The sequence below is a fragment of the Myotis daubentonii genome, chromosome 9 (assembly GCF_963259705.1).
Source record: "Myotis daubentonii chromosome 9, mMyoDau2.1, whole genome shotgun sequence".
Lineage (NCBI taxonomy): Eukaryota > Metazoa > Chordata > Mammalia > Chiroptera > Vespertilionidae > Myotis > Myotis daubentonii.
In genome coordinates this window covers 42,672,672-43,502,352 of record NC_081848.1, presented here as the reverse complement: position 1 = coordinate 43,502,352, position 829,681 = coordinate 42,672,672, and the positions used below count along the sequence as shown (strand labels likewise).

Genomic DNA, 829,681 nt, shown 5'->3' with positions numbered 1-829,681 from the left:
CTCAAATCGGCCAGTGTCATATACTTAACATTCAAAGCCTCCCTGCTCTGCTTTGGAGGGTGAGGCGGGGCGGGTATTTGTTTTTAAACCTTGGGTCACACTTCACCTTCCTAATTCTCAGTTTTCATTGTGTAAAGTCGATAATGTTCCCTGATGTTGCTGCTTCACAGGGCTGTTCTGAGAGGGATCAATGAAGCTGATGAGTACTGTTTTAAGTGGTTTGGTTTGGTTGTGGGAATGGAAAATGGTAAGGCAAGAATATATAACAACTAGAGGCCCAGGGCATGAAAATTCATGCACTGGAGGGGGCGTCCCTCTGCCCGGCCTGCCCCCTCTCACAGTCCAGGAGCCCTCAGGGGTGGAGGTGACTGGTGATCAGAGGAAGGTGACGCCCCATCACACCTCTGCTGCTGCTGATGCCGGCAGCACAAGCCTCAGCCGGCCCTGGGGGGCTGAGAGGACTGGGGGACTCTGGAGGCAGGTGTGCCTGCCACCCCAGTAGGGCTGAGGAGACTGGGCGCTGCCATCTTTGAGGGCATGGCAGTCAATTAGCATAGTCCCTCCTTATTGGCTGTGGGTGCCACCATCTTTGCAATGGCGTGAGGGTCAATTAGCATATTCCCTCTATATTAGATAGGATTACAAACACACACCTAATGACAAGACTAGCAAAATATATGATGCAAAAGACAACTGAAGTGAGAAACAGCTCTACAATAATAGTTGGAGATTGTAATACTCCACTCTCGTTAATGGATAGAACAACCAGACAGAAGTAAGGAAATAGATGACTTAACACACAAAAAACAACTATAATAGCCCTATTATAAAGAATACTTTACCCAGCACTACCATACATTCTTTTCAGGTCGTCCACACCTTTGGGAACCCCTGGACCTGCTGGGGTTGGACCCCAACAACATAGGACATTTTCCAGGTTAGGCCACAAATGAAGTATCAATAGATTTTTAAGACGTAATTATACAAAACATGTCTGAACACAATAGGATGAAGTTAGAAATCAACAACAGAAGTAAAACTGGAACATTCACACATTTGTAGAAATTAAACAACATATTCAACCAATGGAACAAAGCCAAATCCACAAGAAGAATTAGAAAAAACAAAGATGAGCAAAACAAAGTGAAAATGGTATTAAGGGAGAAATTTAGAGCTACGAATGCTTACATTAAAAAACAAGAATGGCCGAAACCGGTTTGGCTCAGTGGATAGAGCGTCGGCCTGCGGACTGAGGGGTCCCAGGTTCGATTCCGGTCAAGGGCATGTACCTGGGTTGCGGGCACATCCCCAGTAGGAGATGTGCAGGAGGCAGCTGATCGATGTTTCTCTCTCATCGATGTTTCTAACTCTCTATCTCTCTCCCTTCCTCTCTGTAAAAATTCAATAAAATATATTTAAAAAAAAAAAAACAAGAATGAGCCCTGGCCAGTGGATAGAACTTCAGCCTGTGGACTGAAGGGTTGATCCCCAGTAGGGGGCGTGCAGGAGGCAGCTGATTGGTGATTCTCTCATCATTGATGTTTTTCTCCCTCTCCCTCTCCCTTCCCCTCTGAAATCAATAAAAATATATTAAGAAAAAAAAAAAGAATGAGTTCAAATCAACAAGCTAACTACAACTTCAGGAACCAGAAAAAGAACAGACTAAAACCAAAGCTAACAGGAAGTAGGAAACAATAAAGATTAGGAAAGAGATTAGGAAAACAATTGTAAAAAATAAATGAAACTATAAATTGGTTCTTTGCAAAGATCAACAAAATTGGCAAACCTTTTGCAAGACAAACTAAGAAACCAAAGACTCAAATTTCTAAAATGAGAAAGTGGGGAATTTACTACTGGTTGTGCAGGAATATAAGAACACTGTACATCAACAAATTAGATAACTTAGATGAAATAGACAAATTCCTAGAACACAACTATCAAGACTGCATCATGAAGAAACAAAGTCTGAGTAGACCTATAACTAGTAAGGAAATTGAATCAGTAATTTAAAAATCTGATAAAAGCCCAGGACCTAATGTCTTATGAATTGTACCAAACATTTAAAGAATTATTTACCAATACTCAAATTTTACCAAAACAAAAAATTAAAGAGGTAACACTTCATAGCTCATCTTATGAGGCCGCATAACCCTGATACCAAAGCCAGACAAAAAACACATTAAAAGAAGAAACTACAGGCCAATACATTTTATAAATATTGATGCCAAAAATCCCCAACAAACTACTCAAAAACCGAATTCAGTAGCATATTAAAAGGATTACATACCAAGTGGGATTTAATCCTGGAATGCAAGAATGGCTCACCATGTGGAAATTGATCAATGTCATAAACCACATTAACAATAAAAGTACGTGATGATCTCGCAAAAAAAAGCATTTGGCAAAATTGAACATTCTTTCATGATTTAAAAAAAAAGAAGTCCAATAAACTAGGAATAGAAAGAAACTACTTGAGCATAATAACAGCCAACCAGCAACAAGCATTCTCAGTGGTGAAGTAAAAGTGTTTTCTAAGATCAGGACCAAGGCAAGGATGTCTGCTTTTACCACTTCCATTCAATATAGTAGTGGAAGTTCTAGCCAGGGCAATTAGGCAAGGAAGACAACAAACATCCAAATTGAAAAATAATTAAAATTTATCTCTGTTGCCCTAACTGGGTTGGCTCAGTGGCTAGACGGAGCATCGGCCTGCGGACTGAATGTACCTTGGTTGCGGGCACATCCCCAGTAGTGATTGTGCAGGAGGCAGCTGATTGATGTTTCTCTCTCATTGATGTTTCTAACTCTCTATCCCTCTCCCTTCCTCTCTGTAAAAAATCAATAAAATACATTTAAAAATTTAAAAAAAGTGTAGAGTCTGAGATTTAAAAAAAAAATTACCTGTTTGCAGGTGATATGATCTTTTATGTAGAAAACTAAAGATTCCACAAAAACAAAAAACTGCATTGTTAGAACTAATACAGAGTGAACCCCCAAAAATGTATACACACACTTTGAATAATTATAAAGGCAGTGTTTATTAAAATGTATTTCATTTTCAAAATTGAGCTATCAGCTGTTAAAGTGTGTATACATTTTTTTGGGGGGGGGGACATCCTGTATCATTAGATGAATTCATCAAAGTAGCAAGATATAAAATTACACAAAATTCAGTTGCATTTCTATACACTAACAATGAAAAGGAAGTTAGGAAAACAATTCTATTTACAATAGCTTCAAAAAACAATAAAATTGAACTAAACCAAGTAGTCAAAAGACATGTATACTGAAAATTATAAAACATTAAAGACACAAATGGAAAGACATCCCATGCTCATGAATTGGAATATTTAATACTAAGATGTCCATACTATCCAAAGCAATCTACAGATTTAATGCAATTCCTAACAAAACCCCAGCAGCAGTATTTTTCTCTCTCAAAAATAGAAAAACTCTCCTTTTGGACATGGGGATGGGCATCAGCCGGGTGGAACCGCTGCTAAGCTCATCCTCTGATAGGGGAGAAAAAAAAAAAATAGAAAAACTCATCCTAAAATGCATGTGGAATCTCAAGAGATCCTGAATAGCCAAAACAATTTTGTAAAAGAACAAGTATGGAGACACACTTTCTGATGTCAAAACTTAACTACAAAGCCATAGTAATCAAAAGAGTGCAGCACTGCCCTAGCCAGTTTGGCTCAGTGGATAAAGTGTCGGTGTGTGGACTGAAGGGTCCCAGGTTTAATTCCGGTCAAGGGCACATGCCCGGGTCTTTGGCTTTATTCCCAGTTTGGGATGTGCAGGAGGTAACTGATCAATGATTCTCATCATTGACGTTTCTATCTCTCCCTTCCTCTCTGAAATCAATAAAAAAATATATTTTTAAAAAACGTGCAGTACTGACATACAGACAACCATGTACACTAGGTATAGAATAGAAAACCCAGGAATAAACCCTCACATACATGGTTAAGTAATTTTTGACAAGGGTGCCAAGACCATTCAATGGAGGAAAGGACAGTCTTCTCAACAAATGGTGTTGGGGAAACTGGAACCCACAGGCAAAGAACTGAAGTTGGACTGTTTTATCTAACACCATATACAAAAATTAAGTCAAAATCAATCAAAGACTTAAATGTAAGACTTAAAACTATAAAAGTCTTAGAAGGAAATATAGGGCAAAAGCTTCCCCACATTACATTTGGCAATGATTTCTTGGATATGACGTTAAAGGTGAAGGTAACAAAAGAAAAAATAGCAAATGGGACTGCTAGAAAATTTTAAGTTTGTTCATCAAAAGTCCATTGAACCCTGGCCGGTGTCTCTCAGTGGTTAGAGTGTCAGCCTGCACACCAAAGGGTCATGAGTTCAGTTCCCTGTCAAGGGCACGTATCTGGGTTGCAGGTTCATGCAGGAGGCAACCAATCGATGTGTCTCTCTCACATTGATGTTAGAAATTAATCAACATATTCAACCAATGGAACAAAGACAAATCCACAAGGGAAATTAGAATCCATGGAAAAAATATCCTCTGTGTGGATTAACAAACAAACAAACCAATCAACTGAGTAGGCTCTAGGCTGGGTAGCTCAGTTTGGTTAGATCATCGTACCGATATATCAAGGTTGTGGGTTCAATCTCCAGTCAGGGCACATTCAACAAGCAACCAATGAATGCATAAATAAGTGCAACAAAAAAGTCGAAGTTTCTCTTTCTCGCCCCCTTCCTCTCTCTCTCTCTCTAAAATCAATCAAATAATAATTTAATTAAAAGTCAATTGAGTTAAAGGCAACCCAGAGAATGGGAGAAAATATTTGTAAATTATGTATCTGGTAAGCGATTAATATCTAGAATACATAGAGAAGACTTAGAACTCAACAACAAAAGAAGAACCCAAATAAAAAACAAAGGATCTGAGTAGACATTTCTCCAAAGATATAGAAATGGCCAATAAGCACATGAAAAGATGTTCAACATCGCTAATCATTAGGGAAATGCAAATCAAAACCACAGTGAGCCGGGCTTGCATGGCTAAGTGGTTGAGTGTTGACCTATGAACCAAGAAGTCAGGGTTCAATTTCCAGTCGGCTTGATCCCCAGTGGGGCATGCAAGAGGCAGCCAATCAGTGATTCTCTCTCGTCATTGATGTTTCACTCTCCCCCTCTCCTTTCCTCTCTGAAATCAATAAAATATATATATATATATATATATATATATATATATATATATATATATATATATATATATATATATTTTAAAAGCAGAGCTGAAAGTGACTCTACCAGTAAAGTCTGTGTTTTTCCTGGCTCACGGTGTTTGGGCAGAAGAGAACACTGAAGCTCGGACTGGGATGGCTGTGGAGACTCAGAGGTGAGGAAGTGGGCTGCATTTCCTACTCTGTGTTGCCACCTGGAGCAGCATACAGCTCAGCACCATTCCCAGCAGGAATGGAGAGTTTGCCTGGCACCAACCACCCGGACAGATTTGTTTAGTACCTCTGAATGTCAGAGCTGGGAGTAGAGTTACCATCCATAAGTTCTGGCCCTTAACACCCTTAAGCCCCAGTGTCCTACGGATCCTAAACCTGGCATTTCTCTACCCTCAACCCCTTCAGGCTGGGCCTAAGCAGAGCCTGGGTGCTGCCTTACAGAACTTGAATAATTCAGGTCCCAGTGGCCTGACGTATCAGTTTCAGTTTCTCTATTCCCTTGCACAGGTGTAATTAAGCTAATGAAAAGGGCCCAGAGGAGAGGCCTGCTGTCCTGTGCCTCCGAGGGATCAGGACTGATGGAGTCCCTGACCCTGATGGAGAATGCACCAGGCTCATCCAGAGCCCAGGTATGGGGAACGGAAGCAGGGAGTCAGGGGGGCTAAGATAGAAGGAGGAGAAAAGAAGAGAGTGAAAAGAGGAAGATCTGAGTCAGAGAAGCCAAGAGAGACCAAGAAAGAGTTACAGAGAAATAGACAGAAGGAAACAGAGCCAGGGAAGCTGAGTGTGAGGTAAAGGGAGTGGGAGGGGCAGAGGAAAGGGCAGAGGCAGAGGCCAGAAGAGCAAAGGTCCAGCAGAGAAGGAGAAGTACTAAAATCCAAGGACAAGTACAAAAAAGGAGAGTCAGATAACCAGATGGGCTGCAGCGCTCCCCAGTGGGTAGCTGGACCCACCAAAGATCTTCCTTCTGACTTCCAGGTGTTGTCCACACCATCCTTGCTAGCAGGCCCTGATGCTGCCCTAGGTCGAGCGAGGAGGCTCACACCCAGGGACCTGCCCCGCAGGGCCATGGGGCCCAGGAGCCACTGCCTTGGCCTCTCCAGACTGGGCCTTCTGTTCCTGTTCCTGCTCCCACTCCTTCCAGGTATGAAGCTCAGTAAACCAGGCCTGGCCTCTCTGGGTGTTGCTGCTGTTCTTGTCCTCTCCAAATATCTCTCTTTTCATTTCTCTCTGCAGTTACCTATGCAGGAGAACAAGCGGTCGGGGGAGTGTGGAGGAGGGGGTGCAGAAAAGGGTGAGAGATTTGCCTGACTGGGGTGGGTGAGGTGAGAAGGAAGCTTCCAGAGATAGGACTGGAAAAACTAGGGGCCCTTGAAGGCCAGGCTGAGTTGGGGCTTTATTCAGTAGGCAATGAGGAGCCATTGAATGGTTTTAAGCAGTTACTGGCCTGGTCAGATCTGTGTGTTCAAAGCTTGATCTCACCTGGCTGGTGTGGTTCAGTTGGTTGAGCATCCTCCCATGTCCCTAGGTGTTGCCGGTTCATTTCCAGACAAGGCACATGCCTGGTTTCAGCTTGATCCTCAGGGTGGAGGGAGGGAGCGTGCAGGAGGTAGTCAATCGATGTTTCTCTCATCAATGTTTCCCACTCTCTCTCTCTCCCTTCCCCTATCTCTAAAATCAATTTTTAAAATATATTAAAGCCCAGCCGGTGTGGCTCAGTGGTTGAGCTTCAACCTATGAACCAGGAGGTCACAGTTTGATTCCCAGTCAAGGCACATGCCCGGGTGGCGGGCTCGATCCCCAGTGTGGGGCATGTAGGAGGCAGCCAATCAATGATTCTCTCCCATCGTTGATTTTTCTATTTTTCCCTCCCTCTCCCTTCCTCTCTGAAATCAATAAAAATATATGTATTTTTTAAAAACTTGTATGCTAAAATCCTCAACAAAATATTAGCAAATCGCATCCAACAAAACATTAAAAAGATCATACACTATGAACAAGTGGGATTTATTCTGGGGATGCAGGCTGGTACAATATCTGTAAATCAATAAACGTATACATCAGATAAATTGAAAGACAAAAAATAGCTTGATCTCTCAGAAATGTCGAGGAAGATTAGAGAGGCTGGGCCTGAGACCAGAGGGAGCAGTGAGGTGGTTGCTGCTGCTGTGGTCCATGAGAGGGGGGATGAGGCCTGAGCTGAAGAGGCGATTTAACATTCAAGAGATGTTCAGCAGTGTGACTGACAGGATTTGGGTATTGGTTGGTTTGCAGGGGTAAACGACAGGAGGAGGGAGAGTGGTAATTCCTAGGTTTCCACCTGAGGTCACTGGGGGGTGCTGTTTGCTGAGATGGGAACATCAAACAAGGAGCAGGTTTCAGAGCAGGGGGGAAGGAAATGAACTCCTGTTTTGACCTAGAGAGTTTAAGGTGCCTACAGGACATTCAAGAGTGGGTTGTTGTTTATATGCATCTGGAGCTCAGGGGACCGGAGAAAAAGGAGAGGAGGGTCACCAACGGGATTCTGAGAAGCAATACTTAAGTCAGGAACTAAGGACAATATGGTGTGTCACAAAAGCCTAGGGATGGGGTGTGTTTTTAGGTGGGACTGGCCTACAGTGTCAGAAGCCTTGAAGAAATTAACTGAAGTGCAACAGGAGGAGTGGAGGCAGGTTTGAGAAACTGGAGGGGGCTGGGCAAGGGGGTTCAGATGCCTGGGTGAGAGCTGGCACTCTTGTGGCCTATATAGGCCCTTCTAGCATTTGTGGCAAGGCAGACAAAATCCAGGTCCTTGGGAAGGGAAAGGCAGGGAAGAAACCCATCAGCCTTGCTTCAGAAAAGAGTATCAGTTCACTCCACCTACTTCACCCCATTCATCCCTGGAGGCAGGCCAGGGAAGAACTAGAGTCACAGCCTGGGGACAGAGGGCAGCCATCAGGAGGACCAGTCAGACCACTGTGAGAGTGGAGGTGACAGCCCCAGGCTTGTGGAGGTGCAGGGTGTGAGCAGAGGCTCCTGCACTAGAGTAAACCTTCTTGCTTGTCCCCCAGGATGCTTGGGAGCTGAGGGCAGGCTGGCTCACAAGCTGTTCCGTGACCTTTTTGCCAACTATACAAGTGCCCTGAGACCTGTGGCGGATACAGACCAGACTCTGAACGTGACCCTGGAGGTGACATTGTCCCAGATCATTGACATGGTACATTGTGGTTGTACAACTGTAGAATGTGCTGGTGACAGTGTCAAGGAATTTGGGGGTGGGGGACTGGGATGATTCACCAAACAACTATTTTCTGTAAACACTAATATTAACAATAACAGCTACTAACCTGGATACTGTTAGGTGCCCACAGTGTGCCCAAAACTTTGCACCCTTGAATCCTGCCCAGCAGGGATTATCACCCATATAACTGCTAAGGAAGCTGAGGCCCAGAGAAGAACCTGCCAAGGTCACAACAAGGCCTGGGTGGGAACAGGGCTGTACGGCCAAGTTGGGTTTGTGGGCACTGACTAGAGCTCTGTAGGTGAGTTGCACACACGGGGAAGGATATGCATGCACATGTGTCCACATCTGTGCCCATTCCCTGCCCAACTAGGATGAGCGCAACCAGGTGCTGACCCTATACCTGTGGATCCGACAGGAGTGGACAGATGCCTACTTACGATGGGACCCCGATGACTATGGTGGCCTGGATGCCATCCGCATCCCCAGCAGCCTAGTGTGGCGGCCAGACATCGTACTCTATAACAAGTACTGCCTGCCTGGGCCCCTCCCCTCTCCTAGCCCTCCCTGGAGTTGCCCTTGGTTCCGGGTAGGCACTTATCCCTCATTCCCCCACCTAACTAGTTGCTATGCTGCCCTGGAAGCTGTCCCCCAGGACCCTTCCAATCTGGCAGGAAGGTGTTGGCAGTGGTGGCTACATGACTCAGTGGGCTTCCTCACAGCCCCGCACCGCCCCTCCATGGCATCCCCACTTGAGGCTGTCCCAAGGCAACCGGCTGAATGTTTTCCGGGAACCCACTGTGCGGTCCAGGCCAGTTCTGTATCTCTGGCAGAGAGGGTTCAGGGGCACCAGTGCTCTTCATGGCACACTCCTCCCTTCCAGGCTGGCTCTGAGTTCCAGGGCTCCCCAGAGGCCTGCCTAGGGCCCTCTGGGGCATCCCCTTATGCTGCCTAAGCCAGTTCTGTTTCTTGTTTTTATTTTTTATTGATTTCAGGGAGGAAGGAAGAGGGAAAGAGATAGAAACATCAATGATGAGAGAACCATTGATGCCTCCCTCATGCCCCACAGGGATCCAACCCACAACCCTGACCAGGAATCAACCCTGCCCTCTGGGTTCATAGGTCGATGCTCAACCATTGAGCACCCTGGCCCGGCCAGTTCTGTTTTCCGGACAACACATGGCTCTGCGTATTCCCCAGGGGCCCCTCCACAATCTGAGCAGATGGCACCCAAGAGAGGTCACTGTGCCACCACGTGCCAACTTTTGCAGAGGACTTTCCTGCCGCCCTGGGCTAGATCAGTATCCTTTCTGGGCCCTCAGGTGCTGCCCCTTCCAGGCCTCCAAAAGCACCCAGGGCCTCCCCAGGGCACAATCTATCCTCCCTGCAGGGGCACTGTGGCCTAGGACGCCTGTCCTGGGGTGGCCCGGGCCACTGCCTCAGGGAGCCCCTCTTCCCCTCCCCTCCTCCCCCCAACCCCATCCTCCGCCTCCCACAGGGCAGACGCGCAGCCTCCAGCCTCCGCCAGCACCAACGTGGTGCTGCGGCACGACGGCGCCGTGCGCTGGGACGCGCCGGCCATCACGCGCAGCTCGTGCCGCGTGGACGTGTCCGCCTTCCCGTTCGACTCGCAGCGCTGCGGCCTGACCTTCGGCTCCTGGACGCACGGCGGGCACCAGCTGGACGTGCGGGCGCGCGGCGGCGGCGCCAGCCTGGCCGACTTCGTGGAGAACGTGGAGTGGCGCGTGCTGGGCATGCCGGCGCGGCGGCGCGTGCTCACCTACGGCTGCTGCTCGGAGCCCTACCCCGACGTGACCTTCACGCTGCTGCTGCGCCGCCGCGCCGCCGCCTACGTGTGCAACCTGCTGCTGCCCTGCGTGCTCATCTCGCTGCTCGCGCCGCTCGCCTTCCACCTGCCCGCGGACTCGGGCGAGAAGGTGTCGCTGGGCGTCACGGTGCTGCTGGCGCTCACGGTCTTCCAGCTGATCCTGGCCGAGAGCATGCCGCCGGCCGAGAGCGTGCCGCTCATCGGTGAGTGGGGGAGGGCCCGGCGGGGGTGGGGGTGAGGGAAAGAGCCGTCCCCTCCGAGACAATGGCCCCCCTTCTCCACTCCGGCGGATGCGTGCGGGTCCCCACCAGTGCGGGGACGGGGCTCGGGTCGCCGGAGTGGCCCCGCTTCAGTGTGTGAGGGGGTCGTCCTGGGAGCACGGAGGGGAAAGGAGGAAGCCCCTTCCAGGAGGACACCTTCCCTTACAGCAGTGGTTCTCAACCTTGGCTGTACGTTAGAATCACCTGGGAATCTTTTTAAAATCCTGGTTTCTGGCCCTCGTCCTCCGGAAATTCTGTTTCTTTTGTTATGGGGTGAGGCCACGTTAGTAACAAAGAAACAGAATTTCCGGAGGATGAGGCCCAGAAATCAGGATTTTAAAAAGATTCCCAGGTGATTCTAATGCGCAGCCAAGGTTTCGAACCACTGCCTTACAGGAGGGGGCAGAGGAAAGAGTCTTTTCTCAAGAACCTGATGGAGGGAGGTCACTGCCCCCAGCGTCATAATGACAAGCCAAGTGTCCTGAGTGTTCACTGTGCCAAGCACTGTGCTAAGCAGTGGACCTTCAATAACCCAGGGAAGCATCTCCACAGACCGACAGGCAGGTTCTGTTGAATGCCCCCCTGTACTGAAAGGGTCCGTCACTGGCCCCATGTCATGGCATAACCGTTAGAGAGGTGACTTGTGGGTAAACGCAGCCTCCAGCAGTGAGGGGGGAAATCAGCAGCACTTAGCTTCTGAGAACCCACTTGTGGGAATGCGGATTGGGGAGCCTTGGCCCTTACCTCCTTCCTTTTTCATCCACTGGGCTTGGAGGGCCCGACAGCCTCTTGGTGGGTTCCTGTTCATGCTGAGGGGGCTCAGCTGAGGGGGCCCCCTGAGCTCTTTTTCTGGGCCCCAGCTCGCTCTGTCTTTTGCAGGGAAGTACTACATGGCCACCATGACCATGATCACCTTCTCCACAGCGCTCACTATCCTTATCATGAACTTGCATTACTGTGGTCCCAGTGCCCGTCCAGTGCCGGCCTGGGCTCGGGCCTTCCTACTGGGATACCTGGCACGGGGCCTGTGCGTGCGAGAACGAGGGGAGCCCTGTGGGAAGTCCAGACGGCACGAGTCACCCCCCAGTCCCCAGCCTCCTGAGGGAGGGGCTGGCCCCCCAGCGGGCCCTTGCCATGAGCCCCGGTGTCTGTGCCATCAGGAAGAGCTGCTGCACCACGTAGCCACCATTGCTAACACCTTCCGCAGCCACCGGGCTGCCCAGCACCGCCACGAGGACTGGAAGCGCCTGGCCCGTGTGATGGATCGCTTCTTCCTGGGCATGTTCTTCTCCATGGCCCTGGTCATGAGCCTCCTGGTGCTCGTGCAGGCGCTGTGAATCGGGGCCTGCTGCAGCCACAGCAATGCGGCAGGCGTGGGAAGACCAGGTGGCTGCTGGCCCTCAGATAGGCCACCCAGTCTCTCCCCACTGCACCTTAGCAGTGATGGCGAACCTATGACACGCGTGTCAGAGGTGACGCACGAACTCACTTTTTTGGTTGATTTTTCCTTGTTAAATGGCATTTAAATATATAAAATAAATATCAAAAATATAAATCTTTGTTTTACTATGGTTGCAAATATCAAAAAATTTCTATATGTGACACGGCACCAGAGTTAAGTTAGGGTTTTTCAAAATGCTGACACGCCCAGCTCAAAAGGTTCGCCATCCCTGCCTTAGAGCCTGGGACACCCTCTCTCAGGATCAGCACTGCTGACTTCACAAACCATGAGGGAGCACTTGTTTGTCTGTGTATCCTGATCTCTAAGAAAAATCTAGAGCTTGCCACTCCCTTAATTCCTATAGGGGAAGAACTCTAAGAAGGTTCAAGGTCAAAGTGCAGTCCTAGAGGGACAGAATTGAACTTCATTCATGAATGTTAGAGTTTTCAGTGGCGAGAGTGCAAGTTATATGCGAAACAGAACTGCAACATTGCCTGCCTTCTCTTCCTTCCTCAGTGGCTGCTGTTATAGGAGCTTGGTCTTGCCTGTCCCTGTCTAGGGGCTCAGGGAAGGGGTTTGGGGATTCAGATTTATGATCTAGTTTCCAGAGCAGGAGGCCACACAAAGATTTGGCCCCAAAGCCCCAATTCCTCATATAGGGAGTGTGTGCCTGGTACCTCCTCGATGTCCTATCTTACCCTTGGGGCCCATGGTGACAGGAGATGGGGATCCAGGTTTGTCTCTCTAGAAACAGGAACCTTAGGACTCATGGGTGAGAGCAGGAGTTACATCTTTGCTGACAAGAAAATGACGAATTTGACAGAGACCCGGCAGAGGGCCTAAAGCAAGCCCTCTGCTGTCTTTCCTGCTCTCCTCTCTCTGGGTTTGCTTCTGTCCATCACATTCCCCCACACTGACGTTCAGAGGACTTGAAAGTATCCAAGGGAGGGCCATGCAGGGACCAGCTGGTCACAGGTATTTGTTCCTTTCTGACTTTCACATGCTTCCCAGCATCCACCTCTTTGCCTCAACCCAGTCCCTGACCTCAGGAAGCTCACAGTCTGTCACGGGCAACAGACATGGACATGTGGTGTAGAGAAGCGCCCAGGACCTGCGGAGCACAGAGGCAGCACCCTAACCCAGCAGGGTCAGAGAGGTCAGAGAAAGCTCCCTGGAGAGTGAATAGGAGCTTTCCAGTTGTCCATGTGAGGCATGTGACACCAGCAAGTACCATGGCACGTGCTTTCCTCCCAGCACCTCCACGCCCAAACGAGTTTAATCTTCTACCCCCAAGTGAGTTGTTGCCTGTCCTGGAGCCCCCCTACCTCTCTTCAATGTCTCACTCCTAGAGCACTGGGTAAAGTTCAGGCCCAAAATTCTATCTCTCCACCACCAGGCCTGGCAGTTGCCAGAGAAGGTCCCAGAGTTCCCTGCAGGTGGCATTTCTACGGATCTTGGCTACACTTATAGTAAAGCGCACATGTGGCCGACGTCCTCATGTTGGGCGGAGGTGGCAGGCAGGGCTGTTCAGAGTCTGATGGGTCAGAGGAGGCCTGGTCTCTCTGGGAAGACTCCCCCGACCAGGAACCAGAGGAGCAGAGGAAAGGACCAGACTGTAGACAGAGGGCCCTGACCCATGGCTGCAGGGAAACAGAGGAAGAGAGATATTTAGGGGTGAAGTGAGTTACACAAAGAAACAAGACAAAAAACAAGCAGGGTGAGCTGGAAACACTGGTGCCTACAGTGCGATGGGAGACACAGATGAAGAGCAAGAATTTTGAGAGGTGGGGAGACGATATTTGCAAACGACAGCTTTGACACGGGTTTATTATCCAAAATATATAAAGAACTCAGACAACTCAACAGCAAGCAAACAAACAATCTAATTTAAAAATAGGCAGATGACCTGAGCAGATAGCTCTCTCAAGAAGACATACAAACGGCCAACAGATACATGAAAAGGTGCTCAACTTCACTAGCTATTAGGAAATGAAATCAAAACTACAATGAAATGCCACCTCACACCTGGTAGAACGGCTGTTATCAACACGACAAGTAGTAAGTGTTGGAGAGATTGTGGAGAAAAAGGAGCCCTCATTCACTGTTGGTGGGAATGTAAACTGGTGCAGCCACTGTGGAAAACAGTATGGAGGCTCCTCAAAAAGTTAGGACTAGAGTTACCATATAACTCAGCAACCCCTTTTTTGGGTATCTACCTGAAAATTTTGAAAACATTTATTCACAAAGATATATGCACCCTTATCGTCACTGCAGCATTATTCACAGTGGCCAAGACATGGAAACAAAGCGTCCTTCGATAGATGACTGGATAAAGAGGGTGTGGTATATATACATATATACACACACACACAATGGAATACATAAGAAAAGATGAAATACTGCCATTTGCAACAACATGGATAGAATTATTATGCTAAGCGAAATAAGTCAGTCAGAAAAAAGTTAAGAACCATATGAGGGGCCCTAGCTGGTTTGGCTCAGTGGATAGAGTGTCGGCCTGGGGACTGAAAGATCCTGGGTTTGATTCCGGTCAAGGGCACATTCCCAGGTTGTGGGCTCGATCCCCAGGAGGGGGGCATGCAAGAGGCAGCCAATCAATGATTCTCATCATTGATGTTTCTATCTCTCCCTCTCCCTCTCTGAAGTCTTTAAAAAATTAAAACATATGGGAGGGTGGGAGTGGGGTGGAAGGGGTCAGTGGGAGGAGAAAGGGTGACATCTGTAATACTTTCAACAATAAAGATAAATTTTTTAAAAAGAACCATGAATTCACTCATATGTGAGATATAAAACTGAAAGTAACAAATGAACAAACAAAAACCCATGTGCACAGACAACAGCACAGTGGTTACCAGAGGGAAGGGAGTAGGGGTAGTAAAGGGTAAAAAGGTCAAATGTATGGTGATGAGAGGTGATTTGACTTTGGCTGGTGGGCAGGCAGTGCAATACACAGATCATGTATCATAGAAATGTACACTTGAAACCTAAATAATCTTATTAACCAATGTCACCCCAATGAGTTTAATTTAAAAAAGAATTTAAGGAAGAAGGCAAACAGAGATGAAGAGACGAGGACATACCAGGGTGATTAGGTCTGTCCTCCTGCCTCCTATGGACACACATGAGGCATCACAGGGTGGGATGAAACGGGTAGAGATCTGAGTGGGAACTTAGCTTCTCTGCCCAAACCCTGGTAGGAGAGGTGCTGGTGGGCCGGAGGTGGGGGAGATCTTAAACTTTTCCAGTGCATGAAATTTCATTATCAAAACTCAAAGAAGCGCCTGGATAGCGTTGCTTAAGAGTTCAGCGTTGACTTATGAGCCAGGAGGTCTTAGTTGGATTCTAGGTCAGGGCATATGCCCAGTTTGCGGGCTCAATCCCCAGCGTGGGGCATGCAGGAGGCAGCCAATGAATGATTCTTATCATTGATGTTTCTCTCTCTCTCTCCCTCTCCCTTCTTCTCTGAAATCAGTAAAAATATACTTTAAAAAAACACCTCCAAGAAGCAGGTTGGAGGCTGGTGACCTGGCTTCTGGCCCTGGCTGTGACACTGACTCATTCTGTCACCTTGGGAAAGTCACTTCCGTCTCTGGGTCTTACTTTACTTTATAATGAGGGTAATACTCCCTGTTCCACCTCCTTCCGATAGATTGCTGTGCAGTAAAGGATAAAATGAAATGGTAGCGGGGAGGAGGGGCCAGCCTGGAATGGTGGCTCAGAGTTTGGCTCTAGGGTCAGTCTCTCTGAACCTCACTCCTTACTAGCTGTGTGGTGTAGGGCTGATTGCTTCGCTTCTCGGTGCCCTAGTTCCCTCATTTGTAGAACAGGGGTGATGACAGTACCCACAGCTGGCTCTTGGTGTGGATTCACGGCCTGGTGCGCCTGGAACTCTGAGTGGTGCTGTGTCATGGAGAATGAGGAGGACACAGCGAGGGCTGGGGCTGGGGCTGGGGCTCCTTTTGTCCACTGTTCACAGAGCCCAGAGGGAGGGAGGGAGGAGAGACCCACGAGGAGGGCAGCTGTGGTTTCTTCCCTGGGAATGGCCTGTTCCAATAGGTTCCCTTGGAAAAGCCTGTTCCCACCTAGAGAAGTGGTGGTCCAGGTGGGCCCTGGCACAGCAGGTGTTGAAGGGAAGGGAAGTCATGGCCGAAAGTGACCTGGGAATCATCTAGTCCAATTGGTTTTTTTATACAGATAGGGAAACTGAGGCCCAGAGAGGGAATAATTGGTCACAAAGAGAGTTAGGGCAGGGCCTGGACTAGAGCCCAGGTCTCTAATACCAGCCTCCACCTTGGAAGGTGGTCTGAGGGAGCGCTGAGGGCAGTCACGGGGACAGAGGGCTCCCCAGGTGAGGGAGGGGAAGGCCCGGGGAGGACTGTGTGAGATCGGCCCTGCCCTCCATCGCCTCTGCGAGAAGGACCTCTCTGGGGCCTGATCAGCTGTCTCCTGTGAGGGAGGGAGGCCCAGAGAGGGGGCAGAGGTGTCAGCTCGCCCAGCCACTGCCCCTTACATCCCCTGGCGGAGGTTAGCAATCCCCACAGGGGTCTGCTCTAGAGGGTTTACTTTATGTTTTATTAGAAGAGGGTGGTTTTTCTTATAAAGGAGCCACCCAGGGCAGCCTGCGCATCCCCCAATGGAGCCCCTGTCCCAGGGGCCTGCAGCCCTACCTGCGTTTCCTAGCCGGCAGGACCTAGACTTGCACTGCTTGTCTGTAGAGAAGAAACAGAAAAGAATCAAAGATGTAATAGTCCTAAGGATGGAAAGTGGCCCTGTGGGCCACCCCTGACTTGCTCTAGGAAAGCTGGTACTTTCTCCTCAAATTCTGCTTCCTTCTGGTGACACCTCCCTTGCCCAGGTTTGACTTGATTTGTGGGCAGCGGGGCCAGAAGGGAGCCAGCCCTCAAAAACCAGGCTTGTTCTACGTACTCCTGCTGCTCCCTCGCCTCCCTGCCACACCCACCTCTGCCTCTCCGAGCCCATCCCAGGCAAACACAGGCTAGTTTATGTTCTGTGCGTGTCTTCCTCACCTCTGGCACCTCACGCCCTCATGTCCAAGGTGGGGACTGAAGCCACACAGGACATTTCCCCCTGGTAGATGTGGTCCCCAGCTCCAGCAGACAGTCTTGTCTCTAACAATGAAAACGGCCTTGCCAGCCCCTGGGCATTGCTCAGCCAGGACCAGTAGCCCACAGTTTCCACAGATTAGGAACCTGGGCCCATCCTCATGATTTCTCCTTTGGCTGGTCCCAGGGGGGTGGACAGGAAGAGTATCTGAGACCTGCCACAGCCTGAACTGGACCTTAGGGGCACAGCACCCACGTGAGATCTCCCTGCCCCGCCCCCCCAATCCCCGCCCCAGCACACAGGACAGCACAGGATTTCTGTTCAAATAAACACGCTCCTCTTGGAAACTGAGGTTGGGGCTCTTGTCAATTCTGGCAGCAATGACCTGTGTGTCAGTACTGTAGCTAGAAACTAATCCCCTTCTGGCTTCCAGCCGGGAGAAAGCCTGACCAGGTCTGTTTGGCCCTCAAATGGCCAAAGGCCCCTGCCTCGGTCAGAAAACCCTCTTCAGCCTTCCAGCAGGCACGTGACCAGCTCTGGTTCAGACACCACCAGGGACGAGAAGCCTCCAGCCTCGGAAGTTTCTGTCTCCCCTTAGAGCAGCGGTTCTCAACCTGTGGGTCGCGACCCCTTTGGGGGTCGAACGACCCTTTCACAGGGGTCGCCTAAGACCATCGGAAAACACAAATAAAATTACATATTGTTTCTGTGATTAATCACTATGCTTTAATTATGTTCAATTTGTAACAATGACATTGGGGGTCACCACAACATGAGGAACTGTATTAAGGGGTGGCGGCATTAGGAAGGTTGAGAACCACTGCCTTAGATGGAGGGACGGAGGTGGGAAGGAAGGGCGTACAGGACAGTCTGATCCCCTCTCACGGTTGGTCGGTTTCCCTGCATTCCCTGAAAACAGGGTGGGAAGCTCCCCGTCTGCACAGGTGCTCCCCCACAGGCCCCTCTCACCTTTGATGTACTCGCAGTTGTACACGCTGTGCTTGCCCAGGGCCCGGAGGTAGATGCGGGTGGGGCCCTGGGCAGGTCTGCTGCTGTTGATCACCTGGAAGGTCTCAAAGGGGGGGATCAGCACCTCCTCCTCCTCAGGGAAGAAGGAGTAGCTCTTGATAGGGACACCAAGGCAGGTCCAGATGCCAAAGAAGGTTTCCTCGCCGAAATGCTGGGCTGTGGCGTTCTTCAGGGACGCCGAGGCGAAGCCCCCCAGCCGGATGGTGACCCCAGGCCCTGCTGGCTGGAAGCGCAGGCCTTGCACCCCTCGGAACACCTGGCGGCACTGGGGAGAACGCTGGGCCCTGCTCAGCAGCTGCAGGGCCTCGGTCAGCAGGAAATGGAACGTCTTGAAGGAGAAGTGCTGGAGGTAGTGGACGCGGGTGCGTCCCGCCTCGCGCAGGGCCGCGTTGAACTCCTTGTGCAGGGGGGTGTTGGCCGTGTAGGCCAGGAGAGCCACCCCATGCTCATCGCGGAAGCCGGGGGGTGGTGGGGACATCAGGGTGTGGCTGAGGCCCCACTCTGGCCCCCAGGCTTTGCGCTCCTGCCATTGGCTGCTGGCCAGCACCCAGCTGTCAGCGTACACTTTGTTGGCCTGGAACTCCGTGCGGTTGAGATCTGGGAGAGCAGCTGTCATGGCTGCTGCACAGCCAGCATACTGGTCATCGAAGGAGGTTGGGGCCATGTCCAGGGGCCTTTCTTGAGAGAAGAGTCCTCGTCGTGTGATGGGGTGGCTCTGAGGGAGAGGGAGCAGCAAGGACTGAGAGGATGGGCCCTAGGAGTATGGGAGCCTATCCAGCTTTCCCCTCCACCGAGCTGAGAAAGACACTATAAGGGCCCCAAACACACCTGGAGGGGGAGGGGGAGGGGGAGGTTGGGGCTTGGGGCTGTCCCCTCGGCCGAGCAGTCCCGAGGGAAGCATCAGGCATTCTCTCCTCCCGCTGCCCCTCCTTTCAGAGTTCAGAAGAAGCTGCCGCTGGGCTCCCTGCTGGCATGGGGACAGCAGAGGAAGACCATACCTGAAGTGCTTCCGTGAGGACTATGGACACAAGCAGCAGAGACATCGTAGCAGGAGTCTGCATGTCAGATGTGACCTTGGGTAAGTTACTGTCTCTTTTGGGGTCTCAGTGTCCTCATCTGGAAAATGGGAATGTTAACTATACAGTTTAATAAACATTCATTGACATCTGGCACAGAGTCACAACATAGAAATGGAGGCTCAAAGGAGAGGGAGAGGACCCTTCTTGCTGGAAGCAACATGGGAGACTTCCTGGAAGAGGTGACATGTAACAGGTGCCGGAAGCCGGTCCACCTTTGCTGCTTGACACAGTCGCTGCAGGGAAGAAACATCTGCACAGCATATGTTTCAAGGGACCTGGCGTATATGGCATACTGTTCTTAATATGTTTGCTCCCCTTCTTGGCGCTATGTGTTTCAACCAAGGTCACCTCTCTGAGAAAGGTTGTTTCCCCAGGTAGGGTTTTTTCCCTGAAGTTAGGGAGGGAATACAACCCCTTAACTAAGTGCCAGGTGGGTAGTTAATCACTTTAACTATGAACAATCACGCTTAAGCTACATAATCTTTACTCCCTGGAATGGAGATAAGAAACGCCCTAACCTTTGGAATAGACATTCATAGGATTAAAATCAACTGCTATAAATACAGATGTAACAAGACAATAAAAGACAGAACCTGGCTGGAGATCCTGGCTAGAACCTGGCTAGGCTGCTGATCAACTGAACGCTGTCTCCGTGTCATTCCTTCTTCGCCGACTCCGTCCACACCTTTGGGAACCCCTGGACCTGCTGGGGCTGGACCCCAACAGACGGGGACTTGCAGGATGAATAGGAGAATAAGGCTTCAGTCAGTGGAGACAAGGAGAGAAAAGTTTAGAGTTTGGAGTGGGAAGAAGCAGGAATGAGAAGAGCAAAAGGTTTTGGAGTAGGAACTCTCAGGATGTAAAGAGTAAGAGGCGTTTTGTCTAGTGTGGCAGAACTTGCAGTGTGGGAATGTCAAAAAGATTTGGGCTGCTGGGCCAGTGTGGCTCAGTGTTTGAGCTGTTGAGTGTTGACCTAGGAACCAAGAGGCTACCGGTTCGATTCCTGGTCAGGGCATATGCCAGGGTTGTTGGCTTCATCCCCAGTATGGGGCATGCAGGAGGCAGCCGATCGATGATGTTCCTCTCTTGTTGATGTCTCTCTCTCTCTCTCTCTCTCTCTCTCTCTCTCAAAATCAATAAAAACATATATAAAAAAAGATTTGGGCCAATCATGACGGAGCTTGACTGCCATGGTGAGAAGCCGCAGCTGCACCTGGGGGACCTAAGGCTGGAACAGGGCAGAACAGGGGAATGGTCAGCAGCGGGGGCCACCGCAGAACTCCAGAGACAGCTTGACCGGAATCGAACCTGGGACCCCTCAGTCCGCAGGCCGACGCTCTATCCACTGAGCCAACCTGGTTAGGGCATTATTTTTTAATATTTTTTTATTGATTTTTCACAGAGAGGAAGGGAAAGGGATAGAGAGTTAGAAACATCAATCAGCTGCCTCTTGCACGCCCCTTACTGGAGATGTGCCTGCAACCAAGGTACATGCCCTTGACCGAATCGAACCCGGGACCCTTCAGTCCGCAGGCTGATGCTCTATCCACTGAGCCAAACCAGCTAGGGCAGTGGTCAGCAAACTGCGGCTCGGCAAACCACGGCTCGCGAGCCACATGCGGCTCTTTGGCCCCTTGAGTGTGACTCTTCCACAAAATACTGACTTCTGCGCATGGGCCACGAAGTTTCAGTCGCACTGTACGTGCGCGCCCGCACGTGGTATTTTGTGGAAGAGCCACACTATTTTGTGGAGGGGCCAAAGAGCCTCATGTGCACATTGTATGCAGGAAACGCATTTATACGTTTTACATATTTATACATTCTACCAGTGTAGTAGAGCACGGGACACGTATTAATATGTTTTTGTAGACTAGCGGTAGAATGCGGGTAACGTATAAATACGTAAACTAAAGTTATCGTAATTTTACTGAACGTTGCCATTTGCGCAAAAAATTAGCAAAAATGGTCCGCGCCACCTGTTAGCGCGCGATAAAAACTACCTGCAAACAATGTGTTAATCTCTAAGTTTCACTTAACTGGTGGGCATAAATGGTATCTGCTTTTTAATTAATATCTCTTCTCACTAATGGGATCAATCATAACTTTAATTTTATAGTTTTTACTTACTTTTCTAAAGGGTAGTACGTTTTTACTGTTCAAAATTTCAATAGTCCAAAGGCATACAGTGAAATGTGTTTTTCTCACTAATTCCCTAATTCCAACCTCATCTCCCAGAGGCAACCAATGTGACTGTTTCTTTGTGTATCCTTCCAGAAGTACACTACGCACACACAAGTAAATCCACAGGCATTTCTGCTTCCCTTCTTTTGCACAAATGATAATGCAGTCAGTGGTTCTTTATCTTTGAGAATTTGATGAAAGCTAAGACTGAGAATCTGATGAAAGCTAAGCTAAGAATATTCGTGTGAAATACTCTTCACACAAATATTTCACAAATTGCCCGGCCAGTGTGGGTCAGTGGTTGAGCATCAACCTATGAATCAGGAGGTCACAGTTCAATTCCCAGTCAGGGCACATGCCTGGGTTGTGGGTTCGATCCCCCAGTGTGGGGGCGGCGTGCAGTAGGGAGCCAGATTCTCTCTCATCACTGATGTTTCTATCTCTCTCTCCCTCTTCCTTCCTCTCTGAAAGCAATAAAAATATATTTTTAAAAATCACAAAATGTTTTATAAATTTCAGGTGGTTATGCCTCTGCCCCAGTGTCACTCAGGTTAAGCATCTCTGCTCCATCTTCCCCTCTGGCTCTTGGTGGGGCCTAAGTTTGGACAGTTCATTGACTCTAAGACACTGGGATTCTATGTGTTTATAATGTTATGAGTCTCCAAATATAAGATCCTATATCTTGCCAATGTACAGTTTAAATTGAGGCCTGAGCTTCTCTGGGCAGTAGAGATAGCAGCAATATTTATCAAGTTCAGCATGTCCCAAACTGAATTCATTATCTTCTCTCCCTCAACAAAAAAAAAATTTTGAGCATCTGTAATGTATCAGGCACTGAGGATAAAATTAAGAACAGCAGCCCTGGCTGGGTGGCTCAGTTGGTCAGAGTGTCGTCCGTATACCAAAAAGGTTGTAGATATTCCCAGTCAGGGCACATATCTAGGTTACGTACGGGTTAGATCCCTGATAGGGGGCATGTACAGGAGGCAACCAATTGATGTTCTCTCTCACATCGATGTTTCTCTCTCTCTCTCTCTCTCTCTTTCTCTCTCTCTCTCTTTCTCACACACACACACAAAATAAACATATCCTCAGGCAAGGATAAAAAAAAAATTATGAACAACAAAACCCACACCCCTGCTTTTTTAAGTTCTTTTGAAGTGGAAATGGAGCTGGAGTAATTTCAAGTAGCATGTGATGCATGATACAGAAGGAACCAAAAGAGCCTAACAGAAACAAATTGTACCAGGGGTGAGGTTTCGGTGAAGAGCTGACCAGAGGAGGCACAGAGTATGTAGAACTGAAAACAGCATCACCGTGGGCCATAAAGCATGAGACTCTGCTCCCCAACTCCAAGAGGGAATTCTAATGGGCAGGGTATGTCGCAGAAAAATCTACTTGAACTCTTGGCTGTGGTCCCTTGGAATCCACGCAAGAAGCTTGAGCTTCTATAATAGACTAGAAGTCCAGTGCACAAAATTCATGCACGGAGGTGGGAGGTCCTCTCAGCCCAGCCTGCACTCTCTTCAATCTGGGGCCCCTCAGGGGATGTCTGACTGCCGGTTTAGGACCGATCCCAGGGATCAGGCCTAAACCAGCAGTCAGACATCCCTCTCACATTCCTGGACCACTGGCTCCTAATCGTTCACCTGCCTGCCTGCCTGGTCACCCCTAACTGCCCCCCACTACTGGCCAAGTCGCCCCCAACTGCTTCCTCCCTGCCAGCCTGGTTGCTCCTAACTGCCCCCCCCCCCCGCCGGCCTAGTCAACCCTCACTGCCCCCACTGCCAACCTAATCACCCTCAAATGCCCCCCCTGTTGGCCTGGTCATGCCCACCTGCACCCCTGCCAGCCTGGTTGTCCCTCACGGCCCCCACGTGGGCCTGGTCACCCCACGCAGCCTGCTTGTTCAGTTGTTTGGTCTTCCCTCACTAATGCCCCTGCTGGCCTGGTTGTAGGCAGCCATCTTGTGAGGGTGTGAGGGTTAATTTGCATGTTACCTCTTTATTATATAGGATCCTCTCTTTCGTGTGGAGAATCCAGCCCATGGGTTCAGGTGGGGCTTACCCTCATGGGCTGAACATATGACTCCAAACTGGTGCTCTACCACCCTGGCCATTGTGATTGGTTCATGGATGGACGCATGACAAAAGCAAGGCCAATCAGAGTCTCTCAGGACAGAACCCAACCTCCTCTGGTGTTTGAGGCCCTCTGTGAGGGGCCCTCTGGGACCTCTTTAGCCTCCTGCCCCACCACCTCTGCTTGGCTTCTACAGTACAGAACAAAGTTCCAGGCAAGGCTCCGCTATTTTCCTCTCCGTGGCTCTGCACACACTGCCATTTGCTGGGAATGACCTTCCTTTGCTACTCATTTTTCCAGGCTTAGCTCAAGGGTCACCTCCTCCGGGAAGCCCTCTGGGCTCCTGTATCACCCCATGGTTTTCTGTGTCCATCCTGATCATACAGTGCTGCTCTCAAGTGTCTGAGGGCAGAGACCCTTATGATCCATTCGTGGTCTCCAGAGGTCAGCCCAAGGCTAAGCCCAGGTGAGGCCTCCCGGAATATTTGCTGAGAATCTGAGAGGCTCTCTGGGTGCAACTAGCAAGGTAGACCACTGCAAGCTGGTGGATTAATGACTTTGGGGACCAGTGTTGTGGGCAAATGGAGTGGGGGGCCAGAGTAACCGGGAGGCTTGGGAGTCAAGGAAGTGGAGGCACCAGGCAGCCCTTTTTCATATCCCAGCTGCCCCTCTGTCCTCATCTGCTCCAAACACTTCTTGTCAGCTTCCCCTTAGGCCCTCGCTGAACAATCCTCTCCGGGGATGTGAGTTTATATGTCTCCCCAGGAACCCCCAAATTCCCCAGTGGTTCCAAACCTCTCAACCAAAGGTACTATGGCCTGAATGTTGTGTCCCCCCAAAATTCACATGTTGGGATCCTAATGTCTGTGTGATGGCATTAGAAAGTGGAGCCTTTGGGGGGTGATTAGTTCCTGAGGGCGGAGCCTACTTGAATGGGATTAGTGTTCTAATAAAAGAGACCCCACGGAGCTCCCTTCCACCTGTGAGCACAGTGAAAAGGTATGGGCTGCGATCCAGGGCGGAGCCTTCACCTGGCGGTGCTAGCACCCTGACCTAGGGCTTCCAGCCCTCAGAACTAGGAGAGACAGATACAACCGACTAAGGTAAAAGACTCCCTACAACTTGTCCCAGTGATCCCTAAAACGCCACCATTAAAACCCCGAATTTCCCCTAAAAAATACCCTGCCCAGTGCCGGGAGAGGGTGGCGTGCCCCTTACCTAGGGCTTCTCCAGGGCAGGGGAGCTGGTGTTGGTCTCCTGTGATGGCCGCCGGGGGAGGGGGCGGGCAGGTTCCTCCTTTATACTGTACCTCCCCCACACAGCTGCTCAGAAAGGTGACACTCCCCCATCTATTTCTGGATATCTCCTCCAGGCTCAGGAACACTAGCCTCTGCCCAGTCTGTCCTGGGCCAGTGCTCTCCCCATAAAAAAAGGGAATCCCTGAAGCTAGAGACAAGGTAGGCAGGAGCGTGGAGGCTCCAGGGGGGAACAGCAGCCTCCTGCCTGGATTTGGTCCTGGGCTCAGCACCCCTGGCCTCAGAGAACATCCCCTCAGGTTTGTTGCTTTCAGGTGAGCATGGAGACTCACCTAAGGTGAAGGAGAGATTCCCAGATCAAGAAGGCTGGGTCTGGGTCCCAGCTCCAGCGCCGATTTGCTGTGTAATCTTGGAGGACTTCCTGCCTCACTCTGGACCTGTTCAATGGCTAGATTTGACTCCCTCTCTTGGGGTCTTTCTTGGGTTTCCAAGTCTTGGGAACAATTCCCCAAAGCCAGAGGGTGGAGAGAGGACAAAGCCACGACCCCATTAGGCCTGTTCCCAGGAACGGTCTCCGCAGGCCTTACTGTCCCAGACAGTATCTCCCGTTCCAGCGACAGCGAACGCTCCAGTCCCTCCCGGCAGGCAGGGTATGGAAGCAGATGCTGCTTTTCACAGAATGCTCAACAGCAGAGCGGCTTCTGATTTTCTTCTAATCAAGGGGACCTTGGGTGTGGCCAGTCTCTTTGGAGGGGCAGAAGGACTTGTCTTGAAGCTGCTTGCCTGACAAGCATTCTTGCTTTTTGGGATGCCACTCTTTTTTCTTTTCTTTTCTTTTCTTTTTTTAATTTCAGAGAGGAAAGGAGAGGGAGAGATAGAAACATCAATGATGAGAGAGAATCATTGATTGGCTGCCTCCTGCATGCCCCCCACCAGGGACCAAGCCTGCAACCCGGGTATGTGCCCTGACTGGGAATTGAATCGTGACCTCCTGGTTCATAGGTCGATGCTCAACTGCTGAGCCACGCCAGTTGGGCTGAAATGCCACTCTTTCCACCTCCCGCCTTCACCCAAGCCCAAACACAGTTCACCTTCCTTATTAGTCTATAGAAAGGCTTTTTAGAAAAAGCAGGATTCGAGGTGAAGGAAATTTTTTATTTGGTTGGTGTCTGAGGGGATGGGGCTAAACTAATGAGCCAGACTAGGATGGAAGCCTGGGGTAAATCTAATCTCCATGCCCACCTCAGTCCCAGCAGGAAGTGGGCAGTCTCTTCTGTCCTGACAGGAACCCCAACTCCTCTGGCCATTCTGGGGGCGTACCTCTCTCGCCCCCAGAGGCTCAGGCCCTCGGAAAGTTCTTCCCAGAGCTGCTTACTGATTCCTCGGCTGGCCCGTTCCCCCATTCCCTCTGACTGGGCATCCGAAGCTCAGCGCCGGGTTATTTATAGACTGGCCCACAGGAGGGGAGGGGAAGGCTGTGTTTATAAACACGGGTCTGGGCGGGGGTCGGGCTGGACCTTGAGGATCTGAAACTGCGAGCTCTGCATCTGGTCCAACCCTACCGACAGAGAAGGGGGATGGAGAGAAGGGAGGGGTGGGGGCCCTAAAGAGTGAACCGTATGCAAATTGCATGCAAATCAACGAGTACGCAAATGCTGACCGGCCGGGGTGGGGGAGGGGGGCGGCCCTCGTTGGGTTCCCAGGCCTAAGGGTCTGGCTACCGGGTTAGGCAGCCCCGAGGGAGAGGCAAGTCTCACCAGCTCCCTCCCCCAGCCCCGGAATTGCGTGGAGCCAAAGAGGGTCCTGGAGAAAGAACTCGCAGTTTGGGAAGGGGCGTCAGCCGTTCAGCCCCTTCCTCTCCCCTCCTGCTCCCCGGCCACAGCGTCTGTCGTTGGGCAAGAGAGGTGTTGGGTTACTGCCGGGGGCTATAGTTAGCCGTGGGACTCAGCGGGTCCGCTGGGTTCCCGGGACCGGCCCGCCCGTCCAGACACCGACCAACCGGCACCGCTGGCCTGACCACACCTTCCCGCTCTCTCGGCCGCCGTGACCTCCAGGTGGGTGCCAGGTCCCTGCCCCGCCCCTCGCCAGGTGGAGTCAGGCCACCTGGACCACGGCAAAAAGTTATCTGGGCCGAGGCACGGAGTGTAGGGGCATCCGGGAGCCGGAGGAGCCGAGACTGGGGGCCGTGCCGGGGGGGGGGGGGGGGGGGGGGGCGGAGACAGTGATACCCAAGCCCTGCCCCCTCCCTTGGCCCCGCCCCGGCCTGGGCCCGCGTCCTGGACCCTCTCCACTCCACAGAAGAACCGGTGTGGGTCTCCTCCAGCCGCTGACGCCGGGGCTGCACCGCTGCGGCTGATCCCGCCCGCCTCCGGACCGCGCTCTCCTGTCTCCCCCAGAGATGATGCAGGCTGCTCTGCTGCTCACCCTCAGCTGCCTGGGCCTTCACGCCTTCTGGCAGGTAACTGGGGGAACCATCCCCGGCCACACAGGAAAGAGCTGGGGGGCGAACTCCTCAAAAATCTCTCCCAGGGACTGTTCTCTAAGACCCCGGTCCTCTTAATCCCCTTGCTCTCTGCAGCCTTCCTCCCTGCAGGGAGCCCCCAGTTCCCCTCGCCTCTACCGGAACCCCGTCTTCACCCACTGATCCTCCTGTGATCCTCCTTCCCTCATGCTCATCCCTCCCGAGGAACGGCCTCTAACTTGCTCACCCCCAATTTCCCGTCTCAGGCTCAGCCTAGGCAAAGTGGGTTGGGCCACCCCGGGACCAGGGCTCCTCCCCACCCCTCCCCAGGTCTGGGGGTGACCGCGGGAGAACACTCGGAGTCTCAGAGCTGACCGGGATTTGGTGTGGTGGCTGAGCACTGTATGGGAGAGTCTGAGTGGGGGCGGGGTCAGGTAATTGGGACACAGTGGCACATCTGTGCATCATCTGCACACTGAGTCTTGGAGCCAGAACAGCGCTTGGAAGCCAGCTAGCCCCCCTTCCCTCTGAGTGTGGGGACCTCTTTAATGACAGGATGACCCCTTTTAGGTTGTAGCCTCATAATAACCCTATGGGGTTGGAAGTATGCATTTATAGGTGGAGAACCTGAAGGCCGGAAGAGTTAAGAGACTGGCCAAGATCCCACAGCTAGTAGGTGATGAACCCATCTCTGACTCCAGTGCCTGTGTTATTTAAGCCCTTGGGCTCTTGCCAAATTGTATACACCAGTTATTTGGGCATAAAAAAATGAGATTTTGTGACTCTGAACTGATCTGCCACCAGGTCCCTGTCCAATGCTCTGAATTTATACCCTTTCCTGTGTGGCTCCTCTCTTCCTAACCACATTAGGCCCAGGCTGTTCCCATCCTGCTCCTGGGCCTGGCTCCAGACACCTTCGATGATGCCTATGTGGGCTGCGCAGAGGAGATGGAGGAGAAGGCAGCCCTTCTGCTGAAGGAGGAGATGGCCCGCCATGCGCTGCTGCGGGAATCCTGGGAGGCAGCCCAGGAGGCCTGGGAGCAGAAGCAGCGAGGGCTCACACTGCCCCCTGGCTTCAAATCCCAGCATGGAATCGCCATCATGGTCTACACCAACTCATCTAACAACCTGTACTGGGAGCTGAACCAGGCGGTGCAGACAGGCGGTGTCTCCCGGAAGCACTACATGAGGCACTTCCCCTTCAAGGCCCTGCATTTCTACCTGACCCGGGCCCTGCAGCTGCTACAGGGGAGCAAGGGCTGCAGCAGGGGACCTGGGCAGGTGGTGTTCCGAGGTGTAGGCACCCTTCGCTTTGAACCCAAGAGGTTGGGGGACTCTATCCGCTTGGGCCAGTTTGCCTCCAGCTCCCTGGATGAGGCAGTGGCCCTCAGGTTTGGTAATGCCACCTTCTTCTCCCTAAGGACTTGTTTTGGGGCCCCCATCGAGGCCCTGTCTGTTTTTCCCAAGGAGCGCGAGGTGCTGATCCCTCCCCACGAAGTCTTCTTGGTCACCAGGTTCTCCCAAGATGGAGCCCGGAGCCTAGTGACTCTCTGGAGCCAAAATAAGACCTGCAGCCACTTTAACTGCGCCTATCTGGGTGGTGAGCTGTGCATGAGGGAAGCAGGACTGGCAAAGAGGGTGAAATAAGCCAAGATGTCCCTGTCGATCCCCAGGACCTTCAGGAGATCTAGTTGGTTAAAGGTAGAAGTCAGCTGCAGTTACGGTTCTCCGTGACTTAGGTCCTACCAGCTCTTAGAAGGTCCTGTCAGTGTTTTCCAGATCTGTGCATAGTCTCAAAGGATTCTGTAAATGTGCTCAAAAGGTTCCATGTGCTATAGAGTCTAATAGAGCAAAAGAGCCCGGTCCAGGGGATCAGCAAGGAGAGGGAAGTGGCAGGAATGCTGCTTTGGATCTCAGGAGGCCCTGGGCTTAACGGGTCCACAAGATACATCTGTGCTATTCTCAAGTGGGGAGGCAGGGACAGAATGGAGCAGTGACTGGGGCTAGGCAGGGAGCAGGGAGGGATAGGCTATCTGGGAAGATTTCCTGGGGTAAGGAGGAGGAAAGGAAGCCAGAAGTTTGCATTTAGGGGAAGGGAAAGATGGATTGAGAAGGGGAACGGCCAGTGCCAGAGCCTGGTGGGAAGGGGCGTTTGGAGTGTGAGGGTCTGTCTACATGAAGGCTCACCAAGCTGTCTATTCCAGGGGAGAAGAGGCGGGGCTGTATGTCTGTACCAAGTGAGTTGCCCTCCTTCCCCTCCCTCCGCTGCTTTGACTCCTCCCGGCCCTACTGGCCCCTCACCTTCTTTTCTTCTCTCTCCAGCAGGGGGGGCAGCCAGACCCACTGTCCAACAGGGCCTTCTTTCTGCTCTCCTGGAAGACCCTACACTTGGCCCCCATGGGGTTCCAGCTCTCGGGAGCTGGGCCCTTGAAAGTTCAATGCCTACCACTTAGGAGTCCTGCGAACTGTTGACCTTCATATGAAGAAGGGGGCCTTCGAGCAGCCTCCAGAAGCAAGAACATGGTTTCAGACCCAGCCCTAGAAGCCATCTCCCCAACCACGATGTGGGGGAATCTGAGGCCATGGAAGGGTGGAGACTCCCTGGGACAAGTAAAGGTAGTGCTGTGATGACCTCTTGATTAAACAGTGTTGGAGTGTGGTGACATCGAATTTCATGATCAGTTTATTCCATGAGACTGGACCATCTGCCCTGCTCTGGCCTTGCAGGACTGAGGGACTTAAAAGAATGACTTCTTTATCTCTATTAGACATGGTCCCCTGTGCAGACCCCTGTCACACCCAGAAGCTTTAACAGCCCGAGGTTCCTCTCAACATCCTGAAGGCAGGAAGGGGACAGATGGATTCCTCGGCTCATTCGTCAGATGAGGAAGGCAAAGCCAAGGAGGAAAGCGACTTGCTCAAGGTCAGGAGTTAGTGTTGAAACCAGGCCCCCTGCCTCGCAGTCCAGAACTCTTTGCACTAAAGAGCTGAAGGAACTCAAGGTAGGATCCTAAGCCCAAGATACTTGAGGCCCCAGAACAAACCATTTCTCTCCGCCCTGCTCCCACAAGGGTCTGTTCTGGGGGAGGGAAGGGGTCATAAAACATGAAGAGACAACGATTCTCATACACCCTGGAGGTATCTGACATCCTGAACAGAAACCTTATCGAGGTGAGGAATGCAGTGCAGGCTCCTACACGATGACCCCCACCCTCAGCATGTAGCTGCCCTAGTCAGCCACAGAAGGAGCCCTCCCACTGCAGCAAGACCCCTCCTTGGTTCCCAGATCTTCCTCCTGGGCAGGTCCCCAGCCCCCTCTGACTCTTGCTGCGTATGCACCAGCACATGAGCTGGTGGGGGGGAAGGGGGCAGGGAACCGCGGGGGTGGTGGGCAGGGACCAGACTTTCCAGGTGCTGGAGACCCACCTCCTCCAGCATCTTGAAGTCCAGTTTCTGAAGATACCTGGGTCCCCGCAATCCCTGGCACTGTCAGCTCTGGGGTCTCAGGGATGGGAGGCCCCAGGTTTTGGAAGCTGTTGCACACTCGGGTGACCCTTCCTCTGCCAGAGTCCACTGCACACCAGCTACCTCACTCTGCGGTCAAGAGACAGTCTCGGTCAGCCTGTTAGTCTGTGGCCCAGGTCTGTGGGAGGAAGGGGCCGGGGGAGTATTGATGGGAAGTCCCTCAGAAGATGAACCTGCCTTGTACCACTTCTACCCTCCACAGAACCCCAGGGGACATCATGCTTGGGGCTCCTAGGGGAGAAATGGGATTGATGTTTCTATTCCTCCCTCCCTCTCCCTTTCTCTCTGAAGGGGGTCTAGTAGGTAGGTGGAGTCTGGGGCAGATGAATATGAGTGGGGCCAGGTGGTGGTGAGTTTAAAAGATACAAAGAAGGAAAGTCTGTGGTCCGGCGATGGGGTCAAGAGACCTAAGAATGGGAAAGTGTTTAACAGGTAGAGATTTGTGCATCTGCCCTGTCAGCTCTCTTCCCCATCTATACCGGTCCACGCGTAGCCACCCTCAGGGTCGAGTTCAGATTCCACCTCCTCTTTCTCAACTTCTGGTATGCTGTCCCTCTTCCTTCCCGTGAGCCTCTCAAATGGTAGGCTCCTTCTCACCTTTGGGTCTCACCTTTGGGTCTCTCTTAGCAAAGCACCTTCTGCCTAATAAGACGATTTTATCTTCCTCACCAGACTGAAAGCTTCCTATGTGTCTCTGCTCTACAGTCCCCCTCCCTCCAAGACAGGGCCTGGGGCAAAGGGGGCATGGCTATGAATGTTGATTGAATCCTATATAATAAAAAGATAATATGCAAATTGACCCTAACGGCAGTTACTGTGACGAGCACTGACCACCATGGAAGACACTCAATGCTGGAGCTGCTCCCTGGTGGTCAGTGCACTTCACAGAGGGAGGACTGCTCAGCCAAAAGCCAGCTCATGGCTTGCCAGTGCAGCAGTGGTGGCAGTGGGATCCGGGATCCGTGGCAGCTCTAAGGATGTCCCTGTGGGGAGTGGGCCTAAGCCGTTAGTCAGACATCCCCTAAGAGCTCCTGGGCTGCCAGAGGGATGTTTGACTGCCAGCTTAGGCCTGATCCCCCAGGGAGTGGGCCTAATCTGGCAAGTAGACATCCCGCAAGGGGTCCCAAACTGTAAGAAGGTGCAGGCTGGGGTGAGGGACCTTCCCCCCGAGTGCACGAATTTACGTGCACTGGGCCTCTAGTGAATGAATAAGTGAATGACTAATGAACTAAGTATATGAGTAAAATGACTAAGGGATAGGTGAGCATAAGTGAACACATAAATGAAATGAAAAGAATAAATAAATGGTTCAGAGGGTAATTGAGGGCAAGGGGCCACACTGTGCAGGCTGTGGCTTCTAAGGGCAGGTAGGATGGGGTCACATATGACTGCAGGATGGATAAGGGGTGTGAGTCTGGGTATGGTGCATTTATCCCAGCCAGCAAGGAACAGAAATAGGGAAGGCTCAGAGGTGAGCAACCAACCTCGAACTCCCCCCGGGCAGTCTCTATGTAGCACTGGCCCAGGGCCTTGATGACTCAAGATCCACACTCTCCCTCCCCAGGCCCTGCCCCTGCCCCTGCCCCAGGGTTGGCCTGGGATGGGAAGACAGGAGGGTGAGGAAGATTCTCCAGGCCAGCCTTTCTCTAGTCACTGCTCCCTCCCCCAGGCAATGAAGGATGGAGACCAAGTTGGTGCAGACTTTTTTGTCCCTAAGGCCACACGTCTAGATCCTGGTGCAGTCCTGGAATGTAGAAGGATGGAGGCCAGGAGTTGGGTGGTGGGGTGAGGGTTGGGAGGTGGAGCGGTGAGTGGGCAGAGACAGAAATGTTGAGCAGGGCAGAGTTGAGCTCGCTCTCCTGCCACCATCCCAACCTTGGTTTTCCTGAGTTGAGTTAATCCAAACTCTGCATGGGGATTTGGGGAGGCACCTGCTCGTGTATAAACACGGAAATCATCATGCAAATTTGAATGGTTCTGGGTCCAGTTTTAGGCCTCAGCATAGTACCAGGAGGGCAAGTAGGCCATAGGGCAGAGACTTGAGAGAGAGAGAGAGCAGAGGTAGAGAGAGTAGGCTGGACTCAAAGAACACGGGCTGAAATCCCAGCGCTGAGCAGCTGTGTGCCTCAGGCAACTTCCTCAACTTCTTTAGGCCTGAGTGTTTCCAAACTTGAAATGGAGATGGTAATAATGCCTCCTTTCCAGGAGGAGGAACATAGAGCAGGGGCCCCCTAAATATTTAGAAAATAATTATTTTTACTCCTCTAGTTTTATCCTCTCTCTGAATATTTTATAGTTTGCACATTTACTTTTATGATATAAAAAAGCAGAGCATTTTATTAAATATTTGAAAAGGAGATAAGGAATCGCAGAGATGAGACAGGCAGAAGTGTGAGAGAGAATGATGGGCCCTTTCAGCTACAGGTCATAGAAAGCATTTTCTTTGTGTAAAATAAAGAATAAGAACTTTGGGAGGCCAACCTGAGGATGCAGGATAAGTGGGAGGGGACCGCTGGGCGGGTCATCAGAGAGCAGGCCAGGAGGTGGGGTAGCTGCAAGAAGGGTGGGAGCTCAGTGGAGGAATGGGGAGACCTCCAGCTGGCTGCTATGGGGGGACCCTGCAGGACACAGTGACTCTGCCCAACCAGGACTGGACACAGGCCCAGAGAACTGAATCCGACCTCAGGTGAAGTAGCTGAGTTTCACCCTCGCGTGGAAGCAGCCCTGACATGTGGTCTGCAAATATGCATCAGGCAGCCTGGACAGGCCCAGGAAGTGCCAGGGGGAAAGGGTGATACTTCCAGAATTTGGATCAGCGCTCCAGGAGGGTGACCGAGGTGTCCGTGCCGGGGAGCCTGGAGCCAGGATGTGGTGGGAACTGGGAATCTCATTTAGTTTCTCGCAAGTGTCGTGTTTGCCCCAGCTTTTGTACACGCTGTTTCCTGTGCCTAGAACTCCCTCTCCTCCATGTTGCCCCACCAACCTCCTGTTTATCCTTCAGGATTCTGTCCTGCCCTCTAGGTCTCGAGGAAGCTCCCTGATTCTGGGGCCGGGGCTGGGCCCTCTCCTCTGTGCTCTCACAGCCCCCTGTGCTTCCTTCCATCATAGGCTGGTGGGCGTCCTGTACAATTAGTTTGTTTCCTTCTGCTACTCCAGACTGTCAGCACCTGGAGGGACCACCAGTATGCATACCTTTGTTTCCAGTACAGGTGCTTAGTGAATGTTTGTTAACAAACTAATGACCAACCAGATAAGGGAAGGCCTTCCTCACCTGGGGATCCAGGGACCTCGGAGCTCCAGAGTTGGCCCGTTGCCCTGTAGTGCTGACCTGGAGACCCTTGCTTAGAGAGATCCGCAGGTAACACGTTTTAAGGGGAATAGCTAGACCTGGCAGTAATACTGTCTGAATTAGGGAAGGGGTCCTCTGGCATATGGGGCAGCTCATATGGTTGGAATGTCATCCGGTTATGCCAAGGTTGCAGGTTTAATCCCCGGTCAGGGCACATATAAGAATCAACCAATGAATGCATGAATAAATGGAATAACAAGTCAGTCTCTCTCTCTCTCTCTCTCTCTCTTCCTTTTCTCGCTCCCCTTCCTCTCCCTCTCTCTAAAAGCAATCAATCAATAAAAATAAAAGTAAATCCATTAGGTAGGGACTCCCATGCCAAGCCAGACTGAGTTGGAGGGCAGATCAGGAGAGGTGTGTGAGCCCCTTGGAGGTCTGGCCTCCTCTCTTAGGCCTCTGTCAGCCTTCTAATTCCCGGTTTGTGGGGCACTTTTCCCTCAGCTTCTTAACATGTTTTTTGTGAGTTTTTTTTTTAAAAAACATTAAACCATGTCTTGGCCCAGTTTATGGCAAAAAGATTTGTCTGGAGCTCACAGGATGTTGGTGGCTGGGGAGGAGAGGGGCACGGACTTCTGTTTAAGCTGGATGACAGGGTTGGAAATTTAGGAAATGACCAGAGCCAGGGAGAGGGAAAGACAGGCCTGTGTGAGAGCAGGAATTAGGAACAGGCTTTCCAGGGAACACACCTGCAAAGACAGACAAGCCAGGGTGTGCAGACCAGTGGATGGAAGAGACAGTACAGGTGAAGTCAGCCTGATGTGGAGGTACTCGCAAAGGTGGGGGTTGCGGGATAGTGTGGCTTCTTGGATTTGCAGCAGGAGCAGCAACAGCAAACAAACCAGAAAATTCTCCTGAGAGATTTAGGTGGTGGGGAGAGGTTGTTCAGAGGACAGGGTCTAGGGAAGTGGGGGCAGGAGGTGCGGTGATGGTGCTGGGGTTGGAAGTGAGAGCTCTGAGGTCATCCCTGAGGAGGTAGAAAACGGCCTTGGGGGAGAGCAGGCTGTTGAAGGGCACAGGCAGGGTCAGGTCCTCTTGGAAGCAGGACAGGTAGAGCTCGGAGCGAGCAAACTTCCATTCCACATCGGCATTGTCCTGTGGGCCAGCAGGTAGGGGCTCTGAAAGGACCACTTTGATACCCAGTCCTCCTGCCCACTCAGTCTGCCTCGTTTCCCCTATCACATCTCTTCTGCTCAAGGTACCAATGACTTTTTTCTCTCCATTAAAAAAATAATAATAATGGGATTGAGCCCTGGCCACTTTGCTCAATGGTTGGAGCATCAGCCTGTGGATCAGGGGGTCTTGGGTTCAGTTCCCGGTCAAGGGCATATGCCTCGGTTGCAGGTTTGCCATTTCTTTCTCTTTTTTTTTTGACACTTGCCATTTCTGAGCTCCAGCTTTCATTCTTTCAATCAGTATTAACTGAGCACATACTAGTGCCATAGATGCTAAGGGTACAGCCATGAACAAGACAAGCACGGTCCCTGTCTTCCAGGACCTTATGTTCTAGGGTGGGAATAGGGGGTGAGACGGACACTAATTATAGCAACATTTTAAAAAAGATCTCTTTCATTATTTATTTTGTTAATCCTCACTCTAGGATATTTTCCTATTGACTTTTAGAGAGAATGGAAGGGAGAGGGAGAGACAGAGAAAGATTGATTGGTTGCCTTCTGCACGTGCCTGGACCAAGGAAGGCCAGGGATTGAGCCTGCAACTGAGGTATGTGCCCTTGTCCGGAATTGAACTCAGGACCCTTCAGTCCGGGGGCCAACGCTCTCTCCACTGAGCCAAACTGGCTAGGGCTATAGCAACATTTTTTAAGAAATATATTTTTATTGATTTCAGAGAGGAAGGAAGAGGGAGAGGGAGCTAGAAATATCAATGATGAGAGAGAATCATTATCGGCTGCCTCCTGCATGCCCCCCACTGGGGATTGAGCCCGCAACCCGGGCATGTGCCCTTGACTGGAATCGAACCTGGGACCCTTCGGTCTGCAAGCTGACGTTCTATCCACTGAGCCAAACCAGCTAGGGCTATAGCAACATTTTTAATTGTGGCAAGTGCTATGAAGAAGGCGCAGGAGATGTTATGACTAGTCTGGGAGTTGGGGAGAGATTCTTTGAAAAGCATTCAAGCTGAGCTCTGAAGGATCCCTGGGAATCACCCAGGTGAAAGGGAAGATGTGAAGAATGAGTATACAGCTCTATAGTTCCCGTTGGTCCAGGCAAGTCTCGCTCCATGGTTGGAACTCCTTATAGGAGTTGACTCAGGTGGCTGGAGCACACAGTGCAGGAAGCTGACAACTCCTGTTCTGTCTGCTCCCCTGACTGTGTCCAGCTGCCTCTTCCCTGTTCATTCAAAACCCCGCCCAGGCCCTCCCTCTGCCAGAACCAGCTGCTGCCCCTCAGCCTTGTAACTTGGAGACCAGAACTGATGTTAGTGCCACACCATGAAATCTTCTGGGAAAGGAGTAAAAGGACATAGTTGCTCAAAAAAGGTGGGAATAGAATTTAAAGTCATAGCTGGAGGGGACCTTAGAGACCCTCTGGTCCAACTGCCTCATTGTACAGGTGGGGACAAGGGTTTGCCCAAGGTCCCACAGCCAAGCCCAGAGCCCTTCCTTAGTCATTAACCCATCTGAATCCTATGATAGCTCTGTGAGCAGGACAGGAGTTTTACTATGGTTACGGGGGTTAGTTCTGGGCCCAAGATAAAGAACTTGCTTAAAATCACATGATTACTTGATTATATCTAGAAAGAGAACCCACAAAACATACAGAGTTAAGTTCATGGGACCCTGGAGGTCAGTCTCATGCTCAAATATCACCTTCCCAGTACACCACAGGATCTTATTTATTAGGAAGTAATTCTTTTCACAGGGCCTCAGTTTTCCTTTCCGGAAAACGGGCACAACGATGCACACCACTCACTAGGGGAAGACATCTGGACTATGTCCCAAAGCCCAGAAGTTCCAAAGGGGAAAAGGATGACTCCATCCTTGGGAAAATAAGGTGTCATGGTGACAGAAGCCTTGACAACTGGGAGCGGGGGCAGGCTGGGCTCAGAGGTGCCATTAGGCAGAGTCCTGAGGGAATGAGTGGAGGGGAGGAGAGCGCTTGGTCTCATCAGTCCTTCTTAGTTGTCACTCCCCAGTTTCAGTCACAGAGGACAAGGAGGCCAAAACCACAGGACCTCATGGCTCATGCCTGAGGGACCTCCCCACACATGCTGGCATGTTCTTCTACTTCTCCTGCTGAGAACTGCAGCTGGCAGATAGGGCACTGGATCCAGGACATGGGTGATGAGCTCTCTGAGGAGGACACCCACAGCACAGATGGCGATGAAGGTGGTGATGAGGAGGGAGAGGCTAGGTGAGGTGGGGAGGTCTCTCCACAAGTGGCCGCGTGCTGGGGAAGAATCTCAACGCTGAAGGAGCCTAAGGGGGAGGGAGAGAGGTAAGCAAAATTGGGGCTGCTCCTAGCACACCCCACGCAGCCTGTCAAAACGCAGCTGTTTTTGTAGGAACTGAATATTTTACATAGAGACACTGTCCGATCATGAATCCACTCAACATTCATCAAGTGTCTACTATGTATGTGCCTGACGTGCTAGGAGCCCAGGCATTTAAACCCAGGCCCATCCTTATGGACTGCAGTTAGAGGTAAAGCTAAGCTATGAACACAGGTAGCTACGATACAAAGAAGGTGAGAAGTGCTAAGCCCAAGGGAATGGGAGAATGCTGCAGGAGCTCAGTTGTAAGAGATTATCTGAGAAGACTGGAGAAGCCTTGGCAAATAAGTAACATTTGAACTCAGGCTAAGTAGAATTTGGACACAGAGGAAAAAGGTATGAAGGATATTCTATGCCCTCTTTGATAATTTTTTTTTTGTAAAAATATATTTTATTGATTTTTTTACAGAGAGGAGGGAGAAGGATAGAGAGTTAGAAACATCGATGAGAGAGAAACATCGATCAGCTGCCTCCTGCACACCCCCTACTAGGGATGTGCCCGCAACCAAGGTACATGCCCTTGGCCTGAATTGAACCTGGGACCTTTGAGTCCGCAGGCTGACGCTCTATCCACTGAGCCAACCCGGTTAGGGCTTTTGGCTTTATTTTTAAAGACATCTTCAAGTATTCTATTGGCTCCTAATGAGCAGAAACAATTAGAATGAGAAAAAAAACCCGATCGTGTTTTATATTGTTTTGTTCCATGTTTCTCCTCGAGGACATGGCCCCTGTCCCTTCTGCAGCTTGGCCAACACAATGTGAGCAGGTGTCCAATACAGACTTGTATGTAACTGCACAGCAGACAGAGACTAGGAGTCCAAGTTCAAATGTTTCCTGGCAGCATTTCCAGATCCGCTCCGCCCTCAGGGGATGCCTCTCAGTCCCTCAGCAACCGCCTGTGCCCAAGCAGCTTACCTGCACAAATGGGGCACTCTCCACTCTCCTGGACGCTGCTAGTTTGGGCCTGCAGTCGGTGGGGTTCTCTCCGCCCTGCCTTTGCTCTCCCGCTCCTGTTTGGTTGAGAGTTTGAGTTGGATAAAGGCCTGTGAGGAAAAATAGTTAAAGACCAGCTATTAGCAAAAGGCCATAAGGGCTGAAGGAACCTTACCTTAAATTAGGGTGAAAAAAAGGTAGACTAGTTGGTGTGGAGCCAGAAGCCCTGAGTTGGAGTCCTGGCTTTCCCACTTGATGAATCAGACTTTAGGGAAGTCATTTAATCTTTGAAAATCTGAGAATAGAGCTTCTATTACTGCCTTTAGGTTTATTATTTTTATGCATATCCCATAAAATTCATTCTTTTAAAGTATACCATTTGATGGTCTTAGGATATTCACAAAGATGTGTAACCACCACAACTATAGTAGTTCACATTTTTATCACTCCCAAAAGGAACTCTGAACCCATTAGTAGCCACTCCCCATTTTTATATCCCCACAGACTGTATATGTATGTGTGTGTATATATATATATATATATATCCAGTACATCTTCTCTGGAGAAAAATCTATTCAGATCCTTTGTCTATTTAAAAAAATTTTTAATTAGGTTCTTTTATTGTTGGGTTGTAAGGGTTCTTTATATATTCTAGATACAAGTTCTTTCTCGAATGTATGATTTGGACATATTTTCTCACATATTCTATGGGTTATCTTTTTATTTTTTTGAGTGTCTACTGAAGCAGAAACAGATTTAAATTTTAATGAAGTCCAACAAGTACAATGTACTCAGCTGCAAACTCTGGTTCACTAAGGGGCTACCTCCTTGCCCAGCTCTAAGCCTGACATGTGGGCAAGGACACGTGAAGGGCAGAAAGGTCTGGGAGGTGATGTGGGTCTTTCAGGTTGACCTACTTACCGGCGGGCTTGCACTTTCTGTCTCTTCGTCTTGCCCACGTCACTCTCTGAGTTTTGCTCCTCTGGTCTGGGCTCTGTGTGAGAAATGCTCATTTGGTCTAGCTCTTTAACAAAACGACCTTCCGCCCTGGCCAGCACCGCTCAGTAGTTAGAACATTGGTCTGCACACCAGAGGGTCTTGGGTTCAATTCCTAGTCAAGGGATCTAGAGCAGGTACCTGGATTGCAGGTCTGATGTGTGGAGGCAACCAATCCATGTCTCTGTCACATCAACGTTTCTCTCTCTCTCTCTATCCCCCTCCTCCCCCTCCTTTCTCCTCCATTCTCTCTAGAATCAATGAAAAAAAAAAAAATTCTCACTCCTCCAGTGAGGATAAAAATATAAAGAAAAAAAACGAAACCAAAAGGGCCTTCGCATATGATGTTCCTTCTTTAAAAAATATTCTTTCCATCCTCTTTTCCTGGCTAATTCTCACTCTTTAAGTCTTAGAGGAAATGCGAATTCCTGTGAGGAAGTCTCCCTGGGTTCTCTAATCTGACTCTGGTCATCCTATCCTGCGTTGGCTTTGAAGCACTTCTCACAGTTTTAAGCCTTAGGTTTCCCGTGTGACATGGACACGTGTCTCTCCATTAGGGTAGGAGCACTGCTGTTTTATTTACTGTGATACCCCTGGCACCTCGCACAGAGCCTGGCACAGAGATGTCCAATAAATGTGTCAAGTGAGTAATAACAAAACCCAGCCACAGCCATCTGTCTGGTTAGTCAGCACTTATGAACGACTGTGTACGGCGTTTAATATGTTTCAAAGTGCTTTCACGGCTCCAGTGCCCAGCCTGTAGGGTGCCCAAATAAGTTTTGTTTCCGTCCATCCTCCATCTCTTAAAATAAAACACGTCCTTCTTAATGTGGCAGGCAGCTTCTGGAGTGACTGCCGTTGCGCCCTGCCGCCTCGTATTCATGCCTCCCCTAGAGTGTGGGCAGGACCTGGTAACTCGTTTGTAAGGAACAGAATTTGGCAACAGCGATGGGATGTCACTTCTGTGACTAGGTTACAAGACTGGCCGCTTTCTTGCTAGCACTCTCTTTCTGTTCCCTCTGGAGAAGCAGCGGCCATACTGTGAGATGCTCCTGAGGGAAGCCTCAGCCCAACAGCCCATGAGGAATGTCGGGAGCGAGGGAGCAGATCCTTGCAGGTGAGCCTTGTGACTCCCCCAGAGCCAGAGACTGGTTAAGCCACGCCTGGAATCCTAACCATGAGACACTATGAGATAAGAAATACTGTGTTAAGCCACTAAATTTTGGGGGTAATTTGTTATGCAACAACAGATAACCAATGTACCCTATTTCTGCAAGGAAGTGATATACTGATTATTTCACTAATTTGTTCAGTTCCTTGGAATGATAAACCATTTCCTTAAAAACATTTCCCCCCCAGTGAAGCAATGAGTGAACCCGAGGTTTTCAATGAGAACTCTACTTGTTTTCTCTCTCTTGCTATCTAGAATAGAAGGGGCTCTGGGGTCCACATCCCTGTTCTGACGCTGATTAGCTGTGTGATTCAGAGTACTTTACCTCTCTGAATCTCAGCTTCTTTTGTAAAGTGAGTACAACAGTATCTATTTCGTAAGTTTGTGGTGAACATCAAATGGATAAAGTTACTCTAAAATATTTAGTGCTTTCTTCCTCTGTGACAAAAGCACACTTTTCCCCGACTCTACTTCTCCAATAAGCTCCACAAACCATCACCCTGACTTAATTGTCCTTCTGAGATGATCACAGAACATTAACACTGCAAGAGGCCTAAATACTATTTGGTTTAATTCCTTCACTTTGAGTATGAGGGAACTGAGGCCCAAAAGATAAGGATTCCTGATTCCTAGGCTAGTGCTCCTTCTTTCTTTCTTTTTCTTAAATATGTTTTATTGATTTGAGAGAGAGAGAGAGAGAGAAAGAGAGAGAGAGAGGAAGGGAGAGGGAGAGAGAGGGAAAGAGAGAAGGATAAGAATAGGCTGCCTCCTGCATGTTTCCTACTGGAGAATGAGCCCACAACCCAGGCATATGCCCTGACAGGGAATCAAACCAGTGACCTTTTGGTGCATGGGACACCGCTCAACCAATCTATATATATAAAAGCCCAAGCGACCGTCTGACCTTTCAACCAGTAGCTGTGACACACACTGACCACCAAGCCCAACACACAGGCATGGAAACATGGAACAAACTGATGAATCTCAGAGGGAAGGGGGAGCTGGGAGGGCGGGAAGAGATAAACCAAAGTTCTTAACACCCATACTAAAGGCTCGGTGCACAGATTCGTGCACTGGTGGGGTCCCTCAGCCTGGCCTGTGGGGATCAGGCCGAAACTGGTAGTCCGACATCCCCCGAGGGGTCCCGGATTGTGAGAGGGCACAGGCCAGGTCAACGGGCCTCTAGTTTACTACATTTTGCTTTTCTTCTGGTAATAAGACACTGACAATTGTCTTTTCTCCCACACGAAGTCCCATTGGTGAGCCTTCCCTGAAGAGCAGTGGTGAATTCAAGGAGAAAGGGATGGTGCTAGGGAGGACAAGGAGCCAAAGGCAGGTCCTGAGGCCGTACCTGCACTGTCTGGATGACTGGGACCTGGTCCTGAAGGGCTGTGTTTTGGGCTGGCCACGCTGGCTGGAGATGCCCTGCGGGCAGCTGAAAGCACCATGCGGGCTGAACGCCCCAGAGTCCCCGGCTGCAGCTGCTCCAGGATATTCCTAAGGTCTGAAATTCCCTTAGTGCTCCTGCAGGGAAACAGGGTACTCGGTGTCACTCAGAACAGAGACTCTATTTTGCTCACCCAAGTCAGTGGCATCTAACCAAGAAAGCCAGTTTGATAGACAGATATAGGCCTGGAGTACGTGATTAACAGGGGGAACCCAGGTGGGGGTTGCGTGCTTGTGAGCAGCCTGGTAGTTTTTCTTTCCCAGGAGAAAGCACTGAAAAGTGGCTGGGAGACCTCCGTTATGGCAGCTACATACGTTTGGGGATCTGGGAAGAATGTCCTCCGGATAGAAGGATTAGCCATCCAGGGGCTGGGACTAGACTCCGAAGCATTAGAAGAGTCCTGAAAAGAAAATGGAGAAATATGAAATACATACATTCACCACCAGGGGGCGCTGCTACCTAGCGCCAAGTATACTCCCAAACCTGAGGACTTCAGCTTAGTGAATGAATGTGTCTGCTGTAACTTGTACAGGGCACCTTTGCTTGTGTGTGCACACACTCTTCCAGCTCTGAGATGTGGTGATTTTGTATATTTTTTACCCCAATGCTAAGGGTTTTGTCATGATCCTAAAAGTCCCAGATAAAAGAATACGAGCTGTTGGGAAAAAAAAGGCTATCGAGATCATGTGCAAACTTTTGAAAGCATATATATATATATATATATATATATATATATATATATATATATATATATATACACACACACACACACACACACAAATTTGTGTATATATATGTGTGTATATATATATAAATTTGTATCTATAAAAAATTGATCATGTAGGTACAAAACTCAAATCACTCATCTCTATACACATCTATGCAAGAAAAATTATACACACGTATTTCTTTAGTTTTAAAGTAGTTCTGTTTTGAACTATTTGGGGACATTTTTATCACTTTTCTCTTCTAAATACTGTTTAATAATATTGTTTAATATCCATTATGATTTATTTTGTGAACAATTATTTACTTGAAGCTAAAAAAACCTACCAATTTCTAGCCATCTATAAAAAGATAGAAGTCATTTAATCTTTGAAAATCTGAGAATAGAGCTTCTATTACTGCCTTTAGGTTTATTATTTTTATGCATCCTATCTAATAAAAGCGAAAAATGGTAATTGGCGTACGACGATACCCTTTTCATTGGCTAATCAGGGCTATATGCAAATTAACTGCCAACTATGATTGGCAGTTAACTGCCAACTAAGATTGGCAGTTAACTGCCAACAAGATGGCAGTTAATTTGCATATGTAGGCACAATGCGGGGAGGTGAAAGGGAAAGCAGGAAGAAGCCCCCTGCCACTGACAGTGATCGGAAACCCAGGGGGGAGCTAAGAGCTGGGGGGCAGGGCAAAGGCGGCCCTGGGGCCGCCTTTGCCCTGCCCCCCAGCCATGATTGGAGAATCAGGCGCCTTTGCCGCCCTGGCCAGTGATAGCAGGAAGTAGGGGTGGAGCCAGCGATGGGAGCTGGGCACGGTCGAAGTTGGCAGTCCCGGGAGCTAGGGGTCCCTTGCCTGGGCCTAAAGCGGAGCCCACGATCGCGGGGCCGCTGCAGCTGCGGGTCCCCGCTGCCCGGGCCGGACGCCTAGGCCAGAGGTGTTAGGCCTCGGCAGGGCCGGAGCCTGCAACCGCGGGGAGCTGGGGGTCCCCTGCCCAGGCCTGACACCTCTGCCGGAGGCCTCAGGCCTGGTCAAGGGGCCGATCCGGTGATTGGTGATCGGAGGGTGATGAGGGTCAACTCCTCTGGCCGAGGCATCAGGCCTGGGTGGGGGGCGGAGCCGGGGATTGGGGGGATATGATGGTCCCCTTGCCCAGGCCTGAAGCCTGGGTCAGAGGCGTCAGGCTTGGGCGGGGGGTGGAGCAAGCGATCAGAGGGAGATGGGGGTCCCCTGCCCAGGCATGATTCCTGGGCCAGAGGCCTCAGGCCTGGGCGGGGGCCAGAGCCAGTGATCAGGGGAAGATGGGGGTCCCCTGTCCAAGCCTGACACCTCTGGCGGAGGCGTCAGGCCTGGGCAAGGGCCGATCAGGTGATCAGAGGGTGATGGGGGTCAACGCCTGAGGGCTCCCAGTATGTGAGAGGGGGCAGGCTGGGCTGAGGGACACTCCCCTCCCCACACACACCCAGTGCACGAATTTCGTGCACCGGGCCCCTAGTATCCCATAAAATTCATTCTTTTAAAGTATACCATTTGATGGTCTTAGGATATTCACAAAGATGTGTAACCACCACAACTATAGTAGTTCACATTTTTATCACTCCCAAAAGGAACTCTGAACCCATTAGTAGCCACTCCCCATTTTGATACATGACATGTCTCTTTCTAGCATTAGCCACTATATCTATATCTATCACAGGCATTTTATAAACCTCTCTCCTTCAAACTCCAGGAATGTCTATGTGTAATAATCACACAGTAGATCATCTCTACATAGATTTTATTTATGTGGAATGCTACAATTTCTTAATTCTTTGCCAAAATGCAATTTATCTGTGTTGATTCATCTGTGGCTATTTCCTTTTTTATTTTTCCAAATTTCCTTGAATTTAAAAAATTAAACATTTTTTCCTTTAATATTCAGCCCTGATTCTTTTTTTAAAAAAATATATACTTCTATTGAAAATTTTTTAGAGAGAAAGGAAGGGAGAGGGAGAAATAGAAACATTGATGAGAAACATCATCAGTTGGCTGCCTCCGGCATGCCCCCTACTGGCGATTGAGCCCAGGCGTGTGCCCCGACAGGGAATAGACCTGGAAACCTCTTAGTGCATGGGACGATGACCATCCACTGATCAACACCAGCTGGGCTTCAGCTCTGATTCTTCCATCACAGATTCTTTTAAAGGTAAATGTCTTTCTTGTAAAGCATGACCTTAGCCTCATCATGCAAGTTTGAGAAATAGTATTTTTATTCACATTCATTGTTTAATATTTTCTAATTGGAAATTAATTTGCAACCTCATCTTGGACCTTGCATTACTTTTGAAATACTTTGTTTACTTTACCAGGATTTTTCTTTTTTCCTTACCATGTCTCATAAATTTTAGAGTGAATACTATACAGGGTAACTAGCTGGATGTGTAGGGATGGTTGTTTAGCTTTAACTCTACATGCGATTAATCATTAGGAAATGAGCTCTCCAGCACAGGCTACGTGGAGCCAGGTGGCCTGGGTTCAAATCCACTCCAAGATTTATTTAGCAGTGTGACCTGGGACATCCCACTAAACTTCTGTGGCTTCTGTTTTCCTTACTGGAAAATTGGTGATTATAAAAGACCCTATTCCACAGGATTAAAGCCCTTTTGCTTTTATTGTACCTTACCATTGGAATGATACTTTAAAAAAAAAAAAGCCTATGGCACTTTAGAGGTCACACATGTAAAACTAAATGCCCTCAATTTGTTACCCTGTATCAATCCTCTCTTGTAGAAATGTTTCAGGACCTCCTTTCCCTGTGGTCTCACTGAGGTACCTGCAACATGTTTCATTCCACCACTGACTTTCAGTGCCTTTCTGACATGATGGCCCTGGAGTTGCTGACTCCTTTCCTCCTTGATCCCACCTTGGTTCTAAAGGTGCAGAGTAATTTACCAGACAGGCGCTTTAACCAGCTAAGCCACAGAGCCAGCACAGGTGCAGCGTAAATTTAGATGGCCAAAATGGAAAAGACTCTATGAAGTCTTTATTTATCCTGTAATTAGGGAGATTGTCTATCCTGGTTTGCCTGGGAAGTCATGCCTATTATGTCTGTTGCCTCAGTATAATAATAATTATTATTTAAAAAATATCTTTATTGATTTTAGAGAGGAAGGGAGAGGGAGAGAGAGAGAAAAAAACATCAATAATGCGAGAGAATCATTGGCCGGCTGCCTCCTGCACGCACCACACTGGGGATTGACCTCACAATCCGGGCATGTGCCCAGACCAGGAATTGAACCGTGACCTCCTGGTTCAAAGATCGATGCTCAACCACTGAGCCACGCCAGCTGCGCTCAGTATAATTATTAATAGCACTCTTTTTTTGGTCTCAGTTTGGATGACAACTTTTATGATGACCCTATCTACAACTCCCCTCTGAAAGGTCATTTACATAATGAACACATACTCTCAAAGCCTACTTTGTTCCAGCTGCCAGGAATGCATTATGAAACAAGACAAACAGGTTCCTAATCTCACAGAGCTTCCACTTGATTGAATAGCTCTAGCTCCATTCACGTCAGCTCCCAGCACTGAGACATGGGGACCTGGCGAGCACACTGAACTGCTTCCACTGGCCTTTTGCATTTTTTATCCCTTTCCTCAATGGAAGAGTAAATCTCAGACGGAGCTTTCCTTGTCTCAGCTCTGTGGGTCTCTCCCGTGGCTGTACAAGAGCATCTACTCCTCCTCTGTCTGCTCTAACTCCCTTTTCTCTTCCCAATGTCCAGTCTCTTCTTTTTCTCAGTAACCTCAATAGGGGTGACACTTGTGAGGTTAATCCTGGGAACTGAAGTTCTTTTGGTTATGTCCAATGTTTGAAGTGTCTAAAAATCTACGGTGTGCATAGAAGTACTGTGGTGTAAATGATAGGAGGATCTGATTTCTGGTTTTTACTCTATTTTGATGTGCTGTGTGAATTTGAATATGTAAGTTTCCCTATCTGAGATGTAAAATGAGGTGGATAGGACTTGATGATCTCCAAGTATTTTTCCATCTCTAGAGTTTTATGATTCTAGCTTTGTGTGATTATATCTTCATATTTGTTTGTGAGTCAATTACAGTAGAGGGTACTGGCTTGGAAAGGTAAATGGAGACATCATTGATAAGAAAGGAGGAGTCAACCCTGGCCGGTGTTGCTTAGTGGTTGGAGCGTCTGCCTGGGCAGTGAGGGGTTGTGGGTTTGATTCCTGGCCAAGTGCCTAGGTTGCAGGTTCCATCTCAGCCTTGGTCAGGGCATGTGTTGGAGACAACCAATTGTCTCTCTCACATCGATGTTTCTCTCTCCCTCTTTCTCCCCCTTCCTCCCTCTCTTCTACTCTCTCTGAAAAGCAATGGGAAAAATATCTGAGGGTAAGGATTAACAAAAACAACAACAAAAAAGGAAGAGTCAGAATAGGCTTAGGAAGAAAAAGAAAAATTAGAAAACTTGCTGAGGAAAGGGGAGATAAATTGATTAGATGCTAATAGAGAGCCAGCAACCTATACATCTTCTATTAGGCGGCATCCGTGTTTATTGTACAGGGAGAGAAAGCAGGAGAACACATGAAATTGCAAAGCACATCTGTACCTAAGAATAGGTAGGTGGGTTAGGGAACGACCATGACAGAGGGACTGTAGTGAGTCCTGGTTGTTTCGGGTGCTAGAAGGAAAAGTCTGATGAAAGCTAGAGTCCACGAGAATCCAGAAATAAAGTATAAGATTAAGTTTGAATTCCAAAAGAATTTATTAATGGCTAAATAACAAATGGCCCATCAGCTCTGTGTACACTATATTGAAGGCTCACTCACTTGAATCTTTCACATGTAAAAGGGAAGGTGTGCACTCCTACCTTTAAGAAAGTGTAGCGAGCCCATTTATGTTTGTATTTGAAAGTATGCGTGTAGAGGTGTGTGTATAACTCAATCAAGCACCAGCTTCCTAACAGAAACGGAAAGGATGGGAGAGTGTTAAGTCCTTGCTCCACCACTGCACATACCTGGCTCAGCCCAGAGCTCACAGGGGCTGAGGGATCCATCACAGGGTCCTCTAAGGAGTCCAGAGAGGAGCACACACGCAGGAAGGCCAGGCCAAAGGACTGATGACGTGTGAAGGGTTGGGAGCAAGTCAGGCGAAGTCGATCCCATGATTCACCTGAGGCTGGAGCCAGGAAGTCATCTCCAGGAAAAGAAAATGAGGGGGAGAGGAAACGAATGAATGGGAGGGAGAAAGGTCAATACCGAGGAGCGGAAAGAAAGGACAGGGACCATATAAACTCCAACAAAAGGAATAATGAAGGTCATCGGTAACTGACCCCTCAGGCCTTGGTGCTCAGGGTTTGGCAGTGCCAAGCTGGCCAGTCAGGGTCCCCTCAGACACCATCACTCCTCCCTGTCACAGGTCCACACCATTCCCAGCATGGCTACATCCGCATTCTGCACTTCTCCAGGGACCTTATCAATGTCTCATTTTAACAGGAAGTATCTGTAGTGTTGAGGTCTGGGGTGACCACTTGCTCACTGGATTAGATGATCTACATCTACCTTTCCTGGACCATGAGACCGCAAGCACTCCATGCCCTATGCACGCACTCACAGTGTCACACACTAGTACTACAAACCCTTCTCACCTTCAATTCCCAGCACTATCTATTAAGACCTCATCTCCTCCACCTTATATGCCCCTCCCTTATCATTCTTCCTTCACATTATAAACACCTCCTATTTAAACACAGACAAATCCTAAGTCCCCAGAGGCCAGGAGTTCAGATCTTATGTGGTGCCCAGTGAACGCAGAGATCTGCATAGAACAGAACTCAGGAAACACTTCAGGCTGCATAACTATAACTATCATATAGTCTCCTATCACTTATGTAAACATTCATCCTACATTCACACTTACATTTATACAAACAAAAGCACACTAGTCACAAATGTGTGTTCTACATCAGGCTTCACGGAATCATGTTGAGTGTAAATATAAATCATAGCTCATAAATACCCCAAGGGACCATGTTTTCTCATCATGACAAACATACCGCATGGCTGTTCACTCATTAACTAATCCCTGTCCCCCCAACAGATATAACTAACCCCTGCAGAGGTTCCCTCCCACAATATATGCCTACCAGCTCTTACAGCCCTCTACTGTACTGCAGCCTTTTCGCATAATCTGTCTCTTTCCCCGAGTTTCTCCCATTTCTGCTTTTGCCCTCCTTACCATCTTTAAACATGCGGACCCCTGAGCGGTTTTTCCCCTGCTTTGAATCAGCTAGGGACATTAGCATGGTTGCAGGGAGCAGGGTGACAAAAGGTCTGTCCAGGGACCAGGAAGATCGGCCCACATCAATTTGCAGGAAAGCACAGCCGCAGTTACCTGGGGACAAAAGGTTGAGAGAAGGATACGGGTTACAGGATGAAGGCTCCCCTGACTGTCCACAAGGGAATCAGGTGGGAAGAGGACATTTCTCCATTCCATAGCTAACCGGAAGCCCGGAGAGGCCAAGCGACACAGTGAGCCAGTGACTGAAGTGAAATGAGACCTCAGCCCTCTGAATGACATTGTGAAGGTAGGTGCACCATGTTCCTCTCAGCCAGAAAGAAGCCTTCCCCTGCCTGAAGACACCCACTGTTTCCCTGTCCTCTGGCTCTGGCAGGCAGTGCCAAACTCTTGTCTCTCTCAAATCCTTGCCAGGGAGGCTCTGGCCAGGTAGCTCAGTTGGTTAGTGTCATCCCGATACACCAAAGTTGTAGGTTTGATCCACGGTCAGGGCACATACAAGAATCAACCAATAAATGCATAAATAAGTGAAACAACAAATTGATCTCTCTCTCTCTCCCTCTCCCTCCCTCCCTCCAGCTCCCTTTCTCACTCTCCCTAAAAAAATAAATAAAAATTAAAAAAAGAATAAAAAAAAAATAAATCCTTGCTAGGGAGCCTGCCATCTCTCTGTCCTGACAGAGCTGAGACCAATGGTTTTGTCATCTCTCTCTATTCCAGAGAATGCTAAGGCCAACCTTTTCAACCCATAAACTTCTATGAAGCCTTCCTGAATTAACCAGCACAGTTCATCCCCAGCATACTCTTGACATTGATATTTAGAAGAGTATAAATTCTACTTGTTGTATTTAATTATGTCAATATCCTAAGGTTTCACCCAGACCACTCAGATTAAAGCAGGGGAGGTATGTTGCTTAATTCAAGGAGTGCCATTCACATTCAATTCTGTGTGAATGAAATCCTTAGAGTTCTTGCCAACACCACATACCTGCCCCAAAGGCACGGGCCACATCTCCCCTTCACACCAGTTAAGGCTGATCAGCCAGCCCGAACTGAGACATTTTGGTGGGGCATGTGGAGGGAAATGTTACTCCTATGTTCTCCCGCAGAGGCTCCTAGGCCCAGAGCACGCACTCACCCACGTCGATGTAGCCAATGGGCACTGCCCTTTCCAGCTGCAGTTCTACTTTCAGTTGCCCACTCTTGTCCTGAGGGCAACTGAGCCAAGGTCCCCTCTGTCTGTCTGGGTTCAGCAAGTTCTCCACAGGATACTTGGGATCCTAAGTCAGAGAGAGGAGAGTATCAGGAATCTTCCTGAGCCCAAGGGAACAAAGGGTGCCCATGAATAAGGGGTTCCTAGACTCCCAAACCTTTCCAGGCATCCTGACATGACAGGAAAGGCACGAGACAGGAGTCCATAGGAACGTAGCATCACCTACCACGGGGTTTACAGACACTGTTTACCTCTTTGTCATTTACCAGACCACCTCATGTAATCCTCAGAACAGCTTTAGGTGGTTACTATTATTGCTTTATAGGTAACAGATCAATAAACTGAAGCTTGGGTTCAGGAATTTACCCATGGCCAAAGGCCGAATAACCAATCCAAGTCAGAACTCACAGGTTTCTGAATCCAGAGCTCTTAACCACCACACTATACTATTTTTTCTTTTTTCTAATCTTCACCTGAGGACATGGGGGGGGGGGGGAGGGGAGAGAGAGAAAGAGAGAGAAAGAGAGAGAGAGAGAGAGAGAGAGAGAGAGAGAATATGAATATGAGTGAGAAAGAGAAATATTGATTGGTTGCCTTTTGCACCTGCTCCAACCAGGGACTGAACCTGACAGTGAATCGAACGGCCAACCCTTTGGTGCACAGGATGTAGGCTCAACCAACTGAGCCATTCCGACTGGGCTTTGTTTATTTTTATTTTTTAAGTACTCACCTGAGGATGTGTTCATTTATTTTAGAGAGAGGAAGTGAGAGAGAGAAAAACCCCACATCAATGTGAGAGTGAAAGCCAATGTCAAAAGACTGCATGCTTTATATGAGTTCAACTATTTAACATTCTGGAAAAGGCAAAATTATGGAGAGAGTAAAAAGATCAGTGCTTGATAAGGGTTAGGGGAGGTGGAGGGATAAAATAAGAGCACAGAGAGTTTTTAGGGCAGTAAAACTACTCTGTGTGATACAGTAGGTCCTTGGGTTAAGTTGGAGATCCGTTCCTACGGTGCGATGTAACACGATTTTCACTGTCAGTCGGAACCCACCTACATACGCACCTACATCACTCACATGGAGCACATACACAGCAGTACTGAAGTGAAACAGTAAAAAAAATTTGAAAGAAAGATAACAATTCCTGACCTTTACTTGTGGTAAATAAATAATAAAAAACATAAAGCACATATGTACATACGTCAAAATGACGGAACTTTTTTAAAATAAATACTGTAAATGGGAGATGGCGACGTAACCATGCCTGTACTCTAATGATGTACATTTGGCAAAACCCATAGAATGCACAACATCAATAGTGAACTCTAAGGTAAACGTTGGACTTTGGGTGATAATGATGTAGGTTTATCAGCTGGAACAAACGCACCACTCTGGTGGAGGAATGTTGATAATGCAGGAGGCTATGCATATTTGGGGGCAGGGTGCATATGAGAAATCTCTTTACTTTCCTTTCAATTTTGCTGTGAACCTACAGCAGCTCTAAAAAGTATTTTTGTTGTTGTCAATCCTCCTTACTCCAAGGATATTTTTTCCATTGACTTTTTATTTTTATTATTTTTTTAAAATATATTTTATTGATTTCTTACAGAGAGGAAGGGAGAGGGATAGAGAGAGTCAGAAACATCGATGAGAGAGAAACATTGATCAGCTGCCTCCTGCACACTCCCCACTATGGATGTGCCCGCAGCCAAGGTACATGCCCTTGACCGGAATCGAACCTGGGACCCTTGAGTCCGCAGGCTGACGCTCTAGCCACTGAGCCAAACAGGCTAGGGCAATTGACTTTTTAGAGAGAGTGGAAAGGAGGAAGGGGAAGAGAGAGAGAGGGAGGGAGAAAGAGAAAAACAGCAATGTGAGAGAGACACATTGATTGACTGCCTCCCATATGTGCCCCCACCAGGCTGGGGATTGAACCTGCAACCCAGGTATGTGCCCTTGACTGGAAATTGAACCCACCACTCTTGGGTCCGGGGGCTGACACTCTAACTACTGAACAAAACCGGCTAGGGGGAAAGGCAAAGATTTGTATCAAAGTTTACAACTGATGGTTAGAAATAAAGTGATTCATTCAAAGGCTGAAATAGCAATACTGAGATAGACATTTTCAGTTCTAACCCAAAGTCAGATATTTTTTGGTGGGTAGGCCTTGAGCAAACTACTTACTCTCTTTGGATCTAAATTTCTTCATCATAAGTAAAGTGGAAAGACTAGATTCATGGTCATCAATCTTGTTTTTTTGTTTTAGCAATAAAACCCTTCCTTTTAACTGAAGTCTTATACCAAAGTGTGTGTGTTTTCAACAAATAAAAAGCACACCTCTGGTTAAAGTACAGTTTGGGGGCCTAGAGATATACTTGTCCCTTCTCCCTTCAACTTCTAGAAGTGGCTCCCCACAGAGTACAGTTAGAAGCCACAATATTAGAAGATAGCTAGCCCGGTGGGCATGGCTCAGTGGTTGAGCATTGACCTATGAACCAGGAGGTCACAGTTTGATTCCCAATTGGGGCTCAATCCCCAGTGTAGGGCATGTAGGAGGCAGCTGATCAATGATTCTCTGTCATCATTGATGTTTCTTTCTCTTTCCCTCTCCCTTCCTCTCCGAAATCAATCTATCTATCTATCTATCTATCTATCTATCTATCTATCTATCTATCTATCCCTAACCAGTTTGGCTCAGTGGATAGAGCGTCGGCCTGCGGACTGAAAGGTCCCAGTTCAATTCTGGTCAAGAGCATGTACCTTGGTTGCGGGCACATCCCCAGTAGGCAGTGTGCAGGAGGCAGCTGATTGATGTTTCTTTCCCATCGATGTTTCTAACTCTCTATTTCTCTCCCTTCCTCTCTGTAAAAAATCAATAAAATATATTTTTTTAAAAAAGAAGAAGATAGGTAATGCTCTCTTGAGGAGCCCTAGCCGGCTGGCTTGGCTCAGTGGATAGAGCGTCAGCCTGTGAACTCAAGGGCCCCAGGTTTGATTCTGGTCAAGGGCATATGCCGGGGTTGCGGGCTCCATCCCCAGTAGGGGGCGTGCAAGAGGCAGCCAATCAGTGATTCTCTCTCTAGCATGTTATAAGGCTGACAATGCGAAGAAAACTATTTAGGCAGACCATATAAGGTAAGCAGGATAAAGGTAACTTTCATTCTGTTTCACTTAGGAGTTGATACAGTAGTTCCTAAAGACACTCTCAGGGTCTTTCTGAAATGTGTAGAGATGCCTATGACTGTCATAATGACCAGGAAGTATTATGCCATTAGGGTCGAGGGGCCTTGGAGGCTAAATACTCCACCATGCAGATGATACTGCTGTAAAATGCAGGCTTATCTGACCCAAAATGTCAACAGCACCCCCTGAGAAAGACTAGGATAACAGAAGGGGAAGAGCAGGGAAGATGGGTAAATGGATAGGGAAATGACAGTAGAGGAAAGGGAGGGAAGTCCTTAATCAACACAGTGGATTGGTGCTGGGTCCTGGCATCTAGCTGTAATCAGAATAGTCAGGATTTCCTGAAAGTGGACTTTTAAGAAGGCTAAGATCACCTTTGCTGAGGGCGCTGATATCCCCACAGGTCAGGGATGACCTTGAGTGTCCTGGTCTGCTCTCAATGCCAGAGTGACTAAACTTCCCTTCTGGGAACCCTGGTACAGACTTTGATCCTATAGTTTTGCCAGTTCCCTCCAAACTAAGGGTGGAATCTGAGGTGGTTTCTTTCTTTACCTTGAATTCCTGGGACCACTTTCTTTATGTGTCTGGCATTGCTCTGGGAACAACCTGAGGGCGAGAGCTATGTTCCCCCACTTCCACTCTGGACTCCCACAGAAGGGACAATGTGTCTCCTATTAGATTGTGTGTTTCCTGAAAGTGGAGCCAAGTCCTCTATTCCCACCCCCCCCCCCACTCTGTTCAGTCACCAAGAAAAAAACCATGCCTGCTAATTAATATACCTGAGAGGAAAATGATACCACGTGGCTAATCTTCACAGGAGCCATGGTAGGCCCAGCAGCTGTCCCCAGGACAAGGTAAAAATGCTTTCTCCTGAGATTTCTTCTGTCACCACTTTGGCACTGTCTACATTTTGGTCCCGTCAGCTTCCAGAAGAGAAAGAATACTATTCCTGAAGAAGAGAACAAAGGAAAAATAAACTAGCCATGGCTGTTTCTCTGGCAACAGTAGTTATTTGCAGCAGTCAGACTGTTACGGATTACCATGACTACCATAATGGGGGGCAGGGACCAGATCTGCACCAACTGATGAGATTCCAACAAACGGAAACAATTGGAATGCAACCACAGGGCAACAGAGCAGCAAGTACAAAAGATATATTGATATGTTAACGCTGGATTTTTATGTAGGTGAGCTCCCAAGGGCATGGACTGTGCCTTAAATCATTCATCTTTATATCCCTAGAGTCTGGCACATAGTAAAGATGTGCAACAAATGTTCAACTAAATATATGATGCAATTGTCTTTTAGTTGTTGTTTTCTTCCCATAAAATGCATCTTCCTAATTTAGCTTTGCATTAAGTCACTTAGAAATCTTCAATGGCTTGCTGATGTATGTGGATCCCTTGCTACATGGTAGGTACTTAATAAATAATAGTTCAGGTTGGCCCCTCAAACATCTACAATGTAGATATCTACATTTCCTGCTTCATCTCCTATTCCTTTCATCTAAGGATTTTCTTTATTTTATCTTAAAAGTTCATATGGGTATTTGTACTTTTGTTTTTTGCTAAACTTTTTATGGAAAATATTTAATGTATGCAAAAACATACAGATTAGTATAATGCTCTCTCATGCATCCATCACCTAGGTGCAACAATTCCTTGGCCAGAGGTGTTTTAAAGTTCTCTGTCTATAGTGGATCTCTCTCCAAATATTTATCCCCTGCCCTTTTAACTCATGCTTGTTGCCCAGCTGGCCCCTGAATATAGGTCCACAACCCGCTATACTCCTGGCCACAGTGGTCTTCTTGCCTCCTTCCCACCAAATGTTTTTCTTACCTCCAAGATTTTGCTCATGCTATCACCTCTGCTTGGAATGCTCTTTCCCTTTCCCACTTGTCAAATGGAATGTATCTCTGAAGCTCAAATGTCACCTCCATGCTGCCCAACCAGCTCTAGGTGACAACTCCATCCTCTCAATTCTGCATTACAATTATCTGAATATATGTCTTATGTCCCTTGACCAATTGTAAGCTCTTGGAGGACAGGGTTCACATCTGATCCACTTTTATATCTTCAATGTAAGAGGAAGAAACTTACAGTTCCAGATTAGCAAATATCTGTTAAATTAATGACCATAAAAATTGAGCTCCAAAGGGCCAGTAGTCATGGAACGCTCAGAGTGGGGTAGTAACCAACTCTTAGCGAAGGGCATCTAAAGGTCAAGCATTCCTCACAGGTCACATTCAATATGGTGCCAGGGCTTCAAAAAGAGAAGAATGCAGGGTGAGTCCTGAGTTAGCTTTCTGGGCCTCCAGATTAATTAGAGCTGATTATTCCGATAATAGGGACTCACTGTACATTCAACAAATTTTGAATGTAGATGGTCAAAATATTATCCTGTGACTTCCTGACAGCCCCAAATAGCGGACTGGCATTCTAATCTTGTGAGCCCACAGGTCATCCCAGCTCTATTCATGGGATAGGGCAGCCGGGATGCCCCGGGGGCGTGAGCAGGAGCTGCAGGCTTGTGAGGTGTCGGGTCTGGATGGACAAATAACAGGTTTTTGGAAATGAATTACAATACTAAGCTATAAGCTGGGGTGCAGCACAGTGAATATGATGTATAAGAAGGGGGGAAAGGTAGTTGCTGGAGACGCAGGATGTGGCGTAGGAAAGAGTACCTAGAAGTGTGACGTGGATCCGAAGACTTGAGACCCGAAGAAGCAGTTTGGGGGCGGTGCAGGTATTGCAAGGCTCTTCAACTTCTACAGCCTAAGCCACTCGGCTACTTCCACGGCTCCTCGGAACGCGCTGTTCTGGCGACCCCTCCTTCCTTTCGGCCACTACCCTTCCATCATCAACCCCCAACACCCTTCACCGGGGGCAATGAACCTTAAGAAGCTACCGCAGCCTGAGATCGCGGAGCGCAAACATATTCTCCCGCCAATTCGGCCCTTTGACCTCCGCCTTCTGACCCAGAGAGCTACTCTTCCGCGTCTCGAAGCCCGGGAATTCGTTCTGGGGCCTCAAAAAGCCGCTCTTTCTGAAAAATGACTCCCTCGGAGGCAAGAAGTCATGTGCCGTGAACAATAAGACGTGTTACAATATATTTTCATTCACTGCAAATCTCTGGTCCAGAACCGAATTGAAACTTCCGGGTCAGGTTCAATGCATTCTGGGAAATGTAGTTCTTAGCCTCCACGCCGCACTCTTTGGAGCCTAGAGTGAGGGAGCGTCGCGAAAGTTGACGGTTTATGGACCCTTCTCTTTCGTTCTCCAAAGGGGAGAATTGTTGAAATATTTGCCCTGAAAATCATACAAGCCCAGGTCCTCATTTTCCAAGAACGCTCCCCCGCCGAAGCTTGGAAATGCGAGGGAACCATTCCTCCTTGGCCTTTAAGTGAGTATCAGGTAGATGGTCTCTTACTCCCTGTCAGGTCTTGTCCTGTCTGGACGCCCCGCCCCCTCTGCCAGAGCCTACGCCTCTGATTGGCTAGGAGCCCTTGAGCGGCGGAAGCAGCTGGCTCGCGGGCGGACGGGGGAGGGGGAGACCTGTGAAGATGGCGGCAGTGGTAGAGCTAGAGGTTGGACGAGGTGCTGCCGGGGAACCGGAGCTGGATGAGGTAAGAGTTGAGAGTCCAGGAGAGACTCAGCCTAAAACTGAAAGGAGGAGAGTGGTGGTATCGGGAATAATTCATTTCTTAGGATAGACGGGACCCGGGGAGGGGAGGAGCTCACTGGGAGGCGGCTGCGTGGAGAGGGAAATCAGAGGTACCCTGAATCGGGGACGCTAAGGCGGTCTTGGGGAGAGAAGACCTCATGGGTAGAGATGGAGGGCAGGGAGAGAAGCCAGATGGAAAGGGTGTAATATTCGAGATGATTAGCGGGGGGCCGGCCCTAGGTTAGAACTGAAGGGTGGAGGCGGTAGCTTGAGTTGGAGGGGCGTGGATTTCTGCGGGGGAAGGTTGGCTTCACCTGTGGAAAAGACTGACCAGGTGTCAGGTGGGGGTTGGGGATGCGGTCCGGGGAAGGGTGCTAATCTCCTAATAGTATAGCTTTGAGTTATTTCACGTAAGGGCTATTTAATTTATCCTGACAGTCCAGGAGTTTGTACATAATGTAGGCTCAGGAAAGTTTGGGCCAACTAATGAACGAATGGATGAATGAATAACTGCCTACCAGAATGTATCCATTCACTCATTTAACAAACATTAAGTATCTCCTTTGTGCCTAGTTCTGGGCTAAGTGACAGGGCCACAAGGGGTCCTCCCACGGCGGAGCCCCCAGTCTCGTGGTGGGAGACACCCAAGGAGAGGAGTCACCGCGTCAGATACACTGTGATTGTGGCACTGAGAAGAGGGGGCCGATTCAGTTTGGGCTGAGCCTTCAGGGATAAATGATCGCTATCTCCACCTCCTAGAGCAGTGGTTCTCAACCTTCTGGCCCTTTAAATGCAGTTCCTCATGTTGTGACCCAACCATAAAATTATTTTCGTTGCTACTTCATAACTGTAATGTTGCTACTGTTATGAATCGTAATGTAAATATCTGATATGCAGGATGGTCTTAGGCGACTCCCGTGAAAGGGTCGTTTGACCGCCAAAGGGGTCGCGACCCACAGGTTGAGAACCGCTGCTCTAGAGACTTGTGAGTTCTTTGAGGGCGAGCGCTGTGACCGTGAGGGTCTCTTACGTAGCTAATGGACACTTAACACCTGCTGTCTTCAATTCCCAGCGGCCCTTGAGGGCATCACGAGGAGGAAGGAGAGACTGAGTTTGAAGGGAATGAAGGGACAGTGCTAAGAAGCAGAGAGAGAAGGTGAGAAAGGAAAGGGAGGAGGTTCTGAGGCCCGAGATGCATTCATAGCTAGGAGTGCGTGTCGTCTTGCACCTGACAGCATATGAACAGCACTGAGGAATAGGAGGGAGGGAACTGACGGTCAGGAATGGAACCAGTGGAATGTCTGGGGGATCAGGATCTTCGAGGCCCCGGCCACGTTTTGGGTGGTGGGGCTGGTGGGGAGGATTGAGGATGAGGCCCAGAGAAAGGGAGTAGAAGTGGACTTGAGAAGCAGACTGTTGCTTGGGGGCGGGGTGACTTGAAGGTTTTGGCGTCTCTGATTGGGGATCACTACGGTTGGGGGTGGAGGCTGAACGAACGGACAGGTGGTCAGAACACGAGTTGGTTTTTAAAGCAGGTTTTAGTACCATACTTCCCAATCGCTAGAGACCAAAGGTGCTTGGATACCACTTGGTTGGTGAGGTGGTTGTGGAATGACCTCCAAGGCCTGTTCCAGCCTTAAGTTTCTGTGATTACCGTTGGCTGCAGTTCACAGATATATTTGAAAGTGCTTTGAAAAAGGTAAATACTGTATTACATACGGTTATTACATAGGGTTTGTTAGTCGTGGGCTCTCCTTTGAGGGAGCCTGATTTCAGTTACACATATCAGGGTTTTTGACATGAGACATTTTTTATCTTCGCTTCTTAACTTTCCTTCCCTATTTGTTTTTAGAACTTAAGAGCTTCTAGTGGCGTAATATACTTCCAGAGTGTCATGTCCAGAGGTCAATTTTATGTGTAACCACAGGCATTCATCTCACAAACTTCTGTTACCTGTTACTAAGAAAGAATATAATTTGTTGTCTGGAAATTCTGGAGGGACTGATTCTGTCCTTTTCTCTGTGTTTTTAAGAAAGTAACTCTGAGGAGCAGGAACAGTCAGTCTTCCCTTCAAGCTCCAAACAAAGTCCCTCCAAAACAGGGGTCTCGTCTGGGGGAACCTTAGTTTGTGTGCGAATTTCTAATGTCTCCCCCGTTATTTCTTACAAGCCTTAACTAGTGAAAGAAGGTGAAACCCATCCTTCAATTAGTAATTATGGGGATCTGTTAAGCCTGTGGTTCTCAACCTTGGCTGCACATTAGAATCACCTGGGAATCGTTAAAATCCTGATTTCTGGGCCCCATCCTCTGGAAATTCTGTTTCTTCGTTACTAATGTTGTGGCCTCACCCCATAACAAAGAAACAGAATTTCCGGAGGATGCGGCCCAGAAATCTGGATTTTAAAGATTCCCAGGTGATTCTAATGTGCAGCCAAGGTTGAGAACCACTGTGTTATGCACTGGGAAGTCACAGATGAGTAAGCCAGGATCTTTATCAACTTGCAGTGTAGTGAAGAGACATGCAAATAGCTCCGTACAATACAAGATCATTGCTATAATGGAAGTGTGTAACATACCAGGGAGTGGGCACAAGAGACAAGCACTTGAGTGAGCTACGGGGAATCTTTATGATAGAGATATGTTTACAGAAAAGCAATGATTTGCATGTGGCATCAGGGTTGCCTTCCTTTAGCCCTTTCTGCTTGTTAGGGACTATAAAAGAGTAATGGATAGCCTAGCAAAAATTCCGTTGGTACTCTGTCACTCCTTTGGAAAGATTGCGCACGCTGTGGTTCGTTCTTTAGAATGTGGTACCCATGTTTTTTCAGTATCAGGTGCCCGTAGTATGATAAATAGTCTGGAACAGCAGTCATCAGTTCAGTCACAATCCTTTCCTCTTCTTTTTTTCATTATTACTTTCTCTAATAGTTGAGGTAATCTGGGCTTTGCTAACTGCTTCTCCTGTTTTAGAGGGGTGGATAGAAAAGAGGGCTTAAGAAAAGAGCTACCAATAAAAAAGGTTACTGCTTGTTGAGTCCTTACCATAAACCAGCTCCCGTTTAAAGCCCTTTACTTTCATTATCTCATTTACTACGAACAGTAGCCCTGTGAGTTAGATGGTGTTAACCATACCTTATAAGTGAGAAGACTGAGGCTAGAGAGGGTGAGTAACTTTCCTAGAATTCCAGTTTGTGAGTGGGGAAGTGCAGATGCCAACTCAGGTCTGCCAGTGCTATACTGAACTTAGCCCATGAGACACTGAGCACCTTGATTCCGTTTCTTTCTCCATGATTGTGCTCTGGGGGTAGGTAATTTAAAACTGTATGGTCTCAATTATATGTGAAAATTGATATAGTATATTTGGTAAGTGACTTATTTAAAAGAGCATTTTGAGTCTCACTTTTGTGAGGTAAGTTATATTAGTATTCCCTGTTTATGATCAAGGAAGTTGAGATTCAGAATATTTGAGATACACCAGTGGTCTTGCAGCTACTAAGTGGTATAAGCTTTAAACCCATTTTTATAGATTCCAAAGTGTTTTCCCTCAGTTTAAAAAACTAAACTGCAGACTCATCTTACTAAAGTAAAACTGCTTCTGTTTTTATTTACTTTTTTAAAATATATATTGTATTGATTTTTTACAGAGAGGAAGGGAGAGGAATAGAGAGTTAGAAACATCGATGAGAGAGAAACATCAATCAGCTGCCTCCTGCACACCCCCCACTGGGGATGTGCCTGCAACCAAGGTACATGCCCTTGACTGGAATCGAACCCGGGACCCTTCAGTCCACAGGCTGACGCTCTATCCACTGAGCCAAACCAGTGCTGGCAGCTTCTGTTTTTATGTACAAAAGTCCTATCATCAAAACATGAAGCAGCATTTCATTCCTGAGAGGCTCAAGTGGAGGCTAACGAAAGTAATATTGGTTTTCTATACAGGTCCTTTAATTTACAGATAATCTGATTCTGTTGAACCCCAGGTCATGAGGAGTGATTAGCCCAGTGGTGGTTAGGGAGATGAGAAATGGGTCTAGCCAGCTCAGGCTGGGTATTAAACAGGCTGTGATGAGTGGCAAAGCTCAATTCTTTCTCTCAGCTTGAGCATGTTAATAGGATAAAGCCTGGGTAATGGCTGGGAGGCCCAGAAGCAGACCTACTCTTGGAGTCAGTGAGTTCCTCCTGGAAGGGGTAGCTGGCCAACTCCTGGAAGGAATTGGAGGCATCATCTTGGCACAGAGAGAGCTGGCTTGGAAGCTAAGGTAGAAAAGCACTTCAACATCCAGTCAGGGCCAGCCCATCCACCTGACCAGTGCCTGCGAATTCTGGATGTGTCCACTCCCAGTGCTTGTTCATTTGCCAAAATGATGTGATATGCAGATTAATGAGTGGTTTCCAGCTCAAGTTCAAAGTAGCCCAGCCTATAACTAACTTAAGGTATTATTGCCTCAAGTAATTTATCTCTCCTGGGCCCTGTTTTATTCTTGCTAAAAGAGGAGATTGGGCCCTAGCCGGCTTGGCTCAGTGGATAGAGCGTCAGCCTGTGGACTGAAGAGTCCCAGGTTTGATTCCAGCCAAGGGTACATGCCTGGGTTGCAGCTCAATCCCCAGTGGGGGGTGTGCAGGAGGCAGCCGATCAATGATTCTCTCTCATCATTGATGTTTCTCTCTCTCCTCTCTTCCTCTCTGAAATCAATCTATATATATTTTTTTTAAATACATTTTTTTGACTTTTTACAGAGAGGAAGGGAGAGGGATAGAGAGCCAGAAACATCGGTGAGAGAGAAACATCGATCAGCTGCCTCCTGCACACCCCCTACTGGGGATGTGCCCACAACCAAGGTACATGCCCTTGACCGGAATCGAACCTGGGACCTTTCAGTCCGCAGGCCAACGCTCTATCCACTGAGCCAAACCGGTTCTGGCAATAATTATATTTTTTAAAAAAAGGAGATTGGGCTAGATTGGTGGTTTTTTGACCTTTATTTAGTCATGAAACCCTTTATTCAAATACAATCTTTGAAACCTTATGGTCCTTTGTGGGACTCAGAATGCCAAGGGTGTCTCAAGGAGCTTTCTCTTACTGCCTGCTGATTACGTGACCCTACTTTATGTTCCTTCAGACCCCCTCTACTTCCCCTAGCCTAGCCCTACCAAGCATGATTTTATTTTATTTTTAAAAAAATATATTTTATTGATTTTTTACAGAGAGGAAGGGAGAGGGATAGAGAGTTAGAAACATCGATGAGAGAGAAACATCACTGGGGCCGTGCCTGCAACCAAGACACATGCCCTTGACTGGAACCAAACCTGGGACCTTTCAGTCCACAGGCCGACACTCTATCCACTGAGCCAAACCAGTTAGGGCCCAAGCATGATTTTAATTGTCTGTCTCACCCACTAGACTTTAGCTACATGACAGAAAGCGGAGTCCAAGTCTATCTTGCTCATTGTTATAGTCTCTTCACTCACCATGGTGCCTGGCATACATCAGTCACCTGACAAGTGTTTGATAATTATTATTTTTGAGTAGTAATAGTAATAGGTACCATTTAGCAAATGTTTGTGATACACCAGTTCCTCTGCTTAGTAATACATGCTTTTTGATTGAATGCTTACAGCATTCCTATTTGAAATGAACTGTTGGACTAAATCATGTCTACAGCTCTTTCTGATTACCGCCAGGTCTTTGTTAGTGCTGCCTGTCCGCTGGAATGACTTTTCTTTCCCTCTATGCCCTTCCAAATCCCACTTGTACTTTAAGGTTCTAGCTAGCCCAAGGCTCTCTCAGCTTCTAGAACAATTCTGATCTATACTGATTTCTTCTTTCCCTGCTTTTTATCATTTTTGTGTGTGTTCATTTATTAATTTATCACACTTTTCTCAAGTACCTGCTGTGTGCCAGGCACTGTGCTATGCTTAATAATACCAAGATGGATGAGGAGTTCACAGACTAGCATAGGTAGATAAATAAGTACAAAATTGTGCTGTGACAGTGGGTACATCAAGGAGAAAATGGCAGTCTATGCATCTCTCCTCTTCCCAGCTAGATTGGTAAACCCCAGCAGGCAGGCTGTGGAAATTCCCATCCTTGCTTCTTTAAGTAGTAATCACTGTTTGTTTTTTCTCTTGTGGGTCTCTCCCTCTAGACATTTGATACATGTTCTTTGTTTCCAGGGGTTTTCTTCTCTAGGGATTATCTGTGAAAGCCAAAATCTTATTGAGGGATTGAGGCATGTGTGACTGAAATTTAATCTTGGTTATCTTACCATTTATTTTTGAATTTTTTAAAGGCATGTAAAATGAGTAGTAGCATGGTGTAGTGGGGGGAAAAACTAGAGTAGTAAACAGTAGACCTAGGTTCTAGACTAGGAGTAGCAGGTCTGTGCATAAGTGCGTTATATGCATATTAATACCACAACCTTACAAGACAGGTACTATTATGGTTATCCCTATTCTACAGATGTGGAAACAGGCATAGAATATTTAACTTGTTTAATATCATACAACCACGTGACAGAGCTGGGGTTTAAATCCAAGACGACTCTAGCACCTGTGCTCTTAAACACTCTGGGCAGTATGACTGGCTTTATCCTTTCCATATTGTCCACTAGACATTTTGTGTAATTGTGGGACTGCATTTACAGAGGTGATTTGACTGGGGTCATGCTGTCTGTTTCTCCCTTAAGACTAGATTCTCTTTGAAAGTCCTATCCATACCTATATTCCTTGTTCTTGGCATAGGGTATGATTCAGTAAATGTGTAAAGATACAAACTCATGAAGGATTCCAATCTCCCTGTACCTCAGTTCTTCATCTGTAAAATAATAGGTTTGGATTAGATGACCTTCTAGAGGACAGCTTTGAAAGCCCTGGATTCTAGTGTCTAACTCTGCCTTGTGTTTCCTACAATTCTTCTCAGGTACTCAGTAAATACTAGTGAATGACTGGAAAAATTAAGGTATAATTATTGTTAACAATCTGTGCTAATAATATTGGATGAGAGAAGAAAAATGGTGATAAGAAAGTTCTAGACAAAAAGGCCTACATATGACCTGGAATTCCATGACCTTTGACTTTAAAAAAAATCCTCACCCAAGGTTATGTTTTTATTGATTTTAGAAAGAGGAATGGGGGGGAGAGAGAGAAACATTGATTGGTTGGCTTCCATACGGGCCCCAAACAGGGATCAAACTTGCAACCTTTTGGTGTATGGGACAAAGCTTGAACAAACCGAACCTATCCGGCCAGGACTATAACCTTTGACTTCTTATGTGATTAGAATCTCATACTCTGACACACACCTGTGTACAGACAGTCTTTCCTGTTTGGTTTCCCATTACACTTCCCATCCTCAGCTCACTCTTGCTTTTTAAGTCACTTTTTAAATTAACCTTATGGCTTAATAACTGATCTACTTCCAGAAGGAAATAGGTGCCATCAATAAAGTGGGGTTGGAGAGAGAGAGAGGCAGAAAAGATGAAAACAAATGTTCTAACTCCTTGAGTGCAGGGACTGTCTTTTTCATCTCTGTACATTCCTCAGTTCTTGGCACATAGTAGACACCAATATATTTATTGAATAAATGAGAATGTTTGTAGGTATGGATTCTGCTAAAGATTAAGGAAATGTTGACTAAACCACAAAGGCTAACTGACATACCCACTGTCTGCTCTGGTGTAACACAATAGTGCCTGACAAATATTTGCTTATAAACTGCGTATGAAGTGTTTTCATTTTTAGTTAATGCCATATCGCTTCTTACCAGTGAGTTGTAGGCACAGGATCTTGAGGCCCTGCTTTCTACCGCCATAGCTCCCTATATAGATTTCTATCAGCACTTACCATGTTGCATTGTTTGTCTCCCCCATTAGTCAGTCAGTGAACTCCTTGAGGGGACATAATGGTATCATTCTTCATCTCTGTGTTCTCAGTACCTAACCTCTCACAGTAACTAACATAGAGAGTAGATATTCAAATGTTTATTGAGCTTGAATCTTAAAAATTCTAGTCCATCTCATCCACCCATGTTGAACATTCCCAGCAAGTGATCACTCAAACACCTCTAATGATAGAGAGCTCATCATTCTACAGTAAGTCTATTCCCTCTTTGAATACCTCTGTTGCAAAATTCTTCAAATTGGGCTAGAATTATTATTTCTGTAGCTTCAATGTCTTAGTCCTCTGTTCCTTTTCCCAGATCCTGCTTCTTTACATCTTTGACCCAAGGAGAGGCACAAGTGCTTGCAGAGGAGTGTAGGTTCAGTCCACCTGGGGCTATTTGGCCTGAGAGCTTACAAGTTTATTCCATGAAAGCCAACCCAAGATCATCCATTTGGTGTCATTCTTCATCTCCATTTTCTTTGTGTTTTCCCTTGTTGTTTTGTTAATCTTCACCTGAGGATATATTTTCCATTAATTTTTTTAGAGAGGGTGGGGGAAAGAAGATGGAGGAGAGAGAGAAACATCAACGTGGGAGAGACACATCAATTGGTTGCCTCCTGCATGGGGGGAATTGAACCTGCAACCCAGGTGTGTGCCCTTGACTGGGAATTGAACCCACGACCCTTAGGTTTCCAGGCCAACGCTCTAACCACTTACCAACACTGGCCAAGGCTATGTTTTCCTTTCTTTTTCTTTTTTTAAACATGTGTGGATTCCTTTATTTCTTGAGGGTTGGGAAAGGTATGTCTTAATAGTTTTTGAAAAATATATTTTTATTGATTTCAGAGAGGAAGGGGGAGAGAGAGAGAGAGAGAAACATCAATGATGAGAGGGAATCATTGATTAGGTCAACCACTCAGCCATGAGCCTGGAGAGAGAGAGAGAGAGAGAGAGAGAGAGAGAGAGAGAGAGAGAGAGAGAGAGAGAGAAACATCAATGATGAGAGGGAATCATTGATTAGGTCAACCACTCAGCCATGAGCCTGGCTGTTTTCCCTTCTGGTCTGGACATCCTTTATCTCTTTGCTCCTCAGAGGAAAATCTGTAGGTAAACATAAACTCATTAGTTCCCTCTAAAGTGCAACTTTCCCAAGGGGATGCAGAGTTAATGGCCATGGGGCTTTTAGCCCTGGGCAACTAGAGAGAAACAGTGCAGAAAGGGGAAACAGAGAGCAGAGGCAGAGTGCTTAAGCTCTGCTAAGGTTTGTGTTCTCTCTGCCCTTCCCCCTTCCAGTAGGGTGTTCTCAATAACTGAATGCCTCTGTTGATTAAGAGGCCTCCAGTGATTTTTGACTCCCCACTGCACATATGATTGAGCCTAACCTCTTCTTGCGTCTGTTACTTAGGGCCTTGCAGAAACAATCTTTTCTCCTTTATTCCAATGGTAACAATAATAGCTAACTTTTCTTTTTGGTTAATCCTCACCTGAGGATATTTTTCCCATTGGTGTTTTTTTTTTTTTTTTTAGAGAGAGTGGAAGGTAGGGGGAGAGACAGAGAGAAACATCAAAGTGAAAGATGTGAGAGAGACACATTAATTGGTTGCTTCCTGCACGTGCTCCGGGGCCAGGACTTGATGGAGCCTTGAGCTGAAGTACTGCCCTTGACCAGAATGGATCCTTCAGTCCATAAGGGCCGATACTCCAACCACTGAGCAAAACCGGCTAGATCAGTGGTCGGCAAACTCAGTAGTCAACAGAGCCAAATATCAACAGTACAACAATTGAAATTTCTTTTGAGAGCCAAATTTTTTAAACTTAAACTGTATAGGTAGGTACATTGTTATTAACTTAATTAGGGTACTCCTAAGCTGGCCTTTGCTAAAAACGTCCTCAATCTGATTGAAGTATGTTCTCTGAGGTCGACCCCTTCCAACTCTCCCATCCACACTGGTCTTGTATAGATAGACGAGTGTGGATGGGAGAGTTGGAAGGGGTCGACCTCAGCGAACGTACCTCAAAACAATGTACCTCCCCCGCGCTGCCTATCCCGCGGCCTGTTGCCCGACCGACCAACACCCCCCACTTATTCTAACGCCACTTCTTCAAAATAGACTCGCCCAGGCCGAAAACCTACTTCTGCGCATGGGCCAGGAAGTTTCAATCGCACTGTACGTACGTGCGTGCCCGCACGTGGTATTTTGTGGAAGAGCCACACTCTAGGGGCCAAAGAGCCGCATGTGCCTTGAGAGCCGTGGTTTCCCAACCACTGGGCTAGGACATAGGTAATTTTTTAGTGCTTGCCATGGTCTAGAGCAGTATGCTGAGCATTTTACATGCATTAGCTCTTTTAATTCTATTTTAATACTATTATTATCTTTACTTTCTAGATGAGGAAAAACTGAAGCACAGCTAAGTAATTTATTCAGGGTTACATAGCTTGTAATTGGAGTTGGGATTTGACCCTGGTGATGTGACTCTGTGATCTCTATTGCTGGTGTAGCCTATAATATGGATTCACTATTTTCAAAATTAATTATGTTTATTGAGCATTTAATTATGCCAGACATTTTATTTGGTCTTGGGAATTCATATATGGATAAAGAGACAATCTATGCTTTAAGGTCCTTGCTCTTGTGAAGTTACTTCCTTTTTCTTTTTTTTTAATCCTCACCTGAGGATATTTTTCTATTGATTTTTTTAAAAATATATTTTATTGATTTTTTACAGAGAGGAAGGGAGAGATATAGAGAGTTAGAAACATCGATGGAAGAGAAACATCGATCAGTTGCCTCCTACACATCTCCTACTGGGGATGTGCCCGCAACCCAGGTACATGCCCTTGACCGGAATCGAACCTGGGACCCTTCAGTCCGCAGGCCGACGCTCTATCCACTGAGCCAAACCGGTTTTGGCTCTATTGATTTCTTAGAGAAAGAAGGAAAGACAGAGAGGGATATCGATGTGAGAGAAACACATTTTGATTGGTTGCCTCCTGCATGTTGCCCTGACTAGGGTCTGGACCAGGGAGGATCCTGCAACCGAGATACGTGCCCTTGACCGGTTGAACCCGGGACCCTTTGGTCCGAAGTTTGTCGCTCTATCCACTGAGCCAAACCGGCTAGGACTGAAGTTATTTTCTAATGGAGCATCAGAGTAGATAAAAAATAAGTGACAAACAAGATAACTCCAAATGGTTGTAAGTGCTCTGAGGGTTATGTGATATAGAGGCTGTTACTTTAAGTAGGGTGGTTATGAAATGCCTCCTAGGAGGTGATATTTGAACCAAGACCTGAATAATGAAGACTTAACACTTTAGCTGGTATGAAGATTTGGAAGCAGACGGGTCAGGTAGAGGGAGAAGCAAGTTCCAGTTGGTGCTAGTGAGCTAAGCATGTGTTGGGACCAAAAAGAAGGCCAATGTGACTGAATTATAGCAAGCAGGTGAAAAGTAGTACCATTTGAGGTTAGGAAGTTTGGCAGAGTCAGATCTGTAAGGACTTGTAAATGCTGCTAAACATGTTGAATTTTATTGATTGTACAATGAAAAGATTTTGGAAGGCTTTAAAAATAAAAGTGAGCAGATTTGCATTTTAAAAATGATCTTTCTGGCTGTTTTCAGGAATTGGATTGGGGGGCATTCAAGGAGAGCAATTAGACTATTGCAGCAGTCCAGATGAGAAATGATAGTGTTATAGTTGGGAGTGGGGTAGATGAATTTAGAATGTGTTTTTTTAAAAAAAATATGTTTTATTTAATTTTTACAGAGAGGAAGGGAGATGGATAGAGAGTTAGAAACATCAATGAGAGAGAAACATCGATCAGCTGCCTCCTGCACACTCCCCACTGGGGATGTGCCCGCAACAAGGTACATGCCCTTGTCCAGAATCGAACCTGGGACCCTTGAGTCTGCAGGCCGATGCTCTATCCACCGAGCCAAACTGGCAGGGCTAGAATGTGTTTTAAAGTAGAGTCTACAGGACTTGCTGGTGGATTGGACATGGATGTAAGAGAAAGAAAATAAAGTTCAACTTTCAGGTTTTTTGGATTTGTTTTGCTCTGATTTAATAATTGGCAACAGCATGGTTGATGGTATCTCTTGCTGAAACAGGAATGACCAGGGAAGAAATTTGGAGGGGGAGGGAGGAAATATAAAAAATTTTATTTGGCCACATTAAGTTTGAGATGTTGCTATTTAAACGTCTAAGTGGTGGTGTTAATTAGATAAGTGAAAATGTGAATTTAGAACTCAGGGGAGATGTCTGAACATTGTTCTGGGATTCTGAAGATTTGACATTTTATCCTAGTTCTATCGCACAGGTGTTAGGCACTGTTAGGCAAGTCAATAAGGCACTGCAAGCTGCAATACTGTCAGCTTAAAATATTAATAAAGTTATTTGTTATGCCAATCTCATGTCTATGGGGGAGAATTCTGTTCTCTCATTTATTCATTGATCAAACATACTCTGAGCATTTACCAGGCACTGTTTTAGCTGTGAAGGATAATGAAGACATAGGCCCGGTCCTCAGGCTGCTCATACATAGTCTAGTGAAAGGGTTAGTCATTTACTAGTAAACAGATGTAACAACTACTGTAATACAGAGAAGCACAGAGATATCTGGGAGCACAGAAAATGGTGGGCAAGGGATCAGGAAAGGCTTCCCAGAAGTGGCACTTTAGCTGGTATGAAAGAGGACTAGAAAGGAACCAACTAAAGAAGGAAGGGAAGGGTCCTCTTGGCCGAGGAACAACATGTGCAAGGTGGGAGGTGAGAGGGAGAGAATGGCATTGCCAGGGAACTGTGTGTAGTTTAGTATTACTGGAGCATCAGAGTAGAAGGTGGGGAGTAATCGGAAAGTAGGGAGACTGGAAAGGGAGGCTTGTGTGAGATCACGTGAGTCCTTATATGCTGTGCTAAGGGTCTGGATTTTTATCTGTAATGGATGATTAGCTACGGAAGAGCTTTAGGTGAGTGACATGGATCAGGTTTGCTTTAGAAAGATCACTCTGGGTACAGAACTGGAGAAGAGATTAAAGAGCAGGGAAGACTTGCCTTAACCCTTTGAGTGCCAACCAATATCCTAGGAACTATGCTAAAATTGCCAAGACATTTTTGCTGATTTTACAGCAGTTCAGGAAAAAAATTATGAATCGCAAGTAAATGAAGTTACATATTCAAAAACTTAAGGAAACCTTTACTACATTGACATATTTAGCAATATCATCATCACTAATAAAAGCAGACTTAGAACTGGACGCCATTTCGAAGCTTTGATAGTGCTCCCGGCACTTTTGGCGAAAGACAGGAGGAGCGTGATTGCGCTCCCCGGCATTCTAAGGGGTTAATCCAGGTAAGGGCCTTCCAGATTTATCTGCTTCCAGAGTGCATGTACTTTCTGGTATATTATACATAGTACAGGGGAGCATATGTCAAGTGCCAGAGGAGTTGCGGGGCAGAGGAAGGTAAAACTGGAAAGGCAGTCTGGGATCAGATTGTGGTCAGGTGTGGTCACAAGAGCTCACTTTCAGTGTTCTTGTTGAGAGCATTGTGTAGCCTGCTGAGGAGTTCTGACTTTCTTTTATAGGCAGCATTGGGACACCACAAAATTTTGAACTTGGGTGACACAGTAACTGGCTAAGAAGGGCATGAGGTTGAAGGGCCTCATTTGTAACTTGAGTAATTAAAAGGAAGGAAAAGATGGAAGAGACATTTCCTTCCACACTGACCTAGGCCTTCTGGTGCAACCACCTGTGTTCTTCATTCTCCCCAAAGCGTCCTTTAGTCCTAGTTGTATGCTGTGTTAAGTTTGGAAAGTATTTATTATTGTTATTAATGATCATGTAGGGCAGAGGTTCTCAACCTGTGGGTCGCGACCCTTTCACAGGGGTTGCCTAAGACCATCGGAAAACACATATATAATTACATATTGTTTTTGTGATTAATCACTAAGCTTTAATTATGTTCAATTTGTAACAATGAAAATACATCCTGCATATCAGATATTTACATTACGATTCATAGCAGTAGCAAAATTACAGTTATGAAGTAGCAACGAAAACAGTTTTATGGTTGGGGTTCACCACAACATGAGGAACTGTATTAAAGGGTCACGACATTAGGAAGGTTGAGAACCACTGATGTAGGGTTTCATGTTAGTATTTCTCTTATGAGGAAGACTCACTTTCTAACTTAGTAGCCACAGAGGATGGAGCACTTTTATTAGCTCTACATCTCTGATGTGGTCCAGATGCCAGCCTGTCTCTTTTCTTTGGATCAAGTTCTGAGTTCCTTAAGAAGAAAGGGCACTTCAAGTAGAGCCAAAGTATCATTCACTGCTAGGAATGAGCATAGTTTGTGATTCTGTCATGTCCTTGATATCTCCCACTGGCTAAGGGATTGGAGGGAGGCGCCAGTATTCTAAGTGATGAAGAATTTTGATATCTACTTCTGAGCGTGGGCTACTGAAGGAATGGGTTATACAAAAGTTGCTTCTTTTTTTTTTTTAAATATATATTTTATTGATTTTTTACAGAGAGGAAGGGAGAGAGACAGAGAGTTAGAAACATCGATGAGATAGAAACATCGATCAGCTGCTTCCTGCATATCTCCCACTGGGGATGTGCCCGCAACCCAGGCACATGCCCTTGACCGGAATCGAACCCGGGACCTTTCAGTCCGCAGGCCGACGCTCTATCCACGGAGCCAAACCGGTTTTGGCAAAAGTTGCTTCTTTATTCTCAGAGAGAGTAGCTGTTTTGGGGGTGACTGATAGCAGTGAATATATACAAATTAAGTTCTATTGTTTTCAGATGGTTTTCCCAGTTCCTCTGGTTACTTCAGCAACATTCCCATTGTTTGTTCAGGAGGGAATTATTCAGTCTCTGTGTATTTCCAGAGTATGTGGTTTGTGTCTAGTGCTAGGTGTGAAGTGTGAGAGGGATACTGAATGAGTAAGGCATTATGTAACATCCATTTAACATTTATTGAACACATCCAATGTGCCAGATTATGCTCTAGTTCTTTGAAACACAAAGAGGAATAATATTCCAATGGTTCTTGGACCACTTGACACCCAGTAGGATTGCTAAATGGGAGAAAATATCTGATGGACACGTGTTCAGAATATTAAAGAACTCTTACAACTCAACAAGAAAAAGATAAAGAACCCACTTAAAAATGGACAATTTGAATAGACTTTTCTCCCAAAGAAAATATACAAGTGGCCAATATCACATGAAAAGATTTTCAGCATCATTTAGCCATAGAGATCCCACTTCATACTCACTATGATGCCATAATAAAAAACACATAATAACAAGTGTTGTTGAAAGTGTGGAGAAAATGGAACCCTCATACATTGCTAGTGGAAATGTAAAATAGTATAGTGGCTGTGGAAGACAGTTTGGCAGTTCTTAAGCATAGAGTTACCATATGATCCAGTAATTCTACTCCTTGGTATATATTTGAGAAATTAAAACAAAAGTTTATACACAACTGTTTATAGCAATATCATTCATATTAGTCCAAAGTAGAAGCAACCCAAATGTCTAAAAACTGATGGATAAATAAGATGTATATCCATACAGTGGAATGCTACTTGGCAAGAAAAAGAAAAGAACTGATACATGCTATAACATGGATGATCCTTGAAAAACATTATGCTATGTGAAATAATCCCATCAAAAAAGACCATATATTATAAGACTTCATTTATATGAAAAATCCAGAAAAAGCAAATCTGTAGAGATGTAGATTTGTGCTTGCCTAGGTTGGGTGTGGGAATAGGAAGTTGGCAAATTAGCATGAGGTGTGTTTTTTAGAGTGATGGAAATTATTTAAAATAAGATGATTGAGCAACTCTGTAAATATTGAATTGTCCATCTTAAGTGGATGCTATACCTCAGTAAAGCTTTAAAAACAATCCTTGGCCTCAAGATGATTAGAGCCCAGCAATGGAAACAGATTCAGAAACAAATATAAAAGTAATGTGACCTTGGAGGTATGTGCAAGTTGCAAAATTTTGTGGGAGAACAGAGGAGGAAAGGAATTACTTCACCTTCCGAGATCTACCAGATTTTAAGCTCCTTGAGTGTGAAGCTGTTAGTTATTATTGTATCCCTGCCTAGAGCTTAACATCTGATCAGTTAACAGTTGTCAAATGGATGTGTGAATGAATAAAGTTGGAGAATGTCTCACAAAAGAATTTATATTTGAGCGGCATTTTAAAGAGTGAATAGAAATGAACTAGACAGTGAAGGTGAGGAAAGGATTCTAGCGGGAGAAGACAGTAGCAGCTTTTAGTAGAGCAGTGAGGGGATAAAAGGGAAGACTGGTAGGTGGTTCAGTGTGGCTAGAGTGTAAGCCATTTGGTGGGAAGTGGTGAGGTAAGTAGCTTGTTGGACCAAATTATGAAGTACCTTCCATGTCATGCAAAGGAGTTTGGACTTTAAGCCGAAGGTAATAGAAGGTTATCAAAATTGGTCAAGGATACAGTCAGATGTGTCTGATAAAGATCATTGTGGCTGCTCCTATATTATGAATCTGTTCTGGCAAGATGAGAGTTAGAGAGATCACCTTGAAAGTCACTGCATTTGTCTAGGAGAGAGCAAGGATAAAGTCTGTACTAAGGAGGTGTGGCAATGAAAAATTTAAGAGAGATTTCTGAGGTGAGTAAATGTGATCAGCACCTGAATAGTCCAGATTAGGACTTCATAGAAAGGATAATTCTGTTCTGAAAGGGTTTCTGGAAGAGGTCACGTCTGGATTGGGTCTTATGGATGGGTAGAAAATTGTAGAATGTATAGGAAGCTGGTGTGCATATAGGGAAGAGTGAGGGAAGAGGACCAGGTGGAGAGGAAGCCAGTCTGAGAAATAACAAGCCAGTCTGATGGTAGGAGGGGTGGGGTGGGGGGCAGACAGCAGCCACAGCAGTTATTACAGCTAGTACCTACTTGCACTTCACTGCCCAGAGTGTGCTGTCCATGTTAGGCCTTTCTGTTTGGCTAAGCATAATCCCCAGATGATTTATGAGTTCTGAAAAGTGAGGTAGGTAGTTCTACTTCGATTTGTTGGCCTTGAATTCTTGGCAAGTCTAAGGAGTTGGAGAAAAAATGTGAATGAGAGGAGAACGGGGAGCCACAAATATGGGTAGCCTGTGAACCTTTGGACTTCACTTGTTATTCTAATTATGCAGCAGATCACTGTTTCTGTCCACAAGATAGAGGCAGTCAGCCTGGTTGTTGTGCTGTATTCATATCAGGTTTAGAAGCTAGCTAATCTCTCCTTTCTCTGTGCTTACATAGCATTTTGTTTATATGTTAGTGTTATCCTTATCGTATCATATTATGGTTAATAGCCTGCCCCTCCTCCTCTGACTGTGAATACCTCAAGAGCAAAGGTTGGGCTTAGTCATCTCTAATGTTTTGTGAAAGAATGAGGTCTTCAGCTGCAAAGTTGATCAGTCTTTAACTTTTGGAAGGATCAACTGAGACCTCTGAAATGCTAGGTTGCCCTGGTGGATGGGGTTCCAGAGTTTAGGTCCCTTTGCAGTTAGCAGGTACTTGAAACCAGAGCAAAGGACCATCCCCTGAGTGATGGATGCATATAGTAGTCACTTGGTACGTTTTCATTGATTTAATTTGGTCACAACCTGCTATATCACACCTCACCACACTGAAGGCATTTTGCTTTAACTTCTGTGGTAACTAAATAAACTGGGAGTTTGGAAAGACAGAGTGTTATAGCTAACTTCAAAGCTTTGGAGTTAGACAGATTTGGCGTGAATTACTACTTTGAAAATCACCTAAGCCAACACCCCCTCCCCCAATTTTATATGTGGGGAAACTGAGGCATGGAGAGAAGTGCCCTGTTCTTTGGAATAAATCAAATAAATAGCCATGCCGGATTAGGACCTACAACTATTTCTCTTCACTGAGAAAGGTAGTTGTTGCCCTGAAACCATTTCTTGGGGTAAAACGTGGGAATGGGTTAAACCCCAAGGAATGAAGACATACCACATGGGCTCAGTTTCACTGTTCATCCCACCCAGCGTGTTCTGTTGTTGGAAACCTTTTGGGGAAACTAGAGCAGCGGTCAACTGATGGGTCGCCACAGTGGGACCACCGGTTGGCTGCGACTGCTGAACTAGATTATCTACATGTAGCAACAAAACAGCTTTTTTTTTTTTTAACTCTTTCGTCTTGTCTCTTTAGAACACTGCTACCAGAAATTATTTAATCTATATAAATAAATGCTTATTTACATGTTTATTATGTCGTTTGTATTAGAATGCAAGTTTAAGTTTTATAAGGAAAGAGACTTTGTTTTATGTCTGTCTTGTGATTTAATGAATGAACAAATGAACGAACAAACAAATAGTTATTGGCTATCATTGAGATGCCAGGAACATGCTTCCCATGACTTTGGCATTTGTAGGTCAATGACATATCTATTTTTTGGTTTGGATTTGATCATTTATGAATGTAAATAAACCCTTCTTGAATACAGACTACACATTATTGTCAAATGATTGCCCAATGACTTTATAGTGTTTATATGAGTGGAGTGAGGTTGCCTTTTTGTGTGTGTGTGGATTTAGGCAGTGTGAGATTTAGTGTGAACTTAATCCTCAGGCTGTTTGATCAGGTAGACCCATTAGAAAAGAGAATTTCACAATGGGAGAAAAAGGAGACATATGTAATACTTTCAAAAATAAAGATTTTAAAAAAGGAAAAAAAAAGAAAGAAAAGAGAATCTCAGAGCAAAGTGACTTGGCAACTTGGTGAGACAAGAGGACCCAGGGCTAACATCCATTAGGGATAATAGGCACAGTACTCAGGGATCCACAAAAAATGTCTGAATTTAAAAATATATATATATATATTTTATTGATTTCAGAGAGGAAGGGAGAGGGAGAGACAAGGAAAGAGAGATAGAAACATCAATGATAGAGAATTATTGACCGGCTACCTCCTGCATGCCCCCTATTGGGGATCAAGCCCACATTTTCGGACATGTGCCCTGATCGGGAATCGAACCCTGGTTCATAGGTCGACGTTCAACCACTGAACCACACCAGCTGGGCAAGATGTCGTTCTTTTTTTTTTTCTTTTTTTTTTTTAAATATATTTTATTGATTTTTTACAGAGAGGAAGAGAGAGAGATAGAGAGTCAGAAACATCGATGAGAGAGAGAAACATCGATCAGCTGCCTCCTGCACATCCCCCACTGGGGAAGTGCCCGCAACCCAGGTACATGCCCTTGACCGGTATCGAACCTGGGACCTTTTAGTCCGCAGGCCGACGCTCTATCCACTGAGCCAAACCGGCTTCGGCAGATGTCGTTCTTTTTGATGACTTGAGTAATATTCCATTGTATACATGTACCACAATTTCTTTATTCATTCATCTGTTGATGGACACTTAGGTTGCTTCCATACCTTGGCTATCCTATATAATAAAAGCCTAATATGCAAATTGTCCCCTAGACTGAATTTGGCTGGGAGTTTGACTGCTTGACCAGTTGCTATGATGCGCACTGACCACCAGGGGGCAGATGCTCCAGCCCGTAGGTTAGCTTGCTGCGGGTGCTGGTGAGCTGGACTGGAAAGTGAGATGTAAGGTGAGAGCCCTCAGGAAGCTCCCAGGGTTTGACCGAGCCAGGAGGGACCAGGTGGTGGGGGAGGCTGCTATGCGTGATCTGAGAGCCTAGACTACGCAGCTCTCTGCAGCCTGTGGCGTTCTCAGTGCGCAACTCACAATCTTCAGAGCTGCTTCATTTTATTTAAGTTTCACTAACTACCCCAGGAGAGTGGGTAGCACCATTATGGAGGTTCGGGGGGACGGTCCAGGCGCACCTGCCAGAGGCCAAGGGGTGGCCTTGGGCTCCTGGGGACACAGCAGAGAGGGGGCAGGGCTGAGTCGGAGAAACTGAGTCTAAACCTTGAAAGGAAGTGGGAGGCAGTGAGTGGCAGAGGGTGACAGCTGCTCTGGCGCCTAGAAAAGCTGCTGGGTGGAAGCAGTCGAGGATCCCTGTACCTCTCCCATGGGACAGGCTCCACTCTCTCCCTCCTCCCTGTGACCCGTCACCCCAGATCTCCTCCAAGGCCCCGCCTGGGCTCCCCCGCCCCCCACAGCTGCACAGCCCCGCCCTACCCCACACAGCCTTGCCCCTCCTTTGGGTGCTCCGCCCCCTTAGAAGAAAGGGGGAGGCTGCAGACAGGAGGTTGCAGAAGGAGGGGGCAGAGCAGGGCCTACCAAATTAGATGAAGGGGAGGGAGGGAGAGACCCCACAGGACTGGGGACAGAGATGCACTGGGGAAGGAGGGCCGTGTGGAAGCATCACCCTTAGTTGAAGTAGAAATTCTGACCCCATTTTACAGACCCCAGCAGAGTGTGTGTTGGGGGTGGGGGGGTGAAGACAAAAGAAGGGTGTGAGGGGACTGGATGGATGGAGAGCAGCGATGTTTGATTCATGGCCTATTTTTATTTTTGTTAATATATTTTTATTGATTTCAGAGAAGAAGGCAGAGGGAGAGAGAGATAGAAACATCAATGATGAGAGAGAATCGATCTATCTCCCGCACACCCCCCCTACTGGGGATTGAGCCCACAACTCAGGAATGTGCCCTTGACTGAAATCGACCCTTCAGTCCGCAGGCTGTGGCTCTATCCACTGAGCCAAACCATCTAGGGCGACCCATGGCCTATTTAAAACCTCTGCAGTAGGCTGAGCAGGGACCTTACCATGATGGTGTTACCTGATAATGAGGATGTCTCTCCTCATGTTGGGGTAATCGGAACTGCAGCAAAGTAAAGACACACCCATGGAGCCTGCAAAGGGTTTCCATGCACACGATGCAATTTACTTCCTGTGGCAGCTGAAGAGGGTGAGCAGAGCCTTGGAAGGACATGAGGGCTCCAAAACCAGGGGCTGGAGGGAAAGTGTGCCCCGAGCATTCCTCGCTGTGAGTTACAATCTCTCTATATAGAAGTCTAATATGCTAAGTGTCCGAGCGGTCGACTGACCAGTCGCTATGACATGCACTGACCACTAGGGGGAAGATGCTCTGACCGGTAGGTTAGCTTGCTGCTGGGGTCCTGCTGATCGGGACTGGGTGAGACAGGGCCGCACATGCCCTGGAGCCCTCCCAAGATCCCTCCCAGGCCACCGGCCCCTCGGGACTGGGAGAGATGGCCCTGATCAGCCCCAATCGCCAGCCAGGCAGAGGGACCCACCCCATTCTCAATTGTTTGTATGCTTTGTAACTTCATGGTTATGTTAGTCCTTTTCCTGGAACATATTTCTCTAACTTCCTCATTGAGGTAGTATTTCACATCTCACCTCCAGGAAGTTTTCACTAATCTGTCATGCCATAGGTTGGATGAGAAGTCCCCCCACCCCCCCGCTTTTTTTTTCTTCCATAGCAAGTCTTTGATATCTAATAAAGAAATATTATGTTTTTATCTCATAGGTTGTGAGAATCTTGGGAATTAGGTTCATTCTTTTGTCCTTATTGCCTAGCACAGACATGCAAAACAATGGCAATCATAGACATGAGCCAGAGTTACTGGTTAGTTCTAGAAGGGAGAGATCAGTGGGGAGTAGAGTACTAGGGAAGGCTTCATAAAAATTGACACTTAAAGCTTCCTGTAATTCCTTGGTGGATATTGATGAATGTGTAAGCACCTTATTTTGGGCAGGGACAGCCTAAGACAGTAATGGATTTTTTTGGTGGTGTCTTTCTACAGGTTGATATGTCACACCTCTCCCCAGAGGAGCAATGGAGGTAAGTGTGATAGTGTGGGCCCCTCAGGCTGGGGACTATCGGGTAATCCAACTAATAGAGTTCTATTCTTTTTGCTTCCGTGTCTGTGGGAAACAGTGACTCATGACCAGTAGGCTAGGTCTTTGGGATTTTTTTCCAGTACATGGGTCACTTCTGGGTAGCTCCCTTGGTCCTGGGAAGCAAATGCATAATTGTACCAAACTATCCACCTAGGTTTTAACACTAGTTGTACCATTTCCTAGCTATGTGATTTTGCGCAGGTTACTTAACTTGCCTTAGTTTTTTTTCATTTGTCAGGTGTGGATCAAAATAGTACCTGTACCTCATAGAGTTGTGAGGATTAATATATGTGAAATTCTTAGAATAGTGCCTGGCATGTGATAACCTCCAGTGTTACCTACTTTGAAGATGATTATCGTCATTAACATTATCATCATTATACATGAAATAGGGTAGAGGGATCTGATTGAGAAAATGGGAGATCTCAACTTGCTGGTAACTTGCTGTGTAACCAGAGTGGGCCAGCAAATATCTTATTGTCATGATTTCTAATTAGTAAAGGAGTTTCAGAGTGATTGTCCCACAACTTCACAAGATGGCTACCAGTGAGAAGTCAACCAAATAAAACCTAATAATGAGAAAAAAACCTTTTAGATTAAAACTATTGATTGTAAAATATAGAATGGCAAAGATATTAATGCATACGACACACCCAACAAGATTTTAGATGACTTTAAACTTAATATACACCAGTTGTGTACCTCAGCTACTGAAATAATTCACATGATTTGGAAGATGTTCATAGAAATATGTTATCAGCCTTAAGGTAGGGACAGTGCCATTGTGCTCTGCTGTACTGAGGCCACACTGGATGTTGTAGACACTACAGTATAAGAAGACCTTTGGCTAGATAATGTCTCGAAGAAGGCAGTCAGGGTTAATGGTCTTCACATTATGTTATATGAATAGTATTTACAAGATCTAGAACTAAAATAAATAAAAGAAATAAATACCTAGAACTGAAAAGGCCAATAAAATGGTGATAGGAACAAGGTAGTTTTTGGTTTTGTTTTTAAAAAATAAGATCATGAGCAATCTTTGAAGGGGCAGCATTGGAAAAGAGGAGTGGATATGTCCTTTATTGTTCCAGAGTATAGGTTTAGGTCCTGGAGCTATAGAAAGATAGATTTTGTATCATTATCTAATTATTAAAGAAATATCTTTAATAATTATGGTATATTAAGAAAACCTCCCCCCCCCCCATATATATCTTTTTATTGATTTCAGAGAGGAAGGGATAGGAAGAGGGAGAAACATCAATGATGAGAGAGAATCACTGATGGCTGCTTCCTGCACGCCCCTTACTGGGGTTCGAGCCCGCAACCCGGGCATGTGCCCTTGACCGGAATTGAACCCTGGACCATTCAGTCCACAGGCCGACACTCTATCCATTAAGCCAAATTAGCTCGGGCCCTCCTACCTCTTAAAGCATTGGAGTGTTAGTCCTTCATAAGCACATATGAGTACCTACAATGCGTCAGACACTGCTGGTTCTAGAATAGATAACTTTGAGGCATATGTTCTTTTTTTAAAAAAAAAATATTTTTATTTCACAGAGGAAGGGAGAGGGAGCGATAGAAACATCAATGATGAGAGAGAATCATTGATTGGCTGCCTCCTGCACTCCCCCAACTGGGGATCAAGCCCACAACCAGGGCATGTACCCTTGACTGGAATCAAACCTGGGACCCTTCAGTCCACAGGCTGATGCTCTATCCACTGAGCCAAACCAGTCAGGACAAGGCATATGTTCTTAAGCCAGGGGAAGTATTTCATACAAAGGATATCAAAAATAATTTTTCCATTGAGTGGGAACTTGAAATAGATGTCTTCTTTGGTCTTTTCTAGATTCTTTCATTGTTGTGCACATCCATTCAGTTATATACTGTCTGAGAACAAGAAATGTATTTCTTATCTATAATTCCCCACAGTTCTAAGGCTTTTAAAGTGTTACTTGTCCTTTTAGTTTAGCTTATTCTCACAATAAGCATATGAGGGAGATGGAAAAGATATGGACTCCTTTTGACAGATGAAGAAATTGTGATGTAGAGTTGTTAACTTTCTTGGTCAAGGCCACAACCTTAACCATTTGTATGTCATAAGTATCTATAAGACACAAGTGGCAGACCTTTTTAAGTTAAATTAAAAATATTGTGGCAGTTAACTGGTTAAAGTTTCTTACTCCTAACCTTATTATCTTTTTGTCAGATTCTCTCACCCTGGATAGTGTTTTATGTAGCGTACACCCTTAGGTGCTGTGTCTGGCTGGCTGACTGATATTTGGCTGCCCACTGAGTTTTAGCCCCTAACATTATATAATGAAAAATATTAAACGTACGGAAAACATGAAAGAAATGCACAGTGAACACCCTTACACTCACCACCTAGATTCTACAATTAACTTTTTGCTATATTTGCTTTATTACTTACCCATAATTCATCCCACTGGGTTCTTCTTGTCCTTGGGAACTCCATGAAGATACCATTAATGTTGTCCTTTCCTTCCCTCCCTAATACCCCTATACATGGAAAACTTGTACAAAAGCTACGGACCACAGGCTATATTTGTATTTGGTTTTCTGACTAAGTTTTCCTTATTCTTTTCCCTTGGCTGACTCTGACCCAGAGTAATAGGAGTAACTATTCTTCTCTGTTCTTAGAGAAAGCTTTTTGCCTGTATTGACCAAGGAAATAGTTTGCTGCCAATCCTCAGGACAAGAGAATGCCAGCCTTAGATTAAATAAGAGTTTAAGTCCTTGAGGCTATTTCCCTGTGGATGTTGATGGTGAAGTCACTCTTGAATTAATATAAAGTCAAAGCAGTTTAGATTTTTCAGGCTGTAACTAGTTTTTAGGATCCTTGGTCCTGACAGAGAGGGTAGGACAAATAAAGCAAAACTTTAACCCTAGAATTATCACACATTTGCAGCGTTACTCTTTTATTGGTATCATAAATATCACTAACTAAGATTATGGGGCTTTGTGGCTATAATCTTCTCTTTGGGTTATGTTTTCTTTTCAACGACATAATTAAATAGGTCTGAAATGGGCAGTGACACAGGCTTCTGGGATCTCTTTCTTGCAACAGGAAAGGTGTTAGCTGTATCTGCCATTGGAGGCAGGCAGCAGACCACCCACATTTAATCCAATAGCTGAGCTTGGTTATTGGGGCCCATAGAACCCCTATTCTATATCAGAATGCCTGTCCTCTGGGGCAGCGATCGCCAACCAGTGGTCCGTGGACCACTGGTGATCCATGAGGTTCGAAAGGTTGGTGACCACTGGTTTAAGGCAACCTTTGGAGCAGTGGTTGCTCCTGGACCGCTGCTCTAGGGCATATGCATAGTACCCTACCGTTGCAAAATACAGGAGTGTGTTCTGAACTTTGGACGGGTAGAATATCCCTGGGAAGCACTACCTCTTTACCACCACACCAGCCATAACCTGGCTAAACCCATCTGTTTGACTTTCAGGGTCGAGCATGCACGCATGCATGCCAAACACCGTGGTCACGAAGCCATGCATGCCGAAATGGTCCTCATCCTCATCGCTACCTTGGTGGTGGCCCAGCTGCTCCTGGTGCAGTGGAAGCAGAGGCATCCTCGCTCCTACAATGTAAGCCATTTTGACTCTCTCTTCTTTGTCTGCCAGTAATCAAGAGACCCTTCCTAAGTATTCTAGGATCCAGCCTAAGCCAAGACACATGTAGGCAGAGAATGGACAATAATAATGAACTTTATGTATGAATGGTGAATTGTGTATGGTGGGTGTGTGTTTAAGGTGCAAGTGATTCAGAGGGTGAAAACAGGGATAGAACCTGAGACTATTTTTATGGCCAGGAAAGGTAGGCACTTCCTTTTAAATATTTTGGGACATATTCATGAAGGAGATATTCATTAGGAACTATTGAAATAGAGGGAGAGAAGTGATCACTTGACTGGGAAGGTGGGACCTCCAATAAATCTTACAGGTAGGATTTAGATTAATTTTTTTAAAAAGGCAGTATGGAGGAAATGAGGAATAAAAACATAAAACATACAGAGAAATACTCATAAATGACAGAAATAAATCCTTATCAGCAATTACTTTAAATGTAAATGGATTAAATTCTATTAAAAGATAGAGATTAGCAGATTGTATTAAAAAAACCCCACTATGATTCATTTATATATTGTCTGTAAGAGACACACTTTACTTATTTATTTTATTTTTTATTTTATTTTTTGTTAATCCTCACCTGAGGATATTTTTTTCCATTGCTTTTTAGAGAGAGTAGGGGGGAAAGGAGGGTGTGGGGCGGGGGGAGAGAAACATTGACGAAAGAGAGACACATTGACTGGTTGCCTCCCACAAGTACCCTGACCAAGGCCGAAAATCAAACCTATAACCTAGGTATGTGTCCTTGACTGGGAATCGAATCTGGGACCCCTTGGTGTGTGGACCGATACTCTAACCACTGATCAATACCAGTCAGGGCTATAAGAAATTCACTTTAGATACAAAGACACAGAGATTGAAAGTAAGAGGATGGGAAAAGATATTCCATGTATGCCAACAAATTAAACAACCTAGAAGAAAATGGGTGTATTCCTAGAAACATAATCTTTCAAGACTGAATTATGAAGAAACAGAAAATCTGAATATACTGATTACTAGTGAGGAGATTGAATCAGTAATAAAAAATCTCCCAAAAAACAACAGTCCAGGACCAGACGGTTTCACTGGTGAATTCTATCAAACATTCAAAGAAGATTTTAGTAGCTATTCTTCTCAACCTCTTCCAAAAAATTGAAGAGGAGAGAATGCTTCTAAACTCATTTTACGAGGCCAGCATTACCCTGGTACCAAAACCAGACAAATATACTACAAATATACTACAAAAAATAAAATTACAGGCCAACATATTGATGAACATAGATGCAGAAATCCTCAGCAAAATATTAGCAAATCTAATTCAGTAATACCGTAAAAAGATAATGCATCGTGATCAGGTGGGATTTATTCCAGGGGTGCAGGGATGGTCCAGCATCCACAAATAAATCATTGTGATATACCACATTAACAAAATGAAGGATAAAAATTATATCATCTCGATAGATGAAGAAAAAACTTCTGACAAAATTCAACATCTGTTTAAGATTTAAACTCTCAACAAAGTGGGCATAGAAAAAAAATACCTAGACAAAATAAAAGCCATTTATGTCAAACCCTCAGCAAATATAATATCATTCGTAAAAAGATGAAAACTTTTTTTCTATGATCAGGAACAAGACAGGGATGCCTATTCTCACCACTTTTACTCAACATAGTATTGGAAGTCCTAGTCAACGCAGTTAGGCAAGAAAAAGAAATAAAAGCCCCAGCCGGTTTGGCACAGTGGATAGAGCATTGGCTCATAGACTGAAGGAAGGGTCGCAGGTTCGATTCTGGTCAAGGACCAGTACTTTGGTTGCAGGCTTGATCCACATGCGGGAGGCAATCAATCAGTATCTCTCTCTCACATTGATGTTTCTCTGTCTCTCTCCCTTCCTTCCATTCTCTCTAACAATCAATGGAAAAATATCATTGGGAGAGGATTAACAAAAATAAAATAAAATAAAATAAAATAAAGAAATAAAAGGCATATAAATTGGAAAGAAATCTGTCATTATATGTGTGTATGTGTGTATATATATATATATATATATATATATATATATATATATATATACATACACATATGTGTGTATATATACATAAATTATATATAGGAAACCCAAAAGACTCTGCCAAAGAAGTACTAGAACTAGTAAATGAATTCAGTAATGTTAATAGGATACAAAATCGATATAGAGAAATCTGTGGTGTTTCTATATATTAACAAGTTCTCAGAAAGAGAAATTAATAATCCCATTCATAATTACATCAAAGAGAGTAAAATACCTAGGAATAAATTTAACTAAGGTGGTGAAAGACCTATACATTGAAAAGTATAAGACTGATTAAATAAATTGAGGAAGACACAAGTAAATGGAAAGATACTCTGCTCATGGATTGGAAGAATTAATATTGTTAAAATGTCAATACACAAAGCAACCTACAGATTTAGTGTAACCCCTAACAAAATTCCAGTGACATTTTTCGAAGAACTAGAACAAAGGATTCTAAAATTTGTATGGAATTACAAAAGATCCTGAATAGCCAAAGCAATCTTGAGAAAGAATATTGAGAAAGAACAAAACAAAGAACAAATCACATTTACTGTTTTCAAATTATACTACAAATCTGTAGTAATCAAAACAGTATTGTATGGACATAAAAACAGACACTCAGATCAATGGGACAGAATTGAGATCCCAAAATTAAACCCACACATATATGGACAATTAATTTACAACAAAGGAGCCAGGAACATACAGTGGAGAAAGGACACACACTTTAATAAATGGTGTTCGGAAAGCAACTGCCACATGGAAAGAATGAAACTAGACCACTATCGTATACCATGCAAAAAAATTAATTTAAAATGGATTAAAGACTTGAATATAAGACCTGTAATTATAAAATTCCTAGAAAATAACATAGTGAGCTCCTTGATACTGGTCTTAGCAGTGATTTTGTGGATATGATTTAAAAGGCAAGGGAAATAAAACCAAAAATAAATGGGATTACTTCAAACTATAAATTTCTGCATAGCAAAGGAAACCATCAGCCAAATGGAAAGGCACCCTAGTGAATGGGAGAAGATACTTGAAAATCTTCATCTGATATTGAAAATATATAAAAACCTCATACAACTCAGTAACATAAATCAAACAACCAATTAAAAAATGGGCAGAGAATCTGATTAGACAGTTTTCCAAAGAAGACATACAGATGGCCAACGGCGCATGAAAAGATATTTAACATCACTAATTATGAGGCAAATGCAAATCAAAACCACAATGAGCTATCACTTCATATGTGTTACATTGACCATTATAAAAAAGATAAGAAATAACAAGTGTGGCCCTAACCAGTTTGGCTCAGTGGATAGAGCGTCGGCCTGCGGACTCAAGGGTCCCAGGTTTGATTCCGGTCAAGGGCATGTACCTGGGTTGCGGGCACATCCCCAGTTAGGGGGTGTGCAGGAGGCAGCTGATAGATGTTTCTCTCTGATCGATGTTTCTCTCTGATCGATGTTTCTAACTCTCTATCCCTCTCCCTTCCTCTCTGTAAAAAATCAATAAAATGTATTAAAAAAAAGAAAAGAAAAAAGAAATAACAAGTGTGGGAGAGGATATGGACAGAAGGTAACCTGCCTGGCTGGTGTGGCTCGGTGGTTGAGTATTGATCCAGGAACCAAGAGGTCACTCATTAGATTCCTGGTCAGGGCACATGCCCGGGTTGCGGGGCTCCGTTCCCAGTCATGGGGTGTGCAGGAGGCAGCTGATTGATGATGTTCCTCTCTCATTGATGTTTCTCTCTCTCTATCCCTCTCCCTTCCTCTCTCTCTAAAAAAAATCAATAAAAACATATTAGAGTAGTGGTTCTCAACCTTCCTAATGCCATGACCCTTTAATACAGTTCCTCATGTTGTGGTGACCCCCAATTTCATTGTTACAAATTGAACATAATTAAAGCATAGTGATTAATCACAAAAACAATATGTAATTATATATGTGTTTTCCGATGGTCTTAGGCGACCCCTGTGAAAGGGTTGTTTGATCCCCAAAGGGGTCGCAACTCACAGGTTGAGAACTGCTGTATTAGAGAGAGAGAGAGAGAGAGAGAGAGAGAGAGAGAGAGAGAGAGAGAGAGAAGGGAACTGTATTATACTATTAATAGGAATGTAAACTGGGTGCAGCCACTATAGAAAACAGTAAGCAGATTCCTGAAAAAAAGAATAGAATTACAGTATGACCCAGCAATTCCACTTCTGGGTTTTATCTGAAGAATACAAAAACACTGATTTGAAATGATATATACACCCCTATGTTTATTGTAGCATTATTTACAATAGCTAAGATATAGAAACAATGTGTCAATCTATAGATGAATAAAGAAGAAGTGGTACATATATACAATGGAATACTATATAAAAGCCAACCGACCAGAATGACTGCTGGCTATGACGTGCACTGTGGCGGGCCCCCTCTCCCAACCTCCTGTGGCCCCCTCTGGCTGACTCAGCCCCCAATTGGCCCCCTCACCCCGATCGGGGGCGGGGCTGGCTGGCCAACCTCCCATGGCCCCTCCCCCCAGCCGGCCCCGCCCCAATTGACCCCGGATTTGTGCATGAATTCATGCACTGGGCCTCTAGTTTAGTCATAAAAAGGTGCAATTTTCCCATTTGACACAGTGTGGGTGGACCTTGAGGATATTATGCTAAGTGATATAAGTCTGATGAAGAAAGACAAATACTATATGATTTCATTTATGTGGAATCTAAAAACAAATAAAATACAACAAAAACAAACTCTTAGATACAGAGAACAGATTGGTGGTTTCCAAAGGGGAGGATGGGGGGGGGGTGAAATGGTGAAGGGGGTCAACTCTAGGGTGATGGATGGTAACTAGATTTTTAGTAGTGATCACATTGTAGTGTATACAGATGTTGAAGCATGAAGTTGTACACCTGAAACTTATATAATGTTATATGCTGATATTATATCAATAAAAAAAAAGTATCCTTATCCCAAATAAATATTTTCTATGCGAGTAATAACCAAAAGAGAGCTGTGTTGGTTCTTAAATATCAGACAAAATAGACTTTAAATTAAAAAAAGGTTACCAATAAGGACATTATTTTTTTAATATGTTAGTTTTTTTGTTAGTTTTTTGTTTTTTTAATCCTCGTCTGAGGATATTTTTCCATTGATTTTTTTAGAGAGGGTAGAAGAGAGAGGGAAAGACAGAAATATTGATGTGAGAGAATCACTGATTGGCTGCCTCCTGCATGCCCCCCCTGGGGATTCAGCCAACAACCCGGGCATGTTCCCTGACTGGGAATTGAACCGTGATCTCTTGGTCCATATGTCGACATTCAACCACTGAGCCATGCCAGCCGGGCTGTAAGAGTTTTTAATATAGTCTTGATACCAGACCATTATAAGATATGTGATTTACAAATATTTCTCTCATTCTATGGGTTGCTTTTTTTTTTTAATATTTTTTTTATTGATTTCAGAGAGGAATGGAGAGGGAGAGAGATAGAAACATCAATGATTAGAGAGAATCATTGGCCGACTGCCTCCTGCATGCCCCCCACTGGGGATCGAGCTCACAACCCAGGCATGTGCCCTGACCAGGAATCAAACCGTGACCTCCTGGTTCATAGGTCGATGCTCAACCACTGAGCCACACTGGCCAGGCTCTATGGGTTGCTTTCTTACTTTCTTGATAGTGTCCTTTAATGCGTAACATCTGTCAGTTTGATGAACTCCAGTTTATTTTTTTTTCATTTTATTGAATATATTTGACATATAACATTGTGTAAATTTTTTTTTTAAATATATTTTATTGATTTTTCACAGAGAAGAAGGGAGAGAGATAGAGAGTCAGAAACATCGATGAGAGAGAAACATCGATCAGCTGCCTCCTGCACACCTCCCACTGGGGATGTGCCCGCAACCCAGGTACATGCCCTTGACCGGAATCGAACCTGGGACCCTTCAGTCCGCAGGCCGACGCTCCATCCACTGAGCCAAACCGGTTTCGGCAACATTGTGTAAATTTAGGTGTCAACATTTAATTTGATACAGTTGTATATTGTGATATGATAGCCATTGTAGCAGTATTTAACACCTCCAGCACGTTACATAATTATCCTTTTTAATGATTGGAATAATTAAGTTCTAGTCTCTTAGCAAATTTGATAATTATAGTACAGTATTGTTGTCTATATGCATTATACAGTTGACCCCTGAACTATGCAGTTGAAAATCTGCATATAACTTTTGACTTCTCCAAAACTTCAGTGTCTCTTGGTATTTGTGGGAGATTCATTCCAGGGCCCCCATGGATACCAAAATCTGCAATCTCAAGTCCCTTATATAAAAAACTAGAGGCCCAGTGCATGAAATTTGTGCACTGGGGGAGGGGTTGGTCCCCCAGCTTGGCCTGTGCCCTCTCACAGTGTGGGAGCCCCATGATCATTTGCCCCAAAGAGGTAGGCCCTGCCCACCCATCCGGGGTTCCTCGATAGATTGCCCCAAAGAGGTAGGCTGGAGCCACAGGCCCCACCCCCACGCTGTGTCGGGGGTGTGGGGGGGGCCGCACATGTAACATCAAGCCCCCACCCGTGCGTGCCCACTGTGCACGCAGCCTCCTGGTGATTACTCTTTGCGGCAGAAGGGCGTCACGGCGTGAGGGCGTCACAGCCACATAGACTTTTATTAGTATAGATGGTGCAAAACTTGCATGCAGTCGGCCCTTACTATCTGTGATTTCCAGCCACGAGAGAAAATGTTTTTGATCTGCAGTTGGTTGAATCTGTGGATGCAGAACCTGGGGATATGGCGGGCCAAGGATATAGCCATTGGAAGAAATCAGTATAAGCGGCCACGCAGTTCAGACCCAAGCTGCACTGCGCTACAGCTCTCCAAGGCTTATTTACTCCTCACTGTATGTTTATACCCTTAAACCTATATTTTATTTTGCTGCTTGTGCTTTTAGTGTCGTATTTAAGAGTCCATTGCTAAATCCAAGATTATTAAGATTTACTCTGCCCTAACTGGTTTGGCTCAGTGGACAGAGCGTCAGCCTGCGGACTCAAGGATCCCAGGTTCGATTCCAGTCAAGGGCATGTACCTTGGTGGCGGGCACATCCCCAGTAGGGAGTGTGCAGGAGGCAGCTGATTGATGTTTCTCTCTCATCCATGTTTCTAACTCTCTATCCCTCTCCTTTCCTCTCTGTAAAAAAAAATCAATAAAATATATTTTAAAAAAAAGATTTACACTTATGTTTGTTTTGAATAGTATTATACTTTTATCTCAAATTTAGGTCTCTGAGTTCATTTTTTATATATGATGTGAGTTAAGAGTCTAACTTCATTCTTTTGCCAGTTGTCGTATCACCATTTGTTGAAGAGATTTATTTCCCCGTTGAATGGTCTTGGCATTCTTGTAAAAAAATTATATACCATACCCCTAGCCAGTTTGGCTCAGTGGGTAAAGTGCCTGGGTTCAATTCCAGTGGGGGGAGGGGAGAGTGTGTGTCTTGGTTGCAGGTTCAGTCCTTGACCAATCCATGTCTCTCTCTCACATCAATGTTTCTCTCTCTCTGTCTGTCTCCCTCCCTTCCACTGTCTCGGGAGAGGATTAAAAATTTTTTAATTGACCAAAGAAGCATGCATTTACCCTTGCACACTCAATTATGTTCCATTGAACTGTATGCCAGTGCTTATGCTAATACCACACTTTTGATTGCTATAGCAGCGTAGTAAGTGCTGAAATTGGGAAGTGTAAGTGCTCTAACTTTGTGCCTTTTTAGGATTGTTTTGACTGTTCTGGGTCCTGTGCAATTCCATATTAATTTTAAGGTCATCTTTTCAATTTCTGGGGGGAAAAGGGCAACTGATTTTGATAAGGATTGCACTGACTCTGTAGATTGCTTTGGGAGTATTGCCATCTTAACAATGTTAATTTTGCATTCATGAATATGGTTTGTCTTTTATTTATTTAGATCTTCTTTAATTTCTTTTATTAATTAATGTTTTGTAGTTTCCAATGTATATATTGTGCCTCCTTGGTTAAATTTATTCCTAAGTATTCTTTTTGATGCTATTGTGAATGGAATTCTTTTCTTAATTTTCTTTTGGGATTGTTCATTATTAATATGTAGAAATACAGCTGATTTTATGTGTTGATTTTGTATCTTGCAACTTCGCTGAATTTGTGTATTAATTCTAATAGTGTTTTGTGTGGATTTTAAAAATATTTTCTATATGTAAGATCATGTCCTCTGCTTTACTTCTTTTCCAATTAGGTGCCTTTTTATTTCCTTTTCTTTCCTAATTGCTCTGGCTAAAACTTTCAGTACAATGCTGAATAGTGTGGAATGAACTAAAAAAAAGAGTCTGGAAGCTTTGCTAGAAATAAATGACAAAGGGTCTTAGTGTTTGTAACTAGAAACACATCTAGGCAAAATCCAAGAAGTGTACTGCAGAAAAAAGGAAAATTAAGAGTTCTTGTAGTAAAAGTCACATCCTTAAGAATAATCAGTTTTGCATTCGAGGTCTTAGGGATTGGTCTAGGATGGTTATCAGTCAGGTGTCAGGCTGTCTGGATGATGGATGCCAGGTGGTCTGTTGGATGGTTGCCAGGAGGTCTAGTCACATCCTGAGCTCTTTAAGGGGTAGTCAGAGGTTTATCTGCAGGTAAATGGATGTTCAGGCATTGACACAAGACTGGAAGTTTGAAAAGTTTAAATTTTCAGTTTAGTTAAGACAAAAAGAATTGTTTCCTCATGCCTCAACCTTCATAATGATAGTTTAGCAGCTCGGTTAAAGTGATTTCATTTTGTATTTCCCCTGTCTTCACCCTTTCCTCATTGGTGAAATGGCCATCAGTGTCTTTTTCCTGATCTTGGGAAAGCTTTCAGTTTTTATAAGTGTGTTAGCTGTGGGTATTTCATAAATGCCCTTTATCATGTTGAGGAAGTTACCTTCTCCTAGTTTGTCAAATGTTTGTTGTTGTTTTATCACAAATGGGCGTTGGATTTCTCAAATGCTTTTTCTACATCATTGAGATGATCATGTGCATTCCTGCAGTAAATCCCATTATATTGTGGTGTATAATCCTTTCAATGTGCTGCTGTATTGATTCAATTTGCTACTATTCTGTTGAGGATTTTTGCCTCTATATTCATAAGGAATTTTGGTCTGTAGTTTTCTTGTCATGTATTTGTCTTGCTTTGGTAACAGGGTAATGCTGGCCTCATAGAATGTGTTAGGAAATGTTACCTTCTTTCTTATTTTCTGAAGAACAGAATTTTGGTGTACTATAAAAAGTTTTGAAGTGGGGAATCAGGCGATCTAAGATCTGTTTCTAGCACCTCTGCTAATAATTGGCAATAGACCTTGGACAAATTACTTCCTCCCTTTTAGCCTTTCTTTCGTCATCCTGATTTCATCTTTAAAGTGAGGGTTTAAGTCTGGCCAGTGTAGCTCAGTGGTTGAGCATCAACCTATGAACCAAGAGGTCACAGTTCGATTCCCCATTAAGTCACATGCCTGGGTTGTGGGTTTGATCCCCAGTAGGGGTCATGCAGGAGGCAGCCAATCAATGATTCTCTCTCATAATTGATGTTTCTATCTCTCCCACTCCCTTCCTCTCTGAAATCAATAAAAATATACTTAAAGTGAGGGTTTAAGACTAGATGACAAAGGGCCTTAGAGTTTGTAACTAGAAACACATCTAGGCAAAATCCAAGAAGTGTACTGCAGAAAAAAAGGAAAATTAAGAGTTCTTGTAGTAAAAGTCACATCCTTAAGCTCTAAAGCAGTGGTTCTCAACCTTCCTAATGCCGTGACCCTTTAATATAGTTCCTCATGTTGTGGTGACCCCCAATTTCATTGTTACAAATTGAACATAATTAAAGCATAGTGATTAATCACAAAAACAATATGTAATTATATATGTGTTTTCCGATGGTCTTAGGCGACCCCTGTGAAAGGGTCGTTCGACTCCCAAAGGGGTCGCGACCCACAGGTTGAGAACCACTGCTCTAAAGCAACAGTTGCCGCTAGGTCCGAAAGGTTGGCTACCGCTGCTCTAAAGTATGTTTTCATGATTGTTATTCTATGTAACTCCAAAGGCCCAAATTAAAGCTAACAAATGAGTTTTAAGAATGCAGATTTCAGCTAAGTATTATAAAGAAATTTTCAACAGTGAGAGCTGTTCCACATGGAATGAACTGTGAAGGAAATGATATCATCACAAGCTATTGTTTATTAGGGACTAGACAACCTCTTAGGGACGTGTGGAGAGGATTTTTGTGATTTTTATGGAATGTTTGGCTGGACTTACTCTCAGCTCTAAAATCTGTATCTTATTGAATGACCAACAGAGATGAAAGCCTGTCTTTTTCTAAGAGGACAAAGCTGATCTGAGGTTTTGTTCTGTAGTATTTTGTTTTTGTTCTGATAACAAATGTTATACATATTTGTTATAAAAATTTTAAATAATATATATGTGACCTGGAAATAAAAAGTGCCCAGAGAGAACCACTATTAACAGTTTGTTACATTTACATATTTTTCTATTCGTATTTTTAAAAATAAATATATTTTTATTGATTTCAGAGAAGAAGGGAGAGGGAGAGAGAGATAGAGACAATCACTGATCAGTTGTCTCCTGCACGCCCCACACTGGAAGTGAACTGTGACCTCCTGGTTCATAGGTCAAGGCTCAACCACTGCCATGCCAGTTGGCAGGGCTATTTGTATGTTAATATTTATACATTTTTAGATGTTTATGACATGTGTTAGGTTCTTCAACATTTCCTGCCTAAGAGTATCTCTCAAATATCTATCCATATTAGTATCTATCCCATCTCTTAATCTAGTAATGTAAATATTCTTTTAAATAGATTTTTTAAAAAGATTAACTTCTATTGATAGACATGTTAACAGTTTATCGTTGTTACAACCATGATTTAGTAAACTTCTTGTATTTATAATTTGCATAGCTTGGCAAGCATTTCCACAGGATGAATTTCTAGAAATGGAATTGCTGGGTCAAGAAATATACACATTTTAATTATTAATGGATCTTGTTAAACTGCCCTCTAAAAAAGTTATAGCAGTTAACAATTGCACCAACAGACATGAACAGTGCTTTTTTTTTTTTTAACAATGCTCTTAATCCAGTGTTAAAGAGAGGATAAGGAATCATCAGTATTTTTAGTCTTCATCAGTCTAACAGGGTAAAAAACTATTTCTTTAATTATTAGTGAGGTTGAGCATGTTTTCATACTGATCATTTGGCTTTTTCTGTCAGTTGTCTGTTGTTCATATTGTTTATATGTTTGATTTTTCATTTTTTTATCAGCATTATATATATTATAGTTTAAAAGTCAAATAATTCTGCAAACGTTACAAAACAAAACACGTCTGTCCTCTGCCTTAACTGGGGGTATGTGGTGGTAGATATGGGCAGTGGCAGGCCAAGTAGAGTGTGGGTGGGGAGGCGAGGCTGCAAGGCAGCTGGAGCTGCGAGGGCCTACCCTTGCATGAATTTCGTGCATCGGGCCTCGTGTGTGTGTGTGTGTGTGTGTGTGTGTGTGTGTGTGTGTATTTATATATTTATATATATAGTTTTACTTTTAAATATTATGCATTGACTTCCTATTATGGAAGGTGATAATTATCTTATACTGTTATACCTATATCCTTCACACACACTTTTCTTCCTCTGAACTTTTTTTAATTTTAAATTTATATTTTTAGAGAGAGAGGAAGGGAAAGGGCAAGAGAGAGGAACTTGGTGCATGGATCAACGCTCAACCAACTGAGTCACATTGGCCAAGGCCTCCTTTTCCTCACAATTTTTAGTTGAATAAGTATTCATTATTTACATTATTATGACATGTAAGTATTATTCACAGTTAAGCCATGTGATATGTTTGGTCACATATCCTTTTCTTGTTTAGGATTCCTTTGGAATATTTCTTATTGATTTATAAGAACTCTTTATATGTTAGGAATAAGCCCTTTTACGTACATGCTGCAGGTATCTTTCCCTAGTTTGTCATCTGATTTTATTGATATAATTGGTACAGACATTTTTACAGACTAGATCGAACCCACAATCTTTTGCCCAGGTCCTTTCCTTATATTTCAACCATCCTATGGGCTGAGGATTCTATTATTTGCTGTTCTGTTTGGATGACCCATCTTGTTATTCCTGCTTTTCCATCCTTGTGCATCTAAATTTGTTCTTCCTGCCTGGAAATCTGATTTTAGATACTTGCTGTAGCCACCAGTTTTACAATTCTTGGGGACCTCTCACCCTCCAGGCTGCTCTAGGTTAAAGGTGGATTTTGAGGAGGAGAAATGAGCAGAAACATACTTGGGACATTGCTATGTCTTCACTATTATGGAAACATAATTAATAGCACTAGCTCTCATTTTGAGTGCTTTATAAAGTGCCAAGTATTTTGCCGTGAGGTAGGTAGTATTATTTTTGCCATTGTATGTATGGATCAAGAAACTGAAGCTCAGAGATTAACTGAGGTCCTCTCAATCAATGATTATCAGAGTCAGGATTCATACCCAATCCATCCAGCTCCCCTGCTCTCCCCACTCTCCCCACTCTTCCATGATGCCTATGTATTTGTTCAATTAGCAGATATTCCTTGATCCTTTATAGCACTGTCACGTGGTTCATCCCTTTGTCCAGCATATGCTACCTACTCACCCATTAATCACTCAGTAGCCATCTTGGTTATCGGATATAAAGACCTGATTATGAAAGGTAAAATTATAAAGATAATAAAAATATGTAGGTAAATAGGATAAGAACTTGATAAATTTGATTATATTAAGGGTTTTTGTTCAGTAAAGGATTACCATAGGCAAAGTTAAATGATAACAGAATGGGAGATTAGTAATGATTAAAACTGACAATAGAGCCCAGCCAGAATTGCTCAGTGGTTGAGCATCAACCCACGAACCAAGAGGTTACCGGTTCGATTCCCAGTCAGGGCACATGCCTGGATTGAGGGTTCGATCCCCAGTAGGGGGCATGCAGGAGGCAGCTGAACAGTGTTCCTCTTCATATTGATGTTTCTATCTCTCTATTCTTCCTTCCTCTCTCTCTAAAATAATCAATAAAAACATTTTAAAAATTTAGAAAAAACTGACAATAGATTCATATACAGAGTGACTTCTACAATTACACTACTTAGAACAGCACACAATTAAAATTTTTGGAATTGTTTCTAGAATTTTCCATTTAATATTTTTGGGTCAGTATTGACCATAGGTAACTGAAACTGCAGATGGGTGAAAAAGTAACAGACAGAAAGATATACAACACTCAATAATAAATTTAAAATACATGCACACAAAAAAAACAGTTTGTAAGAACAGATACAAAAAATATATACATCTTGCCATAGCTGGTTTGGTTCAGTGGATAGAGCATCGGCCTGCAGACTTAAGGGTCCCAGGTTTGAGTCCGGTCAAGGGCATGTACCTCAGTTGTAAGCTCTGGCATGAGGCAACCAATCAATTTGTCTCTTTCACATTGATGTTTCCCTCTCTGTCTCTCCCTCTTCCACCGTCTCTAAAAATCAATGGGAAAATATCCTCAGGTGAGGATTAACAGCCACCACCAAAAAAATTAACAAATTTAAAATATATATACACATCTTTGCCGAAACCGGTTTGGCTCGGTGGATAGAGCGTTGGCCTGTGGACTGAAAGGTCCCAGGTTCGATTCCGGTTAAGGGCATGTACCTGGGTTGCGGGCATATCCCCAGTAGGAGATGTGCAGGAGGCAGCTGATCAATGTTTCTCTCTCATCGATGTTTCTAACTCTCTATCTCTCTCCCTTCCTCTCTGTAAAAAATCAATAAAATATATATTTTTTTAAAAAAAATATATATATATACACACATCTTAAACACATTAGAATGTCTATGGGGGAAGAATGGGAATAAAAAGAAAACAAAACAGCTCTCCAGAGAATGTTGTATAAAGGAGAGGCACTGAGATGGTTGAACAGTAGAAACTATTCAAAATTAGCTATTCAGAGCTTTTTTTTTTTTAAATAAAGGTTCTTATGACATGCCAAGAAATGATGGAATTAATTGATAAGGCTCTGTTTCTCTCAAACTGAATGAATTTTTTTGTTCTTCACTAGTGCTGGTTGGCGATTCAGCCTTTCATTGTGTACCCATGACCACAGAGTAGAAAAAACACTAGCTCTGTTCTTTTAGACCAGGTTTCTCAATAAGGAGACTATTAACATTTGGGCCAGATGATTCTTTTTTTGGCGGGAGGGGGAAGGGAGTTGGGATACTATCCTGTTCATTGTAGGATGTTTAGCAGCATCCTTGGCCTCTACCCAATAGATGCTAGTGGCATCCCTCCCAAAATTGTGACAGCCAAAAGTGTCTCCAAACATTGCCAAATATCCTGTGGGGAGGAAATTCACCCCTGATGAGAAGCACTGTCCTCAACTCAAGGACCTAGGACAGCACAGACATTGCCAACCATGAAACTGATTATGAGCAAGTATGTCAACCTACTGGTTTCACTGTGAAAAATAATAAACTTTTCTCTCTAACTTAGGAGATCAAGTGCAATCTTCAGGTTAGAAGAAGAAAAACTTAGTCTAACTGCTTTTGGGAGCAAGAGATCTTACTGTTTTCTGTATTTAAATTTCAGGTACTGTTCTTTTGAATAAAAGCAACAAGAGTAACTTAAATTGCTTAGTGTTTGAATTTGTTGATTTTTTGGTTTTGTTTTTGAAAGAGAGAAACATTGATTTGGGAGAGAAATATTGATTGGTTACATCCTGTACACGCCCCAACCAGGGATTGGACCCACACCCTGGGTATATGCCCTGACCAGGAATCTAACCCACACTCTTTTGGTATATGGGAGGACACTCCAACCAACTGAGCCACACCGGCTAGAGCCAATTTGTTGATTTTTAAAAAAAAAACTTTTCTCATCTATCTCACTGGAACCTCACAACAGCTTTATAAGATGATCAGGATAGGGTTTTATCTCCATTTTTCAGATGAGTAGACCAAAGTGCAGAATTCTGAAGTGATTTGCCAAGGACACATGACTATTGGAGAGCTGGACATAAAACCAAAATCTGATTCTTGGTTAAGTGCTCTTTTCATAGAGCCACTCAACCATTTTTTGAGATTTCTTAAGAGTTTCAGGAAATTATCAGTTTCTGTCATGGTCATTTCTGATTATAACCTCCCAGATTTTTCCTTCTTTGATAACTTCTGCCCAAGTCCTTTCCTTATATTTCAGGCATTCTCACAACAACTTCCATTTACACCATCTTGCCTCCTCAGGCTTCCAGAGTTTCTCCAAACTCAGTGAATATGCTAGGGAGGCAGGACTTGGAAGACAGACGATCTGGATTGGAAACCTAGCCAGGCCAAACTTGCTCTTTGTTCTCTGTACATCAGTTTTCATCATCTACACTAATAAAAGAGAAACATGCAAATTAACCATCACTCCTCCACTCCACTATACCCACCACCCAATCAGAGTGACTATGCAAATTAACCCAACAAAGATGGTGGTTAATTTGCATACGCAGGTGCAGAGCGAAGACTGAAGACAACTGAAGATGGCGGTAGCCACGGAGCTGGAGCAAGCAGGAGGCTTGGGTTGCTCCCGGCAGCAGAGGAAGCCAAGCTTCCCTCCGGCCCTGTACTCCGCTCAAGGAGTGGCTAGGGGCCTGGGTCACTGGGGGCAACCCAGGCTTCCAGTCCGCTCTGGGCTCTGCTGGAGGAGCTGGGGGGGAAAAAAAAAAGGAGCAGCCAGATTGGAGAAGCCAAGCCTCGCTGCTGCGGCTGGACCAAAGGCCTGGGTCCCGGGTGCTGGAGGAAAACTGGTGCAGGCAGCCAGGGAAAGGAAGGCCTATTGCGTGAATCTTCCTGCAATGGGCCACTAGTCTATAATAATAAAAGCATGATATGCTAATTAGATCGGAAGTCCTTCCAGACATCCTTCCTTCCAGACAAAACCGCAGCAGGTGGGGGCTGAGGCAGAGGTGGCAGAGGCCCCCGGCCCTTGCACGAATTTCGTACATCAGGCCTCTAGTCTATTCAGAAAGTCTAATATTACTCACTCCTTAACTCCCTCAGGGATGTTAGGGAAAGAATAAGTTTATGCCTGGAAAAGTATCCTATTTTTAAAGATCTCCAAGGAGAAGCTTTCGTCATCTCTGTCTGTTACCAAATATAGCATCTTTTCAAACTCCTATCCACTAATCTGCTGTTCCCTCCTGGAATGGATGAGGGGCAAAATCTCCCAACTGGATATCTTTAAAGTACTATAGATTTTTCTCATGCTAAGACCTTAAGGGGGTTACTAGGATGTGGTTAGAGAATGCTGATTAAGATAGTATAGGGTTATAATCCACTTTCTATGAGAAAGAAAAAATTTGCTCCTTACAGTATAATAAAAACTTCTGTGAGGCAAACATCAGCCTTCTCCTCCAAAGAGCCTTGCCTACCCCTGTAGTCTCATTTCTCACACTTTCCTCAAATACTCGGACTTTCTCAAGCATACCATGTTCCTTCATCCTGAAACACTCATCGTGATTCTTTCTGCACCTGTACCTACTAGGCTGTCAGGACAGATCAAAGGTTGCTTTCTTCAGGAAGCCTTCCTTGGTTCTACATTGAGTGAAGTACTTACCCTCTACTTTCTTTGTTTCTCCTCCGTAGACCTGAGTTCTTGAGGAGGTTTTGTTCTTTATCTCTGAATCCCACAGTCCTTAGCATGCTGTACACTAAGTGCTCAGTATTTGTTCAATGACTGCTTGACTGATTCTGTCTGAAGAGAGGAAGACTTGGGGAGAGGAGATGTGTAATTTTAGGTATTGTGAAGTAATCAAAAGAAACGGAGTAAATTTACTTTCTGTGTCTCTGGACAAGAATTAGACCCAGAGGCAGAAGGGACACAAAGGCAGGTTTATCAGAGTCAGGAACTCTATAATACATTTATTAGCAGTGGAAGGACCTGCCTCACTCTTGTGGTAAGGTTGACCGTTTACCGAGGGTGTGGTAGGAAGAAATTGTCAAAAAAAGTTTCTACCCTGTAGAGTATTCCAGCACTGTGTGGGTCTTATCAGGGCATGGACTATATCTATCTGCTTACAGGTGATCTTCAGATAACTGAAGGTTACAGCCAGGCCATACTGTAGTTTTCTCCAGGCCTAATATCCTGTTGCCTTCAGCTGTTCCTTACCTGATTTGGTTTCCCGATCCTTTGTAATCCTGGCATGCTTATATGTCAGTGTCCTTTATGCAATGTGGTCTGAAGACCTGATCCCAGGGATGCTTTGACAGCAGAGAATAGTAGAGCTGCTGCCTTCTTCTTTCTGGGTCTGTTCCTAGCTAAAGTAGCATGAGGTTGCTTTAGTGCTTTTGGCAGTGGCCCTGATGGCATATATTTCTTGGTGATTTGTGCTCAACTGAAACCCCTAGATCTGTTTCACATGAGCTGCTATTAAACCATTCCTTTTCCATCCTATACTTGGGTAGTTGGTTAGGTTTCATCGCATGGTTTTGGTTCCTCATCTCAGCTTATTAGCTCATAGGATGTCAGAGCTAGAAGAACTCTAGAAAAAAGCTTTATTCATTTTGGATTTTGCTGCTTCTGTTTTCCATGTTCACTGCCGTAATCTTCCCCACCTCTCAAGCTTTGTGCTATCCACATTTTCTAAGCAGATCCTTGTATTTTTAGCCAAATAACTCATGAAAATATTGACCAGAGCTGTAGAGCATTTCCCTGACACCTTCCTCTAGTTGACCTCTGTCCATTTATCAGCACTTCTTTCAAGCTGATTGTTCTGTCAGCTGTGAGTCTTACTTTGCTATATTACCTGGACATTTGGTTTTAGCTCATGTTCAGTATTTCTTTTCAGCCAAGCATGGTGGGTGATCCCTGTCCCCATAAGGTACAGAAGTGATGAGATCCTGCAAGTCATAAGTGCTAAGCATCAGCAGACTGACAAGGCAGCTGGTGCCAGGGAAGGAAGTCATTTGGAGCTCTTTTCTGATTTTTCATGAATTATAGTTCCTGAGATGAAATCTAAAACAAAGACAGTCCATTTAAATGTGGGTTGCTATTGTTAGCATCTAACTTATAGCATTTCGGAGATAAGTGGGATATTGCTTTTCTTACCTTCCAGATTGGAGAAGTTTGGTTTGTACCTCAGTAAATGTTTGCTGAATGAATCAGTGAGTCAGTTTCAGGATAGTCTTCACTTCAGCTTCGTCTTTCCAGATCATGGAAAGAAGGATGAATGGCTTTTGCTTCCCCCCTTCCCCTTACCAAATCCAAGCTTCTTTCAGAACCAGCTAGAGCTCTGCTTCTTCTAGGCCAGGGGTGGGCAAACTTTTTGACTCGAGGGCCACAATAGGTTCTTAAACTGGACCGGAGGGCCGGAACAAAAGCATGGATGGAGTGTTTGTGTGAACTAATATAAATTCCAAGTAAACATCATTACATAAAAGGGTACGGTCTTTTTTTTCAATAGTTTTATTCGGCCCGCGGGCCGTAGTTTGCCCACGGCTGTTCTAGGCAGTCTTCCCTGACAGCTTCTGCTACCTCTCTCCTCTGAACTCTCATGTCAGTACTTGATGCTTTGCATGGCTGCCCAATTTATGTGTTTATATCTCATCACTCCACACCCTGAAAGAGAAGTTATGGCCAAGGCTTTCCATCATTTTGTGTTTTCCACACGTCAGGCACAAGAACTTAAGGAAACTATTGAACCAAATGTGTCTGCATGAAGTGTTGCCACCAGATGGCACCAGAGTCTCTGCCATTATTTTGAGAATCTTACGTAGTGACTTTCAGCCACTTATTGCCAAGCTAGCCATTAAAGATGCCTTCTTTAATGAAGAGGCTTCAATTTATTAAGCAAAATGCCAATACATACTACAGTAGAAACAAATAAATTAACCAGGCAAAGTTGTCACTCTCCATTTTCACATGGTAGACTTGTGTTCACTCAGCCCCTCTGCCCTGCCTCTTTTTTCAGGCACTGAGCTCTCACCCCAGCAGCTGCTTTCTAGACCCTGAACAGAATCTAGCTTTCAAGCCTTCCCAATGGGGAGTGCCTTAATACCTGAAAGTGGCCTCAGATCCTTGGTTTGTGTTTTTAGGTCATTTATTTTTTTCTTGGAAAGGACAAATTAAACATTATAATGAAACTAGAGGTCTGATGCATGAAGGTTCGTTCAAGAATGGGCCTTCCTTCCCCTGGCTGCCAGCACCCCCTTCCGCCTTCGCTCCAGCCTGGAGCCACCTTTCTGCCTTCATTCAGGGCTGGAGCCACCTTTCTGCCTTCCCATGCTGCCCAGAGGCCCAGAGCTACTGGGGCAGTGCGGAATGCCTGCATCGTTGCCATGGAGACAGTGCAATCGTCCCACCCACTCAGCACCTGTGTATGCAAATTAACCCATCTTTGTTGGGTTAATTTGCATACTCCTGATTGGCTGATGGGCATCGTGAAGTTATGGTCAATTTGCATCTTTCTCTTTCTCTTTTAGTGTAGATTCTATAACCCTACCACTTTTTAAATTGATTTGAGAGAGGGAAAGAGAAACATCAATTTGTTGTTCCACTTATTTATGCATTCATTGATTAACTCTTGTATGTGCTCTGACTAGAGATTGAACCTGCAACTTTGGCATATTGGGACAACACTCTAACCAACTGAGCTACCCAACCAGGGCCTAACCCCACCATTTTTAAAAAATATTTTTAAATTGATTTTTAGAGAGAGAGAGGAAAGAGAGGGATGGAGAGATAGAAACATCGATGAAAGAGGAACATCATTGACCAGCTGCCTCCTGTATGACCCCTACTGGGGATCGAGCCCACAACCTGGGCATGTGCCCTGACTGGGAATTGAACTGGTAACCTCTTGGTTCCTGGGTCTGTGCTCAACGACTGAGCCATATTGGCTGGGCACCCCACTGTTTTTAATATGTTGATTATTTATGTTACCTCATTTCAGTCTTTGTTCCCTTATATATGTGACTTTATGCAGTTTTGATCATGTGAAACCATAATAAGAGTTCTCATTTACTGACTGCTTTTTATGAGTTATGTACTGTGCTTAGTATATATATTACTCTTATTTAAATGTAAGAGCTGATATGTTGAATATTTACATCATATTTATTACATTACTTATATTGAATGCTTACCTTGTTAGGAACTGTTCAAAGAGCTTTTCATGCATTAACTTCCTTGACCTATACAACCTTATGAGAATAGATATGTTAACCCCATTTTACAGTTCAGAAAACTGAGGCTTATCAGGGTTAGTGACTTGCCTAAGATAACACAGTAAACAGCTGTATTAGGATTCATATCTAGAGCTCTTTAAATTCATATCTAAAATCTCTGGTCATTTCAATGTATCATTTGAAATTGTTTATGTGTTCTTTAATGATTTCTACTTGGACTTCAGAAAGGGTCTAAGGATTAATAGAATCTTTAAAATTGGGTTTGATTTATGTTTTTCTCCTGCTGCTAGTCTGTTAGCTCCTTGAGGACAGGGACTAGCGGTCATGTTTATTTCTGCATTCCTCTTCGCAGTAAATGCAAAGTAAATATTTGATGGGTGAATCAATGAAACATTTTTTATTACAGAACAGTTTGTCCACTGGAGCTAAACACTAAATACCGAGAATTGCAGTGGAGAAATATTGGGTGTTTTATTTTATGAATGGCACCACCCAGGAGAACGGAAAGCTAATGCTCAAAAGCCTGAACTCAATGGCATTTAAGTTATAGATTATATAAGGGCAAAATCACAAGACACCAGGGTTTAGGGGTTGTGCTGAGAGCTGACTGGTTAGAGGTGAGGTAAGGGTAATAAATCATCTCTTCAGATTTTGAAGACAGTGGAAAGGTCTTTTCCTGCTTCCCTCTGTTTGGTCTCCTGGGAAAGTAGCCAGGGTCATTCCACCTTATGGCTCAGGAACTGAAACATACTTTAGGTTAAGATGTTATCTTTAGCCTGCCAGAGGTCAGTGTGAGTGTGAGCATTGGTTAGTTCTGGCTACTATCTTCTGCCTCAAGAGTTGCTGATTGTCTAGGGAAAGGCTAGGTCTCCGAGGGGTATATATATAGAGAGGATTATGATTTCTAGAGCTAGGACTTAAAACTAAAAGCTAAGTTTAGTCAAAGTCATAAGGACACTTGGTTTTACTATGCCAGCAAGTCTGCTTAATACAAGGCTTAATACAAGGCTGCTTAATAGAGCCTTCACATGTTAGAACTTGAAATGGTTTGGAAAATCAAGTCAAACTCTTCCTTCAAGGAGGAAGGCCCTCCATAGGATGACCCGATGAGTTGGAGGCATAACAGAACTTAGAATCCACGTCTACTGGGCCATCTTGTTTCAAAGAGCCTATTCCTGTCCCTAAATTAATTCTTCCCTTTCCCCCTTCCCCTTCCGTTTCTTCTCCCTTTCCCTTCCCCCTTTCCTCCCTTTCTTTCTTTCATGATATGAGTTGAATAGCTTTGCACTCTTAAAGTTTCAAGCCTTAAAGTTACAAAACACAACAAGATTTTTCACTCCTTTCACACTGATGTCTAGACTTACTCCTGATTATGTCTTTGTTGAAGCCAGAATAGAATCCAGGAAGAAAGCCTTCATTAAGTGCTAATTATCCTTTTTCTTTTTCTTTTTCTTTTTTTTTTTTTCACCTGAGACAAGTGACATGTAGTGAAAGCTGAGTGATTGGGAGAGAGTTAGGAGGCATTGGGGAGCAAAGTTGTGTTATACATTTGGAACTCTTCAGCTAAGTCTGAGGTAGATATGTGAAGGAGGGAAAGGGAAACAGATACGCTTTGAAACAGAAATGTACCTCCCTCTTGGGTTCTAGTCTTGCTTTCCTCTTTTGAAAAAAATATATTTCAGAGAACAAGGGAGAGATAGAAACATCAATGATGAGAGAGAATCATTGATCGGCTGCCTCCTGCATGTCCCCTACTGGAGATCAAGCCTGTAACCTGGGCATGTCCCCTGACTGGATCGAACTGTGACCTCCTGATTCATAGGTTGACACTCAGCCACTGAGCCACACCGGCAGGCTGCTTTCCTCTTATTTATCTAAGTTTATTGAGGATCTCTCACGTGCCAGACAGTTTTCTAGAACAGGAAGCAGATGAATACGGCCTAATGACTGTTCTCAAGGAGCTTGCATTCAGATAGAGAATGAATTTGAATGCAGTCTTGTACTCTAGCATTGTAATGATGGTAGAAAAGAAAATGCTTTGGAGCATTAGAAACTCAAGATATGTTCTTCCTAGAAAAGAGACTAAAGGCTTCATGTGTCTCGGAAGTGATGCTACTAGGCAGAAAAGATGTTTTAGCCTGAGGGGGACAGCCTGACTAAAAAGCATGGGGAGTGGTAGAAGGTGACCCTTGGAATAGTAGTTTGGGGCCATATTTGGGTGATTTGATTGCCTGTCTAAGGAGTTGGATCTTATCCTATATGTGGGAGACCATTAGAAGGTTTTTAAGCAGGGGAATGACATGCTCAAGACTGTATGTTAGAGATTCCTTTCCAGAGCTCCTGGGAGGATAGGTGGGAAGGGGAGACACTGAAGGCAGGGAAGCTTAACAAGAAAGTCGTCATAGTCCGCCAGCCAAGGGACAGCAAAGCTTCAAATGGAAAGGAGAGAATATATACAATAAACGGCTGAGTGAGGGATGAAAGGGAAGTGTCCAGCATGGCCCCAGGTTTCCAACTTGGGTCCCTAAGAGGTGCCTTCATCCACAACTGGAAATGTAGGAGAGAATCAGGCTGAAGTGGAACACCTGAGATGCACTCTGGACTTGTGGGGAGGGCTGCAGAGGGAGCTGGCTGGAGCTGAAGTGCTTGTGTTTGTGTTTCAGATGGTGACCCTCTTTCAGATGTGGGTTGTTCCCCTCTATTTCACAGTGAAGCTGCACTGGTGGAGGTTCCTAGTGATCTGGATCTTCTTCTCTGCTGTCACAGCCTTTGTCACCTTCCGAGCCACCCGAAAGCCACTAGTGCAGACAACCCCAAGGTGAGAATTTAGGTGGAGACTTGAGATTTCCTGAAGCTAATGGCTTGGGATGCATGGGAGGGGGGTGGGTTTAGATGGAAAACTTTGCAATTTTTATCTGCCATGTTTACTTAGCACTGAGCTCCACCAAAACAAGCTGATTGGGAGACCCGCCTCCCATTCACAGATTTAAAACCAAATATTTACCTATAGCTTACCTTATAGTTTATTTCAAAGTCTGTTTACATTAAAAGCAAACAAGAGAGTAAGCAAATCCTGGTGATGATTGTAGTATCATTTAAAATGTTATTTTCTTCTGTGAACCCTTCTCTGAACTCTAAGTTAGATTTTTCTGTTGTATTTTTTCATAGTGCCCTGCAGTTTTCCTTCATAGAGCTTATCACAATTTATAACTAAATATTATATTGAGAGTCTATCTCCCCACTAAACTATATCTATGAGATAAGAACCACATCCAGCCCTGACCGGTTTGGCTCAGTGGATGGAGCGTCGGCCTGCGGACTGAAGGGTCCCAGGTTCGATTCTGGTCAAGGGCATGTGCCTTGGTTGCGGGCACGTCCCCAGTAGGAGGTGTGTAGGAGGCAGCTGATCTCTCTCATCGATGTTTCTAACTCTATCCCTCTCCCTTCCTCTCTGTGAAAAATCAATAAAATATATTAAAAAAAAAAAAAAAGAACCACTTCCATTCTGTCTGTTACTGTCTATCCAGGCCCTACCACAAGGCGTGGCACATAGTAGCCTACTCTATGAATTTTTGTTGAATGAATGAATCTCAGCAAATTTGCAATCTTCCAACAAATACTTCCTTTGAGGTTACAAAGCACCTCCTGCCTGTATATTTTTTTGTATTTTATCCAAATGCATTTCTTATTTGATCCTCCAACCAGCTTGTGAGGTCATTTAATATCTGTACTTAACAGGAAAAAAGATTCATTCATTCATTCATTCATTCAGCAAGCACATGCTGTGTGTCAGACCCTGTGTTGAGTGCTGGGGATACACAACTGGATAAGACATGGTCCCTGCCCTCCTGGAGTGCTTGGTTTAAGTGAGGAGATGGATGAGAAAGCAGCTGTGTCAGTGTAGTTGGTAAGTGCCGTGAGAGACATGTGTACAGGTCCAAGAGAGTCTAACAGAGGAACTGGCCAGCCTCAAAGCTGCGACCACCTGATCCAGAGTCTTCCAAGTTGCAAGTTGCTCTTTTTCCCATGCCTCATATGTTCCACTGTCCTGCAAGCCTTTCTTTGGCCGTCTGAGTCTGGTTATACAAAGTAAAATTTATCTTCATGGTGAAGTTGGTGATCCAGAGCCCCTCTTTGGCTGTGGTAGTTTACTTTATGTTAAGGGCCATTTCATAGAAGATACAGGCTCAGTAGCCAGATGGATGCATATTGGAAACCCCAGCTCTGCCACTTGTTAATTATATGACTTCTTTGACTTCACCTTTCTGAGCACTGAATTCTTTATCCCTAAAAGTGTGGTAATAATTGCTACCTCAAGTAGGGCGATATAAAGAAAAAGTGTAATAAAACATATTAAATCACCAAGTAACAAATAGTATAAACTTCTATTTAAAATTACTGAAAATAGTCCGTAACATGGGAGGTTTTTTATATTTGATAGTGCTTTATAATTTCAAAGCACTTTCATAAACATCCACATATATTCACACAGCATTTATTGAGCTATGTGCTGGTACTACATATATCAGGAAACAGGCTCTGTATAAACCAGTGAAAATTGCTTGGCCATTAAAAAGAATGAATTTTGCCATTTGTGACAGTAGTGAAATTGTCTCAGAGATGTTGTTTGACTTACCTCAGGTTACCCAGCTAATAAACCTCATTAAATCCAGATTCCAACTAAAATTCTACATCTTTCCGTTGTGTCTCATGATCAGTGCAAACCCTGGATAATGGACCTGTGTGTGGTCTTTGAGGAGGGCATCGTAAGGTGTTTGTTTGGGGCCTTTCCTTTGCCGGAGAAGCTATCACCCTTGAGCTTTCTTCTTGGGCCCCAGCATGGTTCGCAGTAACCTAGTTGGCTCTCTGGAGCTAAATAGGCTTGTGCTAGTTATTCAAGCAAATTACTAAATTGCTCATAAGCTCTCATTACAGATAGAATAGTGACTACTAATATTAGTGTTTAAAAGGCTCTGGTACATTCTGGTACCATCTTTTCTATCTGAACCTAGCTGGAGTCAACCAACCAGATTCCATGCTGTTTTTCATTGGTTCCTAGGAAGCACCGCTCCATCCCACCACCACCACCACCACACACATACATCTAATTCAGAGTTATTCTTTGAGTGCCTCCCTAAGCATCCCTTTTATTCCAGAAAGAAAGATTTTCAGAAGCAGAGTCATTAGACATCATTCATTTCATTATTGGTCTGTGGATAGAAAGAAGCAAAGCAGTATTCAGATTAACCATGCCAAGGTATAAAAGTAGCTAATTCTACCTCTTCTTCATCTTCCCTTGAATTCTCTTTCTTGACAAGAATAACTAGCCTTCTCTTGTTCCTTTCTGAGCATAGTTGTAGTTTCTAGTTTTCACTTCTGATCCAACTAATCTGAATTTGAGATGTGTGTGCTCTTTCTTTATTTGAGGCTGAAACCTTTTAATGCTCTCTTTTATTCTTTTGTCTGAGACCAGGAAGATACAAAGTACTGGCTCCTTGATATGTGGAAGTGTTACTGCAGTTAAGGTGTTACAGCTTTGTATAGTAACTAAAGTTTCTCAGTAAGTCCTAAGCAAAGAGCCTGGTGTCCCCATTGATGTGAGAATAAGAGATCTGGTGGTCCAGAGGTCTCTAGATAGAGTTTCTATGTCAGCTGTATTAATTTTCTCTCCTTTCTCATCCCTACTTCATTTATCTCTTCTTCTGGAGAATTCTCTTGTCCTTTCATTTGGGGCATTTGGGGTTGTTTCTTTGTCTCTTTATTTTGGTTGCCTGTTTGGGTTTGTGACTATCTGTTAGGTAGATCTGCTATGCCTCTCAGTCTTCTGGTGCAGGACAGTGTCAAATGCTCTTTCTGACTAATTATATCCAGCAAAGACTCAAAGCCTCCAGAGACTGCCTCTGCCTACAGACTGATAGGATTCGGCTTCAATTGCCCCCAGGCAATTGTCCTCAGGTGTGGGAGAGTTTTTTTCAAAAGAGTAGGGCAATTGCTTTTGCCCAGAGGCTAATTGTTATTTTTAATATCTTCAGTGGCCTCAGGGCAAGGTATTTTCCAATAGGATGGGTCAACTGCCTTCCCCCAGGCAAGGCCACCTGTATATAGCAAATGTCTGTTTGGGAAAGATGTTGTCCACTACATGAGGGAATGACTCAGCACAGGAAACCAGGGGTGTCTGCCTTCTAGCTCTAACCCCTGAGTCCCCAGTTCTGGCTTCTGCTCACACAGCTCCAGTCCACACTGCCCTCCCTCTGCCAGAGCACAAGGTGGGTGGCTCCACAGGTAATTTTGTGTGGTGGCCCTTTAAGAGAGTGTCTGAATTTTCAGCCATTACTCCCTGGCAGCCAGCAACCCTGCTGCTTTTCCCAGCCAGATGTTATATGGGTACTCTTCTCTGTTCTGGTGCTCTCTGCAGGGGGGCCCAGCTTGGGGATTAGTTCCCAGAGTTCTCAGTGGTACCCCCCCCCCCCCCCCACACACACACACAGCTGAGATATCTCTCCGGAACATCGGTCGCTGTCTGTGGGCACCCACTGTCTGTGGGCACCCGGCCAGCACTTTCAGTCCTCGGGTATCAGGTTTCGCTCTAGTGAGTTTTCCATTTATTATTCAGGAAGTTTTTCTGTATTTTAGTTATAATTTCAGTTTGCTCCTGGGAGTGTGTCCGTGGAGCATCCACTTACTCTGCCGTCATTTTTAATCTCTTTCTCTCTCCTTTCTCCAGGTTGGTTTATAAGTGGTTCCTGCTGATCTATAAAATTAGCTATGCCACTGGCATCGTTGGCTACATGGCTGTCATGTTTACCCTTTTCGGTCTTAATTTATTATTCAAGTGAGTATCCTTTGCCTTTTTTTTTTTTTTTTTGGTGTTGGGGGTGGAGATGCTGATGGGCTTTATCTTTCTTCCTGGGGCAAGTCCTGGTTATTAACAGGGGGGGGCGGGGGGGGGGGGGCATGGTAACCCAGGGAAGGAAACTTGAGACATGGGGGGATACGAGGGTGGGCCCTCTACTATTGTGCTGACAAAGATAAAGGAATGTTGGATAATACAGAGTTAGAGTTTCAAATCATTGGTTATATTTTCTAAGAATTTATATTTTAGTGGAAAAGTATAAAATAATAAGAAGAAGAATTATAGCCAGTTTCCTGTTACTTTATCTCCCTAATGGAACTATGTTCCTTGTCCATATATTTATTGCAGCATCCACTCTGCCTGATGATCTTATGTTCAAGAAGACTAGGAGTTGGCAAACTATGTCCTGTGGGCCAATTGGCCTACTTCCTGTTTTTATAAAATAAGGAAAATATTTTACTGGAACACAGCCACACACATTTGTTTACACGTTGTCTATAGCTGCTCTTGCAGTAAAACAGCAGATTTTAATAATTGTGGCAGAGACTATATGGGCCACAAAACTAAAATATTTACTATCTGACCCTTTACAGAAAAAATTTGCTGACCCTCGACTAGACATTTGAACTCATGGGAGACAGTTGACCACACCTGGCAACAGATCCACCTAGAACAGTGGTCGGCAAACTCATTAGTCAACAGAGCCAAATATCAACAGTACAATGATTGAAATTTCTTTTGCGAGCCAAATTTTTTAAACTTAAACTATATAGGTAGGTACATTGTTATTAATTTAATTAGGGTACTCCTAAGCTGGCCTTTGCTAAAAACCTCCTCAATCTGAGAGGTCGACCTCAGCAAACGTACCCCCACTTCTTCTAATGCCACTTCTTCAAAATAGACTCGCCCCAGGCCGAAAACCGACTTCTGCGCATGGGCCATGAAGTTTCAATCGCGCTGTACGTGCGCGCCCGCACGGGGTATTTTGTGGAAGAGCCACACTCAAGGGGCCAAAGAGCCACATGTGACTCGCGAGCCGCAGTTTACCGACCACTGACCTAGAAGGATACAAGACAGGAAATTGCAGGGCAGTGTCTACAGAAGTTCTCATAGTAGTCCCAGGGCTGAGATGTGAGAAAGTGAGACACCTGTCCCAGAAGTCCCCCCTCGCCAAGGAACACATTCAGTTTCAAGAATCTCCCAGTCCAGATGCAGTGTACTGATCACAGGCCATGTTTAATGTATAAGCATTGTTGCTTTGGAGCACAGCTGACAATCCACTTTATCAGATTTCTAAGGAAACAGTTCTAGAAAGTTAACCTGTGGACATTTAACTCCTGCTCCATTGTTGGGCACTTAGGTTGCTTTTCTGTTTAGTGTTGTCACAGATAACATTGCTCTGGTGCTTCCTAAGGTTACATTGCTAGGAGTAGGAGTCTGGCTATTACTTTCTATTGTCATAAGCTTTCCAAAATGTCTGTTTCAGCATACATGTCTACCCACCCCAAATTGAGGTAGAAGCCAAGAAATTCTGGGCTTTGGGACTGGTGGGTACAGTGAGTAGAGCAGAAGAGGGTGGGAATGTGGTTTCCTGGCTGATGGGATGAGGTTTGTGGATCACGAGGGATGATCCTAAGCCTGTGACAGTTTCCTGAAGCTAAACGGATTTAGGATTCAAATTTAAATTCATGACCACTGGCCTCTTCCCCAAACCTAGTACACTATATATGAGAGGGCAGCCATGGAATTCTTACTTGGGGTAGAACAGGCTGGAGAAATAAACTGGCTCCACAAAGGAACTCATCAGTATAGAGTCTAACACATCTCATCAAAGAAAAGCAAGATTTTTCCAGATACGTTTTTACCTGTGTGGCCTAAAATAATTAAAATCAAGATTCTGCCTTATATTTTAAAGCCATTTGTTCTATAATTAGTTTCTTTTTATTCTCATAAACTCTACAAGGAAGAAAACAGAATTGGGAATCTTGACCATTTTTATGCTACTGATAGGTCAGTTGGTGAAAAACCATGATTTCTAGTTAATAGGTTAAATATTACAAGATTAATGAGCAAATTCATCTTTTTAAGATAAATATCATTTACAGCTTTAAGTGACACATACAGCTCCTGGTACATTTTTTTTTTTTTTTTTAAATTTAAAGAGAGAGGAAGTGGGAGAGGGAGAGAGACCAATTTGAGAGGGGAACATCGATCAGTTGCCTCCTGCACGGGGATCAAACCTGCAACCTGGTATGTGCCCTGACTGGGAATTGAACCTGCAACCTTTTGGTGCACAGGATGACGCTCCAATCAACTGAGCCACACCAAGCAGGGTATAAATATTTTAACAAAGGTACTTTTCTACACTAAATATTTATAGACTCAAGGTAACAAATTATTGGTCCTTGGACTTATTAAAACAAATCTCTTGATATTACAGGCAAGAACTTTGTCTTTCTACCTAAAACCTATATAATTTTATTAACCAGTGTCACCCCAATATATTCAATTAAAAAACTTTGTTCTTCTTGGTAAATAGATGTGGACCAAAGTTTAACTTGATGACATACAGAATATGTATAGGTGCAGCTTAACATTTTATGGTAGCGTGTCTGTAACTGACTAACTTTTTTTCTAAAAACTGTGGTTGCCAAACTTTTCTGTAAAGGGCTAAATATTTTAGGCTTTGTGATATCAAAGTCAAAATCTAGGATATAATATAGGTACTTCTATAATGAGAGAAAACTCCTTCCCTCACCCATGGGCTGTCTCGGATGATGGGAATATTTGTGTCTCCTTGCCATCAGGCAAGACATTCTCAGAAGCGGTAGCCTGAAAAGGGGGTATGAAGTGGAGTCCCCAATATGTAGGTGCCAACCAGAGCAGGCCCGTGGCAGCTGCAGTGCATGGTTGCCAGTTGGAGGAGGCAGGCACTGGGAACAGAGTGGGGAAGTGGGGCAGAAGGGGATACCCTGGCTTCATCTTTGACGCTCACAATGCTAGCCTGTTCAATGGTGCCCACAGACAATATAAATACAGCAGGCTAGATTTGGTCTTAGTTTGCCAACACTTGCTCTAGCCCTTGAACCTCCCACTTTTAGGAACCTCCTTCTGTGTCCCAGAGTAGAATACAAAGCAGTCGTGTCTCAGGGCAGGCCATGCTACTTCTTTACAGGATCAAACCAGAAGATGCCATGGACTTTGGCATTTCTCTCCTCTTCTATGGCCTCTACTATGGTGTTCTTGAGCGGGACTTTGCAGAAATGTGTGCAGACTACATGGCGTCTACCATAGGGGTGAGTTCACCTGGCTCTTAATACTGCCTCCTGCCACCTCCAGAGAGTTCAGGATAGCATCACTTGTTTGACCGAAGAGAGGAGCCAGATAAAATCCTTCAAGATGTGGGTGGTATGTATGGAGATTTCTTCCTTAAAATTTGGAAAGTCAGATCTCAGAAGTACCCTGAAATTTTTAACTTTAGGACCATTATAGGAAAGGACCACTTTACCCTGAAGGAAGTTAGCATTCATCCAACAATTATTTATGTAATGCCTATGTGCCTGAACACTGTGTGTGCTGGGATTGCAAAGGTGTACACACAGAAGCAGATATGGTCCTTACCTAATTGGATTTTATTCTCTAGTGACAGAAAGGTATTAAGGGTAATAAACACAAAAATAAATATAAAATTGTAAATTTAATAAATATTATGGAGGAAAGGTTCATGATGCAATGAATAAATGTAGTAGTAGCACTTGACCTAGTCGTGGGTCTCAAAGCACTTCTCTGAAGAAGTGACTACTGAGCTGACTCACACAATGTATAGGCATTAACTAGATGAAGTGAAGTGAAACGAGGTAGAGAAAATTGTGAGTATGAGAGTCCTGTGGTGGGAGAAAAGGTGGGCATTTTGAAGAACTGAGGCTAATATGGTTGTAGGGCTGAGAATGTAGTGAAATAACTGGAGACATAGTCAGAGGCTAGACTAGAAAAAGCCTTATAGGACGAAGGAAAGATTGTGTTTTTTTATACTAAAAAGACTGGAAGGCTACAATAGAAAATGACATCAGATTTGCATTTTGAAAAGATTGTACTGGCTGCTGGGTAGAGAACAGATTGGAGAGGGGTCTACAGGTTAGAGTGGACCACTTAAGACTATTTAAGAGACAAATGCACTACTCTGGGAAAGATGAAGGTAGCTTGGATTAGCGTAGAGATGGTAGAAAGGGAGAGAAGAGCACTATTTTGAAGTATTTTGTAGTTAAGTTTGATGGGACTTGGATATAGATTAGTTCTGGAGCCTGAAGGAAAAAATATGAAGGAAAAGTAGGTGTCAAAGCTGAGATTTCTAACTCAAGCAACTCCTTGAATGGTGTACACTTTAGTGAGATAGGAAATGCACTAAGAGGGTGAGATGGAGACCATGGAGAAATTCTTCAAGCTTAAAATATGGGTAAAATAGCCAATCTGAGAAACCTACATCAATATCCCTTTTTTTCCTTCATAATGGAAATATGTATTTGTTTTGCTATTTACATTCTCTGAATTATGTAAACAACACAAAAGTGTTCCCCATCTCAGTGTCATCCCATTATACGCCACCGCAAGGAAGAATATTTCAAAATTTAATGGACCTCTCTCCATTTCTGTGCTGAAATACATGTGGCTCTCTCTGATGGAGGGGAACCAATGGGCATTCAGATGTTCTTGACAGCTTGGGGTGAAACCCTGGGAGAACATTAGGGAAATAGGTTCTCTGGGAGCATCCAAATACCAGTCCTAGCTGTTAGGCAGCAGATATCTATGGAGACCAAGTGATAAGAACAGGAAAGGATTTGCACTGACTACATGTGAGGTGCTTCGGGAACTCCGGAAGGATTTGAGGCAGTTTGCAGGTGGGAGACTATTTGCTGTGTAAACTTGTATGTCATGCTTCTTCAATCTCATTTGTGTCACAGGCCAATTTAGGTTAAATAATACTCAACCATCACCTTGGATACTTTTTAAAAAAATATATATTTTATTGATTTTTCACAGAGAGGAAGGGAGAGAGATAGAGAGAAACATCGATGAGAGAGAAACATCGATCAGCTGCCTCCTGCACATCTCCCACTGGGGATGTGCCCGCAACCCAGGCACATGCCCTTGACCGGAATCGAACCTGGGACCCTTCAGTCCGCAGGCCGACGCTCTATCCACTGAGCCAAACCAGTTTCGGCGACCTTGGATACTTGGATACTTTTAATCAAGTATAGTAGTTTCAGATCTAGAACTTTGTTTCTCAGTGTCATGGGCTATTTATTTTTCCTGTAATGGATCAAATTGAAAACAAAGTATATTGGGTCACTTTGTGGACAGCTTATTAGATACTTTTTGAACAACTGTCTTATGTTTTAACTGCATTTTGCGGTCTCGTACACATTTGTGTATGCTTCAGCTCTTCCTTTACCCATTTCACTTCCCAGAAGAGATTTCTGGACCCTAGATTATCTAATTACTAACTGCACTTTGAACAACAGCTTTTCTCTTAGACTGCTTTTATAGCATAGCCAGCTTTTCACAGTCCCTCTTGCCAGTATCCTATCCTTTACCCTCTAGTGATTTCTTTTTCTTCTGATTCTGTTTTTACAAGACCAATTCTCTGATTTTCCCTGCTTGTTGCCAACTTTATTTCAAGGTTATTATCAGCTGCCAATTTAAGCAGGGCCTTAATTCCCTCAGGTGGTCGCTGATAACCAATCTACAAAATCCCTCTTCTGTCCAAATGGGACTGAGCTCAGAACTGATCCACAAGATGGCTTCTCCTCTAGAGGAGATGGGATCATTACATTGGCCTCTTTCCATGTTCTTGGGAAGAATTATTGGGAAGAATTCCAATGATTACAGCTGATAATCCTTAAAAGATAATAAATTCCAGCTTTACCAAAAGACCTGGCAGGAGAATCTCTTGTTAGGGTGGAGGGTGCCTCAAATACCAGCTCTTGGCCCCTCATATTCTCCCTCCCTTTATGGGATCTTACTACCCCATATGCTCATTTAATAGCCTGGCCCTTGTATAAACTCTGTATCTCAGCATAAGAACAGAAGGATCAAGCAGTCACATTGGGGTTTATTAAAAGGTTGAGGATGAGAGCAGGAAAATAAGCCAAGGGTACTTGGCTGAGGTTAATCTGATTTACCAGGTTGCCTGCTTTCCAGGTTTCCAGACCCTGCCTTCACCAACTCTCAGCCTACGTCTGTGTAGCTAGTGGCATTTTGGCACCCACCACATCTAGACAACTATTTTCCAAATGTCTGGACCTAGAGCCTTTGTTCCTGACAAAAATATGCCACCCCTTCCTCTATTCCTCAGGCCAGCCTTCTGAATCCTGGTATCTTATGTGAGGACTTACTTCTTTCCTAGGTAATTGACATTGAGAATGGCTATCCCTTTCAGAGGAGCCACTCTATCCAGCACCTGTCCAACAGAATGTGACCTTGCTGACCCTAACTATGGACAGTTTGCTGTTTCCCCATGTTCCCATCTTGCAGCAGAGTGGGTCATAGGAAGACTAGAATGGCTTGTGGTAGTACTAGGTGAGTCTCCAGGAGTTCATTCGTTATTTCCCATAGCAAATATTGCCGAGACTTAGTGACAGGCCTTCTTCTAGAGCTTGGGATGCCAGCAGATGAGACCAGGCAAGGGTGTGGGAGAAGGGATTTCAGCATAGATTAAAGGGATATATTGCACTGCCTTTACAGTTCTTTCCAACCCTGAGAATTCCAGGACTCTCTTGTTTCTGCCCGTCTTTGGTCAAGTGGGCCTTGTGCTCTGGGTCTCTGAGCCACGGAAACCTCAATTTCAAGAATAACCCTGACCTTAAAAACAAAATCTGATCAATGCTTTTGTGCAGGCAATTTGAAGAAGCCAAGAAATTGCTGCCTTCCATACATTCATTGGACAACTCATTCATTCATTTATTCAAGCAGCAGTTATTTGTCAATCATCTATAATGTATCAAGTATGACCCAAGTACAGTCTTTACTAACACCACTACCACCCATTTCAGTAGCAGCCCTTGTTTTTGTTTTGTTTTTTTAAATTGTGGTAAAATACACATAACATTGCCCTGGCCGGTGGCTCAGTTGGTTGGAGCATCGTCCTATACACCAAAGGGTTGCAGGTTCAATTCCTGATCGATATTTCTCTTTCTCTCCCTCTTCCTCTCTTTAAAAATCAATAAAAACATATTCTCTAGTGAGGACTGAAAAAACACATATAGCAAAATTTACTATCTTAATCATTTTGAAGTGTATAGTTCAGTTACATTAAGTACATTTACATTGTTCTGCAACCATCACTACTATACATCCATAAAACTCTTCACTTGTAAAACTGAAGCTCTATACCCATTAAATAGTAACTCTGCAATTTCCCCTCCCTCAGCCTCAGGCAACCACCATTCTATTTTCTGTCTCTGAATTTGACCACTGCAGGTACCTCATATAAGTGGACTCGTGCAATATTTGACTTTTGTGATTTACTTATTTCACTTAGCATGATGTCTTCAAGGTTCACCCATGTTGTAGCATGTATCAGAATTTTCTTCCTTTTTAAGTCTGAATAATATTCCACTGTATGGATAGGCCATATGTTCAGTCCTGATCATTTTTCAGTCCTTTGTACATTTTGTGGTCGTGGATACCCCAGAAAGTCATAGTTGATGTTGGAGCTGTTCTGCTTACCATGTCAGGAACTCGTTTTAGTCATCGCGTGGTTCCCCTTTGAGGGTGGTTTGACCTAAAGAGATGTGTGGTTTATTCGTCTCGGGGTTCTTAGAAATGAAGCCAGGAGGCTTTGTAAGTATATTAGCAAGCATTCTCAATTCCTTTTCACTGTTCTGTTTAGTGTAGAGTAGCTCTTTGGTTTGTCTTCACGTGGAGAAACTTGTAATATGAACTTAAGTAATTATCTTCTTATGATGAGTCTAGGGAACCTTGGATGTTTGTTTTTCCCCATCTGGTCACTGTGAGATCATAAACTTGTGACAGCCAGTCAGTATGGTTTCCTTGATTGTGAAATAAGCTTTTTTTCTGGGGCTTCTTCCAGGCAGGGCAGTAACACACACTATTCATGCTACAGTGGGTATATCTCACACTTTTTTGTTTTTTGTGGATTTCTTTTAGTCCTCAGCTGAAGATATGTTTATTGACTTTTAGAGAAGAGAGGGAAGGAGAGGGGAGGGGAAGGGAGGGGAGAGGAGAGGAAACATCGATTGGTTGCCTCCTGTTTTTGCTTGGACTGGGGCTGGAACCTGCAACCTGGATATGTCCCTGACCGGGAATGGAACTTGCAACCTTTTGGTGTACAGGACGATGCTCCAACCAACTGAGCCACACTGGCCAAGGCTCTATCTCACACTTTTTTTTTTTTTAACCTCACACTTTTTATCTTCTAAGCAAGTTCTTGTGCCCCAGAGTTACCTCTTGGATCATCAGTAGCCCAGATAGCATCAGGACAGGACTAGCCATTCATCTGGTTTAAAGTAGTGGAAAGAGCTAGGGGGTTAGAGTCAGACCTAGTTTCAAGTTCTAATCCACTTTTAATTCGCTATAATCTCTCTCTTTTTAAAATTTATTCTTTTAATCTTTATTGTTGAAAGTATTACATATGTCTCTATGTTGTTACTGTCTTTAGACAGAGAGTAAGGGAGCGAAGGAGAGAGAAAGAGAAACATTGATCAGTTCCCTCCTGTATGCACCCTGACCAGGTTTCAAACCCACAACCTTTTTGGTGCATAGGATGATGCTCTAATCTATTGAGCTACCCAGCCAGGGCTAGCTGTGCACTCTTGAGCAAGTTACTTTACCTCTCTGGTCTTGTTTTCTTAGCTGTAGTAATACTACCAGTCTTACAGAATTGTAAGGAACAGGTTAATGTAAAGCATTTTGCAGAGTTCACAACATTACCCAGTCCTGGTTTTCTTTTTGTCACTGGTATTTTCTGTTTCCTCTGCTAATTTTTCTTTCTCTTAAATGTTATTGTTCCTCTAAGTTCAAATCTAAGTCATCTTTTCTACTCTTAACCTGGATAGTTCACTTTTCTTTGTCCAGGGATTCCAGATTTCTAATCCAAAACTGTTTTCTGAACACTAGAATGTTATTATTCAATGGTCTATTAGACATCATCAGTCTGTCTATACTTCTCTCAGTTTTTACTGCCATCAAATTAGCCCAAGCCATCACCTTAGTATAGCCTCCATGATCCATTGCTTTTAGAGAATTATAATTGTCTCTTAGCTGGTCTTTCTAAAGCCTTTTTGCCTCATCTCCAATTCATTTTTCACACAGAAGACAGAGTGATCTTTTTTATCTATTTTTATCTATTCTAGATATTTTATATATGGAGTCATATAATATTTGTTCTTTTGTGTCGGCTTATTTCACCTTGCATAATGTTTTCAAGGTTCATGTGTGTTGTAGCATGTGTCAGAACTTCATTATTTTAATGACTGAACAATATTTTATTGGGTGGATATATCACATTTGTTTGTACACCTGTTTATTGATGGACACAGGGATTGTTTCCACCTCTGACTATTGTGAGTAGTGCTGTGATGAGCATTAGCACACAAGCATGTGTTTAGTCCGTTTTCATTTTTGGGAGTGGACTTTCTGTGTCATGTGGTGATTCTTTTTTTTTTTTTTAATATATTTTATTGATTTTTTACAGAGAGGAAGGGAGAGAGATAGAGAGTTAGAAACATCGATGAGAGAGAAACATCGATCAGCTGCCTCCTGCACATCTCCTACTGGGGATATGCCCGCAACCCAGGTACATGCCCTTGACCGGAATCGAACCTGGGACCTTCAGTCCGCAGGCCGATGCTCTATCCACTGAGCCAAACCGGTTTCGGCCATGTGGTGATTCTTGTTTAACTTTTAGAGGAATTATGAAACTCTTCGCTTCTTTAATTACAAATAATGTCTAAATGAATATCTATATGGTGAAGCTTTTTTTTAAATGTTTTTATTCACTTTTAAAGAGAAAGGAAGGGAGAGGGAGAGAGAAACATTGACTGTCAAGCTCACAACCCGGGCATGTGCTCTGACCAGGAATTGAACCACTCAGTGCATGGGATAATGCTCAGCCAACTGAGCCACACTGGCCAGGGTTGCATGAAGCTTTTGACATTTGTTTTTATTTCCTTAAATTCCTTGAAGTGAAATTAATGGCTGAAGTGTGTGACAGTATGAGATATTATGCCAAATGCTGTCCAAAAGGATTGCACCTCCTTTGCTGCAGCCACAAGTGTCTGAGAACACCCTTATCACCACCACGCTCTGGATATTGCTCTTTTGAATCTTAGAGATGTTGTCCATGTCTGCTAGCATCATAGTCTGGCCACAGCATGGCCTACCCGACATAGCTCCTGGTCACCACCCTGAGTCCTTCTCCCTCACATTCCCCTTGTCCCTGATGTTAACCCAGCCTGGTGTTCAGGTCCTGTTAGGTTTGACTTCCTGACCCATCTCTGGTCTGTCCCTTTCTCCTCATTCACCCAACAAGGATGAGGTTGGTTTACTGTATAGAAATGTTTTCTAGCTCTTTGACCTCCCCTGCCACTTTGCCTTCTCTCTAGAAGACCTAAGGCCTCTGTGGTAGCTTCCCACTTTGGTTGATTCTCACATATTTCCTGTCTTTTCCTTGTGCTCTTCTCTCCCAGTTCTACAGCGAGTCAGGCATGCCTACCAAACACCTCTCGGACAGCATGTGTGCCGTGTGTGGGCAGCAGATCTTTGTGGATGTCAGTGAAGAGGGCATCATCGAGAACACGTACAGGCTGTCTTGCAATCATGTGTATCCATCTGGAGCTCCTGGGTCTCATGCACACTGCAGGCAGGGGGGAAGGGGGCATGCTGCCCGGCCTTTGAGTGTAGGAGAGTCACAAGAGGGTAGACATTTGGGTGATGTTCAGTGTTAGAGGAGCTGACACCCAGGAGTAGAAAACGCATCCTTGCTCGGTCTTTCCCACAAATGGGAGCCACTCTTATGTAAATGGTGTTCATAGCCTGGCAGATCAGGAAGGAGCCTGCAGCTGCACTAGGTGCCCCAAGGTTGGAGGGTCACAGGAAGAGCATCCTCTAATTGGAGTCCTCAGTTTCAGAATCAGATCCCCCTGAATAACTCTTCTTTTTTAAAAAAATATGTATATATGTATATATATGTGTATATATATATTTTATTGATTTTTTTTTACAGAGAGGAAGGAAGAGGGATAGAGAGTTAGAAACATCGATGAGAGGGAAACATCAATCAGCTGCCTCCTGCACACCCCCAACTGGGGATGTGCCCACAACCAAGGTACATGCCCTTGACCGGAATCGAACCCGGGACCCTTCAGTCCGCAGGCCGACGCTCTATCCACTGAGCCAAACCAATTAGGGCCTGAATAACTTTTTTTTTTTTTTTATTGATTTTTTTACAGAGAGAAAGGGAGAGAGATAGAGAGTTAGAAACATCGATGAGAGAGAAACATCGATCAGTTGCCTCCTGCACATCTCCCACTGGGGATGTGCCCGCAACCCAGGCACATGCCCTCGACCAGAATCGAACCCGGGACCTTTCAGTCCGCAGGCCAACGCTCTATCCACTGAGCCAAACCGGTTTCGGCAACTTTTTTAAGATTTGTCGTGTCCTTGCTCAGCTCCCATTTTGTGCCATGTATTATATTATCCCCATTTTGCCCCTAACAATCCTGTAAGGTAGAGATTATTATTCTTGTTTCATATATGAGCAAAGAGTCAGAGAGAAGGGACTTGCCTAATATTATATAGCAGATAAGAGGGGAGGCCAGGCTTGGAACCTTTCTCCAGAGCTAGTATATGGGCAGCTTGAAGATCAGCACAGAGCTGGGTGCCACGCAGGCTGTCCACAGTATTTCCCTTGACCAGTGGTGCTTAGTTTCCACGAGTTCTGCATTCGCGGCTGGTGCATTGTGGGAAAGAAACAGACGTGTCCCTACTGCAAAGAGAAGGTAGACCTCAAGAGGATGTTCAGCAACCCGTATCCTTATTTTGCATTCTTTGGGAGTGGGCAGTGGGAAGCAAGCACTGGCCAGTGTGACCCTGCATTTGGGTCCTCATGGAGCTCCCCCCCACCCCCCCGTACATGTCCACCATTCTGTTTAGCCTCAAGTGTAAGGAAGTTGGGGATGGGACATGGCACAGGGCTAATGCCTCAGCTTCTCATCATCGTTCTAGAACCCTTAAGGCTAAGTTGGTAGTTGTAGCAGCTGCCGCTTCCTGCTTGCTTACTGTGTACCTGGCACTGTGTTCAGTGTTCTACTCATATGCATCTCATTGTCTTCTCTAGCAACTTTATGACCTGGTGATATCCTCATTTTACAGATGAAACAGTTAGATGTTGGATACTTGTTTAGGTGACATAATTAATGCATGATGATGCCTTATCTGTGACATGCAGGCTGGAGACCAGCTCTGTGCCTGTGTAGGGCCTGTAGGTGCAGGGGTGGCTGAGGGACTCCCTGTCCCCATCAGCTATCAACACAGGACTTGTGCTCCTCTGAACTATCACTTCCTCCCCTGCCAGCCTTCCCTCCTCATCCTGTACCTTCACCCTCCTCATTCTTCTCACAGCCTGATCGTTGGAAAGTGCCAGCCATACTCTGCCCGCCCCTGCACCTCCCCTGGGATACAGAGATCCAGCTTTCTCCCCTCTCCTCTCAGCTGCCCTTTTCTCTGTCCCAGTACACTAGCTGGGCCGTGTGGGAGCCACTGCATTCCCAGTACACTCCCTGGACAGGAGACAGGCCCTTTTAGGTTCCTTACTTCATTCTTGCAGGGACTAGTTTAGGAACAAGTAATAACTCCATGGTCAAGCTGATGGTTGGAGCTTCCCTTAGTTCTCAGAGACTAGGCCAAGCTGCCCTTTCTGATGCCTTTCGAGAGGTTCCCTCCCCCCAGGGCTTTCCCCAGACCTGGAATCCCAGGCTCCTTTTCCAGGCGTCTTGCCCAGTGTTTAGCTGTAAAGGGGAAGGAGGGGAACTGTCTCCAGAGCCTTTTGGCCTCAGTAGGGTCAGGTGCTTAGTGCCCCTGGATGGGGATTCCTTGGGGCCTCTGCCAGGGGTTATCCTCTGTGACCAGCCTCGTGCTCCCTTCTGCCTCTCTCTAGACTCAACCTCTTCCTTGACCTAGAAAGCCTTCCAGTTGGACATTACAAGAACCTTCAGGGCTGCCTTACTTAACTCCCAGCTTCCCTGCAGCCAGTGTCACTGGCCTCAGGCTGTGTTCTCTCACTGCCAGTCCATCTCAGAGAAGTTGTTCCATGGATGACCCTCTCCGCATGTCGGTCATGGAGAGCTTAGTTCCACCACTCCACCCCCATCTTCTGCACTGCCCCCGCCCCCTGGCTTTAGCCCTTTACTCCAACATGGAAAGGCTGGTGGGGCTTTCTAGAAAGCTGCTCAAAGTGTGGGCAGTCCCGCGGAGGGAGCATGTGAGCAAACCCTCCATGACCATCCCTAGACCAGCCGTAGCAGCTCTAAGCATGGCCTCTTTCCTTTAACACGCCGGCAGCTGGGAGAGGCCCCACGTCATGTACGGGCAACTGCTGGACTGGCTTCGCTATTTGGTAGCCTGGCAGCCTGTCATCATTGGCCTGGTACAAGGCATCAACTACATCCTGGGCCTCGAGTAATCAGGCAGAAGAGCATCCACCCACCATGGACCTCAGGGCACACTCCTCCCTGCCCTTCAAGACCTCCTGGGTGGGAAAGACTCAAAGGGGCACTTGGGCCACTCAGGACCCTCCTGGCTGTGTCCGGGCAGGGGAGGGACATGATGGCGAGCTAGCCAGTGGGCTGTCAGCAGTGGGGGCTTTTTAAAAGAAAACTATTTTGATGAATATATTTAAAACCTTTTTTATTGTGGAGCATAGGAACTGCCCCAACTCCTGCAGGCCTTATCCTCCTGCTTGAGCAGGGCGGGAGCAGAGCCACAACCTTTCTGGTTTAAAGGAGCCTCCTCACCTCTGGCTGAGAGCCTCAGCCCACCCATCTCCTTCCCTCGAAGGGGCTCAAGCCTGGCACGCTCAGCGTGGAGCCACAGAGGAGCACTGTGTGGTGAGGTATCTTCCACCTGCCCCGGTCCAGGAGCCATAGGCTGGTTGAGGCAAGGGGAATCTTGTGACTTTTCCAGTGAGGGAAGCCTTGGGACCTCAGAATGCCTTGAGGATTTGTTTGGGTGACCTGCCCGGAGCAACCCTGCACTCAGCCAGAACGGAGGCCATGGGAGCTGCAATGATGGAGGGCCCCTTGTGCCCGGAAGTGGCAGTATATACCACAGGCCATTCAGCCACATCACTTCCTTCCCGGAAAGCCTGTGTGAATGTGTGCGTGCGTCTGAGTGGATGCGGCAGAGGGATTGTGACAGGCATGAGACTTTGTTCCCTTGAAGCTGGCAGGGGATTCCCAGCCAGAGAATGTCCCTGCGTCAGCTTTGTTCATGGGTCCTCTCATGGAAGTTGGCGGGGTGGGTAGTAGGCGGGGGAGGCCCAGGTGAGTATGGCTTCTGAAAAGGGATTCCAGGGAGGCCCAGCCCTGGTCCTAGGAGTTGTGAGGACGCGGGAGGGTAAACATGGGGCTCCTAGGAAATACGGCCCATCTGGGCCTACCCCTCCAAGGGCAGCAAGAACCAAGAAGGATCTTGTCACTCCACTCTGAATAAAGCTCCACGAGCTGGGCTGGAAAGCTGAGCATCATCTTGCTTTTCTTCTTCCCACCTCCTTCCCTGGGGTCCGCGGGGATGCCTTGCCGTGGCCGCCTTTTGCTGTTCCTGTTTGAGGGTTGGCCCCGCTCAGCATGCCGGGCTCCTGTCCCGTGGTAGAAGGGGCCCAGGCGCATCACTGGGTGGTTGTGTCCTTACCACTTTGAGGTCAGTTCCCGGCCATCACCCCTTCTCAGGGCCATTCTCAGCGTTGGCTGTCTTACCCGGCTGTGGCTTCCCACAGTTCCCCACCTTTCATGCCATTCTCAGAGTGGACTGGGGGCTGGTTGAAGGGTCCAGGGATCATCCAATCCCCACATCAGGCTCATGTGAGAAGCTGAAGCCAACTGTCCAAGACTCTCTTTATATTTCACCAGTCCTGAGCCCTAGGACCTCCCAGTGGCCCAACTCTAGTCTTGGTGACTCTGAAGTAGAATCCCACCTCCATTCTCTCCCTCCCCTCGCCCCCAAGCCCCAAAGGACTGTGTCTTGGAGCCCCAGGCAGCCTTGCCTCCTGACTTAACTGCTGGGGGTGCTGGAAGGAGTTTCCCTGTGTCCTGCAGCCTAGCAGCTCGTGGGGAGAGACCAAGAGTTAAAAAATGCCAAGTAGAGCTCTGGAGAGCAGAATGCATGGCTTTGTCTCCTGCCTCTAAATGAGGAACATGAGTCTGTTTTCCACACCAGTAACACCCCCTTGGGAGTGCAGCAGACATCCTCTAAAGCCAATCCTGTGTCCTGGCCTCCCTGGCTCTGTCCCCAGCTCTCCTATCCTCCTGACCACAGAAGTCACAAACCCCAGTCACTCAGGTTTTGTCCTTCACACTTGATACATGGATCACCAGTCCTCCTCCGGATCGTTCTGCCTCCATGACCCTGACAGTGAGTGCCTCACTCACTGCCCACTAGTCCTGCCTCTGCCACAGTCCCAGCTCTATTGCCCCCTCAGCAGCTAGACTGGGGCACTGCTTGAGCCAGTGTGGGGCCATTCCCCCTCTTCCCAGGGAATGCCCTCCTTTTAGCACCAGGGCTCCAGCTCCTGTTTCAAGTTCTCAGCGTGGCTCTGCGAGGTCCTGCGGACAAGTCTGGGAAGTACTCTCGGCGCAGTTCCCATGGCGGGGCTCACATGGGAAAAGCAGAGTGGAACCGCGCTGTGGTGCTCCGGAATGGTGATTCTGAAAAGTAGGGCTCTTCAGACTTCTTGGGAGCCAGGTATGGGGAATCTAGACTTCCTGGGGAACCTAGACCTGTAGCTCTGGGATGAGAGAAGTGAGAAGAGTTCATCGTGACTCTGGGTGGGTGTTGGTTTAGGGGAGTGGGGAGCCTGAGAAAGGTCTGGATGTGGATAGACTCGGGTGCCATTGAACATGAAATGGCCAAATTGATCTAACACGTTGGAGTCCCCAGTGCCTACAAGAGTTGTTCCCTTGAATAGCAACATAACAGAAGGAGGAAACAGGAGGCCTGCTCATAGAAGCAAAGATCTGGCTCTGAAGAGCAAAGATGGATACTAAAGTCCTGACCCTTCGCTGGGATGGAAGGATTGACCTGTGAGACTTTCATTGGTCCCATCCCCTTTGTGACCCTGGAGGTTACAGATGTGGGTGGATTAAAGACCGTGCGTACCCAGTCTGATGCTGGCTGATGAGTAAGGGTGCTAGGAAATAGCAGGAAGCTTCCAGTACCTCAGCCTGCTTTAGATTCCCTGTTAGAATCAAAGTGAAAGTGAAATAGGGGCCAGTGCTTTCCCAGCATGATTCCCTGGATCCTGCCCTTCCCAGAACAGCTCCGCGGTGAGGAGAGCTTTACCTCCCTTCTGGCTGGGTAAGTCCCTGGCCCCTCTCTGCATGTGTTTCTGTGTCTATACTGAAGGGGTTAGCGTGCACTGGAAACTAGCATGTTACATAGTATGTTAACAGAGCTCGGGCGAGGAAAGACTGTCCCTAGATGACCCTCCAGCTTTGGGTGCTGTAGAGCCACCCTCGGCCACATGCCTGCCTTCCAGGAGCTGCCGGTGGGGACAGATGGACAGGACAGAGTGAATAGTAGTGCCTGGCAGTCCCCTGCGAGCCAGATCGAGGCAGGGCTGTGGGATCTGCAGGAAGCACGGTTGGGATCTTTGGCCAGCTTCTTCTTTTTTTTTCTGCCTCAGGTTTTGGTAAGCTGGTTTGGTGGCCACGTTGGCCAGGTAGTCCCTGCGGAAGCTGTCAAACAGGCCGCTGCTTTTGAGCTGCTCCAGGATGAGCGCGATGAGCTACGGGTCCCTGGGAGGCAGCTCCCGCCCCGCCCGCCATACCTGCTCCCCGCGCCCGCGAGGGGAGGGAGCCCCAGTGCGGCTGCCTCTCAGGGGCAGAGGTCGTGCTGAGGTGGCGGAGGAGCTGGTGCCGGAGCCAGCGGCCAGCGGGGAGAGAGGAGGCGGAGGGGACAGGGGACGGAGAAGGAGGGGGAGGGGATGGAGAAGGAGGCAGAGGGGCAGAGCAGAAGCGGGCGGCAACGGGAGCAAGGCAGGTTCTGAGGCCTAGGCCAGCTTACTCACCACTCCCCTCCCCGCCCTCTCCCCCCCCCCCCCCCGCCCCGCACCGCCTCCCCTCCCCCCTAACCCCCTCCCCCCGGCCTGCCCCCAAAGAGGAAGAGGGAAGAGGCCATCCTGTACATATATAGAGCCACAGAGCCAAGAACACCAGGTCCTGGCACATCATGACCACCAGACAGAGCTGGACACCAGGTGGGACCTGGGGCTGTGCATGGGCGGCTGGGGGAGGAGGAGGGTGGAGGACGGGAGTCAGGGTTAGAACGCGGGGGTGGGAGTGGTCTCCGTGGGTTGCCCCAAGCCTTACTCCCAGGTGACCCCTCTCCACTGCGCTCTTTTCAGCCTCTGCCCAGACGCTGTGGCTCTGGCTCCATTCCAGAGCCTCCTTGTGCTCCTTTCAAAAAGGGCCGGGAGGCAGGAGCTGAGGGTCTTTCTGCCCCTGCAATTCCCCAAGCAGACCCCAGGAATCTCCGGGCCAGAGCTATCCAGGCAGCAGGTCCCTCAGCTAAGATCTGAGCCCGGGTGCTGAGCATTCCCAGGCGGCCCGGCAGCTGCTGATCTCCGTGACTGTCCTTTCCTCAGACTCCAGCCCTTTGTGGTTCCTGTTCCTGTTCCTGTGTGCCCACGTCGTCTCCCATTTGGCAAGAGCCACACCTATACCCCAGGCCGGCACAGCTGCTGCAGTCTCAGCTGGGATCACAAAAGACCCCTCCTCCTCCCGCCCCCCAGCGCTCCCCACAACTAAGCAGTGCCCAGCATTGGAGGTGACCTGGCCAGAAGATGGACTCTCACTAAGTAAGGAACAATTCTGAAGAAAGCCCAGGAGGTCACCGTGGTTAGAAGGGAGGCTGTTAGCACAGAGGGTCCAGGGGTGGGGTTGACTCCTGAATATACCCCCTGCCCAAGGGGGTAGCCCACTACCAACCTGGCCAGCTTGGCTGAGCACTCAGCGTTCTGTCTCCCACCCAGCATTATGAGTATGGGCACGGGGCCCTGCTCCCAAGATGCTCCCTATCGAGTAGAACAGAGAGTATTCAGACAAGGAAAGGTGAGAAGCTGCAGAGCCGGACTGCCGTGGGCTCCCAGGCCCTGCCCCTCCTCTCAGAGCCCACTTGCTTCTGGCCACCTCAGGAGGAGTGGCCCCAGTAGGGCTGCCCCCTTGGCTGGGGCTTCTAGTCACTGAAGCTGGGCACTGGGTCTCCTGAATAAACAAGCTCAGGAGTTATCGCCCGAACCAAGGACCTATCCCCGACTCTCACTCAGCCCTGGCCTCCGTGGTAGACAAGTGCACTTCTGCTTCAGTGGACTTTCGCACCTGGGTGGTGTGCCGAGCAGCAGTCTAGGTTCCTGAATCGTGGCGCTGGGGAGCCGGGGCGGGTGGGCAGGCCACCGAAGAGGGTGGGGGGCTGCTCTACGGAAAGGCTGAGGGCTGACAGCCACTTGTGCTCCTAGATGGAACGCTGACTCTGTCCTGTACCGCCTGTAGCCGCTTCCACCACTTCAGCATTCTCTACTGGCTGGGCAATGGTTCTTTCATCGAGCACCTCCCAGACCGGCTGCAGGAGGGCGGCACCAGGTGAGGGGCAGGGGGATGAGGCCCACAGGAGGGAGGCCGCCTCCTGCAGTCCTCTCATGGCCTTTCTCTGCCGCAGCCGGGAGCACAGGGGTGCCATCACGCAGCTGAAGAAGGCCTTGGTGCTGGAGGAGCTGAGCCCCATCTTGCGCAACACCAACTTCTCCTGTGTTTTCACGGACCCTGAGTACACTGTCCAGCGCCACGTGGTCCTGGCCGACCTCTTGGTGAGGAACCGGAGGGAAGGTTTCCAGGGATGAGCGGAGCTCTGCTCCAGTGTGGGGAGGAAAGGGTGGGCTATGCCCCGAGCAGTCTCCAGCTAAGGACCACCACTCCCCCAAGACCCCAGGCCCAAGGTGGAACTACAAAGAACTTCAGACTCAAGCAGAGGAGGCGTGGCCTAGAGGAAAGTGACCAGATATCCCTCCCCCTTGGCCCTGATCCTTGTCTGCCTTCACTTCCCAGGCTGGGCTGAGGACACTCATGCCCCCGACTCAAGAAGCCTCCAGAGGGTTCCCTCTGCCTCACCATCCTGACAGGTGAACTCAAGCCTGGTTGAAACGCCACCTCTTCATTTAGGTCTAGGCTGTCAGCTCAGGCCACAGTCTGTCAACTTAATGCTATATATTTGTATAGGCATACCTCGTTTTATTGTGCTTCACAGATCATGCATTTTTTACAAATTGCAGGTTTGTGGCAACCTTGTGTCGAGTAAGTCTATTGGCACTATTTTTCTAACAGCATTTGTTCACTTCATGTCATATTTTGGTAATTCTTGAAATATTTTAAACTTCTTCATCATTTTATTTGTTATGATCTGTGATCGGTGGTTTTTGATGTTACAGTTGTGACTGTTTTTGGGGTGCCATGAATCATGCTCATATAAGATGGTAAACTTAATTGACAAATGTGTGTGTTCTGACTGTTCTGACTGCCTATTCCCTGTCTCTCCCCCTCTCCTTGAGCTTCCCTATTCCCCAAGACAGAACAGTATTGAAATTAGGCCAAGTAATAACCCTACAGTGACCTCTAAATGTCCAGTGAAAGGAAGAGTCATCTGTCTCTCACTTTAAATCGAAAGCTAGAAATGATTCAGCTTAGTGAGGAAGGCATGTCGAAAGCCCGGACAGGCAACAACCTAGTCCTCCCTCTTACACCAAATAGCCAAGTGGTGAATGCAAAGGAAAAGTTCTTGAAGGAAATTAAAAGTGCTACTCCAGGGAACACATTGATAAGAAAATGAAAGTCTTACTGCTGATATGGAGAAAGTTTTGGTGGTCTAGATAGGTGAAACCAACCACATTCTTTTAAACCATAGCCTAACCCAAGCAAGGCCCCAACTCTTTGATTCTGTGAAGGCTGAGAGAAGTGAGGAGGCTGCAATAGAAAAATTGGAAGCTAGCAGAGGTTGGTTCATGAAGTTTAAGAAGCCATCTCCATAACATAGAAGTGCAAGGTGAAGCAGCCAGTGCTGATGTGGAAGCTACAGCAAGTTATCCAGGAAATCTAGCTGAGATCATTAATGAAGATTGCTACTCTCTCTTTTTAAAAAAATATATTTTATTGATTTTTTTACAGAGAGGAAGGGAGAGGGATAGAGAGCTAGAAACATCGATGAGAGAGAAACATTGATCAGCCACCTCCTGCACACCCCCCACTGGGGATGTGCCTGCAACCAAGGTACATGCCCTTGGCTGGAATCGAACCCGGGACCCTTCAGTCTGCAGGCCGATGATCTATCCACTGAGCCAAACCGGTTAGGGCAAGATCGCTACTCTTAATAACAGATTTTCAATGTAGATGAAACGGTCTAATGGAAGAAGATGCCATCTAGGAATTTCACAGCTAGAGAGAAGCCAATGCCTGACTTCAGAGTCTCAAGGGGCAGGCTGAGCCTGGCCGTTCATTGTGGCTTAGTTGGTTGAGCATAATCATGTCCAGGTTGGGGGCTTGGTCCTCAGTAGGGGGTGTGCAGAAGGCAGCTGATCCATGTTTCTCTTTCTAAAATCAATACCAAAAAAATTTTTTTAAGGGCAGGCTGACTTTGTTAGGAGCTAATGCAGCTGCTGACTTTAAGTTGAAGTCAGTGCTCATTTACCCTTCTGAAAATCCTAGGGCTCTTAAGAATTATGCTAAATCTATTCTGCCTGTGCTCTAGAAATGGAACAACAAAGCCTATATATGCTAGCACATCTGTTTACAATATGATTTATTGAATATTTTTGGGACCTACTGCTCAGAACAAACTATTCCTTTGAAAATAATGCTGCTCATTGACAAGCACCTGGTCACCCAAGAGCTCTGATGGAAATGAACGAGATTAATGTTCTCATGCTGCTAACATTCATTTTGCAATCTGTGGATCAAGGAGTAATTTCAATTTTCAAGTCTTATTATTTAAGAAATACATTTCATAATGTGATAGTTGCCATAGTAATTCCTCTGATAGATCTGGGCAAAGTAAATTAAAAACCTTCTGGAAAAGATTCACTATTCTTTACTAAGAACATTAGTGATTCATGGGGAAAGGTGAAATATCATCATTAGCAGGAGTTGGAAAAAGTTGATTCCAACCCTCATGGGTGACTTGGGAGGGCTCAAGACTCCAGGGGAGGAAGTAACTTTATATGATGTGGAAATAGCAAGAGAATTAGAAGTGGAGCCTGAAGATGTAACTGAATTGCTACAATCTCATGATAAAACTTTAATGGATGAAGAGTTGCTTCTTGTGGATGAGCAAAGTGGTTTCTTGAGGTGGAATGTATTAGTGGTGAAGATGCCGTGAAGATTTGTTGAAATGACAACAAAAGATTTAGAATATTACTTAGATGATAAAGCAGCAGCAGGTTTGGAGGACTGACTCCAGCCCTGGCTGGCATGGCTCAGTTGGAGTGCCGTCCCATGCACCAAAGGGTGATAGTGGGTTTGATCCCTGGTCAGGCCATGTGCAGGAGGCTACCGATTAATGCATCTCATATTGATGTTTCTCTCTCCCTCCTCTCTCTCTCTCAAAGTCAATTAAAAAAAAAAAAAAGGACTCCAATTTTTTAAATTTTTTTGCTGTTGTTTTATTTTTGGAGAGACATGGATGTGAGAACAGAACATCAATTGGCTGCCTCCTGCACATTCCCTACCAGGGATGAAGCCTGCAACCTGGGCATGTGCCCTGACCATAAACCAGCAACCTTTTGGTGCATGAGACAATGTCCAATTGAACAACACCGGCTAGGGCTTGACTCCAATTTTAAAAGAAGTTCTACTGTAGATAAAAATACTATTAAACAGCATTGCACTCTATAGAGAAATTATTCGTGAAAGTCAATCAGTGCAGCAAACTTCATTTTCTTATTTTTAGAAATTGCCACAGCCATTCCAACCCTTAGCCATTCTGCTCTTAGCAGCCAACATCAAGGCAAGACCCTCTACCAGCAAAGATTACAACTCACTGAAAGCTCAGATGGTGAATAGCATTTTTTAGCTATGATGTGTTTTTTAGTTAATGTACGTTGTTTAGACATGCTACTGCATACTTAATAGACTACAGTGGAAACCAAAATATTTTGTAACTGACTTTATTGCAATATCCACTTTGTTGTAGTGGTCTGGAACCGAACCTGCAATATCTAAGCTAGCCTGTATTGTCCTCCCTCCCCCAAGAGATTGGGCAGAGGCTGCTTCTGATACACAATTGTATCTTTTTTTTTTTAAATACATTTTTATTGACTTCAGAGAGGAAGGGAGAGGGAGATAGAAACATCAATGATGATAGAGAATCATCAATCGGCTCCCTCCTGCAAGTCCCCCACTGGGTTATCGAGCCCGCAACCCAGGCATGTGCCCTTGACAGGAATCACACCCGAGACCCTTCAGTGCACGGGCAGATGCTCTATCCATTGAGCCAGATTGGCTAGGGCCACAGTTGTGTCTTTGTTATACCTAGCAAGGCCCACAATGGGTATTCATAGGTGATTTTCAGTGGAGGCAAGCTGACATCTTCTGATTTAGGCCATTCTCCCATTCACAGAACTTGGCCCATTCTAAGAGGGACTATGGGAAGAGTACTATTCAGAAGTTAAAGACAAAACCAGATTCAGGGGACAGAGGCCCTCAGAAAAAGCCCATGCTGCTCTATGAGCAGAGGCCAGGAGAAGGGACTTGAAAGAAGGTAGGTGGTCTGAAGACTGAGCAGGAACATAGTGTGCTCTAACAAGCCCAGATTCCCCTCTGGGCTTTTCCCACACAGATCAGGCAGCTTAGCAGCCAAGGGAGAAAAATAGACTTTATTTACAAGTAATAACATTTAGAAAAGATCCATCCCTGGCCCTTAAAAACCTTCCCATCAATCCAAATCCCACCCCAGTACAAGTCTAGAGAAGGTGGGGGATGAGCTGTCCCCACCCTTCCCCACCCCAGCAAGCCTGGCGGTCATGGAAAAGAGCATCCTCTGGGTAACTGCCCTTGGATGGATGGGAGCACCTTATCCCCAGGCGCTCCTACTAGGTCAATGCCCAACCATAGACTTTAACAAGGGCCCTTGGTAAGCCTAGCCACCAGCAACAGCAGGGACCAGGGCTGCTCCTCCAATGGTCCCTTCTAAATACAGAGGCTGAGGAGGACTGGCTGGGCCCAAGGACCCAGTCCTCAAAGCCAGCCTCAAATCTCGTTGTCATGGAGAAGTGACTTTGTGAAAACAGGAGGCAAGGTAGGGAGAGGACCCAGACTGTTCGGGTTCCAGGCCAATTCTGACGACACATCTGTTCTCCTAGTGAAGGCTCTGATCAAGGTCCAGGTACCAGGCCGAGGTGTGTCAGGCATCACTGTCTCTAGGGGTTTGGCCACTGTTGGCCTGAAAGCTGAGAGAAGGCACTGAGGGGACAGCATCAGGCAAGGGCAGCATCAGGGACACAGGTGGGGCCACTCACTGGTACTGGTCCTTTAGTGCTTTGCCTGAAAGAGAAACAGTCACGTGGCTGTGACATCAGCCACCAGCTGGCGTGGGAAGACCTCTTCCTGCTCCCATAGCCCCGACCAGGATCCCTTCCATGGTGTGGCCCTGGACAGATCTACCTTCAGGTTACCAGTTGCTAGATGTGTCTAAGCAACTCTGGATTTTCTCAGGAGTGGAGTTGTCTGCCTCCTCTCCTCAATATTAAGCCATTGACCAAGACAAGGAGCACCTGCTTAGCCCCCAGCAGGCCTGCCCTGGAAGCGGTCCCATACTTCCACTGGGGTTCCTAAGAGTTAAGCCTCCCTCTTCCCTGCCAGTGCCTCCACCTTGCCCTTGGCCCGAGATGTGGCGGCAACGATGGCGGCAGCAGTGGCAGCGCTGGCTGTGGTGGTGGCAATGCGAGGAGAGCGACGGGTTCCACTGCTGGTGTTGGGAGAGGCCTTGGGCAGGGCTTTCTTTGAGGCCCCCCTGCGCAGAAGGCTATTCCCAAGCTTCTTGGGCGTGTTGAGGATGCTGAAGGTCATGGACTGGCGGCGATCAGCCTGTGGGGAGGGTCTGTCAAATGAGGCTCACTGCTGCTTTCCCAGGCCAACCTGTTGCTCTAGGGTCTCCCTTCAGCCCCCAACTAACCTGTTTAACAACAGCGGGAGCTGCTTTCTTCTGGGCCTCCGTAGTGCTCTGTTTGCGCCCTTCATGTCGGTCCCGGGGAGTCATGGGTCGTGGGAAACAGCTGGTGGGCTTCTTAGACTATGGGGAAGAGGCTGATTAGGCAGGCATCAGCAAGAGGACTTCACATCCAAAGCCAGGCATCTCAGCTGAGTGGACCTAGAAATCAGCTTGTCCCATCAGCAGCACCTCTTACCCCACCACCAAGGGCCAGAAGCCTCCCCTTTAATCTACTTTTCAAACTTGGTGAACTAACCTGGTAGGCTGCTGGAATAAAACCCAGGAGCCAACGTCTCCTACCTCAGGGGTGCCAGGGCCCTGGTGGGGCTCCGAGGAGACCCGTTTGCGCTGCCGGGTGGTGATGCCAGTGCCCTCAGCTATCTGGGTTGGCTGCATGCTGGCTCGGCGCAGGGTCTCCTGGGGGTCACCAGTTTTCATCTCTTCATCTGTGATGGTCGCCAGGCTCAGGGAAGGCTGCATGGGGTGGAAGTGGTCAATGGACCCAGGCTGTTGGCGATGCAACAGGATGGCCCAGATTCTCTTCACTGGCCTGGCACGTGGGACAGCTGAAGGCTTCATATCGCAAAAGGCCTCCCTCCCTGTTGTCTTCCCTGGCACAGTGGCCACCGAAGAGGAGTCCCAGGCAAACCTCTCTACCTCCTACCCACCCACAGGAACTTCACCCCTGAGCTCCCTCCCTTCCAGCTATTCTGTTAGAGCCATGGTCGCCAAACTGCGGCTCGCAAGCCACATGCGGCTCTCTGGCCCCTTGAGTGTGGCTCTTCCACAAAATACCACACATGGGCGCGCGTACAGTGCGATTGAAACTTTGTGGCCCATGCGCAGAAGTCGGTTTTCGGCCTGGGCGAGTCTATTTTGAAGAAGTACTGTTGATATTTGGCTCTGTTGACTAATGAGTGTGCCGACCACTGGACTAGAGGTATCTAGTCGCCCTCTGGAGGCCAGAGACCAAGGGCACTATTACTTGAGCTGGGTCAGCAAGTGGCACTGGGATGGAATGCCAAGAGAAGAAGGGGTGAGCCAGTGCAGGCAGGTCCCATGCAGGTGACCCCAGAGCTCACCCTGGACTCAAGTGGATAGCAGGTCTTCAGGTGCGGGGGGCAGACTCGATTGCGCTGCTGCAGCTCTGCAATGCGGTTCCAGTCATCCAGCTGCTCGGGCTCATCCTGGCAAGTGCCCATGTAGAAGCTGTTCCTTCCTGGGGAGGGCAGGGATATTGGAGCAAGTGGGGCTGGAAGGCCGGGAAGAGTGAAGGTGGAGGCAGCAGGTTGCCCACTGGCCCTGGCATCTCGCCAGCCTTTGCTGCCACCATCCTGTCCACCTCCCCTGTGGACTTCAAGCCCAGTAGCCCAGAGTCTGGCTCTGCTTAGAGCTGCAGATACAGGAGCTGGGTCACTGCATTCTCTCTGGAGAGGTCAGGCAGAGGCCATGACACCAAGAGAAACTTCTTGAGGGCCAGGAATTGATACCCAGGGGATCGCCAAAGGACAAGAGCCTCTCAGAAGAATCTGAGGGTAAAACACTCGCCAGCTTGGCCCTTTGGCCGACTCTCACCACCTGAGAGTGAGAGTAGCTTCTGAGCTTCACTATCATGCTGGGAATCTGCCCATTGTGGGAGCATTTCTGATTCCCCCTCGATGGACAGGCAAGGCTGCAAGGAAGGCAGCCAGGAAGCCAGCCTTGGGTTTTTAAATGCTTATTTCCATGTGCCAGGACCTGCTTCCAGTCTAATATTTGGGTTGGGTTAGGGAACAGTCCCTACCTGGAGGGGCCCCACTGGACACCCCAGCCTGGGAGCGGCGAGCAGAGCTGCGAGTGGTGGGCCGATATCCAGGCAGGCTGAGCAGAGCTGAGTTGCCATCATCAGGAGAGCCCAGGCGAGCTAGAGACTGGGTGGAGGAGGTGGCTCTCGGGCCGGCCTGGGAGACAGGGGCGGACTGTGTGCTATAGAAGGATGAGTTGGCGCTGTCTGGCTCTTCCACATCTGACTTCTGAAAGAAAGGACGACCGGTTGTAGTGGGCTGAGTGGGCACTTGGCATTCTATAAGAAGCTTCCACCGTTGCCCCTCCTGAAGCCCCTCAGATCCTGCAGCATGTTCCTATACTGCTGTGCAAGAGTTCTTACCTGGACGTCTGCAAGAAATGGGCCTTGCTGCCAGAATCCCACACAAAGTGCTGAGGGTATCGACTCTTTTCTACCCATTTTCCCCACTAAGTCTATTCAGTGCTTTGAGGGAGGGAAGGCAGAGTATATCAGACTATTTAAGAAGTGAAGTGCAAAGAAATAAACTGGCCCAAAGACCAAACAGCTAGGAAGTGGGAGAACCAGGGCTCTCATGTCTCCAGAGCTGGTCAGGCTCATCCCACGGCCTCCGCATCTCTGGCCCACACTTGCCAGGGTCTGACCATCTTTTAGAGCTTTTCCACCATCTTGGTAGCAGAGGGCACCCTGTACACAGAGGTGTCCCTGTTGCCCCAAAGGCACCCCTCTCCTCCCTAAACCTCGGGATGTGGAAACAAGGGCCAGAGTCCCCAGGCTGGCAGGCAGCCCCCTGGCGGCAACATCTCGGCTCCCCCGGGATGTGCTGGGAAGCACAGGTTCGGCTGCAACTTCTCCATATTCTCTCCCTTCAGCCTGTACAGGGTCAGAGCTGGACATGGAGAGGACACCAGCCTTACAGTCAGCAGATAGGCATCTAATTACAGTCCTGCCCTTTTCTTCAAAAGAGGTCTAAGGTCTTAGAATTCCAGCTTTTCCTTCTGTGAGATACGAGCTGGTCAGCCCTGCGGCTATGTGGAGGACCCACTGGAAAGATGCCCTTGAGAAGACATGAGCTTTACTGTCCTGCAGCCCCATCCCAGAGCCTGACCTTGGTCATGGTGATGTTGATGATTTGTGTAGTCCGTCGACGAGCAGAACGGGTCTTCCGGCCTGATTCCGGGAAGATGTCCCCCAGGGAGTCCAGGCTTCCCTCCAGGGGTGGCTGACCCCGAGCTGGGATGGGGGTGAAGTAGAGACTTTCCAGGGATTCTACCTTGGGGGGCAGGCGCTGAGAGATGGGTGAAGCTGGCTCCCCTGGGATGCTGGTGCCATCTGGCTGGGTACGAGGCAGCTTGCTATAGGAAAGAAACCTGATGAGATGCCATTCTTGCGGCTAGGAAGCATTTTGTCCATCTCTTTGCTCCAAAGTGGCAAATTCTTGCATTTATTGTAAGCAGACCAGGTCAAGCACCCCATTTGCTGAATTTTCAGAGGTGCCAAGGAGATCCCCTGACCTGGGCCTTCCCTCAGTCCACTCTCATGGCCCTCTGACTCCTCAATACTGGCAACTCCCAGACCCATATACCCACTGCCCCAGACATCTCTGGACACCCACCTCTACTCTCCAATGAACATGTCCCAAACTAAGCTCATCTGTGTGTCCCTCCTCCTGTATCTTCTATTTCAGCGAATGGGAGCAGCCTTCACTCAAGCTGCCCAGCCATGAACACGGGCACAATCCTACTGCTTTCCTCTCCTAATAAACCAAATCAGCAAGTCTCCTAACTGCACCCCACTCCGCGCTCACATCCTTCCCTGATCTGTCATCTACTCTCACCCAGACTGACAACGGCATCTGAGAGGTACCAGAGCAGTGACAGACAAGGACTCGAGCCAGGCTGCCCAGGTCCAAGCCCGCTCTGTCACTGTGGGACCTTGAGCAAGTGACTGCCCATCTATGCTCCAGTTTCATCTGTTAAATGAATTATTATTTTTCAAGTGTCTCTAACAGTGTCTGACACAAGTCTTGTTAAATAACAACAAATGCTTCCAGTCTCAGCTTCTACATTGGCTATAAGGAAAAGCTAAGATGAAAATCTGATCATGTACTCAATTTCAAACCCTTCCAAGGTCCCTCACAGCGCCGGCCTCCATCAGTGGGGCGTCCAGCCACAGGGCACACATGCCTATGGCTTCTTTGGAGATCAGAGCAGGAGTGACAACCTCCACAAGCCTTTTCTTCTAGGAATAAGCTTCCAAAGGGCAAAGGGACATCTTATTGATCCCACAGCCCAGTGCCCAGGATACGGCCCTATAAACAAGTCTCAATGGACAACAGGCCAAGGGAAGAAGGGTGCCTTCTGACCTGGTGGTAGTGAGTGGGGTTCCCTCGCAGCTCAGATCCAGGCTGTCAATACTCAAGTCCAGCTGAGCCTTAGCCTGGGGCTCCCGGCTCTTTAAGGCGTCAGTGGCCACCTGAAACTTGCCCAGGTCTCGAAGCTGCTGGTCAGCATGGGCAACCTGGGAAGCAGAGGGCCAGGGAGAGTGAAGAGACGCCTAAGGCAAGGGTGGCTTAGGAAGGGAGGGCACAGGGATCCATTATGATGAGTAAGGGAGTCTGTCCAGCCAGATACCTACCTGTGCCTCCAGGCTGCGCACCTGGGCAGTAAGGTGGCGGCAGGTCTGTTCAGTCTCCTTAGTCTTCAACCCAGCCTGCTGTAGCTCCTGACCCAGCCGCTCAGCTTCGGCTCTCAGTTCCTTGTTTTCCTTCTGCAGCTGCTCCAGGCCCCGCAGCTGCTCCTGCAATTCTTGGTTCTGCTGCTTCTTGGCATCATAATGGGTCTTGGCTTTCTCCATCTGTGTGGGCAGACAGGTGGGTAGGGGCTGGGTGGGGTAAGGCAGGAGGGAGGGCACAGTGGGGCAGGACTGGACTCCTCACCTGCAGCTTGTAGTGGTCAGCTGCCTGCTCCTTCTGGCTCAGCTGGGTCTGCAGCTCATTCAGCTGGGCCTGGAGGCGTTGGGCTTCTTGCTGGCTTTCCCCTCCCTGTGCCTGGAAAGCATGTGATGTGGAAGGCTGATCAGAGTGGCGGTCTGGCTACTCGATCCAAATCTGCTGCTGACTTGCCCTAGCTTCTCGGACTCCATGGTGTTTTCAGACTCGTGCATATTCTCTCAGGACGCGGAAAAATCCTTTTACCCCCACCAGCTCCAGCACCACACACCTTTGCAAGGTCCACAGTCCGCAGGATCTTTCCCACTCAGCTTACACCACTTCTGGCGGAGCTCTGACAGCCCTATCTTCATTGAGATCAAGCACAAACTGCCTCATTCTCTCTCCATGAGTACACAGTCTCCCCAAGGAGGAAGGGAACTGATCCTTTCACTTGGGTGCAGAGCACGGGGCTAGGCACTTGAGATGGGAGCTCTCAGGACATGTGAACTCATTTCTCCTCAGAGCGACTCTGAGAAGTAACTATATCTCCATTTCAGAGGTGAAGAAATTGAGCACAGAGATTTAAGCCAATTGGCCAAGATCATAGTGACTCAATAACAGCTTATGATCTGACCCTTGGTGCACCTGACTCCAAAGCCTGTATGGCCTTTTGTGAGGCTTGCACTGCCTCCTCTCCAGGCCAGACTCCTTGGGGACAGGGACTGTGTCTGAGCCTCTGTCCACCTGCAAGGCCAGCAAGTGCTTAGTTTGTAATACACACTGGACAGGATCATCTGGCTCTGCCTCTCTTACATCTAGCACCGGGAAAGCCCCCAAAAGAAGTATAACAAGCATCTGTTTATCATCATCATGACATGGTGTGGAGCATGTGGAAATGAGCTGGGGAAATTAAGCTCTCAGCTCCCACCAATTCCTATAACCCACCAGGGCTTTAGCAAGTCCCAGGGCCATGGGACCCAATTCCTTTGCTCCTAGCTAAAAGCTGTGAAACCTAGACTGCAAAAAAAAGCATATATTAAACCAACGCAGTTAACTGCTGAGCAGGGAAACTGTGGCTAGTGTGACTAAGGTACTAAAATTTTAATTATAATCACTTTAAATAACCACATATGGTTACTGCTACTATAATGCAAAGGTCTTCCCTTCAGAGACCCTAAGAGGCACATGCAGGGGGTTCTTGAACAGGCAGATCTAAGGCTGCCAGGTCCCCATGGTGCTCCTCCTCCTGCCCCCACAACCAACACAGCCCAAGGGCTTAGAGAGCACCTTCCTGCTCCCATCTGTCCCACCTTCAGCTTCTGCTGCTGCACTCTGCTGGCTTGGTCGTGGTCAGCTAGCTTCTTACTCAGTTCTTCCACCTGGGATAGAGGAGGGAAGAGGAGACAAGAAGACTCAGGAGGCCTTCCCCTGGATGTCCGGGCAACTTACAGGGTTTTCCCAGACCAGTCCCCGATATTTTTAGAAAAAGAAACCCGGGTACTTTCTCTGGCCTGCAGCCCAGGCTAACTGGACAGGACCTGAGTGAGGTAACCCAACACTCTGGTGCTGCCAGAGCCACCTGCCCACTCACCTCCACCCCCAACCTGCAGGGACAGAGGCCTGCAGGGAGAGATCTACTCTGGGGAGCCAACACTTCACCACCACCCTACTGCTGCCATTCCCAGCCCCAACCATCCTGGGCTGGGGACAGGAATAGGGGACCTGCCTATAACTTGCAGACATACTCATTCAATACCTTCCCAGAAACTACCAAAGCAAAGCCCACAGATGATCAGTCCTCTTCCCAATACTCACAGGCTGTTAGGGTTGGTGCTAGCAGTGTGGTTAGTGTGGGGTATCGGACGGCTGGGAGACAGCAGGGGCAGCACACATCCACGCCCACCCGATTCCCACAGGAACAGCAAGAGGGGGGAGGGGGAGGGGGAGCATCACAGCCACAAGCTCTCCAGCTCCTCCAGGCGCTCCAGGAGCTCAAGCATGATCAGCAAAAGCGAGAGGCAGGCTCCCTTGCTAACTGTTTGTACTCAGTGTGATTGTCGTCTGGGCAATGGGAAGAAAGGAAAGCCAGGTTCCTCAGCAAGCCTGAGGTGACTGGGTAGAAGGGCTGGCAGAGAAAGGGTGCTCCCACTGAAAACCAGCTCAATAGCTTTGACATCTGGGCAGCACAGAGAAATCCTTGAGAGAGCGAGCAAGGAAGCTAGACTATACCACTCCTCCGGCAGAGGCCCCTCCTGCACCTCTCAACCTTGGCCTTCCTGCTCCCAGACATCTCTTATTTCACGCTTGGGGTTAAGGCCCAAAGGGTCATCACCCATCAGCAGACATCCTGAGCTCACAGCCCTCCCTGCTCTGTGAAGGATGCTTTGCTTATCACCTTTATGGCTTCTGTGGGAAAGAAGGCCATGGTCACTCCGCTAGGACTCCTCATTGAGGACCCAAACTTGGAACAGGGCTTGAAGGCTGAGGAGTCCCAAGAACTGTCTGTGATTGGTTCAGATATGGGAAAGACAAAGCCTACCCTACCCCTCGTCCCTGACAGGCAGATGGCAGGAAGTGCAGAAGGTGGAGAGTCCGACCTGGGACGGGTGGGATGAGGCCTGAGAGAGGGCCCAGCGCTCCTGGGCAGCCTGGGCCTGGATTCCACGGCTTGACCCTGCCCCCTTCACAAACAGTTCACAACGGGAGCTGGCGGAGGCAAGCTGCAGCCAGGGTCATGCACCGAGACTGGTCACCGCTTAAGCAGCCAGCATTTAGCAAGGACCCCAGGCGTTACCTGCTTAGTTTGCTCTCTCTGAAATACCTCTAGCTGTTCCACCTGTGCATGGGGGAGGAGCAATGGAGACAGAGTGAGATGGGGGCCAAAGAGGCACTGTTCCTGCTGTCAGGCTGACCTCACTGAAACCCTTAGAATCCCCCTCCCCCAAGGGACCAGACCTTTAGTAATGTGTAAAGTGCCAGTTGGCTCGTTCTAGTCCCCCAGTGGCTCTGGGGTCCCCACTGCAGGTACACCTCATAATGTGCCTCCAGAATGAACGACGGCCTTCCCTGTTTGACTCTCCAGGGACAGAGCCTTCAGGGAAGGGGAGGCTACTGGTATTTTCTTAGGACAATAGGGGATAACAGACTTGAACTCTGCCAGCTACAACTCCTCTGACACCCAGTGAGTGAGGGAGACAAGACACTCTGGATTAATGTGCAAGATTGAGGCTCTGGGATGCAGATGTCGTCTGTCTCTCAGCCCCAATCTTTGGAGGAGGTGTTGAGCTTGGTGCCTTACCTGGGCAGTGAGTTTCTGTCTCTCTTCCTGGAACCGCTGTCTCTCCTCCAGGACCTTGACCTTGGCACCCTCATACTTGGAAGTCATCACCTCCAGCTCCCGGGCAGTGCTCTGTACTTCCCGCTGCATCTCAGCCAGATGGGCCTCGGCATCAGCACGCACAGCTGCCAGCTCTTGGTCATATTTCTCCCGGGCCTGGTCCAGCTCCACTTCCAGAAACTGCCGGCCGAGATTGGCCTTCTCTCCCAGCCCCCGATTCTCCTCTGCCAGCAGGCCATGAGCCTCCTTCAGCATGCTCAGCTGCTCTGCATAGTTGGCCTTCTCTGCCCGCAGCTGCTGGGCTGCTCGCTCTTGCTCTGCCACCTTCTGTCGTAGGGGCATCAGTTCCCCGAGCTCCCGCTGGGCTCGCATCAGCTCTGCCCGAAGCCCACCAGCTGCCTGCTTGCTTTGCTCCAGCTCCTCACGATGGCGTTTCTCAGCAGCTGCCTGCTCAGCCTGCAGCTGCTGGCACAGGTGCTTGGCGGGCAGCAGCTCACTCACCAGGGCCTGTGTGCTGGTGTGCTCTAGCTGCAGGGCAGAGAGGGCTTGCTCCTTCTGGAAGAATTTCTCCTGCCATGCCTTTAATTCTTGGCCCAGCTCCTCTGCTCGCTCTGCTTGTGAGGCCAGCTCCTGGCGAAGGCTCTCTGAGGCCACCCGTTGTTTCTCCGCCTCCTCCCGGAGAGTCTGGACCTCATCTCGCAGAGCAGAGCTGCGTTCCGCAGCTCTGGCACTGTTGCTGGCTGTCTCTACCTGAAGCAGGCGCAGCCTCTCTTCCAGCTTCTGGCTCTTCTCTGACTCAGCGACAACAAGCCGCTTCAACTCCTTGCTCTCACCCTCCTTCTCCAGGACCTGGCGGTTCAAGATAGACACCTCCTCCTCCAAGCTGCTGATGAGACTGTTTTTTCTCTCAGCCTCCTGCTGGCCCCGGGTCATCTGGGCCTTCCACTCATCCTCAGCCTTGCTGTGGTCTTGGGCCTTCGTGCGAAGGGTGGCCAGCTCCCTTTGTGCTGAGGCTAAGGTGTCCTGAGTGCGCCCCAGCTCCCGGGCCTTCTCCTCTAACTGGCCCCGCAAAGTCTCCAGAGTGGTGGCCCGCTCTGCCTGGGAGGCGCGTGCAGACGCTAGGCTACGCTCCAGGCTGGAGGCCTTCTCCTGATGCTCACGGCACTGCTGCTCCAGCTTGCTCACCTCCGCCTGCAGAGCCTCCGGGTCAGGGCCTCTTCGTTTGGTCTTTCCTAAAGCCTCAGACTGGGCTCCTGACCCACAAGTGTCTTCTCCGCTGGCTGTCCCTAGAGACTGCTGGTGCTCCCCCTCCATCTTGGCCAGCTGTTTCTTTAGTTGCTCCACGGTTTGCTGAAGCTCCCCCAGTTCTGTTCTCTGGGCTGCCTCCTGCCCACGAAGCTTGGCCAGCTCCTGGTCCTTCCCCTCCTTTTCCTTCAGGGCATGGGCCAGTGCCTCCTGCAAGGTAGCAAACTCCACACGCTGCTCATTGAGGGCATTCTGCAACCGCATCTCAAGCTCTGCCTTGGCAGCCTTCTCCAGGACAAGATCGGCTTGGGCTCGGCCCCGTTCCTGGGCTAGCCGGGCCAACTCCCGCTCCTGCTCCCCACGCTCCTCCTCCTGTTGTCCCTGGCTCTCCATTAGCGCAGCCCGCAGCCTCTCCAGCTCACTTCCCATTTGCTCTGCCTCACGCTCCATAGCCTGCAGTGCAGCCTGTGTGCTGCAGAACCGACGCCCCGGCTGCTCTTCCAGCCACTCTGATTCTCTGTCTCCTGCCCCTGGGGGATCCTTGAGTAGCTCAGAGGAAGTTGTTTCCTTATGCTCACCTGCCTTGCGCACTAAGGCCTCCAGGCGGGCCACCTCCTTGCTGGTGGCAGCCATCTTCTCCTGCAGAGTGGAGAGGTCATCTGCAAGTTTCTGGGCCCTGATCTCCTTCTCCTGGACCTGCTGGTGGGCTCTGGCCAGGCTGGCATGGAGCTGGGCAAGCTCACTCTGCTGCCGGCCTATCTGGAGCTCACTGTGAGCCTCTATCCCTGCCACCTTTTCCTTTGCCTCCTGCAGCTCCTGGCGGGCCTTCTCACATTCCTCCTTCAGGGTCATGAGCTGTTCCTGGAACATGGCACCATACTGGGCCTCCTCTTGCTGGCTCTCCTCATACCGCTCACGCCATGTGGCCACCTCCTTGGCAAGCTGCTTACATTCACTCTCAGCCTCACGCTGGGAGGCTACGGCCTCTGCCAGCTCCCGCCGCAGGGCTTCCGCCACAGCCTGATGGGCCTCCCCAAGCTGCTGTAATCGAGCCTCCAGCTCCTTGCGTCCAGCCTTCTCTTCTTCTAGCTCCTTCTGTTCCTGCTTATGTTGTTCCACCAGGCTTTGGGTCTCTGCCTCTAGCTTGGCGATACAACACTGCTGCTCTTCCAGGGCACCTGCAGCCCTGCGCTTCTCCTCTTCAAGGCCGCCCTTGGTGACCATCAAGGACTCCTCAAGGGCCCGCACCTGCTCCTGGAGCTGATTCTTCTCCTGAGCTACCTTTTCTCTTTCAGTTGCTTTTTGCTGCTCAGACCTCAGCTGGGCCTTCAGTTCTGCCACCTGGGCCTGGGTCTCACACTGCTCCTGGCGGGCCGCCTCAATACAGGCCTGGAGCTCCTCCACCTTTTGGCTCAGCTCTGCTTTCTCCCGCTGGGCCTGTGTCACTGAGGTCTGGGCGCTGTCCCGGGCTTCATTAGCAGCCTGAAGTTGCTGCTGCAGCACCTCTAGCTTGGCAGCCTTCTCCTTCTTCAGTGCCTCTACTTGCTGGAGGACTGAGTCCTTCTCCCTTAAGGAGGCCTCCCGCTCCGCAGCAGCAGCGGCCAGCTGCTGGGAGTGGTCTCGCCTGGTGGCCTCCAGCTCCTTGGTGGCCTCCTCCCATTGCTGCTCCTTCTGTTTCAGGCTGGTGCTCAGCTGCTCCACCTGGTGGCGGAGGCCCTGGGAGGCCTGTTCTTGCTGCTGGAGGGTCTGGGCTAGCTGGGCCTGATCCTTTTTGGCCTGCTGCTTCAGGCCAGCCAGTTCTTGATTCTGCTGCTGGAGAGTAGCATTGAGGGTCGTGAGCTCGGAGGTCAGTGTGGCCACCTGGGCAGACAACTGGGCCTCCTGAGTCTGGGAGGCCTTCTCCAGTTCTTCCTTGGCCTGTCTGGTGTTGGATAGAGAGCTCTGCAGCTCAGCAATCAGGCCAGCCAGCTGCAGCTTTTCTTCTTCAAAGTGGCCCCGCTCAGCAAGCAGCTTGGCTTCCTGCTGGCCCCGCTCAGTCTCCAGTGCCTCCACCCTGGTTTGGAGCTGGGTGTTGTCTGCAGCAAGAGTGGCTGCCTCTTGCTTCAGGGTTTCCAGCTGGTGAGATAGAGACAAATTGGGATCAGCATGACTTCTGTCACCAGGGCCCCTGAATGTGCTAAGCATGGCCCACACCAACCCCAGCACACAGCTCTTACAGTTGCTCTTATGCATTCCTACCTGCAAGATGTCACCCAGCACCTCACCCTTCTCCTGGGGTGGGTTCTCCTGTAGCCGGGCCAAATGTTCTTCCAGCTGTGAAAGTTTTCCCTGAAGGATTTCATTCTTTTCTTCAAGGCATTTCTGGGAGTAAAAGAGCCCCATGTGAACAGAAGTGGAAGAGGCATTGGATGTCCCCACAAGCCCTTGTGAACATCAACAAAACATAAGACCCTATCACCTTGTTACCAAGATCTCCTTTTGCCCTCACCTAGGAAAAAACCCTCAGAAATCATGGACCTGGGACCATGAGAGACCTGCCTTTCTAGCCCTAGCTACAGGGCTGAATTAAGTCATGTGACCTGATAATTTCTTCTCCAAGACCACAGAGTTTACTTCAAATTTCCTCACTGTATACCCTTCCTCAAAGAAGTCTCAGCTTCCAGATTATCCAAATACCCACCCAGCTTCAAAACACCCTGCCCCTCTGGGCATCAATAGCAGCAGCAGCCACAGCACCGCCCCTTCTACACCCCCACTCCCCCTCACTGCTCACTAAGCACCCACAACAGGCCAGACACTGGGTGCCTTTCTGAATTTCTAACCCACACAATAGGTCTGAGAGATAGCTGTTACTACCCTCTTTTACAGAGCAAGAATCTGAAGCTCATTTGTTAAATGGCTTGGCCCAGGGCTACATGGTTAATAAACGGCAGAGTTGAGTTCCTAATAACAGCAATAATAATAGCAACTAATTCACTGAGAGCTTACTTTGCACCACACAATGTGTTAAGTGCTTTCTATGTATTATTATCTTACAATGATTGATGAGGCAGCTACTCGTTCTTTTTCCCATTTTCAGGAAAGGATGCTTAGAGAGAAGGAGATCAAGTAACTTGTCCAAGATCCACACCTTGTAAATAGCAGAGACAAGATTCAAAGGTGTATTGGACTTCTAAGCCCACAATTCTTCCATTAAAGCACACTATTCAACCTTGAACAGAAGTCAGCTTAATTCCCAAAGGCCCAAAAGAAGAGAGCGTCAAACAGAATTCAACTTTGAACATGTGCTCAAGATGGTGGCCCTAATACCCCAAAACAGAGGGTTACCTTGTCCTGCAGGGCTGTGCTGAGCTCCTTCTCCAGATGGGCCTGCTTCTCCCCCGACTCCTGAGTGGCCTTGCTGTGCTCCTCTGTCAGGTCATTGAGGGCGCCCTGCAGCTGCTGTAGGTGACTAGCAAATTCGCGCAGCTGAGAGAGACAAAAAGGGAAGCCCCATTACCCAGAGTCAGAACTGGCACCACCACTGCTGCTTGCTCCCAGAACTCCAGGACGGGATCCTCCGATGATCCTGTCCACTATGGTCAGGCCAATCATAATGAATCACATCCCTAACTCAGGACTACAGATAACAATTTAGGGTCACAAATAATTATGGGACAAGGTAAGGGGCAAAGTATGCAGGTCTCTGGAGAGACAAAGGCACCAGACAGGTGCCAAGAAGTTCTTCTCAACCCCCTCTTAGGAAATTGTCCAGAAAAACTCAATTCCAAGGGCCTCCAGGTGGGGGCATAACACACCTTAAAGGAAAGGTCCCCATTCTCCTCAGAGAGCTGGTTAATTTTGCGGTCCATCTGGCTCTTCTCTGTCTTCAGGTCCTGGCACTGCTTCAGAGTTTCATGGAGCCTCATGGTGAGGCTGTAAGGGAGGAGCAATGAGAAAAGAGTGTGTCCCTCAGGGGTACAGGGTGGGGCAGGGAGCTGGGCGGGAGGCAGATAGAACTCTACCTCTCATTCCTGCCACGGAGCTCCTCAAGCTCCTTGGGCTCCAGCGGACTGGCCGCCTGCTTCTCGTTCAGCAGAGCCAGGCGGTCAATGCGCTGCTGCATCATGGCTATCTGTGCATCTGGGGAGACAAGGGAGAGGAGAGGAGAGGAGAGTCAGCGCAGAACTAAGGAAAGGAGGGAGAGCAAGGAGGAAGCATCCAATCCAAGGGAAAGGGAAGATGGAGGCAACGACATAACCAGTTTCCAGGAGGTCAGCCTGACAGGCCCAGGGCCAACAGACGGCCCCTTCCTCAGACAAGCCCATTGCTCCCTGGAAGGAAATCCCAGATGCTGCCCACTCATACACATCTGCCGTTTGCCAGCACCCACCCCTCTCGGTGAGGAGCTTGCGGTTCTCAGCCAGCTCCAGCTCCAGCTCATCTCTATTATTTCTCTCATCCGCAAGCTGCTTCTTCAGCCGTCTCATCTGGAATTGTGGGGTTTGCAGGATGTCACCCATGGGGGAGGCTGGAGAACCTGAGAGGAAGCTAAGGAAAGAGATAGCCCAGATGCCATGGTCATCTTCAGGTATAAGACCTGAAGTGACCAGCAACAGGCAGTGATGGGGAAGCAGGACACTATGGATGTGAGCACTGACCGGGAGACCCATACACCCAGGTTCTGTCTGCAGTGCCAGTTCATGCCTTGTGACATGACCTTAAGGAAACCCTTCTTTCTCCAAGTCAAAAAATAAAGGGGGAGGGAGGTGTTCTCCTTGCCCCTGCAGAGCTGCACTGAGAGAAGGGACTTTAGTGTAATCAACAAAGAAAGGAATTCCATAAACAGGGAACAGTCTTTGAGAGAGGCCTTCTGCCCAAGACAGATCCCAACCAACTTCCCCAGTTAGTGCTGCAGGTGAGGACATCCCCACTTGACAGGTGCTGCAAGCACCTCTGACGATGGAAGGGGCTGCTCAACAGCTTAGTCTCCAGGAGGGAGGGAGTTCAGGACTGAATGCTGGGGCCCTGACCCAGGAAAGAGGCTCAGCACATACTTGTTCCCACTGGAAGAGGCAACCTTCTGCAGCTCTAGAAAGCGAACCTCCTTCCTGGCCTGGTGGCTGGGTGGAGAGAGTTCTTCAGAGATGGAGCTAGAAGGGACAGGAGCTGGCAGAAGGAACAGACAAAGCACAGAGGTTAGTAAGAGGGTGAACAGATTTATATCTTTACACAATTGAAGAACTCCTCTTGGGAGTGAATCAACGAACACATGTAAGCTACAGAAGGCAGCCACTGGGCAGAACCTAAGCAGGATCTCCTCTCAGGTCAGCCACTAGCCTCCTTTCTGAATTCCTCTAATCTAAAATCTTGCACTGCCAACACACTTTCTCACACCTTCTCTTTCCTTGGTTCCCATGATTACTTTTACATGGTTCTCCTATTTCTAAACACCCGCTCTTATTAGTCTCCCTCATTTGCTCCTTCCTCCTCCACCCACCTTCTAAGCCCTCAGTGTTCAGATGGGGCCTCCTTGCTCTGCTCACAGCTTCAATGGCCAGCCATACAGTGACCTGCAAACCCATAACTTGGCCCAGAGCCTCTCCTCTCACATTTCCAACATCACCTGAAGGGGTTATGAGGAACCTGAATATGAGGAACATCAAATTCAGCAGCTGGAAGAGAACTTGCCGAGACCCAAGTCTTATGTCCTATCATCACTGATGGCCTCTTCACCAGAAGATAAAGCTATCACTCTTTCCATTATGCTTCCAGCTAGACATTTGGTAAAACTGGTACCTCTCTGTCCTAGCACTTATTCCTTATCATACCTCCTGGGTTTATGCATATGCCTTCTCATCTAGAAAGAGCTTAATGTGGAGGAAAAACATCTTTTAAGACTGTACTCCTACAGATGCGAAAAGAGACTGGACAAAAATCGTGCACCTATGGATGAGGACAGTGGGTGGGGAGTGAGGGCGGAGGGTGGGGTGGGAGCTGGGAGGAGGGGAGTTATGGGGGGGAAAAAAAGAGGAACAAATGTAATAATCTGAACAATAAAGATTTAACTAAAAAAATGTAAAAAAAAAAAACACAAAAACAAAACTGTACTCCTACATTCTAAACCAGGAGTAATGGTTGTTTAAAAAATAAAAACCAGCCTTGGCTGGTGTGGCTCAGTGGTAAAGTGTCGGTCTGTGCACCAAAGGGTCATGGATTCCATTCTTGGTCAAGGACACATACCTGGGTTGCAGATTCCATCCCAGGCCCCAGTGGGGGCGCATGTGGGAAGCAGCCCATACATGTGTCTCTCTTACATCAATGTTTCTCTCTCCCTCACCTCCCTTCAACTATCTCTAAAAATCAATGGAAAAAATATCCTCAGGTGGGCCAGGGCGCAGTGGCTCAGTGTTGACCTATGAACCAGGACGTCATGGTTTGATTACTGGTCAGGGCACATGCCCAGGTTGTGGGCTCGATCCCCAGTGGGGTGTGTGCAGGAGGCAGCCGATTAATGATTCTCTCTCATCATTGATGTTTCTATCTCTCTCTCCCTCTCCCTTCCTCTCTGAAATCAATAAAAATATATTTTAAAAAACATCCTTAGGTGAGGGTTGAAAAAAATAAATAAAATAAAAAACAAAGGTGTGTGTGTGTGTGTGTGTCGGGGGCAAAGGGGGTGGTTGTGGTGGTGGTGATGTGATCAAGGAGAACGTTAACCGCAGACAAGATCACTTAAGAAGTTTTGCTTGGCTGCTGCCAGGCAGCTAGTAGTTCTGTGTGAACTGGGATGATGGCAACAGGGCCCAGAAATCAACCTACTCCATTACACAATTTTCCTGAGGACCAACTCTGTGTCTTGTTTTGGGCCAGAAACAACCCCCTTCCTCAACAACTCTGGATCCCAGCTCAGAGAGGTGATCCTCAGAAGGGTTCCCTATTTACCTTTTTGCAAGAAGTTCTCTAGGTCCTCATTCAGGTTTAATCCATCTTCATGGTCTAGCACAAATTTGAGGATGACGGCTAACTCAGCCTAGGCCACAGGGAGAAAGAGCAACACTTAAGTATTAGGGAGACCTAAAGGGATGGAGGTCATCACCCTGACAGTGCCAGCCCCAGGTCTATGGGAGCCCATTCTTCCTTTAAGAGCTGGAAGCCCCATGGTCCAGCCAAGAACATTCCACTAGAGACGTGTTCACCCCACTTGCTCCCACCCCCTCTCCTCCCTAAATATCCACTCAGGGTTAGAGTTTCCAACTGACTTCACTCCTGACCACAAGAGATGAGAACAGGCAAGGAACAGAATGTGCTCAGAAAGCTTTACCATAACTATTTTGGCCTCTTTCAGCTGACCCTCACTGTTCTTTATTATCTAGGTGAGAACACCTCAGGGCTCATCCAAAGCTTATCCACCAGCTCAGCTGTAAAATCTTCCCTTCTTTGTCTGAATTCCAAAGCTACAGAGTTAATTTAATTTTCCTGGCCAACTCTGCTGTATCCCTTATTCTTCTAGAATCTCTTTCTACCAGCTCTATGACCTGCTTGGAGCAGAGAAAAGGTTGAAGGGAGGAAGAAACCACCTGTTCCTTCCAGGCCACATGACAACACTAACCCCATCCCCAATATGAGCCATGAGCTGAGTACGAAATGGGATGATTCAACACTTCTACCATAACGTGAAGGCCACAGCTCTCTGGACACTGCCCCACCAGTCACCTACAGTATCCACTCTGGCATTCCAGCTGCTTCTGCTCTGGGAAATAAAGAGCAGCTGCTCCTGCAAGAAGCAAGGCCAACACCAGAACCTATATGGCAGGTAGCTCCTGGAAACCAGGTCAATTCGCTCTATAATGAAGCAGATGCTTCACTTAGGGGCCATGTAGAGGAGGGGAAAGGAGGTAACCACTGAGCAGAATGTCGTGGTGGACAAAGACATTCTAACTAACTAATCCTTTCTACTAGAGGAAAAGAGGAATAAATGGAGTGACAGTACAGACACACAGGAATACCTACATGAAGAGAGAACAATTTTTAGGTAGCACCCAAACACAACATAGTTTCTGGTACAGTTATATATGAAAAAAGCTTGGAAGTATATCCTCTAAAAGTTAGCAGTTATGCTCTAGCCCAGTGGTTCTCAACCTTCTGGCCCTTTAAATACAGTTCCTCATGTTGTGACCCAACCATAAAATTATTTTCGTTGCTACTTCATAACTGTAATGTTGCTACATTAGAGTTATGAATCGTAATGTAAATATCTGATATGCAGATATTTGACCCCTGTGAAAGTGACCCCTGTGAAAGGGTCATTCGACCACCAAAGGGGTCACGCCCCACAGGTTGAGAACTGATGCTCTAGCTGGTTTGGCTCAGTGGATAGAGCATCGGCCTGTGGACTGGAAGGTCCCAGGTTCAATTCTGGTCAAAGGCACATGCCTGGGTTGTGGGCTCGATCCCCAGTAGGGGGTGTGCAGGAGGCAGCCCATCAATGATTCTCTCTCATCACCGATGTTTCTCTCTCTCTCTCCCTTCTTCTCTGAAATCAATAAAAAAATATTTTAAAAAAATAGTTAGCAGTATCTCTGGGAATGGGATTATTGGCACCATTATTTTCTTCTTTGTGCTTTTCAATATTTTTCAGACTTTCTAAATGAATGGCTCTAACTATTATATGTGCTCTTTAAAGAAAACAGGTGGGGTGAGGTGAAATGCAGGCTAGGCCTGCTAGGTAGAGTGGAGGCACAAGGGCTTACCTGAATCTTATAGTCAAACTGTTCCCAGTCCCTGAGACTTTTGGAGCTCATGGTGGACTGGTATAGGAGCAACATGGTTATCTAGGAACAAAACAGGAGGCAGTCACTGAGCGGAGCCTGTCTCTCTTCTCACTGCCCACCCCCCACCCCCAAAACCCCTACCCCCACCCCCCAGGCTATTCTGGAGACGCTTCCAAAGCTCCTAGAATTCAGCAGCCCAGGCCACTGCCCCTAAACTGCACTAGGAAACACTCGAGGACTCAATGCCTACGTGCAAAAAGCCATGTGCCAGGATTCCTGCACAGCTAAATACCTGGACTCATGGAACCCTCTAGGCCAGCACCCGGACAGGAGAAGGAATGAAGTAGACTGAGCTAAAAAGAAAAATAGGACAACAGCTGGGTGAGGCCTGATTCCTGCCAGGTCTCCACTGAGGTCCACAGTATTGGTCTAGTAAACTCTGTCACATGGCATGGTCTCCTAGAATCTTTGGGTTAAATTAGCCCCTGCCTCACCAGGTGGCTATCAAAACCTACCTCAAACCTGGACAAGCCCCAGAAATAAAGCCCCCACCATTTCCTCTGGGTTACAAGAAGGCTCTGCAGGTCCCTCTGATGCCACCCTTCCACCCCCAGCCTGGTGTTCTATAGCTACCTTGGCCAGTTCCAGCTCTGACCCCTCCATCACCTTCTGCACTGACACCAGGCATTCCGGGGAAGATGGATGTTTTCGGTTTTCTGTAATGACAAGGTAGGTAAGAGGTGAACTTCCCAGGGGTCATTCCTGAGATCATCAGAACATCTGAGTCAGAGCAGAGTCACTGTCTCTGGTGGAGCTAGAAGATGGAGGGCTCCTTACTCCTATGTCCTCTCTCCCCAACATACATGCTTCCATCTGAAGTGAGCTCTATCCTGGGTCAGTCCAAGGATTACAGGGATAATTCCTGAAGAAAGCAGGCTGGATTCACAGCAGCTCTGGGGCATAGCACTACACTCACCCATCCACGCACAAGCTCCTGCTCAGCCCTACAGAGGAGCCCAAAGATTCCAGGTCACTCTAGACCAGTGGTTCTCAACCTCCCTAATGCCACAACCTTTTAATACAGTTCCTCATGTTCTGGTGACCCCCAATGTCATTGTTACAAATTGAACATAATTAAAGCATAGTAACTAATCACAAAAACAGTATGTAATTATATGTGTTTTCCGATGGTCTTAGGCGACCTGTGAAAGGGTCGTTCAACCCCCAAAGGGGTCGTGACCCACAGGTTGAGAACCCCTGCTCTAGATTCTCCTTCCAGCCTTGGCTGGTGCTGCTCAGTAGTTAGAGAGTCAGCCTCAACACTGAAAGGTTACAGGTTCAATTCCTAGTGGAGGGCATGTACCTGGATTGCAGGTTTGGTTTGATCCCGCCCTAGTTGGGGTGTGTGGGAGGTGGCCAATCAATGTTTCTCTCTTGCATCGACATTTTTCTCTCTCTCTCCCTACTTCCTTCCCTTCCACTCCCTCTAAAACCAATGGAAAAGGTATCCTTAAGTGAGGGTTAACAAAACAACACAACAAAAAAAGACTTTCCTTCCAACTGAGGTCACAAAGGAAGCCTGCAGCTGAGTCATATGAGGAAGACTGGGGATACTTGGTTCTTATGCTGCCAGAGTGTCTGGGCTCAATTACTAATACCTTGCTTTAAATCCATTCTCACCTTTCCTTTAATTCTCTGGAGGTGGAGAAAGCAGATAATGAGCACTGTGCCAGAAGCTTTGCATGTGATCTTATTTACTCCACCCATAACCTAGAGTAATTATTATTATTTCCATTTTATAGACCTTTCTATATCCAGAAAGGTCACCCAGCAGTGAGTAGAAGGGCCAAAATCTCAACTTAAATCTGCCTCTGCCCTTATACCAGTGGTCGGCAAACTCATCAGTCAACAGAGCCAAATATCAACAGTACTTCTTCAAAATAGACTCACCCAGGCTGAAAACCGACTTCTGCGCATGGGCCACAAAGTTACAATCGCATTGTATGTGCGCGCCCGTGTGGTATTTTGTGGAAAAGCCACACTCAAGGGCCAAAGAGCCGCATGTGGCTCGCAAGCCGCAGTTTGCCGACCACGGCCCTATACCTATTGCCTAAGCCAGTGGTCGGCAAACTCATTAGTCAACAGAGCCAAATATCAACAGTACGATTGAAATTTCTTTTGAGAGCCAAATGTGTTAAACTTAAACTATATAGGTAGGTACATTGTTATTAACTTAATTAGGGTACTCCTAAGGCTTAGGAAGAGCCACACTCAAGGGGCCAAAGAGCCACATGTGGCTCGCGAGCCGCAGTTTGCTGACCACTGGCCTAAGCAATTAATTTAAAGTTACCCAAGAAAAATGTTTTTCTTGCAAAGAGAATAACATACATGCCTCCCTGTCCTCCATCTCCTTGCAGGTGAGGAGTCCTAAAAACTGACCCTCTGGCTGTACCTGGAGCTCGAGAAGAGCTCTGGGACTGAAGGGACACTCTTCTTGCCCCAGCTAGTGTGAGCATCACCAGACCCCAGGAAGCTGACCGGGTTGTATTCATCTCTGTGGTACAGAGTTGACAGCCCTGGGCCTTTGCCCCTACAGATACCTATTAACTGGTTCCTCTGGACTCTCAAGAGCTGAGGAAGCAGCTCCTTCCCAGCTAGATAAGAAAGTACTTACTCTGCAGAAAACTGCACACGAAGTCCAGTCTCTCTGGCACTGGCTGTTGCACGATTTGCTGACCCTCCTCAGTGCTGTGGCTAGAAAAAGAGCAAGCATTAGGAACAGAGCACTTAGCAGTCCTTCCCTCCTTGCTACTACATCACATACTACCTTCCCATTTCATCAGGCTTGGTCTGCACTGGATTTGGGAAGGAACCTGACCAGACACTAGAGGGGAGAAGATACCAAGGCACCATTTACTCAGAAGAACTATGTAGGGGATGGCACGTGGAGACTTGGGCATGAGGTCCCTCTGGAGAGAGCACTCTGACATCCCATTTGTGAATACAGTAATGCACCACTTAACGACGAGGACACGTTCTGAGAAATGCATTAGTAGGCAATTGCATCGCTGTGCAAACATCACAGCGTGCACTTACATAAATGTAGACGGTGCTGCCTACTACACACCTCGGCTATGATTAACCTATTGCTCCTGGGCCACAAGCCCGTACAGTGCAGACTACTAACAGTGTAACAAGGCACGGTGTTTTTTAAAAAACTTAGTAAGTAAAACAAGTATACTCTAAAATAACGATAAATAGTAAATACCTAAAACAGTTTACTATCAAGTATTGTGTACTGGACATAACTGTGTGTGCTACACTTTCATACCACAGGCAGGACGGGTTTGTTTACACCAGCATGACCACAAACACATGAATAATGCACTGCACTATATGGCATTACAATGGCTGTGATGTCACCAACAATTTTCAACCTTTTTCATCTCATGACACATATAAAATAATTAGTAAATTCTGCAGCACACCAAAAAACATATTTTTTGCCAACCTGACAGAAAGACTAGGTATAATTTTGATTCACTCACACCAGTCGGCTATTGTTGTGTGGACTGTTGTCATTTTTATTTGCTAATCTAAGGGAAAAGAAGTCAGAAGTGCCCCTGACTAAATAGTCAGGTATTGCACATTTTCAAAATTCTTGTGGCACACAGCTGAAAATCACTGCACTAAGCAATAGGAATTTTTCAGCTCCATTATAATTTTATGGTGCCACCATCGTAGATGTGGTCTGTCTTTGACCGAAACATCATTTATACAGCATAGCTGTATTTTTTAAAAAAGCACATTTTGAAAATACTATTGAGTAATTATTTCAGTAACCATTTCATAATTTAGTCCTAAGTATTATATTCAATAACTGTCATGGATAAAGCCTTAGAAGGCAATGAATTAAAGTGTCAGGATATTAAGTAGAGATTTTAAAGAATGACAATTCTGATTATTTTGGACTCTCCGATGTGTGGAAGAAGCTAGTGATAGAAATGTCTAAAAGAACAGCACAGAGTAAGTATATATTGGTTTATATATAGATCCACGTATGAATACAATAAATTTGTAAGCATTAAAAAAAAGCACTGTGGGAAGAGGGTCAAAAGTTGATGGAGGCAGCAGAGACAAATGGGAAGCTAAGTTCAACAATTAGGAAAAGCTCAAGTAAAGGGCAAAGATCAGGACACCTAGGAAACCTGGCGAGAATGAGAGTGAGAGAGGATGATGGGAAGGGGAAAAAACAGGTCGAAGAACTGAAAGAATCAGAGGGAACAAGGCCCTGAAGTGACAGAGCAAGGTTCAACACACTAGGCTGAAGGCTGAGGTAGCAAAAGCCTCGCAGAGGCCAGAACAAGGGACAATCACTTTTGATCTGTGGCTGTCGCCGAGCTGATTTAGCTGGAGGGAAGCCTAATACAGAGAGAGCAATGAGGGCTGGAGGCAGCAGAGGGAGCTCTCACACAGCCCAGGCTCCTAGCTCCTGGGGCTCAGTCTAACAGCGGTTTCATTTTCAGAGGTGAAGAATCTTCAATAATTAAAAGGTCTCTTGCTCCTCAGAACTTCAATCTTCAGGTTTCAACCAACTTTCTGGAAGGCAGGGAAGGCCTTAGATACAGTGGTTCTCAGCCTTCCTAATGCCACGACCCTTTAATACAGTTCCTCATGTTATGGTGACCCCCAATTTCATTGCTACAAATTGAACATAATTAAAGCATAGTGATTAATCACAAAACAATATATAACTATATATGTGTTTTCTGATGGTCTTAGGCAACCCCCATGAAAGGGTTGTTCGACCCCCAAAGGGGTCGCGACCCACAGGTTGAGAACTGCTGCCTTAGAACCTTCCAGTGCCAGACATCCGGAAAAGCACAAGAGGTAATCAAGCCAAGACTGTGAAAATAGCTCCTTCTGTCTCCCACGTGATTAGAAAGGCTTCTTCCAAGTGAACCTCCCCACAAGAAGCATTCTGGGTAGCTAGTCCATGATTAGGGACACCTGCAAAGGCTTCAGGAGATGCTAATCTCCTCACAGGCTCCTGCAGGAGCCCTCTTCCCTACCCACCTACAATCTGGAATGCTGTGACTCCTTGCCTCAGTGTAGAGCAGTAATTTACCTAGTATATTCCATTAGGTAAAAAATTAAGCGTGTTCTCGGGTTAAATGTTTGAGAAATACTAGGTTAAACCAAACTAAACATTTTCTACATAAGAGGATATAACATGCATTATTTCCTAATCACATTTCATCACAAAAGCATTTATTTTCCCCACTGGGCCTCTGGGATAAATAAAGCTGCATAAAACATGCTTTGGAAAAGCCAAGACTACATTCAAGACTCTTCTCTGGCAGGAAACCATTCAGAACCACTGCTAGTCACACCTCCATCCTCCTTCTTCTCAAGAATTCCTACAGCACTCACGGACACAACTGCATCATTTATAACTGACCACTCTAACTGTGCAAGTTGAAAGCCAGGAATATATAGCAGGTGCTCAGTTATGTGCTGACTGACAGGTGAGGGATGCTTTATGCTGGGAAGAGTACAAGTCAATGTCGGTAAGACAAATGTCAGGGCTTTCGTTTCCTGATAAAATGCCTCCACTAAACTTTGCTATTCAAGCCCCAAGATGGGACAGCCTTTTTGCTTCTATTCACACAAAGAACAGAAAGAGAAACTTGTCAGAGTGGTTGACTCCAATTATTTTCCAGAGGGAAGGCCAAGTGGCTAAGGAATAAGCCCTGTTCAGTTCTCACAGCTTCTACAGGCCACCAACCTGCCATCCTCCACTTCCTTCCTCTGAGGACTAGGCATCTGATTTAGGTTAGCAACAGTAGCAGCATCAAAAATGTAACAGGCAGAACACATCCACCAAAAATTCCCAAAGGAAGTTGGTCTGCATTATCCTGGATCTGAGATGGAGATTAGGGTTAGCCTGGGATTTCAACAGCCCCTCCCTCTAAAGCAATCTCTCTCTCTCTCTCTCTCTCTCTCTCTCTCTCTCTCTCTCTCTCTCTCTCTCTCTCTCTCTCTCTCTCTCTCCCTCCTTCTTTCCCTCCCCCTCTCCTAAAGCTCAGGCAGCATGTTACAGAACAATTTGGAAGGTGAGCATCTTGAATTTTTGAACTCCCTATGAAAATTTCCCAGCACGTTCTAAGCCTAAACAAAGGCACACATGGATACCCCTGGATAAATCTACTGTTCTTGTCATCAGGCCAATATTTATCTTCTCAAAAGCAAAAGTTCCTTGATCTATTACTCTTAAGTCAGAAAAAAGCAGGCTGTACCCTATTGTATGTCATAACATGAAGCATATTATACCTGGCTGCTTCTCTTTTAGTGAAGTTAAAATTGAACAGTGAAGTAGGTACTACCAGCCTAATGCTTTTATTGGCCATTGATGTTGGTTGCCTAGATCTATCATTTCATTAAGGTTTGCAAAATAATTACTTTCACTAAGATTAGCTGCAAAATGCTGATTTATAGGTGGTACCTAACTCCACCTATAAAGTAGTCTTGCAAAAATATCTTATACTTACAGCCATAAAGATTTAATTTAAAAATAAACAAACCCTGCCCTAGCCGGTTTGGCTCAGTGTATAGAGTGTCAGTCTGTGGACTCAAGGGTCCCAGGTTCGATTCCAGTCAAGAGCCCATGCCTGGGTTGTGGGCTCAGTCCCCAGTGGGGGACATGCAGGGGGAAGCCAATCAATGATTCCCTCTCATCATTGATGTTTCTATCGCTCTCTTCCTCTCCCTTCCTCTCTCTGAAATCAATAAAAATATATATTTTTTAAAAACCCTGAAAAAAGCAAATCAAAAAATCTTAACCCAAACAGATCTAATTACTGTTTATAGGCAACAGTGGGAAGAGAACATGTAAAGCAGCATCATGATGATATAATTAACAAAATCCAAGTTAGAGGAAATTCTATAGGACCAAAAAAAGGGGAGTGTTGGGGAATGGAGTAGAAAACAAGACTTGTGGGAGGAGATGGCCCTGATAAAAGCTCTTCAATACCAAAGCTAAAGATTTAGAACTCAAACTCCTGGCAATGACCAGTAAGTCACTGAGGCTCATCAGCTGTGGAGTATCACAACAAAAGGATGGGAGGAAGGTTCCTGAGATCACATGTGCAGGAATGCCCTGGAATAAGGGCAGGTTAGAGAAGAATGACATCACAAGGGCCTGGTATCCAGAATTAAGCAGAAGGAAGGATGTGAGAAATCTTCTAAATCAGCGGTCGCCAACCGGTGGTCCGTGGTTGGTGACCGCTATTCTAAAGGACAGACTGAGAGGATGGTGACTGATTAGAAATCAGTGCCAAGGAGAGGAAAGAATTCAAATTGATGTTGAAAGGTCGTGCCCTGATAACTGGGAGAAAAAATGGTAGCATCTGTATGAAAATAATAGTGGCTCCTTTCAGAGGTACTAAGGCAGGTGTTGGCAGACCACAGAGATTTTTTAAAAATCCTAAAAGACATCCCATTACCAATAAACATTTCAAAAGATACATTCAAAAGATTTTGAAAAAAACCACTAGCAAACCTATCTGTCCTGAGTTACTCAGCCCTGCTAGTCTTTACTGATGGAGAATATCAACTACATTTTCATTCGCTATTTACTCATCCAACAAACATTAATTAAAATCAATGTACTGTCTTGCCCTAGCTAGTTTGGCTAAGTGGATAGCGTCGGCCCTCGGACTAAAGGATCCCGGGTTCGATTCCAGTCAAGGGCACCTACCTCGGTTGCAGGCTTGATCCCTGGCCCTGGTTGGGGTGCATGCAGGAGGCAACCAATCAATGTGTTTCTCTCACATCAGTGTTTCTCTCTTCCCCTCCCTTCTACTTCCCCTCTCTGTAACAACCAATGGAAAAATATCCTCGGGTGAGGATTAAACAAAAAAAATAAAATAAAATCAATGTACTGTCCTAAGCTAGCTATGAAGGACACAAGATAAATTATACCTAGTCCCTAACTCAGTTCCATCTTCTTTCCCTGTCAATGAGCTGTTGTCTATGAATGGGTGACCAAATTTCTTCACAGATGCTGAATCCCTGACCCTACCTGCCACATAAACACCCTCAACTCTTCTATCCTTGGCCTAGGGGTTCAGTCTACTGTGCTATCTTCTCTATCACTGTACCTCCAAATCCTTATATTGTGGACGTCCTCTACTTTTGTTTGTAGCACAAAGAAGTGAGAGAAGGTCAGTTTTGTCTTCCATAATCCCTGGAAGTTGATGATACAGGAAAAGGGATGAATTATGTGAGTTTAATAACTAGGTTATAGCTTGACCCATCTTTGCTTGGTTCCAGAGGAGGCTCCACTCCATTATTTCTCCATAACTGTGAGCTTCAATGAAAATATGTGCTAAAGACACAGTTATAAAAAGGCCCTAACTAGCCCTAACCGGTTTGGCTCAGTGGATAGAGCATCGGCCTGCGGACTGAAAGGTCCCAGATTCGATTCCCGTCAAGGGCATGTAACTTGGTTGCGGGCAACATCCCTAGTAGGGGGTGTGCGGGAGGCAGCTGATCCATGTTTCTCTCTCTCTCATTGATGTTTCTAAGTCTCTATCCCTCTCCTTCCTCTCTGTAAAAAAACCAATAAAATATATTAAAAAAGAAAAAAAAGGCCCAAACTAGAAACCTGGCTACAGGACAACAAACAGCTTATCAAATGCTAATTAACCTCACAAAGCAAGGTAACAAGGCAGGTGAATGCCAATAGAAAAGCTTTAATGGCTGCATATATGTGCTTTGCTAACAAATTAGAGATGAGATTTTTAAGTGCTTCTTATTTCCCTTAAGTACAAGAGCTTCCCCTTTCTTCTTAGCCCTTCAGGATGCAAAGGAGGCTTGTGAGATAAGGATGAGTCACAGAAAGAGAGTGTAGAAGATTCCTATTGAGATAAGACAGGGAGCCCCAGAGCAGGCTCTTGGGATAGTGTGAGAGCACAGGGACTTGGAGGTTCTTCTGCGCCAGAGGAAGGAAGCCTTAAGGTGGAACAAGAGTGAAACTTCTCCCATAGAGAACCATGGTGACTGGAGGATGAGGTCAACATGTTCTTGCCTCTGGGCCCACAATGGCTTATGCCATCCCAATACTGTCGACGCTTTCTGGTCACAGAAGTCACCAAGGCAAGGGAGCAAATGGCAGTCCCCATTCCAGCACACAGCTTTGCTTGAGAAGCCCGAGAGAGATGTGATGCACACTCACATGCTGCCAATGATCTTGATGAAGACACTGCAGTCCTGCAGCTGCAGCAAGGCCTCCACAGGGTCAGCCACATGCAGACCATTCACCTGTGAGACAAAGGAAGAGCCCAGAGAAACTGTCATAAGTACCAGAGCACCGTGGTTCATGCCTTCCCCAGATGCTGACAATTCTCTGCTCACTGCAAGTGCCTGTAGTTGTGTGACTACAGGAATAAAGGAACAGATGATTCTAGGATTTTTAATTTCAGCATAAGAATGCTGCTGCACCCACTAACCCAGTGACAGCCGCCTGGAGCTGCCATCAAAATCCTTCCTTTGGCTTCAACTAAATAAGAACTTAAATTCTCCTAGGATGTTCTAGCTCTAGGGGTATACTTAAATGCAATTAGGCATAAAATGGTTCTGGAAGGATACACAAACTGGTACCACCATTGCCTCTAGAGAGAAGAATATGATGGCTGGGGGACAGAGGGGAAAAAAGAAAGGCTTCTTATATTATAGCCCTTTGTAACTCTTAAATGGCATAAACCTTTGTAGTTCAAATCTTTACATTTATAGCCCTCCGTGTCTCCTGAATTTTGAAATATTTGAAACTTATATTGAATATACACTCCCACACAGATATAAAATTTTGTTATTAATGTATGCTTAAAATTCCTTCCAGACATAAAACTTTGGCTGAGGGAAGTGGGAGAAATGATGGGGAACAAGATGGTAAGAGAAAAAAGGGGGGTCAGGGCTGGTTTGGCTCAGTGGATAGAGCATTGGCCTGTAGACTGACGGGTCACGGGTTCAATTCTGGTCAAGGGCACATGCCCAGGTTGCTGCTTTGATTCCAAGTGTAGGGCGTGTAGGAGGCAGCCAATCAATGATTCTCTCTCATCACTGATGTTTCTATCTCTCTCCCTCTCCCTTCCTCTCTGAAATCTATCTATAATAATAAAAGTGTAATATACTAATTAGACCGGATAGCCAAACGACCTTCCGAACGTCATTCTGGATGTCCTTCCAGATGAAGATGCAGCGGCAGGGGCCGCAGCAGAGGCAGTTTGGGGTGATCAGGCAGGCAGGCGAGTGGTTAGGGGTGACTGGGTGGGCAGACAGAGTGGTTAGAGGTGATTCAGCAGGCAGGCAAGTGGTTAGGGAGAATCAGGCAGGTAGGTGAGTGGTTAGGGGCAATCAGGCAGAGTGGTTAGTGGCAATCAGGCAGGTGGGCAGGTGAGCAGTTAGGAGCCTGTGGTCCCGGATTTTGAGAGGGATGTTTGACTGCCAGTTTAGGCCAAATCCCATGGCTGTCGGATATCCCCCAAGGGGTCCCGTATTGCGAGAGGGTGCAGGCTGGGCCAAGAGACACCTCCCATGCACAAATTTTGTGCACCGGGCCTCTAGTGTGTGTGTGTGTGTGTGTGTGTGTATGATCTCCTTAAAAAAAGAAAAGGGAAGTAAGGAAAAGAACTTGAAACTACAAAGAACAACTCACTAATTCTAATTCAATCCCCTGTCCCCTTTCTTCGGCTTTAGGCAGGCATCCATCTAAATCACTCTTTACAATTAGAAACTTTGCCAGAAGTCACACGCAAATGAATCAGGTACACAAGTTATTCAACTAGCATGTATGGTCAAATGTGAAAATCCTCATGAATTTCACAGGCACCAAGTTCACCAGGCTGAAGTTTAGCTTTGTATTGTATTACCTTAGGAAGGAAGGGTTTACTAAGTCAATGACCTTGTATAAGACTGAGGAAAGAGGGAGACTTAGCCTGCTTAACGAGGTATTTTAAAGAACTTTAGGATAGTGGTTATATGTAAATAATAGATTTTATTATTTATAAACTAGAGGCCCGGTGCATGAAATTCGTATATGGGGGAGGGGGGCCCTCAGTTTGGGTGCACCCTCTCCAATCCGAAACCCCTCAGAGGATGTCCGACTGCCGGTTTAGGCCCAATCCCTAACTGGCAGTTGGGCATCCCTCTCGCAATCCGGGACTGCTGGCTCCTAACCACTAACCTGCCTGCCTGCCCAATCACCCCTAACTGCCCTCCCCTGCCGGCCTGATAGCCCCTAACCACCTTTGCCTTGGCCCCGCCACCGTGGCTTTGTCCGGAAGGCAGGGCGATCGGAAGATGTATGGTTGACCAGGTCTAATTAGCATATTACCCTTTTATTAGTATAGATGTGCTTTTAAAACATATTTTATTGTGTGTTTTTTTTGTTTGTTTTTTTAAAATATATTTTTATTAATTTTTTACAGAGAGGAAGGGAGAGAGATAGTCAGAAACATCGATGAGAGAGAAACATCGATCAGCCGCCTCCTGCACATCCCCCACCGAGGATGTGCCCGCAACCCAGGTACATGCCCTGGACTGGAATCGAACCTGGGACCTTTCAGTCCGCAGGCTGACGCTCTATCCACTGAGCCAAACCGGTTTCGGCGTGTTTTGTTTTTTTTACAGAGAGGGAGGGAGAAGGATAGAGAGTTAGAAATGTCGATGAGAGAGAAACATCGATCAGCTGCCTCCTGCACACCCCCCACTGGGTATGTGCCCACAACAAAGGTACATGCCCTTGACCGGAATTAAATCTGGGACCCTTGAGTCTGAAGGCTGATGCTTTATCCACTGAGCCAAACTGGTTAGGGCTAGATTTGCTTTTTAAACAACACTGAGCTGGGAGCGCCCAGACAAAGATTTTGGGTCCATCTCCTCCACTAACTTGCCAGGAATCTTTGGAATCAACTTTTTGTCACTTGCCAAGAGACTATAATCCCTACCTTATCTACCTTAAAATATCAGTGTGGTTTCAAATGGGATTATGGATACAAAAACACATAAAAAGCATGGAATGCAAAGCACTATTATTGTTAATTAATTTACAATAATGAAGTAGATCCAGTAAGACTTATACGTCTCAGCAGTTACATTAGCTGCATACAATGGAGAATCAAGAGGATGAAAATAAATAAATAAATAAATAAATAAATAAATAAATAAATAAATGATTCAGCTACAAAAATAATAGTATTTATTTTGGTTAAACACTTTTATGTTAAAAGCAATTTCTAGCACTGGCCGGCGTTGCTCAGTTGGTTGGAAAGTTGACCCATACACATAAAGGTGGTGGGTTCAATTCCCAGTCAAAGCACATACCCAAGTTGTTGGCTCCATCTCCAGAGGCAACAGATGAATGTTTCTCCCTATCTCTTCCTCTTCCTTCCTCTCTCTCGAAAATCAATAAAAACATATCCTCTGATGAGGGTTAAAAAAACAACAAATAAAACCCACTTGTAGATGGATCTAAGTTAATATAGGTTAATTTTAAAAGTGTAGAATATAGCCCAGCTGGCGTGGCTCAGTGGTTGAGCATTGACCTATGAACCAGGTTGTCATGGTTCGATTCCCAGTCAGGGCACATGCCCGGGTTGTGGGCTTGACCCCCAGTAGGGGGTGTTGCAGGAGGCAGCCAATCAATGATTCTCTCTCATCACTGATGTTTCTATCTCTCTTTCTCTCTCCCTTCCTCTCTGAAATATACATATATACATATACATACATACATATACATAATACATACATATATATATATATATATATATATATATTTTAAAGTATAGAATATAAAATATGACCTCTCACTGAAGTCTTAAAGACAATATATTAAAACCATCTTTTGAAAAAAAAGCTTAATCTAGTTAGGAATGACCAGTGTGTGTAAATTTTCTGAGAAAACTCTGAATACTCCAGGCCAAGATCTCTTTGTACCTACTAAAAATGAAGAGACTGCCAACACTTAAGCATCCAAAAACCATCTCCCTTTAATACCTGCAATGTAGGTAAAATATTCAAGGGCTATGAAAGCTTGTTCACTAACAAGTATGAAAGATCACATCAGCTGATTTAAATCACTTAAGGAATGTGGATTCATCTAATACCAATCCTATATAATAAAAGGCTAATATGCAAATTGACCGAATGGCTGAACGAGTGGTTGCTATGATGCGCAGGGAGAGTGCTGCTAAGGCAGAAGCTGGGCTCCCGGCTGGCAAGCGCAGTGGTGGTGGCAGGAGCCTCTCCCGCCTCCACGGCAGCGCTAAGGATATCCGACTGCCAGGATATCTGCTCTGGGCCTAAGCTGTCAGTCGGACATCCTCCGAGGGCTCCCGGACTGCAAGAGGGCGCAGGCCAGGTTGAGGGAAGCCCCCTCCCCAGTGCATGAATTTCGTGCACCGGGCCTCTACTTAAGTAATAATCCAGCAATAGTTTCTTTCATAGATATAAAAATGTATTTTCTCCTGGTGCATTATTTTGCTCTCAAATGAGAAATCATTGGAAGGCTGAGGAAATGGAGAAGCTCTTTCATCTCTAATCAGGGTAAAAAACATGCAAGTAAGGGCCTAGCTCAGGGCAGAACACAAGAACTGTCTATCAGGCTTTTGGGGTTGCTTAGGTTGTTGAATCTTAAAGTTCCCTATTCTCACCTGATCCAGCCTGGCTCAACGGTTGAGCATTGACCTATCAACCAGGAGGACATGGTTCTATTCCTGGTCAGGGCACATGCCCGAGTTATGGGCTCAGTCCATGCAGTAGGGGGCGTGCAGGAGGCAACTAATCAATGATTTGCTCTCATCATTGATGTTTCTATCTCTCTCTCCCTCTCCCTTCTTCTCTTAAATCAATAAAAAAAAATATGTAACAAAATTTTTATTTAAAGTTCCCGATTCCCTATAACAACTTATTAATTGTTGGCACAGATTAATTTCAAGCTACTTGCTAAGTAAAATATATTTATTTTTACATTACAAAATAAATTACTGAAAATTTGGAAACCCAAAAAACTCCACTCATTCAAGTATTTTAATACACGCACTTTCAGTATGTATTTCTTTCTAATCTTTTCTCCCTAAGTCATTTTTTTAAAAACCGCAGTTATAATGATCACATGTGTATATCTGTGTCCTAAACCAGCAGTCGCCAACCAGTAGTCCATAGACCACTGGGGGTCCATGAGGTCCGAGGGGTTGGCGACCGCTATTCTAAACCACTCTTCTCAATAACATATTATTTTATGCTGCTAGTGTCATAAAATCCACTGTAGCTGCCTACCTTTTAAATTGTAAATATACTTTAATGCATGTTCATGGTGATTTTTGAGGAAATTATACAAGTATTTGCTGTTAAATAAAACTAGTTTTGTGTCTGTTCTTCTCTGTAACAGCAGTAGTCACTATAAAAACAAGCCTAGGACCTAAATAAATAAAAAGATAAACTGATCAACTTAAAACAATGTAGCTAAAGGATCCCCAATATTCACATAAGGCACGGAACTACAGACATAGCTCATGGTCCCCCACACCCAGCTTTTTTTTGCGGGGGGGGGGGGGGGGGGGGTGAAGGGAAGAGAAGGAAGAGACATTGTTTCTAATACATACATAAAACATTGAAATGTAATATAAATACAAAATGTATTAAATATAAATATTTTTAAAACCATTTTAAATAATACAACTACACAACTAAAATTTGTATCTATTTCAGAAACTGAAGACTGAGAATGCATGTTTTGTACATTAAATACATATCACTTGACTAGATATTTGATGCTGTCTTATAAAATCCACCCTATTTGGAAATTAAAAATTCATTTCCTTTGCCCTAACCGGTTTGGCTCAGTGGACAGAGTGTCGGCCTGGGGACTGAAGGGTCCCAGGTTCGAGTCCAGTCAAGGGCATGTACCTTGGTTGCGGGCACATCCCCAGTAGGGAGTGTGCAGGAGGCAGCTGATAGATGTTTCTTTCTCATCGATGTTTCTAACTCTCTATCCCTCTCCCTTTCTCTCTGTGAAAAATCAATAAAACGTTTTAAAAAGAAAAGATCAGGGACCTTTAAAAAATAATTCATTTCCTTTAAAATATTCTATATATATTTCTTTAAGTTAGCTCTTTAATTGGCTAGCTGATCCATCGTCAGGGTGACTACTAAAATACCTTGTACCAAACAGCATGCCCAAGCAATATTTTAAGTTTCAGGAATTATTTATTCAGATACTGGACTAAATGGTTGTGTGTATGTATGAAATGTTTTTTACACACATTATATCAATAGCCTCAGAATAACCCCATGTGGTATTATTTCCACTTTTATTTAAAATGTTTTTATTGATTTTTAGAGAGAGAAGAAGGAAGAGGGATAGAGATAGAAACATCAATGATAGAGAAACATCAGCAATCAGCTGCCTTCTCCACACCCCCTACCGGGGATCGAGTCTAAAACCTGGAATCAAACCAGTGGTCTCTTGGTTCCTGAGTCAATACTCAACTACTGAGCCACACTGGCTGGGCTATTTCTTCTTCTTTTTTTTTAATTTCAGAGAGGAAGGGAGAAAGACATAGAAACATCAATGATGATGAGAGAAACAGTGATCAGTCCTGCACATCCCCTACTGGGGATCAAGCCAGCAATCCAGGTATGTGCCCTCACGGAGAATCAAACCATGACCTCCTGGTTCATACATTGACACTTAACCACTGAACCACACCAGCAAGACAGGGCTTTTTCCAATTTTAAAATGAGGTGCTGAGAGACTAAGTAACTTGCTCTAAGTCACACAGGCCAAAACAATGATTCTAAGCCAGACTGTCTGGCTCCAAGGCCCATGCTTATCATCACTACACTCAATGGCCTCTATGGTTACTCTGTAGCTCTAAATTCCCAGTGCTTAGTATTATTTTTTTTTAATTTAGTATTGTCTCAAGCAGAAAGTATATGAAAATACCTAGCAGAAGAATTTTGATGATGTAATCAAGAAGGCAATAGGAGAATAATCGAAGAAGACAAAACATGGTAAAGAGAGCAAGGAGAACCTTGCCCTACAATTCAAGGCTTTTGAAGACCAAAGTTCAGTGCCAACACTTTTAGTCAGAAAAATCCACAGGGAGCAAATGAGGATGGGTTTCCATGCCACCTGTAGCAACTCTTCCCATGGCTGAAGGGGAATATGTACCTTAGGGCAGCCTCTCCAAACCTACACAGGTAGACTCATGGATCACTGTCAGCATCAACATAGAAATAATAAAAGTTAAAAATAAGGGGAAAACTGTATTTCCATAGCTGTGACTCCTAGAAAATTCTCCCAAGCTTCCTGGAAAAGTTTAGCAAAGGAGAGGAAGACCACTCACCCAAGAGAGGAGTGCAGCCACCCGGGTGGCATGGAGCGTCATCTTGATGATACCAGACCGTCACCCCAATGCACCTGGGACCAAAGAGAAGAAGAGCTGTTAATGATATCAGGTATCCATGATGAAGGCGGAAGGACGAAACAGTTCCATTTACTGGTGGCTCTTAACATTTAAATAAATCACTCTTCACTTTTACTTACTCCACATCACCAAGGCATCACGGGAATCTTTAGAGAGCTGAGAGTATACATCAAAATTAATATAAAACTTATTGCATCAGAGTGGACAATAAAGAATCCTGCATTTAATTCAATGTCCACAAGTTTAACACAATCTTTCTGTTCTACAGAAAGTACAACATTCAAAGCTGGCCTTCAGCCCTTAAAACAGAACAATCATGGTTTTCCAGACAGACCTAGGTTTGAAAGATTGATTTCTGGCTCTTTCTGCAGGTACCCAAATTCTACCTAACAATAATAACTAAGTCCTTGGGGAACATCCCCAAATTCTGAATTTTTGTATCTTCCCCCCCTCCCAGAAATGTCAGACATGGTTCAAATGAGAGATTGGTGAAGCCAAAACCAATTCTGACAGAGAGCCCAGAGGACATTTAATAGAAGATTAGGTACTTGTCCTGGTATTCTTAACTCCAACTTCCCTTCCCACTGGGAATTGGCCATCTACTTGCCAACCTGCCCAAGAGACCACAGACCTGGTGACTAAATATTCCCTAACACCTCCTAGCAGCCTCCACGATTCCCACAAATCTCCATGGGAGCAATCAGCCCCTCCTGCTGGAGGTGCTCAGTTTGTCATTACTCTATAAGGAAGAGCAAGAGTGGTTAAGAGCCACATCAACTATAACTCTCCCCACATATTAGCATCTCCCAAGTGTGGGTTCTGTGGAACCAACATTTGCTAACATTTGCTAAGCACCTTCTGTATGCAAAGTGTTGGGATAAGAAAACACCATTCTTGTCCATATGGTGCTTACTGTCTAGTAGGAGAAGAACATACAGAAATCTCTTAGCCCTTTCTATGCAAGTGTACCTTGTTTATCAACCAATCAAAAAGGTTATTTTCTTAATCCTTACATGTTCATCCTGTGCTGGAAGCTAGATGTGAGTATACAACAAAATTACCTGAAATGGGAGACAATGACATGGTCCTTGCCTTTGAGGGGCTTACAACAGGATAAGGAGTAAAATAAAATATACATGAAGCATTAAATAATGTAAGAAAATAATTAAATGCTAAATATAACTTAATGCTAATTATAATTGCTTCCTGACCCTGCAAAACCTAACATGATTCCATCTGTCATATCAATGTTAGTCTTGGAAATGAGTCAATTCACCTGGGCTTTTGGCAATAAGCAAATGCAGTGGTTAAGGGAGCTCTCAGGAGGCAGAGAAGCTAAGGAGCCTATGTGTTCCTCAGTCTTGGATGATTTTCACTCAGGATGGCCTATTCATGAGCAATAACTGCGTAGCTCCCTGCGGCCAGGCAAGGATGAAGGCAGATGGCCTCAATTATTATACTGCAAAAAGGCTTTTCTGGTGATTGGCCAGTCTAAAGTTAGAGGGACCAAGCTTGGCATTTGTGGTAAAGGTGGCAGTGGCCAAATGCTTGACTGGTACTTCTTGGGAAAAAAAAAAAAAAAAGTCTGAGCTACTCAGGAACAAGGGAAATGAGTCCCAGGTCACCTCCCCCTCATCCCCAATGCTGCCTCTAGACTTAATATCATTTTTTTTCCATTTAAATTCTTTATTGTTTAAAGCAGTGGTTGGCAAACTACGGCTCGTGAGCCACATGTGGCTCTTTGGCCCCTTGAGTGTGGCTCTTCCCACAAAATACCGATTTCTGCGCATGGGCCACGAAGTTTCAATCGCACTGTACGTGCACGCCCGCATGTGGTATTTTGTGGAAGAGCCACACTCAAGGGGCCAAAGAACCGCATGTGGCTTGCGAGCCGCAGTTTGCCGACCACTGGTTTAAAGTATTACATGAGTTAGACTTGATATCCTTTTGGAAGGCAGCTATGCTCACCACTATACCACCAACGCTTGATATCCTTTTGATGAGGCCCAAAACTTCAGTCAGAAATTTCATATGCAACCGGAGGTAGATCTTGCCCCCTCTGAGAGATTTCACAGCTGTGCTGCTAAAAATGACCTGAGGTTTAACCAACCTCTTCCCTTCATCTCAGAGTCAAAACATACAACCCCTATGTTGTCCCAGGGGAGTCTATCTAAAAACTAGTTCCACTACTCAGGAAAACTGGTGTCAAGGCCAAATGTCTTCTTTTAGGCTCCCCAGGCATAGAACCAGGAGGAACCGAATACTCAACAACATGAAGAACTCCAGAAGGACCTTGTCAGTTCAAAGCCTGCAAAGGGGCACTTTATAAGAGACAAGACTCTAGGGTGAGAAACTTCAGGGGAGCCCAGCCAGTCACTCTTCTTAGGGTAAATCGGGGTAAAGAATGATCGAAGCTGGTGGCACAGCTAGTCCTCAGCACTGGGACTACAGCTTTAAACAGACCTTGGCTTGGAACCGGAGGGCTCCCAGCCAGAGCACCATCCTCCCACCCTCCCCCTGAAATCTGAGGCAGGCCCCACCCAGAAGACTGAGTGATGGTGATGGAAAAACAGATCCCCACAATTGTAGCCAGGAACCATTGCACAGAAGGATCTCCTGAAATCCACTCTGATGTAATCAGGCATCCCCTGTCACCCCCAAATCAACAAAGAAAACCTCTAATGCAGGTCCTTTGAAGGCACCTTCAGAATTCTCACCTACCTGGTTCTTTGCAAAAAAGAGCCTCAGAATCCAAAACAGAGAGCAAATAAGATTGCTCTCTCCCCTGGGCTCAAGAAGGAACCAAGACACAGAAGCTGTTGCCTTATAAACTAAAGGTTTTGCATCTTCTCTACATTTTCAAAACTAACATAATGTAAACTCCTTCACCATCAAGACCAATTCCCACATTAACAGTAACCCCTCTATGTTTAGATAGTAATATCTAATAAGAGATATTATTATTAATATCTTCTTATAGAAGATATTATCAGGACAAGTAGGCACTCAAGAAATACATAGCCACCTGGCATGCACCCTCTTGGGTCTTAAAGAGTTAAAACTCAGCCACAGTTTTCTATCATGGCTGAAGCTAATGCAAACCACCTGCTCAGATGCAAGGACCAATCAATGATAGGCCAAAGGCCAGAGGGTCTGAGTTGTGGCAGCATTGCTCTCCTTACCCCGCCCCCCAGCCTGGGTGCCAGCTCCTTTGGAGACTGCCTTTTAGCCACTAACTGCCTGGCCTGAACACCAGCCCTGCCTCAAGATAACACCAAAGTGACCTTTGGTCCCAGAAAACTGCAAAACTGCACTGACCTCTCAACTCATGCCTCCACTGAACCCTCATTCTCTTAGGGGCCAGCTCCCAACCCCAGAATTTCAAGGCCCAAAGCCCACACAAACTCCCATCTCAAAGGGTCCTTCTCCAAGTCCCACCCTGGCTCTACCCCAAGGTTCCAAAGGCCCACAGGCTCACAGCTCACAAGGGAAATGACTATCTGTTTGTATGCCCATGCTCAGTGGCAAAGTTTACCACCATTTACACTGACAGCCTGCCTGCCTGCAGCCATAAGAATTCCATGTTCTGTACAGCTTTCTAAAAAAGATCCTCCCACCAACTAAAGAGTGAACACCTGGTCTTGGGACTCCTCCGACTCTGGAAGCCATAAGTCAGGAGGCATAGGCAATCAGGCACCCACACTTCACACCTTGTAGTTTACCCCAGAGAGGCCCAGCAAAAGCCAAACTATGTGATCAGAGGCTAACTCATGATTAGGAATTATCTACTGGTGTGTATCCTGGCTTGGAGGCGGTAAAAGGCCCAAGGACCAGCAGCCTTAAGAGAAGCCAAGGATGGAATAAACACAATCCTTTTCAACCTCTGGGGAGTCCTGAGTCGGCTGTCTCATCCACGTCCAAAGGACTTCTCTGCACGCCTGAGGTTGGGCCAAACCAGCTTGCTGGATGTATGCTCTAGGCTCAGGCCTGCCCCTCTTCACACAGACTACCCTTTCTGAATAGCCTAGAATTTGGCCCAGAGCTCCAAGGCCCTGGCAAGGACCTAGGGAGAGATTGCAAGGGAAACCAAGATTCCCCTGGTTTCTTGAAAAGTGGCTTACTGATACCTGCCCTTCCCCCAAAGCTCTGTAGGGTCCAGATCAGAAGGATGTGGGCAAAAGGACTGCAATCAAACCAGGCCTAGCGTGCGCACACGCACGCGCGCGCGCACACACACACACACACACACACACACACACACACGCCCGCACACGCCCGCACACATCCGCACCCACTCCAGCAGTTCATCAGCACCTGCCCCCACAGCTATATTCATACACCCTGGTCCCTACCAGCTGAAAAATGAACCTTTTTCATTCCCCACCACTGTATACACACCCAGGCCTCACTTGGGATTGGAGAAGCTCTCCTGAGCTGTCTCTACAGCTCAGCATGCAGGCACACACGCTTTCCCCCACTCTGAACAAAAACGCGCTAACATCTACGCAAGGGGGAAAGAAAGCAACCCTTTGCTCTGAAAGGCGCCAACTCCCGGATGTTGGCAAGCTCTGCTCCCAGTGCCTGTTTCTGAGTGTTTACTTGCTCTCCCTCTCCTACCCCCTCCCCTTTAAGGATGGCGCAGTAAAGAGAGGTGAGGGGGAGGGGGGGACTCTACCGCACCACCCCCACGTCCATGTTTGAACAAAAAAACCCGAGAAAGAGTGAGGAGAAAAAGTCTCAGTGCAGGAGGGCCTTACCAGATTCCTAAAGCCAAACGTATTTACAGGTTTTAATCCGCCATTAGCATTTAAATCTTGAAAGGAGAGGAGGAAGGGGGGGCTAGTGGAAAGTAACCCCACACACAAAAGAAAAGTTGTTGGTTTTCTTCTCAGTCAGCCTGGCAGGAGCGATCTTCCTGGCTGACAGCCAGAAGTGCGTCACAGCCAGGAGTCTGCTTTCTTTAAAGGCACAGCAAGCTTCCGCGATCTGGGAGCCCTGATCTGGGAGCCTCGGAAAAGCAGGGGACTCTCAGCAAGGGGGGAAGGGTAGCAGCTAGGGCAAGGAGGAGGGTTGCGCTGGAGAGGAGGGGAGCCCCTCCCTCCTAGTTTGGCCCACAAACAGGAGAATAGGATGCATGGGGAGGCATCAGCTAGCAGACAACAACACTGAGTTGCAACAGTGGCAAGAGCCGAGGCAAACTGTGGCATAAACACACAAAACACACTCACAGTGGCCTGCCTGACAAACCTGATATTGCCCAGACACTCCCCCTTCACTCTCTTAAGACTGCAATGACAGCCTGTCCATCTCTCTGGCCAGCAACGGAAGGGCAGGGAAGAAGACCTGCGAACAGAGGCTTTGGAGAGCGAGCCAGACGCAGGCCCTTTTAAATGGGAGCAGCTTCCTGCTGGCTCCTGGGCGGGCCATGTCTTTAAGCACACACATGCCGTGCTCACACACAAAGCCCCTGCCTCCTTCTGTGGGCACCGCCTGACCTGGGACAATGGCCACCCCCCAAGCCATTCCTGAAGGGACTCTCTCCAGCCCATACCTTCTGTGTGGCAAGGCCAGGATGCCGCACTCCTCCCCCTCCTCCTCGGCCACCCAAACAAGAAGCCCAGGCAAATTGTGGGCCTGGAGCGCAGGCCTGCGCTGTCCTGTCTGGGTGGCTGCGTGCTGTTGTCGACTGGAATGGCCGCCAAAATCCCAGCTGCACTGCCAGAACCTAATCCCCTGTTCCGCTGAGCATTTGTGGGGAGGGGCTGAGGGGCCAAAGCACGGGACCTAGTAAGGCAAGCACTGGCTGGAGCCCCTTAACAGATACAGGCACTGGGACTCATTGGCAGAACCTATAGGCTCTGCCTCTCCTACATGGTCAAAAAAGAAGTCTGACTTTAAAAAAAACAAAAAAACACCACAGCATTTCCACCCATTGAACAATGATCCTCACTAAGACTAAGAGAGAAACCCACCAGTTATCAGGGACTCCCTCCTCTTCCTTTCATTTGCATCATATATTAAGTACATACTATGTGCAAGGTACTGTAGGAAATATATAAAGATGAATTAAGCCTGGCATCTACACTGAGATAGATTATAATCCCACAGAAGATAAGAAATATGATTCAAAAATTATATTTAAAGACAGTATATACTGAATCCCACAAAAAGATTTAAAAAATCTAACCAGTTTAGAGTAAGGAAAGACTAAGAAAACAAAGTGATATTGAAAGGGGGCAGAAATAGGATGTTGGGGAACCAGCTAGTATTGTAAGAAATATTAATCATGCTCTGTTAACCGTGACTGTTTTGTTCTGATTAAAGAAGGCACATTCTGCCCTAGCCGGCTTGGCTCAGTGGATAGAGCGTTGGCCTGCGGACTGAAGGGTTCCAGGTTCGATTCTGGTCAAAGGCACATGCCTGGGTTTCAGGCTCGATCCCCAATAAGGGGTGTGCAGGAGGCAGCCAGTCAATGATTCTCTCTCATCATTGATGTTTCTATCTCTCTCTTCTTCTCCCTTCCTCTCTGAAATGAATAAAGAAATATATTTTAAAAAAGAAAAAAGAAGAAGGCACATTCTAACCAGGCTGGCAGCTACACTCAGGACCTGGGAGCTCACCTGAAGACTCTAGGCTTTGCATATCACTAAACCCTTTGAAGATCCCCAGCCCTTTTTGGGTATCTGTAAACAGCCCTTTTGCCTACTTTCCTTTGTACTTATATCTATATAAGCAGCTGGCTTATGGTGGGCTGCAAAGCAGATTTTTGTGGATGACCTGCTGCTCTCCCATACTGCCAGCAATATTGGAATAAATGATCATAATGACTCAACCCTGAGTCTGCTTAATTGGCTTGAGTAGTGACAGGCAGCACGGACCCATTGTTTGACTGGTTACAATATTTTAATCTGGATCTTAAAACACATAGGTAGGATTCTCCAGATGGGAATGGAGAGAGGAGTGTGGAAGGAAAGCAGAGAGGAGGTGTGTAAGTAGTAAGGGAACAGATCTGAAGGGTGAGTTGGCGAATCTTAAACATTAGGCCAAAAAAATCAAAGATTTGTATGCTTAGTTTGTTGTTTTTAACACAGAGATGTGATATGATGAGAACTGTACGTTAAGAAATTATTCTGGTATATGTAAATAAATGAGACTAGCAGCAGGGAAGGGGTCAGAAGGCTGCCACATCAGACAGGAGACAATGAGGACGTGGAGGGGAGTAAGGTAAGAGAGAATGGAAAGAAGGGGAATAAGGGACATTCTGGAGATAGGCTGAAGAGAAGGGAATGACGGGAAGTTAAGGGAGAAATTGTAATAAAGAGAGAAGTGTGAGAGATGGAGGTAAGAGCATACAATGGGGTGAAAGATAATCTCTTCAATAAATAGTGTTAGGGACCTGACTGGTTTGGCTCAGTGGATAGAGTGTCATCGGCCTGTGAACTGAAGGGTCCCAGGTTCGATTCTGGTCAAGGGCACATACCTGGGTTGTGGGCTCGATTCCCAGTGTGGGGGGTGTGCAGGAGGTAGCCAATCAATGATTCTCTCTCATCACTTGATGTTTCTATCTCTCTCTCCCCCTTTCTCTCTGAAATCAATAAAAATATATTTTAAAATAAAATAAAAATACCTTAAAAAATAATAATAAAATAAAATAAAAATAAATGGTGTTAGGCTCTAGCGGGTTTGACTCAGTGGATAGAGCGTTGGCCTGTGGACTGAAGGGTCCTGGGTTCAATTCCAATCAAGGGCACATGCCCTGGTTGCAGGATAGATCCCCAGTAGGGGGCATGCAGGAGGCAACCAATCAATGATTCTCTTTCATCATTGATGTTTCCATCTCTTTCCCCATCTCCCTTCCCTCTCTGAAATCAATAATAAATAAATAAATAGCGTTGGGGAAATTGGACAGGTACATGCAAAAAAATGAAATTAAACCAGCAACTTACACCATACACAAGAATAAAGTCAAAATGGATTTTAAAAGCTTAAATGTAAGTCACAAAACCATAAAAATCCAAGAAGAAAAAATAGGCAGTAAAATCTTAGACATCTCATGTAGCTGTATTTTCACTAATATATTTGCCTAGGGCAGGGGTGGGCAACCTTTTTGTGAGTGCGTGCCAAAACCAGCAAAATCTCTGACTCAAAATTCTTCTGTGTGCCAACCCTAATTTTTTGAGAACATGTTACGCCTACCTGATATCTCTTAAGGTGTACGTATGTGAAGAACCTTGAAGTTCATTCGAGCGACAAAAACAGTATATAATGATGAAAAATACATGTATTTTTTAATGTATACATGTACACTGATAGTCGAACAGAAAACTTTATGACTCCGTTTGATATTATCAGTGGGACTTTTGCTGCTGCATCACTGATGACAGAGATTTTACATCAGGTTTATATTTCGTGACCTTCAGAGATATGCACAAGCTACTACTTTCATCCGTCAGGCTACTCCTATTACAAGACTTAACAAAATCCATCACTGAGAACAAAGATTCACAAGCGTATGTGGATGAAAACATGGAGAGTAACGCTGTTGCAAAGTTTTTTAAATAGAAAAAATTTTCTGGAATGGCATTCCAAGTCCTCAATAGTTCGTTTTCGACACTATTGAAATTGCTCCTCCCCTCTCTTGTCAATCCATGTCTATGGTCTTTAAGATAACTTGTTATGTAAAATTATTTATTTATCTAAGATGCACCTACACTGAATTTATCTGAAAAATAAAAAAGTCGATATTAAGAAAAAAATTGTAAATGGAAGATTATAAGAGAGGGTTTCGCGTGCCAGCAAAAGTTACTGGCGTGCCATGTTTGGCACACCTGCCAGGGGTTGCCCACCCCTGGCCTAGGGCAAGGAAAACAAAGAAAAAAAATAACAAATGGGACTACATCAGACTAAAAAGCTCCTGCACAGCCCTAGCCAGTTTGGCTCAGTGGATAGAGCATCAGCCTGCAAACCAAAGGATCCCGGGTTCAATTCTGGTCAAGGGCACATGCCCGGGTTGCGGGCTCAATCCCCAGTAGGGGACGTGCAAGAGGCAGCCTATCAATGATTCTTATCATTGATGTTTCAAACTCTCTCTCCCTCTCCCTTTCTCTCTGAAATCAATAAAATATATTAAATAAATAAATAAATAAATAAATAAATAAATAAATAAATAAATAAATAGCTTCTGCAAGCAAAATAAACCATTAAGAAAATAAAAAGGGAACCTACTGCATGGGAAAACATATTCATGGATAATATATTTGAAAAGGGTTTAACTTCCAAAATATAAAAAGAACTCATACAATTCAACACCAGGAAGAAAAACAATCCAATTAAAAAATGGGCAAAGGACGCGTGAATAGACACTTCTCCAAAGAGGATATACAGATGGCCAATAGACATATGAAAAAATGCTCAACATCACTAATCATCAGAGAGATGCAAATGAAAACTAAAATGAAGCATCAACTTAGACCTGCCAGAATGGCTACCATCAATAAATCAACAAACAATAAGTGCTAGTGAGAATGTAAAGAAAAGGGAACCCTAGTACGCTGCTGATGGGAATGCGGACTGATATAGCCACCATGGAAAACAGTATAGAGGTTCCTCAAAAAATTAAAAATGGAACTGCCATTTGACTCCCAGAGATCCCACTTCTGGGAGTATATTTTAAGAACCCTGAAACACCCATCACAAAGAATATATGCACCCCTATGTTCACAGCAACATTATTTACAATAGCTAAGATCTGTAAACAGCCCAAATGCCCATCAGTAGACGAGTGGATAAAAAAGCTGTGGTACATCTACACAATGGAATACTATGCAGCTATCAAAAAGAAGGAGCTCTTACCCTTTGAGACAGCATGGATGGACCTGGAAAGTATTATGCTAAGCAAAATAAGCCAGTTAGAGAAAGACAAATATCACATGATCTGACTTATATGTGAAATCTAATGAACAAAATAAACTAATGAACAAAATAGGTCCAGAGGGCCCTAGCTGATTTGGCTCAGTGGACAGAGTGTCAGCCCATGGACTGAAGGGCACTGGGTTCGATTCTGGTCAAGTTGCAGGCTTGATCCCCGGCCCCAGTGGGGAACTTGCAGGAGGCAACCAATTGATGTGTCTCTTTCACATGGATGTTTCTCTCTCTGTCTCTCTCCCTTCCATTCTTTCCAAAAATAAATAGGAAAAATGTCCTTGGGTGAGAATTAACAACAACAACAACAAAATAGATCCAGAGGTATGGATGCATGGAACAAAATAACAGATCTCAGTAGGAAGGGGACAGAAAGAGATTAACTAAAGAACATATATCCATATATGCATAACCCATGGACACAGACAATAGTATGGGGAAGGCCTGGGGTGGGGTGGCAGTTGGGTGAAGGGAGGCAAAAGGGAGAAAATAGGAGACATCTGCAATACTACTGTCAATGATAAACAAACAAACAAACAGTAAGGAATGGCTGGGAGGACAGAAAGGCCATATATAGAATTGCCCAGCTGGCGTGGCTCAGTGGTTGAGCATTGACCTATGAACCAGGAAGTCACAGTTCAATTCCTGGTCAGGCACATGCATGGGTTGTAGGCTCCATCCCAAATGGGGGGTGTACAGGAGGCAGTCAATCGGTGATTCTCTCTCATCATTGATGTCTCTATGTCTCTCTCCCTCTCCCTCACTGAATTCAATAAAAAATGTATACATATATAGAATTAAATTAAGTGGGGAGACTATATAGATCATGTTACAAGAGAGAAAACAGGTATAATAAATAGCAGCTAATGATTACTAAGTGCATACTATGTGACACTGGCAAGTAACCTCTGAGCCTCAGTATCTGTTTGTAAAATATGGATAAAGATACCTATTTTTTAAGGTTGTAATAAGGAAAAATTCATCTATAGCATCTATCCGTGCTTAACATTGGCTAGCACATCAGGCACAAGGAGGTGCTTAACTAAGGTTAATTTCCTATTTTGGCATTTTGGTCCCTTGTCACCAAATGTCCAAGCAGAATTTGGCTCACCATTTGTGGAGGAAGCTAGTGCAGGAGATTGGATCCTCAGTATGCTTACTTTCCTTCCATTAGTCTGCCTCTCTGGATTTTACTTTAAGGTCCAGCTCAAATTTCAATTCCTCAAATCCTATATAATAAAGTGGTAATATGCAAATTAACCCTCACACTGTCATGCCGTCACAAGATGGCTGTGCCCACAGCAGGGGCGGAGTTCCCATAACACAAGATGGCTGTGCCCACAGTGGAGGCGGGGTTCCCATAACAAACCTTAACAAGCGATCAGCAGGGACCTGAGGCTATGTGGTGTTGGGCCGGGGGACCTGAGGCTGCGCCCCCCTGCCTGGTAAGGCTTGATAGGGGACCTCAGGCTGCGTCCCCCGCCCGGCAGTGCTTGATGGGGGACCTCAGGCCACACACACCCCGACCCCGGTGCTGGGCCAGGAGACCTGAGGGTGCGCTGGGGGACCTGAGAGGCTGCCCCCCCCCCCCGCCCCGCCTGGCACTGGGCCAGGGGACCTGAGGCTGTGCCCCCCACCCGGCAGGGCTTGATGGGGGTGGGGCCAGCCGGGTCTGGATCTCATCCAATGGGGGTTGGGCCGGCCAGGTCTGGGTCTCTCTCGATTTCTAGACACATGCAGGTGGGCAGGAACTTGACTCTGGGTCCCGCGGCACACCCCAGACTCTGACAGGGGGAAGATTTTCATATACATTTTACTCATTTTCTTTCATTTCTGACACTTGTATTATAAAGAAAGAGCAAATAGTAATATTAAAATATTTCCTCTAATTAATTCCCTTTTAATGTACACGAATTTTATGCACTGGGCTACTAGTGTGTGTGTGTGTGTGTGTATATATATATATATATATATATATATATATATATATATATATATTTATTTATTTTATTATTATTATTTTTTTAATCCTCACCCGAGGATTTTTCCATTTAAATTTAGAGCGAATGGATGGGAGGGAGGGAAGTAGAGGACAGAGAGAGCGAGAGAGAACATCTATTTGAGAAAGACCATTAATAAGTTGCCTCCCACTGGGGATCAAGCCTTCAACTGAGGTATGTGCCCTTGACTGGGAATTGAACCCAGGACCCTTTGGTCCACAGGCCATAATCTAACCACTGAGAAAACGGACTAGGGCAGCCGTGGGCAAACTACGGCCTGCAGGCCAGATCTGGCCCGTTTGAAATGAATAAAACTAAAAAAAAAAAAAAAAAGACCGTACCCTTTTATGTAATGATGTTTACTTTGAATTTATATTAGCTCACACAAACACTCCATCCATGCTTTTGTTCTGGCCCTCCGGTCCAGTTTAAGAACCCATTGTGGCCCTCGAGTCAAAAAGTTTGCCCACCCCTGGACTAGGGCCTCAAATATTTAACAGATAACAATGACTATCTTGGGGAAGAGTTATATCTTGGGGGACTTCCTATACTATGTTTCTTTTATATCTGAATTTATTTTTTTTAAATATGTTTTTATTGAGTTCAGGGAGAAGAAGGGAGAGGAAGAGATATAAACATCAATGATGAGAATCATTAATCCACTGCCTCTTGCTGGGGATCAAGCCCAAAACCCAGGCATGTGCCCTGACCAGGAATCGAACCATGACCTCCTGGATAATAGGTCAATGTTCAACCACCGAGGCACACTGGCCAGTCTGAATTTATTTTTAATAACCATGTATTATATTGGTAACCAGAAAAATGTGTCTACATTATGCATTTGGCACTTGTACTCACTCCCTTGACTGTATATGCATGAAGTCTTGTCTTCACATCTAGTGTAAATTCCACAAGGGCATAAGTAGTTCCATCTCTCTCTCTATGCCCCCCCATAGTACCTAGCACACTAGGGCTCCTTGAATCCTCTACTAAACTGCTGGGGAGCACACAAGACTTGGTTGGAAAGTTTGTAAGAAGGACATTCTGATAGAAGGGAAGTGTGTGGAAGGCCACCTGTCCTGTTTATAGGAATTCCAACTTAGGGGAGACGGAGGGGAGTGTCGAAGGTGGTGCCCCTAATTATTCCTTGACCTTTCCAAACAAGACTGTGTATATGCAGACCCCCGGGTGTTTACTGGAATCCTTATTCCTAATTCCTGGATGCCCTTGCCTAGAGGACAGTGTAAACACATGTGTCCTCCCAAGGTTACTCCCCTATTGATTGTATCTTTAAAGATAAAAATTCCAATAAAATCCTAACAAGCTCTAGCCGGTTTGGCTCAGTGGATAGAGTGTTGGCCTGTGGACTGAAGGGTCCCGGGTTCAATTCCAGTCAGGGACACATGCCCGGGTTGCGGGCTCCATCCCCAGTAGGGGGCGTGAAGGAGGCAATCAATCAATGATTCGGGAGAAACCAAGATGGCGGCATAGGTTAACGCAGGAGATCGCTGCCTCGAACAACCACTTCAGAGATATAACTAAAGGACAGAATGGACATCATCCAAAACCACAGGAAGGCTGGCTGAGTGGAAATTCTACAACTAGGAGGAAATAGAATATCATACCCAGACTCAGAGGAGGCGCAGTGCTGAAGTGAAATACTCAGGTGCGGAGTGCGCGCGCGGAGCGGGCTGGCGGTGGAGGGCGCGGTTGTTGTTTTCAATCGGGAGGGAGTTTCAGACTCTGAGCTCCAGATCCAGGCGAGTCTCTGGGGAGCAAGACTCAAACGGGAGAAGCGGGACTGTCTGGCTTCGGTCGGAAGTCAAAGGCAGCTTTCTCTCCGAGGTTTGCAGCCATTGCTGGGACTCTGAGAGGCAGAGCCCCTGGGGAAGGAACTGAGAGCAGCCATAACTGCTCGCTCCAGCCCGCCCTGTAGATCCCCTGGGACCCGCCCCGCCCAAGCCCTGCACAGAACCTTTTGCCGGATAGCCTCAGGCAAAGGCTAGATTAGCACCGCCCTAGAGATCCAGCACAGAAGCTCTCCCACTGCAGACACAGCGGATTCTCATAGCCAGTTAGCCTGGAGGTCAAATCACCCCCGGTATTGCTGACAACAATCAAGGCTTAACTACAACAAGACTGCGCACAAAGACCACTAGGGGGTGCACCAAGAAAGCATAACAAAATGCGGAGACAAAGAAACAGGACAAAATTGTCAATGGAGGATATTGAGTTCAGAACCACACTTTTAAGGTCTCTTAAGAACTGTCTAGAAGCTGCCAATAAATGTAGTGAGATCCTCAAGAAATCTAATGAGACCCTCGATGTTATGATAAAGAACCAACTAGAAATTAAGCATACACGGACTGAAATAACGAATACTATACAGACTCCCAACAGCAGACCAGAGGAGTGCAAGAATCAAGGCAAAGATTTGAAATGCGAAGAAGCAAAAAACACCCAATGGGAAAAGCAAAATGAAAAAAGAATCCAAAAATGCGAGGATAGTGTAAGGAGCCTCTGGGACAGCTTCAAGCGTACCAACCTCAGAATTATAGGGGTGCCAGAAGATGAGAGAGAGCAAGATATTGAAAACCTATTTGAAGAAATAATGACAGAAAACTTCCCCCACCTGGTGAAAGAAATGGACTTACAGGTCCAAGAAGCGCGGAGAACCCCAAACAAAAGGAATCCAAAGAGGACCACACCAAGACACATCATAATTAAAATGCCAAGAGCAAAAGACAAAGAGAGAATCTTAAAAGCAGCAAGAGAAAGAAACCCAGTTACCTACAAGGGAATACCCATACGACTGTCAGCTGATTTCTCAACAGAAACTTTGCAGGCCAGAAGGGAATGGCAAGAAATATTCAAAGTGATGAATACCAAGAACCTACAACCACGATTACTTTATCCAGCAAAGCTATCATTCAGAATTGAAGGTCAGATAAAGAGCTTCACAGATAAGGAAAAGCTAAAGGAGTTCATCACCACCAAACCAGGATTATATGAAATGCTGAAAGGTATCCTTTAAGAAGAGGAAGAGGAAGAAAAAGGTAAAGATACAAATTATGAGCAACAAATATGCATCTATCAACAAGTGAATCTAAGAATCAAGTGAATAAATAATCTGATGAACAGAATGAACTGGTGATTATAATAGAATCAGGAACATAGAAAGGGAATGGACTGACTATTCTTGGGGGGGAAAGGGGTGTGGTAGATTCGGGAAGAGACTGGACAAAAATCGTGCACCTATGGATGAGGACAGTGGGTGGGGAGTGAGGGCGGAGGGTGGGGCGGGAACTGAGAGGAGGGGAGTTATGGGGGGGGGGGAAAAAGAGGAACAAATGTAATAATCTGAACAATAAAGATAAAAAAAAAAAATCAATGATTCGTTCTCATCATTGATGTTTCTATCTCTCTCTCCCTCTCCCTTACTCTCTGAAATCAATAAAAATATATATATTTTTAAAAAGCCTAACAAAGCAGGCAATCAAGGCTGCCTGGCTCCTTCAGCCGGGCTATCCCTTAGTCCTCTCCTTCACAGTGAAACTGTCAGAGTAATCTGTTCATCCATCGTTCAGGGGCTGCTGGCCAGCCCTGACACTAAACTACATTTGGATGGCAGGTTTCCACCAGAGAATGGCTGGTGAATAGTGGAGGTACTATGGAGGGGGTCAGAACAAGGCCCGCTGCTGCAGAGACCTCACATGGCCCTGTTTCCTCTCCCAGACCCTGTAGCTCACTCCCACAGTATCTATCACTTGCAGTCGCTATTGGGGAAAGGAAAGTTATTATTCAAAGAAGCACCACAAAGGCAAAGCAAAGGCAAAAGCTTTTACAGAAAAGCAAAACCAAAGTTTTACAGAAAAACAAAGTGGTAAATATAATGTAATGACTGGCACAATCAACATTTCAGAAACTGTATTACGTGAAAACAAAGAGGCAGACCTGCTAAACTCTTCTTGGCCTCATCTGGCATAGAGTTAGCCCTGCAGCTCCCCAGCACATAAAAGAATTGATACTGTGTCTCAAAAGAATACAAGAGGTCTTTCCCTCTTTCTTCTTTGGCTCTAAACACAAGGCAGCACCTTCTAGCTGTGCAGCCTCAGAGGGGCTGACCTCTCCTCTGGAACTTCTCCACCACAATTGCCACGTCTGGGCCTTCTCTTCAGAACTCAAGGGGCCTGGCCTAAGGTCACACAGCTAGTAAGGGTTTGAGCTACTAAGAATGTGCCTCTTTCTCCCCTACCACAGTGCAGTCAACCACTCCCCTCCTGTGGCAGAAGCAAAGAACTTCCCCACCCCTCCTCTTCCCAGCCCAGCCAGGCCCCTTCCTGATTCCACATCCTGCTCACTGTCTCCCAAGACTGAAAGACTGGGATAGGAGTGGTAAAATCTTTTTTTTAAAAGTGTAGGTGGGAAGGAAGGGGGATGAAAAAGAAGAGAAGGAGAGGGAGAGGGAGAGAAAGAGCAAAGAAGGGTAGGGAGGAAGGAAGGAAAGGAAAATGATGAATGACTAAAAATTCCAAATGGTGTTCAGATAGAGGTTGGAAGGGGTTGGTGATGGGTGTGTGGTGCACAGGGTGTTTCAAAGGGTGTGGAATATTACTTCTCCTGAGCTGGGCCATAGGTGCATGGGTGTTTATTATTCGTGTTTAAAATGTGTTATAGTTTTGTTTGTTTTTAAATATATTTTATTGACTTTTTTTTACAGAGAGAAAGGGAGAGGGATAGAGTTAGAAACATCGATGACAGAGAAACATCGATCAGCTGCCTCCTGCACACCCCCTACTGCGCATGTGCCGCAACCAAGGTACATGCCCTTAACCGGAATCGAACCTGGGACCCTTCAGTCCACAGGCTCTCTCCACTGAGCCAAACCAGTCAGGGCTGTGTTATAGTTTTTGGTATATATCACCATTTTTAAAATTTTAAATGAAAGACTGAGAGCAATTCCCTTGAGATGGCCCAGGAATGAGGTGATTCTAATACAAATTATTTGCCTGGCATTCAAGCCCTCCATGACTTGGCCTCAGTTTTACCTTCTTAGAGTCATTTATGCCCTCAGCAAACCCTCCTGCCAAACTGGTCTTCATACTGTCCTTTCAAGTCCTTCTGAACCTACTACGCAGCTTACTAGCCTGGAGGGAAGCTTTTGCTGCAGGAAGCTGTAGGCTAGGGCCCAATCAGAGAGCTCTCTTTCAGTCACTTGAGGACCTCTCCTGGAAAGATAGCAGGAAAAACCCTCTTTTGAATTCATTGCCTTATGCAATGCCTTGAAGCCTTTCCTCTGCCACTTGATATCCTAGCATAATAAAGTCTATCATTATTGTTGTTGCTGTTATTGTTGTAATTAATAGCCTACATTTAATGAGCACTTAGTATTTACCAGGCACTATGCTGAACACTTCTGTGCTTTATTTTATTTCATCCTCACTATAACCCAATGATACAATAATCCAAACACTATGATTATTGCTATTTAACAGAAAAAAAACCTGAGAATTAAAAAGATTAAATAACTTGCCTAAAGTCACACACTAGTAAGTGTTGGATACAAAATTTGAGCCCAATTGGGTCTGTCCCGAGTCCACCCTCTTACATGGTCATCTCATCTAATCCTCAGGACAATCTAAAAGGTAGGTTTTATTTCTATTTTAAAGATTAAGAAATCTGAGGATCAGGAGTTAAGTGACTTAGTCTCACATAAGTAGTGAGCTATCTATCTGGTCTATATTATTCTCTACTGCTCTTAATAAAACAACCATTGATTGAATGAATAACAAAGCAAGCACATTCTCAGTGGCCCAAAGAACAATTGTACCTTTATCTCCTCATAAAAATCAACTTTTTAATCAAAACAACCAAGCAGTTCTAATTTTAAAAGTAACCAGAGTATTTTTTCCTGAAAATTCAAGAGCTTTACCAACACTGAAGGACCAAAATTCCTCTGAAATAGCAAGAACGGACAAAATCTTCTACTAGAAGGGATGTTGATCAGATCTCAAAGGTGGGAAGCCATGGAGAAAGAAAGCTGGAAGAAAAGCCATTGGCTGGATGGAAGGACTGCTGTTTCATAACCCTAACCTGAAGCCTCAGTCTCCCTCTCCAGAGGGTAGTGACTGAATAATGAGGCAGTGTTTGTAAGCCTGCAGCTTCCTGGGGAGAAAAGCAGAGGGCAAATAAAAACCCAGAGAGGATTCATTATAACACCCAAGAGGCCCTATTCAATTCTCCCTCAAGGTCTTTCTACAAAACACCTGAGAACCAGTTCACCCTGTTCATTGTCACAGGAGTAAATGGCTTTGTCCCTACAAGTAACATATCTACTACAATGTTTGCTCACAGACACAAAACGGATGATGACAAAAGTAAAAGAAACCAAAGGAGGAACAATTTAATGTAAAGATATGTAACTCTTGGAGAGCTTTGCTAGTGGTAGAAAACATACTAGATTTAGCCTGGCCAGGTGTGGCTCAGTGGTTGAGCATCAACCTATGAACCAGGAGGTCACGGGTTCGATTCCCAGTCAGGGCATATGCCCAGGTTGCAGGCTCTATCCCCAGTAGGGGGCATGCAGGAGGCAGCTAATCAATGATTCTATCATTGATATTTCTCTCTCTCTCTCTCTCCCTCTATGAAAGCAATAAAAAATAAAAACAGCCCTAGCGGATTTGGCTCAGTGGATAGAGCATTGGCCTGTGGACCAAAGGGTCCCAGGTTCGATTCCAGTCAAGGGCACCTACCTTGGTTGTAGGCTCCTACCCAGCCTGGGCCTTGGTTGGGCATGTGCAGGAAGCAACCAATCGTTGCGTTTCTCTCACATCGATATTTCTGTCTTTCCCTCTCTCTTCCACTCTCTCTAAAAATCAATGAAAAAATATCATCGAGTGAGGATTAAAAAAAGAATTAATAAATAAAAATATATTAAAAGAAAACATACTAAGTTTAGTGTTGGAAGCTCTTGGAGGTAAGTTCTGGATTCACCCCCGCCCCCTAAATTTGTGGCTCTAGCCAGTGGTCGGCAAACTCATTAGTCAACAGAGCCAAATATCAACAGTATCAACAGCACAACAATTAAAATTTCTTTTGAGAGCCAAATTTTTTAAACTTAAACTGTATAGGTAGGTAAATTGTTATTAACTTAATTAGGATACTCCTAAGCTGGCCTTTGCTAAAAACGTCCTCAATCTGATTGAAGTACATTCGCTGAGGTTGACCCCTTCCAACTCTCCCATCCACACTCGTCTTGTATACTTGCTTCATCTACTCTATCTCCTTTCCAAAAACCGACTTCTGTGTGTGGGCCACGAAGTTTCAATCTCACTGTACATGCACACCCGCACGTGGTATTTTGTGGAAGAGTCACACTCAAGAGGCCAAAGAGCCGCGGTTTGCCAACCACTGCACTAACCCAATTCCTCTCCTAAACCCAAGGGAAAATGTACATGTTAACACTATTTTGAATTTTATAATGCCTTACTTCATTAACTTACTGAAAAAAATTAAAAGCAGCTTTTAAAAATCAATTAAGATTAAAATATGCTTAGAAAACTACATTTCTTGCTCATACAAGTTTATTTTCCTTGTTCTCTAAACTCAATGAAGCAATACAAATTAGTAATCTCTCAGCACTCCTCCATCTCCCTCCAAGTTCTTCCACAGGACAAGAAATATTAACAGATTTTCCTATGTCCCAAAAAACATAAGCACAAAATTGTTTTATATATTTAGAGGGTCTTTATTGTCTTCTATATTTAAAAAACTAAGTTTATACTAACATTGCTCTGCAGCTTGTTTTTATCACTTAATAATTTATCACGAACATCTCTCCAAGTTTCAATAATTAAAATTCCAACTCATCGCCGAACCAGTTTGGCTCAGTGGATAGAGCATCGGCCTGTGGACTCAAGGGTCCCAGGTTCGATTCCATTCAAGGGCATGAACCTTGGTTGCGGGCACATCCCCACTGGGGGGCGTGCAGGAGGCAGCTGGTCGATCTCTCTCATCGATGTTTCTAACTCTATCCCTCTCCCTTCTTCTCTGTAAAAAAGCAATAAAATATATATTTTTTAAAAAATTCCAACTCGTACTTTTATTTCTTGTAATCTTTATTGTTGAACATATTACATAGGTCCTCCTTTTCCCCCATTAACCTCTTCTAGCCTGATCCGGTCCCCTCTCACCATCCCATTGTTTGTATCCACAGGTTATGCATATATGCATACAAGTTCATTGGTTGATCTCTTCCCACCCACCTTCCCCTGCCTTCCCTCTGAGGTTCAACAGTCTGGTCATGCTTCTATGTCTCTGGGTCTATTTTTGTTCATCATTTTATTTGGTTCATTAGATTCCACATGTGAGTGAGATCATGTGATGTTTATCTTTCTCTGAATGGTTTATTTAACTTAGCATAATACTTTCCAGGTCTACCCATGCTGTTGAAATGATAAGAGTTCTTTCTTCTTTATTGCCTCTTAGTATTCCATTGTGTAAATGTACCACAGTTTTTTTTATTCACTCATCTGCTGATGGGCACTTCTTAGACTGTTTCCAAGCCTTAGCTATTGTAAATTGCACTGCTATGAACATAGTGGTGCATATATCCTTTCTGATGCGTGTTTCGGGTTTTCTAGGATATATTCCTAGAAGTAAAATCACTGAGTCAAATGGAAGTTCCATTTTTAATTTTCTGAGGAAACTCCATACTGTTTTCCATAATGGCTGCACCAGTCTGCTTTTCCACCAGCAGTGTACAAGGGTACCCTTTTCTCCATAACCTCACCAATGCTTTTTGTTTGTTGATTTGTTGATAAGCCATTCTGACAGGTGTGAGGTGATATCTCATTGTTGGTTTTGATTTGTATCTCTTGGATGATAAGTGACATTGAGCATTTTTTCATGTGTCTCTGGCTGTATGTCCACTTTGGAGAAGTGTCTATTTAGGTCCTTTGCCCATTTTTTAATTGGATTGTTTGTCTTTCTTTTGTTAAAGTTGTATGAGTTCCCTATATATTTTGGAAATTAACCCCTTATCGAATGCATAATTGGCAAATATATTCTCCCATGTAGTGGACTTTCTTGCTATTCCAACTCATATTTTTAAAAAGCTACATAATACATGAACTGTGTTTGAAATTTCAACTGTAGCTGCTACCAGATACAATTATGTCCAGAAAAGCTGTTGCCAGGTAAATCTTTACATACTGATCCTTGCTATATTCCAATGAATTTTACTTTGCTTCTTAAATAGAATAGTCAATTTAGCTAATTAACAAATACTTAAAAATAATACAGTATTTTATAAAACAGGGTAGGATTTAAAGCAATGAATTACTTACTTGAAGCAACCATTCAAATTATCATAGACCCACAAGATTCACTGAAATTAGACCAGTCCAAGAGAAATCAGGATGGACTAAAAAATACTATTATTCAAACACAAAAACAAACAAAAATCATATTATTAAAGTAATCATGTAATTTATTATCCAAACTGAAATACTTGTGAGAGTGAATGAGTCAAAATCCAGATGAAATCCTGAGTGAACTGACAGAAGTCATGACAGTCACAAGCACACTGGGATGTACAGTCACCTTTCCTACTGTTTTAATGTTATTACTATTAGCCACACTGTTGGCCATCAATAATTTTTTTTCATGACAAATTGTCTTATAGACATATCAATGGTGGTCTGAAGGGTAGTAATGGAAGCATGAGAATTAGAGATTTTCTGGTTTACTGATATAATACTATATGCCTGTTGAGTGCTTTATAGATAATTTTAAAGTAAACTTCCCATGAATTCTTTACATATGAAAAAATAAAATACAAAGCTGTATAAGTATAACCCATGGACACAAACAGTAGGGGGGTGAGGGCATGTGCTGGGGGGTAGAATGCCCGGGGAGAGGTCAATGGGGGAAAAGGAGACATGTGTAATACTTTAAACAATGAAGAATTTAAAAACAAAACAAAACTGTATAAGAATAGTCCATATAAAGAATATGCACCCCTAGCTGGTTTTTCTCTGTGCTTAGAGCATTAGCCCTCAGACTGAAGGGTCACGGGCTCAATTCCATACCTCGGTTACAAGCCCCTCAATACCAGGCCCCAGTCCGGGCACAACCAAGCAAAGTGTCTCTCTCACATCAATTTTCTTTTCTCGGTCTCTCCCCAGCCCTTCCACTAACTTTAAAAATCAAAGGGGAAAAGAAAAAAATCAAAGGAAAAAATATCCATGGGTAAGGATTAACAACAACAAAAAAGAATATACCATAACGTGTTCATATATTTTCCTATTGATGGACATAACTACCATTACAAACGATGCTGTAATGAATATCCTTGTACATGTTTATTTTTAAATAAAAGGGGGAAAAACTATTTCTACACACATACTTTCTTTGTTGTCCCATGTCTTGATTGCTTCTTTTCCTATTATCATCCCTGCCTCACTTGCTCACAGAATTCTTGGGACCCATGTGATAATGAAGAGCAAAGCAATTTGGAGAATGTTAAGACAGGACATGTGATAGCTACTGTTGGCAAATTAGAGTTGGCCTGTCTTAGCTGTCTCTTCCAGCCATCTGCACACACTGCCGGCCCACCCACTCCCATACACGTTGTGCTCCTTGTTCTGGTCTCAGCAGCTGCTCCAACTCATCTGATGTGGGCAAAGCTGGCTTACAGAATTAATCCTATTTTGTCACACTCCTGACCCTGACAAGTGCAGATAGGCCCACCAGATACCCAAACAAGTAGGAAGGAGAAAGAATATATTATTGCTATGAAATAATATAATGCAGGATTATATAGAATAAAATGTAAAACTCCTTATTCACCAAACCTTAACCAACATTCCGCAATGGCACCCCCTCCTCAAAGGTAACCACTGTTATAAATTTGTTGTGTAACTTTTTACACTTTTCCTAATCATGTATACACACATATATATGCACATCTACACTAATAAAAGAGAAAAATGGTAATTGGCGTACGGCGCTACCCTTTTCATTGGCTAGTCAGGGCTATATACAAATTAACTGCCAACAAGATGGGGGTTAATTTGCATATGTAGGCACAATGCAGGGAGGCGAAAGGGAAAGCAGGAAGAAGCCCCCTGCCACTGACAGTGATTGGAAACCCAGGGGGGAGCTAAGAGCTAGGGGGCAGGGCAAAGGCGGTCCTGGGGCCACCTTTGCCCTGCCCCCCAGCCATGATCCGAGAATAAGGTGCCTTTTCCGCCCTGGCCAGTGATAGCAGGAAGTAGGGGTGGAGCCAGCGATGGGAGCTGGGCATGGTCGAAGCTGGCAGTCCCAGGAGCTACGGGTCCCTTGCCTGGGCCTAAAGTGAAGCCCACGATCACGGGGCCGCTGCAGCTGCGGGTCCCCACTGCCCGGGCCGGACGCCTCAGCCAGAAGCGTTAGGCCTGGGCAGGGGCGGAGCCTGCAACCGTGGGGAGCTGGGGGTCCCCTGCCCAGGTCTGACACCTCTGCCGGAGGCCTCAGGACTGGTCAAGGGGCCGATCCGGTGATTGGTGATCAGAGGGTGATGAGGGTCAACTCCTCTGGCCGAGGCATCAGGCCTGGGTGGGGGGCGGAGCCGGGGATTGGGGGGATATGATGGTCCCCTTGCCCAGGCCTGAAGCCTGGGTCAGAGGTGTCAGGCTTGGGCGGGGGGTGGAGCAAGCGATCAGAGGGAGATGGGGGTCCCCTGCCCAGGCATGATTCCTGGGCCAGAGGCCTCAGGCCTGGGCGGGGGTCAGAGCCAGTGATCGGGGGTAGATGGGGGTCCCCTGTCCAAGCCTGACACCTCTGGCGGAGGCGTCAGGCCTGGGCAAGGGGCCGATCAGGCGATCGGAGGGTGATGGGGGTGTACGCCTCTGGCCGAGGCATCAGGCCTGGGCAAGGGGCAGAGCCAGCAATCAGAGGGGTCTGGGGGTCCCCTGCCCAGGTCTGATGCCTGGGCCAGAGGCATCAGGCCTGGGCTGGGGGCAGAACCAGTGATGGGGGGAAATGAGGGTCCCCTGCCCAGGCCTGACGCCTCTGTTAGAGGCGTCAGGCCTGGGCAAGAGGCCGATCCTGCGATTGGAGGGTGATGGGGGTCAACGCCTGAGGGCTCCCAGTATGTGAGAGGGGACAGGCTGGGCTGAGGGACACTCCCCCCCACACACACACACCCACTGCACGAATTTCGTGCACCGGGCCCCTAGTGTGTATATAATTAGAGAGACAAAAGAATGCATGTGTTTGGTTTACATATCTGCAATTATACTGTATAATTTGTTCTGCAACTTGCCTTTTTTACTTAAAAATTTCTTTGACATGTTTCATCTTAGTATATAATGGACTCTTCATACTTGTAAAAGCTCAAGAAAAAAATGCCATAGTAAGACTATGCCAAAACCTTATTTTCCCATTTTGCTATGTCTGAACATTTAGGTTGTTCATAGTGTTCTGTCATGACAAAGAATGTTGTTATCAGTAATACTGATACAGCCATAGCTGGTCTGGCAAAGTAGTTAGAGCATCAGCCCACAGACTAAAGGGTCCCGGGTTGGATTCTGGTCAAGGGCATGTATTTCATTTGTAGGCTTGATCCTGGCTCTAGTTGGGTGTATGTGAAAGTCAACCAATCAATGTGTCTCTTTCATATCGATGTTTCTCTCTGTCTCTCTCTCTCCCTTCCATTATCTCTAAAAAAAATCAATGGAGAGAATATCCTCAGGTGAGGATTATCAAAAAAACAAAACAAAAATTAATACGGGTACACAGCTTCTTTTACATACAAACTAATTTCTCTAGGATATGTACCAATAATTGGAATTGATGAAGTCCGTACACGTTAAATATCGATAGGTACTCCCAAATTACCAAAAGGTGTACCAATTTTAGTTCCACCAACAGAGCATAAAAATTACTGTTTCTACACCCTTCCAACATGTTATTTTTATTTTATCAATATAAAGGATAGAAAAATAATAAATTATTGTTTTAATTTACATTTTCCTGATTTCCAGAAAAGTTAAATATCTATTCATATGTTGTAATTGGTCATTCTTATTTTTTATGAGAAGTATTGCCAGTTTGATTTTAAACATGAGGACTCAGAGATGCAAAGGTGACAGCTTGTAAGCAGCAAAAGTCAAAGCTAAGTTTAATCACTTCCCATGAAAGCTAGGACTGCTGACTAGCTAATGTATTACCCAGGGGTCAACAACTATGGCCTTTGGGCCAGCTTCCCCCTATTTTTGTGAATGAACTCTTATTGGAACACAGCCGCACACATTCATTTACGTATTGTCTATAGCTACTTTTGTTCACCAATGGCAGAGGTCAGTAGTTGTGACTATATGGCCTGCAAAACCTAAAATATTTACTTAGTCTAAGTAAAACACTAACTCAAATTTAACACCTAAGGAAAAGTTTAGAGATTAATTGTTGTCCAATTGACTAGAGTGTGGCTATGTCAAACAGTATGGTGGATTTTTAAATAAATTTATATGCTGTATAGGTCTGATACGTAATATTGAAGAAAAAAAGCCCAAAACTCTCAAATAAAATCAAAAGACATCCCCCTAATTCTGGGTTGGGACACAACACTAGAGACTTTCCTATGAGCTATTCATAATTTCAACCAATGAGAAACTAAGGGTCCTAATGTCCTTCAGTAACTTTGATGAGCAATATAGTTCCCACTCACATACTAAGACAGTATGAAATTAAAGCAAGCCCCACTATGCCTGCTGCTAAATACCCATCCCCACATATACACACAACAAAGGTGTCTTTCCTTCCTTTTTATTTTTTTAAAATATATTTTTATTTCAGAGAGGAGGGAGAGGAAGAGAGAGACAGAAACATCAATAATGAGAGAGAATCATTGATTGGCTGCATCTTGCATGTCCCACACTGGGAATCCAGCCCACAACCTGGGCATGTGCCCTGACTGGAAATCAAATCGTGACCTCCTGGTTCATATAGGTCAATGCTCAACCACTGAGCCATGCCTGCTGGGTTCCCTTTTGCTTGTAGAGAGAAGCTTCACTAGGAAGTAGCTGAACATTTCCAGCATATCTAGCCAACTGTTAAGAGCTAAGGCACTGACATTTGTGGGAAAGGAAAGCCAATTCTCCCCTCTAGATCCTATCTTTCTGAAGATCCTGGCCACAAAAAAATAAGTAATTTCTGACTTAGTTCCTGGGAGAGAAACCAAGATGGTGGCATAGGTTAACGCCGGAGATTGCTGCCTCGAACAACCACTTCAAAAAACAACTAAAAGACGGAACGGACATCATCCAGAACCACAGGAAGGCTGGCTGAGTGGAAATTCTACAACTAGGAGGAAAGAGAATATCATACCCAGACTCAGAGGAGGCGCAGTGCTGAAGTGAAATACTAAGGTGCGGAGTGAATGCGGAGTGGGCTGGAGGCGGAGGGCGCGGTTGTTGTTTTCAATCGGGAGGGAGTTTCAGACTCTGAGCTCCAGATCCAGGCGAGTCTCTGGGGACCCAGACTCAAACGGGAGAAGCGGGACTGTCTGGCTTCGGTCGGAACTCGAAGGCAGCTTTCTCTCCGAGGTTTGCAGCGGTTGCTGGGACTCTGTGAGGCAGAGCCCCTAGGGACGGAACTGAGAGCAGCCATAACTGGTTGCTCTGGCTCTCCCTGTAGATCCCCGGGGACCCGCCCCGCCCAAGCCCTGCACAGAACCTTTTGCCGGATAGCCTCAGGCAAAGGCTAGATTAGCACCGCCCTAGAGATCCAGCACAGAAGCTCTCCCACTGCAGACACAGCGGATTCTCATAGCCAGTTAGCCTGGAGGTCAAATCACCCCCGGTATTGCTGACAACAATCAAGGCTTAACTACAACAAGACTGCGCACAAAGACCACTAGGGGGTGCACCAAGAAAGCATAAAAAATGCGGAGACAAAGAAACAGGACAAAATTGTCAATGGAGGATATTGAGTTCAGAACCACACTTTTAAAGTCTCTTAAGAACTGTCTAGAAGCTGCCAATAAATGTAGTGAGATCCTCAAGAAATCTAATGAGACCCTCGATGTTATGATAAAGAACCAACTAGAAATTAAGCATACACGGACTGAAATAACGAATACTATACAGACTCCCAACAGCAGACCAGAGGAGTGCAAGAATCAAGGCAAAGATTTGAAATGCGAAGAAGCAAAAAACACCCAACCAGAAAAGCAAAATGAAAAAAGAATCCGAAAATACGAAGATAGTGTAAGGAGCCTCTGGGACAGCTTCAAGCGTACCAACATCAGAATTATAGGGGTGCCAGAAGATGAGAGAGAGCAAGATATTGAAATCCTATTTGAAGAAATAATGACAGAAAACTTCCCCCACCTGGTGAAAGAAATAGACTTACAGGTCCAGGAAGCGCAGAGAACCCCAAACAAAAGGAACCCAAAGAGGACCACACCAAGACACATCATAATTAAAATGCCAAGAGCAAAAGACAAAGAGAGAATCTTAAAAACAGCAAGAGAAAGAAACTCAGTTACCTACAAGGGAATACCCATACGACTGTCAGCTGATTTCTCAACAGAAACTTTGCAGGCCAGAAGGGAATGGCAAGAAATATTCAAAGTGATGAATACCAAGAACCTACAACCAAGATTACTTTATCCAGCAAAGCTATCATTCAGAACTGAAGGTCAGATAAAGAGCTTCACAGATAAGGAAAAGCTAAAGGAGTTCATCACCACCAAACCAGTATTATACGAATTGCTGAAAGGTATCCTTTAAGAAGAGGAAGAAGAAGAAAAAGGTAAAGATACAAATTATGAACAACAAACATGCATCTATCAACAAGTGAATCTAAGAATCAAGTGAATAAATAATCTGGTGATCATAATAGAACCAGGGACATAGAAAGGGAATGGACTGACTATTCTTGGGGGAGAAAGGGGTGTGGGAGATGCGGGAAGAGACTGGACAAAAATCGTGCACCTATGGATGAGGACAGTGGGTGGGGAGTGAGGGCGGAGGGTGGGGCGGGAACTGGGAGGAGGGGAGTTATGGGGGGGAAAAAGAGGAACAAATGTAATAATCTGAACAATAAAGATTTAGTTAAAAAAAAAGTAATTTCTAATGAGAATTTTAGGGCCATTAAGTTACTGTAGGACAGAGGGAAAAGTTGCCATCATCCCCATTTTATAAATGGGGAATTGAGAGTAACATCTCTGTTCCCTTTCATTTCCAAAGGTAATTTTAGTAAGTAGGCCTTCATATCAGCACACACACACCACCCCTTTCTCCTTCCGTACGCTCCCAAATTTTGATTTTATGTAATAATGCCAAAGAAGCTATCCTACTCTCCAGGAAAGTTAACTTAGTCTAGTAATCTGAATGATAAATAACCAAAGAAAAAAGTGCATTTTCTCATACAAGTAAACAGACATTCTTTAAGTGGTGCTCTGAAAAGAAATTTGGCAATACATACCAAGAATCTTAAAAAAATGTTCATATTCAAACACTCCGCTAAGTGAAATAAGCCAGACACGAAAGGACAAAATTGTTTGACTTCACTTGTGAGGTACCCAGAATGGGCAAATCCATAGAGATAGAAAGTAGGATTAGAGGGTACCAGGGACTGAGGGAGGGAGGAATGGGAATTATTGTTTATTGGATACAAAGTTTTTGTTTGGGGTGATGAAAATGTCCTGGAAGTAGATAGTGGTGATAATTGCATGACACTATGAATATACTTAATGCCACTGAATTGTACACTTAATTATGAATTTGTGAATCCAATACTTAACAATGCTTAAGATGGCAAATTATGTTATGTATATTTTACCAAAAATTTTACAAGTGGGAACCAGGAGGTTGATTCCCAGTCAGGGCACATGCCTGGTTACGGGCTGGTCCCCACTGCAAGTGTGTGGGAAGCAGCCGATCAATGATTCTCTCTCATCATTGATGTTTCTAGCTCTCTCCATCTCCCTTCCTCTGTGAAATCAACAAAAATATATTTTAAAATATTCTATATAATAAAACTCTAATATGCAAATCGACCAAACAGCAGAACAACCAGTCGCTCTGACACACACTGGGAATTGGGCCTAAGCTGGCAGGTGGACATTCCCTAAGGGATCCCTACTGCAAGAGGGCGCAGACCGGGCTGAGACACCCGCCCCCCTCCAGTGCATAAATATTGTGCACCACGTCTCTAGTATTTAAATAATTTTAATAACATAGGGAAATACTCAAGAAATTAATTTTAAAAGCAGGATATAAAGCTTTAGTATGGTATGAACCCAATTTCTTTTTTAAAGTACATATACCAATGTGTGTATAATAAACACACCTGCATACTTGTGAGTGTGAATGTGTGTACGTAGTTGTAAGGAAATATACCAACTAATTTTTATTTCTGAGTTGTGGGATTATGGGGCATTTTTATTTTCTCCCTTAAAACCTTGTTTTCTAAACTGTACCATGATATACAATCAGAGAAAAAAATTATTTGACCCAGTAATCCACTTGCAGACTTAACATAATAATAAAAATACTGACAAAAATGTATGCACAATTTTCATGCACATTTATGCATAATAACTAATAATTTACTTAAAACTATTAATAAATAATGGTTACCTCTGGAGTAGAGTTAAGATAAATGGTGAATTTACAGAGGACTTATTTGTTACATATAATTTGTATAAAAGTATTACTCTTTAAAATGAAAAACTGAAAGCACTTTAAAAATCCTATATGATAGACTATTATATAGGCATTAGAAATATCTATAAATGCCAAAACCGGTTAGGCTCAGTGGATAGAGCGTCGGCCTGCGGACTGAAAGGTCCCATGTTCGATTCCGGTCAAGGGCATGTACCTGGGTTGCGGGCACATCCCCAGCAGGAGATGTGCAGGAGGCAGCTGATCAATGTTTCTCTCTCATCGATGTTTCTAACTCTCTATCTCTCTCCCTTCCTCTCTGTAAAAAATCAATAAAATTTAAAAAGAAAAAGAAAATGAAAAAGAAATATCTATAAAGAGTTTCAGCAACATTATAAATATATGTGAATTTATATAATAAAAACAATGGTAAATGGGAAAAAAGCAGAATACAAATTTGTAGTTAATGTATGATCTGCATTATGCAAAACAGAAATATTAATAAAATATTCAAAGGAAATACTAAAATGGGAATAAGTGATTTTCTCCAAATGGTAGGGTTATGAATGATTTTCATTTCCTTCTTTATATTTTTCTATATTTTGCCTATTTCCTACAATGAATATTTACTATTTTTCTATCAGATTCAAAATGTTGTTTGGGCCTGGCCAACATGGCTCAGTGGTTGAGAGTCGACCTATGAACCAGGAGGTCACAGTTTGATTCCCGGTCAAGGCACATGCCCAGGTTATGGGCTCCACCCTGGTAAGGGTCATGCAGGAGGCAGCCGATCCATGATTATCTCACATCATTGATGGTTCTATCTCTCACCCTCTCCCTTCCTCTCTGAAAGCAATCCTATATAATAAAACCCTAATATGCAAATCGACCAAACTGCGAAATGACAGGCAGAACGACCAGTCACTATGACGTGCACAGACCACCAGGGGGCAGATGCTCAACGCTGGAGCTGCCCTGGTCTGGGGCAGCTCTTGTGTTGAGCATCTGGCCCCTATCCCCCAAGAGGGAGGCGACCGGCGGCAGTGATAAGGGGCGTGGGGCTGGCCACCAGGGCGCCCCGATCGCCCTGCCCACCAGTTGCCCCACAGATGGCCCTGATCACCGGCCAGGCCTAGGGACCCTACTCTATATATTGGGAACAGTCTCTTAGATTTAAAAATTAAAACCTGTCAAGGTTACTCTAACAATGAAAAAACAGGATGATGCAGCGATGACATGCAAGGATTCTGGCTTGCACATTTTGTGGTCAGCCCTGATTCTGACACTTATAACTGTGTGACAAAGCCAATTACTTCTCTCTGCTTCAGTTTGTCCACCCATAAGATGGGTAAAATGGTACTATTACCTCAGAAGGAACATGTTATGTACTACTTTTTATAATCAGGGCAAAAAAATGTAGCTGCCCATACAACAGCAAGATGCCTTTCACCTGTATGAAAAGTAGGGTCACTGGTGCATGCAATATCCCTGATTGTGAGAGGGATGTCTGACTGACAGTTTAGGCCCAACATCCCCTCAGGGGTCCCAGATTGCGAGAGGATGCAGACCGGGCTGAGGGACATCCTCCCCCCACTCCCCGGCCGTGCACGTGTTTCATGCACCGGGCCTCTAGTAAAAACATAATTTTTTTAAAAATGTTGTTTGGTTTCCACTGTATATTCAGAAGCCCACACCTGTGATGAATTTTATCCTCAAAGGATTCACAGTAGCAAGCAACCCACTAGAAAGAAGTCTGTATGTATTGTATATGCTTAAGAAAACCTTCATCTTCGGGGGACAGGGAAACTTAGTTTAAAGGGACACTTTTGTAGTTGCTCTAGTAAATGTAACTAAGGAATCAAGTGCTCAAACATGAGATGCTTAACAAAACTTATACTCTAAGAACCAGGACCACCACCTTCTCCACCTTGAAATCTAAGACCTTACACTTAAAACGGACCAAGACCTAAATAACATGGATTGGGTCATGTTATTCTTTACATCAAAAACATTCAACAGCTAACTCAATGCAGAATAAATCCAAATCCCTTGGCATGACACTTAAGGTACCTTTTTTCCCCAGTGTCCAAAAATAAAGTTTCATTGGAACACCACTCCACTCATTCAAATGTATTGTCTACAGCAGTTTTGCACTACAGCAGCAGAGTAGAGTTGTTAAGACAGATCATATGGCCTGCAAAGCTTACTACCTGGCTTTTTATAGGAAAAGTTTGCAGATCCCTAAGGCAGCTCATTCAGCTAAGAGACACGTTCCTGTATACCAGTCCCCTGCTTACCAGTCCCCTGCTTACCAGTCCAACAGTACTCAATCCAAGCACATGTATAGCTTACCTCAAATTTCGTGTTCCAGACACTTAGAGTTACTCATAAATAGTTGAAAGAAAAAGTTTAATCTGTAAATGCTAAGGTAAACTTGCTTTATCAGTAAAATGGTACATTATATAAAATGACTTTTGAAGCGGTAAAGTGAATGCTTAAAATTTTCTATTTAGAAAGTGACAGAACTGAATCTAGAAGATATTAAATGTTAAGAGATATAAAATCTTTTTTTAAAATCTTTTTTTTAAAACATTATTTTATTGATTTTTTACAGAGAGGAAGGGAGAGAGATAGAGAGTTAGAAACATCGATGAGAGAGAAACATCGATCAGCTGCCTCCTGCACATCTCCCACTGGGGATGTGCCCGCAACCCAGGTACATGCCCCTGACCAGAATCGAACCTGGGACCCCTCAGTCCGCAAGCCAACGCTCTATCCACTGAGCCAAACCAGTTTCGGCTTAAAATCTTTATTGTTGAGAGTATTACTGATGTCCCTCTTTCCCCCACCCCATTGTCCCCCACAACCCAGTTCCTGCCCAGCCCCAGGCCTTTATCACCCTATTGTCTGTGTCCATAGGTAATGCATATAAGATCTTTGGTTAATCTCTTCCTGTTCCCCCAACCCTCTTCCCTCTGAGATTTGTCTGTCTGTTCCATGTTTCCATGCTTCTAATTCTATTTTATTCATTAAATTTCTTGTTCAGTTTGTTCATTAGATTTCTTGTTCATTTATTTTTAAGGTTCAATTGTTGATAGATATGTATTTGTTGCCATTTTATTGTTCATATTTTTATCTCTTCCCCTTCTTCTCCATCCTCTTCTTAAAGAATACCCTTCAGCATTTCATGTAGTACTGGTTTGGTGGTGGTGAACACCTTTAGCTTTTTCTTGTCTGTGAAGCTCTTTATCTGACCTTCAATTCTGAATGATAGCTTTGCTGGGTAAAGTAATCTAGGTTGTAGGTTCTTGCTATTCATCACTTTGAATATTTCTTGCCATTCCCTTCTGTTGAGAAATCAGCTGACAGTCATATGGGTGCTCTGTTGTAGATAACTGCTTTTCTCTTGCTGCTTTTAAGATTCTCTTTGTCTTTAACCCTCGGCATTTTAATTATGATGTGGGCCTCTTGTTTGAGACTGTGCTTCCTGGTCTTGTAAGTCTATTTCTTTCATCAGGCAGGGGAAGTTTTCTGTCATTATTTCTTCAAATAGGTTTTCAATATCTTGCGCGCTCTCCCTCTCTCTCTCCTCCTTCTGGCACTCCCATAATGAGAACGTTGGTATGCTTGAAGTTGTCCCATAGGCTCCTTACACTATCTTCAAATTTTACAATTCTTTTTTCTTTTTGCTCTTCTGATTGGATGTTTTTTGCTTCCTCATATTCCAATAGTTGATTTGAGTCTCAGAATCCTCTACTCTACTGTTGAATCCCTGTAAATTATTCTTTATTTCAGTTAGTGTATGCTTAATTTCTGACTGGTATTTTTTTGTTTTGTTTTGGGTTTTGTGTGTGTGTGTGTGTGTGTGTGTGTGTGTGTGTGTGTGTGTGTTTTATGTCTTTGACATTCTCACTAATATCCTTGAAAGTCTCACTAAGTTCCTTGGAGGTCTCAAGAAGATCCTTGAGTAACCTTATAACCATTGTTTTGAACTCTGGTATCCAGTAGCTTGCTTGCTTCCATTTCTTTCATTTGTGACATGTTTCTTTGTCTCTGTTTTTCAGCTGCTTCCCTGTGTTTGTTTCCATGTATTAGGTAGAGCTGTTATGTCTACTGTAATTGGTAAAGTGGCTTTGTGTAATAGGTGTCCTGTAGGGCCCAGTGGCTCAGCCTCCCCAATCACCTGAGTTGGGCACTCTCAGTGAGCCCTGGTGTGGACTGTGTGCACAGTCTTGTTGTAGTTGAGCCTTGACTGGCATCACTGGGAGGAATTGGCCTCCAGGCCAATTGGCTGTGAAGACCAGCCCCATCTGGTCCTCACAGAAGATCTGCTATGCAGGAGACACCCTATGGAGCAGGAATTGCTTCGGTGGGGCTTTGGTGCTGAGTCTTTCCCGTGTGGATGTGTAGAGTTGTAATCTGGTATGGTCTGAAGCTGTCCACTGTGTCACTGTTCTGGAGCCTCCTAGGATGTACAAAGTCAGTCACTGCCTAGGGCCACCCAGCAGGAACTACAGAGAGATCTGCAGATGGCTGCTACTTGTATTGGGCTAGGAAGTGCTCAAATGAGGCCTCGCTGTGAAGCAAGGCAGGGTGGTAATAATGCTGGGTCTTGAGCCTTTTACTGATAGGTGTGGGGCATGCTGACTCTAGTTGCTGTTTGCTTAAGAGATTTTGGCAAAGTCTGAAGCCTGAGCCAGGACAGGTCATTCATATGGAAAAGCAACTATAAACAGCTTGGGTGGGGCTGCAAATTAGATGGGGCAGGGTCTCAGAATCACCAGGACTGAGTGAACAGTGTGGGCCACACTGATGGAAACTCAGATATGGCTGCCCACCAGCTCAGCACAGGAACACTGACCCCTGCAAGTACCTCTGTCTGGGAGAAAGCCATCCCCGAGTTCCTGCCCCAAAGCCAGACAGTCCAGTTCCTCCCCGTATCCCTGTATGTCCCTGGATTCCCCCAAAGCCGCCGCCTGGCACTAGAGCTCAGAAGAATTGGGAAGTGTAAGCTCATGTGTGGGCCCTTTAAAAGGAACGCCTGGGACACCAGCAGCCTTGGTGAGACTCAGCCACAGTCCCCACTGGTTTTTATAGCCTGAAGTTATGGGGACTTCTCTTCCCAGCTCTGGAAACCTGTGCTGGGGGTCTGGTGTGGGGCTGGGACCCCTGCTCCTCATGGGAGGCCTTGGAGAAATCCCTTCCAATTAAAGAAAAGCCACACATGGGTGTCAGACCAGCCCGTTCCACCCCTCCGCCCCTCAGTCTCAGTGTGCCTTCTTCTTTACTAATCTAGTTGTAGGACTTCAGGTGTTTCTGAATGACGGTTGTTTTGTATTTTATTTTATTTATTTTTTTAATATATTTTATTGATTTTTTTACAGAGAGGAAGGGAGAGAGATAGAGAGTTAGAAACATCGATGAGAGAGAAACATCGATCAGCTGCCTCCTGCACATCTCCCACTGGGGATATGCCCGCAACCCAGGCACATGCCCTTGACCGGAATCGAACATGGGACCTTTCAGTCCGCAGGCCAACGCTCTATCCTCTGAGCCAAACCGGTTTCGGCTGTTTTGTATTTTAGTTGTAATTTTGATGTGGTTGTAGGAGGTGGCAAGTACCAGCATTTACCTACACCACCATATTCAAGGTTCTTCTTTAAGACTTCTTTTCCAGCTTCATCTCCTGCTCATTACTCTAAAATGTCTTCTATCTCAGGAATACTTTTTCCAAACATGCCAGGTATTTTTCAGGCTCTGTGCCTTTACCCATGCTGGGACCTCTTCCAAATGCCCTTTCTTCTAAACCTACTGAACTTATTCGCCTTTCGAATCTGACTCAAAAAACAAGAAAAAAAAAAAATAGAATCTGACTCAAATGCATTCTCCCTTCAGAAGCATTCCTTATTCCCCCAAATTCAGAACAGTTGTTTTTCCTCTGTACGCTCCCATATTACTTGTTCCTCTACACCAGGGGTGGGCCACAATGGGTTCTTAAACTGGACCGGAGGGCCGGAACAAAAGCATGGATGGAGTGTTTGTGTGAACTAATATAAAGTGAAAGTAAACATCATTACATAAAAGGGTATGGTCTTTTTTTTTTGTTTTATTCATTTCAAACAGGCCGGATCTGGCCTGCGGGCCGTAGTTTGCCCACGGCTGCTCTACACACCGTATTTCATTCCTCTGTGGGTCGATGCTAGCTGTATACATGTTTCACTTGACTAAGCTCCTGGAGAGAAGAAACCATCTTATTCATCTATCAGCTTCATTCCAGCACACTGCTTATACACAGTAGGTGCTAAATAATCCTGCCTGACTGAATGAGAGCTTCCATTCTCAACCTAATCTAGTGAATTCTTTCAGTGAGGCAGCCAATAAAGCCAAATTGTCAAACAGAACAATCCCTCTAATTTAAAGTCACATACCTAAAATGAGTCACCGACAGAAAATGTCATGGACCTGCCACTTCAAGGGGACTGGCAAGATGACTGTGTTAACACAACCCTAATTAAGACTAAAGGGCACTAAGGCAAAGAAGAGAAATAGGGAGATTAAGAAATGTGGATTCTACAGGTCACCAAATCTTCCAGCCTAGCTTGCTGTACAGGCAGCATATTCTCTCTTTGGGGTCACTGTAGGATCTAAGAATTGTAGAGCAACTAATTAGGCCATTTTGTCTATCCAGCAACTGGCTCTGCTCTAGGGTATTTAATTTCTAATTGTGGTTACATCATTTTTTATTTTCTCTAAATGAATCCACTGCATCAATCATTAAGAGAACCCCTTTAAAGAAAGGTTTAAAATTAACAACAGCAGGAAACAAATTCTCTAAATCTTCTAAATTACAATATCCACAGTCCATTTTGATGAAATTCAGCCCCACTTCTTTCAAACAATAGGTCCCATCAGAGAATAACCTCTCAGGACCAGCATGCCCTGTGACTGTTTTTCAGGAGAAAGCTTCTAGTGCCTACTTCTCATTAAAGAGCTAGTTCATGTTTGTTCACTCAGCTGTGACTACAAGTACACAGTAGTCACTATAATTTAGGTGCTAAAAAGGATTTCCACTCCTGCCCTAGTTTTGTTTTGTTTTGTTTGTTTTTTACTGATTTTTAGAGAGGGGACAGGGAGGAGGAGAAGAGGAAGAGAGATAGATGTATGAGAGAAACATCAGTGGGTTACTTCTCGTACACACTCCCCTCCCCCTGTATGCACCGCCACTGGGGAACAAACCTGCAATCTGGGCCTGTGCCCTGACTGGGAATCGAACTGGCAACCTTTCAGTGCACAGGATGACACTCCAACCAACTGACCCACACCAACCAGGGCTGCCCCTAGTTTAATAGACAAGCAGCATAGAACAATAGATACTTCCCCATCAAATCTCATTAGGCCTACCTGTTCCAAACCTTGAACTCTTAGTATCTAACTTTTCAGTATAGAAACAAGGAAAACAAGCCCTTAGAGCAAGTGTGGGGAACCTTTTTTCTGCCAAGGGCCACTTGGATATTTATTAACATCATTCTCAGGCTATACAAAATTATCAACTTAAAAATTAGCCTGCTATATTTGGTCAAACATTTAATTTACGCACCCCTAATGCCTTGGCAGGGCCAGACCAAATGATTTCATGGGCCTTATACAGCCCTCAGGCCAGACATTCCCCACCCATGCTATAGATGGTGAAAACTCTGATCCTCTTCCAAAGTTATTCCTGCTTTGATAAAAACATGTGACAGCCTGCTCTTGGATTTGCTTTGTCTTGATCCTGTATATCAGGGGTCCTCAAACTACAGCCCGTGGGCCACATGCGGCCCACCGAAAACATTTATCTGGCCCGCCGGGTGTTTTTGCTGCCACTGCCTGTTGCTTAGCAGCCGACTCGTCCCGGCCCGTGGTGCGCATGTGTGGAATGTGCGCCGCACTCTCCGACTCCCCTCCTTCTCTCTGTCTCTCCACTCCTCCTCTCAAGTCTCGGGTGTGATCGGACGAGTCACGAGCTTGCCTGTGCAGAGCCTGCGGCTGCCTGAGGACCGAGGTAAGAACAAGTTAGGATTTATTTTTTTTTTGAAGTTAGGAGGTCTATTTTTTTTATTTTGCAGTTAGTAGGGCCTTTTTTTGAAGTTAGGAGAGCCTTTTTTTTTTTGAAGTTTTGTTTTTTTACTTCAAAATAAGATATGTGCAGTGTGCATAGGAATTTGTTCATAGTTTTTTTTTAAACTATAGTCCAGCCCGCCAACGGTCTGAGGGACAGTGAACTGGCCCCGTTTAAAAAGTTTGAGGACCCCTGCTGTATATGATGGGATTCAGCATAGATGGAACCAGAATGTAGACATTAGCAAGCAAAATTCGGATATGAGGAGGAATGCAGCATCCAAACTGCTGAGTAAGAATAGTGAAGATGGCAAGCCCATAAAAGATGATGATGCAGACATGGAAACCATATATTTTGAGAGCTTTCTGAGGAGCATCTTATGAAGACATGTGGAAGACAGAATGGAGAATCAGCGCATGGAAAACAAAAATTAAAGGGCATCTAAAACCACTGTTGCTATTATTACAAAAAGTCCATAACTGCCTTAGAGTAAGGAAGAGAATTATAAGTGATCACAGTAACTTAGAAGAATCTGGGACCAGGCTGCCTAACATCTTATTTTACTTACTAGCTATCAACAAGACCACCATTTCCAGTAACAGATTCCAGGGTACTACAACCAGCCTAATTTAAATGCATCCGAGCCCTAGTTGGTCTGGCTCAGTGGATAGAGCATCAGCCTGCGGACTGAAGGGTCCCAGATTTGATTCCAGTCAGGAGCACATGCCAGAGTTGTGGACTTGGTCCCCAGTGGGGAGTGTGTGGGAGGCAACCAATCAATGATTCTCCCTCATCACTGATGTTTCTATCTCTCTCTCCCTCTTCCTTCCTCTCTGAAATCAATAAAAATATATTTTTTAAGAATAATAAAATCAATGCATTCGAAGTGCTTAAAAATTTTCAAGCTTACTTCTGAACCATAAATACATAATGTTTAAAGTATATTTATAAAATAACTCATCTCATGGATTAGAAAACTGTGGTACATCTACACGATGGAATACTATGCTGCTGTAAAAAGGAAGGAACTCTTACCATTTGCAACGTCATGGATGGAACTGGAGAGCATTATGCTAAGTGAAATAAGCCAGTCAATAAAGGAAAAATACCACATGATCTCACTCATTCATGGACAATAGAGACCATTATAAACTTTTGAACAATAATAGATACAGAGGCAGAGCTGCCTCAAACAGATTGTCAAACTGCAGCGGGAAGGCCGGGGAGGGTTGGGGGGCAGGAGGTAGGGGGGTAAGAGATCAACTAAAGGACTTGTATGCATGCATATAAGCATAACCAATGGACACAAGACACTGGGGAATAGGGGAGGCTAGGGGACTGCCTAGGGCGGGGGGATAAAATGGACACATATGTAATACCCTTTGTAATACTTTAAGCAATAAAAAAAATAAATAAATAAAATAAAATAACTCATCTCTTGTATTTAGGAAACTACTTGTTGTGTGCAAATTATTGTTAATGTTAACTCAGTAGAATTAAGCCAAAAGGCATGATTAGTAGTGGTCACAATTTTTTAGTGTAATAAATAATACACACATTTTATTCCTTAAAATAAAATACATTCAATGTAGCCCCTCTAGCCCTAGCCAGTTTTGCTCAGTGGATAGAGCATTGGCCTGTGGACCGAAGGGTTCCGGTCAAGGGCATGTACCTCGGTTGTAGGCTCCTCCCTGGCCCAGGCCCTGATCAGGCATGTGCAGGAGGCAACCAATCGATGTGTTTTTCGCACATCAATATTTCTCTTTGCCTTTCCCTCTCTTTTCCACTCTCTCTAAAAATCAATGGGGAAAAAAATATCCTCAGATGAGGATTATAAAAAACAAACAAAGATAGCACCTCTGCTTTGACAGTCCCTTCCCACCCCACCACACATCCCCACCCTTTTTCAAACCTAAACTACTGACTAAATAAATAAATAAAATAAATGAAGAGACATATCATTTCTCCTATAAAAAATTGGAGCTACCAAAACATCTGCTTCAGCCATGCCACCTGGAAGTAATCCTGATAGACTCTGGCATGCTGATGAGCAGTGGCTGCTGCAGCCTTAAGAACTTGTGGCTGAGAGTCTTCTGGAGATGGGACTTCAATGGCTCCACAACTACTATGTCCTAGAGCAACACGTTCCAAACCTTTCTAGGTCCTCAACACATCTGTGATTTGGGAGGACTATCATGATAAAAGCTAATTTTCTCTACTATTTAATTACCTTGACCTAGAAGCAAGCACATACACAGTGACTATAACCGAAGTGACACTTTTCAAAACAAACATTTCCAGTATTATTAAATCAAATGAAAAATGTAATCAAAATAGTCTCTTTAGAAAGCTATTTACTTATTTTAACATATTACCATTGCTAGAAATATTTACTAAAAAACACACACAAAAAACGCCCTAAACTCATACAACTTAACAAAAGGAAGATAAACAATCCAATCAAAAAATGGGCAAAGGGCCAAAACCGGTTTGGCTCAGTGGATAGAGCGTCGGCCTGCGGACTGAAAGGTCCCAGGTTCGATTCCGGTCAAGGGCATGTACCTGGGTTGCGGGCACATCCCCAGTAGGAGATGTGCAGGAGGCAGCTGATCGATGTTTCTCTCTCGTCGATGTTTCTAACTCTCTATCTCTCTCCCTTCCTCTCTGTAAAAAATCAATAAAATATATTAAAAAAAAAAAAATGGGCAAAGGACCTAAATAGACACCTTTCAAAAGAGGACATTCAGAAAGCCAAGAGACATATGAAAACATGCTCAAAGTCACTAATCATCCGAGAGATGCAAATCAAAACAACAATGAGGTACCATCTCACACCTGTCAGAATGGCTATCATCAACAAATCAACAAACGACAAGTGCTGGAGAGGATGTGGAGAAAAAGGAACACTCGTACACTGCTGGTGGGAATGCAGACTGGTGCAGCCACTATGGAAGACAGTATGGAGTTTCCTCAAAAAACTAAAAATGGAACTCCCATTTGACCCTGTGATCCCACATCTAGGAATATATCCCAAGAAATCAGAAACACCAATCAGAAAGGATATATGCACCCCTATGTTCTTAGCAGCACAATTCACCATAGCTAAGATCTGGAAACAGCCTAAGTGCCCGTCAGTAGATGAATAGATTAGAAAACTGTGGTACATCTACACAATGGACTACTATGCTGCTGTAAAAAAGGAACTCTTACCATTTGCAACAGCATGGATGGATCTGGAGAGCATTATGCTAAGTGAAATAAGCCAGTCAATGAAGGAAAAATACCACATGATCTCACTCATTTATGGATAATAAAGACCATTATAAACTAATGAACAAAAATAGATACAGAGGCAGAGCTGCCTCGAACAAACTGTCAAACTACAGCGGGAAGGCCGGGGAGGGTTGGGGGGCAGGAGGGGGCGGGTAAGAGATCAACCGAAGGACTTGTATGCATGCATATAAGCATAACCAATGGACATAAGACACTGCGGGGGTAGGGGAGGCCAGGGGCTTGTCAAGGGCGGGGGGGGGGGGGGAAGGAGACATATGTAATACTCTTTGTAATACTTTAAGCAATAAAACAATAAATAAATAAAATAAAAATTAAAAAAAAACAAAAAACGCCCTAACCAGTTTGGCTCAGTGGATAGAGCATCGGCCTGCAGACTGAAGGGTCCCAGGTTTGATTCCGGTCAAGGGCATGTTCCTTGGTTGTGGGCACATGCCCAGTAGGAGGTGTGCAGGAGGCAGCTGATCAGTTTCTCTCTCATCGATGTTTCTAACTCTCTATCCCTCTCCCTTCCTCTCTGTAAAAAAAATCAATTAAAAAATATATTTAAAAAATATTTATGAAACTCCTTGAGAACTGCCTTTAAAACCTACTCCATGTGAGACAGACACAAAAAGTGTCACACACCCCATTCACCAAAACAGGTGTTGCCTTGTTTGACTCTCACAGTATCTTCTGGCTGTTTCTAAAAATTAAATCCACCAAGCAAGAGTAAAGATTTGTTACTTTTGAGGATATTCAAAAAAATGGCTTAGAAGCCAAAAATGTTCTGAGCACTGACAGCATCACCAGAATAAACGTAAAAGTTGAGAACACAATTACTTGGAGGGGGCCACACTTACAAATACTGTAACTATTCCACAATTACAATGAAAGGGAAAAGATATGTGCAATATATCCCATGTGTTAAAAGTAAATTATTTTATTACTTTACAATCACACATTATATAATCATAAATTTTGGCTGGAAGAAATCTTCTAGATCATATCATCCAAACTGCTCATTTTTACATATGAGAAAACTCTAGTTTTCCACTGAGGTTAGGCAATTTTTCTCTGGTCACACAGCTGATTAGTAACAGTCAGAACTAGAAATCCAGTCACCCTGACTCTCACCATAACCTACATATCCCAATCCATACGCCTCTCCCCTTCCCTGTTCCTGTTTTCTTTCAAAGGGAAAGGAGATCCCTGGGGGCACTAAAACACACCAAGAATGGTTCTAAAACCCAGCAGCTGAGAAACAATGGTTTATGACCAGGACCTCTGTGCAGTTGCCTTAGGGGTATGAGCCACTGTTTAGTTCAAAGGAGTTCTGGGTACTCTATCTCAGACTAGGGATCGGTGAAACCTTTGGACACTCCCCCCACAGATAGGAGAATATGTTTATTAAACCTCTTGCCTACCTCTCTGCAGTAACCCATTTGCCTCAAGTAATTGAAAGAAGGTTACTATGAAGAATCCAGAACAGAGCAGGGGGAGTATGTAGTAGAGTTCCTGTTCAAGAAAAAGCTGACCTATGAAAAAGCAGAGAGCAGGAACTATCTGACTTACCTCCTAGTGGAGCTTCCGCACGCTCGGAAGAAAGTGATCCCTGGCAGTCTGGCTTAGAATTAGCCTTTACCCAGAGAAGGGGCAAAGGGACAGGAAGGCTTGTTCATTCCCTCATTCCTCCCACTGTTGGTCAGCTCAGTCTCACATCATCCCAGGCAGCCCCAGCGTTCTGCAGCTCAGACAGCAACCGGAAGGGAAGCCACACAGTCCAGGTCAATGGGTGAGTCAGTGGCAAAGCAGGAAGAGTCACTGCGGCAGAAATTCTGGCCTCCTCTGGCAAGATTGACAAACCACACCCACCCCTGGTCAACACTTGGGAGGCCCTGCCCTATTAGAATTCTGGTCTATGAAGCAGGAAAGGTCGCTGTTCAGGAGACTCCATACCATCCTCATTTCTAGGGTGTTTCTCCTAACAAAAACTTGCCATGGTTTTCTTCTGCCTAAAGCATCACATCTAAATTCTTTGGCTTAATTTTCCAAGTCCTCCATTACATGGCCTCAAGTCATTTATTCAACCTTATTTCCCATTATTCCAGTGTACACTCTGAACTAATTAAGCCAGTCTTCCCACTTCTCTTGGCATGAGCCAAGCCCTTTCTCATTCCATGCCTTCAGTTATCCAGCAGTGTTAAATTCAAACACCTTCAGGACTTAGGCAGGTAACAGAAATAAATGCTCCAGTGAAGCATATGGTAGAACAACACAGTGCTGCCCCCACCTAAAGGAAATTAAATATTTTAAGTCAAATACTTATGTAATATTTCACTGTGAGCATTGCAATCACATTTTAAGTAGCTATCAATACTCTTTCTAGCTTTCAAGTGAGGAAACTTCCCCCACGTTAGACAGCTGGCAAAATGCTGGGAATTCTCTAGGCCTGTCTGAAGCAAGAGCTCTAAACTATTAGGCTTCCAAATAGTACAAACACTATGGCAAATACACAGCTTTAAACTCTGAAGAAGAAATTCCATTTTCATGATATATGACCTTAAAAGTGGGATGGGAAGCCCAAAGAGTGGCTTATCTAACCATATTGCAACTACCTCAAATTCTGTCCACCTGCCTGCCAAAGTCATCCCTAGTTACTCCAGGTCCTACTGAGTTCCCTCTTAATTCCCATACGGCTTACAGTTAGACAACACAATCGAATACTAAATTACACACTGTCATGCAAAACTGAATACTGATTCCATGTGTTCCTTAGCTTCACTAATCAAACTACTTATTAATCTAATTAGCTCTACCAAAAAGGTTTAGCCTGAATCTAATCAAGAGGAAACAATCATACAAACCCAAATTAAGAGACATTCTGCAAAAATCTAACTTGAAGTCTTCAAAAATGTCAATGCTATAATAAACTAAAAGGTATTTAAGAGTAAGAGATTAAAGAACTGTTCAAGGTCAAAGGAGAGTAGAGGCATGACAAAATCTTTTTTTTTAAATATATTTTATTGATTTTTTACAGAGAGGAAGGGAGAGGGACAGAGAGTCAGAAACATCGATGAGAGAGAAACATCGATCAGCTGCCTCCTGCACATCCCCTACTGGGGATGTGCCCGCAACCAAGGTACATGCCCTTGACTGGAACTGAACCTGGAACCCTTCAGTCCGCAGGCCGACGCTCTATCCACTGAGCCAAACCGGTCAGGGTGGCATGACAACTGATCCTTCAATCAAAGCTGAATTGGAAAAAAAATCTATGAAAGACATCATTAGGAAAACTTGAGAAATCTAAACAATTACTATATACTGGATGTATTGAATCAGTATTAAATTTCCTTGGGTGCTAATTGTATTGTGGTTATATAGAACATATTTTGGTTTTTAGGAAATAGTTACTGAAGTGCTTAGGACGAAGTAACATGATATTCATATCTAACAGTCAAAAGGTTCATAAAATGAAGGATAGAGAGCAAATTTGGCAAAATGTTAACAACTGGTGAATCTAGATGAAGAGTATGTATGTTACATTATTTTTGTAAATTATCAGTATGTTTAAACATACATGAGTATATAAATATTTGTATGTTATTCCTATAAAGTCTCTGTAGTTTTTAACAGCTGTTGAGGAGGGAAATCCTGAACTATATAACTCTCTACATAGTCATCTCGGTGAGAGATATAATAGGCACTCATTACATTACATAGTTGATCACTGTCTAAGGAAACTGGGCTTTGGAAGTCAGCAACTGGACAAAGTCCACTTTGCAACAGTTGATCAGGGGTGCAGTGGCACACTCTTAGGGAGCAAGAGGTTCCCCCAAACTTACATCGTCACACCACGGGAAAGAGAGAAAAGAAGGCAATCAAAGCTATTATTACCTCACCTCATCACTGAGGTCACTCGACAAATGACCACTTACAGGGCAGAAAGCAATTGCTACCCACACACAGGACCAAGAGCTGGGATCACAAACACCTGACAGCCTGTAAAACAAGTGTCTCTGGCCAGTCACAGGAAAGTACCCAAGTGGTCAAATAAATATGCCTGAAACATATGCGGTCTTTACTCCTCACCACATAAACCTGTCCTCAGCTACAATAGGCAGAAGAAATTTACAAGGCTAAATCAATGGCATTTCCTGCACTGTCTTCAAAGACATTGGCCCTGAAATAGGACAGAAAGGGCAGCTGCCACAGCTACCAACAGAGGTCTCAACCCAGGAAGCATGCCGTGCAATATGCCCTCTCTCCCTTCTACAACTAGATCATTATACTTCAACCAAGTGGTCCCTTATTAGGATGAATGACTACCCAATGGCTAAGCCTTAACCTTGACTCTCTCCTTCCCTCACTGACAGCCTAGATCAGTGATGGCGAATCTTTTGAGCTCAGCGTGTCAGCATTTTGAAAAACCCTAACTTAACTCTGGTGCCGTGTCACATATAGAAATTTCTTGATATTTGCAACCATAGTAAAACAAAGACTTCTATTTTTGATATTTATTTTATATATTTAAATGCCATTTAACAAAGAAAAATCAACCAAAAAAATGAGTTCGCGCGTCACCTCTAACATGCGTGTCATAGGTTCGCCATCACTGGCCTAGATACTGCCCTTGCCAGGTAAGTCCTCCCCTAATTTAGCAGAAGGAATAGTCAAAACTATTTCCCCCTCCACATCCTCCCCTGCCAGAACCGGTTTGGCTCAGTGGATAGAGCGTCGGCCTGCAGACTCAAGGGTCCCGGGTTCGATTCCAGTCAAGGGCATGTACCTTGGTTGCGGGCACATCCCCAGTGGGGGGCGTGCAGGAGGCAGCTGATCGATGTTTCTCTCTCATCGATGTTTCTGGCTCTCTATCACTCTCCTTTCCTCTCTGTAAAAAATCAATAAAATATATTTTAAAAAAAACAACACAAAAACTATTTCACCCAAATCTTCATTAACTGGACTAAGAGCTATAGTGGGATAACATCGAGCTTGCTTCTAAAACCTACCATGTTCAGCATTTTTTACCAAAGACAGAATGAAAACATATAAGGCCTGATTGCTGAGCTTTGGAATTCTAAACTGTGAAGGACAAGAAATAAAATGTTTTTAGATTTGATCTGGCAAAAAGATCTTAACAGGTTTGGTAGTATCAAAATAACAAGATACAAGTTAACAGGACTAAATATAAATCCCTACATTTCAAATAAAACAAATCAACCAAACTAACATAGAATAGTGGATACCTGGTATAGCAGGTCATATTAAACCAAAAGGTTGCCTTAGGGGGAAAAAAGGCTGCCTATAATGGGAGGTAGAGGAGGCTGTTACTATATATGTATACTCTCAATGAACCATGAATCTGACAGAGCTCCCCAAGACATCAATGCTTGTTTTGCTACTCAGGCTCAGATGGAGTGAGCAACCATGTGTGACCACCTTTGAAAGGCAAAGTCAGAGTACATGCAGAGAAGAATGACAATCTTAGTGAAGGATCTGAAAGTCATACTGTGGCAAATGTGAGGGAAGAACTACATATGTCACACCGGGGAGAACATGAAAATCTTTTTTCAAATACAGGCATTTTTATCACACAAATGAAGAAAAAAATTTTGTGTCCTCCTCCAAGAAGGCAAAACTAGAACTAGTGAGTGGAAGCTATAGGAAGACAGATTTTGCTTTGACATAGGGAAGAACTTTCAGAATAATAAAGACCTTAAAAATGTGGATTCTATAACAGAATTCTTGGACTAAAACACCAACTCCACCACTTTACAAACTGTATATGGCTTTGGGTAGATTACTCCATTTCCTTGCCCATTAAAGGGAATAGTAATAATAATACTTACCTCATCGAGCTTTGTGAAGCAGTTCATGTAAAATGCTTAGAACAGTTCCTGACTCACAATAAATGATGGAAAAAAAAAAAAGTTAGCTACTGCTATTACTGACTGTAGTATAAGGAACCAGATAACCCAAAAATGTTCCTACTAAATATGGCTGCAAATATAATAATGCTTAGAAAATATAATAAACATCCTTTTAGACTGTGCCAGTAAGTTCTTCTCTCTCAGGTTGACACTTACCCTGTTATGCTCTGCTCTGTGATACTACGGTTTGGACTCCACCAATTCCATTTCACCTTTGCCAGCTGGGGCTCCTGGTTAGGTTCTGTAAATAGGAGTACTAAAGGGAAAACGGAAGGCAGGAGGAAGCTACAGAGGACTTCCTCCTGTGGCTTGCTGTTTCTTGACAACAGCTGTTGGGTCCTCCTGGCTCTTTCTAAACTCCCAGAACCAGCTTCATTGTGCCCTTCAGAGGCATCAATACTAGTTGGACAGGGCTCAACCAAACCTGACTCCTCCGGGCCCCTCCTGTGAGCTCCCTGAGATACCAGCAGCACCAGGCAACCCCCTCTCCTCAGAGAATCAGGGCACAGTTAACACCAGATCCCTCCAGACTTCTAGGTTCTGATAGCCTCAACTTTTTTCCTCCCTTTGTTTTTCAGTCCTAATAGGTAACTGCTTCGTGCAGTTATATCAAAAAGTTAGTTTAAGACTCCCTTTTGGCTTTTGCAACCTCCTACAAGAGTTTAAACTAATTCCCTTGACTAAGTTCATTCTATTAAAATAGCTACATGCGTGCCCTGCTGGTGTGGCATAATGGGTGAGCGTCGACCCAGGAACCAAGAGATCATGGTTAGATTCCCAGTCAGAACACATGCCCAGGTTGCAGGTTTGGTCCCAGGTGTGGGGTGTGCAGGAAGTAGGCAATCGTGATGTTTCTCTCTCATCAATGTTTCTACCTCTCTATCCCTCTCCCTTCCTCTCTCTCTCTAAAAATCCTATATAATAAAAGGCTAATATGCAAATTGTCCCCTTGGGTGTTTGACCAACCAGGAATTCAACCACTCACTATGATGTGTGCTGACCACCAGGGGGCGGTGTAGAATGAAGGCAGCCCCCAATCAGCCCTGATTGCCAGCCAGGCCTAGGGACCCTACCCGTGCATGAATTTCGTGCACCAGGCCTCTAGTCAATAATAATTTTTAAAATCTCATAAAATAGCTACATGTGATTTCTGTTTTCTTATTGGATCCTAACTGATATATAAATTGAGTCACAAGAAAGTAAGGGAAATCCCAGGAACCAGAAATAAAGAAGCTGAAAACTGTATTAGTGAGCTGATGGCATAACTTTCATAGCAGTATAAGGTATTTATGAACTGTTCATAGTCCAGGAGACAGCTCTTGAGTCCTCAAAAAGCAACTGAGATCCCTGAATAAAGGCTGATACCTACAGTAAAAATAAAGACCAGGGAGTCCAGCTGGTGTGGCTCAGTGGTTGAGCATCCACCTATGAACCAGTAGGTCATGGTTTGATTCCTGGTCAAGGCACATGTCTGGGTTGCAGGCTCGATCCCAACTGGGGGCATGCAGAAAGCAGTCAATCAAAGATTCTCTCTCATCACTGATGTTTCTCTCTCTCTCCCTCTCCCTTCCTCTCTGAAATCAATAAAAAAAAACAAACATATTTGAAAAAATATAGATTAGGGAAAATATCTCTCCACAAGGAAATAAGGATTCTTGCCAAGGTTACCTAGCAAAGTGGGAGGAAAAAAAAATCTAGGAATTCAAAACCACAGGTGTGTACATGAGATGGATTTGAAGTTAAAATTTATACTAAGCTTAAGCCCTGGAAATTTACAGGTAAGAAAAAAATTACACACATTTTGGTCCCAGATTGCCAATAGCCTTGAGTGCCCAACAGAAGTACACACAAAGTTGCTCCAGAAGATAAACAAATGGCCAATAATATAGGAAAGATGTTTAACATCATCAGTCATCAGGAAAATGTAAATTAGAACCACAATGAGAAACTACTACACCTCCATGAAAATGGCTCAAACTAAAAAGACTGACAATACCAAGTGTGTTGGTAAGAGCATGAAGCAACTGGAACTCTCATACTACTATGGGAACATAAAATGGTACAACCACTTTGGAAAACTGGTAATTTCTTTAAAAAGTGGACATTCATCTGCAATATGACCCAGACATTCAATATGAAAAGACAGGAAAATATAGTATATCTACTCAAAAATTTGTACATGGATACCCACAGCAACTTTATTCACAATAGCAAGAAGCGAAAAACAACCCAAAAGTTCATCAACAGTGAACAATATAACAATATTGTGTGATATAGCCATACAAGATTACTGCTTAGCAAAAGAAGGTAAATTACTGTTATATGCAACTAAGTAGATAAATCTCAAATGCATTATAGTACATAAAAGAAACCAGATTCAAGAGTACATACTGTATAAAAAGAAAAACAGATACAAAACTGTATGATTTGACTTATATAAAATTCTAGAACATGCAAATTAATCTACAGTGGTTTCTGGGGCCTAGGTGAGGAAAAGATGTACTGTAAAGAGGTATGAAGAGCCGAAACCGGTTTGGCTCAGTGGATAGAGCGTCGGCCTGCGGACTGAAAGGTCCCAGGTTCGATTCCGGTCAAGGGCATGTACCTGGGTTGCGGGCATATCCCCAAGTAGGAGATGTGCAGAAGGCAGCTGATCGATGTTTCTCTCTCATCGATGTTTCTAACTCTCTATCTCTCTCCCTTCCTCTCTGTAAAAAATCAATAAAATATATTAAAAAAAAAAAAGAGGTATGAAGAAACTTTTGGGAGTGATGAAGATGCTCTATATCTTTTCTTTTAGTTTCAATTTTTTAATTGTGGTAAAACACACATAACAAATTTACCATATTAATATTTTTAATTGAGTTGGGGGAAGGGAAAGGGGAAGAGGAGGGATTTGATGTCCACTTATTTATGCATTCATTGATTGTCTCTTGTATGTGCCCTGACCATGAATGGAACCCTAAACCTTGGCATATCGGGATGACATTCTAACCAACTGAGCTACCTGGCCAGGTCTACCATATTAATATTTTTTAAGTGCACAGTTCAGTGGTATTAAATACCTTCATAATATTGTACAACCATCACCACCATCCATCTCTCTTAATCTTTTCATCTTGTAAAACTGAAATTGTATACCCACTAAATAATAATTCCTCATTCTCCACTCTCCCAGTCCCTGGAAAACACCATTCTATTTTCTATTTCTGTGATTTTTGACTACTCGAGGTAACTCTTATAAGTGGAATTATTCATTTGTACTTTTATGACTGACTTATTTCACTTAACGTAATGTCTTCAAGGTTCATCCATCTTACAGCATATGTCAGAATTTCTTTTCTTTTTAAAGGTTAAATAACATTTCACTGTATGTATACACCACATTTTGCTTATCTATTCATCAGTTGATGGGCACAAGTTGCTTCCATGTTTTAGTTACTGTAAGTAATGTTGCTATGAACATAGGTATACAAATATCTCTTTGAGACTCTGCTTTCAGCTTTGAGAGGGGAATATACCTAAAAGTGGAATTGTGGGATCACATAGTAGATCTAGTTTTAAATTTTGAGGCACCACCATACTGTTGTACACAGTGGCTATTCTATTTTACATTCCCACCAACAGTGCACAAAGGTTCCAATTTCTCTACATCCTAGTAACCATCATAATGGGTATGAGATAGATTTCACTGTAGTTTTGTTTATTTCGTTAATCCTCACCAGAGGATACTTTTCCGTTAATTTTTTAGAGAAAGTGGAAGGAAGGGGGGGAGAAAAAGAGAGAGAGAAACATCGATGTGAGAGAGACACATGGATTGGTTGCCTCCTGCACACACCCTGACAGGGGCCAGGGGCCTGCAACCGAGGTACATATCCTTGACTGGAACTCGAACCCGCGGCCCTTTGGTGCACAAGCTAACGCTCTAACCAGTGAGCAACCGGCAAGGGCTCACTGTAGTTTTTAATTCGTAATTCTCTAATGATTAGTGATACTGAGAATTTTTCATATGCTTATTGGCCATCTGTGTATCTTTCTTGGAGAAATGTCTATTAATGTCCTTTGCCATTTTTGAATTAGGTATACAGATAGAATAGGCTAATTTTTAAGTTGATAATTTTGTTTGGTTTTTTATTGTTTAGTTTTAGAACTTCTCTATATATTCTGGATATTAATCCCTTATCAGATATATAATTTGCAAATATTTCCTCCCATTCTATAGGTTGCCTTTTTATCATGTTGCATGTCTTTTGATGCACAATTTTTAAAATATTTTCATAAAGTCCAGTGTGTTATTTCTTTTGCGGTTTCTGCCTTTGACGTTATATCCAAAATATCATTACCAAATCCAATGTTATGAAGCTTCTATCATATGTATTAAGAGTTTTATAGTTTTAAGTCTTACAGTTAGGTCTTTGGTCCAATTAAGTTAACTTTTATTTTTTTATATATTTTTATTAATTTCAGGGAGGAAGGAAGAGGGAGAGAGAGATAGAAACATCAATGATGAGAGAAAATCATCAATTGGCTGCCTCCTGCATGCTCCCCAATGGGGATCAAGCCCACAACCTGGGCATGTGCCCTTGACTAGAATCAAACCTGAGACCCTTGAGTCTACAGGTTGACACTTTATACACTGAGCCAAACCAGCTAGGGCTAGTTAACTTTTATATATGGTGTTAGGTGAGGGTCCAACTTTATTCTTTTCCATGTGAATATCCAGTTTTCCCAGCACTATTTTTTGAAAAAACTGTCCTTTCCCACTGAAGGTCTTGGAACCCTTATCAAAAATCATTTGACGATATTTTAGAGCAGGTGGGGAACATCCGGGCCATGGGCCACATAAGGCCCATGAAATCATTTGGTCCGGCCCTGCCAAGGCGTTAGGGGTGAGTAAATTAAGTTTTGACTCAATATAGCAGGCTAATTTTTAAGTTGATTAATTTTGCATGGCCCACAAATAATGTTACAAATATCTAAATAGCCCTTGGTAGAAAAAATGATTTCCCCACCCCTGTTTTAGAGGGTTTATTTCTGGGTTCTCTATTTTTTTCCATTGTTGAATATGTCTATTTTTATACTAGTACCACACAGTTTTAACTATTGCTACTTTATAGTAAGTTTTGAAATCAGGGATTGTGAGTCCTCCAGCTTTGTTCTTTTTCAATGTGTTCGCTATTTGGGGTATGTTGAGATTTCATATAAATTTTAGTATGGCCAAAACCGGTTTGGCTCAGTGGATAGAGCGTCAGCCTGCGGACTGAAGGGTCCCGGGTTCGATTCCGGTCGAGGGCATGTACCTGGGTTGCCGGCACATCCCCAGTAGGAGATGTGCAGGAGGCAGCTGATCGATGTTTCTCTCTCATTGATGTTTCTAACTCTCTATCTCTCTCCCTTACTCTCTGTAAAAAATCAATAAAATATACTTTAAAAAAAAAAAAAAATTTTAGTATGGGTTTTTCTACTTCTGCAAAAAAACAAAACAAAACAAAACAAAAAAACCCTGCTAGGATTTTGATAGGGATTGGTTTGATACCACAAGCATCAGGCAAGACCCTCTCCTCAGAGAATCAGGATGCAGCTAACAAATAAGAGTGCCGTAGGTAGTATTGACATCTTAATAATATATATCTTTCAATTCATGAACATAAAATGTACTTCTATTTGTCTTCTTTAATTTCAGCAATGTTTTGGAGTTTTCACTGTATAAATCTTTCACCTTTTTGGTTAATTTCTAAATATTTATTATTTTTTATGCTATTGGAAATGGAATTGTTCATGTAATTTCATTTTCAGATTGTTCATTGTTAATGTATAGAAATGCAACTGATTTTTGTGTTTTGACACTGTGTCCTGCTACTTTGCTGAATTTATTAGTTTTAGCAGTTTTTTTGTGGAATCTTCAGAGTTTTCTGTATGTAAGATCATATACTATGTGAACGGAGATCATTTTACTTCTTCCTTTCCAATTTCGATGCCTTTTCTTTCTTTTTCGGGCCTAAATTGATATGGCTAGATTTTTCAGTACAATTAGTGATAGCTTTAAAGAATTGTTGCAACTTCATAAATTCCCCATTGCTTGTTGTAAGACTTACTAGTAAATTGGATTTTGTTTTTCAGTCTTTGCAGTTTTCAAGCAATCTTAACTATTGAAAGCAGTGCCTTCTTCTAGGTGTACACCTTTGTCAAAACTCTTTTTCCTTTAAAGTTAATTTACATAAATTACACCTAAGCAAAGCTGATTTAAAAAAAAACAAAAAAAAAACTACTCTTGGGCCCTGACCAGTTTGGCTCAGTGGATAGAGCGTCAGCCTGCAGACTGAAGGGTCCCGGGTTCGATTCCAGTTAAGGGCATGTACCTTGGTTGCGGGCACATCCCCAGTGGGGGGTGTGCAGGAGGCAGCTGGTTGATGTTTCTCTCTCTCATCGATGTTTCTAACTCTCTATCCCTCTCCCTTCCTCTCTGTAAAAAATCAATAAAATATATATTTTTTTAAAAACTACTCTTGGGCCGAAACCGGTTTGGCTCAGCGGATAGAGCGTCGGCCTGCGGACTGAGGGGTCCCGGGTTCGATTCCGGTCAAGGGCATGTGCCTGGGTTGCGGGCACATCCCCAGTGGGAAGTGTGCAGGAGGCAGCTGATCGATGTTTCTCTCTCATCGATGTTTCTGACTCTCTATCTCTCTCCCTTCCTCTCTGTAAAAAATCAATAAAATATATTTTAAAAAAATAAAAATAAAAATAAAAAACTACTCTTGGGAGAACTGACCTTAACACACACTACATAAAATTATCGTAGATGCTGCACCTCTGAATACGAGCTTACCACAATTACAAAATACTTGAGGAAATAATTTATCATGAGCAAGAGTTGGTTACAACAAATGGCAGGATTATAACTCTAAAAAATTTAGATAATTGAACAATATGACAGAGACTATAATTTAAATTTATTTTAAATTATTATAACATAAAATGAATTAAAAACAAAGATACCATAAAAAACAGATAGATTTGAAAATGAACCAAAGAATATGTCTAAAAATAAAAATAAGAACTCAAAAAACAAATTAAATCTAGCTGAAGAGTATATCAGCATGCAAAGATAAAGGTTATAGAAATATAGAGATGAAAATTATGAAAGAGTAAGAGATGTGGAGGACAGAATAAGGAGGTTTAATTTAAGTTAAATATGAGAGGCACTATTTAAAGAGATAATGATGGGGAATTTTTACAAAACTGATGAAAGATATGAAAACTCAGGTTGAAGAATCACTATAAACTTCCAACAGGATAAAATTAAATCGACACCCTGTATTGAAACTACAGAACACAAATGACAAAAAAAAAAATCTTTTAAATATTCAGAAAGAAAGGCAAATTACCTACAATGAAGTAATAAACTGTCAGCATAGTTTTCAAGAGTAAAAGCCAGAATTTCAGTGGAATAACATTTTCAAAGTGCTCAGAGAAAATAATTGGAAACCTAATACCCAGCTAAATTATCAATCAAGACTGAAGAGGAAGTAAAGATATATTCCAACATGAGTGTTTATCACCAACAGACCCTCACCAAAGAAAACACATGAAGGTCTTATCTATCTGTTTGATGCAAAAGAAATAAATAACTCGCAACAAAGAGTGGTGAAAAAAATAAAATAAATGTAGCCCTGGCCAGTGTGGCTCAGTTGGTTGAGCATCATCCCATGCACCAAAAGGTCACTGGTTTGATTCCCAGTAAGGGCACATGCCCTGGGTTGAAGGCTGGATCTCCAGTAGGAGGCATGCAGGAGGCAGCCAATTGATATCTGTTTCATCAATGTTTCTCTCTCTCCCTCTCCCTTTTTCTCTAAAAAAAAAAAAAAAAAAATTAAAAAAAAAATTTAAAAAATAAAACCAGAAAAGAAGAAAAAAAGAGTAAATATATACAGGTAAAATGAATCACTGACCGCACAAAACAGTAATTATTACTAATTAGAATTGTTCAACATTGATGTTAACTGCCTTTGGGAACACCTAGTTTCATTTATAGAAGTGCTTATTTTTTATATAGATAACACCTTTTAATATTTTTCGTGTACAGGAGGCAAGAGGCTGAAATAAATGACCCCTAAGATACCTACTGACCATAGATAGGGTTTTATCAATTAGACACAAAACATTCCCTCAGCAGCTCTTTTTGGCCATCTGAGGCAGGGCTTTGTCCCTATCCCAACAGTTCTAGAACTCCAGTCTTACTTCTTAGGCATTCTTCCCACTCCCATATTCCATAAACAAATAAAAACAAAAAACATTCTAAATAGAAATGTTTCTTATGTGAGCTTTGGGACAATATCTTTTAGTTTGGGGGGGAGGGGAGCTTTTGGCTTTAGATTAAGATTCATCAGCCAAAACCGGTTTGGCTCAGTGGATAGAGCGTCGGCCTGCGGACTGAAAGGTCCCAGGTTCGATTCCGGTCAGGGGCGTGTACCTGGGTTGCGGGCACATCCCCAGTAGGAGATGTGCAGGAGGCAGCTGATCAATGTTTCTCTCTCATCGATGTTTCTAACTCTCTCTCTCCCTTCCTCTCTGTAAAAAATCAATAAAATATATTTTTAAAAAAAAAAGATTCATCATTTGCTTCCACTTGGGCCTCCTAAGTAATGTGCCTCTTCCGCTACAAGAGGAAATAAATACCACGCTGGAACGGAAAAAGGGGGAACGCACACTCACCCCTGCTGACTGAAAGCTCCTTGATGTGATCTGAACATTCCCTCCAGATTCCCATCTATTCACCTCAGATGAATATACAGATCTCCACAATTCCCTTCCCATCGAAGGTTCTGCCCACACACACAGTTACACATCTGACAACCCACAACTTTGGCAATACAAGACTAGGCAACAGACACCAGAGGGCAAAGCCGGCATTAAAGCAGGTAAATATTCTAACTCTGTCAGGAAGCAGTTCCATTCCAGGCAAGAGGAGAGCATAATACAGAGGTCCAAACGCCACTGAACGAAGATAGAAAGGCCAGGCTCCTATCCCCTTTCGGCCCCCAAAAGCTCATTCATTTCAAAGTAAGTAATGACCACGCCAACGTTTCGTATCGCATAGGCATGAGGATACCAGGACAGAGGACGCTGCCTAGAAGGGCAACATGCGGACGCTCTGAGGACGCGGACGAACGCTGCTGCCGCGGGGTGAAGTGAGGGGCGCCCAGAGGGCTCCTTCCCACCCACCGCCTTCGCGCAGGCACTCTGCAGTCACAAACCTGCGCTCTCCAACACGCTTCCACTAAACACCGTGCCTGCCTTCACCCTTAAAACCACCCCAGGAAGTAGGAAACGCAGGTAAATTCGCTGTTTACATACATGAGAAGGGACGCTTAAAATAAAGTGGCTGGTCCAAGACAACCTGCACCCCCACACAAGCCTCTTTCCTCCCCTCCCGTCCTCATTGAGGCCCAGCCCCCCAGGCCCCAGCACAGCCCACCACGGACTAGCTGGGTAGCCCTGGCCGAGCTAAACCTCAGATTTCCCCATCTGTAATACACTATAAGGTTGTTCGGAATATTTTTTAAATGACCCATCTAAAGGGTGTGGCGCAGTGTCTGGCACGTAGTTGCTCAGAAATGTTTATCCCTACTACGCATTACTAATAACAATAGGCAAAGACTTCCCATTACAAGACCCCCTCGTCACAAGCACGTCAGAAACCTGCATTTCCCCCCGCCCCCCACCGCCACCCACAAGATCGCCCTCAGACGTCATCTTACAGACACGCCCCCAAACAGGCCGCCCGGCCCCTCCCCCGCCCACAGACCCCTCTCCCCACAAACCTTACCCCGGATCGATTCTCCTCCACCAGACTCCGTTACGAAAGGGGCCCTCTGCTCGCACCCGCCTCTCCAGCAACCCCTCCAGACCTGGGCATTCCTGGGGGCCCCGAGGCTGAACGCCAGCCGCGGCCCGCGCCGGTTACCGGGCCGCGCGCTCCCGCCGGCCTCCGCTTCCTCCGGATCGAGTTCGACGCGGGCCCGCGCCAGCCCTGTGAGCGCACAGTTAGTTTAAACGCTGGCTCCGCCCCCTCGCCCGGAGCTCTGATAGGCTCCGGGAGCTGGTGTGCTCGCCGGGCACGCTTGAGGACCCGGGAAAAGGAAGTGCGAGGGCCACTGGGAAAAAAGAAGGGGTGTCACCACTACAGGCCCCGAGCCCCGACTTGAGGGCAAAGACTACAAATCCCAACATATTCGCGGCCTTGGAGCCCCGCCCCTAACAAACTACATCTCCCGGTAGGCATTGCGGCAGCGCTTTCGGCGCCAGGCCGCGGTGTGGTGGCTTAGGTAGTTACCATGGAGTTGCGCTGGGTAACCCTGAGGTAGTGGTGGGACGCCGAGGCTGGAGGGGCAGCAACTGCGGGTGAGTCGGGCGGGAAAATGGGAAACCCATTCTAGGGAACAAGAGCTCTGTGGAGAGGGGAGGGGCACTTCCTTTCTCCGGGACCTGAGACACCTCTCTCCCCAAACAAAAACAAAAAAAACTTTCTATCACAGTGAACATGACACAACACCCATATGGGGTAGACGGGTTCCGGGGTGCTTAAGAACCTCCCCATCACGAACTCGGGCCTCCCTGGTACCCTGGAAGATACGGACACCCTGACATGAGGTTGGTTTTCCTGATGAACTGAGACCCAGGGTCTTCCAGACACGGGAGTAACAGAGTAAGTCACAGGCCCTAATACTGGAGATGTAAGCAACTTGATGGGCTTGCACTGCCCCTGTCCTTCCGAGCAGGAAGACCCCAGGGGAGAGCCTCCGTCTCGTCTGAGCAGGATCTTTCCGCACACTCAGGGCTCCTGTCCCCAAGTTCCCGCTTCCCCCTACACCTCCTCTATGATCTGTTTCTCAAAGCTCTACAGTTAGAGCTTCATTCCTTTTACAGTCTTCATGGCCGATCTATTGCATTTAGTAACTTACCCAGCGCTTTCATATCCAGTGTCTCTTTGGAGCTTTGTGAATCAAGGATTTTTATCCCCATTTCACAGATTGGAAAACTGAAACCCAAAGAGGCGCAGTGACTTGCCCAAGGCCACACACCAAGTCAGTGACAGCTAGGACTAGACTCCAGTTCACCAACCCCCAGCCAAGTCTCTAACTTGAGCCTACAGCCTCTCTAGTTAAAGGACTTGTTCCAACAAGTGGGAACTGCCCCAGGGAAAAGAAACCTGTCTGGCCTACATTGGATTATTTGCACTTCAGCCTGAATGAGTTTCAGATCCTTCCTTTCAAGTTTAAATGGGAAAGGGAACTAGAGAGATGGAAGACAATGGAAATCAAACAGGAACAGGAAACAGTCTGGCTACACAGCACCCATGTCTGATGCTGCCATGATTAGCTGGTTTCTGGCTGGCTTCTACCTGGCCCTGATTGTCCACTTGCTATCTTAAAGTACCTCCAGGCTTGGTCCTAGGTCCACTTCCTACCTCACTCTATATTCCCTTGTTGGGGATGATCATCCACAACTTCATTTACCATCTGTATTACACAGCTATTTATCTCCAGCCCAGCTCTCATCTGTAAGCTCCAGGTCTGTATAACGAATTGCCTCTTCAACATCTCCTTCAGGATATGTCAAAGACAACCTAAACTCAACGTGTCTGCAACTGAACTCATAATCTCTATGTACTCCAAGCCTCAATTTCTTCCAGGGTTCTCACCCTCTATCCACCGTTACAGAAGCCAAGAACCAAGATTTAGCCTGAATACCTCTTACATTTCCCATTCATCATAAAGTCTTGTCAACGTCTCATCACATCCTTCCTGCCTACCCTCCCAGACATTTTGCATACTGCAACCAGAGTAATCCTTTAAAAGTAGAAATTTGATATTGTTCATCTTCCCCATCCCACATTCATTTAAAAAGTTATTATGTGGCATCTTATTACTCTTAGCATCAAGCAACATTTCAGCCTGACTCCTGTCCACCTCTCTAGCCTCCAGTCTAACCATAACTTTTAAAAAACTCTTTATTGTTGAAAGTATTACAAATGTCCCCCTCCCATTGACCCCCTCCAGCCTGCTTAACCATACCTTTTATCCCCTCCAGTTATATGGCCTTTTTAAAAATATTTTTTAATTGATTTCAGAGAGGAAGGGAGAGGGAGAGAGAAACATCAATGATGAGAATTATTGATTGGCTGCCTCCTGCACTCCCCACACTGGGGATAGAGCCCACAAGCCAGGCATATGCCCTGACCGGGAATCAAACCGTGACCTCCTGGCTCATAGGTGGACACTCAATCACTGAGCCATGCCGGCTGGGTAATATGGCCTTTTTTTATATATAAATTTCTGTGGTTTTTTTTAAACATATTTTATTGATTTTTTACAGAGAGGAAGAGAGAGGGATAGAGTTAGAAACATCGATGAGAGAGAAACTTCGATCAGCTGCCTCCTGCACACCTCCCACTGGGAATGTGCCTGCAACCAAGGTACATGCCCTTAACCGGAATCGAACCCGGGACCTTTCAGTCCGCAGGCCGACGCTCCAGCCACTGAGCCAAACAGGCTAGGGCAATATGGCCTTTTTAAGGTCTTCAAAATTTCCAACTAACCTCTCGCCATAGAACCTGTTATTTCTGCCCCCCACCCCCACCCATCTCCCTGTTAATTAGTGCTTATCCTCAATTTCATCTCTCAATCACTTCTTTTAAAATGTCTTCCCTTAAAATAAAAAAAAATAATTAAAATAATTGTTAAAGATAAAAATGTCTTCCCTGACTGCTCAGCAGGTCAGATTCCTCAGTTATAGTAACCTCATGTTCCTTTCCTTTATAGTATTGCTCTGTAGCAATTTTTAATGTATATGTTAAGCACCTACTACTTGCCACCAGGTAGGAATACCATTATGAGAAAAACATGGTTCCTGCCCTGGAGGTCACTGTGGAGTTTACATACAAATAGTAAGCAGATCATCTTAGTGATATGTGTGCTACCATGGCAGCAAGTATGGGGTATTTTGGGCGCTCTGAAGAGAAGTTCCACATCCAAGATTTGGGCATAAGATTAGGCACCTTAGAACACATGAAAACTGAGCTGGGTCATGAATTAGCCAGGCAAAAGGAGGAAGAAACTGTATTCCAAACAGAACTAAAAGTAATAGGGCAAAAGGGATGGAGCAGGGGAGACCATACATAGGAATCATCAAGGGAATCAATCAATTTTACCGGGAAAGAGTGTTCACCAAAGAGGATTCCCTAGAGCTGAGTATTGAAACAGGAGAATAGTCACTAAGTGGGCAACTGTTTCTTAGAACTGGATGCAGACCATTTTGCCACAATCAATAGAGACCCAGCAGGTCTTTCTGTGCTCATGACAGACAGGGTTCTATTATTTGTATCTTGGCTTCATGTCTTCTGGTCAGGCACAGGGCAGCAGGCACTCAACAAATGTTTGCAGAATTGAATTGAATACCTTACTGTGAATGAGGTGTGGACTGAAACAGCTGAACCTCAAAGCCAATTGTTAGAATAAGCAGCTTAGTATCAACACTCCTAAAACAGAGATCCTGTATTTGGCAGTTTCTCATTCATTCATCTCACAGATATTTCCTGAGTACCTGTTGTAATAAGCCAGGTTCTGTGATACTAGCTCACAGCCTGGACTACTGTTTAAATGGAGGTTAATAACCCTTTCCAACTGGCAAATTTATCCGAATACTTAGGGCTCCGTTTTTAATACTAACTCACCCAGAAATATGCCTCAGGAGCCAGTACTAACTAAATCAGAAGTTCTTAGGAACTGCACAGAGGTAATCTAATGATAAAAATCTGCCCGTAAATATTTTAAGCTAAAATTCATGTTCAGTAGTGCAGAACTCTGGGGTCCCAACCCAGGTCTGTCTTTGAGAAAAGTGTCCAATCTTGCTCAAAGGCATCAAACCTGTTGTAGATTCCCAAGTGGAATGGACTGCTGTCTACATGAGAACACAAGTAGGGTTCCTCTATTTCTACAAAAGAACAATGTGTTCTTGGTTGTCTCACTGTAGATTTGATATCTAAAAGATCCAGATCTCCCTAATCAACACCCCATGCCCACCTGGCTAGTTCCATATTAGACAGAGTTCAGTTGTAAGTGACTCAAGCCTATACTTCCCCAAAGCTCAGTTGAAACTGCTGCTTTTTAAGAGAAAGCCATTCACTTTTCATTTCTCTAAACCAGAGATTTTCAACTGGTGTGCTGCAAAAATTTTAAAAACATGCAATATCTGACTATTTAGTCAAGGACACTGACCTCTTTTCCCTTAGATTGTCAAGTAAAAAAATGACAGTAGCCAACACAATAGCCATCTGATGTGAATGAATCAAAACTATATTTGTTTTGTTTTGTTGTCAGATTGGAAAAAAATATATTTTTTGGTGTGCCGCAGAACTAGTAATTAGTTTATGTGTGCCATGAGATGAAAAAGGTTGAAAATTGCTGCTCTAAACTTGTTAAACTCTATCTATGCATATGTTAATTCATACAAAAAGTTTTACTTAAACTGTATGTATTAAGCTTAAATTGAATTACAAACTATCAACTCCATAGTTTTTGTTTTTTCTTTATAAAATATATTTTTATTTATTTCAGAGAGGAAGGGAGAGAGAGAAACATCAATGATGAAAGAAAATCACTGATTGGTTGCCTCCTACATGCCTCCCACTGGGGATGGAGTCTACAATCCAGGCATGTGCTGTTCCCGGGAATTAAACCGTGGCCTGTGGGTTCAGAGGTGGACACTCAACCACTGACCCACACCAGCCAGGCTAACTCCATAGTTTTTAAAAGAAATTCCATATTAAGAACATTTGTGAATTTAATTGTTTCTGCACACAAACTATTTGTTTCTTTGAATCAGATGATGAGAACCACATATCCTCATGTTTCCCTTTTGGCTTTGTTTGCCAGGAATTTCAAAGCTAAATATAGGCCTACTTTCCTAATTCTTTGGTACATCTCTGTCTCCCTTTAATCTGGTTTCTAATCTTCCTCTTCCGTGTTTATATTTTCTACATCCACACTGTCCAGTATGGTAAGTCTTTAGTCACATGTGGCTATTGAATACTCGACAGTTTGTCCAAATTGGGATGTGCTATAAAGTGTAAAATACTTCAATTTTTAATATTAATTATACATTGAATGATATTTTGCATATATTGCGTTAAATACAATATATGATTAAATTTAACTTTCCCTGTTTCTTTTGACTTTCTTTTTATTATGGCTATTAGAAAAGTTTATATTACCTATGTGAAAAAATTATATATATGGCTTGCATTTGTGAAATTCATTATATTTCTGTGGGACAGTTCTTTTTAAAAAATATTTTTGATTGATTTTTTTAGAGAGAGGAAAGGAGAGTGAGAGAGAGAGAAACATCCATGAAAGAGAAACATCAATCAGCTGCCTTGTGCACACCCCGTACTGGGGATTGAGTTCGTAACCAGGAATGTGCCCTGATTGGGAATCAAACCGGTGACCTTTTGGTGCATGGGACAATGCTCAATCCACTGAGCCACCTGGACATTTCTTTGGCCAGGCTGGTCATTTCTTTTCTACAAATCATCCTGTTTGGAATGTGCTATTTGTAAACTATCTAAAATCCCTTTGGAAAGCAGGTGAAAAATAAATGCAAAGGAGGTGATGGCATTGGATAGTGTGAGAAAGGGGAGGTTCACTGGAAATATACTTGTCCTTGTCAGTCCATTTGTCTTATTTGTGTCACATACAAAACCCTTCTGTATTTTCAGCTGTTCTGATCAGGTGAGTAGTGTTCTTATGACTCTGCTCAGCCTGTTGAAAAGTTCTCAGCTTTACTTGAGCTAGCAAATTGGGAAGGATCTGATAAGACAATTTACACCACACTTGTAAACTACTGATAACATTGTGTTCACCCCTCTCAAGGGGTATTTCCATTTTAACAGGGAATAATCCCTAAACCCAAAGGAATGAATCCCTAATGGTGGCGTTTCAGGCATCAGTGACAGGTGAGTGAGAGTGAGATAGATCCTGGTGTTATGTGTGTGTTTTACATACATATACCTACATTCCGGATGTGGCTGAAAGTAGGGTCTTTGGACAAAAAGGCAATGGGGCTGACAGAGAAAGTAGCAAATCCTGAGCTGGGTCAGACTGCAAAAAGCTATCAGACACCATGCCCTAAGGGGTTTGTTAAGCAATAGAATAACCCAGTTGATGTCACTAGAGGGTAGGTATCAAGACCGTCTCCATGGTAACTACTATGGAGTAGCAGAAAGGGCTTCAGAGTAGGATTCAGGAGACTATGATTATAGTCCACAACTGACTCACTGGCTTAATTTTGGGCAAGTGCTTTCACTCTGGGTCTCCGTTTCTTCGTCTGGAAAGTAGAAATGGGTGTTATAACAATCAATGAGCTCTAAGTGATGTGAAGGTGTTCTGAGAATTAGGAAGTGCCCTACAACTGCAAAGATCGTATTAGTATCTTAAAATATAAATGCAGCCAGGAAAGCCTGGAGTATAGAAAGTAGAACGCAGGGGTGGAGGGCAATGGGGAAACCTGAGGGCCTATGCCCCTTGTACCTGGAACACCAGCCCTTCTCTGTCCTCCCAGGCTGAACCCGGACTTCCAGGGCCCATGCTTACACCGGACAAATTATGGCCTGAGCTATGAGCACACAGGACTACATGAACACTTCGGTGCAAGAGCCCCCTCTTGACTACTCCTTCCGAAACATCCAGGTGATTCAAGGTCAGCCCACAGAGAACAGCACTCCACTCCCCATGGCAGCAGCTGGGTGTGATTCCTAGGGAGAAATCAGTCTTCTACTTAAAAGCCTGAAGAGATTCTTCCCATATACTTATAGATTTGGTTGTTGTCCTTTCTGGGAGGAGTAGAAGAGAGGGAGGTGGGAGTGGAAGTGTTTGGCCTTTAAAAAAAATTAGCAGAACCTCTGAAAGGAACCAGAGGGCTCTCTCAGGGTAATTGATCATCTTCAAAAGACAGGCTACAAGAAGAAAGTCAGGTGGAAGAAAGCTGGAAAGCCAGTGTGTCAGCCAATAGTTTTATTCTGTTTTTACCTGGAGAGGAAGAAACTAATGGAAGGAAAACAGCCTGCAGCAGAGTCCTATCTCCTCAGTCAGGACACAAGCCTATTCTGATCACTGGTAAAACATGGGGGGTCTTGTTATTAACAAACTGGCATGTTTCCAGTATAATACTTACTGACATTTTATATTCATTCCAGTCATATCCAAGTTTATTCCATCATCACCCACACTTATTGCAGGTTCCAGCACTGCCCACGCTAGTTCCCATTCAATGTCTTTGTAAATGGGCAGCTAGTACCTCTCAGAAGGGGACACAGCAGGGCTCTCAAGTAATATATTTTCAAGGGAATATGCTTCTTCCTAGAGAAGTTCTGCTGTCCTTTGCTTTTGTTATCTGGTCTCATAAATGCTCCAGTATATCTGCCCTCACAGAACACAGGTTGGCATCAATATATCCTACACCCATTATCTAGCGTTGGTCCTCTTTCTTAGGCAACTGGTGGCCACTTTTAAGTTCAGGAAACGCAAACAGTTATCCAGGGTACTGGATACTACTTGGGTTTGGATTTAGCGTACTGCAGGGGTTGGCATCAGCCACAATAGTAACTCATATTTGTTCTTCAGTGAGCACACACCCACCTATCGTGATCTTTATTTTATATGCATGATTATCACTTCTGCTTGATGTAGTCCAGGTTTCACAAGGGTTTTAGCTACAGTGATGGCTACATGCAATATAGCCATGGTGACAGAGGAGGAAGGGAAGTGTGGCTCCCACGTACCCTGGGAATTCCCAGCTCTGAGCAGGGAGATACAGTTTGCCCTTTATGGAGTCCTCAGAATGAGGGTAGAGATAAGCTACTACAACCAAGGATAACTCCACAGCACAAAACATAATTAGAACAGATCCCCTGTTCTTCATTCAACAGTTAAATATTTGTTAAGCACCTATTTTATTAAGCGCATATATCTGTCTGTCTGTCTGTATGTATATGTGTGTATGTATGTATATGTGTGTGTATATATGTATGTATGTATGTATATGTGTGTATACATATATGCCAGGAATAGTGCTCCTTGATGAATATTAGAAAGGGAAAGAGAGAGGCACATCTAAGCCCCAAAAGGCCAGTCCCCTCAGGTTTCCCAGAACTATGGAACGCTTACTTAAAATTGGGGTTAGAGGACAGGATAGAGTTTAGGGGTACCTGGTATGCTATTTGGTAATTAATCAATTGATAGATCATAGAATCTGAAATGGTAGTGACTTTAGAAGGCATCCTATCTGTACTGCCTCCAACCCATAGTCCTATAACTGCTGCTCACCTAGTGTTTAGGGAGTCCCTTACCACATGCACCTACCCATCCCTTCCATTATGGGATGAGAAATGACACAAGGAAGTTCTTCATATCGAACTAACTCCTGACTTCTGGGGCCACGTGGAAAAGTTGCATTGCAACTCTTCAGAGAGGTGAAGACAGAATCACTTTCTCTCCAGATTTTCCTGTAGCTAGACAACCTCCAGTTCTCTGAGTGTTGATATTTGTGGTCCAGTTTCCAGACCTGCCTTTGCCTAACCTGAAAGGCTGATCCTCAGGTGATACAGTACCCTGATGGAGACTGAGGGGAGCAGTAACTGTTGTGGTCTAGACACCTTGCTTTACCCTTGATAACAGCAGCCCCAGGCAGCCTCAAATTTTAGGCAATGCCATTCCACCAGTGGCTCCTCTGAGCTTGGGGTCAGCCCAGACTTGATGGCATTCCCTAAGCTGCTGCCTTATCACACTGGATGCATCATTGGATGCTAGTCCATATGTGGGCTTTTTATTTCTTTAAATGTTTTTATTGATTTCAGAGAGGGGAGAGGGAGATAGAAACACCAGTGATGAGAATCATTGATCAGCTGCCTCCTGCATGTCCCCTACTGGGGATTGAGCCCACAACTGGGCATGTGCCTTGACCAGGAATTGAACTGGCAGTCTCCTGGTTCATAGGTCAATGCTCAACCCCTGAGCCACGCCATCCAGGCTATGTGGGCTTTTAAAAAATATGTTTTTATTAAATTTAGAGAGAGAGGGAGAGGGATAGAGATAGAAACATTGATGAGAAACATCAATCAGCTGCCTCCTGCACACTCCCTATTGAGGATTGAGCCTGCAACAGGGACATGTGCCCTGACTGGGATTGAACTAGTGACCTCTTGTTTTATGGGTCAAAGCTCAACCACTTAGCCACGCTGGCTAGGCCATATGTAGGCTTATTTTGACATCTTTGTAATTTCATTCCAGGGCTTGCAGTCAGGAGATGTGAGGTTGGGAGGCAGGATTAGGAGTTTTTTCACAAACTGGGGTGCTCCAGTACATTTCTGCCACCTTCCTCCAATCTCACACTCCACCTGGGAGTTCTGCTCACTCTAGGATTAAGACAGAGAGCCATCTGGTGGATGCTGCCTGACATGCAGCTGAGGAGAGGAAGTTAATGTTGGCTGGGGTGGAAGAGAGGAAGTTTGCCCAAAAAGAGCTGAGGGGAGGGTGAAGACAAACTTGCCCAATTCAACAAATACTAAATATTTCCTTCCCTAGAGGCAATTTTATTTATTTTTTAATCCTCACCCGAGGATATTTTTCCACTGATTTTTAGAGAAAGTGGAAGAGAGAGGGAAAGACAGAGAGAAATACTGATGTGAGAGAACCACATCCATTGGTTGCCTCCTGTAGGAGCCCTAGCCAGGGCCCAGGCTGGAGAGGAGCCTGTAACCAAGGTATGTGCCTTGACTGGAATCAAACCTGGGACCCTTTGGCCCTCATGCCAACGCTCTATCCACTGAGCCAAACCGGCTAGGGCCAGAGGCAGTTTTAGACAAGTAATCAAAGGTATAGGGGCCATAGGAAAACTATGGTCACCTCAGCCAGAGCTGGTGTCTGATTCTGGTGTCTGTAAGCTTGGGCAAAGCACATCCTCTCTCTGGACCTCATTTGTCAAAAAATAAAACAGAACGGGAGGCAGGGGACGGTTACAGGGGTGTCCATACAGATGGGTTCTAACATCACTCTATTCTCCTCACCTAAACTTTCTGAAGGTATTGTTTACATTGCCTTACCTCTTGAACTCACTCTAATCTAGCTTCTGTCCCCAGGCCCTTGCCATTTCATTGAAACAGCCCTCATCAAAGTCACCAGGGACTTCAAATTTTGTTACCAAAATTACTTTTCATTCCTCATCTCCCTGAAACTCGCTCCTATAAATATGGATTCCCTTATAAAACTAACCTCTCCTGTCCTTTCCTGATTATTTGGTACCTTTTTTTTTAAAATAGTGTTTTAAAAAATGTTTTCATTGATTTTTAGAGAGGCTTAAAGGAGAGGGGGAGAAACATTGATGAGAGAGAATCACCAATCGGCTGCCTCTTTCATGCCAGGCATGTGCCCAGACCAGGAATTGAACCAGCAACCTCTTGGTGCACAGGACAACACTCAATCTACTGAGCCACATGGGCTGGGCTCAGTAACTTCTTAAATGGACTCCACTTCCTCCATGTGCCTCCTCTCTACTTTTACTATCCCTGAGGACTCATCCATTTCTCTAACTTTCTCACTCTCTATGCTAATTATTCTCAAGTCTTTGTCTCTGACCTTCATATCCAACTGCCTACTTGGCTCCTCCACCTTTTTATACTTAAGGAACCTCAGAAACACCAAGGTCAAGTCTAAACTCATTACCTGCCCAACCATGTTTCTCCTTTTCTTAATTCCGTATCAGTTACATCAACCATCAAGTCACTCTGACTGACCTTCATCTCTTGCTTGGATGATTGAGAAAGCCAAATTGGTCTAGTCCCACCCACTCCCTAAAATCCAGACTCTGTACTAAAGCTTCAGAGTGATCTTTCTTATATGAAAGATTTATCTCCTTTGCTCCATAACCTCCAGTAGCTTCCCGTCACCTACAGTAAAGTCCAAATTTTCAGCCTGGCATTAGGTTCCTTGTCTCCTTTTCCTTCTTGCCCCCTGTGCCGCACATACATGTGTGCCCATGCTGTTCCATACCTCTGTGCCTTTGCCCATGTTCTTCTCACCCTTTCCACCCTTCTCCTAATCCACTGAGATCCAGCTCAGGTTTCACCTTCCCTGGGAAACTTTCATGAGCTCCAGACTAAGTTAAGAGCCCCCTCTCCTTCAACAACTTAAATAGCATTTATCACAATACATTGCCAGTTGGTTTCCATCTTGCCCGTTTGAGCTCCTCTAAGACATAAACATCTGCTTCATCCCTGCCCTATTACTCACACAGAGCATGGCGCAGACTGTCTCTCATATTGTTCTCCATTGTATATCCAGTAGCTGGCACATAGTAGTTGTTTAATATTAGGGGGAGAGAGCAAATCAGGGTGTGTTACACTGAAGTGAATTCTGTAGCTCTACCAGTGGATAATTTTGGATTTTGCATCAACAGCTCTGGTTTTTAGTTTCCTCATTATAAAATAGAGGAGTGGTTTTATCCCCCTCCCCCCAATACATATACACAGGGGACCCAATAGTAAAATAGATATGAGAAGCATGGGATAGGAAGTCTTTGGCCCTTAGTTCAAGCTTACTGGTTTCTGGGGCCTGAGAGATGGGGGTCTTGAGCTGACAGTGAGTAGTTGCACTGGTCAGTCTATGGCCCTCCAATTAGCTCACGCTGCTTATTCTCTCAGCTCTCATCCCCCAGAACCAGAAAGGCAAAGATGATATATGCAGACTTCACTCTGTTCTCACAGATCTGATGAGCGAGGAGCCAAGGAAAGGGCAGCGACCACTAAAGCACTCGAAGTCAGGGAAGTCACTGACGCAGTCCCTGTGGCTGAACAACAATGTCCTCAATGAGCTGAGAGGCTTCAACCATGTAATCGCACAGCTGCTGCAGCATCCAGAGAACCTGGCCTGGATTGACCTGTCTTTCAACGACCTGCCTTCCATTGACCCTGTGAGTTCCCAGTCCTGAGAGTCCAGTCAGGTTGGGCCAGAAGCTGCCCTGTCCAGCTCCCAGCCTTTCCACCTCCCACATTTCATCAAGGAAGTTGTGAGGCATCATGGTACTGTGTCTAAAACACACAGCTGTTGGCTCAGATGTAGGTTCAAATCCTAGATTTTGGACAACCTCCCTAACCTCTCCAAAACCTCAGCTTCCCTTTCTGAAAAATGGGGATAATATACCATCATAAATATTTTGTGAGAATTAAATAAGAGTGTATGAAAACCAACTGGCACATAGAAAGCTGAAATAAAATAGCTCTTGTTATTGGGCACCCACTGTGCCTTGTGCAGAGTTCTTCTGTGGAAGAGGTAGGTAGTAAAAGTACAGCACTTTTTCCATGCACTGACTCAAGTTTTAAGAAATAAATAAAACTGGTCCTGTCTTGTCCAGGATCCATTGGGGGGAAGGAGCTAGAGCACAACTTAGAAACTGTTCCCCAGGTGTAGTGATCTCAATTTCACTAAAAAGCTTCTCTTATGTACCTAGCACAATGCTCTGTATCCCTGTCCCTTGTTTTGAGACTCAAATCACCAAAGGTCTTCAGTGAAAGGGCAACTAAGGCTCAGGCAGAAGCAGGTGGGTCCAGTCACCTGGCAAGTCAGTGACAGTGCTAGGACCCAGGCCCATACTTCCCGCCTTTAAGATCACAGCTCTGGTTGGGTGGGATGCCCTATACCTCTTCAAAGGTGAATGAAAGTACGGCTGGGGATGAGGGGTGGTGGAGTGGAGAGCAAGTTGTTCCCCAAACTCTACTCGCCCTCAAGTCAGTCCTGAGCACAGCTCTAGAGACCTGTCTAGCCTGCTTTCGGTTTCTTTCCCAACAGGTCCTGACCACTTTGTTCAACCTGAGTGTCCTCTACCTCCATGGCAACAGCATCCAGCGTCTCGGAGAGGTGAATAAGCTGGCCACCCTCCCTCGGCTCCGGAGCCTCACACTCCATGGGAACCCCATGGAGGAAGAGAAGGGGTATAGGTAAGTGCCCTGCCCTGGAGCTAGGCTTCCCCAAGGGAAAGGAGGGGAGACAAGGAAAAGTAGAGACCTTTAGGCATTTCCTGCTGTCAGGAAAACTCAGTCTCCCCCAAACGATACTCAAGTCCCTCCGTTCCTGCAATCAGGGGAGACAGCAGCAGCTGGTGGGGGGGAATGGGGTGCTGGTGGGGGGGCTGGCCCCCAGCCCGCGTCTTCCCCACAGGCAGTATGTGCTGTGCACCTTGCCTCGTATCACCACGTTCGACTTCAGTGGGGTCACCAAAGCAGACCGCACAGCAGCTGAAGTGTGGAAACGAATGAACATCAAGCCCAAGAAAGTCCGGATCAAGCAGGATGCACTCTGAGGTTCCCAGGACTGCAGCCATCCTGAAGGCCTGGGGACAGCCAGTGTTGGTTTGACAATACAATAAAGGATTTGAGCTGTTCAGCAGATTAGAAGTCACTTGTGCTGTGTAAAAATGCCCCCCAACTCAGGCAGTTGCCACTGGTTCTGGTCTTGCTTCACTGAAAGGTAGGCAGGGGAGGGAAAGGCCTGTTGGCCTGAGACACAGGAGACCTGGGTTCACTGCATGGCCTTGGGGAACTGATCTCAACTCTGGGTCCTTTTTTCACTCTTCAGATCAGATATCCTGGGATTAGAGTTGCTTCACAGAGCACCAGGGTTCTGTGGAGATGCCTCAGAGGCCTCGGTGATAAAAAGTCAAGATGATAGGCCATGAATGCTGAATGCCCCATTTCCATCCAACCAGAGTAGTTACTCTCATGTTGTTTATGTTGGGATTGTGCTTAAGATGTCATCTGATTAAAAAAAAGAACTTCTGCCCTAGCCAGTTTTCTCAATGATTAGAGTGTTGGCCCACAAACTAAAGGATCATGGGTTTGATTCCCGGTTAAGGACACGTACTTCAGTTGCAGGTTCCCCAGCCCTGGTAGGGGCGCATGCGGGAGGCAACCAATTGATGTGTCTCTCACCTCGATGTTTCCCATTCTCTCCCCCAACCTCCCACCCACTCTCTCTGGAAATCAATGGAAAAAATATCCTTGGGTGAGGATTAAAAAAGAAAAAAGAGCCCTAACCGGTTTGGCTCAGTGGATAGAGCGTTGGCCTTTGGACTGAAAGGTCCCAGGCTCGATTCCAGTCAAGGGCATGTACCTTGGTTGTGGGCACATCCCCAGTAGGAGGTGTGCAGGAGGCAGCTGATCGATGTTTCTCTCTCATCGATGTTTCTAACTCTCTACACCTCTCCCTTCCTCTCTAAAAAAATCAATAAAATATATTTTTTTAAAAAAAGAAAAAAGAATCTCCTGCTTGAAAACTGGTTTGCTGGCTCCAAGTCAGGTACTCCTGATCTGTCTGCACCATCACCACCAATCCCTTCCCAGGCTTTTCAGTAATTTCACTGAGTCTGCAGCAGGGTCCTCAGCAATGACAGCTGCCTGTGTTCCTATCACTGGAGAAATGACAAGCAATCTTATCCAATATGAGGTTAGCCAAGGCCGAGTCTCAGATAAGACCTGGGAACCTTGAACTCATATCTTGGACTCCTCTTAATGCCCCTAAAAGATGTCCCCCTCCCCATCATCCGTTTTCACTGCTCATAGACTTAAGTAGCCAGAAGTAAGCAGTAGGGTGCTGGGCAGGACAGAGGGGCTGAAATCAGCACACAGATGAATACATTTCCTTTATCAAGGGAGATAACACGCCCCCCTCCCCCCCAAAAAAACACCAAAACCCCAAACATGTAAAAACCCAGGGTGCTAGAAATACAAACTCAATTCATTCAAATTCAATCTCGTCCAGACACTGGTCACAAACCCTAGTGAGGTGCCTGTGAGCACCAAGTCAGGGAGAGGGGCAAAGAGTGAGGCCAAGAGAAAGAGTGGGAAAGGGGCCTTCATAGGCCCCCTAGTGATCACCCTCACAGTGTTCCCTCCACCCCTTCCCAGTGACAGTGAAGACCTACCAGGCCCTGTCCTTTTGACCTCCACCCCACCGCTGGCCAGGGCTTCGAAGGCCAGTCCCAAATGGTTCAATCCTCTCTTGCTCCATCCTCACTTGTCCAGGCTTGTAGCCTTGCTCTTCTCCTCCTCCTCCTCCACATTCTTCTCTGTGATTAGTAGCAGGTCAGGGTACTGTATAAGCCATAGTGAGGCTGGGGCCAGGGGAGGCGGGGTGAAGAGAGGAGAAGAAGAGCTGTCCAAGGACCACTGTCTTCATGGGATCCCAAACTGTACCACCAGCTCCTCTCTTGCATCCACACGAATCTGAGAAAGTGCACTGTAGGCATAAGCAGCTATTCTGGAGACCTGTGATAGAGGGACCAGGGAGGAGAGGAACAGAGAGAGAAAGGTGAAAAGGGAGATCCAGAAAGGTGAAAAGGGAGATCCAGAAAAGGGAGGAGGATCAGATGGCCAGAGAGGAAGGAATGATGGGGGATAGGAAGCCAAAGAGAAAGGTGGGAGTGAGCAGGGCCCACAGGCTACCAGGTTAACTCCAGTTCCCCACCTCCTATAAGGCAAAGGGTGAACCCTCTGCCACAACTTGGGCAGTGGGAGTGAGTAGGCAGGAGTGGGGCAAGGGTGGCTCACCTGCTGCAGGTCGGAGAAGGGGATGGGTTCGCTGGCCAGCACTTGGTGGGGCTGACTGGTGAGAGATGGCAGTGGCGGCAGCTTCTTCCAATGGGTCAGGCTGCTGCTCAGCACAGCCAAGCGGGTGCTGGCCGATAGGGAGGGGTGGGATGGGCAATCAGTTTACCATCTGTCCTGCCCTGCCAAGCTCAGCCCGGTGAGCCTCCCTCAGACCAGAGAAGCAGGTGACAAGGCCTCAGCTGACCACAAATTCACTCCAGGCCCACCTCCCTTCGCCCTCTGCATCCTTGAGTGTCACAGGACAAATAGCGCTGACGTGAAGGCACCCAAGAGGTTTGTGGTCAGTTTCTTGGGCTGTACCCAAACGAAGAGGCTGGACTGGGGCCCAGGCTGCAAAGCTGGATCAGGGATGGAGGGGAAGAGAGGAATCCAAGCTGGCCAGGTGCTCACCTGTACTGCCTTGCCCGGTCCATGTACTCATGCTGCTCCATGCCCTGGGAGTCTGCAGCAGACACGTCAATGATGTTGCTTTGGGGAGAAGAGAAATAGAGAGGACATGACAGGTACATCCAAGAGGGACGAAAAGGATTCCCTTCCAGGTGCTAACTCCAGGACTATCTGACACCAGCGCCCCCACTGCCTACTGGAGCAGGGCTGGGCCCAGAGGCGCCTCTCCCACTGACCCTGTTCCTTCCCCCATGCCCTGGCCCAGCTCTCTCTATCCCAGCCTTTAACACAGATAGAGGAGCTCTGCCCCAGGCCTGGTTCTGTGATGCTCACCTGGCTGTCTTGGCAAGAATGGAGGAGAGCAGGGCCTGCTCATCTGTGCGAGCGGAAGGCAGGCTGTGGTAATTTGGCTCGGCTCCATTGAGGGCTTTGGTGGGGGGGCTGCTAGGGTCCAGCAGCAGCTTCCGCTCCTCTCGGTCCTAGGAGAGATCATCAGGGAGAAATCAGCACGGTTCTCCTCTCAGCCCAACTCTGACATTTAAGTGTTTAAGCACCAAAAATTTTTTTTTTTTTTTTTTTTTTTTTAGGAATATCCCAGTGCCCCACTATATGTCAGATAAGACTCAGTTCCTGCTTGCCCTTGGAAGCTCAGCTCGGTGGTCCAGGGTAAAGTGGACCCAAACAGTCACAGATGCTCTGAAAAGATGGACAGAGGCACAGCCCTGGAGCTTTAGAAAATAGTCCAGCAACTTATGGAGACAGAATACTGGAGGCTGGAAGCCAGAAGAGGTAGAAAACAGTGGGGCCCACAGGGGAAATTGATGCAAGCCAGGAGCCCAATGACCCTCCTGATTCCCCAAACCAGGCCCTCCCTAGCAAAAGCTGTCTGTTCCCAGAATACAGAGGCCCTGTGAGGCCAGACATGGCCCTAAGCTCAAAGAGAAAACACACCCAAGCTCTCAATGCCCATTCCTCATATTATTTCAGGGCAGGAGCTCCAGCCTCAGCCTCTGGGTCACACAGGCTAAGTGTGCTTCCTTCTTGAGGGCAGGTCCCTTATTCTGTCAGGTGTTCACCCTCTTCTGCTCTCTTTATATGGGACTCCCAGAACCAAACTTCATGCACCTGGAGATGCTGACCTGAACCGAACAGTGGAGCTGTTCCTCCCTTGCTAAGGCGCCACCTCTATTAGTGTGGCTTCATTAACGTTCAGCAGCCCCGTCACTACTAGCCTACACTGATGATCACAACCCCCAGAACTGACCTGGGGCAAAGTCTCCCTGGTCATGTATAATTCGGTATGTCTCTTTGTGCCAGAAACTACCTCATCTAGCATTGCCAGGCATTATGGGTAGAAATTTTATGTTCTTATTCTTTGTTAATTTTCCTGTAGTCTCTTTTTCTTTGTGATGATTAACGACATATTTTCCAATTGAAATTGATACAAGTATGTTTTTCATCTTTTGAGAAGCAACCAATACGTCGATGCTTTAGGTTGTTAATATTCATTTGAATAATTTTGCTTTTTAGAGCACGAACATTCAAATTTTTTAGAAAATTTGCTGTGTGCACTGAGAAAAGAGGCACACAAATGTTTATAGCCCAGTTTAGCTCCTTGTTCTAACCTTTCTGGATACAACCCTGCCTTGAGCCCATCAGCTGCAAATCCCTGCTGGCTTTGTGTCAGCTGCAAAATGGATAAGCAGACCTGCTGGGGATCTATCCAAGCCACAAAGAGTGAGGCGCTCAGGACAAAATCAAGGACAAGGGGCCTATCCTGGCTAATGCTGACTCACCAACTGATAGTGCCAGACCACTAGACCCCCGAGTGCTCCACTCCAGGCCTATCTCAGTTCCTACCACTGACTTCCCCACTGCAGGCTCCCAACTTCTCTGCCCAACTCTCCTTGCAGAGGGCCACTTCCTCCTGCCCTGCCCGCCCCACCCTAAGCAGGCCCAGTCTTGTCACAAGACTCTTCCTGTGCAATCCTAGGTTGCCCAAGTGTTTACAGTTCCTAGCAGCATGAGACAGAAGCTGTGAGCTTCTGCCCCATTACCTCCCAACTCCTAGACACTTCCATTCCTAAAGGACAGGCTAAGTACTGAAGTGCTAGAAAGACAACATACTTGCCAAAGATTAAACTGTCTCTCAGGAAAGCTGGCTCCATCATGAAGCCTGCGTTTGTCTCCTGTGCCCATCCTTCCTGCAGCCCCACTTCAGACAGACCTTCTTGCAGGACAGGGCAGTTTCTCCCCGGGGTTCCTGAGACCTAGCCTCCCAGAAGCCATGCTATCCACTAGAGTGGACACATAACATTGCCTCACACACAAAGGGCAAAGGAAGCACGGGGAGGTTTTTCCCACCGAATTTTGTTCCTGAGTCAGTGTCAACCCAGGAGTCAGTTTCACTGCCTACCCTAGCACAGACACACCTATGTGGTCTGCCCATGACCAGCCATCTAGAAGGGACAGCTTGACCCAATGGATAGAGCACGTGGCTTGGCATCAAAATACCTTGGCTATGCCGTAACCGGTTTGGCTCAGTGGATAGAGCGTCGGCCTGCGGACTGAAGGGTCCCAGGTTCGATTCTGGTCAAGGGCATGTACCTTGGTTGCGGGCACGTCCCCAGTGGGGGGTGTGCAGGAGGCAGCTGATCGATGTTTCTCTCTCATTGATGTTTCTAATTCTCTATCCCTCTTCCTTCCTCTCTGAAAAAAGTCAATAAAATATATTTTTAAAAAAATACCTTGGCTATGGCACTTCTCAGCTTTGTAACCTTTGCTAAGTCACTTAGCCTCTCTGAACTTTTTCCTTGTTTTTCTTTAACTTTTGTTTATTGATTTTAGAGGAGAGAGACTTTTATTTGATCCACTTACTTATGCATTCATTGGTGGTTTCTTGTATGTGCCCTGACCAGGGATCAAACCCACAACCTTGGTGTATTGGGATGACCTTCTAACCAACTGAGCTATCTGCTAGGGCAGGCTTTTAATAGACATAACTGGTACCTTATGACAAATGTCTGGCAAAAGTCAAGTGAGGTAACTGTAAAAGGGCTTTGAAAACTGTAATATGTTGTGCATTTCTTTTTATTATTATAATAACGGGGCAGTGATGAGAAGGGAAGAGGAGCCAGCCCCAGAGCTCAAAGAGGGATATTTTTGATAGTGAATGATTATAGCTTATAGACCAGGTAATTAGACTTTTGCCATATGAGGCCTCAAATCACCTAGCACTGATCAAACACCGTCTTTGGTGGTTAGAAACAGAAATGAGAGCCAATCAAGGGCAAGGTGGAGATTGAGGAGAGCAACAAGCCCAACTCTTCCAGCTAGAAGCTGGTATATCCTTTCTCATAAGGCAGGCATTAACCCTTCTTGACTCATTGCCAGAAAGAGTCCATATTATGTTTTAAGAGACAACTTCCCATAAGCCACAGCTTTCCTCAGTAGCCAGGGATACTGTCCCTGTAACAGGCTGGGGCGAAGTGAAAGGTACTGGCTGAGGCATGCCTAACATAAGACAAAGGAAATGTGATTATGTGTTCATTTTGTTTAGCCACCCATGCCTCTCATACAAATGACATTTTCCCAAGTCTAAATCCTTAACCCAAAAGAGGTTCATGTGAGTCACTGGGGAAAGACCTTCTCCCAAATACTAGTGACATAATCCATTTCTGTCACCATCGACCCAACCAGACAGTGGGCTAATTGCTGAAACCTTTCTACTGTCTTTGTGTCTAGTATGTGTTGAAATGTGGAACCCAGGCACAGAGGCAATCAAAAAGGTGAGGGGCCAACAGCTTAAGACTTCATCCTTGGAAGGGAGGTCTGGTGGGAAGGACCAGAATTAGTGTGGTGTGAGCCCAGCCAGTGGCTCAGTGGTTGAGCATAGAGCGACCCATGCACTAAGGTCGCTGGTTTGATTCCCGGTCAGGGCACATGTCCGCGTTGCAGGCTCGATCCCCAGTAGGGAGCGTGCAGGAAGCAGCCAATCAATGTTCCTCTCTCTCTCTAAAAAAAAAATCAATAAGAGCATATATTTTTTTAAAAGTGTGGTGTGAAAATGCACGAAGAGGGAGAATTTAAAACTGTAAGGTTTCCCCAAGCTAATTCTTCTTGCAAAGGAATGTGACCTACAGCCAGATTCCCAGGGCAAGAACCCCTCTAGCTAGAGGAACCCTCAGGCCCAGGTAGGGACTGCACTGGAACTGTCAAAACTGAGTTCCCCGTCCCATACCACCACCCGCCCCGCGCCGGCCCAATCCGGCCAAGCTAAACCCGACGTTACTTCCCAAATAATTTCCCACACATCCTGACGTCCTCGTTGTGCCTATTAAACTCTTAACTAACTCAAATGCCACCACCTTCCAGAGGCCTGCTCCGACCCCAGACCATCAGTGAGCTGCCTTCTCCAACCCCAGGGACTGAGAGAATACACAGATTCCTGATTTATCTCGGGACAAACTAACTCTGAGCCTCAGCTTCCCCACCTCTACAACGGATTCACAAAGCCGCTAATGCGAGCACAGGGAGGGGGGAAGGGAGTGCTTCCCAGGGACCTCGGCCAAGGATCCTTGAAGCTGTAAAGGTCTGAAAGTAGGGGAGGTCAAAGGGTGGGAGAGCAGGTGAGATAGGCGGCTGCCAGCACACCCCACTGCACGCCCCAACGCGGTGACTGTACAGAGAACTGGGGCTTTAACAGAAGAGGCCAGCCCGGCGGCTCCTCGGTAATATGTCCCCTCCGGGCCTCCGTACTCAGTGACCCTCGCCGACCAGCTCCCCTCTCTCCAGCATGTTTGTTTCTGAACCCCATGCCCCAGGGTTTCAGCCCTCATTCCCGAGCCCCGCCCGCCGCGGCCGCACCTGGTCCGAGTCCTCGTTCTCGCTGCTGTAGCAGCACCCCATGGCCGGGGTCGGGCCGGGCGCTCAGGCCGCCAGGAGGAGGGACGGCGTCCGTAAGGGGCCCTTCCGGTCACATGACCTGTGGCTGCAATGAGCAAGCAACCACCCGCCTCCAGGACTATCCCTTCCCAGAGCCCCTTCGCTACCGCTGCGTCCCTGAAACCCCGGCTTCCGGTCCCGCCCCCACTGCGTGACCATTTCCAACCAATGGGAAGGCGTACCCTGCGTGACAAGACGCGAGACACGTGATGGGAGGAAAGGCGGGGGCCTTATCACATGACTTCAGCCTCTTCTCAGTCTCTGAGCTCGTTCTCCCCTGCAAGCAATACGGGGTCTCAGTGGCCTCCAGTCTACCTTTGTGGGCCAGTGAGCGAGCTCATACCAAGTGTCATCATGATGTGGTCTCCTAAATGCCACACGTAGGCCCCAGTTGCTCAGCGGCAAGTTGGGGGACACAGCGGGTGTGACGACCAACGTAGTTCTCAGCCTGGATTGAGGATCTGACACTTAATGGAAGAAGGAACCGTACACCTTCACAAGAGGAAGCGGAATGGAGCTTAATCCTAGTAGTGGAGATAGAGGCCACCTTACTGATCTCTTTGCTCTTAAGCACTTATCTTCAACCCTGCCATTTTATGGCACCCCTACTATCTTAACACACAAAGCTCACCATCATTGCTTTTTTAGAACCATCCCATGTCTTCTCTAGGACCCTGAAAACAGGTCCAAGTCTGTCATTCAAGATCTTGCAGATTCTAACTAACACCTACTTGCCACTCCAGGCCCAGAGGGTGGTGGTGCAGGGGTTTGCCTCGCCAGGCATAGCACTTTCCTGACTGACCTCCTGGACTTTGCATGTGTATCCAGGCACACTGTCTCCCCAGTAGGTCTGCCTACTGTGTTCAAGATTCAACAATACCCTCCTGATTCCCTTCTCTATCTTCATTCTCTAGACATCTCCTGTGCTTAATCCCTATTCTGCATTAATTCATTCCTGTATTGAATCAAATATTTACTGAATATTTGCAATATGTCACATACTGTTGTATCTGAATATGTAGCAGTTCACAAAAGAGCCAAGAATCCTTGTATTCATGGAGCACCCGTTCTAATGATCGCATTATATTGTATTCACTGTCCCTGCACCAGTTTCTTCTACCAAATATGGAGTTCCCAAAAAAAACAACAAAACAAAACACCCGCAAAAAACATGGAGTTCTTGGAGAACAGAAACAAAATCTGACTCTTTTCTGTGACCCACTCCCTAGCACTTACTTAGAGAAAACTCAAATTTGGAATTAATGAATAAATTACAACCTCCCTATCACGTGGCTCACATCATATCCCATGTGCTGATCCAAGGGATTGTAGGAGAGGCTACCAAGACCTATAGCTCTTTTGCCCCTCAAATCAAGACCGTGGAGTTTTTATAAGTTCTGAGGGCTCCTGAAGGGTAGGAGGCAGTTCCAGCTTGCCCCTGGGGTTAGTAACTTGAACTGCAGGTTTCAGGTGACACCAGCAGCCTCAGCATCAATAATTGAGAGCAAGTCCATCCTGCCTCAGGATTCTACCCCTACCCTCCAAGGACTGCCCCCTCCTGTCCTATGCTCCGATCTTCCTCAAGCAGGAGCCTCCAGCCCAGGTAAGCAGGGCCCTAGAGTGTGGGTTCCCAAGCACACTGGTTCAAATTTGCCATCACTCACCTATTCACACCCATTCATACATTCCTACTTTCAGTTTCTACCACTACCAGTGGCCTCAAAGGGGCATGGAAGAAAACAGGAAACATCCCTCATAGCCGGCTGGGGGGAAGAGGGCTGAGTGAGGAGAAAGTGTGTGCTCTGTGTATGCACATGTGAAGGGAATTCTGAGGGAGAGAAGGGGGGAGTGCAGGGGAAAGGAGATAGGACTGAAAAAGAAATATAGAATCAAGGACTCTTCTCACCCCTGGGGAAGCACAAAAGGAAAATCCTGGCGGGGAAGGACATCTTATCCTAACACCCTGTGGAGTAAGTGTTTTGATTGCCTTTTACTGAGGCAAAGCAATGACAGTGAAGGGGTTTCTGATGTAAAGCTGTGCTTTTTTGCTACACAGTAATGGGTCAGAGGAGACCAAGCAGGCAGGGGTAGGGGCGGGAGGATATGTCAGAAGGGAACTGGTGAAAGGGGTCCTGAAGAATGGTGACAACAGAGATGAAGAGAAATGGGTGGAGGGAGCAAGGTGGAGGTGGGACCAGGAGCCAGAAGTGGGGAGAGGTATTTTGGGGTTGGGTTCTGAATTTAGCATGGAGTCCTTGAAAGTACAGGACTTGGGATCACCAACTCAGATTCAAATCCTAGTCCTGCTGTGTGACTCTGGACAAAAGACTTAGCCTTTATGAGCCACAGTTTGTAAAATGTAAGGGTAATTATTTCTGCTAAGGATTGCACTAATGACAGGCAAATGTCAGGTGTGGGTTTCCCTCACTGTCTCCCTCCACCCCAGGACCCCTACCAGGACCAGGTAGGGACCATGTCTCCTGCCATTGCACTGGCCTTCCTGCCACTGGTGGTGACATTGCTGGTGCGGTACCGGCACCATTTCCGACTTCTGGTGCACACGGTCTTGCTGCGGAGCCTCCGAGACTACCTGTCAGGGCTGCGGATTGAGGAACGGGCCTTCAGCTACGTGCTCACCCACGCCCTGCCGGGGGACCCTAGCCAAATCCTCACCACCCTGGACCACTGGAGCAGTCACTGCGAGTACCTGAGCCACATGGGGCCTGCCAAAGGTCAGTGTTCCTTGCATTCTGCTCCAGGAAGCAGCACCTCAAGATGGTGAAGGGAGCGCTGGGACCTGCTACTGCCTTAGTGGGTGAATTGGGCAGGTTCTTGATTCTCTGTGGGTCTCTTTTTTCTCCTCTGGAAATGAGGGGGCTGGGCAAAGTTAATTCATGTAGCAAAAATTTATTGCCACCTCTTTTGTACCAGGCGTGTGCTGGGTGCTGGGGGAGAAGAAAGTAGAGGCCACATGGGTGAATCAGCCACAGATGCTGGCCTCAAGGGGGATTAATACAGAGGGGAATAACCATCTCTGCACATAACCCATAACTTTGTAATGTCTTTCTCTCCCACTATGGAGGCCCCCACATCCCATTCAGCGCAGCCCCTGCCTGGATTTGTGTGAGTCCCAGATCCCAGCACAAGTCTTTCAGTCTTATTTAAGAAAGTGGTCCAGTTCCAAGGTTAGAAAGATATCCAATGAACAAATAAGGGGAAATTAAACTGGAAGTTCTAGCAAAGATCCTTCAAGAGACTGGAAGATGGTCTCTCAGAAGCCTTGTGATTGTTTCTGCCTGGACTTTCCTGGAGGAAGCAAGTTTAACAGCCGAGAAGGATTGCTTTCGAGTTGGCCAGGCAGGTGAGGATAGGGTTGGGGAAGGGCAAAGCCAGCCACATATACAAATGTGACAGGAAGGAGTGAGCCAGAATGGCTGACCCTGGGCACAGTTGTTTCGGATGGCTGTGGTACAGGCTACAGGCAGGCATAACTGAGAGCTGAAACTGGAAAGGTAAGATAGGATCAGTTCCAAGAAGGTCCTGAATGTCAGGCTGAGGATCCCAAGTTCAATTCCCAAGGCTTTAGGATCAAGGAACCAGGGAGTGATAGTGTCAGATTTATTTTTTTAGAAAGATTTCTAGTGGCTGGTGTGAAGACTGGTGAGCCTGGAGGAGAAGGGGGACCACTGGGGCAGCTGAGACTAGTCCGAGAGAGATAAGACTCCAGCTGGTTGGGAGCTGCAGGTGGGCATTTGAGATCTCTTTCTGTGGCCTGCAATCCATCTCCCATGTCTGCTGCAATAGCCATCTCTTTCCTTAGGTCAGATCCTGATACGGCTGGTGGAAGAGAAGGCCCCTGCTTGTGTGCTGGAGCTGGGTACCTACTGCGGATACTCCACACTGCTTATTGCCCGCGCCCTGCCCCCGGGGAGTCGCCTTCTCACTGTAGAGCGGGACCCGCGCACAGCAGTGGTGGCTGAAAAGCTCATCCGCTTGGCTGGCTTCGACGAGCGCACGGTCAGCCCCCACCTCCCCAACTCTGGTCCCCACCCTTTGCCTTCTCCTGGCCAGGCCTCCCCTGTGGAGGAATCCCACCTATGGGAAAGCAGCAGCTCCGCTTATGGAACTGTAATCCTGGAAGCTGTGTGAACTCTTGTTCCAAGTCATTTGCACATATTTACTGCTGAGAACAAGGAAGCAGTTAAAAGGGAAGTCTCTGGAGTCCAGCAAATCTGGACTTGATTCTTGTTAGGTATGAGACGTTGGGCAAAGCACTTACCCTCTGAATCTCAGCTTCTTCACTGGCTGAATTGAAATCACAATACTAGCCCTAGCTGGTTTGGCTCAGTGGATAGAGCATTGGCCCACAGACCAAAGGGTCCCAGGCTTGATTCCCAGTCCTGGTTGGGGCACATGTGGGAGGCAACCAATCAATGTGTCTCACATCAATGTTTCTCTCTCTGTCTCTCCCCCTCCTTTCCATTCTCTCTAAAAAATCAATGGAAAAATTACCTTGAGTGAGGATTAACAAAACAAAAACAAAGAAAAAAACAAATCGCACTACTGATCCTGACTTCTGGGGTTCTGAGGTCAGAGGAAATGTAAGAACACTGGTGGGGATCTAGACCAGGGCCTGGCATAAAGTAAGCCAGATCCTGATGGGGTCTGATGGGGGATAACCCTGGTTTGTCCCACCCTCACCTCCAGCTCCTCCCACCCCCACAGGTGGAGCTCATCGTGGGTAGCTCAGAGGAGGTGATCCCGCGCCTACGAACCCAGTACCAGCTGAGTCGGGCAGATTTGGTACTCCTGGCACACCGGCCCCGATGTTACCTGCGGGACCTGCAGCTTCTGGAGGCTCATGCTCTGCTGCCAGCTGGTGCCACTGTGTTGGCTGACCATGTGCTCTTCCCTGGTGCACCCCGCTTCCTGCAGTACGCCAAGAGCTGTGGCCGCTATCGCTGCCGAATCCATCATACTGGCCTCCCAGACTTTCCTGCCATTAAGGACGGCATAGCCCAGCTCACCTATGCAGGACCTGGCTGAGGTCTAGGGGTACTTACTGCTGCCCCACCTCACCCCCACCCAGGCAAGGACCTCCGAACATCCCTTCCCCTCCCTGCTTGTGGCCTGACACATGCTGGGCTCGGGGTTGGGGAGACTCTCCTCCTACCTCTGCCTCACTCACCTGAGGCATTAAGTTCTGTCAGACCGCTCGGTCCCACTGATCCCCCTTCTTCCAGAAAAAGCCATGAATTGACAGGCAAAGGCCTGAGCTCCCACCCCAGCTCTGTCACTGATTTGCTGGGTGGCTCCAGGGGAGTCCCTGCCCTGCTGAGACTTAATCTGCTCTCTTAACACCAACAAAACTGGCTGGGAGAGCTCTAGAGGCTTCCCAGCTCTGGACCTCAGAAAGCCTGCCCTCCCCAGCCCATGCCATTGTGGACGTGATGAAAAGAAACAGTAAACTCTGAGTCAGAAGCCCTGCAGGAAAGGCTGGTGCAATCTGGGCCCTGGCCTTCCCTAGCCCTGGCCCACATGGCCAGGTAGGTTTGCCCGCAGTCCCTTGAATGCCCTCTCCCAAAAGTTCAAGAAAAGGTGCTGGATCCCTCTGGGCCCCACCAAAAAATAGGGAATAGACATGGGGAGGAGGGAGGAATCAGTCCTGTGTCTTTATTAAAGAGAGTTAGAAAGAGACTACACCTCAAAGGGTGAGGTACTGGCCAGAAAGGTAGGGTGGACTCAGGTCCTGGGGATTCAAGGGCAGGTTGATGGCCTGGGAGGGGCCAAGGAGACCAGGTCCTGGCAGCAGTTGAGGAGGTGCCTGAGGGTGAACTTTCAGGCACTGGGGTGATCAGCTGGTTCTGCAGGAGTCACAGGGTAGGTTGGGTTGGCCTGGAATCTCCCTGAGGCCACCCTGCCTTGTCTACTTAGATCATCCACTGGTCCTGATCCTGTTCGTTGCCTTCCATGTCCACCTGGAGAGGAGGCTGGGTGTGGGTGGGGAGGGGCCTCAGCCACCCAGCCAGCCCCAGTCCCAGACCCTGCACCTGGCTGGATCCAGGGTTTCTGTACCCCTTGGCCACCAATTAAGTCAGGGGCAGGGGCCCAGGAGCAGAGGCCCTTCCCACACCCCTGCCTACCTCATTGACCTCTCCATCATCAGGTGACTCATTGTAGTCATTCATCTCGTCCATGTCCTGCATGTCCTCATCATCCTCTGAGTCCTCTTCACTATCCTCATCATCATCTTCATCCTCCTCTTCCTCATCATCATAGTGCTGGTGAGGCAGGGGAGAGCCTGTAGACTCTACAGCCTTCTTGGACCAGTTTAAGGGCTAGCCTACTTGGAGCCTCTCTCTGGAGTCAACAAATGACCCCTACTCCCCAACCCTGCTTGAGTCTAGCAGGCTGGTGCATGTTCTGCAGGACCTTAGTTCTGGGCCCAAAGCCCACCCCCTCTAGCTCCATTTCTGGCCTCCATCCAGAGCTGAGGATCACAACTGCTCTGGAGTCAGAGGCAGGACCTTCAGAATTAGAGCAGAGCCTTAGTCCACCTGGGCCCCACTCACCTCTGAGGCCGGCTTGCCAATAGGTACCAGGTTGTTGTCTTTCTCTGCGATGCTCTGGAGCTGTGGCCAAAGGGGACACAAAAAAGCAGGGCCAGGGCCCAAGCAGGTCAGGAGCATGGGACTGAACCACTCTGCCCACAAGAAGACCCCCCCCCCCCCCCCCGCCACCACCTCCAAGTGTGAAGGAGAAGCTTCCAGTTCTCGGGAAGATTCAATCCCTTTCTCTCCTGTCATCTGCAACTTGATCCAATTACATAAGAGTTATGGACTTGATCCAATTACATAAACTCTCTGTGCCTTGGTTTTCTCATAAGATTATGGTGAGGGTGAAGTGAAAGACTATCAGCCTAGAACATGGCATCTGCTAGGTCCTCAATAAATAGTCAAAATTATTATTTCCTATGCTTTTTGGAGAAGAACCTGGGCTCCAATCTGGCCCAGAGGTCCCATGGTCCTGTGGAAAATTAGCATAGTGCGAAGATGAGAACCCAGCTCCCAGCCTGATTATTCTCAGCTCAAAGCAAAAAGCTCCTCCAGGGTAGGTTTCTAGAGAAAGGCTGGATCATGACCAGTGAGGGGGGGAATCCCTGACTGAGGCTCACCGCTGTGCTAGGTGCTCACTCACCCAGGCTTGATGCTGCTGTTCTTGCTGCTGCAGCTCTGTCTCTTCCACACAAGGCCGATCCAGATTAAACCACAGAGTTTCAGTCACACGGGGGAAGAGGGAGGGAAACAAGGTGGACATGGCTCCTAGACTGAGAGAAAAGGCCAGGTGAATCCAGCTCTCAGATGTGTTGGTTTTGATTTGGGTTACAGTTTGACTTGGCGGCGGGGGGTAGTGGAGGGGAGCAGAGAAGCAGCTAGCTCTTCCCGGTGGGAGTCAGACATGGGTTTGAGTCCTGGCTCCACCACTTTAATAGCTGTTTGACTTCGGCCAAGTCATGGGACCTCTCTGAGCCTGTTTCCTCATCTGTAAAATGGGGATAACAACAATATACCACCCTCACATGTATTCTGATCGTTAAGTAAGGTAATTTACTTTATGGATAAGTAAAACTGTAAGCTGTTCAAAGAGGGAAGGAATGGAAGCCAAATGTAGAGAGAGGAATCCAAAATGCAGACTGGCATTACAAAAGTAGAGGTAGCAGGGCTCCACGAAACTGTCTCTATCTCCTTCAAACACTAAAACCGCTTTTTTTGTCCTCTATGATTATCCATACATATCCACCCAGTGTCCGAAACTTAGGACACTAATCACCTCTCATAGACCACAGCCAAATTTGGGGGGGCGGGGGGGGGGCAGGCGTGCAAGTATGGTTTACTAAGACTTTCAAAGGCATGGGTACATGTATACATAAGTGGGTGGGAGGCTGAATGAACTAACATGTGAGAGAACAAGTACATTCCGCTCGGATTAAGCAGCTGAGGGAGCTGACCAAGAAGGTCCCAGGGAACATGAATTAAAACCTTTCGGCTCACAGGAAAACGGAGGCTCAGCAACAGGCAACGACGGGGCTCTAGGTCACACAGTGACCGGAGGCTTAGGACGCCGGCGGGGAAGAGGCCCGGTCCGCTACTAGCGATGAGCAGAAAGGATCTAGGTCTAGTTCTGCTTTCGCCCTAACTTATTTGGCCGATTCAGGGCCAGCCCTACCCTTCCGTGAACCTGAGCTTCCCAGACCACGTCACCGGCCCAACAGTACCAGCCATCACGCCCCAGAATTACTGAGCGGCACAGAGACCCAAGTTCCGAAAAACCCAAACCATAGCCGCAAAGCCACCGCCCATTCTTTTGCTTATTATGATAATGACCGTGAGGCTGACCAACAGGAATAAGGCAGGGGCGGGGTTCGGAAACGCATTTACCCTTCTAGGGTTGCTAAAGACGAAAGGAGCGGGGCTTAAATAGGGCCAATTAACTGGAAGAAATGCTGGGTGACAAGACGCGAGACCAATGAGTGACGGCACCTGTGTGACGGGGTGGGGCTTAGTTTCGCGGAAGCGGCCAATGAGCTGGCGCTCTTTAATATTGACGGATAGTCTAAACACGGATCTCTGGGGGAGGCGGGTCAGGGAGCCGGGTTTCTCTCGGGGAGGGAAGAAGGGGCAAAGAGACTGCAGACGCAGTCCTGCTTCTGTACTTACCGCGCCGGGAGGCGGCAGCCGGCAGTGACCCGGAAGCACTTCACTCCGCCTCAGCGGAAGAACCCACCTGAACCTGGGGCACACCGAACGCATGCGTTCTAGGCCTCCTTTTGTTTCCCGCTCCCGCCCACCAGACCGGACGTGACGTTCCACACTTTGGTCGCGTAGTTGGAGACGGAAATTTGTTGCGCCTTCTCTGTTGGCCCCGCCTTGAAACTCAGCCAATCGGCCTCTCCAATCTGCCCAGTTCCGGTAGCCCTTGCCTACGGCTCCACGTAATCCCGCCCCTCTGCCTAGGGGCGGTATTTACTCGCCAACCCCTGCGGGAAAATAGCTGGCTGTCAGCTGGGGTAGCGGTGGGCCTCGTTTGTTACTAGGAAAATTAATCTGCTTCTAACCCAGAGTCGCTGGGTGGTTTTACACAGTTTCTGTCTGTCCTCTCTGACTCCCAGTTTCCGGTTTGGCGCATGCGTTTATTTAGGTATGCCTTCCGCGAAAATACAGTGTCCCAAAAACATGTATACACAATTTAACAGCTGATAGCTCAATTTATGTTTCTTTCTTTTCAGCCAGACTAAGCTTTAAACAGGAAATTCAGCCCAAGCCGGCTTGGTTCAGTGGATAGAGTCTCGACCTGTGGACTGAAGGGTCCCAGGTTCCATTGGGGACGGGCACATGCCCGAGGTGCGGTTGTGGGCTCGTTCCCCAGTAGGGGGCAGGCAGGAGGCAGCCCGTCAATGATTCTCATCATTGATGTTTCTATCTCCCTCTCCTACTCTCTGAAATGAATAAAAATAAAGAAACTAACAAAAACAAAAGAAATTCATCCCTAAAATGCTATTGCAAGTTTGAACACACAGTTGAAGTACAAACACTGCCTTTATATTTAAAGTGTGTAAACATTTTTGGGGGGACAAAATGTATACACTTTAACAGCTGATACTTAATTTTTACTCCGTTTCAGGTTTAACTGATTTGAAATAATGGGTGAAGTCAGATTAAGCTCTGAACAAAGAAAATGTATCCACTGGACTATTTTATGGGAATACATAAAAGATAAGTTAGGTACAAAACTGGCAACAGTTGACAAATTGAGGGTGCACAAATCCTGAACGAAATGATCCTTGATGTTTGTGATTCCATTGCTTCACATTATTGGCAGAATGGTCACCAGTTTGAAAACACATTGAACAACAACAACAAATGTAATCATTTCTGTAGACTTTTAAATTTTGAAAATGAACTGTATGTTAATAAACACTAACTTTATAATCATTCAAAGCGTGTATACATTTTTGGGGGATACTCTATATTTGAGTCCCTACTATAATCCAGGCTCTGCAAGAAGCTGAAGATAAATCCAGGAACATGGTCCCTACCCAAAACACCTCACAGTCCAGTGGGGAAGCAAGACTGCAGACCGGCAGAGGTCTCACTTGTTTGTTAAGATTGCCTGTCCAGTTCTGTATTTGAGATTATGCAAGGGCTTAAGTGACTAGTCAGCCTTGGGCACAAGCTGAATTCCTCTGCTGCTGAGAAATTCAGCTACCCTTTCGATTAGTGGTCAGCCTCACCCTCTATTCCACTTTTTTGCTGATGTCTCTGTTCTTGTAACCTCTGACTCACTATCCTTTTCAGAGATCCTCATGTCTTCCAACAAGAGGTCTTTCATACCCAACTCCCATTAAGTTCCATCACCCATCAGTCTATTAGCCTCTTCCAAGGCTAGTAATTCAAAAATACACTCCTTCCCCAACAAGATGTGTAACCTTTAACATGACTTTTCCCCTGAATTGTTTCCTCTTCATCCGCCATCATAATCTCTGCCCAGCCTTCTTCTCTGCTTGTTATAAAGTTTTTCATTAAAGAGTAAAATTTGGCTCTAGCTGGTTTGGCTCAGTGGATAGAGTGTTGGTCCGTGGACTAAAGGGTCCTGGGTTTGAGTCCAACCAAGGGCACATGCTCAGCTTGCAGGCTTGATCCCCAGTAGGGGGTGTGCAGGAGGCAGCTGATCCTGATCGATGCTTCTCTCTCATCGATGTTTCTGACTCTCTGTCCCTCTCCCTTCCTCTCTGTAAAAAATCAATAAAAATACATTTTTAAAAAATAAAAATTAAAAAATTAAAAAATTAAAAAATGACAATCTTTTATTTAATATATTTTTATTGATTTCAGAGAGGAAGGGAGAGGGGGAGAGAGATAAAAACATCAATGATAAGAGACTTATTGTTCAGTCACAACCCAGGCATGTGCCCTGACTGGGAATTGAATGGTGACCTCCTGGTTCATAGGGTGACACTAAACCACTGAACCACACCAGCTGGGCAAAAAAAGTCAATCTTTTACTCAGAAAGCTTTCTTTATTATTAATAATAATAATTATTATTTGGGAGAGAGGAAGGGAAAGAGAGCAATAAAAACTTTGATGAAAGAGAAACATCAACATAGATTAGCTGCTTCCTGCATATCCCCTACTGGGGATCAAGCCTGTAACCCAGGCATGTACCCTGTCCAAGAACTGACCTCCTGGTGCATGGTTAATGCTCAGTCACTGATCCACACCAACTGGGCCTTAAAACTTTCTTATGGGCTGGTCTGTGGTTGGTGATGGGGACTCACAGAAGAATGAGATCTGAGTCCTCATCCTCTGGAAGCCCCAGTCTTGTTTGGAAGGCATAAAGCAAAGTATTGAGCCCCGAGGGCAGGTCTCTGGTTCATCTCTATTTCCTCAGCACCTAGTGTAGGACCTGGCACAGAGTAGCCACTCAAGAAATGCTTCTACAATATGAGTTTTTTTTCCCTTCAGTCTAATGGCATTGAATTATTAGTTCATGTGACCCTATGCTACAAATGATATGGTGGAAATAGGTTCTGAGCAGAATAGGAACATTGAGAAGAGAAAGGCAATATGTGGGAGAGGATGTGGGGAGGGCTCCTCAGGGAGATGGGATCTTGCAGGAGATAATGCCAGGAAAGGACAATCTAGACAAGAGAGGACAGCATGTGCAAGCGCACATAGATCTTCGAAAGGGTTGTGGTGTGCTCAGTGCAGGGCCTGCTTGTGGCCATCTTAGTGGGAGGCACCATGAGAGAAGCAGGACTATAAGACGAGTGCCCTGAACTCAAAGGATGATGCATATCCTTGGAAGCAGGCAAGGAGACACTGACAAAGGCCTCCTTGAGCAGGGGAGACATCATCTGGGTCTTAAAGGATGCTTTAGAATTACACAGTCAGAGAGAAGAAAGGAAAGAGGAAACCTTCCAGGTGGCACTGGGATGTGGGGTGAATGAGGAGATTGGGCACATGCGAAGGGGATTCTGGAGGAGGCTGGAAAGCCCCACTGGGTGGGCTGACTGAGGCCGTGTACCTTTGCCTGGCATATAAGTTTTCTTCTACCTCCGGCTCACTTGACACCTCATTTATTTTCTGGTCCACACACAGTCATTGGGGCCTCTCTGGGCTGACTCTGCGATTAGGATGGATGGATGAGCTAGAAAACAATCTCTGTGGGTTCTCTTTCAGTCCCCTAGGAAGCAACCCAGGCCTTGATTTGCATGGTGGGTTTGCATATAATTGCTTACTGAAGGTAAGGTTTCCTTACACTGATCAAAGCAAAAACAATAAAACAGTGGGAAGAGAGGCTAGCCAAGCTGATGACTTCTTGATACAGCCTGACTGGTGGAGAGCAGAGAGAAAATTTTCTCCTGACTCTATATCTCATCTAGCCCTAATCACCTCATTTAACCCTAATCACCTCCCAAGGTCCCAGCTTCTAATGCCATCACATGGGTCGTGGTAGGGTTTCAACATATGAGTTTTGGAGAGACACAAACATTCAGTCCGTAACAGTCTCTTAAAGCCTGGAGCTGGAAACCCGCAGAGCACCACTTGTTACCATATTCTGTTAGTCAAAGCAGTCACAGAGCCTGTCCACATTCAAGGGGAGGGCACATAGACCTCACTTCTCAATAGTCAAATATTTGTTTCCTACTTTAACTTACCACACATGAGAAAGGGGTCCCTCCAGCCCGCCCCCTCCCCCCATTGCACAGATTTGGATTAACCATAACCCTTGGTTCTTGACATGATCTCGTCATAGTTCCAGGCATTGGCTACCTTTATATATTTATTGGCTTGTGGTTTTGCTTAGCTTTTTTTTAAAAAAAAAAAAAAAGGCAAAGGAAATTTTATGTTCTTCCTTTTTGTGTCATGGATGATTTGTATACCTGGGGTAAGATGATACTCTTATTTCTATAATATCATATTTCCTTTATTTGCATTATTCAGGAAAACATTAGAGGACTAATAAAATTGTACAGTCCAGGGAGTTTCTGGGGAGAGACATTCCGAAGTCTGTTCCAAAAAGTAAATAGAGGCTGTGGTTTCTCAGCTAAATTTCCTGGAGGTAGGGTAGGAAAATAAGACCTTCTATCTGGAGATAGTATTACTGTGAAGAAAAAAAAAAAGCATGGGTTTTGCAGTTAGGCCAATTGGGTTGAATTCCTACTCCTCCTCTTTTTAGCTATTTGAGAATTCACCTAACTCCCAGAGCCTCAGTTTCCTCATCTGTATGTTGGGAATAATAATGTCAACCTTGCAGTGCACTGTGAGGATTACAAGACACAACAATGTAAGTAAAGCACCCATTATTCGAATTGGTATCTGACTATCAGTATGATCATGCACATTAATGTTTAGTAGGCTACAAAATACTTTGATATACACCTTCAAACTACTAAGAGAAGGAAGATGGCTACATGTCCCTATGTTAGAAGTGAAGATACTAAGACCAGCAACAGTGATGATCACAGGCTGGTACAATGGAAGGAGGATAGACTGCTGGGGTGTTATCCTGCATCTACTAGGGTTCAGGAATCTGGAGAAGGGGCTGCGAGTAAATTAAATAAACTAGACATAAAATATAAATTTGGAAGGCATTTTGAGGGGAGCCAGGGAAGGCTTAGCTGTAGTAATTAAGTTCCTTGAGTCTCCGGACCCCTAGCTTTTTGTTAACACATTTTGCCCTATAGCAAAGCAGATATACATATCAAGGGTAAAGTTTGGTAAACAGTAAGATTATCAGGTTGGGGGAACTGTCCTCAGCTGTCTGGCAGCAGGCAATAATATATGCAGATCTTCAGGAAATGTTTTCAGCTATTCCAGCAGCAGGTAATATGATTCAGCCCTGCTGAAGCCTCAAGTTCCATCAACCTTTTGATGAACTTCTTGAATTTATTATGACATGCTGGAATTAGCCTCCGGCAACAGACTATGGTCAGTACTCAGCAATGATGAAGCCCTGGGGAGGAGGATGGGGCAAGGTGAGCACCTCCTAACCAGATGCTGACTTTGTGCCCTTAGATTTACCTGTGGCAGGACCATGTGCTGAGAACAGACTGAAACCCCAGGCCCTGCCCCAGCAGAGGCATTCCACTAGTTGAGTAAGTAATGACAGAACTTGGAGGTTTTCCCACAATGAGAAAATACCAATATACATTATAAAAAACAAAAACAAAACAGGAGTGATACCATTTGTCTTCCTAGCTTAGTAGCAATTTTACTGTGTGCAATAACATATGAGAAATAAGGACAAAAGATGAAGCACTTTTAATATGAAAAAGTAAACTTTTTTCTTAACTTATTTTTATAATGGTTAATGAAAGGGTTTTTGCCATAGAAAACATATTAATTAATTTCAGACAGTACAAGGTATAAAGAAATAACTTGAAGATTATGCTATCAGATGTGACAATATTATTCAAGTGTGTATGGTGGATAACTTGGCTTTATGAAGTTTTTTGTTTCTTTTGTCAAAAGCATAAATATACAGTGAAATTACCCAAAAAAGCAAAGTGTAGAACATTATGCTATCATTTGTGCACCAAAATGGGGTAAGTATAAATGCATAGAATACTTGTAAATGCACAGAATTTCTCTGGCAGTTACCCAAGGAACTAGAACTACTGGTGGTCTCATGTTTATGCTTTTGCAAACATGTGAATAGCATCCATAAATGATATATAGTATTGTTTTGTGCATACACTTATTATTGAAATTTACATAAGTGGTGCATCACTCTATCTTATTTTTCTACTTAACATTCTGGATATTTATATACATACTAGAGGCTTGTTGCATGAAAAGATTCGTGCAATAGGCCTGGGTCCCAGGTGTCGGAGGAAAACCGGTGCCGCTCCGGCCGGAGCCACCTTCACAGCCCTCGCTACTCCAGCCAGAGCCGCCTTCACAGTCCTCACTGCTCTGGCCGGAGCCACCAGGCAACCGCCTCCTCTTGCTCCAGCTCCGTGGCTGCTGGCCGCCATCTTGGTTGGGTTAATTTGTATATAGCTGCTCTGATTGGCTGGTGGGCATGGCTTAGGCATAGTGAAGATACAGTCAATTTGCATGTTTGTCTTTTATTAGTGTAGATATGCATGCATGTATATTACTTTTAAATAAGGCATGCATTTATATGATTCAAAAATCAAAACAGCATATAAAGATGGAGTGCATGCTTTCAAGCCACGTAAGCTTTCAGGTAGTGGCCTATGTGTGTTGCATCATTCTGCCAGCAGTTGGGACCAAGTTAAAGAGCTTGTTTCTGTTCTGGTCAAGATAGTGGATTAGATAGATGTTGTGCTTGCCTTCTTCCATGACCACATAAAAATTACAACTACATTATAGAACAATCAACCTAGAGAACCATCTGCAGACTAGCTGAACAGAAGTCCTATCACTAAGGATATAAAGAAGAGGCCATACTGAGACTGGTAAGAGGGACAGATGTGAAATGGGCTGGTCTCACAGGTGTGGTGGTTGGGAAGGATGTCTCAGCTGCAGAGGTACCCCCTGAGGAGTGCGGAGTCCCAGCCCCATATTGCACTCCCCAGCCTAGAGCAGTGCCAGGAAAAGAGCCCATAAGACACCTGGCTGTGAAAATCAGCAGAGATTCCATTTTCTGGGTGAGACAGAAGACTGCTAGAAACACAGGTGTTCTCTTTTTTTAAAATATATTTTTATTGCCCTAACCAGTTTGGCTCAGCGGATAGAGCGTCAGCCTGCGGACTCAAGGGTCCCAGGTTCGATTTTGGTCAAGGGCATGTACCTTGGTTGCGGGCACAACCCCAGTAGGGGGCATGCAAGAGGCAGCTGATCGATGTTTCTCTCTCATCGATGCTTCTAACTCTCTATCCTTCTCCCTTCCTCTCTGTAAAGAATCAATAATATATATATATATATATATATATATATATATATATAACAAGAATAAAATATATTTTTATTGATTTCAGAGAGGAAGGGAGAGGGAGAGAGAGATAGAAACAATGATGAGAGAGAATCATTGATTGGTTGCCTCCTGCACAGCTAGGACACAGGAGTCCTCTTAAAGGCCCACACACAGACACTCTCTTGCAGGAACTCACCCTGGGCTCTGGCAGAGGGAAAGCAGTTCTGGGGGAGGTGAGCATCAGAGACATACAGAGAGAAAGTGAGTTGTATGATTCAGGGTGAGAGCTGGAGAGGCGGCTGCCATTGTTCCTGTGTTGAGGTCTCCTCCCACACTCTCAAATCTGAATCTGCATTAACCTGGTGAACTCCACTTGCTCCACCCTGAGGACTTCCTGAGACTCTCTCCCACCCAACTCCTGCACTGCCCGAGGCTCTTTTGGTGGCAAGCAGCCAGCCTTGGCACGAGCGACAGGTTGTTTTTTTTTTTAATCCAAATCATAAGAGAAAGTTTATTTAGAAAGTTACAGAGGTAGTTAAAAGTGAGCCAGTTGGGCTGTGTAAGCTCAGAAAACAAGTTACAGAAGCAAAAGAAGGGTCCTTGGAGCTCAGAAGAGAGGACAGCGAAGGTAACAACGTGCTTGGGGGGACAAAGAGGGAGGAAGGAAAGGAAAGGTGCTGTGTGCTCCCAAGAGGGAGAGTGCTGAGCTACAGTTTTTCTTAAAAAACTCTTGAGCCCTGGCTGGTTTGGCTCAGTGGATAGAGCATCAGCCTGCAGAGTGAAGGGTCCCGGGTTTGATTCCGGTCAGGGGCACCTGCCCGGGTTGCCGGCTCAATCCCCAGTGAGGGGGCATGCAGGAGGCAGCTGATCAATGATTCTCTCTCATCATTGATGTTTCTGTCTCTCTCCCTCTCCCTTCTCCAAAATCAATGAAAATATATTTTAAAAAGACACACAACTCTTGAGGAACCCTAGCTGGTTTGGCTCAGTGGATAGAGTTTCGGCCTGCAAACTGAAGGGTCCAAGGTTTGATTCCAGCCAAGGGCATATGCCCGGGTTGTGGGCTCGATCTTCAGTAGGGGCGTGCAGGAGGCAGCCAATCAACGATGATCTCTCATCATTTATGTTTCTATCTCTCCCCCTCCCTTCTTCTCTCTGAAATCAATAAAAATATATTTAAAACAAAACAAAACAAAACAAAAAAGACTCTTAAGGAGTTCTGGTCAAGCTCAGGGGTACAAATGACACAAAGGGAAAAAGTGAATTATGCAGTTTCAGGGTGAGGGCTGAAGGGACAGTCACCATTCTCCCTGTGTTTAGCCATCCTCCCACATGGCCAAATCAGAATCTGAATTCCACTCATTACACCCTAATGACTCCCTGAGACCCTGCCCCAACTCCCTCACTGCCAGAGACTATTTTGGAAGCAAGCAGTCAGCCTAAGCTAGCTCAGCTATCTTTCTTAAAAAACTCTCAAGAAGTTCTGATCAAGCTCAGGGGGTGCCAGAGACACACAGGGAGAAAGTGAGTTGTGTTGATTCAGGGTGAGGGCTGGAGGAATGGTTACCATTGTCCCCTTGTTGGAGACCTCCTCCCACAAGGCCAGTGGGCAGGCACCATCTTTCCTGTGTTGGCCAAATCTGAATCGACAGTAGCTTGGTGGACTCTGCTCATTCAACCCTGATGACTCCCTGAGTCCCAACCCCACTGCAAAGGTCTCCCCAAGCAGGTGGGGGCTGGCTTGGGTGTATACTGTGACTTTTGCTGTGTGGCTCAAGCTCAGCATTGGTGCCAAATCTGAATCTGTAATAGCTGGTGAATACCATTTGCCCTACCCTGTAGACTGAGCATGTCAAACTCGTGGCCACAACCAATATTTTTGCAACCCAGCCAATAGAGCAGTATGTAAAAAATGTTCTAATAAAAATTTTGTAACTTAATTCTTACAATATCCTGTTATATGATCCTATATAATAAAAGGCTAATATGCAAATCTACCAAAAGGTGGAATGACAGGTTGCTATGATGCACACTGACCACCAGGGGGCAAATGCTCAATGCAGGAGCTGCCCTCTGGTGGTCAGTGCGCTCCCACAGGGCGAGCACTGCTCAGCCACAAGCTGGGCTCACTGCTGGCAAGCACAGTGGTGGTGGTGGGAGCCTCTCCTGCCTCCAAGGCAGTGCTAAGGATGTCTGATTGCCTGCTCCTCAGGGAGCAGGCCTAAGCTGCCAGTTGGACATCCCCTGAGGGCTCCTGGACTGGGAGAGGGTGCAGGCCGGGCTGAGGAACCCCCTCACCGAGTGCACAAATGTTGTGCACCACGCCTCTAGTTATTAATAGCGAACTACAACATTCTCTAATGACTGATTACTATAATCATGTTGCATTCATTTCCCTTATCCGCCTTACACACAGGTGCACCATTTCTTTCCACTAATACTAGCAGTGAGTATTTTAGCACCCAACTGCCATGTCATTAGTCTTGGACTACTTGTTTGGTGTGCGCAACAGGAAATATTTTGCTTTCAGAGAACAAGAAAAATAGGTTTATTTGCATTAGGCTTATTAATTTGTGCAGTTATTCAGTGTCTGGTAAGTTAATGTTCAAGAAAAAAATTAATTTGTATTAAAAAGTTCTATTATTGCCTAACTGGTTTGGCTCAGTGGATAGAGCGTTGGCCTGAAGACTGCAGGGTCCCAGGTTTGATTCTGGTCAAGGGCATGTACCTTGGTTGCAGACACATCCCCCGTAGGGATTCTGCAGGAGGCAGATGAATTGATGCTTCTCTCTCATCGATGTTTCTAACTATCCCTCTCCCTTCCTCTCTGTAAAAAATCAATAAAATACATTTTTAAAAAATGTTCTATTATTTTTTGTGAACAATGACTCATTTATTTCAGCTCTTTGTATTCAGCATGTCTATTAAAATAAACCTATGTTTCTATGAAAATTGAAGCTTTTGTTTTTTTGCAGCCCACATAAACTTAAACCTTGTTTATTTGGCCCGTGTTAGCCTTTGAGTTTGACATGCTTGCTGTACACAACTTGCATAGTGCCTGAGGCTTTTTCAGTGGCTGGCAGGTAGCAGCAGGTCTCCCCCACCCCCCCAATATATTTTTATTGATTTTAGAGAGAAAAGGAGAGGGAGAGAGAGAGAGAGAGAGAGAGAGAGAAACATCAACAATGAGAGAGAATCAAAAAAGGAAAAAAAGAAAAAGTAAGATATCTGAATTGGAAAGGAAGAAATAAAACTGTCATTATTTGCAAAATAAATAATACTACATAGAGAGAACTCTAAAGATTCCACCAAAAACTATTAGACCTGATAAACAAAGTCAGTAAAGTAGTAGGGTACAAAATAAATATTAAGAAATTGGTTGCAGCCCCGCTGTTGGGCATAACTCAGTGGTTGAGCATTGACCTATGAACCAGGAGATCACAGTTTGATTCCCTGTCAGGGCATATGCCTTGGTTGCAGGCTCGATCCCCAGTGTGGGGCATGCAGGAGGCAGCCAATCAATGATTCTCTCTCATCATTGATGTTTCTATCTCTCTCTCCCTCTCTTTTCTTCTCTGAAATCAATAAAAATATATTTAAAAAAATAAATTGATTGTACTTTTATACACCATTATCAAAATATCAGAAAGAGAAATTAAGAAAACAATCCCATTTACAATTGCAACAAAAAAATACCAAGGAATAAAGTTAACCAAGGAGATAAAAGAGCTGTTCAGAAAACTATAAGACATTGAAGAAAGGAACTGAAGGAGATACAAATAAATGGAAGCATATACCATGCTCATGAATCTCATGAATCAAAAGAATTAACATTGTTAAAATGTCCACACTACCCAAAGCAATCTATAGATTCAATGCAATTCCTATCAAAATACCAATGATATTTTTCATAGAACTAGAACAATTCTAAAATTTAGATGAACCCACAAAAGACCCCAAATAGCCATGGCAATTTTGAGAAAATAAGAATAAAAGCTTGAAGTATCATGCAATCTGATATCAAACTATACTACAAGGCTGTAGTAATTTTTTAAAAAAGCATGGTACTGGCATAAAAATAGATACATAGATCAATGTATCTAGGAGGCAAGACTATACAATGGCATAAAGACAGTCTATTCAATAAATGGTATTGGGAAAATTGGACATGCAAAAAATATAAAACTAGATCACATTTTCATACCATATACAAGAATAAACTCAAAATGGATTAAAGACTTAAATTTAAGACTTGAAATCGTAAATCTCCTAGGAGAAAACATAGGGAGTGAAATCTCTGACATTGCTCTTAGTAAGGGAAACAAAAGAAAAAATAAACAAATAGGACTACATTAAACTAAAAAGTTTTTGCATAGCAAAGGAAACCATCAACAAAACGAAAAGACAACCTACAAAATGGAAGAAGATATCCTCCAATGATCCATCTGATAAGGGATTAATACCCAAAATTTATAAAGAACTTAACACCAAAAAAAAAAAAAAAAAAAAAAGAGAAGAAGAAAAGAAAAAAAAGAAAGTAAAAGAAACAATCCAATTTAAAAACGGGTAGAAGACCTGATTAGACATTTTTCCAAAGAGGGCGTATTGATGGCCAATAGACATACAAAAAGATGCTCAACGTCACTAATCATCAGAACAGTGCAAATTAAAACCACAATGAAGCACCACCTCATACCTGTCAGAATGGCTATCATCAAACAACAAGTGATGGCAAGGATGTGGAGAAAAGCGAACCCTTATGCACTGTTGGTAGGAATGCAGATTGGTCTAGCCACTATGAAAAAATGGTATGGCCCTGCCCGGCTTGTCTCAGTGGATAGAGCGTCAGCCTGCGGATTGAAGGGTCCCAGGTTCGATTCTGGCCAAGGGCACATGCCTGGGTTGCAGGCTTGATCCCCAGTGGGGGGCGTGCAGGAGGCAGCCAATCAGTGATTCTCTCTCATCATTGATGTTTCTTTCTCTCTCTCCTCCCTTCCTCTCTGAAATCAATAAAGAAATATATTTAATAAAAAAAAAGAAAAAATGGTATGGAGGGTCCTCAAAAAATTAAAAATAGTGTCGGGGTTGACCAGCAGACCCTGAGCGATGGATGAATGATTACTCTGACACACGTTTCTGTGAAAGAGAGGGCTAAGGGACTGCCTGGCTGGAGAAACCTAATAGCCCCGTTTACCTGTCTCCTTAGGCTTTTATTGTAACAACAGCTTGAACTAAAATTAATTCTTTGTTCGCCATAAGTGTCTATAGATGCAAGTGGCAGACCTTCCCCACATGCTCATCTATAGCTACACGTCTATCACACACGTCTATAACTGCAAAAAATAGCATTACATTTGGTGATTTCCAGTTACAGGTAATCAGGCAATTAATTAAAAAACATAAATTAGCGTGACCTGAGTAAAGAAAATGTTATGGGCTCTCTGCTCCTCCTGTGTGTCAGACAGCCTCTCCTCCTGCACCAACAGCCACAACCCTGAGACACGATGGTGAAGGTCGGAGTGAACGGATTTGGCCTCATTGGGCGCCTGGTCACCAGGGCTGCTTTTAACTCTGGCAAACTGGATATTGTCGCCATCAATGACCCCTTCACTGACCTCAACTACATGGTCTACATGTTCCAGTATGACTCTACTCACCTCAAGTTCAAAGGCACAGTCAAGGCTGAGAACGGGAAGCTTGTCATCAACGGGAAGTCCATCTCCATCTTCCAGGAGCGAGATCCCGCCAACATCAAATGGGGTGATGCTGGTGCCGAGTATGTTGTGGAGTCCACCGGTGTCTTCACTACCATGGAGAAGGCTGGGGCTCACTTGAAGGGCGGAGCCAAGAGGGTCATCATCTCTGCCCCTTCTGCGGATGCCCCCATGTTTGTGATGGGTGTGAACCATGACAAGTATGACAACTCCCTCAAGATTGTCAGCAATGCCTCCTGCACCACCAACTGCTTGGCCCCTCCTGGCCAAGGTCATCCATGACAACTTTGGAATCGTGGAGGGACTCATGACCACAGTCCACGCCATCACTGCCACCCAGAAGACCGTGGATGGCCCCTCTGGGAAGCTGTGGCATGATGGCCGAGGGGCTGCCCAGAACATCATCCCTGCTTCTACTGGCACTGCCAAGGCTGTGGGCAAGGTGGAAAGCTCACTGGCATGGCCTTCCGTGTCCCCACCCCCAATGTGTCGGTGGTGGATCTGACCTGTCGCCTGGAGAAAGCTGCCAAATATGATGATATCAAGAAGGTAGTGAAGCAGGCATCAGAGGGCCCCCTCAAGGGCATCCTGGGCTATACTGAGGACCAGGTGGTCTCCTGCGACTTTAACAGTGACACCCACTCCTCCACCTTTGATGCTGGGGCTGGCATTGCCCTCAATGACCACTTTGTCAAGCTTGTTTCCTGGTATGACAATGAATTCAGCTACAGCAACAGGGTGGTGGACTTTATGGTCCACATGGCCTCCAAGGAGTAAGAGTCCCCTGGACCACCAGCCCCAGCGAGAGGAAGAGAGGCCCTCTGCTGCTGGGGAGTCCCTGCCCCAGATCGAACCCCTGACACACTGAGAATCTCCTGACCACCGTTTCTATCCCAGATGCCCTGGAGAAGGGGAGGGGCCTAGGGAGCCCTGCTTTGTCATGCACCATCAATAAAGTACACTGTACCCAGCCGGAAAAAAAAAAGAAAGAAAATGTTATGCCACCAGCTTGCCATCCTGATTATATGAATGACCTTTTTTTGGGGAAATATCCGCCTATTGGAAAAAAAATATCTAAGGAAAATGTGTTTGGTATGCTCTTCTACTAGTATTGGTACAAAACAGCAAAAAGAAACCAAATACTTTTGTAAACATAAATAATAATAAGTGTAAATAATACTTTTTTTCAACTGTGTATATGCTTAGTAAAAATAATATAAAATGTTCTTTGGAATAATTAAAAAATAAAATATTTTCCCTAAGTGGCAGCCCTGACTAACTTTTAAATCATTTTTCGGGTGAATTTTCAACTAAAAATATTCAAGAACACCCAAATTGTGAGTAATATATTTTTATAATATTCATTGCAAATTGATTTTTTAAATTAAATTCAAAATATCATGGCATGTGGGGATGGTTTCTGTTTTGGACGCATGACAGTTAACTGGTTAACTATTAGAGACTATCAGCAGGATAAGCATCCTTGAGAAGACACAGGCGTCTGCCGAGTCCTTTAAGCATAAAGATTCCAACAAACACCTGGGTGTTCGCACGGGCACAGACTTGCTTCCCTACAAAATGGAACTGCCTTATAACCAAGCTATTCCACTACTGGAATCTAAACAAAACCAAAACACAAAACTGAAAGAATATATGTACCCCTATGTTCATTGCAGCATTATTTACAATAGCCAAGATATGGGTGCAACCCAAGTGCCCATCAATACACAAGTGGATAAAAATGTGGTGGTACTTATATACTATGGAATTTTACTCAGCCATAAAAAGAATAAAATCTTACCATTTGTGACAACATGGATGGACCTAGAGGGTCTTATGCTAAGTAAAGTAAGTCAGACACAGAAAGACAAATACCATATGATTTCACTTATATGTGGAATCTAAAGAACAAAATAAAAAACAAACAAAAAACAGAAACAGACTCATAGATACAGACAACAAGTTGATGGTTGCCGGGGGGGGGGGGGGGGGTTGGGTTTGGGGACTGTGTGATAAAGGTAAAGGATTAAGATATACAAATAGGTAGTTACAAAATAGTCATGGAGATGTAAAGTATAAGGAATATATTCAATAATCAACACTAATAAAAGAGAAAAATGGTAATTGGCGTACGACGATACCCTTTTCATTGGCTAATCAGGGCTATATGCAAATTAACTGCCAACTATGATTGGCAGTTAACTGCCAACAAGATGGCGGCTAATTTGCATATGTAGGCACAATGCAGGGAGGTGAAAGGGAAAGCAGGAAGAAGCCCCCTGCCACTGACAGTGATCAGAAACCCCGGGGCGGGCTAAGAGCTGGGGGGCATGGCCTCCCAGCATGATCGGAGAATCAGGCACCTTTTCTGCCCTGGCCAGTGATAGCAGGAAGTAGGGGTGGAGCCAGCAATGGGAGCTGGGCACGGTCGAAGCTGGCAGTCCCGGGAGCTAGGGATCCCTTGCCTGGGCCTAAAGCGGAGCCCACGATCGCGGGGCCGCTGCAGCTGCGGGTCCCCGCTGCCCGAGCCGGATGCCTCAGCCAGAGGCGTTAGGCCTGGGCAGGGGCGGAGCCTGCAACCGCGGGGAGCTGGGGGTCCCCTGCCCAGGCCTGACACCTCTGCCGGAGGCCTCAGGCCTGATCAAGGGACCGATCCGGTGATTGGTGATCGGAGGGTGATGAGGGTCAACTCCTCTGGCCCAGGCATCAGGCCTGGGCGGGGGGCTGAGCCGGGGATTGGGGGGATATGATGGTCCCCTTGCCCAGGCCTGAAGCCTGGGTCAGAGGCATCAGGCTTGGGCGGGGGGTGGAGCAAGCGATCAGAGGGAGATGGGGGTCCCCTGCCCAGGCATGATTCCTGGGCCAGAGGCCTCAGGCCTGGGCGGGGGCCAGAGCCAGTGATCGGGGGTAGATGGGGGTCCCCTGTCCAAGCCTGACACCTCTGGTGGAGGCGTCAGGCCTGGGCAAGGGGCCGATCAGGTGATCAGAGGGTGATGGGGGTCTACGCCTCTGGCGGAGGCATCAGGCCTGGGCAAGGGGCAGAGCCAGCAATCGGAGGGGTCTGGGGGTCCCCTGCCCAGGCCTGATGCCTGGGCCAGAGGCATCAGGCCTGGGCTGGGGGCAGAACCAGTGATGGGGGGAAATGAGGGTCCCCTGCCCAGGCCTGACACTTCTGTCAGAGGCGTCAGGCCTGGGCAAGGGGCCGATCCTGCGATTGGAGGGTGATGGGGGTCAACGCCTGAGGGCTCCCAGTATGTGAGAGGGGGCAGGCTGGGCTGAGGGACACTCCCCCCCCCACACACACCCAGTGCACGAATTTCGTGCACTGGGCCCCTAGTATTATAATAACTATGTATGGGGCCAGGTGGGAACTGGACTTATCAGAGGGATCACTTCATTAATTATATAAATGTCTAACCACTATACTGTACACCTGAAACTAATATAAAATAATATTGAGTGTCAACTGTAATTGAAAACAAACAAACACACAGCATAGAACGATTCACAGTGGAAAGTTTCATCCCAAACCTGTGCCCTCCCCACAAGCAACCACTTAAAAAAATTTGTTGTACCATTCCAGAATTTTCTTAAGGAAACGTATGTTCTTCCTCTTCTTTTTCCCCCAATATATAAAAAGTTTAATTTTAGAATACCATCAGTAACTATCTATAGTTACATATGGAACCAGGAATATCACAAAAAGAGTAATATTCTGGACTTACATTGTACAGAATCCTATGACTCCCTCCTCCTTCATTACAAACAAAAATTGCATCCTATAGACACCCTTCTGCACCTTTCTTCTTTCACTTAACAATACACTTGGTGATTTTTCCCACATCATACAGCAAGAGCTTTCTCATTCATTTTTACCAAGTTAAATCTCATTGGGTGGATGTACCATAATTTATTTAACTGGCCCCTCCCTTAGGGCGACAGTTGAGCCATTTCCTAGACAAAGCCTGCCAGTCTTCCCTGACTGAGAGGGTGACCAAGCCGTCAGAAAGGGCTTATAAAGGGAGACGGGGAGGTGAGGAGCCACTCTACGTTCCCAGGTGACCGAGGGCAGAGGTAAGGGCAGATGAGAGGGGGTAAGTGGGAATGGGAGGTAGGAGTCAAGGATGGGTTTCCCACAGGACTCCCAGGAGGCTGGTTTCTCTGCTGACTTTCCTCTGGTGTCCCCATGGCCCACTGCCCTGGCTCAGCCCTCTCCTCCACAGGCCCCTTATCTGTTGGCCTTCTAGCTCTAGGCCTGACTCTGCTGGGGGAACTTCCCAAGACCCCTCTGTGTGGCAGGAGGGCTTGTTGATACTTGAGGATCTGGAGTCTGGCTGACTGGGTCTGCACTCTCACTGGCTTGCCACATTGCCCCCCAACCCTACTTCCAACTCCCATGTCGCCTGGTCCAGGACCATGAGCCATAACTGAACAACTCAGTGGCCTTCATCTGGCCCAGGACAGTTTCCCTGTCTGCCCCACTGGCAGTCTCTGGGCACCTAAAAGCCTCTGGCTGCCAAGGCTGGCAGGTGCCCCTTCCTCTCACTCCCCCACCCCATCGGCAGGCCATGCTCTATGGTTTCTCTTGAACAGGTTTGAGAGGATGTGCCAAGCTGGCAGAGATTTCCCATTGTGGATGGAATACTGGCTGGTGAAATCCAGAAGAGATCACAGAGCAAGCTAGTGTTGAAGTGTCCTCAATTGAGGGTTGGGGGTGGGGAGAGGAATTCTTGCCTCTGGCCCAGGCCTCTACATGCCCCTCATTGCTTGGCTCAGCTGCTCTGTGGGGTAAACTGGGTGGGGAGAAGAACTGGGCTTGGGAGGGGGACAAGAAATATGACCAAGAGTCTTATGGTTGCTGCCTCTCAGGCCTTGTGACTCTCTGACCGTGGCTTTCTGGCAGGAACAGATGGACATGGCCTGGAAGATCACACAGCTGCTGCTTCTGGCTTCAGTGACTGCTGTGTGGGGTGCTCCGCCCAGGACTCGACAGGGCAGGACGGATCTGCTCAGTGTCTGCATGGACGCCAAGTACCACAAGACAAAGCCAAGCCCTGAGGACAAGCTTCATGGCCAGGTGAGGGTGGGGTGGGGAAAGGACTGACCCCAGAAAGGGAAGAAGCAGGGTGATAGGAAGATCAACTTTAAGGGGGGTGACAGAGGCAGGAGTGTGACTCAGGTGATACTGAGGGTCTCTCCAGGGGCCACCAAATCTACAACAGGGGCGGGGGGAACCTACTAGGGGCCGAGAGCTTTCCTCACATCTTATCAGTGAATAAGCCCAAATGTCCTACTTGGTTGGTGGGTGGTGGTCTTCACTTAAACAAGTGAAGAAATAGGCCCAGAGAGAGCACAGATACACGTGGAGATTGAGAGGCTAATCATGAGCAGGGGCTAGGAGAGAGACAAGCAGGAAGTTTCCCAGCCTTCCTTCTGGGCCAGCGCACAGAGCTCAGCGGTAAGGTAGAAGGGGAGACCGGTCTCTCGCAGTCACCAGGAAGCTCACATATACAAACAGGCCAGGTCCCCCACCCCCATGAGGTTCTGAAGAGACAGTGACAAATCAGATGTACTTGGCCTTGAAGGATAAGTAAGCTTTTTCCAGGAAGACAAAGCAGGAAGGGGCCACCTAGAAGAGGGCAGCATGTACACGGGTCGCAGGGTGACAGCACAAACAGTGGCAAGTCTTGTGGGCCAGAGACCGCAGGAAAGGAGAGGTGAGACCAGGGTCCCCATTTCATAGATAAGGCCCCTGGAAGCAGTTCAGGGGATCTGAGCTTGAAGGTGAACTCCAGGCTCATGAGAGATGCCAGTATTTCGTTCCTTCTGGTCTCCAACTCTGCTCCCCATAAGGTTTCACGTTGCTAGAGGGCTGGGGATGTTCTCCGGGAAAGACTGTGGCATGGACTCACTCCAGGAACTTGAGGTGAAGCCCAGCAGCCCCATGACTCCTGAGTCGTTTCCAACATTTCATTGCTTTGTGTGCGTATGTGGTGAAATACAGGGAATCCTCAAAAAATGTATACACACTTTAACAGCTGACAGCTCAATTTTGAAAATGAAATGTATTTTAACAAACACAGCCTTTATAACTATTCAAAGTGTGTACACACATTTTTGGGGGGACACTGTATATGCATAACATAAAATTTGCCATTTAAGCATTTCAAAGTGTATGGTTTAGTGGCATTAAGTGCATTCACATTGTTGTGCAACCATCGCCACCACCCATCTCCAGAACGACTTCATTTTCCCCACCCGAAGTCGGTACCTACCTTGTCATTTTTAGAACTTTTTAAGTTCTTTTTAAGAATTCTCTGAAGCCCAAGCCAGTTTGGCTCAGTGGATAGAACGTCGGCCTGCGGACTGAAGGGTCTCAGGTTCGATTCCAGTCAGGGGCACATGCCCGGGTTGTAGGCTCGATCCCCAGTAGGGGACATGCAAGAGGCAACCGATCAATGATTCTCTCTCATCATTGATGTTTCAATTTCTCTCTCCCTCTCCCTTCTTCTCTGAAACCAATTAAAAAACAAATCTCCCCTCTTGCTTGACTGTGGGTACTAGAGTCCATCTCAGAGAGTTGAAGCAATTGGTCCATGATCATACAGCTCTTGAATCCCAATCTAGAGTGATTTAAAAAAAAACATAAAAACATATATATATATATATATATATATATATATATATATATATATATATACTTCTCTATTGACTTTTAGACAGAGAGGAAGGGAGAAGGATAGAGAGAGATAGAAACATCAATGAGAGAGAAACATCATTGATTGGCTGCCTCCTCATGACCCCACTGGGGATCAAGCCCACAACCCGGGTATGTGCCCTGACCAGGAATCGAACTGGTGACCTCTTGGTTCATGGGTCAACATTCAACCACTCCACACTGGCTGGGCTAGAGAGATTTCTAAAGAGACACTTCCACCACTTCTATCATTTTTAAAAAAATATATATTTTATTGATTTTTTTACAGAGAGGAAGGGAGAGAGACAGAGAGTCAGAAACATCGATGAGAGAGAAACATCGATCAGCTGCCTCCCGCACATCTCCCACTGGAGAAGTGCCCGCAACCCAGGTACATGCCCTTGACCGGAATCGAACCCGGGACCTCTCAGTCCGCAAGCCGACGCTCTATCCACTGAGCCAAACCGGTTTCGGCCACTTGTACCATTTTATGTGCCATGAATTCCCTCTCTAGGATAGCCTCCCACATTTAGTCAGGCCAATATTCAGGCCCATGTGCCGACCATATTCCCTCTGCTCCCCACTGCTTTCCGAAACTACCTGGAAGCCCCGAGCCCGAGGTTCCAGACCCCAGGACAGCCAAACCAGCCCCCTTCACAGCCACCCCCCACCACAACCTGGACCAGGCTCCTGTCCTGAATCTTAACCCCACCATTTACCAGGGGTTCAGCTTACTTACACTCCATAAAATTTGGAGTAATGATGTTTTCACTGGATTGTTGAGAGAATAAAGCACAAAAGCCTCAGGGACTTTGCACCTGCTCTTTTCTAGGCCTACAATGTTCTTTGGCTTCCCCCAACTCCGAAGGAAAATCATACACAACATGAGAGAAGAGGTTTGATCTGTTTTGTTCACTGTAGTATTCTTAGTATCTAGCCCAGTGCCTGATATATAATAAGCACTCAATTAATATTGGTTGGATGCAACATGAGTAATATAAATAACTTAAATAATGTGAAAAACGTTTATAAACTGTTTAGAGCTATACAAATAATAGTTGCTTCTCCGGACAGAGGTTCTCCAGGTTGCCCACATCCCCTGTTAGTCAGTTAAAATCCAATATCACACAAATGGGGGCTCCTCAAGTGCCAGGCATAAAGGCACCCTCCCCACCGAGTCTTCCTCTGGATGAACTACTGGGGCCAGAAAATGGAGAAGATGGCAGTTCTGGGGGAAGAACTTAGTCCTGTGTCTTCCCCACCCAGTGCAGTCCCTGGAAGAAGAATGCCTGCTGCTCTGTCAACACCAGCCAGGAAGCCCATCAGGAAGTCTCCTCCCTGTACAGATTCAACTGGGACCACTGCGGCCCGATGCAACCCGCCTGCAAGCGCCACTTCATCCAGGACACCTGCCTGTATGAGTGCTCCCCCAACCTGGGGCCCTGGATCCAGGAGGTATGAGTTCCTCCCCATGCCTGCTTCCCAGACATCTCTTAGTCCTGCCTCTGCAGCTCAGGGGCTCTTTAGGGCTGAGCTACTGAGAATCCTGAGCCTGAGTCCTTTTCCCCTACTGACATCTCCCAGGTGGACCAGAGCTGGCGCAGAGAGCGGATCCTGGACGTGCCCCTGTGCAAAGAGGACTGTGAGAGCTGGTGGGAAGACTGCCGCACCTCCTACACCTGCAAGAGTAACTGGCACAAGGGCTGGAACTGAACCTCAGGTGAGAGCCTGGTGGGTGGGGCGAGAGGGGGAAAGTGCGGGTGTGAGATGGGTATATGAAGGGATAGAGTTGTGAAGTTGGCGGAACCAGAGAGAGTTCTGGGCCCGATGGCTAAAGGCCTTCCATCCTCCCACAGGGTCTAATGAGTGCCCAGTGAAGGCTGCCTGCCACCGCTTTGATTTCTACTTCCCCACGCCTGCTGCTCTGTGCAATGAAATCTGGAGTCACTCCTACAAAGTCAGCAACTACAGCCGAGGCAGTGGCCGCTGCATCCAGATGTGGTTTGACCCAGCACAGGGCAACCCCAACGAGGAGGTGGCCAGGTTCTATGCTGAGGCCATGAATAGAGCTGGGCTCCATGAGTCCTAACCTCTCCTGCTTGGCCTGGCCCTAATGCTGCTCCTGCTGCTCAGCTGAGCTCCTTTTACCTTCTGATACCTGGTCATGTCCCCGCAGTTCAGCCCCACGGCTCAGCTCCCATGGCTGGAGCTCTGTCCAACAGTTTGAATAAACTAGTTACCCCGCAGGTGTCTTGCAAATTATTTGGGTGTGAATGGGAGTGTGACTTCTGCTTCCCTGTTTCCATTGACTGAGACTTGGTCAGTTCCCAGCTCTGACACTTGCTAGGAATTTGCCAGACACTTAACTATTCTTCTAATCAAGGACATATTCACAGGTTTCAATTTCATTTTTCACTGTAGAGTCAGGCCCAGGACTTTGTCATTTGAGTTGGACCAAAGCCTTCCAGGGTTGACTATTCTGTCCTGAGCTCAGCTCTTCAGTAGAAAAGAGGGAATGGGAGTGACCAGCATGTTCTGGATGCTGGCTGGGAAGAGGTGAAGGGGGCCAGCAAGAGCCATATCTCTCTACAGCTAATACCCTCAAAACACTACCTGCCAGGCATTGTCCTAAATGCTTTATATTTATTCCCATAGGGTGTAGATACTATGGTTTGTATATTACATATGTGAAAACAGGCCCGTAAATTAAGGGACATGGTCAAAGCCATCCCCTTGCCTATGAACATGAGTATGATTTTACCCATTTGAAAAGGTCCACGCCCAGCCGCCATGGCTCAGTGGTTGAGAGTCGACCTATGAACCAGGTGGTCAGGGTTTAATTCCGATGAGGGCACATACCCGAGTTGCGGGCTTGATCCCCAGTGTGGGGTGTGCAGGAGGCAGCTGATTAATGATTCTCTCTCATCATTGATGTTTCTCTCTCTCTCTCTCTCCCTTCCTGACTGGAGGGCCACAATGGGTTCTTAAACTGGACCGGAGGGCCGGAACAAAAGCGTGGGTGGAGTGTTTGTGTGAACTAATATAAATTCAAAGTAAACATCATTACATAAAAGGGTATGGTCTTTATTTCAATAGTTTTATTCATTTCAAAAGGGCCGGATCCGGCCCGCGGGCCGTAGTTTGCCCACGGCTGCCTAGCTGGTTTGGATCAGTGGATAGAACATCAGCCTGCAGACTGAAGGATCCCAGGTTCAATTCTGGTTAAGGGCATGTACCCCCCTCCCCCACCCCCACACCCCCCCCCTCTGGTGCAGGGGGCAACCAATCAGTATTTTGCTGTCTTTCCCTTTCTCTCTAAAAAAATCAATGGAAAAATATCCTCGGGTGAGGATTTTAAAAATAAAATAAAATAAAATAAAATAAAATAAAATAAAATAAAATAAAATAATAGGTCCACAATAACTGACCATTCGGTCAGAACCCTTTGCCTTGTATAAAACTCATCTCAAAGAAATGAGCTCCTCCCTTTGCTGTCATCTTCCTCCACATTGTGGACACTATGAACAGGGCAGCTCTTATAACACCGAGAAGCTAATTTTACAAACGTGGAGCATACCAATTATATTTGATTATTTTTAGCATTCCTTCTTGAATACTTCTTTATTAGAGAGCACATTTTTGGTGTATTCTAGCAGCTGTCTGGGAAATGCCAGGGTGATTTCAGTGTAAAATATACCTTGATAGTTTTATTGTCCTGAAGGTAGGGCCTGATTTAGAGAAGAGAACCTAAAGAAAGTGTTGGCAGGAAAAAGCCTGAGTCTTGGCTGTCTCACTAATAAGAGAACTCTATCTTATAACATTGTCATTAAGAATTTTAACTTCTCTAGAAGTGAGGAAACATACTGTCTTGTATCATGACCTAAGAGCACGACATGAGTGAGCCAGCACAAAATAAAATAAAAATTAATGTGTTTCCTGCAAAGTAAACGTTCACAGTCCGGCTGGGTAAGGACCTTAACACTGCTGTAAGTGAAAACACAGGAAACAAAAAATAACTTATTTCTTCATGTTAACTGCAGAATATATACTCAGAGACCACTTCTTCGTAAGAATGGCCAACATTTCTAAAAGCTTTATGCCTCTTAAAGTAAAAGTAACCTGAAGATGCACTCCTGAAATGGCAGAGGATGGCATCTGAAAATCCACTCCTCCATGAAAGCAAGAACACTGGCAAGACATCAAACTCAACTTTCCCAGAAGTCTGGAAATTAACTCAAACTTTCAAAAATCGAAGGAGCATTTATTTAAGAAAAATGGTTGAATCTTGGTAGGAAACAGCAAACTCTTGGCATTTTGACTTGCACTTTTTAAAAAAATTGATTTCTGCCAAAACCGGTTTGGCTCAGTGGATAGAGCGTTGGCCTGCGGACTGAAGGGTCCCAGGTTCGATTCCGGTCAAGGGCATGTACCTGGGTTGCGGGCACATCCCCCGTAGGGGGTGTGACGGGAGGCAGCTGATGGATGTTTCTCTCTAATTGATGTTTCTAGCTCTCTATCTCTCTCCCTTCCTCTCTGTGAAAAATCAATAAAATATTTTAAAAAAGAATAAATAAAATAAAATAAAATTTAAATTTGCTTGAAACGTTAAAAAAAAAAATTTGATTTCTTTGCTGAACCGGTTTGGCTCAGTGGATAGAGCGTCAGCCTGCGGACTGAAGGGTCCCAGGTTCGATTCCGGTCAAGGGCATGTACCTTGGTTGTGGGCACATCCCTACTGGGGGGCGTACAGGAGGCAGTTGATCGATCTCGCTCATCAATGTTTCTAACTCTCTATCCCTCTCCCTTCTTCTCTGTAAAAAATTAATAAAATATATTTTTTTAAAAAATTGATTTTTTATTTTTAATGCAGACCTTTTATTAACATATGCTCAGCTCAACTGTCACTTCTTTATACAACATTTAGGGGGGAAATATATGATGTGTAGGTATGAATATTCCCATTATACTGTAATGGTTTTTAAAAAGTGTTCCTCAGAAGGAGATTTTTCCCTCCATGTTTTAATGTATAGCCTGAAACTTAAAGACTACATTAAAATGTGTTTTTCATTGTCGCTAAAAGAAATTCAATGCAATTGAACAACTATGCAATTACAGGGAAGCTTGTGAAGAAGCAAAGATGAAACCGTGATTTCAGAGAGGAAGTGAGAGGGAGAGAGAGAGAGAAACATCAATGATGAGAGAGAATCATTGATTGGCTGCCTCCTGCACAGCCCCTACTGGGGATCCAGCCCAAAGCTGTGCCCTTGGCCAGAATTGAACCTGGACCCTTCAGTCAGCAGGCCAACGCTCTATCCACTGAGCCAAACCAGCTAGGGCCTGACTTTTTTCCCATCCTCCTCTCCCAAATGCGATGGTAGCCTTTAAAACCAGCTGTCTCACAACTGCAGTAGCTGTGAAAAACAGCAGCTTAGTAGCCACTAGAGGGGGCAGAGTGGGTGTGGAATTCCCCAAAATGCCCTACCCCTCAAGAAATGTCACTGATTTGTCTGGCAGCCGCTGGTAAGAACCCCATTCACAAAGTTAGTCTTATCTGACCTGACTCAGAGCTCACACAGGGAGAAGGCCCATCCCTAGGTGTTTGTCTTAACCAGGGGTGGGGAACTTCTAGCTAGCCAGTGGGCCATATGAGGCCCGAGATATCATTTGGTCTCACCCTGCCAAGGCATTAGGGGTGAGTTAATTAAATGTTTGACCAAATACAGCAGGCTGATTTTTAAGTTGATAGGTTTGTATGGCCCGCAAGTGATGTTATAAATACCCAAATGGCCCTTGGCAGAAAAAAGGTTCCCCACCCCTGTAATCAGCAGCAAGTTGTTTGACATCCCAACTCCCTGAGGCTGTAGAACCAATTGAGACAAACTAGAGGGCTCTTACACATACCCCGGGGTCTAGAAATCCACATACTTCTGCAGAACTGTATGTAAATCCAGGAAATACCTGAGAAGGCCCCAGTCTTTCAATTCTATTTACTTGGAGGCCCTGCTCAAGCAGGAAGTGAGGGATGGGGCAGAGTAAACTGCCAGAGCACTGACATCATGCCTGAACCAGCACACAGAGTCCCTTGGCAAAGAATAGGAGACTTATGGCTCCAAGGCAATAAGTGTAGTCACTAGGTGACTGCTAAGCTAAATGGGCAAACATTTATGAAAATAGGAGCTACAGAATTAGATCTTGAAAGTCGTTAATAAACTAATAAAAAGCATCAAAAATGAGCCCTGGGAGAGTCTAATTTCCAAAGATGCCATATTATGTTATTTTTGTTTTTTAAAAAGGAGGTCGGGGAACAACTGTAATAGTGTCAACAATAAAAAAAATAAAATAAATAAATAAAAACAAGAAGAAAACACTTCTGCAAACCACCAAATATATATTTAAAAAAAATTTTTTTTTTTTATTATTTCAGAGAGGAAGGGAGAGGGAGAGATAGAAACATCAGTGATGGGAGAGAGTCATTGATTGGCTGCCTCCTGCACGCCTCCCACTGGGGATTGAGCCCGAAACCCAGGCATGTGCCCTTGACCAGAATCAAACCCGGGAGGACCCTTCAGTCTGCAGGCTGACGCTCTATCCACTAAGCCAAACTGGCTAAGGCACCAAAAATACATTTAAAACCTGAGCTGTCACCTTTAAAAAAAAATGCCATTTTTCACTTCCCTCCAACAAAATGAGACATACAAAGAAACAGGAGAGTATCACCATATGCAGAAGAAAGTAAAGCAGTCAATAGAAACTGTCCCTGAGAAAACATGGATGTTGAACTTAGTGGATAAAGTTTTTAAAATCAGCTATTATAAAAAAGAAGGAAATGAAACTATGTCTAAAGGATTCAAGGAAAATATAAAAATGATGTCTGACCAAATAGAGAATATCAATAAAGAAATAGAAATTAGTTTAAAAAGTCAACTGGAAATTTTGGAGTTGAACAGAAATTCAAATTTTACTAAAACTTCCTGAAGTTGATCTATAAAACATCCCAGAGCTAAGACCATGCTTAATGGTAAGAAAATCTAAGCTTTCCCATTAAGATTAGATAAAAAGCACCTGGCCAGTGTGACTCAGTCGTTGAGCAATGACCTATGAATGAGATCACAGTTCAATTCCTGGTCAGGGCACATGCATGGGTTTTGGGGTCCATCCCCGGTGGGGGGCATGCAGGAAGTAGCCGATCAATGATTCTCTCTCATCATTGATGTTTTTTTTGTTGTTGTTGTTAATCCTCACGCAAGGATATTTTTCCGTTGATCTTTTAGAGAGAGTGGAAGAGAGAGGAAAGGCAGAGAGAAACATCAATGTGAGAAAAACACATTGATTGTTGCCTCCTGCACCAGCCATGACCAGGGCCCAGGCTGGGGAGGAGCCTGCAACCAAGGTACCTGCCCTTGACTGGAATGAACCTGGGACCCTTTGGTCTGTGGGCTGACGCTCTATCCACTGAGCCAAACTGGCGAGGGCTCATCATGATGTTTTTATCTTTCTCTTTCTCCCTTTTTCTCTGAAATCAATAAAAACATATTGGGAGAAAAAGATTATATACAAGGCAAGAATGTCTCCTCTCACTACTCCCCTTTAACTTTGTACTGGAAGGTCCAGCTAATGCAATAAGACAATGAAAGGAAAAATTCTACAAACAGACTGGGAAGAAGAAATACACGCATCTTTGTTTATAGGTAATACGTATTTCTTTTTTATCCAAAAAAGCAAGGAAAAAACTTTTAGTACTAATAAGTGATTATATTAGGTTGTAAAATACAAGGTTAATATAAAAAGCAATTTTGCCTTTCCACATGCTAGCAACAAACAAGTGGAATTTCAACTTAAAAACAAAACAATATTATTTACATTAGCCTCCAGAAAAATGAAACACTCAAGTGTAAATCTAACAAAACCTGTAAAGATCAATATGAGGAAAACTACAAAATTCTGATGAACAAAATTCAAGAAAAACTAAATACATGAAAAACTAAATACATGAAAAGAGTAATTCTTAATAGTGCTCCAATGCTCTTTAAAGTACTTTACGGCTAAAAAGAAATATTTTGCTTTTAGATTTTTACCAATTATAGCATTTGCAATTATTAATTTAATTTCATTGTAAATAAAGCATTTAGTGTCCCTACCAAAAAACTAAATAAGTGGAGAGATATTTTAAGCTCGTGAATAAGAAAGTTAAATATTGTATGATATCAGTTGTTCCCACCTTGATCTATAGATTCAATGTGATCCCAATCAAAATCCCATGAAGTTATTTTGTGGATATTAAAAAACTAATTCTAAAATTTATATGGAGTGCCTGGCGGATATTTCTCAGTGGTTGAGCGTCTACCTGTGAACCAAGAGGTCATGGTTTGATTCTGGTCAAGGCACATGCCCAGGTTGTGGGCTCAATCCCCAGTGGGGGGAATGCAGGAGACAGCCAACAAATAATTCTCTCTCATCATTGATGTTTCTCTCTCTCTCCCTCTCCCTCCCTCTCTAAAATCAATAAAAATATTTTTATTTTATTCTATTCTATGTTTTTTGTTAATCCTCACCCGAGGATGTTTTTCCATTGAATCTTTTAGAGAGGGTGGAAGAGAGAGGAAAAGAAGAGAGAAACATTGATATGAGAGAAGCACATCAATTGGTTGCCTCCTGCACATGCCCTGACCAGGGCCAGGGCTGGGGAGGAGCCTGCAACCAAGGTACATGCCCTAGACCATCATTGAACCCAGGACCCTTTGGTCCATAGGCCTACATTCTATCCACTGAGCCCAACTGACTAGGGCCATGGTTGGCAAACTGCAGCTCGTGAGCCACATGAGGCTCTTTGGCCCCTTGAGTGTGGCTCTTCCACAAAATACCACGTGTGGACGCGCACGTACAGTGCGATTGAAACTTCGTGGCCCATGTGCAGAAGTTGGTATTTTGTGGAAGAGCCGGTATTTTGTGGAAGAGCCACACTCAAGGGGCCAAAGAGCCGCATGTGGCTCGCGAGCCGCGGTTTGCCGAGCCGCAGTTTGCCAACCACTGGACTAGGGCAATAAAAATATTTTTTAAAAGTTCTAAAAAAAGCCGAAACCGGTTTGGCTCAGTGAGTAGAGCGTCGGCCTGCGGACTGAAAGGTCCCAGGTTCGATTCCGGTCAAGGGCATGTACCTGGGTTGCGGGCATATCCCCAGTGGGAGATGTGCAGGAGGCAGCTGATCGATGTTTCTCTCTCATCGATGTTTCTAACTCTCTATCTCTCTCCCTTCCTCTCTGTAAAAACTCAATAAAATATATTTAAAAAAAAAAAAAAGTTCTAAAAAAAAATAGAAGAGAATAGAGAGCCCAAAAACAAACTCACACCAATATGGTCAATTAATATTTGACAAAGGAGGCAACAACATACAATGGGATAAAGACAGTCTATTCAAAAATGGTGCTGGGAAAATTGGACAGATACATGCAGAAAAATAAAGCTAGACCACTTTCTTACACCATATATAAGAATAAACTCAAAATGGATTAAAGACTTAAATGTGGGGAGTGGGGGAGATGAGGAGGGTAGAGGGGGGATAAATGGTGATGGAAGGAGGCTTGACGTGGGGTAGTAAACACACAACCCAGTGTACAGACGATATGTTTTAGAATTGTGCATCTGAAACCTGTATAATTTTGTTATCCAGTATCACACCAATAAATCAATAAAAAGGAAAAAATACTTAAATGTAAGACTCAAAACCATAAAACTCCTAGAATAAAACATTGGCAATAAAATCTCTGACATTTCTCTTAGCAATATTTCCCCCTGATATATCAAGGGAAACAAAAGAAAAAATAAACAAATGGGACTACATTAAGCTAAAAGTTTTTGTACAGCAAAGGAAATCAGTGGCAAAGTGAAAAGACAGGTTACTGAATGGAAGAAGATATTCACCAATGATAGATCTGAAAATGGGTTAATATCCAAAATGTATAAAGAACTCATGCAACTTAACATCAAAAAACTCCTAAATAATCCAATTTAAAAATGGGCAGAGGCTTGGCCAGCATCGCTCAGTGGTTGAGCATCAACGTATGAACCAGGAGATCCGGGTTCAATTCCTGGTCAGGGCATATTCCTGGGTTTTGGGATGCCAGTAGGGGGCGTGCAGGAGGCAGCTGATCAAGGATTTGCTCTCATCATTGATGTTTCTATCTCTCCTCCCTTCCCCTCTGAAATCAATAAAAAAAATTTATATATGTATACACACATATACATTATATATATATAAACGTACATATACATATACATATACATATACATATACATATACATATACATATACATATACATATACATATACATATACATATACCTGAATAGACACTTCTCCAAAGAGGACATAGAAAACAGTATGGAGGGTCCTCAAAAAATAAAAAATAGCTGAAACCGGTTTGGCTCAGTGGATAGTACATCGGCCTGCGGACTGAAAGGTCCCAGGTTCGATTCCGGTCAGGGGCATGTACCTTGGTTGCGGGCACATCCCTAGTGGGGGATGTGCAGGAGGCAGCTGATCGATGTTTCTCTCTCATCGATGTTTCTAACTCTCTATCTCTCTCCTTTCCTCTCTGTAAAAAATCAATAAAATATATTTTTTTAAAAAAATAAAAATAAAAATAAAAATAAAAAATGGAACTGCCTTTGACCCAGCAATTTCACTCTTAGGTATATATCCAAAGAAACCAAAAACAGTAATTTGAAAGAATATATGCTCTGCTATGTTAACTGCAGTGTTATTTTTAAAGCCAAGATATGGAACTAATGCAAGTGCCCATTAATAAAAGAGTTGATAAAAAAATTGTGGTACATATATAAATGGAATATTACTTGGTCACAAAAAAGAATGTAATCTTACCATTTGCAGCGACATGGTGGATCAGAGTATCATGTGGAGTAAAATAAACCAGTCAGAGAAAGATAAATACCATATGATTTCACTTATATGTGGAATCTAAAGAACAAAAGAAATGAATAAACAAAATTGAAACCGACTTATAGGCACAGGAAACAGACTGATGGTTGCCAGAGGGGAGTGGGGTTGGGGTCTGGGTAAAAAGGTAAAGGGATTCAGAAGTACAAATTGTTAGCCACAGAATAGTCATGCAGATAGAAAACACAGCATAGAAAATATGGTAAATAATACTATACTATGTATGCTGCCAGGTGGGTACTAGAACTATGAGGGGGAACACTTTGTAAAGTATGCTATGCTATTAAACTGAAACTAATGCAAAATAATATTGAATGGAAATGATAACTGAAAAATAAAATTAAAAAATAATACCAATCATTCACAAACTTATCTTTAAAGAAGGAGAGGAGGACCCTAGCCAGTTTGGCTCAGTGGATAGAGCATCGGCCTGTGGACTGAAAGCTCCCAGGTTCGATTCCGGCCAAGGGCACATGCCCAGGTTGCGGGTTCAATCCCCATTAGGGGGCATGCAGGAGGCAGCTGATTGATGTTTTGCTCTTACATCCATGTTTCTTTCTTTCTCCCTCTCTCTCTAAAACCCAACCAACCAACCAACAAAAAGCCACCACTAACATCATATTTAATACCAAAAGGCTTTCCCACTGAGATCAGGAATAAGACCCATATATCCACTCTCATCATGTTTATTCAACATTTTACTGAAGGTTCTTGCTAGGGCTATTAGTCAAGAAAAAGAAATAAAAGTCATCCAGATTGAAAACCAGAAATAAAACTATTTCTATTCACAGATGGAATGACATTGTATATAAAAAACCCTAAGGACCCTACAAAACATTGTATTACTAAAAGGTAAGTTTAGCAAGTTTATAGGACACCAGATCTATATAAAAAAATAAATTATATATCTCTACACTAGCAATGAAAAATACAACAATAAATTTTAGAATTCCCATTTATAATAGCATAAAAAAGAACAAAACATATTGAAATACATTTAACAAAGTAAAACATTGTACACTGAAAACTAATAACATTGTTAAAAGAAGTTAAAAACCTAATAAATGGAAAGATATTCCATGTTTATTAATCAGAGGACACTTTTGTTAAGAGGCAATTCTCCTCAAATTATTCTATAGATTCAAATCAATCCTTTTCAGCTGACTTTTTTTTTCCTTTTTTTCTGAGAAATAGACAATATGAGCCTAAACTCTATATGGACATGCCAGAGACCCATGATAGCTCAAACAATCTTAAGAAAGCACCAAATTGGATGACGTACACTTTCCAATTTCAAAACTTCAATAGTCAGGACAGTGTGGTAGTAGCATGAGGATAGATATACACATCAATGGGATAGAACTTAGAGTCCAGGTTTTTGACAATGGTGTCAAAACAATTCAATGGAATAAATGACAATTCAAAGAATAGTATTTTCAAAATATGATGCTGGCACACACCTGGATATTCACATGCAAAAAAAAATTACTTTCAGCCCTTATTTTACTCTATCTACAAAATTTAACTCAAAATGGATCAAAAACCTCATTATAAAAGCCCAAACCATTAAAACTCCTTAAGAAAATATAGGGCAAGAGCTTTATGGCATGGTATTAGGCATTGATTTCTTGGCTATGAGAGCAAAACCACAGGCAACAACAACAAAAAAAGAGTTAAATTGAAGTACATCAAAATTAAAAATTTCTGTGCATCAATGAACAATTAGAATGAAAAGGCAACCTACAGAACAGGAGAAAATACTGCAGATGATTTATCTGATAAGAGCCTAATCCTTCGACTCAACAACAAAAAACATAGAACCTGATTTTAAAATGAGGAAACAACATTGATTAAAAGAAGATACACAAACAACCAAAAAGCATATGAAAATCTGTTGGGGAGAAACTAAGATGGCGGCATAGGTAAACACCGAAATTGCTGCCTCCTACAACAACTTCAAAAATACAACAAAAAGACAAAACGGACATCACCCAGAACTACAGGAAGGCTGGCTGAGTGGAAATTCTACAACTAGAAGGAAAGAGAAAAGCACACTGAGGGTCAGAGCTGCAGAAGTAAAGTGCAAAGGTACGGAGGCTCGAGCGCGAGTGGAAAGGGGCTGGTACCTGAGGAAGAGGCTGTCTTTTTGAATCGGGAGGGAGTCACAAGCTCCTGACTGCTCTGAACTCCAGTTCCGGGAAGTCTCTGGGGACCCAGGACTCATATGGGGAGAAACCGGACTGTCTGGCAGCAGGCAGAACTTGGAATTCAAGGGCGGCTTTCCCTCAGAGGTGCTTGCAGCAATTTGATTACCAGGACACTGAGACGCGTGTGCGCGCGGCCCCTTAGGGCAGGGCCGAGGACCAGCCATAGCTGCTTGCTCCACCCTTTGATTCCCTGAGACCCCGCCCCACCCAGGCTAAGGCAGAGGTTTTTGCATATAAATGCCCTGGCCCTTTGCAACCTGAAAATTACCTAACAAATTGCAGCTGGGCCAGACAGACCCAGAACTTCCAAGAGAAGGCCCAAGGCCCCACAGCAGCTTCCATTGCTTCACAGCTGGGCCTCATCAGGGCACCTCCAAACTCCAAAAAAGGAAGGGGAATCTGCAGTTCTCTTCATAGCTCCTGCTGGGTAACCTCAGGCAGAGGCTAAATTAGCACCTCCTTAGATCCAAGAGCCAGTGTACCCAGTTGTCAGAGGGGGACCATCCAGATTACAACTCCTCAGATCCATAAGGGACACACTCAGGGGGCAGACTCAGTGAGCACCAAAGCCCCACTGAAGCAAGTCTTGCCCCAGAAGGGTGTCTTCAGCACAGAAGTTCTCCCACTGCAGACACAGCTGATTCTCACTGCCAATTGTCCTGGAGGTCAATTCCTCCCAGTGATCCTACAACAATCAAGGCATAACTACAACAAGACTGTGCACAAAGCCCACAAAGGGGTGCACCAAGAGTGTCCACCTCAGGTAACTGGGGAGGCTGAGCCACTGGGCCCTACATGACACCTAGCACACAAAGCCACTCTACCAACACAGGGAAGCATAAAAAATGCAGAGACAAAGAAACAGGTCACAAATGATAGAAATGGAGGAAAGCAAACGACTGGATATAGAGTTCAAAACCACATTTATAAGGTTTTTCAAGAATTTTATAGAAACCGCTGATAAATTTAGTGAGACCCTGGAGGATATGAAAAAAGACCAACTAGAAATTAAGCATACACTGACTTAAATAAAGAATAATATACAGAGATCCAACAGCAGACAAGAGGATCCCAAGAATCAAGTCAAAGATTTGAAATACGAAGAAGCAAAAAGACCCAACCGAAAAAGAAAAAAGAAAAAAGATTCCAAAAATATGAAGATAGTGTAAGGAGCCTCTGGGACAACTTCAAGTGTACCAACATCAGAATTATAGGGGTACTAGAAGAAGAGAGAGGGCAAGATATTGAAAACCTATTTGAAGAAATAATGACAGAAAACTTCCCCTACCTGGTCAAAGAAATAGACTTACAAGTCCAGGAAGTGCAGAGAACCCCAAACAAAAGGAACCCAAAGAGGACCACACCAAGACACATCATAATTAAAATGCCAAGAGCAAAAGACAAAGAGAGAATCTTAAAAGCAGCAAGAGAAAGACAGTCAGTTACCTACAAGGGAGTACCCATACGACTGTCAGCTGATTTCTCAACAGAAACCATGCAGGCCAGAAGAGAGTGGCAAGAAATATTCAAAGTGATGAATAGCAAGAACCTACAACCAAGATTACTTTATCCAGCAAAGCTATCATTCAGAATAGAAGGTCAGATAAAGAGCCTCACAGATAAGGAAAAGCTAAAGGAGTTCATCATCACCAAACCAGCATTATATGAAATGCTGAAAGGTATTCTTTAAGAAGAGGAAGAAGAAATAGGAACTCTTACCATTTGCCACAGCATGGATGGAACTGGAGAGCGGATAAATACCACATGATCTCACTCATTTGTGGAATATAATGAACAACATAAACTGATGAACAAGGACTGATCCAGAGACGGAGAGGCATTGATTGGACTGTCGGGCCTTGGAGGGAAGGTAGGGGAGGGTGGGGGTAAGGGGGAAAGATCAACCAAAGGACTTATATGCAAGCATATAGGCCTAACCAATGGACACGGACAACGGGCAACGGGGGTGGGTGAGGGCATGAGCGGGGGGCGGGGGGGGGGGGGTAGGGGGTATCGTGGGGATAAGGACACATATGTAATATCTTAATCAATAAAGAAAAAAAAAGAAAATCTGTTGGACGCCACTAATCATTAGGAAAATGCAAATCAAAAGCACGATGAGATTTTACCTCACACATACTAGGATGGCTTCTATTCCGCCCCCCTTCCCAGTTCAACAGAAAATAACAAGTGTTGGTGAAGATGAAAAGAAATTGGAACTCTTTACACTACTGACGGAAATGTAAAATTCTGCAGCAGTCTGAGAGTTCCTCAATATTAAAAATAGAATTAGCACATGATCCAGCTCTTCCACGTCTATGCATGCACCCAGAAGGGTCCTGTAGAGATATTTGTACACCCATGCCTACAGCAGCATTCTTCACAATACAAAGAGGTGTAACCAACCCAAGCCTACATTTATGAATAAGTGGATAAATAAAATACATTATATACATACAATTAAATACTATTCAGCTATAAAAAAGAATGAAATTCTGCTCTAACCGGTTTGGGTCAGTGGATAGAGCTTCAGCCTGCGGACTCAAGGGTCCCAGGTTCGATTCTGGTCAAGGGAATGTACCTTGGTTGAGGGCACATCCCCAGTAGGTGATGCGCAGGAGGCAGCTGATCGATGTTTCTCTCTCATCGATGTTTCTAACTCTTTATCCTTCTCCCTTCCTCTCTGTAAAAAATCAATGAAATATATTTTTTTAAAAAAAGAATGAAATTTGCCGAAACCGGTTTGGCTCAGTGGATAGAGCGTCAGCCTGCGGACTGAAAGGTCCCAGGTTCGATTCCGGTCAAGGGCATGTACCTGGGTTGCGGGCATATCCCCAGTTGGAGATGTGCAGGAGGCAGCTGATCGATGTTTCTCTCTCATCGATGTTTCTAACTCTCTATCTCTCTCCCTTCCTCTCTGTAAAAAATCAATAAAATATATTTAAAAAAAAAAAAAAAAAAAAAAAAAAAAAAAAGAATGAAATTCTAACACATGAATAAACTTTGAGGATGTTATGGTAAGTCAAAGAAGCCACTCACAAATGACAAATACTGTATGATGTCACTTATAGAAGATATCTAAAGTAGTCAAGTTCATAGAGACAGAAAGTCAAATGGTGGTTGCCAAGGACTGGGGGAAGGAGGCAATGGGCAGTTGCTTAGTGGGAATAGAGTTCTAGTGTTACAAGATGAAAAAGTCCCAGAGATTGGTTGCATGACAATATGAATGTACTTAACAATACTGAACTGTACACTTAAAAATGGTTAGGATGGTACATTTTACATAATGTGTATTTTACCACAATTTTTAAAGGTTATCAAAAATTGCTTAATTATTGCCCTAGCCAGTGTGGCTTAGTTGGTTGAGCATCATCCCATGCACCAAAAGGTTAGGGGCTCCTGTAGGAGGCATCTGATCTTGTTTCTCTTTCACATCGATGTTTCTCTCTCTCTCTCTCTCTCTGTCTCTCTCTCTCTCTCCCCTTCTCTTTCCCTCTCCCTTCCTCTCTCAAAATTCAATAAAAACATATTTTTAAAAAATTGCTTAATTATTTTTAAAGTAATGTTATATGGTGAAATATTATATTTAATCAGATCCGAGACAATTTTTTCTGTGATCCTTGACTTCTGTACCTCACCTTCTACTTATGTCCACCTCGAGGCTCACAAATTCACATGATAGTTGGCATTTAAGCCTACCTCATACGTGTCCAGCTTTTCCAGATATATTCCCAACCATTTTTTGGTTAGCCAACAAGAGCTCGGCAAGGTTTAGTGACATTTAAGGTTGTGAGAGGGCTGGAGCTGTTATTGGATCCCATGGCCTGACCCTAAAGCCTGGGTTCTTCCCCACCTTCCCTCATGCCCCTCAAGTTAGCTTTATCCTAAAGCCACTTGTGGAACCTCAAAAATCAGATTCCCCAAGGAGGTGAGTGTTTCTCTAAATTTTCATGAATGTTGAATGTGTGGATCCTGGAATGAGCAAATTAACAAATAAAGACATGAAATCGCCGTAACCGGTTTGGCTCAGTGGATAGAGCCTCGGCCTGCGGACTGAAGGGTCCCAGGTTTGATTCCAGTCAAGGGCATATACCTTCGTTGTGGGCACATCCCCAGTGGGGGGTGTGCAGGAGGTAACTGATCGATGTTACTCTCTCATCGATGTTTCTAACTCTCTATCCCACTTCCTTCCTCTCTGTAAAAAGTCAATAAAATATATTAAAAAAAAAAAAAGACATGAAATCAGATCTGGCCGGTTTGGCTCAGTGGATAGAGCGTCGGCCTGCAGACTGAAGGGTCCCAGATTCTATTCCCATCAAGGACACATGCATGGGTTGTGGGCTCAGTACCCAGGAGGAGATGTGCAGGAGGCAGTCAATCAATGATTCTCTCTCATCATTGATGTTTCTATCTCTCTCTCCCTATCCCTTCTTCTCAGAAATCAATAAAATAATATATATTTTTAAAAAGTCTTTATTAAAAAAAGAAAAGAGATGAAATCAAACAAGATTGGCTAACTTGTGCCTTGAAGACAGTGGGATCTGGAAAGGAAGGAAGGAGGTGGAAGCAGAAATTGCTAACCGCAGGGTACATTCTGCGTAAGCACATTCAGAGCTCTACAGTCATCCTGCCCTGAGGACAGAGACCACTGGGGAGTCCAGGGTCCTGGAGCTGTTGCAGCCCTGAGAGAGGCCAGTCCAGACACAGCTGTGTGTGCTCCCAGCAGCAGAGGAGGCTCAGGCAACATGCCCTCAGGAGGGAAGGGTGACAGGGCACTGGGGGACTTGGTGGGTGTGTGGGTAGGGGAGGGGCACGTCTTTCTTTAGAAAGATCACCCTGGCTCCTGTGGGAAAGATGACTTGAAGGGGAAGAAATTGGAGGAGTGAACTGACCCCAAACGCAGAGCCAGGGAGGTGAATTCTGGAAAGGTTTTTGGAGGGACCCTTGCCAGGGCTTGGTGATCAACTGCAGGAGGGAATGGTGAGGGAGAGGAATGGGTCTTCACTATTAACTCTTAGTACTTTAGCGACTAAGCCCAAAGAAACATCTGTAATGGGTGGCGTAGGTGGCGGGCAGTCATGGACAGACAAGGGGCTGTCACTTTTTCCGGGTGCCGCCCATGCCACTCAGTGCCTGTCGGGTAGGCTCCTTTAACACGGCAGACTTTTATGTTGTGCTTCTGCTCAGTCCAAGGGTCTCTGCATTTGTTTTCTGAGGAGTCAGGTGGCGATCTGGGGCATTAGTCCAGCTCTCAGAGAGCTGAGGGGCCAGAGTCCCGATGGGGTGGAGGGAGGAAAGGCTTTCAGGAAATGGGGAAGGAAGAAGTCTGAGGGGGAAAGCTGTTTGAAAGCCACCGCTCTTGCCCTGGCTGGTGTGGCTCATTTGGTTGGGCATCATCCCATGCAACAAGAGGTTGCTGTATGATTCTGGTCAGGTTCATACATGCCCGGATTGTGGGATTGATCCCCAGTAGGGGTTGTGCAGCAGGCAGCCCATTGATGTTTCTCTCTCTCCCTCTCCCTTCCTCTAACAATCAATAAAAACTTTCCTTTTTTAAAGATAAAAAAAATACCACTTACATTTCTGTACCAATAAACCAAACACAGTCCTGTTTGTGTTACATCCCTTGATCCTCAGGCTGATGTGGAGAACTCAGCAGAGCTGGGCCACTGCCCTCCCCAGGCAAACAGGGTTCCTAAGCTGCCATGGGAACCCAGGTGATCCAGGGTCTAATGGCAGGGCCCTTGCTGAACACAGCATAAGGGTGCTGTGGGTCCCTGGCCCTTTCCAGGAAGTAGTGACCTAAACCATTTAATTACTTTTTTTAAAAAGGTAAAATCCAGAGAGAATGAGTTGGTTCAAGCATTCTTCTCCAACGTGGGTGCTGTCCCTGAGGACCCACCTACTAACCCCAGATCCCCTTCTGAACCCTCCACGAATGGGGTGAGGAGCACCTATCTATCTCAGTGTCAGGCAGCCCCAGGACCCAGCACTGAAGGAACAGGGTCTGGCCCCATCCTTCACTGTGCAGATGGGGAGACTGAGGAGGGGGTGAAGGGAGCACCTGGCATGGGCTCTCTCCTCAGGCCTTGCTCTTCCTAACCACAGCTTCCTCTGCAGGGACAGAAAGACATGGCCTGGAAACTGATGCCGCCTCTGCTGCTGCTGGCCTGGTTTTCAGCCTCCGTGTGCAGTGCCAGAGACAGGACAGACCTGCTCAACGTCTGCATGGACGCCAAACACCACAAGACAAAGCCAGGCCCTGAGGACAAGCTGCATGGCCAGGTCTGGCTGCAGTGTGGCTGTGGTTGGGGAGGGGACTGTTCTGACAGGGAAGAGGACCTGAGGGTGGTGTGGGAAGGGTTGAGGGGCCAGACATCCCATGTTCTGATTATTGCTGAGAAAATAAAGGTCGGGAGTGGTTTAGGTGATTTTTGGGGTGGCCTCCTCAGAACAGGATACCATGTCAGCAATCACATGCAATGATCACTTACTGAGTACCTACCTACCAGGTGTCATGTGCTTTCTGTCCATGATCTCATTTGTGCGGTGGTCCTCTGAGGTAGGCAGATGACATTTTCCTCATGACACAAATGTGGAAGCTGAGGCCCAGAGGAGCCTATGGACACACAGAGAACCTGGACATGACTAGCCCTTGTGGTGGGGTAGGACGGGCAGACACCTCCAGGTGCTTGGGGGAGGATGGTTTTCCTACTCTGACTATGTGCCAGTCCCATGGAGTGCTAGGGGCAAAGGAGAAGGCCTCTTATGACTGCAACATGGGGCAGAGGTGCAGTACCTTCACACACTCTATAAAAAATTATGCCACTTGGTTGCATCCCTATTAGTTTCCACAGTTCCTTTTTAGAAAAAAATATTTTTTAGACTTTTTTTTTCTATCCTGGAATGAAGTTCAAAGCTACTAGAATCCATTTGCACATTTAATTTAAAAATATCAATGTCATTGCAATTAGACAAGAAGAAATAAAAGGCATCCTAATTGGAAAAGAAAAAGTAAAACTGTCCTTATTTGCAGATGACATGATATTATACATTAAAAACCCTAAAGACTCCATCAAAAAACTATTAGACTTAATAAATGAATTCGGCAATGTAGCAGGATACAAAATTAACGCCAAGAAATCTATGGCATTTCTATACACCAATAGTGAACTTACAGAAAGAGAGACTAAAAAAACAATCCCATTTACCATTGCACCAAAAAAATTAAGCTACCTAGGAATAAACTTAACTAAAGAGGTAAAAGACCTCTACTCAGAAAACTACAGGGCGTTGAAAAAAGAGATAGAGGAAGACATAAACAGATGGAAGAACATACCATGTTCATGGATTGGTAGAATCAACATCATTAAAATGTCCATACTACCCAAAGCAATCTATAAATTCAACGCACTTCCCATTAAAATACCAACGGAATATTTCACAGACCTAGAACGAACTCTCCAAAAATTCATCTGGAATAAAAAAAGACCCTAAATAGCTGCAGTGATCCTGAGAAAGAACAAAGTAGGTGGGATCTCAATACCAGATATCAAGCTGTATTACAAAGCCACTGTTCTCAAAACTGCCTGGTACTGGCACAAGAATAGGCATATAGATCAATGGAATAGAATAGAGAGCCCAGAAATCGGCCCGAACCAATATGCTCAATTAATATTTGACAAAGGAGGCAAGAACATACAATGGAGTCAAGATAGTCTCTTCAATAAATGGTGTTGGGAAAATTGGACAGATATATGCAAGAAAATGAAACTAGACCATCAACTTACACCATACACAAAAATAAACTCAAAATGGATAAAGGACTTAAATGTACGACAGGAAACCATAAAAATTCTAGAAGAATCCAAAGGCAACAAAATCTCAGACATATGCCGAAGCAATTTCTTCACTGATACAGCTCCTAGGGCACTTGAAACTAAAGAGAAAATGAACAAATGGGACTACATCAAAATAAAAAGCTTCTGCACAGCAAAAGAAACCATCAACAAAACAACGAGAAAACCCACTGTGTGGGAAAACATATTTGCCAATGTCATATCTGATAAGGGCCTAATCTCCAAAATTTATAGGGAACTCATACAACTTAACAAAAGGAAGATAAACAATCCAATCAAAAAATGGGCAAAGGACCTAAATAGACACCTTTCAAAAGAGGACATTCAGAAAGCCAAGAGACATATGAAAACATGCTCAAAGTCACTAATCATCCGAGAGATGCAAATCAAAACAACAATGAGGTACCATCTCACACCTGTCAGACTGGCTATCATCAACAAATCAACAAACGACAAGTGCTGGAGAGGATGTGGAGAAAAAGGAACACTTGTGCACTGCTGGTGGGAATGCAGACTGGTGCAGCCACTATGGAAGACAGTATGGAGTTTCCTCAAAAAACTACAAATGGAACTCCCATTTGACCCTGTGATCCCACTTCTAGGAATATATCCCAGGAAACCAGAAACACCAATCAGTAAGGATATATGCACTCCTATGTTCATAGCAGCACAATTCACCATAGCTAAGATCTGGAAACAGCCTAAGTGCCCATCTGTAGATGAATGGATTAGAAAACCGTGGTACATCTACACGATGGAATACTATGCTGCTGTAAAAAGAAAGAACTCTTACCATTTGCAACAGCATGGATGGAACTGGAGAGCATTATGCTAAGTGAAATAAGCCAGTCAATGAAGGAAAAATACCACATGATCTCACTCATTTATGGATAATAAAGACCATTATAAACTTATGAACAAAAATAGATACAGAGGCAGAGTTGCCTCGAACTGACTGTCAAACTACAGTGGGAAGGCTGGGGAGGGTTGGGGGGCGGGGGGGGGGAGGGCGGGGGTAAGAGATCAACTAAGGACTTGTATGCATGCATATAAGCATAACCAATGGACATAAGACACTGGGGGGTAGGGGAGGCCAGGGGATTGTCAAGGGCGGGGGAAAAAAAGGAGACATATGTAATACTTTTTGTAATACTTTAAGCAATAAAACAATAAAAATAAATAAATAAATAAATAAATAAATAAATAACTTAAAAAAATAAAAATACCAACGTGATTACCTGTAATGTGAAGAAGCAGCAATTAGAAAGCAATTTATTAAAAACAAAATAAAAAACACCTACATTTCATATGTCAATTCTCTGGTATGGCTACATTAGAAGTCATTGTGAAACAGGATATGTTTCTTTATTCACAAAATCACTCTGAATGGGCAGCTGCAAATGAAGATTTGTGCAGGTGTATCTATTGGCAACTTAAAGACTATGACGTGTTGCCATTGATGACTATTTCCTATATGTTTTTATTGATTTTAGAGAGAATGGAAGGGAAAAGGAGAGAGAGAACATTGATTGCTGCCTCCTGCACATCCCTATGGGGTTGAGCCCACAACAACCCAGATATGTACCCTGACTGGGAATCCAACTGGTGACCTTTTGGTGCATGGGAAAATGCTCAACCAACTGAGCCACACCAGCAGAGGCCATTTTCTAAAATGGTAATTAGCTCCAATAATGCAGAACATATAGTACAGCCTTCCATTTCATGGTTTTCTTGTCCTGGAAAATCGGGTTTATATTAAAAACGTGCTAAACTATGATGTGTCTGTTTCTAAGATGAAGTTCAGTTTAGATTAGGAAATCATAAATGTCTTTCATTTGCTTCTTTTAGCAAATGTTTCTGTGGGCCCATTATGTCTGGTACTGGCCTAACCACAGCGGGGACACAGGTCTTATTTCTTGCCAAGAATATGGTTATTAAAAAATGTATTTTATTCCTGTGAACTGAAGGGTCCCGGGTTCAATTCTGATCAAGGGCACGTATCTCGGTTGCAGGCTCCATCCTGAGTCTGGGCCCATGTGGAAGGCAACCAATCCATGTGTCTCTCTCACATCAATGTTTCTCATTCTCTGCCTCTCCCCCTCCCTTCCACTCTCTCTAAAAATCAATAGAAAATATATCCTTAGGTAAGGATTAAAAACAACAACAACAACAACAACAACAACAACAAAATATATATATATAATTGCATTGCTCACTGTCTTTCTTCCTTTACTGAAAAGGTCACCTTGCAATGAGGCTTTTCAAACCACCTTACTAGTATTTTAAATTTCAACAATCACCTCGTTCTCCACATACTCATTCCCTGCTGTAAACGTCCCTATATAATTTATCATATCCTTTCATATCATATTTTTTCTCTCTTTTTTTTTAAATATATTTTATTGATTTTTTACAGAGAGGAAGGGAGAGAAATAGAGAGTTAGAAACATCGATCAGCTGCCTCCTGCACATTTTTTACAGAGAGGAAGGGAGAGAAATAGAGAGTTAGAAACATCGATGAGAGAGAAACATCTATCAGCTGCCTCCTGCACATCTCCCACTGGGGATGTGTACGCAACCCAGGTACATGCCCTTGACCGGAATCGAACCCGGGACCTTTCAGTCTGCAGGCCGACGCTCTATCCACTGAGCCAAACCGGTTTCGGCGCATATTTTTTCTCTTTTAGTGACTTCCTGTCTGTCTCCCCTGACCAGAATATAAGATCCATGAACACATATTTCTGTCTGTTTTCTTGTCTGCTGTACTCCGTCTACAACAGTGGCTGGCATAGAATAGCTACTCAGTAATACATTTTTAATGAATAAATTTAAGAACTTTTTAAAGTGTTAAGGCCTGTATAAATGATAGCTTTTTGTCCTCCCAAGACAGGGTTTCTCCCAGGCTCCCACAACCCCCTAATCACACTGTTGCAATTGAGTGTCCTCCACGATAAGAGTTCCTGAAGGCCAAGAACAGAGAGGTCCTCACAGTGAGCGTTTCCAGAACAACCTGGAGAGTGTTTCCAGAACAACCTGCCTGGGGCTGGAGAGCAAGAACCAAGTGGGGGAGAGGCTGGAGGTGGCAGAAGTTGGTGGCAGGGGGACTTAGTGCTGTGTCCTCCCCCCCAGTGCACTCCCTGGAGGAAGAATGCCTGCTGCTCTGTCAGCACCAGCCAGGAGCTGCACAAGGACACCTCCCTCCTGTATAACTTCAACTGGGACCACTGTGGCAAGATGGAGCCCGCCTGCAAGCGCCACTTCATCCAGGACACCTGTCTCTATGAGTGCTCCCCCAACCTGGGGCCCTGGATCCAGCAGGTACAGGGGTGTCCTCACCCCACCTCACCCTGCCCCAGCAGGCTGCCCTCCAGCTCAGTCAAAGCTGTGGCTGCCAACAGGCCTGGCTGAGGAACCTTCTCATATTACCTCCCACCCAGGTGAACGACAGCTGGCGCAGAGAGCGTTTCCGGAACGTGCCCCTGTGCAAAGAGGACTGTGAGAGCTGGTGGGAAGACTGCCGCACCTCCTACACCTGCAAGAGTGACTGGCACAAGGGCTGGAACTGGACCTCAGGTGAGGGCTGGGTGGGTGGGGAGATGGAGGTGGGGTTTGGGCAAAGGCGGTGTGAGGACTGGGATTGCTGGAACATCTCTCAGGTAAGCAGGGCTGGACGTTCGTGTCTATGCTCTCTCCCCCTGCAGGATCTAACAAGTGTCCAGCTGAGGCCGTCTGTCACACATTTGAGTCCTACTTCCCCACTCCTGTGGCCCTGTGTGAGGGCCTCTGGAGTCACTCCTACCAGGTCAGCCAATACAGCCGAGGGAGTGGCCGCTGCATCCAGATGTGGTTTGAGCCGGCCCAGGGCAACCCCAATGAAGAGGTGGCGAGGTTCTATGCCTTGGCCATGACTTCTAGGGCCATGCTCCATGGGATTGGGCCTCTCCTGCTCAGCCTGGCTCTGATGCTGCAACTCTGGCTCCTTGACTGAAGTGCTTCCACTACTGATCCCTGGACGTTTTCCTTACCTGCACCCACCCTGGGTGACCTGGGCTCAGTCCAGCTCAGCTCTCTCAATTAGTAGACTTCACAATGCCCTGGTTCTTATGCTGTGACAGTCTATTCAAATAGAGAGATCCACATGTGTCCTGTGTCTTGTAAATAATTTGGGGATGAGTGGGTTGCGGAGGGTGGGGTGAGTCAGTCCTGGGGTAGAGGGGGCGGTAGGGGGACATGCCTCATTGATTCATCATTCCTGTTGAGAGAACCAAAGAAGGACTGGGACTAGCTTGAAATTCACCAGCAAGTAGGGAGTATAAATCAATCCCTTAGTCTGGGGTTAAATTCATCATTCTTGTATCACAAGGGGACCAGGGGATTGATGGAGGGAAGGTGGGCAGAAATTGATGGATGACCTTATCAGGCTTCTGGTGGGAAACAAGTTTCTTTCCCCTTCCTTCTCTTACCAGATGTGGTGTGGGATGGAAATATTGGTGGAGGGGTCTCAATGATGAACACCTGCATTGTTTCCTTTTTTAAAAAACAAGAAATACCCCAGCCGGTGTTGCTCAATGGTTGAGCCAGTGATCATGGTTAGATTCCCCGTTGTCAGGGGTCAGGGCACATGCCCCAGTTGCAGGCTGGATCCCCAGTAGCGGGTGTGCAGGAGGCAGCCGATCCATGATTCTCTCTCATCATTGACATTTCTATCTCTCTCTTCCTCTCTGAAATCAATAAAAATATATTTTTTAAAATGACAAATGTTACAATGAATAATCTTGTACATAGTAGAATATTATACTTGAATTCCAGAAGAGGAGTATGTGGATTTCTAATTTTCTAATATGGATTTTAACTTTACAGGGGTTGTGTCAATGTAGCCCCCACCAGAAAAATATGAGTGTCCATTTCCTCATAGCCTTGTCAACACAGTATGGCATCAAACTTTTTATTTTCTGCTAAGTTGATAGGTGTAGTTGTCATATGCCATGTGCCTTACCATGAGAACACGGTTTCTGAAATATTTCCATATTAATCTGTTGAGATCTAGTTCATACTTTTTAATTGCTGTACAATATTCTATTCTATGTATATGTTACCTTTAATTCTGTCACCTACTGATGGATAATTCAGCAAGGGAGGTTCTTTTGTGACACTGACAATTTTGCAAAGCACAGGCCAGTTATTTATTTATTTTATTGTTTATTGATTTCAGAGAGGAAGGGAGAGGGAGAGAGATAGAAACATCAATGATGAGAGAGAATCATTGATTGGCTGCTTCCTGCACACCCCCTACTGGGGATTGAGCCTGCAACCCAGGCATATGCCCTTGACTGGAATCAAACCCGGGACCCTTCAGTCCACAGGTCGATGCTCTATCCACTGAGCAAACCGGCTGGGGCTGGGCCAGTTATTTTGTAGAATATCCCTCATTTTGAATTTATCTGTTTCCTCATCACTAGATTGAGGCTGAGCATTTTGGATACAAATATCCCAAAAGCAATAAATACTCTGTCCTTCTTGGTGCATCATAACAGGAGCCACATGGTGTCAGGTTTGCCCATCTGATGATGTTAACTGATCTTTCAGTTAATATTGCATCTTCCAGGATTCTTTACTACTCCCCCCCCCCCCTTTATAATTAATATGTATGTTGTAGGGAGATACTTTGAGAACTGCAGATATCCTCTTCATCAGTACACTTTCAGCCATCAGTTCTACTATGCAATGGACATTTTTTTAAAAAGTAAAAACAAACACCTAAAAGGTCTTGATATAAGACAGCTCCTCACCAACCCTTTAATGCTTTCCGATGGTATCTGCTGTAAAAACCTAACTTCTCTAATGGCATAGGAGGCCTTGGCCATCCCTCTACTTAGATTACATTTCAAATTATTTCCCCTTCTACCTCCGTATATGAGCTCCATTCACACTTTTCATTTGGGGCCTTAACTTCAGCAATTCCCTCCTTGTGTTCCTAGAATGTTCTTTTATCCTCTGCAGCCTTTTCCCCTCTAGTCAGTTAGATTTTTTTTTATTTATTTTATTTTATTTTTTATTGTTTAAAGTATTACAAGGAGTATTACATATGTCTCCCTTTTTTTCCCCCCCGCCCTTGACAATCCCCTGGCCTCCCCTACCCCCCAGTGTCTTATGTCCATTGGTTATGCTTATATGCATGCATACAGTCCTTTGGTTGATCTCTTACCCACCCCCCTCCTGGCCTCCCACCCTCCCCGGCCTTCCTGCTGTAGTTTGACAGTCTGTTCGAGGCAACTCTGCCTCTGTATCTATTTTTGTTCATAAGTTTATAATGGTCTGTATTATCCATAAATGAGTGAGATCATGTGGTATTTTTCCTTCATTGACTGGCTTATTTCACTTAGCATAATGCTCTCCAGTTCCATCCATGCTGTTGCAAATGGTAAGAGTTCCTTCTTTTTACAGCAGCATAGTATTCCATCGTGTAGATGTACCACGGTTTTCTAATCCATTCATCTACTGATGGGCACTTAGGCTGTTTCCAGATCTTAGCTATGGTGAATTGTGCTGCTATGAACATAGGGGTGCATATATCCTTTCTGATTGGTGTTTCTGGTTTCCTGGGATATATTCCTAGAAGTGGGATCACAGGGTCAAATGGGAGTTCCATTTGTAGTTTTTTGAGGAAACTCCATACTGTCTTCCATAGTGGCTGCACCAGTCTGCATTCCCACCAGCAGTGCACAAGTGTTCCTTTTTCTCCACATCCTCTCCAGCACTTGTCGTTTGTTGATTTGTTGATGATAGCCAGTCTGACAGGTGTGAGATGGTACCTCATTGTTGTTTTGATTTGCATCTCTCGGATGATTAGTGACTTTGAGCATGTTTTCATATGTCTCTTGGCTTTCTGAATGTCCTCTTTTGAAAGGTGTCTATTAGTCAGTTAGATTTCAACCTATAGTTTCCTCCTAAAATGACTTCTGAACACCTTTAAGCTCCTCCACCCCAGGCATGAGGTTTGGCCCCTGAGCCAGGGCCCTGGGCCCTCAGGGCTTCAGAAGAGATCAGCAAAGGGGGACGGTGAGGCACCTTCTTATCACAACCCTTTTTAAATATATATATATATATATATATATATATATATATATATATATATATATATATATATATATAAATTTTATTGATTTTTTACAGAGAGGAAGGGAGAGGGATAGAGAGTTAGAAACATCGATCAGCTGCCTCCTGCATGCCACCAACTGGGGATGTGCCCGCAACCAAGGTATATGCCCTTGACCGGAATCGAACCTGGGACCCTTCAGTCCACAGGCTCTATCCACTAAGCCAAACCGGTCAGGGCTATCACAACCCTTTAGTCCCCTTGTACAGATATATACCTGCTGTGTTTAGTGTCTGGCTTTTCCTTAACAAAACATACATCTGAAAGCAGGGGCCATGTCGGTGTCATTTGTGACAGATGCCTGAGCCTGGGTCAGTGCCTGCAGAGAGGAGGTACTCAGGAAGTTAAGGAATCCGTGCACTCATACTGTCAGTCAACAGAGGCTCTCTGAGCATCCAGTCTGCTTGTCTCTATCAACAGGGAGAAAACTGAGTACCTTGCACAGTCTGGTGGGGGCAGGTAGACCTGAGAACCAATAACTCTTATTTAAAAAAAAAAAAAATATATATATATATATGTGTGTGTGTGTGTGTGTGTATTATTGATTTCAGAGAGGAAGGGAGAGGGAAAGAGAGATAGAAATGAGAGAGAATCATTGATCAGCTGGGTCCTGCACGCCCCATACTGGGAATCAAGCCCACAACCTGGGCATGTGCCCTGACCAGGAATCGAACTGTGACCTCCTGGTTCATGGGTCAATGCTCAACCACTGAGCGATGGCGGCCAGGCATTAGAAAACAAGTTGCTAAGGCTTTGCTATTGGGAAGCCCAGAGTGTAGTTCTGCGGAAGCCCAGAGAGGTGAGGGAAAGGCTTTCAGAGGAGTAATGTTTGCCAAGCAGAAGACGGGGGGAGGAACAGCACTCCAGGAAGAGGGTTCAGCAAGTGCAAAGGCTCAAAGGTAACAGAGGCCCAAGCAGAATTTCTAGGTGGCTAAGAAGGAAGTTGAGAGGGCCAGGGTAAGAAACGGGCCTGGAGAAGAAGCACTGGATCTGCAGTCCTGAGGCTGATGCCCTGAGTCCCTCATGGAGCTCTCCTTTCTTTGTGAAGGAAGCCAGGTTTGCAATCACACTCAGATCTGAATCCTAGCCCCTCCTTGCTGCCTGGGAATGCCGTTCCCACAGCTGTGAGGATGAGTGACCAGCCATTGCCTGTGTGGTGGGCTGGCACTCAGGAAAAGCTCTGGTTTGTCCCACCCCCACTCCCGCCAGCACAGAGCCCAGAGCCCAGAGCTGTGCAGGTCAAGCAACTTCCTGTTATCTTTGTGTGACTAATCTTGCTGGTATTAAGCTTCCAGTTTAGGTGGACATTCTTGGGATTGGCTCCAAGGTGACTGCTTGACCTGTTCCGCCCTGCTGTCCAGATGGCCCCAGCACCCAGACCCCAGATTCCGAGCAGAGTGTGGAAGGAAAAAAGAACTCTACGGAAAGTAACCTCACAGAGTGATCTGATTATAAATTCCTGCCTTGGGGGGGTCATGGTGGATATTTGTGCCCAGGCCTATAATATTTTAGTAAAAGGTTTAGCTTTGCCTTAAGCAAGCTCTGTCCATTGTTTTTGTGTAACTGGGTTAATACACCTCTGAAATAAGTGGTAACCACCCACTTAACTTATCTGTCCTGCAATTCTATTTTAATTGTCCTGTAACCCTGTCCCACCTTGCTTTCTCTCACCTTCACGTGATCATCTTTACTTCCCTCCTTAATTTCAAATGCATAATGGAAACTGCAAAACTGTCATTCCGCAGAGCAATTGTTGTCTGTTTTGGCTCAAATAAACCCATACAAATTCTCTACAGGTTTGGATGTTTCTTACCTTGAACAAGGGCCTGAGGCTCAACCAGGTCAGGGACTCCCCACAGATTAGAGCTCCACTTCAACTCATCATCCATTGGCTGGTCACTTCTGAAGCCCTCAGGGCCCAGGGCCTGGCTCAGGGACCGAACCTCATGCCTGGGGTGGAGGAGCTTAAAGCCCATAAATGATCAGCTCTTGGGGCCGGAATGGAGGATGAGGAGCAGGAGCAAGTCCCATCCTGAGGTCTTTTCACTGGTCATTCTCTAATCAGGAGCCGGCTGAGCTGGGCTTGTGAAGTCAGGAGGGAGCCTGAGGGCTCCAGTGGCCCTCTGCCTGCTGAGATCTTCAGAGAGCTTAACCCTCCCAGGATTCAGATAAGGCTGGCTGGACAAAAACATCAGCTTGGCTGATTTTCCTCCAACAATCTGATAACTGGAATGGCCAGCCGAGGTTTTTGTCCTGGGGTCATATCTCTTGAAGCCAAAGAATGAGATCTCAGACCAGAAGATTTAAGCAAAAATGTGGAAAATTTATTGCAAGCAGATTCAGACTCCTCACACGGGAAGGGGGCCCAATAACGGGTTGCCCATGAAGCACTGTCGTCTAGGGGTATATTTTTGCTACAAGCCTGCTCTATATCTACTCCTGTAGTGTAGCCACCTGATTGATTCCTTCCACTGTTCTTGCCCAGCAATGGACCTGAACTTTCCCTGTTCCTATGCGTTAGTTCACTTTACTGTTGCAACCCCTCCCTAGTTCCATATACTTCCCACTCCCAGTCTAAAAACATTTTGTTATTCCTGCATGGTTGGTTTCTGTGATTAGGCTGCTCAAACTGCTATGTCTGCCCCTGCCTAAGTTCCACCTGCCTTTGTTTTCCACTGGACCCCTACCCTGCCTGCCTGCCTGTCAAGCTAAGTCCTTTCAAATCCATCTGCCTCCTCTGATTCTCCGGCCCCCTCCTGCTCCAGGGACCCAGACCTGTGACCTTCCAGAAGGTATTGGGATTCCATCTTTCCTAAACTTCCGCTGCCATCCACAGGCTGACGGCTCCCACATCGGCATCCAAGCCGGACTCTTCCCTTGGGCTTTTGCCTCTGCAACCACCTTCCCCTGGGTGGCCCGCAGGCACCTTGACAAAACCAAGCTCAGTATTTCCTCCTGCCCAAGTCTGCTCTTCCCTCTTCTCTTCCCCCACCAGTGATATCACCACAGCCTAAGGGAGTGAAAAAGGGAAGGCTTCTCTCCTTGGCTGGGAATGGTGGGATCTAAATTAGACCAGACTCTTCGATGCTGTAGAAAGGATACCTGTGTAACCCTGGCCAGGAAGCTCAGTTGGTTAGAGCATTGTCCCAATACACTAAGGTTGCTGTTTGATCCCAGGTCAGGGCACTTACAAGAAGCAACCAATGAATGCATAAATAAGTGAAACAACAAAATTGATGTCTCTCTCTCTCTCTCTCTCTCTCTCTCTCTCTCTCTCTCTCTCTCCCTCCCTCCCTCTCTCAAATCATTATAAAAAAATCTTTAATGGGTACCTATGTAGGTGGGTGAGTGAGTAGGACATAGCAGGAGAGCTGGAATTTTGGAACAACTGAGGCTTTGGCTATCAAGTGAACACCTGTGATGCTGCAACTGGAGGTAAAGGATGTATGGGGTTGATGAGGTTGGAGGAGTTGGTGGCTAAGTTGGGGACATGGGAGCTCTTTGCTCTGTACAGCTGACTGGGAGGTCAGAAGCCTGCACTCCAGCCCTTGCCCTGCAACTGGTTCTGTCCTGGGAACCTTTTTTTCTGCCAAAGCCCATTTGGATATTTATAACATCATTTGCGGACCACACAAAATTATCAACTTAAAAATTAGCCTGCTTAAAAAAAAATTAGCCTGCTATATTTGGTCAAACATTTAATTAACTCACTCCTAATGCCTTGTTAAGAGCCAGACCGAATGATTTTTTGGGTCTTATATGGACCATGGACCAGATGATCTCCACCCCTGTTAAAGGTTCCCAGCAACTCTGCTGCACGGTTTTATCAAATCTGAATTTTTGGAAGAAGATGGGGTAAGTGGGGCTTGGGGAATGGCCTTAGGCCATTATTGTTGTTGTTGTTGTTGTTGTTGTTGTTATTGTTGTTACTAGAGGCCCAGTGCATGAATTCATGCATGGGTGGGGTCCAGCCAGCCTGCCCTGATTGGAGCCCATCATCTGGCAGAGGGGAGGGGCTGAGGGTGGTTGGTGGGCTGGCACTGCCCCCTGGTCAAACTCCCTGTCGAACTCACATCGAGGGGACAATTTGCATATTAGCCTTTTATTATATAGGATTATTATTATTATTATTTCTCCCCCACCCCCATGGAGGCCTGGCTGGTGACAATAATTAACTGCTGAGTGGCCTTCGCCCGATCCCAGGCTCCACTCCTGGGCCACATTCCCGCTGCCTGACCGACTGCCGTCTCCTAGGCTACTAAACCCCGGCCATTCCTGAAGTAAGGCAAGGGCAAGGAACTGGAAAGCAGAGCAGAAGCCTGAGCGGCACCGAGAGCCACCTCCACTCCCAGGTATGCCACTCCCCACCCATCACAGGTACTCCCAGCATGAGTTAAAGGATTTGCTAGACTGGGAGGGTCCACTTTGCCTAAAGTGCTAAGATTCTGACAGTGGAGACGGAGGCCCAGAGCAGAGCAAGGCCTGCCCAAGGTTAAAGTACAAGTTAGTGTCCATCCCCGAACTAGAACCCCGAGCTCTTGCCTTTCAGCAGAGCACCGAGCTCTCAGTGCTTTAAGTCTGGTGTGTGTGTGTGTGTGTGTGTGTGTGTGTGTGTGTGTGTGTGTTGAGGGTGATGGTTGTTGTTGGTGGGGTCACACCTGATCCAAGAGCTGAAGCTGAGCCCAGGAAAGTGAGGAAGGGTTTGTGGAGGGACGGAGCAGGCTCGGAGAGGAAGAGGCCTCTGGCTCTGGAAAGCAGCCACAGTAAGAAAAGCTACTGATTGACCAGGTGGGAGCCAACAGAACCTGGAGAAAGGGCTTTCTCACCCCCCTGCCAGGACTCTACATCAGTTGCCCCCATGAGAGCCCCAGCATAGAGAAGGCACAGGGGCCCCAAGCTGAAGGAGCTCTGGACCTGAGGATCCCAGAGTCAGTCTTGGGTGGTCCCAGACTTGGAGCACATCTTTCAAACTGTGCCCAACTGATGCCTCAATCTGTGCTCAGCTGGCCATCATGTGTTGGGGGTCTCCTCCCCGTAGCACCCCCTCCCCAGACGTGTAATCCTCAGATGAGAAAACTAAGCCTCAAGATAATTGAGTTATTTCCCCCTAAGATCAAGTAGGAGGTGAGTGTGAGGGCTGGGATTGTGGGCAGGCGGATCGGAAACCCTGAGCCCTAAATTGCTAGACTTTGTTTCCCCAAGGAGCCTGATTGGAAGAGTCACCTGGCGGTCCCCAAGAGTACAGATTGGGTCCTGAATGAATGCATTAGCAAATGATAGAATGAATGAACCCTGGAATAAATAGAGTAGCAGAATATGGTTGTGGAAGGTTATGGGGTGTGGATAAAACAGGGGGGTTCAATGGAAAGTAACTTCACAGCGTGACCTGATGAATTCCTAACTAGGCAGGTCATGGTGGGTTAGTCATGCCCCAGGCATATATAACTTCTTTACTAAAAGGATTATCTTTGCCTTAAGCAAATCTGTTCCTTGTTTCTGTGTAACTAGATTAACACCCTCTGAAATGCCCTTTTCAGACCCCTCCTTCTAATAATACCTGACAATTCTTTCAGACCCCCCTTCTAAAGTTTGTAAGAGGTAATCTGATTGCCACCTTGCCTTCTTCCACCTTCATGTAACCTTTCTTACCTTCCCACCTTAATCATAAAAGACTTCGAATTTATTTTTCAAAGCATTTTTTTTTCATTCTGTTGAGATCTTGCTTCTAGGCATATCCTCTGACTCAAATGAACTCTTACAAAATTCTCAAGAGGTTTGGATGTTTCTTAGGTCGACAGAGGGAAGGAGAGGGGAGGAGGAGAAGGAGGAGAGGTAGGTGGGAAGTCAGTTCTACATTTCCCAGAACCCTGCTGGGCAGAGTCAGCCTACAGCAGGGGTGGGCAACCCCTGGCATGCATGCCAAACATGGCACGCCAGTAACTTTTGCTGGAACGTGAAACCCTCTCTTATAATCTTCCATTTTCAATTTTTTTTCTTAATATCGACTTTTTTATTTTTTAGATAAATTCCGTGTAGGTGCATCTTAGATAAATAAATCATTTTACATAACAAGTTATCTTAAGGACCATAGACGTGGATTGACGAGAGAGGGGAAGAGCAATTTCTACGCCTCTGCCTTAACTCTCCCTGCCTTCCTAGATCCGATCAGTATTTTGATTTCATCCACATACGCTTGTGAATCTTTGTTTTCAGTGATGAATTTTGTTAAGTCTCATAATAGGAGTAGCCTGACAGATGGAAATTGGAGCTTGTGCATATCTCGGAAGGTCACGAAATATAAACCTGATGTAAAATCTCTGTCATCAGTGACGCAGCAGCGAAAGTCCCACTGATAATATCAAACGGAGTCATAAAGTTCTCTGTCAGACTATCGTGTACATGTATACATTAAAAAATACATGTATTTTTTATCATCATATACTGTGTTTTTGTCGCTCGAATGAATTTTATTATTTCTTCAAGGTTCTTCACATACGTATATCTTAAGAGATATCAAGTAGGCGTAACATGTTCTCAAAAAATTAGGGTTGGCACGCAGAAGAATTTTGAGTCAGAGATTTTGCTGGTTTGGGCACGCACTCACAAAAAGGTTGCCCACCCCTGGCCTAGAGGCTACTCAGCTCAGGCCTGTCCATGAAGCCCAGGCATGACACCCGAGTTCTCCAGGAGATGGGTGTAATGTGGAGGCGAGGCAACTTGGTGAGCAGGGGGCGCATAAAGCTTTAGGAGCTGTGGGAAATGAGTGTTTTAGGAGGGCCAGGCATCTGCTGACCAGGAGGCTGAGGGAACAGTTACCTCCCAAAGCTCAGTGTCTGAGGCTAGAGGATTGAGGTGCCACAAAGGCTGAGTGGAGGCCACCTCTGTGGCCGGAGGCTCAGGAGCCTTGCCCAGGGACTGTCCAGCCGGCTGCCAATGCCCACCCACCAAGCCTCTGTACCCTGCGACCTCCCTCAGGCTACATGGGCTCTGGGAGAGGCCAAATGATAGGCTGGAAGGAGCCAGAACCAAACTTTTTAATAATATTATTATTATTTGAGAGAGAAAGAGAGAGAAACATTGATTTGCCATTCCAGTTATTTGTGCATTCATTGGTTGGTTCTTGTATGTGCCCTGACCGGAATGGAATCCGCAACCTTGGCATATGGAGACTATGCTCTAATTATCTGAGCTACCTGGCCAGGTGGAACCGAGGCTTTGTTTAAAAAAACAACACATAGGTCTGCAGTTTATCTGGAGCCCTAAAATGAAGATATTGTAAACTTTTACACAAAGTCATTTGGTGTAAAAAAAATCTGTCCTGAAAATTAATGTGAGGTTACAATAGTTTTTATTTATCCCACCGTTGTAACTATTTCACCAGAGTGTGTGCCTGATTGCTGAGTGTATGTAAATCCTATTAGCTGATTTTGTGTTACCCTTTATAAAATCCTAAAAAACATTGTGAACAAGGGATTGGGGACCTATGGTAATCTCCTGGCTATTTCTGCATATTTCCCACCCCACCCCTAGGCTTAGTGTATGTATCACTTGTTTCTCATGACCACGTGGAGAAGTCAGGGAGGCTCCACCCAGGACTGTCCCAGAAGGTGGCGTCTGATCCCACCCCTCATTGAGGCTGGGAAGACTGAGCAGTGGGGGTAGGGTGTAAACTTCCTGGAGGCTCCACCTACCTGGATCTGTTCATATACCTTGAGGCCCCACCTCCACTTTACTTGGTGTCACTGACTACAGCTCTTCCTTCAGGGACTGACATGGCTCGGACGATGACAACACAGCTGTGGCTCCTTCTGGTGTGGGGGGCCGAAGTATGGGCAGCCGGGCCCAGGACTGAGCTTCTCAATGTCTGCATGAATGCCAAGCACCACAAGGAAAAGCCAAGCCCGGAGGACAAGCTGCATGAGCAGGTGGACCGAGGTGGAGGAGGGGTGGTCTGTGGGGAGGAACTGCCTCAGTTGAAAAAAAGCCGGAAACGAAAGGTTAAACCCTCTCTATGCCTAAGGAGACAGATTTTCGGACCTAGACAGACTTTGGTCTATAGTGACGGTTCTTTTTTTTTTAAGATTTCAAGCTTCTATCATTAATATATTATTGATTTCAGAGAGGAAGGGAGAGGGAGAGAGAGAGATAGAAACATCAGTGATGGGAGAGACTCATTGATCGGCTGCTTTCTGCATGCCTCACACTGGATGGAGATCGAGCCCGCAACCTGGGCATATGTCCTGACCAGGAATCCAACCGTAACCTCCTGGTTCATAGGTCAATGCTCAACCACTGAGCCAACTGGCCAGGCTATAGTGCTGATTCTTAAACTCTGCTCCAGGGGACCTCTGGGAGACTTCAAAGAGGCAGTCAGGGTACTTGGGAGACCTGGGAGGAAACCTAAGATTCTAAGCATCCCAGGGACTGTGGGCACCCATTTGCCACATTTCCCAGCCCACATCTCACTCCCCATTTTGTCATTTGTAATTTGTTCTTCCCTGTGTGATTTTTTAAATATAATTTTTTTGTTGATTTCAGAAAGGAAAGGAGAGGGAGAGAGACAGAAACATCAGTGATGACAGAGAATCATCGATTGGCTGCTGCCTGCATGTCCCCTACTGGGGATCAAGCCCACAGCCCAGACATGTGCCCTGACCAGGAATCGAACTGTGACCTCGTGGTTCACAGGTCGACGCTCAGCCACTGAGCCATGCCGGCTGGGCTCCCTGTGTGATTTTTGTCATCAGAATAAAAATCTAATCTCTGACCGGGTAGCACAGTTGGTTGGAGTATTGTCCCCATACTATGCCAAGGTTTGGAGTTCGATCCTCAGTCAGGGCACATACAAGAATCAACCAATTGAATGCGTAAATAAGTGGAATAACAAATCTCTCGCTCTCTCCCCCTCCCCCCCTTTTAAAAAACAAAAAGACTAGCAATCTGAGAGATCTATTTTTTAAAAATCTAAAAAAACTAATCTGGCAGCTATTTGTTTAACGTAAACTTTGTGCCTGTGTTGCCAATACATTGTCAACAGCTCAGCTTCTTAGGCTGTTGGGCTTCTGTCTTGCACAAATCAGGAAGCAGGCCCAGAGAGGAGCCTGGGAAGTGACACTGGGGAGACCCCTCCCAAGGGCTGATTTTTGTTGTTGTTATTCCTCCCCTGAGGGTATTTTCCCATTGATTTTTTTAAAAATATATTTTATTGATTTTTTTACAGAGAGGAAGGGAGAGGGATAGAGAGTTAGAAACATCGATGAGCGAGAAACCTCGATCAGCTGCCTCTTGCACACCCCCTACTGGGGATGTGCCCGCAACCAAGGTACATGCCCTTGACCTGAATAGAACCCAGGACCCTTTGGTCCACAAGCCAACGCTCTATCCACTGAGCCAAACCGGTCAGGGCCCATTGATTTTTAGAAGGAGTGGAAGGGAGGGGGAGAGACTGAGAGAAACATCTATGCAAGAGAGACACATAGATTGGTTGCCTCCTGCACATGCTCAACTAGGGCCAGGGATTGAGTCTGCAACCAAAGTACGTGTCCTTGACCAGAATCAAACCTGGGATACTTCAGTCCACAGCCCACAATGCTCTGTTCATTGAGCCAAAAATGGCTAGAGCTCAGAGGTTGATTTTGATTTCAGTTTAGACTGGGAACGACCTCTCCAAGGATCTGAGAGGATGACGTATACACTGCACATAGTGCCTTCTTTTCTGCCGGCCCAAACTGCTCAAGAAAAGAGGGTCTCCCAGTGATGAGGCTGGGAATGAGGCACCTTGATTCATGTATCTAGCAAACATTTCCACTGGGGAGGTCTACCGATGACAATTATTATGTTACACCCCTTTAATAACCAGACCCAACCTAAACATTTTTTAAATATATTTTTACTAGAGGCCTGGCACATGAAATTCATGTAGGGGTGGGGGGCACTGTCCCTCAGTCCAGCTTGCACCCTCTCCAATCTGGGATCCCTCTCACAATCTAGGACTGCTGGAACCCAACTGGTCACCTGCCTGCCTGCCTGCCTGATTGCTCCTAACTGCTTCTGCCTGCCAGTCTGATCACCCCCTAACCACTCCCCTGCCAGCCTGATCAATGCCTAACTGCTCCCCTGCTGCCCTGATTGCCCCCAACTGCCCTCCCCTGCTGGCCTGATTGCCCCTAACTGCCCTCCCCTGCTGGACATCTTGTGGCAGCCATCTTGTGACCACATGGGGGTGGCCATCTTGTGCGAGGGCATGATGGTCGATTTGTATATTACCTTTTTATTATATAGGATTAATTTCAAAGAGGAAGGAAGAGGGAGAGAGAGAGATAGGAACATTAATGATGAGAGAGAATCACCAATTAGCTGCCTCCTGCATGCTCCCCACTGGGGATCAAGCCCGCAGCCCAGGCATGTGCCCCTGACCAGAATCGAACCTGAGACCCTTCAGTCCGAAGGCCAACACTCTATCCACTGAGCCAAACCAACCAGGGCTGTTTTTTTTTTCTTTATAATGTTGGCATCATATTGATTTTTTAAAAAAATGTTTAGGTTGGGCCATAGCTGGTTTGGCTCAGTGGATAGAGCATCGGCCTTTGGACTGAATGGTCTCAAGTTCGGTTCTGGTCAGGGGCACATGCCTGGGTTGCGGGCTTGATCCCCAGGGGGTGTGCAGGAGGCAGCCAATCAATGGTACTCTCTCATAATTGATGTTTCTATAGCTCTCTCCCTCTCTATTCCTCTCTGAAATCAATAAAAATATATTTAAAAAACAAAAACAAAACAAAGGGAAGTCACTTGTAATATGCATTCCAATATGTAAATGTCCATTTGGATCTCATCCGCAGGTAATTATCTCAGTCCCAGTTGTGCTTGTGAGTGACTGAGCAATAGCTGGCAGTGCAGACTGACTACAGGTAGTGGTGTAACTTGGGTACTTCTAGCAGCATTGACATGAACCTTTTCAGCCTATATATATATACTTTAAGTGCACATTTTATTATTTTGTTTATACTACATTCTAGGCCATCGGTTCCATTCATTCAATAAGAATGTATTGAGTACAGTCAAACTTTGTTTCCCAAATGTCTCCCATCTTGAACAATTCGGTTTTAGACCAACTGAAAATATGTGTCCGTTGTTGAACCAAACTTCAGTTTGAGACCTGACAACCCTTTCATGCTGATACCTCAGCTTGACAAAAAGCAGCTCTCAGGCAACAAACAAAGGAGAGAAGAATGCTTTTGTTGCTGGCGGAAAATGATGATTAGCATAATTTTAAAACATAAAAAGGCCATCGACAGTGCTAATGCAGCCCTAGCTGGCTTGGCTCGGGGTAGGCGGGACTGAAGGGTCCCAGCTTCAATTCCAGATCTAGGGCTGGGACCATGGTTGCAGGCTTGATCCCAGCCCTGGTTGGGGCACGTGTGGGAGGCAACCAATCAATGGGTCTCTCTCATTCTGTCTCTCTCCTTCCCTTCCACTCTCTCTAAAAACTAATGGGTGAGATCATGTGGTATTTATCTTTCACTGACTGGCTTATTTCTCAGCATTTGTGGAATATAAAGAACATTATAAACTGATGAACAAAAATAGATACAGGGGCAAGGAAGCATCGAACAGACTGTCAAACTCCCAGCGGGAAGGCAGGGGAGTTGGTGGTGCAGGTAAGAGTTGAACCAGCCCTAGCTGGTTTGGCTCAGTGGATAGAGCGTCGGCCTGCAGACTGAGGGGTCCCAGGTTCGATTTCAGTCAAGGGCATGTACCTTGGTTTCGGGCACATCCCCAGTGGGGAGTGTGCAGGAGGCAGCTGATCGATGTTTCTCTCTGATCGATGTTTCTAGCTCTCTATCCCTCTCCCTTCCTCTCTGTAAAAAAAATCAATAAAATATGTTAAAAAAAAAATACTTAAAAAAAAAAAAGAGTTGAACCAAAGAATTTATATACATGCATATAAGCATAACCAATAGATACAAGACACTGGGGCGGGGGGGGGGGGGGGGGGGGAAGGGGAAGGGAAGGCATGTGCCAGAGGTGGGGGGTGGAGGATGGGGAGTAGGGGAGGCCAGGGGGGAGGTCAATGGGGGAAAAAAGGAGACATATGTACTACTATTTGTAATACTTTAAACAATAAAATTAAATTAAAAAAATAATAGGAAAAATGTCCTGGGGTGAGGATTAACAACAAAAAAATTAAATTATTTTTATTTTTTATTTTTAAAAATATATTTTATTAATTTTTCACAGAGAGGAAGGGAGAGGGATAGAGAGTTTGAAACATTGGTCAGCTGCCTCCTGCACATCTCCCACTGGGGATGTGCCCACAACCAACGTACGTGCCCTTGGCCGGAATCGAACCTGGGACCTTTCAGTCCGCAGGCCGAGGCTCTATCCACTGAGCCAAACCGGTTAGGGCCAAAAAAATTAAATTAAAAAAAGTAGTGCTGATGTTGCTAAGGGTGTGCAAGAGGGGGTGGTTTGATAAATTTTAGAAAAGAAGTGTTTATAGATTAAGCAGTACATTAGACATGTACTTTATATAAGAAAGTTTAAAACAGGGAATCATTTGGGGGTCTGGAGTGGATTAATTGAATTTACGTTATTTCTAATGGGAAACAATGATTCGGTATTCTAACAATCGTTTCTAAAACAGCCTTCTGAACAAATTAAGTTCGAGAACCGAGGTTCCATTGTATTCATTTAATTAGAACTATTCTGGGGTTAGAATTAATTTAACTTGCTTCCTCACCTCCTGGTCTTTGTTACCAAATCAATGAGGCTTAATTGGACCATTCTACAAAATTGCAATTTCCCATTCCTCTCCCCTGCTTTGTTTTTTCCAAAGCATTTATCCTTGAGAAGTTTTTCTTGCTTTGTCCCCAGTTCCTAGAAAAGTGTTTGGTTAAGAGTAAGAATAAGCTCAATAAAGATTTGAATTGCCGAAAACAGTTTGGCTCAGTGGATGGAGCGTCGGCCTGCGGACTGAAGGGTCCCGGGTTCGATTCCGGTCAAGGGCATGTACCTGGGTTGCGGGCACATCCCCAGTAGGAGATGTGCAGGAGGCGGCTGATCGATGTTTCTCTCCCATCGATGTTTCTGGCTCTCTATCTCTCTCCCTTCCTCTCTGTAAAAAATCAATAAAATATATTTTAAATAAATAAAGATTTGAATTAATTTTGTAATGACTACATCTCCCCAAGAGAGGGCCCCCCAACAGCAACTATTTCCCTGAAAGACCAGCTGCACTGGGAGACCAAGGGTTCAAATGGGAGAAGCTGCCTGTGAAGATATTCTGTGCTGGGCCTGGGACTGTCCTGTGTCTTCCCCACCCAGTGCAGTCCCTGGAAGAAGAATGCCTGCTGCTCTGTCAACACCAGCCAGGAAGCCCATCAGGAAGTCTCCTACCTGTACAGATTCAACTGGGACCACTGCGGCCCGATGCAACCCGCCTGCAAGCGCCACTTCATCCAGGACACCTGCCTGTATGAGTGCTCCCCCAACCTGGGGCCCTGGATCCAGGAGGTATGAGTTCCTCCCCATGCCTGCTTCCCAGACATCTCCTCGTCCTGCCTCTGCAGCTCGGGGGCTCTTTAGGGCTGAGCTACTGAGATTCCTGAGCCTGAGTCCTTTTCCCCTACTGACATCTCCCAGGTGGACCAGAGCTGGCGCAGAGAGCGGATCCTGGACGTGCCCCTGTGCAAAGAGGACTGTGAGAGCTGGTGGGAAGACTGCCGCACCTCCTACACCTGCAAGAGTAACTGGCACAAGGGCTGGAACTGGACCTCAGGTGAGAGCCTGGTGGGTGGGGTGAGAGGGGGAAAGTGCGGGTGTGAGATGGGTATATGAAGGGATAGAGTTGTGAAGTTGGCGGAACCAGAGAGAGTTCTGGGCCCAATGGCTAAAGGCCTTCCATCCTCCCACAGGGTCTAATGAGTGCCCGGTGAAGGCTGCCTGCCACCGCTTTGATTTCTACTTCCCCACGCCTGCTGCTCTGTGCAATGAAATCTGGAGTCACTCCTACAAAGTCAGCAACTACAGCCGAGGCAGTGGCCGCTGCATCCAGATGTGGTTTGACCCGGCACAGGGCAACCCCAACGAGGAGGTGGCCAGGTTCTATGCTGAGGCCATGAATGGAGCTGGGCTCTATGGGGCCTGGCCTCTCCTGCTTGGCCTGGCCCTAATGCTGCTCCTGCTGCTCAGCTGAGCTCCTTTTACCTTCTGATACCTGGTCATCCTCCCGCAGTTCAGCCCCACGGCTCAGCTCCCATGGCCGGAGCTCTGTCCAACAGTTTGAATAAACTAGTTACCCTGCAGGTGACTTGCAAATTATTTGGGTCTGAATTGGAATGTGACTTCTGCTTCCCTGTTTCCATTGACTGAGACTTGGTCAGTTCCCAGCTCTGACACTTGCTAGGAATTTGCCAGACACTTAACTATTCTTCTAATCAAGGACACATTCACAGCTTTCAATTTCATTTTTCACTGTAGAGTCAGGCCCAGGACTTTGTCATTTGAGTTGGACCAAAGCCTTCCAGGGTTGACTATTCTGTCCTGAGCTCAGCTCTTCAGTAGAAAAGAGGGAATGGGAGTGACCAGCATGTTCTGGATGCTGGCTGAGAAGAGGTGAAGGGGGTCAGCAAGAGCCATACCTCTCTACAGCTAATACCCTCAAAACACTACCTGCCAGGCATTGTCCTAAATGCTTTATATTTATTCCCATAGGGTGTAGATACTATGGTTTGTATATTACATATGTGAAAACAGGCCCGTAAATTAAGGGACATGGTCAAAGCCATCCCCTGCATAAGAGCTGGGCTTTCACTCCAGGCAATCTGGCTGTTGAGAACACAGTCTTTCCTTTGTGAAGTGGGTAAATGTGTGCATCTTAAAGGGATACTGGACCCACACCAGACCAGAGGAGCTGGGCCTGAGCTGCTCTGGCAGAGCTGGACTGGATCCCAATCCTAGAACAGGTTCCAAACCAATGATTTGACAGATATGTAGGCAGTGATCTCACATTAAGTATAGTTTGTATGCTGTAAAAAAGAAGGAACTCTTACCATTTGCAACAGCATGGATGGAACTGGAGAGCATTATGCTAGGTGAAATAAGCCAGTCAATGAAGGAAAAATACCACATGATCTCACTCATTTATGGATAATAAAGACCATTATAAACTTATGAACAAAAATAGATACAGAGGCAGAGCTGCCTCGAACAAACTGTCAAACTACAGCGGGAAGGCTGGGAAGGGTTGGGGGGCAAGAGGGGGGTGGGTGAGAGATCAACCGAAGGACTTGTATGCATGCATATAAGCATAACCAATGGACATAAGACACTGGGGGGTAGGGGAGGCCAGGGGATTGTCAAGGGCAGAAAAAAGAAAGGAGACATATGTAATGCTCTTTGTAATACTTTAAGCAATAAAAGTATAGTTTGTAGCAGTTGTAATAAGCTGGGTTATGTTACAGTACCATCCCTGAGATCTCAGTGGCTTAACACAACTAACATTTCTTGCTCAAGCTACAGTGATTAAAGTGGGTTGTCAGGGGATACTGCTGGGCACTCAGCAAGGCAGGTTGATGGAGGCTCCATCTGGTCACACTTCTATGAGACAGGAATAGGGAACTTGGTGAAATCCACCCCGGCAGTTAAAACTTCCACCCATCACTTATATATATTTCAAAGAGGAAGGGAGAGGGAGAGAGAAGTATCAATGTTGAGAGAGAATCATTGATCAGCTGCCTCTTGCATACCCCCTACTGGGGATTGAGCTAGCAACCAGGGCATGTGCCCTAATCAGGAATAAAACCATGACCCCTTTGTTCAGAGGTCAATAGTCAACCACGGGGCCACACCGGCTTGGCACCCACCTATCATGTATTTTGTTGGCCAGTTCAAGTTATGACCATGACTAACTTCAAGGAGGCCAGGGAAGTACAATCCTACATGTGCCTGGAAGGAGAGGGGGATCAGAATGTTTGTCAACAGACCTAATGACTACTACAAAGACTGTTACACTGTGATCAGTATATTTCTGGCATGGTCATGGTTACAAATGTATTTTTTGGGCTTGGTTTTGGTAAGAAGGAGGAGGACCAACTTTAAATGAAAAGTGGTGCAATCTACTGGCTACCACCCTAAATAGTCTTGTGAAGACAGTCAATTAATGTTTCATATTCTCTACAGAATTTGTGACACTACAAATACGGCATGTTTATAGATGTAATAGAGGCCCAATGCACAAAATTCGTGCCAGGGGCTCAGCCCTCGCAGCCGCAGCCTCTGCCTTGGCCCTCACAGTCCCAGCTTCACCCAGAAGGTCATCCAGAAGGACATCTGGAAGGTTGTTCGGCTGTCTGGTCTAATTAGCATATTATGCTTTTATTATTATAGATTAGAATTACTGAAATTTAAGATTAGAATCACCTCAATCCAACATACCTTATCAAAGGTCTACTGTGCTGATTATGAATCATTTATAAAAATGCTTGGCCTTTGCCATTTTGGCTCAGTGGATATAGCGGTGGCCTGTGGACTGAAGGGTCCTGGGTTAGATTCCAGTCAAGGGCACATACTGCGGTTGCAGGCTTCTCCCTGGCCCAGACCCTGGTCAGGACACGTGCAGGAGGCAATCAATGGATGTGTTTCTCCCACATCGATATTTCTCTCTCTATTTTCCTCTCTCTTCCACTCTCTAAAAATCAATGGAAAAATATTCTCAGATAAGGATTAAAAAATAAATAAAATAAAAGTACTTGTCTGAATCCTACTTCTGTAGCTATCATTTTCAAGTTCTTAGGAGTCATTGGCTTACAGAAAGTATTAATAATTTTTCATATCAAGATCTAGAGCAATGGTCCTGGCATAAGGATAGATACATAGATTAATGAAACAGAATCAGAGCCAGAAATAAATCTTGTATTTATAGTTAATTGATTTCTGACAAAGTTGCTAAGGGAATTATTCAACAATGTACTGGGACCATTGAGTACCCACATGCAAAAAGATGAACTTAGACCTACAACTCATGCCATACACAAAATCAACTCAAGGAAAAAAAACGCAAAAATAACCTACAAAACAAAATCAACACAACATGGATCACAGACTTAAGTGTAACAGCTAAAACAATAAATATCTTAGAAAACCATTTTCTAGATCCAGTGTTAGGCAAAGTTTTCTGAGATCAAAACTTCTACCATATTTTCCTAGTTATTTTTCAACTAAAAGCATAGTGTATAACTGAAAAAACTGATAAATAGGACATCATCAAAATTCAAAATTTTTCCACTTTAAAATATACTATTAAGTAATTTAAAGTATGTTTTTATTAATTTTTAGAGTTAGAAGAAGGGAGAGGAATAGAGAGAAATATCGATGAGAGAGAAACATCCATCAGTTGCCTCCTGCATGCCTCCTACTGGGTATCGAGCCCAAACATAGACATGTACCCGGACCGGGAATAGAATCAGTGACCTCTTGGTTCATGGGTCAATGCTCAACCACTGAGTAATTTAAAAGACAACGGATTGGAGGAAATATTTGCCAAACACAAGTCTGATAAAGGATTCGTATCCATATTATGCAAAGAATGGCAACAATCTATACTAATAAAAGGGTAATATGCTAATTAGACTGGGAGACCTTCCGGATGTCCTTCTGGACAAAGCCATGGTGGCGGGGCTGAGGCAGAGGCTGTTAGGGGTGATCAGGCTGGCAGGGGAGGGCAGTTGGAGTACATCAGGCTGGCGGGGGGAGGCAGTTGGGAGTGAGCAGGCCAGCTAAGGGGGACAGTTGGGAATGAGCAGGCCGGCAGGGGGAGGCAGTTGGGTGTGATCAGGCTGGAAGGGGGGGCAGTTAGGGGCAATCAGGCTGGAAGGCCGAGTGGTTAGGGGTGATCAGGCAGGCAGGCAGGTGAGCGGTTAGGAGCCAGCAGTCCCAGATAGTGAGAGGAATGTCCGATGCCGGTTTAGGCCCGATCCTGCAGCCAGACATCCCCTGAGAGGTCCCAGATTGGAAAGGGTGCATGCCAGACTAAGGGACACCACCCCCTGCATGAATTTCGTGCACTGGGCCACTAGTCCTATATAATAAAAGGCTAATATGTAAATCGACCAAACAGCTGAATGACTGGTTGCTATGATGTGCACTGACCACCAGGGGGCAGACACTCAATGCAGGAGCTGCCCCCTGGTGGTCAGCGCGTTCCCCCAGAAGCTGGGCTCACGGCTGGCAAGCCCAGCGGTGGTGGTGGGAGCCTCTCCTGCCTCTGTGGCAATCAGACATCCCCCGAGGGTTCCCGGACTGTGAGAGGGCACAGGCTAGGCTGAGGGAGCGCCCCCCCGCCCCCCGCGAGTGCATGAATTTCGTGCATGGGGCCACTAGTTCAATAATAAAAACAAACAGCCCTGTCAATAATGGGCAAAAGAAATAAATGGAAATTTCATCAAAGAAAGTACATGAGTGGCTAACAAGCACATGAAAAGATGCTTGGAAATGGAAATTAAAACCATAATAATACACCATTTCATCCCATTAGACTGACTATGATACATAAGAGTGCCAATAACAAATGTTGGCAAGGATGTGGAGAAACTGGAATCCTCATACATTGCTGATGGGAATGTAAATGGTTCTGCCCTTTGGAAAACAGTGTCAGTTTCTCAAAAGTTAATTGTAAAAGTCTTATAACCCAGCAAATCAAGAGAAATGAGAATATGTATCACACAAAAACTTACATTTGAATGTTCATAACAGCATATTCATGAAAACCCCAAACTGGAAATAACCTAAATGTCCATCAACTGGTGAATGGATAGACAAAATGTGTTGTATCTATAGAATGGAATACTTTTTAGCAAGAAAAGCTAATGAACTACTGACACATGCTATGTCATGGATGAACTTCAAAAACATTATGCCAAGTGAAAGTCCATTTGTATGAAAAGTCCAGAAAAGGCAAATTTATAGTGATTAGTGATTGCCGGGGATTGGATTTGGGAACAGGAATTAACTATAAATGTGTATGAGAAGGAATGAAAATGTTCTAAATGTTACAGGGTTGGGGGGAGGTAGAGGAAGGTATAGGGGGATGGAAGGAGACTTGACTTGGGGTGGTGAACACAATACAGTGTACAGATAGATGATATGTTGTGGAATTTTGCACCTGAAACTTGTATAATTTCGTTAACCAGTGTCACCCCAATAAATTCAATAAAAATTAAAAGTAAAAAAACAAAAAACAATAAAACTCTTTTACAGTAAGGTTGCACCACTTGGCAAAATCATTGTAAACTTTAAATAAGTAAATTCTATGACATGTGAAATGAATGAATAAATAAATGATTGCCTATAGGGTATTTTATCTTGCATGGTAGCATATGATTCTGATTTCTGTGGCTTGCACCCTTGAGGGTTGTATTCTAAGGAATTTGTCATCTGGCTCCATACAATCTATTATCTGAGACAATTTTTTTGAATCCTCACCTGAGTTTATGTTTATTGATTTTAGAGAGAAGAAAGGAGAGAGAGAGAAACATCAATTGCCTCCCATATGTTCCCTGACCAGGATTGAACCCACAACCTAGGTATGTGCCCTGACAAGAATCTAACCTGCAACCTTTTGTGCAGGGGACTACACTCCAACCAACTGAGCCACCTGGCTAGGGCTGAGGCAATTTCTATTTGATTATGAACTTTGAGGCATTGGTTGGATCTATATCGCAATCAAGGAGGGAGTCTGTTCTTGGTGTAGATCAGTGGTTCTCAACCTTCCTAATGCCGCGACCCTTTAATACAGTTCTTCATGTTGTGATGACCCCCAATTTCATTGTTACAAATTGAACATAGTTAAAGCATAGTGATTAATCACAAAAACAATATGTAATTATAAATGTGTTTTCCAATGGTCTTGGGCAACCCCCGTGAAAGGGTCGTTCGACCCCCAAAGGGGTCGTGACCCACAGGTTGAGAACCTCTGGAAGTCAACAATACCAGTTGAGACATTTAAAAACGTAGCCCACTGACCAAAAAAATTTTTTAGAAGGAGTGTTTATCCCAGTTGGCATAAGTGTGGTCTGCTAAATTGAGGGTTAGCGATCAGAGCCAGGGGAAAGAAAAGGGCTGCATCATATGACTAATTAAAAAAAGAACATGAAGCACATTACCAAAAATACCGACACAATAAGCACAATCATGTCCTTTGTCAACTTTACTATTTCTTCTTACCTGTTTGTGGGTGAGCATTTCCCTCCAGAGAAATCTTTTGCTTTGGGGGTGGAATTTTTCTGGACAAGAACCAGGGCTCTGATAGGTTGAATTATTCAAGTGTTGGTTTATGGGGGTGATGTCAGACCCATGAGTCTATTTTCCCATCAGTCAATTGTGGCAGGATCTGTAGGGAAACAAAAGGAGAGAATAGAAACCACTTGTTAAAAGGACCAAATGATCTGATCAACGTATTCATTTCCAACAGCAGAATGAAAGAGAGAACAGAGCATGAACCTCCTGAGGAAGAGATTCATGAGGTCTCAGTTGATGGCTACTTTCAAGAGAACATATTATAGAACCTGAGGAAGGAGAAGTAGACAAGGAGAGTTAGTTTTCTCAACCACTTTACCCAACTTATTTTTAAACATATGTTTTTATTGATTTCAGAGACAAAGGGAGAGGGAGAGAGAGATAGGAACATCAATGCTGAGAATCACTGATCAGCTGCCTCCTACACGCCCCCTACTGGGGATTGAGCCCACAACCCTGACTGGGAATCAAACCGTGACCTCCTGGTTCATAGGTCAATGCTCAACCACTGAGCCATGCCAGCTGGGCTACCTAACTTATTTTTGATAATTCCATTTAGCTCCTCTATTTGCCAGAGCTCTGTGGGTGATACATATTTGGAAATCTTGAGTGCCTTACAGTCTATTTTGTAAGATGTGCACCCAGATTCCTATCAATAATAAAAGGTGATTTTATTCTATATACTTTTTTTTACTGATTTCAGAGAGGAAGGGAGAGGGAGAGAGATACAAACATCAATAATGAGAGAGAATTATTGATCAGCTGTCTCCTGCATGCTCCCTGCTGGATATTAAACCCGCAACCCAGGCATGTGCCCTGACGGGGAATTGAACTGTGACCTCCTGGTTCATAGGTCAATGTTCAACCACTGAGCCACACTGGCCGGGCTAAAAGGTGATTTTAAATAATGGCATCAAATCATCTTGAAAATAAACTTGTTGGCAGTGATCATGCAAGCCCTTGCCTGTGAACATGAGTATGATTTTACCCATTTGAAAAAGTCCACAATAACTGACCATTCGGTCAGAACCCTTCGCCTTGTATAAAACTCATCTCAAAGAAATGAGCTCCTCCCTTTGCTGTCATCTTCCTCCACATTGTGGACACTATGAACAGGGCAGCTCTTAAAATACTGAGAAGCTAATTTTAAAAACGTGGAGCATACCAATTTTATTTAATTATTTTTAGCATTCCTCCTTGAATACTTTACTTATGAGTGCCATGCTGTTACAGAGCAAGTTTTTGGTGTATTCTAGCAGCTGTCTGGGAAGTGCCAGGGTGATTTCGGTGTAAAATACACCTTGATAAGTTTTATTGTCCTGAATGTAGGGCCTGATTTAGAGAAGAGAACCTGAAGGAAGTGTTGGCAGGAGATAGCCTGAGTCTTGGCTGTCTCACTAATAAGAGAACTCTATCTTATAACATTGTCATTAAGAATTTTAACTTCTCTAGAAGTGAGGAAACATACTGTCTTGTATCATGACCTAAGAGCAAGACATGAGTGAGCCAGCACAAAATAAAATAAAAATTAACGTGTTTCCTGCAAAGTAAACGTTCACAGTCTGGTTGGGTAAGGACCTTAACACTGCTGTAAGGGAAAACACAGGAAACAAAAAATAACTTATTTCTTCATGTTAACTGCAGAATATATACTCAAAAACCACTTCTTCATAAGAGTGGCCAACATTTCTAAAAGCTTTATGCCTCTTAAAGTAAAAGTAACCTGAAGATGCACTCCTGAAATGGCAGAGGATGGCATCTGAAAATCCACTCCTCCATGAAAGCAAGAACACTGGCAAGACATCAAACTCAACTTTCCCAGAAGTCTGAAAATTAACCCAAACTTTCAAAATCTAAGGAGCACTTATTTCAGAAAAATGGCTGACTCTGAGTAGGAAACAGCAAGCTCTTGGCATTTTGACTTGCGTTTCCCCCATCCTCCTCTCCCAAACTCTGGTAGCCTTCAAAACCAGTTGTCTCAGGACTATAGTAACTGCGAAAAAGAGAAGCCTAGTAGCCACTAGAGGGGGCAGAGTGGGTGTGGAATTCCTCCAAAAGCCCTATCTCTAGAGAAATGTCACTGATTTGTCTGGCAGGACCTGGTAAGAGCCCCATTCATAGTGCTAGTCTTATTGACTGACTCAGAGCTCACACAGTGAGCTAGGTGTTTGTCCAAACAAGCATCAGCAAACTGTTAGACATCCCAACTCCCTGAGGCAGGAAAACCAATTGAGACAAACCAGAAGCTGGCCAAAAAACTTAAAGGAAATATTAGGAAGGACATGTAGATAGAAGGCTTTGAAAAGCTCTGACATACCTGGGGGTCTAGAAATCCATATGTGTTTGCAAAACCGTATGTAAACCCAGGAAACACATGAAAAGGCCCCCGTCTCTCAATTCTAATAACCTTAAGGCCTGGGTGAAGCAGGAAATGAGGGATAAGGAAGAGCTTTGAAGGCTTGCCTGAAGCAACACACAGAATCCCTTGGCAAAGAGTGGAAGACATTTAAGGAAATCTCTGTCCACTCATTAGCTGACCACTAGCTAAATGGCAGAAGTGACAGTGACCACACATGACAAAGAAAACAGGCTTTACAGATTTAGTCCTTGAACGTCAATCAACAAACAAACAGGAACAAATATGAGCCTTGGGAGTATCTAATTTCCAAAGATGCCATATTATGTCATTTAAAATTACCAGTTTTTACACTGTTCCCCAACACGATAAGACATGCAAAGAAATGGGAGAGTATGACCTATATAAGGAGAAAAAAAGCAGTCAACAGCTATTGTCCTTTATGTTGAACTTATTAGACAGTTTTTAAATCATCTATTATAAAAATGAACTAGAGGCAACTATGTCTAGAGGAGTCAGGAAAAATATAAAAATGATGTCTAACCGAAAGGAGACTATCAATAATGAGATATAAATTTTTGTTGTTGTTGTTAATCCTGTCCTGAGGACATTTTTTTCTATTGCATTTCAGAGAGAGTGGAAGGCAGGGAGGGAGAGAGGAAGGGAGGGAGGGAGAGAGAGAGAGAAACATAGACAATGTGAGAAACACACATCGATTGGTTGCCTCCCACACATGCCCTACCCCCTACCAGGGGAGGGGAGTGAACCTGAAACCCAGGTACATTCCCTTGATGGGGAATTCAACCCATGACCCTTTGGTGTGTGGGCTTACACTCTAACCACTGAGAAACACCAGCCAGGATGAGATATAAATTATTTTTTAAAAAATCAAATAGAAAACCTGGAGTATAATAATTAAACTTAAAAATTTACTAGAACTTCAACTTGATATTTTAAAAATCCTAATCATAATTAATGGTAAGAAACTGGGAGCTTTCCCACTAAGATCAGGTACAAGGCAAGGATTTTCCCTCTCCCACTCCCCTTCAACATCATACTAGAAGTTCCAGATAATGCAATAAAATAAGGAAAGGACATAAAAAATATACAGTTTGGGAAGGAAAAAATAAAATTATCTTTGTTCATAGGTGGCTTGTTCTTCTATGTAGAAAATGCAAAAAATTTGACAAAAAATTTCCTGGAAATAATAAGTGATTATAGCAAGATTGCAGGATACAGATTAATAAACAAAATTCAATTGCTGCCCTAGCTGGTTTGGCTCAGTGGATAGTGCATGGATCTGTGGACTGGGGCGGGGGGTCCCAAGTTCGATTCCGGTCAAGGGCACATGCCCAGGTTGAGGGCTCGATCCCCAGTGGGGAGTGTGCAGGAGGCAGCCAATCAATGATTCTCTCTCATCATTGATGTTTCTATATCTCTCTCCTTCGTCCTTCCTCTCTGAAATTAATAAAAATATATTTTTTAAAAAAGTCAATTGCCTGTCCATATACTAGCAACAAACAAGTGGAATTTGAAATAAAAAACACAAAAAACATAATTTACATTAGCATCCAGAAAAATGAAATATTTATGTATAAACCTAACCAACTATGTACAAGATCTATATAAACTACAAAACTCTGATGAACAAAATACAAGGACTAAATAAATAGAGAGATAGTTCATGTTCATAAATAAGAAGATTCAATACTGTCATGATGCCAGTTATTCCCAATTTGATCTATAGATTCAAGTAATCTAATCAAAATTCCATTAAGTTATTTTGTAGATATTAACAGATTCTACAGTTTATATGGAGAAACAAAAGAGTCAGAATAGCCAACACAATATTGAAAGAGAAAAACAAAGTTGGAGAACTGATATTACCTGACTTCAAGGCTTACTATAAAATAGTGGGTCATCAAAATAGTGGGTACTGGCAAAGAATAAACAAATAGATTAACGGAACAGAATGGAGAGCCCAAAAGCAGACCCATATTGAAGGAAAGAAAACTACACCCCAATATCCATTTTAAATAAAGTCATAACTCTCCTCTACAAAATACTAGCGAACTGAATTTAGCAACAGGTCAAAGATATTACACAACATAACCAAGTAGGAGTAACCTCAGGAATGCAAGTTGGTTTAACATCCAAAAGATAGTTGATTTAATAAAATACCATATGACTAGAATGAAGGGCAAAACCCACACGATCATCTCAATTGATGCAGAAATATCATTTGACAAAATATAAAGTCCTTTCATGATAAAAAAAACAAAACACACCAAAACAAACAATAAATAAGTTTGAAAAAAAGGTAAATTTCCCAACCTTATAAAGAACATCTATGAAAAACCCACTGTTAACATCACACTTAGTGCCAAAAGACTTTCCCTCTAAGATCAGGAATGACATGAATAGCCACTCTCATCATGTTTTATTTTTGTTTTGCTTTTTACTCTTATCATGTTTATTCAACATTTTACTGAAGGTTCTAGCTAGGGCTGTCAGTCAAGAAAAAGAAATCGCCCTATCTGGTTTGGTTCAGTGGATAGAGTGTTAGCCTGCAGACCAAAGGGTCCCAGGTTCGATTCCAGTCAAGGGCACATTCCCTAGGTTGTGGCCTCGATCCCCAGTGGGGGGTGTGCAGGAGGCAGCCAATCAATGATTCTTTCTCATGATTGATGTTTCTATCTCTCTCTCCCTTTCCCTCTCCCTTCCTCTCTGAAATCAATAAAAATATATTTTAAGAAAAAGAAATAAAAGTCATCTAGATTGCAAACAAAAAATAAAACTATTTCTATTCACAGATGGTATGACATTGTACATAAAAAATCCTAAGGAATCTACAAAACATTGTATTACTAATAGGTGAATTCAGCAAATTTATAAGACACCAAATCTATATATAAAAATAAATTGGCCTGCCCAGCCGGCATGGCTCAGAGGTTAAGTGTCAACCAGGAGATCACAGTTTAATTCCTGGTCAGGGTACATGCCTGGGTTTCGGGCTCAATCCCCAGTATGGGGCATGCAGGAGGCAGCCAATCAATGATTCTCTCTCATCATTGATGTTTCTAGCTCTCTCTCCCTCTCCCTTCCTCTCTGAAATGAATAAAAAATACTATCTAATAAAGAGGGAATATGCTAATTGACCCTCACACTGTTGCAAAGATGCGGTGCCCACAGCCAAGAAGGAAGGAATATGCTAATTGACTGCCCTGCTCTCAAAGATGGCGGCACCAGCAGCCACAAGATGGCGGCGCCCAGTCCCCTCAGCCCTACCAGGGCAGCAGGCACACAGCCTGGGGGCAGGCCTGGCCCCTCTGTGCGCCTGTCTTCGAAGTCCACCACCCCTTGGGTGGTGGCTGACCAGCCGCCCGGGCCGGCCCAAGGCGCAGGTAACCAGGGCTGGCTGAGGCTTGCGCTGCTGGCAGTGGCAGCAGCAGAGGTGTGATGGGGTGTCACCTTCCCCTGATCGCTGGGTCGCCTCCTGCCCCTGAGGGCTCCCGGACTGTGAGAGGGGGTAGGCCGGGCTAAGGGACCCCCCCCCCACTCCAGTGCATGAATTTCATGCACCGGGCCTCTAGTATATAATAAAAATAAATAAACAAATAAATAAATAAATAAATAAATAAATAAATAAATAAATTGGCCCTAGCCGGTATACTCTGTGGTTAGAGCACCAGCTCATGCACCAAAGGGTTTCTGGATCAATTCTCTGTCAAGGGAACAGTACCTGGTTGCAGGTTAGATCCCAGGCCCCTGGTTAGAACCCTTGCGTGAGGCAACCAATTGATATGTCTCTCTCACATCCATGTCTCTCTCTCTCTCTCTCTCCCTTCCTCCCTCTTTTCCTGCCTCCATTCCACTCTCTCTAAAATCGATGGGAAAAATATCCTCCAATGAGTATTAAGAAAAAAAACTGTATTTCTGTACACTATCAGTGAACAATACAGCAATGAATTTAAGATTAGAATTCCATTCACAATAGTATAAAAAAGAACAAAACACATCGAAATACATTTAAGAAACTAAAAGACTTGTACACTGAAAACTACACATTGTTGAAAGAAATTAAAAAGCTAATAAATGGAACATTCCATATTCATCAATCAGAAGGCACTTTTGTTAAAAGGCAATTCTCCCCAAGTTGCTCTATAGATTCAAATCAACCCTTACCAAAATTCCAGCTGACTTTTTTTTGAGAAATAGACAATATGAACCTAAAATCTATATGGACATGCCAGAGACCCAGAATAGCTCAAACAATCTTAAAACAGCACCAGATTGGAAGACGCACACTTTCTGATTTCAAAATTTATTACAAAACTGCAATAACCAGGACAGTGTGGTAGTAGCATGAGGATAGATGTCACATCAATGGAACAGAACGTAGAGTCCAGGTTTTTAAAAAAATATATTTTATTGATTTTTTTTACAGAGAGGAATGGAGAGGGATAGAGAGTTAGAAACATTGATGATGAGAGAGAAACATCGATCAGCCTCTTCCTGCACACCCTCCACTGGGGATGAGCCCGCAACCAAGGTACATGCCCTTGACCGGAATCGAACCCGGGACGCTTCAGTCTGCAGGCCGGCGCTCTATCCACTGAGCCAAACCGGTTAGGGCCTGAGTCCAGATTTTTGACAATGGCGTCAAGACAATTCAATGCAATAAATAACAACTCAAAGGGTAGCACTTTCAAAATATGATGCTGGCACACACCTGGATATTCACATGCAAAAAAAAAAATTACTTTCAGCCCTTATTTTACACTATCTACAAAATTTAACTCAAAATGGATCAAAGACCTAATTATAAAAGCCAAAACCATTAAAACTCCTTAAGAAAGCATAGGGCAAGAGCTTTATGACATTGTATTAGGCAATGACTTCTTGGATAGAAGAACGAAAGTATAGGCAACTGAAGAAAAAAAAGAATTAAATTGAATTCCATCAAAATTAAAAACTTCTGTGCATCAGTGAACAATTAGAGTGAAAAGGCAACCTACAGAACAGGAGAAAATATTTACAAATCATATATTTAACAAGGAGCTAATCCTTCAACTCAACAAAAAAACAACAACACATATGACCTGATTTAAAAATGGGAAAAGGACTTGAAAATGAAGTCCAAAGAAGATGTACAAATGACCAATAGGCATATGAAAAGTTGTTCAATGTCACTAATCATTAGGGAAATGCAAATCAAAACTACAATGAGATTTCACCTGACATCTATTAGGAGGCTTCTATTTTTTGGAAAAAATCCAACAGAAAATAACAAGTGTTGGCAAGAATGAGAAGAAATTGGAACTATTGTACACTGTTGATGGGAATGTAAAATTCTCCAGCTGCTATGGAAAATAGTATGACAGTTCCTCAAATGTTAAAAATAGAATTACCATATGATCCAGCTCTTCCACTTCTGGGTATGTACCCAAAAGAACAGCAGGCAGGGTCCTGTAAAGATATTTGTACACCCCTGCTCATAGCCACAATACCAAAAGTTGGAAGCAACCCAAGTATCCATAAATAAAATGTGGTATATCCATAGAATGAAATATTATTCAGCTATAAAAAGGATTGACATTCTGATAAATGGATGAACTTTATGACTATAATGTAGTCAAAGAAGCTAGTTACAAAAGAACATGTTTCCACTTAAAGAAGGTATCTGGAGTAGTCACATTCATAGAGACAGAAAGTCAAAAGATGGTTGCTAAGGATTGGCAGAAGGAGGAAATCAGGAGTAGTTGCTTAATGGGAATCGTTTCAGTGTTACAAAATGAGTTTACCAGAGACTGGTTGCACAACAACATGAATGTACTTAACAGAACTGTACACATAAAAATGGTGAAGATGGTATATTTTATATAATATGTATTCTACCACAATTTTCAAAAGATTATAAAAAATTCCTTATTTATGTTTGAAGAAATGTTATCTGGTGAGATATGATATTTGATCAGATATGATACAACTTTTCTCTGTGTACCTAGACTTCTGAACCTCAACTTCTACCTATGTCTACTTCACTGCGCACAAATTAACATGATAGTTGTCATTTAAGCCTACCTGGTATGTGTCAGACTTTTCCAGTTAAATTCTCAACAATTTTCTGATGAGCCAGCAAAAGCTCAGCAAGGTTTAGTGACATTTACCAAGGTTGTGTGAGGGATGGAGCTATTACTGGATCCCAAGGCCTGACCCTAAAGCCTGGGTTTTTCCCCTCCTTGCCTCATTCCTCTCAAGTTAGCTTTATCCTAACAGCCAGTTGGGGAACCTAAAAAATCAGATTCCCGCCCGAGCCGGTTTGGCTCAGTGGATAGAGCGTTGGCCTGTGGACTGAAGGGTCCCAGTATGATTCTGATCAAGGGCACATACCTGGATTTTAGGCCTGATCCCCAGTGGGAGGCGTGCAGGAGGCAGCCCATTGATAATTCTCTCTCATCATTGATATTTCTATCTCTCTCTCCTTCTCCCTTCCTCTCCGAAATCAATAAAAATATATTTTTTTAAAAAAGGTACAAAAAAATCAGATTCCCCGAGAAGGTGAGTGTTTCTCTATATTGTCCTGAATGTTGAATGTGTGGATCCTGGAATGAGTAAATTAACAAATAAAGAGATGAAATCATATAAAATAAGCTAACTTGACAGACTAAGGAAGCCTGGAACACAGAGGGGTCTGGAAAGGAAGGAAGGGGGTGGAAGCAGAAATTGCTAACCGCAGGGTACATTCTGCGTAAGCACATTCAGAGCTCTACAGTCATCCTGCCCTGAGGACAGAGACCACTGGGGAGTCCAGGGTCCTGGAGCTGTTGCAGCCCTGAGAGAGGCCAGTCCAGACACAGCTGTGTGTGCTCCCAGCAGCAGAGGAGGCTCAGGCAAGATGCCCTCAGGAGGGAAGGGTGACAGGGCACTGGGGGACTTGGTGGGTGTGTGGGTAGGGGAGGGGCACGTCTTTCTTTAGAAAGATCACCCTGGCTCCTGTGGGAAAGATGACTTGAAGGGGAAGAAATTGGAGGAGTGAACTGACCCCAAACGCAGAGCCAGGGAAAGTGAATTCTGGAAAGGTTTTTGGAGGGACCCTTGCCAGGGCTTGGTGATCAACTGCAGGAGGGAATGGTGAGGGAGAGGAATGGGTCTTCACTATCAACTCTTAGTACTTTAGCGACTAAGCCCAAAGAAACATCTGTAATGGGTGGGGTGGGTGGCGGGCAGTCATGGACAGACAAGGGGCTGTCACTTTTTCCGGGTGCCGCCCATGCCACTCAGTGCCTGTCGGGTAGGCTCCTTTAACACGGGAGACTTTTATGTTGTGCTTCTGCTCAGTCCAAGGGTCTCTGCATTTGTTTTCTGAGGAGTCAGGTGGCGATCTGGGGCATTAGTCCAGCTCTCAGAGAGCTGAGGGGCCAGAGTCCCGATGGGGTGGAGGGAGGAAAGGCTTTCAGGAAATGGGGAAGAAATATGAGGGGGCAAAGCTGTTTGAAAGCCACTGCTCTTGCCCTGGCTGGTGTGGCTCATTCGGTTGGGCATCATCCCATGCACCAAGAGGTTGCTGTATGATTCCGGTCAGGTTCATACATGCCCGGGTTGTGGGATCGATCCCCAGTAGGGGTTGTGCAGCAGGCAGCCCATTGATGTTTCTCTCTCTCCCTTCCTCTTTCTAACAATCAATAAAAATTTTCCTTTTTTAAAGATTAAAAAAACACACCACTTCCACTTCTGTATCATTAAACCAGTCCTGTTTGTGTTACATCCTTTGATCCTCGGGCTGATGTGGAGAACTCAGCAGAGCTGGGCCACTGCCTTCCCCAGGCAAACAGGGTTCCTAAGCTGCCATGGGAACCCAGGTGATCCAGGGTCTAATGGCAGGGCACTTGCAGAACACAGCATAAGGGTGCTGTGGGTCCCTGGCCCTTTCCAGGAAGTAGGGACCTAAACCATTTAATTACTTTTTTTAAAAAGGTAAAATCCAGAGAGAATGTGTGGGTTCAAGTATTCTTCTCCAACTTGGGTGCTGTCCCTGAGGACCCACCTACAAACCCCAGATCTCCCTCTGAACCCTCCAAGAATGGGGTGAGGGAGCCCCCTTTGCCAGCCTCATCTATCTCAGTGTCAGGCAGCCCCAGGACCCAGCACTGAAGGAACAGGGTCTGGCCCCATCATTCACTGTGCAGATGGGGAGACTGAGGAGGGGGTGAAGGGAGCACCCGGCATAGGCTCTCTCATCAGGCCTCACTCTCCCTAACCACAGCTTCCTCTGCAGGGACAGAAAGACATGGCCTGGAAACTGATGCCGCTTCTACTGCTGCTGGCCTGGTTTTCAGCCTCCGTGTGCAGTGCCAGAGACAGGACAGACCTGCTCAACGTCTGCATGGACGCCAAACACCACAAGACAAAGCCAGGCCCTGAGGACAAGCTGCATGGCCAGGTCTGGCTGCAGTGTGGCTGTGGTTGGGGAGGGGACTGTTCTGACAGGGAAGAGGACCTGAGGGTGGTGCGGGAAGGGTTGAGGGGCCAGACATCCCATGTTCTGATTACTGCTGAGAAGGTAAAGGTCGGGGAGTGGTTTAGGAGATTTTCGGGGTGGCCTCCTCAGAACAGGATACCATGTCAGCAATCACATGCAATGATCACTTACTGAGTACCTACCTACCAGGTGTCATGTGCTTTCTGTCCATGATCTCACTTTTGCGGTGGTCCTCTGAGGTAGGCAGATGACATTTTCCTCATGACACAAATGTGGAAACTGAGGCCCAGAGGAGCCTATGGACACACAGAGAACCTGGACATGACTAGCCCTCGTGGTGGGGTAGGACGGGCGGACACCTCCAGGGGCTTGGGGGAGGATGGTTTTCCTACTCTGACTATGTGCCCGTCCCATGGAGTGCTAGGGGCAAAGGAGAAGGCCTCTTATGACTGTGACACAGGACAGAGGTGCAGTACCTTCACACACTCTATAAAAAATTATGCCACTTGGTTGCACCCTATTAGTTTCCCCAGTTCCTTTTTAGGAAAAATATTGTTTAGACTCTCTTTTCTATCCTGGAATGAAGTTCAAAGCTACTAGAATCTATTAATTTAAAAATATCAACATAATTACCTATAATGCAAAGGAGAAGCAAAAAGAAAGCAATTCATAAAAAAAAGCAAAAAACACCCCAACTACATTTCATATGTCAATTCTCTGGTATGGCTACATTAGAAGTCCTTGTGAAACAGCCCATGAATGGGGCAGCCTCAAATGAAGATTTATACAAGTGTACTCTATTGGCAACTTAAATACCATATGATACCCTAAGCCAGCAGTTCTCAACCTGTGGGTCGCGAACAATGAAAATACATCCTGCATATCAGATAGTTACATGACGATTCCTAACAGCAGCAACATTACAGCTATGAAGTAGCAACGAAATTAATGTTATGGTTGGGGGTCACCACAACATGCGGAACTGTATTAAAGGGCCGCGGCATCAGGAAGGTTGAGAACCACTGCAAGCAGTGTTGCCATTGAGGAGACAATTTTCTACAATAGGATTAACTCCAGTAATAGAAAGCATTTAGTACAGCCTTCCATCTCATGGTTTGTGTTGTCCTGGAAAATCGGGTAAACTAAGGTGTGTTCACATGAAAGATGTAATTCAGTTTAGATCAGGAAATCATAAATACGTTTTTCACGTTATTAAGCAAATGTTTCTGTGTTTCTGATACTGTCCTATCCATGGGGGTGGGGGGGGGGGGAGACACAGATCTTAATACTTGCTGAGAATATGGTCATTCAACAATAGATTACTGTATTGCTCACTTTCTTTCCTCCTTTTTTTTTTTTTTTTAAATTATTGATGTTAGAGAGAGAAAGGGAGAGACACAGTAAGTGAAAGAGAGAGAAACATTTATTTGTTTTTTCACTTACATATGCATTAATTGGTTGATTCTTATATGTGCCCTGACTGGGTTCAAACCCACAACCTTGGCATATCAGGGTGATGCTCTAACCAAACTGAGCTACCTGGTCAGGGCTCTTTCCTTCTTTACTGAAAATGTCACCTTGCAATGAGGCTTTTCAAACCACCTTACTAGTATTTTAAATTTCAACAATCACCCCATTCTCCACATACTCATTCCCTGTTGTAAACATCCCTATATAATTGATCATATCCTTCCATATCACATTTTCCCCTTTTAGTGTCTTACTGTCTGTCTCCCCTGACCAGAATGTAAGATCCATGAACACATATTTCTCTCTGTTTTCTTGTGTGCTGTACTCTTTCTACAACAGTGGATGGCATAGAATAGCTACTCAGTAGTAATTTTTTAATGAATAGATTTAAGAACTTTTTATAAAGTGTTAAGGCCTTTATAAATGACTAGAGGCCCAGTGCATGAAATTTGTGCAGGGGGCGGGGGGGGGGTGTTGTCCCTCAGCCCAGCCTGCACCCTCTCCAATCTGGGACCCCTCAGGGGATGTCCGACTGCCGGTTTAGCCTGATCCCTGTGGGACATCCCTCTCATAATCCAGGACTGCTGGCTCCCAACCGCTCATCTGCCTGCCTGCCTGATTGCCCCTAACCGCTTCTGCCTGCCAGCCTGATCACCCCCTAACCACTGACCCTGCCAGCCTGATCAACACCTAACTGCTCCCCTGCCAGGCCGACTGCCCCCAACTGCCCTCCCCTGCCGGCCTGGTCGCCCCCAACTGCCCTCCCCTGCCAGCCGTCTTGTGACCACCTGGGGGCAGCCATCTTTGGCCACATGGGGGGGCCATCTTGTGCGAGGGCGTGACAGTAAATTTGCATATCACCTCTTTATTGTATAGGATAATTTTTTTGTCCTCCCAAGACAGAGTTTCTCCCAGGCTCCCACAACCCCCTAATCACACTGTTGCAATTGAGTGTCCCTCAAGATGGGAGTCCTGAAGGCCAAGAACAGAGAGGTCCTCACAGTGAGCATTTCCAGAACAATCTGCCTGGGGCTGGAGAGCAAGAACCAAGTGGGGAGAGGCTGGAGGTGGCAGAAGTTGGTGGCAGGGGGGACTTAGTGCTGTGTCCTCCCCCCCAGTGCACTCCCTGGAGGAAGAATGCCTGCTGCTCTGTCAGCACCAGCCAGGAGCTGCACAAGGACACCTCCCTCCTGTATAACTTCAACTGGGACCACTGTGGCAAGATGGAGCCCGCCTGCAAGCGCCACTTCATCCAGGACACCTGTCTCTATGAGTGCTCCCCCAACCTGGGGCCCTGGATCCAGCAGGTACAGGGGTGTCCTCCCCCCCTCCCCCCCACCCCAGCAGGCTGCCCTCCAGCTCAGTCAAAGCTGTGGCTGCCAACAGGCCTGGCTGAGGAACCTTCTCATATTACCTCCCACCCAGGTGAACGACAGCTGGCGCAGAGAGCGTTTCCGGAACGTGCCCCTGTGCAAAGAGGACTGTGAGAGCTGGTGGGAAGACTGCCGCACCTCCTACACCTGCAAGAGTGACTGGCACAAGGGCTGGAACTGGACCTCAGGTGAGAGCTGGATGGGTGGGGAGATGGAGGTGGGGTTTGGGCAAAGGCGGTGTGAGGATTGGGATTGCCTGAATCTCTCTCAGGTAAGCAGGGCTGGATGTCCGTGTCTATCCTCTCTCCCCCTGCAGGATCTAACAAGTGTCCAGCTGAGGCCGTCTGTCGCACATTTGAGTTCTACTTCCCCACTCCTGCGGCCCTGTGTGAGGGCCTCTGGAGTCACTCCTACCAGGTCAGCAAATACAGCCGAGGGAGTGGCCGCTGCATCCAGATGTGGTTTGAGCCGGCCCAGGGCAACCCCAATGAAGAGGTGGCGAGGTTCTATGCCTTGGCCATGACTTCTAGGGCCATGCTCCATGGGATTGGGCCTCTCCTGCTCAGCCTGGCTCTGATGCTGCAACTCTGGCTCCTTGACTGAGTCCAGCTCTTCCCAGAGGTCTCCTCTGTCTGTCCCCAGCTTTGAGGCACAAGGATCAGCTTTGACTCAGCACAGGTCCACAAATGAAGCCCTAAGCTTGCCTCCATGCATTACCCATCCCTCTGTCAACCAGTTCCTCATGTGGGGCTAGGGGTTCCTCTGACAGCCAGTTCTAATAAACAGACAGACATATTTGTGTCTGATGAATTATTCTGGTTGTGAGTTTGTGGGTGCACAGTGGAGAGATTCCATAGTTTTGGGATATATATATATATATATATATATATATATATATATATATATATATATATGCCTGTTGCATGAAATTTGTGCATTGGGGGTGAGGTCCCTCAGCCTGGCCTGTGCCCTCTCGCAGTCCGGGAGCCCTTGGTGGATGTCTGACTGCTGTGGAAGCAGCAGGAGCGGCTCCCGCCACTGCCAGGGGCTCCCCAGACTTTAGCCCAGCTCAGGACTTCTGGCTCAGCAGTGCTCTCCCTGCAGGAGTGCACTGACCACCAGGAGGCAGCTCCTTCATTGAACGTCTGCCCCCTGGTGGTCAGTGTGCATCATAGCAACTGGTTATTCCACCATTCAGTTGATTTGCATATTAGCCTTTTATTATATAGGATCCATTTATAGATTTCAGAGAGGAAGGGAGAGGTAGAGAGACAGAGAGAAACATTCATGAGAACCATTAATCAGCTGCCTCCTGCACGCCCCCTACTGGGGATTGAGCTGGCAACCTGGGCATGTGCCCTTGACTAGAATCGAACCTGGGTCCCTTCTGTCCACAGGCCAATGCTCTATCCACTGAGCCAAACCAGCTGGGGCAGTTTTTGGATTCCTTCAGATTAGAGAAATGAAACCTGGGTTTCAACATCAGCTCACCTACTCACTATGTGAAAGGAAGCCGTTGCTTGACTGCTCTCAATCTTTTTCCTCATTAAAATGGGGCTAATAATCCTTCCTTCCCTCAGGGTTGTGAAATATAAAGGAGCTGTTGCCTAGAAAGTATGTGAGCCCAGTGTCTGCACATTAATAGTTCTCAGGGATCCTGTTGCTCTTGTAGCCCCAAGTAAAAGTCAGGTCCAGGACTTCATTATTTATATTGGTCTGTAAATATCCCCTTTCACCCAGGCCTTGTCTGTCTGCCTCTGTGCTCAGGTCTGCAATGAGAAAGCTAGGGATGGGGGTCCAGAGGTGAAAAAATAATTCACAACTGATGTGGACTCACGGGGCAGAGTTGGGGCTTGGGACCCTCACTGTAGGAAGAGAGTGTAGGAGCAGGGCAATCGGGGAGGTTCCTGGAGAGCAAATACTCAAGTGCCTTGAGCTGGTTCCGTCAGGCTATGTTCTGGAGGCGTGGCTGGAAGAGGGATGGGAACTCTTACCTTTGTCCCCACCTGGCAATGGTAGAGACGCCTACTGGGTGGTGGTGGTTCTGTCTTTGCACAGTCCCCAGGAACTGGGCCTCGGTTGCTTTCTGGGGCTCTCACTTCCCCCTTCCTCCCGAGTCTCCGAACTCAGACTGCAGTTATCCCTAGAGAGGCACCGAGACCTGTCTGACACCATCAGGCAGGCGGGTGATCAAGCTAGAACCAGAATGCGGCCTGAGTGCTCCCAGTCCAGGTCTCTCCCTGCCGCCCTGGCTGCCCCCTCCTGGCAGACTCACCTTCCCTCACACCAAGAGGAGACTGACTCGGTGAGAGAAGTCGGGCACAGACTGGCGGACAAGTTAGTGGGTCCCTGTAGGGGCCTGGCGGCACTGCTGGGTTCGTGGGAGGGTCTCTCAGTGACTATTTACCAAGTTGGGGAGGTCCCACCGAGCCCACTCCGCGTCCCAGGCTTTGCTTTAGCGCGAGTAAGTCAACGCGTATTTGAAATGCGGTAGAGTAAGGAGCTGGTCGGGACTCAGACACTCCATTCGGCAAAATGAAAGTTCTCTCCCAGGTTAAAGGGGCACCTGCGGCAGCCGTCCCGGAGTTGGCAGCCGCGGGAGCCAGGCTGCAGGCCTGCGCCTTTAAGGAGCCAGGGGGCGGAGGGCGGGGCAGGAAGCGGACTCCCCGGCGGCGCCACGGGCTAGGTCTTTTTTGGGATGGGGCGGGCAGCCGGGCCATGGGCCCCGCCCCGCTTCCGACCTCCAGGTGCCTGGCCCTCCCCAGGCGGGAGGGGAGGGAAGGGGGCTGGGGGTGTCGGATCAGCCCGGGTTTGGGGGGGCTCCCCACTCGGCATCCCGCCCACAAAGGCTCAAGTTTGTTGACTTGGAGAGAGTGGCCAGGGCGGGGGCGGGTGCTAAGAATACTCGTCCGCTCGGACGCCGCGCTGTGCAGTTTACACAGCTGTCACCTCGGGACTCCTTCCTTCACCATAAACACAGCCGCCGTGTGGGAGCGCCTCCCGGGTGCCAGGCCCGGTGCCCAGACCTTTCCGAGCGCAGCCCCATGGAGTCTGCCCTCATCACCTCGTCCCCACCTTACAGGGCGGGAAGGCTCCGCTCGGCGTGGGGCCGAGACTCTCCCGAGGTCCCTAGGCGGGTCGGCGGCTCCGGGATCCAGACGCGGGGCCGGGGAGGCGGGGCGCGGTGCTGCCCGGGGGCGGAGCGGCGGGCGGGGCGGAAGGCGAAGGGGGTTGCGCGGCGGCTGGCCATCTTAAGTGGCCGCGGAGAGTCTAGGGCCGCTTCCCCCGGGAAGGGCGCCCCGGAGCAGCCCAGGAGGTGGGGGTCTGCGCGCGGCGGCCGCGGCCTTGGGGAGCGGTCGGGAGCCCACGGGTTTGCGGGAACTTCCTCCTAGACGGGCAGAGGGAGGCCTGGGCTCGGGCTGCTGAACCCCTCGAGGCCAGGGCCTGCGGGGATGGTGGATGGTGCCAGGGAACTTGGCCAAGACGGGGGAAGGGCTCTGCCCGGGCCGAGAGGGGCTGCCAGGGACCGTGCGTGGGGTTTCGAGGACACCGAACCTCGTCAGGGGGTTTGTAGGGGATCGGATCTCTGTGAAGGGGATTCCCTCGCGGAATTTGTATGCAGCTGGACCCAGTGTAGTTTAGGGGCTCGTGTCTAAGGGGGGGGTGGTTGGATTACACGGGAGTTGGGGGTTGGGGCCACTCGGATGATGGCGAGAGGGATGGAAGGAAGTTCATCGTGGGGTCCACGGGTTTGGGGAACTCGATTCTGCAAGGTTATGGGGGGCGGAATGGAAAGGATCTGGGGCGGAATCAGACGGCTGTAGGAGCCGGGGGTCATATGGCGATGATTAAAGGGGACTCGCTCTCAGGGGAGGGGACCGGGGCCCCACTCTGTCGGGGCACAGGATGGAGGGACTTGGGCTTCCCGTGGGGGTTGGCTAGGTCTCCCCGGGATGGTGATGGCGGTCGGACCATTGTGCGGTTTGGGAAGTCCCGGGTCCTGCGGGAATGCGGGGGGCGGGGGCGGGGGGCCCGCGGCGGGGGAGGGGCGGCCGCCGGCTCTGCGCGCTCCGCTCCGGCCCCTCCCGCCGCTTCTGAACAAACTTTTCTTTCTCTTCAAGTTGAGGCCGGCGCTGCAGGCGGCGGCGGCTGCACGGCACACCAGGCGGCCTGCGCGGCGGAGCGCGGTGCCCCGATCCCCGACCCGGCGGCCCGCCGATCCTCAGGCCCGGGGCCCGGGCGCGGCCCCTTGCGCGCCGAGGCTATGGCGCGGGGCGGTGGGCGCGGGCGGCGCTAAGCCCAGCGCGGGCCATGGCCTCGGCTGGCGGGGCGCTGGGCCCCGGAGGCACCGGGTCGGGGGGCGCGCTGGGCAGCCCGGCTCCTGCCTGGTACCACCGAGACCTGAGCCGCGCTGCTGCCGAGGAACTGCTGGCCCGGGCAGGCCGCGATGGCAGCTTCCTGGTCCGAGACAGCGAGAGCGTGGCGGGCGCCTTCGCGCTCTGCGTCCTGTGAGTGGCGCTGGGGCTGTCGGCGGGCGGGGGCGCGGGCTGGGGTTCCTTGATTGTGTGGGGAGGGCTCGGGACGGTGGACGCCAGCGCCCCCCAGAGTGGGGCCTTGGCTGTATGCTGAGGCCGAGGAAGGATGCCGGGCGCACTTCCTTCCTGCTGTGTGTCTGGGGGCACTTTCTGGGGCGAAGAAGCAGAGCCAGTGCCCACCCCCTGCCAGGGTGGCTGTAAGGGGGGAAATGCATGGGGGTCTCTCTCCGACCCCCTCAGCCACCCTCCAGAGAGAAGGAGCTGGAGGATGAGGATGTGCATTGCATGGTTGTGTGCAGGGCTGCTTACAGAGATGGGGTGTCTGAGAGGTAGGCAGAGGCAGTAGTTGGAGTTGGGGGCAGAGGTGTGTGAGGATGGTCAGCAGCTCCCTTAGGGGGCGTTGCTGTGCCCCCAGACTGAGGTTGGGGCCTGCCTGGCCTTGTATGGCTGGGGCTAGGGGGCAGGGTGGTGTCCAGAAGAAGAGGGTGAGGCTGTGTGGGGCCATGCCATTATTTCATGAATCAATGAGTGAGTGTGTGTGCTCTGGCTCCCGGCTGCCCTAGCCTTGAACTGTGGGTGCTGAGTGTGGGGCTAGACTTGGCACCTCTCTGGGTGGGCCTGGCCCTGTGGCTGTACCCATCCGCCCTAGGTGGCAGTGGTGTTGGGTGAGTTTGCACTTTTAGTTTTTGGAGTCTTCTCCCTGAGCTGCCCCCACACCACTCGGTCTGACACTGGGTAGGCTCCTATGGGCCTCAGGGGTGGGAGGTGTTGAGTGGGGAGCCACACGGCTGCTTTGTTTAGATCTAGTTATGTTTCTCCTTGGCCCCACGAGCACTCCCAAACCTCCATCCCTCTGTCCCTTCCCTCTCTGTTCTCTTCACATCTTTGGAGGGCGGGGGCGGGGGTGCATTGGCCCAGGCTGGTGGTTCTTAACTGGGGTTGACTTGATCCCTCCGGGGACCTTTGGCAATGTCTAGAGACATTTTTTGGTTGTCACAACTGGGATGATGCTACTGGCATCTAGTGGGTAGAAGCTAGGGATGCTGCTAAGCATCCTACAAGCATGGGGCAGCCCCTCACAACAAAGAATTATGCAGTCTCAACCGCAGTAGTGCTGAGGCTGAGAAAGCCTGAGGCAGGCAGTGGACCTGAAGAGGAAGGGGTGCTCTGGGTCTCAGCTTATGCCCTAAGTCTGAGGCTCAGCCTGGAAGACTACAGAGGAGCAGACTAAGCAGATGCATATCCTTGAGCCCTGCCTCCCAGCCCCCTCTGAGGCATAACCCCTAATTAGGGAGGGGCGGGAGGCAGGTGTTGGGTCAGCTGTTGAGTGAGAGGAGGACAGCTGGGCCTGTGTCTGGGTGAGGAAGTTATTGTCCCAGGAGGGGAGAATCCGGGCTCCATTGCCAGGAGAGGAGATGGGTGGGGTGAGGGTCTGTGGGGAGATAGTTCAGCTTTGCCAGCTGACTCTGGCTACTCCTAGCATTTCAGGAGCCTGGGGGTGGGCCATCAGAAACATACTTGTTTACCTGTGTACACACCCACATGTACACAGGACACTTCCCTGCCTCAGCAGGCACAGGCGATCCGATCAGCAGGCCAGGATATAAGGCCTTGGCCTCTGCCCTGGCTTTAAATCCCAGCTCTGCCTTTTACTTGCTTTGTGTTTCATCTGTGAGTCTCAGTTCCCTCTTCTAAAGAATGGAGATAATAATGATATCTGCCTCAAAAGGTGAAGATTAATGAGATCATGTCTGTGCTAAGTACACAGAGACAGGGCTCAGTTAATGGGATGTTATTATTGTTATAAACAGAGGCCCACAGTCCACAAACCAACACACCCAGTCACATACAGGCACCAGCATGGCTTGTGTCTGGTTGGCAGCCAAGAGAGCCCTCAAACGGGGCCCACTTGAGGGAAGGGAATGGCCCTGTGGCCAAGGTAAAGAGTCTTCTCATATAGGCATTTAGTCCTCTCTGGAGCCAACACCCCCTCCTGCCTAATACACAGTCTGGGTGACTCCCTTGGGCAAGACTACCCTGAAGTATGGCTGCAGAGGGAGTCTCCCAGCCCCACTGAGTGTGGCCTTCGCTACCCAGGCCTGGCTCAGCTGTCACCTGCTCAGCTGTTGTTGTTATCTGTCAGCACCTCTATCCCCCTCCTCAGTTTGGGGCTCCTAATGGCCTGGGTCTACCATGGGGGGGGGTCCCCTTAGGTCATTCCAATTTCCTGGTGTCTGGGGAAGGGGGTAGAAATCCCCAGGATGATACCCCTACACTCCCCAGCAAAACTGCCCCAGACACACCCAATTTCAGCAGAGCTAGACACCAACATAAACATAGACAGCAGGCGCATGTGTGTTAGCACATTGCCCATGCGTGCAAACAGCGGCTACCCAGGCTTCTGAGGACTCTTAATCTGGCGGGGGGCCCAGACTGGTACCACAGCCCAGAGGGGCTGTTTAGACAGCTGTGGAGGCCACAAAAGAGCTGTCTGTTACTTCCCGGGCCCTGCGGTGGGTGTGGAGACTATGTAGGTCTGGCCGGGGGAGGCGGGGGATCCTGCTTGGTGACACTAGCAGGATGGACGTGGACTGCCTCCATCATTAACCCTGTACAGCTTGGGCAAATGGTTATAGGGAAGCCAAGCTGAAAGGGCTGGTGTTGAGTCCAGTAGCAGGAGGAGAGGGAACCTTGGGGCTTAGACTTTAGCCTGGGAGTGACAGATTCTGACCTCCACCTTGCTACCAGGTACCAGAAGCATGTGCACACATATCGAATTCTGCCTGATGGAGAAGACTTCCTGGCTGTGCAGGTAAGGGCTTAGACCCTGACCCCTGACCTTGATTCCAGCCTTGGCCTGGGACTAGTTGGTTGACCCTTCTCCCACCCTGTTGGCTGCAGACCTCGCAGGGTGTGCCTGTGCGCCGCTTCCAGACCCTGGGCGAGCTCATTGGCCTGTATGCCCAGCCCAACCAGGGCCTGGTGTGCGCCCTGCTGCTGCCTGTGGAGCGAGAGCGAGAGCCAGACCCGCAAGACGACCGCGATGCCTCAGGTGCCACCCGGTGTGCAGTGTGCAAATGCCTGCCCTGCCTCGTGTTCAAATACTACCTGCTTCTTTCCATCCCATTTTCTCAACCTGCCTTCTTTAAAGCCCCAGCCCTAACCATGATGCCAGGGACCTATACCCCCTTTCCACGGAAGTTTCTGATCACCATGGCATTCCCCCGTACTTCACTGAGGGTGGGAGGCCCAGATGGATGCCCCACTGACCCCTGTCCACAGATGGGGAGGATGAGAAGCCCCCGCTGCCCCCACGCTCTGGCTCCACCAGCACTTGTGCCTCTGTGGGGCCCAGCAGCCCCCCACCAGCCCCTGAGACCCCCACAACTCCGGCTGCTGAGAGGTAAGACTCCAAACCCCTCCACTGAGCAGGAAGTCCCTTTTTCCTCAGAGAACTATGTTCTTATTAAAGGTGGGGAGACCTTCTAGGCCTCACCCCCAGGGGCCCCCATCCCATCTCAGCCCCAGAGACAGTACTGATCCATGGTACTCTGATCGTCAATAGTACTGTCTCCTGTAAGGATAGGGGAGGGGTGCTGGGGCAGGATCAGCAAGGCCTCTATTGACTTCTTAACCCCTCCTCCAAGTGCTCCCAATGGGTTGAGCACTGTCTCGCATGAGTACCTGAAGGGCAGCTACGGGCTGGACCTGGAGGCTGTTCGGAGTGGAGCCAGCAACCTGCCCCACCTCACCCGCACTCTTGCCACCTCATGCCGGAGGCTACACAGGTACCTGAGACATCCAACACCATGCATCGCACCTTTATCCCTCTGACCTGTCCTCACCCGCTCTCCCCTGCTGCACAGATGCCCTGACCTCTGACCTCTGGCCCTGAACAGGGAACCAGTCATTGCCTCCTGATTTTTCCTCACCTGAACCCTTGCATCCTCACGGTGGAGGCTGAAGCCCCCCTTCCCTGTACCTGAATCAGGGTGGGCAGTTCTTCTGACCTGATGTCTCCCCTAGTGAGGTGGATAAGGTCCTGTCTGGCCTGGAAATTCTGTCCAAGGTGTTTGACCAGCAGAGCTCACCCATGGTGACCCGCCTTTTGCAGCAACAGGTGGGGTTGTGGGAACATCTTTGGGGAATGGGTTCATGTTCTGGGTCTGAGTTGGGGACCTCCTGCATGGTGGCCTCATGTACAAGACTTATTCCTTCTCACTGCAGAACTCACCACAGACCGGGGAGCAGGAACTAGAGAGCCTGGTGCTGAAACTGTCAGTGTTAAAGGACTTCCTGTCAGGCATCCAGAAGAAGGTGGCCTGACTCCTGACCTCTGACCCCTCACCCACCAGTCCCTTACCACTCCCATTGGCCTAATTGATCTGAAGCCTGAAATTACAGTTTAGGGGCACCTCTATCATGCCCCTCTCAGGAGCAGCCCTCTGACCTTGTCCTCTGTCCTCCTATGTTCCCTGACCTTGCCCTGCCCTTGCCCTCTCCAGGCCCTGAAGGCCCTTCAGGACATAAGTTCCACGGCCCCCCCGGCTCCACTGCAGCCATGCACACGTAAGGCCAAGACCATCCCTGTGCAGGCCTTTGAGGTACATTGCAGGGGGTGCCAGCTGGGGTCTCATGGGTCAAAGGACAGTTGGAGGTGAAGGGGTTGCTGCCTGCCCTGAGGTCTTTTCAGCATCTCCTTACCTCTTGGCCTGCAGGTGAAGCTGGATGTGACCCTGGGTGATCTGACCAAGATTGGGAAATCACAGAAGTTCACGCTGAGCGTGGATGTCGAGGGCGGGCGGCTGGTGTTGCTGCGGAGACAGCGAGACTCACAGGAAGACTGGACAACCTTCACACATGACCGCAGTGAGCCAGGGCCTAAACTGGGAGGGGTGGACAGGGCAACCCCAGGCCTCAGTACATAGGCCAGTGTGACTCATTCTCCATCCCCTAGTCCGCCAGCTCATTAAGTCTCAGCGTGTCCAGAACAAGCTGGGTGTCGTGTTTGAGAAGGAGAAGGACCGGACACAGCGCAAGGACTTCATCTTTGTCAGTGCCCGGGTGAGCAGCAGATTGGGCCAGGCCATTGGGGGCTGCAGGAGTCTCCATGGAATGGGAAGAGAAGGAACACATGATATAGGCCTGTCATCCCTCCTGGCCGGGTGGGTCTGACAGGGCAGAGAGTACATGTATGGAGAGTGGGTAGCCTGAGGGTAGATTTAAATACTCATTCAATGAACATTTATCGAGCACCTATTATATGCACGGACTATATAGTGGTGCACCAGACAGGCATGACCCTCCCCTCCCGGTACCTGCTACCTAGCAGGGTATCCCTGGAAGGAGGGGTTCCCTGGCTGCTCACCTGCTTCTTACTGGCTGCTGTTCCCCCAGAAGCGGGAGGCCTTCTGCCAGCTGCTACAGCTCATGAAGAACAAGCACTCGAAGCAGGATGAGCCCGACATGATCTCTGTCTTCATAGGCACCTGGAACATGGGTGAGGCCTGCGGGTAGGGGCTGAGGTGGGAGGGAGAAATGGCCCCAGAGCAGGGGCCTGACCACTCCCATCCCCTCCACCTCCAGGAAGTGTGCCTCCTCCGAAAAATGTGACATCTTGGTTCACATCGAAGGGACTGGGGAAGACCCTGGATGAGGTCACAGTTGCCATACCCCATGACATCTATGTTTTTGGGACCCAGGAGAACTCGGTGTGTGACCGAGAATGGCTGGACCTGCTACGCGGGGGCCTCAAGGAGCTCACAGATCTGGATTACCGCCCGGTGAGGGGGGTCATCTTGTCCAATCCCCTCTCCTCACAACCATCCCAAACGATCCTGCTTGACCTTATGGTGACCCTGGGAACACAACTTAACTGGCTGTTCTTCTGGCCTATGGGCATATCCTTTATGAGATTTAACCCGAGTCCTTCATGATGTGGGAGGCTCTGATTCTCTTTTGCCCCTCAGGAAAAAATAGCAAGTTTTCCTATCCTGTGCCTGCCAGAACAATTGATATAGTATGGGCTGTTTGGGAGGGGGTAATGGACAGTGGCCCAGCTCAGGACAGAGGTGACTCTGTACTCTCCACCCAGATTGCCATGCAGTCCCTGTGGAACATTAAGGTGGCTGTGCTGGTCAAGCCAGAGCACGAGAACCGCATCAGCCATGTCAGTACCTCCAGCGTGAAGACTGGCATTGCCAACACCCTGGGTGAGCAGCGTGGACCTCCTGCTTCCTCTCCAGCTCAGGATCTTCCCCTTTTGGGTGGTCTCAGCTTTTCCATATATGGAACTCTTTGAACTTTGTAAAGTATGTTTCTATTCTAAATTTCATCTGGCCCCACCAGGAAGGCAGACCAAGATAATTACCTCCATTTCACCTATATATATAAAAGCCTAAGTGACTAGTTGACCGGTTGCTATGACATGCACTGACCACCAGGGGGGCAGATGCCCCCCCCACCTCCAATCACTGGCCAGGCCAAGGGACCCCCCACCTGTGCATGAATTCATGCACAGGGCCTCTAGTAGATGATAAAACTCAGGCCCAGAGTGGTTGAGTGATCTGTTCAAGGTTGCATGTGGTGGAGCCTGGCATAGTGCCCAGGTCTGTTGGTTTGCAGTCCAGTGCTCCTCCAGGGTAGATTCTGCCCAGAATCTGTAGGTCCTTGCAGCTTCACCCTTGGAATCACCTGTGATCTCCAGGGGCTCTGCTCACACATGCAGACGGACTCAGTCCATCCTCGTGTGTGCCCCACGTGGATCTCCAGGGAAGGTGTGGGTGTGTGCTCAGAGGCCTGCCTACCTCCTCAAATGTGTGGATGGGGCATGTTGGGAGAACCTTCTCACTGCTGCTTCAAGGGGGGGGGAGCTGGGAGTCCTCTAAGGGTGACTCAGGCCTTTTTTTCTTGGTGTCCTAACAGGAAACAAGGGGGCTGTGGGCGTCTCCTTCATGTTCAATGGCACTTCATTTGGCTTTGTGAATTGCCACCTCACCTCAGGAAATGAGAAGACTGCTCGGTGAGCGGGTGCCTTCACCCCCGTCCCTTAATTCACCTGAGGTCTATTCCCTCTCCCATATCCCACTCCATGACCTACTTATGTCCCTGTCCCAAGAGACCACCTTCTCCTTTATCCCAACTCAAGACCCCCCTTTCCTCAGGGACCCTAATCCCTACCCCATCCCTGACCCCAGAGACTTCTTACCTTTCTGCCTGTCCCTGAGTCCTGACCCTGGGGACCTCCTCCCATCCTCACTGTAGGCGGAACCAGAACTACCTGGACATCCTGCGGCTGCTCTCTCTGGGCGACCGCCAGCTCAGTGCCTTTGACATCTCTCTGCGTTTCACTCACCTCTTCTGGTTTGGGGACCTCAACTACCGTCTGGACATGGATATCCAGGTGCGAGCAGGTGGCTGGGCTGGGGGTCAGATGGGCTCTCACCTCTGGCTCTGGCTCAGAGGGACAGTCTTCAGCCTTTGTGTCCCCACCCCAGGAGATCCTGAACTATATCAGCAGAAAGGAGTTTGAGCCCCTGCTCAGGGTGGACCAGCTCAACTTGGAGCGGGAGAAGCACAAGGTCTTCCTCCGATTCAGTGAGTGTGGGCCAAGTAGGAGGTCTGAGGGCCAGAGGTCTGTGATATCCCTGAGCCCTGACCCCAGCCTGTTCCCTGCCTTCCCCAGGTGAAGAGGAGATCTCCTTCCCGCCCACCTACCGCTACGAGCGAGGTTCCCGGGATACATATGCCTGGCATAAGCAGAAGCCAACTGGGGTGAGTGAGGAGAACAGGTGTGCCTATGGACCCTAGGGCTGCAGTGAATCAAGAGTGCTTGTGGGGTCAAGGGCGTAGGCATCTGCAGTTACCACTCCAGTGCTCTGTTCCCTCTGAGGCCGGAGGGGTAATACTAGGTCTTGTGAGGATCCAAGGGGAAGGATGTGGGGCCTCATCAGCTCTGGGAGTTGGGGGGTGGGGGGGCTTGTGCTGAGCATTTCCTAGCTGTTGGCCCTGACCATGCTGCCATCCCCTGCCCAGGTCCGGACCAACGTGCCTTCATGGTGTGACCGGATTCTCTGGAAATCCTACCCTGAGACCCACATCATCTGCAATTCCTATGGTCAGAGCCTCACGGAAAGGGTGATGGGCGATCCTGGGTAGTCACTGTCCTGACTCTGCTCCAGCTTTGGGAAGTGGGAACACAGGTTTTCTCTGAGCCCCCATTCCTATCCCCCTCCCCAGGTTGCACTGATGACATTGTCACCAGCGACCACTCCCCCGTGTTTGGGACATTTGAGGTTGGAGTTACCTCTCAGTTCATTTCCAAGAAAGGTGACTATTCTGGATATGCTTGTGGCTGTAGCACACGTCTGGGGGCACAGGTGGAGACCTGGGATGTGCATGGGCTCGAATATATGTGTGTGTGTACACGTACATGCGGAATGTTTCTGAATATGATGTGTGAGAGTGTCTGTCTCCCTGGGTCATTGTAAGAGGTACATGCCCATGAGTATGTGTGTATATGTGTGAGTAGCTATCTGCCTAGGGCCACGTGTGTGCCCCTGAGTGTGCCTGATGGTGTGGTGGATTATTGGTGGGCAATCCCTGAGGCATTCTGGTCCCTAGCACCTCTTAGATGACCTCTCATCCTTGAGTTGTGTCTGCTCTGATCTAGGGTCTGGGCATTAGGGTCTCACTCTCTATTGGCTTGTTGGGACTGGGGAGGCCCCTCCTGGCCTCTCCTCCTGCCCTGCCAGGGCCCCTGACTTCCTATCCCAGGGCTCAGTCTCTGTCCTTTTCCTCCTGTCACCTTCTCAGCCCTCCTGTCTTCCTTCCACTCTCTGCCCCTCAGGGCTCTCGAAGACTTCAGACCAGGCCTACATTGAGTTTGAGAGCATCGAGGCCATTGTGAAAACGGCCAGCCGCACCAAGTTCTTCATTGAGTTCTACTCTACCTGCCTGGAGGGTCAGAAGGGGCCCAGGGCTGGAGTGGGCCAAGGGCCATGGGAGGCCAGATGTGCCCAGAGCAGTTAGCCCCCTACCCTAGTTAGGGGGACGGGTAGCCGGGAAGTGGTACTTAATGGGTGTTCCCCACCTCTACCCCAGAGTACAAGAAGAGCTTTGAGAACGATGCCCAGAGCAGTGATAACATCAACTTCCTCAAAGTGCAGTGGTCTTCACGCCAGCTGCCCACGGTAAGGCTGCAGGCAGGGCCTGGGCTCATGGGTGAGGGCACAGAGAGGGTGCAGTGGAGCGCATTCAGGGCCAGCCTGGGAGGGCAGGCAGAGCCTGCAGAGCACATGCGTCTGTGTGCATGTCAGCGGGTCAGGGGTGGGCATGAGTGAGGAGAGGGTGTTTGCTTCATTTGGGGCCAAGTTACAGTTTGTTCATTTGTTTAATCATTACTTTTTGAACCTTTGCTAAATGTCAGGTCCTATGTTGGCCATTGAGGATGCAGAAAATTAATTAGTTACAATGCTTTTAAGTGCTGGAAAGGCCTGTTTAGGGCTGTGTCTTCTACATTAAGGATTTGGGTTCTTTCCATAAGAGTTGAGTTGCAGTGATCATGCGTGAGCCTGAGGGTAGGGGTGAGTGGTGTCAGGCGGGGGGGGGGGGTGAGGGGGGCTTTGTTCCTCACTGGGCCTCTCCGCTCCGCAGCTCAAGCCCATTCTGGCTGACATCGAGTACCTGCAGGACCAGCACCTGCTGCTCACAGTGAAGTCCATGGATGGCTATGAATCCTATGGTGAGGGGGGAGGGGTGCCAAGGAGCATAGGAAGCCACACGGGGCCCTAGAAAGGTTTGGCAATTTGTTGGTTTGCCCTTTCAGGGGAGTGTGTGGTGGCGCTCAAGTCCATGATTGGCAGCACGGCCCAGCAGTTCCTGACCTTCCTGTCCCACCGTGGCGAGGAGACAGGCAACATCCGTGGCTCCATGAAGGTGCGGGTGCCCACAGAGCGCCTGGGCACCCGTGAGCGACTTTACGGTGGGGGCTCCATGGGGAGGGGTGTGGGGCATGAGATGAGGGGGTGTGGGTAGGCCTAGGAGGAAAGGACCAGGGGTGTGGGGAGAGCATGTTGGAATCCCTGGAATATAGTGTTTGGAAGCTCTGCAGCCATGGCTGGGCGAGGGCCTGCCCTGAGGAGCAGCTGGGTAGAGGCTGGGAGGTCAATGAGTGCCAGGACCCCAAGTCCCCTCATAGTCCCCGCTCCCTTTCTCCCCCAGAGTGGATCAGCATTGATAAGGATGAGGCAGGAACAAAGGGCAAAACCCCCTCTGTGTCCCGAGGCAGCCAAGAGCCCAGGTGAGCTGGGGCTGTGTGCGGTGTCGTGTGAAGGGGTGCCTGGGGGCTTTTGGTCAGCCCCCACTTCATCTCTCCTGCCCTGTGCACCCCTGGCAGGTCAGGGAGCCGAAAGCCAGGCCCCGCAGAGGCCTTCTGCCCACTGTCCAAGTTATTCGAAGAACCAGAGAAACCACCACCAACTGGGAGGCCACCAGCCCCTCCTCGAGCTACTCCCCGGGAGGAGCCCTTGACCCCCAGGTAAGAGAACTTCATCCATCACTGTGCTTGGCTCTCAGCACCAGCCTGGGGACTGTCTGCTGCCTGGGTGCTCTGCTGCCCCATGGCCTACGCCACGGCCACGGGCCAGCCAGGCCTCCCTTAGGTGTGGCTCTGAGTCAAAGGGAGCCCAGTCAGCCTTTCCTCTCAGTTCTGCCTGAGAAATGGTTTCTGCAACAGCTCCCTCCGCGTAAACAGAGCTCGTCTGAGCCTCCTGTGGAGAAGGCACACGCCCCAGCTCGGGGCTTCCCTCCGCGCGCTCTGTGGAGCACTCACTGTTCTGTAGTGCCCCCTGGAAACGGGTTGGTGATCAAATGAGTTTGAGAAACGGTTCTTGCTAGATTCTTTTCTTAGATATTCCCAGTGCACATTAGTATTAGCCAAAGCTCTGAGCATGTGGACAGGAAGGAAACCCTTTTTCAACTTTGTTGAATATAGTTTCCCAAACTTAACAGGCCAGGAAACTCCTTTTCCACACAATAACTATTAGTATCTACAGTGTTCTGTGGATCATACCTTGGGAAAGTGGTTACATCCAATTGTTGGTTGCACTTAACTAAAAACTCCTAGGTCCAGGAGGTGCTTTTCACTCATCTTCAGCTGTTGTCAGTCATCTTGGCTTTATTGCCAGGTTTGTGTAAAACCAACTTGAATTCCTGAGCAAGAGTCCTCAGTAGGTCAGTCTCAGATGCCTCAAGAGAGGGAAAGTGATACGCTCAAGGTCACATGTCTCCTGACGCCCAGTCTGGTTTTCCTTCTGCCTCACCCACGACCTTCACTTTGGGTTTCTGGGTCCTGACTTAGTGATCCTGCTCCCTAACCCAGGTTGAAGCCAGAGGGGGCTCCAGAGCCCGAAGGGGTGGCAGCTCCTCCGCCCAAGAACAGCTTCAATAACCCTGCCTACTACGTCCTTGAAGGGGTCCCACACCAGCTGCTGCCCCCAGAGCCACCTCCGCCTGCCAGGGCCCTTGTCCCACCTGCCACCAAGAACAAGGTGGCCATCACAGTGCCTGCTCCACAGCTTGGTCGCCACCGGCCTCCCCGTGTGGGAGAGGGGAGCTCCTCAGATGAGGAGCCCGGGGGTACACTGCCCCCTCCAGACTTTCCACCCCCACCACTGCCAGACTCGGCCATCTTCCTGCCTCCAAGCCTGGATCCTTTGCCAGGGCCAGTGGCCCGGGGTCGCAGTGGGGTTGAGGCCCGTGGCCCACCACCCCCTAAGGCCCATCCAAGACCCCCACTGCCCCCAGGTCCCTCACCCACTAGCACTTTCCTGGGTGAGGTAGCCAGTGGGGACGATCGCTCCTGCTCGGTGCTGCAGATGGCCAAGACACTGAGTGAGGTGGACTACGCGCCTGCTGGGCCTGGCCGCTCAGTGCTCCTGCCAGGGCCCCTGGAGCTGCAGCCACCCAGGGGACTGCCCTCAGACTATGGCCGGCCGCTCAGCTTCCCTCCACCTCGCATCCGAGAGAGCATCCAGGAGGACCTGGCGGAGGAGGTGTGTGGACCAGGGGTGGCTGGCTGTGTGCTTGTCCCTGGCCTGCGGTGTCCTTTTACGCCGTTCAACACTCAGCGGTGTCCCCTCTACCCTGAGCTGGGCACTGGGAGCTGGGAGACATGGGTTAGCCCCAGTCCTTGCCTCCCTTCCCTCCACCCCAGGACATGTGGTAGAATGTGGCTGTCTTTCAGTGCTCTCCCTGACATGCCCTGTTTCTTCAGGCTCCGTGCCCGTGCCCGTGCCCGCAGAGCGGGCGGGCCGGCGGGCTGGGTGAGGCGGGCATGGGCGCCTGGCTGCGGGCCATCGGCTTGGAGCGCTATGAGGAGGGCCTGGTGCACAATGGCTGGGACGACCTGGAGTTTCTCAGGTGGGGTTGGGGCTGGAGGCAGATGGGTGGGGCTTGCCCTGGGGTGGGGCCACGGATCCTCTACAGTCCAGAGTCTGGACTACCTCGCCCATCTCTCAGCCTCCCTTACCCCTTCCTACAGCGACATCACCGAGGAGGACCTGGAGGAGGCTGGGGTGCAGGACCCGGCTCACAAGCGCCTCCTTCTGGACACCCTGCAGCTCAGCAAGTGATAGCGGTGGCACTGTGAAGCTGCGAATTCAGCGCCCCTTCCTACCCCCACGAAGACCCAGCCATGGCCCCCCGAGTTGAAAATTTATGAGGGGTGGGCAGCACCTCTCTACCTATTTATTTGGAATCTGTGTTCCCCACTACCCGATCGTTTGGAATGCCCTAATTAGGACATCCTGCCCCTCCTTTTACACCAGGGGCACCAGAGATCAGTTGCCATGGTTACCAAGGACCTTGGTTATTCTGGTGCTGCCCTCCCTTTCTGGCCCCCTCCTCTCAGACCTAAGGAGTGTCTGAGGGGTCCATTTGGGTCCGTCTGGACCCTCACTTTCACCACTGTTCTTGGGCCTGTAGCACAGCGGGCGGGCCTGGGCTCGGTTGGGACCTCTCCCCAACACCCATCTGGGGTGTCCATCCGGAAATGAAGGAACAGTCCAAGTACCGGGCTGGGTTTAATTTAAGATGTTCTGTGTGGGTTTGGGGAGGGCAGGGACTTTAATATTATTGGGGCAGTTGGGAATAGGGGATGAATCTCTGCCATAAAGTGCCAGTTTGCTTAGTTCTCACTGTCTCCTGGTCTTTGCGTGCGTAGCAGCCTCTGGGAGAAAAGGGGACCCAGCTCTTACCGGCAGCCAGCCTGTCCCCATCCTGGGCATTCGGAGGGGTTAGCGGCATGATGTCTTCAATAAATTAAGTTTTATTTGGATTGAGCAAAACTCACCTCAATAAATTACAAGTTTTTCAAAGAACAACAACAAAACAAAAAAAATCAAGAGGAAACCCCTCTGTCCCATTGGCCTGGCAGCCCCTGCACTTCTCTAAAGGGCCTACCCTCTGGGCCGGGAGGAAACGCTGGGGGACAAGCTGGTGGGGCCCTTCAGGCTGCTGATTACGGTGAGCCTGAGGGCTGGGGCCGCTGGCTGCTCACCGAGGAGGGGACTGGCCCAGCCTGCTGCAGGGAGGGGAGGGGCGGCTGTCCTCCCGGAGGACCTCACGTTGGAACCCTGTTGGGGACCGGCAGTTATCTGATCCCGGTTCCAAAGAAAGCCAAGCTAGACGCGCCTCTGGGCTCTCCCAGGGGGCAGGGGGTCCCAGGGAAAGTACCCCGCTCTGCCGGGTGGGGTGGGTGAGGACAGGAGTGGCTCTGACTTTGTCTCCAAAACTAGGGAGGGGGCTCCTAGGGGTCAGACACTGGGAGGTGGGGACTTCCAGACAGGCGGCAGGGGTGGGGAGGGGCTCTGTCAGGCCTTGGAGGGGCCGGGGCGTCTCTGGGGCCCGGCCCGGAGCCTCGGGAGGCCAGCGGCTAGAAGAGATTGGTCTTCAGGGTGGGGCCGGGCTTCCGGTGGAAGGAGGACAGAACCCCGGAGAAGGGCCCTGGCCCGGGCTCTGCTGGCTGCCAGGCCTTCAGCAGCTCCGCGGCGCCCGCGCCGGGCCCGCCGCCCCCGCCGCCCGCCACGCCGGCCCACAAGGGGCCCTTGAGCGGTTGTGGCCCCGGGCCGGGCCCGGGCCCGGAGCCCAGGGCGGCCGGCAGCGGGCTGGGGCTCAGGCGCGGGCTGGCCAAGCCCGGCGCGGGCGGCGGCGGCAGCGACGCGGTGCTGTCGGGCGTCGGGCTGCACGTGGACTCCTTGGAGTCGTCGTCCTCGGACGAGCAGCGCGCCTCGCCCTTTTTGGCGCCCGCCGCGCCCGCCGCACCCTTGGAGCTGGCCGCGCGCTCCTGTTTTCGGAACTTGGCCCGGCGGTTCTGGAACCAGACCTGCGGGCACAGGGGCCGGTCAACCCGGGGCCGCCAGGCGCGAGGGAGGCTTCAGTCCGGAAGGGCCGGGTCGGGACGGTCCGCAGGCTTCCCCGCGAGGCCCCTCCGCCCTCCGCCCGCTGGCCTCCTCGCCTCTCCTCTTCGGCTGGCCCCTCTCTCCAGGTCCTTGGGGTCAGCTCCCCGCGCAGACCCCGCTGGGGGAACTCCGCCTTCCTCCCCTCAGCACCCAAAGGCCCTGCCCCCCGATTCCCTCCCGCAAGACGCCCCGAGACCCGCCTAGAGTGCTCCGGGGCGGCCGAGCGCGGCTTAGGGCCCCAGGAGAAACCTTTTGTCTCCAGTTAGCGCGGACCAGCTGGACCTGTGCACTCGGATTTGTAACAGACATCGGCGTCCGCCCTGGCCCGGCTCTGCGCCCGCCTGGGTTTCCAGGCTCCGAGCTTCGCAGCTGCAGAGCCCGGGAGGGGACCTGGCGCTGCCCGGCTCCCCTCGCCCCCTTCCCCCATGCGGGGACCTGAGGCCGCCTGGGGCACCCCCTCTACCCACTCGGCCTCCGTGCTCGCTCCCCCAGCACCGCGCGGCGTGCCCGGCCCTCCCCGGGGGACTACAGGGAAATCGCGGGCCGGGCCAGCTCCGTCTCTCGAGGCCTCAGGTCGGCCAGGCCCTGGTCCAGGCGCCTCTCCAGGCTGCCCGTCCTCTTCTGCCCGGTTACCCCGCCTGCACCCGGGCCCTGGCCCTCCGCCTGCCGGCGACACCTGCCCCCCGCCAGGCGAGGCCCCTCCGTCCCGGCCCCCCAGGTGTCGGGCAATAACCCCCGGCCCCCTCCGAGCACACACTCCCGCACACACGCGCGCAAACACGCACCTGCACGCGGGCCTCGGTGAGGTCAATCTTGAGCGCCAGTTCCTCCCGCGTGTAAATGTCCGGGTAGTGGGTTTCCGCGAAGACACGCTCCAGCTCCTTGAGCTGCGCGCTCGTGAACGTGGTCCGTATGCGCCGCTGCTTACGCTTCTCGTGCAGGCCCGACGGCTCCGGGAAGAACTTGTAGGGCACTGCGGTGTGCGCGGAGGGGGGGCGACCGGGTGGAGCGTGAGCGGCCGCGCTCAGCCGGCTGCGTCCTGCCCCTGCGGGGGTCGCTCCCGTCCCCCGTCCCTGGCCTGGCCCCTCGGCCTCGGATCGAGCGCCTTCTCTATGGCTCGCTGGGGCCGGCGGGGGTCACAGCGGACATGGCGCAGTGAGACCCAAAAGCAGCAGCGAGGGAACGAGAATCTGCCCCTCCCGTCCAAGCCCCTTACCTGCGGTCGGCCTTCGCCCTGTTCCCTCACCTCCCGCCAGTCCACCACCCGCTCCCACCCTCCCATCAGCGTGTCTCTGCCTCAGCCATTCTGCCCGCCTGGCGGCAGGTCCCGCTCGGTCCCCCGAGCCCTGGCTGGCTTTCAGGGCTCATCTGCACCGAGAATCTCCCCAGGAACCAGTCCTGCACCTCGGCAGGGCCGGGAGACTCTCCTGCTCGGGTCTACTTTCAATCCTGCCACAGCCCCTCGGCAGTGCCCGATCTGGCCCTCCCCGCCATCTCCCTCCTCCCCAGGCCCCATGTCCTCAGCTGCATCTCACATCTTCCAGGCGCCCCTTCTCTTCCTCCTTTCCATCCAAACCTCCGTCTAACTTTCCTCTTGCGGACCATTCTCTTGGTGCCCTTTGGGAAGTGTCCTTGCTTCTCCCCATCTAGGTTCCTCCATCTTCTCTTTGCCCCTCGTCGTCCTCGCAGGCACCCCGCTCTGTGTCCCAACTCCCCCAGTGCCGGTCCCACCCTTCCCCCTCACTCTCTTCCCATCCGGGTCTCCCATCTATCCCTCCCAGTCCCCACTGTCCCATAGGCAGTGTTCTGACACTGTCTCCCCATCCCTCTCTCCAACTCCCACTTAGGTCTCCATATTTTCCAGGGCCCCCCAATATTCTTCATCGTTGTCCTATCACCCCAGTTCTCTCTCCCTGAATCCCTGTCTCTAACACCCCATCCAGTCCCCGAGTCTGAGTCTTCCTCATCTGTTTGATTTTCCTTCGTCCCCATCTCCCATACTTCTGTCTCCACCACCTGGCTCTTATCTCCATCTCCCCAACCCTGGGTCCCTATTCTCCTAGGTCCCCAATCTTCCATCTGGCTCATACCTCTATCCAGTCCCTATCTCCCCCAGCTCAGAACTCCATCTTTCTGGGGCCCATCTCCCCATTTCCTTTCTCCATTTTCCAGGCCCCATCCGCATGAGGCCCAGAGCACCCAATCTCCCCAGCCCTGTTCCAGTTTCTGACTTCTTCTCTCTGAATTTCATTTCTCCAAATCCAGGTCCCTATCTTACCATCCTCCTCACCCCCACCCCTAGGCCCCAATCTTCTAGTTGGTTCCTAGGGGTCTTCCCCGGAAGGAAGGAGATAAGGAGATCGGGTGGGGCAGCTTGGACTGTAATTGGGGGGCTGGGGATGGCTGAGAGGCTCCATGAGACTTGGGGTTCAGATGGGGACTTGGATCAAGGGGCCCAAGGGTTGTAGGGGCAGCTTCTGGGTTCTGCGGGACTCTAGTTGGCAGAGTCCCCAGGGGGAATAGGGACATGAGAGTGGCTTAATGACCTGGGCACCCTTTTCTCAGGGCATGGAATGGGATGCAGTGGTGGAAGAGGGTGTGGGTACAGGCAGGATGGGTCCAAAGCCAGGCAGGAGGGGCCTGATGGCTCTGGGCTCTAGGAAGGTTTTCATCTGGGCAGCTCCGTTGCTGGAAGGGTCCTTGCTGGGGGTCGGGCATGGAGTGGGTGGTGATGATAAGGATGGGGGCCTGTTAAACTGAGCCCAGAGCATTTTCCAAGAATACAGGGATAGAGAGGTTCGGTGGTCAGTCTTTGCAGGTAGGGAGGGGAGGGCCTGGAGAGGGGCCTGGGGCTGGACCGGCTGTTTCCTTGACCCTAAGGGTGTGGGATGAGGATGTGGCGGCTGGGAAGGATGAGAGTGGGAGGCTCGGCGCTGCCTAGGTTAACCCCGTCTTACAGGAGGACTGAGGGTCCAGCGGGGCAAGGGAGGGTCTGGCCGGGGCAGAGATGGTGGCGGCTGTGGGGGACTGTCTCAGTCACTGGAGGGGCAGGGAAGGGGCTGGGAGTTCCGCAGGATTTGGAGCGAGGACTGGGCTGGGGCGAGGCTCACCTGCCGAGTAGGGCGCGGGCTGGTGGTCGCGTAGGGCGCCAAGCGCGCAGTTGGAGGAGCCGAGCGCGGGGCAGGGCGGCCCGGCCGCGGGGAAGGCGGGCCGGAGCGGGCTGTACTGGAAGCCTCCGGGCTGGCTGCAGGCGCCGAAGTCGCCGTAGGCGGACGCCTCCATGGCCGCCACGCAGGAGTCGTACGAATTGAGGTAGGAGTAGTCCATCGGCCCGGGGGGCGAGGACGGGGGCCGGGCCGGGCCAAGTCGGGGTCGGGGTCCCGGGCCGGGTGAGAGTCGGGGTGGGAGTTCGAGTGCCAGGCGCCAAGGACCCGAGTCCGGCTCTGAACGCCCGCGAGCCCGCCCGCCCCGTCGCGGCCGCGCTCCACCCGGGTGCAGCGCAAGTGCAGCCCTGCTCGCCCGCGTGCCTTTTAACGCGCAGGACCCCGCCGAGGGGGCGGAGCGAGCTCCTCGGGGCGGGGCCTAGACGGACCAGACCCCGCCCCAGCTGCCCCCGACCCCACCTCCACCCCCAAAGGTACCCGCCGCCTTCCGAAGGCTCCGGAGGTTCAGGGCGGGGCTGCGCGAGGCCCCTCACTGGAGTCCCCATCCCGCCCCAATCCAGCCCAGGCCTTGGTCTGTACGCATCGTGCCAGCCCAGAAGGTCCCGACCCCTTTCCCCGGCTGCTCCACCTGCGGCCCCGCAGAAGGGTGGGGAGACGGGCCGGCAGCGCTCGTGTGAAGTTAATTCAATTCGTCCAGATAACCGAGTTATTCCGATCCAGCCCCTCGGCCCCGCCCCCCGCGAGTTCCTTCCCGGCGGGGACCAAGGAGGCAGCCCTGGAAGGGGGAGGGAGACAGGCCCGAGGAAGAGACGGAGCCTGGGACGGGGACGTGGGTGAGGAGAGGAGACAGAGGCAAGCACGGAGCGAAAGGGACAAGACAGATACAGGTACACAGATGGAGACAAGGATGAGACCTGGACGAGAGGAAGGTTGGAGACGGGGCAGGAGGAAGACAGGGACAGCGATGGAGACAAAGGTGAAACATGGACTTGAGAAGAGCAGGGGTGGGGATGGGGACAAGGCAGAGACAGAGAGGGGGACAGAGAAAGGAAGGCAGCGGCACGGAGACAGAAGGCCGAGGAGAGGAATGAGACAGGGATTGTGATGGAGATCAGCAGAGAGATGAGACGAACCAGGGCAGTGATAGTGCGACAGACACAAACGGAGGGACAGTTTCAGAAAGACAGGCCAGGGAGCCACACAGAGGAGGAACCGAGGCTGAGAGGCGGAGAGAAAGAGCCTTGGGCGAGCTGAGACTCACGAGCTGGAGCGCCCAGAGTAAGGATTGTGGTGTAGGCACCGCTCGCTCCAAATCCTGCGGAACCCCCAGCCCTTTCCCTGCCCCTCCAGTGACTGAGACAGTCCCCCACAGCCGCCACCATCTCTGCCCCGGCCAGACCCTCCCATGCCCCGCTGGACCATCAGTCCCCCTGTAAGACAGGGTTAACCTAGGCAGCGCCGAGCCTCCCAGCTGCCACATCCCCATCCCACACTCGTAGGGTCAAGGAAACAGCCGGTGGAGCCCCAGGCCCTCACCAGGCCCTCCCCTCCCTACCTGCAAAGACTGACCGCCGAACCATCTGCAGCTAAGCGGGAGGGTCGCGGGTGCCGAGGTCCCTCTGTCCTCCTGACTTGTCCTGAAGGCCCCCCGACCTTGTCCTGAACCTTCATGGCCGGATCTGCCTCTCCCCTTCCAGTTCCCCCATCTCAGTCCTCCTTCCCACTGCCATCGCATGTGACCCGCTGGTTCCCTGCACCTTCGTCACAAAGTGTATGAGGAATGTCAGGACAGGGAGTAACCCAGTGGCACCTTTTCTCTCCCTTAACCTCTCACCTCCCTTCTCCAGAGAATCTTTTCTCCTCCAGGAAAACCACCTAGAGTCTATCAGGGGTGGGCAAACTTTTTGCCTCGAGGGCCACAATGGGTTCTTAAACTGGACCGGAGGGCCGGAACAAAAGCATGGATGGAGTGTTTGTGTGAACGAATATAAATTCAAAGTAAACATCATTACATAAAAGGGTACGGTCTTTTTTTTTTTTTTTTAGTTTTATTCATTTCAAACGGGCTGGATCCGGCCTGCGGGCCGTAGTTTGCCCACAGCTGGCTGGGTCCTAGATTTATTCTGGACTTGGCCACAGACACCCTGGCCTTTGGCAGACTCAGCCACCGCATCTACACCGTGGGGTGGTGGGACACAGAACCCTCTCCAGGGGAGCAGAATAGAGAACTCCTCTGCCCCAACAGCTCACCTTACGTAGATGGACAGTTGCCTCACCTAGCCCCCAGCCTCCTCTACCCGAATTTTGGCAGGTCCTGCAGATGGGGAGTGGAGACCCAGCAAGAACCAGGGGAGGAGGCACCTTTCTTCCCAAAGTCCTTGGGGATAAGGGAAGGGCTCCCAGAATACATCCCCTGCCCCAGTTTACCAGCTCAATGGGGAGCATGCGCACCCTCAGATCACCCACTTCTCTGGCCACCCATTCCTTGCTTCACACAAGGACATCTCCATGCCAGGGGGGTTCTTTGAAGTGTTTTCACTATTTTTTAGGTCTGAAGTTCTAAAACTTACAGTAAAACTGCTTTAAAAATTCTCCCCACTGAAGTGTGAGGTTCACCTCTCTCCCTTGACACATCCTCTACAGCAGTGGTTCCCAACCTTTTTTTGGCCACCCCCCACCTAAGCATCTCTAAAACCCTGATGTCCCCCTCCCCCATGACATATAATTCTTATTCAAAAAGTGAATTCCTATTCACGTGGAGGAAGCCTAAAAGGCCATTAACTTAATCTAAACATGCTTTCAAAGAACATGGCATCCATGAAAGAGAAAAACAAAAGAATGAAAGGACCGTTGAAGTACTGAGAAAGAAATCACTAAGAAATTGTTAAATAATAATAATAATATGAAGTGATATGAAAAATAGCAAATAAAGTTTCAAAACATATGAGAACTGAAATGCATAAATATGTCACAATATATGTTTATATACTGTATATGAGGCCTCAAGAACTATAAGAAATGCAAAAAAAAATCATTGTTAATAATTCATTCTCAAATTGCCCCCCTTAAAAATCAAATTGCCCCCCCCCCCCCGAGGGGCATGTGCCCCACCTTGGGGACCACTGCTCTACAGGACACCCAAGGGATCTCAGAATTGGGAAATCAGATGGTGCCACCTCTCTCTTTAGACTTCCCATGGCTCTCCATTGCCCTCAGGATAAAAGCCAAGCCCTCACTCTAAATAGTGCCTGGCACCTAGTAAACATATAGATAAATTAGCTACTATCACCACCACAACCCCCTTTCCTGTCACCAAGTGACTGAGCCCTGTGTGACTAGACCCAGATCACACTGGCCGGGCTCCTCCACTCCGTTACACCTGACACCTAGATATGTAATCTGGACACAGAACCCTATCTTTGCATGGGTGGCAGCATCACCTCTTCCCCGAAGATTTCAGAAGATATTAGGTCCTGCAGAGTTACCCAGCCTGGCCCTTTAATTAATTTTTGCAGATGAAGAGATTGAGGCCCAGAGAGGGGTCCTGTAGGAAGAGTGGAAGTAAAAACAGTGGGAGTGTTTCGGGGTAGAAAGACATCCCCTGCCCCCACAGAGAGAGCAGCAATGCAAAAAGGAACGTGGGGAGGTTCCTTTTTTTGTCTGCTCTTATCCCAACTTTGATACTTATTCTGTGAGCCTGGCTAGTGGAAGCATCATGAGAATGGATGAGGAAGGACCCATGCGCTGGAGGACTCTTCCTGCCTGTGGTCTTTTGGAGAATGGTAGCTTGAGACCACCACCTTATTCCCACTTCTAAGAGCAGCCACTGAAGTTAGCCTCCCCTCAGAACTCTGAGCAAGGATCTCCTGGCCCCAGGGCATGGCCACCATGCTGACTTATTAACCCAATGTACTCCTAGGCAGTCCTCTCCTGTGAGGGGAGAGCATGGCGCAGTGGCTCCTCCCTGGAGTGCATCTTCTCACGCTCTGAAGCAATGTCTTCAGTGTCATCATTGTACAACTATGATTGGAAGCCAAGCTTGATCAGACATCCATGTCTAACTTCTAATAAGGGATGAAGCTTATCTATCAGTGAAACATTAGCATTGTCTGGTTCTGCTTAAAGATCCTAGAACTGTCAACCCTATTTATCTACCAACTTCATAAACAGAATACACCCCTCCCCTGCCCCTGTTCTCAAATCCCTATTCTTTCCTGCTAGGACTTTCTGGTCCAGGGAGGGTTGGACGCAAGCACATTAACTATATATTCTCCCAACCCGTCTATCAGATCCTATAGTCTCTCTGTTATGGGAACAACAACTCTTCCCACTAATACGGCTACCCAGTCGTCAAGTAATTTCCTTTCCTTTTTTTTTTTTTTTTTAATTTTCACCTGAGGATATATTTAGAGAGAATAAGGGAGGGAGGGAGGGAGGGAGATATGAAACATAGATTAGTTGTCTCCCTTACTTGAATATCTGGGGATCAAACCACAACCTTTTGGTATTCGGGACACTACAACCAACTGAACCATCCAGTCGGGCTAATTTCCATTTTTATTTTGAGCTTCTAGTTTTAAGCCTTTCCGGGGCCAAAAGTGTTCAGCCTTTTGGATCCCTGAAGAATGGGGAAAGGTCTTTATTCAGTTCTACAAACATTTTTTGAATGTCTGATCTATGATGGAACTTCGTAGGGCACCAGACACATGAGGATAAACTAGTCCTGCATGCTTTCTTTAAGGATCTCCCAATCTGGTGGGCAGATGAGCACTTATCTATAGGGAGGTTCTGTCCAGAATGTTTTCATTGTCTGTGCAAGAGAATGGCACATAGGGGGTGAAGTGAGTTGACTCCTTTACAAAACAAAGGGTGGGTGGGGGTGGGTGGGTCGGGGCGGGGGGGAGGGGGGGAGGTTTGATCCTACCAACCATGCCATACATTGACAAGCTTATTCAAGTTTTTGTGCGTGGGAAGGGGCCTGCCTGAGGTCTGCCACAGTGGACATGTGTGGTGTGGCCAGCCCAGCACAACTTTTCTTTTGGGAACTGTCTCCTCCATCCACATGGCTACCCAGGGAACTATTGTTCTTACATAATCCTCAGCTATAATTGGTTCAGGTGTGTATACGTGTAGGTCAATAAAATCCTTAATCTTTTTTTTTCTTATTTAAATTGAGAAACATGTTATTTTCTTTAGAATGCTGAAAGCTATACATATGAAATTCAGGAAATGTTTATAGCCATGTTCCCTATCATCAAAACAAGGAAGGTCGTCTTCAATGAAGAAAGAATGAAATCCTGGCCGGTTTGCTCAGTGGATAGAGTTTCGGCCTGGGGACCGAAGGGTCAAGGGCACTTGCTTAGGTTGCAGGTTCAATCCCGCTCCCAGTTGGGAAGCATGCAGGAGGCGGCCAATAAATGTCTCTCTCACATCGATTCTTCTCTCTCTCTCCCCCTCCCTTCCACTCTCTCTGAAAATTAATGGGAAAATATCCTTGCGTGAGGATGAACAACAACAAAAATTAAATATATAAAGAATGAATAAGAAGTTGAAGCAAAGATAGACTCATGCTAGAATTTAAAAGCCTAGTTCTAGTTATTCCTGAGACATCCTTATTCAAATTAGTTGTTCAGCCCTTTGCTGGGTTTTGTTATCCAGTACTTTTTCCTCCTCCTCCTCCTCCTTCTTAATTTTAGAGGATGTTTATTTTTATTTTTATTTATTTTTATTTTTTTTAATTAAATCTTTATTGTTCAGATTATTACATTTGTTCCTCTTTTTTTTCCCCCCATAACTCCCCTCCTCCCAGTTCCCGCCCCACCCTCCGCCCTCACTCCCCACCCACTGTCCTCATCCATAGGTGCACGATTTTTGTCCAGTCTCTTCCCACATCTCCCACACCCCTTTCCCCCCCAAGAATAGTCAGTCCATTCCCTTTCTATGTCCCTGATTCTATTATAATCAACAGTTCATTCTGTTCATCAGATTATTTATTCACTTGATTCTTAGATTCACTTGTTGATAGAAGCATATTTGTTGTTCATAATTTGTATCTTTACCTTTTTCTTCCTCTTCCTCTTCTTAAAGGATACCTTTCAGCATTTCATATAATCCTGGTTTGGTGGTGATGAACTCCTTTAGCTTTTCCTTATCTGTGAAGCTCTTTATCTGACCTTCAATTCTGAATGATAGCTTTGCTGGATAAAGTAATCTTGGTTGTAGGTTCTTGGTATTCATCACTTTGAATATTTCTTGCCACTCCCTTCTGGCCTGCAAAGTTTCTGTTGAGAAATCAGCTGACAGTCGTATGGGTATTCCCTTGTAGGTAACTGAGTTTCTTTCTCTTGCTGTTTTTAAGATTCTCTCTTTATCTTTTGCTCTTGGCATTTTAATTATGATGTGTCTTGGTGTGGTCCTCTTTGGATTCCTTTTGTTTGGGGTTCTCCGCGCTTCTTGGACCTGTAAGTCCATTTCTTTCACCAGGTGGGGGAAGTTTTCTGTCATTATTTCTTCAAATAGGTTTTCAATATCTTGCTCTCTCTCATCTTCTGGCACCCCTATAATTCTGATGTTGGTACGCTTGAAGCTGTCCCAGAGGCTCCTTACACTATCCTCGCATTTTTGGATTCTTTTTTCATTTTGCTTTTCCGGTTGGGTGTTTTTTGCTTCCTCGCATTTCAAATCATTGACTTGATTCTTGCGCTCCTCTGGTCTGCTGTTGGGCGTCTGTATAATATTCGTTATTTCAGTCCGTGTATGCTTAATTTCTAGTTGGTTCCCCAATATAAGATCGAGGGTCTTACTAGTTTTCGTGTAGATCTCATTAAGTTTATCGGCAGCTTCTAAACAGTTCTTGAGAGACCTTAAAAGTGTGGTTCTGAACTCTATATCTTCCATTGACAATTTTGTCCTGTTTCTTTGTCTCCGCATTTTGTTATGCTTCCTTGGTGCACCCCCTAGTGGTCTTTGTTCGCAGTCTTATAGTTAAATCTTGATTGTTGTAGCTAATTCCAGGGAGGGTTTGACCTCCAGGCCAAGTGGCTATGAGAATCAGCTGTGTCAGCAGTGAGAGAACTTCTGTCCTCTAGGGAGGTGCTAATCTAGCCTTTGCCTGAGGCTATCCTGGCAAATGGTTCTGCGCTGGGCTTGGGCGGGGCGGGTCGCACAGGATCAACAGGGTGGGCCAGAGAGAGCAGTTATGGCGGCTCTCAGTCCTGTCCCCAGGGGCTCTGCCTCTCTGAGTCCCAGCACCCGCTGCAAAGCTGGGAGAGAAAGCTGCACTCGCTCTGACCGAAGCCAGACAGTCCCGCTTCTCCTGTTTGAGTCTGGGTCCCTAAAGACTCGCCCGGATCTGGTGCTCAGAGTCTGCGACTCCCTCCCGATTGAAAACAACAACCGCGCCCTCCACCGCCAGCCCGCGCACTCCGCACCTCAGAATTTGACTTCAGCACTGCGCCTCCTCTGAGTGTCCGTATGCGTTTCTCTTTCCTCCTAGTTGTAGGACTTCCACTCAGCCAGCGTTCCTGTGGTTCTGGGTGATGTCCCTTCCGTTTTTTGGTTTCACTTTTGAAGTAGTTGTTCAAAGCAGCAAACTCCGGCGTTAACCTATGCCGCCATCTTGGTTCTCTTGTTTCTTTTCTTCTAGAGGATGTTTATTAAAGCTGGGGACAGTGAAACAAGAAAGGGCCTAGGACAGTGATGGCGAACCTTTTGAGCTCGGTGTGTCAGCATTTTGAAAAACCCTAACTTAACTCTGGTGCCGTGTCACATATAGAAATTTTTTGATATTTGCACCCATAGTAAAACAAAGATTTATATTTTTGATATTTATTTTATATATTTAAATGCCATTTAACAAAAATCAACCAAAAATATGAGTTCGCATGTCACCTCTGACACACGTGTCATAGGTTCGCCATCACTGGCCTAGGATAACAGGAGAAGGACAAGGTGGGGAAATGAACCTGGGCTGGGCTGCTTTGGCTCACTAAGAAGTCAGAGAAAAGGGGGCTTTGGGGACAGGTTCAAGAGGTTGGCCAGGATGAACTGCCACTGCCCATTGCTGTCCTCCCTGGTTCCAATCCTTATGGGGTCTCTTAGAGGTTAGGAGATGCATGGATCCTGTGGGGAATGAAGAGGAGAAGGGGGAGGAGAAAGGTGCAGTCATGTCCCTGCCATTCTTCTCTATGTTTAATCTACTTCAGGTTGGATTTCTATCACTTCCAAACAAAAAGATTTAACTAAAAATTTGATTTAAGGTCTGTAGCAATGCCAATGACAGACCCTAAAATATGGAACTGGCCCTGTTGATGTAGGGTGGGATGCAGTGAAAATCTCTCCATTGAGCCTGGAAATGAAATATCTTTGTTAGGTGATAATGAAGTAGCTGGGAATTCTACTGCATATTGTCTCTTAGAACTCGACCTCAACTTTCCCCCTTGCCCTGTGGTTGCAACTTCAGAGGATTAAATAGAAAAACGGTAAATATTGGGGTATACTGCCTATATTTGGCAACCTCAGGAAAGTGCTTCAAGGGGGCGGGGCACAAGAAGATGAGGAGCAGATGTAACTCTGGTAAGGAAACCTCTGACTATGGCCAGCAATCTGAGGCTGCAACAGGATAATCAAGTGCTTTGCTGATTGGCTTTAGCCATGTTCTCTGCCACATTGATTAGGAAATAGTGAATGTCTGACAGGTGAAATGAAATTTGGGACGATAGAGGAATTAGGGAAGTGTGTTTCTCCCAGTCTTCCTTGGTACCCTGGCCTGACAGCAGGAAAGAGTTGACATTTATTATTCTTTTTTGGCATCTGGCATCTGAAACCACTTTCTAAGTTAGGGGAAATCCCCACCTGATGGATGCCAGAAATTCACTTTCTGAATTTCCCTCACAACAAAAATTCAGACACTTAACCTAGTATCAGCCAATCATGTACACTGATCACAGTCCAAGCTAAGGAATCTAGGTAAGGCAGTGAGGACTCAGGAACCTTAAGAATTATCCCCAGGTCAGTGAGGTTGCAGCAATATCAGTTCTAGGTGTAGCAGGGCCACTACAGAGCTTGATCTTGGAAGCATTGTGGGTTGAGTGGCAACCATGTCAGTTGTGCAAGGGACAGGTGTCCCTCATGGAGACAGCAATGCAGCTTAATTTAGGGCATTGTTTCTAGTTCTGTGCTCTGTATCTGGTCCCCCAGTCATTCCAATAATTCTCCAAGATATCTAATATATTTTATGAATTTAATAACATTATTTTTTGCTTAAATAAGATGGAATTGATTTCTATTTCTTATACCTAATTTTTTCTGATATAGAAATTGGTACTAGACTGGCTGAGCACATCAGACTCTCAGAGAATTGGTTGGATTCTGGGAATAGTTGTGTGACCTGATTGGGATTAAAGGCAATGAAAACTCAGAGATGGAGAGGCATTCAGTGGTAAAAACAAACAAACAAAAAAACCCAATTCATCAGCCTGGCCAGTGTGGCTCAGTGGATGAGTGCCAACCTGTGAACCAGGAGGTCATGGTTCGATTCCCGGTCATGGCATATGCCTGGGTTGCAGGCTCGATCTCCAGTAGGGGGCGTGCAGGAAGCATCTGGGCAGTGATTCTCTCTCATGATTGATGTTTCTATCTCCCTTTCCCTCTCTCTTCCTCTTTGAAATCAATAAAAGTATATTTAAAAAACAACTACAAAACCAGTTCATCAATTTATTGCCAGTGGTCACCTGGAATGAAGTGTCCATTAAAAGCATAGTTTTGTGGGGGGTATCAGAGATCAGTATAAAGGGAATGAGGAATGCAAAGATTGTAAGGAGGTGTGGAACACTTAAGCCCTCTAGGAGTTAGAGTCAGGTTGGGTATACATAAAGGAAAATCCAAAATAACAATAATGTAACAAAATAAATCTCATAGTTTCTGTGGGTCAGGAATCCGGGCATGGCTTACATTGCAGTCTTCAATCAGGCTGCATTCAGGGTACTCCATCTGCAGTTTCCAAGTCCTGACCGAGGAAAGATTGATTCCATGCTAACTCACATGGTTCTTGCCAGGACTCAGTTCCTCCAGGGCTGTTGGACTGAAGGGCTCAGTCCTTACCAGGTGTTGGCCAGAGGTTGCCCTCAGTGTCTTGCCATATGGGCCTCTTCATAAAGGCAAGCATGTAAGATCCAGAGAGAATGCCAGCAAGATAGAAGTCAGTCTTTTTTATAACCTAATCCCAGGAATGACATTCTATATTCTGTTGCTTAGAAACAAGTTACTAGAGCCCGGCTGGCATGGCCCAGTGGTTGAGCATCGACCTATGAATGAAGTCGCTATTCGATTCCTTGTCAGGGCATATGCCCGGGTTGCGGGCTCCATCCCCAATGTGGGGCATGCAGGAGGCAGCTGATCAATGATTATTTCTCATCATTGATGTTTCTCTTTCTCTCTCTCTCTCCCCCTTCCTCTCCGAAATCAATTAAAAGAATGTTTAAAAACATAAAGAGAAGTTACTAGGCCCTGCTCACACTCAAAGAGAGGGGATTACACAAAGGCATGAGCATCAGGAGGCAGGGATCACTGGGAGTCGTGTCAGGAGATATCTACCACAGCCTGCAATTAGCAATCTCTGTCACAACCCCAACTTGCCCCTGAAAACAGCCAGCTATGATAGCACCCTCTCTCTGTCTAAAGGGATTGCCTTCCTCTTATCTGAAGACCATGTACAGGCTTTCCCATGGGGAACTATCTGGTAAGAGAAAGCCAAGTCTCCTCATGCCCCATCCCACTGACTTCATTGTCTCCACACTCATAACTAGAATCAGACTCTAACATTCCTCGGGGTCAAATAGGAGGTCAAATTCCAAAAAAGCTTTCCCACTAAAAGAATTAAAAGATTTTTCAAATTTATATTCATAAAATCTGGCAAATACATGTGGGAATGGATTCTGAGGGTGTTGGGCGAGGAAGGAGGAACATAATTTAAAACCAGGCCAAACTGATCAGTATGAGTGCATGACCATAGAGCCTGGATTCCATGTGCCAATTCTAATAGCTGGGAGTTCTCATTCCTTTTTTTAAAGAAAATTAATCTTTTCCTAGAGTCCAAAATAACATTATATTCACTTGATCACCTATCCACTCACCTATTCATTCTTCTATCCATTTGTCAATCCATTGTATTTTTAGATGCATTCACAGTAAGTGGCAGACATCCATATACTTGGCCCAAGATCCATATCATTAAGCAGAGAAAAATATTATTTGTTAATTTTTAAGTAAAATTTTCATATAGTGAAATGCATAAATATTTTTTAAAAAAATATTTGTATTTATTTCAGAGAGGAAGAGAGAGAGAGAGATAGAAACATCAATGATGAGAGAGAATCATTGATTGGCTGCCTCCTGCACACCCCCCACTGGGGATGGAGCCCATAACCTGGGCATGTGCCCTTGACTGGAATTGAACCGGGACCCTTTAGCCCGCAGGCTGATGCTCTATCCACTGAGCCAAACCAGCTAGGGTGAAATGCATAAATCTTAAGTGTACCATTCAGTGAGTTAGACACGTGTGACCCAATCTCTTATCATCCCAGAAGCTTCTTTCATGCCTCTCCCAAATCAATACCAATCCCACTCCCCCAGAGGTAACCACTCTTTTTTTTAAAACAATATTTTTTATTGATTTTTTACAGAGAGGAAGGGAGAGGGATAGAGAGTTAGAAACATCGATGAGAGAGAAACATCGGTCAGCTGCCTCCTGCACACTCCCTACTGGGGATGTGCCCACAACCAAGGTACATGCCCTTGACCGGAATCGAACCTGGGACCCTTGAGTCCTCAGGCTGATGCTCTATCCACTGAGCCAAACTGGTTAGGGCGATAACCACTCTTTTGATTCTTTTCCACTATAGATTAATGTTGTCTGTTCTTGATTTCCTTTGGGCACTCTGTGTGAGCCTTCTTTTATTCAGCATGTTTTTGAGATTCATCAATGTTGTATCAATAGTTCATTCCAGTATATTGCTGAGTATATACCTGTATAGGCAGAATTCTAAGATGTCCCCCAAGATTCCTGCCTCCTGGTGAATAGGCCCTGCACTCTCCAGCCTTGTGACTATGAGAGAATAGCACTGCTGTGATTAGGTTTATGTCTTATATCACACATAGCTTTTCTTTTTAAATTCTCACCCGCGGATATGTTTCCATTGATTTTGAGAGGGAGTGGAAGAGAGAGGGAAAGAGAGAAATATGGATGTGAGAGAAACACATCGATTGGTTGCTTCCTGCACAAGCTCCTACCAGGGTCTGGGCCACCAGGGCCTGGGCCGGGGAGGAGCCTGAAACCAAGGTATGTGCCCTTGACTGGAATCGAACCCTGGACCCTTTGGTCCATAGGCTGATCCTCTATCCACTGAGCCAAACCAACTAGGGCTCACAGATGGCTTTTAAAAAGGGTAATTATTTGAGTGGATCTGACCTAATGACATGAACCCTTTACATTTGGGTCAAGAGATCAGAAACAGTGGAGTCAGATTTGAAGCATGAGAGACTCAACAGGAAGATTTTTCATTATTAGGTGGAGGGGCTACATGGCAAAGAAAGCAGTGACCTCTAGGAACTGAGAGTGATTTCCAGTTGACAGCCAGTAGGAAAACAGGACCTCAGTCCTACAACCACAAGCAATCGAACTCAGCTAAGTAGCTGAATAAACTTGGGAGTGAATTCTTCCTTAGGGTCCCCAGAAAGGAATGCAGCCTGGCTGACACTGAAATCTTGAGATGAGAACTAAGTCATGTTCTGAGCATAGAACCATGCCAGACTCTGACTTACAGGATTGTGAGTAAATGAATATTGTTTAGGCTGTTAAGTTTGGGATTATTTTTTACATGGCAATAGAACACTAATATAATATTGCAGTTTGTTTAGCCATTTTGTTGATGGATTTATGGGTGGTTTCTAGTTGTGGACTATATGACTAATGCTGCTATGAACACTTACGTACAAGTCTGTTTTGTGTGGATATATGTTTTCATTTCTCTTGAAAATGTTGGGTTGCAGGGTAGATGTGTGTTTAGTTTTATAAGAAACTGCCAGATCATTTCCTAAAGTGGTTGTGCCATTTTATACTCCCACCAATAATGTATGTAAATTCTGGTTGCTCTACAATCATCCTGATCAGTGTCAAAAAGTTTAAATTTTATCCATCCTGGTGGGTGTATAGTTGATTTGTTTTCACTTGGTTGAATGAAAACTGGGTTCATTGATGAAGTTAAATGAGATTGAGATGCCAAGGATCCTTTGGTATAATTTATAAGAATCTAAACACGTAAGGAGAATGCTGCTTTATAAACCTTTCCTTCTAGATTTCTAAGTGTGATTCATCCACTCCCAATTCCATCCCCTGAGAGTGTCCAGGTGACTCACCAAGGCATTGAGACATATATTTGTGAGTGTGATGACATATTTGGAAAGTGCTGTAGTAACTGGTTTCTGGAGGCCAGGGATGTTGAGGGGAGATACTACAGATGCGACTAAACAGTATGGGAAGTTCACTAAGATCCTAACTGACTTATAGAACCAAGTCTTCAGGAGCTGGTGAACAGTGGACCAACTTAAGACAAAATAGAGAATTAGGGTCTCTTACTCAAGTCCCAGGCCTGGGTTAGTTCACAGAGTTCCTTGAATGAAGGCCGGTTCACTTGAGGAAGGATAAATGTTAATATATTCCTTTCAAGCTTCCCCAACGGGACCTGTAGTCATTTTCCAGGGCAATTATACGGGTCGAATTGTGTTTCCCAAAAAGATATGTTGAAGTCCTTGCCCCAGGTACCTGTGAAATAGAGACCTTATTTGGAAATAGGTTCTTTGCAGATTATACTGATTATGAGCCCTAATTCAATGACTGGAGTCCTTATAAGAAGAGGGAAATTTGGCCATGGAGACACAGAGAAAACACCATGTGAGGATAGAGGCAGAGGTGGGAGTGATGCAACTTCAGGACAAAGAATGTCAAGGATTACTGGTAGCCTCAGCGGGTCGAAGAGGAATGGAACAGAGTCTCCCTTAGAGTCTCCAGAAAAAACCAACCCTGCCGACACCTTGACTTTGGACGTGTTTTCTAGACCATGAGAATACATTTCCATTGTGTGAAGTCACCTAGCTTGTGGTACTTCGATACGGCAGCCCTAATAGAATAACTGTGCCCTTGGGGACTGTTGACATTGGCTCTAATGCCCAAGTTGTAGTTGGTACAGTGGAGGCTTATGGAGTTAAGTGACAGACTTTTTGATTCCAATTGACCTCACAGTACAGTCCTTAAACCCATTTCCCCATGATTTCTCCAGTTTTGGATTATATAATTAGACTAGGAATATTCAACAAGTGGCAGAATATGACTCTAATCCACAGAATGGGACTATTATGGTTGAAAAGGCTTCCTTACTAACAGAATTACAAACAAAACCAATGTATTGCTGGGGGAAATGCAAGACTAGCATAACCATCAAAGAGCTGAAAATTCAGAGGAGGTGATTCCTGTTACCAACTTAACTCATCTGTCTGGCTCATGCATAAGTCAGAAGGGCTGGAGAATGACAGTGGATTATTGAAAGGGTAAGACATGTGATGACTCCAATGATACTGCTGTTCCAGAGAGAGTAAAACAAGTGTCTGCCACCTATAATAAAGTTGTTAAGTTGCAAATGTTTTTTCTTTATTTCAATAAGCAAAGAAAGCCAGAGGTAGTCTTGTTTAACCTGGCAAGGGCAGAAGTACACCTTCCTCATTTTGCCTCAGGACCGTGTTAACTCTCTGCCTCTGTGCCACAATTTATTCCACAGGGACTTTGATAATCTTAGCATACCATAAGTCATTAACACAGTCCCATTATAATTATGATAAAATGCTGACAAAACCTAAAAAGCAGGAAGTATCAGGTACCCTGAATATCTTAGTCAGTTGGCCTGGTCAATGTTTGGGATTTTAGCCATTCTGGTATGTGTGCAGCGTTATCTCATTGTTGTTTTAGTTCATAATTCCCTTATTACATATGATGTGGAGCATCTTTTCATATGCTTATTTTCCATCTATATATCTTCTTTGGTGAGGGATATGTTTAGATCTTTAGCCTATTTTAAAATCAGGTTTTCTTGTTGAGTTTTAAGGGTACTGCATGAAAAATTCTTATTATATAGGATAGTTTCTTCCCATTACAGTAACTTTGCATCCAGCTGGCTTTTCCTGTAAATTAAATATCCTATATAATAAAAGCCTGATATGCTAAGTGTCCGGTCATCCCTTCAACCAATCAAAGCATAATATGCTAATGATATGCTAAGGCCGCTCAACTGCTTGCTATGACGTGCACTGACCACCAGGGTGAAGATGTTCCGACTGGTAGGTTAGTTTACTGCTGGGGTCTGGCTGATTGGGACTGAGACAGGCTGGACACATCCTGGAGCCCTCCTGGACTGGCCAACTTCCCACATCCCTCCTTGGCCCCAATCGTGCACTGGTGGGGTCCCTCGGCCTAGCCTGTGCCCTCTTGCAATCCGGGACCCCTCAGGGGATGTCAGAGAGCTGGTTTTGGCCCGATCCTGCAGGATAAGCTGAGGGACACCACTGGTGCATGAATTCGTGCACTGGGCCTCTAGTCAGGGATAAAAACCAAACCATAAATTATGCCATAGGAAGTTTATTGAGTAATTTGCTCTTCCAGCAAACACTTGGTAAACATCTATGTCTGAGTATGCCCAGGTAAACAGTTTTGTAATTTTAACTGTTAAAATATGACTTTTTTTTATATCCCAAGAAACCAGAAACAACAATCAGAAAGGATATATGCACCCATATGTTCATAGCAGCACAATTCACCATAGCTAGAATCTGGAAACAGCCTAAGTGCCCATCAGTAGATGAATGGATTAGAAAACTGTGGTACATCTACACGATGGAATACTATGCTGCTGTAAAAAAGAAGGAACTCTTACCATTTGCAACGGCATGGATGGAACTGGAGAGCGTTATGCTAAGTGAAATAAGCCAGTCAATGAAGGAAAAATACCACATGATCTCACTCATTCATGGATAATAGAGACCATTATAAACTTTTGAACAATAATAGATACAGAGGCAGAGCAGCCTCAAACAGATTGCCAAACTGTAGTGGGAAGGCTGGGGAGGGGTGGGGGGCAGGATGGAGGGGGGTAAGAGATCAACCAAAGGACTTGTATGCATGCATATAAGCATAACCAATGGACATAAGACACTGGGGGGTAGGGGAGGCAAGGGGATTGTCAAGGGCGGGGGGAAAAAAGGGACACATATGTAATACCCTTTGTAAGACTGTAAGCAATAAAATAAAATTTAAAAAAACAAAAAAATATGACTTTTTTTGATACAGCTCTATTAGAATGTAGTTAAACTTGTTTTGTTGTTTTTAGAGCAGCTTTAGGTTCACAGCAAAACTGAGTGGAAAGTATTGAGCTCCCATAATCATCCCACACCCTCCCTAATATCAACATCAGCATCAAAGAGGTACATTTATTTCAATTTGATGAACCAATATTGACATCATTATCAACTGAAGTCCATAATTTACAGTAGGGTTCACTCTGCTCTGTGTTGTACATCCCATGGATTTTGACAAATGACACATACCTACTATTATCTGTTGTACAGAATGGTTTCACTGCCCCCCAAATCCTCTGTGCTCCACCTATACATCTGTACCCCATCAAGCTCCTGGCAACTGCTGTTATTTTACTGTCTCATAGTTTTGCCTTTCCCAGAATCATATAGTTGGAATCCTATAGTATGTAGCCTTTTCAGATTGGCTTCTTTCACTTAGTAATAGGAATTTACAGTCTCTCCATGTCTTTTCACGGTTTGATAGCTCATTTCTTTTTAGCACTGCATAATATTCCATTGTCTGGATGCACCACCATTTGCTTATTGAACAATATCTAGGCTGTTTCCAATTATGAATAAAGCTGCTCTATAAATATTTGTATGCAGGTGTTTGTGTGAATGTGAATTTTCAACATATTTGGGTAAATACCAAAGAGCATGCTTGCAGATCAGATGGTAAATGTTTAGTGCTCTAAGAAACTGACTGTCAAACTGTTTTCCAAAGTGGCTATATTATCTTGCATTCCCACCAGCAACGAATGAAGAGTTCCTGTTGTTCCATGTCCTCGCCAGCATTTGTGTTGTCAGTGTTTTGGGAGTTTGGCCTTTCCAGTAGGTGTGCAGTGGTATCTCACTGTTGTTTTAGTTTGCAATTCCCTAATGACATATGATGTTAAAAGCATCTTTTCATATGCTTATTACCATCTGTATCTCTTCTTTGAAGAGGTATCTGTTCAAATCTTTTGCCCATTTTGTAATCTGGCTGTTCATTTTCTTATCGTTGAGTTTTAAGAGTTCTTTGTATATTTTGGATACCAGTCCTTTATCAGACATGTGTTTTACAAATATTTTCTTCCAGTCCTGGATTGTCTTCTCATTCTCTTAACATTATCTTCAATACATTAAAAAAGTAACTACTTTCTAAAGGATTTTTTCTTTAAATTGAGATATAAAAATGTGTACAATTCAGTGGTTGCACAAAGTTGTATAACCATTACCACTCTGTACTTCCAGAACATTTTCATTATTCCAGAAAGAACCTCCCGACCCAGTATCAGTCATTCCCACTTCCCTCTTCCCCCAGTCTGTGGCAACCACTAATCTTCTCTCTTCCTGTATGGATTTGCGAATCTGGACATTTTCATACAAATGAAATCACAGTATGTGCTCTTTGGTAATTGGCTTCTTTCGCTCAGCATGTTTTCAGGGTTCATCCATGTTGTTCATGAATCAGTATTCCCTTCTTTTTATGGCTGAATAATATTCCATTGTATGGATATACCATATTTTGTGTATTTATTCCTCAGTCTGATGAACATTTGGGTTGTTTCCACTTTATTTTTTTAAACCATTTGTATAGCAACTTTTTGTGTGGATGTATGTTTTCATGTCCTCAGGTATATACTTAGGAGTGCAATTATATGTCCGTTGCTGAGACATAAGGAAACTGTTTAATCTTTTCAGGAACTGCTAGACTCTTTTCCAAAGTGTTGCATTATTTTACATTCCCACATTCTCCACATCCTAACACTTATGTCTTTTTTTTTTTTTAAATTGATTTTTAGAGAGAGGAAAAGAAACATCAATGTGAGAGAAACATTGATCAGCTGCCTCCTGCATGCCCCCTACTGGGGTTCAAACCTTGAAATCCAGACACGTGTCCTGACAAGGAATCAAACCAGCAATCTTTTGGTGCATGGGACAATGTCCAATCAACTGAGCCACACTGGCCAGGGCTTACTGTCTATCTTTTTTATTATAGTCATTCTATTGGGTGTGTAGTGATATCTTATTGTGATTTGATTTGCATTCCCCTGTTGGCTAACTGATGGCTTACTGGCCATTTGTATATCTTCTTTGGAGAAATGTTTATTCAGAGATTTCCCCCTTTTTAAAATTAGGTTGTTTTTTTATTGTCAACTTGTAATATTCTTTACTCTGGATACTGGACTGGCCAGAGGAAGATGGGGGTTTTGGAGGAAGTGCACTTACTGTTGTTAAGATTTAGGATATGACCATGACATAGGTGACTGAAGTGGACAGGGACAGAGAAATAGTAGAGCAGGGTGTTTGATAAGTCATTTGTGGAAAGTTGAAGCCACAGGAATGATGACGTGTTAGGGAAGAGAGAAAGTGATATGAGACTAAAATCTTTCTTGAATGAGTGACAGTCACTGAGAGCTAGAGCATCAAAAGAGCTGAAGAATCAAACTGCTGACTTTTTTTTCTTTTTAAGTGGAAAGTAAGAGAATCACAGAGAAGCAGTGGGGGACTCTCTTCCTGGGTCTGACAATAAAAGCAGCACCCACCTAAGACTCTTTGATTGCATTATGCACAATGGTTTGGGGTGACATCTGACTTATATAAAACTGAATAGTTCCAGGTATAAACTCCCTTTCTCCCTCAAATATGAAAATATTGAATATGGAACCAAGAAAAAGAAAGTTTGACACAGCTGGGCTTGAAACAAAAATATGGGAAATCCCAAGGTGCCAGACATGAACGGGAACCCAAAAGTTAGGGTGTGTGTTGACGGCAGCTAAATTTACTTATCTCTAGTTTGCATACTATCAAGATGAGATTATAGTTACTGACAGTAGTACCTTGTATCTGCTAAGTCTATATCCAGAAAACAACAGCTCCATATGGGTTCACCTAACATTGTACTGTAACATGACTTTAATTTTATTAAATTAAAAATGCTGTTGAGTCTAATTAGGTTTGCATTGAACTATATATTAACTTAAAGATTGACATTGTAATGATATTGTCATCTTTTCCAAGAACTTGGTATGTCTTTTCATTCTTCAGATCTTGATTTATGCCCTTCAATATGATTTTTTGGGTTAAAGTTATTAAGTATTACATAATTTTGAATAGGTAACACATTAATAGGATTCAAAATTTAATAATGTAAAAATGAATTCAGTGAATTTTCCCTTCCATTGCTATCCCCTCTCTACCCAACTCTCCTCTCTTCCAGAGGCACTTTATGTATATATGAGCAAATATATATACCTATTTGTTGCAATTATTATGAATGGAACGCTTTCCCTTGTACTGTTTCTGGTTGATTATTGCTAGGATAGAAAAAAGCTACTGATTTTTATGTAGTTATCTTTTATTTAGGTACCTACCAAATTTCCTTAGTAATTCTAGTAAGCTTTACTGTAGTCTTTTGGATTTCCTAAATATAATTTATTATTTTCCAATATTTATACCAATTATATATTTTTTTTACCAATTAGATTTCTTAGCTAATTGCTTTTACCTGCATTTTCAAAGCAATGTTGAATCTTGTCTTATTTCAGACTTTAACAGAATTAGCTTTAGTATTTATAGTTAAGGATAATGTTTGCTATTGTTTTCTAAAAAAATATTTTTATTGATTTCAGAGAGGAAGGGAAAGGAGGATAGAAACATCAGCGATGAGCCCTAGTTGGATTGGTTCAGTGGGTAGAGGGTCAGCCCAAAAACTGAAGGGTCCTGGTTTCAATTCCGGTCAAGGGCATGTACTTTAGTTTGCCTCCTGTGCGTACTTCTGGTCGGGGCACGCGCAGGAGGTAATCAATCTGATGTATCTCTCTCACATTTATGTTTCTCTCGCTCTGTCTCTCCCGATCCCTTCCACTCTCTCTAAAAATCAATGGAAAAATATCCTCAGGTGAGGATTTAAAAAAAAATTAAAAAAGAAAAATATATGGAGCATTTTTTTCATATTTTCCCATGGTTTGAAGCAGTTTACATATTAATTAAAAAATGCAACTTATCTATTTTTTTGGTGTTCACTTTGTGATAATTGAACTGTATACTTGTGATCTATGCACTTTTCCATATATAGCAATAAAAAAGTTTAAAATAAGAAGACAAAAAGGATAAAATTTTAATCACCTTTCCGATTTCTTCTTTGGTAATTAATTTGTCCATTCAAACAATACCTTGGGTCAGTGTTTGCTAGAAAATTATCTGTTTGCCCTGTTTTACAATTTGTTGCCATAAAACACTCCAATTATTTAAAATTCTTCCATATATGTATATATATAGTTATGTCTGATTTCTCATTTCCAATCCTGTTTTATTCTTTTGTTCTTTTCCCCTTTATTAGGCTAAGACAGTTTTATCTATTTTACTGGTGTTTTCAAAGAATCATTTTTCTATTTATCTTTTATTATTACTTTTAGTTTCCTACTTCATTAACTTCAGATTTTATCTTTATTAGTCTATTTCCTATATTATTGTGGTTTAAATGTGTTTTTTTTCTACATTTCTAAAATTATCACTACACAGTTTTGAGCTTTTCTTTTTTGAACAATAAAGGTGCTGGTGTTACATTTCCATCTCCCAGTCCAGCCTTATGTATTTCAGGATAGTCAATAAGGTACCTGGGTCTTAATTTGCCCCATTTGTTCTGGGGGTCCATCCTGGCAAGTCCTATTGCCTGGCCACAAGCACATGACAAATAAATGTGTGCTCAGTGAACAAATAACACTGTTCTGTCCTGCGACCTACTGTGAAGACATGTGCCTGCCACAGGGTCCACAATTCACCCAAATACCTGGAGCGTCCATCACATGCTGGCACTGTGCCAGGGGCTATGAATAGGACAGTGAGCTGAACAACTAGTGTCTGCCCTCTTGGACCTCACATTCTGGTGACAAAGAGACATAAGACAAGTAAGGGAGCTGAATACTGCATAGGATGCCAAGGAAGCATAAGATAGGGTCCAACATCACCAAAGAGGTCTAACTAAGAATCCCTAGAAGTATTACTTAAGTTCCTCAGAAACTGAGGGTTTACTCTCTCCCCGATCCTCTTTTCAGAAAGGTGGCATTGGGTTTTCTTGTATAAAAGTTACCTGGTTTTGCCCTAGCAGGTTTGGCTTAGTGGATAGAGCATTGGCCTGTGGACCGAAGGGTCCCGGGTTCGATTCTGGTCAAGGGCATGTACCTCACTCGGTTGCAGGCTCTATCCCTAGTAAGGGGCCATTCAGGAGGCAGTCAACTGATGATGTTCCTCTCTCATCGATGTTTCCATCTCTCTATCCTTCTCCCTTCCTCTCTCTCTAAAAAGAAATAAAAACATTTAAAAAGTTACCTGATTTTGAGTTATATGCCTGCTGCTCATGGCCATAGTTCATTGAACCAAGGGACTGACAGTCAGGCAAAATAATTTTATCTAACACAAAACAGAATGAAAAGAGAAGAAACAGAGATAGCAGGAGAGGAAAAGCAGAATAAGAATAGTAAAGTCATAATAATGGCAGTCACAAACTATGTGATTTTGGATTGGAACTGTAGGTATCAATATGAATTCATGTTTTTTAAATAATATACAGATACAGAGACATGGCAATAAAATCAGATGTGTGTGATGCATGTGTTAACATACATACATATATTTCATAGTTCTGTGTGCTGAAAGGGCCTAGAAGCAACGACACTCCAGTGGCAATGAATACACCTAATGTCCAGATCTTGGTTTTTAAGTATCATTCTCGAATAAAAGGAACCAGGTGCTGCTTGGAGAAATGGCTGATGTTAGGGCTGGGACAAGAAAAATATTTCAAGTGAACTTGAAATATCTTGTGGTGCCAGAAAGTAAGGAAGTGCTAAAAAAAAAAATGATGGGGGCAATGCTGAAACAACACAGGATCCAACTTTACAGAGTTCAACGGCCAAATCTAGGCCTAAAAGAGCAACAAAAGAAACTTTGTATTAGATTATAAACCATAGAAAAAAACAAATATCTATTAGTTTATACTGTTATAAAGAAATTATTGAATAAATGGGAGGAAAGAGACAGCTCTTCCTTACAGAATGCCAATTAATAAATATATTAATAACGAAATATATTAATAAGGAAACAGAAAGTCATCATTAGGCAAATAGAACATTAATACTTGCTGTAAGCAAGAACCATCGATGGGCCCCGCTGGCATGGCCGAATGTCAACCTATGAACCAGGTCACAGTTCGATTCTGGTCAGGGCACATGCTTGGGTTGCGGGCCCAATCCCCTGTGTAGGGCATGCAGGAGGCAGCTGATCAATGATTTTCTCTCATGATTGACGTTTCTATCTCTTTCTCCCTCTCCCTTCCTCTCTGAAATCAATAAAAATATATTTAAACAATAAGAAACATCAATGGATACTAAAATCAGGAGGGGAAATTCTAAGGGTAAATAAGGCATTTGCATGGCTTCAAAGTATCCCCTCACAAGACCCTTCCTAATTTCAAAAGAGAATCTGTAATTTTACAGTGGAGAAACTTGATGCATACCACCTCAGCCATGTGATCAAAGTAAACTTTATCCCCTGCTGGAAGGCACTGAGAAGGGCACACTCTTCCTGGGGTCCTTGTCTTGCCAAAAATGTAGACCCTTAATCTAATCATGTGAAAACAGTAGATTAACCAAATTGAGGGACATTCCTCAAAATAACTGACCTGGACATTTCAAAAGTGTCAAGGTCATGAAAGTCAAAGAAAGACAGAGGAACTATCATAGGTTGAAAGAGATGAAGGAAACATGACAACAAAATGCAAGGCAGGACCCTGAACATGCCTTAGATCCTGAACCAGAAAAAGAACATCAGTAGCAGAATTGGAAAAATTTGAATGTCCACAGATTAGTTAGTAGAACTGTACCAATGTTAATTTCCTGATTTTAACAATTATACCATGGTTTTATAAGATCTTAATATTAGGGGAAGCTAGGTGAAGGTTATACATTAATTCTATTATTTTTGCAACTTTCTGTAATTCTAAAAATATTTTAAGGAAGAAAAAAAAAGGACAGCAGTCACTGAGGTAGGGAGCAGCAGACAGAGCTCCTTGAGGGGCTAGATAATGATTGTTAGAGCCCACATCCTGGCTTATGACTGTCTTCTACCCACCATATTGTTATGTATGACATTCTTCCATCACACAAGGGACTTTGCTTCCTGCCCCCATTTTCTGCTTCCTGAAAGAGATGCGCTAACACCAAAGGAGGGTTCCAAACGGCCCTGCAGGGAGAGGGTGATCACCAATGGGGACTGCAGATGATGCCCAAGGACACAGTAGGCCTTGCTGTGCTCAGCTAAGCTGCGGCTGAAACAAAGGGAATGGTGTGCAGACCTGCTTAGTGCCTAACATGCAGGCTGCATGGGGGAGCTGTTTATTCCAGGCTAACTTAGCTGGGACAGCAGTGTAGATAGGGCTGAGGCAGACCCCATGATCTCTAGCTTTTCCCCTAGAGCTCCCCAGGGTCTATGTTGTTAGTCTCCTGAAGGAGGTCTCAGAGAGTTGAGCTTACTTGGATCATTTGGCATTAGAGTCCCAGAGCAGGCCAGTGTGGTGACCCAGTCAGCCTTCCTCCTAGAATTGCTCTACATCGGCTAGTTCCAAGGCGGAGAAACCTGGTCTGGCCTGACCCCAGAACACAGGGTGAGAAGGAACAGTAGCTATGATATGGCAGTGGAAGGGGGAAGGGTTCTATGGGTCCCTTTCCCTTGGAATTTTAGGGCATGGAAAAGAGGTAGTTACAGCCTCAACTGAAGAACCTCTGTGCCTGAGCCTCTGTACTCTTTCTCCACGCTCTGTGGAGACATTCTGAGGGCCAGCAGAGGGTGGCAGGTCATAGTCTGGGCCCTGTCTTCTTCCAGCCAGATCTGTTCTTAGCTGCCATACTTCTGAGCTTCCAGAGAACACAATCAAGTTCCAGAGACTATGGGGCATGGAGATCATGCTGAAGGACAGAGATAAGGGACCTCCTCTCCTCTCTGCTTGAAGGAGGTGCAGGGGCAGCTCCTCCTGGAGACTGTTAGCAAGCTTTGGACCCACAACAAAGCGGGCAGGGGAGGGGTCTTGCAGGGGTTGTGAGGAGGTAAGAGGCTGGGGGGAGAGGAGTAAGAGGTATGAGGGGAAGGTAGGTCAGTTGTCATGCCACAGCTGAGGGGCCTTTATTGGACGTTGAGGGCACTAGGCAGGTAGGTAGATGCTAGAGGGTGTGGCACACCTTCTCAGGGTGTAGTGGTGCCCGGATGTCCAGTTTGTGGGTCTTGCTGTCCTTATCGATGATCTCCAACCGCAGTGTGGGTGAGCGCTTCTCAGACTGGGGTGAGGGCAGATCAGGGCTCTTGAGTAGCTGCTTGTCTGAGTCCTCCACAGTGATGCGCAGAGTACAGCCCCCTGGCAGCAGGTCCTGTTCATAGGCGGCTGCCAACTGGTTCACCACACGGCGTTCTACCTGCAGGTCGCAGGTGAAGTGGTCGTCACTGCTGAGGCCTGGGCAGGCCTGTGGCCTGAGCCTGAAGGTCAGGCTCTATCGCTTACTATTGTGCCTTTGCTTGGCATGAAGGCCAGCCTCTATCATTACTGCTAGGACAAGCACTTATGCTGAGCTTCAGTTTTCTCATCTGCAAAGGGCTAACACCACAGCTTGCAGGATTGTGCTAAAAACTCAATGTCAGTTTCTAAGGTTCCCAATACAGTTCCCCATCCCTGTAGGGGTTACCCTCCAAAACAGGGTTTGACTTGATCATCCTGTGTTTTTTATTCCATAAGGGCATCTGTTCTGGGTAGGAACAATTCCAGGCTGAGAGCCCAGGGACTGGGTCTAGGGGTACCGGGGAGGGAAGTGTGGAGGCACCTGTGCTCACCTCATGCTTGATGGAGCGGGCGCCATAGTGCACATTGTAGCCATCAACCAACACGTCTGCCACCTCTCGGTCCCAGAGCAGTGTGATATTGTGCCTTTGCTTGGCCTGAGAAAGGTCGGACAGGAGTATGTCTGCATGTGGCCGAGGGCTTTCCATCTCTCATCACTCATGCCTGAGGCCTGGGCCTGTGAGAGACTATGTGCCCCAGGGCCACTGGCCACATACCACCTTTTGGGAGGTGGTGCTCCCAGTGGGAAGATATCCCATCCCAACCCATGGGCAGTCCCCACTCTTACTCTCTTGGCCCAGAAGTTCAATTCCTTGTTGACTAGCTGGATGAGCTCCGAGTGGCAGAAGGGGAGGAAGTAGACGATTTCGTTGATTCGTCCCAAAAACTCATCCCTCCGGAAGTGAGCCTGCAGAGCCAGATAAGGAGTGAGGTCAGTGACTGAGATGGGGGTAAAGGCAATTACTGGACCCCAGTGGAGAAGATATGGGGGCTTCCATAGCTTTAGGCCAAGGGGATCCCCCACCCAAGGCTCCAGTGGGAAGGACAAAGGCCTCTTACTTTCAGGATGGGCCGAATCACGTTCTCTTTGAAATTCTTTGATATGGTGATCTTGTCACTAATTTGGACATCCCCTGTAGAAACAGAATCATAAACTGACTACTCCCCACACCCAGGGGCTTTGGGAGATGTGCCAGCCCCTTGACCTCGTCCATGAAAAGAGCCCCGGTCCTGTCCCTGATGAGCTGTGTAATCCTGGGCAATGTCTCAGGCTCTCTGGGCCTTGGCCTGGTCTTCTTACTTGAACAGTGAGAGGACTGGTCTGGGTACTTTCTGAGGCCCTTCCAGCTCTTATGTACCACAAAGCCTGGGGTTCTTACAGTGGAAGTTGTGTGAGAAAGGGAGGGAAGAAGAGGAGAGGCAGGATCAAGATTTTAGTTTTGACTTAGAAGAAGGGCAGGAGGGTTCAATTCCAAATGGAAAGGTGACTTCTGTCTGGTACACTCTTCCTTTCCAGCACTCTCCAGCCTACCTACCCAGGAAGGCTCCTCGGCTGAAAAAGTTTGTGTCCATCTCCATAGTTTCTGTTAAGTAAGGGTCCCTTCAGTTCCCCAAGACCCTGGCCTCTTCCTGGTCCTTCACCTGGGGTGCTCCATCCATTCCTCTGTCTGGGACCCTCCTGTCACCTGAGACCTGGGGCTTTATAGAGGAAGTAAGGGCATTGTCTGTCTCCCTCCATATCTGGTATGGTGCTTGGAATCTGGTCACTGCCAGCTACCAGGATCCTCACCAAGGCCTAGGACCCCAATGCCATCCTTGCCCCCAAGAGATGTGCTGGTGATCTGGGCACTTGCCCAGTTGCCTAGATAGCCCAGGCTATGTGCCATACCAAGGTTCTCGGCGATACGGTTATGGCTCATCTCCAAAGCTTCCTGCCTCAGCTGCAGTGCGTGCTGTGCGATCTCGTCACTGGCCACATTGGAGGTCATAATGAAGATGGCGTCCTTGCAGTCGATGGTTTTGCCTTTTCCATCTGTCAGTCGGCCCTGGGAATGAACAGTGACTGTACAGTTAGGGAGCTACAAGACCGAGCACCTCTTCCAGGAGGTCTCTCCAGAACCCATGTCTCCCCTACCCCTGGCAGAGTCAGCTGCTTGCTCCCTGGATTCTCTGAGCACTGTTCTCACCCTCGGTTGCAGTGCTCACTGCCCTGGGCTGCAACTGCTTCAAGTACTGAGCACCTGCAGTGAGACTGCATTTGCTGTGTCAACAGTCAGGGTACCTATTATCCCTGGCACCCAGAAGTCAGCTTGATTTCACATGCACCCATCCAACACACTGTTCTGGAAGCCCACTCTAGTCCAGGCTCTGTGCTGGGGCACTGGGAACCCACGGAGCCTTTGACATGCTCCCAGTCTAGAGGAGTGACACTTAGCAAACCAGAAATGACAAGTCAGTGCATTAAGTGTCATCACAGGGAAAGCCCAAGTTGCTGTAGTTCAGAGGAGGGTACTTCACTGGGCCACTGTGAAGATGAGATATGGTCATACTGAAGAATATTCCTTAGTTAACCAAGCTGTGCAAATTTATTTTTCACTTTACCCACATCTGTCTTTATTAAAACTGTGCAAATGTTATGACATGTTATTACTGTAGCAAACACATATATATTTGTTGAATCAAAATGAATAGAAACAGAGAGGAATAGAAAATAATGTTCTTCCTTTAACCAACTTGGGAAGTTTCCTTGGAGTCTTTCTTTCTAGAAGTGACATAAAAGAGAGCATCTGTACTGGAGACAGATGCACCAAGGAAAGAGAAAAGGAGCAACATCAGGGGAAGAGACAGAAGAATAAGGAAAGTATAAGTCATTTAGTTCAAGGGCAAGGAGCGCCACCCACTCAGCAAACCTCACATCTATCACGGTAAGCAACACTTTGCAGTAGAACAAAAACAATGATCAGGATCTCACTGAGAGGCACTGATGGAGCAACAACAGTGGACACTGATGGGCATTTCTGCCACAGGGACCTCCTTAATGTTTTCTGTGTACTATTGCACTCCACCCACCAGAAGCTCCAAGAAGGCAGAGGCTGGATCTTGTTCTCGCTGGGTCCTAGAACAGTGTTTGGTGCATAGTAAGTGTTCAGTGCCTGTGTGTGAAATGCCTAAATCCTCACAACCCCTACAGAGCAACTGAGGCTCAGGGAGGTTAGGTAACTCATTCAAGGTCTCACATTAGTAAACGCTACAGCTGAGGCTCAAACTATGTGATCACAGAGACATGCTCTTCCTTCTGCACCAGTCTACTGAGGTCATACGAATAGTGCTGGATAAATGAGGCTCCATGAAATTTTCTTTCCCTAAGTAAAATTTTCTCAGAATTTTGCCAAATTTAGTTTGCATCCTTTGATCCTTGCTGGAGAGAAACAACTGAGACAAGTGTGGGAAGAAGGAGACCTGCCTGGGATTTCCTCTGGGTTACAGACAGAACATAGCTCCTACCAGGCCAGATAACATGACTCAAGGGGACAGACAGGTCTGTGGGCTCCTGCCTGTCCCAGCCTCAACTGGAAACCAGTCCTCAAGCGTTTTCCTTTCCCTGTTGCCCTGACTCAAAGTCAGTCCCTGCTTCTAAAGCCAAAGCAATGGTGCCCTAGCTGGTTTGGCTTAATGGATAGAGTGTCAGCATGTGAACTGAAAGGTCCCAGGTTTGATGCCTGGGTTTCAGGCTCAATCCCCAGTAGGGGGCGTGCAGGAGGCAGCCAATCAATGATTTTCTCTCATCACTGATGTTTCTATATCTCTTTCTCTCTCCTTTCCTCTCTGAAATCACTAAAAAATAGAAAATAATAAAATAAAATAGAAATATTAAAAAACAAACACAAAGAACCCCAAAGCAATGGTCCTCATAGGCAATATGGGAAGGAATGTGCATTGCCTGAGCACCTATTGCATGCTGGCCATGGTATTGGGTGCTTTTCAGCCTCACTTTACACTAGCCCTTGGAACAGGCCTCTCAGAAAGTGTTATTTCCAAGGGGGTCTATTCAAAAGGGGCCTCGTGATCTAAGTCCCTGCTCACTCTCCTGTCCCTGCCTTTGGATGGGACAAGGGGAAGGCAAGGGCACAAATGGATATTCTTGAGCTTTTGCCATTAGTTTTCTTGCTTACAGGTTACAATACGAGAGAATCCACTCCTTAGTGGGGACCAGGTCTGCATGAGTGTGTGACATGCCCAGGTGCATGCATATGACACTATATGTTCACAGTCATTCCTGAGGACTGAGTGCACACACTGCTGCACTGGCCAGAGCAATAACCAGCGATGATTTCATTCTGAGATCAAAGCTGTGCTCATAACTGGGCCTGAAGATGGGTCCCAGGTGGATCAGGGGAGCAGGTGCAGTGTATGACTGACCCAAGGGTGACTTCATGTCTCTGTCCTCAGAGTCCCTGGCAATAAAGATGTGTCCCAAAGAGGGAGCTGTCACTGTCCCACCTTCCAGCAATGACTGGAACGCTCACACCCTGGGTGGGGTATGAATGCTCACTCCAGGGCTCCATGGGCGGTTTTTCCACTGCTTGTCTCTTTGAAGGTAGGAGCAGAGGGTGGGCTTTTTGAGGGCCAGTCTCTTCCTGGGACTGTGGCTCTGTGCCATAGGGGTCACATGGGATGTGACCAGCATTAGTCCTGCTTGGTGCTTTGAAGAGAACAATAAATTCTGCTTTTCTAGGCCCAGGCTTGGGGGAACTGGCAGGGTAGGAATGGGGGGTTTCCCTCATGCCCCCAGACTGGATTAGGTGCCCTTACAACTCACAGCACTTGCTTCTCGTGGTGCAGCACTCACCATAGTTCCCTGAACTGCCTTTTGTTGCCCGTCTCCTCCAGTCATTCACGAACACCGAGGCAGGGACTGTGTTTGATCTGTGTCCCTTCTGCCCCATAATGAACACAGTCTCTTGCTTTGCTCTATCAATTCCCCCTTTGACTCTTCCTGGTAGGTGCAGGCTCTGTTTTAGCCCTTTCCTCTTCTCTGCACACTGTATTCTCTCTAGTTGAGAGATCTCATCCCTTCCCTTAGTTTCCATTACCCTGTCTGTGCTGGACTATTCCTGAATCTCTATGTCTAGTACATACCTCTCCTATGCTCCAGACCAGCGGTTACCAACCGGTGGTCCGTGGACCACTGGTGGACTGTGAGGTCCGAAAGGTTGGTGACCGCTGGTTTAAGGAAACCTTTGGAGCAATGGTCGCCAACTGGTGGTCCGTGAGGTCCAAAAGGTTGGTGACCACTGCTCCAAACCTCTCCAACTGATGAATGACCACTTAGACATCTCTATCTGGCTGTTCCTCAGGCATTGCCTTTTAACAGTTCTAAACTCAGCTCTCCACCTTCCTCTCCAATTTACAGCTCATTTTCCTACATTTCCTGCCTCAGCTGATAGCAGCAGCAGCAGTCCAGTCATCCAGGCCAGAAATCCAGCCACTGATCTCCTTAGCTCCTCCTTCTCTCTTCCCATCCAATCACTGAGCCCTGCACAGTGACCTCCTGGTAACTCTCCCCATCCCAGGGTCCTGCTTTAGACAGGCCTCCCAGCTCTGAACTCTTCAATAGTCTCCTCGCTGGCCCCTTCTTCCTTCCTTCCTCTCACAGCCATTGATAAGAACTTTATAAAGTGAAAACCTGACTGTTTCTCTCTTGCTTAAAGTTTTTAAAGGCTCCCTATGATCCACCAAATAAAACTATGTTCCTTTGCCTGGCATTTTAACTGGCCCCAGTCTATTTAACCCACCTCATCTCCACTATTCTGTTCTCACTTTCCTCTGCAGTCAAGCAGTATGAACTGCCAGTCCCTGGGTATAGCAGGCTGCCTCATGATCCCTATGCTTCCCTATGATCTGATGTCTGCTGCTGGCCCTTCTCACCTATGTTCATCTGGCAAACACTTATTCATCCTTAGAAGGTCTGCTTAATTACGTTAGTCACAAAGCATTTCCCGTGATGTTGTGGGTTCTGGCAATGGTTGGAGTAGGACAAGTTCCCTGTCCTCAAGGGGCACAATGCATATATCTCGCTAAGCAAACTCGGATGGCAGCTTTGGTCAATGCAACCAAGGGCATAAATATCAGAAACTGCAGTGGGCTAGTAGAGGCTGCAGAAAGGAATTATCAACTCCCAAAAGGCCGTTGTGGAGTGACAGCAGGGGAGGGGTGGACAGGGCTTCCATGTGGGGCCAATTGTATTTCAGTCTGCAGTTGCCTTCTGTCTTTCTAGGCCAAGGAGGCCATCAGAGGTACCTCTCCAGGGATGTCAGAGGCCAAACCGGCTGCTGGATTCTCCCTTCCTGTGAATGCTTCACTGCTGATCTACCTCTTTCTTTTGGTCCCAGCAGCATGGAAGTTATTATTTAAGCTGCAGGAACTGAACTGCTTGGGTTCGAACCTGGATTCCCTCTTTCCAGCTGTGTGACCATGGGTGAATTACTTATCTCACTTTACTTCAGTTTCCCCATTTGTTACATGGAAGCAGTAATAATATCTATCTTCCTAAGGTTGGGAGGATTAAAGGAATTGATAGATGTAAATTTTTAGAACAGTGCCTGGCATACAAAGTACAAAAATATCAACTATTATCACATGTCCTTTCCACCTGTCTACCAGGCAGGGAGCTCCTGGAGGGCAGGTTTGGTGCACAGCTGACTATCTGAATCCCATCGAGTCTGGAACAGAGCAGAAGGCTTTAGGGCACAGGCATAACTGAATTTGTGACATTTGAAGGACTGGTCTTCACTCAACAGCAGAAGTCTGGGGATAGGGAGTAGCTGAGAAGCTAGGAAGACCTCAACAAAACTCGGGCAGGGGCAAGGATGCTAGGCCAGGTGGGGAAGGTGGTGGGAAGCTGTGGGGACATTTGAATGTGGGTCTTCTTGGCTTGGTACCTGATCTACTATTTGGTCCAGGAGGAGTTCCTTCATGTACCTCATCTAGTGCACTTGTGACACGGGAAGCAAAACTCTTTCCTGTTTCCCTAGGGCTAAGTAGAAAAGGTGGGTAGAACTCCATGTGGCAACATGCTGGCTAATAGAGCTTCTGTGAGGGAGAAGAGAAGGCTCATCCTGGTCTGCAGTCCCTGGAAAAGGTGGAGGTCATCCCCTTCAGATAAGCTCTCCCTCAGGGTAAGGAGCGGTACAGAGGGGAGAACTGGGGCTCTAGGGTCAGATGTATTTGCAGCTCAATCCTGGCTCCTCCACACAGTAGCTCTGTGGCCTTGGGCAAGTCATTTATCACTGCTGAACCTCGATTTCTTCATCTGTGAAAACTGAGATTGTTTCTACCTTGCATGGCTATTGTGATGATTAGTGATACCATCTGTAAAGTCTTTAGCACAGACTAGTATATAGAATGCGCTGAATAAAAGGGCTTCTTCGTCTCATTTAGAATTTACTCCACGTGCATGTGTGCATGTGTGTGTGTAGTGGGAGGGGGATGCTGTCTCATTTGTGATGAGCCTGGAGCTCCTCGGAAGAGGTCCATGAGCCAGAAAGGTTCTTGAGCTTACTTTGGATTCAGCCTTCCTGTATGTCACATGAGGTCCCTGATGCCTGAAGATGAAACAGCTGGAACTACAAGTTCAGGTCTTTCTCTCCTGGCACCTCTGCCCCATTTTGTTTCTCTGGAAGGTAGCCTGGGCCTTGGTCCAGAGAGGGAGTGAAACGACATCTGCTAAGTGCCCAAATGTACACATGGGGGAGCAGCAAGATGAGGAATGATCTGACAGGCCTCTGGGCCCTTGGTTCCTACTGCTCACAGACCCTCATACCTAAAGGTGTCCCTGCCTCCATTCCGGCCCATTTCACCTCATCAAACAGCTGTAACATGATGGTAAGCACATCTGGATGGGCCTTGTCCACCTCGTCAAAGAGCACCACGGCATTGGGGCATTGTTTCAGCTTCTTGGTCAGCTGGCCACCCTCCTCGTGGCCGATGTAGCCTGGTGGGGACCCAATAAACTTGGCCACCTAGGGGAAGGAAGGAAGGAAACATGTTACAAAGGCCTTTCCATGCTTTGAGTTTCCAATTTGGGGCAAGCACAACAAGATGGCTTTACATACAATGTTAAGACTGCCTATCTCAACAAGGAGTGTCAGGCTGAATCCTGGGGTGGCAGGAATCCTGCTATGATGGGAGAGGAAATAGATCTTTTCTATGCTTGTTCTTCAGAGCAAATCTTATGCAAACAGGCCAGTGACCCTGCTGTACACATATGTCCCCAAAGGACAAATCCCAAGGCTGCTGGAATTATCTCAGGCTCAAATGACAAGCCACATCAAAATTCTCAGCCCTGCAAACCATACTTCACTGAGGACTCTCACTCACCTCATGCCGCTCCTGGAACTCAGACATGTCCAGCCTGATGAAGCCCTGTGTGGAAACAAGCACGAGTCCAATCGGCAGGAAGGCAAATACCCACAAGCTTTCAGACCACACCAACTCAGGATCTTCCATCCCATTCTTGTATGTTCTTTCTGGCTCCTTGCCTCTTTTTCTGTCCACTCAGTCCCTACATGATTCCATTCCTTACCATAACGAACCCAGTCATGCCCCTGTCCTTCTAAATTGGGCCCAGAATGTCTCCTTTCTCAGGCAGGCCTCTACTGGCCTGATTACCACATCATCCACCCAACCTCCCATTCTCCCATCCATTTTACATTTCCTGAAGGCATCCGTGTGTGCTGGGCACTGGAACTACAACAGTAAACAAGACTTGGTCTCTGTCCTTGAGGGGCACCCGTTGAGTAGGGTGGGCAGACATGGACAAAGTCAGTCACAATCAGCGTGGATCATGATGACATGGAGGGGAGCAACACATACCCAGACGGCTGCATGGTGCCCTCACATTTGCAAGTCATTGTAGGCACATGCCCTTTTAGTTTACTTTTCTTTTAAACAAATAAACCTTTTTATTTATTTATATTTCTTTATTTCATCTAAAGTCACCCATAATGTAGCTTGCAGCCTTTCTCTCACCGCTGCTGGGCCTAGGGGTGATTTCCAAGGAAGTGATCCCCTGGGGTGAGGCCTGACCATGATTAGCCCTGGAAGAGAACACTGGGTAGTGTGGCATTTGTGAGCCAACACAGGCAGAGAACACACCCCTTTTCATGAAGAATTTAGGGAGTTATAAAGGCATTCATGGGTGCTGTCCATCCACCCATACAGGGTACCCCACTCTCTCCCCAGGCTCCTCTCTCTCTTTTTTTTTTTTTTTAATATATTTTATTGATTTTTTACAGAGAGGAAGGGAGAGGGATAGAGAGTTAGAAACATCGATGAGAGAGAAACATTGATAAGCCTCCTCCTGCACACCCCCTACTGGGGACGTGCCCGCAACCAAGGTACATGCCCTTGACTGGAATCGAACCCGGGACCCTTCAGTCCGTAGGCCAATGCTCTATACACTGAGCCAAACCGGGGGCTCCAGGCTCCTCTCTTGCATGTGCTCCTGTCTGAGAGAGCACACTCACTAACCTCATGTCTCTTGAGAGCTGGGGATGACGGGTGCCAAGGCCCTGGGAGGGTGGTGGCTATATTTGAAATGCAGGCCTATTCTAGCTCGGTCTTTGGTCTCACATTCACTCAGTGATGTACTTCTAGTTTTTTCTCTGTCCTGTCACTCTGTACCCAAGGTACGGGGTGGCAGAGAGAGCCCCAGGCTGGCAGCCAGGGGCCTGCTTCTAGTCTCAGTTCTGCCACTATCTGTGTGGCCTTAGGTACGCTGCCTCCCTTTTCTGAGCTATAGTTTTTCCTGTGTAACACAGGCCCTGTTTCCTCTCCTAGTCTCGCCAGGGGCCTGAGGAGAGGACCTAACCCAGAGGTGGGAAAGGCCTGGGAGAGTTATTAAGGTCATGTGGGGGTGATCCCTGCTATCTAAGCACATGGGACTTAGCCAGAAAGCATTTTCAGAGGGCCCAGACAGCTCAGCCAAGAGAAACAGGCTTCAGGAAGGGTGGGAAGATGGACATGGGGAAGCTGGGAGTGCTGCCCAGAGGGAGCAATGGGCCGGAAGCCATGAGATGGGTATCTGATAATAGCTCACAGTCACTTACTATGGGTGGTTACTATGTGCCTGGCAAGTTATAAAGGGCTCATAACATTTTCAAGACTGTGAGGTAAGCACTATTATCATCCCCATCTTACAGATGATAAAACTGAGTCGCAGATTAAAGTAACTTGCCCAAGGTTACTTAAGCTTGACAATTTGGCTCCAAGTTTACACCCTTAGCCATTTATTCTACTGCCTCATATTTCTGGCTCTGTCAATCAGATGGGCTGTTGGCAGTCTTCATCTGAAGGGTTCTGAGTTTTGTGCCCAGATATCAATGTCCCAGGATACTGGGAGTATAGACTAGGGCTTACCTATGTCAAGTGATCTGGATTCTACTAAATTGTTAAGTAAATTTGAACAAGCCTCAGGGCTTGATTTTCTTGACTGAAATAATTTTGGTTTCATATGAGCTGAGCTTAGGGTTATCTAGAAGTGAGGCAAGGATAATGACAGTAATATCCAACATGTATTGATTGCTTACCAGGTGCTAAGAATGTTGTTTATCATTTTATTTCATCTCATTAACATTCATAATAATCCAATGAGATAGGCACCATTTTAAAACCCATTTTGCAGATGAGAAAACTAATGTAAACTGAGATCCTGGCCAACTCCACAGAGTAGTTTAGAACTGGGATTTGAACACAGGCAGCTGGACTCAGATTCATGCTCTGACCCCTTTGTCATTCTGCCCTATAACTGCACGTCTTTATGGCTCCACCACTCTATTTCAGGATGAGGTCACAGAAAAGCATTAAGGTTTTTTTTCTCAAGGATTATTAACCCTAATAATGGGAGTTAATAAAGCTGCTTAATTTGGGAGTCACAGTAGAGGCTAATGAAAAAATAAGCTCATGGATCTGATAAAAAATTATAAAAATGTGCAAACAATGCCTTGTGAGGCAGCCAGGTCTAGAGCTATGAGTGACTTTTTATAAATGAAGCAACTAAGGATCTGAAAGCCAGAACTTGAATTCAAGTCACCGACTCCCAAGCCAGTGCTCATTTCATTTTGTTAGGCCACTTTAACACTGGGCCCTATAGTGACACTTCCTACACACCACTCGCTGGATTCTGGAGGTATTAGATAGCTTACGGTCCAGGGCTCTTGGATTTTGAAGGTCTCAAACATGCCTATTACATGGCCATAGAATGTCTATGCTAAATGCAGAATCTGTAATCAGGGGTTCTGCAGAAGCACTACCTATGATTTAAAAATAAAACACATGAATATGATAGGATTCTCATGCCTCTCATCTCCCTATGCATTATAGGGACAAACTGAAAAGTTTACACTTTAGCCTCCTATTGCACGTGAGAACAATGATATTGAGAGAAGAGTTGAGAGATTGGCCCTGGCCAGTGTTGCTCGGTGGTTAAAGCATTAGCTTGTGTACCAAAGCGTAGCAGGTTTGATTCCCAGTCAAGGGCACATACCTGGGTTACAGGTTCAATTCCTGACCCCAATCGGGGCATGTGCAGGAGGCAGCCAATAGATCTGTCTTTCTCACAGTGATGTCCACCCCTCCTCCTACTCTCTCTAAAAACATCATAGGGGTCAGGCTGGTGTGGCTTAGTAGTTGGGCATTGACCTATGAACCAGGAGGTCACGGTTCAATTCTTAGGCCACACGCCGGGTTTCCAGCTTGATCCCTGGTGAGGGTGTGCAGGAGGCAACCAATCAATGATTCTCTCTCATCATTGATGTTTCTCTCCCTCTCTTTCCTCTCTGAAATTAAAAAATATATATATTTTAAAAAATCATAGGGAAAAATACCCTCAGGTGAGGATTAACAAACAAACAGAGTTGAGAGACTGGATTCTGATTTTACTTCTTTTAACAACTGATCTTGGACAGACCCCTTAATGCCATAGGTCAGTTTTTGCATCTGAAAAGTGGGTATGATTTAGCATCTATGCTGTTTTCCTCATAAGATCAAATAAGACAGTCAATAGGGGACTGATGTGGAAAATATGAGGTGATGAATAAAAGACAAGGAAACAGGCACTTACTATGTGCTGGAGCCTGAGCTCATTTGATGCTCTGACAACCTCAGACAAAATACTAGACAGCCTCACTCTGAGACAAGAGAGCTGAATTGTACAGGGATAAAGTAACCTGACAAAATAGAATTGGAACCTGTGCCAAGAAATGACTGGCTCCAGAACCTGGACCACCCAGCCCACTGCCTCTAGGGGTGATGGCGTTACTTCAGTCTCCTGGGTGAGGCATGCGTTGAACGTGCCATCAGAACACCCTGCACTGTTGTAAACATGCCTCCAACTGAAGTGATGCTCCAAGTGAAAAATGACTTGCATCATCAGTCTTTCTACAAGCCCCCTCGCCTTTCTGCACCAGCAAGTCAGCAGATACTTTCCTTCTACTTCCACTGTGTATGAAGACACATTAAGACAGCTCGGATAAGGAGATTATAATTTGTAATTAAATATTAACCTTTCTGACAGTATTAAAATTAAAACACTCAGAATTCTTCATCCCTAATCAGGTGGTTCCTGCCTGTAACTGCATCTTCCCTAATAGTCTTGCTAGTTTATGGCCCTTTCCAGAGTGCTAATTGTTTCAATCGCTGCCAACCTGATGAATTGTCTTAAAAATGCTATTTCAGTTGGAGCACACTAGCATGTCATGTGCTGCGTCTTGCCTGCCTGCCTGTCAAATGGGTCCGCTCTGGGTTTGGCTGAGGCAAAGCACAGCTACTAGCAGAGCCAGGGAGGCTTAGAAGGCGTCAGCCAGTTATTAGGCAGAAGGAGGCCATGGATGCAGCTCAGGACACAGCCTGAGTTACCTTGTTTCTGTGGCTGCCAGGCCCTCAGGAAGGTGGCAAAGGGGCAACTAGGTCAGAAGCAGGACAGGAGTTGCCCAGGGCTCTGCTGCTGGGGTAGTTTGGCTGGCAAGGTCTGAGCAATTCTTATCACTTCAGCTGGGGAGGCGTTCCACAGAAATGAGGCAAGGGCACCTAGGGTCGTGGGCAGGGGGACCTTAGCCTCCACACTGGGAAGGCTGGTAGAAGAAAGAAGGTTTGGCCTTCATTGAAATGTTCCTGCAGTCTCCAAGAATCGCTCTCTCTGGCATTTCTCTCTGCATGAGAGTACTGCCTGTCAGCATAGAAAGTCAAACTGAGCAGGCCTTGGAAAGCCAGCGTCTGAATGAATAAGGGATGGGGTGGTCCTCTCCTATGGAGAATCCAGGGCTGGGGAAAGGGGACTGTGACAACCCCACCGCTTAGACATAAGAAATCTGATTTGCCCTGGCCAGTATGGCTCAGTGGGTTGGACGTCATCCCATGCATGGAAAAACTGCTGGTTCCATTTCTGGTCCAGGCACATGCTGAGGTTGCAGGCTTAATCTCCAGTAGGGGGAGTGCAGGAGGCAGCGATCGATGTTCTGCTTTCACACTGATGTTTCTCTCTCTCTCTCCCTTATTCTCTGTAAAAATCAATAAAAAATCGTAAAAAATATTCTTAAAAAAGAAATCCTATCTAAAAGCTCATGTGGGATGGAGAGAAGCAATAAGACACCCCCTTGTTCCTACTTGTTTTCTCCTACAGGCCCAAGGACTCCCTCTGGCATGGCCTTGATGCACAGTAATGGTATGTTTCTACAGCTGTTTCCTTCTCCAGACCGAGTTCCTCAGGGCAGGGAAAATGTCAAAATTAACAGTTTTTTTAAGGAACTAGCATAATACCTGGCACAGAGTAGATGCTTGAAAATATTGTATGGATGAATCTCACTGGGTTCTCCCATGTGCCCCAAGAGTCAGGGCAGGGCAAGGAGTAGTCTTTTTATTTCATAGATGAAGAAACTGAGGTACAAAGAAGTTGGATCACTTGCCCAAATTCCTGGAGCAATTGGTGGCTGAGTTGGGGCCAGAGGTGAGGCCTGCTTCACATTCCAGAGCCCCCCCCCCTTTTTTTTTTAAAAAAATATATATTTTATTGATTTTTTACAGAGAGGAAGGGAGAGGGATAGAGAGTTAGAAACATCGATGAGAGAGAAACATCGATCAGATGCCTCCTGCACATGTCTTACTGGGGACGTGCCCGCAACCAAGGTACATGCCCTTGACCGGAATCGAACCCGGGACCCCTGAGTCTGCAGGCTGACGCTCTATCCACTGAGCCAAACCGGTGCTGGCTCTTTTTTTTTTTAGAAAAATCCTCACCTGAGAATATGCTTATTAATTTTAGAGAGAGGGGAAGGGAGAGGGAGAGGGAGAGGGAGAGGGAGAGGGAGAGGGAGAGGGAGGGCGAGAGAGAGAGAGAGAGAGAGAGAGAGAGAGAGAGAGAGAGAGAGAGAAGGAGCGAGAGAGAACTGTATATGGGAAGACACTCCGACCAACTGAGTCACACCGGCCAGGACCAACGCCTATCTTTGATAGGCTATTGTCAGATTCAGGGAGTCTAGGGTTTTTTGGGCTAGCAGGAGTGACAAGGTCTCAAAGGCCTGAAGATCAGGCCTAGGTCCCAGTCCTTACCTTTTTGGCATCTTTGTGCATGTATTTGGCTGTCTGCTTGGCCAGCTCTGTTTTTCCTAGTAAGAAAGAAGGGAGAGGAACTGGGTTAGGACCAGATAACTATCTCCTGGAATGAAATGCTAGAAAAGTATGGACACTGAAAATAATATGTTTTATGGATGGAAATGTTGACCCTTGGAGAGGGTCAGTGACTCTTACAAAGTCACCAAGGGAATTAAAGGTGAATGAAGCTGGGACCAGAATCAAAGTGTGAATTGCACCTTGATTTTTTAGTGGATGAGGATTGAGGCTTTTTCTCTAGAGCAACATCCTAAGAGTGGGAGGTTGACTCTTATAATTCAGAGCCAACTCGTCCGTTGAAGCTCAGCACAAACCTTGCTCCTCCAGGAGCACCCTGCCTCCTGGCTCACTGCACTGCATGTTCTCTGGACACCCATGATCTTGCCAGCAGGCCTGGAGCTACAGACCAACTAGAGGTAGGGAGGGCACCTCTCCTTGGCTTCACAGACTTTGTAATATAAAGAAAGAATGACACTACCCAAGTGGTGGCTCTGAAGGGCCATTTGGTAGGATGGTCAAGCCTTTGGAAGTCACTGTCTAGATAGAAAGTCAAGTTCTATAGCAGTGGTTCTCAATCTTCTGGCCCTTTAAATACAGTTCCTCATGTTGTGACCCAACCATAAAATTATTTTCGTTGCTACTTCATAACTGTAATGTTGCTACTGTTATGAATTGTAATGTAAATATCTGATATGCAGGATGGTCTTAGGTGACCCCTGTGAAAGGGTCGTTCGACCGCCAAAGGAGTCTCGACCCACAGGTTGAGAACCACTGTTCTATAGTATCGTGGTGAGGTGGTGGTAACCTTTTTGGACCCTATATCTGAGGGAGACGTAAGCCCACAAAAATGCTGAGGGAAAGAGGCGGCAGTGGCAACAAAATGCATGAAATTCCCCAAGTCAAAGCGGAAGGTAGTGGAGCTAGGGAGTAAGGGGTGAGAATGCCTTAGCCTAACTGGCTAGAAAAATACCCAACCCGTTCTACTGTAGCCAATTTTGCTATGCACCTAGCACTGTATTGGTCCTCAGGGACTTTCTTTAGCTTCCTAGCAGGTTATGTCTCAGGTTATATTGAATAAGATTGATGTGCTGGGCAGTGGAGCTGGTTTAATTGTACCCAAAGGCCAGCCTCAGGGGACGCAGAGTGGTTGGAGCAGGGCTACCAGGCCCCACAGAGCCTGGCCCTCCAGGTGAATTAGGCCCCGCACCCTAGCTTCCAGAGGGAGGGGCATCCTTCCAGCTATTCCTGCTGTGACAGATGACCCTCTTGTGGGCTCTGTAATTTGGAGGCAGTTGTATGGGGAGCTGGAGTTGAACTAGAGTGGGTGGCCTGACCCTGGCCCACAGCAGCTGAGGCTCCCTCAGTTCCTCTCCCCCCTGGCTGATCTGCTCCCATTACCTATTCCAGATGATCCCAAGAAGAGGAAGACCAGAGGGTGTTCTTCGTCATACCAGCCATTCTCCTTCCTCCGGATCGCTAGGGCCAACACACAAGACAGGGGACGGGGAGGGAGGCAGATAAATCAATGACACAAAAGGCAGGATAATTATCACTAAGTATACAATATGTTTTACTGCTCTGCGCCCACTCAAAGTCCTCACTACCATTAGTGCTGCCTAATCTGATTAGCTGGCAAGGCCCCTAGAGATACCTAATCAGGTTAGCATGGATTTGGAAAGCTGCCCAGAGCAGATTTCGGATAAAGTTTTCCAGGATGAGCACTCAGCGTTGCCAGGGAAACTGAAAGGCGGGTGAATGGAGGTGAGGGGGCTGGGGTTGGTGACGGAGAATTTGAGAGGAACTTTAGCTCTCAGCTGGTTACCCATCTATAACCACTGGTGGGAGACTCGCCTGCCTCCAGTGCAAATGGGAGAGGCAGGAGCCCACAGCAGGCCCCTGGGGATCTGGGGTGTGAGCTCTGGACTCTTTCCCATTTGGGAAAACCAAGGTCTGGTCTGCTGTCTGGAAATACAGTCAAACGCACTTTCTGGAAGCCAGTTAAGTAGTGGAGCTCAGGGCATGAAAGGGTGAGCCATCTGGTTAACATCTCCACTAACTATGGCCTCCAGGGGATTGGGGTGGGACAGAGATGGGGGGAATGGAATAGATCTGTACCAGGTTCCCTAGGGGCGCAGCTCTGCTAGAACCAGACCTGACCTCTCCTCTCCAGAAGGATGTATTTAAGGGTAAGGAAATTACATGCCCAAGTATAGAGTGGGAGAATCAGACTCAGAAGTATCCTCAAGTATAAAAGCAGGAGGCAGAACTATCAGAAGATGAACCATTATTGAACAGACTATCTACTAGGCACAGTTGGAAAAAAAATCAACATTTTATTACTCAAAACCTACATAAAGAATTTCCAAGAGGAAATTATCAGCTCTATTATTCTCAACAGGAAACTGAGGTAAGAGAGAAAGAGATCTGCCTATGTTACACAACTAGATTACTAGTTGACTGGCAGAGATGAAAGACTTGCTTCTCTCTCTAAACTGGTCCTTTTGCGCCACATAGAGCTGCTTAAAGAAGCAAGCATCACTCTGGGTTACATTAATGGTTACATGGCAGTCAGAGCACGAGGGGATAGGGCGCTATGCAATGTCAAGGTCAGTTTGCAGATGGAACAGCATGTATGGTCTGGTCCCCAGAGAGTCAGGGGGAGATTAGCAAAGGGATATATGTCAGAGGACAAGGCCCAGAAACTAAGTCAACTGAAAAAAGAGTTGATGGCTTTAGGGATGTGTCTGCCAGTCTTGAGGTATAAAGATCCTAAATACTATACTGTATGTTATGTATGATCCATATGGTTGGGTTTCAAAGAAGAGACTGCAGAAGCCAAGGAAGGCTTTTGGAAGAAGTGGGACTGATAATGTACCATGGAGGCTGGGTAGGATCTGGAGAGCAAAGGTGGCCAGCATGACAGAAGTGGAGACAGGAACACACAAGAGCAGCAGTGGGTGGGGTCAGATTACAAAGGTCTCAAATACTAGGAGCTCAGGTCCATGCTGTGGTCTTTCTTTCTTTTTACTTTTTCTTTTTTTTCCTGTGGTCTTTCTCATGTCAATCTCTAATGCTGCTACTTCAAATACTTTCTAGTTCTGGCCTCAGCAGAAACAGGTGGAAACTGTGTGACTTATGGAAATCAGACTAGCCACTTTGCCTGCCTGGGAGCTGCTCCCTGAAAAATCCCGAGGGGCCCGAGAAAACGCCATCCGACCTCTCCCCTGGGCTAGGTCCAAGGCATCACTAAACGAACTGGCCCCGTGTTCTGTAAGGCCTGGCTCTCCAGGGACCCCAGAGCCCCACAGGTACCTGAAGGCTGAGGATGAAGGGGAGGAGTCCAAGCTTGGGGGAGAGGGAGTCCCCAAGTGTCCTGAATAAAACAAGAACCCAGGGGTGGGGCTATTTGGAGAGGGAGAGATATTATAAAATAGCAAGGCTAGACTTTTGCAAACACTAGGTGTTGATGTCTGTTGGGGTGGTGGTGAAAGGGATCATCTGAAAGGAGTCAAATTCTTCTAAAAAATGGCTGAACTGAGAATCTAGGTTGAAAAGAAGCTGAGCATAAACTGGGTTCAGGCTTCGTGAGGTATCTGGAGAGGAAGAAGTGTCCAGGTATGACTTAGGTGGCTGGGGCTCCCCAGGTGTCATGCACCTGAGGTTCTGATCTGGACTTCTTTCAGGGAAGCTGTCCAGCCCGCCGAGAACTGCACACTACAGGGCGATGCAGTTCTAACACACCGAGGAGAATGTGCAATTGGATTGTGCCTGCGGCCTTCTTTCCTCCTTCTTTTCTAATAATGCACCTGGGAGAAAGCTCTTTATAATGCCAGGCAGACCCCTGCACAGCTGTCACTGGTCAATTCTGCCAGACCCAGGGCATGAGTCTGGGGTGGACTTGATCTGGGCCTCCTGTGAAACAGGAGAAATGCCAACCATTAAACAATTACAACTCTGGATATTTCTAATAATATCTGAAGAGAAAAACAGCCAAGCAGATGGTGTCCGACAGAATGAAAAATGGAAGCAGCTAGGAAGGACTGAGGAAGGTGGGCACCAGGAGGTGTGGTAGGCAGGGTGGCTGAGGACAAGGTTGGGAGCCTGGAGGGTCCTGTCAGGGCAGGACAGAGGCTGGGACAGACAGAGACCTGAACAGGCCCACGTAGGATGCGGCCATAGGTACTGGCACTCTCACTGTGAACCAGCGAAGGCAGTATCTCACTCTGCCAACACTTCATGATCTTTAAAGAACTTCTGTAGACATAACTTCATTTGAGCCTCCTTATGAACCTATGAGGCAGGCAAAGCAGGGAACTCTATAGATGAGTTAATATGTACAAAGAAGTTACACAGGTAAATAAATGAAGACCTTGGGCTTTACCCCCAGCTCTGGCTATCTTTTGAGGAGTTGAGGGAAAGCAGTTGGCTTGCCTCAGCCACAGCATCTCCTCATACCCTTGCCTCACCTGGAAAACTGTCTGGCTCGAGCAGCCATTCAACATAGGGTTTCATGAACCTCTGTCCCCTGACCTCTGCTCTTGGGCATGAGATAATGCCAGGGTCCCCTTTATTGGCTGGTCTCATCCCTGCAAGCAGGACCAGTGCCAGTGCCTCCTTGCTGGGTTCTTCCTACAAGATCACCTGCTCCTGGCCATGTCCACCACTACTGGACCCTCTTAAAACTTACCTGCAACAACTCTTTTTGATGAACTCCACCCACCCACATTGGCCACCTTACTCCTAGGGTCTGTATTCTCTGATCTGTGTTCATCTAGGGCAGCAGTTCTCAACCTGTGGGTCGCGACCCCTTTGGCGGTCGAATGACCCTTTCACAGGGGTCGCCTAAGACCATCCTGCATATCAGATATTTACATTACGATTCATAACAGTAGCAACATTACAGTGATGAAGTAGCAACGAAAATAATTTTATGGTTCACAACATGAGGAACTGTATTTAAAGGGCCAGAAGGTTGAGAACCACTGATCTATGGGGTGGCAGGTGGAGAAGGTAGGAGTTACAGGAACTAGTTTGGAGCCTTGACTCTGCCACTTAACTAGTTGATTGACTTTGAGTAAAACAGTCCCTTAAAGCCTCATTTTTTTTTAAATCTATAAAATGGGAATATAATACATAGTCAACCCCACACGAAAATTAAACAAGTTAATGATTATGAAAGCATTCTGTAAATTGCAAGAAGTGGAATAAGAGTAAAAATAATGGTAGTCATAGTGCAGCAGCGGAAGTAGCCATTACAGCTTTAGTATTTTATAGATATCTCTTTCCTCCTTAGAATAAGGAGAAGCAGGTATTATCTCCATTTTGCAGAAGAGGAGAATGGGCTCAGAGAGGGGCAGTGTAAGGGGTTTCATCACCTGTGCCTTCGTATCCAGGGGTAGGGTGTGCTCCAATCTCATTGTGCATTCCATGGGAGCAGTACCAGGAGTCACACTTCCAAGGGATGTTTGGGAATAGCCTAACAGTGGCATAATGCTTGAGGACTAAACAAATTAATCCTTGCTCTTTCTGGAACTACAAGAGGGAAAGAATAGGTACTTTATGCCCACTTTACAGAGAAGAGTGAGCTTGGATCTAAGAGTCTCCTATGGCTTCAAGTAGTTATTACTACCCCTGGGTGAAAAGGCTCCTGCTCTCTTCTTAATCCCTCTCTGGGAGCTTATCCATTTGTTCAGAAAATAAACTCTGCGATGGGTGCTGGGGCACCTACAAAGAAACCTAAAATAAGGTCTGTGTCTTTTTTTGTTTTGTAAATTCTCAACTGAGGATACCCCCCCCCCCCGAACCCTCCCCATTGATTTTTAGAGAGAGAGAAAGGAAGGGGGAGAGAGAGACACACATGGATGTGAGAGACACACATCGATTGGTTGCCTCCTGCATGTGCCCGGAACAGGGCTAAGGATCGAACTTACAACCCAGGTACATGCCCTTGACTGGGAATCAAACCTATGACCCTTCAGTGAGCAGCTGACACTCTAACCACTGAGTGTGGAGGTGGAACTATAAGCAGTTTCTAAAGTAGTCACTACCACCCCACAACTCAGAAATGACCTGGATAGTTCTCAGTTCAGAAATAGGACTCCAAGGGAGGGCCCAGGGCTTGGGCAGATTACGTTTTGGATTAGTCAAAGAGGGAAGCGAAGCATGAGATAGGAGGGTGCACCGACTGTGTGCCAAGTGGCTGATGCTGAGATTCTGAGTTCGGGCCCAGCCTCAGCACAGAAGAGCAGTTGGGATAGTAGTGTTTCCCTGGGGGAGTTCAAGGGCTTCACAGTCAACTGCGACCAAGTGCAATAGGTACTGGGGACAGGCACCCGGAAAGAGGGAGCTGCAGGGAAGCTTCCAAGTGTGCTGGCTCATCTGCTGCCCAGAGAAGGCTGTTCAGAGCAAGTTTGGGGAATAGCATGTCCACTGGAGGGGTTGAAGGTCAAGTAGTATGGGTGTTGTAATGAACTATTTCACGACAGTCACATTCCCAGTATGCTGTGAACTACTAGAGAGCAGGTGTACAGCTTCTCCTTTCTCAAAGCACGTCACAGAGGTGGACAAAGGGCCATATCAAATTAATTAATTCAACAAACTGCACTAAGCATCTACTTTGAACAGGGTGCTGTGCCAGAAATTGTGACAACAAAAACAATTCAGCCATGGTCTCTGCCTTCAGAAGTCTACAGTCTATTATTGCTCCTGAACTGAGTAAAAGCCAGCCAGAGTGTGGGAGAGAGGCAGGGCTGGGGTGGGGAAAGAACCAAAAGAAAAGGAATTCCACACAGATGGCAGCATCAACAAATGAAGGCAGATCAACAAAGCATGTGCAGGAAAGCAAAAGCGGCTAGGGTGGCTGGTGGCATCACTGGTGGATGCAGGCCAAAGTGGGGCAACAGCAGGGGTGGGTCTTGTGTGCTGGGCTAGGGCAACAAGGGCCACTCAAGGGTTTTAAACAGGGGGGTTTGTTACAAAGCTCACTCCAGCTAGGAAGAAGCAATTATACCGGAAGAAAAGGAAGCAGAGAGGCCAGTGAGGCAGCTACTGTGTGGTTCAAATGCTGAGCTGGAGCAGTGGTATTAAGAACAGAGGAGAGAGGCCAGATTTAAGATGCATGTAAGAGGCAGAATGATAGAACTTAATATTTGATGAGGGAGGGAGGGGCCAACAAAACATCTAAGTTTTTATTTTGGCGGTGCTTTTACTGAGACAGGAACACAGGAGGTGGGCAGGTTGAAGGAGGGGAGCAGAGTCTAGCGCTGAATGTGCTGAGCAGACAGCTAGTTGCCTTTCTGAAGAGGATGGTGGGAAACAGAGGCTCTGGAACTCCCAGGAGGTCTGCCCGATAGGGCATCCCCACCTACCCCATGACCAGGAACAGCTCTGGATTCTGGAAGGAAAGCCTTGCTTTCAGTGCCAAGCCTCTGGCTTATGGTATGCAGGTTGGCCCTGCTTTGGCTCCAGTGACCCAAGAAGACCAGAGAGGCCACAGGGGCCTGGTGTGTGGGGCTGGTGCGTTATCTCCACCATTTGTAAGGTGGTAACTGCGCGCCAGCCTTGCTAGAAAAGCCCTGCAGCTGGGGATCACACTGATAAATTCACTGTATTACTTTGCACAAATCAATATCCCAGCACTTACCAGGGGTTGATGTGACCGAAATTGGTTTCAGCCAATTCGAGAGGGTAATAAATGGCCATTTATCAAATCAATTCATTCTGCGGCACTTCTCTGGCTGCCCATCCTCATGGTACCCCTGGGTGCCAGGGTCCACCCAGCTAGTCCCTAGCACACATCTGACACTAGCCTAGAGGACCCAGTGAGGCCTGGCCTAGCCTCTACATCTGCCTCCCATTCTTGTACCTCCTTCAGTCTAGAGGTCCTGAAGCACTGGCTGCTGCCTGCCTACCACAAACCCTGACCCAGAGAGTGCCTCAGGCTCCACTTGGGTGGGTAGCTGGGCATTATCTGGCCATTATCAGTGTGATCCCCAGCTTCAGGGGTTCTAGCAAGGTGCGCACATAGTTACTGCCTTACAAATGGAGGTGATGATGGCTTACCAGCCCCAGAGCCCAGGATCCAATTGCCTCTGGCCTTTCCGGAGTCAGTAGGACCATGACAGGGTCACCTTACATACCACAGGACAAGGAGCAGGGCCTTCCTGATCTGAGGCAGATTTTAGGTGACAGAATGGAGCTTTGGATAGAAGAAAGCACTGAGGGCAGACATTCTGATAGCCCTTGGGAGGTGGGAAGCTGAATCATCTACTCTTCCTTGGGTCCACTCAAGGGGAGGCAGAGGGGTGGGCAGCAGAGGTCTGTAGGACTAGGGAAAGACACAAGCCCGGGGCTGGGACTACGGGTCAGTCCCAGCTTGAAGGAAACAGCTGTGGGCCTGACCTACAGAGCACAGTGCCCATCCCTAGACGGTCAACATCTTAAGGACAGGGCCTAGGTTTTTATTCAGTGCTGCCTGGCACCCTGGGAAGAGCTTTAGAATCAGGCCGTCTGGATCTGCTCCCCAGGATACAGGCGAGGAAACTGATGCTCAGAGAAGCAAAGTGACTGGCCTGAGTGACACAGCTGGTAACTGCTGACCTTGCTATTCAAGCCCAGGTTGGTTGAAGTCTTCCCATCTCTCTCTCTCTCTCTTTTTTTTTTTTTTTAAAATATTTGTATTGATTTCAGAGAGGAAGGGAGAGGGAGAGATAGAAACATCAATGAGGAGAGAGAATCACTGGTTGGCTGCCTCCTGCCTGCCCCCTGCTGGGGATCTATCCTGAACCCGGGCATGTGCCCTGACCGGGAAATGAACTTTGATCTCCTGGGTCGTAGGCTGACACTTACCCACTGAGCCACACCGGTAGTGCGAAGTCTTCCTATCTCAATGTCCTTCTCCTCTCCCCCCAACTCTTACTTCTGGGAGCTTCGTATCTTATAGGCTTGAGAAGCAAGAGGTCAGAGGAGCAGGCAGCATGCTGGTAAAGGGCCGTGTCAGAAGCAGAGGGAAAATACTATGATGGCAGCGGCAGTTCTGGCCCAAATGCACAGGAGACTCCAGCAGGAGATGCTCTCTTAGATCTCTGCCCAGGTAATCTATCTCTCCATGGGCTAATCCTTGTCTCTCCAAACCCTGAGAGCTCCCAGCATCTCCCGTCCTGCCACTTCAGACACAATGTTGACAAAGAAGTGGGAGGTTGCCACCTCTAAGGTGGTAGCTGAGGGTGGAGGGCAGCTTGGTGAGGTTTGGGCCTGAGCAGTGGAGCCTTGTATATTCAAAAACTCTTTCCCTGGCTCCTGTGTCAGCAGGAAGCCTTCTGACCTCTAGTTGTGAGGCAGCTCTGATCATTGGGACACTCTTTTTTTTTTAAAGGTAACTTTATTATTATTATTTTTAAAAATGTTTTTATTGATTTCAGAGAGAAGGGGAGAGGGAGAAACATCAATGATGATCGCCCTAGCCAGTTTGGCTCAGTGGATAGATCACTGGCCCACTGACTAAAGGGTCCCAGGTTTGATTCTGCTCAAGGGCACATGCCCAGGTTGTGGGCTCGATCCCCCATAGGGGGCGTTCAGGAGGCAGCCAATCAATGATTCTCTCATCATTGATGCTTCTATCTTTCTCTCCCTCTCCCTTCCTCTCAAAAATCAATAAAAAAAAAATATAAAAAGAAACATCAATGATGAGAGAGAACCATTGATGGCTGCCTCCTGCAGGCCCCCTACTGGGGATTGAGCTGCAACCTGGGCATATGCCCTGACTAGGAATTGAACCTTGGACCTGTTGGCTCATGTGTTGATGCTTAACCATTGAGCAACACCGGCCAGGCAGTAGACACTTTTATCTGCTGATCAGGTCAGGCCCCTGACGAGGGGCTCATGGCAGCTACATGAGTCCCACTGGTATATGTGAGAATGATGAAGATCAGGCTGGGCTCTGTGTGTCACAGGGACAACCACCTTCACTTTTCAATTACTCCTCTAATTGGTTTCCTAGCACTGAAAATGCCACCCTAGAATATCCCAGGGGAGCACCAGAAGTTCAGCCTGATGTCTCCTTTCTCAGTGAGAAGAACCTGGTACTTTCTTTGGCAGTTGCTGGACTGCATCTGCTGCCACCAAATACTTGGAGAGAAGAGGCAGCAACACATGAGTGGGACTGACCGAAACAGAGCAGGGCAGAGTTTTTTAAACTTGAGCTGAGCATCAGAATTACCAGCAGGGACTGTTAAAACATGGGTTGCTATGCTCCATTCCCAGTTTCTGATTCCATAGGTCTGGGGTGAGGCCTGAGATCTGCATTTCTCACAAGGTCCCAGAGGATGTTGATGATACTGATTTAGAGACCATGCTTTGAGAGCCTGCCTTTGGGGATGTCCCCTTTTCTAAGCTGGGCATGGGTTCTGCTGCCCTTGCTGCCTTCGAGATCACCCTCAGGGAGTCATGTATCTGGGTCAGAAAACAATGGAGAGGCCACCATCTTTAGCAGACCCTAGTCCTATATTTCTTTCCAGTGGGTTCGGCATGGGCAGGAGGGCTATTAGATGAGGGGTTATACCAGTGGGTAGTCTGGCTCCCAGGGGTCAAAGTATGGGACATAAGACTTCTGAGGTGAAGAAGAAAGCACTCAAGACTGTTCAGGATGTTTTATCTACAACTGAGGCAGTGGCAAAAGACGAAAGTTCTGGTTCTGGCTCAGCTGCTACATTACTAGTGATGGACAAGCTCTCATTCCTCTCTAGGTCTGTTTCCTCACCTGAAAAGTGGGGGCATGGGGAACAGTGGACCAGATGAAGGTCAGAGTTAAGTTGTAAACACAGGAAAAGCAGCCTTGAGCAATTATTTAAGTGCTCTGTGTCTCAGCTTCCCAATCTGTAAAATGGGGACTTAATGGTACCAACCTCACAGGAAGGGAGGATTAAATGACAGAACACATGCAAAGAGCTTATTACAATGCCTGGCACATAGAAAGTATGTCGAAAAGTGTAGTTATAATATGCAATACGGTTGTGGTGACATCAGGATGCACATTCATCGCCAGCATCTCCCGTGCTCACCTGCACCCACGGTGGCAATGGCACTCTCCTGGCCAATGATGTGCTCCTTCAGCCGCTGCTCCAGTGGGAATCGGCGCCGCTCCTCAGCTTCACGCTTCCGCTGCTTCTCCTGGTACTGTGGGGAGAGAGCAAGGTGCTCAGGAGTCCGGGCCCAGCAGCACCCTGGTTTTATTCTATCCCTGACCAGGGGATAAAACACAGGCCTGGCTCCCCAGGGGTCAGGATTCACAGCTCTGGCTCATGACCCCTGGAGGCCCAGTCCTCCCTCAGTCCTCTCGTTCTACCCCTCACCCCATCTCCTTATCTCAGGTGGCCACTGCTCAGAGTGCTGGCTAACTCTGCTAGTAAAATAAGTACCACTACTGAATTAAACCTTGACTCTGAAGTCTGACAAAAGACCTGGGTTTGAATGCCAGATTTATCACTGACAAAATATGCTTATCACCTGAAGCAAGTTACTTCACCTCAGTTTTATCTATTAATGAGGGATTAAACATGATGATCTATATAATGTGCCTAGCATCACGGCCGGCATGTAGCAAGTGCTCAGCAAGTATTCTTTCCACTTATTCTCTTGAAAACCTTTTTGGTTTTCAAACCAGAGCTATGAACACCCTCCACTTCAATGATACCGCATTTCAATTAAACACAATTATTCAGCAATTGCTATGTGCTGGGCCCCATGATGGGAAGGTGGGGCGGGGAGAAGGAAGAGAACTGTGCTCTGCCCCCTGGGAGGTTCTAGTGATGCTGAATATTTGGCATGTGCTGGCCTGGGCGTGGTCCATCTCAGTAAAGGCAGAAGCTCCTGAGCTTGGTCACACTGCGAGGAAGAAGACGAGAGTAAGGCCTTGCCCTCAAGGAGCTCAAAGGCGGGCCGGGGAGGTGAGGCAGGGTCTGTGCACAAATATTGCTCAGGCAGAACCATACAATTTCCTCACAGTTCTAAAGCATGCATGCCCATTCCTAGCCCTGTGCCTATCACTACCACCTCCTCCACCACCACCACCCCCCAAAAAAACAACAACACTCCAACTACTTGAAAACAAGTTTGTTGTATAAGCCTGTATTCTAAAATCAGTGATGAGCTCCCTGAGGGAAGGCACTATTTTTCACTATTTCTAGCACAAGTCCTGGCACAGTGGAGGCATCTAGTGAATGACTGCAAAAATGAATTGAGCCCGCCTCTCCCAGGCCTTCACCACACTATTGTCTGTGTCCATGGGGTATGCATACATGACAATATAAAGAGGAACTAACAGCTAGACTGGGTGGTGTAGGAGTACAGAAAAAGAAGTGAAGGATACACAAAGTATGGAACATTTTTTGGGGTGTAGGCTTCCTGGGAGACGGGAAGCTTGCAGAAGCTGGAGTAGTGGGCTAGGTGGAAGTTGTGGGACTCTCTGGAGACCAGTGGGGAAGGGTGAGTGCACGGATACCATGAGAAAGCACTTATGGAAGCTGGGGGGCAGGGGAAGAAAGCAGGTCTTGGAGTAGAGAATTCAGGAGGCTCTCTTTCCCTCAGACCTCTAAACACCAACAGACTTCTAGAAAGCATGCTGCCAAGGTAAGGCCCTGTCACAAAAGTTGTGGTTGCAGATTGCTCTTGCGGGCAGAGTGGATGAAAAATACCTGCTGCTTGGGCAGTGTTTTCCTGTTATGGTAGTGACCTTGACAGAAGTTAAAAAAAATAAATAGCAAACAATCCAATTTTGGTTGTTGCTATCAGTCTGTAACTGAAAGCTCCCATCAGTCCTGGGGTTTCATGTGGAGCAATAATTCGGCGCCGATCCCAGTGGAGCGACGCTTGCCGGTTGGAATCCAGAGTGTCACTGTGCAGCTCCCTCAGGCGCCACATACATCACCTGGCTCTGACGACTCTAGTCATATATCTGCCTCCTCCTCCTCCTCCCTGCCCACCCAGTCCCTCTCAGCACGCGGTCCACTAGGCTAGAAGGCTCTGATGGTGAGAAATACACAGGCCGGCTGGTACAGCTCCAGCTAGTGCACTGGCCAGCTTACAGTCAGTCAGGCAGACCATGGAAGGAGCTCGAAGCGATGGAAACTGGTCTCCACTGGTTTGTTGGGTCTGTTTTCTCACTTCTCCTCAGTGATGGGTATCCCCACCTCTAAGCCTTTTGCTCCCTCTGCTCCCTCACCACAGAAGTCTCTCCACTCACACCCACCTCCAAGTGCCTTGGTGATCTCAGCTTCAATACTGTATTGTCTAAGAACCCTCTTGTAAGACTTCCTGCCTGCCGCAGGCCCTGTGGAGCACTTATTTGACTGCCTGTTTCTCTCTTTTCTAATCCATAAAGTTCTTAGTGACAAAGACTAAGTTGTATTCTTCTCTATAGCTCCAGCACTTAGCACAGGGCCGGGCTCACAGAAAGAGTCAATACATGTTGCCAACTGAATGAGATAACAACCATTTGTGGACTAGCTTCTGTACGCCAGGCACTGTACTCAGTGTTTTATACACAGCATCGTATTTTTATTTCCTCTATTTTATTCTTTAAAAATTTTTTCTTTATTGTTGAAAGTATTACAGATATGCCTTTCCCCCCCAATGATCCCTGCCACCCCACACCCGCCCCTCCCAGGCCTTCACCACACTATTGTCTGTGTCCATGGGGTATGCATACATACACATATAAGTTCCTCAGTTAATCTCTCCCCATCCCCACCCTCACCTTCCCTCTGAGATCTGTCAGCCTGTTCCATGCTTCTATGTCTCTGGATCAATTTTGTTTATCAGTTTATTTTGTTCATTAGATTCCATATGAGTGAGATCATGTGATACTTATCTTTCTCTGACTGGTTTATTTTGTTTAGTATAATACTCTTCAGGTCCCTCTATGCTGTCTCAAAGGGTAAGAGATCCTTTCTTTTTTACAGCTGCATAGTATTCCCTGGTGTAAATAGCACAGCTTTTTTAAACCACTCATCTACTGATGGGCACTTGGGCTAAGATTTACAATCTTAGCTATTGTAAACTGTGCTGCTATGAACATAGGGGTGCATATATTCATTCTTCTTTTTTTAAAAAAAGTATTTTCTTTATTGATTTCAGAGAGGAAGGGAGAGGGAGAGAGAGATAGAAACATCAATGATGAGAGAGAATCATTGATCAATTGATTCCTGCACACTCCCTACTGGGGATTGAGCATGCAACCCAGGCATGTGCCCTGACCGGAATTGAACCTGGGACCCTTCAGCCTGCAGGTCAACACTCTATCCACTGAGCCAAACTAGCCAGGGCTCTTCTTTTTTTGTTAATCCTCGCCTGAGGATAGTTTTCGATTGATTTTAGAGAGTGGAAGGGGGAGGGAGGGAGGGAGAAAGAGAGAAAGAGAAACATCAATGTGAGAGAGACACACTGGTTGGTTGCCTCCTACATGCACCCTTGCACCCTGACTAGGGATCGAGCCTGCAACTGAGGTAAGTGCCCTTGACAGGAATTGAACCTGGGACCTTTCAGCGAGCCGATGCTGTATCCACTGAGCCAAATTGGCTAGGGCCATATATTCTTTCTGATTGGTCATAGCATCATATTTAATTCTTACAGTTGTCCCCATCTGAAGTTTGGCTCCTCCTTTGGCTCACAGTGGCACAAGGCATGTAGCGCAAAGAAACTGCTCCAGACAGACCTGAATTCAAACCTCACCTCACCTACCTACTAGCTAGCTGACCCTGGGGCAGTTAATTTACCTCCTTGAATTTTATTTTCCTCATTTATAACATGGGGCTGGTATTCATACCTAACTTGCAGGATCCTTGGGGATGTTGGTGGAGATTAAATGAGATAGTGTATACAAAGCACCTGGCAGAGTCTCTGGCACACAGTGAATGTGTATGTGGAAGTGGTATGTAAGAGACTCAAGGGGAGGAGAGCACAGTAGCTGGCCCTTGGAAGGCCTTTGATAAATGCTACTTCTCCTTCACTGCATTTTGATAATTATGTAACCCAGTGCCATTTATTTATTTATTTGAACTCTTTACCAAAACTCTTTAAAATAATGTAATCTGTGTGGAGCTCCATACATAAAAAGAATGGTTGCTCTGGCTCAAGTAGAAGCCAGGAGCTAAGTCCACTTGGATGCCCCCACTGCCCTGGAAGTGGCCCCTGACTCCTTCCCCTAGGAGCCCAACAGGGCACAGTCCCAACACCAACAGGGGTCCGAGGACACCTACTATGGCTCATCTCTGCCTATCAGTTTTCGTTACGTGGTACAGAATTCCTCCATTGATCTGTGGGCCTCATAGAACTTACCTTTTTCCTTTGCTGCATGCTAAGCCTAACATGACTTTGTCACCACTTTCTTGATTTGGGTACAATGTTCATGGCCTCCTTGTCTTCTCCAGGGAAATATTTCTACTTCCTGTAACTCTTCTTCAGAGTCATGATTTCAGGCTATTTTAGAATTCCTGTTATTTTCTTGGGCAAGGAGAAAGGGTCCTTAACTTCTATGGGGGTCAGGGTGGGGAAAAGTTACACTGTGATTTGGGTGGTTTCTCAGGAGCTTTCCAGATAGTCCTGGGAAAGAGTTAACCTACAGCCTAAATCTAAGCATGTCTCGATTCTCCACCAGCCTGGTGGAGATATATGAACTCCTAAATATTTATTCAGAAAAACTTTTGAAAATGCAGAATTTTGGATAAAAATGTACAGGATACTGAGATTAAACCAGATAGGTTACAGATTCATTCTCTTTTCCTAATGCTTAGCACAGGCTTTGTATAAAAAAATGTACTGAATGAATGACTTTTTAACTATATGAGCCCAGGCTTGTGAAAGCTAGCCAGTGGAAGAACCTAGAAAAGGAAAATACCTGGTTTGCATATACTCTTCTTGGGAAAGAGAAGAGAGGGGAAAAGGCACTTGGGAAGGGTTCCATAAATAGGGACTACTATTGTTCTTGGCTTTTTGAGGAAATGGGGAGGAATGGACTAAGGTCAAGGCCATGCTTTGACAGGGCTCCACAAGAGAAGATAAGTAGGTGACCCAGCCTACAGAAGCAGAGGGTACTGGGCTGAGAGGCACTAGGAAGAAGCCACCCAGGAGCGCAGGAGTGGGGGAGTGATCATCTTCTTAATAAAAGCCATATGCAATTAGCTTCAGAAGCCCTCACCTGGAGCCAGCAGCAACCAGCTCCCTATGCTGCATCTTGGCTGGATATTTGCTGCCACTGGTTTCCATCACTCTTGATTTAACATGGCACCCCTCCTGGCTGTGAGTGCATTTACAGGAAAGGGCTGGGAGGCCGAGGCAAAGCCTAGTTGGGCTCGCTCAGAGGTGGGGAGTGTTACAGGGAGAGGGGGTATGTCAGGCACCATTACTGTTGGACATCCCTTAGAGAAAAGGTCTGATAATGAACCTGGCAGTGTGTTCACTGAGAGGGTAGCTGGGGCGGGGGTGGCAGGCATAATGAGACTCTGGGCAAGAATGGGATAGGTATGGTGGAGGGAAGAGAAGAGAGGCCAAGCTGCAGTTTGCCGCTCATGAGAGTTCAGGGCCACAGAACATACTGGCTGCTCACAGACTCAGATATGCCCTATCCTCCTGGCTCCTTGACTCCAACACCAGCTCACATCATAGTTATGCCCTGAAGCTGGGGATCACAGAGAGCTGGGTGGGGAGGTCAACAAAAGGGACCAAGGGGCAACAGATGAGACTAGGGAGGGGGATGATGTAAAGAACCCTGAGTGGGAGGAATGACGACAAGGTGAACTCAGGGGATCCAACAAAGGAGCCTAAGGGATGCACAGCCGATGAAAGGAGACGGGAATGAAAGTTTCTTGAACTGGCTCATAAAGGACACATTCCTAGAGAGGAAGACTGGGCACAGAGCAGGCATCAGTCCCATCAGACTTGGTCATCACTACCATCAGTATCTCGGACTCCGTTCTCCTCTCTTCCAGACCATCCTCCTGTTGCTGCCAGAGCAATAGTAACATGTAAATCGGGTCATATCACTCCTCTGCAAATAGCTGGGTTGATCCAGAGACAAGACTGGTGAGAGAAGGTTAAAAGGGGCAAGTGAGAAAATGAGTTGTGTTCTTCTCAGTGCATCAAACCAGGAAGCACCTGATACTCTGTATCCTATAACTGGTGACGTTAACTTTGATCACTTGGTGTGGTTGGTGCCAGGTTTCTCCTCTATCATTTTCCCCTTTGTAATTAATAAGTATCTTGTGGGGTAAAAATCTGAGGCAATGTAAATATTCTGTTATTCCTCAAACTTCCATTCACTAGTTTTAGCATCCATTGGTGATCTTGCCTGACTTGGGACCAGCTGTTCTAATCCTTGCAGCCCTATGAAGTTCAGAGGATTTCATCCCTCAAAAAAAAAAAAAAAAAAAAAAAAAGGAGGTAAAGTAAATTAAAGCAAGGTTCCACTGGTAGCAAATAATAGAGACAGAACACTAACGGTTGTAGCCTGACTCCAGCTCCTGCACTTTCATCCTGGAGATAAGACCTGTTCCCTGCCTTCAGGGAGTTCAGAATCTATTCAGGGAAATGAGACTTAAAACACAAATTTCCTACCTCTACTTTTAACATAGGACTTCCTAATGAATTTATTGAAAACAAACACCAGACGGTATTCTTGCCAAAAATGCATAATCTGAGTTGATTATAAGGAAACCTTAGATAAACCCTAATTGAGGGACAGCCTACAAAATAATCGGTTTGTACTTGTTAGAATATCAAAGTAATGAAAGACTGAGGAACCGTTCCAGATCAAAGAAGACTAAAGAGACATTGACAACTGAATCCAACTTGGGACCCAGGATTTTCTTCTCTTTACATATGTTTTTATTGATTTTGGAGAGACAGAAACATCAATGAGAGAGAAACATCGATTGGCTGCTTCCTCTATGCCCCCTACTGGGGATTGAGCCTGCAACCCAGGCATGTGCCCAGATCAGGAATTGAACCGGTGACCTTTCAGTTCATGGGTCAACGCTCAACCACTGAGCCACACCAGCTAGGCGAATTTTCTTTTCTTGTAAAGAGAATTATTGGAACAACTGGAGAAATCTGAATAATATCTGTAGAGTAGTTGGGATCAATATAATGCTCTGATTCTGAGGCTTGTACTGAGGTTATGTAAGAAAATGTACTTGTTTTTTTGAAAATTCATATAAGTATTTAAGGATAAAGGGGCTTAAAATGTATTAATTACTCTCAAATGATTCAGAAAAGAGATATAGCTCTCTCTCTCTATTTATGCATATTTAAGTAATAAAGCAAGTGTAATAAATGTTAATGATTGGTAGTCTGCATGAAGTGTTATAGTAAGTCATTGTACTCTTTTTTTGAAATCATGTAAAAATAAAAGAAAAAGAGCCCAGTATAATTTTACCCTTGGGGAATGGGGAGTACTGGAAGGGAGTAGAAAGTGAGCTTCTGCGTGCTTGTAATAGTTTATTTCTTGCCTATTACACTAATATTATGGGTGCCTTATACGAGTATATTTCAATAAAAAGTTTTTAAGAAGTTAAAAACAAAGGAAGGACAAAGCCTGTCCCCATAAAGCAAAGCACTGTCTGGCCCATAGTAAACCTGTAATGAAGGTCAGATAGTGTTTTCATCCCCACAGGACTAAGCACAGGGCCAGGCACCAGCACTCAAAATGAGACGCGTAGCAGGGAGCAAGCTGGAAAAGGAAGGGAAGAAACCCCTTTTCACCCTAAACCAGAAGGAACATAACCCTCCTACCCTCCTGCATACCTCACCCCTTCCCTCCTGGAAAGCTTTCTTCAGCTCTGATGGGAGCACCCAGGCTCGAAGCCTTGAATGGGGGGCCCAGGGGAGCATTGCATCCCAAGCTACCCCTGAAGCAAATGAAAAAATATAGACATAGGAAATGTGCTTGTGCTTCTGTCACTGGGATATGCAAATAAAATATATATGATAGGTCTATCTGCCTAATATTCCTGCCAATTCATTCTCTGGGTGTGATTAAAATGAGCAATAAATTCCTCGTGAGTCTCGGTGGAGTGAGGATCTGGGAGTAGAGATGCGGGCTGGCACCAGCACGTCCCCCTCAGCTGAATATTCATCATGGAATAGCTCCCCATATTTTTGTTTTATCTGCCATCATGTGCACAGAGATATATTTCTACCTCTCCTTCGTCACTTAGTTAAGACATGAAAATGGTCTACGCTTTAAGTATTAAACTCTCCATCTAGTGCAGGGGTGGGGAACCTTTTTTCTCCCAAGGGCCATTTGGATATTTAAACATCATTTGTGGGCCATACACATTTATTAACTTAAAAATCAGCCTGCTGTATTTGGTCAAACATTTAATTAACTCACCCCTAATGCCTTGGCAGGGCCAGACCAAATGATTTTGCGGGCTGGATGTTCCCCACCCCTGATCTAGTGAGATCACAGGCTACCTTCTCTATGAAGCCTGACATGCTCATTCTGCCTGGAGGAGACCCATGCTTTCTTGAGCCCCACAAAATCTGTGTAGACCCCCTCCCCTAAGGCATAAGTCAGTCTGTGGGTATTAGAGCTGGGAATTCCCGCCTCTCCCCATGCTCCTCACATGGCCCACTCAGGGGACAGGAGCTGGGCTTCATCTACCTCTGGATCTTCTTGGGGGTCCCAAAGAGGCCGAGAGAACTAAGTAAACTAACAGTGAGGAGTAACTCATTTGGGCCAATTAAGGTAACAGAAATTTTAGATAAGCAACACCTTTTGAAAGGCAGAATAAAAAAAAAAATAGGCTAATGGATAATTTTAAAATAGGAAAGTCATCAAGAAATAACATTAAGTGAAAAAAGCAAGATCCCAAATGAGGAACTAGATCATAACTCAAACACCTTGAGAGTCACGTAGAAATATACATATTTGACAGACAAGCACTTACAATAGGGGATGGGAAGGCCTGTGGCTAGACAGTCCACACTCCAACCTCTAAAGCAGTGGTTCTCAACCTTCTGGCCCTTTAACTACAGTTCCTCATGTTGTGACCCAACCATAAAATTATTTTCGTTGCTACTTCATAACTGTAATGTTGCTACTGTTATGAATCGTAATGTAAATATCTGATATGCAGGATGGTCTGAGGTGACCCCTGCGAAAGGGTCATTCAACCGCCAAAGGGGCTGCGACCCACAGGTTGAGAACTGCTGCTCTAAAGCATTACATTGACATTTAAAAAAATTCTAGCTGGCAAAATAAAATATGGCTGCCAGTTTGAGATCCTTGGTATATACAAAAAGTCCACCTATATAAATATATATAGGTATGGTCCAGAAAAGGTATAGTATCATAAGAAGAAATCTCTTATTTATATTTCAATAATTATTTGTAACAACTTGATTTTCTCTAAGTCACCTGCTTGCTTTCTTTCAGCTTCAGTTTCCCATCTGTAAAATGGAATAATAAGAGCTGCTTCATATGTTTGTTATAGGGTTAGAAAAAATATATATTAGAGCACCTGGCATAGTGCCTGGATACATTGATAAATGGTACTCACTATTATTAAAAATAATTTAAAATATTAATAGTGGTTACAAATAGGTAGAAGGACTAGAATGCTTTTAATTGAAATTTAGCTAGTTGACATCTCTTCCAGGAGGCCTCCCTTGGTCTCCCAGGCAGGATCAGAGGCCACCTCTGGGTTTTCAGTGGTCTCATGGTTCGCTTGCCTGTCTCCTTGTCAGACTGTGAGCTCCTTCAGTGTTTCACCATCTGTCTTCTTCCCACATAGCCCAGAGCGTGACATGCAGATGTCACTTATAAATATGTACCGAATTATTTAATTCTCTTATTTTACCTAATTTTCTATGATGGGACAGATAGCTTTTATAATTACACATTTTCTGTAAGGAGCCCATATTTGACTACACAGTGGTAGGTGAAGGTGGAAGAGGCTGAGCTGGGTGGCAGAGGATACTGGATGGATAGAAGAGGAGTAAGATAAGGTCAGAGTGGTGGTAACTCATGTTTAGACAAAGAGCCAGGAGATGCAGTCTCAGGCTGGAGCCTCAGCAAGCTCTAGGCCTGAGTCATTACGTTACAAATATAGGGCCTGAACTCAGGAGCAGATGCTGCTCTCTTACTGGCAGAGGGAGACAGAACCCAGGTCTAACGTAGTGCTCTTCCCCAGAAACTCTGCCTCACAGTTTTGAAGAGGTAGTTTTTGCAGCTTGGAGGAAAAAAACAGAGCAGAAAGAATGGGTGACCACATAGATGCTAAGCAACTGAGAGAAAGACAATGATGCCGACATCCAGGGAGAGCTGAAGGCTAGTTCAGCTGGTTAGGATCTGATGGGAGAGCAGAGCAATCAGGTGGAAATGTTGAGCGGACAGCTAGACATTCCAGATGTAGGAAGTCCAGACCGGATGAAGGGATCAAGTGCAGAGAGGTGACAAAAAACAGTCTTCCAGCTGAGAGGCTGCAGAAGCCGAGGGCTGGCTCTAAATGGTTGTCTAGCCTCTACCGGGCAGCTCTGTTAGGGAGCTCCTCTTTGCAGCTGCCACCCACTAAGCTTGGCTCTGTCCTAGCTTTGCTGCTGAATGAATCTCCTCCCCTCCCACCCACAGCCGTTCCTGTGCCTAAGTGCAATCTGTCTTCAGGGCCAGATGACCCTATTGCCTTCAGCATTTTTTCAGGCAGTTCCTCTCGCCCCCTTACTGCCCTCCTTACAGAGACTCTAAGAACTCAGTCTACTCAGAAGGTAGTGTCTGCAGTTGCTCTCTGTGGTCCAGAAGAGTCTGATTGGCAGAGCAATGCAACTGCCATTGTTAACTGCCTTGTGGCCGACATCAAGCCATTTCTTGGTCAGCCAAATTCTGTTAAGAGTGCCTCAGCAGCTCTAACCCGTCCACATATGCTGGCACCAAGAGGCCCATTCCCTTGTCTTACATGACCAGAACAGAGCCTGACCTGTATCACATCACCTGACAAATAATTTGTATTCTTAGCCAAGTGCAGTGCTTGCTCTCAGGGGACAATAATTAGGCCTGAAAGGGGAAATTATGACTGGGACGTAGTCCCCAAGGTTATCTGAAACATGCTTAGGGATTTCCTTAAGGCACACGGGAAAGCTGACCTGACTTCAGGGGCTGCTCCTAGGGGTAGGAAATCTGAACAAAGGGAAGGAAGCATTTGCTCTATGGAATTTCTGCTCTTTGCTGGTCCCAAGTGCCCCTTGGAATGTGCCGTGAAAGCCAGTCCACCTTCCTAACTCCTCTCATTCTCCGGAGGGAACATTGCAAGATGGTCTCCTAAGGATTCCAAGGAGACAAGCTGTGGTTAATGCTGGTTACCAAGTATTTCCAGTTCTCCCCCTTCTAGGCACATGGTAAGTTCACTCTTGTTTCCTTGCGATTGGGCAGGAACATGGGATTAGTATGTCCAGTGAGTTGTGAGTGGAAGTAGAGGGTCCTATTTCCAGACTGTGCATTTAGCTGCAGTGCAAGATCTTCCAGAAAATTCTTTTCCCATGCAATCAGCATGGTTCCACAGGATGGATGCTCTGCACTCGGGTCCCTGAGTGCCTGTAATGAGCAGAGCACACACTCCCTCCCCCCTCTCCTCCCGACCCACAATGAACATGCAGTGTGAGGCAAAAATAAATCTTTGTTCTTTTAGACAACTGAAATTTGGGGTTGTTACAACAGCATATGTTTATCCTGACTGGCAGACAGACAATCGTATATTGAATGGAACTTTAGAAACAATTTATTCCAATGTTTTCATTTCACAGAGGTAAACCAAGCTTCAGTGAGGGAAAGTGCTAGCCCAAGGTCACCCATTCAGTAAGTGATGGAGCTGGGATCACAGCCTACATCCTGTCTCAGTGCAGTGACCTAAGTGCTTTTTCTCAAGGCAGAGAGTATTTGCCACTAGGTGGGACCTGCTACACAGAATCATCTCAGGGCACTTTGCCAACAAGAGACTCCATGATGCTGGAAAGAGCATAAGACAGGGTCAGGAACCAGGTCTTCCAGTTCCAGTCCGGTCACTAAACTTACTTTGTCCAAGTCTATTAATTTCAGTTTTGATGCTAACTTACTCTGGGACCAAAGGCAAGCCACATCACACCCCTGGGCTCCAATTTCTCTAGAAGTAAAATGAGTCATTTGATTTCAGAGTTTAAAATGTTTGCCCCACAGCAGAGCCTCCAAGGAAGCTGCTCAGGAGGGGAGGGATAGGCCAGGAAAGGAGTAGGTCTGCCTCTCTTTCAACCAGAACAGCTCTATTTTCCTCTGACTTATTTGGTTTGGCTTTGGCATGATTTCCCATCACTGGACTTGATGATTTCTGAGGTCCCTGCCAACTCTGAGATTTGTGATTCCAGTTCTTGGACTGTGCCAAGTAGTTCCTGAGCTACAGCTTGGTGGCTGGGAAGTCTATTTTATTTTATTTTATTTTTTAAAAAATATTTTTTTATTGATTTTTTTACAGAGAAGAAGGGAGAGGGACAGAGAGTCAGAAACATTGATGAGAGAGAAACATCTATCAGCTGCCTCCTGCACACCCCTCACTGGGGATGTGCCCGCAACCAATGCACATGCCCTTGACCGGAATTGAATCGGGGACCTTTCAGTCCGCAGGTCGACGCTCTATCCACTGAGCCAAACCGGTTACGGCTGGGAAGAGTCTTTAGGGAGTTAGAAAGTTTGGGTGAGAGGATGAAATTAAGATGAAGGTTTGCGGGGAGGTCTCAGACTGTATATGGTTCTCTAGAGTGTGTGTGAAGAGGAGGGTCAGAGAATGGTTCTAGAGGAGGGGTAAGGAGAGAATCACCTGATGAGGCTATAGGGTACATGAGGCCTGGGCTGAAGAGTTTGTCTCACTAGCTCCCCTCCTATGAAGAGGAACGAGGAGGTCCGTCATCTCAAAAATTAAATTTGATGGTTAATCCTCAGAAGCAAAAAGTGGCTCAGGCTTCTTCCTGGTTACAACAGGAACAGTTTCCTATTCTTGATGAGACTAGGGGTTGGATTTGTTTTCAACAGACAATAATCACCTAAGGAAGTGTGAAGCCTGACATAATTTAATGAGTGAAAGATTAAATGCCTCAGAGTGCCCACAGGCCTTCTCCTTTCTCTGAGACTTACCTTGGCCTCAGAAGTCCTTAGAAGCTTCATCACTTCCCCTTCTCGGGCATAGTCCAAGGGTGTGTGTCCCATTTCATTCCTCTGTAGGGGGTTGGCTCCTGGCAGGAGGAGGAGAAAGAGGTTGTCAGAGGCGGTCAGAGGCTCTGTGAGCAATCAGTGGGATTGAACCCTGATTTTATTGTCAGGAATGCCTGTGGAAATGTAGAGCAACAAAAACTTAAGACACTGTAGAATGGTGGGAAGAACATGTCAAGTTCCTCTGAGAGGAGAGTTCTTAGCCTTCTCTGACACAGAGGTCAGAGTATTGGGGCTCCCACGTGTACAGAAACATACTACACACACTACTACACATACAGATGTGTTACACACAGGTGTAACACACAGGTGTGCTGTGCACATACAAATACACCAGCTGAATATGCCAACAAATGTACCAAACATAAAGATTACTTTACCCCAATGGCCTTAGTCATTAAAATTCTCCCATTATATCCTAGTTGGGTAGCTCAGCTGGTTAGAGTATCGTCCTGATAGACCAAGGTTGCGGGTTCAATCCCTGGTCAGGGTACATACGAAGAAGCAACCAATGAATGCATAAATAAGTGGAACAAAACAATGTTTCTCTCTGAAAATCAATAAATAAAATACTCATGTTATCTAACACATTCATATACAGATGAATATTCATTCACAAAAATCATGTAAAAGGGTTCCTTTCTAGAGCACAGGATGTCCCAAAAAACAATTAAAAGGCTCCCTTCTTTCTGCTCTCTGCCCCCCCCCCCCTTTGTAAACGTTTTACTTTTTAGGTTGTATTTATTTTATATTTTATTGATTTTTAGAGAGAGGAAGGGAGAAGGATAAAGGGATAGAAACCTTGATGAGATGCCCACGCTGGTTTGGCTCAGTAAATAGAGAATCAGGCTGCGGACTAAAGGGTCCCAGGTTTGATTCTGGTTAAGGGCACATACCTAGGTTGCAGGCTCGATCCCTGTCCCTGGTCAGAGTGCATGCAGGAGGCAGCTAATCGATGTCTCTTTCCACATTGAGGTATATCTCTCTCTGTCTCCTCCCTCCCTCCCATTCTCTAAAAATCAATGGGAAAAATCCTCGGGTGAGGATTTTTTTTAAAAAAGAAAAGAAACTTTGATGAGATGAGAAACATCACTGATCCCCACTGGGTATGGAGTCTGAAACCCGGGCATGTGCCCTGACTGGAAATCGAACCAATGACATCTTGGTTCCTGGGTCGATGCTCAATAGGTGAGCCACACCAGCTGGTAGGCCTCTCTCTCTCTCTTAATGCTCTTTTCTCTCTGGCATTTCCTGCCTGCCAGAGTCAGCAGAGTCCTCTGGAAGGGTGTGGCCATCCCCAGCAACCTGGCTGTGCCAGCCCAGGTTCAGTTCGAGACTCTTACCAATACTAGCTGTTGGTGAGTGTGTGCTTATAGGCAAGCTTCCTTCCAATCATTAGTTCCTGTGATTTGAAGACAAATTATGACAAAAAGAAGCTGCTTGCCTGGGGCCATCCATCTACCTTCTCCCTCTTTTAAGTGCCAGCAGCTGTTGAACCTGTATACAGTGTTTTCTGTGTGCAAGGCTTGGCAGTTATGGAGGAAAGGCTACTCCACCCCGAGGCTGTCAGAAGCTCTTTTCCAAAGCCCAGGTCTGAGCACCTTACTCTCCTCTTCAAAAACTGTCCATTCCATTCAATTTGGCAAACTTTAAATGAGTGGGGCTTGGGGACACAGAAGAATCACTGGCCCTGCTCCAAAGGCACTCCTCTCAAGGCAGGAAGAGAGAAACATGAGAAGAAAGCTGTGCCTTGAGCACAGCAGATGGTCAAGAACTATGTGTTAAATGGAACATTCCTTGATCTTTCTTGGTAGGGAAGTGTTGTCTAAGAAGTGAAGAAAGGTTAAGACGCAGTCTCTGCCATAAGAATGTAACTGGCTGGCTGGGAACACTAAATACCCAGGTAAGGCTGTCAGTGTGTACTGCCACTGTTTGTTAAAAATCACCCTTTCTCAATCCCAGACTGTGGAAACATTTATATCATAATATAAAACCATTCCTATGGAAGCTCTCTGCTTCTTAAAATCCTATGTACTTATTAGCAACAGCAAACATTAAGCATTTACATGTGGCTGTCTGCCTGGGCTGCAGAGGAAGAGGTTTAGAGGAAGAGGGGAAAGGGGCAGAGTGCAGGAAGTAAAATCCAGGCCAAGGAAACTTATTATCAATAACACAATTAATACTTTTATACATAATCCTATTTTCTAATAGGAATTGTTACAGAATATTCATAATTTTAAACTGAGATATAATTCACATACATTTTTAAAGTATACAATCCAGTGATTTGAAATATATTTACGAAGTTGTAAAACCATTACCACTATCTAATTCCAGATCATTTTCATTATCTCAAAAATAAACCTCATAATCATTATCAAAGGCTACCCCCTTCTCGCCATCTCCCTCATCCCCAACAAACACTGTCTACTGTCTCTATAGGTATGCCCATACTTGATCTTTCATATAAATAGAATCATACAATGTGTGGCCTCTGTATCTGGTTTCTTTCACTTAGCATAATGTTTTCAAGGTCCATCCATGTTGTAGCATGTATTACTCATGCTACCACATGAATGTAGTATGTACTCCATTCCTTTTTATGCCTGAACTAGGGGCCCGGTGCACGAAATTCGTGCACTGGGTGTGTGTGTGTGTGTGTGTGGGGGGGGGGGGAGTGTCCCTCAGCCCAGCCTGCCCCCTCTCACATACTGGGAGCCCTCAGGCGTTGACCCCCATCACCCTCCAATCGCAGGATCGGCCCCTTGCCCAGGCCTGATGCCTCTGGCCTAGGTGTCCGGCCCAGGCAGCGGGGACCCGCAGCTGCAGAGGCCCCGCGATCGTGGGCTTCGCTTTAGGCCCAGGCAAGGGACCCCTAGCTCCTGGGACTGCCAGCTTCGACCGTGCCCAGCTCCCATCGCTGGCTCCACCCCTACTTCCTGCTATCACTGGCCAGGGCAGAAAAGGCACCTGATTCTCCGATCATGGCTGGGGGGCAGGGCAAAGGCGGCCCCAGGGCCGCCTTTGTCCTTCCCCCCAGCTCTTAGCTCCCCCCTGGGTTTCCAATCACTGTCAGTGGCAGGGGGCTTCTTCCTGCTTTCCCTTTCGCCTCCCTGCATTGTGCCTACATATGCAAATTAACTGCCATCTTGTTGGCAGTTAACTGCCAATCTTAGTTGGCAGTTAATTTGCATATAGCCCTGATTAGCCAATGAAAAGGGTAGCTCGTACGCCAATTACCATTTTTCTCTTTTATTAGTGTTGACTAGAGGCCCGGTGCACAAAAATTTGTGCACTCGGGGGGGGGAGGGGGGGTCCCTCAGCCTGGCCTGTGCCCTCTAGCAGTCTGGGACCCCTCGGGAGATAACGACCTGCTGGCTTAGGCCTGCTCCCGGGTGGCAGAGGGCAGGCCCAATCCCTAGGTGCAGCCCCTGGTTGGGCTCAGAGCAGGGCTGATTGGGGAGTTGGGGCGCCGCCCCCTGTCACACTCAAGGCAGGGTCGATGGGGAGGTTGTGGAGCAACCCCCTGTCACACACAGAGCGGGGCCAATCAGGGGGGTTGGGGCTCTGTACCCTGTCACGCACAGAGCAGGGCCCATCAGGGAGTTGGGGTGCTGCCCTCTATCACCCACAGAGCAGGGCGGATCAGGGGGTTGGGGCGCCGCCACTCTCACACTCAGGGCAGGGCCGAGGGGGAGGTTATGGCTCTACCCCGTCACACACAGAGCAGGGCCCGTGGGGGGAGGGGGGGAGCTCCCCCCTATCAGGCACAGAGCAGGGCGGATAGGGAGGTTGTGGCCCCGCCCCCTGTCACACACAGAGCCGCAGGGCGATCAGGGGGTTTGGGTGCTGCCCCCTGTCATGCTGATTCCAGTGCCGGGAGGCCTCGCGGCTCTGCTGATCCCGGTGCTGGGAGGCATATTACCCTTTTACTATATAGGGTAGAGGCCTGGTGCATGGGTGGGGCCGGCTGGTTTGCCCTAAAGGGTGTCCTGGATCAGGGTGGGGGTCCCCACTGGGGTGCCTGGCCAGCCTGGGTGAGGGGCTGAGGGCTGTTTTCAGGCTGGGGGTGACTGAACTCCCAAACGCTCCTTTTTTCCTTTTTTTTTTTTTTTTTTTTAAATTCTGGGCCAGCTTTAGCTTGAGGCTTGGCTCCAGCTCTTAGGCCTCCGGCTGAAAGTAGGTTTCTGGCCTTTGCTTACAATGTTGCCAATCTGCTGGCTGAAGTTGGGCGTATTTGTTACAGAGTTTCTTAAACTGCCCGCTCAGAGGCAGCGGCAGGCGGGGAACGTTGGTTTCCTCCGTCACTGAGGCAACCAAGCCTCATGTTAGTTTCAAGCTGCCTGGCTGCCGGCTGCCATCTTGGCTGACAGTTAATTTGCATAACTCGCTGATTAGCCAATGAAAAGGGTATCGGTCGTACGCCAATTACCATGTTTCTCTTTTATTAGCTAGGATAATATTCCACTGTGTGTATGTACCACATTTTGCTTATCCATTCACTAGCCAATGGACATCTGGGTTGTTTCCCCCTTTCAGCCATTATGAATGCTGCTATGAACATCTGTGTACAAAGTCTTTACATGGATATATGTTTTTATGTCTTTTGGATACATATCTAGAAGTGGTGATAATAGCCGCTGGTATTTACTAGGCACTTACTGTATGCCAGGCACTGTGCTCTGCACTTTATATATATTATATCATTTAATCCTAACAACCATCCTGAGGGTTAGAAATTAAAATGCTAAAGACATGGAAACTGGGTACAGAGAACTGAAATAAGGTCACAAAGTTGGTTATTTCCTTAGACCAGGAGTCAAACCTCCCCCCCCCCCCCGGAATTTTTTTTTAACTCCAATTCTCCACTCTGCCATCTGGGCGGCCAGGACACATCCCTGCTGAAAAATCCTTCAGTGGCTTTTCACTCCTTACAGGATAAAGTACAGCCTTCCTAGTGAGGAGAGTGTTTTCGGCAGCCTCAAGGGGAGCTCTGTCACTAGATATGGGCTGGAGTGGAAGGGTGATGAGGGAGAGACCGAGAAGAGAAAGACAAGAGGGGCAAAGAGAAGAGAAATGGAAGAGGGGGAAAAAATGGGAAAGAGAAGGGGAGAGGGAAAGAAAGACAAGGGGAGAGAGGAAGACAGTGGGAGAACTGAGGGTGAGATTAACCGCTTCAAACAAGTGCTGTCAGTGATCTATATTTGCTTACAGAATGAAAAATGTGAGCCATAAACATTGGCCACCGAGTAATTTCTAGTAGAGCAGTGTCACTTCTCATAGAGAATGGGATGGGGACAGGTAGGACATCCCTGCACCTGGACCACCGGCACAGAGATGCCTTTGAAAGCGGTGCTGGGCCTGTCCCTAGACCAGGAAGCTCTCAGTCAGGCTCCACCCCAGCCACCTCCGAGGGGGGAAGCCAGTAGAGTTTCCCCAAGGTTCTGGAGCCTCAGGGTAGCGCGTCTGCTCCCATTTTAGGAAGGCTGAGGCAGGGGCACCATGGATAATGTCCATCTAATATTAGCCCCCAGCCCCCACACCCTTGCTCTGATGCTCTGACTTGACTAATTGCTGTAATAATTGATAGAACCTGACTTCTACAACTGATCGATTTCACCTTCACGACCAACGGCCACAAACCATTACACTCCAATAAATAACCACGTTGGGCCTCACCCGCCTGCCCTCTCTGGGGGCATCAGGACGGCCCGTGCCCTGGCCTGACCTCCCCTTGCCTCCCACCCAGGGCCTCTCCAGGCTGAGCAGCTGGTCTAGAGGGTCAGGCCTCTGGGAGCAAGTGAAAGGGCTGGATGGAGGTGGGGAGTGCTAATCGCAGGCCATCCGTCACCTCCCACTGGCTGTCTGGGGTTGGGGCCAACACCTGGAGCACCCCAGGCAGTCTAGTGCAGGACCCCCTCCCCTCCCCTCCCCGCTCTAGATTAGTGTGTCCCAGCTTATAATATTTGATAAATAGCAGACTGGCTTCTTGGCAGCACTGCTGCGGCTGCGCTGCCCGCTACAGCTGTGGAAGGTCACTCATTGGGGAAATATGTTTCTGTCAGTGGTATTGAAAAAAGTTTAGTGGAGTGACAGGCCTCAATTTTTCAAATTTTATTAACTCCATCCTCTTAACCATTTGTCTTGAATTCCTTCAGATTCTGGGGGATCTGTCAATAGGGCTTGAGCCAGAAAGGTAGGGTGTGGTGTGGGTGCTCATGGGTCCTGGCTGGCAGGGTGACTGGCTTGGGTCTTATCACCCAGGGCAGGATAAGGCAGTGGAAATTGTGTGAGTGAGAGAGAAGGCCTGGCCTGCTGGGGCCCAGCAAGCCCCGTGCTCTTCTCTGGCACAGCACCTGCCTTTGATTTGACACAATCACAGACTTCCCAAGAGGAAAAAGACATTAATAGTGAGCTCTCCCAGCTCCGTAAGAAGTGACTCCCCTCTTACATCCAAACAGGTGGTCACCTGGCTTCCCTGAATGTGCCTAGAACCAAGTTCCAAGCTCATGGCCCTTCAAGGAGTTTCTCCACTAAACTAAGGGTATATCCTTTTCATATGAGCCCTAACCTCTCTCTCCAGCCCCACTCCCACCTTGGTCTTCCTGTAAATACCTATTCATTTTTTAAGACCCAGTCAGGTTTCTCCTCCAGGAAAGTTTCCTTTCTTCCTACTACCCCAGGTTTGGAATCATCCTTTGTGCTTCCATGGGCCCTTCTGCTTCTATCTTACTGCACTAATCATGCTGTGTTAAAATTGTCTGTCTGCAACCAAGACTTGTAGCTCTCAGAAGCTAGGGACCATGTCTGATCCACTGCTTATCCTTGCTACCCAGCACATAACAGGATTCAGTAACATTTACCAAACCAATGGACTTTTTATAGGTGTTATCTTCTGAGGCCACACACAACATGGCTGTTCTTTCTGCCCCAGAAGAGCTTTCTGACTGCAAGTGTGTGACCATGCCAAAATCCCCAGTCTCTTTACTGGTCCTAGATACCTCTCTGCCTGGGTGGCAGATTAGGTCAGGTTAGACCAGCTGTGGGCAAACTACGGCCCGCGGATTTGAAATGAATAAAACTATTGAAAAAAAAGACCGTACCCTTTTATGTAGTGATGTTTACTTTGAATTTATATTAGTTCACACTAACACTCCATCCATGCTTTTGTTCCGGCCCTCCGGTCCAGTTTAAGAACCCATTGTGGCCCTCGAGTCAAAAAGTTTGCCCACCCCTGGGTTAGACTCTAACATTCTTGATGCTCTGTGGGTGGGAAATGGTTGGAGAGAGAGGCCCACTTGCCCTTCCTGACAAGAGTGATGAAACTGGCGGGCGGGGGGGAGGCGAGGTGGGGGAAGAGGAAGGTTTCACATCTTCTCAGTTCTAAGCTGGGGGCAGGGTGGGAGAGGAGGCCTGCTACGCCCTCCTCCCTTGACACTACCCTATCCAGGCCCTCTGTCTACCTCTGTGAATATCAAAGATGATAATCCCTATAAGAGGGCTTTAAAAACACACACAACAGAAACTGCCTTATACAAATATCTTAGGCCATTATTATCAATAATATTGACATGCTCACCCCCCACAGCTTTGTCAGCTCCTCCCTGACTCTGTCCTCCCACCCCACAGTTCTAATGCAGTTTCCATGACTCACCTGCCCCTACATGCAGCTGGCTCTCAGCCCTATAAAAGAGGACTGGGCAGGGAGCCGGTGGGGGTAGGGTCACTACTCCCTGGCTGTGTGATCTAGGGTATTGCTTCTCTTCTCTGGTGGTAATGATTGCTGCCCTGCCCACCTCTAGGGGTTTTCTTTGGACTGAATAAGATAAAAAGCTCAAAAATGATTGAAAAAAAAGGATCGTATGGGCTGTACAATGTCCTTTGTAATCATCCACTCTCCCTTTCTATTTTGACTGCTAGCTCCTTTACCACCTTCATCCTGATTTTCACTATTTCAACAATCTGCTTACTGTCTCCAATTAGATGTTTTTATTGAATATAAGGGAAATCTTTCCTATGATTAGAGGTGCAGAGCAAGCTATTCTTTTTGGTTGTGAGCTCTCATCAAGGAAGCAGTCAGAGTCAATAACCCACCACATCAGAGAAGCCATGCACCTGCCCTGTCCTCACACTGTTGTTTGGGCTACCCTTCATGCCTGGAACCCCATCCCCTGTCTCCTGATTACGTATTCTTCAAGGGCCCCTCTCTGAGAAGCCTCCCCCATGCCTTCAGCTCTCAGTGTTCTACATCTGTCCCTGGGCTCCTGTTGTCCTTCCTGTTACTTCCCTTTCCTGGGAATTCATCCCAGTTTACAGTTAGTCTATATGTTAGCTCCTCAGGTCAGAGACAGACCAATTTCCCTCTGTATTCCCAGAGTCTGAAGGTGAGAGAGAAGAGCCCTGACCATAATGCTGCAAAAAGCACAGCAGAACTGGGAATACTGGGAACTGGGAAGCCCAGTGTCCTGATGGCTTATCCTGAACTTTTATCATAGACCACACCACTGAGCAGTCTTAATATATGTACACACAGGTACATGTGCACCTGTACCAAGTCATGCCTCATGGTAACCAATAACCTTTACTGGGCAGTTTATGTGCCATACCCTGTGCCAACTACTTCCATGCATTTAATTCTTAATTTGGTGAACAAAGCAGGAGAGGTATTATTTTTTCCACTTTACAGATGATTTAACTGAGTCTGGGAGAAAAGCAAGGTGAAAGGAAATGGGCTAACATTTGCTGGGTATAGGCTTTTATTTTTTTAAAATATACTTTATTGATTTTTTACAGAGAGGAAGGGAGAAGGATAGAGAGTTAGAAACATTGATCAGCTGCCTCCTGCACAGCCCCTACTGGGGATGTGCCCACAACCAAGGTACATGCCCTTGACCGGAATCGAACCTGGGACCCTTGAGTCGGCAGGCCGATGCTCTATCCACTGAGCCAAACTGGTTAGGGCATGGGTATAAGGCTTTTATACACAGTGTCTGAATTATTCATCATACAAAGACTCTGAGAAAATAGAGGCTCAAAGACCTTAAATAATTTGCCCACAGTCACACAGCAAATAAGTAGCAAAGCTGAGATTTAAAGCAGGAATTTATTATACGATTCTTTTTGTAGATGCTTGGAATTATACATAATAAAAAGTTGTTTGCTTTTTAAAAAGAAGCCAGGTCTGGCTTTCCACTACATAATGCTATCTTCCAAAGGCTTAATGACTCAAAAAGAGGGGAAAATAATCTTTATCTTCCAGGGTGCTCAGATGCTCCAAAGCCAAGATAGGGGGGTTTCTAGAGGTAATTTTGGGATAGACAGTAGAAAGGGTACAAAATGGAACTCCTTTTCCTCCCATCAGAGCTTCCCTATCTGGGGCCAGATGAATTGTGACCCACATATATTGAACTCTCAGAAAGTCACTCAAAGTCCTAACTCTCCAATGGACATAGTAGGGTAGGATCAATTGCCTCCAGGTAGGCAGATTTCTAAAGTTCATGGAACAGAGAGCTACTGCCTCCTGGCTGGATCCAGTCATCTCATAAAAACCCATTGAACACTGAGGCTGGGCCAGGAGCTGGACACACTGTGGAATCAGACTGGTTCTTGCCCTTGAGCAGAGCTCAGACTGGTGGGTAACAGACAGGGACAAACAATGATAATACAGTGTGATGTAGGGGGACAAGAAGATAAGGATGATGACCCACCACTACCATAAGAGAGCCACAGATTGTGTAGTTGAGGAGATGGGAAATCATAGCATTACCTGGAGAAGAGCAGAAGCAAGCACCAAGACAAAAAGACTGGGGAAGCCTGGGGCAGGGAAGGTTAAAGACCGAAGTCATAGAGACTGTGGAAGAGCATGAACTAGAACCCATGCCTTCCAATCCAGGGCTCTTCCCATCCACCTGCACTGTCCTGGGCGACCCTTCCGAGCTTTCAGTTCCAGTGCTGACCTGAGGACTGGGCTACACTGGACTATTACTGTTCTCTTCAGTGGTGCCAAACTCCCCTTTGCCCACCACTCAGACCCTACATTCTGCAAAGCCCAGCTCCAATTCCCATACCTTTAGGTTCTTCTAGACCACACCTGTCTATATGGATCAATTCCTCCTTTGAACCACTAAAGCACTTATATGACAACATACTTTTCATACATATGTGTCTTGTCTCCAGAATCAGAGTGTTACTAAAGATGCTTTGTGAATGCCTAGGAAAGGAAATGGTGATGATGACTAGGCATCAGGATGGTTTCACAGAAACCAAGTCATGCCAGACTAAACTCATTTCCTTTGTTTATCAGGATTACCCATTGGCGCAATCAGGTGCAGTTAGGGCATATGTGGGCTTCATCAGACATTTCATGGAATGTCTCAGGACAACCCTGAAAACACGATGGAGAAAAGTGAGCTGGATGCTAGGACAGTGTGAAGGGTGAGTGAGTGACTAGTGGACTAACCAGACCTGGGGCCAGGGTAGGGAGCAGGTGGAGGGAACAGCAGGGGGAGTAGAAGCAGTGGCAGTGGGGTGTAGTGACTGACAGACCAGAGGTGATCTGGAAGGAAGTTTCCAGTGGCAACAAATATGCTTGGTCCTGTTTAGCTTGTTTATCCCTGACACAGATTTTCACAGTGATGTTCTGTTCCATATGATCTGCAGATATCAGATTAAGGTGGGAAGGGTACCAAGTAAACCTGGTGGAAGATTGACATTAAAAGCTGAAACCAATGAGATGAAAATTAATGGAGATAAATGGGCTTTGGAAGAGAGACAAAGTGAAGATTGTTTTGGGAAGAGTGATCAAGATAGAAAAGAGTTTAGAGCCACGTGAGAACAATAGCTTAAGGAACTGGAGCTGCAGGCTGGAGAAAAGATAGCTCAGGAGAACATGACTGCATTTTCAGGTACTCGAAGAGCCAATGGAATGTGGAATAGGGATTAGATTCATTCTACATTAAGCTCAATAATAAAATTAAGACCCTGGGAGGCAGATTTTGGTGGAATGTAAGAAATTTCTAACCATGAGAACATCCAAAGATAGCAGCTCAGCAACCTCAGGAACAAATGAATTCCCCAGCACTGCGTGGACGATCACTTGGTAGGTCTGCTACTTATACATCAGAGGTTTTCCAAGATTATTAATTTCTGTTTGTTCATTCATTCAAAGATACCTTTTGAGATCCCGCTATGCATCTGGTACCGTGCTAGGAGCTAGGGATTAAAAAAAAAAATAAGAAGACACTGTTCCTGCTCTCAAGTAGCTCCTGATCCTCCTGGGAGGAGATGGAAAAGTTTATTTCAAGGCCTGTACCTTGATTACAGGCCTCAGCACAGAGAAGGTTGGCTTCAGTTTAGGTTAAAGCATTCTTGTGGAAATTCAAACATATATTTGGCTACTAAAGGCCATAAAGAGTTTAATCAAAGCCAAATTACATGTTTAAACCAACTATTGGCTGTGGGGATAGAAGTGTACACTGAAACACAGTTTGTGATTTTTTTGTGCATGATATTTTGCTCTGTCTGAATTTGGTCTTTGGCTGGGACTTGTAAGACAATCTGTAGGTACATAAACAAGTGGCTGTGGTGTCAGGGTGAAGTGATTTAGCCAGCAGGGCTACCCAACTCTCCATTTCTTACCCACCCTATGGGGACTGCTTCAGCACAGACATAAACATGCTCCTGCCGTTACCTTATTGCACTCGTCACATGGGGAGGCTAGAAGGCTTGATTCAGGGATATGATTGGATTTTAAATCCCAGTCTCACAGGATTTTAATTACTGGTCTGGGGCAGCAGGGATAGGCGCTGGCTGCCTTTGGATGGAGGAGGTCGATACGCCACTCCACAACATATTGAGCCACAATGCCTGCAGACTCTATTGCTCTATTTAATCATCTTTTGCAAAATTTACAGTGGAACAGGAGAGATCAATACGAAATTTATCACATTCTCTTGTAAATATGAGCCAGGAAAGAGTTCCAGGCAGTTTGTTACTGAGTGGGAGGGAACATGTCTGTGTACAGCTGGGCATTAGGAGATGAGACAAAATCCATTTTTCTTGGCATAAGCTACAGATGCTCAGCCAGTTCCCCTTAAGCCTGAAGTCAAGTTCAATGGAAGAACACGGATTCATTCATTCATTCAATCAGCCAACCAACATTCTGGAGCACCTGTTTTATGCCAGATCCTGTGTAGGCTCTGGGGATACCGACTGGAATTCTGCTCTTAAATTCTTCTCACAGTCACAGATATACCATGAGAGCTCCACTACTTACCAGTTGTGGAACTTAGGCAAGTTACTTAATAGCCTAGTGTGCATTTGTTTATAGGTAAAAAGAGTATCAAACTCAGAGTCATTTTAAGTATTAAAAGACACAAAAGCTTTAGTGCAGAGCTTGATACATATAGTAAGAACTCAATAAATGATAGCTATTGTTATTTTTACTATATTTGCCATTATTAAGCATTCCTTCCTACAGTGTCTCACCAATAGTGTATGTGTAAAAATGAGGTACTGAGCAAAGAGCCAGCCACCCTATCTAGCAGACAGTTCTTGTCTCCCCAGGCCCACTTGGAGAAAGGATGGTGAAAGATCCATGGCAGGCTGAAGAGACTTGCATGCTGGGTTAGACAACTGGCCTCATCTCACAGGTACTGGGAACTGCTGAGGGTTTTCAAACAAGGGAGACAGGGTTTTACAGGCTAGAGGCTGGTTTGAAGGACAGCCTGGAGATAGGGAGATCAACTAGAAGGCTGTTAACACTAGTCCAGATGAGATGATCAAGTCTGAATTTGGTGTCCTCTGTAGTGGGGACAGAGGAAAGAGGTTGGACTTGGGAGAAAAGTCTAAGAAAGATGGACTTAATGGAAAGAGAAGGCAAAGTCAACTTACTTACTTATAATACTCTAGAGGCCCAGTAAATGAAATTTGTGCACCACAGGGAGCGGGCCTAAACTGTCAGTCGGACATCCTTAGTGCTGCTGCAGAGGCAGGAGAGGTTCCCTGCCACCCGCTGCCCTTGCTAGCCTTGCTAGCCGTGAGCCCGGCTTCTGGCTGAGCGGCACTCCTCCTGTGGGAGCGCACTGACCGCCAGGGGGCAGCTCCTGCATTGAGCGTCTGCCCCCTGGTGGTCAGTGCATGTCAGGGCAACTGGTCATTCGGTCGATTTGCATATTAGCCTTTTATTATTAGGATTTTTGTTTGGGTGACTATAGATGATGGTGCCATTGGAAGAAAGACTGAGGAGGGCTGGGTTTGGATACACTGAGTATGAGATGTCTACAGAATACTAAGCACCAACAGAGTACTGGAGACATGAAAATGACCAGTTTGCTCTAAGACAAATATGCAGGCCAGTCTGGTTAGAAAAGAGATGGGGAATAAACATTCAAAGATACTTCACATACAGAATTAGGTGGGGAAAAGGGCAAAAGCAAAAATTCCTGCCAAAGATTTCTGTTCAATGCAAACCTAAGGTAGGGCCTCCTAGATGAGGGATAATGCTCTAAATAGTAAGTGACACAGGCACTGCGAGTATGAGGATTATCAGCTCAGTTTCATTTTGGGCAAGTTTCCTGGAAGTCATGGGCTTTCAGAAGGCCAGCCCCATTTCTCCCTCTCCCCACAATCCAGCACAGACTATCCCCAGAGGTGGCAGCAGGCTCTGTGACCAGAAAGCAACTGGAACAATTGTTAGCAGCAAGGGAAGGCTCTGAATAAAGCAGAGTTCAAAGTGGACTCTAATAAGTTCCTGGGTCCCTGGGCTTCAGTAATCCCCCACCCCCTCCTGCAAATGACAGCTGAGACCAAGGCAGCGGAGCCTGGGGTCTGGGCTGAATTTAGCAGTCATAATTATACAGCTGACGTCTGGGGCAGAGCCACAGTCTCTGCAGAAGGCGACAGCTTTTGTTCATGCACTAAAAACACAGCATCTTCAAACATGCTAATCTCATGTCTGCTTCCATCTAACAACATTGAAGGGAGGCTGAGAAAAGGGCACACAATGCCCACACATCTGGCTAATTCAGTTACAAGCCCAATCAATCTTGATGGGTTGTCTATAAAACACCAGCCACCCCAAAGGACTGAGCTGACCAGATGTTTTAGCTTCTGTTGACCAATCCTAGCCTAATGTCCATAAGCAGGGAAGAAGAGTTATCAAGAGATGGCTTATGCTTCTACTTACATGTCTATTCCCAAAGTTACATAAAGCCTTCTGCTTGGATAAGAACATTAAAGCAGTGGTTGAGCCAGGCTCATTGGAATACTAACATATATAGACTTTCACTTGGACCTTAAGGAGGACAGCAGGTCTTATTTACAGTTGGCTTTGAGAATGCTTACAGAAACAGAAACCAACAAAATATATTTGCTAACTGCACTTCCTAGTATAGAGAGAATCAGGAGTATCTTTAACTATGATATCAAATGCCACAGGTGACAGTTCTGGGCACAGGAACTGTTCATCTGCTGATGTCTTCTTTTCAAACCCCATCAAGGTTGAAGGAACTGTTCCCCTCCCTCATAAGACTGTTGCTTTTTTAAAAATAACACCAGAGGCCACTGCCAAGAAGGACTCCTTCAATCAATGCTTTTTTCCTTTATGCCCAACCACAGCCACCAGTCACCAAAAATAAAAGTGGAAGAGTAGTGGGAGATTAGGAGAAAGAAGAGGACAGGGAATAGACTTGTAGTCTATACCAAGAGGACCATTTTTCACCCAGAGCTTCTTGCTGGTGCTAATGATTCCCCCCCCCCCCCCCCCAGAGTGTTTTTCCCTAAATAATTCTAAGGACTTTACCATGTTTGTCTCAGAGTTGTGGCTGCATCACAAACCAGATAAACAGACTTGGGTAAAAGAAACCTCCAATTTTTTAGACATTGGTAAGAAAAAAAGCACAAGTTAAGAATGAGGTCTTTGTTGTGATATCCTGTGCCTAGAACAGTATCTGTCACTCATAGGAGTTTACTAAATATTTGCTGGCTGAATAATTATGCCCCAGTTGTGATGCGGCTGGGCTGTGTTCTGTCAATTTGTTTGCCAGGAGAGGCCTTCTATTGTCCCTGGCAATACCACTGGACAAAATCACTCGGAGATCAGGAGAATCTTCTTTCAGCCTGAATGAGCAGGGAGGAAGCGGTGTTTGGTGAGAAGGGTATGGACCTCATTACCACACCCAGCAACCTCTTCTTCCTTTTCCTCATGGCTGCAGTAATCAGTGCTGCTGACCAATCCTGCCTCCTATTAATTCTTTTCTACCTTGGTTTCCATTATATACACTACCTATGACTTTGTCTCCTTTGCAGGTTCCTATTCATTCTTCTGTCCCAATTTATGGGTGATACCCATGACTGAGTCCTCAGGCCGTCCCTCTCTGTACGTGTTCTCCTTTAAAAAGTAGTTCCAATTTGTACAGTTTAAACTACTCTAATGGTTCTCAATCCTAACTGTGTACTAGGATTATATGGGAAGTGTTAAAACTATATCAATCCAAAGTGGGAGAAAAATAGTTGCAATGTATATCACAGATGGAGGGCTAATATCCTTAACATGTGAAAAACTTTTAAAAAATCAAGAGAAAAACAAAGACCAGAAGTCCTAGAGAAATGGGCAAAAAACATGACCACAAAAGGAAATATAAAATGGCTCTTAAATATATGAAATGATGTTCAATTTCACTCATAATAATAGAATCAAACTAAAACTACATTAAGATACTACATCTCACCCTGACTGGTTTGGCTCAGTGGATAGAGCGTCGGCCTATGGACTGAAGGGTCCCAGGTTCGATTCCGGTCAAGGGCATGTACCTTGGTTGTGGGCACATCCCCAGTAGGGAATGTGCAGGAGGCAGCTGATCGATATGTGTCTCTCTCATCGGTGTTTCTAACTCTCTATTCCTCTCCCTTCCTCTCTGTAAAAAAGTCAATAAAATATATTATTAAAAAAAAAAAGATACTACATCTCACCTATAAGATTACAAAAATCCAAAAGCTTGACAATACACTCTATTGAAGAGGCTGTGAGAAAACAGGGACTTTCATACATTGCTAGTGGGAATGCAAAATGGAACAATTTCTATGGAGGAGAAATTCACAGTATCTAACCAAAGGACATATGCATTTACCCTCTGACCTTAACAGTGAAGACACATGTCCAATAATCCCAAAATCCTATCTAATAAAAGAGAAACATGGTAATTAGCCGTACATCCGCTACCCTTCCCATTGGCTAATCAGGGCAATATGCAAATTAACTGCCAGCCAAGATGGCGGCCGACAGCCAGGCAGCTTGAAGCTAACATGAGGCTTGCTTGCTTCAGTGACAGAGGACTCCAACGTTCCCCGCCTGCCTTGCCGGCCTCTTAGCTTGCAGTCTGAAACATTGTTACAAATATAGAAGCTAAAAAAACCCCCAGAAACCTGCTTTCAGCCAGCCGGGATCTCAGAGCTGGAGTTGATACAGTGTTTCTATTATAGAACCCAAACAAACCAGATACCTGCTTTCAGCAGCAGAGGCCTCAGAGCTGGAGCCAGAGCTAAAGCTGGCCCAGAATAAAAAAAAAAGATAAAAAGGAGCAGTTGGGAGCTTCAGTCACCCCCAGCCTGAAAACAGCCCTCAGCCCCTCACCCACACTGGCCAGGCACCCCAGTGGGGACCCCCACCCTGAAGGGTGTGTGACCAGCTGCAAACAGCCATCATCCCCTCATCCAGGCTGGCCAGGCACCCCAGTGGGGACCCCCACCCTGATCCAGGACACCCTTCAGGGCAAACCAGCCAGCCCCCACCCGTGCACCAGGCCTCTATCCTATATAGTAAAAGGGTAATATGCCTCCCAACACCGGGATCAACGGAGCCGTGAGGTCTCCCGGCACCGGGATCAGCGTGACAGGGGGCAGCACCCAAACCCCCTGATCGCCCTGCAGCTCTGTGTGTGACAGGGGGCGGGGCCACAACCTCCCTATCAGCCCTGCTCTGTTCGTGACAGGGGAAGGTGCCCCAACCCCCTGATCGGCCCTGCTTTGTGTGTGACAGGGTGCGGCACGCCCCCCCCCCGCCCCCCCACGGGCCCTGCTCTGTGTGTGATGGGGTAGAACCATAACCTTCCCATCGGCCCTGCCCTGAGTGTGACAGTGGCGGCGCCCCAACCCCCTGATCGGCCCTGCTCTGTGCGTGACGGGGGGAGCTCCCCAACCCCCTGATGGGCCCTGCTCTGTGCGTGACAGGGGGCAGTGCCCCAACCCCCCAATTGGCCCTACCCTGAGCGTGACTGAGGGTGGCATTGCAACCTCCCAATCCGCCCTGCTCTGTGCATGACAGGGGGCGGTGCCCCAACTCCCCAATCGGCCCTGCTCTGAGCCCGACCAGGGGCTGCACCTAGGGATTGGGCCTGCCCTCTGCCACCTGGGAGCAGGCCTAAGCCAGCAGGTTGTTATCTCCCGAGGGGTCCCAGACTGCGAGAGGGCACAGGCCGGGCTGAGGGATCTCCCTCTCCCCCGAGTGCACAAATTTTTGTGCACCGGGCCTCTAGTATACATATAAGAGGTTATTAATTTATCACAATTCGTAACTGCAAAATATTGGAAACCTCAATGTCCAAGCATAGGACATATAGCACATACACAAAATGGAGTACTATGCACCTGTGAACAAGAATAAGAAAGATCTGTGAACTGATATTGAGTGATTTCCAAAAAACATGGTTAAGTAAAAAAAAAAAAAGGTAAACTTCAAAATAGCATATATAGGTTACCTTCTGTGTAGGAAGAAAGGGAAAACAAGAAAACATACTTTTGCTTATACAAAGAAACATAGGAGGATAAACCAGAAAACAGTAAAACTGGTTATCACAAGGGGTTAGGGCTCACTGAGGGGAGCAGAAAAAAGTTGAAAGGAATATAAGAGGAAGTCTTACTTCTCTGAGTATATCTTCTGTAGTTTTTAGTAAAAATTAATGTTCTACATATTCAAACAACAAAATTAAAACAAGGATAGGCAGGGGAGAGAAATTCTAAAACTGAAAGCAAATTAACAAATTTAACCCAAGTGTATTTCACATGAATAACATAAACACACCAAAGGAGGGGAAAAACCACCTAAGTAACTTATGAACCTAGTATTTGAGTATATATAACCTTCGATACAGTAAAGATGAGGACTGCAAACAAATTCTGACCTGAACTGTTTTTATTTTTAAAATATACCTTTATTGATTTTAGAGAAGATGTGAGAGGAAGAGACAGAAACATCAATGATGAGAGAGAATCACTGATTGGCTGCCTCCTGTACGCCCCCTACTGGGGATTGAGACCTCACCTTGGGCATATGCTTTTGACCAGAATCGAACCTGGGACCTTTCAGTCTGCAGGCCAACACTCTATCCACCGAGCCAAACCAGCCAGGATGACCTGAACTCTTTAGAAGGTTTGTTTTCTATGGGTGAAGCAAGTGTGAAGTTTTTTTAGATGTATTATGAAATTAAGCAAATGGGTAAATGAATCAGTTGCTGTATGCAGTCAGCATTCTCATTATGGAAGAAGGGACATAATACGGAATGTGTGAAGACAAGCAAGAACCCTGTAGGGATGGACTGGAATGGGAGGTATTCATGCTAAAATATGTATGTGCATATGAATATGTGTGTATATGTTTATCCAGGTATGTGTACCCTGTGATGGATGTGGATACATCTATTATAATAAAAGCGTAAGATGCTAATTAGACCAGATGTCCTTCTGGACATCCTTCCGGACGACCTTCTGGATGAAGCTGGGACTGGAGGGAAGCCTGGGAACCGGGTGCCTGCCTGTGGCTGGAGGGAAGCCCGGGTCCCGAGTGCCAGAGGGAAGCCGGTGCTGGCAGCTGGGGGAAGGAAGGCCTACTCTTGCACGAATTTCGTGCATTGGGCCTCTAGTATGTATATATGCCTGTATATATTTCTTGGCTCTGTCAACAGAAGGGGTAATGACCATACTTGGTACTTAGGTTTCAGGGTAATACAACTGACCACTTAAATGTTTTAGGGATCCTCAGAGAAATGACTGATTCCAGGGGAGCAGCAAGGTGGATATGAGATAAGATTGAAACATTTTGTTATGCTGAAAAATATGGAAATGCTAAAAAAAATGATAGGGAAGGGTAAGCTTCACTGGCCAAATATGAGATAATTTTAGCACCACCATAACAAGGCACAGTGATGAATTATAGAACATTAAAGCAAGAGTATTCACGGGCATATTGACATTAAATAGATAGATAGGGAAGACGGGTTCTTGCTTACTACAGATGCCAGGTGTTAACTGATCATTGTGAAGTGAGTGCTGGGGTTTGTAAAGTTATAAAATATTCATCTTCCAACAATTATATAAAGATTGGTTCAGGAAGGAACCATTAATGGATGCTGGGTTCAGGGAGACATTTTAATGAGGAGCAGGATATTTGCATGGCTTTAAGAGTGTCTCCCCACAGACTATTCATTAATTTCAAGGGAAAAAGTAATAATACTGGTACAATGGAGAAACTAGACAATATTTAGGTTAGAGATGGAGGGTGGGAATAAGACCTTTCGCCCCAAACCCCCCTTTATTTAAAATATATTTTTACTGATTTCAGAGAGGAAGGGAGAGGGAGAGAGATAGAAACATTAATGATGAGAGAGAATCACTGGTTGGCTGCCTCCTGCATGCCCCCCAATGGGGATCAAGCCCACACCTGGGCATGTGCCCTTGACCAGAATCGAACCCGTGACCCTTCAGTCCATAGGTGTCTCTCTATCCACTGAGCCAAACTGGCTAGGGCCTGAAAACCCTTTTGAATTTTGTACTAGGTACAAGTATTAACTATTCAAAACAGAAAGGAAAACGTTTATAAAATATCTCTGAGAGTGTAGTAAGCAGAATAATGGCTCCCCCAAATATGTCCACATTCTAAGTCCTGGAACCTATGAATATGTTAAACTACTCGGCAAAGGGGAATTAAAAGTTACAGACAGAATTAAGGTTGCTTATTAGCTGACTCTGAGATGGGAAGATTACCTTGGATTATCCAGGAGGGGCAATGTAATTACAAGGGTCCTTCTAAGTGAAAGAGGGAGGCAAAAGAATCAGTGTCAGAGTGATGAAATGTGAGAAAGACTTCACGACTACTGATGGCTTGTAAATGGAAGAGGGCTATGAGACGAATGTGGGCAGCCGCTAGAAGCTGGAAAAGGCAAGAAAACAGATTCTGAGTTTCCAAAAAGGAATGCAACTCTGTAGGCACCTTGATTTTAGTCCAGTTAGACCTACTTCAGACTTACCTCCAGAACTGTAAGATAATAAATTTGGGTTGCTTTAAGCTACTAAGTTTGTGATAATCTGTTTACAGTAGTAATAGGGAAGACACCTAAAAAAAATTACAGTAGTTGAAAAAAGCTAGGCTAGAGAGATATAAGTGATAGCAAAGAGTTTCCACCTGAGGGAGAACCAAGATGGCGGCGATATAGGCAGACGCGTCCCAGGTCGTGTCCCGGAGCAAATGGAATGAACAGCTGAAACTAGTAACACCCACACCGAATTGGCGAAATTGCTCAGCTGGTGAGAGGGTTTGCAGCCGGGAAGAGCAGAACTCCCCTGGAAAGGTAAAAAAACCAGGGATTTGGGCAGGAAAGTTTGCCAGACCTCTGAGCCCAGAGAGTCGGAGGGAGACCGCGTGGCAGACAGCCGCGTCCCCTGGGACAGGCACAGCCCCTGACGGGGGAAAGGAGAACCGCGGGATTCCTGGCGCCGCCAGGGAAATTGAGAGCTGGGTTCTGTGACCGCGGAGGACTGAGCCTAAAGGGGGCAGCCTGAAGAGCTGACCTGACCATACAGTCCTGGTAAGAGAAGAAGCTTACAGAAACCAAGCCTTCCCCGTTTCCGCGGCCGGCGTTTGTCTGTTTTCACTGAATCCTGTTCATGGGACATTTCGGATACAGACACTCACCTGTGCTGAAGAGAGGGAGAGTGTGCGGAGGAGTGGAATCTGGGGAGAGACTGGGGAGAGAGGGGGAGCCGGGAGAGGTGGCAGCGAATTGAGTGCTGAGACACCCCTGAGCCCAAGACTGGGGCAGCCACTCTCTCCAGAGAGTGAGGCTCCTCCCCCCGGCCCCCAGGCAAGGAGCACAGCCACACCCAGATTCCACCCTGTACGAGATCAAGGATTAAAATAACCTTATCAGTCCCTGGGAGTTAACAGGGTCTGGCCTATAGAGGGATTTTCAATCCCAGCAACAACATAGCGCCGGTAACTAACTATTACGCAGTCAGCTCTGGGCAGTGAACTTCCACTGGAAAGAGAGGCCCTATAGCCCCAGAGGCCAACCCCAGAACACTGCCACCCAGAGGCTGACCCACAAACTGACTCTTTGCTAAACACAAAATAAGGCAGTCTGGGAAATAAATGCGACCTGCTTTAAAATAAGGACTGTGGTTCACAACACAGAGGAACAGTATATCGCAGGGAAACTCAACACTCTCCTGAATACCTGGAAGGTCTAAGGCGAGCCACACTGAAGAATAGAAGAACCGAAGGACCTTCACTACTGCATTTTTTTTTCTTTTTTCACTTTTTAACTAAGAAATCAATTTTTTTAAATTTTTTTTTGTTCTTTTTTTTTTCTTTTTCCATCACCTGATTTTACCCTTTTAATTACTACCTTCTTATTTTTTAACCAGTATTATTACTGCTACCATTTTACCATTTTTTAAAGTGCCATTTTATTTTCTCTTTATTTTATTTTGGGATTAGTGTTCTCCATTCTATTTTCATTGTTATATTATTGGTTGTTTCTCATTTGCATTCATATCCAGGGAGCTGTTGCTGGAATTTGTTGGGATTAATGGCTGTTCTATAGGAGTATTCTCCTCATATAAAAAGTCACTTCCCCTCTTCCACTTCATTCTCTCTTTTCGCTCTTTTTTTTTCTTTTCTTTTCTCGCTTTTATTTTCCCCCCTCCTTTTTCCCGATTTCATTTTTGCACTCCTTTTTTTGGTCCCTACTTTTCTTTTCTTTTTTTTCTTTTATCTTTTTCTCTTCCTTCTTCCTTATCCCCTAATTCTCTTAATTCAGGTGGTCACCTTTATTTGGAGTTATTAATATCGTGAATATATTTGTGTATAGTGCCTGGTACGTGGTGCCTTGTTGTGTTGTATTTTGTGCCTTTAAATCAATGCAGCAGATCCAAGCAACAGCAACCTCCTGAGCACCACATCCTCTGCTGAGGAACAGCAGCTGTACGTGAAACCTCGCCCCACCAGCCAGAAGAGCCACCACAGCTGTGAACAGCACCCACCAGAGGAGCTGCTGCCAACTGAAGAGCAGCAGCTACCGCAACCGCCCGAAGAGCAACCACAGACCAAGGAGTCACTGCCACCCAGGGAGCAACCACTGAACGACTCAACATCTAGATATGTCAGTGAGATCAAACATGGGTAGACAAAGAAACCCCCAAAGGAAAGAGAAGGAGGACTCTCCAGAAAAGCAGCTAAGTAATACAGAGGCATGCAACATGACAGATAAAGAATTCAGAATAAGGATCCTAGAGTGCATAAACCGGATGGAGGAAAAAATCGACAACCTCTTCAAGAAGCAAGAAGAAACAGATGAAAAAATCGATAACATATGGAAGAAGCTAGAAGAAACAGATGAAAAAATCGATAACATATGGAAGAAGCTAGAAGAAACAGATGAAAAAATCAACAACTTAAGTAAGACCCAAGAAGAAATGAAGAGTGATATAGCTGCAATGAAAAACTCCATTGAAAGTATCAACAGTAGACTAGGAGAAGCGGAGGACCGAATTAGTGAATTAGAAGACAAGGAAGCAAAACACACCCAAAATGTACTGCAATTGGAGAAAAAAATTAAAAGACAGGAGGAGAGCCTAAGGGAGCTTTGGGACAACATGAAACGAAACAACATACGAATAATAGGAGTACCAGAACAACAGAAGGATGAACAAGGATTAGAAAACCTACTTGAAGAAATAATATCAGAAAACTTTCCTGAGGTGGGGAAGAAAAAAGTCACACAAGCCCAGAGAGTCCCAAACAAGGTGAACCCGAAAAGACCCACACCAAGACACATCATAATCACCATGGCAAATGTTCAGGACAAAGAGAGAATCTTACAGGCTGCAAGAGAGAGACGGAAAGTTACATACAAGGGATCTCCCATTAGACTGTCAAATGATTTCTCAACAGAAACACATCAGGCCAGAAAAGAATGGACTGAAATTTACAAAGTGATGCAAAGCAAAGGACTGAATCCAAGAATACTCTATCCAGCAAGGCTATCATTCAAACTTGAAGGGGAAATAAGAAGCTTCACAGACAAAAAAAGGCTAAGGGAGTTTGTCACCACCAAGCCAGCAATGCAAGGAATGCTAAAGGGACTGGTATAAAAAGAAGAAATAAAAACCTCAGAAAGAAAACAGCCACACACACACACAAAAAGAAATGGCTACAAACAAGTACCTTTCAATAATAACTTTAAACGTAAACAGACTAAATGCTCCAACCAAAAGACATCGAGTGGCTGAATGGATAAAAAAACATGACCCATACATCTGCTGTCTACAAGAAACCCACCTCATTAGAAGGGACTCACACAGACTGAAAGTGAAAGGATGGAAAAATATCTTTCAGGCAAATGGAAAGGAAAAGAAAGCTGGGGTAGCAATACTTATATCGGACAAAATAGACCTCAAAGTGAAGGCCTTAACAAGAGATAAGGAAGGCCACTTCATAATACTAAAGGGATCAATACAACAAGAAGATATAACCCTGGTAAACATATATGCACCCAATGTAGGAGCACCCAAAGTCATAAAAAAACTCCTGGAAGATATCAAAGGAGAGATCAACAACAATACAATCATAGTAGGGGACTTTAATACACCATTGACAGCACTGGATAAGTCCTATAGACAAACAATCAGCAAAGATACAGCAATCCTAAATGACTCACTAGATCAGATGGACTTAATAGACATCTTCAGAACACTTCACCCCAAAGCCAGGGAATATACGTTCTTCTCAGGTGCTCATGGGACATCTTCAAAAATAGACCACATATTGGGTCACAAGCAAAGTATCCCCAAATTCAAGAAGATTGAAATCATAAAAAGCGTCTTCGCAGACCACGATGGCATAATACTAGAAATAAACTACAATAAAAACAACCCAAAATACTCAAACACCTGGAAGCTGAATAGCATGTTATTAAATATTGATTGGGTTACCAATGAGATCAAAGAAGAAATTAAAAACATCCTGGAGCCGAAACCGGTTTGGCTCAGTGGATAGAGCGTCGGCCTGCGGACTGAGGGGTCCCGGGTTCGATTCCGGTCGAGGGCATGTACCTGGGTTGCGGGCACATCCCCAGTGGGAGATGTGCAGGAGGCAGCTGATCGATGTTTCTCTCCCATCGATGTTTCTAACTCTCTATCTCTCTCCCTTCCTCTCTGTAAAAAATCAATAAAATATATTTAAAAAAAAAAAAAAAACATCCTGGAAACTAATGACAATGAAAACACAACAATCCAAAACCTATGGGACACAATGAAAGCAGTCCTGAGAGGGAAGTTTATAGCTCTACAGGCCTATCTCAAAAAACAAGAAAAAATGGTAGTAAATCATCTAACTCTACAACTCAAAGAATTAGAAAGAGAGCAACAAGAAAACCCAGGAGTGAGCAGAAGGAAGGAGATAATAAAGATTAGAGCAGAAATAAATGACATAGAGACCAAAAAAACAATACAGAAAATCAATGAAACCAAGAGCTGGTTCTTTGAAAGGATAAACAAGATTGACAAACCTCTAGCCAGACTCACCAAGAAGCAGAGAGAGAGGACCCAAATAAATAAAATCAGAAACGATAGAGGCGAAATAACAACAGACCCCACAGAAATACAAATGATTGTTAAAAAATACTATGGACAGCTCTACTCCAACAAACTAGACAACATGGAGGAAATGGACAAATTCCTAGAAAAATACAACATTCCAAAACTCAATCAGGAAGAATCTAAAAATCTCAACAGGCCAATAACTATGGAAGAAATTGAAGCAGTCATCAAAAAGCTTCCATCAAACAAAAGCCCAGGACCAGACGGCTTCACAGGGGAGTTTTACCAAACATTCAAGGAAGAACTAAAACCTATCCTCCTCAGACTACTACAAAAAATTCAAGAGGAAGGAACACTTCCAAGCTCATTCTATGAAGCCAGCATCACCCTAATACCAAAACCAGGTAAAGACAACACAATGAAAGAGAATTACAGGCCAATATCCCTCATGAACATAGATGCCAAAATCCTCAACAAAATCTTAGCAAATCGGATCCAGCAGTACATCAGAAAGATCATACACCATGACCAAGTAGGATTTATCCCAGGGATGCAAGGATGGTACAATATCCGCAAATCAATAAACATGATACATCACATAAACAAATTGAAAGAAAAAAACCACATGGTCATATCAATTGATGCAGAAAAAGCATTTGACAAAATTCAACACCCATTTTTGATAAAAACTCTCAGCAAGGTGGGAGTAGAAGGATCATACCTCAACATAATAAAAGCCATATATGACAGGCCCACAGCCAACATCATACTCAATGGACAAAAACTAACACCATTTCCCCTAAGAACAGGAACAAGACAGGGATGCCCCCTCTCACCACTCCTGTTCAACATAGTACTGGAAGTGTTAGCCATTGCAATTCGGCAAGAAGAAGAAATAAAAGGCATCCAAATTGGAAAAGAGGAAGTAAAACTGTCCTTATTTGCAGACGACATGATATTATACATACAAAACCCTAGAGATTCCATCAAAAAGCTACTAGACTTAATACATGAATTTGGCAATGTAGCAGGATACAAAATTAACCCCAAGAAATCGGAGGCATTTCTATACACCAATAGTGAACTTTCAGAAAGAGAGATTATAAAAACAATCCCATTTACCATCGCACCAAAAAAATTAAGCTACCTAGGAATAAACTTAACTAAAGAGGTAAAAGACCTCTACTCAGAAAACTACAGGACGTTGAAAAAAGATATAGAGGAAGACATAAACAGATGGAAGAACATACCGTGTTCATGGATTGGTAGAATCAACATCATTAAAATGTCCATACTACCCAAAGCAATCTATAAATTCAACGCACTTCCCATTAAAATACCAACGGCATACTTCAGAGATCTAGAACGAACTCTCCAAAAATTCATCTGGAATGAAAAAAGACCCCGAATAGCTGCAGCAATCCTGAAAAAGAACAAAGTAGGTGGGATCTCAATACCAGATATCAAGTTGTATTACAAAGCCACTGTTCTCAAAACTGCCTGGTACTGGCACAAGAATAGGCATATAGATCAATGGAATAGAATAGAGACCCCAGAAATCGGCCCGAACCAATATGCTCAATTAATATTTGACAAAGGAGGCAAGAACATACAATGGAGCCAAGATAGTCTCTTCAATAAATGGTGCTGGGAAAATTGGACAGATACCTGCAAAAAAATGAAACTAGACCACCAACTTACACCATACACAAAAATAAACTCAAAATGGATAAAGGACTTAAATGTACGACGGGAAACCATAAAAATTCTAGAAGAATCCAAAGGCAACAAAATCTCAGACATATGCCGAAGCAATTTCTTCACTGATACAGCTCCTAGGGCACTTGAAACTAAAGAAAAAATGAACAAATGGGACTACATCAAAATAAAAAGCTTCTGCACAGCAAAAGAAACCATCAACAAAACAACGAGAAAACCCACTGTGTGGGAAAACATATTTGCCAATGACATATCTGATAAGGGCCTAATCTCCAAAATTTATAGGGAACTCATACAACTTAACAAAAGAAAGATAAACAATCCAATCAAAAAATGGGCAAAGGACCTAAATAGACACCTTTCAAAAGAGGACATTCAGAAAGCCAAGAGACATATGAAAACATGCTCAAAGTCACTAATCATCCGAGAGATGCAAATCCAAACAACAATGAGGTACCATCTCACACCTGTCAGACTGGCTATCATCAACAAATCAACAAACGACAAGTGCTGGAGAGGATGTGGAGAAAAAGGAACACTTGTGCACTGCTGGTGGGAATGCAGACTGGTGCAGCCACTATGGAAGACAGTATGGAGTTTCCTTAAAAAACTGAAAATGGAACTCCCATTTGACCCTGTGATCCCACTTCTAGGAATATATCCCAAGAAACCAGAAACACCAATCAGAAAGGATATATGCACCCCTATGTTCATAGCAGCACAATTCACCATAGCTAAGATCTGGAAACAGCCTAAGTGCCCATCAGTAGATGAATGGATTAGAAAACCGTGGTACATCTACACGATGGAATACTATGCTGCTGTAAAAAGGAAGGAACTCTTACCATTTGCAACGTCATGGATGGAACTGGAGAGCATTATGCTAAGTGAAATAAGCCAGTCAATAAAGGAAAAATACCACATGATCTCACTCATTCATGGACAATAGAGACCATTATAAACTTTTGAACAATAATAGATACAGAGGCAGAGCTGCCTCAAACAGATTGTCAAACTGCAGCGGGAAGGCCGGGGAGGGTTGGGGGGCAGGAGGTAGGGGGGTAAGAGATCAACTAAAGGACTTGTATGCATGCATATAAGCATAACCAATGGACATAAGACACTGGGTGATAGGGGAGGCTAGGGGACTGTCTAGGGCGGGGGGATAAAATGGGTACATATGTAATACCCTTTGTAATACTTTAAGCAAAAAAAAAAAAAAAAAAAAAAATTACAGTAGTTGCCTCTGAGAAGGAGAACCAGGAATGTGGAATGAAGACTTCCTTTCCACTATATTATCCTCTGTATTGCTTGAAAAACTTTTTTATCTTGTACATATTTTAAAGTAAAAATCACTAAGTCACTAAACAGTCACTTCAGGAGCTCTCTATTCACTTCAAAGTTAAGCACAAGTCCTTTGTCTCATCCCCAAGGCCCTCCACACTCAGGCCTCACTATCCACATTCCAGTAGGTGGCCAGTTCCTTCCAGGTATCTAATGTGCAAGGCTCATTTCTGTTGCTTTTCACCTGAAAGCTTTCCTTCTTCCCTCTGCCTGTTTGAATTCTCTCCCTTTCGGGGTCTGCCTTCAGTCCCCTTCCTCCATGAAGCCTTCTACAACATCTACACTGATCTTTCTCCTCATTCATTACACTTGCTTATTCTGTCCTTTGCTTACATTTAATTTAGAGTCCTGTTACCTACCATCCAGCGCTGTTCTCAGTGTGCTATGTGTATGGGTCTCTTCACCAAACTAGCTCACTGAAAGAAGGACCTGTATCTTTTTCTTTTCCACAATGCCTACTGCCTACTTATATAGCATTATGGAAAAGAAAACTTTGCAGAAAGCCAGAAAAAAAAAGATTTTTTTTAAAAAGTACAAAACACCTTTCCAGAGAGAACAGAGTCCCAGGGACCCAACGGCACTGCTAGTTGACTTCAGCAGAAACATCCACCCTGGAAAAACAGTGAAACGGGCTCTGATCAACCTGAGAAGTCAATCCAAGTTCCTACTTCCAGAAGCCACCCAAAACTCTGATCCATACCTGTTGTACCCCCCAGTTCAGTGGGTTTCTAGTCCAGCCTGACTGTGGCCAAGTTCAAATACAGTCTTGGACAGTGCACTTTTTCAGCCGACCCAGGTCGTCTGGCCAGCACTTCCCTCCACAGCGGGTTCATTACTTCAAGGGAGTCTGAAAGATTCCTGAGGTAGCAAGCCCTCTTCTCAAATAATTCATTTCTAAAATGATGTTCAGGAAGGAGCCTGTGGCATAAACCTACAGAGAGCACCTCTGCTGTGTTCCTACCAGGACACTGCCAGGTCTCTGTGTAGAGGAAGAGAGCACATATATGCTAGAAACAAACTCCTTTTGAGAAGGGTTTTAGCCCATCTAACCCTGGGATGGGCCTTTGCTGCTATTTGCAAGCCCAGACCTTCAGACTGATCCTCCCCTCCTTTAAGCTACGGTGTTGCCCTTTCTATGTGCATTCTACCGAGGAGCACATACTCTGGAGGGGCATGAGTGGGCTGGCAAAGGGCAGCTGGTCCTGCCTTGGGAAATCTGAATCCTTCTCAGCTCTGTTTCCAGGCCCAGTGCAGGTGAAGGAGAGCGAAGGACACAGAACAGACCTGGCCCAGATGATGCTGACCTCTCCCTCACCCAGGGGAAACTTGGCCTCCAGCTGCTACTGTTTGGCTGTGATGAGGTCATGCCGGATACAGGCAGGCTCATCTGAGGACTGCTTGGAGCCGATTAAAGCCTTGATGAAATGTGGGTGCCTGGATGGCAGGAGGCTCTGGAGAGCTTGGGCTCTGGTGACCAGGCATTCATCTCTAACTCAACCAAGCAGTGACTCATCTATGTCTACAGCATCTGGAACACAGAAATGCCTTTCCCTGGGGGTTAGCAAGGACAGTTTTCAATCTGCACTGGGTAAAGGGCTAACTTAGGCCAAAGGCAGAGGATAAAACTCAGGTCACTAAGGGCCCCTTTTAGCCTGGACCTACTGCATGGACTGCAATTAAACACCATAGAACCTCTCCATTCCCCACAATGTTCCCAAATGGATTGCTGGGTCAAATGACTATTGGCCATCCCTCTCCCTGGGATTTTCTCAAGTTAAGTGATATGCTAACATCTATAGGTCTCAACATATATGCCATTTGCTCAGGGAAGACTCTACTCTTCCTTAATATTTGTCTAAATGGTAATTAGCTAATAAAATTGTATTTATTTGTCTAATGTCTATACTCTGCCAGACTTTAAGCTATACAAATAGTACAATAAATACTTGTTAAAGTAAAAATAGGTAATCAATAAAAAGACCAATATGGGTAAGAGAAAGTTTTACAGACAGGTTTTAAGTAGTTTTCTTTAAATGGGAACTAATATACAACAGAAGGATTCCTCTTATCTGCCACCTTAGCTATGTGGTCTAAAGTCCTCCTGGCTTTACAGCCTGCAACTAGTGATCCTTCCAAACCAACCTTTTCTGGTTTGGAGTGGCAGGAAGAATGTTTTTCTTTTTCTTTTCTTTTTTTAACAAAAACAATTCAACATCATTTATTGTCATCTGGTGGTAACTCAAGGGTATTGTAGGCCAATATGAATAAATGGGTAAGAAATATTCTCCCAACAAAAGACACCAAAAAACACAAACTGTATTGCTTCTCAGTAATTCCTCACTTCATCAAGTCATTTCTAGGTAGAGACACTTTGGAGCAGAGTAATATTATCTCCTTTCAGCATGATCTGACCTAGTTGTTTTCTTGACTTTGTTTTCGAATGAATCTCTTCTGCATCATCTAATACGAGGTTCATATACTCATCAAAACCAATGATACAGCCTTCTATCCGCATATTCACTTGCTCATAAAGCCACACCTGAATCCGAGATCTATTTTGCAAGTATCTGAAGATGAGGTTGATGGGCTGCACCATCACCTTCTGCACCTTTTGGCCCTGGCCACGGTACGCCATGGTGGAAGCTAACAAAGACCACACTAAGCCGCGCGCTCCCTCGGAGCCACTTCTGGAATAAAGAACCGGAAGTGGAAGTGTTTCTTTTTCTTTTTAACAGCTATACTGAGATATAATTTACATACCATAAAATACACCCATTTAAAGTACACAATTTAATTTCTTTTAGTATTTTTTCAGAGTTGTAAAGCCATCATCAACATACTCTAATTTTAGAATATTTTCATCATTCCCAAAAGCAACCTTGTACCCATTAGCAGTCACTTCCCATCATCACAACAGACAACCACTAGCATGAAGAGTTTTTAGCTCTGTATCCAAACAATAGGAGAAAATCTTTAGTGTTCAATCATCTGACATGATCTCCTCATCAAATAGATGAAAAAAGTGATACCAGAGGGGGGAAGATCACAGTCCCCAATACTGCATCCTAATGGTAGTGCTTTGACCTCTCTGCCATGCAGCATGACTATGTGCCCAAACTATATACCCACTGGACTTTAAGCTACTTGAGGGCAGAAGATATATTCTACTCATTTGTCTTCCCTCCCTGCCCAGAAGTACCATTATTGCAGTGATGCTTAAACTGTGGTCTGTGTTCTGGTGCCAGTTTGTGAACTTTGCTACCAGTCCTTGATGAGATAAGAAAAGTAAGTAAGTGTTTGAAAACTTTTATAGTGACTTAGAGTAATTTTATATTGTTGAACCTAATGATATATTTGGACCTGTATTTTGTATGACTTTTTAATATATAATTTTTCTAATTAATTTTTATTGGATTTTATAAAAGTCCTAGAGGCCTGGTGTATGAATTTGTGCATGCGTGGGGGGGGGCCCTCGGCCAAGCCAATGATTGGCCAATGGGGGCCGACCTGCCAGGGGAAGGAACTGCAGGAGGGCTCCAGGCTGTGTCCGGCCCTCTTGCCCAGTTCCGATTGGCCGGACCTCAGCAGCAAGCTAACCTACTGGTTGGAGCATCTGCCCCCTGGTGGTCAATGCATGTCATAGTGACTGGCCAAGTGGTTGACCAATTGGTCAGACACTTAGCATATTATACTTTTATTATTTAGGAAGGGTTGGTTCATAATAGACTGCAAATTCAAACAGCAGCAAAAGATACAGGTCTTTCACAGATTGTTTGAGAAGCATGCCTTAAAGCCGTGGTCAGCAAACTGCGGCTCGTGAGCCACATGCGGCTCTTTGGCCCCTTGAGTGTGGCTCTTCCTAAGCCTTAGGGGTACCCTAATTAAGTTAATAACAATGTACCTACCTATATGGTTTAAGTTTAAAAAATTTGGCTCTCAAAAGAAATTTCAATCGTTGTACTGTTGATATTTGGTTCTGTTGACTAATGAGTTTGCCGACCACTGCCTTAAAGCAATCCACTCCCCACTCTCTTTTGTGTCTCCTTTTTCCTCTCTGTTTCCTTATATCTTTTGCGTTGGTTCCTCCACTCATGCTTACATCTGAAATGTACGTTCTCTCAATGTGTGCTTGGGCTACTTCAGCTCTACCCACTCTGCGGACCACTCACAGACTCTGCCAGCTTCCTCCACCCCCAAGTGACTGATAACTCTTGAATTTTCATGCCTAACTTAGAGTCCCTTCTCTCCTGGGCTTCAGACCCATTATCCAACTGCCTGCTACACATCTCTACATGAGTGTCCAACAGGTTCCTGGATTGGTCAATGGCTATTTACTTTTATATTTATTTAAAAAATATGTTTTTATTGATTTCACAGAGGAGGGGAGAGGGAGAGACAGAAACATTTGATGAGAGAAAATCATAAATGGACTGCCTCCTCCATGCCCCCTACTGGGGATCGAGCCCACAACCTGGGCATCAAGCCCACAACCTGGGCATGTGCCCTCACTGGGAATTGAACCCTGACCTCCTGATTGATGAGATGATGCTAAACCACCGAATCACACAGGTCAGGTGGTCAATGGCTATTTATTAATCACCTGCTACATGCCAGCTGTGAATTCTGTTCTAGAAGCTGTGAATACAGCAGTAAAGCCCTAGCTGGTTTTGCTCAGTGGGTAGAGCATCGGCCTGCAGAGTGAAGGGTCCTGGGTTCGATTCCGGTCAAGGGCACATGCCCGGGCTACAGGCTCGATCCGCAGAAGGGGGCATGCAGGAAGCAGCCAATCAATGATTCTCTTTCATCATTGATGTTTCTATCTCTCTCCTTCTCCCTTCCTCTCTCTGAAATCAATAAAAATATATTAAAAAAACAAAACAAAAAATACAGCAATGAAATAAAGAGACAAGGTCTCTGTGCTCACAGGCTTACATCCTAGTAGGGGAGAGATAGATGATAAACATGTAAACAAATAAATATGATAATTTTAGGGACTGATCAGTACTATGAAGAAGATAAATAAGGTAACACGATATAAATTTGACTGGGGGAGGTACTTTTATTAGGGTGGTCAGGAAAGGCCTCACTGAGAAGGCGACATTTGAGTTGAAACCCAAATTCCCAATGGGGAGAGAATGTACCAACCGATGGGAGAGGTAAGCACAAAGGCCCTCCGACGGGAAGGAGCTCAGTGTGTCTGAGGGACAAGAGAAGGACAGTGTTACTGGAAAATAGAAGACACGGGGAAGAGTGGCTAGAGGTGAGGTTGCAGAGACAGGCAGGATCTAGGTTACAAAGAGCTTGGTAGGCTCTTGTAAGGAGTATGGACCATTTTAGTTTCATTGGGAAGCCAATAGAAGGTTTTAAGTAGAAAAATGATAGCATTTATGTTTTAAAAAGATCCCTGTGGCTGTTATTTGGAGGATGGATATAGGGAGACAAGCGTGGAGATGATGAGACTAGCCAGGAGGCTGTGGTGATCATCCAGGAGAACTAGATCATCATCCTGAACTGCATGAGAGTTAAGGCAATGGAAGTGCCAAGAAGGACATGGGTTCAACATGTACGTTAGAGGTACAACCGACAAGACTTATTGAAGGATGCTGCTGTAAAAAGGAAGGAACTCTTACCATTTGCAACGTCATGGATGGAACTGGAGAGCATTATGCTAAGTGAAATAAGCCAGTCAATAAAGGAAAAATACCACATGATCTCACTCATTCATGGACAATAGAGACCATTCTAAACTTTTGAACAATAATAGATACAGAGGCAGAGCTGCCTCAAACAGATTGTCAAACTGCAGCGGGAAGGCCGGGGAGGGTTGGGGGGCAGGAGGTAGGGGGGTAAGAGATCAACTAAAGGACTTGTATGCATGCATATAAGCATAACCAATGGACATAAGACACTGGGTGATAGGGGAGGCTAGGGGACTGTCTAGGGCGGGGGGGAAAAATGGACACATATGTTATACCCTTTGTAATACTTTAAGCAATAAAAAAAAAAAAAAAAAGACTTATTGAAGGACTTGAGTGGGAGTATAAGGGAAAAAGAGAATTCACGGATGGCTCAAGATTTGTGGGCTGAAAAACTAGGTAGATGATAGTATCATTTACCAGTACAGATGTGGAGAAGACTTGGGAGATGTCAATTTTGGGGGGAAAACAGAAGTATATTTTGGCCATGTTTACAATGAGACTGAGGAAAGAACAGGAGCTGGGGAAGTGAATTAAGTGGATAACAACCATTCTTTTTGAAGACTTTTACCATAAAAGGATGTGAAGAGCAGCTGGAAGTGCATATGGACTCAAAGGAAGTTTTTAATTTACTTTGTTGTTTAAGATGGGTGATATTGAAGCATGTTTTATGCTGAATGGAATGAGCCAACAGAGAGGAGAGAATAGATAATGAGGAGAGATGGGGGTTAACTGGAGGAGCAAAGTCCTTGAGAAGCCAGAGGAAATAGGAGCTCAAGCCCAAATGCAGGGTTGGTCTTAGGAACTTTTTCCTGTGGAGGAGGAAGGCAGAATACAGAGTATAAATGCAGGTAGGCTGATGGAGGTGAGGGTGGGAAGGTGAGGTTGTTCCCTTCTGATTGTAATCTTTTTCTCTATCAAGTATGAGGTGATATTAGCTTGGGAGTTGGGGAAGGAGAATACTGGAGATTTGAGGAGAGAGAAGGTATTAAAAAACTGTCTTGGTCCAAAATAAGAGAGTGATCTTACTCAAAAAGTGTAGTGCTATGGTTGGCAGTGCTGAGATTCACGGACATAAATGCAAAGTGAGTTTAGTTAGTATGGTTGTGTGATTTTCTTTCTCCAGCAATATTCAGCTTTTCAGATACAGACATGAAGTAAAAAAGAAAATGAGTTTAACTAGAGTAAGCATTTCATCAGGTGTGTACAAAGGAAAGAGAAAGAAGCAAGGGAGTAGTTAGAATGCTAGACCATGGAATCTAAAAGAGGGAGGGAGGGAGGGAAAGAATGTTCAAAACAGAACTGGTCATTTCCCTGTACCTTCATTCTACCCATAACTCTTCCCAACACTCCTTACCTCAGTACAGGCACATACCATCTACATAGCCATCCAATCCAGAACCTGGGTCTCTTCTTGACTACTCCTTCTCTATCACCATCTGACCCTACTGATTCTATGCTTAAATCTTTCTGAGACCATAACTCTTCTCTCCTTTCCCACTGTCTTGTTTTAGACCTCATTTAAACAATTATAATAGCTTTAAACTAAGTATTTTCCCTTTCTCCAATCATGCCCCTTCTAACCCATTTTTTTGTATTTTCTTTCAAGTATAACATATATACAGAAAAGTACAAAATATACATAAGGCGACAGCTCAATGAATTTTCACAAGATGGATATACCCGCATAACCAGCACCTGGATAAAGAAACAGAACATTAAAGCACTCTGGAAACCCCTCCAAGTCACTACTGTGACTTCTTACACCACTGGTTAGTTTTGTCTATTTTGAACTTCACATTTAGGTGCAGTTAGGCTTCCATGTCTAGCTTGTGTCCAGAACATCAGGTTTGTGAGATTCATCCATGCTGTATAGAGCAAGAGTTTGTTTGTTCTCTCATTCACTCAATTTATTATTCCATGTATGAACATTCCATAATTTATTACCTATTCAAATACTGATCAACAATTTTGAAACTTCTAAGCTTTCCTTAATCTTAATGGCTCCCACTGTAGGATTAGGTCCAATATCCTTAGTTGAGCTTGTATTACAGACTTTCATTATTGGCTCTTGCTTTCCATTCTTTCTTTCTGACCCTTCTAACCTAGCTCTTCTGAACTGCCTGTAATGTGTTGAATAAAGTGTGCTGCTTCATACTCCATACCTCTTGAGCATGCTGTTCCCTTTACCTTTCTCCCTCACCTATTGGTAAACTCACAATCATCCTTTAGATCCTAGTGCACATATCATCTCCTACATCATGCTTCCCTGCCCTCCCCAGAGATTTAAAAGGGATTTCTTTGTGATCCCTCAGTACCTTCTATACATCTCCATTAACACACCAGATAGCAATTCTTTGTTAAAGTGTCTGATTTCCTCAGTGAACTATGAGTTCCTTAAGGGCAAAGACCATGTCTGGATCATCTTTATTTCCCTGGTGCCTAGCGTGGGGCCTATGACAGGAAAGATGGTCAGTAAGTATTTGAAAAATGAATGAAAAGACTTGCCCAGGGGCTATAAAGGATGCTGGAGCTGGAAGGCGTTCTTGGAATCAGCTACTCCAACTTCTCTATTTTACTGATGAAGAGAAAGGATTTGTCGAAAGAAAAAAGATTTATTGGTGGCAAAGTCAAAACTTTGTATTTTCAGCCCAGGGCTCATTCCCCACTTCTGCACTACTGGCAAGAATCAGAGATTTGAAGTTTCCACAGAAGACAGACGGAGGCAAGCCAATTCCCTCAACATCTGGCAGTGCAGCCAGATGGACAGACAGTGAAGTGGAACAAGAAATGGAATTCTAAGTTTGCAGCCGGACAACAAACTAACAGGCTGTTAAAGGAGATGTCAGCACTGGAAAGGATCTTTGCCCCAGAGGCAGGGATGATGGGGAATTTAAGCACTCATTTGATGATGGCTGGTTAACACTGACATTTGAGCCATGTGCAAGGAAGGGGGGCAAGGAAGAGCCATGAAAAGTAGGCAGGAAAGAGGATTAAGAGATGCCCTGGGAAAAGTGCTATTAGGTTTCATAAATCTTAAGTTTTTCTGAGGTGATGAGCACTGATGGCTGAAAAGGCAGCATCAATGTGACTATAAAGAAAAGGAATCTAGCAGCAAAGAGGTGAAGCTCTTAAAAAGCAGGGTACACTGACACTAAGAGCAAGTGGGCTGGGAAGCAAAGATACCACATTTCCAGTGATATCCAAATCTCCAGTGGCTACAGAGATGTATCAGTGTATCCAGACATGTACTAAGCTATGTGCAGGGCATTGTGGCAAAGGAGGTAGGGACAAAAAGACAGTTTTGGCCCTGAATCTACCTCAGTTCAGTAGCAGGGGGACTAGATCCAAATCCCATGGAACAGGGAAGACTTCAGATGTCAACTGGAATTAGAGCTGGGGACTGACTGGCAGAAAAAACTCCACCAGGCTGAGAAACAGTCTTAAAGGGAAATGAGAGGCAGAAGGACCTGGGGGAGTAAAGGCACTGAGGTGAGGACACTGAATTGACATTACAGTGGGGCAGGAGTATCAGGGCAGCAGTAGGGAAAAAGTCAGGTGAGGGTCAGACTAGGACAACTCTAAAACCAGCTTAAAAAGTTAGGATGGGCAGTATTCATTTTTTTCTTTTTTTAAAAACAAGTGAGCACTGAGTGTTTTGAAGTTAATAACAGATATTTCATATAAAATTCCTACTCTGTAGAACCTAAACATGTCCTAATCCTGACAAAACCTTAGAAGGTAGGTAGTATCACTCCATTTCCAGATGAAGAAAGAGAACCTCAAAGCAGTCCTGGCTTGCCCAGGACCACAAAGCTGTGAAGAGGCAGGGCTGGTATTTAGACCCTACCTTCACAGTTCATGCTCTTTCCCGGCAGCCTTTCTCAACTGGGATTTCTCCTTTGAACTACATATGATAAACTATTTGAATAATGATTTTCTCAATTCTCCCGAGAATGATACATAAGTAGTACCATCTCAATGCCTGGGAGAAAAGTTAATTCCTTGTATACAATGGATGCTTTATAGCTCAATTCTTTGGGGGAACCCTGGTCAAAAAGGCTGTCATGATTAGTGATATGTTTTAGGAAGATGGATCTGGCAGTGGGGTCCCATGCACCTTAACAGCTCTGGAATTATTAGGATGAGTTCCTCCCCACCTTCCCAACCATCCTGCATCTTCTCTCCCTCCTCTATCCCCTCCAACATTTTCTTGTACCTGGCAGTCAAGTGCTAAAGCACAGCCTTCCTGCTCTAAGCCAGCAACACAAATAGAAGCAGCATCTTCAGAGCTGAAAACCAAAGGGGCCTGTGCACCCACTTTTCTATGGAGGTCAGGGGTAGAAAACTGGCACTAGTGAATTCAGAACACATCCATAAAAATCATCTGGCAACCTCCCATTACACTTCCAGATAAAACTAAGCATCCCCTCCTCTGAGAAGCTTTCTGTAACTGACTCTACCTCCCTGCTCACCAGGCAGGTGCACCAGGAGGTATTTCCTCCTCTATGTCCCCAGAGCCCTTGTCCAGCCCCCTACCAGCCCCCTCTCCAGTGTCACTGGCCGTTTCTGTATCTGTCTTCTCCACCAGTTTCAGTCTCTCACGACAGTTTGCTTGATCCATCTTAGGATGCCCTGAGGTACATGGTATCAGGGATGGCAACTAGCTTACCCAGAGTCACATCACAGTGCTGAGATTGAAGCCCAGGTGAGTCTGACTCCCAAGCTGTGTTCTTTTCACTATATTAGGGGCCTTCTGAAGAGGAAGTGCTAAGTGCCTGGCCCAACACTAAGATTCAGAGGCGGTGCTCTCAGAGTGGACAGACCACCAGAAGAAGCCTCAGGAGTCAGAGGCTCTAGATGAGAAGAGAGAGAACATAAAGGTGACTTAGGTAGGGGGTGGGGAGGGAGGTTGTGGGCAGAAACAGAATTAAGAAGCCTTCAGGTAGGATTATAGGCTTCAAGGAGGAGAAATGGTATCATAGCTGCCAGGGTGACAGTCTGATTTTTCTTTCTTTCTTTTTTTTAATTAAATATATTTTTATTGATTTCAGAGAGGAAGGGAGAGGGAGAGAGAGATAGAAACATCATTGATAAGAGAGAATCACTGATCAGCTGCCTCCTGCATACCCTCTACTGGGGATTGAGCCTGCAACCTGGGCATGTGCCTTGACTGGAAATTGAACTGTGACCTCCTGGTTCATAGGTGAATGCTCAACCACTGAACCACACCAGTCGGGCCAGTCTGATTTTTTTTTATATAATCACTATAGGCCCAGTGCATGAAATCGTGCACTTGGGGGTGGTGTTCCCCTCAGCCTGGCATTGCCCTCTCACAGTCTGGGAGCCCTCGGGGGATGTCCAATTGACGGCTTAGGCCTGCTCCCCATGGCAGTCAGACATCTTTAGTGCTGCCGCAGAGGCGGGAGAGGCTCCCACCACGACCGCTGTCCTTGCCAACCATGAACTGGCTCAGGGCTTCTGGCTAAGTGGCGCTCCCCATGTGGGAGTGCACTGACCACCAGGGGGCAGCTCCTGCATTGAGCATCTGCCTCCTGGTGGTCAGTGCATGTCATAGTGACCGATTGTTCTGCTGTTTGGTTGATTTGCATATTAGCTTTTTATTATATAGGATGGAGCATGGAGCAGAGGCTTTTACAGTCGTTATCACTAACCCTCATGCTATCACTATCATACTTCTCAGGTGTTATCTTACAGACAAGAAAACTGAGGCTTAAAGAGTTAAGGTAATATGTCCAAGGCAATACCTGTGGTAGGGTGGGGGAGCTGGGATTCAAACCCAGGTTGGCCTGACTCTGAAGACATCCTTTCTATTACTCTACATGGCCTCCAAAGGGGTCAGAGAACTTCCCACATTATCACACTGCTGAATGGATCTCCTCCCAACTCTCTCATGGGTACTGCTAAGTCAGAGTTGGTCAAGAAAAGCTGCCCCTCCAGCTCTAACTCTCTAAAATCCGGGGACCCTAAATCCCTGTGGACTAAGCAATTTCAAGGACAAGGGTTCTGTGTAGACTTGGTAAACACAGGCTGATCTCCCAGAGAGCACGTCCATCTCATTTGCTGCAGCAAAGCCGGTGGCAAATATAGGTTAAGAAAAGTGGATGGTCAGGAAGGAAGTTCTCCTGCTTTCCCTGAAACCCTTGGAGAAGGTCAACTGAGGTCAGAAGACTTTAGAAATGTTACTGGCAACAGCCCCCAGGACAAGGGGGTAGGATACTCCCTCTCGGTTGGCTGGTCACACACACAGGCTAACCAAGAGAGGTCAAGGGGGGAGGGAGGTCATAAGTTGGCAGGCCTGTAGCCCTGAGTGACGGCCACTTGTTCAGATCAGGAAGGGAGAAATAAGTGGGTTAATGGTTTTGGCCCTTGAGGCTGGGAGGCTAGGGCAGGGGGTGTAAATGGAAGCTGGGTAAAAAGGCAGGTGGGCAAACTGTAAAAGTGAGGGCAACAGGCATCTGTTCCAAGTCAACAGGCAGGAACCATGCCCCTGAAATGATTCAAAGGGCCAGCCTTGGCCTGGGGGGAAAGGGGGACACTTCATAAAAGGCCCGGCCTCTTCATTTCAAAGGTGTTCGATCTGGAAGGCTGGAGAGAGGGTCTCTTTTTAGAGTGAATCCCTGTCTGTTTGGGGGCTGAAGGGAAGCGGGAAATGTAAACCACTGGACAATGGCTGGGGGTATTGATTGATTTTAAAGCATGGCAGAGGGAAGCCCCACGGTGAATGCTCCAATTCTTAGTTACAAATGTCTCGCCAGAGAGCTTTCCAAAGGACAAAGTGAGTAGCATCCTGCTTGGGGATGTTTTCTGCTTCTGAGAGCACTAAGTTTTTGCTCCAAAAGCTTCAATCATCCCAGGCACTGTTACCACAATGTATATGCCCCAGACCAAGGCACATCATGGGGTAGGTCCCTTGTAGGCTGGGGGTTTGGGCCAGGCCTGGGTATTAAGCCAGTGTGGTTGGATTTGGGGGTGTTGGGCCAGCAGGGTAAAGTCTCTGGGATGAACAGAACTGTATTTGAAAACTGAATTTTGAAAAAGTGATTGGGCTGAAGAGGACAGTTGGCAGGTTACAGAAAAGAAAATCACAGCTCATTTAAAGATAGTTCAAGCAGTCAAAGAAATGAACTAAATGGATACCTAAAATGAAATGGACTCCCCCAGGGAAGAAACAGAATTCTCCCAGTTCTTGACAAAATCCAAGGAAATGCCATCCAGCCAACTACTGGAGAGGTTTGTGCCAGGAGGAGAGTGAGTAGCCCTGATGACCTCTGAGGACCCTTGCAGCTTGTAAGTTCTATGAAGAATGATCCCGCCGAGACCGGTTTGGCTCAGTGGATGGAGCGTCAGCCTGTGGACTGAGAGGTCCCGGGTTCGATTCCGGTCAAGGGCATGTGCCTGGGTTGCGGGCACAGGATGTGCAAGAGGCAGCTGATCGGTGTTTCTCTCTCATCGATGTTTCTAACTCTGTCTCTCTCCCTTCCTCTCTGTGAAGAATCAATAAAATATATTTAAAAAAAAAAAGAAAAAAAGAATGATCCCTGACAAGTAGTCCCTTGCGTGGGTGTCTAGCCCCAAAGATGGTCTCTAGCCCCACAAAAAGTGGCATTGAGAGCATAAACAGGCAGTCATGTGCCATACTCAGGGGCCTGGGCACCACACATCCTGGCAACATGCATAGCTCCCTATCATGAAAAGAGACTGTAGTGGGATAAAAGAAAGTAGTATGAAAAGTGACTGCTTGTGAGGTATCAGGCAGGGTGGAAGATAACACTGCACCAGATTTGGATAGGAGCAGACCAGCCTGAATCTGGAGATTACACATACTGTCCCTCCATTTAAATCAATGCTCTCTCAAGGGAGGGTATTCAATCATTCAGCAAATGCTTATTGAGTGCTGGCTGTGTGCTGGGTACTGTGCTAGGTGCTGGGTTTGCTGACTTCAGGGAGCTCAGAGTCAAATTAGGGAGAAGACTACTGAAAACATAAGAACAATGTCAGATTGTGACAAGTATGAGTTTAGACTGGGGTGGGGGTGGAATCAAGGAGGATGTCTTTGAGATCTGGGTTAACAGGGATGTGAAGGTCCTCCCCTTTGTCAATTAGCCCTGCATTAGAGGTCATAGTGGAGAAGAAAGGACCCTTTTGGAAATTGCAACAAACAAGACTTGCAGAGCATGTGCAGACAGGCAGGATGGTCTGGTACAAAACATAGGTAGGCAAAGATGTTCCACCCACACGAGGTCAAACCACATGTACACACTGCCCCTCTCATTAAGTACTGCCACCCTCAAAGCAATTCCAGCCCTGGGAGGGTAACAGGGCTATGGGCGAGCATGGCATTTCCAGAGTGGAGAGGTTGTCAAGTTTCTCTCTCTGCCAACCCCCACCCCATTCATCCATGCTCTTACCTCCATCAAGCAGCTCCTTGACGGTGCGGTAGTCGTCCGCAAGGGCAGCATAGTGCAGGGCTGTGCAGCCCTTGAAGCTGGCGCGGTTGTTCAGCCGGTTGTTGAAGTCATCTTCTCGGGTGACCAGAACTGGGGGGGACAGTAACACAAACCCTTCTATTAGCAACAAATGCTCTGAGCCACCAATATCACCATCTTTCTCTTGGCATTTTAATTTACTCACTCACCCATTTATCTACTTGCTAAATATGCAGTGACACCTATTATGTGCATGGCAATCTGTGCCAGGGAAGAGAAAGTAAAGCAGAGCTCAGTTCCACAAACATTTACTGACATTTATTACGTAGTAGGATTCATTTGGGGACACAGAGTGAATCAGACATGGTCTCTGACCTAATCTGAAGAAGGCGACAGAGAACAAACACATGTTTATTGTATTATTTGAGATAAATACTATGTTAGAAGTATAACAGGATGATATAGAAAGCCAGAGGGGAAATTAGCTCAATTTGGGAATGAAGAGAGGATCTCAGATATCCAGAATCTTGAAGGGTGAAGAGGAGCCATCCAGGTGAAGAAAGAAGGCTGGGGTAAGAGAGGGAACCAGTGGGGCAGGAGACAGAGGCTGTTCTTTGCAGAACAGTAACATATCCCTCTGCTCTGAAGATGTTTACAACCTAGTGAGTGTTTGATATTATTTTGTGATGACCTTTTATAATTTATAAAAGCCATTAAAATTTTGAAACTACAGAAAAATACAAAGAAGGGATCAATATTTCTGCAACTTGAAAAACTGCACTTAATATTTTGGTATATATCTATATATCTATATATCTATATCTATATCTATATCTATATCTACATCTATATCTACACACATATATATCCTATAGAATTGGAATTTACTACATTGCAATTTTACCCTTAATAAATGCACTGTGAACATGTTTTTAAAGGTAAGATTAAAAAGTATTTCATGTGATCAAAGAACCAAAAATCCTAGGCTCACTCTAGTGCTAGTATTCATGACTCTCCCTCTCCAACTTCATATTAAATAACCTAAAACCAGTTCTGTCACTTTTATAGGACCCTATGGGTTGGGTGACCACACACATCCGGGACGAACCTGGTTTATGCCTGTTGTCCTGGACAGTCCCAGTCTGGAAAATAAATTGGAAGGTTACCCCACCACTGAGGTCCTCCCTTGGGACCTGAGACCCAATAAAACAACTATAATACTTAGGTGATGGGGTTTCTTTCTGCCCCAATTATCAGAGTAACTGTTATGTTCCCTCCTGAACTGAGTTCATTGGGAGTGGAATTTGGGTCCTACCTACCTGAACCCCCTTCTCTAGCCCAGAGCACAGGGTCTGCAAGAGGTAGGTTCCTCTCACCCCCCACTGGGTAAGGAGGTATGATTCAGCCAACAGGTAACCTTGCCTAGGTAGTTAAAAGCATCAGACAATTCCTAAACCATTCTTTTCCAAGTAAGTGGTATTAGAATAGTGTCCATGCATTTTTCCCTCCCTTCCTATTTAAAGTTCAAAAAGCCAAAGACTGTCATGCCTTCTCCTAATACTAACAGATCTCATTTACTGACCTTTTTCTACTCTGTGCCTGGCAAGGTAGCTTCACACAATCTATTTAATTCTCATAACTATCTTATATAGTGGGTATTATCATTCTCATTTTATAGATGAGAAAACTGAAACACAGAGGTCACACAGCTAATATAGGGGTGAGCAAAAGTAGGTTTAGAGTTATAATACAAATAAATCATATAATAATTAATAAATACTAGTACAAGAATAAAATCTGTGTTTCATGTACTTGCAATTATAAACCTACTTTTGCCCGCCCTTGTACATGGTTGAGTGAGGATTAGAACCCATGTCTAATCTGAGTCTTTACTCTTTCTCTCCACCATATCATGCTGGCATCCTAATTTTGCAAATGAGCAAATCAGATCCCAAAGAAAGGAGCTCAGAGCCTAGATGTCTGGCCCCAGCCTTGACTCTTATTCTCCCTCCTTTTCCTGCTCAGGTGAAGGTGCACCATACTTTCTGCAGAACTTGCCTTAACAGGGAATGGCCTGAGATTTGTAGCTAGCTTAGGTGGGAGTATTTCAAATGTTTGGCCAAAATGAAGTTGGTGGAGTATGCAGCTGAGACTAGACCACACTTCCTTGTGGCCTATGGACTCAATAGTCAATCAGCAATTCTGCACCAGACAGAGGCTTCCAGACCAATAACTTCCTCCCCTCCACACCTGCAGTGTTATCTGACCTTTCTCCTGGAGTAGAGAGAACAGGAAGAAGGCCTCTGAGCAGCTAACACACAAGTCGCATATGCATTTTTCCCATAAGAGAGCCCTTTAGAGACCTAACTCAGAGAGATTACCAACTCTTAGTGGCAAACAGTCTTATCAAATAATAGTAAGTGATCTTGTTTCCAGCTCTCTGCAGATTAGGAGAAGAAAACAATAAGGCTGGGGAGGAGGCTTCATAATCAAGCAGACTGATTACAATCAAGTGGTGGCCAGGCAGGGAGGGAAAAGAACAATAAAAAGCTAAAAAGAAATCCACAGAATACTGCACCTCAAAAACCCCTAAGGGCACCATTGAATTGCCCATAGGACATTAACTGCTGGATACAATAATGAACCTGAAGAAAAGTGATAGTTGGTTCAAGAAAGCAGGAAGGGTGTAATCCATTTTACAAAGAAAACACACCATTCATTCAACAAACAACACTTAATGAGCACCAATGCATGGTGGTAGTTGCTGGAGGTATATTAACGAATAAGAGTTGCCGGGAGCCGGTCCATCCTTGCTGTTTCAAGGGACCTGGCATATATGGCATACTGTTCTTAATATGTTTGCTCACCTTCTTGGCACTATGTGTTTTAACCAAGGTCACCTCTCTGAGAAAGGTTGTTTCCCCAGGTAGGGATTTTCCCCTGAAGTTAGGGAAGGAATAAAACCCCTTAACTAAGTGCCAGGCGGGTAATTAATCACTTTAACTACGAACAATCACGCTTAAGCTACATAATCTTTACTCCCTGGAATGGAGATAAGAAACGCCCTAACCTTTGGAATAGAGATTGATAGGATTGGAATCAACTGGTATAAATACAGATGTAACAAGACAACAGGACACAGGAACCTAGAGACAGAACTTACACACAGAACCTAGAGACAGAACCTAGCGAGAGAACCTGGCTGAAGAACCTAGAGACAGAACCTGGCTACAAAACCTGGATAGAACATGGCAAGAGAACCTGACTAGAACCTGGTGACAGAACCTGGCTGGACCTAGCGAGGGAACATGGCTGGAGAACCTAGCAAGAGAACATGGACACAGAACCTGGCTGGAGATCCTAACCAGAACTTCGCTGGAGATCCTGAACAGAACTTGGCTGGAGATCCTGGCTAGAGATCCTGGCTAGGCTGCTGATCAACTGAACGCTGTCTCCGTGTCATTCCTTCTTCGCCGATTCCGTCCACACCTTTGGGGACCCCTGGACCTGCTGGGGTTGGACCCCAGCAAAGAGTCTAATGCAAACTGGACACCAAAGCTCAAGCAAGCTTCTCCAGCTGGCAATGCTCTGTGCACGCTGTCAAGCATCGGTACTGGGAAAGCAAAGCTGTACCTGACTCCATGAGAAAAGAGCAACTAGAAACTCCACATTTAGTACTTTTCTAGATAGCTCTGTGTGCCTTTTCCCGTGACTGGTTTATTTAAGTCTGTATTCTTCAACTGAAGTGAACTGTAACTGAGGAAACCAAGATGGCGGCATAGGTAAACACTGGAAATTGCTGCCTTGCACAACCACTTCAAAAATACAACTAAAAGACAAAATGGACATCATCCAGAACCACAGGAAGGCTGGCTGAGTGGAAATTCTACAACTAGAAGGAAAGAGAAAAAAGCACACTGAGTCTCAGAGGAGGTGGGAAGTAAAGTGCAGAGTTACGGAGTCGCACATGGAACGGGTTGGCAACTGAGGACACGGTTGTCTTTTTCAATCTGGAGGGAGTCTCAAGCTCCTGACTGCTCTGAACTCCAGTTCCGGGCAAGTCTCTGGGGACCCAGACTCATACGGGGAGAAACTGGACTGTCTGGCATTGGTTGGAACTCGAGGGTGGCTTTCTCTCAGAGGTGCTTGCAGCAATTACCCGGACACTGAGACGGGGGGGAGGAGGGGGGCCTCTTAGGGTAGGACTGAGGATCAGCCACAGCTGTTTGCTCCACCCTGTTGATTCCCTGAGACCCCACCCCACCCAAGCTGTGAGCAGAGGCTTTTGCATATGAAAGGGCCTGGCCCTTTGCAATCTGAAAATTACCTAACAAACTGCAGCTGAGTCAGAGACCCAGCACTTCCAAAAGAAGGCCCAAGGCCCCACAGCAGCTTGCACTGCTTCACAGCTGGGCCTCATCTGAGCACCTCCAAACCCCAAAGAAGAGGAATCTGCAGATCTCTCCATAGCTCCTGCTGGGTAGCCTCAGGCAGAGGCTAAATTAGCACCTCCTTAGAGATCCAAGAGCCAGTGTACCCAGTGGTCAGAGTGGGACCATCCAGATTACAACTCCTCAGATCTATAAGGGACACACTCAGGGGGCAGACTCAGTGAGCACCAAAGCCCCACTGAAGCAAGTCTTGCTCCAGAAGAGTGTCTCCAGCACAGTTCTCCCACTGTAGACATAGCTGATTTTCACAGCCAATTGGCCTGGAGGTCAATTCCTCCCAGTGATACCTATAACAATCAAGGCTTAACTACAACAAGACAGTGCACAAAGCCCACAAAGGGGTGCACCAAGAGTGTCCACCTCAGGTAATTGGGGAGGCTGAGCCACTGGGCCCTATAGGACACCTAGCACACAAAGCCACTCTACCAACACAGGGAAGCATAAAAAATGCGGAGACAAAGAAACAGGTCACAAATGACAGAAATGGAGGAAAGCAAACTACTGGATATAGAGTTCAAAACAACACTAGGAAGAGATCTGCAGATTCCCCTTCCTTGTTTGGGGTTTGGAGGTGCTCAGATGAGGCCCAGCTGTGAAGCAATGCAAGCTGCTGTGGGGCCTTGGGCCTTCTCTTGGAAGTTCTGGGTCTGTCTGGCCAAGCTGCAGTTTGTTAGGTAATTTTCAGATTGCAAAGGGCCAGGGCATTCATATGCAAAAGCCTCTGCTGCAGCCTGGGTGGGGCAGGGTCTCAGGGAATCAACAGGCAGGAGCAAGCAGCTATGGCTGATCCTCAGCCCTGCCCTAAGGGGGCCCGCATCTCAGTGTCCCAGGAATCGCTGCAGGCACCTTTGAGAGAAAGCCACTCTCGAGTTCCGAGTTCTTTTTTTTTGTGTGTGTGTGTGTGTTTCTTTTCTTTTTTTTTTTTTTTATTGCTTAAAGTATTACAAAGGTTATTACATATGTGTCCATTTTATCCCCCCACCCTTGACAGTCCCCTAGCCTCCCCTACCCCCTATTGTCTTATGTCCATTGGTTATGCTTATATGCATGCATACAAGTCCTTAGGTTGATCTCTTACCCCCCTCCCTCCTGCCCCCCAACCCTCCCCGGCCTTCCCGCTGCAGTTTGACAATCTGTTTGAGGCAGCTCTGCCTCTGTATCTATTTTTGTTCAAAAGTTTATAATGGTCTCTATTATCCATGAATGAGTGAGATCATGTGGTATTTTTCCTTCATTGACTGGCTTATTTCACTTAGCATAATGCTCTCCAGTTCCATCCATGCCGTTGCAAATGGTAAGAGTTCCTTCTTTTTTACAGCAGCATAGTATTCCATCATGTAGATGTACCACGGTTTTCTAATCCATTCATCTACTGATGGGCACTTAGGCTGTTTCCAGATCTTAGCTATGGTGAATTGTGCTGCTATGAACATAGGGGTGCATATATCCTTTCTGATTGGTGTTTCTGGTTTCTTGGGATATATTCCTAGAAGTGGGATCACAGGGTCAAATGGGAGTTCCATTTTCAGTTTTTTGAGGAAACTCCATACTGTCTTCCATAGTGGCTGCACCAGTCTGCATTCCCACCAGCAGTGCACAAGTGTTCCTTTTTCTCCACATCCTCTCCAGCACTTGTCGTTTGTTGATTTGTTGATGATAGCCAGTCTGACAGGTGTGAGATGGTACCTCATTGTTGTTTGGATTTGCATCTCTCGGATGATTAGTGACTTTGAGCATGTTTTCATATGTCTCTTGGCTTTCTGAATGTCCTCTTTTGAAAGGTGTCTATCTAGGTCCTTTGCCCATTTTTTGATTGGATTGTTTAACTTCCTTTTGTTAAGTTGTATGAGTTCCCTATAAATTTTGGAGATTAGGCCCTTATCAGATATGACATTGGCAAATATGTTTTCCCACACAGTGGGTTTTCTCGTTGTTTTGTTGATGGTTTCTTTTGCTGTGCAGAAGCTTTTTATTTTGATGTAGTCCCATTTGTTCATTTTCTCTTTAGTTTCAAGTGCCCTAGGAGCTGTATCAGTGAAGAAATTGCTGCGGCATATGTCTGAGATTTTGTTGCCTTTGGATTCTTCTAGAATTTTTATGGTTTCCTGTCGTACATTTAAGTCCTTTATCCATTTTTTTAAATATATTTTTTATTGATTAAGATATTACATATGTGTCCTTATCCCCATGTTACCCTCTACCCCCCCCCCCCATTCATGCCCCCACCCCCCCCACCCCCGTTGTCCGTGTCCATTGGTTAGGCCTATATGCTTGCATATAAGTCCTTTGGTTGATCTTTCCCCCTTACCCCCACCCTCCCCTACCTTCCCTCCAAGGCCTGACAGTCCAATCAATGCCTCTCCGTCTTTGGATCAGTCCTTGTTCATCAGTTTATGTTGTTCATTATATTCCACAAATGAGTGAGATCATGTGGTATTTATCCGCTCTCCAGTTCCATCCATGCTGTGGCAAATGGTAAGAGTTCCTTTTTCTTCTTCCTCTTCTTAAAGAACACCTTTCAGCATTTCATATAATGCTGGTTTGGTGGTGATGAACTCCTTTAGTGTTTTCTTATCTGTGAAGCTCTTTATCTGACCTTCTATTCTGAATGATAACTTTGCTGGATAAAGTAATCTTGGTTGTAGGTTCTTGGCATTCACCACTTTGAATATTTCTTGCCACTCTCTTCTGGCTTGCATGGTTTCTGTTGAGAAATCAGCTGACAGTCGTATGGGTACTCCCTTGTAGGTAACTGACTGTCTTTCTCTTGCTGCTTTTAAGATTCTCTCTTTGTCTTTTGCTCTTGGCATTTTAATTATGATGTGTCTTGGTGTGGTCCTCTTTGGGTTCCTTTTGTTTGGGGTTCTCTGCGCTTCCTGGACTTGTAAGTCTATTTCTTTGACCAGGTAGGGGAAGTTTTCTGTCATTATTTCTTCAAATAGGTTTTCAATATCTTGCCCTCTCTCTTCTTCTAGTACCCCTATAATTCTGATGTTGGTGCGCTTGAAGTTGTCCCAGAGGCTCCTTACACTATCTTCATATTTTTGGAATCTTTTTATTTTTTATTTTTCGGTTGGGTCTTTTTTGCTTCTTCGTACTTCAAATCTTTGACTTGATTCTTGGGATCCTCTTGTCTGGTGTTGGATCTCTGTATATTATTCTTTATTTCAGTCAGTGTGTGCTTAATTTCTAGTTGGTCCTTTTGCATATCCTCGAGAGTCTCACTAGATTTCTTGAGGGTCTCACTAAATTTATCGGCAGTTTCCATAAAATTCTTGAAAAACCTTATAAACGTGGCCTTGAACTCTATATCCAGTCGTTTGCTTTCCTCCATTTCTGTCATTTGTGACCTGTTTCTTTGTCTCCGCATTTTTTATGCTTCCCTGTGTTGGTAGAGTGGCTTTGTGTGCTAGGTGTCCTGTAGGGCCCAGCGGCTCAGCCTCCCCAGTTACCTGAGGTGGACACTCTTGGTGTACCCCCTTGTGGGCTTTTTGCACAGTCTTATTGTAGTTATGCCTTGATTGTTGTAGGATCACTGGGAGGAATTGACCTCCAGGCCAATTGGCAGTGAGAATCAGCTGTGTCTGCAGTGGGAGAACTTCTGTGCTGAAGACACCCTTCTGGGGCAAGACTTGCTTCAGTGGGGTTTTGGTGCTCACTGAGTTGTAATCCGGATGGTCCCCCTCTGACCACTGGGGACACTGGCTCTTGGATCTCTAAGGAGGTGTTAATTTAGCCTCTGCCTGAGGTTACACAGCAGGAGCTACGAAGAGAACTGCAGATTCCCCTTCCTTTTTTGGAGTTTGGAGGTACCCTGATGAGGCCCAGCTGTGAAGCAATGCAAGCCGCTGTGGGGCCTTGGGCCTTCTCTTGGAAGTTCTGGGTCTGTCTGGCCCAGCTGCAGTTAGGTAATTTTCAGGTTGCAAAGGGCCGGGACATTCATATGCAAAAGCCTCTGCCAGAGCCTGGGTGGGGCGGGGCCTCAGGGAATCAAAGGGCGGAGCAAGCAGCTATGGTGGATTCTCAACCCTGCCCTCAGTGTCCCGGTAATTGCTGCAAGCACCTCTGAGGGAAAGCCGCCCTCAAGTTCAGAGTTCTGCCCGCTGCCAGACAGTCCAGTTTCTCCCCGTATGAGTCCTGGCTCCCCAGAGACTTCCCAGAAACAGAGTTCAGAGCAGTCGGGAGCTTGTGACTCCCTCCTGATTCAAAAAGACAGCCGTGTCCTCAGGTGCCAGCCCCTTTCTGGGCTCGCGAACCTCTGTACCTCTGCACTTTACTTCCGCAGCTCCTCTGGCTCTCAGCGTGCTTTTCTTTCCTTCTAGTTGTAGAATTTCCACTCAGCCAGCCTTCCTGTAGTTCTGGATGATGTCGGTTTTGTCTTTATGTTGTTTTTTTTGAAGTTGTTGTGGGAGGCAGCAATTTCCTGGTGTTTATCTATGCCGCCATCTTAGTTTCTCCCCCTTTATCCATTTTGAGTTTATTTTTGTGTATGGTGTAAGTTGGTGGTCTAGTTTCATTTTCTTGCATATATCTGTCCAATTTTCCCAACACCATTTATTGAAGAGACTATCTTGGCTCCGTTGTATGTTCTTGCCTCCTTTGTCAAATATTAATTGAGCATATTGGTTCGGGCCAATTTCTGGGCTCTCTATTCTATTCCATTGATCTATATGTCTGTTCCTGTGCCAGTACCAGGCAGTTTTGAGAACAGTGGCTTTGTAATACAGCTTGATATCTGGTATTGAGATCCCACCTACTTTGTTCTTTTTCAGGATCGCTGCAGCTATTCGGGGTCTTTTTTTATTCCAGATGAATTTTTGGAGAGTTCGTTCTAGATCTCTGAAGTATGCCGTTGGTATTTTAATGGGAAGTGTGTTGAATTTATAGATTGCTTTGGGTAATATGGACATTTTAATGATGTCGATTCTACCAATCCATGAACATGGTATGTTCTTCCATCTGTTTATGTCTTCCTCTATATCTTTTTTCAACGTCCTGTAGTTTTCTGAGTAGAGGTCTTTTACCTCTTTAGTTAAGTTTATTCCTAGGTAGCTTAATTTTTTTGGTGCGATGGTAAATGGGATTGTTTTTATAATCTCTCTTTCTGAAAGTTCACTATTGGTGTATAGAAATGCCTCCGATTTCTTGGGGTTAATTTTGTATCCTGCTACATTGCCAAATTCATGTATTAAGTCTAGTAGCTTTTTGATGGAATCTCTAGGGTTTTGTATGTATAATATCATGTCGTCTGCAAATAAGGACAGTTTTACTTCCTCTTTTCCAATTTGGATGCCTTTTATTTCTTCTTCTTGCCTAATTGCAATGGCTAACACTTCCAGTACTATGTTGAACAGGAGTGGTGAGAGGGGACAGCCCTGTCTTGTTCCTGTTCTTAGGGGAAATGGTGTTAGTTTTTGTCCATTGAGTATGATGTTGGCTGCCAGACAGTCCAGTTTCTCCCTGTATGAGTCTGGGTCCCCAAGGGCTCACCTGGAACTTGAGTTCAGAGCAGTTTGGGGCTTGTGACTCCCTCCCGATTCAAAAAGACAGTTGCGTCCTCAGTTGCCAGCCCTTGCCGTGTGCGCCTCTGTACCTCTGCACTTCCGCACCTTCTCTGAGTCTCAGTGTGCTTTTCTCTTTCCTTCTAGTTGTAGAATTTCCACTCAGCCAGCCTTCCTATGGTTCTGGATGATGTCCGTTTTGTCTTTTAGTTGTATTTTTGAATTTGTTGTGGGAGGCAGCAATTTCCGGTGTTTATCTATGCTGCCATCTTGGTTTCTCTCCTTTGTCAAATATTAATTGAGCATATTGGTTCGGGCCGATTTCTGGGCTCTCTGTTCTATTCCATTGATCTATATGTCTGTTCCTGTGCCAGTACCAGGCAGTTTTGAGAACAGTGGCTTTGTAATACAGCTTGATATCTGGTATTGAGATCCCACCTGCTTTGTTCTTTCTCAGGATCGCTGCAGCTATTCGGGGTCTTTTTTTATTCCAGATGAATTTTTGGAGCGTTCGTTCTAGGTCTGTGAAATTGAGTCTTGAGTATCTACAAGGTGTTTTGTATCTACAACCACATTCAATCCTCACTACAACCTGAGAGATGGCCACCCTACTGTCCACATTGCAGGCTGCTTCCTCACCCTCTGTGGGTACTGTCAGCTCTGCATGTTGCATTTGTCATCAGCCAGAGGATGGGGCAAGAGGGAGATTCCCTGTGTTGGGTCAACATGAAACCATCCTTGGAGAGTGTAACGCCTAGACAGCCTGCTTTCCTCTCCAAATTCTACCTGTTATTTAAAGCCCAATTCAAGGCCTCTTCTTCCAGGAAGTCCTCTCCCCCCAGCACTGCCCTGGATAACTGTCACGTTAATTATGTGTACTCATCTACCAGTTAATTATATATTATCTTACAACACCTCTTGTAATATTTTATTGTGTTAAAATTTTCCTTCTGTTTTGACTCCACAATTAGAACAAAACTCCCCTAGGCTCCTCATTGATGACAGTAACTAGCACAACATTTTTTGTATGTACTTCAGACAGCATCACTTCAGTTCTTCATGCAGCTTGAGACTTCATTCATCTACCTGCCCATAGGCACACCACCCCTGGCACCGCAATACAGAAAGTGCTATGAGAGGCATGTATGCACAGGGTCTGATGGCAGCACAGATGGCACACGTGTCATGTGGCTTGGGGAGGAATCTCCCAGGAGAACTGTTCTAAGGATGAAGGGGAGCTTGACAGGTAGCGAGGGGGAAGAAAGGCATTCCAGGACAGGAAGTATCATTTGCAAAGACCAGAGGGTAAAGACTGTATTGCCTGTTCGTTCATTCATTCAAGAAACTGGGAGTCCTTCGGTGAGCCTGGAATGCTGAGTGAAGGTGGGTGGAGCAGTAGGCAGAGATGAGGTTGCCCAGGAAGGCAGAGGCCTGATCTTGAGAGGGGTTCGGACTCTATCCGGAAAGCTATGGGCATACAATTGTTTTTGTTAACAAATTAAGCAACATGGGGAACAACAAGAACAATAAACCAGGAGACAAGAGAACTGGGTTTAAAAATGGCTTTCACTAACTTGATATGTGTCCCAATCCCTCTGTGATTCCCTATTTTTAAAATGGAGTTTTTCTACACCAGTGTTTCTCAAACTTTTGTGGGACCCAGCTGATGTGGCTCAGGGGTTGAGCATTGACCTATGAACCAGAAGGTCACGGTTCAATTCCTGGTCAGAGCACATGCCCAGGTAGTGGGCTCAGTCCCCAGTGTGGGGAATGCAGGAGGCAGCCAATCAATAATTCTCTCTCATTGATGTTTCTGTCTCTCTCCCCCTCTCCCATCCACTCTGAAATCAACAAAACTATATTAAAAAACAAACACAACCACCTGGGTAACTTGTAACAAAACACTGAATCTTGGGCCCCCACTTCAACAATTTAGATTTAGCAGGCAGCACCTGGGAATACACATTTTAAAAAGCCCATTGTGTTGTTCCCCCAAGACTCTAATGTTCTGTGAAGAACACTAAACAGATGTAAGACTGGCCAAACCTGCCTGATCCTGCTCTAAGAAAGCAAAGGACGTCTGGGCACCAGAACATTCTTCCCAAGCCCCATGTTTACAAAGTTAGACCCAAGCTCCCAGGACACCAAGCCTTGCGATGAGACCTCCAATATCTCACTTATTAGCTCATCTCCCTCCAAAAATCCCAGGTGGAATTAGGTCCTTCTACACAATACACTGTAGTCTGTTTCCTCATTCACCCACTAAACATTTTATTAAGTACTTTGTACAGGCTGGGCCATGGGGATAGAGAATGGGCTCTACCCTCAAGAGCATGTAAATGCTACAAATAGTATAAAATAATCTTTCTTTTATAAAGTATCTCTGAAAGGAAAGAATTCAGAATTTCGAGTCAGAGAGACATGGATTCTAATTCTAATGACTTTGGAAAATTACTCCATCCCTCTGGGCCTCAAATTTCTTATTGGTAAAATCAGGACATTAGTATCTATTAATTGGGTTGCTGTGAAAATTAGAAACAATGGACTATAGTGAGGGGAACAGGAAGTAATTGGCACCTAGGAAATGGCAATTTTCAAATTAACGTCTCTCTCCTGTCCTGGAACCCATAATATCCACATTCTTCTGTTTGACTTTCAGAAGCTTCTCATTCCTGGTCCCAGTTAATTTCTCAATATAGACTTTCAATTCCTCCCCTCCTGCTGGTTGAGGCTCCCAAAAGAGGACTGTGGTGATCCTTCAGTGAGTCCTCAGTGGGCAGCACTGTGTTATTAGAAAGAGCAGAGAGGTCACAGTCAGTCAGCCTGGGAAGCAAAACTCACCAACTGTGTGACTCTGATCAAAATCCTTAATATCTGTGAGACTTTGTTTCCTCACCAGCAAAATAAGTAATATCACCAACCTAATAAGATTCAATGATAAACCCAATTAAGAAATGCACACAGGATCTGAGTAGATATTTTTCCAAAGGTATTTTTGGAAAATACAAATGGCCAAAAAAACCACACATAACCCACAAAAAGAAGCCCAACATCATTAGCCAACAGGGAAATGCAATTCAAAACCACAATATACCATTTCACATCCATTAGGGTGGCTAAAGTAAAAAAGACAGGCAATAACAGGTACTGGTAAGGATGCAGAGAAACTGGATTCCTCCTACATGGCTGGTGGGAATGTAAAATGGTGCAGCCACTTTGGAAAACAGTCTGGCAGTTCCTCAAAAGGTTAAACACAGACTTACAATATATAATCCAGCAATTCTACTCCCAGATATAACGCACCCCCCCAAATGAAAACATTATGTCCACACAAAAACTTGTACACAAACATTCATAGCAGCATTATTCATAATAGCCAAAAGTAGAAACAACCCAGATGTCCCTTGACTGATGAATGGATAAATAAAATGTAGCATAGCCATTAATGGAATATTATTTGACTATGAAAAAGGAATAAAGTACTAATACATGCCACAACATTTTTTCTTTGCTGTTAATCCTCACCTGAGGATATTTTCCGTTGATTTTTAAAGGGAGTGGGAGGGAGAGAGAAAGAGAGAGAAACATCCATGTCAGAGAGACACATTGATTGGCTGCCTCCCGCACACGCCTGATCAGGGCCACGGATTGAGCCTGCAACTGAGAAACATGCCCTTGACCAGAATTGAACCTGAAACTCTCCAGTCTACAGGCCGATGCTCTATCCACTGAGCCAGGTTGGCTAGGGCATGTGCTATAACATTGATGGACCTTGAACACATGCTAAAGAAAGAAGCCAGTCACAAAAGAACACATGCTGTATGATTCCATTTATATGAAATGTCCAAAGCAGGCAAATCTATGGAGACAGAAAGTAGATTAGTTAGCGATTGTCAAGTTCTAGGGAAGTTGAGAGATAAAATGGGGAATGATTAATAATGGGTATGGGATTCATTTATTGGGTAATGAAAATGTTCTAAAACTAATTGTGGTGATAGCTGCATGACTCTTGTGAATATACTATAAACCACTGCATTGTACACTTTAAGTGACTGAATTGTATAGCATGTGAATTAAATTTCAATAAAGCTGTTACATGAAAAAATGTATATAAGGAACTCAGAAAATTACTTGGCATGTAGTAAGGATTCAATAAATGGTAATACATTTATTATTGTGCCCTTCCCTCTTCCTGATGCCACTCTAACTCTGGCCAGAATCACCACTAACACTAACACTGTAGAGTATGGCAGGCTCCCTGCAGAAAGCACATTTCATACTCAGCAGAGGTCACAGGTGAGTCCTGAAGGCTAATATCCCAAGGACTAAGAGTCTTCCTCCAATACCCATATGGCCTGAATTTATTGAACACTTATTATGTGACAGGTATTGTGCTAGGAACTTCACAACTATTTTCCTCACAAGAACCATACATGTCATTATTCCTATTAATGAAGAAACCAGGACTTGGAGAGGTTATGCAGCTTGTCTCACGTCACATCAGTAGTTAATGACAGAGCTGGTCTGTTCAACCCAAGGCTTGTACTCTTTTTTCTATACAGTTTCACTATTCCTTCCTTTTATTTATCTATGTTTTACCCATCCTTTACAATTCAAGCAGCCTGACTTTTACTGATCTCCCTCTTCTGTATACATCCAGAAAATGTATAGTCTACATCAAATTAGTTAACATTTTCTTTTACATAGTCTTAAGTGTTCTCAGATTGCTTCATGTGTATACTCTTGAACATGGCAGGTGCTCAATAAATACTTTAGTGAATGATTATTAAGCTGTCTCCCCAAGCAGAAAACAGGTTCTGGAAGGATAGATACTGTGTCTTACAGATCTCCTTATCCTTCATACAAAGAAGGCACTTGTGGTCAACTAGGCTGGCCTATGGCTGGAAGACCAGACCTTGCTTGAAAATGGTTCTTACAGACACCATGCTCTCTTGCCAATGGACTGGAAGGTTTCTCCTTAAGAAGAGGACCCTGCTCACCTCATTATTACCTTATCATAATGTAGCATGGGAGGTGGCACACTATGATAAGGTAATAATGAGGTGGCATAGTAGGAGCTCAGAAAAGATTTGATGAGTTGAAGAGAAGACTGGCTCAACACTTACTCCAGCGGAGATACAAGTACAGCTTTTCCATAAGAACCCCAAGCCTGTCTTCTCTCATTCTCATAAAAGGGAAGGAGGAGAGCAGAAGACTGACTTAGAATTTTAACGGATAGGCTGTTGACCCTGTCTGTGGTCCTGGCATCCTCACTGACCCAGAACCCTCCTTTGACCACAGACGTAGGTGGAGCTTTCCAGAACCCACGTTTCACCTTCACACCATCAAATTCAAAGATGTTCAAATTTCTAATTGTCTTAAAATTGCAATTTTATAGTTTGTTTGAATCAGGATCTAAATCAGATTCTATTATTGCTATTGATATGTCTCAAAGATAGTAAAAATATGCCCTGGCCAGTGTGGCTCAGAAAAGTCGTGGGTTTTATTCCCAGTCTGGGCACATACACAGGTAGTAGGTTTGATCCCTGGGGGTGTGTACGAGAGGTAACTGATCAATGTGTCTCTCTCACATCAATGTTTCTCTCCCTCTCTCTCTCTCTCCTCCCTCCCTCCCTCCCTCCCTCCCTCCCTCCCTCCCTTCCTCCCTTCCTCCCTCCCTCCTTCCCTTCTACTCTCTCTAAAAATTAATGAAAAGCAATATCCTCAAGTGAGGATTAACAATATATATAGCCGCGCCAGTGTGGTTCAGTGGTTGAGCATGGCCCTATTAACCAGGAGGTCACAGTTTGATTCCTGGTCAGGGCACATGCCTGGGTTGCAGGCTCAACCCCCAGTAAGGGGCGTGTGGGAGGCAGCCGATCAATGATTCTCTCATCATTGATGTTTCTCTCTCTCTCTCCCTTCCTCTTGAAAAAACAAAAACAAAAACAAGCAAACACACTCACACACACACATATATGGGAGGTGGGGGGAAGTGGATGGGGAGTATAGTGGAAACAACATTGGCCATGTGCTAATTGTTAAAGGGAATGATGGTACATGGGAATTCTTTTATACCATTCTGACTACGTTTTTAAAAATCCAAAGATAAGGCAAAGTGTTACTCCATTAACTATAGACCCATCAACACTCCATTTGAACCTCTTCTACTTTCCATCTCTCCTAACAGAGAGGTAACATGCTAGAATTGCCTTTGATATGTCCTATAATTACTCTAAGCTCATATTCTCCTCACTATCCCTGCTCCAGATCCTCCTCCCTCCCCCCCCAATCCAAAGCAGTATTATTTCCGCTCCAGGGATCCTCTAGGCAGGGCTGGCAACAAGAGAAAGGAGCCTGCTCTCTTTGCCTCTCAGCCAGCTCTGTTACTTGGTTGGCCAAACTAGGTCCCTCTGCGCTTCCTTCTCTACACCTGCTTACCTCTCCTTCTGCCTTTTCTTCAAGATGTTAAAAACTTACAATAAAAAACAAATACAAAATGCTGTAATTAATAGCCAATTCCAAGCCAACCCAGCATCTTTACTAATAAACCTCAACACTTGCAAAAAGAACAATAAATTCTGTCCCTCTCTGGTTCTGAGGTGGTCTCTTTTATACACTCTGTGTGTGTGAGTGTGCGTGTGTGTGTGTGTATGTATGTGGTAAGTGTGTGTACATATATATTTATTTCCCTTTATTTCCCATCCAGGGAGGGGCAGAATAATGAACTGCGTGCGTCAGGGAAGATGAATCTGAGATACTAGGGAGCAGTGCAGTAAAAAGATTAAAGTGTTATTATTGTTGGGTTTTTTTCCCCCATGGTCCATTGTGACAGCTCGACCGTCATCTGTAAAAAATGTCTCAGCGAGAGATAATCATCGGAAACTCAATAAAGCGTCAGGGGGAGCCTCAGCCCCCATCAATCATTGGGTGCCTGGAAAATTTCAGCCCTCTGTCTCCCTTCCTGCTATCCATATAAATGTCTCTAATATATTTTGTGTGGTGTGTGGGACCCATCCTTGATTTGGAACTTTTGATGAAAAAATATTTATACACAAAATATGTAAATCAGTTAAAAATCACAAGACTAGTTCTTTGCTACCCCATCCCACATTTTCTTATTTTTATAAATGCATCAAATTTATTCTTTTTAATAAAACATGTCAACTAGTCTATTTCCCTCTCCTAGTCAAATATACAGGTTTGGAGGGCTAGAAGGATGAACACAATTAACCTACTCACTGATACACTTAATCTTGTAGTTGGCCAAAAGGCCTGATGGATTGACAGTGTTCATCTTGGTGACTCTCTAGTGGACAGCACTGCTGAGAAATGACATGTAGAACCACGGCCCTGGAGGTGCAACAAGGCTATGACAATGATGAGGAAGAGTCAGGGACATTATAAAAAATAATAACTTGCCCAAACAGCTTTTGGCCTGGCAGATACCCAAGTTTTGGACAAGCCGGAGGTTCTGAGTTGACTACGAATGGGGGGGGGGGGGGGGGCGGGGGAAGAACAGACTGATATGGTTGCTGGAGACAAGAGCAGGAGACAGTTCTGCTGATGTCTGACATTATCTCTGGGCCTCAGTGTCCTTTGGCGCCTACATCATAGGGTTGTAGCACGTAGTATTACTAAATGTTGCTGTTGCTGCTAAAGCTATCACCATCAGCGTCACTATACTATCACCTCCCCAATTCTCCACCCTGGAAGGAATCAGTTCCCATGGTGCCCTATCCTATAGGACCTCCAAGGCTCCTCTCTATCTGAAGGACACAAAGTCTAAGCATTTGATCTGGTCCCAGTTTACTAACTGCTCATTACTCCCTAAAATGAATCTTTTGCTGTGCGGATGCTTCACCCTAACAAGCTCACTTGCTGGCCTGAAACAATTTTTCTGTTTCCTGCCTTTGAATGTTTTGGACATCCACACCTCTTCTCTGGTCACACCCAACTACACCCACCTGCAGGCCCTCCATAAAACCTTCTTATACGTCAAGACTCAAATACCATTTTATTTTCTTGACTGCTTCAGCCAGAGATTGTCTTCTCTAAATTCTAGTCGTTCTTGTTATCTGTTCCTCTGACTGAATCCTTGCTGAATAATGTCTTGGTCATGTCATTAATCTTAATTATTGTTAATCACTGTTCTTGCTAGCACCTTACATTTGCATAATACCTTGTATTTTCTCAAATTCTTTCATAAGTACTTCAATTTGATCTTTACAATAAACCTGTGCTATAGGAAATATTCTCTACAGATGAGATAATCAAGGTTCAGATGGATAAAGAGAATTACCCAAGGTCACACAGTCAGGTGATGAACAGCCATTCCTTGGACTCTAAATAATGTTGGCCTCTTTCTGAATAATAGGTTGTTACCACTGAAAAGCATTTGGAAGGCTGTGCCAAAGACACTGACGTTCTCATGAAGTTCCATGAGTGTATGATAAGGATAATGATGATGATGTAAAAACAGAAATTTACAATGATTCCTTCTATGCTCTGGTTTTAGGCTAGGCGTAAATATACTATCTCTAACTTTCCCAACAACCTTTATTTTACAAATAAGGGGACAGAGCCTCTGAGAGGTACAGAAAATTGCTCCAGGTTCGCAGCTATTGTGTTCTATACGCCCATAATACAAGGCATAAGCATAGAGCCTCTCTAGGAGTGAAGCTTAAGTGGCAAAATAAGGTCTCTTCCAGGGAAGAGAAGGTACAGATGAGTTTTTAAAGCTTTTCAAGCACAAGGCCACAATTAACATCTATAGCCTAGCTCATACTACTCAAAGAGTGGGGGCTTGTTAGAAATGCAAAACCTCAGGTCCCACCCCAGACCTACTAAATCAGAATTTCTGGGCGTTGGGCCCAGGAATCTCTTTTAACAAGCTCTCTAGATGACTCTTATTTTCTTGGAAGCCTTATTACTCCCATCTGAGTTTGTATTCTCCCAGGGTGTACATTTTCTCTACTGTGACTGAGTAGGCTGGGCACGCAGTGGGTGCTAGGTGGTTAACTTAATACTAAATGGATGAGCTAGAATGAGACCACCCCTTGGCATGTTCTGAGAGGGGGAAATATTAGAGAGCAGCTCCATGACCGCCAGTGGGGACGCTTAGCCATCTCCTGAATTCCAGGGCACCTGTCCACTGGTTTGTGATGCTCCAGCCTGCACCGTCCTGTCCCCCATCTAAAGACACAGAGATGGGAGGTCAGCCACAGCAGGTGAGCACCTCCAGCCCCTGGAGCTGTGGGAAGGAGGCCACCTGGGCTGATATGGCAGGTCCAGCCTGGAAAGCCAGGCCCTCTAGCCCGGAAGGGCCCTATGCCAACCCAGTTTCTGTACAACTCATCTTTATTCAGCTGCCACTTGAAGCTGAGAAGAGAATCTGATTTATAGTCTGCTCTGGCCACGTTTCTGCCGTGTTTTATTGTTTTAATTGTACATATGAGAGGCACTCTGAGTGCTCGCTTGCATTTCTGACAGCCCCAGACATCCAATGTTTATAACAGTTACTTACAAGCAGCCAGCGGCATCCCTGGCTGGGCGACTTGTTTTCTGTTACCACTAATTTACTGCCTTGTCTACCTGAGGATTGCGGTCCACCACCCATCAGCCAGCCACAAGTGGCACTCTCCTGAAGTGGGCATGCGTGGGGCTCAGGCACTGAGTGGTATGAGGCCAAGATCAAGGAATGAGTTGGTAAAGCAGCAGCTGTGATCTCCATGCTCCCCTCCACGTGTCCTGTGTGCCTTTGCTCAAGCTGTGTCACCTGCTTAGAATCTTCTTTTTTCCCCTCCTCACCTTCCAAAGCTCAGGTCAAATCCCACTACTTTTAAGTACATTACTTGCTCTGAAGGTGAGCCTACAGTTTCTAAAATCCTAAAGTCACATGGCTGGCATGGACCTTGGAGGCCATATAACCCAATGTTTCAGGACAAGAATACCCTCTACAAGCAGTGGTTCTCAACCTTCTGGCCCTTTAAATATAGTTCCTCATGTTGTGACCCAACCATAAAATTATTTTCGTTTCTACTTCATAACTGTAATTTTGCTACTGTTATGAATCGTAATGTAAATATCTGATATGCAGGATGGTCTTAGGCGACCCCTGTGAAAGGGTCGTTCGACCACCAAAGGGGTCATGACCCACAGGTTGAGAACCGCTGCTCTACAGAATCCCTGATGTATAGACATCTAGCCTCTGTCAGTGCCCCCTTGAGTGGTGAGCTGCTCAGTACCTCTAAGGCAGGTACTGAGCCTGCAGTACACTGAGCCAAAACCTACCTCCATCAAGAAATTCTTCATTAAAGGTCGCTATGCTTTATATGTGATTATTTCTAGTCATCCTAACAACCCTACAACATAGGTATTGTTATCCCTATGATACAAATGAGAAAACTGAAATTCTCTCGCTGAAGATCACATAGCTAGGGACAGCTTAGGTGACTGCCTGGCACCAAAGCCCGACCTTTCTCCAGAACACCATTGTGCCTCTGAATATGCCACTTTAAGGGCTGGAGAAAGGAACAAAACAGCCAGGCCAACAAGATTTCTATGCCAAACAGTTCTGCATTGCCTAGACCAGCAAACCTACCCAGAAATATGAACACTGACAGGGTGGAAGATACTGTGATGTGCCTAGCTGAGCAGGCTCCTTATTAAAGAGCAATGGCCATATGTAAAACAGAAGCATTTCACAAGGAATGGGGCAATCAGTTACAAAGTCTCAGCAAAGAGGGCACAAGTTTCTTTTCTCTCCAGGCTATACCTATTCTGAACAGGCAGAACAGATACAGAGCCTCTTTGAGAGAATATAAGACAACTTCTCCAATGCCCGTTGGTCCCCTTATCCGGGGACCAAATATCTTTCCTCTTCACACCCTGAGTGACGGACTTCTTTCCGTGGGCAGTTTCAATCACATCTATTGTTTGCACTCTCCAGCAAATGCTGGTGACTCCTAAATCCCTATCTTCTGCCAGACTTCTCTAAACTCCAGATCCATACATCCAACTATTTACCCAAATCAGAAGTTGAGGTGTCACCATGGAGGCTTCCTTTTCCATCAATTCCCACATTCTACCGAGAACGCAAGCTTCTCCTAATATTTTTCTAAAATCTATTTTTCCATTCCCAAAGATCACTTTTAGAAATCCCCAGAAATGATAGGTGCATTTTGGGGGAGAGGAGCTTAGCATCTCATCCAATTCTCAAAGGGGTTCATCATCCCATTAAGGTCAAGAGTCACTGCTAATCTCTCTCCTCCAATTCATCACCCATCTAGTCAGGATGGCCCATCTAAAATGCAAATGTAAACTGAGCATAACCTGCTTAAAATCCTTTGATGGCAGAAAACAGTATGAGCTTCTTAGAACTGCCTTACAAAATCCTTCCCATGTGGAACCCCAATTTCCTCTCCACTCTTACTTCTTGCTATTCTTCTCAGCAATGTGACAGAGGAGTCTACCTGTGTCACTCACCCATCCCATGTCTCTGCATATGTTGCTCCTTCTGCCTTGCAGGTTCATCCCTCTTAGTCTGCCTGGCAACTTCCGACTCATCCTTAAGGCCAATTCAAAGTCACTTACCCTGTGACACTTCCCAGACACCAGCCTGCTGTGAGGTAGAACTTATCTCTACCTATATCAGCGCTACCACTACCTACATCCTGTGTACATCTACCTTTGCATTTACCACTCTGCACTGTGGTGCCTTGTTTATAAGTCTGTCTTACTTGACTGCGAGCACTACTGAGGGGCTGGACCATGTAAATTCATTTTCGTATTCCCAGCATTTGGCAGAGTGCCTGATACTCAGTAAATGCATGCTGGATTACAAATAAATAAAACTAATAAGCAATTACAACTGTAAAACACTTTACAATTCACACATCACATATTTATCTCTTGATCTGCACAATATGATATGATAGACAAGGGATATATTATTGGGTTTTAGGGAGGTCTTGCCAAGGTCACAAATTACAACTTAACCACCTCCTTTTAGCACTGAGCACAGGTTGAGGCCCACAGAAATATCATTTAGAAATTTGATGGACTCTGTTACTATCTCTATGCTCCAATAGTGAAGGACTGTCCATCTTTCTTGAGCATGTGACCTTCCTGTGAATTTGCCTAGACACACTCTGGGCAAGGGGCTTGCACCTCTTGTTCTACTCTACCCTCTTCCACATTCCCATAAGTCAGGTAACTGCCTGTGAAAAGGTCAGTCCCATCTGAAGAAAAGAGAACAAGAGGATTCATTTGTTTCTGTCTATTTCATCAAAGAGAATGACCAAAAGCTGGGTATAGTGCTTGCATACAGTAGGCAACCAATAAATACTGGTTAAATGGATGAAAGAATGAAATATATATAAATGGAAAAAGGAGAGGAAAATATGGCTAAGAAGGAACCAAAGGCCCTGAGATGATTTGAAAGGACTATCACTCCATAGAGTCCATGAATTTGGATAGCAGAACACATCCAAACTGACATGCCAGGGAAAATCAGCTGAGCGGCCAGAAAACTGTGGTAGGCAAGGGTAGTCTGGAATTTTTTTAAAAAGTGCACAGAGGGGTCAATCTTGTAAGCTACAGAACAATGAGTTTATCAATGATTCCTGACAAAATTTCTAGAGTGTATTTTTTAAAAAAAACAACACAAAAAAACAGTTCTTAAACACTTAAGTACCAGTATGGGTTCCCTAAGGAGGAGACCAGACATTGCCAGAATTACCTAACATCCTCCTGAGAAAGGGCTCCTGGGCAAGAAATATGACAATTGCCAAACATATTTTTATTTTAGCAAGAAATCTGAGAAAATCTCTTTAAAATTTTGTGGACATGATACAGAAATGAAGCTAGAAAAAATAAAGTTTGGAAGATTTATAGTTGTGAATGTCAAATGATGCTTCAAATTTGTCCTAACCAAGTGCTCTAGGGTTCTATACTTGAATATAGTCCTTATAAACATTTTAATCAAAGACTAGCATGTAAAGTACATGATGGCAGGAATCCTAACTCAAGTGCCTAAAACAGTGACTGCTAGATAGACATGTAATTAATAAAAAATTTTCAGTGGACTGAGTGTCACCCACGCACCAAGGGGTCACTGGTTCATTCTGTCAGGGCAAATGCACAGGTTGTGAGCTTGATCCCTGGCGGGGAGTATGCAGGAGGCAGCTGATAGATGTTTCTATATCTCTCTTTCTCTTCCTTCCTCTCTTTAAAATCAATAAAAACATATTTTTAAAAAAATTTAAACTATTTTTGAATGAATAAATAAGTCCATAGAAAGCCTATTCACTAGGCCCTGGCCAGGTGGCTCAGTTGATTGGAACATCATCCCATAGACCAAAAACGTTGTGGGTTTGATTACCGGTCAGGACACATAACTAGAATGTGGGTTTGATCCCCAGTCAGGACACATAGGGTCAGGGAGTGTACAGGAGGCAACCAATTGATGTGTGTCTCTCTCTCCCTCTCTCAATGAAATAAATAAAAACATATCCTTGGGTGAGTATTAAAAAAATTTTTTTTAAAGGAAGCCTATTCACTAATTTTGTAGGTCATACAAAATAAGCTAAGGTACTTAATTTTTTTAGCTTTATTTCATATTTATAATAGCCTTTCCCAATATTTTTGTTGTCTATCTATCTACCTACCTACCTACCTAGAATGTAGGCTGGCTAACATATAAGAGCTTAAAAGGCACAGGAGGTTGACAAAAAAAAAAAAAAAGAAAGAAAAGAGGGAGGAAGGAAGAAAAGAAGTAAGCATTGTTCTAGGCACTATTGAATTAAACAGGACCCCTGCCATCATGTATTTTATATGCTAGTCTTTGATTCAAATAGAAAGAGGTAAAGGAGGGAAGAAGGGGATGGAGGAAAAGAGGAAGGAAGGAGAAAATACCTAGAACAGGCATACTACAGCCTATGGGGCAAATCCCGCCTGTTGCCTATTTTTGTAAATAAAGTTTTATTGGAACATATCTATGCATATTCAATTGTGCATTGTCTATGGCTGCGTCTGCAACACAATGAAGAGCTCACAAAGCTTAAAATGTTTACTATCTGGCTTTTTGCAGAAAAAGTTTGCTGACCATTGATCTACAATATTGATTGTAGTACCAACCAGGACAGAACTATAAAGCACAAAGATACAAAACGAAGACAGAGGGTGGAGATCATACAACAGCCGAAGTTGGAATAGATGGCTTCACAGCTCTGATATTCTATGAAATAAAAAATGCTTACTGAGCTCTGCTAGGATCCTGAGAATATGTGAGAAGGCACTCAAATAATCCCTTCCCTTCTTCCTGGCCCTCCCTCTCAGCAAATGCTCCTTCTTGCTTTTTGGTAAGAGCACCTGAACAGAAGACACAGCTAAAGCAGGCAGCAAAGCTGTGTCTAAGTGAGAAGAAGACAGCCCAGAAGTGGAGTCCCCTCATATCAAACTGCAACTGTAGGGCAAATTTGGCACTCATGAAATTCTCCTTCGCTTGAAACATAAAGTGAAGATAATTCCTCCAGTTCAGTGGGGATTCCAAAGAGGCATAGGTCACGGTCTACACATGGAACTGTCAGCTGAGGAGGAAAGAAAATACATGGGCACATGAGAGTTCAAAAACCATACAAAAGGCCAAGATTTAAAGAATATTCAAAAGAGCAGCTGAGAGCAGGTTGCAATTATTGCCAAGGACAGGAAAGGCTCTGTGAAGGAACTAGCTGCAGAATGGAGTTTGACAGAAGTAGTGGCATTGCAGAGGTGAAGAGGCGGGGAAGGGCGACTTCACACTTCATCTGGGCAGCAATGCTCTGTAGCTCTTGACATTCCCCTCATGCTGCCAATTTGAGGAACACCCACATCAGCTCTGACATCTCTTGCTCCCATTGGTTGAACCTCCCTCCAGGTCAATGTTCTGATCCTTAGGCAGTCAGCATGGATATCTGTCCTCCTGGCATCACTGCCAACCTTAAAGCAGCCACTTGCTCAGCTGTCCTGTTGCTAGAAACTAAGAGGAATTTCAGCCTCTGCGAGTGGTCCAGGGTAATGGCCAGGAAGTGGGGGGACAGTCTAGATAAGCAAAAACTCAAATGTAAAATATTCATTTCTGACTGCAGCCAAAGCAACCTGCCATTTTCTCGACCCCACTTTGGAAGAACTACTCACCAGAGACAACACAGACTGACTTGCCCAGGTACCCTCCAATAGACACATGACCAAGCCCTGGTACAGGTGCACACTGCTGCTTTCTTCTGAAGAAGTCCAAACAACCACCTACACAACACTCCAGGCAGACACCGATGACTACCCCATTCTATAAGCATAGGCATCGAGGCACAGAGAAGGTCCACTATTTGTCCTGGGTCACACAGTAAGTTGAGGGGCCACTGCCCTCTGGGGGATTGTATTTTACATACAGGAGAAGGAAAAAAAGCAGTATTCACAGTAGTATTGAAGGATTTCTGAGGCTGAGGAAACAAATAAGGCTGCTTTCTAGTTCTGGGAGAGGGAAAGTTTACAGGAAATAGAGGAGGAACAAATCCACATTCCATGCAGTTGCCTTAATTATTTTATGGAAAACTGCTCCACTGTCCTCTCATCTGAGGTTCCACAGGCTGAGGTGCTTTTGGGAAAACAGCAGTGGAAGGTTCCCCTCACACTCATTCATGAAGTCAGGCCTCTAATTTATTCCCCAAGACTTCTTAAGTGACATAAATGATAGAGCCCAAAGGGGCTGTGATAGCCATCTGTTCCAAGATTTTTGGGTTCTCCATGAGTTTCCAGAGGATAAGGGACTTGCAGGCCCTCTCTGAGTTGCTGGTAGAGCTGGCACAGAGCAAGGTTGCTTGGAAGCCACAGGGAGGAGAATGCTCAGAACAGCAGAGTAGCCCGCCCTTACCTTCCAAAGAATGGATTCCCTGCTCCTTGGCAGTCTTGTAAACACTGCTGAAATTGTCTCCAAGGTTTGGGTCAGCACCAGCAGCAAGCAGGACCTGCACCACACTGGTAGAAATCAGAAAGACACAGTGTCAAAAGCAGGAAAAACCCAGTAAGTATGATTCTGAAGCATGTTTGAGGATTAGATTTTGCCTCTACTCATGAATGACACAGTGGAAAGAACATTAACTCTGCAAGTGTCAAAGGCAGAATTAGAAAAGTTGGCCCTGAAACTTACTAGCTGAGAGGCTCTGGACAAGTTATTTAACACCTCTGTAAGGCTCAGTTTCCACAACTATAAAAGACAAAGTGTTTATTCAACATTACTTATCCAATGCTATGTTCTAGTCCAGGGGTGGGCAAACTTTTTGACTCAAGGGCCACAATGGGTTCTTAAACTGGACCGGAGGGCCGGAACAAAAGCATGGATGGAGTGTTTGTGTGAACTAATATAAATTCAAAGTAAACATCATTACATAAAAGGGTATGGTCTTTTCTTTCAATAGTTTTATTCATTTCAAACGGGCCAGATCCGGCCACGGGCCGTAGTTTGCCCACGGCTGTTCTAGTCAATGTTCTAGGTGCTAGGCTAATGCTGGCTCACTTATTTGCTGAATGGATGAATGAATTTCAGTAATTCAAACACAGTCCTCGGAAGTAAGTAGAAGAACCAGAATCCATCTCCCACATAGCTGAGTTCTTTCACATCTGATCTAACATGGTCAGGTAAGTCTCCTATGTCTACTTACCATACCTAAAAGGATCTCCTGGTGGGCAACTGTCACAGGTAATTTATTCAGGATATGGATTAAGATCCCAAAGAGAAATGAAAAGGGTCTTTAAAGCAGCTAAAATCCATGTCTAAAACTCATATATTTAATTCATAGCAAAATCTGCCAGGTTCTCACATGGAGACTATTTACTCTTAGTTTACACACAATTTGGATAGGATTGGCATTAGTCTTCCTGTTTTCCAGAAGATTAAAAGCCAAGAGTGTACAAAAGGGTTGTTATAGATAGGTAAACTAACTGAAGGCAGCGAGAAATAGTATCTGATAAAGAGGTAGTGTGGTACAGAGTTTAGGAACATTGGCTTTAAAATCTGGGGCAATCTAAGCAACAACATGAATAATGACAGCAATGGATTACAATCCACTGAGTAAAATAAGATTTCAGGAGTCCATATTGAAAATAATAAGTCAAAGGGGGAGAAGGGAAAACTCTTCCTTACTGTAGAAAGTAATAAATGTTGACGGAAGGGTGAAATTAGAAAATCATCATTTTGCAATGTCATTTTATCAGGGATAACAAGAGTATCTAGTTCACATGGCTGTGTTAATCTACGTAAAGTGCTTAGAATAGGGACTGACATATAATAAGTGCTCAACAAATGTTAGTTATTACTTCTATGTACCTGGCCCTGTGGTTAGGCTGTGGGGAAATCAAGAGAAGTATGAACTAAGATACTTAAATTGGGAAGACAGTATGCCATTTTATAATAAGCATACAGAGACTTGGGTTCAAATCAAAGCTCTATCATTCACTGACTATGGTTTTGGACAACTTAGTACACCTCTGAAGACCCCATTTCCTCACCAGAATAATGGGGATAACAATGCCTCCCTGGTAGGTTGAAATAAATATGTAAAACTCCATGATGCCTAGCACATAGAAGGAGTTACACAAATATGAGCTCTCATCCCTTTGTTCATATAATCCTAGTGGTAATAACTTGAGTCTGGGCCAAAGTACACACCAGATTTGTACTTGACCAGCCCCAGGATTCATGCTGATATAGCCCTATATTAAGAAGGCAGCTCTTCTATATTCTGCACAAGTTAGCTTGCTTTAAAATCTAAGACAGAAGGGTTTGTCGATCTAAACTCAAAGGGACATAATTTGGTTAATCCTCAGCTGTTGTATCCAATCATTGTTCAATCACACCCCCTTCCATGGCAGGCTGTCCCTCCAGGCAGCTAGTGTCACTAACTGTGCTACCTGGGCCTCTTCAGGTTCATGAGTATTGATTCTATCTGTCCAATTTGCAGGCTGTAAGACGTGTCCAAGCAACCAAGTATGCTGTCCTTGGCCCCGGAGGGCAGACAGTGGTCTGGCAGGATGGGGAGAGGAGAGTGACTAGACTCAGCCCTGGGGCTGCTAATACAATCAAAGGGAATGGGCAATTCACTTCACAAACTTGAAGGCCAAAGAGGGTAAGCATCTAAGCTAGTAACTCATTCTGCAACCTCAGAGAAGATTCCCTTCACTTTTAATAAAACTCAAAAGACACCAGATCCACTGTGGGATAGAGCTAGGATTAATGGAACCGTGGCTGCTCGGTGGCCAAGAGCGGCACCAAACACCTTGCCAGATGGCTAGTAGGCTTTTCATTTAACAGCCATCACGTACATCCAACCCAGAGCTCCACAGGGATCAGGCCATTCTTGGAGAAGCCAGACCAGATCAGGCTGGAGGGCTACATGACTATGATGAGTTTTGGTGACCAAAAGAACTTCATGGACCTGTGGGCTGCAACAGGGCAGAAACAGAGTAGAAAACTAGCCAGGTGAGAGAAAGCTAAGGCAAGGCTAGAAACGCCAAGAATTTCATAGTCAAAATAGAACCACGGGGACTAAAACCAGGCAGCAGAGATGTGAATCTGAGAGTCAGAAGCCAAGTCAGATGGCAAGGACTGGAAACAGGCAAAAATAGTAAACCACAAACAAAGTAAGGAACCAGAAACCAAGGAATACACTGGTACCACAGGGCAAGGCAAACGAAGCAGTAACCTGGAGCAGTAGTGAGGAGACTGGAAATGAAGTGATTTCTGCCTCTGACATTTTTTGCTGAAGTAGAAACAAATCCCCAAATTTAGAATTGCTTTTGGGAGAAGGTGAATTCCATGGGGAGATGGGGAGCTGGCCCACCTGGATGAGAAGAGGAGTACAGGGTTAGCCATAAAATTAGAATCTGACATCACAGAGGGAGGCAGGCCCTGCTATTCAAGGTGATTCACCAGAGGACAACTGCAGCCTCTCCTCTGTTCTGGTGCTGGCATACTGGCTGACATTTTGTAGTTTAGGCACTATGCCTTAAATTTAAGTAGCTGGTACCAAATGGGCTATGGTGTATGAGCTAGGCCGTCATAGTTTTAACATTAAAGGGGCAGAGGACACCATGAAAACATCTCCACTCAAAGGAATTATACTGACTACTCCACAGGTATTCACTGAGCAAAGGCTTAAGAGTAATTTCTTCCAGCCAGCTCTGGTGTTCTGTGAAAAGATGCCTACCAATGCCAATATCAACCTCAAAGGCTAGAGATAATATCCAGATGCACTATTTCCCTTACTAAATGGAGAAATCAAAAAATGTTTATAGTAGCCCAAGAGAATGGGGGTTTGTCCTTTAGTGATTTGGCTCTAGCAACAGTGCTTGCCTTCATGTGGCCATCAGAATCTGTTCTGTTCTTATCTCCCCATGAGTGAATTGACGCACCAAAAGGACTGAGCCATGCAAACATTGAAGGTGAAGTTTGTGGGGGATAGATAGCACCAAGCTGACAGGCTCGCAGTAGAGCAGCAACAGGACAAAGCTAGCCATGCTGGAGCTGGGGACAGGCAGGCAGGAGAATGCAGGTCCAGAGAGCCCAAGACCACAGCAAGTTACATGTGTGAGTAGGATCGGTAGGCTTTGATTCTAGGCTGAGAGCTATTTTCTCTCTGCCTTATTTCTACTGCTGGTACAAGTAAATATTTTCTCAAGGGTATAGTGTATAGCTAAGTAAGAGGAAGACAGTAACCTAATAATGAAAGCTGACATTTGTATATACTTGTTATATGCCAGGTGCTATTTTAAATACTATATATATTTTAACACATTTAATCTTCACAACAATCCTATGAGGTAGGTTACACATAAGAAAACTGAAGCACTAAGAGGTTAAGTAACTTGTCCAAAGTCATTCAATAGTAAGAGGTGGAGGTGGAAACAAACCTGGCAGTCTTTCTAGAAAGTCCATGTTCTTATCATCCGCTATATTGCCCCTCACTTCTCTATATTGACTCCCAGGTAGCTGTCTGTAGAAGCACTTTGTCTCAACTCAGTTTTTAGCAACCCAAGAGAAAAATTAGGCAAACTTATAGTCAATTCCCAGAGGAGAAAGCAAACAAACAAAAAGTATATTAAGAGATAGCCTCAAGCTCATTAGTTATTAGATAAATGCAACTTAAAATGAGATATCACTTCAAATTCATCATATTAACAAGTTAGAAAGCTGAAAAATGCCAAGTGTTGGTGAGGACATAGGGTTCTGAGACTCTTCATGCACTGTCAGGGGAGAGACTGGTGCAGCCATTCTGGAAGCTAATCTTATAATACTTTTGTCAAATCAAAGTACCTTACCCTATAGCCCAGCACTTCTCCTTCTGAGTATAGATACCCCAGAAAAATTCTTACACAGGTCCATAAAGGGCAACACACAGGACATTCAGCACAGCATTCTGTGGTAGTGGGGAGTTGCAGACAATCAAGTGTCCATCACTGGGGAATGAATAAGTTAAATGTGGTAGGCACACACTATGAAACATGATGCAGCAGTTAGAAGAAACAGGCTGGATATATACGTGCAGCAACATGGATAGATGATTTTTAAAAGGCCCTATTCCCTTTCCCCTTCTATTATCATTAATTGAACCTAGCAATCTGATTATTCCTTCAGGGAGTCTCACAACTGCAGAACTTTTGATTGCTAAGCTGATAGTGATCTTGGAGAATTAAGGATCTAGTGAAAACAATGAACTACCTGAGCATTAGCTATCAGATGTGCCACTCCGCCTGCTGAGGGCATCCCTCTGCTTCAACTGGCTAGTCCTCATTCACTGGCAGGGCTCCTCAGTGACTGTCACCAACTCAACTGAGCCTTCTCTGTCTTCCAGGCTGGATCCACCCCCTTCCTCTTTGTCTGCACAGAACCCCATACTCACCCCTATGGCAGGTGACCCTCATCCCAGGATATTGTCATTTCCTATTTACTTTTATTTGCCTTTCTCACTAGACTATCAGGTAAGGGCCATGTCTCAACCTTCTTTCCCAGCTCCCAATAGATGTTTTCTGAATGAGTACATGAATAAATGAAGGAGGAATAAATAAAATCATTAACTTATTTGGTGGGAAATGGAGGAGAAAGGTGTAAAGCAACTGTCTCAGCCCTACCCAGCCCTCTCCCACCAAATGAGGCCACAGGCAGCTTAGCTGTGGAAAACCTCCATCTTCCTCTCCTGAGCACCAGCCCCTTCCTGGGCTACAGGCAATTCCCTGACAGAGTGGAGGAAATGAACAGGACAGTGGCCCCTACATGGCAGTTCCTGGGAATCCTGGAACTCCCTCTGGAGCCACAGCTCCCATGAAGCCCATTTTAATTTGCTGATCAGGCTGTCAATGAGATTAGAGGCGGGAGCACATGTAGGAAGGTTGGCTCACACTGACCTTGATGAGCTCCCACTTTTAGGGCAGTGGGATGTCACAATGCATGGGAGGACAGCTACATTGATCGATGTTAAGGCTTTCTGCTCTCAGTGGCCGGAGGGGTTTGGGGTCAGCACATTGTTTAAGAAAGAGTGAGGAAACCTGTGGTGTGAGCTGAGGCCTATGCTGGGCCAGGCGCGTGTCAAAGACGGCTGGCGAGCAGCTGGAGTTGGTGAAGCAAGAAGGGCAGTGATCCCAGCTCCAGGTCATCTCCACACAATGTTGAGCTTCAGGAGAAGCTCCGCCAACTCCTCCTCCCTCTACCCCCCACATCCAAAGCACAGGGTCACTGTGATGAGTGTCATGGGTCCCAAGGAGAAGACAAAGAGTTGACCTATTCTCAGCCCAGTGCACACTTCGATGAGGGGAGGAAGCTAAGAGGTCACAGCTCAGGAGGTTTGCTGGAAAGTCAAATGAGCTGTGTCTCATTTGGCCTACTGGCGAGTCAGGAAATCAGGGCGGCCAGACCAAAGACAAATGGCATGCATTACAAATAGAGGTCCTGCGGCAGTGGGCATGAGCTGGGGGTGAAGCAGTTTTCTTTTTAAAGCCAGCTTCCTTAGGCAACTAAAGATTAGGGGGAAAGCAAGGTACTTGTGTAGAAAATGTGCCCAAATTTCCTTAAATGAGGATAATAATCTTTTGTTTACTTCCCTCAAAAGGTAAAGATCAGTAATCATAATAAAGTAGCCACAGTATATTAAGCACTTTACATTCACTTTTTCAGATCCATATAACCACTTGCAATGAGGTACTAGTCTTATTTTATAAATGAATAAACTGAGGCTCAGCAAGACAATATGAGTTACCCATGTATACACATTAAATAAGCACATGGCCTGGCTAGTGTGGCTCAGTGTTTGAGCATCGACCTATGAACCAGGAGGTCATGGGTTCGATTCCTGGTCAGGGCACATGCCCGGGTTGCAGGCTCGATCCCCAACAGGGGGTGTGCAAGAGGCAGCTGATCAATGATTCTCTCTCATCATTGATGTTTCTATCTCTCTCTCCCTCTTCCTTCCTCTCGGAAATCAATAAAAATATATTTAAATAAGCACATGAACCAAGATTCAAATTAAGGTCTGTCTGGGGCCAAATCTGGTGTACACTCCCCTAAACCACACTGGCTTTCATCCATTCAATCATCCATTAGTCTGTTGTGTTAACCCATAGTTACTGAGCCCCTACTATGTGCCAGGGACAGTGATATTTTCAGATAGTAGTTAAAGTAAAACAGAGCATAACAGCTAGCCATGAAAGGAAATCCAATTCAGATGGAGAATATCAAAATCAATGATGGACCCAGACAAGATGAGATAATTTGGGGTAAGGCTCAAGAAAGGCATGGCACATTAAGCAAAGGGCCACGAAATCAAGATCAACCATCACAGGATTTCCAGGACAACCCCAGTTTCACGTCCTCAGCCTAGTTCTAAATGCCCTTTCAACCTGTAGTTAAAAAACCCTTCCATGTCTTTCAACTGATGGGCCAATTTGGTTAAGCTCTGGTTGTTAGGGATTCTTACTATAGTATGAGCCCAGACTGGGGTCTCTCTAGGCAAATGACCCATGAGTATAATGGGGCTGGTTTATCTCTTATACACTGGACAAAAGTAACAACAATAAGAGAACAAAAAAAATTTTTTTTTCTGCGGTTTAACTCTTTTCTTAGAAAACCCAAAATACTAATATCAGCAGCAGATACCAACTATATGTACTATGTGCTAGGTACTGCACTAAGTAGTTTTGTGTGTATTTTAATCTTAGCAACCAACCTACGCTGAGGTAAGTGCTATTATTCTCATTTTGCAGATGAGGAAACAGAGCTAATAAGAGGTAGTTAGGTTTTAAACTCAGGCAGTCTCCTTCCAGAGCCCTTGTTACTTACTATGTCACACACAACTGGGTGATGTGCTCCCCAAAGCAGGGACTGTGCCTGACCATGTTTCCTTGCACACAGGGCCTAGTACATATATATGTTCAATCAATTCACTTCTGGGGCCTTAACACTGCACTGTTGATGCACACGTTGAGTTTTCAGTCAGTTCCTAGGCTTTATATGCTAGTATTGTTAAGTTGGGTCTCTCTCAATCTGAATTTTACAGTTGGATTTTCGTTTTAATTGTGACTAAAACACTCATCCCTGTTCATTTTTATCAGGATAGATCTACCCACTGCTCTAGCCTACTGACTTCTTCTTTTTCATGTCCCCAATTCTTTCATCCAACATAGTTGCTACCTCTTTAACCTTCATTTAATCTGTCAAACTGATAGGCATTTATCCATGGTCTCAATGGAATCAGTGATACAACTACTGAATACGACAGAGCCCCGTGGCTCTGATGTCTCTAAAGAATAATGCAGGAGTGAATCATATCACAGTCCCTAGAAATGAAAGATCTTTCCCCAAGCAGCTGAACTGGGTGCTCTCCTGATACCCTGGATCCCAACTGATACTCTCCATGGAGAGAGCGGTGAACACAGAACCCCAGGACAGGATGCAGCATTGGAGAAGTGGGGGAGGGGGAACACACCCTGAAGTTGTCATGTTAGGCAAATGAGCTGGCACTGCTTTCCAGGGAGCAGTGTCTTGGGTTGCCTGAGGTCAAGGCATGTGCCTGCCAAACTAGAATCGGGTGCATGTTGGAATTGGAATATCATTACTACAAAACAGGATTATCTTGAGCAACGATTCCAAATGGGATTAGAAATGACTCCTTGTTACTCAGAGATAATCAGCCACAGCAGCAGCGGTGGGTGGGAGAAATGTCAAGCTTGGCACACTTTTCTGGGGGGCATGGTGCTGGCATCCAGGCACCTGGCCAGCACCCTCACCCACCCTCCCTTGCTGGGAAATACTGGGCACTGTCCTGCATTGGGCAGGTGGCCACCTGGGACAAGAGCCAGCACCCATCAAAAAGCCCTACTCTGGGGTCCCATGTTCTAGGGGCCAAGCTTCTCAGATAAAGAGGACTAAAAAAAGAATCTCCAAAGCCCTCCAGCAGTAATAAAAATAATAATAAAAGGCAAACCACTACTACTACTAACTAAAGTAGCAAACCATTACCAAATGATTCCTATATGACAGGCACTATTCTAAACACTTACATATATTTACAAATTTATACCTCAAAATAGCCCACTGAGGTAGATCTATTTATCATTTCCATTTTATGGCTGAGTAAACAATCATAGATAAGTAAAAGAATTTGCCAAGGTACCTAACTAGTAAGAGAAAGAGCTTGGATTTGAACCCAAGTAATCTGGCTCTAGCGCTCAGAGCTGTACCACGTGCTAGACTGTCACAGCCTGAGAGGGACATGGTCAGTGATGGACAAGGCCTTTCCTTCACACTTCTGGTCTCCAGACCCTGTCAGTTCTCCTACTAGCTCTGGTACACTCCTACTTTCTCACCTTTGTGAACCTATGCTCACAATGGCCCAACTTCCAGAAATGCTGTCCTTACCCTCCACCTTTAACGATCAAAATCATGTTCATCTTTCAAGATCCACCTCTTGTGAAAGGGCCTCCTTTCATGTTCTCCCCTCAGCACTCTAGGTGATCTTCTCTGGGGCACTGACCACATTCTGCCTCATTTAAAGTGAGACTTGTTTTATCCCTTTTCTAACTGTCAGCTTTTTGAGACAAGGAGAGTGGTTTGCCTATTTTTAAATTTCTCATTATCATCCAACACATAGCTATCATCAAGAAACTCTGACTGAGATTATTTGACTCCTGGTCCCAGCAACTGTTGGTCCATCCCATGGTCTTGCTGCCTGCCCTTCCCTCCATAGGCAGTCCAGTCTAGTGGAAAGAATAAGGTCTTGGGGCTCAGAGACCTGGATTCAAATCCTGACTCACTTACTAGACAACTATGAGCATCTCTGAACTTCATTTTCCCTATCTGTAAAATAGGGATAATAATTCCTCCCTTTTAGGATTGCAGTGAGAATTACAGACTACATGGGAAGTGCTTAACATGGGCCTGGCACACAGAAGGCACCCAATCATCCACAGCCATCATCATTACTACCACCAGGTGATCAGACAGCATAAAGCCCAGCCTCCTCAGGCTGAAGGAAGCACCACTCTGCAACAAGCAGCCAGACCAAAAATAGGCTGGGAACCCTGGGAAGAGGCTATAGGCCACTAAGGCAGGAGAGACCTCTATGTGATCAAGCCCCCTAAGAACTTGAAAGACAGGTGTAGGAGTGTTCTACCTCCTCTGTCTCTGGCCAGCAGCAAGGACAGAGAGCCTTCCAGGGAGATTGCCCCTAGTCCAGCTTGCAAGACCAGCACTGGCTCTTTGCTCTAAGAACACCTGTGGAGTTGGTCGCACAAAGGCCTGCAAAACCTCTCCTGCAGGACAGCAATCTGACTTGGGCTGCTGGGTTCTTAAAGATAGGGTTTAATGCCCTCCTCCCCTTAGTAAGGTGGAGGGAAAATAAGCAAATGCTAAAAATAAATGACTGCTGTGCGAGGGAATTAAATGGTCTTTAGCCAAGGATGGTAGCATTTTAAAATTAACAAAGCCCAGGTACCACATCCAGGAAGGCCTTGGCAAATGCGTGTTATCCACTCATTAGCTCAGCTCCTCAGGGACGTTGGCCAAGCAGGGAAGGCAGTGCCGGGAAGCAGTCCTTCCGATGCTGATGAAATGCACTTCGGGAGAAAAGGCAGGAGGAGGGAGGGAGACTCATGTGGGGAATTTCAAACAGTTCTGCTGAAGCTTTGTGCTCTGCCTCAGGGTCTCACCTTCTCTAAGGCAGGGGCTTTCAAAGCAACCAGCAAGGCCAGGTGGACTCAAATCTGAATCTCCCGCCACCCATTCTTTGGGGATGTTTGGTTCCTGAGGTACCATAATGGCCACACTGTTTAGGTGATCTCCCTGCTTGGCAGTCCAGGGACAAGTTGCCCAAGAATGATGTGGGATGGCAGGCAAGCTTTCAGTCCTGTACCCTGCACTTTCTCCTTACTATAAAGAAGAATCATATGACGCTTTGTGAATTTATACAAGCCTACTCTATACCACATGTAAAGTGAATTTATCATTTCATTATTCATCAGTAATTATACTTCATGACACCAAGAATCGTGTGAATTCACAAATATTCTCTCTTAACAATCAAAACATACAGTACTCTAATGTGAGATACAGCAACAAGAATTCCGGGTGGTCATAAACAACAGAATTCATTTTGACACTACAACATGTATTTTCAGTATGCCACTAGTCACAATTAATAATGAAAAATAGAAAGGGACGACCTTTTAAAAAGTTTTTTTATAAGTCAGTCTATTAAAGTGTCAATTATCATAGTAAAATTTACCCTTTTAAGATGTACAATTTGATGAGATTTGGTTGTATAGCCACCACCATAATCAAGACTTAGAATATTTTTATCACCCCAGTAGGAAAGACTTTGGGCCCTTCCTCCCGCTCCTAAACACTTACCTGATTTCTGACCCTAAACTACTTCTTTTCCAGACTGTCATATAATTGGAATTAAAGTAGGTAGCTTTTTGTGTCTGGTTTTAAGTTAACACAAAGCTTTTAAGATTTGTCCATGTGTTGCATGTATGAGTCGTTTGTTTTTTATTGCTGCATAGTAGTTTACTGTATGGATGCACCATAATCTGTCCACCCATTAACCAGGTGATGGATATATGGATGATTTCTAGTTTTTGGTGATTATGAATAAAGCTACTTTAAATATTTACATATAGGCCTTTCTGTAGATGTATGTTTTTATTTCTTGTGGACAAGTACCTGGGAGTTGGTATTACTGGATTGTAATGTAAGAAACTGCCTTTACCTTTATAAGAAACTGCCAAAGTGTTTTCCAAAGTGGCTATACCATCATGCACCCCTATCAGCAATGATGACCATTGTTCTGCAACTTTGTCAGCACTTCGTATTGTCAATTTTTCTAAATTTCAGCCATTATAGTTAATAGGTATGTAGTGGTATCTCATGATTTTAATTTGCATTTCCCTAAATGACTAATGCTGAGTATCTTTTCATGTGCTTTACCATCCATCTCTCTTTTTAGTGTCTGCACAAATCTTTTGCCTATTAAAAAAAATTGAGTTGTTTGTCCTTTTCTTACTGATTTGTAAGAGTTTTTTTATATCTTCTGGATATCATTCCTTTATCAAATGTGTTTTGACAGCTTCTTTTTTGAGGAATTAGAAATTGTAAGGATCTAAATCATACCATTTTCTTTCTAAACCACTATCCCCTGCATATACATGGATAAAGGGAATAGGAAAGACTTAAACTTTCAATTTACAAATACCTAGTGCTACTGGACAGAGGATCAAACAATACATTTGGTACCTGCTAAAACTCATGAGACTATTTTTACTTCCACTATAAACACCCAACCAACATTAGGTTTTAAGGAAAGCTACATCTGGAGAAATGGCTCTCCTATAAACAGCTTTTGACCTCCCAGGCTCTGCACCTCCCAAAGCCCTGTTCTGGTCTGCCAGGCTCCTGGAATGGTCAACAGTCGTCACACTCCATTGCTGGCCATTGTCCACTGGGAAAGGTAGGAGGCTCCCAATCCATCCCTCAGTGGAAGAGCAAACAGTGGAGCCTGTGGCTGCTTGGACATCAAAGTTGAGCAAACAGGCCTGGGCAGGCCCTGCCTCTCCGCCTATACATCCTGCAAATGCTGTATGAAGGAACTTCCCTGAGGGGGGTGATGACTTTCAGCTTGCCATAGCGCACATCAAAGTTTGCACCACACACGAACTGGGTGCATGGGTTCGAATCAAGTCGCCCAAAAGCGGATACTCAGCCATTGTATCCAGTTTTAATCCTGTGTTTTCCCAAGTAATTAAGCCTTCTTGCTTATGAACTTGTGACTAAGTAAAGCATCACTGAGAGGTTGTAACATCAAAGTGCCTTCCACCGTCTGTCCATGTTTGATAAAATTGGATTTCTTTCCCTTCTTAAATAAAAACTAATTGAATTTAACTCAAGGCTGGGTATATTTGCACGAGCCGGTAAAGGCTATGCTAATTCACAGTGATCATCCTGGGACCCTGTGGCTTAGCCTTTAGCTGGACTGGGTCAGAGTACAACACAGAATGAGGCACCCAGACTCAGGTTAAATAAATGCCTATGGCATGAGGCTTATGGAGAGCACACTGTGGATGGAGAGGGCTGACAAAAGGATGTTCCTAGTTAGAAGGTTGGTTAATCTTTGGCAGAATGGCTACTGAAGACAATGGCCATCACATTATTCAAGTCCTTGATGTCAGCAGTCCCAGTAAGCTTAAGGCAAAGGTTGTAATGCTTATTATCTGAATCTCCTCATAGCCTGGCGCATCAGCACCTGACACAGTATAGTATGAAAAATATTACTGGATGCATGAAATGATAATATGAAGGAATGTCAGAACAAAGTTCCCCTCTCCTGAAGAACCAAACTCTCTGTCCCTTGCTTGCCATGCTCATTGGAGAACTCCAATCTAAATTAATACTTGATTTCACTAATTATTTGATTTACAGTGAGTGTGGCATGGTCCCATTTTTGTAAAATTACACATACACACAATGATCAGTCTCTAGATAGAGGGAATTCAGTTCACTGCTACTTTCTTCTTCTATATTATTTTTACAAAAACAATAAACCTATTTTCGGAAAAGAAAATCTCTGGTTCAATCCTGATACAATTATCTTTCCTTTTACCAATATGATTTCTGATCTTGATCCAGTTTAACTCTCCTGTGTACATTTATATTTGTATTTTAATTTACGTCACCTCAAACCCTTTTTGGAAATAAAAGGAAGAAATAAATTATAAATTAAGTTCTCATATAGACTTTTAAAATTTTTGTTCTATAGCACTGTATTCTCTATTCAAACTAAAATAAAACAGTACTATTTAAAATTAAATAAGATAACAAATATATACATAAGTAAAAGTTCACATGAAGTTAGTCTCCTTAAGAATAGAGGCTATTCTGTTTTATGTCCCTAAGGATTTAACATATTAAGCAAGTGCTCACTAAAGGCAATAAAGCAGTTAAGGATGAAATGATTAGGCTACTTTCAGGATCTCTCCCTTGAACTTGGACTGCCAATATTCTAAAGATGACGATTCTCTGCTTTTAGCCTTGAATCAAGGGCTACCCCTCTACCTTCCCTTCATCCAAACTCAATTAAAAGGTGGTGGCATTTCAGGCCTGGCCAATATGATTCCAGAGGGTTTGGTGAATGGTTAGATTAGCATCAGCACACCTACAATAAAGAAAAACTTTATTGGTAGGTTGTGCTGGTATGGAGGTGATAATTCTTTAGGACTATTCCCAGAACGCCTTACCAACGGGCCTACTCACTCTTATTAATGTACTCTTGAGATTCCCTTTTACCAGATTCTACTTTTCCTTTTTTCCATAGCACTTCTTACCTTCTAATATATTATGTGGGTTACTTTGCACTATATTTGTTTATTGTCTGTCCCTGCCTCTCTCTATTCAGGGACCACCATCTGTATAGAAATAAGGTCTATGAAGGTGGGGATCTTTGTCAAGAGCAGTGCCTGGCAAACAGTAGGTGTCCCCCAAAATTTGTGATATGAATAAATAAACCAACCTGAGAGTATGCTATTTTCACTAAAAATCTGTCTTCTCTGGGTACTGGAAGAACGAGGAGGGCACAAAATGAACACTTAATACACCAATAATTAGTTCTAGGAACCAAAGCAAATAAATACAAGCCAACACTCTCACTTTGCTCAATGAACATCACTGATGTGCTAATGGCCCTGGATAAAGACAGGCCATCAGTTAAACCAACAACTCATTAGATTCAGAAAGAAGTGTCCCCAAAGCACATCGCTACTAGCTATCTGTTCACTGATTGACAGTACTCTTAAGTATAGTGTATTTGCAATTCTGTTCCAATATTGAAAATAAACTACACATAAGGGCACACTCCTCCCCAACCCCTTTTCTTCACCACTGCCTGTCTCTTACAGATGGAGACACCTGCAAGCTGGGAAAGACTAGTGGGTAGGGTGGAAGTGGTGGTAGGTGGAGTATCAGTGGTAGAATAAACGTGCATTTTTGCATAGAGAGGTCTATGTGAGCTGAGAATAGAAACTCACCAGTTGTAACCTGTAGCACATATATTATCTCATTTAATTCTCATGAGCACATAGCGAGAATCTACTCTGCTGCCAGATTCAGTCCTCTCACACCCTCTGCTTCGATAATATCCTGTTCACACTGCTCTGACACCACTGGTTACACTAGACTCTCTCTACCTGCCTCCCCCCCCCCCCCCCCCCCCGCATTAGGCCATGAGCTCCCAAGGTCTCTGATTACCCAATGATTAGCACAGAGTTTGGCTCAGAGTAAATATTTACCAAATGTTTGTAGAAATGATTAATTTCAGGTGGAGAAACGATGTCCATAGAATTCTGAAACTCAACTAAGGGTCAGAACCAGGACTAAACTCCAGGTCTCAATTGCAAAGTCCATTTACATCAGTTTTTTCTTTTAAAAGACTAGGTGCTAGGAGCTAGAGGCAAATAAGGAAGTGGAGTGCTGATCTTGAGCCTAAGAATTTCCCCATGCTGAGAACAAGTTCACAACAGAAGAGCAGAGCAGAGAGACCTATCTCAAGTACAGGTAAGTCTTTCAGGCAGTCTGAGGCAGTGCCACCCCTATATTATAAAATTCTTGTTTTGTTAGTTTCCATCACATTTATGACCTTTCCAAAGGTGGTTAAGACCGGCACATAAAAGCCTTAAAGGTCTGCTGGAAGGGAAAATTAAAATTGGTACCTCCAACTATCAATTACAGTGGCTACTACTAAAGTAGATCACTCTCTTTAAAAGCATTTATTTTTGCTCTTATTTAATCAATTCTTTTGCACATTCACAGTTAGATAGTGGGATGGAAAGGCAGCACTCAACACGAGCTTGGGATCTGGCAGAGGGAGGCAGCAGTGAGGTATATATAGTAAAACACACAGACTTTGTAGGCTGCCAGACCAGGTCCTAAATCTTGTCTGTGTAACCTTAACACATTGTATGCGGGAAACGTATTTATACGTTTTACTTATACGTTTTACGTTGACTGGCAGTAGAGCGCGGGACACGTATTAATATGTTTTTTATAGACTAGCGGTAGAATGCGGGTAATGTATAAATACGTAAACTAAAGTTATCGTAATTTTACTGAACGTTGCCATTTGCGCAAAAAATTAGCAAAAATGGCCCGCGCCACCTGTTAGCGCGCGATAAAAACTACTCGCAAACAATGTTTAAACAAATCATTTTATCTCTTTGGGCTTCAGTTTTCTTACCTCCAAAATGAGAATAACATATATGTTGTGGCGGTGGTTGTGAGAATTAGCGATAACTCTCTACACAAAGTAGACTATTTAGATCTTTACACAACAGCTACATTCTAAAGGAATGGGCAAACAGGTAGGACAATAGCATGCCTCCGATGGGAGGGCAGGAATGCCCCCACCTTCCCCAATTTCCATTAGAACCTCCAAAGAAACAGCCCAGAGAAGCCCTCAATGGGGACAGACTGTCGACTTCTCAACACAGGTAAATGGTGGATAACTCACACAAGTACACTTAACTTAATTGCTTATGACAGGCTTTCTTTCTTTTTTTAAAATTACATTTAATGACAGGCTTTCAAACATTTCGTTATTTCAGTAATGCAAATGACTTATCTAAGGTCACAAAGTCAGTGAGCTGGAATTCACAGCTATATCTTCTCTCTCAACATCTCCTATATTTTCCATTGCACTGGGTACAAATCAATTCCTTAAGCTGAGTTCAAGCAGGAAGGGGGACAGGCAAGGGTGAGAGAGGATTCAGTAATGTGATCTGCAGAGATCTGGCTAAGGAAGCCCTGTGTAAAAGGAGACCTCCTACCTGTCGTTTCGGCTGATGGCTGCCACCATAAGTGCTGTCCAGCCAAGTTTGTGCCTTGCGTTGACATCTGCACCTTCCGACAACAGCCTAGAAAGAGAGAAATATTTTCAGTGTACGGCTTCCCATGGACCTAAGAGTGAAGAAATGAGATAGCCAACAAACAGTAATAGAGGCTTTTGAGAATTCAATATCCATCCCAGCACCTCTAGCCAGTCTCCCCAACTCCAGGTTTTCTCTCTCTCTCTCTCTCTCTCTCTCTCTCTCTCTCTCTCTCTCTCTCTCTCTCTCTTCCCTTAAAGGAGCCTGCCCCTTGTTGTTATCCTCCCAGCCTTCTGAAAAAAAATCTGCCTTCCCTACCTTCGTACCCTGACACTCCTCCTCCCTTGGTCCAGAATGCTCTCCCACTGCCTCTATGCCTGTTCTAATTCCACTTTCATGCCATGGGATACAATCCTGACTGAGGACTCGCCCTGAGAAGGCTTCCTTGACTCATTCAGTCCATAGATCTCTCTTCCTTCCTTAGAATTTCCCCGTGCTTAGCACCAAATGCCCAGGGACACTTCTTACCTAAGTAGTTCCTAGGTTAAAAAAGGATCACTCTCTTCGTGTCTCTGTATGGTGGCTGTTTGAAACTTGGAAAGTTTTTAACCCAAGGAAAGATGGAAACAATGATAGAAATGCTAAATTAGGTTTCTAGAAGGTCCACAAGCACTTATTTGACTCTATATGCCAGTGCCTAACATGTAGTAAGGGCTCAATAGTTGTTGGATAAATTAACTAACACAGGGCTATAAGTATACTACTAAAAGCCTGAATCCTGGGTCCTGGGAACAGAGGGGCCCTACAATGTGGAAGTGGATAGAGAGAAGGGGAATAAATAGACTCAATCCTGAGCACATACTACAAATAGGAACTGCCTTCAGAACTTTACATACATGCTCTCATTTACTCTTTGCACAAGCTTAAGGAGGAGATACTAAGCTCTTTTCATGGATGGCGTAATAGTGAGGTGAAATGACTCACTGAAGGTCACAAAGCAAGTAAAAGGGCAGTACAATGACTGAAATCCAGGTCAATAACGGCTCTACAGCCTGAATCTTTCTCACCTGACCACCCTTCCTCTATTCTAAACCTGATTCCATGTCACATGTTAGACAAGAAACTAAATTGACTGCAGCAAATCCACAATATGTGCTGGATTCAATGCTAGATTCTGGGATGAGGAAAAGGCAGAGGGTCTACCCTAGGGAACTATACAATTTGGTTGTGGGGAAGGACTCAAGACAGTAGGAAACCAAAGCCTGTAGTGTGTGGAACCCACCAGTAATGCTACAGGAGGCCAGGAAGGAGGGGACCAAAAGTCAGGAGTGATTCACCAACAAGGCAGGGACTGCTTAGGAGGAAGAGGGGAGGGTATCTGGGGGAACTGGAGGCTGACTCCTCTTCAGTGGGTTCTAGATGAAAGGGCACTGACAGAATCCAGAAGCTTGAAGTTGAGTCCTGGTACCATTCTTGTGTAGTAAATGATCCTCTGGATCAAGCCAAATAAAAACTCGGTGCGGTTTAGTAAGCAGGTGACTAAGGCTTGGGAGGATAAAATGACACAAAGCCTGAGTAGGGAAGACAGACCAACAAGCACATACGTATACATCAGATGAGTGCTATGAATGGGGACTGCAGGTTGCAGGTGCACAACCAGGGAACCTAACCCAGTCTAGTGACCCAGAGGTCTCTCTTTGGAGGTGATAATAGAGCGCTAGCCAGACAAAAGGAGACGAGGGAGGGGAGGGAGTGCTCCCGGTAGAGGTAAAGTCTCTAACCCAGAGGAGACAGCATGGGGTACATGAGGATCTGAAAGAGGTTTGGCATTATTTGGGGCACGCAATGTAAGGAGGGAGTGTCAGGAGAGGAGGCTGGGAAACCCTCATCTCTCAGGTCTAGTTTGGAGGATTTCTTCTGGGCCTCTTACCATATATACTGTTAAACTTATTTTATGCAGGAACAATTTTCTATGGCCAAGAATGCTAAAGAGGCGAAATCTTGGGGATGAATTTTCTATGAGACAAAAAAAAAACAAAACACACACACGGAACAACTCTTGTACAAAGCTTCCTTCCTAACTTACACACCTTAGTGTGCAGGCTACGTGGTGCTGTGGAGAGCCCAGGGTTCTGAGAAGTAAAAGACTGGAGTCTTGGATCCTAACTGTGATTTTGATCAGATGGCCTCACTTCTCTGCTCCTCAGTCCAGAAGACTAGAATATTAGGACCAAATCAGAGATCTGTGAAGGGAAAGACTTGAACTGTGCCTTGAAGAACGGAACAGTTTAGAGACAAGGGATGAAGTACAAGGCAGTCAAGACACAAGGAATGGGATACTACTCAGAAGCAGGGAAGCAATGTGAAGGTATGTTCAGGGACAATCAGTTAGACCCATCTGGGTGACAGTTCACAGTAGAGAAACAGCTGCTGAGGTATTCAGGGCCAACAACAGGGCCTCAAACCCAAGCTAGGAGGCAAGGCCGTGGGCATAAACCTTTTTTGAGCTATGCACTTCTTTTAGAATATGATCAAAGCTGATGGCTCCAGAAAAGTGTACAGGAGCATACAACCCCTCCACCCTCACCCCCCACAACACACACACACACACACACACACACACACACAATTTTTTTTACATACAATGTCCAGGGGTTCACAGGTCCTCATGAAATAGTGGACTCTAGGTTAAAAACCTAAAGAATTGATAAATGCCTGACATGTGTGCTACTGTCCTGCATTCCTGCATCTAAGTCAGAAATCACAAATCTCTCCAAGCAGTTCTTTCCTGTGGAGCCTCTGAAAGACCCTCAGAATCCTCCTTAACATTGGTTCCAATCAACTACCATCAATCAACTGAAGCTGGCAACAGAGAGGAAACCTATTTGCTATTCCTTAGACTCTCAACATAGGGAGTATGGTTGTCATTGAAGGTTTTGGGGCAAAAGAAATTATAAAATTACCCTAATAGCTTAAGCAGGCTGAATCTGAAAGGGAAGAGAGTAGAAAACGGGGACAAGTAGACCAGTTTGGAGACTGCTATAATACAGACCTAAAGAGATGAGCTAGGGCAGAGACATGAGAAAGCAGGACATGGCTGGGGGAAACAGCTCAGCCAGAATCCCTCATGCTTTTAGTGGGCCAGTGATCCGTGTTCCCCTGCCTGGCTGGGCTCAGAGAATTCTGAAGCGGCACTGCTCTGGAGACAGAGCTAAAAAAAGAAGATTGAGATGCTTCCTCCTCCTGCCCCTTGAGGGCTGAGTGTAGTGTAACAAAAAGAAAAAGGATGAATAAAGGGCTTTGAATAAAGCCCTTTGAATAAAGCCCGGAATTCAAATTCTGGTCCAGCTGAATAACCCTGAGCAAATCAATTCTGAGTCTCAGTTTTCTAACCTATCAATTAGGGATGATAAACTCTAATTTACAGCGATTGCAGCATAATGCCTGGCATATAGCTTGACAGGTAATTTCTACCTCCCACCCTATTCTACTTCTAGTCCTCTGAGGGAACAAGGTGTTCTGGTCTCAAGCCAGTAATGGCAAGTTGGCCAATACTCAGGGGTTCTGAGACAGGGTCACATAGGACCACCTAGATAATTCAACCTATAACAGTATATATAGTAAGAGGCTGGCTCTAGGCTCTCCTGTGTTAATTTATACAGCAAGCATGTGTACTGACATGCTCTGTGTCCAAGCATATGCTAGCCACTGACAAGGAGACAAAACAGAGGTTCTTGCTATTTAGGACCTAAGCCAATCAGGCTTTTATTTTATTTTTTAAAAAAATATATTTTATTAATTTTTTTACAGAGAGGAAGGGAGAGGGATAGAGAGTTAGGAACATCGATGAGAGAGAAACATCGATCAGCTGCCTCCTGCACACTCCCTACTGGGTATGTGCCCGCAACCAAGGTACATGCCCTTGACCAGAATTGAACCTGGGACCCCTGAGTCCGCAGGCTGATGCTCTATCCACTGAGCCAAACCGGTCAGGGCCCAACCAGGCTTTTAAATTTATACTAATAAAAGCCTAGGTGGCCCTTGCACACGACATCGTCACAAGGTGGCCGCCACAAGATGGCCACGCGCACAGCAGAGGTGGGGCCCAGCGCCGCTCTGTGAGGTGAGGCCTGGGGGTCCCGCGGCTCTGCGCAGTGAGGAGGAGGCCAGTCCTGGCGTCTCTGCCGCCTCACGCAGAGGAGGCGGGTCGTGGCAGGAGAGGGCAGTTGTGGGCAATCAGGCCGGCAGGGGAGCAGTTAGGGGGCAAGCAGTCTGGCAGGCAGAAGTGGTTAGGGGCAATCAGGCAGGCAGGCAGGCGAGCGGTTAGGAGTCAGCGGTCCCAGATTGTGAGAAGGATGTCCCAGATTGGAGAGGGTGCAGGCCAGGCTGAGGGATGCTCCCCACCCCCCTCCGCCCCACCACCACAAAATGCACAAATTTTGTGCACCAGGCCACTAGTATATATATAAAGAATAGTCCTTGCCCTAACCGGTTTGGCTCAGTGGATAGAGCATCAGCCTGCAGACTCAAGGGTCCCAGGTTCCATTCTGGTCAAGGGCATGTATTGGTTGTGGGCACATCCCCAGTAGGGAATGTGCAGGAGGCAGCTGATCGATGTTTCTCTCATCGATGTTTCTAACTCTCTATCCCTCTCCCTTCCTCTCTGTAAAAAATCAATAAATATATTAAAAAAAAAAAAAAAGAATAGTCCTAGCCGGTTTGGCTCAGTGGATAAAGTGTAGGCCTACAGACCAAAGGGTCCCAGGTTTTATTCTGGTTAAGGGCATGTACCATGCTTGCAGGCTCCTCCCCAGCCCAGGCTCTGGTCGGGGCTTGTGCAGGAGGCAACCAATTGATGTGTTTCTCTCACATCAATATTTCTGTCTTACCCTTTCTCTTCCACTCTCCCTAAAAAAATCAATGGAAAAATACCCTTGGGTGAGGATTAACAAAATAAGTAAATAAATAAATAAATAAAGTCTGAAAGTTTCACACACACACACACACACACACACATGACTATGTGTGTGTGTGTGTATATATATGTGTGTGTGTGTCTGTATTTATTACTTTTTTCACAAATTGCACTTTAAGATATGCTCATACTGCTGAGTATACAATTCCAGTTTTTAAGCTGCTGAGTAATATTCCATGCCACATCCTATCAGATTTTCCTTCTCTGCTTTCCCATCTCCACAAGAGTAATGCTCAAAGAACATCCTCTTGCATGTGCCCTTTGGACATGTGTATTTCCCTGGAGCATGCACTCAGAGTGAGATGCCTGAGTTATAGCGTTTACATTACTTGGCTTGACTAATTGTGCCAACATCCTTTACAGGATAGCTGCTCCATCTACCCTTCCATCAGCAGGACAGGGGTGTCCCTGTGTACCACTCTCCCAGCCAACACTTGTAAGTAGCAAGCTTCCTAGCACTGCAAGTCCAACTGGTGTAAAGGATCTCATATTATTGTTTTAATTTACATGCCTCTGATTACCGACAATTCTGAGCTACTTGTTATATGCGTAATAGCATTTTTGGGTCTTCTTTTCTGTACATGGCAGGGTTCTTTTAAGAGGAGGAATTGCTGGGAGAGCGGGCTCCTCCAAACTTGCTAATTCTTTCAATTAATAGAGCTGAAAGAGCAAAGGACTGAGTCAGGAGACCTGGGTTCTAGTTCTAGTTCTGCCACCTTCTACTCTTACAACTTAGGGGAGTCATATCATCTCTCTAAGCTTCAAATTCTTCATGGGCCCACTAGGGTTTTAGGAGGTTACAGTTCAATCTGAGGGAAAGGGCTCCACAAACCTGAGGGATCATTCAAAGGCGACAAATCTTAGTGTTCTTCAGTGCGACTCAGCTTTTGAGCCCTACCCAGCTTCCTTATTGAGCATCATTTTTTGCAGCCTCTTGGGGCTGAGGCATAATAGAAAAAGCAATGACCCTGAAGTCTAAAAGCTGGAGTTCAGATTCTGGCTCTGTCACTTACTGGCTGTGAAATGGGGGATATTAATCCCCATTGTGCAAGGTGGTTGTAGGGATTAAAAGAGACAGGAATGATGGCACCTGGTAGATCAAGGAAGGATCAGAACAAACACCACCAAGAATCAGCCCAAGTACAAACAACTTTTCCAGTTTAGGAGCTGGGTGGGCCCCTCGGCCCCCTCCCTACTTCCCCTCTGGGTGTACAGTAGCCCCGAAAGTTTGGATTTCCCTAACCCAGGTCTCCTCCATTTCATTTTGTTGCTTTGCAAGTGAATGCCCAGCAGGCAGTTATTTCAAAGTCCTGGGCCAGCTGGGCGGGTGGCTGCCTGCTGAGAGTGGCTGAAAGGGCCTCTGAGGCCTAAGAAAGTCACCCTTGGTCTCCCCTATGATTTTCACCAATGGACAAAATGCGGCCAGTGAATTAATCTCTTTTAAAAAGAGCAATGCTTGTGACAGAGCACGGTGTCTCCGAAAAGGTTAGGATTCCATCATCCCAGAGATGATGAGTGGAATGCTTAATGCAGGTTGCCACTCAGGGTAGAGCAGCTTGTGTCCAGGAGCTGGGAGTGGGGGTGGGCACTGCAGGCCTTTCTGCACTGTAGAAGGCCCTTCCCTAATGAACTAGGTCTCCTGCTTGGCAGGGCAGGGGTGGGTGACACTAACTAGGGGTGACCCAGGACAGTAGATAAAGAGACCACACTAGTAGTCCAGAGTTGAATCCCAACGCTTGTACAACTTGCAAGTGGTAGAGCAGGGCAGGAAAATGAGGAGGAGAGAGACCCCAGTTCAAATGCAGACTCTGGCACTTGCTGGTGGGTAGCTGTGGATGAATGACTGACTTAGCCTTTCTGACCCTCATTTAGTCCCCTCATCTGAGTAACAGCTCCTGGCACTCTGAGCTTGTTTCCACATCTGTTGAAAAACATAGAAGACTGCCAACACTGCTCCATATTCACACAGGGGTACCATGAAGAGACAATGAGACAAAATTTGTAAAAATACTTGATATGCAATAAAGCAATGTACAAATACAAGAGCCTATGCTATTATCATTTTCAAATTAGTGTCTACCCATTTTAAGGACATAGATATATGAAAGGTATGCATAGAACTTAGAACATAAGTCCTCCTATTTTTCTGTGGATTGATAATGGTCTCAAATTCCCTGGTAAGGGCTGCAGAAGAATAAGGATTTGTTAGCCCAAGAGCTGAGGACTTCCACAGAAGAGTAACAAATTAAAGGGAAAACAAATCTGCTCTGATCTCTGAAATCCAAGAGAGTTCTGAAGGCTACAGACCAAACAGGCAATAGTGATTACCTCTGATTGGGGAGGGAGAGGGGGAATGAGGGAGCCACACTTACTTCTTGCTATGAAGATTTCTGTATTAAGTTTTATTTTTTGTAACAATGAGCATACTATTACTTTAAAAACACACACACAAAACTTTCTTAGGAAAAAAATAAAATTCATTCTTTCTTCCTCTAAGAAGTCTTCCCTAAGTCAGTCTTGATGCTGCCACCGTGTCTCTGCTAACCTGTATAACAGTTCTCACAGTTTCCTTGTCTCCCTCCCCCAGTAGCAGCATGGTCCACCAATATGTCTGTCTTGTGTTGGAAGTTACTTGTTTTATACTTGCGTGTCTGACTCTTCCAAAGAACTTAGGTGCCTGTGTATATGTAGAAGGTGCGGGTGCGGCTTCTCACTCTCAGGGCAGAGGAAACTTTGACATAAACCTGGGCTAGAAGCCCAGTCACGACCCTCTCAGTAACTAGCTGCATGATTCTGGATAACTCTCTCTCTGAACCTTACTGTCCTCTGCAGTAAAATAAGGGAACTGAATTAAATGGTCCCTCAAGTCCCTACCGGTTCTAAAATCTTAGGATTCTAAATAGGTGTAGCATAAAAATTGAGAAGTGGATTCCTAGTAGACATGGGCATCAGTAAGACTTCCAAAGAAGACAGCTCCTCAGGCTTGCTGTATGGAGGAGGGAGGGGAAGTGTCCCACAAAGGATATGGGGCAGTTTTGAGTTATTCTGGCTAACCAGCTTGCTTACTCTGGAGAGGGAGTTACCACTTGATTTTTCTTCCTCCTCCTTTACAACCAATCAATACAAAGCGGCCACTGAACTTCAATTGTGCATTGTTCCAACTGATTTCCGGATCCTTCGCAATGGGCCCTCAGCTGCAGCTGGGGAGGGGCCTGATGGGTTAGGAGACTTGTCCCACCTGCATCAGAGGCCTGGAAGCAGTGAGCCATGCAGACTCAATCATGATCACTATCTGGGCAACACGGCCCTGGCTGGAGCCTCGCAGAAGGTCCTGTTTACAGTAATAACAGCACCAGGCCAGGCTGTCTGAGCAGAGGCAAGGCGCCTGGGGCTAGAATCCACACAGAGCCTCCATCTGTGCCTCATCTACCCAGTCAGCTGGGCTGGGAGGGGCGGGCAAAGTAGGAAAGGCGGTTTCAGACCCCAGCCTGGGCCAGCCACTTCAGGCAGGGTCCTGGGGCTCTAACTCCACAGACACAAGGCCTCTCAGGCACCTTTTGCATTTGCTACTTGAACTGAGCATCTCTCCTTCAAGGTTCAGCTCAAGACCCTTCCTCTAAGAACAGTGGTTCTCAACCTTCCTAATGCCACGACCCTTTTTAATACAGTTCCTCATGTTGTGGTGACCCCCAACCATAAAATTATTTTCGTTGCTACCTCATAATTGTAATTTTGCTACTGTTTTAATCGTAATGTAAATATTTGATATGCAGGATGTATTTTCATTGTTACAAATTGAACATAATTAAAGCATAGTGATTAATCACAAAAACAATATGTAATTATGTATGTGTTTTCCGATGGTCTTAGGCGACCCCTGTGAAAGGGTCGTTCAACCCCCAAAGGGGTTGCGACCCATAGGTTGAGAACCACTGCTCTAAGAAGCTCTCTAGAAGTTCTCACTCCAGTGAGTTGGCCCGTCCCAGTACTGTCATGCCTGGGCTACTTGAAAGGGAAGTGGGTGGGCAGTGAGGGGGGAAAGGACTGGCAGCACCTATGAGTGCAGGCACAGGGTATAATGTGCACTTTAAACTTTCTGGATTTGAAGAATGATCTGCAGCCATCAATCCAATCCAATCCAATCCAACTCTTCCTTTTATACATACAGATATGGATGAGGTTCAGAAAACATCAGCCTTGGAATAGACTGCTCCGGATAGGAGCCTGTACCTGTCTCTTCCAGGCTGGGTGACTGTGGGCAGGTCATGTTAACCTTTCTGAACCTCATGAGCCTGCCAGACTTACCTAACAAGAGTGCTGAGATGACCAAGGGAAACAATGTATGTGAAAGCACTTACATTTTCCAAATGTTAGTTGTCACTGTTACTATTGTTCTATCTGTTCAAAGGTGCCCAGGAGGAGCTACAGAACATCAATGAATACTGCTGAATTAAATGGAATAAAGTCCAGTGTTGGTGTAACCATTCTTTGTCCCATCTCTCTTATAGATTCTAGCAGGAACTTGGCACACACTAAAGTGTACAGATTATTTTTTTAGCTTCTTATTTTGAAATGATTTCAAACTTACAGAACAATTACAAAAATAGCACCGAAAAACTCCTCATATACCCTTTACTCAGATTCTTAGTTCATTTGGCCTCATGTGCTTTACCAACTCCTTCCTATTTTTTCCTGGACCATGTGAGGGTTAGTTTCAGATATTATCCCCCATTACTTCTGAATACTTCAGCACATATTTCCTAGTTCAAGGACATTCTCTTATACAATCACTAACCAATAATGATCAAATTCAGAACAGTTAACATTGATAAAATGTTTATCTAATATACAGCCCATATTTAATTTTTCCAATAATCCTAATAAGATCCTTCATAGCAATCTCCCTGCCCCATGATCCAGATATAAGCCAGGATCAATACTGGAATAAAACATTGCATGTGTCTTCAGTTTTTTTTCATCTAGAATAATTCCTCAGGCTTTCTTTGATTTTCATAATAATGATATTTTTGTAGAGTAAGGCTAGTTTGTAGAATGTCCTTCAATTGGAATAATAATTTTTTGAAGAACTACTTCCTGTTATTCATCCATTCATTCCACAAACATTTCATGAGACTGGTTATTATAGGACTCTGATGAGGATACTGAGGGCACTACGATGAATTCTGCAGTGTCCTTGACTTCAAGATGTTCACTGGACAACTACACACCTGGCAAACAGCTAAAATACAAACAAGGACCCTGGAGGAAAGTACCAGGAGTGTAGGTCAGAGCAACAGAGACACAGGGACGACTTCCTGGAGTCAAAGGCATGAGCTGTGCCAGAAAGGGTGGCTAGAAGCAGATTCCCCTAATGATCTCCTGGGATCTTCTAGGAAACATCTCTGCTTCCCCAAGCGGTATGTGCCATGGCTGAGATTCAATAAAACACGAAAACCAACAATATAAGGCCAGAAAGTGGAGGGGGTAGCCCAGAGCACCCTCATCTGGGTACCTCTGCCCAGGGCTACATGCCACATCCCAGTTAGCAGCTGCCTTGGTGACAAGAAGCAAAGCCTACATAGGCAGCTGAGAGTGGGAAAGGGCCATGGGCGCCACCTACTGGCTCCAAAGCAGGGCTCTTTAGGCTACTGTACAGGGCAGCTGGGCAGCTACCAGGAAGCTTGTCACACTATGGCATTGAGACACAGAGGGGGCTCAAACTTCTCAAATAGGGTTGGCATGTGAGCCACCACTGCCGAGCTCCAGAATTTCATGAGACTTTCAGTAAAGAACAGATTGTCCAAAGTCAACCACAATACCTGGCCCCCTACACAGTGGGGGCAAAGATTTGGCCTTCATTAATTCAGGTTCATTCCAGTAACAAAACTTAAGTAGCCTCTTCTTGAAGCCAGCCTCTGTGCTGGTCACTGAGATTAACTGGATACGGTCCTAGCCTACAAAGAGCTCCCAGCCAGAATTCGGGATAGGAAAACGGGACAAGTAAGTACACAAATTAAGTTATTAAGTATCACAGTTGCTCTGAGAGCTGCTTGCACTGGGTCAGTGAGCACACAGCATGTTTGGCTCTTCATGTCTTGCAAAACTTTTGAATGGTGGAATTCAAAAAAAGCTCACATTTCTTGAGTAGCCTACTATGCATCAGGCACTTAACATGTGTGAGCACATCTGATCCTGTGATTAGAGAAGGAGCTTAGTCTTACACAGGGTAATTGATTTGCTTAAGATTACATAGCCTGTAAGTGGCAGCCTAGAACCATACTCCTTTACTGAACCATACTACCTTCCAAGGCACATATCCCATCTTCTTCCCTCTTTCCTATATACACTTGGGGCCAGCGTGTGACATGTATCTGATGGGACTAACCAACTAACAGAAAAAGATAAAGGAGGAAAAGCCTTAAGTGAAAAGAAAGTTATCTGAGGAACGGAGATATTCTTTGATTAGATCTGCTTTCTAGAACCTTCCCCTTGAAGAGACCTTCACCTAGACCAGGGGTGGGCAAACTTTTTGACTCGAGGGCCACAATGGGTTCTTAAACTGGACCGGAGGGCAGGAACAAAAGCATGGATGGAGTGTTTGTGTGAACTAATATAAATTCAAAGTAAACATCATTACATAAAAGGGTACGGTCTTTTTTTTTTAGTTTTATTCATTTCAAGCAGGCCGTAGTTTGCCCACGGCTGACCTAGACTCAAGATGAGAAAGGCCCAATCCATCCCTCCTCCTCCTCTCCCTCCGTTTCCCCCTCCTCTCGTCCTCACATGGCAAGACAATGCTTTAAAGTGGTCTTGCCTTTAGGTTAAACAAATCCAACCAAGAGGTTACAGAAGTACAGGAAGCCCTGGTTCTCAGTAGCCTGGGCTGACTGCAAACTTAACAAAATCCAGGAATACAATGCAGCTGCCAAGAAAGCTAATGCAAGCTCAGACCATATTAATAGCATCATAAAATCTCTAATAAAGGGAACACTGTCCTGCTCCTCACAGTGTGGTCATGCCACACTGCAATTCAGAAGAGGTACCAAAAACTTTGTGGCCATTTCATTAGAAAATGAGTAGGATGGTGAGAAGACTTGAAACCACAGTTCAGGGAACCAAGGCTTATTTGGCTCGGAGCTCTGTCTCCTAATATTGAAAGGTCTGAACAGGAAAAGGGAGCAGTTGTAGTCCTAGAGGACAGAGTGGGGACCAAAGAGGGAGTTGTAAAGGGACCTAACTATATAACAGCAGCCTACCATGTGTCAAGTGCCATGCCAGGTGCTTTCACAGAAACAGGGTGGGGCAAAAGTCGTTTACAGTTGTTTGTATGGAAAATAATATAATAATTAATAAATAACAATATAAGAACAAACTGTTTCATGTACTCACAACTGTAAACCTACTTTTGCCCCACTCTGTATTGATTTAGAATTCATCACAAGATAAAATATTTTTCTAATTACAAAGTGCCTTCGCTTACATTATTCCAATTGCCCAGAATGTCTTTTCACCAAGCTCCTTGTATCCAAATACTACCTACCTCCAGGCCCAGACTAAATGCCACCTTGTCTATGAAACCTTAACTTTTCATATGTACTAATTACAATTTTCTTACCAGTTGGCAAGTTCCTTGAAAGGCAAAGATCATCATGATACAAACTTTATGCTCCTTAATGCTGAATGGGGCATACTGGTCATAATAGGCCTTATGGATGAATATATGCCAAAGAAGATACAGAAATGGCCAATCAGCATATACTAGTAAAAAGATGCTCAACATCATTAGCCATCATGGAAATGCAAATCAAAACCACAATGAGATATTACTTCACATATACTAGGATGGCTGTAATAAAAAAAGACACTAAAAAATGTTGGCAAAGATGTGGAGAAATCAGACCCCTCACATTCACTACTGTGAGAATATAAAATGGTATAGCCACTTTGGAAAACAGTTGGGCAGTTCCTCAAAATGTTAAACAGAGTTACCAGAGGACCCAGCAGTTCCACTCCTAGATATCTCTAGGTATCTTTTCAAGAGATATGGAAATATACCTTCACACAAAAACCTATACACAAATGGTCATAGGAACACAGGAATGTTCACAGCAGCATTAGTTGTAATAGCCAAAATGTGAAAACAAAAATGTCTATCAATTAATGAATGTATATGTGGTACATCTATACAGAGAATATTATCAGCCATAAAAAGGAATGAAGGACAGATGCCTGCTATAATGATGAATCTTGAAAACATGCTAAGTGAATACCTGACACAAAAGGCCACATATCAGATGATTCTATTTACATGAAATGTTCAGATAGGCCAGTGGTTCTCAACCTTCTGGCCCTTTAAATATAGTTCCTCATGTTGTGACCCAACCATAAAATTATTTTTGTTGCTACTTCATAACTGTAATGTTGCTACTGTTATGAATCATAATGTAAATATCTGATATGCAGGATGGTCTTAGGCAACCCCTGTGAAAGGGTCGTTCGACCGCCAAAGGGGTCACAACCCACAGGTTGAGAGCCGCTGAGATAGGCAAATCCAGAGACAGAAAGTTGCTTAGTAGTTGCCAGGGTCTGGGGGAGGGGGAAACAAGGGAACATTCCTATATTCCTATGAACATTCATGTACAGGTTTGTGTGTGAATGTATGTTTCCATACTTCTGAGGCAGATACCTAGAAGTGGAACTACTGGGTCCTATTGTAACTCTATGTTTAACATTTTGAGGAACTGCCAGACTGTTTTCCAAAGTGGCTACACCATTTTACATTCTCACAGCAGTGAATGTAAGGAGTCTGCTAATGGGACTGGGGTGTTTTTTGGGGAGTAGGTGATGAAAATGTTCTAGAGTTAGTGGTTACTGTTGCATAATCTTATAAAAAACTAAAAACTGAACTGTATACTTTAAAGGGGGTGAATTTTAGGGTTATGTGACTTCTCTCTCAAAAGGAAAAAGAATAAATGAATGAATAAATGCTTGATCAATCAGAGTTTTCTTATCCTTCAGGAGGCAGAAAGTGCCTTAAACCTAGAGGTGCCCAGCTATTGGCAGGATGTTGCCCATCAGAGAATCTAAAGAGGGAACTTGAATGAGGCCAGAGACGAAAGTGCCTTGGATCCTGTCTGACCCATACTGGGAAGGTGGGGATGGATGGGGCTGTGACTGAGCCCAAATGGGTTCTGGGAAGGTTCCTGCCCAGCCTGCTAGACTCTCAACCCCTGGAAATTCCAGGGGCCTCCCCTAATTATGTGCTTCATATCCTGTTTCTGCTCACTGTCCATCTGCAAAGGCTGACCAAACACAGAGTTCCCAGAAGGCCTGGGTGCTATCCCCCCCAAACAAAAGGCATTAAGATGGAAGCCTCAGCTCAGCCTCAGAGAGGATTCTTATGCAGCCTCCTGGCTCCCATCCACATGAATGGAGAATCCTGGAGACCAGACAGCCTGCCCAGCTGCTGCACCCTGCTGCTGAGTAGCCTCTGGGGAACAAACAGGATTTCATTTACCCAATCAATCAACTGGCCAGACTCTATCTGTACTATGTGCCTTCTGGGTGCCCACTCAGCCTGTGATAGCACAGCCTAGGTGAGGAGACACAGATATGAAGCAAGTGAGGAAGAAGACAAGGAGGTAAAAACTAAACATGATACTGTGTGGCTCAGACTTTAAGGCCTTGGGAATTTTGATAAGATCGATCAACATGGGTTAGAACAAGCTGTGAACTGCAGTGAGAAAAAGCACATACCTTGAATTCATGTGGGCACTAAATCTGTCTGAGCCTCAAGTTGTCTCATCTAGATAAGGGGCATAATACAATCTCTTTTGCAATACTGCAGCAAGGAATGAAGATAATACAGTATCTAATACTCTGCCTCACACAGTGTGGGTATTAAATACAGCTATTACTACTAGTGAGGGTGAGCCTTCTGGAAGAGAAAGGGCAATAAAGCCTAAATAGGATCTAGACAGACAGAAGTACAGGGGTGGAGTTGGAAGCACTGCAAAGGCTCTCAGGTAGGAATGATTTACTAAGCTATATGTATGGACAGTGAGAAGCCAAGTTTGACAGGTATGGGGGTTCTTGGGAAGGAGGGAAAGGCCAGGCTTGGCTGGCAAGTGGGAGCAGGAATGTCAATGAAGAGGAGAGTTGGGGGAGGACAGATAAGGGATCTAGATTTGACCGTTCATTTTCAGGAACCTTGTGGATTTCCAAAAAGGCAAATAAAAATGGTTCTCCCTTTAGCTAGAAAACATCTCCCTGAGCCTGGAAGAGTGCTAAGGAAACTGAGACCCAGGCAAGCCTCTCTGTGTTTCTGACCTCACAGCCTCCTCATCTGTGAAAAGAAGTGGTGGGCCACTTCCAAGTGGGCAAATTACTTAAGGAAACAGATTTTCTGTTTCATCATCTGTGAAATGGGATTATATTACTTGCACAGTTGTGAAGATTTAGTTATTAAAGCCTCACATAATGCTTGCCACAAAAAAGGCATTCAATAAAATCAGCCACTAATAATATTTAAGTTATTAATATATTTCTTTATAATATATGCATAGAAATCTACACTAATAAAAGAGAAAAATGGTAATTGGCGTACGACGATACCCTTTTCATTGGCTAATCAGGGCTATATGCAAATTAACTACCAACTAAGATTGGCAGTTAACTGCCAACAAGATGGCGGTTAATTTGCATATGTAGGCACAATGCAGGGAGGCGAAAGGGAAAGCAGGAAGAAGCCCCCTGCCACTGACAGTGATCGGAAACCCAGGGGGGAGCTAAGAACTGGGGGGCAGGGCAAAGGCGGCCCCATGATCGGAGAATCAGGTGCCTTTGCCACCCTGGCCAGTGATAGCAGGAAGTAGGGGTGGAGCCAGCGATGGGACCTGGGCACGGTCGAAGCTGGCAGTCCCAGGAGCTAGGGGCCCCTTGCCTGGGCCTAAAGCGAAGCCCACGATCGTGGGGCCGCTGCAGCTGTGGGTCCCCGCTGCCCGGGCCGGACGCCTAGGCCAGAGGCGTCAGGCCTGGGCAAGGGGCCGATCCTGCGATTGGAGGGTGATGGGGGTCAACGCCTGAGGGCTCCCAGTATGTGAGAGGGGGCAGGCTGGGCTGAGGGACACTCCCCCCCCCACACACCCAGTGCATGAATTTCGTGCACCGGGCCCCTAGTAATATATATATAAAATAATATACAAAACTTTAATAAACATTAAATAAAATTCTGGATATATGTGGATTCTTAAAAAAATAAAACTAAGCGTAATAGGCTTGTGTTTTGTTTGCTTCACTTTAATATACACTGAGTGGCCAGATTATTATGACCACCTGACGTTTGTAGGCAAATTAGCCGTACACTGCATCTGGGATATGGAAGCTGAAGGCCTGTTCGAACACCTTTGCTTTCTTCAGTTACCAAGATAAAACATCTCCAATTTGCACAGGAGCACAAGGATTGGACAGTCGAGCATTGGAAAAAAATCATGTGGTCCGGTGAATCATGTTTCCAGTTGCATCATGCAGATGTCAGAGTGAGAATTTGGCGGAAACAGCATGAAAGCATGCACCCAACACGCATGAGTACAACCCTTCAAGCTGGTGGGGGCAGTGTTATGGTTTGGGGCATGTTTTCCTGGCATGATTTGGGCCCTTTAATTCGTGTGGAACAATGTCTGAATAGCACAACATACCTTAGTATCGTGGCAGATCAGGTTCATCCTATCATGTTGATGGCATATCCCAATGGAGATGGCTTCTTCCAACAAGACAATGCGCTATGCCACAGTGCTCATATTGTGCAGGAGTGGTTTCAAGAACATGAGGGAGACTATACCTTGCTCAGGTGGCCCCCACAATCACCAGATTTCAATCCAATTGAGCATTTGTGGAACGAAGTTAGAAGAGCCATCAGGCCGGAACCGGTTTGGCTCAGTGGATAGAGCGTCGGTCTGCGGACTCAAGGGTCCCAGGTTCGATTCCAGTCAAGGGCATGTACCTGGGTTGCGGGCACATCCCCAGTAGGAGATGTGCAGGAGGCAGCTGATCGATGTTTCTCTCTCATCGATGTTTCTAACTCTCTATCTCTCTCCCTTCCTCTCTGTAAAAAATCAATAAAATATATTTAAAAAACAAAAACAAAAAAAGAGCCATCAGGCAGCTGGTTCCACAACCACCAAATTTCACAGAACTGGACAGTGCTATTCATCAGGCATGGTGTCAGATTCCTCGCATCACCTTTCAACATCTCATGGAGTCAATGCCAAGAAGAATCGCTGCAGTATTGAAGGCAAAAGGTGGCCCAACGAAGTACTGATGGGGTGGTCATAATAATCTGGCCACTCGGTGTACATTTACCATGTGGTTCATCAGTCTGGGGATCTCTGAATGCCCATAATAAGAGTTTAAGAAAATGTGGAGAGTAAAAATTGACTATTCAGAAAATTCTCTCCATTACCTTAATTTACTTTGCTAATAGGGGGCCAAAACCTTATATAATTAACAACACTCAATAGCAATATCTACGATGTACTGAGCATTAGATATGTGCTAGGTACAGCACTCAGTGGTTTTTTTAAAATATATATATATATATATATTTTATTGATTTTTTACAGAGAGGAAGGGAGAGGAATAGAGAGCTAGAAACATTGATGAGAGAGAAACATCGATCAGCTGCCTCCTAAACACCTTCCACTGGGGATGTGCCCGCAACCAAGGTACACGCCCTTGACCGGAATCGAACCCGGGACCCTTCAGTCCACAGGCCAACGCTCCATCCACTGAGCCAAACCGGTTAGGGCACTCAGTGGTTTTTAAAATGTAATCTTCTCATTTAATACTCACCGCAATGGTGTGAGATACATCAGTCATCATCCCACTTTGCAGATGAAGACTCTAAGGTTTAAAGAGGTTAGGAGCTTTCCCAAGGTCATGGTGCTAGCAAATAGCATGGCTGGGATTCACATCTTGTTTTCTTAAACTCCAAAGTCCTTACCACCAGGACTCCTGCCAGTGATATAAAAGCCTATTGGGCAGACCCACGGACAAAGTCACAAGGAAAGAACCACTTACTGTCTTACTTAGAAGAACTGGAACCCTTGCTCAGAAAGGAGGAGAGGGAAGGAAACAGGATGCAGAAGAGTCTCAAAGTTCAAAAGTGAGGTTTTCAGAGAAGGCTTTTCAAACAGGACAGGGGCAGACAGGAACTGTGAAGCAAGCAGCTAAACTGAATGTTGTAAGCCCATTACCACATTAGCCTGACTATGGATGAAAAAGCTGCCACATATTAAACTGGACAAGTTCAGGGAGGCCTGCATGGTGGCCTAACAAACTCAGAGACCGAAAGTACCCACAAAGGATGGTCTGAAAAGAAAACTTTCTCACTTAAGCAAGTCATAGCAGGGAGTTCTGTCCTAGGCTTGTATCTTTCTTGACAAAGGTCAACCTTTACCTTAACTAAAATCAGCTACAGTCTTTTTTGCATTTATAATAACATACCTTTGGAATGTCAGAGTAACTTCCTTTTTCCAGACCCCTCAGGGCACCATATTCCATCAGAGCAAGAGACCACAAAGCCCCTTATTCTTATTGTTATGGTGTTAACTGTTAAGTATCCTTTACCCACCTATGTAAAAGAAGTATGTGTCTATTCATTTTACTTTTCATCCAATCCCAGAGATCCCACCTCTTTGCTTTCTCCTGCCTCCCTAATTTATCACCAATGAATTTCATAACCCTCTTATGTCTTCCCCTTTGATTCTGATGTATAAAATAAATGGTAAAACTGACATTTTCCCAATCTGTTGTGATTTTGTTTCCTGGCAACTGTCATCAGTTTGGTTCAAATAAGCTCATAAGAATTCTTACAGGTATGGACATTTCTTATATTGACAACTGTTTTCTCTTTCAAATACATTTTTATTGCTTTTTAGAGAGAGGAAGAGAGAGGGAGAAACATTCATGTGAGAGTTATAAACAGCAATTGGCTGCTTCCTACATGCTCCCTACGTGGGATTGAGCCCACAACCTGAGTATGTGTCCTGAGAGGGAATCAAACTGGTAAACTTTTGGTTGGTTAGAGTGTCATCCACACACCAAAAAGTAGTGGGTTCCATTCCCAGTTAGGGCACATACCTAGGTAGCAGGTTCAATCCCTGGTTGGGACGCATATGTTTCTTCCTCACATTGATGTTCTGCTCTCTCTTTCTCTTTCCCTTCCTCTCCCTCTTTAAAAAAGAATAAATAAACATATCCTCCGATGAGGATTAAAAAAAAAAAAGATACTTCATAGTGGAGATCTCTGAGAAAGTTAAGGAACCACTAGTCCAAAGCCACACAGTCAAGAAGCAGTAGGGTCAACTAGAGGCTCAATCTCAGGGCTGGGCTCCACTTCAGAGACATGTCTCCTCTCCCCAAAACTACCCAGTAGGCCCCACTGTTCTCTGCTCCTGGACATGGCCAATCAATCACATGACTCTCCTGGGTTTCTGGGCAGTTGACTGGCTGCTTCCACAGCTCACCTATCCATCAAGTTCAGAAAAAACTGCTAACCCCATCTCCCCCATTTGCCTTCCTTCACCAGGGAGCAAGCGAGCAGGGACCATGGACAAGGTGCAAGGCCCTGGGCCACAGTGCAGAACTGTCTGTCTGGTGAAGGCCCACTTGAGCAAGCCCTGGCAATTCAGTGTGTGATCTGAATCCTTTACATGAACTCAGTTTTCTCTGCAGAGCTTAACATTAGGAACTCTATTTCAAAATTCTCAGTGGGAACCCCGTTAATAAGATTTGAAAACTAAGACTCAAAAAGGGAGGTTCCATGACTTATTAAGGGGCATAGGTCCAGTTAGTAACTGTGTCAGAAGTGGAACCCAGGTCTTCTAATCCTGAAAATCTTGTATTCTTTCTGTAACATTATGCTGCCTTCCAGCATCCCAGCATTCAAAAAGCCTGTGTGGGTTACACCCTAGCATTCAGAAAATGGTGTGATGATCTTAGAAGACTCTCAAGACAAGGACCAAATTATAAGAGTGATGCCAGAGAGGCCCTGACCTTTGGTCTAGGACAGCAATTTTCAACTGCTGTGCTGCAAGAATATTTAAAAAATTTATTTACTGATTTTAGAGAGAAAGAGTAAGGGAGAAAGAGAAACACAGATTTGTTGTTCTACTTATTTATGCATTCATTGGTTGATTCTTATATGTGCTCTGACCAGAGATAGAACCAGCAACCTTGGTATATTGGGACAACTCCCTAACCAACTTAGGAATCCAGCAATACCTGACTATATAGTCAGGAGCACTGACCTCTTTTCCCTTTGACTGTCAAATAAAAAAATGACAATAGCCAACACAACAATAGCTGTCTAGTGTGAATGAATCAAAATTGTATTTTGTCAGAAAGGCAAAAATATACTTTTGGTGTGCTGCAGAATTTTAATAATTACTTTATGTGTGCCATGAGATGAAAAAGGTTGAAAATGGCTGATCTAAGATACAGCTTTTGTTTCAATCTACTGCAACCCACAAGGACACATTTACATATTTAATGGTTAAGAAAACTGGATGTTTTGGTTGCTCTGATGCCATCATTAATATCTTCCCATTCCACCAAAATGATACAACAATCGATAAACAGACAGCCTCTCTAAGGTCCCGAGACAGCCAAATGTATTTAGCAGCCAGGGTTTTTGTTAATTAGATAAAATCCCTGGATCAATGTGCAGAACATTTACCTATGCCGTAACTAAGCACATTCAGGACACCTTAATCCTGGCACATGGACAGCAAGTGCCTCAAGCCCCAAGCTGAGGCATCGGGGGACAAGTACCAAACCAAGCCATTATTGCAAATCTAAAATAAATGTGTTTTAGCCTTCAACAAAACCCAACCCTTTTTTCTTTCCTGAACTACAAACCAAATCAGACTTTTTTCCAAAGGCATCTAGTAAACAAGTTTGAGCTGGTATGAAGTCCTTTAGTTTCTAAAATCATCAAACCAGAAATCAAAACAATCTCTAGCCCAGCAAGTGTGGCTCAGATGGCTGAATGTCGTCCCACCCACCAGGAAGTCACTGGTTCAATTCCTGATCAGGGCTCCTGCCAAAATTGTGGGCTTGATTCCAGTAGAGGGTATGCAGGAGGCAGCCGATCGATGTCTAATGTTTCTCTCTCATCGGTGTGTCTGTCCCTCCCTCCCTCCCTCCCTCCCTCCCTCCCTCCCCCTCCCTTCTCTTGCTGAAATCTCTTACATAAAAACATATTTAAAAAACAAAAACTCTAAAACTGATGGAGATTTTGAGAAGCAGCATGGTATGTATAGCGAGAAAAGTAAAAAAGACCCATACATTCAACTGCCTAGTTGACATCTCCATTTGAATATCTCACTGACATATTAAATTCAGCATGTTCAAAACTGAACTCAAAATATTCTTCCCCCAACCCAGTCTGCCTCCAACATCTTCATCTCAGTAAATGGCAATAGCATCTGGGTAGCTGATCAAGCCAGATAACGGAAATTCATTCTCAAAACCTTCTTCTCCCTAATCAATCATATCCAATGCTATTCATGCAGTCAACATTCATATTGAGTACCTACTATGTAGCAGGCCCTGACAGTGTTCTAACCCATCACTAAGTCCTCTCTAGCTTACTTTCTCAATTTCTGCTACTGACATCTTAATCCAAGTCACCACCTGCCATCATCCTCTCCAGTCTGTACTACTCCAGTCTTTCTGCACCTACCACAGCTCTCTATCAATCTTTTCTCCATGGAGCAACCAGAGTGATCTTTTAAAATTACAGACCTAGATCATGTCACCATGTCTTGTTCTCTTCTCCATGGAGCAACCAGAATGACCTTTTAAAATTACAGATCTACTTCCAGACAGAAAATCAACAAGGAAACAGCAGCCTTAAATGACACACTAGACCAGATAGATAAAATTGATATTTTCACTCCAAAACAGCAGAATACACATTCTTTCCAAGCGCACCTGGAGCATTTTCTAGGGTAAACCACATTTAGGACATAAAACAAGTCCCAATAAATTTGAGAAGATTAAAATTATATCAAGCATCTTTTCTAACCATGATGGTATGAAACTAGAAATCGGTTATAAAAAACAACAACAATGAAAAACACACCAACACCTGGAGGTTAAATAACATGTTACTAAGTAATCAATGGGTTAACAATGAGATCAAGGAAGAAATCAAAAGATATCTTGAGACAAATGAAAATGAAAATACAATGACCCAAATTCTATGGGACAAGCAAAAGCAATCCTAGGGGGGAAATTCATAGCATTACAGGCCTTCCTCAAGAAACAAGTAATATCTCAATAAACAATCTAACCTTATACCTAAAGAATCTAGAAAAAGAACAACAAACAAAGTCCAAAGTGAGCAGAAGGAAGGAAATAAAGATAAGAGCAGAAAGAAAAGAAATAGAGTCTATGATGATGGACAGAGAATTTACTGGGGGTGGTGAATACACAATACAGTGTACAGATGATATGTTGTAGAATTGTGCACCTGAAACCTGTATAATGTTGATAACCAGTGTCGCCCCAATAAGTTCTAAAAAAGAGAAACAGTCTAAAAATATACAAAAGATTAATGAAACCAAGAGCTGATTCTGTGAAAAAATAATCAAGACTGATAAACCTTTAACCACACTTATCAAGAAAAAAAGAGAGAGGATTCAAGTAAATAAAATCAGAAATGAAAGTTAAAAACTGACACCACAGAAATACAAAATATTATTTAAAAATATCACTCTAGTGGTTAGAGCATCAGCCGCAGATGGAAGGGTCTCAGGTACGATTCCTGGTCAAGGGCACCTACCTCGGTTGCAGGTTCCCCAGCCCCTGTAGGGGCTCGTGTAGGAGGCAACCAATCAATGTGTCTCTCTCATGTTGATGTTTTTCTCCCCCCCCCCCCCCCCCGCCCGGCCCTTACACTCTCTCTAGAAATCAATGGAAAAAATATCCTTGGGTGAGGATTAAAAATAATAATAATAAAATAAATTATGAACAACTATATCCCAACAATTTGAACAACCTGGGAGATGTGGATCAAGTCCTAGAAACATACAATCTTCCAACAGTGAATCAGGAAGAGTCAGAAAATGTGAACAGGCCAATTACAACCAATGAAATCAAAGCAGTTACAAAACAAAAAACTCCAAACAAATAAAAGTCTTAGACTGGATGGCTCCTACATTCAAAGAACTAACACCAATCCTTCTCAAACTATTCAAAAAAGTTGAAGAGGAGGGAAGACTCCCAAGCTCATTTTACAAGGCCAGCATTATCCTAATTCCAAAACCAAATGAAGACACTACAAAGAAAATTATAAGGCAATATCCCTGTTGAACACAAACGCAAAACTCCTCAGTAAAATATTAGCAAACCAAATCCAGCAACACATTAAAAAGATCAAATGCGATCAAGTGGGATTTATTCTTGGAATGCAGGTTGGTACAGTATCTGCAAATCAATTAACGTCATATAACACATAAACAAAATGAAGAAAAATCATATGATCAAATCCACAGATGCAGAAAAAGCACTTGATAAAATCTAGCACTCATTTATGATAAAATTATCAACAAAGTGGGAATACCGAGAACATACCTCAACATAATAAAGGCCACATATGACAAACCCACAGTTAGCATCATACCCAATGGGCAAAGACTAAAAGTGTTTCCCTTAAGATCAGGAACAAGACAGGGATGTCCACTTCCACCACTCTTACTCAACACAGTATTGGAAGTTCTAGCCACAGAAATCAGACAAGAAAAAGAAAAAACAAAAAGGCCTGGCCAGTGTTGCTCAGTGGTTAAGTGTCGGCCTGTGCACCATAGGGTCACAGGTTTGATTCCTGGTCAAAGGCATGCACCTAGGTTGTGGATTCAACCCCAGCCTTGTTGGGGTGTGTGTGGGAGGATGTGTCTCTCTCACACTGATGTTTCTCTCCGACATGCCCCCCCTCCCCTTCGACTCTCTAAAAATCAATGGAAAAAATATCCTTGGATCCTGAGGATTAAAACAAAGAAAAAGAAAAAGAAAAAAAAAAGGCATCCAAATTGAAAAGGAAGAAGTAAAACTGTCATTATATGCAAATAACACGATACTATATATAAAGAACCCTAAAGATAACACCAAAAACTACTAGGACTGATAGATGAATTCAGTAAAGTTGCAGGATACAAAATAAGTATTTGGAAATCTATTGATTTTTATACAGCAACAATGAACTATCAGAAAGGGAAATTAAGAAAACAATCCTATTTACAATTGCATAAAAAAAACAACCACCACCACCTAAGAATAAGTTTAACCAAGGAGGTAAGTGACCCGTACTCAGAAATTACAAGATACTGAAGAAATTGAAGAAGACACAAATAAATGGAACTATATACCATACTCATGGATAGGAAGAATTAACATAATTAAAAAGTCCATTCTACCCATAGCAATCTATAGATTCAACACAATTCCTACCAAAATACCAATGGCATATTTCAAAGAACTAGAACAAATAATCCTGAAATTTATATGGAACCACAAAAGATCCCAAATAGCCAAAGCAATCTTGAGAAAGAATAAAGTTGGCGGTATCATGCTACCTGATATTAAACTATACTACAAGGCCATAGTAATCAAAACTGCATGGTACTGGCATAAAAACAGACATATAGATCAATGAAACAGAATAGAGAGCCCAGAAATAAACCCATGCCTATTTGGTCAATTAATATTTGACAAAGGAGGCAAGAACATACAATGGGGTCTATTCAACAAATGGTGTTGGGAAAATTGGACAGATACATGCAAAAATTAAACCAGACCACCATCTTACACTGTATATAAGAATAAACTCAAAATGGATTAAAGACTTAAATGTAAGACTCAAAATCATAAAACTCCTAGAAGAAAACATAGGCAGTAAAAGCTCTGACATTTCTCTTAACAATATTTTTTTCTGATATATCGCTCCTCAGGCAAGGGAAACAAAGAAAAAAAATAAACAAAATGGAAATACATCCAACTAAAAAGTTTTGCACAGCAAAGGAAAACATCAATAAAATGAAAAGACAACCCACTGAATGGAAGAATATATTCGTCAATAATACATCTGACAAGGAGTTAATATCCAAATTGAAGAACTTATTCAACTCAACAGCAAAAAAAACCCCTAAACAATCCAATTAAAAATGGGCAGAGGACCTGAATAGACATTTTTTCAAAGAGGACAGGCAGCTGACCAATAGATATATGAAAAGATGTTCAATGTCACTAAGATATGCAATTATCACTTCACAACAGTCAGAATGGCTATCATCAATAAATCAACAAACAAGTGTTAGCAAGGATGAGAAGAAAAGGGAAAGCTTGTACACTGTAGGTGGGAATGCAGATTGGTGCAGCCACTATAAAAATAGTATGGAAGGTCCTCAAAAATTAAAAATGGAACTGCCTTATGATCCAGCAATTCTACTTCTGGCTATACATCCAAAGAAACCCAAAACATTAACTGGAAAGAATATATACACCCCTATGTCCATCGCAGTGTTATTTACAATAGCCAAGATATGGAAGCAATCCAAGTGCCCATCAACAGACAAGTAGATTAAAAAGCTGTGGTACATATATACAATGGAATATTACCTGGCCATTAAAAAAGAATGAAATCTTACCATTTGTGATAGCATGGATGGACCTAGCGGGTATTATGCTGAGATAAGTCAGTCAGAGAAGCCAAATGCCATATGATTTCACTTATGTGTGGAATCTAAAGACTTAATGGATTAAAGACTTAAATGTAAGACCCAAAATCATAAAACTCCTAGAAGAAAACATAGGCAGTAAAAGCTCTGACATTTCTCTTATAAACGAACAATCAAAACAGAAACAGACTCATAGATACAGAGAACAGACTAATGTTTGCCAGAGGAGTGGGGGCTTAGGGGACTCGATGGCAAACATGAAGGAATTAAGTACAAATTGGTAGTAACAATAGTCATGGGATCTAAAGTACAGCATAGGGAATATAGCCAATAATATTGTAATAAACTATGTATGGTGCCAGGTGGATACTAGAAATATTGGGGGGTGGAGGATACTTTGTAAAGTATGATTAACTAACCACCATGCTGTACCCCTGAAACAAATACAAAATAATATCAAATGTAAACTGTAATAGAAAAATGAAATTAAAAATAAATAAAATTACAGATCTAAATCATGTCACCATGTCTTTCTCTCCCTCTCTCTCTCTCTCTCTCTCTCTCTCTCTCTCTCTCTCTCACACACACACACACACCGGCTTAAAATTCTTCAATGGTTACCCACTGCTGTTAGTAAAAATAAAACTAAACATCATTAACATGGCTTACAGAACCAATGTGGTATGGTCCCTCCCAAACACAACCTCTCCAGTCCCTTCAATCACTAACCTATTTTGTGTCTCTATGGATTGTCTATCTGGGTATTTTATATAAATTGAATAATATAATATGTGGTCTTTTGTGCCTGGCTTCTTTCACTTAGCGTCATGCCTTTAAAGTTCAGTCATATTGTAGCATATATCAGTGCTTTATTCCTTAGCATTGATGAATAATTACTCCACTGAACAGCTATATCATGTTTTTTATTTATCCATTCGTTAATGGACTTTGGAATTATTTCCCTCTTTGGGCTATCCTATATAATAATCGCCTAATATGCAAATTGACCAAACAGCAGAACGACCGCTGGAATGACCGGTCGGTATGATGCACACTGACCACCGGGGGGCAGATGCTCAATGCAGGAGCTGCCCCTAGCCCACAGGCCCCAGGCTGGCCAAGGCAGGTGCCAGCAGGCCCTGCCCCGGCAATCGCCCTGCCAGTCACCCCACAGATCGGCTCTGATCACCAGCCAGGCCTAGGGACCCTACCCATGCACGAATTTCACGCATCGGGCCTCTAGGTATGAATAATGCAGCTAAAAAATAATGCTGCTATGAACATTAATATACAAGTACTGGTATATACTGGTGTACTAGAAGCAGACTTGTTGTGTCATAAGGTAACTCTATGTTTAACATTTTGGGGAAACACCAACTGAATTCTAAAGCAGTCAACACCATTTCACACTCCCACCAGCAATATATGAAGGTTCCAATTTCTCCACATCCTCATACACTTGCTATTACCTGTCTTTCTGATTATAACCATCATAAACAGGAATGAAGTGGTTTTAGTTAGCATTTCCCTAATGACTAATGATGTTGAACATCTTTTCACATGCTTATTTGTCATTTGAATATCTTCTTTGGAGAAATGTCTAATCAGATCCTTTGTCCATTTTTAAATTGGATTATCTTTTTTATTATTGAATTTTAAGCATTTTTTATATATTCTGGAAACAAATCTCTTATCAGATATATGATTTGCAAATATTGTCTCCCATTCTATAGAAGAGTCTTCATTTTCTTGAAGATACCCTTTGAACACAGAAGTTTTTAATTTGAATGAAGTCCAACTTATCTATTCCTATGTTTTCTTCTAAGCGTTTTATACTCTTAGCTCTTACATTTAGGTCTATGATCCATTTTGAGTTAACTTTTGTGTATGGGTGAGGTAGGGCTCCAATTGCATTTTTTTGTACATTGATATCCAGTTGTCCCAGCACCACTTATTGAAAAGACAAATTGTACTAATTTTGAAATACATATTATAACTGCATAATCAGTCATCTAGCTCTCAGTTAGACTGTAAGTACCAAGAGGGCAGGGACTGAACCAATCTTGTTCACTACTATATCTCCAGCACTCAGCCTAATGTCTAGCTCCTAATAAGCACTCATAAATATTGGTTGAAATAATAATTTTATTATTAATAATAAACACTACAGTTCTATGCATTATAGGCATTATCATCTTCCATGTTATTTAATTATTTAGGCTCATAGAAGTTAGGCAATGTGTGCCTTGTATTACTGGTTCTCAATTTTTTACTCAGATGCTCCCTCCTCACCTAGGAAGGGGGTTAGTGAGCTCCTCCAGGGAAGGGATTGCTTCTCCTTCCTCATTTTATTGCCATCGACACAAATTCAATTTAGGGCTAGGCACAGGGGCAGGCTAGACAGATGAGCAACTGTGGGACAAATGGACAATGCCCTCCAGGACCAGGTCCCTCCTAGGCTAGAATGTGATCCAGCAACAGTATGTAATTTCCCCCTCTCCATCACACAACCTCCTAGGCTGTTTCTTACCTTGGTGATGCCACTCATGCTGACCCCTTTGCCTGGAATGCATTCCCTTTTCTATTTATTAAGCCCAACTGATATTTTAAGACTCTAATTAGGTGCCATTTCCTCTAGGACGCTTTCTCTGGTCCCCCAGATTGGTCAGGGGCATGGTCTGGCCTCCTGTCTTTCAGCACTGACGATACTATGTTGTTATAGTCTTTCCTAGTCTCCTTCAAGGACAGGAGTCATGGCTGGTCAGTTGTCGCGTGTCAAGCATATGACCCAGCATGACCAGTGCTCAGTAAATTTTGTCAAATGAACAAATAAATCCTGGAGAGAAAGGGCAGACAGTTTGAAGTCCAGGTTTTATACCATCAGGCTTCTTCATTAGAAAATATTGGGGCTCAGGAAGGGGTAAATGGGAGGAAAAGGGAGACATCTATAATACTATCAATAAAATATATATATATTTTTAAATAAATAATAAAATGAAAATTTTGGGGCTGACAAACACCCGAGTTAAGGACTCAGCAGAGGCCCAGCTCCCTGCCGGGAGAAGGGAAATGGGCAGGGGTGTTGTCTTTCACCCAAGTTTGTTCTGAAAGAAATGTGATCTCCTTTCGAAGAGGAAGAACAGGAGGCCTCACTTCTCCCAGCCCTGATAGCTCCTCACATGGCTCAGCCTGAGCCTGGACAGATGTGCCTTCAGTCTACCCTGTGCCCTGGTTTCGGGTGAATAGTTCCTCAGTCTAGAAGCCAGGCTCAGGTTTAGGCTGAGCCCAGGAACAGGCCACCTGCTCATGCTGCTGACAGGTGAAACAGGATCCAGGACCGGTTTTCACTTCTGAAGAGCTGAATACACAAGGTTTAAGTGCCCCTGGAGAAGGAAGAAAGGAAGAGAGAAGGGAAGAGGAAGGATCCAGCCTCCCTCTGATATAGCCAATGGGAGTATGGAAATTAGACTCTGGGCTGCCTGTTTCAGAAAAGTCAGTAAAAAGCAACTTTCCCTGAGTTCTGCTGTGTTAGAGAATACGGGAACTAACTGCCCCTGCCATGGGGAGGCACACATACAGTGGCTTAAGGTGAAGGCTGGCTTGCAAACTTATTAATATAAAGAACAGAGCATGGCAAGTGGCAGATACTGCCGGGTCCCGTTAGCCAGGCAAGCCCAAACCACACACATTTACCTAGCTCCACATAAAGCAGGTCAATAGTACCTGCAGGTCAGGGCATCTATCCAGAGCTCTTGGCTTCATCATCTCAAACTCTATGAGGATTCCTGACCTGTTCCTAATTAAGTCGGCATGCGAACCTCGCTGGTTTTCCTGACATTCAGCCCTACTTCTCTCACCTAACTTCCAACTTCGCTTCTAGAAAAGGATTCTCTCCTACACGCTGGCACATCCTTTCCTAGATGACACTCATTTTCTCCCAGCCCAGGAGGTGTGGGGCAAAGGAAGCGGTGATCATACCCAGTTGAGAGGAGTCAAGGAAGGTCTCACAAGGAACGCAGCACTTGAGCTGAACCTAGAAGGCTAGGTTTAAGCAGAGGATGAGGAACAGAAAGTAGGGAGGGCCGAGGGTCCAAGATCTATAGCTTCTCGAATGCCCTTAAGAAGAGAATGAAGCACCTTCCTCCTGAGCAGAAGAGCCTCAGGCTATTGCCCTTCATTATCCAGAGCTCTCCCAAGGCTCTGGGTCTGGGGATGGTAAGGGAACATTAAGGCAGAAACACACACAGCACAGAGCCACAGAGAGGTCAAGGGGGAAAGAAGGGTAGAGGGCAATATTGTCCACCAGATCTGAGTTTTATTCCAAATACTGTATCACTGACCACACTGATCATACATATGGTGACCCAACCATGCATAAACTGTGTAAGTTTTTGGTTTTTAATTGAGAATGACTCTATCCTGCTATAGGCAGGTCTGTTGGGCAAAGCTAAGGCTAGGACAGGCAGAGGAAGAAATTAAGAGTAGTGTGAAGCACCTATGCAAAGTCTAGGTCATAGAAAAGTTGAATAAAGACCTGCTGTAAGAATTCAAGAAAGTTTCCTTCCAGCAAGGATGATCTGACGCTCACCCTCACCTCTAGGCTTAGCTCTATTAGCAGGAATAACTGTAATTGGTAGGTTACATGTCTGTTTCCTTGAAACCAGGGCCAGGGTCACACACATACCCATCTCTAGTGCCTAGCAAAGGTCCACTCATTCATTCATATGCAGGAACTGCTTGGGGTTAGAAGGAGAAGAATGTCCTAATTCAGGCCTTCATCACCTTGAATTTATCTTACTAAAACAGCCTTTTAACAGATCTGCTTTTAGCCCTTGCCCAATTCAATTTACCCTTCACCCTTCTGAATGACCCTAACTGGGCAATTTCCCTGCTCAAAACTTCCCATGTCTCCCCAGTGATCATAAGATAAAAATTCGAAACACGCCATAACCGGTTTGGCTCAGTGGATAGAGCGTCGGCCTGCGGACTCAAGGGTCCCAGGTTCGATTCCAGTCAAGGGCATGTACCTTGGTTGCGGGCACATCCCCAGTAGGAGGTGTGCAGGAGGCAGCTGATAGATGTTTCTCTCTCATCGATGTTTCTAACTCTCTATCCCCCTTCCTTCCTCTCTGTAAAACAATCAATAAAATATATTTAAAAAAAAAAATTCGAAACTCCTTCGTGGGCATTCCAGCTTCTCTCAAATCATCTCCCTCTTTCCCAACCCTGCAACTTTGCACAAACACCACCAGAGTAGCAGCAGCATTACACCAGGCCAGCAGCCAGCCAGCATCTTCTTCCCCTGCCTTTGCTCAGTTTGTCCCCTGCTCTTTGCTTCTGGGAAGGAGGGGGGAGAGCGAGAGGGAGACTCTCATGCTGAAGGGCAGGGTTCCACACAAATGGTGAAGAAAGATTCTGAGTCATCACAACCAAGAGAGATGGGCAAGAGGAGGCAGGGGAAAAGCAGGCTAGAGACTGGAAACACACATGAAAGGTCCCTAAAGGCCAAATCCACAAAGACAAGAATGAATGTTGCTGAATCACACATGCACCATAAATCCCATCACTTTTTCTTTTCTTTGGGCAGGTGATTGTTTTAGAAAAATGTTGAAAGAGCTAAAATAATCAACACATGGGGGCTCAATGCGATAGGGCAAACTCAGCCTGCCTGGCTGATGGCAGAAAGGTGGAGTCACAGCATAGCTGCTCTGCAATCGCGCTGCCTACAGTGGGTTGCCAGAGAGAAGCAGAAGCCTGGCAGCCCTTAGCAGTTACCAACAGGTGATTCCAGGGTCAGCACAAGCCTGAGAGGGGGGGCTTGGCCAGTCCCACACCCACCCCTCCCTGGTACTGCAGAAGGAAGCGAGGCTCATCTGTTTCTGGGGGAATGAAGATGCCACGCACAGCCTGCAGTTATGAATGGCTCTTATAACAACAAGCTGACATCTGTGCTCAGTTTTTAAGATGCATCATTGCATGTTTATTAAACTATTGCTCTATCATATTTATTAAGCTACGGAACAACTCCCAGCCCATACTTCCAAAAGTGGTTTATTAAAAACTAAGCCTTGAACATTAATACTCAAAAGCACCCTTGAGAATCAATAATGCTGCAGATAAAATGAAAGGGAATCAAAGCAGTAAGTCTTGGTGGGGGCTGTAGCTGCCTTTCAAGACTTTCTCGTATGTTCAGGCAGCTGGAGTGGGGAAGGACATGAAGAGTATGTGGAACTGGGTGCAGGGCTAGCCACCCCAAGAACCAGACTTCCTGTCTAAAATGTGGACTTGGCAGTATGGAAGGGAGAGTGTCCTATGGCCAAATAATTCTATGCAAAGGGGGGGGGGGGGTGGCCAAGATTAGGTCCAGTGAGTGCCACTAGTTTCATCAAGAATAAAACCCCTGCCCCCTAGTCTCATACTGATGCCCTATGCTGGCCCAATCTGAGCATCCATCCTGGACACAGACTCTGCCCTGCTCCTGGTACCAGGCTGATCTCTAAGTTGAGTCCTGCCCCTGCCCAAGAACAAGCCTCAGATCTAACAGGCCAGTGGTCATTAGGGGCCCAGCTGAGCAGGGAGACTGGAGAAACGCAATCAGCCCAAGAGCAGAGGCCCATCATGTGCACCCCAGGCTTTTCTAGCCCCAGAAAACGTGTCAGAAAGGTATCTTCCAGCTTCTTCCCAAATCCCCAAGCCTCTCCATGGGTGCCCACCTGCACCCCATTAAGGCAACAAGCACTAACACCTGGCCAGTTCTACAAAGAAACAAGAACAAATTACTGTAGAAGATGCAGTGAAGAACCCATAGGATGCAAAGGGGACTACAAACAATGCCCCGTGAAGAACAAAACAGTAGAAGGATTCAGGAGCGTTTGGGGTCAGAAGAAAGGAAACAGAGCTCCAAAAGGAAGCCCAAGTGACTCTGTGACTACAGAATTTAATTCCCAGCTTAGTGTGAGATTCCTCCAAGGCAGCCATCTTCTGTGGGGGAGAACAGGCCTGGGGTTTGACACTCACCTGCTGACTTCTTGAACATTGTTGGCTCGAGCAGCTTCCATCAGGGCTGCATCTGTAGAGAGACAGGGCGCTGGTCAGACCTACTCCTCAGGTCAGCTTAGAGGGCCCAGTAAAACAGTGAAAGTAGAAGCACTTCAGAAACATGGGCTTTAACAAGAGAAATGATGCCAAGATAGAGGCATACCTCAGAAATATTATGAGTTCCGTTCTAGACCACAGCAGTAAAGCACACATCGCAATAAAGTGAGCCGTACTATTTTTTTGTAATGAACACCTATCTGAAGCACAATAAAGTGAGTGCAATAAAACAAGGTATGCCTGTAGGTAAAGAAAAGGCTAATCAGCCCATGCCCACATGTTAACTTGTCTTCCACATCTATTACACAGCCAAACTCTTATTTTTTTATTTTTATTTTTATTTTTTTTATTATTAGTTAAGGTATTACAAATGTGTCCTCATCCCCCCCATTAACCCCCAACCTCCCCCCCGCCGCCCCACACACTCATGCTCCCATCCCCCTGTTGTCCATGTCCATTGGTTTGGCTTATATACATGTATACAAGTCCTTCGGTTGATCTCTTCCCCTTACCCCCGCCCTCCCCTACTTTCCTTCTGGGGATTGATAGCCTGATCGCTGTTTCTCAGTCTTTGGAACAGAGCCAAACTCTTACCTCCTCTCATCACACAGGTGATCCCAGGACAGGGCTAGCACAAGTGCTGCCAGTGAATGATAAATGCTCACTGTGCGAATTCCTTCACTCCCCTCTACTAGTAGCTATCAAGCTCTCTGTTTTACATGATTATCATTATCAGTCATTCCCCTACCTTGCCCACTTTCTCTCTAACTCATTTCTTAGCCTAGTTTTGAATCTTGATGTCATAGGTCACACATCCAGAGGGAGGGTCAGGATGGGGAGGAGCAGGAAGGAGTGTGGGCCCTTCTGAGAGCAGAGAGAGCGCCAACCAGGAGTCGGGAAGCCTGGCTTCTACACACTCTGCCCCCTACTCACCATGTGCTGTGGCAGCCTCTTTCCCTCTCGACCCCAGCCTCCCTGACTGTAAAGCAGAGGCAATAAAACCCTTGCCCTGCCAGCCTCACAGGATGCTGAGAAAATGAAATGATGGTTGGAAAATCTGCACACTCCCCAGTGCCAAGCCCACCAAAGCGAGACCCAAAGCACAGGGTTCAGATCTTGAGGAATTACCTAGCAGAAAAGCTAAGCTGGCCTCCCCTGGGCAGCCTGCAGGCTGCTGGCACCACCTTGTGGCCACAAAGAAAACTTGTTTAGCTGGAAACAAATCTCAAAAGACAACAGAAGCACTTTCTTTCTTTCTTTTTTTCAAATACCAAGTGCCTGGGGAGTCCTCTGTGCCCAGCCTGGTTCTGAGATCCATTATTGAACACGGGACGAACTCAGGCCCAGTCCTGCCTCAGAGAGTTCTCAGTCCAGCCAAGAGACTGACCCACTGCAACAAGAAGAGGCACTGGAGCAGGGGAGAAAACGGGATCTGGACATACACAGACATGGGCTCCCACCACACCTCTGCCATTTACTTGTCGTACCACTTGGCCAACTCAGCTAACCTCCTGAGCCTCAGTTTCCTTATCCGTACACCAAAGATAATATAGCCACCTGAACGAGCACATGTAAACCAGTTCTGTGGTTCAGACATTAGTGCCTCCACCCACCAACCACAGACTACAGGGCCAGGTCTTTCCTGGTTATCTTCCCTAAGCACATGCCCAGGCAGCCCCCAGCTGGAACGGAAACAAGCCTTCTTCAGAGATGGCTATATTTTCTCTTCCCTCCCTCTGCAGAAAGAATTGGCTTCTGCAGTCACAGAGGAAAAGAAGAATGAGCCGAAATTAGAACCCAGGCCTCCTGGCTCCTACAGGGTACAGTTTCTATCACACTGCACTGAGGGCCTGAGTTTACAACTCCAAGTCAGGGGACAGGGTAGCCAGTAAGTCAGATGGTTGGAAATGATCGTGGTTTTGGTCATTATCTCTTTTGGTAAGTGGACTCTGGTTTCCTTGCTGGGGTTCACATGCCACAAAGTCCAGTCTAGAGCCCCCAAGCACTTCTAAAAGGCAAGACTTGGGACACCTCCCCCTAATACTTCTAAACATACTGGTCTCAGGACATTCCCTGAGCTCGTGGCTCTCCAAGGCCTAAGGAGACATTCCAAACCATCCTGCATGACATGCAGGCCCCACTCCATCTGCTCTCACTTCACCCTAAAGACCCCCTGTTCTCCAGCCAGGCTGGCCACTCTGCCAGCTCCTGCACACACCATGCTAATGTGCGACTCCCACATCCTTGTTCCCTGAAGCTTCTGCATGGAATACAACCCAACTCAAGACACACTTACTGAGTACCTACTAAGTTCCAATACTATGGTGGACAATGTAAAGGTATTAAAGAAAGGAGCTGGTATCAACCTGAAAAAACCTCATGGAGGTCACAGTGAGACATTTTCATCTGTTGCCTCAGCCGTCAGAATGCAAATTCAAATTCCCCATCCTCCAGGGATCTCCAATCTTCCAGGAAAGCTTTCCTGACTCTGTTGGTCCTCTGATCCCCCAACTACATATAGTCAGACCACTCACCAGACCCACAAGCCTCACTGCCTGCAATGTCTCCTTAACTAATTTTGTGCCCAAAACTAGATACACTGAGAGTATCCAAAAAATTGCGGAAAGTGATAGAATCATAGCATGCCTAAGCTAGAAGAGCCCTTAGAGCTCTACGTCAGCATCCTCATACTGTCGGGTGAAGAAACAGAGGACCAGAGAGGAGGAGCAAGAGCCCAAAGTCACAATGGGAGTTAGAGGGAGAACCAAAACAAGGCCCCAGCTGTGCTTACTCCCAGTCCAAGGCCTTGCCTTTACAGCTGCTGAGTAAACAGATGTCGGGACAGCCCCCCCTTACTCCAGTCTCAGAGCTGGGAATGCATGTAATCCATGGACACCCTGCCTCAGGCTCCCCGGTGAGGAACAACTGAGACCCTGAGTGGTTGGACTCATGTCTGGCTCTTTGCCCGCTCTCCCAGTACCTGCTTAGCTCCACGCACCCAGGTGAGATGCCCACCGGGGTCAGCCAGCCCCCATGGTTGCTTTGGGTCCCTACAGAGCCAACTTCCTAGTCTTCCTTCTCCTGCCAACTGGCCCACATGGCAAGCTCTCTTCATGCCTGAGACCAGGCATAGCAAAACCCTGATGGACAGACCCAGGCTGCTGAACGCCAAGACAGAGAAAATGACAACACTGTAAAAGTACTGAGAAGTAACCTTTCGCTGTATAAGTGGGGAAACTGAAGCCAGAGAGGTGCAAGCGATGAGCGGTGGCAAAGCTGGCCATTGAAACCAAGTCTTTTCCCCTTCTTAGGCCATCTGAGGGGGTAAACCTCTCTAAACCATTTAGCGGTTGCCCTCAAAACACACCGCAGTTTCCCCGAGACCTCTTAAAAGAGGAATCGGGCCAGGCAGAATATTCGAGAATTAAATGACCATGCTCTAATTTTAGAGGTTTAGTCCGATGCTCCCTTTATACAGATGGACAAAGTGATGCCCCAAGAAGGGAGGCGGCACTACGCTGGAAATGATGCAACTCGGAGGCACCGAGCTCTCCCAGTGCAAACTCTACCCCCGTGACAATGTCTGGGTCCCTCCAGGACTGAGACTCCGCTGCTCTAAAGCTATAAGCAACTCCCACCCTCCAAAGACAGTCAAGACACTCCTCCCGCCTCTCCCTTCCTGGACCCCAGATTGTCCCGATAATCACCCTTGTTGGACGGGCTCTTGCTGTAACAGTGAACCACCAGCGCCGTGGCCAGGGCCCACATGCCCAGTCTGCCTCTGGTGGGGACCCCATTCCAGCAGTTCTGTCCGGGGAGTGTGTCTTCGGGGCCAGGAAGGCGTCCCCATGTGGCGGCTGCGAGGCACTGGGTCTCCGTGCGTCTTCCCTGGCGCCCCCCGGTGGCTGCCCCTCTTCGGGTGAGCGAGGCCAGCGATGTTCCAGGACGCCCCCCGATGGCCGCCCTTAGCCACTGCGGCTCCCCGCAGCCCCCGGTGGTCACACTCCGGCCGGAGGGACCTCGGTGGCTCCCGAGTGATGGAGACCTAAGCAGATGGAGGAGGAGCCGCGGCGCCAGCGCTGTTCTCCTTAACACCAGGGCCCCCAGCATCGTGACAGCTGCTTGGATAACCCCCTGGTGCCGGCCCCTGTGCTGGCCACGTCCAACATGGCTGCCGCGGCGCGTTCGAAGACGCCGCGAACAGGGTGGAATTCCGCACTACCTCACGGGAGTGGTAGTCCACAGCTCTACGAGAGCTTTCCGCAACTGGAGGACGAATAGACTACAATTCCCAGAAAGCTGTGGAACTTGCGTCACAATGACTGCCGATTTACAGGAGCCCGGGGCATGCTGGGAAATGGAGTTCTGGCGGGGGGCGTGGTAAAAAAGCAAATACCTAGGTGGGGCGTGGGATTAAGATGCGAATCCCAGAGTATAATTCAAACACATAATTCAACTTCTGAGTAGTGTAACTTAAACAGGGATCTTCTGCAGACACTTTTTATGCTTATTTACTTTAGTCTATTTTTGAGATAGCTTTTCAAAAAGATGTCTAGGGTGATGGGTCCACTTGAACTAGGAATTCCTGTTAGTATATTCCTACACAGACTTCCTTTCGGTTGAAAAGTTGGCACCTAGTCTTGCTTTCTCAGTTGTGTTATTTGTTAACGGGCTTTCACATGGCTATCACATTTTATTCTTTTGGCAGCTGCGTGCGCGAGCTGGAGCGAGGATTATTTCCACCTACAGGGAAGGGGATTTAGGCTCGAAAGTGAAATAATTTGTCAATAAATTAAATAAAGCTCAAGTATTCTGATTCTGAGCCTAATCCTCTCCATAAACACCTCCTGTGCATCCTGGCCCTCTTTTTTCAGACTGAACTCACAGGCAGGCAAAGGTGGAAGCTCGTCTTGCCAGTCTTTTCTCTTACTCGGGCACTTCCTGTGGATCTCCACCCAAACCTCATATTATCAGAGCCTTCCCTAAGGATTCTGTTTAAAATAGCAATCCCTGCCCTGACTCATTTGGCTCAGTGGATAGAGCGTCAACCTGCAGACTCAAGGGTCCCAGGTTCGATTCAGGTCAAGGACAGGTATCTTGGTTGCAGGCACATCCCCAGTGGGGGGTATGCAGGAGGCAGCTGATTGATGTTTCTCTCTCATCAATGTTTCTAACTCTCTATCCCTCTCCCTTCTCTCTGTAAAAAATAAAATAGCAATCCCTGTGCTCGCTTGGGCAGCACATATACTACAATTGGAACGATACAGAGAAGATTAGCATGGCCCCTACTCAAGGATGACGCGCAAATTCATGAAGCATTCCAAAATTTAAAATAATTAATTAAAAATATAATAAAATAAAATAGTAATCCCCTTCCCCCTATCCTTCTTATCCTAATTTTTTTCCACAGCATCTACCAGCTGATGTACTAAATACTATGTATTTGTTCTATTGTCTTTATCCATGATACAGGGACTTTGTTTTTTCATTCATATCACTCCATCCAGAACAATGGCTGGAACAAAAAGGTTCTCAATAAATATTCCGTCAGTGAATGGATTACTCTTACCTTATTAGCGTGGGGGGGGGGGATGAATATGAGATTTAGAGTACAGGCAGCCCTGGATTTCAATTTTGACTCTTGCATTTACTACATGTGTGATTTTGGACAAATTTCTTTACCTTTCTGATTGTTGATTTCCTCATTATTATCAAAGATAATACCTACCTTCAAGACAGTTGCATGTATTAAATGAGAAAACATGTTAGACCTATGTTAAATGAGATAATAGGTAGACCACCACCATCCCTTGCTCACAGTAGGTCTTCAAGAAATTGTGACTATCATACTACCTACTCTAGGGGTGCACTGGATTCCCTACTCTAAACTTTTGTTTTGTTTTGTTTTGTTTTGTTAATCCTGACCCAAGGATATTTTTTCCATGGATTATTAGTGAGAGTGAAAGGAAGGGGGAAGAGAGAGAGAGAAACAGAGAGAGAAAGAGAGAGAAATCAACGTGAGAGAGAACACATAGATTGGTTGCCTCTGGCATGTGCGCTTACTAGGGCTGGGGATCAAACCCAAAACCAGATATGTGCCTCTAACCTTTGACGGGGAATCTAACCCTCCTCCCTTCCAAACGCGGGCTGACACTCCAACCACTGAGAAATACTGGCCAGGGCCCTTACTCTAAACTTCTTGAGGACAGGGATGGAATTTCTCATTTCTCCATCCCTTTGTAAGACACTCAGCAAATAGCTGTTGAATAAATGAATACATATTTTAAAATTATTTAATAGCCAAAGCATTTTGACCTCCCTATTTTAAGAGATTCCCAAGATATCCTGTCTTGTTAGCCACTCTATTCACTATACCAGCCTCACTTTCCCTGTATTCTTAGAATACTTCTGCCTGCCAATTTAGGGTTGGTCAGAGCAGCAAGAGTGGTCTTTGAGCTACCACTACCAGGTGAGTCAAGATAGTGCATCTGAGTATTTAGGTAAAAATCACCAGTAATAATGTGCTGAAGACACATTCCAGGGGTCCTTCAGTTTACTTAGTACCACATAATTTTCAAAGTACAGACCCATTGATCCTCTCATTTGATTTTCACAAATAACATCCATAAAGGGTGCAAGGCAGGGTTAAATCACTGTCAGCATTTGGTAGGGAATACTGAGAGGTTAAATGACCCTGTCTGGCTGAGTGGGAAGTATGGGAATAACTATTAGAATCAGCCAGGACTCAGAGTAGATTCTAGATCTTCAATAACCAATTCAAAAACCCCTAGATCACATTGTTAACATTTTAAAAGATCTTCAACTCAGGGTGACTTCCTTTTGGTCTACACAGGAAGCAGGAATTTATATCAAGTTTCAGTTACCCTACCTTGGCCCTGAGCTTCTAGCACTTGGGTTGGGGGACAAAGAACTCCAGCTTCATTTAGTTTAAAATGAGGTGACTAGGGGATATTGGAGTGGGGTTTAGGAGAAGGCAGAAAGTGAAGGATCAATGAATGCAGTTTCTGTGGTTACCCACCTCTGGAGTAGAGTCAGAGGTCATTCTGTAGGCTTCTGAAGAAAACACTTCCCTGAAAAACAAAACAACACACATTTTTAAACAAATTACTAAATCATAGATAATGAGAGCTGGGTTTTCCTTTTTTGGAGGAAGAAGTTATAAATAAGGAAAAGAAAATGCTAAAATGAACCTTGTGGTATTGGATTAGAATTAGGGGTATCAGTATAAACTCACCCAAGCACTTTACACAAACAGAAGTTAGTAGCTACTGAATATTGACTGTTTATTCTGAGGCAGGCACCTTTTTTGAACAAGCTCGCCTACTCCTTACATTAACCCTTGAATTAAATACTGTTAGTATTCACAGTTTTGTCTGACTCAGAGCCCAAAGGTTTAGCCATTATACAGTTTGCTTTTCGGAGGAAGGAAACGTGTGTGTGTATATATATGTGTGTTGGGGTATGTGTGAAAAATATTCTGCATTATTTTTTTCTCAAAAACATTGCACACTTTCCTGCATAACAAATAGAAAATAGTGAATCTAATTTAATATTTTCCTGATGATCAAGGTTATTGCTATTGCAACAGATTTTTTTTTTTTGGTATCATATTGCAAATGTAGAAATCTTAGACTCTAATCCAAACCATGCTTGGAAAATATTTTGCTAAAAAATTCTCTTATCACCTTCTTTTCTTGTCATCTGTGTCTTTCCCATAGAATCAGAGTGTAGCATGTGGCCTTTGGGCAGAGCAACATAGCTACTTTTTTTACATTAAGAATAAGAATTGTATTTATGATAAACCTGCCATTTTATGTAAGTGGTGGAAAGATGAATTATTTAGTAAACAGTGTTGAGACAGCTGGTTGGCAAATTGGGAAAAAAATTAAATTGGATTTATATCTTACACCTTTCACCCAAATAAATTCATACTAAATCAGAAGATTTAAATGTGGGGGGGGGGGGGGGACCAGAAAAATGCTAAAATAAAACATAAAGTAATTTTTAAAAATAACGAGTAGGGAAACTTTCTAGGCATGACACAAAACTCAGAACCCACAATAGAAAAGATTGGTATATTTGACTCTACAAAAAACAATTCTAATGGGAAAATGTCATAAACAGTGAAGAATACAATGGACTAAGAAAAAAATATATTTGCATCACAGTGGTGAAGGGCAGAAATACAGAGAACTCCTATAAAATATGAAAAAGACCTAGAATACAGAAGATAAATGGACAGAGGCGACACCTTTGTGCGCAGTAAAGGATGGGGGTCCCAGGGGGTGAATTAGGAAAAGGGGTCCCCGTGCAGTATTTGTGGCTCGGTGAGCAGTGTGCGGCCAGGTTTCAGTTTCCACTTTCACAAACTGCATGTCCAAACTTAGCAGCCCCCAGCAAAGGACTTGACCAAGGAGCTCACAAGAAAACAACAAACAAACAAGCACAACACAAATTATATTTAAACATATGAAAATATGCTCAACAACATCTATAATAACAAATGTGCAAATTAAAATGGTAATGATCCATACCTTGCACTATATACAAAAAAATGACTTCAAAATGGATTATAGACCTAAATATAAAACCTAAAATTCTAGAAAAAAATATAGAGAAAAATCTTTGTGACTTTGCGTAAGGCCCACCTCAAAAAAAAAAAAAAAAAAAAAAAAAAAGGCAAATTGCACTTCATCAAAATAAAGAACGTTTGCTTCAAAAGCCTCTGTTAAGAGAATGGACAGGCCACAGAAGGGATCACTCTGAGGCATATCAGGTAGAAAAACTATCAAGGCACAGAACACATGTATTGTATATAATCACTGGTATTATTTGAAAACATATACATATTTATATTTTTGTAGTCATATATATTTAGGATATCTCTGGAAGGATAATAAAAATAGCTGTCCTTGGGGGAAGGGGGAATGAAATGGGACTGAGAGATGAGGGAAAGAAGTAAGGAGGGAGGGAAAGTTTTTCTTTTCACTGTATACAATTAAATCAACCAATCTCTATTATTTCTATATCAAATTCACTTTAGGTTAATTTTTGGCACCAGTTAGTAGGAGTACTTTTAATCTCAGACCGCCACATTATTTTTTCTCACATAGAAACACTGACATCTTGTGGATTTTTAAGATAATGCTGCTATTTAAAAAAATCTATTTATTTTCTAAATACAGTTGACCTACACTATTACATTCGTTTCAGGTGTACAACATAGTGGTTAGACATTTATATGCTTTACTAAGTGATCACCCTGATAAGTCTAGTACCCATCCCATACCAACATAGTTATTACAATATTATTGACTATATTCCCTTTGCTGTGGTACAGACACTTTGGAAGACAGTTTGGCAGTTTCCCATAAATTTAAATATAGTATAAGACTTAGCAGTTCCACTCCCAAAAGAAATGAAAAGTTATGTTCCCACAAACAAACAAACAAACAAACAAACAAACACCATGTGAACATTAATAATGGCTCTGAAACATGACTATATTGTTGGGAATGATTGATCCTAATTATCCTGCTGAGCTAGAGTAGCTGCCACAAAATGAGGGCAATGAAAATATCTAACAGTGAGGTTCAGTGGTGTCTCTCGGTGCTTCCATGCCTGGTAATAACGGTGAATGAGCAATTGCAGCAACCAGCGCCTGACAAGGGCCAGGCAGCCAAGAGCTCAGACTCCTGAGGGATGAAGGTCTGAGTCGTCCTACCACGCAGGCAAACTAGATAAGGGGAAGCCCTAGAATGGGGGTGGATAGAGGAGAAAGAGAACACTAACTGCCATTTTAGGGCAACTATCAGAATTGTAGATTGTTTCAATAATCCTGGTCTATGAAATCTTTTATCGAGGTTGCACTGGCTACTATCTTTAACAGAATGGAGTTAATGTGGGATGCAAGGGGATCTCCGTGGTGCAAGGAGTGACTGTCCCAGAGCCTATGGTGCCGGGTGTTGCATCTCCTTAGCTTACCTCTGATTTGAGCCATTAGTGTGGCTGAGAGTTCTTTGTGATTGCGAACTCATCTGGAGATGACAGCATCCCACCTCAAGCAGGAACCTGCTTACATCATCATTTAATATTTTCGTTTTTTTATATTTAGTTTCTACCAGAGCCCAGTGGCAAAGATTTGCTTTTCAAATGGAGAATAGGCAGCAGAAAGGGTATAGTTTTACTTCAAACGCCTAAGGGTCTGCACTGTGATTCTTCTAGTGGGTTTGAGGGAGGCTTCCCAGTCTCTTTTGCTGCAGACACGCCCCTTACACTTGAGTCTGCTGGATCTCAGACTTAAGCAGCAGGGCAGCGTGAACAACTGTGATCTGCTGCGCAGTGTTTTCTGGCTCTGGGGCCCAGTCATAACTGGCAGCCTTGGGACCACTTGGTAAATGGGTTTTAGCAACATGCTCCAATGTAGTATATGTCCAAAATCCAAACAGCCCCACCAAGTCCCAAAGTAGTATATGTCCTACCAAACTTTGTGCCTCTTTATTTATGACTAGAGGCCCGATGACCAAAAATTCGTGCAAGAGTACGCATTCCTTCCCCTGGCTGCCGGCACTGGCTTTCCTCCGGCACCTGGGATCCAGGCTTCCCTCCTCCTGCCACCTGCAGGCACCCAGGACCCGGGATTTCCTTCCTCCGGGCTGCCCACAGGCACCCAGGACTGCAAGCAGCTTCCCCCGGGCTGGGCCCCGACTTTATCAGGAAGGATGTCCAGAATGACGTCTGGTCTATCCAGTCTAATTAGCATATTACCCTTTTATTAGTATAGATGGTCAATGCAATGTGAAGCAATCTGCCCCTCGTTTTAAAAGCTCTATTTCAGCCCAGCCAGTGTGTCTCAGTGGTTGAGTGTCGACCTATGAACCAGGAGGTCACGGTTTGATTCTTGGTCGGGGCACATGCCTGGGTTGTGGGGCAGGCAGGAGGCAGCCAATCAATGATTTTCTCTCATCTTTGATGTTTCTTTTTTTTTTTTTTTATTGCTTAAAGTATTACAAAGGGTATTACATATGTATCCATTTTATCCCCCCGCCCTAGACAGTCCCCTAGCCTCCCCTATCCCCCAGTGTCTTATGTCCATTGGTTATGCTTATATGCATGCATACAAGTCCTTTAGTTGATCTCTTACCCCCCTACCTCCTGCCCCCCAACCCTCCCCGGCCTTCCCGCTGCAGTTTGACAATCTGTTTGAGGCAGCTCTGCCTCTGTATCTATTATTGTTCAAAAGTTTATAATGGTCTCTATTGTCCATGAATGAGTGAGATCATGTGGTATTTTTCCTTTATTGACTGGCTTATTTCACTTAGCATAATGCTCTCCAGTTCCATCCATGACGTTGCAAATGGTAAGAGTTCCTTCCTTTTTACAGCAGCATAGTATTCCATCGTGTAGATGTACCACGGTTTTCTAATCCATTCATCTACTGATGGACACTTAGGCTGTTTCCAGATCTTAGCTATGGTGAATTGTGCTGCTATGAACATAGGGGTGCATATATCCTTTCTGATTGGTGTTTCTGGTTTCTTGGGATATATTCCTAGAAGTGGGATCACAGGGTCAAATGGGAGTTCCATTTTCAGTTTTTTAAGGAAACTCCATACTGTCTTCCATAGTGGCTGCACCAGTCTGCATTCCCACCAGCAGTGCACAAGTGTTCCTTTTTCTCCACATCCTCTCCAGCACTTGTCGTTTGTTGATTTGTTGATGATAGCCAGTCTGACAGGTGTGAGATGGTACCTCATTGCTGTTTTGATTTGCATCTCTCGGATGATTAGTGACTTTGAGCATGTTTTCATATGTCTCTTGGCTTTTTGAATGTCCTCTTTTGAAAGGTGTCTATTTAGGTCCTTTGCCCATTTTTTGATTGGATTGTTTATCTTCCTTTTGTTAAGTTGTATGAGTTCCCTATAAATTTTGGAGATTAGGCCCTTATCAGATATGTCATTGGCAAATATGTTTTCCCACACAGTGGGTTTTCTCGTTGTTTTGTTGATGGTTTCTTTTGCTGTGCAGAAGCTTTTTATTTTGATGTAGTCCCATTTGTTCATTTTTTCTTTAGTTTCAAGTGCCCTAGGAGCTGTATCAGTGAAGAAATTGCTTCGGCATATGTCTGAGATTTTGTTGCCTTTGGATTCTTCTAGAATTTTTATGGTTTCCCGTCGTACATTTAAGTCCTTTATCCATTTTGAGTTTATTTTTGTGTATGGTGTAAGTTGGTGGTCTAGTTTCATTTTCTTGCATATATCTGTCCAATTTTCCCAGCACCATTTATTGAAGAGACTATCTTGGCTCCATTGTATGTTCTTGCCTCCTTTGTCAAATATTAATTGAGCATATTGGTTCGGGCCGATTTCTGGGGTCTCTATTCTATTCCATTGATCTATATGCCTATTCTTGTGCCAGTACCAGGCAGTTTTGAGAACAGTGGCTTTGTAATACAACTTGATATCTGGTATTGAGATCCCACCTACTTTGTTCTTTTTCAGGATTGCTGCAGCTATTCGGGGTCTTTTTTTATTCCAGATGAATTTTTGGAGAGTTCGTTCTAGATCTCTGAAGTATGCCGTTGGTATTTTAATGGGAAGTGCGTTGAATTTATAGATTGCTTTGGGTAGTATGGACATTTTAATGATGGTGAATCTACCAATCCATGAACACGGTATGTTCTTCCATCTGTTTATGTCTTCCTCTATATCTTTTTTCAACGTCCTGTAGTTTTCTGAGTAGAGGTCCTTTACCTCTTTAGTTAAATTTATTCCTAGGTAACTTAATTTTTTTGGTGCAATGGTAAATGGGATTGTTTTTATAATCTCTCTTTCTGAAAGTTCACTATTGGTGTATAGAAATGCCTCCGATTTCTTGGGGTTAATTTTGTATCCTGCTACATTGCCAAATTCATGTATTAAGTCTAGTAGCTTTTTGATGGAATCTCTAGGGTTTTGTATGTATAATATCATGTCGTCTGCAAATAAGGACAGTTTTACTTCCTCTTTTCCAATTTGGATGCCTTTTATTTCTTCTTCTTGCCGAATTGCAATGGCTAACACTTCCAGTACTATGTTGAACAGGAGTGGTGAGAGGGGGCATCCCTGTCTTGTTCCTGTTCTTAGGGGAAATGGTGTTAGTTTTTGTCCATTGAGTATGATGTTGGCTGTGGGCCTGTCATATATGGCTTTTATTATGTTGAGGTATGGTCCTTCTACTCCCACCTTGCTGAGAGTTTTTATCAAAAATGGGTGTTGAATTTTGTCAAATGCTTTTTCTGCATCAATTGATATGACCATGTGGTTTTTTCCTTTCAATTTGTTTATGTGATGTATCACGTTTATTGATTTGCGGATATTGTACCATCCTTGCATCCCTGGGATAAATCCTACTTGGTCATGGTGTATGATCTTTCTGATGTACTGCTGGATCCGATTTGCTAAGATTTTGTTGAGGATTTTGGCATTTATGTTCATGAGGGATATTGGCCTGTAATTCTCTTTCATTGTGTTGTCTTTACCTGGTTTTGGTATTAGGGTGATGCTGGCTTCATAGAATGAGCTTGGAAGTGTTCCTTCCTCTTGAATTTTTTGTAGTAGTCTGAGGAGGATAGGTTTTAGTTCTTCCTTGAATGTTTGGTAAAACTCCCCTGTGAAGCCATCTGGTCCTGGGCTTTTGTTTGATGGAAGCTTTTAGATGACTGCTTCAATTTCTTCCATAGTTATTGGCCTGTTGAGATTTTTAGATTCTTCCTGATTTTTGGAATGTTGTATTTTTCTAGGAATTTGTCCATTTCCTCCAGGTTGTCTAGTTTGTTGGAGTAGAGCTGTCCATAGTATTTTTTAACAATCATTTGTATTTCTGTGGGGTCTGTTGTTATTTCGCCTCTATCGTTTCTGATTTTATTTATTTGGGTCCTCTCTCTCTGGTTCTTGGTGAGTCTGGCTAGAGGTTTGTCAATCTTGTTTATCCTTTCAAAGAACCAGCTCTTGGTTTCATTGATTTTCTGTATTTTTTTTTGGTCTCTATGTCATTTATTTCTGCTCTAATCTTTATTATCTCCTTCCTTCTGCTCACTCTGGGGTTTTCTTGTTGCTCTCTTTCTAATTCTTTGAGTTGTAGAGTTAGATGATTTATTACCATTTTTTCTTGTTTTTTGAGATAGGCCTGTAGAGCTATAAACTTCCCTCTCAGGACTGCTTTCATTGTGTCCCATAGGTTTTGGATTGTTGTGTTTTCATTGTCATTAGTTTCCAGGATGTTTTTAATTTCTTCTTTGATCTCATTGGTAACCCAATCAATATTTAATAGCATGCTATTCAGCATCCAGGTGTTTGAGTATTTTGGGTTGTTTTTATTGTAGTTTATTTCTAATATTATGCCATCGTGGTCTGCGAAGACGCTTTTTATGATTTCAATCTTCTTGAATTTGGGGATACTTTGCTTGTGACCCAATATATGGTCTATTCTTGAATATGTCTTATGAGCATTTGAGTAGAATGTATATTCCCTGGCTTTGGGGTGAAGTGTTCTGAAGATGTCTATTAAGTCCATCTGATCTAGTGAGTCATTTAGGATTGCTGTATCTTTGCTGATTGTTTGTTTAGAGGGCTTATCCAGTGCTGTCAGTGGTGTATTAAAGTCTCCTACTATGATTGTATTGTTGTCGATCTCTCCTTTGATATCTTCCAGGAGTTTTTTTATGAATTTGGGTGCTCCTGCATTGGGTGCATATATGTTTACCAGGGTTATATCTTCTTGTTGTATTGATCCCTTTAGTATTATGAAGTGGCCTTCCTTATCTCTTGTTATGGCCTTCACTTTGAGGTCTATTTTGTCCGATATAAGTATTGCTACCCCAGCTTTCTTTTCCTTTCCATTTGCCTGAAAGATATTTTTCCATCCTTTCACTTTCAGTCTGTGTGAGTCCCTTCTAATGAGGTGGGTTTCTTGTAGACAGCAGATGTATGGGTCATGTTTTTTTATCCATTCACCCACTCGATGTCTTTTGTTTGGAGCATTTAGTCCGTTTACGTTTAAAGTTATTATTGAAAGGTACTTGTTTGTAGCCATTTCTTTTTTTGTGTGGCTGTTTTCTTTCTGAGCTTTTTATTTCTTCTTTTTATACCAGTCCCTTTAGCATTCCTTGCATTGCTGGCTTGGTGGTGACAAACTCCCTTAGCCTTTTTTTGTCTGTGAAGCTTCTTATTTCCCCTTCAAGTTTGAATGATAGCCTTGCTGGATAGAGTATTCTTGGATTCAGTCCTTTGCTTTGCATCACTTTGTAAATTTCAGTCCATTCTTTTCTGGCCTGATGTGTTTCTGTTGAGAAATCATTTGACAGTCTTATGGGAGATCCCTTGTATGTAACTTTCCGTCTCTCTCTTGCAGCCTGTAAGATTCTCTCTTTGTCCTGAACATTTGCCATGGTGATTATGATGTGTCTTGGTGTGGGTCTTTTCGGGTTCACCTTGTTTGGGACTCTCTGGGCTTGTGTGACTTTTTTCTTCCCCACCTCAGGAAAGTTTTCTGATATTATTTCTTCAAGTAGGTTTTCTAATCCTTGTTCATCCTTCTGTTGTTCTGGTACTCCTATTATTCGTATGTTGTTTCGTTTCATGTTGTCCCAAAGCTCCCTTAGGCTCTCCTCCTGTCTTTTAATTTTTTTCTCCAATTGCAGTACATTTTGGGTGTGTTTTGCTTCCTTGTCTTCTAATTCACTAATTCGGTCCTCCGCTTCTCCTAGTCTACTGTTGATACTTTCAATGGAGTTTTTCATTGCAGCTATATCACTCTTCATTTCTTCTTGGGTCTTACTTAAGTTGTTGATTTTTTCATCTGTTTCTTCTAGCTTCTTCCATATGTTATCTATTTTTTCATCTGTTTCTTCTAGCTTCTTCCATATGTTATCGATTTTTTCATCTGTTTCTTCTTGCTTCTTGGAGAGGTTGTCGATTTTTTCCTCCATCCGGTTTATGCACTCTAGGACCCTTATTCTGAATTCTTTATCTGTCATGTTGCATGCCTCTGTATTACTTAGTTGCTTTTCTGGAGAGTCCTCCTTCTCTTTCCTTTGGGGGTTTCTTTGTCTACCCATGTTTGATCTCACTGACATATCTAGATGTTGAGTCGTTCAGTGGTTGCTCCCTGGGTGGCAGTGACTCCTTGGTCTGTGGTTGCTCTTCGGGCGGTTGCGGTAGCAGCTGCTCTTCAGTTGGCAGCAGCTCCTCTGGTGGGTGCTGTTCACAGCTGTGGTGGCTCTTCTGGCTGGTGGGGCGAGGTTTCACGTACAGCTGCTGTTCCTCAGCAGAGGATGTGGTGCTCAGGAGGTTGCTGTTGCTTGGATCTGCAGCATTGATTTAAAGGCACAAAATACAACACAACAAGGCACCACGTACCAGGCACTATACACAAATATATTCACGATATTAATAACCCCAAATAAAGGTGACCACCTGAATTAAGAGAATTAGGGGATAAGGAAGAAGGAAGAGAAAAAGATAAAAGAAAAAAAAGAAAAGAAAAGTAGGGACCAAAAAAAAGGAGTGCAAAAATGAAATCGGGAAAAAGGAGGGGGGAAAATAAAAGCGAGAAAAGAAAAGAAAAAAAAAAGAGTGAAAAGAGAGAATGAAGTGGAAGAGGGGAAGAGACTTTTTATATGAGGAGAATACTCCTATAGAACAGCCATTAATCCCAACAAATTCCAGCAACAGCTCCCTGGATATGAATGCAAACTAGAAACAACCAATAATATAACGCTGAAAATAGAATGGAGAACACTAATCCCAAAATAAAATAAAGAGAAAATAAAATGGCACTTTAAAAAATGGTAAAATGGTAGCAGTAATAATACTGGTTAAAAAATAAGAAGGTAGTAATTAAAAGGGTAAAATCAGGTGATGGAAAAAGAAAAAAAAAAGAACAGAAAAAAAAAGGAAAAAAAATTGATTTCTTAGTTAAAAAGTGAAAAAAGAAAAAAAAAATGCAGTAGTGAAGGTCCTTCGGTTCTTCTATTCTTCAGTGTGGCTCGCCTTAGACCTTCCAGGTATTCAGGAGAGTGTTGAGTTTCCCTGCGATATACTGTTCCTCTGTGTTGTGAACCACAGTCCTTATTTTAAAGCAGGTCGCATTTATTTCCCAGACTGCCTTATTTTGTGTTTAGCAAAGAGTCAGTCAGTTTGTGGGTCAGCCTCTGGGTGGCAGTGTTCTGGGGTTGGCCTCTGGGGCTATAGGGCCTCTCTTTCCAGTGGAAGTTCACTGCCCAGAGCTGACTGCGTAATAGTTAGTTACCGGCGCTATGTTGTTGCTGGGATTGAAAATCCCTCTATAGGCCAGACCCTGTTAACTCCCAGGGACTGATCAGGTTATCTTAATCCTTGATCTCGTACAGGATGGAATCTGGGTGTGGCTGTGCTCCTTGCCTGGGGGCTGGGGGAAGGAGTCTCACTCTCCGGAGAGGATGGCTGCCCCAGTCCTGGGCTCAGGGGTGTCTCCGCACTCAATTCACTGCCACCTCTCCCGGCTCCCCCTCTCTCCCCAGTCTCTCCCCAGATTCCACTCCTCCGCACACTCTCCCTCTCTTCAGCACAAGTGAGTGTCTGTATCCGAAATGTCCCATGAACAGGATTCAGTGAAAACAAACAAACAAACGCCGGCCGCGGAAACGGGGAAGGCTTGGTTTCTGTAAGCTTCTTCTCTTACCGGGACTGCATGGTCAGGTCAGCTCTTCAGGCTGCCCCCTTTAGGCTCAGTCCTCCGTGATCACAGAACCCAGCTCTCAATTCCCCCGGCAGGGCAGGGCCAGGAATCCCGCGGTTCTCCTTTCCCCCCCCATCAGGGGCTGTGCCTGTCCCAAGGGACACAGCTGTCTGCCACGCGGTCTCCCTCCGACTCTCTGGGCTCAGAGGTCTGGCAAACTTTCCTGCCCAAATCCCTGGTTTTTTTACCTTTCCAGGGGAGTTCTGCTCTTCCCGGCTGCAAACCCTCTCACCAGCTGAGCAATTTCGCCAATTCGGTGTGGGTGTTTCTAGTTTCAGCTGCTCACTCCATTTGCTCCGGGACACGACGTGGGTCGCGTCTGCCTATATCGCCGCCATCTTGGTTCTCCTCCTCTCATCTTCATCATCTTTGATGTTTCTATCTCCCTCTCTGTTCCTCTCTGAGATCAATAAAAAATATTTTTTAAAAAATTTAAAATAAAACAAAAGCTCTATTTTAACATGCCCTTACAATTGGAGCCCTAGAAACTTCATCTGTGCATCAGATCCCTGAATGTACACAGGGTTTATCTCCCATTCTCTGGAATGCATGTGTTTTACCAAGGAATCTAGGATGCTTGCTACTTCCTGCGTAGGTCCAATTAGCATATTGTCATCAATGTAATAGTCCAACATGATGTTCTGAGGGATATCAAAATTTTCAAGATCCCCTCAGGCTATATTATGCCAGAGAGCAGGAGGTTGACATAGCCCTGAGGATAAAGGAATACAGCTGTCATGCCACACAAAGGCAGATTGCTTTTGGGCTGAAAAGAAAACATTTCCCAGATGCCCCGGTTTATATTGACTTGCTCCAATAAAGATAGCATATCCAGGTTGCAGCTGAAATTGAATTCGGTACCTGATTACCTTTCTAATACCCCACAGTCATTCTCCAAAATCCATTAAGCTTTTGCATCTGCCAAAAGGACAAATTAAATGGGATTGTAGGAGGAATAACTACTTTGTATCTTTTAAGCTCTGTTGGCAGTGCTAACGCAATTCCCTCAGGAATGCATTAACTATGGTGATGCTGGCGAAGAGGAGGGTTTTGTTTCCTCAGTAACTGGAAGACATAGGTCTGGGCAACCATAAGGTGGTAGAAGTAGGAGCCTTGATCACCATCACTCCCAATGACCCATGTAGAATTCATGTTTCCTGTCCCATAATCTTAGGCTTTGACAAGTTCCTATTTGTGTGCGCACACGTGTCTGTGGGGGTGTGCGTGCGTGTGTGCAGTGGTGTATTTCCACTGGGGAACTTGAGGCTGTGACTGTGGTTTGGCCACTCTGGGATCCTCATGCTAGTGGACCAGCAGACAAAAAAGACATTGCAGTCCTGGCAGGGTAGTCCACCCTGATTCACATGAATAGTAAGGGTTGCCATTTCATAATGGATAAAGAGTGTGTCTGGAATATAGGGGATTCATGGGGGCATCTGTTGGTGCTTCTCTGCCCAGTGACAACTTAAAAACATATATATATATATATATATATATATATATATATATATATATATATATATATATATATATACTAGAGGCCCGGTGCACAAAAATTTGTGCACTCGGGGGGGGGGGAGGGGGGGTCCCTCAGCCTGGCCTGTGCCCTCTAGCAGTCTGGGACCCCTCGGGAGATAACGACCTGCTGGCTTAGGCCTGCTCCTGGGTGGCAGAGGGCAGGCCCAATCCCTAGGTGCAGCCCCTGGTCGGGCTCAGAGCAGGGCCGATTGGGGAGTTGGGGCGCCGCCCCCTGTCACACTCAAGGCAGGGTTGATGGGGAGGTTGTGGAGCAACCCCCTGTCACGCACAGAGCAGGGCCAATACGGGGGTTGGGGCGCTGCCCCCTGTCACACACAGAGCAGGGCCCATCACGGGGGTTGGGGCTCTGTACCCTGTCACGCACAGAGCAGGGCCCATCAGGGGGTTGGGGTGCTGCCCTCTATCACCCACAGAGCAGGGCGGATCAGGGGGTTGGGGCACTGCCACTCTCACACACAGAGCAGGGCCGATCAGGGGGTTGGGGCGCCGCCACTCTCACACTCAGGGCAGGGCTGATGGGGAGGTTATGGCTCTACCCCGTCACACACAGAGCAGGGCTGGGGGCGGGGGGGTTGGGGCGCCGCACCCTGTCACACACAGAGCAGGGCCCGTGGGGGGGGGGAGCTCCCCCCTATCAGGCACAGAGCAGGGTGGATAGGGAGGTTGTGGCCCCGCCCCCTGTCACACACAGAGCCGCAGGGCGATCAGGGGGTTTGGGTGCTGCCCCCTGTCACGCTGTCCCGGTGCTGGGAGGCCTCGTGGCTCCGCTGATCCCGGTGCCGGGAGGCATATTACCCTTTTACTATATAGGGTAGAGGCCTGGTGCATGGGTGGGGCCGGCTGGTTTGCCCTGAAGGGTGTCCTGGATCAGGGTGGGGGTCCCCACTGGGGTGCCTGGCCAGTCTGGGTGAGGGGATGATGGCTGTTTTCAGGCTGGGGGTGACTGAAGCTCCCAACCGCTCCTTTTTTCCTTTTTTTTTTTTTAATTCTGGGCCAGCTTTAGCTTGAGGCTTGGCTCCAGCTCTTAGGCCTCCGGCTGAAAGTAGGTTTCTGGCCTTTGCTTACAATGTTGCCAATCTGCTGGCTGAAGTTGGGCGTATTTGTTACAATGTTTCTTATACTGCCAGCTCAGAGGCCTGCAGCCACAGGCGGGGAACGTTGGTTTCCTCCGTCACTGAAGCAAGCAAGCCTCATGTTAGTTTCAAGCTGCCTGGCTGCCGGCCGCCATCTTGGCTGACAGTTAATTTGCATATCTCGCTGATTAGCCAATGAAAAGGGTATCGGTCGTACGCCAATTACCATGTTTCTCTTTTATTAGATAGGAGATATATATAATTGATTTTTTTACAGAGAGAAAGGGAAAGAGATAGAGAGTTAGAAACATTGATGAGAGAGAAACATCGATCAGCTGCCTCCGGCACACCCCCTACTGGGGATGTGCCTGCAACCAAGGTTCATGCCCTTGACCAGAATCGAACCTGGGACCCTTCAGTCCTCAGGCTGATGCTCTATCCACTGAGCCAGACCGGCCGGGGCCCCAGTGACAACTTTTAATGGGTAATTGCAGCAACCATGGCCTGACAAGAGCAAGGCAAGGGGACTGAGGTCTGGACAACTCCACCAGGCAAGTAACCCAGATCAGCCAATGTGCTGACTGAGGGAGAGGAAAACCTGGAATGATTGGTAGCGTAGAGAAAGGATGAATATCAACTATGACCCTAGGCAAAGCTGTAATGAAGGGATGAAACTTGATTTCATAGCATTTTTGTAAAAAATTATGCAATGGCCATCAGCTTGAAGAACTGGATTTAAACTTTCCCTCTTGGGGGATAAGTGAGAACATTTTTTTTTTCTCACATAAGACCCAGATATAAATAGACATGAACAGATCTAAGTGGTGTAAGGTTTGTACAAGATCCAGTTAATTTTACCCCAGATATGCTCAGCCTGCCTTGCCCACTCCTCTCTTGGGGACCCCAGCTACTTACCGTATTTTCTGGCTAGACTGGCTCCAGGAATGGCTTATTTCATTCCAGTGGTCATAGCCCTGGCCACCATGTCTCCCAGCTCTGATCTCCTCAGCCTGCCGTTGGGGTTCAGGCATCAGCACAGCTTCTATCACACCCACTGCCATAGCAGCCACTGCAGCTCCAGCACCAGGTCTGACCTGACTGGACACAGGGGCCTCTGGCTTCTCTAGCGACTTCCCAGAGTGGTCAATTATACAACCTGCAGGTCATAAGGAATTACTATCCAGTGGAGAGGATTTTGACCAATGAGAGAATGAACAAGGGAAGTTCTCCACAGATAAATGGCTTTCTCCTTCTCCCCCTAATGAACTGCTTTTAGATGTGATGGTTCCGCATGGCTTCTATGGAGGGGTTCTCTGAGCAACCTCACTGAATATTCTTGTGAAGAAGGTACCAGCTCAGTAAAGCACCGCCTTGCAGGTGTTCTTCTGACTTCCCTGCCTGACCAGCCCTTTTCCCTCACTTTTGCTTTCTTCCCAGTAAGGGATCAGCACATAGGCTTTGCCTCAGGCTGGCTCTGTGCTCTAGGAATTCTGGGTTAGAAAAGCGGTGTGGTCAGGACACATGAATGAAATACTTGAAATTGAAATTGTGATGGGATTGAAGTTATTGTAATGATAAGGTCTCAAATATAACCATGGAAGGGCATGGCTTAGATAGAATGGACAAAAAGTTCATGGAGAAGAAAATATCAAGGAACTTAGAGCCCAGAGCACTGGAATAACCATCAAGGTAGGTAAGGAAGTCCCCACGAATGATGTTGGAGTGTTGGAGAGAGTGATCCAGGAGCTAAAACCTTCAAAGCATGGGGGAGGGGAGTAGAAATGCTACTCCCAAGTTACCAGAGGGTTGTGGATAATATAGTCCCTTCATGTTATGGAAGCAAGGGCATTTGGGACAAGCAATGAGGAACAAGGAGAACATGGAACGCTCCTCCAAGCCCAGTGATACCAGGGCTGTAGGAGAGCAAGCAACTATCTCTTGAGAGGGTTGCAAAGAAAGCAATATCCTCAGACGAGAATTCCACTCCAGAGCAAGAAGATGAAGAGCACATTCCTAAAAAAAGAGTAAGGATCCAGAATATTCTAGATAAATGACCTTGAGCTCCAGGGCACAGGAGATGAGGAGTGATGGCAGATAGGGTCAGAAAAGGTGAGGTACAGCTGAATGGGGATGAGAGCAGGGAATGAGGAGGACTTGGGGGACCGGGCTGCATGCAGAAAGCAAAGGGGCCCAGTGAGACTCATCCTGATAGGCCCAAGGCAGGGAGTCATGAGCAGCTGCAAGTGATCAGGAGAGGAGGAATGTGAGCTCTTGCCCAGAGCATGCACATCTGGGCTTCCCACTCGGCCCTACCGAAGGAGGCATGGGGTCCGGCTCTGAACACACGAGCTCCTCCCTTGTGACTTCTGTAGACAGGGAGTTCTTTAGGAGAACAGACATGCCCTCTTACTCCAGCTGCGTGGGGACGAGCCGCCTGCCGGTCACCATGGTATGAGCACTGGATGTTCTCTTCCCGTGAGATCTTGCAGCTGCTGAAGTTAGGCCAACCTGTCTGTTTTGTCACTGTCCTGTGGTTCTCCCTTCTGGCAGGGGCTGTTTTCTTTGCTTGCATTTGGTGTATATCTACGTACTTCTAAGACACCATGAAACTTAGACAAACCTCCACATCCATTTCTTTTCATTCCTGCACCTATTTTACATAATTCTGATTCCTTATCCTCTTTTGGAAGGTGTCTATTTTTAATTACCCACTGTTCTCTTTTTCTGTTACTCTGACTCCTTCTTTTACCTTAACTGACTTTGTAATTTTTTTTTTTTTTAGCTTGTTCAGCCTGGCTCCCACTTTCCCCAAGCAGTATACAAATTTCTCTCCTTCCCATCAGAAGGACTTGTACACAATAACCTGAGTTTACTGACATTGCATTTTATTTCTATTAATTAACCTTGATGCCATCCTCCTTCTAATACAGATTTCCTCTCTGCTCTAGTGCCCACCTACCATTTCTCCACCTTTTACTTATATTTTTCCATCTCCCACAGCACTTCTGCCTCATCTAACAAGTTACCCTCACTTTCTACCATTATTTCCCACCTTCCACAAGCATCTGCCTGCCTTTTATAAATATTTCCCATGTTTTACCTGTGTCTTTCTAGGATTTCTTTTTTCCCTAAGCCTATTCCTATAGCTTATATTCTGGGGTTTGGCCAAAATACCACCGCTTGACTCGCAAAGTGTGGGCTGATCAATATGTAAAACTTTAAATCCGTAATATTGCAAACTACTGTGTACCTTTTTGTTCCTGCTTCTACATTTTTCTTAACATGACTTTTTAAAAACAAGCATCCATACTGGGGGGAGCGGGGGCAGTGAAGGGAGGAGAGGGCTGGGCAAGGGGAAGGAATTCTGCTCTATTGGTAATAAAGCTCCAGGTTCATCCCATCATGGATTTCATAGTTCCCAGAGAAATGTGGTGCTTAAAAATCGTGTCCCACTTCTTTAGTGCGATCTTGTCCAACGGGTACCAATTTGTGCTGCGGTCAAGGTCCCCATGGTGCCATCAGCGTTGCACTTCACACGGACCTTCTTCCGCAGACTGCTGTTTCAGAAAACCTCGGTCATCATCCCGACTGGAGCGCGAATCGCCTAGGACCGCGGACACCACAACCTCCTCTCTCGAAAGCAGAGCCAGGGCCCTAGTGTGCACCTGTCCCGCCAACTTTTAGTTCCTTTGTGAAATCTCCCCTCTAACAATTTAGGATTAGTAAAAGAGCTCACAGTTCCTTTAACAGACTGGACTAGTTCTGATTCGCTGAGGCCATTGTTTCCCTCTGTGGGGTTCATGTAGGTCCCTCTCTGGCCACTCAGCCCTGTTTTTAGGCTGGCCTTTCTGGCTTTGTCAGTGCTGCCCAGCTATCTCTCTAAATGCGTTCTTGCTTTCTTGAATGAATGACAGGATTTTCCAGGCTCAGTCTGAAATGCTTCCTACGTCAAGAGATGGAAGCAGTTTGTTTCTTTCCAGAATCTTAGCTCTTCTTCCAGGAGAAAAGTATTAGAGTCAAAATCTGGAGCTAGGGGCGCACCCTGGCTGGTGCCCCTCCTCAGCCGGAAGAAGGCAAGTGATACTAGACTAGAGTTTTCTCAGGCCACTTTGATGCCATAGAAGAGTTTCCTTTTCCTGTTGGCTTCCCCCCTCCTTATTGAGATAGTATGAGCCAACTTCACCCCTTTTTTCAGCTGCTAATGTTTCCATTTTCCCACCAACACTGCAAAACTGTCAATCAGAAAGTTAAACATCAATAAATAAAATGACAAAGTCTATGTCAGGTAAGAATATTTCTGTCTTATGCAAGAGAACACTATAAAAGAACCCCCAACCATTCAGTACAGTACCGCCTGGCTTCTTAGCAGGAAAACCTGTGCATACTCCCTTCAAGATGGATGTGACTCACCCGAACATGCTGGTAAAGGCTGCTCGGGGCCATGGCTCAGCTCTGCAGCTCTCCTTTCCCCTGTCCTGGGGAACCCTCAGGAGGTGGTTGAGATGAAAGGGTCTTCCTAATGGGATGGATGCAATAGAAATCAATCACACTGATCCGAGGATGACCAGGGCTCAGATATTTCACAGGATCCTCTCTATTCCACTCCATGCCACTCTTCCATCTCATCCAACACTCTCGAACATCCCAGTTGAATCCGCCTCTCACTAAACATTACCAAAGATTTCACATCAGAAGAGGGGCACTTACTATTATTCATTGGTTTATTTCTCTTAAGATTTAGTTACGGTCTGATATTCATTTGTCTCAATGATTAAATTTTGCTTAAGGACATAAGTTTAGTAAGTTAGAATATACTTCTGACTGCATCATGTTGACGAATACAAAATGATTTCTCATCCTTGATACATTCTGAGGCAAAACATACTCATCATTTAGATTCGGGACATTGCCTCTCTATTAAGGGAAAGGAAAAGTATCTGAAGAAAAAATTCCCATACATAGGATGAAACTGGCTTCACCTTTTAATTTTTATTTTGAAATGTTTTTATTGATTTTAAAGAGAGAGAGAGAGAGGGAGAGGGAGAGGGAGAGGGAGAGGGAGAGGGAGAGAGAGAGAGAGAGAGAGAGAGAGAGAGAGAGAGAGAGAGAGAAGGTAGAGGGAGAGAAACATGGATCCCCTGCCTCCTACACGCCTCCTATTGGGATTGAGCCCACAACCTGGGCATGTGTCCTGACCAGGAATCCACTGGCAACCTCTTGGTGCATGGGACCTCACTCAACCAAGTGAGCCACACTGACCAGGGCGCTTTACCTTTTTAAATGCAAGCCTTCAGACAGACAGAACTTTATGGAGTATTCTTACCCAGAGTAAAGTGAATATTTGCCACACAGAGCTGCTGTTGTATAGCACTATTCCCTGTTATACTGGGGTGCTTGACAGATGTTTGCTGGATCAAATGCATATTGGGCAAGAGCTGTTTTTAAATACCTTTTGATCAGGCCACTGGGGCACACATTATGCAGGTAGCATTCAGTACTGTCGGCTGCAGGGAGACGGGGTCTGGGAGGCTAAAAATAGGTAGTTTGTTTGGGAGATGCAGGGGCCCTTACTCTTCATAAGTGTGACATTTTTCTTAAAATTTACTGTTTCAGAATGTTTGGAAAAGGGAAGGGACAATCATTAGAGTTGACATACTTTTCAGTTTTATTTAAGTGGGCTCTGATTCATTTAAAAGGACACTGTAGCCCTGGCCACATGGCTCAGTCGGTGGGAGCATCGTCCGATGCAGTGTGGGTTCAAGTCCCAGTCAGGGCACATACCTAGGTTTCGGGTTCAATCCCAGGTTGGGGCATGTATGGGAGACAATCGGTGGATGTTTCTCTCTCACATCTCTCTCTCTCTCTCTCTCTCTCTCTCTCTCTCTCTCTCTCCCCCTTCCACTCTCTCTCAAATCAATAAAAATATATCCTTGGGTGAGGATTAAAAAAATAAATAAATAAAAGAAAAGGTCACGTACAGGATGCTCATAGAACATTATATACAGATACTCTCAGTGCCCTGCCTATATCTTCCTCAGACAACAATCTCTGTACCTGATATATCTCTGTACTTGAGGGCTGTTCCAGAACCACAGAAAGCTGTCTCACTCACCCACACTCAGCAAGCTGGAAATGCTGGGGGATGAACACTTCCTGGATCAGCCCTGGGCCCATGACTGATGAGACCTGGTGTAAAATACCCCAGCTCCCCCATCTCTCTAGTGAGATGAGTCTGAGGTATGTTTTGTACCCTTTCCTAGTTGGTCTTTGACAAGTTGGCTTAGTAACATACCCTTCTCTGGCTGCCTTCCCTTCCCTGTGTCACTTCTCTATCTCCCCTGTAGGTGGCCCCTGCATCCCCCAAATAAACTGCCTGCACTGGGATCTTGCAGTAGGCTGGCCATTGAGGGAACCCACACTGAGACACTTTGCCTGGCTGGTACAGAGACTGGTCTGGGATTGAGGGAAAGTGGATACATGGGTGGAGGGGGGACCATCTGTTTCAGGACTTAGAGACCAGACTGAGAGGTTAGACGTGACCTAGGAGACCATTCATGCGCTGGGTGATATTTGAGTGTTTTTCTAAAATTTACTTTTTCACATTTGATGTATTAATTCCTAGGTTTCTAGAAACATTGCAGTTCTCATTGAGTTCTGGCTAATAAAATCATGCTGAAATCAACATTAGTAACAAAGAAACAGAATTTCCGGAGGATGAGGCCCAGAAATCAGGATTTTAAAAAGACTCCCAGGTGATTCTAATGTGCAGCCAAGATTGAGAACCACTGGGTTAGAGTGTTGGCCTGCACACCGAAGGGTCAAGGGCACATACCTGGGTTGCCTGCGTGTTCGCTCCCCACCCCGGGCGGGGTAGGTGCAGGAGGCAACCAATCAATGTGTCTCTCCCACACTAATGTCTCTCTCTCTCTCTCTCTCTCTCTCTCTCTCTCTCTCTCTCCCTCCCTCCCTCCCTCCCTCCCTCCCTCCCTTCCTCCCTCTCTCTCTGAAAAGCAATGAGGATTAACAAAAAACATTGGGTCTTCAAAATTTTAATATAATTTCCTATGGTAGAAAACCTTGAATCTCAAAGCATTGCATAATAATTGGTTGTCATGGGAAACCACATAACTGTGACTGGTGTCTGTAACTCCTAAAGTATATAAATAGCCTAAACCCCTTTGTTGTGCAGAAAGGACTCAAAAATTTCATATCTGACTCCTCATTTTGGCCCAGAATAAAATTTATAAAGTCAGCGACTCTTTGTCCTAATACAACACATTTGGGAGATTTAAATTAGAAATTTGACAAATCTATCATATACCCTCTGCCTTGCAGGCTTAGAAACATGGATCAATCTTTTATAGAGGTATTTCCCTTGCTACAAAAGTTCAGAAACATAGAATCATCTTTTGTGTGTGGACTCTTATTAGTCAATTTCACAGAGAATGCTGTATTAAAAACACACAGAATAACTAGGTTCGTTAATTCAGCTGGAACTCTTTCTGCAGAGGGGACTGGATATTTATATTCTCTGGTCAGGGCACTTTTGCCCAATAGGTAGGCTACCCAAGGAGTCAAATTACAATCAGAAATTTGCCTGGCATGCATGACTTTAAAACAAAGGGAATTTGATTATTTGAAAGGTTAATGACTTCATATTAAGTTGGGGTGACACTCTTCCCCTGCTCCCAGGAAAATTGAATGCATATTTTGTGTCTATGGAATGTGAAAGGGCAGAAGAAAAATTGAAGGAAAAGAATAATCCAGAATAAGTGAATCAGTGATTTCCATGGAACAGCCCTCATGGCCTAACTTTAGCAGAGCTAGAATTCCATCAAAATTCACATAACTTTCAGTTCAAAGTCTTCCATATTATTTGGCAAGAGCTATTCGGCTTCTCAATCCAGGGAGGGAAGTGTTACACAATTCATAGAGGCTCTCACACCAGGTGCATGAATATTCATTACCGTGGGCCATTTGCCTCAAATTTTTTTCTCAACAAATAGCTACACAACCACCTTATTTTAGGGAAGAGGATCAATTGTTTGACATCAGAATCTTCTTGAGAATTTCTATTAAAGAATATGCTTTTCATCCATGTGAAGATGAAGTGCGAATTCCAGGCTACAAATGTTGGAATGTCAACATTTTTTTAAAAGATAAAGAGAACTACTACTAAATGTAAACAGTAATTTAAAAATTAACCTTAAATATTATTTTACTAGAGGCCCAGTGCACGGAATTCATGCACTGGGGGTGGAGAGGGGAGGGCCCTCAAGCCTGGCCTGTGCCCTCTCGCAGTCCAGGACCCCTCACTCTTTACCAACCGCTTTCTTGCTGCTCCCTACTGCTCAGCTTGCTGCTCCTTAGTGCTGCCTTGAAGGCTCCCGCCACCACCACTGCACTCTCCAGCTGTGAGCTCGGCTTCTGGCTGAGCTGCCCTCCTTCTGTGGGAGCGCACTGACCACCAGGCGGCAGCTCCTATGTTGAGTGTCTGCCCCCTGGTGGTCAGTTCATAGTGGCCAGTCATTCCACTGTTTGGTCGATTTGCATATTAGGGTTTTATTATATAGGATAGGATATTGAATGAAGAACCAAATACAATTTTAGAGCTGAAAAATTTTTAATATATATATTTTTAATTCTCAATTGAGGATGTTTCGTTTTTTAAAAAATACATTTTATTGATTTTTTTACAGAGAGAAAAGGAGAGGGATAGAGAGTTAGAAACATCAATGAGAGAGAAACATTGATCAGCTGCCTCCTGCACACCCCCTACTGGGTACATGCCCTTGACCAGAATCGAACCTGGGACCCTTCAGTCCACAGGCCAATGCTCTATCCACTGAGCCAGACAGGTTAGGGTGAGGATGTTTTTAAAATTGATTTTTAGAGAGAGAAACATCCATGTGACAGAGAAATACCAGTAGGCTGCCTCTGTACCTGCTGACCCACCAGGATCTAACCTAAACCCAAGTATGTGCCCTAACCTAGAATCTAACAGGAAATCCTTTGGTATACAGGTTGAGACTCCAATCAATTGAGCCACCTGGCCAGGGCAGATCTAAAAAATAATTTTTAAATGTACCTCCAGGCCCTGGTTGGTGTGGATCAGTAGCAGTGGTTCTCAACCTTCTGGCCCTTTAAATACAGTTCCTCATGTTGTGACCCAACCATAAAATTATTTTCGTTGTTACTTCATAACTGTAATGTTGCTACTGTTATGAATCATAATGTAAATATCTGATATGCAGGATGGTCTTAGGCGACCCCTGGGAAAGGGTCGTTCGACCGCCAAAGGGGTTGCGACCCACAGGTTGAGAACCGCTGAGTTAGAGTGTCCTTCCTCGCACCAAAGAGTCATGGGTTCCATCCCTGTCGGATTGCTTGGGCAACTGATCAATGATTCTCTTTCTATTTCCCTCTGTCTTCCTCTCTCTAGAATCAATGAAAAAAACACACACATATCCTCAGAGGAGGACTTAAAAAGAAAAAAAAATGCTGGTTTGGTTCAGTGGATAGTGCTTCTGTGGGTTGGATTCCAATCAAGGGCACATACCTGGGTTGCAGGCTCAATCGTGGGCCCTGGTCGGGGATTCAGCAAGAGGGAACCAATTGATGTCTCTCACATTAGTTTCTGTCTTTCTCCCTCCCTTCCACTCTCTGTAAAAAAATAAATAAATAAATCATTGCAAAAATGTCCTCAGGTGAGGATTAACCAAAACAAACAAAGAAACACCCATCCCCAATGTGATTATTGAAGGAGCATGTGAAGTATTTGTTGAATGAACGGGAAGGGATGGGACTTTGCTTTCTAACTTGTTTTAGAAATTCTGCAAGCCAGAGGGTTTATTTTTTATTTTAATTTTTTATTGATTATTTTAGAGAGAGGAAGGGAGAGAGAGAAACACTAGTGTGTTGTTCCACTTATTTTGCTCTCTTTGGTTGCTTCTCGTCTGTGCCTTGACCAGGGATCCAACCCGCAACCTGGCTGTATCAGGAGGAGGTTCTAACCACTGCGCTGGGGGCTGCCTGTCAGGGCCCCTCAACAAAACCCCTCTGGCTGCCCTGGCGCCCTGCTGTGGGTCGGAGCTCCTCTGCCAAAGCAAAGGTTTGGGCTTCATTCTGTCAGGGCAGCTACTTAGGTTCTGGGTTTGATCCCGGGTGGGGGATGACTGCTGCTCAGGAAGTGACTGAGGACTGTTGAGGTTCATGTGCTCTAGTCATTCATCGGGGATCTGGGGTTCCATTGCGGACATGGCCAACTCTGATCCCCACGACCGGCGTCCTCCATGGAGGAGACTTCAACCATGGCAGCTGCGTGGCCTCCGCCAGCGTACACATCCACTTGGGTAGGTGGCCCTCCTGCGAGACTCTCGCCAGGCCCTGCTGCTGCACAGTTGCCCCGGGAGGCGGATTTCTGGGTTCCCAGGGAGAGCGCCCTCTGCGCGGACTCCCAGGGAGAGTGGGGTCCCTGAGGGAAAGCAATTCGCTCCGCCTCCCTCTTGGGGCTCCCGGGCCTGAGCGGAATACCTGTCCTGCGCAGAGCTCGGAGGGGAGAGCCGCCCCAGGGAGGCCTCCTAGCTGGGTGCTGAGAAAACAAAACTGGAGCCCTTCCCCCTCGAACCCTGTTATCTTCGGTGTAGAAAGGGACAGATGAAAGCCACAGCAGCCTTTACTGGGGCATCTTTAAGTGAAGATGTGTTTTTTTCCCCGATGAAAATAAGTTTATTGTGTAATCAATATTGTGTAATCATTGTTATCTGCACTGAGTTATCTGCTGGGATGTTTGTGCTTTAGGGTATGTGAACGCATTTTATTTTATTTGACGCTGTCTCACATCCCCACCCGCCCCCTGCCTCACCCACTTGCTCCAGCTGATCGTTCCATCCGTTACTGTGAGGGTAAATTTGCATATTCCTTCATTATATATCCTATCTAATAAAAGAGAAACATGGTAATTAGCATACGACCGCTACCCTTCCCATTGGCTAATCAGCGAGATATGCAAATTAACTGCCAGACAAGATTGCCGCAGGCAGCCAGGCAGCTTGAAACTAACATGAGGCTTGCTTGCTTCAGTGACAGAGGACTCCAACATTCCCTGCTTGCCTTGCGGGCCTCTGAGCCTGCAGTTTGAAACATTGTAATAAATATAGAAGCTAAACAAAACCCCAGAAACCTGCTTTCAGCGAGCCAGGACCTCAGAGCTGGAGTTGATACAGAGTTTCGATTATAGAACGCAAACAAACCAGATACCTTCTTTCAGCAGCAGAGGCCTCAGAGCTGGAGCCAGAGCTAAAGCTGGCCCAGAATAAAAAAAGAAAAGAAAAAAAGGAGCAGTTGGGAGCTTCAGTCAGCCTGAAAACAGCCCTCAGCCCCTCACCCAGACTGGCCAGGCACCCCAGTGGGGACCCCCACCCTGATCCAGGACACCCTTCAGGGCAAACCAGTCAGCCCCACCCATGCACCAGGCCTCTATCCTATATAGTAAAAGGGTAATATGCCTCCCAGCACCGGGATCAGTGGAGCCGTGAGGCCTCCCAGCACCAGGATCAGCATGACAGGGGGCAGCGTCCAAACCCCCTGATCGCCCTGCGGCTCTGTGTGTGACAGGGGGCGGGGCCACAACCTCCCTATCAGCCCTGCTCTGTTTGTGACAGGGGAAGGCGCCCCAACCCCCTGATAAGCCCTGCTCTGTGCCTGATAGGGGGGAGCTCCCCAACCCCCTGATTGCCCTGCGGCTCTGTGTGTGACAGGGTGCGGCGCCCCAACCCCCTGATCGGCCCTGCTCTGTGTGTGACAAGGTGCGGCGCCCCAACCCCACCACCACCACCCCCCCCCCCCCCCGCCAAGGGCTCTGCTCTGTGTATGACGGGGTAGAGCCATAACCTCCCCATCGGCCCTGCCCTGAATGTGAGAGTGGCGGCGCCCCAACCCCCTGATCGGCCCTGCTCTGTGGGTGACAGGGGGGAGCTCCTCAATCCCCTGATCGGCCCTGCTCTGTGCATGACTGGGGGCAGCTCCCCAACACCCTGATTGACCCTGCTCTGTGCGTGACAGGGGGTGGCACCGCAACCTCCCCATTGACCCTGCCTTGAGTGTGACAGGGGGCGGTGCCCCAACCCCCCAGTCGGCCCTACCCTGAGCGTGACTGAGGATGGCTTCGCAACCTCCCAATCTGCCCTGCTCTGTGCATGACAGGAGGCGGTGCCCCAACTTCCCAATTGGCCCTCCTCTGAGCCCGACCAGGGGCTGCACCTAGGGATTGGGCCTGCCCTCTGCCACCCAGGAGCAGGCCTAAGCCAGCAGGTCGTTATCTCCCGAGAGGTCCCAGACTGCGAGAGGGCACAGGCCGGGCTGAGGGACCCCCCCCCCCCCGAGTGCACAAATTTTTGTGCACCGGTCCTCTAGTCCTATATAATAAAAGGCTAATATGCAAATCAACCGAACAGCAGAACAACTGGTCACTATGATGCACACTGACCACTAGGGGACAGATGCTCAAAGCAGGAGCTGCCCCCTGGTGGTCAGTGCACTCCCAAAGGGGGAGCGCCGCTCAGCCAGCAGCCCTGAGCCAGGCTCACAGCTGGCAAGCGTAGCGGCAGTGGCGAGAGCTCTCCCGCCTCCATGGCAGTGCTAAGGATGTCCAACTGCTGGCTTAGGCCTGGACATCCCCCAAGGGGTCCCAGGCTGTGAGAGGGCACAGGCTGGGCAGGGAGATCCCCTCCAAGTGCATGAATTTCATGTACTGCGCCTCTAGTATAGATATAACAGTGTTATGCAAAGAGCTGAGGTCTGAAAAAACCTCAGTGTATTGCTTACTGATACCAAAGAAATAACCAGAAAGACTGGCTGTGAAAGACATGGGTTTATTAGGACTTAATGCACACCAGTGGCGGTTGGCTGGTAAAGTTTTCTGTGCCTCAGGTTTTCTCAGTACAAGGTTATATAGAGTACAGAAAACAAAGCAAAACAAGGCATGCAGGGGACTGGGGGGGGGGGGGGGGGGAAGGGGCGGTAGGAGGGACATGCTGGTGCCAGAGCTGTGTGAGATAAAAATGCTGGCTGTGCCCTAGCTGGTTTGGCTCAGTGGATAGAGTGTCGATATGTGGACCAAAGGATCCCGGATTCGATTCCAGTCAAGGGCACTTACCTTGGTTGCAGGCTCCTCCCTGGCCCTGGTCTGGATGCTTGCAGGAGGCAACCAATCAATGTGTTTCTTTCACATCGATATTTCTCTCTATCTTTCCCTTTCTCTTCCACTCTCTCTAAAAATCAATGGAAAAATATCCTTGGGTGTCTCATTAATGGTGAGATTTAATGCTTCAATAACAACTTTTAGTTTACTCTGTAAATAGTAGTGGAAGAAATTTTTAAATTTCTTCTTTTTAAGCTTAAATTGACTTCTAAACAGCATTCTTTTTGGCTAGTGCTCATTTGCATATATATGCAAATTTTACTTTGGACTTTACTAGAACCAGTTGCTCATAAAATATTGGCTTCTCATATGAATGAGTTTATATGAGTCCTTGATTATATCGTGAAAAGCTAACTTACCAAGTAATTAAAGTATGCTCCTTTACTGAAAAAGCAAAGTAAGCAAACTTACACATTTGACCTATGAAGTACAGATGCACCCCTCCCCCAGCCACTCTGAAGAGCAGGCAGGGTGGGGGTCTGAGGCATTATATGTGCTCCTATCTTAAAATTCCGCTGCTGAATATTCTGGTTTAGCTTAAGAAGTATCCAGCAACCTTGTCCTGCCAGGCTTGGAGACTGAAACCTCAGGCTTTCTTGCTCAGAGTAAAATGGCCTTGGGCCTCCTCCTTCTTTCTTTTCTCCCTTCCCCCTCCCTTTCTGTATTAACTATTTGCTCTGTCCTAGGCAGGGGGGAGATAAGGACTTTTTATTACAGGCAGACTAAAAATTAACTAGTGGTCTGACCTTTGTTTAAACTTTCTTGGGACTTTTATGACCCTTTTACAATTTTTGTAAATAGTTAACTTTAGAACTTATTTCTCTTTTAACATTTCTCTTTTCCTTCTCATCACATATGCAACCTTCACAAATTTCACACTTTCAAATTAGCCTGCAAACCTTCTATGTCCTTCAAAAATGCATAACCAGCCGTAGCCGGTTTGGCTCAGTGGATAGAGCGTCGGCCCGCGGACTCAAGGGTCCCAGGTTTGATTCTGGTCAAGGGCATGTACCTTGGTTGCGGGCACATCCCCAGTAGGGGGTGTGCACGAGGCAGCTGATCGATGTTTCTCTCTCATCGATGTTTCTAACTCTCTATCCCTCTTCCTTCCTCTCTGTAAAAAAATCAATAAAATATATATTTTTTAAAAATGCATAACAATTCCACAGCCCTTCCATTAAGTATTTCTACTCTAATAATCTTTCTGTCATACCTTCAGCAACTTGTACAGACCTTTTCTTTCTTTTTTCTTTAAAATGTATTAGAATTCTTCACTCTTAGGAACCTTAATTTTTCAATGATAACCAAAAAGTAAACAGGCAACATTTCTTAGACTGACATTTATCAACACACTTTAAACACACTCTTACCTTCTTTTTTAAAAAAATATATTTTATTGATTTTTTACAGAGAGGAAGGGAGAGGGATAGAGAGTTAGGAACATCGATGAGAGAGAAACATCGATCAGCTGCCTCCTGCACACTCCCCACTGGGAATATGCCCGCAACCAAGGTACATGCCCTTGACCGGAATTAAACCCGGGACCCTTGAGTCCGCAGGCCGATGCTCTATCCACTGAGCCAAATCGGTGAGGGCCACACTCTTACTTTTAAGAAAATATACATTCAACGAAGTATAAGAGACCTTCTGTAATAAAAACTAAGAGCAGGTTAATTAAAATGTATCTAGCAATTAATGTTTCAATATTTTATGTTATTTTAGATATGTATCATTTAACCCAGCAATGCTCCAAAGCCTTTAAGTTATCCAAGACTTTGGCAAATTATGTACAGGCATATGGGGCTGAAGAAAAGGTGAGGGGGGGAGAGAGCAGGCTCAGCAGCCCATTCCCAGGCCTCTAGTGGCTTGGATTGAAAACTGTCAACTTTTTCCTTAGAGATAATATGCTAAGGTTTGGGTGATAATGAGAAAAGAGTGAATGAAGGTATTTAGTAAGATGCAGTGTAGAGGTGAGGTGGCTAATGGCTGTGAGACTAATCCACCAACCCCATAATAGAGACTGAGGAGCGGACAAGGGTCCCAGCAAATTCGGAGACGGCAGAATAAATGGCCCCATGGCCTTCCCTTCCGCACCTTGGGCAGGGGGTCTCGGGTTTGAGCAGGGCTTGGCTCAGTGTCCTTCCTTGTTGCATTTCAAGCATGGTCCCGGAGGAGGTTTAGCCCCTGACTTACCCGTGGTTGAAGGGCCAGCACTTCGTTTGGGGTTCATGAGAGTAGTGGCTATGAGCTGGAAGGCCTCCTTCTGGGCCTCGGCCTTGGCCTGATCTCACCTTGGTTTTTGGATTTGGGTCTCTTTGTCTCTATCATTAAAGACCTTAAAGGTCAGGTTAATGGGCTCTTTTTGAGGGGTTTGTGGACCTGTGTCTATTTTTTGAAGTTTATGGTGTGTGTCAGGAGCTGACTATAATAAAAGCGTAATATGCTAATTAGACCAGATGTCCTTCCGGATGAAGCCGGAGTTGCCTCTGCCAGGGCTGGGGCAGCGGCAGCCTTAGCCCGTGGAGCCCCTTGCATGAATTTTGTGCATCAAGCCTCTAATTGGGATATAAAATGGGTGTTCAGAAGTAGGGTTCCCACTGGGGAAGTGGGGTCTAAGGTGGTAAATTTCTGTAGAGGAGGACAGGAGGACACAGATGTGGTGCCAGGTCAGGTCACGGGCTGGGTCAGACACTCAAATTCCTTAGTAAAGGTGGTCAGATCAGTGGAAAAAGACCTGAGTTGCCTCAATCTGTGTGAGGCTGGACATAGAGAATGGGATGTGGACTCAGACGATGCCCTCAATTCCTGCTGCCTCCCTCAGGAGTGGAATTGGCATGAGAATAGTAGAGGCTGTTGAGGAAGGCAGTCTTTGGGTGGCCTGAGAACAAGTGTGAGATGGGAAAGGCAGTTTGAAGCTCATGTTCTCAGGATTTGGGCTCTCAGGGAGTGGGGGAGAAGGTGGTTGCTGGTTAGGAGGGTCTGGATTTTGGGAATCTACTGCAGGTGAGGGAGAGGAGGGAGTGGAGGTCGGTGGTCTGCTGGGTCAAAAGTAGATTCAGAATTAGAAATGTTAGGGGTAAGATGTTTTGTGTGAAGGAGAAAGATCTGATAGGTAGAGCAGGACTGAGAGAGAGGATTGGGACTGAAGGGTGAAAAAAGGGCTGACGTAGGGAATCTCTGACCATTTTCCAATGCAGTGACAGCAATGATCTAAACTGCTTAGTGTGTTAAAATTGAAAGTGCTGTTTTCAGGTCTTTGAGACTTATCTAGTTTATGTTATGGCCAAACAGTGTTACAAAATAAAATGAGGTGGTTGGGCATGATCTCCCCGTGAGTGTACAGAGGGAGTGTAGCGTGGAGAGAGGAAGGGTGAGTGACAGACCACAAATCCAAAGGTGACTGTTTAGGGCAGGGGTTCCTGCTGCTAAACAAATCACCATGAGAAATGAGAGGTGACCCTCTTGACTGGGTGTCCCCAATCCAGAAGGACCCAAAGCCAAATGGCTGAAGAATCTTCTGGCCTAGCACTAGGACTTTTGAGATGAGAGACTTCTGAGAAGTCAGTGAGAGAGAGTGGGCAGAAGACCCGGGACGAGGGCAGTTGTGGAATGTCACTCACTTAGAGAAGATTGGCTGGTGTGGGATGGAGGGTTAGCATTGGAGAAGGAGAGATTCCCTGTCCGGCGTCCTCCTTGGCTGGCTGGCTGGGGTTGAGGGGGGATCCCCATAAAGAAGGGAGGCCTGATTGAGGCCGGCAATTGAGTCACCCAAGTAGGATTCAGAGATAAGCCCAGGAAAAGCTGTTGCTGCCTACTGCTAAGTAGAAAACTCGGGGTGACCAAAGCCGGGGTGATGGCTCCCCATCCCCATGGAACCCTCCTGGGTCTCGGCACCAAATGTTAGCCAGCAGGAGGCTGATGAAAGACCTTAAAGAAATCTGCAAATGTGGAATGAAAAACTTCGGTAACATCCAGCTTGATGAAGCTAATTTATTAACTTGGCAAGGGCTTATTGTTCCTGACAACCCTCCATATGATAAGGAGGCCTTCAATGCCACAACCTTTTGTGGCGGGGGTTCAGTATCTGAAGGGGCCGATGCACAAATGAAAACATTAGACAAGAAATATGAATTTAGAAGGCATGGGGGGCGAGGTGGAGACCTCACACTGAAACCTGGCCTTATCTGCTTTTTATTCAGTTTTAGATACACATCTTGCCCTCAGTAAAGCACGACAAACAGGTACTTTGAGGCTATTAGGCCAGGAAGTTGCTTTGAGCCACCACTATCTCAACACAGCCCAGCTAATGTCCAAGGTCCATCGGCCTTCCACGTTCCTGCGTGCACTCTTATGACAGTATTAGGAAAGCGGTGGCTTCCCGCACTTCAGAATGGAAATCAACTTTCCAACAGACGACCCATTTAAACAACTGAAGATTACATTTAAAACAAAGATCTATCACCCGATGGAAAGAGATAAGTCTGTCTGCCGGTAATTAGTGCTGAAAACTGGAAGCCAGCAACAAAAACCAAGTAATCCAGTCTCTCATAGCACTGGTGAATGAATGACCACTAGCCGGAGCACCCCCTTCGGGCTGACCTAGTTGAAGAATACTCTAAAGACCGTAAAAAATTCTGTAAGAATGCTGCAAAGTTTACAAAGAAATATGGGGAAAAGTGACCTGTGGATTAAAATCTGCCCCGACGCCCCAACGGGTTTGGCTCAGTGGATAGAGCGTCAGCCTGCGGACTGAGGGATCCCAGGTTCGATTCCGGTCAGGAGCATGTGCCTTGGTTGCGGGCACATCACCAGTGGGGGGTGTGCAGGAGGCAGCTGATCAATGTTCCTCTCTCATCGATGTTTCTAACTCTCTATCCTTCTCCCTTCCTCTCTGTAAAAAATCAATAAAATATATTTAAAAAAAAATCTGCCACGATTCATTCCAGCGAGTGTGAGCAGAGACCCCGAGCAGAGCATTCAGACACCCCGCAAAGCAGGACTCTGTGGAAAATTGACACAGGCCACCACCTGGCATTTGCTTGTGGCCGTTACTAACTTTCTACAGTTGTCTTAATCAAAAGTGGTCTTAGGTAACCTGTAATGAAAGGATTAAAAATTTAAGAAAAGAAAGCTACAGTGGGGAGATAGATATCAGGCATGATTGATTTTAGCCACTTGAGTTTTTAAGTGTCATTTTCCCCCCTCACATTGAGGTAGGGCAATCTGCTCCTAAAGCCTACACAAGGTTCTGGACAAAAACCACACAACAAAAACAACAACAAAAACAAAAACAATACAAAACCACAAATCTAATCTGAAACTGAAAGTACATCTCTCTCCCACATAAAAAGGCCAGAGCACTGCCTTCTCAGGCACTTCTATCAAAGACGGACCAGGACCAAGGATCTCCAGGAAATCAGGTACCTGATAACTCAGTTCTGTTCTCTGAAGGGGAAGGGTCTCTGAGTGTGAGGACCCCAAGAGGGGCCCTGAGGAGAGAATGGTGTTTGGATGGGACTAGAAGACTATCTGAAGCCAGTGGTGATTCCTATAGTGGCAGTTATTCCAAGAGCCAAAGCCACAAACTTAATCTTGAAGAAAGATTTCATGGGAGAAACTAAGATGGCGGCATAGATAAACACTGGGAAATTGCTGCCTCCCACAACAATTGAAAGGTACAGCAAAAACACAAAACGGACATCGTCCAGAACTACAGGAAGGCTGGCTGAGTGTAAATTCTACAACTAGAAGGAAAGAAAAGCACACTGAGAGCCAGAGGAGCTGCAGAAGTAAAGTGCAGAGGTACAGTGGCTCGCGCGCACGGAAAGGGGCTGGCACCTGAGGACGCGGCTGTGTTTTTGAATCCGGAGGGAGTCACAAGCTCCCAACAGCTCTGAACTCCGGTTCCAGGAAGTCTCTGGGGACCCAGGACTCATACGGGGAGAAACTGGACTGTCTGGCATTGGTTGGAACTTGAGGGTGGCTTTCTCTCAGAGGTGCTTGCAGCAATTACCGGGACACTGAGACTCGCGACTCCTCAGGACAGGGCTGAGGCTCCGCCATAACTGCTTGCTCCGCCCTATTGACTCCCTGAGACCCCGCCCCACCCAGGCTGAGGCAGAGGCTTTTGCATATGAATGCCCCGGCCCTTTGCAACCTGATAATTACCTAACTGCAGCTGGGCCAGACAGACCCAGAACTTCCAAGAGAAGGCCCAAGGCCCCACAGCAGCTTGCATTGCTTCACAGCTGGGCCTCATCAGGGCACCTCCAAACTCCAAAAAAGGAAGGGGAATCTGCAGTTCTCTTCATAGCTCCTGCTGTGTAACCTCAGACAGAGGCTAAATTAGCACCTCCTTAGATCCAAGAGCCACTGTACCCAGTGGTCAGAGGGGGACCATCCAGATCACAACTCCTCAGATCCATAAGGGAAACACTCAGGGTGCAGTCTCAGTGAGCACCAAAGCCCCACTGAAGCAAGTCTTGCCCCAGAAGGGTGTCTCCAGCACAGAAGTTCTCCCACTGCAGACACAGCTGATTCTCACTGCCAGTTGGCCTGGGGGTCAATTCCTCCCAGTGATCCTACAACAACCAAGGCATAACTACAATAAGACTGTGCACAAAGCCCACAAGGGGGTGCACCAAGAGTGTCCACCTCAGGTAACTGGGGAGGCTGAGCCACTGGGCCCTACAGGACACCTAGCACACAAAGCCACTCTATCAACACAGGGAAGCAGCCAAAATGCGGAGACAAAGAAACAGGTCACAAATGGCAGAAATGGAGGAAAGCAAACGACTGGATATAGAGTTCAAGGCCATGTTTATAAGGTTTTTCAAGAATTTTATGGAAACCGCCGATAAATTTAGTGAGTCCCTCAATAAGTATAGCGAGATCATGGAGGACATGAAAAAGGACCAACTAGAAATTAAGCATACACTGACTGAAATAAAGAATAATTTACAGAGATCCAACAGCAGACAAGAGGATCCCAAGAATCAAGTCAAAGGTTTGAAATACAAAGAAACAAAAATACCCAACTGAAAAAGAAAAAAGAAAAGAGATTCCAAAAATATGAAGATAGTGTAAGGAGCCTCTGGGACAACTTCAAGCGTACCAACATCAGAATTATAGGGGTACCAGAAGAAGAGAGAGGGCAAGATATTGAAAACCTATTTGAAGAAATAATGACAGAAAACTTCCCCTACCTGGTCAAAGAAATAGACTTACAAGTCCAGGAAGCGCAGAGAACCCCAAACAAAAGGAATCCAAAGAGGACCACACCAAGACACATCATAATTAAAATGCCAAGAGCAAAAGACAAAGAGAGAATCTTAAAAGCAGCAAGAGAAAGACAGTCAGTTACCTACAAGGGAATACCCATACGACTGTCAGCTGATTTCTCAACAGAAACCATGCAGGCCAGAAGAGAGTGGCAAGAAATATTCAAAGTGATGAATAGCAAGAACCTGCAACCAAGATTACTTTATCCAGCAAAGCTATCATTCAGAATAGAAGGTCAGATAAAGAGCTTCACGGATAAGAAAAAGCTAAAGGAGTTCATCACCACCAAACCAGCATTATATGAAATGCTGAAAGGGATTCTTTAAGAAGAGGAAGAAGAAAAAGGAACTCTTACCATTTGCCACAGCATGGATGGAACTGGAGAGCGGATAAATACCACATGATCTCACTCATTTGTGGAATATAATGAACAACATAAACTGATGAACAAGGACTGATCCAGAGACGGAGAGGCATTGATTGGACTGTCGGGCCTTGGAGGGAAGGTAGGGGAGGGTGGGGGTAAGGGGGAAAGATCAACCAAAGGACTTACAGGCAAGCTTATAGGCCTAACCAATGGACACGGACAACGGGGGGGTGAGGGCATGAGCTGGGGGGGGGGGGTAGAGGGTAACGTGGGCACAAGGACACATATGTAATATCTTAATCAATAAAAAATATATTAAAAAAAAAACCTTAATCTTAGATTGTGCAATTTATATCCCAGAATCCTGAGGCAGTACTGTTGGTCCCTGTGTCTCATGGGCCCTTGTGCAAAAGGGCTCTCCTGCTTCCTATGGTTAGTCAAGCCTAGATCTTCAGGTCAGAACAGGAATATACTTATTTCCCCCCTTCCCCACACCAACTTCTACCTTTCCTTCAAACCAAGAACCCCCCGAAAGCTTCCATGCATGTTAGCTCCCCTGATAGAAGTAAAGGCTGACAACATTGAGAGATGTTCAGAAGTATTGACTTAAGTTTGAGCCCCAGATTAACAAAACTTTGAGATGATCTTAAAAAACACACACAACCGACACATTTGTGAAAGGACTCATAGTAATTTTTTAGGGGCAGTAAAATGTCAGGGCTTGTGAAGGATCCACTAAAATGTATCTGTTTTTCTCACTGGCCATCTGAGTGACACCCTGCTCTGCCTATGACCAGGATTAACTGTTTCTTTACCAGCCCCCTACTGATTCACTGCTCCCTGTGTGCAGGACCCAGGCAGAAGTCCTGGTTAGCTGTGCAGAAAGCAGAGTATGTAGGACCGGGGCTTCCAGATTTGCAGTAGGGATGGAGTCATCAGCACACTCACAGTGGAACTAATGTTCACACCTCACTTTCATTATCTTATTTTTTTTGCAGTTAGTTTTGAACTTGGAGATGACTTCTCTTCTAGCCACAGCAGTTCGCTTTTTGATCCTAACTCCATGGCTAACACGACAGGTAATACATATCACCCACTCCCATCTGCATCCTGCTGACCGGCTTTTCCCTCACGTCTTTAAAAGTATAGAGTTCCCACAATTGAGTCTGAGGGCAAGGCCATTTAGAGAGCATGAGTCTGAAAAGATTATTTTAAATATCTAGAAACAAAACAGAGTAACAAAGCCTAGTTTTTCCTTTTTACACTACTCACGGTATAAGATTGTCTTCATGTGTGTACCATACATGAGTGCTATGACAGGAACATGTCGATTTCATGCTAAGCCAGAAGTCCAGACTGTGGGCTCTGGGCGGCATCCAGTACTTGCAAATGGGCCCAAGAACACTACCTCTTCTCTACAGGTGACCGGCCGGGTACGACCAGCTGATCCATGTGAGCTAGACATGGCTGATGATGTGTTTGATGATCAGTATGACGGTTGTATTAAAGAAATGGAGGCAAAAGCACCCCAGCTGTTAGAAGAAGAACTTAAAGTGAATAGAAATTTAAACACAGAATGGAAAAAGGCAAAGACAAAATGGAAGGAAATAAAGAACAAAATAGACTCATCAAAACAACTCAAAGATTCCCATGGAATAGCTCTAGTCGCCTATACTGGAGATATTGGAACAGAATTTAACAAAGCTGTCAGAAACTTCCGTCAAAATACAAATAAGTTTCAGTTTAAAGCCTTCCATTATTATTTGACAAGAGCTCTTCAGCTTCTCAAGACAAAGGACTGTTATACAGTTTATAGAGGCTATAACACAAAGTGTAATTACATTGGAAAAGGAAATGTACGTTTCGGCCAATTTGCCTCATCATCTCTCGCTGAAAAAGTAGCTATAAATTTTACTGACAATCGTAAGGGAACACTTTTTACCATCAGAACCTGTTTGGGTGTTAAAATTGAAATGTTCTCTTACATTCGATCACAAAAGGAAGTGCTAATTCCAGGCTATGAAGAATATCAGAAAGTCATCCAAAATAACAATGATGTTTCACTTGACAGGCCCAAAATATCTAAGAGTAACTACAATTGCTTCTATATCAACAGCTCAGGTGAGTCTGGGACTGTGTTCCAGGTGGGAGTGGTGGGGACATCCTGAAATAGAAGAGGGAGTTCTCTGCTACCAGAGGCCACCAGGGCAGAGAACAATGGGGCCTTCAACCAATTGCTGAGGAGTATTAGGTCCCTAAAAATACAGGGCTGATATCCTGGAATAGAGAGCAGCTCAGGCAGTTCCTCGTCCGGGCATGCTCTTAACTTCCTTGCTGTACAAAACGGTCAGAAAGATCTGCTGGACACCAGGAAACATAAGTTTGGAAACTAATATGTCAGGGGGGATAGGAAAGGTTTGGGGAGTTGGGAGACCTGTTCTCAGGCAGAACAATACAGCCACTGCAGTAATCCTGCCAGGAGATGAGGATGCCTGAACTGAGCAGGGGGCTGTGGGGATCAAGGGAAGCTGGGGAACTGGTGTTGTCTATGAGATATTCTAGGAGAAAGACAGGAGGGGCAGTATGGTTAGAAAATAGGATGGTGGGCCTTGAGATTTCCAGTGTGGATAGTTTTCAGGTTGTGAGTTGTTTGGAGGACATTTCCATAGCAGTGGTTGGTTAGACTGAAGAGCAGGTGAATAGTGTTGGAGCTGAGGAAATCAAAGAACTGAAAGAGTTTGCACCAATGGGCCACATAGTAGACCACATGCACAGGATGATACCTAGACTGATGAAGGTTAGAGATGGTAAAACCATCAGTGAAGGCATATGAGTGAAGACATATCAGTAGTGGCTGGAAGGCTGTTTACCTGTCCAGCCCTGTGATGGGTGAGAAAGTGCCACCAAGGGTTGCCTCCACTTTACCCAACCTTTCCCAAGGTGTCCTGGCTCTCAGGTTTCCTTGCATTTATACCTATCATTCCTTCTGGCCTGAGATCTCTGACTTCATATTTTATTTCATCCAATCTAAGACACTATCAATTTAGTAAAGTAATTATCTTTCACTATCTCTCATTATCTCACTAGCTTAGATATCCGTTCTAATTATAAGGCTTCCTTGATACTCTCAGGCAAAATTAAATACCATGTTCCATGCCATAAGTTTGGGGGCAGACAATCTTAATGGAAATCCAGGCTCAACAACCATTAGTTCCATGAATTTGAACAAGTTACCTGAGCAATCTATGTTTCAACTACCTCATTTGTAAAATGAGGATATAAATAGTAATACTTCAGTAGTGTGTCTATGAGAATTAAAGAAGTTCTTAACTTATTGCCCGGGACATCAGTATTGCTTAACAAACACTCTTCTTTTTTGCCGCCATGGAGAACCTTGTATGCATCTCCGGCATACATTCTCCATCTCTATGGTAATAATTTGTTTACAGTCTGGTAATCTCTTTAGTGCCAGAGACTTTGTCTTCCTGCTCCCCCTGCACCCAGGGCCTGTCCTTAATACCTGGCTTGAATCAGGGCTCCAGTAGTTGTTGCTGAAGGAAGTTAGGTTTCATTGAGATGCCAGGGTCCAGCCAGAAGTGGATCTGAGCTGCAGAGGGACTGAGTATCCAGCAAGTTTCAACCAAATTATTCGTTATGCTCTGAAAGGTTGCTGGAAACAAGAGAAAAGTTTGAGGTAGAAAGGGACTGCAGAGAGTGATTACTGGGGGACTCTGAGCTTTTACCTCTAGAAATTCTGAATTTGGATCAAGCCTAATAAAAACAGGACAACCAGGAAAACAATCCTGCAGAGGAAAGGTGCTGCCCTCCCATCTCAGGCGCAGTGTTTGATGTTCATTCAGATTCAGGCAGACTGAGCTGAGAACCCCAGGAGAGGAGGCCAGATTCCACCCAAAGACTGAACTCTTATTAACACTAGAGAATATATGTTGCTGCAAAAGATGTATGTTCATGGGGTCCCGATCCAGAAACATATTCCTAAGTGGACAAAGACAAACATGGAGGGGCTCCCACAGTGGCCAGGGATCTGCAGGGCCCATGTGGGGAAAACCCTTCTTACTGAGGCACATGTGGCTGGCAGCACAGGGGCCTGAGAAGTGGGGATGGGAGGGGTGAGGGGCCCATAGCCCTGAGAACTCCGTCCACTCAATGTGACCTTAAATTCAGAGACCCAAAAGGATGTGTTCTCACAGTCCACTCCCTCTCTGGTATTCCTGGGTATTTCAGGAGCCCCTGAAAGGCAAAAGGAGAGTCTAATTGCTGGCTAAGTAAAAGGAACCCCTCGGGCTCACACTGGTGGTGTTTTGATCCTGGGGGAAGCTTGAAAAGTCTGGGAGGCCCATGTCTTAAGAAACACCATAGAGAAACCAAACCTTTCCTTCTCTTCCTCCCATTGCAGGAATGAAAGAAAGTTCTGCATTCATTCTGCTGCTGCCTGGCCTCCTGGTCCTGAGGCTCCTCCCTGCTGAGCTGTAACCTTGCCCTGCCTGGTGCCTGGTTCTGCATGGGGTATTGGGAAGGGAGGGACGCAGGGTCCGTGTGTGGCTTATGTTAGTGCTCACATTCCCCGAGACATCTAAGGGATCTTCTGGGTCTGACCGCAAAAGTATGCTTCCTGTCTCCAAATGCACTTACTACCTGAGATAAGTCCCTAGTTTCTCGACACTTCGCTGTGATTAAAAAGCAATGCTTTTACACACTGTCAGCAGTCACTGTCTTTAAAATGCAATTTAATCTTGATGAATGTTATAATCTAAAGAAATAAACCATTGATAATCACACCTTGCTTCTCTGTGACTAGATTTTACTACTAGTTGTATTCTTTGCCCAGGAAATTCTCCCAGGGCATTTGATGTGATGCTGGCATTTTCACAGTTGAGAAGTTTCATATCTTATACTTCTCACAGATATCCTTGAAGCCTTGATTGATTGAGCCAGAAATACCAGAGCTGTGTTAGATAAATCCTCCCTGCACCACCCCACCAGAAACCCAAGCAGTCACCAAGCCCTGTCAACTTACTTTAACAATAGCTCTCTATTGACTGGGGAAGTATTTCTTAAGACAAAATAGAAAAAGAAAAAAGAAAAAAGCACAAGCTATAAAAAAATATTTTGACATAGTAATAACAATATAACTCTAATGTATTGGGTACTTACTATGTATTAGGCACTCATTGTTCAACATTGTTTTTGTTTTTAAATATATTTTGTTGATTTTTACAGAGAAGAAGGGAGAGAGATAGAGAGTTAGAAACATCGATGAGAGAGAAACATCGATCAGCTGCCTCCTGCACACCTCCTACTGGGGATGTGCCTGCAACCCAGGTACATGCCCTTGACTGGAATCGAACCTGGGACCTTTCAGTCCGCAGGCTCACGCTCTATCCACTGAGCCAAACCGGTTTCGGCTGTTCATCATTGTTTTAAGCACTTAATATGTTTAGTCACTTAGCCCTCATAATAACCCTATAAGGTAAGTTCTATTTTTCTCCAATTTTACACTTGAGGCACTGAGGTTATGTAATTCACTGTCAAAGAATAAAACAAAGGTAAGGAACAAGTGAATAGACTAGGGAGAGGAAGGGGGTGAAGTGTTAGGAGGGGTTATTCTAATTAAGCAGTGAAAACTAGTACTCCTGATAGGATAGAGTCCATAGGTCTGCACATAATTTGCTACAATAAATCCTAAATTCTTTGCAGTTAAAATCTGACATACAGTCCTAGCTGGTTTGACTCAATGGATAGAGCGTCAGCCTGCGGACTGAAGAGTCCCAGGTTTGATTCCAGTCTAAGGCACATGCTTGGATTGCGGGCCTGATCCCTAGTTGGAGGTGTGCAGGTGGCTGTCGACCAATAATTCTCTCTCATCATTGATGTTTCTATCTCTCTCACCCTCTCCCTTCCTCTCTCTCTGAAATCAATAAAAATATATTTTAAAAAATTCCGCATACAGCCCTAACCAGTTTGGCTCAGTGGATAGAGCGTAGATATGTGGACCAAAGGGTCCAGGGTTCGATTCCGGTCAAGGGCACGTACCTCGGTTGCAGGCTTCTCCCTGCAAGGGCCCTGGTCAGGGTGCGTGCAGGAGGCAACCAATCGATGTGTTTCTTTCATATCGATATTTCTCTCTTCCACTCTCTCTAAAAATCAATGGAAAAATATCCTCGAGTGAGGATTTAAAAAAAGCAAAACAAAAACAAACACAAAAACAAACCCCAAAAAACCGCTAGCTGTTTTTCTGCAGTTGTTTACAGTCCAGGCTCACATCTAGTTTCTATTGGGCCGTTTCTTGATTGAGGAGCTGGCCACACTCCCAAGTTCTCACAGTCTGCTTACAGACGGCCTTCATCATATTCCCACGGGGTGGAGCTTGGGAAGGGGCCATACAGACAGTAATTTCAACTGCTTCTCCAGTGGCTCAGGTGAATCTGGCACTGTGTTCCGGGTGGGAGTGGTGAGGCCTTCATGAAATAGAAGAAGCCACAGGGCAGAGAACAACAGGTCCTTCAACCTGCTGCTGCAGAGTATTAGGTTCCTAAAAAGACAGGACCGATATCCTGGAATAGAGAGCAGCTAGGGCAGTTTCTAGTCCAGCCAAGCTCTCACCCTCCTGCTGTGCAAAAAGGTCAGAATGATCTGCTGGGTTCCAAGGAACATGCGTTATGGAAAAATACCAGAATGTGTGGCAATGGAAAGCCAGGGGCGTCAGAAGACCTGGTTCCAGGCAGAATGGAGTGGCTACTGCATTAAAACCCGGGCAAACATGCCGGTGCCTGAACTGAAGCAGTGCTGTGGTGACTGAAGGAGGTCAGGGAACTGGTGTTCTCTATGAGTTGTTCTAGGAGAAAGAACCTGAAAGCTGGGCGGGAGGGGAGTATGGTAAGAAAACAAGAGGATGGAGCTCAAGATTTCAAATGTAGAATCATTAAAAAATTTGATTAGATTCTGAAATATCTCCATGGAAATGTGCTCTGAAATTTCTCTAAAAAATAGAAGCCTTTTGCCCGGCCAGCGTGGCTCAGTGGTTGAGCGTCAACCTATGAACCAGGAGGTCATGGTTTGATTCCTGGCCAGGGCACATGCTCAGGTTGCGGGCTTGATCCCCAGCATGGGGCATGCAGGAGGCAGCTGATCAATAAGTCTCTCTCATCATTGATATTTCTCTCTCTCTCTCTCTCTCTCCCTCTCACTTCCTCTCTGAAATCAATTGAAAAAGAGAAGAAGCATTCTAAAGACAAAAGAACAGAAACTCAGAGCTTTCAGTTTCAGAAACTATTTTCAGTTCTAGAGGGACTGTGAGTTTTTGCAAGGAGTCTAAAAAATGTCTTTTAAATTCACATCAGGCCTTAATGGGAACAAGTAAGTAGGCCAGCAGAGGAGAGATGCTACCCAACATTTGAATGTAAGGATTACCACCAGACACTGGTAAAGAAGCTAGATTTCATCAAGAGTCAGAAAAACAATTAGCATATGAGTAGGACAAATATTTCACAACTTTGGTCAGAGAAAGAATTTGTTGCAAATAATAGGATTTCCATGAGGTCAGAGCCAGAGACACATTCAGGGATAGAGAGACAAGCACAGAGGGACCCCTATGATGGCCAGAGGCTCTCTAGGCCCCCACAGGAAAGGTCTCTCTTTCAGGGAGCTGCATTCAAGGTGCCAAGTCACTCAGAGCTGAGGACTTACAGCCTGGAGAGCCAAGACCTAGCAGGAGAGACTAAGTTGCGCATCAGGCTTGCCAGCGCAACTATCAGAGACTCTCAGGTTGGAACTTCCAATAGAGAGGACAAGAACCGAAGGACAATGTCCAAGGTGTTGCAGGATTTCCTGGCAGGTGAGAGGGTTTCCAGCTGGGAGTCCAGAGGAGTGGACCTGAGAGCCCCTCTGCCTGAATTACTGGTTGAAGTATGTTGCTGGAAAGGTCTAAGAGGCCCATGTTCTGAAACATTTCTTCCCTTCCCAGGTACACGAGAAGGTCCTGTCTTCCTGGTTCACTTTCCTGGACCTGCTGAACAATAGTCCTCACCTGGTTCCTGATTTTACATTGTCTTCAGTGTAGAGTCTATCTAAAAGGGAAGGGTGGGGGTCTGACGGCTTCCTTTGTTATGCCAAATGTTAGGAGGCATAAGTGGAATCTTTTCCTTGGTTCACAGTTACTGCTTTTTTTTTCTACATAGAAATCCAACGGATTTCTGAGTTGTACTACAAGATTATGTGATCTGTTTTGCGAATTTCTAGCTAATATGACATATATTCTAAGTCCTTCAGTGTGATTAACAGCTGTACACACTGTCAGCACTAGTATTAAAGATATACATATCCGATATAATAAAGAGCTAATATGACATTTAACCCTCACGCCATCATGCTGTCACAAGATGGCTGCGTCCACAGCAGGGGAGGGGTTCCCATAACACAAGATGGCTGAACCATCAGCGGAGGTGGGGCTCCCGCAATGAGCCGCAATAAGCGTTCAGCAGGGACCTGAAACTGCGTGGTGCTGGCCTGGGGCGGGGGACCTGACGCTGCGCCCCTGCCTGGCGGGGCTTGACGGGGGACCTCAGGACGCGCCCCTGGCCCTGGCCCAGGCTGCAGGACCTCAGGCTGCACCCCCTATCCCAGTACCAGGCTGGGAGACCTGAGGCTGTGCTCCCCACCTGGCGGGGCTTGACAGGGGACCTCAGGCTGCAACCCCCCCTCCCCGACCCCCCCCCCCTCCCCCCCGCCCAGTGGGACTTGACAGGGGACCTGAGGCCGCACCCTGCCCTGGGCCAGGGGACCTGAGGGTGCGCCGGGGGACCTGAGGCTGTGCCCCCGCCCGGCAGGGCTTGACAGTGGCCCTGAGCCCGCACCCCCCAACCGGTGCTGGGCTGGGGGACCTGAGGCTGTGCCCCCCGCCTGGTGGGGCTTGATGGAGGTGGGGTCGGCCAGGTCTGGATCTCGCGCGATTTTGAGGCACGTGTGGGTGAGCAGGGACTTGACTCTGGGTCCCGCGGCACCCCCAAATCTCTGACAGGAGGAAGATTTTCATATACATTTTACTAATTTTATTTCATCTCTGAGATTTTTTTTTTAACATATTTTATTGATTTTCCACAGAGAGGAAGGGAGAGAGATAGAGAGTCAGAAACATCGATGAGAGAGAAACATCGACCAGCTGCCTCCTGCACATCCCCCATTGGGGACGTGCCCGCAACCCAGGTACATGCCCTTGACCGGAATCGAACCCGGGACCTTTCAGTCCGCAGGCCGACGCTCTATCCACTGAGCCAAACCAGTTTCGGCATCATCTCTGACATTTCTATTATAGAGAAAGGGCAAATAGCAATATTAAAATATTTCCTCTAATTAATTCCCCTTTAATGTGCACAAATTTCGTGCACTGGGCCACTAGTATATAATAATTAATAATATAACTCACCCTAACCGGTTTGGCTCAGTGGATAGAGTGTCGGCCTGAGGACTGAAAGGTCCCAGGTCCGATTCCGGTCAAGGGCATGTACCTTGGTTGGGGGCACATCCCCAGTGGGAGGTGTGCAGGAGGCAGCTGATCAATGTTTCTCTCTCATCGATGTTTCTAACTCTCTATCCCTCTCCCTTCCTCTCTGTAAAAAATCAATAAAATATATTAAAAATATATATAACTCAAAGAAATAAATGATCTATAATAATGTTTCCCCTTCTGTGGCTTTATTTATTTATTTGCAATTATTGTTTTATTTAGGCGTGTACTTTTTTAAAAGCCTCCCTCTTACTAAAATTCAAAAATATCCCATCCTGTCTGGAAAACTTTAAAACAGCTTTCTAAAAAGTTATCCACCAGAGTCAGGTTAAAGATTGAATTTATGGTGAATAATTAGTAAAGGTAGTTGTGCCAATTCATTTTGCTACCCATCAATCTGGCTTGAAGTTCTATTTGTGGGCTAATAAACATTTTATACTTATTTACTAAGGCTATGTTAAAGTCTCATAATGTTTTTATGAACATGACCCCACTGATCTTTGATCACTGGGGGCATGTGCATTCAGTGGTATTTCTGGAACTAAGAGAATTTGTGCTAAGTTGGGTCCCATTTCTCACCCAGTAAAAGACTGGCAACACTAGCTTCTTTTTTTATTTTTTAAATATATATTTTATTGATTTTTTACAGAGAGGAAGGGAGAGGGACAGAGAGCTAGAAACATCAATGAGAGAGAAACATCAATCAGCTGCCTCCTGCACACCCCCCACTGGGGACATGCCCACAACCAAGGTACATGCCCCTGACTGGAATCGAACCCGGGACCCCTCAGTCCGCAGGCCAACGCTCCATCCACTGCGCCAAACCAGTCAGGGCAATACTAGCTTCTTATGTGGTCAGCGGAAAACTTGTGATGTATTTAGCCTAACTCAAAGCTATGCATGTAAACAGAGAGGCCTCTACCATAATCAGTTACAAACACACTTACATACTAACTGCCTATCAGTGGTTATAAAAAGTTTATGTAAGCGAGACAACCTAATATGAAAGTGGTTAAATTGTTTTCAATTGTTGTCACCCACTAAGCTCTGCCTCTGTCCATTGGTGCAAGTTGCCAGAGGTGCACACGAGCAAATAAAACACTGTACGTATTTTTAAAAATCCCAAATAAATAAGTAGTGCTAAAGAAGAATAAAAATTAAAGATTAGTTTTGTGGTTAACAGAAATAAACAACCTTTGATAAAATAGTCCCGGTGGGGAAGGAGAAGAGCTTTTGTTTGTTTTTAAATGGCCGCCATGATGAAACTTCACCTCTCATAGAAATTTTTTTAAAGATTTTGATTGAGTTCAGAAAGGAAGGGAGAGGGAGAGATAGAAACATTCATGATGAGAGAGAACCATTGATTGGCTGCCTCCTGCATACCCCCTACTGGGGACCAAGCCCGCAACCCAGGCATGTGCTCTTTACCAGAATCGAACCTGGGACCCTTCAGTCCACAGGCTAATGCTCTATCCACTGAGCCAAACTGGCTAGAGCTTTCATAGAAATTTACTTTCAGTCTCCTTCACTCGTTTTTTACGAACCAGGTCATTATTCTTTGTGATGGCAGCTGCCACCCTTGTTCGTGGCCCTTGCTTGGTAAACTGATATCCAAATTTGAGGGTCCTTGAATTATCTTCGAGCATCTGGGCAAATTCCGTCTCTACAGCTGTTCCCAACTGCTGTCTCTGGTTATCAATCTTGATTTCTGTCAAGGTGTCATTTTCCTCTTAGAGCCTCTACCAGGGCCAGGATCCCAGCTCCAGTTTTAAAATTGGATTGTAAATTGGACTGTATGCTTAGACTTTCCAAGGTCTTGTTTACTTTCAGCACATCTGCAAAAGCAGTTGCCATAGGGTCATTGCTGCGGGTGGCAGGCAGGCTGAACTTCTTGACATGAGTGTTGGCCTCTAGAGCCTTGGCAAATTCCTTCAGGGTTGGAACTGGAATGTTCTTAATGCTGTTGAGATTAACTTCTTGGAGGCTGGGATCGTTGGCTTTCATCTGCTGCAGACTTACTTCCACATTTGTGGGGCTGGGTGGTTCCTCACATACAGGCTTGACCTTTTCACCTTTGACCACATTTCTCACGGGCCCTTTGCCACCTTTAGTGTTGGGTGTTTCTTCATCAGACTTTGGGTTATTGAGCAAATGGTGTACTCTAAGAACAGCTGCAAGATCGTAGAGTTCAGTGTCGGGGGCACCGGCCGAAGTTTCTTCCAGGTCTGGATCAAGGGTTACTTTGTCTTCTTTACGCATTTGTACGGGGTTTTCTTTGGGGATAAAGACTCTCCTTCTTTTCTCCAGTGAAAGGCACAAAGTCTTCCCTGTCTTTCTGTTCCAAAGCCTCCTTCTCCAGGTACATGAGGAGGTGCACACAGTCAAACGGTCCGGTGGCAGCTTTCTGTGTCTGGTCTTTCTGTCGGATTCAGCTGGTAGCAGGGCACTCTTGGGATCTAGGTCATCAGGAACATTTTCCAAGTGTTTCAGTTCCTCTTCTGAGAGTTTTCCAAAAAGCTCATCTTCATCCATGTTCTTATATTTCTCCAAGTCATTTTGGAAAGGGAGTGCCATGGTTTCTTAGATGCCTTTCTCTTGGGCAGCGCACATTTAAATGGGCCAGCTTCCTGAGACTTCAGAATGCCTTTGTGCACCCATCCCTGAACCGGAAGTGGGGCCAGGAGCAGGGCCCCTTTCTGTCACTAGAGAATCCTATAGGCTGTGTTAGTTCCTGGGTAGGGTTTTCCTGACTTAGCTAATCCTTTAGCTGTACAGGTAGTAACAGCGCCTGTGGAAGGCTTTTCACGGCTTTTCTTGATGCCCTGAATGCCCAGGTAAAACTCTGAAAATCATCCCAGACCAGAATGTATTGATGACCTCTGCACTCTTGACATTTTGGGTTGGGTAATTCTTTATTGTGGGAAGCTGCCTTGTGTAGTGTAGGACATTTGGCAGTAACCTGGTCTCTACCCACCAGATGCCAGTAGCACCCCAACTCCAGTTGCAACAAATGACTCCAGACATTGCCAAATGTCCTCTGTTGGGCAAAATCGCCCATCAGGCTTGCCAGTGCAACAATCTGAGATTATTGAGAGCCACTACTTTAGACACATCCACCTCCTTGCTCCTGGACACCTAACTCATCATAAAGTCCTGTTGACTATACCTTCTTGAATTACCTCTCAAATCTAGTCCCTCTGTTCAGTCTCCACTGTTCCTGGTCTCCTTAGGAAATGCACAGGGGTGTTCTACTGTTTGGATGGAACAACCCTAGAGCACGGTATGATCTGAGGCCAAGGCTGCAGTAGCTAATCGCAGCCATGGGGTGATATCCATTCAATACCAACTCTGGAACCTAGGAGTGCACCCAGGGCCAGGACACAGCTTTAGGAGGAAGTGGGTGGAACTTAGCCCAAGCCAAGTCAATAACACTATACACCTTCTATCTAGGCGTACCTGCTATGCACCAGGCACTGCAGAAAGTGCTTTACCCATAACAATAACAATCATAGTTAACCTTAACTGAGCATTTACTCTATGCCAGTCATTGGGTTCTGTACACTGTATAGAATATCTCTTTGAATTCTCACAAGAATCCCATAAAAATAGATATATTCATTTATTTATTATCCCATGGTACAGATTAGAAAACAGACTCAGAGAAGTTAAAAACTTGAAAATATTCACATTTAATTCTTCCCCAAATGTTCAATAAATCCATTTAACTACTAAGTACCTACTTTGCGTCACTTATGCACTCTAGTAAGTGTGAGGTAATATCATCAACCCAATATTATGGAAGAGAAAGCAGATCTCAGAATGTGAGGGTTGTAGTCCAAGTTTGCACAGCTTACCAAGTCACTATTTTAATTCAGAATTACCTCTCTGATTCTAGCACCTTCCACTGCATCCGTATCAGAACACAGAGAGAGGGACCCCTAGGCTGTGCCTCCTCCCAGCCTGTCTGCTCTGTTGGTCTGCTACACAATAAGATCCTCTCATCCTTTCACAGGGGTCGCCTAAATACATCCTGCATATCCGATATTTACATTACGATTCATAACAGTAGCAACATTACAGTTATGAAGTAGCAACGCAAATAATTTTATGGTTGGGGGTCACCAGAACATGAGGAACTGTATTAAAGGGTCATAGCATTAGGAAGGTTGAGAACCACTGGTCTATTGGAATGAAAAGGCCTGGAGGCTGGGAAACAACTTGGCATTCACGGTTAGAAAGCAGAAGGGTAGTAAAGTAAAGATAAATAACAAAATCCTAACTCACAGAGATAACCACAAAGTGATCATGTGCCTTGTCCTAACTGCTTTTGGTTACAAGCATGGACTCTGGAACCAAACAACCTGGGTTTGAATTCTAGCCCCTGCTCCCATGTATTCATTGTGTGACACTGGGCAAGGCCCACCTTCTCTGTGCCTCTGTTTGTTTGGTTGGTTTTATTGATTTGAGAGAGAGAGAGAGAGAGAGAGAGAGAGAGAGAGAGAGAGAGAGAGAGAAACAATGATCTGAGAGACCGAGGATCAAACCCAAAACCTAGGTATGTGCCCTGACTGGAAATCGAACTGGAAACCTTTTGGTGTACAGGATGACACTCCAACCAATTAGCCAGGGCTCTGCGCCTGTTTTGTCATCTATAAAATGGGAGCAAAAACTGTCCCAATCCTTTAAGGCTGTATGAGCATAAAAAGAGTTGCTACAAGTGAAGCTATTAGGAGAGCACCCGGTAAACAGCAACTGCTACTCTTATTATTACTCTGGTCCATAAAAATGTATACCCTACTCACTTCACTTTCAAGTAAGCATCTCTCTATGACATTAAAACTTCTCCCCCCCCCCCTTTTTTTTCCTGTTCCAGTCAATGAAAGGGAAACTTTATTGAGGCCCCAGGGTCTCAGGGTTCAGGCAGAAGGCTGCCCTGAGGGGCCAAGAAGGTGGTAGAGGGGTCTTATTTAATCTTCTTGAGGCCCAGATTGTTGGTGTAGCCCCAAGAAGACAGTGCTGGTGGGGGGAGGGTGTGGCCGATCATGTTATCACAGTTGCACTTCTCAGTGAGCTAGCAGAGGGAGGGCTCCATGATGCCACCACATGCAGGGTGGGCTCTTTCTGAACAGTGTAGTCTGAGAGAGTGCGGCCATCTTCCAGCTCTTTGATCACAAAAATCAGACTCTGCTGGTCAGACAGGATGCCCTCCCTATCTTGGGTTTTAGCTTTGACACTCAATGGTGTCACTGGCTCCACCTTGAGGGTGATGGTCTTGCCGGTCAAGGTCTTCACAAAGATCTTCAGCTCTGCCTCTGCTGAAGAGAGGCTGCTCCATTGCCTCGTCAAAGAGAAAGAGGACCAAAACTTCTTTATAAATGTACATTGTGGTCTCTCTGGTGTGGTTCAGTGGTTGAGCACCGACCCATGAATCATGAACCAGGTCACGGTTCAGTTCCTGGTCAGGGCACACATCCGGGTTTCTGAAATAAACCACTCACTTCCGATAGAATAGCTTTGATGGAGCAAGGCCAGAGATAAAGATTCTTCTTCAGTGGATAAGAGTAGTGGGAATGAAGGATGGTGCAAAGAATCCTGCCAAGATATCTGAGCCCTTGTCACATGAGGGCCTAATGTGGCTGATGTTACATCTATCCCATTTGAAGAAGTCACCCTTGAACCCAATCTTTCTCCTCTAGCTCTCTCCAGGAAAGAGAGGTTGAGATCCATGCAGCTGAGTTAGGACTAGGGATAGCCATTAACCTGTATTGATCCTCATGGAAAGATATCTGCATTTTTACCATATATATAAACAGTATTACTTGTAATTGTAGAGAAGGCAAGATTTTTCATTTGTTCTTGACAACTTTTAAGAAAGCTGGAGTGGGAGCCTGGCTAGCGTGGCTCAGTTGTTGAGCTTTGACCTATGAACCAGGAGGTCATGGTTTGATTCCTGATCAGGGCACATGCCCGGGTTGTGGGCTCAATCCCTCGTGGGGGGGCGTGCACTCTCTACCTCCCTTCCCCTCTCTCTCTCTCTCCCTTCCTCTCTGGGGCCCTAACCAGTTTGGCTCAGAGGATACAGCGTCAGCCTGCAGACTGAAGGGTTCCAGGTTTGATCCTGGTCAAGGGCACATGCCTGGGTTGCAGCCTCAATTCCCAGTAGGGGGTGTGCAGGAGGCAGCCCATCAATGATACTCTCTCATCATTGGTGTTTCACTCCCTCTTCCTCTTTGAAATCAATAAAAAATTTATTATATATATAAAAAAAGAAAGTGACCAGATACAAGATAACGGCCAGCAGGAGGTGATGAAGGAGCTTGAAGAAATCTGCAAATGTGGAATGAAAACTTCAGTAATGTCCAGGTTGATGAAGCCAATTTATTAACTTGGCAAGGGCTTATTGTTCCCGACAACCCTCCATATGCTAAGGGGGCCTTCAGAATGGAAATCAACTTTCCAGCAGAATGCCCATTCAAATCACCGAAGATTACATTTAAAACAAACATCTATCAACCCAACATCGATGAAAAGGGACAGGTCTGCCTGCAGGTAATTAGTGCTGAAAGCTGGAAGCCAACAACAAAAACCAAGTAATCCAGTCTCTCATAGCACTGGTGAATGACCCCCAGCCTGAGCACCCCCTTCGGGCTGACCTAGCTGAAAAATACTCTAAAGACCGTAAAAAATTCTGTAAGAATGCTGCAAAGTTTACAAAGAAATATGCGGAAAAGCGAACTGTGGACTAAAATCTGCCACAATTCATTCCAGCGAGTGTGAGCAGAGACTCCAAGCAGTGTATTCACAAACCCTGCAAAGCAGGACTCTGTGGAAAATTGACACAGGCCACCACCTGGCATTTGCTTGTGGCAGTTACTAACTTACTACAGTTGTCTTAATCAAAAGTGGTTTTAGGTAGCCTGTAATGAAAGGATTAAAAATTTAAGATGTTCTAAAAAAAAAAAAAGGAAGGAAGGAAAGGAAAGGAAAGGGAAGGGAAGGGAAGGGAAGGGAAGGGAAGGGAAGGGAAGGGAAGGGAAGGGAAGGAAAGGGAAGGAAAGGAAGAAGGAAGGAAGAAAGAAAAAAAAGAAAGAAAGGAAGGAAGGAAGGAAGGAAGGGAGGGAGGGAGGGAGGGAGGGAGGGAGGGAGGGAGGGAGGGAGGGAAAGAAAGCTGCAGTGGGGAGAGGGGAGATATCAGGCATGATTGACTTTAGCCATTTGAGTTTTTAAGTGTCATTTTTTCCACCCCTCACATTGAGGTAGGGCAGTCTGCTCCTAAAGCCTTCACAGGGTTCTGGGCAAAAAAAACAAAACCAAAAAACCACATACATACATAAAAAACCCCACCAAAAAAACCCCACAAATATAATCTGAAACTGAAAGTACATCTCTCCCCCAAATAAAAAAGCCAGACCACTGCCTTCTCAGGCACTTCTATCAAAGACGGACCAGGACCAAATCACCAAGGATCTCCAGGAAATCAGGTACCTGATAACTCAGTTTTGTTCTCTGAAGGGGAAGGGTCTCTGAGTGTGAGGACCCCAGGAGGGGCTCTGAGGAGAGACTGGTGTTTGGATGGGGCTGGAAGACTATCTGAAGCCAGTGGTGATTGTTATAGTGGCAGTTATATCAAGAGCCAAAGCCACAAAGTCAGTTCTGTGTAATAAATATTCTAGATAGGGAGGTGAGGCCAGACCTGGCAAATAGGGTACCATATCGAAGGACAGACATGCTGTCTATACATCCCTCTTAAATTTAAAACCTTAATCTTAGATTGAGCAATTTATATCCCAGAATCCTGAGACAGTACTGTTGGTCCCTGTGTCTCATGGGCCCTTGTGCACAAGGGCTCTCCTGCTTCCTATGGTTAGTCAAGCCTAGATCTTCAGGTCAGAACAGGAATATACTTATTTCCCCCCTTCCCCACACCAACTTCTACCTTTCCTTCAAACCAAGAACCTCTGAAAGCTTCCATGCATGTTAGCTCCCCTGATAGAAGTAAAAGCTGACAACATTGAGAGATGTTCAGAAGTATTGACTTAAGTTTGAGCCCCAGATAAACAAAACTTTGAGACGATCTTAAAAACACACACACAACTGACACATTTGTGAAAGGACTCATTGTAGAGAGCACATGAGCTGATTGTCAGCAGAGCCACATCCTGGAAACACCTTGCCAGAGGCAGGTGTGTGGTCAGCCTGACCTTTAGCTCAGGCGCCAGGGGTGGGTTTCATTATCTAAGTTCAGCCAGGCGCCAGGAACGGACACAATTATCCGGGCTCAGTCAGAAGTGACAATTACAAAGAAGCCACAAGAATGAAGAATTGCAGCTTGATCTTTAACCATGATTTCGTATAATTTCCTTTGTCTTAAAATCTAGTAAAATTTCCTGGTCTCATGCTGTAGATAATGCACACACTGCACTAGCTCTGGGCCACTTCTCTCCATCTATGGGCAGTGTCCCACCTGGCCCAGCTTTACTTAAAGTGTTTGTGTCTGTCTCTTTAGTGTCCTTATCTCAATCCCCAACCAACCCTACTCAGGACGCATCTGCTCTCTACCATGCTGGACACAGCCCAAGAGAGAAAAGTTATACCGCATAGTAATTTTTTAGGGGGAGTAAAACGTCAGGGCTTGTGAAGGATCCACTAAAATAGGATCTGTTTTTCTCACTGGCCATCTGAGTGACACCCTGCTCTGCCTATGACCAGGATTAACTGTTTCTTTACCAACTCCCTACTGATTCACTGCTCCCTGTGTGCAGGACCCAGGTAGAAGTCCTGGTTAGCTGTGCAGAAAGCAGAGTATGTAGGACCGGGGCTTCCAGATTTGCAGTAGGGATGGAGTCATCAGCACACTCACAGTGGAACTAATGTTCACACCTCACTTTCATTATCTTATTTTTTTTGCAGTTAGTTTTGAACTTGGAGATGACTTCTCTTCTAGCCACAGCAGTTCGCTTTTTGATCCTAACTCCATGGCTCACACAACAGGTAATATATATCACCCCCTCCACCCAGATCCTGCTGACCGGCTTTTCCCTCACATCTTTAAAAGTATAGAGTTCCCACAGTTGAGTCTGAGGGTAAAGCCATTTAGAGAGCATGAGTCTGAAAAGATTATTTTAAATATCTGGAAACAAAACAGAGTAACAAAGCCTAGTTTTTCCTTTTTACACTACTCACGGTATAAGATTGTCTTCATGTGTGTACCATACATGAGTGCTATGACAGGAACATGTCGATTTCATGCTAAGCCAGAAGTCCAGACTGTGGGCTCTGGGCGCATCCAGTACTTGCAAATGGGCCCAAGAACACTACCTCTTCTCTACAGGTGACCGGCCGGGTACGACCAACTAATTCATGTGAGCTAGGGATGGCTGAAAATGCGTTTGATGATCAGTATGTGGGCTGTACTGAAGAAATGGAGGCAAAAGCACCCCAGCTGTTAAGAGAAGAACTTAAAGTGAATAGAAATTTAAACGCAGAATGGAAAAAGGCAAAGACAAAATGGGAGGAAATAAAGAACAAAATAGACTCTTCAAAACGACTCAATGATTCCCATGGAATAGCTCTAGTCGCCTATACTGGAGATATTGGAACAGAATTTAACAAAGCTGTCAGAAACTTCCGTCAAAATACAAATAAGTTTCAGTTTAAAGCCTTCCATTATTATTTGACAAGAGCTCTTCAGCTTCTCAAGCCAACGAATTGTTATACAGTTTATAGAGGCTATAACACAAAGTGTAATTACATTGGAAAAGGAAATGTACGTTTTGGCCAAGTTGCCTCATCATCTCTCTCTAAAGAAGAAGCTATAAAATTTACTGACAATCGTAAGGGAAACCTGGTTACCATCAAAACCTGCTCGGGTGTTAAAATTGAAATGTTCTCTTACATTCCATCACAAAAGGAAGTGCTAATTCCAGGCTATGAAGAATATCAGAAAGTCATCCAAAATAACAATGACGTTTCACTTGACAGGCCCAAAATATCTAAGAGTAACTACAATTGCTTCTATATCAACAGCTCAGGTGAGTCTGGGACTGTGTCCCAGGTGGGAGTAGTGGGACATCCTGAAATAGAAGAGGGAGTTCTCTGCTACCAGAGGCCACCAGGGCAGAGAACAATGGGGCCTTCAACCAATTGCTGAGGAGTATTAGGTTCCTAAAAATACAGGGCTGATATTCTGGAATAGAGAGCAGCTCAGGCAGTTCCTCGTCTGGCCATGCTCTTAACTTCCCTGCTGTGCAAAACAGTCAGAAAGATCTGCTGGGCACCAGGAAACATAAGTTTGGAAACTAGTATGTCAGGGGGTATAGGAAAGGTTTAGGGGAGTTGGGAGACCTGTTCTCAGGCAGAACAATACAGCCACTGCAGTAATCCTGCCAGGAGATGAGGGTGCCTGAACTGAGCAGGGGGCTGTGGGGACCAAGGGAAGCTGGGGAACTGGTGTTGTCTATGAGATATTCTAGGAGAAAGAGAGGAGGGGGAGTATGGTTAGAAAATAGGATGGTGGGCCTTGAGATTTCCAGTGTGGATAGTTTTCAGGTTGTGAGTTGTTTGGAGGACATTTCCATAGCAGTGGTTGGTTAGACTGAAGAGCAGGTGAATAGTGTTGCAGCTGAGGAAATAAAAAAACTGGAAGAGTTTGCACCAATGGGCCACATAGTAGACCACATGCACAGGATGATACCTAGACTGATGAAGGTTAGGGATGGTAAAACCATCAGTGAAGGCATATGAGTGAAGACATATCAGTAGTGGCTGGAAGGCTGTTTACCTGTCCAGCCCTGTGATGGGTGAGAAAGTGCCACCAAGGGTTGCCTCCACTTTACCCAACCTTTCCCAAGGTGTTCTGGCTCTCAGGTATCCTAGCATTTAAACCTATCATTCCTCCTGGCCGAAATCTCTGACTTCATGTCATATTTCATCCAATCTAAGACACTATCCATTTAGTAAAGTAATTATCTTTCACTAGCTCAGATATCTCTTCTAATTATAAGCCTTCCTTGATACTCTCAGGCAAAATTAAATACCATGCTCCATGCCATAAGCTGGGGTCAGTCAACCTCAATGGTAATCCAGGCTCAACAACCATTAGTTCCGTGAATTTGAACAAGTTACCTGAGCAATCTATGTTTCAACTACCTCATTTGTAAAATGAGGATATAAATAGTAATACTTCAGTAGTATGTCTGTGAGAATTAAGGAAGTTCTTAACTTATTGCCCAGGACATCGGTATTGCTTAACAAATACTCTCTTTTTTTTGCCCCCATGGAGAACCTTGTATGCATCTCAGGCATACATTCCCCATCTCTATGCTAATAATTTGTTTACAGTCTGGTGATCTCTTTAGTGCCAGAGACTTTGTCTTCCTGCTCCCTCTGCACCCAGGGCCTGTTAGTAATGCCTGGCTTGAATCAGGACTCCAGTAGTTGTTGCTGAAGGAAGTTAGGTTTTGTTGAGATGCCATGGTCCAGCCAGAAGTGGAAATGAGCTGCAGATGGACTGAGTATCCAGCAAGTTTCAACCAAATTAGTCGTTATGCTCTGAAAGGTTGCTGGAAACAAGAGAAAAGTTTGAAGTAGAAAAGGACTGCAGAGAATGATTACTGGGAGACTGAGCTTTTACCTGTAGAATTTTGAATTTGGATCAAGCCTAATAAAAAACAGGACAACCAGGAAAACAATCCTGCAGAGGAAAGGTGCTGCCCTCCCATCTCAGGCGCAGTGCTTGATGTTCATTCAGATACAGGCAGACTGAGCTGAGAACCCCAGGAGAGGAGGCCAGATCCCACCCAAAGACTGAACTCGTATTAACACTAGAGAATATATGTTGCTGCAAAAGATGTATGTTCATGAGGTCCCGATCCAGAAACATATTCCTAATTGGACAAAGACAAACATGGAGGGGCTCCCACAGTGGCCAGGGATCTGCAGGGCCCATGTCGGGAAAGCCTTCCTTACTGAGGCACATGTGGCTGGGAGCACAGGGGCCTGAGAAGTGGGGATGGGAGGGGTGAGGGGCCCATAGCCCTGAGAACTCCGTCCACTCAATGTGACCTTAAATTCAGAGACCCAAAAGGATGTGTTCTCACAGTCCACTCCCTCTCTGGTATTCCTGGGTATTTCAGGAGCCCCTGAAAGGCAAAAGGAGAGTCTAATTGCTGGCTAAGTAAAAGGAACCCCTCGGGCTCACACTGGTGGTGTTTTGATCCTGGGGGAAGCTTGAAAAGTCTGGGAGGCCCATGTCTTAGGAAACACCATAGAGAAACCAAACCTTTCCTTCGCTTCCTCCCATTGCAGGAATGAAAGAAAGTTCTGCATTCATTCTGCTGCTGCCTGGCCTCCTGGTCCTGAGGCTCCTCCCTGCTGAGCTGTAACCTTGCCCTGCCTGGTGCCTGGTTCTGCATGGGGTATTGGGAAGGGAGGGACGCAGGGTCCGTGTGTGGCTTATGTTAGTGCTCACATCCCCCGAGACATCTAAGGGATCTTCTGGGTCTGACCGCAAAAGTATGCTTCCTGTCTCCAAATGCACTTATTACCTGAGATAAGTCCCTAGTCCAGCGGTTCTCAACCTGTGCGTCGCGACCCCTTTGGCGGTCGAATGACCCTTTCACAGGGGTCACCTAAGACCATCCTGCATATCAGATATTTACATTACAATTCATAACAATAGCAACATTACAGTTATGAAGTAGCAACAAAAATAACTTTTATGGTTGGGTCACAATATGAGGAACTGTATTTAAAGGGCCAGAAGATTGAGAACCACTGCCCTAGTCTCTCGACACTTCGCTGTGATTAAAAAGCAATGCTTTTACACACTGTCAGCAGTAACCGGCTTTAAAATGCAATTTAATCTTGATGAATGTTATAATCTAAAGAAATAAACCATTGGTAATCACACCTTGCTTCTCTGTGACTAGATTTTACTACTAGTTGTATTCTTTGCCCAGGAAATTCTCCCAGGTCATTAGATGTAATGCTAGCATTTTCACAGTTGAGAAGTTTCATGTCTTATACTTCTCACAAATATTCTTGAAGCCCTGATTGATTGAGCCAGAAATACCAGAGCTGTGTTAGATAAATCCTCCCTGCACCACCCCACCAGAAACCCAAGCAGTCACCAAGCCCTGTCAACTTACTTTAACAATAGCTCTCTATTGACTGGGGAAGTATTTCTTAAGACAAAAAAAAAAAAAAAGCACAAGCTATAAAGAAATTTTTTGACATAGTAATAACAATATAACTCTAATGTATTGGGTACTTACTATGTATTAGGCACTCATTGTTCTCCATTGTTCTAAGTAAGCACTTAATATGTTTAGTCATTTAGCCCTCATAATAACCCTATAAGGTAAGTTCTATTTTTCTCCAATTTAATAATTGAGGCACTGAGGTTATGTAATTCACTGTCAAAGAATAAAACAAAGGTAAGGAACAAGGGAAGGGAATAGACTAGGGAAAGGAAGGGGGTGAAGTGTTAGGAGGGGTTATTCTAATTAAGCAGTGAAAACTAGTACTCCTCATAGGATAGAGTCCATAGGTCTGCACATAATTTGCTACAATAAATCCTAAATTCTTTGACAGTTAAAATCTGGCATACAGCCCTAGCTGGTTTGGCTCAGTGGATAGAGCATTGGCCTGGGGACTGAAGAGTCCCAGGTTTGATTCCAGTCTAAGGCACATGCCTGGATTGCAGGCCTGATCCCTAGTTGGAGGTGTGAAGGGGGCAGTTGACCAATGATTCTCTCTCATCATTGATGTTTCTATCTCTCTTGCCCTCTCCCTTCCTTTCCTCTCTCTGAAAAAAAAAAAAAAAATATATATATATATATATATATATATATATATATATATATATATATATATATATATATATATTAAATCCAGCATACAGACCTGGCCGGTGTTGCCCAGTGGCTTGGATATTGTCTTGTGCATGGAAAGGTTGCCAATTCGAATCCCCTTCAGGACAAATGACCAGGTTTCGGGGTGGATCCCCAGGAGGGGGGGTGCAGGAGGCCACTGATCAATGTTTCTCTCTCTCTAAATTAAAAAGAAAAAGAAATCTGGCATCCAGGGGTCATTAAAGGTTTATGATTAACTTCAGCACAAAGAACCACTTTGATGAAATAAACTGGTTCCATTTTATGTCTGTTGATCTCCTAGTTGAAAAAGGCACATTGTTGCAAAACACCTGGGGAATAAATAAAGCAGAACCCTATCTGATAAACGATGAACAGGCAATATTAGAAGGATACAACTTCCTTCTTTTCCCTTCCTCCCCCAATTCCAAATCACAAACAGCAGCTAATTACAAAACCTCATCTGTTCTAGCCAACCCCACTCTGGCCCTGATGACTTCTGTTATTACTCTTGTTCAGAGTAATTCTTTTTTTTTTTTTAATATATTTTATTGATTTATTACAGAGAGGAAGGGAGAGAGATAGAGAGCTAGAAACATCGATGAGAGAGAAACATCGATCAGCTGCCTCCTGCACATCTCCTACTGGGGATGTGCCCGCAACCCAGGTACATGCCCTTGACCGGAATCGAACCTGGGACCTTTCAGTCCGCAGGCCGACGCTCTATCCACTGAGCCAAACCGGTTTTGGCATGTTCAGAGTAATTCTAAAACTGAAAGGGACCATAGGAAATGCACATTCATACCCAGAATGCTTTCTTCCTCCTGAGCATGAGGATTCTCAGAGACCCACGGAGATCAAGGGTCCACAAGTTAGGATCCTGGCAAGACTTTCAGTCAAACAAAACCAACATCCAGAGGACACTCCACAAGGGTGAGGGTACGAGTTGCTGGGACAGAATCAGTAGTGGGTCCACACCAGGGAGCTGGGAAGTGAAGGCCCTTCCTTCCTTCCTTGGAAGACACACCCTTGGCCTGTGCTGCAGGGGAGGCTGAGCTCATTAAAATACAAGATACTGACTTGGCAGACACCAACACTGTTCTCTTAGAAATCAAACAACTAAGTTGTTCCAGATATTTCCTTAGGAAACGGCAACATGAGAAACGTTCCGGAGATTCACTGCCTGAAGTGTTTGTGTGCAGGAGAAGGTAGAAGGGTTCTCACCTGCAGAGCAGCGTTGTGTGGGGATTGGAAAGTGCTAGGGTGTTTGATTAAGGAGAGTGAGCCCTCAGCCAGACACTTAAGATCTCCAGGATGTAACAGGAACCGAGTTTGCTCATTAGCCTGCCACTATCAGCTCAACCACCAGGGGCGTGGTTCACATTTTCACCCTGGCGTCTCGGAAATCCCAGCGCTTCCATCCCAAGTCTTCTAAGGTGGATCCAGAACGCTCAGGCAGGCCAGTAGCCTGTTTCCCTTCATGTGGGAAAGAGGTGGGAAACCACCCTTGAAGAGACTAAAACTAAAAAGTTGAAAAGCAATGTCCGTGATTTGAGTCCAGCTTGTCATAGTTAAACAAGGTTCAAGTTACTTTGGAAAGAGGGCACTCCGGAGAGGAAAGGAGGAAGCGTGTGGGTTCCCAAGAGAATTCAAATAAAGACTATGCTGAATCTGTCTCCAGTAAAATACAAGCTGGATGGTGGTGTCCTGTGTGAGAGCAGCCAAGGGAAGCCTCACGATTCACAGACCCTGGGAGGATGCCAGGGCGCCACAAAGACACTTGGCAGAGGGGATCAAGGGCTTCCTTCTATTTGCTTTACAGAGCAATGGAATTCTTTAAACCTTGATTCCAAGTCTTAGTCCCGAAGGTTTCGTAAAATCTTTGTGACTTCCAATTTTCGGCTTTATGTTAATTTGCATATCATTTGTCCTGATCTTCATGTTTAATTGGAACTCAGCAGGAGCCTCGAAGCCATAAGTTAGATTGTTCCCATTTCCCAGCCAAAATTTCTGAATTAAGGGCTTAGACTTGAAAGCAGGAGTAGTGTTTAAATATGTATTAACAACCCAGTTTCTTTTCCAAGGTTATTTACACACATTTTGTTTTATTCTTATAAGAATGTAAAATTTACCTTTTGCCCAAAGGTTTAATACTCTATTGAATAACTTCATTTTTTTTTTCACTTGGAAGCTGGTTTTTTTTCTAAGTAAAAAGCCATTAAAGATTCATCCTTTTGAAGACTAATTTTTTAATCTATTTAAATGTATTAACATAAATCACAGAGTGCAATTTACAGCTCAACTCTCCTTGCAAACATGGTGTCCTGCTATTTAGAAGGTTTTATTTTTTTCTCATCCTGGAGGGCTTTTCATAAAGAGCTGGCACATTTAAAGTATTGGAGGTGTGACTTGGTTTCTTAATTTTTCCCCATGGAAACACTGACTCCCTTTATCTTAGATTTATATAAGCGCTCAGTGGTCCCTTGAAACCAATACAAATAGTAAATCTACTGAGGTTGAGAGACATTATAAACGTATTTTCTACAAATCTACAGAGGCCTAAATAATTCAAAAGTACTTTGATGTCAAACTCATTTCTGTGTCATCTATAGTATGTCCAGATTAATCCTCCAGAAACAAGCAAGCTGAAAAATCTATTGGGGTCTCAACACCTTGGATTCACCATTCCCATCCCTCAATTCATATCAATTCAAACACAATGCAGCTGGGCTTTTACACGGGGAGCATGTCTTTCATTCACACAACAGCAGAAACAATAATTTAATTATTGGGCAATCTAAAGACTAAGCAGGGGCCTTATTTCCCTAAGGAGAAAAAAACCATGCATACATTCAGAAAACACATCCCTGCCCTGAGCTTCCCTGAACCATCATACATGTATTTGTCCTCTAGGGGGCAGTAGTTCCCTGCTCTGGAGGAAAACAACCGTGGTCTGGTCCACAGGTTTGCCTTTTGGAGCCTCCAGGGAAAATTCACTTAGCTGTGCCTTAATTCGAAAAGAAAACACGTCAGCTTCAAATCAGATAAAATTCTAACCCAGAAACTAGGAACATCCATTCCAGGAGCCAGAAACACAGGAGCTATCCGTCTGTTCTGATTGCTGGCAGGCTCATAGATAAGACTCCACCTGTATTCCCTGAACATCTGGCAAAAGCCACAAAACAATAATAATCCACCGCAACAGCAAACAAACTGCAGTTTTTCTGGATGCTCTACTGATGTTTTTAGCCAGTTGCAACTTGATGTCCTTATTTTGAACGGATTAGAAACAGATCTCAGAAACAAGCAGGTACCCCAATGAGACCAAATGAATTGCCATTGCCTGTGTTCCCTCTTAAAACAGAGCTGAGACAAGGACTTGCTTGAAGGGGATTTATTTGGGAGGTGATCCCAGGGTGCAGGAGTGGGAACTGGTAAGGTGACCAGCCATCCCTGCTTACTTGGGACTCACAGCCCTAAGATGTGAGCCTCAGGAGAGTTCAAGCACACTGGAATGAGTTGGTCACTATAGGAACTGGGGAAGTAGCCCCGGAGAAGGAGGAAAAGTCAGTGCAAGGCTGAGCCAATGAGTTGGTTTGATCCCATGGCACCTTTCGAGGTGCATCTCAGAATTGGGGAGCATTTATCCACGGGTTCTCATACCCTATTAGTCAACTGTTGCCCTGTGGGGTGTTAAATCCTCCCATAGTTGGAGCTCACGTGCATGAGGGCCTGTGAGTTCCTATAGGCATTTCCCATTGCGGCTTCAGAGAAGCCCTGAGCAGAGAGTGAGAGAAACGCAATGCAGTGGAGGCCCACCAGCTCTGCTGGGTTACGCCTAACAGATCTGGTTGCTGTAGCAATGGCTGAAGTCAAAATTGGACTGACAAGGTGTGAGGACCAGCACAAGACATGTCTGGTCCTTGAAGGTTAAGTTTGCCTCCTATTTGAGCTCCGCACGGAGTCACCAACTGCTGCTCTTAGTTCCCCTTTAGTTTATTAATTTAAAGGAGGCGAAACTCTCCAACTCTTGGTTTAAATAAGAAATTCTACAGAGTGGTTTTATTTCCCTCATGGATATTGAGGAGGTTGCCATGCCAATGATCCCCTCCTGGTAAAAAAAAAAAAAGAGAGAGAGAGAAAATCATAGGTATTTGTACCAGCCTCAAAAACCAAAATGTCCATTTAAATGTCATCACACTGTAAAACATCAGGGAGGACAACCAATCGAATCACAGACCTTTTAGAGGTTAAGGTGTCCTGTCACAAGATACATGGACCACTGCTGAAGCCCAGATGTCTTGCAAAACGTGTTGGAAATCATATTTGCAACAATGATTCATACGTATTTTTACTTCCATCGTTCTTTTAAACTTTTTATTACAAAAAATTTTCAGAATCCTCTTATACCATCAATAACCATCAGCTTTTGGGCATGCTTCTTCTGTCTCCCTCTGTTAAGAATGCATGAAGCGGGGGAGAACCAAGATGGCGGCATAGGTTAACGCCGGAGTTTGCTGCTTTGAACAACTACTTCAAAAGTGAAACCAAAAAACGGAAGGGACATCACCCAGAACCACAGGAACGCTGGCTGAGTGGAAGTCCTACAACTAGGAGGAAAGAGAAACGCATAGGGACACTCAGAGGAGGCACAGTGCTGAAGTCAAATTCTGAGGTGCGGAGTGCGCGGAGCGGGCTGGAGGCGGAGGGCGAGGTTGTTGTTTTCAATCGGGAGGGAGTCGCAGACTCTGAGCACCAGATCCGGGCGAGTCTTTAGGGACCCAGACTCAAACGGGAGAAGCGGGACTGTCTGGCTTCAGCCAGAGCGAGTGCAGCTTTCTCTCCGAGCTTTGCAGCGGGTGCTGGGACTCAGAGAGGCAGAGCCCCTTGGGACAGGACTGAGAGCCGCCATAACTGCTCTCTCCGGCCCACCCTGTTGATCCTGTGTGACCCGCCCCGCCCAAGCCCTGCACAGAGGCATTTGCCGGATAGCCTCAGGCAAAGGCTAGATTAGCACCTCCCTAGAGGACAGAAGTTCTCTCACTGCTGACACAGCTGATTCTCATAGCCACTTGGCCTGGAGGTCAAACCCTCCCTGGAATTAGCTACAACAATCAAGATTTATCTATAAGACTGGGAATAAAGACCACTAGGGGGTGCACCAAGGAAGCATAACAAAATGCGGAGACAAAGAAACAGGACAAAATTGTCAATGGAAGAAATAGAGTTCAGAACCACACTTTTAAGGTCTCTCAAGAACTGTTTAGAAGCTGCCGATAAACTTAATGAGATCTACATGAAAACTAATAAGACCCTCAATCTTATATTGGGGAACCAACTAGAAATTAAGCACACACGGACTGAAATAACGAATATTATACAGACGCCCGACAGCAGACCAGAGGAGCGCAAGAATCAAGTCAATGATTTGAAATGTGAGGAAGCAAAAAACATCCAACCGGAAAAGCAAAATGAAAAAAGAATCCAAAAATGCGAGGATAGTGTAAGGAGCCTCTGGGACAGCTTCAAGCGTACCAACATCAGAATTATAGGGGTGCCAGAAGATGAGAGAGAGCAAGATATTGAAAACCTATTTGAAGAAATAATGACAGAAAACTTCCCCCACCTGGTGAAAGAAATGGACTTACAGGTCCAAGAAGCGCGGAGAACCCCAAACAAAAGGAATCCAAAGAGGACCACACCAAGACACATCATAATTAAAATGCCAAGAGCAAAAGATAAAGAGAGAATCTTAAAAACAGCAAGAGAAAGAAACTCACGTTACCTACAAGGGAATACCCATACGACTGTCAGCTGATTTCTCAACAGAAACTTTGCAGGCCAGAAGGGAGTGGCAAGAAATATTCAAAGTGATGAATACCAAGAACCTACAACCAAGATTACTTTATCCAGCAAAGCTATCATTCAGAATTGAAGGTCAGATAAAGAGCTTCACAGATAAGGAAAAGCTAAAGGAGTTCATCACCACCAAACCAGGATTATATGAAATGCTGAAAGGTATCCTTTAAGAAGAGGAAGAGGAAGAAAAAGGTAAAGATACAAATTATGAACAACAAATATGCATCTATCAACAAGTGAATCTAAAAATCAAGTGAATAAATAATCTGATGAACAGAATGAACTGTTGATTATAATAGAATCAGGGACATAGAAAGGGAATGGACTGACTATTCTTGGGGGGGGAAAGGGGTGTGGGAGATGTGGGAAGAGACTGGACAAAAATCGTGCACCTATGGATGAGGACAGTGGGTGGGGAGTGAGGGCGGAGGGTGGGGCGGGAACTGGGAGGAGGGGACTTATGGGGGGGAAAAAAAAGGAACAAATGTAATAATCTGAACAATAAAGATTTAATTAAAAAAAAAAAGAATGCATGAAGCGGCAAGCAACAGAAAGACTAATTACATGATGTTAAGTAAAAGCACTATTTGTTTCAGAAAACGTAAAGTCTAGATATAGGCAGTCCAGGGAGTGCGTAGAATTGAGTGATGTCTTCAAAAAATGAGCTCCCCCTAATGCTTTGGTTCTCCATTTTTAGAATGTGGTTGCAATATGGCTGCTAAGTCTCCAGAAATCACATCCTTGTACCAGGAAGAAAGAATGAAGGTGAAAAGAACCTAAGGATATGCCAGCTGCCTCCGGTTTCCTTCAGAAACTTTTCCCAGGCTCTACTCAGTAACTTTTACTTACATCACTTTGGCTTGGACAGGTCACATGATCTCTACTTGCTGCAAGGGAGTGTGGATGGTGAGCAATTTTAGCTGGGGACACAGCCACCCTGAATTCGATCAGGGTCCTGTTAGTCAGGCAGAAGTGTCCTCTGTCCTTTTGCCGATGATCTTCTCTCTGCTTCCAATTTTCTCCCCTTGACCACCCAGGACATTCCTTTATTTAATAATATTTATTTGATACTCCCTGCCAGTACCAAGGCTAGGTCCGGGGGCTCTAAAGAGAAATTAAAAGTAGTCTTTGCTCTTGAAAAGGTCCTAGTCTAACCTATAGCAGGAAGCCAATACACAACATCTAAACTTGATAACTGCACGGTCACAAAAGCACACTATTTCAAGATACAGCCCTGGCCAGTGTGGCTTGGTTGGTTGGAGCACCATCCTGGGCACCAAAAGGTGGAGAGTTTGACTTCCAGTCACGGTTCAATCCCCAGTTGGGGCGCATGTGGGAGGCAACCAATAGATGTTTCTCTATCACATCAATGTTTCTCTCTCTCTCTCTCTCTCTCTCTCTCTCTCTCTCTCTCTCTCTTTCAAAAAAATTATATAGACGAAAACTCTCAAAGATATAAAACCAGAAATGGCCCAAAGGAGTTGCATTTTGGAGATCAGACTGGACCAGGAAGGTGTAGAGCTGAGGATTGTTGATACCATTATAAGTTTTTTTTAAATAAAATAACTGTGAAAAATAGTACTGCAGTAAGCATCTTTGTCATAATGAATGGTTGCCATTTTGGGTTATGTTTCCATGATACATTCTTAGAATTTCTGTGTTAAAGATCACAGATACAAATTTACTTCCAAAATTATGCAGGGTTGTTAAGGAGTTTAAAGGAGCGACATACGTAAACTACCAACCAAGCACATAGCAGGCACTCAGTACACAATAGTGAGAAACAAATAAATCACCCAGAGTTTTGTCCCAATTCCAGCTCTTTCCCAAGAGCTGCTACAAAGAAGGCGTTCCCTGGTTCTTTTGCTAATACAAATAGTACTGCAGGGAGCAGTCCTGTGCCAGTGCCCATTCAGATTGGAGCCAGTGTATATTCCAGGGAGAGATTTCTGGAAATGGGTAAACACCTGTCAATTTGCTAGATGACATGTCTCCTCTATCGGGGTGGTACCATTTTGCACTTCCTCTAGTAATGTGTGAATGTGTCCTTTTCTCACAGCCTCACCAAGAGAAATTGTTGTCCAACTATAGGATGTATATTCATCTGATGGGAGAGAAATGGTCTCTCAGCGTTGTTTGAATTTGCATTTCTAGCGGGTACTTGTCATTTCCCTCTGTGCCTGCTCAGTCTAAATTTCTCTTGCCTTTGTTAGCACTTCAACTGGTCTCACTGCTTGCCAAGGGGATGACCCAGACCTTTGTCCCTGAGGGGTCTGGGCCCTTGGTGGCCTTGCCTTTGTCAGGTCAAGGATGCCTCGTCACCCCTGCAGAGTCATTACTGAGCACAGAAGCACCAAGAGGCATCCCAGGGGACTCCGAGCTCCGGACGTTCTCCTTCTGCCCCACAAAGTATCAGCAACCCTGTCTCTTCATGAAAATCAGGGTTGATTCTACCCTCCCACCATCCGAAGTCCATTTTTCCTTCTGAACCACTGGCATGAGGATCCAAAAGTGACCAGGTGGTGGTTGTAGCTTCAGGTTCCGTGGAACTCTCCTGTGTCCCTCAGGGGGAGAACTCTCCCCTCCCCGAGAACAAGGACTTCTATCCAACAGAGCCTCAAGTTGTAGGAACACAAAGCCAAACTTCTGCAATTGGGCCACCCCTCCTTCTACCCGGTCCCTGGACCTCTGTATTCAACTGATGAGACAGAGCACCACGTAACAGCCACTGGTTGGACAGCACCCTCCCTGAGTCTTTCAGGCCAGGGACTTCCAGGTGACATAGTCTATAGGTAGACCAGTGGGTCCTGTGAAAGAATCACTACACCCTCCAGTTTGGAAGGGATCTAATGTAATCAGCTTGTTCGATGCCCTCAAAGAATGAAGCCACACTGGGGACTCTGTGGATGGCAAGTTAGACCATCAGCAGAGGCAGCAGCGAGATCAGCCTTGGTGAGCAGGAGCCCATGCTCTTGGGCCAGGGCACAGCCTCCGTCCCGGCCACCACGACTACTCCACTTATGAGTGCACTGCTCCAGCGCTGGACTGGCGAGCGGCTAAGGACAGAAGTCAGCGGACGCCCACCAGGGAAGACATCCTGCCCACCTGGCTGCCGAGTGCTCCCTCTGAGGTGGATGCTTCCTCGTGAGCAGAGGCGTAAACAAACATCTTCACACTCGGCCCTCACCCCTCGCAGGTCCATCCATATGCCTTTTCCTTCGTCTCCAAGCCCCTGACCAGCCAGCCAGTGATTCACCGCTGTTGGGAAATGGGTACCCTCTACCGTAGGCCACTCTTCACTCCATAAATGCTGACACTGAAAAGCGCTGCTCGGAGCTGAGCCCACTAGGATTTTCCTTCTATACTGCCTTTCAGAGCCACCCTTGCCTGGGGCTATCATGTAGCAAAAGGCCATTTTTGACTCACACCAACTTATAGGTGAGCCTCCCCATCCATAAAACCAGGCCTGGATGTTTTCTCTCTCCATTATCTGGTCACAGAGAAGCCCCTCTGAGGCCCTAAGTGTGAGCTGCGGGAAAGGCACCGGTACAACAGATTGTGTGACATGGGGCTCTGAGCTACGCGCTCACCTAACTTGTGTGTGCCTTCATGCCCTTCCATCACACAGTGGAAATGGACTGCTCATTATGACTCCCTGACCTCATTATGACTTGATGGATCTAACCAAGCCCAGCTCATTAGCATAACCAGCTGGTGTCCGTCGGGTCGTCTGTTTCTATAGGGCCCAGTGGTCCATCAGGAACTACATTTTAAAATATATTTTTTTAACTTGATTTCAGAGAGGAAGGGAGAGGGAGAAATAGATAGAAACATCAATGATGAGAGCGAATTACACCCCACACCGGGGATGGAGCCCGTAACCCAGGCAGATGCCCTGACTGTGAATCAAACCGTGACCTCCTGGTTCATAGGTAGATGCTCAATCACTGCGCCACGCTGGGTGGGCAGGAGCTACTTTTTGAATGTAGAGCTCTCTGCTGCAGAAGGATGGCCTAGCTAGAGGGTCTGTGCCATGATCTCCTACTGGGGCTTGTCAGAGACTCTGCTCAGTGTCCCTGTCTCCAAGGGACAGGGCAGCTTGTGTTGCAACCTAATGCAGAGCCATCCCTTACTCTGGGCCTCATTTTAAACGGTTAGACTTCTGACTACCTCATCAATGGATTGGGATAGGATTCTCAAAGTGGCATATACTGCCTCCGAAATCCAAAGGCCCCATCAAACATGTATATGTTTCTTAGCAATAAGGAGTATAAGGGATGAAAATTTGTTCATTCCCTCAGAAGGGATGTCCCAGCATGCCTCAGACCTAGACCCCTAAAGCCTTCACCTAAGGACCACCCTCTTGAATCTTTGTAGAGTTTATCTCCCATCCTCTGGCACATATATGTCTTACTCAGATATTCAGATTAATACCATATTTCTGTTTACCAGGTCTAATTAGCATGATGTCATCAATATAGTGAACCAGAGTGATGTTCTGCAGAAAGTCAAGATGACCAAGGCCTTTGTAGACTATATTGTGACAGAAGAGGACAGTTATCATAGTCTTGGGGGACAACTGTGAATGAGTACTACTACTCCCATATGTGTGTGAACTGCTTTTGGTTCTCCTTACGAATGGGGATTAAAAAGATCACATTGAAAGGTTTAAAGACAATTGCTGTGCTGATCTATCCCAAAAAAGATACTACATCCAGCAAGAGAGCTGCATGGAGGCTACCACTTGGATCATGTGGTTATCAGGGTGTCCTGATAACCACATGATCCAAAGGATCCAAGCAGTTCCTGCAGATTAAATGAGGGATATAATGGGAGCCACAACCCCTGTAGGCTTTATGTCGTTAAGGGAGCCATTGATTTCTGAGGCTAAACAAGTTGCCAATTTACAGATTCAGGAATTACATAATGGATCTAGTCTTAAGCTACTAGATTTTGGTCATGGTTGTCATGTAGCAAAAGCTGCACTGGATATGCAGGTTGGAAATGTAGGAGAGAGAATTGAACAGCACGTGTAGATTTAGGAATCATAAGATGGCAACTGAAGTCAACAGAGCAGGTGAGAATGTCCAGAAATATCAAGTAGAGTAAGAGCAGCTTGAGGCCCCCAAAGTCAGCATTACCTACTAAGTTCAATGATTCCTATCTCAGAAAAGGATACTGCCATCTACCCAGGCACCAACGCTGCGGACCCGAGCCTTTAGCAGCACACACCATGCCTTTGATCTCTCCTTTAAAATGGGACTTTCTGATGCTCCCCAAATGTGCTATGCTCTCTTCCCACCACCATGCCTCTGCCCATGCATTCTCTTTTATGTGCAAAGCCCTTCCCAGCCCACTCTTCGTATATTCAACTGCTATTTCAACTTCATATGTCACTACTTCTGGGGAGTCTTCCCTGGCCAACCCTAACCAGAAGTTATATTTTCCTCCTTTCATATCTTCCTGTGCACAGTTCATAGCGCACATTACTGAGATGGTTATTCTATCTCTGCCAGCCCTTCACATCCTCCTCCCCTGACTGTATGGCCCTGAAGGGCATGGACTGTGCCTTTTATGTCTGTAGGCATCTGTGTTCACATATAAGCAAGAACTTAGGATGTCTCTCTGGGAACAAATAAATCTGAGCAGGGTCCAGCTTGGAATGGGGAGATTTCAGAGTGACCAGTTTGAATGATGAGTCTGACTAAATTTCTCTCTCTTCCTTCAATAGAATGCATAGCTGTCATTGTTGATAGGCAAATCCAACACTCATTCTCAAACCACCCTGGCCAGGTAGCTCAGTTGGTTAGAGTGGCATTCGATATCCCAAGGTGGCAAGTTCAATCTCCCAGTCAGGGCACATACAAGAAGCAACCAATGAATGCATAAATAAGTGGAACAACAAATTGACCTCTCTCTCTCTCTCAAATCAATTTAAAAAAAATTAAAACATTTTTCCTTTGTTGTCTTAACTATAGAGGCTCTTTTCTAAATAACTCTAGAAAACCTAAAAAGATATTTTCTCAGGCTTTCTTATTCAGTGTGACCAATAAGGTGAGATGGAAGTCTGCTATAGGTTTCTAGGAAAACTTTTGCTTTTCAGATCCAAAGGACACTGGTCTGGCCTCAGGCCCGTCTCTCATCTTCCTGCCTGAAATACAGATGTGACCCCTGAAACTTCATCAGCTATCTTGTGCCTGAGGCAACAAGCCAGCACGCTAAGGGTGGCAAAGCACAGAGGCACCACCAGTCAGCCTCTGATGGCACCTTAGAAGCACTTCCCTAGCCTTAGGCTGACTTCCTGCAGACCTCTCCTTATGTGGGGTTAATTAAGTGATCTGACTGTTTAAGACACTACCTGTCAGGTGTTCTGTCGCAGAGGAAAAAGCATCTGAGACCAACTACACAGAGCAGCAGGAACTGACTGCAGAGTGCTGAGTCAAGGTCTGCTAAGACCAGTGTTAAAGATAAACCTATCAATTAACAGATACACAGGAATTTTGTGAGTTGTTTTTTTCTTTTCATCTCAGCTCTTGATGCTGCGGGGGAGATGTGAAAACCGAAATGTAGCCTCTGTTCTTAAAGTGTTTACAGGCATGTGGGTGGTGGCCTGATGAAATACCACATTCACTGTGCGGTTAAGAGCTGGATTTTATAAAGCTCAGAGGAGAGGATGCTCAGCGAAAGGGAAGTGGCTCAGATGGGAAAGGTTTCCTGGTGGATGAGGGGTTTGAACAGGGCTTCAGAAGATGAATGGCGTTTTGATTAGCCCATCCATGATGTCTCTTGAGAGGTGAGTGAGCTAAAGTAGGTAACCTGCTGGCAAGCCACGGGCACGTAGTAGAGGCTCGTTAAGTATTAAACGCCCTTCAGGTCCTTTATACAAAGGGTTTAGAAAAATGTTTCTCTCCCTCTGAGATTCATGTACTCAACCCATATTTATTGAGCCTCTACTGTGGATGAGGAAGTGCTTGGATACAGCTGTGGGCAGTGCACATTCAGTACCTGACCTCAAAAAACTTCTGGGCCCTGTCCAGGTAGCTCAGTTGGTTAGAGTGTCATCCTGATATGCAAAGGTTGCAGGTTCAATCCCCAGTCAGGGCACATACAAGAAGCAACCAATGAGTGCATAAGTGAGTGGAACAACAAATCAATGTTTCTCTCTTTCTCTCATCAATTAAAAAGTTTAAAAACAAAACAAAAACACTTCTGTTCCAAAGACAGTGACAGATGACAAACAAAAGAAAAATGCAAGACTGGCAAAGGCTGGATTAATAAACTCAGGATTAGGCAATTTCTTTCCCTTCTTTTAGGCCTCTGCCTTCCCAGATTGGTTGCACGTCCAGATTGCTGTTGCCCACGCAACTCCACAGGCAATCCTGCCTCCTGGAGTACGTAGGAAGTGGTGGCCTCAGAGGACACCTGCTGCAGGTGCTGTGTGGAGTCACCACACCCAGGCCACCCCGCAGCCTGCAAGCTTCTACTATTCTTTTCTGCTCACTCTGTACCACCACCCCCATATCCCTTTCCTTGTCACACGGACTGCCCCCATTCTTCCTGATGTGGGCGACTGTCACTCCAGCCCACACACTCTGGCCACACCATTCTGCTCCATTTCCCGAGAAAAGCCCTGCTCCCTCAACCATTTCCTTCTCTCCCCTGAAGGCCTCCTCTTGTCCAGAGCTGAGGTGCCGGAAGCCAGTTCCAGCATGCCATAATTGCAAGAGTTTCATTGAAAGGTTGATGGAACTTGGGGACTCAACAAGGGCTGAGTCACATATGTTATCGCCTGTTGGGAATGGCTAAAGGCATTTCCCCAAACCTGAAAAGGATGATTGTTTGCTGCCAGACAGCTAAGGGCACCTTAATCTACATGTTATTGCCTCCTACTGGCCAAACACCTGAACAGCTGGTAGGCAAATTCCCCAAACTGACAATGGATTCTGCCCTTTGAAGTATGTATCTCTACCTCGCCTTAGGACAAATTGTGTTAATAAATAGCAAGGGGTCCTGAGACAAGGAGAATTTAGTTCCTTTTGCTAAGTTCTCTGACTCTCTATAATGCCTTTCAAAATTATGTTTCATCTCTGGACTCTTATTTAATTTATGCACAGCCCTTCTCCAGATTTCTGAACCCTTCTAGATGCCAGATCAAGACCACCGGCATTACTGAGGGATCACACAGTTGATCCCAAATGGAGACACGATTAACAATCACATCAGACAACAGGCAACCAAGGCATGTGGTCTCCTATCCAGAGCCCCCCAGTGCTGAGGTCTCATGCTCCAGGTCTTCGTCTGGCACCTCACCATTTCCCAAACTGTGTTCTGTGGAACATCCGGGAGGTATCAATCAGGCTTCACAAAAACAAGAAGAAACTGAAGATTCCACATTGAAATAACTTTGAGAAACTCTGAGTTGGCACAAGATAAACAGATGTCCTTAGTGCAGGACTTCCCCTTTCCTCATCACAGCATGTTGCTATCTCCTCTCATGGCTGCAGGACGGCTGTGGCAGCTCCAAGCATAACACACAGAAACAAAGACATCCAGCAGAGAAAGACGTGTCCTCCTATGTACCCTTTTACCATTCATCCTTAGCACGGAAAAGTTTCCCAGATGCCCCGCCATCTCCACTCGACCTCCCTGAAGAAGTCTCCCCAGATCTCAGTGGCTCGTCAGGTGACCAACCATCCCAGTCTGCTCAGGACTGACAGGTTTTCTGGGACTCAACACTACTAGTGCTAAAACCGGCACATTCCCAGGCAACTTAGATGAGTTCATAACTGGTTAGGAATGGACCACATGACTGCCTAAATCAGTCACTGGGTAGGGGAACGGAATTGCCTTGACTAGTTTAGACAGAGCAGTATGTACCCCCGGAAGCAACAGAGAAGGGTAGCTTACCTGAATATGGAATAATGAATACCCAAACAAAACCTACTTTCTGACAGTGAGGAAGAGGGGAGAAAGCTGTTGGGTAGCCAATCAGCAGGGCTAACTTACCCATAAAATGGGATACGGTGATAATTCTCACCAAGTGACGTTGTGAGGGTTATATAAAATGACAAGTGACAGTGCCTTATCTAGAGAACCAACACAGCAGCTTTTTATTTAGCACTTGTGTATGCAGAGAGCATTACTTGCTAAAGGCATTACATATATTGTCATTGCATCTACACAACATTCTAGGTAACAGGGATATAAATCCCATATTACAGATGTTTGTAAGACATGGAAAGGTTAAGTGATTAGCCCAAGGTCATACAGTTGATAGGGATAGAGCCAGGTCTCAAGACCCAACTACTTCTGACATGACAATGCCCATCTCCATCTGTCTTCCCCACTGCCTCGCGCAATTGTGCATTAGATGTTAACTTCCCTCCTTTTAACCTCCAGCACTTGGCCCTGGGCCCAGCACAGAGCACCCATTTACTAATTTTTTTTTTTTTTAATGAATAGATGGTAACAACTGACATTCCTGTTACCATTATGATTTACAAGAACTTTTGCCTGAATTTAGGATTTTCTCCCCAAGTCGTGGTCCTCTTCCAGGGATTCTTCTAGCAAATGGCAACATATACTGAGTGGCCAGATTATTATGACCACCTAACATTGTAGGCAAATTAGCTATAATTTCGAGCTGAAGTTGCTAGAGGGCCAGACCATTATAAATAGGGAAGCAGGTTGTTTACCACGACAGTAGAAATGATCTTTTTTCTGAAGATATGGGTAAACAACTCGATTTGACAGCCTTTGAACGTGGGATATATTTGAACGTGAGTGGCCAGATTATTATGACCACCCCATCAGTACTTTGTTGGGCCACCTTTTGCCTTCAATACTGCGGTGATTCTTCTTGGCATTGACTCCACGAGATGTTGAAAGGTGATGCAAGGAATCTGACACCATGCCTGATGAATAGCACTGTCCAGTTCTGTGAGATTTGATGGTTGTGGAACCAGCTGCCTGACGGCTCTTTTAACTTCGCCCCACAAATGCTCAATTGGATTGAGATCTGGTGATTGTGGGGGCCACCTAAGCAAGGTAAAGTCTCCCTCATGTTCTTGAAACCACTCCTGCACAATAGGAGCACTGTGGCATGGCGCATTGTCTTGTGGGAAGAAGCCATCTCCATTGGGATACGCCATCAACATGATAGGATGAACCTGATCAGCAATGATACTTAGGTATGTTGTGCTATTCAGACGTTGTTCCACACGAATTAAAGGGCCCAAATCATGCCAGGAAAACATGCCCCAAACCATAACACTGCCCCCACCAGCTTGAAGGGTTGTATTCTTGCATGCGTGGTGCATGCTTTCATGCTGTTTCCGCCAGATTCTCACCCTGCCATCTGCATGATGCAACTGGAAACGTGATTCATCGGACCACATGACTTTTTTCCAATGCTCGACTGTCCAATCCTTGTGTTCCTGTGCGAATTGGAGACGTTTTATCTTGGTAACTGCAGACAGCAAAGGTGTTCGAACAGGCCTTCAGCTTCCATATCCCAGATGCAGTGTACGGCTAATTTGCCTACAAACGTCAGGTGGTCATAATAATCTGGCCACTCACGTTCAAATATATCCCACGTTCAAAGGCTGTTAAATCACGTTGTTTACCCATATCTTCAGAAAAAAAATCACTTCTACTGTCGTGGTAAACAACCTGCTTCCCTATTTATAATGGTCTGGCCTTCTAGCAACTTCAGCGCAAAATTATAGCTAATTTGCCTACAAATGTCAGGTGGTCATAATAATCTGGCCACTCAGTGTATATCCACCTGCACATACCAGAAAACTAAGAGTCACCATCAGTCCCTCTCTCCCCATCCCACACATCATATCCAACCCACTAGCAAGGGTATCTCTCAAATCTGTGCCTTTCTCTCCATCCTCTGTGACCTTGGCCCACGTCCTCACCTGAACTGCTCAAGAGCTCCCTCATGGGTCTGCCCACAGCCCTGAGTCCATCCTCCAGTCTCTACTACGTGCTGTAGCCAGAGTGGCTGTCTGTTTCTGACCAGGTCACCTGCCTACTGAAAGCCTTTAATGTTCATTCCTTTGGGGATAAAGCCCACTGCCTGGCCATTGCCTCCCTTGCTTGCCTCATCATACTGTCCTAGCCACTCGCCACTCTCTCCCCCCACCCCACCCCACTGATCTTCCTGAAGTCCCTCCTTCTTGTTGTGCTCCTTCCTGCCAGGTGATCTTCCTACATGCTGTCCCCTCCCCTCTTTGCCTGGTTAATTCTTACTCATCTCAGGTCTTAGCCCAGGCAGCTTTTCTTCTGGTCAGACATCCCTGGCCACCTGACCATGTCAAATCCCCCTGTTAGAGGCTCTTGTAACACCATCTACTTTTCCTTCACAGCCCAGTTGGCACAGCTGCAGTTTTACATCCACTTGTGAGTTTGTTTGATTGGTTGTCTATCCCTCAACCAGTCTAGAAGCTTGGTGTCTGGTTTTGTTGATCGCTCTGCAGCCCTTCCAGTGCTCAGCCAGGGACAGCACAAAGGATGTTTTCAATAAATGTGTGTTTAATTAACTAACTAGCTGGTTAATCAATTAACATTTCACCCAGGTTACTGTGAGCTCCCTCGGGGTGGGGTCCTGCCTTAATGCCTCTACCAACGCCACCCCAGCAGCCAGCACAGCTGGGCCGGGGAAGCGTGTAATGAGCGCTCCAAATGATGGCGACCACTCCTGGTTGTCAGAAACCACCTGCAAGGAGGGAGACACGCAGGACAGGAAAGAGGGAAGAGCTGAGGATAGAGGTGGCCTAAGGTAACCATGGCCTTGGCCTGATGGGAAGGCGCATTTGGAGCACAAATCACAGATTGCACTGAGGAGTCACCCCACCTTGCAGCAAGGGGGCCAGGCTTTTGTGTGTATGTCCCAGATGGCCTTCAGTGATTGGACTGTCCTGCCAACTGGACCCAAGACACCAAATCTGGAAAATGATGGTCAGCTGTGTCCCCTCTTCCCTCCAGTCCATCTGTCCCATGTGACCTCTCTCTGGCCTCATCTATAGTGTTAGTTTCCTTGGGCCACTGAAACAAAGCACCATAAACTGGGTGACTTCAGACAAGAGACATGTATCATCTCACAGTGCTGGAGGCCAGAAGTCTGAAATCACAGTGTTGGCAGGGCCAGGCTCTCCCTGAAGGCTCTAGAGCAGTGGTTCTCAACCTTGGCTGCACATTAGAATCACCTGGGAATCTTTTTAAAATCCTGATTTCTGGCCCTCATCCTCCGGAAATTCTGTTTCTTTGTTATGGGGTGGGGCCACAACATTAGTAACAAAGAAACAGAATTTCCAGAGGATGAGGCCCAGAAATCAGGATTTTAAAAAGATTCCCAGGTGATTCTAATGTGCAGCCAAGGTTGAGAACCTCTGCTCCAGAGGATGATCTGTCCTTGACTCTCTCCTAGCTTCTGATGGTTCCTGGCCATCATAGGCATTGCTTAGCCTGTGGTAGCATCACTCCGATCTCTGCCTCAGTCTTCACATGGCCTTCTTCCTGTGTGTCTCGAGGTCCAAATTTCCCTCTTTTTATAAGGACCTCAACATAATCACACCTACAAAGGTCCCATTTCCAAATAAGGTCAACTCACAGACACCAGGGGTCAGGGCTTGAAAATACACGTTTAGGGCACACGAACCCAGAATGTCAGTTACCTCTTTCCAACTCTTTTGAACCTGCCCTTCCTGTGTCTGAGGCTTCCTCCTGGGACTGCTTGCTCCTCTGACCCCTCACCTTTTGCCAAAGATGAAGTTACGCTTCCTTATTCCCAGAAATGCACCCCAAGGAAGCCCTGCAATGCAGACAGCTGGCGGCTTTCACAGTGGCTCTCACGCTTCGCACTGAATCCTCACAACCACCTCAGGAAGGTCTGTTGTTCCTCCCCATTTACAGATGAGTAAACGGAGACTCGGGGAAGGTAAGTGCCTTACACAAAGTCACACAGCAGGAGACTTGACCCAGGTGCCTGATACCACAGCCTTAACCACTGCACTCAACTGCCCAACGGCTTCCCTTGGTGGGATAGATGCCAGCTGTCAAGAGGGTCCATGTAAACCATCTAGCAAGTTAGAAGAGTGCCGTGAAAAAAACTGAGCTAATAAGAGAGAACACAACATTGAGGGCCTGTGTTTGGTCACTAGGAGGACCCAGCTCACATGAAGAGATGAAAATGAGTATTCAGGGCAGTTTTGGGTGACATTTCTTTAGGGAGAACTTTTCTATAGGTGATATTTTAACATTGATTTGATGATGATAATATAAATTTGGTTATTTCTCTCTGTCCTACTTTTATATGTCCCCTCAAGGTGAACATGATTTTGTATCCTGGAACCTGCCGGTCAGTGTTCTGGAGGCCAGCTGGTTTTCAATGATGTTCCGCACTGGTCACGCCTGCATGATTCCACTGTGAACATGATCCCTCTGATGGGAGGCCTGACAGCTCGTCACGCCGGCCTGGTTTTACTGAGCAGACTATTTTCTCTAGTTGAATGAGGCAACGCTTGCATGTCCATGATCACTACTGAGATACTCCAGATATACAGGCCTGCCCCAGACTCCTCAGAGGATGGAGTCACCTGGATTGGATTTAATTTGTTTTTTAATAATATTTTTATTGATTTCAGAGAGGAAGGGAGAAGGAGAGAGAGATGGAAACATCGATGAGAATCATTGACTGGCTGACTCCCACACCCCCCCCACTGGGGATCGAGCCCACAACCCAGGCATGTGCCCCTGACCTGAATCGAATCCAGGACCCCTCAGTCCACAGGCCGACACTCCATCCACTGAGCCAAACCGGCCAGGGCGGATTTAATTTTTTTTAATATGTTTTTATTGATTTCAGAGAGAGGAAGGGAGAGGTGTAGAGAGAGATAGAAACATCAATGATGAGAATCATCTATCGGCTGCCTCCTGCATGCCCCCTACTGGGGGTCGAGCCCACAATGTGAGCATGTGCCCTGACCAGGAATTGAACTGTGACCTCCTGGTTCATGGGTCGACACTCAACCACTGAGCCACACCAGCCACGCTGGATTGGATGTATATTGTTATGACTAACATTTCATTTAGCAGTCAATACATTTTTGCTGAGTGCCTTCTCTGTCTTAGGCTCTGTGCTAAGTACTAAGGATATAGAAATAAGCCAGTCTTAGTCTGTCCCCTCAAGGAACTTACATTTTATTGGGGGATGTTGAGCAATGGGATCAGTGCTTTAAGAGAACTATTAGTTGAGGTGTTTTTTTTTAAAAATATATTTTATTGATTTTTTACAGAGAGGAAGGGAGAGGGATAGAGAGTTAGAAACATCGATGAGAGAGAAACATCGATCAGCTGCCTCCTGCACACCTACTGGGGATGTGCCCACAACCAAGGTACATGCCCTTGACCGGAATCGAATCTGGAACCCTTGAGTCTGCAGGCTGACGCTCTATCTACTGAGCCAAACCGGTTAGGGCTAGTTGAGGTTCTTAGCTATACAAGCCATAATCTACACAGGTTTAGGTAGAAGGAAAAAAGAATCAGGCTCAGTGCTTCACAGCTGAAGGTCAGGGACAATGCAGCCAGCCAAAATGCCCAATCACACCAGGGGAATTTCCTAATGGAAAATTACCATCCCGTCATCTGTTGCTGGGTACCTATGTGAGGGGCTATTAGAAACTCTACCTTGGGTGTCCCTAGAACACCCAGACACCTCCATCATAGCTGCTTTCTAGGTGATATTATCTTCTTGCCTGCAGTCATCATGCCCATTGTGTACTTGCACCCCCAGGTCTTCTCAGGGACACCTTCTACATGGAGCCCAGGTTACACATGAAACACAAGCTGCAGTGGAGCATGGGAAATGTTACTTCAATTTCCAGCCTCTATAACACAGAGAGGCAATCTACAGGGATTGGGCAATTAGATGATTGTATCTCGAAATCAGGAAATACACATGAACCAGTGAGCTGGATCAGATCACAGAGGGTTCACCCGGCTGCAAAGATTGGTGAGCATGGTGACCCAGGCCAAGAACAAAAGTGCTTCCATTTTGGTTCACCACTGAAAGAGCAAATGCTCTGGTAGAGATAGAGATACAAGCGTGAAGGTTGCTCCCTGATGCCTCCCTAACACCTCATACAGATGCGCTTGAAGCCTAATGGTCAAAGCAAAGAGTAAGAATTCTGCCAGGGCAGAGAAACCCTGGCTGTTCACTGGCTATTCTTTAACCCGCTGCGTTAGAACTCAGCACTCAGAAGTCTACTTACTGTCCTGAAGGGAATCCCTTCAATGGTAAATCTAAAACCCTATTCTGATATGGTGAAGTTCTAAACAATGAAATACTAAATTGTTATCATTAAAACATAAGTGTTTACTGAGAGACAAAATAAACCACAGAGACAGATAAAAAGTCATCTTCCCTTCTTATCAGCCTCCAGACAGAGGGTGGAGAGTCTTGATTCCAGGTAGGGACCGCTAGTCAAGGGTAATCCTTGGTTATAGAACAGAAGCTAAGGAGAGAGACCACCACTGGTGATCCTTCTCCTCTCCCAAGGAGGGGTATGAGTTTGAACCTCAAGGATGAGAATCTAGTGATTGATTTAAAATATTACCCCCATCTCACCCTAGCTGGTTTGGCTCAGGGGATAGAGCCTTGGCCTGTGGACCAAAGGGTCCTGGGTTTGATTCCAGTCGGGACCCTGGTTGGGGTTTGTGAAGGAGACAACCAACCGATGTGTTTCTCTCACGTCGATATTTCTCGCTATCTTTCCCTCTGTCTAAAAATCAATGGAAAAATATCCTCGGATGAGAATTAAATATATATATTTCCCCCATCTCTGCATCACTATTTCTCTCTTGTTATCACAAGATTTCAGTAACATTTTGTAGAAATTTCTTAGCATGCTGTGGGGATATAGGAAGTATGCTTATCTACATTTAATAAAAATTGAATTAAGGAGAGGGAAAATCACCACAGATTCAAGACACAGTATGAATCACAAGCAGGATAAATACTAAGAAAACCATACCTAAACACATCGTGATAAAACTGCTGAAAACCAAAAACAGATAACATCTTAACAGCAGCCAGAGAAAGAGATGCATTACTTTCAAAGGAGCAATAACAAGGCTGACAGCAGACTTCTCATCAGAAACCACGGAAGTCAAAAGAGGACAGAACGTTATCTCCCAAGTACAAGGAGAAAATCCTTTCTAACCTAGAATTAAGTCGCTCCCAAAACATTCTAGAATAAAGGAGAAACAAAGATGTTTTCAAACTAATAAAAACCAGAAGAATTCATCAGCAGCAGACCGGCACTAAAGGAGATACTGCAAGGGTGTTTCCAGGTAGAAACAAAGGGTCCCAGATGGAAGCTTGAAGATACACATCAACAGAAACAGATACAGATATTCATACAATGTAATACTCGATATATATGAATATTCATGGGATCATTCTTTCTAATGGCAAAAATATTAATATTCAGATGTGTACCAATATTCATACATGGATTACTATACTAGTAATGCAATAAAAGTTAGTAAAATAGACTTACATTCCCACCCAAGATGGAGTAATAAAGACTAGATTTACTCGCCTGCCTGAAATAATAACAAAATGACAAAATCTATAAGATAAACGTTTTCAAGGCATTGGATAGCAGGCAATGATCCTTAGCTGGCTTCCCCTACCCACCTCTAGACCTCACCCACCCCACCCCCAGACTTAAGTCACCCATTTCAAGGAGACTGGGCCCTTGGAGACTGAGCAGCAAGGAAGGACAGTAAGACCTTGGGCACAGCCCTGGCACCCCAACCCCACCTCACCCCACCTTCCCACCTGCTTTCCAGGTCTATCAGCAATGGGCTCATCTGTCCCAGTCCTCCCCATCCAAACTTCAGCCCCGCCCCTCCTGCTGCCCCTTCACACTCAGCTCCCTCCTGCTGTATTTCCTGCTGCCTCATACGCACAGGACCAAGCCTTACAGTGCCCTCTCCTCGTTATTTCATGCCCAGAGGAGGGGCTCTGCCCAGGGATCCTTCTGCGGGGAGAGGCCACTCAGCAGGGAGACAAACCCTGGGACATGGGGTCTCACTCGGGGAGAACTGATGGACCCCAGTCCTGTTCAGAGAGCAGCCAAAGGGGCTGGAGATCCCTGAGAAACCTTTTCCATTTTCCCTGTGGAGTCTGTATAGGATGGATCCTGAGCACACTGTGTGGAGTCTGCATAAAGAGTGTATCTGCGTGTGAAAGAGAATGTGGGTATGTGTCCGGGTGAGAATGCCTCTGTGAGTATGAGAGGAGCTGAGCCCACAACACACCCTACACACCCTTCTCCACCTCTGGGGAGGCGAGGACAGGAGCTGGGCGCCACCTGGTGGCTAAGGGCTGCACTACAAGCCCCATCCTCTTCACCCCGGATCTCCCGGTCCGCCCCCTTCTAGACACGCACACGCGACCGAGCCCAGACCCTCCTCCGGCGCCTCCATCCACTTGCTCACCGTTCCTACGTCCCACGACAGTCCCGCAGGGCCTGCGACAGAGACCCTGTCCCGAGCCTCCTCCCTCTACCCGGGGGTAAGCCCTTGCTCGCAGGGGAGTCATGCAGGAAGGTGCACACTCCAACTTCCGACGGTTACTCAACCTCTCTGAACCTCAAGCTGTAACCTCTGAACCCCAAGCGGTTACAGAACGAGGCGATAGCAGCCACTCCACAGAATCACTGTGAGTTTTTATGTAAAATAAAACCATTAAATTGGGAAGGCAGGGCATGGGGCCAAGCCTTCTGTTCTCTCACCTGGTGAGGGCTGCCCACAGGCTCTTGCAGAAGCACCGCACTCCCATCCTCCTCCGGCCGTCTGTCCCGCCGTCCAGCCCGCAGTCCCTCGGGCCGAAGGTCGCGCCCACCCTCCAGCCCGCGGTCGCGCCCTACGTCCGTCGCGCCCAACGCCAGGCCCCGCCTCCCACCTTCCGCCCCGTTCCGTCCCATCCGTCCTCTCGGCCGCCAAGACAGCTGCCCCACCCACCCTCCCCAGGGAGCTCCCTCCTGCCAGAGGCTCCATCCCACACCTGGCTGCTGGTGACCAAGGCCACATGGACCCACCTTCTGGGGTACCTCCCAGTCCTACCTCTGCCCCCACCCCGTGCAATTGATCACCAAGTTCTGCCAATCCCACGTGTCTTGAATTCCTCTCCCTCTCGCCCAGCCCAGGGCACAGAGAACAGCCCTAGAATGATCCCTGCCCTGCCCAAGCTCTCCCGCACTGACAACCTTTCTCTGGCTCCCCACTGCCCACAAAATAAAGCCAAACTCCACAGCCTGCCATTCAAGGCCCTCTGTGATCTGGCCTTATATTTCCCTCCATCTCTCCATTCCCTGTGTGCCTGCCCTTCTCTGATCTTTGTATGAGCAATTTCTGCTACCAGGAGTGCCTGTCCCCTTTTACCCACGGGAAAACAACACCTGCCCATCTTCCGAACCTCACTGTGGTTCTTCTCAGGGTGATGATCCTGCCTGGAGCCCGTGGTCAGTGTCCCATCGGGTTGTCATGGCCTGAATCTGAGCTTGGATCTGTCTCCCCTACCAGGCTGCTAGACCCTCCAGATCAGGGACAAGGACCAAGTTAGCTCTAGGCCACAGCGCAGGGTCCTGCCTGCCTGCGTGTGGGAGGAAATATGTGAGTTGTGCACTTGATTTGATGGCAAGAAGCGGTATGTCACAGCATGGGCCTGAAATGGGATTAAATGGCCTCAAGGGAAGGTTGGGCTGAGGACAGACATCAAATGCAGGGGAGACGATTAAGGCCCAGGATGTGCACCCAGGTTATGCTTCCCCTTTGCCCAAAGGCCGTGGAAGAGGGACATGCAGACACATTCAGGGTTGCCGGTCCACACTGAAGCTGGTGTCAACCAGGCAACATTAGAATAGCTGTCCCCTGTCAGCCTTGGGCCAGGAACTGACTATCACCCCCACCTAGGGCCCACTGGTCAGACTGGGTTCTGTAAGAGCACAGAGTCAGACTGGGGGAGCCCAAAGCAGAGGCTGGGCAGGGAGGGGCCTGGCGCCCAAGCCCCCCAGGGAAGGCTAGAGCCCTGAGGCCACTCAGCCCAGAGGAGCAGGTTCCAAACCATAACAAGTTGTAGGGCAAGAGACGTAGGCAGGCTCTGTGGTAAAAAGAAATAGATTTATTCTCATGTACAAAGCGGTCAGCCCACGGGACCATATACAACAGTTGCACAGAGTCCTAAAAAAACACACCTCTCTAAAGGCAACTCCAAATAGGTAAGGCAGGTGGCCCCCCTCCCCCCACCCCACAACACATACAGAACAAAAGAGAAGGGAGAAGCTGCCGGGCTGACCCAAGAGGCCTGGCCCTGTGGGGTCTCCCAAGCCCTGGGGCATGGGTGGATATGGCCTTGAAGAGGAGAGACACCCTGCCAGGGCTGAAGCCGGGTCTCTCTCTGGCTGCAGGAATGGGGGAGAGACTCAGGCTCAGGGGGTACACTCAGGGACCACCCCTATCTGCCCTAGGATGTTAGGGGCATTCTAGGGCCTCTCCTAGGACTCCAAAGAGCTATGGGATTTTTATCTAAAAGGGTCTCAGAGAACTGATTGTCTCACCCTCCTGTTTCACCCAGAAGGGACTTGCCCAGGGTCACACAACCAGGAGGAAGCATTGCTGACTCGACAGGGGCCGGTCTCCCAGCCCAGGGATCCTTCCTGCCCATTGTTTCCATCCTGCATTCTTCCTGAGCCCTTTCTTCCCAGAGCACTGAGTGCCCCTCTGGCATCTTTCTCGTGGGATCTGCATCCATCTCCCCCAGAACCCCATCCTCACCCTAAGTATAGTGGCGGTCCTCAGAGGCACCTGTGGCTATTTCTAGTCCTCCAGCAGAGCTAATGACTGATTCTAAGACCCACCCTCTGCTCCACCAAGATGTCCCGCCTTCTTGCGTGAGGATCTGGAGAGGGAAAAGGGGTACAAATCTGGCATCCAAGACTGGGGCCCAGGAGAAACCGTTCAGGCTGCCTCGGGGAAGGAGTGGCTTGGGGAGGACTTGCCAAGGTGTGATCAGAGGTGCAGAGCAGGGCCCACTGCTCATGGGTCATCCCTATGCTCTCAGAGGACAAGTGACAAAGTCTTGGTGAGGCTGGAAGTCTTGCTTCCATTAAACAGACAGGAACACTGAGGCCCAGAAGGTCAATACGTGCCCAGGTCAAATGGGAAGTTCTGGTCTAGAACCCAGGACCCATGGCTCCGGTCCCAGGGCATCTGGCCAGGCCAGTGGAGGGTTTGTAGGAGGAGACCTGGGCGGGGAAGGGCCCTGGGAGTGGCTCACTCAGTGTCAAGGCTGCAACAACCATTGATGGGGCCCCCAGTGCCATCGAGCTCAGACACCTCGTACTCCTCATCCAGGAAGTCCAGCGAGTTGTTACTCGGGAGGCCTCGGATGGTGAATTTGTGTGACACCTTGGTCCAGTGCTCACGGTTAGAGGCCACGCGTTCATACAGCTCTGCTGCTTTGGGGAACAGGTCCTGCAGCAGCCTGGGGGTGCACAGAGGCAGGGTTAAAGGTCAGAAGTCAGATAGTGACAGGAAGAAAGATTAGGGCTATACCACAAGTAGAATTTCCATAAGAGTGTGAAGCATGACGGTCTCCTTCCATAGGGGATAAAGGATGAAGAGAAGGGCCCATTGCAGGGTAAAACAGGAGACTGCGGTGCCCAGAGGCAGCGGGGTGGGTCAGTGAAGCTGGGCCAAGCCCTGCTCAGTGCCTGTGTCTGCTGTGATGGCTGTAAACAGCCAGGCCCCACCCCATCCTCTCTGTGCAGGGTCCCCAGGAGTCCCCATGAGCTCCCTCACTTGTAGATGGGCATTGCGATGTGCTCCATGAAGCTGATCTGCAGCTCAGGGATGTAGGCCTTCTCACGGTCCATCATCTCCATTGGCCTGTTGCCCATGGCCTTCTCCTGCAGGCATCAAGTTATCAGGCCTGCCATTAGGCACCAGGATGGGGCTAACCCAGCCCCTCCCAGCCCCAGGGCAGGAACCCCACCCACAACCCGGGCACCCTGAGGTCATTCCCCACGTACCAAATCTCCCTGGGAGAAGAACTCTTTGTAGATCAGCTCCTGAAAGGCCAAAACTCTCATTACATCCTGTAGGTGGGATCTATCCACCCAAGCTCCTCTACAGCCCATTCTCAAGGAGGCAAACTGAGGTCTCCCTCAGCTCCACCTCAGGGCCTGCCCTTACCATCCCCAGCCAGTCAGGTGGATGGCCCCAGATGGGGAGGAATGGCTGGGTTCTGGCCCACCTTCCACCAGCCACTGACTTGCTGTGTGACCCTGGGCAAGTCCATGCCCCTCTCTGAATCCCTCCATCCGCCACCCCGAGGTGGTTTGGGTTTCCATTTCCCCCAAATAAGGCCAGGCTACACTCAGCACAGAAAGGGTGCTCAGGTGCAGGAGCCACTCAGAGCCAGGCAGGATTTGAAGCCTGCATCTTCCCAGGGAGGGGCAGCCCTTACTGCAATCTTCCTTGTGGTCTTCCAGCCCTTGGTCTGGTCAGAGAGGTCACAGGAGGTCATAAGGAGGCAGAGGAGGAGGCTGTGGTGCTGCTTATTGGTTCGATCATAGCCCACTGTTGGGAAGAGGATGGGTCAGCCTCCTGGTGCTCTCTCTCTGAGGACAAGGTCCTCAGGCCCCACCCCAAAGTGGTCCAAGGAATTTGGCATCCTGGATGGGAGCCAAGAGGCTGGGGCTGGGGCTGCCTGGTGGTTGATGCTGGAGGGGGTGATGCTCTCCAGGCGAATCCCCCTCTCGGGGTTCCTCCCCAACCCCAAGGGCCAGGGCTAAAGGCAGACACCTTCAGCCATCTTCTGGAGGTCCTTGAAGATGCGCAGGTGGTGGGCCAGGTCCGTGGCCAGGATGATGTCCCGCATCAGGTCCAGCATGCGCTGATAGTCCTGGGTGCCGGGAGGGAGATGTCATGGCCTCCTGCCAGACACCCCCACCCGTTCCTGGCCTTGAGGAGCCTCTACCCATAGTCCCCTTCTCCTGTTTTGAGCCAACTCCTGGCTCCCACCCCCTCGCCCCCAGCCGGGCCCCATCACCTTCCGGGAGAAGTGGTCGAAGATGTTGCAGCCATGGGTGTTGAGGATGGCGATGGCCTGAGCGAAGTGGTGCCTCTGGGGGGGAGAGGAGCGATGGGGCCTGGATGGAGCAGGGGGCTCCCTCACCACTGACCCCAAAAGAGGGAGTAGGCCCAGCCCAGCCCCGGCCCCAAGGTGAGCAGAGCAGGCAGAAACAGGGAGTCAGGTCCTAGCTCCCTTTCTGGGCACTGTTTCCACCCTCGGTGTGACCAGGGCAAGGCCCTGGCTGGCTCGGAGGCCCAGATTCCCCAGCTGGCACAGGAAGGGTCACAGCAAAGCAAGCTCTGAGGGCCTCTCAAACTGGAACCGTTCTGAAATGATCCCTTGGAGTCCTAGACGCCAATTCATGCCGCTAACATTTGTTTGCCGACAAGGAAAGGCAGTGCTGAGGCAAGGGCAAGGCCTCTGTCTCCAGACACTGAAGGGCTGTCAGTCGCAGGAGGAGGAGGCTCAACTAGGGTGTGGAGGGCAGAAGCAGGGCTGCTACAGGGCCTCCCAGGAGGGAGGGAGCCCCTCATCTCCGGGGGGGTGCAAGCAGGCACAGTCTCTGGAGAGTGTAGTGGGGGGCAGCGTGGGGCAAGGTAACCTTGGAAGTTGGGCTCCCATTCTGTGCCAAGCCCTGTGCCAAGTGCAGGGTACTCAGAGATGTCTCAGATCTTGTTTCTACCCCAAGGAGCCCCCATATGGGGGGGGGGGGCAAAACCAAATAATCCAAGAGAAAGCTGAGTGTGATGGGAATGGAGCCCCTCCCGGGCTTGGTGGGGAGGGTCTGTACTGGGTGTTCCCAGACATGCAAAGAGAATCATGCTAAGTACAAATCCTCTTTTTGAAAACCTGGGCTCCAGCAGAACCTGCAGTCTGACTTGCACACCCATGCACACCTGCACCCCTCCAAGCCCATCCAGGAAAAGGAGCCAGACATGCCCTGGGGGAAGCTGCAGCTCTCACCGCCTGCCTGAAAAGCAGGGGGTGGGAACAGGAGGAGCTGGGTCACAGTCTAACTTTGCACATCACCACCTTATGAGGAGGAGGAGGAGGAGAGGGAATGAGGGGAGGGGATGGGAGGTAGGGGCTGGGGGAAATGGTGGTACCTCCATGACAGAGCCCTCAGAGCTGTAGAGCGCAGCCAGCACAGATTTCTGGAAAAGCGGGAAAACTCCATCACTCTTCACATCCAGAGCCAAGTGCTTAGCCATATTAAGCGAAGCACTGCCCTCCTGCCCTCTCCCCTCCCCCATCCCAGAGCCCGGCACAAAGCCTAGGAGAGCCTCAGGCTCCCAGTCCCACCAGCTCCCGCCTCTCCTCGGGCTGGAAAAGTAAAATGCCCAGACACCCCAGAGAAGGTGCCCCCTGCGAGGAGGGCAGGGTCTCACCGAGGCCACCTGGAAGGAGTTGTTTGTGCCTCTGTGGTCCAGGTCGTGACACATGCAGGAAACAAACAAGGCAAAGATCTCGATGTCCCTGGTTGGGAGACAGAGAGGAGAGAGGTCCAGCCACAGCCTCCTCCCCAGACCCTCAGAGGAGGGACAGCTCGCTGAGATGTCCAGGAGCCACCAGGACAAGAGCTCAGGACACCTGGGCCCCCTTCCTGGAAAGAAGCGCTGGTGTAGAGTTTGGCAAGCCCAGCATTCCCTGGGATTGCGACTGTGAGCAAGTTCTGGCCAGGAAAATGGGCCCTCACTGGCCTGTTAAGAGGGTCCCCTCAGATGGTGCATGTCCCCGTCCCCAGGAAGGGAATCCCAGCGGCTAACGGATGGGGGAAGGGCAGCCACTCACTCGAGGTAGTTGGTGAGCTCCAGGTTCTTGTAGAGCAGGTAGCAGAAGTGAGAGACAGAGAAGGCGTGCATCCAGTTGTGGTAGGGTGGGTCCCGGTAGCCCTTCTTCACCATCAGACAGAACCTGGGGGAGGGGAGAGGGCAGCAGAGGGGCCTCAGGCTCTCCTCCGGGCAGCCCTTCAGGCTCTGCCCTTCGCCGTTCCTTTCCTTTCCTCATGGTCCCAGTGTTTAGGAACTGCCTCTCACTCATCGAGCCTGCCCACTCCACCAAGACTGAGTCTTCCCTAGTTGTTCCAGAGACCCCTTCCCAGCAGGCTGGGGGCAATGGAGGTGAGAGCTGAGGACAGAGAAGGCAGAGATGGGGCTGCCTGCACGCGGAGGGGAGGGCTGGGGCACACACCGGGCCAGTGTCGGGCAGTCAATTTTATAGTTGTTGATGAAATTCATGTCCTGTAGCATGCTGAGGATGGCCTGCAGAGGGCAGAAGGGAGGGGACAGAGGGATTGTCAGTTTCAAGACAGGGCTCCCGCGTTGGCCCTTCCTGAAGCCTCCACAATTGTGTTGGAGTCTTAGATGTTTAGATCTATACTAGAGAACCATAAAATAGCAGCACCAAGCATTCTCGGAGCCAAAAACGTTAAGAAATATGGTATCTAAGAACTCTTGGAACCAAGCTCTCCTAAAATCTTAGAAACACAGGGAGTGAGGTGCCAACCCTGAGGCCACAGGCGGGAGCAATCCCTGCCAATCATCCAGCCAGCCCCTGGCCTCTGGGCAGGCCCCGCGGCCCATGCTGGCACACCACGTGCCCATTCCATCTCTAAGGGAGACTCTGTAGGCTTCCTTGATGACTGTCTTGCCAGGAAGTTCCTGTGTACGTTTAACTTAAATCTCTGCCTGGACACCCTCCGCCTCATTGCGGGGAGGGGGAAGCTCACCATGGAAGTGTCATCCTCGGGAAGAGAGCGAGGGGTGTAGGTGAAATTGGCGAAGTTAGAGTCAATGGAGGCCACAGGCTGGATGCCGTCATGGAGCAGTTTGGTGTATTCATCATCAGAGACCTACAGGGGACCAGCGCGGGTATTAGACCCCTCCCCCAGAGTGTCCCCAGTTGAGCCATCCAGTCCATGGACTGGTACTGCACAGATCACCACCCTCCCCTCACAGCCCTGCGGGCCACCTACTGCCCCTCCTTGTCTGTGACCACCCTCACCTGTAACAACCTGTCCTCGGCAAAGACAAAGGACACCCTTTCGTGACACCCCCGAACCATGGCAGCCTTTCACAGACACTAACTTCAAGATTCCTTATTTGGGAGGGGGACCGTCTCTGGAAGGACCTCAATCCTTCCTCCTACAGCTTTGACTCTATCTGGGACCCTTTGGTCTAGACACAGGTGAGAGGAAATGTTTACATCAACAATGACCACCACATGCTGAGAACTAAAGCCTGAAAGAGTGTTGCTGACACAGGGTCTGGGAATGGAATGGAATATTATAATTAGGACTTCAGGACTTCTGAGCCTAGGGGAGCTGTGGCAAGGGCCCTGAGTGAGCCTCTCAGTAATTCCCAAGATGGGAATTATCCCTGGACATGGGAACACCTGGCCGGACCAGGCTCCTCCCCAGGGTGGGTGCTGCTGCCAGCCTCGGGGCTGAACTAGAACATGCCTGGAGCTGGAGTCCAGGCTTTGCACTGGGCCTGTCTTCTTCATGAGAGGGTGATCAGAAGCCCAGCCTGGTCCTGGGCCCAGGAGGATTGGGGGGTGGGGGGTGGGGGGGGGCAGGGGACCTTGAGACCCTGAGGAGGAGGACAGAAGCTCCATGCCAGCCTCACCTTCATGTGGTACATCATCATCTCATTGGCGAGGTGGCTGCGGTACTGGGCCTCATTCACCTTCTTGTAAAGGAGGGACTAGGGGGAGAAAGGGGAAGAATGCGGCTCAAGCAATGTGGCTGTGAAATCTCAGAATACCCAACACTGGACGGGGGGTCAGACAGAACCTCCAGGCCTGGCCCAGGTGTGAGCCTTGGCGCTCCAGCCCAGAGTATGAAGCCCCACCCAACCTTCATCTAGACCTCCCTGGCTTCGCCTCCTAGGATCTCTCAGCACTTGAGCTGGCACTTTGCATCCCCTCTGGAGCCTGCCCTAGTCTTCAGTGATGGGGCCTGAGGCCCACAGCAGAGACAGAAAACAAGGAGGGGGATCAGTGCCAGGGACCAGTGGGGTGGAGTCCCATGGAGAGCTGCCAGCTGTGGACAAGGAGACCCAATATTTCCCAAAAAGAAGTCGACCAGGGGCTTGGGTTGAGGTTGTTTCCTGAGGAGGGTGGGGGTGAGGCAGGTGAATAATGATAGCTGGGGTTTCCCATGGTCAGGGAGGCTAATGGGATAGGATGGGAAATCATACATTTTCAGATGGGAAACAGGTCAGAAGTGACCAGCGGTACAGAAGGTTGCATAGCAACCCAGCAGTGGGGCTCTGAGTCCCAATGTGGAGAGGAGGGCAGAGGGCCCTGCGCTGTCTCCACCCCTGACTCCACTCACGTGGGCGATGCTGATGCCGCAGTAGATGGAGAAGGCCGTGGCCAGGTCCTCATCGAACTTGCTGAACCAGGGTCCGTTGATCTTGTTCACCAGCTCGGCCACACCGATCACCTCTGGGGGCAGGAGAGGGGCTAGGACTGGCCAGTGGATGTGTCCGGCGGGGATCTGCCTTCCCTGCTGTCCTCAAGGGAACCCATGCCTGGGAAGCCTGCGCCTTGTGCTAGGGGCTCTAAGGCAGCGGGGAAAGGTTGCCAGCCCCTCCATTCGGCTCCTCCGCCCCATCCTGCTCAGTCCCCACCCCAGACGGGCCCCGCCCCTCGGTGGGAGCCCGCACCCTTGTTCTCGTTCTTGATGGGGAAGCAGAGGATGTTGCGCGTGCGGAACCCCGTGCTGTCGTCCACGCCGCGGTAGAAAAGCGGGTGTGCGTAGGCGTCCGGGATGTTCAGGATCTGGCCTGTCGTCGCCACGTGGCCCGCTATGCCCTGGTCCGCCGGGATGCGTATCTCATAGCTCTGCAGGGGCAGGCAGGGTTGAGAGGAAAAAGTTAGTGACTGTCCACAGAGCGGGCCATGAGGCCTTCTGCGGACACTCAACCCCCTTCTCTTCCCCAACCCCCCTACCCCCCCAGGACCACAGCAACACTCTCCATGGGGCCCTGCCTCACCTCATCTTCCACCACGCCCCCGTCGAACACCTTGGCCACCAGCTCATTTTGATCCAGCAGGAACACAGAGCAGCTGCAGGGAGACGGCCTTGGTCCACAGAGCCCTGACACCCCTCTCCAACCACCCCCGTTCCTCACAACTTGAGGCGAGCCCAGATTTCTAAGGCTAGAGGAGTGATCTGTGCTGACTCTCTTCAGGGCTGGCTGACTCCTGACATTAGCTCAACCCAATGAATTATTTTTTTTTTGAGCGCCTACTCTATGCCAATGCATTGTCGTTAGGAGCTGAGGACCCATGGCCAGCAAAGCAAGCCCACCTCTGCTGTCATTGGACGTTACAGTCTAGGGATGGTCACAGGCATGAAGTAAAGGATCATACAAAATGTGCTGGGGTCCCACAGGAAGGCAGTGGAGGGGGAAAGGGAGGGAAGGAGAGGGTGAGGAATGAAGCCTGGGGCCTCTCTCCCCCGCCCAGGGGTAAATTCACTCACATCTCAGCATTGCTGAGGTTTCTGGCCTCTGTGATGATCTCCTGGAGCAGGACAGAGACGTCATCTGAGAGAGGGAGAAGTGGGGGTGGGCAGTGGTGAGACTGGGCTGGAATGCCAAGGCCAAACCCTCCCACCTCGCCTCCCCCAAACTCCAGCCCCCACTCCCACCCCACAATCAGGCAGGGAGGAGGACAGTGCACTCACCCAGGTGAGTGAAGAGGTTCTTTGCCACTTGGAGAAGAGCCTGGAATGGAGAAAATAGAGATCATTGGGGCTCAGGTTACAGAAGGTATGCTTTCTGTATGTCACCTGTAACCTCTCCAACACCCCCGGGGCTTTCCATTCCTCTCCCAGGGCTCTCCACACATGCTGGAGACACAGAGTCTAATGATGTCATTTGGCTACGAAGTGGAGGAGAGGGAGGAACTGCCTCAGCAAAGTGTATAGAAATCTGCAGTCTGAGATATGCATTCACCTCAGCTTCCAGCCAACCAGCATTGCTGTAGTACCCGAGTTGAACACTAGAGGGGGATCGCATACAGCGCCTGCAGCCAGTGGCCACTGAGGAATCCGTGCCGGTCCTCCTTACAGGCCTCCAGAGCTCTAGGTAAACCCCCTGCCATGTCCAGATAGACCCGGGCCTTTCCCTTGTGGATAAGTCACTGGTGCTGGGAGCTGGGTGACTGTTCCTGAGAGAGGCGCAAGGCAGGCCACTCACCTGGCACTCACACTTGAGCTTCTGCTCCTTCTGGAATGCCAGGGTGCTCGTGAGCACCGTGCTGGTGTAGTGAAAGCAATGCTGGACCACGTGCTTGTCCTGATCCGTGAATCTGGGGAGGGAGGCGAGGTCATCAGAGAGGGAGCTGATGACAGACTTCTCCCCCACATTTCTCATTTCCATTCCTCCAGGAAGCCCACTCCGAGATCGCCCGCTAAGCATCACTCCCCTCGACTGGGGCTGCTCACGGCACAGGTGGCTTGGGGCAGCTTCTCCCGCAGACCAGAGGCCCCTGGGGAGGCTCTAATTCTCCTCAGAACGAAATGTGTTTTCCTCCTCAGGCTATTGCTTCTTGAAGCCCGGCCATGTCTCCCTGCTGACTTTAGATTTACCCAAACTGAGGCTGGGTCAGAGCTGGGTGTCCTCCTGCTCCTCCCTGGAGGCCCCTCCAGGCTCAGGATGGGGGTGGCATTGCCCTGTTTTGTCCAACTCTAGTTGCTGTCCTACTCTTCCAGGATTTTGGGTGCTTCTCCACTTCAGCCACACTAAAATCCTTATCATTCTGAGAAAAACCCCAGTTCCTTCACACCTTCATGCTTTTCCCTACACTATTCCCTCTGCCTAGAATCCCTATCCCACCATCCTCCCTCTAAGCCCTGAAAATAAACTTTTAGTTTTGAAGGCAGGGACCATAACTATATCACCCCATGTCCAAGGCAGAGGCTGGTACAGGGGAGATGTTTGGGAAGTGTTTGCTACAAAGTCTTAACTGTGCTCTACATCTGCCCTGGCCACCAGCCCCACCACACTCGCTGCTGAAGGAATTCTGGAACCCCTGTTCTCTGAGTTGCAGGCAGCGTCCCTGCAGTCAGGCTTTGAGCTGAACCCCATCTCGGCTCGTGCAATCATTTAGCAATCACTCCCTGAAATATGCGGAACCCAGAGGTGGCCCTGTCCCTGCCCTGGGCCTCGGGGCTGCACCAAGGCCCCATCTCATTTACCATCTGATACCACCCCTTCTCTAGGTGTAGGGCCATCTCAGAACCCAGTCCCACAACCAGCAGCCAGAGTCCACAGCCCCTGCTGGACTCCCTCTCACTCTGCACTCCTCTCCCTAAAGGCCTTTATCTGGTCAGCACACAGCTGGACACAGTAGGCGCTCAGCATGTGCTTATCAATGGCATAAATTCCCCACTATTAGGATGCCCACCTGTACCAAATGACACAGATCCTACATCCTCCTGCTGTCTCCCCCCGACCCCCCCCCCAGGTCCACCCAACTGCCTGGAGTTCCATGTTAGAAGTCCTGCTACACAGGCCTGTGGCTCCCAGGTCTCTGCCCACTCCTGCAGAACCCATCCCTGGGCTTCTGACACCTCTCCCCACTCTCCACTTCCTGCAGGAGCCCCAGCCTGTTTGCTTAAGCCCCAGGGGCCAAGCATCTTGTCAGCATCTCTCTGTATCCTGGAATCAGCACTCTGCTTGTATGCCTTAGCCCAAACTGTAGACCTGCTGGACCAAGTGTGGCAGCATTCATACCCTGAACCTACTCCCAGGACAGACATAGCTAATCAATCGTACGACTAAGAACCAGTCTCAACACAATACGCCAGGCAGCTACTGCCAATCAGCAAGTTGGTATAGGACATGAAATCTATTTATGGTACCACTCTTAGATCCCAAATCTGATCTCAGTTCCTGAGATATTCCTCCTAACTAAGCCTGTTTACCTGCCTCTGTGTCCTGCCCACCATTCCGTTTTGTGTGATTCTTATAGCTGCCCTGTCAGTGCCTATAAAGACCCTCAGGTTCGCCTGCCCCCCAAGCCTGTATTCCCTTTAGCCATTGTCCACTGTGCCAGTGATGCTCTGCGGGCTCCAGAGAGCCCACCATCCCAGAGCTCACTACCTCTCCATCAGGGAATTCCCAGCAGAAATGCCAACAGGGGATGGCAAATGGGGAAGGAGGCCAATACCCTAATAGTGAATACTCCCAACTGCAAGAAGTGGGCAAAAAAAGCGGGAGCTCACTTGGACCTCAACATGATTGTAAATAAGCTAAAATGGGTGACGGAGAGTCAACAATTACCTGTGCCTCAGCCGTAGCAGAAGCAAGAGCCTAGCACTCTCACAAACCTGAGGTCTCTTACACCAACAAACCATTCACTCCACACTGCTGGAATAGTACCCGCTTCCAGCTCTGTTACCCCAGTAGAACCCTGTCCAGGCTCTCAGTTCACCTCCTGATCCACCTCACCCCACCCTGACTCACAAGTCTCCTCCGAGCTTGTTGAAGGCACAGGCCAGGGCCACCACCTGGTCCGTGGCCCGACTGATGACAGGGACACAGAGCATGGTCTGCAGCTCACAGCCCAACATGCTTTGCAGCTGCCGCACATCCTCCTGCAAAGGTGAGGTGAGTCAGGGCAGGGGAGGAGGGAGAGAGTATGTTTCCTTCCCCCAGCCCAGCACCATCTGCAACAGGTGGCTCTCAGGGACTCCTGCAGGTGGGAAGTGCTATGGTGTGGGGTGGACTGGGAGGAAGTCCCTGGGCCTTGTCGCCAGCCTTCCTAGGCTGCCCTGTCCCAGCGACCCTGGCCATGGCGGCTGGACATGGTCCTCTCCCTTCGCCTCCTCCCCTGGTCCAGTCAGGCCATGGCTTACTGTGGTGAGATCTTGCAGCTGGATACACTCCTTGTCTTCCACCACCTGGCCCAGGCGTCCCATTGTCAACTGTGCAGGGAGGAGAGGCTGAATCAGGGCCCCCCCTGGGCTGAGGTCAGGCCATCTCAGACCCCAACCCTCCTCCCCAAAGTCTGGGAGATTCAAGGACCTTTTCAGTCAGTCCAAATGGGGAATGGAGTCAACAATGGGGGGGGGGGGATGTTCTGCTCCTGACCAGAACGCCCTATGGAAGACATAGGGTCTCCCCTGACTAGGAGAGAGAAAAAGCAGACTCCAAGATTCTCATTGATCGCGACAGATTCTAAGAGAACCAAAATCCAGGAACACCCCAACAGCGGCAAACTGGTCCCAAGTAAACTGTTCTGTAGATTGCATGAGATTTCTCCTGTGGATCCTGATCAAGAAAGGCTGTGAGCGCTCGTAACGTTTCTAAGTAGACCCCAAGATCCAGATAATTCCATCCGAATCCAGGAGATTCTGGCAGATCCCAGCCTCTCCGTGCAAATCCCAAGTGCGCCTCGTTTGCCTTAACTGCGCCTGCAGACTCACCGGGAAGCTGATCTCTTCCTCCAGCACTTTATCTCCGATGACCTGCGGGGCAGAGGGGCGGCGACCCATTAAAAGATCAGCGGGGTGTTTCTCCTCGGAGACCCGGTCCCTCTCCCGGCCCCCGTGGACCTGGCCCTCACCTTACAGGAGAGCTGGAGATTGTCCTCGGACACCAGCAGGAGGCAGCAGTGGGACGCCTGGGTCTCCTGCTGCAGCTGGAAGGCAAGCACCCAGCGAGGGGCTGACCGCGGGTCTGGGCCGCCCACTCCCCACCCTCTCGCCCTCTGAGGCTCCTCGGGTGGGTGGGAAAGAGGCGAGGGGCGGCACGTGGAAATCCCAACTGAGAGGGAGAAGAGCTCCAGACACGTCGGTCCCTGGGGGGGCAGGGGCGGGGCGTAGGGACTCACGTATTGGAGGACTTTGAGCTGCAGGGAAGAGGCGTCCAGATCGTAGAGTTCCCCTGCAAAGGCGGGGCGCGGGTCAGAGGTCAGAGGGTCCTTAGACACCCTCCCCCCACAGCCCCAACCTGGCGGTCCAGCCCGTAGATCTCCCCTCCGACAGCTACCCCGCCCGCCCCCGGCCTCGCCCCACCTCTAAGGCCCCGCCCCCGCAAGGCCCCGCCCCTCCAGGTGGGACCCCGCCCCAGGACCCGTCGCTGCTGGGTCCTCACCGCACAGTTGCAGGATCTTGCCGTCGTTGTGGGTGTACCCAACCCGGCCCTTCTGGTCTCCCGCCGTCCCCTCCGGGGGTTTCTGGACAGTTTCGGGGGGCACGCCGGGCCCGCGCTGCTGCAGGGCCTGCACCCTTCGCAGGGCCACCAGGGTCTGGGGCGGACCAAGCGGTCAGCTAGCCACTTGCCCCACCTTTTCCCGCGCTCGCCGCCTCGGGACTCTTCGCCTGGGCTCCAGCCATTTCCTATGCCTGCGGTGCCCATCGCCCCCACCACCGTCCCGAACCACTCATTCCTCCGCGCTCCACCCTCCCGTGGGCCTCTGGAGCGTCCTCCCTCCAGTCTCCACCCCCAGCCCCAGACTCTTCCCAGACAGGACAAGGGCGCTGTCTCTGTGTCTCTAGCACCCACAGGGAATTCTAAGTCCTTGTGAAAGTCGGCATGAAATCTCAGGAGAGAGCCTCCGTATCATTACGTAGATAGTCCCCCGTCAGTACTGACAAGATACTTGATTCGCCTTATCTCACCAGTACACCCTATAGGTCAGTGCTTTCCTTATCCCCATTTTCAGATGTGAAACTAACTGGTGCTCAGAGAAGTTAAGTGACTTGCTCAAGGTCACACAGCCCAAAGGTGGCGGACTGGAACCCAGGTCTGTCCAGCTCCCTGGCAAGATCATCTTACCCACTGTGATGAGGGTCTTCAGCAGCCCCACGCCTACCCCAGCCCTACCCCAGCCCTACCCCAGCCCTACCCCCACTCACATGCTTCTCCACGGCTTGAAGGCTGCACTCTTGACTGTCACTCAGCTGGCCACAGTGCACCTGGAGGATGTGGGAGAAGAACTAGCTGTGACAGTCCCTAGCCTCCTGCCTCTGTCAGAGGGCCCTCCCTCAGCACACACCTGTCCCCACCAGCACATAAACACTCCCGTCTGCGGGCTTCAGTGTGAAGCCTGTCCTTCTGGCCGAGCACAGGGCTCCAGGGCAGTGCCCTCCTCCGGCAAACCTCCTAGGGCTAATTCAAGTAAAAGTGGAACGTGCCCGATCCCTGCCTTTTCAGTCACTGCTCCCTCAATGGCACAATTCAGGTGGACAGTGAGGAAAGGGGGTGACCTGAACTCCCCTCCATCTCCCGCCTACAGAGCCCTTCAGGACCCAGTTATGGAATCAGTGCTCTTAGCCCAAGCCTCCCCTCTCCATCCTTTCTGAGTTGGGGTTTGAACTGCCCCTAAGTCTGGGTAAGAGAGGAAGTCTGACAGCTCTGATGCATCTGCTGTGCCTTAAGAACTTGGGAGGATGGGTGAATAAATGAATGAACGGAGTGATAAAGTGCTTTAATGGAAACGTGAGTCTCACCATCCAGTAAGGCAGGCTTCCACTTGCAGATGCACCGAGGCCCAAAAAGGTTAAGTGACATGCCCAAGGTCACACAGAAGAAAGGGGCAGGATTGAGACAGTACCGACCACTCCCCTCCACCTTCTCTGCCCGCACCTTCCATTCTCCAGACCCACTCTCATCACCACACACATTAGCCTGTCTCTCCCTAACTTCCCGTGTCAGTTACCAGAACTCCCCTCAGCCCACCTTTCATACCCCGTGGAGTCCCTTCCCACACCCTGGCAGAGTGCTTGACACAGAAAATGAGAGGGACGGGGGAGGGATGGCAGCCTGGGGACCCACTGCAGGCCCCGCTAGCAAAGATTTCCAACGGCGTCACCAGCTTCTGGTGGTGCCGACTCAGAGCTGCTCATCGCCTGCAAGGCACCCCATGGTGGCTGCACTGGGGTTCCCTCCTACATCCTCCCTTCTCACTCAGCAGCTGCCTGCCTGCCTGTGCTCTAGGTCCCCTGCCAGGAGCAGATGGAGAGGAGACCAGCAGGTTCCCAGGAAGCTCACATCTGGCTGGGGCAGGATGGAGTGGGGGATGTGATCAGGAGGTGCAGAACCTCATACCTGAGGAAGAAGAAGGCAGATGGGGTGGATAGGAACTTAAAGACTGTGGGAGCTCGGCAGGGGGGAGGGGGCAGCCGGGAGGCTTCCAGAGCTGGCACTGAGGCATGGGGAGGACAAGCAGAGCCTGAAGAGAGGGGACACTGCAGGCAGGAGCTGTCCTGGCAGTGCTGGGTAGAAGGTGGTACAGGAGATGAGGATCCGTGCAGGACTGGGGTCCCCTTGCCCCAGGGGGTGGGCCTGGAGTGCCAGGCTAAGGAATTGGACTTTAGCTTGAGGGCCATGGCCTATGGGGTGTAGGGTGAGTTGGAGGAAGCAGCACTGGAGGCAGGAAGCCCTGGACAGGGTCTGGTGGGATTGAAGGTTAAGCTCTGGCTGAGGCCCCATCTATGACTCCCATGGGACAGAGAGTTGGAAGAGGCTGGGGCCTGGTTCATTTGCACGTGATTCATATAAACATTTCGGCATTTCACTGTTAGTAGATGGGGAGGACATCTACTTGTTTCTTCCTCCTGGACCCATCTCTCAGGAAAAGGGAAGGTCGGGGTCCCTCTAGGGGTATGGGGGCAACCAGTTCCTGGGCTGCCAAAGCAGCTTAGTCCCAGTAGAGAGCTGGGAGGCTGAACAAGAGCCTCAGAAGGCCAGGGGAAAGGAAGGAATTGTGGAGCCCTTCATCCCCTGGACCTCCCCCGGCCCCAGCACACACTCCTGGGCTGCCTCACTCCCTTCCCCACCCACATGTGCACAGTCAAAACTGTACATAGGATACTGAGTTCGAATACCCAAGAGCCATGCACACGTTTCTGCCCTGCCCCCGTATGCAAACACACTGCCACACACACACACACACACACACACACACACACACACACACACGGCTTTTTGCTCACCAACAGAAACACACACTTGCAGGGAGCTTGTCTGGGGCCCAGTAGCAGCCCTGTGGTGGGCACTGGGGCTGTAGAGAGGGTTGAGAACCCAGCAAAGCCCCCACACCTCATCCTCACCAAGTTCAACATGGCTAATCCCCATGCAAGTGGCTGGCACAGCGGGGCGGGGGTGGGGGGTGGGGGAGAGCGTGGGCACACATCACACATCAAATGCCAGAGACCAAGTGCCTCCCACTCCTCAAAGGGACTTATTATCCCAGAACTGAAGAACAGAGCCAGACTTTCAACACAAAGAACCTGCAATCAAGGTGCCCGGAGCTGCAAGCTGCAGAGGCCCAGAGCTATTGGAGGCTGCCCTGTGCCTGGATGGCATATCTCTCAGAGCGCCTCCCATTGTCCACACTTCCACCAGGCCCCAGTATTCCTTGCAGAGCTCCTTGGTTTCCTTGCTTGCACTTGCCATCATTTGCAATTCTATCCTAATTTTGGTCCCTGGTGTGTCTGTCTCCTGGGCCTCTCTAGACTATGGTCTGTGGGACCAGGGCCTGTCTGGTCTCTGTCATTGCTGTTTGCAGCACCTAGCACACAGTGCTTGGCAGTGCTTGAGAAATATGCCTTCCATCGACAGATGGGTGGATGGGTGAATACCAAGAGCAGAGACTCAGAGAGGGGAATGGGGCTTGTTGAGGAAGGAGCTGGTGAGTCAGTCTTCCCAAAACATCTGCCCTGGGGCAGGCCCTGGACCCTCTGCACCCTCTGCCCTTGGGATCTGGTAGCAGCTGGGAGGTTCAAGGCTGCTGTGCTGCCTCTTGGAGGATGTGAGGTCCTGAGGCCCAGGAGCGCTGGGGTGGAGCAGCAGGACAGGATCTGTCAGTTGTATGTACACTGGGGACAGGGGTGTCCTGGAGGCATGCTATTTGAGTAGGAAGGCACAGGCGTGGAGAAGAGGCAGGCCACGAATAATCCACACAACTTTCTAGAGCGTTTCACTGCCAGGCGTGTTCAAGAAGGGGAGGGGACAGTTGTTGGGAACTCCTGGTAGTCAAAGTCCCAGGTAGCATCTTGCTCAACGGCAGGCACCTCCACCTCACCAGGATCACACTCTTCCTCCACCACCCCACCACCCTCTCCCCGCCCTGCCTTGCTCATGCTCTGCCCTTGGTCTAGAATACCCTTTCTCTTCTCTGACTGCAGACGTCCTCCCCGTGCCCAAAGCCCATTCACAGGCCGTCTCCACTGTGAGGCACTCCTTGTGCTCCAGCCTCTGCCACCAAAGCATCCGTATTTACTTCCCTTGGCCAATAGTGGCCCGAGGCTGTCCCTGCCTTCCTCCGGACGGACAGACTCTGGAAGGCAGACATGGGTCTCACTCCTCTGTCTGCCCTAGCATGCAGCCTGGAGCAGGGGCCAGAGAAGGGTTTTGCTAGAGAGAGTTAAATTCAAGCGCTCTGACTTCACCCCCTCCCCAATACACAACACACACACACACACACACACACACACACACACACACACACACACGCCTTTCTCCCCCAGGAGAAGGCTGAAGCCTGACTCCCGGCCCAACCTGAGCCAAGGTGAGCAGCAGTCATGGCAACCATCCTCTTGCCCACAAGACGAACCACCTTCCAGATGTCTTCCTCTGGGGGAGGTTGCTCCTCTACTGACCCAGTCCTCCCAGCCCCAACACAGGAAGTCCTTCCGAGGAACCTGACACCCCACACTCTTCCTCAACAAAGGTGGGCTGCCCGAGCCAGCTGCCTCCCACCTCTTCTTCTGCACATTGGCCCAGCCCTGGTGCTCTTCGAAGAGACCAGCTCTGGCACAGATTGGGACTGAAGGAGGGAGGGAAGCAGTGCTAGAACTCTGCCAACAGCAGATCCATTCCCTGTGGGAACAGAAGCTGGGGGGCGGGAGAAAGCAAGGGGGACGTGTCTCCGTCAGGCAGATGGGACGCAGAGGAGACCAAGCCAAGTACCCCTTCCTTCCTCTGCTCTCCTCCTCTCCCCATGGGCTCCCCCCACTCCCACCGCCCTCCCCCTCCAGCGGCTCCGGAAAGGTCAGGCGCCTCAGAAACCTTTAATTCTGTTTTAATGAGCTCAGAGGAGTCCCTGGGGGCACAAGGCCAGCTCATTTATCTGTCTGCACCCCAAATCTGTTCCTTATTGAGGTAATGGTGATGTGGGAGTGTTAACCCTTCTGTTCCTGGGATGGGAAAGAGACTCTGAACGGCCCCTCCATATGGGAGAAGGGCCTGCAGAACCCGCCAGCAACTTGGCCCTGCTCATTTAAGGTGGGGCAGAGGGGTGGGGTGTGGGAGAAGCCCCAGACCCCCACTTTCTACAACTCCAGCTCAGCCTGCTGCTCTCAACACACACACACACACACACACACACACACACACACACACACAACTCCACCCACCGCTCCCTCCCCTGCTGTCCTCTTCCCCATCCCACCCTACAAGGGCTCTTACCAAGATGACGGCTGCCACAGCCCCAGCCTCCTTGTCCACCAGCGGTATGACCAGCACTGAGGGGGAGAGGGCAATGAGGTGGTCCTGCGGGGCCAGTGAGGCTCAGGAGACTGAGCCAGGACCCAGGGAGGGAGACAAAGACACAGAGAGAGAGAGAGCCTGGGACAGAGACACAGAGAGACCCAGAGACCCAGAGAGACAGAGGGGAGTCCTGAGGCGGCGACAAAAACAGCCACAGCGAAGACCCTTGCATGGAGGGAAACCCCCTCACTTGACAACCTTCTTGTGATCCTCCCAGCAACCCTGAGCGGGAGGCAGGCAGGTAAGGCTGAGCACCCCTAGTTTACAGATTGGGAAACTGAAGTCCAGAAAGGGGAAGTGACTTGCCCAAGATCACCCAGCAAGTCAGGTCTCCTGACTCCCAGTCCTGTGCACTTTCCACATCGAGACAGAGGACAGAGACCTAGAGAGACTGAGACACGAGGCAGAGAGACATGGCGGACAGGGGGCATGGAGAGGAAGAGAGAGAAAAACAGAGAGAGTGACAGAGAGAGCATGACAACAGCCACAGCCCATCTAGCGACAGGCACAAACACATCATCACGGCAGCCACCGGCCACGGAGCCCTAGTAGGTGGCAGCCCTTAACATGCGTTATCTTATTTGCTCTTCCTTGCAACACCCCCTCAAAGTAGGTTCTGTTGTCCCCATTTTACAGATCATGAAACTGAGGCTCAGAGAGGTTAGTAGCATACTAGAGAGAGAATTAGATGGAGGGATTGCTACAGACACAGAGCAAAGGAAAGAAGGAGACCAAGAGATGAACACAGGAGACAGACATGAACTGGGGAGCAGGGGTCACCGTTTCTCCTTGCCCCTGCCCAGCTCCCAGCCCTTACCTTGGGTGTCAGGAGCCAGCGGGGCCACCAGCTTGGCCAAAGGCTTCCCAGGGAGGTCCGAGATGCTGCCCAGCCCATTGCAGCCCAGCCGCTTCTGGGAGGTCACAGCCTCTCTGCAAAAAAAAAAAAAAAGGATGACCCCACCTCTCAGCCCCTGGGTCAAAGAGAACAATCCCTGGCCCGGGGACACCCAGCAGGCTGGGCCCTGCATGTCTGCAAAGATCTGGACAAGCTGACCTGCTGCAGGGCAGATGCGAGGAGGGCGGTGGGGGGGGGGGGGATAAAAGAGTCAGGGACCCCAGTCAGCTACAGTCCAGCCTCCGGCACCTCTTGCTGGTAGATACTGGAAAGGTACGCCAGGGGCCAGCACAAATCCCCAGAGCAAGGAAAGCAAGGGCTTGGAGCTAGGCTGCCTGGGTTACATCTCACCGTGGCTACCACTTGACCTTGGGTGAGTGACCTATCCTCTCCGAGCCTCCCGGATAACCATCATAACTAAAACTTACCAGAGCTTTATGCTGTGAACAGTCCAAGCAAATTACATAGATGAACTCAGAATTCCCAACTATCCTCCGAATTAAATAGCGTCATCATCTCCATTTGCAGGTGGAGGAACTAAGGTACCAAGAGGTTAAGGGACCTGTCCAAGGTTGCACGGCTAATGAGTGGTAGAGCCAGGATCTGAACCCAGCCAGCCGGCACCAGAACCCATACTCCTCACCAGTAATGCTTGAACCTTCCTGAAGACCTATGCAGGGTGGGGGGTGGGGTGAGCCTCCAAGAGGGAGTTGGCATGAATACTGAGGGGAGGCAAAGGGCACAGATGTGATGGAGGGAAGGGGTGGTAGATGGGGAAGAATGAGTTTCTCTCTGCCCTCATCACACATGCCATCTTCCCCCTCCCCCCATCCCAGCCTCTGGCTCTTCCTACTTAATTAAGTGCCTGATTTTTCACCAAATGTTACTCCCTGATGATTAATTGTCCTGGGTTCCTCATCTCTCATGCTGCCTCCACTTAATTGCGTTTGTAGGAACTGCTTGGCCTAGCTAGAAGAGCAGCTTGAGGTGGGGTGGGGGAGGGATGGAGCTCCTGTGTGTGGGGGGAGGTCACGAAGGGGAGACCAGCAAACGCCAGATGAAGAAAGGAGAGCTGGTAGCCTGAAAGGCTCCCCAACAGCAGCGAGAGAAGTTGAAGACCAAAGAGGCTGAGCATCTCCAGCGGGTCACGCAGCCTTCTGAGCCAGACCTGCTCACTCCTGGCCCCTGGGTCAGAAGCGATGAAGAACCAGTGGTGTCTCCCACCTCCCAGCCCTCACACCCTGGGCCGTTAAGGCTCCTGGTGTGCTGGGCGCCAGTTCTGGGCTGAGACTGTGCCAATCCTCCCAGGAAGGAATAGAAATCTAGGGTGGCCGGAGGGCAATGGCAGCCACGCTTTCTGATGCCTAAATTGATAAAGGATGGGACTTCATGGAGACAGGGGCCTGGCCTTGGTGACCCTTAGCCAAACCCCCTTGTGGACCCCTCCCAGCCACTTGGCCTGGGACAGTCTGGTTAGTGGGCAGCCACAAGGTGGCGCTGGTCCCTGCGTGGCTGGTTAGTGGACTCTGCCCCTTCCTTCCACTGACCCCTGACTCTCCACTTCCAATCTCCCCCACCCCACCCCGGGACCCAGGGCTGCCTTGGCCTCCCTCTTCCTCCCAACCCCCCACAAAGGACCCCGATGAAGTAATCTATCCTCAGTTTTTCTTCTGCACAAAACACCTTCCTTTGCGCTTATGGCCTCGTGACTCTCCAGCTCCCCTCCCCTGAGCTCCAGATGTCCAAAGGCCTCCTGGAGGTTTTCCTGTGGGCCCCTGAGATCGTCAAAGACACCCAGTCCCAATCCGAACTTACTCTTGCCACCACCACCCCCAAGTGGCACAGCCATCCACTGGGTCCCTTGCCTCCCTCTTGCTCACCTCCCCCAGCCAATGGGTGAGTCACCTCCCATGCATCTCTCACAACGGTCCCCTGCTTTCCATTCCCAAGCTACTCCCCAGCTCATACTGAGCCACCCCTCCCCTGACCTGCAGCAACCTCTCACCTAGTCTCCTGCCTCCTGTCAGGTCCCTTAGATCCACCCCTCATACTAGAGCCAGAGCAAGTTTTCTCAACGAAATACTTATGGGAAAATTCTACTTGAAGTCTTTCATTTCATGGAGTGTTTACTCCGGGTCCTTCTGGGTCAAGTTTGGTACTGAGGACTGAGATGAGAAGAGGAGGCAGATATATGCCTGACTCTTAGCGTCCCAATGTCGCGCAGGGACTGACATGCAGGCCCATGGCCGAGGGCAGGAGTGAGGGCTCTGACAAAAGGAGGAAGAGTGGGCCCGGCCTACCCAGGTGCCGGACGGAAGTGGGGTCCAGAAGGCTTCCTGGAGGAGGAGATGCCGCATTGAGTCCTAAAGGGCAGGCAGACAGGAAGGAATGCGCAGGCAGAGGGCACTGCATGTGCAAAGGCTTGGAGGAGGGGAAGAATGAGTGTCTGCTGGACGGTCCAACTGCAAGGAGTTGGTTTGGCTGGACAGCAGGAGGGGGACCAGGGCCCCGAGGGCAGTGGGAGACCCGGAGGGACTCCAGCAGGGGAAGGTAAAGGTCAGGTTTGATGGGTGGCTGCTGGGAAAATCTCACCAACAGGGAGAATCGGGGAGACCGGAAGCCCAGTCTGAGTGAGCACCCATAGTCTCAGCGTTCCCGGGACAGCAGAGGGGAGGCTGGGCTGGGGCAGGTCAGCCTGGTCTGGGCCCAGATGGCCCTCTGAGTGCTGGGGCATCAAGGATCCGCAGTCCTCAGGGTCCACACGTGGCACCTTGCTCTGTAACCTGCCCTCCCTGGCCCAGCCACGTTCCGTGGCCCCAGACAGGCCATGCTCACCTCAACCCACCCCCATTCGAGCCCCTTTCCTCTGCTGTGCCTTTCCCAGAACTGCTGTCTCCACCCCAGATGGGGGTGGGGGCTTCATAAACTGCTCACACCCCAGATGGTTCTCTCCTCAACTTAGAGCCCCCACCGGCCTGCCTCCTGACTCCCCCACCCCGCTGCTCCCCTGCTCCCTCTCCAGGCTGATGCGGGTGAGGGGACTCCACCCCCTGGGCCAGCTGTCCACGTTGGAGGCTAATGAATGACTCAGCCCTGGGCGCCGGGTGGTCATGCCCCACTGAAGATAAAGACAGATGGGCGCAGAGGGCAGAGAGGAACGGGTGTGGATTTTATGACAGTTCCGTCCCTTTAACAACTATTTGTTTAGTGGAAAGAGTAGACGGAAAGGCTTTCTGTTGGTGGGGCCAATGGTCTGGAAAGAGCTGGGTGTCCAGGCCCCCTTCCACTCTTCTGAGACCTTTGTTTGGTGTGACCCCAAGCCTTGTACTGACATCCCTCCTCCCACCCTCAACTGCACTCTGACCTCTCATCTCTTCAGAGGCAAATTACGGTTCAAGCCAGGCCCTGCGTCCTCCTCTCCCTTTCCCTCTCCCGGAGTGTGAGGCTCCGGAGATGGGAACAGGCTATTCCCTGCGTCCCCTGAGACAAATCAGGGGGACGACAAATTCTGTGGCGAGAGGGAGCCAGCTCTGAGGAAGAAATTTCTCAAGGCTGGGCCTGGGACCCCTAAGTGCTAGGGGAAGTAGACAAGCAGCTGGGGCTCGTGGGGGCGGTGTCTCCATTGTAGCTGAAAAGCCGTAGATTTTGCTGCACTCAGCAGTGGGTAATCAGAGGCTTTAAGATGGCAGGAAACACAATAAGAAGAGGAAAGTGGCGGGGCTGGGGACCGAAATAGTCTGGGAGATAGAGGCGGGCACCAAGACGAGGCGGGTGGGGAGCCTTCCAGGAAGCCTTTCGCCCAGGCAGGCCTCCAGGATTCCCTCCCCTCCAGCCCTGAGGCCCCTTGCAGCCCTTGGAATCCAGGGCTGGGCCTGCCCTCAGATGCCAATGTTTGATCCTCTCATGTCAGGGAAGTCAGACTGAGGCCCAGGGAGGGTGCACGAGATTGTAACTGCAGCCATGTTGTCTAGGATCCCAGATCTCCCCACTCCCAGCCCACGGTCCTGCTTGTGGACAGAACCACTACGGCCCAGACACCTTTTCTGAAAATTGGATCTTCCTTGGTGCCAGGGAACATGGAGCAGACCTCCTAGAGCAGTGGTTCTCAACCTCCCTAATGCCACAACCCTTTAATACAGTTCCTCATGTTGTGGTGACCCCAACCATAAAATTATTTTCGTTGCTACTTCATAACTGTAATTTTGCTACTGTTATGAATTGTAATGTAAATATCTGATATGCAGGATGTATTTTCATGGTTACAAATTGAACATAATTAAAGCATAGTGATTAATCACAAAAACAATATGTAATTATATATGTGTTTTCCGATGGTCTTAGGCGACCTCTGTGAAAGGGTCGTTCGACCCCCAAAGGGGTCGCGACCCGCAGGTTGAGAACCGCTGTCCTAGAGGGCCTCCGTCTGGGGCCTGGAAGAGAAGTGAAAGGCGGGCTGGTCCAGATGGAGACGGCAGGTGGGACTTTGCAGAGAAGGAGGGAGCACAGCAAGCATGACGTGGAGGGGCGGGCAGGGAACCCAGAACACACTGGGAGGATAGGGTGCACCGGGCGCCTGCAAGCCCCAGGAGTGGTAGGGGTGTTGGGTCAGAAATAGTAATCATGCTCTGTTAACCGTGATTTCTGTTCTGATTAGAGAAAGCACATTCTAACCTGGCTGAGGGTTTACAGCCTGGGACATGGGAGTTAAACTGGGAATGAGAAGGAGGTCCATTCTCCTTATCTGAGAACTGCCTATTACCGTGGCAAGGCGCTTGCCTGTAACCTGTAACCATTATACCCATTCTTATTCCTTTCGCCTACTGCCCCATGCCTATAATTCCTTTTGCCCGCTTCCCTTTGTAATCTTTGTCCTTCTGCCCAATATAAGCAGCTGGCTTATTGGGGGGTGGAGGCGGGTAGAAAATATTTTCACGGATGACCTGCTGCCCTCCCATCCTGCCGACATTAGAATAAACGCTCATATGTGATTCAACCCTGTCTCTGCTGAATTGACAGGCAGCCCGGACTCATTGGTTGTCCAGTTTCAGGGGCACTGGCAGGAGGGGCTGGGTAGCTGGTGACCCTCTCACTGCCCCGTGGCCCATCTCCTCCCTGCCTCCCCACACTGCCCTTAGTACATTCTCTGCCTTTCCTCTTGGCCTTATCGCTTTATGATCCGCCTCCACGTCACACCTGCTGCTGTTTGCCAGCCCTCCAGGGTTTCCTGGAGGAGCACCCCCTGCACTGGGCACTGCCAGAGCCTCAGGCTCCACCTCGGCCGGGGCAGACGCCTCAGCCTCCTGTTGGGGCCAGTGCCACAGATCGCCCCTGGAAGTACCCTGTAACCAACCCCACCCACTTTCTAGAAAAAGACTGAGGCCAGAGGGAAGTAATTTTCTCAAGATCACCCACTAAGTACATGTATTGGGACATGGGGCTGGAAGGCCACCAGCAATCCCTGAGCTCCTACTATGTGCTGGGCATTATGACAGCACAGGCCTGTCTGACCCCATCCCAGTCTGACTCCTCCACATACCTATGTATCAGCCCTAGTAGGGGAGGATGCGGGCTCACCACCAGACGGGGGGTAGAGTGCAGATTTCACCCCAGTCTTCGCCAGCCTGAATGAACTTTGATCTCCAAGTCCTAAGAGATGCCCCTCTCCCGTCACCCCTCACCCACCTTACCTCCTGGGGCTCCTGGGATTTCTGAGCCCTGTCTCCCAGCAGACACTGGCCTCTCCCTCTCCCCTGAACTCTGGGCTAATTGAAACGTTCAGTCTTATCTCTCTCTCTTTTTTTTTTTTTTGACCTTTCCCAAAGGCTTCACGGAGTCTGCAGTGGCTGGGGGTTGGGGGATGAAAGGACCTGAGCCCCCTCTGAGATGCCGGGACTGCAGACCCCATCCCCAGCAGCAGAACGTCTGAGGGGAGTGTCTGCAGCCTCAGGAGGGGCAGAGTGAAGCCTGCAGGATGCTCCTTCCACCTGCTGTGCCCCTCTCCCAGGAAAGCCTTCTTTGCTGCCCTGAAGAGACTTCCTGGATAGTGCAAGCTCATATTAAGCAAAGTTCTTGAGAATTAGGGGTGAGGGTGCTGGCTCAGAGGAGAAAAGAGGACATTATAGCATTTTTTCTTCTTGAGATGCCAGAGATCTTCCAGTCCCTGTCCTGCCATCTTACAGCTGGGCCAGTAGAGGCCAGAGAGGGGCATGGCTGGCTTGGTTCTCCCAGCCCTTGGGAGGAGTTGTCAGGAAATGCTGAAGGGGAGACTGCCACCCACCCGGGAGGCCACCCCCTGCACTGGGCACTGCCAGAGCCTCACGCTCAGGGGAAGTGGAATGGGAGAGCAGGAGGTGGGAAAGCCCTGGGGTATTGGAGAAACAGCAGCCCCTTCCATAGGGGAGAGCTAAGGGAGAGACCAGCATCCTGGAATCCAGGGTTCCAAGTGCCAGGACCACCAGCAAGCCCAGCCTGAGGACCTCCAGCATCCCCAAAGAGCAAGTCTTCCCGTGGCACCTGCGAAAGGTGAGTATCGTGCCAGCCTCAGCTACTACCTGAAAAAGCCACAGCTCTGGACCTCCCGGCCTGCTGGAAAAGCTCTCCCCCACGGAGTGAAGCGCTGCCTTCTAGTAACATGCCTGTCCCCCGCCCCATGTGCTCACTCAGCCACCCAATCCCGACCCAGGGCTCCCTGGCCCTTGATGGCCCTGGGGTGCTTGAAGTCAGTGAGCACATCCTCCGTGCCCTGCCCTCCTCTGGACCCGCAATCCTGCCTGTCAACACTTTCTCATCTGACAAGTTCTACTTCCCCTCATTGTTCCCTGAATGGCCAGTAGCCAAGAGACCATGTCCCAGGCCTGGCTCTCTGCCTCCCACTAGGTATGTGGCGTTGGGCACATCTCACGATGTTTGCCCGTCCGGAAAATAAGGAGGCTGAATTCAATAGGCTCAGAGGTGTCAGGGGACCACCGGGCACCAAGCCCACGTTCCCGAAGTCAGTGATTCCAGCATTCTGTCATAATGAAAACACAACCAGGCATTTATCGTTCATACAGCTTTAAGTGCTTTACAAATGTGTTAAACTCATTTAGTCCTCCCAACAACCCTATGAGGTAAGTGCTATTATTATCACCATTTCACAAACAAGAAGACCCGAGGCACAGAGAGGTTGAGTGTCTTGCCTTAGGTTGTTCAGCTAGTACATGGGGAGCTGGGATTCAAACCCAGGCAGGTGGGCTCCAGGACCCACTGCAGGACAGGGCCCGTGAGCTCTGTTCTCAGATGCCCGCGCACTCCTGCAGGTCCAGCACTCCGTGGCTCCAAACTCTGTGATGCTGTGGTTCTGTGAGTGTGAGAACCTTCAGGCAGTTTTCCTAGCCTGCCGGGTTCTAAATGACAAACTGTAGCCCTGACATTCTGGGACTCGGCTCTGAGGAAGCCGCAGCAATTTGCCAGAGCTTTCTGGGAGAAAACCTACCAGTTGGCACTTTCCCAGTGTCATCCATTCCTCGAACCGACACAAAAGGAGACATTGCTTCTCCCCTCTCTGCTGGAGTCAGCGACCCAGCCAAGGAACCGCACCTGTGTCCACTCAGGAGGGGCTGGGAAGCTGAGGTCAAGGTCAGATGGGGAGGGTCAGACCAGAGGACTTTGAAAGGTGCTCAGCCCTGAGATTCTTGGCCATGAGGGAAAGCAACAGGATGGAGGATAGCTCACCGGACTTTTCCCTCCTGGGGCAGCTCATGGGGAGGGTCCTCACACACCAGCCGGGACTCCCTGTCCAGAAGGTAGGTGTAGACTGTTTCCTAAAACAGAAGACACTCATGAGACCTTGGAGAGGCCCTCCCAGCTTCCCACTTCCAGCCTGTACACAGTTCCAGGTACCAGGGTCAGGGACCCTCTGGGAGTGGGCTCAAGCATCTGATGGGTTTACTCACCAGGTAATTCTAACATGTAGTCAGTGTGGAAAGACTCCCTTATGAACTTACCATTTCACTGTCTCCTCTTGGAAGGGGTTCTGAACAGGCAGCGCTCTATGACCCTGCTGGCTTTTCTTACCTATCACCCTAAATCCAAGGTGTAGGGAGGGAGTCTGAAGGGCTGAAGGGCAGGCAACCCTCCCCACACACACCTGGCATGTTTCCTTGCTGTGACTCCAGCCTCAGCAAACAATAACTCTGTGTCCACTCAGAGCCTTACTGCAGGAGGGGCTCAGAATGTCCCGGAAGCTTCCCTCTTACCTCAGAGACATAAACAACTCTACAAGAAACCACACACTGTGATCCAAGCTGGGAGGGCTTCCTGGAGGAAGTGACCTTAATGCTGTAACTGGTATGGAAATTAGACTCATTCAGGGAGTGGGAGAAGCACAGAAGAGTGGCTTCTGGGCTGAGTGGCAGGTATGTAGGTGTGAAAGTACTGAGCATTTATGGAACAGACAGTGAGGGTAGGGGCACAGGAGGTGGGCTGGGGGTCAGCAGGGGCTGAGCTGGAAGGGCCTGTAAACCAAGCTGGAAGTGGATGCCAGGGGCTGCTGCCAGGTGGAGGGCTGTGGGGTGAGCCCTGAGAGACAGGAGCAGGTTTGTATTTTGTAATGATCACTTCCCAGAGTGAGATCAAAGCTCTGCTCAAAAATTGCCCAGTCCAAGGGCCCAGAGCAGCCTCAGCCTCAGTATCAGTCTTGGAAAAATCAATTGCCTTCACTGACCCACATGCAAAAATCCACATTCTCCCCAGGTGGGACTGGCTGCTCTTAGGGATCTACAACCAACTCCCACTCAGCACAGCCTTCTAGAGCATCTCCACTGCCCACACTGCATGACGAGGGAGGCCCGGAGAGGCCAGTGTGTCCAGCAGAGCCCCTGCCCCAGTGAGGGGGCATGCATGTGCTCAGCTAAGTATCCCGAGGGGCATTGTTTTCTCAGTGGCAGAATGGGGACCTCCCTTCTCTGCTGTTGGTATCAGGGAGGGCTCCTGGAGGAGGTGACATTAGAGCTAGGTGTTGAAGGCCCACCTTCAGTAAGCGTGAAGTCCTTAGTAAAAACAGTTGCCTTTCATGACTATGAGCCCATAATCCTGCCAGTCACTCTTGTTGCCTTTGGCTGCCCCTAGCCAGCCCTGACCCTCTCCCAACCCCCAGGAGATAGCTTATCCTCCTTCCAGAGAACCCACGCCAGACACAGTATGGTGTGGGCTGGGGATGATAAGGCCTGAAGGGAGTGGGAGGGGCAGACATAGGCAAGGCCTGGAGCCCCCTTGGCCTCCTGGGTGAGGGTCCAGGCGGGGAGTTCAGGGATGAAGACGTCAGTGGGAATGAGGCCACCCACGCCTCCTACTGCAGGCCATATTGTCACCTGGCTCTTAGCAGCCTAGGCGGGGCCTGTGTGATTTGTCCCTAAGAGACTGAGACCCCACAGCACCCAGAGTCACACAGAGCGTCCTTCCCTGGCAGAGAGAGGGGTGGATGGTCCAGGGTGGGGAGGCAGAGAGGACAGCTCCTCACTTCGTTTCCGGTTGTCCCTCTGCCTCCCACACCCTCACTCTCAGCCTCTGGGTTAAAATTAGCTGAGTTTATTGAAGAGAAGAAAGGAACAGTTCCAGACACATCAGCACCATCTGCATTCGGGGCTGCCTGCCACAATGGGTGCTGATGAGGGAGCCAGGTGCTAGCGGCTGTCCTTACTGGGGGAGGGGGAGAGGAACGGAGGTGGAACACGCCCCCCCGCCCCCCCCCTCCAGTCTGGAGGCAGAGTAGACCTTCGATCTCCCCCATCCACTCTTGGAAGGCTGAGCCCTTCCGTGCTATCCAGACAAAGCCAGGGCTTCCCTAGCTCAAACAGGCCTCTTGGATGAAGCAAAGTAGACATTACCTACTGTTCCAGGAACCTAGTCACCTGGATCACAGCTGTCTTCCCAGCACCCAGTGCTGGGCATCTATGTGGGCATAACTAGGCACCCTGCCTGTGAAGGTCTGGCCAGTCACCCCTTCCTCCCCCTCCCTGGACAGCCTCAATGGCCACAGAGGGGCCAGGCAGCCTTGTGGATGCTGACTTGCCAGCCTCCCCACCCCCTCCTTTCCAGATGTGTCTCCACCCCAGGCCAGATGTTGCCTCAGTCCCATCCTTCTCAGGGAGGATTTATTTTTGAGTGCCAACACACCACCCACTTCCTGACAATTTCATGCTCAGTAAAGCTCACTGTTCAGCCCTCCTCCTGGGCTCTGAACTTCTAGGAGGTTCTGAGAAGGCAGAGCTGAGGAGAGAGAATGGGGGTGCTTAGGTGCCAAGCCCCATGTGTCCCTGTCATGCTGTGTGACCTAGGGGGAAGCACCTGCCTCTCTGGGCCTTAGGTGGTTTATCCATCAAGCAGATTCAGACACAACTGGCCCTGGGGTGGGTCACCTTCTGAATTACCCGCATTTCCTGCAGCAGAGGTGGCCCTTGGCTGGTATCTAGAGTAGAGTCTTCATTCCAGGCTATGGGGACTCAATTTAGGCATCTCCTCCTCCAGGAAGTCTTCCGTGCCCCTTAGGCTGGGTCAGACCTCCCCCTCCGGATTGACAGTCCTCTGCTGCCTTCCCTCTATCTGGCGCAACTGAGACTCTGCTGCTTTGGGTCCTGAGGGCCAGTTTATCCATCCTACTGCCCAAAGGAGGGACAGTGACCATCGGGGCCAGGTTGGGGCGTGGCCTGGGGCCGTTGAAGAGGGTCAAAGTTTCCTCACCAAGACACTCTGGGCTCGGGCAACCATGGTGACCAGGTGACTACGGGCCCTGGCAACCTCCCTCCTTTCTGGAGGTCACTTTAACTGGGCACAGATCATTCATCAAGGCTGAGCCCCATTCCAGCACCTCCCAGACCTAGCATCTAGGAAGTTCTGCATGTCTGCCCTCAACTCCTCCTGCTGCACGTATTCCAAAGCCCACCTGCTGCCACTGTGTCCTACCTGCTATCCGACCTGGGTGAATACCTTCCATTATCTGAGACGTGATCTTTTCAGCTAAGCTCAAGGCGCCTTCTGTCTCCAACATTCCAGGATCGCTATGTAAGTTCATCCTTTAGGGTTTAGCTTCAGCCCTCCTCCTCCAGGAAGCCCTCTCCAAACACTCAACCAAACCCTTCACTTCCCCATGAGAGTCCTCTTAAATCCTCACCTGAGGTTATTTTTTCCATTGGTTTTTAAGAGAGTGGAAGGGAGGGTGAGAGACAGAGCGAGAGAAACATCGAAGTGAGAGAGACACACCCATTGGTTGCCTTCCGTACGCATCCCAACCGGGTCTGGGAATTGAGCCTGCAACCAAGGCATGTGCCCCTGACCGGAATAGAACCCGGGACCCTTCAGTCCTTGGGCTGACACTCTATCCTCTGAGCCAAACCAGCTAGGGCCTCTTCCTTCTTTCTTGACCCTGTGTGAGGTGCAGCAAGATGCTGGGCAAAGGTTTGGGGGGCAGGGGGAATGTGAAGCCAGGTACCTACCACTCCAGGGAGCACAGCGGAGAGGGCCTCCTTGACAGCCCTGCGCAAGCCCACGATGTCGATGACAGAGCCCAGGCTCAGCAAGGCATCCTGGAAGAGAAGAAAGGGCAGTGAGGGCCTTTGCCAGGCAGAGCCAAAGGCTCCCAGACACTGGGATCCAGGATCTTAGGGCCTCAGAACACAACAAGTCTTCAGGCCCTTGAATGTCCAAGTCCACTCATCTTCCAGATGGGAAAACCGGGTGCTCAGAGCAGGACCATGGACCTAGCAAAGAACTCACAGTGAGTCAAGAGGTAAGTTTAGACTAAATCTCAGGTCTCTTGCCCTTTAGCAAGGACAACTCCGGCCTAGTAGGGAAAGCACAAGCCTCCACATTAAAACAAGCAACCAAGCAAGCAAGCAAACAAACAAAAAACCCACCCAAATTTGAATCCTAGATCCACTATTTATTAGCGGTGCGTGCTTTGGTCAGCTCACTGAGCCTCAGTCTTCTATCTATACACTGGGGGCAACTGAGGCTATCTCCCCCTTGATATGAAGATAAAATGAAACTGAGCCCCAAAAGGTGCCTTCCAGATTATCCACACAGAGTAGGTGCTCAGCTAAATATCTGCAGAATCTGGGTCCTACTCACTTTCCCCAAAAGGAAGGTGGTCTCATTTTTCAACCGAGGGAGGGGTGAGGTTAGGAGTACCAAGAGCTCAAGGGATGCATGAGCCCACAAGGGGGAAGAAACACCGCGGGGTCAGCCCCTCGAAAGACAGAAGGAAAAGTCAGCCTTGACTGCCTCACAGCGTTCCGGTCCCAGGAAGAGGCATTGTCCTTGGAGAGCCGGAACAGAAACCAGAAAGGTCCCTGCTTCTCACTCTATTAACTTGGCTGGAGCCTAGGCGATCAAAGAGAAAGGTAACAGAACCAGGATCCAAGGCCAAGGCAGGGTTATGACTCATTCTGTTCACTCAGCCATGCCCTCCCCGCTAGTCCTTGGAAATTTTTTCTGATGTCTTCCCTTTGGATGGCTGGGTCTGTGTTCAAAAAGCAAAGTGAGCCCTCAGTGGTTTGGCTCAGTGGATAGAGCATCGGCCTGCAGACTCAAAGGTCCCAGGTTCGATTCCAGTCAAGGGCATGGACCTTGGTTGCGGGCACATACCCAGTAGGGAGTGTGCAGGAGGCAGCTGATCGATGTTTCTCTCTCATTGATGTTTCTAACTCTCTATCCCTCTCCCTTCCTCTCTGTAAAAAATCAAGAAAATATATATATTTTAAAAAAAAAAGGCAAAGTGAGTATCTAAAGGAGAGACATGGCTTGGCCCCTGTTCATGTGAAAATGATATGAGGTTGAGGGTCTTAGTGGACCACAATCTCAGCATGAGCCCATAGCATGAGTGTGGCTGGTAATAAATTAAAATGCTGAACCCGCAGGCGATATTGATAAAGATTTAACCTCAATAGAGAAGATGACAATTATCCTACTCCTATCGTCTGATCAGACCACCCCAGTGCACTGTGCCTCAGGTTAAGGACAAGATGAGACTCAGAGTAAGGAGGGAACTGGAAACCAAGGCCTTCATATGACTAAGACTAGAGAACCTGGGTTACCCAGCCTAAGGCAGAGCAGACTCAGGGGTCTCAGTCTTCAACTCCAATCTCTCAGGCTCTCCTGGGCAGGGGGCTGGCCTCTGTGGCCCCAGGGACGGCCTGGAGATCCATAAGATTTCGCAGGAGGCTGCCCTTGGTCCAATGGGACGAAGGACCTTCTTCCAGGCAGAGCCATACTACATAGGCAGAGGCCACCAGGAGGGAGGGGGGAGTGAGCTCCCCATCCCTGAGGCTATGCAACAATGGGCTAATTGCCCGTTTTTTCAGAGAGGCTACACAGAGTAGTCCTGCACTGGGGCCCAGACTTCAGCTCCAGACTTCACCCTTGTATCTTCTTGGCTTCAGTTTCCTCCCTGCTCTCCTCCCTCCCGGTCCTGTGTTCCCAGGAAGGGGGTGCAATGGGCTTTCTTCCCGCATGCTCACTTGGCATTGCTTTCCCCAACTCCCAGCCTCCCTTTGATCCCTGCTACTGCTCAAGGATGAAGACGCATTTTGGTCATAGAGATATGTCTCTGCCCTTGGACAACAGAAGCTGCTGCTCCAAACAGTACACCTCCCAGACCGAATCAACTGTCCTTCGGCGTTCCTCATCACAAGGCACGCACCCTCAGCACCATGCACGCCCGGCAGCACAGCCACAGGCCCTCATGCCCTCGCAGAAACACCCCAGCGTGCCTTCAGACTCCCTCCTGGTACACGCGCGGGCTCACATGGAGGCAACTATTTCCCACAGATTCACAGGGCCAGGGCTCAAAACACCTGCTCGCATCATATACAGGCAGGCTATGGTGGCCTTTAGGGGTCAATTCTGCAGACTATCGAGGGGAGGAAGAGCTGATGCCTCATATAATCCTGAAGTAGCATCTGCAAACCCAGGCTCCTCAGAGTGGTTCCCAACAGAGGGTCCTAGAAGATGGTGCTGGCTTAGGTCTGCTCCCGGCTGGAGACGGGGGTGGGCAAGGTGAGCGCTGAGGAGCCCTGCCCTGCAGTTGGATATGTGGCTGTGGAAGTTGGAGAAGGGCCAAGGGAATGGAATATAGGCACTGATGTAGGGGGAATTTTTCAAAGCCACAGGCTTGGGACAGCTAAGTGTCCCCATTTGACAGATGAGGAAACTGAGGCTCAAAGAGAAGCAAGGCCCCTTCTGTGGTCAGCCAGCCGGTCAAGGCAGAGCCAAGTCCAGAATCCAAGTCTCTAGCTCTCCAGGCTCTGTTCTGCACCTGCCCCCCAGTTCCTCCTCAGGGGGCTTACAGAGAATAGTCTGTCCTGTGTTCTCATTGGTGGGCTCTTGGGCCTGTCCTTTATTTGGATTGGGGGATGCCCTGACCTGTCTTTTACTGGAGTTGGTGGGTGCTTGTTTGGCCTTTGTTCTGGTTGGTCAGTTTTCTGTGACTCCTCAGGCTAAGGGCAGGATAATGGCAAGGATGGGAGAATGAGATAGGAAACTTCAGGAGAGTTGGGGCAGCAGCAGGGAGAGGGTGTCACATCCAGCCAGACTGGGTTGGATGCAGACAGGCCGATGATCTGGGGCTCTCTGCCTGGCATCCTTCTGTCCATCCACTTCCTGGCCCTGCCCTGTCCTGCCCACCCCAGGACTGGAGGGTGTTGGGTGCAGGAACGTGGCTGGGAAGGGCCACTCAACCTTGCCCTCAAAGGCTTGCTCCTCCTTGAACCTTCCACAGATCTCAAAGCAGCATCACCCCCACTGCATCAACTCAAGGGGGAAATAACTCAAATTCCATGAGGTGGGGCACGGAGAGCAGGGCGCTGCCCAGTGAGGGGAGGAGAGAATCAGTGGGGCATGGAAGTGGGGGAATCCCCCAATGGGAGGCACGGGGTTGGGGGGCTGACAAGGCTCAAGTCGAGGGCTAGAAGCCCAGCAATCTTAAAAGGAAGAGGAAAGGGAAGCTCAAATAGAGCCATCCCTGCTCTCATGCACATCTACACATGTCAAACACATACATGTCGCCATGCACACACCACTGCCCAACATATATGCACACACCTCACACAAACATGCACACACGAATAGAAACGCAACCATATATACAAATAGGCACTTAGGCATGTGCACGCATGCATTCACACACGTGTGGGCACAGCCCAGGCTCGGGTGGGGTGAAGGAGGTCACATTTCCTGCCTTCGAAGCTTTTTTGAACCAACATCTATATAAATGTCAGCATAACAACCAGGCAATTTCCAAGACCACAGGGGAGAATTTGTGGTGCATAGAAAAAAAGCAGCGATTTCCAGTCCTGCCCCAGATGGACTACAGAAGCTCTGTGTGGCCGATCAGCCAGGGTCTTCTGAGCCTCGGTTTCCTCGTTAGTAAACATGAGTCCTTCCGGCTCTGCAACATATAGTTCTATGGTTTTGTGTTTCAATTCAATGCAGGTGGATGGATGGACAGACAGAGGGTGGATGGGTGGGTGGAGACTCCCTGCTTTCCCCAGCCCTACCGGTAGCTCTGTGGTTGGAGGCAGGGCCACTCAGCACCGTAGACAGTGCCACTCCCACTCACTAGTCTCCCACCCCAGGTACTGAGACAGGGAACCTGTTCTGTTCCGGACGAGTCCGTTTCTCTGGGGCCAGCGTTGGGGCTGGATCAGCATTTCTGCACTCGCCTGGGCGTGGAGAAGGTCTGGACTAAATTACTTCTAACTCCTTAATGCCTAGGATTATATGAAGCCAAAGACCTCGGCCTTATGCCTTCTGATGGCATAAGGGACTAATGCCCTTCTTGAGGGTCAGTACCACTGTCACAGCCTGCTCTGCTGTCTTGTCTCTGTGAGTTTCTATGGCTTTTCCGGCTCCATAAACTACTTCCTGCTCTCCCTGCAGCCTAAAACTAACCCCCCCACCCCCCCACCCCCTCCGCCACACACACACCTCTGGAAGGAAGCTCACAGTGCCCCTCATGGTGGCCTAGAAGAAATAAAACACCAAAGTCACAGCAAACCCAGCAGTTCAATACCTTCCAAGACAAGTTGTGTTGGTGGGACGGGCCAGACATACTGGTTCTTCCCACTCTGCTCATGTGAGGTTCCCTGTGTGCCGGGCTTTGGTGTCCTCTGAGGAGAGGGGCTCCTTCAAGACCCTCCAGGACCTTGAGCCCCTCTCCCTTTCTCATCCTCTTTCCTTCCCTCTGGGCTGTGTCTCTCTCTTCTCTCTCTCAGACTTGATCTCTCCAGTCTCTCTGAGGGAATCTCTCCCTCCCTCGGGCCACATCCATCTCTTCCACAGGCTGCTCTCCTGTCTCATCTCCAAGAGTCTCGATGTCTTTTCCCACCTCCAGATCCTGGCTCCTCTCATGGCTTCTCCTGCCATCTCTCTCCTGCCCACTCCGGTCCCGCCCACTCCTTCCCCAAACCTCCAAGTAGTCACCTTGAGGACTTGGGGAGAAACTACCTGACCCAAGATGAGCATCCACAGAATGGGGGAACCCCAGAAAGTCAGCCCCATTGGGAGAAACCAGGGGTGCCAAGGCAGATGCCATCTACACTCTTTTGCTTCCTGCCTTCTGTTCTGGTGGGCAATATACACAATCTCTTATCCTCCAAAGAACAGTCTTAAAAGACAAAGGAGAAATCTGTCTCTATGTCCAGCACGTGCCTGGCTCTAGCAAGCCCAGATGCTCCCATCAGGGTGACTGGCAGAACTCCCCCAAAGGAGGCCCCCTGGGACCCAGGCCAGCGTAGCCCCCTTTGGCTGGGCCTCAGACCCCAGCCTGGGCCTGAGCACCCAAGGTTATGCTGTGACTCTCAAAGCCATCACAGCATGCCTAGCCCTGTACTTGGAGACTCTACAAGGAAGTGGGAGAGGCAGCCACTCCCCCCAACCCCACCACCACCCACGTCTGCCACCTGCCCAAGGAGCTAGCTAACAGACATGGTGCCTTAAATACTCAGAGAAGAGCTGCCCAGGAGAACTAAGATCTTACAGCTCCAGGCCTCCCCTCAACAAGGCTGAGCTGGGCCAGCAGCAGGAGAATGGAGGAGAGAGGCTTGGTGACCCTCTGTGACTGGATCTGAAGGAACCAGAAGGAGAGAGACCCAGGCCACAGCTGGACAAGCTCAAATGTCAGTGCCCTGCTGGCATGGCTTTGGGAAAGGGAAGGCAGCGTTCTCAAGCACCTACTGTGGCTAGCAGTGCCCACCGGTGGTTCTCACACTTGAATGTGAATCCTCTGAGGGCTTGTTGCCATGCAGATTGCCAGGCTCCACCTCCAGAGTTTCCGGTGCAGTGAGTCTGGGATGAGGCCAAGAATTCCCATTTCCAAAACATTCGTAGATGATGTGGGTGCTGCTGGCCCAGAGGCCACAATTTAAGACCCAGGTCCAGGCACTACCTCTAATCCCGCCACAAATGCTGGCAGGTAGGTGCCTGCTTGACCAACCCATTTTCTAGGTGAGGAGGTTAAGGGTGAGAGAGGAGAGTTCTCTGGCAGCAAGTGCAGGAGGGAGCCTTCTCAGGGAAGGTCCCAGAGGAGGTGCTGAGGGGAGAGCGTGAGATACGACACTGGGGCCATCTGGTGGGACAGCGGGCACCGCTTGGGACCAGGGCATGTGGAAGGGCCTCCCTTCCCCCTATCTTTCTCTTCCTCTCCTTCCTCCTTTACTTCCCCTCCCCTCACCACTCCTCCTCCCTCCTCCCACCCTTCGCAGACTCCAGCTTCAGTTGTTACTCCAACAGGGCCGCGTCTCCAGCCTCCGAGCCACACTGGAGACACGTGCACTGTAGAATACACCTGAGCCCAGTCCTGGCGCCGCCCCCCCACCCCAGTGTCCCCACCTTAATGACCTGGTCCCCTCTAGGAGTCACAACTAGTTCCTCCCAGGTTCATCCTCTCTAAGCCGGTCTCAGCTTCTGCTTAGCTTCTGTCTCCTCCAAAATGGCCTCCTGATTGTCCCAGGTTTGGGGGTGGATGAGGGATGGGAAGGGGAAAGAAGGTGGGGAGAGAAGGAAGGAAGGAATTGAGCACTCAGATCTCTGAAGGCCTGGCTCACTGGGATCCCTCAGTCCCCAGCACAGGGCTGAGGTCAGGAAAGGAGGGGATAAGGGAGCAGCCAGAGTGGGCAGAACTGGGTGAGGGGAGGGGGAAACGGCCCAAGAGGCAGACCTCAGATCAAGCGGACCAGGACAGGCTCAGGGCTCCTCCTGCACCCTCCCCACCTTCAGCTGCCTCCACACGACAGAGGCAGTAGTGCCTCCATCCCCACTGCCCACACTCTCCTCCATGCCACTGTGCCTCCCAGGGCACACCACCAGCATCCCTTCATCCCTGCTGTCCCACTCATCTTGCACCTGATGCCTCTATCGTCCTAGACCAGGGGTCCATGTGGGCAGTTAGGCACAGCGGGCAGTCACAAGGAGGCAGATGTAAGCTTGCTCTGAGTCAGTCATACCACAAAAGACAAGCCTAAGCTGAAGGGAAGGGTGAGCTCCCTGTCCCCAAGGGTGTGCAAGGAATGAGGCAGGGGCAGGGCAGGGGGGCTGCCAGGTAGTGTGTGCCCTGGGGAAAGGTCTTGATGAGCTTGGCTGTCCCCGTCTCTGTTTCTGTCTCTCAGTCTCCCTGGATTCTCCATGTCTGTCCCTCTTGCTGTCTGTTCTTCTGTGTCATGTGTCTCTCCCACTGCCTCACTGCTCGGTCCCATGACTGTATTTGGCTCTATCTTCAGGGCCTGGCCCAGCTCAGCTGTTCCCCAAATCCTGGGCGGGGGGAAGTGGGGGGAGTATGAGAAAGGCTTTGATAGACAAGAACCAATTCAGAGGCAGAGGGACAGACCCTGGGGACAGGGCCTGGGGAGGGTCACATGGCCAGGGTCATATAGCCTCCTGCCCCCTCGCCCACTGAGGGGAAGTCCCTGAAGACCAAGCCAGATCTGGAAGAAATGGGGTCCACCCTTTCCCTCTAGACTAAGTGCTGGCCACCCTCCTGCTCCCTGCCCTGCAGGAATGTGTTGCTCCTAAGAATAGCCCTCTGTATTGGGGGTTGGCGTGAGGAATCTGGGGGCAGGGTTCATCTCAGGCATGCCCCTGCCTCTGGGCTCCCATCCACGATGTCCCCCAGAGTGAAACCTCTATGAGTTGCCCCCCATCCCTACCTGCAATCCAATGTCGGTCTGACTGTGTCCCTCCCTTGTATAAGAATGCCATGGCGCCTGCGCCCAGGGCAGGCCCTCAGCGCCCAGGCTTTGCTGGGAGCTGTTTGTAAAGCTCTAAGCACCTGGACAGCACTACTGCTGTTCCTGTGACTCCGCGATCCAGGCTCCGGAGCTGGAGCCTCTTCCCACCTCTCCAGCCTTAGCCCCGCACCTCCTCGCCCCTCCCACCTCCAGGCCTGGGCCCCTCCATGTCCATCTCCTGCACTGGGATGTCCTCTCTTCTCCCTCCTGTCCTTCCAGGACTGTCCCTAGTCCACCTGCTCCAGTGCCCGGTCCCTGCTATGCTATTCTGCTCCCCTGGTCCTGCCCTCCAGCGTTCGCCCACCTGCACTGTTCCTGGGCAGATCAGCAAGGGCTGCGCCTCTGGCACTGCGCAGGGGGTAGCACTGAGGCCCAGGGAAGGGGATATGGTAGAAAGAACCTGCAGGCTCTGGGGCCCTGCACCCTGCCCTGAAATCTGGATCCTACCGGCCCCACCCTCTCCCCACCTCAGCTTGGGTTTTCTCTTCTGCACCCTAGGCCTGGAGTCTCTCTCAATTTCAGACTCCAGAGGAGAGCCCATCCAGTCCCACCTCCTCCTTGCCCCCATTCTCTAGATGGGGGCACTGAGCCACGGAGAGGGGAGGTGGAGGGCCCGCGAGCCCACCGGAGCTGGCCATGGACCTCGGTCTTGCTGCATCCTTATGCGGGGTCCCCATCAGCAGGGCTCAGAGGCAGGGGCAGGCTCCTCACACAACCCACCACCCCGCCCACCCCACCCCGGCAAGCAGCCTGGCATCCAAAGTTATTTGCCTTTGGAGGGCCCAGGAAGCCAGAGAACAAACATCCGGAGTCTCTGGAACTTCTCCCTACTCTCTCCTCACATCCCAGGATCCGGGAGCCACGGAGCAAGCCACACACACACACACACACACACACACACACACACACACACACACACACCCCTCAGGGCTGGGTAAACACGTGAGCCCAGGAGATCTCGTGCGATTGTTGTGCCTGTGAAGCTGTGCAAATCCTATAGAAACCCGAAACACAGCCCAAAACCATGACGATGCCCCCACAGACCTTGTATAAGTTTTGTCTTGGAACTGAAAATTAAAATCGCTTTTGTATGACTTCTTTTGATTGCCAAATTCCGGGTGCTCTCATCGAAACTGATGCACTCATCAGAACTGACCTTTTCTCTCACTCCATGGGAGCTCCTGCTTTGCTGGAGACGTAAGCACATGTGTGGCCTGCCCGTTAGTCGTCCAGAAAGCATGTCCCTAGGGCCATCATGTGACCAAGCAGACTATGTCCCTTGAGCCACTAGGAGAATGTCTGTGTGGAAGCACGTGGGTCTGGGATTCTGTACGAGAATGTGTGTGAGTGTAAATGTGTGAGCACCCCTGTGTCCACATCTGCGCATGAGCCGTCTGCGTGTGCTGTGACTGTTACAGCCTGTGTCCGTGTCTATGTGAGCCTGGGTGTGCCCCGTGAGTGTGTAGTTGTCTGAGGGAGGGTGTGGACCCGTGGCTGGTTTTGACTCCAAATAAGTGACTGAGTGCATGGCTGAGAGTGTTGGCATCCGTGCACGTGGCGGGTCTGACTCTCCTTCCCCAGGTTCCCCCGTTACCTCTGCACACGTCACCTGCGTGGCACTGGACGAGTCTTTAACCTTCTTGGGCTGAGTTTCCTCATCTAGAAAATGGTGCCTTCTCCCAGCACTGCCGAGAAGACGAACCAGAACCACACAAGTCCTGCCTAAGCTGGCTCCCAGCAGGGGACTAGGCCACCTCTGAGCAAGTTAGAAAGAGGTGAGCTCAACCCCCTGGGCAAATGCAGCCCTCAGGGGTGAGGACTGGTGGTGGGGGAAGCGGGCTGGGTGTCAGTGCCGCCCACCTCTGTGGGAGCCCCTGTGCAAGGTACAACCTTCCAGGTTAGAAGCAACGGCCCTCAGGTGACCAAGAATCAGCAGCTCATTCTCCCTGCCCCATCCAGGTGTGCAGCCCAGGTCTACAGGGTCCCTGACACTGGCATTGGGTGGACATGTTCCAGATGAGGCTCTGAGGACACACACCCCCTCCGAACCATGCTCTACCCCTCGATCCCCAAAGCCCAAGAGAAGGAAGGCCTTCCTGAAGCCATGAGAGGGGCTGAGCAGACCTGGGCTGCAAAGTCCAGCTGGGCTGGCTGGAGGTTCAGAGACCCCCTCCTCCCCTGACCCATTGTCAGATGGGGAGACTGAGGCATAGGAAAGACCAGGGACCCTCCCAGGGCACAAGTGACCCTGGTCAGTCCCAGCTGTTTCAAAACCTCTCTCTGTAGTTGGAGCTGGGGAGACCCAAGCTTTGAACTCTGTTGGCTCCTAAATGGAGTCCAAAGGGAGTGGGTGGGGTCCTGAGAGACAGGCACATCGAGACCTGTGCCCTCAGCTGTTAGGACCCACCCCTCCTCCCCAGCCTGGCCAGATCCCCTAGTGGTGTGATTAACCAAATTATGGGTTTTTTCTTCAGTAAATTGCATCGGCCTAATTGAATGAGGCTGCAGGAGCCTGGGCTGGAGGCTGACAGTGGGTGAAGACAGCAGGAGCCTGGAGGGGAGGGTGTGGGAGCGAGGGGGGAGGTGCTGACAGTGTGAGCAGGGACAAAAGGGTTGTGGGCACAGGAGAATACGCTATCAGTCATTCAGTGACCCCTCTGCACACCCACTCGCTCCCCTCACTCCAGGTGCCTGGGCCGAGGGATGTGAGGAACGGTGCTCCTCCAGGGACCACTGAGCATGTGCTTAGCGCCGGGTGCTGTTCATTTAAAAGCACTATTTCATATAATCCTCCCAACAGCCCCATTTTCCACTTGAGGGAATTGGGGCTCAAAGACAAAACGATTGCTAACTGTCAGAGCCAGACAGGGCTGTCTGACACCCCCGCCCTTGCTGTTCCCCGGTACCCACGGCCTCCCACTGACCTGCTCCCTGAATGACCGTCCTGCCTCCAGGAGACCTTCCCATGGAGTTCAGAGGAAGGAGGGGGCCTCGCTCCAGCTTGGACCCAGGCACCATTTCTGTCCCCACCAGGCAGTTGTCCTTGTCCACTCCGTGCTGTCTGTCCTCCCCCTGATGGTCAGCAGCTGCGGCTGGGGCTAGTCCAACATGGATCTCACACACACACACACACACACACACACACACACACACACACGTCACCTACGGCACATCCACATACACTCCCATACACTGTCCCACTCTGTGTCCCACCCATCCCCCCAGGACGGCACCCAGGGACACGATTGCTGTCACCTTCCTGTGTCATGTCCCATAGTCCCCCACAGTGTCCACATGTCACACATCACCGAGTACAGGCCTCACACAGCGAGACCGTCACTCCCACCCTCACTCAGGGTGCCCGATCCCCAGTCACACACCATGTTCCCAAAGCCCACAGAGTCCCCTCACACTGCACCATACACTCAGTTCCGAGCTGGCTCTGAGTTGCACGGTCACATTTCAGTGTCATTCAGGACCTTCTGACCCTAATAAAATCCATCTTTGATGGAATGACATGATGTCTGGGATTTACTTTAAAATACTTCAGCAAAGCAAACTATGAAGTGGGAGGAAATATTTGCAAACCTTTTATGTGATACAGGGTTAACAGTCAGAATACGTTTTTTAAAAGCTCTACAACTCATCCATAAAACAAACAGCCCAGTTTAAAAATGGGGCAAGGACTTGCATGGACATTTTTCTAAAGAAGATATATACAAATGCCCGAGAAGCACGTGCGGAAGATGCTTAACATCACTAATCATCGGGGAAATGCAAATCAAAACCACTATGAGGGGCCACCCCACACCCATTAGGATGGCTGCCATCAAAAATAAAAACCAGAAAATAACAAGTGCTGCCGAGGATGTGGAGACACGGAAACCCCACGGCACACCACTGATGGGAATGTAAACGGGTACCGCTGCTGTCAGAACCGGCATGGTGTTCCTCAAACATTTTAAATAAAATCACCCTGGGATCCAGCAATTCCACTTCTGGAAATATCTATCTGAAAGAATTGAAGGCATAATCTTGAAGAGATATTTGCACATCTATGTTCATAGCAGCATAATACGCAACAGCCCAAAGGTGGGAGCAACTCCCCTGCTCACGAATGGACGAACGGATAAACAGAATGTGGTGCATACAGGGTGTCCCAGAAGTGTGTACACGCTTTGAATGATTATAAAATCAGTGTTTACCCACATCCAGTTCATTTTCAAAATTTAAAAGAATCTACAGAAATGAGTAATTTTTTTGGTCAATGCCTGTTTTCAAACTGATGACCGTTCTGGTCCAGGCACTGCTGATGACTCGAAGCAATGGGATCGCAAACATCAAGCATCATTTCATTCTCTATTTGTGTGCCTTCAATTTATCGACTGTTGCCGGTTTTGTACCGTAACCTTTATCTTTTATGTGTCCCCATAAAAAAGAAGTCTAGTGGCACTTTAGGGTAAATTTTCTTTGTCCAAAGCTTAGTCTGGCTTCACCCATTATTTCAATTCAGTTAAACCTGAGAAGGAGTGAATATTAAGTGAGTTATCAGCTGTTAAAGTGCATATACATTTTTGGGACACCCTATATATACAATAGAATATTATTAAGCCTCAAAAATGAAGGAAATTCTGACACAGGCGACAACGTGGATGAACCTTGACGGCATTACGCCAAGTGAAATAAGCCAGTCACAAAAGGACAAATACTGTCTGAGGAAGTAGAATGGTGGTGGCCAGCGGTGGGGAGAGGGGAGTTTTTAATGGGGTAAGTTTTGTTTTGCAGGATGAGACTGGTTACACGTCAATGTGAGCACATTTAACACGACTGAACCATTCGCTTAGAAATGGTTATGACGGTAATTTTTAGGTTATGTACATTTTACCACAACTTAAACATTTTAAATAAAGTACTTTAGGAAAGAAAGAGGAAGGAGGGATAGATGAACTAAATGTACTCAAATCTTTATAACTGTTCGATTTGGGTGACGGGCATGTGGCAAGTTGATTGTATTATTCCCACTATTATTGTGTTAAAAATAGTCCATAATAAAAAAAAAAATTCACTCTCCCTTGACCTCACACCTCTTTCCAGCGTCCACCCCCCTTCTCTGCATCCCTTCACCACCCAACGCTTCAAAGGGCTGACTACACTCTGTCTTCACTTCGCTTGTGCCATCTGCCCAGGCCATCTGGCTTCTGGCCCCACCTTGTCACTGACAGTTCTTGTCAGGCGGATTGGTGCACCGGCCCAGCCCCACAGCCTCCCCATCCCCACCTTACCACAGGGCAGCAGCATCCTCCCACCTTGAACCCCGCCCCTCCTTAGTCCTGACCGCGCCTTCGCCTCCCTGGCCACGCCTACTCTGTCTCTTTGCTGCTCCTTCATACCTCCCGGCCTCTAGATGCTGGAGTAGGCAGGGCTCAGGGCTTAGGGCTCCGTCCTCACCTCTGCCTGGGTCAGATCCATGGTTTAATAAACCAGCTATGGCTGCCAACTCCCAAATATATCCCCCGCCTGGCCTCTGCCGCCCACTGGACATCTTCACCTGCGTGTTTGGCTTATGTCCAAAACAGGACTCTCCATTTCTGCCTCCTTGCTCTCTCCCGTCTCACTGATCCTGGCCCTCCCCCAGTCTTCACCATCTCAGTAACATCTCCTCCACCCATCACTTGGTTCTTCAAGTGAGAAACCTGGGAGCCATCCTCCATTTTCCCTCTGGCTCTTCCTCTCGCTCATCAGCAAGTTCTATCGTTTCTACCTTCCGAATATCTCCAGAGCCCATCCATCTCTCTCCAACTCCTCTCCCTCCCCTTAGTCCAGGCTCCACTGCCTGGGCTGCAGTAGCCTCCAACTTGTCTGGCCACCTCCTCTCAGCCCTTCCAACTCCTCCCCCACACACTCTGCATCCTGAGCAATCCTTCAAAATCATAAACTGAACAGTATCACACCCCTGCCTGAACTCACCGGGGTCTTCCCATGACAGCGTCACACACAGTGCTCACATTTCACATCATCACAACCATCACACACACATTACACGCCCTGATCCCACCATGTCACACCCTCGCTGCACACAGCCTCACTCTAGCCCAGTGATGGTGAACCTTGAGCTCGGCGTGCCAGCATTTTGAAAAACCCTAACGTAACTCTGGTGCCGTGTCACAATATAGAAATTTTTTGATCTTTGCAACCATAGTAAAACAAAGACTTACATTTTTGATATTTATTTTATATATTTAAATGCCATTTAACAAAGAAAAATCAACCAAAAAAATGAGTTCGCGTGTCACCTCTGACACGCGTGTCATAGGTTCGCCATCACTGCTCTAGCCTATGCTTGGGGCACACACTCAGCTTCACAATTCAGTGTCAGACACGCGGACCACAAACTCAGGACCACACCTACTATTGCACAGTGTCCTTCATCCACGTTTACATATTTGATCCTCATGATGTCACACCCTCAGGGTCACACACTTGCTATCTCTCAGCAACACAGAGTCACACAGGATCACCATGTCATACACTCGGTGACACATCCACTGTCTCACAGTCTTCCACAAGTGGTGTTACACGTGGCATCACTACCACTCAGTGCCCACCCCCAGTGTCACACTCAGTGACTCACCCACTCTCCACTCAGTATCCCATGATGGAGGTCACATTTGCTATCACATGGCACAAGCTCCGTGTCACACACTCAGAAGAGCGCCCACTGCCCCACCATCGGTGTCACCTCGCCATCACTCTGGTCCCACCAGCTCCCCTCTCCCCAACCCCACAGGGTAGTCGCCAGAGCTGCTGCCCATGGCAAGGTTGTTTCCTGTTGTTGTGCTCAAAGTCCTCAGCCACTGCTTGTTCCTCTAAGGATTTCCTGTTGTCAGGGCCCCCGTCAAGCCTGGCCCAGCCTGGGACACACGGCCCAAGCCCAGAGCTGGCCCAGCAGGAGCCCTGGGCCCCTCTGCCCCGTCATTCTGGCTAGACCCATGGGATTTCCCCCATCCAGTCCCCTGTCTCAGCCCACTGCCCCACGCCCAGAGCGGCCAGGCCTGGGTTTCCCAGGAGGGGCACCTGTGGGCAGCTTGGAAGAAGCTGACTAGCTTCTTCTTATTGTCTGACTAGCTTGGGACAAGACCTTAGCTGGTCTAGGGGCTCCGCCTGAAGCTGCTGGGAGCCAGAGGAGGGGGACAGACAGTGGACAGGGAAGGACAAAGGGTTAAGGGGTTAGAGCGTTAGGGAAGGCTTCCCAGAGGAAGCCAGCTGAGAGCTGGAAATACGAGGAAGAAGAAAAGACATCCCAGGTAGGGGCACCAGACGGGAGCAAAGGCTCGGAGCAGGAACCCGAAGCGCAGGGCTGACAAGGATGAAGATAGGAACACGAGAAAGGAGGTTACGTCGTGGGATTTGGAGAGAAATCCATTTCTCTCCTATCAGCGCGCTCCTCTCCTCCAGGCCAGCATTCCGGTTCTGGCAGCAGGAGCCTCGGGGCACGCCCTTCCTGCCTGCCTTCAGGGCCCCACGGATTGCCCCCAACAGCTGCCAAGCCCCTCACCTCCTGCCCCAGGTCAGCCCGCAGGAAGGACACGCAGAGGCCAGCACACGCTCCCCACACGGCCCGAGATAAATATTTCCCGAGAAACGGAACTTGTTCTCTCTGTGTTTACAGCCAAGGGCCAGGCAGGGTGGTGGGGGAAGGGTCGGGCAGAGGAACCTCATCCTGAGCCCAAAGCATCTAGCCCAGCACTGCCTCCGGCCTGCTGTGTGCCTCTGAGCCAGCCGCTCGCTCTCTCTGGGCCTTCATTCCAAGCCTGAAACTGGCCAGACCTCCCTGGGCCTTGGCCTGCCACAGCCTCACCCAGTCTCAGCTTGTGGCTTCTCTGGGTGTAAATTCCTGGTGCTTGATGCCTCCTCTTCAGAGGAGCCTTCTCTTAAAAAAAAAAAAATTATTGATTTCAGAAAGAAGGGGAGAGAGAGAGAGAGAGAGAGAGAGAGAGAGAAACATCAATGATGAGAGAGAATCATTAATCATTGACTGGCTGCCTCCTGCATGCCCCACACTGGGATCCAGCCTGCAACCCGGATATGTGCCCTGATCAGGAATCGAGCTGTAACCTCCTGGTTCATAGGTGGATGCTCAATCACTGAGCCACACAGATGGGCAGAGGACGGCAGGACCCGTGTCTGCCCATCTCTGCCTTTGTCCTCAGTTCATCAGGGGTATGAACAGACAGATGAACAGACAGGCAGAGAGACAAGTTGGAGTGGCAGCTGAGACCGCCTCCCTGGGCCCAAGTGCCTGCACACCCCAGGCCTGTACAGCCCAACAGGTGGGCACAGACAGATGGCAGGGCCTCAGAGCCCCTGTGGTTGCCAGATGCCATGCAAAGTTGTTGGCAGCAGCCCCCTTGGGACCACGGGGCATCGTTGAGGCCACTTGCTCCTGATGTGGGGAATTCAGGAGGAGGCTGGCACATCTGCCAGTTGGAAGCACTCACAACTTTTAAATATGGACGTGAAAAGGCCTGCCTTCAGCAGCCCTTCCAGCCTCATCCAATGTCCCCAGCCGAGTCACCTGGGTGGGCTCCGTTGGCATGGTGACCGTCATCCCAGAGAGACCTGGCAGGGCAGCTACATGCCCTTGTACAAGCTGCACCTTTCCCCCACGAAGCCTTTCTCAACCCCCTGGCACTCCTACCTTACACGACCCCTGGCTCCTGGCCCTACTATCACCATCTCACCATGCTGGACCCACTCACTCACCATCGGTAACCTCAGCCTCAGCCCAGGCTCTGAGGCTAAATGGTCCTTCACCCAGGACCCAGGGCAGAGAGGTTTTGGAGCTGGTTCTCAGCACCGAGCCAGGCCTTTGCAGCCCCTTCCCGGTCTGAGTCCTTGTTCCAGGCTCCTCTCTCTGCTGTCCCCAGTCCTGTGCTGGTCCTTGTGGCCCTCAGCTGGTTCTGTCAGCAGCTGACCACATGGACTCTCTGACTATCCACCTGACCTCTGGCCTCATCTGTCAATGGCCTTGACCCTCCCCATCCTTCGAAGGTCCAAGGCTTCCTCCACCAGCAAGTCTCCAAGACTGCCACCAACCCAGCAACTGCCTCTTTCTTGTACCTACTCCAACCCCCTCACAATTATCCTCATTCAATCAAGAAACATTTATTGAGCACCTACTATATACGAGGCTTATGCCAGGCCCCACGTAGGTCCAGGAGAGACAAAGGAGGCAGCCTTGGTTCCTACACGAAGGCGTTTGTAACTGCATGGGAAAGGATAGGTAACCACACGGGGTAACGAGTTACCTGACTCTAAGCTTAGAGAAGCTTGGGGGCTGTGGGTGACCTGGAAAGAGGAGAGACTGACTTGATCTGGTGTGGAGAGAGCAATCTGAGAGGGCTTCACAGAGGAGGTGACATCTTATCTGAAGTACTGGTTGAAAATAAAGAAACAAATAAAAATAAATAAAATAAAAACCACTCCAGAGAGAGGGATCAGTAGGAGTAAGGCAGGGAGGCCAGGAAGAGCTGATGTCCAGAGGAGTGAGTACTGCCATGTCTAGGGGTAAAGGGCGGGCATGAGGGGCCCAGCGGGCAGGGCTGGCAATGCCATGCCAAGGGGTATGGTCTTTACTTATCCATGGACAGCAGTAGAGGAGCCAGTGCTGGGCAGAGCATTTGGGTGCTTAGTGTAGAGACCTACACCCTGGCCTATGTCTGCCTCTCCCCCGCCCTCACCCCATAGGGCTCCCAGGCCCCTGTCTGGGCCCTGAGAGCCAGCGCCGCGGGCAGGGACCCAGTGTGCTCCGTTCACTACATGAGCAGCCTCAGCCCTGACATCCAGAGGGAGTATGACCCTGGCCCCAGAGGAGGACTCAGGCTGAACCCAGAGAGCCCTCCCCTAGCCTGGCCAGCTGGCACAGGAGCCAGGGAGCCACCCCAGAGGGTGTGCTGAGCTGACACACCCTGGTAGGTGGGGATGGTGCTGGCTGCCCTGCTCTCCTGGCTGTCATGCTGCCAGTGCCAGGGGAACGTGCGGTGCCCACAGAACCTTCATGAACCCCAGCTCAGCCCGTCTCACAGTGCACCCCGTCTCACAGTTCACAGCCTAGTCCTGGCTCCAAGGTGCTCACTCTTGAGGACCTGCTGTGGGCAGGCACATCACAACACTGCCCTGGGGACTTCTCCCAGCGGCTCTTCTTGATTATGCCTAATAGGGGATTATGTCCAACAATGATGGAGCTGCTTATCCACTTGACAGGTGAGGAAACGGGTGCTCAGGCAGGTAAAGGGACTGGCCCAAGTTCACACACCTAGGAAGTGGTGAACTTGAACTCATGCCCATCTGACCCCATACCAGGGGTCCTCAAACTTTTTAAACAGGGGGCCAGTTCACTGTCCCTCAGACCGTTGGAGGGCCGGACTATAGTTTAAAAAAAAAAAACTATGAACAAATTCCTATGCACACAGCAGCGGCAAAAACACCCGGCGGGCTGGATAAACGTTTCCAGCGGGCGGCATGTGGCCCGCGGGCCGTAGTTTGAGGACCCCTGCCAGAGACTGTTCTCTAGATACGGCCATCTTGTCTCTCCAGCCGCCACTGTGACTGGAGGGCTCCTCATCGTCTCCCCATGCCTCTTCCCCCTTTCCCTCCAGCTGTCCCTATAGTCTGGGCAGCTCCTTAGGGTCCCTACTCGCTCCAGTCCTGTCCTTTCTATGCCAAGGGTGGCAACCTATCTCTCCCAGGAGGGCTGAGCATGGGCCTGGGCACTCAGGATGGGGTGCTAACCACACCCAGAAATAGAGTAGGCTCTGCCAAGATGTCAGGCAGACACCTGCCATCTTCTGGGTGGGTGTGGGTTAGGGATTGGGGGGCGGAGGGGCAGGAGAGCTGAGAGCTGAGGGCCTTATAGCCTAAGATCCTTGGTCTTAGGAGGGGCAGCAGGACCCAGACAAAGGAAAGGTGGGGAAAGAACAGAGAGAAAGAGACCGAATGGGGATGACCCAGAGAGGTCCCATGGCAAGGGGGAAGCGTGGCAGGGCTGGGAGGAGGGCAGAACGTGAACTTGCCAGGAGCAGGGCCAAGGGCTCAGGCAAAGGATAAACAGGGAGCCTGGGCCCGGCTCCCTCTCTCAGGGCCCTTTGCCCAGGAAGGTCCCAGCTTCTCCAAAGCCCTCTCCCTTCATGGCTTCCTGGGAGGATGACAAATACAGTCTCTCCTGGCGGGTGGCAGCGGCTGCTGAGACACTGCGGGCTCCCAGGAACGCCATCTGTCCCAGCTCTTGGGGGAGCCCCGCCCCACGGGAATGCCATGCCATAAATAAATTAATAATGACTCTCCGCCCCCTTCCCCAGCTCCCAGCTGTAGGGGCATTCTCAGGGCTTGGCCCCAGGTCCCAGCAGGGAGCCATGCTGACCCCCTGTGCCCCAGGCCCTGTGTGGGTGTCTTCTTTCCCGGGCTTCCCGAGGGCAGGGAGAGAGCGAGGTTGGGCAGGAGACACATCTGGGCTCCACTCACAGTCCTGCCCGACTCACTCACTATGGGACCCCATAGGCCTCAGCTCCCCGAATACGAAAGGAGAACAGCAGCCCCTGCCTCAGAGGGCGGCTGTGAGGTTAAACAGGGAAATGTGTCTAAAGCTCCGGGCACAGGGCGGGGGCTGATCCAGCAGCAGCCTCCCCTTCCTCTCGCCAGGACCGGGCACAAGCGTGGGCTCCTGCTGGCCTTGCTGCTTGGCCCTTTTTACACACACCCTCCTCCATGCCCATCGTCACCGTCCCCAGGCCACCCCATTTCTGTCGCTCCAGGCCCCTCTGAGCACTGAAGATTCCGAAGAGGCACCCAAAGGCACGGTCCGGGGCTGGGATGGCAGCCCTCAGTTCAAAGCAAATGCACGCCCTGAGATTCAGAAGTGAAAAAAAGCACAGTCCCCCGGCTCAAGGAGCTCACAGTTCAGAGGCGAAGACATACAGAGTCACGTAATGGAGAACAGGGGCGCTAACGGCACAGAGAGCAGAACGCCCCAGGATCTGACTGCCTGGACAGGAGAGCTCAGAGGAGGGAGTGCAGGCCTGGAGGGCTTCCCGGAGGAGGGGAGGCTAGAGCTGAGCCCAGAAGGATGTGGGAAGCTGAGGCAGGAAGAGGCCAGCAGGAGTGGTTCTGGGAGACGGGGATGTATGAAGGGAGAACTGTGGCCTGGCTGTGGCTGCAGAGGAAGCAGGCGGGTGGGTAACATGGAGAATTTTTTAGCAGAAAAGTGACAAGCTCAGATTTGTATGTTAGAAAGATCCTTCTGGCTGCGACACGGAGGATGGGACAACCAAAGGCAGACAGCAGTGAGCTGTCCAGGGGGAAGGTGAGGAGCTGGGGGTTAGGGCAGGCAGCAGAATGGAGAGGAGGAGTGAAACTCACACAATACTCAGGGCAGAGAATCCACCAGGAACTATTGGATGAGGATGGAGAGGATGGGGGAGGAGTCTGAAATGGCTCCCAGGTGATCTGGGAGGAGGGCCAATCTTCAGTGGGAGGGACTCACCAGGCACAAATAGGGTGGGGTTGGTGGTCTTGGTGTGGGGTGACCCTAGGCTGGAAGGGGAGGGGCTTGGGTTCGGCTCCAGCCTCCCAGTTCTCCCAGGGGTGAGGGCAATGCTCAGACTGATCCCAGCCTGTGCCCCTGTCCCCTCGAGCCCACCCATTCCTCCCTCTGCTGAGCTCTCACCTCCAGTCGGGCGTCTCTACTTCCTGGGGGCACTGGCTGCTGTGCAAGGAGGTCCCGGTTGGCTGCAGAGACAAGAAGGCCAGGGGCTCAGGTGTGCCAGTCCTTCTCCCCTTCTCCCCAGCCTGCTCCCCCACCCAGTCCCCGCAGACCCGGCTTCTTGTCCACAGGTAGCCGCGTCCAGGGAGCCGAGCCTGTTTGCACCCTGCTCTCTCCCCACACTCCCCTCCTGCTCCTGGCTTCACCCTAGGTCTGGCATGTTCTCTGCCCCTCAACTCTGAGAACAGGGCCCCCTCTTTCTTGCAGCCAGGCGCCCCTCAGAAAGGAATCCACCACACTTTTACCCATTCCCAGGCCCCCTCCATTTCTGCTTCTCTCCAGGGAACTTCACCAGCTCTCTCTAAGCCTCAGATTCCCCATCTAAAACATGGGATTTGTAGTGTCCAGCTCACATAGTTCACTGGGTTGGGCTCCCAGCTAGGGTTTCTGTGAATCCTAAATGTATACGATCATGTGTTTGAGTCTCCAACCCCAGCCTGGCGCCCAGTTGTCCGGGCTCCAACTGGACCCCCCACCCTGCCTCCCATCAGCACCACTCGCACAGCTCCGCCAATGCTGGTGGACACCTGGGGCTGCTCACCTGATCCCCAGGACGCCACCAGCCAGGTGGCATCCAGAAACCCCAGCCTCTCTGGGAGGCACTGCCCGGCCGGCCGGCTGCCCCTCCCCACCCCCACCCAGCAAGCACACCCAGGCATGGGACAGGCACAGGCGGCGGGATATTCTGAGCCTGGCTTCGTTCCCGTCAGCTGCTGGCCGCCATGCCAGCCTGGCGCGGGCGCAGGGGCTGATTTGATTTGGCAGCTTTGGAAGCGTGTGGTGGGGACAGGGAGGGGGAGGGAGGATGAGACACCCATCCCTGCTAGGAAATAAACAGCCTCAGGCACTCAGCGAGCTGGGGGAGGGCACAGTCTGGTATGGGGGGCTGGTTCCCTGCCTGGCGCCCCTCTTCTCACCCAGGCCCTGGATGCCTGCCCAGGACTGCTGGCATCCACGGGTCACAGGGGCAACAGTAGCTGCACCTGGTGTGTGGATGCTTGTGGTGTGGCTGTGGCAGGGTGTCTGGTTGTCCCACATGTCCCTGTATCATGGGGGGTCCCCCCGCCCAGCCATGCTTGCAGCTGGGCCTGAGCCTGGCCCAGGACGACAGTGCAGTTTGTGGGGTGGAGGGGGTGTGTGTGTGCAGAGCAATGGGCGAGATGTGGCCATCTCCCAGATGACTGTGGCCACGCGGCTGGGCCTCTACGGGGGACTAACTGCAGGTGAGCATGTGACAAGGTGACCCCCGTGTCCGCGTCCACCGTAGGGCCTGGCTCCCGTAGCACTGGCTCCGGCCTGTTCCTTCCCTCTGTGCGATGACCCTGCTAACCCAGTCATGTCCGGCGGAGGAAATGACGAGGGCTGAGATAAGTGCCTGACCCCACGGCCCATCCCTTTTGTCCACAGCCTGAGCCTGCTTTTCCACACGGCCTCTGGTGATCCACCCCCTGAGCTGCCTGGACAGCCCCTCCCCGTCCTTGAGAGGGGCAGCTAGCTGCACTTGGTTCCCAGCTGCCCCTCGCCCTCTGGTTCCTTGTCTCCAACTTCATGCCTGGGGAAGGTAGACAGGATGCGGGAGCCTCAGCTAGGCATCCACAGCTCCTCCATAACCCCCCTCCTGCCCACCCCTGCAGTGAGAGCAGGTCAGCTCAGAGGCCCCAGGACCTACACCACCTGCTAATATGCTGCTGGCACCCTGGGGACCTGGCTGAGGGACAGGGGCTCTCGTTCTCTGACCTCAGCATTGCGAGGTCAGGGGTGTGGAGTCAGACCCTAGTCTCAAGGGACCCACAGGCCGGGGCTGTGCCCCAGACACCAGCCAGGAGGTCTGGGTAGGGTGGAGCCTGCTTTAGGGAAGACGCAATGTCTCATCTATCACCACCTCCCCATTGTCCCACCGTCCTCTGGGGACCTCAGGGCTCTCCCCACCCAGCCACAGGAAGCTGAGCCCCTCCTGGAAACAGAAGGAGGGGACACTGAAGGAGGGGCTCCAGGGCCAGGGGGAGACTCAGCCATGCCCTTGAGGCCACAGAGGCGGAACTTAGGCTCATAGAACTCAGTTGTCACAAAGGGTCCAGTGGGAGGAAGGCTGTCTGTAGAGAGGTCCTGGGGGACTTCCTGGAGGAGGTGTGGGTGTCCGAAAGGAAGAGAACACTAGGTTCCAGGACAGCCTCCTAACTAGAGACATAGATTTTCACCAGGGCTTGTGTCCATGTGAGCATGGGTGCACATTCCAGTTATGGAGTCCTGAGCCCTGGGGTGTGTCCCAAGGACTGGGTCAGCCCAAAATAGGGGTCAGCCAGGCAGCAGGCACGGTGATGGGCAAAGAAGAGGAAGGAAGAGGAGCTTAGGGCTGAAGAGAGGTCTGTCAGGTTGGTCATAACACAGTCCTCAAACCCGAGACGCCTGACGCCAAGGGCAGTGTGCCTCCGTGACCCAGGCCCTGCCACAACCTGCTGTGCAAGTTCCCCTTTGAGGACCTTCCGCTCTCTGAGCTGCCTTCCTCCTCTGAAGAATGAAAGGGTTGGGCTTGATGATCTCCTAGGGCCCTTCCAAGTCTGTCTTTTGAGAGAGGCTGACTCACAAGGACAGCCAGAGATGGAGTCTACAAGGATGGGGCAAGAGCCCGAGGGCAGCAGAGATGGCAGTGCGGAATGGGACAGCAGGAAGTGGGACAGCAGGAAGTGGCCGAGGGAAGAGAGGACAACCCCAGGGAGGCCCACCATGGGTTGGGCAGCTGGGGAGGGGCTCCCTGCTGGGGACCCTATCCTCAGGGCCAAGACAGGAGGTGGAAGACAATGGAGCCTTGTGGATGACAGGGAGCAGCTGTCACCACCCCATCTGCCTTCTGGCCTGTGGGAGGAGAAAGATGAAGGGTGACAGACAAGGACTGGCCCCCCTAACCTGAGTCCTGCCTCCACTCCTGCTCCCCAAGGGCTCCAAGGGGAAGGGGGAACACCCAGGACTGGGAATCAGGAAGCTGGGTTTCAGGCCCTGCTGTGCTGTGTGACCTGGGGCTGCTCCCAGCCTCTGTCACCTGATCTGCAAACCAGGCAGTGGTACTGGGCTTCTGAGGGCCCCCCCCCACCCCAGGCGGGCTCTCTAGAGGGCTGGAACCCTCCTCTCCTGCCTGAATGGGGTGTGTGTACTGAGGCATGTGCACAACCCAAGAGGCAGCAAACCACTGGACAAATGGGCCAGACTTGTGCTCGCCACAGGGGAGTACCCATCAGTCATCCGCTCTCCAGGCATCCTGGCCCGGGACCCCCCTTCCTCAGGCCCCTCCACAGCACCCCCAGGGCACCAGCAGGCTTCTCCCTCCTCGGCCTGCACGCCAGGGGTGCCAATGCCTCACTGCCCCTCTGGCTGCTCTGGCCTCTACCCTAGTCGGAGGCCCTTGCACTTAGGGCCCTCGCGGGCAGGGGTTGGCGTGTTTCCGTGTCTGTGTCCAGGAAGCGTGCATGTCCTGTTTTCCCCCTCAGGCCAGGCTGCCGGGGGGAGGGGGGCGAGCCCGGCTCTCCTTCCTCCTGTTGACATTTCTGCCCAGAGACTTTAGGGGCTGGGAGGCAAGGGCACGTCTCTCTCTGCCATAATCTGAAATGTTGAGGAGTGGAGGCAGGGCTGAAGGAAATGACCTCTCACCCTGCAGGCTTAGGGAGTGGCAGATCTCACACGAGCACACGCACCAGTTCTGTTAGGGCCGGAGAAAGCCTGTGTGACCCAGGTCTAGGGGGTCTCATTCCCCACCTAACCCAAGCTCAGTCCCCCCCGCCCCCACCGGGGGGCAGGGACACCTGCCACCCCAAGCTACCATCTCCATCGCTGCTTGCTCTGTTTTAATAACTGAACATCGGCATGAACAAGGCAGGTGGCTGCAGCTCTTCCCAGCAGCCCCATTTAGAATCATTGAATCATCACATCATCAAATCCTAGAATCTTGGATTCACAGAATGTCTGCATCTTCGGCTCCCGGAGCCTCAGTATCTTAAAGTCACAGAGTGTCGGAACCGCACAACCTCGCCTACGCACAGCCCTGACAGGGAGCTGAGAGTCGTGGACGGCTGGAACCCCAGAGACCGACAATGCTCGAGTCTGTCATCCATCCCTAGAGCTCATAAGCTCCCTGGAGATATTGACCCCAACTTCCTCCTGTTACAGATGAGAAGATGCAGCCCAGAAAACGGCCTAGCGCAAGATTATCAGAGTGGGAGCCAAGCAGGGCCCAACTCTGAGCCTGCAATATTTGGGTTCTGGCAATTGCAAAACTTGTCGGAAAGTCACCTTCAACGCCTGCAACTCCTTTTGCTCTTCCCCTCTCCCTAACTCTGTGCCTAGGCCCCCCCAAATAAAGGCAACCATAGATGGGGGAGCTCAAGGGGCCAACTCCCTCAGGGTGGGGGACAGGGAAACACCAGCCAGAGGGCAGGCTCCTCTGAGGAGGTGCTCTGAACACAAGACCAGAAGGTCCTGGACCCCCAGGGTCCAGCCACAGCTTCTAGGGGACCAGATCCAAAGTGGAGGGAGCGCAGGAGGGAGCGCAGGAGGGAGCGCAGGCGGCTTACGAGTGATATTAGAGCCATCACGGCTGCTTGGCATTTTCATAAATTTACATTTTAACTCGTTTGGGAATGTATGCATACGTTTTTGGATTTGAATTTTATTAAGTATTGCATTTCACAGGTTGTTTTAGTTTTTGCATTCTGAACACTCTTTGCCCAGGGCAGATCCGAGTCCCCACGCGACAGGGGAGGATGCAGCAGCCCGAGCATGGGCTGGGTCTCCTGGCTCCATTTAGCCTCAAAGCTGCTGACATGGGAGGCCTTCCTGAGCCCTTCTGGTCCTTAGAGGGCCCTGATGCAGGACCAGGCATCTGCCCTCAATCCCTGTCCTTCCTCATCCAAATACCAGGGGCAGCATTCTCTCTTGCCCTTCACCTCTACAGCTGACCAACTCCCTCTTCCACCCCTAACCCCCCCCCCCATCCCCCTCCCCTCTATCCTTGACATTTCCCTGTCTCAGCCTCCTCATCCCTTGTGTGGACCACACTATGCTGTACCCACACAGGCAGCCCCACCTCCCCCCTCACTTCAGCGCGGTCTCTCTCCACCCAGGGCTCCCCAACGCACAGGGCTGAGCCATCCCTGCCCTGCGCTGGACTCTTCCCCCACTGCCCGGATCCTTCTAGGGAAAGTCCAAATTCCTTGACATGCCTTATAAGCCCTGCACAATCTGGTCCCTGCCAGCCTCACCAGCCTCCTCCTCTCCTGATGCTTCACCACTTCCTCGCCCCCCATCCCACCTACTCAGCCTCCCCGGTAGCCCAGGATCCTGCTTCACAGAACTGCGGAGCCACACTTTCCTTTCTCTGTCTGCCACCAGCAAGCCTTCACATTTACCGTTCTCTCCTTCTCTCTGCCCAGAACTTTCTCCTGGCTCTCCCTTCGCTCCCAGTTTACATATGTTTCCTCCTGGAAAATCCCCAACTTGCCCCTCCTTCTCACTGGGCTGAATTAGGGGCCTGGCTCTGTCACACCATGGCCCCCTAGTTTCTCTCCAGCAGTGCCCTCACCACACGATCTACCAGCACCAATATGTGTCCGCGCCCCCTCCTGCATCCCATCAGCTGCCCACCATCAGCCAGGTACCTGGGTCTATCTACCTGATATGGGGCAGATGCATGGTTACTCAGACTTGGGGTAATGTGTGGCAGAACGTTAGGGCCCACACTGTGCTCATCTCTACCTATCCTCTCTGTTGGGCACATAGTAGGTACTCACTTAATGTCCACCTATGAAGGCCTGGAAGTACATAGCATGAATCGCAGACAGGCAGGGCTGGGGTGCTCAGAGGAAGAGAGAGTCCCTGGGCTGGGCTGGGGACTTCCTGGAGGAAACATCTGGGAGGATCCTCCATGTCAGCTCTACGACAGAAATTGAGGACAGGCCACAGGAAGTCCCCAGCCCAGCCCTTGAGGGAGCATCAGAGCAAACCACCAGAGAGGACCAGGAGATTCAGTGGCCAGGAGCCAGGATAAGACGCTGGAGGGGCTGGCAGTGCATTCAAGGAAGGCTTCCTGGAGGAGGAACTGCTTCTGGCTGCTTTGTGGCAGGGAAGAAAATGGAGATGAATCAGGTTGGAGAAAGTGGAGAAAGACAGAGATGTGGAAGAGAAAGCTCTGTCCCTGTCTGTCCTTTATCCCTGAGAGAAGAGGGAGGTGGATGATCAGGAGTGAAGAAGGCGAATGGAGATAACATCAATACCAACACCATGGCCAGGGCGGGTATGGATGGCTGGGGCTGGCAGGGAGCAGGTCCCCAGCTGTGGCTGGGAAACATTTCCTGTCTCCTAGCCAGAGGGGTCATTAATAATCATTTACCCACCACAGGCATCACGGAGGCCAGCCAGGGAGCAGCATGGTGCCGGGGCCAGAGCCCAGCCTGATGGCCAGGAGAGCTCTATTCTGGGCCTGGCCCTGCCACCTTGCTGTGAAACTGGGCAAGTCCCCTAACTCCTCTTGGCCTCTGGTAATGCTGGTACAAGGAGGGTCTCCAGAGGGGGCTGCCTAACGTCCCCTGCCCTCCGCTTGGGCCTCAGTTTCCCTAGATGGCAATAGGGCTGCTGACCCTACAGAGGGTTACAACATCTATGACTGACATGAGCATCTGGACTATGGCAAGCCCCGCTCAGAATGCATGGGAGGGGCAGTCCAGACCCAGCATCTGAAGAGGGAGCCTCATGGAACCAGGTGCACATCAGGTTGGGGGATACACAGACGGAAGGGCCATCTGCCCAGGGCCTGGGGGCTGACAGTGTGGCTGGGCCAGGAAGACAGAGTTTCTCAAACATAGAAGGTGGGAGCCCTGTGAGGCCTACTTGGTCACTGCTATGAGTTTAGCACTTAAAACTGTGTCTGCCTGGTGCATAGCAGATGCTCAAGAAATGCTTTTAGACAACTGAATGAGTGAGTCTGTTAAATGAGGAGGTGATGAAAGGAGCTTGCAATTTGGAAAGAGTTACCTAAAACATGAGGATGACAATGACAATGATTCAGACAAAAGACAATGGCGGGGGGGGGGGGGGGGGCGGGGCGGCAAAAAGCTTGGATGTGAAAACTTGAGGAGGATGGAGACCCAGGATGGCCGTCCAAAGCCATGCAGTATTGCTCGGGAAGGGCCCGCGGCCTTCAAGATCCCTTTTTCTAGTTGGGCCAGAATCTTCCTCAGCCTCAACCACATTTCTCTGTTCACCCAGCACCGTCTTCAAGGCCCAGCTCAAGTCCACTCACTTCAGAGAAACTTCTGGAATGTGAGGCTGAGGCACTGGCCCCCAGCCCCTTCCCCTGACTAACTCTGACAGTCTCTGTGCCTTCCGACCGTAGGGCCTGTGCTTCCATGCGCTCCAATACCTGTTGGCAGGCTGCCCAGTGATGCTTCTTCGCAGTTTTCTCTGGCGGGTGTGACCTGCCTCTTCCTACTGACAGGATCTCCCCCATTAGACTAGAGGGTCCCCAAAGGTCTGACCGGGCCTCCTTTTTCAGAGAAGGGTCTCTGTGGGGACAGAGACTACTCCCCGCATCAGGTGGAGGGTCAACAAAGGTGGAGACAGACTAAGGTCTGCCTGGCTGTCTCCCAGCCCAGGGCCCTCCCTGGGCGCCACACAGAGAAGGGAAGAGGAGAGGCCAGCAGAAGGGGGCCCTTGCTGCTCAGCACCCTGGAGGTGATGGGAGCCAGGAAGGGCCCTGGGCCACCCAGGGGACAAAGACCTCCTGGTTGGCAAACTCGCCCAACTCCAAGCCTGGCCCGAGATGCTCTGGAGCCGAGGACGTGTCATCCGGGTTCCCGCCCAGGCGTCATTGCCCAGCCGGGTCCCTGCTCTCTGCGGAGCACTGTGAGGTGGTAGTAAACACAGTGACCCTGCGACACGTGCATCCTCTCCCCACCCTCCAAATCCCGGCCCAAACACGAGACAGGCTAAGAGGAAAAGAACAAAGGCTCCCGGACCACGACATCGCCCGCCGCCGGCCTGTCCAGAGCTTGCTCAGCCGGAAACCCAAGACAAAGGCCTTGGTCAGAGCGAGGAGGATGAAGGGCAAAGGGTGGATGCAGCTTGGCCTGAGGGGGCCATGAGAGAACGTCACTGGGCATCTCTGGGGACCTAATCGGGAGGAAAGCAAGGACAGGATGGCAGCCAAGCCCTCCCTGCGCACATGTCACTCCACAAACATTTATGGGACACCTGCTGGATTCCACGCACCCCAAACACTACATACCTCGTTCCTCACCCCACATACCTTATGCACACACTCTCTTACCCCCTGCAGTACATTCCACAGCCCACAACACCCCCACACACCCCTTAACTTCCTTGATACCCCTCATATACGCCTCACCATGCACATAAACAGCTCACAGGGAGAAAAGATCACACAATCCACACGTCACACTGAAAAGTCACAGAGCTCACACACCCACACTTCACACCACACTCACACTCAACCTCCCACCATGCACCTCACCCCCCCACACACTCACCTCCCTAACCACAGACACACATCCAATTAAATGCAACACACACACCAGACATAGAGACACACCCTGCATAGATAATGTGCACACCTAATGTCACACCAAAATGTCACATTTGTGGCCACACACGGCCCCTCAGCATAGACAATCCTACCTGCACACTGCCTCCCCACTATGCACACATGGGTGCGTGTGCATGTGCACGTGAACACACACACACACACACACACAGCCTTGAACCCCTCAGCCCTCGATGCTGCATTCTTTCCCACCCAGATTGTACAGAGTGACTCTAAGCCAGTCACTTAGGCTGCAAACACACTCAGACACACACACACATTACATACCCTCTGCCCCCCATGCCCACTCCCTCGCCAAGACATTAATGAAACCTTTCCTCGGGCCCCTACAGTGGCCCTTCTTGGCAACACACAGCAACCAACAACATAGACAATCACACATGCAATGCCCCATGCAAGCTGCCCCTACAACTCCTCCCAGGATGACAGACACACAGCCACATACACAGAAGTTCCCTACACACATAATAGTCATATATACAGCTGCCTGCCACTCCATACCCCCCATGCAGCCTCCATCCTAGCCACACACAGCATGCCACGCCAGACACAATCGTCACACTCACCAACCCCCCCGAGAATCCCTCCAAACAATCCCACTCGCGATGACACACACAATACTACATGACACAACACACATGATCAAACACAAGGCACACCCAACATGTGCAACTCAGCCTGTCCTACACAAACACACACCCCAGCTCACCCAGGCTTGGATACCCCACCACCACAGGTGACTGGCACCAGATGGCAGTCCATCCCACGCCCCCAGCTGTTCCCCCTCAAGACCAGGACAGCAGGGACGAGGGGGGTTTATAAGTTATAAACCCAGTGCCCCATCGCACCACCCCCACCCACCTTAGATCCCTGGGCACCGTCCAAGGACTACACATTCCATGTTTACGCCCTCCCACCGGTGCCCACACCATGTCATGCCTGACAACATGGGGGAAATGGAGGTCCTGGGGGAACCAACCCAGCACTCTGAGCCTGCCCCTCCGCACCCCAAAGCAGAGGCAGGTATAAGGGGTGACCACAGGGAAAGACCCTAGAACAAAGGGAGAGACCGAGGGAACGTGGGGGAGGGTGGGTCATGGACAGACCAAGATAGGTGGGCACATGGGCAAAAGAGGCCAAACAAGAGAGAAGCAGAGAGAGAGGACGCCCGTGGAGAAGCCAGAGGAGAAACAGAGAAAAGTGGGACCATCACACTCAGAAATGAACAGGAGGAGGGGAGTCAGCCGGGAAGAGACTAAAAGACCTTCCATACAGGAGGGAGGAACAGCAGGAGCAGGGCAGGAGGAGGAAGGAGCGCGCTGGGAGGAGGCGTTGGGACCCTGGGGTGGGGTCCCAGTGAGGACTGAAGTCCAGGTGTTTGAGCGGGAACCTGGGTGGGGGCACAGGTGAGGCTGTGGAGTAGAGGCCCAGGGGCTGGGAGTGAGGCCCCAGCCCTGAGTTGGGGTCCTGGCTGAGGGCTGCGGGCTCAGGGGTGCGGGGTGTGCCTGGAGTCTGATACACACGGTGGCGGTTTAGGGGTTTGGGCTGGGTTCCTCCACTAATCTGGGAGGCAGGTGGTTCTAGGCTTGCGCAGAGCCTTCGGGGTGGACTGGGGTCCCACCGTGTATCGGGAGTTCAGTGCTTGGATGGGGTCTGGATCCGAAAGGGGTTCAGAGTCTGGGGTGAGGTTTGGACTGTGAGCGGGGGCTTCATGGGCTCCGGGGATGGGCTGCAGGCAGCACGGGAGTGGGATTCGGAACGAGGGGAGGGTCTCCACCCCGAGGAGGGCTCGGGGCCGGGGTGGACCCGGAGCCGGCGACTGAACTCTCCGGGGGGACCCGGGCGGGCGCTGACCGACACCGCTTCTCCTCGTGCCGGTGCGGAGGGCCCCCCTACCTGCAGGCTGTCGGCGCATGGCGGCGGCGGCGGCTCGTCCGGCTTGAGGAAGACCTGCTGGCCCCGCCTGAGGAATTGGACAACAGCGATGAGGATGTGGTGCAGCACCAGGACCATGCTCGCAGCTGCCCGCCCGCCCGCCCGCCGGCCCGGCCGCTGCGCTCGGTCGGCGCGTCCGCGACAGCTCCGCCGGGTCCGCGCTCCGTCCTCCCGGGCCCCGCCCCGGACCGCCCACTCCCCGCCCCCCGCCGCCCCGGCCCCGCCCATCACCCCCGCCACCCTGGACAGCACCTCTCGGCTCGTCCGACCTTAGGACCCCAACCCGACCCCCACCAACTCTCGCCGCCCTGACCGCCCGCTCTCAAGTCTTCCGGACTTGAGACCCCGCCAGGGAGCCGGCGTCCAGCCTTCGCTCCCGTCTCCTGCCCCTTGGCCCCTCCTTTCACTACCTCGCAGGGCTCGCCTCTCTCTCGGAGCCCCTCTCCTGTCGGATCACATCCTCTTCCCCGCCACCTAGGAAGTCCCGGAGCCAGACCAGCGCCACGAGGCAGAGCGCAGTGAAGGGTAGTGCGGGGTGGGGGTGGGGGGGTAAAAGAGGCGGGAAGGGGCCGCTGACAAATTACTAGGAGCCTGGGCTTGCTCCTCTTCCAGGAAATAATGGTGAAGCCAGGGAGGATTTTGGAGGATGCGCTAAGACGGACCGACCCTGGGAGCAGGAGCAAATCTGTGAAGGAGACTCGTGCGCACAGACACGAGCGCACACACGGGCAGGCGCACCGCTTCTGAGCGGGGGTAGGAGCACTGGAACCCCGGCAGCACCAGGCATGCCGGTCTGCGTCGGCGTCCTCGGCAGCCAGAGAGGGTGCGGGCCCCCGGGCACGCGGTCCGCAGTTCGGCGGTGGGACCCGCGCTCGCGGAGCGCACTTCTCCGCAGAGCCTCTGCACTCGGACGCCTGCGACAGCCGCGACGCGCCTGCGCCCCCTGCTGTCCCATCGCGGCGGCGCAGCCGGGCCCTACTTGGCGGTCAGCCTGGCTGGGAGGATGGGGTACGGAGGTCACCCGGCGAGCGGCGAGCTCTCCGCCGGAGCCCACCCGGTTCCTCTCCTTCGCTTGGCGTGAGATCAGCCGCGGCGGGGGGACGTGTCTGGACTAGAGGATGCGCTTGGGCCTCTCCTGGCCTTTGCCAACAACTTGCTGCATGACCTTGGTGAGATTCCCCTCCCCGATTTCGGGGCCTCAGTTTTCTCATCTCCTTGACAAGACTGCCAGAAGAATCAACGCCGATGATGGTGGGAAGACCGCCAGAGTCCCGACAGCCCTCGCTGTGGTCTGACCTGAATCTTGCCACTGCACTGTGGGTCCTCTCTCTGCATCTCTCCCCTCCCCCTTGGAAGGTGACTCAGTGAGCCCCCCGCCTCCCAGCCTCCCCACCGCACTGGGCTGATTCATCGGGGCCCTTTCTCCCAGGGGAGTGATTTCATTCATGTTGAGTCACTGAGCCTAGTCCTCCAGGACTCGGTCCAGGCACCTGGCACACAGGCGGTGCCACCAGCCCAGGGAAAGGCCCTTCGTGCCAGGATTTCCCCCACCTCTCTTTCTGGGGCTCAGCTCTGGACATGCTTCTTCCCCTGCTCAGACACCTGAGTGGCACCCTACCACCAGCCCAGTAAAGCCCACCCCCTCTGCCTGCCACTTAGCCCGGGCTTGTTTTCCCAGCTTTGACCCTTTCCCCGCCATTCCTTAAATCTATACTTCCTGTTCTTTTCGGATGGATGAATGACTCATTCTCACCTTCAAGCCTTCACCCATGCCACCCCACCCCCAGTGCCCTCCAGATCCGGCTAGTCTGCTTATCATTCAGGGGTGCCACAGAGCCCCCCACCCTCCCAGGAGGCTACCTTAGTCCTCGGGGTTCCCCTTGGTGTCTTTCCTGGGAGTCATGTCCGGGGGCGTGGGGAGGGGGAGGAAACATCTTTATCCCTGAGTGATCCAGGCCAAGTCAATGTAGTATTTTACTGCATCTTCAAACTAGGGGCAATTTGTCCTACTTATTAACACTGTAAAAAACATGTGTAAAGGTTCTGGCCCAGAAAAGGCCCTCCTTTGCCTCCTTGGCCTCAGTTTCCTGCTCTGTTAAGAGAGTGACTGATATAAGGGCTATTGTAAGAAGTGAGTCTGAGCCCAGTGCACAAATCTGTTGGTAAATCCTGGGCACCTGTCACCAGGTCGGTGCAAGGCTCTGGATGCCCTCGGCGGGACACAGGTTCCCAGAACGTATCTGTTATGGCCACTGGCCAGAGCTTTTTGTTCTTTAGGGAAGGCCAGCCATCTCAGATCCCACAGCCAAGAGCCCACCCTGGCCTGGCACAGCTACCATCTGTTGGGCTCTCAGTCCTAGGCAGGACCTCCACACACTCACCTTTTTAAAAATATATATTTTTTTATTGATTTCAGAGAGTAATGGAGAGGGAGAGAGAGATGGAAATATCAATAATGAGAGAGAATCATTGATCAGCTGCCTCCTGCACGGCCCCCTCCAGGGATCAAGCCTGCTACTGGGACCTGTGCCCCTACTGGGAACAGAACCGTGACCTCCTGGTTCATAGGTCGAGCTCAACCACTGAGCCACTCTGGCAGAGCAGCACTCACCTTCTGAGAAGTTATTTCTGAAATCTTACTTGGTCTCTTACACTGCAGCTCAATAGCTGGGGCCCCAGGAACACCTTCTGTGTCTCTCTCAACTTGGAGAGATTTGCATGTGTCAATCCTTTAGATGCAGGCATTTCTCAGAGGGTTCGAGTCCTAACTCTGCCACAGACTTGCTGTGTGACTCTGGGCAGGCCACTGCACTCCTGTGGGCCTCATTTTCCTCGTCTGTGAAACGGTAACACGCTAGATTCAATAAACAAACTGCTTTCTTTTGATGCTTGGCAGCATATAGTCCTTTCGCAAAGATCCCCTTCATGTAATCCTTGAAATTCTCCCACCAGTTCCCTCCCAGAAGAGGCAACTGAGGCTCCTCAAGGTGGCAAGGTGACAAGCCTTGCCCCGGCTCTCACAGCCAGAAAGTGACCCTTGCTCCAAGGCCAGGACTCCTCCACTCCCCGAGTCTACATTCTGTGATTCTGGGCTGGGTTCTCGCCCTCACTACCACCACCACCACCACCAATACCAGATATTTTTAAATGCTCCCAGATGCTTCTAATTTGCTGCCAGGTTTACAAACCCTGGATTAGATGCATTTTGGCTGATCTCAGTACCATGGAATTAAGGGTCAGGAATGGCCTACCTGGGGCTTGGGGCTCTGTGTCTGAAGGGCTTTAACATTTATTAAGCACTTACTGTGTGCCTCACATTTCATCTTCTCAACAACAGTATAAAGTAGGATCTATTATTAGCCATATCTTACAGATAAGGAAAACTGAGGCGCAGGATGACTAAGGAACGTGCCCACAGTCACACAGCTGAGAGGAGGGAACCACAATCCAAATCCAGGTGATCTGGCTTAACTGTGTGCCTTAAATTCACGCCCCAGCCCCGAGGAAAGGCGTGTGAGAAAAACAGATTTCCCCGCCTCTCCTTCTGTCCACAACAGTGCAGTCACTGAACCACGGAAGTAGCTGGCCCAGCCCCTCAGCCCCCCTTTTTCATCTCCCCAGTTTATGGGCCACTCTAAGGTACCCAATGACCCAGCTACCCCAGGGTAGGTATTTTTGGAGAAGGTGACTCAGCCAAGAGTCTGGATAATGGGTCCCTTGACCTCAGGCCCTGTCCAGGAGCCGACCCTCCCTTGTTCCTAATCATGGCCCCTCTGTGGGCCACTTCCTCACCCAGGACTGGTGAGCAGACTTTCCCCTTACCCTCTCTCATCTGAGACCATTGTACCAGCAGACCCTCAGTAGACCACAAATCTGCTCCCATCCCCACACCATGTGTCCTGCTTCTATGAGCCTGTCTGGTGTCTGACATGCATCTATCCTGTTGCTGCTAACCATGGTCAGACTTCCAGAACCCCCCCGCCCCCATTCAAACCTAGCCCTGCCCTGACATGCTGGGTAACCTTGGGCAAGGCTCTGGCCCTCTCTGGCCTCAGACTCCTCAGCAGCTGTGAAGGTTGGCCTGGTTCTCTCTGGGGGCTCAGGCAGCTCAGGTGGAGGGAGGCAGGATCCAGGTAGGCCTAGGTGGGCAGAAAACAGCTCTCCTGAGCAGGCAGGCTCACCAGGCCCAAGGACTGAGCAAGGACCAGATCCCAACACAGGAAGCTCCTTAGGAGAGAGAGTGTGTGACACAGTCTCTCCATGGCTTAGAGTGGAACCCGCAGACTAAAGAGGCCTCCACCCTCCGAGGGGGCCTGCAAGGGGACAATCCAAGAAGCATCCTGAGGAAGCTGACATCTCTGTGGGTTTGTGTCCATCCAGCGCCTTCCCTCAGCACTTCAGCTCTGAAGAGGCCATGGGTGCAAACCACCCTTTGGTAGCTGTGTGTGTGTGTGTGTGGGGGGTACACGAGTGTGTGTGTGTGTGTGTGTGTGTGTGTGTGTGTGTGTGTAAGGCCCTGCACCCAGGTCTGTGAGCATGATGTGGATGAGGGCCGGAGAGAATGAGTACAGGTTTGTAAATTTATCTGTGAGGATGTGTGATTCTTCCATGGTTTAGCTGAACTTGCCTGTGTGTACACAAATGTGTGTGTGTCTATAGAATATGCAGATGTGTGTGTGTGCAAATAAGTATGTGTCTGTGTGCAGGTGTGAATGTGTATGCACACATGCAGGTATGTGTGTACGGTTGTGTGTGTTCACAAGTGTCCAAGTATGGCACCTATGGGCATTCATATATGAATGTGTGTACAAATGTGTGAGTATGAGTGTACCCTAATGCCCACCAACCAGAGGTGCTGCCACTAGCCACTAGCCCAGGTCAGCCCTGGGTGACTGCTGGCTGTGGCCCCGGATGTGGGAGTGGCCCTCACAGAGAAAGCATCTGGCTGCAGACAGGTGCTGGGGACAATATGGATCTGGGCTCGGGGTGGGCAGGGCCTGCTCCCAGATGTCCTACAGCAGCTAGAGTTCAAAAGAGCACAGGCTGAGTGAACTCACGGCCCGTGATGAGGGGCTATGGGGTGGGGGATGGGTCAGCCATAGGTCTCATTCATTTCCATATCATTCCATGTTATTTGCATATACATTTGTCTTGCCTGCAGTGGATGGATGGCTCCATGACCCTAGAAGGGGAAGGGAACCTGTAGGATTCTAGTCAAAGACTAATCCAGGACCTGCTGGCTTACATCAAGGCTGAGGTCCGGGGATTTGGGCCTTAGCACACCTTAGACCAGTGATGGCAAACCTTTTGAGCTCGGCGTGTCAGCATTTTGAAAAACCCTAACTTAACTCTGGTGCTGTGTCACATATAGAAATTTTTTGATATTTGCAACCATAGTAAAACAAAGACTTATATTTTTGATATTTATATTATATATTTAAATGCCATTTAACAAAGAAAAATCAACCAAAAAAATGAGTTCGCGTGTCACCTCTGACACACGTGTCATAGGTTCGCCATCACTGCCCTAGGCCTTGGTATCTGCTTCTTACCATCCATGAACCCTGAGAGCCTTCCACTACACAAGGCTGCCCCAGGCCACTCACAGTCACATACATGCTCACTGTCTTTCCACCAATACACCCCCCTCACTCCTACACCCCCCCTCACTCCTACACACAGACACTCCTACACACATCCCTATATGCATGATCACATGCTCCTACACAGAGAGGTACAGGTGGCACATCTACCCAGTGTCTCCTTTGGGGACCCTGTGCCTTCTTCTCCTGATGCCCATATGCCGGGAGCCGGTCCATCCTTGCTGTTTCAAAGGACCTGGCATATATGGCATACTGTTCTTAAAATGTTTGCTCACCTTCTTGGCACTATGTGTTTTAACCAAGGTCTCCTCTCTGAGAAAGGTTGTTTCCCCAGGTAGGGATTTTCCCCTGAAGTTAGGGAGGGAATAAAACCCCTCAACTAAGTGCCAGGCGGGTAATTAATCACTTTAACTACAAACAATCATGCTTAAGCTACATAATCTTTACTCCCTGGAATGGAGATAAGAAACGCCCTAACCTTTGTAATAGAGATTGACAGGATTAAAATGAACTGGTATAAATACAGATGTAACAAGACAGCAAGACACAGGGCTTGGAAGACAGGACCAAGAGAGACAGAGCCTAGGCACAGAACCTACACAGAACGTCCTCTAGAGACAGAAGAACTTCGCTGGCGAGAGCATGCCGGAGGATCCTGGACAGGGACTGGCCTCGGAGCCTGGAGGCGGAGCCTGGCGAGAGAGCATGGCAGGGGATCCTGGACTGAACCTGACTACAGAAATTGGCAAGAGAACCTGACTAGAATCTGGTGACTGAACCTGGCTGGAGATCTCAGACAGAACCTGGCTGGAGAACCTAGCGAGGGAACATGGCTACAGAACCTCGCTGGAGATCCGAAGCAGAACCTCTCTGGAGATCCAGACCAGAACTTGGCTGGAGATCCGGGCTAGAGATCCTGGCTAGGCTGCTGATCAACTGAACGCTGTCTCCGTGTCCTTCCTTCTTCGCCGATTCCGTCCACACCTTTGGGGACCCCTGGACCCGCTGGGGCTGGACCCCGGCACCCATAGATGCTGGAATCATCTTTTCTTCACCCAAGCCTCCGCCTGCCTCACTCACACCATCACTAACACCCTTGCCCACAGGATGAAGTTGGAGCCCTGGTCCCGCCTTCATGCCCTTAACCCTCACCTCCTCACCCCACTCCTCCCTCCCACCCCTGATGCTGACTCCGCCCACAGCACGGTCCTGTCAAACTCTGATCGGTTCTGAGCCATAATTCCCATGGAAACCAGGAAGGAAGATGAGCAAAAGGAAAGACAGATTCCAGCTTTCTCAGCAGCTCTACTACCTCCCCAGCTTTGGGCAGAGGTAGGAAAGGAGCTCTTGGCTCTCACCCCACCCCAGGGACAGGCAGTGGGCCCAGGTGCTCAGCTCCCCAACCCCAAACCCTCTTGCAATGTCCTCTGAGCCCCGTCCCCTCACTGAGCCCCCCCCCGTCCCCTCACTGAGCCCCCTCCCGCACTGAGCCCCCTCCCCACACTGAGCCCCATCCCCTCACTGAGCCCCCCCATCCCCTCACTGAGCCCCCATCCCCTCACTGAGCCCCCATCCCCTCACAGAGCCCCCCTCCCCCCCCCGTCCCCTCACTGAGCCCCCCATCCCCTCACTGAGCCCACTCCCCTCACTGAGCCCCGTCCCCTCACTGAGCCCACTCCCCTCATGAGCCCACTCCCCTCACTGAGCCCCGTCCCCTCACTGAGCCCCCCCCCCCGTCCCCTCACTGAGCCCCATCCCCTCACTGAGCCCACTCCCCTCACTGAGCCCCGTCCCCTCACTGAGCCCCGTCCCCTCACTGAGCCCCCTCCCCTCACTGAGCCCCCTCCCCGCACTGAGCCCCGTCCCCTCACTGAGCCCCCTCCCCGCACTGAGCCCCGTCCCCTCACTGAGCCCCCTCCCCTCACTGAGCCCCCTCCCCTCACTGAGCCCCGTCCCCTCACTGAGCCCCCTCCCCTCACTGAGCCCCGTCCCCTCACTGAGCCCCCTCCCCTCACTGAGCCCCCTCCCCTCACTGAGCCCCCTCCCCTCACTGAGCCCCGTCCCCTCACTGAGCCCCCTCCCCTCACTGAGCCCCCTCCCCTCACTGAGCCCCGTCCCCTCACTGAGCCCCCTCCCCTCACTGAGCCCCCTCCCCTCACTGAGCCCCGTCCCCTCACTGAGCCCCCTCCCCTCACTGAGCCCCCTCCCCTCACTGAGCCCCCTCCCCTCACTGAGCCCCCTCCCCTCACTGAGCCCCCTCCCCTCACTGAGCCCCGTCCCCGCACTGAGCCCCCTCCCCGCACTGAGCCCCCTCCCCGCACTGAGCCCACTCCTTCTCTCATGCCCATGCCCTTACCCACCCCGTCGTCTCCCTCACTGGTGCCTCCGGACTCCAGTCTGTGGGATTCCCTAGTGCTGCCTTGGTTTCAGCCCTGGGATGTTGACTAGCAAGCTGTGGGTGGAGGAAGGCGGGCCTGTCCAGGCCCGGGTGCTGCCCAGAGTCCCGTCAGCCTTGCCTGGACGGCTGCAGCCTCCCAGCTGCCCGGCTTCCCTCCACTGGATATTCCTGGGCCGGCTCTGTCCCAAGGGGTGCCTCGTCTGCCGTCAGCCACTGGCCCCAGCGCCCCCCCACATGTACACACACACACACACACACACACACACACACACACACACACCAGGGCTGCTCAGAGCTGAGCCCATGAGAAGGGCTACCCGGCACAAAATTCTAGGGAGGGAGGGAGGGAGGGAGGGAGGGAGAGAGAGAGAGAGAGAGAGAGAGAGAGAGAGAGAGAGAATGAATGAGCCTAAGCAACAGGGGCCCAGGGCCCAGGCTCTAAAACTCCCTGCCAATTCATTTAGGGAGGCCCCAGTGTGTGGCTTCGAGGTTCCAAGAACTCACAGAATTTTGTGTTCTAAGAAAATCAGAGCCTCTATTATAACGCCCCGTGTCTTGTGTTTTTTTTTAATTCTCAGCAGAGGATAAGTAGAAGGGAGGAAGGAGGGGGAGAGAGAAAGAAATCTCGAGATAAGAGGGACACATGGATTGGCTGCCTCCCGCACGTGTCCCTACTGGGGCAGGGGAGCCTGCAACCGAGGCATGTGCCCTTGACCGGGAGTCAAACCCTCAACACTTCAGTCTGAAGGCTGGCGCTCTAACCACTGAGCCACCGGCCAGGGCTATAATGCCCCATGATTTGCAGCGTCTGTACTTCCTACATTCTATGAAGGCGAGAGTTAGGGTCTGGAGGATGTAGGTGCCCAAGACCCTAATAGCCTATCCTAACTGCCTGAGGCGCCAGGACTCCCCGACTCCAACACCAGGGTTTCCCTCAGAACCTGGTGGTCTGTGGGCTTGAGCCTCTGTGCATACCAGGTAAGAGTGGGCCCCAGCGAACCCCTGCACATGTGAGGTGCATGCCAGCCTCCACCTTTTTGCACGCACCCTTGTCCATGCTTAGGGTTCCACACCCTGCTCTCTGCTAATTAAATCCAAACTTTAACGGGGGAGGGAGGGCATTGCCACCAGTGACTACCTTCTGAGGCCATTTAATCCAACTTTACAATTGAGGTAAAGACGGAGGTCCTGGGGACAGGTGGTCATTTGTCACTCAGCCGGAAGTAGTGGGACAGCAACCCAAACCTGGCCCCCGAAAACCCGGGTCTCCCAGTAGCAGGCCAGCTCCCCAAAAGAGCCTGGGAGCCTCCTTCTCAGTCCCTCCTCCGAGTTGGGCCACCCTGGAGCAGCTCCTCTCACCCGCGAGGCCCCCCAGCTCCGGAAGGCAGAGACCGTGGTCCCCTCCTGTCTCGCTGCCCCAAGCTAGAGGCAGTTTAGAGCCCGTTTCCTGTCCTGATTGATCCACAGGCGCTCGATCCACAAAGACTCCTTAATGGGACTGGGAGATGTGGCGTTCCGTCTCTAAGCACCCGTCGCTATGGAAGCCAGGTGCTGCCAGCTCAAAGCCTAGCAACAAGGCTCCGGGTGGGGTGGGGAGGTGCGGGGCGGAGGGCATTGTCAGGGGCTCCCGAGGCAGCCAGCAAGAGAGGAGGGCTGGGCCTGCCGCCCTGGCTGGGCTGCAAGGGGAGGAAGGAGGCAGAGGGGGCAGGGCCAGGCAGAGAGAGACTTGCAGAGACCGACAAAGGGAATCCAGAGACAGCGAACGGCAGAGACACGGTCAGAAAGAGGGAGACGCGGGAAGGTAGAAGAAGACAAGTGCTGGTCAGAGTCTGGGAGACCACTGAGACAGACAATTGGCAGGGAGGGACTGACTCGCAGACAGGCTGGCTCCCCGGCAGGGAGAGAGTGTGCCCGGGAGCAGGAGGAAGCCACAGGGGAATGACAGAGATGGATGGGCCCATGGCAGGAGGAGATAAGCCTGAGGCAGGAGGCAATACAGAGGCAGATAATAAAGAGAGGACTGGGAACAGAGGGGCAGGCGGGGCACGCAGATGGGGAGGCAGGGCAAGGCGGCGGCAGTCTGAGGACAGGGCGCAAGGTCCCGGGAGCCCTGAGCTGGCCCCAGTCCCGGGCCCCTACTCAGGGGTCTGCCCACCGGTGGCATGGGCCTCACCAGCCCTGTACAAACACCCCACCACCCGGTCTCCCCTGGAACACAGAGCCATCTGGGCATTCACTCGTGGCAAAGGGACTGGTCAGAGATCCCAAGTCTCCCTACCCCCCGGGACAGGTCAGCAGGCCTTGGGAATCTGCCCAGAGCTTCCCCACCCTCACCCGGTCCGACCACTCCCTGGTTACCATGGAGGCACCATCAGTACAGACAGCACACTTGTCCCCCTGCCAGAGGGAATGAGCCTAAGATGCAACCCCCTTCTTCTTCAACAGTCAGCCCAGACCCAAGGGTGGAGCAGACAGCATCTGTGGAGAGATGGCCCACAGCTGTCCCTCTCGGGCTGTGTCTAGGGAAGGCAGGCTCGGGGGAACCCAGGGCAGCCGACCCCTCGGGTGCAGGGAAGTGGCGGGCGCTTGACAGGTGACATATTGTTAATCCTCAGGGCACCTGTTCTGGATGGGAAGACTGAGGCCCCCTTGAGGGCAGTGACTTGCCCTAAGGGGCCTGAAGCAGAACTTGAATCCAGATCTCTAGGGGCCAGTGCAAGTTGGAGGGCCCCATGCCAGGGTAGAGACAGCTGCTCCAGGAAGGGGAGCAATCCCAGCCTGCTCAGGGGCCCTTCCCAGAGAGAAATGGGGTTGGGTCCCAGGCCCTGCCCTGGCCACCATTCCTCCCAACACCAGACATCCCCTGCCTCATGTCAAAATGGGTAACAAGGTTTGCCTTCGACTCTGTCAGGTGTCAGGCCTCCCTCTCCCTCATTTCTCTCCTAATTGTTAACACTGTCAGCAGCACCTGACAGGCACTTTGGGAGCTCATGTGCCCTTAGAGGCACCCCATCTGCCCCCAGAGCCTTGCTCTCCCCAAACTCCCGAGGGAGGGACAAGACAAAGACTAAGCAAGCACCTACTACGTGACCCTGGTGATGTGAAGCCCTTGACATTTATTATCTCATTAAATTGTCCACAGGGAGCTCTGAGAGTTCACCCGCCTTTTGCAGCTCCTGGCCCCTGGCCTCCCTGCCCACCCTCCCCCCACCTCACAGCACCAGTAGGTGCACACAGGTGCCTGGGAACTGGTTGTTTGATTCTCAGCTGCAGTGCCCATGGTGGGAGGCAGTGGGAGAAGAAGGGGGAAGGTGTAGGGTGGGCAGGTGGAAGGTGAGAGAAAGAGGGAAGGGAGGGTGGGGGAGGGGCAGGGGACAGCAGGCTGCTGCACACCAGCCTCACTACACACACACACACACACACACACACACACACACACACACACACACCCTCTATGCTGGGCCTGGGCCACAGCCCAGAAGATCGACCCGCGGCGCCATACTCCCTCGAGCCCCAGTTCCTGGAAGGCGGCACTGCAGGAACTATTGATCTGCCTCCCAGCCTCCTCTTCCCGCTGCCTGGAGGCTGCCACCTCCATGCAGCCTCCCAGCTGATTGGTGTCCCTGCCAGGGTGAGAGTCTAGGAGCAGCCCGGGGACAGTGAGCAGTGACCCCTCAGCTCTTCCTCCTCCTCAGGAACCTGGTCCAGGTGGGTGGGAAGTGCAAGGGCTGACATCTAGGTTCATGTTCATGCATGCACATGTGTGCACATGTGTGTGCACATGTGTGCGTGCATGTGTGCATGTGTGCATGCATAAATAGGTCAGTAGGGCAGATGAGTTGTAAATACAAGATGTGAACCATACAACCTGGGTTCAAATCCCAGCTCCTCCATTTCCTGGCTATGGAACCTTGTGCAAGTCACAACCCCTCTGAGCCACAGTTTCCGTATCTGTACACTGGGGTTACCAATAATCACCAGCTAACAGGGAGAATGAGATTATACAGGCAGAATTCTGGCACAGGGCATGGCTCGCAGTAGTTTTTGATACATGAAAGCTTTTATTACTGTTACTGTGAGGTGTGTGTGTGTGTGTGTGTGTGTGTGTGTGTGTGTGTGTGTGCAGGTATCCTTGGAAGATCCAGGAGTGATTCTGGCACTCCAGCAAGGGGGTATAGGCTGCTCCCTAACCCTCAACTGCTCTAGAGTAGGGGCTGCAGCCTCACTCTCAGCTCGGCCTCAGAGAAGGGAGACCTTCGGCACCTCCCTAAATACACCACCTGGCTGGGCGAGGCTGTGTGAGGGAGATGGATGGCTTGGTGGCCACCAGGCAGGACTGGTGATTAGGAGACTAACAGCCCCGCATCCGGAAAGGAATGGGAGGGAGGCTGAACTGTGGGGCCATCCATCAGAGCTGGCAGGCCCAGCAAAGCTGAACAGCGAGATGGAAGAGAGGCAAGGGGACAGCTGTGAGGTGGGGGGAGTGTGGGCCAGCGAAGGGCCAGGCAGCCAGGCTCAGCCCAGCACTGACCCTTCCAATAGCCCCGAGTGAGTCACTGTAACCTCGGACCGCAGCTTCTTCCTCATGTCTCTGCCCAGATAAGTTCCAGCCACAGCAGATCCAGTATCAGGCCCAGGGACAAGAGGGCCCCGGGGAGGGTGTGAGGGCTTCAGAGATGCTCTTACCTCCTGGGTGCCCAATGCAGCCAAAGATCTCGGGGGGTGCAGAGTAAGGGGACGTGGCACAGTGTCTGGGCCGAGAGCCCAAAGACCCACGTTTGAATCAATTTATGACCCTAATCCCTTGCTGACCTTGGCCGAGCCCCTGACCTCTCAGGTCCGTCCCTGAATGCCCTCCCCCACTACCGTTACCACACGCATGCTCAGTGTCAGACAGAGGAGTGAAGGGCCATTAGCAAGGCCCGTGCAGATTTCATTCAAACTGAGGGCAAAGCCTGGCAGACGAGGCTCAGTGGTTGAGCACTGACCTATGAACCAGGAGGTCACAGGTTTGATCGGTCGGGGCACATGCCTGGGTTGCAGGCTCCATCCCAAGTGTGGGGTGCGCAGGAGGCAGCTGATCAATGATTCTCTCTCATCATTGAAGTTTCTATCTCTCTCCCTCTCCCTTCCTCTGTGAAATCAATAAAATATATATATTAAAAAACAACAACAACCACCTACAAACAAAAACTGAGGGCATGGGCCCTCCCCCGCTTTTGGAGGAGCAGTTACCTGGGAAAATCCTGGCCTGCAAGTCTGGGGCAGGAGGTCCTGTGTGGGTTAGGACCAGCCGTGGGCAAACTACGGCCCACGGGCCGGATCTGGCCCGTTTGAAATGAATAAAACTAAAAAAAAAAAAAAGACCGTACCCTTTTATGTAATGACTAGGGGCCCGGTGCACGAAATTCGTGCACTGGGTGTGTGTGTGGGGGGTGTTCCTCAGCCCAGCCTGCCCCCTCTCACATACTGGGAGCCCTCAGGCGTTGACCCCCATCACCCTCCAATCGCAGGATCGGCCCCTTGCCCAGGCCTAACACCTCTGGCTGAGGCGTCCAGCCCGGGCAGCGGGGACCTGCAGTGGCAGCGGGGGGCGCCGCGATCACGCGGGCTCTGCCCCTGCCCCTGCAGGATGCCTCTGGCTGAGGCGTCTGGCCCAGGCAGCGGGGACCCACAGGTGCAGCGGCCCCGCAATTGTGGGCTTCGCTTTAGGCCCAGGCAAGGGGCCCCTAGCTCCTGGGACTGCCAGCTTGGACCATGCCCAGCTCCCATCACTGGCTCCACCCCTACTTCCTGCTAGCACTGGCCAGGGAGGAAAAGGCACCTGATTCTCCGATCATGGCTGGGGGGCAGGGCAAAGGCGGCCCCAGGGCCGCCTTTGCCCTGCCCCCCAGCTCTTAGCTTCCCCCTGGGTTTCCAATCACTGTCAGTGGCAGGGGGCTTCTTCCTGCTTTCCCTTTCACCTCCCTGCATTGTGCCTACATATGCAAATTAACCGCCATCTTGTTGACAGTTAACTGCCAATCTTAGTTGGCGGTTAATTTGCATATAGCCCTGATTAGCCAATGAAAAGGGTATCGTCGTACGCCAATTACCATTTTTCTCTTTTATTAGTATTGATGTTTACTTTGAATTTATATTAGTTCACACAAACACTCCATCCATGCTTTTGTTCCGGCCCTCCGGTCCAGTTTAAGAACCCATTGTGGCCCTCGAGTCAAACAGTTTGCCCACCCCTGGACTAGGACCCTGAAGGCCCACAGTCTCTAATGACCTCAGCGAGCTTGATCAAGTCACTTATCTCTCTGGGCCTCAGTTTCCCCATCCCGGAAATCAAACAAGCAACAACAACCATCTTCACGGGCTCCTCTTTCCTTGTGAGACAGACTGCAAACTCACTGCGCCCACTCCCTCCCAGAAACCCGCTTCCATCCTACACTTAGGCCGCCCTGGGCTTTGTCAGCCCCCATCCCTCTGTGTGCCCGCCTCTGGCCTCCGTCTCTCCCCTGGAGAGTCTCCTCACTCAACAGGGCCAGAGGCACCACACGCCTTCCCAGGAGTGTCTGGGTCCCCATCTCACTGAGCTCTCAGGGTGAGGCCAGGCTGACCTGATTCCCAGGGTGCGGGAAGGGGTGGGCAGCTCAGGGCCTCCAATGGGATGGCACTCAGAGCAAATGAAAGGAAGGAAAGGAGAAAGAAGGGAGGGAGAAATGAGAAGAAAGCAATAAGAAAGGCGGGAGGGAGGGAGGGAGGGAGGGAGGGAGGGAGGGAGGGAGGGAGGGAGGGAGACAATTGTCCCCAAGGTCCATTTGGGTCTAACAATCTGAATGAACTCTAGTTCACTCCAGATGGAGCTCCCATACCCCACCCCCTGCTCACCTCACCCCCACCCCCCTTTGGGCCCCAGCTCTTGTCACACACATTTGAACAAAGGCCCAGAGCCAAAGGGGTCACTGGCCTCTGCCTGCACCCTGAATGGAGGCTAAGAACATGCCTGGTCGTCATAGCGATGCTGCGATGCTGTCATCACTAATTCATCACCCTGGCCCTGGGAGGCCAGGGAGGTGTGAGGAGAACTGGTCAGAGCTGATGAGAGCAGCCAGTGGGAGCCAGAGTCTTGGGGCTGTGGCCTGGGGGAGGGTCAGGGATTAAGTTCCATTTCTCCATCCAGCTGTGTCCTCCCTCAGTCTCCTAAGCCCTGGTAGGAGAGACACAGACTTCTTCCCAGTCTGTCCTGTGCACCTACTGTGTGTCCAGCTCAGTCCAACCACAGAGATGGGGGTCGGTGAATGCCGGAATAGAAAGTCCCCCACCCCAGTGTCTGTGAGCATGTGTCCATGCCCTACTGTCCCCAATAGGGCAGGGGGATGTCCCTCTAATGTCACAGGTGCTGAGAAGGGGTGGAGGGAAGATGGAGGAAGTAAGTCCATCTTGTGCCCCCTCCAGGCAGGCAAGTGCCAGATATTCCTAAAAAGTAACCCATCCAATCCTCCCAGAAACCCTCCAAGATTAGAATTTGTACTCCATTTTGCAGATGCCTGCATGTTCTTTCTGCCTAAATCCTCCCAGCCAATCCTGCCTGTTCCTCCTCCTCCAGGAAGACCTCCAGGCTGCCCACCCTATTCCCCCTCCTCTAAACTCCCAGTGCTGGTGGGTGCGGGTCCTGGTCTCCCCAGTCAGACTGACTGCTGGCTCCTCCTTCACCACCCTGGGCTGTGAAGGGCTCACAGTTTTGTTTTGTTTTTCTGTTGGAAGTCACCTGTCCCTCAGGGGGCAGGCAGAAAGGCCAGACTCCACGGGCCAGGCACCCCTGTCCTCCTCTGACCCAGTTCCTTCATTCCCGGAACCTCAAAACAAGGAATCCACTTGGAGCAGGAGAGTGGGGATGAAAGTAATGGCGTTCACTCACCACGTGCTTACTGAGCACTTCGTGATGAGTGGCCTGTGAGTGGATCTCAAGACACAACAGTGAACAAAAGGAAACAGTCCTGCCCTTTTGGAGATTTGGGTCCTGTAACCTCAGCCCCGGAGTCTGCTTTACACACACCGACTAGTACTTGATTCTTGTAATATGTATGAGGTTGGTATTATTATGCCCATTATTTTACAGTGAAGAAAACTGAAGATTAGAATGACAGGAACTTGCCCAAGGCCACACGGCTAGCAACCAGTAAAGGCAGGATGCAAACCCAGAGGTGTCTGATCCCACCTCTCATGCTTGTTAAGTTCCTGGTGGGGCAGGGGGGTCACAGACCTAGTCCCTGTCCTCAGGAGTTCCGAGTCTAGTTTCCCCGCCAGGTCTCCAATAAGCACCACTGGGAAGTGCTCCCTGAGTCTGATCTGAGTCCTTCCTGCTGCGCTCTGACTCAGCCTCTCCGTGTTGGGGCCTCAGGGGGGTGGAGGATCAGCTGCCCTCTCCTTGCCGGCACCTGGGGTGCCTCCCTGAGCTCCCAGACCGTTCTCCACCCCCACCCTGCACAGAGGCCTCCCCCACAGGAGGGAGTGAGGTGTATTCTAAAAATACATTAATCCCTCCCTGCTTGTGCTCTCATTAAACTGAGTGAGTCACTACTTTAAGTAATTTATTGCTAGTTACATAATTGCTTTAATATTTGGTTCCAGAACTGGGGAACAAAAGTGCTCCCCTTCTTTTCAGGGACTTGCTAATCCACAGAGGGGTGTAAGGCCCCACGTGGGGAGATAGGGAGGGAAGTGAGGTCATCTTAGACCAGCCCCTGCTCTAGTTTGGACCAACCTATGCCCATGCCCACCAAGGTCATGGGGTGCACCTGATCCTAGGAGAGGCAGGCTGTGGGAACCCCGACTCTCCACTCTGTCACCCACTCTGTGTGTTCCTGAGGCCACCACTCCCAGCTGCCCGAGCCCTCAGACCAAAAGCCTACCATCAGGAGCCCATGTCCTGAGCACCCTCCCCACCACACCTCACCGCCTCTGCCTACCCACAGGAACCAGGCCCAGAAAGGGCGAGCAGCTCCTTGGCACCTCCCAGCTTCTCAGAGGCACCTCCACTCTCTGTGCCCAGCTTGTGGGCTGAAGGAAAACCCAGCACCTCTCAGCCCTGTGAGAAGTCACGCCCCCAAGGGGACTAACTGCAAAGGGCATAAGGGAAGTTGGTGGGCAGGAGGGGAGGATAATGAAATATTCCTTTCTTGACTAAAAGGGTGGTTATATGACTGTATGTATTTACCAAAACTCATCGAATCATACACTTTAAATTGGTGATGTTCTTGTATGTAAATTATACCTTAATAAAATGGATACGAAAAATAAAATTTAAAAACGAAGTCACACCCCCACCTTCCGGGCTCCCGTCGCATAACAGCTGTGCAGAATCGGCAGCCATGCAGAAACCGAGGGGAGGGGGAGGAACCAGCTGTGGGGGGCACGTAGTAGGTGCCACACCGAACACGCGGGCTTCACTCAGCTCCAATTAGCAAGAGCTCGCTGGGCACCTCCTGGGGCTACTTACACCTCCTTGATCTCGTTAGCTCTTCCCGTGTTCTCTCTCACGCAGCCCAGCCGGAGAGGGGCCGAGCTGAGCACCAGGTGCACTACAAACTTTGTCTCATTTAATCCTCACTGCCGCCCTAATAAGGTGAGCTCTACTATCATCCCCTTTTCCGGCCGGGGAACCAAGGTCCCCCAGCCAGGAAGTGGGGGAGCTGAGGTTTGCACCAGGAGGCACTCCCCAAGGCTTGTGTTCATAATCACCCGCCTCTCCTACTAGAGGGCATGGCTTCCTCTGACCCCAGGCTCCAAATAGTGAGGTCTTCACTAGGCTTAGAAGTAGAGGCAGGGTACACCCAAGCAAAGAAGGTGAGTGAGCCTGTGTGAGCTCAGAGAGGGGGCCAGAGGGAGGGCGGCTTTGGGAAGGAGGGAACTGGGTCAGGCAGCAAGCCTGGAGGAAACACAGAAGAAAAGAGGCAGAGGGCAGCCGGCTACGCCAGCCTGTGGGTTAAATGCCTGCTCAGTCCCTGAGCAGCCGGGGCTTCTTACTGCTATTCCTGACTCATTCCCCCAAATTTGTCTCTTCCCAGTTTCTTGGCCCTAATTGCCTACCCACAACCACAGTCACCACTTCACCAAGCACAGGCAAAAGCCTTCATCCCCAAACTTGCCGAAGACTGGGGAGTGCCATGTGGCTGGGGAGTGCTCCAAGGTTGAGGCGTGTGGAAGGGAAACCAAGACCTGAAGATGACAGAAACCAGCCCGGTGAAGGGAGGGGCAGCGAGGAAGGGTGTTCCAGGCAAAGGGAACAGCATATGCAGCGGCCCAGAGGTGAGAGATGCTGCACAGGTGGGGAACCAAAGCTCACTGGGCCTGGCTACCTGATGGGCCTATGCTGAGTGTCCGTGTGCTGCGGGTGTGCCTCGTGTGTGTGCTGAGTCACGTCTGTGTTGCCCATCTGGGTGTGTACACCTGGGCTGTGTGCACAGGTGCTGCGGTTCCTTGTTTCTAGGTCAGTTTTTAGACCCATCCTTGCCTGTTTCTCGGTGTGTATAGATATGTGTTGTGTGTGTGCTGTTGTCTGCTTCATTGCGTGTGCACTCCTGTGTCTGTTGAGGTTTTCTGTTTATGTATTTGTTTCCTCATGCCTGAAGCTGTATGTTTGTGGCCAGGACACTTGATCCCTGAGCTCAGGTGGGGGGTGGGGGGGTGGGGGGGAGAAGCCTGGGGCAGGGGTGATGGAGCTGGGATCCAGTTGCACACAATAGCACCTAATGACCGTAGAGCACTTAGTGGGGGTGAAGCTGCACCGGAGATGCTAATTAACACTGATACTGAGTCAGCGGCCGGCCGGGGCCTGTGGAGGCTGTAAGTGGATTCCCACTGGCACATAACACTCGGATGAGCTGGCTGGGCCAAGGCCTCTAACCACAGCACCAGGAGGGGACCATCTCACTGACTGTCTCCCAGGGAGGCCAAGGCCTAGGCTCTAAACAGCAAGAAGGATTGAGCTCAAATTCCAGGACGAAGGTCTTAAAAGGAGGATTTTCATTAGACTTGGCAGTGGACAGGTGATAAGGGATGAGGCAACCGTGACACAGCTCTGCTCTTGGGGCTGTGGTCTGAGGGGGTGACTTCTGATGCCATGGATGGCGCTCTGGAGTGTGGAAGCCACAGGCCCGGCGAGGCAGGGAGGGGTGCTCCTGGAGGGGGTCTACGTGGCCACACCTCCCTGCACTGGTAGGTGGACACTGGGGAGCTAGGGCCACGGCTCAGGTGGGTGAGCTAGCGGGTGGGGGCTGCCCCTGTTTCTGTGGCCTGCTTATGTAGCTCACCTGTCCTCAGCCACCCCCACGCAGCCCTCTTGCCTCTCACCTGAGTCTCCACACCAGCCTCCCCGCTGGCTCCTCTAACCCTTCGCTCGGAGCTTCCTAAACCCAAAGGTCCCCACGGCCCGAATGGCCCTCTCCAGCTGCCCCACTGCTGCCCAGACAGGGAGCAGGGCTGGCACGGCAGGAAGGAGCCCCAGGGCAACACCGCCAGGACTGGGTATTCACAGGCAGGGCCTGGCTTCTGCTCTGAGACCCACCAGCTGTGTGACCTTGGGCAGGTTGGCACCGTCACTGGGCTTCAGTTTCCCATCAACCACTGGTCCCTCCAGATCTTCCAGATATCCGCCCTTTCACTGTGCTCTGCTCCGGAGGCTGGCTTCCAGTCAGGCTTCATGTCCCCCACACCCTTGCCCTCTGGCCTCAGTTGGGTTCTGCCAATGGGGGTGGGAGAGCAGAGAGCATTCACACCTGGGGTATTTACACCCTCAGCCACCCCACCTGCTCTGATCTGGAGCACTCTTCTTGCCCCTCTGGCCTCTCAGATGCTAGTCCTAAGCACCCCGACATGCTCAGCTGGTTCCCTTATCTTGCCCCACCTCAGTAATAGTTGCTTCATCAAACTGCCTTCAATTAAACCATGTGAGGGTGTCATCCATCTCCCCTCTGCAAAGTAGGGCTAACTCCTTGGAGGATAGGTGAGGTGATTAAACAGGTGGTTTTAAAATATAAAGGGCATTGGTAAGCCTTAGCTCTCTCCATCCAGCCCCCAAACGCCGCCCCACATAAAGCTGTCAGCTAGCTGAGTTCTCTGGTGTGGGGAGGATGCAATACCAAGCCACCTGCTCCTCTCCTCTCCCACCCAATGCCGCCCAGCTGCCTGCACAGGAAGCTCCCACCCCTGCTCATCCAGAGCCAACGTCTGTGCCCCCAGCCATGGGCTCCCACCTCAGAGCCCCCCACAACTCAGCACAAAGCAAGCTGTCCGTCTGCCTGTCTGCTCTGCTGCACCAGCACTGACCCGGCAAAGCTGTGGAGTGGCCCGGTCCTAGCTCTCACCGCCCCCACCGTCTCCACCAGCGCGTCCCCACATCCAGCCCCTGCCTCCAGTTCCAACTTCCAGGAAGACACATTCCTCTCCAGTTTCCCAGGGAAGGGGGCTCCCTGTTTCCAGATGGACAGGCTAACCTACACATTCCCACTGCCCAAGCTGTGTGTGTGTGTGGGGGGGGGTCACTCTGGGCTCAAACCTCCCCATGCTGAGTGGGCTGAGGCATGTCCCTCTCTGGCCCCTCCGTGGCAGCTACAGCTCCAATGGACCTCGGAGAGCTTGCACCCAACTTTCCTGCTAGGGCAAGAGTCTCATCTGCAGGCTCCCTAACCAGGCTGCCCAGTGCCCACTCACACCTCCCACCCCAGACAGCAAGTTCATCCCATCCCCCCAAGGCAGCCCCTTCCCTAGGGGACTGCCTGCCACCCTTGCGCTGGGCCTCCAGGACTCTCCCACCACCCCAGTGCTGCCTCAGTACTGAGTTCAAGGAGAGATTATAGGAAAAGCCTTAGGATAATAGAAACCTGAAAAAACATCTGATGCAAAGATGAGGAAATTGAGGTTTCTAAGGAGGCCCCTCCCCTGGTCCTACCCCACTGCTGGCTCCTCTCCGTGGAGTCTCCATGCTCCCTGAAATGACAGACTTCACAAGTTCCCAGGGGGAATCTCACAGCAGGCAGAAGCTCTGGTCCAAATTTCAAAGGCTGCATCTGAGGCCTGGGAGGAGTGGAAATGCCCAGGTACGGGAGGTGGCCTCATGCCAAGACTTAGATCTCCACTCTGAGCTCCCCATTTGCTCAAGAGCCTGGAGGGAGAGAGGGAGAGAGGGAGAGAGGGAGAGAGGGAAGCAGGGAGGCAGGGAGGCAGGGAGGCAGGGAGGGAGGGAGGGTAGACACACCCCTCTCTCTGCTCCAAGCCCTGCCATCTGGCCCTGGACCCGGCTGTGTGACCCTGGATTAATCACTACCCCTCTCTGGGCTTCAATATTTGCATCTATACAACAAAAAGACTGGGCTGGGAGTCCCTGAAACTCTAGTGGGGTGCTGGTGGGACCATTAAGAGTTCTTAGGAGCATGAAACGTAGACACCCCTCAGCCATGTCTAGCATCTCAACCTAACAGCCCCAGATCCCGCTGATTCAACCTGAGCCCAAACACAAAGACCACCTGACCCTCTCGGCGTCCTCACTGATGGGGGGGTTCCCCAGATTCCCCGGAGGAAATGCCAGCCCACACATGACAATCCTTCAGCCCAAGTCCACACACATCTTATCGCTCCCTTCAGGCAGGTAGGACCCAGGAGAGAAAGGGTTGAGTCGCCAGACCTGGGACCTGGCCTTGCTGGGCCAGCAGAGCAGGTGCCTGTGCCTTCACACACATTCACTCCCACACGCCCTCACACTCATACATGGACACCATGTGCCCAGAGATCCACACCCACACACAGTTTTACTGGGACACATGCACATAACACTACACCCAGGTATACTCACACAAGCCACATTTGCATGTACATAATAACCATTTACCAATAAATCAGGCATAAAAACGGACGCTCACATGTTTACACATATGAATATGTCCACACTTTTATACAAACACTGATGCACATGCTCTCACCCTCTCAGACCCATATACATACATGCACAACCGGAAGCTCACATTCAGGCGCGCGCGCACACACACACACACACACACACACACAGATACAAAGAAACACAAATAAGCCAACCAATCTCACCCTCATCTCAGTAATTCACAATCTAATAGGAACCCAGACCCCAGCTGCAATGACATTCTAAATCCATGTCCAAATCAGCCTGTCCCAGAACTGTGAGGAGAAACTTTCTTGTCTGTTGGCTTAATCCTTCCAGTGTGTCTGTCCCTGCTGTGTTGAGGTCCAGCCTTTCCTCAGCCTTCCTCCCTGCCCCCCCCCCCCCCCCAATCAATTTCAGCAAGGCCCTCCCACCCCTGGCCCAGTGGAAGTGAAGAAAAATGGGCTGTCCTCTCTCCTCCCTTCATCTCTGCTCCTTGTCCAGCTTTGTCCCTCCCTCTCTCCGGCCTTTCACACATAAGGAGGATCCAGGCTGGAAGGGATGGTATGTGACAGCAACCCCTGCTGGAGACATGTGGCATTACGGAACAGCTCTATGGTACGTGGCCATCACTCCCCAGGCTGGAGTGGAAGGGAGTAGGGTGAAAGGGAGAGGAAGAGGAGGAAGAGGAGGAAGAAGTGTGGAGGAGGAGGAGGAGGAGGAGCAAAATGCTGGGAGCACCAAGGATGGGGTTTAGAAGCTTTAGCCTGTCTTGTGGTTCTCCACTCCCATCCATTCAGCCCAGGCTGCAAGATCACTCTTCCCAAAGCCCAGCTCTAATCAGGCCCTGCTCCTGCTCAAAGCCCTTGGGCAGTGACAAGTCCAAACTCTGAGCCTGGATTCAATCTCTTAGCCTCCGTCCCACGGAGCCCAGCCCTTGCCTTTGTCCCTTGAGCTGGGTCTTAGCTCAGCTGCTCCTCTGCTGAGATATCTAATTGTCCATATCTTGCCTGTCCTTCAAGGCCGGGCCCTTGCCGCCTGGAGGATAATCCACGGAAAGAGCAGGGGCTTTGGGGACAGGCAGACCTGTGCTCCAGGCCTGACCCCATCAGTCACTGGCTGAATACCTCTGGGCAAATGATTTCCCCTCTCAGATCCTCTGTTGTTCATCCAGAAAGCGGCAGTCTCTTGTGTTTGTGGTGAGGATTAAATGAGATCATGGATGAGAAAACAGTGCTCTGGAGGCTGTAAACTTTTGTGTGAATTGGTGAAGAGTGATAATTATGGCTTAATCCTTTTATCCCTGCCCCACCCACGCTCCCAACACACCTGAGGGAAGGGATTGAGGCTGCTTCACCTTTGGGCCCCACACCCCACAGCACTCCCCAGGGCCCATCCCCAGCCAGACTCAGCCGTGGAGCTGGATCCAAAAAGGGCAGGACTAAGTGTTCTTACTGCAAATTCACACTGGACTACAACTCCCAGCATGACCCACAGACTGCCATGGGCGTGGCCTCAGGTTTAAACCCTTTCTAACCAAGCCCTTTCCTCCATTGCATTCTCTGAGGATTAGTCTCAGACCAGACCGGACCGGGCAGCCCCGAGGAAGCGGTCACATGTCTCTGAGGCCCCTGGACCCCTCCCACAGAGCACCCACACTTCTCACCACTCCCCCCACCACCACGGCTCCATTTCAGACCTCCTGTCTCCCACACAACGACAGCTTCTGGGCTCTCAGCTCTTGCCTCTCCCACTCCGGGCCCCACTGAGTCTTTCTAAAACTGTAGGTGCGTGTGGGCGGTTCATCATGGCAGCAGCTAACCTTTATAAGCACCTGATCCATGCTTGGCACTCTGCTCTCCACTTGCAGATTCTTCAGGAAAGTCTTATTATTCCCAAGCCACTGCTCACATGGGGGTCAGAGAAGTTAAGTAAGTTGCCCAGGACCATACAACTACAAAGTAATGGTGCGGCAATTTGAACCTTTGCCTGTCTGCCACCTTCTCTATCCTATTTTCAAAGCCTCTTCTGAACCCAGGGTTGCCATCCAGAGTGAGACTCAGAAGCCCCAGGGTCCACATAGCTCATCAACTGCACTGTTAGGAAGTCTTCCCAAATGTCCGATCTGAATCTCTTCTGCTGCACCAAGCCCCAGGTGCCTCCTGTTTTTCAGGGCGGGCAGTGAGAAGGGTGACTTCAGGGACTTCAAAAACTGGGTCACGTCACTGGGGACCTGGCCTTTCCCAGGGAGTGGGCAGCTGAACAATGGGAGAGAAATGTGTGGAAACATCCCTGTTACTAAATATACCAACTCCTGAGAGGATGGGGGTGCTGAAAGGGAGCCGGTGGCCCAAACCCCAGAGGCCACAATCTTGAGGCTCAGACAAGCTGGGTGCTCAGAGCAGCAAAGGCTGCTCTTGCTCTCCTGGTGGCTGAAGCCCAGGGGGTGTGAGGCCAGCACTACGGGGGTGATGTCTCATCTTCCAGGTCAAAGCTGCCAAGCCCAAGCTGGCTGATTTACATATTACTTTGCATTCATTTGCATGGCACTTTCTGGAAGGGGCCCACCGCCCTTCCCCCATTTCCAGGGTCCCCCCCTTTTTTTTTACTGAACACCCCATTCTCAGGCAAGGAGGAGCCCCTCAGCAGAACTGCTGGGGGCATTAGGAGAGACCAAGAAGTTGTAGACAGAAAATGCTTCCTATGGTCTACCCTCAGTTCCCCACTCCCGCTGCCCTTCACGCCCAGGTCACTGAACTCCCACAGTTCCCACACACGCACAGCTCTCCTCAGGCCTTGCACATGGCCTTCCTTCTTCCTGGAGCTAGCCCTCAATGCTGCCTAGAGCGGTGACCCTTCCTTCTAAGGCCAGCCCCAAAGCCCTCCCCTCTTAAATGCCTGCCCCTGACATGAGCAGAGGTAGGAAAGGCCATGGCTTCCCTCCGCATGGTCACTGGCTCTGTGGGGCCGCCATGTTGGTTGAGCAGCAACCCAGTGAATGGCGGCTGAACGAACCAAGGAATGAATGAATCCCATCCCCCATGTCTCTCTGAATCCCTCTGGGCCCCTCTCCCTGGAGGCCATCACCCACCTGGAAAGCCAGGAGGTCCCACAGCCCCTCTGTGCTGGTAGGAAGGTCTTGCTGTTGTCTATGCTCACTCCCTTCTCTGGCCATGCCGCCTTTGTTATCATTATTTTTAGAGAAGGGTCAGGGGCTGCCCGATTTTAGTTTTACCATCTGTTCATCTCTCTCTGACCAGGAGGTATTCATTCTACTCCTGAACCATAATGCCTCAGCCTGGCCTTGCTTAGTGACCAGGATAGAGCAACGACACCAGGCCAGGCAGGTATCCTGGAGCAGCCAGGCCCTGTGATGAGCCCAGGGCAGATGTCACCACTGCAAGGGAAAGGCTGCCCAAGAGGGAAGGGATGAGCATCCTGTCCCTTGGGGTATGTAAGCTGGGCTGGACAGACCTGCGAGTGAACTGCAGGGAGGAATGAAGCAACTTCTAGAAGGTGGCCCGGATGCTCATCATATCCTCTCCCACCAGAGGCTGCACTGAGCCTGGGGGCCCAGCCCTGTGCTGTGAGTAGGGGAGCACAAGGAGGTGGCTCTTGCCTTTGAGGAACTCCTTGGCTGGCTGGGTAAGGAGCTCACACACAGGACATCACAGGGGAAGTCTCACTCGGCTGTATTTTTGAACCTGTGGCATCGGAGAAAGAGACTTCAGGGTGAATCAGAGGGTGAGAGAACCAAGGAGGGCTTCCTAGGGGAGGCTTCCTATTCAAAAGCCTTTCCCCAGCTCCCTAAACCCAGAAGGGAAAGTCCAAACCCCTTTACCTGGCACTTGAGACCCCACAGAGTCTGGCCCCTTCTGCTCTCTCTTCTTTTCAATGTTCCTGCCAACCCAAACTTTTACTGCCCCTGGAACATGCCACACTTTCTCACATCTACCCACCTTTACATGCTGTTCCCTCTGCTCTTCCCTGCTTGGGCAATTCCTATCCATTCTTCAAGATTCAGTTCTAATGTCTCTTCCTCTGAACCCCTGGCTGGGTGTGGCCCCCATAGTTCTGGGGCTTACCTCTGCAAGCACTGTCCACACGGCAGGTTCTAAGTTTCCCCTCTGCCTCCCTCATCAGACTGGGCACTCCCTCAGGGCAGGGTCTGGGTTGGTGTCCTCTCTGTGTCCCAAGTGACCAGCCCAGTCAGCACCAAGCAGGCACTGGGGAGTCCCTGTGGGATAAGTGACTGAATAAATGAGTGGACGCATGCAGGAATGGAAGCGTGCTGAGAGGGTAGACTGTAACGGCAAGCAGCAGAAGCCTGAGGCGTGCAGGCCCGACCACACAGCAGCACGCTGAGGGTGAGACTCCCAGTCCATTAAAACTGAAGGGGGTACCGCCAGGAGTTCTGCCTCCCCCATTTGGCAAGGTCCCAGCCAAGCCATCAGTAGTCCCTGGAGACAGGAGGCTGGAGTGGGAAGCAGGAAGAGTGGCAGGAGTTTCTTGGTGGGCAGGGGGAGCTGGGAGGGGGGGGGGAGCCTAAAGGCAGTTAACCCTCACTGAGTCGACCCAACTGAAGCAAACAAGAGGTCCCATGTGGGGCCTGAAGGAGGAGTCTGAGGCTCAGGTTTGCTGAAGAGCTTCAGCCCCAGCCTTGCAGCCAGAAGAGGATGACAATGCCACAGCCTCAGTTTCCCTGTTTGAGAAACAACGGCCCTGTGATCTCTGACCCTCTGCATCCTGGCCAGAGACCTTGCAGGGGTCTCCCCGCTACTTTACGTGTCTGAGGCTTCCAGCTATCCTGCACCTCCAAGCCTGAGCTGCGTCATGCTCCCTTCCCCATGCTCTTCCAAGCCCTCCAGGCTCTCCCTTCAGGAAGCCTTGGTTTCATCTGCACCTTGACCCACTCAGACCCAGACCTCATGATGCCTGCATTGGCCTGGCCTCCACACTGGCCTCCTGGCCATCTCTCTCTCAGTTTAACTCTGACAGCACCATCGAGGCAGCTTTTTAAAACCCAAATTTGATGATGCCTTTCCACTGCATCATAGCTTCCCGGACTCCCCAGGTCCCTCAGGGTAAAGCCCAAGAGGCCTGGGGCTCAAAGTGCTGCAGAATGTGGTTCCTGCCTACCCTCCAGCCTTCTGCTGCACGTGCCCCATCCCAACCCAGGGCCTTCGCTCATGCTGTACCCACTCCACCCTCCACCTGTTAGCTCGGTCCTGGTCTTCACAGCGTAACTATTCGCAAGCCATTTGTCTAGGGACTTAGAAGGCCCCAGAGGGCAGAGGCGTTCTTGCCTGTCTTTCTGCATCTCCCTACAGGGCGTAAAATGAACTGTCCTGGACTCACGGAGGCGGCCACATGTTCAGGCACCCCCACCCTGCTTCAGTGGGCCAGTGTCCCAGCTGTGTCCTCAACCACCTGAGAAAGAAAACAGCCATCCACGCACACTCAGTTAAACACACACATATAGTCACACACATGCACCAGCCACACAAGGACCAACAAACATACTCATGCACACTAGCACCCTGATTATACACCCACATCAGGACATTTAGGCTAACAGTCTCACACACACACACACACACACACACACACACACACACACACTAATATTCACACACTAACAAATAAACCCACACACATGAATGCACATGGAATCAAACAACATGCTCAATATTGAGTCGTCTATTTTGTAGACACAGCACACATATTAACATGCATGCCTACATACACATTCAAACGAACACACATGCACACACCTACACACAGACACCAATCTGCACTCAATCTCTCACAGTCACACTGGTATGCTCACACCCTGCTGTTCACAACCACCAAAGACCCCAGAACTCACAGGCCCCTGTATACCCCGCGTGTCCCCTTGCACCCCACACATGTACAAACATACATATACCCTCAGGTAGCCTGGCATGGACCTGCCGCCTCAGCAACCCTCAGACGGGGGAGGGGCACCTCCTCCACTCACCTGCACGTGCATCCCCTGCACGTGAGCAAACACGAGGCTGGTGCACAGGGGCCTCATTCCAATGAACACTGTGCTCTGACTGGGACAGGTGATTTGGGTAAATTTGCCTAAACTGGCGGCTCTCAATCCCAATCCCAGTTCCATGGAGGGCAGTTGCTCCAGACTCTCTCCTGCTCCAGAGCCACTCATTCATTTTTGTGCAACCGCCCCCCCAACACACACACACACACACACACACACACACACACACACACACACACGAGCACCTGGTGTCTGGACAGTCCCTCTCCAAGGTCCTGAATTCATCTATCCGCCACCCGAGCTCCTTGGAACCCCTCACCCCACCCCCCACCCACTGCAGACCTCCCCCAACCCCAGCCCCTGAAGGCATGATTCTGGTTTATTACCAAACCATCCCCCAACCACCAGCTCTTCTGTGGGACCCCAGCCACACCACCCCCTAGACTGACACCAGGCATCCCTGCCCTATACAAAGCCCCCCCTCCCTGCGATTCCATAGTCCAGCAACCAGGTGCCCAGGAGCCGGATCGATCACCCCACGTGGCTCAGCTCCATACCAAACCCAGCTCCTTGGAGGGACTCTCAGGACCCCGTCCATGGCACCTCTTGCAGCCACTCACACAGACCCCAACCCCTCAACAGTACTCACGGCTCAGCCGGTCGCGCTGCCGGGTACTGCTGGCTCCTGCAGAGGATGGAGTGGCCGCATGCCTGCCCCATCACTCCTCATCATCTGCCTCCCTAGCCAGACTAAGGTGGCACTTTGCCCTTCCCACACTGCCCGGGGTTCCAGGCAGGGCGCCTGGTCCAGCAAGCACGGGGACCAAGAGCAGCAGCCTGTCCCCGACTCAGCCTGGACTCAGCACCCCAATCCAGCTCTGCTGCCCTGGCTTCTCCCGGCTGCTCTCGCCTCTCCCGCTGCCACTGCCTCTGCCGCTAGGCTGGCTGGCTGGCTCTGGGAGGAGGTTGGAGTTCTGATAATGCAGAAGGGGGAGGGGAGAAGGAGGAGGCGCAGAGAGGCAGAGAGAGAGAGAGAGAGAGAGAGAGAGAGAGAGAGAGAGAGAGAGAGAGAGAGAGAGGAAGGTAGAGAGAAACTCTGGCTGGAAGAGGACAAGAAATACACACAGAGGAAGAGACTGAGAAACAGAGAGGACAGGGACCAGAAACATGTGAAGGAGAGGAGAGAGGGATCAGAGCCCAAGAGCGATCAAGATGCTTGAGTATGAGCCCCTACTAGGCGTTGTGGGCATCCAAGCCGCGGCATCCCCACACAGCCCTTCACCACCAATGGACTCCAGCCAGGGGGGGCCTGCCACACGCTGCCCCATCCCCAGAGAGGACTCCTCGGGAGGATGACCTCACCCAACGGAATGGGGCAATTAGACAATGAAACGGGCAGGGAGCTGTCTCAGCAAGTCTCCTATTGGCCACAGGAGGAAAAGCTCCACAGCTTGAGGCAGGAGTTGGGGTTTGAGTCCTGGCTCCACCACTTACACACTCATTCATTCATTCAAACACCTATGACTGGCCAACGTCATCGGATATGACTCAAACTGCTTCTTGCCCCGGAGAAGCACCCAGACAAGGGAAAGGGGAACTTGCAGTGTGGCAGAGGGAAGCATTGGGTCTCTTGTGCTCAGAGGGGGCCCCTGACCCAGTCAGAGATTGGCGAACATTTCTGGAAGAGAGGATCTTTAAAGGCAAGGAGGGGACCCCAGGAGAAGGGGGTGTATTGCAGGCTGGAGGAGCTACATGTACGCTCACCAGTAATCCCTCCTCGCTGAGCTGTGGGGCGAATACCGCCCCCCCGCACACATCAGGCTCCAGACAGAAGCCCACGAGACCAGTGGAAACCTGACCCCTGCTCAAGGGCATGGGGTGCACAGTTGTGGGGGGTGGGCAGAAATGCCAAGCTTGTTTAGGAGCCCTGGCCAGGCTGAGTGCTACAGAAGCAGCTGGCTTAGGAAGTGTCAAGAAAGAAAATGGGAGGGAGCTTTTGCTTCCCGCTGCGGCCCCAGAAGGTAGAGTGTTTCATCTCTGAGAGCTCTGGGCAAACTGTTTTCTCAGCCTGACCCATCATGGGACCTCGCTGCTCCATGCCTGCTGGCTGGGAAGGCATTCTGCGGTCTCAGAAAGCCAAAGCCCTGGACCGCGGCCAGTCTTGGTGCTCACAGCTCCCCTCCACGCCCTGAGGCGCCTGGCGGTAAGAAGCTGAGTCAGAGGAGTTCAAAGGAGGGCTCCTCCTGGGCTCGGTGAGGGGGAGCAGGTGCATTGAGGCATCACCTGGCTCTCAGCCCCTTTCTGCCCTCCCTCCACTCAGGAAACGAGGGTGGAGGCCTCAACCTTGGAAACCACCTGAGAATACACTCAAGCAAGTCAGGGGGGAGGGAGGATCTCCTCCCCATCCCACTGTCACACCAAACCCCACAGCTGCCCCAGAAGTCAGGTGTCTGCAGGAAGGAGGTGCAAGACCCAGGACTACTGGCTACTCCAGAACATAGAGTTAGCAGGTGCAAGTTCACGTCCCAGCTCTGCCATGTGTCCTGGGCAAAAATTCCAAGCTCAGAGGTTTGTGGAATGTCTGAAAGGTTCCTGTTCCTTTCCTCCAATCCCTCCCCTGAAGAGGTTGAATTGATGGGGCTGAGAGAGTAACAGCCTGTAGAGTAACGCTGGGAGGAGGACGGCACAGAAAGGGGAGAGCCTGGGGACTATCCAGGCCTGCTCCTCCCTCTCTACCTGGGACTGGCCTGCAAGACCAGCGGGTGCAGGAACCAAGGCCCGGTAGGGAAAAAACACGGCGAAGCCCCGCCCTGCCTCAGGTCCCGCCCAGGACGCTCTCCACGGTGCTGATCCGGATAGGTCCGGTTCACACATCCTGCAGCAGGTCAGCAGACACCGGTTTTGGGGGTGGGGTGGGGTGGGGTGGTGGTGGTGGTGTGTTTAGAATCTTTATTGTTGAAAATATTACATGTCACCTTTCTTTCCCCCATTGACTCCCTCCAGCCCACCCCACCCAGGCCTTCACCACCCCATTGTCTGTGTCCATGGGTTATACATATATGATATGCATACAAGGTCTTTGGCTGATTACCTCTCACCCACTCACCCTCCCCCGCCTTCCCCCCAAGATTCCGCACTCGGGTTTTTGGTTTTTTCCTGTCCTGCTAGCTGGGGCAGTGGAGGGAGGTGGGAGGAAGCAGGATGCTTCTGGAAGGCGGGTGGCTGCCCAAAGCGACTGGAGGATCAGCCTCCGCCCAGGATTCACAGGCTCCAGCTACCTCCTCTTGACCAAAGGCGGCTTCTCAGTGCCCTCCCCCTCCCTCCTACGAGGCTGTCCCCCTCCCACCTTCCAGACGGCACTCACTCTGTCTTGCTCACTGCCTCATCCTATCTTCACCCCCTCCGTATGGATGGGCGCTCCCTACAGGAGCACCAGGCCTGTCGCTCCTCATTCTCCCCCTACCCCACGGGGCATGGAGCTTTCCAACATACCAACTGTGAGTGCCCTCCGGCCCAGCCCTCTCTCTGGAGCGCCAGATGTGCTGCCTCCTGGACATCTCTTCTGGGGACATCCAACAGGCCCCTCGCGCTGAAATATTCAACATCCAAGACTGCTTTGTCTCTATCAAAGACATCAGCAAACTTCTAATCCCCAGTCTGGAAACTTCAAAGTCGCTTTGCCTCTTCCCTTTCCACTTCTCGTATCAAATCTGTCACGAAGGCCTGTCAATTCTCCCTCTGCAGTTCTCACATCTACCCGCTCCCTTCATTCCCGGAGCCCCAGCTTCCTTCTCAACTGGGCATTCTCCAGCCCCCATCCCAGTTCAACCCCACCTCCACCTCCACCCTGCACCGATTGCCACCTTGCTAAGACATCTAGCTGCTCATGTGACTCCTCAAAACCCATGCATGGCTCCCTGGTCCCTCAGGATAAAGCCATGCACCTCAGCCGGGCACTGAGGTCTCTCATGATCAACCCTGACTGGCCCTCCCATCCTTGGCTCCCCAGGGAACAGCCTCACCAGGTACAAGTGAGAAATGCGGACGGAGGAGAGTAGGAAGGAGACACAGCTGAGTGTGGAAATGACATGGCGTACTTCAGAGCTCAATCCAGGATCAGAAGGGAGCAAGCCCTAAGAGGCTGCAGGTGGATGTGGGGGGACAGGTGATTGGAGGGGGCCTCACGGACCTGCTCTGTGGGGATCCACACACACACACCCAGGGCAGACTGAGGTCCTAAAGCGTGAAACAGCCCTCAGCTCTCCAGGGGAGGCTGGTAATTGGCAGAACATGATTTTCACGGAGGGTTGGGCTGAAAACCCTTGGGTGACTCCCTCTGGCTGGGGACCAGGATGGGCCCACATCTGGGTCTTGGCAACGGGGTGTGTGTGTGGTGGGAGGGGGGGCTCGAGGAGCCATCTCACAGTGCTTCTCCATCTCCTCCTTGCCTAGGAAGCTGCTGTCTGTAGCTCCAAGGACAACGGCTGGAGAACCACGTCCTTGGCAAGGGACTGGCACGGTTCTCCGCATTCCCACACTAAGCACCCCCCCCCCCCCATTACATCATGGCTGGCAAAGCCTTTGCTAACAAAGAAACAAAGGCTACCCAGCCTCCAGAACAGCTAGCTCTAAGGCGGAGCAGCTTCTTCAACACCGCAGGAAGGCGGCTTTGGGGACCAGAACCCAGGGCCCAGGCACTGTGTGCTTGAGGTTCCGGATCAGCCAGAGCGGCCCTGTGAGAAGGAATGCCCCCACGTGGGGGTAGTGAGCTCCTGTGCCTGCTGGGCAGGCGGATGAAGTGGTAGAAGAGATGGCAAATTTAGGGAGGGGAGAGGCAGCAGCAGCTCAGCTCCTCAGCCCAGAATCCAGTGGCCCTTCCTGCCTACACTGCCCTGTGGGTGGGTGGGGAGGCTGAACGGGCCCAGCGAGGATGGGCAGACTTGGGGTGGGCAGGGAAAAGGAAGAAGAGAGGTAAGTCAACCAGACACTTGGAAATGCCTTCTGCGTAAGGGCAAGGTCTTCTCCAGGGATAGGAATCAGGCAGCATAAGATGCAGCAGACTTCAATCCCTCATGCTCCAGATGGGGAAACCGAGGTGAGAGGGCAGAGTAAAGGGCAGGGCTGGGCTTAGGACCAGGGACTTTTAGCCACTGCCCCACCAGACTACCTTCTCCCCTTCCTAATCCACCTCTCCCTCCTCCTACCCCCTCCTCCAGCTGCGCAAAGGCCCAGAAAAGGCTGCGAATACAGCTGCTGACCCTGGGAAGGAAGCCCCAGGAATGTGGGATTTCAAAGGGATAGGTCAGGGCAAAAGTGGCCCCTGTGGCTGCATACTCCGGGGACGGTTTTATTCTCCCTCGGCCCCCACCCCAGCCCCACTACCACCACTCTCCAACCCCGAACAGCAGCATCCTCCTTGCCAGGAGACCCTGAGCCACCCACTCACCCAAAATTACCTCCTCCCCCTTAACTCTCTGCACCTGCGGGGGGAGGGGGGTGACTCAGTGAAATAAAGGCAGCTACTATATTTGAATAATTACATAAGCCAGGAGCGAGCAGCTGACGTGTGACTCCATCAAGGTCAGGTGGCAAGGAGAAGCTGGGCCTGGGAGGCAGGGTCTCCTTGTTCCACCCCCAGGCTCTGGCCTGGGCTTAGACACGGTCCCAAAAGGTCCTGGAGGTTATGAGCTAGTTTCTGCCTGGCCAGACTGCAAGGGAGGCCTTCCTTAGGACTAACCACACTAGGAAGGCCTGTTCCCCCTTCGTCTTCTTAGAAAAATAACCTCCTGCCTTCCAGAAATCCTAAGGCCAGACCGAGGCTGAGCCCCAGACCTCCCCTCCCTGTGAACTCCCTCCAGAAGGAGTGACAGAGCTGAAAGACGATCTGCCACTCACACAGAAAAAGACTGCCTGCGGGGGAGGGCACCAGGCCTGAAGCCTTGGCTCACCTGCAGCATCTGGGAAGGACCCGTGTTCCTGGCCCAACCGCACGACTTATTAGTCAGCTGACAGTGGGAAGTCCGTGCCTCAGTTTCCTTCACCTATAAAGTGGAAACAAAAGGAGTATCTCCCGCATAGGGCTGGTTATAAGGATGAAACGACGACACATGCAAAGCCTTAGCCCAGTAGTATGTGGTGGATGCTTCCAGATGGCTTATCAACATGACCATTTGCATCATTATTATTATGACACTAAGGACTGGCTGGAGACCTCCCAGGGAGCAGGGTCCCAGGTTGAACTGACCTCTCTGAGCCAGTCCAGACTTGCTGTGTGCCCCTAGACAAGCCTCTGCTCTCTCTGGCCCTTAGTCTATAAATGAGCCCTCGGGCGTTTGGAGAGGATTCGCCCGCTCTCCCCCATTAGTGAGTTAAGGCATTAGGAGCTACAGTGCAAGTAGAATTGGTCAGGGTGGGGTGTTCCGCCCGAGGTGGTGATAGGAGCTGGAGGCAGGCGTGGCAGCCAGTGCTGGGCAGCAGCACAAGGCCCACCTCCTCGAGACCTGTGGAGGGGACTACGGGGCTCCTCGCAGGAGAAGGAAGGCTGTGCCCACCCAGGCTGTTACCATGACACTGGTCTCCATGGTGCCAGGCACACAGCCTTCCCTTCGCTCAGGAGGAGTAACAGAGAGTGACAGGACCCCTCTGCCTGCCCCTCTGTGTCCATCAGCCCCTGTGAGGTCCCTGAGCCCCTGAGGAGGGAGAACAAGAAGGAACGACAGGTTCCACCTCAGAGGGTGGCAGAGAGAGGACTCAGAGTGACTAAGGTGGAGGAAGAGATATACAGAAAGTGGCACAGAGTGGGGAAGGGCAGAACGCTGGGGAGACAGGCTGGAGGGGAAAGGCAGGCGGTGAGGAAGGAGAACACACTATAGTCAAGGAGGGGGACGTGCCTCCCAGGCTGACAGGTGGTGGGAGGCGCCGTCCAGCCCATCTCTTTGGTCTGTGTTTGGAGGTGGGTGGTGGTGGGAGGACAGAGTGGAGGAGGAGCAGCAGGAAGGATAGGGACAATTTTCCTAGAGAGCTTTGTGTGTGTGGGAGTACATACACGTGCAGAGTGTGCGTGTGTGTGTGAGGGTGCAGCTGAGGTGTGCAGACACGTGTGTGCAGGGAAAGCGTGTGTCTGTACCACTGGGTCTCCAGGGTGATAAATACAGTAATAGGAGCTGTAACCAGGGCAGAGAAAGCGCATAAATTTCCACAGGCTGAAAGTGCATGGGAGAGGGGACACACTAGGGCTGGACCAGCTGGGGATGACCAGGAAACTGTCCCTGACAGATCTTTCCTGGGCCAGTTCCTAGCTGGGTGCAAGTGACCTGGGCGGACACACACCCCTTAAGTGCTCTCCGTATAGTAGGAACAAAGAGCAATCCAGAAGGGCTTCCTGAAGGAGATGTCATATTGGAAGAGAGAGTGGGAGGTTCATGCAAGCTGTACTTACATGTAAGAGACAGACAGACAGACAGACATTCTCAAGATCAGGTTTGGGTCACTTAGGTCACAGAGCTGGCTACAGGAATGGAAACTATTCATTTTTCTAGTGGGGGGAAGACTTCAAGGAGCCCATCTGACTGGGTTCTGGTCATATGTTAAGAAACAGATAATACAGGTAAAAGTCCCAACACCAGAGGCATGGGGGCTGGGGGCTGGAGGGCTCCCTGGGCACTAAGCACCAACTGCAACAGGCTGCTCACTGCCGTGACATCACTTCGCTTTTGGCTCTGCCATTCCCTCTCCTGGAGATGCCTTCCCCCCAACTCCATCTGCAGTCATACACTTGTTTTCCAGCCTCACCTCATCCGTGGAGTCTTTCCTGATCAATACTCCCCAACAGAAGGGCTCCCTCCTCCCCCCACACCATTTACTCATCTGCTCCCACTCAGTGTTCAGTAAAGCTCTGCACACAGTAGATGTTCAGGAAATGCTCATTTGAATGACAATATATGGGGCCTGGAGAGGATTCTGGATGCCATGGTGTCCCCCAGACATATTTAGGAAGGGGATTATTGAGGAATAGTGCTAAGTACTTCCACTTATTGGCTCATTTATCCTCCCACTAGTAGGTACAGGCATACCTCGGAGATCCTGTGAATTTGGTTCCCAGCCAATACAATAAAGCGAATTGTAATCTTTTTGTTGGTGGAGGCTGTCTTTACTTTGTAAAAAACACAATATCTGTGAAGCACAATAAAGTGAGGCATGTCAGTACTATTAATATCTCCAAAGTACAGATGATGAGAACATCGAGGATCAGAAACCTTAGAATCCAAAGCTCCACAGCTTGTAGATGGGAGCCTCGGCCCCACCCGCTGGCACCCACACCATGCTTTTCCAAAACAACCAGCTGCGGTCAGGGGGCCTGGGAGCCACCAGAGCATGGGCCCAGGACCGAGGACCTCAGCTTCAGGCCCTCCTTCCAATCCAGCTCAGAGGGAAGAGGGGAGGAGGTAGGGCCCCTCTTCCCCTCCCCTACCCCATTGATTTCCTGTGGAGCCCCAGGGTCTCCTGAGGACCAGAGGCTCTTGATAGCTGCTGAGTGCTTTGCAGAGTGGGTAAGTTAGTTGAGCAAGGAGATGGAAGAGACAGACATCCCAGCCACCACCCACTCCCAGACCTTCCCGCATCTCTCCTCTCAGCCACCTTTCCATTCACAATGCTCTCGGACTTGCCACAGCTTTCTCTCCCAGGGCTCCCTGTGGTCCCTTGAAATTAGGCCCAGACTTGGGTTGACTCTTGAAGGCCTGTCCTCCTCGCCCAACAACTCAACCCATCCCCACTCCAAGTCCCACATACCCCATGTGCACCGGTCTTCAAAGCCAGTTCAGAGGTACCTTCTTTTACAAGAGGCCCTCCCGCTCCAGGAGCTGCTCCTCTCCCCTCAGCAGGTCTAGCTTTGAGCTCCTCAGCCACCACCCCCAACCCAACCTCAAATAATATGTGGACAAACCTCTCCAGACGTCCCATTTCTAGGAATCCTTGTGACAAAGACCAGCAGAGTTTCCTAATCCACTCAACACTGCTGTCATTGCCATAATTCATTAAGGCTGAGGCCCTAATGGCTCACGATTCCAAGCAAAAGTACGTTAAACTCCTGACAGTTCAGATGCTCTTCCTCAGAGAATAAGTGGGGCCACTTATGAGAGAGAGCAGAGTTGGAATAAAGAGAGGAGTGCAGGAGGGAGACCACGCCAAAGCAGGGCAGCGGAAATGGACCTCAGCCCAGACCCAGGAGAGCTGCGTGACCTCGGGCCAGTTGCCTCCCCTCTCGGAGCCTTACCTTCTTCCTCTGCCAGGAGACAGTGCACAGAGCACAGGCGCTGAAACACGACAGGTGCTTGGTAAAGGGCTGTTCCCTCCTCCTCCTCCTGCCTTCTAGATCCCAGGAGTCCAAAGCACATCCCTGCACTGTGCTGCCTCCCCGAATATCACCAGTCTGGGAGTCAGAGTTAGAGACAGGTCCCACCCCACACTCCAAAAGAGCAAGGCCTGGGCCAGGATGGTCGGTCACACTAGAGACCTATCTACCAAGCCTGTTCTGAGACCCAATGTTGAGCTGTGGCTGCTCCCTGGTGGCCCCATGCAGTCACTGCAGCCAGGCCCCTTGGCCAGGGCAGGGACATTGGCAACTTAGGAAAGGGCAGACTCCATTCTCATCCATCCTCTCTTTGAGCCTCAGCCTAAGGTCAGATCCAGGGAAGATTCCAGCCACTGAGCACCTGGACAAGGGTCTGTCCTGGCTGTAAGTGGAATGGTCAGCCTGGCCTGGAGAAGCCCACTGGGGGCAAGATAAGAGTCCAGCCCCAGCCTTGGAACCATTCCAGTCTCCTGGCATCCACCTCCCATTTGCAAGGAACAATGAACCTGGAGTCCAGGTTCCCAAGATTCCTACCCAAACCCAGGCCTCCCCATGGAGCTGAATCACATGAGTCAGAGGTCATGTGACCCATCTTCCACCTCTCTGCCTAGCCCCAGTGTTTGAGACTGAGGCTGAGAGGTCAGCCTGTCTGCCCGCTGGGCCCCTGGAGAGAGGCCGGTAATGAGACTAGGCAGAGGCGGGAATGTGGTGTCTGGCATCTTCCCAGGGAGTCCCCAATCCATCTCTGAACAGCTCATTATCTCCTCCACTTGCCAGGGCCTTGTCTCTTGGAGGAAATGACCCAGCAGTGCCTAGTGAGGGCAGCTTCCCTGTGCAAGACAAGGCCTACCTCTGGAGGGCTATGCACAGGGGCCAAGAGTACCCTGAGGCCCGTCTTCCTAATTTAATAAAATGCCTGTGACCCTGTGACCTTGTCTTAGAGAAGCTGCTGGGAGACTTCCTTGAGTCACACACATGCCACACACAGGCTCCTGCTCAGGAATAGGGGCCAGTCTGGATGGGGGTCTGTCGTGGCCAGGATCGGCACCAGCGCTGCCCACCCTGGCTGCACAGAAGTACAGTGGGGATGGCATGGAGCCAGGCTGTGGCTCTGCCTGGGGCAGGGGAGCGTGGCTGCAGGGCCGAGAGAGCAGAGCCCAGGCCCGGGCCTCAGGGCTCCAGCACTCACCTCTGGGCTTCTGGGCCCCTGTCTCCTCCTACACCAGAACATCAGAAACCCCCCAACGAATCACAGGCCTCAGCACCACACAGAATAAAATACACAGATATATATATTTATAGTATCAAAAGGTCCCCAAAGTGGGGAAGAGGCACCAGGCAACCTGGGCCCTCCCAGGCAGCCCAGACCAGAAGAGGGGCTGAAGACCCCCAAGTCCACCTCTCGGCCCTGTAGAAACTTACCCAAGAGCTCCCCCCGCCTCCCCCAGGTGAGTGTTCCTTAGAGTGTCAGCTTTCTGTTGTTGATGCAAGGCGGCAGGCTCCCTCCCAGCGGGGGCCCCAGAGCCTCGAGCCTCTGGGAGGATGGTGTCCCTCCAGAGCTCCTGATTGATGCCTATCTCTCCAACCTCTCAAACTCAGGGCGAGTGACCCTGGGGGAGAGCAGACCAGGCCAGGGGGGCTGAGCACCTGGACAGAGCAGGTGCGGGGTTCCTCTTCAGATAGGCCCTGCTGCCCCCACCCCAGCCAGGGATCCCCATGCTGCAGTCTGGATGTGGAATGTGGGGGTGCAGCTTCCTCATGCGCCCTCTGCTGGCTCACGGCAGGCACGCAGGGCATGAGGGTGTCTGAACAGGAAGGCTTCCAGGCAGCAAGAATCCCAGAGCCAGGGACTGGCTTCTGCACTCACATGTTTCTCAGGAGCTGCGGAAAGACACAGAAGCCCAGATTTCATAAGCACCTTGTGAAGGGTCACAGGGGCCGAGGTGGAGAGAGGGCTCCCAGGAACCAAGTGAACCAAAGGGGCCTGTCAGGACTCCTACTGAGGACAGAGGAACAGAGCCCCAGGGCACTCAGAAAGGAGAAGCAAAAGAGGTAAGTCAGGTGGAAGGCAGCATCCAGCCAAGACCCCAGCCCTGCCCACAGGGATGGAGGGCCACTCACAGAAAGGGGGTCCGCGGCAAAGGCAGCCACGCTCCGGCGCATTTCGTTCTCACTGCCACGCAGGGGGATCAGCGATACGCTGCCCATCCGGACCTCGGGGACCACCCGGGACACGCGTGAGGGCTCTGAGGGCCACACCAGGCCGTCGTGCTGGGGAGCAGGGGAGGAGGGGGATGCTGAGACCCGGGATCAGCTTTGGCCCAGACACTCAGCTTCAGATCCGCCCACCCTTCCCAGAAATGACTCCAGCTGTGATCTGAGGTGACACCCTCAGCTTTGATCCCAGCCGATATGAGAAGCAGCTGTTAGGAGAACATGACTGTATTCCCGGCAAAGCCCAGCCAGTTATGTTACCCAACAACTCTCATCTCCGGGCCACAAACAAGCTGCTCTGGGAACGCAGCACCAACAAAACAGTTTGCCTCCTCTCACCAGGAACCACGAAAACTACAGCGTCTACCGTTTCCCTTTAGACCCTGACTACTGAAAGAACTCTGCCCAGGTCCTGGTACAGTTTTGTCTGTCTTCTTCCTAAACAATTCTGAGCTCTCAGCTAAAACCTCTGGCCCAACCCCTCTGGCCCTGCTCGAAGTCGCCAGCCTGCTCCCACCTGGCCCGCTGCAGCAGCCACCTCCCTGGTCACCTCACCTCCAGGCCGCCCTGTAGTCCATCCTCCCCTGTATGCCACATCCAGAATGAGCCCTCTGAAACTCAAACCCACACCACTCTTTCTTGCTTAACACTCTCCCTTAAAACTGCCGACTAGGTCAACTTCAGCTTCTGTGGCCGTCAAGGGTCTTTGAGGCTTTGCTCGATTCCCTTTCTAGTGCCAGCGTCTGGCACTCCTAGCTTCTCCCTCTACACCTCGCTGGACAGTCTGTAGCTCTCTTGCCGTGTCTTTGCGTAAACTATTCCCTTTGCCTAGAAGCCACCCCCAACCCCCTACCTTTGCTTGAATGCTCCCTCATCCACAAAGACTCAGCTCCCGTGACCCCCTCTCCCTGCTGCCTTCCCCACAGACCCACCCAAGGACAGGGGTCTGCACCCTTTGTCTCTAGCATGCCTGGCTCCAGGATGGACCAGAGCAGGCACTGGGAAGGGTTTAATGAGTAAAGGAACAAACAAAATGAATTAAAAACAACTCGAAATCTCCTTGAACAATTGGTAGCCTGAATAGTGAAGAAGCAAACAGCCCATTCACCACAACGAATGCCTCCTCGGGTCCCCCTTCCCCCAACACCCAGTCCTACCCTCTGCACCTGGTACCTGCACAAAGAGAAAGGTGGCGAACCACTCCCGGAGCTCCATCTGTGTCTCACAGCAGAGGTACCTGCAGGGCGGGGCACAGGTCTGGATGCTGCCAAGGGCTGGGCTAAGCAGGGAACACCCTGCCCATCTCCCCAGCCCAGGGTCTCAGGGTCGGGCACAGATCTGGACAGTGAGGGGGACCCACTCAAGGGGGACAGGCTACCATCTCTCCTCGGCCTGGGGTCTCAAGACAGGGCCCTCGCTCACCACTGCTGCTTCTCGTGTTTCTCTGTCTCGTGCACCACAGTGAAGCCCCAGCTGCAGAGGGGTGAGTGGGGTCAGTTCACAGCCCCCAGCGGCCTCACGGCCCAGGCTCCCAGGATAGAGCCCAGAAGCATGGGCCAGAGCTGGGAGCAGAGTTCAGGGCCTTCTTGCAAGGGTAGCATATCCTAGCTACCGCCTCTCCTCTCACGGCCCCTACCTTCCTCACCGCCTCCCAGGCGCTTGGCTCCCCCATCCTCAGCCCTGCCCCACCCTAGTCCTGCAATAGTCCCTCAGATAAAGCCAGGCACAGCCAGCAGAAGAGTTAAGAAAGTCAGAACATCAAACCTGGTGGCTTCTTAAATTAAAACAATACTTATGGCTACGCATCACTTTTCAATTGTTGAAAACATACAGCCACCCTTTGAACCAACTGTCGTATTATTTTCCCCATTCTACAGATGTACAAAGTGAGGCACAGAAAGGTCCCAGAGATAGTCAGTAAAAGGGTTTCAATCCAGGCCAGTAGTTCTCAAATATGAGCAAGGATCAGAGTTCCCTGAACACTGGTTACAGCACAGACTGCTGGCCCCACCCCCGGGATCCACCCGCCAGCAGGTCTGGGTGGGACCCCAGAAGTGGAGTTACTAATATGTTTCCAGGTGACACTGATGCTGCTGGACACCTTCAGAACCACCAAAGCCACCTGTCAAGTTCAAAGCCCCCATCTGTACCTCCCCCCATCTGTTCTGAGCCCCCACAGGCCCCAGCTACACACCCATCTCCCAGGTCCAGCTCACCAGGTGGGTGGCCGGAGTTTCTTCTTCACTCCCAAGTAGACTCTGAGGCTCTTCACGGGCCACTCCTTCTCAGGTCTGTGACTCTGGGGATGGGGGGGGGGGGGGCAGAGGCAGAGGGTACTTCGATCAGTCGGGGTGGACACTGGGGGACTTCTCCCCAGTAGGTACCTCCCTCCTCCCTCACCCAGCCCCTCCCTGTTCACAATCAGCACAATGAAGCCCCCCACCCTCTCTCCGTGCAGCGGCATCAGACAGTCAACCCTCAGTCCCCTAGGCAGCCTTTCCAGTGGGGTCCAGAGCAGTGAGTCCCAGTCCCAGAGACGTCTGCACACCACCCTCTGGCACCAAACTGAACAAGCTTGTGTGATCTGGGAGCTTCAGCTGCTTGGTTGCTCCTGTTTGTCTCAGGTTATTTATCCCTCACCCCTCGCTGCCCCATGGAGGCTCCAGGGTTGACGGTGTGAACAGAAGGCCGTGGGGCCAGCAGCTATCACGCGCTGGCTCCACGAGGGGAAGGCTGATGACTCAAGCTGAAGCAGAACACACCTGTTCAGTAGACCAAAGGAAGAACTTCCCAATGGTCTATGTCAGGAAGCGAGAGACCGATGTACTGGGGAGGGGCACCAGGACACTGACAGGCTCACCTCTGGCCCCCACCTCTGCATATGGGTCTGGACGTGGAAGGAGCAGGCTGGCTCGGAGGCAGGGAGATGGGAGCAATAACCCCCCCAAGGAAGAGGTTGTTGGTTGGAGGTCAAGCTAATGAGTGTTCCTCCTGCTCTGGGAGCCACTTACTCGAAGCTCCGTTCCCACCAGGCACCCCTGGAGCCAGCAGTGGCACCAGGGTGAATGGCAGGGGGGATGGACTCACTTACAACCATAACTGGGGGTCAGAGATTGAGCCAACTCCACTATGTTTCCCACCATTGCTTCTAGGCAACCCCAGGCATGGCTCCTCTGCAAGAAAAGAGGGAACTAAGGAATGGCCAGGGAGAGAGAAAATTTCAGGAACTGGCGGGTTCCTTGTGAGGTCACTAAAGGAGGGGTTGCTAGGGATTAGTGGAGGCTTCAGTGCTGTCATAAGTCGTGGCTTAAAAGCAGCTCACCAGGACCTTTACCCAGCTTTCACCCACTCCCCCGATGACCGAGGCCTTGATGGAGAAGCCCCATGTCTCCCACACACAGCACCTGCCCAAGACAGCCTGGGACAAACTGGGCCGGGTGCAAGACGATCCGAGCTGCAGGCATGGAGGAAGCCGGGCAGGGGAAGGGAAATTAGACTGCGGATATGGGAGAAACAAGGTGTGGGAAGGATACAAGGAGGAAACCTACGTGCATGAGCTGAGAGAGCTGAAAACATCAGACTGCAGGCTGAAAGAAAGCAGGTGGCAGGACTGGAGACTGGGACAGGCTGTAAAAGAAACTGGGCTGCAGCCGGCGCTGCACCGTGGGCGCTGGGCCTCACAGAGGAAAGGATGTGGAGAAACTGGGCTGCAGGTGTGGAAGGCATCGGGTTGAGGGAATGGAAAGCGGCTCAGAAGTCAGGCTGTGGGCATGAGAGGAAGTGAAGTGGAAGCAAAGAGGGAAAGGGACAGGGCTGTGGGTATGACAGGCATGACGATTCCAGTCAGGGCGTGGAGAGAATTATAGGAATTGAGGAATTCAGCCCAGGCTGTGGCTCCATGAGAGTCTGAAAAACCACCTCAGGCCTCGGCTGCCTCGAGCTCCGGTGTGCATGGTGCATGGGTGGCATGTGCATGGCTGACACAGGAGGGTTGAGGAGGGCTGGGGGCAGGCAAGGGGAGTCGCAGTCAATGTAATCATTGGTCCCCAAGGAGTTCATTTCTAATCAACCAGCTCATGTTTTCAGCATCTCTGAGGTCTGAGGTCACTAGCAGAGAAGGAAGTTCACCCCTGGATGCTCACAGACATCTCTGGAACCAAGATCTTTCTAGAATGTGCCTTTCTCAGGTGCCTTGGGGTCTTTAACAAAGGTTTCCTAGGACAAGGAAAGGGTTCACATATCAAATGCCAGGGATTGTCCCCAATATTCTGTCCTATTGCTCCATAAACCAGCAAATACCAAAATTACCAGCACCTCAGTAGCCAAAACACACCTCCCTGGGGCTTCCGTCAGGCCGAGGCGCTGGCAGCCACTGGGGAGAGCACCACTCACCCATGCACTCGTCAGCCCTGGCTGCAGAGTCCCTGACTCCTATGCTTCAAGGAATAAGAAGCTCAAGCTTTGATGCTAACTAATCTGGGCGTGAATCTATCTATCTACCACCTAGAGATGGCCTGAGGCAAGTCACTCAAAACCTGTCTCCCACCTGTGGAATGGGGACGGGACCCTTCCTCCCGGGGCAGCATGAGATCACATGTCCCAGGATGTGAAGGGTTTGACAAACGTTGCATCTGTTCCCTCTTCCTAGCTCTCCTGTCTTCTCCCCTCGATGCCAAGGGATCAGCCATTGCTTTTCCAGGTGCCTCAGCCACACTGTCCACACTGATGGGCTTGGTCTGCTCCAAGGGGCTACTGTCCTTAAAGGGAGGGGGCCAGGGAAATAACATCCCAGAACCAAGGGGGACTGACTGAAGAGATGGACAGGCCCAGAAGTTAAGGATGCGATCACAGAAGGAGGTAAAGAAGAGGCGGCATTCCCCACAAGGCTTGGCAGGAGCCCAGGCTGCATTAATAGAGATATAATGTGCAAAGAAAGGGAGGTGAGGGTCCTGCTCCATCTACTCTGCTTCCTCCATGGCAGCTAGGCCTATCCGGATGTTCTCAGGAGATGAAGTGGCAGGAAGGGCTGGAGACACTGGTGGGGGTGGTGTGGGAGCTCAGGTTAGTCCCCTCGGCTGGGAACACATTTCTGCTGCCTGTCTCTGCAGGGCATCTATGTTCTGTGGCCCCCGAGGCACAGCTGGGACCCACAGAGGTGTCATAAGACATATTCTCGCTGAATCTGGGCAAGAGCCTTCTGCTAGGCAGAAGTACCCCTTTAGGTCTAGGGCAGCCCTGTGGAAAGACTAGATGAGCTCTCCTCTCCCAGGGGTGTGCAAACAAGGGCTGGCAACTGGGCCAGGAGATGGAAACTCCTACCATAGGTCACAAGCCTCTGTAGCCCCTCCTGGTGTTTTAGGATCAGGACGGTAGCAAGGCCATTCTGACAGCCCCGGAACCCTCTCTAGGGTTAAAAAGAGGGTGGCTCCAGAAGTGACAGGAGATGAGGACCAGTACTCTAATTCAAATCTAGGGGCCTCTGTTATTGGCTCCTCCACCTCCACACTGAGTCGTCTGGAAAATTCTAGAGCATCACATTAATGGGGGACTCCTACTTTAGGAAGAGGACTCTGGGAGAGGTTTGGGGATGAAGGGCAGGAACCTAGGCCACAAGCCCAGGGTGGGGCCAGTGCTGACAGGCGAGGGGGCAGGGAACCATGCCTGGAGACAGCCAGGAACTCTGGCTTGTCCTCATGCTCCCCCCAGGCTCACTCGGCCCCCAGGTGTTGTAAGGCAGCTGGCAGCTGGCTCACAGCTACTCACGGTCTCAGGGACCCCGCTCCACGGCCTCTGGCTCTGTTTGATAGAGGATCAGGGTTACAGAAGAAGGAGGCCCAGGTCCAGAGCCAGGACGGTGTGTGTTGTGGTGCGTGGTGGGGTGTAGCATGTATGTGCAAAAGATGTTGGGGGAAAGGTTGTCAGGATAGGGTCTGGTCTGGGAAGACACCCAGCATATGGACAGGGTGAGCCCACAGGGGACATGACCTGTGCAGCAACAAGACATGCCTCGGTCACAAGTTGGGCTGTCACCATATACCATGTGCCTGTGTACATCATAACAAGGCACAGGCACAGGTCTGATATAATGGCATCCAGGTTCCAGGGCCTAGTGGGGCTATAGAACAGAGCAGAGTAGCCACCCAGGACCACTGCTATATTGGCCCAAGACGCCTCAATAGAGACGCTCCCACTGGCAAACCCAAGGGAACACCTGTGCATGGGTGTCTGTGCACACTCTGGTGCAGGGCCCTTCGCAAGGCAGGGCCCAGCAGGGCCACTCACCCGGATCTCCTTGTAGAGCCGCAGGCAGCTGCTGTTGAGGATGAAGTAGCGATCGTGGAAGCCACCTGAGGGCAGGCCCAGGCCCAGGAGGCTGCGGTCCTCGCGGAACTTCATCATGCCATGCTTGGTGTCACCCACATGGCTGGCTGGGGAAGGACTGGAGTGGGCATGGACTGCACAAACCTCCTACCCGTGGGTCCAGACACCCAGGGTAGGGTCCCAAGATGAAGGAAAGTGCCCCATCCTACCCCAGCCTCTGAAGAGGCCTGCCCGTCTGGTGCCCGCTGCCTGAGCAACACGATACATCACATTGCCAGGTCCTGCCCGGCCCTGTAGATACCACCCACCCAGCTACACCCATCCAGGTACACCACCTACACAGGTACAGCAACATGGCCTCCATGGACTGGTACTTCTTCACCACCAGGTAGCTGTCTATGCCCAGCCCATGCAGGATTGGCAGCACCTTCTCCGAAAAGTGCAGGGGGCGCTCTGGGGAGAGGGCACACTCATTGTCACCAGAGTCACGTGGCGTGACAGCACTGAGGGCTGGCACATGGACACACATCACCTTTGCCCATGCTGTTCCCCCTCACCGCCACCTAGCACCACCACAATCACCATGACCTCCTCCCACACCCGAGCTTCAGGCATGACACATCCTGCTGGCACCACAGCTGCTCGACCCAACGTGTCCAAACCCAAGCGGTGAGCTTTCCTATTGTCCTCGTGAGGAAACAGCCCCACCCGCCAGGCCGCCCAGCCAAAACCACCCCTCCTCCCTCTCAGCCTCCCTCCACAGACAAGTCTCCCTGCTTTTGTCCGGCTCCATTGCTGTCTCCTGGCCATGTTACCATCTTCTCCTCAGACTCCTACTGTGGCCTTCGAACTGGTCCCCTGCATGAGCTCTCCCTCCCATCTCCCCCAGCTCTCTCCACCCAGCAGCAAGGAGACAGCTTTTCAAACTCCCAGTCACTACCCTTCGCTGGCCTCGCACTGTCGTCAGGCCCCGAGTGGCCACCTCTCCACCTGTATCACAGCCCACCAGTGCCACCACCCCTCACGGCCCTTATCTCAAGCTCACTGAAAGGGCGCTGTCTCTGGCCATCACAGGGCCTTTGCCCATGCTGTTCCCCCTCTTCACCAAGTAACCCCTTTTCTTCACATCCTAGTTCAGGGACCCCAAAGCCAGAGGCCCTGTTATAAGTTCTGGTGGTGTGGTGGCCCTTTCCTGAACAGCAGCGACACAGCTGTAGTTGTACATTTACTGATATGCTCACAGGATTAATATCTCTGTTCCATACCAGACTAACCCATAGGAGACAGAGACTGTATGTTGGCCTAGAACTCCACAAATAACAGTAAAAATGAACAGAGATACCCTCACCGTCCACAGCCATCAAGATCACCCTTCACCCTAAAATGCCTTTATCACCCCACCCCCCTTCACTACCATAGCCTCTTCATAACACCAACACAACTATCCTTATCTACACCACCACCCCACCCACCCCATGGTCATCACCACCCACTGTCCCCTTCACCACCAACAAGGTCACATGATCAATCCCATGATCAAATTCAGCTCCATTACCATTGCAAGCAACACTATTCTCATTGAGACCTAAGAAAACATCGTCTTAGCTAACACCATATACCCCTTTACTGTCCCTCCCATCAGCAGCACTATAACCGTGACCTCAAGCCCCACCAGCACCGTTACCACCATGACTGAGATCATAGGTGACAACAATCTGTCATCCCAAACCCCCTTCACCACCGTCCCCACACTTCAGGGTAAGTGAAGACACACTGGGGCTGCAGCCCAGACAAGGACACGCTGGCACCATATCCTGGTGGTCACCCACCTGTCTCCTCCCTCTCATTGACCTCAAAGCAGGTCCAATAGTCCTTCTCCCTGATGCTCACACTCCTGCGATCCAGGATCTCCAGGGTCAGCTCCTCAGCTGTCATGGATGCTGGGATCTGTAGAGACCGAGGAGATCAGCCTACCCTATCCCCTGCCCCACCACAACCTGGCTGTACGAGTCAGCCCTCCCCTCTCAGGGCCCTCTGGAGGCCGGGGATGCAGGGGGGTGTCTCTGAGCCATCCTGATGAGCTGGGTGGGGAGGTAGGGAAGAGACAGGCCAAGCACCACCCAGATGCAGGTCCCAAACCGGGGCTCCCTTTGGGATAGAAGCCCTGCTCCCCCAGCCATCTGAGCCTGTGCCTGGCCCAGCCTGACTCTTCTGGTCACTTGGCTTCTAGGTCCCGGGCCCCCACCTTGATATGCTGCTCAGCTTCTGCCTTCTTCTCCTCCAGGTACACAGTGCAGATGAAGTCACCGGCGTGCTGTAAGGAGAAAGCGCTGGATGCCTGGGGTGTGGGTGCAGGTGGATGGCCTGGGCCCCCCACCCCAGGTCCTGTCCTTCACCTGTGTCCCACTGGCAGTGCCAGCCACACGCATCTTTACAATGGCGGTGATCTCTTCCCGCTGCTTCCTCAGCTCCTCCTCGTCCACCTGGGAAGGGGGCAGGGGCAGAGACAGATGGTCACTGCTGCCCGGGAGGCTCAGCCCTGCCCTCCACCCCCACAGGCTAGGGACGCACACTGAACACCACCACATAGTGGTTGATGAGGTCTTCCACCACGTGGCCAGCCTTGTAGTCCTGCCCATCCGTCTGGAAGAGCGTGGGCCCAAACACGATGGCCAGGTTGTGTGTGTTCATCTGGTTCGTGTCGGAGAAGCACTGGACGCTGGACAGGGAAGGACGGAGGCTTTGAGTGGAGTCCGGCCCACCTCACCTTCCCAATTCCTGACAGGACTATGACTGGAGAGAGCCCAGGAAAGATCCTCGTCGGAGCAGAGCTAATTAAGGGGAAGCGGGGACAATCTTTTTGGCCATGTCTTGAGTCCTTGGGAAGAGTAGGGCTGGGAAGCTGGAGACCTGGCCAAGGTCTCTCTCTATTCTCCCAACTGCAGGAAGTTGGGAGACAAAGTGTCCAAGATTAGGGCACCTCATAAGTCAACACTCAGTTCCCAGGCCTACCTGGTTCCCAGGGGAGGGCAGTCAACAGGGCTGGGATAGAAGAATCTTCTCTACCTCATTCCCCCCGAGCCCTGCAATAGTAGTGCTCCTCACCAGTACAGATGGCTGATAAGGGCCTTCACTGTGGCCCGGTTGACGGGTGGCAGACGTGCCAGGAGCCCTCGGTACCTGGAGATCTTCTCCTTCTCATCCTCAATCTCTGGGTTGGGGAAGATAGATGAGGTCAGGACCCTCCCTGCCCCCTCCATCCGTAACCACCCCCCCATCCCAACCCTCTGGCTGCTCTGCCTCTTACCCCAGGAAACAGTACTCCCTGCCCCCTCCAGGGCAAATCCTACCAGGCACTCAGGAGTTGCCAGCAATGTATAGAGTGACAATAGGAATGAGAAACAGGAGGGAGGGGGCCTGGAGGCTGCCTGCTGGGGCACGTTTAGCCCAAGTGCATACTGAGGAGGGGCTGGAATCCTGAGACAGGAATGGACAAGTCAGCAGCACTGGCCTGGATCTCAATAGGCACGGATGTAGAGCCCACCTGAAGCCTCCAGCCAGAACAGGCGCTGGGCTCGAGTGAAGAGCCCATCAGGCAGGTCTCGCAGGAAGCGTTTGAGTGCGGAGGAGACGTTGTCCACATGTTGCTCGCCCTCCTTGAGGCGCACAGAGCGAGCATCCTGCCGCAGGCTCTCCAGCAGCTGCTGTGTCTTCGAAGTCTGTCCACTCTTGCGGTAGATTCCCTCGGAGGTCAGGCCTGGAGAGGGGTGGGGCTGAGCTGGGAGTGGACAAAACTGAGGGCCTAAGGCATTGGTCATGGGGTGGGGCCTCCCAGCTACTTTCACGGGGACTCTGGGAAGGGGCGGCTTGGCCTCTGGGACAGGGCTCACCACACTGCGTGATGTAGTCCACGCAGCGGTACACTATCACGGGAATGTCCGAGTCTCCCAGCTGCTGCTCCGACAGCGTATCCCCCGAGCTGGCCGCTGCTTTCTGGATGGACCCCAGCCAGCCCGCAAAGTCCAGTCGCCGTTCTCCCTGGATATACAGTGTCCTGTATATTTCACAGGGACAGTCAGTCACTTGGGGTCTAACCCTGCCCCGCCCTCCCAGGCTTCTCAGAGCCCCTCAGGGAGGCCAGGGCTCACCTCCTTCTCTCCACCAGCACCAACACCTGGTTCTCGCTGTCCCCTTGGACGGCTGTGGAAGAGCCAGTAGAAGTGAGGCCTGGGCCTTGTTCATGGTCCCCAACTTGCTCCCTTCTGAGGCTCTCTGAACACACCCCGCCCCCCCCCCCCCCGCCAGGACCCACCCGCCAGCATATGGGGTCACAGGGTAGCATTCAGACTTCCAGGGAGGGGCTGGGAGCCTGGGAGCCCAGGATCCGGTGCCCTGCAGGTTGGGGCCCCAGGGCTGGATCCACGCACAAAGCTCCTGCAGTTTCCGCAGTTGCAATGGCTCCTCGCAAGGGCCCTCTGGGAAGATGGCATGGAGCTCGGAGCCGGTGAGAGAGAACCAGCCCTCCTGGGCCCGCTGCAGGCTCAGGCCAGCTTTGTAGGGTAGGCGCCCAAGCCGCTCAAAATCCCGGGCCAGCAGATCCTCAGCCAGGGGAGGCACGAACGCCTGTTGGGGAAGACCAGAAACTGCTTCGGCCATCAGCACTACCTGCCCAGACACCCTGGCTTGTGGGTGCATGCCCACTGCCCACCCAGCTGCCTCCTCTGTCTTCCCCAGGGCAGAACCCAGCAGAGTGGATGAACTCAGGTGCATTATGCCCCATATCAGACCCACTCAGATGTGCCCTCCTCTGGAAGACATCCCGACACGAGAGAAGGATGTCCTCTGTGCCCCAGGGCGCCAAAGCTTCCCTGCCCTCTGCTGTGGCACTGATTACACTGGCCTTGCTATCCGGACCCCATCTGTCTTCCCCATCAGCATGGAGCACCTGAAGAGCCAGGACCAAGACATCCATCTGGGTCCCCAGGGCTCTGAGGAATGACCATCAGGAGCCCCACAGACGACTGAGCAATGACCAAGGGAATGATAAAAGTCACCGGCCCTCACAGCACGGGGACCCCAGAGGAGCCTGCTGGAGTCCCCAGGGCAGAGCTCTCCTCTGCAGGCTCCCTGCCTCCTTCCTGCAGGACAAGGAGACCACGGGAGTCAGCACTGCCCATCCTAAGACGGCTCTGCCTGCCGTTCATTATTACACATATATTGAGCACCTATGGAGTACAAGGCCCACATCGTTGAGACAGGTTTCTTGACCACCCCCAGAGTGCTGCAGATGATGCTAGGCCCTGGGCCTGAGAGCCTTCCCTGTGTCGGCTGCCCTCCATCCCGGGGGAGCTGGCATATATGGGATCCACCAGGAGGTCCCACCATACGCCCTGTAGGACTCCCTCCCACCTCCTGCTAACCAGGCCCACCTTAGCAATGCACTTGACCCACTCACGAGCCAGGTCCGCACTCTCCAGTCCAAACAGATATAGTCGCTCTCCCTCCGTGTACACCTCAAAGGTGTGCTCAAAGCTGTAGATACACAGGCCAGGATTCAGCCCCCACCCCCCAGCCCAGCCCCCCATCACTGCTACTCTCTGCCCCACCCCATGACTGCCCTTGTGAGTGCCCTTCACCTGGCCCCCTAAGAGTTGGTGGGAAAGCCCAAAGGGGGGTCTCAGGGGGCTGTGTGACTCTGAGGAGGTCCTACCCCTCCCTGGGCTTCTTCCCAAGGGGGAAATGGTGGGGGGTTAGATCTTATAGGAATAATAGCCTGTGATTCTGCCCAGGGGTGCTCACCCGTGGGTGTCAGGAGGGGGCACTGCCAGGCACACAATCTCGCTGGCCCGAATCTCCCCGTTGGGGGTCACTGCCCGCTCATTCTCATAGTAGCTCAGGACCCCGTCACTAAGGACACACCAGCGTCGGCTGAACTCTGGGGAGAAATTGGTCAGGGGAACCATGAGAGAGCCACTCACCCTCACCTAAAACCCACCTCTGCATCCTCCCTGGGCTCCCACACCTACCTGGTCCATGTCCTCTTCATTCTAACTCACAAGCTTCCCCCAATCCCACCCTCCTCTCTGCAGCCCTGTGACCCAGCCCAGCCCAGCCCAGCCTCTCCCCAGGACCACTGCAGTGGCCTCTTCACTGCTCTTCCAGCCTCACTTCTTCCAAGAGTCAAAAGTGATCGAGCCTGGGCTAGTGTGCTCAGTGGTTAGAGTGCTGCCCTGCACACCAAAGGGTCTTGGGTTCAATTCCTAGTCAAGGGCATGTACCTGGGTTGCAGGTTCAATCCCCAGCCCTAGTTGAGGCGCATGTGGGAGGCAACCAATTGATGTGTCTCTCACATCATTGACTCCCTTTCTCTCTCCCCAACCTCCTTCTTCCACTGTCTAAAAATCAATGGAAAAAATATCCTTGGGTGAAGATTAATTTAAAAAAAAAGTGCTCTAGCAAAACCAGATTCTGTCCTTCCTCAGCTCAAAACTCTTCCATTACCCATCCCACCCCCTTGTCCTCAGAACAAAGTCTGTGGCCCTCGGCCTGGTATTCAAGGCCCTGCTGGGTCTGCCTGTTCCCACCTCTCCAGCCCCCTTTCTGGGCACATACCCCACCTCCCTTCTTTTCTCATCTTGTTCCCTCCCTGCACCCATCATCCTTCAAAGCCAGTTCAAACGCCATAAGAAGCCTTCCATGTGCCCCTCCCTCTCCTGCACCCACCTTCCTTTGCCAGCAGCACCCATTACTCTATACTCTGCCTCCCCTTATAATTGCTCCAAGGACTCTGACAAGATTCCATAAAGGAACAGGAATGGGAATCTGGGCCAGGAAAGGCAGGAGTAAGAACAGAATGTCAAGGTCATTCAGACTCATGAAGCATTGAACTTCACACTGGCTCAGGGCTTCCTGGAACCCAGGACAAAAAAGGATGACTCAGGCAGCAACAGAAATGACACCCTCAGGCAGAGAGAGGTAGACTGGACAGTGCCTCAGGGAGAGTGAGGTGATGTGCAGCACAGACTCCAAAGAAATCTCTCTGGGAGGTGGAGGGCCTCAACAGGGGATGCTGAGGGACGCGGTGAGCAACGGTCTTGGCGGTGTTCCCACCGTGGACTCTGTCTCTCTTCCCACCTACAAGAGCATGGCATGCCCTCTGAGGGTGATGTGTCCCAGAACCTGCCCCCCAAGGCTGAGCTCCCTCTAAGAGGACCAGCCTTGTCTCAGTCACCCTTCAGCCTGCAGACATTTGCCAAGTAAGTGCCCACTGGGTACAAGGCACTGTTCTAGGCTCGGGGCTACAGTGGTGACCAAGAGGAGCTGATGTTTCAGTGGGGCACAGAGAATCAATAAACAGACCTATAAACAGATTAATGTCAGATAAATGGTAGGAAAGTAGGATGAAAGCAGGGTAAATAGGGAGGGCTATTTTGGATAAAATGGTTCAGGATGAAGTCTCTAAGGAGTGACATTTAAACAGAGACCCGAACGAAGTGAGGAACTGACCATGCAGATACTTGGAGAAAAGCATTTTGGGCAGAGGGCTAGTGAGTGCAAAGGCCCTGGTGGGTGTGAGTGTGCATGTCTGAGAACCAGCAAGGCCAGTAAGGCTGGAGTAGAATGAGGAGAGGAGCGAGGTCAGGGAGGTAATGGAGCATGACATGGAGGTGCTTGTAGGGAGTGTAAGGACCGTGTATATACTCAGAGTTGGTGAGCAAATGGAAGACTGAGATAAGAGAGGGACGGTACTTTAAGCTTAGTCCTCAAACTTCCTAATATCCACCGACTCCAAATGCCAGATGCCCAGCACAGGGCCCATACCAGTAGGTGTTCAATAAAGGCTTCTTTAGTCCAAAGGAAACAGGCAGTGCTGGGCTCTACAGAGCTGTGCCCTACTTACATCCTGATCGTGCCATTTATTAAGCACCTACTGTGTACCAGAGACCACATCTGGGAAGCCCTCCAGGTTGACTCTGCCAGGGTGCACATGGCACCCTCATGGGCCCACCAACCTGTCCAGCACTGGCTTTTCTGGCCTTGCTGCCATACCAGAATGGCACCTTCCCAGGCACCCACCTTCCCGGGCACGGCGGTCCTGCAGCAGCTTGGCAGCAGAAGCGGTCTTGTAGAGGAAGCCACTGTGGCTCACAGTTGGCAGGACAACAGAGTAGTGCTTTTCCAGGGGCTTCATTAAATCCAGCCGAGGTACCTCTTTGGGGAAGGGGGTGGGGGTGTAGAAAGGCTGGTCATACTTGCCATCCAAAGGGCAGCCCATCACCCACACCTGGGTTGGGCATCCAAGCTCGCCTTAAGTCACCAGACCCGGATCCCTGACTAGCACCCTCAGGATCTCACTGCCACATCCAGGGTTTTGCCCCAGCCGTTCTCCAATTCTCCCCCTCATGTGCAAATCCCACCCTGCTCCCAAGGCCCAGCTCCAGTACCAGGAAGTCTCCCTGACTCCCCAGCCCGGCCCACCCCACCCTCCCTGTTGCCTGTTGAGGCAAAGGGCCAGCACACTAGAATGAGGGGGGCCTTGGGCAAACTCGATAACAATTCCCAAAGGGAGGTTTATCCCTGATGATGCAAAGCCTAAGGAAGCAGCCTGGCTGCTTCAGTCCCAAAGCCCGAGCCAGCTGGGTGGTCTCCTGTGTCTCCCTGGACACCTGGGCTCTCTCCAGCCCAGCTCGCCCCACCCACCCGTGGCCCTGAGCCCGGAGCCTTGGCCGAGGAGCTCCACCCTCAGTCCTAGGATGTGGCCCTAGAGGCCAGCGCTGGGCCATGACCAGCAGCCCTCAACCCCACTGTCTCCTCCTCATCCACCCCAAGAGCAGAAGCCAAATGGAACCCAACCTGTCTGTGACAGAGACCCAGACAGAGCAGTGGACAGGGCTGCTATTGTAGGTCACCTGCACATGGAGAAATGCAATACCCCCCGCCCCTCCCGCCCCTCCCCCCCAAACAGCAAAACCGACATAGCAAAACAGACATAGTCTGCACAAACCCCAAAGCCCTCAACACTCCCAGGTGCACAGAAACAGATCCACAGCAACTCAGAGACGCACAGATGCGGGCACACAGATGCGGTGCTGAAGGCCCACACTACAGGTCAGGGAGAGACCCACAAAGACACAAAGACGCAGAGACACAAAGGGACACATGTATAAAGAAGCCAGACGCACAGACAGTGACATGCAAACCCAAACACACCCCAAAACCACACACACTGTTATATCAGGACCCTCAAGGAGCTGCAATTACAGCTGGAGTGGTATGTAATCAAACCTCACAAGGAGACACACAGCCCCCAGACCCTACTGGCATCCCTTCCAAAGGCCCAGATCCCAGCAGCAGGGAGGCTCCATCCCTCAAGGACTGCCCCACCAGTTGCTCACCTGTGGTCCGGTTGTTCCGAAGGAATTCCATCTGCAGTGTCTGCCCCGCCTGCTCGGCAAGAGCTAGGGGTGTGGGAGCCTCTGGGTCCCCTGAGAAGCAATTGACCCCAGCTCCACAGCCCAGGAGCGCCTGGGTCTCGGCCAGGTCTGTGGTAGTGACTGCGGCACACAGGGCCTGGGAGGGGCGAGGAGGGAGGAAAGGGTCAGTCCCAGCAGGAGTGTGGGGCCAGTGGGGAAAGAGAGTATGGGGGGAAGAGATAGGAAGGATGAGGAAGGAGGCACCCAGGTCTAGGGGGACCCATCCGCAAGTTGGAAGAGAGAAGACGGAGGAAGAAAAACAGAAGAGAGGAGGAGGAAGAGAAAAGCCCAGGGAGAGAGGGTGGACAGGGGCTTCCCAGCAGAGACCAGGATCCCAGCACCCAGGGCTCACCCCTGCTGCAGCCCCAGGACCCTATCAGCTGCCAGGCCTGCTCTCAGGAGGAGCTCAAGCTCCCTCTGCCTTGTGGAAGGGCAGAGGGGGTTGCTTTGTAGCTAATTCCTCCCACATTTGAATTCCTCACCGCCTGCCCATCCCTCCGGACCAATGGGAGTTGCCGCCCCTCCTAGCTGGCAAGTCAGACTGGGCTGGACTGGGGGCTGGACGCCTGGGTGCCTGGGAGGTAAAGGCCTGGCTCCCACTGGGCTTCTAGCTGGACTGAGCCTCCGGGGTGGGGCTTCTTGGGGGAGGGGCTGCAGGCCCACAAGAGGTCACAAGTGGCATCCCCCTGCCTTGAAGCAGACTACCTCCCACTCAGGCAGAGCCAGCAGGACCCAGGGCTTGGCTCCTAGCCTGTCAGGGCCTGGGGCCCATACGGGGGCCTCATCTTGAGTGGGGTGTGGATGGGGGTGGTCAGAGCGACCAGCTGTTTTTCATGAGCCTGACAGGAAATAGCATCCCCATCAAGTTCACTCCTTTTGGCAGGATACAGAAGGAGCAGGACAGGGTGCGGGAGACAGAGGAATCGGCAGGGGAGGGAGGCAGACAGATGCTGGGATGTGGTCTTAGTCCAAGGGTCAGGCCTGGCTCCTCCTTTCTTTGCCTCAACTCTCCCTGGAGCTTAGGTACAGCCCATCTGCCCTCTGGGCCTTAGTTTCTCCATAGGCCAGCTCATCACTGAGAGCTGGTGGAAAAGATGGGCTATGATGGTGAGAAATGTGTGGACAAGAAGAAAGGGGGTGGTCTCAAGAGGCCCTGACAGTGTAGGGAAAAGGGGATGCTCTTAAGGGGCCCCAGAAGCCCAGTGACCTGACCTTGTCCAGCTCCTCCTGGTTGCCAAAGAGTGGATGGTAACGGCGGTACTTGCCCTCGAGGTATTTGGCCTCCAGGTGGCGCCGCCGGGCACTGGAGCTGCTGTGGGGCTGCAGGGCCTCACTGGGAGGCACACTGGCTGCCCAGAAGCAGTTCCCGGCGCCATTGCCCAGCTGTAAGAAGAGCTACAGGTGTGGACAAGAGGTTAGAGACAGCCTAGGACCAGGGGCCCCGTAACCTGCAAAATCTTGGTTTTGAGGTTGTCAGGCTTATGGCTGGGAGAGCCAGGCCACCCATTCACTCTCCCATCAGGGAAGCTGAGGGGCAGGCTGCTTGTTGGTGGCCTGGGGTGCTCCCTCACCAACCCTGGGCCTGAGCCCAACTCCTCGGCTCAGTGAAAGGACAAGAGGCAGACAGTCTGAAGGTAAACATCCCAGGCCTGGCTTCTGGTTGGGGGCCTTGCTACTTCCCCACCCAGTCCCACATCTGGAACTCTGCATTCCTGAGGCTATCACAGCTGGGGGAGGGCTGGCTAAGCTGACAGCCAATGGGGTGAACAGGGATTCTGGAACCATATCCTGTCCAATATCCTTAGACATTCCCCAGGGGCTGGGTCTGCAGCTCCACCCCACATAGCTCCAGAATCCAGACACACCCCTGTTCCTGGGACAGAGCCCTACAATCACCACCTGGGCTCCTCCAGGGGAAGAGGGACAAGGGCAGATTCTGGAGGATTGCAGGGGTCTAGCATTCAGGGTACTAGTTTTTCATTCTTTCACTCTGCCGATTCTCTATTCCACTGCCATTTCCTGCCCACCTCCCCTTGCCTCTTTGTCGGGTCTTGTGTGGGGTGCTAGAATACAGAAACAGTCCCTGCTGCTGCTGACTCACTCTGTGACTTTAGGCAAGTCGTTTTCTCTCCCTGGGCTTCTATCTCTGCATCTATGAGCTGCAGACTCTAACCCTAACTCACAAGGGACGTGACACCCAAATTGCTCTGGAGCCTGCAGCTGAGCTGGGCTGTCAGTCCAGCCTTCTGTTGCAGGTTCTCTCCTGTAACTACCACCATTAGTACCTGGGAACCCCAAGTACACAGGCACAAATGTACATGCGAGTGTGTGCCCCTAAGCATCAACCTCATATCCACTGGCACATGTGAGGAGAGGTGAAACGAAGTAAATAGTTTAGGTTTTGCAGGACACAAAGTGTCGGTTGTATAGTCTTTTTTTTTTTTTAACAACCCTTTAAAACTGTAATAACATTCTTAGCTCAGTTTGCTGCCTGCCAAAAATCAGCTTTTCCAAAATCCACACCCACTAGATGATCCCAAAGGTCTCTTCTAGCTCTAGAGTGCTGGGGTCTGGGAGATGGAGGAGATGGAATTGGGAGACCCAGGCAGCAGCTAGATCCCCAATACAGGTGAAAAGCAGGGGCCTCCCACCTCGATGAGTGTTTCTGTCCACACCTTCCTGTCCATCTTCAGGCTCCGTACCTTGGAGACGCCAGCACCCATGCCACGGTGCTCCCCTGTAGACAGAGGGCCAGACTTGGGTCCTCTGGGCTGTTTCCTGCATAAAGCACTCACCTCCTTCCCCATTCCAACCCCCAGTGCTCATACAGGGGCAGACTGGGAGAGGCCACAGGCAGGACCCAGGGGCTAGGCCTGCAGCTCCACCCCACACAGCTCCAGAATCCAGCTACGGACCACTGCTCCCTGCACCACAGGACTGAGTCCGCAGTCATCACCTGGGCTCCTGCAGCAGCCCCCAGCTGGCTTCCTATGGCCAGTCTTGACTCCCTGCAAATCCCTCCAATGGTTCCCAGAATTAGTTCTAAATTCCTTACCTGCTTCTCCTCCAACTTCATCTCATGTTTCACTCTATCCCACTCAGCCACATTTTCTTCCCTCTTCTAATCTTCCAGCCCCTTCCTGCCTCAGAGCATTGCACTCACGGTTCTTTTTGCCTGGATTCTCTTCCCCCAACTCCCCAGGGCCTGTTCCTGACATTTAAACCTCAGTTGACATGGGGAGAGGGCTTACCACATATTTTCTGCCTAGCACTTCTGTTCGTTTGTGTATGTATTTTCGGTCTCTCCCCTCTAGAACGTAAGCTGCCTGAGAGCAGGAACCTTGATTGTCTGCTTTAGGGCCTAACCTCAGAGCCCAGGACAAAGGGGCACATAGTGAGCACTTCATAAATCTCTGTGGGGTGAAAGGGGAGGGGGAGTCGGGGATACAACCTTGCTCCCTACAGGACCCACAAAGGACCCGTGTAGAAGAGAGGGGGCTGGGGGCACTAGGAGTGCCTGGAACTGCCTGGCTCAGACCTGCTTCTGCACCCCAGGCACCCTCAATCTCCATGAGCTGATGCTTTCCTAAGCTGGTCTCCAACCCAGTCGTTCCTTTTCTGCACCCAGATCTCATAGCTCAAGGCCTCCTGGACGTCTGCCCTAGATGTTCCACAGGCTTCAGGGCTTTTCACTGAGCTCGGAAACTTTCCCAAACTGTTCCTCCCCCGGATCCCCACCTGGGCATGGTCAACTCCTATGGGGCCAAGTCCCCAGCACCTGACACAGTGCCTGGCACATCACAGACCCTCAATAAATGCTGACTGAGTAGATGAATGAATTTTGAGTTCCAACCTCTTTCTTTCCCATCTCCTCATCTAATCTGCCGCTGGAAATTTTACACCATAGATCCTAACCATCTCTGGAATGCTCTCCATCGCTTCCCCAGACCAGGCCTCCTCCTCCTCTCTCAGCTCCAGCAGCTGCCTCCTTACTAGTCTCCAGTGTCACTCCCTCTAACTCATCTTCCAACCTGCCAGAGTCTGTTGCACAAATCTGACCAAGTCCTCCCCTCCGCTGCCTGCCATCCCCTTCTGGATGAAGCATCAGCTCCTCCCTCCACCTGGCCCCTGCCAGCTGCTCCTACATGGCCTCCTTCCACTCTTCTGAGGGGGCAGGGGTGCTGGACCCCAAGAGGCCTGGGCTCAAATGCAGTTACTTGCCCGAGGACCCCCAACGAGTTATTTTCCCTGTCGATGCCTCAGTGCCCCACCCATGATGTGAGAAGTTAAATGCCTGCCTTGCAATCCCAGTGGCAGAGGCTTGGCACACAGGTGCACCTTAAACAATCTGACTGCTATCTTCACTCGTCCCTCCAGCCAGACAGACCTCCTACCACCAGACATATCAGCCCTGTCATGCCTTGGCCCAGTGCTCCACCCCAGACACACCTGCACAGCGCTTGCAGATGACGACACAGAGGTTGATGGAGGCCCAGTCAGGCTGGGCAGCCCCGCAGTCAGCACAGAATCTGTTGGGGGCCACGGCCCAGATGCGCTCGGCCACCTCTGAGGTAGACAGGGCCTCGGCAATGGCTCCCTGCATGGCCTCCAGCCACTGCTCCTTCTCTAGTTCTGTTTCGGCTGAGAAGCTGGAGACATAGGAATGGGAGGAGGGAGGCTGGTGGAAAGGGCTCAGAAGGATTTGGGGCAGCATAAAGGGGCACAGCATGAAGTTGGAGGAGCAAGGTGTTGAGAGCTCATAGTCAGAAGAGGGAGTCATCCTGGGTCAGTGAGGAAGGTGGGTGTGGCAAAGGCAAGGACAGTGAACCTGAGATGTGTGAGGGCTGGCGGAGTCCCGAGGGGCTCTGTCCCACCCAGGGAGTAGAGAAGGCTGCTGGGAAGAAATGACACCTGGCTAAGACTTGACAGCTGACAAGGGCGTAGCCAGGTAAAGCGGTGGAAGGGTGTTCCCTCTAGACAGAGGGAACACCATGTGCAAAGGGGCAGGATGGCACATGGGAGATTCTAGGACCTGTGGGCAGGATGGGCAGACTGGCAGAGAGGAGGCTGGGAGACAGATAGGGACAGGCCTGTGCCAGGCAGAATGCACCCAGAGGACAACGGAGAAGCAGTGGAGGGTTTCAGTCGGGGGGAGGGGGAGATGTCTTCCCCGCTGGCTCTTTCTTTCCCTTTCGCCCTGAAGTCGAGTGTGTACATTCACGATTTGGCTCCACCCGTAATCCACCGCCATGGCCCAAGAAGGTGTTGCTGCTGCAGATGTAAGGGATTGCTAATGCTGCTTTATGAGAGGCGCTGAAGACCAGCCACGCTCATCCACGAAGGCCTAGCAGTGGAATCTGCGAAGCCGCCAAGGCCTTAGCCAGGTGCTAAGCCCGTCTTCATGTGCTTGCATCCAACTGCATGAGCCTACATATGCCAGGCTGGTGGACACCCTTGGTGCTGAACACCAAATCAACTGAATTAAGGCTGATGACAAGGAACTCGGTGAATGGGCAGGCCCTGTAACACCGACAGAGACAGAAAGCTCCGGAAAGTGGGTGGTTGCAGTTGTGTGGTAATTAAGGATGATGGTAAGAATCTCAGGCCAAGGATGTCATCAAAAATTACCCCAAAGGCAAGAAATCCTATATAATAAAGAGGTAATATGCAAATTAACCCTCACAAGATGGTTGCCTACGACCAGGCCGGCAGGGGGGTTAGGGAGGGATGACCAAACGACTGAACGAGCAGGCTGTGTGGGGCGACCAGACTGGCACAGGGGGTTAGTGAGGGACGCCTGAACGACTGAACAAGCAGGCTACGTGGGGCGACCAGGCCGGTGGGGGGGGGGGGCCATGAGGAGTGACCAGGCTAGCAGAGGGGGCAGTTGGGGGCGACCAGGGGAGCAGAGGGGGGAAGTTGGGGGAAATTAGGCTGGCAGGGGTGGCAGTGAGGGGCAACTAGGCCAGAGGGGTGGGCAGTTAGGAGCGACCAGTCCGGCAGGGAGGGGGCAGTTGGGGGTGACCTGGCAGCAGCGGGAGGCAGTTAGGGCGACCAGGCAGGCAGGTGAGCGAGTAAGAGCCAGCCGTCCAGGATTGTGAGAGGGATGCCTGACTGCCACGTTAGGCCCAATCAGGGAGGGGACAAAGGACAGACACAGACCACAGAGAGACAGCTGAGGTCCAGGAAATCAAGATGGTAGAGTCTTAGAGGTTCAGAAAGTAGTCCCCAGGACCGGTCCCAGGAGACAGGAGGGAAAAGCAGCCTTTTATCTCAAGCAAGTACCGATGTCAGATGAACACTCTCGAGGGAGCAGGGCAGACTAGAGGGACAGCAGGGTGAGTGGGTGGTGCAGAAAGTCAGTATGGGCAACTCTGGGAGCAGTTGGCAGGGGAGGGGGACAATGATAGCCAGAGGTGGGTAGGGCAAGAGTGAGATTTCTTAAAAGGGAGAGGTCAGAGCAGGTTAGCAAGTGAAGGTCAAGGTCCAGCAGGGGTGGGCAGGGCAGGGAAGGGAGGAGAAATCCACCCCACAAGAAGGGGCAGCTTCTCACAAGATGAAAACAGTGAGAGGGAGTGAGGACTCACCTGAAGATGCGGTACGGGGTAGTGAGATCGAAGCTACGCCGGTCCACTTCCTTCACATTGCCCACGCTCATGTCGATGAAGGTGATGCCGATGCCCAGGTGGTACTCCTGGCAGGCAAGTGAGAAGGAATGAGGGCAAGGCCTGGAGGGTGGAGCTCAAGGCCCAGGGAGGGGTAGAGAGGAGGGGGAGGTGGTACCTTCGGAATTAGAAAGTGGCTAGAAAGGAGATAAGCGGGGGGATCAGGGATCTGGGCCTGGGTAAAGGTACTCGGGCTCGGAGGCCATATAGCAATAGGATGGGAGGGTAATACTCAGAGACCAGGCAGGGGATGGAATCAGAACTAAAGGCAAAAAGGAAGACAGGGCTGGCTTGGACAAGGAAAGAGAAAAGGGAGGGGGAAAAAAACAGGACTAAATGGCCAGATGGGTAAGAAAGAGGCTGAAGGACCAGGTGGACTTGGGACAAGGCTAACGGACCAGGTAGACAAGGGAGAGGCTGAGGGACCAGGTGGGCACAGGGTGGGGTTAAAGGACCAGAGCGGGCATGGAGCAGGGGAGAGATTTAGCAGCCTGGCCCACCCCTTCGTACCTCCAGATTCTTGTAAAGCTGCACTTTGTCCCCAACCACAGCCACATACAGTTTATTCTTGATACCACGCAGCTCCAGGCTGCCAGCACGGTCAGGCAGCTCTGAGCCTTGAACACCCAACAGAGAAGCACTGGATAGCCGGGCCCGGGCACGCTGCTCGGCCACTGCCTGCTGCAGGGCCTGCATCCACTCCTTCCGCTCCGCTGTGGGCAAACGGGAAGAAGAAAGCCAGAGCTCAGCTTGGCAGGGGGCCCTCGAAGAACAAGAAAGCCTGCCCAGACTGGCCACCTATCTCTGATGATACTGAGTTCTCTGACTTGGACCAATCCCGTGGAGCCAACCTCAGGCTCCGATCCCAGCTGTGACGGCTTAAACTGGGCAAGCCCGCTTTGCCTATCTGAGCCCATTTCCCCCTGTAAATGGAATCTGATGCTGAGGACTCGGTGGGTATCTCACGCACAGAGCCTCGGAGGGTACCCCCACTCGTCCCCCATCTCACAGAGGGTTGACTCCTCTCTGGGTTTTATGTGGGAGAAGCAGATGTGCCCTGGTCCTCCCCGCCCTTATCAAGCCAAACCGCTAGTCTTCTGCCGGTCCCACTCCCCACCATCACTCTCTGCCCGGAAGGCAAAGGTCCGGTTGTTCGTGATCACTTCAAACTTCTGGTCCCCAATGGCGGCCACGCGGGAGATGCAGGCCACAGAGATAAAGCGCTTAGAGTAGGCGTCCTGGGAAGAGAGAGGAGCTGTACTGTGGAGGGTCCCGAGGCCCAGCACCCCGACTCCCTCAACCTCTGTTGAAATGAAGGCTATAGCCCGTTTCCCACAGGTGGTCAGGGACAACCCCTACCTTGACCCTGACCACAGCCCCCAGCTGGCTGATGGGCCAGAAGAACATGGTTTAAGGAGTCAGACTAGAGCTCTGGGGAGGACTCATCTGGGGAGGGACTCTGCCTGGGTCCCATGTCGGGTCAGGCTGGAACAGGAGGTCGCACCAGGATCAACACGGGCCTTACCTTGTTACTATCAAAGTATCGCAGGTAATCGACATCCAGTCTCACCCATCGCTTCTGGTATATATAAGATCTGGAGAGGCAGAGGCAGAGGGCAACAGAGCAAAGGATTGGGGATTAGGAGAGGGGCTCTAGGATTATCCTAGCCCCCTCAACCAGCCATGTACAAAGTTAGGTACAGCCAGGTCCAAAAGAGGAAAAATCCCAAATGGTCACTGAGAACATGGACTTTACCTACAGCTGGAGTGACTGAAGTTGGACTCAAAGTAGGACTTCCCAATATTAAGGGTAATAAAACATAGGTCTGGGGGGATCATCAGTGGTTAGTCTGCATGGAGGGAGTCCTACTCTAATAACCTTGATCCCTCTGATTTTCAGATCCATGACACCAGCATAGAACAATATGCACCCCGTGCAAAGCACCAGCAGGACCCAACAGGCCTCACTCACCCCTGCGGTGGGTTCTTGTCCAACCAGCCAGACTTGATGACCTGTGCGATGGGGGTGGGGCCCCCGGGCAGTTGATCCATGGGATGGGGTGGGAGCTGGGGGCTCAGGAGGCTGCTGGGCAAGGATGAGCTCAGGTGGCTGGTGTGCCATCCACCACTAGAGGAAGAGGAAAGGGAATGAGGCGGGCCGAGGTGGGGGCTCCAGTGGGGTAGGGGCTCAGAGATGGGGGAGCTGGATGGGCGAGCCACCCGAACAAAGTGGACACTCACTTGGGGATGCCCTCGTAGGCCTGGTCATCCTCTTCTTCATCCCCTTGGTCGTCCGACAGTTCCTCCCCCTCGCTCAGCAGACTGGCCACACGCACGGCACGTGGGACTCGGCTCACTGGAGGCTCCTCCTGTCCCCGGCCCAGACCCACTCAGTGTCATGTCTCCCTTCAAGCCCCAGATAACACCTACTCAGGGGCTGCCACACTCCCTTCTGTCCACTCCATTCTGGACCCACACAACTTAGCACTCTTCCTCATTCCCTCACACTCCCCCTTCCCACTGGCAGACTTCACAGGGGCCGAGGGAGACAGGGCCACACTAGGCAGATCAAAGACAAAACAAAACAAAAATAGAAAGATCAGGGGTGGAGAGTTAAGACACTCAGAGAGAGGGTGACACTGGAACACAGAAAGTGAAACAAAGACAGAGGCACAGATCTCTACAACAGCTATGCTCAAAGCACCAAGGAGAGAAGAGGCCACCCACAGCCATCCACATGCAGCTGAAGACTGGAGCTGGAGCCACAAACCAGACCTCCCAGATTTCTGGCCCAGCACTGGGATTTGGGACCCTGTGCCTGACCCCTGGCCTTGCATGGCAAGACAATGAAGGGGGAAGGGAACTCTCCTGGAACAGCTGCCCATTCTCTATCTGGTGGTCCCCAGGGCCTGCAGGCAGCTGAGCAACCTGGCCTCACGCTGACAGCAGACAGCACTCACCACCACCTGCCCCACCTTTTTGGTCATCACGCCAGCTGGGGCTCCTGGCCCCTCCTCTGGGGTCTCATCATAGTCAGGGTCATCTGGGGAGAGAAATGGGTGGGGGGAGACTTAGATGCAAGGAACCTGGCCTCCCCTTCCGGGCCCTTGGGCCCCTGGGCCCCTGGGCCTGGCTTCACAAAGGCCATCCTCAGCCGGAGACCCCCACCCCCAACTGGCCTGGCTTTCAAAAGAAGGCACAGGGGACAGGAAGTGCTATTTATACTCTTGGGACCTCACAGGACGTCACTAGGGGGTGCCTGGCCACCACAGGGAGGTCTGAAGAGGTGGCAAGCTTGGGGATCAGGGGCGGGAACTATTCAAAAAAGCAACATGAATTGAGAATCAAGAGAAGTGGACAATCCTCAGGGGCAAACCAACCATGACCATGGAAAACAACCCCCCTCCCCGAACCATGGGCAACTCAGAAAGTTTGCCATGTGCCTGCACCTGGTCAGATAAGTAGGTCAAATAAGTGGGTGCTGCCCCCATTTTGAGAATGAAGGAAATGATGCTTACCTGTCCAGGGCCACACTGGGGGTCAGTGGGAGGGCCCAACAGAACAGGGGATGCAAACCTTGCATCCTTTCAGCGCCTTGAGGGCCAGAGCCCAGGGCACCCACTCAGAGCCCCAGGCCTGGCTATGGCACTCACCGAACTCTGGGAACCGATGAAGAGGCTTTGGGGGGATATCTGGGAGGCTGGGAGACGGGGGCTGGGTAGGCTCCCGGGGGAAGGTGGCCGGGGGCTCCTCAGGTTCTGGCTGAGGAGAGGCTGACAGTGGTGATGACAGTAACTCCTCTTCTTTGTAGGGAGGGCTAGAAACAGACCAAAAGTTGGACAGTAAGGGGTTAGCTCAGTGCCGCTGAGTCACTGGGCCAGCATCACCATGCGACAGAGCCAGGACTCAACCCACTGGGCCCCAGCTCACCTGAGCTCAGCAAAACTCAGACAGGAGCCCTCCTCCACACAGACCTCCTTGCCACACTCCCCCGCCCCACACCCTGCAAGCTCCCCAAAGCCTAAAGGAAGCAGGCACCTCCGCTGGCTGCAACGCTGTGACACGGTCACCTGTCCCAGAGCTCTAGCTTTTAGCCACATGCACCCCTCTAAGAGAGAAATGAAGACCAGAATGGCGTGCCCTAGCCGGCTTGGCTCAGTGGATAGAGTGTAGGCCTGTGGACCGAAGAGTCCTGGGTTCGATCCCGGTCAAGGGCACATAGTTCTGTTGCAAGCTCCTACCTGGCCTGGGCCCTGGTCAGGCCTCGTGCAGGAGGCAACCAATCGATGTGTTTCTCTCACATCAATATTTCTGTCTGTCTTTCTCTCTCTCTAAAAGTCAATGGAAAAATATCCTTGGGTGAGGATTTAAAAAAAAAAAAAAAAAAAGACCAGAATGGCATGTGGGTGGTTTACATCCTAGCCTGGGGAGTCAGGGAAGGCTGGACGAGGTGAGGCTTGAGCTGAGCTTCTAAGGATAAGAAGTCGTATGCTGGCAAATGGTTGAGGGAGAAATGAAATGGGCGTTGAGGCCAACGGAGCAGATCAGAGCTTCAGAAACCAAGTCCAGAGGCCCCAAGTCGTGGGTCTCTGACCTTCTCTCTTGTCCCAGACACAGATATTCACCAACCCCAGATGCCCCAGACCTCGCAAACTCACCTGATCCCACCCCACTCCTCTTAGAGCACACCAGTTCCCCACCTCTGCTATCGCTCCCCCAGGAACCCTTCCCCGACTCTCCTTCGCAGACCCCTGCACTCCCACAGCCACAGTGCTTCTGTCTGTCTGTCTCGGCACAGATCAGACTGCTCCCTGCAGGCTGAAAGTCTCCCAAAGGGCTCTGGCACCAGAGATGTGGGTTAGAACCTTGCCTCAGCCTTAGGTCCTGTGTCCCAGGGTAAGCAACTAGCCTCTGTCAACCTGTTTCCTCTTCTGTAGAGTGGGGACTCTATTTCCAACCTGCCAGGGTGGTTGGAGGATTAACCAAGACAAGGAGAGTCGGATGCCAACACACAGGATGTACAGGGGCCACCAGTTGGAACGAGATGCCTGAGCCTTACAGCCCTGGCCCCACCCACTGTCTCTGCTAGTGTCCAGCAGGGGCCGGGGAGGAGCACCAGAGTGTGGGCAACCTTCCCCACGGGTTATTTTCAGCCTGGTCTATTGCCCAACGTTCCTGGCAGTGACTGACTACAAAAGCAAGGAAGGGCTGGGGTGTGACCATGATGTCAGCCTTTGCTCCTGCTGTTGCCTCCTCCAAGAATATCCTTCTCCCTGGTCTCTGCCTGGGGAACAGCTACTTATCCTTTAACTCCAAACTCTGAAAGTTTTCCTGATGCCTCCTTCATGCTCCCCCGCATCCCTGCCCATGTTTCCTTCTGTATGAGCTTTAGACCATCGTGCCGACATCTCAGCCAGGAACTGACCCCTGAATCGACAGTCTATGTGCTTCTTAGGACACATGGCTACTGCCGCATCACCACTAACCGTCTCTTCTCCATGTGTGAGCAAAGAATGAATGAAACTCTTCCTTTCTGTGTGAGAACCTGACCTTCAGCTGGCTTCCTTCCTTACTCTGTTCCCCTAGAAACCTGCCAAAGGTGGCATGTCAGTCCTGTTGAGGTGACGCTGCCGCTGGCGAAGGTGGCCTGAGTGAGGAGCCGCACTGGATGGGGAGAAACTGTAAGTGGTCGCCACGGTGAAGCAGGAGCTTTGGGCTCCTCTGAATGTGGTGGCTTGTACTGGGCACATCCCACGCAGAGACCTAAACCCGCACCAGTGGGGTTTTTACAAGACATACTAGCCCCTTGGGGCAAGGCTTCCTAAGCCAGAGTGGCTCTCACACCTGTCCACTGTGAGTCTCAGTGCCCCCTGAGCTGTCCCTTAGAAGGTCACAGAGAATGGCTCCTATCCGGCTGTGTGAACAGTGGCACTGACTGCCATGAGGACCCCACAGCAAAGGAAAACTGCCATTGCCCTGGTGGCCAGCTGTTCCCTTCCTACATGCTTCTCAGGGAACCTGATGCCACAGGGGCTTATGTTAGTCTTATGGGCATGAATGTTCAGCTGGACCTGAGAAGATGTCCTGTGGGTACTGCACCAGGCATCTCTCCAACTTGACCCTGAGTCTCTTTAGGGCAGGGGCAGCATTGGACTTCTTTATCCTCACAGCCCAGTACAGGGCATGGCTGAGTCAGCAGGAAGAGCATGTTGAATGGGTGGGTGGGTGAGCAGACAGACGATGAATGGACGACAGAGTAAGTGGGTGAATGGATGGATGGGTGAATAGGTAGGATGGATGGGTGAGGGTTGGGAGGAAAGCAAATGAAAGGGCAAATGATGACCAAGAGACTGAGTGAGTCCTTAAAGGCCCAAGGGTGCAATGCCCTTGACCTCTCGACAGGCAAGTCACACACAGCCTCCCAGACTCTAAGAAGAGGCCCTTGAGGGCCTGGCCTGATTAGCTGAGAGCAGAACTCCAAGTTGTCAGGCCAGGACCAGTCAGACTGGCCCAGAGGAGGTGGGGACAGGTTCCACCCCTTCCAGCCAAGCAGGGCTGAGTGGGCCTGGTTTCCCAGCCTCCCCCAGGACTGAGAGCCAGCACTGAGGGGAAGGTGGTGGCAACACAGCATCCTCAGAGCCCAAGCAGCCTCGGTCCTACCACCTCTGGCCCCCAGTTCTCCCCCATCCTGACCATCTGCCCATCCTGAGGCCTCCCCAGCACGTGGGCTCCCTGAGGCAAATGCCACACTACCTTATGCACTATGGTGAGCCCAGCACTCAGCAGGGATTAGGAAGTAAGTGAACACCTGGATTAATTCTTACTGTGTGTGTATGTGTATTCCCAACAGTCTTCAAAGTACTTCATATGAATTAATTCAGCTACTCATCACAAGGGCTCTACAAGGTATGGCTTACTGTTCTCTCCACTTTACAGCTGAGGAAACTGAGGCACAGAGACACAAAGTAATTTGACCTCCATCCCACAGCTGGGATTTACACCCAGGTAGTCTAGCATCACAGCCTGCAAGTTCAATCACGAGTGTGAGGCAAATGAGGCCACAGCCAGGATCTGACGGCTTCTTTGAGGCTGACCTCCTCATGCCCCATCCCAACTCAGAATCTAGGCAGCTCTGGAGCTGATGTTTGGTCCAAGAGGGAATGTGATCACAGCTCTGATACTTGTTGTGACCATGGCAAGAAGGGAGAGGTAACAGTGCAAAGGGCTCTTCTTCCAGCAAAGCCTTCACAGGAAAAGGACTATGTGCCAAGAAGGCAGAAGCAAGGGGGCCCCTCACGAACCTCCAGACTTCATTCTAGCCACCTCCTCCAGGAAGCTCCTGGCTCACCCCTGCCTGCCTACCACAGGAACCAGGCTGTGCTGAGTCAGGGCCCAGAAAAGGAGAAGTGGTGTCAGGAAATCACAGCATGTGGGAAAACCCCAGGGGAAGGGACAGAGTCCACAGAGTGCTCCAGCCCCAGCTGGAATCCTGGCCACTCCGTGCCTGCAGGCCCAAGAACAGCCCCAGCTCCAATCTGCAGCTGAGGCCCAGCTGGAATGTTTCCCACTGACCGCTGACCCACAGACCAGAAGATCAGCCCCAACCCTAAGCATGTGCTTGCTCAGTGTCTGACTGGTACGCCTATGCTCAAATGGCTCCCTCTTCCTCACTGCCCTCTCCCTACCATCTCTGTCCATGGAAAACCCATCTGTACACAAAACACAAACACGGCTCAACAGGCCTGGCCTCTAGGCAGCCTTCAAGATACCGATACAGAGCTGCTTTCCCCCGGCCCCCACCCGTGGCTCCCCTGCTCTGTCAGCCCCTTTCTCCTCTATCCAAGTGGCATGTGGACCCCTCTGCTCTTCCCGCTATGCCCATAGCAAGACTGGGCACTCATGGGCAGGGGCTGATCCACCCCAGCCCGAGCCCTCAGTCTATGTTTAAGGTTTGTCTTACTGGATTAGGGCAAATACACACAGCCTACTTCACACGTAGGGGTTGGGGCACATGTGAGAGTCCCAAGCCAGAATGGGTAAGAGAAGGGGGACCATATAATTAGTTGCATACACCAGAACATTTCCGAGAAGCACTATTAACTATGTCATGCCAACAGATGTAAACAGAGCCTGTAGCAGAAAATGAGATGTGTGTGTGGTCGCTCTAGCTAACAGAGCTTGGGAGCCAGCAGACCTGGGCTGGAATCCCAGCTTGACCACTCAGCAGTCTGTGACCTCACAAAGCAGGTCACTTCACCTCCGAGCTTCAGTTTCCTCTCTGATCTGCTTCTGAGGTTACTGATCATTCAGTAAGGAGAGCCACCCCCACATGTCATCAGCACAACTCTCTCACCCTGGCTATGGATGAAGGAGGCTCAGGCCCTACAGGTTGGGCCAGAAACCTACCTGCTTCATAGTCTCCTTCTCCCTCAGGGTGGCCCTTGACTCTCCCTTCATATCTTTCTGTCTATATCAATCTCTGCAAAAGGAACTAAGTCTCACCATAGGGGGAGGTGGGCCGCAGAGCAGGGCAGTCTGAATATCTCAGGCTGGCCTTGAATTCATCCCCCACTCACATTCCAGCCACCCTTGACTGAGCTGCATTCCATAAATGCATACTTCCAGGTCTCTACGTATGCTGTTCCTTCCACCTGGAATACCTTTCCTATCCAGCCACCTCCTACTCCTCCTTCAAGAAACCCAAATCATACATCCTCCTCCTCCACTTTGTGACTCTTCTTATGCCCCGAGCTGGGATGGGGCCCCTTGGGGCTCCTCCAGCCTCCACGCTTCTAACCATTCAGTGTAGTTGTCAATGTTTGCTTCACTGAATGACAGAGAACCAAGGACCCAGGCCTACCCCCAGTCCTATAGTCAGGACCTTCCCCCTAGAGTGTCACACAGGCCTTGGAGGGATCCAGGCCAATCCCAGCTCCTGGACTCTCACCAGCAGGGCCAAGAAGTAGGGTCAGGCCCAGCAATCTGAACACATTTGTCTCCTATCCTGACCCCCTTCCCACAAGAAGGCCTTCCCAGCTGCCCGCTTCCTCATTCGTTGGCTACGCAAGGCCAAGGCTTCAGTCCTATGCTTCTTGCTTCCTCCACAGCTGCTCCTGTCCTTCCTTCTCCATTGGACACAAAGGTCACCCCTCCAGCATGTGTTTGTTCTGGTTACTTCTGCTCAGGCCATAGCACAGAAAGCCCTTGCTGGCATTTCACTTGCTTAGATGTAATATCTTTAGCTTTTGCACATGCTGTGAGGCCCCTCAGGCCAATCCCTCTCCGTGCCGTGGCATCACCCAACACGGAGGGGCACTTCAGTGAGTGCGCTGGGTGACTGAATAACCACCACCTCTCACTTCCAGGTCACTGGAGAAGGTCGGCAGCTTCCCACTCCTCCACAGAGCAGTGCCCAATTAACCTGGCAACCACCCTCAAAACTAAGGCTTCACCGAGCCCTTAACACTTCTTTCTGGAACAAGAGCTACCACTTGCTAAGTACCCACAATGTGCCAGGCATTCTGCTGGGGGCCTTTTTTCATTTAATCCCCACAATGACCCAGATCATCAACTCCACTGTGCTTGGGATGCACCTCCTCCTCCAGGAAGTCCACCCAATTGCCCCCCTCTCTAAGCTCACACAGCCTATTGTGCCTTCATGGCTCATCTACCACCAGGTCAACACTGAGCTTCCTCATAGGCCAGTCCTGCTGTATGGGCAGGAGGAGACACAGGCCTGGGTCCCATGGCAGCTGTGCACGCTTCCCAGGCCTGGCCCTGTGCTGGCTCTAGAGGGGAGCAGGGGGAGGAAATTTAGCCCTCAGGGAGCTCACACTGTACTGAGCCTTTCCCCCGACCCCACTGCCCAACCCAGGGCTGGCCTGGCAGGAGAAAATGCAGATGTCTGCTGAGCCCTATGGAAGATGAGCCGAGGACAAAGGGCAGGGCTGGGTGCACGGACACGACCTGGTTAGAAGCATCTCTACATCCCCAGTGGCCCAAGCACAGAGTTGTTGAGTTCATAAGAAAAACACAACAATTGGGGGGAGGGGAGGCCAGCCCTGCCCCCAACAACATAGGCACCCACCACACTACCAGTCCTAGAGGGAGGGATAAGAACCAGGCAAATAAATGCCAGTCTTTGGCAGGTCTCCCTATCACACTGGACTCGGGGTGGGTGGGGGGTGGGGGGGTGGGGGGGGTGGAGGGTATTCAGGTAGGAGCTGTCCAGAGTCACAGCACCCTTGAACTAGAACTTGAGAGAAGCCCACCTAAGCTTCCTGAGAGAATCCTCAGTGGGGTGCAGGGAGCTAGAACTAAGGAGATCAGCACCAGGTACCTAAAGGGCAGAGACCCCATAGAGAAGCAGTCTGTGTGGCCTAGCAAACAGGTACCATGGGCGCCCGGTGGACCCAGGAGAGAGGCCCGTGGGGAGATGGAAAACTGGAAATCTCAAGGCAGAGGGAGGGAAGAGAAAAAAGGAGAGCAGGAAAGTGCAAAAAAAAACCCACCAGAAAATGTGGGAAAAGTGAAAGAATAATTTGAAAGAGAGAGAGAGAGAGGGAAAAAAAGGGAATTGGGAGGAGAACACAACAGAAAAAAACAGCCCAGAAGAGACAGGCAGACAAACAGGGATTCCTGCCTTCCCAGGCCCTCAGGAGGAGCCTAACCACCCCCCTCTCCCCCCAAGCCCAGCCCAAGGCTGCCCCTTGCTCACCCTCAGATGCCTGCCGGGTCCGAGCCTGAGGACTCCCACAGCTCTGACCAGGCGGGACCAGCGTATGCTCAAGTGTGCTGTGTGCCTGCCCAGCCAGTCCGTGTCCAACCTGGGCTGGTCTCGCAGAGTTCTTGGCACCTGTTCCCTGGGTATGTCTGAAGCTAAATCTGGGTCCAGGTATGGCGCCTGTGATTTGTATCTCTGATCACTTGTCTGTGTGTGTGTTTCTGTGTATAACTGTGGAGTGAGTGCCTGTGTGTGTGTGTGTGTGTGTGTGTGTGTGTGTGTGTGTGTCTGCATCCAGCCCTGGCTTCCTGCTCTCCGCCTCCCCCACCCCTGCAGCCCTGGCCAAAACACACTTCCTGAAAACACTAACTGAGAAAGAAAGAAAAGTCACCCAGAATCCCCCGGGGCAGACACTTCCTCCCCGCCCCAGTGCTCCCCCACCCCCCGCCACACCCCCATCCCAAGCTGGAGTGAGACAAACCACCCCAGTGCCATCTAGCAGGGACTTACTGTGTGGACACCCAGGAAGCCCTGGCCCTGGCTGGCCCCTCCCCACCCCACAAAGAAGCTCAGAGAGGCTGGGAAAGAGGCTCTTTGAAGGGAGCAAATTCTGCCACGGCAACAAGTGATCGGCCTTCAGGAGGATGGGGATTGGCTGAGCTGCAGGGCACAGGCAGGGGGCCTTGCAGGGTGACTGCAGCTGGCAGCTGCCCTCTCTTGGCAAATATTCCATCTTCCAAGGTATCTCCAGGCATCGGAGTATCAGAGGAAGAAACTGAGGCCCAGGTCAGTCCAGGAGAGACTCGGTGGCGTGGCCCTGGAACCCTGGATCAGAAATGAGCCCTCTGACATTCTCAGGGAAGCAGGCTCAGAGGGTTCACATCTGTGAGACTTGGAGCTGGGTAGACTAGGGGGAGCCCGGTAGACTGGGCCCCAGACCAGGAGCCGAGTCTGAATATCGGCTTCCGTCTGCTGGGCTATGTAACTCTGAGCAAATTCCTCAGCATCTCTGGACTCATCAGGAGGTTCCCTATTAGAGTTTTAAATAAGGTTAGGAGTGCAGACCCTTTGGGGTAAAGTGGGGTCCTCCCAGGCCAAACAGAATTCTGAGCCTGGTTCTAAGAGTCCTGGCCCAGCTGGGGCGAGGCAGAAGGGACCCCATCCCTGCTGGTTTTCTGCCTGTCCAAGACATCTGGGGCGGCATGGGTTGGGCGTTGGGAAGGGATCTAGGGTGGTGAGCTCAGGGCACTGAGGGCAACAGTAGAAGCTCATGTCGGCTTCTATTCACTCACACAACAGACGCTTTCTCAGGGCCAATTAGGCGCCTGGCACTGTTCCAGATGATAGGGATTCAGCGATAAACAAAACCACAAGGCTCTCGGCCCTTCAGCTGACATTCTAGTGGACTCTTCTTGACATCACCCGCACACACATGTACACACACTGGCTCATACCTAACGGTACATTAATACTACACTTGCCAACTCGCCACCCACAGCATGAGCACTCAAAAATGGACTCGTGCTGCTGGAGTCCCCACCACACCAACACACACACAGGCACATGTACATGCACAGGGCCCTGGTGAACTTGCAAGTCACCACTGAAATGGCATATTAAGATCACACAGAATCCCCCTTAGAACCTGTGCAGATGTGTAAATACAGACACACTACTACCCTGAAACCTTGAACAAAGGAGTCACCATCTCAAGAATACACACATGCAGACACAGCAGAAAACCCCAAGTTCCGCCAGGGAGCCTGGTGATGAGCTGGAACCAGAATAGAAATGTTCACAGGATCTAGTATAAAAGGCCCTAAGATTGAGAGAGTGAGACACCCATCACTGGAGGGTGCAAGCAAGATCAGGAAGCGGGGACTCCTGCAAGGGAGACAGGACAGGACAGGTTGATAAGCCTCCCACCATGCCTCTCACAGGAGCTGTGAGGGGATGGGGTAGCCAATCAGGGCCCATCCTGGCTCCTACCCTGCCTGGCCTTCGCCTGGCACACATACTTAAGGTTCAGCTGGGGATCCACTGACTACAGGGGGCCAGATTCCTAACCAAGGAAGCCTGGCCTCCCCAGAGGTTGGCTAAGGGGTTAAGTTTAGACAGGCTCTGAGAGCAGGGGCTGGTACCCTGGGGAGTGCACAGACTTTAGCTCTACCCAGCAAGTCTCCTGAACTCAGCTGTCAGCACCAGAAGGACCATTAAAGGCCAAGGAGGGGGAAACACACACAGAGAACAGCTCCTAATGGGAGTCACAACGCTAGCTAGGCCTGCCTCCCAAGCAAAAATCCTGACCTCCACTCTCCCACTGTGGGTTTTGCCTCCTCAGCCTTTGTGAGCTCCTTGTAAACAGGGACCTATCTTCTGTCCTTGTTTACCCAATCCTATCCTCCACACCCCCCACCCCCGAGACAGGCAGACAGACAGACAGACACACACACACCCTGATGACGGCATTAAAGAAAATAGAAATTACTCCCGCATGGAGGACAAGGGCCACTAGAGGGTGCAATGACACCAGGAAACACCAAGCCAGGCTCCTGGGGGACCCTAGTACTGTCCCCAGCTGTATGAACCCAGGAAAGGCACAAACCCTTGTTATGCTTCTACCAATCAGACTTCAAAACAGCACACTCCCAGCTTGCCCTCAAGGCCCCTCATTCAGTGCCTCTCTCTGGACAGGGAAAACCTCCCAGACCCTCCTCACAGGGGCTCCCTGAGGATGTACTTGGCATGTATCCAGCCAGTTCTCCCCTCCCTTCTCTGAGGCTGTTTCTCTGCTTGAAAACGGGACACAAATCCCCCAGAAGGCTTGCTGGAGAGATCAAATGAGATCATGTAAGCAAAACACCCAGCACAGAGCCCAACAATAACAGGGACCAGGAGACCTTTCTCTGTGCATCTCTTCCTCCTCCAAGAAGCCTTCCCAGATTAGGCTGCTAGGTCCGAGGGCTACAATAAATCTCCATTACACCCCTGAACAAACAAACATCCAGCCCCAGCTGGGAATGCTCCCTCCGGCTGGGCGCCCCAGCAAAGGCAGGAAGCAAGGGCACATGTGAAGAATATTTAAATGGAACGTCCACAAAAATAGAAGGAAATTTAAGAAAACAAGGAGTACCAGGAGCCAGGGGAGAAAACAGTTCTGAGGAGGAGGAAGGGCAAGTAGGATGAGGCCTAAGAAGCGTCCCTCAGTGTCAAGGGCAGAGACAGAGCACAAGCACCAGACCCTGGGCCGTCCCTGCTCCCCCACACGCTCGTCACCCGAGGCTCCCGTTTCCTACACACACTACTTCCTGACTCCAGAACATAGCCTGATACACACACACCCCCCCCCCACCCCAGTATCTCATACTTACCAGGCCCCACCCCGAACTCTAGACTTCCTCCCACATTAACTGCTGTCCCTGGGTCCCCAGATAGTGATGGCACCGTTGTCCACCCAAGATGGAAACCTGGATGCTGCTGTGGCTCCCCATGTCCTCTCCACTCACACCCTGGCTGTCCTTAAGTCCTGTCCATTCCAGAAACAACATCTCACTCCAATCTGCCTACTTCTCTCACACTGTCAGTGTGGGGGGGCGGGAGGGGGGCCTCACCTGGCCCTGTGCCTCCTCCCCCATCAACCTCATCAGCAGCCAGATCCTTTTAGCACTCAGCTTTCATCAGATCATTCTGCTTCAAACCTTCCTGGCTGTCCACCTGGCCTTCACAGCACATCCCACCAGCACCATCCACAAGCCTCACCCTCACTCACCAACAGTTAAGTACAGTGTCTGCCCAGAGCAACCTAGAAGGTGCTTCCCACCTGGGCTTTGCACATGCTGTTCCTCCACTGAAGTGCCTTTCTTATTGCAGTGCCCAAAGCCACAAACTGCCCTAACCGGTTTGGCTCAGTGGACAGAGCTTCGGCCTGCGGACTGAAAGGTTCCAGGTTCAATTCCGGTCAAGGGCATGTACCTTGGTTGCAGGCACATCCCCAGTAGGGGGTGTGCAGGAGGCAGCTGATCGATGTTTCTCATAGATGTTTCTAACTCTCTACCCCTCTCTCTTCCTCTCTGTAAAAAATCAATAAAATATATATATATTTTTAAAAGCCACAAACTCCCCCTCCACCCTCTGGGATCCTCTGCGATCCTCTGCCCATGTACCTCCTTCCGTGGACAGCATCCACTCACCTCACGGGTGGACGGGGGGGCCCAGTGCGAGGGGGCACAGGTGGAACACTTAACTCTGCCAAATGCCGCTTGGCAGGCAGCGGGGGCAGCACAGGGGGCAGCGCAGGGTCTGGGACAGCTGTGGAAGGGGTAGAGAAGCAGGCAGGAGGAAGGCAGCTCCTCCGGGGTGGGATAGGTGGGGCAGTGGGTAGTCCCTCATCCTCTCTGGTCGTGGGCAGTGGCTCAGGTGGAGTGGTGGGTGAGGGCAGTGGGCGGAAGACATTACGCTTCCTGGGCACGGGCCGTGGGGTAGGGCGGGGTGCTGGGGCTGGAGGTGCATGGGCACGGAGCAGGCCAGCCAGGATGCGGCGGCGGTGGCCAGGAAGTTGTACACCCATGTCCACCAGGCGGGCATCGCTGAGGCCTTGGCAATCTGTGGCCCGCACCAGTCCATGATGCTCAAAGAGCATGGTGTACTGCTCCAGGTGCAGTGCCTGCAGCCACTCAGCCACTGACAGTGCTGCATCCCCAGCCTCTGTCATGGTTCCTGCCAGCAGGGCTCTGTCCAGACCTGGAATAGATAGATGGGCACGGGTTAGAGGCAGCAGCATGGCTGCCCAGGTGTAGCTCCCCAACCAGCCTCCTTCTGTGGCTCTCCCATGCCACGGGCTTGAGCTCTATCTTTGAGCTTTCTCCCCTCTGCTGCATGTGCCAGGCGAGGCCAGGTACTGCCAGGTCTCTGAACACATAGGCTTTTCCCTCTACCTGAAACCAGGCACCCCACCCCTGTGGCTTCCTAACACCAAGTTCATGTCTCCTCTAGGGGGCCTTCCAGGACCTCCAGAAATGGTACCTCCCTTCACCCCATCCACAGCCTCCGCCACAACTGCGAGGCTGGCCAATGATTGCGCATGCGCGCACAGCGCACACAACACACACACACACACACACACACACACACACACACACACGCACGCACGCACACACGCACACACACTTCCTCCCTCTGCAAGACCTAGGTAAAGGCCCAATTCCTTCTGAGGCACCAGTTCCCAGCTGAGGGCTAGGCCCAGGGGCTTAGCAAGTATGGGGGGATTGAAGGATACCAAGGGCTGGTCCCCAGCAGGCCTAGACTAGGGGTTGAGCCTCACCCCATCTGCATGCCCCTGGAGGAAGTAGAATGCCCAGGAGGCAAGTCAACCCAGCATCACACAGCCTGTGGGGTCCTCCCACTACCAAAGGGGAAAGGAGTAATGTATATAGGAAAGGCCATTCATTCATTTGCTCATTCAAAATAGTCTTGCACTGAGCAATGGGGACTCAGGTCCCATCCCTGAACTCAAGAGCTCCTGACCAGGTAAGAGCAAGAAATATTTGACGCAAAGAGATGATTAGCAGATCAAACAGGAAAAGTCATCTGATTATCTCCACAGACACAAAAGAGGCATATGATAAAACTCAATACTCAGGGTACTTAAACAAATAAAAATCGTACTAAAATAAAAATAGATTGATACTTAACTAAAACAGACACCAGCATCTTGCTTAATGGAAAAACAATAGAAAAACTTCCTTTAAAGTCAGAAATGAGACAATGATATCCATTTCACTACTACTGTTATTATTGTTAATCACATTGCTCTGCAAGTTCTAGAGACTAAAAATAAATAAAAACTGGGAAGAAGGCCCTGGCCAGCTGGCTCAGTTAGCTAGAGTGTTGTCCCAATATGCCAAGGTTGCAAGTTCAGATCCCTGGTCAGGGCACACACAAGAAGCAACCAATGAATGCATAAATAAGTGGAACAACAAATCGATGTTTCTCTCTCTCCCTTCCTAAGATCAATAAATAAAAATTTTAAAATAAATAAACAAAAGCTGGAAAGATATAAACAACCTATTAGTTACCAATAATATGAATTCTGAGTTGGAAAATCCAAGAAGCTCAACTGAGAAACTATTACAAAAAATAAACGAATTTAGTAATATGATTGGGTTCAAAAGTGATATAACAGAAATCGAAACTTATAAAGCAATAACCAGGTTAAAACCAGGATGAAAGACCCCATTTACAATAGCATCACAAACTATAAAACACCAATAAACTTCATGAGAAATGAGAATGATCTGTAGGAGGGAAAATTTGGAGTGTTACTGAGAAGCGAAAAGAAGACCTGGACAAATGGAAAAATACTGTATGCTCCCAGACAGAAGACAGCATAAAGATAGAACTCTCTCTCATTTATAAATATGCACAACCCTATAAGTACACACGGGATCTTTTATTTAGCTAGACAAGCTGACTTGAAAGTCCATGTGGAAAAACAAGCAAGCAGGAAGATCCAGAAAAATTTTGGAAGCAGAGGGTGAGGGAAAGGAAGAGTAAAGAGTAAGAATCAGCCTCACCACATATTAAAACATATAAAGTCATGGTTATTAAAATAGTACAGTCAGCCCGCCATATTTTCAATCCACTGTTGCAGAGAGCTGACTACATGCAGTAATTAATCTATGCCACTTTAAAAAAGAGACTAGCGCATCCGTGGATTTTGGTATCCACGGGACCCATTCCTCATGGATACCGAGGGATGCCTGTACATGTTACCAGCATCTTGACAGATCAATTAAACAGAACAGAACATTTAAAAATAGACCCAACTACATATAAGAATTTAGTATACAATAAAAGGAATTCAAACTAGATGGATTATTAAGTTGTTGGGAGCAATCTAGAAACAAACTAGTTAGACTCCTACCTCACTACTTACAATAGGACTAATTACAGAAGGATCAAAGTTTTGATTATAAAAAAATAAAACCATAAAAGGATTTTAAAAATCATTGCAGAGAGCAAAGCCTTTTGGAAATGATACAGACTTAGAAGAAGAAGAAAAAAAGTGAAATATTCTACTATATAAAAATCAAACATTCCTGCATGATAAAAAAACACCCTAAGCAAAGCCAAAAGAGAAATGACAAACTAGGAGATATCTGCCATTCACATCCCAAACACAGGACTAACTTTCCTAAAAACTAAAAAGCGCCTAAAAATAAGAAACAGGCCCAGGCGCCGTGGCTCAGTGGTTGAGGTCAACCTATGAACCATGAGATCATGGTTCGATTCCTGGCAGGGCACATGCGACCTCTATCCCCAGTAGGGAGTGTGCAGGAAGCAGCCAATCAATGATTTTCTCTCATCATTGATGTTACTATCTTTCTCTCCCTTCCTCTCTGAAATCAATAAAAATATTTTTAAAAAATAAACAAACAGATCAATAACCTAAAAAAGAAAAATGGGCAAAGGATATGAACAGAGAAATTCACAGAAAGGGAAATATAAACGGTTCTTAAACAGGTAAAGAGAACGACACCTCCCCATACTCAGTGGTGAGAGGCCAGGCATTCCTCTCCTGGCAGGCGAGAATGCCTCTGGAAGGGCAAGGCCACAGCAGGGTGGAAACCGCAAGTACTGCTGCCCTTGATCCAGCCATTCTTAGACACTTATCCTGCAGTCTTACTGGCGCATATCCAAAGACATACAGAGACGGTAATGACTATACACTGTGTAAAATAGCAAAAGGTTAGAAATAACCAAAACATCCATAAGCCAGAGAATGGTTAACTAAATTATGCTGTAGTCATACCGTAGAATACCGAGCAACTGTACAAAAAGAGGAAACTCCTTTTTATCGATATGAGACCTCCAAGATATGTTGTTAAGTGACGAAAGAACAATATAAAGCAGTACATATAATGTTCTGCCTTTTATGTGAAAGAAAAACGAGGGAATAAATCAGTATGCATCTACTAGTAAATGCAGAAAATATCTCTGAAAAGATACATAGGAGACAAGGTTGCTTAGACCCTCTCCACTAAGCCTGGTTGCCTCTGAGAAAGAAAACTGAAGGCTGAAAGGCCAGGAGGGAGCAGATCGAAAGCCAGACTTCTCGGGACCTGAAGCTTATCCAATTCAGATGTTTTCTTTAAGAATACAAAATATCTTACTTATCATTTCACAATATATATAAATACTGAAACACTGTTGTATGCCTGAACCTAATATAATGTGGTGTGTCAATTATAGCCCATTTAAAATTTTCTTTTAATTAAAAAAAAAAAAGAATATCTTACTTTTGTAAAAATGTACAAGAACACATGACCACGGGCACACATGCCTGGGCCCCTCCCTGGGTCTTGGAAGGAGCCTGAAGATCAAGTTCCATCAACTCCCTGAGACCCCACCTCTGGCTGATGGGGAGCCTTTCCACGCCACAACTTTTCTCTCACCTAAATTTTTAACTATGCAAATATTTTTTTAAAGGTTACTGAGGGACCAAAGAAAGACACAAACAGAAACACAATCAATGTCTTAGATAAGCCAGCTCTCAACATTATAAAGACATCGGTTCGTCCAGAATTAATTACACTATGGCTAGCACAATCCCAACTAAAATTACCCAGAGTCTAAAGTTAATATAAAATGATACCAAAAATTTATTGCTAAGTGAACAAGCAAGGTGCAGAAAAGTGTTTTATAATGTAAAGCTGTTTTATAGGAAAATGTATATGAAAAAATGCTCAACATCACTAGTTATCAGGGAAATTGTAAATCAAAACCATAATGAGATAATCACCTCACACTTGTTGGAATGGCAATTATTAAAAAGGCAAGAAATGACAAGTGCTGGAGAAAAGGGAAACCCTGTACGCTACTGGTAGGAATGTAAATTGGTGCAGCCACTATGGAAAAAAGTGTGGAGGTTCCTTAAAAAGTTAAAAATAAGACTACCACATGACCCAGCAATTCCTCTTCTGGGTATTTACCCAAAAATATGGAAACACTTATTCGTGAAGGCATATGTACCCCTATGCTCACTGCAGCATTGTTTACAATCGCCAAGACATGGAAACAACCTATATGTCCATCATGGATGAATGGATAAAGATGTGGCAGATATGTACAATGGAATAGCACTCAATCATAAAAAACAGGAAGTATGCCATTTGTGACAACATGGATGAATCTTGAGAGTATTATGCTAAGTGCAGAAAGTCAGAAGAAAAAGGACAAAAACTGTTCAATTTCACTCATGTGAAACATAAAAAACGTAACACATGAACTAACAAAGCAAAGTCATAGATACAGACAACAGAATGGTGGTTACCAGAGAAGAGGGTGTGTGGGGGGGGGGGGGGGGGAATTGGGTAAAGCGGGGTCAAATATATGGTAATGGGTGGTGAGCATGCAATAGAGTATATAGATATCAAAACATAATGTACACCTGAAATTTAAGTAATTATAAACTAATTATATAGTTAACCAATGTTACCTCAATAAGTTTAAGAAAAAGGAAACACATATTTATATAGCACCCATATACACAAAAATACCTCTGGATGTGTTTGCAAGAAACTGCCTTTGCAGAGGAGTACTGACAGCTTGGAGGACAAGAGAGGGAAAGTTACCTTTCACTAAATCCTCTGTATCTTTTTGATTTTGTGCCATTTTTCAAAAATATGAATACAGTTTAAAAGATAACGTGATCATCTGGGAATGAGAAAGATGGTAACTCGCCAGGCACAGAAGAGAATCCAATATGCAGATATACAGATACACACACACACACACTCACACACACACACACCCTACCCGATGGTCCCTGTCCCCCCCACCTTTCACAGCCCTCCTGGGAGGCTCTTCTCAAGGTCTCTAGGCCTCACCCTCTCTCTGCCTCTCAACCTCAGTTTTCAAAATGGACAATGGGACCTCAGGTCTTGCCTCCATGAAGCCTACTCCCCGACGTCAATGTTGGGGCTCAGCCTGCCACACCCAGCCCCCTTCCCCTCCCCATTTCCCGGCTCACCTGCTGGGCTGCCCAGGACACTGGTCCTCCCAGTTACTCTGAACAGCTGCTCATCTTGGCCTGAGGTGGGAGCTGCAAGGACAGGAACAGAAGAGAAAGTCCATGAGGCTAGGCCACGTGGAACAGAGGGATGCCAGAAGGAGGAGGGGGAGATGAGAAGGGAACGGAGGATGAAGGGAAGAAGGCTGAAGAAGAAGGGGGAGAGGGATAGGGAAAAGGAAAGAGAGGGAAGAAAGTGAGTTGGATTCAAAAGTAATATAACAGAAATCGACAGTTATAAGCAATAACCAGATAAAAACCAGAATGAAAGACCCCATTTACAATAGTATCACAAAATATAAAACGCCAATAAACTTCATGAGAAATGTGCAAGATCAGTAGGAGGGAAAACATTGAGCATTCCTGAGAAGCAAAAGGAGACCTGGACAAATGGGAAGGCATAGAAGAGGGTAGAAGAAGAGAAAGGAGAGGAGGGAATCACTTTTTATCTTTTAATACTCACCTGAGGATATTTTTTCCATTGACTTTTTTAGAGAGTGGAAGGGAGGGAGTGAAGGAGAGAGAGAGATGAGAAACACTGATGTGAGAGAGACACATCAATTGGTTGCCTCCTGCACACACTTGGCTGGGGATTGAACCTGCAACCCAGGTATGTGCCCTGGACCGGAATCCTTCTGTCTCCAGGCCAATGCTCTAACCCGTTAGCAACACCAGCCAGAGCCCTAATCACTTTTTATTAACTTACTTAATCCTCACAGCAACCTTATGAAATATATACTTCATACTTTAAGATGAAGAAGCGGACGAGGCACAGAGAAATTAAATAACTTGCCCAAAGTCACACAGCTAGGAAAAGGGCAGCTTGAATATAGTATAGACAAGACAGTAGCCAGTGGCAGCCACATATGGCTACTGAACACTCAAGATGTGGCTGCATAATGAAGTGTGCTGCATTAAATACACACTGGGTTTTGAAGACTTAGTGCAAAAAGCAAGAATATAAATATATCATCAGGGAGAAAGGGGAACCTATGTAATATTTTCAACAATAAAGATTTTTTTTAAAGAATACAAATATCTCAATAAATTTCTACTTATTACGTAATAGGATTGCTATACTATTTTGGCTGTTTGAATAAAGTATATTATTAACTTCATGTTTCTTTTTAATGTGCACCAGAAAAAGTTAAATTGCGCTTATAGCTCAAATTATATTTCTGTTGGATAGTGCAGCTGTAGACTCTCAACCCCGCTGCTCACTGCCTCTCACAAAGCGATGATAAACATTAACTGAGCCCCTGCTCTACAGGTTGGGCCATATTCTAAGGCTTCAACATGGATTGATTGGTAATGATCCCCACCACCCTAAGGGAATGACCAGGGCTGGAAAACAGGAACCCACTTCTGTCTCTGCAAAGGGCCCAACCCCATCTTGGGCCTCTCTCAAGTTCCTATTCCTGCACTAAAGGCTTCACATCAAGGTCCGGCTCCAGGACTTCACACTCACAACCTTCTAGGACAGCTTCATTCAGGGCACTGGACGCATGAGCCAGACCTCAAACCTGCCCTACAGGAACCTCAGGATGGAGGGGGTCAGATAACACCCAGCCAGTGGAAACAGCTTACATGTCCCTCACCAGGCCAAGGGTCAGGGAAGGCTTCCTGGAGGGGGCAGCCCCTTTTAAAAAAAAGTTTAGAGCAGTACCTTGCTGAGCCATGCTAGAGCCCGAGGCAAAGAAAGAATCGCCAATACTGAACCTCTTTATTTAAAATTTGGATATTTTGCCTGGCTGGCATGGCTCAGTGCTTGAGCCTTGACTTATGAACCAGGAGGTCACAATTTGATTCCCAGTCAGGGCAGGTCAGGGCACATGTCCAGGTTGCGGACTCAGTCCCCAGTGTGGGGCATGCAGGAGGCAGCCAATCAATGGTTCTCTCTCATCAATGATGTTTCTATCTCTTTCTCCCTCTTCCTTCCTCTCTGAAATCAATAAAAATATACTTAAAAAAATAAAATAAAATTTGGATATTTGGTTTATCTTGGGCTTTTTCACTAATATTGCTTTTTAAAAATATATTATTTATCTTGATTTCTTAACTTTTTACGCACCCCCCTCATTTTGCACTGAAGGCAAGTGCCTCACTTGCTCCACCCTAATCCTGAAACAACCCCCGCCCCAGGTTTAAGCCCTCCAGCTGCTATGACATATGACAAATCATTGAGTTTCCACCCCCAGGGAACAGGGACCAGGGCAGAGGGGAGCGTCATCCTGTTGCGACAACATAGCTAAAAGCTGGGGGGGTTCCCCTCCTTTCCCACCCAAAGACCCAACTCAGGTTTCAACACCCCACCACTCCACCCTGCCCCTGCTTCTCCCTGTCTCCCTCCAGAACCTCTCTGCTGTGCCAACCCCCATCCCACCCCTGCTCAGAGCCCTTCTGTGTTCCCCGTGCCCTCAAGTTCAGCTGCTTGGCCTGTCACAGGACCTACTCCAGCCCTGACGTTTACAGATGAAGAAACAAACACCCACAGGGGAGGAAGTGACTTGCCCAAGTTGCCCGTGACATGCCCTGAGCCCCAGCCAGTTGGGCTGGCCCACAACTCCCTCCACTTCACTTTTTTGCATCAGGCACCAGCTTGGCACTGGGAGCCCCCCAAATTTTCCCCACTTTCAGGCACTGATTCCAGACTGCCTCCTCCGGAGTTAGTCAGGCCTAGGGCAGGGCAGCTTGAAGGTCCTACGCCTTCTGCACTCCAAGCTCCTAGACCACCCTCAGGCTCTTAGGCCTTGGAAACTGGGCCATGCAGCTCAGAACTGCTTCTGCTCTGTCTTTGGTTGTTCCATTGGTGGGGGTCCATCTCCACCCAACCTACAACCTGACCTGGGGTGCCCTTGTAAGTCTACACCCCTTCTTGTGCCCCTTGCCCTCCACTATAGAGCTCACGACCTGACTGGGTTCACAGGGCACTCAGTCCAGAGGTAAGTAAGGGTCATCTGGAATCTCTAATTCTTGGCGGCCAGTCCTTTTTTAGGTCTGGCCTGAGTCCCTCTTACTGAAGCAAAAGCTGTGACCCTTCTGTCCTCTACCATTTCAACCCCCGAGGGCAGAGTTAAGATCTCACTGCTCCTTTTCTGACCCAGCCCAGCATCTCCCCCGCACCATCCCTGGCCACTACTGACGAGGGGCACCAATTCCGACAATCTAGCAGGAAAGTGGCCCAGAGCTCAAGGACAGGTACACTCCTGTCTCCTTCATTTTCTAAGTGCCCACTTCATGCCCAGCCCCTGCCAGTTTCCCACCTTCATCTCAGTCTCCTCAAACAATCCCAAGGCCTGGTATTTTTACCCCATTTCATGGAGGCTGTGTGAGGTGGAAACTTGCCCAGGTCGCTTGCTAGGGCCAACAGGGCCTTCAGGAGATGTGACCACTTCTATCTGGTGGATTCGGCAAGGCTTCCAGAGGGCACTCCTGAACTGGGCCTTGCAGGATACATAGGAGGTTGCCCTTCCAAGCAAAGGAAACTGAGTGTGCAAGGCCAAGGGATGGGACTGGACCTGACAGATGCAGAGACGGGAGATTTCAGTGGAGCAGAACAGGAAATGTGAAAAGATAGTAGTGACACCCAGAGAGGTTTGGGGAACCTCCCTTGGGTGGCCACAGAGCTGCTGACCATGTGGATGTCAGCATCCACTGCACTCCCATTTGCATGAGTTAGTCAGGCGTAGGGCAGGGCAGCCTTTGACGGTCCTATCCCTCCGCCAAGACCCTTCCTCGATTGCATCTTCAGATCCCCCTCTACACAGAGCTGTAGAGGGAGGCCCAATGGTGCGGGAGAGCAGAAGAGGGAAAAGGCAGGCCCAGGGGTCCAGACTCGAAGCCTGAGCTTACCTAACCCTCTCCACCTCCTGCACAGCTCCCCACCCCACCCCCCCACCCCCCGCACACACACACACCAGGCAGGTTGGGCAGGGACCCCAGTGTCCAGACCTCAGGTCTGAGCTTACCCACCCTACCTCCTCTTCCCCTGCACAGCCACCCACACAAGGCAGGTTGGGCAGGGACCCCTGTGTCCAGACCCCAGGAAACCCCTCAGAGTTCCCGACACAGGAACCAAGAACCCCACCCATCCAGCTTTGGACAGGCCCGGTCTACAAACCACCCCACCCATACCACAAAGGCACACCTCACACTACCTCCAGGGACACATACCTCCCACCGGACCTAGCAGCCACACACAGATCTGCCCCACCACACACACAGCCTTCAGTCTCCACACTCCCCACCAATAACTCGGCTATGTACAAGTGCTTCAGAGCCCCCCAATGCCCAATACCCCTCACCCTCTAAGCCCACCCCCACCCCCCAGCCCAGTCACCAGGGGATACCTATGGGCAGGGCCACCCTCGGTCTGCAGGGCGTTCTCAGGACTCCACTAATGGAGGCAAGAGGCCTTGGAGACACTTCCCTTAGATATGAGGAACTGGGCGGTGGTTGGGTTCCCAGCTCAGAGGGTGCAGAAGTGGCCCCCGCCCCCCTGCAGAAGCCAGCTCCCTCCAGCTCAGACAAGGCAGCAGGTGCACAGCTCACTCGCCCTGGGCTCAGGGGCCTATTTTCTGTCTCTCAGGGACTGGTGGCCCCTGCATACTGGTACCAAGGAGGCACCCTGGAGTCTCCAGCCCTGAATCTCTGCCCTGTCACTCACCCTACCACCAATTTTCTGCCCCATCCCATCTGCGGTGTGGTCTGTGCTCTGGTGTCCCAGGAGTGGTGGGGGCTGCCAAGGAGCAGCCCTCAGGCCAGTGAGGACTGAGTAGGGGGGTCCAGGGCCTAGGTGCCTAAAGAGCCACTTCAGCCACCTGTTGGGGAGCTGGGGCCACAGGCCAGAGCCCCTCCCTACAGGACACAAGGCAAGTCCAGGTTCCTGGCTCCACCACTTCTTGACTAAAGCCCTGGACAAGTCATGCCACATTCTGAGCCTCAGTTTCTCCCTCCACAAAGCATGGCTGTCATCCAGATGACTGTGACACGTCACCATGTGCATACTACATGGGTCATCTGCTCACTCCTGGGCTATAAAGAGAGACACTTCCAGTCCTTAGCACCAAGGCCTTGCTGCTCCTGATAAAAGGGGCCCTTGGTGATGGTCTTGTAGCCAGGCTCTAACCTGCACCTTGGAGTTCTGATACCAATGACTACCACCCCCAGCCTCCAGCCATGTCCCTCTGCAGGGCTCTAGACTAGACACCCCACTAGCCCCTGGACTTCTTTGGGGTGGCCCTGGGCACCACACATTCCCCATCCCACAATGAACCCACCAGCTCCTCTCTTGGATAAAGTAAGGCTGCCTCCAACTTAAACGGGGACTGTGAGCAAATAAAAAATGCCTCTTCCCACCCTGGCTAATTTAAATGACACTTAAATGGCTCCTCCCTCAGGAGCCCCACGTCAGGGCTTGCAGCTAAGCAAAGAAGACAGCTGGGTTTCAGTCCTCTCCCAGCTCTCCACTGGTCCCCACCTACCAGGGGCCCTTAGGCAGTACGCAATGTGCACACCCACACACAGCGGACCTGGTGACAGGCGGAATATTTTAACAACCTCCTTGGAGCAGTAAATCCGTTTTATTAATGACCAAGGGACCTTAAAGACTAAGTGGCCCTGGACCTCCCTGACCTCAATTTCAGGCTTAGCCTTAACTCCCACCCCAATCTTGAAAGACTGTCACTTTCTACAACCTTCATGTCTATACTTTTTAAAGTTTTTACAGTTGTGTATCACTTGTATAATTAGAAGGGGAAAAATATATAAAAGTATTTAAGTCTATTAGAATTGAGTTTGTTCCAGCTTGTTCCTCAAACTGTCAATTATAAGGTAGCTTTATGATTTTAAATATAACACAGATAGACTACGAAGAGAACTACTGTACAAAACTGCTCGTTTCCTGGGCCATCTGGACTAGAGAATGAGAAACCCAGACCCAAAGCTCGCTCCCTCCCCCCACTGGCTTATCCTCCCACTGATCTAAGACACAGCTTATCAGATGAGGTCCCCTCACCAGGGACCCAGAGGGCAGCAGCGGGGAGAGCAGCCCATGGGCTTTCAAATGGGAAATAGACTGAGATCCATTAGCAAACATAAGAATCCCCCTCGGCTCTATTATGCATCCCCACCTCCAAATGGATCACACTGGACCACGCCCTCCCCTTCCTCGCCCCCCCCCCCCCACTGCCTCCTCATTATCATGTTTTTGACACATCACCCTCCTCTCCAACCTCATTACCCCCATCCACACCAGGCCTCCCCAGCCTGCCTGAACCCCTGGGCTTTCCTCCCTGCCTCCTGCCCCTCCCTCACCTGTGGCCAGGGCACCCTCTTGCCTATACCTCTAACCTGCCACAAGGCAGAGCTCCTAACCGGAACCCTAAACCCACAGCCCTGACCCACATCCACCTTCCCTACTCCCCCATCCACTCTTCAGGCCTCATGCAGGCCCTCCCATTTTAATGTGTGACCCACCAGCCCCACAGCACCCGTGGAGACCTGGGGCATTCCCTCTGGGTCTCTGGACTGGTCCCCTGCCCGTAGGTCACAGACACATCCTACTGGGCTGGGGACTTCCCAGGCAGAGCAGCGAGTGTCTCCCCCATCGAAAGTGCTGGCCAAGCCCGGCTGGCGCGGCTCAGTGGTTGAACATCAACTCAGGAACCAGGAGGTTACAGTTTGATTCCTGGTCGGGGCACATGCCTAGGTTTCGGGCTCGATCCCCAATAAGGGGGCATGCAGGAAGCAGCCAATCGATGATGTTTCTCTCTCATCAATGTTTCTGTCTTTCTGACCCCCTCCCTTCCTCTCTTTCTAAAAATCAATAAAATAAAATAAAATAAAATAAAATAAAATAAAATAAAATAAAATAAAATAAAATAAAATAAAATAAAAACTGTAAGGTGCTGGCCAAGGGGGGGCCTGAGATGCTAGAGGTAACTGCAGGAAGATCTTCTGTGACCACTGACCGCCTTGGGAAGATTTTGTAAATGAGGCAAAAACAGGCTAACCACAAGGGGGGTGGGAGTACACAGGGCTGACAACAGACTCCCAGGCAGCAGGAGTGGATAGAACCAGTCACATGCTGGGACCCTCACCACACACCAGAGGAGCTGAGGGCCACTCCTGGCCTTGAGCCCTGACAGAGGAGGGGAAGAGAAGGCTGCTGGACTCCATCCTTTCTGAGTTAACCAGGAACCTGACATGTGCTCACCCAGGAGGAGAGATTTGGAGGGTTCCTCTGCACCCCAGAACTAGCAGCCTAAGAGAACAGGGACCCAAACCTGCCCCCTCACTAGTGCCCCCTGAAATGGAGAAACCAGAAGATAAGCGGCCCAATGCTGCTGGCATCTGAAAGGGGAAGCTGCCTTTGTTGCTGGGGTGAAGGTGACCAGAGGGGCGAGGCAGGGGCCAGAAGGGAGAAGGAGATGAGGGACCAGCCCCACAGGCTCAGGCCTGCAATTGCTGTGTGACCTCTGCGTCCTCCACTGTATTATCAGGTGACAGAGAGGAGAGGTTCCTTCCTAGGCCTCTCCTCTCCAGCTCACAGGGAACATTCTAACCCACTTATCGGACCCAGCCATCCCTGCTTAAAGGTCATGAATATGGAGGGCTCACCAGCCATTGTGCTAAACATGTTACATGGACTATTTCATATAATTCTCTAGACAATCTAGAAAGTGGATAGCTTTGGCCCACTTTACAGTTGAGGAAGAAACAGAGCCTCAGAGAGGTGAAGTAACTTGCCCAAGATGACAGAGGAGCCAGAATCTGAACCAAGAGCTATCTGGGCCCCTCCTTCCACTCTATGTCCTCAGAGGGGACAGTGTAGAAACAGGCAGGGAGCAAGAGAGGGAGGATGAGTGCCGGGAGCCGGTCCATCCTTGCTGTTTCAAGGGACCTGGCATATATGGCATACTGTTCTTAATATGTTTGCTCACCTTCTTGGTGCTGTGTTTTAACCAAGGTCACCTCTCCAAGAAAGGTTGAATCCCCAGGTAGGGATTTTCCCCTGAAGTTAGGGAGGGAATAAAACCCCTCAACTAAGTGCCAGGCGGGTAATTAGTCACTTTAACTACGAACAATCATGCTTAAGCTACATAATCTTTACTCCCTGGAATGGAGATAAGAAATGCCCTAACCTTTGTAATAGAGATTGATAGGATTGAATCAACTGGTATAAATACAGTTGTAACAAGACAGAAAGACACAGAACTTAGAACACAGAACTTAGGAGACAGGGCTTGGAAGACAGGACCAAGAGAGACAGAGCCTAGGCACAGAACCTACACAGAACGTTCTCTAGAGACAGAAGAACTTCGCTGGCGAGAGCATGCCGGAGGATCCTGGACCGTGACTGGCCTCGGAGCCTGGAGGCGGAGCCTGGCGAGAGAGCATGGCAGGGGATCCTGGACTGAACCTGACTGCGGAGATTGGCAGGAGAGCCTGACTAGAACCTGGTGACTGAACCTGACTGGAGAACCTGAGCAGAACCTCTCTGGAGATCGAGACCAGAACTTGGCTGGAGATCCTGGCTAGGCTGCTGATCAACTGAACGCTGTCTCCGTGTCATTCCTTCTTCGCCGACTCCGTCCACACCTTTGGGGACCCCTGGACCTGCTGGGGCAGGACCCCGGCAGATGAGTGCTGGCTGAGAAGGGCCTTGCAGGCCATGCTAAGACACTCGCCCTTACTGTTCAGACAACAGGAAGCCAAGAAGGGCAGCAGGGTCCCCTGGGGACCAAGTATAGGGCAGCAGACAGGCAGACAGGTAGGCAGGCAAGGGTTCCTACTGCTGTGAGATTGGAAATTCATACAACTTTTCTGAGTCTCAGTTTCATCATCTGTACAATGGGTGTTACAACAGCTCCACCTTGCAAGCTTGGGAGGAATAAATGTATGCTTTCAACACAGATTCCAAGTCTGACCAGTTCTCACTCCCCAGTGACTTCCCACCTCCCTCAGACAGAAAGTCAAAGACAGTGCATGCACAGCCCACTAGCTCTCTCCCTGCCACCTCCCAGCTCCCTGCTGTTCCTCCACCCTCTCCTTGTGCTCCACCTCAGGGCTGCGCACTGGAGCTCCCTCTGCCTGGAAGCTCTTCCAGACATCTACAGGACTCACTGCCATACTTTCCCAGCACCTGCTCAAATACAAGGCCTTCCTTCCATGACCATTCTACCTAAAAAGTACCCCCATCAGTCTCCTGACCCTGTACCATTTTCCAGCATCCCTTGTATCACTACTGAACACTGTTCACTGTCCGTCTCAACGGGAGGACCGGGATATTGTCTCATTCACAGCTCTATCCCCAGTGACTAGACGTGTCCGGCCACTGGTGGAATGGATGGATGGACATCTACAAAGGCCTGGCTCACCTAGGTCAGGAGCTTGGTACAGGGGCCTGTGACATGGGTAGGGAGAGAAATGGTTGGCTGAGGCAATAGGACTCAAAGATTAAACTCGGAGATTCCTTGGCACCCTCCATGGCTGGGCCTGACAGTTCTTGCCACCTCTGTGGCCGCCCCAGCCACTTCCTGCTGTGCTGGCCGATAAACACTGCTGGGGGGGTTGGGGGGGGGGGGGCTCACCCACACAGGAAAGTGCTGACTCTCAGCCCCCTCGAGCTGCCCACCCCTCAACTGTTCCCCAGAGTTCAGAACCACCCAGACTTTCAGGAGTCTCTGAGACCAACACCCCCACCCTGATTCGAGGCAGGTGCCTCTCCCCTGCTTGTCTGCCCCTTCCATGGCTCCCCATTATCCAATGGGGTTCAAAGGCCTCCACCCTCTGGTTCCTGAAGCTTACTCCTCCTCTCTGGTGTCATTCCCCCCAACCACACTGTCTGACACTTTAACTCCAGGACTTCACTTATTATTCTGTGCCCTCTGCCTGGAACCCCGCAACCTCTTGCTCCTTAGGCATATAGGAATCACCTCAACCAACCATTCCTACTTCCAGAGGGGAAAGTGAGCCCCAGAGAGATTCAAGAACCTAAGCAGGGTCACACAACAAGTCAAGACCAGGGCCCAGGAACCCTCAGCCTGAGCCCCGCCCTTGGGAGGAGGAGTCCCTCTCAGGTGACCTCAGAGACGCTGGAGCAACTCCCCTCCTCCAGGTGAGCCGGCTAGGGCAGCCCTGCACTGAGAAATGTGGGTTTTCAGGCCACAAGCGGTAGAGGCAGATGAGTGTCCTAGTTCATGTCCTGGAACAGAACCACTAGACACTCCCTGGACCTTCAGCCTCCCTAGGCTTAGCAGGTCTACCTTCTAAGACAGAAGGAGCAGGAACAGGCCTATTTGAGGGGAGAGGTAGGCCTTTAGCTGGGGCTCTGGCACCCCTTCACCAAGAAAGAGACCCTACTCTAGAGCTGTTCTGTTGTCATCTGGTAAAGCTCAGTCCCCAACCTTGCCCTCACGGAGGCCCCTTTTCCCCCAAAGGCTAGGGAAGCTTTTGGGAACAAATTGTCAAATTTTAGCTGCAGACCCACAAAGCGGCCTATCTGGAAGAAGGACCCCACTCAAGTGGGGGAAAGCCTCACCCAGCTTACATATCAAGGGGTGCAGAGCCAAGCACCTCCTACCCCAACTCAGGGAGACATGGAATGCTGATCACACCACACACAGGCAAAAGCACAGGACCTTCAAGGATGCATCTGGGTCCAAGTGCACAGAGGCACACACGCAAGCACACTCATAGCGCCCCCAGAGGAATGCAGAGCTGGAAGGGGCTCACCCAGCCAGGAAGTCTTCCAGGAGGGGGCAGATTCCTTCATGGGAAGGAAATTCCAATGGGGCAGGTCCTGCTCTATGCCCAGGGCTCTTTCGGGGCAGCTGTTGTGCCCACAGGCCCAGGTGGGTACCAGAAGGAGGTGGGGGGAGGCATTGTGAAACACTCCAAGGCTCCAGCCAAGGCCCAGCTTCCCTGCCCCTCGAGGAGGGGCAATGTCTCCCCTTCAGGCTCCCGGGCTCAGGTCTGTTAGCTACACTAACCCTCCAAGGCTGGCCCTGGGCCTGCTGAACCACATCCTGTCCCTGGAGTACCTGTTTTGCCCAGCAATGTGGCCCAGACCTTGCTCTGTGACCCAGCCAACCACCAGCCCTCCTGGGGCCTCCCATCAATCCTGTCCTGGGAACCAGGGCAGCCCCACCACCATCAAATGAAAAGGAGGCCTGGCCCCTGTCTGTCCTCTCCCCACTCCCCACCAAGGGGGCTGTCTCTTCTGCTACTTCCTAGTCCGTTGCAGGGCCTGGTTCTCAGACTTCTTGAAAGGGGCAGTTGGGTGTGCATGCTGGGGTGGTGGGTGCAGAGAGCACACGGAGCCTGGCAGCACCTGGGCCACTCACCCCCAAGCAGCCCTGAGGAACTCTCCAGTCATTGTCTGGCACCAGCAGCCAAGGTGTGGCACAGAATCTCTGTTTCTCTAAACTCAGGATCCACTTTGGAAATGTGGAAGCTGGGAATTGGTTGAATCCTTAATGCCTAGGACCTCAGATTCAGAATCCTAAAATTGCAGCTGCTCAACATGGAGAGAGGGAGGGCAGAAGTGGAGAGGGTGGAGAAGCCCCCCACCTCCACCTGCCTCACCTCTCACCTGCCCTGTTGCTGTTCACACCTGGGGCTGATAAACCCAAACCTGGGAGGTCCCAGGAGCTGCTGCTTCCTGCTCCCTCCCTGAAGCTCTGGGGAAGCTGAGTCCATTGAAAGTAAGTGACAGCCCAAGGCCTCTCACTGACATACCAGGGGCTCCTGACTCCAGGCCTGCCTGAGCCCTGGCTCCAAATTATGGTAGGAAGGAAGGGGGAGGGGAGGACACCCAGGCGCAGGGCAATGTCCTCTGGAGTGGTAGGGAAGGTGCCAGAGGAGACCCTGGCACCTATGCGGAAAATATGCTATAGCTCCCTGTCCTGGGGACTGATTCACCCCAGCACTGCATGGCCAGAAGTGGGTAGGTCAGGCTCCCCCAGGGGCGTGGGCAGGTGAGATTCCAGGTGTCCTCCGGCTCCCTGCCCCTGAGAATGGAAACAAGAAGTGGCTGAGAGGTCCCAATCCTCCTCTCCCTCCCCACCTTTGGCTCACAATCTTTACCCTCACAACAGTGAAGATAATGAGAAGGTGGAAGATTTGGCCACATCCCTCCCACCTGGGTTGGGCTCTCTGACCCTGAATCCTCCCCTGGATCCCTCTCACCTTGAGCACCACACTCTTGATCACAGCTGGTCTATGCTTCTTGCCCTCTTAGCTCTGGAACCATTGTTTCCAGGTTTATTCAATTAGTCACTGACACCCAGCTATACCTGATCTCAGTCACCTTGCAAGGAATCCAGGACAAAGACTTGGGCCCTATGACAAGGCAGGTGGGCAGTGTGTGAAGGAACCTTAGGGTATCAAAGTCCCAGGAGGCATGGAGGTGGAACACAGACCTCAGAGGCCTTGACTGGGTGCAGTCCCAGCTCTCCCTTTCCTTGGCTAAAAGACTACAGGCAAGTCACTTCTACTGACGATAGTTTCCTCACCAGCAAAAGGGGGTCTGGGAGAACTACTGTATTCAGCAAAGCCGAGCAGACAGGATGAGAACAGGGAGTAGACCTCAGGAGGTGCTCATCCCAGAGCTGAACCCTTGCGAGTTCATTTCTTGACAGCAACCAGTCCAGTCTGCAAGCAGGATGCCCTTGCAGGCATCCCATCCCCACAGTTGGCCCCAGCAATGACACCTGACCAGGTGGCCCTCCCGTCCCTGCCTGTCACCCCGACTGGGAGTTCCCGAGGTAGGACAGGGTTTGGATCTCCTCTGGCGGAGGAGTGTTCAGGGTTCTTCCTGTGAACCAATAGAAATTCAGACCGTAGCTCTACTACAGAATGGATAATCTTGGGAAAATCAGTTAACCTCTCTGGGCCTCAATTTCTCCATCTGTAAAATAGTCTACCCCATGAGACTATTGTTGAGGGTCAAATGAAATAATTACATAAAATGTGTAGCACAGTGCCTAAACATTTAGGCACATAGTAAGCCTTGTTGGAAGCTGCCCATTGTCTTCACTAGCAGAGAGGTGTGGACAAGGAGCCCAGAATGCTGGTGAACCTTGAGCCCTGGCAAAGGTCAGATCTATGCACCAACTGTTTAATTGAGACAATGGTAGCTGAAGCAATTTCCCGACCAGATAGTCATGTAAATCCTTACTGGAATTGCCTGCCTAAGGGCTATAGGTGTATCCCAAACTGAATAAAAGGATGGCAAGACCTGAGCACAAGTGGAGTCCTTCTTCTTACACTGGGCTCCTGCTTGGCCCCCCAATTTCCAAATTATTATTTCTTGTCTCCTCTCTGTCATTTGCATGCGGCCCTTCTCCAGAGCCCAAACCCTGAACCATGCAGGACGTGGTCATCACATCTGGCACCAAACATGGGGCCTCTGGAGAAGAAGATTTTTGCCTAGAGCAAAGAATGAAGTTTCACCAGACAGGTGGGGAAGAATTCACCATATAGGTGGGGAAATTTGCCGCATGTAAAGCCCACAGTCAGCTGCAGAAGTCGCGATCTGTAAGTAGGGTGGGAACGTCTTTTTTTGAGCCAGGTTAATGGGGCAGAATTTGGTTAAAAAGTAAGAAACTTTATTGTAGACTTCTGGTTTGCATGCTTAAGGAATTAAAGTTTCAGAAGGTATTCTCTTACAGTTTATGCTTGATGTTATAGAACATAACCCTTGGTTTCCTGAAGAAGGTACATTAGATCTTGAATGTTGGCAAAGACTGGGTCAAAATTTGAAAAAAGCTCAGCAGCAGGGGGAAAATTTGCCTCCAACTGTTTCTCCTTGTGAAACATGGTATTGCATTTGCTAGAGCCTTTTAAAGAGGCTAGGAGGATAAACCTCCTCCCCTTGCACCCTCTGCTCCTAAAGAGGAGCAAAAAGAAAAATTGGAGGAATGGCCTTCATGGCCCCCTCCTCCTCCATTGTCCTAATCCTGAAACATTTAACTCGCCGTTAATAGAATCACCTATGCAAAGAGCCATCAGAGAAGGATTGAAGGACATGTCAGTGGAAGAAAGACTTGCTTTTCCTATTATACAGGTGGTTGACCCACAGCTTCCAAATCAGATAATAAAACACCATGAAAAACTTGACTTTAAAATGATAAAGGCCTTCCGGGAAAGCATACTTCAGAACGGCCCGACAGCTCCTTTTACAGGAGAAATTATGAATAACATTTCTGAAGCATTATTAGCTCCTTAGGATTGGTATTCTCTGGCTCGTGCAACTCTGGATGGAGGAGATTATTTACTATGGAAGGGAGAATTTTTGGAGAAATGTCAGGAGCAAGCCCATGCAAACTGCAGGCTGAATGCTCAAATAACTTATGAAATGCTGGCAGGACTGGGACAGTATATTGATGTGCAAAATCAGGCTCAGGAAAAAGTACCATTATCATATTTTAAAATGTGGTTTCTTGTTCAAATCATAAAATACCTAATTTGTTTTGAGGATCGAAAATCTATAATTTCTAAAAAGCCGCTGGATCCTCCACTTCTGATTTAAAAGGCGGCTGGAGAGGGCAGAGCTATCAGCTCTCCCCGCAAAAAAATTCTCTAATGCTTTGATTAAAAATTACTGAAGAATGCGTTGGGATAAGCAAATGTTGGCAAAAATCATTCTAAGAGCTAGTCATTACTTTGGAAAGCAAAATAGAAAAAAATTTCAGAGTCTGTCATTTTATTTGGTTTAATGTGCTTATTGATTAAACATGCCTTTAGTTTAACTGGAAAGAGAAACGTGGCAGAACCACTTATTGAATTTTCCCCCAAAGCAAGCAAGAGGTGGGGAAAGGGAAACACGTGGTGATCCTGTAACATAAACTCCTGAGTGTGCTAGGAAAAGTCTCCTTCTCGCCATGAAAAGTTTTACAAAATTTAGAAATGCGTCTGGGATTTCTGTGCTCGTAAGGAGAGAGGCTAGCTTAAAAACAAATGTGCACAACCGTCCAATTCCAGATATTAGATAGATTTTTGAGCTAAACTTAACTCTCTTTGCAATAGTACAGAATCAAACCCAAAATGTGTTTTCTCAAGAGAAAGATGGCGGAAAGGACACAAAAGAAAGATACCAACTGGTTCTAGCAACAAGATTGGTATTTCCATAATAAAAAGTAGTTTATTTAAATAATAATGGACCGCATTCAAAAGTTAACATTAAAACTGCTAAAAATCAATAAATCATCTGTTATAAAACTTGCTAAAGAAAATGCCTTAAATAATTATAATTGGCTCTAGAACTCAAAATTGTTAAAACACAGATAAATATGAAGGTCCAATAGCCCAGGGGGAAACTAGCTTCGCTCTTTGACATTTAAATAGACCAGGCTAGCCCTAACTGGTTTGGCTCAGTGGATTGAGTGTCGGCCTGTGGACTGAAGGGTCCCAGGTTCGATTCTGGTCAAGGGCATATACCTTGATTGCGGGCACATCCCCAGTAGGGGGCATGCAAAAGGCAGCTGATCGATGTTTCTCTCTCATCGATGTTTCTCTCTCATCGATGTTTCTAACTCTCTATCCCTCTCCCTTCCTCTCTGTAAAAAAATCAATAAAAAATATTTTAAATAAATAAATAAATAAATAAATAAATAAATAAATAGACCAGGCTAGGTCAAACCTGTTTCTCCAGCCAAGGACAAAGCTTTCTGCCCGACCCCCCACCCCCCACCCCCCACCCTGTGGAGACCTCTTAAAGAAAAAATGTGGTCGTTTTAAATTGCGCTAATTTCCCCGCAGCAGTAACCAGCAGAAAGAATATAGCTAATTTGCATTTGAATGACTACAGACTTCCTCCAAACTTGTTTGGCAGCTTAAAACTTTGGGAGTTGGGAGAAACCAAGATGGCGGCATAGGTAAACACCGGAAATTGCTGCCTCCCACAACAAATTCAAAAATACAACTAAAAGACAAAACGGACATCATCCAGCACCACAGGAAGGCTGGATGAGTGGAAATTCTACAACTAGAAGGAAAGAGAAAAGCACATTGAGACTCAGAGGAGATGCCGAAGTGCAGAGGTACAGAGGCGCACACGGCAAGGGCTGGCAACTGAGGACACAGTTGTCTTTTTGAATCAGGAGGGAGTCTCAAGCCCCTGACTGCTCTGAACTCCAGTTCCGGGTGAGTCTCTGGGGACCCAGACTCATTGTTGTGCCCAGATTTCAAGGTTCCCAAGAACCCACAGGGAGCCAGCGAGTCCGATGCAAAAGCAAAGAGTCCTTCATTTCGAACTAGTTCGGCTCCCCGACCACACTCACCAATGCAATGGTAGCCCAGTGGCCAAGAGAGAGCGAGGCCTGATGGGATTGTGGGTTTTATAGTAAGGGCAGGGGAGGGGACTGTGGGCCCCGCCGATTGGCCAGGCGCGAGTCGGGTCTTGTTACACAGGATGTGCTCATCTCTATGGCGCGCACATCCCTTGATTATCATTGGTTAGTCCAGAGAAATCCTGGGCGTGGCCAGCAGAAGCCTGGGCCTCCGGGAAGAAGCCCCCGCCGAGCACATGGCTCTGCCCAAAAATGGAGAACCCAGGGCAAGATGGAGGGCGCAGTCCTCGCCCCCCCCAAGGGCGAGCTGAGCCCGGGCTCCAGGGGCCAGTCCGGTTGCCGGCGGTCCAGCAGATCGGCCAGTCCCAGCCCAGACAGGAAGTCCACGTCCTCCGTCTCGTCCCCGGGGGCACTGGCGATCGCCTCCTCCTCCATCTCCTCGGGCAAGGGCACATGCCCCGCCCCGCCGCCGCTGCCACGTGGGTCCGGTCCGGGGGCGGCGGGCGGGTGGCAGCCTGCGCCGGGCTCCTGCCGTGAGCTGGGGAGTCGGTGCCCAAGGCCGCCAGCAGCGTGGTCAGGCTGTGCCTCATGGAGCCCGGCAGCCGGCCCACGTAGGCCCCGCGACGACTCGCCCTTTCACTCATAAGGAGAGAAACTGGACTGTCTGGCAGCGGGCAGAACTCGGAACTCGCGGGCGGCTTTCTCTCAAAGGTGCTTGCAGCGATTACCAGGACACTGAGACGCGGGGCCCCTTAGGGCAGGGCTGTGAATCAGCCATAGCTGCTTGCTCCGGCCTGTTGATTCCCTGGGTCCCCGCCCCACCCAAGCTGCTGCAGAGGCTTTTGCATATGAATGCCCTGGCCCTTTGCAATCTGAAAATTACCTAACAAACTGCAGCTGGGCCAGACAGACCCAGAACTTCCAAAAGAAGGCCCAAGGCCCCACAGCAGCTTGCACTGCTTCACAGCTGGGCCTCATTTGGGCACCTCCAAACCCCAAACAAGGAAGGGGAATCTGCAGATTTCCTCGTAGCTCCTGCTAGGTAGCCTCAGGCAGAGGCTAAATTAGCACCTCCTTAGATCCAAGAGCCAGTGTACGCAGTGGTCAGAGTGGGACCATCCAGATTACAACTCCTCAGATCCATAAGGGACACACTCAGGGGGCAGACTCAGTGAGCACCAAAGCTCCAATGAAGGAAGTCTTGCCTCATAAGGGTGTCTCCAGCACAGAAGTTCTCCCACCATAGACACAGCTGATTCTCACAGCCAATTGGCCTGGAGGTCAATTCCTCCCAGTGATAACTACAACAATCAAGGCTTAACTACAAGACTGTGCACAAAGCCCACAAAGGGGTGCACCAAGAGTGTCCACCTCAGGTAAGTGAGGAGGCTGAGCCACTGGGCTCTATAGGACACCTAGCACACAAAGCCACTCTATCAACACAGGGAAGCATAAAAAATCCGGAGACAAAGAAACAGGTCACAAATGACAGAAATGGAGAAAAGCAAACGACTGGATATAGAGTTCAAAACCACACTTTTAAGGTTTTTCAAGAACTTTCTAGAAACCGCCGATAAATTTAGTAAGACCCTCAAAAAGTCTGGTGAGACCGCCGATAAATGTAGTGAGACCCTCAAGAAATCTAGTGAGACCCTCGAGGTTATGAAAAGGACCAACTAGAAATTAAGCATACACTGACTGAAATAAAGGATATTATGCAGAGTTCCAACAGCAGACTAGAGTATCGCAAGAATCAAGTCAAAGATTTGAAATACGAAGAAGCAAAAAACACCCAACCAGAAAAGCAAAATGAAAAAAGAATCCAAAAATACGAAGATAGTGTAAGGAGCCTCTGGGACAGCTTCAAGCGCACCAACATCAGAATTATAGGGGTGCCAGAAGAAGAGAGAGAGCAAAATATTGAAAACCTATTTGAAGAAATAATGACAGAAAACTTCCCCTACCTGGTGAAAGAAATAGACTTACAAGTCCAGGAAGCACAAAGAACCCCAAACAAAAGGAATCCAAAGAGGACCACATCAAGACATATCATAATTAAAATGCCAAGAGCAAAAGGCAAAGAGAGAATCCTAAAAGCAGCAAGAGAAAAGACAGTCAATTACCTACAATGGAGTACCCATACAACTGTCAGCTGATTTCTCAACAGAAACTTTGCAGGCCAGAAGGGAGTGGCAAGAAATATTCAAAGTGATGAATACCAAGAACCTACAACCAAGATTACTTTACCCAGCAAAGGTATCATTCAGAATTGAAGGTCAGATAAAGAGCTTCACAGATAAGAAAAAGCTAAAGGAGTTCATCATCACCAAACCAGTATTATATGAAATGCTGAAAGGTATATTTTAAGAAGAGGAAGAAGAAGAAAAAGGTAAAGATACAAATTATGAACAACAAATACACATCTATCAACAAGTGAATCTAAAAATCAAGTGAATAAAGAATCTGATGAACAGAATGAACTGGTGATTATAATAGAATCAGGGGCATAGAAAGGGAATGGACTGACTATTCTTGGGGGGGAAAGGGGTGAGGGGGATGCAGGAAGAGACCAGACAAAAACTGTGTACCTATGGATGAGGACAGTGGTGGGGCGGTGAGTGCGGAGGGTGGGGTGGGAACCGGTGGAGGGGAGTTATGGGGGGGAAAAAGAGGAACAACTGTAATAATCTGAACAATAAAGATTTAATTTAAAAAAAAAACTTTGGGAGTTTACTAAATTAATTAAATAATAAAATTTTTAAAGATTTAGGTATTTTCAAATGACAAAATACTAAAATGTTAATCTAAATTTGACTCATGAAAAATGTAGAGGATAGAATTGAATTTGTTTTGTTTTGTTTTGTTTTGTTTTTTTAATTATATTTCGTCTCTGGACTCTTTTTTTTATATATATATATATTTTATTGATTTTTTACAGAGAGAAAAGGAGAGAGATAGAGAGCTAGAAACATCGATGAGAGAGAAACATCGATCAGCTGCCTCCTGCACATCTCCTACTGGGGATGTGCCCGCAACCCAGGTACCTGCCCTTGACCGGAATCGAACCTGGGACCTTTTAGTCCGCAGGCCGACTCTCCATCCACTGAGCCAAACCGGTTCTGGCTGAATTTGTTAATTAAGTATGTCTTGTATTTTTAAAAAATACATGAAGTTATTATTAATCTGAATATTTAACTTGCCACCATAAAATTTAAGACTTCTAAAAATTTTAAATTCAACTTAAATTGGGAGAAATCATATAGTTGTGGTAAAATTTCAACCTAATCTAGTTTAAAATAAAGAGGATTATTCTGTGATCTGAACCAAATTTTTAATACAAAAACCAGCTTAAATATAATTGATATCTTTTAAGATAATTATAAAAATATATAATCTTTAAATTACACACACACACACACACACACACACATATATATATATATATATATATATATATATATATATATATATATATATATACACACACATATATATACACACATATATATATATTTGATGATCTTTCCAAGTTAAATTTTAAGACTTTAACCAAGAATAACTTTCGGACATTTCATGGGCCCTGAAATGTTTTCAAAGGTTTGTTCTCTCTTAAAAGAAATATTTTTAAATTAAGCCAATTTAGTATACTTGAAATTATGTGGAAAGCTTTATCAAATAAAAATTAATAAATATATTTTACTTATATACCTATATTTTATACGTTATGAAGGTTTTGGCCTCTGAGGAAGGGCAAAACAAAATTAATTCTTAAGTAAAAGCCAAAGAATTCAACAGCAGAATTTTAAATAAGAATTTTAAGACAAAAAGCCCCTAGCAGCCTCCATTTTAAATAGGTTGGGGGTGGGGCAACATATGTGCCTCATGGATCAAACATATAAATTTACTTGCTTTGCCTTTTTAATAAAGATACCTACTTTAATTACTTTACAAATTAGCTTTTTAAATTATAACCAAGGTTTCATATAATTTCAGCTAAATGAGAAGCCAATATTTTTATAAGCAGTTGGATCCTAGTGAAGTCTTCTAAGAAAGTTACTGAGACCTCCCATAATCCCTGTATATGCAAATAAGCCAAAGGGAATACTCTTTAAAAGTAAAATTCTAAGCTTAATAAAAAGGAGAAATTTTAAAATTTTGAAATCTCTTCCACTAATATTTACAGAGTTAACTGAAAATTGTTATTCAAGCACTAAATCTGATCATTACTAGTAGTCACCATGATTATAAGGGAAGTCGTTTAATGACTACATGGCCTGGCAGTATTAGTAAGCATCAAGAAGCAACCATGTTTGTTATATTTGTTGTTTGGTGTAAAAAAGAAAGATAAAGACTTTTAAAAGAAACTCTCTAAGTGTGGCCTAAAAATTACTCTGGAAGGAAGTAAAGAGAGGTCCCCTTCAAACATCTGAAGAACTGTAATTAAAAGTCAATATATTGGGCCTCAAAAAGAAAAGTAAATATTTGTATTTTTGCCTCCCTAAACAAAGTTTATGTAAAATTACTCAAAGACTAATAGCAGAAATTTAGTTAGTGTCATTTATTGTCCACAGCCAAGGACAAGTAAAATTTAAAAATCAGCCTTATTTCAGACTAATTTAAATTGGCAAATTTAAATAAATAAATATTCACGAAATTTAGTTGTACTGGTCAGGAAACTATTCTTAAGCATTAACTAGGTTTTTATTGATGGTTCATCTCATAGTAAACTTGCTTAACATGCAATGAATCCAAACCAGTCATATTTCTGTGCATACAATTAAAAGCTATCAAGACTGCATTGCAGGATTTCCAAAAGCCTTTTAATATTATTTAAATAAAAAAAATAAAAAAGAAGAAGGGGGATAGTGGAATAATCCCCTGTGAGTAAATTACATCAAGAAAATTTTTTACTTTGAAAATTATTTTTCACTTGTAATGCTGAAGACAAGACAGCCATGAAAACACATTTGGTGTCAAAATAAGCCAAAGGAAAATGGTTTGGGCACAATGAAAGGAAAGGATCCCAAGTCTAGTTTATAGAAAAGATTCCTTTATTAACCTTTGGTTGAGAATATGCTTGTATATTTCCAGAAAACTCCTCCAAGCCCGTGTGGATTCCCGCAAGAAATATTAAACTTCAACATGGATCCGAGGGAGGAACTAGCCAGGTTAATGAGGACCCTGCACCTGGAGCCACACCTTGTAGCTTCGGACAATCTCAGCCACAGATAACAGCAACCCCGGGCAACCCTCTGAAGATAAGGAGTGGGAGGAGGACAAGGCGGACGGCAAACAGTCCAGAGGTCACCTGGGGCATGTTGAAGACAACAGTCCAGAAAGCTGAGTGAATTTGTGAAGAGACCAAAACTCAAGAACACCTGAGAAAGTCTTTCTTGCCATGCTGTGCGGTAATTTTACCAGGGGCAAATGGGGAAGTATTTTGGACTTATGTTCCTGACCCTCCATGGGTAAGACCCCTGCCTAATGTAGTCACCAATAATACCAAACACCTTGGTCATCCAGGAGGACCATGGGTGGGGCAAGAAAGTTTATGGGCAAAGTATAATTACATGGGTGCTTCCCTTTTGTATGACACAGAGTCAAACCACTGCTCCTTTGTGTGTAAAATTAAAGAGAGGCATCTGGCTTGCATGGACACCAAAGGATGGGGAGGCAAAAGCCCAAATACGTCTACTATCACTACTTGCTCCAGGGAGAGGTGCAGAAAATGTAACTGTACTAAGACACCACCACTCCCAGACTAAGCCATTATGTAAAAAGTCTTGTGAATGGCACCCCACCGAGGAAGAAATTAATTGGCAAGACTGTTACAGTGATTACCCTACCACCAGCAAACTTAGTAACAGTTTTTCCTTTGTGGATTAGAGCCCCTATGGGTCTGCGTATAGTAACAATTGCACCCTAAAATGGAAGGGGAACGCATCCTATCTATATGTTGATGCAAATCACTCCATCTCATGGCATGGAGGAGGACTTGTTGGATCCCAATTACAACATGACAACTGGCCCCTACAAAATACGCAATGGAAATCAGCTGCTGCACTTGCACCTATTAAATGGTATAGTTTTAATTATAGCTCAGATCATTCCATTTGTACCTTATGGGGAACTCCCAATAAGAGAGTATTTGCCACCGCCTGTGTGTTTGATCCGTTTGTACTCCTCTCAGGCCCCATCCAGATGTGCCTTAATGCTACAAGCCATCTGTCCGAGGTGTCATGCACAGGCTGTATACTATCCCATTGTATTCCCTCATGATTTTAAAACAACCAGCTTTCGCTTGGGTTCCTACTAACCTAACCGAGCCTTGGGAATCTCATCAAACCTACCAACTGATACATGATCTGGTAAAAATATTAAAAAGACAAAAAAGATTTCTTGGAATGTTAATTGCAAGAATCTTTGCCCTCGTAATTTTACTTACTTCTGTGGGCATTGCTGCTTCATCCATGGTACAAACTGTTCAACCTTCTCAGTTTGTATGACATGTTAAGGAAAATGTAACTAAGACCTTGTCTATGCAAAAAAGAATTAACAGCCAGTTTGAGATTGAATTGTCGGCACTAAAGTCTACAGTCTTATGAATGGGTGATAAAATCCATAGCTTAGAGCAAAGAATATCCTTGCAGTGTCATTATAATTTTTCCCAGATTTGTGTTACCCCCATTCCCTATAATAATACCTTACACCCTTGGGAATCAATAAAAAATCACCTTCTTGGTGCTTGGGGTAAAGGTAACACAACCCTTGATATTTTAGAATTACAGCAGCATATTGTACAGTTATCCCAGGCAAACTTACAAACTAATTCCTTGGATACCTGGCAGTAATTTAAAAAGGACATGAAAGAATTTAACCCCTTCCACTGGATAGCCCTGCATTAGCCTCTCAGCATAACCACTGTTGCTTGTCTCATTTTTGTTCTCATATGTTTATTTCTAGCCTGCAGATGCAGAATGAAGAGCCTTAAAAGGACTTGAACCCTTTAGGCGGCATTCACTTTTTAAGATTTATTAAGGAAAAGAAAAGGGGGAGATGTTGAAAGCTGCCCATTGTCTTCACTAGCAGAGAGGTGTGGACCAGGAGCCCAGAACGCTGGTGAACCTTGAGCCCTGGCAAAGTCAAGACAATGGTAGCTGAAGCAATTTCCCGACCAGATAGTCATATAAATCCTTACTGATAAGATAGTCTGCCTGTTACTAGAACTGCCTGCTTAAGGGGTATAGGTGTATCCCAAACTGAATAAAAGGATGGCAAGACCTGAGCACAAGTGGAGTCCTTCCTCTTGCGTTGGGCTCCCGCCTGGCCCCCCAATTTCCAAATTATTATTTCTTGTCTCGTCTCTGTCATTTGCACGTGGCCCTTTTCCAGAGCCCAAACCTGAACCATGCGGGACGTGGGTCATCACAAAGCTTCTTAGAAACAGTAGCTACCACTACTATCATTACTACTATTAAATAATAATTTGGTTATTAAATTGGTCACTTAACTCCATATCCCCTCCCAGCTACTCTGATTGTCCCAATGGTTTAGAACAGATGTCCTGATTATAGAATACACTTCCCCCTTCTGACCATACTCCAAAGGATGAGCCAGAGAGAAATTCCACAGAAAGGTCATGCAGAAGACCAACCATGTACTGCCCCCCACCCCCAGGCCGTCCCTGACACCTGGGGTCATCTGTCTCCCTGGGTTAGGACTGTCCTCCCCAGAGCCTTGGTTGGAATGTACAGGTCTGGGGATCCAACAGGGGTGGGCTAAGTGGACAAGATGTCCTCTCTGATCAGGGCTGGGGGCACTCAGGAGTTAGCAGCAAGCCCTGTGTTTTATGGGGAGTGCATTTATAGGGGATCTCTGAGGGGCCCCATATCCTCCTATTCAGACCCTTGGAGCCACCCTTCGTGCAGAACCCCTTCCTGAAACATCAAACACTCCTCTGTGCAGGGCTGTGGAAGGGATGAGTCCAGCCTGCCTGAGACCAGAGGAGGGGGTGAAAGTGGCCACCTAAGGGACTGGACTCTGCTCCTGAGGGAGAGGGGCCAGGTCTGCTTGGCTGAGGTCATACCCTGCTGCCTTGGACACCAACTAGGGGAAAGCCCCTTCCTGACTGGGACCCTGGACTGAGCTCAAGGGGTGAGGTCAGGCTATGGGAAGGGAAATCAGGCTGAAAGCGGGGGCGGGGGGGGGGGGGCTGGAAGTGGGGGATCCTGGATCCTGATCCTGCTTCTACCACTGATTGGCTGTAACCTTGAGCAAGTGACTTTGCCTCTCTGGGCCTCATCTGTAGACTGCAACCTAACTCCTAAGGTTGGTTGGCTGGTTAACGTACATAAAATTGCCTGCAAGGGTGCTGTGTGCATGTTTGCTGACGCTGTCATCCTCGCTGATGTCATTACTCAGCTGTCTCTGAGTTTCTTCCCCTTTTACTGGAGAGTGAGCTTGTCTCATGGAATGATGTAAAGTTGGTAAAGTAACAAATGCGTAGTGTCAGGCACACTGTAGTACTTAAATCAAGGAGGGCACCCTTCCTTTCTCTCTCCTTTCCCAGAGAGGAGCCAGACTATGAATCCGAGTCAAGGCTGACCCCCACCAGCGCTCTCTGTGTCCAATCCCTGGCCCTTGGCCTCAGTCTCCCCATCTGTGAAAAAAGCTTCTGGGCCAAGAGGTCTCTGACTGTCCATGGCCATATGTGCTCCAGCCTCCTTCTCCCCTCCATTCTCTCCTTCCCTCTCCATTTCCAGCTCACGTCCACTACATCCCCTCCTACTGCAAAGAGAACCCTTGGAGCCCTAAAGAGACTGCTGGTGGGCAACGGGAACCAGCCCTCAAGGAGCCCAGGGCCCATTCAAGGCCTCCAAGGGTTAAGATCCAGAGTGAAGGGGGGTGTGGGGGAGAGGCAGGGAGAGGCCTGGAGCCCAGGGCCTGCCTCCCCTCCCCCTGCCCTGGGAACAGAAGCTACTTGTTTGGGCATCAGCCGGCTGGCTTTGAGCTTGGCCAAAGGGAGAATGGGGTGGGGAGGGGAGAGGGCCCTGGAGAGCAGAGGGGACTCCCTTCTTCCAGCCAATGGGCAAGTCCATCACTAGCCCCTAGGACTCTCAGAGGTCCCTTACCGCTATAAACTGACCCCTTCCCCCAGGTTCTGCCGTTTCTTCATTCAAACACTCACTGCTGGGGGCAGGATTTAGACTCAGGCCCAGCTCTAGCCCACGACCAGGCTCTTTTTGGAGCATGGGACCAGGGCTATCACCCCATCCTACAGATGGGGAAATGAAGGCTCTGAGGAACTGAGCCAGGAACTAAGAAGTCTGGGGACTTGTTACTTTATTAACATAGGGTTTGGTGGCAGCACAGGGACTGCCCCACATCCCTGACATTCCCATACCTCTGCAAACCCCTTCCCCACAGAGCTCCAAGGAGGCCCTTGCTAAGCTGAGCCACTACACAGGCCTAAAAGGCTGGGCAGCAATAAGCAGCCCACCTGTGAAGTCCCAAAGGATCTAGGAGATTTGGAGGGGTGAAAACTTAGGGGACGGAGGATGGTGGGGAGACAAGCAACCTGAACGAAGGGCTGAGGCTTGATGTATGGAAAAGCATGACTGGAACCCGACAGGCAGTGGAGGTGAGGCTGGGGTCAAGTGGGGAATGCCCCAATGAAGCTTGGGTACAATCTGGGCCCCTGGTGGCCTCTGCCAATTTCCACCTCCCTAGTTGTCAGGACTCTGCCTGGATCGGCCCCCTCTTGCCCTACTCCTGTGAGCAAATGGCAAATGGGGAGGCAGAGTTCCCAGGTCAGAGTCTGGACAATCCCAAACCCATGGGACACGGGCATGAGTTCTCTCTACACCCTGCCCTTGCTACCCCTTCGTGCCATACCCATCTCCTCAGCATTCCTCAAATATGCCATGCAAGTTCCTGCCCTTGCACAAGCTATGCCCTCCTCTGGAGGGTCCTTATCCTTGGGAATTGACAACTGCTGAGGCCCGTTCCAGTCATCTCCCCCTGGGTCTTCAAGACTTCCCGTCCCTCATTCCATCTCAGTGCCAGTCTAGACCTGTCTTTGTGACTCTGCTGGTATCCTTCTACCCTGTAATGAGCTTACTGGGAGGTCTCCCCTAGCCCGGCACTCTGCTCTCTGAGACAGGCATCCTGGGTGCCTGTCTGGACCTGGGTGCTCAGTCATATCGAGTACCTCCCCGAGTACCTCTACACATCGGACCCTGTAGCCCTCCCCACGCCCCAAGCCTGGGGATCAGGGAAGGATTCCAGGACAGTTTTGGGGGAGGGGGTGCATATGCCAGAAGTCATGTTGTGATGGCTTTTGACCTAAGTTCCCCAGCAACAAAAACACCTCTGGCGATCTGAAACCAAACACCCACCCCATGCCCCCCAGGCTGCACTCCAAGTCTGCTCTCTCCAGGCCCAATTACTCACTCCAGGCGTGACCCCATTCAATGTGAACACAAACCTCCTTTCTTTCCCCAACAATTGGGCCAGGTAGGGGCTCTTGGGAGGCCATGCCACCATTTACCGGTGGGGAATTGGGGCAGAGACAGGAAGTAGTCTTCCCAAGGTCACTGCCCAGGTCCTGGGCATAGGGTCGTAGCAATGTGCAGAGCTGTCGGGGTCTCCGCGGTCAACGAGGTGCGAGCCTTCATTTCACAGATGAGAAAAGCAAGGCGTCCGACCAGGGCTAGCTCCGATCCCCAGAGCCTTCCTGCCAGAGGGTGAGGGCTGGAAGCCCTGTCCCGCCGGTTCGCCCTTCTCTCTACGGTCTCTGGCCCGACGGCGCACCGTCGAGAAGCCACCGCCACCCCCACCGCGAGACCGGAGAACAGACCACGCAACCTGCAGAAACACCCGCGGAAGTAGGTGTCAGGCACAGCATCGCCGCGGGGCCTCGGCGTTCCCTTCTGCGGAATGGGAAAACTCCGGGCCACATCTGGGGAAGGAGCGGGAACGGGGATGCCCCGGCAGCCTCACTGACCTGCTCTGAGCCAAGACCACGAGGAGACCCGGTTCCGGCACCGGCACCGCCACGCTCCCGCCGCAGCAGCGAACTCGCAGCCTCAGGCCGGGCGCGCCCACCCCACCGGGCGCTTCCGCCCGCCCACGTGACGCCCTGGGAGGGGAGGGCGGGGTCTGCGCGTGGCCACGCCCGAGGGCGGGGGCGTGACGTGGCCACGCCCCCGGTGGCCCCGCCCAGTCAGAGTCTTCGAGTTCGCCGTGCAGACGGTGGGTCTGTGTGCCTCCCGTTTGTGTCTCCCGCTCCCCTGCCTGCTGGAAGGTCCGTTTCTGTCTCCTGAGCCTACCACCCCCATCCGCGGAGTCTCCCTGCCTCTGGCTACTCTTCTTCTGATGACTGTGCCCAGAGGGATGAGCCACACGCCCACAGGAGCCCAGACCGCCCAGGGCCATTAAGAGGGTGTAAAAACCAGGACACCAAGGTCTCTGACCTCCTCTTCTAGGAAGTCCTTCCCCACCCCATTCTCTGAGTTTAGCCCACTTCTCCCCAGAGCCACTTCCCCCAGAGGCGGGGTGATTGGGAGGAGTCCTGCCCAGTTAGAGCGCTTAAAGATCCCTCGGCTGAAGGCTGCAGCCTAAGGTTCCGGCACCTGGGAGATTCTCTACCATCCTGCAAGCACACACGGATGAAGGCCCAGAGTCTGGCAGGCATTCCTGGTTCCTGTGTCCAGGGCACCTTTGGGGTCAGCCAAGCAGAAACCTTAGCTTTTTTATGCTTCCATTTCGCCAAATACCCTGTGGAGTCATTTGAAAGAACAGCTCTCACCAGGGTGGGGCACGGGGGTTTACTCTGAGATTGGGAGTTATTAATTTGAGCACCTACTACATGCCAGGCCCAGTGCCAGACACCTCACTGGAGGTCTTCAAAATGACCTAGGGAGGGCTCAAATCACAGGGCCCATTCCCTCCAGTGCCCTGGAGTCTGATGGCCCTCACCTCAACCCCAACCTCCCTCCTCCAGAATATGATGCCCCAACCTCAGTTCTGAGGCCCACAGCCCTGTGGCCTGACACCCAGGGACCTCTCCACCTCCCTTCCCTGATGACTAGAGAGTATCAGTCCCCCAATCCATAGATTGGACGCTATGAGGCCGAAGGTCACAAAATAGAAACCCACTTCCCCATGGAGCTGAAGGTCATACAAAAAAACCCCACCCTCTGACCCTTGACCCAGGGCCTCTAGCCAGAGCTACTCCTTCTCTTAGAGCAGTGAAAGGTAGTCAAATAGCCTGGAGAGAATGGCAGAATGACCACCACCAAGGACAGGTGGGTGGATGAAGAGTGAACTAATGAATAGACACAAAGGGAATGGAACATACCCATAAATGGAGAAAAAGCTAACCACCCAACCTCCCAGCTACCCATGGGGAGGAAAGAGGATGCCTAAAGAAATAAAGGTCAGGCAATCGACGATAAAATTAACAAAATAAACTGTAGAGCAAGGGGACCAAGAGTGGCAGTTGTGCCCCAGACAGGTGGGAAGCAGGTACAGCGAGGAGTCGGTGAGCCGGCTGAGGCTGTGGGATGGTTTATTAGGGCTATATCCAGCAAGGCCACAGTGCCAACCTGGGTCTGAGCCCAACGTCCTCAGGAGGCACAGGGGGTGTGGGAGGGGAGAAAGCCACCCCCAGGCTCTGCCCTGTCGTCTCAGTCCCTGTTATGGTTCCACGCTCAGGTGAGCGAGGTATCATCGTCACTTCCCTCGCCGCCAGCACCGCCCATACGCTCCTCCCGACTCTCTGCCACCGCGCTCTCATCGATGTTCTCCAGCGAGTCCGCATGCTGCACGGACAGCTCCGACAGCGCCAGGCTTGGCAACAGGCTCTGCTCTGGGTGTAGCCACGGTTTAAAGTGGGGCTGATGCTTCTGCTTCCACTCAGGGTACTTGACGCACGCCTTGTACATCTTCTTCATGGCCTGTGGACCCACAGCACCAGAGTCAGGAGTGAGCAGGCACAGGACTAGTTTCTTACCACATCCCCTCTCATGCTCTCCAGCCACTCAGCCCCCCACTCCCAGCATCCTGAGTTCTTGCCCCAAGTTCATAACTCTGCCCCTCAGCCCTGACTCCCCATCTCTATCCCACTCCACCCGTTCAGCCCAGAACCCTCTCCACCAACCTCCATACCCCCAAAGTCCCAAGGCCACTCACCTTGGGAGCCAGGAACTGAGAAGATTTATTCACCACCCACTTGGGTAAGGAGCCTATGAGAGCAGGGAAGGGGAGTGAGGAGAGAAGGGAAGCAGCAGCCTCAGGCACCCAGTCCCCTGCCTCCAGTCTGAGGTTTCCAGAGAGGCCACTCACTTCTCCATGGTAGTGGTGGGGGGGGGGGGGTGAGATAAGTCCCATAAGACTTTATTATCCTTACCCTCTTTCCATCTCAGACCAAGGTGCTCTGCTAGAGGGGAATGTTAGCTTTTTCTCCATGTATGGGCATATTCCATTCCCTTTGTGTCTATTCATTAGGCTTACCTCTGTGTCCCTGCCCCCTCCTGCTGAGCCCCAGAGGGCTGGCTTCAGGGAAGAAAACTGCAGGGTCCTAGGTGATTATAGGCTACAGATGGACTGAACCGCTGACCCAGCAAGCTCCTGCCTGCTGCCTGCCCTCCACTCACACTAACATCCCTTCTCATGCCCAGTCCCTCTATGGGGAATAAATAGTCCTGATGCTTAGCCCCTCCTCTGCCTGTACCCCAGAAAGCCTAGCTGCTGCACATACCTCTTGGCTGGACACTCCAGCCTGGCCTGACTTGGAATCCACAGCCCAGCTCTCCACCCTGTCTCATTCCCAAGTGTCTGCTCTGCCTTTGACACTCAACACACTCACTCAATGAGATGCTGGGGAGCCCAGGGCCTTGGCCACTGGGCCCTCAGTGGGGTTCAGGGCATTCCCAGGTAAAGGTGCTTGGGGCTTACCCATCCTTGAGTCATCCATCCATTCATTCACGCACTCCACATTCGCGCAGTGATGCCCACCTTCGGGGACCCAGAGAGGAACTCACTGTCGGGGGGGCCCAACAGTGTGCCAAGTGCTCTGCTAGAAGGGAATGGGCCCACAGAGCAGGGAGCCAGCGACTCCTCTGGATAGAGGAGGTGACATCTGGAGGGACGAGTAAGGGAGAAGAGGTGTTTCTAGGATGCCTAGACAGGGAGGTGGGAATGTGTAAGAGCGGCCAGTGAGCAGGGAGCAAGTCAGAGTATAGGAGTGTGAGCACTAGGAAGGGAGCTCTAAGCTTCATCATGGGACAGTGGCTATCACCTCGGCCCTTGCTTTTCAAACCGCTGTGACGTCTCAAACCGTGGGTCAAATGATGAATATGTTTTGGATGAATATGCCCCCAAATATAAAACAACTCCTAACAAAAACCCTTCTGGATTCTGAGTAAATCAAGTCCCATCCCCTGGGAAATAGGAGAGGATCCCATGGTAGGCTCCAGGGCCAAGCTCTCACCTTTGGGGTCCACCTGGGCCAGGTAGGTGATGACGCAGCTCTTGGGCCCCGTGCTCTGGATGAGGTAGCCCGTCTGGATGGACACAGCTCGGACCAAGTCTTTCCGAGGCGGGTATTTCTGGGGACAGAAGGCACAGGGAGGTTAAGATTCAGGGTGGGAGCAAAGGAGGTGTCTCTGTGAGTACACACACACACACACACACACACACACACACACACACACAAAGAGAGAGTTAGTTCATATCTCCTGGTGTCCACTCCAGGCCAGGCCTGCTGCTGGGGTAAGGAGAAAAGGAAGAGTCAGACTAGGCTATCTTTACCCTTTTTAGGGTCAGGGTTCATGAGCACACACAGGCAAGCACACGCATACCTACACACACACACACACGTGCGCGCTTGTCCTTGCCTAGGCCAGCTGTACCTGCTTGTCCTACGTGTCATGGAGATCAAAGTGGCCCAGCCTCAAGGAAGGTCAGGGAACCCTGACCTCACTCCCCCCTTTCCTAGTCAGACCATGCAGAGCCCAACCAATGGAATTCAGCATATCTGAGGGCCAATAGATTTCATGTCTGGCTTGAAGTCACAGGGAAGTCACGATAGCAACCAGGGTCCTTTCCCTAGGCTAGGCCTGCCAGCCCAGCCCTACCTGGCACCTTCCCTGCCCACCCAGCAGGGAAGGCAGGTCAACTCACGGGATGTTTGACTGAGTAGTTCATAATGATGTAATCAGTGCCCATGGGGAGCCAGGAGCGAAGGGTGATGACATCACGGTTCTTCAGGGGCTTTGGACACCTCCCTGTGGAGGGCAAGGGACAGTTCAGCCAGACCACTGGCCTGCCTGACTGACTGCAAGGGAGGGCATGGCAGAGGCTAGCGACACAGGGATGCCTAGTTAACTGCCAGCTCCCCCTGAACCAAACAGGTACCCCCAACACCACAGTCCCAGAACTGGAACTAGGAAAGAGACAGAGCACAACCCTCTCCCCTCCTGTCTCCAGCCACCCCTGCTCCTCACAACCTCACACAGCCCTTACCTTGCTGGCCTGGCTTGTTTGTATATGTGAGTGCATGGGAAAATCACAGTATTACTTGATGTAGGTACATGAAAACATGTGACTGCGAATACATGGCATATGGCTGTGGGTTGTATACATGTGTACACGTGTTTGTGTGGAATGTGCATACATGAACATGGGAGTGCATAATGTGTTTTAGTGTACGTGTGTGTGTGTTCACAACTGTCTGGGAGTGGACAGGGATGTCAGGAAGGGCAGCCCAACATCTCAGCACTCAGGTCTCTGAGCACGTTGGCGTGGGAGCGACCCAGGGAGGGAAGACGGGAGGAGGAGCCTCAGCTGGAAGCCTGGTAGAGGCCTGCAGGAGGCTAGGGGAGTGTGCTTGGGCTTGCTCACAAGAATAATAGCCCACGTCAGCATTGACTGTCAAGCGAGCGATGTCGAAAGTCTCAATGACGTTGCTGTCCCACTTCTTTCGGTATTCAATGTCATGTAGGACATCGTAGAGTGTCTCGGCTGGCACATCGCGGCACTCCATCCGGCACTGCAGATAGACACATGGGTTGTCAGGGTCACACAGGGTTCAAAGCCTTGGTACCAGGGGTCCAGAGGGCAAACAGGCAAAGGGGGGAGGATAAGGAGGAGGACAGAAAGGAACAGCGACCTCTAAAGCCAACATGGACTTGCCACTTGCCACGAGTCCTGTCCAGCCCTCCCAGAAGCCACCTGTGCCAGGAGACAGCAGCCCCTATATCCAAAGACTATCCCCCCACCTTAACTCCCAACAAACCTCCCCATTTGACCCTGTTTCCTTCTCAAGGAGGCCTTCCTGAATTATCCAGCCGTATGTTGAGTCTCTAGATCTGTGCCCTCTCAGACCCTTGAACTTCATGGTCGCAGGCTCACAACTGTTTCAACACAGAACCTGGTATGGTTACATGTTGACACGAAAGCATGAACGAACAAATGCCTAAGTAGATGATTTCTTTCCTCCATGGGACCTTATCACCAGGCCATACCACTTTTTTTTTTAATCCAACAAGCATCTTTGGATCTCTTATTATTTATTAGCCTTGTCTTCAAAGAGCTTTCTGTCCAGCAGAGACAAGAGCCGCCAAAGATACCTTTTAAAAAATTTAACCCTTACAATAACTCTGCCACACAAAAAAATCCAAGGAGGAAATTGAGGTTCAGAAAGATTAAGTAAAGTAACTTGCCCAAGGTCACTGAGCTGGAAAGTAGCAGAGATATGGGATTTAACCCAGATCACATGTCTGGAAAGCCAGTAAAAACAGAATGAGGTTTCACCAGATTTTCACTCAGCAAGATGAAACTTAGTCCATAGCCTTGTCCTGTGATTTTTTTTTTCTCACCCAAGAGCCCAATCCCCAGGATCAAGTTCCTCTCAGCAAGTGAACAAATTTTCTTGCATCGTTTATAAAGGTCTCCCAGAACTGGTGTTCAGACGGTGCCAAGGGAGGCACACACATTGCTTTCTACTAAAAAGGGGATACATGCAACCATATGAGGGCGGCGTCACATTGCCTTCCCCCTAATCTTGGGTTAGGCTGTGGGGCTCCTAACCATATGAGAGGCCACAGGAAGGACACATCACTACCTATTGGGTATTTTAGGAACCAGTGAAGTCATCAAGCCCTACTTTGCAGAAAATAAAGAAGACAGAGGAACAAGCTAAGTATTACCATGAGAAGCTAAGTGTTACCATGAGAATACAACCAGACAAAGCCAGAGGGTAAGAGATTCTGCAGAGTTACTGGTCCAGTCTCTTCTACAGATTAATGACATAAGGAACTAGGCTAGACTGAGAGACTTACAGGACACAACAACCAGATGGAAAGTGTGTTCCTGGATTGCACACTGGTTTGGACACAACAACTATAAAGGACATTTGGGACAACTGGAGAAATATGAATATGATCTGAGTGTTAGATGTGCCAAAAATGTGCTGAATCAAAATGGTAAAGATAGCTGCCTGAAAACAAAAAAGCAGATTACAAAATAGAATGCATGGTGTACTCTCATTCGGGGTGGGGGGGATATGTGCACAGAAAAAGCTCAGGAAGCACAATCACTAAGGTGTTAGCAGTGGTGATCTCTGAATGATGAGAATATGGTGGGCTTTGGTTGTTATTTGTTGGGTTTTTTTTTTTTTTGCTGTTTGTATTTCTAATTTTCTAAAATGTATAGTACTGCTTCTATAATAATGAAAAAAATTAAATAAAAAGTTCCCCCACATGCCCGGCCAGTGTGGCTCAGTGGTTGAGGGTTGATCCATGCACCAGGAAGTCAGGATCCAATTCCTGGTCACGTCACATGCCCCAGTTACCTGCCGATCCCCAGTGGGGGGCGTGCAGGAGGCAGCCGATCAAAGATTCTCTCTCAGCATTGATGTTTATTGTTTTTTCTCTCTCTCTCTCTCTCTCCCTTCCTCTCTGTGGAATCAATTATATATATTATATATTTTAAAGTTCCCCCAGAGATATTGAGAGGTGCACTTACCACATGCCAGGTACTAGTCTAAGTGCTTTATACATATTACAGTATTTTATTCTCACAGCCACAGTCTGAGGTATTAGCCCCATTTCAGAAGTAGGAAAACCGAAGTTCAAGGACAGACTCCAGCCTGCGGACTCATGTGACCCCGAACATGTCACTCTCCCTCTGTTTGCTTTCCTGCTTCAGGAGGGGGTATGACTAGATCCAATCATTTAACAACCCCCGGTTCCAGCCCCGCGTGGAGCTCACAAGAGTCAGAGATGAACCTGGGGCCTGTCCTTGAAAGGCTTCTTCCAGTTGAGAGAGGAGACCGACTTGAAAATAAGAAGGTGCCCTAAACTGCCCAGTGGGGGCACAGAGGAGGTCAGCTCTGTGATGTGGGTGAGGAGTCAGGCTCCATGGAGAAGCTCCGTCTGGAAGGTAGGTGTCTGCCAAGTGGCCTTGGGAGAAGAACCGCCAGGGAACAGGCACCGAGGAGATGAGAGTGTGGCCTGTAGGAAGCTGAATGAGTTCCATTTGCTCCAGTTCCCAGGGTGTGGTACAGCCTGATACTTAAAAGGTCCTGGTTCCAGATCTCCCTGGAGAAACAGGTGATTCGGGACTAGGTCAGAGTAAGTATAGGTGAGCCTGGAACATCTTGCACAAAGAAGGACCTACCACGGAATGCCAGGGAACTTGCCCAGAGAACACGGGGGCCGGCGCCATGAGCTTCTACTAGTTGGCTTTGGCTGACCAACTCGTCAGTGTTTACCTGAAGCGTTCCCCAGTTTTAGCACTGAAATCCACATCCCAGAAAACCCCTCTGACCTGGGCAAACTAGGGCAGCTGGCCACCTACCAGGGGCTAAAGCTGGGACAACCTGTGATTAACACAAATAATGAAAGTAACAAGTTCTATTCCACTGAGTAAAATAGGTATATACAGGTATGAATAAATAAATTGAATTTTAATAAGGGTATTTGCATAGTTTCAAAGTACCTTCCCATCAAATACTTATTACAAAGGGAAAATGAGTAACTCCATGGTAGAGAAGCCTGGCAGGTCCCACCTTAATCAAGCCATCAAAGTGAACATCATTAGTAATGGAACAATTAACAACTGAGTGCTGCCTGCTAGGACAAAATTAAAAAAATACAGGCATGCCCTGGCTGGTGTTGCTCAGCTGGCTGGACGTCTTCCTATGCACCAAAAGGTTGCTGGTTCAATTGCTGGTAGGGACACATGCCTGGGGTGTGGACTTGATCCCCAGGAGGGGGGAGAGCAAGAGGCAGCCAATCGATGTTTCTATCTGTCTATCCCTCTGCCTCCCCACTTCTTTCCAAAATCAATAAAAACATATTTTAAAAAAACCAAAGAATACAGGCACCACTTACGTGGTATTTCTGCCAAAGATGTATAACCTAAATCTAATCATTAGGAAAATCAGACAAAGCCAAAATGAGGAACTTTCACAAAATAACTAGCCTTTAAGTGTCAGGGTCATGAAAGTCAAGAAAAGACTCGAAGAACTATATCAGACTGAAGGAGACTAATGAAACATGAGTGAATGAATGAGTGAGTGAACAACATGATGGGAGGGAGGGATGTGACAGTGAGAAAGGGGGTGGGAGGAGATGGCAGACACGAGATCTGCCATCACCAGGAACATCCAAACAGCCTTCTATTCAGCAGCCATAGGGAGACCCAGGTGCTGCACCAGACATTCAACACACACACTCTCTTCAACCCAGATTTAGAGCTGGTGTCATGCCTGTGCTGCAAAATAGAAAACTGAGGCTCAGCAGGGTAAGCAACCTGCCCAAATCAGGCAGCCAGAAAGCAGCCTGGCAGGGATTCAAAACAAAACCAGGTCTTGCTGTAGTCCTAACCATCAAGGAGCACTGAAGTGTGGCTTCTGAAGAAACTAGAACTTCTCCAAATCCACGTGTGGAAGCTGGGTTGGCTTTGCAAGTCCTCAAATGTGTGTATAGACAGTGAGTGTATGGAGGGGCCATGATAACGGGATGATGCTCTGTAGGTTAGAGTCCAACCTGGGAATGCCTCTTCCCTCGGGCCAGCCTCAGTGCCCCAGGGCCTGGTTGCACCCACGGCTGGGTACACACTGGAAGGGGCTCACATTGCCCAGACCTTGCCCATTCTCCCTCAGCCTTTTGGATCAGGACTGTTGTGGCTTCAGAATCAAAGGCCTCCCTCGAGACAGCAGACAGTGGGCAGAGCACACAGAGCCCCAACACAGTGCAAACTCTGCAGACCATTTTACCTTCCAGGCACAGCTGGAAACTTCAGAGGCTTCCCAGCTCGGCAGACTCTGAGGGAAGAAAGCCATCAGCAGGGCCCGGATGGGAGGAGGGCCCTGGGAAGGTAAGCACCCTGGCTGTGGTGACCCTCCCGGTGAGAAAGCAGGTCTGGGTGGTGATCTGGAGAACAGAGAGCATCCAAGGGCCTCATGGCCCATAGCGCCCACAGCGACTGGCCTGCTCCCAGTCCAGCTCTTTCCACCGCCCCCAGGAGGCAGTATGGCTTCGCCAAGACCCGTAAATTCCATCTAGCAATGTTCTTGCCTGCAGGGCCAGGGGCCACATCAGCAAGGTGTAACACTAAGAGGCTTTGAGCGGGGTAGGGGTGTGTCATTGGAGAATACCTAGTGGGCGGGTCTGTGACTGGAACCCATATTCATTGGGCCCTGGGTGAGTCAGTCATTTCAGTGAATATCTGGGAGCTCCCAGAACTGAAGGGAAGGAGCTAAACTGGGCTACAATGCCCTTAAATCCTGGTTACCACAGGGAGCCTGACATGCAGCCATTTCACAGCTGAGAAAACTGAGGCCCAGGGTAAATACAGACTACGACCCCGCCAGACCCCATGACAGGGAGAACTGGGATTGCCCAAAACTCCTGGGTCCAACACCCTGAGTTCCACAGAGCCATGGTCAGAAAGGACTGGACAATTAAGGAAAGCCATCAGGAAAGACTCCTGCAATCCCGGATTCCAATCCTCTCCTTGGGCACAAGATTTAACTCTCCTGAGTCTGTTTCCTCATATGAAAAATGGGGATACTGCCCTGGCCAGGTAGCTCGTTGGTTAGAGCATCATCCTGATATGCTAAGGTTGTGGTTTTGTTCCCTGGTCAGGGCACATACAAGAATCAACCGATGAATGCATAAATAACTGGAAAAACAAATCAATGTGTTTTTCTCTCTCAAATCAATAAATTTTAAAAAGAAAAATGCGGATACTAATAGTACCTATGGAATGGAGATGCTGTGATTACATTCAATGAGGTAATGTATATAATATGCCTGGCACATAGCAAATACTCAAAAAACAGTAGCTGTCGTTGCTCCCGCAGGCTTCCTCCAGCTGCCATTCACCCTTCCACAGGCCAGGACTAGGTCCATTTGCAAGTGCTTCCTTAGATTTTGTGCCCTGGGCACCGCTCTTACCTCACCCTGGCCCTGCCCTTTTGCCCATCCATTCACCACTTTCTGGAGTCTGCTGTGTTCCAGGCCTGCAACTGGGCAGCAGGGACCCAGGGGCGACTCAGACCTGGGCCCTGCCCCAAAAGAGCCCCATCCAGTGGGTGGTAGGAAAGACAGGGACACAGAATCCCAGCAGAGAGTGAGCAGTGTTGGGGCATGGGGAGTGAAAGTAAAGGAACTGTGGGAGCAGAGGGTGACGGAGCCCAAAAGGAGAGGAAGCCCAACTGTCACAAGGGGAGATCGGGCATTTCAGGCAGCCAGACCGGTGGGTTCAACGGCCTGGAGGCTTAGCTAAATATGCACAGAGCAAGGCCCAGGGTCCAGACTGTGTCTCACTCTCCCCTTCTCCTCTCTCCTACCCCTTGCCTGTGCTTCTCAGTCCTTCCCATTGCTCAGCAATTAGAGGAGGAATCTCCATGGAAGGAGGGAAGTGTTGGGGGGTGGGGGGGGGCCAGCAGGGGGGAGCAGCAGTATCTCCCAGGACCCTTTTCCCTGAGACAAGGGAAAAGAAATCAGGTCGCCTGCACAGAGCTGTGGTATGGCCTTGATGGCAAAGACCAGGGCAGTAACAAGCAAACTGAGACACAGACAGGTGAACCCAAGTTTGGCCCTCACCCCAAGACCTCACTCAGCAGGTCTCCGATATCCTTGCCCACAGGATTTGTGGGGCCCAAGAGATGATCTCTTTCACCACTACTCTTCAGATTACCTCTGGGGAAACTGAGGCCCACTTGGGTTCAATCCCTCAGGCTGTGCCGCCTTCTCACCATGTTGCATTCTAGTAGTTCCGTAAAGGGAATAACTGTTAAGCAAATGGCCCTTTCTCAATAGAACCACATTCAAATCAGAGGAATTACTCCTAGGCACTACGTATCAAATCAGTCATAGCCCCAAACAGTAGCCACCACCTCAATAACCATTATCATGTGCTCAAATCACTAATTTATTATCCCATGAAGGGATAATAGCACCCAGACCATGGACCCCCTGGGCTAAAATTTAGGTCAAACCGACTCTGCCAATAGTCAAGGACACCAATCAGTAGATGAATGGATTAGAAAACTGTGGTACATCTACACGATGGAATACTATGCTGCTCTAAAAAGGAAGGAACTCTTACCATTTGCAACGTCATGGATGGAACTGGAGAGCATTATGCTAAGTGAAATAAGCCAGTCAATAAAAGAAAAATACCACATGATCTCACTCATTCATGGACAATAGAGACCATTATAAACTTTTGAACAATAATAGATACAGAGGCAGAGCTGCCTCAAACAGATTGTCGAACTGTAGCGGGAAGGCCGGGGAGGGTTGGGGGGCAGGAGGTAGGGGGGTAAGAGATCAACTAAAGGACTTGTATGCATGCATATAAGCATAACCAATGGACATAAGACACTGGGTGATAGGGGAGGCTAGGGGACTGTCTAGGGCGGGGGGATAAAATGGATACATATGTAATACCCTTTGTAATACTTTAAGCAATAAAAAAAAAAAAATAGTCAAGGACACCAAACTGCATCCTGTGCAGAAATGGACTCTTACCTTCCCAACCCCCGATTGGTATCATCATCCCCACTTAGAGATGCAGAAAGTGAGGCCTAGAGAGTTATAATGATTGACCCAGGCCACATGGCTAAACAGTGGTGAAGCAGAGGAACAGAGCCTGGGTGTGCCTGACCCCAAAGTGTCAGGACATTCTGCTACTTTCATCAAGGAAGCAGACTGGCCCAGCTAAAACAAACATGCTGGAGACTGTCTTAGTTAATTGATGGTTAGTATGCAGCATTCAATGGATTCAGAGGGCTTGCTGACCAGAGAGGCAAAGCTCAGAGGTTCTTCCTCTGAATGAGGTCACTGACTGCATCCTCAGATCTCACTGGACTCAAAGGCAGGGTCACACTTGCCCAAAACCCAGCACTGGGGCTCTGCACCCAGAAGCCTCCTCGGAGCACCTTTCGGTCCTGCATTGCCCTGCCAGACCCAGCCAGGCCCCGCAGGCTTACAGCTGACTCAGCAGTTCCAGGGGCTGTCTGGGTCAGACAGGCCTCTGCCCTGGCCACATCCTACCGGTGTGGCCTTGGCTTGGGCAAAGGACGTCAGCTCTGAGTCCCAGTATCTTCATCTGTCAAACAGGGTAATCCTCCCCTCAGAGTGGAACTGTGAGGATTATATGAGACTCGTACATAAAGCCCAGCAGCTTTCCCTGACTTCTCAGGCCCGGCCCAGGGGAGCACCTTCCTGCTAGTCCCCAAAGGTCATGCAAGATATACAGGGACAAGGAACAACATTTAGAACAACAAAAATGCCCTCTGTCTCTCCACAGGGTAGATGGACGGGAGGGGCAGGTGGCCCTCTTACACCAGGACCCTACACGAATGCCCCCAGACACACACACCACCCTCAGACCACAGCCAGAAGCTGCCCTCATGTCAGACCAGGCCCTCCTCCCAGGGCCTGCTCACGCCCCAGCTTGCTGGCTTCAGGGTCCTCCCCTCTGCCCCACCCAAAGCCCACAGGGCCAGTGTTGAGACAAGCTGGTAGAGCCCCTCTGCCCTTGCCTCTGGGTTTCCGGGGCCCCCAGAAGGGAGACCCCCTAAGATCTTCCTCCATGTTCCCCGAAATCCCAACAGCAGCACAAGTATCAGGACGTTCTGACACAGGGGTCCAGGAAAGAGATCTGATTGGCCCTCCCAGGACCTCCCTCGGCCGGCTCCTTTTCTATTTTGTCTTCAAACTTCAGCCTGGCTGACCCCTGTCCCTAAATTCTTCAGGTTGGGCTGGGGTCTACCCTTCAGCCCCCAGTGCCTCCCTCCATCAGCACGCACTGCAGTGCATCGATTTGTCTGCAATGCTGTGGCCCCTCGTTCACCTTGGCATCCCCTGGGCCTGGCACAGCTTAGTAAAGGCCTGTTGCCGGAACAGCAGGATGGACGGGTGAGCCAACCAAGGGGCTGTGGGAGCTCCTCCTGGCTGGCAAATATTTTCAAAATCATAAAAATGTATCTTTCAACTTAGTTCCTGTTACTCAGGACCAGAAATTTATACTCAGGAAAAAAATACAAAGTAAGAAAAAAGTCCTGTTACAATATTCATGACTATATTATTGCATTTGTAATTAGCAAAATATATTGGAGAACAACCTGGACCACCACCAACAGCAGGACCGGGTTGGGTTAAGAATGACATCTCACCTTGATAATTACTGCCAGTTACGGAGGACTGTGGGCTCCCCTGGGCCAGGGGCAGGGGCTGAGCTGGCTCTGAACCCTCAAAACCCAGAACAGGCCTCAAAACCCAGAACAGGCCTGGCAGGGAGCAGCTGCCGGAAATGTTTGTGAATTAATAATCCTGTAGCAATATGAGCTACTTCCACAGATGCAATGTTAAATGAACAAAGGAGGATATTAACTTCTACCAGTGCCATAGTCTAAACCAGCGATTTTCAACCTTTTTCATCTCATGGCACACATAACTAATTACTAAAATTCTGCAACAAATGTGTATTTTTTTGCTGATCTGACAAAAAAAAAAAAAAAGGTATAATTTTTAGTCATTCACACCGGAGGACTATTGTTGTATTGGCTGTTGTCATATTTTTTATTTGACAATCTAAGGGAAAAGAGGTCAGTGCCCCTGACTAAATAGTCGTGTATTGCATGTTTTAAGAATTCCTGTGGCTCACCGGTTGGAAATCGCTGGTCTAAACGTAGCATAAATTATCTATACCTGTGAATGAGAGCTGGAAGGAACCAAAGAAAAGTTTTACTCAGGAATTGAGGCTCTGGGTGATAGATTTTTCATTTTGGGTTCTTGTGACTGTTGATATAATACAGTTTCTATAAGATATAGAAACTATATCTATTTTTTTTCTAAGTTAAGAGTGTTGTCCAGAATCCCAAGGTTCTTGTTCCCTGGACATGGAAGCCGGGACTCAGCTGAGATGGGGTCTGAGGTTGCCCATGCTGGTGCTGAGTTACCTTGGAAATGCTCCAGTCGTGTGGCCGTGCTGGGAGTGGAGCCAGAGGGCACTCAGGACCCTTCCACCCTTGCCTCGGGCTGCGGCATAGGCATGAGAACCCCGGGCAGTCAGGGAGGGACAGAGGGAAGCTGGGGACGAAGGTACAGGGAGGGCACCTAAGTGGAGTCCTAATGGATGAACAGAAAGTAGATGGCACCCAGATGTAAGGATGGGGAAGAGGCTCCTGGTAGAGGTGCTGGTATGAGCCTGGGGACTGGAAACGGCCTGGAAGGGCTGAAGGAAGGAGAGGGCTCATGCAATTCCACGAGGTAACCTGAGTGAGCAGGACGGAGGCGGAGGAAATGGAGCTGTCCCTTGGGTACCTCAGCCTGTTCGTTCATTCATCCATTCAACAAATGTGAACGGTAGGCCAGCTCTGTGCCATGCTCTGTGCTAGGGATTTAGCAAATTCGTCTAATCCTATCCTCTCAGTTACCTAGCAGGGAAGATTATGTCCATTTGTAAATGGTGACTCAGAAAGGTGAAGTGAAGGAACTAACCTGGAACCCACTGTGACCCAAATCCACCCCCAAGGCTGTTCCCCAAGAACCTGGCTCTGCTCTGTGGAGGACCCAAGGGCTGCCAGGTGGGCCAGCACCTGGCCAGGGGAGGACAGTCCCTGGGCATCCACACTAGGAGCTGTGGCTGTTGGCTCTGCCTGCAGCAAGGGGAGCTGGAGGGACACAGAGAGCACGTGGGGGTGGTGCGCCCAACACAGGGTCCCCTTCCCCACCTTCGGGCTCAGTATTCCCACCTGCAAAATGACAGACGAGTCCTATGCTCTCTCTTCTGAAGAGAAGGGGTTCTAAAGCCAGATACGCCCAACCCATCTTCTCCCAAAAGAGGGGACCCCCTGAGAGTGTGGTGGAGAGTGGAGGTGCTGCGACGCCTCCTCTAGAGAGAGCTCCGAGTCTGCTCAGGCAGACCACGCTGGGCCCTCTGCTGCTCTCCATCCAGGGCTAAATGACTCATGGCTGCTCGCCTCCTCCCTCCTCCCTCCCCCCAGTCTCCAGCAGCCTCTCTGGACCCCCACCCCCAGGCTCAGGAGCAGCAGGCCCCAGCTCTGCAGCCGCAGGAACATCCTGCTGACATCTCAGAAGCTGACCTCCTGGTCTGGAGCTCCCGCCACTCTGTTCCAGCCCTGGGGGAGATGGAGGAGCCAGACAGAGGAGGGGGCGCTGAGAAGGAGAAGCAGAGTGTGGGTGGGCCTGGGAAAAGGGAGGGGGTGACGGGAGACCAGTGAGACCAAACAAGGCCAGGCCTGACACACAGACATCAAGACAAAGGCAAACTGGATAAACGCCCCCTGGGCTTCAGGGACCACAGCGGCCTCCGATAAACTCCACGCTGCCTCTTCAACAGCCTCCTGGGCATCACCCCTGGGCAGCCCACACACCTGCACACGCACCACGTCCACCACTGTTGCATTGTCGACCTCAATGCCCACCCCCCTCTGCTCCGCTCCTGTGCCTAGAACCAGGCAAGGTCTGGGCTCATCCCTCACTGTCAACCCTGGGACTCCGCTCAGCCAGGACCTTCCCAACAGCTCCTCTTCACCAATCCCAGGCAGGCCTCACCACCTTTGCTTCGAGTACTGCAGCCACATCCTCAGCTCAAGGTTCCCAGGACAAGCTGTCCCCTGAGCCAGGGAGCTTGCAGAAACCCAGAGCTAATGACAGGCCTGACCAGCTTGAGAGACTCTGCTGCCTCTCTCTCTGCCTTCAGCAAATCCTAATTCCAACGTCCTCCTCACTCAGGCTCTGCCTCCACTCCTTTCTCACTCTCAGCCCATCCCTCTGCTTCCCTGAGGGACTCGCCAAGACCTTCTCAGCTTGGTGCCTGACTCCTGCTGGCCCCCCAGACACTGCCACCCGGCCCCCGCCCCCCCACGCTGCCAGCCCTGGCCTCCCTCCGCCTGGGTTCTCACAGAGGGCTGTCACTGTCTCCATCAGTCTCCCCCTAGGACTTGAGAGCAGGACCTGGGTCTGATCCATCTCTGGTCCCCAGCAGCAGCACAGTGGTTGACAGAGTAAGTGGGAGGCATGAGAAGTTTGTTGAATGAATAAATAATTGGGACAGGAAAAAAAAAACTGAGGAAAAGAGACAAGTAGCAACATTAAGGCAGGCTCAGTAACCATCTGAGACAGGAATAGGAAACACACCCTAAGGGGAGACTCTGAGACCTGGAGATAGGCCCAGAGGCCAGGCAGGAGGCTGGAAGGAGGCAGAGAGGGAAAACCATGGCAGAGTCGGAGCTGAGCAGGGGGCAGGAGGCAGGAGGCGCCAGGAGACAGCTGAGGAGACATAATTGGATCAGAGACAACTCTGCTGCAGTGAGGGGGAGTGACTCACACACACAGAGTAACACCAGACACAGAAACATGCATACAGTTTCACACTCAGAGGCACAGACACAACCTTAAAGGCGCATCCACATGCATTCACCCACAATCCAGCTCCATGCAGAAGGCCCACACATAGAAGGCCAGACAACCCCAACATATTATCCTGTCCTCATAACACACAACCACCATCCGGTATCTTATTTACTTATTTGCTTGCTTCTATTTTGCTTATCTCCCCCTCAAGATATAAACCCATGACAACAGGGCCTAATCTGTTTTACCACTAAATTCCTGGATATAACACAAACCTTGGCATATAGGATGTGCTTAATAAATATGTGTCGAATGACTGAATATTGGAGACACACAAGGGAACACCATCCCCTCTGCCTGTGCCTTAAGAGTCATCACCTCCCTGGTCTAGTACCAGATCCCAGGCAATCTGAAAGGGTCCAAAGACAGAGAGGGGACTCCAGGAGATGGTAGAGGGGAACCTCGGGGAATCAGGGGAAGAGGCAGGATGAGATGAAAAGGCCTGGACACTGCATGGGTACTCACTCCCCGGTATGGGGGCAGGGCTGGGGGTGCACATGTGCAGGCATTGTTCACCTGCCCCAGGACATAAGGATTCTGGAGACATCAGAGGTAGCAAGTACCTGCCTCCAGGGAGCCCAGGCTGAGAGGCAGGGAGGCAACAGGCTATAGCCACAGAGAACTGCTCCAGCTGCCCTGTGCCACCTGCCCCAGGCTCTCCTTAATGACAAGTAAGAGGAGCCTGCATTTGGCGTGGGACCCACCACTAAATTCTGGGCCTACTACTTTCTTCCACTGCCTGTGTTTCTGAAGCTCCAGGGGCCAGCCCAAGCACGCCAGAGGAGGTAAGGGGAGGTACCTCAAGCCTGACCCCTGGTCTGAGCATTTTTCCTCCCACCTGTTGCTGGAGCATGCTCATCTGCCCAGGTCAGGGGTCATGGCTCAATAGGGTTTCTATCCCTGTCTATCTCGGTGGCACCTGGCGCATAGGCCTGTGGCCACTGGTCCCTCAGGAACTGGCTAGTGCGACCCAAGGAGGTCTCAGATCCCTGAAGAGTGCCAGGTGTGTGGGGTCATGGTGCCTGGGGCCTGGCTCCAGGTGGCCTAGCCAGGCGTGGGGACGCGGGGGAAGAAATAAAACCCATCTGTCTCCAGGACTCCCTCCTTTCTCTCATCTCCTGAAACTTTAAAGACTCTCGACTGGAAACTGAGCTGGGGCTCGGACTCGTTAAAGTTTAAAAGCCAGAGCCTGGGGAGCTGGGCGTGGAGGGCACAGAGCCAGCTTGGGAGCTGGGGGCTCTTTTAACCATAGGGACACACTAACTGGAGGCACCCACCCCACCCTACCCCACCCCACTCCCACTCACAAGGTTCCTTATCCTCAGGGCAGGCACCAAGGGGGCTGCACATCCACACCCCAACCTGAATAACACGCCACAATTTGCACATTGCAAAGGGTTATTCTGTAATCACCATGTCCCAGTCATTATCCATACAACTCCTTGCTCCATTCCTCACAGTCCCTCCTTTACTGCAGGCCTCAGTCCTTCAGTCCAGACAATATAGCAAAAGCCTCCTCCTGCCATCTGCATTATCTAAAACCCTCCCCTGGCACCTCAAGACCTCCAGGACCCAAGTCCTAAGGCTTTTAGTCGAGCTCCTTAAACACCTCCAGCCCCCTGAGCTCCAAGCCCCACACTGAACACTTACAGTGCTCCTAATGCACTGCCCTGTTTCCTGCCCCAGGGCCTTTGCACAGCTGTTCCTCCGCAAGGACAGCTCCCAACACTATCAAACTTGTATGCCTCATTCTCTAACCAGTTCAAAAGGCATCACCTACGCATTCCTCCTCTGTGAAGCCTCCCCTGGCCTCCACAGCTGGTTCAGAGTCCCCCTCCGGGTCTCCACAGCTCCTGAAACAAGTGTCTGTCTCAGCACCCAACTGGGAGCTCCTTGAGTGCAGGGCTCAAGTTTAATTCCCCTCTCTGTCCCCAACCTCCAGCACAGGGCCAGGCAGAGAGGCTATCAGTGCACGACCACTAAATGTGTGAGTGAATGAATCAAGTGCCTGAGACAGGCAGGGCAGCACTACCATCCACATTTGACAGATGAGGAAGCTAAAGCTCAGGCAGGGACAGTAACCTACCTATGGCCACTCTGGACCCTATACTCTCTCACCTACAGCCTCAGGCCAACCCAGGCACCTCCTCCAGGAAGCCTTCCCTAAAGCCTCCAGCCACTTCTGACCATTCCCTTCTCTGAGCACCCCCACCTGAAGGTTGGCAAGGCCTTAGTTATCTGTCCTTACTCTGTGTCCAGATCCCCTACCACCATGGCCTAAGACCAGCACAGCCTCTACAAACCACGTTCCCAGCAACTTCCTGTAGAAATGGGGAAATGGAGCCCCAGAGGGGACAAAGGCCCCCCCTGCACCTGAACTCACCCAATCCAAAGCCCTAAAACCAATTCACTTCCACCCCTGCCACCACAGATAAGAAAATAGACTCTAAAAGGTGAAATGACCCCCAAGGTCACATAGCAAGGATTGGCCTCTTGCCCAGGTGGTCCCCCAACAGGGTGCCCTCCCACAATGAAACAGCACAGCAAGACCCAAGTCAGCAGAGAGAGGTAAGTTATGAGTAGCCATGGGGTCCTGGAGACAGACAGGCCCAAGGGGGCAGAGAGATCCCAGCCTTAGAGGTCTCAGCCTTGAACCCAAGGACCTGTGTTCTAATCCTGCTTCTACCACTTCCTGTTTGGCCTTACACAAGTAAGTTCCTGCTCTGAGCCTCAGTTTCTACATCTGTTCGGATGGGCTTAGTAAGACTCATGCCACAGGACAGTTGTGAAGACACAGTGGGAAGAAAAACACCTGGTCCTGCCCTGCCCCTCCTTCCCCATGACCTTCTGAGTCCCTCAGACTGTTAAGAGTGAAAAGGGCCCTTGGAAATCCCTGAGATGATCCCCTCCCTGATCCCTCTTCAAAGGGGGAGAGAATGAGGTGCTAAGAGGGGACAGGCCTGAGCACTGGCTTGAGAGCTTGGAACCCAGGGAGGGGAGGTGGAGGGCTGCGGTGTGGAAGCAGGTGGACAGTGAGATAGGGCAGTGGGGGGCCACTGGAGCCTTCCCCAAAGGGAAAGGGGAGGAGCCATAGGGCAGGAAGTCAGAGAAAACAGGTCCCCACTGCCGCCCCCAGCTTCCTGTGGCAAAAGAAACCTCAGGTTCTCAGAGACACTCCCCCAAGAGATCTCCCTGCCTTACTCCAGCCACCAAGCCCCTCAAGGCCCCTTCACAGTGGTCTGCCTACGAACATGTGTCCCATGAGTAGACAGGGGCCACCTGGAATTGTCAATCCTCCCTCCACCTGGGTCTGGAAGCCTCGCGGACACGGGCCAGGCCTCCTCCTCTGCCTCTCACACGGCTAGCCAAGCACCGGGCTAGACACTCAGCAGCACTGAGAACCTAAGCACATGAGCATCCAGGGCAGGGCTGCGCAGGCCGTGTCATCTCCTGCTTTCTGTCGCCCGATGGGCCCCAGCACAAGCACTGAGTCCAGAGGCTCTTGGAGCCAAGAGAGCTCCATGACACAGATAGAGAAACAGCTCAGAGAGGGGCAGGACTGTGCTCACGATCACACACACAGAAGAGGGCACCATAGCCAGGGACACCCCAGCCTCTTGCCCAGCTGGCACTGCTTGAACGACTGACAGCACTTCTGGGTTCCCATTCCTCACATCACATAGGCGTCACAGGGAAGCCTGGCCTGGACACTGAGAGGCCTGGGTTCCGGTTCCAAGCTGCCCTCTGCCTTGGACCAGGATACATGTTCAGCATCTGCCTCTGGGACAGGACTTATCCTCTCAGGAGGCACTGTCTGCCTCCTCTCCAGTACCCAGAGCATTATAATGCAGGCTTGGGGCCAGGCTGGGCTGGAGGTCAGGAGGGAGGGAAAGGGGGGAGGTGGCCTCCAGCAGCCCCTTCCCTTTGTCCTGGCACCAAATGCTGGGCCCAGTGCCACAGTGGCTATCAGGGACCTCTGGACACAGAGGCGGGAGAAGATAAGTCAGGGGGAAGGGAGACGAGGCGGAGAAAATCAATCAGGTAGACGGATAGGCGGATCCGGATCCACACCCCCACCCTGTGATCACAAGCACAGGGCATGTCCAGGGGGCAGCTGGCCTTTCCTCAGGGGGCAGGCTCAGAAGGCTGGGGCAGGAGTGGGGGAGGGGGAAGTTCAACAAACACCTGTGCTTGAGTTCCTGCCTCCAGGAGTGACCCAATCATCTCTGGGACTCTGGCTTCAGCCCTGCTGTGCCCCTTAATAAGCCACGCCCCTTTCTGGCCTCAGCTTTCTCATGCATCAAAGGAGAATGGGATGATGAGAACACCGTGTCCTTCAAAGAGTTTTTTGGGTTTTTTTTAATCTTTACCTGAGGATATGTTTTTATTGATTTTTACAGAGAGAGAGAAACATCGATGTGAAAGAGAAATATCCTCTGGTTGCCTCCCATTCGCATCCTTACTGGGGACTGAACCTGAAACCTAGGTATGTGTCCTGACCAGTACAGAACAATGCTCCAACCAACTGAACTACCAAGGCATCAAAGAGTTATTGATGGGGTCCAAGCCATAACACTGACCAAAATGTGAGCCCAAGTGGAGAGGGGCAGGGACTCTGGAGCCACGCAGCTGCCCTGTGACCTTAGGCAAGTAATATCACTGCTCTCAGCCTCAGTTTCTTGGTGTGTAGCATGGAGACAAGCCTACTACTGCCTAAGACTAGCCTGAGGGTAAATCAGATGATGGAGGTAATGCTTGGTTCAAAGCAGGGGCTCTTAGAAACGGTATTCCTGAAATTTGAGGGGTGGGCAGCTCAGAGGCCTCTGCCCATCTCCCAGAGCTTGTGCTGAGGGGACCAGGAGTGGGGTACAGGATGCCTATAATCAAGGGCCCAGACTTTCCCTGGGCCCCAGCTCTGCTCACCTACTATCCCCAACCTTCACTCCACTGGAGGGAGCAGACCCGGAGGGCAGCAACAGGGAGAAACATAAGACAGAGAGGGCGAGGCTGGGAGGCTAGAAATCTAGGTTCCAAGCTCTACTCTATTGGCACTTGGCTGGGTGACCCTGGACTAGCCCCTGTCCCTCTCTGGGCCTCAGTGTCCTCATTAGCACCTCAGTGAGGGAGTGGGGGGCAGAGTATGAAATAGGAATTGCCAGGAGCCCTTTGGCACTTCCAATATCAGCTCAGTCTGAGAGGAAAGAAGGGGCAGGGTCCTGGCTGCCAGGGAGAGTGTATGCCCTAACCATAGCCCACGAGCCCATTTTTTCCAAGTCCCATCCACTCCCAAGGAAGACTATCAGACAAGACAAGTCTGATGTAGCCACAAGAGGTCTGTTGTGGCAGTCTGGCCCCCAGACCCACCAACCCCAGTCCTGGACAGAGCTAGTTTATCCATTAACCAAGCCAGATGGAGGAGGCAGCTCCACCCTGTTGACAGAAGATGGGCGTACTAGCCTCCGTTCAGATCTTTCCCTCCCTTCCTTCTGGAGGGCCAGCTCAGTGGGGAAACTACACTTCCCCACCCCACTGTGCAGCCATCCTTAAGCCTTTCCCCGGTCACAGTCAGGGAAACAAACTTGTTCTCACAACCTTCATTCAACTAACATCCCTGCTCTGTCTGTGTTGGGTGCAGGGGAACACCAAGCTTGGACATACCAGCTGCCCTCCCCTTCCCTGCACCTCAGGCTAGACACAGGTCAGGCCCCAGGGAAGCCCCCTAGCCCACCGTCCTCAGGTCTGGGCAGAGTCCCAGAGGGGGAGACACATGGGAACTCCGAGAGAAAACGAAAGTCAGATAGGCAGGACGCAGAGAGTGATAGAGGGCAGAAAGGGTGAGCCAGAAGGCCACATGGGAACAGATGGACGAAGCTGTACATGACTAAGACAAAGGGAAGCAGAAAGGTACATGGCCAGAGACGGAACGTCAGACATCTCTGGCTCTGTCTGGTGTGAGGCCAAGGTGCCTGAGCTAAGTCTGAGAGCAGGGCCTAGGCAAGGGGGGGCGGGGGGGGGGGGAGCGGGCAGGAGGCCCTCTGAGTCCAGTGCCCTGATCCACCAACCCTTGCAACAGGAATCCACATCTGCACAGTTCCAGAAGGACAGCAGAAGGAGAAGGCAAGAGAAAGGGAAGGGAGGGGAAAGGGCACAGCCTACTGCCAGGAGCTCACTGAAGGGAGCCCTATCCCCCTGGAAATGTGGCACTCACACAATGCTGGAGGCGCTAGGGGTAGCTACTGATGCCTCTAGACCAGAGTCTTCACCAGCCTCTGCTCTATCTAGGCCCCCAACGGAGATGAGCTCATGGGGTCCCACACCCTTAGCCTGCCCTGACAAGGCAGAGAAAGAAAAATCATGGGGCTATAATGAATGGAGTTGAGGGCTGTCAAGGGGTTGATGTGCTTCCCTTGGCCTCCTCCTCTCCCAACCCACCACCAGCCTGGCCCTGCGTAAGGCAGGGACATCCACGCCCTGCCTTCGAGATCTGCCAGCCACAATCCTGAGTCCCCGCAGCAGACTCAGGGAGCAGCCAGGGACAGAAGGGGGGAAGAGCAGGGCACCAGGCAGGAAGGGATCAGGTCCCTGCCACCCAAGTGTGCAGAGAGTGGGAAAGAGACCCGGCTCAGGCTCAGAGAACCAGGAATTAGGAAGAGAAGGGCTCAATCCCCCACCTTGAGTGACTCAAATCAGTTAGGAGGGGAAGGCTTGTTGGGGCAGAAGGGTCCCTGAGGGAGACCACCTCCCTGGAGCAGGCAGGGGCATGCAGAAGAGTGAGCCAGAGTCACACACCTTCTCCAGGCCTCAGTTGGCCCATCTGTGTAATGGGGCTTGCAGGACAAACTGTGCCTCTACCTAGTTCCTGGCAAGAGACTGAAATGCACAACCAGGTGGCAGGGGCTCTGCGGGAGCACCAGGAGACCCCTGTCCGAGGCGGTGAGGCTGCATGTGCGGTGCCCAGCCCTACCTTGATCTTGTGCAGGGTCCGATCCATCTCCACAGCCTGCACCCACACAGACACGCCGGCCTTGCTGTAGGTCAGGTTCCAGCCCGCCTCGGCCTCACACTCTGACCGGAAGCTGCGGAAGTCCTGGTCGTCCGGCACCTGGACGCTGTCGCGGCCCAGGACTGGCCGAGGCCCCTGGGGCTCTGTGGAGGCCGCAGACTTCTCCATGGAGAGGCCCGGGGCCCTGGTCCTCGTCTGGCTCTCCTGGGTCCTCCGCGGAGGCTCCGACAACGTCGACGCGGCTGCCGATGCTGACGCCACCTTCCCGGGACCTGCAAGACCGGTTTGGGGACCGGAGTCAGTGCGCTGGGGGCGCGGGTGGGGCTGTCCGGGGTCCTGGGCGGGTGCAGAGTTCGAGAGAGGCGGGGGCTGGCCCCCGGTGAGGTCCCCCGGCCTGGGGCGGTCACGGGGCATCCCCCAGGGGCGCCCCGGACCTCCCGGGGGCGGGGGGTGCGGGCTGCGCGCCGGGGGTGGGGGGCGCGCGCGAGCCCGAGGGGTCCCGGGGAGGCCGGGACCCGAAGTGAGGAGAGTCGGGCGGTGTCCGCGCAGAGCTGGCCGGACCCGCTCAACTCACTCGGGCGGCGGCGCCGGCGCGGGAAGAGCGCGGGGCGCGGGGCGGACGCCGCCGGGCCGCCGCTCACCTGTGCCCACTGCTCCGCCGGGGCCGCCGGGCCGGGGTGCGAGCGCCGCCGCCGCCGCCGCCGCGCTGCCGCTGCCCCGGCGACCGGGCCGCGCGGGGGCTCCGAGGGGAAGGACAGTGGGTCCCGCGGCCGGGCCGCCCCGTGCCCCCGCCCCGCGCGCCCTGTCTCCCTCCCTCCGGGCAGGCTGGGGGCGCGGGGGCACCGCTCGCCTGGGCTCGGTATTTTCCAGGCTGCGGAGGGACCGCGGACCGGCTCCCAGCCCCGCCCCGCCCCGCCCGCAGGGTCCTAGCGCCCGCCCCGCCCGCCGGGAAGGGACCTGGCCCGGGAGGGACCAGTCTCCAGGCAGCGTTTGGACCGGGCGGGGAGAGGCCCAGATGGCGTGGGCTCTGATAGGAGGGGCGAGGGGTTGCTAGAACAGTCCTTCTGGAAGTTAACTGTGAACCCCTCCTCTCCACCCCCTCCCACACTCACAGGTACGCACCTCTGCAACAACCTACTTACGCACAAACGACACCCCAGAGACCCGAAGATGGGCACACACACCCCACCACAATCAAGAGCAACTCAGAGTTGCCCGCAGCTTGCATCCCTGACCAACCACTAGCCGCAGGGTTCACAGGCTGGCCAGATTTGGGCAAAATCTCCACTCCCAGCTGGGAGCTGTAACAAGGCTCCCGCCCGACCCCCCCCCCCCCCCCCCAGCCCCAGACTCTGGCTCTTGTCCACCACCACCCACTCTGAGCACCCATGTGTGTGTCCACACATCTCCCATGGACTAGACCTGGCTCTCGAAAGCATCTGGCTCCACAGCACTGGGGCTCCCTGTCCCTTCCTAAGCAGAGCTGGCCAGGCTCCATGGCCGTGGGGAGGTATGTCCACCAGCACCCCAACCACCCCTTCCAGCCCCCCGAGGCTGCCACCTTCCCTCTGGGTCCTGGTGCCAGCTCTGCCTCCAGTTGCTCTGTGTGCACTGAGGCCAATAGTTCAGCTTCCCTGAGGCCAGGACAGTATGTGTGGCAGAGGGCCCAAGGCTGAACATTCACTGACCCCGGGGACTGGCCCTTGACCACAGAGAGGAGGGAGGGCCGGTGGTGAGCTCCCCTGGGTGGGCAGCTAACAGGGTCTGCAAGTGCCCACGACTTGCCCAGTGTCACACAGTGAGTACATGGGCATCCTGTCCAAACCCAGGTCTCAACCTCCTCGCATCCCAGGGTTCCTTCCTCTGCTCTGGCTTCCTATCCTCTCTGGGCCTTAGTTTCCTATCTGTAAAACGAGGGAATCAGAATGTATAACCTCCGAGCCTCGCCATCCTAGAGCTCTGGGATGGAACAGCTTCTCCTAAAGTCACTAGAGAAAGATGAGGAATTGTCTCTGAGGGTTCACAAATATAGTCCTGACATGCTTAGGACTTTGAGATTTTAAAAATATATATATATTATTATTATTATTTAATCCTCACCTAAGGATATTCATATGCTGTCTCAAGCACCCCCAAGCAGCAGAGAAAAGGGTCCTGTCTGCTCGAGGGCAGAGGAGTGAACCCAGAAAGGCTGGGAGGGGGCAGGTGGGGGAGGAGTCTAGGACTCAGCCACCCCTGCTTCCCACAGTCTGGCAGTGAGGAATCTGGGTCTTACATGTGCCCCTCGCACAGAGAGAAACTGAGGCCCCTAGAGCCCATATGGGGACCTCAGGTCTGTGAATGGGGCCCAGGGGTCATTTGGAGAAATTCACATCAGACTTTGCTTACTGGTCCCTGAAAGGCAGTGGAGCAGGGGCAGAGCCCTTGCCTGGAGTCACCCAAGACCTGGTCCCTAACATTTCCTTCATCTCCCCCACTGGGTTGAACTAATACCTTAGACTACTGTCATTTGGCCCCAGCCCCTCACTGTACAGACAGAGAAATAAAGGCCCAGACCAGCCAGGAGGGACAAAGTAGATATAAGAATCCTAGTCTCTACTATCCTATATAATAAACCCTAATGTGAAAAAAAAAAATAAACCCTAATGTGCAAATCGACCGAATGGTGGAACAACCGGTTGCTATGATGCACACTGACCATCAGGGGGCAGACGCTCAACGCAGGAGCTTCCCCCTGGTGGTCAGTGCGCTCCCACAGGGAAAGCGCTGTTCCCAGACTACGAGAGGGTGCAAGCTGGGCTGAGGGACTGCCCCACCGGGCCTCTAGTCAACAATAAAAAGATATATTAAAAAATATTAATCTTGATCTCCCAGCTCTTAACCGAAGACTCTGTTCCTGTCCCCCATTATATGACACCCCTTTCACTACCCTGGGGGTGACCTTGGCACAGTCCCCACTCCCTCTCTGCCTCAAGATTCAGGCCCCACCCTGGGCCCCCACCCAGTCTTGACTTGCTCCTGGGTACCCCCTCCTACTCACCATCTAGTCAGACATATGGATGGCTGCCTGGATCTCCCTCTGGGACATGAGGAGAAAGCCCCCCCTGACTCCTCCCCACCCTCACCACCTCCTCAGGGTAACTGGGCCTGCCAGTTTGGGTGGAGAAATTTTCCAGGTTGCCTAGGGCAACAAGGCAGTATTCTGGGGGCACTGTTCTAGAAGATTGTGCAATGACCTGTGTGATGTCACCAGGAAGTAGCAGAGTAGAGAGGTGGTTCCAGAGGCCTCTCTGAAAGGCCCAGGGCAGAGTACTCTAAGGCCCCCAGGGCTGTCTTGGCCTTGAGGAGGACATGTCCTTTACAATCTGGTGGCCGCAGGCTCTGCATCCAGTCCCTTCTGGAGCCGGACCTAAGTGTTTGCCCAGGGCGGGCCTCCTACCCCTGCTGGGCCTCCCTCAGCAAACAGCCCACAGCCCTAACGCTGCCTTGAGGGAGCACTGCTAGAGCCTGAGAGAGTCACAGAGAGATACACAGTCAGTTACCCACATCCTCACTCCTGGTGACTCTGTCACAGCCACAGACCATCTCTGATGTCCTGTCACAGTCCCCCACAGCCACACACCATCTCAGGCTTGCTTAGGCATGCTAGGTTACCCAGAGCACTCAAGTAGATCATCAGATAAAGCATCGGACACCTAGTGAAATTTGGTTTTCAGATAAACAAAGAATCGTTTTTAAATAAGTATGTCCCAAATATTTGCTAAATCAGGCAGTCCGATGCCTGAGGCACTGCCACACCGACATCACAAAGCCTTGAAGTGCTGCACAGTTGCTCACCAGTCCCCTCATCCGCTGCCTCCTGCATGC

At 47.9% G+C, this 829,681-nt stretch overlaps 22 protein-coding genes, 3 long non-coding RNA genes, 1 other non-coding gene and 7 pseudogenes across 76 annotated transcripts; 18 read left to right on the top strand and 15 right to left on the bottom strand.

The window, feature by feature from the left end:
- The first annotated feature begins 6,038 nt into the window (after positions 1–6,038).
- CHRNA10 (cholinergic receptor nicotinic alpha 10 subunit) lies at positions 6,039–11,927 on the top strand. Its single transcript, XM_059708573.1, has 5 exons — positions 6,039–6,354; positions 8,261–8,406; positions 8,804–8,958; positions 9,929–10,461; positions 11,398–11,927. Exons 1-5 carry the CDS (start codon positions 6,126–6,128, stop codon positions 11,853–11,855), a joined length of 1,521 nt encoding a protein of 506 aa, XP_059564556.1. The 5' UTR covers positions 6,039–6,125; the 3' UTR covers positions 11,856–11,927.
- Positions 11,928–12,062: 135 nt separating this feature from the next.
- ART1 (ADP-ribosyltransferase 1) lies at positions 12,063–24,706 on the bottom strand. Of its 2 annotated transcripts, XM_059708570.1 has the most exons (6): positions 24,631–24,702; positions 19,746–19,911; positions 19,072–19,189; positions 18,014–18,788; positions 16,648–16,689; positions 12,063–13,599 (listed from the first exon to the last, which is right to left on the bottom strand). In XM_059708570.1, exons 3-6 carry the CDS (start codon positions 19,132–19,134, stop codon positions 13,502–13,504), a joined length of 978 nt encoding a protein of 325 aa, XP_059564553.1. In that variant the 5' UTR covers positions 19,135–19,189; positions 19,746–19,911; positions 24,631–24,702; the 3' UTR covers positions 12,063–13,501. The 2 variants fall into 2 exon arrangements, with proteins under 2 accessions (XP_059564553.1, XP_059564555.1); XM_059708572.1 differs by lacking the exon at positions 19,746–19,911 and having other exon boundaries at positions 24,631–24,706.
- Positions 24,707–26,346: 1,640 nt separating this feature from the next.
- On the top strand, positions 26,347–29,792 carry ART5 (ADP-ribosyltransferase 5). Of its 5 annotated transcripts, none has more exons than XM_059708569.1 (6): positions 26,347–26,722; positions 26,967–27,126; positions 28,000–28,425; positions 28,600–28,729; positions 29,334–29,366; positions 29,452–29,792. In XM_059708569.1, the coding sequence occupies exons 2-6, from the start codon at positions 27,067–27,069 to the stop codon at positions 29,580–29,582; spliced, it is 780 nt and encodes a 259-aa protein (XP_059564552.1). In that variant the 5' UTR covers positions 26,347–26,722; positions 26,967–27,066; the 3' UTR covers positions 29,583–29,792. The 5 variants fall into 5 exon arrangements, with proteins under 5 accessions (XP_059564552.1, XP_059564551.1, XP_059564549.1 ...); XM_059708568.1 differs by having other exon boundaries at positions 28,597–28,729; XM_059708566.1 differs by having other exon boundaries at positions 26,992–27,126; positions 28,000–28,729.
- Positions 29,793–30,358: 566 nt separating this feature from the next.
- Positions 30,359–37,021, bottom strand: LOC132241852 (short transient receptor potential channel 2 homolog; annotated as a pseudogene).
- On the bottom strand, positions 36,832–56,863 carry XNDC1N (XRCC1 N-terminal domain containing 1, N-terminal like). 2 transcript variants are annotated; one of them, XM_059708563.1, is made up of 10 exons: positions 56,160–56,855; positions 54,256–54,425; positions 50,216–50,357; positions 49,018–49,173; positions 47,798–47,976; positions 42,375–42,460; positions 41,965–42,137; positions 39,368–39,440; positions 38,429–38,556; positions 36,832–37,439 (listed from the first exon to the last, which is right to left on the bottom strand). In XM_059708563.1, the coding sequence occupies exons 2-10, from the start codon at positions 54,298–54,300 to the stop codon at positions 37,204–37,206; spliced, it is 1,218 nt and encodes a 405-aa protein (XP_059564546.1). In that variant the 5' UTR covers positions 54,301–54,425; positions 56,160–56,855; the 3' UTR covers positions 36,832–37,203. The 2 variants fall into 2 exon arrangements, with proteins under 2 accessions (XP_059564546.1, XP_059564547.1); XM_059708564.1 differs by lacking the exons at positions 36,832–37,439; positions 41,965–42,137 and having other exon boundaries at positions 38,430–38,556; positions 56,160–56,863.
- Positions 56,864–57,004: 141 nt separating this feature from the next.
- RNF121 (ring finger protein 121) lies at positions 57,005–132,217 on the top strand. 2 transcript variants are annotated; one of them, XM_059708622.1, is made up of 16 exons: positions 57,005–57,101; positions 78,768–78,805; positions 82,338–82,479; positions 105,460–105,614; positions 109,521–109,628; positions 112,825–112,945; positions 120,356–120,489; positions 121,594–121,695; positions 125,258–125,294; positions 125,435–125,624; positions 126,194–126,236; positions 127,076–127,137; positions 127,525–127,737; positions 128,395–128,518; positions 128,595–128,742; positions 128,981–132,217. In XM_059708622.1, exons 1-16 carry the CDS (start codon positions 57,039–57,041, stop codon positions 129,056–129,058), a joined length of 1,758 nt encoding a protein of 585 aa, XP_059564605.1. In that variant the 5' UTR covers positions 57,005–57,038; the 3' UTR covers positions 129,059–132,217. The 2 variants fall into 2 exon arrangements, with proteins under 2 accessions (XP_059564605.1, XP_059564606.1); XM_059708623.1 differs by lacking the exons at positions 125,258–125,294; positions 125,435–125,624; positions 126,194–126,236; ... (3 more) ...; positions 128,595–128,742; positions 128,981–132,217 and adding an exon at positions 123,228–124,404.
- A 559-nt stretch (positions 132,218–132,776) lies between these two features.
- On the bottom strand, positions 132,777–225,670 carry NUMA1 (nuclear mitotic apparatus protein 1). 17 transcript variants are annotated; one of them, XM_059708576.1, is made up of 27 exons: positions 225,372–225,670; positions 187,343–187,458; positions 168,589–168,662; positions 161,418–161,503; positions 154,854–154,933; positions 152,813–152,895; positions 152,159–152,239; positions 150,351–150,438; positions 148,463–148,574; positions 147,799–147,956; positions 147,431–147,548; positions 147,224–147,341; positions 146,754–146,894; positions 145,665–145,787; positions 142,143–145,541; positions 141,639–141,680; positions 140,155–140,223; positions 138,851–138,961; positions 138,550–138,768; positions 138,278–138,432; positions 137,021–137,267; positions 135,913–136,141; positions 135,212–135,381; positions 134,430–134,636; positions 134,094–134,210; positions 133,790–134,005; positions 132,777–133,462 (listed from the first exon to the last, which is right to left on the bottom strand). In XM_059708576.1, exons 3-27 carry the CDS (start codon positions 168,628–168,630, stop codon positions 133,451–133,453), a joined length of 6,423 nt encoding a protein of 2,140 aa, XP_059564559.1. In that variant the 5' UTR covers positions 168,631–168,662; positions 187,343–187,458; positions 225,372–225,670; the 3' UTR covers positions 132,777–133,450. The 17 variants fall into 17 exon arrangements, with proteins under 17 accessions (XP_059564559.1, XP_059564562.1, XP_059564560.1 ...); XM_059708579.1 differs by lacking the exon at positions 225,372–225,670 and adding an exon at positions 211,188–211,385; XM_059708577.1 differs by lacking the exon at positions 187,343–187,458 and having other exon boundaries at positions 225,367–225,670.
- Positions 225,671–225,789: 119 nt separating this feature from the next.
- On the top strand, positions 225,790–252,135 carry LOC132240863 (leucine-rich repeat-containing protein 51). 7 transcript variants are annotated; one of them, XM_059708648.1, is made up of 11 exons: positions 225,891–225,946; positions 231,475–231,557; positions 232,163–232,300; positions 237,360–237,565; positions 238,441–238,589; positions 246,544–246,552; positions 248,134–248,190; position 248,952; positions 249,046–249,319; positions 250,408–250,604; positions 251,313–252,135. In XM_059708648.1, exons 3-11 carry the CDS (start codon positions 232,219–232,221, stop codon positions 251,631–251,633), a joined length of 1,296 nt encoding a protein of 431 aa, XP_059564631.1. In that variant the 5' UTR covers positions 225,891–225,946; positions 231,475–231,557; positions 232,163–232,218; the 3' UTR covers positions 251,634–252,135. The 7 variants fall into 7 exon arrangements, with proteins under 7 accessions (XP_059564630.1, XP_059564629.1, XP_059564628.1 ...); XM_059708643.1 differs by lacking the exons at positions 246,544–246,552; positions 248,134–248,190; position 248,952; ... (1 more) ...; positions 250,408–250,604; positions 251,313–252,135 and adding an exon at positions 238,810–239,037 and having other exon boundaries at positions 225,871–225,946; positions 231,495–231,557; XM_059708641.1 differs by lacking the exons at positions 246,544–246,552; positions 248,134–248,190; position 248,952; ... (1 more) ...; positions 250,408–250,604; positions 251,313–252,135 and adding an exon at positions 238,810–239,037.
- On the bottom strand, positions 240,277–246,681 carry LAMTOR1 (late endosomal/lysosomal adaptor, MAPK and MTOR activator 1). The gene is made up of 5 exons (XM_059708651.1): positions 246,510–246,681; positions 241,977–242,122; positions 241,647–241,724; positions 241,197–241,323; positions 240,277–240,914 (listed from the first exon to the last, which is right to left on the bottom strand). Exons 1-5 carry the CDS (start codon positions 246,549–246,551, stop codon positions 240,822–240,824), a joined length of 486 nt encoding a protein of 161 aa, XP_059564634.1. The 5' UTR covers positions 246,552–246,681; the 3' UTR covers positions 240,277–240,821.
- Positions 252,136–252,230: 95 nt separating the features above from the next.
- On the bottom strand, positions 252,231–339,631 carry ANAPC15 (anaphase promoting complex subunit 15). 9 transcript variants are annotated; one of them, XM_059708660.1, is made up of 6 exons: positions 339,369–339,631; positions 323,341–323,506; positions 253,785–253,914; positions 253,160–253,219; positions 252,731–252,868; positions 252,231–252,577 (listed from the first exon to the last, which is right to left on the bottom strand). In XM_059708660.1, exons 3-6 carry the CDS (start codon positions 253,902–253,904, stop codon positions 252,518–252,520), a joined length of 378 nt encoding a protein of 125 aa, XP_059564643.1. In that variant the 5' UTR covers positions 253,905–253,914; positions 323,341–323,506; positions 339,369–339,631; the 3' UTR covers positions 252,231–252,517. The 9 variants fall into 9 exon arrangements, with proteins under 9 accessions (XP_059564643.1, XP_059564641.1, XP_059564644.1 ...); XM_059708658.1 differs by lacking the exons at positions 323,341–323,506; positions 339,369–339,631 and adding an exon at positions 255,305–255,446; XM_059708661.1 differs by lacking the exons at positions 323,341–323,506; positions 339,369–339,631 and adding an exon at positions 255,305–255,431 and having other exon boundaries at positions 253,785–253,909.
- LOC132240868 (uncharacterized) lies at positions 255,463–256,576 on the top strand. The gene is made up of 2 exons (XR_009454420.1): positions 255,463–256,195; positions 256,269–256,576. It is a non-coding gene; the product is annotated as an uncharacterized LOC132240868 (long non-coding RNA).
- Positions 268,001–269,241, top strand: LOC132240843 (glyceraldehyde-3-phosphate dehydrogenase-like; annotated as a pseudogene).
- LOC132240862 (folate receptor alpha-like) lies at positions 272,122–277,181 on the top strand. The gene is given in 5 exon segments (XM_059708640.1): positions 272,122–272,321; positions 273,151–273,324; positions 276,211–276,399; positions 276,529–276,664; positions 276,801–277,181. Coding segments are annotated over 4 exon segments (726 nt in total). The 5' UTR covers positions 272,122–272,321; positions 273,151–273,156; the 3' UTR covers positions 277,034–277,181.
- LOC132240842 (folate receptor beta-like) lies at positions 294,238–300,106 on the top strand. The gene is made up of 4 exons (XM_059708562.1): positions 294,238–294,390; positions 299,094–299,282; positions 299,402–299,537; positions 299,666–300,106. Exons 1-4 carry the CDS (start codon positions 294,238–294,240, stop codon positions 299,950–299,952), a joined length of 765 nt encoding a protein of 254 aa, XP_059564545.1. The 3' UTR covers positions 299,953–300,106.
- On the top strand, positions 306,467–317,439 carry FOLR1 (folate receptor alpha). The gene is made up of 6 exons (XM_059708561.1): positions 306,467–306,555; positions 307,375–307,472; positions 310,885–311,045; positions 316,444–316,632; positions 316,762–316,897; positions 317,034–317,439. Exons 3-6 carry the CDS (start codon positions 310,893–310,895, stop codon positions 317,312–317,314), a joined length of 759 nt encoding a protein of 252 aa, XP_059564544.1. The 5' UTR covers positions 306,467–306,555; positions 307,375–307,472; positions 310,885–310,892; the 3' UTR covers positions 317,315–317,439.
- LOC132240840 (folate receptor beta-like) lies at positions 332,524–337,903 on the top strand. Its single transcript, XM_059708560.1, has 5 exons — positions 332,524–332,661; positions 334,047–334,211; positions 336,839–337,027; positions 337,146–337,281; positions 337,410–337,903. The coding sequence occupies exons 2-5, from the start codon at positions 334,059–334,061 to the stop codon at positions 337,694–337,696; spliced, it is 765 nt and encodes a 254-aa protein (XP_059564543.1). The 5' UTR covers positions 332,524–332,661; positions 334,047–334,058; the 3' UTR covers positions 337,697–337,903.
- A 642-nt stretch (positions 339,632–340,273) lies between the features above and the next one.
- INPPL1 (inositol polyphosphate phosphatase like 1) lies at positions 340,274–354,820 on the top strand. 3 transcript variants are annotated; one of them, XM_059708605.1, is made up of 29 exons: positions 340,274–340,409; positions 341,215–341,601; positions 344,377–344,440; positions 344,530–344,680; positions 344,911–345,031; positions 345,276–345,416; positions 345,655–345,748; positions 345,856–345,945; positions 346,134–346,232; positions 346,347–346,497; positions 346,586–346,692; positions 347,026–347,128; positions 347,215–347,411; positions 347,723–347,840; positions 348,553–348,649; positions 348,892–349,030; positions 349,125–349,224; positions 349,313–349,401; positions 349,663–349,744; positions 349,867–349,956; positions 350,477–350,590; positions 350,731–350,819; positions 351,283–351,370; positions 351,455–351,610; positions 351,850–351,928; positions 352,025–352,165; positions 353,009–353,681; positions 353,903–354,048; positions 354,170–354,820. In XM_059708605.1, the coding sequence occupies exons 2-29, from the start codon at positions 341,405–341,407 to the stop codon at positions 354,258–354,260; spliced, it is 3,807 nt and encodes a 1,268-aa protein (XP_059564588.1). In that variant the 5' UTR covers positions 340,274–340,409; positions 341,215–341,404; the 3' UTR covers positions 354,261–354,820. The 3 variants fall into 3 exon arrangements, with proteins under 3 accessions (XP_059564588.1, XP_059564590.1, XP_059564589.1); XM_059708607.1 differs by lacking the exon at positions 353,903–354,048; XM_059708606.1 differs by lacking the exon at positions 340,274–340,409 and having other exon boundaries at positions 341,400–341,601; positions 344,530–344,690.
- A 119-nt stretch (positions 354,821–354,939) lies between these two features.
- PHOX2A (paired like homeobox 2A) lies at positions 354,940–359,885 on the bottom strand. Its single transcript, XM_059708639.1, has 3 exons — positions 359,198–359,885; positions 356,873–357,060; positions 354,940–356,011 (listed from the first exon to the last, which is right to left on the bottom strand). The coding sequence occupies exons 1-3, from the start codon at positions 359,412–359,414 to the stop codon at positions 355,562–355,564; spliced, it is 855 nt and encodes a 284-aa protein (XP_059564622.1). The 5' UTR covers positions 359,415–359,885; the 3' UTR covers positions 354,940–355,561.
- An 18,828-nt stretch (positions 359,886–378,713) lies between these two features.
- CLPB (ClpB family mitochondrial disaggregase) lies at positions 378,714–544,356 on the bottom strand. 3 transcript variants are annotated; one of them, XM_059708558.1, is made up of 17 exons: positions 543,872–544,356; positions 540,087–540,138; positions 507,318–507,404; positions 490,837–490,940; positions 484,032–484,121; positions 464,957–465,085; positions 422,824–422,921; positions 409,736–409,850; positions 400,077–400,154; positions 398,619–398,674; positions 392,394–392,438; positions 391,874–392,035; positions 385,903–386,059; positions 385,074–385,147; positions 384,802–384,921; positions 384,506–384,610; positions 378,714–384,093 (listed from the first exon to the last, which is right to left on the bottom strand). In XM_059708558.1, the coding sequence occupies exons 1-17, from the start codon at positions 544,272–544,274 to the stop codon at positions 383,845–383,847; spliced, it is 2,124 nt and encodes a 707-aa protein (XP_059564541.1). In that variant the 5' UTR covers positions 544,275–544,356; the 3' UTR covers positions 378,714–383,844. The 3 variants fall into 3 exon arrangements, with proteins under 3 accessions (XP_059564541.1, XP_059564539.1, XP_059564540.1); XM_059708556.1 differs by lacking the exon at positions 484,032–484,121 and having other exon boundaries at positions 543,872–544,355; XM_059708557.1 differs by lacking the exons at positions 400,077–400,154; positions 484,032–484,121.
- Positions 453,125–453,548, bottom strand: LOC132240835 (small nuclear ribonucleoprotein E-like). Its single transcript, XM_059708555.1, has one exon. The coding sequence runs from the start codon at positions 453,461–453,463 to the stop codon at positions 453,185–453,187; it is 279 nt and encodes a 92-aa protein (XP_059564538.1). The 5' UTR covers positions 453,464–453,548; the 3' UTR covers positions 453,125–453,184.
- Positions 505,825–517,315, top strand: LOC132240838 (uncharacterized). Its single transcript, XR_009454412.1, has 3 exons — positions 505,825–506,049; positions 512,695–512,767; positions 516,740–517,315. It is a non-coding gene; the product is annotated as an uncharacterized LOC132240838 (long non-coding RNA).
- Positions 544,357–545,387: 1,031 nt separating the features above from the next.
- Positions 545,388–545,494, top strand: LOC132242363 (U6 spliceosomal RNA). The gene has a single exon (XR_009454568.1). It is a non-coding gene; the product is annotated as a U6 spliceosomal RNA (small nuclear RNA).
- A 729-nt stretch (positions 545,495–546,223) lies between these two features.
- On the bottom strand, positions 546,224–577,800 carry LOC132240839 (uncharacterized). The gene is made up of 4 exons (XR_009454413.1): positions 577,376–577,800; positions 564,965–565,070; positions 547,204–547,255; positions 546,224–546,423 (listed from the first exon to the last, which is right to left on the bottom strand). It is a non-coding gene; the product is annotated as an uncharacterized LOC132240839 (long non-coding RNA).
- Positions 563,924–564,134, bottom strand: LOC132242081 (ubiquitin-like protein 5; annotated as a pseudogene).
- On the top strand, positions 577,653–578,447 carry LOC132240837 (ubiquitin-conjugating enzyme E2 L3-like; annotated as a pseudogene).
- A 646-nt stretch (positions 578,448–579,093) lies between these two features.
- Positions 579,094–586,429, top strand: LOC132240834 (T-cell ecto-ADP-ribosyltransferase 2-like). Its single transcript, XM_059708554.1, has 4 exons — positions 579,094–579,175; positions 582,402–582,482; positions 582,825–583,524; positions 585,821–586,429. Exons 2-4 carry the CDS (start codon positions 582,420–582,422, stop codon positions 585,895–585,897), a joined length of 840 nt encoding a protein of 279 aa, XP_059564537.1. The 5' UTR covers positions 579,094–579,175; positions 582,402–582,419; the 3' UTR covers positions 585,898–586,429.
- Positions 586,430–592,420: 5,991 nt separating this feature from the next.
- LOC132242080 (tropomodulin-2-like) lies at positions 592,421–593,510 on the bottom strand (annotated as a pseudogene).
- A 3,723-nt stretch (positions 593,511–597,233) lies between these two features.
- On the top strand, positions 597,234–597,872 carry LOC132242079 (ubiquitin-conjugating enzyme E2 L3-like; annotated as a pseudogene).
- A 429-nt stretch (positions 597,873–598,301) lies between these two features.
- On the top strand, positions 598,302–603,512 carry LOC132242078 (T-cell ecto-ADP-ribosyltransferase 2-like). The gene is made up of 4 exons (XM_059710996.1): positions 598,302–598,407; positions 599,837–599,917; positions 600,258–600,957; positions 603,233–603,512. The coding sequence occupies exons 2-4, from the start codon at positions 599,855–599,857 to the stop codon at positions 603,307–603,309; spliced, it is 840 nt and encodes a 279-aa protein (XP_059566979.1). The 5' UTR covers positions 598,302–598,407; positions 599,837–599,854; the 3' UTR covers positions 603,310–603,512.
- A 26,322-nt stretch (positions 603,513–629,834) lies between these two features.
- On the bottom strand, positions 629,835–691,958 carry PDE2A (phosphodiesterase 2A). Of its 5 annotated transcripts, XM_059708548.1 has the most exons (32): positions 691,791–691,919; positions 687,067–687,209; positions 681,194–681,255; positions 660,688–660,777; positions 656,930–657,018; positions 649,139–649,251; positions 648,241–648,296; positions 643,686–643,745; positions 642,922–643,075; positions 642,659–642,711; positions 642,392–642,466; positions 642,252–642,293; positions 641,682–641,750; positions 641,290–641,420; positions 639,019–639,130; positions 638,505–638,544; positions 638,301–638,364; positions 637,810–637,882; positions 637,480–637,657; positions 637,146–637,258; positions 636,436–636,513; positions 635,538–635,660; positions 635,000–635,070; positions 634,601–634,723; positions 634,198–634,285; positions 633,916–633,963; positions 632,786–632,860; positions 632,539–632,638; positions 632,201–632,313; positions 631,764–631,802; positions 631,534–631,640; positions 629,835–631,216 (listed from the first exon to the last, which is right to left on the bottom strand). In XM_059708548.1, exons 2-32 carry the CDS (start codon positions 687,200–687,202, stop codon positions 631,006–631,008), a joined length of 2,886 nt encoding a protein of 961 aa, XP_059564531.1. In that variant the 5' UTR covers positions 687,203–687,209; positions 691,791–691,919; the 3' UTR covers positions 629,835–631,005. The 5 variants fall into 5 exon arrangements, with proteins under 5 accessions (XP_059564531.1, XP_059564533.1, XP_059564532.1 ...); XM_059708550.1 differs by lacking the exon at positions 687,067–687,209 and having other exon boundaries at positions 691,791–691,944; XM_059708549.1 differs by lacking the exons at positions 681,194–681,255; positions 687,067–687,209 and having other exon boundaries at positions 691,791–691,958.
- Positions 691,959–730,360: 38,402 nt separating this feature from the next.
- Positions 730,361–801,995, bottom strand: ARAP1 (ArfGAP with RhoGAP domain, ankyrin repeat and PH domain 1). 5 transcript variants are annotated; one of them, XM_059708544.1, is made up of 35 exons: positions 801,852–801,995; positions 774,513–774,584; positions 768,673–769,222; positions 757,413–757,576; positions 756,735–756,802; positions 756,001–756,128; positions 755,732–755,887; positions 755,285–755,354; positions 754,877–754,997; positions 754,270–754,472; positions 753,682–753,788; positions 751,544–751,743; positions 749,746–749,831; positions 748,307–748,489; positions 747,017–747,191; positions 745,698–745,832; positions 743,421–743,556; positions 743,051–743,153; positions 742,049–742,244; positions 741,770–741,821; positions 741,512–741,675; positions 741,166–741,378; positions 740,727–740,832; positions 740,193–740,340; positions 740,018–740,104; positions 739,867–739,935; positions 739,451–739,568; positions 737,961–738,074; positions 737,583–737,728; positions 737,064–737,096; positions 733,517–733,599; positions 732,723–732,773; positions 732,474–732,537; positions 731,208–731,357; positions 730,361–730,967 (listed from the first exon to the last, which is right to left on the bottom strand). In XM_059708544.1, the coding sequence occupies exons 3-35, from the start codon at positions 769,191–769,193 to the stop codon at positions 730,950–730,952; spliced, it is 4,368 nt and encodes a 1,455-aa protein (XP_059564527.1). In that variant the 5' UTR covers positions 769,194–769,222; positions 774,513–774,584; positions 801,852–801,995; the 3' UTR covers positions 730,361–730,949. The 5 variants fall into 5 exon arrangements, with proteins under 5 accessions (XP_059564527.1, XP_059564528.1, XP_059564529.1 ...); XM_059708545.1 differs by lacking the exon at positions 801,852–801,995 and adding an exon at positions 778,901–778,919; XM_059708546.1 differs by lacking the exon at positions 774,513–774,584 and having other exon boundaries at positions 801,852–801,964.
- Positions 752,344–753,420, top strand: LOC132241667 (small ribosomal subunit protein eS12-like; annotated as a pseudogene).
- Positions 801,996–803,400: 1,405 nt separating the features above from the next.
- STARD10 (StAR related lipid transfer domain containing 10) lies at positions 803,401–828,933 on the bottom strand. Of its 2 annotated transcripts, none has more exons than XM_059708541.1 (7): positions 828,855–828,933; positions 825,776–826,086; positions 806,753–806,900; positions 806,033–806,136; positions 805,341–805,458; positions 804,041–804,093; positions 803,401–803,805 (listed from the first exon to the last, which is right to left on the bottom strand). In XM_059708541.1, the coding sequence occupies exons 2-7, from the start codon at positions 825,980–825,982 to the stop codon at positions 803,560–803,562; spliced, it is 876 nt and encodes a 291-aa protein (XP_059564524.1). In that variant the 5' UTR covers positions 825,983–826,086; positions 828,855–828,933; the 3' UTR covers positions 803,401–803,559. The 2 variants fall into 2 exon arrangements, with proteins under 2 accessions (XP_059564524.1, XP_059564523.1); XM_059708540.1 differs by lacking the exon at positions 828,855–828,933 and adding an exon at positions 826,957–827,072.
- Between the last annotated feature and the right edge of the window lie 748 nt (positions 828,934–829,681).

What these genes read in the sequence shown, in the direction of transcription:
- LOC132242078 (XM_059710996.1), top strand. Translation starts at nt 599,855, where the DNA reads ATGACTTCTCTTCTAGCCACAGCAGTTCGCTTTTTGATCCTAACTCCA. An exon ending in CTCCATGGCTCACACAACAG is followed by an intron (nt 599,918 to 600,257) that starts GTAATATATATC and finishes TCTTCTCTACAG; the next exon opens with GTGACCGGCCGGGTACGACC. An exon ending in CTTCTATATCAACAGCTCAG is followed by an intron (nt 600,958 to 603,232) that starts GTGAGTCTGGGA and finishes CTCCCATTGCAG; the next exon opens with GAATGAAAGAAAGTTCTGCA.
- STARD10 (XM_059708541.1), bottom strand. Translation starts at nt 825,982, where the DNA reads ATGGAGAAGTCTGCGGCCTCCACAGAGCCCCAGGGGCCTCGGCCAGTC. An exon ending in TGACGTGGGCTATTATTCTT is followed by an intron (nt 806,137 to 806,752) that starts GTGAGCAAGCCC and finishes TGCCCTCCACAG; the next exon opens with GGAGGTGTCCAAAGCCCCTG. An exon ending in CTCAGTTCCTGGCTCCCAAG is followed by an intron (nt 803,806 to 804,040) that starts GTGAGTGGCCTT and finishes GTGGGTCCACAG; the next exon opens with GCCATGAAGAAGATGTACAA.
- PHOX2A (XM_059708639.1), bottom strand. Translation starts at nt 359,414, where the DNA reads ATGGACTACTCCTACCTCAATTCGTACGACTCCTGCGTGGCGGCCATG. An exon ending in GCCCGCGCCCTACTCGGCAG is followed by an intron (nt 357,061 to 359,197) that starts GTGAGCCTCGCC and finishes CGCACACCGCAG; the next exon opens with TGCCCTACAAGTTCTTCCCG. An exon ending in TCACCGAGGCCCGCGTGCAG is followed by an intron (nt 356,012 to 356,872) that starts GTGCGTGTTTGC and finishes CTGTGCCCGCAG; the next exon opens with GTCTGGTTCCAGAACCGCCG.
- LOC132240863 (XM_059708648.1), top strand. Translation starts at nt 232,219, where the DNA reads ATGAGCACACAGGACTACATGAACACTTCGGTGCAAGAGCCCCCTCTT. An exon ending in AAACATCCAGGTGATTCAAG is followed by an intron (nt 232,301 to 237,359) that starts GTCAGCCCACAG and finishes CTGTTCTCACAG; the next exon opens with ATCTGATGAGCGAGGAGCCA. An exon ending in CTGGCTTCGACGAGCGCACG is followed by an intron (nt 250,605 to 251,312) that starts GTCAGCCCCCAC and finishes CCACCCCCACAG; the next exon opens with GTGGAGCTCATCGTGGGTAG.
- LOC132240835 (XM_059708555.1), bottom strand. Translation starts at nt 453,463, where the DNA reads ATGGCGTACCGTGGCCAGGGCCAAAAGGTGCAGAAGGTGATGGTGCAG.
- LOC132240840 (XM_059708560.1), top strand. Translation starts at nt 334,059, where the DNA reads ATGGCCTGGAAACTGATGCCGCTTCTACTGCTGCTGGCCTGGTTTTCA. An exon ending in AGGACAAGCTGCATGGCCAG is followed by an intron (nt 334,212 to 336,838) that starts GTCTGGCTGCAG and finishes CCTCCCCCCCAG; the next exon opens with TGCACTCCCTGGAGGAAGAA. An exon ending in TGGGGCCCTGGATCCAGCAG is followed by an intron (nt 337,028 to 337,145) that starts GTACAGGGGTGT and finishes CCTCCCACCCAG; the next exon opens with GTGAACGACAGCTGGCGCAG.
- ARAP1 (XM_059708544.1), bottom strand. Translation starts at nt 769,193, where the DNA reads ATGACAGAGGCTGGGGATGCAGCACTGTCAGTGGCTGAGTGGCTGCAG. An exon ending in GATACTTTGATAGTAACAAG is followed by an intron (nt 754,998 to 755,284) that starts GTAAGGCCCGTG and finishes CTCTCTTCCCAG; the next exon opens with GACGCCTACTCTAAGCGCTT. An exon ending in GGACCGCCGTGCCCGGGAAG is followed by an intron (nt 743,557 to 745,697) that starts GTGGGTGCCTGG and finishes ATTTCTCCCCAG; the next exon opens with AGTTCAGCCGACGCTGGTGT.
- ART5 (XM_059708566.1), top strand. Translation starts at nt 27,067, where the DNA reads ATGATGCAGGCTGCTCTGCTGCTCACCCTCAGCTGCCTGGGCCTTCAC. An exon ending in TAACTGCGCCTATCTGGGTG is followed by an intron (nt 28,730 to 29,333) that starts GTGAGCTGTGCA and finishes TGTCTATTCCAG; the next exon opens with GGGAGAAGAGGCGGGGCTGT. An exon ending in GGGCTGTATGTCTGTACCAA is followed by an intron (nt 29,367 to 29,451) that starts GTGAGTTGCCCT and finishes TTCTCTCTCCAG; the next exon opens with CAGGGGGGGCAGCCAGACCC.
- LOC132240834 (XM_059708554.1), top strand. Translation starts at nt 582,420, where the DNA reads ATGACTTCTCTTCTAGCCACAGCAGTTCGCTTTTTGATCCTAACTCCA. An exon ending in CTCCATGGCTAACACGACAG is followed by an intron (nt 582,483 to 582,824) that starts GTAATACATATC and finishes TCTTCTCTACAG; the next exon opens with GTGACCGGCCGGGTACGACC. An exon ending in CTTCTATATCAACAGCTCAG is followed by an intron (nt 583,525 to 585,820) that starts GTGAGTCTGGGA and finishes CTCCCATTGCAG; the next exon opens with GAATGAAAGAAAGTTCTGCA.
- CHRNA10 (XM_059708573.1), top strand. Translation starts at nt 6,126, where the DNA reads ATGGGCTGCAGCGCTCCCCAGTGGGTAGCTGGACCCACCAAAGATCTT. An exon ending in GACATCGTACTCTATAACAA is followed by an intron (nt 8,959 to 9,928) that starts GTACTGCCTGCC and finishes CGCCTCCCACAG; the next exon opens with GGCAGACGCGCAGCCTCCAG. An exon ending in CGAGAGCGTGCCGCTCATCG is followed by an intron (nt 10,462 to 11,397) that starts GTGAGTGGGGGA and finishes TGTCTTTTGCAG; the next exon opens with GGAAGTACTACATGGCCACC.
- INPPL1 (XM_059708605.1), top strand. Translation starts at nt 341,405, where the DNA reads ATGGCCTCGGCTGGCGGGGCGCTGGGCCCCGGAGGCACCGGGTCGGGG. An exon ending in TCATGCCGGAGGCTACACAG is followed by an intron (nt 345,417 to 345,654) that starts GTACCTGAGACA and finishes TGTCTCCCCTAG; the next exon opens with TGAGGTGGATAAGGTCCTGT. An exon ending in CCCGCCTTTTGCAGCAACAG is followed by an intron (nt 345,749 to 345,855) that starts GTGGGGTTGTGG and finishes TTCTCACTGCAG; the next exon opens with AACTCACCACAGACCGGGGA.
- LOC132240842 (XM_059708562.1), top strand. Translation starts at nt 294,238, where the DNA reads ATGGCCTGGAAACTGATGCCGCCTCTGCTGCTGCTGGCCTGGTTTTCA. An exon ending in TGGGGCCCTGGATCCAGCAG is followed by an intron (nt 299,283 to 299,401) that starts GTACAGGGGTGT and finishes CCTCCCACCCAG; the next exon opens with GTGAACGACAGCTGGCGCAG. An exon ending in GGGCTGGAACTGGACCTCAG is followed by an intron (nt 299,538 to 299,665) that starts GTGAGGGCTGGG and finishes CTCCCCCTGCAG; the next exon opens with GATCTAACAAGTGTCCAGCT.
- NUMA1 (XM_059708577.1), bottom strand. Translation starts at nt 168,630, where the DNA reads ATGACGCTCCATGCCACCCGGGTGGCTGCACTCCTCTCTTGG. An exon ending in GCACAGCCCTGCAGGACAAG is followed by an intron (nt 145,788 to 146,753) that starts GTAACCCTCTGT and finishes TTTTACTCCCAG; the next exon opens with AAATGCCTTGAAGAAAAGAA. An exon ending in CTGACCACTACAAGCTGCAG is followed by an intron (nt 138,769 to 138,850) that starts GTGAGGAGTCCA and finishes CTGCCCACACAG; the next exon opens with ATGGAGAAAGCCAAGACCCA.
- CLPB (XM_059708558.1), bottom strand. Translation starts at nt 544,274, where the DNA reads ATGCTGGGGGCCCTGGTGTTAAGGAGAACAGCGCTGGCGCCGCGGCTC. An exon ending in CATTGCCACCGTGGGTGCAG is followed by an intron (nt 400,155 to 409,735) that starts GTGAGCACGGGA and finishes TGTTGGCCCTAG; the next exon opens with CGATCCGGAGGAAGGAGAAT. An exon ending in AGTTCCAGGAGCGGCATGAG is followed by an intron (nt 392,036 to 392,393) that starts GTGAGTGAGAGT and finishes TCCTTCCCCTAG; the next exon opens with GTGGCCAAGTTTATTGGGTC.
- PDE2A (XM_059708548.1), bottom strand. Translation starts at nt 687,202, where the DNA reads ATGGAGGATCCTCCCAGATGTTTCCTCCAGGAAGTCCCCAGCCCAGCC. An exon ending in TTCAAGCCGTGGAGAAGCAT is followed by an intron (nt 643,076 to 643,685) that starts GTGAGTGGGGGT and finishes GGTCCGCCCCAG; the next exon opens with ACCCTGGTGGCCCTGCGAAG. An exon ending in GAGCTCACCAACTACCTCGA is followed by an intron (nt 634,286 to 634,600) that starts GTGAGTGGCTGC and finishes TCTCCCAACCAG; the next exon opens with GGACATCGAGATCTTTGCCT.
- ART1 (XM_059708572.1), bottom strand. Translation starts at nt 19,134, where the DNA reads ATGCAGACTCCTGCTACGATGTCTCTGCTGCTTGTGTCCATAGTCCTC. An exon ending in TCCTCACGGAAGCACTTCAG is followed by an intron (nt 18,789 to 19,071) that starts GTATGGTCTTCC and finishes CCTCTCCCTCAG; the next exon opens with AGCCACCCCATCACACGACG. An exon ending in CTGCCGGCTAGGAAACGCAG is followed by an intron (nt 13,600 to 16,647) that starts GTAGGGCTGCAG and finishes GTTTCCCTGCAG; the next exon opens with CCATGGGTCAGGGCCCTCTG.
- RNF121 (XM_059708622.1), top strand. Translation starts at nt 57,039, where the DNA reads ATGGCGGCAGTGGTAGAGCTAGAGGTTGGACGAGGTGCTGCCGGGGAA. An exon ending in GGCATCCTCGCTCCTACAAT is followed by an intron (nt 82,480 to 105,459) that starts GTAAGCCATTTT and finishes TTTGTGTTTCAG; the next exon opens with ATGGTGACCCTCTTTCAGAT. An exon ending in TTTACCTCCCTTCTGGCTGG is followed by an intron (nt 126,237 to 127,075) that starts GTAAGTCCCTGG and finishes ACATATATAGAG; the next exon opens with CCACAGAGCCAAGAACACCA.
- FOLR1 (XM_059708561.1), top strand. Translation starts at nt 310,893, where the DNA reads ATGGCTCGGACGATGACAACACAGCTGTGGCTCCTTCTGGTGTGGGGG. An exon ending in AGGACAAGCTGCATGAGCAG is followed by an intron (nt 311,046 to 316,443) that starts GTGGACCGAGGT and finishes TTCCCCACCCAG; the next exon opens with TGCAGTCCCTGGAAGAAGAA. An exon ending in GGGCTGGAACTGGACCTCAG is followed by an intron (nt 316,898 to 317,033) that starts GTGAGAGCCTGG and finishes ATCCTCCCACAG; the next exon opens with GGTCTAATGAGTGCCCGGTG.
- ANAPC15 (XM_059708652.1), bottom strand. Translation starts at nt 254,287, where the DNA reads ATGCCAGTCTGCATTTTGGATTCCTCTCTCTACATTTGGCTTCCATTC. An exon ending in AACAGCAGCATCAAGCCTGG is followed by an intron (nt 253,220 to 253,784) that starts GTGAGTGAGCAC and finishes CTTTGGCCACAG; the next exon opens with CTCCAGAGCATCGCAGAGAA. An exon ending in ATGATGGAGAGGTCAATGAG is followed by an intron (nt 252,578 to 252,730) that starts GTAGGCAGGGGT and finishes ACCCACACCCAG; the next exon opens with CCTCCTCTCCAGGTGGACAT.
- LAMTOR1 (XM_059708651.1), bottom strand. Translation starts at nt 246,551, where the DNA reads ATGGGGTGCTGCTACAGCAGCGAGAACGAGGACTCGGACCAG. An exon ending in GACCGGGCAAGGCAGTACAG is followed by an intron (nt 241,324 to 241,646) that starts GTGAGCACCTGG and finishes CCTATCGGCCAG; the next exon opens with CACCCGCTTGGCTGTGCTGA. An exon ending in CCTTCTCCGACCTGCAGCAG is followed by an intron (nt 240,915 to 241,196) that starts GTGAGCCACCCT and finishes CCTCTATCACAG; the next exon opens with GTCTCCAGAATAGCTGCTTA.
- XNDC1N (XM_059708563.1), bottom strand. Translation starts at nt 54,300, where the DNA reads ATGGCTCCTGTGAAGATTAGCCACGTGGTATCATTTTCCTCTCAG. An exon ending in CATTGGCTACATCGACGTGG is followed by an intron (nt 49,174 to 50,215) that starts GTGAGTGCGTGC and finishes TTTTGTCCCCAG; the next exon opens with GTAACTGCGGCTGTGCTTTC. An exon ending in TTCTTCCCAGATCCCCAAAC is followed by an intron (nt 42,138 to 42,374) that starts GTATGTAGCTGC and finishes GTTTCCCTGCAG; the next exon opens with GAGCACTAAGGGAATTTCAG.